The sequence below is a fragment of the Meriones unguiculatus genome, chromosome 17, assembly GCF_030254825.1.
Source record: "Meriones unguiculatus strain TT.TT164.6M chromosome 17, Bangor_MerUng_6.1, whole genome shotgun sequence".
Taxonomy (NCBI): Eukaryota; Metazoa; Chordata; class Mammalia; order Rodentia; family Muridae; genus Meriones; species Meriones unguiculatus.
This window is the reverse complement of record NC_083364.1, coordinates 9,162,729-10,056,085: the sequence shown is the minus strand read 5'-3', so window position 1 is coordinate 10,056,085 and position 893,357 is coordinate 9,162,729. Positions and strand designations below refer to the sequence as shown.

General features: G+C 39.7%; 3 protein-coding genes across 10 annotated transcripts; 1 reads left to right on the top strand and 2 right to left on the bottom strand.

Annotated features, from left to right (window-relative positions):
- Positions 1-38,026: 38,026 nt before the first annotated feature.
- Mon2 (MON2 homolog, regulator of endosome-to-Golgi trafficking) lies at positions 38,027-117,715 on the bottom strand. Of its 3 annotated transcripts, XM_021636512.2 has the most exons (35): positions 117,377-117,715; positions 108,695-108,758; positions 93,217-93,344; positions 92,435-92,566; positions 88,421-88,550; positions 85,080-85,174; positions 84,338-84,463; positions 81,528-81,722; positions 80,877-81,001; positions 80,364-80,500; positions 79,419-79,572; positions 76,918-77,144; positions 75,637-75,718; positions 74,730-74,914; positions 73,780-73,892; positions 73,018-73,122; positions 72,656-72,736; positions 72,507-72,580; positions 72,333-72,423; positions 70,104-70,205; positions 68,923-69,033; positions 66,274-66,449; positions 63,902-64,064; positions 62,323-62,616; positions 61,244-61,442; positions 57,462-58,084; positions 55,410-55,553; positions 54,806-54,823; positions 54,399-54,527; positions 51,624-51,814; positions 51,029-51,089; positions 50,130-50,253; positions 47,461-47,668; positions 45,872-45,954; positions 38,027-42,537 (listed from the first exon to the last, which is right to left on the bottom strand). In XM_021636512.2, exons 1-35 carry the CDS (start codon positions 117,485-117,487, stop codon positions 42,374-42,376), a joined length of 5,145 nt encoding a protein of 1,714 aa, XP_021492187.1. In that variant the 5' UTR covers positions 117,488-117,715; the 3' UTR covers positions 38,027-42,373. The 3 variants fall into 3 exon arrangements, with proteins under 3 accessions (XP_021492187.1, XP_021492189.1, XP_060226984.1); XM_021636514.2 differs by lacking the exon at positions 54,806-54,823; XM_060371001.1 differs by lacking the exons at positions 108,695-108,758; positions 117,377-117,715 and adding an exon at positions 106,019-106,035.
- A 31,089-nt stretch (positions 117,716-148,804) lies between these two features.
- Positions 148,805-246,560, bottom strand: Usp15 (ubiquitin specific peptidase 15). 4 transcript variants are annotated; one of them, XM_060370999.1, is made up of 23 exons: positions 246,362-246,492; positions 234,327-234,476; positions 228,764-228,891; positions 221,725-221,855; positions 216,201-216,327; positions 212,812-212,957; positions 208,788-208,849; positions 198,101-198,187; positions 191,711-191,855; positions 169,327-169,500; positions 166,877-167,035; positions 166,567-166,791; positions 163,621-163,704; positions 163,436-163,530; positions 163,017-163,208; positions 161,510-161,625; positions 161,063-161,335; positions 160,619-160,689; positions 160,200-160,315; positions 159,592-159,741; positions 157,163-157,266; positions 154,957-155,045; positions 148,805-149,253 (listed from the first exon to the last, which is right to left on the bottom strand). In XM_060370999.1, exons 3-23 carry the CDS (start codon positions 228,816-228,818, stop codon positions 149,071-149,073), a joined length of 2,784 nt encoding a protein of 927 aa, XP_060226982.1. In that variant the 5' UTR covers positions 228,819-228,891; positions 234,327-234,476; positions 246,362-246,492; the 3' UTR covers positions 148,805-149,070. The 4 variants fall into 4 exon arrangements, with proteins under 4 accessions (XP_060226982.1, XP_060226980.1, XP_060226981.1 ...); XM_060370997.1 differs by lacking the exon at positions 234,327-234,476 and having other exon boundaries at positions 246,362-246,560; XM_060370998.1 differs by lacking the exons at positions 198,101-198,187; positions 234,327-234,476 and having other exon boundaries at positions 246,362-246,560.
- Positions 246,561-320,613: 74,053 nt separating this feature from the next.
- On the top strand, positions 320,614-810,817 carry Tafa2 (TAFA chemokine like family member 2). 3 transcript variants are annotated; one of them, XR_009587114.1, is made up of 7 exons: positions 643,492-643,598; positions 663,353-663,377; positions 663,885-664,070; positions 772,523-772,675; positions 773,764-773,888; positions 797,893-798,138; positions 808,769-810,817. XR_009587114.1 is itself a non-coding variant. In XM_060370994.1 (6 exons), exons 2-6 carry the CDS (start codon positions 663,368-663,370, stop codon positions 808,778-808,780), a joined length of 486 nt encoding a protein of 161 aa, XP_060226977.1. In that variant the 5' UTR covers positions 643,492-643,598; positions 663,353-663,367; the 3' UTR covers positions 808,781-810,817. The 3 variants fall into 3 exon arrangements, 2 of the variants coding, with proteins under 2 accessions (XP_021498720.1, XP_060226977.1); XM_060370994.1 differs by lacking the exon at positions 797,893-798,138; XM_021643045.2 differs by lacking the exons at positions 663,353-663,377; positions 663,885-664,070; positions 797,893-798,138 and adding an exon at positions 320,614-322,070.
- The last annotated feature ends 82,540 nt before the right edge of the window (positions 810,818-893,357 follow it).

Below are 893,357 nucleotides of genomic sequence, written 5' to 3'. Positions count from 1 at the left end.
GTCTTTTTATTCCCTATTCTTTTATAAGTCAGATTTTTGCTGCCCATAGAGTCGGGGGTATGGGTCCAGCCACTGGAACATGGGATCTGTCAGTGGCCACACCCATAAAGAAGACAGACTCCTCCTTCCTCAGAGGCCATCAGCTCTCCAGAGCTCCTTCGTTAGGGGTCAGGGGCTCACAAACTCCTTCTTCCTCCTTGTTGGAGTGTTGATGGCTTATTCTTGTTCACAGCTGCTATGAGCTTATGAATAGAGGCTTCTGATCATGTCCAGAAGAAACTGTTTAGATCCTGACCCCTGCTGCTTCTGGACTTTCTACTCCTCCCCATGTTGGTCCATTGGAAGGGTTGGAATATAGATGTTTCGTTTGTGGCTGAGCACCCAAGAGGTATCCTTAGCTGAAGACAGGACAAATCAGGACCCCTTCTCTCCTCAGGGCATCCTCGGTGCTCTCACAAGTGCCAGACACGGTGGTGTGCGCCTGTGATCCTAGGAGTTAAAGGTCCTCCCTGGCTACATGGCAAGTTTGAGACTAGCCTGGGCTACATAAAACTCTGCCTCTTAAAAAATTAATTGGCTGTAATCTGTGCAGTACTTACAAAGTAAGTTGGGTAAGTGGGGTAAAGCACAAAAGGACATTAGTTCTGCTTTAGATTCGGGAGTTAAAGGTAGTCTAGAAAATAGTACAAGGCGGTCATCTGCCGAGGGTACTTACCAAGGCCCTGTGGGGTGTCTGAAAACACATGTAGAGGGGCGCTCTTCCTCGTGTGTATCTACGCATTTGCAAGAGAGTTTTGTTCACAGATAAGGGAGCTGGATGTGGTGGTTCCTGCCCAGTCCAGGTACTTAGGAGGCTGGAACAGGCTCATCACAAGTTCTAGGCAAACTCTGAACTATACTGCAAGACCCTGTCTCAGAGGGCAGGGTCAGGGAGAGGGATGGCTGGAGAGATAGGTCTGGGAAGTAAAAATGCCACACAAGCATAAGGACCTGGATTCAGATTCTCAGAATCCACATAGAAACATACACAGTACCGTGAGCATGTGTTATCATAGCACTCAGAGAAATGAGAGGGAAAGGAGGGAGACTCTGCAGAAGCCTGTGAGCCATACTCGCTACAGCAACAGAGATCCCATCTCAAAAAAAAAAAAGCATAAAGTGATGATTGACACCAGACATCATGCTCTGATCCTACCTTGTAACACACAAGTGCCTGTATATACATGAACAAGCCATAAGGACATGAACACACAAAAAGGACAACAAAATAATAAAGTATAACAATTTAAAAAAAAACTAATAAAAGTTAAGAATTGCCTACTCTTGTAATTTTCCATTTAATATTTTCAGGCCATTTTTTTCATTTTTGTTTTTTTATAATATTTCAAACTGCAACTATGAAAGATGAAACTGTGGCTAAAGAGAGGCTATTGTATTGATTCACAAATGAAGGTTTGTTTTGGTTTTTTTGACACAGGGACTTACATTGCCAAGGCTGGCCTTGAACTCCATGTGTAACAGAGAATGAGAACCTTGGTCCTTTTGCTGTGCTCACAGACCTGCAGTACTATGGTTGGCATGTGAGAGAATATACAGGTTATATAGGTTTAGTTCAGGGAGAATTCAGAATTGAAAACAGTCATAGAGATATTTTTTTAAGACAAGGTGTTGATATATATATTATTATATATTATATATATATTAATATATATATATAGGCTAGGCTGGAACTTGCCTTGTAGACCAGGCTACACAGAGACCTACCTGCCTCTTCAGACTAAAGGTGTGTGCCACCACCCTTGGATTTGACCCTCAGCAGTGCTGGTGAGCAAGGAAGAGGATGGAGAAAGTGGCTTTAAGAAAATGCATGTGTAACACAGGAAGCAATCCTCCACACGGAGAAGCAAAGGAGCCAGCTTATCACAGTAATAGAGGCTGCTGAGACCCACGCTGGACTCCAGCAGGAATCCTTCATGAGGACACACTCCTGCCACTGTACTGACTATTGGTAAGCTCGGGTAATGGTGACCACTGTGGAGCCCTGAGCCCAGGCGGAGAAAGCAGACGTCTGTTACCTCTCTGATGCTAATGTGGTATTCATAACCACTGGACTTTTCAAGTGGTTCTGTAGTTTACTGGGTGCTTGATTTGTGGTAGTAAGACACTTTTTAAATTGTGTTTGTGTATTTTAAAGGTAATCATTGTTCAAGATGTTTTTATCATTTAAAAATCTGTACCTACAAAGTATTTCATATGTGTTGCCATATTCGTTCAATTAAATGACAAGCCAAAGAGTGAGCTGCAAATCCTAGGTGTTTGTCTGCCTTTGTGGGGCTTTGTCTGCCGATACAGTCTTGACTAGATGACCGCTTGCTCAGCAGCGTGGCATTTACAGTGTCTTGTGTTTTGCTTCTAACAAGATTGTGGAGCCAGCTAACCTCCTTTGGCTTTATTGATTCCAGTTACTCTCCCCAAAAGGATTCAGAGTGTCACCAAGCAAAAGATGCGGACAGAGTGGTCCTGACTCCCTTCCAGGCACTAGGTCTGATAAGTTGGCTGGACCAAAGAGTCCAGAGACAAGGTTTTGGGAGGTCCAGGGTAGACCCAATTTTCATTCCCTGAAAAGGGCATGAAAACAGGCTTTTGCTTTAATCTTCAAGTTTCATACTCACAGATACAGTTACTACGTGGTGAGAGAGGGCAGGCTCGTTCAGAAGATGTTGAGTGAGAGTGGTGGAGCAGTTGATCTGAGAATGGGAGAAAAATAGTCACAGCTAGGAAACACCTCGAACCAGATCACCATGCCCCCTGTCCACACTCAAGAAAGCAGTGTGCTTAATGACCATGCATTTCTGATTTAAACCACAGAATTATAGAAGTTGTCATTAACGATCTTAGCAATTTCCTATCACTCATCAATTCCCAGTGTTGGCTCAACAAGAAAAAAAAAAGAAAGAAAAGAAAGAAAGTAGGAGAAATTTTGGGAGAATTGTGGAATCTCATATTCCTGATTTGGGAAAAACAAGTTTTCCATTCTTATAAAACTTCAATACAAGTTAGAGACTAACTGGTCAACCTGCCGATCATACAATAAAACAAAGGAAATTGCCAGGTGGTGATGATGCACACCTTTAATCCCAGCACTCAGGAGGCAGAGACAGGAGGAGATCTGAGTTCAAGGTCAGCCTGGTCTACAGAGAGAGAGTTCTAGAACAGCCAAGCTACACAGAGAAACCCTGTCTCAAAAAACAGGAAAGAGAAAAAGAAAAATAGAGAAAAAGAAAAGAAAGAGTAAGAGAGAAAAGAAAGAGTAAAAGAAAACAAAAGGAAAAGGGAAATTAGCAGTATAGTTGGCTCCATGCTTGAAAAGAAATTAGTGTTTTCATTGGTATTACATATTAAAATACAATGCATATAGACTCAAATACAGCTGAAACAATTGTACTGTTTCTCTGGGAATTGCTTCAGACCATCTGAGGAGAGAGGGCTGGATGGGGTTTACAGATAAAACAAGATTGGCCATGCTGAAGAAAGTTACGCAAACTGGATATGAAATGATGACATGTTTCTCATGTCTTTTCTGGACTACCATCTGCCAGTCCCACCCAAAGATTATTTAATTATTAGGCTATGGGCTACCAAGCTTCTTATGTAATGGGCCTATTAATTAATATTTTAGGATTTGAGGGGCCACTGGGACTCTGCCACAACTGCTCAGGTCAGCTGTCATTACACAGAGGCTGACGTGAAATTCTGAGCCAGGATATGTTAGGGGAGAGGTTACAAAAACAAGCTTTAGACCCTAACAGAAAGAATTGGCTTGTGTGTGTGTGACCTGCTCTCTCCTGTGAAGAAAGTCAATTGTATTATTGAACATTCATGACCTAATGCTGAGGGAAAGCCAGGCACATCCATAATCGTATATCTTGTTTTATTGAGTTATAAATGGGGAAAGTTATAAATGTGTTAGTTTGCTCCTAAGACTATCCTCCATCAGCTTTAGCTCTACTAGTGAATGATGAATCAGGGTTGTTATTTTATGATAACATTTTCTTCAACACTAGCCTCAGTCATAAAATCTGCTGCCACTTCAACTTTTTTTTTTTTAATTTGGAAGGAATAAGGTACTCTTTGTTTGCCACATTTCTGCTAGAAAGTAAAAAGAAGCATGTATATCCTTACTATTCATTATGCCCTATACTGTAAGTTTGATTTATGGATTTTTAAATTTTTTCTTCATAGGTAAAAGTTAGTGCCTTCTACAAATGAATAATAGCTATGTTCTCTTATAGTCAGAGAGAAGGCTGTGTGTGATTCCAGCCCTTTAAGTTGGGGTTTATTCAATGGCCTCCTGTGTGGTCTGTGTTGGAGAAGTTTCCGTGTACATTATGGGATAGATATGTATTCTACTACTGTTGTGTAAAGTCTTCTATACATTTGTTAGATTTCACTTAGCATATTGGTCAAGTTTTCTGTGTCTTTGTTTTTTGTTTTATCTGTGATTGGAAGTGGGATGTTAAATTACTCTTAATTGTCTACTTGTCCCCTGATGGGGGAGCAGCCTTGTCAGGCTGCAGAGGAGAACAATCCAGCCAGTTCTGATGAGGCCAGATAAGCTAGTGTCAGATGGATTGGGAGGGGAGGAGGGAAGGGGCTGCAGCTGGGACACAAAGTGAATAAACTGTAATTAATATAAAAATAAAAATTTAATTTAAAAAATTGTCTACTTACCTCTTTCCTGTAAGATTTTGTTTCATGTATTTTCAGCTCTGTTAAGTATGAATATGTTTATAATTGTTATGTTTTCCTCATGGACGGATCTCTATGTCCCTGTAAAATGTTTGTTTTTGTTTGTTTCCAGTAACATGTTCTTGTCTAAAGGCTGTTTCACCCCATAACTGTACAACTCCCCCTTCCTCCAGCTTATATGTCCTTGTTCTTGGTACCTCTTTCCCCATTCTTTCACTTGTTTGTATTTCTTTTTTCTTTTTTTTCCTTTTGTATGTCTTATTCTAAGTATACCTTGCAAGGGAACTCTAATTATATGGTTTTGTTTTTTTTTTATTATTCATAATGCCAATCTCTGCCTTGAAAAGGTTTAGCCTTATTTTTATTTTATGTGTATGCATGTTTGCCTGCACGAATACATGTGCACAACATTGGGTCTGGTGGCCGCAGAGGTCAAAAGAGGGTATCCCACCCTCTGGAGCTGGAGTCGGGGATAGTTGTGAGCGGCCTTGCAGGTGCTGGGAACAGAAGAGCAGCAAGTGCTCTTGACTGCCCGTCTCTGCTTGTTAGTTGACATGGTTAGTCCAAGTATGTGTAATGTGGTTACCGACGAGAGAGAATTTACTGGAGGTTTGGGGAGCACTGGCTGTAGAGCACCTGCTCAGCATACAGACCCGGGATCAGTCCCTAGCAGCTCTTATAAATGGGTTTATGTCTTCCATTCCAATATTTGTTTTCGAAGTCTTCTCCCGCCTTTGTTTTTCTATTCTTGCCTTCTTGTTTTTTAAAAAATAAAATTAATACACAATTTTAAATTCCTTATTTCCTTGTTTATCTTCTCCGTTACTGTCTGCAGGGTACAGTTAACATCTTAATTTGAATTACCAGAAACTTAATTTCATTTTATGAAAATTTTTTCCTCCAATATGAACTCTATTCTTCTCTCTCTTTGTGTTATTCTCGACATACAAATTATATATCTCTATAATTTAATTATATCAACAGTTGAATAATTATCATTTTACGCAGTTATCATTTAAATTACGTGGAGAAATCCTTACTATTTATTTCATTGGTGTTTATTTCTTCATGGGCCTTCTGATTGATATCTTTCAGTGTGAACACCCTTTAATAATTCCCGTAAAACAAATCCTATACGGAAAAAAATGTATCCAGGTGGGTGGTGCACGCCTTTAATCTTAGCACTCAGGAGGCAGAGGCAAGTGGATCTCTGAGCTCGAGGCCAGCCTCGTTTGCAGTGAGTTCCAGGACAGCCAGGGCTACACAGAGAAACCCTGTCTGGAGAAACAACAACAAAGAGTACATCAGTTGTTTGGGAATATCTCCATTTTTCTTTTTGGGGGGTAAGAGGTTTCACTAAATGATCCAAATTTGTCTTGAATTTGTAGTCCTCCTGCCTCAGCCTCCTCCAAGCCCAGCTTTTCCTTCATCTTTGAGATAGTTTTGCGGGATATAGAATTATTGGTGAACAGATTTTTTTTTAATCTTTTCAGCATTTTAATATATCTTTTTTTTTTTACTTTCTAGTCTCCGTGATTTCTGATAAGTTTATTGTTAGTCTTACTGAGAGTATCTTGTACATGGTGACTTGCTTTTCTCTGTTTTTTAAGAGCATGAATGAGTATGGGTCCCTGACATGTATCCTGCCTTGAATTCACTGGATTTCTTGGATGTGTGAAGTTCCCCATCACACCAGGAGCACACATTCAGTGCTTGGTGGGCAGCGTATGGTTCCGACTTAGCCTTCCCTCCCTGGTTATGTGGAACCTGGAGATTACCCAGAACTACGTTGTTGGGGCCTTCTCCAGTCTTCACTGAGAACACTGCCTGGTACATTCTCAAAGGCACGTAAACCTCCAGCGACAGGTTGATGCTTTTTCAAAGCCCTGGGTGGATATGTTATTCTGAGGCTCTTCCTTTCTAGGATTTGTTTGGTTCTGTTTTTGTTTTTTTTTCTTTGTCAGCCTCTTTTTATTATCTACTATGATGTTCTCTGATAGCTATGATGTTAAGCAGTCATCGGTGGGTTTTTTTGGTTTTGTTTTTTGTTTGTTTGTTAGTGTTCTACTGTTAGAGCTATGTGCGCAAAGATCAAGCAAAAACAAATCCGAGAACAGGGACTCACAGAACTGCCAGATAGGCCAACTGTGACACTTCTTTGGGCTTGGGGCTTTGGGGAGAGCCGCAGAGCCATTCTGCCCCTCTGGTGACTTATCATCTGCTGATCTTCAGAGCAGCCATGACGAGAATGTGGTGTTCAAGGACACCAACCTGGAGAGAAGAGTAAAGATGCTGCACAGGTCAAAAAGGCCATCAAGCCCCTGTTCCTGCTGGGATTTGGTTGTTCTTCTTGGGTAAATACTCCCAGAACTGTTGCAGTCCTTTAATTAATTTCCAGATGCTAAAGAAGTTGTCTTGACTGCTTTGGTCAGTATTCTCTTTGCTTGAGTGAAAGAATGGATGTTCGGAGGTCTGTGCTACCATTCTGTAAGCACCACTCCGAATGAGAAAAACCAAGGAGCATGCCAGTATAGCTGGGGAAGTAGTTTAGCTGGTCGTGCTGCCTACAAGCCCTGGGTAGAGTCACAGCACCACCTAAACAGGACTAGCCTAGGAAAGCAGTTCAACACTGTCAGCAGAGTTTAACGGGCCATCTTTATTGGAGCCTGAAAAACAGTAGGGCTGAGAGTTGTGCAGACTATGGAGGCCCAGCTCAGGAGGTTTCAGAGGGGAACAATATCAGCCACTAGGCTAAGAGGCCATTCTTGTGATCTTTGGGCAAAGACTGTAGCTGCTTTCTGCCCTTGTCCTAAGGATTTGCCTGGGGATAAATTTAAAAAGTAACAGATTGATTAATTAATTGCTTTGGCAGAGGACATCTCAAGACAGCCTAATATAGTTTCTGTCATGAGGTTGTTAGCCACATTTATGCAGATCTACAATGAAAAAGAGCAAAAGGGGCAGAAAGAAATATGAAATGTACATGTTGGAGAGAAAGAAGAGAACCAGGGAGCTCAGTGTTTCAGCCGAGGCTTGTGAGGAAAGACGTGAGGAAGTTAAGGAAGGGTCTGATGCTCACTAGATCATTACAACTTGTACTTCTCAAAAGCAACAAAAACAAGGATGTTGCAGATGTGATTCAAGGATGCCAAGGCTTACACTAACTTGGCAGGCCAACCTGGCAGTTTATTCCACAAGCTGCTGGCTTTCGCGTCGTACAGGATACAGGAGTATCTTCTCAGTCCAGAAAGGCAGAGCTATGTAAGCCCTCTGACACTGAACACGTTGCTACAGGATTTGGAGTTTGCCCTGCTATGGCTTCTCTCTTGCTTTGGTTCAGTAATTCCTCAACATGCCTTCTTTTCCTCAATTTTGGAATGGCAGTGTATATTCTGTGCCACTGAATGTTAGAAGTATGTGATTTTCTTTTCGATTTTACAGGAGGTTACATTTCAGAGATTGCCTTGAGTCTCAGAAGATATTTTGGACATTTAAACTGTTGGAACTGTGAAAGAGCATGGGGAATTTTGAAATTGGCCTGAAAGCATTTTGATATGGCTGTAAGCTTATGGGAGCCGGGGAATAGAATGTGGTGGTTTGAACAAGAATGGCCCCCATAGGCTCCCATATTTGAATGTTAGGTCCCCAGTTTGTGTTACCATGTTGCCTTCTCACTCTGGAAGGGCTTTGTGCATATTTGTGATGTATTGTTCAGGCTGGTGTCAACCTCCTGGGCTCACGTGATTCTCCTGCCTCACAGGCAGCAGGAACCACAGGCGTAAACTGTATACTGTACAGGCCTTCGTTCTAGTAGATGCTCAGTGTTCATCCATACCTCTCTGTCAGCAACTCTGTTTCACAGACCATAAAGATGAGTACCAGATTAGTGCTGAAGCCTTGTCTTAAGCAGAATGGATGATGTGTGTTAGCTACAGTGCCTTTACTTCCTGTGATGACTTCAGAGAAACAAACACTAAAGAACATATAAGATTTAGCAGACCAACAGCTAAAAACGGCAAGTCTTCAGAGCCTGGAACACTGAATGAAATATAGCCTAAATCCACTTGAACTTGAACTTGAAGTGTGCTTACGACCAGTCCTACAGTCTTGAGCACGGGACTGTAATCAAAGAAGTTGTATGAGGTGGATCTCTCACTGGGATGCCTAGCTGCACTAGTTAGGGCAGGGCCTGATGTGTCAGAGTGGACAGTCAGCTGGCAGTGGCGTCAATATTACGGCTTTTGACATCTGTCTCTAGGGCTCAGTTGACCTGAAATAAGATGACCATTTCACACACGAACAGCTGTTTTTTGACAATCTACTTGATCTCTGCCTCTGGGCGCAGGGAGAAGAGTGTTAAATTGATGTTTTTCACAGCAGAAGAAAACTTACAAGTGTCTTATCTTAAAGGACCCCGCCCCAATCCAATGACTTGACAGTCAGCATTCAGTTCCTAATAGTATGTACCTGCCTCTCAGTGTAGCCGCTGATTCTTACCCCTGACCACACCTTAAAATCACCTGTGAGCGTTTAAAAGCTCCTGTTGGGGCTGGGTTGTAGCTCAGTTAGCATGCAGAAAGCATGGGCTCGGTCACAGTACTTCATAAAGTGGGTTTGGTAGTGCCTGCCTATGATCCCAGCACTCCGAGGCAAGAGGATCAGAAACTCAGGGTCTACGTTGTGAGTCTGACACCACCCTCAGCTCTATGAAGATGCCCTCGCCAAAAAAAAAAAAAAAACATAAATAAGTAAACAAGTAAACATGTCCTTTGGCCATGTCATAGGGAAAGCCCTGTCTGTCAGTGTTTTGTGAATGCTCAGCAGCAATTGTAACACCACATCCACTGCGTAAAAACGTGGAGGGCAAGACTTGAAATTTATCTGGCAGACAAGACAAAAAGGAACTGATTCCTGATGAATTTGAACTACAGATAAAGTTTGTTTTGTTTTTTTTTTTTTTTTTTTTCAGCGCATACTTTTGGAACAAACTTTAGCTAAGAATCTATTTGCGGTTTACCTAAAATGTAAGCTCGTTAGGTGCCCTTATCTACAAAGGACAAAACTGAAGATAAAGCTCACAAAACAAGACCATTTGAAACAAAACAAAAACTGTTGTTGTGCCGGGCCTGCACCACTCAAGGGGGAGGGGGCTTCTAAGCTGTGGAGGATCAAGGAGAGCAAGGCTACGGTGGCGTCCTGGGCCACTGGAGTAACGGTAACAGTGTTCCACAGCCTGACGTCTCACACAGAGTTTACTCGCCACACCTCTAGTGCCAAGGTAATCAGCAAGTTCAGCCCTGGCCTCCACCAGGCTTTTCTGTGTTCCAGGTGGTCTGTCCCTCTCTCCCTCCCGGCTTCATTTCCCCCTCTCTTTCTTTCTCTTTTTCTCTCTCTCTCTCTCATGTTTGTTCACATACAAGAGTGTGTTCACACACAGGTGTGCACAGATGTGCAAGTGAAAGCCTGAGAGAAACCTTGGTAGTGTTCCACAGATACCATTCTCGTTTTGTTGTTGTTGTTGTTTGTTTTGTTTTTAAGACAGGCTCTCTCACTGGCCTAGAACTTGCCCAGTAGGCAATGATGCCTGCATCTCCCCAGGGGCCATGCCTAGCCCCCCCATCTCTCTCGTTCTCAGACTTGGAAGGCAAGGGCTGTCTGAGCGCTCTCCCTGCCATCTTTGCTGTTCTTTCTTTTCATGTAAGGGCATCAGCAGGATTAGGCCCACCCCCTTGGTGTTATTTAATCACTTTAGTTGTTTATTTGCTGTGTTGTTGCTGTTGGTTTGTTTTTTTGTTTTTGTTTTTTGTTGTTGTTGGCCTACTTGGTTTTTTGTTATTGTTGTTGTTAGTTTGGTTTGCTTTTTGTTTTTGTTTGTTTGAAACAGGGACTCACTATGTAGCCCTGGCAGTCCTGGAACTCACTCTGTAGACCAGTCTAGTCTTGAACTCACAGGAATCCACTTGTCTCTGCCTCCCAGGTGCTGGAATTAAGGCATGGACTATCATACTGGTATTCCCTCTTCTGTATTGACTCAATCTCCAAATACAGGCATATTCTCAGAAGTCAATTACAGCAATGTTGTTGGACACAAACCAGCCATTAAACAGTGCCCCTCTGAGCTGGAGTTAGGAGGGTTATAGAGGTGGATTCTCTTTTTAGAAGAGGAGTCTCACTGGACAGTCTAAACCTGGAGAGCAAGCGATCAGGCCCTCCCCACCAGCCTTCACCCACTGCCAAGAGTGAAGGATGTGGGGAAGAAAATACATTAGGCCAAGAGGAGCCATGTTAAAAGAAAGTGTATGAAAGTGACAGTCACTCAAGAGACTGGTGGACAGGAGAACAGGAAAGGCACAAGGGATGAACCCTCACAGCAGGAACATGGGAACCCTTCCATGTTTCCAAGAGTGATGAGATTGTGCCCAGGAGCACAAGAGGGAACAGCTCCATCTTTCCTTCTGTGTGTGTGTGGGGGGGGGGGGGGGGATGACGGGGGAGGTGCTGACAGGCAAGAACATAGACAACGAGAAGTCCCAGATACCCCGGGGCTGCAGGAGCCTTCCAGAACCTGCAGACCCACATGGCTCTGATCTTTTTGAGACAGAGCCAAGGGAAGCCGGCTCTCCCTCCCATGATGGTGTGCACCCTTCTAAAACCCTGAACCTCAGGCGAAGGCTGTTCGGGAAGGCCTGATGACACTCCAGGTTTAGACTGTCCAAAGTACAACACTCTTTTCGTGTTGTTCTTCTGCACATTTACAAAGAGTGTGGCCGGGCAAGGGGGTGGAGGATGGAGGATGGTAGTAAGCCACCAGCTACCGCTACAGAGAGCAGCCGCTGGCACCAACCACTGGCCCTTCCCAGAGTGGCGGCAACCCAGCGTTGCCCTGCCCACTGCAGAGCGGGAGCCCAGGCTTCCCTCGGCTTTGTCCAGGGCTTGCCCTCCACCCCGTACTGTCCCCTGAGCTCCCCCACCGGCCCTCTGGCCGATGCCCTCGCTGCCATTCCACTGTGAGCGAAAGGTTCCTTAATAAGAGTGTAAACAAAAGCCAGGCTGAAAAATGAGGTTTCCATCTGAGCAATCACCGGCATAACCTCGGCTGTAAATAGTCTAGCTAAAGCGCACAGATGGAGTCCGAGCACCGAAGCACCTGGGGGATCCGGGCATCTCAGGGCAGCGCCTGTCAACAGCTGGGGGCAGCGAAGATGAAAGCTGTGAGCCTGGGGACGCAGCACTCTGTAAAAGCAAATGCTGAGGGACTCCCACCCCACCTTCTGCCACACCCCGGGGACCCGAGAGCAGTCGTAAGGAATCACCCGGGTCTGCAATGTCCTGGGGGTGGGGGGAGGAGGATGCACCCGACAGCCCCTCCCCTAATTTATGGTTATTGGTGTCATAGCTTTAACGTGATTTATCTGACCACAGAAAATGGCAAAAACCTCGAGAAGACTGGTTGGCCATCCAGGCGTTGTGCGTTTCTGATTGGCCTTAATTAACTCAGGATCCAGCCAGAAAGCAGCCTCTTGGCTGAGTCAACGAAGTGAACTCGGTAACAGCTTCACTGTGAGTCCTCTGGGACTCTCAGGGGGCTAGCTTTTGTGAAATGGAAGAAATAATAGATTGCTGTAAGAAGCCCGGGAATTGGACGGAATGTGCTAGCAAGCTGAATCAGATTCAGCTTGAGAAAGAGGCTGAAGATCTTTTGACTTGGCTGGGACTGATTCCCACTTTGTGTTTATACAGACCAAAGACATCAATGCTTGCCAGATAGGAGGGAGGATGAGTGATTGCTTGCTTTCTTCTTTTTTTTGTAATGTTTGCACATGGGTTGAAAACCCAACACATGCTTAGGAATGAATCAGGAGACAAGTTAAACGTTTTATTTCACAATTTTATCTGAGAAAAATATTTTTTGCTTTTTGAGTTCTTGTCAAACATCGTAGCCAGTGTCTGTGGGATCTGTAAATTGTTGGGTACGCACACCAATACTCCACACTTCACAAGGTCACCACTCTGGTACTGCAGTGATTGTCATTTAACTGTCACCATGGCGCGCGCGCGCACGAGAGAGAGAGAGAGAGAGAGAGAGAGAGAGAGAGAGAGAGAGAGAGGCAACTTGGCCCCGTGAATAAAGGCATACATAAGAATATTTGAAGGGTCAGGATTGTGTTTATTGGAAATATTTTCATGTGAATGAATTACAGATTTGGTGGAGGTGGGTATGTAATTTAAATACAGCTCCATTCATTAGTTGTGCTTACGTGTATGTAGGATTCCAAAGTAGACTCGTAACACCAGGCAACCTCCAGCTCTAAGCATTAGAATTGTTCCTCAGGGGAGCCAGCACAAAGCCAGAGAGAAGAGAACCTGATTGATTGGGGGAGGGGCAGGTTGGTGTCACAGAGACAGCAGCACGATCATTTCCTTTATTTATAGCGCTAACCAGAAAAATGGACTGGGAGCCTCGGAGTTCCAATTTCTTTTGCTGCCTGAACAGATGAGTGGTTGCCTTACGTGTCACTGAGTCAGAAGGTTGCACATTTCATTCATCGCCAGGTTATGGAGGCTCTGAAGCAGGTCCGGGAGGCCATGGGTAATTGTCCTGCCACTCATCAAGGTGGCCCAGTGCAATCCTGCTGGTGGAATTGGCTCAGTGGGGGAGAGGGCTGCCTGTCAGTACTGACTGGTTTCATCAAATGCTGTTCGAGTAGAAATGAAGGTGGCCCATTTAGTCTTACACGGTGAAAGCAAGGTGGAGCAGAAAGCACAAGGGTACCTCCCAGAACCACAGAAAGGGACTTGGAATCAGGAACCGGGAACTGTTAGGATCACCAGACACAGTATGTGCACAGGGCACAGATGTGCATGGGTGCCATGTGAGATAGGTAAATGATGTGACATTCAGAAATGTGTAAGACCTAGAGGATGAGCTGACAAGGACAGACAATAAGTCATGATAGCAGGGGTGGAAATTGAGCATGAAGAGGAGCTGAGGGGAGAGGAGAGCAGAGGAGAGGGGAGGGGAGGAGAGGAGAGGGGAGGGTAGGAGAGCAGAGGGGAGGGGAGGAGAGGGGAGGGGAGAGGAGAGGGGAGGGAAGCAAGAACAAAGGAGAGGAGATGGGAGAGGGGAGGGGAGGGGACGGAAGGGGATGGGAGGGGAGGGGAGGAGGAAAAAGGGGAGAGGAGACCAAGATGATGACATCCCAGGCTGCCCAACTTTGAGGGTTTCATCTCTCAACCACTTCCTGTAAAGATTTCTCTATTTTTCTAAAGAAAATAATAGAAATGGGTACTTTCTTTCTTGAAGCAAATTTAACGCTGACTCCTGGGCAAGCTCAAAGTCATAAATGAGAAAAAGAGAGAGGAAAATCTTAACTTTGAAAATCCTAACATCACTTCTAGTTATAAATCACTCACAGCCACCATGACACACCATGACACAGCCACCATGAAACAATCCATAGTGCAGGGGACTGTGATCTCCCCAGCACTAAGCTTGGCCTCTCCTGGTGTTTGCTGGTCTCCCAGCACTCCAGCTTGACCTCTCCTCGTGTTTTTCCCTAAAGCCAGGCTGACAGCCTATCTCGGCTTCCCTGCATCTGGCTCAGCAGTCTAGCTCTGCCCCTCACCTTTCCAGCTCTCTGGGCTGTTATCTGGTCCCTGCAGAAAACTCATCTGTCATCACACCGAAGCTGAACCTGCATTTGCTCACCTGGTCACCCCCTTCCTGTTGCTCTATGGATGGTTCTTTCTTCATCTCATCTTCAGCCTCCCCATCTCCTCTCTCTGAACTCCTGCACAGCTCACTGCCGGCTTAGTTAGAGAACAACCAAAGACAGCTCTTGTCTTCAGACATCCCCATGGGCCATGCCTCCGTGGCAGCTCTGTTCTCCGCTATAAAGAGGTAGTGTTTCTTATTCTCCTGTAGAGAACACACAGCTCCTCGGGACTGGCCTCTAGCCAATTACAGCCAGTCTTTGAGACCCTGGCTCCACAGCCCAACCCTTTCCTGTCTTGCATGCCTGAGCTCCCTTTCCTTTGGGGCTGCAGCAGTCAATGCTGCTCCACCAGCTTTTGTACTTGAGCCTTTGGAAAGCTTTTCTTGGAGGAAGTACAGTGTCTGTGTATCAAGGGCAGATAACCCAAGGGCCCAAACTGTGCTTGTCAATAGCAGTTCTGGGTGATTCTGTCGGCCGCTGTGCTCTTACTTATTCATCTCGCAAACACTACAGAAACTCTTTGGTATATGTCGGTGACCATGGAGGAGAAGTCTAAGTCCTGGGGAAAGAGACGCCTAGATGTATGGCGCAGCACAAGGATGGAAGGAGAGTACACCAGACTCGGCAAGGTTCAGGGAACGTTTCCCCTCCCGCTGACCACTGCACTGTGGAGGATGGGTGGACCCAATGAACAGGGTGAGGGCTGGCTGGTTATGCTGGCCACATGTGGGAAACAAGCCTTAAAGAAGGGGCAGATGCAAGGGAAAGGGGAGAGGAATCTCTGCAGACAACAGAAAAGAGAGAATGAACAAAAGGGAAAATCAGAAATGAAAAAGGCAAAAGGGGGAAAGTGGTCATTTTCTCTGTTACCTTCGTGTCACCAGAGCCTCACACAACCAGACTCTCACAGGGCACGCGTCACTGTCAAACCGCTATTAGGTCCATCTGGCCGAGCTCCTGGAATGAACAACACTGAGTGGATAAGGAGGAAGGGAGAGGAAGGATGGGGGTTCCAGGATGAACATGACTCTTGTTTTTGTTTTGTTTGTTTGTTTTAAAGATTTACTTATTTTTGTTTTATGTGTGGGAGTGTTTACATGCATGTATGTATGTGCACTGTGTGCATATCTGTGGCTGGTGCCTTCAGAGGACAAGAAGAAGGCATTGGGTCCCCTGGAAGTAGAGTTACAGATGGTTGTGAGCCACCATGGGGAGCTGAGAACCAAAGCAGTTCCTCTGCCCAAGCAGCCAGTGCTCAGAACCAATGAGCCGTGTCTTCAGCCACCAAGTCTGATGTTTCTTTGAGTCAGGGTCTTACTCTATATCCCATGTAGTAGAACTAGTCCTCCTCCCAAGTGCTGAGATTGCATGTGTGCATCACCATGCCGAACCTGACCATGACTGTTAGGGATAAAATACTGAGACATGATCTAAAACAAGGAGGGTTCCTACAGCTGAAGCTGATGGATGCTGGCATTTGGCCCACACATGAGGAGATGGGCAGTTCGAACCATCTCCTTCAGTGCTGAGGTTCTGCAGTGATCACTTGGGGTTTGTCTCATTTACATGTATGTAAACTGTGTTACCATTGCTAACCTCCTCCCACTAGCTAGTGGAAACTTCCCTATTCTTACTTTGGTACTCTGGGTTCTAGCATTGTATCTGGTATGAGTAGAGACGTGTTGAGTAAATAGACAGTTTGAGGAAACAGAGCCCTGACATGTGACCACACAGAGGCTTCCATTTCTTCTGTTACTTTAGGCTTCTATCTTCCATTATGACCTGGAAAATTTCAGGCTTCTCAAGATAAAAATGACAGGACAGGAAGTGTTTGTGGGAAGGTAGCTTCTGATGAGCTTCCCAAAGACCCCATCTGCTTGAATTGTCTCCCTCTGAGTACGGCCTAGACACAGTGACTTAAATGAAATAACAAAATGCAGAGAGTAGTGAGCAGCACGGCAGAGACCAGGTCCCTACAAACGAGTCTCACTTGTGTCTCTCTACCATCTTCTGTCTTGCCGCTGTCTTCATTGTCCTCTTGTCTCTTGACCCGATAAACCTCTTACAGATCCACAGAGAGAGCCACAGGGCAATGAGCCGACCAGCAGCCCAGGAGAAAATGGTTCGTGGCTCAGATAGCAGTGACATAGCATGGTGGAGTCCTAGAGTGGCCCAGCCTGAATCCTCTCTTTCCTTAGAGACAGCAAAAGGCCCATAGAATGGGTTACTGATACACCATTCCTGCTGGTTTCAGTTTTATTGAGCTACATTCCTTAACTTTCTAGCAACGGCCTCAGCCTCTCCAGAGTCACTTGACATGGAACAGCCGCTAAGAGGCCCTACTCCCTCCTGTTGGTACAGATAGTTGTTGCTATTAAAGATTGAAAATAAAGACTCAGGAACCAGATGCTGTGGTGAAAACCTGCTAGCTCAGAAAGGCAGAGAAACTACCCAGCTGACCTTCCTTCTCAGCTCAGGTCTGGATGGGAAAAGACCAAAAGGCTGACCAGATCAGTTGAAAGCTCAGGAGGAAAAGGCCAAAAACAAAAACAAACAAACAAACAAAAACCACCACTACCACCACCAAAACCCCCAAGGCCAAGGCTTGCTAGCTTAAAGCCCAAAAAGCCAGAGTTAAAGCTAATGCTCGTTCTACTTCTCCACGCTGTCTTAAATAGCCCTCTGCTCAAAGTCTTTCCTATTCTTTAATCCCTGTCAGACTTTTTTTTTTTTTTTTGGCTCTGCCTTTTGACCTAACTTTATTAAGCCCTGTGTACAGAGAGCTCTTGAATTAAAGGTGTGTGATAGGGATGAACGACACCAAAATCACCTGTTTACAAGAAACAGAAAGTTCTTAGATTAAAGGTGTGTGCTAGGGTTCATTCAGATACAAAGCCCTCTGATAAAACTTATAGGCTGAAATGGAGTCAAGGAAATAGCAGCCCTTATGACAGCAGTCCCTGGTCATACCACTCACCCCCCTGCCTGTCTCAGCTTGCCCACCCCACAATGGAAGTTCTATATACAACTGAGTATCTCAAGGTGGGTACCAAAGTTTGGAAAGATCACAGATGCTGAGAAGCTGATATATCCTGGGTACAGAACTCTGTTCTAGACCCTGCCAAGAGCACTTAGTGTGTTAAACAGAGAACCTTCCATCTTACTCCCAAGAGCACAGACCAATGTTTAAAGTCTGTGATGAATGCAGGTCACTGGAGGATAACTGGAGGAACTTCTTTAAGAAAATGGTGGTGACAGCCGGGTTCAGTGGCACACACCTGTAGTCCCAACATTTAGGGAGGCAGAAGCAGGCAGATCTCTGTGAGTTCAAGGTCATCCTGGTCTACAAAGCAAGTCCAGGACAGCCAAGGCTACACGGAGAAAACCTGTCTAAAAAAATAAAAAGAAAAAAAGAAATGAAAAAGAAAAGAGAAAAGAAGCAAAGGAAAAAATGGTGGTGACTAAATTAACCAGATGGCATAATACCCCTCATCACTTTTCTCATGGCATCTGTCCTTACTGTTTTCTGACCCTTTCTCCCATTAACCCTTTTTGTTCATTGGTAGTTTTCATTCAAGATCCTTCCCCAGGAACTGCAATGGTGTCTTGAGGAAGGAAGAAAGTAGACAGGAACACCTATTTTCTTTGTATTGACTCAATGACGCTAGATCCTCTCAGAGAGGAGGGAGGGGAAAGAACTGGAGAGAGAGAGCTGGTGCACAAGTGGAAGAGGAAAAAATGAGGAAGAATAAGTCCTAGTTTCATTTCTGTTGCTATGAAAAATCACTGATTAAAGGCAGCTTAATGAAGAAAATGGTTTATTTAGATTACAGTCCAAGGCCACAGTCCCTTGTTGGGGGAAGTCAAGGCAGGGAACTTGCGGGAGGTCTTCATGTTATCCCGTGCAGCATTACTTCTAAGAGTCTAGGTACAGGCAAGGAAGTACAACAGGAACCACAGAGGATGCTGCTTGCTGGTGTTAGGCCCAATTCGGGACCCAACTATTGAGAAGACAGACAAAGGAGACTTGGAGGCTGGATGCAAACTGCAAGAGGTTTATTCAAACCAAAGCATGTAGGGGCTGCCCTGCATGCAAGCAAGAGACAGCCCCAAGGAACAAAGGCTTAGGGTTTTTATAGGGAAAAACCGCAAGCAGGGAGTTACATGCCTTGGTGTTACAGGATTGGGTGAAAGGGTCTACAGGGAAGTTGACTTTTAAAATAATTGGTCTATTTTAGACGTCAAGACCACTCAGTCTTGGCCTGGCCATCTGGAGGATATCTGATCCTGAGCAACGCCTGGAATGTCCTGTTCTGTGCTGATTTGGCTGTAGCAAGGGGAGGGGGAAGGGATTAGCAAATCCTGTGGTTTTTCTAGAAGCGGGGCTATGTGACTCTGGTCACAAACCAGGGGCTATCTGGGTGGGAAACTGGGACCATCTGGGTTGGTTGCCAGGCAACGATATCTCACAATTGCAGGCCTGGTCATTCTTTTACAGTAGGATGGGTCAGAGGGCCTGGCTCAACTTGCCCACTTTCTCATCTCCACTCGTGTCCTTTTGTTTTCTGGAAAAGTACTGAGAGAACTTAGTTTAACACGGGGCCTAAAATTTAAAAGGGGGTTTATGAGGTTAGCCTGACTCTTTCACTGGCTATCTTGAAGGCCTTTTCTCAGCCAACATTCTTATGCAGTTCAGGACCACCTGCCTAGGGATGGAACCACCCAAGGTGGGATAGACCCTCCTACATCTGTCAACAATCAAGACCACATGCCACAGAGGTGCCGGGGGGGGGGGGGGGAGGCAATCTGACCTAGGCCGCAGGGTTGACAGTTAAAGAAAAACAGGCCACAGGGGAAGACAATGCAGCCAGTCCTGATGAGACCTGATAGACTAGGGTCAGATGGAAGGGGAGGAAGACCTCCCCTATCAGTGGACTGGGGGAAGGGCATGGGAGGAGAAGAGGGAGGGAGGGAGGGAGGGAGGGATTGGGGGAGACAAGGGAGGGAGCTACAGCTGGGATACAAAGTGAATAAACTAATTAATATAAAATAAAATATAAAAAGAAAATAAACAAAAAAGCTAACTAGGACAAAGGGAATCATAGCAAGCAAACTAAAGTGATGAAAGAGAAATGCGGGCAAATGTGGAGACAGGGAAAACGCCCTCCTGATTTAAGGAGCACATCTGGTAAAGATCAAGATAGGAACAGAACAGACAGCACCCTAACATGCAGGCAGCCCTGCTCCTGTCTATTGCTTTCTTCTGCTTGCTTTTGCGTGTCACTTTGTTTAAGCAAGCCTTTCTTAAAATAGAAAGAGGAGATGAAATTTAAGTTTTAATTTAAATTTTCATTATTAAATGCTTTACTAGCCTCGTATTGCTGCTGAAGCAAAATTAGTGAATAAATGAATAAAAATGTGATGAACTTAAGGGTTTGATTCAATGTAAGCTATATTTTCTTATAGTCCTCTTGGGATCAAAGGTCAAAAAAATAGAAGATGAAGAACTCTCTTTCTCTCTCTCTCTCTCTCTCTCTCAATGTCTCTTCCTAGACTTTTCTAATTTCTATAACTGTTTGCTGATTTCCTCTTCCCTTTATCTTCATAATCAGCAATGGAAGGTTGAGTCCTTAGATCCAACATGCTTTTATTTCTGAATCAGATCTCCCTCACTGACTCTTCAACCCCATCTTCCACTGTTTTTATTGGACCTACTTGGATCATCTAGAATCTTTAAAAATTATTTCTCTATTTCTCTCTCTATTCTTTCTCTCTCTCTTTCTTTCTTTCTTTCTCTTTTTTCTTTCCCTTCCTTCCTTCCTTCCTTCCTTCCTTCCTTCCTTTCTTTCTTTCTTTCTTTCTTTCTTTCTTTCTTTCTTTCCTTCTCTCTCTCTTTTTTTCTCTCTTTCCACCTATACAGCTATCCTACCTACCTATCTTCCTACCTACCAACTTACCTATACAGCTGTATGTCATCTATTTAATATGTATGTGTATTTTGCCTTTATGTGTTTTGCCTATACATGTTCATGCCTGGCGCATGTAGAGTCCAGAAGGGAGTTAGGATTTGCTGGAACTGGAAAAACAGGCCATTATAAGCTGCCGCATGGATTCTGAGATCCAAACCTGGGTCTTCTGGAAGAGCGGCAGCCAGTACTCTTCATTGCTGAGCTCTCTCTCTCTCCAGTTCCAGATAATTCTTAAGTGGAGAAATTTTAAATCCAAGTAATTATCAACCTTAATTCCACATACAGTGTGTGTGTGCTATTATTTTTCTTCAGTGTGAATATCTGTATGTGTGTATGGACCATGTATAGAGGACAGTTTATGGTGGTCAGTGCTCTCCTTTTACCGTGTGGGTTCAGGGTGTCATGAGAGCGCTGATCCACTAAGCCATCTTGCAAACTCTCTCTGTAGTTAACCTCCTTTGCCACGCCACCTAACATTCTGGACTCTTTAGGATGTGGACATCTGGGCACTCCTATTCTATGGACCACAAATACTGTGGAACTCACTGGAACTATATGCTGTCCATCTTTTCCCTCGTGTGCTGGTCAGGTTTTGTCAACTTGACACAAGCAAAGGCCATTGGGAAGAGATAACCTCAACTGAGAAAATGCCTCTATCGGACTGACGTGTAGGAAAGCCTCCTCAAGCATTTTCCTAATGATTCACGTGGGAAGGCCCATTCCACGGTGGGCAGTGCCACACCTGGGCAGGTGGGCCTGGGTTGCTGAGCAAGCCATCGGGAGCAAGCCCAGTATGAAGCGTTCCTCTATGGTGTCTGCTTCAGTTCCTTCCTGCAATCTCTACCTCAAATTCCTGGGCTGGCTTCCCTCCATGGTCCGCATTCTGTAAGTTGAAATAAACCCTTCTGTCCCCAAGTTGCTTTTGGTCTCGATGTTTCTCATAGCAGCAGAAGGCAAATTAGGTCATTTTGCATTCTTGAAAACCAAGATCTCTGAATGCTGGCTGTTTTTCCTCCTTAGGGTGTGCTGGAAACAGAAGCAACTCCCCTGCCCTGTCCCTGTGCTCACAGAGAAGCGCCAGGGAAACCAGTGATGCTAACCATGCAGGGCTGGCTCCTCAACAGAGGAGGTATACGCCTGCTTTACACTCAGAAGGCCAGGCCACTGGAATGCCCCAGACTGACTCTCCTTCCCTCCGCCTCTACCTTGAGCACTGTTTCTCAGTCAATAGAATTCATCCTTAGATGTCACATGTACTTTATAGCTTGGTGAGTCCATGACGACCTAGACCACAGATCCTCCTGTCGGCCCTTAAGCTATAGAAGCTGTTCTTAGGGAAGAGGTCGCTGTACAAGAGTCACTGTGAAAGAATTTCAACATAGTCGCGCCTTAAGTTTTATTGTGATAATTGTCTCCAGAAAACATTTTTTTTTCCAAAGTTGTACTGTACTTAATATGTCTAAAATAAACTTCCCAGTGCCAGACCCTAGAAGTCTGGACCAACACTGGCTACTGAGCCAGCTGAACCGGACTTCCTTCTTGCCTCACATGGATTGTTAGTCTGCCGATCCTGGTGTTCGCAGTGACCCCTGACACTAACCAAGTGTGAGACAGATTCCTTGTTTTCGACTAAAAAGGCCCTTGCACAACAAAAATGCCGTACGTTTCAGCAAAGACAGAGTCCCACCCAGAGTGGACGCTGCATAATGTCGGCAGGCCACCTCACTTCCCCCTCCTCCCACCATCCCGAAGAACGGCTCTGCCTGGAGGCTGTACCGGCAGAGCGTTTACACGCCACAGTTCAGAGGCTCGACAGTTTGTTTTGGTCAGTGTAATGATGGCTGTAGATCTGGAAAGCTGTCATGCCAAAGGATTCTCGCCACTCCTTTGTCACTCTAAGCCGTGCCACACCGATGCTGTGGCCTTGCTACCAAGCAAGCGTGGACTCAAGTCCCATACTCGCTAACTTCAGTCATCAAGAAAAGGCTTAGGCTGGCTGTGTTTTGTTTTGTCTTTTACAAAGCTGACGTCAAAACTAAGACAGATTAAATTAAAATCATGAAAGGGTAATTTTCAAAGAAAATAATAATTTCTGCTCATTGCTCTTCTGAGCTGTCTCCTGATTATTGCTTTAAACTAGTAACAAGTGCTATTTCCCTGACTACAAAAATCCCACCCAGAGTCAGCATAGTAAATACGTGAGAGATGGAGGTACAGAAGAAAGCAAAGAGAGATTAAGAGAGAACTTCTATGGGTATATATGAAAAATGCCTCTTAGATTTCAACCATAAAGTGTCTAAAAAACTCCTTCCCTGTGTAACAACTTTGGGGGGGGCACTTATTAAGCATGTTATTTATGGTCCTCAGAACCACTTTTCATTGCAGGGATTACAAGCAAGACAACTAAGGATGAACTCACCTGCTGTTAACATTACCGATAACTGTCAGAGGGTCACGACCCCTTGGGTACCTGGTCTAAAATCCTTCCCTGCTCTTGTACAGTGTAACTCACTGAACAATCATTCCCGTGCCTGTAAGGTAGTTGGTATTGATGGAACATGCCGAATTTCCATTGCTGAAGACCTGAAGTCAACTCCCCAAACAGGGCTGATGAGCTCAACTTTGACTGGAGTCCCAGATTGAGCCTACCTCCTGTCGCGGGTGCATAGCCTTTGTTTATGTAAAAGGTAGCCACAGAGCTGACAGGATGACTTGGTGGGTAAAGGCGCTTGTCACCAAGCCTGGCCATCTGAATTAGATCCCCCAAACCATCCTCTGAGCTACACACACACACACACACACACACACACACACACACACACACAGTAGCATGTGTGACTTCTTGGCCCAAGCATGAAAAAAAATGTAATTAAAAAACAAACAAACAAAAGGTAGCCAGATTATTTAGTAAGAGAGGATAATGAAGCAAAAAACAAAGAGGGAAGAGATTAAGTAAGCAAAACAAAAAGATGCAAAATGGTAACAGGAAATTACTCCATCTTGTAGAAAAATATCAGGAACAAAAAGCCACTCCTCACTTGGCTTGCCAGGGAAGACTGGAGAACACTGCTCTGCAAACCTTGGCATCTCTGGTTTCCCATTATTTCCTTAGCCCCTCTAGATCACATCCTCTGGGGAAATGTGTCTTTGAACTCATATTCAGCATTTGATCAAACCAATTAAAATGCTAATTAAAACCAAATAAAGTCAAGACCAACAATAGCCTAAATATTAGGGGATATTCCTTTTGTGAATTAAACTCACTTAGTAATAAATGCATTCCCAAAGTTTGACAGTCTCTTCTCTATTAAGGCTTTGCAAGCTTAATGTCTGGGAAGACATTAGTGAAGGAATTCAGCTTCCCTGAGAGCTTGCTACAGTCTTTTGAAAGTCTCATGGCACTACGACGTGGTCTAACATCACCCAAAACCTTCCCTGAGGTGTGGCAAGTCAGCATTCCCCAGGACTGCACGGGGCACAGCTAAGCTGCTGTTGGAAGCACTCCTTCAGAATGAGGGCTCTCTCACATTTATCTTACCTCTGCAAGTAGCTAGCATATTTAGGGGTCACATAGCGATACTTAACAGTACTGCTTACGTGCATTCGCTTTCCTGTATATGTGCTTGTGTGCGTGCGTGCGTGCGTGTGTGTGTGTGTGTGTGTGTGTGTGGTGTTCACTAACCCACATTTGTGCACATTCATTTTCCAAGACAGCACAATTCCAGTTGACCCTCTCTTCCCTGTTCTGGCTTCCTTTCCTTCAAAAGGCTTCTTCCTGGACTTCTCTTTCAATATTGCTGTGGACACTCATTCTACTATAGTCAGATAGGACAGCTACACCAATTATGGAAGAGACAAAAGACAAACTGGACTGAAGTTTCTTGGAGGTTCTATACCATGAAAGGAGCCAGACACAGACGCGGTCTCCCACTTTGCAATCCGGCCCTTAAAAATGGCAACTGTCAGTAGAAAGGAACAGGATGTGCTGGCTTGGGTACCGACTCCAGAGCCTGTCCTCAGAGCAGACCCAGGAACTGTGTATACCCAAGGGACGTCTCTCCATCTGCTCCAGCGTCATTCTGAGTTGTTTCCTAGTCCTCCCAGGTAAGTGAGGTGGGTTTTTTGTTGTTGTTGTTTGTTTGTTTGTTTGTTTTTCTTTTTTTTAACTAAGGTAACTAAATTCAGAGTCTGTGTGATAGTAAGATTCCAGGAAGTATCTGGAGCATTTGGTTAGGCCTCTCGGTGGTAGAGATCACAGGGGCAGAGAGGAATGCTTGAAACCACAGATAAAGATAAATGCCTAAATGCAGCTGACAGAGAAAAAGACACTAATGTTCCCCTCCACCCCCACACCAACAAAGACTGGGTAGCCATGTACAATCATGAGACTTATAGGAAGTAGCATGTCCTTATGAGTGTGCCATGGGAGTCGGGGTGCAGGGTGGGGAAGAGGAGACTGAGGGTCTATCAGAAAACCCAAGGTCTAAAGTAGGTGTCAGCAAAGTGTCCTGCAGGATGTGGCTTTTGAATGGCCCACAAGCTAAGAATGTTTTTGTTTTAAACAGAAGTGAAGAACCAAAGGAGGAATATGGAGGGAAAGTAGCAGAGATCTTCTGCCCACAAAGCCCAAAGTCTTTGCCATCTGGTTCTCTGTTGATGGTGCTGAGTCCTGTTCTAGATGGTTCGGATGTGCTTTCAGTGGGCTTCAGAGACCAGCAACCTCCACCGCGCTTTCCTTGTTTCTGAGACAGGTCTCACTGAGAAGCTTTCCCTGCCTCCGTGCTTTGCCTCCCTCACTTGCTCCCCAAGTGCTGGTATTAAAGTTGTGTGCCCCCATACCTGGCTCGAAGACGCTTTTAACATAGAAATTTTCTTAATAAAATGGAATGGTATTCTTATGAAAGGCTTTGTTGTATAAATTACATAGCTATACCTGCCTCTTTTTAAGCCTCATGTGTTCACATTCTCAATTCCCTGTCCACACATTCCTTCATGCTCATCATATTGAGACAAACTTATTCCTCATTCCCTGTGCTGATAACCTCTTAAAACTGGTCAGTGCTTTCCATCCTTGCTCTATACAGCTCTTGCTTTATTGCTTGCACTTTTCATGCATATGCTTCCTTAGATAGGAAAGGTCCCGAGGGCAGGAGCTCCATCTTAGCTATCTATTATCTGGTGAATACACAAATTAAATGTTTAAAAATGAATTCAGAGACAAGGCCTTGCTTATAGGGCCCCAGGTAGCCTGGAACTTGTGATCTTCCTACCTCAGCCTTCAGAGAGCTGGGTCAACTAGTTAAAAAAAAACAAAAAACACAACATTTTGCTAATAGGAGGGGGAAAAAGCGTTAGAGCAAAATAGATGAACCCTGGGCCCTTAGGAACCTGGTCACTTAGGAACCTGGATAAGAAGGATAATGTGCTGACCCAGGTCACCCTGATTGCCAGCGGGCAGTGAAAGGACCTTCTGCTTTTGGAGCTCTGTCCATGGCCTGAACTGACTACAATGCCTGCGTGCGGGCAGAGCAGGGAGGAGGGTGTACCTAAGAAGTGAGTCCAGTCCTCCACCGGGCTCTCAGAGACTCCGCAAAGGATATTGGGGAGGGTCACAGCTTGAATCTGGAACGTCTCCCACAGGCTCATATTTTGGGAACTTTGTCTGCCATTCGTGGTGGTGTTTGGGGAGTTTGGAGAGCTTTGGGGACAAGGAGTGTAGCTGGCAGACATAGTCCTTTGTCTTGCTCTCATGTACCAGCGCAGAGTGAACAAACAGCTGCTCCATGCTCCTGCCACGATGAATGCAGGAGCTGCGGCTGCCATGACTTACTGTAATGGAATAGGAATATGGCCACTGAAACTGTGAACCAAAAGGAGAGTTTGGTTTTCTGCTGTTTCTATATGTATGTTGCCAGAATGAAAAGTTGACGCTAACAGCAGAAAGACCTATGCAAATATTATTTATTGTTGATATCCTTCACAGACAAATCAAGTCCCAGGACTAAGTCAGAAAAGGTCAAGTTTAAAATCTAAGTCCAGACTATAGTTTGGTAAAGGAAGCAGAGTAAGAGGCACAAAGTTAAAGTCACTGGGATATCTACTATGAAGCAAAAGCTGTCCAGCTCGAGAAGGTACCTGTGCTTCAGAGAACAGCATCTACAGTCCTTCAATAAAATGTATTATGTATCTACATGTGTGTGAGCTACATGTGTGTGAGCAGGGCAGGAGCATGACTGCTGTCAACCGCAAACAGTAAATCATGGCTTCTTGTCACCCAAAGCAAGTTGTTGGTTTTGTATATTATAAAATCATTTGTACCTCTACATCCAAAAAACAGCAAATATTTAACTATTGGACTAATAATAGTGATATATATATATGTATATATATATATGCATAAACAACCAGTTATTTAATGAAAATTATCCTTTGTTAGTGGGGACACCATATACCATATTGACAAAATATATGAAAGCTAACCGAAGATTAAAAGCACTTCACAGAAACAAAAACAGAGTGACTATTGTGGATTATTTACAAAAAACCTATTTGCAACAACAGGGGTAAATCTGAAGACACCGTGTGAAGTATCCTGACTTAACGGCTTTAAGCCAGGCTCCAGAAACTGAAGACTGTGTAGCTCATTTATAGATAGCATGGTGCTTTCTAGGGGTTTCTGTGTGTCCTGGGTGGAGCTGGGGAGATGTGGACCAAAATGAGGTGTCAGAAAGATAAATAAGAAAAAGTAATTGAAGGGACCTGGGGTGGGGAGGATGACGAAAGTCAAGTCTTTTCTGTAAACCGATTAACTTTACATTTATAGAACAAATTTTAAATATGACTGGAGAGCCAGCAAAACAGACCCAAAGATGGAAAGCTATTAAGTATTTTACACAAGCATCTAGTACAAGTTCCAAACGCATTATTCTTGATTTTGATGATTATAAACAATGGTACTTTGTGAGCATGTGTGAATTTCTAAAAACCCAAACAAAAATCCTTTCATTTACATGTATGTGCATTTTGTTGACACGCATCTCTGTGGAGCATGTATGTGTAGTGCCTGCAAAGGCCAGAAGAGGGCATCAGATCCCTTGGAATTGGATTTACAGCTGGTTGCACGGTTCTGTATGGGTGCTGGGAACTGAATCCATGGCCTCTGCAAAAGCAGCCAGTGCTCATAACCACTGTCCCATCTCTGAAGGCCCCCAAATGAACAAATTCCACACATTCAGTGCTCATTATACTTTCCCAGGTGTTGTTGATCAAATGAGGTTCTGGAAAAGGTTTACACATAAATGAAAACTTACCTTTAAGTTCATTTTAACATGGTTGCCCTCATTTTACCTTGCAACTTGGTTAAAGAGCACATTAGTACTTATTAGATTCTTTTTATTTTGCCTGCAGGTATGTAGACCCAGAGATCCCTGGAACTGGAGTTACAGAGGGTGTGAGCCAGCACTGAGCGCTGGGAATCACACCCAGGCCCTCTGCAGGAGCAGAAGTGCTCATAATTGCTGAGGTTTTACTTTCTTCTTTTCAAATCAGGTTACTTGTCCTGTAGGATCTTCCAATGTGGATTCTGCTCCATGTACCTGCTATGATGCTCAGCGTGGTTCCCTGAACCTTAAGTTTCTGATTGGAAACCCACTGGGCAACCAAGCTCAGTTCTGTAGATTTCACAGGCTGTGGTCTTCTATTGCATAACCTGGCAGAATGTCGTGGGCATGAAATGTAAGAAGTGGCTGGTGGTTCAGGTGCTGCCAGTACTGTCTATGAATTAAATCCTACCCAACAGCGTTTTATCTAATGGTTCTCATCTGTGAAGAGGCCTGGCTTTACTCCTTTATTAGCTGTTGTAAATGTTAGCATTCAATTGTAATTTCTGCATTGTTAAGCTCGAATTATTCGATGAGAAAATTCCCCTGCAGGTATTCAGTTACTTTGAGGGTATAGTTTTTAGAAAGGCAGGATAAATAGAGCAGCGTGATCTGTCTCTCCTGTTGTTCAGCCCAGAAAGGCCCATAATCAGTTCCACTGCTGGTAGAATTAAAATAACATGTAACACTTCTAAAGTCTTGTAGACAGGTTCTCTAAGCCTCAACACTTCCCAGTGTGGCCTTGCCACTCTGAATGCTTAACAAATAGAATGGGCACAGCAGAGTGACATCTGGCTGTGGCCTTTAGATTTTCTGCATGGGTAGGAATTCTCCATAAGGGTGTCCGACACATCTATAGCTCCGTGAAGCTCCTAAAGGTCTTCCATAGTTACAAACCCCTGGCTGTGCCATTCACTTTAGTGGGAACATTTTTTAAAAAGAGTATTGTGCAATCCAAGAGAAACTATCCGGCAATGAAGTTGAACTTTTGATCTGCCAGACCCTACCTCCCAAGTGCTGAGACTACAGCGGACTCCACTATGTCCAAGAAACTTCTAAAATAAGGATGAAACTGCTAAAAGAAATGGGTTTTATCTCAAATACAATTACAATACCAACAGGTTCTGAACTGAGGGCCCTTCACAAGGCACCTGAGTTCAACTTGGTTTTTAAAACAACACTTCACCTCACTGGTAGTTATGTTCAAAGTGAACGAGCTCTTCAGACCTTTTCATTATTCGGCCAGGAAGCGGTTAAGTTTTCACCCAACACGGCAGCAACTTTATCCAAGTTGTCTCAGCTGCCTTGTGAACACGGGGCCCACCGGTAAGAGACCCTGATATCCTCAGTAATACATCCTCGATTACAGTAAAACTGCGGATGTGAAATCCAACCAACGCGAGCAGTCTATCTTAAGGAAACGTCTCCAGAGAACACAGTAAGTAGAGAACTCATTCAGCTGTTCTAAGGATACCGAGCTCTCTGTAGCTTTACCGTGCCAGAAGGTCATTCATTTTCACCCGTTCACATTCTGATTTCGAGTTTGTTTCTCTTTTCCCTTGGGGGCAGTGATTCAGCTACACAACTTTACTTTCTTTCCCCAAGGTCCCTCGCATGGGATCTGACAATATTCAGTGGATTTTCGTTAATCATACATGCCCCTTTTACATTTTCGCTCAATTATTTAGTGATGGGTGGCACTAATGACTTTTTATATTTTACGATGACCTGACGTAATTCCTTTTTGAAGATGATCGCTCCACTTGCTCTCCGGCTGCAGAGATGGTAGGGACTGACTTCAGTGAGAACGTCCAGACCTTCCTTGTCGGGTAGAGGGTATAATGAACAGGGGGGAAGTGTAGCTGGGGAATTACACAGCCTTCTCGAATCTGCCTTCTGCACTGAAGCGCTACTTTCTGCTCTTAGGGAGCTCTGCCAGTGCTTTGGGGGCTCTTCCACACACCAGCCAGAAGAGAGTTATATTCTAAAACACTCTATAAATGAAATTTTCATACATACAATCAATAATCAGGTGCGCTGGAACAAGAAGCAAAGCTAATAATCTTTTTCACACAGCACGTACAGGACACCTTACCATCCCTCTGCTTCCAACTGGAGATGGCATTTATTAAGCTCTCATTCTGACAGCCTGTCCTTTCTTCCCTTCAGTACTTGAGAAGGGCACTCAAAACACTGTCTCATCCTCCCTATCAATGGCTTTGTGCAGTTACAAATTACTTAAATGCCTGACAGTAGGCCTTTACCAGAAAAGTTAATTGCATTAGTAAATGCCATCAATACTTGCTGCGAAGCTGCATTTTTGCTAGGTAAATTCACTGCGTCGGAAGCCTGTCAGCAGTGAAAACCGTCAGCTGGTGGTTATCACTGGCACGCAGAGAACAGGACCTGGGAGCAGTTGCCCTTCCAGCGGCAAAGGGAGACATATGGATGGGCGCAGTCACACATGCACACTCCCTCCCTCCCAGGCATGCTCCCTGCCGGCCGGGTAGCTTTGGAAGCACAAGCACTACGTGGGGGCAGTGAGCTAGAGTCCGGTATCACCAAGGAAATTCACTATTTTAGGGGTGATCAACATCTACGGGCTCCCTGTAAAAATGTTAACAGCTCGGTGGGCTGGACGACTTGCTCATCTGCTCGAGTGAAGTTTTGTACAATAATTGTGGTACAATTAGAACTTTACTGTTAATTCCCCCCACAAACCAGCATTTACACTATGCGACAGGCTTTCATCACTAGAAAAAGTACGTAAAAGAGTCCTCAGCTTACTTTGTTCTCTCAAGAAAAGCAAACTCTAAGGCAGCGCTGAAGTCTTGCTCAGTGTTCTCTGCTATCCCTCCTACACACAGGAGGCAGCTCCATCCTGACGACATCATGCCAAGCTCATCTCCAAGGCTTAACACTGAGCTGCATCACTTCTGAGTTACAAAAGCACCAAACTCCCACTGAAAGGGACAAGAGATTGAGCTGCTTTCAAAAATGTTTCGCTCACGTATCTTTAACTTTGCAAAATATTGCCTTAAATCAAAGTGCCACCGACATTTTACTACACTGTACTAAAACCACATGCACAAAGCAAACAGCCGGCTTGACAAGCAAAAGGACTGAAACTGACCGTCACAGTCGCGGAGAAAACGAAAGCCTCTTCCACACAGACTTCAAGGCAGCTTTCACTAGTTAGCCCAACTACACTTTCTCTGCAAAACTTGGGTTTTCCTTAATCGAGGCCACGAATCAAACTATGTCATTAGGCACCAAAGTCTCTCGGAAGCCATACTTCCAACTCTATCTACGCTCCTTCAGGAAAATGAACACGTAAAGAACCATATTAACGTGAAAGTCTAAGGCCAACCCTCTCCCACACCCCCGACCCCGCACGGCTATTTGAGCTTCCAAAGTTAAACTAAAAGAAAAAATAAAACAAACAAAAAAAAAAAACCAAAAACCACAGCACACAGTAAAAACAATTTATTTTGCTTTATACATTCACAAAACCCGAATTTAACTATAAAGCCAACCCTCTTTTCAGGAGTTAGAAGGCGATTTGGATGGAAACTGTAAACTCTTTAAGCTCGGCGGTCACACAATAACCCAGATCCAAAAATGTTAAAGACATGAAAAAGTTTGGCATTACAGCGGTTACAGAGTCGCGCCTCGCCCACTCCAGTTGAGAAGGAAACAGAACGGACGGCAGCCACCGTCGCGCCCTCGCGGCCTCCCGCGCGGTCCGGCGCCCCGGGAAAGGCTCGGTCCCGCCGGCCGCGGCGCCGGGCGGCTAACGGTCCCCGCGCCCCGCCACACAAAGGGGCGCCCGGCCATTGTCCTGCGTCCGCTCCGCGGCGCTGAGCATCACCAGCACTAGCAAGGCAGTAGCTTGCGCAGTTATCTCCACAGCGGGCAATGTCACAGCCCGACCAACAGCACAAACTACTACCTCAGCCAGGGCCGTGGTGTGGGAGCCGCGGAGCGCCGCCTCGTCCTCTCCGCCGCCGGCGGCCCGGGGCGGAGGCTCCCTCCGGCCGCGCCCCGCGCCGAGCGGAGCCGCCCGCCCGCACCCGCCCGCCGCGGCCCCGCGCCCTCCGCCGCCCCGCGCCCTCGGGACCCCGGCGGCCGGGCCCCGGCGGCCCCGCGCGCGCCCCGGCCCCGCGCCTGCTCCACTGCGTCCCGGCGAACCATAGAGATCCCTTAAAGAGGCTGGCGCGCGGCTCCCGCCACGTGACCGCCCGCCGCCCCCGCCGCCATCTTACATCCGGGCCCCCGCGCTCGCTCCCCGCCCCGGGGCGCCTGGCGGTGCCCGGGGAAGCCGGCCGCGGGCGGGGAGCCCTCGCGGCCCGGCCGTGGGGGGAGGGGGCCGGGCTGCGTGCGCTCGGCCCTCCCGGCGCGCCCGCCCCGCCGCCCCCGCCGGCCGCGGCAAAGATGGCGCCGCTCCGGCTGGGCGCGCGGTCCCCGGCCGCGGGGAAAGTTTCCGGCGCCGCCTCCTCCCGGCCCGGCCCGGCGCGCGGCGCTCCACCCCCGGCGCGGCCGCCGCGGCTCGCGGCCGAAACTGGCGGGAAAGCCGCGCGCGGCCAGCCCTACTGCGCACGCTCGGGGCTCGCGGCGTTTGCCTTCTCCCCGCGTTGAGGCAAGACTTGGAAGGGGCCCTGCAGTGGGGCTGCACCTCCCCGTGGCCCGGGCAACTTTTTCGTTTTGCTTCTCACTTACAGGCTTTTTATAATTTTGTTTGTTTTTAAAAGTCACTAAGATTTTTCAGATAAAATACAGGAGGTCTAGCTGAACTCGGAGTCCACATAAAGGAATGCTCCTCTTTGCATATGTACGTTCCACGTACTAAAAGTGGGATGCACTATCTGGATTTCAGATTTATCTGGCTGTCCTCTTAGTGTATTTGGCAGTCTCTTAGTCATAAAGTGGCTGAAAATCCACACTTTACAATACAGAAATAAAGAACGGCTAGAGTAATGAATATGTTGGGTTGCAATCTGGGAACTTTCCCCAGACTTTCATCCTTTCACGGCGGCCAGAGGGCTAATGTCTGGAGCAAAATTTTGTAACAACGCCTAATAACACGTTTAATTCATTTTTGAGACCCATCCCAACCCCACCCAATCTAGTACAGTTTAGCACAGCAGACCCTGGAGCCTGTGCTATCACAAATTAACTTTCACTGGAAGGTGTACAGGACCCAAGTACATTTCTTGAAGTACACATTTTCAAATTTAGCAACCTACACATTTCATATGTTCATAGTCAAACTTTCAGCCCTGATATGCTGCTGACGGACTTTGTTACTGTACTGATCTTAGGGTAAGTAAAGCCATCACAAATGGTAATTTGAATTATTTCTAATGACTACTTTTTATATTTGAGTGCATGTGTAACACACTGGCAATGAAATGCTAACTCAGTGTTTGCCACACTGACAGCTATAGGAAAATCACACTGTCCTTTCTTTATAAAAAGTAAGTGGCTACACCACTGCACACTGGATCAAGCTGCATTGCTTCATAAAAAGTTTGTTGGCCATTGGAGCATGGCATTATTTTTATATGGGCATCAGGTGCGAGTCTGATCTGAAAAGGTATACAGACTTGCTAGAACAAAGTTTCTAACTAAACTTGGTCCAGCTGTTGCATTATCATTTACTTTTGATAATCTGACACGAGTATGCACACATTGTACTGTCACCATCAATATTCTTCATCACTAATATCCAAATAGAGCCTACCTAGTTCACCCTAACTCCTTTTCATTTGAGACATTTTCTCACTATGTAGGAACTCGCAACTATTTTCATCTGCCCCTGAAGCGCTGCGATGCCGGGTGCGCACCGCCCTTGACTCTACGCATCCTTTCAAATCTGAGGCTCTCGGCTCATCGTCTGCAGGGAACCCAACACTAGTCCTATCCCAACACTTGCCCTGTTCTCCATCGTCTATATTCTACCCACAACCACAGATTTTCATCTTAGGTTTGGCTATAGAAGTAAACTGGTGTCATTCCAAATTATTTTTGGCTTTTAAGGAGTGTAATGAGTAGGTTTCAATTCCTCAAAGCCAACCTCCCCACAAAATACCAAAACTCACTGTAAGCAATACTGAAAACACACACGTTCCCCCGGTGCTGGGAAGATGGCTAGGCAGTGGACAGTAAGCATTGCCCTGGCAGAGGACCCAAATCTGATTTTCAGCGCTTAACTGGGTGGCTCAGCACCACCTGTACTCCAGCTCCAGGGGACCTGAAGTCTTCTTCCCGAGTCCTCGGGCACCTATACTCAAGTGTACATACCACACCTCCAATACATAATCAAAATCTTCAAAAAGTAACATGTCTTATGTCACCCCACATCACTTAGACACAGACTCTGAAGCCTCAAGACTCACTCTAAGTTCTGTATTCACCAGAGAGTCTTTGCATTTCTTTTTTGGACATCCTTTTGAATATTGATAGCAATATTAACCCGAACCACAGGTGATTTGGTAATCTTGTGCTTTGACTGTATTTCTGCACTTGGCAAACACTGAAGGGTGGTGACAGGCTGAACTCACTGACACACCAGAACTTGGTTACACCGTCTTACACTCAGCCTTATTTGAGGTATAAGGTTTGCTTTTCTACACTATCCCCTAGTCACATGACAAGAGGACACTCAGGTTCCTACCTGACGGCTGTACAGTCAAGGACAAGAAAGAAGTGGCTCTGGTGCCCTGCCCACTTCTTGAACTATGTGTATCAAGTGTGTTTTATTTCTATTACAACCTAAAGCTTGCCATGGGCAGGCACAGTGCTTTTTCTAACATTCCTTGTAAAATTATATTAAATAACTCTAGGTATTAGTCATCACTATTAATTACATTTCATAGACAAGACCACCAAAATAGGTTGATTAACTTGCTTAGGGCACATATTCAGCAAACAACAGTAACTGAATTTAGGAAGACTACTGGCCTTTTAGCTACTATGCTATTGCTGACATAAAATAAGCAACAAACCAGATGCTTTTAGCAGATAAGATGTTTTAAACCTGGACCAATAATAAAAATCCCATGCAGCTCATTCAGATGTGAGTTCTTATACAATTTCTTAATATTTGAAGTTCTTTGTAATATTCATGTATATTTATCCCAAATGCAGAGTCATAGAAACGGCAATTGTCTCAGCAAGATAGTAATGCAATGAAACATTTTTTACTAGCAACCATATTGTAGCTGAAAGAACAGATCTTGCAGAGAACCACGCTGGGTTAGGTTTGTCTCTAGAAGTGACCTCTCAACTTTGCTTTCCTCATGTGTGAACTGAGTACAACAGTAATCCACAAATTACTGTTGTGAGGACTAAAGAAAAATGCCAAGTTCCTCAAGTATCCACAGTGGCAACTTCTTGAATTAGGAAATACAAAAGTTACTGTATTAGAAAGCAGTACACTCTAAATAACACAGGGGTTTTCTCATATTTTAACTTCTTGAACCACGATTTTAGTTTAGTTTTTTCCCCTCCCTGCCTTGGATCAGAATTTCAAATGAGCTTCCTCTGGGGGATCAGAAGTATGTCTTGTTAAAAAACAAAATACGAAACAGGATTTCTTTGAGCTGTGGAGGGATGATTTAGCACAGATACAGACAAGCAGCCTCAGAATGGCTACCCCAAGTTAAAACCAAACAGTGAAATTCTCAAACTCTAACAGGGCCTAAGCCAGACTGGAAAGATAACTAGTCTATTTAGCAGACAAGGCCCTAATAGGATCAGCACTGCTCCCCAAAGCCCCACCTCCAAATCTAATCTACACGAGGACAGTGCTTTCAACTTGACCTCTGATTCTTTTCTTTTTTTTGGGGGAGGGGGGAATATATGGCAGGGGGTTTCCCAACAGAGTTTCTCTGTGTAGCCTTGGCTGTCCCGGACTCACTTTGTAGACCAGGATGGCCTAGAACTCACAAAGATCCGAGTGCACAAATATCTGCCTTCGTCAGCCTCTCTGAGTGCTGGGATTAAAGGGGTGTGCTACCATGCTCAGCTGACCTTGAATTCTTACTCAAAGTTTCAAATTATTTTTTTTTAACAACTATGGAGGGAAACCTCAGATCTTTCCAATTGTGTATCTTTTCCTTTCCTTTTATATATCAATAATTTTAACAAGTTTCTCAAAAAACATTTCTCCTTTATTTCATATTTTTTTCCCAATTGACTACATAATGCACTGTAAGCATACAAAATCACCAGTCATAAATGACAAGGGAATCAATGATGTTCTGAACATAACAGGGACGGGAAAGCAGGCACAAAGTATACTAAAGAGAAGCAGAACCACCAGTCAGATCTTAAAGTGAGAGAGCAAGAGGAGAACTAACTCCATCTTGCTTTTCAGACACCATTTTGAATGGCCCTGTCCTTTAGGTGATCCAATTTCTCCCACCAGGAACCTGGCAAATAAAAAAACCCACAGAAGGAAACCGGCAAGGGAAAAATCACTGGAGGAACTTGGCAAGAATAATTAGGCCCTACACCTGGAGCCAACCAGTGAACTAAAAGTACACACATAGTTCTGGGTCTCGCCCCGCCAAGGTGTTCCTTTATCAATAGCCTGTTTCCCGCTTAGGGGTTGGCCAATTGGCCAGAACCAATCAGCGTAAAGGTCAATCTACCTCAATCTACCCATTCCCTTCTTACCCAATCCTGTAACACCGAGGCTTGGCATTCTCTTTAAAAACTCTACCCTCCCTAGGCTTGGGGCCAACCTTTCTGAGCTGCTGCGACAGGGACGTTTGATGGCCCAAGCTCGAGTTTGAATAAAGACCCTGTGTGTTTGCATTGACTTGCGTTTCTGGTGGGGTCTTGCTGGGTCTTGCAATCTGGGCATAACAAAAGAAACTTATCAAGGTGATTATCACTGAGGTTAACTAATAGGACTGGGACAGAACATGTACGGTCATCTTGTTGGTTATGGATGCAAACTGAGGGTCTATGAATCACAGTTTTTAAATAAGATTTATTTATTATGTATACAGTGTTCTGCCTGCATGTACATAGCACATCAGAATAGGGCATCAGATCTCACTATAGATGTTTGTGAGGCACCATGTGGTTGCTGGGAATTGAACTCAGCACCTCTGGAAGAGCAGCCAGTGCTCTTAATCTCTGAGCCACTTCTCCAGCCCGTAATCACACTTTTAACTATGTAGCTCTGAAGAAACACCCTAGATTACAAAGATTTGGGCTTAAAGCCAAGAAATTTTCCTGATTATATTATAGAACCAATATATCTCAACAACTCAGAAATTGTAAGAAGAATGTATAGAAACAGTGGTATGGCATTACCTTCAAGAATTGTGTTGTGAGCTAAAAACAGGAATCTCACAAAATCAGATAACTCTATCCAGTCTGACATAAACACCATATGGCAACTGCCTTGAGTCAGGAGTTGAATGCTCTGAGTTAAAATAATGACAGAAGGAAAAAAGCTGGAAAGAAAATAATGGTTTAAGAGATCTTTTATGGCTACACTTTTTGCTGAGTTTTAGTTTAGAATAAAACTTTAGGTAACAATATTTGTAGTAACCGAAAGTGATCACAAAATTCAGTAATTTCCCTTTTCGTACTCAAGGTCTAAGCATTCTCAGCTGTGTAATAAAGAATGCTTCAGGACATCTGATGCCAGAAGCAACAGTGGATTCAAAATATGCCAGGAGTACTCAGAATAAGACATCCTGTCTTCAATCAAAAATGTATTTAATTTTATATGTTTGGGTATTTTGCCTGAATATATGAATGTTTACTACTTGTGTGCATGGCAGCCATAGAAACCTAAAGAGGGCATCAGATACCCTATGAACTGCCATGTGGGTGCTGAGAATTGAACTGGGGTCCTCTGGAAGAGCAGCCAATGCTCTTAACTGCTGATCTATCTCCCTGTACCCCAAATTACTGCTCTGTAATAAAAAAAAATAGAAATAGGTGACACAGAAATAATAATGCTGCCTGGAATGCTCCCTGTAGGTCAGCAGTGCGTATCACAGTGAGTGGTATTTAGAGCACATAAGCCTCCCTGTGTTTATTTCCCAGAACAGCATCTTCCCCCTAAGGCAAAAGAACCCACTCCAAAAACACAACAAAAACCACCAACAAACTGTAAATACCCTTCTTTAAGAAAAGTGGCATTATTCTGCTATTTACAACGCAGCAAAGACATAACTGTTCCAAGTTTAGCCACTGAATCATTTATTTACAGCAATCCCATTCTGTGTCTTGGGGGCAGAATCATAGACTCAGAAATATAGTAGGCAATAGTCACAAAACACTTTATACTGTTCTGCTATTTTAAAATGGAAGGGAACGTCACCTTAGCAAAAAGGCAACAGTGGCCAAATCGGAAGGCACTTCTAAAATCTCATTAATAGGAAGCCTGCCACCAGGGTTTCTGTCTGAGACTCATAATGAAAGAATAGGTGAGTGGGAAATGGGTAGACAATAAAAAGAGGATAAAAAGAGATAAAAATTAAGAGAAAGTAAGGAAAACATATATTTTAAACTGAAGGGAATGAATGTGATTCCTCCCAAAAAAGAAAGAAAAACAGTTAAGTGCTCTTTGGATAGAACAGTACACGATCAACAACCTGAACAAGTGCCGAGAGTGTCACTGCGAAATCAAGGTCACATTCACAGTGAGCATCTTTTTGAAAGAGTTAGTAGCTTACCATCATCGCTTTAGAAGGAGGGAAAGAGCAGCTTTGGAAATTTGCTTAAAGATGACTTAAGAGGCAGAACTTGAGCCCATCACTCCAAGATCTCAGAGGGTATTCAACCACAAGATACTGACCAACCCCACTCCTCTTGTTTTTGCAGCAAGGCCTCCCTGGGTACTCCTGACCCGCACAGACTCCTCGTGTGACCTCTCTGCCTGTACCCATTGAGCACTAGGCTTAGAGGTGTGAACCATCACACCTCGTTTATCCACATGGCTCTTTAAAGCCAACAATGCTAATACAGTTAAAAACAAAAAACCTACTGGACTTAATTCAAGTCTTCTGAGAGGGTTTGCATATAAATTGAGAATCAACCATGACTTTCCTTCTCATTCATAAAAACTTAACATTAATATAAAAGCACCACTCTCCTCTCCAGAGATACAAAACTTTAATTCAAATGACCATAAGGTATTAAAAACTATTTATCCACCATATGAAAGTCAGTAAGACAACACATCAAGGAATTCGTGTTCTTCTCATGAATAATTAGAAAACAATTCAATCTAATAAAGACAGCCTTGTAGCACTAAGCATAGCAAACTGCAAATCTTTTGACAAGTGAGAGTATCTGCAAAATGCTAAATCTAGTAAGTGGAAACATTCTAGGCTGCGGGGAACACTTTTGAGGAGACCCATTTTTTTCCACCTCTGTGGTAGTTTTCTAGAAAAATCCATAACCCACACTAATCTGAGCTTGGACATTAATCTATTTAAGGCCTTGATTTCCAGCTAATTTCAGTGGCACTCTCAGGAAGGCATTTCCTCAAAGTGTTCTGCCTATGCTTGTGGCCCTTAGCCAACTCCTAAAGATTTGGCTATCACATGAATTATTCTACACTCGGGGAGTATATTCAGTAGTGCCTTTTATTGACCTGACATGAGCAATCCATTTTGGGGGTATATTTTTGATGTTTTCCAGCACAGTTTAACAGTGTATGTCAATTTGCTCTCAGTTCCTAGCTGACCGCTGACCAAATGCTTACCTAGGACTAGCTGGTAGCAAACTGACAACAGACACAACATTCTTAACATTCTAGAAGAAAGGACAAATAATTGTTACTTAAAAATGACTGTTATCCACTAGGATAACATAAATAAATTGAACATTGTTTTCTTCCGATGCTATATATAATTTAAAGAATGTAGCAAGTACTTAATAAGTATGTGGGAGGGAACAAGTGAGAACATACATGCTCCTGTAGTAAGTTGAAAGTGTTTCTTTCCTGGTCAGATTTAATAAAAAGTCTCCCCTCCCCCGCCTTTGGTACATAGTAGGCTTTTAATAAATGTTATGCAAAATGCATACAGCCAAACAAAACTTCTAAATTAATCATAAGGAACTAAGATACTATAAAATTGACCTTTCTTCCTTGGTTACACTACTAGAATCCAAAACAAGATCTAGGCAAGTAAATAATTACATTAAAACCTCTATGATCATCCAGTTGTTGGCACAGCCTATTGTTCAGCCGTCTCTAACAGAGATGGTCACTGGTAGACTCATTATGAGTCTTTAAACTCACCGCACTGAGACAGGAGTGATGACAGGGATTGAACCTCGTGCTTCACCACCAGGAGCATTTGAAGATTTCCTTGCATCTAACAACTCCATGTAGCCCAGTTCTTGCACTGACCAAAGAACCAGTCCACACTTACAGGGCAAGGACAATCATCAACCTCTCCGGGACCAGCACATATTAGAAAATGTAGCCTAGAAGAATGTGTAACCCAAAGGCATTAATTACTAGTTGTGACTCCTTGGGAGTTGAGAGAAATTTTGGGGAGAAGCCTGTCAATTAGTCCCCCAGGGAATGGCCTGCTTGCTTGACACAGAGGCTGGCAGTAATCACTGTACATTAACACACTCATCACATTTTACGTTCTGGACTATATGGCATGATATTGGTATCGAAAGCTAATACTGTATTAGCTTAAATTATTTACTTTATGTAACTGTATGCTGTAGACCCATAGGTAACCTTCATTGGAGAATAATCATTCAGATTGCAGTTGATCTGTTATTTTTCATGAGCAGACGCTTTTACTTCCCATAAACTCAGGGTAATATTTTGAAAATGTTGCCACTCTTATTATTTTGATACCTTATCAGTCATATTCCTATTTTTACTCCATATGTAAATATATCAAAATATAAAAAATACACAGTTTGAGTCACTTTTTTTTTTTACACCTTTAAGAAAACACCAACAGCAATCTATGAGATGCCATGTTTTACCTTAACCTTAGGTGAAATAATAAAATAGAAATTCATTGATTCATGTGAGTAAAAATAATATTCCTTCAAAATAGGCCTTAACACACATATACAGAATATAGTACAAATTAAATCATTATATAATTAAAATAGCCTCAAAATTGTACCTCAATGAATACCCAACTTTAATGTCCCCCAATAGTTTTATGATTATTCTTGAGAGGCCAAAATTTATAAACCTTGTTAAAGCCAAAAGCTTTCTAGTGCATTCAAATAATACCAACTCCACTATCATGTCTCATTAATAGCCATGTTTTCAACATTTTCAAGTCTTTAGCACTTGTGAAGTGAACTTTTAACTTGGAAGAAAAATATTATAACAGCATAATAAATTAAATAAAAAACACAGCGAGCTAGGTCAAAGTCAGTTTTGTAAGAGAGAAGCCATGTGCTCCGTAACTCTCCTTCTTCCTCAGGGCATGAGGGTGGACAGCACGAGAGCTTTACCCAGCACAGTAAGCTCGCTGCACTTGGAAATGTGGGCTAGCCTGATGCTGTTTCTACTTAGAAGGTACCCAGAAAAGGAAGCACAGAGAAGAACAAAACCTTATGGGCAAAGTTTCATGAAATGTAAAGTCATCTTGCCTAGATGGTCATTCAAAGACAGTGACATATGTCACGGGAAGAAACAACAGGAATATAAAATATGAAAAGTCTTTAAAATTCAGACACAAATGTAAAAACAGACACATGAAAGCTTAGAGGGGCCTGGAGAAATGAGGTATGACTGGGTCATCGTGCTACAATGTGTCTCAGGGTAAGAAGTTACAGCCTGCATTTCAAAGGTGCAAAGTCAGCAAATCATATCTTCTGCTGCCGTGTTCACATGATCCTTCTGGTCACCAATAATGCATGTAAAAAAGCATGGAGCCAACTGTATGATTACACAACAAGCTTATCTGCCCCAGAAGAAGGCAAATCAGAAGTAAAATGTACGCAAACAATTTTGTATTAATAATAAATACAGCCTCGAGCATTAACATCATCAATATTGTAAAATTTTAAATAAATGCAACTATTTTATACAGAACTGTACCATTTATTATACACACAGTATATCAGTTCCCTTTGTTCACAAAGGCTGGTTGTAGATAATATGGAATGTTACAGTACCACCTTGCATAAAATTTTAGTACAATTCTGTACTTGAAAAAGGATGTAAAACACCAGCCTCAAAAAATCTTAATGGAAATATCTTCTTTCTTTTTAAAAAGTACATCATTAACACGTACACCACAAACTGTACATAAGCTCACTTTAAGTCACCAACTGAAGACATGGTAGCAGGTATGATGTAGTGTTCACTCTCCCTCCATCGAGACCATGCACGAGAAGGCCTGGATCCCTCCATGAGCCTTTGCTGCCACATACGATTTTATATGAATCACTGAATCCAGATAATTACACTTTAAGTTAAAGGCAAACAACAGCTGCCAAGAATACTTCAATAAGAAATGTCCTTCTTATAGAGACTCAGGAGGAAGCATCCCTCAAAATATTTTTCTTCCTTCACGTGTACTATAGCTGGTCAAGATTCTCCATTTTGAACTTTGGATGCTGGTGGCTGCATGAAATCCTTAAAAGGAACTAGTGCCTCTTTAAGAGCTGAGCAGACTTCTGAAGAGGAACAGGTGATACATTCTACTAAAGTTGGGTATAAGGCAATTACTTGTGCCCAGGTATTTCCATCAACTGTAACATAAAAAGTACAAAAAAAAAAAAATCTCAAAACAGAGTGGATAGAAACAGTACAGCCATCCAATTTACATAAACACAATTTAACAAACATAACAGAAATGGTTCTACAGGCATCCTTTAATTTTTTAATTTCATAAGATTTCATGATATACTTAATAGAGCATGAAAAAAGGAGACAAAACAGTATTGCATACTTAGAAATTAGGTTAGAAAATAGGGGGCTGGAAAAAGAGCTCAATGGTTAAGAGCACTTGCTGCTCTTGCAGAGGATCTGGGTTTGGTTCTCAGTGCCCACATGGCCGCCATATCTAATTCCAGCTCCACGGGAGTGTAATGCTCTCTTCTGCCCTCCTTGGGTACCGGGCACAAAAGTGGTGCACACACGTACATGCAGACAAAAATTCATACACATAAGATAAAAATAAGCAAAATCTTTAAAAGGAAGAGGGAAAAATGACCTGTGAGGACAAAGTCATCAATACCAACAAACTTCGGAGGTTAGAAAGTAACAGAATAATCTAAATCATTATTTTCTGTAGAGCTGCCAGAAAACAGAGTGTGTTGTCTATGAGAGCACGTGTTGCCCTGGGAGCCTGAGGCCTGGTTGTCACCTTCCAGCCAGAAACAGTGTCTCAGAGAGTCACCAGGCCGCCCTCCACTGTACTCTCTGCTAGGTGTTTAGTCCCCACACAACACTTGCTGACAGAGGCCATGTCAGTGCATGGAACCTGTTTCCAGTCTGAGAGGCAGCACACAACAAACGGCATTATAAAAGTGTACAGCCCCCACTGCACCCCCAACCCTACTCGCCCCACCCTGCCTTTGGGGGCACTTTGAGACAAGGTTTCTCTGTGTCCCCCTGTCTGTCCTGGAACTCCCTCTGTAGACCAGGCTGGTCTCGGACTCGGAGATCTACCTGCCTCTGCCTCCCTAAACTGGGATTAAGGGCATGTGCCACTATGCCTGGCTCAAAGCACTTTTAAAATGTCTTCTATACTTTAGTCTAATTTATTAGGTGACAGCCTTTTCCCCCTGAAATAAGATAGTGCTTGCTATCCTGGTCCTGGTCAAGTCGGTAACTTTCTTTATATCAATTCTGCTGGTGTAAAATAAGGAAATGAGTTTTTTAACATGGTCTCTCTCAATTTCTGAAACAAGCTGCTGATTAAATAAGCTTGGCAGAAGTCACATATATCTCTTCTCTTAAAGACCAATAATCATATGAAATCACTAGAGATTTACAGGAAAAGAGCATACTTATATAATTCATGGTTTCCCAAATGAAGATGGGATTTTCCCCCCAACTAGCATGTTTTGACACTACTCACCATTAATGTTATTTCTTTACTTTTTTTTTTTTTTTTGGAAACCGCTGTGTGCATGCTACCTTCTTTTCTTAACCAGGTTTCTTCAGGATAAGGTTGGAAGAGAGAAGGGGCTGAAGAGCACTGGGGAGAGTGTCGGGAGAGCGCCTGCCTGCCTTTTACCTGTTTCAAGTGCTTAGAATCTGAACCAAGGCTGGTAGGAGAGCAGGTAAAGCGACTGCAGCCTTATCATCTGAGTGCGACCTGGACCCACGTGTGGAAGAAGAGAACCAAGTTCCTGCAGCTTTCATTTGACCTGCACATATCCTCCTCCACACACAAAATAACGTGCAATATAATAAAATTAGAATTTCACCACATTTCTTTTTATTTTTGCTTTGGTGGGTGGAGGTTGGCTTAAAAGAAATCAGAAAAGGAACTGAAAACCAAACCAAAACAAAACAGGCAGCACTGACCCAGTTGTCTTCTGTGACGCTTTCTACCAACCCACAGAAGGGCATACAATGGAGACTATCTACCCTGGCCAGGTGAACAGTCAAACTACTACTAATCCTTGGCTTATTAGAGGAGATGCATTATGATGACCCTGACAGAAAACCTGGGGCGTCTACTCAAGTTCTTACAGTACAGTTCTTATAGCCCACTGTAATCTCCGAGGGACTGTGTGACAGGAAGCCAGGGGTACTGGCTCATATCTGTATCTCAGGACTTGACTTGTGAGGAAGAAGAAAGGAGATTAGTACTTCACGCTTAGCTTTGGCTGCACAGGTAGTGTTCAAGGCCATCCCGACTTATATGAGACAAACCTCAAACTGAAAAAGTATATTAAAGATATGGAAGAATATACATACTATTTGTTAGGCTAAAAATAGAGAATAAAAAAGGTGGTCAACAAAGAGGGGATACTGTTATTTATTTGTATAGAGAGCTGGGAGTTACTTAAGTATTTACTTTATTTACATGAAAATTAATAGAGTAGTAATAAAGACACACACACTCTATACATTTCGTGTGTGCAGCACGGCGGGCAGGTGGAGGTCTGAGAATGGCTGTGGGAGTGGGTTTTCTCCTCTTCTCACGTGCTTCCTGGTTGCTGAGCTCACACTCCCAGGTTTGGAGGCGAGTGCCGAGTGCCCTTAACCCAGAGCACCTCCCCAGGCACAGGCTTTACACTTTCTAATTTATGTGCACTTATTTCTCCTACTCAAAACTTGAACCATTAAGTAAAATAATAAAAACAAACCCCTTCAATAAAAAGTAACTCTCCGAATGCCTCATTTCCAGCAACAAAAGCACAGTAAGAGGACAGTAAACAGTCTGCGTGGATGTGCAGCCTGCTGGCTCTGTGCCCCACAGCCGCTCTGAGGCAGCACGCCTGGACCGGCTCTGTGCAGCCCAACATGACTGTGCGAAGAAGGCTGGCATTCTTTCTTAATGGTGCTCACTACACTTTTCTACTATATCACCACAGCTATGGTTACATCAAGCTAAAAAACTCACTTCATTTGTTTACAGCATAATTCTAACTTCTAATTTTGTTCCGCATTTGTGCATATGTGTGTGCATATGTGTGTGCACGTCTGTGTGTGCATATGTGTGTGCACGTGTGTGTGTCGGCCAGCAGCACCTCAGGTGTTGCTCCTCAGACGCTACTCTTGTAACAATAAAATAATTTGTAATGTTGTGTGTTGCTACACGTGTATAGGTGTGTATGGAAGTGAGAGGATAACTGTGGAGTTGGTTCCTTCTGGAGCTCACACTCAGGCTGTCAGGCTAGTCCATCTTGCTGGCCTACCACTTCTGATAGGCCATTTTTAAACAGACCATTTTAACAAGCCAAGGTCAAGCCCTAGAAATGAATTTTACTGAGTTGTCATCCTAGTGACTTGAGCTTTTGCCAACATGAGACCTGGAGAAAGAGTCCGACGGCGGCCATGCTCTGACGTGCAGCTGGCTCAGTAATGACACGCAGCACAGTAACAGGGGGCATCATGTGCACTTACCATTCTCAGGCTGGGTTTTCTTAAGCGAATCAATGAGAGTGCTGACTGCTTTTAAAACAAATATGATCTCTGTTACTTGTTGCCTAAAAAGGGTGAGAGATGATTTCCTTTAGGATTTAAGATACACCATGTACAAAATTTGTACAAATAGATATAATTTTAGAAATATTGACCACAATAAAATAAAAAGATGTTAAAATTCTTAAGAAAGGAAAAATCATCAAACATATAAATAAGAAATACATGTAAATAGGCTTCAGCTTCTCAGCTTTTTAGGCGTTGAGCTAGCAAGGCTTTGGCCTTGGGCTTCTTCGCCTTTTGCTCCTGGGCTTTCAGCTGAGCTAGTAAGTTTTGGGGTTTTTTTCCATCCAGGTCTGAGCTGAGAAGGAAGGCTAGCTGGGTGCTTTCTCTGCCTCTCTGAGCTAGCAGGTTTTCAGCCCAGCATCTGGCTCCTGAGTCTTTATTGGTAAAATAGAACAGTTAAGATTTTCATTTTTTTTTAAAACAACACTATCCTGGACTCACTTTGAGAGGCTGGCCTCTGCCTCCCCGAGTGTTGGGATTAAAGGTGTGTGCCACCGTGCCTGGCTATATTGGTCATTTTTAAAAATGGGATTCTGTGACCTTCATTTACCAAATTAGAAAACTATAAATTAAACACTAAATAAGTAAAGAATTTTAAAACAATAAAAATTTAAAAATACCAAAAACATTCATATACTCCTGAGGAAATCTAAACTAGTATGAAACTGTAGTAGGCAATTTGATAAGACATACAAATGATTAAAGAAAGAAAATCTGTATTCTCTGTCAGGTCAGTTCTAACTTCTGAAATTTACAAGAAAACCAGGTACCAGTGGGATTTGCTCTCTATGAGAACTTAATCATGGGAAGCCACCATTTCCTGACTCTTTCCTGACCTGTTATCTCTGTCCTCTCAGGTTTTGTTTGTGTTGACTTAAGCTCCAGTTTCTACATTAAATAAAATTACAATTTTATCCTTTGCCGAATTTTATCCTATAGCTCAGATGTGACTTAGCCCAGGAGCTCCTGCCATAAGCACAAATCGGATACACAAGAAGAGATCAGCTTATGGAAAGAGCTTCGTTAAGCAGATTAGAGGAAACACAGACTTAACACAGACCCAGTATTAGATATCAAGAAATGACAATCAAAGATAACCTGGGAAGTGATTAATCTATCATTTTATTCAGAGAAAAAGATGTTCTCATGCAAGCCCACAAGTTCTTATGCAGAAACCTCTTGCAGAAGATCTGTCTTCAAATTCAATAGTTTTTTTAGGTTCAAAAGGGTCAATTTGATACATAGGTCCAAAAGGTTCAATTTGATACATAGGTTCAATTTGATACATGTATCACATAGTTCTTAGTCTCCAAAAGAGGCCTGAGATTGCATTATAGTAAAAGAATTCTGTATCTGCAGCAAAACCATGAATACTTATACTGTAAAGGGTAAACACAATTATCAACCTCAGCTCCGCCTAGCTCACATAGGAGATCTCTTGGTTTTGAGCCATCTTTGTTACTAACTATGATATCAATGTATTTCCTTCTTAATTAAACACATACCTTGGGAGAGGGCATTTCCCACTCAGCCTCTCATCCTCTATGTAGCGATGTAGGACATCCTGTGACCTCTTTAAAAGCACAGAGAGCGCCATCCGTGAAATGTAGCCTTCCTGGGGTGTCGTGACTTTGTTACTGAAGGAAAACTGGAGCAACGTTTCAAAACACATTTTAGAAAATTCTTCTCTCAAACGAATGTCAATCTCTGCTTCTGTAAAATTAGTAATATTTGACTGTTAACAAAATATTAAAATGGTGAACATTAATAATGAACCTAGCAAGCTAGGAATAAAAATACACTCATTAAGATGAAAGATACTGATGAACAAACTATACTTAATAATATTTAGAAAAATAAAAAAAATTCCCTCTTGGAATGTGAAAACCAAGGCTGTACACAATCCACCTTTGTCTTTGATTTTACTTCGTGTGTGTGTGTGTGTGTGTGTGTGTGTGCGCGCACATACATGGCACGTTATACATGTGGAAGTCAGAAGACAGCTTGTAGGAGTCAGCTCTCGCCTTTCACCATGTGGATCCTAGTGACTGACCTCAGCTCATCAGGCTTGGTGGCAAGCATCTCCAGGTCCTGATATTTTCTTATCTTTTGACAATGCTACATATAAAATGAGTCTCAATGGCAAGGAATGTGCCTCGATTGGTAAAATGCTTTCAGAGCATGCATGCAGCTCTGAGTTTGATTTCCAGCCTCAATCCACAGCACTACAGAAAGTAGACACAGTGGCGTAAGTCTGCAACTCCAGCATGAGAACAGGAGGTTCCAGATCACCCTAGACCATATAGGAAGTCTGGGGCCAGCAATTAAGACTATGCCTTTTTTTTTTCCTTTTCCCATTTCTGTTTTTTATTTGATGTTTTCAAATGTAGAAAAGAAAGCGAAGATGTTTGTAACAGTCCAAATGCGACCTCTCAAAACCATGCCAAACAATTCCTGTACATAGTAACCGTTTTGCTGCTTCGCGCAATGTGACTGACAGCAAACCACGAGGCGCGTGCTTGGTGGGAAAATGTCACTTGTTCCCTAGGTAGAGGCGCGGTTTAGGGAAGCTTAGCGGGTGTGGCCTTCCTGGAGGAGGTGTGTGACTAGGGGTGGACTCCGGTGCTCTTTCTCAGTCTCTGTCAGTCACCCCTCCGCCCCCCCCTTGCTCTCATCTCTGGGGCTCCAGGTGTGCAGTTCTCCGCTTGCCCCTGCTGCCGCGCGGCTTGCTGCCACACTTTCCTGCCGTGATGGTGGTGGACTCTTTTCCCACTGAAACTGTAAGCCAGTAAGTCTCACTTCATTTATTTACTCATTGTCTTGGCCTTCCCTTTAGAAGTCGGCGAACCTTGGCTATCAGGTCATGCTGGAGAGCCAAGAACCAAGTGACCATGGGAACTGGCTTAGCATGGAATATGCTTCTGCGTTTACAGGCCAGGCAACGCCGAGGGATGTGCGCTTCTGCAGAGTGCCAGCAAGAGCGCAGGTGCCCTGCGGTGCGAGCACTGCGCACCAAAAGCGGCCGGCGAGGCTGTCTAGGACCAACGTTACCTGACAACTCAGTGCTATGTAGCTTGAAATGTTTATACCAAAATTTTAACTGTACTTAGTTAAAATAGCCGGCATTTTAAATACAAGTATAATATAAAAATTAAGTTCACTTAATTATTTTTCTCTGAAATACCCATGCTAATTAAACTCACAGGTCCCGTTTTTCTAAACGTTGGGGTGGATGGAAAAAAACCTAGTTTGAAAAGTAGGCAGCAAGAGAGCCATCTAGTGGCCCTACTGTATAAGTGTTCTCTAAAATTTCATAAATTATTCATGGCTCTAGTAAATACTGGGGTTAAGGATCCATATACATTCTACAAAAAATTTATAATCTCACAGGAAAAAAAAACCTCATCATGATGTCACAATTATATCTGATACTTGAATATACATTTTAATAAATAGAAATACTAGCAGCTTAAATTAAGACATGATGACATAATGAAATGAGCATGCTCTTTCTTATTTAACCTCTAGTCTTAAGGGAGCTTTTTATTTCTTCTTTTTTATTAATTAATTTAGATAATCACTTTACAGCCTGCTGACAGCCCCCTCCCTCCTCTCCTTACAGTCCTACCCTCGCACCCTCCCCCATTTTCCCTTCCCTTTCTCCTCAGAGAAGAGGGCGTCCCCATGAGTACCAACCCACCCTGGCACTTCAAGTCGCACTACGTGTGTCCTCTCCCACTGAGGCATGGCAGGTTTTTCAATCAGGCCAAACACACATCTTTCTTTGCTAGCCTAGTGCTTGTACACAGTAGGCACTGGGACAAACAAGTGTTTCTTCTTTAACAGATGTTAAGGCCCTTTCCCTGTAACAGCACCAACATACTCAGTGGGCAAATGTTCTGTCTTCTCTACAGTATACCCCTTACAAAACTGGTAACTTCTGTCAACCAACTAACTTCCTCAGACTCCAGGAGGACCATGTAGCCTACTTAATCAGAACTTACACATATGAACGCACCTGCATTTCTCCTCAGAAAACTTAACATTCTACACCACACTCCTAAAATTTCCCCCTCTCTCTGCATTCTCTATGCTTATTTTTAAACAGTCAGAGGATTACACAGCTGTCAGCTTCCTCGTGCTTCTTACGCCGGGAGAGGAGAGGCCCACCCACCTGTGAATGAGGACGACTGGGAATGGATGGAGCCTCTGTTGAGCATGGTCATCATCTGACCCACAAACGCTCTAGGGATGAGATTGGCGTAGGGGAGGATCTCCGCGCTGATAAGCTGAACCACCTAAAGCAAAAGGGAGTCAATCCTACTTTTAACTCGAAAGCGACTGACTCAAATTGTAATTTCTAGAGTAAAAGTTAAATTTTATTCTTTTTGAAAATCCAAGAACCTTCCCTGATGGAAGTATTTGAGCATTTCACTGTTACTATACAACACGACCCCTAGCCTGCTTCCTTCATCCATTGTACCTACAAGGAAACTCAACACTAAGGTTTGCTGTACTACAGTTTTAACATATGTTAAATATACGTAGAAAAATGCTCAGTCTCTGAAACATAACCATGCTAAAACTTTCAAAATATTAAACTTACTTTTCATAATTAGAAATTATGCACACATTTTGTCAAATAACATTATCCTAACATACAATTTTGTCCTGTAAAGCTCCCACAAGATTTAAAACAATGGCACTGAGGTGATACTTTATAGATCTACAACAATGCCTATACTCTCGTCTCCACCTGAAAATCATTCACTTGATTTGCTCAGGCATCTCACTTAAAGACACGAGATCCCAACTCCTCATCCAACCAAAACTTCAAAGCTAAAAATTTCCAAGGTCTGGCAAGATGGTAGCTGGGACAGAACCATGTAAAAGTGGAAGGCTCCACAAAGGACACACAGGGACACACAGCCACGCGCAGGTACACACACACATATACACGGAAGGGGGGCACACACACCACATGTGCCCTTCTACTACTAAAATTAGTCTTCCAATTTCATTTATAATTCTCAAATATAGTAAAAAACAGGAAAAATTTCTAAGCTTGCTTACTTCAACATCAATACTTTCATTTCTTTGAAATTCTTGAATGGAGAGATTATCCGGAGGTACACTAAAAAAGAAAATGGGAAGACCTGATTTCATTTCCTGAACAAACAAACAAAAATATTCAAGTGAGAAAACATTAGCTCTTCCTTCCTACTCAGGCTGAGACATTATGGCACACTTAAAAGGATACACTTTTAAATTGCACTAGTTATTGTTTCATTTTATGTTGAACGTATAAAAATGGTGCCGATGCATTTGGTTCAGAAGTGCAGTGTACAGGCTTGTGTCTTAGCCATCCATAGCCGGGTGGTTGGCAGACCCTGTTTATTTGTACATTTTAAATGTACAAATGATCCCACGTACCACACCCTCCACATCCGGACAGTGAACTGAAAAGCCCCTTCCTCCTCCAGCCACTTCCTGCCAGTGCCTTGGTAACAGCAATAAGAAAACAAGCACACACAGAATGTCCCTCCAGCTGTGTGGGCAGCCCAGCAATGACCCAATCAGTGGACACAGAGTAGGACCCATAGCTCCACAGCTATAGACTTAGACTTCCGTCTCTGGAAAGGCTCTTCATTTAGATTAATGAGCTGACCTTTTAGTAAACAGGAAGTCTTCAAGAGTGCTGGCTAACTCTGGCCACATGCTGTCAAATTTCCCAGAAGAAGCATGCTGTCGGGCAACAGGCAGCCCAATGGAAAGAACTTTGAGGAGAGAAGCCACTGCCAGTTTCCATGTGCTTTCAGAAGGGCAGGAATACTTCAGACTGAGAGGAACCCTGAGAGTCTGAAGAGAAACACAGTAGCATTGGTCAAAACACCTGCAGCTGCATTCAAAACTAAATACCATGTAGCAACTGTGAAAAACAACAGTATAGGTATCTTGACTAAAAAGATGATTAAGAAAGACTGATTCTTAGGCATGGTCCCCAAAGACTACTCCTTAGGAAGATACACTTTGTTCTGTTTGGAACTGAGCGCCAGAACCAGGCCCTCTGTGTGCTAAGCTTGACCGGCAGCACTGAGCTAATTCCAGCTCTGAAAGCTACATGTGTTCCCTAAAGTGGACCGTCTCTCTGTGTCCCTCAGGGTGCAGTTAAACTCACTGTCCTCTGTCTCAGCCTCCCCAGTGCTGGGTCACCTATGTGCGGCAACCATGACACTTTAACACTGTCTCTTTTGAACAAAGACTCATCAACTTCTTTGAAACTCAGTTCTTCTTTAAAATCACAATAAGGATACTATATGAGAAGCTAGAGTTAGGAACAGAAAATTTACCATTTGCAACTCTCCTGACATCATTCTCCCTACACAAAGCAGTTTTGTTTAGAAGGGTCTCCTGTCCAAAAGAGGCCATTACTACCTATACTTTCCCAGTGGTGTCTCACAGCTCAGGAGTTCAATCGCGCCTTTCCCAGAAACTCCCCCAGACCAAGACGCGTTGCAAAAGCAAGAGGTTTATTAACCATTGTACAACGGGGTCACCCCTGCTGACCAGCAAAGAGTGGCACCGGGAGACAAAGGCCTTTAGGTTTTTAAAAGAAAAATTGCGGGAGATTTGAAGTTCTAGTTTTGGCAATTTAGGATTGGATGAGGAAGCTATAAAGTAAGATAATTGGTTAGTCTTAGGTGTTCAAGCTTGGCCAGTCCTGCCAAGTGTGGATGCAGCTGCAATTGAAGGTGGGGGTGGTTAGCTCATCCTTGAAAATTAGGGCTGCGGGCTCTTGGCTGGAGGTCAAAAGCTAATCAGAAGAAGTCTAGGTTTGTTGCTAAGAAACGCTATCCCAAGGACAAGGGTCTGGTCCTTCTTTTGCTGAGTGAAGGTCATTGCTTGCTTGCCCTTTTTTTATATCTGTCCTCACGGATAGGGTCACATTTCTTCACTCTCTGGAAAGGTACTAAGAGGCTTTAGTTTAACCTGGACCTAAAACTCAAAACTATAGGCTTTAGAAGACATATAGGTTACAAAGTTAGCCTAACCCTTTCAAGGGAAGAACTAGCAACCTGTGATACCAATACTTTCAAGTTTTAGACCCAAAATTCCTTGCGTTTTATAATTTTTTTTTAAGATTTATTTATTATATATACAATGTCCTGCCTACATGCAGGCTTGCACGCCAGGACACCAGATCTTATTATAGATGGTTGTGAGCTACCGTGTGGTTGCTGAGAATTGAATTCAGGACCTCTGGAAAAGCAGCCAGTGCTCTTAACTTCTGAGCCATCTCTCCAGGCCGAGTCTTATATTTTACTCAGATATCTTTTTAAATTAATTAATTAATTTATTCACTTTGTATCATCACTGTTGCCCCCACCCTCTCTTATCTCCCCCCTATGCCCTTTCCCTAGTCCCCTTATAGGGGAGGACCTCCTCCCTTTCTATCTGACCCTAGCCTACCATGTCTCATCATGGCTGGCTGCATCATCTTCCTCTGCGGCCTGGTATCCCCAGGGGGAGGTAATCAAAGAGCTGGCCATTGAGTTCATGTCAGAGACAGCCCCTGTTCATTAGGGAACCCACTTGGACACTGAGCTGCCATGGGCCACATCTGTGCAGAGGTTCTAGGTCCTCTTCATACATCCTGCAGGCCTCCCTGGCCCCAGATTTTTTGGTTCTGTTGTTCTCCCTGTGGAGTTCCTGTCCCCTCCAGGTCTTTCTATCTCCCTCTTCCATGAAGTTTCCTGTACTCTGCCCAAAGTTTGGTTATGAGTCTCAGCATCTGCTTTGATATCTTGCTGGGTAGAGTCTTTCAGAGTCCCTCTGTGGAAGGCTCCTGTCCTGTTCTTTGTCTTCTACTTCTGATGTCTATCCTGTGTACTTTTCCTAATAATGCAATAAATTAATCATGCAAGAATATGAAACTTGAAAAAAGAGCTGGGTGTAGATTTGTCCTCCAATACGGGGAAAGTTAGAAAAGAAGAAACAGAATGAATAAAAGTTTAATTTTTAAAAAGTAACCCCAAAACATTATCATCTATCTACTATATAAATGAGGAAGTGCTCTTTTCAAACGAGTCTGCAGAGCACTAAACTGATGTGTTCTCTCTAGCACCCTGGACACTACGCAGCCTTAAGACTTGAGCACTCTTCAGGAACTATGACAAGTCTGCTGGGAAGAAGGACCTTACCAGGCTACAGGTACAGGTCAGCAGAAAAGCGTCTGCCTGGCACTGGGTTCAAACCCTAGTAATGCGCCACTCCTACCCCATTCCAAATCTCATAGGGTACAAAAACTGAGTTTGTCAAATACAATTCATGTATTTGAAGTCGCTATAAATAACAATGCTTTTCATTTATCCCAATACATTGCATAGAGAAATTTCAATAATTTTATAGTATCAAAAAAAGTAGAGATAAAAAGACACGTTACCTTAATAATATTCTGGAGGACTTTCTCATTCACCACTGCTTTATGACAGGCTGTTTTTTGGTACAAATCCACAACTACTTCTAAAGATCTTTCCGCGAATGGTACATAATTCAAGGCTACCCATTCCGCCTAGAAGGTAATGTTTTCACATGGAGTCAGAGATAATGGGACTGAAGAAAGCCATATTCTTTTTGAAAAGAAAGCTCCTTTCCTCACAAGTTCAGGTCTTGGTTCTAGATCAGATCACATTACATGCAAAATTTTCAAAAACATATGTACTTCATGAGAACAGCTTTCAGCCAGGCACAAGGTACAGCTATGGGAAGCACAGAGCACACTAATGAGACTGGGAGGGGGCACGGCACTTGTTCCAGCAGGTTAGGACAGGGTCAGGAGATGCAACTCACCGGTGCAAATAGTTGGATCTATTGTGATTCCATTGTGATGCAAGACAAATAGAACGAGAAAAATTAATACATATTAAAACTACTTTTCGGACTATATATAATTATAATTTTTATGGTGAGTGAAGAAAATCAGTATGTACGTGCATTCAAAAAGTTACTTTTCTTGTAAGTCAATATAAAGATATAATTTGCCAACTAAGGCTGTGAAATGTATATAAAATCCAACTAAATTTCACACCAGCAATGGACAACTTATTTAGTATACACAGATTTCTTCATCTTGCACTGTAGATATCTATTTTAAGGTAAAATTAGGCTTAGGGGTTTCCACTCTTTTTGCAGAAGAATGGGGCAGCCAAGAAAGAGGTACAATGGAACTTTCATTTCTGAAGAAACAAGGGGAGTGAAAGGGCGCACTTTCAGAAGGACCATCTGGAGAGGAGAAAAGCATCAGAGACATGGTTTCTCAGGTAAAACTTGTACTCTGTAGCAGATGTATGAGTATCAGTGCACACTTCCTTTTCTCAGGTAACCGACTCTATCTGAATTAGAACTCATTTAGACGCCATACATCATTACAGAATAAACACGATTTGTAAGCTACCTGATTATATTTTGCATTTGCAACATGCTTTGTTTCCAGCTGTCCATACTGTGGAGGTTTACAGGAAAACTCTACAAATGCCAGTAACTGGTCAAATATAGCTGGGTACATTATCTGCATGTTTTCTGGTCCAACACAGATGGCCTAGAAAGCAAAATGAGAGCATTAGGTTGCACAGTATGAACTCCAGAATGTTCTTTCTTGTGTATGCATTTGCTCACCCAAAAAATCTTACAAACTATACTATCTTATGCCATATGCCATCTTGCCACACTTGAAATACAAGCTATTTAAACAATTATTAAACAAAAGTCAACCTCAAAGTATTTAGTCAGGTTAAAAATGGTCTTAATGAAATATAATTTATTCTTTAGCACAGAAGGGAAAGGTCAAGCATGTTCAGACAAGTGCCAGGTAAGGCTGGGTACATATCTGAGATTTGCCACAGTGCAGCCACAAGACCAGAATTCAGTCAAGACAAAGCAAACTTCAGTGTAATGATATCAGCTCATGGACACAAGCTGATTTCTGCCCCATGCTTGCTCTATATATTCACAGACACTATAACTGAAACATAAATAAATCTTTGAAACAATAGTGCAAAATGATTTTAGTTATATAATGTTTTTGGAATGATGTTTACATTTTGTCAAAGCCCAGAGCAAATTCTTAATAGCCATAATGCTTTCCTGCAAAAGCATGCTTATTAAAAAGTAAAAATTTTGCATCTTCTCTTGAAAAATAAAGGGTGTGCATTGTTTTTTAAGTTACTTTCTATGAATGCACAACAAAGCTGAATATTCAGTTTTGAGTTAAAAAATCTGGGATTTCTCCAAATGACTACATTTTTATGATAGAAAAATTTACTTTTTTATTTTCTTTCAGGAAATGTATAAACAATGTATTTGTATAATCTAATTAGAGGGGGAAGTATGATGAACTATATTTTTCCCTAATGGAAAATTTTTAAAACTTATTTTGATTTCAGTTGTGGAAATTCATGCCTCTCAAACAATCTGTGAATGTCATATTTTGTTAACTTTTGAGTTATTCACACTGGAACTAAGGCTAAACAGATAAAGAACTATCGCGTAGCCTGACTCCTCCCGGGGCAATTTATAGGTGCCATAGTTATTGAAAGCATTTTCATCATTCCAGCTGGGTATAAAGGAGCCAGTTAGCTAGAAGCAGACGGACATCTCACAAATGAGCTTGGACAGCAGAATCTGGCTCTATCTTGTCTTGGCTGATTACTTAGTTGGCCTTTGTTGTTGGTGTTTGTTTCCTCAGATAAGAGTTTCACACTGCAGATAAGGGTGGGCTCACACTTTGTGTGAATCTTCCTGCCTCGGCCTTCCACGTGCTGGGATTACAGAAGACTCCTCACACTGGATCTTGCTCAGCTTTTCACACGTGTACGTGAGTACATATGCTCGTGCCATGGCATGTGTATGGAGGGCAGAACAGTTTCTGGGCGATCTTTTGCCATGTGGGTCCCAGAGACCATCACCAGGCTTGGCGCCAGCTCCTTCACCTGCATGGCCATCCTGTTACCCCCTTGCTTAGGACTTTAATAGTTATGAGCTGTGCTACCAATTTCCCTGATATCTAAACCACTTTTATTCCGATATGTTTTGCTTCCCAGACTGAATTTATTCCATGATTTTTAGACCGCTTAGTGCTGTTGTAAAGCACACAGCTAAAAACACACATTTAAACTGTAGGAGGAAAAACACTTTTATAAACTCACCCTTGAGTCTTAGTATAGACTAGCAACAATTTCAGAATTAACTTTATGTGAACTGGAATTAGAAGACACAGCAGCTTCTCAATGATTCAAAGCAGACCTGAAGTGTTTTTTTTTAATATCAGAAAGAATAAGTTTTTTTAAATCTTGATAATCTTAAATTTATCAAGTATACATTCATAGCAATCTCAAAAAAATCTGAATTTATTTTCTGAAACTTGCTGCAAAAAACCAACCAACCAACCAACCAACCAACCCAGAAAACCATTTTCACTCTTGCTTCTGCAGCCACTGAGATCCCTTACCTTTTGGAGAACATCGAGAGCCGTAAGCACAGCTTCCTGTAGACTGGTCAGAACTGCTTCCGTGTACGATGGGAGAATGAAAGGGGAGGCATCTGAACTTATGGGGACCGAAACAGCACTGTGCAGTATGACCCCCAGCTCCTGTAGGTCGTCCATGTTGAAGCCGGCTCTTACGTGCTGGTACAGAGCTGGGAATATTTGGACCAGAGCCGTAAGGAAAGGCTGGCTGGGGACGAAGGCCAGCCTATCAAGGGCAGCGGGTGGCTTCGTGCTTTCAGAGCCAGTCCTGCACCACGTATTCCAAGCAGCCCACCAGAGGTTCAAATCTTCAAGCTCATCAGTCACTGCAGGTGGCTCAGAACTGTATCTTCCCAGTTTTTCTCCAATGGAATCTGTCCTTACAAATGGCCTGTTCAGGCCTGGGCCTGAAATGCTTCCTATAAGGACAGGCACGGGCACATTAACTACAGGGGTCTCAGGCTTTTCTGAGTCTCTGACAGGGGACACAATCTGTAAGATTTCCTGGAAGCTTTTCAGAGCAGCCAGGGACACTTCGTTGTTCTTGCTGAGTGCAGCCGACTGAATGTGGTCAAGAAGAACGTCCCAAGCTCTTGAAAAGTCTCCTGTATTAGGAAAAGTGGGAGATACAATTAACATAAAAATGACCATATTCTCTTAGACATTTGAGCAGTGCTGCCTTATTTTCTGCCTAAACTGTCATAGAACTAGAAAGAATATAATTAGGTTCTAAGGTACAAAACCCATGAATCAGGCCTGGCAAAGATGGCTGAGAGTTGTCTAGCCACACAAGACTAACAACTGAGCGCCAGCTGCAGAACCACAGAGCCTGATGGGTAGCTTGCCTCCATGGTGCAGACACTCTCACAGCAAGATGCCAGGTGCAGACAGGTCAGCCACACAAAAGCTCACGGCTGGCCACCCTGGCGTACATGAGTGGCAGCAACAGAGAGCTTGCAGCAAACACAGCAGAAGAGAAATAGTTCCCTTAAGCTGTCCCCTGGCTGCCACAGGCATGCTGAGCATACACATTGAACACACATGCCCTCCTACACACAAATAACAAGAAATGAGAGTTAAAAAGACCATGATCCAGAAATGATAGAACATCTTTACAAATAGAACATCTTTAAATATGCATATGTTAAGTGGGTAACACATCCACTTACAGAGATTTTATTTACTTTTGCTTAAGGAGAAGAAAAATATAGGAAGATAAAACAAAAGCTCTCAGTGACATTGTCTGCTGCCCACTGGCTTTCATTAACAGTAGTTTAAACATAGATCCCCTCCCCCCATTTCTGCAGGGTTAGGGTTGAGCTGGCACTTTCATGTATAGTAGGCAAGTGCTCTATCACTCAACTATCTGCAACCCATGATGTCCTCATTCTTCACCACCAGAGAAATCACCGCACATGATTTTAATGTCTAAATGTTTAAAACAGGCTATATTTCACACTCCACAAAATTCTAAACTTATACTTTAATCTTCACATTACAATACATTTATAGCTCTGAGTTTTCTTAAACATTTTTTAGAGGGCTGTGGAAAGATGGCTGAAGCCAGAAGACCGAAGTTCAGCTCCCGTGGCCTACATAGTGGAAGGGTAGGACTAATTCCTGAAAGTCTTCCTCTGACCTTCACACATTGTGTGCACTCCCCACTACCCTAACACACAATGAAGAAACAAACGTAAAAAAAAAAGCCAGTAAGTTAACTTTCTAAAAGTCTACATATGTTGCACATTGGTCTGTTAAAAGCAAATTCACTAGTGTTCACATTAAAAAAACTTATCCAAGCACCTGAGCTGCTTTATATTTTCATTAAAAAATTTAAATCAATACTTAACAATTCATGTCTGTTGGCATAAAGTAAACACGCATTAACAATGATGCTTTGTATATTCCATGTGTAAATTATACACAAAGAGAAAAATCCAAATTAAACAAAAATACACTTCGTGTGGTGGCATACATTTTAACCCAACACTTGACAGACAGAGGCAGCCTGGTCCACACAGTGAGCTCCACGGACATCCAAGGAGATGTAGAAAGATCCAGTCTCAAAAAGCAAACCACACCACACCAAACAAAAACATTTGAGGGAGCTCGGGAAATGGCACATTTGGTGATGTAGTTGCCACGCAGTACCAAGGACCAGAATTCAATCTCTAGTGTGCACGCTAAACAAGCATACAATAACAACAAAGAGCTGCAGTGGGCAAGTGCTTTAATCTCAGCATGCTTGCTCTGCAAACAAGAAGACTGGAGTTCAAACCCTTCCTATATAAAAAGTTCAGTGTGGCTGTGGAGCCTCAGCACTGTGGGGGCAGAAACAGGAGTTCCAGGTTCTATAGGAGACTGAGTCTCAAGGGAATAAGGGAGTGACCTCGGGTCATCCAATGCTGTCTACTGACCATCAAGTGCAATCAAAGTGCATGTACTCACATACTCAGGTGTGTAGACCTCCTTCATACAATTAATTGTCCAATAGTACCTTCATCAATTTTTCTGTACTGTCCCCAACACTGTCACCCAAACCAAAAACACTGCAACCTCCCTTGGGTTCGCAGCCTCAAACCCACTGACATCACTAACTGGCAATCTTTATTTTGAACACTGATTTCTTTTTTAAGATTTATTTATTATATATACAGTATTCTGCCTGCACATATGCCTCCAGGCCAGAAGAGGGCACCAGTTCTCATTGTAGATGGTTGTGGGCCACCATGGGGTTGCTGGGAGTTGAACTCATGACCTTTGGAAGAACAGCCAGCGCTCTTAACCTCTGAGCCCTCTCTCCAGCCCCATTGGGCACTGTTTTGTACATTCAAGAATATGTCTCATCATCCCTTGCCCTGCACTTCAGGCAACACTAGCACTCATCTCTCCCTGGTGCAATAGTAAAAGTCTCCAGAATTACCATATTCTCTATGGAATTAGCTATAAACTTGGTCATGCTTGAGTACTACAATTTACATTTAACTGTTTCCTCACCAGTATGCCATGCCATTTAACGCTCTCTCTCTCCCTCTTCCTTCACCCTTCCCTCCAACAAGAGTGATCTTTTTGAACCAAAAATCTAATAAAGTTACTTACAGTATAAACTTTCCAGCAGTTTTGTTTTTCTTTAGCTTGCTGTTAGGATGAGGTCCCACCTCTGAACACATTTAACACAGCCTGGCCTTTTCCTACATTTCTACCTCCTTAAAAACCACATTTCTCTCAGAGTAGTATTCCATTGTGTTTTTACTCCCTATTTCAGAGCTATAAGAACGCTAGGGTCCTCAGCCTTCCTCCTTCAGTCTTTCATCCATTTATCTGTAAGCCTAACCTCACTTCACCTTACCTGGCCCAGTGAACTCTTATCTACCCGGTATACCTCTAAGACAGTACTGTCCTCTCAAGTTGCCAATTTGGCTTCACCAATCTACTCTAAACTCACAATGCACTAACTTTCTTTTTGGCATTAATCACTGAAACCATTTTTCACTTTTGAGTATATTTATGGCTCTTTTCTCAAGTTCAACATTGCATGTATTCTGCTCAGCACTGTACCCTGAAGGCTAGTCCAGAGTAGGTGGGCATTATTTTTCCCTCAATAAAATGAACATGTACCCACCACACATGAAGGATACAGTTAAGATTGACTGTTCTTGAGAGGTAGAACTGTTTATCAATTCCCAAAGAATTTTCTATGTATGTTCCAAACTTCTTCTAACACAAACTACATGTGTGCGCAGAGAAAGAGAATGTTTACGTACCTAAGGGCTGCAGTAAATATCTTCTGGTGTTGAAGATTCTTGCTACTCCAGCCAGTGTTAATACCCACGTCTCAGCCCATTGCTTCTCTGCGGTATCTCTTGAATGATGAATTAAAATATTTCCACCTCCAGACTCAATCTTTTCTTTGTCTGCAGTCGTAGAAGATTCTCGAACTCGGTCCAGTAGATGAAAGAGTACCTAAGTATTTATTTTAAAGATCATATAAAAAATATTGATGACTTAAGTAATGTCAAGAGAAACTATAAGTTATAAAGATAGGTAAAATGTTATTAATTCACATAACTTAGAGAAATTGACTGAAAAAGACAACTGTGCATTCTTAAACTTATCCTTAAGGTCATGGAATAATGAAAACATAAATTAAGTGGACAGAACACCAGCCAGGATTTGCTTTCTGTTGAACACCTCCGGGGTGATACTTGAAAGATGCAGAGAGTATCACTATAGACATGTCCAAATTGAACTTGGGACTAAATGAGGTGGGAAAAAAAAAATCAGCAAACAAAACCTAGAATTTGGGAAGTGTTTACACTCAAAGGAACACAAGAACACACAAGGTTAGGGGAAGCACACTGAACAGAGCAGGTTTGTTTATGAAACAGAAAACTTCAAAAAGAAAATGATTTAATAATGTTAGGCACAAGGTCCTGGGTTTAAGTGCCAGCACAGCCACAAGAAAGGAAGGAAAGAAGGACAGGAGAAGAGAGGAGAGGAATGAGAAAGCAGAGGAGAAGGCTTTCCACGTGGCTTTAAGGAACTAGCGACCCGGTCTGGTCTACCAGGGGGAACAGAGAGTGGATGAGGCAATGGGAGCCCTTAGCTTCAGTGATACCTGGGTGCTATGTGCGCTTCTCTCTCTCTCACACACAATGAAAATCAATCTTTAAAAACTAACTTGTCCTATGTGTACTATGGTTTAAAAGACGACAAAGCCAATGTTTCTATTTTGGCAAATAAACAAATACATGGGAGTGATTCTCTTAAAAGTCAACACATTTAACTGAAAAATGCTGTAATAGCACACTAAACGCGAACCGCCCAAACTGTCTTCCTGTACCTTCCAGATGACCGTGTGCCAGGTCGAGTGCTGCAGCAAGGTTCCGTGCGCGCCTATCGTAGAGAACAGGGTCTGCCCCGCACTCTTCCTCACTGCAGGGCGGGGGTCCACACAAAGTTCCCCCAGTTTTGCATAAAGACACAACCACAGGCAGTCAAATGGGGGTGCAGGGTGGAATGGGCGATTCAGAGATACTCCTTTCTCTTCTGCCTGCTTCTGCTGGGCCGCCTCTTCTTTATTTAACTCTTTTTCAATAGTTTCCCCTCTTTGGAAAAAATAATCTGAAATATTCCACTAAAAAGAAAAGTATAAAACTGTAACTTTATTTACAAATTTTGTTGTAAACCTCAGAATAGATTCAATCTAAGCATTTTCCTCATCAATGTCTCTAATTTCAAGAAAAAAGGCTAATTATTTTGTCTTAGCATTAACTTTTATTATCCTGTACTTTTTATTATGAAAAATTTCAAGTATATGTAGAAAAAATTAATGAATTTCAATGTGTTGAATTCATAACACCTAGTCACTATAATTTTTATGTATAAAAATATAGCATTGCACCACAACAAAGTAATTCCTTAGTATCACTTAAGACTTTATCATTTCATACAAAAAGAACCATTACTATTTTCACATATACCAAGACTTTATTCTCAATGGAAATGAGCTATGTGACTTAGTGATGAGTAACCAATGATGGAAACACTCAGGCCACAACACATGAACATCCGAGAAAGTAACGGTGTCCAGTGGAGACCGAGCCCTGAATTACCCAGCTGCTCACTGGCGGCAGGCTAGCATGCGTCAGATCACAGTCTTCCATGGCCACGGTTTTCATAGAAAAAGACCAACTTACCTACTTAGTGTGAGAAACGGAAAATCAATTTCATGGAACTTCTGAGTCATAATAAACATTTAGGAGATTCTAAATAGTGCCTTCAAACAGCACTTAACTAACTTATGAGAAATTTAGGTTCAGCTTTATAAAATTACAACAGCTTTTGGGGCAGTTTTCATGTTTGCTTCACGTGAACTACTTGCAATACTCTAACACACTACTTCTGTACTCCAGAAATGTAAACTAAGACTCGAACGTCAGTAAGTCAAGAGTCAAGAGCTAAACACGACTGCACACACACAGGTCCGTGTTTAGCCTTCCACTATTCTGCGCTGTCTCCCGTGTCTAACAGCGCTGTTGACAGACTACAGGGTTATCAAAACTGTAAATAAAGCTTCCCTGCGAACTAGCCTATGGAAATGCTGTTTAAGGTCACTTAATGCGCACACTAACATCAGCCAGGACTTTCCTCTTGCGTATTTACTATTATTGTTTCACTAAGTTCTCTCCTCATAAATAAACTTTGCAGAACTCAAACTTTAAAGGCCAGTATATCAAAATGGTTTCACATGTCCTGCTACTAACAGATTGTTACCTAAATGATTTAATTCTTCATGGAGGATATGTTTGGTACTTAAAAGTCAGTAAAAATGTTCAGAGTCCAGCCTGTGTGTGTATTAAGTGCTAACTGCATAAGTCATTTAAACAGGATACTACTGTAAGAAAAGCAATGATACTCACCAATAAGCCAATTGAAGTTAAACTAATATTAAGTTCTTGGTTATGAAGCCCAAAGCTACCTGCCACATCCACAACTATCTGTAGGCAAGAACAAGGCATTGTGGGTAGGAAATCTGTCACAACCAACTGCAGACACTGAAAGGCAGTTCTGATGAGTGATTCTCTGAAAACACACACAAAAAAGGGTAATGTGCATTTATAAGAAAGGTGCAAGAAAACCTCACAATAATCTGAACCAGCCTAACTTTTATTTTAGAATTCTAACACAGAAGCACTTTCTGGTTACATAGTACCTCAGTAACCATAGAAATGTAAAAACAAAACAAAACAAAAAAAAACCAAAACCCAAAACAAATAAAACAATTATACTCTCTCAAACAGAAAAGAGTAAAGGGACCTTGTCGATATTAACAAGATAAGATTAGACTCAATCCCAGCACTTGGAAGGCAGGGATACAAAGTGGATTTCAGGCCAGCCAGAGCTACACAGTAAGACAGTCTCAAAAGAAATTAGACTTAGAGAAGGGGAAATCAGTGTCACCAACTCACAGCGGAACACCTGGGACAATGCGCAAGGGAGAGTGCCACAGCTCACTTGTCCCCGCTGCACCAGATCTATCTCCTACGGCACCCAGCGCATGCAGACTTTTTACTCATCAACTGAGTTGTTTTATATATCTGAACAGTATCTTTAAAAATATCTAAAAACAATTATACATCTATTCTGTGAGAAAAGTACACTGTAAATTTCCCAAGGAAATAAGAAGCATGTGGTTTTGGAGGAAAAGTTTGGTGGTATTCTGGCTAGTTCTGTCTACTTGGCTCACAGCAGAGCTGTATGGGCGTCGAGGGACCGTCTCTATCAGCTTGCCTATAGGTAAGGCGGTGGGGCATTTTCTTGACTGGTGACTGATGTGAGAGGACGCTGCCCACTGCGGGTTGGACCACCCCTGGGTAGGTGGCCCTGGGCCGTAAAAGAAAGCAAACTACGCAATCCGGGGGAGCAAGCTGTAAGCACTGCTCCTTCATGTCTTCTACTTCAGTGCCCGCCTTGGCTTCCCTTCATGGTGAACTATGACTAGGACACGAAAGCCAAATAAATCCTTTACTCAAGATACTTTTGGTCACGGCGTTAATCACAGCAATAGAAAGCAAAAGAAAACAAATGGTAAATGATGTAAAGGAAAAATAATAGCTGCTAGTTACCAAGTGTTCAATGTGTTACAGAATTTCTAAGTACTGATGCTTTCATTTCATTCTTAGAGCACACATCCTACTTTGTGTTAGGAGTTGAAATAAATCAACTTCAGTTTGCTGTAAATTGGTATTTTTTACTTTAATGATCTCAATACGTTGTAGTATTTGAGAAAATTTACTATTACAAATATTAAACATTAATTTTCTCTAATGTTATCTCAATTTTCTCAATGTTTTAATATAAAATTCAACTATACTTATCACTAAAAGAATGTGTGTATGATACTGTAGAATTTCAGACAAGCTTATTTAGTACATGTTAAATTGCTTCCCTGATGCTCTATCGTAATGAAGTAAAATTCCAAATCCCACTCTAATGTGCCTGCCTTCTCTACTCCTTATGCATCTAATGCTATCACCACCCATAAGTTTACCTAAGTCAGAATGTGGGCATCACTCTAGACTGCATTTCTGCCTTTCCCTGAAGTCAATCTGCTAAATACCTCAAAAGCCTCTCACGTCTAAGAAAGCACTTGTCGATACTGCCACATTCCTGGCTTTCCTCCTCCTGTGCTTCTGCCACAGTGGTGGCTGTCAAAGGCATGTCTGATTATATCACTGCCCTGTGTAAAATCCTCAACTGCCTCCCAAATATACTCGAGGTAAATGCAAATGGCTTTTAAAAGCACACGACATCATTTATGGCCTGGCTGCCCCTTACCACCTGAGCATTGTGTTCAGTAAAGTACTTTCTTACTTGTATTCTCCTTCTAGGGGAGTGGCCACTGATTTGTGTACTGAGAACAGCTAGCAAGCACAGGATTTTGGAAACACTATGCACAGAATAAATGTTTAAAAAACAAATGAATAGAGCCATTTTATAGCAATTTCTTAAGACTTCCTAATATATGGGGTTCTTTAGATGTACTATAAAATGTTAAGTTGGTTTATTTATAATAAAATCTTACATTCTGATATAAATGGCATAAAACAACAAATCTTCTATCCCTTTAAACGCAACACAATACCTGAAAGTTCCCAGAACTACTTGGAGTAGGTATGAGAAACTATGCGTGGACATGAGCAGGAAGGCAGAAATAAAACTTCTCACTGCAGGACTTTAGGGTGGCTCCCTTCTAATTTCCGTACATGTTGGGTATCCATTTTGAACTTACCCTTGATCATTTCTGATTGCTCCCATAACTCCAAGAACTAAAGGCCAGCCAGGCCCAAGACTGTCTCCCTGGCTCTGCAGAATCTGCAGCACACATTCCAGCTGCTTGAGTCGGATATCTGGATGGTTAACATTGGACATCTCTTTTAACGGGTTCAGTAAAAGCAGCTGTAGCCTCTAGAAAGGGGACAGGAAGTAAATGAGGAAAAAAGTCCAAACAGACAGGAAGCCTGTGTTACAGCTGTCTCACCGGACTCATCCCTATGCTGACCAAGTTGGTCTACAAGTTTTGGGCTCAAGTGATCTTGTGACTCAATTTGCCAAGTACTGGGGCTACAGAGTGTTCCACGCTTCTCTGCTGTTCCTTTTGAGTTTCAGATTCACCTCCACTCGCAATATTGTAGTAAACAGAAAATTTTCTGGTTAAAGAACACAAGTATGATTTCTCTAGCAGTACCCTCCAGAGCTTTGCCACTTTTCTACTCTTAAGTAAAGGGCGAAAAGCAAGCTGATCAATCCTCAGCACGTCAAAGGGTCAGGTAGATTACCTTCCTTCACATACCCACGTAGAAATGCTTTCTATTCTTTGTTTATTTGAGACAGGGTTTCTCTGTGTAGCTTTGGCTATTTGGACTAGCTCTGTAGACCAGGCTGGCCTTGAACTTATAGAGTCCCGCCTGCCTCCTGAGTGCTGGGATTACAGGCGTGTTCTACTGCACCCAGCAACCCACTTAGAAACGGACCTCACTAAAAGAGACAGATCTTCAGCTACATTTGAAAAAAAGAAAACAATTCCCAGTATCTAGTATCATCTTTCATTTATTCTATTAATGCATAGCATGTATTTAAATGCAAAACTATCAAGTGTGATATAATAAAAGCTATAAAATGCTTTAGTAATATTAATTTAATTTAATTTAATAATTATTATTATTAACAGATGACAAAAAGCCACAGTTGGGAAAAAGGCACTTTGTCTTTCAGCATTTAAAAAGCACTACAGTTTAATTTTTTCCCTCCAAATTTTATTGTATGTGGTTGACTTACTAAACCAATATTTGCTAAACTTTCACTGTGCGCCAGGCACTGAGCAAGCATTTCTGAGTGTGTGCCACAGCGTACATGTGAGGTCCACAGGACATCTTGTGGCAGTCAGTCTCTCCTTGCACTGTGTGGGTCCCGGGGACTGAGCTCAGGTAGTCAGAACTGATGGCAATCACCTTCACCCACTCAGTCATTTTGTCAGCCATGAGTTTATATTTTTTTAAAGGTTTAAACCAGAGCCAGTTTGGAAGCATCTCTCCATGGTTTCAGTACTCAGGCGGCAAAAGCAGGAGGACTGAAAGTCTGAGGCCAGGCAGGATGCTGCAGCGAGACCCTGTCTTCACACATCAAGAGCATCGGGCGCAGCTGGGTGTTAGGACACTGACAGCCCAGCATGTGCAGGGCCACGGTTCAGTCCCTAGCACGAGTCAAAAGAAGAAGCAAGCAAAACAAACCTTCCAAACTACAGCACAGAGAAAAAAGAAACCACTAAAAAGAAGCTGCACAAGAGCAGAGATCTCCTGTCCTGCCCATCATTCTGTTCTAACTCTAGTCAACTCTGGTGTGCTGGATTCCTGGGTGGAGCACACTACGGTGATGAGGGGTAAGATGACAAGGGAAAAGGAAATGGCTACTAGATGCTTCAGTTTTACTCAGTCTTGAAATGGTTGAACATCAGTGAACTTTAAAAATATTGTAAAATATATGTGAATGGCAAAGAAAGGACAAAAAACTAAGTCCAAAAGAAAATTCTGAAAGTTTAAAGTGACAAAATTATTTAAAAATAGAATCTATTTTACTGGATCTGGGGAGATGGGTAACTGGGTAAAATCCTGGCCACATCAGCATGAGCCGAGACCCCAGCACCCACATGAAAGGCAGGCACAGCAGCCATGCTGCACAGCGGCCATCTGCAACTCCAGCACTGGCAGGCAGTGCGGTCCAGCTGACTCAGGAGCTCCAGATTTCCCGAGAGACCCTGCCTCAAAGAGTAAAGTGAACAGTGCTAGAGGAAGGCACCCTGTGTCATCCTAAGGCCTCCACAGGACACATGGAAGCACGCACCACACACACACACACACACACACACACACACGGAAACCTACTGCACTGTTTCTGATGCTTCTATACTTGCTTTGTCCCTGTGTAAAGTAGTGAGAGAAGAGGGACAGACATGGTAGGGATAGGGCAGAGGTGGGTCGAGAATGAATTGTTAGCACCTCATAACAAGGGCAATCTGCAGACAATAAGACCAATTCCAGGAAGCTTGCTAACTTAATTTGAGATGGTTTAAATGTTTTTTATGAAGACCACCCTAAAACTATGTTGGCCCTAGTAAGTGATCCGCAGCCTACATGTCAAATAGAAAATATTAAGTTTAAGAAATCTTTTAAATATGGGCTTGGTGGTGCACACCTTAAAATCCCAGCACTTGGGAGGTGAGAGCCGGAGGCCCAAGAATTCCAGGTCATCCTTGGCTGTACACAGTGAGGCCAGCCTGTGCTATGAAAGACACTGTTTCACAAAAAGAGATTTGTGCTAGACTATCATGAGGTGACAGTAACATAAAATTACATCTGCAGGTGTCACTGACTACTATTTTTACCTGGTTCTGTGAAAGTGGAGGCTCGTGGTTGAACGTCAGCCCCGCTTTAATGAGTGACGTCAAAGCTTCCGCCCCCCACTCTCTCATGCGAGAGTTGGGGTGCTGGCAGACCTGAAGAAGAATAACTGAGTAAAGTTAAAATATATTCAACTGTGTGCATAAGGTAAGGGATACACATGAATCCAAGAACAGAAAACCAAAGCGCTTGTTACTTTTTATACCTTAAAAATAGCATATAATATTCAGTAAAAAAAAAATTATAGCCATAAATTTTCTGTAAGCTTACCTTCTGAATAAAGGCAAGGGAGGCAAGAGAGAGAAGACAAAAAAGAAAAGATGAAACTGAGACAAGTCACAGGAAAGGAAGGGTTCCATGACTGAAGGACTATGTCATCAGGAGAAACAAAGAAATCACATCCTAGGGGCTATCTTGTTTTTTGTTCCTGTTTTCCTGTTGCTGCTAGGAACTGAACCCAGGGCTTCAGCATTTGATAAAATGGTTGGTTCAGTTTATACAACACTGTCCTGAGCCCACTCTCACCTGATAAGAGGGTTTAGTCAAAATGAAGTCTGCGCACATCCTTTATTGGTAAATTAATTGCAATAAAATGGATAAAATCTTAGAAAGAACACTATCTAAATACTAGGCTTCTAAAATGACATTAAATGACCATGGTCCCCAACTACATACAAACATATATACCAATAGTGGCAGCTGGAGTTAAATACCAGCTAATTATCAAGGCATCTCAAGGTGAACAAGAGATCTGTCTAGATGAAAATTCTCTCCCTCTCACTAGCCGTGATTCAGTGGACGCATCACAGTTTTTTCCCCTCACGCCACCTCCACTATAGCAAACTTGTGAACAAGCTGTATTTGCAGCTCACTCACACCCCAAACTGTTACCAACTTTCAGAAAACCTGAAATTGAGGTGAAACAAGAGACTGTGATAAAAAGAAATAGATTTTAACAGACAGCTATTCTACAAGTTAAAAACTTACCGTTTTCTATTTCACAAACACTTCCCCAAGCTAATTACTGTACAACTTTAGTCCTCTGATAAAATACACAGGGTGAGGAAGAGGAGGGGAAACCTAATTTCTCATTATGCTGAATCATAAGATCAACATACATGATTTTATCAGTAAAAAATTATAGTATTTAAGAAAGACAGTTTACCTCAAGTAGATGGCCAGTTAGAGGTCTCCATAAAATTTCTATTCTGTGCATATTAACTAGACCAGTTTCTAACAGTTTGGCAACAGCAAAAAGAGATGGTTCCTGAGGAAGAAACATATTACATTTTGATGTTAAAGAGAATTCTGTGATAACTATGAATAAAGCAGAACATACTGTGATTCAGTTACAATCAGTGAATATACAAAAAGTTAGCAGTAAATATGACAGAACCTATTCTTATGAGACAAGTCTTTTTACCACCCTAGAACAGCTCCAAAATTATCCCCAAATTATATTGGCATAAAAAGTAAATGAGTTACAGATCTTACAGACCCACAAATCTATTAAAAAACAAAACAAAACACTCCTGTATTTTTAAGGTAGTGAAAACATTTGCAATGTGAAAATGTTAAATAGTATCTTTTTCTTTTCTAATAGAACTCAGTAAACTAAATTATACAGTGGTAATGACAAATGTGGCATTAGCTAATCTACAGGTGTCTTAAGAATTGTGGTGGAAAATTTATGCTACAGAGAAATAAGGTGTGAGATTAAGACTGAGAGCTACAGAGTTTTAACTGCCTGGTATCCCATCTTGATTAGGCCACTGAATAGCTTACATAACTTACATAAATTTTTTAATGTGTAAAATGGAGATAATAGTACACAAATTAGATTGTGTCAGAACGTAAGTCTCCCCAAGTGATGCCTACCTAACATAAATGGAGAATATGTAACAATCATTTGTAGCATTTCAAAGAACAGATATATGTCCTAAATTCATACCTGAAGATTTTTTTTTTTACAAAAGAAGTTTTGATAACTTTTCTGTTTGTTTATTTCGAGACAAGACAGGGGTTCTCTGTGTAGCCCTGGCTATTCTGGAAATCAGTCTGTAGACCAGGATGCCCTTGAACTCAGAGATCTGCCGGCCTCTGCCTCCCAAGTGCTGGGATTACAGGTGTGCACCACCACAACTCAGCCTCCCTTTGAAGCAGTACAGTTACCATTAAAAAGCTTTACCGTCTTCATTTTTGGAAGTAGTAAGACTATGGTTTTAAGTGTAGAGAAGGGGCTGGGGAGATGGCTCACTGGTTACGAGCGCTGGCTGCGCCTGCAGAAGACTGGAGTTCAGGTCCTAGAACCCTCACTGGTGGCTCACACTTCCTGTAATTCCAGGGGACCTTACACCTTCTGGCCTCCAAGAGTATCAAATGAACACATACAAATTTTAAAAATGTGTAAGGGGCTTCACTGTGTTGTTCTTCAGTGTGGGACCTCAGGTCCACCACACAAGCACTGCGAGCTACCCCTCAGCTAATAACATCACGTTTATTATGTTCTGATTCACTGTTCTGTATATGTTCTTGTCAGGCTAGAACCAAACCCAAGGCCTCCCACAGTGTTGGCAAGTGCTTTACCACTAAAGCGTTAGTTTCAAAGAGTTCATTTAAAATAGTAAAGTCTAAAATACGATTAAACTCAATTTTTTCTGTAATTTACAAATGTAACAGAAAGTATTCTGAGTGTAGAAAGAAATGTTCTTGAATGCTAATATTCAGAATACTGTTCTATACTTACCTGTCCTGTTATATTTACTCAATTAATGGGCAATGAAAATGTTTAATTTCAGGGGCTGGAGAGATGGCTCAGGGGTTAAGAACACTGGCCACTCTTCCAGAGGACCCAGGTTCAATTCCCAGCACCCACATGGCACCCACAACTGCCTATAACTCCTATTCCAGGAGATCCAACACCCTCACACAGACTCGTGCAGGCAAAACACCAATGTACATAAAATAAAAAACAAATTATTTTTAAAAATAACTGAAAATGTTTAATTTCAAGGTGAGGAGAATGAAACAATTAGCTCTCATTTTCTAGTGAAAGCAAAGCAACCACCCAAATCTGCAACATTTTCCTAACTGCAGCCTTGCCTTTCCCAAATCATGAAGGCACTATCATTCAAGCACCATCAGGATATTTTATGACAGCTTCTTATAAAAACTGTGTGGCATCATTTATAAAATACTAACAATGTTCAGCACATAAGAAACAGGACACACTTTTAAATTATATTACATACTTGGACAGATCACAAACTATATCTACCATGCCATCCTTATTCCTCCTGCTACAAATGAGAACCACCTGCTAACCAAGCACCAGCCTGCCAAACTCTACACTTATGTACCTTGTATAACTAAAGGAAAATGCAGAGTACCACACCTTATTATTTCCATAGGCCATATCCATTGCTTCTAGAGATAAGGAACAAAGTGCATTTATTAAATGATGCAAAGACACGTCATCAAGATACCTAAAATGAAAATGAAAAAGACAATTTCATCTCAAATGTATAGCTAGAAACGGTGTGGCTGTGAGTTTAAAGCATGGACTTACTGTGAGCTTTCGAATAGTCTTGAAAGAATGTTGGAAATCACTGGCAAATCTGTCATCACTGCTGTTGTGAGGACCTAGAGGAAGGATGAGGTTAAATGTAGGCGCGACACTTGAGAAGCAATCACCAGCTCCCCAGTGCTGTCGCTTACCGTGCTTGGGCCTTCTACTGCTCTTCCAGGCTTCAGGGCACCACCACTGCTGGGCTTTAACCCCAGAATCCACACAAGATGCTGAAAGTTAAAACAAGATAAAACTATGAAAACATGGTAACAGCTAACAATAAAAATTAAAATCGGAAGTTTTTAAAATAATTTAAATCAAATTAGCACCATTTATATAAAATAATTATAGCATGCACAAGCAGTAGAATTTAGGGCATTATAAATAGTTCATTACTTCTTAAAATATAAGCCACCTGTTTATGCCCTCTCAACTTCTCTTTCTTAAAGAACGAGCAGGCATTGTTTAATTGTTACCCATCGTAAATCTAGAATCCAATACTACAGCATACCTGAAGAGTTGCCAGAACAAGCTGCCAAGATGTTCCGAGAACAGCACCATGACAGTGCGCCAGGTTAAGTAGAGTCCTCATGCACTGGATATTTTTGGAAGTCAACTACGTTGAAAAAGACAGATTTGCAGCAACTGCCATAGATTCTTAAAAAGTAACAGCTTAAAAAGCAGCATGAATGCATTCAAAGACTACCTTAACTAAAAGCTAGAATATTAGGGAAATAAGTCTGGATGGTTTTAGAAGCACAAAGTTGTGTTACAGGGCTGGGGAGATGTTTTACTTGGTAAAGCATCTGCCACGTAAGTGTGAGGGTGGAGGTTCAGATCCCCCTAACCCATGTTAACACTGCGAGAGCCACCAGGAGGTGGTGACAGGGGCCACCTGGACTAGCAGGAGGGCTCTACAATCCCGTGAGCTACAGACCCTGCGTCAGCAGATTATGTGGAGCCGAGGAGGAGAATATCAGACAATGACCTCTGGCCTCTACACACCAACGCGTGTGCACACTCACACGCCTACACATGTGCCAACATAAATGCAAATCTACATACACATGTGCACACATATCACACAAACATACAGGTGCAGAAAAGTTGTATTAATATGGCAGTTATAATGTCAACAAAGTAGATAATTAGTTTGTTCTGGATCACCCTCCAGGTGGAGAAAACTATGTAAGTAACAGGGTTTGGAAAGTACAAAAAGGAGTACAACAGGTGTCCTCGATCGAAACAAACTCCAACACCGTAACTGCATTACCATCACTGTCCCTTGAGGCTGCACTGCGAGAGGCTGACCCACTGCCACAACTTGCTGGTGAGACTCGCTTGATGGACTTATCATCATAACACTTTGGCCCTGGATAGAATATGCTGGAACACAAAGGAAAGCCTAAGTACAAGATAGTGCTCTTATTTCTTTCAAGATAATGTTATATTGTAAAATATTAATTTAAATAAGGTTTAACCATGGCAGTTAAACAGCAGTACTATTATCCATATGCACATATACATCTGAAAACTCATAAGGTACAAACACTAATTTTCCATAGACGTTCTTACAATTATAAAACTTTGGTAGCACGTTTTATAAGCAAAACAGAATTAGAACACATCAAGTATTTTCAACACATATCTATGTACTTTTCTAGTTAGAGGCAAATAAATTTTGAGTGTGAAATGTGAGTATCACATTGAACTATATATAAATTAAATGTAATAAACCTTAGTATCCTCAAACTATTAGCCAAGAAAATTAGTTTTTGAATATTAGATATTGGCTGGAGATATCACAGCTCTCCCAGGCCAAACAAAATCATCAATTATCACTTCAACAACATATTATAGTTTACAAAGGAATGCCCGAATTATCCTACTTATCTGTATAATTATTACTTAAAATTGCTATTACTATACTCTTCCTCCCTCCACCCTTTTTTTAGTGAAGAGCAGAAAAAGAAAAGAGAGAGAGATTCCACGAGGCCACACCGAGAAGAGAAACAAAGAGTGGAGTCCAACGGCCCTAAGTCCCATGTCTCTCTCCCCGTTCAAAGAGATAAAAGAACTGCTTTAAAGAAGTGGACAAAATGGAGAGGCGGAATCGTAAGTGCCGGGAGGGAGCACCATCAGTGCGTCGAGCAGCAGGAGGCCTGCACTTGGGGTTTCTGTTGTCCTCCCGCCAGACACAGAGAGCTGAGTAGTTTAGCTTACATTTATTGGACAGTGTGGCGGCAGTGGCGGCATTCAGCACAGTCAGGGCGTAATGTGGAGGCAAGGAGCCTTTGCACACTGCGGTTATAAAGGCATCTCGTGACGTCACAAGGCCCAGTCTTCCACAGAGAGCAGCCATGCTCAGTTCAGCCTTCAAAATGTTCTCAGTGGCAGTCTCATCTGTGCTGAAAGATAAGGAATTTTGTTTATCTCATCAATTTATTTTACAGACACTTTAAAACAATATGTGGGTTACATATTCAGTGAGGTTTTAAGAAAAGCTAAAAATCGATATATTTAGGATGAAATTTTAACCAAATAACCTAATATCTAAAAAACTGAATTTTATACTGTAATGCACATACATAGGCGGGAAAAGATGGACAACTTAATAGATTAAACTGAACAGATCAAGCATCTTATCTGTTTATTTTGTTTTGAGGCAGGGTCATTAGTGCAGGCTGGCCTCAAACTCATTGCAATCTACATTCCTTAGCCTCCCAAGTGCTAGGATTACAGGAAGGAACCAGGACACCGCCAAGCAAATCACCGCCATTGCAAAAGGCAGGGGCAAGTCCTGACATAACACAAGTGTTCCATAATTTGAAAGCTGTATTTTTGATTATTACAATTCTAGGAGGAGTTCAGAGCAAACAGAGCTCCAGAGGGGGTGAGAAAGAACAAGGATCTTAAAGAAACAAGGAGATGGGCAATGTTAACTACCCTGATTTCATCATGACGATGTGAACACAAATTATTATACTGCACATAAAAGTTAAAATGAACAATGAAATTCTACTCATACAGAAGACTAAAGGTGGAAAATAAATTCTTGGGCAAATGGAATTAAATTTAGTGTTGGTTTTAACGGCAGTGACATCACATAAAACTCACAGAGACTTAATACCTGGCATCGAGGAGAAGTGAGAGCGCAGCAAGAAGACCGCACCAACAAGCGCTCACCATCTCTTCCCAGACAGCTCTGCTCACTTAAAGGGAAATCATGTTACACCATTACGGCGAGCGTCACTCTGCACAATTCAAATATTCCAGCAACAACTCAATTATTAGACATCAAACACTAGTATTTAAAATGCCCAAATAGTGAAAATGTAGACACTGTGATAGTTTCACAATAAAAAAAAATCCTGAAGTTAAGTTATTTTAAAATATGTATAAGATATTTTACTATGTCGGTTAACTGACATCTTTTAAAAAATACACAATGCCAGTTCCGTTTCCCTATACCTTCAATCGGCCAAATTGTCCAACTGTGTCATCAACTGGAAATTAGCACAGACTAAAGTCTAATATGTTTGCTCAGCTAATGTTATATCTGTTGAGAATCAAGCAAATAAGTAAATATTCTGAATAAAATGACCCTGGGTACCCCGCTGTTGGAGATGAGATTTAGAAATATGTAAAGTTAAAATTGACCTTGTAAAGCTGAACTAGAACTAATGAGATGGGGTTGAGGTCACGGTCTCTGTTACAAAGACGCAGACACGTGTAGTGAGACACGTGTGCTTCCAGCCAAGCAGCAGCAAGAAGCGCACCCAGGGCCCACATGTCCGTCCCAATTCCATCTGCCAGGGCTCCGTGGAAAAAATGACACAAACTGGTATTTTTGCTTCCTTACATATTGATACATAAAATTAGCTGATAAATGAAACACAGAAATCACCCTATGCCAAGCACAGAACGAGTAAACAAGTTTACGATCTATCTTTCTAAAGATAGATATGGTCTATCTATGGTCACATAAAACAAGAACTAAAGAACCATGTTCCACATTGCAGGAAATATCCCCACACAACAATAAATTCAACCAACAAGGGACCACAAGGAAAAACACTGAGACAGTTGGTAAAATATGAATAAGATCTGAATTTAGATGAAATATTGGACTGACTTTCATTCCTGATATTGACTGCGTCAGAATGGGGGAGGCTACAAATAGTTTTAGAAACACACATCCAAATATTAAGGAGTAGGGGGACATGCCTAGAACTTAATCCAAACTAGTTCAGGAAAAAATATATATTTATAAATAAAGAGAAAGGTAAGAGCGACATGCTAAAGTGTTAATAACTGGAAAATAAGGGTAAGTTGTAGCACAGAAACATTTCTCTAAAACATTTCCCAGTTATTAAAAAATAACAATGGCATTCAGGCACTCTTAGCACACCTGTCTCCTTCTCCCCCTGGTCTGATGCTGACTGCACATCTCGCTGTCCTGATGACTGTGACGATGCTCCTTCCGTGACAGTGGGACACTCTGTTTCAGACTCTCCTAACTCTCCTTCTATCATGGTGGTGATTCCCCGGACAAGATCCAACAGACAGTGGAATGCCACAGACATGGCATAGCCTTCCGGAATAGTTGGGGGTTCAACTTTGTCCAGCATCTCTAAGCTGAAACCACATAAAATGAAGGCACTAATGAGAAGGCAGAGCAAAAATAAAAATTAAAAAATACCATAGAAAGCCATTTCCATGTAGACTCTAAAACTTACTAATAGAAGACAAAAATAAAGGAAAATTACTGAGCTTGTTTCATCTGGAGAAGGATCCTTCTTTAGTATTTTAAACCAATTAGAGGGGCTGGCAAGATGGGTTGGTGGATAAGGGGTGCTTGCTGCAAAGCCTGATGATCTGAGTTTGGTCCCTTAGACTCCCAAGGTACAGGAGGGAACTGGCTCCTGCAATCCAGTACGCTAAGCTTCACATCTGTGCTATTTTGTGCACACATACACACAATGAATATTTTATGTAAAAATTGATTAGAAAATTTAAGCCCTAGCTGCTACCACAACTTCTCCTTGAGATATATTGATATCTTCACTATTTTTGGTATGAGAAATTAACATAAAACATATTAAGACAGATCACTATGCTTCTCAAACACTTACTTTTAAAATAAAGTGCCATAAAAGGTAATATCCACAAAGAGGAGGATGCTTTTACATCAGAGGAAGCAACACTCTGAGATACCCAGCTCACACGTGCCCTCAGAGACAGCAGCAGAAGCAATACTGAAGGACAGCTATGTAAAACTCAAATCTACTGTGAGGAGAAAGTGTTCAGAAGAATAGACAATACATCTTATGTTCTCAGTTAGAACCAATGAGGAATTATGGTCCCGAATCCCTCAAGATGGTTATTTCTCAAGCTAAGAACACAAAGAGTGAATAATTCAACTGAAAAGAATTAATGGTACTGGGATAATTGTATTCACATCCAAAGAAAAGAAGATGTCAGACTCCTATCCCTTGTACATAAATCTATTTGAAACAAATCAATGATCTAAATATAAAAGAAATTACAAAACTCTAAAAAAATTTCCCAAAATTCTTATTTCCCTTCATGCAACAGTTTATTAGATATAATGCTAACCATTAAAAAATAGGTAAACTGTGGGACTCTGCTGGATAAGGCTGACATCTGACACTTCTGGATAGGCTCTGTGCTTGGTCTATAATGGTGGACTCCCTTTTCTTAGCAGGGGTTCTCTCTCCACCTGAGTCCTGATTGCACATGAAATAAGCATACAAGGTGCTGAGTGCTACCATCAGCTTTCTACCATGGCTGCCTGAGAGTCGGCATTTCTTCTGAGGGAAGGAGGGCTCCCTTCCTTGCCTGCTTGGCTGCTGGCCAGGATGGCTGGAGCCTGCCTGCCTGCCTGCCACAAACTCAGTGAACACCATCATGAGCCCCTGGCAGGCCTGGACCTGCCTTCCAGCCTACAGGGCCTTTGCCTTGCCAGGCCTGTGTTTCAGCTGCAAGCCAACCACGCATGGGCTTTTGCCCAGATTCTCTGCCATGCTCAGCAGCTTAACCAAGAGCTGTAACACTTCGGTATCATCACAGGCTCCTGAAACCCCCAAATTTCCACTGTCTGATACAGACAATCTCATTTAAAGCGGCTAAATTGTAATGCTCAGGTAGAAAACTCACTTCCACACACACACCCTCAACCCCCCTCCCCAGTGAGACCAGGAGCCTTGCCTAGCACACGGGCCTTGCCCTAAATCACTCTAGCTGTTCCTGAGAGAAACAGAACCCTGATCCCAGAAGCCGCATCCCAGACTACCATTGGATGAAGAATGACAGTAAACTGACTCCATCAAAATTTAAACCTACTGTGCCCCATGGCATGAGCAAGAAAAGGACAACTTCCAGAACAGCAGATGCTTTTGCAAATCATGTGTACACAAGAGACCTAAGATGCATGTCCTTCTAGTGTGCTTCCTGCTGCTGTAATCAAACACCATGGCTGAAAACAACAGGAACAGGAAAAAGTACTTCCTTCCTCACTGGCTTCCTAAACGTTTTAAATCATTTCTCCCACATATAGAGTCCAACTTATAATCATTTCAAGAATGTTGAATTTGCCAAAGAGAATGCAATTCTAGAAGAGCTGTGTCCACAAGGTGGAAGAATTAAGCCACACACTTTACTAAGACACCGTATAGGACAACAGAGTCAACTCTTAGGAAAACAAACTGAACTTCGCAGCCTACAAACAGAAGAAAATTTAGTCCTGCTTAAAATTCTCAGACTATGACAAAAGAAAGTAAGCTCCAAAATGTATTACAACATTAAATATAATGCAGATAGAAGTATTTTAGACTTAACTATCATTTTCAGTGTTATTATTTATTACAAAGTAATGTTGCTACTACTTACTAGGTGGCTTTGGCACTGCCTTGAACTGTAATAGTCAGGATAGGTATCCAAGTTCCTCTGTATTCAAATGCTGGTAGTAAAGTAACCCCTCCACCAACCCCCACCATCCCTGAGTTAGCTGGTGCTGAGACTGGGCCACCGGCATTATTGTTTCCTATTGGAAAAAGAGAAAAAGCAAAGTAGCAATTTATTAGTTGATTATAAGTCAATAAATTCCAACACCTACTCAGACTTAAAGACTGTGCTATCAAGTGTGATACCTATAAATGACATTTGTTGATTCTGTTTTGCCCAGAGAGTCTATTTCCTTGAAATAATTACTTCATTTTTTAACTTAAAAATTACTGGACAGACTAAGCAGGTACCTCTGTTGGGAAAGCACTTGTCATGGGGCCCTGAGTTTTGTATGTACGTCTCAAGGAGAAGAGTGGGAGCTGTTTCACACTGAGCTTCACAGTAAATGGACAGAGCACAGCAACTCAACAGAGGAGCTCCGCTATGAATAAACTGATGGATATTCACAGGCCTGCCTGATTTTGCTCCTCAGTACCCACAAAACCAAAACCGAAACAGAACTCTGAGCTTGGTGACGTACACATGGAATCCCAGCACAGGGAGGCAGATCCCAGGGCCTCCCCAGCCTCCCCTAACAACAAGGCCCTGCTCCCCGTCAGAGAACTGTCTCAAAGTACAAGTGGGTAACTCCAAGGAAATGGCCTACACCCATACAACACACACACACACACACTGGCCTGTGCCTGCACATGTATGAACACATACACAGTTATAAAAATAAACAAAAGTACATTTTTTTATATTTTAGAAAAATATTAATCTTTTCTCTCAATATACTCAGGTGGTGTAAGTTTGTACAGGCGCAGACTTCCTAACAGTGAGTGCTCTAAACCAAGGGAGACATGAAGACAAATATGAAGACACTGTTACCAGCTTGGTTGGCTGCAGCCGCATTTCCAGTAGGCGGGACGAGAAACAAAGACTGGATGAAAGAGCCCAGCGCGTTCACAATGTCCCGGAACACCTTGGTGGAGTGTTGCTTCATGTCATACGACTGACAAAAAGATCTGCAAAGTAATTTTACACATTTTTGGGAAAAGCATTTTAATGTGTTATAATATTCATATTTTAAAAGCAAGTAATATTGTTCAACAGTTATGGTTCCATATTTGGTGCCACTCATCACAACTGAGTGGTTTCTCTAATTTGGGTTAGAGACAAAGGTTTGGATTCAAGTCACAACAAAACAGGAAAAGAAGAGAAACACTGGCTGTCTTTGCTTAGTAAATGACGGCAATCATGACCTCTCCTAGCTCTTCCTGAGGTCCGCAGGTGGCGTCATACACATAAGCACGCAATTTCTCACAAACAGGCACTGAGCCCTTCTTAACCCAGCCAAGGTCATCAGGCTATCCATTTAGCTGAACACTGCTGCAGCTTTACCTTAATAACTGAGGCTGCACGCACAGCCTGTGTATCGATTCCACCGCAACAGCTCGAAGCCACTGTGGCTTATCTGCATCCAGAAACTTCACCAGAAGTGACAAAAATATTTCACACTCGGTTACCTAAAAAGAACAAGATTTTTACACATTTCTTTGAGTCAAAAAGAAATGAGAATGAGAATGTCAAGTCATAAATAAAATGGAAATGGATAAAATGGAAAACTAGTTGAGCAGAAAAGCTGACAGAAAACCACAGCTTCTCTCTAACTCTATCTCTGTAACACTAATGATCTGCTAGCAGTTAGTCCCTGACCCTTATTTCTAGAAAACACGGTACACTCTGGTGCCATCTCTTGTCTCACAGTCTGCTAACAGAGGGATGATCTAACCTTCAGTAATACTCCACACGTCTGCTTCCCAGCTGCCATGAGGTTGGCAGCCTTGGTGACACCCACCTCCGTGACATTTCTGCCTAACTCAGGCCCCAAGTAATACAATCAGCTAGTTCAGGGCCAAACCTTTGGAACCGTAAGCCGAAGAGCCAGCCTTTCCTGCATGTCCTGAGGTAAAGTATTCTGTCAGAGAAAAGGACGGAAGTACACATCGCATGCAATTGTATATAAAAACACACGTGGAGATTAACACTCACCAAAAGACTGTAAAACTGCTTGATCAGAACAGACACCACTCTCAGCAAACGCATGCAAATAGGAAAATATGGTTTCTCAACTGGTGCTGGAGAAGATGACGTACTGGACCCTTGTCTGAACTTTATATTTGGAGAAAAGAGCTTGATCACAAGAGGACATACTCTTTCTTTGAGGAGGAAACTGAATTCTTGATGCTATTTGCAAAGAAAAAAAAGAAATTTACTTTGTTTGTAGTGATACTTCTAAAAAGTTAGATTATCATAAATATTCTAATTTAATAAGTTTATGTTTTTTAATAAGTTTTGTTCTCTGACAATTTTATAATTGATATAATGCATTCTCTCTCTACCTTCTCTTATTTCTCTCCTACCCTTTCCTTACAAATCTCTTTCATTGTTTTTTGTTTCCCAAAAATTATAACTAGTACCGTTTATATGATCTAGCACTATCTAACTGATCACATGAAATCTGAATGATTAAAATAATAAAATATATTTGAAGTTGACCATTAAATGCAGACTAAGCCTTATATTGTCACTTAGGCGAGGCTACTTTTCACCATCAACCATATCTAACTGATATTTTCAAAGTGGTAAGGCACCCGTCCCTCTCCCAGAATCTGATCATTGCAAATAAATTAGCAGTAAGTAATATGATCTCTGAGGCCCTTTTTATAATTTACAGACAGATTTGAAATTTGCACTATTCTTAAATGTACTAAACACAAACTGGAAAAATTTCAAGAAGTTAAAAAAAAAGAATGTATATTTCAAAAAAGAAACATACATGATTTTACAATTATTACTGTTTATTACTAAGAACTTAAGAATATAAAGCATTTAAAATAATAGGAGTAAAAACCTGATTAATAAAGTAATAAATCATAAATGTCTCTGAAATTATTTTACAAAAATAATTCTACTCATGTAAAAATGATTTAACGACTAACTTGAAACTTATCTATTTCATTGCTCCAACAGAGCACAAGGAGATGACAAAACACCCAATAAGAAAGCATTACCATTTTACATGTTGGAGAATTCGGTAAATAATCCTACAAGTTTATTTAAAGTCACTGTAAGTAACTTAACCTGTTAATTTCCCATCAACATCTGTTAAGAGTAGCCTCACTTTAGTGACAATATAAGGCTTAGCCTGTATGTAATGAAACTTCAAATACATTTTACTATTCTAATCATTCAAACTTTATTAAAACCATGAATGAATCATAAAAACCATCCAACTTAATCCTTCTATCCTGCAGAAATGTAAAGCAACTCACAGGTAGTTAATCTGCTTTGTAAACATCTATTAGAAGCAAGCAAACAAACAAAAAACAGGAAAATATAGAGAAGCCTTCACTAACTTGACTTCCTGAAGTTAAGCCAATAATCAAGGCTAACTTCTGATGTACATCCTTGCACTTTTTCACATATATTTTAACATATGTGTTGATTCTTTCCATATAAAATGGGATACTGAGAGTGATCTGAAATTTGATTCTAATATTTATGTCAGTTTCTTTTACTGCCAAAACGAAAACTATATTTGAGTACATGTTTAATTTTTCACCCTATTCATCATACGAGTTTTCCATGCTACATAGGGCACTCTTCACAAGTGCATACAAGTACCCTGAGCACACTCTCCCCACCCTCTCCAGCCTTCCTCTTCCTCCCTGGACAGCTCCTAACTTCAGTGTTTACATACCATTTTAAGTGACTATGAAAACCTACGACAACAAATGAGGGACATATGGCTTCCAAAATCTGGCTTAAATTCAATCTCATGGTTCGTACTATTTTTGGTTAGAGGATTGAGACTGTTATTATACAGTTACTGATGAAAGATGCACATGAATTCCTATTGATTGAAGTATTTTGTTTTTCTTATTCCTTTTTCCATACTCTATCACAATTATTCTTTCCTACAGCCTTATGAAAATGTCTATCTTTCTCTTCAGTCTGAAGGGTTCCTCAAGTATCTTGTGTAGTGCTGGCTCAGTGACCATAATTCCGTTAGTTTTTAATCATAGAAGGTTTTCCTTTTTCCTTCAATTACAGCAGATGTTTTCCTGGGTATAGTAGGAATCTGCGCTGGCAGCTGTTGTCTTTAAGAACTTGAAATACATTATTATGAAATAGTAATGATTTTCATGGCTTCCGTTAAGAAAGGGCTTATTTTTGGTGCTGGAGAGATGGCTCAGTGGTTAAGGGGGTGCTCTTCCAGAGGTGCCCGCACTCACATGGTGGCTCACAACCATCTGTAACTCCAGTTTCAGGAGATCAGATACTCTCTTGTGGTGGCCAGAGGTATTACATGCATGTAGTACACAGCACACATGCAGGCAAAACAACCATGGATGTTGAAAAGAGAAAAAAAAGAAACAGCTTATTTTCACATTTCTTTCATAATTCCATGGCATTGGGAAACTCTGCCTAACTAAGTTTCTAAGATTTATTCTAATAATAAAATTTTTTAATGTTGGAGGTAATAAAATACACACACACACACATGCACACAAAAGATAACGCTAAATCAAAATTAGAAGAATTTTTTTTTTTATGCCTAGAATGCCAGTACTCAGGAGACTGAGGCAGTCACACATGCCAAACAAACAAACAAACAAAAAAACCACCAAGAAAAACATACCTTAAACTCTCACACAAACAAATTGCACAAAGTAGCTTTGGCCTAAAGCCTAAGGCTATATCTTTGCATCTTCTAATACAGAAAAAACACATTATTTTCTTGACAAATACATGCGAAAACCATTAATTTTGTGACAGGATAATATCAATTGGCTTACTTGTAAAAACACTTGTGGAAAGTCATTGAGGACTGACTCTAGCAGTTCAAGGCCAAACGTCCTAGTCATTTCCGTCATGCCTACAAGCCAATAAGGCGCGTCAGCATTCACCAACTGACAGAGGTCCTGGGAAATAACCAAGAAAAAAAATCAAGTATCATCAGTTATGACAAAAAATGCTTTCCACAACCCAGTTTATAAAGCTAAAACAAAACAAGCCTCTTTTTCTTAAAAATTAAGCATCAGTGATTCAAATCTTAGATTTTAATAAACCACTATGGAAACACGTACCTATAACAAGCATTAATGCTATTTTAATAAGGAAGAAATTTTTAATCTTACTGTACTTAAAATGATTTAGTCATGCTAACTGATGTCAAAAGCAGGTATTTGTGTATCAGATTACATTAAGCAAACAGCAAATCTATTGCTTAAACTTTTCTCATTAAAGGAATATTTTTATTGGATGGTCTCTAGCTCTGAGTTTAATTTCTCTTCCTTAAAGTGAGTCACAGTTTATCAAGCTAGTCAAGCGTGCAGTAGAGGCAGAAGTTTCTCTTCAGTCCTTTAGAACTACTTTAATATAATACTTTTAAAACTGATATAATACTAACAATATTTTTAATTTTCACATATTTAATATTTTTCCATTATAAATTATATCAGACATGAATTCTAAAATTAAAAAAACCTGCACAAAGCTACACACTCTAATAAAAATGACCTTTGTCAACTGAAATACCTGGAAGAGCATATACGCGTCTTTAGCACAAGGTCTCAGGGTGCTGACAGATCTTCTGTTACTATTTCCTTGGATCAGTACTGGAGGTTCTATATCTGCAATCAAAACAGGCCAGGACTGGGAGTTCATAATCACCTTTACCAAGCCATACACACTGCTTAAAATTCATCCTTTTTATATAACCATAGTCTAGTATTTAAGAACCGTGTCTTCAAAAAAGATATTTTATATAAAATACCATAAGAATTGCTTGTTGTTTTCTTACATATACTTTAGCAAACTAATTATTTTATTTTTATTTTACAATTTTTCTAAATATTTTATTGGATTATGATTTATTTAAATATTGCCAACTCAATTTTTTATGATCAACTCTAATGTTATGATGATTTAGAAGATTAAAGCCGTATTCAGAAAAACACAAACATGTACATGCCCTATTGATAAATAAAATAAGATCATAAGACCTTTCCTGCCTTGCAAAATCAAGGGCATGAAAGGAATGACACAAAAGCACAGCCACTGCCCTGAGTAAATGGTGGTACTCCAAGGACTCTGAGCAATAACCCACTATTTTTGCAGTGATGTTCATGGCTTATTATTTTTATTACACACTTGATTTTCTTAGTCTCTCACTTTTCAGCTCTTTTATCATATGATCTGAATTTGTATTAAGTATCAAATATAAACATTATCACATAACCATTTCCTCTGCCTTTTACCAGCTTCAAAAAGATTAACTATTTCATCTGCCACTATTACTGTCACTCACGCACCAGCTAAGAATCAGCTAGAATAGTTTTTTCCTGTTCAGCATTTTTTTTTTACATTAACATGAAGGATACCGTTCTCTGGGGTAGTGACATGGTCAGTGGACAAAGGTGCCTGATGCCATGCCTGAGGATCTACACTTGGATACCCAGGACTGACACAGTGGAAGAGAAGAACTAATTCTCACAAGCTGTCCTCTGACCTCCACATGTGTGCTGTGGTGTGCATGTGAAGACGTATGCATGCGCACATACATATACACACAGTGTAATTGAAAAAAATAGAAAAATTCTTTTTAAATTATGGCAGCCTGTTTTAAACTATATGTTGATTTAAGAAATAATTGGAAAAGGTTCTTGGTAAATTTGTCTATATTATTAAAATAGAAAGTAGTAAATGAAGCCAGGCATGGTGGTGGACAGCTGTGATCCTAGCAGTCAGGGAGGAAGAGGCAGACAAATCTCTGTGTGTTCAGGGCCAGCTTCATCTAACAAAGCAAGTCCAGGACAGCCAAGGCTACACAAAGAAACCCTGTCTTGAAAAACCAAAAAAAAAAAAAAAAAGAAGAAAGTAGTAAATGGTATAGCAGCCTTTAGAGAAATGGGGCTAAAACTACCACTCCAGGCATTACATAAAGGTTATGAATATAAGACATTTAAACTAGAAAACTGTCCTGTGCTTAATGCGGTTCTGAATAATTCCCTAATGCTTCTAACTACTGGAATTGTGCCTAGACTTCTCAAAGAAAAACGCAGGGAAATCCTGCACCAGTGGCAGTGGGAACATTTCAGCCACTGCCAGCAGTGAAGCATGGTTGACCTCAATGCAGAAACTTTAATCAGCAGTCAGCTCATGAAAGGCACAGTACTTACTAGGACATGCACAACTGCTACACTTTCCCCATGCTCTACATTTTTACCAGTGGGCCTTACAAACATCAATTTAAATGAGCCACACACAGCATCAAGAGTTAAGAAAAAGATAAACTATGCAAAGTGGAAAGTGGCTACACTTTCTCAAGGCCAGTGAGATGGCTCTAGAGTAGAGGTGACGGCTGCTGAGCACGCTGACCCGCACTCTGCTCCTGGGATGGACGTGCAGAAAGAGAGCTCTGGCTCCGTCCTCCATTTATATGCTGTGACATGCTGCCTGCACATCTGTGTGCACACCTGCATACACAGTAAGTAATGAAATGCAAAAAAACACATAAAAGTCTTCTTGCTTGAGAAAAAAAGCCAGGTGGCTCATAACTGTAGCACCTTAAAAGGTGCAAAAATATTTGGCATCCAATAAAAGTTACTACTAAAGTTTCTATAGTTAAAAACTATCAATCCTCAGAAGTTATGTCATGTTGAACAGCAAGTATCTGTCAATTCTCTAAAGGGATGTTGCTATTTTGTAAGAATCATTTTAAGTTACAAAAAAAACCCTCATTATAATATAGTATTTAATAAAAGTATAAAAGATTAACATATAGCAGTAATCTCCAACAGGAACAGCCAAAAATTCACACGAGGATGCCTATAGGTGGACTTGACCCCTACGCAGTATTCAAATAGTGGAAAACACAGGGAGGGTGGCACTCAAAGCAGCATTAAAATACCAAATCCCATATAATATCTAGCAGGAGTATGTCACTGAATTAGAGGACAGTCACACAATATAATCTAAAATGTAAACTATACAGATAAAAGAACACCACAAATATCGTCTTTAATGGGGATCTAGACACGGTGGAACTTAACATGGAAAATGAAGTGTCTACTCAGGGCAATAGAATAGTGAACTAAATATTTATTTATTTGGGTTTTTGAGTCAGGGTCTTTCTGTATGTAGCTCTGACTGCCCTTGAACTCACAGAGTCCCACCTGCCTCTGCTTTCCGAGTATTGGGATTAAAGGCATGTGCACCATGCCCAGCTGAATAATTTATTTTTAAACTGGCATCAATTTTTAAATGCATTATAGTTACATGTAATTTGTGTTACATATGTATATACACACACATTGTATGTTATGGTTAATATTAACTGCTAACTTGACAAGATCTAGAATCACAAGGAAACTCTGTAAGGGAGTAAATGTAAGCTGTCTCCTGAATACCATCTGTATCTCTCTGCTTCCTGACTATGTACATGTGACCAGTCGCCATAACAACTTCCTGCCACGATGGAGCGTAGCCCCTCTGACCACAAACGAGGATAAACCCTCCCTTCCTTGAGCTGCTCCTGTCAGGAAGTTTGCCAAGTTAACAAAAAGGTAAAAGAATTAACATATATAAACACAAATGATCTACACACATATATACATATTTGTATACATGTATGTGTGTGTGTGTATATGTGCATGCATTTTCAGGTACTGTTTGTGAGTGCTTTTGAGACTATGCTCTTGCTGGCCTCAAACCTGTGATCTTGTTGAGGTTGGGACTACAGTGTGCAGCAAACATTTGCCTCCACAGGAATATAACAGTAAAATCTTTCTAGCTTTTGGTGTTACTGGCTCACAAGGTAAAGCTTTAAATGAACATCACGTCTTGAATATGAGAAGGAACAGCTGCCATCACCTTACCTCTGTGTCGCTCATCTTCAGCAACCATCCTCTCGAAGACAACAGTCACCACCTGTCGCACGGTCGCAGCGGCCGTGTTGTTTGTGATGTTGTCCTTTGTGAAGTGCAGTCGGAAGCAAAGAACAATGGCCTGGAAAAGAGTCCTGTAGTGTGAAGTGAGACTGAAGAGCACAGACACTAGCTTAGCAGACGCAACTGCAAGCAAAATGATTTGTTTCAATTAGATGTTCGAAGTCCCACCTTTTCATAAAATAAAACTATAAAAATCCTTATATTTCACAATAAGTCAGTCTGAGTAAACACACAGCTATGCAAGACTAGCTAAAATAGTTTGAAATATGTCTTTCCATATCTGTTCACTTCATATGTATAATAGTGTGTCATGTGTTATTTTCCCAGAATGACTTGCTTTAGAAATAGCAAGTATTAATATTTATTGTATCACTAAATATAGAATACAAATTAATAAAGCAACAGTTTCTTTAGCCCCACTAACTTCCAAAATAATAGACACAGAGAGACCATGCAAGGTGCTAGGAGTAGAGTAGCTTAGAATCTACCCAGCATAGTACCTACAGCTTAATAACAAATCATAGTCTCTGAGCTATTCTAATCCTAGCACCTTGCATAGTCTCTCTGTGTCTATTGTTTTCGAAGCTAGTGGGGTTAAAGGAAACTGTTGCTTTATTAATTAGTATTCTACAACTAAATCTTTACAGAAGTACTATGCAAGTTGCTAAGCATAAATAAAAGTGTACTATTATTTAAAAGGTAACTGCCACACTTCTCTCTTTAAAAGAGCAACTTTATTGTTATGAAAAATTCTGTATACTAAGTTGCGTATCAGAAAGGCATATAATTCCATGAGCTCTGCCTCAGCCATAATCTCCCAATCATGGTGCACATTTCTATCACTCTAATGTTTCCCTGAATGTCTCTGCAGTCCATTGCTTCCTCTCCATGAGCCATGGATAGGTGTCTGATTTTTTTCACTACACCCCACTCAGCATTTTCTATAATTTTACATAAAAGATTCATTCATTATGGTTTGTGTCTGGCTTCTTTCATTGAGAATCCTATTCATGAAATTTGTGTGTGTTGTCCTGTTTATCAGTATGAGTTCCCTATCACTGTTGAGGAGATTCCACAGTATGGGTATGCTTAACCATTCATCTGCTGATGGACATCTGGATAGTTCTGTTTGCTGTCTCTAGGAGACAGACATTTTCATTTACATTGAATAAACACCTAGCAATGGCATGGCTAGCCACAGGGTAATGCAGGCTTAACTTTTAAGAAACTGCCAGTTTCCTCAAGTAGATTCACAGTTTTATAATTCTGTATGTGTGAGTTCAGAACTAATCCATGCTCAGCAGTATTCTCATGGGTGGCATTTATAAAGTTTAACTGGCCTAGTGGACATAATGGTAACACTATGATTTTAGTTCTCATTTCACTAGCAGAATACAAAGATGAAGGACCTCCTCCCATACCTTTGCTTGTCACTGAGCTGCTTATTTCATGACATGTCTTTACAAGTCATTTGTCATCTCTCCATTTAGTTTTTTGTCGTAGAAATGCTTTTAAGAGTTCTTTAGAAGAACACGTGAGTCCTTTGTCAGATATCTGTGACTGTTTTCCTGTCCCCTGTGACTTATTTCATGGTTCATGGACCATAAATTTCGAACTCTAAGAAACAGGTGCATACTACAGTATCACAAAGATCTTCTAAAAGTTTAAGAGTTTGAAAATGTCACTCTTAGAAAAACATTAAGTGTTGTGCCTTATCAACTTACATCAACAATTTATTTTCATGTTATGTTTGAGTATTTTCCTCCATCTAAGTAGCCGGCACTTTGCCTGCATCCCTGGTACTGGAGGAGGCCAGAGGGGGTGCTGGATACCAAGTTCAGGTCCTCTGCAGAACCTACTAGTATAATTTCTGTTTGTTTCTTTGTTTTCCAGGACTAGGTTTCTCTGTGCAGCCCTGGCTATCCTAAAACTCACTGTAGAGCAAGCTGGCCGTGAACTCAGAGCTCTGCCTGCCTCAGCCTCCCTGTGTACTCATGTGCTCATGTGCGGGTTGGGCTCTGGTACACAGTATGAATGGGCGTGAAGGCCAGCACAGTGCATCTTAGTTTTGGATGGGGTCTCACTGGGACATGCTACTAGTCTGCACTGGCTCACTAATGACCCTCAGTGTGCTGGTAAGTGTTTTAAATTTAACACAAGTAGAGCGACCTAGAAAGAGGGAACCTCAGTTGAGAAATTGCTTCCATTAGACTAGCTTGTGGGAGTGTCTGTGGAGCAACTTTTTGCTCCAGCCCACTGTGGATGAGTTGTGTAAGAACGCTGAGCAAGCAGTAAACAGCATTCCTCCATCGGCTGTCATTTCCTGCCTTAAGCTTCCTTGATTGTGGAGTGTAACCTATCAGATGAAAGAAATTCTTTCTTCCCCAAGTTGCTTTTAGTTATGGAGTTTACCATAACTCCTGGAACCTGGTTAGGACAGAACGGATCCTCCTGTCTGTTCCACACTGATTCAGGAGCCACCACACCTTTGGTACCACCCTTTTCCACATGAGTAGTACAGCTGCAACTCAGGTCTCTATTCCTGTACTGACTGAGCCATTTCCCAAGCCCCAGGACTTCTTTCTTTATCAGCTGGTAACATTTTTAAATATATTTACTAAAAGAATAATTTGATAGCAAAAAACTAAATGGAACTGTACACAAAAAAAGTATATAAAAACACTCTACTTAAGCCAGGTGCAGTGGCGCACACCTACAGTCCCAGCACTTGGGGAGGCAGAGGCAGGCAGATCTCTGTGAATTTGAAGCCAGCCTGCTCTACAGGGTGAGTCCAGGACAGCCAAGAATACACAGAGAAATCCTGTCTCCAAAAACCAAACCAAACTAAAATAACAACAGCAAAAAAAAAAAAAAAAAAACACTCTACATAGCAGACAGGAGCATAGACAAATGAAATAAGTGCAATCAAGTATATTTTCTTCATTATGCTATAAGAACACCAAATTAATATCTAGAAAAGGGGAACCTCACTTAAGGACTGCAAAGTCTCTTTTATAAACTACTCACCCTTGAAAGTGATCATGAAACCACTGAATAAAAGTTATCATGAAACTACTGAAAGTCCAAAACAAAGTTGGACATGGTGGTGCACACCTTTAATCCCAGCAGAGGCAGGCAGATCTTTGTAAGTTTGAGGTCAGCCTGGTCTACAGAATGAGTTCCAGGCCAATCAAGGCTATCTACTGAGACTTTGTCTCCAAAAACAAACAGACAAACAAAAAAGTTCAAAACATACTCCTCAGAGAATAAGCCACAAGCTGAAGACTGTGTATTATGTTGCTTTCTGTTCTACGGAAATATTCCCTGGTTTTAAAAACTATATAACAGAACACTTGTTCATATTCCAAAGAGGTGAATAAGGGAAGAAATTAAAACTAGCTATGAAACCTCATCTGGTATAAATGTACAAAGAAGGTTTCTGGCCATTTAAGAGACAGGTTTATTTACATAATGCATACATGTAGCTTCAAAACAGGGGAACTGGGGAGCAATCATAGAGAAATACCCAAGCCAGTATGATTCAAGGCATTTCCCTTCCTCTTACCTCCCGGCTCTACCCTGCTCTACAGTTTCTCTTTTCTTCCACTTATGCTTCATAACTAAACTTAGCAGCAGCCAAAGGCCAGTTAAGCAACCTGATGTGCCATCCTCTAACTGAGAGGAACTCGCTCACACTGCTGATCATCACAGGAACCTAAGGTGACACCCTCTAACTGAGAGGAACTCTCACACTGCTGATCATCACAGCACCCTAAGGTGACACCCTCTAACTGAGAGGAACTTGCTCACACTGCTGATCATCACAGGAACAATAGAGAAGGGAGCTGCTCTTTGTGCAATGGCTCTAGGCTTCTATCTTCAATCAGCTCATTCAAACACTACCTCAAAGCAGTTATAAACACCACTTACGAGGTTTCTTACCTTGGAAAGTGCCTCGTCATGAACGACCGTGTTGGTGGTTAAAAGAACAAGCACTGTCTGAAGCAGCTTGAGCTCTTCCAGGCTGTTCTCCATGAGCTGCCACAGCATGTTAATTATGTTCCCGGCAGCAGTCTGTGAACCGGAAGGTGGTGCACAAAATCAGCTCAGAGCTGAGGCAATGCAGACTCAAAGTCACATTTTTTATTATTCATTTTTATTTTTTATATCAATCACAGGTGATTTAGTTTGTATCCCAGCCGTAGCCTCCTCCCCCCTTCCTTCCCAATCCCACCTTCCATCCCTCATCTCCTCCATGCCCCTCTCTAAGTCCTCCTCCCTTTCCATCTCGCCCTAGCTTATCAGGTATCTTCAGGACTGGCTGCATTGTCCTCCTCTGTGGGCTAGCAAGACTGTTCCTCCCTCAAAAGTCATATTTTTATCTTATTTTCCATCATCAAGTTAGATACAAACAAAATACTTGTATTAATGAGTAACTACCAATTCAGATAATCTATATTTTAAAATATAAATTATATTAAATATGACACTGAAAATTCATTTCATTCTAAAATCAGCACTTGTACTACTGAACTACGCCTTTTTAAATGATAAGTAACTCAATGAAATGTATTTAACCTATTTAATGCTAGCTTTATTTTTAATTTGTTTTGCTTTCATAAAGCTGCTTCATAGTAAATATCAGATACACTTTAATCTTCCCCATGAAATCAGACACTGATGCAACTCTTACTAGGCAATTCAGATAAAAATCTCCATACTACCTCAGACACCACTTCATGTGACATGAGTCTTTGAATGGCGGCCAAACACAGCTGAGTGATCTTTGGTTCCTTGGTTCCACACCCCATTAGGAAAGGCTGCACGACTTCTGAGCTGTTCTCTTTTAATGCTTTATTCAGAAAATATATAAGATAAATTACTGAATCTATGCATAATTAGGAACATTCGTCTACATATTTAGAAGTATGACAATTCTTTTGATGTAAAATAAACATCCAAATAGAAACACTACTAAGAATTCAAGTACTTCAGATACTACAGTCTTCACCTCAACTACAGGTTTCCCAGGCTTTCTCTGACATGGAATTCTGGGAGCCTTCCTGTATGCTCTATATCCCCTTTGAGGACATGGATTCTCACAATTTCAGAAATTAAATGTTTCACAGGAGGAAAATAAATAGGAATCCATATTATAAGCAGAAATAGTAATTAAAATCATCTATACATCATGTTGTCCATAGTTCACAGGCACCCTAGATTACTTTTATATGCTATGAATGTTTGTAGCTCTAATTTCTTCAGGAAATAAGCACAATTCTTTAGCAACAACAGCATTATGCCTCTTATTATCGAAAGAATATTTTAAATTAACTACTGAATACACAAACTTTTATTCCAAGCTTTAATTTAACTTCTACCAACTCTAGAAGTTTTAAAATAGCAATAAAAACATGAGCTAGAATAATATAATTAAATTCAATTAAGCAATTACTTTAATAACATAAAATTTAAAAAATTCTTAAAAGGCAAAAAAGACAAGTTTGTCACTTTCAGAGAAGTTGAATAAATAACATGGATTTCTAAGTAACGAGAACACTAAACTTAAAAGTCTGATAGCTGTTTTCAAGGAAACAAAACTCACTCATTAACTATATCTGAGTCAGAAAATATTTTTTCAAAAGAACTTGGAAGAAAGTCGTTCATAATCACCATGGAAAGTGAAAAGCCACCTCAGCCATTGCTTCCTTCTTTTTGCGTTTACAGAACCAGGTGTGAGTTCCCGCTTATGAAAGAGGCCTCAACCAAAGAGCTGATCTCACCCTAACAGTCACTGCACTATTGCACAGCCATGCACATCTTGCCTGGAAGAGTGCAGTGTGGACTTGTAGGAGTCACAGCAGATAGAGATCACTGTTGACTTCCTCCTCTGCAGCACCTTTCTGGCAGGGATAGCTAGGAGATGCTTCCAGCTCAGTTCCAGTGCACAGTACCTTAGCTACTGGGTTTTCAGCTAGCTCCGTGGGCAGCCAGACACAAGCATGTATTGTTTCGGGTACCTCTGGGGACTATCCTGCCAAACAACTCATAAGGAGTAGTTTCACACCGAGGGGTTTTGTTTAATAACCCCGGGCTTTTAGAAGTAACAGCACCTAGACATCCAGGCTATCTACCTTCTAACTCTCTCAACTATTATTTTTTAGTTGGCTTATAAAGCACTAAGGTTACCATATGGGTTTTTCATGAATCCTTAGTTTTGGTGAGCCCTGCTCCCTTTCTTCTTACCATACCCTATTCCTGCTTTCCACCCCGTCCTCAAATTCCTCATCTGTTTTCATATCATCTGTGCTTGGCTACCCTTTCTTCCTTACGGCAGCCTCCACCCAGGTGGACCCTTTTTAGTTTCCTTATACAGATACTGCAGGTTAAATACACAAGTCTACAGATTTGAAGCTACGATGCATGAGAGACAGAATATGTGGCATTTGCCTTTCTAAGTCTACATTATTTCATGCAGTCCAATTTTGTACTTTCCACCAATTTACCTCCAATTTTTGGTTAGTTTTTATTTCTGTTTTACACAGTATTTTATCCATTATATAACAGTTTGTATTTTTTAATGAAAAGTATGTTTCCTGTCGAATGCATTTTACTTTGATAGTCTTCCATTTTTGTTTTTAAAATTAATTTACTTTTTATTAATTAAAATTTATTCACTTTATATCTCAGCTGTAGCCCCCACCCCCACCCCGTCCTCTCCCAAGCCCTCCTTCCCTCTTCTTCTCCCATGCCCCTCCCCAAGTCTACTGATAGGGGAGGTCCTCCTCCCCTTCCATCTGACCCCAGTCTATCAGGTCTCATCAAGACTGGCTGCATTGTCTTCCTCTGTGGCCCAGTAAGGCTGCTCCCACCTCAGGGAAGCAGCCACTGAGTTCATGTCAGAGACAGTCCCTGTTTCCCTTACTAGGAAACACACTTGGACACTGAGCTGCCATGGGCTTCATCTGTGCAGGGGTTCTAGGTTATCTCCATACATGGTCCTCTGCTAGAGTATCAGCCTCAGAAAAGACCCCTGTGGCCAGATGTTTTGGTTCTGTTGCTCTCCTTGTGTCCTCCAGGTCTTTCTATCTCCTCCTTCTTTCATAAGATTCCCTGAGCTCTGCCCAAAGTTTGGCTATGAGTCTCAGCATCTGCTTTGATACACTGCTGGGTAGAGTCTTTCAGAGGCCTTATGTGGCAGGCTCCTGTTTTCTACCTCTTCCAATGTCCATCCCTTTGGCCTTTTGGAGTGAAGATTGATCATCTTAGCCAGGGTCCTCTTTCTTGCTTAGCTTCTTTAGGTGTACAGATTTTAGTATGTTTAGTATATATGTCTAATATTCACTTATAAGTGAGTATATACCCTGTGTGTCTTTCTGCTTCTGGGATACCTCACCCAGGATGATCTTTTCTAGTTCCAACTATTTGCCTGCATATTTCATGATTCCCCTGTTTTTAATTGCTGAGTAGTATTCCACTATGTAAATGTACCACAATTTCTGAATCCATTCCTCAGTTGAGGTACATCTGGGTTGCTTCAATGTTCTGGCTATTACGAATAAAGCTGCTACAAACATGGTTGAGCAAATATTCTGGTATACTTGAGCATATTTTGGATATAGGCCTAGGAGTGGTATAGCTGGATCTTGAGGAAGTGCTATTCCTAATTTTCTGAGAAAGTGCCAGATTGATTTCCAAAGTGATTGTACAAGGTTACATTCCCACCAGCAATGGACAAGGATTCCTCTTTCTCCACATCCTCTCCAGCATGTGTTGTCACTTAAGTGTTTGATCTTAGCCATTCTGATGGGTATAAGGTGAAATCTTAGGGTTGTTTTGATTTGCATCTCCCTGATGACTAAGAATGTGTCAGAGAAACACTTAAAAAATTGTTTTTCCATTTTAAATTAATTCTTTGAGAATTTTATACAGGTACACAATGGTTTTTTGTTTTTTGTTTTTTTAATAATATCAATCCTTCACTTTTTCCAACTCCTCCCAAAGTTCCCCTCCCAACTTCATACCTCTTTTCAAAGCCTCTGAGTCAAATCAGCGCTGTCTTTATGTCCAGGGTGTGCACCATCCACTGGAGGGAGCATGAGCAACCTAAGAGATCACTTCCTTGAAGAAAGCTGAGTTTGTACAGCACCTTCAACTGCTAAAGCTCTTCAACTAGGGATGGGGCTTCAGATTTATGACTAGCTTGATCTTTTCTTATGGAGATAATCAGAGCTATGGTAAGCTCACCAGTATAACTAACGGCCCAGTTGTCTTCAGAAGATGTTTTCACAGAAGTCTTCCTCAACCTCTGGCTTTTACAATATTTATGCCTCCTTGTCTACAATGTTCCTGAGTCCAGTATGGATGAGGTGTGACACATACGTGTCATTTAGGGATAGGCATGTCACAGTTACTCATTTTCTGTACTCAGGCCCTCTGTGGCTGTCTATATTAACTTACCTGCAAATTTCATTTTTCTTTACAGCTGAGCTAAATTCCACTGTGTATTAAACATATTTTTATTATTCATATTGGACCCTAGCAGTGACCTTAACTACTGCTGATGAGCTAACCTGTCACAATGCTAAGCTATCTTCTGAATATTTATATTTATAACAATAAACAAATGCTACTCACTCCCAGTCGTTCTATGCAACAAAAGGCAGTAAAGGCAGAGACATACAACTGCTCAAGATACTGAGACTAAGTGACAACCAAGTGCACAGTCCTAACAGGTTATATTTCTGCCTCTAAGGCTCAGGGATGGTTGTAGAAGATGGGAGGAAAGAATGGAAGAAGACAAAGTAAGAGAGAAGGGCTATGAAATGCTGTCTTCTGGGCACCTGCAACAGCCCACAGGAAACTGGGCCTGTCAAAATCCAGCACAGGTTAGGGAGGGGGTGCCCGTGCCCCCACTCTTCCCTCTTGAAGTATTGGCTACTGATGCATTCCGGGGAAGGGACAGTAATTATTTTCCATTGTGTACCAAGTTCCAAATCTATGGTCACACAGATAATCTTAGTTAAACTTAATGAGGTCTCAAAAAAAAAAAAAAAAAAAAAAAAAGCTAGACATGAATGTTTGAAAGGGAAGTAGAGGGAGGTGGAAAGGTTTAAAGTAATAAGAATGTATTTTATATGTGTATGTCATTGTCAAAGAACAAATTCAACATAAGTCATACTAAAAAAGGTTTTGTTTTGTTTTTTGAGACAGTTTCTCTGTGAAACAGAGCTCTGGCTGTCCTGGACTCAATTTGTAGACCAGGCTGGCCTTGAACTCACAGAGATCTGCCTGCCTCTGCCCCTCAAGTGCTGGAATTAAAGGCGTGTGCTACCACACCCAGCAAAAGTCAGAATTTTTTAAAGTGTAAAAATATTTCTTTTAATTTTGGTATTTAATATTTTATTTAAATCCTACTTTCTGTCTACCAAAGTATACGCCATGGGATGATAAACTAAGACTACCGTTTCCTCCAGCACGCTCTAAAAAGCCCCTTGCTGCACCATCATAAATCACCAAGTTAGCAGAGCTGAGATGGGAAAAGAGGCGCAGTGCCTCGAGGGCTTCTGTCCAAGTCCCTTACTTTCCTGGGCAGGAAGTTTCAACTCAAACCCAAAGACAACAATCTCCACAACAATATCACAAAAACACTGAAGTGAGTAATTAAAATATGATCTTTAATTTTGTATATGTAGAATCATAATGGAATAAAATTAGAAATTAAATAATAACAAGAAAAATTCTGAAAAATTTACAAATGTTTAGAGCACAAACAACACATTCTTGAATGGCCAATGGGTAACTGAAATAATCAGAAACAAATTTTCCTATGATCAAATGAAAATGATAGTACAAGTTATTTTGAGATACAAAAATCAAAACAAAACAAAAAACAAACCAAGTAGTTGCAACTGGAAGTTTATGGTTATGAAAGCTTACATCTTAAAATCAAAAAGATTTCAAAAACTGGACAAGGATCTTTAGGGTCCTGGATAATCAATTGACGCCCGAAAAAAGCAGATAGTAAGAAATGATAAAGAAGGGGAGAAATTAATGAAATAAAAGAACAGTACATAGACCCAACAAAGAAAACAGAAAAAAAAACTAATAAAACCAGAAAAAAAATGGAACATAAGTACCAATGAAATCCAGAGCACTATTACAGAATATTTTGAAAAAATATCTTCCAATAAACTAGGAAATATTCAAGAAATGGATAAATACCTAGAAATATAACTTAAAAAAATTAAAATCAAGAGACTGTAGAAAACTCTGGTGAATTCATAACAGGTAACAAATTGATGTAGTAATAAATAAGCTCTTAATAGAGGAAAGTCTAAGACAAGACAGGTTTAGTGCCACAAAGAACTAGGGCAAGTGTTCTTTAAGCTGATTCATAAAGTAGAAAAGAGAAGAACACTACCAAACTTATTCTGTGAAGCCAGCATTACTCTGATACAAAACTGGATAAAAGCTGAAAAGGACAAATCAAAACATTCTTGTCAGCCAGGCAGTGCTGGCGCATGCCTTTAACCCCAGCACTTGGGAGACAGAGGCAGGTGGACCTTTATGAGTTTGGGGCCAACCTGGTCTACAGAGAGAGTTCCAGCACAGCCAAGGCTATACAGAGAAACCCTGTCTTGAAAAAAACAAAACCACTCTTGTCCAATTTCTCTGATGAGCGTAGAAGCAGAAGTTCTCAATAAAACACAAAGCAGATCTGAGAGCACCTTAAGAGCATCACACACCACGAGCAAACACACCTCATTCAATGGTACAAAGATGATCCAGCATGAATAGTCAAAAAGCTTAACAGAGCACATGACTGGGAATAAGGACAAAACATCAATTATTGCAAATAGATACTATTGTCAAAAGTCTCTGAGCATCCCTTCATGGTTACAAACTAAAAACATGAGGAACAGAAGAAACACATTTCAATATAGTTGAGCTAACTATGACAATCTTAGAGCCAATAAACACTATGCTAACTGGGGGAGGGGGGAATGAGAGTAGTTCCTCTAAAACAAGGAACCAGGCTAGGGTGCCCACTCTTTCCTTTCCACTCTTATTCAATCAAAACAGCTCTCAAAATTTTAGACAGAGCAATAAGGCATAAAAAAGAAATAAAAGGGATACAAATAGCAGTCAAAACACCCCAACTTGCAGATGGCATGATCTTATACTTAAAACAAGGCCCTAAATATTCCACCAGAAAACACTCGGCTATGGTAGGAAACTTCAACTAAGTAATAGTGTGAGGAGCTTACACACTGGGACCTCCCGCCAAGACTGGCGAACCTCTACCTGTGGGGGTCCCAGTGAACACAGTGAGGCTCCGGGTGGCTGCACACTTGGTGATGTGCCAACAGCGTGGGCACGGCCCAGCTGTTCCCAACTTCTCTGTACCTGTGCCTGTGTCTCGTTCCTTCCTTCCCTGCAACCTCAGCTATGTCAAGTCAAAGCCACATCAAATACAGCAAAATAGGAAACAAAAATCAGTGTCAATGTGCAAAAAAATTTGTAGAGTAACAATAATTCATTTTCTTTCTTTCTTTTTAGTTTAGTTTAGTTTTTTCAGACAGCTTTTCTCTGTGTAGCCTTGGCTGTCCTGATCTCACTTTCTAGGCCAGGCCTGCCTTGAACTTTCAGAGATCCACCTACTTCTGCCCCTAGAGTGCTGGGATTAAAGGAGTGCACCACCATCACTGGACACAATAACGAATTTTCCAAGGAGGAGAACAACTCTATTCCCAGTAGCTGCTGGTTGGAAATACAGCTTAGTGGTACCGCACTTACACAGCATGTACACACATAAGCTCCGAAGGCGGGAGAACAGACCTGACAGTGTTTGACAATGGCTTTAAGAAAGCCATTGCTCTCCTCCTATACCCAGCTCCAAGAGGCCCTGAAGGCAGAGGCTAGCCCTGTCTGTCAAACACTACTACTTAATAAATGCCCCTCAGGCAGATTAAGCTATTCCACAGTAATAAACTGTATCTACAATTTATGAGGGTAGTCCATGTTTCTCATTTGCTCATGATGAGAATCCATGTGATGCAGTAAGCAGGTAGCTCAGCAAAACTGACAATCTGTCTTCTAATTCCTAGCTCATACTCTTCCTGCTCATTATGCTGCCATTTTATAAAGCAAATAGCATGATGATAAAAGAAGCTAAAAACAGGACTCAGTCACCTCCACTATCTTCACTGTCTTCACTTTCTGGAACAACAAGAGCATTATGGATACCTTAGAAGAGGCATTCACTAGCATGCCTGAGAGTTTCTTCTAAGCCACTGACACTTGTTCTGCATGCTTCGGAGCTGTTACATGTGCCTTTTCACCTTAGCAAACAGTTTATCACAGTTTTGGCAGCAACTAGAATGACATTTTAAGTAGCAATTAAACTCAATTTAGCTAAACTGGTGTGATAGTAATATAAACACCCATAAACAAATTTACTCATGTACCAGGAAAGGAAACTCTACCACCACCTTGGCCTACAATGATTCTAAGACACATCAATTTAAGGTCTGTTTAAAGGTGAAAATCTTACACAATGGAATACTAATCAGCAATTAAAAACAAGGAAATCATGAAATTTGCAGGCAAATGCTGGGATCTAGAAAAGATCATCCTGAGTGAGGTATCCCAGGAGCAGAAAGACACACATGGTATTTACTAACTTACATAGACCTATAAGTTAGGATAAACATACTAAAATCTGTCTACCTAAAGAAAATAAACAAGAAAGAGGACCTGGGGTAAGATGATCAATCCTCACTTAGAAAGACAAATGGGATGGACATGAGAAGTAGGAGAAAACAAGAAACAGGACAGGAGCCTACTGCAGAGGGCCTCTGAAAGACTCTACCTAGCAGTGTATCAAAGCAGATGCTGAGACTCATAACCAAACCTTCGGTAGAGTGCAGGGAATCATATGATAAAAGGGGGAGTTAGTATGACCTAGAGGGGATAGGACCTCCACAAGGACAAAATATATCAGGGTACGGGGGGTCCTCTATGAGACTTTCTCCAACCAAGGACCATGTATGGATATAACCTAGAACCTCTGCTTGGATGTAGCCCATGGTAGCTCGGTAACCAAGTGTGTTTCCCTAGTAAGGGGAACAGGAACTGTTTCTGACATGAACTCAAGAACTGGCTCCTTTACTTCCCCCCGCCCCCCAAGGGAGGAACAGCCCTGCTAGACCACAGAGGAGGACATTGCAGCTAGTCCTGAAGATACCTGATAAGCTAGGGTCAGATGGAAGGGGAGGAGGACCTCCCCTAGCAGTGGACTTGGAAAGGGACAGGGAGGAGAAGAGGGAGGGAGTGTAGGATTGGGAGGGAATGAAGGAGGGGGCTATGGCTGGGATACAAAGTAAATAACCTGTGATTAATAAAATTAATATAAAAAACAAAGGTGAAAACCCATGTATATTAGGATCAATAAAATGAGATGTATCATAAGATATTATAAATTTCCTATACAGTCAAGTTTATAAGGCGAAGATAAATTTAAGATAGCAATAGAAGTGTTTTTGAGTTCTATTTTAATGCAATTCAAAGAAATTAAACACTTATCACACTCTGTCCTCCCATTTATAGAAAATAGAGTGGTCAAAATGAAGTTTCAGTGGTATACAGAACAATCAATACAATAACACTGAGTTAACTTGTCAACATCTTTTACGGCACAGCTCCAAAGGCAAAAACATACTATCACCAACAGATTATAACTCAGTAAAAGGAAAACCACTAAAAACAAACTATTTTACTTGTAGTGCTTTTTATGATAAATTTTTAAATTAAAATAAAATGTAAAGACTTGTTTTACTCCCTGTGAAAGGTGCTGGCTGTGCTCGGAAGCGCGAATGATCTGCTGTGGGACAAGAGGGGCTGTCCCAGCAACAGTGACTGCAATGACACTATTTACAGCTAGCTCTCGACGAGCGTCCTTCTAGGCAGAGACCTCAGGAGGCACGCTGCGAGGACACTGTTCAGCAACGTAAAGAAATCTTGCTTTAATCATTTTACGCTGCTCCAGATAAGGGTGTGTGTGTCTTCCGAACCAAAACATTAAAATACAAAAGTAGGTTTGTGGGGAGTGGTATATTTTTTATGCAAGTCCTTTACTTTTTAACAGTCATACTATGTCCTTGATATATGTTAAATTTCCAATTATATAACTGTGAGATCAAATGATGCACTTTCACACACTAGAAATAGGTCCACAAGTTCCCAATATACTAAAGATTTTCTTGTTCTAAGCAATTTTACTGCATTCTGAGGAAAAAAAGTTAAACTAGCATTTCACACTATATATCACATGTTAACAAGTTTTATTTTGATAGATCTTTACAGCCATTAAGTAACAAATTTTAACTCTAATAAAAAATAAAAATAAAATGTGACACAGAGAACAGCTCTACATTAAAATGCTTCACTTGTTTGTGGGACTGCTTAAGATCCTAACAACATTAAGGTTTTTAATGAGTTCAAAAGTCCAAAAATCTGTATAATGATTTAAGAACAAGAGGACAAATAAAATCATACGAAGTGTTGTAATAAAAGCACTCTGTAGGGAAAGGAACAACAAACAGTTCTGGTAATTAATAATTTTGCAAAAGAAAACAAATTAGATTACCTAAAAATAAAAATAAAATCTCTATTAAAAACTTAATGGGTAAATGACTTGGAGATAATGTGACATAAATATGAAAAAAGCTAATGTTTTTGATGTGTAAATAGTCCAAAGTTTGATAAGAAAAATATAGAATCATGAAATGTATAAAGTAGAAAAAAAGGAAATAATTTAATGAATACAGAAAAATATCTGCAATGCTAAAAAAGAGACATCAACTAATTCCAAGATTTTAAAAAATAATAATCCCAGCAAGTCTATAAAAACAGACTTACACATGTTGGTAATTGTGTAAGCTTTTAAACCTTCCTAGAAAAATGTATAGTAACACGTTCAAAAAACTTTAAATATATTAATACCTTTAAGTTGGTGATTCTTTCTAGAATTTAACATAAAGAATTAATTATAAGTATAATTATACCTAGCATAGAGAATTACATCCCACTTGCTGAAATAAAATAAAAGCATTTTAAAAGATAACACTGAATGCATGGAACAAAAGATAAATGCACATTAAAAAGTCCAAGGGAAGAAAAAAATTAATATAATTCCATTATATTATAGAGAAACTGCAATCTCAGTGGCTTAATAGGTCGACATGTGACAGCTCCTATGGCTTCTAGACTGCATCAGAAGAGCCTCCTGGCCCCACGATGGCACATTCATTAAGTAACTGTGACTGAGGATATAACGCAGTCACAGTTAGTCAACAATTAAGTATGACTATGAAAGGTCTCCAACTCAAACTCTTTCCATCAAGATTCTCAGGATGTCACCTATGGCCTTGATTCCCAGTCTGCATTCCTTTGGCAGAGAGTGACTGCTGCAGCTCAAGTGTGGAAGGCAGGAGGCCCAGGTGCTCACAGGTCAGCAATAGGGACTTAGGGTTGTTCCTTTAAAGGGCGGGATACCTGACCTGCTGGCCCTCAGCAGGCTAAAGATGTGCTAAACTGCCTGGTGAATGCGCACTCTCCACTCTCCACGTGGCCAGGACCACACTGGATCCTCCTCCAGTCCTTCGTGCTGAGCTGGTCAATCTACAGAACCCATCTTCATGGAGGGTGTTACATGCACTTCACGAGTTTTGATGGAGTCAATGTCTTAAGCTGTATTGTGCACGTGGGCCTGAGTTATCACCAGGACAGTTTTCACTAGACTGTGCTCTGCTTACATATGTCTAAAATAAACTACCTGGGGTCAGACTCTGTAATTTTGAATACCAGCTGCTGAGTCGGAGTGGAACAGAACTACCTTTTTGCTTCTTCCTGATTGTTACTCTGCTGGCCATGGTGGTTGCAGAGACCTCCCCGCCCCAATCTTTCCCTTTAAGCAGAGGTGAAATGTGCACGAAGCATCTTCATTTTCTTTGCTAGGCAGCCTGGCATGGGGAAGAGTGGTGACTCTGGGACCAGAAGGACTGTTCTTTCCAAAATGGTCTTGTAGTTCTTGGAGGAAATGCTGTGGACAATCTCAGTACACTAAAATTTGTTACACACTAGACTTTGAGCTCTTTGACACTGTGACATGGTGCTTCTGGAACCAAAGGACAGCACATGCTTTGTTTTCTTCTCTCTCTGACAAGCAGTGTGAGCATCATGACCTAGCCCCCAAATCTTCTCCACACCTTGCTGCCAACAGCTCTGCATTTCTTCCAGTTACTCTCAATTATGACTTATCAGTTTGACTAGTGACACATGAGCCTAATTTGACAATGTTGGGTATCACAAGAAGTCTGAAGGCAACCATGACTGACAGCAGACAATGGGGCCAGGGAGAGTGCCTGTAGTCCCTTTTCAGATTTCATAATCAGACAACACTCCAAGTGTACACCCAAATAACATTAGGCTGGTTACATGATACAATTTGCAGCCAACATTAAGGAAGGACTTAGTGTTCCCATGTAATACGATAATGGCACTTTAAGAAAGAGCAAGATGCTGCCTCTAATTTTAGATAGTACATCATCTTAGAAGGGAAAGTTTCTGGCAAAGGAAGAAGTGAGGGAGCAGGCGAGTAAACAGATGAATGACACCAGCAAGTGAAAGATGGCACCGCAGCCATCTTTCTTTCTTCTGTGACTCTAATGCAATTATTTACGTTTTAGGACTATGCTGCATGATCTGTTCTATAGATGTTAAACAGGATAAGACTGAAGAGATGGCTCAGCAGTTAGGACCCTATTTCAGTTCCCACTACCCAAATGGAGGCTCAGAACTGCCTGTAACTCTAGTTCCAGGGAATCCAATGCCTACTCCTGGCCTTCTTAGGCATCAGGCACACATGTAGTACATATACATAGATAGAAGTAAACCACTCATACACATAAAATTTTTAAAAAAAGTAATTTAAGATATTCCAAATACATATATTGATAAAACTACACTAAAACAAACAAGTAAATTGTGCTTTTTTGTCAGAAAAAAATTTCTGAAGTATATTTGTTCGTTGCTAAGTTAGAGACCATTTAGTTATTAAGACTATGTAAATAGGAAAAGATAAGAACTATGAGAAAATAACACAAATCACAGATAACAATTAAGTTTTTACATGTATACTGACAGTATTGAAAGCAGCCAGGTAGATGTAATCATTAGGGTTTGCAGTAGGAGTTAAGTATATAACTTTTAAAGATATTACAGCCTCATGGATTTCCCTGCTAAGAATACATATTAAAAAGCAGAATATATAATTTTTATGTTACGCATGCCTTCTCAATTTCTACTAGCTTACATAAGCCTATAATAAATATAGCAGGCAAGTACTTGTAAGAACAAGACATTTGGTTTATAACTGAAAAACTTTACATTGTTCTCTCTCACTCTCAGTGCTCTAAGAAAGGAGGACAAGAGATCTCTTCGTCTGATCGGTGCTGACATTACCTGGCATAGCATTTCCACTCATGTCAGCATTCATGACAGCAGTGAAAACAAAGAGAAGGAAGCATTAAAAGAGGATGCATAGAAAGGGATGGAAGGCAAAGACTGGTCTTCCAAAGTGAATCATCTTCCCTCAAAGCTAAGAAACTACAGCTGACTGGAAATGGTGCCAACTTGATGATGTGAAGCAAAGATTAGCTGTCAGCATAAAGCTTCACAGTTTCTGAGCATACAGAGACATAAGAATTCAACATGCTGGCTCACTAGAATGTCCTCAATTACTTGGGATCTTTGACCTTTGTTATAGAACAAAATTGGTAGCCCATAATCTCAGGGTTTATAGAGAAATAAAAACTTCCCAGGGAATACAAATGTCAAAAATGTTCTCAGACTTAGCTGTACTCTGAATTAGATAATGGAAACTATGTCCTGACCAATGTAAGCTCTTGTAAGAGCCTCTCATTTTAAAATGACATCAGTGAGATCTGTATCTTTGGCATCAACTGCTATAAAAACATCATTTAAAAATGCCAAGGACAAGTTTAAATGCTAACCTATCTCCTTAAATAAATGGTGCTGGAAAGTATGGACATTAAAGTAAAATGATCTGTGATGTGAAATATGGCTACCAATATTACAATGAAATCAATAATCCAGCAACATGTTAAAACTTGTTATTTTTTAAAATTGTATTGCATTTATTTTTATTTATTTATAATTCTGCATCTGGAGGGGTGTACCTGTGACACAGCGTTCATGTAGAAGTCAAAAATAACTAGCAATAGCTGATCTTTCCTTTCACCATAGGTCTCAAGAATTGAACCGAAGTCCTCAGGCGTGGGGCAAGCACCTTTACCAAAACTTAGCCTCAACAAAACTTAGTCTCAACAATTCTAAAATTTTTATTCTTCCTTAAGCTTAATTAATTAGATATTTCATTCTATATAGAACACTAGAATGCATAGTGATTCTTTGAAGATCTTCTACCAACTATAAGACCAATGAAAACAACTATTGAAGAATAATTAAGGATTTGTTATTATAATATCAACAAAAGTAAATATTTTACAACAATAATGTGATTCAACTGTAATAAGTCACCAACTGGGGCTGGAGAGATGGCTCAGCAGTTAAGAGCACCGTCTGCTCTTCCAAAGGTCCTGAGTTCAATTCCCAGCAACCACATGGTGGCTCACAACCATCTGTAATGTGAACGAATTCCATCTTCTGGCAGGTGTAAATGTAGATTAGAACACTCATATACATAAAATAAGTCACCAACTGTAAAAGTCCAGGTCATCAATTACCTTTAAACATGTACTTCCTCACAGAGGCTATGCAGCTAGCCCACCCAACATGCACCTCCCCAAACCTGCTTGTCCACTCTTCCAGTCCCAAACACATACCTTTGCTATTATCCTACACACACATACACACACACACACACACACACACACACACACAGAGAGAGAGAGAGAGAGAGAGACAGAGAGAGACAGAGGGAGAGAGGGAGAGAGAGAAAGAATTATTCCCTGCTGTGAAAAGTGTCAGAAAACTACAGTGTTTTTGATAAACTGTTGAATGACAAGGAAGAAGCTATGGGAAAAAATACACAACTTAGGAAAACTAATGTTAATGGCAAATTTCCAGTCAAAAGCCTAAAGGAGATCCACTCCTGCCCAAGGTCTTTATTTCATTTTGTAATGGGATGACATCTTTAAATTAGAAATTCTTCATTTTTTAAATCTTGAGTTTTATGTTACAGTCTGTAATGTTTAAACAGTGCAGCAAGACTGCCTTTCTCCTGCACTCTCTGAGATGAACGGCTGATGGACTGGAATACAGCAGGCATCGGAAGTACACCGTGGTTGAGTAGACAGCACGGGGGAGGGGTAGCCAATGTGGAGGCCCTGAACACCATGGTGGCACACTGTTAATGCCCCCAAGTTCCATCTGATCCTGCTGCTTAAGTAGGCGCCTTAATCTGGGTCTTAATCTGCTAAACCAAGAACTTAGACAATAATGTTGTCCTGTAAGACTTTGAGGCCCCACCTCATCCATGCTCATTACTGTGCAAGGACAGAGGGGCAAAGAAGACAAAAGAGCAGATGCAGAAGAAAAGCCACGTTAAAAAGTAGCCCTGGAAAATCCCTCCTCAACACTCTGCCCAATAAAGGTTTGAAAACACAGGACAAACAAACCCCTCTGCTTTCTTGTTTTTTTATCTCATGATCATGGCCCTGGTTCCAGAATTCAAGCTGTATGTCACTACTTATACACACAGCATTACTTTATAAACTGTCTAATTACGCTAAGTAGGTGTTAAGAACCAGCTTGTGAATCAATACAGCACAAAAATAGAAAGTGAAGGCTCGCATGAGTGAAGTGTGTCATCTGAGCAGTGGAGGTGGAGGAGAAAGCAAAGATGAGTCAGAGAATCCTTGACTCTTAAGGAACTGGTAGTGTTAAGGCCTCTCATCTCGAGGAATTTTATAACTTTCACCTCTGGGAAATACAATCAGTCCACAATTTAGGAATAGTCACATGTTCTAGACCATGAATAACACATTAGGGTGTGGGAAGAAGATGTTCCAAAAAACTGATGTCTCTCTTTTAAGGGTCTGTTTAACTATTATTAAAATTTTCACTAATTATTGAATTTATATGCAAAAAAGTTACCTGCCAAAATTTCGGTGTTTCTTGCAGCTATTGTTTTAACTTTTATTATTCCCGATTCAGCAGCCTGTAGGAACAAAAATAATTAGAAAATTAAACTCACTATAAACATGAATTTGAGTGTAAGAAAACAAACACAAAACTAAAAGTACCAACAGTCACTATCGTCTTTATTTTTAAAACACTCGGATTCCAGTGGTGGCACAGGCATGAAACGTAACAAATGCGATCATCTGGACTACACAGCATGTAGATTGCAGCGTGCTTGATACCTTCCTTTGCCTTACACCATACCTGGGATGCCTGAGCACTGTACAGATTTGTATATTCAGAAAGTAAGACAATAAACAAAAAACCAATGGGAAGAACGACATTCTTTCCTTCGCACTCATAGGCCCTCTTTCCACCTCAAACTGCAAAGCCCCAAGTCAAGTGAAATTCCTGTCATGCACTAATAGGGGCCAAGTCTATTTTTTCCTCCTATACTTTAAAGATTGATTTTATTTGTGTGTGTGTGTGTGTGTGTGTGTGTGTGAGGAGCCACAGAGGTCGAGGGAGCACTGGGTCACTTGGAGGGGAGTTACAAGAGCTTGTGAGCTCTATATGCATGCTACAATCTGAAATCAGGTCCTGAATGCATAATGAACTAGCCATACACATACACACATACATACACATGCATGCGGAGTGTGTGTGTGTGTGCGCACACACACACACACACACACACACTCACGAAAAGAGGGGAAACCACTACATTTATCCCTAAATTCAAAGAATCACCAAAAGACAATTTGCTGTCTTAGATATTAGCCTACTTCATCATTCCCCATTTTTTTAACCACTAAACTATTATCCAAGAAAGTACTTGTATTATTATTCTCATTGACAACATTGTGTTGCTAGAAATTTTTACTAAACATGTTTATTTGCAAAACACATATATCAAGGACCCCGACCCCAACTGTAGTCTTACTGCATGCCATAGTAACCCTTGCATAGCCTACATAGTCTAGAATTCCTTTAGAAAATAAGACCTTCAGAGACATCTCTCTACCCACAAGGCTTTGAGGTATGAGGAAAGCATCTCCCACTGGTGGTGGCGTGACTCTACGCTCACTAAGCTGGAAGACTGGGGCAGAACAGACGCCAGTTCTAAGCCAGGTTAGGCTATAAGTGAGACACTTGCTTAAAACAAAAGAACAGAAATTAGGACATCCTAAACAGCAAGACTTAACAACCTTAGTGTTTACACTTAAATTCAAGGGGAAAAAAAAAGATACCATCCCCTTGCTCTGCCTTGGACTGCCTGTCCCTTACCCAGGAACCCTGTCTCACCTTGCTCACGTCCTTGCTAAGTTCTGAACCCCAGCATCATTCATCTGTCCCTGACCATGCATGCTAGCTTTCTTTTTTATCTCACAAAGTCTGTGTCTTAGTGTGTCCCGCTCACTTCCATACTTCAGTTCACATTTGCTTTCTCTACCTATCATATCCTCCATTCATTCAGTGTCTCCACTGTCAATGGTCCGCCTGCATCCATTGTGCTGCCTAGCATTCATAGGACTTAGGTTCAACACAAACCCTGCCAATGAAGGAATGAACAGACAAATGAAGTGTTTCTCGAAATTAGCAGCATACGGAAATCTAAAAGGAGAATTTACTAGCTCTACCAAAGCACTGACAAACGTAAGATACAGTAAAGAATACACTGTTTGGGTCGGAGGTAGTTTAGTCATATCCTATCACATGAGAAGCCTAGTTTAATCCCCACCACTGAAGTGGGGAAACAAGCACATAAGCAAGCAAGCGAACAAAGAAAAAGAAACAGTCAAAGATGAAACTCTTTATAGTTCTTAAAGTTACAACATCTACACATTCACAAACACAAACCCCAAATCTCAAAACTTTCTGTGCCAATGCTGTGCTGAGGTTCAAGCACTGCCAACATGGGGCCCCTTCAGAGCTATGATGAGGGTTCTTTTGAGCTGAGCACTGTTTCAGCATCATCAGCAACACACGTTCTTTGTGTGACAATTATTAAGAGGCTTTTCACCTTCAGTACTGTCTAGCCCTTTCACTGGGAATGCTTTACCCATTTATCTCACTCTGTTTCCTTGTAAGCCTTACACTACTAATGCTTATCACACCCTCTTTAAACAAGCAGCTACATAAATAAGGTTCCTAAATGAAGAGTTAACATAGTATAAAAATGCAAACTCACTCTAAAAGAGAGGCGTGTTGCACGGACTCTGACCCACAGATTCACAAGGCTACTAGATTTACAGTTTATTTCTCTGTCACTCTCTTCTTGGTTCTTGCCTGTTGCATGGTAAGCTCAACCTCAAGCTGCCTCCAATCTGGGCAACAAAAATAACTACAGTTATTCAACACCTCAGAAGTCCTGAGACACCTGGGGAAGAGAGCAGAGTCTTTTTCAGTGGATTCTGCGTGGAAGCTTTTTTACTTATCACTTTAACTAGGGCACACACTAGTTTTATATTATGAAGCAGAGGGACAGGTGGGATTTCTTTTTAAATGTACAGGAGTGTTCTGACTACCTGTATATATGTGTACCATGCACAAGCTTAACACGTGCAAAGGTCAGAGGAGGGTGTCGGAGACTCTGGAACTGGAGTTACGTACGGATGGGTAGGAACCATAATGTGGGTGCTGGGAAGCACACCTGACTTCTCTACCAGAGCAACAGGTACTCTTAACCAGTGAGCCATCTCTCCAGCCCCAAGGTGGAGATTAGTCAAATCACTCAGTAGGTAGAATTGAATTAGTTTGTCCAATTCCAGAGGGCTCCTACCAAGGAAGGAAAAAAAAAACAAAAACATACGCTACAGAAGGAAGGAACATGCGCATCAATACAACTACTACAGATTAATTTTGTTGTTGTTGTGTTTTTTGTTTTGTTTTGTTTTTGTTTTTTTGAGACAGGGTTTCACTGTGTAGCCTTGGCTGTTCTAGACTCACTTTGAAGACCAGGCTGGCTTCTAACTCACATAGATCTGCCTGCCTTTGCCTCCCAAGAGCTGGGATTACAGGTATGTGCCCCTGCACCCAGCTCAGATTAATTTTTTCTTAATGTTTATAAATGAGGCATGGGGCACATGTCTATTATCCTAACAGGTGGGTGATGGAAGCAGAAGGTTCAGGAGTTCAAGACCGGCTTCAGGCCGGCCTGGTGTACATGACACTGTTGGAAAAAACCAAAACCAAAACCAAACCAAACAAGTGGCTTTACGTGTTGCTTCCTGTCATGAAAACGCATGCTTCCGCTTATAACAAATATGCATTTGCACCTCATGAAAAAAATCTAAAATTAAAACAAAACTTTCAAAATTCCAAATTATTCATAGAACACAGCAGTGAAATGAAAATGAAACAAAAAATGTGAAATTTAACTTACTTTCAACTTAGATAACATAATGTATTCATGAGACAAAAAGGAGGCATGGGGATGCCCTGAAGACTTCTTACATGTCAGGAAATGTTAAGATCTGAGGCAAATGCACACTTGAGAGTGCTGAAAAGATACAGAATGTCCTTATGGGGCAATATACACACAAAACAATTACTACATTGAAACCAATAAAATATTCTCCTGTAACATTCAACTATTCTACAACTATAGTTCAAAAATCCACATACGACATTTTATTCCAAACTCATGGTTTCTAAGAAATAAAATTTCTTTAATAAGTAAAATGGAAGACCAGAATGCAGGGTGCATGAAGATGGTTAAAAATATTGATACAGCATGTCTTTCTCTTCCCTATCCTTTTCTAAACATTTAAACTTCAATAAAGGATCTAGTTACCAAATCCTGGGGATACAGTTTTATGCTATAATGGCTAGAAAGACAGATAAGATGCAATAAGTGATCCTTTAAGATTTATTTAGTAAAGAGGGAGAAAACTCAAAAATACAGCAGAAGATAAAATACAAGAATTAAAGAAAATAGCTTATGCAGTAAGCTTAAAAGAAAGGATTTTTGTTTTGTTTTTTGTTGTTTTTTTGCTGTTGTTTGCTTGTTTTTTGTCTTGTTGTCTTTGCTTTTGTTTTAAAGCAGAGGCGCACACACTAGACAATGAGCCTACGTGCCAGGCACGAGGTTTTCCTCTACAGCCAGCGTGCAATTGGCACACACTTACGTATTCAAAATTATCTCATGAATGGATAAACGAATGAACAAATGAGGAACAAAATCAGAAAATTACCTGTGATTTTAGTTCACGATAAATGGGTTGGCAAGTACTTGGGTTGGAATTATTATAAGACAGAATTCTAAATGGGGACAGGGTGGAAGAGAGAAGGAGCCAGTTCCAAACTAGTAAAGGGAACCTCAGAATCTGCAGCATGAAAGGTGGAAGCAGGAACACTTTGAAGACTAACACATGATCACTGCCTAAATAAAGAAATGGGTAAAGATGAGGAAGCCATAGAGATTAGAAGGATCAAGCAGGTATGAATGCCAGCCTAAGAAATTTAATAATCACATGGTAGCAACCAAGAGTTTCTAAGTGCTAAGTGTGCTAATATGATTTACTTATGTCATTGATATACATCAAAAGTCAGGCATAACGTTAAAACCTGGGGTAGGATAGTACATGGGAAAATGGGAAAGAAAAAAAAAAAGAAAAGCCAGAAACTACAGGAAGCTGATAGGAGCAGCATGAGCAAAAGTAGCATACGACCAATAACAACACAAAGGAACAGGGATGGAGAACTGTTTTAGCAGAGCAGAGTCCAGTGGCAAGAAGTTCTATCTGAGCTATGCGGGAGATGCTCTGTTAGAGTGGATGACACAGATAGAGCCACTGGCATCATGCTAAGGTCCAAAGTAAGGGGAGCAGGCAGCATACAGGGAAGAGTATCAGAAAAACTCCGTGGGCAAACCAGGGTACAAGTGAAGAACAGGACTCCTGAGAGAGAAGACAAACAGTGTACTACAAAGATCAAAACGAGAGAGCTTCAAGGAGGGAAAAGAATGGTCAATGGCAGTAAGCAGACAGATGGTGGGGACAGCAAGCCATTTGTAGACTGCTATGGTAGGGAGAAGAGAGGACTGACTAGTTGAGTGCTCGGGGAGTCACGCCCAGTCCCTCCACATTCCAGCTTTACTCTCTGACTCAGCCCCTCTGAACCTCCTCGGGGATAAAATGAAGTACTGATTTTTTTTTTCTTTTTTCTTTAAGACAGTGTCTTGATACGCAGCCCAGGCCAGGCTAAAACTCTATAAATCAGGCTGGCCTCATACAGAGACGTGCCTGCCTCTGCATTCCAAGTGCTGTGGGCCATGCTACACCTGCCTTCTTTTTCTTCTCAGTCTTGTTATGTAGCTCAGCTTGAGATCTCCTGCCTCAGCCTTGTAAGTGCTACATTCTAGGTGTGCTTAGCTATAAAATATTTAAAGAAGTATGTTAAAAGATGCAAAGTTTCTTACACTGTTGTAAAGGTTATATTTTATTAAATCAAGTTAACTTCTTGAAAATAAAGGTAGTTTCTATTTTTGCCATGTTTTATACTTAAGAGACTAAGAAGCTGCTCTAAACTTTCACTAGCAGCACAACCTACATTGTACTTGGTTAAAAGTAAGCTCTCTCACAGGAGAAAGAAAAAGGACTCAAGATGATTTAAGTCAAGCCAGTGCCTTTTATTTCTATGCCATCAAAGCACAGTGCCATGAAGTAACCAATACAGTGCAAACACTTATGTATTTGTCTCTATTCTTATGCATTTCAATATATTATAAAATTTATTTATCCTTATTCATGAATTTATTCTATTATACTTGTGAGGGAAAGAACACCAATTGTGGGGGAAACAATAACAGTGCATTATAAAACACAGCACTAAAACAATTTACAACTAAGCACAGCTAGATTATACAGCCTCCATTCTTCACTGTGAAAGACCTGAAAATGAGGTCTGAATCTATCCAGAGAGCCAAGAACCTTAGCCTCAGATCCCAAATAAAAGAATAAAAGAGAATCCTGCCGTGGCAATAGAAGGCATTCTGTCAGCAGGTCTGTAGCAGCCTCCAATTAACACTAAACAAAAACTCTGCCACCAGGAACCTCGGATTTAGGCAAGAATCTCTGCCAAGGTGCCAATGACTAACAGAAAGCTTCAAAGTACACAGCCGGGAAGCACTGTCTGTAATTTGTGCTTTATTGATTCTGTGATATCAAAAAGAGAGACAGCGCCTGCAAGATGGCTCTGTAAGTTAAGGTGTTCATCACAGGCCTGACAATGTATGCAGCTCAAGTGCCTGGTGCCACCAAAGGCCAGAGGGCATCGGCTTCCCTTGAAATCAGGTCACAGAGAGTTTAGAGCCACCATGGGGTGGGTGCTGGGACTCAAGCTGGGTCCTCTGAGGAGCACTAACCACTGAGGTTAGGAGCTCCTAACCACTGAGCCATCTGTCCAGCCAAAAGTAAGAAACTTTCACTCAGCAAATCCTTTTAGAGCATGCACCATATACAAGGTCATATATTAGAGACAACCACAAGAATGGTTCTTGCCATTACTGCAACGGCTAGAAGCAAGGACTGAGTAGCTAGCTGGTCAGAGACTAAAACTAATGAGCTTTAATGAATGTGCCAGGATTAGGAATGCAGGGAGTTCCAGAACTTTGTAAGTTACTTGTTGAAAGAGGGGCAACTAAACTCTTAAGTTAACTCTTAGGTCACAGAGGCCCAAAGCACAGAAGAGCCATAGCTCTTTTCATGATTTACTAGAACTGGGAACAGCCACAGATCTATAAATTATTGCTAAAATTACAGTAGGATTTAATGTTTTCTATTCATTTTTACAGTAAAAATAACCTCTCTCTGTGGTGTGTGTGTGTGTGTGTGTATGTGTGTACCTAGATGGGAATGATTCAACAGGATCTCACTCTCCAGCCCCCAAGTTGGCCTCAAACTCATGCCCATCCTCCTGCGTCATCTAATTACAGGTGTGACCCAACATACCTGGTAAAACACCCTAATTCTTTAAAAAAATATAACTTTCAACAGACAGGTGATACAAGACACAACAAAGAAAATCAAAACCAAAGCAAGTTAGTGCTTACATGAATTAAAACACAGTATCTTCCTCAAAGTGACACCTCTGGCCTCCATCTGGGTTGTAGCCCATTAAAGAAATTGTAATTCACTGAAGACAGGAGAAGCAAAGCACTCACAGAAAACCTAAAGGTTCCTTATAAGTCTAAACTCTAATTATAAAACTTTTTACAATAAGGATAAATAAAATTTTAGGTGGAAAAATATGAACTCAGTTACTAATTTTAATAGCAAATAGTATATTAAATTGCAGGTATACTAAGCTACATTAACTAGGAAATAAAAGTAAATAGCTTTACATATCATTGAACTACATTATTTAAAAAAATTTTTTAGACTTATTCATTTTTATTTGTATGGGTGTTTTGCCTGTATGTAAGTTTGTGCACCACCTTAGGGTCCGATCTCTTGACTGGAGTTACACATGGCTATGTGCCAACACACCGTTGCTGGGAATTAACCTGGGACCTCTGGAAGAGCAACAAGTACTCTTCCTCCCCCTCCCCCCCCGTGTTTTTTTTCAACACAGGGTTTCCCTTTGTAGCCTTGGCTGTCCTGGACTCCCTTTGTAGACCAGGATAGCCTCGAATTCACATTGACCCCCTGCCTGAGCGTATGCCACCACGCTGGGCTGCAACAAGTACTCTTAACCGCTGAGCCATCTCTCCAGTCCCCTGAACTGCATTATTTTAAAAATGTGAAAGGACACGGTTTTTAAAATATTTCAACAAAAATGGAATCCTAAGAGAAATAAGTCGGCGATTGAAATTAAGACTGAAAGTGACTGAATTAAAATTGTCAATTCAGTATCTGGCAATTTTTATTAGCATACATTAAGTTGAGCTCCTTTACTGATACTTTTCCTGTGAGCCATCGCCATCACCATCATCATTATTTTGGGGTTTTGAGACAGGTCTTTTCATGTAGCCCTGGCTGTCCACTCTCTAATTCACAGAGGTACGTTTACCACACTGAGTGCTGGGACTAAAAGTTTGGCCACCACACCCGGACTCTCATCCTATAAAACCACATTTTCACCCCATTCTACAGCTGAAAACAAACAAACAAACGAAACTCATGGACCCAAGAAACTGTTCTCAGGTGCATTTGCTTTTGCAACGCATCCACTACAGCACTGCTTGCAGTTTAACACAGTGACGGTAGGCCTTGACCATTTGCTGTGAATTAGGTGCTCTCGTTTATTAAATGAGATCTGGAGTTAGATCTGGAGTTGGAGTTAAAAACACAGCCAAGAAGGGAATGTTTCCAAGTGAGGGGCATACATACTGTAGGTAGATAGATGTACGTGTGCTGTACAGATTCCGCTACGGTACTGGATACTCATTTTTAGGTGCAATAAACCTGACTCAAGTCACTGAACTGGCTCACTCCAGGAACTTCACTTCGAAATAAACATGAAACGAGAATGGAGAAAAGCAAATTTCCCTGGAACTCTCAAAGGAATCTACAAACAGCACTTGTGGAACGATCACCGACTTAAAGCTACTGGCCGAATGAAAATTGGCACAGGGCTGGGGAATCAAGGAACGGGTCCACACAGGGCCAGGGAGGGCTCGTGACGTTTCCCCTGACGCCGTCTGAAGCATACCTCCTTGACAGGTGGGAATTTCTTCTTGCATTCGAGGGACAAGGCCCGCAAGTCGCTCTGCATATTCTCCAGCAGCTTCTTCACAGCCTCGGGGCTGTTGGTGCCGGACATGGTCCCCCCAGTTCCTAGCCGATCGGTGAACGGCACGACCACGCTGGCACTGTCAGCTCCTGGGGCGGAGGGCGGCGCGCCGGCGGCCGCTCAGTCTCCCGCAGCCGGAGCCCGGGACGCGGCGGGCGCACGGCCGGGCCTGGGCTTCGCCCCCGAGGCTCGCCCGCGCTCCCCCGCGCAGCCCCGCACCGCCGACGGCTGCGCGCCCGCCAGGCTCCCCCGGCGTCGGCCCGGGAGCCCACCGCCCCGGCAGGTCCCTCCCGCTGCCGCGGGGCCCGGCCGCGGCGGGCGTCACCGGCCGAGCTGGCCAGAAGCTTCAGCGATGCCCGCCCCGGGAGCCCAGACTCGCCGACGCCATTAGCCGAGTCGCCCACAATTCCGAGCGCGGCCCGGACACGTCAGCCGCACTTCCGGGCTCCGGGCCCCGCCCCCGCACGGGCCAATCAGGGTGCGAGCAGCTGGGGGGGCGGGGCCGAGCTGGAAGCCCCGCCGAGCTCCGGCTGGACAGCGCGGACCCCGCCCCCGGTCGCCGACGCAGGTGGCCCGCACAGTTGCGCAGGCGCATCCTGCTTCTTTTTTCGTGGTCGGTCACCCGGAGAGAGCTGGGGATGCTCTTCGGAGCCTCCCTGCGTGTGTCTGTGTTCCGCTCTCTTCTGCGGCAAACGTCAGCTTGTTAAAAACGAGCCTGTCTTGCCCCTCACTTTTCTGCCTCCCTGAGCTCCCCGACCTACAACACAAATCAGCATCTTGCTCCCGTGTTCCGCGGCCTGAGGATCGAAATGGCAGTCCCCGTGTGGAGTCGTACAAACCGCCTTTGGTTCATGTAACTGCCGAGTAGTCTCGTATTTTCCACTTCTGTTACTGGATTCCTCCTGATCCCCCACCGCCACCCCCACGCTTTCTGTCAATTGTTTTTCCTCACCGACAGTTTCCACCAAGTTGGACTCCTCCCTACCTTCCCCTTCTCCCCGCCTCCGCCCTCTTCTGTTTCTTGGTGTGTCTCCACCTCCTAGAATGATGCCTGGCACATAACAGACACTGGAGGCTCAAATAAGGAACCAATTCATTAGATCGGAAGTGCCAAATAAACATAAGGCAAAAGCGAACGTGTGCTTTTTACTTTCCCAAAGATCCAGGTTGGTCTATTTTACCCAAGACATCCATGTCTCTGCTGCAAAGTAAGCAGGAAGCGTAAATAATTTGAGGTTATGGTTCTGATGAGCAAAGCCAGCTTGTGTGGATTGAAGCTGGAAGAGGAGGAAGCTGTGTCTGTGTTAAGGACTATTGCTGACTAAAGCTGACCGATTGCTCATGGGGAACTGGAATGTCGCAGGTCCAGAATCAAATTATCTTGGTTATCTTTTGCCCCCAAGTAGCCATTTTTGTCACCTCCATTTTTGTCACCTCTGTGTTTGATCTAACATCCTTGTAATCTTTTTTGGAAAGTTCTATCAGATTTCTAACTTCCAATGACCCAAAGGCAATCACTATCAGGCAGTACCTAAGGCCCATAAACAGAAACTTTATAGTTTTGCTGTAATCTACCTGATGTTGCCACTAATGTAGCAGTTCTCAAACCCCGGGTCGAACGACCCTTTCACAGGAGTCGCCTAAGATCACCAGAAAACAGGTACTTTCATTACAATTCATAACAGTAGTAAAATTACACTTATGACGTAGCATCAAAAATAATTTTGTGGCTAATGGTCACAACATGTGGAATTGTATGAAAGGGTCTCGGCACTAGGAAGGCTGAGAACCACTGCACTAATACATTTTTTAAATACCTTGACTTATGACTTTTTTTTTTTTTTTTTTGCTTTTTTTGCTATAAAAACTTTATGAAAATGCTACTTTGTTGGATAATGGTATTTGGGGCAACCTGAATCTATGTTTCTGGTTTGGGGTCATTCATATTTGGCTACAGCTGGGAGCTGTGTCTTTGCATCAACAAGAGGAGAGAGCGGGCAGATGGCATAGGAATAGGAAACTCAGGAAAGTAGCTGGGGTCTTTTGTGCCCTTCGGACGACTTGGGAGAGGCTTGGCTGCTTCACTCGTGTATCAGAGCCTCAGTATCTGAAAAGAAAGAAGAACTCCAATGTGGGTGTGTGCATATGTGTGCATGCCTGTGTTTGTGTGTGCAAGCATGTGTGCGTGTGCTTGAGCGTGCGCAGTGTGTGCATGTGAGTCACTGAATTTAAGACTGCTTGCATGAGCATTGGTGGGAGGTTACTTCTTGGAGAAAATGGCGCCTCTGCAACCACGATCTGTCACCAAGTCCTGAGCTTTCATCTATTTATCAATGAGCAAGTACACAACTATGACAGAAAAACCTGCCTTACGTCATCCCAAAATATCCGTCTCAGTCAAAGGGCAGAATGCAAATGTTGCCCAACGTCATTTCCTGTTTGTTCAACCCTTCGGGTCTGAACATCATTACTGCTCTTTTTCTTTCACCTATATCTTAAACACTGGCGTTTCCCAGAACTCTATTCTCTGCACTTTTTTCAGTTTATTTTCTCAGTGATCTTATTCACAGCAATGGTATCAATTACTACCTCCCTACCTGTGTTACCCTTTATAATCCCACATGGACAAACACCAGTGAACACAGTAGATTAATAGAAGTATTCCACCATAGACAACACTTGAGTTTGCTCATTATAATATAGCTGAGAAATGAAAGTACAAGCTTCTAAAACTTTAAAATATTCAGACCTTCTGTATTACATGACATTAGATATTCCGGAATCTTCTTCAGCTGCTACCAGGCTTATGCACATAGAACTGCGAGTTCTGTATATAACCTCCAGACACCACCTTGCCTAGGCAGGCTAGCTCTTCCTTCTCAGCTACAAAGTACAGAATGTGACAGTTAAGGATATTTAGACATGGGCAAATCATTCATCCTACTCTCCCCTATGGTTACAAAGCCTCACTCAGATTTATCCTTAAACTTAGCACTATGGAAATGAAAAATAACAAGCTATTCCCAAATGTTGTCATGTCAGTTCTTGCTAAAAGCCCTTCCTGAGAGGAGACATAAGCAATGTCTACCCTTCTTTCTAAGGTTTTGCCCACAAACCAAGGCACAACCCCACTAAAGCTCACCTAGGGGAACTAGAAAGTTTATGGGGCTTCCTTACAGGGCGTCACTGGGGGAGGGAGGAAGTTCATTACAGGTGTGTGGGTTCTCCTTCCACAGGCATACCTGGAAAACTTTTACCCAGCAGCTATGCAGGTTTCAATGGAGCAGCAGAGATGGAGCTCCTCTCTCCACTATAGACCCCTCGTATACTCTACCCCCTCCCTGAGGTCATGAAGGTTACACAGAACTAAGGCAGAGCTGGATGGAGAGTCTGGATGCTCAGGTGAGGGTCTTCTGGCCCTCCCTAGCCCTCCGTGAGGGAGTATAAAGAGCCAGCAAGCCCAGCTGGGGGTAATTTTGCAAGGGTCCCCAAGGGGGCACAATCATCCCCAAGATGTTTGCTCAGCTTAGAGGACATCTGCTCACAACACAATCCTGACAAGAGCATTGAAGCAACCACAGACCTCTTTACCCGTGTGCCTCAACAGGACCTCACACTCCTCCCTGCAAAGGAAGGCCCTCACATCCATTTGTCCAAACCCGAACAAATGGCTCTTCCTGCTACTACACCTGCCGTATCTAAGGAAGTGATTTTCCTGTTTCATCCTCTACGTTGTTTCTAACACATCCACTTCCTCTTATTCTGGAAAGCCTACTCATGTCCTTTGCCACGTGTCCTCTACTGCTTCTTGTGTTTCTCTGTCCTCATTATACTCACTTTCCCCATGTATCACGGTCCCACTTCTGAAGAAAAGCAATTGGAGTAGCTCAGAACATGGAATACGCGTAGAGGCCTGCAGTTTTGCCATGCTTTTTGTGGGACCGCCCCCTACATCACTAAAAAGAATGCAAGTCATTTGTCCTTGAAGTCTGGGTACAAAGCAGATGGTGCCAACCTCTTCCATCAGGACCATTAGCTTCTGTGGTCAAGTTGGTGAATTCATGTGGGACATAATAGAGTTATCTGCAGTGAGGAAAATAGGTCAAAAGTTCATTGTGTAAGTTAGCAAGAAACTTTACCTACAAATGTGTAAAAGTTGCTTACCCATTTTACCCTATAATCACATGTTAGATGTATCTTATAGGATGAAGTTCTTGTGTTTGTGAATTAAAATTGGTTTAAACATACGGCTGCTGGCTCTCATTAAAATGTTCTTTATTGTTGGTGGCACAGTGTTACATTTTTCATTGTCATCACTAAATCTCTCTCTGAATTGCCTTTCCTGAAATTAGCTCATTTCTATGATTTTCTTTCACAGGCCAAGAGGGGTGTCAGTGATGCCACCTGGAATGGACTGCACACGACAGGCAGCTGTAGATGTCAGCTTAGCATCCTCTGAGACGCTGGATCAGGCTGGGCGTGGGGGGGGGGCATGGCTGTTACTTTGTTAGTTGGTGTAGGGATGACCTGCCCTTAGGTCACACCGCCTCAAGAGCTGGGTGGCGAGCCACAGAAGGGAAAGAGATCTAGTTGAGCAGAGGCTTTAGTCAACCAAGGATGAGTCTATTCCTCATTTGCTCTTGACTGTGTGTGTACTATGACTAAGTGCCCCTGCCCCATCTTCTCTGAAATCACCAGTTTTTGGTTAGGGTGTTTTACAATAGTAAGAGAGACAAATCCACAACACTAAGTATTTACTTTCCACACACATACACAGACACACACATGCACGTGCATGCACACAGACAATCTGTAAGGGTACACCATATGTGGCCATGCCATGTCACGTATGTGGAGGTCAGAGGACAACTTCCTCTGCAGGCTCCCCCACTTATGTGCATTCCGGAGAACCAGGGCCTGCATACAGTCCCCCGAGACACCTTACCCACCTCTAAGAGTTTTTCAAATGTGCACTCTAAGTCTTAATTCTCCGAATTAGATAACACTAGTTGCACTTGTCATTAATTACACGCCAACGGCAGAACACAGATGATTTCTTTAGAGAATAAAGAAAATATTACAAAAGGTAAATTATGAAGAGAAATAATAATTTACTATTTATGACAATGTCCTTCCTAGATAAACTTGTTTATATGTTTTTTATGGTTGGTTATTCTAAGCACATTAAAAGGTTTTCTTTATTGTAGTAACTTTAAAAACATAAAACATAAAAATCATTATGAGATGTGTGAGGGTGTGTATGTGTGTGAGTGTGTGTATGTGAGTGTGAGAGGTTGTGTGAGTGTATATATGAGTATGTGTGAGGGTGTGTGTGTGTGAGGGTACATGTAAGGGTGTGGGGATGCATGTGTGTGTATGTGTGTGTGTGAGTGTGTGTATGTGAGTGTGAGGGGCTGTGTAAGTGTGTGTGTATATGAGTGTTGTGTATGTGAGGGTATGTGTGTGTTACTAGACAGCCCTAGTTATCTTGACACTCACCGTTAGACCAGGCCGGAGGCAAACTCAGGGAGCCTGCCTCTGCGCCTCTAGTGCTGGCGCTGCACTGCGCCACCGCACTTGCCATAAAAATCCATCTGACATCGTTACATCAAAGTAGGGAAAAGCAGCGACAGTGAGGAATGAAGAGCCAAGTGTCTGGCAAGCCTTGATTCAAAACTTTTCTTCTCTGGGCTTCCCTGAAGTCATCTGGAGTTCCAGCCACTGGAACTCAAAAGCCGCACAAACAGATCTGCTGTGAGGAAGGACAAGCAGTGGCCGCCCTGGTCCATGGCCTTCACACCAGGATTTCAACAAATGTTTAAGGCAGAGAAGGGAGGGGCGCCAGTGCACACCCGGGCAAGCTTTTTTCTGTGCTAGTGAGGGAGGGAACGAAACGCAGCATTCCGCTACAGTGTGCTGCGCCTTGCGACCAAACTCTCCGGAGGCGCTGACAAGTGTCGTTTGCTCAAACGGGCATTTCTTCAGCAAATCTTCTATGTACTATTTTAAACCTTGTGCTTTTTAATTTATTTTATTGGCTTGTCTTCAGCCCTGTTCTGCCCATTCACGTTCTTCCTACTTCTGCTCCTTGTCATTCTCTCAAACTAGAGTGGCCTCTTGTTGCTATGGCTACCGCCGTGGTCATGGCCACTGGGGAGGAGGCTACCACTCGCCCTCTCCTGCTGCTGGGGCAAAGCGAGGTCTCTTCTGCAGCTGGCAAATGTCACTGAGCATGGTGCCCCTTTTTGGCTCTTCCTGCCAGCGACGTGGTTCCACTTCTCTGTACAGCCGCCCAGCCCGTCACTCTGCTGCCGCCGCCGCTGCTGCTGCTGCTGCTGCTGCTGCTGCTGCTTGCTTGCTTCATTTAGAGGCTGCAAGGAAACCTTTTGTCAGGCCTAATGTTGAAACACCAAAGAAGGCAGCACAAGAACATAGCACCCAACTGGCTCACCAAGATCGCTCAACAGTTTGCATGCGTAGCCCGAAAGGCGGTGTTTGTAGCAATCGCAGCCAAAGTTTGTACAAATGAAGGTTTGTGTTAGCAACAATCATAGCATTGTTTCTTTCGCACCAGGCACAACAGTCCCTCAGTTAAGCCGCCAAGAGCCGTGCTCCCCTTGGGCCTGACAAATGATTGCCGGGAAAACCCTGCTTGGAGCAGTATGCCTGGGGCTGCGCCCACAGGAGCTGAAGGAAGCACCTGGGACTGTTCCGTCGCTTCCCCAGGCCTCTGCAGAGGGCGCCACAGCAGTGGTCTAAGCGTGGTTCCGCTGCCTGATTTCCACCGAAGCAAGGGAGAGCCCAGTGGCTGTGAACTAGAGGCTCAAGTCACCCTGCACCCTCCCACCTGCTTATTGCCAGGGAAAATAGGAAGGGGCTGATCTGCTCTTGTTGCCTCACCAAGACAACTGTGTACACACTGCCCTCCCGACTCCCTTGCTCTCGTGGCCACTTCATTTGTAAACCTCTCTGTGTCAGGCTGACGTCAGGCCTGCTAGAGAAAGCTGCCCCATGTCTGCATTATAGAAATGGCATGGCTTTTCATCTATTTCAGGAAATAGCAAAATTGCCAGATTCAGTACAGGGCAAAGGTTGAGGACAGTTTCTGATAATTCTAATAGTTTCATTCTTGGTTAGTTCCCCAGTTAAACTTTGGTGTCCTTTGATTTGAAGGACGCTTTGAGCTTGATGGGAGCTGAGGCCTTAGTTGAGTATCCTAGAGTCAAAACCAACACAGCTCTAGCTGTTAAGCACTCTGTCCTCCTGCACACTACAGAGGTGTTGGCAGAAAGACAAACACTACAAGCTGAACACTGACCTGTAAGTGGGGGTGAGGACCTCCAATGACACAGCTTGCCGGGACTCTGCCATACGATCTCTGACTTCTTCAAAAGGCCTTTGTAGATCCGGGGCCCCACTGCTAGGGCTGATGACAGCAGTTCCTTTAACTTTTGCAAACTTCTTCTTTTAGTGTTGGGATTTACAGTCTGGTCCTAGTGCACCCCTGTGAGGCTGTTTAGCTACTATACCAAAATATGAAACCCAGACTAGGCAGACTTCAGGCATGCCTTCACAGCCTTGGAGCTGTGCTTCATTTCTAAGTGGTCTTTGTTAGTTACTTTTCTCTTTGCTGTATGTTAGACTTATCCCGGGGAGACACAACACACACAACTCTACTCACCCCAAATAGGGAGCCCGTGATAGAACAAGGTATGGATGCCACCAAAGTCCACCTCAGTGAACCAATGAATTATATTGGGGTTACTCAAAGGAATATGAGTGAGGGGCTACCTATTGGGGCAGAAATGATTCAAAGACAGCTGCTTCACCAAAGCCCACCCTGGCTTGCGTGGGTGAAGGCTCACAGACCTAGGAACCTGGAGCACACTGCACAGCCTGCAGGCAGCTCAGCAGGTTGAAGAGTACCCTTTGTGGGTGGTCTGAGTCTCTTCTAGGTGGCTTAGCTGGCTTTCCTAGCTTCTCAGAGTGATGCTAAGCAGTCTTGATTTAGAAGGAGGGCCTAGTCAATCTGGTCAGCTTCAAGGTTTGGTGTAATGTTTCAAACTAGAAGGAAACTGTTATAATGTAACAAAGGAAACTGAAACAGAGTATTGACAATTTGAGGAGAGAAGGTAAGAGACCAAAGAATTAAAAAACAGATTTTTTGGGGGGGGTATTGGTTTAAAGTTTAAAGCACAGAACTGAACAAAGGCCACCCACATGGAGACATGTCCGGCCACCTAGAGAGAGGAACTAGCTTTATTACATTCTTTTTCTGCCCACTAGAGATACAGTTGCTAGGAAACTGATCCAGATGGCCAAGCCAGAACTTAAGGTCTTTGCTCCTAAAGTAAACCAATCATTTCAAACGTCAATTTCCCTTACCCAGTCATGTAACACCAAGACATGTAATCTGCTGCTTGCAGTTTTTCCCTTTAAACACCTTGTTCCCCTAGACAGCCCTGCTGCATTCCTCCTCTTCACCAAGGAGGTTGCTGCAACCTGGGCTCAAGCTTGTGTTAAATAAACCCTCATGTATTTGCAGTGGAGTCGATTCCTGGTGGTCTCTGGGGGGGTCTCACAAACTAGGCATAACATTGGAAGGTTTTCTTTTGGCTCACAATTGGAAGACATAGTGTTGTACCCAATTGTGAGACCCCAAAAGACCACCAGAAGTTGAGACTGTTACAAAACACATGAGGGTTTGTTTAATACAAGGTCAAGCCTGGGTGGCAGCAACCTCCCTGGTGAAGAGAAAGAGTGTGGCGGGGAGGTCTAGGGAAACAAGGTTTTTAAAGGGCAAAACTGCAAGCAGGGAATTACATGCCTTGGTGTTACGTGATTGGGTAAGGGAAATTGACTTTGAAATGATTGCTTTACTTTAGGCGTCAAGACCATAAACGGTTCTGGACTGGCCATCTGGGTGAGTTGCTAGGAGATGGCATCTCTCTCTTTAAGTGATTCCAGCCATTTGGGCCAGTTTCCTAGCAACTGTATCTCCAGTGAGCAGGAAAAGAATGCAGTAAGGCTGGTTCCTCCCCACAGGTGGCTAGACATGTCTCCACCTGGCTGGCCTTTGTTCAGGCTTGTGCTTTAAACTTTAAACCAATACCCCAAAAGACCTAATTTTTAAGTCTTTGGTCTCTCAGTAATCCATAGAAGTGAGAAAGTCAAGGCAATGTAAGCATGGTAGCTGGTCACCTTGCATCCAAACAAGAAGCAGGGAGAGAAATGAATAAACTGTTCCTCCTGTGTTCTCCTTTCTCCTTTTCCATTCTTCCTGAGACACTAGCCACTTTCAAGATGGGTCTTTCCCCTTAGCTCAAAGGGAAACACCATACAGAAACACCCCACAGTATGTTTGCTAGATGATTCTAAATTCAGTCAAGTTGACCATGAAGATTAACAAGAAAGGGCGTCTTTTCTTCCAGGGGCCAGAGCTCATTGTTCTAGATCAGTGGCTCTCAACGTTTATGTGGAGACCACCTTGGAGGCATAAACGTCTCTTTCATAGGGATCATTTAGCTCAGACCATCCGAAAACACAGATATTTACATTACCATAGCAAAATTACAGTTATAAAGTAGCAATGGAAATAATTTTATGTGTGTGGGCCACCACAACATGAGATACTATATTACAGGGACCCAGTGTTGGGAAGGTTGAGAACTGTTGATCTAAGAGAAAATGCAATAGTTTATCTCTGAAATGGAGATTTGCTCCCTGTTACAGTGTATCTGTAAAAAATGTCAACGTTAAAACTTACAAAATATCAAAGCTTAAACTTAAAGTAAAATATCAAACAAAGTAAAATTTCAGAGCACCTTCTCCCTTTCTCCTAACATTGTTTAATTAAAAATCTAAAAATAGAGGCAAAAGTCAGAATTTAAGCAAGGGTAAAGTTTGAGGAGGTCACTTTGCAAATAACTTTATAGAAAAGGTGTTCCTAGTTTCTTTATATGTGAGACTGGGTGATTCAGAAAAGGCAATCCACGAGAGGAATAAAGGGACCCAATCGCTTAGTTTTAGTAGCCATGAAAAGAAGACAGGAGTATCTATTTACTGGGCAAAGAGTTGATCTTATCAGTATATTGCCCTAGAGTCTGTTCACCTAAACAGGGTCTTGGGCCATGATCTTGCAAGTAACAGAATCACTTGGGATATCAGTTGATAGGTGCGTAGGTTGATGTCTTCTTGGACAAGCCGTGTTTATTCAGCCTGACCCAGAAACAGGGTAGGGCAATGTCCTAGTTAGGTTTCTATTGCAGTTATAAAACACTATGACCAAACATAACCTGGGGAGGAAAGGATTTATTTCAGCTTACAGTTGTAGTCTATCATGAAGGGAAGTCAGGGCAGGATCTCAAGGCAAGAACCTGGAGGCAGGAGCTGATGTAGAGGCCATGGAGGGGTGCTGCTTACTCGCTTGCTCCTCATGGCCTGACAAGCCTGCTTTCTTATACAACCCAGGACCACCAGCCAGGGCTGTACTTCCCACATAGAGCGAGTTATCATCCAGCCATTTTCTGGTTATCAGAAACACAAAGTCCTCTGTGTGATTGCTCTGTTGCCAACTCTCCCTGTCTAACTAAAGAAAACAGGAAAAGGAAGAGGAAGGAAATGTCCCCTCTTCAATGAAGTTTGGTTGCTTTGCATATTATTTATGACATCTGCACTTACCGGCAGAGCTTGAGTCACATGACCAGAGAAAGCTGTAACTTTAGATCAGAAGCCAAAGACTGGGGCAGCAAGGACCAGCTAAGAGGGAAATTGTTCTCTCTGCTGTATGCTGTGCCATCCCGACCCCACTCTCTCACTGACCAGAAAGGTGAATAGGAAAGCACCAATAGTGCTTACTGAATAAAAAAGATCTCAGAGAAAGATGCAACTGTTCATAGGTATGGTGGAGGTTTAAGAGAGAGCATAGGCAGAAACACCATGAGAGGAGGAGGGCAGGAGCAAGAGAAGACAAGAGAGAGGAGCCAGGAGCCAGGAAGCCTGGAGATAGGTGTAGCCAAAATGGCTAGGCTGCATATGTAGGGAAGAGCAGGTTAGGTAAGGGGCCCAGGCCAGTCCTTGGGCTGGAGAGTTTGGGGTAGAGACAGATGATGCCAGCCAGGATGTCTCTGTAACAGATATCGGTGATGCATGAGAGAGGCTGGCAGGCAGCATTCACTTTGGTATGTTACATAGGCACCTCCATTAGTCATTTGTTAGGGGGCAGAGGGGTGATGGGACCTAACAATCATCACTAGCTAGTGAGATGTTGAACAATTTTTACTCAAGTTTTAAAGTTATGTATTTCCAAACAATAAAAGTATAATTCTCAAGATTAATAAGAAACAAACCTTGAATGTTTTCGCTGCACCAGATTATTTTATTATTATTATACACAGATCAGAGCTGGCCTTCCTTGGGCATTCTTAACCTCTGCTGACCGTGGTGAATACAGAAAGCAAGAGCTCAGAGAACAGGGTGATGTCCTTCACTGTCACAGCAGCTGCTTCCTTATCTCCTTCCTAGTTCCCAACAGGTGTCATTCCTCGACTTGCCCTGCCCCTTCAGCTATGTTCAGCAAACTTTTTAAGCAAAGACTCAAAGAAATTAAAAAAAGAACTCACTTATTTAATGATGTCACTGCTGCCCCTGAGGGAATGTTTTACACTTTGCCTGTCTCCAGTTGAGAATATTTGATGAATGTAAAGGAAGAAAAATAAACAAACAAAACAAAATTTTGCTTTTTTTTTTTTTTTGTTTCTTACAGATCTGAGGCAAGACAGGCGTCTGTGGGTATCATCAGCATCAATAGAAATTTTTTGCAGTTTTCTGGTTCTAATAGGACTATACCAACACTCTCCCCCCACCCCACCCCCAACAGCACAGTTTAAGAATTTGAAGATCCTACAGTAATCAATTTAGAAATCATTCCAACCTTGCAAGGAGCAGTATTACCTTGAATGTTTCCATAGCTGGATGTTACTGCCCCCTACTGGCCAGCACTGATGGCAACCAATCATGACACACCCCTTTTTAATTAAAAAAAAAAAAAAAAGGTTATGTTCTCTTGTAGTTCCACTAGGCAATTTCTTAGTGTATTTTCGTCAGTTGAGGGGAGGGGGATGAAGAGAGAGCATAATAGTTCGCATTTCTGCCTTCCCCTCTCTTCAGCTCATCTCTTGCAGTAGACTGCTTAAGTACATTATATGACAAGAATAGGATTGAGCTTTTAAATTTTAAATATAATCAGCCTAAAATAGTATATGGTTCATGGCGGGGGGATTCCAGGAAGTATTTTTTTTTAAAGCCTGGAAGACCAGCAGGCAAAGACAGCTGTGAGGGATTGTGAGGAAGCAGAAAAGAGGTTCCTTAATGACTGAGGTTCCTTAATGAATATTAATATGACCCTTGGGATGTGCCAGGTGGAGTAAGAAGGCACCTGAGTTCATACAAGCTGGCATTGTCGTAAACACTTTACAGATACTCTTTCCTTAATTTTTATCTATGTGTATGGGCGTTTTCCCAGCATGCATGTCTATGCACAGCTGGCATGCAGTGCCCACAGAAGCAGAGGAGGGTATCAGATCATCAGGGACTGGAGTTACAGATGGCTGTGAACTGCCATGTGGGTGCTGGCACTCAAACCAAGGTGTGCTCTTAGCTGTCGAGTCACGTCTCCAGCCCCTCATTACAGACACTCCGACGTGGTCCTATGCTGATACTATAAGGTTGCATATCTTTGCTACATGTGAGGAGATTCAGGCTGGCAGAGATTAAGTCTCCCCAATGGTAGAATCTAAGAGTATTTGAACCCAGAGAGTTCAGCTCCGCGGTATCTCTCCGAAGGTTTGTAAAGAGAGAGGGAGAGCAGAGACACAGGAGATAAACAGTGTGAGAAGCACTGTATGAGTTTTCCATGTCAGTTGTCTGCCCTCTGGAGCACAGTATGTCCGAGGTGATGTCACTTGAGCAGAAACCCAGCTTCACACAGTGGCTTCCCACACTCAGAGAACAGAACCGTAAAGGAGGTAAGGTGCACGTGGGTTTGCAGAGACCGAGGCCGTAGCACTTCTCTCTTCCAGCCTGACGACGCGTTGTCTTTCCACGCAGCTGGTTGTTCTGCTATAGAATATTCAAAAATTCTGCTGGGTGACACGGATATTCCAGGATCCGCAGGCCCTGCGTCTCGTGTCTTTGCTTCGGTGCTCGTCCCACTGTGAAGGCACGGGTTTGTTTTTTGTTTGCTTCCCCTTTCGTATAAAAGCTTGGAAACCCTTCAGATAAACGGAAGAAGATTCTAAGAGCAGTGGTGTTGAAAGCACAGTAACTTTTGTTTAAACTCAAAAGTTACAGATCATCGTGAGAGCAAGGATTCTAATGACCAGTCTCAGGCAGCCTTAGAGATGCTTTCAAATCCCTTCCCCCCAGTTATTGAAGATAGCTTTCCCCCAACATGATATATTCTGGTTATAATTCATCCTCACTCTACTCCCCCTCCTTCTCCACTCATCTCTCATTCAGATCCACCCCTTTTCTGTTTCTCATTAGAAAACAAACAGGCTTTTAAGGGAATACACTATAATAAATATGATATAACAATAAATACAAACAAAACAAAAACTAACACAGCAGAGTTGGGGGGAAAAACAGAAGGAAAAGAACCCAAGAGAAGGCACAAGCGACACAGACCCGCTCGCTCATAGATTCAGGAACCTCACGAAAACATGACACAGGAGGTCATACTACACAAACAAAAAAATGCTTAAGAGCAGTTTGTTTCCCGGGTGAGACTTCCTCAGAGGAAACTAACTTTTTATTCCAAGTACTTAAGCTTCTCTGGTGATGGCTGAGCAGGGCATGGCTCTATGAGTATTGCAGACTATCATTAGGAATAATTTCATTGCTAGCTTTTTGTTTATTTAGTAATTGGTTTTACCCTACGGCCCTGGGCTCTCCAGTCTCTGAGTCTTAGTCATCCAAACAGTGCTGGGTATAGGTTCCATCTCATGGAGTGGGTCTTACAGCAAATCAGTATTGGCTGGCTCCTCCCACAAGCTTTGTGCCACCATTGCTCTGGCATATCTTGCAGGCAGAACAAGAGTAGATCAAAGGGATTGTGACTGGCTTGGTGTTTACATTTGTTGTTTTTAATAAAAATCTCAATTATTTGATTTTACCAATAAAGACTCGGGAGCCAGATGCTGGGGTGAAAACCTGCTAGCTCAGAGAGGCAGAGAAAGCTCCCAGCTGACCTTCGTCCTCAGCCATGTCCCTGAAGGAATATTCCCTCTTTCCTTCAAAAGGAATGTACCTCCCTTCTACTTCCTGTGTGTCTCTCTATCTGTCTTCCTGACTTCCTCTTCCTCTCTACAATTTTTTCCCCCAATAATCCTATGCTCACTTCCTGTCAACTGGTTTCTTGCTCTGCCTCTTGACCTATGGTTGACATTATGGTCCTATTACAATATTCAAGCATAAATCTGTTGGATTAAAGGTGTGTGGTAGGGCTGAGCCACACCACAACTAGAAACAGGTTTTTCCAGTAAAAACACAATCTTGGGGTTCACAGTGTGATCAAATACATTTCTGTTGTGATAACATGCAGATTACCTTCCTGTACCAAAGAGACTAGAAAGTGGGAATGAAGGCTCTATGTAGGCACAAACTTGACTTCTCCATGTTCAGTTTCTTCAGCAATGTGGCCTGAATTGTTAGTTGTGGAGAGTAACCTATAATCTTGCCAACCGCCTGGATTCTTTGGGGATTCCCATAGGGTCCATTTGGCCAATAACTCAATTAAATGTAACCAAGTTCAGGGTGTGATTTCTTCTTTTGTTCTAGAGTTTTCAGGTGCTCTTGTTACCTGTAGGAGATTTCTCCAGTTTTAGTATAGGCCCTTAGTGCTTTGAACTTGTCTCTTAGAACTACATTCATTGTGTCTCATAAGTTTGGGTTTGTTGTGTATTTATTTTTATTCAATTCTGTCTTGACAGTCATAAGCTTTCTGTTGTTTCTGTTGTTGATATCTGGCTTTAATCAGTGATAGTCAGGTAGAATTTAGGGTGTTCTTTCAATTTTCTGCAACAATGTCTTGCTTTAAATTAATTTATTTTTATTAACCATTTTTTTTGTTCACAGCAATGTGATTTACATATTAAGTGACATTATAGTAGAATGACTTGATAAGTTGTAAAAAGAAGGAAGAGCAGGTGTTGGAATCTTTTGGAATGTAAAATAGTTTTTGCTTCTTTAACACACAGAAAATTGAATTCATGTATCCACCATGAAAAAAAAATGCCCCAAATAAACTATGACATGGTTGAAATGGGAAAAATTATCTTTATATCTTATATATTTTTGTGGCTCATATGTCTGTTTCCCTATACTTTTCCCTCATCATCTAGGAATGTTTTCTTTAACATCAAAAATTTTGGCTGATACAATGAATCGATCAATCTATCTATTATCTATCATCTATCTATCTATCTATGTCTATCACATAAAATATAGAAAATAACTTGAGACCTATGCATTTAGTGAAACTCAGTGAACATTTCCAAAAACTGATTTTTATCCAGGTGTGGTGGCACACACTTTTAATCCCAGCGCTCAGGAGGCAGAGCCAGGCTGAGCTCTGTGAGTTTGAGGGTAGTCTGGTCTACATAGTGAGTTCCAGGCCAACCAAAGTGAGACCTGTCTCAAAGAACAGCAACAAATTTCTTATTTCTATTTTCATTTCTATGACTGTTTGATTCCATGTATTCTGTACACTGTGTGTTCCTGGTGCCCATGGAGACCAGAAGAGGGCACCAGACACCGTGGAACTAGACTTACAGATGGTGCAAATTGGGAACTAATGTCCTGTGGGTGCTGGGAACTGAATCCGGGTCCTCTGCAGAAGCAACACATTGCTCCTAACTTCTGTGCCTTCCTTCTCTGCAGCCCTGTAGTGCACCCTTGTTAAGATTCAGTAATCAGCATTTGGAGGCATTCATACTTTCCCTGGTGCAGCAGGCTTGGCTGTAACACAAAGGTGGCTCCTCCATCTAAAGCTGTAGTCCTCATACCCTTGGTGTCTCATGGAGGAGCCACAAAAGTCCCATTCAGAGGAGGAGATTTGCACACAGTTCAGAGTCACACAAATGGGCATCATGAAGAAACAGACATAGCAAACATGCTACCGCTGGCTGTCATGACACTCTTGGTTGAGATAGCATTTCTTATTTATCAAAGTAAAGGACTCTGTTAAGCCCACCATAGGTGAATGCTAGCAGGACCCCTCAGATTCGGGTGTCGTACTTTGTCCTTGATGTGTATGTGTAGTGTTTAATGTCTTTTGACAGATACAATGACGAGTGATCATATTCAATTATAGCTTAGGGAAACAGGCTATTTCCACTTTAAAGCACAGGACATATGTGGGCCATGCAGCTTAGGTGGGCCAAAATTTGGCCTGGGCTATTTTATTACCTGTCTATCTGATCTCTGCCATCTATTTGTCCATCTTTATTATTAGGTGAGGTTTTATTTTTTTCTGTTTTGTATCTAATACAAGTTACCATCTCTCCTTCAATCTTTCAATCAATTCCTCCAAACAGTGTTATGAATTAGAATTATACAAGTATTGAAATAATACCAGAAAAGACCAGTGATCACTCTCCCTTTCAGAAGGTCTAGATTTCTGTTTTATTTTTATTTTTAATCTAAGATTAACAGAAATTAAATTTGCCACCTTGTCTGAAACACTGCAAATATAAGAGCATCCATAGATTAACATCACTCAAGGCACTGGACATTGTCATCAGAAGATTTCTTATATTTTTGGTTGTGAGTCTAGCCTTTAACGGCTGAGCCATCTCTCCAGCCCATCAGAAGATTTCTAAGAGAGAATAGTAAACAGAGACACTCTGGAGAGCTTGCAGAATTATGTCAGGAAGAGCTCAGTAGATACCCTAAGTTGAGGAATGACATTGGGAGTCTATGGATGAAGTAGCCATTCCATTGGACCTGAGATGGTCACGTGTGTGCAAATCATGCTGGCTCGCTGTTCTTGTTGTTCCAGCAGACACCTCCTGGTTTGCTCAGTTAAGCCTCCTGTTTTGCCTAGTTGAGTTTCCTATTTTGCTTGGATATGTTTACTTGGAAACCTATATAAGCGGTTTACTCTGTAATAAAGATGGCGCCTTGATCAGAGAACTTCTTCGTTTTCTCTGTCTCTTTTAATTCCCAGCTCCTTGTACAGGCGGTTACTATTGGTGGTCGCGGGCGACTACACATGGAGATCAAGGTAGCTAGAATTTGTAAGACACGACACTAGAGAGAGAAGAGGCTCTTATTCAGAAAGCACAATCTGGAGTATTTTTGTCACTTATGAGCATTTAAGTACTAAAAAACAGCTTGAGTGGGGAATCATCGAGAAAGAGTAGTAATAACAATGACAGGTATTCCGGTGGGGCTTGGGGAGGGCTTGTTCACATCAGCTACAGGCAAAACTCGAGCATGTGATGCTGGGAAGAATGTTCGGGAGAGGCTGCTTCAAGAAGGGTGATAATTAGCAGTAGGCACTAGGCTGGAAACTGTTCTGAACCTGCCAAGCCAATCATAAAAAGATCTGAAACAACCAGTTTCCAAGTAATTTAAGCTCATCCCAGAAAAAAAGCTCTGGGACATTTACAAAAATACAGAAAAATATCCATCTCTCAACAGGCTAAAATCCACGAGTCTGGTATCCAATGAGAATTGGATATATATCAGATGTACAGTTGCAGAAAGCAAGATCCAAAATGTGAGAATGAACACACTATCAAAACTGATTTTGAACTGATATAGAAATTACAATTTGCAGAAAAAGACATTAAAATAATAAAACTATATCTCAAATATTCCAAAATTAAAAATATATATTTTTATTTATTATTTATATAGTGTTCTGCCTGTATGTGTGCTTGTATGCCAAAACAAGCACCAGATCTTATTATAGATGGTTATGAGCCACCATGTGGTTGCTGGAAAATTGAACTGAGGACCTTTGGGAGTACAGCCAGTGCTCTTAATCTCTGAGCCATCTCTCCAGTCCATATCCCCAGATTAAAGACACCTGAGGGTAAGAAAACTAAAAAATACAAACTATAAAATTCAGTGTATGAGATTAACACTATATTAGAAACCAGAGGAAGAAGTTTTGACCTTTAGCATAGCATTATAGAAATTATCCAAAGTGACATTTTGAGAGAATGAAAGCATCCCCAGTGAACTGGCGCTCAGCCTCCAGGGTTGTGTGTAAGTGGATTCTCATATAGAGAAAAGAAGGATATGAATAAAATGAAAGAAGTAAGGTTAAACCTTTTCCAAACTCAGTGAAGTTAATGATAAACCCACACAAGAAGAGTGGAAAACCACAGAATACAAATGAAACACAACTAAAGCCACACCAAGGTAGATCACGCTCAATTGCTCAAAGCCAACATGACAGGATGTTATTCTCATTACAGATCCCAGGCATTTCCGTCAAATGCCTTTCTGTGTTTATCTGGAAGCTTTAATACAATGTGTAATAGAAGTTATAAAAGCATATATTCTTTGCATTATGGCCAGTTTTTGGTAGACAACAATTCTGAATAAAAAAAACATGTATTTCACCATCAAGTACAGAGTTTCTTAAAGATTTTTTTTTTTGCTGATAGCCTTTACTGATTGGAGGAAAGTACTGCTATTCTTGGTTTATTGAGAATTTTGTCACTAAAGGCACTGATGTATTCTTTCTATTGTATGTAATGTCTTTTGTAAATAAGTAAATGTAGAAAACTGGTTATAAAAACATTTTAATCTTTTAATAGTCACTCTATTTTTCAGAAATAAAACATGGCTTAACTTTACACACACACACACACACACACACACACACACACAAACACACATATTCAGGAATCTTGTAATTTCCACTTTTCTATGGCTATGAATTTCCCAACTGGAAATTCTTTTGGAATTTCTCTTAGCATTCCTATACCGTAGACATCTAATGAACAAATTCTGATTTTTGTTTATGGGAAAATATTTTGAAATTTTTTAAATTTTGAAACTATCTTCTTGCAGATAAAATTCTTCGTTTTCCTTCCTATCCTACCATGTGGGTTTTAGAACCTCAAAGGCCGTGCTGTTTTCCTTGTGACTTTTTTTGTTTGTAATAAAATGCCAGTTGTCACAGGCTTACTGATAATGAAACTTTCTTCTTCTGTGCTTTTCAGCCTTTCTCTTCATTGTGCAGATTTTGTTTAAATTATTATGTGTATGTGTTTTTCTTTCTGCTTATTTCACTTGGGACCTGTTGGTTGGCTTTCTCTAACAGTTGATTTAAAAAAAATTAGGAAAAACTTCACCTATATTTCATTAAATATATTTTGGTGTTCCTGTCTCTTGTTTGGTATTGTCTCACAGGTCGAGGTCTTATCCATAAAAAGTTGTTTGTAGTGGTGCCTCCCTGTCATTCAGGCACCCAGGCTTAACAGATGAGTCATGAGAGCTGAGTCCATCCTGGGCTGCACAGAAAGTCCAAGAGCCATGTCAGTTAATGAGGATCCCATATTTTAAAAAACAAAACAAAGCATGAGAATGTGGCACGGTGGTTTGGAATTGGACCAGTGCTCACAGGGTCCCTTGATTCCATCCCCAAAACTATGGAAAACAAACAAAACCAGTTTGTTTGGTTTTAAAAGTGAGCTTTTCTGTGTGCGTGTATGTGTGTGTACATGTGGAGACCACAGGTTGATGTTGGGGTCTCCCTTAACTGCTCTCCACTTTACTTTGTGAGCAAGATCTCAGCCTGGATAGTAGCTGGTTGACCAGATAGCCAGCAAGTCCCAGGGTGCCTCTATTCTCTGCCTCCCTGTTGAACACAGATCCTCATGCTTGTGTGGCAAATGTATTAATATATGAGCCATCTCCCCACTCCTCTGGCTTTTTTTCTCTCATTATTGATCTCACCAATATATTTCTTTTGACTCCAGGTATTTGCTATTTTAGTTCATATCCTCCCTGAATTCTGTTTTACTTGTTGTATCCTTTCCTTTAGCTTATTTTAATGTACTTTTTAATTTGAAAGACTTTTTAAATGAGATGATATCATCTCAGTTTTTTGGTTTTTTTCTACTGGCTACAAATTATTACAGTTTATATTTTTACTAATTGTAGTTCATTTTTATGACATTTTTAGTTGAAATAGAATTGAATATTACTTTCCCTATTCCCTTCCCTCATTTTAGCTCCTCCCAACTACCTCAAATTGATAGCTTCTTTGATCATTGTTACAATATTGCATTCATGTGTATGTATTTCTATACAGTCTATTACTGCTGAGTCCACTTTTGTTGGCCAATGCAAGGCTGACTGCCACTCTGCATTAGGGGATATAAGGGAATCATCCCTGGAGGAGGACAATTTTGCTACTTCCAGCAGTCATTAGTTTCCATAATTCTTTGTCTAGGGTGGGACACCACTAAGTTTCTCCTTTCCAGTTAACATGTCCATTGGTATTGACATTTGTTTACACAGCCATTTTGAGGAGACACCGTTTTACAGAAGACTTCTGGTATTCTGGCTTTTACAGTCTGCCTGTCCCCTCAGATTTTCTCTGAGCCATGGATGCAGGAGCTGTGATGTAGATGTATTGACTGGTGTCGGGTACCCCATGAGCTGTTATCTCTGCATTGTGTCCAGTTTCCTGTGATGGTCTTCATTTGCTGTAAAGAGAGGTATTTTTTGATGAGGGCTGGGAGCTACACTTACGCAGGAAAGGTGGCTCACGATTTACATGCTAGTCTTTACATTTTTTTATGGGTATGGAAGTTTTGCTTGCATGTATGACCATCAGTGCAGCACTTGTGTGCCTGGTGCATGAGGTTATAATAGGGCATTGGATCCTAGCTGGAGTTAACTAACACTGTGGGCCACAATGAGGACTGTGGGAATCAATCCTGGGTCCTCCAGAAAAGCAAGTTGTTTTTTGTTTGTTTGTTTTTTGTTTAAAGGTAATCAAATTGCAATGTTTTCCCTTTCTTTTTCCTCCCCACAAACCCTACCACACACCCTTCACTCTCCTTCCAATTCATGGCTTCTTTTCTACTGCTATTGCATGCATATATGTTTATGTATATATTTGTAAACAAAACCATTTAGTCTATATGACGTTACTTGTATGTATGTCTTCTGGGCTGGCAATGGACAGCTAACTGGTGGGTTCTTCCTTGGGGAACACCACCTCTCCTTCTCCCAGCTTCCTTCACTTGCCTGTGGTTCTTTGTGTAGGGCTGAGGCCTCATAGGCTTTTCTGCATCCAGATTGGCATGTTTATTGGTGTCATCCTTGTTCAGCTCGTGTTTGGGCATCAGGGAATTTGCTCTGAGATTGTCTCCTAGTAATAAGAGAGGCAAGTGTTCTCGTAACACTCAACTATCCCTTCAGACCCTTGTTATTATTTTCCCTAAATAACATGAATTCTTTTTTTTTTTTTTCAATGCAGTTTATTCAGGAACCTTGAACAATCCTCGGACCCTGGGGAAAGCCAGCCCACAGCTTAAATAGCCTCTGGGTAGCCAACCCAGGCGTGCCACGTGGGCAATGCAGATAGGTCCACATACATGGAAGCAAGCCAGATCCTCAGCCTTAGCCAAATGTGGAATTGTTCGTGACAGAGAGCACTCACCATCGGGAAGGTGGAAGGCGGAAACCAGCTCCATCTTTAAGGCATAGCATTCTGCAGCTCTCTACAGTTCCCCCTTTTTGTTTTAGACGCATCAGGCAAGAGATAACATGAATTCTTTTAGTAGGGAGGTTAGTAACTGACTAGTTCCTTGATCTTATTCAGACTTTGTCTTCCTTCTCCTTCTCTCTTCTTCCTTTTCCTCTCCTCCTCCTCTTCTGCTTCCTTCTTCTTCAGGCATAGGCACAGGGTCAGTTCTTGGTTTCTACTCCTAATGCCCAGTCATTTAAAAATTTCGATGGAAAAGCCCGAGTTATTTGTAAAGTTCCTCTGTTTGACCACACTTGAACACTTCTTTGTGTTGAACCACTTCTGAAGCCATTTGAAGCTTAACAATTATTTTGCCATGGTTTCTACTCTGTGTACAGTTTAGGAGTAAGCCAGGAGTTTGAAGGTAGACTTTGTGACAACCTACAATGGCAACACCATTTTAAAATTCCCTCCCTTGGTTATTAGAGACTGGGTTTCCCTAAACTGTGAGGCTCCATATCATCCGTCAGCATTGTCCACTTAAGCCCTCTGGACGACATTGAGTTTTATGATCACAACTAAATGTCTCAGTGCTTTCAGTTAACTCTATTTTATATATAGACACTTTGTCACAGTGATTTTGATAGCAGATTTTAAAATAAGTTTTTCTTCTTAATTTTAGTTTCACCTTTTTTTTTTTTTTTGAGACTGGGTTTCTTGTTGCTGAGGTTGGTCTGGAACTCATTCTATAGCGAAGGATGATCTTGAACTCCTGATCCTCTTGCCTCCACCCCTAAGTGCTGGATTACAAGCATGCATCATCATGCTCAGTAAAGTTATTTACTTAAAAATAAATTACACTTTTTTAAAAGGCAGGTTTTTACTGTGTTGTCCCAGCTGGCCTGAAACCTCACTATGTAGACCAGGCTGACCTTAAACTCAGGGAGATCTGCCTGCTTCTGCCTCTGCTGGGATTAAAGATAAAGGCTTGCATCACCATACCTCAAACCTTGTTCTTTTAAATTAGCAAATGACAAAAATGAATTACCGCAATATTACTATGCTACAGACATGATACACATCTTCCTTTGTAGGACAACTAAAGATGAGTACTAACATAGTAGAAGGGATAAAGGATAGCTTGGAAAGTGGCAAGAAAATTAACTGTACAGATAAAGAGAATAGATTGACCAAAACATGTTTATTACATTTATTGTTATTACAAATGGCAAATCTCATACATTGCAAATGCAGTAGCTACTTACACACTGTACATTCATCTATACTGTGAACAGCGTCACTGAAATGATAGTGCCAGAGACGGAGGATGTAGCTGAGAGGGTGTTTGCCTGCCATGTGTGAGGCTCTGGGTGAGAGCCATAGCACCTGGAAAGAAATAAAAGGTCCCCAAGTCTGTGAATCTTATGAACAAGAGCTATGTGCTACCGTTAAAAATGTTAAGTTCGGACTCCACAAAGCAAAGCTTGTGCTTACAGCGATGGCTCTGAGCGCTCTAGCCTCTGACACTGGTTACAAAGGATGAGAGTGTGAGCAGGCGTCATGTGGCCTACCTTCTGCACGCTCACCCCAGGCTCAAGATGCTACTTTGTAATTTTGGGATAAAAAGAACAGAACTTGTGTTAAAGAAAGCCTGTACATTTTCTAAAAAGCAAAGGTTTTTCTCAAAGTATGGCAGCCAATTGACCTTCTGGACATTGGCTCCAACAGGTCATAAGTCTAACTCTATGTGAAACACTGGCACAAACAGAATTACTTTTGAGAAATCCAGAATTTGCAAAGAGAATTACTAGAATATCCAAACTTGCACGTTTTAAAGGCTTTTTAAATACATTTTGACAAAAGCTGTTTTTCTCCGTCCACCATGCAGGCCCTAGGGATGGAATTCTGGTCATTAGGCTTCCAGGCCAGGCCCCTTACTAGTCATCTCACCAGTCCTACCAAGATGGCAATTTCCTGTCATATAAAGTTTCCTAAGGTCATATTAATGATTGGGGCAAGCAAGCCACAGCAAAGCAGCCCCCCCCCCCCCATCTAAAAACAGAAAACGGAATCAGGGAAGACCATCTTCTTTAGGTAACTGCACTCAGCAGAGAAATGTAGGAGTGCTCCTCAGCTTAAAAGGCTATTCTCGGCTGCTTCCGGCCAAGCATGTCAATTATTCTCATGGAACGAGGGTCTCTGCACAAATAAAAATTTGGGTTGATCTCAAATAGGACCAAAAGATAGCAGCAATGTCTTTATTGGAACAAAGAATTCCTTACAGTAAAAAATCCCTTAGCCAAGTCATATGAAATAAGAACCATTTAACAAGAACCACTGACTAGGGGCTGGAGAGATGGCTCAGAGGTTAAGAGCACTGGCTGCTCTTCCAAAGGTCCTGAATTCAATTCCCAGCAACAACATGGTGGCTCACAACCATCTATACTGAGATCTGGTGCCCTCTTCTGGTATGTAGGTGTACATACAGACAGAGCACTATATACATAATAAATAATGTATAATAGACTACATATTCTATTTTACATACCCCTTTTTGAAAAACTAGGTGCTTACACAGATAGCATTCTTATAAGAAAAACTAAGTAGTAGTAATTCCATAAAAATGCAAAAATGAAAGCCTAAATGATATTATGTGAAAAGATGACAGGCACACAGCTTCTGACTTTAGAAAAGGTTATTTAAGTGAAAATCAACATACATTGAAGTCTGAATGTTCCAAATTTCATATATGTACTGGATTTAAGTATTACTGCATTTAATGTCCTTCCTCCCCTTACTTGGGTACAGGGCATGCCTAGCCCTATAGTATTTTTAATGCACACTCAAAAGAGTATTTACTTTTAAGGCTTAATACATGTACTCAGTAATGCTGGAAATATAAAATTACGAGGATAGTGATATCAGCGAGGAGCTTTTGTGTGCGCTGGGAATGTAAGCAAGTGTTCCACCACTGAGCTGCAACCCCCAGCCTGCATTTTTTATTCTGAGACAGGTTCTCACGAGAGTGCTAAGTCTAGCCCTTTCAGCCCAGTCTGTAGCTCAGAACACTCTGACATTGATTATCCGTCTGCTCTGGCCTCAGCCTCTGGTGTTGGTGTACAGGCCTACCTTGAGAAAGTTCCTCCTTGTAACAGTTCACGTACAGAAACACTATACCCTAACCCACTAGATCCTATTGGGTGCTGCGGTCAGGAAGACAGGCTCAGGGTGTATAGCCAGGGCAGCAACTGACTGAACAGATGAGAGCTGTATTTTGGATATATATCAAATATATATATATCTTCCTCAGAAATATCTTGAGGAAGAAGCATGAAAGTTCCCCTGGTAGTAGATAATAAAGCACACCATGCAAAGAGGATGCATGGGGAAGCCCTAGAAAGGAAAACTGTAGAAAGCATTCAAGGGGAGGTAAGATTGTATGAAGACAATTCTTACCTTTTCCCTCAAGCACCAGTACAGCAGATGGCATGGTTCAAGCAACCATTACCCTGTGCCTGTTTCCATAGTAATAACACCTGTTGCCTCTTCACAAAGTAAGACAATCCAAACCTTAGGATCATCTCAAGGGAGCTCATTCGTGTTGGGAGCAATGGCTTGGGAGCGTGGGGAATGTGCTTTCCACTCTATGTACACTGCACATCCTATGGAAATTTACTGGTTGGCTGCAGATTTCTGTCTCCTAAATTTCCCAGTCTAAGTATTTTGATAGAAATTCTGGACTTGCCCTACTTTGTAAGAACATGAAAGAGGAGAGTGAATAGGCCCTTTGTCCAGACCACACTTGCACATGAAGGGGTTTAATGATTAAGTTTGTATCTACTAGACTGGATCACAGAGTACCCAAATATTTTGGAAAAGATACTTTGGCTGCTTCTGAGTGTTCTTGGATGAGATCAACATTAAACAAGTTCTGTGAGTAAATGTCTTTCTCAATGTTGAGTCTCATCCCAGCTGAAGGCCAGAATGGAATGAAAAGACTAACTCTCCCTTTCTCAAGAATTCCTCTGTTTGACTGCCCTGAGCTGGCACCCTGGTCTTTCCTTGCTTCTGGATTCAAACAGAAACTGGCCCATCTTGTTCTCAAGCCAGCTAGCTTTTAGGCTGGGGTGAACGCCTCTCGCTTTTCACCTTTAGATGGTGGCTGGAGCTACCACCATTCTGGGGTCTAGTTTGATGACTGCAGGTCTGAGAAATTCTCAGGTTCCCTCACACAAGCCAAATCTTTATTACTTTCTAGATGTACGACCTACTCGCTTTGCTTCTCTGGAAAATCCTAATACAGGGATTAAAAGAGAATGTTATGATAAAAAAAGAAACTTAATAGAGGACATTCTGTTAACAGAGAATGCACTTTAGTGGGAATTGGGCTGTGTGATACAACCTAGTAAGCAGACCTCTCCAAAAATGGAGCTTATATTCTAGTCTGCCATTCAGTAAAGTTAAGCTGAAATGACTAAGGTTATGATGAAGCCTTAATGACAGGGTTAGCATCTTACAAAAAGGGACACCAGACAGTCTATTCCCTATTTTCTTGGCCATGGGAGAAGTAAATGTATGTGGACCTAACTGTAGCTTAGCAACAAATTTGAATGAAGGTCATAGCAGATGAAACGTACATCTTTTCCCCACCAAACTGTATATATATATGAAGTACTGAATTCCTGTTGGAGGCCAGGCTGGTCTACAAAGCAAGCCCAGGACAGCCAGGGCTCTGCTACACAGAGAAACCCTGTCTCAGAACATCAAAACAAACAAGCAAACAAATAAATTCATTCCTGATATGCGGCGGAAAAAGAACTTTCCTCCACATAAGCAACAAACTTTGGCAAATTTTTCTACTGCAGAACAGTCAGCAGCCAAAGCAGTTTAAACACTTAAAAATATTTGATTTTGTGCAGATTAAAGATGCAGTCTTGGGGCTGGAAAGGCGGTTCAGCAGGTAACAGAGCGCTCCTTGCTGTTCCCAAATAACCAGCTCCCAGGGCTCACCCCAGGTAGCTCCTGAGCACCTGGAACTCCAGCTCTAGGCATGCAATGTCCTCCTCTTGCTTCTGTGGGCCATACACTCACACATGAACCTATGAATAAAATTATCTAAAAAAATGCAGCCTATTTTTACAGTGTTACTATTTAAAACACCATTTCCAAAGAGATGGTTGTATTTTTAGCTCCTTTGCAGAACTACATTAACTATACTTTTGCCAGACCATACCTCAATAACAAACCAAGAGGTTTTAACCCATCTGACTGATTTTTCTACTTTTTGAAACTCTTGTCCAAAATATTGTAATGTCCTTTTTTGAAGTAGTTTATCTACTTTTGAATTCTTATAATAATTTAGGGTCTTTCCCTTCAACTGCTCTGGCTAGTTGCCTGTGCCTCAAAACAGAGCTGGGGGATTACTAGATCATGGTATGATATAATGTATCTCAATGCTTATATTTGCCAAAAATAATCTGTTTTACGTTAGTCATTTCTTTAAAGCCAAATTTTCTCTTCCATTAGTGAAAACAAGGCTTAGCTAGTATTAGAAATTTTACTGTACATGTACTTTTATTTTCCCAAATGTGTTGTCTTGGAAATCATGTACCTTATAAAAATTTAATATATCCAGCTTTAAACAAACATCACCTAAACCGTTTAGCAATTTCTTCTGTAACTTATAGTAAATATGAATTAAACACACAAAGCTACACACACTAAATTAAAATGCCTCACATCTGGAATGCTTAAGAAAAATGTTGCTCTCATTAGGAAAATCCAACCGCGAGACAACATAGATCACACACCTGCAACTGCATCACCAAGGGTATAAATACACTCACTCTCTCCTAGTCAAGCGGCACTTACTTAAAACAACTGCCTGGCAGCTAAAATAAGCCGTTTTGAAATTCTTTAGATAAGTTATCCAAATAAAAAATCAATTTTGTTATGAAGTAAAAACAAAAACAAAAAAGAAGACTGTCACTATCTTTAGGCTTCAGACAAGGTTTCATCTGATCACTCTCCTGAGCTTTTGGAGGACCTGACAATCCGACTGTCTTCACATTGTTACCTTAGCTGTACTGGCAAGAGTGTGCCCATCCAATCTGTGCAACAGTGTGTCAGAACACACAGGCAGGGCTGGAAGCAGGCGGCCATGAAACAATAGCCTGCAGAGCATGAAAGGTAGCAACACTGACAAAACCATCTGTGCAGCAGTACTGAGCCCTGGTGGTGGCAACAAGCTCTTCCGCTTAGGCAGAAAACACTGCCTCTTTACCCTTCTCCTTCGTGCATCACTGCGTCACTCTACCTCACCAAAACTAGCTTATAAAGAAAAGTGCTGTCCTTGTGCAACATTTATTTTGGTGCTAGCTGATTTTCTTTATGCTGAAACAAATGTTTTGTGTAGTTTTTAATACCCTGTTATCTGGAAAGCAAGGATAAACACAGAACTACTAAAATCAAGTTATAAGCAAAAGCAAGAGCTACTTAGAGCATGAGGCTACAGCTTCTTCATGGATCCTTTAAATATAAATACTGGGGCCAGTGAGATGGCTCGGTGGATGAAGACAGCTCTGTGAAACCCTGAAGGAGAGAAATGATTCCAGCTTCCCGCTGGCTCCCCCGTGCTCAGCATGCATGGTATCCATGTACCCTTCCTAACACCACAAATTAGTGAGATGGCCCAGCAGGTAGAGGCGCATCCTCCGATCTCAGGGGTTCAAGTGGCAGGAGAGAACACAGCCCTGCAAGCGGCCCTTCCATCTCTGCACACGTGCCGGGACATGCACATGAGCACCCTCCTAGGACCCAAATAAAATGAGACAAATGAAAGAATTATAGGTCAGGCTAAAAAAAAAAAAGACTTGACATTGAGGGCTGAAATTGGGAAAATAGTTTAAGTTACACACCACATATTTAACATAAAAAAAGTTGAAAAAGTCTGACTTGGAATGAAAGGCTAAGCAGACCAAGTGATCCTCTTCTTACTAGAGGAGGTGAAGGTACTTTCTGGAGCAAAGGTTTCTGACACCGCCTTCCATGCAGACAAGGAAATCAGGGTTGGCTCTCTGGCGAGAAAGGCACTGTAGCACAGTGAGGCGGAATGCATCTGAGCGTAGAGTGCTGGTTTTACCACACAGCAACTGGAGGAGCTTAGGGACACTGCTAACTGCTTTGCACCTTGTTGGCAACACACATATGGGAGGTGAGGATGATGCCTGCTTATCCACACTGCTTATGTGGGATGGAATGAGGCGATGCACACGGACACTTTCCTATGTGACTGGTCTGGAGTAAGCCCTCAGTAAACACTGGCTATTATTGTCGTCATCATTCTGTACGTGAAGAAACAGACTAGGAAAGATTAAGTTCAACAACTGTGATTACTAACAGGCAAAGTTACAAGTAGGATTCTAATCTAAATATATTCCTAGGACCCTGTACTCCATATAGATATCTCCTTTTAATTCTTTTATTCTACAAAGTTGATTTCTTGCAGATGAAGCTAACATTTGACAGATTCAATGGCATCAAAGCATTCTCTATTTGAAATGTTCTCTTTGCAGTGAGAAAGAGATGAATGGCATGCTTGAAAGGATTCAGTCTGACTGAGGGCACAGTGCTGCTCATCTGCAATCCCAGCACTTGGAGCCCAGGCAGGAAAGATCAAGACTTTGAGCCTGGCCTGGGCTTCAGGGTGAGATGAAGGCCAGCCTGAGACCCACTGAAAAATCAAACAAAGAGCTTATGAAATAAGCAACACAAACAAAATAAAACGGAAAGCAACAAATGGAAGGAACTAGTCTCTTTGGAGAATCAGGGTGGACACTCTAATCTAGGGCTAGAAGAAGTTAACACAGACTTGTATTAACTACTCGAAAGAAAGGAAGATCAAGGCAGAACAAATGCATGCTCCAAAGGTGAGCAGAAGACCCGCGCAGTACGCTCCATGAATACTAAGTTAAAACATATAAAACCAACCCGACTTTACAACCTCCTCAGTAGGGTTTGATGTCCTCTCTAGTACTAACTGTAATGTCACTGTAAAGTCATCTGCGCAGGAAACAGGGAGAATTTACTTCAGTGGTTTCAGAGTAAGAAATAAAAGACTAAATAAGGCCTTCAATAGCTTTATTGAAATCTGTATAAATAAACATGCACATTTCAAATGTAAACTTAAGTGAACCCAAGTGCAGACAAAATATTAACCTCTGTCATGCAGGAGGTTAGTTTACATTTAAAAAACAAAGGAAAAAAAAAAAGAAAAAAGAAAGTGAAAGAAAAAAAGAAAAAAAGAAAAAAAAAAAAAAAGAAACAAACACCCAAAGCAGTTTTTAAAAGACCAGGATGAAAAACCACCTTTAATATCAAGATATAAAGCAAAGCCATGATCAACATACCTTACTTATCCTGGTCAAATGCATTTTTTCTTTTAAAATGCTAACATAAATAAATAATTTACCAAAATGTGCACTCACAGAGTGAACTTTTATTTACAATACACAATTTATAATCTATTGTATTTGATTAGTTCAAGTGAAGAACATTATACTTTTTGCTTTAATAACAGTGGGACACAAAGCAATTTCTCAGGTAGTCATATGTGAAATGTGCCCCAGCATTTAGTTTCCTATTAAAGGCAGTATTGTATGCCAATCAACGATACATTCTTTCAACTGGATTATAGGGAAAGAAAGCAGCAAATGAAAATGTCTCAAATGCTCACACATATATTTGGCATCCTGGATCCTTGAATGTGAGAAACTAAAATGAAACCCAAGGTTTGTATGCTTCACATGCTGCACAGCTTCTGACTCTGGAACATGCAATGCCATTTCTCTTACACAAGTTACCTTCTGAGAAAAGCAGTAAGGCTATGGTGAATTCCATCAGGAACACACAGAGAGTTAACAGACCTACCTTTATAGCCAAGCTACCAATGAGTTAAAGGCTAGCACATGAACAGAAAACCTCTCACCTAACATCGATGCAATTGTCACTACAGATACAGAGCACTAACCAGCCTGTCCGTAAGCTACAGTACTGGGAGAGCGAAAAAAGCTGTCCAATTACCAAAAAACGGGGTAGAGACTGAGAGACAGCAAGCCCCTTTAATTTTAGACCAACAGTGTACTGAAGATAAGCGCTTTAAACCAAACCAAAACTGAAATTTTAAAGAATGGATTACAACTGCAGTGAAAAATACTTACATGTAGCTGAAAATAATTTTGATGGAGTGTGAAATCTAGAACGTGTTCCCACTGTGAGTGAGGTAAATGCAATGTTCTACACTTTAGTGCTAAACAAAAGGAAACTTTGTCAAGATCATTCCTCGTGTTTGCTAACAGACCCACACTGATACTGGGGACAGACTGGACACTGGCGTTCCAAGGTGCTCTGCAGCCTCGAGCCACACGGGGGCAGCAGCTAAGAGCCAGAGTGGTGCAGACAGCAGCCCAATGCACAGGAACGACGTACCCGAGAACCAAGTGCAGCCATAGTTTTCTTGCAGTATTATTAGAGCAAAATTAATGACCAACATCCACAAATTTAACATTTGTCATCAATTAAGTCACATCCAAAATAAACTAAAGAAAACATAATTCATCAAAACAGCAGCAAACTTAAAAGGGATTTATTTGTGATTTCCTATATATATTTAGCTTGTAAATACAAGACTGTAAATGTATTAAGAGACAATTTCTGTTAAAGTTTTCATTGTGTTTCACTTCAAGTACTGCACAAGTTAAAATCTGATAAAGGATTTACATTCGGTTATCTGAAACTCCTCATCTCAGACTTCTGTTTTATTGTGGTGGGTGACTTCATTTCCACGTACACCGCCAGCAGGAAAGTCTCTCTTCTATGGCTTCTTGGACTTTCATTAATTGGTGTGCATACAGTTTTCGTTTTCTATGTCATTGTCATTGTCATTGCTGTCTTCATCACTTTCCAGGGGGATGCCTGTGGCAGCTGAAGCACCTTTAGTCTCTCGGTCGAGAGGGAAGAAGCCAGTTCCACTGAAAGTGTCCTGCCTCTGGTAGAAGAGCACGTACGCTGCTTTGGACTGTCAAATAAGCATAGGATGTCAATGGCTGCAACCCACAAAGATCACACGTGGCATAGTACCAACGTACATAGCTAAGAACCGATTTTAATAACAAAAAATTAAATAGAAAAATTACACACGATCAAGCGGAAGCTATTAAAATTGGCTAAATATAGCCATTTCTGTATTTAAAAAGAAACATCTTAATTCTATATAATTTGGACTAAGAAATATATACATCCCAAACACAAATTAACCTATTTAGCATAGTATAAAATACAACTCTGCTTTTCTCTTTTGACTTGGAAGTGAGTCTTTCTGTCCAATACTAAGCACTTCAGCTTATTCTTGGCCTCTAAGTGCATCTTTCTGTTCTATACTACCATTTCCCCAGATGGTTAAGTGTTGAGCATAGGGTGGGAGCGGGAGGACAGGAAGGATGGGGTTGTGATCGGGACGTCGAGTGAATAAATGAATACATTTAACGAAAGGAAAGTTGGGTATTTCCCCAGTATTTATGATGAGAATACCGAGCTTTTAAGAAGACATGACAGTACAGGGAGGACAGTCAGGGAACAGGAGATGAGGGCAACTGAAGAGAAGGAGTGAGCCTGCCTGAAGGGCACCACTCACACTGAGAGCTCATCATAAAGAAGCCGAGTCTCCCAACAATTAACATATGCTGATGAAAACTGTTTTCCTTTTCTTTTTTTGTTTTTTTGAGACATGGTTTCCTTCCGTAGTCTTGGCTGCCCTGGAACGAGCTCTGTAAACCAGGCTGACCTGGCATTCGGAGATCTGCCTGCCTCTGCTTCCTGAGTACTGGGGTTAAAGGTGTCCCCACTACTTCCAACTGAAAAATAATCATTCTAAAAAACTATTTTTCAAGGGTGCATGCACCCTTCCCAGCAGTCCCTGTGAGTAGCTGATACCAAGACTGCAAGACGGCATTGCTCGTGCCACTGAAGGAGAAGCTGCCCATGGACGTGAAACTTACTGCAAGAGCTTTAAGCACAAGCACAACAACATTTGGAAAGGCAGCACAGCAGGGATGGACGTGGCGATGGCAGCCTACATGGTTTTCAGCTACTGCAGTTCTTACAGGGAACTCAAACATGAGCAGCGATGGTGATGTAAGCAGCACTGGGGAAGGGTCACAAAGAAGGGCACTGCACGCCTGAGCATGAAAGCCTGCCCCAGCCCCGTCCATGAAGAATTCAACTTGCCTGAAACTTCGTGTCCTCACTGAGACCTACTAACCACCCCCCCAAAAAAAAGACTGGATCATATAAAAAATTTTTTCCATCAAGCATCACTATCTTTTTAAATTTGTTTTCAATTTTTTTTTTGTTTGTTTGTAATAGTGTTTATTCCGTATGTATTTCTGAGCAACAATTTGAGGCCTGCAAGCAGCCAGAAGAGGGCACTGGATCCCCTGGAACTGTAGTTATAAAAGTTGTGAGATGCCATGTGTGTGTTGGGGCTGGAACTCAGGGTCCACCGGAAGAGTAGCCAGTGCTCACAACCACTGAGCCATCATTGTAGCTCCTGTATCATTAAAAAAAAAAAAAAAAAAGATAGCCCAGGCTACCGAGAATGAACATATGCATCTGTAACAAATTACAACAGTTCCGCAGATCAGTAGAGGGAACTGACAGCATTCAAAAACAGGAGAAAATCTTTACTATATATCTCAGACATGTGGAAATCTAAATAAATATAGAAAGAACTACAAAATTTCAACATCCCCAAACCAAAACGACCACCAATCAGTAAACGGGCCAGTGAAATAGTTTTCAAGTGGAGAAACTCAAATAGGCAATAAATAGTTTAAAAACTATTAACCATGCTTAGCCAACAGGAAAATGCAAATTATAAGAGTTCATTTCACCGCAGTCAGAATGGCTAAGATGAAGAAACAAGTACTGTTGAGGGTGTAGGCAAAGTGCCACCTTCATAAACTGCTGGTGGCAGTATAAACTAGTACAGTCCTTTACGGAATCAGTATAGAGGTTTCTCAAACAATTAAAACGAGAACTACCACGCCACACACACAACAACAAACGTGAACTACCATGCAGCGCAGTTGCTGCTGCTGGGAACATCTGCAAGGTGTCAGAGATCCTATCAGAGACTGCACTAGAGTCGCAGCAGCAGTGGCCAGAACCAGCCTAGACGGTCATCGGCAGAGGACTAGATAGTGAAATCAGGTAGATTCACACAACGAAATGATAAATTACATAATAATAAGTATTACATTAAGTGGGATAACCAAAACTGAAAAGGACAAAAATTGTGTTTGCTCATAAGCAGATCCTAACTTTTTAATGTATGTCTGTATGAATGCAGGTATGTTGTCTGTATGTGTGCATATACAAATTTAAGTGTGTGTGATTGTGACACAGGCGATGGCTATATGGCAAGCCAGGAGAAATGAACAAGAGGCTTTGAGGACAGGGCTGGGCAACAGAACGTGTGGCGTGTGAGTGGAAGGAGGCTACAAGGACTGAGGGCATAAAGGGCAGGGAACGGGGAGGAGACAAAGCCAGCAGCAGCAGCATGCTCCAGGCTGATCTGGAACTTTCAATGTAGCACAAGGTGCTCAGGAACTTGAGATCTCCCTGCCTGAGTCTCTTCAGTGCTAAGATCACAGACACCATACCTGGCCAATTACTATGATGCACTATCTACTCTATCAGACATTTCTCCCTGGCTCGAAAAATACTCAATTATTTCTCCACAAAAACCATCTACCATGAGCACTTCCATTATACACGGCACACAACCATACAACCCCTCTCTTCCTCTCTGCTGGGCTGATTGAGAGTGTACCTATCACCTTACAACCAGCCCCAACTCAATGTAATTGTCCAAACGATGCTGGCAAAATGGCTTTTAGTAGGCTGACAGTGTCTTAGTCAACCAGCTGTCTTTTAAATACTGGCCCACCCCTCGCTAGCATTTACTATCTCACACCCTTCTCTCCAATAACGTTTCTCTTCTGTGACCCCACTTCTCCTTAGACCTACTCTCTTCCAGTTTCTACTGAATCCTCCCATGGCCTCATTAAACCCTTTAAGACACCATGTTCTACCCCCAGAATCATCTTCCTCAGCGTGTATCTCTCGGTAGGCATCTCAATTAAGCTAAGAATTATAGCTCACATCCTAGCACTAAGGAGGCTAAGGTTAGTAAGACCCTGTCTCAGAAAACAATCTAGTTTTGACTCTTAACTTGGGTTTAATATTAGTGCCACCTACTTTCCACAACTAGGTATCATATAGTTCAAATGTCACTGGCAAACTTTCTTCCAATATTGATAAATCTTTGCATTTCTACATTTTTGTAAGCAACCCCAGCCAGGTTTACTAATTGTATCTAAGCCAAAATTCCACAAGCTCATTCTCTCCTCGTGCAGTCATTTAAGTGCATCACCTAACTACCTGCTGGCCTTCTGCAGAGCCTTTCTGCCTTGCCCTCAGTGTCTTCCGATCTCCCTTGCTGCTGTGCAGACGCACACACTGTTGCTGCACTACTCACCAAGCCATCACCGAGCAGCTGCTCAGGCCTAACATCAACAATGAAGATGTCAGCTTTCTTTACCTGGGTGCTAATCGGACCTCCAGTCTAATTCCTTCCCCAAGTCCCTCAACTCTCTCCCAGTCATGCCAGATGACAGGCTATCCCTCAGAATGTCAAGCTTTGCCACATCTCCTTGCTTTTGCAGGAGGCCTTGTTGTTTGGAACATCTGTGGTGACGCTTCAGTTTAATGTATGCTTATTTGTATTAGCAGGCTTTGTGTACTCTCCTCCTGAAGCAGCCATCCCCTTTCTGTTTCATAGAAACACACTTAATGGTAACGGCCATAGTGTGACTGTTATTTTGTCTGTATCCATGTTGGTAAGGGGTACAGACAGTAAAATGCACACAGCTGTTTAGAATGGAGCTAGGCTACCCCTGACACATACAAACGTACTCAACTACTACTTGACCAAATGAAAAATCACTGTTAAAGTATGTACGAACGTCAAATTTGTCTTTTATTTTGAGGCTTGGTCTCAACATAGCCTAGGTTTGTTTTACACTCATTACACCACAAAGAATGTCCTTGAATTCCTGATGTGCCTGCCTCCACTGCCTGGGTTCTGGGATTGCAGGAGTGCGTCACTAAATCTGGTTTATGTGGGGTGTGGAATCAATCTCACGGCCTCTATCAACGAGCTACATTATCATTCCCAAATCTGTTTAATAAATAAGATAAATTTTTATTTGAAGGTAGGATTAGGGCAGTTCTTTTCTAGGATGTTTGTGCTGGCAGATTAGAGAAAACAGAATGGAAATGTGGGAAACAAAATACAAGAAATTTAAATACAAAAAACATACTTAAAATATAATTAAATTATATTTAAATTTAAATATATTAAATTTAAAAATAAAGATAAAAATAAGAAATTTAAACACAGAATGATGATCCTTAAGGAGGCATTTATCTATTTTTAAAAGATAGTATAGGATTCAATATATCTTTGTTAGAGATGTCATCTCTTAAGGCTTTAATATTGCCTAGGTGTGTAGCAGGTGTTCCATACAGGCTTATCTAAGAACATTCTTTGATATTGGTACAATGACAACGCTGCTTAAGAACACATTTGGCACCTACAAGCCGAAAGACTGTCTAGCATTCACACGAACATACGTGGGGGTGAGACAGGAGGGAAAAGATAATCACAGTTATTTTGGACTTATTTGTGTGACTGATTAAATCTACGACAGTAAATGGGCTCAGAAATTTATTTGCTTTAGGAAGCCAAATACTTGAATCATTATAAACTAAAAACTACTGTCTACTGTTAAGTATCATTTAATCTGGGAAACAAAGGACTTAGTGCTTCTAACATCAACTGAAACCTACACTGGAAATACCACAAGAAAATACTTCTAAGTTAAAAAAAAAAAAACATTTTACATGTATAGGTGTTTTATCTACATGTATGTCTGTGTACCATGTACAGGTGTGAGGGTCTGATGCTATGGAGCCAGAGAGGACAGCAGATCTCCTGGAATCAGAGTTATAGTTGCTTGCAGGCTACCATGTGGGTTCTGGAAAAGGAGCCTCAGTTCTCTGGAAGAGCAGTCAGTACTCTTAACTTCTGAGCCATCTCTTCAGCCCTGTTAAAATTTCTTACTCTTTACATTATTATAGCTAATAAGTAAAACTTAAGAGAAAAACAAACCTCTATGGAATAACTTAGTTTTCTTTTTAGAACACACCATAGTCACCTTCTCAATCAATATCTGCAAATAAAATTGTGCTGGTGTGAGTTACAGCAAACACCAGTGCAGAGTGCAGAGAGAGAATGTGCTCATTTTCCTACTGATCAGAACATGTGTACAAGGGCTAACCTTTAAAAAAATATCTCTACACCCTTTTACCCATTCTTGATCTGTCATGCGATATGTTTAAAAGACTCGTAAAGTTTAAAAGACTCGTAAGACTCTGAAGACAATGGGGTGTCTAGCACCCCAGCTATCAGTAGCCAATGTCTGAGAAGCTTAGTGCTACCCCTTCTTTTCCAGAGAAAAACAATTTCCCATCTTGTTTCATCTGAAAATGGCAAGAAAAACATTCACAGTGCAACTCATGGTTTCTATAATGAGAAAATTCTGAAGAAGAATTTCCACCCAAGCAAATTTCTATTTCTACTTCTTGACATACTTACCACAATTTGGTCTTCAGAAGCAGTGGAGACACTACTGTCATCAAAATAGTACCATTTTCCATCATCTTTATTTTTTGCAAAAGCAGTATCTAATAAAAAAATATAATTACTTCTATAACTGGAATATCTATGGCTTTTGGGATAATCCTCAAAACTCTATAATCACCTACATAAAAAATATCTATCAAATGACAATTATAGGCCTAGTATACAATCACTTTATTTGATAAAGGCTTTAGAATAATTTCCAGCAATTTAAATACCTAAGAAATACCTTTTTTCTAAGTTGAAACTTGTGATGTTTTATAGAGGAAAATAAATAATAGTTATTTTTTTTAACTCATAGAAAAAAATACTAATGACAATCAGTTACAAATAAAATTTATATAGTGATTATGTGACCAGGCAACAGTTTACAGCATCGTACGCACATTAAGGTATTATTATTCACATTATTATCATTCTTCTTCGTATTATTATCATCACTATTGTTCCCCAGGTAGAAAGAGAAAACGAAGGCTTTCAAAAGGATAATTTGTTCAAGGCAGTGTAGCTGTTAGGCAGCAGAGCTAGGACTTAAATCCAGGACTGTTTCTTAGTCCTACATCTAGAATTTCTACTATTACTTATTTAAATTTCTTATGACATTTTCCTTTCTGAGAACTCTACTTAGCAACCTGTGGTTTTTAGACACTTGAATTTTTTTTCTGTCTTTAACATAAAACAGAACAAGGGAAAGATAAAAAGAGCGGCTTCTTTATGCCATGTTCTGCATAACTATTCACTCAAAACCCTTATGTGCTAGCATAACACTTTCCAACAATAGTTACAACTGAGAATTATCAACGTGGATGAGGAGCTGAGAGACAGTGTGGGCTCGGTAGTTTCCTCTGTGTACCCCTCAGCCATTCTTCCAAGCACTAGGACACAGCACTGCCAGCTGGGTGTGTCTTTTGTCTGTTCTTTCGAGCGCCCACCACGCAGCAGTACCATGCCTTTTGTTTGTATTCTTTCTTAAATCTGCAGGAGCTCAGCTGAGTGAACCTACTGCATATGGCTGAGTCTGCCAATCTGAACTCCAAGAACTGCAGACTAAACAGAAGCACGCACAGAAGAAACCTATTCTATGAGATAGAATAAATAAATGAATTGCTAAAAATTCTTTGAAGGCATTAGCAAGATAGATTTTTAGAGAGGATGACTAAAAAGTAATAGTGAGACAAGAATAATAAAACCAACAAAAATACAGCCTAAGAGTGACTATTAAGAGCCAGTCTCGAGTGAGCCAGGACTCGGGTGAAGTAGATATACTTTTAGAAAAATGTCCAAATATACGCAACAAGAAAAAGCAAACTGATAGTCTATAATGTCATAAATGCAAAAGTTTATGGGGTAAGCCCTAGTGTGACAGATGGAGTCTAGTAGGGCTTGTTGGGATAGTTACTTCCCATACTGTCCTGGTGATATCATAAAGAAAACAAAATCAATATAGCTTATTTTAGGACCACAGATTTGATTTCAAAGTGAAACAATATAAAAAAAAAGACTATTCTACTTATGAATGTAACTGTTAACAATTCTGATCAGTGAATCAGATCAAGCGTGCATCAAAACTGACGAGGACTGACAATCTCCCCAGTGAACCAGAACTACAGTACGGCACACTCAGCTATAACCAGAAGCCTCACTTCTGTGTAGCTCAAAGGAGTCCTCTAATAACAGACTATAGGTAATGACCTTCTTCAGTCTTAGGGTAGTAGTAAAAGTTAAGTGGAATCTGAAGTGGAAAAATAAATGCCATAGATGTAAATCATAAGGAGCAATAGATTAAACAGACATGAAATAACACAAGTAAGTTGAAAGTCAAGACAGAGTTATTGAGATCAACAGTTAGTATCTATGGCTTAAGATAACAAATATGCATGGTTAAGAGAACATAGATCAGACACATTTGAAGGAAAAAGCATGAAAAATGGGGATGGAAAGCACCTTAAACAGACAACATCCTTCTGTATGGGCCTTAACTAACTCCTCTGTAGGACTAGTTTTTGAAATAAAAGTTATACAGCTGATTTATTCATTTATAAATACTGAATAACGGCATATACAAGATACGTCTGACATTTTATTTAATTTAAAGTTTATTAACTATCTTACAGAAGAAGTTTACAGATCAGAAAAGGTTAAAGTTAAGCTGTCAACTTACAATGTCCTCCTCCCATCCCTCCATAGTGGTTGGAAACAGCAATCAGATTATAGCGGCAAGGGCCTGCATTTGGATTAATTAGGAACTCTGACATATCCAAATCACTGTTAAAGAGGAAATCAAGTAAGTCATATTTTCCTTCAAAGTGATGAAATATTTTTCTTTTAAAGCAATACAGTTTAGTGCTGTCTGCTAATATTGACTCTCTTGTATGCATGCACATGCATTAACACAACACACACCCCCCTCACAGAAGAAATTACCTAGAGATAACGTACCAAGAAAACCATACAACTACTCCTGAGATGTGAGTGTTTTGAAAAATCCCTATTTAGGAGTTAATGATATGTGATTTTGATTACTGTTTTCGTGCTACCACATTTAACTTTCAGTGTTCTGGAGGAAAAAATTAAGATGAAAAGTGAAAACCAACTTCCTTATGAACATTCATAAATTAAAAATTTGGAGAACCTGCTACCACTTTCCTAAGCCAGTATACTCTTAACTGCATCCAGGACAGTACTCCATACTTCTACCCTTTGCTACAGAGGAAGACCATTTCTAGTCACAACTGGTCACAGAGACCAGCAGACCAATGGTGGAGTACTTGTTTCCAATTAATACATTTACAAACACAATCCTGCACTTAAATCTCAGGAACAACATGGAAGGAGGGGAGTAAAGCCTGTTGAGGTTAGAGAACCAGGTCATTTACTGCAAGACTGTGTTCTGTAACAACAGACTACGGGAGACGGCTCAGCATTGAAGAGCACTGGCTGCTCTTCCAGAGGGTCCAGGGTCAATTCCCAGTACCCATATGGCAGCTCTGGCCCCTGCAGTCACTGCACACATGTGGTGCACAGACTTACATGGAGGCAAAACTTCTATAAAATAATAATAAAAAAAAACCCAAAACAAAAAACAAACAAATATTAAGAAAAAAATGAGGCAATGAATGAAGAGCACATGCAGGAGAGGGATGACCTGGAAGGAATTGGGGGGAGTCTTAAATATTCTCAAATACACATTGTATAAAATTTTCAAAGAAATAAAATATTAAATAATAAAATTCCAGCTGCTGGTGGTGGCAAAAGCCTTTAATCCCAGCACTCGGGAGGCAGAGTCAGGTGATCTGAGTTTGAGGTGAGTTGGATCTACAAAGTAAGTTCCAGGACAGCCAGGGCTACAGAGAAACCCTGTCTCCAAAACAAAACAAAAACAAACAAACAAACATGTATTTATTCCATGCTTTCCTGGTTTAAATGACTTATATACTAGAAATGGGTAGCATCTTTTGAATGCAACAGACTGCTCACAATCTGAAACAAAATCACCTTAATTCTGAACATCATTCTTAAGACTGCATCATTAAAAAGGATGGTTCTCAACTTTAATACTGCTATTGAACCTGGCTTTCCAATATTTAACTGTTAAAATGGTACCATTGTTAAAATGGTATACTCTTGAAACTTTATAGCTCAATATTTTAAGAGAAAAATGCCTTGTGTGATTTTAGACACAGGATAGCCTTGAACACGATCATGATCCTACTGCTTCATGGACTAGGATCAGAGGGACACGCTAACATGCTCAGCTCTGGCCCTTTATGCTTGATCATTGCACCATATTTTCAATCTATAAATGTCAGTTAAATGAGTCCAATAAATATTTTCAATTTCATATTATCCATATGCCTCCAAGTGCCTTTGTAAATGTACTATCTCAAGTAAAATTTGGCCCACAGTATGAAAGAGTACTGGTGTGTTCTCTTATCCTGTTTGCTGTGTAACACTGTGTGAAGTCATTTCTGTGGAGTAATCAATGAATGAAAAGGCAATGCTTACTTTTGACTTTCTTGCCAAAAAAGCAAAACCAACCAACCAACCAACCAACTAACCAACCACCCCATAAAGATGTTGCCCTCAGACTTTTTAAAAACATTATTATTTCTCATCTCTGAACATATATGATGTCATACCATGTAGTAAGGAAATATCAAGGACAGAGCTGAAATTCTACTCTAAGCATTCCCTGATACTTTCCTATTATTTTAGTTATTATTTTCTAGAAAAGGATGTTTAGGAGTGACTGATGGATAATGATAAAATCATTATTAGAAAAATATAGAACCACTAAGCCCACAAAGTGTTTTAAAATTATAAACGGCACCATTACCCAAGGTAATACAATACAGATTGAGTTACACTGTGTCTTCAAAAATAAGAAAAGTATATTTTTTCTTTGCTCCATGGAAAATCTCTAAGAAAAAAAAAATTGTGAAATATTAATTCTAACAAATTATTAGAACTCAAAACTTCAAGGTTAAATTGGCCTAATTACACCTGATGCTTACTAAATTAAAATAAGAAAATCATCACATTAAGTCTGAAAAAAGGCAGCCTGTTGCTTACTGAATGGTTTAAACTTACTTGATTGGAAAATCAACTAAAGTGTCTAACTTGTCTCTCATGTACCGACTATAAGAAAACCGCTTGAGATGGACCACAAGCACTGGAGGCAGGGACCATAAATCTAACTTCTTTGTGGCTTGCTGATGCTCTTTACAATTTGGACAATACCTGTAAAGAAGACAATTACAAAGCTTGACAGAGGCACATATATGATTTGCATTAACAAAAACTACAAATCAAAAATCACTGTCTTGGAAGGTCTACATTTTATCAGAATAATTATTGTGCACTTAAGTGAACATAAAAGTAATTCCTCATTATTTTAATCTACATTTTCAAATAAGATTATTATAAATTATAAATATATAAACACTATAAATACAGAAATAAACATTCAAAGAAATGATGAAAGTGGTATATTAGGGAAAAGAAAGTATAGATAGTCATGAGAATAACGGTTAGTGCTATAAAGCTTTATATAAAAAAGATGTGAGCACCCCTTTTTAGACTAGAGCTTACATAAAAACCTTATTGAAATGTCAAGGAAATTAGTTAATATCCTGCCACCAGGACCATTAGAAAGCCTTAAAACCAAGAAGTAGTCACAGTCACTTAACATCTCTTACCAGGGATCTTCAGCACCTAGTTTCTCTTTTGTTGTAAAAAGCTCAATGCAGTCTTTTAATTTCACAAAGGGCTTCTTTGGAGGTTTATATTCCACACTTTCATGTTTTTCAAATTCCTAAAGAGAAGTATTTCGTGAATTAGGAGAACACTAACTCTTAGTGACACATCTTGCAAGGGACAGCGAGCCTTCGGAAGCATCAAACAGCTCATTTCAGCTGACCAGTATATAGAACAATTTTTGGATGACCCTCTGGCTGCATAACATGCTCAAACCAACTCTCAACTTAAGGAGTAAAAAGGTTCACTGTGTTTTCCTTGTAAAATCAACGTATTGTACAAGCGAGGGTAGAAGAATGTAATCAAGTCTCACAGTCACATAAAGAAAGGAAAAGGTCAAGAGGCAGTGAGTGGGGCTCACCTCAGCAGCATTCTCATCAAAATATCTCTTTTTCAAGTCAGGATCCCAGTCCAAAGCGAGAAAAGATCTTTCTAAGGTGGAAAAAAAAATTTTTTTTTTCATTAAAAATGTCATCAGCTTTAGTGTTAAATGTATCTTAACACAAACAAATATAGCAGAGAAGAAAAACTGCAGTGTTTTCTACTTGCAGTAGATGACCAGGGCAAACCAGGAAGCTGTTTTCAAGGCAAGAAATCATCTGAGAGCTAAAAGTAACACAAAGCTTAAGCATACAAAAGCCAACCCCATCTTAGTAAAAATGTAACTACATGAAGACATCATTGCCTTCTGATTAGTACTTATAGATATGTATCTTTGTTTCATGACAGGTCTAAATTTCATGGTCTTCACCTAAAAGACAATTTACTCCGATCAGCATTGAAGCTATTTCTCACTGACACTCACCATCTAGCCGGAGCTGTCTATCATCAAATCTTATATGCCTGGTGTCGTCTTTGATGTAGTTGATGTCAGTGTTGCCTAAATTGTTGAACTGGAATGTAAACAATCGCTTTTTGTGTCCCGTAAGTTGACCTTTGCAAGTTTCTTCAGTACACAATCCATTTTCAGAATCATTATCTCCTCCAACGGAATCTTCAGACTGACTATTTTCATTCTCTGAGGGAAGTTCTTGATCCTGGCTGGACTCATCATCCGGTTCATCTGTTTCCATTTCACCTTAGTATTTAAAAAGAGATCTTTAAATGAATCGTGTATGACTCTTTGTAATTATCATATTGCCTTTCCCATATGTACTTATGTGTTTTAGGTTACTAATCCATACTGTAACCTTTCCTGTGGTGCAATACTGTCCGGATTAGAGGTGTTTAGAACATGGTAAGAAAGTCTTACTTGGTGAGCCTTCTTCATGTATGCCGTTTGGACCATTCCCATTAATATTCTGGTCCTCACAGCAGCGCAGGGGTCCATCAGTTTCCTCAGTTTCAGTAGACATCTTGACATACCGACTGCAATAACGTCAGGTAACAAACTTGTAAAATCAACTTTCCATTTTACTTTAGAAAACCAACCACTTTAATTCAAACTCAAGACCTCACACTCCAAGTAAAGCTGAATAATAACTTATATTTGCATTGTTTTTAATATTAAAAAGGTGATTATTTACTTCTAGGGTTTTGTTTTTTGTTGTTTTTGAGAAAGGTGTCACTGTATATCTGCAGCTGGCTTGGGAGTCTTTATGTGGACCAAGATAGCATTGAACTCACAGTTCTCTTGGCTCTGCCTTCTCAGTACTGGGAATAAAGGCATGTGCCTCCTCACCTGGCTGCATGCTCTTTTTAATTTAATTAATTTTTGTTCATCTGTGTGTGTGTATGTGCATGCACACTGTGTGTGGAGCTAGAGTTTGAGGACAGCTTGCAGCAGCTGGTTCTCGCCTTCCACCACACGGCCTCAGGGACTGGATTCAGGCTGCTGGCCTGGGCGCAGTGTCCTTACCTTATCTACCAGTCTTCTCTTCAGCCCAGGTTTTCCAAACGGGTTATGTGTTAGAAGTGCAGCACAGAGGAGCATTTCTCAACTTAAAACATGAACTTGAGAAACAGCCCTCCTTCAGATGCTGTGCACTGTGGCAGGAAGGGACACTTACACTTGTATACCGTTGTCTTTACACATGGGTCATGAAATTACAACAATTTCATGAACTGGAAATACAAAATGTCAGCTAGAAAGGGTCAGAGAAAGGTGTCTAATGGCACTTGCCATTAACTTATTCACATGAAGGCTTGTGATAAAAAGTGTGTGGGGGCACTATCTTACCATCTGTCATGAAAGTTTATCCTTTTAAATGAAATGACTGCTCTGAGTTCTTGATAGCTGCATGCATATGCAAGGACCATTTGGCATTTACTATGATTTCTAGTTTGTTAACATGTATTAGTTAATTTCAGATAAAACTTCCTTCCAACTATAAGCTTTTGGTGTTAAACAGCTAAGAATTGATATTTCTGCACTGAAATAACCTCAGTAATATATTTTATGTGAGCAATTAAATGGATGAGATTGTAATTTTATTTTACTTTGTTGTTTATTTTGGTGGTTTTAAGGCACTCTACTCTCCGTAGCCCAGGCAATTCTTGATTGTCCTATCTCCAAGTCAAAAGCGGTGGGATCAGTGGTGTGTATTGCAAGCCTAGTTCATGTGGGTCACACCCAGGACTATGACTACAGGTGTGTATCCCCACCACGCCTGGTTGTAATCCGATCCCTATCTGGTTTGCCATCTGTCTAAACAAAGCTGAAGAGAAACTTGCTTAAAATTCTGGTAGTACCTTGCACAATGACTTTCTTTAGCTATTTTATGTTTTATTTTGCATAATGAAACTTTTTCTGCACTTACCACATTCTCAAGAGTAGGAGATTATAGAGCTTATCTTCAGTATTGTTTCGTGGTACAGCCATAAGGAAAGGCTGGCCAAACAGTGAAGAGCCAGTATGATGAGTATAACTTGAGTGTCTGAATTTTTCTCGTAGGCAAACAGGAATAACCACATGTTCTGTGTCTTCTGTCCTGTTGATGTTAATCTCAAACCTACAGAGGTAGAAAGGAACATAAGCCCTAAGTGTTACGTCAGCAATTTGGACCTCCCCCACAGCAGACCATATGTGAACGCAGACCATATGTGAACGTCACACCTATTGTTATGTCAGCTCTTTTGATGCCCCCGACAGCAGACTGTATGTGGATGTCACACCTAGTTTTACGTCAGCTCTTTAGACACCCCCCAACAACAGACTGTACATGGATGTAACACTCACACGTAAATGTCATCCCGCTCCATAATGCTGCTGAGGTTCTCATCCACGGCAAAGATCCTGTGAAATCTATGATTGTATATGTCAGTGACTATCATCTAGAAGGAAATAAATGCCTATTAAGCTGGTTTTACAATACTGAGAAACTAAAGACCAATTTACATACTTCAACATCAAAAACACCTCACCTTATCTGCAGGCACTCCCGACAAAGCAGACAACGCTGTACAAAGATCTAGTATATTTCCAATTTTGGGCACAATAACTTTGTACTAAAAAACAAACAAAAATTCGTAGTGAATTGATTACATTGGGAAAACAATGACTAGTTGGGCCTGGGCTTGTGTTTGTTCCACAGCCAAGTGGCTCAGAGCGTTTGCTCCTCTGCTCTTGGAAGCACCTGGGTGATCATGTCCACCATGACGGCTTCTGCTGGCTGCACTCTCCCTTGGTTCGCTGATTCACAGACCTATACCTGCAGCCAACTTCCTGGACCTGTCATCACAAGTGGTTTCACTTCTGGGGTCTTTAACCCTAACAGGTTACTTCTTGCCTAGTCTTGGTTTGTGCAGAGATTTCTAGTCAGTGGGTTGTCTTCTCTCCTCTGTCTTGATGTTCTTTCACCGAATCCCTACATTCTTATTACGTCAACCACCCTGCTAAATAAAAAACCTTTAGTGTCTTTAACTCTCAGTTCTATTTAGGCTGAAATGTGGTAGTCTGAATAATGGCAGCCCCACGGGCACTCTCTGGAGGGACTGGGAGACATGGCCTCGTTGGAGGAAGGGAGTCACTGGGGGTGGGCTGGGAGGTGTCAAAAGCCCAAGCAGGCCCAGCGGCTCTGTGGTCCTGCTGCCTGTGTATCCAGCCATACAACTCTCAGGTACTTCTCCAGCACCACGTGTCAGCCTGCAGGATACATGTTCTCCACCATGATAACAATCAACTAAACCTCTGAAACTGTATGCCAGCCTCAACTAAACTCATTTCCTTTAACTGAGTTGCCACGGTCATGGCGTGTCGTCACAGCAATAGAACAATGACTAAGAAAGTCATGCACCTTCCTCATCACTGTTTGAGAAATTTCCCCAGCTTCAGCACCGGATGCTACAAACAACAGTCTAATGGGGCAGACTCTTCCCCACTGCCCAGGAACAACTCTGCGTCACTTGTTTGTTCAGTCTACAGAAACCATCTGAATCCTCCCCATTATTTCTCCATCTTCTCACTTCACTGAGAAAACTGAAGCTGCTTTGAGCATGTATGAGTATTTGCTTAGCTATGTCTGTCTACCATGCATGTTCTTGGTACCTATGTTTGAATGCAGAGGTTGTTTGTTCCTGTGTCTGAAGGCTAAGGGAAGACATGTCTTTCTGCCCATGCACACCTGATTCCAGCACTCGGGTCTGAATTCTTATCTTCTGCCTTCTTTGACACCCAAACCCAGCTATTATCCCTTCTCCATTTACCTTAACTTGGTGTAAGGGCTGAAATATACACATCTTTAAAGAGACACTAAATCACCCTCCAAGTCCCAAACCAAAATAGTTCTTTACTCTTTCCCCGTAAGAATTCCCCTTATCTCCAGAGCTTACTGCTCAATTTAGAACTCAAGCGGTTTCTTTTCAGTCTACATACATAAACTTAATGAATGTTGAGTATCTCCATATAGATTTTTCTCATGTATCACATGTTTGCCTCAGGCCTTTCATCACTTTTAGGGAAGGAGCTGTTAGTTTTAAGAATATCACTTTTGAGCCTGGACGGTAAGATAATTTTGTTCACAGGACACCTTTCATATAGACTTCACTTCTATTCTGTACTTATAAATCTGAGATATTCGGACAGAACCCTGACCTCAGAATTTATAGAAAATAATGGAGAGTCAGAACCAAATCTGCTTTGTTTAGGGAAAAAGCACTGAGCGAGTAATACAAATCTGGATGCCCTTTCGCATGAATACCTACAAGCCACAGCACCGGAAATACAAGCTCCCTGCCTTCAAAGATCCAGGTAGTTGAGAAAGGAAGATGAAGGTCAAAACACAATCTGTTAAGAACTGCAACAGAGCTCAGAGGAACAGAAGGGAGTCGAATATGAAAGGAATTTTGATTTAAAAACAGAAAAATGTAGCATTTTCCTCACAAAACATTAAGAAATCCATTGACAGCACTAGGCAATGGAATCAGGCCAACAACTGACACTACAGAGATTTTGCATAGACTAATAAGCAAAACACAATACTTTAAAACATTAAGGACTATAGCATTATTTATGCAAGTATTTTTATTACTAAAAGTATTTATGAACAGTGCATGTGTGCAGGCCACACCATGAGTGTGGCAGTCAGGGGGCAGCCTGTGGCGGCGGGTTCTTTCCTGCTACCACGTGAGTCCTCGGGACTGAATGCAGCCGGTCAGGTTTGGCAGCAACTGCCCTTACCTCGCTGAGTCATCCTGCTGGCTATGAACTACAGTTTTAATTGTCACTAAAGTCGTTGAAATGCCTGAGATCACTGCTATTTAAATGCATGATCACATCATGAATTACAAAATACAATAGTAGCTTTACTTCTAAAGTGACCAGGAAAATAACTACAACATAAACATTTTCAGTAGATGGATTCTGGACAGCTCAGTGGTTAAGGATCTGCTCTTCGACAGGGGCCAGGTTCCACTCCCAATACCCACACGGAGGCTCCCAACCACCTCTAACTCCAAGCCCAGAGGATCCAGGGTTCTTCTCTTCTGGCCTCCACAGGTACACAGTGGTACACAGACATAAATACAGGCAAAATACCCATACATATAAAATAATACACTTAAAAAAATTTGATAGAAAAAATATAGATAGTAATACTGTTAATAACCTTTGTCAGCCAATACTCATTCTAAATTGTAAAACAAACAACTCGGTTGTCTTTGATGTGACGAAGGAATTTGAGAAATTTATTTTTCTATGACATCCTTCAACTTTACATACTTCTAAACAGGTGTATCTTCCAGATATTGTGTAATGAAATTTATTACACAATAAACTTTATTATTGATTTGTGTTGGAGAAACCAACAAATTTTAAAATAGTCCTATCAATAAGTAAAGGTAACGAAAACAAAGGAAGAAGTAATTACTTACTTGTATAGGTTTAGTAAGTGGATCCATTCTAACTAAATAAACTTCCAAGCTACGTTCTTTTTTCATAGGTAATGGAAGTGTCAAGTAGCAGAAAGGATCAAAGGTTACTGAGATCTTAGCACACTCAGGACACACTAAAGTAGATTTGAAAAGGCCATGAAATATATCTACTATGATAGAATCATTTCTTTTTAAATGGTTTTCCCAGGCTTCTTCAGCAACCACCTACAAGGAAAATAAACAAGTTACTAAGAGGTATTACAAAATTGTAACAATGAAGACAATAACAGCATGAAATTCACTTGTTTACCTTATCCGGCCTCCCATCAGCATCTTTTAACTGTATATATGGTTTTTTCCTAATTCTATTCAAATCTTCGTGTAATCCATCTAATAGGAAAGCTAGTAGTTCCTGGCAGTCTTGCTGTTGATATCCAGAGAATTGAGGTGCAAAACGTCCTACTTGTGTCTGAAAGACAAGCAAAATCACAAAACCAGTTAGAGCCAGGGTTCCTTAAAAAGCACATACTTATCATTTTCAATGAATCCACACCTGAGAATTTACCTATGTGTTAAAAATTACTTAAAAGCCTTAAGTCAAATTGTGATACATTTTAAGTCATTTGAAGACATGATCCCGTAAAAACCTGTTACTTGACATATACGCTCCCCTCTGGGACAGAAGGCTGTACTGTTTCTTTGTTTTGGCATCACTTTGTAGGTTTTTTTTGGTTTGTTTGTTTGTTTTGTTTTGTTTTGTTTTAGTGTTATTTTCTTTATACTTTAGTGCTTTCATGGTAGGCTATTTAGCGTCTCAAATGGTTCCCAAGCAGATGCTAAGATGCTGCCTACAGTTCATAAACACATGGGTAGTCATGTACTTTACGGGAAAAATACAATTAGATAAAAATTTTTAAGAAATTAGTTACAGGGTTGGCAGTGAAATCAGTATTAATATGTCAACCATATAAAATAACGCACATATAAAACAGAATGCAGGGACTAGTTAATGAAAATGTGACCAAAGCCTTGTGGAGTCAAACCCTGCATTTTCCCTAGAATGCGGTTTTGTATGCTAATTTAATTTGCAATAACTTTATGGAAAATGACTTTTGTAAAGAATCAAAACTGAATTTATACAGACAGGAATAAACACCACTCTGCTGTATGTATGCACATGTCTGTATGTAGTATGTGTGCATGTGTGTGTATGTATGTATGTATGTATGTATGTATGTATGCATGCATGCATGTAGTCTGTTTGTTCTGTTATTTCCAGTAAGGGTATATAAGTCTTATCTGGAACAAAACAGAGCACATGTACTCTCTAAAAACAGAGCTGGTCACACTGACCAGCCTGTGGTCCCAGAGCGAAGGGGCTGACACAGGGAATGCAGGAGCCCAGAAATTTGAGATTAGCACAGGCAATACTACAAGAATCCACTGCAACATCAAATAAAATGAAGAAAAATACATATACAAACATAAAACATTTTGTATTAATCACTGTTTGGTCTGAGACTGACTAGTTATTAACCTGAATTTCACTGCTCATCTAAGGAATTTAGGCATTATTTAGCTATACAGAACTTTCAATAAAGTACTACTAGTACTTTTTGTACTTAAGGTACTTAGTATTAAGAATGTTTAAATATGACTCTAAAGAAATACAATCTGAACCATAGGATGAATGAAAAAGGTGCATATGTACAGAAAATTAAAAGGACAAAAATGTAGCAAAATGAAACTGTGTTGAGCGTTGGTTTGGACAAGTCCGCCCAAGGGTTAGAAGGTAAAAGAACATGTGCAGGAACAGCATGTTTTGTTTGGTTTTTTCCCCAGTTACTTCTTACTTCTTTATTTGAATTTGTTATTACATGTTTATTTGTGTTTGCAGACACACATGGGTGTCAAATGACTCACCTATTTTTTAATCGCGTATCTGAAATCTGAAGTCGTATTTTACATGGGTGCTTTGCCTGCACTGTCTTTGCGCACTTGCACGCAGTGTGCTTGTCACTGGAACTAGAGAAGGCAGGCGAGCGGCTCTCACGCGGTGCTGCCAGCTACACCCTGGTCCCTGGAGCACTGGCCAGGGTTCTCAACTGCACAGTCATCTTTTCAGCCCTGACTCTTTTTTTCAGCACTAGTAGATGAATAACAAGTTATTTTCTAGCAGATGTTCTAAGAATGCCACTTACCTGTAAAGACTATGGCTTATAATAACTTCTCACTAAGTGTAAGAGCTAAGTAAATACTTCATACATACAAATATCCAAGTATAAGAAATACACTGATATTACAGTTAATGACTATTTGATGGTTGTTTTGCAAATTAGTTTCATTCCAATTTTTTTCTTTTAGTCTACAATGACCACTAGGATAAACTAGATTACTCAGACCTAGTGGCATGTCCAATGAAACTCTTCACCACACTTCCAAGTATTCAGATAAGGTTTCCAGAGACATTCTAGACCATTAAACGATATTGGTGTCTTTCTGTTTTGTACCCTTTATTAGCCCTACCATCTTCAATTATGTGTACATATTTGTCTATTTGCTCAAGAGTACAAATGCCCGTGGAGTTCAGAAGGGGGCATCAGATCCACCCCCGCTTGAGCTAAGAGGCATATCTGACTCAACTAATGCTGGCGCTGGGAACCTGGGTGCTGGAAACCAAACTCCAACCCTGTAAGCCATACCTCTCCAGCCTATTTATAGACATTAAGAACACAAAAACCCCAAGTTTACCACACTAACCTTAAATGCTCTTGGAGTGACATAGCTAAACTTTCCAGACCACATCTGCTTGATCAGCTCAGCATATGATTTAGCTATTTCACCTCTCATTCCTAGGGGATTGTCAAAATTCAGTTCTTCTTGGTACTTATCATTGAGGAAATATTCAGTAAGTGGAGGTGTGTTGCTCAAACACTGCAAGGAACAAAATATATTTTAAAGTCAAAGAAAGCATATACATACTTAAGCGTTAAAATGAAGAGTGAAGCAAGTCAATTTACTTTAACATAAATAGAAAATATAAATGGTCTCTTGTACTAAGTCATGTCAAACGCTCACATTCATTTCCCAAACTTTCATCAGTTACTAATGATAACTAGATATTAATATTTGTTACTGCAAAATCTGCACTGTTTTAACCACAGCAAACTCTGTTAACTAGAAGAGAAGCTCAATGTTTTCTTTACTTCTTTTACTTGACTGGTAGAAGTTACAGACTGTCTAGTAATTCCAGGTACCTGCAATTAGCCTGAGTAGGTAAAAACTGAGATAATATGCAAGCAAAGCAAAACAAAAACAACAAAACAAAACAAAAAACAACTTAAACAAGGTACAGATGGTTGTGATATCCATAGACTTAAATCAACTGCAGAGAGCAAAATATTTTGGAAAAAATTACATGTGCATTGAACTACAACTTTTTGGCCATTATTCTTTAGCCAGTGCAATATAAAGGTAGTATTATAAGTGATGTAGAGATGATTTAAAATGTACAGAACGGGACACACAGATTATGTAATAATCATAAACCACTCATATAAAACTCTTGTGCACCTGTGGATGGCATGAAAACGACTGTACTCGTTGTTTCTGCAGCCAGGGCCTTATTGTAAAGGCCCTGTTTGTAAACCTGTCCCTTGGCTAGTAGTGCTGGTAGAAAGGGTAGTAATGACCAGGAGAGCCTTCTGAAAACAAACTGAAGGCAAACTCTTTTTTTTTTTTTTTTCAATGCAGTTTATTCAGGAACATTGAACAATCCTCGGACCCCGGGGAAAGCCAGCCCACAGCTTAAATAGCCTCTGGGTAGCCAACCCAGGCGTGCCACAGGGGCAATGCAGATAGGTCCACATACATGGAAGCAAGCCAGATCCTCAGCCTTAGCCAAATGTGGAATTGTTAATGACAGAGAGCACTCACCATCGGGAAGGTGGAAGGCGGAAACCAGCTCCATCTTTAAGGCATAGCATTCCGCAGCTCTCTACAGTTCCCCCTTTTTGTTTTAGACACATCAGGCAAGAGTAGAGGTCTGATCTCTGATATTAGAAATAAATTGGGACTTTGTACAGATGTTCATTTAGGTGTCATCCACCCAAAGAGCATCAGACCCGTCCAATACCTTTTTCTCAGAGGCGGGACCTGGGGCATCAACCCGCATGCAATCAGACATGCTCTCCTCTGGGTCCAAAGCGGCTGACCCTGAGTGCAGTGCTTAGCCTCGCATCCTGAGCGTATCATTTTAGCTTTTTAGGGTATCCAACCATGCTTGGGGAGAATGTGAAGGCAAACTCTTGAGTGTGCTCTTTCGAAACTCTTAATTACAATAACAATCCAATTTTCTTTTATGAAAAAAATAAAAAGCCCAACAAAGTTCTCAAATTCTTTTTTATTTTGCATTAATTCTTGATAAAAAATTTTAAAAAATGGTAGAAATACATTTTCCACAATATTTAATATGGGATAACTTTAAATTGATGATGCCACACAATTTGACCTCAGAGAAAAATGCCACATTACTTTATTAACGAATGTTTCGAGTATGCAATGTCTCACACTTGCAATCGTGTAAGTCATATAACGAAACATATCTTTTTATACAAGAATGCATTTGTCAAGTAACAGTGCTATATGAGAAACTAGTTGCTTGTGTGTAAAGTTTTAAAAATTCATTTTGTGGAATCTCAATTAATATTCATGAAAATAAAATTTTTGGAGAGTTGGTGTGCCACTAAGTTGTATCAAGTTAAACAGGCTTTGTAGCTATGAAAGGTTCAGCTTGCTGGGTTCATACAGATAATTTAAATTATGACTGTATTATGTAGTCTGACCAAAACACCAAAATAAACATATTCTTCTCTTTAATTCTTTCAAGTAAATTATATTACTCATTTTTTTTTTTGGCCTCTACTATTTCAACTTACATTTACTGAGTAATCATAATATCCACACAATCTGAAAGCTGCCTAGATTGTTAGTCTAGCCCTAACTGTCAAGACGAAATTGAAAACTTTCTAATATCAGGAACTCAGTGTTTCTCCCCTCCCCATTCTGAGGTCCTCTGAGATTCCTGAGAGTAAGGACTCACTCCGTGATTGTGCTCCACCCCCCACTCTCTTACTACACTTTTGATTTTGAGACAAGATCTACAGTTGTCCAGGCTGGCCTTGAACTCACTATTTTCTTGCCTTGGTCTGTGGAGCAGCCAGTGTGACCGGGCTGAGGCACTAGGCCTCGTTGTCAGATGTCTTTCGGGCTGGACTCTGCAGGCCTTCAGAGTCCTATCCTTTAGATTTTCTTCCCGCACACAAAGCTTTTTATTAAAAGGTATACATAGGTAGCTTATCATGTGCATGGCAACTGAGGGAAAGGATACTTCCCATGGTTTTTCCCAAGCCCTTTTATGTCTCAACAATCTTACGTTCCACCCGAGTTTCATTTTCCACTTCTGTATTACGTTTCACTTTTAATTACAGACCCAGAAACTAGAGGAAGGGCCCAGAAATGAAGAACACACCAAACCCAGATGCTGTTACCCAGCAGTGTCCTCTGATTTGCCACAAGTCAGGAAGGGGGGCAGTCACAGAAATACCTGACAGCTAGCACCTAGTTTCCAAATCCTCATATTTGATTTGGTCAGGGTTTTGTTGATGTAGTATCCCACCACAGTCTATTCTATACTTACACAAACAACCAAACATAAGGCTTTACAAATAGCTCAAAAATAAGTGTTGCAAACATGAAAATGTTCTGCACTTCACTTTTACTTGATTATTCATGTGTATCCTTAACTTGCAAGCCCTTCCAAATACAACTGGAAAAAAATTAACTCTCTACCAGTAACCAGTGATCTTTTATATATGTGTTTAATCATGTTACTGCTTTGTCAAAACTTTTAGTAATTCCTTATATTCCTCTTAGAACCCCCGACTCTGACGAACCTTTTGTTCATCCGTGTCTCTCTGACAGTGCCCTTACTTACCCTGCTCACTGACAGCCACTTGACCTTTGTGCTTCCTCTCACTGCTGAACATACACAGCTTCCCACATCTGAAAACAAATCTTCTCGCCTTATCCCCGGATGAGGGCCGGGTACCCTAACTGGGATATGCTCTCCGAAGCACAACAATGTCTCCTACTGTTCCTGCTTATGGTTCACTCTTGTTTAGCATAATACTGACTGTATACTATAGCATGATAGCATAGTCTAGGTAATGTGGGCTGTGACCTCCATGACAGCCTTTATATTTGTAATCTTCACCACTGAGCATATCACTTAGCACTAGACCAAGTGAATAAATATACATGTTCAATAAAAATGTCCTGCCTGTATTTACCACTGTATTTATTTTCTCAGCTTTTATTCTTTTACTCTCAATGCCTAGCACAGAATACTCAATTTATTTTTGTCAAATGAAGTCTTAGCACATGTGGTAAATATATACTTGCTTATAACAAATGATGTCAGAAGTACCCCAAAAGTCCCAAGATGGAAGCAAAAGGGCAGTATGTATTGAAAACATTCTACCTTTAGGTATGATGTTCTATTGACTTGATGGTGGGTGAGCCTGTTCGTACTTTCTAGACAAGCACTTGATTTTCACAGGAACATATGTCAGTTTGAACTGCTTTTAATTCAGTATTGCCAAACAAAAGAATGAAATACAAATACTTTTAATAAGTGGAGGCCTGTACTACCAATGAACATGCTGTAAATCAATAGTTAAATGTAAACAAACCAGCTGAGCGGTGGTGGGGCACACCTTTAATCCCAGTGCTTGGGATTAAAATGAAAAGAGGCAGGTGGATCTCTGAGTTCAAGGCCAGCCTGGTCTACAGAGTGAGTTTCAGCCAAAGCTACAAAGAGAAACTCTGTCTCCAAAAACAAATACCCTGTCATGAACATATGTAAGCTCAACATATGTGGTTTTTTTTCCTTTGTCATGTGTTATTTTCCAGCCTTGATAAAATCTTTTCTTTAAAACTTGCACTCATCAACCATCAGGAGGGGAGTGAGAATGAGACAGAATAATGTGTGAGATGAGCCGGTGTCCAGTAATTGTGGGATTATTTTATGTTATCACAATAAAATGACATGTGCCATTGTAAAAAAAAATCATGTAAAGAAATTAAATAATCAACTGTAATTCCTATAAACCTGGAGGTAGAACTCTTTTCTGGTCATGTAAATGCTGTTTTTGTTTTTTGCAAAACTGACAATGTCAGGCATATGCAATGTTGATTCCTTAATTATGTAGTAAAAGAGTGCTTTTAGTAGACATGTTTATAAAACTATTAAAGAGGTAAGGCTGAAAAAAGTAAATGTAAACATTCAACCTGTTGAATATAATTTGTTAAAAAACTTCCAAGTTACATTTCTTTAACAGTCCATAAGAGCACATGATCGCAGAAATCCAATAGCTGGTCTAGTCTTTTACTACTACAGAGATCACAATAAATTAAGAACTAAAGTGATGTCAGAGTTTAATGTATTAGTACATTAGAAGTTATGTTCTTTAAATCACACAGGACAAGTTACTGTAACTTTTTGTACAGACTTCAAGATACGATTAGAATAATGGTCAGGCACCCGCGTGTTTCCGCACTGCAGCTGTTTTATGCATGTTCAACAGCATCACTCTGGGAGAAAAGAAACCAGTTTCTTAAACATGGTTGTGCTGCTGCTGCTGTTCGATTTGAAATTATTGCATGCAAACCATCATTTAGAGTTTTCATATGAGCCTATCTTAAAATCATAAAGGTCTTTGATGCTGAAATATCTACTTAGACTGGCTGCTATTAAACACAATGCTCTAAAGGACAACCCCCTCCTTAAATATATACATATATGTACATGTTTCTTTACATTTAAGTTAGGAGGTTACCATTTTAGCCTCTAAGATATTTTGACTGATACAGTATAAACTAAAAGTCTAAGTACTCTAAACACATCCGTAACTGTAAAATTAAAACAACTCTAGCTTCTTCTTAACATATATGGTGTTGTCAGCAAAACCAAAACATATATGAGTCTGTTAAGAAAAACCAAATGCATAAACAGTAGTAGTAAATCTGCTGCTTTTAGCAAGTTCTGACATGATACTTGTCTCTGATAACTTACTGAAGTTCAACCACACTGTCAAACATTAAAATAAAAAAATTACATCTCCTAATTATCTGTAATTAAATGGGGCCCAGATATGAGGAAAAGTATTGATAATAAGACATGCCGGGTTTAAGTTTTTTGAAACATGGTCCTATCATATAGCCAAGGCTGAACATGAAATCCCTATCCTCCTCCTCCTCTAGCTTTCCTAGTGCTGGGAAGGACACACACAGATCTTAAGCCTTGTTTTGTTTTAAATATTATTGGGCTTAGAGCTTGTTCTTTAAATGGAAAAGAAATTTTTTGAAGATTAAGAATAAAGTCTTAAAAATGTCATGATAAAACTATCATGTACAAAGCATCTATATTAATTAAAAAGTAAAGCAATAACCAGATAGAAGATATTCTTGGTAATATCTTCAATTCTTAATTCAAAAGTGGAAAAAGGAAGCAGCTTGCGTTAATGAACAGGTATGCTTGGCAACTAGGCTAAATATTTCTATACTTAAGCATTTAAACAAATGATCTACATACAAGCTAACAGGGCACAAAATTGGCAAGGACAACAGAAATTTAAGTATGGATAACCAAACTTATATTTGGTGTATACATCTTCTTGTATTTACTAATTTAGTTTTCATGACACAATGGTGAGAGACAAGGCTGAGTAAACATGCTCCTATGTAAAGTTACTGCTTCAGAAGAAAAGTGGGTGTGCCACAGTTATGACAGCATGCATAAGACTTAGGCAAGCAAAGCCCTACCAAAGCCCAACAAGGAGAAAGGAGGTGAGCATGAAGCTCCCCCAGCCAAGGAGCTAGTGACAATTGGTAATCCCAGGAAAAGGAGACACCGTTTTCTCTAGGAGTGCAGTCCCTGACAAGTTGATCATACTCCAGTAGCAGGCCACACACCCAGAAATACAAGGGCAACATAAATTGGATTTGATGAATTTAAAAAACAATCAAAGGACAAAGGATCTGGGAAGCATTGGGGAATCAAGTGAACATGAACAAATCCCACTGTACTAATTAAAAATAAATATATGGTTAAGTGTCTAAGCAAGGAAATGACTTAATGAAGTGAATACTCAAAATCTGATTCTCAAAGGTTATGTGTGTGCTTGTATACTTTATTATACTGTACACTGGAAACTGTTATCAGTACTATTGAGTTAGGAGTGTCTGTATGTATATATACATGTTAGTTTAAGTACTGAATGATGCTTTCCATGCACTCCTTTGAATAGTCTCTGTTAGAAACTCCCACTCGTCCTGACATTCAGTGTTACACCTTCCTTAGTAGACAACAGGGGAATAAATACTCCTTGTGGACTAATTTTGTACTTCCAATTCACTTACAGAACCAGTGTGCTATTCATCATTCTACCTCAGGAACCAGCACAGTGCCACCCAAACAGCCCAAAGAAGTGTTAACTAAATGACAGCACAGAAGGTAGATCAGGAATAGTCCTAGGAGAGACTTAGAACATTGGGAGAGGAAGGGAGTCCAAAGGACTTAAATTGCACCTGGTAATAACACTTATCTAAAAATTATATACGTTCAAAAATCCTCTTAATGCCTAAAGAGACAACATGTAAACTTCCTAATGAAGGAAAATAATGACTGCCAAAGCCCCAATATCTACCAAACTACATCTATATGAACTAAAACTGTCTTTTTAAATCTTTAACCAGAAAGCAAGCAAAAATTCTGTAAGAGAATTGCAAATGCTCATGTCTCACCCAGTGGGAACTCTGCGATATGGTTGGAAGTAGACGTTTATCCACTGCAACCCTCAAGTACTATACTATAAATAAGTAGATAGGAAACACTCTAGAATACTGTGTGAAACGTTGTTACTTTAAAAGGTGGAATGCACTGCATCTAATTTTCCTGTACATTAACACATCCTTTCATAATCTGCATTATTTTTGAAAGTAAAAGACTTAATCTTAAACTAACTATGTTCTGGCCAGTGACACTGATATCTCCTGAATTCTCTGATAAAACTTTTAGGTAATATATGTTAAGTCTTAATTATAAAGTTCTATTTAAGTTTTATTTTTTTTTGTTTGATTGTTTGTTAAACTGAAGAATTCCAAGTTTTACTGTATAACCAAAAAAAAAAAAAAAAACAAGTTTGAAATCAACATATAAATAATTAATAGCCATCCCATAATTTGTAATGAGTTTGGAGTTTCCCCAGTACCTGGAAATTAGTCAAAGTAATCCCCTTCAAAAAGAGAAAGTTGTCTTTTGTAAGGCTGAGTATGAACCACTCCCTCTCTGCTCAGGCGCTCCAGTAGCCCAATCTCAAGTGATCATGTATGCTCACTACTTTAGAAAACCGGTAACTAGAACAGGAAAGAAAACACACTTAATTTCTCATCACCTAAACCTTTTGAATTTTGTAACTCATTCTGAAACTGATCAAAATGAATGTCACTGAACACTTTTTAAAGATTAGCTACTCCTTCAAACTGAAAAACAAAACAAAACAAAACAAAAAACAAACAAACAAAAAACCCAACAATCCAAAATAAGGGTCTTGCTCTTATCTTCTGATGATTTTAAAAATAAAACCTGAAGTAATCCATGTTTACAATCATTTCAGAATATTCTCAGGTAACTTTTTCTTAATTTGAAGTTAGGTGAATGATGAATCTAGGTTTTTACATCAACTGCTGTCCTATCATATTGTGACTCAATACTAGCATTCTGAATAGTGTTGTGTAAAAAAGCACTATGGTTCTGCACCCAAACAGTAGACACTGGGGAGTCTACAGTGATCACTCACGTGATGAGCTACATATATGGGGCTTTGTTAACTAGACCAAAAAAAAAAAAAAAAAAGTGGCCTTTTCCTCATAACACTTTTCTAGTGAAAAGTAACATCTCAACATTCTTGAGAATTCAAAGATCTTCACAAAGTTTGTGAAGCAAATATAACTCTTTTTAGCTTTGTATTTCTACTTTCCAAGCTTTTAAAAAAGAACAAGTTTAGAATATCCCCCTTTCACCTAGTCAGAAAGGTGAGAACTAGTACTACTGAAAACGCTGGGATCTTACAAAGTAACACTCCCTCCTGCTTGCCTTCTCCCCTCTCCCACCTCTCTCATTTTTTAAGATGGGGCCTGTTAGGTGATTCAGGCTGCTCCTGCCTTCAATGATCTTTCTTCCTCAGCCTCCCACGTGATTAGAGGAGTCTACCACCACATAGTCATAGGGTTTTTGGGTTGGGCAAGGACGCTGTTTTCACGCCATCATTGTTAGTGTAATCCCTAGACATATGACATAGATAAAAATCAAACTTCCCTGAACATCTCACTGTTATTCCTTTGTTATGGCATTCCTTTATCATATCCAGTATTATCAAAGTTCTGGGAAATATGACAATTGATGACATACATTTTGTTGGGTAGCAAAGAAATATTAATCTCTTTCCTCTTCTTTTATCTGTAAGGTTGAGAAAGGATAATCCCAAATTTACCAAAAAGATTATTTTAGTAAGCTTATCCTTTAACTGTGGGTGTCACTGTTTAAAAAGGCTGTCATTATGATTCTCATATTGAACAGCAAAAGAAACTGAAGAAAGATTCTTTTTGCTATTGATAAATACAAGTCTGTGATAACCTGCACTACCCACAAGGCTATTATAAGGATGTTACAGACTTCTGGTATGGAGTATTTTAGTGAGGCTTTAACGCTGCTAGCCTTCCACAGCAATTAGCTCATTAAAAACATTTTCTAACAGCAGGCTATTCATGAGTGATTTATGTTTACATATTTTATAAAAACAAGTCAAAATCACATGGTTCATATAATTTCAAGAAACAGTATAAGTTCTGCTTACTTTCATAGCTGCCTGATTTAATTATAATGTTAACTGACCTGTCTCTTAACCTATTAGTTCAAACTGAGAGACAATAAAATACATGTCAATATCAACTGTTTTGGATAGCAAGATAGCAAAAAGAATTTAAGAAAATAATGGTTTATCTTGCAAGATGGCCTGATTCACTTGCTATTACACTGGCTACACTTGTGAGGCACCAACTATAATGTCTATGTCTCTTGTTTGCAGCTCTTCCATTTTTCAACTGCAAAAAGTGAACTATTTTATGTTGCAGTTCTATGTAAATTGTTGTGCTCTTTTGTGGTCGACAGCTCTAGAAATACTGCTCATCAGGTACAAATCAAGTACACTTTAGGTAAATGATTTTTTTTCTAATACAGTATTTCTCAACTCAATTTTGTGGAGGAATCAACTGAAACAAAACAAAGCTTTCAAATCACTAAAGACTGGCACTTCTGTCAGACAAAATGAAAAAATTAAAAACACTATACAAAACCTAGGTCTGATTATTACTGAAGTATAAAATTACTCTATCAAATGGACAAAGAAACTTTGATCACTTACACTTTCTCATAGCTGACTAGCCTGGTGAAATCATAGCCAAATCATTAACTGTGAGAAAGACTGTGTTGGTATTATTATTATCTGGTATGACACTAAATATGGACACTGTGAAAGAAATGTAAGGACAGCCTCTGCTTTCACAATGATCACTGTTGATCTTTCACAGGATAGGACAGAGGAATAGTGAGGTGCTAACAGTATATACAAAGATATCGAATACACCATATAGTCTAAGAACTGGAGGTCATTTAGACTCATCTTGGCTTAAGAGATAAGCTGGTTACTATTTAAATTTTATCCTTTAGGTGACTAAAAAAAAATTAAGCATATACTAGAATCCTACTTGATTCTTGAAACAATGAATTTGGAAACAGTATACAGAATGGCCTGGAAGATGATAAATAATGGAAGAGAGATGACTTGCAGAAATATTTTGATGGTTCACACCATAAAAGCATCCGAGTATTGAAATAACGTACACATAGAGGAAAGGACCAATGTGATATGTAAGATGATGTAGTCAACAGGACTTGGGATGTTAAGTCTCAGGTTCTGACTTGGGTTAGTGAGTGAAGTATCTATCAGGATGTAAAGGGGGGGGAGGGATAAGGAAGTCCAGTACGGTAGTATGTACTATACCTGGGAGGCAGAGGCAGGAGGACTGCTGTGAATTCAGAGTCATCCTTGTGTGTACAGAAAGTTCCACGCCAGTGAAAACAACAAACAAACAGTCAAGATCAGGATCAGACTTGGTAGACATGTTGAGTCTGAGTCATTTGTACGCCATCTTGGCACAAACATTCACTTAACATTTGTATGTTAAAGTTGAAACTCAGGAGGAAGAATTACATGACGGATAGAGTTGAGATTTGTCAGTATATAAACAAACATCAAAAATTTTAAAGTAAAGGAACTCTACCGGAACACAGCAAATGCAGAGTGACCTTAGAGAAGGCAATGTGTGAAACAGTGTAACGAATGGCATTCACTGACACTGACAGACAGCTCAGGACACCGCTTCAAGCTCTTTATCTCACTGTCCAAATGAAGACTACAGTTTCTTTACTCAAGGTGATACAATTTAAAAGTGGCAGACCTACAGCTTGAATCCGGGCAGTGTGGTTTGAAAAGCCATGTCCTTGCCCATCACGCCACTTAGCTGATAGCTCACAGTGCAGCGAGGATGACTGAAACAGCAACAAGAAAATGAAGGGAGGACAGACTATTCCTGTCAAGGTGACAGGCCTTCCTGCCCACACCCTCCATTTAAAGAACTCGAAAGAGGTGAGAACAGTGAGGAAATGAAGTTGAGTGCAGGGCAATGCAAAAAGTCTGGGAAGTATGGAGAATCCAGGCTGATGGTGGCATAATTGTGGCAACATATGCATGACTATTTTAGTATGGCATTTAGTGATAGGACTCTAAGTATAAAATAATCTGGAATTACATTTCATTTCTCTCAGAAGATTTTCTGTATTTCTTTGATAAACAAATACTGAAACAGTTCTCCTGATGGAATATATACTATTTAGGAAAATTCTAGGCAATTATTCTTAACCTTCTATTCTATCAATGTCAGTATAACTGAGGCAGTCCAATCTGGATCTGGCACATAGGTGAGGCGCTATAAAGGAGCACTATATATTACTCTAAATATTTTATGCTACTCCTGTTTAAAAAAGCATTTCAACATGTAAAAAAATATCAATAGCATAGAGGGGATTCTAACACGCACTTGAGTGTATGGTGTGCTGCTGCTATAGTGGAGCAGATTTCTGATAGAGATTTCTATGAAAAAAATAGGAATAAGACAGGAGCTACAGCATACAGTCTATAACTCTAGTAATTTTCTGCTATGGTATCACAGGATGGACAACCTGAATCAAGACGTAATGCTTTCTACCAAATAAGATTAAAACCTAATTCAAAGGCAACATGTGGTGAATGTGGTAGAACGGCTGCCTAACATGTCCACGCCACCAAATTTGATCTGCAGCGCTCAAGACAGTAAAATAGCAAATAAATAAATGAACTTCTTGGTAAAGCCTCACTTATTTTCTGATGGCTTTCTTTTCTTTGTAGTCAAAATATTCTGTAGATCATATATTCTGATATATCTCAGGTCTTCATAAGTCTATTGCATTCACTAGACCATGAACCTCCAGAGACAGGCAGTGTTTTTGAACTCTGCAGTAGTTATGTCTGAAATAGATATTCAATGGATACATTTTTTGAACAGATAAATTAACTAGTAAAACAATTAGTTTATTTTTCTTAGGTGCTTTGCCCTCTTCTCACTTGGACTTTCGTCATTTTTCTCTAAATGAATTTAGTTAATATGTTTCATGTACCATATAACTAAACAATGCTGGGAAAAAAATTCAAGTGAGTAAATTTCTGCCACTATAAACTAGTGCTGCCTTATCCTGAACAAGGCCCAGTCACAGCTTTTTAATTCTCTAAAAATGGTGTTTTTCAGAGATGAAAGAATTCATTATAAAACTTAGAAAATATTTGCATTCATATTTTTTCTCCCACCGATGTGTCTGTCCTCTATACAAATACTGCTGCACAGCTTTTGAAGATGTCCTCCTTAGATACAATAGCTTCCCAGCTGCACCATATTTCCTTCTTCCATTTTAGGTTTCTGACCTATACTCCCAAACAAGAATATTCGGCTACTTATAATGTATTCACTTATATTTCATAAAGCACCATGAAACAAATACACCTAAAATTAATTCATAATCTTCTCCCCACCCAAATGTATCCCTGTATTTAACTCTTTTCCACTACTATGATTTCATCGGTGTTACTATTCATTACTATAAAGCACAAGACCGATACTAGAGACACTTAGGACTCCTTTCATTCTTCCTTAAATTTAGTTTTCTATATGTGAGCGGTAACTGAAAGGGCTTACATTAAAAAAAAAACAAAAAAACAAAACAAAAACAAACCCTTTCATTTGAACACGTATGGTGTGTGGACTAGGAATAGGAGAGAGATGAACAGAACCCTCAAAAAAAAAAAAAAGTATCAGCTGGCCAAGAGTTGTATTCACGATGTGAGGAAAGCAATTCCCATTTTCCACAGGATGCTGGGGGAAGGGCTTTCTGGCTATTAGAGACCTAGGAAAGTTAAAGGGCAATGATGCTGACACTTAGAGAAAGATTATCACAGATCAGGCAGAAGCACATATGGAGTCATTACAGATAAAGTCAATGAGAAATGATGAGATATGATGCATCAGGCCTAGATTTACAGAACTCTGTATGGTTTTAAGGATGAACCAATGTTGTGTGACCATACACACATTTGTGGAGGCCTGAGATCCAGGTTGGATGTCTTCCTTGGCTGCTTTCCACTTTATCTTTTGAGAGAGAGTTCTCACTGAACTTGGAGCTTACTGCTTGGCCAGACAATAGGCCCTGGGATCACCTTCTCCCTGCTTCTCAGTACTGGGATTGCATCCCTAGCTTTTTGCTTGAGTACTAGGGAATCTAAAGTCAAGTCCTCAAGCTTGTATGGCAATAAGGAACTACCTACCCAGCACCCAGGGCCTAGCAAATGAAAAGGCAGTGTTAAGATATCAGAGTAACAGAAACCTGGAACTTTCAGTGTCTTTGCAACACATTCAGAGGTAAACTTTCCTTGTTATGGCGTGTGTGTGTGTGTGTGTGTGTGTGTGTGTGTGTCCGTCCGTGTCCCCCCAACTCATTTTGTCCTCACAACAAACTTCACTTCAGGCTCCTCTGTCCCTCAAACTTGATGTAGCTTTGAACATGTTTTCACAAATCTGCCTTTGTCACATGCATTGTTTGGTCACAGCTCAAATGTGAATGCCCGAACGCATGACATTCAGGGTAAGTTAAGAGCTTTCTGGATTCATGTTACAATAACATTTCATTTTCCTCCTCATGATGCTTATTATAATTTATGATAGATTTTAATGCTGATCTCTCCCTACTAGACTACAAACCTGACAGAAACAAAAAACAGTTTTGTCATGGTGTAATTAGTACCTATTAAACTGAAAGATACTTAATAGGACTTAAATATTTGTATAGTAAACTAATAAATGACATCACAGATATAGCTTACTTGAAAAATTACTGAGTTTGGTAACATAGTATCTGAAGATAATTATCAGAATAACTTCTGGTTTTTGAAAAATTAATTGATTTTAATTACACATCTGAAAAATATATACAGCCATATTCACAGACTATTTTAAGAACCTAATGAGAACTATGATTTCTTACATGCAATTACATAAATCTGAAACTTTAATTTTATCACTAATGGAATACAATATCAATGATGTGGAAAATGAAATTACAAGGGAGAGTGTGAACTATTTTGACCATGCTTCTGATCAAATGACTATGTGTGGATATAGCTTTCAAGGAAACCGCTCTGATGACTGAAAACAAGGCTGCTATATTATAAAATTATTGCGACTTTTATGGGCCATTTATGTGTCCCAGATAGGTTTGTAACGGTTAAACAATGTGAGTACCCTTAACTTGCCATGGCTAAGATGGCCATCTTTATGCGCATGAGTATTTTGTCTGCATGTGTACATGTGTACTGTACTGGAGAGGAACTGGGTGCTGGATTCCCTGAATTGGAGATAAAGATGGTTGTAAACCTCCACGTGGGTCCTGGGAACCAAACTTGGCTTTCTCCAAGAGCAGCAAGTGCCCTTAACTGCTTGGCCATTTCCCCAGCCATAATTTAAAAAAAAAAAAGGGGGTTATCTCAGAATATTCTAAATAACAATTCAGTTCAACTCTCAGCCATGTAAAATTCTGTCTCTGTTTCCTTAAAGTTAAACAGGGATACATGGGCCTAACTTACTGACCTCTACCAAGAGGAAGCTAAGATACGGAAATGGCACGAAAAATAACCTGAACCACACAGATGATACTTGCTACTATTATCTGAAGACCCAATTCAACCTTGGACTGTTAAGGTCTTAATGGGTTCATCTGAGAGCTAGTAATTCATATATATTCACTGAACAGTGGCTCTAGTAATCAATTCATTAACCTTTTTCCTGCTCCAAATACTATAGTTTATAAGTTCTGAAAAAAACCTGATACTATTTATTAAATGGTTTCTACATAACCTATATATAAAGAATACTGAACTGAGAAAGCTGATTTTGTGTAAAAAGCAAAATCACAAACTGTTTCTTGTTATAAACAAAAATAAAGAACAAAAGGAGGTAGGGAGAGGAAAAAAGGAGGGAGGGACGCAAGGGGTTAAAAGAGAAAGTGTCAAGCATAAGCAGAATTAATTAGAATTTAAATGCATCCAGGTACAAGGGATCAGTGAAAGAGAAAGTATGATGTACCCAGGATAGTTTCCATTCTTTCAAGATCTGCCAATCCAAATCTCCGGCATTTATAGTGGCTATTTGAGAATAACAACATGTAACTTAGGGTTAGGGCTGATCTGGAAGATGGGGCAGAAAAGATTCTGAGCAGAGACCCTGGGGATCTGCTGAGAAAGGGTGGGGAAGCTTCATCTACGACTCCTCAATGGAATGGCTGCCTAAACATGACTTGAACAATGACCTACCTACTTGCCAACATGGCAGGGAGAAGTTTTGTGAACAAACATCTAGACAAAGAGCTACAAGCAGCCAAGAAATGCTGAGAGTAGGAAAATTGTCTTGCTCAGGAAAGACCCCCCAACTGGTCATCCAATATCACGTCATGAGCCCTTAAATCATATATGAACAAGTAACACTACAAGGGCTGAGCAAGTTGTTTTTATATATGTTTATACATATGCTTGATCGTTCAGTAACAGTAACAAAGAAAGATAGGCTACATTTTAAGAGGGAGTAGGAGGGTTGCATGTGAGAGGGACTGGAAGGAATAAAGGAGGAAAATGACATAATTACGTTTTACTTTCAAAAGAAAAACAATCTAAGCCTGAAACTTGGAACTCCCCTTAAAATGTGGAATGCATTTGGTAAAGGGTTAAGTTTAAATGACATTTTTACGTTAAACAAATGAGTTACATCAACAGAGGAAAGGCTGGCACCAGCTTCTGTTCCTCTTGTTTTTGTAGGTACAAACTTTCTAGATCCAGTACAGACTGTAACATGGAGGCTGGTGAGATGGCTTGGCCAGGAAAGCACCTGCCACCAAGCTTGATGTGGGCAGGTGAATTCCTGGATCCACGCTGAAGGAGAGACAGACCTTCACCTGGAGCCTGATACACTTAAAACCGCTGTGAACGGAGTTGCAACCATCATGATCCCACTCAGTAAGAACACTGGAGTTCTGTGGCTGCTCTTTTAAATAAAATGGTATTTTGCATGTAACTTCTGATTCTCTCATACACTTTAAAATTGCCCATCCTCATATTAGTTATACTCAACACTATAATTCAAAGGCTGTTTAGCTGTCACACGGCATTTATTCAGGAATAAGGACAAAAATACACGCTAACTACATATGCAAATTAAAAAATTTTTTTGGTCTCTAGTTGGCTGACTGTGAATGCAGAACCCACAGATACAGAGGGTTGCTATACTTTGAAATTGATGCTGATCATTTTAGCCAGGGTTATGCACAAACATTTTGTAATTTAGAATCTGGTGCACGTTTGTGATTCCTTAAAAATAATCTGTATGTACGATCCCTAACCGTGTATCATTTCTCATGACCCGAGTTAAGAACAAACATAACTCTGTATCAGTTTTTAAAAATATTGGTTCTAGAGAACTTTGCTCATTTACAGAGAGAGCGAAGGAGGCAAGTTACTTATTTTCTCCTCAGCTGAGACAAGACTTGTTTTCATGACGAGGAATCTCTATTAGTGAAGGCACATGGCTACAGGACATTCTTTTTAGCGGCATTGCTTCTTCTCTAGTTGTGACTATTAAATTCTCACATGAGCATACTTTAGATAGTGTTCCTAAAATCACCTGTCAGGGATCACAGCATCTCCTTCCTCCTCATCCTGTCTCTAAAAGAAAGGGGTTCTTCTCTTTTGTCGGAATCCAAAGAGAAAACAAAGAAAAAGCATCCCCTACCCATGTGTGGAAGGTGAGTATTCTGACAAAAGACACTGTGACAGAGTCGTTCATGCTTACACGTGTTTCTGATAACAGTGCTTTCAGTTCTCACAGAAGGACCTCAATAACTAAATTTAGTAATCTGGACTAGACTGGACTGTCCTGGAAAGTATAGCTGGATTTCTACATAGCTACATTTTTGATTAACAGAACTAATTATTTTCTTATAAGATCTGAAACTGCTGTTTTAAAATTTCTTATATCTCACAAGTGACATTTTTCTTTCTTTCTTTTATGGGCAGAATAATTACTTCAATACAAAGTTGGAACAGGACTCGGTAGTGCAGGCCTGCAATAAGTCTCAGCTACTTGGCACAGTCTAGAGAGAGCTTACGACCACCTTGCGGGGGTGGGTTGATACAAGGTAGGGGAGGGCTCCCCTCTTCTGAGACCGGAAGGGGGAAGAAGGAGAAAAGCATGGGAATGAAAGCAGGAAGGAGGCTGCTTTCAGGATGTAAGTGAATACATAAATCAACTTGAACAAACAAGCCAGTTTGGGCCTTCTCTTAAAACAAACATTTAAAAGAGGGTCAGGGATTGTAGCGGTAAAGCATTTGCCTAGGACATATGAAGACCTGGATCATTCCTGATGACTACAGAAATTTGGTAACTAATACAATTACAAAGTTTCACGTTAAAATGAGTCTTTGAGATTTGTGTCACAATAATAAACAGAAGTCCACAAGATAAGTGGGGGCCAGTGCATATTAAGCCACATTTAAAGCTATGAAATAACAAAGTAACAGCAGCTGCAGCTACAGTTTCCTATTGTTCTACAATATAATGACCTGGTTTCTTTACAGAATGCTTTGTGCATGTACCTGTATATTTACATGTCTGAGCACACTAAAGTATGTGAGCTAAGTGAGAGGACAAATTTTGGGACCCTGCTCCTTTCTCCCTACCATAAGGGACCTCAGGACGGAATCACAAGGCTTGATGGCCTATCCTGAGCCATTTCAGTGGCTCCAAGGAATGCTATTTCTGCATAGCATTATTTATTTATATAAAACACTTCGAAAAGCCTTTAATCTTTCTACTTACTATTCTTCTGAATTTAATATTTCCCCCAATTCAATAGATTATAGAAAAGAGGTTGACTTTAAAAGTGTTTGGAATATCAACTCACTTTATATTTTATAACAAGAAAAATGACTTCCTAAAATCTGTTTGGAGCCCTACTATGCTTAAATTAAGAGGATGAAAACATCACCATAGACTATGCTGCTTTCCAGTGGGAAAATACTCTACCACTCCCTGCTTGAAATCCATCTGTAGAGCCCAGATCCTAGGAAACAACAAAGGTTGGGGTGCTCTAGAGATCTATTATCTAATGCTAGTTAAATCACCTCCAACTGAAAAACGTAAACATTCTCTAAGTGGTATCATTCATTAAGAGTACTAGAAAACTATACAGTATTATGGTCCACCAGGACATGGTGATATATGCCAGTAATCGAGATAATCTCAATCAGGGATTTGGGTTTGGAAGTGCGCTGCAGTCTGAGTATGTGTACCGTGCCTAGTGGTGTTCTCAGAAAAGCTATACTAGCAAAGCTCAGAAAGAGCAGATTATAAATACCACCACTGTAGCATTCAATATTATCTTCTTTATCTTTTTCGGACCTGTCAACCAAAATGGAATGAAATTTACAGGGAGAGAAAACAAAACAAAACAAAACAAAACAAAACAAAACACAACTGCCCTCCCCCAACCCAATCAAACAAAATAAAACAAAAAACACAGGGGCCTTGGAAGACACAATCTTTCCAGTTACTCTGCTTAACTTTTTGGATAATTAAAAAAACAACAAAAACTGGAGAGATTATCAGAAAAGTAGTTTCTCAGTTTATGATGTGTGCCTGGTGCTGAGCTGTGCATTTATGACCTCAAGTAAAGGCTGCATACTCATGATATGCATTACCACTGTTTCTTCATCATGAATGAGAAATATAAGCAGACATCGTGTGTCTACAGTGATATAGTTAGCAAGCAGATAAGCCACGTTTCCAATCTGGGTACACAATTCCAGATATAGTGATCAACTCATAAGATTAATTTTTATGAGCATGTGGCTGTCTTAAGTCAGATTTTTGGTTTTCAAACTCAACTGTTCTGACCCTTGGAGTCCTGAGATTCCATGGTAAATATTTTGGGACCACTAAATGTGAGTATTAGACAGGGTCTGAGAACTCCATACAGCTTAAGCAATTTCACTGTGTCCATGTAATTGCCAAAAATGAAATTAAGCTTTATACATAACTAAAGAACAGTTTTTTCATAAGTAGAAACAAAAATTTTGATACTGTAATACTTACAATGTAATAGTCATAATAATCAAGTTAGATTGTCCAAAGTATTTCACATATATCTGGTATTAAATAAATTTTAGCTAAATAAATTAAAACTACAAGGCAAGCCTCTATGTACTAGAAAAAGCTAATTATATCACTATATCAGAAAAACAGAGTATCAGTAACTAAAATGATGCTAAACTATGCCATTTAGCTCTTAATCACTGATCAGATATATCATTGCTAAACATAACCCAATTCTCATAAAATAAAAATTTTTCACACACATCTCCAGAATATTAATAATTACACCATTTTGATAAATATAATAAGATGACCACTCGCCTTTTTTTTTTTCCAGATTATTGAATTACTGGCCGATGTTACATTAAAATTCTTTGAGTAGAAATGTTTGTAAGCTCATGAGTGGGCTTCAATTCTAAAGTTACAAAGGAAAAACCCAAAACGTAACTGAGGACATTCTGAAAAGAATAAAACTAACGTACTCTTTTTGAGATTCTGAATCTATATTATAAGATAAAAGCAGAAAAAAAAAAAAAAATCAGGGGGCCTGACTCAGAGAAGAACACTGTCTGCTCTTCCAGAGGACCAGGGTTTGATTCCCAGTAACCACATGGCAGCTCACAATCATCTGTAATTCCTGAGTCACAGAGGTTCTGACGCCCTCTTCTGGTGGGCACCAGACAAGCAGACACAACAAGCAAGCAAAACACCAATATTCATGAAAATAAATAAAATAATGTTATTTTTTCTTTTTCTAATTCATTTGGTTTTAAAAACTTTGTTTTAGAGAAAGTACAGTTTTCAACTAAATTAAAATGAGTAGAACAGTATCTACTATTCAACACAGCTATTGCTGAAATTTCCATTAAGGGTCTTTAAGAAACATTACAAGCCATTCCTTCATGGTCATACTGCACTACATCAAAAGGCATGATTAGGGTTTGCCAATTAATTATAATAAAATAAACAAAAGGACTTTAAAAAGCACTAATTCTAGCTGAACAAGATAGCTGTATCTAGTTATATTTAATTTTTGCCAGATACAATGGCTCAGGCCTATCCGCCTGTAAAGGACTATATTGACCCATGAAGGAGGCCAGCCTGCTCTACAGGATAAGTTCCAGATTAGCCTAGACTAGAGTAAGACTGGTCAGTGCCTCAAAAAGAAAAAAGAAAAAGAAAGAGAAGAAAAAGTAAAATAATTCCCCCAAATGATTAAACTGAATACTGCCTTGCAGCGAACTGCCAGCACTGCCCATGAGTGAATCATCCAAATATTCCTATTCTCTTATGACTCAAATGTCCAATGCCTGTGCTGTCAAATAAAAGCCATCACTGCAACAATACTAAGCGAAAAGAACGCACAATCAATTGTATCTTCCTCAGCCACTAGGTCTTGTGAGAAAAACATCGAGGTAAGTTTCTTGTACTAAAACATTAGAATGAAAAATGCTCCAACTAGCCTCAAGCCCACAGAACCTGGAGAGGGATTCAGCTTGCTTTTCCTCTGCTCATCTGAGTGCTCAGTGCCCCATACTTTACTGTGACCTAAGCAACTATCAGGATAACAGGTTTGGCTTGTTCTCAGTTGTTTCCTTCTCTCCTTCCAAACAGGGCAGATAAAATGTTAGATAATGTGTATTCAGACAGAACCCTTGAACAATAATGGGGTAAAGCAATCCATGTTCAAGCAGGAATACTGCTTATCCCAAAGGTTGAAACAAGAGTTTGTGAGCCTCTGCTTGACAGGTATGTAACTTTCTGAATGGTGACTGGAAGAAACTATGTTCCTTGTTCCCACTGGCTTATTGCCAACTCTTGGTGTACATAGTTCAGCTACATTTTAACTGGCTGTAAAGAGAAGGGTTAAAGATGCTGAGACTCATAGCCAAACTTTGGGCAGAGTGCAGGGAATCTTATGAAAGAAGGGGGAGACAGAAAAACCTGGAGGGGACAGGAGCTCCACAGAGCAACTGTACCAAAATACCTGGACCCAGGGGTCTTTTTCTGAGATGGATACTCCAAGGACCATGCATGGAGAAAATCTAGAATACCTGCATAGATGCAGCCCCTGGCTCTAAGTGGGTACCCTAGTAAGGGGAACAGGGACTGTCTTGACATGATCTCAGTGGCCTGCTCTTTGATCACCTCCCCCAGGGGGGAAGCAGCCTTACCAGGCCACAGAGGAAGACAATGCAGTCAGTCCTGATGAGACCTGATAGGTTAGGGTCAGAGGTAAGTGGAGGAGGACCTCCCCTATCAGTGGACTGGGGGAGGGGCATGGGAGGAGAAGAGGGAGGGTGAGCTTGGGAGGGAATCAGGGAGGGGCTACAGCTGGGATACAAAGTGAATAAACTGTAATGAATTAAAAATAAATAAATTAAAAAAAGAGAAGGGTTAACTTAGGACTCAGCTGGACTCTTGAGATATTTGGATGACAAAGCCTTATCATTGGTGGTACTTTCACCCATCCATGCTCTGTACTTTTTCCATGTGTACAGGAGATGAAATATTAAGATATGAAGAGAACAAAGAAAGCATATTTAAAATTTATAATTCAAAGAAAAGACAAAAAGTGGTTAAGTTAAAATATCAAGAATAGTCTATCCTTACTTTTGGCTTTTAAAAACTCAATTTTACCTGTAATAAGGGAATAAAGCAACTGTTCTAATTTATACATATACATAATTTTAACAAATACAGAAGAAGACCATACAGAACACAACAGAGAGAAAAGTTCCATGGAAAGGAATAGGGAGGAGGCAGTGATATCTTGCTTGAACACCCAAATCAAACGCTCTTGAAGAGAAAGTGGTTGAAACATGTCTCTATTTTCAAATGTCAAGCCTTCATTAAAGTTTTAAAATTTAATTTTTTAAAGCAGCAGACCTCTACTGAATAAAGGAGAGATGTCACTGCCTGCTTCTACTTCGGGAATTTAAATTTGCTACTTGGAATGACATGTTTTGCATGAAGTAACAGTCAGTCAATACAGCTACCTAGCTGAGAGGCAGGATAACATCCTAATTCCAGCAGCGTGTGAATGCCTAAATATCCCATGAATTACAAATTGCCAAAAATAATATTCTTGTACTGAAAAAAAAAAAAAAGGACAAAACATCTCTATATTTTCATAGCAACGATTCCCTGAAACATGAGTTTCACCCTGTTTAGAGACACCTACCTGGATAGCTGAGTTCATGAAACACGTATTTCCCAGGTTACTCAAGCCACAGAGGCCTGGCTGTTCATTGTTTCTTCCAGGTTCTGAGTAATCATAGTTCTTATATGCAGTATATGATGGGAGACAATAATTTGAGTTTTTCACACTGGAAGAAAAAAATTATAAAAATGCAGCTAATTACATCACAATATAGTTACAATAAAGAGTACTTTACACTTACTAATGAGACATGTGGTTAACCATTAAATATCTTTTACTGGACACTCACCTAGTACTTTTTGAGATACCGCTTTCAAAGTGACCTCTTTAATTAAGGCACTTTTTATCAGAGCCACAGAGCACTGTATGATAGCCACATCACTTAGTTATACCCACTATCACATCATTCTACCCTGGATTAATGGGAGCAGCAGCATGGCTTGTTCCATTCTTCACTGCTCCATCAAAATTAAAACAGACTTTAAACACCACCCACAGCAATAAATCATCTCAGTTATGCCCCTTTTGAGTCAGTCTGCTGCAGTAAGAGTGAGAACCCCAGGAGCAGGCAGAGCAGGGCTTCACTTACAGATGAGCACTGAGAAGCTCAAGGCCACTGGAACATCAGCTGATATGCACTGAGGATTCTATTTATAGCTTCCATGCTAGACTAGCAAAATCTAGTACTGAAATGTAGAGAACAGTCTCATCAGGAATGCAGAATGGACTGTGTGCAAATGGACCCAATTATTACTGACTTTTTTTCTAGTTGCTGCAATATCACACTTTAATTTTGTAAACTCAAAATACTTAAAAAAAAGCCCCCCAAAATTTAAAATATTTAATAATTTTAGAAAGAATTAGGTCAATAGGATAACTCTTATTTTTACATATGATTTTTTAAAAAAGATGAATTCTTAATTTTTAATAGGCTAGCTATAAGATACTTTAGAGCAGTTTAAAAAATCAGACTTTCAATACTTTTTATTCATAATTTTTTTCACTATGATGAACATGAATGCAAATCAAGGTCAGGGGCTAGAAGTAAATAATAATGCAGCTTTACAAATAAACATAATAAATCAGTAACTCAAGAAATACTGACTGGCTATAATTTATTTCTGATATTTAAGTTTCTCATTTCAAATATTTTATTTTATATTCTATAATTATATCCTCACTAGGTTATTATAATGGTTTACATAAACTATACTACTGCTTATTCTAAGAAGGTTTTTTAGTAATTATATGTACACTATTCCAAACAGGCAACACAAACACCCAGGTCAGCGCAACAGTAGACAATTAGGCAGCTTGTCAGACAACTGGCAGCTCTGAGGTCAACAAGGACAGACCCTGATCAGCCTTTGGAGCACTTTCACTGTAACATACTAACTCTAAGTTAAAGAAAAATATCCCAGTCCCTGCCTCTAGGACCAGAAGTACCATATAAAGCTAGGCTGAGGGGCACTGTACGAAAACATGGTAAAACATGGCTATTTTTATTTAAATTTTTAAAAATTACTTTTAACTCTTCGTTATCAGTGAATTTTGGTCAACAGAATGGGATCTGAGCCTTATCTCTGGCCCTGAGTGAAGACATGCCATTCTAAACTTCCCTAAAGGTTACAGGATTATAAAAAACATACTTTTTTACCCCCTCCCTTTCCTGTCACCTGGACAGGAAGACTAAGCTAAAAATAGCCTCTTTTCTAATCAGACAGCACTAATAGATTTCTGAAGCCTCTGCTCTGATACAGTTGCTTTCAGCTAGCTCTTCCCTGCTAAGCCTGTCCACTTCCCCAACTTCTCCCACCCTAAATCAAACCTCTCTCTTTCCTCCTCCATGCCTCCTCTCCTGATTCTAGCCTGAATCCTAGGCGTGCTTGCTCCAGCAGTTAGGGCTGTCTTTCTATAAAGGACTCCATACCATTACAGACTTGTCTCTAACCCCCAAAGGTATAGCCCACTTTCTCCCGTTACCCATTTTCATCCTCCCAGTGGACGTTGAGATTGTTAGCTTGTTTACCCTGGTCTCTTGCACTCTAATACAGTCCAATAAAACTGTCCTTCAGATTTTTTTTCTGAGTCTGTTTTTAATGATACCATAAATATTTTGCAGTTAAAAAAAAGAAAAAGTCTACTCGAAGATTAAGTGAAACTATCAAGGCCCAGAGAAATGCAAGCTTGATGAAATCACATTACAGCGGCTGAACTTGTAGCTATTTGTTTTAAACTTAATTATAAAGCAAACATATTTACCTCAAGTTTCTTCTTTTTTAAATTACTAACTTTATTACTTCTGTTTGATAGTTCTAGTAACTAAAAGCTAGCCAAACACCTACTGGCAATTTAATGTATCATCATTCAGAATTCAATTAAAATCAAGATCTTCTACACAAAAAAAGGCCTGTGTTTCTTATACATTTCTATACATGACAGAAAAACAAAAAAACAGATACACCCTGGCTGTGAAAAAATAGTGAAATTCAAGTAGTTACAGCAAAAAAGCAAAGTAACCCCTAATACATACTCATGACATGCACATCCAGGCTTGCACACACTGATTAAAGCACATTTACATGCTTATCCCAGAAGCAGTCTTTCCTTACATGTAATATAGATGCAGGGAAATTCAAGGTCTTATGCTAAAAGTAATACAGACTGTTTTGTTGGGCTAGAACTTTTACTTACCCAGAAATGGGGAAACCTTATGTGTAAAGCAGTTTTCTGGCTGTGTTTTTAAAAACCTGAATCTTTTAAAAGGTGTGTATACTCTGGCTTAAATGATGGGGATCAGTGTAATACTTACCCCAAAACTAAGACAATCTGTCTGCTCAATGATGATGATGAGAGCAAATGAATTCAAAGCACTTAGCTATTAGCCTCTTCTGGTCATCTGTACTCCACATTAAAGCTTGTCATGGCAAGTGCAAAAGCTAACAGCTGTCAATACACTCCAACAAAATACACAGGAGCTTGATAAGCTTTCCTAACCTACAGATGCCATTCTCTCCCTTTCTGCTAGTGACAGAAGTTGGTCATCTTGTCTAAAGAACAAACTACTTTCAATAGGAGTTTTAAAAGTATACTGCATTAGGCTGGACAGTGGTGGTGTGCACCTTTAATCCCAGCACTCAGGAGGCAGAGGCAGGTGGATCTCTGAGTTAGAGACCAGTCTACAGAGTGAGTTCTAGGACAGCCAGGGCTACCCAGAGAAACCCTGTCTCAAAAAAAAAAATGTATACTGTGTTAGTTCTGTACTGTAAACCCTCTTTAATATGTAAAAACGGAAAGTTTTAAATGGAATCAGATCTGACTTTTTAATATAACTTTCCAATTGAACTTTCAATTAGTATTGCTGTTTGGTACCATAAAACATATATTTAATCAAACTTACTCGGAAGGTAATGAAAATATGTTCACCTATGTTATTTAGCAAAAACAGATGGTAAGCCTTAGATGTCTACAAAAACTACAATTACTGCTATGACTTAATCTCATACAGGGCATTACTTCCACTTCAAAAGAAATTGAGTAAAATTAACAAAACATCTACTTTGATATGGAACGTTAAAATCTAGACCTTTCATAGCAATATTAGTAATATATCATATGCAGTAGGGTAGAAAAATAAAGGTAACAAAACCATCAACAGCTAAAAAACCGACAGATTTAAAGAATCTTCCTAAGTTGTAACTGAGTCAAACTATTTCGTCACCTAAGAGGTAATACTGCTGAACAGGGGAAATGAATTGTACTCTAAAAAGAGTCTTCACAATCTTTTAAATAAAAACTTTTATTAAACGTAAATGAAATAATTATAAGTGTACTATATCACATTTACAATAATACTGTTATTTCTGGAAGTGAAATTTCACCTCAGTAACATCAGTGTATAGTAATTTTAGTCTTGGACTTGTAAAAATAGCACTTTCTAAATATAGTACAGTTCTTACAATATACTTTAATATAGAATTTAAATCTATAGACTATTTCCACATACATCAAGTTTTAAACCTATATGTTACCCAGACAGATCACTCTCTTATCAACCTATTTTTACTGAGACTACACCATTTCCCTCTGAAGTCTCTGGCTGCTTACTACTTATTTCTGCAAGTCAAATAAAGTTCAGGAAATAAATCTTATGTAAAAGTCACTTAAGTATGTTAATTCAAGTTACCACAACAATCCCGAAATCCCTAAATTCTGCTCCTTACTCAGAAGGGTAAACCACACACACAATTTGAAGCTCACAGCTATCACAGCAAGCTCCACGGGAGGTGGCTCCATCCTAAGTAACTGCAGGGGGTGCCTCCCTTCAGAGGTGCTAAGACTTACAGCATTAGGTCGCACCATGACTTCTTTAGTGCACATCAGGAGAAAGTAAGACAAAATCAGAAAAACAAGACAGCATTCACCAACACAACGACTCCAGCCAAAATTCAGTCCATCAGGAATAGCATTTATACATAAAGTTAAAATGGCTTTAAAAATGAGCATAACAGCAGAAGACAGCTGTAACTTATATATTTTATAGTAAATGTGGGAACCATTTACAATTAGTACAAACAACAAATTTTATTCTCTACAAAAATAATTTTGTTGAATTAAAATACAAATAAAACACCAAATGGGTCAGAAAATATTTCTTTAAGAAAGTTTTTTCCTGCTGGTATAAACTTTTACATGGAAGAGACGGAAATATAACATCTGCGTATTCACACCTTCCATACTGCACTATTACATGATTCTGTCATGCTAACATACACTGCACATGTTTTTATGAATTATGAAATAAAGGCATGTTTCAAGCTTGCTTGAATTGGGAAACTCATCATTAAAAAGGTGTGTTAATATTCCAGCAATTCGGAAGAAAGTCTTCCAAGACATTATAGCTGAATTTTTCTGGTTTTAGTTTAAAAAATTAATCAGTGGGAACTTTGACAGTAAAGTACTTATACTTAATTCCTTTTATTAAACATTTATATTATTTAGTTTCTGACTCAGAAAATTTCTTACCTTTATGAACGTGATGTTTATCCTTAAAAAATAAAACTGTTTTTTTTCCCCCAGTTCTTTACCTTCTTTTAAACGCTTGATTAATCTTGGATTAAAAGTTCTAAAAAGAAAAAGTCCAGAGAGAGCTATGCGATCTCTTGGATGGTATTTCTTTGATAACTGGAACTTTTTTTTTTTTTTTTTTTTTGCTGTTTAGAATCTGATGACATCAGATTACTTTCCATATAAAGGTATTCTGGGATTGCCTGGTCCATTGAACTGTATGTGTTTTCTTTGACAAAACTGTGCTGTTTACATTTCTTATTTTGTAGTATGTTATATAGAACTAACCATTCCCACTATTTTTCCCTTTAAAATTATCTTATCTATTATCATATACTTAGAACTCAGACTTGTCAGAATCACTTTGCCAAGTTCCTACAAAACACAATGATTTTAACAGGGAAATTAAACTCATAATGTAATTACTGCTTGATTTATAATTATTTCACAAACTGCTGTAGTGTTTTCAAGTTTATAAATAAGATGGCATTTCTGAAGAATAGTAGCATCTAAGCCATCTTAATTTTTAAAGTAATACATAACCACAGGGTAGATATCACACCCATAAGTAAAGACAGATAATCTTATTTGGATAAAAGTTCTCATACATTGGTGGGCAAATTACAATTAAAATAGTTTTCTTTTTATTTTTTTCCAATGAGATAAAAATGCCATGCTTTGGCAGTGAGATAGCTCAACACGTAAAATGTTTGGCATAGAAGCCTGGTGACTTGAGCTCAATTCCTGAAACGATTTAAGGTGAAGGGTGATCTGATTCCACAAAATGTAATTTTTAAGGCAGCATAGATATTATAAGAAGGTCTAAGTGACTTTCAACATTTTAAAAAGCAATTAAGCACATATTTTCACAAACTACATAATTCTAAATATCACTTTTCATAGGGAAGAGAAACTTTTTAGTATTTAAGAAAAATAGGGTTTTCCATGGTATCTGCTTTCCATTAAGAATCACCAATACATGCTTTATTATGGTTATTATCTAGTCTAAGATGGCATACATGAGCTTTGTACTTGTCCTATAACCTTCAGTTGCAACAAAGTCCTATAAAATATCAATAGTTAAATCTAAATTTTAGAATATAAAATTCTGAGAGTTCTTTTGAACTTTCAGTCAACTATTCTACTATCTTGTATTAAGTCCAGTAGTTTTTAAGATGTTTTATTTCTTGTGAAGTGACTCTTGAAAGAACTGATCAGTAATTGAAAGGAAAGCAAATTTTGGTCCAAGAAGACTTTTATCCTAAGTTTTAGATACAAGAGATCTTTCTGCAACCACAATGGGCCAACCAATTAAACAAAGAGCTTTTAAGAGTCAGTGCTTACTTTCTGTTGTTGATGTTGTTATAATTATTTGATAGAGATGAAGGAGAGATCTTTGGTAAAGTTGAAAAATTGGATGCACCTGGGGACCTTTAAAAATATGAAAATGTCAAATTAGATAAAAAATGAAGAATTATGAAATTATGAAATAAAGAAAAGAAGAAACAGATGACAATGTAGTAAGTGAATGCTGGAAAACAGATTTCATGGTCAAAATAATTATAGTATCATTTGGTTTTAAATTTTCCATGCATATTCCTTTGAAATAATAAAACAAAAGAGAAATTTTATTTTTCAAATAAAATTTATGAAACTTTAAAACTTGACGTTACGTTTATAAGTCTACTAACTCAATATATCCATTTCTTAGAGTAACAGTTCTAACATTTCATAATCAATTTTCGCATGTGTAATGGAATGAGGCTACTTTACTTTCCTTGGTACCAGGGTGTTGTAATCATATACAGCACTGATGTGGGGCTCAGAGAATGTCACTCACTCATAATTCTTGACATCAACAGGAAAAAAAGAACACAAGAGAATTCGAATATAATCTCAAGAAACAATATTTCGACAAAGCCATGTCTGGAACAACCAAAGAATGTACACTTGACTTTGTAATACACACTTCATTAACTCAAGAGTCTTTGAGGGGATTTCTACAATGACTGGCTTTTAGAAAGCAGATGGACTTTAAAGAAAAAAATTAATTAATCTATTAGAAAGATATAATTAAAATACATAAAGGTGTCTGAAAGATCCAATTTTCCTTGTGCTCTGTAACAACTGACATTGCCTATGTAAAACCTAGCTGGGGGCTATGAAACTGTACTGTACTAACTCATAGTAATTGTACGCAAGGCCCAAGGCGACAGATGTTAAAAATAAATCTCCTCCATGCAGGTAAACAGGCAAAACTTACTTAAAGTAATCTGTATTTAATCTTTACACACACATATATATTACATGAAATAATCAGGAGTGCAGGACAACCAAGGCTACACAGAGAAACTCTGTCTGGAAAAAAAAATTGCCTTTCTTTGTGAAGATTCTTTTTGCTGACAATTGCATATTGATGGGTTCAGTTAGGTGCCTTTCCAAAAGAAGGCTCTTCACAGGACAGTATTTTACTGTAAGCTGAAATAGAAATACAGTCAGCCAAGGTTTAAGAGAAAATACGGTAGAGGACTCATTTTGAAGCTTTACTGTCACTAAAATTTTAGCTAGTACTTTTTCATTGTTAAGAGACAGAAATATCTTTGCCTTTTGATAGAGTTTGGTTTGCTTTTTGACATGGGGTCTCGATACGTAGCCTCAATCTGCCTGGCCTAGAGCTCAGAGGTCCACCTGTCTTTGCCTGCCCAGGCTTGGGATTGAAGGTACACACCATAAACTGGCCACTTAAAAAAAAAAAAAATCTAATGGGATTAGATTTTTCAATTACAGCAATGATTTGAATATATTAATCTCTAAAACTTGATTCAGTACAACTTTTCAGAATTCCCTTCTATTTTTCTTTAAATAAAGCTATGCCTCATTTAATCAAGTGGAGACATAGTCACACACATCTGCCCGACCAGAACTAGTACTACTGCTGAGTAGCTACACGTAGCGATTACATTGAAAAGGAATGAAGGAACAGCGTTAACTTGCACTTTGATAACAATTTCTATGAAGTTCACTCAAGCACTCAAACATTATTCAAATTATTACTGTATTACTTGTTTTCATTGAGTCTGAGAATATGAGAAGACATAGTTCCTGATCTCATGCAAGCCTGTAGTCTAGTGGGGGAGAAATGACACAGCAAAGTTGATGTAAAACACTAAGTGCTTTAACAACTTCTAGTATAAGATTTTGTAGGTGTGACAAGAAGCCCCTTGAAAATGATGTGCATTTAGTGGTATGCATGGGGATTAGGAACACTTATTGTAGAAAGAATAGTATATGCAAAAGTGTGGGACTGTAGGAACAGCTGCTTTAAGGATTAGCAGTAAACTGGCATGGCTGAAACAGGAGGTGTACAGCGGTGAGAAGAGAAGCAAGTATGACAGGTACGATAATAAACAGCCTTTTATGTCTTGAGAAGGCTCAGAATTTCACCCAACTGATGGACATATTACCGATTTTCATGAGGATCATCAACATAATCAGGTTTACATTCTAATAAGATTACTTAATGGGGGAAGAGAAGAAATACAGTGATGAATACAGACTAGGAACTATCAAGATGACAATGGTGGGATTCAATGAAGAGTGAGATTAAGAAAATGGAGTGAGCAAGGACAACATGTTTGTATTTAAAAAGCAGTTTTCAAGGAACTGGTCATGAACTCAGGAGATGAAGGGCTGACACGCTTTTCATTGCAACTTGGAAGTTAAAATTACTTTCGTAATACGGAGACATTATCAAAATGTTATTTGATAGCTTTTTTGGATTGGTATCTGACTTCAATGTTAGGTCAAACTACTGGCCCATGCAAAGGAATGAAAAAGCACTAGGAACACGGCAATCTTCACCACTCAGTAACAAACAATTCAATGCATCAACAGTAGGACTGGACTTAAGACACTTTAGCATTGTGGCGAGAGAGGTAGGGGTCATGGGTGCAGATTGATAGGTTGATCAATTTGATCTTGGAAACTCTCTGTGAAAATAATGTCAATTTTCTTTAAAAAAAAAAAAAAAAGAAAAATGCAGAATGACATTTGTCTTCATCTTCCTTAACCCTATTAAAACACACAATGAACATAATGGTATTTCTGTAGACTTTTTGTCTCAAAATGTTTGACTTTTGAAAAAAAAATCTTATTGATCTTTTGCTTGTTTATTATGGTTTCCAATTTATCCATAATATACAAGTGTTTCTTGTCTACTTTTTTTTTGTTTGCTTGCTTGCTTTTGTGGTTCTGTAAAGAGAGAGAAAGAGCATAGAACTGGGTGGTTGGGAAAGTAGGATCAGGGAGGGATTGTGGTAAGGGAAAGGTGTGATCAGAATATATTGTATAAGAAATCAATTTAAAAAGTTCTGTAGAAGTGTCGTAACGCTACTCTCATAAAGGTGTCTATTTTTAAAAGTTAATTTTATGAACATGTTACTGATGTTAAAATATAATTGTTCAATATTGTTATTTATAAATATTTTATATTTTAATTAATTATAATAAACTCAATAAACCCACATAAAAAAGTTCCTTGGGTGGCTAGAAACAACAAGGTACTAACAGCAATGCTTAGGAAACACCATTTCATAGGTGCTCTCTGTGGGATGTGCTAGTTAGATGGGAAAAGTGTGACTAAGGAATCAGGACCCCTGAACAGCACCTGATAAAACCAATGCTGGAAGTGTATATACAGGAATTTAGATGAAGTTGTAAGTCCTAATACTGATGGTATCAGATTTTTAAGAAAAAAGCTTTGGCTACGAGTCTCAGCCTCTGCTTGGATACCTCTACCAGTAGAATCTTTCAGAGGTGTCTGTGGTAGGTTCTTGTCCTGTTCCCTGTCTTCTCCTGCTTCCAGTGTCTAATGCATTGGTCTTTCTGAATGAGGATTGAGCATCTTCCCTAGGGTCTTCCTTGCTGTTTAGCTTCCTTAGGAGTATGGATTTTAGTATGCTTAGCCTATATTATATGTCTAATAACCACTTATGAATGATTTTATACCATGTGTGTCTCTGGGCAGAGTGCAGGGAATCTTATGAAAGAAGGGGAAAATAGAAAGACCTAGAGGGGACAGGAATTCTAAAAGGAGGCCAAGAGAGAAAAAACAAAACAAAACAAAACAAAACAAAACAAAAACCCTGAGCCCTGGGGCCCTGCAGAGACTGATACCCTAACCAAGGACAATGCATGGGGAGGACCTAAAACCCTGACTCAGTCTCTAAGTGGGTTCACTATTTAAGGGGAGCAGGGGCTTTCTCTAGCATGAATTCAGTGGGGTGCAGCCTTGCCAGGCCACAGAGGAAGACAATGCAACCAGTCCTGATGAGACCTGATAGGCTAGGGTCAAATAGAAGGGGAGGAGGACCTCACCTGTCAGTGGATTAGAGGAGGGAAATAGGAGAAGAGGAGGAAGTGAGGATGGGATTGGGAGGAGACCATGGAGGAGGACACAGGCATGATACCAATTGAATAAATTGTAATAAATGATAACAATAAAATAAAAAAAGGAAAAAGCTTTGCACTGGACTGCCTCTTGACTTTGAGTGCCTACTAAGGACGCACAAAGATCTTTATATAAATCTGAGGATTACTAGATATAAGCATAGCTGCAGCATAGACTCAGTGAAGCCAGGGAAAGTCTCACAGGGTATATGTGAATGATTCTCCCAAAAGAAACAGGGTCTTATTAAATTGTGAATGATAGTTAAGGACAGCGTCGGGAAAAGCTGTCCAGAGGGCAGAGAGTGGTAGTGCATCAAAGCAAAACAAAAAAGACTAAGAGGCACTTGAGAGAAAACTGATGTTTGTTTTCTAGTGTAGTAAATTTTCTTATACTCTTGAGAAAATGACATTAAGAAAGAAAAGAGAAATAAATTAGTATACATAGTTCGGCAGGCACTATATGCACAGCAAAGAGGAATTAATAAAAGAAAAAGCAATGAAAAGTCTAGGATGCACTGACACAAAAGTACAGGTAAAGATTTCCTTAAATATCAAGGTATTAGAGCATGAGTGACGGATGTGGACTACAAATGAAGTCTGGTGTTAAACATTATTGATAAATGAATGCAGCTCATGTATTCTGATTATTGATAAATGAACGCAGCTCATGTATTCTGATTTGGACTTCTGAACCACATTTCACACTGCTAAAATTTAGTTATTACCATGTTATTTATAAGTTAACCAGTTTCTAAAGATGGCGAGTGACACTCGGCGCTCATAATCTACTTTGAAAATTACCGTTTGTTCTTTAATGGCTTTCTGAATTTTATTTCTAATATGGCGTTAAACTAAATGTATGCAATTCATTGCTAAGCTGACATATTTTCAAAAAGAAAATACGTGTCAACTTGTTCTTGTTAAATTAATTAAATATTTAACATACATTAAAACCTAACACAATAATATTGGAGCAGCTAAAATGTAGGTAAATTTGACAGAGCAAAACAATCATTCTAACTTTATGAAATCTCTTGACAAAGTTAGAAAAAAAAATAAGACTAACCATAGAAATCTTTATATTTCTACCAATTATTGTAAAACAAGTGCTGAAAGGAAAATTTACATTTCTTTAAGTATTAAATGTACTTGTTTTGTGATTGTTTTTATTCATTTTTTTGTGTGTGTGTGTGTGTGTTTGTGTGTGTGTGTGTGTGTGTCTCCTCCAAGCCAAGGAGGACTTAATTATCCAATCCCACAGTTCCTGCCATGCTCAAGCTCTGGCCTCCTTTATGAAACTATGTCCAACACATTTTTTGTTTGGCATCCCCTTATCTTAAACATTCTAAGTCTGAACAGAAGCCATTCCATGGAACTGAGGAAAATGTAACAGATGTAGAGGTCTCAGCACAGTTTAACTGTTAAAATGAGATGGGGACTTTGTGTGGTAAAGTTTCCTAATACAACAGAACCAAAACATCTGAGACTCATGCTCCAGCCAAGGACCAGGCATGGAGATAACCTAGAACCCCTGCACAGATGTGGCCCATGGCAGTGTAGTCTCCAAGTGGGTTTCCTAGTAATGGGAACAGGGACTGCCTCTGACATGAACTGATTGGCCTGTTCTTTGATCACCTCTCCCTGAGGGGGGAGCAGCCTTACCAGGCCACAGAAGATGACAATGCAGCCACTCCTGATGAGACCTGATAGACTAGGATCAGAAGGAAGGAAAAGAAGACCTCCCCTATCAGTGGACTTGGGGAGGGGCATGAGTAGAGAAGGGGGAGGAAGGGAAGGATTGGAGGGAGAGGAGGAAGGGAGCTACAGAGGGAATACAAAGTGAAGAAAGTGTAATTAATAAACAAATTATTAAAAAAAAAAAAAAGAACTAACCCAGTTAAGCCTATGTACCAGTTCTTTATTTGTCTTCTGGGAGGGCTTTTTCCCTAAGAATGTTCAAAGTACTTGCTATAGTTGGTGTAGAAAAACAAACAATGACAAGTCACCTGCATGTTTATTATATATTCCAAGAAAGTGACATGCAATTGTATTACCTAGAGTGTTCTTCTTTCCTTGCAGAATGATGTAAAATCCCTAAGATACCACTGGAAAAAATTCAGTTAAGTTCCTGCTCTGGGTTAAGTTTATGATTTATAGTTTTTCATAAATTTAGAATTCTGTTACTCACAATATCGTAAATAGAAGAGAAACAATGCAAGAGTAAGAATTATCGGCATGGACTGACGGCTCAGCCGTTAGAGTACTTGTTAGTCTTGGGGAGGACCCATGCCCCGTTCTTAACACCTACGTGAGGGGTTACAACCATGCATAACTTCTGTTCCAAGGGGACCGGATGCCCACTTTTGATGTCTGCAGGCACACACGTGATGCATACATAAACATGCAGGCAAATCACTCACACATAAAACAAAAGAATTATTGGTATGGTTTATCTTCCAGTCATGAAGGCTTTTCTCCAGTTGATGAATTCCTCTTATGCTTACTTGTCCATGGAAACAGAACCATCAACGGCTTTCAACCTCTTTCGACTACATTCTTTCTCACATGTTTTTTTTTTTGTCAGTGTTTTTAGTAATTAATGAAAATGAATGAATTAAATTCTAATGTTATTTTCACAAAAGGGAAATTTTTAATATTTCAGAAAAACAACTTAGGTTTCTTTGTTATATAATCTTAATAATTTAAAGCATTTTTGAAGTAATTATACCTAAATGAAACAATACAGAAAAAAATATAGTAGTACAATATAGTCAAAATCTAACAAACCTGCATCCCCAGAAGCCACAGCTCAGGAAAAAAGTGTTAGCTTTCTTTTTTCTTTTGTTTTGGTTATATTGATGTAGTTTTCTCTTCCTTTTAAGAATTCTAGGGCTTTTACAATTCTTATTAAAGTTTCTTATTTGAAACACAGATTTAACTATACATGCATTTCCAACAGATCAGTCCCTAATGTTAAGAGTTTTTGAAAGGCAGACAAAATTAACACAATACAAAATCTTGAATAAAAAAACTTTTTAAAGGTAAAACTTAAAAAGATTTTTTTGTGAAGTAAGAAAGTGGATACTAAAAAAAACTGGATTATACATGCAAGTTCTAAAGCAACTAACAAGGATGGAACATTTTAAATATATTACCTATATAAAAATTAGAACATCAAATTGTATGTTGATATTTAGCAGGAAAATTTAAATAGTTTTTGAGTGGTTCTCAGATTTTTAGATTTCTAATAGATTTTGGGTTGCTTTACATGTTAACTAAAAGCATATATTTAGATGTTTTAAAATTATATTTTCTCTTTACTATTTATAATATTTAATATTTCTTCAAGTGCTGCCTAAAGTTAATGACTTAACAATTAATGGTTAACGGGTTCAATAATGATCAAAATGAGCCTGGTAAAACCTGCCTCAGGAAAATCTGCACTGCATTTTCTTGATTCATGACTGAGCTGGATGGGTCCCACTTCCTGGGGCGGTGCTCCACCCCCATAAGAGAGAAGCTTGAGCAAGCAGTGAACAGCAAGTCAATGCAGTAGCTCTCTACGGCAGCTGCTCCAGTTCCTGCCTCCTAGTTCTTCTGAGTTCCTCCTCAAGCTGCTTTCAGTCATGATGTTTTGTCAGACCAGGAGAAACCCTAAGACATCCCCCAAAGCCCCAAGCAAACAAAATTGCAAAACAAAACTAACCCCATCACTCTCCAGCTAACGATACCCAGATGTTTACAGCACGTCTTTCTGTGCTCACTCATTTGTTCAGGCCATTCACCTTTTCTATTTCATGGCTCTTTTGTTCTTTTCCTCTTTTCTGGCTAGTCTGATTGTAGAGGTCTTTTACTTAGTTTTGTACCAATTCTCAGTTATCTACCTGATAAATCTATGCATACTTATTTATGTTTTTGCTGTTTTATTTTCTATATGGTTTAGTACTAGTATATGACAGAGTCCACAGATGTATGGCTCATAAGATAAATCCAAGCCTTTTGTTTGCTTTCATATAAATAATACCTTTGTGGTAACAAAGCTAAGGCTGTTTGCATGCCATATCAGCAAAGGTAAGAATCACATGATCCATAAAACTGAAAGTCTCTGCCAGCTTTTGCCTAGCGGGGAGGGACTGATGACCTGCACAGGCCTACACAGAAAAGGCCTATACGCCAGTCTGCTCAGTGTCCACAGCTCTCACAGTTTGCTCACTGACCTACATGCTTTCCTAATTTTTTCTGAGTATCATATAATTACAATATTTCTCACTCCAAACCCTGTCATATACCCCTCCCTGTTTTCCTTCCAATTCATGGCCTCGTCTTTCACTCATTGTTATTATATGTATATATGTATATACATACATTCCATATGCTACTTGCATCTGTTCAGGGCTGATCATTTGGCACTGAAGAACCATTTGGTGTGCTCTTTCTATCTAGATTTTTATGTAGATGACTTGATCATTAGAGTTAAAGGCCCTTCCATTTATGTGTGAATAGTGAATTTTTAATTAGCTGAACTGTGTTTGAATTTCACAAGGAACTACATTGTTTACTGCTACTGATTTTGGCTAAAAGGCTTTCTTAAACCGGGGGAAATTTCTTTTATTGTTAGCTTTCTAGGAATCTTTTCATAGTGTATAGGTAAATATCAAACATCTTATGTTGTAGTAAATTATCATCTGACAATATAAGATAGAGTACAGTATTTATGTCTCATACTGAATGATACTTAAGCTTCTTTTGTTAGCACTCTTACTAAACTGGTAGATACTCTGAACTGTACTTCCCCTCCAGGTTATGCCTTCATTCACCAGTATTTATTATATGTGTACTCTTGACATAATACAAATACTTTATCTCTTTGAACAAATGTTTATGGGGAAAACTGATCTGGACTGAATGTGGTCTGTAACACGTGGTCCCAACTGACTAGGAAGCTGAGACAAGAGGATTACTAGAGCTCAGGAGTTCAAGGTCAGCTTGGCAATATCTTGTTTTTAAAAAAAAGAGGGAATGGTAAGAGCACACAGCCAGGTGATACAGAAGAGGCTTCTCAAGCTTTAGAACTCATGATATTTGAATACATAATGAAGAATCAATTTTATGACTTCAAATTTGTTTCAAGATTCAGTAAATATATAGCAATCTAAATATAAACAAGAATAAGAAATACAATGATTCTAACTAACAACTAAAAGTGAATATTCAGAAGTCTGTAATTTCCAATTCTCCACCTGTTAAGATATCCATGACTCAACTCACCTGCTTTTATTCCTATTAAAACTTCTACTTTTAGCTAGTGTGTTTATGTGTGTGCGTGTGTGGTGGTGGTGTAAAAAAAAAATCACCCCAACTATACCAAAACCAAGCAACATAAAGTCACAGTACTTTATTCTAAATTCTACCCTTGTGCTACGTCCCACTAAGCAGGGTATTGAGCAACACACACCTCTAAGTAGTTTTAATATATTTAGGAACCAACCTACAAGAAATCTGAACAACAACAACAAACTTCACAGGAGATCAAAAAGATAGAACCTCTTACTGAAAGTGCATTTCCCTTAGAAGAAAATCATAGTCAAATAGCAAGGCTGTTCACTTTTACATATTTGCTATGTCAGCATCTAATAAATTACTAATTTAATTACAAATCATAAAGATTTTTGAAACTCAGAGTTACAGAAAATTACATTTTCCTCCAATTTATTTGGCAACAAGCTAATGTGAGTAAATATGAAGCTATCTACAGCCCTCATTCATCCCACTTAGCACAGTATTTGCAGAAGGGACCTCCTGTGAATATACAGGGTGTCTTTAGACTACAGAAATATTACAACTATAGATACATGTATTGCTTCTTGGAGACTTGAAGTTTATGCAGTGAAATTCAAATAGGTTTAGTGGATTTTTTTTGTTTGTTTGGTATTTTTGTTGTTTTGTTTGTTTTTCGAGATAGGATTTCTCTGTGTAGCCCTTGCTATCTTGGAACTCATTTTGTAGAGCAGGCTGGCCTCAAACTCAAGAGATCCACCCGCCTCTGCCTCCTGAGTGCTGGGATTGAAGGCGTGCACCACCACACCTGCGGCTAGGTTTAAGTGTTTTGATAAAGCAGTGTAGATCTTATGCTTCTGAAAAGATTCTCAATGCTTCCTTTGTTTACCATTAACAGCACTCTTAATACTCCAGACACCATCTCTATTCACTCACTTAAATTGTAAAACATTTGTATAATAAAAATACTACTCGCAAGACAGACTGTCTTTCCTAAAGAAGCATTTCAAAAACAAGTATACACCAGAAAAATACTCAAGAAAATGAAACAAAATGCTAAGGATCTGACTACACTAGACAACCCAACATTTATTTACACTGTACCTGATTCTAAAAATGATTTGACTCTGAAGATTAACCATATTAATCTAAGTGTAAACTTAGAAAACTTCTCCAAGAACATGTTATAAAGATTCAGCGTGCATGTTTTCTTGCAGGTCGGCTAGGTTTTGCTATAACTTTGGATGTCAGCAGTATCTGAATCAGATTCAACAACATGCAATAAACCACAAGGAGGAGCACTTACTTAGGAGTAGAGGGACCCCTTGGCCACGTTCCATCTTCATTTTTTTGTTCTATCACTAACACCTGCAAACATGACACAACAAAGGGTGTTTTTGCACAGCTATGAAGGCAGAACAGCTTTAGGAGATAAGCGGATAAGGAACTGAAGTAGCTGAGTTTTAAAGGATGTAACAAACAAAATGGTCTGAAATAAGTCAGTGTTGTCAGTGAAGAAAGGGGGAAAATAATCACTTGTTCTGTAACTTTAAGACAGTATAAGCCAAATAATAGAATATAAGGTGTTTCAGTTTCAAGTGTATGCTTTTGAATTATATTTACACTTGTAACATAGATTGTGCAATTAATAGATGCTCTATCAGTGGCTATAATCATGGTTAATTATTATGCAAATATTGAGAAACCATGGCACAAATTATTCCAAACTATAGATTACTTATACTTTGCCTAGGGCTTTGGAGTTAGTGTTTATTTACAGTTCATATAAATTCTGAAACCTTTCTTAAAGCATTTTTATTAATTTATGCATTTATTTGTAGCATGTATTGGTGCCAATGTGCACCCATGATATACAGGCATACATGTGCTTTGATGCACATATGGAGATGAGAGGACAGTTTGCAGGAGTCATTTCTCTCTCTCCACACTGTGCATGGACCTCAAACAGTCAGACTTGGCAGCAAGTGCCTTTACCCACTGAACCATCTCACCAGCCTTACATTATGAAATCTTTTAGTACATAATGCATAGTCACATTTTTAAGGATCTCATAATAAAATTATGAGAACTCAAGTTCCCTGATGGATCATGTGTCCGGTAGACAATAATCATCTTAGTCACTATGCCAAGACAAATCTACTTCAAAACATCCCTGACTCCTTCCTTTTATGTCCCAGATTAATAAAGAGGCCTTTCTTCTAGTTTCTATTAAGGATGGGTCTACATAAGGAAGAAAAACCCAATTCAAAATAAGTCTGTGACATTACTAATAAAAAAATCTAAATCTCATGATAAAACTACAACATTAAGACAACATGAACTGAAATATACTTAACTACAAATCTGAATATATTCTAAATATTTAGTTTCATTAACTTTTCCTTACAGTTACAATTCTGCAAACTACTCTATATACCACAGAAAAATTCTTTGGCAGACTGTGTACTTCCAGACCATTTATAAACTGGCCTTTTGACCCTAGTCACAGATAATGTAATAAAGCATTCAGTATGAAACGTGATATTGAAATACTCATCTAAAAAACTCAGGGAATTTGTTGAGAGCGCATACATGTATGAAATACTAAAGCTTCCTTTAACTAATGCATCTCAAACATTCAGAAACACTTTCTGATGTGTAGCTCTGAAAAATTAAGTGCACCAAGTACCTGCCATCCTCATTTCTGATATTCTTTTCCTTGCTACCAGTTATCCATTGTCTAAATTTTCTAAATATCACCTCAATGTGGAAGCATACACTATCAAAGATTTTTAAGTAGAATTTATTGAGGGATTCACAGCTGAAGATTTTCTTTAACTACAACTTGCAACTGTAGTGACACATATAAACTATATCCACATACATAAATAGTATTGTCATTTGAAAGAGTTAAATCAAGTATAAAACTATTAAAACTCCCAGTTATACATTTATTGTTGTTTACCAATATTTCAATATCTAATAGAATTTTTACTTAAAATTCTGTATTTTACAGCCACAGATAGTATTAATATGCCTCAAAAAAATAACAAAATTTACTCCTTTTTTTAAAATGTATCATTTTTGTGAGTAAAGTTTTGCTTATTGTTAAAATTTTTTAAAAATTCAAAATTTAAAGCATACATACATAAAAGGAAGACTGGGAAAATTCACCAATATGAGGAGGTAAACTCTTCAATGATGTATCTCTCTTTTACCTGTTTATTTTTAAGTAATGTACATTTTTGTGTCTATGTCCTGGTATGTGCACACGAATCCTGGAACCTGCAGAGACAGAAGAGGCCCAGAATCCTCTGGAACTGGAGCTACAGATGGCTGTGAGCCACCAGCATGGGTGCTGAGAACCAGACTCAGGTCCTTCTCCAAGAGCAGTGTGCACTCCTCAGCACTGAGCCACCTCTCCAGTCCCATTCTATCTTACTTTCTAACTGGGGTACTTTAATTTACAGTAAGAGTGAGGTGGGCAGGATAGTGATTTTATTTATCGTAATAAAAACAGAACAAACAAAAACCTCTGCTTTAAAACCTAATTTGGGTTAGGGAGATGGCTCAGTGAATAGGAGTGCTTGCATGCTCTGAGTTCAAATGCTCAGCATACACATAAAGGCTGGCAAGACTGCATTTGTCTATAACCCCAGCACTGGGGGTGGGGTGTTAAAATGAGAAAAGTGGATGTTGGGAAGTCAGAACTATGAGCTTCGGGTTCAGTGAGAAACACTGTGAGGTAAATAAGGTGTAGGCAGAGAAGATGACACTGATATTCTCCTCTGGTCTCCATACACACATTACACGCAACATTTTTTAATTTGAAGTTTTTAATGGATAGTCTTTGAAACATACGTCCTCCCAAATGAACAGAAGTCCTCACAAATATTTAATCTCATTAAATTAGCTTAATTTTCTCATCCAACTCTAATCTTCAATTTGACAAATGTGTATCTAGTAATTAAACACTCTAATCAAAACATGAACCTTATAGACCATGTATATTTTTAAGATACTAATGATACAAAACTTAGGGGAGAAATTCTCTAAAGTAAGTTGAATGGATAGAGAAAAAGAGGGACAGCTGAAGAAGTGACATCTGAGTTGAAATTTGAAGCATGAATTAATGGGATCTGATGTGCCTACGTAATAGGATGAGCTAGGTAATATGAACAACTAATGGGATCTGATGCGCCTACGTAATAGGATGAGCTAGGTAATATGAACATTTGCATGGTTAAAATATTTTTTTTCCTGGATAGATGCAGGGAAATGGGAAGAATGGTACACCAGGCAGATGAATAATGCATTCAAAAGCACACTGCGGGAATACTATGCTAACTGAAAGACAAGCAGAGTCTAAGGATGGACAAGGAGACAAGAGGCTTAACCATGGCTGGCATGCTGCCTAGGGGCCTGGATTTCATAATCTGTAAGGACTCGGAAAAAGTTTATGAGAGGCAAATAACCAGATTTATATTTAAGAATGAATATTCTGGTAAAGCAAGACTGTGCGACTATGTAAGAAACTGGAGGTAGCAGGGCATGTTGAGTATGAAAGATAAGGGCTGGGAAAGGAATAGAAAGAGGTAACTACAAGGTAGGACCAGTTCCTCACTGTAAATAAACATCCTCATTTCTCAATATATTTAATTTTTTAAATTATACCGTAAGAGAAGATGAATTGGGAGCTGACAGGCCTAAAAAGGAGGGGTAAACTAAGGTTCTGTTAGCCCACAGCTCTGTTAAAAAGTTCCACTACAATGCACTGTACCCACTTCTGCATATGGCCACTGTTACAACGGAGGAGTCACAGTTGCAGCAGAGACCTTAGGTATGGCCACTATTTAATCCTTCAGAGGAAATCTGCTGATCTTACAGCATAGCTGTTTTCATTGAAAGCATTCTTAAGAAGCAGAGTGTTTCCAAGCTCAATAAGGAAATTAGAAATTGCAGTTATTGACCAATGAGAGAGAAGAGTTAGAAAGAGGTAGCTAGATGGAAAACCCATCAGGCTCTACACAATACCGGTTTTTAATGCAAAAGCTGCATTTAAAATTAACACTGTTGGGCTGGAGAGATGGCTCAGCAGTTACGAACACTTGCTGCTCTTGCAAAGGACTGAGGTTCAGTTCCCAGCACCCAATTGGAGGCTTACAACCACCTATGACTCCAGTTCCAGTTGCAAAGGATCCAATGCCATCTTCTGGTCTTCATGGGCACCAGGCACATATGTGGAGCATGTGGAGCAAACATACATGCAGGTACCTGCATACACATTAAGACAAAATAAATCTTGAAATCAAATTGTGACTAGGCACTACCTGTCCTTGGTACAAGCCGGCATCCTGGATAGTGCTGTCCGGCTTATTCAGCGGCTCAAACGTGTTACTCATATACTTGTTCCACAGTCTGGCCTCCTTCTCGTCTGGAATATTGAAGATTTTTCTTATCTCCTTCTCAATCGTATCTGAGATTTAAGAAGGGAAGATATGTAAATACAATACATTAAAAGCACATATGGTAGCTACAAAGAGCTAAGCGCTCACCAGACTAAATAGCTAACTATGTAAGGAATAATAGTAATACACAAAGCTTTGTCTTAAGACCAGCTATGTCATTTTAAGGTGGAAAATGATAACTTTAACACTGACAGATGATCATTTGAAGAATTTAAAACTGCAAAAAGTAAAACTTAAATCATAGAATACTGAAATGCAATTTGTTCCACCAGGTGAACTTCTAAGTTTTAACACAGTATAAAATCAATGTGTTTCTAAGACTATGTAAGAGTTAAAAATCAAAGAATGTCACAGAAAAGAAAATGGAAAAAGTCTGTATTCATAATGCAATCAACTTAAGAATATCTTACATTGAAGAATACGCTTTATGCTGTGAGATTATGTGAGGGATGTTAAAACCACATCCAAACATCACATTTCTTTTTAAAGATTTCTGTTTAGGTGGACAGCTGTTGCACTATCTAACGTGTGGTGTTTATCTGTGTGAGGTACGTGAAGTGCAGACATGCATGGGGTCACGGGCAGAACACAACTGACGAGTTGGTTCTCTCCTTCTACCATGCGCACTCCAGGGATGGACTTAAGACTGTCAGCCGTGGCTGGAAGTCCAACTTCACCTGCTGAGCCACATCACAGCCCAATACAGCTGTGGTTTTTACCTGAGCAACTATGAGTGGTGGTAATTAATTTCTGAGATAGGGAAGAACGTAACATAGAAGATTTCTGGACAGGGGAAAACAGTTTAACTTATATATAATTAAGATTCTCATCAGACATATGTGAAGTTATAGGATGGCTGAAACTGTTGGGTAGAACATTATTGAATATTTTCAGCCAGGAAATTAGACAAGTCGCCATAAGACTTTGAATAAGAAAAGGCTAACCATGGAGGGAGACATTCTCAGATCAAGGGTGTGGTGGTTTCTAGCAGTGTACTATGGTACATTTTGCGGATGGTGTGAGAAAATGGAAGTTTAGCATTATTAAAGTCGGTGATGAGAAAAATATTTCTTTAAGAATATTTAGGTAAGAATGTCAACCACTTTTATTAGTTTTTAAAGACAGCATTTTTAGAAAGACTTTGAACAGCATTATGTTCTTGGTGTTAGCCTTAAACATAAAGCTGAATTTTAGCTCTTACTGGAACACACTCAATCCCAAATACAGCAACTTAGAGAATAAACCATCAGAGGCAAGTATTCAGCCATAATGTGCCAAACTATTTTAAGTTGTCTACTGCTGTCATTTTACTGTACATCATGTGGGCAGTACGGGCCGAGAGCAGAGTTATCAACTTAGCAACAACACAAACGTGGGTGTTTAATTTCCTAATTCTGGATAGACAATTCATTAGTACTTTAAAACTTTGTAAAAAAAAATTATTTATATATGAGTGCCCTATTTGCATGTATGCCTACATGACAGAAGAGGACATCAGATCCCATTACAGATGATTGCAAGCCACCATGTGGTTATTGGGAATTAAACACAGGACCTCTGGAAGAGCAGCCATTGTTCTTAACCACTGAGCCATCACGCAAACCTCTGGTTTCAATCAAGGTTTTTTAAAGACCACAAGGATAAATAAATATATATCCATCTTTTGTTTATTACCCTAATTCCAAACAGTTTGAAAAACACCCATTTAGTAGAATAAATTAAGTTCATTTACAATATTAAGACATACAATGAATGTCTTTTCTTTTTAAGGGTATAGACTCTTAAAAAGTAATAGAATATTTAAAGTACTTGGGTTAAATCTGTGTCAGATCAAACTTTCTGAAATAATTACATTTATCCTCCATAAATTTTTATTTAGTACTTCAGGTAAAAACTTCCTAATGGTTGTTTTTAATGCAGAAATTAAGAACAGTTGCCGATTTCTTGAGTTTGTAAGCAAAATAATTATCTAATAAAAGATTTCTGACGGACTCAGATTTCCTAGAACATTTCTGTTAAAATGAAAATTTATAAATTGCTAGAGATTTTATGATTACAATATAGTGCATTTAGATTCAATTGGCTATTGATCTGTAGCTGGCTTTTTAGAGTCAAAAGGTACTCTGTGGAGTGCTGGGGGGCGGGGGGGGGGAGAGTTTCCAACAGCCTTATCCAGCCGGGGATATGCCCTTGAACTTCTTACCAATAGCTAAGTAACCAATAGCTGTCCAATTTGATTAAGGCCTTTTCAATACAGAAAACTCATGCTTGGTACTGTAAACCCGGCCAAGAAGCTGTGTCTAGAGATGTCACACACCCTACACGATGATTTACTATTACTATTTTGCTAAACTGGTTCAGCTGACTTCTAAATATTTATCCTTATAACCATGATGTTTATAGTTCAGTTATGACCCCTCATTTAGTTTAAAAAGTGAAATAAAGAATGACAGCGCAGACCTCACAATTTGCTCATCTCTCTGACATGCTCAGTTCTGCACCTCATCTTTTATTATTATTCACCTGTATTTTCCAACAAGATCACTACTCTCTCTTAAATAAATACTTATTTGAAGATAAATGTGTTCACAATTGTTAATATTGTGCATTATAAAGGTATCAGGAGAAGACAGGCTAATAGGGGTGAATATAATCTAACTATATCATATACATGTATGAACATTTCATATTTAACCTTATTAGTGTATAAAATCAATGTGCTAATTAAAAAATTTAGTGTATTAAATTCACTATCAATGTTTATGCAAAGCTATAAAGAATTAAGTCCATTAATAGCTGAGACTGTTTTTCAAGCTTATTCACTAAAAAACCCCTCAGCATGCTACAGTAACACCAAGCCTACTGCCTCAGTTATTCACCTGTAATGAAGGAAACAGCAACTGATTTTTAATTTTTTTCCTCTATACTTGTCCAAGTTTTATTTAAACACGGTTCATTTAAAGTTCTAGTTAAATTTATATTTTGTTGTTAGAAACATGGCATGCCATTTTTTCAAAAGCTAATTTTAAAATTTATTTAATTTTCTTAAATTAAAAATGGCACAGACATTACACTCATGTAATAAACACAGTGCGACAAGCTGGTCCTGTATTAGCTAAGACATGCATGGAAGCTGGGATTCCACAATGCTTATAAACGTGCACTAACAAGGCAATCGCCAAAGTAGACCACAACCAAGAGTCACAACCAAATGTCGAAAAACAGTGATTTGAGACAGAATCTTTCATTACCTATTGTGTCAGCTTTGCTAAATCTCCGGGTGACAACATTGTTCATGTTTCCATTCTCACAGAGCTTCAACTCTGTGAGATATACTTCTACTTTGCAGTGCTTTACAAACATACCCTGTTCTACCACCTTAAAAAAAAAAAGAAAAAGAAATCAATATGAATTGTATCAATGTATTTCATTTTCATAATATGTATCAGAAAAAAGGCATCAGAAAAAACTACAAATATCTAATGACATAATTACCTACTATAATCATAATTTCAAACATTAACAGTTTAGAAAAGCATTTTACTAGTCTGTTACTATTGTGGTATTCCATAAACAATAAATTTACTCAAGTTTAATCAAAATGATTGTCCACAAATTTTCTCTATTCAATTTTCATGCACAACTCTGACTAAAGATACAGATACCTACTTTCTAACAATGCTCTGAGAAAGAAAACTTACAAAGCTTTATGTAACTGTGTCTACTGTTATTACCATTTATGTCAAAACATGTCTTCTAAAATGACAGCTCTGGCCCTGTAATAGACATACTTATTTCATACTAAAATGACTTTGACCTTTAAACATGTACTTAGTTAGTACACATAACACACAAGGACATAAAAAAGTAGTCAAACATGCAAATAATAATGTATAAAATGGAAAATATTTATATATTAGTTCACCTTTTAAATAAGTATATTTCCTTTTGCTCTTCTAAAGGTTAACTGTAGGATTTCAGTGATGAACACTGTTTCTGAAAATAGTCAGTGGCCTGATACGTGATCCAGAGACAGATATGGCAAAGGGAGGCTCCGATGACTTACATATCTAGCAGGCTCATATCAAACTCAGTATGAGAATTACAAACTTCTCTGTCACTTTTAGGAAAAAATTTTCAACTCAGGGTTTTAAAATAGTTTTATCTGAAGTACCCTGTATGAATTTAATCAAGTTTCCAATATGAATTTAACTTTTTGGATAGGTTCTCTTAATTATGTCTGTTACAAATCTTTAAAACAGTTTGACAGACTATGTGTCTCATTGTAAATGTCTTCCCCAATGACTTTACCAACTCTTTTCTTTTTTCACTTGTTTGTTTTATTTATTTATTACAATTTATTCAACTTATTTAGCCCCCTCTCTCTTGTCCCCTCCTAATCCCACCCTTTCTCTTCTCCTCACATGTCCTTACCCCAGCCCACTGATAAGGGAGGTCCTCCTCCCCTTTCCTCTTACCCTAGCCTATCAGGTCTCATTAGGACTGGCTGCACTGTTTTCCTCTGTGGCCTGGTAAGGTTGTTCCCCCCTCAGGGGGAGGTGATCCCCCTCCCATTACTATGGAACCCACTTGGACACTGAACTGCCATGGGCTACTTTTGTGCAGGGGTTCTAGGTTATCTCCCTGCATGGTCCTTGGTTGGAGCATCAATCTGAAAAGACCCCTGAGCCCAGATTTTTCAGCTCTATTGCTCTCCTTCTGGAGCTCCTGTCCCCTCCAGGTCTTTCTATCTCCCCCTTCTTTTATAAGATTCCCTGCACTCTGCCCAAAGTTTGGCAATGAGCCTCAGCATCTGGTTTGATACCCCACAAATCAAAATGACCCTGAATAGCTAAGATCAAAAACTCAAGTGACAACACATGTTGGATAAGATGTGGAGAAAGGGGAACCCTCCTCCACTGCTGGTGGTAATGTAAACATGTACAACCACTTTGGAAATCAATCTGGCATTTTCTCAGAAAATTACGAATAGTGTTACCTGAAGATCCAGCTATACCATTCCTAGGCATATATCCAAAATATACCCAAGTACACAACAAGGGCATTTGCTCAACCATGTTCCTAGCAGCTTTATTCATAATAGCCAGAATCTGGAAACAACTGAGATGTCCCTCAACAGAGGAATGGATAAAATTATGGTATATTTACACATGGAATACTATGCAGCAATCAAAAAGAACAAAATCATGAAATTTGCAGGCGAATGGTGGGAAGTAAAAAATATCCTGAGAGAGGTATCCCAGAAGCAGAAAGACATACAGGGCATATACTCACTCATAAGTGGATATTACACATATAATATAGGATAAACATATTAAAATCTGAACACCTAAAGAAGCTAAGCAAGAAGGAGGACCTTGATTCTGAATGATCAATCCTCATTCAGAAAGGCAAACGGAATGGACATAGGAACAGGGAGAAAAGAGGGAACAGGACAGGAGCCTACCACAGAGGGCCTGTGCTTTTTCTTTTCCTTTGTAAAAATAGAAAAAAATTTCACTAAGTAGCCAAAGCTAGCTCACCTCCTCCTCCCAAATATTTAACATTGAGATCACTGGCATATGTCAGCAGAAACTATGTCTGGCTTTTTAACAATTTTTTTAAATTACATTTTTATTATCATTTAGTTAAAATTTTGGTTTTTATGTCTTCTCTGGTTCTTAAGTATTTGCTCAAATACACTGTTGTGTACAGCTGGGGATGACCAACTGTCCTTTTTTATTACCTTCATTACTAATTTCTAGCTTAAATATGCCAAGAACAGGAAATACTCTGGATAATTTCTTTCATTTGTTATTTTGAAAGTTTGATTACCCAGAATTTTTATCAATTCATCAGTGATTATTATTAAGAGGATGATATCCTTAATTCCTAATGTCTTGCCAAAATATTTCTGGGAGACACATCTCTGACTTTTCCATAGTGATGTTACAGTCCATGCTTTTGCTCTAACATTATTAAGACCTTGTTTTCAGAAATATTGCTTAGTTTTTACTGTCATTTGGATTCTGGAAGAAATATAATCGTCAAACATGGTAAATTATTGCTCTGTTGCATTTAAGGATTTCATCTTTAGCTTGTTATCTATATACATGGACTGTAGGCAATACAAGTAGTTACTGGGCATTATGGCAAACCACTACATTCATGATGTGTATTATTTAATTTTTCTGGAAGACTTTTTTTTAAGTCTTCACAGGTACCCTCTTCAAACCCCCCAAATTCCCCTCAGTTTGCTCAAAGCACTTTAGGCCCTTTGCTAATGTTTTATACCTTCTGCTCACTGTGTAGCCACAGCCACACAGTTCTTGCTATGTTAACATCACAGCATCCAGGCACCTAAGCTAGCATGAACAACCTAGCAGTGCATAATGAATTATCTTGGACTTCACAAACAACAAACACCTCCCATCATTTCTGAGGGTAAAAGTCTGTGAGAGTTGAGCTACGCTGATCTGGGGTGACACTTCTTAGGAAGTTTCTGTTACGCCTTGGGCTATGGCTTCTGTTGTCTGAAGATTCGCTTAGAACTGATAATCCACCTTGCTGGCCAGGTGGGCCTCTTCCTAGAGTACTTGCATGTCAGAATTAGGAGAGGGGTGGGGGGGGGGGGAGAAAAATCACACCTGAGATACAACCTGCAGGATCTTCTATAACCTAATCTTAAAATATACCACACTAGGTGCAGGAGAACATACCAGCAATCCCAAAACTAGGGAATTAGCATCAGGAAAATAGGAGGATAAAGGATAAAATCAGGAGGATAAAGAATTGAAGCTCTTTTAAATCTCTTTTTGAAGGACTCCTTCCCTGGGTCACAGAATTCTGGGCTGGCAGTTATTTTCTTACAGCATATTGAATATAGTACAGTTTCTTGTCTTCTATTGTTCCTGTTGGGAAACTATTTCTTTGAATTATGCTTTTTTGAGGACAATGTTTCTTTTTGTCTAGCACACTTTGGTATGTGTTCCTATTTTTTCAGTCTAAGAATCAGTGTTTGCTGACTCTAATTTGGCGTCTTCCTCAGCTATTCCCTCTTCCGTCACAGTTCTAGAGGCTCCACCCCTCTCTCCTGAGATTTCGATGATGTGTATGTATGCTAAACTTTGTCACTGCATCAGGTACAACCGTGCTTTTAAAGACACCTGTTCTTCGGAATAAATTCTACATTGCATATTTTCTCCTAACATCGACTGGGTTAAAAATTCACTTTTCAGCTGTTTACCATATACTCAAATGTGTACATTATTGCGTTGGGATCTTGTTCATCAGTTTTGTAGTATCACCATTAACTGTATTCCTTATGCCCCCTCTCTAATGTCACTTTTCTAGCTTGGCCTCACTGTATCTCGTATTTCCCCGTTTCCTGGTCAGTCTGTTTTTCAGGCTGAGTGCCCGACATGAAGTTAAAGTAGTTCAAAGACCAAGTCCCCAGAATAGGATGACTTTGTTTATACATCACAGAATCCTCATTGTAACCAGATGGATAAAATTCACAGCTAGACATCAGACTCTAACAGTAGTTGTGTTTACTTCTTGAAGCAACTTCTCTATTTATCAGTAAGTCAGGGTGGAGGATAATGCACTTTCTTGGCCTACTGATTTAATCTGGAGGGATGATGCTTCTCTACCAAGGACTCCAGACAACCTGATATACATTAAAGTCTGAAAACTGCTTTACATGTTGAAAAATCTGCACTTTTCAAAAATAAAAATTCACCTTATTTGAACAAATATTTGCCCTGACAGACTTTTCAAACTTTTCTTTATAACTGTGTGCACTTTTGATGATTTTTTTCTTTGCTCTTTAATTTCCTTATTTTTCAAAAACCAAACTTCAGTTCATCTTTTAAAAAGATTTTAAAAAGAATTTTAAAGGCAATGAATTTGTTGGTGGATCTAGTACCATACTAAAACTTGTAACATATAATATGTTCCAGGTTTAAGGAACAAAAAGTAATATGCATACAGCACATTTTCATTTAAGAAATGAGTTTTGAGGGACAGGAGAGGGCAACAGGGTAAATATATTCACATTACACACATATATACATATACATATATATATATATACATATACATGAAATTGCCCAAAAATTTTTAAAGAACTGTGTTTTAAAAAAATGCAGTTTTTCTTCCAGTGCCATTTCACAGGTAATAGCCTATACTTCAACAAGTCAGAACACTTGTCTCCAAAAATGACAAAACAAATATATTCACATTATACAAATCAGAATAAATTATTAAATAGACATGAGGTCAGTTTATTTAGCTTGAAATTTGATATTTTACTAGAGTAATACCCATTTTTAGTTCCAAAAAATATTATTTTAATATTTCTAGACTATAATTAAAAAAATTCTAAAAAGACTGAAAAATTCCATTTTCATTTAAAAAAACATTTTACATTCCAAAAGCTGTCTCTTAGTCTATTTTTTAAATTGCTAAGAAAAAAAAGAAAACTGGCCCCCTTTGTCTTTATTTACTCAATTGTAAAATAAAAATGATATTAATTCTGTGTTAACCAGTAATTCATATGCATTGTTATTGTCCTTAGAATGGTGAGAATGTAGACTACGTGTTAAAAGCTATTATTAGCATCCAGTGCACAGCATTGTTTTCCTAACTTTTCTCCCAATGTAAGTTAGGAAAGCTTCAGACTTCATTGAATTACCAATGTGAATTACTCAACAAAATTACTAACTGAATTATTCAACAAAAATATATTTAGACTCAGTTAACTCTCAAACATACCTTTCTTGCTATTGGTTCTTGCCCTTCCATCAGCGTGTACCAGCTGACAAGTTTATTCCAGCCTTCAGTTGGCAACAGTATGTAATCCAGCTCATCAATAAGATGCTCCTTAAGGGACCGGGCATCACCATCTACAAAGGGAAAAGTAAACTCAGTACAGAACAGGAAACCCTAGTACACATCTCTGGATACATGGCTACATACCACAAACTACTCAAACTCACAAAGATGAGCTGAATTGTTTACAATAATGAATTCTGGGAAAAAAAAAAAACAAAAAAAAACAAAACTCCAAGAAGGTTCAAATCTATATATTTCAAAATAAACCACTGCCTGAAAAACCTTTCAAGGTTCTTCTTAGGTTCCTAAAATGCAAATATATTAATATTAGCTAAGATAACAGCACAAGAGGTTCTTCAAATATTGAGCATCAGTGATTCAATAGGGGCCATTCCAGCATCAGTTAGTAAGTATAGCAAATTCATGAGTTGATCAATTCACTTTTTCTTTAATGAGGCAGGGTCTTAAGATGGGGCCCAGGCTAGTCTAGAATTTGCCTTACTCTCCAAGAGTTAGTCCAGGAACATAATGGAAGTTTTGGTTTCTTTGTATGTTATGAAAATATGCTTTTGTTTTAATTGCAAGTGTGGGATTTTAGTTGGGTTATAGTTTGTCCACACCTGTTAATTGTCACATGCAGGGTGTGATCTTTGCCAGCTGGTAACAGCCTCCCATGTGCCACAAGGAGAGGGGCATGGTCTAGGACTCTGAGAGTAGATATATGAGGCTGAGTAAGAGATTGTGGGGCATTCTGATGAGGTGTTTGGTATTGGTGTGTGGCACGGAGCAGTTTGGAGCAGACAGAGGGAGAGAAACACTTCAGGGCAAAGCGGTATAGAGGAGCCTGTTGGCTACATCTGTGGTTGACAGAGACTGGCATAGAGCCCTAAAAGAACCCCTTCGGAACAGGGGCTGTTTCTGACATGAACTCTATGGCGGGCTCTTTGACCCCTCCCCCCCAGGGAGGAGCAGCCTTGTTAGGCCATAGAGGAGGACTTTGCAGCCAGTCCTGAAGACACCTGATAAAATAGTATCAGATGTAAGGGGAGGAGGTTGGGAGGGAAAGAGGGAGTGGGATACAGCTGGGATACAGAGTTAACAAACTGTAACTAATAGTAAAATAAATAAATAAATAAATAAAAGCACCCTTTGCCTTAACTAGCCAAGAGAAGGAAAGGTGTCTGGCCCCCTCTCCCCACTAACCTTCTCTCTCTTACCTAAGGTTGGGGGGTTGGTGGAAAGGAGGTAGAGGGCTAAACACCCCAAATAAAGTAGGGTTTTAAAAGAGACTGCTACAACTGGCTTTCTGCTACACAGGCGTGCTACAACCTGGTGTCAAACATCAGCCTGTTATGGTATTAAATCAACATATTACAATGACCCCAAAAGACATAAGCTTGGAAACCATGAACAAAGATTTTTAAGTTTTTTGTAAAGTATCTACATTATTCCAGAAGATCCATGATCTAGACTCATTCCCAAATCTGAAACACTGGTAGTTGTACAGAAGCAACTATAACTCTAAGATGCCTTCAAATGTTTAAGCTAAACCTAGAACTTCCGTATAACTCAGGGCAGAGATCTAGGAATATGGCACTGTCCCATTCTGGGACTCACTTATTGGTCATTTGAGTTTCCAAGTACTGAAAGAGAATGAGCTCACTGAGTTATAACTGCCCTAAAGGGAATTTTGTTGACCTGAGTTGATTTTACTCATCAAAGGAAGGAATGCTGTTTTCTGTGGCATTTCTATGATAAGGATATACTACTCCTGCAGAAAAAAAGCTCAAGAGAGTATCAGAATATTATTCTTTTAGAATTCATCTGCGGATTTCTGAACCCTGAGAAAGCTATATTTTACACAGAAACAAAAGTTGGAAAAGTCTGAACTGTATGTGATCATCAATAGTAGAAGTAAAACGAACACTAGTTAAAATTACTGTATGTTATGTATGTATGGTACACACACATGTATCATGGCACATGTGAAGGGAGGTCAGAAGACTGCTTGTAGGAGTCAGTTCTCTCTTTCTACCACATGGGTCTCAGTGGTTGAACTCATGTCCTCAGTCCTGGTGACAAGTGCCTTTACCATTTAAACTATCTCACCAGCCTTGAGTATTAACTCTAAACACATATTCTCTAACTGTGGTTGTAAATTTTAAATTATCAGCAAATACAATTTAGAATGCTTTGTCTGAAACTCTGAGGATGAAAGAAAATTACATAATGCTAAGTAAGCAATATGTACTATAAGACATCACAGAGCAGATAACTATGGTAGACAAACTGTAGTGAATTCTCCAAAGAGCCCTGCATGATGGGTATCTTTATTCTAAGAATAGATTCAGAGACGCTGAGTAAATTGCCTAGGGTAATCATTCAAAATTTATTTATTTATTTATTTTTTTTTTAGAAAACAATGTTATTAGCTGGGTATGGTGGTGCTCCAAACCTTTAACCCCAGCAATTGGAAGGTGGAAACAAGGTCATTAGCTATATAGTGTATTCTGTCCAAAGGACATCCTGCGCTACAAGGAAGAAAAGAGTGAGTGTGAAAGGAGTGAGTGATAAAATCCTTGCTGTTTTATTCTAGGTTTATTATTATTATTTTTAGAGTAATATGAAGCAGGTAGATCTATTTTCATTAGTAAATAGACCAAGTTGCTAAGTTCTCAAGGTTCCATATATAGAAATTTGCAGAGAATGAATTCAAATATGAATATAGTCACACTAATTTCATGTGCTGGGTCAGACAGTACAATCTAGACTAAAGAAAACTTGGGGAAAAATTAAAACCAAGACTTAAAAGTTATTTTCTACAATAACTAAGTTTAAGTAAGTAGTCTGATTATGTGACAGAATTCACATAATACTATTATACTTAGTGGACAGAAGAAAATAACCACTTTACCTTTTGTGTGTTTGCAGAGAACACCTTCAAATTAAAGAGAAGGGATCTGTTTTTAATTTATCACTTCTGTATCTAATGATAAGTAAGTACTGAACAATAAACAAATACTTAAATTACACAAATTGGTAATTTTTAAACAGAAGAGAAAATCTGTTAGGCTAGTACACTTGCAGAGATTCCAGCAGCTGTAATGGGCTAACAGCTAGAACCACATCCATTTACAGGATATAACACACTGTAATTACCAATTCTAAGTCTGGCTTGTATATGCTTATGAAAATAATCCTGCTTGTACCTTGTATGATAAACTTGCCTTTTGCTCTCCATAGTTCTATATGCTGTCCTTATACTTGTCAAGCATGGGCTAAATGACATTCATGAGCCACTCAGGCCTTTCAAAAATGGCTCAACAGTCAAAAGAGCAACTCTGGTCTGAATGTGCAAATTAATTCTGTTCTCAAGGATAGGTTGTAGTGTAACTAGAATATCCCACTTCTAGGTTCTTTCTTATTGTGTAAGTCAGATAATTTCCTAGAGTGCGATCCTCCTTGTGCAATACAAATGTAACATAGTATTTATCTGTTCCAGCAGCTAGGACCATTTTCAAAGACTACCTTGCTCTTCCTTTCATTTCTCCAAATCTTCAGTCCTGGCACTTTCTCCCCAGCTCCTGTTGTCTTTTTTTTTTTTTTTTTGCAGTGCAGTGAGGGGTGGAGAGGCACAGTGCTTCCAGGATGTTAAGATGGTGATGGGCGAAGAAAGCCATATGCCATGCCATATAGTATGTAGGCAAAGCAAAGATAAGCTGTCCTATCTATGCAAATGTGAAATGACCACTACTGGCAAAATGATAATTCATCTATCACCCCAAAAGTTCCCTGTGGCTCTCTGTAATCTCTTCTCTCTTCCTGTCGAGGTTCTATTGCTATAGTAATCATTATCTATACTTACAATCCACTAATTTGTATTTCCTAGAATTTTATGAAAATATTACCTGTCTTTTGTTACTTTAAAAAAAATCTACATTTTTTTTTATAAATGTACATAACATGGCACTTTTTATTTGGCTTCACTTACACTGCTGAGATCAATAGATACTTTATCATCAATTTATTCATTTTTTAAGTGCTAAGTAGGGCGTCATTACATGAATATACTGTTATTTATAGCTTATCTAATCAGATGTTGACCAGCATTTGGGTTGCTGGCAAGTTTTTCTATTTCAGATACCACTGTGTGAACATTCATGTGGAACTTATGTGTAATTTCTCTTAAGTAAACAACTAGTGTAGTAAGACTAGGAACTGGAGTTAGTAGATGTTTCACTTTATAAATCTACTTGCTCTCTATCCTTGTCAGCAAGTTTTGAGAGTGATTCTCTTAACTTTTAATTAGACCATACACGCACAGTGGCACCACATTATGGATCTGTGCATCAGGCCCAGGACTGCATGTATGCAGATACTCCACCACCATGCCACATCCTCAGACACCTGTCATTGTGATACTTTACTTTCAGCTTTCAAAAGATTCTTTACTATTTTTAATTATGTGTGTACGTATGTCTGTGCCATGAGGCATCCACTGCGCCTGGAGATGACTAAAGTCACCAGCAGCTGTAAGCTAACAAATGTTGGTGCTGGGAACTGACTTGGGTCTTTGCAAGAGAAACCCACACTTCTAACTGCTGAGCCATCTCTCCAGCCTCTAGTCTCTCCATTTCTCTTATATAAGTAAAGCTGAACACTTATACTTGTTTTTTTTTTTTTTTTCAAAACTATTTTTTTTGGCATAGTAATATGTGTATGCACAAAAGGTATGAGCATGTTCATCTGTGTGCAGTTACATGTGCATGTATGTAGAGGGAAGAGGTGGACACCTGATCTTAAGACAGGGTGTCTTAAGTCTTAAGACCCTGGTCTTGAGACTTAACAAGTCAGACTAGGCTGGCTGGCCACAGAGCTCAGGTACTCGGCACCAGAATTACAAGTGTGCATCAGCATGTACAGCTAGTAAAGGGAGGGTCAGACTCAAGATCTCATGCTCAAGCAGTAACAACTTTACTACTCTGCTACTTCCCCAGTCCCTCTTTTGGTAAGGTAAAGATAAAGATTTAGTCAATTTTTTTTGCTTACTTTTGCAACAGGCTTAATGTTTTCTTGTCTTTTCTTTTCTTTTTTTTTCCTTTCGTTCTTTTTTTCTTTTGTTTTCTCTGTGTAATAATAGCTCTGGCTATCCTGGAACTTGCTCAGCAGACCAGGCTAGCTTTGAACTCACAAAGATCCATCTCCCTGAGCCTCCAGCATGCTGGGATTAAAGACGTGCCACCATAACTGCCTGGCTGTTTAATGTTTTCTTAAAAGTAGGTTTTACTCTTTCGTGGTAGAAGAACATATATTCTTTTTATGATTTGAATGCTTCTAACTTTACTGAGAAAGGTTTTCTGACATGGAACATGGCCACATAGGTAACTGTTCTTCAAAGACACCCATCAGCTGGGGATCCCGAGTCCTTCAGATTCTTCCTATGGTGTGTCTGTTCTGTCCTCTGCATGTACAGCATCAATTTTGCAAGGACTTAGTTGTTTTATTATTTAATTTTGTCCAGGATCCCACAATCTCTTACTCCAGTGTTCAACTTCCATACCACACAGGTCAGAACACTAGAGGCGTACTCTACTCCTGTTGTTCCTTCTGTGGAAAACGTCCTGGTCTGAGCATTCCTTCCTTGCAGAGCTATGCTAGGTGCAGCAAGCCACTGCCTTTTATTTTTAGCTTTCCCTATCAAAACTAAGCTGGCATCAGTAGCACCCAAGTGAGCGGCAACAGAAAGCAGTCCTTCACAAAGGCCTATGAAAACAGGCATATGGAAACAGGCTTACTCTCTTTCTTACTATGGGGAAATCACCCATCCACAGCAGCCATTCAGCTCTGCAGCATCTAACAGTGCAGGGCTGTGGCTGTGGCAACTACAGCAAGCTCCTTCCTCATTTTTCTGTGTTCTTCACTTCCAGGCATCCAGAGCACACCAGATCAGAAACATACTGACCTAGACAAAAACCAGTCCTGTGGCTGGTACCAACAAGACAGGACAATAGAATGTGCCTCATCTGTCACTATCCTTCCTGGCAGAAATGCCTCAGTTTCACAAAGCAGTCTGAGTACAGCAGCCAACATGTTCCTCTGTTAACAGCTCTTAGACATCAGAACTAGCATGGTCCGTGTGAGGGAAAACACAGACATGCTGGCCATGTGTGGAGCTAAGAGGCTAAGCACACCGAAACCGGGGACGTTAAACGCACACTCTTTACTATCTCTCTTCAAGGAGGCACTCTGTGGTTACGTCCCTTTCAGCAGTAACTTTAAAGCACACTGTTGTCGTGCACATGGCGCAGGCACATGGCGCAGGCACGGTGTGGGCCATGGATGGAGTTTAGAGGCTGACACTGTGGAGGGTTAATTCTTTCTACTTTATGTGGCTTCCTGGGATCAAACTGGAAATGATGTAATGAGTCCTTTTCATACTGGTCAGGGCTTTAGTTATTCAGGTCTATGGATCTGGTCCTTCTGACTCCAATTTGACCAAGTGCTGGTACTTACGACTTAATCTTTTTAAACTTATAAGAGGTAGAGGAGCTCTGGCAATTAGCGAGGGTTGTAAGGCAGTGCAAAAATTCAAGAATGTGAACACATACTGGTGATCACTAACTCTGAAATCCTCAATTATGATCACATCATAAATATGAAAAAGAATGTGTCATATACATACCAAGTAATTACTAATCACAGAATAATCTGCAAATAAGTGTATTTTCTCTTTTTTCTTTTTCTTCCTTCCTTCTTTCTCTCTCTCCCTCCCCTCATTGTGTACCCAAAGCTGACTTAATAGTGATTCTCCTGTTTTGGCCTCTTGTCCAGGCAATACAGAGGTGTGTGCTACCTTCCACATCACACTTGCAATGAATTGCTAATTACTAGTTTTTTTACATTAACATTCTCTGTATTATACCCACGGACATTTACTCATTAAATTTAACACAATACAATTGACTGAAGAAAATACTACCTTTGAGAAGTCCAGAGTTATCGATGGGTCCAGGATAGACATTTTGATCTCCCATCTGGTATTTGTCCCAACTGTCAAAGCCAACATATTTTTTCCACTGTTTGAACCAGCGACTATCTACTAGATACCTGGAAAAGAAAAGATGCTGGTTAACTAAAACAACTACAAATATAAGAGCAACAATCTGCTTTTTATTCCATTTTCTATTAAAGAAAATGTCAACTTCAAAGGACTGAGATCAAGAGTAATTTGTAATTACAGCTGCACTGCACTTAGTGCTGGAAGAAAATACTTCATTTGTACAAAATATTCTCATTGTTAAATAAGTAGTTACTACTTGAGATCAAGCACTGACATAAAAATGAAAAAACAAACCAGGTGTGGTGGCACACGACTGTAATCCAAATACTTAGGGTATATAACCATGAGTTCGAGGCCAGCCTGGCCTACAAAGTGAGTCCAGGAGAGCCAAGGCTACACAGAGAAACAAACACAAACAAACAAACAAACAAACAAAAAACAACCCTCTGCATTCAAATAATAAGTCAAGGAAACTCTTACTAATTGAACAAAACAAAAAATTACAAGAATCAATAAAAATTTAAAGTATGTGATAAGATAGAAGCTAGAAGTATAAAAATGGCTCTTTACTAAAAACCTAATACAATCTGTATATCATATACGCTTTATTGGGTCTTTTTTGAAAGAAAGAAAATCCTGTTATATTATGAGTTTTAAAAGTTAATTATGTTAATTATAATCAAACAAAAACAATAGTTTATCACCAAGTTTTTCAACACTAATAGTTTGTACTGACTTCAAACAAGTTCATAAAATCTTCTGGGACATTAGTCTAGCATCTAAACAGGTTCCACTGCAAGAAAAATCAGCATAAAGGTTAATGAGGTGATTAAAACTGTGGAATGCAGATTTTCAGGGGATCACCATCCTAGCATTTTTGGGCTCAACACAGACAGCACTAGAGAAATAAAAACCCACACTTATGTCTGAAAATAGCTAAACCAAAGGCACTAACCGAACAAAACCTTCTAATTTTTAAAGAATATTCATGAGCAATTTCCTTCCCTAAAAGTGGCTATGAAGAACTCTGCAGTGTCTCAATCCCACTGTCAGTTACGCAACTCAAAGCCCTCACACTGGAGACTTTTTTTGAGGTAGTAATTCTTAAGCAAACCCACTTTCCAAAATTATACTTGATTTAAGTCACACAGCAAAATGTTTTGATCATATTTTTCCCATGAAAATATGATCCTCCCATATCCTCCCCACCTCCCTACCTAAATTCTTTTTTTAAAAGCCAATACATACATACATAAAAATAAAATCACTCAGTAAATTTTAGACTTTTCCTCCTTTACAATTTTTAATTAAGATACTAAAATATGTGACGTGCTTTCTCTGCAGTTAAATGCTCACTAAGAGACGTTTCCCCTATTTAATTCATCTACACATTTATCATTGTCCCAGTGTTTTAACTATCTTAGTGTGTAACTTACAGTGTATAGTTAAAACACTGTAGACTATCTAAGATAGTCTAAGATAGTCTACAGTGTTTTAACTATCTTAATTGTGATACTCTTTACAACATTTCCTTTTGTTATAATTGCCTGAACACAAATGGCTGTTTGTGTGGAAAAAGAATTTTAAATAAACTCATCAGCCCCCCCCCCCAAAAAAAAAGATTATGATTGGAACTGCACTGAACTTAATAGAATAATTTGGGAGAACTGTGGCTTTAGTTTTCTGATTCACAGAGATGGAGTATTTATCAACTACTCAGGTTCTAGTTAATATCTTTCAATAAATGTTAGCTTTTCTCTTTACAAGAATTCAAGTTAATATGTTAGAAGAAAAGACTTCATTCACACAAATACTCCACTGTCAAATAAGTAGTTTCTACCTGAGGTTGAGGACTGAAATACAATGAAGATCCCCTCAACACTTTATAAAAACATTCAAATGATAAAAACTGGAAAAAAAAAAAAAACCCTTGTCAATTGAGGAAAAACTGAAAAACATAGCGAACCTCAGCTTTTCTACTGGATCTTACTTTTCTGTCAGGTGGCACATGCTTGTACTCCCAGCATTCAGGAGACTCAAGCAGCAAGAATGTTAAGTCTGAGGTCAACCTGGAATTCCAAGCTAGCCATAAAGATACCACCATGCCATGTCAAACTAAACCAAACCAAAATTAATTTCCAAGCAATTGTTTCTATAGTTCTTGCTAGTTAGTGCAAAGAAATGATCAGTTTTATTATTTTTAAGTGATATATAGAAACCCTGCATATGTTTATGGGATATCATGTGATGTGTCATAGTGCAATGTTTATTTAAATCAGTATAAACATGCGTCCTTCATTTTACCATCTGTCTACAGTAAAAAGTGTCAACATGCTTCTTTCAGCTTTCTGAAGCATACAGTACAGGATCAGCATCTATAGCACTGCAGTGCAGCACCAGAGCTTACTGTGAACAATGTGCCCACTGCAAACATTCTACTCCCAAGGGCTAGGAGATCAACTCCTTCAGATTCCACATTTCAGTAATTTATGCTTTTTTGTTACCTGCCTTGTTTTACTGCAGATTACAGGATTCCCCCCCCCCTTTTTTTTAAAGGGAAGAATAGTATTCCACTGTATACTTGTACCTCATTTTTTTTTAAATCCAGTCATGGTTGACAATAAGACAGAAACTACAGGAAATATATATATTTAAAGCAATCTCCAATCCACCAGCTGTCAGATACTATTTTGTTGGAAATGTCATTTTTCCTTTTCCCTCAAATATACAAGCCAGTCTAACCTGGAACTCCTGGATCCTCCTGTGTCCACCGCCCGAGGACTGGGATTAGTGGCATATGCCACCACACACGAGACTCCTCTTGATTTTTTCAGTATAAAAAAAAGAATGTTGCTGCTGTAAATAATTCAATTTTCACCTCGTATCTCCATGTGGTGCAGGACTAAACTAGGGTAGAAGCGGAAAGGCACCTCTACGCTGCGAGACAAATCTTCATCGTGTATCTGGCTGGCTGAGCAGGCTAGCTGAGAGCTTCCAGGCCTGCCTGCCTCTGCCTCCCCTGCACTACCACCACAGCCAGCCATCAAGTTGTTTTTTTTTTTTTTTCTTTTTTAACAGAACTATCTAAGCTTTTACCATTTGATAAAATAATCTGCTATAGTTTTTGGTAATGTTAATGTGCTAGACAAACTACCTTCTATTTAATATGTTCTCATGCTATCATGATTGAATTAGGGTAACTTCTCATCTCTTTATTTCTAAGAAGCTAGTTTTTTGAGGATGAGGCATTTGGTAGTACTTGACAGTTTTTTGGGGAGATTACATTTGTTTTCTTAATTTTCTTAAATATTTTTTGGCTTTTACCTTTAAAAATGGAGACACAGACTCCTCAACCAGTTGTCTTAAATACCTTATAGCATTAAAAAACAGAAATGTGAACTTGAAATGCCATTAATACTACAATTTAAAATGTCCTACATTTTTAATGTAGAATTTATGGACCAGTATCAATTTTCTATATACTGATACTACAATATTTTCCTTTGGATATTCACTGCTTTCAACACTAGCTTCTCTCTAAATATTATATTTCTATGGTAGGTTGCATATCTTATTTACAGAATTATGTAGAAAAGTTTTAGAAACCTGAACATGCTAGAATGCAATTGTTATGTTAGGTGAATCATAACAACACAACAAAAAAATACCATCTTCTACCTATTAGGATGGCAGTTATTCAAAGAGTTGGAGAGGGCAGGGAAAAGATGGGGAAAAGTGGAACTCTTGAGATTTGGACAGGAATGTAAAATGGTTCTTGTCGTGGAACACAGTATGGAGGGTCCTCAAAATAATAATAAAAAAATACAGTCACCATATGTGATCCAGCAGCACACTTCGTGATCTACAATATCAAGATGCTGTATGTATTTATGTCTCTATCTATCCATCCATCCATCCTTTCTTGTTGCCTGCACCATGTTAAGACACAGAAACCTAAATGTGTACACACAGATGAACTGACAGAGACAAAGCAGCACACACACTGCAATATTCGGCTTGCAGTACGAAGGAATCCTGTTATATGTACTAAACACAGGTGAACTAGGAGGGCATTATGCTAAATACACAGTCATAAAGACAAATGCTGCAGCATCTATTCACAGAAGTGGAGCTTGGACAGTAGATGTCAGGGGATAAGAGCTGCTTATGCATGAGGACCAAGTTCAGATGGGCTGTGTGCTGCTCCTACAGTTACTAATACTGTACTGCAGGGCAGAGCTTATACCCAGGGTTCTTAACACAAGGCCATGAGATAGCCAAGTAGGTAGACATACACCGCCATGCCTGAATGCGGAGTTCAATCCCCGACATAGTGCAATAAAACCAGCCCTTCAGGTTGTTCTCTTACCTCCACATAAGTGCTGTCAGGTGCCCGCATAACATCCCCAAGTCAGTAATAAATGTAAAAAAAGGTTTATTAAAAAGCTCTTATCACAATATAGAAGTCATAGATGACTGTCCAATTTGAATACAATGCAAATTGCATTGTACACTTAATCAATATACTATATATAAAAAGGCAGAACAAGGGTGAAACAAGTGACATGCCTTTGGACCCAGAAAATGAATAGCATTTATATCTGGTGTTTTAGATGCCATGCCCTAACCTAACTTCTACTTGCAAGAGATACTGTGAAGAAAGAAAACTACCTGAAAACTACAGAAATGTCCAAGTACACACAGCTCAAACATCTACCTTAATTCACTGTGTGGCCTAAGCTACACTTCTCACATGCTTCTAAAATTTCCTGGTACCTGCTAGAAAATCCACCTTGCACCAATTCAAAGTAATACACAAGCTACAACACGTCTCAATTCCACCTGCAAGCAAATCTCATCTTTTACAAGAAAATTTCATATTTACTGTGGCATTTATGCATTTCTTAACCACTTAACATTAAAGCTGTCCTATCACTTTATCAGATAGTTGTGTCTGTACCAATTCTATATACGTCACGTGTTTGAATGTTGTACCCTAAACACAATTCTATGTATGTCTCATAATTTTTAAAAAATTGTATTATTTAATGTTTGTGACTATTTTGCCTGCATTTATGTCTGTGTGACACATGCATACAGTACCTAAGAAAGATGCCAGATCCACTGGACCTGGAGTTACAGATGTTTGTGAGCTGCCATGTGGCTACTAGGAATCAAACCTGGGTTCTCTAGAAGAGCAGCTAGTGCCCTTAACTGCTGCATCATTTCTCCAATCCTATTCCTGATAACTTTTACCTGATCTTTTGCTTAGCTAGGTGATTTATAGAACAAAAGCTGTGTTACAGCAGAGCTGGCATGAAGATTACAGATGAATGGAGACTTATATGAGGGGCTGGGAAGGCAGCTAAGTGATAATGGCCCTGCCTGATACATCCCTGAGTTTACCTGTGTGCTTGCATTGAACATGCATGCATGCACACACACACACCCACACAGGAGGGGGTCAGAAAGAGACACACACCAAATCACATGGAGCACACGAAGGCCAGAGAACAACTTTCAGGAATTGATTCTCCCCTTCCACTGTGGGATCCTGGGGCGGAGCTTAGGACATCAAGTTTGGGTATCAAGTGCCTTTAATGCTGAGCCATCCTGCAGGCACCGGAAACTTCTGTTTAACAAAAGACACCACGAAAGGATTGGATATAGATCAGGTAAGATATTTTATACTACATTTAACCAAGAAAGAGTTAAAAAAAAAACCTTAATAACTAGAACAGGAAATTAGAACGGTTTACACATTCAATAAGACAGATATTCAACATAGTAAGGGAAAAATGCAAATTAACACCACAAAGAAACACTTCATCATTTCAATGAAGCTGTGAACAAGCAGATATATACACATGCAGTATTAAAAAATTGAAAACTGTAAACTAAGAACTTTTATGCTGCTAGGAGGGGGTTTGCAGGGTAAGCAAGAACCCTAACTTGAGAAAATAACTTGATGATATGTATTAAAGATAAAGATGTATCATACAGCCATATACAGAGATTGTTAAATTCTACCCAACAAAGACTTTGCTCATAATTACAAAAATAAACTGGAAAGAATGTTAATGGCAGTATAACATGATGAAAAAGGGAAAAATATAATATTACATAAAAATCTAAACAAAACTACATGTAATGATATAAATCTCAAAACTAGTTATGAAAAAAGACCACAAAAGGATACTTTCCATATAACATATATATGCACACATAGTAAAATCCTATAAAAATGTAAGACACGCTACAGAACCTGTTTCCTAGGTCAATGGATGCATAGTAAAGTATGTAGGCGATTATAAACTTCAGAATGGTGGCACATTTAGCTAGGGGGAAGAAGATCAGGGGACAGGTGAGTCACCTGTGCCTGTAAGAGGCATCACACAGTGCTCTGCTCCATGTTCTCCAGACAGCTCTGTCCTAAGTCATGAGGTTAGTAGACAACTTTAATCTATGCTTCACAAAAAGCTACAAGTGTGATTTCCTTCCCAGCTTCCTTCTTCCTGTTTGTAGACAATGTAACTCTTTAAATTCAACTATTACAGCTTCTGTGCTTTCCGTCTAACACACTCCTGTCTCCATGGTATGCAAACAGCTTCTTTCTCCTTCTGGGCTTTTCCAACCAGCATATAAACAGAGGTTTCTCTTCCCTACTCACATTCCCATTCCTGCCTCTTCTTACTTTCCTGACACGGCTTTACCATCGATCTTCAGTCTCTATTTACTCAGCTTTCACTTTGTCTCCACCTCGTATGGAAGGTCGGTCTTCCTATGCCAACCCCAGCTTCGTACAGTCAACAGACCACTAAACAAATGGGTCACAACTTTACAGATCTGCCAACCCTGTAAGAGCTAAATTTATCACTGATTATTTTTGGTGATGGGGGTGCAAATGCTGTTTTCTAGCCTGTTCCTACCTGGGAGAAACCAGTGTCACAAAGCTATTCTGTGCACATCATCACTGCATGTCCTCCTGGGATATTTACTGTAATTCACATCCACATACAGGGCTAGCTTTCAGTTCTTATTTCCAATTAACAGGCCATACAACTAGAATTTTCCATAGAAACCTCAACCCCAAGTCACCAATCTTCTTCACCTCTACATTTACTATTTTTATTATCCTTCAAATAAAATATTTCCAGTGACTTAATTTCCTAAGCTAGAAGTCTAGCTCCATAACATGTACCTGGCAACCAAACACCCCAGGATAATTCCAGCCAGGACAACTTGCAGCTCTACTCTCTCATCAGCTACCTGCTTACATGCCTCAGCACTTCCCTCGCATTTACTCACACAAACCACTGCAATAGCCTTGAGTTCCCTCACTGCTTCAGACGGTTCTTACTTCTGTATTATGTACTGAGGGTGGGGTATGATGGGAACTACTGCGCACATATGGAAGTCAGAGAACACCTGTGACAGCTGGCTCTCGCCTTCCCTCACCAGGGTCCCAGGACAACTAAGGTTGTCAGCTGTGCTGCATAGCTCCCAAACTTGCTGAGCCAGCCTACTGGCCCTGTTGCAAGACTTTCAAAGAGCAAAATCATGAGATCACTCCACTTTACTTTTTTTTTTTTTTTAAGACAAGTTCTCATGTACTCCAGCTTGCCTTAAACTTTCTGTGTATCCAAGAGTATCTCTGAACCTCTAATCCTCCTGCCTCCACATCCTTTAAGGTAAGGGTGCAGCCCCATGCCAGGCTTATACAGTTCTGGCCCTGATTCTGATTATGCTCTACCAACTGGTTTATAGCTTTAGCCCAATCGTTTAGAAAGTCCTAATAGGTACATTACAGACTATATAGCTGCATGCTTACATGCAATTCACACACAGTGTCTTCACATTTACTTTTTTTTCTCTTCTTTTCATATAATTGAAGGAGAAATTAACATTGTTCTAAGGATATATGCTTCATTGGATTAGGCTATGATTTCTATTATTATTTTATATGCTAAGTTTATTATTATATATTAACTTGTAAGAGAAACTATTTGTGAAGAGAAATAGGATTTAAAAATAAGATTATACCTGAAAGTAATTAAGCAGGAACCTTTATCTGAAAGTTGTGAAGCATAAATATATATAAATAAAAATGACTAAGCACACATCCACTACTGCTCTAGTTTCCTAAATCTTCCTTCTGGGGCATCCCCATATTTCTCATGACCTCTGCTATACTTGGAACTACTGCTAAATCATTTATTGGCCCCTATAAAGCGTTCTTAAATTCACTTCTGAATATGTATAAAAATGGTAGAAATAAACTGAAACTCTCAAGTCTTACCTCCACATACTCCCACAAAAACAAAGCTGAGGGTTTTGCTGTTTTTGCTGCAGTGTTATTGTATTTAACGACTACCTTAAAACTGACTGAATTCCAGAGAATGACTGTCCAGACTGCAACACTAGATTGTCTTTTTTGCTGACTTGTGTACATGTGGCAGTTGAACAACAACTTGCTGGAGCTGGTTGTCTCCTTCAACCAAGGAGGCCTGAGAGTCAAACTTAGGTCATTCTTAAAATACTCTTAAAAACAAACTCTTATGAAGCATTTCAGATGCATTTGATCCTTCCACAGTATCTTCAGGTTTGTGCACAAGTGTGTATGCAGAGCATCTAGCACTTTATTATAAATCAAGCTTTTGTTTTTTTGTTTTTTGTAAATATCACTAGAACTCAGACTTCCAGAGTTTGATTAAAACCAACTACAACTCTACAGTGTTTTCAAGTGGCCTGGTTCACTGCCTCTTTATTTTCAGATTTCAGGTATTTTTAATCTATTTTCTGCTCTGCATCTTAACTCCATCAGTTAGAAAGAACTAATTTGTATGACCCATTTTTAAGCCTAAGCTAAGACAAATAAGGAATCCAAGAAGGAGGACAAGTATGATTGTTCTTAAATTTTCTGACCAGAAGAAGGTAAATACACACTCACTGATACCTCAAATGTGAAGGTACAACTAAAGTAATCCCACAACTCTACCTGACATGTAAGTTTGGATAAGCACATGAGAAGCAAGGAAGAAACAACAGTTAATATAATGTTTGACCCTTACTAAATTGTCTGATCTAACTTTGTATAGTAACATTTTTCTACTGGAAAAAGAACTAAGGACAAAGGAAAGTAAAAAAAGGGAAGGATTTAAAAAAGGAAAAATAGTAAGAAACATTAGAAGAGCAAACAAAAATCCTTACAACCAACCTCTCTTTAAAAATTATTTCATATATACAGGTACACATTAGAGTTCTGAGGCTAATAATCATCCATGCATATACCTATCAAATCAAGTGAAGAAAAATCATTACCAACAGCCCTTTCTGGACTACTCTCTTTGTACACTCTTGCCTAAATTTAGCATTTATTATTTCAAAAATGTTTTTTTAAACATAACTGTATTTCCAAACCCAATATATAGTCAATTGAATGTTTTCAAGGTTTAAGTGTGGATAACTGCTTCTTCACTAGAGAAATTAGTGTGGGCTAAGCGTTCATGCAAGATGCCATACAATTCCCAGCTGCTGTTGTAGTATGGTTCTACCTTATCAGATTAAAAAAAAATGGAAAAAAAAAGTTGGATGCCAGCATACCTATCTTCGTTTTCTATTTTATCCCGTCCATCCATCCATCCATCCATCCATCCATCCATTTATCCATCATCCATCCTTCCTTCACCACTCTGTATGTGGGGATGCATGCACATACAGTGCTTATGTGCTAGTTCTCTCTCTACCTTGTGGGTCCTGAGACTTAAACTTAGGTCACTAGGCTTGCCTGCAAACCTCCTTCCCTGTTCAGCCATCTCCCTGGCCCTTATATAGGTTACTTAAACAGTAAGCAGTGTTTTTACCTTTAGGTTATTAAGGTTAAGTCAGGAAAGACATCTGTGGGCAAAAGCTGTACAACATTCACTATGTGAATATTGTCAGTTATCTCTAAGAAATACAGGGGAGGAGATAATCTGACAACAAGATTATTAATAACAATAAGGTGTGGTGAAATACTGATATTTATTTAAAATATTGCATCATTTCAGTATATCATATTTAAGCAAGCAAGCCAAAACAACTAAAACAAAGTTGCTGGCGGAGTTTGGGCAGAAACGGGAAGTGACTGCTAATTATATGGAGTTTCTTCTGGAATGAAGAAACCATTCTAAAGTTGATAATGATGTGCATACAGTGCTGCACAGAGAATTGTACACTTTTAGTGGGACTATTGTGTAGTACATAAATTATGTCAAACAAAGCTGTTTTCACGTTTTTAAAAATCAGAGTCTGGAGGGATTACTCATCTAATTGATTAAGAAATGCCTTTAGAGGGATCAATTTTGAGTTCTTAAAATAAGTGAACATCAAGAATCAAGAAAAGGGGCAAGATGGCCCAACAGTTACAGGTGTTTTCTGCCAAACCTGATTATTTGAGTTTGATCCCTAGGACCTATAACAACAGACTCCAGCAAGTTGTCCTCTGATCTCCACATTTGTACCCTGACACACATGCCACCCCCTTACATAATAAACAAGTGTGATGGAATTTTAGAAAAGAATCAGGAAGATGCCCTTGAAATAAACGAAATGTAACACAAAGCCCAGTAATAAATGGCAAAACCCACTTGCATCAAGAAGCTGTAAGACACAGACTGTGCAGACAGAAAGCTCTACAGGTTCCCACATGGGTAACAGCTGGAAATGGTGTTTAATTAGTATGACCAAGCCGGCACCTCTTGATTTCAATTACCCACTCTTAAGGAGTCGGTCTGAGAATGGCACTCACAGAAAGGCAGGACAGCTACAACCTTCTGGGGGCTAGACCGTCAGAACTCCTCCTCTACTAACAACACATGACTTCAGTGTCTCTACCTACAAAATGAACACTACTTACTACACACATGTAAGAAAACTCTTAATATGTTGTAAACCACAGCTACAGGTTTATGTCTCCTTAGAATGAGAAAATTCAATAAATTTATTCAATATGGATATGATTCTCTACCATTATCAAAGATAAGCCTCTTGACTAACCTGTCACTTTGTTAAAATGCAAAACAGAACTAAGTAATAGAAAAAGAAATCCAAACTGTCAAATAAATTATCTTTTGCCAAAATAAAAGACCCTGTTCTCCTTTTCATGCAAGTAATTAACTTTGTCTTGAATATCCCCAGGCTTTGATATAACCATCTCTATACTTTAAAATAGCCTTGGGGTTGTCTGTGAGTCTTTGGGGATTTTTTTCACCCACATTTTTGTGGGTACTTCTGCTAAACAATTTCCAACAGCAGTGGAGAATCATCACTCTAGAACCTGGGTCTGTCAAGCTGGTAGAGGGTAGAAGGGGGAGTAAGTATTCTCAGCTCTGTTGCTGGAGAAGAGCAAGCAGTCCAATATTCTCCTTTTTCCTGGAAAGCTATGGGACAGCCCCGGGAGGCTGGGGAGATGGCTCACGTGGTGTAAAGACTTGTGTGCTCATCAGCAGTGGAGGGAGAGACAGAAGAATCCCTGGAAGCACAGGGGCTGGCCAGCCTGGTATGAGATGAGATGAGCAACCCATTTTCAGGTGGAAGGCAAGGACCAACAGCCAAGGCTGTTCTTCCACCTCCATGTGCACGCATGGCATGCACAGGCCTGAATTCATTCTTGTGAATAAAAAAATAAACAAATAAACCCAAGTAAGTCTTAAGTAATCTTAAAACCAGAAGCCATTACAAACAGTAATCAAACACAAATTATAAATTCCTAAAGAGGTTTTCTACCTTATATCACAATCTGAGTTCATTTTCAAAGAGCAATTCTTGATCCCTTTCTTACATACTGTAATGTGTTAAAAACTGAGACAGTTCATTACTAGTCTTATTTGAGGTTTCTTTAGTAGTGATTTTTTTGTTTGTCTGTTTGAACTAGATGGTAAAATTTGAGGATTTAGTCATCTCCCCATCTGAACACCTCATAAGAAAGTCTAGAGAAGTAACTTCAGGGGAATAAATAAGACATAGATTGTGAATTAAATGGTAACCCAGAGAATGAAAACAGAAAGGACAAGCTGAAATGACACTATGAAGGGAAAACAAATGAAACAAACAAACAAACAAAACTTCCTAGCGACTTGAAATCTTCTACATGAGAACTCAGAAAAAAGAATAGCCACTGTCTGGATTATATCCAACTAGTGACAGCATCAAATTATTAATACTAAAGACAAAGTGATTATTACCTATGATTTCAGAATTATAACCAGGTATTTACACAATCTCAGAAAGCCACAGATCAGAGTTAAGGGCATGTACTTTATTAAGGCACACATGTAAGGACTGGGCAAGTCAATAAATGGTATTATCATGTGAACCACTGGCAAGCCATTAACTCCTCTCAAATTCCTTACCTAGAGGACAGAAATATAAACACATTTTCTGGTACTTATTTTAAGGATCGATTAAGATGTTTACATTCAGCCTTTATCAACTGTTTTCAAAAAGCCCCTTTTATTTCTCTGTCCATAAGCCCAATAGTTTTAGATTTATCTTCCAATAATAAAACTAACATGGCTAATAATAAAGTGATTCTCTAGGCAAGAAAAGAATCATTTTAAATTTGTAATGAAACAGACATATGCAGTGACGAAGACAACACAACTGACTATTCAGCAGCTGTGGGGCCATGTGGCCTGTCAGATCTTTAGACTACTCACGAGGGGTCAACATGGTTATGCCTACACTTTCCATTCTCTTAAAAATGTTTTTGACTTGACAAATACACATAAACTATATGTGTTTTTAAATGTTAGGCTGTTCATAAGAACTTCATGTGTATGTAGCTATAAAAAATGCTTTTAAAATACGGATACAATAATAAAACACAAGACCTTACTACCATGCTTGTTATGGTATCTCTATAAAAAGTGAGAATGGGCCTTATTACCTTTAATATAAATTTCTGATTAATGATCATTAAATTTCAAAAGCCTGTATCAATAATGATCATCGATAATTATGTCTCAGGAGTTTTCAACCAAAATGACAATTGCTCTATATATTCAGTTATTTATTTGCCTGTCAATGTCCAGAATCAGGATTCTAAGATTTCCTAAATACTCCATCACATATAAACGGAACAACCACAAGAGACAAGTGTAGCATAAAATGCAAGAATTCTGTTGCTAAATATAAAATTGGCTTTCTCTAAAAAGGAAGTCTTTTTTTCTCCTTAAAGTAGAACTATTTTAAATGAATCTTTAAAACTAAAAGGCAGTTTAGTACCATGCTTTAAGGGCGTGAACCTAAGATCCAAATTACTTACAGTCGAATTCAAGTGTTGTGTGAAGGTCTGAGTCTAGGGTCCCTATTTTGTCCAATGTGAGTAACAGCAGCAGTTCCCTGAATCTTACCAATTGAGTAGTTAAGTCAACATAGACTTGCAGCAGCAGCTGGGCACTTACATATTTTGAAAAGTAAAACTGTAGGCAATGGCTTCACAAGCTAATATTTTCTTAGTATACTAATACAAGCAAGAATAATACTGTTGCCAGGCAGTAGTGGTACATGCCTTTAATCACAGTGCTCGGGAGACAGAGGCAGGCGGATCTCAGCCTGGTCAACAAAGTGAGTTGGGACAGCCCAGACTGTTATACAGAAAAGCTGTGTCTTGAAAAACCAAAAAAGGAGAAAAGAAAAGAAGGAGGAGGAGGAGGAGGACGACGACGACGAAGATGCTGATGATGACAACTGCATATTTTTGAGACTGCCACGAAATAAATCACTGGATACCTCTAGCTCTTGTCAATAAGGATTCACTAAGCCCTGATTCACTAAGAAGCTTGCACTCAGGAGTAAAGGAAGTATACTTGTTCCTCTATTTTAAGCATCTAAAATAAGAATATGCTTTAATGGAACTACTCTCCATTTTAATTTTTGCTAATATGCTGGTTTTTAAAAGTTTTGCTTTCTATTTCCATTTCCTAAAAGTGATACAATATATGCCCCACTTGGTAGCAAACAACCTTCTTCTGTAAGTACATACTTTGGAATTTATGTCAATTTATTTAGTAACTGAGCACATTTCTTTTAGTGACTGTCAGATTAACTTATTGGAGTGAAAGTTCCATAAACATAAATCAAAGTCTCCCAGGTTCCTAGGTAAGACAGAAGGACTGAGGGGACACCTAGACACTGAAAGCAGTATCTCTGTCCAAACATCCTTGAGCAGATTCTTTGGAACTGCCCTGAAACAAAAATATAGACATGCCAAATGACTAAACACAAAGTAAGGTTACTCTCCAAAAGTACCTCAAATCTATAAGACTTACTAGGGGTTGTATAAATGCAACAAGCAACACAACTAATTTGGTTAACTACAACATTATTATTAAACACAGCAAAAAAATGACTGCAAATGACTGGCACATACAATTTAGTAAAACTTGAAAATTATTTTGATCATTTATCGTTACACATCTATTCATAACAAGTCTATTTAGAAAAAACAAATCTCCAAAAGGAACATTTTAGAACCTGTAACGATCTCTGTACTTCATTCAGCTACCATCCTTGGGCTCCTAAGCTTGAACACGTAACGAAGCACTCTTCTTTCAGTCTTACCGGGAACCCCCACCACGTGTATCTTACAGGTGTCTGTAATGCATTCTAAGCTAAGCTTTACTTTCTTAATTCTTTTTCTGCATTTTTAAAATTCTAATTTAACTTTGCTGATGATTTTCCAAATGTCTTGTCAGAACAGAAACAGAAATTAACATGTATTATGAGACAAGTGTTTTATTCCTTACGTAGATGAGTGTTACTTTGCTACCTCAATTGTTTTACAGGTATAACTCTTGTAACAATGTTAATTTATTTCTTACTACAAATCTAAAACGGATTATAAAGGTTTCTCTTCATCTCAGATTGTGGAATCAATCTGTGGTAAAAATCACTTACTTGACAAATAAACAGAAATGGGTAATCATGCAGAATGAAATCTGTTTATCTGTCTAGGTATTTGAGATAGTTACTACTATAACAAACTCCCATAGGCAAAGTGCTCAAGAGTTAATTGGTGAAATTTAACACATCTGACAATAATTTTTAAAAAATCTATACTAAGATTTCAAGAATACGGCAAACCTGCTTTTTTCTTAGTAGGTCAATCAGCAATCAGTTTTTCAGAGATGATCATATACACATGCCAAGGGAATGTTCATTTGCCTGCAGCCAGCTTTAAAATGGCAGGATTTGCCTAAATAACCCGTAAAAGGTAATCACAATTCTGAAAGGTTTTTAAAGTATTTAAGAGAAAACTTAATTTTCAAACAAGCCTTAAATTATCATTAAATGTCCCTACTAACTTAGAACTCATAAGCGTGATATCAAATCGTACTTTCCAAATTATTCTTCATAAGACTCTCAACCAAACTTTGGTTTCAAACTTTTGGTTTCTTTGGGGGAGGGGCAGGTTTAATCTCCCAATTTACAAGTGAACTGACTCATGAATCAAAATAGTTTGTACAAATTCCTAATGTCATGTTGTGCCTACATTTATCATTTACACCAGTGGTACTGAGCCTGTGGCAGTGACACCTAGGCAGTTACAGAGCTACTCTGCTACCAGGGTCACCAAGACCACCGGAAAACACAGATATTTATAATTCATAACAGTAGTAAAATTAAAGTTATGGAGTAGCAATGAAAAAAATTTTATGGTTATGGTTACCACAGCATGAGGAACTGTTGTAAAGGGTCACAGCATTAGGAAGGGTGAGAAACACTGATTTACACAAAAATGAAAATTAGCAGGAAGGTAAAACTCGTACATCCAGCTGCTGCCTATAAACTGGCCATCAGTTTCCTGCCTGAAATTAAAGCATTGTCATGACTCAAATATGAACTTAACTTCTACGTCTTAACATGGCTTACAGTAACCGTGTCAAGAAAAATATACTCATTTAAAAAGTATCCCATTATCAAAAGCTTAATGTCTACACTACACATATTTCTTAAACCACACTTAAGCGTCAACACCAACTATATAGGGTATTACTCAGCCCACAAAACATTAAAGAGAAAAGTATCTACATTTTAAATAGATTTCTATTTTATAGATAGCCATACTTGTTTGTATGAAGTAATGAATGAGTAGTTTTTTAAAATGTTCTTCAAAATACAAGAGAGAGAACAAGCCTGAATTTATCTTTAAGACTCCACAGGCCAAGTAAAACATAGGTGGTCTGGGGAATGCCCAATTTCTCCTCAGTAATAAACATGGTAGGAAAAACAGCCTTACAAACTACGATCAAAGTACTTAAATTCAGGTCTCTGGGCTATCGCCTATTGCATTTGTCTGGGATTAATGGCAGAAATAAAAAGATTTCATGAATATCAGGTATTTCAGAACGTTTAACTGAATCAGTATAGAATAAATACAATAAAATTGTTACCGTCCATTTAACAGACAGAGAAACGGAGGTGCAACGGATTAGATGAATTTGCTTCAAAGTCACACTGCAACCTGAGAGGTAGAACTGTGAAATAAATCAGGTCTAAGTCTCTTTCCACTACGCCATGCTGGAGTATCTGAATAGTCACTTGGGAAGCTACAGATCACCGGTGTGGCGGCAGAGGGAAGGGAAAGTGACTTAAAAAAAAAACAAACAAACAGGGTCCTTACCCTAAAACAGTACTTCCCCTTTACATTACAATTCCACGTATTTAAGTTATTCTGCGAGTAAACTGCTTTGGCTGACAAGTATTAAAATTTCTACACGCTTCCTCTAGGATGAGAGTACAGTTCGTCCTCTGGCATTTTACAAGTTTGGGTATTAGCACGCTTCTCCGGCTTCAAGTGGAGTTATCTACTTTTTGCAGGCCTACGTTATCCTTCAGCCCGGAGGGAAGGGCTGCACTGCTAAACAGAAACGCTACCGGCTTCGGTCGAGCCCGGAGCAAGGCGCAGGACCACGTGGTGTGTCTCCTCAACCCAAGGTCCCTACCGGGCCCCCTCCTTCCGACAAGGAAGTGGAGGTTAGGGGCTTCGTTTAAGCGGAGCTCTGGCACTGGCCACCTGTGCGGTTACCCGCCGCGAGCATCCCGACGCCCCGAGTCCCGGGAGCCTGCAAGAATCACCATAATGGGGAACTTGGGCGCCGACCGGGACCCAAAGGCACGGCCGGGGCGGCGCGGCGAGCGCGGCCGGACCGGGATCTGTCAAAACCGGCGGCAGACCACGCCGACCGGCTGCACCCTCCTCCGGGAAGGCCCGAGGTGGGAGCGGCTCCGCGGGAGGGAGGAGGACCGGGGAGCCGGGACCGCGGCCGCCGCTTCCGCGCGGCTCGGGGCGCCGCCGCACGCCGCGAGCCCCGGCCCTCCGCGCCGGTCCAACCTTTGCCCCCGAATCTGCTGCCCGCGCGGCCGCCGCCGGACCTGTCCGCACCTGTCACCAGCCGGGGACCGCGGCCCGCGGCTCCCGCCCGGCGCCCCGCCCGCCTGGGCCGCCCCGGCGCCCGCGACCCCGTCCCCTACCAGGTGTCCCCTTTCCGGAGCGAGGTTTTGAGCAGCGTCACGATGTCAGAACGCTGGGTGTCCAGGTCCGCCGCTCCGCCTTCCGCCATCTTCTCCCACTAGCGGCAGCGGAGGCGGCAGCGACGGCGGCGGCACGCCCCGGAGCATTGTGGGAATGGCGTCCTCAGCCCCGCCCCGCCCCGCCGCCAGGTCCGTACCAAATGGGACCCGAGGGCGGGGGCGCGGGGGGCGTGGTCGGCGGGGGGAGGAGCGCGGGGCGCGCGCATGCGCGCTGCCGCCGGTCCCCGCGCGCCGGGCAGCCCGGCGTGGCCGCCGCCGCCCCGGTCCGTGCGTTTGCTCGGTGCCCCCACCCCGGGCGCGGCGCTGTCCCTTCCCGGCTCTGCTGTGGTCGGACTCTTCTCGCCCTGCCTGCCGCCCCTGCTCTAGCCGCAGCGGCCTCCAAGCCCGTCTCCGCGGGTTCGGTCCCGCGGGAGGGCGGGGCCGGCTGAGACGCGCGGGGAGCGCGCCGTTGGGTGACTTGGGGCTTTTGCTTTGCAGCCGCAGAGCCCAAGCCCACCGAGTGGTGACACAAAGACCGCTGTGAAACCAAGGGTCTGGACGCGCTGCCCTTGCGAGGTTCTCCCAGTCCTGTTCTTGCTGTGGGTAGGGACCGCTCATCCCTCTTCACAGGCTGTTCGTGACGCCTCCTGGCGCGCGCGGACACACACGCAGCTGCAGTGCAAAACATGTCCCAGTTTCTAGGTGAACAGGCGGTATTGAATAAGGCCAGGTACTAAGGGGAATTTAAAAACGTGGGAGAAGCCTCGTCGGTGTCAAATTAGCACGTCCCTCGATTAATTTTCACGGTGTATACTCCTGGAATTTGACTTGATAGGACAAGCTGCATTCGAAGCCAACGATTACAAACGGGGTCGGGGGTGGGGAGGCTGAGCCTCTTAAAAATCAAATGCCAAGGTCACAGGACAACTGGAAATTAGAGATTATTGCCCAGGTTCCAAGTCCCAAGTACTCATTACCTCCATGAAAGACTTAATCCAGATATGAACTCTGTAAGAGCTAAAACAGTTCTTTTTTATAATTTGTTTTTCTGTGGGTGCATATGAGTTTTAATTTCTATACTTGTGTCTAGTACCATTCCATATCAAATATAAAGAGACAAATGTTTAAAAATTAATTGTGGCAAAACTGTTGTTTCCAAGAATGAGGATTGCCACCCCAGGAGAGGTTAGGTTAAAAGATGGGCAGTGGTCTGCCCGACTTTAATGCCTCCTAGTTTATTTGGTGGGAATGCAGTAAAGATGGGTGTGGCTACAGTAGCAAGAAGTGTTGACCCCTTCCAAGGGAACGTAGTGCTATGCTGATAAGTTCTTGTCAGCATGACAGAAACTAAAGTCATTTGGGAAGAGGGGACCCTTAAGGAACTGCCTTGTTGAGGGGTGTATAGGCAAGTCAGTGGGGCATTTTCTTGCTTACATTTCTGTGGGAAGCCCTCTGTGAGCAGGTGGTCCGAGTCGTGTAAGAAAACAAGCTGAACAAGCCATAAAAAACAAACCCATAAACCACAGTCCTTGTTGGTCTCTACTTCAGTTTCTGTCTCTAAGTTCCTGTCTTGAACTTCTGATTTGACTCCCACCCGCAGCCCCTCATGGTTGAAGCTACCCCAAACCCTTTCCTCCTCAAGTCGCTTTTGGTCAGAATGTTTGGCCACAGCAGTGGAGAGCAAACTAGGAAAAGTGTATACTGGTGGCATACTTTGGATGAGTCAGTATTGTGATTGCTGGTTTCTGCACAGTACTCTTTTGCATCACTTCAACCACAACTGTCTAAAAGTAATTTCCATTTACTGCTATTTCTTACATTTGTCCACTCCTGAGAAATTATAAAACTGAGTTTTTCTTACTATGGATATTCTTAAAGTGTTATACATCCTTTCCACCCCAATCCCTGTTATACCATTCTATGAAGGAGTATAAGTTTCCAAAGAAAGACATGATATGCAAAGGATATACTGTAGCCACACGCACATGCGCACACGTGTGTGCGGACATACACACACACACACAGGACATCAGACTTCTAGCTGCCAATACTATCTGTTTAAAAGCTTGAGTAATATAGTAGTATATTACTATATACTTATATTTATCCTGATGTCAGGATAAATTGTATTTATGTGTGTTATATCTCAATAAAGCTATTCTTAATAAAGCATCTACTTTAAAGGTAAAACTGTGTCCTTTGTTATTTTTTTAAGTGTAACATAACCAAGAAGTAATAGGTTATTCACACCCTCTTTTCTGGTTTCCCTTCAGACAGAATTGTTGAGGCCTATAGCCATGCAGGAAAAAAAAGAACAACAACAACAAAGAAAGAACAAAACTCAAAGAGTCTTTGCCTACACTGTGCGCAAGGGAGTGGGCCATTGATAAAGATGTGTCAACTCAATGTCAGTTCACATTATACATCAGGCTTATGAGATCATCTTGGAGACCTAACCAGTTGGCATCACAGTCAGTAAAGTGGTTACAGTGTTTTATTTACTAAGCACACAAATATCGTCACGTGTTCTCTGTGGCTTTCTGCCTCATTCCTTTGAGATAGGGTGTCTTTCTGAATCTAGAATTTGCCTTATTTCAGCTAGATTAGCATCCAGCAATTGCCAGAGATCTGTTCACAAAAATTAAAATGGTTTCTATTAACACCCCTCTTGAATAGTAGATAAAAGGAACATCCGCATTACATCGGGTCACAGAAATCTGACTAAGTGAAGGATTACTATTGCTTATTTAGAATTCCCGCCTTTACTGTTGCTTTCTTGAGTTGGCTTTTCCACTGTGGTCTTTGGTTGGCACCGTGTGTGCATGTCTGTGTGAGTGTGTGCACATGTCTTAGTGTCTTTCATCACTCTCCACTCAATTATGAGGCAGAGTCTCTCCCTGAATCTGAGACTTGCATTTTCTTTGGTATGCTGGAAGCCACTGAGTTTTAGTGATCTTCCTGTCCCCACCTCCCTTGGAGGAGGCATGCTGGGCTTATGGGCATATGCCAGTTGCACTTTGGTCCTTGTAACTGCACAGCAAGCACTCCCTCTTGTTACTTTCTTAGACTCTGTGCTATTGTTTTTCAGTAAGAAGCCCAGGGGTCTGAGTAAGGGAAACGGTTACAGAATATTGGGCACTTCAGAAATACAGCAATGTGAGTGACGTGGATAGCACACAAAATGTGCCAATTGTGAAATCGGAGCTCTTCTAGGGAGAATTTTTTTTTTTTAATCTCATAATTGCTCTTTCTTCCACTGGTGTTTGGACAGTCTCTTGTTCAACCTTGAGAGATTTCCGTACTGAACATTTAAGATAGAAGGCTTCATGTGTAAACACCTCAGAAGTGAACAAGGCTTAAAACGAAGTGTTAGTTTAGCAACAGTGGTAGCTTCTCCTCCGGAGCCTGTGACCTCCTCCACCACTGGTGTGGGCCAGGTTTGTAGTGCTAGAAATGAGGTCATGCTGTGGGGCAGGCAGCACATCTCGTCAGAAAGGACTTGGTTATTCCCATAACTGTCATCTGCTATTGCGTCAGCTGCTGTATCTTTCCGGGTAGGTGTGGTTCCTGGGGTCCTTAGGAACATTATTGGTGACTGCCCCCATCCCCAAGTTGCCACTATTGCATTCCCCAGGACTCTAATAGCAAGCCAGCAGTAAGAAACTTCCAGCAGGGGTCCAGTATGATTTCTCAGTGTCCTGCAACCCAAGTGCATGATGTCTTCAAGCAGCAGCATCTTGCAAAGCAAGGGTCCTGGCATAGCCTGTAATGTAATGTACGGTGGCTCCTGGGGCTCCTGACCAGAGCTTGTAGTGAAGGCGCATGCATACACACATACATATATATTAATACATATGTGTATATGTATGTGAACATACATATCCCACACTTGATACACTTGATCTTCATTTCATGACCTTTGGCTTCTAGGAGAAGTGTTACCCAGTGAACCCTATGAAATTGTTCAAAGTTTTTGTCTGTTTTGTTATCTTGGGAGGCTCTTGTTTTAAAGACAACCTTCCCCCTTCCCCCAGTAAGATGAGCGGTTTTTCAGTTTGGAGTGAATAGAGAAAGAGTATAAATGTTGTTTATTAATAAAATTGAATGGAAGTATAAACAAGTTGTCCTAAGATTCGCTTTGCCAACTTTACGGTTTTGCAGCATTGGCTTGAAGAACCTAGAATCTACCTGAAGGCACACATTTCCCTTTCTCCTCAGTTCTAGGAGTTGTCCCTCTTGTGAGCCCACCACCCACTCATTCATCTCTCAAAGCATTTTTTCCTGTTTCGTAACTTTGTGATTTCCCTTCTCCCCACCAGCTCTCTGAACAGCTAGAAGGCAGTGAAAAGGCGGGGGACCGGTATAAACACCAAAATAGCATGTAGTAAAATGCTTAATCTGCTAATGATATTTTGGAACTTAGAGTGTGAATAAAAATTGTAAGCACCGTGATGCAGCTTTTAACACTTAAAGAAATACACCAGATCCTCAGACAAATGTTGGGTTCTGATTAAAAAAAAAAAAGAAGAAGAAGAATGAGAAAGTAGTAAAATGACTATAGGGCCTCGTACAGAAAGCCAGACTCCTTGAATTTTGACTCTGGCTTGGTGCCACTAACTAACCAAATACCTTTGCCAAGTTATTTAATCTCCATGAGCATCTGCCTTCTCACTGTATCATAAGGTGATTAAACAGCATTGGCTAAAATGAAAGTGCTTGCACAGTTCAGATACGCCGAATGTAAATGGGGAAAGCAAATCCGCATTGAGATAATACAGAATTTGGGGGACTCTGTTGAGCTACGCATCCCAGCTAAAGGTATTAAAATTAAAGGAACCAGAACAAATGAAATTTTATCTCCTGCTCAGTACGATCTAGAAAGTTTAATTTTGGCATAAGCTTAGGGGCTACATATTAATGCTGGCTGCTGCTTGTATCCACTTTTTTTTCAGAAGCATTCACAGAAAGCTTTGAATGGTTATGCTATACCTAATGGTGAGCAGAGACTTCCCTAAAGATCTTGCTAAATGATCAGAAAGTTAGGCTGATTTCAATCAATAAATTAGACTTAGGCTAATAGGTTTAGAATCAATAGCAAAAGAACTTTGATAGAGAATATAGTTTCTGGGTTCTATATATATTTTAAGTGAAATATTTGTATATGGTGGGAAACTTTTCAAAAAAAGAAATAACTTACACTATCCAACCAAAAGTGAAATAAAACAAACCAAAAGCTGGCATAAAAAAAAAAAAAAAAACCTTTTCTATGTTTTAAAAATGTATTTATTTTATTTATGTGTGAGTGTTTGGTCTCCATATATGCATGTATGTATTTACACCACATGCATGCCTGGTGCCTGTGAGCATCAGAAGAGTATCAGATCCTATGTGGTTGTATGAGTTCCCATGTGGATGCCGGAAACTGAACAGCAAATGCTTTTAACCACTGAACCATCTCTCCAACCCCTATTTTATATTTTTTATTTGTTATTTATCTTTAGGGACAGACTTTAAAGTTGTTAAAATAATCATTTGATAGTAATAATATAACTAGAAATATTTAAATAGCAGCCTCTGGCTCCTTTTCCAAGCCTTATCTTGGACAGAGCATAGACAGCTAAGTGACTTAGAAGATGGTAAACTCAAGAAAATCATGATCTTTACATTAAGTACCTCATCGTTCAAGAGTCTGAAAACATTTTTATGCGGGTGAAAGTGTGAAGCCTATTTCGCCAAAGTAAAGTTGAGAAAGCACTGATGTATTGGTTCAGCAAATGCACAGATCACAGAAACACTAACGTTGTTTCTACAAAAGAGGACTGAATTATTCAGCTCTTCTGTTTGTCTTCATTTGGCTCGGGAGCAAAAAGACGTAAACTGCTTGCAGAGTTTCAGAAGAATGTAGTAGCAGTTATTAAAGAATATCTGCGCTCAGGTCTGGAACCCTGCGAGGGCACATTCATGATGCTATCTTCTCGTGGTCTCTCAGCAGCAAGACACAATTGACCATACAGCAGACTGGAGCAATGTTAGAAGACACCGGCGATGAAGAAAAGCAAGCTTGGTGGTATTAAAACATTCCTTATCGCTTTGTTTTGCTAGTCAGTATGCTTCTGTTTAGGACCTCTCGGATTATGTTAACTATGGTTTCAAAAATTTGTAACGGTCTAAGATACTTATGTGGATAACTTTTAGAAGCTGGAAAAGCAAGGAAATAGAAATTCCCTCCTAAGTCCACCAGCAAGGAACATAGCCTCACCTAAACTGTGATTTTAGCCTTAATTAGATTTGGGTCAGAAGGCTAACCCACATGACAATATGCTTCTGCTACTTCCAGTCACAGGTGTCTGGTTGTTTATTAAAGCAGCAGTAGAAAACTAATAGACTAGGGCAGACTGTCTCAAGGAAGGCAAACCAAAATCTAGTCAGGCCTGAGACTAGTCATTGTAAGTGACCATAAACAGTGTGAACATCTAGGGTCTATAAATTATGCTGATTGCATTAGTGCTGTGCTGTATAAGCCAAGGATAAGTAACAGTCGATAATTAAACAGTTTATAGACAAATTTCAGCAGAATAGTCATGGAGTCACCATGCAGAAGAAACTCTATGAAAACTTCCAATTGACTCTCAAGCAATTCAAGGAAGTTAGGACAGTCACCAAATGAACCTCATTATATTAGAGCTGGCTAGCTGAAAAGAATCAATGGGTTATAGACACACACTATATGGACATAGAGAAAGACGTTTATTATGAAAGATTGGAGACTAGGAATCCCATTTCCTACTGTCCCAAAACTGGAAAATGAGGAAAGTGTGGTATAGTTCTATTCAAACTTGAAGCCCTGAGAACTGGAAGACGAATAGTATAAAGTCCTGGTTTACATTTGAAGGCTCAAGGACTGGGAGAGCTAATCTTTGAAGACAGCGGATGGTGGATAGTCTATCTCAAGCAGAGAGACTTAGCACCTCCCCCACCTCCTTTCTCTCGTCTGTCCCTTAGAGTTTTGGATGGTGTCCACCTTCATTGGTGAGTGTAATTTTTACTGAATCTATAAATCCAGATGCTAATCTATTCTGGTAGTATCTTCACAGATACACTCAAAAGACGTTTTACTAACCACGTGGGCATCCACAGCTCACTCAGTGAATTAGCAGTTGAATTGACCATTGCAGTCACGTATTACAGGCAGAGAAAAATGAGTCAGGTGATTCATGAGAGCTGGGTCCATAAGTACATTTAGAGCAGGATATCACACTACTCTTAGAAACAGGAGTTTAGAAATCAATGTACATACTCAACAATATCTTCTCCTTCCTTCCTCTCCCCTCATTTGATACAATTTTATACTGACAATGGCAAGTTTTTAGGTCAGTACTTATTGAGTGAATGACTCGTCAGGGAAGTTAAAAACAAAATAAACTCTGAGTTTACTGACTACTAATGTGGTTAGTGAAAAGTAGAAATAGATCAAAGTGTTGTGGGACACTACTGCAGAGACATGAACAGAAAGACTCATGATGGGAAACTGACAGCAAACCAGGATTACAATACCACCGAAGACCAGCTAGTGAAGAAACGCCTCCGTTGGAGTTACTTTCAGGGGCAGAGGTGAGAAGTCACTTACAGGCGCACAGATGACTCAGAGGCAGCTGCTTTAGCGAGGGCCCACCCAGCATGGGTGCTGACCCTGGAGTTCTCTCCACATCTGACAGGCTGCTCTACAGGTTAGGGAGCATACTGACCTCATCAGTCTGTACTGCTTCTAAAACCGTGGGCAAGAAGAGACCTTGAGCATCTGATAAGTTGCAGGGACTTCTGGAAACTTGCACGTTTTTTACATCCTGAATCTTAAAGAACTTCTTGAGTTTTAAGTTTTGATGAGTTTCCTCCAGGATGAAATGTTTCAGTTTGGAGGGAATTGCTGTACTGCATTAAAAACAAACAAACAAAACAAAACAAACAAACAAAACAAAACAAAAAAAAACCCACCAAAAGTGGTTCTCAGCCTTCCTAAAGCTGTGACCTTTTAATGAAATTCCTCATGTAGGGGTGACCCCTACCATAACTACTTCATAACTGCACTTGCTACTGTTATGAATTACAATCTAAATGTCTTATATGCAAAATATGTGAAAGGTTGTGTGACCCACAGGTTGAGAACTGCTGATTTAGACTATAGCATTCTCCCTGCTTCTGAATGTCCCATGTAAATGATGCACTACAATGAATGTCCCTAAATTCATGCAGAAAAAAAAGTGCTACACTTTTTCATGAGAAGACAAACTACAAAATCGGACAGTTAAGAACTATTCGACTTACAAAGTAACAGACAATTCCCAAATTTTCTGTTAATGTGGTTTGCATTTGAAAAAACTAATTTCAGGTTGTTAAACCAATTTTGAAAAGAAACTAGAATTGGACACAGTGGCTTTGTAATCCCAGCACTGGGGAAGCAGAGCAGGAGGACCGCCACAATCCGAAGCCAGCTTAGCCCTCCTTGTGAACCCCGGTCCAGCCGGCAGAGGTGAGAGTATGTCCCCAAATGTCCATGCTCCCACCTAGGGTTCTTCTCTCACACTCCTTTCAAAAACACAGCCGGCAGACAGTGAATGGAAGGAACTCTATTTGACTCAAGGGAGTAAAACTTCAAATAGGAAAGTAGAAATGCTGAGCTCCTCTGTGGCGGTAGATGCCAACCAAGAGCACTCGTGAGCATTATAGCCTGAGTTATTGGGAGGCTCTGGGGTACCAGGCAAGGGGTTAACCAGTAGTAGTTACAGCTTGATGCGTCTCCGAGGGCCTTGCGAGCCAACTGAGAGTTGTTCCCTGTTGAGGAAGTTGCAGAAAGCAAGGCTTCTGAAGAGTACAGGGGCAGCAGGCTTCCCGTCTCTGGGAGGTCTCTGGGAGGGCTCTGGGTCAGGTCTTGGAGACTGGATACAGTTGCAGAACAATCCTGTTTCAACAAAGTATAGGGGCTTGGAGGCTTCAGTATGAAGGATTCCCCCTGCATGTAGCCTCGGGTGAGTCCGGCAGGCTGAGACAGTGAGATTCTGCGCGTGTTCTCGGCCTGAGTCAGAAGCCTCTGGAGACTTAGGCCTCTGCTGTGTCTATCTGCAGTGTCTTCTCAGAAGAGTGTGGAGCTGGGCTCCTATGGGCGGGGTGCAGACATAGACACAGGAAGGTAAATAAATAAGAAAACTTTGTCTTTCAGGCTTGAAACAAGTTTAATACACTCTTTGTTTTGTTTTTCTTTTTATTGAAATAGCTTCCCCCCCCTTACACAATACATCCTAATTATCAATTCTCCTTCCTCTACTCCCAGTTCTTCCCCTCCTTCCTTCCCATCTGGATCTACTCTCTTTCTGACTCTCATTAGGAAAAAAATGGCTTCTAAGGGACTGTAATAATATAATAAATATAATAAAATAAATATAATATATTGAAATTGGACAAGACATACAAAAGTTAAAGAACCCAAGACAAGGTACAAGAAAGAAATACCCACTTATTCACACACACTCAGGAATCCCATAAAAACACTGAGGTGGAAACCATGGTGTATATGCAAAGGACCTGGTACAGACCCGTGCAGGCCCTGTGCATGCTGCTCCAATCTCAGTGAATTCATGTGAGCTTTGCTCATGTTGATTTAGAGGGCCTTGTTTTCTTGGTGTCTTCCAACACTTCAGGTTCTCACATTCTTTCCACATCTTCTGCAGGGCCCCCTGCTCCTCAAAGGGGGAAATTTGATAAGACATTGGTTTCAGGCTGAGTGTTCCAAGGTCTCTCACTCTCTGCCTGATGACTGGCTGTGGATCACCATAATTGTTCCCATCTGCTAAGGAGGAAGCTTCTCTGAGGATGGCTGAGTAAGGCACTGACCTATAAGTACAGCAGAATGTCATTAAAGTAATTTTATTGGTACTTTTTGTTGTTTGTTTTTGTTTCTAAGAATAGTAGTATTTAGTTTTACCCTGGGTCCCCGGACTATCAAGCCTCAGGTTCTTGGTCACCTGAGCAGTGTTGGGTATGGGTCCTACCTCATGGAGAGGGCCTTAAATCAAATCAGATATTGGTTCATCAGATACTTCCACAAGCTTTGTTCAACCATTGTACTAGCAGATCTTTCCGGGAGGAGAGCTTTGTAGAGCAAAGGTTTTGTGGCTGGGGTGATGTTTTTTGTTTTTTTTCGGGAGCCTGAAGAATAACTTCCTGTACCAAAGACACCAGACATAAGGGTCAAGGTTCTCTGTAGGCACCAGCTTGACCTCTCTGTTTTCAGTGAGTTGTATGGCATTGTCTTCACCAATGGGGCCTTGTTGTCAGCTTGTAGAGAGCAAACTATAGTCTTGGCAATAGCCAGGGTTGTTTGGGGATTCCCATAGGACCCATTAGGCAAACAACTCAACTAGGTGTAATCCAATCCTGGGACTAAACACTTTATTTGGTTAAGAGAGATGAGCAGTTGGTGGCTCTGTTACCCCCAATATTTGACAATTTCAATCAGATCAACCTTATATATATGTGTGTGTGTGTGCATATATATATATGTATGTATATATATGTATATATATATATATATATGTTTCTACTGTATTATGTTTCCATACTACCCCTCAAAGATCCCTTTATTTATGCTGTTTCTCCCCATATTCCTCTCCCTCCACCTCCTCACTTGACCCCTCCTGTTCCAGTCTCCCCATTCCCATCCATAACTATTGTGTTTCTCTTTCTAACAGGCTCTATCTGTGCAGCCCACCCCCACTTCCATACTCTGTGCTTAACCTCTGTGGATCTGTGTATTGTAGCTCAGTTATCATTGACTTAACAGCCTATCCACATGTAAGTGAACACATATCGTATTAGTCTTTTGGGGATACCTCTCTTAGGATGATTTTTTTTCTAGTTCCATATGTGTACCTGCAAATTTCACAATTTCTTTCCTTATTTTTCTTTTTTTACATATTTATTTTTTTTAATGACTGGATAATACTCCATTGTATGAATGTACCACATTTTTTAAATCTATTCCTCTGTTGAAAGACATTTCTGTTAAAATGAAGCATATAAGCTAAAAGTACAGAAAGATGCATTTAAGGGAACTTAAGTTTTTGGAAAGCAAACCTTCATTGATGTCATTTTTATTACGCATTTATTATGATGATGTGAAAGAAAATTATGTGAAGTTAAGCAAGTGACTTTAGGTGTTTCATTTAAAAGTTATAAAAATGGTGTTCTCTATTTAACAATACAGCTGGACAAAACAAACTAAACTTTAAAGTCCCTCAAAAGAAAAACAAAACAAAAGCTTCTAGATCAGGAAGAAAAGCACCTAAGAAGTGAAACAATTCTTCTTCTTATAAATATATTTTTTAGATTATAAAATAATTACATCATCTACTGCTTTCCTCCTCCTAACCCTTCCCATGTACACCCCCTGGTCTCTCTCAAATTCATGGCTTCATTTTATGTTTATAAATATATAAATACAGCTTGCTCAGTCCTTATAATGTAATCCCCCACAAACAGCAGCATGATTCCAAAGTCCCGTCCCATGGTGAACGAGGACATCGCAGAAGCTATGTCATGGAATCCATCCTTCAGACAACCATCTATGTTGTATCTTCTCAATATCTCCAAATCACTCACAGCTGAAGAAGCAGGAATCCCAAGTGTGGGTCCACTGACCCTCTTCCTACTCCTTCTATTATGGAGTGGTAATATCTTCATTACTTTAGAAGAAGATTTATTTTATTCTTTATTCTGTATCTGTGTGTATCTGTGTGTGGGTGTGTGTGCATGTGTGCACATTAGATTAGGTGTCCAGAGAGGTCAGAATAAATTGTGGGATTCTCTGGAGCTGGAATTAAAGGTGGTTGTGAAATATTGTGCATGGGTGCTGGGAACTGAACTCAGGTCCTCTGCAAAAGCTGTATGCTCTCTTAGCCACTGAGCCTTCTCTGTACCCCACGTTCCATTACATTCACAAAAAGATAGCTATCATTGTAGTTATCAGGCCATGGTTGCATCTATTCTAGATGGCAATTGGATAGTCATGTCATGTCTGGAGGAAAAAACAAATCCATGCTAAACAGCCTTCTAGACCTCCTTTTCTTAGTAACTCTGTGTGTGTGGGTGTGTCTGAGAGAAAGAGAGAGAGAGAGCGCGCCTTGTGTGCACACATGTATATTTGTGGGTAGAGGTTAGATGTTGATATTGAATATCTTCCTCCAATTCACACTAATCCTATTTGTTGAGACTGGATCACTCACTGAAACTGGAGGTCACTGATTGGCTGGACTGATTGTCCATTAAGCTCTGGGAATCAGCCTTTCTCAGCTACCACTGCAAGCATCACAGGTACACAGGCCACACCTGATCTAAAACTTAGACTTTGATATTTTCAGAGTAGGGACTGTACAAGTTGAGCCATCTCTCCATCACAGTAGGTATGTTACTGAAAGGGTTAGATTAATTTTGTAACCTGTATGTCTTCTAAAGCCTATAATTTTGAGTTTTAGGTTCAGGTTAAGCTAAAGCCTCTTAGTACCTTTCCAGAGAACGGAGAAATGTGACCCTATCTGTGAGGACAGATATAAAAAAAGGAAGCAAGCAATGACCTTCACTCAGCAAAAAGAATGACCAGACCCTTGTGTTCGAGATTGTGTTTCTTAGCAACCAACCCAGACTTCTTCTGAGTAGCTTCTGACCTCCAGCCCCAATCTTCAAGGATGAGCTAACCACCCCCACCCTCAATTGCAGCTGCATCCACACTTGGCAGGACTGGCCAAGCTTGAGCACCTAAGACTAACCAATTATCTTACTTTATAGCTTCCTCATCCAATCCTGAATTGCCAAAACTGCAACTTCAAATTTCCCACAATTTTTCTTTTAAAAATCTAAGGTCTTTGTCTCCCGGGGCCACTCTTTGCTGACTGGCAGGGGTGACACCATTGCGAAATGGTAAATTAAACCTCTTGCTTTTGCAATGAGTCCATGGTCTGTGGGAGTTTCTGGGAAGGGCGCGATCTTGAACTCCTGAGCTGTGAGACCCCAGGTCTTATGTTACCGATTGAATCATCTCTCCATCACAGTAGGTGTCTTACCAGTTGAGCCATCTCTCCAGCACCAGCAGCTAAATCTTATTTGACTTGAGACACATTTGCTAAAAATTGTGTAATGATAAATATTTTTTAGTAAATAATGTGAAAATAATATTTTATTGAAAGATTTATCTTTGTATAAAGCTATCTAATTTAAAGCTGGTTAATAATAACTGGTTAAATATAAATATTGCAAAAAAATATATATATATAATCAATTTTGTATAGCACACACTAGAGGGAGGTAGTGAAGTCCTGAGGGAATGTACATGGTTGTGTGGGTACAACCGTGTCAAGGATCCCTCTACCTCAGCACAATTGAAGTGACACCTTCTTTTTGCAAGTCTCAGAGAGATGGCAAAACTCCTTCTGGTTTGATTAATGTTGACAGTGTGTGAAGAAAGTTCCCACCATAATTGTCACCCTCCAGATGGTTACAGCTTGAAGACTGGTCCTCTACTGGTCCTCCTACTGAGATTAGCTAAACCTGCTTCTTTTTTTCTTTTTTTTTTTAGGTGTATATTATCACTCCCCCTCCTGGTTCAGCTGTGTGCAATAACTCAGCCTCCCTGCCCAGCTGATTTAATAAACATACCTATGACCTTCCAGGATGTGCAGCTTCCCCTTTAAGAGCCAAATCCCCCCCCCAAACGCAGGTTTTCTGTGTCAGTGTATCTATCCTTTCTTTATTCCCTAACTGCCTCTTTTAGATCAATTCCTGGAACCATGCAAGATGAAGTGCACAGGCATTTATAATAATGGGCACTCTTTAAATGGAAAGAATAAAATATTAACATAGCATCTACATTCATTCCTTTATCATGTAAATATGTCACAGATTGGGTTTTCTATAGCAAAATCTTGTTAGTACTAAAGCTTTGGGAACCAAAGTCTGTTTTACTATTCTGGTTTCCCTTCTGTTGCTGTGACAAAACATTCTGACCTAAAGCAGCATGGAGAAGAAAGGATTTGTTTTACTTTATTCTTCCTGCTCACAAGTTATCACTGAAGGAAGTCAGGGCAGGAACTGAAGACAGGTACTTTAAGCAGAAACCATGGAGGAATAGTGCTTGCTGAATCATTCTCTAGCTCATATGACTACTTTCTTTATATACTCCATGCTCAACTATGCAGGGATGGTGCTGCTGACAGGGCACTGAGCCTTCGTACATCATCATCAACTAGGACAATCCTCCCTTACAGACATACCACAGGCCAATTTGATCTACCTCAGTTAAGGCTCTCCCTTCCCCCATGACTCTACAGTATGTCAAGTTTTCATTAAAAGTTGTCATGACAGTTTTCATGACAGTTGCTATACATAGTTACTTTATCCTCAAGCCTGGAAAAATTCTAGATAAAAGCAGATGAAAGTAGGAAGCGAAGCTTTATTTTGCTTCATCGTTCGAGGAAAAGGGACATCATGATAGGGAAGTCATGGTGGCAAGAAACAAGAGACAGCTCGTCATGTGGCTTCCCCATTCGGGAAGTAGAGAGCATAAGGAATTGGGATGCTCAGTTAGTTGTCTCCTGTTTATGGAATGATGTTGTCCACATACAAGGAGGACCTTGTCACCTTAAAGAGACATGTAAACACGGTGCATTGTTAAGTATCAAACTTAGAAGTGAATGTGTCTTTTGCTTGATCAGAGTCTTTGGGAATGCATCCAAAATTTTATCTTGGTCCTTAGAAGGCAAAGGTTTTATGTATGCTTCCATAAATCTAATTATATATTGATATTATAATGTTAGCAGGGAGTAACATCCTCCATAACGATTATGTGATAATTGTCTTTAAAATTACTGTAGGGTCAAAGGTACTACTGAAAATCCCTTGTTAATTTTTCCCAGCGGGAGAAATGTAGCTTTGAATTTTAGACGCTTGATTTCTAGAGCACAATAGAGTAGTAGAGCCCAATGAGATTTTTTAAATTTAATTTAATTTTATTAATTACACTTTGTTCACTTTGTATCCCCTATAAGTCCCTCCCTCCTCCCTTTCTGCTTTGACCCTCCCTCCCCCTTCTTCACGCATGCCCCTCCCCAAGTCCACTGATAGGGGAGGTCCTCCTCTCCTTCCTTCTGATCTTAGTCTATCAGGTCTCATCAGGAGTGGCTGCATTGTCATCTTCTGTGGCCTGGTAAGGCTGCTTCCCCCTCAGGGGGAGGTGATCAAAGAGCAGGCCTATCAGATTATGTCAGAGGCAGTCCCTCTTCCTATTACTATGGAACCCACTTGGACACTAAACTGCTATGGCCTGCATCTGTGCAGGGGTTCTAGGTTATATCCATGCCTGGTACTTGGTTGGAGTATGAGTCTCTGGGAAGACCCCTGTGTTCAAATTTTCTGGTTCTGTTGCTCTCCTTGTGGGGTTGCTGTCCTCTCCAGATCTTACTATTTCCCACTTCTTACATAAAATTCCATGCACTCTGCCCAACAGTTGGCCATAAATCTCAGCTTCTACTTTGATAGTCTGCAGGGCAGAGCCTTTCAGAGGCCCACTGTGGCAGGTTCCTAGGTTGTTTCCTGTTTTCTTCTTCTGATGTCCATCCTCTTTGCCTTTCGGGATGGGGATCGAGCATTTTAGTCACGGTCCTCTTTCTTGATTAGTTTCTTTAGATGTACAGATTTTAGTAGGTTTATCCTATGTTATATGTCTATATGAGTGAGTATATACCATGTGTGTCTTTCTGCTTCTGGGACAGCTCACTCAGGATGATCCTTTCCAGTTCCCACCATTTACCTGCAAATTTCATGATTTCCTTATTTTTCGTTGCAGAGTAATACTCCATTGTGTAGATGTACCATAATTTCTGCATCCATTCTTCAGTTGAGGGGAATCTGGGCTGTTTCCAGCTTCTGGCTATTACAAATAAAGCTGCTACAAACATGGTTGAGCAAATGTCCTTATTGTGTACTTGAGCCTCTTTTGGATATATGCCTTGGAGTGGAGTGGTATGGCTGGATCTTGAGGAAGTGTTATTCCTAGTTGTCTGAGAAAGCACCAGATTGTTTCCAGAGTGGTTGTACAAGTTTACATTCCCACCAGCTGTGGAGGAGGGTTCCACTTTCTCCACAACCTCTCCAGCATGTGTTTTCACTTGAATTTTTCATCTTGGCCATTCTGATGGGTGTAAGGTGAAATCTCAGGGTCGTTTTGATTTGCATTTCCCTAATGGCTAATGACGTTGAACATTTCTTTAAATGTTTCTCTGCCATTCGATATTCCTCTACAGAGAGTTCTCTGTTTAGTTCTGTTCCCCATTTTTTAATTGGATTACTTGGTTTGCTGCTTTTCAGCTTCTTTAGTTCTTTATATATACTGGATATTATCCCTCTGTCAGATAAAGGGTTGGTGAAGATTCTTTCCCAATCTGTAGGCAGTCGTTTTGTTTTGATGACTGTGTCCTTTGCTGTACAGAAGCTTTTCAGTTTCATGAGGTCCCATTTATTGATTGTTGCTCTTAGAGCCTGTGCTGTTGGTGTTCTGTTCAGGAAGTTGTCTCCTGCACCAATGAGTTCTAGGGTTTTCTTCTAACCGATTTAATGTGTCTGGTTTTATGTTGAGGTCTTTGATCCACTTGGACTTTAGTTTTGTGCAGGGTGATAAGTATGGATCTATTTGCATTTTTCTACATGTAGATATCCAGTTAGACTAGCACCATTTATTGAAGATGCTATCTTTTTTCCATTGTGTGGTTTTGGCATCTTTGTCAAAGATCAGGTGTCCATAAACGTGTGGGTTTATTTCTGGGTCTTCTGTTTGGTTCCATTGATCCACCATTCTCTTTCTATGCCAGTACCATACAGTTTTTATAACTGTTGCTCTATAGTACAACTTAAGATCAGGGATGGAGATATCTCCAGAAGATCTTTTATTGTAGAGGATTGTTTTAGCAGTTCTGGGTTTCTTGTTATTCCATATGAAGTGAGAATTTTTCTTTCCAGGTCTGTCAAGAATTGTGTTGGTAATTTGATTTGAATTGCATTGAATCTGTAGATTGCTTTTGGTAAGATGGCCATTTTTACTATGATAATCCTGCCAAGCCATGAGCATGGGAGATCTTTCCATCTTCTGATATCTTCTTCTAATTCTTTCTTCAGAGACGTGAAATTTTTTTCATACAAGTCTTTGACTTGCTTGGTTAGGGTTACACCAAGGTACTTTATGTCATTTGTGGCTATTGTGAAGAGTGTTGTTTCCCTAATTTCTTTCTCAGCCCTTTTGTCTTTTGTATACAGGAGGGCTACTGGGTTTTTTTGAGTTAATTTTTTTATCCTGCCACTTTGCTGAAGGTGTTTATCAGCTTTAGGAGTTTCCTGGTAGAGTTTTTGGGATCACTCACGTATACTATCATATCATCTGCAAATTGTGATACTTTGACTTCTTCCTTTCCAATTTGTATCCTCTTGATCCCCTTCAATTGTCTTATTGCAATTGCAAGGACTTCAAGAACTATGTTGAAGAGATATGGAGAGAGTGGGCAGCCTTGCCTTGTCCCTGTTTTCAGTGGGATTGCTTTAAGTTTCTTTCTGTTCAGTTTGATGTTGGCTATAGGTTTGCTGTATATCGCCTTTACTATGTTTAGATATGTGCCTTGTATCCCTGATCTCTCCAAGACTTTAAACATGAATGGATGTTGGATTTTCTCAAATGCTTTTTCAGCATCTAGGGAGATTATCACGTGGTTTTTTTTATTTCAGTTTGTTAATATGACATATTTTTATATAACATATTTTTCTTTCAATATGTTAATATGGTGGATCACATTGATGGATTTCCATATATTAAACCACCCTTGCATACCTGGGATGAAGCCTACTTGGTCATAGTGGATGATATCTTTGATGTGTTCTTGTATTTGGTTTGCAAGTATTTTGTTGAGTATTTTTGCATCAATGTTCATAAGGGAGATTGGCCTGAAATTCTCTTTCTTTGTTGGGTCTTTGTGAGGTTTAGGTATCAAGGTGACTGTGGCTTCATAGAATGAGTTTGCTAATGTTCCTTCTGTTTCTGTTTTGTGGAATAGTTTGAAGAGAACTGGGGTTAGCTCTTCTTTGAAGGTCTGGTAGAATTCTGAGCTGAAACTATCTGGTCCTGGGCTTTTTTTGGATGGGAGACTTTTGATGACTGCTTCTATTTCCTTGGGGGATATAGGACTATTTAATTGATTTACCTGTTCCTGATTCAGCTTTGGTAAGTCGAATCAATCAAGAAAATTGTCCATTTAATTTAGATTTTCATATTTTGTGGCATATAGACTTTTGAATAAGTCCTAATGATTGTTTGGATTTCCTCAGTGTCTGTAGTTATGTCCCCCTTTTCATTTCTGATTTTGTTGATTTGGATGGTATCTCTCTGCCTTTTAGTTAGCTTGGCTAAGGGTTTGTCTATCTTGTTGATTTTCTCAAAGAACCAGTTGTTGGTTTCATTGTTTCTTTGAATTGTTTTACTTGTTTCTAATTGATTGATTTCAGCCCTGAGTGAGTTTGATTATTTCCAGCCGTCTACTCCTTTTTGGTGTGTCTGCTTCTTCTTTTTCTAGGGGTTTTAAGTGAGTCGTTAAGTTGCTTGAATGAGCTGTCTCGAATTTTTTCTTGAAGGCACTTAGTGCTATGAACTTTCCTCTTAGCACTGCTTTCATTGTGTCCCACAAGTTTGGGTATGTTGTGTCTTCATTTTCATTGCGATCTAGGAAGACTTTAATTTCTTTCTTTATTTCTTCCCTGACCAAGCTGTCATTTAGTAGCAAGTTGTTCAGTTTCCATGTGTGTGTAGGCTTTTTGCTATTTCTGTTGTTGTGGAGGTCCAGCTTTATTCCATGGTGATCAGACAGGATACAAGGGATTATTTCAATCTTCTTGTATCCATTGAGGCTCACTTTGTGACCAACTATATGGTCTATTTTGGAGAAGGTTCCATGAGGTGCTGAGAATAAGGTAAATTCTTTTGTGTTTGGGTGTAAAGTTCTGTAAATGTCTGTTAGGTCCATTTGATTCATGACCTCTGTTAGAGACATTGTTTCTTTGTTTAATTTTTGTTTTGTTAACCTGTCCTTTGTTGAGAGTGGGGTGTTGAAGTCTCCCACTATTAATGTGTGGGGATCTATGTGTGGTTTAACTTTTATCAATGTTTCTTTTAGAAATGTGGGTGCCCTTGTATTTGGGGCATAGATGTTCAAGATTGTGATGTCTTCCTGGTGGAATTTTCCCTTGATGAGTATGAAGTGTCCTTCCCCATCTCTTTTTATTAATTTTGGTTGAAAGTCTATTTTATCAGGTATTAAAATGGCTAGTCCTGCTTGCTTCTTGGGTCCATTTGCTTGGAAAGCCATCTTCTAACCCTTTACCCTCAGGTAATGTCTATCTTTGTGACTTAGGTGTGTTTGTTGTATGCAACAGATTGCTGGTTTTGTTTATGCATCCATTCTGTTAGCCTGTGTCTTTTTATCGGACAGTTGAGTCCATTGATGTTGAGAGAGATTAATGACCAGTGGTTATTAGATCCTTTGATTTTGATGTTGGCTGTGGTCATAAAGTTGTGTGCTTGGTTGCTTTATGTTTTACTGTACTGAGGTTAATTATTTCCTGTGTTTTCTTGAAAGTAACTAGTTTTCTTGGGTGGTATTTTCCCTTCTATTGTCTTCTATAATGCTGGATTTGTGTGTAGGTATTGTTAAAATTTGTTTTTGTCATTGAATATCTTGTTTTCTCTGTCTATAAGGACTGAGAGTTTTGCTGGGTTTAGTAGCCTGTTCTGACATCTGTGTTCTCTTAGGGTCTGCATGATATCCATCTTGGCCCTTCTGGCTTCCATAGTCTCTGTTGAAAAGTCAGGTGTGATTCTAATGGGTTTGCCATTATATGTTACTTGGCCTTTTTCCCTTGCAGCTTTTAGTATTTCTTCTTTGTTCTGTATACTTACTGTTTTGATTATTATGTGGTGGGAGGATTTTCTTTTCTGGTCTAATTTATTGGGTGTTCTGTAGGCCTCTTGTATTCTTATTGGCCTCTCCTTTAACTTGGGGAAATTTTCTTCAATGATTTTGTTGAAAATATTTTCTGGGCCTTGGAGCAAGGAATTTTCTTTTTCCTCTATTCCTATTATTCTTAGGTTTTGTCTTTTTATGTTGTCTTGAATTTCTTGGATGGTCTGTGTCAGGAATTTTTTAGATTTAACATTTTCTTTGACAGATACATCTATTTCTTCCATTGTATCTTCCACACCTGAGATTCTTTCTTCCATTTCTTGTAGCCTATTGGTTATGCTAACCTCTGTAGTTCCTGCTTTCTTCCCTAAGTTCTTTCTCTCCACAATGTCCTCCATTTGTGTTTTCTTTGATTTTTCCAATTCTATCTTCAGATCTTGAGCCATTTTGTTGATTTCCTTCACCTGTCTGACTGTATTTTCCTGTTTTTCCTTCAGTTCCTTCAGCTGTTTGTTTGAACAATCCTCTGTTTCTTTTATTTCTTTCAGTGATTTAAGCATTTCCTCTCTAAAGGCCACAGACTGTTTGGCTGCAACTTCCTATATTTCTTTACAGATGGCCATAATCTATTTGTTTTTATCTTTCTCTATTTCTTTACAGATGGCCATAATATGTTTGAGTTTATCTTCCTCTAGGTCTTTATGCATTTTATTTGTTTTCTCTGTTATCCTCTTCATGAGCATAGATGTTAGGTCATCTCCTTAAATTTCATTTATGCTGGGGTGTCCAGGGCTACTTGCCCCTGGATAACTGGGTTCTGGAGATGCCATATTGCTCTGGCTTTAGTTGGTTGAACTCTTACGCTGTCCTCTACCCATTGGGCTATCTTAGGTGTTTGAAGTTAGTTTCTGGTTGTTCCTGGACTCCTGTGGTGGAGAGAATCCCTTTGGCAGAAAGATGGTTTTTCCTGAAGGAAGCCTTCTCAGCTTTTTGAGTATAGTCACTGAATGGCTGGTGTTTTTCAGGAGTTGCCACTGCTCACCTCAGGCATAGAGACCTGAATGGTAACTGTGGTCCTTGTTAGTCAAGAGGGCTCTCCTCTCACCCAGAGAAATCCTGAAGACAGCTGCCCTGCTTCTGGGTTTCTTGCTGTAAATTTAGTGAGCTGCTGCTGTAACCTGTGTGTCCCATGGTTTGGTCAGTTTTGTTAGGGATAACTGGTTGCCCCTTGGAGCAGTATCTGGGGGTTGATCTCGGGGATCCCGGCCTTTTGTAGGTCTGAGGTTGGGGCTCTGTGCCCCAGTACCCAAGTGGTAATCTGTGGTGGGTGGGTACCACTCTCCTGGTAACAGCAGGCTATCTGGTGCACAGCAGGTGCCTGGGTTGGGCTGGTCTGCAGGATTTTTTCCAGGGATATACTGGGTGGTCTAAGTCCATCCCCTTTGCTTTGTTCCCTGTGAGGATTTCTCCTGACAGTGACTCCCAGTCTCTGTTGCCCTGGAACGCACAGCTCTGTCTGTGTCGAGAGCTGGGCAGGAAGCAACTGTCTGTGCCTGTGGCTGGAGCCCAGTTCAGTAATGGCGGCTTGTACCTGCTGGTCTGTGAGACTTTTTCCAGGGTAACCCAAATCGGTACTGTTTCCTTCCTTCCCTGTGGGGTTTTCTCCCGACAGGGATTCCTGGTCTCTGGTGGTTTTGTGCCGACTGATCAGCCTGAGAAGGTGATCAGGACACACAGGCGTGTAGCTTTGGTATGGCGACCTAGTGCCTGTGCGACCCGGAATCTCTTCCAGGTTCTGGCTGGGTGACCTGAGAGTGGACCCGACTCATGCCCATGCCATGCGTGTTTCCTCTCACTTGGGAAACATGATCGCTGTTGTTTTAGGGCCCAGAGTTCAGTCTCTTGGTCACTGTATGGAAAATGTTGTCCTGCTCCTCAGACCCAGTGTTCTCCTGGCGCCGCCATCTTGTCTCTCCCTCCCCAATGAGGACAATTTTATTATGTCAATTTTTATGAGACATAATAGAGGCAAATATTGAGGTCTTGCTTAAAATATTCTGCCACACTCAGGGCTCTTGGGTAGAGCTGAAAGAGGAATAGATTTATGCACAGCACTGTTCCTTAACTATTGTGCTTACTCAATTTGTTTTGGATATCATCTTTTTATAGCATCATACAAAAATGCTTCTGTTGTGAAGGATAAATGGATGGAAGAACTAATTCTGAATTGTATGAATTGTATAAGGCATATCTTCCTAAAACAACTATGGTTAAACAACAACAACAAAAACATATTCTACCAAACCTTTGAAGAAGAGCTAACATTAATTCTCATCAATGTATTCATAAAATAGAAAGGGAGAGGCTGGGAAAATACTCAGCAAGCTGCGCCAGCATGGGGGCCTGATTTTGATCCCTATTACTCATGTTAGAAAGCTAGGGGTGTGTACGGGTCTATTATTCTAGCGATTGAGTGTGAGGGTCTCTGTAGCCACCATGACCAGCAGAGTCAGATCTTCAATTGATAAGATGATAGTTCAGTTCAACATGACTCAGTACCCTGTGGTGGTTCAAACTTTGAGAATCTGACCTTTAGTAGTTTGTTTTAGGCATATTTAAGCATAACACAATTTGGAAAAAAAGTTTCCTGGTAATAATTAACTCAGTCCTCTGTACACAATAAAGCTTAAGACATGACTACATTGAAACTCTGTAAAAATGCAGGTGACATCTTCCAGAAAGGTAGGTTCTATGTATAGATTAACTGAGAAGACATGTCTAGGGTAAACAAGCTCATGATAAAGGTCTGGGAAGGACCAGGGTAGCTTGGACACACAGATGAATCACTCTGGACATCTCTCTCCTTGGGGAGACAACCCTGTATGTTTAACATTCCTGGTTTCCCCAGTGCTTATCTCTGAGAACAAGCACCTACATGCCTCTAACCTGGAGAAGTAGAGACAGGGCTCACTGTCCAACTAGTCTACCTGGAGGTTGAAGACTATGTTTAGTGAGATAGTCTCTCAAAAAATAAGTTAGAAAGTAGTGGAGCAAGAAATAGAGTGTCAACCTGTTGTCTCCCCTCGCACACAAACACCCATGTATGCACTGCCATGTGCACACACAAACATGCAAACATACACTTACACATACACACACTCATCTATCAAGTCAGCATCACCTTAACACCAAGACTGGATAAGGATACAACAAAAATTGTAGACTCTTGGTGAATATTGTGTGGAGAGTTGCTCATTAAGCTGCATTGTTATGTTTTCATCTTGGCCTTTACCTTGACAAAGAAAAGAGGAAGTTTTACCAAATTCCTTAAAAGCTTGTCTGTGAGACCTGGGACCATAACTGCTTTAGGGAATTAGTTTTAGAATAGGACTTTATCTGCTATAGGGAGACAGTTTTCGAAATGTAAGTTGGGCGTTTCCACGAACCTTTTCTTTTTGAATTGGTGTGACTTGTCTTTGTTTTACCTATAAAAAAATGAACCCTGGAATAAACCCAGGCTGCTTCAGCCATACTGACAGCCCTCTCAAGTCAATCCTGTGTGTAGTGTGATTTGTTTTAATTATTTTAAACCCTCACTCCCCACCCAGGTACTATTCGACTCTCCCGGTGGGCTCTGGCAATATAGATGCAAAAATTCTTTTTAAAATTCTGTCTGACAGAATTTAAAAATCACACACCATGTGTACATTGACTTCATTTCAAGCATGTAGGTTTGCTCAGCACAAAAGTAGACTCAAGGACAGAAATCATAGGATCATCTCAATCAGTGACAATAAGCCTTCAATAAAGCTTGGCATCCCTTTGTGAGAAAAAGCCCGGGAGAAACTAGAAACAAAAAGAATTTGCCCCTAATAAACACACTTAACTGAGAGCATTTCCTCAAATACGTAACAAAACAGGGTGCCTTCTGTCTCTATTTGGTGTAGCGTTCAAACTCTTAGCAAGGGCAGTAAGACAAGAGCAAGAAGTAAAGGGTTTACAAATAAAAAGAGAAGTCAAATTTTCCTCATTTGTAGACAATTTGATCCTATACATAAAAGACAATACTGACTCCGTCCCAATATATAAGAACATATATTCAGTAAAGTATCCAGAAACAAACTGACTTACAAAAATCAGTAGATTTTTCATATGCCAATAAGTGACTTGCTGAGAAAGAAATCAGGCAAAAATAAAACAATAGTTTTTTTTTTCCTTCAAAGGAGAAAACACCTAGAAATAAGACTAACCAAGCAGTTGGAAGGATTATGAAATGTCATATTTCGATATTAAAGAAGACATTGAAGGACACTAAACAATAAAAAGACTCCATGTTCATAGACTGACAGAATCAAGATGGTAAAATGACTTCATATTACCAAAAGCAATCTACTTATGCAATGCAATCTATACCAAAATCCAATAACACTCTTTTCAGACGTAGAAAAAAGAAATGATCCTAAAATTCACATGGAAGCAGAAAAGAGCCCAAAAAGCCAAGGCAATGATAGGCAGAAAGAAATGTGCTGAAGGTATCATAATACCTGCTCCTAGAATGTAGCACCATAGCAACAACAAAGAGCATGTTTCTGCCACAAGAACAGAAACATAAACCAATGGAATATAAGAAAGACCCAGACATAAATCCACACAGTTACTATAACTTAATTTCAGACAAAGCTGTGAAAAGTATACACATAATTGAGAAACAACAACCTCTTTAACAAATGGTACTGGGAATATTAGATTTCTACATTTAGAGAGTAGAAACTAGATCCAGATATCTAACCCTGCTCAAAAACAATAATATAAAATGCTCCAAAATACCTTAATGTAATTTAACCCTGAACTTGGAAACTCTGAAAGGAAAATATAAAACATAAAAATATAAAAGGCAAAAATTTTGAGTGTACTCCAATAGTATAGCAGTAATCTCAAGAACTGACTAAGAAGATTATGTGATGTTAAACTTGGGCAAAGAAAAGAAACAATCACTCTAGGGAAGAGACTGCCTATACCACTGGAAAATCATGTTTACCAACTACTCATCAGACAGATGATAAATATGTCAGCTATATTAAGCACCAACTCCATCGAAGCATACAATCAATTAATGGGCCAATGAATTGAATAACAGTTCTCAAAAGAAGAAATACGAATGACTAGTAAATACTTGAAAAAGTATTCAACATGTTTAGCCATCAAAGAGGATGCAAATTAAAACTGCTTTGAGATCCCATCTTACTCCAGTCAGAATGGTTGCCATTAAAATAAAGTAAAGAAACACAAAGACAAGAGTCAACAAATTCTGGTAAGGGTGTAAGAAAAGAGGAACAATTATTTGTCGAAGGTCGAGGGGTAAACTTGTGTAGCCACTGTGGAAATCATCATGGGAGTCCTCAAAAACTGAGTATAGACCTCGTTATATCACTTTTGGGTGCATACCTAAAGGATTCTGAGTCAAGATACCCCAAAGATACTTGTTCATCCATGATTGTCACTGCACTTTTCACAATAGCCAGGAAATAGAACTGGATGGGTGAATAAAGAAAATGTGGTACATATACACAGTAGAATTTTTTACAAACATAAAGAGAAATGAAATGAGGACATTTGCAGGTAAATGGATAGAACTGGGAAATCATTGTATTAAACAAAACAAACAAAAAAGCCAGGCTCTGAGTGATAAATACCATTTGGTTTCATACTCATGCATGAAACCCAGAATTAAAATTCTATATTGACATTGAAGAGGAGCTCCAGGATAGAAAGACTCCACGTTCAAAGAATGACAGAATCAGTATGGTAAAATGAGTAGGTTACCATAAGCAATCTGCCTGTGTGATGTAATCCCATCTAGCTCCTCTTCTGCTTTTACCACCACAGACATTTGGGACAAAGGGCCTGACCTGGTCTGTTGGCAACTCCAGAACTAGACTTAGTTCTACTAACAAATCTATTAACAATAAAAAGTACACACACACACACACACACACACACACACACACACACACAGTGCAGCATGATTACAAATCTATCTATGTCTTTTTCTCTATCACCCAAATACAGTCTATCCACCGGGTCAGGGGAACACTTAAAGAGATAAATTTGAGTGAGTTACTATTGATGATTTTCTTTTCTTGCTTTCTAAAGTTTTCTTTGATTTTGTTAGTTTTCCTAAAGAACATTCGTGGTAGGAAGAAAACAAACAAACAAAAAAGAATGTTGGGCAACTTGTGACTGTAATAAAAAGCAACTATTCTAATGGTTCAGTTAATATCTTACTTTTGATATTAACTGCATAAATCCACGCAGTTAATGCTGCCTGCATGTAACGATTGCTAAATAATAGCTGTAATAATTAGAGACGGTTTCTTCAGGGCTGTCATCTTAGCTTTCTGTATTTACACAATGTGGCTAGTTTTTGTTGGTTCAAGTCCCTAGCTTTTAAGCACACAATAAAACAGAAAATTAGTCTGTAAGTGGGGAGCCTTTACAATAACTGTGAGTGTATATTGCTGCTTGGTTTAATTAACTACAAATGTTTATTTTTAAATTACTTCATTTATGTGATAAACTGATATGGCCATAGGCCTTGATTCTACCCTGTATGGTACATGCTATGCATTTGTAAATATGTACTTAGGAAGCTTTTAAAGTCAGAAAATGTCAGAGCTACCTTTTAAGCCCATCATCGCACACGCTAAAGCTTTTTTTTCTGCCACATTTCTCTAGGAGTGAGATCACTAAATGGTTCCTCTTGACATTCACACATGGACCCTATGTGAAAACACAGAGCAATAAATTGACTTCCACATGCTTTTTATTACTATGAAAAATCTTCCAGAATGAAAGAAATGTTCCTTATTGTCTTCTATTTGGTAATGCCTGAAAGTTCTAATTCATGGCTTTAGTGATTTATACTACACTCTCAACATGACTATATCACACATTGTTATTTGCTTTCGGGACATTGGATCACTTACATGGATGTGGATTTTGAGAACTAAGGTGATATTCTGCTAAGGTTTTTTTCTTCCTTTCACATGTGTGTGGGTGGTGTGTGTGTGCTCACAAGCATGAGTGCATGTGGGGAGGGCCTCAGGTGATGTTGGAAACCTTTCTCAGTCTCTCTTCTACCTCACTCTGCTGAGGTGAAGCCTCTTTGTCAAACTAAGGCCCACTAGCCATTTTGTTCCCAGGGTCCTCTCCTTCCCAGGCTGGAATTTCAGGTGGGCCACCATGCCCACTTGGCACCTACGGAGATCATGGGGACATGAACCCTAATATTTCTGCTTGTGTAACAGGTGCCTCACTGCTTGACTATCTGTCCAGATCCTTAAGAGAGTTTCTGATGAGGCTCCTACAAATCGGTTAGTTTCTGTGACTTATAGATTACATTCACACCAGCATACACAATCCAAAATCAAATCTATATTAACTTTACTACAAAATGCAGAATATTCTCATTCTGAGAAGTTTCATCTTTTAGTTTTATATATGTTGTGGGTATAGGCTCAGACTAGGTGTGCAAAATTGGGTGGAGTTAAAACAAACTCTGAGAATATATTTTAAGAACAAGAAATTACATGGAGTTATAAAACGAACACCCATAAAATAAGCCATCAAGGATTCTTGATAGTTACAATTTTTTTAATATTCATCTTTTTGTAATATGAGAGATAAAATAATAAGGATAACTCAGTTTTATATTGATCAAATATCAATTAATTAATAAATTACATTAATAAAATAATTTATTAAATTATATTTATTTATACTAATTAAATTCAGTCCCATTTCTTTTTTACTTTCTTTTTAAAACTTTTGTTTTTATTTTAAAATAATTTTATGCATTCACTTGTATCCCAGCTGTAGCTCCCTCCTTCTTTCCCTCTCAATCCTCCCCTTCCTTCCTCATCTCCTCCCTGCCCCCTTCTGAGTCCACTGATAGTGGAGGTCCTCCTCTCCTTCCATCTGACCCTAGCTTATCGGGTATCTTCAGGACTGGCTGCAATGTCCTTATCTGTGGCCTAGTAAGGCTGCTCCTCCCTCGTGGGGAAGGGGAAGCTCCATGAGCCAGTCATTGAGTTCATGTCAGAAATAATTCTTGTCCCCCTTACTAGGGAACCTACTTGGATACTGAGCTACCATGGGCTATGTCTGAGCAGGGGTTATAAGTTATATCCATGCATGGTCCCATTTCTTTTCCTTCCTCCACCATAAATTTAATGTGTGCTCTTCTAGCTTCCATTCAAAATTTATTTATTTTTGTATATATAAGCACATACCCAGACAAAATTAATAGTATTACTTTCACTAGACTGAAGTCCCAAATTGCTGATAGCTTCTTGTCCTGGCCGTTTTGCTAATTACTTGCAAAAATTAAAGTCTGGGTGCTGATAACCATACACTTGCAGCAGCTGCTCTCCAGTTATCATGTTATCCCATGATAACATGTAGGACAGAAAAGGGGTGGGGCATCAGGGTGGCTTGATGTGGTCGGGAAGCCATGCCCACATCCTAGACAACCTTAGGCTCATTATATTCTCACTAAGAGCATAAAAAGACACATACCCACACCAGCACCTGTACCATAATAGATCTGAGCACGCCCAGAGTATGAAGAAGAGAGCTGCGCAATGGAAGTTTCTGGTTTCTTTGGAAACTCAGTTGTCTCATGTGAATATGTTTTTTATTTAGGTTCCCAGTGTGGGATGTGGGAATGGTTTTGCCCCTCAGAAAAGCACCCCCATGAAAAGGCTCCTGATATTTGTCAGCTGGAAACAGCTTCATGCAAGGGGCATGGCTTTTGTGAGCTAGAAAATATCCTTATGTGCATTCTGAGAAGGAATAAATAGAAGCACACAGACAGCGACATTTTACAGGTTGGTCACAATTATCTCATGGTTCCCAAACTTTCATAACATATAACTCAGTACTCTTTACTTTTAGGCTTAAACCTTAAGGTAACCAATTAGTCATGTCTTGTTTTATTCTCATGGAAACACTGATATTGTGTTATATTTACTTTTTGTTTCTGTGAAGAGACACCATTACCAAGGCAACTGATAGGAGAAAGCATTTAATTTGGGGGTTGCTTACAGGTTCAGAGGGTTAGAGTCCATGACAGCCGTGGCAGTGAGCACAGTGAGGTTGCAGTAGCTGAGAGTTAAACGTAGGGACAACAGCCATGAGGTAGAAAACTGGTAAAGGCCTGGGCTTTTCAAATCTCAAAGACAACTCCCAGGGACACACCTCCTTCAACAAGGCCACACTTCATTCTTTCTAAAGAGTTCTATCAACTGGGGACTAAGCGTGCAAATGTATGAGTCTCTGGAGACCATTCTCATTCAAACTGCCACATTCAGCTCCCTGGCCTTCCCCCCCCCCCCCCGTAAGCTTGTGGGCACAACATAATCCAGAAATGCATTCAGTCCAACTTCAAATGACTCCATGGTCTTTCGGAGTCTCAGCACAGCTTTAAGTCCAAAGTCTAAGTCACTTCTGAGACCCAAGGCAATCTTATTGTAGTCTTTTCTGAAGTCAAAAGGCAAATCACATGCTTTCAATGCAAAATATACATTACAGTTCCAAAAGGGAGGAGTAGAGACATAGTGAGGAAATACTGGACCAAAGAAAGACCAACACCCAGCAGGGCATCAAAGGACTTAGATGACTCCACCCTTCCAGCCCTGTAGGCTGTAACACACTTCTCTTGACCTGGTTCAACTCCCTGTTTGCAGAGCTTCCTGGCAGACATTCCACAACTCTGGCACCTCCAGTATCTTGGGGTCTCCAACACAATTCAGGCTTCACCTTCACAGCTTCATGCAATGGTTTCTCTGGGTCTCCATGCAGGGACGTCCCTGACCCACACCTGGCCTCAGTGTCTTTCCTTAGCCATAGAGGAATTCCACAATCCTTTTAGTGCTTCATGACTTTAAGATCTCAACCTCTGGGCCATAATCACTTTAGGGGTTGAATGACCCTCCCACAGGGGTATCAGGATATCACTTATCCTAAATATCTGATGTTTACACTATAATTTATAACAGTAGCTAAGTTACAGTTATGAACTAGCAATGAAATCACTTTATGGTTGAGTGTTACAAAAACACCAGGAACTTTATTAAAGGGTCACATCATTGGGGAGGCTGAGGACCACTGCCCTAAAGCCAGAAGCATGTTGCTGATGCTGACAGATTCTGCTGCCTGACTGGGATGGGATCTGGCCCCCTCCTTGAAAAACATTTGCATGAGCTTTGATTTGTTGTTCTTTGGGAGCATTTCGGATAATTCCTTAGGCCTTTTCTTTTCACTGACTGTAGGATTGAGTGGAGGGAGTGCCTGTGGACATCACACAAACAAAGGTTCAACACTAAATTTCTCCTTCTCTTTATTTTTTATTTTTTTCTGCTCTGCTTGCTCTTTTTTTTTTTTATTGTAGATCTAAATAAAAGTGTTCACTAATAACCATGCAACATAGTCAACATTAGGCTGTCTTGAAATAGCCTTTGCAAGGAAATTAGTCCTAAACTCTTCAATTTAGCCTCAGACAGATCCTTAGGATAAGGACAAAAAGTAGCCACATTCTTTGCCAAAATATCACAAGGATTGTCTCTAATCCAGTTGCTGACACTGTTGTGTTCTGAAACCTCTTCAGTGGACCATAGTCCACATTGCTCTCAGAACCATTGTCTTCCAAGCTCCTACTCGGATGGCCCATTAATCCCTAGTTACAGCATTCAATCACTTCTTTGGTCCAAAGTTTCAACATTTCCCACATTTCTCAAAAACAAAAGAAACAAACAAATAAAAACATCAGGTCAGGCCTGTCACAGCAATACCCCACCGCTGGTCCCATCTCCTTTCTTACTTTTCTATGACTGTGAAACAACATCATGAGAAGAAAACATTTAATTTGGGACTTGCTTACAGTTTCAAAGGGCAAGGCCATGAGGGATTGTGGCAGCAGACAGGCAGGCAAGGTGCTGGAGCAGTAGCTGAGAGTTTACAAACTGAGACAACAACATGAGGCGGAGAACTCTCTGCGAATGGCATGAGCCTTTGATGCTCAGAACCACTCCTAGTGACAGGCTTCCTCCAAAAGGCCACATCTTAATCTTGCCCAAAGAGGGCTTCCTAGTAAGGGGAACAGGGACTGTCTGACACGAACTCAGTGGCTGGCTCTTTGATCACCTTCCTCTGAGGGGGGAGCAGCCTTACTGGGCCACAGAGGAGGACAATGCAGCCAGCCCTGATGAGACCTGATAGGCTAGGGTCAGATGGAAGGGGAGGAGGACCTGCATTATCAGTAGACTGGAGAAGGGGCATGGGAAGAGATGACGGAGGGAAGGAAGGTGGGATTGGGAGGAGTTGGGGGTGGGGCTACAGCTGGGAAACAAAGTGAATAAGTTGTAACAAATAAAAATTATATTATAAATAAAAGAAAAAAAAGAAGAAAAAGAAAAAAAAAAAAAAGAGTTCTATCAACTACCAAACAAGCATCCAACTGTATGAGCATATGGGAGAATTCTCATTTAAACCACCATGTATTATATTCACATGAATGGTATATATATTCATATACCAATATGAATTGATGCATTCTCTGCTTTGACTGCCACTGTTATTTTGGAGCTTTCTTATCATTTTTAGGTATCCATTTGATTTCCCTGATATTTTTCCTGAAGCTGAATGGAAGAAAATATAGGGAAAAAAAATGTTCCACTGCTCTATTTCAACCTCTTTTGCTATCATCACCTATGCCAGTGACCCTCCCCCGCCCCCAAAATGCTAACAGACCCATTTTTATGTCTCTCACAGGGAAGGAAGGAAGCACAGGGACAATAAAGCATTTGCTGCACAGGAAAACTCATAAAGGCAAAGTCAGCGGCAGCTCAGCATTTTTTATTTTTCCATATATGATTTCATAGTTTAAGAATTAAAACCATGGCAAACGATAATGTTTACAAAGATTAATAACATATAGATCTTTAAGGGTTCACCCAAGCTTACAAGCTGTAATTTCCCATGTTAGAAAACAACTGTAAAACAAAAACTGCCTTTAATTATTATTGACCTTCATGCCTGCTAATCAGAAAATCTATTTGCTGACTAAAAAATTCATAACAAGAAAAATAAAAAATTATAGAGCAATGAATAAAAGAGAACATATTTGTAAACTCACACTTATTTGATCACCTTTCTCCTAGTGATTCAGTTCTGATTACAGTCAAATTAAAATCTTCCTGAATACGAGAATTATGTCTGATCTCTGCTGGAGAAATATTTTGATGCTACAACACTCATGCTTTTCTTAGATTAACGTCCAAGAAAAAGGCGTTTCATGGAATAAAAGAAAAATTGGCCCTCAGCCTTCACTACCTCTGGCAGTTGGGAAAGCTGGCCCTGGGGTCATGAGAGCAGGAGAGCTGTCCCTGTCCCTCACCAACTGCAGCATTCTGGAGAGTGGGTCTTGCACCCCACCTGGGCAGCACGGTAAAGCTGGCCGTGGTGAGGGGCCATGGGTGAGGCAGCCCTGAAGTCAAGAGTGAGAGAGAGCTGGCCCCATCATTCATCTGCAGTGGGGTGTCATGGGCATGGGGGTGATGCCCTCCCTGCCCTCATCCTTGTTCACTTGTGGTAGTGAGGAGAGCTGGGATCATGAGAGCTGATGAGCTGTCCCTGCTCCTCACTGCCTGTAGCACTCAGGAGAGCAGGCCCTGTATCTTGCCTAGGCTACACGGTAGTGAGGGCACAGTGAGGCAGTCCTGAGAGCTGGAGAACTGGAGAGCTGGCCCAGCCCAGGGCAAGCTGCAGCCCTTGGGTCCTGTACCTCACCCAGGCAGCACAGAGTCATGGGTATGGTTGAGGCAGCCCCAAGGGCATGAGAGTGGGAAAGTTGGCCTCTTCTCCTGTTGATGGTAGCACTGGGTGGCCTCGCTGGACAGCTGGACAGCTTGGACTGGTGGCGTGGAGGAGAGCTGGCAGGCTGACTAACTCAGCTTCCACCCAGGGCCAGATCTAGGTCTTTGAGTTGGCCCACCCCAAATCTACCTCATCTGTTGGCATGTGTGAAAGGGCTGGTCCTGCTGACCCAAAGCTGCAGGGCCTCTGTGACACAGGGCAACAACAGTATAAGCAAGAGGAGTCCTGGCCAGGATAGAATACTGATGGTGTCACAGAAGCCAGAGACCTCAAACCAGACTCACGACTCTTTGTAACCAACATTTGCAAGTGAAGATGTGTGGCCAGAGGGGTATACTGTAGGACACACTGGGACATGCTACAGCTTCCAAGACAAGGTGTTTTCTATGCTATCTATCTATTTATTTATTTATTTGTGTGTGTTTTTATTTTCCTTTGGCGGGAAGGTAGCAAGGGTGGATGGCAGAGAAGAGGCACCCGGGAGATGTGTTGGACTGGGGTTCATGGTGTGAAACTCACAAAGAATCAATAAAAAGTTAGGGAAAAAAATAAAAAGAAAAATAGGAGTAATTTCAGTCCAAGTAAGGATTACTAGTATATACTCTTACTGTTTGGCCAGTAAGATTGGGGTCCCCAACCCTGAACAGTATCATGTGCTACAGACAGAGTGTCTGAGCAGAGAAAGGTATTAATTCTTTGCTTGGTGTTACAAAAATTCAGACCCCCAAATGGACATGTTCCCTCAAGGGGTTTGTATTACATGGTAGACAGACACAAGCCCCTAAAGGCCGTGCTCTGCAACACATGCTTGTGATTCTGTGGACTGCATTCTAGGTTATAAAAATTTGCACGAGTCAGAAGGTCTTTAATTCACTTATCTATTTATAATAATAATTGTAATGATAATAGTAATAATTAGTAATAGTAATATTATTATTACTTTTTTTGTTTGTTTTGATACAGAATTTTCTCTGTGTGTTGCCCTGGCTGTCCTGGAACTCACTTTGTACACCAGACTGACCTCAAACTCAAAGGGATTCCCTTGCCCCTGTCTCCCTGTATGCTGGGATTAAAGATGTGCCCTACCCTGACCAGCTGATTCTTTTTATTTTTATATTAATTACAGTTTATTCACTTTGTATCATACCTGTAGCCCCCTCTCTCATTCCCTCCCAATCTCACCCTCTCTCCCTCATCTCCTCCCATGGTCCTCTCTAAGTCTACTGATAGGGGAGGTCCTCCTTCCCTTCCATCTGACCCTACTTATCAGGTCTCATCAAGACTGGCTACAGTCTTCCTCTGTGGCCTGGCAAAGCTGTTCCCCCCTCAGGGGTAGGTGATCAAAGAACCACCCACTGAGTTCATGTCAGAGACAGTCCCTGTCCCATTACTAGAGAACCTACTTGGACACTGAGGTGCCACAGAATACATCTGTGCAGGGGTTCTACACTATCTCCATGCATGGTCCTTCCTTGGAATATCAGTCTCAGAAAAGACCCTTGTGCAGATTTCATGGTTCTGTTGCTCTCCTTGTGGAACTCCTGTTCCCTTCAGGTATTTCTATCTTCCTCTTTTTTCACAAGATTCCCTGTACTCTGCCCAAAGTTTGGCTAACAGTCTCAGCCTCTGCTTTGATACTCTGCTGGGTAGAGTCTTTCAGAGGCCCTCTGTGGTAGGATCCTGTCCTGTTCTCTGTTTTCTCCCTCTTTTGATGTCCATCCTGTTTGCCTTTCTGAGTGAGGATCTTACCCAGCATCCTCCTTCTTGCTTAGTTTTTTTAGGTGTATAGATTTTAGAATTTTTATCCTGTATTTTATGTCCAATAACCATTTATAAGTAAGTATAAACCATGTATGTCTTTCTGCTTCTGGAATACCTCCCTCAAGATGATCTTTTCTAGATCCCACAATTTGACTGCAAATTTCATGATTTCCTTGTTTTTAATTGCTGAGTAGTATTCCATTGTGTAAATGTACCACAATTTCTGTATCCATTCCTCCTTTGAGGGACATCTGGGTTGTTTCCAAGTTCTGGCTATTACAAATAAAGCTGCCACAAACATGGTTGAGCAAATGTCCTTGTTGTGTATTTGAGTGTTTTTTGGATATATGATTAGGAGTGGTATAGCTGGATCTTGAGGAAGCAAGCACTATTCGTAATTTTCTGAGAAAGCGCCAGATTGATTTCCAAAGTGGTTATACAAGGTTACATTCCCACCAGAATGGATGAGGGGTCCCCTTTCTCCACATTCTCTCCAGCATGTATTGTCACTTGAGTTTTTGATCTTAGCCATTCTGATGGGTGTAAGGTGAAATCTCAAGGTCGTTTTGATTTGCATTTTCCTGATGACTAAGGGCACTGAGCATTTATTTAAGTGTTTCTCTGTCATTAGATAGTCCTCTATTGAAAATTCTCTGTTTAGCTCTGTACCCCATTTTTTAACTGGATTACTTGATTTGTTGCTTTTTAACTTCTTGAGTTCTTTATATATTCTGGATATTAGCGCTCTGTCAGATAGAGGGTTGGTGAAGATCCTTTCCCAATCTGTAGGCAGTTGTTTTGTTCTGACGATAGTGTTCTTTGCTTACAGAAGCTTTTCAGTTTCATGAGGTCCCATTTATTGATTGTTGCTCTTAGAGCCTGTGCTGTTGATGTTCTGTTCAGGAAGTTGTCTCCTCTTCCAATGAGTTCAAGGCTCTTCCCCACTTTTTCTTTTAACAGATTTACTGTGTCTGGTTTTATGTTGAGTTCTTTGATTCACTTGGACTTTAGTTTCATTCAGGTTGATAAATATAGATCTATTTGCATTTTTCTACATGTAGACATCCAGTTGGACCAGCACCATTTGTTAAAGATAATGTCTTTTTTTCCATTGTATAGTTTTGGCTTCAAATATCCGTAGATGTGTGGGTTTATTTCTGGGTCTTCTATTCAATTCCATTGGTCTACCATTCTGTTTCTATGCCAGTATGCAGTTTTTATTACTATTGCTCTGTAGTACAGCTTGAGATGAGAGATGGAGATACCTCCAGATGATCTGTTGTTGTACAAGATTGTTTTAGCAAGTCTGGGTTTTCTTTTTTTTTTCATGTGAAATTGAAAATTGTTCTTTCCAGGTCTGTAAAGAATTGTGTTTGTATTTTGATGGGAATTGCATTGAATCTGTAGATTACTTTTGGCAGGATGGCCATTTTCACTATGTTAATTCTACCAACCCATGAGCATGGGAGATCTTTCCATCTTCTGATATCTCCTTCAATTTCTTTCTTAGGAGACTTGAAGTTTTTTTTCAAACAGGTCTTTCATTTGCTCAATTGGAGTCACACCAAGGTACTTTATGTTACTAGTGACTATTGTGAAGGATGTAGTTTCTCTAATTCTTTCTCAGCCCTTTTGTCTTTCATCTGCAGGAGGGCTACTGATTTTTTTTTTTTTTTTGAGTTAATTTTGTATCCACCCACTTTGCTGAAAGTGTTTATCAGCTGAAGGAGTTCTCTGGTTGAATTTTTGGGATCACTCATGTATCCGATCATATCATCTGCAAATAGTGATACTTTGACTTCTTCCTTTCCAATTTGTATCGCCTTGATCTCCTTTAGTTGTCTTATTGCTCTAGCTAGGATTTCAAGTATTATGTTGAAGAGATATGGAGAGAATGGGCATCCTTGCTTTGTGTCTGATTTCAGTGGGATTGATTTAAATTTCTCTCTGTTTAGTTTGATGTTGGCTATAGGCTTGCTGTATATTGTCTTTACTATGTTTAGGTATGTGCCTTGTATCCTTGATCTCTCCAAGACTTTAATCATGAATGGGTGTTGAGTTTTGTCAAATGCTTTTTTGGCATCTAAGGAGATGATCATGTGGTTTTTCTCCTTCAGTTTGTTTATATGGCAGATTACATTGATGGATTTCTGTATATTAAACCATCCCTGCATGCCTGGGATGAAGCCTACTTGGTCATGGTAGATGATATCTTTTATGTGTTCTTGGATTCGGTTTGCAAATATTTTATTGGGTATTATTGCATCAATGTTCATAAGAGAGATAGGTCTGAAGTTCTCTTTTTTTGTTAGGTCTTTGTGTGGTTTAGTTATCAAGGTGTGGCTTCATAGAATGAGTTTGGTAATGTTCCTTCTGTTTCTATTTTGTGGAATAGTTTAAGAGAATTGGAGTTAACTCTTCTTTGAAGGTCTGGTAGAATTCTGCGCTGAAACAGCTGGCCCCGGGCTTTTTTTGGAAGGGACACTTTTGATGACTGCTTCTCTTTCTTTGGGGTATATAGGACTATTCAATCTATTTACCTGATAGTGATTTAATTTTAGTAAATAGAATCAATCAAGAAAATTGTCTGTTTCATTTAGATTTTCAAATTTTGTGGTGTATGGGCTTTTATAGTAAGACCTAATGATTGTTTGGATTTTCTCGGTGTCTGTTGTTATGTCCTCCTTTTCATTTCTGATTTTGCTGATTTAGATAGTTTATTTCTGCCTTTTAGTTTGGCTAAGGGTTTGTCTATCTTGTTGATTTTCACAAAGAACCAGCTCTTGGTCTCATTGATTCTTTGAATTGTTTTCTTTGTTTCTAATTCATTGATTTCAGCTCTGAGTTTGATTATTTCCAATTGTCTATTCTTTGGGTGTGTCTGCTTCTTTTGTTTCTAGGACTTTTCTTGTGCTGTTAAGTTGCTTATATGAGATGTCTCAAACATATTTCTGGAGGCACTTAGTGCTATGAACTTTCCTCTTAGCACTGCTTTCATTGTGTTCCATAAGTTTGGGGAAGTTGTGCCTTCATTTTCATTAAATTTTAGGAAGTCTCTAATTTCTTTTTTCATTTCTTCCCTGACTAGAGCGTTGTTTAGTTTCCATGTGTATGTAGGCTTTTTGTTATTTCTGTTGTTGAGGTCTAGTTTTAGGCCATGGTGGTCTGATAGGATACAAGGGATTATTTTGATCTTCTTGCATCTGTTGAGGCTTGTATTGTGCCCAGCTATATGCTCAATTTTTGGCAAGGTTCTGTGAGATGCTAAAAAGAAGGTATACTCTTTTGAGATTGGGTGAAAAGTTCTGTAGACATCCATTAGGTCCATTTGATTTAGGACCTAATGTAAGTGTCATTATTTCCCTATTTAGCTTCTGTCTAGATTATCTGTCCCTTGGTCAGAGTGGAGTGTTGAGGTCTCCCACTGTTAAGGTGTTGGGGTCTATGTGTGATTTAAGCTTTAATAATGTTCCATTTACAAATGCTCTTATATTTGGGGCATAGGTGTTCAGGTTTGTGATGTTCTCCTGGTGGATTTTTCCTTTGATGAGAATGAAGTGCCCTTTTCATCTTTTTTGTTTAATTTTGGTTGAAAGTCTCTTTTATTAGATATTAAGATAGCCACCCCAGCTTGTTTTCTGGGTCTGTTGGCTTGAAAAACATTTTCCAGCCCTTTAGTCTGAAGTAGTGTTTATCTTTGTTGCAGAGGTGTGTTTTTTCTTGGATGCAGGAGAATGTTAGATCCTGTTTTCGCAACCATTCTGTTAGTCTGTGTCTTTTTAATGGAGAGCGGAGTCCATTGATGTTGATAGATAATAGTGACCAATGAATGTTAATTCCTTTTATTGTGGAGTTGGTGGTGTTATACTGTTTCAATGCTTGTTTTCTTTTAATTTTTTTTGTTGTGAATTGTTTATATCCCATGTTCTCTTGGGTGTAGTTGTTTTCATTGGATTGGAGTTTTCCTTCTAGTATCTTCTGTAGGGCTGGATTGTTGTGTAGATATTGTCTAAGTTTAGTTTTGTCATGGAATATTTTGTTTTCTCCATCTATGTTGATTAAAAGCTTTGCTGGTTATAGTAGTCTAGCTTGGCATCTTAGAGTCTGCATGACATCTGCTCAGGCTCTTCTGGCTTTCATATTTTCTGCTGAGAAATTTGGTGTGATTCTGATAGGTCTACTTTCATATGTTACTTGGCCTTTTTCCCTTGCTGCTTTTAATATTTTTATTTTGTTCTGTACATTTAGTGTTTTGACTATGATGTGGCCTTGAGGAGTTTCTTTTGTGGTCTGGTCTATTTGGTGCTCTGTAGACTTCTTGTATTTTTATGGATATCTGTTTCTTTAAGTTAGGAAAATTTTCTTGAAAATATTTTCTGGACCTTGGAGCCTGGCATCTTCTTTTTTGTCTATTCCTATTATTCTTAGATTTTATCTTTTCATGATGTCCTTGATTTTTTGGATGTTTTGTGTTTGGAACTTTTCCAATTTTACTTTTTCTTTGAGAGATGTATCAATTTCTGCAAGTATATCTTCAGCACCTGAGATTCTCTCTTTCATCTCTTGTATTCTGTTGGTGATGCTTACCTTTGTGTTTCCTGATCTTTTCTCTAAGTTTTCCAGCTCCAGAGTTTTCTCTGTTTGTGTTTTCTTTATTGATTCTAATTCTGTTCTCACTTCTTGCACCATTTCTTTCATCTGTTTGAATGTGGATTCCTGTCTTTCCATGAGGTCTTCTTTTTTTTTTTTTTAATTCATTTCCTCTTTATGTGCCTCTATTTGTGTGGCTATATTTGTCTGTATTTTTTTGTGAGCTTTGTTCATTTCTTCATTATTTGCCTCCATTTATGTGGTTATTTCTTTGAGAGATTTGTTCATTTCCTTTTTATGTGCCTCTAATAACTGGATAAGCAAAGCTTTAAAATCATTTTCCTGTGTTCCAATGAATTAAAATATCCATTGCTTTTGGGGGGTTGCTGGTGAAGCCATAATGTCCTGATTTTTTTTTTGGATGTGTCTTACACTGACCTCTGTCTCTGGTGTCTGGAGTAGTCTTCAGGAAGATGAGAGAGGTCCACCAGTTCTAGAGTGGATGTTGGTGTTTCAGCTGTAGCTAAGGCAGGAAGGTGGCGGGCACATGTACACAAGTGCAGCTGTGTTCATGTATGTGTGCCTTGAGGGAGAGGGTGCTAGAGCATGTAGATGCCTAGAAGGATGCAGCTTAAGCACAGGACAGGGTGCTGGCCCTGTTCATCATGGCAGTGTGCATGTGCAGTTGCCCTGAATACCTTACTGGCCAACAGGCCAGTTGTCCTCCAGGACAGTACAGAGCCGATCTGTCTGGGCTCCAGGAATTGTTTGCCTGGACTCCACTGGTAGAACCACAGAACAGGCCATTCAATGTTGAGAATGATGTCCCAAGGATCCCTGTGTTGTCCACAGTGGGGGTGTGGATGGGAGGAATCCGATGTCTGGCTGCTAGTGTAGAGGGACCCTGGATTTGGGGCTCTGCCTGCACTCACTTGAAGGAATCCTTGCTAGCTCACAGGCCTAGTTGGGAAGGTTTGGGCTTGACGGGGCAAATGAGAGTGTAGGGTGTCTGTCAGCTCAGTGGTGCCCACTGTTTGTCCACTGTTTGCCCACTGAGTGGGGAGAACCGTCCTTGGGACAGCTGCCTCTGCTGTCTCAGTCGCTGAGCAAGGAGGCTCCTGCTTGGGCCAGCCACAGTCACAGACCTGGGAAGCCGGAACAGCTGCCTGCCACAGTTGCCGCCCTGAGAGGCCCGGACAGCGCCTGCTGAAGCCACTGCCTGGGAGACCCTTTCTGCTGCCGCTTCTGCTGTCTAGTCACTGAGCACAGAAGCTCCTGCCTGGGGCAACCTGTAGGGAGGCCAGTGTTTGGGGCAAGGGGAAGTGCAGGGCGGTTGAATATTTGCCACGCTCATTCCCCTGAGAGAGCCATGGCTGACCTAGGTCCAAACAGTCCCAGCTCATGGGTTGTCCCCTCCTGCCCAGGAAGCCTCAGTGTTGATATTCTGGCTTCATCTGTCCATCCACTCACCAACTTCAGAGTTTCGGATCCTGTGCCTCTCAGATAACATGTGTGCAGTTCGCCGCCATCTTGGACTCTCCCCCACCCCCCAGCTGATTCTTAAGAGGTCTATTTTACCTTTGGACTTAACGTTGATATTCATAAAATAATGCTAACAATAACAACACATTATAGTTATTTATGTACATGTATTTACCCTTATGTTTTTCAATGATGGGGATGAATACATCGTTCCACAGATGCTGACCATACATTCTACCGCTGTGCCATAGTCCACATCCTATGTGATAACATACAAGCTTATGTGAGCACTGTTATTATAAACTATAAAGTAAATTACATGAATTATGGGTAAAGTTATTATCGCTGGTGTTTTAAAACACTGTTTATGGTGTTTTTATGGTTTATAATGTGTAAATGGTGTTAAAATTACTATTATCATGTGATATGTAACGTACATTTTTAATATATTCATTTTATAACATATATGGCTGGAACGGGATTTATTAGCTGGCTTACAGGCTGTGATCCAACTGGTGACAAGTTTCTAGTCCAACAATGGTTGTCTACCAACAGAAAGTCCAGAACACTGTAGTTGTCAGGTCCAAGAAGCTGGATATTGATCAGCTGAAGAAGTGGGCTCGAAAGTGAGTGACAGAATGGGCTTGCCAGCAAGACTGAGAGCAAAGAGGCAAAGAGCAAAAGCTTTCTTCTTCCATGTCCTTTATACAGGCTGGTGCCAGGTGGGGACCAGATAAAGGTGGACTATTCCACCTCCAAAGATCCAAATTAAAGCCAAGTCTTCCCACTTCAGATAAATTAATTAAGAAAAATCCCTCAGGGTTACACCTAGCTGTTTATTTAATTCCAGATGTAGCCAAGAACAACCATCCACATGTGTAACTGTTTCAGTCATCTTTTCTTTGTAACAACTCACCCTAAATTCAATGACTTCAAGCAATAGCAAAAGTATATTTTATCTACAGATCTGTGCTTTGAGTAGTACTCAGTGAGGACTGTTTATTTTTGCCCCATGTGACCTCAGATGGAATACCTCAGGTGACGCATCGAAGGAAGTACGAACCACATAAAGACATCCTTATGTCCCCGATAGTTAATACCAGCTCTTTACTGGAACCTTCACTGGCTCTCTTGGTTCCATGGATCACTCACACATGGCCCCTCCATGTGTATGTGGGTCCCTCACAGAAAGCTATCTGTGTTCAAAGTGTGAGCAACCCAGGGGAACAGAGTAGAAGTGTCCAATATTTTATGAACTGGTCATACACTGTATTGGTGCAGTTAAAATTATTCATCCATATTAAGTAGAAGGGCTATTACTTAAGAGCAGTGTTAGCGTTAATCCACAGTAAAAGTTTTATTATATGGATTTGTGTAAAAGTCTGGGGATGAAGATCAGTGTTGATATTTTGGGGGCCATCAGCATACTAACAGCAGTTCAATAGGATTGCTTGCAAATACGGTATCATTAAAAGATATGAACCAAGGAGGAAGCCCTAACACGCAATAATACTTACTTTAGGGACAATCTTGTGGGTTGGGATTTATTGGGATCACCTTTGGGAAATACAGTCAGCCACAGTTAGAACGGAAATGGCAGATACCTTAGTAACTAAATTATTTCTTAATTACAAGATCAAGCTATCATGGAAGATTCTTAGGGTAGGCATAAATGAAACTGGAACACAGAGAGGAAGAAAGTCAAGATGGCTGCTACAAAAAGCAAAGACTTGGTCTGGCAAGCTGGCTTACTGGGTAAATCTGCTTGCCATGAATGCCTAAATTTGATGCCCAAGGCCCACAGGAGAAGGAAAGAACAAAAGCTTCCCTCTGAACTGCTGTGTGAGAATTTTTCTCTGAAGTCATGCCTTCCATCTTAGAGGGTAGGATGTAAAGAAATGGTGAAACAAGGATATTTTAGGACAGGATAAGGCAGGGTATTGTCAACGTGTGGGCCATGACCCATCGGAAGTTAATCATCTCTTTCACAGGGGTCTCCTAAGAGAACACAGATGTCAGAAAACATGGACATTTACATTACTATTTATAATAGCAAAAATTATACAGCTATGACGTAGCAACAAAAATAATTTCATGGTTAGTGGTCATCCCAACACAAGGAACTGTACTAAAGGACTGAAGCATTAGGAAGGTTGAGAAGCACTGATCTGAGGGAAGGTGAAACGTTTTGTACCGTAAGGAAGTTTCTTTTTTTTAATAATTTTTTATTTTTTAATATTAATTACAGTTTATTTACTTTGTGTCCCAGCTGTAGCCCCCTCCCTTATTCCCTCCCAAACCCTCCCTCCCTCCCTCATTTCCTCCTTACCCTTCTATAAGTCCACTTATAGGGTAGGTCCTCCTCCCCTTCCATCTGACCCTAGCTCATCAGGTCTCACCAGGACTGGCTGGAATGTCCTCCTCTGTGGCCTAGCTAGTCTGCTGGTGGGAATGTGAACTTGAGCAACCACTTTGGAAATCAATCTGGTGCTTTCTCAGACAATTAGGAATACTGCTTCCTCAAGACCCAGTGTTGGTATAATGTTCTTTTAAAATGTATACGCCTTGTTAATTCAAATGCTGATTTCCCCACCCCCAACTCTCTGGTTTCAATCCGGATATTGCATTGTGATACTCATTATAAACCACCAGTTTCAACTCTTGTGTAAACAGGACAAAATAAAGCAATTAGATACAATGTTGTGCAATGGGAGGAGCCAGAGGACAGGAAAGAGGGGAGGAACTAGAGAGCAGGAGATGAGTGGGAGGAGAAGGGGGGAGGGGAGAGCTAGGAGAGAGGAGTTGGAGGACAGATCGTGGAGGACGTGGAGCATGAACCAGAGCTAAGATTTCACAGAAAGCAAGTATAATGTGGGAAATCTAAATGTTAGGAAACTGAGGGCTTGGAGGTTTAGGAGGGAGTAAATATTGCCCAGCATTGTGTTCTAGGTTAACTAAAAACCCAGTCTCTGTGTGGTGATTTGGTTATATAGCTGTTTAAGATTAGCAGCAAGCTTTACAAGATAAACCAATAGTAAATATGAATAATTTCCTACAACAACCCAGCTATACCACTGCTAGGCATATATTCAAAAGAGGCTCAAGTATACAACAAAGACATTTTTGTTCAACCATGTTTGTAGCAGCTTTATTCATAATAGCCAGAACCTGGAAACAACCCAGATGTCCCTCAATGGAGGAATGGATACAGAACTTGTGGTACTTTTACACAAAGGAAGTTTCTTAAGACAAGAAATAAACAGTAATCCTGGAAGTCTGAACAGCTTCTGAAAGTCCCAAAGGCTGGGCAAATCTGCTTGATCCCTCCATCCCCAGGAGTATCCAAAGACTGCTAAGAGTCCTTTTCAGACAAAACAAGCTGCAGAGAAGATTCACTGAGTTGCTTAGAAGAGGATTGGAGAGAGCAGCCTGGAGGAAGCCCAAGGCAAGCAGGCAGCTGAAAAGAAGTGGAGACCAGCCTAACCACCTTGATTAGCTGAGCTGCCTGGTCACTGTCCAGACTTGTTAAGCTGCCTGCAGGCTCTGGAGTGGCTCCACGTGTCTAGCTTTTGTTTCTTATCACCAACACTGGGGTGGGTTTTTGATGAAGCAGCTGTCTTTGAGTCATTTCTGCTCCTGTAAGTAACCTCTCACCCGTATTCCTGTAACCCCAGCAAAACTCAGTAAGTTGAACTTTGGGCGTGCCGGTACTTTGGTCTGTCGTCAGTTTTCTATATGGGGTGAGTAGAGACTTGAGTACTTCTTCCAGGGAATTGGTGTCACATAACACCTCCACATGAGCATGTGAGCACATGGATTAAAAAACAGTAAATAACAATAATAATATTAACAAAAAAGCAAGTGGAAGAAAAAGAAAATAGCCAAGGCCTTCTAAGAATTGAGAGGGTTTGCTTTTCTGTTCTATGTATTAACTGATGCCACTGGGATTGGATTTTGAGAGGTTACAGAAACACATTCTAGTTCTATTAAAGGACGCTGCAAGAATGGCTGACTCAGTTCATAATAAAATACATATATATATATATATCATAAAACACCCAACATAACATCTTACTACTACCTCCCACAGTTCTGCAGACAACTTCCAAATACAACTGAGTGTAGATTAGGTTTAGTTCAGCAGGCACTTAAGAAGTATATGGAATATTTCAGATATCAGTTGTCAGGGTTATGATGAAGCTCTACACAGTCTCTAAGTGGGTTCCCTAGTAATGGGTTCAGGGACTGTCTCTGACATTAACTCAGTGGCTGGCTCTTTGATCACACCCCCTCTGAGGGGGGAGCAGCCTTAGCAGGCCACAGAGGAAGACAATGCAGCCAGCCCTGATGAGACCTGATAGGCTAGGATCAGATGGAAGGGGAGGAGGACTGCCCCATCAGTGGACTGGGGGAGGGTCATGGGAGGAGATGAGGGAAGGAGGGTGGGAGGGGATGAGGGAGGGTACTACAGCTGGGAGACAAAGTAAATAAATTGTAACTAATAAAAAATAAAACAATTAATTAAAAAAGAAAAAGTATCAACTTGAGGGGGTGTGAGAAGAATTCAAGGAAGGGCAGTTGGGAGGGGCTAGAAGGGGAAAAGCTATATAATTCTATTTCAATTAAAAATATTAAAATATATGATAAGCAAAGTAAGATTAGAGTCCTAACTGGACAGGATGAAGAGATTGAGAGATCCTGGGGAGGCCATCCCCAAAGCCATTTCTGAAGTGTCCTCTCTTCTCACTTGCTCATGGTGTGTTATTAAACCTCTGGATAGTTGCCAAACGTACATGTAGATCTTGGTGTATCTTTACATGTATGCCATTTTATGTATGACTCTCAGGACTCTCAGAGTCCTAGCGCTGAAGACACCGTACACTTAGGTCACAGGACTCACATGTTTCTGACTTGAAAGCCTCCTTCCTGCAGTGGAGCAAGGTTTCAAAGTTCCAGAAAATCTTAGGAAAGCTGCCAGGGGAGGGAAGCAGTTAAACAGCCCTATCCAGCAGTAACATCTGTGAACCATGACAACTAACAGCACAGCAAGATCTTCATGAAAGTGTAAGCAGTGACACTCAGCTGTTGGCGGCAAGCAACAGCTGTGTAATCGGACTCACGTGCTACTCAACAGGAGGGAAATCATGCCTGGTCCTGGAAGCCTAGTGAGCTTCCCAGGCTACAGAGCTCATGGGTCCTGGACAAGAAATGTTACTGCCGCCACTCTGCTGGACCAGCACAGTTCCTCACGGCATTCTAAGTCTCAGCCTTACACTGCAGGGAGCATAGCTGTGACCTGTCATCAAAGAAGCCTCTCTTTCCATCAAATAGAGGTCATCATAGAAACATGTATGTATAAGTATATATATATATTTGTGGAAATACATACATACATGTAACAAAAGTAATCAAAGGAAAAGAAGCTATCAGCTTGAGAATGGGGACATGGCAAGAGGTTGAGGAGGAAGGGCAGTTGGGAGGGGCTGGAAGGAGAAAAGGGAGGGAATGAAAGTTATGTAATAGTATTTCAATTTAAAAACATATTAAAATACGGGATATGGAAAACAGTATTAGAGTTCTAAGATGCAACCGTAATTTTGATTGTTTTATTTTTAATCTATGTGTATGGTGTTTGCCTGTATGTATGTCTACATACTACAGGCATGCCCGGTGCCCTTGGAGTCTAACAGTGTTATGTCTCCTGAAACAGCCATGTAGGGGTTGGGTCTTCCGGAAGAGCAGCCAATGCTCTTAACTTCTGAGTCACATCTCCAGCCTGCAACAGCATTTGAGGGACAAGCAAAGAATGGAAGTGAATGAGGATAAGCAGATAGGGAAAGAAGAGGCAGGGAGGGCTAGAGCTTTAGAAACTAGTAATCTACAGAATCCAAGGAGTCAGGAGAACTTCTTGAAGATGGTCACATAATTAAGTAGCATTGTCCTTGCTCTAAAAATCATCCAAAAACAGAAAGAAGAAGAAGAAGAAGAAGAAGAAGAAGAAGAAGAAGAAGAGGAAGAAGAAGAAGAAGAAGAAGAAGAAGAAGAGGAAGAAATAGCAGAAGTTAAAGAGAGCAAAAGCTCCATTTAACAAGTAGGTGGGAATGGTGGCAAAACTTTAGTAAATAAGTGAAGATACGTACAAGAAGAGGCAGAGACAGCATATCACCTACCAAAGGCTTAGAGTAAACTTCTTTAAGACAGGATAACTTGGGTAGGGTAAAACCTAAATACTTTGGGTGTGTCAGTGTCTTTTCCTGTTGCTGTGATAAATTACCCTAACAAAAGCAACTTGAGAGAAAGGTTGGCCAGGTATGGTGGCACAGGCCTTTAACAGCAGCACTACAGAGGCAGGGGCAGGCAGATCTCTGTGAGTAGGAGGCCAGGACAGCCAGGGATACATAGAAGACACTTTATCTACGTGGCAGGAGTGGTAGTGGGATGGGGGTGGGAAGCTTGAAGCCCCTGGTCGCATGGTACCCGTGGTCAAGAAGCAGAGAGTCATGAATGCTCTTTGCTCAGATCACTTTCAACACACACGTACACTTGAGGAAGTCGTTTCACCCATGAACATGATAATCCTCTAAAGGCCCAGAGGCCCATTGCCAGCCCATTGTGATTCCCGACTGTCAGTCAAATTGACAGTCAATACCAGTCATCACAGAGTCCACGCTATGTGAGACCCTCCGTAGGGTAAATTTTCACAACACGTCAGTGTACCATGGATATTTTGATGAACAGTAGGGAGTTACTGTCACAGACTATTAACTATTATAAAGCTAGCTGTTTATAGAGAGCCCCCTCTACACACTTGCCAATGGTGTGTTACTAAGCATCCTAATCTTTTCCAGCCTTACACACAGATTTTCTTGTATCTTTATAAACATGTCCTTTCTTATAAGAAAGGTCGTGTATCTTTGTAGTTATCCGACCACATGCTTGTGTGTCCAAGTTTGTGTCCTTTATGAAATGTCTCTAGAGCGCCGATTTTCCTCTTCCTCCCTAAACAGATGAGCCATTTTGAAGTTACAAAACTTTATTCTATTTTTGCCAACCTCCTTTTCTCTTTATAGTAATAAAATTTCTAAATCAGTATTAGTTGCGATATGATTGAGTCAGTCGGCACGCAGTCAAAGATAAATAGGCAAAGTGTTTTGTCCTGCTAATACATCTTTACATAGGAAATATCAGAGTAAAATATGCAAAAAAATGAATATCATAGTAATTCTTTTCAAGACAGGGTTTCTCTGTGTTGCCTTGGCTATCCTGAACTTGCTTGGTAGACCAGGCTGGCCTCCAACTCACAGCGGTCTGCCTGCCTCTGCCTTCCGAGTGCTGGGATTATACATGCGTGCCAACGTGTCTGGCTATATTTTGAATATTCTTAGACTGTAGATCCTCTTTATATTTCTGATAGAATTCTGCTATGAATCCATCTTGCTGTGAACAATTCTTCTCTATCTGGAAAGCTATTTATTTATTTTAGCATCCTGACCCTGTTTCCCCTCCCTCTTTGCCTCCCAGCCCCTCCCCCACCTCTCTTCTTCCACTCCTGTGGTTCTCTTCAGAAAGGGGCAGGCATCCCATGGATATCAACCAGCCATGGCAGATCAAGTTGCAGGAAGACCAGGCACTTCCTCAGCAATAAAAGCTAGATGTGGCAACCCAATAGGAGGAAAGGGTCCCAAAGGCAGAAGACAGAGTCAGAGACAGCCCCTGCTCCCACTGTTGGGATTCCCACAAGAACAAGCTCCACAACTACCATATTTGTAATGGGTCTAATTAAGTTGTTATCTTCTTGGGCTAATTTCGATGGTTTGGCTGAATTTAGAAATTCATCCACTACCTTTAGGTTTTCCTGCTCAATGGAGTATAGTTTTAAAAAATATTCACCTACAATGTTCTGAGTTTCTTTGGTGTCTGTGTTCATAGTTCCTTGATCTTTTCTGATTCTTCTAATTTGGATCCCCCTTTCTTTTTTTTTTTTTCTTTTTCCTTCTCCTCTTGATCTTCCCTGTCTTCCTCTTCCTGCTTCTGAGAATTAGACTAACATTCTATCAGTCTTGTTTACCTTCTCAGAACCAGCTCTTACATTGTTTGGTTTTTAAATTTTGTTTTCTTTGCTTCTATTTTAATAATTTCTGCTTTTATTATTATTATTCTTGCTATCAACTGAATTTGGATTTGTTTTGTTCTTGTTTTCCAAATGTTTTTTAGTTACATCATTATGTTACTTATTTGCTCTCTTTTCAATGTTGACCCTTACAGCTATAAATTTCCCTCGTAAGAGAGCTTTTCATGTGTCACAGAGGTTTTGTTGTATTGTGTCTTCATTTTCATTTAGTTTCAGGAAACTTTTTATTTCTTTGTTGCCTTATACTTTGACTCATCATTCAGTAATGTGCTGTTTAATTTCCATGACTTTGTGTATTTACTGGAGGTTTGTTTGTTATCAATTTTAAGTTTTACTGCATTGTGGCCAGATAGGATACAAGGAGTTATTTTAATCTTTTCAAGTTTGCAAGGATTTATTTTGTGCCCCAGGATTGGTCTAGTTTAGAAAAGCTTCCATGCGCTGCTCAAGAGAATGAATATTCTTTGGTGTTTTGTGGAATATTCTGTAGGTATCTGTCAAGTTCATTTGATGTATGGTGCCAATTAATTATGATGTGTTTCTGTTTGTTTTTTGTCTAGATGACCTGGCTATTGGAGAAAGTGGGATATTGGAACAAACTACTATTAATAGATTATTGTTAATCTGAATCTTGATTTCAGTAGTAATTTTTTTTTTCAATGCAGTTTATTCAGGAACCTTGAACAATCATCTGACCCTGGGGAAAGCCAGCCCACAGCTTAAATAGCCTCTGGGTAGCCAACCCCAGCGTGCCACGTGGGCAATGCAGATAGGTCCACATACATGGAAGCAAGCCAGTAATTTTTTAAATGAAATTGAGTATGTCAGAGTTTGGTACACATATGTTTAGGATAGTAATATCTTCTAAGTTAAATGCCCTTTGGTTAGACTAAAGTGTTTATTTTTATGTGTTTTGATTACTTTTAGTTTGAAGTCTGTTTTCTCAGCTATTAGGATAGTGATGCTCATTTGCCTTATGGTCCCTGTTTATTGACTGTTCATCCTTTCGTGCTAAGGCAGTACATATATTTAAAGCTATGATGTCTTTTTGTGGGTACCACATAGACAGATTTTATTTCTTGATCCATTCCGTAAGCCTGTGTCATTTGATTGGATAATTAAGGCCATTGATATTTGAAGTTATTATTGAAATGTATGTGTTATTGTCATTGTGTTGTTCATTTGTTTGTGCTCTTAGTGATATTTTGTGCTTTAATAATTATGATTTTTAATTTCTTTCCACAGCCTGTTTACTATGCTCATTCTTCTCTTTAGCTTGAAATATTGCTTCCTGTATTTTCTTTCAGTTTGGTTTGTTGGATATAAATTATTTTAGAGTGCTTATATCATGAAAAATGTTTACTTTTCCTTCAATTATGGTGAATAGTTTTGCTGGGTATATTAGTCTAGGCTGCCTATCATAGCCTTTTTGGAAGCCACTGTTCAAGGCTGTTTTGGCTTTCAAAGTTTCCTTTGAGAAACAAGCGTATTCTAATGGGTTTTCCTTTATATGTGATTTGTGGGCTTTTTTTTTGTAATTTTCAATACCATTTCTTTGCTGTATATACTTACTGTTTTTAACTATGATATTCTGTAGGAATTTTCTTTTTATGTTTATCTTTATTGTTGGCGCAGGGGAACAATGCAGTGGCGAAGGTGTGTAGGTCAGGGGATAGGCTGTGACGTTCTCTCTTCACGCTGCGGCTTACTAGGATTGAAGTCAGGCTATCAGCACTCTAAGTAAGCACCTTACTTTGCTGAGTCATCCTGTTGGCACACATTCTGCTTTTATTACATTTCTTCATATAAGAGTTAAGGTTAAATGTAGAACAGTATTTTTATAGTTCTGGATTACATAGCTGTATTTAGTAAATATATTCGATGTGTTTATCTTCTTTCTGCCAATTTTATTTTATTATTGAAAAGATGTTTTTCTTATAATATATTCTGATCATGATTTCCCCTCCGTCACTTCTTGCCGTACTTTTCCCAACCTTTCCATCTGTTTTAGTTAGGGTTTCATTGCTGTGAAGAGACACCATGACCATGACAACTCTAATAAAGGAAAACGTTTAACTGGGGCTGGCAAAGATTCAAAGGTTTAGTCCGTTATTATCATGGCAGGAAGCCTGGCAGTGTGCAGGCAGACATGGTACTAGAGAAGGAGCCTGTAGATTTCAGAATTGTTGGAAGGGTCCTGAGGGAAGCCTAGAGATTGGTTCCATGCAGGCAGAGGAGACCAAACTAGGTGGGGCACCTAGGTTAGATATGGTGGACTGGAGAGAGGCATGGAGGAAGAGAGGTAAATAATACTCACCAGGCTACACCCTAGAGAGGGAAGTGGAGTTTTCTGGGTGGAGAGGTTAGTATAGAAGGGCTAATTTTTATTTTTAATTTTGTAAGTGTGTATGTATGCATGTGCACCTCAGTGCAGTGTCCACAGGGTCCAGAAAAAGGACCCTGACCTGTTGTAGCTGGAGTTAGAGGCAGTGGTGAGCTAACTGATATGGGTGCTGGGAACATGTCAGGCACTGTGCAAAAACAGTGTGTGATCTTAACTGCTGAGCCACCTCTCAATCCTGTTCTTGTAGTCTTTATTGGATGGATTACCTAGTGCCCTTTCATGATGACATAACCTTGTAGTCAGCTAACAGTTGCTCTTACAGTAACATTCCTATGTGTATATTATTTTATTTAATTTTTTTTTTTTAGGAACTTCCAAAATGATCTTCTTTAATTTGCACTCAGACCAGTAGCATCACTCTTACCCCACACCATCTCCAGTGTTTGTTGTGGGATTTGTTGATGATGCCCATTCTATTTGGGGGTACGTGGGTGGTATCTTAAACCAGGCTTACTCTATTTGCATTTTCCTGATGACTGCAGATTCCAAACATGTTTAAAAATACTTAAGGCCCATTTGTGTTTCTTCTTTTGAGAATTATCTCTTCCTTTCATTAATACACTTATTGAACGGCAGTTTTATCCTTTTAGTTTTTAATATATTTGCAAATTTTTGTAGTCTTGGTATTTAGTCTCCTTCTTCCTTCATTTCTTCCATCTTTTTCTTTTCTTTTCGTTTCTTTTCTTTTTTTGAGACAGGGTTTCTCTGGTTCACCTTGTCTGTCCTGGACTCATTTTGTAGACCAGGCTGGTCTCAAACTCACAGAGGTCCCCTGCCTCTGTATTCCTGAGTGCTGGGATTAGAGGCATGAACCACCATGCCAAGCTTTTCTTCCATTCTTTAAGCTATTTGTTCACTCAGCAGAGAGTTTCTTCTGCTGTATAGAAACTTTTAAACTTCATGCCCTAAAGGCTTGAGTTGCTTCATCTTGGCTGCCGTTAGCATACATAGTCCTCTCTTTTGCCAGGTCTGCTTTGTGCTTACAGTTTTCTTTCATGAATGTCTTATGATCCTGGCATCTCTAACATCCTGGGGTACCGTACCATTATAATTCGGGCTCTCCCTTGACAGCTGCACACAGTATCTTCTCAGGATTTCCTTGAAGTCCCATCTGTTGATTCTTGGACCTATTTCCTGGGCTATTTGAGTTCTGTTCAGCAAGTTCTTGCCTAATCCATTTCTTTAAGGGTATTTTCTAATTTTTCTTCTAGCAATTTCGGCATTTCAGGTTCTAAGTTAAGGTCTTTGGTTCACTTTGAGTTGTTTTTCATACAAGGTAAAAGATATGGATCTTATTTTATTTCCTCAGCATATCTGGTGAATATCCAGTTTTGTTAACAACATTTGTTAAATAAGCTATCTTTTTTTCAGTTAAAATCTTATTGCTATTCCTTATTTTTGTGTGTTCACATACCTTGGTATATCTAAGGAGGTTAAAGAACAACTTTAAGAAGTTTTTCTCTCCTTCCTCCATGTAGGTTTCTGGGATCAAAGTCCTATTGTCAGGTTCTTTAGCATCAGGTCATTTACCAATTGCATCATCTTGCTGGCCCTTATTTTAAACCTTATATTTTAAATTATGATTAAATACAAATTACACAGAATGTACTATTTTAACTACAGTGTCAAAAATAGTTTTCCTGCTGTTGGGCAACCACTACGTCCTCCATGTTTTTTTCATCATCAGAAACTGTAAAAATTTTGTATCATAGATATGCTCAGAGCTTTGTCAAGTAGATTTTTATAGGTTCTGTCAAGCCTACTGTATTAGCCTTTACTAACCCATTCCTTGTCACCCAGATGTACCACTTCTCATCCATTATCTTACACCCCTTTTCCAGGTTCAAAAGTTCCTATATTCTTTAACAATTACCACACGGCTGAAAAGTTCCAGCGTAGAGTATGCTTTGAGACTCAGGCAATCTCTTAACTGCTAGCCCTTATAACACCAACCAAACAACCAACAAAAAACAAGTTACATACTTCCAAAATGCGACGGCACAGAGTAAGCCTTCCCACTCCAAAAGAGAGGGGTGAGAGGTTAGCAAAAGACTGTCAAATAAAATCAAGAGTGAAACTCAGCAGAGAGAACACTTAGTTGTGCAATTCTGTGTTGGCCATCTGGGGTTTGTGATAAAATCATGCCCTAAGGGCTTGAGTTACTGCACCTCTGCTGCCATTAGCATACACAGTCCTCTCTTGGGCCAGGTCCACTTTGAGCTTACAGTTTGCCTTCTCATTCTGGCATCTCTAACATCTGGGGTACCCACTGTAATTTAGGCTCTACCTTGACAGCTGCACACAATGTCTTCTCAGGACTTCCTTGAAGGAAATCTTATCCTACTTCACATTACTTGTGATTTCTAGAACACTGGCAAGAGCCTCCCCGACCCCTTTACTGTCAGACTTGTCACACCTGTAAAACCAGTACCAGATGGAAGGGTTTATTTAACCATAATGAAATATACTCAAAATCCAAAAAATAATGACTAGGGCCACAGAAAAAAGAGACAACATCAAAACAAGACTAAAATCGAGAAGACTAAGCACAGACCTCAGTTCTTTGTCTGGTGCGTCTGGGGCATGATGCACTGACGTGAATCCTGGCCATGTGGAGCATGCACGGCTTCTTGCCTAGAGCTCCTATCCTCATTTCTTTCTTTTTTATTTTTTTCTATCCTCATTTCTTACAGCTTTCCTATGCATATTTCCCCATTCCTGGCACCTTCAAACATCCTGAGGTCTCCACTGCAGCTTAGGCTTTTTTTTTTTTTTCTTCACATCCTCCCCTGTTAGGGGCTGCATGTAGGAACATAACTGCTGAAATCTGTCTGGTCTTATGTGCCGTCATTTGGTGTGTTAGTAAAAGTCACCATGGCCCTGTAAGAGCTGCATCTGCAAAGCCACTATCAGGTGGTTCAACAGAAGTCGCAGCTGCCATCATGGCTGCTTGGGAAACAGCAACGGCTCCTGAGTGCCTGTGTGGACGATTCTAGGAAAGGGCTTCCGTGTAGGTCCTGTAGGAACCCAAGTTGGAAGTTATCTCTTGTCACAGAAAAACTGTGTATTTTTAGTTTCACCATCACCTTACATACAGTGTGATGGGTGGGGGCCTCCTGATTGGCTGAAATGCCTCTGATACATCCTTTTTATTTTCTTCTTTCTTATTTTATTTCTCCTTCCTTCCTTCCCTCCCTCCCTCCCTCCCTCCCTCCCTCCCTCCCTCCCTCCCTCCCTCCTTCCTTTCTTCCTTCCTTCCTTCCTTTTTCTTTCTTTTTTTTTTCTTTTTTGTTTTTCCAAGACAGGGAGCCCTTATTGTCCTGGAACTCATTCTGTAGACCAGGCTGGCCTCAAACTCAGAGATCTGCCTACCTCTGCCTCGTGAGTGCTGGGACTAAAGATGAGTGCCACTACGCCCAGCTCCTTATTATTTTCCAGTGCAGATTGCCTGACTTCTTTAATTCCGCTAATGTCTTTCATGAGCTCTGTTTACAACTTTAAAACTGTTCCTTGTTTGTTCAAATGGCACATTTTTCAAATTTGTGCCTTGCATCTTGCTTCTGAATCTCCTTGTCAATGTAACCACAAGGAGCCAGCAACCGCTATATCACAGTTTGAATTCTATGCCAGCTTCAAGTTTTATGTATCAAATTAATCAGCCTGCTACTTTTGAATCCAATCTCATTCAGCACATGGCCAAATTATAGATGATTCTTTGCCAAAATGGACCATAAAGGGCCTCTAGTGCTGTCCACAGTGGAGCCCTGTTCCGATGTGACATCCCGGAAGCACAGTCTTCAATCTGCCTGCACTTCTGTTAGTGCTCTGGTGTTCTAAAAGAGCCTCAGAATGGCCTGTTGAGTTCTGCTTACAGCATTTTTGAAGTTCCTCTAGTGTATCTGCAAATTCTTTCTTTGAGCCAAGTGCCAAGGGCCTAAGAATCACATTGACAGTTTTAATCAGGAAAGCTACACCCACTTGGCTTGTGTGCATTTTCTGTGTTGGTCACGTTCACATCAGTGTTTCTTTCTCTTCGTTTTTGAGAACCGGGTGTTGCTGTGCTGCATAGGCTGCTCTTAAACTTCTTGCCCCAAATGGTCTCCCTGCCATAGCTTCCCATGTAGCTGATACTACTGGCACCTTGCTCTGCTTTCTTTGACTAGTTTTGGGTAAAGAGCAAGGCTGAGAGGAAAGTTTGTAAAATGTTAGTTAACGTGTGCCTACTGCCCCATGCATGTCTAGTCTCTCTGTTTAGCAGCATCTTCCTTCACTCACAGTCTATTGCAGTCTATGACCCTACATTGGTCGATAATCATAAACAGCCCCGTCTCCACAGTAGTGCCCACATTTGGAGCTGGATGTCCTTGGGTTTTGACAAAGGCCTGTCTATGTGTGTCATAGTTAGGGATTCTATTGGTGGGATGAAACACCATGATCCAAAAGCAAGGTGGGGAGGAAAGGGTTTGTTTGGTTTACACTCCCACATGGCTGTTCATCATCTAAGGAAGTCAGGACAAGGACTCCAACAGGGCACGAACCTGAAGTCAGGAGCTGGTGCAGAGGCCATGGAGGGTGCTGCTTACTGGCTTGCTTCCCATGGCTGGCTCAGCCTGCTTTCTTTTATCACTGGGAATCACTAGCCCGGGGATGGCCCTAGGCACAATGGCTGGGTCCTCCCCCACTGATCACTAACTGAGAAAATGCTTGACAGCTGGACCTTAATGGAGGTGTTTCTTCAACTGAGGCTCTTTTTCTCGTGACTCTAGCTTGTGTCAAGTTAACATAAAACCAGTCAGTACAATATGTGTCGATTATTAAAATATTATCCAAGTAGTTTCACCCCACTAAATCCCTGTGTTCTGCTTGTTTTCTCTCCTTTTCCTAAAGTTTAACTATTGCTGAACTTTGTACAGTCTCCATTGGTGTGCCTTCCCTAGAATGTACACAGTTTGAGATGACATTGTTCACTCACTGATTTACTCTTTGGTTTCTCCCATATCTTTATAGATTGATAGTTTGCATTTTGTATTTGTGTGAGACAGTATTTCATGGTGTGGATGTAACAGTTTATCTAGTGACCTATTGAAGGATGTCTTTGCTGCTTTCAAGTTCTAGTAAGTTTTGAATAAAGCTACTATAAACATTTGTGTCCAGATTTTCATGTTAACAAAAATTTTCAACTTATTTTGGTAAATACTTGGGGCTGCCACTGTTGGGTTGTATAGTAAGAGGGTACTCAGTTTGCAGGAAATTTCTAAGCTTCCGCTGCATCATTTCACACTATCACTAGCAATGCCTGAGAGTTCACAGCACCCTCGGGCCTTAGCAGCATTTGATGTTGCCAGTTGCTAGGTTTGGGGGTTATGTCAAGATATAGCTATTCCATTATTTTAATGGGAGATTTAATGAAACAATCTTTATTTTCCATTTCATCTCTGTTTTATTATTTTGTGTTTTATTTTTCCATCAATAAGTGGACTTAATTTTACAAATTTACTTTAAAAGCAAGTGTTAGTTTGAACTTATTTTTGCTGTAAGTTCATTATTTGTTTTGTGTAAGTTACTCTTTGTTCTAGTTCTAAGTTTTCCATGTTCTGTGTCCCCTGCTCCAAGCTGGCTTCTGATTCCTTTGAGCTTGCCTTTGGTACAAGAATTTCAGAACATTTCTTACTATTTTTTTTAAATTAAATTTTATTTTATTAATTGCACTTTATTCACTTTGTATCCCCCCATAAACCCCTCCCTCCTCCCCTCCTGGTCCCACCCTCCCTCTTCCTTCTTCACGCATGCCCCTCCCTAAATCCACTGATAGGGGAGGTCCTCCTCTCCTTCCTTCTGATCTTAGTCTATCAGATCACATCAGGAGTGGCTGCATTGTCATCTTCTGTGGCTGGTAAGGCTGCTCCCCCCTTGGGGAGGTGATCAAAGAGCAGACCAATCAGATTATGTCAGAGGCAGTCCCTCTTCCCATTACAATGGAAACCACTTGGACACTAAACTGCCATGAGCTATATCTGTGCAGGGGTTCTAGGTTATCTCCATGCCTGGTACTTGGTAGTAGTATGAGTCTCTGGGAAGACCCCTGTGTTCAAATTTTCTGGTTCTGTTGCTCTCCTTGTGGGGTTCCTGTCCTCTCAGATCTTACTATTTCCCACTTCTTACATAAGATTCCGTGCACTCTGCCCAGCAGTTGGCCATAAATCTCAGCTTCTACTTTGATAGTCAGCAGGGCAGAGCCTTTCAGAGGCCCTCTGTGGCAGGTTCCTAGGTTGTTTCCTGTTTTCTTCTTCTTCTGATGTCCTTCCTCTTTGCCTTTCAGGATGGGGATTGAGAGTTTTAGTCAGGGTCCTCTCTCTTGCTTAGTTTCTTTAGATGTACAGATTTTAGTAGGTTTATCATATGTCATATGCCTATATGAGTGAGTATATACCGTGTGTGTCTTTCTGCTTCTGGGACAGCTCACTTTGGATGATCCTTTCCAGTTCCCACCATTTACCTGCAAATTTCATGATTTCCTTATTTTTCATTGCAGAGTAATACTCCATTGTGTAGATGTACCATAATTTCTGCATCCATTCTTCAGTTGAGGGGCATCTGGGATGTTTCCAGCTTCTGGCTATTACAAATAAAGCTGCTACAAACATGGTTGAACAAATGTCCTTATTGTGTACTTGAGCCTCTTTTGGATATATGCCTTGGAGTGGTATGGCTGGATCTTGAGGAAGAGCTATTCCTAGTTGTCTGAGAAAGCACCAGATTGATTTCCAGAGTGATTGTACAAGTTTACATTCCCACCAGCTGTGGAGGAGGGTTCCCCTTTCTCCACAATCTCTCCAGCATGTATTGTCACTTGAATTTTTCATCTTGGCCATTCTGATGGGTGTAAGGTGAAATCTCAGGGTCGTTTTTATTTGCATTTTCCTAGTGGCTAATGATGTTGAACATTTCTTTAAGTGTTTCTCTACCACTTGATATTCCTCTATAGAGAGTTCTCTGGTTAGCCCTGTTCCCCATTTTTTAATTGGATTACTTGGTTTGCTGCTTTTTAGCTTCTTTAGTTCTTTATATATACTGGATTTTATCCCTCTGTCAGATAAAGGGTTGGTGAAAATTCTTTCCCAATCTGTAGGCAGTCGTTTTGTTTTGATGACAGTGTCCTTTGCTTTACAGAAGCTTTTCAGTTTCATGATGTCCCATTTATTGATTGTTGCTCTTAGAGCCTGTGCTGTTGGTGTTCTGTTCAGAAAGTTGTCTCCTGTACCAATGAGTTCTAGGGTTTTCTCCACTTTTTCTTCTAACCGATTTAATGTGTCTGGTTTTTATGTTGAGGTCTTTGATCCACTTGGACTTTGTGCAGGGTGATAAGTATGGATCTATTTGCATTTTTCTACATGTAGACATCCAGTTAGACTAGCACCATTTTTTTCCATTGTATGGTTTTGGCATCTTTGTCAAAGATCAGGTATCTATAAGTGTGTGGGTTTATTTCAGGGTCTTCTGTTTGGTTCCATTGATCCACCATTCTCTTTCTATGCCAGTACCATGCAGTTTTTATAACTGTTGCTCTACAGTACAGCTTAAGGTCAGGGATGGAGATACCTCCAGAAGATCTTTTATTGTAGAGGATTGTTTTAGCAATTCTGAGATTCTTGTTATTCCATATGAAGTGAGAATTTTTCTTTCCAGGTCTGTCAATAATTGTGTTGGTAATTTGATGGGAATTGCATTGAATCTGTAGATTGCTTTTGGTAAGATGACCATTTTTACTATATTAATCCTGCCAAGCCATGAACATGGGAGATCTTTCCATCTTCTCATATCTTCTTCTAATTCTTTCTTCAGAGACTTGAAATTTTTTTCATACAAGTCTTTGACTTGCTTGGTTAGGGTTACAGCAAGGTACTTTATGTCATTTGTGGCTATTGTGAAGGGTGTTGTTTCCCTAATTTCTTTCGTAGCCCTTTTGTCTTTTGTATACAGGAGGGCTACTGATTTTTTTGAGTTAATTTTGTTTCCTGTCACTTTGCTGAAGGTGTTTATCAGCTATAGTAGTTCCCTCGTTCTCCAATAAAAAGACACAGACTAACAGAATGGATGCTTAAACAAACCCCAGCAATCTGTTGCATACATTTTTTACTTTTTGGTAATATTGCTACAACTCCAACAATTTAGTTGGTTAACAAGTATATGATAATTTTGCTCTAGATTATTTTCTCTTTGCAAAACTTCCTAAATATATTCAGTTTTGACATCACATTGTCTCTCATTCACTGATCATTGGACTTACAGAGGACATACCCCAGGTCTGTCGCTTGGCATGTAAAGTCCTCCCTGTGCAAGAAGGATTCTGTGTTCTGCATTAAAGGTAGCATGTGAGAATCATCTGTTTACTGAAACTATTCAAGGAAGTCACAGAGGCTGCAGAAGCTCCAGTTCGTGCTAATTTCCTGTAAGATTTGACTTAGATTTTGTGCTTGCTGTATGTAAATACTCTCTAACCTTGCCCCTTATCTACCAATACTTCATTTCTCTAAAACATTGTTAGTACCTTCTTCTCTACACATTTTTTTTACTAAATACAAGTAAAATTGTGACCTCTGATTTCACTTGCAATTTTAGCCAAAGCCTATCTTATTCACTTCCACACTTCAAATAACCAACCTAGTTTTCACTTAGTTCTATATTTGAAATCTAAGTTAATCTACAGTTTTATTTTGAGAGGTGGGCATATTTTCATTCATCAATTTACGGAGTTACAGGGCTAATAAGAGGAGCTTCTAAATGGTTTTATCTGCTTATTTTCCTCAGAATCCTTTCTCTCTTTTTTTTCTGTATTCACCCTGACAATAATTAAAGTGATATTTTGACCTTACCCTTTCTCATTTAGTATAAATCACAGTTTTCATATAATGCCACTTTAATCTTATCACCTCAAATCCAAAATGCCTCAATATCTAGCTACTTTGCAAGTATGATATTATTGAATCTCCTATGTAAATGTGTAACTGCCTGAAAAAACTGTCCTTCAGAATATCTTTGGTAAATAGAAAAACTATTCCAATTTAAATGTTCTTTTGATATCTACTCTGATTATCATTGCTTCATTGACTTTGTGACTTACAATGAGAAGATAACAAAATGTGAAAGAGACAGAAAATAAGTGTCCAGCAATCATTTTATATGCAAGAATATTTGTAACATCCTTTTTATGCATGCACTCAAGAGGAACATATATATATATATATATATATATATATATATATATATTCCAGTATACAATATTTTAGGTGGTGAATATTTTCTAAATAAATGAAAGAAATTTAGAATTTTCATTGGTTTCAAAAATGAATACAGTCTTGGCTAATGTATTTAGCTTCTTGGATGTAACGCAAATAATAGCATTTCTCAGGGCTGCATAGCTCCTTCCTTGAGTAACTTGTGAACTGAAGGCCTACCTAGATGATCATAGAATTGCTTTTGAAACAGATAGGGAGAGATATGTTAATTAATTATGGAGTGTGAGCCCATTTTCCCTTTCTTTTACACCCTCTCTCCCTTTCCAATATATTTTTCATTATAAATTTGAAATAAATTCAGACTTATTATGAAAATTCTACAAGTAACGCTTCCTTTTTCCCGTCCCTGAATTAGAGAAGGACCTGCAGAGGTTTTAAATCATCTTTCTCTATTATGTAGGTCTTATTCCACAAGCCAGGAAACAGCACAAAGATCCTGGTTAACTCCGGGCATGCTGACTGTAATTAGACATTTAGGGATGGCAGTTACGAGCAGGAGTGGACATGTTGGTTAGAATATGGCTAGTCCTTCATCGAGGATTCTTCCAGTTATTATGTGTGCTGTAAACTCTAAACAGGGACACATTTTGATGCTTAGTGTAGCTATCAACTCTGTGTCCCACAGTCCTTGAAATCTTCGGCTTATTTTTAGTTTGGAAAATGGCTGTGGGTAAGGACCCTTTGGGGGTAGATTAAGGATTGTTACTTTATTTACTTGCCATGGTGATGTACGGTTCTGAGGACCCAGTCTCCCAACAGGAGACACCCTCAACAAATGGACATTCTTAAAATAAGTTTATCTGATTCTCACCACTAGTCTTTTGATTAGAATAGCTATTATCATATAAGGGCCCTTCTGCCTCAGACCAGAAACTGAGGTAGTTGAAGTTATGCAAGAAGCAAGTAGAAATCTATTTTTCAACCCTGTCTTTTCTGTTTGGGAAACAATGCTCTTTCTCTTAAGCTAAATCCTGTCCCTGGGAGACTGTGGCTGCACAGATTTGCCCTGGGTAATACTTTGCTCAGATAGTTCTTTGTGCCTGCAAAGCAGAGATGAATGGCAGGAGAGTAGGTGAAAATGTCAGTACGTCCCTAGGCAATGGGGTGTTCTGGAAAACGTCTTTTTGTATTCTATTACCTGGCTTTTTGTTCATGTCAGGTTATTCCCACTGTTAGAACAGCTACTGAGAAGTGAAGACTCGAATGATATATACACAGTATGTAAAAGGCAGATTTTGACGATCATGTTACATTCAATTAATAAGTAATGTATGAAAAATATTAGCCACTTACCAATGAACCAAATATGAATAGGTAGAAATTGAAATTGCCTTGTCTATCACAGCTCAAGAATGTGGGGGTAAAAAACGTTTTGGATTTTTTTTTTGTGGATAAAATATCTTATGAAAAAAAGTGATTTATCTTTCTGTCCTAGGTATGTATATTCCACAACTTTCTTCCTCTTCTAGACAATTTCATTTTACTTTTGGACCAGGAAACTGTCTTTACTGAGCTGTCAGTCTGCTTGGTTATCAGAATCACAAATGAAACTTTTAAAGATGGTACCTCTTTAACTGCCTCCTTCTGCTTTGACACTTATACTAGGAGGTAGTGACAATTAATTTATCAGTAGATGTGCTATCATCACAAAGTGCTGTAGTCTGGAGACAACATCAGTAGATAGTTTTCTTTGGTTCTTGAGGCTAGAGCTCTAGGAAAAAGATACAGGCATTATGTTCCTCCCTCCCGCCTTTCTCTGGGCTTGCAGATACTATCTTTTCATGGTCTTTGTGCACATCTGTTTTGAAATTCCCCTTTCTCCTAGGGGTGCCAGTCATGTTGAATTTAGTTTCTCCTCTTGAAAAGTTGCATTCTAATGTAATTATTTTTAAAAATGATACCGTCTCAAAATACAGTTACATTTTAAGAGAATGGAGGTTAAGAATTCAATATATGAAATTTTGGAGTATGTGGCATAATTCACCCAATAAAAATTGAGATTGCTTTTTACATTGGCAGTTAACAACTATGTCAGTTCTTCTTTATTGTGTCCCTTGATGGTCATGTTACTCCTGGAATCCTTGGAAGAGTTTATGACATTTAAGAAGTATGTGCATTCATCAGGTTCATAATTGTTTTCTCAAAAGTTTGTGTCCACCTGGTGATATATACTTGTGTCAATCAAGAACTTGATCCAGTCTCTGGATTTTGTTACCTTAAATACAGGTGAAAGAATCAAGTCTCTATTTTAATCAGTTTCTTCAGGGCTGGTACATACCAGATTCTAAACAAAAGACAAAATCTTGAAAGACACTCCATTCATAAATTGAGGTTTAGTAGATTTCAGTGGCTGACAAGCATTTTAACTCTTTGACTTGAACTACAGAGTCTATAAAATAAGATATAAGGCATTTATTAAAGCAGATCTACATACAGGAGTACCCGATAGCAACTTGTGCTTTTTAGCAGTTGTTAAGCAGATAGCATTTATCTTTGCTGTTCAAGTGATTATCATGAAAATGGAACAGTTTTTCCATAAACAAAATACAGCTAAGAATTTGCACTCTGAATTCTAAAGCAAAATAAATTGAAATCTCCTAGGCCTATGTTCCATTTTTTTTTGGGTCAGAAGGCATTGTCAGGATCCATAAGGAAAGCATGTACATGAATATGGGTCAGTTCAGAAAGGCTAGAACTTCCTGATCTGTCAGTGTTTGTCTCAGGGTTACTCATGCAGCCATCTGACCACTTTGCATGTAATTATTTCCAAGGAGAGGAACAAGGTACCTTGGTTTTTGGTTGTGCAGCCTTCATTTTCCCCAGTTCCATGATTGCATGTTTTTGTAGACGTAGTATGTGAGGTTAAGACTCCAGCGAGTAGTCATTTGTTTGGGCTTGCCTTTTGGATGCTCCATTCATACAGGTTTTCATCACTTGCAAAGAATTCTTACTTTGGAACTTTATCTTTTGGGACCTGTGTCTGAACATATCTTTGTCTTCCTAAAATAATAAAATAATTATTGTTCTGCAAAAAACAAAACAAAACAAAACAAAAAACAATGTATTTTTTCCAATACCTGATTTACATTTTTGATAATTAAGAATGCCATTTGATTTTAATTGTCCCAAAATTATGTTGGTAGGGCATATGAAAATCTCAACCATCTTAACAGACTTTTAAAGGGAAGTCACAGTATCTGGAGAAGAAAGGAAGCAGACGAATGTTTGAGGACTTTTACTCCAGAGCTGTTTTCCTTCACAGCTGCTGGCGGCCTTGGGTGGGGCAGGAGATAAGGCTCTGTCAGCTTACAGAGTGTGTAGTCGTCTTAGATGATCCACTCCGAGAGCATAAACCATGACAACAAGGAGCCTGACATCAGCTCGCTTCAAACCTACAAAACACAAGATCTGAGGAAGTAAGTTTACTGTGAATTCCAGGACTCAAAGAGATACCTCCTTCCAGATAGATTTTTAGGGAAGCTGTTGAATTCTCTAGCTGAATATTATTAAAGCAAGTGTGAATTTTAGATGGTTTAGGTTGAGGACAAACTTTGTAAATAAAGCGACACCGAATATGTTTCTAAACAACCTTTCTAGTTCTGTTAGCTGCTGGTGAGTACAAGCCAAATTGCTGTTTTCCCAATCCTCACTTTCTCTGTTTTGAATTACAGTGATAACTAAAACAAAATTTTTGGCGGTATTTGTTACTTGAGGGCTGACATTGAAGAAGCTGACACTTTGTTGTGAAGTGGGCAGTGAAAAATGAAGCTAATATATACCTACATTTTGGGAATACTTGAGATAGAAAGTGGGGAGCTAGAAGTCATTTCACCTACTCATCAACTACAGTCTCTTTAGAGGTAACAAAAGAGCTGAGAGGGAAGAGACCAGAGCTTCAAATAGTCTTAGTCTACTTTTGAGTTTGCCGTCTACGCCACGAACGGAAGCAGACAAATGCTGGGGGCCACTGGTGTCACCTACAGCCTGGAGGCTTTTGCATTGTTTGCAGTAGATTCGCCATAGAGATGGGTTTCACATCAGATGGTGACCACACTAACAATGAAACACTTGAGAAGGAAGACCCGTCACTGTTTCAAAAAGCCCTTTCTCTCTTGTAGTCTTACTTTTATGGTTGTTTTTTTTTCCCCGCTCCTTTCAAAGTTTAAAATGAACATGTGTTCAAGCTTATTCATTTTTGGCATTCGTACAGTTGGGTTAACGACGTTAATGGCTTTAGGCTGTGACAGTGTCACTGTTTTTGTTTTACTGAATTATGCTGAGGGCAGCAGGCAAGGCCCTGAGATGAGAGTTGGTCCCAAGGGATGCCTTGTTGCGAGTTTGCTTGTGTTTGTCATTGCAGCTAGGTAGAAGTTGATTCCTACAGGCTTTCCTTCAGTTGTCTAGCTGGATATTTCTCTGCATACCATTAATACTGGCAATTCCACTAATTCCCTTTGTGGCTCATTACGCTGCCTAATTAACCCTCTTCATTTTAAAAAAGTGCGAAAAGACTGGCTGTAATTCTTATTTCTGGCTGCTTCTGAACATAGAACTAAATTTTGTCTCATTTCTTTTTACTTCCTATTAAAAAAATCTTTGCTTATTCCTCACATTTCAGAATAAGTCTTTCATTTATACTATTTAAAATCATTTTAAAATGGCTGCTCATTTTGGTATTTTTTTTCCTGTCATGATAGTATATTCAACATGTTCAGGCCTGTGCAGTTCAAAGACTTCAGAACGTCTTCCATGATTTACTTTTGCTGCCTTAAAGGAGAGAGCAAACAACACGCTGTTTTCAGTGGAAATGGTGGCGTCTGCCTGCAGTTGCTCTGATGTGACGCTAGGTGGCCAACATGCCTTGAAACAAACTTAGAAAGGTTGTGATCACTGAATGGTGGAGAACATTTTAAAGGACAGGAAAAATGAAAATTTTTGTACAGGAAATTTTGTAGCGGTATTCAGATAGAATTTAAATACCAGAAATTCAGGGTTTACCTTTAAGCTTTCTGGAAATAAAGCATATGGACACACAGAATGCAAAGAACACTCGATGGGGAATGGAAGATATGGTTTCTTGTCTATATTCTTTACTTATAAAAAATGTAATTATATCTTTAGGTGCCATACTTTCCAATTGAATATATTGGGCAATTTACTTAATATATGTGATTCAGATTATTGTGGCCAAACAATGTCTATTTTATGTAATTGCTACAGGAAGAAAAATGTAAGTATTAGTTTCCTTTCTTGATAAAATTTTGTAAACATTAACATCTACTTAGCTTCATTTTGAAAGTCTCCAGCATATTTCATTTAGTTCTTTCTCCCATTCTTAGCTCTATTCTGAGGAGGAACAAAAGAAAATCTGAATTTGTTTAGTTGGCAAAGAATTGAAAGGGAAGGGAGTTTGAGTTAAAGGTAAGGGATTCCTTCTTTCTTTCCTTCTTTCCTTCTTTCCTTCCTTCCTTCCTTCCTTCCTTCCTTCCTTCCTTCCTTCCTTCCTTCTTTCTTTCTTTCTTTCTTTCTTTCTCTTCCTTCTCTTTCTCTCTCTGTCTCTCTCTCCATTCCTCCCTTCCTCCCTTCCTCTCTTGTTCCCTCCCTTTCTTCCTTCCTTTTTTTGAGATAGGGTTTTTCTGTGTATCCCTGGGAACTTGCTCTGTAGACTGTAGGCTGTCCTCAAATTCGGAGATCCAGCTGCCTCTGACTCCTGAGTGCTAGGATAAAGGCGTGCACCAACACTGCCCAGGTAGCTTATTGCTAACTGACTCTCACAGTGCTTTCTAATTCCAGAGTGTGCTTGTTCTGTGAAATCACCAGTTTCCTGTTACCATGAGACTGTTACGTTTAGTGTTTTCATGGTGGTGTGGTGTTGGGGTGGTGGTGGAGTTGGGGGTGTTTCTGATTTTTGTGCCTTCTTTTGGGCTCTTTTCCTTCTGTTTGTTTGTCTTGTACAACTCTAATGTGCTAGTTTTTTAAATTATATTTAATTTTATTGTTATTCCTCAGAAGCCTTCTTACTTTCTTTTTTTCCAATTGATTATATCAATTGTGTTATTTAATTTATAAGAGTACAAATGCTTTAAAGGGTAACAGCCAGTTTCAAAAGCATATTTAAAAATATTTTTTAACACTTAAAAAAATCCTTTTACAGCCTGATCCCAGCCCCCTCGCTCCTCTTCTTCCACCCTCAGGAGCCTTGCCCTCACTCCTCACTTCTTCTCAGCGAAGGGGAGGCCTCCAAGGGGCACCAACCCACCCTTGAATCTCTCCCGCTGGGGCCTGACAAGGCAGCCCAGCTAGGGGAAAGGGATCCAAAGGCCTGCTTGCTTTCTAATGAGAGACAGAAAGGGAACAAATCCAGAGGGGAGGGGAGGTGGGGAGGAACTGAGAGAAATAAAGGGAGGGGAAACTGTAATCAGGCTATATCGTGAGAAAAATGATTTTCAATGAAAGGAAAAAACTTATTCCAATTAATTTTGGGGAAATGTCCTTTGTTACACATGAGTGCATAGACATATGAAGTCAATGTCTACAGTGACTAGCTGTCCAGACTGCAGGAATTTAACGTAAATCTCCAACTCTGCAACTGCACATAGAACCAACATTTTCTAAAGCCAATAAACAACCCCCCAAAAACCAAAGCCAAAACCAAAAACCAAAAACCAAGTGAGAGTCTGTTTGCGTCATCAGCCTTACACTGGGGAAATGTGGTGAGGAATGGGCAAAAAGTAAGTCATAATTGGAGCAGGACAGACAGCACAGCAGTTTAGAACACTTGTTGCTCTTGCAGAGGACCTGCGTTCAATTCCCAGCACCCTTCAGTGGCTCACAACCACCGGCAACTTCAGTTCCAGGGGATTTGATGCCCTCTTCTGCCCTATAGGCACCAAGCAAGTACGAAGTACACATACATACATTCAGGCAAGACACCCATAAAAATTAATTAAAAAAATTAAATTGTAAGTCAAAGGGAGGTAAAAAGCAATTGAGTTAATCTAATAAATCAGGCAGGAAGAATAAAGAGTGGAAGAAACATTAATTGCTCAGGATTGAGAGACAGCGACCTGAACTGGCAGGGCAGACAGGAGACAGTGTGGAAGGTAGAAGCGGAGGAAGGATGAAGTCTAGGTAACACATTGAAAACTTACAAAGCAAGACTGCCAATGAGTTAAATAAGGGGCATTTAAATGGTTTGGTTTTCCACCTAAGTCAATGGAGACTTTTATTTCTGACGGAAGGGAAAGTTCAGTAAGACAGGACAGTCCATCCTGATGACCTTATCCTCTAATCCGTCTGCCTGAAACTGTTATCCTCGTCATCATATGGGCCATTCATTTCCTGTTTATCTCAAGTTGTCTGTCTTATCCTAGTTCCATAGCTGAAGCTATTCGTCTGAACGCCTTTTATTCTTAAACCTTAGCATTTGGCTCATTCAAACATGCACACAAGATGTTAAGTGAAATCAGGCAATGGCGGTTTCCTCTCTAATGTCCTGATGGCTCAGAACACTACCATTGTGCCACCGTTGTGATGTCTGCTTCACCAGGAGTTAATCTGATGACGCGCACAAGATGGAATTGTGTTTTGACTATTGGACGGCCCCTCCTCTTTGCGTTTGGTGTTCTTGGTTACTTCTTGTTTTCAGACAAGAAGCACTTCTCTTCAGTTTTGCATTTTTCTCTAGACATTTTTCTCCAAAATGTTAGATTTCCCATGAAGCTCTTTTCTGCTCTGGTAATTCAGCAAATATCCAGCCAGGGAGTGACCTTATTCCCCTTTGACAGTCTTCAGTGTTCACAAGGCATGAGGCTATCTAGACATCAGATACTTGCTCAGCCTCAGAACCCAAGTTTCCCAGGGAACGGCTCAGCATGGCAATCATACTGAGTCTCTTCCTTCCTTATCCAGCTGGCCTAATAACTGAGCATACTGGGGTAAATTTGTACGTGATTGTAACTCACAATGAGTACATTGTGAAGAAGCTGGAGATTCTGTAGTTGAGGACTACTTTTTTTTGATCTCTGAGAACTGCACTGTCAAGAAGCAGAACTTTTATGTTGTAGGAATCACAGTGGTTAGCTACTGTTCTGAAATGAGGCTTATGTTAAAAAGCACATGAAAAGAGTTGCATGCAGAAAACAACCAGGTGTTTATGAGGTCAGAAAATCCAAGTATCAGTGCTTTATTGTGTGTGAGTGTGAGTGTGTTTCTGTGAGTGTGTGTTTGGGTGAGTGTGTGTGAGCTTGTGTGTGTGTGAGTTTGTGAGTATGTGTGTGTGTGTGTGTGCAACCACCCTCACATTTGTGTTTGTCTGTATATTAACAAAGAAGACACATTTCAAAAAGGCTAAATGTCAGCACCTTTCAAGATCTCCAGAAGCAACTTCGGGATCTCTAGAGAGATGAAGGTCACTTTTGTGATCCTCAGGATGGAGGCTTAAAGTCATTCTTACAATATAAATACATGTAAATGAATATTATCTCCTAGTCTCATGAACTGAGAGGTGTGTGCCATTCACGTATTCATATATGCAGCTTTGTTAGCTAAAACAGAGACGTTCATGAACGTGCACCACTCACACATACAGTCGGGTAGGAAGTGAGTTATACAAACGGAGTCAAATACAACCCAAGGTGGTATGCGTAGGAGTGAAACAAAGCACAGATACTGGGGAATACAGAAGAAAAAGTTAATGCAGCAGATGAAGAGAATCAGAGATGTTTCCCCAGAGGGGATAACTCTTGTCCCAAGGCGTAACCACTAATTTGGAGCTAATGAGGCAAGAGAGGTGTTGCTTACAGACGTAGCATGTCTGGAGCCAAGGGTTAAATCAAGTTTCTTTGGGAAGATGCTCATAACAGACATTACTCATTTCATGAACTAAACATCAAGAAGCAATCAGAGTACTTGAATCACCAAAGCAGACGATAATAGGTTAGAAGGTACTGACGGTGGCATAATCACTGCATTGTAAATGTTACTTATCTCCAGTTTTAAACATTAAAAAAATAAACATGTGTGTCTCTAGAGGGGGTATGTGAGTGTATGGAACATACGTCCATGACTGCATGTGTCTGTATGGGATGTGTCATGAGTACCTGTGTCTGTGTGGGGGACAGTGGAGCGGGCTGTATTCTGTGGCTCTTGAAAGCAGTTACTAGCTGACTGATGTGGGGTCTAGGAACTGAGCTTGGGCACCTACAAGAGCACTATGCACTCTTAACCACGGAGCCACCTCTCCAGATCCCTTACTTTTCGTTTATCAAGTCAGATTCTGCTACATAATAGGTACATTGGGATTGTAAGTTAACGGCATGGGATTAATTCAGTACTGAATGCTTTACTTTCCAGAGGCAAAGAGCTATGAAGACATACTTCATTATGTTGGTGAAAATGTTACTGACAGGAATGAGCCAAGAGAAGACATTCTGAACAGACTCCCTGCTCTGACCCAAGTCAGGTGTTCTGTTTCCTTTAGTGAGGATATTATACTTTGCACAGTCATCCTATAAAACACTTGATTTAATTTATTGGGCAAAAAATTAGCCTCCGCGGTAGCTATTTCACTAGATTGCTATAATGTAAGCGACTTTTCTTTTCCCTGTCTGAGGTGAGGATTTTGCCATTTGAGCACGGGATGGCTTTATGAACCATGTATCCCAGGATCCGGCACAAACCGGACTCCAGCAGAGACTTGGAAAGCGCTTGGCGTCGAGGCCTCCCATTCCAATATGCTTACACAGCGGAGGCCATCGCACTTTACACCGTGCTCACTGCAATGCAAGTATGTGCATGTAAGATGTGTTCGCAATACGCGTCTTCAACCGTTTGTTGACCGCTATGAAAGGCGTTGTTACTCTCCGCACTTCTCTCCAGGCACTTGTCAGACCGGGCGTGGCTGTAGGCATGTGAGGGAGCCCACACAAACTTCTACCTGAGCCTGAGCTGAGACAGAAAACCAACTCAGAGTAATGTGGCCCAAATCATCTGCAGGACAATTGTATGAACTCAGTTCTTTTTCTGCATCATTTTTGTGAAGCGACCCATTTTTTTTTTCTTACCTTGAAGTGCTGTCTTGTGTGTCTGTTAGGTGTGTTAGTCACTCTGGTACTTAGAGGGAGACTAAAAGTTAGCAACACATGTATGTCACTTTGGAGTATGTGGAGTGAGTTTCGTGTTTTCCTTTATCTATGTGATTACATGAAACAATTCTATAAATGTTTAAAAATATATTTAAAGTTAAACTGGGTGCATACCTTTAATTCTATTAGGTGGGAGGCCAGGGCTTGTGGATCTCTGAAAGTTCAAGGCCATCCCTGTTTAATAGCCAGACTGCCCCCTCCCCCTGCAAGTGGAAAACTCCCAATCACCAGAAATTAAATAGAGTGTAGCGATACATACACGTTATACCGGCACTAGAGAGGCTGAGGAAGAGAGATCATATCTGAAGCTTGACTGGGCTACATCGCCATTATCCTGGGCAAGTTGGCAAGCGCTGTGCTTTGCTAAAACACTAAGGAAGAAAACATCTGGGGAATGCGGCTCACTGATGAACTTTGTTTGCATGTGCGAGGTTTAGGGCTGGTACTCATCCAGCATCATCAGAAAGGTGGCAGTAGAGTGGAGACAACAGAGACGAGCAAGCATAGGCAGGTACAGATGTGGACTGTAGGTTGCATTCTTTCTGAGTTCACTGGGAACCTGAATCACAGTGATTCCCTTAGCATCATGCCAGGAAGGAACAAACACAGGGGAGCTGGAACCAGCTCCTCTTTCTGTCTTTCTTAGTAAGGTGTCTGCAGTCTCACACATGTTTTGTTAGTGACGTTTCAGAATCTTCTCTTGAAGCAGTGTCTTGCATGTCAGTGCCCTTGTGATGCAGGAGACAGACTTTTTTAGTGGTTGGGGGAAGGGCCAGTGCGGGAAGCCTCTGTGAAAAACATAAAAAAACTAATATCGACTACTGGCTTTTGATTTGGCAGGCCTGGTTTGAATCCCTCCACCGTCTCATTTTGTTCACATGTGGAATAGGTTCACTTCATCTGTTTTATTGGGTATGGTGAGGATTTGAGATGAGGGGTTGAGATAGCCTATAAACCTTCTACTAGACACTTAAAGTGCCTCTAAAATCTCTACGATAGCAGAGGGGAATGTGCAGTGGCATATACACTACCTTAAATAAGTTCATTTTGAGTGTACTCCACCGTAAGACACGGCCCTTCTATTCCTAGGCATTAACATACGAGAACTGAAAACATATGCTCAGTGAAAGATCCTTTCATAGATGTCCTAAGTGCCTTTGTCTTATGCCAAAACCATAAATAACACAAGAGGTGCGGGGCCAATGAGGTTTAGTATTCCTACCCAGACAGAAGGAGGGTCTGACCTGTGGCTGCAGCAACAGGGATGAGTCTCCGTGCAAATTATGTGGATGGAAAAAGCTGATGGGGGGGAAAAAAGACGCGCCGCACGATTCAACGTAAGTCTTTTGGCCGGTGACTGCTCGGCAGAACAGTTAGCAGAACAGTCAGCAGAACAGTTCTAAGGGCAGAAAGAAGAAAGCGGTGATAACATCGTAAGTTCTAAGAATGTGGTGACTTAGGATGGAATTGCAATTCAGTGAAATTAAGCATTAAAAAAAATTCCCCCCTTGTGGTGGAGTAGAGGAGGCAGAAAGGAATTCAGCGTTGTTAGTGTTGGAGGAGCGACTTCTGTTTTATTTTGTATTTGTACATTTATTCTTTGCACCAACTTTTTCGTATGCATGTATCTTAGCAGCAGAAATGAGTATGATAAAATGATGGGTTTTCAAGAAACCACAAAAGGCCCTTAAAGATTAGAAACTAGAAAGAGGATACATCATGCCTCATACTCTCCGTGAAGGACACTCTTTTAAAGTGATTTAATTTTTTTTTCTTGTGAAGTGCAGAATCCAGGTTTTAATGTCATTCTTGCTTGGATTCTATGACCACCAAACATGGCACACAGAAAGTTACCGTAAGATTTGCAACGAAATAGTGCCAGGTTAAAAACAGAACAAACAAACAAACAAACAAACAAACAAAAAACAAAACAAAAAAACCCCTGTTCCCTGAGGAAATACAAACATTTTTGTTTTGAGATAAAACAAAAATCTCCAATCACAGTAGACGTTGGTGTTTTGAAAGGGGTTATTTGAATGTATCTTTGAAACAAACTTTTGCCGTGCCTTAGGGTGTCTCAAACCTGTGGCATAATCAGTTAAAATTCAGAACCCTAAATTATTTTATTTTGGATTCCCATTTGAAATTGCCTCAGTTACTTTCAATTAAAAAGCAATCATTGCCTTTAAAGAAAGACTGGAGTAAGTGCATGTTTCAAGTTAGAACAGAATAAGTACAAAAATTCAAATAAAGGCAAAATTGTTTAATCATAACCTTTTAAAAATTTTATCGTTTATTTACTTACCTGTTTATCCATTTATTTATTTGATTCTTTTCAGTACAGGGTTTCTCTGTGTAGCCTTGGCTGTCCTGGCCTGCTTTGTAGATCAAGCTGGCCTCAAACTATCAGCGATCTGCCTGCCTCTGACTTACAGAGCACTGGGATTAAAGATTTGCACCACCCGGCTTAATCATAACCTTAATACTTTTTATAATTAAAAATACAAAACGTGTGAGGAAAACCTCCCATTAAATTACAAGGTTCACAAAATCTAAGTAGCAAAGTTACAGGTGGACCTCGCTCAATCGCAGCTGATGGTAACAAAACCTTTGTATAAAATCTGCAGGAAGGCCTTATTAAAACAGTCCTTCCAGCTTAGTTTAATTACCTGAAACCCTTTGGATAGGAAATATGGCTAAATTATTAAGCACGTTACCATAAAATCACTAACCAAAACATATTCCCTAGTTCTTTGTAAATATGGTAATAAGTATTAGTTTATAGCTGGTGGAAAGAATTATGCTAATCTTTCAGCGACTCGGGGCTATGAAAACACAGAAGCCTAGGTCTGGAAAGAACTTAGCCAGCTTGAAAAATTAACCTAGCCGCCCAAGAGCAGTCAGTTAGAGACAGGATCCGCCAGTAAGAGTCGGTACGGGTTCCCGAGTCAGCATTTTTCTTTGTGTCTAAGCCTTTTGTTTTCTCATCTTTCATACTATCCTAACCACTAGCTTAAAGTTTTCTCATTTATAAGCACGATTAAGAAGGCCTTTCGTGCGAGATCTTAAGTTCACTGCTTAAACCAAGACCCAACCTGGCCAAACCTTACATGACCTTCTAGCATCCTGCTAGGAACTTTCTGTAAACATCAGGATATTCTTTTAGCAATGAATATTCTGGCAGGGGATTTTATAGAAAAAATCACCTTTAAAAACCTCAGAGTTTGGAAATTTTAGGAATTCAAACTTCTGTGAGATAAATCGTATTTTCTTTTCCATTTGTGGAAAAATTAAGTAGAGTCCTAGCGACGGCCTGCAAAGCGTTCTAATCCAGGCTTCCCGCTAGAGGGAGACATAGTCCAGCATTTGCAGCGCCTGGTGCCGCCTTTTGCTGTGGGTTTTCTGCAGGAAGGTGGTTTGCTCTCAACCGCTGCAGCCAGGGCTAACAGAATCGGGAAGGAGACAGAGGGAATCAAAGCCTCCCCGTCCTGTCGTCCCAATTTAGCGCTGAACTCCGCCTGGATGTCAGAGCCTTTCTCTGCCTGCCTTCCCCGTGTTCTGTACGGCGGGCCAGTCGCTCGCACTGCGGAGGCCAGCCAGCTGAGCGGGGCAGGGGTCTAGGGTGGACCAGCGGGCTCTGCCCTTTGGGGTGACTTTCCAACATAATCACTGTTGTGTTTTGACAGTACAGTAGCGCCCGCGGCGGTGCTGAGAGAGGAGGGAGCCTTGGTTGCTCTTGGCTTCTTTTGCTTCTGCTGATCTGGATCGTTTCCTCGGGCCCCTCCCCTCGGTCTGTGCTTTCTCACTCCCGCCTTTGGCGAAGTGACACAGGCGACACCTGCTAGCTTGCTCGCTCGCGCCTGGTGCTGCTGGAACTCGCACCTCCGCGGGTGGTGAAGGAGCGGGCACACTCGTGACTGGGGGACAGCGGAGGGTTCCCTTCCTTGGAGCACAGGATGCCCAGGGTGGCGGCGGGTGGGCGCGGTGCAGCTCGACCCGCTGCGCTTGAAGGCGGGCGCGAGGGGCCGCGGCCGGCCGGGAGTTGCTGCTAAGTGGGCTGGAGTGGACGGCGCGCTGGTGTCGGGGCGGGCGCCGGCGGGCCCCGCGCCTGCGAGCTGCGGGAGCGCGGACGCGTCCCGGGGGGCCGCTCTGAGCGCCGAGCCCGCCAGCCTGCCCGCAAGCGGTCTGCCGCGGAGAGCCGCGGACCTCGGCGAGCGCACGGAGGAGGCTGCTCTGCTGAAGGTGAATCATCGCCTCCAATTGCCTTTCCCTAGAGAAGCCGGGGGAGGGCGGGAGAGGGGACGTGCGAGCGCGCGCGCGCCAGTGTGTGTGTGCAAGGGAGAGACGACGCGGGGCGAGAGGAAAAGTCTGCGCTCGCCGCCAAAAGCAAACAAACCGGAGATGGACTAGCAGCCGCGGGGGCCGGAGCCCGCCTGGATCCTCGCAGCCGCGGGAGCGGGGCGCACCGCGCGCATCGCCCGGGACAGCGGGCGCCCGCGGGCGCCGCCGGGGGCTGCGGAGACTCCGGCTCGCCCCTTCGGTCTTCAGACCTTTCGGTTACTTTGACACGGTGGGGTAACGGGCGGCGAGCGGGGACCGGCCTCGCGCGCGCCGCACCTCCCGCTCGCTCCGGGGAGGGGACCCCAGCTCGCCCGCGGAGGACCCCCCGAGCCGCCTGCAACCTTCGGAGGAGCCGGCGTTCTCACGCTCACTCAGGGCCACCCTCGCTCGCCCGCGGGCGCACACCGGCGGACTTGGGGTCCCTATGCCCCTGGATGGTGCCAGCGGACCGGCATCTCGGAAGCGATGCGTGAGCGGTAAGGCTGGCGTCGGCCCGCGGAAGCTACAGGACCATCGCTAGGTGCTGCCGCCACCGGGACGCCCGGCTGCAGGTAGGTGCGAGCCGCGCCTTCGGGGGTCCCCGGGCTTGGGGGACCTCAGTGGCCACGCGAGGACCGCGCGTCCCCGCAGCCTGCCTGGGCACATCCCTTCCCTTGGCTTCTTCCGTGGCCCGGGGCAGAAACGGGCTCGCCCCAGGAGGCCAAGGTGTGGGTAGATGCGGTCCCGCAACTCCCCCGCCCCCGCCCAACCCCGCAACCCCTCCGCAGCCGGTGAGGACAGGGGCGGGGAGGAGGGTCCTCCCTCTCTCATTTCAGAAGGCGAGAGACCCAGGCGAGGACCGAAGTGGGGTCTAACTGGATCCCTCACCAGCCCCAGCTGGTGAGCCTCCGAGACTTTTCTCGTAAGGAGTCTGGGGTCTCACTCAGTGAGGACCGAGGGTGCACAGACCGCGGCGGGTCGCCTGTCTGGAATGCCTACTTTCCGTCCACTTCTGACTAGTTAATTCTCAGGCCTGTCTGCAGAGGGTGGGCGTTTCCGTGAGCCTGGATCTCCCCCACCTCTAACTATTCTCATAAAGAATCACCCTAAGTTCCGGATTCTCACCGGCTCAGAGGTTCCTTTAGGTCAGGGAACAGACTCGTTATTACTGAGTGAAACAGCTTTTGTAAAGTATCATTTAATGAACAGCGGTCAGGGGAAAAATAAAATAAAATAAAATAAAATAAAAAAGCCCAGCTCTAGAGAGAAGCTAATGGCTCCTGGTTTCTTTCCGGGCAGATGTCTTCCACATCTTGCCAGCAGCACAGGTTTTGCTGGCCACCTGCTCTGCTGCCCCCTCCTCCTGGGAAAGGCTAGGTGGCCACCAAGGAGGCGTTTTCCTTGAGCGGTGAAAGGCTCGCTGCTATCAGTCTGTACTACCACATCTCCAGAAGCTGTTCTTGCAAAGGCAAAGTTTGAGGTCGGTCGCCCCGTTTCTTCTGGAGCTGTGGGCTGGGCCATGGGGTGTCCACTGGAGGAGGCACCGCTCGCTCTCTAAGAGCCCTTGGTGGAGGCCGTGCTTCAGTGTTCCACGGCCAGCGTTAAGCCTGGAGCCTTTGGAACCGACAGCCACCAGCCTCTCCTACGTGTGTGCTTTGCCAGTACGGCAGAGTTCGTAATTGTGAGTTCTCCTTCGTGGCTGTAAAAACAAACAAAAGCTCATCTCGGTCTCCAAACCTGAGCATTTTTTTTTTTTCACTCTGAGGAGCACCCCCCTCCCCCAAATCATTCAGTGTCCTTCTCAGGACAGGGTGAATTTCAGTGACTGTCAATGATCTGGTCCCCGTCTGCCCGGGCAGGCTGTTTCAGACACCACCCTTCAGACTGTCACCGCATGGCACCTCTAAACTGCTCTGTTATGCGAGGTAACTTAAGACAATCGAGTAATTAATTTAAGGTTTCCGTGTGAATAAAGGAGATTACTGGCAAGGAAGATTAAAAAATAAATTTAACGCTTAAAAAAAAACAACAACAAAAAACGAAGCGTGTGGGATACTGTATTCACCCTTTCCATGTCTGCACATGAATGCCCAGTCTGACGAGTCCTTCATGATTTCAAAATCGGCAGCTAAGGTTGGGCATTTTCAATAACAGATCTGACATACTTGTCTCTTTTCCTACTTCACGCTGCTCTGGATCTCTCTAGTCAATTGTTTGGATCTTGACCTTTTTAGAGTCTTAATTTTAAAAGCCATCAGCAGCCACTTATAGGCCATCAGTAACCACACTGAAGCTCATTTCATTCTAATTCCCCCAACTTCCAGTGCAAACAACTGGGTTGTATTATTTATATGCTTAAGGCTTTGAGAACAGCACTGCCAGCCCAGCGCTTGCTTAGGCAGGAGGAGCCTTGTAAGAGGCAAATCCTTTTAGTGTTGCTTCATTCAAAATGGCATTGAAAAAACTGACCGAAGTCTGAAAAAACTGACAGAAGTCCTGGTTATTTTCTTGCCGTTAAAGTCAGTAGCTTATTATGCTTAGCTTCAGGCTCACGTGGAGTTCTAGCAGATTCATGCTTCTTAAACAGGAGTCAGGAAGCCTTTGTGTCAAAGCGAATGCCTATGCAGTGCTACAAGTTATGCTGGAGAGAACTCCGGGGCTCCGAGCGTGTGTGTGCACGCACGTGGGATTTTGATCAGAAGAACGTTAGCTGCTTTAGCAGTGACAAACGGAGAGTAAGGATGCTCGTGGACCCGAGTCAGGGTGGACACTCTGTCCTCACACAGGCCTTACCGGCATCACAGTGCTTGCTAGCCACCAGCTTAGAGAATGTGATGGAGTGGCTGGAGAGAAAGGCCTATTTTTAGACACAGCCACTTTCCCCTTTTTAAAAATTGATGGGGCGAGGGAACTTTGGGGTGACATAACATTTTTGAGAAGTTATTTTATTCACTTTGATGTTAGGCTCCATTCTTCCTTTGTCATATGAAAAAAAATACAGTTTTGCTTCATAACCTCTTAAGTGTGGCTGTACATGTTTAATTGGGCTTAAAGGAAGAAAAAAAGATTAAAAAAAAACCTCAATGATATTTCCTCTTGAATTTGTTTGCCAGTTTATATTTTAGTTGCCTTTGAAAACAATGTACTATGAACACTAAACAACAGCATCAAGAAAAAAAAAAACCCAAGAAGATTTAGTAGTCCTGGACTTAATACCTACAATACAGTGTTTTGATGGCATTTTTCATATGGAAATGTACAAAGTGCGTTTTAAGGTTGATTTATTGCCAGCTGAATCTTATGGATTATCCTGTACATGAAGGCTAACCTGTGGCTCGCCAGCACTTACTCGGCATTTCTTACCATGACCCTCAAAATCCAATACTGTTAGAGCAAGTTCAAGTTGAGGAGTAATTGGGAAACTGCTGAAGACTTACTAATAAGATTTGTAATGGTGTCCCGAACGAGGAGCTTTCCAGAGTGTCCTGGTTGCTTCTACAGCACTCGAAAAGCTGAAGCGATCAGAGGGCCAGCGTCTCGGTGGCCCTACTTTTCACTTCTGTGGTAGTTGGTCAGAGACGCCTCACTAGGCAGCATTATTTTGCAGCTGTTTTGTTCACTGAGCATCCGAATAAAAATGAGAAGCTTTACCATGTACTGCAGCTTGCTTTCTTGGTGAAAGACCACACGGAGGTAACATAAAGCGTTCAGCAGCCTGCCTTGATCTGTGCCCGGTATTTACAAATGCGATTTATCAGTCTGTTACTAACTAGTAGGCTCCTTTGAAACAGAGAGAACAAATTCACTAATAGCAGCGGCCGCTAGTTATGAAGGTCAAGGCAGCCGATTCAGCATCACTGCTGGGCTGCCGGCTCCCACGGGGCTGCCCAGGATGCATCTTACTTCCAACTCGCTGGCTTGTGATGCCCTGGGCTTTATCTGGAGCCAAGGCGCTACTTAAACTTTCCACTGATAAAGCAAAGACTGGCTCGTGAGTTTCCAGGCTCTTCTCACAGAGCTTGGAGCTGGTGCGGAAGCGGGTTACGGACAGGTAGGACTGGTTACGGACCTGGAGACTGCTTCTGCTGCGCGGTTCTCAGGGGACCGCTGCACATGCTCCGCAGGGTCTGAAGGTCCGACTGTATTCATTCGGGTCAGTGCTTCAGTTCTTATCATGAAGTAGAACTGCTCATTTTTGGCTTCTGCTTCTGCTTCTCGTAGGAACTTTAAAAGGAATGGCTACACTTATCAGAATATGAAAAACTTAGAGTTTAAATATATTTCTTGGGCATTGTGTTTTTATATTATCTCTATACCCCTGCATATGCAAATGCTTTTAATGGAATCCATATAAAATATTAATTTCGTGTTAAAAGAGGCAAGAAAACTTTGGGTTAAAGGAGGCAAGAAACTTTATTAAAGATCTTTATTTTTAGATTCCTAGTTTTCCACTAATTGTATGACTTGACCTGTAGCACAATTATATCTGTAGTTTAACAAGATAATTTATAATTGAGTTTTATACTTGGACCCATTGTTATGCACTATATATATATTTTTGAGATAGTTTTATTGACTAAATTATGAACACAAAATATAAAAGTCAGTTTTTTACTGTCTATAGGTACATCTTGGGAAGACTTGATTGACAGTAGCAATGAGAATTCTAGAACATATGGAAGCATAGGACCTACTTGCATATTACTTTATGAAGCATTTTTCTCCACAGTTGTAATGCTAACCTTACCAGTCACATTAAAGCAAACTGTTTTGATTTGCAAATGGTAGTTACACACCAGCTACCCTGATATCTTACACATTGTGTTAAATTTCTAAAGCTCATCTACTTCTAGTGTGTCTGGATCTCCTGAGGGCTGTAATAACGGGCTATTCACTGATTCAGTATCAGTTTGGCAATTGATTGGCAGTGGCATCAGAAAATACAGAACTTAGTTTGCTTGAATCAGAGGACTAGTGAACACATAAGCGCCAAGGAGACCCTTCTGTTTTGCTCACAATGATCCATCGGAGGCAAGGGATATAACTAAGGAAGCAGAGCACACTTGCCTATATTAGATGAAGCCCTGTTAATCACTTCCCTTCAGTCTCCTAAATTACTCCACAGTAGCTATAATTGTTTTATGATTTCCCCTGGATGGCCAGTTAGCAAAGGTACATTTCTTTTTCCCCTAGCAACAGTACATCTAGTCATTCAATTAAATTTATATTTCTATCACTTTTTCTATGCAGTGGATTTTGGAATCTCCTTACCATGAGATTTAGTAATGCAATAACGTTGCATTCTAGCAGTTACTATGACGGTGAATTCAGTACTTGACAAAATGGAAACAACTATCCAAACACATCTCCTTTGCTCTTAATCATGGGCTTTGCAGGACAAAACTTAGAGGGTCTGAAGTGGCTGTTGACGACAAGGCTTGTTTTACTAAATGTTTTCATATTTATGCTTGTCCCCCTATGAGCTAGTCAGTGTATAACTGCATGCATGGGAATGGGCGACGGCATTGCCCTTTAAAGGTCATGCAAAGATTCTAAACCTTCCAATTTGCAATGTTAATTGCCTCTGGCCTCCTGTTGCTGCACATAGAGTTTTCTGCTGAGTTTAATAGTTCAGAACAGCACTTTACTTTCTTTGGTGAATTAGGCATCTCTTCATAAACAAATATATGAATGGACGTATCCATAGTGGACACAAGATAGAAGATTTCGGGACAGCATATTTGTGTTCTAAAACTCAAGTTTCAAGTTACAGCAGCCTCGGCTGTGAGGGGACAGACTGTTTCTAGAGCAAACAAAATCCCTATAATTTAAAAATTATCCTCCGTATGTGCAAATGCTTCCCCGGTATTATTTCATTTAGGGCTTAGTTTTTTGTCTTTTTAAGATGTCTTTTTTGAATGTACAATGAAAATTGTACTTAGATATTCCAGAAGTAAACATGCTTGCTCTGCTCTAATGCTCCTGCTCCATAACACCCACAGTATGCTCGCTCTGTTAGGAGAAAGACCATCTAGGAAGAAAAGCAAGGTGGATTGTTTGCTCCAGTTTGAGTTCTCTGTGCACTGGAATCTAACCAGTGCAATGTTAGCTGTGAGACAACAGGCTTTTTCTAGAATGCTTTCCTCGGAGATGCCAACGCTCAGACAAGTTTCACTGAAACAATGGATTTGCATTATGCACAGATAGAATAAACGTGTGACTGCTCTCGTGAGGTGAGGCTTCAGAAATGGTCACTTCAAAATGGAGGAAAACAGCATACACACATTAATACACACAGACACACAAGCAGACAGGCAGTCAGGCAGACAGACAGATAGGCAAACACACACACACACACACACACACACACACGCACACACACACTGTGTTAACTCTCAGACAGTTGCCCATGCGCAGAGGCACCGTTATTCAAGGTAGAAAAGTGTGAATGTTGTTTCTGTTTCCACCTTGTTGCAGGTGCATGGTGAATAGCCACTCCAATCCGTCGGCACCGGGAGTTCAGCTTTCTTCTGAGAAGCGGCCAGCTGACATTGTGGCAGCGATAGGGTCATGCTTTTGTTTGTGCTTTCCTTCAGAAAGTTGAGTTGAGTGAAATAGCTTCAACTTCAGTTCTTTTTTATGGTATATGAAGGGAAAGGAAGTAGATGATCTCTATTTCAGGGATGCAGTCCAGAGACCAACAGGGAAGTGGAAAGGCATTGGAGCCTCTTAAGCCAGAAAACAGAAGCCCCAATTGGGGGACTTGAAGTTCAAGGAAAAATGTACCGTCGGCATGTTTTGGGAGTTGGTGAGCTCTTAGAATGCTACCTGATAGTAGTTTCCTGCTAGAATGCACATTTACTATTCTTACAACTCCCTTACAAAACTCTCTGGACCCATAACTGGTAAGTTTATAAATTTATGTTTAAAATTGGGTCAAAGTTTAGACTTCGCTATTTTAGTTGGTCCTTACATAATTTGTTAAGCAGGGAGCATTAGCTTGCTGTTTTGGTTAGCAGATAACATTACGTAAGTAACTGTTATAAAGCTTGCGTGGGACGGTGGCAAGAAGGCTGGCGATTGTTTATGCAGCTCAAACAATAGGTAACTGTGGGATGATAAGAGCATCATGGTGCTCCCCTGGGTCTCAACTCCTTAGCAATGTATCTCTTCAGTTGAGTTTGTAAGACAGTTTGAGTTGTCGATGATGATGATTATGGTGGTGGCTATACTTGGGACTGTAACATTGAATCAGGTTAAATCCCATGATGCATTTTTTTTTTAAAGTATCTTAGTCTTCACAGTGCTCTTTTACTATGAAGTCAGTGTGATAGGCCATGGGTCTCAGGCTTGTAATGGTTACATCTTTGTCTACTGCTTGTTTTCATTGTCTCTCATGTAAAATGGTTTGATCAACCCATGTAGAAGTAGGTCAGCAAATGAATTTTCACATACTATATGATAATTAGATACATTTATTCAAAATCTGTAAATTTAAAAATTTAATAACCCTTGGGAAAGTCCATTTATTTAGTAAGTATTTATTTAATACTGCCAGTAAGTTTTGCAACATCAAAAATACCACACCGCAGGAGGCTTATATGCAAATGGTTATTCTTCCTTGGGCCAGAAGCTGGGGTTTCAAAAGCAAACTGCCAGCAGAGCTGTCTGGTGAACGTCTGTCTCTGTGAAGACAACAGCTACTATCTTGGAGTGAGTGAGGAGAGGGAAAGAGAGAAAAGAGAAAGACAGACAGAAGAAGAGAGAATGAAAGAGGGAAAATAAGAGAGAGAGAACTGACCTAAATTATGTCTCTGTTATAGGGGCTCTGTTATGGAGGCTCCATTCTTACAACTCAATTAGCCAACAGACTCTGTATCTCTAAATATCACATTGAGGATGTAGGCTTCATTACAAGCCCTTTTAGGGGCTACAGACATTCATCTTATGAATAGCAAGCATTGTCAGTGCTAATGATTTATCTCAATAAGGAAAAAAAAAAAGGCAAAACCAACTGTCCTCAAGGAACTTGCCATTTTGGTAAATCACCTAGAGTTTTGAGTTGATGCTAAAGGAATGACTAAGCAATGCACTGTTCTGTACCTGCTTTCACTGGTTATTCCTACTTTTAATTGTGAAGAACAGATCTGAAAAGAACCAATTAAAGTGTCTGAGTCAGGGTGAATTGTGGAGGAAAATAGCATAGTTTGTATTTAAATGAAGAATGTAGTGCTGTCTATTGACTACAGCTCAGAAAGTCAATCAGCAAAATGAGTGACCTCAATAGCTGTTTCCTTTCTTGAATTACACATGTAAGTTTAGATCAGAGATATGGCATGGCCTAGACCTTAACTGAAGGAGTGCAAATCCAAATGCCTAAAAGAGTCAGGCTAGGCGTATGAATGAATAAAAGAGACCAAGTAGAAGATGACCAATGGCAAGTGACAGTGTTAGAGAGATCTTTGGGAATAGTGGAGATTTTGACAAACATCTAAACAGCAGAGGCTTCGCACCAACATGTGTCTATGATGAAATGGATTTTTTTTTTTTTTGACTTCTACAATAGAACTTAGATGTACAGCCTTCCAAAGGTGAAGGTTTCTGGAATATAAATGATGATGAATTCAAATTTGAAATTATTCATTAGTTTAAAGAGATATATCTATAGGCTCTATGTGTGTGAAGGAACTGAGTGTCACCAGTCACCTGAGGAGCATGCGTGTGCACGTGTGCACACACACACACACACACACACACACACACAGACACACACGTCAGGGAGATATGAGCTAGCTCTTCTTTTGACTCCAGCTGTAATCTCGCACCTCTGCTTGTAGACTGTGGTTGACAGTAAGAGGACCAGCAGGAGGAACAGAATGAGAAAGATGAGTGACTCAATTTGGCTCCAGTATTTAGTTTTATTTCTCCAGATAGCCATACATTTGATGATGAACTCACTCTGAATTGGTACCCTGGTGACAGGTCAGGATGGTGCAGAGGTTCCTCCATCTTGTATTCTTGCTGAGGCTCTTTCAGGTTTAACTTTAATTTTCTATCCTTGATGGAGAATTATGTGCAAAGTTACCCAGCTGTATTCTAGGACCCAAGGTCAATATGCCCTTGTTAACTTCTGACTTATCTTCTGGTAAACTGCTTGCTTGCCCAGGATACCCTCATCCCTTCAAACTCCAGCTGAGTCTTCCTCTCAGCTGACTGCTTATCTTAGCTTCTGTCAAATTGCTTGCTTACAAGAAGGTACTCCCACCACCACCCCAGGGTGTGGTTTCTGCCTTTAAAAACCGTGTACTCTGGACCCCTGGTGCTACTCGTAGAACCTGAATACCTGAGCGTAGTCCCAGCCTGATGAAATAAAGACCTTCAGTTGGGTATAAACTGTGTCGGAGTGCTCGGCTGGGCTCCCTGTCTTAACGCCCTGGAGTCTTGGGAGATGTACTGAGTATGCAGAAGTTTAAATTCATGCCACACACTTGGAATGGGCAGTTCTTCGATGCCTTCTTCCTTCAGCCATTGTCTCTTAAAACTGTATGTACAGACACGGTCACGTGCAGGAATTTCCCTAAAGTGTGAATTCTGAAACAGGGCTGGGGAATCTGTATTCCCAACAACTTCTCAGACAAGGAGAGGGCTGTTAATGGGAAGAGTAGAGTTGGGCTGTGAGGCTGGGGGCAGTATTCACCACTCCGTGCTGTTCCAGGCACTGAGAAAGTCGGACTGCTTCCCCCCTTGACAGGCTCCTCCCCACGGTGGTGAGCAGGCAGAACCTGCAAATGACTCAGCAGTTGGCTCGGACACTCTGTGAGTGTGGAATTACTAAGTGTTTTCCTACTTTCTGTTTTCCTATTTAGAAAACACACTATTCCCCCCAAACAAAAGCTAATGTTTTTCTTACAATTTGAAAAAAAAAAAAGAGTTTATTTATCTCAAAATCAAATCATTATGTTATATATATGGAGATATCCTACCATACAAACATAATTTTAGCTTTTTGCATCATTTTTGGGAATTCAAGAGAAACTGCCAACTTGTGAAGCTTAGATGTCAATATTTGGCCACACTGTCCAGGTTCTGGTTCTGCTTGGATAGAATTGTGAGTAGGCTCGAAGGTGGACTTGAAAGACTGATTTTCATTGTGTGCTTTCCTGGCCTGTTGCCCGAAAGTGACCATATCTTTGTAAACAATGCTTTGAGTCGAATGTGGTGGAGCAGATCTGTCACCCCATTACGGGAGAGTGGGCAAGGCAGGAGGGTGACTGGGAGTATGGGGCTAGCCTGCCCGGGGTTGTCTCAAAAACCAAAACAAGCATCAACTACCGTCTTCCTGCCAGCTCTGCTTTGCTGTGTTTTAAACAACGTTCCTGTTAGGGTTAAAGACAAAACACTCCACTCTTTAGTGACTGATCATTTCATCTTTGTATGATAGTACTGTTTGTTTCCTCAGCCGGGTGCACTGACACCAGAAAGTGCCACAGCTCACGCAGGCGACCGCTGTGTGACCTGGTTGTCATGATACACGCTTAGATCTCTTGGTGCAGTCTTTTGCCATCTATTTTATCAGAACTGTGGAAGTTGTTGTTTATATTTGGCAATACATGAACTGATTATAAGATGACACTATATTTAGATATGTCAGCCTGTGTGCGTAGAACAATTTGTTCTAGGTTATGATTAAAATAGTTTTAGCCTCCATATGTCAGTTCTTATTCATCGCCTTCCAAATGTTTATAGGCTTCTAATTTGTAGAATAGCTCTCTTTACAGTTGAGCGATGTGTGGATTTCTCGTTACGAATCCATTGACCTGTAACTTACGAGGCAGGCATGGCTTCGCCTTGTTTCTTTGATTTCCAGGGTTTAGCGTGGCGTTTGGTACATAACAGATAATAAACTCAATGGGAAGGTGACCATTACTACATATTGACTACAGCATAACTTCTGAACACCTCCTTAACAGGTGACAGAGTATTTGCGGAATGATTTTCATTTATTCTGAGTGTGTGCATGTGTGAGTGTGAGTGTGAGTGTGCGTGTGTGTGAGCGTGTGTATGCGCATGTGAATGAATTTATGTGCTTTCCATCTCTAAACTGACTTTAAAAATGTTTGTCTTTAAATCTTAAAGTTGGGAGGGAAAGGCTGGGATCCCGAAGAGCGTGGGAAGCAGAGGGGAGGGTTGCTTAATATGCCCAAATATACAATTCTTAAAGAATTAACAAAAAATTACAAAAATGCACCTTTAAATTAAATAAAAATACTTGTTTGTGTGTAAAGGATAATGGAGAAAAATAAAATAAGTACAAAGACTCCAAATTTCATTCTTATATAATTTAATGTAGCCTGGAGGCTTAGCAATGATATACGCTTGCTGTTACGTAGGTTAAAAACATTGGATAATATTTCTCAATGCCAAATTTCAGTGTTTCTAGTCATAGATGGACTGTATTTTGATTGATCTTGCCACTAATTTGACTCATCAGGAAATTTAAATCCATCTATCCTTATTTACATAATTACCATTTTCATGAATCAGATTTTTTTTTTAAACTTTGGTAATATTACTGACTGTACTACCATTGCTCTTGGCTTCAATGATTCTGGAACATTTTGTTGTTATAATTCTGAATTCTATTTAGTGCAGACAAAATGCTTTCAGATATTTATTGATTTTTGTGTTAGCCATTCTAGGTTAAATAAAGCTTTTAAATGCCTGCTGCTATAGAAAATTTCAAAAAATTAGAACTGCCTATGTTTGATTATTAAGAAAAGTGGTATATTTAATAAAACCCAAAAGGTTAATTATTTATATAATAAAATTTAAAGCTGAATAGTTTTTAGTTTTGTTTAAAGGCTTGCTTTTAAATAACTATATGATATCTTCATTTCTTGGAGTATAAAATGTATTTTGTGGACTTGAATGGTTATAATGACAGACTATAAATTGAATGGACATTTCCTTCTCCTTGTATTTTAAAAACATTTAAACATGTATAGCTAAATCTAAGGTTATGAGGCCAGAGTTACTGTGGAACTTACTGAGAAAAATATATCTACTTTTCTTTCCCAACTCAATTTTAATAAGATATTAGTGAGAACCTTAAAATTATTTATAATAATTTTATAACCAGAATTAATAAAGCCGACTTTCACAGGTGAAGTTCATGTGGAGCAGAGCCTGTTACACTTTCAGGAATGCTGGGGGAGCAGTGTTCTCCCTAGCCCGCTATCTTTCCTAGCAGCTGACTACAGTGTGTAAGCAGGCTTCAGAGCTCATGGCTAATATTTCACTTTGTGTGTTGTGAAATCGACAGCACATTCTCCAAGCAGATGAAATGGCAGACTGGAGTGAACTGAGAATAAAAAGCAGACTTGCTGACTGGCAGGTGGGGATGGCAAAGGTGGCGTGGTTAGCATTCTGAAGGGTATGACCAGGAAGCGGCATTAAGCAGGAGGCCAGATGGAAGGAGACACAGGGAGAAGATAGGGGTCATGGGGGAAAACTGTTGCAGCTAGCATTTTTATACAAAGGAAGGAGCTAATCAACCTTCAAGGGGTAAGAAGCTAGACTCAGAATAAATTTATTGTAAAATAACAACCAAAGCAAGACAGTAGAAGAGAGAAGTGCCACATCAAAGCAGATTTCCTCCTCTGTTTTGCATAAAATTCTGTCTAAAAATAAGAAGTTTCTTGTAAAAAGTAACTTTCATTTCCCTGGTTCAGTTGTTGTCTGGGAGGCTAATTGCCTCCTTCTACTAACCTAGGCCTAGTCCTGGAAGCTTCTAGCCTCTGTCCAAACTAACCTAGGCCTAGAATGTTTTTCAGTCCCTGAGTCTTAACTGTTTAATAAGCTCACCCTTTCTTCTGCTTTCTGAACTCTGCTGGCTGGTTCACCTCCGATGTTCTGGCTCAAACTTCTCTCCTGGCTTTTCTTTCAGCTCTGAGTTGCTCAGCTTGGCCTCCAACTAACTCCAATAATCTTTTCTAATCTTCTGGCTCATTCATTCTTCACCTGAGTTGTGTCTGCAACCCGTTTCTCTATTACTGTCCTAGTAAAACTTCCTCCTCTCTCTCTCCGCCTTGCCCCTTAGGCGGCTTCCCTTTCCTCTCTCTTCTGAGAGGTGGGCATATCCTATTCTATCAAATCTCCGATTTGTCACTTTCTCTGCCACTCAAACATCACTTTCAAACATGAGTGATTCTTTCTACAAACTATCTTTACTTCCATTGTTTGGGATTAAAGGTGTGGACCTAAGCTTTTCTTTACCTGAAACTTGCTCTACACCGACTGGCCTTGAGCTCAGATCTGCTTGCCTCTGTCTACTGGATTAAAGGTGTGTTTGTATTCCAACCAGATCACACAGACCTGGAAGATCCTTGGATGTGATCTCTTGCCAGAACAGTCATGTTCTGAATTAAAATTCCTCTACAGTTTCTATCAAAGCTTTTTTTCCAAACTGAAAGTCAGAAATAACAGGCTCCAGTTCCGACCCTTGCACCAGATAATTGTCAGCCTTTAAAAAGAGTTACAAACCATCTCACTGGCAAATGAGATGACTTGATGTAATGATTACTTAGGTGTCACTGCACTGAGGAGTCACTGATAATCGCGTGCACCTATAGGTCTGGTCTGTCACTTGAACAAATCTCAGCCACCATCCAGCCTGACTCCCCGTACTGTGAAGCTAATTCTGTAAGCAGCTTACATTTTAGCCGAGGTATCATTTTGTACATGTTTTTGGGAGGTACAGTGTGTTGTTTAATGCCTGTAGACAATGTGTAATGACCAAATCAAACTGGTGAGCAGATCCATTAACTCCTACTTTTATAAGCCCTCCGTGGTAAGGCTATGCTTTCTTGGAGCTATTCAAAAACACACTTTTAAAAAATTAACTGTAGTAACTACCATACAATAGCAGAACTTACTTCTATTTAAAGGCTATCAGTTTTTAAAATAGTTTTTTTAAAACCCAGTTGTTTTCCTTTCTCCTTCTGAGACACTGATGGCAAACAGTTGAGTCTTCTGGTATTGTCCTTGCAGATACACTTCTCCCTAATCGTTCCTGTCCTTTCTTAATAACACTGGTCATTTTAAAAATCAGGTGTTTTATTGTTATTTCAACTGGAGATAATCATACAGATCTATAAGGGTATATGAGATATTTTAATATGTGCATACATTATATAAATCATCAAATCAGCATAATTATGTATTCATGTTAAGTACTGACAATTTGCAGTGAGAACATTTAAAATTTTATTTTCCTAGCTTTTTTGAAATGTGTGTGTGTGTGTGTGTGTAACTTACTGCTAAGGAACTCACCGTACTCTGAAATTGAATACCCTTGCTTCTCACTTAACTGGAACACCGTCACTGTCAATCACTCTTTCCCGGTCCTCTCTTCTCTTACCGGTCTTGGCCTCTGGTAACTGCACTTCCCTTCTTCATTCTGTGAGAGAAGCTTTTCTGAGCCCAGCTTTGTGCGAGACCATGCAGTGGGGTGCCAGCACTACACTTATCTCCCCTAGGGTGATCTCCAAAGATACACTGTGTTTTAAGAATGAGTCCCAGAACTCAAGAAGTTAAACAGCAACAAATCAAGTAATCCGATTAAAAAATGGGGAACAGAGCTAAATAGAGAATTCTCAATAGAGGAATATCTAATGGCAGAGAAACATTTGAAGAAATGTTCAACGTCCTTACTCATCAGGGAGATGCAAGTCAAAATGACCCTGAGATTTCACTTTACAACCATCAGAATGGCTAAGATCAAAACCTCAAGTAACAACACATGCTGGAGAGGTTGTGGAGAAAGGGGAATCCTACTCCATTGCTGGTGGGGATGTAACCTTGTACAACCACTTTGGAAGTCAATCTGACACTTTCTCAGGCAATTAGGAATAGAGCTACCAAAAGATCCAGCTATATCACTCCTAGGCTTATATCCAAAAGATGCTCAAGTACACAATAAGGACATTTGCTCAACCATGTTTGTAGCAACTTTATTCGTAATAGCCAGAAGCTAGAAACAACCCGGATGCCCCTCAGTTGAGAAATAGTTGCTGAAATTGTGATACATTTACACAATGGAATACTTCTTAGCAATTAAAAACAAAGAAATCACGAAATTTGAAGGCAAATGGTGGGATCTAGAAAAGATCATCCTGAGGGAGGTATCCCAGAAGCAGAAAGACACACAGGGTACATACTCACTCATAAGTGAATATTGACATATAATATAGGATAAACATACTAAAACCAGTTCACCTAAAGAAGCTAATCAAGAAGGAGGACTCTGGCTAAGATGCTCAATTCTCATTCAGAAAGGCAAAGAGGATGGACATCAGAAGAGGGAGAAAACAGGGAACAGGACAGGAACTTACCACAGAGGAACTCCGAAAGACTCTAAGCAGCAGGGTATCAAAGCAGATGCTGAGACTCATAGTCAACCTTTGGGTGGAGTGCAGGGAATATGATGAAAGAAGGGGAAGATGAAAGACCTGGAGAGGACAGGAGCTCCACAAGGAGAGCAACGAAACCAAGAAATCTGGATACAGGGGTCTTTTCTGAGACTGATACTCCAACCAAGGACCATTCACTGAGATAACCTAGAACCCCTGCATAGATATAGCCCAAAGCATCTCAGTGTCCAAGTGGGTACCCTAGTAATGGGAACAGGGAAATGGGAAATGGGAAGAGGGACTGTCTCTGACATGAGCTGATTGGGCTGCTCTTTGATCAGCTCCCCTGATAGGGGAACAGCCTTTCCAGGCCACAGAGTAAAACAATGCAGCCAGTCCTGATGAGACCTGATAGACTAGGACTAGATGGAAAGGGAGGTGGTCCTTTCCTATCGGTGGACTAGGGGAGGGGCATGGGTGGAGAAGAGGGAAGGAAGGTGGGGTTGGGAGGGGAAAAGGAAGGGAGCTACAGGTGGGATACAAAGTGAATAAACTGCAATTAATAAAAATAAAATAAAATAAAAAGAATGATTCCCATCATGGTTTCTACCACACTTAAGACTCCTTTATTCACTGATGGGTACTCAGATTGATTTGGATTGATTCTATATCTTGGCTATTGTCAATGATGCTGCAGTGACTACTGGAATGCAGATGTCTCTTCAATGTAATGATTTCATTTCATTTGGCTGTATAAACAGTCGTGGGAGTGCTGGATCGTATGACTCTTCTATTTTTAACTTTTTGAGGAACACAGTTTTGCGCAACAGCAGTGACAATCTGCATTCTCACCAATAGTATGTGAGCATTCCTCTTTCCACCCACCCTTGACATTGTGTTATTTTTGTCTTTTTGATAATAGCCATTCTTAATGAGGCGATATCTCATTCTGGTTTAGGTTTTTATTTCTATGACAATGATACTGAATTTACTTTTGTATACCTGTTGGCCACTTATATATCTTCTTTTGAAAAATTTATGCTTATGTATTTTTGTTATTTTCAGATCAGGCTTACCTATTTTTAGTATTGACTTGATAGGCTCTGAAATTCTTGAGGTCAAAGAATGTGTCCGATTTTTAACCCTGTCTTACCAAATCTAACCTTCAAGGAAGTGGTTATTAAATGTTTTATTAAGGTATGTTTAATTCTTCTATTCTGATATTTTAACTTCTTTTCCTTTTATTTGTACAATAAGTAATTTCTAGAAGCATGAGGAATAACTGTATGTATATAGTAATGTCTTATTTACAAAATAGTTTAATGTACACAATTTGACTTGATATTATGAAATGCCTGAATCAGTGATGAAGGTTCTTTCTAATTTCACAGAGAAACAAAATGCTACAACTCATGATTTCCAGGGGCTATTAAAGACAAGTCTCCCTGGTCCCTCAGGAAAATCACTGCCCTTTTATTCCACAATAAATTTAAGAATGCTGCAGAACAAACAAACAAACCAACAACCAACAGTGAAGTGATCAGTGTTGGGACACAATGTTTCCACTCTCTGGCGCAATAAAAATATCTTCCTCCAAGGCCAGGGGTAATCTGCTTGTTGCCCATTTTAATGAGCATAGTTCCCCGAGTTCTTCATTCCTTGGGTACAGCACCAACAAACAAGGTGAAACATAGCTGTGGGACTTTCAGACAGACAGAAGTGATTCAAAGGTGAACTCAACAGCAATGAACGGGTCCTTCGTCTCTCACCAAGAAATCCTGTGTGTCTAGCCAGTGTTTATAAGATATAGTGGGTTTACTTGTCAGTTTGCAAGTGGAGTGAAAAAAAATTCAGACACTCCACACAGAGTTCTTCATGTCGGGGAAGAGCTGCTTGCTGAGAGTGAGCCGCTCTTGCTAACACTGTAACCCAGCCAGGCCACCTTTGCGCCGCCGCAGCCTAAGGGCTACGCGTCCCTTCAAAAGGTACTTTTGCTGACAGAACTGAGACCAGACTGCAGTGGGTGGTGGGGCCAGTGCAGGGGACTACCTGGAAAGCTAGTTCCTTTATTTGGGTGACGAATGGGAAGAACTAAAAAAAGAAGATGTGGAAAAAGGAAGAAAATAATTTAGAAGTAGAAGAGGGCTCCTAAATGTGTAAGGTGGGGAGAGGAGTCGTGAGTGAGTCTTGACTTATACAAGTGGTCATAGCGTAACAGCTCCAAAGCCGCTGTGTTTCTCCTAGCAGATGAAGAAAACTGCCAACATTTTAAGCGCTTGGAGCGCTTTTATCTTGGGGACAGCTGAGAGGAAATCGAAGTGAGTAGTCGAGATAGGGCAGGGCTGTGGGTTAGATTTGGGATCCATTTAGAAGTTTTCAGCTGTAACCTGTTCACTCGTGTGTGAAAATACCAAGGAAGCCCGAGGAACCGTAACATGGACAAAAGAACCCTGGTGTTCCCAGTGCCCTCGGGAAGGTCTCTTTCCGGTTTCCTGTCTCACCTGTCACAGTCTGGTCTCACAGTTCTTGTTTGTGGGGAAGCTGCTCTCTGGAGAAGCTGCTCACCGGCCCTGGAGTATCCTGTGCACCCAGGCCATGTGTCTTCACAGCGGTCGTGGATGGAAGTACCGGGAGGGGGCAAGACTTGGCTTTCTGTGGAGATCTAGAAGCATTCGAAAATTTAAACCTGAACATTTACCATGCCAAGCACCATGGTAAATGGCTGTCATTAATTAGCGTTTTTAGCTCACACGGTATTTCCAGAGGGCAGTACTGCTTTAGATTACGTTCCTCTAAACTAGTGGAGTGAGCAAGGTCACACAGCCTTTAACTTCACCTTTGGAACAGAATTTACTTACTTACTGTTTTATGCTTGTGAGTGTTTTGCCTGTATGTGCGCCATCAGCACGAATTTCCTCAGGGAAGCCAGAAGAAGGCGTTAGATCCCCTGCAGATGGTTAAGAGCCACCATGTGGGTGCTGGGAAGCACAGCCTGGTACTCTACAGGAGTGGCCAGTGCTCGAAATCACTGAGCCGTCTCTCTAGCCCCTGGACCTGAGTTTTAAACGATATATACTGCATCTCAGTCATACTCATTGGGAAAAATTATTTTTTTTCCTAACACGATGCTGATTAGAGAATTGTCTTGGTTCTAAGTATTTGTGTCTGAAAAATTCCAACCAGGACCTGTTCCCTCCCCTTCCCCCGCCCCAACTTCAGAATTGTATCATTAAAATCATACTATAATATCCATAACATTCTTTGAATGAGTCTCAGCTTTCTCATAATAGCGTTTTATGATTTTTCCATTCTATTTGATGAAAGCGGTAATCTCTTAAGTAGTGAGATGAAGAAATAGTGTTTAATGTGAAGAACTCACATTATAAGCTCAAATATGTTTTATACCAAACTGATAAAAGAAAAAAGCACAACCCATAAACAAATGTGAACAACAGCGTATCTTTTTCTGGAATTTAAATTCAGGCTAAAATGTGGCATTTATCTTCCAAAAGTCTCCCTTGGGCTCTCTGGCTTGTAAGAAACAGGTTTCTTGGGAGCAGGGTGGGAAGAGCTTATGTAAAAACCCTGGTTTCAAAGCACACTTGGTTGCCTCTGTAAACCATCAATATAAGACTAATTAGATGCTAAATGCTTGCTGGGTATCGAACAATACAATCTTCTAATTTTCTGATTAATGACAAAGCCTCATAAAAACATTAATTATATCGGATGAATTCAGACAATCTCTTTCAAAGTAAGTAAGTCTATTTTTTAAAATTAGTTTTATGTTTAGCAAGTGGCAGAGTGAAAAGGAAAACACATCTATGAAAAGGATTTTTTTGGTAATGATATGATAATGCAGGCAGCAGACTTTGTGTAATAGTATGAGTGGATGGTTTTAATATGGTGAGAACATCAAAGGAAGAGTGGTGACTTATAGATACTTTGTATTTTCTTCCTTTGTCTTAAGATCTGAAATTTGAAAAGGTTGGTATACATTGACTCTCAATGTTATGTATTTCTTGATACATTTATTTCTATTTGTGTGTGCACATGGGTGGACAGGTTTGCCTTCAGGGTAGAGGTCAAAGTCTGATGTCTTTCTCAGTGGTTCTTTTTGTCTTCTGAAACAGGATCGCTCCCTGAACCGGGAACCTCACCATTTTGGCTAGATTGGCTGGTCAATGAAGTGTAGGGCTCCTCCTGTTCCTGCTTTCTCAGGATTGGGATTACAGGTGTGCCTGGCTGTTTATGTGGTTGAGTGTCAAGTCATGTATCAGGCTAGCCTTGAACCCGCTACATAACCTAGTATGACCTTAAACTCCTGCTCCTCCTACCTCTACATCCCAAGTGCTACCATGTTTTGCTCATCTGTTTCTGGGGACTTAACCAAGGGCTTCATGAATGTTAGGCAAGTGCTCTATCAACTGAGCTGCTTTCCCAGCCCAGTTCTCGAAGTTTGAGAGGGCATCAGATCTACCTTGCTTTCTTACACTGACTTTATGAACTACATTTTTTAAAAAAGATTTATTTATTATTTATACAACATTCTACCTGCACACCAGATCTTACTAAAGATGGTCGTGAGCCACTATGTGGTTGCTGGGGATTGAACTCAGGACCATTGGAAGAACGGCAAGGTTCTTTAACTTCTGAGCCATCTCTCCAGCCCATGACCTACATTTTTATTGATCCAATTAAGAAAAAGGAATCTATAGAGACAAAAGTGCTAAATGTCTTTTAAAAATATTTTTAAAAAAATTTAGAAAACATTTTAAATTACGTGCATATGTATGTGTGCAGAGGCCGGAGGTATTGAATCTCTTGGAGGTGGAGTTGCGGGTGCTTGTGGGCCACCCTGATATGGGTGCTGGGACTTGAACCTGGGTTCTCTGAAAGAGCAGTAGGTGATCTTAACTGGTAAACCATCTCTCCAGCCCTTAACAAATACTTTCAATTAAAATAGAAGCACGTCGCTTTCCCCCTCCCTTTCGTCCCTCTAGTTCCTCTCAAATACTCTCTTTCCAATCCCTTCCATGTTCCCCTACCCCAAGTTGATAGACTCTTTTCCTTTGAGTATTTTTGTCATGTGTTGTGTTAATCATTTAATAATTTATTCTCATGTTCATAGCTTGCTTATCAATATAATCAATATATCCATTAAGCCAATAATTGTTCATAGAGCAATGTAGTGTCTTGAGTATTATGCTATGTGCTGGGACACTTATTAAGTAAAACTGAAAATCGTACTCTCTTGGTGCTTGTACCCAAGGAGAGAAATGAGCCAACAAAGATATGTACATACATGTGTGTATACATAGGTGCACCGTATATGTGAATATGCAAATTAGGATAAGTGCTGGAAGTTGTCTTCCAGTATTTGGAAATCTGTATTGTACCAGTGGCTGTATATAAAAAGGGAAAGCTCTTAATTAAAAATGAGAAAGAAAGAAATGGACAGATGACTCAGCAGTTAAGAGACCTTTCTGCTCTTCTACACACAGGAGTTCCTATCCCGGCACCCATGTCAGATAGCTCACAGCTCTGGAGGATCTGATTTCTCTGGCTTCTGCAGTCACCTACACTCGCATGGATATAGCCACATACAAACGCACAAGAGACTTATAATTTAAAAAAATAATAGATTATTCTCCAATAACCACGACTTCATCAGCGCCATATACTTAGATAAGTTTCCAGTACTGGGCATGTCCTTTCTCTTGTTGAGTGGGTCTTAAGTCCAATTACAGAGCGGTTGGCTACCACCAAGGTATGTGTGCCACTACTGCATTCTTAGGGTTATTGTACCACGCTGTTCTTACGGTTCAGAGGCATCATAGCTGAGTGGAGCCCCCTCCCAGTGGATACACCTATAAAACATTCCCACATCCAGGGCTTGGGCAATGTTGCACAAGAGGGAGAAGAAAGACTGTAAGAGCCAGATCAGGGAGTTTTCTGTGGATTGTGTCTCCTAGTAATATAAAAAATGATATAAAGTCTCACCAACATTACTGCCCAAATGTGAGCTGAATAAGGATGACACCAATGACATGACAAAGTGGAAAAGCCCACAAAGCCTCATCCTACACGAAAACTCTAGGCGACTGAGTGAAGTTGGGGGTGGGAGAGGTAGTCTCCCTCAGGAAAGCGCACAGGGCTGAGTATCTAATGCCAAATGATAAGCCCTAAAAACATGTTTAAGTAACATTAAACAGACCGAGCAGGTTATAGTTAGGAATACATTATGTTGCAGTTACAATTAATGAAAAAAGGCCTTGAATTTGGAGGAGAGTGGAGAGGAATAGATGGTAGGGAGAAAAGGAAAGGGAGAAATGTACTTATACAATAATCTCAAATAATAATAATATTAATTGTAACAAAATCAGGAATACTGGACAGTTTCTAGAACTGTCTAACTTAAGAGTTTCTGAACTCATAGGCTATTCACAGATATGCAGCTGGACAGCTCCCGAGGGAACGTTATTTATTTATTTAAATTTTATTTTTTAATTCAATATTTTATTTTTTTCAGACTTTCATAGATGTACACCACATATTTTGATCACATCTAACCACCACTATCCTTCCAGCTCCTCATGGACCACCTCTGAACATTCTTCTCCCACTTCATGTACTCCTTCTTTTAAAAATCAGCCTACACTGAGTCCAGTTTGTCCTGTCAATCTATACATGGGTGACGGCCATCCACTTGACCGTCAACTTACTAATATCCATACCTTGGATACTAATATCCAAAAAACATTGTTCCTCCCCAGAAGCCAGCAACTAGTAGTAGTTCTTTGTAGGCACTAGATTTTTAAACTTTACTTTATTTGGGTGTTCCTTAAAGCCTCTGCTTCCCTTCTAACTCCCCAGCCTTATGTAGGAGAGAAAGGTTAGAAGGGAAATGGGATGTAGTCCTCTTTGGCTGCTTTCGAAGTTTGGGGTCCCTGGGATCCTTGGGGCAAGTCCAATCTTCAATTCATGATATCTCCCATTCTTATCACACTGCAACAACAGTAACCAGGAGCAGCAGGGAGGAGGCAGCAGCTTTTGTTCTGTGAGCTCCCACCCCACAACACTCTCTGGGCTCTGGCATTTATTCCATTTCAAGAGTCCTCAGATTTAAACTATCTGAGCTGGCAAAGAGCCCCTTTCAGAGCCTGCATGAGTTAAATAGTTTGCTGCTTTGGACCATCTGAATTAATCCTATACCCCACACTTGGGACGAAAACAAAACCATGTTTACAGAACATAACTTGAGTTTTTAAAGACAACAAAGATTTCCACTGCAGTTCCCCATGAGCCCCACTCCCTTTCTTGCTAGAGTGCTCTAGGGTGCTCTAGAGTGCTGTTTGGTTTGGTCCTGTGCAGGTCTTGCACATGCAATTGTAGCTGCTGTGAGTCCAGAGTGTTGTGGCCCAGTCATGATAAGAAGTCACTGATTCACAGCAGTGTTCACCCAACCTCAAGCTCTTATAATCTTTCTGCTAACACTTCAGTGATACTCTCTAAAACTGGCTTGGTGTTGGTGTTGATAGAGATTTATTGCTGGACTTGCCACAGTTACGTCTTTTCTTGATGTTGACCAGTGTGAGTTTCCGTATTTGACCACTGTCCATTGCAAGAAGTAGCTTCTCTGAAAAGGGCTGAGTTGTACTAATCTGTAGGTACAAAGGTAAGAATTTAGAAGGAAGTTTGATATTATGTCTAGGAGAACATGACTTTGAGAGCAAACATTGGACCCTTTATTAAATTACTTTTATTTGAACTTCCTTATGGATAAATTAAGTTTTTATCCAGTTAAGTTTATTAGCTTTAATTTTATCTTGACTCTGACATTTTATCTAAGTGACTATCCTTTTCCTCTACAGCTCATCTCCCTTATAAAATAGCATTTGTAGATCTCTCATTTCTATGATCATTTCCTAGTTCCTAGTCTCCTCACCAGCTCCTTATTCTTAGCCTTAAAAAAATTATGATTTGTGTGTGCACGATGGAGAGACACACAGGGAGAACACACAGAGAGAAACACAGAGAGACTGAGAGAGAGTGACAGGCACACAAAGAGAGTGATAAAAAGAGATGGAGAGAGACAGAGACAGAGAGACAGACACAGAGAGAAAGTGAATACGCATGTGGAGCAGGTCAGAGGATAACTTTTGGGAATGAGTTCTCTCCTCCTGTGGCAGTGTCAGGCTTCCATGATGAGTGCTTTTGTGTACTGAGCCATCTCACAGGTCTCCCTGGGGTGAATGATCAGGGCTCACCAGCACTCTGTTCTTGGTATGTCTCTCTTATCAATACTTTAATATTTCCTTGATGTTATATGCTTTTGAATTTCTGCCTGCGTGTCTATGGTTTCCATGTTGGTGATGCTGGTGAAACCTTTTCAGTCTGACCATCATCTGTGTGCTGCTCCTTCTTGTTGGATGTTCCAGAGAATCCTCAAATGTCACAGACTTCAAACAACTCATTCGTTATCTCTTCAAACTCCTTCCATTTTCTGTCGTCAGTGAATAATGTTTAATATTCCCGAAGGCTAAGATTTTTCTTTTGAGTAGTAAATTTTTAGTACTGAAGATTGTTAGATCCTTATTCATTAAGTCACTTCCATCAGAAACTCAGTCAAAGGCTTAACTGAAGCTAGAGGTGGCTATGCTGAGTCCAACCACATAGACATAATAAGTATTATCTTTTCTTACATGTGAGAACTGATACACCAGAAAAAAGATGACCTGATACTAGAGTCATTTTATTCATGAAGAAAGGAAATGGGGTAGATATGTGGATGGTTGTAAATGTCACAATGAGACAAATGCATTAATATATACAACAATACAAGTTGATGAAAGCTAAAAATAGAGTGGAAAAAACCTTCATATGTCAGGAATATAACTGCTAACTGTTAAGTAGATGAATGGATATTTATGCCAAATACCATAGGTCAGTGGTTCTCAGCCTTCCTAATGCTGTGACTCTAATGAAGTCCCTCATGTTGTGTTGACCTGCAGCCATATAATTATTTCATTGCTACTTCTTAACTGTAATTTTGTTACTGTTATGAATTGTAATACAAATATATGATATGCAGTTTAGGATACAACAAAGACTAAACTTAGTTTTAGAATTTGTGGTTATCAGATATTCTTGGTTAGAACATATTAGTCACTGAACACCCAAGGTAGACTTCTATCTGATACAACTTATCACAGTTCAGGGTTCTTTTCAGTAAATTCTGTAAATCCACCTACTACTCTGGGAGAGTAAATTGTTGAACATCAGAGCACTGCGGTCTGTGCCGGGATTCGCGCTGACTTGATGGTTGGAACAGTTTCAAACTTGGGGTTTCTTTCACTTTAGGCAACATTTCTGAGAAAGGTGTATTCTGTACGTGGTACACAACTAGACTGTCTGAGGTATCTACCCAGTGTGACACGAATGATTTAATATCGAACTCACCTGACTCGAAATGTGTTTTTACCTCTTATGATGAAAACAGCAGGTTCTGACAAACGCATCCTTTGTTCTGCATTGTGGGAAGGTGTCAATTGTATTAGGCCTAAGTCTTGCCTAGGGTCATGAAGACTGCAATTTTCTCTAGTTTCTGCACATCACTGGCACAAAAAGATAAATAAGAGGACAGTCATGGTGCATTAAAAAAACTTTGAAAGTCATGTAATACAGAAATGAGTTTAGAGACTTAATTTATTTTTAGATATATGCTTATTGTAAACTCAGTTCTAGTACATACCCAAGCTTATATGCTAGTTTCCATTTGGAATATATTAATCAAAATGTTTCTTTAAAAATTAGTATTCATCAGGTAGTGGTGGCACATGCCTTTAATCCCAGCACTCAGGAAGCAGAGGCAGGTGGATCTCCGAGTTCTAGGCCAGCTTGGTCTACAGAGTGAGTTCTAGGACAGTCAAGGCTACACAGTGAAACCCTGTTTTAAAAAACTAAAAAAATAATTGTTATTCATTTAAAACTCCTTCCCTCCCTTTTTCTCGTTTCTCCCCCTCTCCATCCCTCCATTTATCCTTCTTTTCTTGCTTTCACAGGGTGTCCTGTGTAGCTCAGGCTAGCCTTGAATTCATGCCTTTTCTCATGCCATTGCCTCTTGAGTGCAGGAATTATGGGTATGAGTCAGCATGCCCCAAGTGCTTGCTTTCTGTGCTGCTCTCTTGTGTCTAATGGATCACTTCCTATGGGAGAATTATTATTACGATAAATGTACAGTTATAAGATTCTTAACACATGGTTCTTTAAGACACAGTCAATTGTAGGGCTTGTAAGCACTCAGCCCTTGGCAGATGGCTGTGAGCTGGGTGACTGCACTGGAGGAAGTATAGAATTGGGATTTAGATGATGGGGACTGAGCTCTAGCTTCATTGCTGGCTACCTGTTGCATCACTCAGCCTCCATGGAACTAGCTTGTGGCCAGATTAGCTATTTATGTTTCTTTTTGCTCTTCTGCTTATGTATCACATTACAGAAGAACCAATATATCTATTAGGTCTTCTGTAATTATTTTGTGTTTCTCTGAAAGATAATGACTTTAAAAATATTTAACCATAATCATATCATCATACCTGTAAAACAAACATTGCTTCCTAAGCATGATCAAACAGCCAGCATTTAGATTTTCTTGTTGTTTTACATAAGCGCATATACACAAATGTCTGGAGGCATATATGCATATTGTCATATAAACACTTCTGTATTAACACATATGAACACATGCACATCATGAGTTTTGATGTGATGGCATATATTCTGAGGTAGGTCTCACTAGAAAATCTTGTAATTATACAAAAATCAGAGTGTGTCCTTTTACAATCTTAGGTAGGCCAAGCACTTAAAGTGGCCTTTTGGCGCAGTTAAAAGATTCTTCGGCTAGCAGGGTGCAGTGGCACATGCCTGTAATCCTAGCACTCTGGGAGGCAGAGGCAGAGGCAGGTGGAGCTCTGTAATTTCTAAGCCAGCCTGGTCTACACAGTGAGTGTGAGACAGCCAAGGCTACACAGAGAAACCCTGTTTCAAAAAAAAAAATTGCTGCTGGCATAACACGGCAGCCGTCATAAAAAACATTTAAAATAAATATAAATAAAAGTTTTAGTATAGTAAGTACATACGTAAGTAGCGCAGATATGATTATTATGCTCAAGTTTTATGTATGCTATATAATTGTACATACTGTATTTCATATGACTGCCAGCGCAATATTTTGATTTGCATCGTCATTACCATAAATCTGTGAATAATGCATTGGATTCTAACGCTGTGGCTGCCGTTGTGTGACTTTTCCTGTGAAGAAGTGAATAAACTCCGGGTCACTCTAGATAAGGCACTAACGGTAGACCGAAGCACCAATACCACTGAAGTCCGCCGCCCTGAACTGGTCACTCTATCGGGATTGTTTCCTGAAGTGTGGGGGAGGGCTTACTTAGAGGAGCATGGTCCAGTGGAAGGCAACGGCATCGTCAAAAAGCCGTCCCATAGCATTTTTGACACATCAATACTAAGTTTTAACGCAATATAGCATATTTGGACTTCATTAATATTCCTGCCTTTTTTTAGTTTTTGAGGTTATAAGAGAATTATATCATTTTTCTTCCCTCCATATCTTTCTGTATCATCCTCCTGGCTCATTTTCAAATTCATGCCCTCTTTTTTTCACTAACTGTTGTTATATGCATATATGTATATTCCTAAATACGCAAATACAACATTCTCATACTGTGTAATATTGCTTGCGTGTATCCTTTTCAGGCTGACCATTTGATATTGTATAACCAGTTGGTGTGCCCTCCCCCTGGGAAGACTGTTTCTCCTGCTCTCAGCATTCCCTATGCCTGGAGTTCTTTGTGTAGGGCTGGGGTCTCCTGATCTCTCCCTTGGCCACGCTGCCATGTCTAGTGCTATTGCTCTTGTTACACTCATGTTCAAGTAGTCATGTTGGGGAGACGATGGGCATAACTTCTGACGTTAGTAAGAGACACAGTCTCACAGCAAACTCCCCGAACCTCTGGCTCTTAGAATCTTTCCAGCCCCTAGGAAAGGGTTTCTGAGCAATCTAGGGTTCTAACTCTGGACGCTGTAATTTTAAGATAATATTGCAGTATCTATGCAGTAACATCTACTGGAAACTGACACTTTATTGAGAGATAGCAGGAAAGATTAGGGTCAAAGATACGTATTTGGACAGTATTTGCACACTGAGCTTAGTGGAGAACACGTGTTGAGGACGGACAGAGTACAGAGATTCCAGGGTTGAGCTTTGGAAGGTTCCAGGCTGTGGGGTCAAGGACCAAGACAAAGAATCCAGTGAAGGACAAAGCCTCCTTTAGGCAAGAGTTGGCTAGATGTGATTTTGTCCAGGTGAGAGAACACTGTAGGCAATTCTGTTCAATGAAACAGGTTAAAAGGAGAGAACTGAGCAACGTTCTACTGGATTCTGAGTTAATTACAAGTGAATCAGAAGAGGAGCTAAGAGACGCCCGCACCTGAAAATAGAAGGGTGCTCTCACTCTTGTCTGGGTATGAGTTTATATGACAAAATTATCCACCGTGATTTTGAAACTGTTTTGTGGCAGCATTTCTCCCAAGTTTCCAGGACCACGTCGTTAGAGGAGCAGAAAAACCCCACTCTGGGTCAGCTCTGCCACTGCCCTGCTTTGGAACTAGGGCAGATGTGTTAACTGCTCCAGGCTTCGCTTGTAGAATGGCCTGTTGGGGAAGCCTGTGTGTGGCCACCGCTCTTTATTGCGATTCTGCCACTAATTATTAGGCTACCTGTGGCCCGTGGCGCCTTTGTGCGGGGCCTTGTGCTAATTGCTGTACCTGTTCTGTCCCTTTTGTGATCTTTCATGTCTGTTCTACAGTTTTATGATTTATTGTGGGATGCCTCAGATGCACACCTAATTGAGAGCTGTTCTGAATTAACGGAGATTATGTCAACGTTTTCTACTTTGATTAATTGCTGTGTGGAATAGAAAATGAATATCTTACATCTTGAGTGATTCACATATATTTTAATATGTAGAGCCTGAACCCTGGCTGGATTTGATACCCGGGAGAAGCAGTGTTGGCACTGTTTAGCTGTATTTCCTTTACTAGAAAGAGCTACATTCATTAAGGCTGTACAGGAAAGACTGCTTTAAATGGAACTCAGTGTCTCATTTAGCCCAGCTGGCTTTTGTCAGTAGATTCCAGTGCAGGGATGTCCTGAGAACAGAAACGTATTTTAAGTTCTTGAGTAACAACAAAGTTCAATAGTGAGAGGGAGAAAGATAGGAGAAGAGGAAAGGAAGGGGAAGAAAGTACAGGAGAGGAAAGGGGGAGACAAGAGAGGGGATTGAGGAGAGGAGAGAACTGTTGAATATTTAAGGGAAATTTGGCTGCCCTTCACTTCCTTCAAGTTTACCAAATTTCAGATCGATGGACTCAGGTTTTATTGAAATTTCTAAGATAAACCCTCTGTGGCAGGATCCACAGAGATGATCTTTGAATTCACGCAGATGTTCTTTGAATCATACTAGTAAAAAACAAATCAAATGCTAGAGTTCTTGTTCTCCTCTCTTTGATTGCCTGAAATAAGAATATCAATAACATTTTCATTTTCTCTGTCTTCCAAAAATAAATTAGATTTCAGCTACGGTTATACCAGTATCTGTTGAGATAAAAATCCATTGAATGAGGCTCTGGCAAAGATCTTAAAATGTCACCGCATAAAATTTTTCTCAGCTCCCCCAAAATTGAGGAAATTTTTGTTTTAACATACACATCAAGAGAAACAAAATCTATCAATAAAAATGGTTGTTGTTGATGACCTTTCTTCACTTTGTCCAGTTTTTTAAAATGTGCATTGAAGTTATGTTAAGTCCATGGGGGATTTATATTATGTGAAGGCAAACTGGCAGAGTTTCTGTATTTAAATAACAGCCTTCCTCTAAATATACAGATTTTATAAATGAAAGAGGACATCTATGACCTCTTGCTTACATGGTTTCAACAAATCATCTTTAAATAGGTCAGTTATCTCTTTGAAGATGAGAAGGAAGGTCAAAGAAAAAGTAAAGCCACTTGCCTTAGCAGCTGCAGAAGATAGCAGTATGAAAGCCTTAACAGTGGTTAATTCCGACCTAAAACACAAGGAGTTCAGAATAAAACAACAGTTCTTTTAAAAGCCATGCCATCTTAGGAACGATACCCAAAATTTTGAAGCTAAGATGGATAATGGATAATATGGTCATACTGAAAAGCTGTCTCCTAAGAAGAAAGGAAAGTTGTGACATATGTGTAGATTCCGCCTAGAATTAAGGCTCATTTCTACAGACTTGAAAAGAAAGCATGGCATTAACATACTCCTACAGATAACTCAGATCCGTTAAGTCACACATTGCTCCCTCCAGAGGTGGGCAGAGTAACAGAGTGCTTGGTACCCAGGCCGAGGGGCTTGGCATCCATGTCTCTGTCTCTCAGGTTGGTCCTAACTTCCATGACTGAGAATGTCCACGTGACATTGCGGTTAGAGTGCTCGGCCTCCAAACATCCATTATTTCCCCCAATTTGTGCTTTGTTCCCACACATTTACCTACAATGCCACTTTCATTTTTGCCCTTGGAGAAATCTTATCTTTCAGACCATAGTGGCATTTTGCCCATGACCCTGGAAGTTCTTGAACATAAGCTGAACTCTTTTACTTTGCTCATAGACATGTTTATACAGCAGATACAGAATCCTCGAGGCTGACCTTTTAGTGATCTAAATTTCTTTCAAATTATAATTCTGTAGCTCAAGAAATATCAAAGAATTGGACAAGATAGATTTGTTGGCAGCTGATGGAAGCCTAATATAGGATGTATTCATATTTTAAAAATATGTTAATAAATTCTTTAAAATTTCGTACAATGCATTTTGTTCATATTTATTGTGAATATGCCCTTTAGATCTTCCCCTACTTCTTGCTACCCTCCTCCTTCAGGATGTTTTTTTTTTTTATATAATGTAACAATCCATCACTAACTATGTGTCCATGTATAGACTTCACCTAGGATGCTGTTGGAGAAGTGAATTAAAAATAAAGCCTCCACAGAAATGTGATTGGGAAAGAAAAAGTTCCACAACAAAATAAATGTTGAATTCCAACGATGAATATTATAGGAAATCTGCCAAGAGATTATGAAGACCGAAAGACCTCACTTTTAGATGTCAATCAGTACAACTCATTACATATATGCTTGTGTGTCAGTGTGGGGGTGGATGTGCACGTACATACATACACGGGCACTAGTAGAAGCTACAGGTCAACCCTGGGTGAGGTTTTCCAGTATTATCTGCCTTGCATTTTGAGTCAGGCGTCTGTCATTGAACCTGATGTCATTGATTTGACTTGGCTGTGAGCCTGCAAGCCCTAGGGATCCACTTGTCTGCTGTCTTAACACTAGGTGTGTAGAAGGGTGCTTCTGTGCCCCAGTTTTTACACGGGTAGTGGGGATGTGTGTCTGAAGGCTGGTTTTCATACTTGTGTGGCAAGAACTTTACAAACTGAGCTGTCTCCACAGCCTCATGCATACATGTTTGGAATAAACCAGAACTAGTGCTCAGACAGGAAAATGTAAAGTCATTGCCACGGATACTTCATCTTAAAGGGATCTTGTAGTTGCAGTCACAGTTTGTGATAGCTACTTGCCTTTGTCTCAGTGAAAGAGATGCCTTTCATATTTTTAAAATAATTAAGTAGTTTTATAACTTAGAGCAAGAAATAGGCTCCCACCCTTCTTCATGAACTGACAGATAGGAATTTTATTCTCCATGGAGAGTATATTTATAGGAAGTAGTTCCTAGACCCTCAGTAGAAACATTCCTGGTCTCAAAACTAACACAAGAGTCATTTTGCCATAAAAAGAAAGAATTATACATTTTAAAGAGATGGGAACAGTATTTGTAATCGTCTTTTCTTCCATAAACAGTCTTAAAAAAGATTTTGATGGGTATTGTCTCTTCGCTTACTTTCAACAGTGGGAGTGAAGCTCTTAGGATCTGTGTTTGTCATTACAGTTCCTCCCCAGGAGCATCAGTCCCAGCAGTAGATGCTTTCTCTGGTAACAGGAGTCGGCCAGGGTTAGAGCTGCAGGAGCCAGACTTGTCCCATATACATGAGGACTGACAGCTGATCCAGCTGAGAGGCAGAAACCAGCATTGCAAGCCTGTTTCCTGGTTATTGCCAATGCACTTGGTGTCCCCTTCCCTCACTGGTGGAAGGTAAGTCCCTACTGCTGAATGCACCATCTGCATACAGGGCCCAGAAGTCTGCAGGCTGGAACTGACCTGCGTGCCTCCTCCATGAGCATTAGCTTTCGTGGCACCAGTAGGTACCGTGCCAGCTTCCGAAAGAAGGAAGTAACCTACAGACCTACTCAGCTACAGTGCCTATGAGCCACATCAGCAGACCAGCATGGCACGATAACCTTAAGGGAGGAGTAGAGGCACACGTATCTTGGCAGTACCCAATACCTAATTGGACATAGGGCCCATTTAACAAGAGGGAAGTCATACCTTGTACTGGAAACCTAGCAGCTTCCCATTCTGTCACAGATCTTGCAGGAAACTCTAAGCTCCATTTTACCAAACCAGCATAATCTCTGACTATATTCTAAGTATTTGTTCTATACCAACAGATAAGTGTAGTCTTTACCTCTCAACAAGAGAACTCTTTGCAACAGATAGAGACCATCACAGAAAACCACAACTAATCAAAATGCAGAGTTGAGGAACCCAGTCGCACCTGATACATCTACAAGTCCCAAACATAAGGCAGAGGGATCACTGTGGAAGAAGGGCAGAAGTATTGTAGGAACCAGAGCATCAGGGCGTTTGCTGGGAGATTGTGTCTCCTCCGACTGTCAGAAGCTACACCCATAGAGTCTCACCGACGTGACTGCTTAAACATGAGCTTGACAAGGGCAACAGCAATTGACATGCAGAAGTGAAAATGGAAAGCTCCCGAGGTTTTAGTTCTACGTAAAGAACTACAGGCAGCAGAGGAATGCTGAGAGCACGAGAAACTGTCTTCACCAGGTGGTTATCAAATGCCAAGTGGTCGGCTCTGGAAATGCGCATACATGTAACTTTATGCAGACTGAGCAGGTTGTATTTACGAATATGTTTATATATATTTGCATGTAATGACAGTTAATGTAAAAAGAGGGTGTAAAATACAAAGAGAATCAGATGGAGTGTATGGGAGGGTTTGGAGGCAGGGAAGAGATGGGGGAATGATATTACAATCTCAAAAATTAAAAAGATTGAAGAGAGCCTGCTTCACTTTCCCCAGGGCACTTTAGTTTCTGACGTACACTAAACCTCGTATGTGCTTCACCTTGGCATGACCTGGAGTCCCTGAAGGGCAGGCAAAGAGGAACTGACTTTTGATTCCTTCATTTTTAGCAACATTTATCCAATAATTATTTATCACAACACAGACTCTGTGCTGAGGCTGTGGTGGAAAGGTGAATGCTCAGAGATCACAGTTCATTAGGAGAAACCATGGAATTGGAAGGTGGCCAGTGCCTGCAATAGTGCCATGAAGAGAGCACTCTGAGGACCCAAGAGGGACAACCACCCAAGTATTCCTAAAATCCCCTCAGGAGGCCACATTAGGAAGAAATACTCCTGTCAGCTGCCTAGCTGAATGCTCACAGACATATTCACTTTTTATTTTACTTCTGGGACCTAATCCTCTTTAGAGAACCGGCAGCCATTAGAGGGAGAAAAAAGACTTAGAAGGACACTTCCAATCTGGGAAAAGGCAGCTGCATGAAGGGCCTTTGGGCCTTGGAGATGGGCTCAGTAAAGTGCCAGCTGCAGAAACATGAGGACCTCAGCTTGGATCCCCAGCACCCACATAAGAGGTGGATTTATCAAATAGGTGGAGGGTGATAGAAGACTTGGTTTTCAAGTGCACATGTGCACAAACACACATACACACTTTGTGAGCATGTGCACACATATACACAAAATTAAAAAAGCAATAAAAGACTTAAGATACACCCTAAACACTTATTTTGCCCGTCTAGTCTCTCTAAAACCATGTTGCCTGTAACAGAGAATATCCATTACTTATTTTTCTTTTATTCTCTATTTTCATCATTATTTTAACTTATGTGTATTTGCATGGGGATATGTGCATGTGGGAACAGATGTCCCTAGAGACCAGAGGTATTGGATGTCCTGGTGGAGCTGGTGTTAGAAGCAGTTGTGAGTTTTTGGTGTGGGTCCTGGGACCTGAACGCTTTTCTTCTGGAAGAACAGTGAACATTCTTAGCCATAGACCCATCTCTCCAGCTCCGTTTCTTTATTCCTTGAGCTGAGAGCCAGAGATGAGAGTAGAGCGGTGAGAGGGGAGGCTCAAAGCCGTGAGCGCTCGCAGCAGGTACCCAAGGACGCAGAAAGACACGCAGTGTGGTCAGTTCGAGGAATGCCGAGCTGTTCTCCACGTGACGTTGCTGTGATTCTACTGAGCCTCGTTTAAAAGCTGAGACTTATTAGAAAACGCCAGACTATTATTTAGATTCTGCCATAAAAATGTTTATTGCGGTTTTGCATTAAAACAACTTGGAGTGCTGACACTCAGAGGACAAATGTGTTCCTTTTAGAATGCTATTTTTTCTGAGTTATAATTCTTAAGTGGGGGAAATGTACCCTACAAGACACTTAGAAATTTTACAATGCTCGTTAATTTACCATAGTGTGCTCAGTTTACTGTGGCAGTTCTGATGGTAATGAGGGTGGGTATTTTTATTAATGGTTATTACACTGAATGTTAGTCTCCTCAGAGTTATTACAAACCTTTGATGCTTATTTGTTTTCGTTGTATTCTCCCCTGCATCCACCCTTTGGGGAGGGATCAACAGCAGTGCTACATGAAGCACGGCTTTATGGAGACAACCTGAGTTTTTACAAGCTGTCTTTTGCCTCAGCTAACATGTTTACAGAAGCGTTTCTCAGTATCATGTCAGGTTATTATGGGACAGGAAGAGACTGTTTCCTCGCAAAAGCCTGAGTTTCATGAAGGGTCTAGAACTTGGTGTTGATTTTAGAATTTAGTTACCAGAGGAGATGGAAATGCTAACTCTCTGATTTGGCCATACACATCACATACGGCTACCAAACTTACACACCGTACCATGTCATTCATAAGTATAACTGAAAAGGCAGGGATGATAAGCATTTGCTCATCATAGTTGTATAACAGGAGTTGCTGTCCTTTTCTTCCAAACCACAGTGCTTTCAATAAAAGTGACATTTTCTTCTCTTTGCTCAAATAAGTTAGAGAAGGAACTGAATGCTACCTGATATCAGATATCTTTCTCTCATCATTTGTATGGGCATTTTGTTTACCTGATGATAAAGGATGATTGAAAGGATCAATATCCCACTTTGTTTTTAAGTGAATACTTTACCTTTATTCTGTCTTCAAAACTAAAGATGGTGGTAGAAAAAAAAAATAAAGAAATATATCCGAAACTGGCCAGTTAAATTTTCTCAGCTGTGTGTTAGCAACTGTGATAGGTGTGACGGGTTGCGTTAGAACAAGACAGAGGCCTGTCTTAAAATGCAGGACACGGATTTAAGTGATCATAGTGGTTTGAGTCCTTGGTCCAGATGATTTAGTGTGTGAGTCTGAGAAAACTGCCACATACTGTTTCTAACAGTAACATCTGGAGGAATGTCTTCTTATATGCTAATAGATTATAGGGAACTCACCAAAAGAGAGTCTGTACTGGGTTTTACCTTTTTTTTTCTGAAGGTATTTGGAATTTTTTCTCTCTATACTGGTACTATGATAATATTATCTTTTCATGAAAAGATTCATGTGAGGAATAGTTATATTCCTGATTCGAGGCATTACCTATTACAGACACCTATATACTTCTGTCTTAGCCAGTGTTCCATCTCTGTGAAGAGACATCATGACCATGGAAGCTCTCACAGAGAGAAACATTTAACTGGGGCTGCCTTGCAGTTTCAGAGCTTTAGCCTGTTATGACCGTGGTGAGAGGCATGGAGGCACGCAGGCAGACATGGAGCTCGAGAGGGAGCTGAGAGCTTTACATCTGGATCAGCAGGCAGCAGGAAGAGAGAGTTAGCCACCGGGCCTGGCTTGAGCTTCTGAAACTTCGAGGCCCTCAATCCAGTGACACACTTTTTCTAACCAGGCCACACCTACTCCAACAAGGTCATATGTCCTAGTCTTGGCAAATAAGGCAACTCTCTATGAGCCTGTGAGGGCCATGTTCATTCAGATGACCACAGCAGCAATTCAGCTATTTGCAAATAATCTCTTCTTATGGTGTCACATTTAAAGGTAATGTAAATAATACAGAGACCTGCTATTTGTCCATTTCTATTTACTTAAATTACGATGATAGTTGTAGCTTAAAGAATTCATTTGAGATAAATCATGGCTGTATTAATATTTTCCAGAAAAGTTTGTAGGGATCATGAGTTTATCCTATAATACCATCACAGTTGCTCAGTCATCACACAAGCACACACGCACACACTCCCTCACACTTGTATGCAATTATCACTCAACAAATAGACAAATACACATGGAATACTTTATGACATTCCAAGTGTTGAGAGACAGGGCAGTGACCAAGGCGGACAGTGCCCTTGTTTTCTCTGAAACGTTTATATTCTATACCAGCAGAAAAGCTAAGGTGAAACAAAATAAGCATGTCAAGTGCCAGGAAATGGCACAGGCTTCAAAGACACCAATGTGCAAGTATGGTAAGTGGTTCCTTCAGGGCCGGCTGTTCTCAGGACGGTCAGAGAGGCATCCAGGAGGAACTCACACGTGGACAGCACCACGATCCTAAGGAAGCAGCTACATGTAAAGCGGAGAGGGACCATGAATGTGGCAGTCTGTGGTAGAAATGGACTGCACAGCTCGCTGAGGGAATGGCCTGCTGAGTGCCGGCTTGATGGCAGAGGGTCTCCTCCGTCAGGAAGGGCAGCTGGAGGTAAGGTGTTTGCAGATGTTTTTCCAACAGTCTGATGCATAATATCACTGACTACTGTACCCCACATATGTTCAAATTGCATTTTAATGTCATATGTTCTCTGCTATTCAATAAAAATGAGATTACTGTGGTAACTGCTTCTTCCTAGTGCACTGTAATTATATTGTCACTGAGACAGAATATTTTTGTAGCTTCTTCTTTCCTGAATTGACTTTTTTTAATTTAAAAAAATCATTTCTTTTACAAATCATTTTCTGTTACATGAAAAAAAATTCATAGATTTCATAAAAGAAAAAAGTGACAAGCTTGTTACATGGTGATAAATTTAAAAAATGTGCTTATGATCTTTTATAATTATCCCACCTTTATTTTTTTTCAGAGAAGGGCACAATACTCCAAAGCATTTAAATTCAGTGCATAATTATGATTTAATATCATCACATGAAAATCAAGTCTAAAGGTACAGAGGACAAATTTTAAGGCAAAAATGAGTCAACAAAGGTAAATTATAGAATTATATGAAGAAGCAAGGTAAAAGGTAAAACGTTGTTAGAACATTATATACTATACCCTTGTGTTTTAAATTTACACACTCTAAGATACAAATGAGAGGTACGTTCAGTCTCCTCATTCACTTCCTATATGTGTACACGTAGGTGAGGTACACGTGTTTATTTATTGCCCAAGATATTCTCAAGTTAGGTGATACATGCTTCAGAGGGATACATGTAACAGAGGGAACTTGTTATGTCATTGTAGACAAGTGGCTTGAAGACTGAGGCCTCACTTGTTTTCTTGCACGGTTCAAGAACATTTCTATTTCACCCTCAACTCCCTTTCCCCTTTTACTGAGGCTACACTTGGATTTAGATTTGCACTATCACCCAGAAAGTCCAGGACACCCACAGTCATGAAATCGTATGGCATGAATCCTTCAACTACCAAAACAAGTCCAATAACTTCTTACTCTTAGCCTGTTTTTTTTTTTTTTTTTGGTGTGTGATTTTTTTCTTTTTTGAATTTAATTAATTAATTAATTTTTTTTTTTTTTTTACAATTTATTCATTTTATATTCCAATTGTAGCCCACTCCCTCATCTTCTTCCGGTCCTACCCTCCCTCCCTCTTCCCCCTATCCCCTTTCCCTCGTCCACTGAAACGGGGAGTTCTCCTTCCCTGCCATCTGACTCTAGCCTGTCAAGTCTCATCAAGAGGACTGCTTGGATCCTCTTCTTCTGAGTTCAGTCAAGGCCACACTTCCAGGGGGAAGTGGTCAAAGAGCAGGCAACTGAGATCATGTCAGAGACAGCCCCTGCTCCCCTTACTCTTGGACAGGTTTTTATGTAGTTCACACTGACCTTGAACTTGCCTTCTGACCAAGGATGATTTTGAGCTTCTGATCATCCTGCCTCTACCTCCCTAGTGCTGAGGATACAGGTCTGCATCACTGTGCCTAGGTCATGAGTTTCTGGGGATAGAACCCAAGAGTTTGTGCTGACCAGACAAGCATTCTAACAACTGAGCCACACCCCCAGCGCCTCCAGGACTTTCTGTGTGGAAATCAATAATCCTTACCTTTGCCTGTTTACATGTGCTATTTTTTTATGTTCTGATGAAACACCATGACCTAAGAAATTCATAAAAGAAAGTATTTAACTGGGCTCAAGGTGTCAGAGGGTTAACGCTGAGGATGGTGGAGTGAAAGCACGGAACAGGGACATGGCGGCTCACATCTCCAAGTGCAAGCAAGGGCAGAGAGAGCACACTGGGGGTTGTAGGAGGCTTTTTAAAACCTCAGGCCCATCCCAGTGACAGGCCTCCTTCAACAAGGCCACACCTCGTAATGCTTTCCCAAAGGCCCATCAATTCAGGACCACGTATTCAAACATAGGAGCCCATGGGGGCCATTCCCATTCAAACCACCACATTATGCAAACTATTACTATATAGAATGTTGTATTTGTATTTTATGTTAGAATTCCAGTGATTTTATCTAGAGCATACAAAATACAAGTGACAGTGCTTGGCACTTAGTAAACTTTTTGATTCCGTATTTCGCATTCATTTTTACTATGTCATATTTCTTGTATCACATAATTAGCTTAGCATTTTGTTTATATATTCCTCTTTTTGGTTTCAGGGATTTTGTCGAGTAGGATTGAAATGTTTTTCAGAGCATTGACCAAGATTTCTCATCTATCGATTTCTCACTATCACTTGAAACAATAATGTTATAGATGAGAAATCTGTGTGCCAAACACGTGACAGGGTCAGTAGACAAATCATGCTTTGTTGAAGATGAATCTTGCTTTGGACAGTCACCACTAACTCTTTTGCAGAAGCAGCCTTCTCCCTTCAAACTCCAGATTTCTCTTTTCAACAGCAAAAGTTAAAAGTTGTATTCATTAATTGTAACAAGTTATTGAGTTTAGCTTATGGCAACAGCGAAGTGAGATTTGGTGCTAGAATTATTAACAGACTATTTCGTCATGAAACCTTAGAGCTTAGCAGTGTATGCAGTTAGCATCCCTCTGTCATGTTGGGCATCAATGTGTCACCACACTTTGACTTTATTTTATTTTTTTTTGCTATAGCAAGGGTTCAACCCAATTTTGGAGATTGATCAAAATTAAAACATGAATATTTCTGGGGAACTGGCTCTATTGTTATAATATAATTTGACACTTCAATGGCTTTTAAATTTATGTCTGTAGAGCCACAATTATGCTGGTGATTTGGGCAAAAGCAATTACCCATGCAAGTAGCTGCAGCTGTGTACACTAGGCTAAAATTATTCCCTGCCCCTTTCTGAGCCCTGTGCTTCATGTCTGTTGGCGAGAGATCCTGAGTGTCAGAATAAAAAGACACATCTTTTAACAGGAGATGTAGCAACATGCACTGGAGAGCATTATCAGAATGTTCTTATATGTCTTCAGGCCCACATTAAGCAATTTTGGGTTCCAAAGTTTCCAAATTCGGGACCCTTTTATGTTACAGATTATCAACTCATAAAAAAGTAAAAAAAAAAAAAATCTCTAGATGGCTGAAAGAGACAGCAAATGTTAGTGGTATTATTTGGGTCAAGTGTGAATCTTTAGCTTGGGGAGTGTCAGTAGTGTGTTTCTCGTGTGTGTGTGTTACTGCTTCGCTGCTTTACCTGTGGAGCTGAGCTCAGTCCGTATTTCGCTTGTTGGCAGGAAATAATTCCCTTTTTACCGCATTGTTCCCCATGTGTACAAATTGCTATCCGAGGCCATGAGCGTAATTAAACATGCTCTGCAGCGGCTGTGGCAGGAAGAACCTTCCAGACACATTCTCTCCCTCGTCTAGGTGACTGTGGTGTAAGGATGCTTCCACGGTTTTCAAAGCAACACGGGGCTGCTGTGTGTTTTAGACTTGCCGCCGCAGGGAGGCACTGGTTAGGAATGTCTGCTTTATTGGAAATAATTTGCGCTGCAGCTTCCACGGTGCCCCACTCCTCCCCAGCACCATAAACAAACATCGAAGCGCCAACGCTACTTTGTTGCTCTAGTTCACTGAGTAACTATAACTGATAGGCAAATGAAACGTAACTGAAGAATTGATTCTCCGAGTCCTGTTAGTACCCTAACCTCATAAAAACACCTCCCTAAATGATACAGTCTAGTCCACCGTATGGCATAGAAGTCCTCCTGGATGAGGGAGAGTGTGGAATAGAGATTTCTATTGTACGGAGCACACACAAATCTGAAGCAGAAAGAAGTAAGCTTGCTAACATTTCTGGCTAGGAAAATTACAGTTGAAATCAGAATGAGGCAACAGGAAGATTTTCCTCTCAATGACTATATAATTGTTATTAAATTACCAATAAAGTTGAACGAAGTACTGAGCCTTTTGCATATGATGCTAAATAACTTTATAAACAGTGGATGTTACACATAGGCTGTATGCGTTGTCATTGTGAGCATTCATCTGCACTTAGAGAAGGCTTGCCTTTCTAAAGCGACACTTTTCAGGCTTCTGTGCAATTGAAAATCCAAGAACACCATCTCCGTCTCTGGAGAAGGACTTTGGCTAAGGTAAATGGCAAGGAGCTAGTGAGAGGAGTACACCAGTGATGAGTAGACAGTCACTACCGGGGCGGGGCTTTCAGGACACACTGTAGTGTGCACCAAGGCCAAGCCAGCAAGGTGGGTGCTGTCTCAGGGTTTCTGTTGCTGTGAAGAGCCACCATGTCCACAGCAACTCCTATGAAGGAAAACATTTAGTTGGGGAAGGCTCACAGTTCAGAGGTTTAGTCCGCTGTCATCATAGCTGGAAGCATGGCGGCATGCAGGCAGATATGGTGCTGGAGAGGAGCTGCGGGGTCTACATTTGGATCGGCGGGCAGCAGGAAGAGCGAGTGAACTGTTAAGCCAGGCTTGAGCATCTGAGACCACAAAGCCCACCCGTAGTGACACACTTCCTTCAGCAAGGCCACACTTGTAATAGTGTCACTGCCTATGAGCCTGTGCAGGGCATTTTATTCATACTACCACAGGTCCTGACAGGCTGTTGGATGAACCTTGGGTTTGGCTTGTTCTCGCTCCCGTGAATGATGAGATAAATACCCTGCTGCCCTAATATATGAAGCTAGCCTTCATGTCAAGGGAGCTTGGAAACCTTCCTAGCTGCAGCCATCAGATTGGGAGCACATCGGAAGCTACAAGTTAGAAAGTGCAGAGTGATCCTGTGTGCCTGTTTGGCTGAGGTGGTGATGGGAAGTGACACCAGTAACTAACATGCTGGCCGTGTTTGTCCCCAGATAGGTACAAGTAATACTGAGACCACCTCTGTTTGTTCATCAGTTTTTCTGAAACAAGAAGACCTTCAGTCTGTGGGAGTGCCTGGGAAGGGTCTCCCCGCGTTGAGGGAGGTGCTGCATTCTTCCCATCGAGATTTGATTTGTTTCAGTTTTTCTACTTTGAGGCCAGACTGTGCGATTGTAGCAATTATCCTTTTTGAAGAGAAAACCAGTAAGATGATCAAGCCAGGCCTAAATTAATCTGGTTCTGTGAGAAGAAGCAGAAGGCTAGGAGAGAACAGTTTACTGCTAGTGTCCTACCTTTTGGGAAAGTCTCTCTCTTCTATTTCCACAAAACACTAATGTTTTCAAAAGTAGATTAAACTGCACACAACAATTTGTATGCAGAAAAATCATAAGAATAAACTAAAAAGACGAGCGCCATCTGACCGGGCTCTCTGAGGGAAAGTGTCATGTGTAAATAATCTCTACGCTCTTGGTGCTTATCACAGTGCTTAGCACTTAAAGACTCAATTAATCTTGGCAGAATTAAAGGAGGCATGGGTGATAATTGGGTCAGAAAACACAGCATCTGAATATACATCTTCCCTCCTGACTGAAACATTAAATTTAACTCTTAGTTTACTGGAAGCTTTAGCAAACCCAGGGAATTACATGTTCCTAAATATCTTAACAATGAAGAAACCAAGCCCAGTGTGGTGGCACACGCATGTGATTTCAGTAATCAGGGAGGCAGAGGCAGGTGGATCTCTATGACTTGGAGGCCAGCTGGGTCTACTGCGCCTTGTCTCTGAAAAAAATCAATATGAAGCCAAAGTTTTTTCTAGCCCTTGGATGTGAGGAGATGTCGTCACAGATCTTTTTATGACAGGGTTTCTCTGTGTAGCTGTGGTTGTCCTGGACTATGCTTTGTAGATCAGGCTGGCCTCGAACTCTCAATGATCCACATACCTCTGCCTTCTGAGCACTGGGATTACAGGCATGCGCCACTGCGCCTGGTACGTTTACATAGGTCTTATGGTAGGGAATATCAAACATCCGGTTAATAGCAGCTTCACAGGTAAGACAGAAATGTCTGTCACACTGGAATGGCTTATACTGATGCCGTGATAAAGGCCATGGTGCAATGTTAAATCACAGCATCTTTGAAAGCATGTTTGTGCCCAAGTAAGAGCTGAGGGAAATTTCATGATTTCCTTGTTTTTAATTGCTGAGTAGTAGTCCATTGTGTAAAAATACCACAATTTCTGTATCCATTCCTCCATTGATGGGCATCTGGGTTGTTTCTAGGTTCTGGCTATTATGAATAAAGCTGCTACAAACATGGTTGAGCAAATGTCCTTGTTGTGTACTTGAGCATCTTTTGGATATATGCCTAGGAGTGGTACAGCTGGATCTTGAGGAAGCACTATTTCTAATTGTCTGAGAAAACACCAGATTGATTTCCAAAGTGGTTGGACAAGTTTACATTCCCAGCAGCAATGGAGGAGGGTTCCCCTTTCTCCACAACCTCTCTAGCATGTGTTAATACTGCTCAGCAATTAAAAACAAGGAACTCATGAAATTTGCAGGCAAATGGTGGGATCTAGAAAAGATTATCCCAGGAGCAGAAAGACACACACGGTATATACTCACTTATATAGACCTATAAGATAGGATAAACATACTGAAATTTGTGTACCTAAAGAAGATAAACAAGAAGAGGACCTGGGGTAAGATGATCAGTCCTCACTTAGAAAGACAAATGGGATGGACATGGAAGTATCAGAAAACATGTAACAGGACAGGAGCCTACCACAGAGGGCCACTGAAAGACTTCTACCTAGAAGTGTATTAAAGCAGATGCTGAGACTCATAACCAAACCTTTGGTACAGTACAGGGAATCGTATGATAAAAGGGGGAGTTAGTATGACTGGGAGAGGATAGGAGCTCCACAAGGACAAAATATATCAGGGTATGGGGGTCCTCTATGAGACTGTTTCTCCAACCAAGGACCATGTATGGATATAACCTAGAACCCCTGCTCGGACGTAACCCATGGTAGCTCAGTAACCAAGTGGGTTTCCTTAGTAAGGGGAACAGGGACTATATCTGACATGAACTCAATGGCTGGCTCTTTGACCTTTTCTCACCCCTGAGGGAGGAAGAGCCTTGCTAGGCCACAGAGGAGGACATTGCAGCCAGTTCTGAAGATACCTGATAAGCTAGGGTCAGATGGAAGGGGAGAGGGATCTTTTCTAGCAGTGGACTTGGAAAGGGGCAGGGAGGAGATGAGGGAGGGAGGGTGGTATTGGGAGGGAATGAGGGAGAGGGCTATGGCTGGGATACAAAGTAAATAACCTGTGATTAATATAAAAATAAAAAATATTAAAAATATGATTTGAGGGAAGTTACTCCGCAAGCCAACTATTGAGAGTGAGTCTTAGAATGACAGTTACATCTGGGGAGAGTTACTAATGTTATTTTCTGATAATGTTTTGTAAGCAAGTCCATTTTTTATTATTTGATAAGGCAGAAGGACATAGTGGTACTTTAAAGAAATTCATATAGAAATTTTTTTTGATGACAAACTTTTTTTTATCATGTAAAATCTGAGTGAAAGCCAATGTATAAAGGAGATGAAGCAGGAAGATAGTGACTTCCAGGTTTCCACCATTGTGGAAACCTGGAAAGTTCCTCTGAGAATCCTAGAGCCCTGGCAAGTAGTTTAAAACCTCGTTCTAAATACTTTAGTGTTGCCTAGATCTGCCTTAGCTCTCACCTCTCACCATTTAATAAGACACGAGCTTTAACTGAAGCACCAAGTCCTATCTGTGCTGATATTTTACAAATAATCTTTAAGTGGAGAATATTTCCCACATAGACTAGAAATTCTTGAGAAAGGAGGTGAAGAGTCTGGAGAAACATGGCTGTGATTCACAGGGAGAATGTACAGTGGGCCAATAAGTTTTTTTGCCCTAGAGCTGAAAGTAAACTATGCATTAAAGGGCTACCGAGGTGCACACCTGGGATGTAGCGCAGGCTAGATCTTCATTCAGACCGGTACTGAGAAGCTGGCTTCCCGATCCAATTGTTAGCCAGTTCTCCTCCAGCCCAGGCTGAGGGTGTGAACCCCTCCAGCTGAGGCATGGTGGCTAAGCATGGCGTAGGACAGAGTCTCAAGGAAATCTGTGTATATTGCCAGCTTCTGGGATCATAGAAAATATAAAGATTGAAAGGCTTTTAAACTGAGATGTCTAAAAACATCAATGAATACTTCAACAAGGGGAACCATCACGTACATGAGGAAAAGCCTGATATTTTTTTTTCTCCTGAGAAGGACATATTGATTAGCATTAGTACTGTTGAGTTCTAATTGAGTATATCAGGTAAATCAATGAAAGATTAATCAGGATGAGGGAGGCGATAGCCTCTTATCTTTGCACTTCTTAGCAGTTTCATAAAGAGCCCACATCATACCAAGAGGCAGTTTCTCTCTAGGACCTCAAGGCTCCGTCTCAACAAATACTTTTAAAGTTCCCACGGGAGGATTATCAAACTAGAGTCTGAATCTTATTGTTTTATCTTAAAGGTAGTCCTCATCAGAGGTGTTACAGAGACTACTCAGGGCACAGGATGGATACATCGGTGCCTCTCAAAGCCTTGGATTGTGATTCTAGTCGCAACAGGCCACTAGAGTGGCCCTGTTTGCCTTGTCTCGGGTTTAGGGACTGGATTTCAAAACTAGGCTCAGAGAGATTAGGTATCTCTCATTCTTACGAAAGTCACCAGGATGAGGAAATGTATCCTCCACTCAGGGCTAAGAGACTTGAACCTTGCTGTCATCAGCTCTAAAGAAAACAAAATAATGCCATTTGCAGAGAAACAGATGGAATCTGAGATCATCACGCTAAGTGAAACCAAGCTCACTCAGAGAAGCATCGCATGGGCTTTATTATGTGACAAATCCTGATTTAAATTATAGGCATTTATCTGTCTATACATATGACGCAAAACTAGAAGGGGAACCTTTGCATGGAAGGTACAGTGGAAATTAGAGAGAGAGAGGTAGCAAGGGTACCAAGGCAGGGTATTTGGGGGTGAATGTGAGCAAAATACATTATGTGTATGCAGAAGGTGTTGTAACTGAACCTTACTTTTTGAAAAAGTAAATAAGAAATAGCCTGCTAAGCATGAGGTGGGGACGTGCAATGCGGTGGGGTATAGATGAAATTCTATTACCAGGTAATAGGAAGGGCTTTTTTGGGTGTGATCTTACTGTTGTCCTTTTTGAAGTTAAGAACCTCCTGTCTCACAAACTCAGCTCACACAGAGCTGTGGGTGAGAGCTGTCTGATGTTGCTTTGTTTTTCTCCCAAACAGCGTCACCGAGCATACATTTACTGCCTCAGCAGTGGGAGCGCTCCTGAGGGTTTTAACCTCTTGGTTATTTTTTTAAAATTTATTTATTTGTTAGTATTGTTTATGCTTACAGATCTCTAGCTATATTTTAAGCTTTCCTGTTCTGTGGCAGAAGGATAGAGCCATTCTCTTCCAGAGCTAAGGTGATCTTGCTTTGTTATGCTCCCCTGAGGCAGAAGTGATTGGCAGGAATGACAGCCAGACATAATTGCATGTCTTGGTAGAGGCAGTTCTGGAAGAACTTTCTTTTTTGCTTCTTAGTAGCAGTGTTAGATGCCAAACTGATATAATACTGGACAAAGATGTCTCTTGCAGAAACTTGGTGACATTCACTCTCTCCATGAAATGTAGCTTCTGGTGAAGAACACACCTATCTTGCTGAAGAAAATGGGTGGCATTCACCACATTCCAGTTCTGTTCCAAATCCCTACCCTGCTTTGGGGACAAAAATCTATTAAGAGATGATTTATAAACACAAGCAAGCTTTGGGACTTTAAGGGGTACCCCATCCAAGGCTCTCGAAGACACAGATACCAGATCAAGAGGAGACACTGAGTAGGGTTTCAGGGGGAAGATGGCTGGGAAAATGTTTTCTGCTACATCTGCCAGGGGGACTGCTTCCAGCTGCTATGGTTGTGTGCTACACAGAACACATGAGTGACAAATAAAGGGAATATTCTGGGAGGTGGCTACACACACACATAAAATCTGTTTATATAAACATAAAAGTCTATACATGTACACACGTTTGTATATAAACATTTATACACATGAACACACACATATATACATATATGAAAGGATTTTTTATTGGCTTATATGATGCCACCCAGCTTGTCTAACAATATCTATTTCACACTAGAGAGGCCAAAAATCTGATAGTTGTTCAGTCCACGAAGCTGGATGCTTCAGAGATCCAAATCTGACACTGAAGGCCTGAAAGGTTCCTGGAGACCAGCTGTTCTTCAGTCTTCTTTGGAAGCCTGAAGAAATAACTTTCAGTATTCATGAAAGGCTGTTGCAGCGGCAGGGTAGATGAACTTATCAGTTAGGGTAAGGGCAAGAAGGCAGAGGGCAATGTTTTCTTTTTCTATGTCCTTTTACCAGAAGGTGCCACCAAGATTTTGGGTGGCTCTTCCTGCTTCAAGTAACCTGATCAATAAAATGCCTCACAGGAGTGGCCAGCAACTTGGGTTTTGGTTGATTCCAGACACAGTCCCTCGGCAACCAAGATTATCCACCAGAGGCACTTTCAGACAATTATTCCTGTGTGTGCATGATTTCAGTAATGGACAATCTAACTGTCTTCAGAGGGATGGATAGGAGTAATTGAAGACTATGGGATTCTCAGCCTAAGTGTCCATCAAGAAATGAATAAAGTATAGTACATATTCACAAAAAACAGATTTTACATTTCTTTTTACATGGGGAGTTCCAGAGGCATGAATGTAGAAAGACTGTGGAGTACTGATCCGCAGAAGGGAGAAAGGGGACCAAGCAAGTGTCGAGCTGAACATTACTATAACGTACATAGTCACACATGAAAACGTCATCGTGACATCCAGAATTTTGTGTAATTAATTTTAAAAGATTGGTCAAGTATATTAGGGCAACTGAGCAGGTTATATTTAGAAACACATATGTATCTGCATATGTACATATGTATGTGCATATATACATATATGAATATAGCAACAATTAATTAAAAAAAGAGGCCATGAATTTGAAGGAGAGCAAGGAAGAGTATATGGCAGGGTTTAGAGGGAGGAAAGAAATGATGTCATTTTATTATAATCTTAAAAACAAAAGAAAAAATCTAGAAAAGGAAATGCAATATGTAAATTTTTTCCTTTATGAAAAAGCTAACACTGAAAATGCAGGGGGGAGTTATTGTATTGTATAGTGCTCCCCAGTAGTGGAATGCCTGTATTCGAGTTCCGGCTAAGTCTTTATTTATATATGATTTGATGTAGTTATAGCCTCTGGATGCACCATGGTGAGATGACTGATTAATTTTAAACGTTTTCACTATCTCTGTCTTTCTATTTTGACAAAAAAATGCATCTGTCCTATATTGCTAAGAAATCAATCACTTGAATTGAAGTGTACTCTGGTAACTTAAAGTTACTTATTTATTTATTTATTTCTGAAAATGCCGCAGGGACCCTTTCTTGAGATAGAGGGGAGGGGCTTCATTGGAATGTCTCTCCTTCACAGAACCTTTCTCGGGCTCTCTTCTTTTGTGCCTTGGTGTGGTTGGTCTGCAGTATTGCTCAACTATCGGGAAGTCATGCTCGGGAGTCACCGTTAGTTGTTGTAGCCTGTCTTTTGTTAGACTCCCAGTTGTTTTCAAAAGTGGATGTCCGGATCCGGCAGGTTACCTGTCTCACGGATTGAAAGGAATGCTGGTGTTTGGAATTCCTGCCTGCTGTGTACCAATCTTGCGCTCACAGTGAGAAGAACATAGCGGACGCTGGCCCTGCCTTCCTAGTCAGTTTCATCCAGTTGCTAATTCATTCAGCCGTGGTGACTTCCATTCACTCAGCGAATTGAGGGATTAGTGTACGCCAGGTAGGGCAATGCAGATAGGAATATTGACTGGACTCTTATAGTTATTATTTTTATATTTTGTACATAATAGAACTTAGTTTTCCTTAGACCATAAGTTCATAAAAATAATAAGCTATTTAACCTCTATATCCTCTGTTTCTTTATCTGCAATAGATGAAACCGAAATAAAATGCCCCCCTATTGTATGTACAGGATAGCACTGACACCACTGGATACCTCGTGACCACAGGAAATCAGTAACAGAGGGATAGCGAATGTCAGCAGATTTCCTTGGGAAGACTGGTTTACACCTCCCGCAAACACCAGAATCGGCAGTCAATGCAGCTCTTCCAGTCTTAGTTAACTAGGTTCACTCTACATTGGGATGTGCACCAGAGTCACCCTTAGGGATAAAGAGAGGTCCTGCATAACTAGCATTCAACTTCCCGTGTTTGAGATGGATGGCTCTCATCATAAACTGTTTGCTTTGAGTCCCCCTGCCCCTCTCATTTTTTTTTCTTTTGAGACAGGGTTTCTCTGTGTAGCCCTGGCTGTCCTGAAACTCACTCTGTAGACCAGGCTGGTTTCGAACTCAGATTTGCCTCCTTCTGCCTTCTGAGTACTGGGATTACAGGTATGTGCCACCATAACGCCTCTGAGTTGTCTCTTAAAACAGTTAAAAATTAAAAACAAAGCAGATAGTATAAAGTCAAGTCAAAAGATTGTTTACTTTTAAGAGGGGTTCCACAGTAATGGGGACATGGACTGTCTCTGACATGAACATGATTGGCCTATTCTTTGATCACCTCTCCCTGAGGGGCGATCAGCCTTACCAGGCCACAGAGGAAGACAGTGCAGCCAGTCCTGATGAGACCTGATAGACTAGGGTCAAAAGGAAGGGGAGGAGGACCTCCCCTAGCAGTGGACTGGGGGAGGGACACCCTTCCTCCCTCATCCCCCATCTCCTCTTTCTCAGAATAGGGGAGCCCCCGTAGACACCCAGCAGATCTAATTAGATGAGGACTGAGTTTGTTTTCCTCCCCTGTGGCCTGGTAGGAAAGTCCCATTGGAGGAAGTGATTAAGAAGCAGGCATCATAGTCTGTGTCAAGAGATGTCCCTCACTCCCCTAACTAGTGGGCCCACATGAAGCTTAAGATGGCCATCGGGCTTATCTTCTTGGGGTCTGCGCATTGTAGTATGTCTATTGTGTATTCCACAGTGTTCTTTAATTAAGAAAGCTGCAACTCCCGTTGCAGGCACTCACTCATGAAACCATTTATAATCTGCAGAACTTAGTCTGGGTAGGCGAGGATAAAAATTTAATCTTATAGCTAAATAATAGGAAACTGTTAAAATATTTACAGTAAAATCTGCCAAGTACCCAGGACAAATCTCTTCATAAAACACATTTACCCAAGATCACATCATGCTCCCAGGAAATAAAATACACACCACCACAATGGCACTGTCTTTCTAAAGTCTGTATTAAAAAGGACAAGCAAACAGTAATAAATGACACTGTCCTTTCTCTTTGTCTTTCCTCCCACACATTTAGAGAAAGAGAAACCAATATTTATTGAGTACCCACGATCTCCTGTAAAGATGATTGAACTTGGAGTTGGGCGACTATTTTCATCCTGGCACAGTCATTGTGTGACCTTGGGTATGTCACTACTCAGGCCCAAATGTCAGTTCTCTTATTGCTGTAGTGAGGACATGGGGTTCCATTCCTTCCAACTCTACTGGGCTGTGGCTTCAGAATACAAGAAAGCCTTTCCCTGAAATGTTGACCCTTTAGGCCTCTGTCTCCTGCTATGATTCAAACAGCATTTGTTACAAAGAAGTATGTTTCCCATCCCATAGTCTATGAAGCAGGGAACATCTTTCTGAGAGACAGAGACTGGTTGATGTATCCACTTCCTATTTTCAACCAGATGAGGACTTAAAATTCCTTGAAATTCTGTGTTTAGCCCTAGATTAGAACTGTTTGTAAACTGTAAAATGGAAGAAGGCAAAGTCTGCAGAATCTTCTGAAACATTTGCATTTTGCCTTTCGATTGCTTGTGACTTGCAGTGCAGCTCTTCTGGAAAGCAGTGTTTTAGTTTACTGCTCAAGCCCCCATGGGGAACAGGAGTTGTGTGTGGTGCTTGCACACCTGTGACTCTCAGTGGTCCTACCAGGAACCCTTAGTTTGCAACACCAGGTGCTCTTGTTGTAAAGGAGCTGGGTAATTATGACTCGGAAGCTTCTGACTTTTAGAAGGATTGAAATATATTTCCTCATTATTTGTCTTTTTTTCCCCTTGGAATACCTTTTAACAATTCCATTGACAGCAATACTTTCTGGGTGGGTATTAGAACAGCTCTGGGAAGGTCTTTTCTTTTCCTGCCCTTCATTTAATCATATGTAACTATTTCATACAAATGTATGGTTTGCTTATTTATTTATATCTCTAATTATTCTCCAAGAAGGAAAAAAAAAACCTAAGTAGCATGAAAAGTATGTCAAGGGCTAAGGTGTGTTACAGGAAGGAAGTAAAGAAGGGCAGGGAAACTGGAGATGACAACACAAGGGTCAGTGTGTAATTATAAATAACCTGGTGTGAGGAGAATTGTCAGAGAGCAGGAGGCCTCTGAAGAATGACTTGAGTGATGTGAGGCCGTCTGTGATGGGAAGAAGCTTGCAGGCACAGGGCATACACAGTGCAGAAGCCGAGAGGTTCCTGAAGAGGCTGTTGTAGCAGCCGCATCAGAATGGTGGATGTGACGCCTTTGTTGAGATCCCAGACAGGCCAGAGATGTAGGGGGGCCCTGGTGCAGGTTGGGTTTTCAGGCTTCTGTGAGGCTTGTGGCTTTATTCTGAGCACCCTGGGGGGACCCTGAAGGGTTTGAGCAGAAGAGCTGGGCCATGGGATGACCACTTGGACCTCTCTGTGGAGACTAGACCATATGCTGACAAAGCAGAGCTGGGCCACCGGAGAGGAAGCTTCTAGAGTGGTCTAGATGGCGGAGGGTGGAGGTTTGCTCTGGGGATTGGACTGGGGAGGGCTTGGGACTCTGGGCTGAATTAGGAATGCACTGTAAAGAGGGGTTCTTATTCATATTACAGGGACAGTAGGTGGAGATGGGACTAGATGTGGAGATGTAATTTGGAATTAGAAAGCCGTGAATTAGAATCCAGTTTTTGTCACCTACCAGCAGTGTGACCTTGGGCAAGCCATTCCTTCTCTTGGCACTACTTACTGTGTTTGTTTTTAAGAAGGAATAACAAGAAACTACCTCTCAGGATTTTGTCAAGATTTAATTGGTAATGTTTGAAAGCTTCTCATAGAGGGTTTAGCATACCAACTGCTTCATAAATATTAATTTCCTTCAACTTCTCATTAGCTTAACTATGGTATTTTGCAATGTAAGTTCAACAGATCATGGCTTATTTGCCCATGAACTAGAATTTTTTTTCTTTGCCATTCTGGGCAGGATCTATGCAGGATATTTTGGTAATATGTTTGTCCCTCAGGTAGCAGGGATAGAAACAGTAGTTTTTTTTTTTCCTTTCCAAATACCTGCAATTATAATCAATAAATGGGACCTCATGAAACTGAAAAGCTTCTGTAAAGCAAAAGACACTGTTGTCAGAACAAAATGATAGCCTACAGACAGGGAAAGAATCTTCACCAACCCTACATCTGACAGAGGGCTGATATCCAGAATATATAAAGAACTAAAGAAGTTAAAAAGCAATAAATCAAGCAATCCAATTAAAAAATGGGGTATAGAGCTAAACAGAGAATTCTATGTAGAGGAATATAGAATGACAGAGAAACACTTAAAGAGATGCTCAACATCCTTAGCCATCAGAGAGATGCAAATCAAAATGACCCTGAGATTTCACATTACACCCATCAGAATGGCTAAGATCAAAAACTCAAATGACAACACATGCTGGAGAGGCTTTGGAGAAAGGGGAGCCCTCCTCCATTGCTGGTGGGAATGTCAACTGGTACAACCACTATGGAAATCAATCTGGCACTTTTTCAGACAATTAGGAATAGCGCTTCCTCAAGATCCAGCTAAACCACTCCTAGGCATATATCCAAAAGTTGCTCAAGAACACAACAAGGATATTTGCTCAACCATGTTAGTAGCAGCTGTATTTGTAATAACCAGAACCTGGAAGCAACCCAGATGTCCATCAACAGAGGAATGGATACAGAAATTGTGGTATTTTCACACAATGGAATACTACTCAGCAATCGAAAATGAGGAAATCATGAAATTTGCAGACAATGGTGGGATCTAGAAAAGGTCATTCTGAGTGAGGTATCCCAGAAGGAGAAAGACACACATGGTATATACTCACTTATATAGACCTATAAGATATGGTAAACATAATGAAATCTATACACCTAAAGAAGATAAACAAGAAAGAAGACCCGGGGTGAGATGATCAATCCTCACTTAGAAAGACAAATGGGATGGGCATTGGATGTAGGAGAAAACAATTAACAGGACAGGAGCCTACCACAGAGGGCCCCTGAAAGATTCTACCTAGTAGTGTATCAAAGCAGATACTAAGACTCATAACCAAACCTTTGGCAGAGGGCAGGGAATCATATGAAAGAAGGGAGAGTTAGTATGATGTGGAGAGGATAGGAGCTCCACAGGACCAAATATATCTGGGCACAGGGGTTTTATATGAGACTGTTTCTCCAACCAAGGACCATGTATGGATATTACCTAGAACCTCTGCTCGGTTACTGTGGTGGCTCAGTAACCAAGTGGGTTACCCTAGTAAGGGGAATAGGGACTATTTCTGACATGAACTCAATGGCAGGCTCTTTGACCTTCCCACCCCCTAAGGGAGGAGCAACCCTACTAGGCCACAGAGGAGGACTTTGCAGTCAGTCCTGAAGATACCTGATAATACAGGGTTAGATAAAAGGGGAGGAGGTCCTCCCCTATCAGTGGACTTGGAAAGGGGCAGGGAAGATATGAGGGAGGGAGAGTGGGATCGGGAGGGAGTGAGGGAGCAGGATACAGCTGGGATACAGAGTTAATAAAATGTAACTAATAATAACAATAAAAAGTTAAAAGAAAAAAAACAACAAATACCTCCAATTGCTAGACAAATTGCTAGTCTCCCTGCTCTGCCAAATACCCCTACAGTCTCATGTTTGAGATGAAGATCTTTTCAAGCAGAGGCTTCCACTGGAGAGAGGAGTGAGCAGGGGTCCTAAGGGGACACTTAAGATCCTTAGAGAGTCTCCTCAAATTTTATGAACAGTTTGTGATTGTGCATATGTATTTCTGGGAATAAGAAAACAAAGGCGATGATCTTCTTAAAGGAGTGTGTGGTACCAAAACATTACCAAGTATTGGTCTTCTATAGCTTTACTTAGGGTTTGCAATATGCTCCTGCTTTGTGTGAAAGAACTCACCTCCCACGCTTACTAATTCCCCTAATAAACATTGCACCACAAAACACTTTGTGGTTAGAAGATGTTATCCTGGCTCCTTCTATTTCTCGTTCTGTCAATATCTTCTGCCTTTGACTGCCCGACTACTGCTAATTATAGATGTCTTTGAATACTGTTTACAGAAGAGAGTTTCAGATCTCATCATACTTTTTATCTGTTGCCATTTTGAATTACAAGAATAAATCTTTTTATTTTTTGTTTAGTATGCAATCCACAAAAACCCATGGGAAAAATTAGTCTGAAAAGTTTTGTCCTTTGCTATTTGTGCTCACTAAATATTATATTAAGATAGTTTCACCAAAGGAAAATTTGATCCCTTCTTTGGAAATTATCAGACTTGACAGAAGAATCACAAGGAAGATGAAAACTCACCTTCTGTATGATTTTGGGTTTTCCCTCATCTAAGGCATCTATAGATATACTGACACCTAATGATTCACAAAATTTGCAGATTGCATTGTTAAATAAAAATAACTGTTAAGTTTCTTAGACTTTTTTGAATTGATTTTTGGAACAGTTTTATACAGATTAATGGTGAACATGTAGTTTCTCCTAATAAAGTCTTTATAATTTTAAAACAAAAACTTGCCCACTCATTAACTAGGAGCCAGTGAACTGAAGGTGAAGCTGAGGGACAGCACACAAAACAGCCGTCTGGGCTGTGACGAGCAGATATACCGTCTCACCAGCATTCGTCACCATGTGTCTAGCATGAAAAAGAGCCTTCATCTCTTGAGATTTGGAGAACAGATAAAGTCAGTCAGGGTGAAGACGACCTGCATTCGTTCCATACATACCTGATCCCCACTTCCCAGCCCGAGATTTACCTTAATTGTCAGTGCATGGCGCGCAATAAGTCCTTTTTACCTGGCTACTGAGCAAAGACAAGCTTTCTGAACACTACTTTCACTTGTTTCATGAAGTTTGGTGTGTGTGTGTGTGTGTGTGTGTGTGTATGTGTGTATACTCATTTTTTGTTCTATGTTTTTTCTGATGTTTATTTCTATTTTCTAATAACTCTTTTCCTTCATTGTTGCATGCATTTTCTATATATTTCTTATCTTGTAGGAGAAATTCTCTGTTGGCGTGATAACATTGAAATGAAGAGATGTTTGCTTTTGTAGAGTAGTTGAGTATCAAAATCATAAATCTGATGGCAACATTTTGATGCCTGTCACTGGGCTGGTAGGCAATTTATTGAAGTATATCGTCTTTTGGAACATGTGTCTTATTGTTATATCAAAAGAGTCAGACTTTCCCAAGACTGTATTTTCTTGGGTTGCTTGGAAACAATCTGATGAGGCATTTCTTTGCAATATGCTCTTGAATATAGCCTCAGATTTGATACTCATCTTCTTGGAAGAACGAAGGGGATAGACTTTATTGAGAGCGTACTGTGTATCTTAGATGAGACCATGAAAGAGTCCTTGCTTCCACCTAACTTTCATTTTATCAGGGAGAAGACATAACGAGATAGCTATTGTGACACAAATGGTTAATATTATGATGTGGCACTGTTGTTGTAGGCAGCGGGGATGGTGAGTTTAGTATCTGGGGCCAAAGAAGACCATTTAGAAAAATCACTACCACGCTGTCATCTGGCAGACCAGTAGAAACGAGACAGGAAAATCAAGACTGGATTACAAAGTAGGTTTGAGTGTTGCAATGCTGGGATGGAAGAAGATGGATTATGACAGGGAGACAATGGGGTGAACAAAGACAGGTGAAGAATCAGAAAAATGCCAACCAAAACAGAACGTAGAGGCTGTGCATAAAGTGAGTTAGAGAGGAAATAGGAACCATTTATTTGATAATTACGTATTGGCAGCTACCTGCTACGCAATAGCAATAGGCTTAGAATAACGTATATGCTTCCTACCTCACAGACTTAACTTTCTAGTGAAAGATGCAGTAGATAAATACATTAAAAACCATAGGCAAGAGATGTGAATTGAGATCAATGCTATTAACCCTTATCAGTTGTTTTATTAGAAGCGGGACTGTGGGAGGACACTGATCCCATTGAAAGATGCCTCCCCAAAGCCTTTTCTCCAAGATCATCACACTGTGGGCTAGGGCTGCAAAGATGAAGTAAAGGTGGATTGGTGCTTAGGAGACTGGGATACAGGTAAGAATTAAAGATGGGGGCTTGGTAGGAGTACCAGTCAGGAGAGTGCTTGCTATGAAAGCATGAAGACCTGAGTTCAGATTCCTAGCACCCACATAAACGCCAGGTGTAGTGGTGCGTGTGCCTGGAATCCCTGATCTGGGAGACAGAGAGAGGAGGCTTGCTAGGTTTTTTGTTTTGTTTTGTTTTGTTTTTTCCTCTTTGCCAATTAGTTTAGCAAAATCAGCAAGGTCTATGTTGAGTGAGCATTTCTGTCTCAAAATTAAGGTGGAGAGCAACAGTGGAAAACATACAACATTGACCTCTGAGCTCCACACGTAAACACAGTTACACTATTTCTTTCACACAGAAATAAAAAAAAGGAATCAGTGTGGGGACACGAACGTTAATTCAGTACTGTGGTCACAACCTGAGATTTTCAGTGATGCCCCAGTAGAAGTGGCACTTAAGAAAAGTCCAAGTTTAAGAAGAGGAGAGATTATCCCCGGTAGAGGAAATAGTCTTGCCATGACTCAGGGAAGAGACTGGAATGTTTAAAGATGGACCAGGAAGCCTGTGTTTCTGGAGCACTCTAGGAACAGAGCACTGTTCTAGGTCTACTAGATGAAGACACCCATGTGAGGGTGTGGTCTTAAAGTCTTGACCATCCCCAGACTTAGTGTCAAATGTTCGGGGAATTCCACGTGAAACAAAGCAAGTAACGAATCCCTACGCTTCACCATTCAGCCTGGGGAATGTGTTACTGAGTAGCAGCCACCATGACTGGATTTGAGTATAAGCGGTGTTAGCTTATATGTTCATTGATCTCTTATGCCCTTAGACTGTGTTATTTCCTTTTTACTGTTTTCATTTTGAGCTAAAATGTGACATCTTCTCTCTTTAAAATTTGCTTCTTTGTGTGAGTCTCAGCAACAGCAGAAAAATGTGAAAGGCATCTCCACACCAGTTAAAAAGACCCAAATTACCTTGTTTTCTCAGAGGAGAGGAAAAATGCTATGAGACACAATATGTTCTAGGTCCCCTAAGCTTCCCAGCCACATGGGAAGATGCAGACAGCTTACTCATCTTCTGATTTACTATTAAATATAGCTGTTGGAATGTAAGAAAGCGAAGTTCATGAAGACACTATTTTTAGATTTGTATTTATCATCTGTTATAACTGGGACTTGGGATTTATAAGTTAATTTAATATGCTGTTTAATGGAGTGTTACTAAGTCATAACTTACAAAATTCTCATTTTTCCCTAACGGTTGGGAAATAGAACATTAGAGCATTCTGGATCTTCAAAAATTGCTACACTCTACAGCTATGGTTCTCAAATGGAGCAAACGTAAACTCTAGGGGACATTTGTCAATGCCCTCAAACACTTTTTGGTTGTTGGGGGCCATACATTTAGTACGTGTGGTCCAGGGGTCCAGCTAAGCATTCCGAGACACACAGAATAGTTGCTGCTACCAAGAGTCATCTGTCCCGATGTTAACAGTTCTGAGTTTGGGGAATTCTGCTTGGCAGGGGCCACGTTAAAAAATCTAATTAGAATTTAGCAAAACTCAATTACAGAAGATGATGACAATGGCCTCCCTATTACACGATAATTCTGCACGTTATAGGGTTTTATGTCTTTATGAATTCTAGTTGGCACGGTATTGGTGAAGTCTAGACACGTTGGCATAAGACGATGCCACGTGGCTGGATGGATAGAGGGATCATTTGGTGGCCCTGTTACCTGAGGAGGCTCATTCTCTTTGATGTTGTAACAGCCATTTCCGTTATAGTGCCTACTCATTTCTTTCTTTGGAGAGGGTTGTTTGCTGCCCCATCACAATAGAAGTGAAATCTAGCCTGGTCTCTGCTGATGGCTTTCTCATCTACTCCAAGTATGTCAGAGGCATGGCTTGGATGGGAACTGCTGTTGGCACAGCTGTTGCCACAATATCCTGCTGATTTTATTTTAGGTTACTAGGAGAACCTACGATGAAGGTTAAATTTTTTTCCTCTTATTTGGATAGTTTATTTCTCAGAAGTATCTGAGAACATGAAGAGAAACATACTTGCTTTTGAGTAGAAAACTGGAGGAATCGGTTTATTACTCAGTGAGCTAAATATTTATTGAGGGCTCTTGTTCTCATTCAGGCTAAAGCAGTAAATAAGATAGAGAAGGTTTTATGATGTTGTTCATGAAGTTATTTGGAAAATAATAAAAGTTTAAAGTATGTGACTGAAATGAATTTCTATCTATAGTAATGTCAAGGACACATTTGATGCATAGTATTTACAGCCACAAAGACGTCATAGAAACTGCCTGTTGCGTGGCCCTGATGTTACCCAACTATCCACATTTTCAGTTAGATGATTAAGGAGCTTATCATTGGGAAGTGGGTTTATGCGGCCTACGATACCCTCTTTATTAAGCACACACTGAACGATTCATATGTGGTATGCTTTTCTGGGAACATGGGGCCATAAATGTAGACTAGGGATAGTCTCTGTTCCATGTGATTTTGGAGAAGGAGGTTGGGTGAGGGGAGGCAAGTGGGAGGAGAGAGTTGAAGTGCAGTGGCCAGGAGGGGTGGGACTCCCATGTTGGAGGAGGAGCTGTGGATAGAAGGACCTGCCTCTTAAAGGCCACGATGACCACTTACTTGGTCTTTGCCTACATTTTTTAACCCTTTCTGTGAGAAACATTTACTTCCATGCCTTGTTGATTAATTAGCCTTGGAAAGGGCAAGGTAAACAAAAGCTTAATTTATGTTCATTTAGCAACCTCTGAGTGTGCAGGGAAATGAATTATCTGAGTGCAAAACCAGGGCATTGATTTTTGTCCGTTAACACTAACAAGCAAACTCCTAGGACTGTGTCTCCCAATAGACTAACATCAAATAAACAATGAAAATTCTTGAGTTTCAGTAGTTTCCAGCTTCTATGCCCAAGTATAATCTTAATTTAATTTAAAGTGTTTTGGGTCCTGGAAGGCAGTAATAAAATTGACCAGAACAAACTGCCGAGTAAAGGAAAAACACCACTAATCAGGCATTTTATCTCAACGTGTCTAAAATAGAACGTGTTATTTCTCACTTTCTTCTTTCCCTCTGCCCAGGGCTCTTGCCTTTATGGTGCCTCCTGTAGATTTCCTTCTTCAGTGCATAGCTCCTCTATGTTATTATCAGAGTGAACCATGGAAACCACATGTGTGAAGAGAATAAAAATATTAGCAGGTAACATTTAATTGAGTATTTATCACTTATTCTGCATTCTCCTAAGCCTTTAATTTGCAATAAACCTTTCAATTTCCAGAAGAGTGTGATATAGAATTGCTATTATCTTTCATTTAAAGGCAAAAAAAAAAAACTATAAAAAAGTTGTTGTTCTAGATAACAGGCAGTATGTGCTAGCACCAGGTTCCATCCTCAGATAGTCAGGACAGAGCTTATATTCAGTGAGAGCAGCATGAGCAGCCAGGCTCCAGGTTAAACCTTCACTAGCTTCTCAGAGCCTATCACAAAATTAAAATTACACTTATCACGTAGGGTTTTGATTCATTCTTGAAAACCTATTGCTAAATCAAAAGCTAAGTATTAAAAATAAAATTTCTTTAATTCTAACAAGAAAAGTGATAGTGGGATTCCATCTGTTTTTAAGATACTTAAACAGTTTTCATAGATAGAAAAAGAAAGCAATTTAATGATGGAAATAGGTCTGTATAACTAAAAAGCAACAACTTTAAATGAAAGAAACCCAGTTTCTGCATACAGTGAAAGAGGAAAAGGGACCCAGGAGAAGCAGCCTGACGTGGTATAATGAGACCTTTCTTTAAAAGAAAGAAACCTCTCCCTGTTGCAGTTTGTGCCAATTTTTTTAAGCCTGTTTGAGCTCATGAGAGTCTTGTATTCAAACTTCATTTTCTAACTGACGGTACACCATTAGGTAAAACAGAGGCTGTGCTCCCATCTGACTTGTGAGCTTGACTCGCACGTACTGTCTGACTTCATGAAGACTCTGCAGTGTGCAAACCGCAGGCTGGTGTGTTCTCCTCATTCCAGTCTGAGATGCTTAGGCGCATCCCAACAGGCTCTCAGTTCAAATGCACAAGACGCTTCCTGTCTGAAGCCTGTCCAGTCAAGAACAGTGGTGACTGTGACTTTTTGAAAAATAGCATCAACATTGTCATGTTATTCAGTGTCTTTTTTTTTTAATATTCTTTTTGTTAGGGGATTAATGTTGAACAGAAAAAAAAAAAAAGATTCACCCCACACTGGCACAGCATTTCCAAAACAGTAAGGGTGATAGTTATCAGCGGAATATTTAGCATGAAGTCAGCTTCTGCTCAGCGTCTGAAGTCCTCCAGGGCTCTGTCTCTGTGTGGCCCTGCTTTCGCCGTCCTTCCTTCCTTGCACACACTTTCCCATTGTTCACACACATGCATCGTAACCTAGCATTCTTTCTTTTCTACCTCTATTCCTTCTGCACAGACTCCGTCCCTCCCGGCTCCTCCTGTCCCCTCCCCTCCCCTCTCCACAGTGCACAGGCAGTCAGTTTTTATACAACAGAAAGGCTTAAGCCTTTGAAAGCCTCAGTTTTCCCAGCCTGTCTAACTCTCCCCTACAAGAAAATACGTCTTCCCTTTGTCTTGGAGAGAGACACCATTCCTATCTTACAAGGCTGTTTGACATGTAAATATTCAGGAACACCTAATTTGAAAAGAAATATCAAATAATGTGTTGGAAAGTAGAAAAATAGGAGAGATTCATGGGTAAGTACTTTCCAACACTTCTCGCATTTGGTATATTTTATTAAAATTATTCATGTAAAAGTCTGGGTGACCGGTCTGCTTACAGCAGACACATAATGATTTTCATGTTTATATTCCTACTATCTCTCCATCATGGTGTTTATCTCGGAGGAGAGAATCAATACATATGTATGATGATTGCATGCATACCTAAGCAACTACCTTTAAGATACAGTGAACATGGAGGCTACACCAAACATGCTTCTACAGCCCAAGCGAGCCTGATTATTACCATGTACTCCCAGAATGGCTTTGAACTTGTGATCCTGAGGCATGAGCCATCGTTTGTGGCTCCACCGCTGAGTTTTAAAACTGTTGGTTCCTCCCAGACAAGCAGCTTGTTTTGTATGATCCATACTGTAGTATTTAATATTGACGTCATTGCTTGCCAGTGTCAAGCTCTGAGTTAAACTCTACACAAACAATACTTCACTATACCTTGCGAGACCTAGTTATCCATGGCCAAGAGAAATGAAGACTCAGAAAGTCTGAAGAGAGAATTACACAGAATTTGAAGTAATTTATCTGTTAAGTTATTCAGGTGAGCAGTGGTGGAAATCAGGCTTAAGTCTATTGAATGTGATGCTCGAAATTCCCCTTTAATGGTTTAACGAGGGCAGCTTTTTACAGGAAAATGCACGGCAAAAATCTGTGTGAGCAATATGAAGCTCTATAAACGCACACTCTGACTTCACGACCAGACTGGACGAGAACACGTACAAACCCTGTCAGCACGACCCAGCATGCATCCAGGGAGCGGTTTTGCTTTAGTGATGAAGTCTGCCTTGCAAAGGAGCCCCTTTGGTGAAGGTGAGATGAGGTCAGTGTGCGTGGGCATGCTGGGGACAGAACCATGATGACGTCACAATGCTTGTGCACACTGGGGTCAGGAACCCATGAAGAGTAATTCCAGTGCACCTTGGGAGTGAGCAGGGACAGCCCCTGGAGCAGATTATCTAAAGGTCTCACAGGGTTCCCTGACTGGAAGGACAGTCTGGGAGAGTTTACGTGGTCAGCCTTCTGCTGTGGTGGCATTTAGGAAGCCAGGTTTCCCGTGAACAACCTGATTGTTTCCCATGACTCAGATCCTGATACACCTAGAAAAAAAGACATTAAATTTAAGTTTTAATTAAAATTCTTAATGCTTTGGATGTGAGACCCTACATTTTCTATGCACACTGGGCATTTTGAAGTATGTAGCTAGTGCTGGCTGGCATCTAGGTTAACTGTCTGTGGCAACCTGTTTGGTGATGGAAAGAGGGAGTGATTTTGCCATATATGGTATGATTCTGGCAAAAAACAAAACAAAACTTATGTTCCTGCCTGAGTTCTTCTATACAATCCTGAGGCTCATCTGAGGCACATTGATTATAGAATACTAGACGGTCTTAACAGAAAAAAAAAAGTATAGATTATGTATAGGAATTTCCAGGTTTTAAAGCTGTTAGACCAATTTTCATCACTTTCACTGGTTTGATGGTTTGCTTTAGATCAATTGAACCACCATCTTTTATAATAAGAAGCAAATCAATTAAATGAGAAACAACGTTTCCTTTTTAACAGGAATCAATGCCATTTCCAGTTTGATGTATAAATTACATTTCTATTATTTTAGTAAATGTGAAATGCACGTTGTGATTTTGGTTTTTTATACACACACAGCATCAATATTCGTTGCACCTTGAGGCTGGGTAGTAAGCACATCTCAGGGTTATTGCCAACAGTTTAGTTTTTTATTTCTTCAGTAATATTTGTTAGCTCCTTTCTCTTTATTTAGAAACATTACATAATCTGTGTTCACACTTATTCACATATGATTCTAGAAAATACATATGTGAGCCTGAACTCATTTCTTGTAGATATTTCTTCTGATATTTATATCAGAAGATACAATCAAAATGATATTTATATCATCTCTGTGATTTTTGCTCCCCCCAAACTGAGTATTCTACTATACAGGGGATTGATAAAACACACTGATTTTTTCAGTTATATCTTCAAAACATCTTGTCTTAATTTTTAATTTTTCCAAATGTTACATTAGTTGACTATTGAGTTTAAATGTTAGTTTGAAAACAGGAGAATCTTGGAAGTTCCCTAACTGCCAATTGGGCAGAGATGCATGTTGTACTGCATCTCGGACAGCAGAGGGCGCCCAAGTTCACGAACAAGTTTCAGGAGATGTTTTGATGCCTGAACTAGAAATTCAATGTGAAAAGTGATTTTGAGGGTGTGGGATGAGAGAGATCAGGCTATGTAAGAAGGGGAAGAAGTGAGGGATAGAGGAAGGAAGAAAAAGAAAACACACACACACAGACACACACAGAGACAGAGAGATACACAGAGAGAGAGACTAAGACACACAAAGACACACACACACACACACAGAGAGAGAAAGACTAAGATAAAAAGACTGAGACACAGAGAGAGATTGACCCACAGACCCACAGACACAAAGACAGAGTCAGAGAGACAGAGAGACTGAGACACACAAAGAGACAGACAGATAGACACACAGAGACAGAGGCAGAGAGAGACAGAGAGACGGAGACACACACAGACAGACACACAAAGATAGAGACAGAGAGAGACGGAGAGCCTGAGACATACACCTAGGCACACACACACACACACACACACACACACAGGCAGAGAGAGAGAGAGACAGAGAGGTAGGGTTAATGGAAAGCAGAGACAGCAGGAGAGGTTAGTAATTCCTCCTTTAAGAGACACTGGAAATGGGGAAGATTCAGTGCCCTACGGAAGGGAGAGGACAGAACTGATGCAGAGAAGCATTTGACTTTCAGATCTCAGGAAGGTACTTCAGCGCGAAATACATAAAACACATATCTTTTCCCCACTTCTCCAGTTCTTTCGTTAAAGCTCCTCAGACTGAATCCTTATATATATATGTCCATTTATGGTGATTTTTGCATTTAGGGCAATTACCCAGCAAAAGCCATTTTCACTCCCTTCTGCAGGTCCATTGCCACATAGGCCCACACTCTGTGTATATCTCTGTGTGTGAAGTAGAAAAATATTTCAGTAGAGGTGAGTATTTACTCCCAGATCAATCAGTGACTCCATTAACTGTTTGAAGACTGGCTTTGGAACTTTCAGTGCTCTATGGTGTGTGTGTGTGTGGTGCAAGTGCAGGTGATGCATGTGATGCATGTGTGTGCATGTGTGTGGTGGATGTGTATGTGCATGCACATATATGTGTGTATGTGTATGCGTGTGTATATGTGCATGTGTGTACATGTGTGAGCATTTGTGTATGTGTGTGCAAGAGTGTGTACATGTGTGTGTGTATATGTGCATGCATGCACGCACGCACACAGAGAGAGTCAAAATTGTCTTTTGTCCTCCATGTACTTCGATGCACCGGTGTAAATAATCGTGTTTGGCAAACCAGGAAATATTAGGCAACTGAGTGCTAAGCGGGAGGTCAGTGCGTACAGAGCGAACATCACAAGGTTGCTCAGAAAAGAGTGACAGATAAAAATTCTTGAGGTTGGAAAAACCTAGAAAGGCTTTAAGCATAAAACGGGCTTAATATGGCTGGCTTCAAGCACTAGAAAAGGAAAGGAGGAAGGAGGAAGGAGAAAGGGCCCTTCTGAATGGAGAAGCTTGAGGCAGGTGGGGAGCAGGCTGGTTTGGTATTTGCCGCATGAAATTACTCACAAGCGGTGCCAGTTCCGTGTAAGCCATGTGAATGGTGCCCATGGATGCGCCCAGCGCTCTGGAAAATGGTCCTAACCTTTGTGCTCTGCAGCTCTCTTTTGTTCTGTTGCGGGACCCGAGGAGAAGCATTGATCACAGTGGTACAAGTTTGACAGATTGGGAAGTAGCTGTGTGACCTTGGATAAACTCACCAACCTCTTTATCCCTTGTTTTCCTCTCCTACAAAATGTCATTATAACATTAGTCCTGAGAGCAAGAACTTGTGATGGTTAAATGAGACAAAATGGCACAGACTTCAGAGTGTCCAGGGCCCCCTGAGCCCAGAATGGTGACTTATTCCTGAAAAGTGGGGTGCCGTAAACATAGAGCAGACACTTTCCATCTTCAAGGGCAGAAACGTACTATTAGGTTATCAGTTGTGAAAGTCTCTGGTCTCATTTGGACCTCTGTCCATTAGGGAAGGACGCTGCGGCTGGTCACGCGGCCTGTGCTGACCTCAAGGCCCACTATTGACAAATCAGACTGCGTTCTCTCCCTTCTCTCAGCAGGAGATTATGGTGATGCTTATTCCCAAAGTGATGTTGGCTTGTGTTCCAAGCACCCAGGACATTTTGGCTGCTTTGGACCATGGACAGAATATAAGCTCCAAAGCCATGGCATCATAACTGCCCTTGTCAGTTTCTTTCACCTAGATGCCTGACTTCCACTCTTGTTTCAAATGACTGACTAGGTTAATGGCCGAATGAAGAAAGGGTTTTGAACATCATCCTGTAGTTTCTTTCAGATGTGTTGGCAGTCCTGTCTTTATCATAGGTAAACCAGGTTATCTGAGGTGATGTCTAATTAAATATCTTCCCTGGTGACCTGTCATGACCGTAAGATGAAAGTTAACTGTATTTTAGACTGGTCTACAAAAACAAAACAAAACAAAACAACAACAACAAAAACCCCCAAAAACCAACACAAGATGAAACAACAAATCAGCCTCTCACACTCATATGACTCTCATCGCCATTTCTTTCAATTGAGTATCCCTCCAGTTACTGCCTGGACTGATTAGTGTGTTGACACAAAATATGGGAAGGGAGAACCTCAGCTGAAGAAATGCCTCCTCCAGTCTGTGGGGCATTTCCTTGATTAATGATTGATGTGGGAGGGTCCTGATCACTGTGTCTGGTGCTGCTGCTGGCCGGTGCTCAAGGGATGTATAAGAAAGCAGGCTGAGCAAGCTATGGAAACAGTCCATCAGGCAGCATTTCTCCATGGTCTCTGCTTCCATTCCTAACTTACCTCACCTCCGTGATGCGTGTGGTGTGGACATATAAGTCCCTTTTCTTCTTAAGTTCTTTTTTCCTTAAGTTTATTTATTTATTCACTTTACATCCTGACCGCAGCCTCCCCCCTCCTTTCCTCCTGGTCCCACACTCCCAACATCTCCCCCTCCTCTTCTTCTCAGAAAAGGGGAGCTCCCCCCACCCCAGCACATGAAGTCACATCAGGACTGAGTAAATCCTCTTCCACTGAGGCCAGGAAAGGCAGTCCTACTAAGGGGAAGTGATCAAAAGCAGGCAACAGATTCCATGTCAGAGACAGAGCCCCCACTTCACTTGCTAGAGGACCCCCAGGAAGACCAAGCTGCTGCCTATCACTTGCATATGCGTAGGGCATCTAGGTCCAGCCCATGCATGCTCTTTGGTTGGTGCTTCAGTCTCTGTGAGCCCCTGTGGGCTTAGGTTAATTGACTCTGTTGGTTCTGGAGTTCTTGCCCCCTCTGGGTCCTTTTATCCCCTCCCCCCACTTCCACAAGGCTCTCCGTGCTCCACCCTATGTTTGGCTGTGAGTCCCTGCATCTGTTTTGATCTGCTGCTGGGTGGAGCCTCTCAGAAAACAGTTATGCTAGGTTCCTGTCTGCAAGCGTAGTAGAGTATCATTAATATTGTCAGGGGTTGGCTCTCTACTGTAGGATAGGTCTCTGGTTTGGCCAGTAATTGCTTGGCCATTCCCTCAATCTCTGCTCCCCCTTTATCTCTGCACTTTTTAGAAATTTTTTTTATTTTAATTTTTATTAATTACACTTTATTCACGTTGTATCCCCCCTTTAATCCCTCCCTCCTCTCCTCCCAATCCTACCTTCCCTCCCTCTTCTTTATGCATGCCCCTCCCAAAGTCCACTGATAGGGGAGGGCCCCCTCTCCTTCCTTCTGATCCTAGTCTATCAGATCTCATCAGGAGTGGCTGTATTGTCATCTTCTGTGGCCTGGTAAGGCTGCTCTCCCCTCAGGGGGAGGTGATCAAAGAGCAGGCCAATCAGTCATGTCAGAGGCAGTCCCTGTTCCCATTACTATGGAACCCACTTGGACACTGAACTGCCATGGGCTACATCTGTGCAGGGGTTCGAGGTTATCTCCATGCCTGGTACTTGGTTGGAGTATGAGTCTCAGGAAAGACCCCTGTGCTCAGAATTTTTTGTTCTGTTGCTCTCCTTGTGCACACTGCCCAACAGTTGGCCATGTCTCACTCTGCACTTTTTTGTAGGCAGGGAAAATTTTGGGTCGAAGATTTTGTGAGTTGGTGTCCCCTTCCCTCCACTAAAAGTCCTTCCTGGCTAGAAAATGGCTTCTGCAATTCCCATCAAAATTCCAACATGGTTCTTTACAGACCTTGAAAGAGCAACTATCAATTTCATATGGAAAAATAAAAGACCCAGAACAGCTAAAATAATTCTGTGCAATAAAAGATCTTCTCAAGGTATCATTATCCCTGATTTCAAGCTGTGCTACAGAGCAGTAGTAAAAACAAACAAACAAACCCAAAAAACCGCATGGAATTAGCATGGAAACATTCAATGGAATTGTCTGTTGATCAACGGAATTGAATGGAAGACCCAGAAATAAACCCTCACACCTATGGTCACTTGATTTTCAACAAACAAGCCAAGACCATACAATGGAAAAAAGCACCATCGTCAACAAATGGTGTTGGTCTGGGTCTAACTGGATGCCTGCACGTAGAAGAATGCAAATAGATCCATATTTAACACCCTGCACAAAACTCAAGTTCAAGTGGATTAAGGACCTTAACATAAAACCAGATACGTTAAATCTGTTAGAAGAAAAAGTGGAGAAAAGTCTGGAACTCATTGGCATTGGAGACAACTTCCTGAACAGAACACCAACAGCATAGGCTCTGAGATCAACAATTAATAAATGCGACCTCAGGAAAATGAAAAGCTTCTGTACGGCAAAGGACACTGTTAATCAATCAATCAATCAAACAAACAAACAAATAAAAAACAGCCTACAGATTGGGAAAAGACCTTTAGCAACCCCACATCAGACAGTGGGCTTAAGTTGATTTTTGACTAGTGCTTTATCAGAGCAAACAAAAATCAAACTGGAAGAGCAACACATAGGGATTAGTATGGGCCTTGGATTTGATCTGAGCTCCTTTGACTACTAGTGAAATCATTTTCCTCTGATGTTTTTATGGCACCATATTTTCTTCCATAATCATCTTGAAAGGTTTGTAATTATGTTCACTTCCCGGTGAAGGATAAAACCTTTCTAAATTTCTCATCTTGGTGTTTTTAGGCTTACGCGATCAGGGAGGAGCCACTCTAGAAGAAACCAGGGCTCATGGTGGTGGAACTGAAAGAGGGAGAGGAGAGCTAGTGAGGGGTGGCGTTTACACCGGCTGTTCATGAAACTCCTCCTGCACCCATTGGCAGTGCGATCCTGGACGAAATATGACAGAGCAGCAGGTGGGCTGAGCAGAGCCACCAAGAGTAGAGAAAACAGACCAAGTGGGGATCCTGGAGGCAGAAGGCCTCAGCGGGCGTTGAAACACCGTAGTTTTCTGTAGAGCCCACACTTGCGTTAGCTGCCCACCGCGCCTGCCTACGCTGGGGCAGTGTCTGGCCGTGCGCCCTGTAAGGAGGCTTTGAGAAGGGGGCTCCTTATTTTCTCTTCCCAGCTCTTGGAGAAAATTATTTACCTAATATTATAACACATTCCATCCTCTGCCTTGCCGTCTCTCACAGCATGCTAGGGAATGGATTTTACTTAATGACTTTTTTACCAGTGCAGGCTATTTCTAAACTAAATTTCCTGTATCATCAAATTATTAAATGGGTTCTTTAAAAAGAAAACCAAAAATGCCTATTTAATGAGACCATTGAAATGCATGTGCTTAGTAATCACTAACAGAACCGCAATATTTTTGGCTGCTTCTGTTGTGTAACGCTGTACTCAATTGCATTTTTAGATTTCTGGCTATACTGCAGATCAAAGTTTGCTCTGTAATGCTGTATTTGGTTGCGTTTTAAAATTACTGATTATACTGCAGTCCAGAGTTTTGCCCCGTGTAGCGTCTCGTGCAGTGCCTTACCAGAAGTAGATGTTTAATGGGTTTTTGTTAATGATTTCAAAGTCAAACCTCTTAACTTTTTGCGGAGATGAGAAGTCGTTGGAGGATGGGGCTAGCCCAGAGAAACAAGAGCTCCTCTGATGTACTGGGCATTTGACAATTCGTCCGCTTTAGGTGTGTCATTTCTTAATTACCTGTGCGGTAGAGATCAATGTAGCTTCATTTTAAAGTAGTATTCAAAGTGATTAATTCAAAATAGCTATTATAAAACTGAGGGTAAAACAAACTGAACTACAGAGGAATTCCAAACAGAAATTATGCAGCTGTATGGACAAGTGATTAGATCTGTCTGACACCCTGTTACTTCTCTGCCTGTTGCAGTTGATTAAATACATTCCTCAATATGACATGGTGGAGGTGCTGGGAGCATTCGGTGATAGGGAAATCACCTTCGTGCTTTCCCTCTTTTTAAAAACTTTTAAAAATTTATTACTTATTACAGTTTATTCACTTTGTAGCCTGGCTGTGGCCCCCTCCCTTGTCTCCTCCCAGTCCCACCCTCCTTCCCTTTTCTTCCCCTATGTTCTTCCTCTAGTCCACTGATAGGGGAGGTCCTTCTCCCCTTCCACCTGACTCTAGCCATCAGGAGTGGCTGAATTGTCTTTCTCTGTGGCCTGGCAAGGCTGCACACCCCAGAGGATGGTGATGAGAGAGCCAGCCACCGAGTTCATAAAATAACGATTCTTACTGTATTTTTAAAAAAAGATTTTATTTCATTTTTTTACTTTAAATTTTATAAAAAAGCTGCAAATAAAATGCACCAAAATTAATCATACTCTAAGACTTTAAATAGCCCGATGAATGTCTATACAATTAATTTTATTTTTATTTACCTAGTTTTATTTTACATATGTACCGGATGTATGTAAACATATCTCATGAATATGTGGAACCTCCAGAAGCCAGAGAGAACATTAGATTCCTTCCAGCTGTAGTTATAGGTGGCTGAGAGCCAGTGTGTAGGTCCTGGGAACTGAACCCAGATCCCGTGCAAGACCAGAAAGTGGTCTAACTGCTGGGCCATCTCACCAGTCTCCTGCTTTCAGTTTTGAAAATTGTGTGTGGTGGTGTGGTGTGGTGTGGTGTGGTTTGTGTGTGCATGTGTGTGAATGTGAATGCATCTAAAAGAGGATTTGATCCTCTGAAATGAGAGTTGCAGATGGCTGTGAGCTGTGGGGCTTGGGGATGAACTCCAGTCCTCTGCAAGAGCAGTACTGAGCCATCTCTGTAGCAATCTCTTACTGTATTTTATGACGTTAGCAACCTCACTTATTACTGTGCAAGATTTACTTCCATTTAGGAAAACAACACATAAATAATCAGATTTTCTTACAATTTATGGAGATTTCAGAATCATGCCATAGGTACACCCTGTAGCTAAAGTTCAAACTTAAAGAATAAATAGTTCATTAAATGTCTGGGAACACATGCACCAATAGCTTTTCTTTACAGTCTATCAATAAGCAACTCAAGATAGATCAAAGATTTAAGTATCAAAGGCAAAATTTTAAACATTTAATGCAAAACATAGGTAGATCTATTTTGGAGATAAAAGTAGGAAATATTTCTTGTGTAGAAAATACATTGATTATAAAATATGTGCATTTTAGCACATTATCATTAAAAACTTCAGTTCATCTAGAAAGCATCCTACCAAAATGAAAACTCCTAACACAACTACAAAACTGATTAAAGACTGATGTCAGCAATACAAAAATCATCCACAAATCAGTCTAGAAAATGAACACACTCATTTCACAGAAGAGACTGGTGTGGCCAGTGAAGGAAACACAAAGAAAGATTCAACATGATGAGCCATGTTCATTAGTGATCACAAAAAATCAGATACAGATGATAATGTCCCTTTGTTGTCTTATCTCGGCAAACACTTGTAAAGCCCAGTGCCATCACCTACTGGAGAGTATAGAGGCTCACTCTATGCTTGTTTCTGGTCAAAATGCAAGTTGGCACCATCATTTTAGAAGCCATTAAATATTTTGGGAAAAGCAGCTGCTCATATGTCTTAAGACTCAGAAATTCTGTTTCTAGGTATCCAACAACTCTCACATGTGTGCGACAGAGAGTCATGGAGGGGTTGGAAGGGAGAAAGGGAAAGGAGAAATGATGTAATTATAATTAAAAATATAAAAATATTTTAGAAATGGATAAATAACCATACTAAATGGGTCGTACATCACCAGTGATGAGAATGCTATGGACAAGAACAAGGCTTGTGGCTGACCCTGTGTTGTGTACTTCACACACACAGAGGAAAAGTGTTCTCCCAAACCGGGAAGGAAATTCAGCATTTGACTATATGGTAGGAGTTGGCATGGCAGTCTGTATTCTGTTTCTGCCTTTTTATTAATCTTCTAACGCGTTTTTAGATTGTGTTCTAGATGAAAAACATTTTAGAGCCAGTAAGACAATGACTCAGTGGGTAAAGGCCCCTGTGGCCTACACTTGAAACCTGAGGTCAGTCCCCAGGAAGGTGTCTGACTTTGCCCCCTTGATCTCCACATCCACACATTGTGCACACACGGACATATGCAAGGAAACACACTTGCTAAAAAAATCAGAAAATCTAGGTTTTATGTTTCTATCATATGAAATGGAAATATAGGAATAATTAATTTTGTTTCTGAATAAAACTATTTAACTTATTTTCTAAAGAAAAGGCCAGTGTTTGTAATATAAGAATATTGAAATCCCATAAAGTTATTTGAGGCATTTGAAGTGTTGAGCATTTAAAAGATAGGGCTAAAAACATCTCTTAGAAACTTGGAATCTTGGGCTAAATATTCTGGACCAGCAGTAGAATTTCAGATATAAACGTTGAACATTCAAAATGCACTTCCTAGAATGCACAGTGTTTGGTATTTTGAAAACAAAATCGGAAGCATTTTGTTCTAGAATAGCAAAACTAAACCTATTGTGAATTACTGCAAATGGAATACGACATAAATACAGTGGGGGTGGATACCAAACCCAAACAAACAGAAGAACTATCAGTAAACATCATCCCACAAAACAAATGAACAGCATTTAGGATTTGAATACACTAGTTTGTGACGGAACCTCGATACTCACATGTGTCCAGGCTTGTCAAGGCTGCTGTACCCAAATCCTACAGATTGGGTGAGCCTGGATGGCAAAGGTTTATTTTCCCCAATTCTGGAGGTTAGAAGCCACGGTTAAGGTGCTGGTAGATGTAAAACCGCCTTCTCTAACTTGCTGGTGGCTCCTTTCTCCCCGAGTCCTCAGTCTTTCATCTCTGAGTGCATCCTTTGCTCCCCCTTCCCCAAGGACAACAGTCCTAACGGATTAGAGAACTCTTTCTGAAAGTTCATTAGGCGTTCACTCTCACCACCTCACCTAGCTCCAAAGGCTTTAGGATATGTGGATCTAAGAGGAACTCTGAGGATCGTTTTCGTGACTGATTCTATGCAGGGGTCTTGCCTGCTGTTCCAGATGCAGCTGATCGTCTGTACCCCACAAACACGCAGGAGATAAGGACCCACAAACTAAAGGGGAATAGTGTTATACCCAGTTTATGGATGCTGCCATTCCCAGATCACAGTCATTTATACTATGCAATCAGTCATCTGGTTGCCGAGCAACCCAAGACAGGACAGCAGGTGTGTGATATTTCAGTGACACCAAAGTAGTAAGTGAGGTTTGGTGAAGATTCCTTGTGCCTTTGTCCAATTAGGCCATTTGCCTGTGACTGAAATTCATTGTTACAGGATGAATGATGATAGGTGACTGTGGCTAAGTGGAACAGGATAGGATTTTTTTTTTAATCTTTTGAGGTTTTCCCACACACACGATGTATCTTTATGAAACCCTCACTACCCCCAGCTCCCCTCCAGCCTCACATTGTGTCTGCTTCCAAACCTCCTGGCCTTGTTTTATCACTAATTAGTTTGCACTTTGAATGCACTGTGATATCATTCCCATCACACAGGTGTAAAAACATAAAAACATAAGAAGTGGTATTTTTGTATGCTTGGGTATGTGAGTATTTTGTATGCTTATTGTCTGAGATGTCTGTGCAGTTCTGCCAACAAGACCGAGAAGGACCGAGTTGTGCTACCGCTTGACCCGAGGCTGAAGGCTCCTGCGCTGTAAAATTCTCATCATAGCTTTTAAATATCCACACTGTTTGGAACACCGGCTTTTTGCAGAAGCGTTAGGGTGCTCTTGTATAGAAACTTGGGAAATGGGGACCAGGTGGGAAGAGTTCTACATGCGGAAGGCAAGGCAGTGTGTGGTCACTTTCAGCTCGACAATGTTGCAGTCAAGATGAAGCTTTACTTGCTTCTCTTGTGAATGCTGAAGAAAATAAGAAATAGCTACACTACAGATTAAGATTTACTTAAAGGAAGTCAATTTTGAATAAATATTTTAAAAGATAACCACTATATCTATTTTAGAAATTAGGCTTAGCCTAAATGACAAAAATCATATTTTATTTAATTTATAATGGGTCCAAACAATTTTTATTTATACGGGACTTATGAGTTAATATGTTGCCCAGTTAGGATCAATGACACATTAGAACAAAAATAACATTTCGAGAAATCACTGGGTGCTCTTATTGCAGTGGTTTGAACGAGAATGGCCCTTATCCATAAGCTTGTATGTCTGAATACCAGGACCCCAGCTGGTGAGGCCTTTTGGTCAAGGCTGGAGGCTGTGACCTTGTTTCAGGAGATGGATCACTGGGGCTGGGGTTTGAGCTTTCAAAAGCTGTGCGCCATTCCTAGTTTCTCAGGCTGCCTGTGGTTATAGGACCGAGCTCTCGGCTGGCTGCTCTGGCACCATGCCCGCCTGCCTGCTGCTGTGCTCCCTGCCATGACAGACACGGGCTCTCACGCTTCGAAATTGTAAGCCCCAAATTAAATTATTTCTTTTACAAATTGCCTTGGTTATGGTGGTTTATCACAGCAATAGAAAATTAATTAAGACAGAGTTACGAATTGTAGCAAGAAAAGCAACCTGGGCTATTTTGACAGCGCGTCTTTATGTACGTAGCCCGAGACTATCACCTGATGGCCAGTGTCACAAGCTTTTGGTCCGGCACATTGTCCCCTGTAATCGCTATCTGAACTTGAAGCTTGTACGTTGCTCTTCTGAAAAGTGGGACTATCATAGCTCCAGAGCTGGAAAGTGGGGAAGAGCACCTTCTTATAGAGGACTTGGGTTCATTTCCCAGGATCCACATGGATTTTCACAACTGAAAAAAATCTAGTTCCAGGGGAACTGATGCCCTATTCTGATGTCTTAGGGTTCCAGGCAAACACATGGTGCACATACATACATGTAAGCAAAATACTCATATATAAAATATGCCTAAAAAATGAAGAAAAAAACACACAAAAACACAAATCCAACAGCCTGATTGTGGGTTTTAATCCAATCATACAATTATTGGGTTGAGCAAGCAAACTCCTTTTATCACTGCTGAAGTTTTACTAATCGAGGTTTTTAATAGCTTGACCCGCGGCCTATAATGCTTTGTTCGGTTGGTTTAACAAAATATCTTTAGTTGCTGGGTCATTATGGACTTTTGAATTCCTTTACAACTTAATTTTCTTCTACACGTTAGAAAGAGTGCGTACATTATAAATGCCTTCATGTGAAAATGAATTACAAAGCCTGGTAAACAAACAGACAAACAAACAAGAACAGAGAGTGAACGTGAATGAGTTTTTTCTCCTTTGTGTATACGTATTTTGCAATCACGTGTCTGTGTGTGTACCAGGAACCTGCGTAGTGCCCCTAGAGGCCAGAAGAGGACATAGGATACCTGGGCTGGAAGTTCTAGATGGTTGTGGGCCACCATGTGGGTGCTGGGAGTAGAACCAGGTTCCATGGAAGGTCAGCCAGTGCTTTTCGCTGCTGGGCCATCTTTCCAGCCCCAAACCTTTGTCTTCTGTACCCTGGGAGCTGGAACGAAGAAAAGAGGCTCTCGGGTTAGATCCAGCACTTAGGTCTGTGTCCTAAGGGTGCAGGGCACTCAGCAGTAGGGCTTCTCTTCACCTCTTTACTGTTGCCAAGGGCAACAGTGGTACTCTATGTCGCCTGGGAGCCCCCGGGACTGTCCTGAGCAACCATTTGCAAGGAAGGTTTCTCATGAGACTTGGTACCGGCTTTTTGGTTAGTCTCTGCTAGTTGCAGGGAGACTAAGTGGCACCGCTTAAACACACGCACACACACACACACCCCCTCAGAATGCCAGGAAGTATGCTGTGAAGCCGTCTCTCCTAGGAATGTCTGTGTGAAGAACGGAACTATGTCAGCATGAATGGACGTGCTAACACGGAACTATGCCAGCATGAATGGACGTGCTAACATGGAAGGCGGGAAAGCTCACGGGCTCCACCTCCACACAGGAAGAACCACAGGCAGCTGGAGATTGCTGAGAGAACGGGAACTTGCTTCTCCCAGGGATGAGCTCCCACACTGCTGATCCAGCACAGTGTGGTCAGGCCTGAAGCCTCACAAGCAACAAACTGGACTCTGCAGGTTATATTTATATACCTGTGTGCACTTAGACATGTATTCATGTGTAACGATAACAACCAAAGGAAAAGAGGTTACTGACTTAAGAGGATGGGGCTGACAGGGAAAGGATGGGAGGAAGGAGATTTGGTAGGGGCTGGGTGAAGGAAATGGAAGGGGAGAGGTATGTGATTAGAGATTATATTCCCATTGATTTTAGCACCCTTTTCTGGCCTCCAGGGGATACCAGGCACTCATGTGGAGCACACCCACACCCCTCGTCTCCCACATACATGCATATGTATGTGCACACATACATACATGCAGGAATACACTTGTAACATATATACAAAATATTTTTTAAAAAGGTTCATCTTAGCTCATTTCTATTACAATTCTAAAAAAAAAAAAAATCTAATGCAAATTTAAACTTCAGGTGCCTAAACCAAAGAAAGCAAATTAAAATTAAGAAAACATGGCCTTAATAATCCTCCAGTATTCACAATTTCCTTTTTATTTTGACATAGAATTCTGTTTTTCCTCCCTTCTCACAGTTTTAATAATTCTCGATTCTTCCCCTTTGTTTATTTTGAAAATAAAATTATGTATCGTCTAAAGTTGAAAAGTAACCTGGTTTACTTCTAATCTTTATTACTTTTCTTCTCAGGGCCAGGCAGGGTGGGTTTTAGCAGGATCAGAATATGAAAGCAAAAAATCAATGTCTGAAGAACGGTAAGAAGGCAGGCTGCTCTCCCGGGCATTCAGCTTGACCTTTGTGGAAGGGTTGCTAGAGTGGCGGTGAAGAAAGGGCAGGGCTTTCTGGGCTCCTTCGAAGTCCAAGGGAAGCGGTGATGGGCGGACACTGAGCACTATTGCTGCAAGAGGGAGCTCACGTGGTCTCTCAGCGGCTGCTCTGGCTCCTGGCAGTGAAGCCACTTTAACTTTTAATTTGCTGAGAGGAAAGAGGCAGCTGTGGGCGCAGGGGGACCTTCGGGGCGAGCCTTCGGGAAGCAGCCTCTGTGGTCGCGTCAGCTGAAGGGAAGCGCGCTGCAGGGCTGCCTGCTGCCGTTCTGTGGGTTCGCGGCTCGCTGGCTGGGTGTCCTGTTAGCGCCTACTCGTCAGATTGGACACGCAGAAATTTAAGCTAGGAATTTGAAGCACCCTTTCCCTTTGCCTCCACGTTCTCAGACAGCAGAAGCCGGAAAACTTTTGAGATAGTACCAGAGCTCGGGACTCATGTGTTTTCATTAAGTCATTATGCTTTTCTCTATTTTTATCAAAACACTTAGCATGAACCAAGATTGTGCCTATTTTTCATCGGATACGAACAGACACTTCAAAAACCCAGTGTGGGAGCCGCCAAGGGCAGCATCCTCTGGATGGTTCTCTTTGATGTTGCCCTCTACCGGGCTCCTCAGAAAGCACCGCTCTGAGCCACCTTTCTGACTTGTGGGGGTTTTGTTTTATGTGGCTATTGATCGGTATTACACATCCCTCTTCATGCTAACATTAGATGATGCTTCATCAGGGCACTTAGCGGAAAATCATGGTGTTTAGGTGGCAAGTTCATTAAAGAGTTTGAACTACGTGTCTGGAATGCACCATCAGCCAGTTGCGTGTCCAGCTGTAGGACTTGGTGGGATTTTGGTAAGTTGGCTCACTTAGCTGTGCTGTGCATTTTGCACTTTGTTGGGTGACATGCATTATTTAGATGAGTGCATAACTCTCCCTTTTACTAAATATACTACATTTTTAATGGCTAATGATTGTATAGATAAATTCATACAAGGGAGCAGATTGTTTCCCTTCGGTTATCATTATAAATTTACTTCTGAGCAAATTAAAACTGAAATCATCATCCCTGTCAGATGGGCAGGAAAACAAAGGCTTATTAAGAATTTGCTGGGGCTGGAGAGATGGCTCAGAGGTTCAGAGCACTGACTGCTCTTCCAGAGGACCTGAGTTCAATTCCCAGCAACCACATGGTGGCTCACAACCATCTATAATGAGATCTGGTGCCTTCTTCTGACCTGCAGGCAGAACACTATATACGTAATAAGTAAATAAATCATTAAAAAAAAGAATTTGCTTCTCCCCTGGTGAACTATATTATCAATAATCATTGTAGTCTGTAATGTATGTGGTTGGGTGTGAAATATTATTTTGTGTTGATTTAATGGTGTAAAAACTATCACCCTTTTAGTTTAGCTCTTTTTGCTTTTTTTTTTACCCCTCTCTTGAGAAGTTTCAGTCGTCGTGTGCCCTCTGTAAAAGTTTTCATTATGGTAATCACACTGAGTGGTATGGAGTAAAACAATAAAAATTAAAAATTAGAGGCGGAGTTCCTCCTGTCATAAATAAAGCAACATTTCCTTCCTCTTTCTTTTAGTCTTTCCCCCAGAGAACATGTAATTGTAAGTACTTTCTTCTGTCTTTGAAGTGTTTATTAATCCTTTTGGGCCTTTTGTCAGCTTCAGGACTTAGGAGTGTCTTCCTCCAGGACGCCATCCCTTTGAAATACAAGCCTCTAGGGAGAGAGCATCCTAGACTCTCAGTCTCTCTGGGACCATAGGAGTCTAAGCTGAGCCAAGCTGCTCAAAGGGGCAGGATGATTCAAATTCCAGAGCCCTCCCCTGTCGTGAAGATCTGAGAAGCAGGATTCTGTCCTCAATACAGCTGCTTTGCTCAGCGGTTCTCAACCTGAGGCTCACAACAACCCTTTGGGGTTCTAACAACCCTTTCACAGGGGCCTCAGACCATCGGAAAACACAGACACTTACATTATAATTCACAACAGTTGCAAAATTGCAGTTATGAAGTAGCAATGGAAATAATTTTATGGTTGGGGGTCATCACAGCATGAGAAAGTGTATTATAAGGGGTCGTGGCATTGGGAAGGCTGAGAACCAAAGAGTTAGCTAATGGCAGACGGTCACTCCAATCCCAGGTACGTTTGCAATGAATGAAATGTGTGACAAGCGTTGCCACGGACTCTTACCTGAGGACTCATCATTGCTTATCTTGAAACTGTATGCAGTTACTGATATTTGCCTTGCAAACGAAACACGAGATAATGTTCAGTCTTTGTATCTGCTAGCAGGTTACTTTGATCTATTTATAGTACATGTTGGCTTCATGCTTATTCAGTAATAAAAGAGTTTTCCTTGTTTACTTTCTCTGTGGAGAGGGTTTTTAGGTCGGGGATTTCCCTTTTAATTCTATTTCTATAACCATGGACGTGGCTGGTTATAAAAATAGCACTTTGACCAGCGTGTCTTGTAGTTGTGTTGTTTCTCTCGTTCTTTAGTCAGATGAGCATTTTAGAGAGAACCCCAGTGGCTGAAGTCACAAAGGATTAGATGTATTATGAAAACAAAACAAAACAAAACAAAACAAAAAACCCAACCAAAATGAGTGGGAAAAAACATACAAAAACCCCAAAACACCCCCAAAACTGAGACCACGCCATTGGCATTTTAGCCATTAGCATTAGATCGGCATTCCAAATTCAACTGTGAGTGGCATGTCTATCACTTTTTCTTTTAATTGTTACTCCACAATCTATATTTCCCACAAACTATCTAGTTTAGGCTAATTTTAATCTATGAAAGTTATCACTATTCATTTTAAATATCACTTGCTTCGCATCATATTGTTGTAGGATCTTGCAAAATGTTAAGCGTGGCATTGCTAATGCAAAGGTGACTGGTACAGGAGTGATTTATGCCTCTGGAATTGCAGAGGGCTAAAAATAGGGCTTGATGTTACATTAGTTTGTACCGCAGTGCACAGGCACAATAGGGTTACGGGAGATGGAGTTTCACCCTGAACTCCTCAGGTTCCTTGCTTTTGTCTCTGATTCTGAGGGATGACTGAGTAATCAGACGGTGCTCGTTTGTCACTTGTATCATTTCCTGTCAGTGCATAGCACCCCATCCTGCCCGCTCTTAGGTGTTGATGAGGAAACATGTGGTCTGTAAATTGCCATTCTGCACGACCCTTGTTGTTTTAGTTTGAAGATTTGGAACTGGACGATAAAGAGATCTTTGCTTCAAGGTTCGGATGGGGTAAGTGCCAGACTTCAGCCTTAGGATATGATCAGAAATGAAAACATCCAGCTATACATACGGCAAATATTACAGTTTACAAGAAAAGGTCTCTGTTAGAAAGGTGAATGCCAGCAGTTTTGGGGGAAGCAAGATTATTGAATGAACAGCAAGTAGACTTTAGTGGATATTTTCTCTGGTTTGAAGTTTCTCGTGTCAGCTGAAATGGGTGTGAGATAGCAGAGTGGAAAAACGTTTTTTGTCAACCGTTCTGAGTGGGCGCTCTGATCAGAGGAATGAAGTTTGTATCATTGAGTTCATGTATCCATTGTCGAAGGGCTAGAGGTTGGGAGAGTGTAAGAGCAAACTGTACAAAGAGAAATCAAGGAGGCTTGTGCCATCCATCCATCCATCCATCCATCCATCCATCCATCCACCCACCCACTCACTTATCATCTCTCTCTCTCTCCCTCTGTGTAGGTGAAGCATTTGTTTCTTACATGATTGGTTAGACTGCTGATGAGGCCAAGTAGGAGATGATGGAGCAGCCATGCCCAGGCAGCCCCAGAGTCATCTCTGGACAAATCTACGAACTTGACACACTGTAGCATGAGTTGCTAGCCCTGCTCCCACACATCACATCACATATTTTGTCGTCATGTAGTCTATGCTAAGCTGATGAGGAACTTGCCTCCTAGGCTCACTCTGGTGCAATAGTGAAGGACTAGTTAGGGATTTGAGGGGTGGCTGGCTGTTCTGAGGGTCACGGCAGTTTAGAGTTGTTCCACACTGCTGTCGACCATGTAGGTCAGCTCGGGGTGTTTTCTGGGAAAGATCCTGGAGGTTCCCAGCCCAGCAAGGAGCTTGCACTCCATGATGACTCCTGTGTTACCGTGTGCAGCTGCCACCAGCTGGGGGGAGGGAGCCTCCTTCTCAGGAAGTATCAACTTGATCTTAATAAATGTTGATGTTTAATTTAATTGTGACCTTTGTGATGTACTTTTTGAAAGAATCTTCACTCTTCTCATGAACCGTTGAAAAGTCAAGATTCTGGTGTTTTAATGGTCCTAGAAACATATTTAGAAACTAGTAATCATATCTATCTGAACCCACATTCCACTGCTGTTCAAATAACAGCTTGGTGAATGTTTTTTGATTACTTAATTGAAAATAAAAAGTATAATCAAGAAGGACAAAGCAGTAGTATAATGAGAACTAGAAAACATTTTCACGGGTACTCTTCTAGTTAATTATGCAGCAAACAGCAGTTTGTTCAGTTTCTCAGCCAAGCAAACTTTTATAGGCCCTTCAAGGCCCTTTATTCTGTTGCTTTTTCCCCTTGCAAGTCTTCTCTTAATTTGCTGTATCATATTCAGACAGAACTAATTCGTCTCAGCATTTTGTCTCTCTTCATCATAAAGTCTTTATGGTAAATGGTGGGATCCTAGCCTGTGCTATTGGGAGCCCATGGAACCTGCTTGAGGTGGGCCAAATGGGAGCGCCTCAAACCCTGGTGGATGCAGGTGCTTCAGGCAGCTTCATCTCCTCAACTCTTTTTCTTTATGCCTTTCACTTTGTGACCAGAGGTGAGCTGTTTTATTTTACCATATGCTCCTGTTGTGACATGTTCTGCTCTCCTCCGACCACCTAAACAAATTCAACCAGTCATAGACGAGGACCTCTGAAACCACGAGGCAAAGCCATTATCTAACATATTTGTTTTAGTGATGAAAACTTAACACGCTAGACAAATGTTCAATGGTTATTGCCACCTAATACTCAGATTCATTATAGCCATGATTATGCATGAGAAAAGGATTAATTCTTTATGCACGGAAGCTCATTTTAGGAAGTAGTTTTGTAATTTGTTGGTAGCCATAGCACTGCATGTATCAAATGCATTAGTCAAGCATGACTCAGATGGATCTGGGTCATTAGAGGAGCCTATGGAGGTTTCTGGTCTTAGAGAATTCAGGATCTTTTAGGAGCTTCAGAATTCTCTGAGGTTTTGTTTATTGTGGAACAAATTTGAGACACAGGCTGTAATTATAGCTGTTATTTGTATCACTTTTACTGATCTAGAGAACTTGATAAACATACTTGACTGATTTGAATTGTTTATATGTATGTATATATCTTAAGGTATTATGGTTGAAGACTATTCTATAGGGAAACACAGGAGGAAGCATGTTAAAAGGACTTTTTTTACAATCCTTTTTTGATGCTTCTGCTACTTCTGCAAACACTCCAAGCCTTGTTTCTGTCATACAGGGATGAAATAGTATCTGCATTCAGGCCACTCTACAGGCTAGACACTGCCCACTCTCTTGAGACACCATTCCCACTGTAGTCTATGGTGACACCTCGGAAACAGAGAACACAGAGCACAGTCCCAGTGGCAGGGCTGCTGGCCTCTGAGAACTGAGTCACTCTCTGCACACAGGTCTCAGTGTAGTGCTGTGGATTCAATGAATGCAAGATGATTTTCATTGTTATAAGAAGGCACAGACTGTTGACTTTAGATTACAGGATGAGATAAGTGGTTGTAAAAGGACCCCTAACAAATAATATTATATTTACAGGTAGATAAGAGATTGAAAATATGATTTACTCCAAGCCTCTATTTAAAAGTTGGTTAATTTATTACAATCCCATGCCAAACTGTATATACATACATATTATATATAATCCACATAATATAATACATATTATATGCTACTGTATATATACACATTATATATACATGTATAACACACACATATATATAATTGCAGCCACTTTTCATGTTGGTGGAAGTGATTTTTTTTTTTTTTTTATTCCCGGTCCTTTTTTTTGAAACCTCAGTAATATATACTGCTGAAGGCGAGGAAATAAGCCAAAGGGTTTCTGAAAGAATAGTTTCGAAGACCTTGCCATTAACGCACAGAACTAAATTTGCAGGTTATTTCAGAATTTTAATGCTTCTTGATAAATGTGCAGTAATTAGACAACTTTTTTTATTGTCTGTCGAGAGAAGATTGTAAAGACAAGCTTGTACATCTTGCTTCGTGTGAACTGTGTCGAGGTGGAGTTTCTGTCAGACACAATACACAACCACTGTGCATGGAGTAAGAAGCTTGGCCAGGAGGTGTAACATACAAAGGTGTAAAGAAGAATGTCAGTATCTTCCATTTTCAAAGGCCACCTACATCTCAAATGTATTCTGTTTCTAAGGCATTTACAGATTAAAACACCGTCTAATTGCAAACATTTCGTAGCCAAGGGAGAGAGTGTGTGATACGGCAATGATGTTGGTCTTTAGTCAGACTGTTTGAAGTACAGGGTCATCTCTTACACGCAAGCCCAGCCAGCAGCTTGATGTCAACTCTTGGTTTGGTGGTCTGTGAATGGGAAGACATATTTCTCAACTTGCAGGGTTGCTGTGGGGCTGGGATGCCTTCCTGTGGACTGAGGAGAGCCAGCCAGAACCTGGTTCTTTGCTGGTTCTCGATGTATTATTTGCCTTTTGCTTTTTTAAGAGTCATCACCAAGTTTATTGAACATATTACATAACAGCAGAAAAGGTTCAAAAGCTACTTGATGGATTTTATTTATCTAAATCATGCTATCCTCAATAATGTACCATTGCATGGTTATTTCTTTGATTGATATATAATGTCTACTTCAACAGTAGCTGGTTATTGAACTCCACAAACAAAAGATAGCTTTAAAATGTGAATTACCTAGGTACCACTAAAAACTCACATGCCTGAGTGTGTCATAAAGCCCTGGAGTGTTCCGAGGTCTCAAGACTATCTGTTCCTTCACTCTGCAAGGTTTCTAGAGTGTTGTGACTTTTTAGATACACTTTATTTATTGCTGCTGCTGTTGAAGTTAAGCAGACAAGTCACATTCTTGTGTTAAATGCACTTTTAATATACTTCACTGCAGATAATGGTTCTGGGATGTGTTACAACCCGCTATTTTTTCTCTTAGGTGTGTCTTGTCATTATTATGTATCCTATTGATTTGGAGGATGTTCTGGAGACTTACACTATCGATTAAGTAGAGTGTTTCTATAATTTGTGATTTGCTCCTCATATCATCGTATCGTCATGACCATGTTTTTGAAAGGCCCTTCCTTTCATGGGATTTTTCTAGTCTTTATGTCATATACTGGATTAAAATACTTCGGGTGTACGCTATCTAATTCCCTTAAATTTATATAAAACATGCCATCTGCTTTGGAACCTCAAGTGATCTTATGGTTTATTAGATTTACTAAGCAAACATTTAATGTGTAAATATAATTTAATAAGCTTCCCACGGGTATCTAATTAGGCATTAATTTCTGCCACTAGGACTAAATGCAGTGAAATATACTGGGTCTCTGGGTTTTAGTTGTATGTGTGAAGGCTAGCTAGCCAAAGCATGGCTTCACAGTTTAGTTCAATTTCAGTTTTAGTATCTCTTAGGTGTCCGATGATTTTGACATAGCGTCACTACATTGAAGAGGTGATTCTGAAATCTCTGTGTGTGGGGTGTTCTATAAAGAGAGAGAGAGAGAGACAGAGAGAGACAGAGAAAAAGAGGAAAGAGCTGGGCTAATGTATCATGCCTGTATTTGGCCTCCTGTATTAAACTCTTGACATCCTTGAATTATTTTTGTACAACTGACTGAGCACTCATATAAAATACAAGCAAGCCAACAGTGGCTTGGGCACTGGTCAACCATGAGCTATAATATTCATCACAACCTGCAAGCTTCACTCTGGTTCCTACTTCTTCACTGACTTCATCATTTCTAGGTTCATCATCACCATCCTCGGCCGTCTTTCGCTTCCCCTCTGTGCCAAGGTCACCTTGCTTCAGGCCTTTCATCTTAGGCCTTGAGTATCATCACTCCACTTTTTCTCCCCATTTCTCACCTTTTTTATTTAGACCATGACTTGAACATTTCTTGTGGAAGCCTTCTGAATTCAGAGTCCAAATGTGTGCCTTCAATCCTTCATTGCAGCAGTATTGTTGTACTGCAAGTTGTCAAGACAGATGTGTTTATTTAATGTCTCTCTTCCTTCTGGACTGTAAGTACCATGTGAAAAGTGCTCATGTCTGTTTTGTTCCTGTGGTGCCTAACACAGTGCTTGGGGCATAATTCTTATTCAATAAATGCATTTTGAATCATCAATGAAGACATGGAAAGAGTTATTGGAACAGAAACAGCTGTAACAGCTGACTATAAAGATTAGAATTAGCAAGGGAGTGGTAAACAGGAGATATTTTATGGCAGAGTCAGGGACAGATATATGTGCAAAACAGCTCACAGAACATCATTACAACCTGGGGCATGGAGCTGTGTGATTTCAGTCATGTGCCCCATGAGGACATGTGCAGGAACAGGGGCCCGCTGCTGCACAGCTCCTGAGTGAATCAGTGTGATATTCAGGAGGCCTGGCAATCAATACAGCTTAGCAGTCTGGAGACAGGCTTGCATACTGCACCTGAGTGACAAGCTAAGCCCTTTGTGCCTGTGTTTTGATACCAGCTACCTCGAGAGAATTGGTTTCGTTTGTAACCCCCAGTTACTATTATTAAAATACCAGAAGCTGCACTGTGCATGCTTGAATTTTTTCAACATATTAATTTAAAGGCAAAATTTGGTCATTTAACAATTTGGGGAACGATTAAAAGATGAAAGGATCCTGGTGCAATCGGGGTTTGCAATTCTGAACACCTGCATTATTTTTTCTTGCTGTTGTAGAAGCAATTAAGAGAGAAAAGACTGACTTTGGCCTGTGGTGTCAGAGGATTTCAGTCCATCTTGGGGACAGGGATGGGACATCTGAAGTAGCTCCCATCCATGTTGGCAAGGGAAGGAGACAGAAAATGATACCAGAGTTGGGCATGGGTGTGACATTCAAAGTCTACCTCCACTATCTTGTATGTGCTACCTAGGTCCATGGACCTTACAACTTCCTAGAACAGCAAACCTGGGGACCATGTTCAAACATGTGATACGGTCATAGGAATGTATTTCAGACTTGAATATTGTTAAGTTGTAACAGTATTCAAAACACCAGCATTTTAAGGTAAGTCAGGTTAGGTAGAAAGGTACATTAAAGCAAGCAAATAAACAAACAAAAACACTGTCCTGGCTTGGATTCCTTAAGTCTCTGCTTTTTCAGTCTGCAGTTCTGTCTGTCTGACTGTCGTCCGTCTGTCTGTCTGTGCTTTGTGTGTGTGTTCTGTGTGTGTGTGCGGGTGCATAAGTCTGTATAGATGAACAGGGGCCGTAGGGGCATCAGGTGTCCAGCCCTGTCACTTTCCATTAAATTCCCTTGAGACAATGCCTCTTACCAAACCTGCAGCCGGGTTCCAGGCCAGCATGACCCATGGACCTTCCTCTCTGCCCCCATCATGTTGAAGTTCCAGGCCCACACACCCACACCAAGCTTCTTCCATGGCTGCTGGAGCTCTGGCGTCATGTCCTCAAGGCTGTGCAGCAAGTGCTCTTACTCCTTCTAACTCACACAAATGACATGTTTTACAAATAGAACCACACTGTGGCATCCTGGATGTCTTTGTCTTTTCTTACTTTTTTTTATGCTTTTGAGTTTTGACTCTATATCCTTTGCCTTTTCTCTATATCATTTAAGTACTTTTGTTGCTTTCTATTATTATTCTGTTTGACTTTTAAAAGAGCTCTCCTGTCTAAGCAACATTTCTGCCACTCTGAAAAGTTGGGCTCTGCAGGGTCCCGGTTCAGGCCAGGCATGTGGTGCATACCTTTATTACAAGCACTCTGGAGGCAGAGGCAAGCAGATCTCTGAACTTGAGGCCACTCTGGTCTCCATAATGAGTGAGACCCTGCCTCAGAAAACATCCCTATAGCCGGGATACAAAGTGAATAGATTGTAATAAATAATAAATTAAAAATGTTAAAAAATTCCAATTGAGAGACTCTTAAACCATATCTGTATGTCTTTGGTGACAGTCTATGCGTTTGACCATGGGTATTTTAGGGCAATAGGAAACAGTAGTGTACGAAGGCACTGGAAAAGGTATGAAAATGTGAGCCATTTCCTTAGTGTCTGACGTTGATTTGTTTTGAACTGAGACTGTATGTTCCTGAGGTTTTGCATGTGTCGCTTCTTTTTGTTCTTAGCGTCTCCATACCTCACCAGTAAAGAGGCTGTCTGAGGGGGACTAGCTCACAAAGGTATTGTTGAACTAAAAAGAGGCAAAGAGGATCATTTGTCTTTGAACAACGTTCGTTAACGTTTGCGTTACTGGAGATGAGAAAAAATAAAAAGCAGATGCCCATGAACGTAATAACACCATGGTGAGGATGGAGATGAATTCCCAGGAGCTCTGTGTTGTTCAGAGGCTTGTCGAAACCGCAGGGGCTCCTCACGGATGGCAGTTTTTACCCGTGCCGTTTTCAGGCCAGTGTGGAAACTGGACGTACCTACTAACAAGGTCTGTCCTGTGAGAAATGTCATTCGTCCTGTGTCACTCTGATATGGAAATGACACCCACAATCGCGCGCTGTACCTTTTCTACCCTTTATTGGTCACCCTACCCTCTGACTTTGCTGGGTTTTAGCGTACGCACCAGGCATTATTGTTTTAGACATGTCTAGGGCCATGTTTATTTTCTGCATAATTAGAATAGCATAATTATTCTGTTTCCTTGTTAATTAGCTGTCTTCCTGATATGCATACTTTTCCTGGAGAAACAAGCACAGCCATCTCCCCACTGCATGTTGGGCAGGGTTAGACCAACGAGAGGATTCCATCCAGGTCCAGCCTGTGAAGCAGTGAGTTTGTTGGGGTAACTTACCGAAGCATGGTGGGGGGTTATTATGCTTACAGGAATAGGGATGATTCAGGAGCTTCCTTGCTGAAAAGTGTGTGTGTGGCTACCCAGAGGCTGGAGTCCTGCCCCCGAGTCAGCTCTACCCCCTCCTGAGATCACGCTGGGGGTGGAAGCGGGGAGGGCTGAAGGGAGTGGTGTCTGGACTCTTGATCTGAGAATCTGACGACCTTGTCCTTCTCCTAGAAGAAAACATCACCACAGACTAGCAGCCGCTCTTTTAGCTGTTTCGTTGCCGATGATTTTACAGGTGACCTCAACAATCTCTGCTCGGTGATGAAGGTGGCCGCGTTAAGCCAGGAGGTGATGGCTGTGTCACCCTGCCGGTGAGGTGCTGCTGAGGTGGTTGTGTCTCAGATGCAGCCTCAGTGCCTTCTACAGTGCTTGACACGCTAAAGCAGCGGTTCCCAACCTTCCTAGTGCTGGGGCCCATGAACACAGTTCCTCATGTTGCCATGAGCCCAAACCACAACATTACTTTTGTTGTTACTTCCTAGCTGTGATTCTTTATGGTTATCAGCCATAATGTAAATATCCGGTGTTTCTGATGATCTTAGGCGAAACCCTGTGACCCACAGATTGAGAACCACTGCTCTAAGGATTTGCATTTTCCACTGCCCTAAGGTTTGTCATATGATGAATCTCGTGTGTGTGTGTGTGTGTGTGTGTGTGTGCGTGTTTAGTGAGAGAGGGACATTTTCTGAAGCTATGCAAGCCAGGCATTGTAACTACATCATTCCTACTCTTTGGCAAGGCCTTTCTAACAGTCTGGGGTCTGGGATCCGAAGCGCTCAGTATCGCATTCGGCAGACGTTCTTAACATTTGGAAAGAAAGGCATTTAAGTGAAAGGTTTTCCGTAGCTGGTGTGGTACTGTTTTCTCCTCTTGCTTTTACGTATCTGCTGTGCTGCTAACAGGTTCTAACTCTGGCCTTCTCTTGGCTCCTAGGCATTCTGATGACCACTGAATGGATTCAGATGAGACCACATAATGTAGAAAATATGCCTATTGTGTTTATTAAAGATGAACATGAGGTGGACTCAATGTGAGAGTAGGCAATGACTGAAGGGACCGTTGTGAAGAGGAGTACTCTGGAGGTGTGAGACGGCCAGAGACACTGTTGTGTTTCTCTATCAGTTTCTGTAGACTGCTATTCCCAAAGTCTCTAGAATACAGCTTTCTGGAGGGAGCTTCCCTGATCAGGTGATTGACAGGCCCATTTAAGTTGCTCCCCCCAAAATTGAAAATAAAAGTTTTTTAAATTTAATTTATATATTTATTTATTACAATTGATTCACTTTGTATCCCTGCTGCAGCCCCCTCTCTCATTTCCTCCCAGTCTAACCCATCCTTTCTCTTCTCCCCCTGTGCCCCTTCCTTAGTCTCCTGATAGTTGAGGACCTCCTCCCCTTCTATTTGGCCTGATCTCACAAGTCTCATCAAGTCTGCATCATCTTCCTCTGTGGCCTGGCAAGGCTGCACCCCCCAGGGGAAGGTGATCAAAGAGCCAGCCACTGAGTTCATGTCAGAGACAGCCCCTGTACCCCTTACTAGGGAACCCACTTGGACTCTGAGCAGCCTATGAGCTTCCTCTGAATAGGGAGTCTAGTTCCTCTCCATGCATGGTCCTTGTTTGGAGTATCTGTCTCTGCAGGACCTCCTGAGCCCAGGTATTTTGGCATGGTTAGTCTCCTTGTGGAGTTTCTGTCCCCTCCAGGTCTTTCTATGGCCCTCTTTTTTGATAAGATTCTTGTACTCTGCCCAAAGTTTGGCTATGAGCCTCAGTATCTCCTTCAATACCCTGGTGGGTTGATTCTTTCAGAGACCCTCTGTTGAAGGCTCCTCTCCTCTTCCTTGTCTTCTCCCACTTCTGATGTCTATCCTGTTTGTCCTTCTGAATGAAGAGTAATCATCTTACCCAGGGTACTCCTTGTTGTTTAGCCTCTTTAGAACTATAGATTTCAGTATGTTTTTTCTATATTATATGGCTAATATCCACTTATAAGTGAGTATATATCACTCACTTTCTGCCTCTGGGTTTTCTCACTCAGGATGATATAAAGTTTTTCTTTTTTTTTTTTTAAATACAATATATTCTGATTATGGTTTTCTCACCCTTATCTCCTCCCAGTTTCTCTCCACGAAGAAGAATAAAATGAAAAGGAACAAACTAATAAATGAAAAAAAAATAGAAATAGTTAGGTTATCTTTTAAGAGAGATTATTTCCTTTTTTTGAAGGGGAAGGGATTTATTTTAGGTAACAGTTCAACATCCCAGTCCATTACAGAAAGAAATCAGGGCAAGAACTCAAGCAGGGCAGAAACTGAAGCTCAGGCCATTGGGGGTGGGGTGGGGGCATGCTGCTTACTGCTCTCAGTTGCTCTTAAAGTGTGCTTCAGTACCCAGAACTACCAGTACAGAGGTGGCTCTGCCCACAGTGACCTGGCCCTCTATCATCAATCAAGGAAATACATCACAGGCTTGCCCATGGGCCAGCCTGGCAGGGAACCTTTTCTCAATTGAGGCTCCCTCTCGTAAAATGACTCCAGCTTGTGTCAAATTGGCATAAAACTAGCCATCACAATTCCAGACATTGTGTTTCAGTGCAGCACTGTTAAGTAAATGCATTTAGTTGCCTCCTTTTCCACTCTTATATTTCTGGATAATGGACAAACACTTTACTGTAGTCTCCTGTGGGAAAGCCAGGGCTCCGAACTATGCCCTTTGGGTCCACTGAGCGACCCCAACCTGAGGAAGATTAACCCCCAAGGGAGGTGACAGTGTATGTCTTTGCCCTTTCCTCCTTCCTTTCACATAGCTCAAATTCTAAGGAAGGGAGGTTGTGAAAATTTTCCCTTTCTAAACTTAACGTATTAACAGGGCTATATGTGGTAAAGCCAGAATATGACTATGAGGAAGGGGCCCTTCCCCTGGACCTTCAGCCTGCTGTTTCTTATTAGTAATATTACCCTTAAGGCAGTTGCTTCCATCACTGGTCTGGGTCACCTGGCCAGTGTTCTAAGTGGTGGCACAGGGTAGCTCAGAGCTAGCTCTGGACTGAGCTCTCTGAGGTCCTGTGACATAGCGCTGTACCTACAAAGTTCTGTGAGTTTTGGCAGTCTCTGAGTTTCTCTGATTCCACCTCTTTCCTTTGTAAAATGAAGCTAATAATGAATTGTATCTTTCAAGTTTTTTTTTTTGTAAAGATAGATTGACTGCACAATGTGTTTGAACAGTATCTGGAAGAGAATAAGCAGTCAATAATCATCAAGTAGAGGTATATAATTCACAGTCTGATTAAAATTAAGATTTGTATTTGTGGTGTCCTTTATGTGTTACACATATATCTGGAAATTTCAAATGTAAGTTAATTTCTTTCCAATGTATTAGTTAATAAAGAGATAAGAGCTACCCTAGGCAATGTTACAGTGTGTTTATTTATCTCTTTATCTCTCTCTCTCTCTCACTCTCTCTCTAAGCTTGGATGCATAACCCTGAAGAATATGGAGAAAGTTGGCTCGCAGTGTCTACGGACACAAATATCCCCTGGAGAAGACATGCCCCTGTAAGGGCAAAGGTCCCTGAATTTATAATCAAAGTGCTTGAAAACCTTTGCAGCAGTTGCTGCCGAAGGCTGCTGCATCCCACTCTGCTGCAGCTGCTCGATAACACCCTTAAAGCCCCCCCTCTCTCTCGCATTTGCCTTCAGAGCTGCTTAATGGTCTTTACAAGGACATCTGCCTTTCTATTTTGCAGTTAAACCTCATTTTAGACTCTGGATGGTAATACTCAACTTTATCATTCATCTGATTTATTGAACTTGACACTGAATAATTTTGGTTCTTTAAAATAATTCCATCCACACAGTATGAGCATGTAGTTCTCTGGAGAAAATAGAGTGTGATAAAGGTTTCAGTGTTATTTTTTTTTTTAAGACAAATGTCCAAAAAGTGCTCTGTGCATGTGGCACCTATATTGGGGTGTGGTGCAGTCTTGCATTTTGAGGGGACCAAGACCGATTTGAGTGTCTACATTCTAGTAGTTATTATCTATGAGTTACAGGTCCCAAGAGAGTCTTGTTGATTCTTCGTGATACAGCTGGGATACAGAGTTAATAAAATGTAACTAATAGTAAAAATAAAAAAGACATAAACTTAAAAAAAAATGCACAGTGAGCTTGAAGCTGGAGTCTATTGAACATGTAAATTATCTCAGGTAAAAGAAAACAGTTACCAACCATGATACACAATCTAGTCTCATCAAACATATTCAATTACTGTTTTCCACTACAACATAGTCATGAAAATCATTGTATCAAAGCAGATAATATTTTCCTAGAGGTAAATGTTGTGGGAGGTTATGCTTCCATCCAGACTCAAAATCAAATGAGTCAGAGGAAGAAAGTAACATATGTGCTAGGAGGAGAAACTTTAATATCTAAGCTGTCTTCTTTAGTCCAAAGAACAAAACTGTATAACAGCTTTTATAATATACAAATGAATATGCTATACATATTTGATTACAAAGAGAATATTGACAAACCATAGCTTTTCTTTAAGAAATGAAATAATTTATAAATTTGACTGGAAGCTAGTATTTGACAAATAATGGTATTCATGTATTACAATGGTTCTAAAATTATATGAGATGTTTAAGGGAGATGATTTACAAGGGCTGTGTCTCTTAAAGGGTCTAAAGAAGTTATACAGCCTTGTTCATTCATGGGCAGCTCCGTAAGAAAATTGTACTATTGGCCTCGGAGCAACCTCCTAATTTAGCCTAATAGTTCTTAATGCATTTGTTAATGAAGTCATTTCATTTGTTGAAGAAATCATTAGGAATACCGTGTCCCAGGTTTTGTTACGGACATTTGAGCTGCTACAAGTTTGGGAGGAGATCAAGAACGAGTAGGGAGACTGATACAGAGTACACAAGAAGTCAAGGGAGGAAGGTGTTTCAAGCTTGGACTATTTTTGTCGAGAAATAGGAAGGCTAAGAACTGACCTTAATAAAAAAGGAAGTTACTTGTGACCTTGTTAGGAGGTTGATGGGGAAGGGGAACACCTGTTAGGGAGATGGGAGATTAAAAAAGACAATATGCAAGCCTAACTAATCTTTTTAAGGAGGTGTTCTGAGTAGAGAGAACACAAAGGCGATTATAAAATGATGTTTTGGTGGGAATGGGTTAGATAAACCTTATTTATTTGTAAAAAGAAGTCATCGCATATTGTGTATTTGTGTCAGTGATTCCTAGGGGACATTCTGATACGAGAATGCAGAGGATGGAGAAATTCTAGTAGGTGTGAGTGGATGACACAGGTTGGAGCTGGTTCAGTGTGTCCACGTGAACAAGAAAAAACATAGCACAGAAGGGTTCAAATAGGTGGGCACTGTTTATCCCTTTAAAAATGATTTAAAATATTTGAAGGGTTCTGTATTATTGACAGTATCACACCAAATAAGGATGTGCTGAAAGCAATCTGTCACTAAATGTGATACTCTGTCAACAGTCATTAGAATGCTTGGCAATTTTTTTGAAACTCATTAAAAAACACTCAATAGCAAATCTTGGAAAGGGGCTTTAAAATTCCAATGCTCAAGTCAGTCTGAGACAGCTAGTGACAGTGTTGTTACTGAGCCTGCCCTTTACCCTTGGTTTGGCAAATCACAGAGTGAATTGGTAAGGGATAGGGGCACCTCTGCATAACTGCAAAAATAATAGCTTCAGATAATGACGTTGGTGACTGGAGTAATAGTCGATGGTGAAAACTAACCATACAAGACCTGAAATACGGTGTCAGAGCAGTGTGGTTCTGTGTTAGTATCAGCATCACGGGTTGTTTAATAACTTCCCTTACTGCTGTCTTTATTACAAAGGCAGCATATATTTTGTTGCATAAAATATATAAGGCGTGGGTTCAGGATGTAGCTCAGAGGTAGGTGCTGGCATACCAAATGTTAGGCCCTGCGCCTGACACAGAGGACAGACAGGCAAACAAAGCTGAAAACGCAAAGTAATGTCTATAGCTGGAGAGATATTACATAATGGATTTTCACGAATTGATGCTAGCGTACAAACTATGTTAAGGAGAGGCAAATATTAATAATTTCATTATTAATACAAAACACAGTATGTTTCTACTGTGTTCAAAATTTGTGTTAACCTCTGTAAATATGGTATTAATGCCCACTAGAATTTACTGCCTTGAATTAAAATGGAAATATCAGCATAAAGATTGTATGGTTGCTTGGACAAAAGCAGTTCACCATGAACTGAAATACTTGCAGAAGAACTGCTGGTTGAAAAGAAGTGGAACTCAGGTGCAGACTCCAAAGCAAGTCTTTGTGTCAGCACCTGAAATAAGAAAAGAAAACACCTGTCAAGAGCTTGGGACGCATCAAAGCTCAGGAACACACAATAGATTAACGTTGTTATATAACTTTCACAAATATTTAAATATTTTATCTAAATTGTTTGATTGCGGCAAGCCAGTGGATAACAGGCACAGATATGTTAATGTGTGTTTTCAAAAAGAAATCTGGCTGTGTCAGCTCTATGTAGCTTTAATTATTAGAAATCTCATTTTGGACCAAACGAACCACATTCTGAAAGACCCATGAACAACGCTAAGCAGCAGATTCCAGGAAGAGACGGAACATCCTAAGGAATGATGGATTTGCTCATTCATTTAGATCTACCCAGGAATACACTCCTCGAAAAGCGAACTCAGGAATGGAAGGCATAAACTCTGTAGAAAAACATTTTTCATGTCTACAAGGAAGAAAAGAAAACACTTAACTGATGCTAGGAAAAGAGAGAAGGAATAGACGGGCTCTTCAGCTCACCCCGGGCTCTATCACTACACCTGGTAGTGAGTACTTAAATTCCCAGCTGTTCTGTCTCTGTTGCCAAAGAAAAGCACCTCAAGGTCTTGGGCAAGCTCTTTTTCTTTCCAAGTCAGCAGGCTGCTCAAACCACAGCCAACTGTTTTGTTTAGAAACCTCACTATTCAGACTGTAAAAGCACGCTTCTATTTTTACAGAGCTGAAACACATTATCTTTGATTTTGCAGTATAATTTTGATGTGTGGCAGTGTTTGAAATTTTTTATTAGATTATGGATGTGTAAGTGACTGTCAGGAGAATTTTCTCGGAGCTCAATTTCCTACATAGCTCGTCATTTATTTGCAGGAAAAAAATTTCTGATTCTGTCCATTAATTGAAGTTCTTGAAGAAAGTCCCTGAGAGTTTAAACCCACTGGACTAAAAGTTAGAAACTATTTAAAAATCATGTTGAACTTAATTCATTGGAAAGGTCATGAATGTGAATTGAAACCAAAGAAAACTAATATAGAGTAAAATGAACAGTCATTGCAAAGGTCTGAGGCTAGGTATGTGTGGACCACAATTCAGCCAGTCTTGTGATGACTGAAAATTAGGACGCATGTAACTCATAAAAGATGACATGTAAACTTTGTCCAGATAGGTTTAGCATACCAGCTGCAGAGGTTTGACGAACCTGTGGAAATTCCTGTGACTAAAACAATCTGCTAAGGGAATAAGGCAAAGAATGGTGAAGGCAAGATGGGTAATATTTGCATGAACAGAAGCTGGATATGTTACTTGCAGTTGTTGATCTTGAAAACATGAAAAATAGTGAGTTTTACCTAACAATCTACCAATCCAATAACTCTAGAAATTATTTTCTTTAGTGTTGCAGTTTCAAAGATTGTTTAGATACTTCTATAAAATATATGTGTTTAAATGATCGGACCAAGTTAACAAACATAGACTCAGTTGGCCTGAAGGGAGGCATTCTTTCTCTCGCTCTTTCAAAGCTCAATTTAGACCCCAGTCAAGCCCTGCTGCTTTTCATATCCTGCTTGGCTCCTCATAAAACATCAACTGGCAAAACCAATTACTGAAATTAAAAATCAGCACTGACTCTACAGGCACCGCTGTAGTTCTTCTATTTAGGGCAATATTGGAAATCATAGCATGTAGATGGCTCTCAAAGCCAAGACTTAAAATACTTTAAAAATTCTGAGTAATGCAACTCATCTGTTTAAATCTATTCGCTTCTTTGTTCAGGTCACATCCACTGACCATCTCAGTCAAATGTCAATCGTTTAGAAAATATGGATGAGCTCATTGTATCATAAGAGGCTTTGGTTATAACAAACTAGTTTCAAGTGCTAAAAAGGAGATAATTCTATTTCTAACTTCTGGTGTTTTGAAATTATTTTAAGATAGGATCCATATCATGTTTTTGGCCTTGTGACTATCAAAAGATACTGAGAATTAAGATAAAAAGTTTAGAAGATTTTTTTTTGTTGCTATGACTTTTTTTTATTAATTTATTCATTTTACATCCTGATCATAACCCCCTCCGTCATCTTTTCTTGGTCCCACCCTCCCTCTCACTTCCTTCCTATCCCCCTCCCTTAGTCCTCAGGAAGGGGGAGCTCTTCTCCCTCACCCCAGACTATCAAGTCTCTTCAGTACTGCTTGTATCCTCTCCCTCTATGGCCTGGCAAGGCCACCTTGCCAGTGGGAAGCGACCGAAGATCAGGCAACAGAGTTCATGTCAGAGACAGCCTCTGCTCCCTTTACTAGGAAACCCACATGGTGACTGAGCTTTCTACTGGCTACATCTGAGCAGGGGCCTGGGTCCTCTCCAAGCACAGTCCTTGGATGGTGCGTTGGTCTGCGCAGGCACCCTGGGCCCAGATTTGTTGTCTTTATTGGTCTTCCTTGGAGCTCCTGTCCTCTGTGGGTCCATCTGTCTCCCCACTCTTCCACTTCTTTAAGTAAGGGGAAAAAGAAATAGTTAACATATGGTAAGAAATGTGTGTGCGTGTGTACATGCGTGTGCGTCTGAAAAAGCATTTCTTCTTGTTACAAGTTCCCCCCAACCCCCAAAATACAACTAACTTGACAGTTGAGAATGTACCAGTCAAGGCCAACTACCAGATATCCTGGGATTTTCCTAATCCTCTTTCTAAGGAAGAATTTCTGTGTAGCCCTAGCTCTCTACTTCATTTTTTTTTTTTTCTTTTTTAAGTTCTTCATTGCTTGCATGGTCCCAGCAGTCTTTGTAAGTGTCTTTCTGTGAATCTTTACTTCTGCTCGATAGTGTCAACCCTTCCAGGCTCCAGACTTCAGGACTCTCTCATAGCTTTGCCCGACCACTGATTCAGTTGTCTGTGTCTGTCAGAGCCTTAGATTGTAACTGGTTACCACAGAGTTCCTGCTATACCTTCTGCTGTTTCCTGAAATTCCTCTTTTATTTATTTATTTTTGAGCAATTATCTCAACTACTAATTCATTGGCCAATTTAATTTGCTTTATTTATTTTTCTACAGAGCTTTTGATGTGCGCGCACACACACACATACACACATGCACACATGCACTCACACACACACATGCACTCTCACGCACACGCATGTTGAGTTGGGCACAACACCAAGGACTAATGAATCAATTGAGCATCTGAAATACAAAGATGTAATGATTTTTTTTCTTCATCAGAAATACTATTTAACCATAGCAAGGCTTGGGAACATCAATATTAGAAAGTTTTACTTGCTCAACATGAGGAATCACACTTGATTCTTTATTCCCTTTAATCCTCAAAGCTAGGGCAACCATATGATTGTATTGTCCAAACCAGGATACTGTAAGAATAAAGAAAACTCTTAATTTTACAAAGCATAGGAACCAGAAAGGAGAAACTAGTTCTGACCCAGGCCAGCAGGAATTACTCTACCTATAACTAAAGCCGCTGAGTTTGTTGACTTTGACCACAAAATATGCACTGACTATTCTGTGCTACAATGTGATTATCCATTCCTGGCTCCCATTAGCTCTATTCTCTATGGTTACACCAGCTCCTAATGGATCTGTTTCAGTGCTTGCCATGACATGATTCATTTTCTAACCACAGTCATAAGCAATCTTTTACAAATTAGACCTTTGCTCAAAAATCCTCCGGGATTTCACATTGCCCTTCAAAGAGATTGACCCTGTTTCCATGGCCTGTAATAACAGACTGTCTGTTCTAGGTCATACCACATCAATATGGTGGTTTGAAAGAGAATGGCCCCCATAGGCTCAGACATATGAATATTGGTTCCCAGTTGTTACAGCTGTTTGAGAGGGGTTGGAGGCGTGGCCTTGTGGGAGGTGGGGACTCATGTGCTCTGCTTTCAGTGTGAATTTCCCTTTGCCCTGTGGTGATGGATCCAGATGTGAGCTCTCAGCTGTTCATTTGCTCCACCATCATGGACACTGACCCTCTGAAACAGTAAGTCAAGGGAAATGCTTTCTTTTACACCTTGTCTTAGTTGTGGAGTTTTGTCCCAGCAATAGAGAAGTAACAAAGACAACCAGATTCCCCTGGATTTGTTCTCCCTTCTCTTCTCTCTTCAGGAGGTTTGCATTTGTTTTTCTCTGGGCCTGCAACTCTTGCCCTTGGGCTTTTCTTTTCTGACTTTTTCCTGTTTAGATCTCTGCCCAACGTGCTCTGCTGAGCACTTGAACTCCGTCTGTTGGGTTGTTCCTGTCACTTCCAGTCATATTGTTCTGTGAGGGCACTATCTGAAATGACATTCCTCCACAATTTTACTGTAAAATATACAGAGTGTAATTTTTACCATTTTAATATGGCATCAGCATTCTGTGTATTCAGTTAACTGGAGGAAGCATATTTTGGTTGATGTGTTATGAAAGAGCCATTACTGTTCTAAGAAACCTTGGAAAATGCTTTAATTGATGTCATATTGTTATTGCTAAGCTTTTTTTCTCTCATACATTTTTTTAAATCCAGAACTTATTTTGAAATTTGCTCATGAATTCTCTGCTGGTTTTCAGAGCGTCTCCTGAAGCCTCTGTAACTCATATGTACATTGGATGTCTGCATTACTTCTTGGTCAGTCTACCTTTAGGAGTAGGTATTCGTGATCATCTGGGCATGAGGAATAAGAAACTAATTAGTAAGGGAAAATAAGCAGAACGGAATGAGCCACCAAAGTGTGAGCCTTCCCATAACCATTCTCCACTTTCCTGTTTTGGGGATCAAAATTTCCCTTCCTATAGAAACTATTTAGACACATCTCCGATTATAGCTCTCAAGTTTTGGTAAACAGCTTTGCAACTCTGCATTAGCAAGCGAGGCAACAGGCCTTTCTCCCCTCTTATGGAACTTGCCAAGGCTCTGCTCAGCGTCATTTGTATTGCATCCCCACCTTTGTACTGTACTTACAATTAGAGAAAAGCAAATGGAAAAATGCTAATGATTGAGATAATTGGGCTCATTATTTAAACAAGTATTAGATAAGCACTCAGGTATTTAGGAATTAGGTATATAATTGGGAAGTGGTTTTGTGGTCTCAGAAAGCTTTCCTGAGCACTTGGATTTGAAGATTCTAAGATGGAAAGGAATATACAAAGGTGAGAAAAAATATTAGGGAAATTTAGTGTACTTGCCAGATGAGTTTGCCCTCCTTCACATGCCTGTTACAGATTTTGATGAAAGGTTGGCTGTTTTGAAAATGTACTGTGTACTCATACTTAAACCATAAATCTCATGAACTCTGGAGTTCAGATTAGAGACACTCTGGGAATACTGATGCATTTCTTTCTGTATGTATCTTTTGAAACACATGCATGCAATGAGAATAAAATATTACCCTAGTAACAGTAGTGTGAGAAGAATTAAAATTACTATGTAAAATAAAAATCATTTTAATACTATTTCTACCAGCATACTATTAATGGTATAGATATTATAATGATATAGAAGGTCTGTGAAGTGTATAATACAATAATACACTTCTATACCATTTTTTCCTACTATCTATTCAGCCACTCTCCCACAAAAGCTGAAGTATTTGATGGCAGAATAAAATTTGATTTGTGAATGATGCTCATGTCTTTTTGGTAATATATGATTTAGGTTGGCAACTATGAAACATTATTGAGACACAAATTGACAAAAACTCATTTCTTTTTTTTTAATTTTGCTTTTTATGTGGACAGAACCAAGATGTTCTTGAAGGACAGAGACATTTCAAAAGATAAAATCTGATATTTGTGAATGTGCCCCAGAGCACTATTTAGTTGGACTTTCCTTGAGGTTGTCTCTACTTTCTTTTGACAGAAGGAAGGTATAAAGGGAAAACATGGCTATTACCATTTTCTAAATCATAGAAGCTGTAGCAGGCCATTATCTACCCAAGCAAATAATTCAAATTAGAGTGTAGCTGTACGGAATCATGCCAGATTCACACTGCATCAGATGGCAGCCTCAGTTAATAACGCTATAATGACACAAGAGACACAGTTTTCAAAATACCCAGTGCCTGGGCTGTAGGAGGCAGTCATTGAATGTGGAGGCAGGAGAGTCTACTAGCGAAGAGCCTTACTTCTGGAACCAGATTGTGAAAATTCAACCTCGTCAGTGTCACTTGCTTCTGTGTGTTTATTTTTGTCAACACCACCTAGATGGCCTGGGAGGAGACCCTCAATGAAGTATTGTTTCTACCCATGGTTCTCAACCTCCCTAACACTGCGACCTTTTGACATAGTTCATCACTTTGTAGTGAACCCCAACCCTAACATTGTTTTCACCCATATGTCATCCTGTAATTTTATCATGAAATAAACATCTTTGTTTTTTTGATGGCCTTAGGCAACCCCTGTAAAGCAGTTGTGTGACTCCAAGGGAGTCACACCCCACAGGCTGAGAACCACTAGTTTAGATCAAGCTGACCTGTGGTCATGTGTGTGAGCGGTTCTCTTGACTGTGTTAATCAATGCGGGGAGAGCAAGCTTAAAGAACGCGGCACCATTCCGTGGTGTTGGGCCCCGGGGCTGTATGAAGGGATGGCTGAGGACGAAGTACGCATACACTCATTTCTTTCCGCCCTTGACTGTGCACGTGATCTATGTAGCCATCTTAAACTTCCTGCCGCTTTCATTTCTCTCTGTTTTGGTAGGCTACAACTTGAAATTCTGAGCTAAAATAAACTCATTTTTCCTCAAATTTCTTTCTATTACAGCAATGGAACTCGAACTAAGCCAGGCAAGTTTGTAGGGTCACTTCTGTTTCCTCATCTGTGAAATGTTAATACCTCTGGGCTCAAAGCGTTGTTGTATCAATTAAATGGGAAAAATTCACTGTAGAGTATGGGAGAAAAGTAGTTACCGGTGTGGCCGTGTGCATTGCTTTTTCTAGGGAGTGAATAGATGATAACATTTATTCTCAGAGTTTTCCTTAAAACTCATGTTCTTCAGAGTTTAACTATGCCGTTCCTTTGTGATACGTTGATGACTAGGTTTTGTTTCTGTTTTTGATGGAATTGTTTCCCGTTGCCTTCATTTTCTGTGTTAAAGGGCCATAAGTACTCAGGTGTGCAGGTAATTCCTGAAGATGAGCCATAAACCACTCTTCCCAGGAGTAATGCAGGAACTTGACAAGCTCTGAAAGCAACCAGTGCTGGCAAGGCCTGCATCTCAGGGCCCAATACTGTTGCACCAACAAGCACTGACTGTGTGCTACCACCACAGGAAACAAGAAAGCGGAATTAGATGTTTCTACACTTAAAATAGCTGCCTATGACTAAGGCCTCTTGAGACACAGGGCACATGAAAAGAAAATTGGAATTTTCTCTGGGTTCTGTTCCTAACTCACTGAGAAAAAGTCAGTTTATCTTCCTTACATACATGCTTTTTTTTTTTCACCTTTAAAATAATAATAATAATAAAAAACGATTCCATGCTCTACCATTTCACATGAAATTTTATTAGTAAAATTAATGCGATAACAGTAGTAAAGATCACTTGGAAATTTAAAGATTATTGAATAATTACAAAGGTAAAATTGTAATTCTATAAACAGAAGCAATGTTAAGGTGTGTGCTTTAATGTACGAACAAAGGGTATTGTCAGGGATGTTGGAGATTGATTTTTCATGAGCTGGTTGTATAGGTTACTCTTCAAGGTCATTAACAGAAAATAAAGTTGAGATCAGGTCTTTGTAATATTTATATGAATGTAAAGTCAAAATGGAAATTATGTTTTTTAAACTATAAAAATGAAGGTCAAAGAAACTCAGGGGCTTGACAGAGCCACCACAATGAATTATAAAGAATAATTTGTTAAAATAAATAGGTTGAGCTAGATTAACCCAAGAATCTCAGAAGTATTTTGAGATTAGAATGTGGACTTTGGGTTTTGAACTTAGTTAACAATAGACTATTAAACCCTTATCAAAGGACACTGTTGCCTGCAACCCTTACTCCCGGCAACGTTACTATCAGGAATACCAGATAGATTGAAAGTACTTGGTAAAATAGGTATTTGTAGACTTCGCCAATATTAATATATTCCTTTTCATATGAGTTTTCTATTGCAACTCTATGATGTACATGAATGAGTGATGTGTACTTAGAAATACAACTTCTGAGTTTGCAGATTTGAGAAGAGGTATGTGTGCATGAGTACATAGCTTTTAAAAGCAAACAGATATATAGATGTCTCTGATTGTGTGATGTCTACCATTCCCCTGCATGGGAAGACTTGTTTGGAAGTATGTGGCTTTCAGTGGAGATGCTAGAATGTAGTCCCTGAATATCTGAAGTTGGGGAGAAGGTCTTTTAGTTGTACATACTGCTGTTGTATCATGAAAATGGTTTGACTTTGCAAAAAACACTTATGTTCTTCATCTAGAGATGATACAGTCAGAAGCCAGGGAGTTGTTTTAGGAAAAAAAAAAAAAAAAAGTGAAGCACTCCCATAAGCTGGGCATGTTTGATGACCAGGCAATAGAGGCAGAGGAACTTTAGGGCCCTTGTTCCTTGTGAAAAGCATGCATCGGCCTGATGATTGATGTGAAGGCCACAGTGGGTGATGGAGGTAGTCAGAGGCACATCACCACACCATGGCAAGAGAGCATAGAAACTGTAGGGAGGGGGAGCCGTGATAACTACAAGACTGTTTGGATATGGGATACAGAAAATACAGCAAATTAAAAATGTTGATTTTGTAGTCCCTGGCTACATGACTTCAAGTGTGAAAATGGAAATAAAGGCTTTAAAATTGAGTTGAGCTTTCCAAAGTGCTTTTTATTGATTACTTTTCTTATTTGACAATTTAATGTGTGTATTCTGATTACTTTCTCCTTCTCCCTGTCTTCTTTCATCTCTGCAAACACCCTCATTCTTACCAGCCCCTTTCCCTGATTTATGACTTTTGGTTGTTTTAAGACTCATTTATGTTAACCAGGGCCATTGAATTGGAACTATCTCTCAGACCCTGGTGCTGTTATCTGTGAGTGTATGGTTGAAGGCAATGGTTTCATTCTTACTGAATCTGTTTGTAGTTCAGCAGTAAAGGGTAGGGCCCCCAGGTCTGTCTTTCATCCATGCCTTGACTGTAGATGGGACTACTTTTGCACAGATACAGTGTAGACACCAGCAGCATCCATGTTTGTGATTACAGTGGCTGTGTCTTGCTCAGAGATGGCTAGTATATTTTTTTCTTGTGCAGTGTTCCCCGAGCCTTAGAAGGGATGATATAAATGACCTGTTTGGGTCTGAGTCCTCATCCATCATTTATTCTCAGTGTGTTGTGTAGCTATGAATCTGTATTTGCCATCATTCACTGGAAAGGCTTCACTGATTAAGCCTGAGAGTATTGTTAAAATGTATTTTTTTTTTTTTTTAAAGAAGCAGATTCTAGTCATTGCTATATTGATGACAGGTAATTTATAAGTGTGGATAAAGTCATCTTAGGGAACTACATAGAATAATAATAAGAGACCTGTGGACGTTGGACAGTATTGATGAGTTGTCAGTGACGTTTGGAAGAAATTGAGACAGCCACACAAGTAAAGAGGTTTTACACGTTTATACCATTTCTTGTTCTTTGCTTTATAGCACCCGTTGCATGGCTTTGGAAGGATTTAACGATCCATGCATTGGGAGAATTTTTTTTCCCTCTTGGAATGAGTCACAGTTGATACTGGTCCTCGTTTCTTTAGTAACAATATTGCTTCCTTCTAACAGCCCAGAAAGTACTAGCCAAGCATTTCCGTTTTATCTAATTAACAATAATTACTTGTTAATTTAAGTAAGCACTTTAATTTTTAATTTAGTCTTATATAAAAGCTCTCTTACTGGGGTGGAGATGTAGTTCAGTGTTTAGGAGAGCTTACTGGTCTTGCAGAGGGTCCAGGTCCAGTTCCCATCATCCCCATGGTGGCTCCCGATATCTGTGACTCCATTTCCAGGAGCTCTGATGCCCTCTTCTGTTTATATGCACACAGGGCATATAAATTCACACAGTAAGTACATACACAGGTGAATGAAATACAGTCTTAAAATGAAGAACAAACTTAAAATATTACAACATTCTTACATTGAAAAGATTATTTTATGAAATGAATTCGTGCCATGATTCCAGTGAATATTTCTATGTCAGTTCATGGGAACAGATCACAGAGTAAATGTACCTCTTTACTCCGTGTGCATATTTGTTTCAAAGTCTGAAGTTTCTGCTGCCACATTGATTGGAAGACATAGGTTCACACTGTTGGTTTCAAGGAGAGACCTCCTTGAGGAAGCCAATGACAGATAATTTGCTAATTTGTCAAATAGTGAATAATTGCTGTCCTGAAATAATGTCTAAGTATATTTTTATCTATTATTAGAGGAACTTGCAATATTTTCATTTTCCTTAAGTATCTCATGAAGTTAGGCACCTTAACTTAGACCAGCATATTAAGGAATCTAAAACTTAACAATGTCTAAAAATTTTTCAGATTTTACTCATGAATGTTTTTTCCATTTCAGAAACTTCAGTCTCTTAGTTACTGTTCTATTGCTATAAAGAGACATCATGACCAAGGCAACACTTATAAAAGAAAACATCTGATTGGGGGCTTGCTTACATTTTCAGAGTTTAGTCCATTATCATCATGTTATCTTGGAGGGGAGTGTAGTAGCATCATGGTACTGGAGTATTAGTGTGATCTACAGAGAGAGAGAGAGAGAGAGAGAGAGAGAGAGAGAGAGAGAGGAGGGAGAAGAGAAAGAATGAGAGAGGGAGAGGGAGAAGCTAGAGTGAGCATCTAGTTTGGCATGAGCTTTTGAAATTGCAGAGGAATTTTAATCAAGCAACATGGCTGCTCTGGCAAGAGATCACATCAAAAGACCCAGGTCTGTGTGATCTACTTGAAATATACACAAGTCTTTAGTACATACCCTTAATTCCAAATAATGATGTCTAATTGAGGAACAGACAAAGTGAGGAATCAGAGAAATATTTGACAATATGAGCCAGAGAGATAGATATACCCAACTTTCATGAGGACAAAAAAGAGAAGCTACTTAAGAGAGAGAGATAATAATAATAATAATAATAATAATAATAATAATAATAGGAAGAGGAGGAGGAGAAGGGGGAGGAGGAGGAGGGTACAGTACAGAAATACAGTAGTGTTCAAGTAGCCAGTATGTGGCAGTTAGGTTGAGGTCAGTGAAGTTTAGTTTGTGGAGTTCAGAGGCAGTTTTTCCAAGCAGAGCAATTCAACAAGAAGCCAGAAGAAGCCAATTTGAATCAGTCAGCTTGGAGAGGAGCTTTGAGCCAGAACAGGTGAGCTGAATCAGCCAGCCAGCCAGAATTCAGAAAGAACTGAAAAGAGTGAGCACATTCAGTAGTAAGTCGTGGAGGCTGAAAACATTCTTGGCCTAGATTAGCAGATGGAGGCTAGAAGCTGAAGCCTTCAAGATCAGGGCTTGCAGAAAATTAAATTGTACAGCAGCCAGAAGCTTCCAGACCTAGAAAAGCTCTGGACTCAGCCCAAGCCATAAGGCTTGGGTACAGCTCTTATCTCATCCCTTCTTCTGAGGAAATAAAAATGACATTTACAAACGCCCACCCCTAGTGATTTACTTTCTCAAAGTACCACACCTCCTAATCCTTCTAATCCTTTCAAACACTGCTGCTCTTTGATGACAAAACATTCAAATATATGAGCCTATGGGGACCATTCTTAATCAAATTACAACACTAAGTTTCATACTGTCCCCCCCCCCCCGACATTAATGCTATGTGGTGCAGCAATCTATAGCTGTAGGGCCTTAGAAAAAAAGCCATTTTACCTGAGTATTGGCCTGTAAGAACATTACGGATAATAACGTGTGTGTTTGTGTGTTCATTTCTTTTGTTTTATTTTTACAACACCAGAATTATTGGGTTATTTTAGCGGAAGGAGGAACTTGAGGAAAGATGCTTTACTTCTTTCTTTTTGGTTGTGAGCATTACATAGATATAGCCTGAGACTGTGTGCAAAAGGCTCATGAAGGGCTTTAAAGGACAGACTTTGTGTGACATTTAATCTTAGCAAAAGAATTTGAAAGTATTAGGAAGAAATCATGGGTTTTTATTTTTTATTTTTTTTATTGGGCATGTTAACTTGGAAACTCCCTGGGAAACCCTAAAAAGTAAAATATGTTTAGCTATCTGTCTTTCATAAGATTTTGGAAAAATCACAGGGTAGAAAAGTCACTATTAAGAAAGCATGCAGGTATAGGGTTGGTGAAGATCCTTTCCCTATCTGTAGGCTGCCATTTTGTTCTGATGACTGTGTCCTTTGCTTTACAGAAGCTTTTCAGTTTCATGAGGTCCCATTTATTGATTGTTGATCTGAGAGCTTGTGCTGTTGGTGTTCTGTTCAGGAAGTTGTCTCCTGTATCAATGAGTTCAAGGCTCTTCCCCGCTCTTTCTTCTAAGAAGTGAAGTGTGTCTGGTTTAATGTTGAGGTCTTTGATCCACTTGGACTTTAGTTTTGTGCAGGGTGATAAATATGGATCTATTTGCATTTTTCTACATGTAGACATCCGGTTAGACCAGCACCATTTGTTGAAGATGCTGTCTTTTTTTCCATTGTATGATTTTGGCTTTTTTGTCAAAACTCAAGTATCTGTAGGTGTGTGAGTTTATTCAATTCTATTCAGTTCCATTGATCCACCATTCTGTGTCTATGCCAGTACCATGTAGTTTTTATTACTATTGTTCTGTTATACAGCTTGAGATCAGGGATGGAGATACCTCCAGATGATCTGTTGTACAGGATTGTTTTGGCAATTCTGGGTCATTTCTTTCCATAAGAAGTTGAGATTTGTTCTTTCAAGGTCTGTAAAGAATTGTGTTATCTAGAATATATAAAGAACTCAAGAAGTTAAAAAGCAACAAATCAAGTAATCCAATTAAAAAATGGGGTTCAGTGCTAAACAGAGAATTCTCAATAGAGAAATATTGAATGGCAGAAAAACACTTAAAGAAACGCTCAACATCCTTAGCCATCAGGGAAATTTGAATCAAAACGACCCTGAGATTTCACTTTACACCCATCAGAATGGCTAAGATCAAAAACTCAAGTGACAATACATGCTGGAGAGGATGTGGAGAAAGGGGAACCCTCCTCCATTGCTGGTGGGAATGTAAACTTGTACAGCCACTTTGGAAATCAATCTGGCACTTTCTCAGACAATTAGGAGTAGTGCTACCTCAAGATCCAGCTATACCATTCCTAGGCATATATCCAAAAGATGCTCAAGTACACAACAAGGACATTTGCTCAACCATATTCATAGCAGCTTCATTTGTATTAGCCAGAAGATGGAAACAACCTAGATGCCCCTCAGTTGAGGAATGGATACAGAAATTATGGTACATTTAAACAATGGAATACTACTTAGCAATTAAAAACAAGGAAATCATGAAATTTGCAGATAAATGATAGGAACTAGAAAAGATCATCCTGAGTGAGGTATCCCAGAAGCAGAAAGACACACATGGTATATACTCACTTATAAGTGGATATTAAACATATAATACAGGATAAACATACTAAAATCTGTACACCTAAAGAAGTTAATGAAGAAGGTGGACCCTCGGTAAAATATTCCATCTTCATTCAGAAAGGCAAACAGGATGGACATCGGAAGAGGGAGAAAACATGGAACAGGAGAGGGCCTCTTAAAGACTCTACTCAGGAGGGTATCAAAGCAGAAGCTGATGCTCATAGCCAAATGTTGGGCAGAGTGCAGGGAATCTCATGAAAGAAGGGGGAGATTGAAAGACCTGGAAGGAATAGGAGCTTCACAAGGAGAGCAACAGAACCAAGAAATCTGGGCACAGTGGTCTTTTTTGAGGCTGATATTCCAAACAAGGACCACACTTGGAGATAACCTAGAACCCCTGCACAAATGTAGCCCATGGCAGTTCAGTATCCAAGTGGGTTCACCATGAAGGAAAAAAGGGACTGTCTCTGACATTAGGTCAGTGGTTGGTTATTTGATCACCTCCCCCTGGGAGGTGCAGCCTTACTAGGCCATAGAGGAAGACAATGCAGCCAGTCCTGATAGGCTAGGGTCAGATAGAAGGGGAGGAGCACCTCCCCTATCAGTGGACTAGGGGAGGGGTATAGGAGGGAGGTGAAGGAGGGAGGGTCTGATTGGAAGGAGATGAGGTAGGAGGCCACAGCTAGGATACTAAGTGAATAAATTGTAATAAATGATAATAATTGTAATAATAATAATAAAAAGAAGAAGAGACAAGAAGGCATGCAGATTTTACACAGGTAATATTTAATTTGATTATCTTAACTTAATAGGAATTGCATTTCTGGGTTACAATGTATGTTTTGTCCTATGTAGAGGCTATAGAAGGAGTCAGTCAAGTTAACATTGAATTAATTCTCTATTTCTAATGTCTTAAATCTTGATGAATTACCCTATGAAAAAGCCTAAAGATAATTTGGAGGCTTTTTCTGAAAGACTTCAGACTTTTTTATTTTATCTATATAGGTCAATGTGCTTGCTATTGAAGATATATCAGGGGTACTCAGATATACTGAAACAGGAACAGTTGATCTGACTTAATTTATAATATAATCACACTAAACAAATACCTTTTTATTTTTAATGTACAGCTCAAATCAGCTTAACTTTTCAAGTGAAACTTTGAAGGTATAGTCACAAATAGGAGTATAATCTATCTGGTCCATATGATGATAATTATGTAGTAATAAAGAAGTTATGGGATGACTGAAGTCTCCCACAAGATTTCAGAGGAGTATCTCAGAGGACTGGTGATGTGTAGCATATTAGATTCCTGCAGGGAGGAATGATTAAAGCTGTAACTGCTGTTAGAGCTGTAGTGGACACAGCAGAATACTGGAGATGCAAGGAATGCGGGTTCCTGCCTAGGAAACCGACAGCTACTGAGTGGTACCAGCCTAAGGGAGAGGTTTTGGGGGCTAACACCAGCTTGCATGTTCACTGGAGTTGATGTAATACCACCATCTGTCCCAGATGCTAGACATGAAGCTACAATTATGCTGTCCTGCTGTGTTTTGTTCTGGCAAAAAAGAATCATGGTCTAATCCTTCTCCTATTCGTCCTGTTTTTTGAATGGAAATGTGTGTTTTGTGATGTTGTATTCTGAAAGTATGTAATGTTTTTAGATTTTATAGGGTCTTACAGCTAAGAGTTTACTCTGAATCTCAGAGGAAACTTTGGACTTAGGCTTTTGAAAAAAATCCTGGCTATAGATCTATTGTTAGATGAACATAATGCATTTTGTATTATGAGGCACTTTTTGCGGTCAGAGGTAGAATGTTATGATTTAAAGTGCTGTATTTGATACTAAATTGACTAGAAATAAATTTGTGGTGGTTGATCTTTATTGTCAACATGATTGTATTAAGAAACACCTAACCAATTAGCAAGGCACACCTTTGGGTATATTTGAGAGAGTGTTCACAGAGCTAGTTATCATAAGAGTTCTAGGCTAATGAATTAGTTCACTGATGGATTCAGAATGTGATGGCATCATTGGAAGGTGTTAAGTAGAAGAATTGGGGTCTTTTAAAGAAGTCAGTGTGGTATAAATTTTTGTCCCTAGGCCATCACTCTTATCCAGCAGGGTGGAATGATGAGCACAGCCATGAGAATGAAATAAGCAGAACAATGTAGCTGATAGCTAGGTCTACAGTAATGAGTCTGTTAGCGCCTCCTTGTGGATGGAGTGATGATGGACCCAGCCTATCACCTGACATGATCAGTCAGTCTTGTCCCGGCTGCTGTGGTCTCAGAGGGAGCAGACATATAGGAGCTGGGTGTTGGACTGGTATTTGAGACACTCTTTGGTGAAACATTTTAAAAAGGACATCTTGTACTTAGTACAGTTGCATCTATCTGTCTTATAGTAAGTGATAGCTGCTATTTTCACACATTTATTTCATTTAGGAATCATGAACAATAATGTGATATTTGCAGTATAATCACCTGAAGATGTAATAATACTCATGTCCATCTTTCATGGGTAATGAGTTTTGTGAATCATTGCATACTTAACATCATATTTATAGAGGTGCTCTGGGTATAATAGATGTGACTATCATATTTAGAAGCTTGCTTCATGTTGTCTGTTGTAAAAATAAATTGATGCTTGAAGGATGTGCTTCAGAAGTAAGAGTGAAGCAGACTTTTATTCTTTATCAGTGGATTTGTTAGCTATAAAAAGCTTATATATACAATATATATTATTAATAATATATAAAACATTTTAATGTTATTGGATGCTGGAAAAGTGGTGAGTTGGCATAAATCAGGCATATGTGAAAGGATAAATTAAGCAGGACTATTATAACAATGGATAGTTGCTATGGTAGTACTGTTGCTTTTTAATATTCAGTTAATTGCTAGAGGTAGCAAAAGGCATTTCACTCCAAACTGGCCTAATCCTTCTTACATGACAAAAAAAAAATCTCCCCATTATCAATTCTATTCTAAATTCACGAACTAATTAACATTAATCCTGTTATTCTCTCCATAATCCTATCAATTCTAATTGGGGTTTGGAATGGTCTTAAACAAACCCAACTGTGGAAAATTATAGCCTATTTCTCCATTGCCTGCACAGGGTGAGTGATTGCTTTTCTTCCATATAACCCAACTTTTATGCTTCTTAATCTAATTGCTCATGTTCTTTTCACAACTTCAGCATTCACAGCATGTATTACAGTCTGATATTTGCATCTTCTTCAGAATAAAATATTGTCATCACAATAATTTTCATAAATTATGGATTATACAGCATAGCTGCTCCCGAACAATCCAGTTACATCAGCCTGGAACTTGAGGGTCTAAAAATCATTCTCCTGTTCAAATAAGGCCTCTAATTTAGATATTTATAAAGGATAACTATCAGAATTTTTGTAATGTGGAAATAAATGGCTTAATGACATATACTACTAGAACTCTACTCCTCTGTTGCCTTGCTTAATGGAATGTTATATTCTGTAAATGGTGGTCTGTATATACGGCAGTCTGTATACTGTCTACATACAGAAAGGGTGTGTTAATATTAGTTTTCTCGTACATGGTCTGTCATGCACGAGCACGTGTGTTACGTGTGTGTGTGTATGTGTGGTGGCAGTGACTTAGGTCATAGTGTGGCATCAATAATTATAATACCTTTAATGAAAATGAGTCCAAATCCCATTTACTATTCTGCTAAGCAAGTTTTCACACCAACCTCAAACTCAGGAGACATGCACTTTTTACAAGTAGAAAATAATAAATATTATTGAATACTAACACAGCTCATATGAATCAGTTTTTTTGCACTTTTTATTAATTATTATTATTTATTACAATTTACTCATTTTGCATCGTGGCTGTGGCCCCTCCCTTGTTTTCTCCCAATCCCATCCTCCCCTTCCTCTTCTCCCCATATGGCCCTCCCATAGTCCACTTATAGGGGAGGCCCTCCTCCCCTTCTATCTGACCTTAGTCTATCAGGACTCATCAGGACTGGCTGCTGTGGGGCCTTGCAGAGACTGATACCCCATCCAAGGACAATGCATCGAGAGGACATAAAACTTCTGCTCAGATGTAGCCCATGGCAGCTCAGTCTCCAAGGGAGGTCCCTAGTAAAGGGAACAGGGCTGTCTCTGACATGAACTCAGTGACAGGTTCTCTGATTACCTTCCCTGGCAAGGGGGAGGGTGCAGCAGGACAAGGCAGACATGCATTTTTTAAAAGACACTTCTATTATACAACATAGCAAAACAAAAAGAAACCCAATTTGCCATAGCAGCTTGTATGTTTGAGATCTGTTCAACTCTTCTATTTTCCTTTTAAACAAGGATGTGTTTCCATCTGTGTCGTCATGGAATAGGAAGATCCTTCATCCCCATGGGATCATTTAGTTCATAACCTGCCACTTTACAATAGCAGCAAATAGAAACTGTATTGCCACATTCTATGTCGTCAGAAATGAATCCAGTAAGTATAAAAGCTAGAGGGCAGCACTAAAGGTTTGAAGCTAACTAGACCTAAAGTCAGATCTTGGATTTACTTTTCACTGTGCAATTCTGTATGCACATTTTCCAAACACGAATTCTTTTCATTTGTACAGTAATCCTCCATGTAGGCCAGTAGTCTAATTTGATTAAATCATAGGAAGATGTATGAAGTGCAGCGCGCATATGAGGTAATAATGATGGAGCAATAGTGAAATCATTACTGAGAGATAGTTATGTGAGGTACTATCTTTACATCCCAATCTCTAATCTTGGACTTGTTGTCCCCGATCCGCAGAACACTCCAAGCTCTTTGGCACTCGCGGATATTGGAAGCACAATTTTGGGTCAGTTGTTTTCATCTCTTGTGCTGTTCTTTGTGACATTATTGTTTGAGGAACTGTAAAGGCTTGAGGTGGAAACAAGAACATTTTTCATGTAGGTGAGCTTGCCGTATCAGTTAGGAAATGAATCCTCACACCATGTCAGTCACTGTACAGGAGTTATCACACAAGAATAATTTTTCAGTTATCAGGCAATTTGCTTTTTTTTTCTTTTTCTTTTTTTTTTAACCTTTGCTCCATCTCTTTGATTGTTCAGTGTTTTAACCTTTGAAATACTCTAATATTTGGAGGTGAGAGATGTACTTGCCCAATAGTGTTGAACCCCATGGCTGTTTTAGCTAATTCATTATTCTCCAATACACAGCTTTGTTTCAGCCAGTATGCATGGAGGGCAATGGGTCTCATGAAAACAGGGTCTGCGATGTAAGTAGTAGATTTAGCATCCCTACCTGTCAGGATACTATTAAGTTTTATAAATATCAGTAGAGGAAGGTATGCTGCTTGGTAAAACACCGAGAACCAGTGTGCCTGTGCGTGTCAAACAGAACATCGCCTTTCAAGGTTCCTTTTCAGTCCCTTTCACAGCAGATCTGGTGTGCTCACCTACTCAGTGTGCAAAACAGTTATCTGTAAGTCAGCCTTACTCCTCAGAGCTATGCTGTAGGCAGGTATGAGTAGCCAAAAATATGGTTCCAAACACATGGTAGCTACATAATCTTTTTCCTAACACCTCTCCAGCCCAGCATCATCCCCCATTGGAGTCTGCCTGGGAATACTGTTTTCCTACAATGCATACTCTATGGAGTAGTTGAAGTAGCATTTTAAAATGGTAACGACACTTTACTTTCTGAGCCTGTTTTGTGGTCCTGTCTTCCTTGCTCATTACGCGTTTGCCACCTGCTAAGTTTCTTCCCGTCTAGAAAAGCTCTTCCCTTGTAAGGCATGTTTCCTCACATTCCGATTTTAGCCTGAATGTCACTGTTCTGATAGCAGAGCCTGCTGCTTCCCATCACATTGTTTCCCTCAGTCTTCCATCGTTTATCATCCTCCAGGAGTCAAACAAGGATCTCCACACATACTCCTCATCCGTTTCTATAGCAATGCTCAAACACGGTTAGTAAATGTTTGTTGAAGGATTTTCCTGTTCTGTTTTATGAAAATTCATTTTAAAATTCAGCTTACAAAGCAGGGTATTTCCTTGTGGCATTTTATGCACATATGCAATTGTCCTCCTCTACTCCCACTGCGCCCATCTTCCTGGTTCCTTTTCCATCCCAAATACTCTTCCCCTTTGTTTTCTATTAATTGTATTTCATTGCCCTTCTTCCCCCTCCATCATGCCTCCTTGCTTAAGATCTCTTTTGCTCCTTGTATGGCTCTCTCTCTCTCTTTCTCTTTCACTACACACACACACACACACACACACATACACACACACACACACACAATATCAAATCTAGATTTCTCATCTAGGTAAAAACATGCTATTTCTCTTTCTACATGTGGCTTGTTTCACCCAGTAATCACTACCATTTTCCTGCCAATGCCACCATTTTACTTTTATTTACAGGTGAGTAAAATTTATTTGATTACATATACTATATTTTTCCTTGCCCATTCATGTGTTCATAGCCATCTAGGATGGTTCTGTTTATTGTGCATTGTGAATGGTAGAGCAATAAAGATTGTTGCACAAATACTGCCATGATAGTTGTCTTGGAGCACATTTACGATGTGGCAGGAGCGGCTTGGCTTGGCTGTACCATAGTTCACTTTTAAAATATTTCTTGTTTTGATTTTTGAGATTATAATATAATTATAACCTTTCTCTTGTTCTTTCCCCCCTCTACACCCTCTCATATAGTATTCCTTGCTCACTTCCAAACCCATGGCCTCCTTATTCCGTTGATTGCTGCTACACGCGCACACACACATATTCATAGATACATAAATACAACCTGGTCAGTCTGCACAGGGTTACTTGTATGTGTATTTTCAGGGCTGACCATTTGCTGTTGGATAACCGATCAGTGCTCTCTTGACCGGGGAAGACTATTTCTGCTGCTCTCAGCATTCCTAATTTGCCTGTGGATCCATGCTCAGGGTTGAGGCCTTGTGGGCTTCTCCCTATCCACTCCTGCATGTCTATTGTTGTTGCCCCCATTCAGCGCATGTTTAAACAGCCATGTCGGTGAGAGGCGTAGCTTCTGGCAGTCCTAGGAGACACAATCTCACAGCAAACTCTCTACCCCTGGGTCTTACAGTCCTTCTGCCCCTTCTTCCACAGCGACCCCTGAGCATTAAGCAGTGCAGTGTTTTGTAGATGTATCCATGGAACCGAGTTTCAAACTCTTTGATTGGTTGTGGTTCTTTGTAATGGTCTCCATCTGTGGCAAAGAGAAGTTTCCTTGTTGAGGGGTGAGGACTGCACTTGTGGATATGAGGATGGATATTTATAATGTAGTTAGAGAACATTCACTTCAGTAGGTGGTGCTTGTAGGTTCATCTCTAGAATACACAATTTTCCCAGCCATGGGCAATTAGTAAGGTTTTCAGTATCAGGTTTAATTTCCTTCTTGTTGAGCAGGTCTTATGTTTAATTAGATAGCATTCAGTTACTGACAAAATATGCACACCACTACTGCTCCCCTTGGGTTATTATGCCACGCTGGTCATTCTTATGGCTCATGGGCATCATAGCTGGGTAAGACCGTGTGGATGCTTTACTGTTTTGGAAGCTTGCGTTGTACCTTCTTATCTCTTAAAAGCTAGTACCCAGGGAGGAAGTTTTCAGGTCAGTTCCAGCTCAGAGGCTTCCAGGTCCTGTGTGGAGTTCATGGTGTTTTCAGCAATAGGGACTTACCTTCCACCTCAGGGAAGGCACCAAGGACAATGGCAATATTTGGGGAGTCTCTTGGAAAATCCTGACCAACGGCTCAAACAAGGCCTTCTCATGCTTGGTGTTAGGATTGTTGTTAGTTGGTCTTTTGCTCTGGGAAGAAACATTGTCAGGTCAGATGAGAAAATTTTATTTAAGCTATATGTATAGTTATACACGGACTTGGGTGATTTATAGGTTTTTTTTTTAATTAGGTATATGGTTAATAGGTTTTTTTTTTTTGAAACCTTCACACCGATTTTCACCTTTCCCCCTTCACAGGTTCACTGCCAGCCAATTTTCTGTTCCTTTGCTCATTAAGACCAATTAAGGCAGCCCAGTTCTTGGAAGTTACAGCCTCCACTGAAACCTGGAGGATTTATGGGGTTGACACCCTCAAAGAAAACTGATAAGAGTTCCTCTTTTTCCAAGACCTCAGACTCATTTGTTGCTGGCTGGTTTTCTTGGTCATGGCCATTTTTATTGGAATGAGATGAAATCTCAAAGTGACTTTAATTTGCATTTCTCTAACTCCTAATGATGTTGAACACTTTTCAAACACTTACTGGCCATTATATTTTTTCTGTTGAGAGCTGCCTATTCAGTTTGCTAGCCTATTTACTGGCTGGGTGATTTGTGACTTTGATGTTTATTTTTTGCAGTGGAAAGACTCCTTTTATTAACATTCTGCAGTTTATTTATTAAAGAAAACATCACATTAATTATGAGAGGACATTACATCATATCAATTGATTTTTAGTGTTTATTAAAATTTGGAGTGGCTAAGAATTTGTTCTGTTATTAAAAACTAAATAAATTGCACATAGCTTTCTGAAAACATGAGCAATAAAAGAATGAAAAAAGTGTGTAGTGACAACTCATGATGTAAAAACATGATATTAATATATTTTTAAACTTCCTCTAAGGTATTTGGAGTCTAAGTAAATCAGGATATTTTCAATACATTTTATGTTTTTTAATATTAAATAAATTATGAATTTGCCATCAGATCACCTTTGGTCATTGGATGACTGCAGTTTCATTTCTTTTCAATACATGGTTGATGAAGTTTTTTTTGTAGCATATTCCTTCTTTCTCTTTCACATACACTTGTCTGAATACAGATAGTTGTGTTGTTTGATATTTGCTTAAGAGACTGAGAACTGTCTGCTTTCCATATTTATACACTCATTCACTATTCATTTTTGTAGTTCTTTGAGAATTTCACACAGAGCATGTGCTCATTTCACCTTTCCCCTTCACAGGCTCACTGCCAGCCAACTTTCTGTTCCTTTGCTCATTAAATGTGGCCCAGTTCTTGGAAGTTAGGGCCCTCCACTGAAACCTGGAAGACTTCCTGGGTCTACACCCTTGGAGACACTTATATACTTCCTCTCGCTGTGGTTAAGAATTATCAAGAGCTCCTCTGTGAGGGTGGAACTTCCTGCTCGTTTCCGGTGTGTATCCTGGGATTCAGCCTGGCTTGGGTTTGCCCATGTCGTGGCTACCACAGCTGCTGTGAGTCCACACGTGCAGCTGTCCTGCAGTTTCTAGAAGAAGGTTTCCTTGCAGTCATCTGCTGCCTCTGGCTCTTACACTCTTCCGTTTGTTTAAGACTCAAGTTTCCCAAGAATGTTCTGAAAAATCAAGCAGCACAAGTAATAAAAATTGCAAAAATGAAGCTGATTTACGTTAGGAATGTCTTCCAGGTTCTCAGAAAGAGCTTACCTCAGTCCAGAAAGAGTATAGATGAATGGAGGAGTTAATACTACTTTCTGACATCGGGAAGCAACCTTGGGTTCTGAAAACACCACAGAACCCAAAAGTCTGTGCACCAGTTATCATGAGCATTATACTGATTCAAGTAGTAGCGTTTTTAGTTCAAAGCACATCGGCACCTCTCTGCAGTGTTAATGATCAATGCAATAGGCCTGCACATCGAAGACGAAGTGCTATCATTGTTCATTATTTTTATTTGGAAAATGAAAATTCAAACAATCCAGGGGAGAAATTGAGTCCTGAGTACAAATATATCTGTTGCCTCTTTAAGTAAAAGAAACAAGCACTTGGGTTCAACATAAGTTCATAAGGAACTTATCTGCACTCGCCCTGGTACATCCCCTCTCTGTTGATCATGCACCCGTGGAAGTTCATGCTGTTAAAATACAACTGGAGTATGCTCCTGGGAGAGGGCCACCCCTCCAGGAGGCAGCCTTTATTCTGTGTAGCCTTTATTCTCTGTTCTTTCAAGCATGCAATTGAACTTGGTCATGTTTGATGGAAAAGGATAGAAGCCATGCCTGTCCTCTTCGACCCATATTAGCACTAATTTCATGATTTCCAGAAAACAAAATAACAAACAAACTTGACTTTAAATAAATATCTGTTTGGATTCTGTCCTATCTAATGCTGTTTGGAGTTTCCTCTTATGGTCACAGATAAAATGAAAACGGTCACAGCCTGTCCCAAAACAATAAATAATGGAGTTTGCCTGGAGACCAAGAGGCTAGAACAGAGCCCAGGAGGTATTTATTGCTGCCTCTGTAGATGCCATAAGCTAATCCCTGTTAAAAAATTATGACACAAAATCATTTCATTTCTTTTGTGATTGTGATTTTCAAACTGGCTCTCTGTATTTCTAGACGAGTGTATGCTTTGTGGTATCTTGACTTAAGAAACTTCTAAAATATGGAGAAAGTCAAGAGATTCACAGCACCTGGATGCTTGTGTGGGTGTTGACGGTTGGCAATAATGATGGATTTGATCAGCACAGGAATTCATCATTCCTACTCTTAAATAACTTATGATCATAAATACATTTGATGGATTGCAATCATGTTGACTGTTGGCTCCTATTTCCTAGTGATGGCCAAGTACCATAAAATATCTAAATTCTTTTTTTTACTAACGCAGAGATAGTATTTGGATTGGAAAAGGAGAAGGCCTCTAAATTTATTTCTTGAATAATATTTAGAGTCTATGGGTATTTCCATTTTATACATTCTAACAAGAAGTGAACTCACTTGGTGATTTGATTGGCATGATGTATGAACCCCTTGCTTAACTATTGTAAGACCTGTTCCAAGGAGGCAGGTGGAAGACAAGATAATTGCTCTCTGGGTACCAGCAGGGAAAACAGCTTAGCTTTGATATTTCTCAGCTTTTCAAAAGAGAGCAGAGGTGAGGTTATAAAAAGAATCCTGTCTTCTGTCTTTCTTTCGCTAATCCATCCTACAACTTTGTTAGAGCTGGGCTGCCCACGTGGCTGATCTGCTTAGGAAAGAGGCTGAAGACAGGCCACGGAAGTGAAGGTCACCTTATGAGGGGTGTCAGTAGTTTACAGCTTTTGAAGGCTTTCTCCTTGTCTCCACTTGCTGCCTTTCATTTGAATCTGTGAGAACATTCCTCATAGTTTCTTGTATTATAAAAAAAAATAAAATAAAAACCAGGCAGATTGGCTCTGAAGTGCACCGGAGATTATATTTTCCAAGTGAGAGAGATAAATAAGGCTTTTGTAAAAGAAATTGTGAGAAAGCAGCTAAGAAATTGAGTCATTATGGGATTATGGAACAGAGTTTGCTGAATTAAAGATCTGAGACTAATAATCTTCCTTTTCGTAAGGATTTGAGGGAATGAAATAACAAAATATAGTCAAGTTGCAATAAATCGTTTTCGTTTAATAAAAATGAAGATCTAGTCATGTAGTTTGATGTTTTACTTGGTTTCTCACTGACACATGAATATGTAAAGGACATTTAAATATTTCTTGAAAGTGCCTTTTAATACTATAAGGAAGGGGAGGTTTTATCTGATGCTTTTCTACTTAAGTAAATTTAACAATTCCATGGAAAGAAGCAGTACTGTAGCCCTTTACTTGAAAGAGGAATTCAACTTTTTCTTTTCATTAATTCTTAGTAATTCTTTCCTCCTGAAGAAACTGCTGTCCCAAGTGACATAGAAACGTGATGTTCTGGCACTTTCTAGATTGCATCTTCATTAGTAATTGTAGCCAGTTGTGTCATAAAGTGGCCTGGTTCTGGAGGTGGTGGATATGTTCTATAATTTATTTGCAAGGAAAACTTGATTTCTCCTTTTATCATCTTGTGTGATAATGAGGTAGAATGTGGTGTAATTCTTACCTTTGAGGTGAAATACCACGCATGAAGAACATGGCTGACACATGTGACTATTAGGGCCTGGAGAGATGGCTTGGCCATTCAGAGTACTCGCTGCTCTTATGGATGCCCTGGTCCTGCTTCTGGGCTCACAACAGTCTCTAACTACAGGCAGACAAGTGCTGCACATATATATATGCAGGCAGACACCCGTATATGTAAAAGAAGGGTAAATAAATCTTTTAAAATAGTTTAAAAAATGCTCGCATAGGCAATCTGAAGTTTTATCAGCACACATGACTCTTGGTTAATCCAAAAGCATGATTTTAAAATTTGACTGTGCTTGCTCATCCAACCTTCTTATGATATATAGATATACCAAGAATAGATACAAGAATGGTTTTACTGTATTATTTTCTGGGCTGCTTCTGGAATCTGTCATACATTTCAGTCTCAGTGTTGAACTTGCAGGGCTGGATGTGATTTGGAGTTTTCAGTTGTACATTTTTAACACTGTTTTTATATTTTCCTTAGCAAAAATAGGCAGGAATACGGGAGCAACAGTAGCTCCACTAAGGCCAGTGATTACGTACTTAGCTTTGGCCTGCAGCAGGTTGCTGAATACTTAACTTTTGAAACTTGGAAATTCTCATTGCCATTTATTCTTCATACAATGTTGCCAATATTTTGACTGCTGTTAGATGCTTAGATTCTTCTTGAATATGAGTTCTTTCATCGTAATGAGCCCTTTTCAAGAAAAATACACAAGTTGTATGTTTCACTCTGATTTCATGCGAAGCTTGGACTCATTATGAAAACAGCTTGCGGAGAGTGCTTGTGCTGTGACTGAGTTTTGGAACTGAGCTCCTTGGAGGAAAAAGAAGGCTGGATGAATTTTGATCTCAGGTGACCATGGCACTCAAACATAGCAGACATGGCATTTACTTATGCATGCACAAAACATCATATTGTTATCCAAAAATAAGATTAATATTAATGATTTGCTAAAACACAGACAACAGAAATTGGATCTCTAGTTTATAAAATCAGTAGAAAGCTCAGGGTTGAAGTTCTGAGTAGTATTTGCACAATCAAGGTTCCTGGAAGTTTTGTGGGAAGCCACATTCATTTGAAAGATGGAGTTGGCCATCATTTTGTTACAGATGAGTTAATATCTAGTGAGCCAGCCTGTGCCTTATTATTTATTAAGACTATTATTTAGTCATGTAAATAACTTTCATTGTAGTTATATGCTACACAAATGGGATATTCAATATTATTAAATAGAAACAGTTACATTTGAATAATTATTTCAAGACTTTGTATAGCCACTGTTAAATTTATTTGAAACCAAATTAAAAATATCCCACATATTTGAGAAGACACACACACACACTTTTTCATTTCATTTTTATTGTTTAAGTACCTCTGAATTTCCTCTCTTTTTTGGTGATTTTATTAATTATTTGGGAGTTTCACACAATGCATCCTGCTCAGAGTCATATCCCATTCCTCCCAGGTCCACCCTCCCACTCTTGTGCCCTGTTCCCCCAAAAGCAAAAAAAAAACCCACTAAGTTCAATTTGTGTTGCCCACACACTCACTGGAGCACACTCAAAGTCCCAGTAGCTAACCTCTTGAAGATAACCGAGTCCTTCCCCAGCCCCTTATGAAAAGCCACCAACTGTGAAGAGCTGCACTTCAGCATCTTTGTCAGTTTTTAAGGGCTCCTTATAACGCTTCCCTGTCTAGACTGTTTCTTTTCGGGGTGGGGGGTAGTTGTCACAAAAGCTTCCTCTTATTTTCAGTCATGAATATGTAGTCGTCGATACTACCGCAAAGGAAGCTGCACAGTTCCTGGACTTAGACATGGTTGCTGGCGGCAGCTACGGACCACGGACTTCAACATGGCTTCCAGTGGCAGCACGGACCACGTGGTTTCCAGGGGCAGTACTGACCATGGACATCATCAAGGCTCAGGGAGCAGCAGGGGCAGGAGTCTGGAGAGCTCCAGGTTATGGCAGGTCCCAGCCCTAGGCATGGGTCACTCCGCCCTGCCGGCTCACCCGGCATGACCACTGTTCTTGCAGCCCATGGCAATGCCTTGGCCCTGAGCTCTCCTCCTCCCAGCAGCGAGAGCACCGAGAACTACAGCAGAGGGTGCTCACCAGGCCTGTGGGGCAAGGAGGCCTGATCGTGGCCTGAGCCAGGAGTCTGAGAACCAGACAAGGGCAACGACAAGTGGCCCTTGAGGCCACTTCTCTCCCACAAGGGCCACCATGATCCCCCAGAAGCCTCTGTGGGCTTCAGGAGCCTTGGAGTGGCTCTCAGCCCCATGGCTGTCTGCGGATGCTGCCATCTTGAATCTCTCCTGATTTCCCTCTTAATGCTGACTGAGAATGTTAATGAGGAAGCCTGGATAAGTTGCTTATTATCTCACGATCATCATTTATGTTAACATAGACTATTTTATTTATTGACACAATATGGCAAGATAATCCTTTTTTTTGTGTGTATTCCAAAAGCTTAGCAAACACCTTCTCACTATTAAGAATAATGTGCGCAAACGTTAGGTAAGGTGTTCTATAAACTTGGAAAAGTCCATGACTTCTGAACCCACACCCAGACTAAAACGTTCAGTCACTTGTTAGTTACTCGAACTTAACAACAACAAACAAACCAAAAATCCCCAAAAACAAACCAAACCATATCAAACCAAAAAGTTTGCCATCTCTAAAATGGTGATGTCACATATGCTGTTATAAAAAGCAGGTTAATACTTGTGCTGTCTCAGGAGCCAAGTGACAACGATAACAGTTCTCATTGTTTTCTGGAAGGTGCTTCTCCTTTCTGCTTATAAACGTTAAATCACCCAATGTGTTTTGTGATGTCTCTCTGGACACTTAACAGAAAACAACTGGCCCTTTTTATAACTGGATAAATTTCTCAGACCACATCACCAACAACAGATTTTGTTCTTATACATTTTGATTACAAGAACTCTCTATAGTGCACATCATTAACCATCATGTATGATAGATCAAAATAACCAATGGTTATCCATATAAAAATAGTTCCCCATGTAAGCTGCACAGACTGAGCAAACAGAAAAATACAGATAGTTAATGGTGTTGATATACGCCCCAGTACCTTGGCATCTGCTCTTCTGTCCAAGCCCCTTTTCTGGTGCTGCATCCTGAGTGTGTGTCACTGCTATAAAGAATTCCCAGGGGTGCTGACTAAAGGTTAACTCAAACTACAAATGGAATTCAGATTTCTGTTTCCTTGGACAATCTTTAGCAGCTAAATGAATAAGAATTTGACAATAAGGTATGGCTCCTGAATTTATTCGTAGCACAAAGTAGATATGTAAAATAACACACTGCTATAATCATTGGTTTATATTAGCGCCAGGAATTGCAATGTATTTTTTTAATGTAAAGATGAGGGAAATTTTTAACAGTAAGAGGCTGTAACTGGCCCTGCCTCTCTACAAATGACTATCATGTATGAGAACACTAACATGTCTAAATAATACACAGAAGTAACTGGCTTTCCAAAGCAAAGATGTAAATATACTCAGAAACTACAGAGAGCAGGTTTAACTAGCCTTTTCAGGTTGAATTAAAAGAAAAGACTTGAGTCACAGAAGAGAATTAACCCAAAGTGATGGACTGCCTCTAGGTAAAAATTCAGGGAAAAAATTAATGCATTATTAAAGCATTTTTGCATTTTAATACAAACTATTTTTCCTTATTAAAGTTTTTATAACAGCAAGCACACATTTCTGCTGCACAATAGGAACTGAATATTGTGTGGTTGGTAAAGACGTTGTTAGTTCTTTGTCTCAAAGTATGTAGAAATAAACATATTTATTTCTTGCCTTGAGACTCCAGAATTGTTGTAATTGTATAAAAACGTGTGAAGTGCAGTCGCTCTTTGAAGCCTCATGATTTGTGCTGTTGACGGCCAAAGAACCCAGCATTAAGCTGATTTCCTTCCTGTTCCGGATCCATCTGTTTGTAGCTGGGTCAATCAATGTTGGTGCTTACCTACCACCGTGAGGAAAGCAGCTCAAGGGCCATGTGCTCCTGGGACAGTTCCCTGCGGGTGCTCATGTTCTAACCTGCAGAACCTCTGACTGTTTTCCCCGAGCAAAGAAGTGATCAAGGGTAAGAGCATTCAGATAGGAGATATTCCTGTTTGTCTAATCACAGGAGACTTTAAAAACAAAATGCCCTTTCTTGCTGGGTCAGAGACGAAAGACGAAGGAAGGAAGTGTGAAATGTGAGGAGAACACCATCCTGCTGCTGGCTTTGAAAGACAGAAGGGCTCTGACTGAGGAATATGTGACCTTTTAAAAGCAGGTGTTTAGCATTCAGCAAGCTGGAAAATGGATACCTCTGTTGTTGACCTGAAAGGAACTTAGCTTTTTTTTTTTTTTTAACAATGCACATGAGAAAAAGTTGCTCGGAAGTTACACTGCTCAATCACTAATCTGCCGCCTACTGCAGGATCACAAGGAAACTTGTGGATTATATGCTGTGATAGGAACTCAGCTTCTCATTGTACACTGGCCTTTCCTGCCATGGCTCTCATAAACTGGACTGGACTGTATATGGATTTTCAGGATGCCTTGTTTTTCCAATCTAAAATCTAAGATTTAAGTTAGGCCTTCCAAACAGCTTTGCGCTTTCCTTCTAGGCATACATTAAAAAAAAAAAAAAAAAAATGTTTTCACTAGAAAGAGAATCACATCCCTTTCCCTGCTCCAGCTCTCCTGAACTTTCCCTTTAGCACTCTCATTCTCCCTCCACATTCCCAAATTGATAGCCTCTTTTTCTTTGAATATTTTTTGTTACACACACACACATATACATGTATCTTCACAGATCTATAGACGCAACTTGACGAGTCTGTTTTCGTTGTTGTGTGTATGTAATTTCAGGGCTATCTCCTCGGCATTGGGCAACCAGTAAGTGTGCTCATACCTGGGGAAGACTAATTCTCCTTGTCTGGCAGTCATTAGCTGCCTGTCTTTCTTTGTCTAGAGATGGGATCCTGCAGAATACTACCCCGTGTACCTTAATGTGTCCAGTTATCTTGCCATGATCAACATGGCAATATGTATGTAAAGGGGCGATAAATGGCGGTTGCATGTTGCTGACAACTGCCGGCTGTGTAATTGGACTCAAGACCTATTCAGCAGGACAGAGATCGTACCTGGCACTGGAAACCTGGCCATCTTTCTGGAGCTCGTGAGGTCCCAGCTTCAGGAAAGAGTCCTGGAAACCTAGCCAACTACCCGGGGATGGCGAAGTCACGGGTCTCAGAGAAGAGCACGCTACTGCCACTTTACTAAGCCAGCGCAGTTCTTAAGCACGTTATCAGTACAATCGCAGGTAACTGTGGTCCTTACCGCTACCAAACTTCCTCTGAAGCGGACGGAGAGTGTTACAGAAAACCACAACTGATTGTGTAGTGCCCAGACCCAGCTGATACATCTACAACACAACTCCTACGCCCAGAGCTCAGAAAACTTCACAGAAGAGAGGGTAGAAAGATTTTAAGAGCCAGATGACCGCGACGTTTGCTGTGAGACTGTGTCTCCTAGAAACAGTAAAGAAGCTTCAGCCATGAGACCCCAACAACTTGGCTGCCTACGCAAGACCTGAACAGTATAACGCCAGGAGACATGCTAACACGGAAGGGGGATTGTTCAGGGTACCACCTACACACAAAGAATTACAGGCAGCTAAGCAGTGCTGAGAGCGGGAGAAATAATTTGCCTCACAGAAGACCTCTCTAATGAGTTACCGATTACCAGGTTGTCAGCCCTGAAATGGTATAATACAAGTAACACCAAATGGAGTAGCTGGATATGTGTGTGTGCGTGTGTGTGTGTCTCACAATGTAAAGAGTATAAATTGGAGAAGGAGAATGGGGACACAGGGTGGGATTTGAGCAAGAAAGAAAAAGGGAAATAATTATATTTTATTTAAAAAATACTAAACTTTGAAAGCATTGAAAATGCTCTGTGCTGCAGTATCAGATAGTCAGTAGAAAGCAGTTTGCATATCTCATTAATGTGCAAGTTTGTTTTAATCTGTAATAAATAGAAAATTATTTATATACCCAATAATTGTTTTAAAATAAAATTTATGATTTACTTTAAAAAATTAATGAAAGTCACATTTGATTTTATACTAAGCTTCCAAGGAGGAAAGTTTTAGTCTTCCTTCCTTCCTTCCTTCCTTCCTTCCTTCCTTCCTTCCTTCCTTCCTTCCTTCTTTCCTTCCTTCCTTCCTTCCTCTTCTTTTCTTCTTCTCCTCCTTCTCCTCCTTCTACTTCTTCTTCTAGTCTCCTTGGACCTCATGAAGACATATCTTCCTTGTATTAAAAAGCTCAATACTCTCATGCCTACCTGAGTGCTTGCTGGAATATAAGTTCCCTGTAGAGGTATTTTTTAGTTTAGTTTAGTTAGTTAGTTTGTTTTTGATCACTCTGTTTAACTAATACCCCCAGAGAATTGCTTGATTTGGAATCTTGTAGGTACTTGGTAGATACTGACTTAAACCAATGGCTGACTGGCACTTTCTTACTTTTTCTTTGGAAACTTAGATACTCCTACTTCACAGAACTAGTTCCTCAACCCCATAAAACGAGCAGCTCCCAAACGATAACTCAATTCAGTCGCATTAGACTGAGTAACGATGTCGCATGCCACTCTCCCACAACTGTGACTGCTCTTCCACCATCCACATAGGGCATATCTGTTCTTTCCCACGCCTGTCCAGGGCTGCTTGTAAAGGTCTTGTGTTGGAGTTGTTCAGCGAAGAGTGTAGGAGTCATGGTCTAAATCCTGTGGGCAGTTTTCAAGACCAAGAGACATATCCTCTGAGAACAATAAGCCAGCAAGAGCCCATTGTGTGGAAAGGCCAGGCAGGAAGATACGATAGTCTGAGTACTGGTTGGGCACTGTAGAGAAAAGTCTCTTTGAATATTTCTAAAATGCATGGCTCTTGATAAGTCTGACACTTAAGTTCTTTCCATTTGTGTGGTTCACTTAAATGCTTTGAACTAGATGCCAGTTTCAACCAGTTCTAGATTTCATTTTCCTTGTGGCTATTGATAAAAGGGAGGCAACGCTTCTCCAGAGGAAGGCTCTCTCTCGCTTCCTAAGGATGCCTTATGTGAGTCAACAAAGGAAATTTCTTCCTGCTTAAAATGGGCCTCCAGATGAGAGAATTAGAAACACCAGACAGTGAGGACCGACAACACAGCGGCATAAGGCACCCCGGAATTCCTGCCTCCTAGTTCCATGCTCTTGTGTGCAAGGCCTCCCTTCCAAGTGCAGGCAGAGCCACTGCTGGTAACCAGCAGGATATGGCCAAGGCTGTGGTATGTTGCCTGTGTGGCTAGGACAAGTAATGTTTTATTGACATCTTGCAAGGGGGCTGACTCTCTTGGTGGCTTTGGAGAAACTGATGCTGTGTGGTAAATGTACACTGGAGAAGGCTCCATTGCAAGGATCTGGGGTCATCTCTAGGAATGAAGAGCCCAAGATCTATGACTCAAAGACGGAAAAACAACTGAATGCTGTTGTTCTACTCTGCTTCCTGTTGCTCTGATAAATACTGCCCAGAAACAACTTGGGGAAGAAAGAGCTTATTTCTTCCTGTACTTTCCAGTTCATCCTCAAGGGAAGCCAGGTCAGGAGCTTAAGACAGGAACTGTGATAAAGACCATGGGAGAATGCTGCTTAGGGCCATGTGTCCTCTGACTTGCTCAGCTACTTTTCTTATGTATTCCAGATCCACCTTCCCAGGGATGGTACTGCCTGCAGTGTAAAGGGACCTCAGACTTCTTGATTTGCAACCAATAAATGCCCCCACAGACATGCCAACAAATCTGATAGAGAAAATTCTTCAGTCGAGGGTCCCTCTTTCTAGATAGATAAAATTGATAGCTTACACTAACCATAACAGTTGCTAAAGATCATGTGAATCTGGAAGTGGATCCTTTTCTAAGTGCTCTAAAATGAGCCCATTGTAAGTGAGGACACCTTCATCTGAGAACCCAGCTAGGGAGTGTCCAGACTTCTGACCCACAGAAGCTGGGAAATGATGAATGTACGTGGTTTAGAGTTTCTAAGTTTTTGATAATATTGTTTTGAAACAGCAAATATCCAGTAAGATTTCAAAGACTTCAGATATTAAAATAACTCACTATAAAACATAATAGGAACAGGGACCAACTCTGACATGAACTCATGGGCTGGCTCTTTGATCACCTCCACCTGAAGCCTTACTAGTCCACAGAAAAGACAATGAAGCCAGTCCTGATGAGCTCTGGTAGACTAGGGTCAGATGGAAGGGGAGGAGGACCTTCCCTATCATTGGACTGGTGGAGGGGCATAGGAGAAGAAGAGGAAGAGAGGGTGGGCTTGACAGGGGATGGGAGAGGGAGCTACAGCTGGGATACAAAGTGAATAAACTATAATTAATAAAAATAAAATAAAAATTAAAAAGTATATAAAGCCAATGAAATAAATATAAAAATGAATAGAATGTGTAAGTAAATAAATATTGATATTTTTATCAGTGAGTGTAAAAGTTATTGAACAACCAATTGGTAATCTCATTCCTGAAAAGGGCTTCTATGGCCATCACATTATCCATTAATATTTGACATGAAATTTGGAGGTATAAAATATTTAGTCTCTATCTTTAGTTCTAAAAACACAAGAGAATAATTTTTATTTCTTAGTTGTATTTGGAAGACAAAAATACCATATTAAGAAGTAAGGTTCTGTGATGAAATCAGGTTTCCGTTCCTTGTTGTGAGTCTGTTTGGAAACTCTTCATACCTGAAATTACCAATAAATGCAAGTCCAGAAAACAATGCATTTAAAAATGTCATGAAGAATCCCTGCGTGCTGCACATTTAAAACACAGCTTTCTGTTAGGAAGCCAGTTTGATGTAAAGGAGCAGCTTTCACGTATCTAGAGGAGGTTTATAAAAAAAGGCATTAAGTGTGAACGGCTCCATTTATATTCAAGGTTTATGGCATTCCGGTGTGTCACTGTACTGCCTTGCTTTACAACGCAGCTTGCATCACAACATTCCCTTCCTTTTAAAAAACACATTTCAGTTGGCTGCCACTCGAAGTATCATGCACCCTGTATCCATACCACTCTGGCTGAAGATGCTGAGTGATTTCAGGCATCTTGTATGCCCTGAAACTTAGATTTTATTGTCCTGGAATTTTACTGGAATTTGAAAAAAAAAATGACAGTACAGTGAATACACCTTCATGCTAAGTTATGGCACTAGTGATGAAGGTGTGGGCACTTTAACACCTTGCAGTGTCCCAAGGGAATCTCATTCCATTGTGCTCTGTAACTTACAAACTTAAAAAAAAAAAAGGATTCACCTTAGTTGTTTTCTAGCAAACTGAATTATTGTCACTTATTCTGTTGGCATTGTAGACACTTAGCTTTATTTCACAATGAAATGTTCTGTGGTAAATATTTTGGACATGAGACAGATTCTCACTCTGTAGTAAGACTGGCCTTGAACTCATGGTTTCTCTATCCTCAGTGTTGACAATCTTTATGATTCCAGCTGAGTGTGATGGTATACATCTGTAATCTTGGCAATTTAAAGGCTTGGTGCAGGGGGATTGCAAGTTCAAGGCAAGCCTGGGCTATGCAATTACGTCAAGGAAACTGCCAGAATCTGTCCCAAAATGAAAATGGAAAACCAGTTAAGGTATAGGCCAATGGCGGAGTGTTTGTCCACCAAGTCTCAAGAACAATCCTCCGTACTGGGGGAGGAGTGTGGGAGAAAGAAACTACAGCTTGTCACCTGTGTCTGTGTGCCGCTTATGACTTCAAGAGTTCAAGTTTTACTGGAATGTAACAGGATTGTTTATTCGTGCTTATCGATTATTATTTTTGTATTACAAGGGCAAACTGAGAAGTGCCCACAAAGACAAATTCAGACCGCAGAATCTAAAACATTTAATATTTGGCCTCTGTGAAAAGTGTAAACTGACAATTATTTTCAAGGTTTTTGGATGTTATTATATGTGAATATAAATTCATGCATATCAGTATTGCAATTTGAAATGAAATCTTTTTAAAAAGCCATAAAATAATTGTGAAATGATTTAAGACTATGAAAAAGATATATTTAGGATCTATTGTTGGTAAATTCATCTTTTATTGCTTCAGTTCAACTATTTTAAGACTGGATTGCATTTTCCTTGAGTGAAACTGACTTTCATATTCTTATGGAGAGCCAGTTCTCACCAATTGTATAAGTTGGTCATGCGTTAATGAAAATTAGAATAGAAACGCAGTTTCCACTTTTTCCTTTTGCATTTGACATCATTTCGTTAGTGGGAATTAGTAGAGGCTCGTTTTCTCAGCTCCTGAGGGCTTTAGTTAGAACTGCGTTATGAGCCATCACTTGGATATGTTTAGTTAGTAGGTGCCCCTGACATTCACCCTGTGATACAAGTGCCTGTGTTAGTGACAGCCGCTAACAGTATAAAATGAAGCAGTGTTTGGCAGAGAAGTACTTTGTTTAGCAAAACCAAGTCATCTTAAAAGACAGGGTATAGAATTATTATTATCTTATTAATTTGTTTTTAATATGTATTTGTGAGTGTCTGCTTGTATATATCTGTACTACATGCATTCAGAGCCCATGGTGGCCCCTGGTTCTTAAGTTGTAGATGGTTGTCAGCTGAAAATTTAATCTGGGTCCTCTTAAATAACAGTCAGTTCTCTTAACTGCTGAAACATCTCTCCATCATCTCCATCACCACCACCACCACCACCACCATCATCATCATCATCATCATAGGTTTATTTTTTCTCATAGAAGGTATGGTGATTGGAAGCTCCTTGCTTTTCTTTAGGTGGATCAGGTGTCATCGCAGAGAGAGTTAAATTCTGGCATTCAGTGCTTTCTCTTTTCACTTTTTAATTTAGTCTACACCATGGGATCACATTACCCACATTCTGGGTAGTTCTTCCCTTCTTACTTAAGCCATGCTGGAGATACTCTCACATATGATACTATTTTTAAAAGAACACCAGCTTAAATTTCTTGGTTTCAGTTAATACATTTAAACATTTACTGTAGTCATTCATCATGCATTTTAAGGGTGAAATGCATGTTGCTGCTAAGTGACATTTTACGTGTTGTTAGTACTATGTGGTATGACTTTGATGATTGCATGCTGGCATCTGTCACTATATTTCTATATTTTCATGGACAGTAACAATTACGGGTGTTTTCTGGCTCACTATGGGATCAAGAAATGAGAATTGGAGTACCAAACAATGAGAAATCACACATTTAAAAATTCCTTTCATAGTTTCAAAATATTTTTTCTGTTAGTACTCTTATTGGAAACTGATTTAAAATACTCCAGAGTAAATATTCATCTAAATAATATGGTTTCCATGCCTTACCTTGTGACCCTTCTTGAGGCACTCTTCTTGACTCTTTTTATTGTCAGTACTCAGGGGCAAGGAGCAAGGTTATGGGTGATGTGATTGTTATTCTTGGCCATAAATGTAGATATCTGCTTCTAGATCAGGATGAAGTCAGTACTCAGGAAAAGGTAGGTGGAGTTTGGGCAAATCTTTCTACCTCACCGAGCTGAAGACCCAAGAGTCAAGGATTGCTGAATGGATAAATGGGAAAGTGGTAATTAGAAACCTCACTGTCAGAAAGCATGGGGCTGAGCAATAGTTATAACTAATTTAGGAAAATAATTTAGCCACAGCATGGATGCTATTAAGGTACATTTCCTAGGAAATGTGGACCTTCGGATTTGACAGTGTTAGCAGTTTTGAAGTCTTGGAAAACAATCTGGCACTTTCTCAGACAATTAGGAATAGTGCTACCTCAAGATCCAGCTATCCATATATCTAAAAGATGCTCAAGTATACAACAAGGACATTTGCTCAACCATGTTCGTAGCAGCTTTATTTGTAATAGCCAGAAGCTGGAAACAACCCAGATGTCTCTCAGTTGAGGAGTGGATACAGGAATTGTGGTACATTTACACAATGGAATACTACTCAGCAATTAAAAACAAAGAAATCATGAAATTTGCAGGCAAATGGTGGGATCTAGAAAAGACCATCTTGAGTGAGGTATCCCAGAAGCAGAAAGATACACATGGTATATACTCACTTATAAGTGGATATTAGACATATAATATAGGATAATCATATTAAAATCTGTACACCTAAGGAAGCTAAACAAGAAGGAGGATCCCGGGTATGATGCTCAATCTTCAGAAAGGCAAATGAGATGGACATTGGAAGAGGAAGAAAATAGGGACAGGACAGGAGCCTATCATAGAGGACCTCTGAAACACTCTACCCAGCAGGATAAAAAAAAACATATGCTGAGATTCATGGCCAAACTTTGGGCAGAGTGCAGGAAATCATATGAAGAAGGGGGAGATGGAGATAGAAAGACCTGGAGGGGATAGGAGCTCCACAAAGAGAGCAACAGAACCAAGAAATCTAGGCACAGGGATCTTTTCTGAGACTGATACTTCAAACAAGGACCGTACATGGACATAATTTAGAACTCCTGCACAGAAGTAGCCCATGGCAGCTAGCTCAGTGTCAAAGAGGGCTCCCCAATAATAGGAACAGGGACCTTCTCTGACGTGATCTCATGGGATGGCTCTCTGATCGCCTCCACCTGAGGAGGGAGCAGCCCTACCAGTCCACAGAGGAAGAAAAAGAAGCCAGTCCTGATGAGACCTAATAGGCTAAGGTCAGAAGGAAAGGGAGGAAGACCTCCCCTATCATTGGACTGGAAGAACAGCATAGGAGAAGAAGGAAGGAGGGTGGGATTGGGAGGGGATAGGGGAGAGGGCTATAGCTGGGATACAAAGTGAATAAACTGTAATTAATAAAAATAAAATAAAAATTTAAAAAACAAACAAAACAAAAAACAAAACAAAAACAAACAAAAAAGAAAATGTATCTATAAAGATCAGGCTGTAGCAAAGCTTGCAGAACATTTTCTTGAGCAGTGATAGATGTGGAAGGGCCCACGTCATGGTGAGTCATGTCACTCTGGGCTGGTGGTCCTGAGTTCTATAAGAAAGCAGACTGAGCAAGCCATGGGGAGCAAGCCAGTAAGCAGCACCCCTCCATGGCCTCTGCATCAGCGCCTGCATTCAGGTTCCTGTCCTGTCTGAATTCCTGTCCTGATTTCCTTTGATGATAGTGATGTGCAAATGTAAGCCAAGTAAACCCTTTCTTCCCCAAATTGCTTTGGTCATGGTGTTTTGTTGCAGAAATAGAAATTTTAACTAAGACAGTCTTAGTCAGCTTTTTAAAAAATGTATTTTTATTTATATATTAATTTATTACAATTTATTCACTTTGTGTCCACACTGCAGTCCCCTCCCTCATCTCCTCCCAGTCCCACCCACCCTTCCTTTTCTCCCCCTATGCCCTTTTGCTAGACCCCTGATAGGGGAGGACCTCCTCCCCTTTATCTAGCTTAGAAGGTCTTATCAAAGCTGGCTGAATCTTTTTCCTCTGTGGCCTGGCAAGGCTGCACCCCCAGGGGGAAGTGATCAAACAGCCAGCCACTGAGTTCCTGTTAGAGACAGTCCCTTCTCCCCTTACTAGGGAACCCACTTGGAAACTGACTAACTTATGGGTTTCCTATGAGCAGGGGTCTAGCTCTTCTCCACGCATGATCCTTGGTTTGAGTATCAGTCTCTGCAGGACTCCAGGGCCCAGATATTTTGGCTCTGATGGTCTCCTTGTGGAGCTTTTTGCACATGGATGGAAAGATCATTTAGAGTAGTGGCATGCTGGGAGAGGCTTAGCCACCAGCTCTCTAAAACAGGCAAAACCTCAGAGTTGTGTTGTGTGTTGGTTTCTGTAGTGTAAACCCTCCCATCATAGCTGATGGAAGTGCCTGGCCGCCAGGACTGTGCAGACTTGGGTAAGAATTTGTTAAATGTTAAATATGCTCTGAGAGGCAGCATCAGCTAGCACTAGCCAGCATGAACCAGCACGAGCCAGCATGAGCTAGCCTTCCACAACTGGTTGGTTGGAAGCAGCTTATGTTCCCTCTTGCCAGAGCCTACATGGTGGTGTTTCCTGTTGCCACTTAATAAGTATAGTATAATCATTGGTGTTTCACATTCAGAAGGATGTGGAACTGTGTGTAAAATTTATGTTCAAGTTTTCATCCCTTTTATTTTTTGACACTTTGGCAGGAAAGGCAGCTGTAGAAACAGAAAATAGATTTCAAAGTTCTCTTTCTGAAGGAGCAAGCCAATTTGAAATTGCAAGAATCAGACAGCATTGGCAATGTGTCCACTGTACCCCAATGGGCTGACAGTGCAATTGCCCCTGGATTGGATTTCCACCTGTGAATCTGCATACTTCCTGTGACTAATATTTAAATACATTGTTCATCTTGAATACTAAAGCAGAAACATGCAGGATTTCCTATGCCATTTTCTATTACAGGTAACAGGTGAATCCATGCCAGGTATAGAGTTTGCCTAAGTGCTGCTATTTCCTGGTAATAATCCTCACCCTTTTTCATGTTCCTAATGTCACTAGTAAGCATAATATATATACAATGTAGCAACATATATAAATATAAAATGATTTCATGTTGAAAACCTGGTTCTTATAGTCTTAGAATTTTTCTGCATATGTCTTCCAAGATTATTTACTATTTTAAAAAATCCCTCCAGATGATATAAAAAACATCCTTTTATAAGATACAAGAGAGATTTATGTTTTCCTTCTACTTCTTCCTAAACTGAGCAGTCTGTCTTCTTTGTGTATTTTCAGCTGAATATGTCTGACTGAAATACTCTTTACTTGATGTTAGCTTACTCCTTATACGTCCGATGACATCTCCGCAGTGTTCCATGTCCTCATGTACCTCACCCGAACTCAAGGGCTCTGGTGCTTCCTTTCTGTCCCCACTACTCTGGGTTCAGACATGCTTCCTGCCTCAGTGGCTCCACGTCCGCTGTCTTTGATGTTAGCTATCACCTTTCTCATTTGTGGTTTATCAGGATACACCACCACAGATGAAAATCTTACTGTATGAGCTGACATGTGGCTGCTGCACTGGCACATTTTGTATCAATTATTTGGTCGCCTCTTCAAGAATATTTTATTTCTGTAGTGACAGGCTCCTAATTTACAGCTACATCCATGCTGGCACTAGGGCTGCCCTTGTGCCCTAGGCTGGCTTCAGGCTTGCCATATTCATGCTTCTGCTTTTGAAGTGCTAGGATAGCAGGCGTGTGTCACATAATGTCTCAATTTTCTTTATTCAGGGTTTGGAGGATTGTCACAGAGCAGGGGCTGGGGGGAAAGGTGCTGTTAGCACTTATTCTGTGCACGGCTCACCCAGTGAATCCACGCCTACCTCCTTAGAAGGCATATTACCATAGCAACTCAGATATATTCACTTGGGCCTGTGCTTCCCGCCGTTAGACTTACCCAATGGTGCTTCTCCATGCCTCTCCTTGAGAATAAGTGTAAACACAGTGTTCTCCCTCTCCTGTTTCTTCTACCAACAGGTTACTGGCAACATGAGTAGCTGCCTGTCTCGTCTGTCTCTTAATATGCTCTGCCTGCTGATTTTTTTTGTCTATGATTTGGGGTAACCCATTATTCTCTTTGCCTGTGTATGCCAAATGTGAGTGTAGTATCCCCTGGTTGGACACGAACACTGTCATTTCCTACCTAACAACTTCATTACAGTAACACTGAGGTCACAGGCTGTGCCCGTTTACTTTTCCTCTTAGTAACTCTCTCTGGACAACTTGCATACTTTGTTTACTCATACGCACGCTTGTCACAACAATGCCACAATCAAAGGCTGAGCAGGAACTGAAGGCCACACTCAGTAAGGGAGGGCTTAGGAGCGTTGGAAACAGTTGAGAACAAGCAGGGTTGTTAGTGAGGGTTTTGATTTGCAACACACCATGGGCAGTATTTTTCTCTTACGTCTTTATCTATCAAACCGTTCATTCAGATGTTGGAGAGATGATATTTTTTCCAAGAAGACAATCTCTAATCTTTTTAAGGCATTGGGGGAGTGGCAAATATGATCAAAACGCAACACATCCATGTATGGAATTGGAGGATTAAGCAATGTTTCATTGGAAGATGACCTGGAAAGGTGAGTTTCGGGGTCCACTTTTTGTAGCCGATGCCTGTTCGTTAGAGCAGGGAGGTATGTGACTGTGCTTTGAATTTCTCTTGTGATACTGTACTTGTAGAAATTACAAATCAATTCAAATTAGAAATTTGAATTTCTGCTTGGGACCTAGGAGGCGAACCTATCTGAGAATTTTCAAGTGGAAAACAATTCCATGGTCTCTAGTTTGATCTCTACCTACTCACATGCTAGCATTTTAGGTAATTTAGGAGGGAATGATTCTTGAAGGCTTCTCTTTTGGAAAACAACAGATGAGTTTTATTATTTTAAAAGGACAAGTGCTTTACATTTATGATTGTGTGTACCTGAAGGAGAAAGAATAATTTATTAACCATCATGTTAAATTATGTTTTCCTGTTTAGCAAGTACTTATGAAAATGCCAGCTAACACTTTGGATAAATATGTTTAAAATGTACATTTGAAATTAAGTTAATGAGCTTTAATAACATTCTGTGATCAAATAAACCACATACCTAATCAAATTTATTGCTCATTATTTCTGAGGTTGTTTCCTTCTTTAGCGGCATTTGGTAGTGGTAATAAATTTATATTATATAGAGACTTATCATATAAAATAATATTACCAACATGCTCTAATTTAATAATAACAGTGATTCTGGGCATAAGATGCCCTGATAAATTAAGGGAAAATGGAGGTCTAGGAATGTTATAAATTGATAAATATCATGTAATTTATCAGCAGAGCTCCTAAAATCCATGTTCTCTGTGTCTGGTCTTTCCATGTTTGTTGATGTTTTTCCTTTACTACTGAACTACTGGGCAGATAGCAGAGCTGATTAAAATCTCTTGATAAGAGCATGCATATATTTATTAATAAGTCAGGGTACTAGTTGATATCTTAGTTCCTGAACTAATTATTATACTTGTTTCACTTTCCAAAATTTAAGATCTTCATTTCCCTGAGCCCCCTTTTCTTTATGTGTTGAAGGATAAAACATTCATTGATCATTAAGAAATGTTAGGGTTTCTGTAGTTAAAGTGTTGAATTCCTAGCATCCTCTAGTAAATGAAGCAGCAGTTTATTTGGTACTTATTAGAGAGAGACAAATCTCTCACCCTTATGGTGCTGGTCATTTATGAACTGATTCTGACCAACATCTTTCTTGGTTTATGAGGCCCAGGCAATTTGAATAAAGTATGACAAATATCAATTTTAAGCACAATATTACCTTAAATCTGTGCAGCATCCTATTTGAAGTCCCCTGTGTAATAGTTGCATGAGTACTGCTTTCTGTTGGATGTACTTTGTCTGAGGAGATGAGTAGAGGTGGTCAAACTAAGGGCAGTGTTAGTTTCATTCAAAATATTTTCACCAGTGTGGGGACAATACACCAGTGTCCAGAAGAAACAGTTTAAATGAGAACATCTTTTTTCCTTTCTTTTTTCATCTATACTGGTCAATGTGATTTATAACCCATACTAAATTAAGTTCTACATATCTGTTTGTATAGTCAGTTGACAGTGAAGATTGCAGAGTTTTAGCCTTTATAGTATATATATATATATATATATATATATATATATATATATATATTTCTCTTTAATCTTTGTTTCTTATCACTGAACCAAGAGCTTCCTAATTGGATAGCAATAAATCAATGCAGGGACTGACTTATCTTGATTCACTTTTCTAGCTCTAATACATAACAAACATGGAATCAGGTTGAAATTGGGGGGGGTCAAACACTATCAGAAACACACTTAAATCGTCTAGATCTTGGCTTACTGTTTAAAGAGCAAATTGCAGAATTATTGCTTTTTGACTCTGCCATTAAAGCCCAGGGCTTCTCTGGCCTTTGTGCCCCAGTGAAATCCAGGGGCCTTCATTTCTCCAGCAGGCATTCTCCTGATTTAATCATTCATCTTGCTTTCCCTCACATTTTCTTTGGTTCACAGTTTTCATTTTTCAGCTCTTGGCTTGCTGTCAGCTCTCTTGGTCTGGTCTTTCTGAGAACAGGCAGGTGCACTCTTTGCTTTCTGGGGTGTGGTCCCTGCATGCAGTGCTGGTTTGGGAAGCCTCCTTGTGTTCGTTATATGTGCTGTGATTGATAAGGTTTCCCTCACAGTGTTTGGGAAGACATTGTAATTTGACCGATTCTGTCAGGAGGAGAGAAAAACATAAGAATGTCATTTCGATTTTCCACCTGTCATATTTCTCAATTTAAGAAGCAGGGCTATTAAAAGCAGCCCAGGTTACCACGAGGCACCTTTGTATTAGGTTGATATTTCCTAATAGATGCTGTGACAGATGAGGGTGAAGCTTAATTTTGAAAGTATAAAATCTTGACCCATAATATATTTTGTTGATTTAGAATGTTTTTGGTTTAAAAAAAATAAAAAATCTGCACAGCTTTGCTTTGCAAGAAAAGGACATGTGGCTTTGTTTTAACTGAGGCATTTGTCTGGGGAAAAGTGTTTTTTTTTTTTTTTTTTGCATACCATATGATGAATTCTAGATTTGGTTATGAAAAGTTACTCCTAAGAGAACACAAAACTTTTTTTTTTTAAAGTCTTTGTTAGGTCCCAACATAAAGCATATAGTATTTGATGAATAACTAATACAGATAATTAGCAGATTAAGAGACTGAGTGAGTCCAAGCATGAACAGCAGAGTGGAGAGGGAGAGTATCAACATTTAAAAAATAAGTTCAAAATGAACAGGGCAACTGGAGCATGAATGAAATAAATTTAATCTGTAGGCACATATGTATCTCCATGGAATTATAGTCTTGTTCCTTTTCTTATGTCATCTCTGCCTCAGATGTCTGTCTAAAGGACCAGTTAGGCTTTCCACAGGGAACCCATTACTGCGTTCGGTGGATGTCCATTTTGTTTTCGCCTCTGAAAGGAGAGGGCTATAATATCCAGGACCTTAATGCCAAACACAATAATTTTTAAAAGTCTGAGGAACACAGATGGAGTATTATTATTTTTTTTAATTTGTAATTTGAGAAGCAGAAGCCAACATGACCACCCCAGGCCTTATTTTTTTCTCTCATGGTTTAGAAACTTCAAGGAGATTGATGACTCATCTCCTCTCTCTATAGTACCTGCGATAGATTTTCAGGCCAGCTGTTCAACCCACATTCAGGCAGTATGTGAAAGAAGAAAGACAAAATCTTACAGGCTCTTTAAGAACATGATTGGTCCCCGCCTTGTTTGGCATGTAGGAAAAAAAAAAAAAGCCCAATAAAAATGGTTGGTTCATTTGCAGGTAAGAAGCAGATAAAAAGAGCAGAGGCCTGGGCGAGAGTTGCTCAGGCCTCTGTAACTATTGATGCTCGGCTCTGTGGGTGCCTGCGCTGGAGCTCTGCCTTTTGCAAAGAAGGGACCACAGGAATGAGGCTCCCGCTGGGATTGTTTTTTCTGTGCTTCCCTTTGTTTGTCTTATTTTTCAAAATAATCAGCTCTTTACACACCTTTTCTTTAATGTAAGGCCAGAAAAGTTTTACAACATCTTGATGTAGAAGTGTAGGCATTTGTGGATTGGCTGTAGGGTGGAGATGTCACATGTTCTCTGAAAGACTTTGCCTTTCCCTGAGAGGAACTATTTTTTAGGTCCTTGGTGCAAGATGCATTTCCAAAATTACCTGGAGCAAAACCAAAAACTGTTTTACCAAGCAAAATGTAAAGATATGTAATTAATGCTTGAGAGTAATTTAAATTCAACGCTAATATTAACCCATCTGAAATAAAGCAGGCCTTAATACATATGGTAGGATACAATTAATTAAAATTTGCATACTTAATATTTCTACTTTAGGAACAGGAAAGCCCTAGTCTGTCTTGATTCTCTTCAGATATGAAGCAGCCCCCTCAGTGGTTGCATCCTCCCTGGAGACTTTCCATCAGGATAATTTAAAAGTCATCTCTATGTGGTATTAAAACAATATAGATAAATTAAGACATGTTTTGGCCTTATGTTTTGAAAATAAGCATTCAATAGCACAAAGAATGGCTGTATCATTTCCTCTTCTTTTTTATTTCAAGTTACATTGAAATCTCTTTTTTCATTTTAAGGCTGAATAGGAAAGCTGCTTTAAGATGAAACAGGATAATCTTTGAAAAAAGTCTTTTAGGTCCTGTGAGAAATTTTTATTAAACTGCAAAGCTTTATTTAATTTTTACTGTGGTAAGACAACATGATGCTAATAAAAAAACTAAAATTTTGTAGTGTAATGGCCCATATGGTTTGTATCTCAGGTTGATTTCCTACTCTTCATATGGAAAGGAATGGAGGGATGGGAACATGAGTCAAACCGTGATCTCCAGCTTCTGCCTTGGGGTTTCCTGAGACACAGCCCCTTCATTTGTTCCCCTCTCAGAAAGGCCGTTTTCCTAATAAAGTTGTGAGAAGATTATTCTACTTTGACAGAAGTAAACCCAAATGTACTATAATTGTTGGTACTCCATGCACAAAGTAAACTCTTCTGACTACTTCTGCACAGTTATAGAGCTATAGTTTCATAAGTATCCTTTCAGTACTGAGGTGATTTAAAGGAGCATGGCCACATAAGCTCACATATTTGGACGATTTGACTCCTTTGAAGAAGCTGTGTGATTGGGGTGGGCTTTGAGGTTTCAAAAGCCCATTCCCTGTCCCTCTGTATCTGCACCTGGCTTACCAGAGGGGTGTAGGCGCTCAGCTCCTGCTCCAGCACCCTGTCTGCTGCCATGCTCCCTGCTGTGAAGGTCTTGACCTCTCACCCTCTGTGGCTGGAAGTTTGCAGTGAGCTCTTTCTTCTGTAAGTAGCTTTGCTCATGGTGTCTCATCACATCAGCAGAAAAGCAACTGAGACAAATGCCGACCTAATTTGAATAACTGTTTCATAGATTTCAAAGGTCCACATAGAAATCAGTGTATTCTACAAAGAATATGAATTCTGGGGACAACAAAAATGAGTTTATATATATATATATATTCACTTGAATATATATCTCAAACATACTTAATATTTTGAATTTTGTATCTTAATATTTGAATTTGAATATACATATTTAAACTTTCTTGATATTCTGAATTTTCTGACTTGTAAGAAGGAGATAAACTGTCCTCTGTACAGGTAATAAGATAGAAACTAGTGATATCAATAACAATGTCAGTTCATTTATAATTTTTTTCTTAGCTTCAGTTTCTTACTTAAACAACGGAAATATGGCCTCCCTTACCTCATTCTTTTGAGGATAAACGATGAAAACCTTCTTAATGATAACATTCTGTTAGGCGTATAAGGCTTTATTTTTGCTTCCTGCTTAACATCTCAAAATAGCTAACTCAAATAATAAAAAAATGTTTTGAGGTTTCCTGATCTCATGGCTAGTTGACACTCGTCTGATCAGAAAGCTCACTATTGATTGGAAATGCCGGATGAAGATATTTCTGTGACGTTTTGACACATCTCTCTTTAACCTAAATTCAGTTAGACTTATTCTGCTTTTGATTCTATGGTACAACACTCTCCTAAAGCTAAATGCAACTCCATTCCCTCCTTTGCAGGCACTTTCTTATGTCCCTGTAATGGCATGTTAGTTCCTTAGAGTTGTGGCAACACATTACCCCGACCTGGCTTTATGGGGTACACTAGATGTTGTGGATCAAGATGTTCACATAACACTTCTCTCCCTGAACTCTCTCGGATTATTTGTCCTTTGTCTCTTCTACCCTGTAGCGCTATTTGTAGCTTTTTGGCTTCTAGTTGGGGGCTGTCTTCTCCTTATGTGTTGTCATTTTGTCCTGAATCAGGAAAAGTCCTACAGTCATACAACGTCTATGTCTCCTGGGAGAGCTTTAGAAAGTCAAGTGATTGTGTCTAGCCGAACCTTAGTGCATCAGAATCCCAAAGGTGAAGCTCATGTGGGACATGACTGTTTTCATTCTATACGTAATTTTTATGCATACTTCATGGGAAGCAGTGGATTTGATTGGGCATCTTCAGATCACCTGGTGATGGCGACGAGCCTCAAGAGTTGATTACACACGTGTATAAATGTCTTAGGGCTGTCTAAGCGTCATGTGGAAGGGTCGCCTACTCTAAAGTCTTCCTGGATCTCACAGATAGAAGCAGTCCCATGCATACTTAGGGCAATGGCAGTACTGATATTGAGGCAATGTACCATTACTTTCATCTCCGTTACCTTTGAAAGTCCTACTCTAAGCTCCATTTGACAACTGATCTCTTTCAAGATTGCTTAATGCTCTTCTCTCACCATTCCCTACCTTAGACATCCTTGTCCCGAGTGAGTCAGAGCCCAGTGAAAGGTGGTTTCTGTTGGTTTGTTGGAGGAAATGTTCTGTATATCAGTCTTTTATTATCCTTTCCAGGAGGACATGTGCAACATAAATTATGGTGACTTATTAAGAATCTGGTAGCCTTGCTCAGCAGTTTTCATGAAGTTTTCTGCAAGTTGGGAAACATTTGTCATTTTATGACAGATTCAGAATAAATAAAATGAGAACTAACAAAGGTACAAAGATTTTAAGGCATAAGTGTAATGTGGATGCAGTTTGCATATCATTACAGACCAATGCTTGTCTTTTAACCTACAAATAGTAATTCTAGTTCTGCTGTTTTTACTCAAGATTTTCTGCACATTGGTGTGTGTACCAGGAAATTGTTCTGTGAAGGTCACTTGTGGCAAAGACATAAACTGTCCCTCTGTTTTTGAAAAGTTATGGTCATGTTCAGAGTTAGATACTGTGCAAAAGAAATTCAGTGGCGGGCAGTCAGCTCAGCAAAAGGGATGTAGGAGGGAGAAGACCAGGCGAGAGGTTTGGGAGTTATCTAATTTTTTCCTGCAAATTTTATGTCTGTCGTATATAGCATGGCTTAGTTTCATTTCTTTTCAAAATTGGGACGTAAAATGCAGTAGTGGTAGGAAAGACGGGTGAGAGAAACACAATTTCTTGGAACCTGGTATATAAAACCACGAAACTTCCAAGTGATCAAGTGAAGGTCTTGGCATTTAATTTCTGTCCTTTATTTGCATATGTCTAGAAGTTAAAAGTTGTCTTGAGATAGGAGCTCAAATATTAGCCCAGGCTAGCCTCGGTCATAGCAATTCTTCTGCCTCAACCAATGAACTATTTATTTGGCATGAGCATAAATAAAAGTGATAACCAAATTATTTCCCCAAATTATAAATAGTAAATTACAGGCATAATTACTCATCTAGTCTATAAGCTGGTTGTACTTAAATGTTTTTGTATATCATAGGTGTTTAAGTTCTCTTGGGGTATTGTGTAGAGTATTGGTGGTTTTCCCTTGTCTTGGCAAGTCCACTCGTCTGCCATGAGGGTTCAGACACAGGTGTTTGTAAAGGACCATGCAGATGATTCCAGCACGGGTCTGAGTTTGTGAACCTCTGCCGTGTGTGCTCAGCAGCGGACAAGATGGGTGTTACCGGATTAAGGATCGTATGCTTCTCTAGTGAGGAGCCAGATCTCAAGTGAGAACTATTTAATGACAGCACTGTCTGTTGGAGGCGTAGCCTGGTTCACGGGTCAGAGGGATTCCTTTTGGCACTGTCTTTCCGTTCCGCCTGCTTAAGGACACTCAATCTTATTTCTTGGTTATTGGTTTGAATGAAGCTTATCCTGAACAGATGGGCAATACTTTGTTAGCACAGATGGAGAAAGAACAGTAAGTGCACTGGCAGAGCCCACACATGGAAGTGAGCAAGAGAGGAAAAGACTAATGCCAGAGGCAAAGGCACTGGAAAAAGCAAACATTCACCTGGCCACTGGAGAAAATGTTCCCTTCTCTAAGATTTCCAAATAAGGCTGCACACAGCAAACCTTTAATGCGCTCATTCACATTTGCCATGTTTGTTGCCATTAAATTAAGTGATAAATATCTTCTTAGTAGTCATTAAGATTAAATTCTCAAAGACTCTACCCAGCAGGGTATTAAAGTGGATGCTGAGACTTATAACTTTGGGCAGAGTGCAGGGAATCTTGTAAAAGAAGGGAGGAGATAGTAAGACCTGGAGAGGACAGGAGCTCTATAAGGAGAGCAACAGAACCAAAAAATCTGGGCACAGGGATCTTTTCTGAGACTGATACTCCAACTAAGGACCATTCATGGAGATAACCTAGAACCCCTGCACAGATGTAGCCCATGGCAGTTCAGTATCCATGTGGGTTCCATAATAATAGGAATAGGGACTGTCTCTGACATGAACTGATTGGCCTGCTATTTGATCACTTCCCCCTGAGGTGGGAGCAGCCTTACCAGGACACAGAGGAAGACAATGCAGCCACTGCTGATGAGACCTGATAGGCTAGGATCAGAAAGAAGGAGAGGAAGACCTCCCCTATCAGTGGATTGGGAGAGGGGCATGGGTGGAGAAGGGGGAAGGAGGGTGGGATTGGGAGAGAAGGAGGGAGGGAGCTACAGGTGGGATACAAAGTGAATAAACTGTAATTAATAAAAATAAAAAAATACAAAAATATAAAACACAAAAAGATTAAATTCTCAAAGAATAATAAAACATTGTTTAATAAAAAGCTCGGAATAGCAAGTAATGCTAGTATTCCATGGAGTCATTGGTGGGAAGCTGAGTGTTTGTGTGAGGACCCAGGAAAGTGTTCCCAGAGATGTAGGTGGTTGACTGAGATCCTCACACAGGAAAAGTCCCAAGTCAGCAGAAGACTTTTTACCAGGAAAACGTACTGCTGTGATATCCAGCTTTTCATTTTCTGCATTTTGTGATTGGTGTGATTTTGATATCTAAGCTTATAACTTTGTGTTATATCATCCGGAAGCCCAGATACACTCCTTGTTGTGCATATTTTGTATTTTACTAATCTTCACGTGTAAGTTATCCCCACTTATTTCTCAGCATTTATATTAGAACTCTCATAATTCATCAACGCATGGTGTGTTTAGCAAGTATTATAGAGTATCTTACTACTGGGTTGTATAGTGAGGGTGCCGTCAAAGATTGTTGCAGGATAACTTTAGCTAAGTGAATGGATTGTGGGTGAGTACATGGGTCACGGTTGGAGGCTTTGTGTTCACATCCATCTTGGATGCTTACCTTAGTCAGAACACAGGGGTTGTTGACCTACTGACCTGCTTTCTCTTCTGTCATCTTGGGGAGCTTTTATTTCTCAGGCAGTTAGAGAACCTCACTTTGTTTATGAATTCCTCTTGCCCTCCTGAGACTGAAAATCACCCACTTTCTAAAAGTGGTCAAGTAGTTTTCATATGATACTCAAATTTATTAATATCAACCATAAGTTTGATGCTTATGTTGTTTATGTGTGCTTGTGCATGTGTGTGTGCGCGCCCTATATGCAGATTGTGTGTGTGTGCTGTATGCAGGTTTGCTTGTGTGTGTGTGTGTGTGTGTGTGTAGGTCAGAGTTGATGTTGAGTGCTCTCTTGCACTCCTTTATGCTTTTAAAGTAGTATACAAAATTCTCTGAGTGATGCAGTCAGTCAGAGCTTTTGAAATTGTTTCCTGACACCTCAATTATAACTATATTCTACTTTTTTGCATTGTTTGATTTTGCATTGTGTGTGTGTGCACCCTATATGCAGATTGTGTGTGTGTGTTGTATGCAGGTTTGCTTGTGTGTGTGTGTGTGTGTGTGTGTGTGTGTGTGTGTAGGTCAGAGTTGATGTTGAGTGCTCTCTTGTACTCCTTTATGCTTTTAAAGTAGTATACAAAATTCTCTGAGTGATGCAGTCAGTCAGAGCTTTTGAAATTGTTTCCTGACGCCTCAATTATAACTATTTTCTACTTACTTTTTTGCATTGTTTGATTATTAAAAATTAATGAGAATTATTTTTATATTAACAAAGATGATTAAAAATTTTAAATTGCATTAATATAGTACTGGATTATTGAGCTTATCATTTAATTCTCCAAACTATGATTTTTAGGAGTTTAATGATGTTAACATAACACATACCTATTATTGACTATGGAAAAATTCATGAGAAATTAAATTGAAGATTAATGATGCAATTTGGAGAAGAAAATAAGGGATCGTATTGTGAGCCAAGCATCCTGCTTGGCTCTGTGTGTAATATATACTCAGTCAGACACAGTTAGCATAATTAGGAAGCCTACACAAAGCAGAGGTGTTCATCCTTCAGAGTTTTCAAATGGCAAACAGGCTGAATATCCTTATTAAATTGATTAATCTATTTATTAGCCAAAACAAATTAGAACGAACATTACAGTTGAAGAGAGTAAAAAGAAAACTTGAATTCCAGACCGTTGTTTATGAGTTCCCGTTGACAGAGGGCTCTGACTCATTGGTCCTTCCTGTTGTAGGCACATCTAATAAGCACTCCATCCCTCTGAGCACCTCCTTCCGGTGCTGCCTGAGCTTCATCCCAATCTTTCGGAGTGTGTGGGGTTAGCCAAGTAGGTGTGGCTGAAAGTGAACAGGGTTGATGCTTGATACTGCTTGGTAATAAAACAGCATATGGTCTGTCTTTAGATGTCCTTTTAGAACCAAAATGCTTCAAATTGCTGTCTGTAGTGTTAAGCAGCCATTATAGCTGGTTATGTGTTAACTGAGTGTGGTTGCCTGTGTGCCTATGCATCCTTTTCTTTGTCCTCAGTATACTATTCTATTACTTCTTCCAGGAATGGAACAGACAGAATCATGTGAAATTGCCTATAGTCATCTGATTTTTGATCCTAAAATATTACATTTTCATATGGCTCAATTAAATACAAATCTAACGCTTTTATTCACTCCTTTATAAAAACATGTTCTAATTAATAATGAGACAAACTTGAAGTGGTACTGTTGATATATGATACAAAATGAGTCAAATGGACTTTGGCAGAGAACCCCCTAAACGAGTGACTCTATAGGCAAATACTCAAGCATTTGATAGACAACCTAATCACAGGCAGATGACTTAAATCATACTTAGAAACATACATATTATCACAAGATCACCAGTAAAAAGGTCTTTGCTAGTTATTTAAGACTAGTAATGACATGGAACAGAGGATCAGGAGATAACGTGGGTGGTGCTGGACTCTCTTTGAAGGCACTGGTTCTCTGTGAGAAATGCACTTTGACCACAGAGAAGTGAAATCTTTGTCATTAGATCAAATGTAGTGAAGATATGTCAGCTTATAAAGAGAAAAATCTCGTTTCTAGGGGAAGATTCTGTCTTCATCATCTGTCTTGAAGGAAGGCCGTTTTGCATCCCTAAGTTCTGAGTGTAGATATGCCTTAACTCATCGTTGCCTCACCCTCCAGGTTTATAGACATGTACGTGTGCTCAAACACTCCAAGGTGTGGATAGACATATGGCGGTGTCTCATAACGAGATGCAGGAAGGTGGCATTTCTGCCAACGGGTGATGTAACTCAAATACTTTCAGCATTTGAAAATTAAGGAGAACAGCTTGAGCTCCGTGCCACGCTAGACAGAAGGAAGTGGCTGCCCAGGTGCCCTCTGACGTGTCTGTAAACAGGCTGGCAGTGTGTGCATGCATTTTCATGCAGGGAAGATTCTTAGTTGGGAGAGAAAGAAAATCAAGTTTTGGATCATAAAGTTTTATTTACTGCCTAAATCCCCTATGAATAGGGTAATGTTAATTATAATGAAGTCCATCATGAAATGGGAATCCTCACCAAGGACAGAGACATTTTTGTGTGACAGTGTTGCTTCCTGTTTTGATTTTGTGGTTTAGAAAATATAAGCCCTCATATATCTGAAAGATGCTCAACCATACAACAAGGACATTTGTTTAACTATGTTCATAGCAGTTTTATTCATAATAGCCAGAATATGGAAGCAACTGAAGAACAGATACGGAAATTGTGGTACATTTACACAATGGAATACTACTCAGCAATTAAAAACAAGGAAATTATGAAATTTGTGGGCAAATGGTGGGAACTAGAAAATATCATCCTGAGTGAGGTATCCCAGAAGCAGAAAGACACACAAGGCATATACTTACTTATTAGTGGATATTAGATATATCATATAGGATAAACATACTAAAATCTGTACACCTGAAGAAGCTAAACAAGGAGGACCCTAGGTTAATCTTTACTCAGAAAGACAAACAGGACTTTGTAACTATGTTCATAGCAGTTGAGAAGACAGGGAACAGGACAGGAGCCTTCCACAGGGGGTCTCTGGAAGACTCTACTCACCAGTGTATCAAAGCAGATGCTGAGACTTATAGCCAAACTTAGGGCAGAGTGCAGGGAATCTTATGGAAGAAGGGGAGATAGAAAGACCTTAAGCGGGGGGCAGGAGCTCCACAAGGAGACCAACAGAGCTAAAATGATCCTGGGCCCATGAGGGCTGCAGAGGCTACTACTCCAGCCGCATGGAGAGGACCTACACTGCCTGCACAGAGGAAGCCCGGAGGCTGCTCAGTTTCCAAGTGTGTTTCATAGTAAGGGGTACTAGTAAGGGGTACATGGACTGTCTCTGACATGAGCTCAGTGGCAGGCTCTCTGATCACTTCCCCCTGGGGGGTGCAGCCTCACCAGGCCACAGAGGAAGAGATGCAGCCAGTCCTGATGAGATCTGATAGGCTAGAATCAGATGGAAGGGATGAAGGACCTCCCCTATCCATGGACTTAGGGTAGGAGTATAGGAGGAGAAGAGCGAGGGTGGGTGGGACTGGAACGAGACTGAGGAAGGGGGCTATAGCCAAGATACAAAGTGAATAAATTGTAATAAATAATAAATAAAAACAAAAATGTAAGAAAAGGAAATGTTAGCCCGCTACATAGTCTTGTATCTATTATTACTATACATCAAAAGGAGTTACTAAAATGTTCAATGCTTGTAAACATACGTAGCTTCAAGTAGGTTTGCTGTTTTCCATTGTTAAGAAAAAGATCACGGTTTGTTATTAGTGCATCAAGAATTTTCATATAACTTCTGGACAAAACTATTGTTATTGTACAGTTTAAAAACTTAAAAAAAAAGCGAAATGGATACCCACATGTTTCTATCATGCCAGAGCTCCCCAAGAACACAAGCACCTCATATTTATTTCACTAGGAATAATGCTAAAATTATTGTTGATAGAAGCACAGTGATTTTCATTCTCTTTCATGCTTTTAAGAGCTCTTGAGATGTGAACCACTTCCCAGAACTATTGTCAGAGATCTTGGCAAGGTTTGATTAAGCTTTTATGCTCTTATCTATAATTTTTCAGAATGTATTGCTGAATTGCAGCAAAAATTTTTGGCAGAAAGCAGTTGTTTTCTATGCTCTTTCTAGTGTTTTCCCCTCACTATAACCATATCCTCCTGCATTATATTTTTATAATTATTTTATAGCTAAAACTACCAAGCATTGATGTTTACAATTCATCATTTACCACTGACATCTTGGATTTGCACTCACTATAAATTTAATATTTAGTGTGTTGTTGGTTGGCATTGTGATATCAGCAAATGCTTATTTTGCAGCCAAATTTTTGGATCAATGTTATTCATGTTATTTGGCAATATTTTTATCTATTTCTGATTCTAGAAGGCAAGAAGGGCATAGTTAAAAATAATTAAGTTTTTGTTTCTTCATAAAATTCCACACGATATGCTAGTTTTTATTAGATAAAAAACCAAATTACTTTGTAGATTTCATTCTGTAACTACTACAATGTATTCACTAAAGTAAATGCTAACAAAAAACCAGAGTAAATATTGACATTATCCCCGAACTGCATAAAATATGCATCTTCGGAAGTACCATCATCTTGCACATGTTTGTGCTTTTGCTGAAAAGGAGACATATGTGAAATAGTTGTCTTCTACATTTGTGTGCACATGCACAGGTTGGTGGGCATTCCTTGTAATTTTGGGGGGTAACCACGCCTTCTTCGTAATAAGAAGGTTTAGATTCCTGAACATTGTGTCTTTATTCTAAACTTTGCAACCTATCAGCCTGTGTCCTAGGACGGGGATGACTTGGTTTATATAGCTCACGTGTCGTGTGCTCGGCAGCTCTGAGTGCCGTGCAGACTCTCAGCTGTCACTTTTGTCTGACGTGTTCAAGTGGAATGATAAGAGGGCACGTGGGGACCTTCTGTGTGCTGAGAGAAATTATGAGTCACCCTGTGCTTTCTGCTGCTGTGGGCAAAGAGGCCAGTGCTGGAAAGCTGGCCTCTGCACCCAGAACTCTGCTTCATCTTTACCACTTGCTTTGAGTTTGTTGGGACTACTCTCATGTTTTTCATCTCAAGGCAATGGTGGAAAGAACTCCCAGCCTCCCTTTCTTTCTTTCTTTCTTTCTTTCTTTCTTTCTTTCTTTCTTTCTTTCTTTCTTTCTTTCTTTCTTTCTTTCCTCTATCTCCCTCTCTTCTTTTTTTTGCTACCACCCTCCTTCCATCTTTCCTCCCTCTCTTTCTTTTTGCCTTACTCTGAAACCACAGTACTCAACCAGCCCTTGAATTCTTTGCCCTCATTTCTCTTGGCTTCCTCTGAGGGTTCACTTTAACCTCATTTACATCTGTTATAATTCTTGGTAATATCGATGTTGCGTAGATTGTCCTTCCACTATGCTTTACTTTCAGGGATCTCCTCCTTGATCTTATCTTCTAACCCAGTCCACTGCTCCTCTCATGGTCTCAGTTTCAGATACCCTCTTATCACCATTTTTGGCTTCCAGGGACTAAATTAATCCTTTAGCCATATCCTAGGCCTTCCTCCTTGGCTGTAGAATGTAAAAGAAAGGATGGTAGATTCAGATATCCTTATAATGGTACATACCAGTAGAAAATGCAGAAGGGGCAGAAGCAGGATGACAAAAAGGGTGGTAGAAATGGGCATTGAGGTTTCTTTCTGTAGATTAAATTGTAGCTTTGTGTATTGTTAAAATATGACCAGTGACCTCATGGAAGATAGATCTGTGATTGCTCTTTAATTACAGGTGAGATACCAGAGAATCCTTAAGAGACGGTAAGTGCATCTCTAGAAAGCGTGCCCTGTTAGTGCTGAGACCATTCTTCTAGAGACTCATTCCAAGTCTCTAAAACCATCTGTGAGTACACAGAAGAAGACTGCAGGGGACTCAGGGAGGGAGATAAGTGAGAACAGACGGGTATTTTTCTTTGAGTTCTCCTTTTGTGTGGCTGCAATTATGAATTCTGGCCTTAAGCCTTCTTTCTTTTCTGAAAACATAGCTGTCCTAGATGGGGTTTTAACCTGTATTGAATTACTGTGGGGAGGCAGAAATATGGAATGATTATATTTTCTCTATCCCTTGCCCACATATTTTGTCTTTTAGAAAAAGAAGGACATTTGCTCAACCATGATTGTAGCAGCTTTATTTATAATAGCCAGAATCTGGAAACAATCCAGATGTCCCTCCGTTGAGGAATGGATACAGAAATTGTGGTACAGTTATACTATGGAATACTAAATGAACATCTGTACAAAGTCCCAATTTATTTCTAATATCAGAGATCAGACCTCTACTCTTGCCTGATGCGTCTAAAACAAAAAGGGGGAACTGTAGAGAGCTGCGGAATGCTATGCCTTAAAGATGGAGCTGGTTTCCGCCTTCCACCTTCCCGATGGTGAGTGCTCTCTGTCACGAACAACTCCACATTTGGCTAAGGCCTAGGATCTGGCTTGCTTCCATGTATGTGGACCTATCTGCATTGCCCACGTGGCACGCCTGGGTTGGCTACCCAGAGGTTATTTAAGCTGTGGGCTGGCTTTCCCCAGGGTCCGAGGATTGTTCAATGTTCCTGAATAAACTGCATTGAAAAAAAAAATTAAACCTTTGAAAGTATAAAAAATAATCTGTGGCCATTTTGAGCATATTAAATGGTTGTATAAAAATAAACAAGAAAAAAAATAAAAAAAATCAGTGAATCTAAAAAAAAAAAACAAACAAAACAAAACAAAACAAAACAAGGAAATCATGAAATTTGCAAGCAAATAGTGGGAACTAGAAAAGATCATCCTGAGTGAGGTATCCCAGAAGCAGAAAGACACACTCACTTATAAGTAGATAATAGACACATAATAGAGGATGATCATACTAAAATCTGTACACCTAAAGAAGCTAATCAAGAAGGAGGACCCTGGGTAAGATGCTCAATCCCCTTTCAGAAAGACAAATGGGATAGACATTGGAAGAGGGAGAAACAGGGAACAGGACAGGAGCCTATGACAGAGGGCCTCTGAAAGACTCTATCCAGCAAGGTAATGCTGAGATTCATAGTCAAACTTTGGGCAGAGTGCAGGGAAGCATATGAAAGAAGGGGGAGATAGAAAGACCTGGAGAGGACAGGAGCTCCACAAGGAGAGTTACAGAACCAAAATACCTGAGTCCAGGGGTCTTTTCTGAGACTGACACTCCAACCAAGGACCATGTATGGAAGTAACCTAGAACCCCTGCACATATGTAGCCCATGGCCACAGAGGAAGACATTGCAGCCAGTCCTGATGAGACCTGATAGGCTAGGGTCAGATGGAAGGGGAGGAGGACCTCTCCTATTAGTGGACTAGGGAAGGGGCATGGGAGGAGAAGAGAGAGGGAGAGTGGGTCTGGGAGGGCATGAAGGAGGATCGACAGCTGGGAAACAAAGTGAATACATTGTAATAAATAAAAAAAATATATTGAAAAAGAATCTATACTTCTGTCAGTGCAGATTGTCCTCTTCTGTTATTTGATCGACCACTGCTTTCTCAAAGGAAGTTAATCTTTTAGGTGTAACACACAGGGACTATGTCCTGTGTGATTCGTTAAGGCTTTCAGCTCTGCAGGTAGAAGACCTGCTAATTACAAGCTGTATGCCTTTAGATGAGGTTGCTAATGTCTCAAAAATCTAATTCCTCTATTTGTAAAATAGTTGTAATAGTACCATTTTACTAGTTCTTAGTGATGGAAAAGAAACTATGTAGGTGAACCTGTCCAGCACCTGAGACATGTGCAGGGTCTTCCATAATTCTTTCTGTTTGTTTGTTTCCTTGTTTCTTCCTGTACATTTCAGGCAACTGAAATCCTGATCTTACTTCCTGTTGCCTTTTCCATTAGAAATCTTGAGTACTTAAGATAGTTTCACTGACATGAATCAAAACAAACAAACAAACAAACAAACAAAGAGGTTATTTAAGATCAACTTGTGAAGCTTAAAAGGTTATCTAATTTTAAATTAAAAAATTAAACCAGGAGAGATTTTTTTTTACTTTCAGAATTTAATACCTTTTTTAATCTTAAAAAAATTACTTACCTGTGTTTTTAACTGTAGATCTAGTAACTGTATATTAAACTCTCATGCCTTAGCCTATGTTTTATAAATGAAAGCATGCACTGGTACAGTGCTGACAGAATGCAGGTGATAGATGATGGACACTCCTGTGTCAACACAAAGCAGGGACCCACAGATGCCCAGGAAATGGAAGGTGGTTTGGACCTACTTTATCCTTTGGGGTGGTTGTCCTGGCTGTTGTGGCAGATGTCCCTTTTCCTGACTAATAAACAAAGTTGATTTTACTCACATTTGTTCTTGGCTCCTACCTCACAACAGGTGGCCAGTCCGGCTGCAGTCGACTTTGTAACTGCTGGCTGTCAGGAGCTGTGAGAGCCTTCTGTTATGATTAAAGCACAGTCTACAGGAAACTTGGGGCAATTAGCGGAGTTTCTACACTTTGTGCAAACTTCCTTGTGAGCTAATCTAGAGTCTGGTTACTCTGAATATACTTATTAATTTTTTATTCTATGTTAACATGTTTGGTCACAATGGATAAGATTTAGCCACATGACAAGCATGTCCTAGCAGATAATTGGGCATAATTCCCCAAGTGTCTGCTTTGAGCCTTAGGGAGAAGAGAAACATTAGTTTTCCAAGATCCGCTGGCTCTTGCAGACAGAGAGGTATGATTCAGAGGGTAAGGAAGAAAAAGTGTGTGTGTGTGTGGGGTTATTGTGACAGAGCCAATGAATTGCCATATTTTAGTTCATGGTAGCAAGACTAGCACATTGAGACTAGCTCAGCTTGACATTTCAGGAACTCATAATAAATCCACAGAAGGCAAGTATTTAATTTGCCTTAAAAATTTGGCATCGTACTGAGAACCTTCACTCTTATCACCATCATATAGTCTTCTGGGACCTGAATTCCACCAGAAACATCAGCCTGCCATTACAAAGGGACAGAGGCTGAGATGGAGAGTATGAACCTGGGAATTCTTGGTCAGTGTCTCCTCAAGATGCAGCTGCTCCTGACAGGTCTGTCGGGCTGGTGGTAGAGCAGCCATGAGGGTGAGATACAGGCCCTGGGATGAGAAACTCTACTCTACTTTTCCTTGCTTGTGACAAATTGGGCAAATTATAAAACCCATTGGTTTCTCCATCTCCAGGAAGAAAATAACATTTGCTACATTTTTGTCTTAAAACACAAAAATACACTTTGAACAGGAGCTGTCATATAGCAAAGTGCCATGTATATGGGTCTCCCTCCCTCTCTCTGTGTGTGTGTGTCTGTATGTGAAGTATTGGATAAAATTTGATGTCTGTAATGTAGGACAACAGTAATTTTCTAGGCAAAGAAAAAATCATTAAATTGTTTTAGGATTCTTGTGTGAAAAATGGCATACAAATATAAATATCATTATTCATAAAAACAGCACATCACTACCATGAATATTTTCCTACTTTTATTGTTTTAATAGATTTTACTCTCAAAAAATTTAATTTAGGGCTAGGAAGATGTCCCAGCAGTTAAGAGCACTTGCTGCTTAATCATGAGGAGTGGAGTGTCAATCCCAGCTTCCATGTAGGGCTGCTGAATCCAAATGCCAGTCCCCCCAGCTCTAAGGAATGTGACTCCTTTTTTGGGCCTTTACATGTATGCACATAATTTGTGCATATGGCCACGCAGACAGACAGACATATACTCACAGTTAAATACAAATAAATCTTTAAAAAAAATCAAATTTATAAAATTTCTCAAATAATTTGATTTTCTCTCTATTACTTTAGTATCCTCTTAATAGCATTCCAATTTATTAATTGCTTAGTTATTAATTAATTTACTATGTATTAATGTATTGTCTGTCTGGTCATAAATACTATGATTTGTAGTTCCTGTTTGGTTTCTAGGGCTATGACAAAGATCAACATGATGTATGTTAATTCTTTATCTTTCTGCCATACAAATACAGCTTGAAATAGTAACATCTTTGCAAATCCTCCCTTCAACCTAGAAATTTTCATTTACATATTTCAAATTAATCTGCTTTCAGTTCAATGATTTTGTTTAATCTTATACTTCTAAATATGTGGTGGATGCTGTTCAGCTAAATTTAAACATTAGGAATAATTATTATCAAAGTATTACCCTTGTATATACCATTCTGTGAACTGTAGGAGAGTTATTATTCAAAAGGAGAAGAGAATTTATTCTGAAAAATATGTCTTTGAGCTATTGATTTTCAGAGGAAAGACCCTAAAATTATTATAAAATCAAATAAGTTAGAACTATAATTTCCAGCTGTGTTCTGATGTATCTCAAGCTGTTTGATACTGCTACATAAATGAAGCCATTATGGTCAAGCATTTAAATGCAAATTTATAGTTCTAAATGCTTTTCTTTGTTGGTACTGCTCTGTTTAAGCTTGGAATCCCTATGGGATTCATCACTGTTTTGAGTAGCCTTTGAAATGGAAACTTTTGATGAAAATAGAGACGGCATAATTCAGCAAATTCAAAAAAACATATACTCTCTCCCAGAAACTAAAGCAAAGCTGGGCAGAAATGATTACTCTGCTGAAATCAGAGATATCTGTAGGACATGCCAGGAAATATACAACCTGAAAGGTCAAGTTGAGCTGAAACTGGAGAAAGAAAATCAGATCAATAAGCAGACCCGTCTATCCTCGTGACAACAGTTGCATTTCCTAGTGGACACAGGAGCAACAGAAAAGCCCATTTCTCATGTTACCTCACTGCAAGAAGGCTGGTTCAGGTGGCAGGGCTGAAGGAGCTCCTTTTGCCTGCTGTCTTTCCTGTGTGCCTGTGTCTACTCAGGTAAGACTCTGAAAGAAGGTGACAGAGGAAATCACACCAATTGGGACATTTGGCAACTCCCTACTTTCATAAGTATTTTCTCAGAGCAATAGCAAAAGAAATGGATGAATTTTAATTAATTCTTTTATGGTTAATATTAACATTTACCTGAAAGGATTGTGTGAAACATTTCTTGAGTTGTTATGCTTTTAGTAGTAGCTTAAAAAACTCCTTGGGCTATATGTCTTTAAAGAACCTCACTCATTGGATACCTTGACGTGTGGGAAATGAAGCAGGGTTGGTTGTGTGCTCTATTAATATATTCTATGAGCCAATTGAGCATCTACAGCAGAATGACTCATTTGGGGGAGGGGTTCTGCATATTACTCAGGGATGTTTTCAAAGCTTTTATTGTTGTTGTTAAGCACAATTTATTTTACAATGAAAATTATAGATTGACTTGTAAGATGGAACACCAGTCTGTACGAATCAAAGTTAGAAAATAAGATTTACAGGGGACCTCTGAAAGACTCTACCCACCAGGATAGCAAAGGAGATACTGAGACTCATAGCCAAATTTTGGGCAGAGTGCAGGAAACCTTATGGAAGAAGAGGGAGATAGAAAGTCCCAGAGGGGACAGGAACTCCACCAGGATTCCAACAGAGCAAAAAATCTGGGCCCAGGGGGTCCTGCAGAGACCTATACTCCAACCAAGGACCATGCATGGAAAGGACCTAGAACTTCTGCACAGAGGAAGCCCATAGTTTGCTCACTTTCCAAGTGGGTTCTTTAGTAAGGAGATCAGGAGCTGTCTCTGACATGAACTCAGTGGCTGGTTCTTTGATCACCTCCCCCTGAGAAGGAGCAGCCTTACCAGATCACAGAGGAAGATGATGTAGCCAGTCCTGATGAGACCTGGTAAGCTAGGATCAGATGGAAGGGGAGGAGGTCCTCCCCTATCAGTGGACTACAAAAAGGGCATAGGGGGAGAAGAGGGAGGGTAGGTAGAACTAGGAGGAGATGAGGGAGGGGGCTACAGCAGGATTACAAAGTGAATAAATTATAATAAATAAAACAATTTCTTATCATAGAATACTTTTATTTGTTAAATGCTTTAAAAGTATAATGTTCATTATTTCATACAAAGTATAATAAAACCCAAATTAAAACTAATAATGCCACAAGCAAAAAACAGCAGTGAAAATTTTAGGCAAAATTCTACGTGTTCTGCTTGGATCCAGATGGTACATTTTTTTGTGGTGAAACTCTTTCTTGCCATGCTGACAGGAGGCTGTCTTGTCTATTAGTTAGTCATTATGCAGAAATCAGAATGGTTTCTCCTAATGGGACATTAGCTTCATTTAGTTGCAAGATGAATGCAGTCTCCAGAGGTTGGGCCCCAATCAATCAGTAGATACCTTGAAAAAACTATCATAACATCATTTTAGAAGGAGTGTTACACCTTGAAGCGTGTCTTTCTCTGTCTAGGCAACCATTTTTCTAGCTCTAGGGCTGTTTAGTTTGTATGTACACCATAGAGTCAGGATTCTTAGGCAGTGGATTTGGGGTCAATTGTTCAGCAGTATATATGAAATCTTTGTAGGAAATGGAGAAACGTGAATCCTGAGATGGTGAAGCTATTTACTGACTGTCCTAGTGAATGCAAGGGTGAGAGAGAAGAAGGAGGAGGATCTGCATGCCGCAGAAAATGCATCTGCATGGTAGCATGCAAGACAAACGCTGACAGCCTCTCCAAGCAATAAGAGCTGGCAATTGCAAAGATTCTAATTAAATAAGACAGAAAAGCACGTGCTGATCTAACCAGCACTCCTGAAGTCTCGCCATCTTACCTAAAATCCATCTAGCTCTTCTATAGATCTTTTTGTGAAGTAGCTGCTAAAGTCGTAAAGACTGGTTGGCTTCCTTCCGGTGATAAGGATGTGGGAAGGTGCTCTATAGCTATTATTTAAAACGTGTTTGTTTTTTTTTTGACAGTTTCATATATGTGTGCAATGTATTGTGATGACTCTCGTCTCCCACCTTCTCTAATCCCTTTTCTGCCAGCATCAGCCCTCCTTACAGATTCCTTGTCCATCTTCCTATCTTTGCTCTGTACTGGGATCCACTGATTTTAACTAGGGGGGCACCATTGGTTTAGGGTTTCCCATTGGTGTCTGGTAGTCTCATCTATGTGTGCACAACTGAAGACAATGACTGCTCTCAATGAGAATGTAGTAGCCAGAGTCCAGCAGTGGAGGTAGGGTCCCATGAGACTCTCCCCAGATGTGGTTGAATGTTGATAGAATCTTGTAGAGGCCAAGGCTGGTGACCACAGTTGCTGTGAGATCACAAAGTAGAAGGCTGTGCCATTTCCCAGGATGCTCAGATTTTATACTTCTCTTTTCATTTGATGGTAGATGAAGTTCAGATCATGAAGAAAGAATATCAATGTAAAGCCATACAACTTGGATGGATTGAAAAAATACAGATGTGCTCTGGCATTCCTTCTTTGTGTTTTCTTTCCCCTGATGAATCTCAAATAATCTTTACTAGTATGCAAAATTTAGAGAATAGTTTAGATATATTATAGGACCTTTGTGGTTAATAATTATGTTCTCTCATTTATGGCCTATAAATCTTGGTTTGTTTGGTATGCTGTATGGACTTTGATCCAATAAAATGGCAACTTCCACATTTGTCATGCATTTTTACATAACTTCCCAGTAAACTTTGAGCCTGTAAAATACAGTCCTTCCTTTTTCACATAGACCTACAAATTACTATATAAAAACTATATAATTATGAAACTTAGATCTGAACTTGAAACAGAACAACAACAACAAAAAACCAAGCTTATTTCCTGTACTTTTTATAATACAAACAAAGCCAAGTGTGACATGTCACTGAAGGCCAGCCTCTCTCCCACCCAGCTCTTCAGCCATTTTTCCTGGTTCCTCTTTTCTTATACTCTTAGTTGCCTAAGGTAGCAATCTCTTGCTTCTTCAATTTTACCATTTGAGAACAGGTTCAAATTACCAGTGGCCTTTATCAAACACTCACTCCTATTTTTCTTTCTTTTTCTTTTGGATATACATATTTATTTTATATACATTTTCATGGGTAAAAATTTGATGTTGTAAGATCTAAATATTCAATAATATTTAGATAATATTCAATAAGATCTAATATTCAATGTCTTTTGAGGTTGATCAATATTTTTTATTATAATTGATGCTGAAAAATGGCTTTGAATTAAATACATAATACAAAGCATAAAGAGTGTGTTTATAGCTGTTTGAAAAGTTGTTAGAGAACCTGTCCTACTCCCAGGCCAGGATTCATTTAGCAGTTTTTTTCAAAATAAAACTTAAGTCAAACAATATTTTCTGAAAATCATCTATTTTAATATGATATACTCTGAAGATACATTAGTTTTATATGTCCATGTGAAAGAATGGTGAGAGAAAATGTTAAAAATCATTATTTTCCATGACTGGAAAGACAGCTCAAAGGTTAAAAGTACTTGCTGCTCATTTGGAAGACCCAGATTTGGTTCCTTGTAACCCCATAGGAGCTCAGAAAACATTTGTAACAACAGTTTTTACGGGATCCAACATGGGCACATACAGACATGCAGACAAAATGCAGAAAATCAAAATAGATCAATCTATCTTTAAAAGTCATTATTTTTATAAACAAAGAGCACAAAACGTTGAAGAGCAAATGCTGTCCATTTACAAACAGGACTAACGTAACTCATTTGGATACATCACGGGGAATGTTGGGATCACTGCATGCTTGGTTTTCAGTAAGTTTTTTGCTACTGTGCATTCAGAAAAATCTTAGTGTTGCTGAATCTTTTCTGATGCCCAGAATTGGTTACATGGGCCATATAAGATCATCCCCAGGTTATGAATCTGGGTTACAGGGTGCACACTGGACAGAAGAAATGCTTGATAATTGTATAGGAAATATTTTTCAATGTTTACATCATTTCACATCCTCTGTGTTTGAGAAATCTTGTTACTTGTCCTTACAGCACTTCATATTGTAAGTCTTTTAGGAATATTAAATGAATTTCCTTTTTGCTAGTTAATTTGACTTATATTACCATTTACTCATATTTAATTTATATACATAAACCACATATTCTCATAATCATGTGTGTATGTGTGTGTACTCTCACACTTGTGTGTGTGTGTGTTTGGTTTTGCATGTTGGAAGTCAAATTTAAGTTTAGATTCATTTTATCTATCATATATTTGTAAATATCTTTCTGCTGTTGAGGCTTTAAGTTTTCATTTCTATTTGGCTTACTTTATTTTTTGTCTGTAATTTTTAAATATGATAGCCTTCTTTTCTGTTGAATATATAGTCTTTATACCCCAAAGGTATGTCTTCTATTTTTCTGCAAGATTTTGCTGTATAAATTTACATATTTAATTAGCAAGACCATATTTGAAGTTGAATGCTATCAGTTCAAGAAACATATATATGCATATATAATTATTTATACTACATGCTAATTTATAACAAAATGTTATACTCACAATACTGAAAAAAGCAATACCCCTGATGTTAAACACTTCTTTATTCTTTTTTCCTTGGCTTCCATTGTTCATTGTATTTCTGTTTCAATGCCTTTTTCTCCCTTATCAGAACATGCACCACAAAACCACTTTAATAAGACTTTTAAGAATCAGGTGTTTCCAAACATGTCATCTCATGTTGATGGAGTAAATAGTGATGGTATTTTAGGTCAGAGAATGATAGTGTATTTGCTCCCTTAATGCTTAATCCCTGGGGATGCCAGGACATGGCAGGCACTTGTCATTGTATGTCACTACCCCTCCTTCACGACATGATAGACACACAGTCAGTAATGGTGGTGGTGAATGAGCCTTGCTTCACAAAGGGACTTAGAGTTAGGCTACACTATTGATCTGTTCTATCAGTGAACAGAAATGAACAAGACGTGTAATTTGAATACAAGAAATGTATTTATTCAGAAAAGGTTAAATCTAATCATGTTTATATGTACCTGGGTGAACAAGAATTACTCTCACAGGTTATATAAATAAAGACATAATGAGTTAATATTGCAAAAGTCCTTTGCAGGTACCTGGCACGAGAAGGGCTCCGTGTGTGTCAGCAATCATTGTTATTTCATTGCAGAGAGAACGAGTAAGAGTTATGAGTACCTCAAGGAAATGCCTAGTAGTTCTTCCTGGGGGCAAATACATATTTAATTGTGTTTTCCTCATCACAGAAGGGTCACCAAGTACAATTAGGTATATTTCTGCCAGGATAACTAAATATATATCTGACAGCCACACAGGCATTCTTAAAATCCAACATTTTTCTCATGGTCATTAAAGTGATATGAAGGGTTTCAGTGTTACATATATATATATAAAGCTTTTCCCTTTGTGACGGCTACTGCTCATCTAATTCTATTACAGAAGCCCCTCCCACTCCCAGGCCTTTCCTGCTCTATCCCATGTGTGTTCCTGTAGCACTGTGAGCTTATTTGTACGGGTTGAAGTCCTTGATTATGTCCACAATTAGACCTTGTTTTGTCTCCTCACTGCAGCAAGCAAAAATTCCGTTTTAGCTTTAGCTACTTTTATAGGCTTTGCAAACCATGCCTTCCTTGTTGCAATGACCGTAAGTCTGCCTTGTTTATTTTATTTTATGAGGTAGGTTTTTGTTCTGTAGCCCAGGACGGCCTGGAACTCACTCTGCATCCCAGGTTCTCATCCAACCTGTTGGCATCCTCTGCGTTAGCCTCCTGAATTCCTGTGCTTGCAAATGATTACAGGATCACTTCTGGAACAGTCCCTGCACACAATGTGTCAAAGAACAAATGTGCTTGTATCCAAATAAAACTGTACATGGATATTACAGTTTGAATTTTTAAAAGCACAACAAATATATAAGTACCAAAAAAAAAAGCAAGAAAAAACTTACAAGTGAGTGGGTATTTAAAGGCGAAATGCCTAAAATTTAGGCTTTATATAATATTGTGGAATAGTGTTCTTATTTTGATTATTTTAATCCATTTAAAATGTGAAAACTGTTCTTTGGTTATGGGCCACACAAAAGCAGACTGTGGGACAATTTTGGATTGTGTGATACTGTCTTGTTTCCTGGCCGGAAAATGCCTGGCATAGCCGTGATGCTCTGTTATCAGGAATGCATGAGAAGCCGCTAGATGCACACTCTAGCACTGAAAGCATTTCAAACTAAGGAGAACATCTGTATGACCATCTGCTCCTTGTAATATGGGACCTATGCTCTGAGCATGGGGGAGGGGAAGACTTACAATCTGGTCAGGAGGTAGTTAATTTTCATATATCTTCTCTGCCTGCTCCTTCTGCCTCTTGTACTGTTATATGGTTGCAGCGTATTAACAAGTCTGACATCCCCCTAGGAACTCCACTTCTGTTTCTACCTGTGAGCTTTGTGTGCTGCATTTGTCTTTATTCGGAATGCTTTTCATTCCTTTCTTCCTGCTCTTTTCTTTCCCTGTTTATTTTTTCTTTTTGTGTTTGTGTATGCATATGTGCGTGAGCACTCGTGGATCACTGCACAAGTGTGGAGATCAGAAGACAGCCCTTACCACAATCCACATGTTGTTTTTGTTTGTCTTTTCTCTGTTTCCTTTATTTCCTTTTGTTCTTTTTCCTGCCCGCACTTCTTTCTCTTCCTTTCCCTTCCCACTTCCCCTCCTTTCTCTGAGATTTAACCAGTATGTTTCGTGCGGCTATGGTTTTGGGAGCATCTGCAGGAGCCTGTTGTGCTCCGCAGTGGGTACACTACTGAAGACAATGACCGCTTCTCTCCCAGAATCCATCAGTAGCCAATGCTAGGGAAGGGTAGGACTCTGTGAGCTCTTTGTCATCCATGGAGGATGCTGTTAGACTCAGTCTTGTATAGGCCTGTTACCAGCAGGCACAGATGCTGCGAGGTTCCGACTGCATTAGCTCTGCCATATCCAGACAGCATTTAATTATAACCTTTATTTTTTAATTGGATATACCAGTGTTGGGCATACATGTATTTCTTATTGTTGAATGATATTTTTATCATTATATAGTGATTTTTATATTTTGTCTGAAACACTCTCTCTTTGTTTTGGCTTCTGTTTTAAAGATGTTGTCATTTACAGTCTTTGAGTGTCATTACAGTAAAGTGAGTTCCCTATAGGACACATATCATGGAGTCTAATTTCTTTAACTGCATTCAGCCAGCCTACATTTTTAAATTTTGAAATCTAATTCATGTATAGTAAGTTCTTGTTAATTAGGTGATGTACTCTTGCCTTTCATTATTTTTTTATTATTTTGTATGTCTTCTGTTTATTTCTTTGCTATGCTGTTTACCTTTGTGCTTTCAAAGATTTAGGTATTGATATGGTTTGGGTTTCTTTTCATTTTCATGAATCTGCTTTATTAGTAATTTTTTTTTACATTTTTGTATTTTCATGATCCTAGTTAATATCTTTTACTTTCTAGTGAAGGCTTAAAAGCAGTTTTTCTTCAGCTGGCCTGGTGGTGATGAAGCTTCTCAGTTTTGTTTGTTTGTTTTTTTAATAAAATAAAATTGACTTAATGCTTTTTTTCTTTGACAAAACACTTAGGAAACAGTTTTCTTTAAAATAACAATGCAGTTTAGCATAGGAACACTGCACTGCAAAAGTCATTTTTTTGTTAAATTCATTATTTATTGATAAAAAGTGTTTGCCTATTTTTTGTCTGTAGTTATTTCTACCTTTTTACACACTGCACACTCAATATAATAATTTTTCTCATTATATGTTTTACTTTTTTATTTCCTCTATGCATGTATGTATGTATGTATATATATATGTATGTATCTATTATCTATCTATCCATCTAGCTATCTATCTATCATCTATGTAAACACTTGTGCAGCCTGGTCAATATGTGGGTCTTCTAACAATGGGAGCAGGGGCTTTCTCTGACTCTGTTGCCTGCCTTTGGATCTCTTTCTCTTAGCTGGACTGCCTGTCAGACCTCAGTGGGGGAGGATTCATTTAGTCCTGCTGTGATTTGAGATGCAGGCTGGGTTGGTACCTTTGAGGGCCTCCACTTGTGTGAGAAGAAAGAGAGAAGAGAAATCTGGGGAGGGAGTGTGAGGGTGGGACTGGGAGGGGAGGAGGGACAGGGCAGGGATCAGCCTGAAAAAGTCTCTCAGCTTTTGCTTTTGTTGTTTTCATTGTTCTGGGTATAACGTTCGTGATTAATAGTATGTTTCCAGGACTTTGAATATGTCATTTCATGCTTTCTTGGTTTGTAAAGTTGCTACTGAGCAGTGTGAGTTAATCCCTTATATGACATGACACTTGTTTTCCTAAGATACGGAAGGTTCTGACCCCACCCCTTTTCTCAATACCTTTTCTTCTGTTGTGCTAATACTACGAAAGTCTATGTCTGTTGAGATCATGAATTAGCTTTCTAATTTCATTAGGTTGTGTGCCTGTGTTCCTTATGTCTTCCTGTTTCCTTGAAGTCAGTACTTTGAGTTCTTTTTCACGCAGTTTGTCAGGATTCCTGTTTTGAAGTCTGTTACTAGAGAGCTGTTGTAGGCACAAATCCCTGCATCCTTTTCATGTGGTAACTCTAAATTGATATTTTCCTGTGTGGTGGCCATAGTGGATTTTGGTGATGCTGTGTAATGTGTTTTGACTAATATTCGTGATGTTTCAGTAAACTGAGTGATTTCAAAGCTATATTTTGATGGAATTTACCTGGAAGATGGGAGAGATTTTGTAGTGTACATCAATTACAGCATCTGTTATAAACCCTCTCAGATATTTTATTCCTGCTTAATATTGATCTTCAACAGGGATATCTAGCGTGTTATATTGTATTTCTCCCTACTTCCAAGGGGAAATTTTCTGAATCCTCCCACATGATAAGATTTTTTTCAATTGAGATCAGTGTTCTGAGTAGAAGTTCACAAAAAAAATACCTCAGGAGATTTCGCTTAGAGTCAACTGGCCTTTTATACCCATGTGAAATAAAAAGCAGCTTTCCTGGTATTGAGTATTTTTTCCATTCATTCCTGTAATTATAGTGGAGCCCACAGTTTCAGCAGTTGTTTAGGTTGACATCATAAATAGAGAGTCTGTGTACTCCCTGCCTGTCATCTCTTATGCAGTGGATTGCATGCTAGTGATTGGAAATCAGCATATGCTCAATTGGTACAGGTGCTGATGAAAAATACATGCCACATTAATGTGAAAAACACTAGTACCCATGCTCTGTGGAGATTACCTGCTTTTTTTTTTGTTGAAAAGACACATTTTCATGATCATCATGCAGTTATGAAAAAATAGTGATTCGGAATGTCAGTGGACATACTTTAGAATAGGGATACTCTGTCACATGGCCTGATATTTAGGATATTGATTAGTCGCCTTAACTTTAAGGTAATATATATTAATTTAGAAATATGCTAGATTACACGCTCCTTCATGATAGAAATACTATGTCATATATTTTGGTTTACATTGCAGTTTTATATCGGATTTTTTTTCTATAACAGGCACACAGACATTTATGGTATTAAATTTCATTTCTAAAAAGCTCTGACTATGTCTGTCAAAAGTAGTGCTCTCCAAAGGGATTCTATGACAATTTTATCAGCACCTGCCATTTTATAAGTGTACGGTGTTCAAATTATGTGGCCTGCATCCATCCTTGGCCAGTTTTATGTGCTGTGGTTGGTATTAATTTCCCTATGTCTCAGGAGACACTAAGGACAAGGAAAATTAAATGCTGTGTGAGTTAACATGTGTCATACTTTACAGACTTTGTGAGAACTAACTAGGATAAACTGTACATCAGATTTCCTGGTGCATGATGAGCCATCACTAATTTAGCTGTTATTATTAGGACCATGAAGCTAAAACACTGTAGAGGTTGGATTATGTCGCTGATCTGTAGCTCTCCAGAGCACACACTCTTCATCACTCCCTCCCAACTCCCATGACCAAAGTATAGTGCAGCAAGTCATTATCCTTCCTCTTCTATGGTCCTCGAGGCAAAGGGTGACACTGTGATGTCACCCTTTACATGGTTTACTACTGTACAGAATAACGTGTGCCATGTACACAGATAATAAGTTCTGTCAACTGGTGTGGCAGAGATATTCTTTTTCTCTGTGTGAGCGATGTAAAGGATGGTTGATTCTGAGAAGGACTCAGGAATACTTTACATTTTCCACTAGAAGAGGAATTTTTTTCCTCAGTAAAAGGCTGCCTGTGTCTTGATGTTAAATTTTGTTTCCCTGGTCCCTTGTGAAAAGGGATTTGATGAGGACAGAGTATCCCGGCAGGGCTGCTTCTTCCCATTAGCTTTGCCAGGAAGTTTCAGTATCAGCCTGAAGACAGGTCTGGTGGGTTATGTCTGCAGAGTCTTCCAAGTTAAGATTTTTCACTGGACGGGTAATACATAACATTTTTTTGTGTTTTAGATTGGAGAGGATTTTTAAGACGTTTGTGGAGTTTCCTATCCTGGCTCCTCGGACATTACCTTGTGACTATACGTATTTTCACACTGGCTACTTGGTTTCCAAACCTGACTGATGACCAGAATTAGAACTACAATTTATGTAAAAGGGTTTCATCAATAAATCACATCAATAATTTGGTTTAATAAATGGTAGGTAAATCTTACCTTCAGTTACTTTTATTACATCTTTAATTCTAACTGATTTGAAAAGTATCTTAAAACTGAACATGATGTAAATTATAATCCAACTTGCAAAATTAATGGTACAGATGTCGTTAAATATGTTGTCTGGTCTGAATATTGTTATCTTGTTTTTAAATTTGGGCTACTGTTGTCATGCATGTAGTGTTTTTAGGATGAAGATTTAAAATTCTGTGTCTTTTTGACTAAGGTGTAAAATCAGGGATTGAGATGACAGTAGAATCCTTTTTCTTATATCACTTTTAATTCAATTGCAAATAGTTTATATACATAATATTAATATATATAGCCTAGTTCACTCATTATTTCTGAATAAGCTTGTGCAAATTGTTAATTTTGATACCAATATAAAATACATTTAAATTTTTAAAAAATATTTTCTATTGAAAATTTTTTTGTACAATACATTCTGATTATGGTTTTTCTCATCTTCTCCCTTCTGGATCCTCCCCACCTACCCACCCTTTCAACTCCATACCTCCTTTCTCTACCTTTTTAGAAAACAAACAGAGGAAAAACAGAATAAAACAAGACAACAAAAAGAAAAGATAAAGCATGAGAAATATATATACATGTGTGCACACACACACACACACACAAGAGGAGTGAGATTTAAAAAAAAGAAGATGCTCAAACAAAGCCATATAAGAGAAAGAAAATCTCCATAAAATATCACTGGGTTAGCTTTCTGCTGGCCATCTGGTGCTGGCGTAGGGCCTGCCCTTACGTGAGACTTAGTGAGCCTTCGCTGGAGAAAACTAATTTTTCCTTCGTGAGCAGTTGTCAGTTGGAGACAGCTTCTTGATCATAGGTGGGAGCTCACATCCACTTCCCTGACAGTAGTCTTTTGATTTGATATGTGTTCATATAATCCAATGAGATAATATACATTTAAAATATTATCTTAAAATAATATTAGTTAATTTCTTTCACATTAGTTGACCAAGGTATCAATGACTCATCAGGTACTAAGTATTAACAAATATCTATGTCCCAAACAGTATTTATGGGAAGTTGGGCTTAGATCACCAGTTTCCACTCTATATTGCATATATTGTTGAGAAGGTTTTTTTTTTTTTTAAGATACAACCTTTTGCCACTTTATTGATTATAGAATAGATATGATGGAATATTAGCTTCTGTGTGTTGCTCTATTTGAAGGTGACCTTACATTGCTTAAATATAATAGTACACACACACTGATTTTTTTGTCATTCCTGCCTGTAGATTATCACAATTTAAAGACTGAGTAGCAGCGTAAACAAAGTAGGTTATTAAGTGGAACAACCTGACTTCAACACATTCTACTGGAAAGCAATTTTGTATGATTGCCATTCATTAAGCGATCCTATGCAGCTCACGATGAAGTTCATTACTGACACTGTGGTACTGGACTGGTAATAAGAGTGATTTTTGTAATAGAGCAAGTTCAGCAGAGCTGCCGTGCTGTGTGATGGCGACCTGTGTGGTGTTAAATATCTGGGTGTAGTGTTTGCGTGAAGAATTAGATACTGGAATTTTAGACTTACCATTACCTTAAATCTCAAATGGTACCCATTACCAGCAGGAAGCCTTTTTTCTCTTTTGCTGTTGTGTGTTTATTAGCACACTTGGTTTTGAAATGTGTTAACCAGGAAAACTGTGTTCTACTTGGTCTTAAATTGGTTCAGACCTCTTGTATTCTGTGATTAGAGACTTGTAGGTGGGAATGGCAGGCACTGATCTCCATTGTGCTGCCCTTTGGCAGGTATTCCAAATTTATAAAGCCTGAATTTATTTCCATAGAACTCTACCCCACTTATCATCTGGTAATAGACTCATTCTTAAGCAAGAGTACCCTGCTGTATTTACTAATCTTTTCTCAAATATAAACTACAAATGCTCAATAATGGGGTAAATTCAGCTGACAGCATTTTCAGATAATCTGAATGCTCCCCTTGTGACCCTTTGTGCTTTCAAATGTGGGACCATGGAGGCCTCTTGAGCAAGGGATTAATTTTCAGCATTAATCATGAGGGTGTGTGAATGTGCCCTAAGTCTCTAAAATCTTTTGTCAGCTGCACAGATTTCAGGACACTATTTGTCCACAGCACGAGAGCACTTACTTTATTGTCTGAAAATTACATTTCCCTCCATTATTTAGGTTTAAGTGACTTTTATTTTTTTTTAACCTTGCTAATATTTGGTTAAGGAGAATATTTTTCTCTTTCGGTTACATTTTATTGTGAACTATGTAGACATTTTAGTACATAAAATCTGCCGACTGTTTGTTGTTGTAAGAACAAATTTTAGGTGCTATGTTCTAGACTGTATTATTATTCATTTTAACCCCAAACATTTGATCTATTAGGGTGCTTCCAGGAATAAAACAAAGGAGTGTGAGCTGAGGTAGATTGGATTCAAAAATCGCGTGAGAAAATTCAGCAAGACAGTAAGCAATGGAAGTTTGAAGGAACTTAGAGAAATAAGATGTGTCTCTTTCTAACCTCAGGTACTTTTCTGCCCTCACAAAATGTCTACAGAACTCATAGTCAGTCTCTCTTTCTCTCTCTCTTGGAATGCTGAAATGTGAGAAAGATGATGTATTTACCTAAGGGAAGATAAAAGTGACAAAAATAAATTTTATTACATACAGAAGGTCTGCTTGCTCTGTTTACCTCAAGGGAAATACGAACTTATCAAACATTTAATATTTTGACAGTCAGATGTTTAACATCTATTGATTATTCTGCAGTGGCTTATATTGCCTGGGTTGGAGGACTTATTATCTAAGTCACTTTCATTAATGTTGCTTAGGTATGCGTTTTCAGCCTTAGAAGTTCGAGAATTCTATAGATTCTAGCCAAATATGCTCAGTGAGATGATTTCAGAATATTTGAAAAATCACATGCCAATTATTATCATTTTTCTTCAGGTGAAGTTCCTGGGGTCTGCTGGGGTGACTATGATTTCTATGTCCTCGTGTGCTGAAGTGATTTACAAATGAGGCAATGGGTTCTAGCTCCGCTTACACACGAAACAAATGGGTTCAGCTTCTTGGAGATGCTGGTGTCCTAACTCTTGCCTGCTTTACCCAAGCACTAGAGCTCACTGGCTGTCTTCTATTACAGCGTCACAAACCTATCCCCTGGACCGTTCTCAAGAACGTAGTAATTAATGGTGCTTTTTATGAACATTTTGAATACTTGAAAGATTAATGGTGGAGAGATGTAAAAATAAACGGTGGATGGCATTTTCTTAGCTACAGTTACTGGATAACAAAATGAAAACTAACCGGTTTCCTCGCGTTGATGGCACAAGAAGAGGTATTTGGGAGCAGCCGTAGAGGACTTCGAGGTGTTTAAACACTGCTTGGTTGCCCCCGCATTCCTGAAGCTAGAAAGTTAACACTGATGAGTTTATTCCGTGTGGTTGGAGACATGCCTGTGGTGAGGAAACCTGTGGACCAGGGGGCTACCTGACCACAGCTGTGATGGAGCTGTGCCGAGTCTTTGAATTCGTATGTCACAGACATTCCCATTGGTTTACACTTGAAAAGCCAAGGGACAGTTCTTTCGGAACTTGGTAGGAGTGGTAAGTGAGTGGGATAACAAAGTATTTTCCCAGTGGTGTAACCAGGTTTGTTTTCTATTTTCACTGACTTTTTTTTTTGAGTATGTTCCTGGTGGTAGTATTATTTTTCCAAACCTGAAGGTTTCTCTGACACATTATACCTTCTCTCAGTTCTAACGGAGCTGGGACCATGTACATCTTTGAATTCTCCACATTTATGAGTTTCTGGCACATGAAAGATACTGGCGAAATTCGTATTAAATAAGTAAATTAAGAAGAATATATGAGGACGCCATATTTTCCCGATATGCTGCTCCCTCTAGTTTATGAGTATAAGGAGACACGATGACTTTATGAATGAAGAAAGTTGCATTCTCTTTTTGGCTTTCAATTCATTTAAGTGATTTATAAAAATTAATCAAATAATTTATTTATTTATTTATTTATTTTTTTATTACACACTCTTTTACAAATTTATTTACAGAATTCCTCGATATTATTTTTAAAGTTCAAGACATTATAAGATCAAGTTTCTAGGAGAAACTGCAAAGCTAAATTTTGAACAAACAGTATTTTCCATCTGCAGCATGTATTTATTATTCAAATGCTTTAAGCTTTAAATTATATTCCAAGGATCTGGCTTGCTTCCATGTATGTGGACCTATCTGCATTGCCCCCGTGGCACGCCTGGGTTGGCTACCCAGAGGCTATTTAAGCTGTGGGCTGGCTTTCCCCGGGGTCCGAGGATTGTTCAATGTTCCTGAATAAACTGCATTGAAAAAAAAAAAAAGGACCCTATAAGGAGAGTCAAGTTTATCAACAACAAATAATTTATTATGAAAATGTTATAAACCTCCTAAATTATACAATAAATGTGAGTATTATATATAAGAATAGACACTAATTCTCTCACAGTTTTCCTTTTTTTCTCTAAAAGAGTTCATTGTGTTACACAAGTGGAATTTTTCCCTTTTCTCACATGTAGTTGGATGGGAAATTTTCATTGAGAAAAAGGCTACAAATTTTATTACTGAGAAAAGTTGGTCATTTTTGATGAAAAGACAAGTATGATTGCAGAAACAGATCTCCTTTTATCAGTTTTTGTTGCTGGATTTTTCTCTGCTCTGACTATGTCTTCTTTCAAAGGGTAGCTCTCTCATCATGTGTGATATAAGGCCAAAATGTTGACAATAAAATGGCTAGCGTTAAGCAGACTTCAAAACACAAAATGACAGCAGTGAGTTTTCTGGTGTATAATCCTGTCGCATCTAGACAGATAACAATGTTAGAAAATGAGATATGCATATTTGGCCATATTAACTTCTTCATTATTTTGGCCGGTTATCTGTGTATTACAGGTATACTTTCAGTGTGGTTATCCTAAAGTTGTGTTATGATAGATAGATTTAAAGGAGAGTGTCATACTCATTTGCCAGGAATTATATTCATACAATTTTTAGATCAGAATTAGAAGATATTCTCAAGTGGTCCTGATTTTAATAAGGCTTGGCAATGTTATAAGAAAAAAAATGCTAGACACTACATATGCTCACAGGATTATTATTTTTTCTGTTATTACTTCACATCTTAGTTATCTGAGGAACAATAATCTATTTTAAGCTTAATTTTAAAAAAAGGAGTAGAAACTATGTGAAATATTTAACAACCTAATCAGTTAATGATTCTCAGGAATATAGTATTTTATAGATTATTTTTGCTTTCTGTTCTTTGCCTTAGAATGCTTGATTAAATGGAAATGACAGGAATACAGAAGAAAGAATATTTTGAAGAATAATTCATGGACTGACTTCAAATATCTAATCAAACTCTTTTTTTATCCTGGCCCCAAAATTCATTTAATTGATTTTCTCATGTTTTATTGTTTTGGGGTTTGGACTGAATATTTTTTGAGTGTACACAAATTTATCCACCTAATCACAGCATGAAGTCCCATTAATCATGAAAGTACTCAGTCTTGGTTCCAAGATGAAATTATTTCTGCAACGTTCCTGATAAATCATTGATTTAGTCACTCAACCCATGTTAAGTGACCGGTTGCCATAATCAGGCACCGCTCCCTTATGAACAGAACAATGAGCAAGTGGACAGTGACTTATCGCAGAGCTTGTTTCCCAGTAGGACGACATGGGCCACTCACAAAACACAACCACATGAAAATGAAAGGAGAGGGACACGGAGAACATCTGGGTGAGTGGAAGTGACGATCTTTATATGAATTGCAAGGGAAAGGCCTTTTGATATGGGGAAATTTACATGGAGCATTAAATAAGCTGCAGGACCAAGCTTTTGTGTTGTCTATGAGATAATGTTCTCAGCACATGGCAGAGAACACAGCACCGCCCTTACTTGGGCTGATGTGGTAGTGAATGGTAAGAGGGTGAGGGGTTCGATCAAGAGTGGAGGAGAGGGAAACAGTAGAGAGCTGACTGTGTAACACATGTTACAGGAGAGATCTTCATTGCCCTCAGTTTTCTTCAAAGCCACGCACGCTTTGAAGGGCCAGGCTTATTCCTCCACATCCTCCAAGGCAATGTGGATAGTTTACCCACTCGTGTAAGGAATATTATGTCATGTTTATAGATCACAGCTTAATTAACTTGTAGCATTTGTGATAAGCTCAGGCTTTCTCGTAGTGCCTTGCAAGAAGATAATTAAAAGGTCAGTGGAGGTTTAATGGAGAAATGAATAGAAAAGGAGGGAGAAAACATATCAATGTTGACTTTTTATGACTGTATCATGCAGTCAGTGGTCATTTTGTAATAGATAAACAATACTAATTTGCTTGTTATGGTATGGCAAAATTGACTTGATGTGGCTTCATCCAGCTGAAGGTGATTTTCTTTCCTGTCACTCAGTGTAGCTGCTGTTAGACTTCCTCATCAGAGCTAATATAAAATATGCCAGGCCATGGTGGCACACGCCTTTAATCCCAACACTCTTGAGGCAGAAGGATCGCTGTGAGCTTGAGGCCAGCCTGGTCTACAGAGTGAGTTCTAGGAGTGCCAAGGCTACACAGAGAAGCCCTGTCTGGAAAAACAAAAACAAACAAAAAAAAACAACAAACAAATAAAATATAAATCCTACCATTTAGCTTCAGCTTTACTGTCTTGTAAATCTGGTTTCTTTCCAGTTTTAAGTATCAAAGTAATAACCATCATGTTATATAGGTCAATGTATTTCTCGTCCTGTGAGTTCATTGAATCTTTTAGGCTTAAAGCAGTGATAATTTTCTTACCAGCAGAGGGCATGCTTTACAGCCTGGGATAGCTGAAGAAAAAGCACAGATGAAACAGAAAGGAAGGTTTGAAAAAGGCCCAAATTAACTAACAACAAACACCCCACCCCAAACTAAAACAAACAAAATCCACAAACTTTTAACTCTCACATACATGTTCATGAACCAAAGGCAGAAGGAAGGTTTTCTAGTCAACACTTTTACCAGCAGGCCATCTTATGTTGTTTCAAACACTCTGCTTCCAAAGCATTTTTTTTAATAAATTAAATGCATGATGTAAAAATAATGAAATATTTAATGAATAGATAACTTGAAGGTAAATGATTCAATACTCATTTTGCAGTTATTTCTTTTTTTCAGACCTATTGGCAGTTCTGAATTCCAAAATGAGCACTTACGTTTAGCAGGGTACAACTTAAACCTGACCTGTTTATGCCTCACTCTGCTTACTACAAAGTCATGTAGGGAAATGTATCTGCTTATTTGTGTAAAAACCTGCATTCTAATTCAGCCTTGTAATTTTAGAAAGACATCCACCATCACTGGACCTCATTATTTGTTCAAATAATTTATAGATCATCGAGGACATGGTTGGTTAAGGTTCTTGAAAGCATTGTCATATTAAAATGTTAATTCAACTGCTTACCAACCAAAAACAAAAACAAAAAGAAAACAATGCTACAGAAAAATAAGTGAGGTTTTAAAATACGCCTTCTCTATGTTAAAGTTATATTCTATATGAATACAGGTTCGGGGTAGGTACCTATATTCTGAGATCACAGTAACCTATATTTATTATATGGTCGGAAAAAAGAAGTAAAACTAGAGATAATACAAATAAAACTAGAACATTTTGCTTCCATTCATTCACTCCTGGTGTGTATATAAGCTGTTTAGTATGGTGTTAGGTTTTACATACACACAAAGTGAAATGTTTGCTATAGTTTAGCAAGGTAGTGTATCTACAGAATCTAATTATCATTTTGGTGGTAACTCACTTCTAGTCTTTCAGCAAATTTCTAGTATTTGCTGGAATGTTTTTAACTGTAGTTCTCCTGCTTTACATTAGCTCTGGAAATCTTGGCTTGTTCTATGGGAGTGTAACTTTGTGCCCTTTGACATGCATCTCTTCTTGTAAGGCACTAGCTGCCATATTATCACAGGCATAGTGCTACACAGCTCCTAATCTTCGTAGTACCCAGAAGGCAAAAGCAGGGAGACATGTAGTTTCAGGCCAGCCTGGGTTATGTGAAACTATGCCTCAAAATAAAGAACAAACAAACAAACAAATGAACACCCAAATCAAAACAAACACCACATTCACAGTCTACAGAAAAGTCTGGTTAAATAGTGTTTTTCTTTGTGTGTTAGCTTTTTTCACTCAGCATAATGTCTTTCAGGTTCATCCTTGTTTTTTTCAGTTACATCCACAGAAATCTCTCACTGTGCGCATGCACACACACATACATACTTAGTTACCTATATACGTAGCATTATTTCTTTGTCTACCCAGGGAATCTTAGATGTTCTTTGTATTTTGACTTTTAGGGCAACCTTGGAATGAACAGGAGACCCAGACAACAGGAGGTCCAGACAGCTGTGGGATGCACTGACTCCATTTCCTTCTGGTGCATACACAGAAGAGTTCTAGAGAATATTGTATTTTTGATTATTTTTGAGAGCTGTTAAAAGGTAGTTTTTATGCATAATCTTTAAAGAGTGACAAAGTAGACTGTTAGCACTCCTTCCCAGGCTCAAGCGCCTTCCTTCTCAGAGTGAGAACAGCCTTTCACTCCTGCACACATGACATATGAATTCATTCACTTGTTCATTGATTTGCTAATTGGGCAATTATCTTGCTGATCTTGCTTATCTTAAAGGCAATTTGCACTCTATTGCATTCCTCACAAGACTTAACAACTCCAGTTTTTCTTTCTCCCAACTCATGTCTGAGCAGAGATTAGATGCTTGCTCCTTTTTTTTTACAATACAGCTAGTTTCAACACAGTCATTTTTCTTTCTCCTTTTTAACACTTCGTCCTTCCCTTTTCCAGCTGTTGCATAGTGTTGTTAGAAATGCCTGCTCTCAGCAGCCCTTTCTAGCCCTCTTTATTTCATTTAGATGAGCTGAAAAGAATGTAACCATGGATTAAGTGTCTAAGAGCCACACTAGTAGTCCACTTGAATGGGGATGAATAAAACTATGCTTTGAAATGAAAATAAGTTTTAAAAGGTTTCATTATATTTTTGCTTTCTGTAATTAAATATGGCTGTGCTTAAATGTTGGTATTCAAGATAAAATAATACCTTTTATGAAATGATTTTAGTTACTGCTATTTGTTTGCAGTATTTTATGAAATTATATATTATATATGCTTCTGTAAGTAAATATACCAATCTACAATTTGGATATATTTTCCTCTAGCATAGAAAATGTAAAAACTTTCAATTATAATATATAAGCCAATCAGGAATTTTCTATTTCTTTGTGATTTTATTTCTTCATTAAATTCTACTTTCATGTCTTGAAATGTTTTTATTATTTCATTCAGCTGTCTGCTTATGTTTTCATTAAGGCATTTGCTCACATCCTCTATAAGGTCCTTGAACACATTCATAATTGCTATTTTGAAGACCTTGCCTTGTGCTTCATCTAAATTCTTTTCTTGGCTATTGCGATAGAGTTGCTGGCTTTTGGAGGCGCACATTATCTTGGCTGTTCATGTTTCCTTTTGTGCCGGGATCTAGGCATCTGGAGTTATGATGTGTGAAGTGTTTCTTGGCATAGACATTGCTCTTGTCTTTGCTAGGTAGATATTTCATTCTTTGGTTGGTTTTGTCCACTGTGGATCCTAGCCAAATGTGCTTACTATGAGTCCCAGGCTAGAGTAGCAACTGGGGTCCCTGGAAGAAACTGTTTTTTGGATTGGCAACTAACCTGAAGGAATGGGATGGGCTAGTAGAAAAGATAGTTCTGTGCCCACGTTCTGGAGAAACAGTGGCATTTATAGGGTCTTCCCATCTCTTCCATAAATTTTAACTTGGTTTTCCTGAAGCACGGTAAGTCACATATATAAGAATACGGTTAAATTATTTATGCATATTTATTATGCATATACTGTGCACGAGGCACTAATATAAGTATTTAGGATATATAAATAAGTAAGATGAAGCTGTTTCTTTCTCAGGTAAAATAAAAGAAAGGAACAATTAGCAATAATAAAACTTTATAGTAAAGTGGGTAGTTACAAGTGTAGGGTATAAACAACAAAACAGAGCAAAGTGCTCAGTTTGGAATGTGAGGCTACAGTATAATAGCTACAATTTAAAACCAAAATTATTTTCATTGTATATGTAGTAGCGTTTTGCCTGTATGTAAGGGAGTATACTACCTGCATACCTGTGGAAGGCTGCAATTTCAGACGAGGTTTCAGGGTGAGCTTCATTTAGCAGCTAGATTTTGACCACAACTTGAAGAAGGCAATGGGAAAATGATATACTTGGACTAGGGATATTCTGCGGAGAGGAAGCACTGAACAGAAAGCTTCTGAGCTTTTGTGGTGTGCTTCTGTTGGGGGAATGACGAATAGTCAGCGTCGGGATTGACTGTGCAGTGGAGCTGTTTGAGGGGCGTAGAGAGCTTAGGAACATCTCATTGCTGGCTCTGTAAAGTGTTACTTAGACTTTGATTATCACTATGGGTGAGAGGCTGTTTGGGAGTTTTTAGTAGAAGAATAACTTGACTTGATTTGCATTTTCAATGCGTATCCTGGCTGAGAATAAGCTGTTGGTAGCTAATATTAGAAGTTGAAGGTCCTGCTGAGAGACTAATGTAGCAATATAGGAGGAATGATGGCCATGGCTAGAAGAAAGGATTTTCTGAACTGCAAGGGAACTATTCTAGTAACTGGCAACACAATTTAACCTGAGTATGCAAAGTGGAGAGGACCTGAAAAGGAGAAATGGCATTGTAAGATGGTAGGACCAACACTGGACAAGGGCTTACAGGACTCTTGTTGGAGAGATGGAGGTACTAGTAGTTTGACATTGATGACAACATGTGATTAGAAGGTGGGTTTCATGACATTTGGTTTTTGCTGAACTTGTGTATAGTAGCAGGATGACAAATGCAACCTGGAATGGGTAGCTTGGTGTTCTGGTTTCATTCTGTTGCTGTGATAAATACTAAGTAAACACAACTTGAGGAAGTCAAGGTTTATTTGCTTTACATTTCTAGGTTAAAATGTACCTTCAAGGAAAGTCAGGGCAGGGGTCACAGAAAGACAGTGCCCATGGAAAGTTTACACTTGAGCCATGGTCCTCAGGGAGGTTCTGAGACTGCTACAGAGAGGCAATGGCTATAAGAAGGCTGCTTTGGTTGTTTGGCGATTTCCACGGGACCCCATTGACCAACAACTCAATTGAATGCAACCTGGCTGTGCCACTGGAGGCCTTGCCTGGCGCCAAGAGATGGCCAGTAGAGACTGCATCCTCCATTGCTAAGGGTTCTCATTAGGACAACCTACTGATAAACACTAACATTCCAGGAAGTTTCCACTGCGCTAGGTTTCACACCGTGCACCAAATGCCTGGTTCCCCCAATTCCAGACATGTCTCCCTGAGGTCGTTCCCTTCTCCCATCTCCCACTACCACCACCCACTCCTGTACCACCTCCCACTGCTGTCCCCAACCCACAGGAAAATCCACGAACCCCCCCACTCCCAGACTCCTTGTCTTTACCTAACCTCTCTAGGTCTACAGATTGTAGTTTGGTTTTTGTTATTTAATGGCTAATTTATAAGCAAATACATACCATATTTCTCTTTCTAAGACTCTGACTCTTATGTCTGCTCTTGGGATCTTTTCCTCCTGTTGGGTTGCTGTGTCCAACTTTATTATGATATTTTTTGTCCCATCTTATATTTTATTTTGTCATGCTTGGTTGTTATCTCTTAGAAGCCTTTTCTAAGCGAGACATAAAGAGAGTGGAGTTGGAGGGAAGGAAAGGTTTGGAGGAACTGGGAGGAGCAGAAGGAAGGGAAACTATAATCAGGATATATTATATGGGAAAAAAATCTATTTTCAATAAAAGGGGAAAACCAAAAAATTCTCAATAATAGCTTTCACAATAAAAACAAACAAGCAGGCAGGCAGGCAAGCAAGCAAGCAAGCAAGCAAGCAAACAAGCAAGCTACTTCCTTTCATTCTCACCATTGGCTGGACAAAAGGGTAAAGAGCATTGTTGAGAGAGGAGGAGGAAGCATCAGAGGACTTTTGGCTGGTCACCAAACTACTAGACCCTATTTTTCTGCTCACACATCCTGTTGATAACACTGTGAGACTTTCTCATTTCAAGATTTATTTGCATAAAATCCTGTTTTAAAATCACCGGTTAAGACAGCTAATTAACACTACTCAGGGTCTCTTCTGATTTTCTTACTCATATTTACATAGTTTCTAATTTGTATGATCAGATTTTTGTTTTACTTTTTAAACACTATGGAAATGACTGTACACTGTGATGTTTAGTGGGTATCATGTCAGTTCAGCATATTTGTTGGAGGTGAGGGAGCAAATAGAATTTTAGCAAGGTGGATTATTCAGCATTACTTCAAGGCAACAATACAACAACCCCAGAAGTCTCCGTGGCCTTATGTTTGCTACAATGTTTCTTCTATGCCTGTCACAATTTTCATAGAGTTCATATGGTAGAGAGTTATGACCAGCAGAGGGAAGAGAGCAGTAAGTACAGTGATGTTGACTTCAAGGTTTTTTCACTACAAATATTTTTATTGCTAACATCCTCATGCTTCTCTCTTAAAGGTAATCACCAGTCTGAATTTTATTATTGTCTTATTTACCCACTTTTGACCTTCATGCATTTAAAATCATAGAATATGAATTTGTGGGGGGGCTTGATTTCTTTTGCTTATTATAAACTTATTGTGAGTTACCATGTTGATATGAAAGACAGTAGTTTATTTTCATTTCTATATATTGTTCTATAGTATGACTATATCAGAATTTACTCATTTATTTTTGTGTTGGAAGAATATATTATTTTGGTTCTGAATTATGCACTATATTGTTTTAAAATATTTAAACCTGTGCATTTGTATGTGTATATGCATATATGTTTAATATATATCATAGTGGAATTGCTAAGTCATGAAGTACATATACTTACAGTTTTTGTAAATAGTTTCAAGTATTGACCCAAAGTAATATTTCAGCCTTGGCTAACTCTCAGAAGGCCTGAGAATGTCATGACCTTCACATCCTTGACAGGACTTGGTGTACACTTCAAGTCAGAGCTTTCATTGCCATGTCAAGGTGCTTACCTACCATGTCCTCGAATGTCTTGGGTGTGAAACATGTGAATCCCTGAAGGAAAACACAGATAGTATCTCAAAATGCTCAGGTGTAAGGTTAAACAGAAGCTGAAACACATAGGATTTCATAGAAATTTCAGATTGTCATTCATAGCATTCTTTTGTTGATTGGCCTGGAGCTGGGAACACAAATTACCTTTACTCACTTACTGATAAGCAGTAGTGAGTAGGTGAATGAAATGGTATGATCTTCAGTTTTGGGGAGCCATGCCCACGTACCTTCACCTTATCTCATTTAGTTATGAAAGACACTAATGTCTTTTGTTACGGCACCTAGCATGTGTAGATACCAACATCTGGGGAATCACTTCAGGATTCTCATGTCTTTATACGGAGTATTATTAAGTGAAAGCTGCTGTTTATAACAAAGCCAGATAATTGTAATCTGTATGCTAAAGGTAATGGATACATTTTCTGGATCTTGAAGCTGATTTTGAAGGAGGGGCCATCATTTGATTGAATTTATTATTTCATCAAGTTAGAGTTAAAAAATAAGAAGTTAGTAAATCTGTTCTCTCTTATCAAAGTCCTCATGTAGCCAGGGTATTTTTCAGCCTTACATAAAAGCTCTTGTATAAAAAGTAAGGAAACCTAGCATTTGAAATTAGGTATTTTCATGCAACTGACTGAAAAACCTAGCTTTTATCTACATGATGCCCTAATAGAGCAGGCTAGCTCTTGACTAATGCAGCTGGAAGGGACTCCTCAGCATAGAGGAGGCCATCAAAGCTTAGAAGATAAATTGTTCATCCTTCTGGGGAGATGGTTGGTGGGATTGAAAATGCCACTTGCACATTCTGGGTTGGTAGTTGGTTACTGAGAAGACAGGTGTATTGCTGTCTCCTTCCTTTGTTGAATTATGTCCTCTACCCACTGATGTTCCTTCTTTTTCATTTCTCTGCTAAGCTGTCATCTGCACAATAAGCAGTTGTATTTATAGTGATTGGAAGGTATGATTTCAAGGTATGAGAACTTGGTCAAATATTTAACTTTTTATACCCTCACCTTTCCGAACTGTAATGTGGAACTAAAGACACACATCTAATAGCTGTGGAGATGGATCTCTCTATAAAGTAGCTACAACTGTATCAAGCATATAGGAACTGTCATTTAAGCATTGACTGAAATATTTATTGGTGTGGAAACAATACTCCATTAGCCATTATTGTGGCACCGTGACAAAATGCCTGACAGAAACAAGTTAAGGGAGAAAAGGTTTATTTCAGCTCACTGCTGAGAAATTTTAGTGCATCTCTGTGGGGAAAGGGACAGCAGAGTTCATGGCATTGGGAACATGTGCCAGCAGCCATTCACACGATCTAGGCCAGCAAGCAGAAATTTTGAGGTGCAATTATGGGCAGATATTACCTCTAAAGGCTTGCTCCTGGTGACCTAGTTCTACCTTTAGGCTCCACTGACTAAAGGCTGAACAACCTACACCTACTGAAAACATGAGTCTGTGTTGAAACTTTTGTGTTCACACTATAATATTTCTCATCTGGCTCCCAAATGTTCATGGCCATCTCATAATCCAAAATATGCTTATTCCAGCTGCAAAAGTTTCCATTGTTATACCAACACTGCCCAATCTTTAAAGTCTCTACTGATGTCAGAACAATCTCTCTTAATTATGAGCCTAGTAAAATTGAAAAAAAATCACATAATTATGATCCATAGAGGTACAGAGTAGATACTCTTATCCCCAAAGAGAAGAAGACATGGACAAGGACTGAACCAGAGCAGATCAAAATGTAGCATGGCAAGCAAAAATTTTGTAATAGCTTCAAGTCTATCATCTGGGGCACATAGTAGGCATGCTCTCTTTTTGTCTTTAGTTTCCCTTTGCAGATAAATGGTCCGCATTCCCGGCACATTCCATGTTCAGGCTTTGCCTTCAAACCTGCATGCACAGCCTACTTATGGACCCTCAATAAGACAACTAAAGGAGATCAAAGGAATACAAATCAGAAAGGAAGAAGTCAAAGTATCACTATTCAAGATAATGTGATAGTAAATTTGAGTAACCTCAAAAATTCAACCAGAGTACTCCTTCAGCTGATAAAACATCTTTAGCAAAGTGGCTGGATACAAAATTAACTCAAAAACATCTGAATCTCTCCAGTATACATTTTTAAAAAGATTCCTTGCTTAGATATTTTTTCTTGAATCTTATTGTAAATCTGACTAAAAACAGTTAACAATAACCATGCCATACTTCAACTGCTGTTTTAAACTTTCTCTGCCAATCAAATAGTATAATTAGAAAATATAATTTCATTTATTATTTTAGGACATGGGTAGAACATAGCCAGATTCTTACACAGATTATAATATGAATGAACTTTAATTTTGACAGAGTTTGTTCCATTCTGAAACAAAATGCAATTAGGAGCACATTAATTACTATCAGCATGGCATTCTGGTTTTCCACACTCCCACTAGAATGGCTAATTGATAGCATTTTAGGGGTTCCGTAGTATGGACCCCCAATCTCTCTCACAATCCTCCTACAAACCAATTTCAAATAGTTAGAATTATCATAGCAACAACCCCACTCCTGGTACTGATTTTCTATGTTATTTAATTTTATATTTACTGTGATTGAAATACCTGACAGGAACAACCAAGGAGAAGGAAGGTTTATTCTGTTTTTGCTTTTAAAGAGTTCACAGCCTATAACAGCAGGGAAGGCAGACAGAGTTCCTGGAAGAAACTTGTGACAGTGAATTTTCACGTAGAATGTACCGGGAAGAAGAGCCATTGAGCTGGAAATGCTTCCCAGAATGTATGACTTCTTCTCTGCTTGGCTTTATGTCCTCTTTACTGTTCATAATAATTAGGTCATGAGAACAGAGAGGTAAACTTTGGAGATTCCTGAGCCTTAGGTTCTCCCTCTCCAAAGCAGAACCTGAGACAAAGACTTTCCATTGTTATTTATTTGGAGACATAATCCTAGGATGGCAGAGTAGAACAGTTGGGAAAATGAATGAAGAACAGAGTAAAAACCTACCCAAATTACATCTTTGAGCTGCTTATGGTCCTGTGCAACTGTGTCTTAATTTTACTTCCAAATACTGAAAAACAAAGTAGTTTATACTGACAATCTAGAAGAGCAGAATGTTTATTAGTTACCATCAAGCCTGGTTTGTTAGGAGAACGTCTGTCTGATGTAGGAGTGGGTGTGTTTGTGTGCGTGTGTGTATGTTTGCTTGTGTGTGTGTTTGTCTGAATGGTCTCTCAGTGCCCTGTTAGGCTGCAGACACAGCTCTGGTAGATAGCAGAGAACAAGTACTGTCAGATGACATGTGCAGACTCCTGGTCACTAAAGCACTAGTTGTAACAAGAAGGCATGGACAAGGAGGCCAGGACATGGGTGACTTGAGGTTCTAAGATAATAATCTTCCCTGTTTTCCTCTTCTTTATCCTTACAATTTGTGAATTTTTTAAATAATTTCTGAATTTTTTAACAACAATTTAATATAATCATGGCAGCTCAGTCTCCAAATGGGCCCCTTAGTTCATGTCTCTGACATGAACTCAGTGGCTGGCTCTTTGATCACCTCCCCTTGAGTGAGGGGTGGGGAGCAGCCTGACCAGGCCACAGAGGAAGACAATGCAGCCAGTCCTGATGAGATCTGATAGGCTAGGGTCAGATGGAAGGGTAGGAGGACCAACCCTGAGTGGACTGTGAAAGGGGAATGGGAGGAGATGAGGGAGGGAGGGAGGGCAGGACTGGGAGTGGACGAGGGTAGGGTTACAGCTGGGATACAAAGTGAATAAATTGTAATAAATAAAAAAGTGTGTTAAAAACTAAAAAAAGAAATTGCTTCTAATTACATGTGTAAGTTTGCATATGAGTGTGTAAATTTGAGTTCAGGTGCCCACAGATGCCAGAAGTGTCAGATCCCCTGCAGCTGAAGTTTTGGGCAGTTGTGAGCCTCCCAGTATGGGTGCTTGGGATCTAACTTTAGTCCTCTTGCAAGAGCAACACATGCTCTTAACTGCTTAGCCATCTCTCCAACCCCATAATTTATGAATTTAACAAATCAGTTTAGTTTTTGTATTTCCAGAGTTATAAAGACATTACTAAAATCAATTTCAGAACATTTTTATTATCCCTTCTTATGAAACCCTATGCTCATCTACTCCAAGCTCTTTCTGATTCTATTGATTTGTTGATTCTGGAAACCCTATACAAATAGAATTACAAATATGCAATCAAATATACATTAAGTCCATGTGCACTTATTGGTTCATTATGTGTATCTGCTATGAGCTGGGTACTATGTTGGGTATCAGAGAAAGGCCAGAGATGATTAGTTTTCAAATAAACAATTCTTAGTGTTCAGGCTATAAATGTTGAAATTTCAGAAAGAAGAATCCCAAAGTTTAAAATTTTTAAAATATGAATATTCTGAAATTATAGTCCTTGATTAAAATCATGATGGTGAAAAGCTAAAATCTGAAATTCCAACAATAACATGTTTTTAAGCAGCAGCAGAAAGAGATTTTGGGGGAAAGGAACAGTATTAGCAGACAGCAGGGACAAAATAACGTCAGTGTAAAATGGACTCATTTGTCTGTATTGACATTCCCTCTAGCCTCAAGGAGCCAGCAATGCTGTAGAATAATTACATGTATGGGACAGAGCAGGGAGACACATCGCTTCCCTGCTGTTCAAGCAGTGTGTGACTTCTTTCAAGTACTTGGCTCATAGAAGAATGTGTGCAGAAGGGACTCTACGTATCCCAAAGCAATAGGAGAAGCATGGCCATAAGATGGGGAAAACTCACATAAAAACTCACAGTGCTTTCTATCAAATCATAGTGCATTTCAAAAATGCCCCATACAGAAAATAAATATGAGGGTATTATCCGTGATAGACATATCCCAGTAGAGAAAATAACCCATCAGATGCATGGGAGGCCTCCCCTTTTTCTGAGGAGAAAAGGAGGAGAAATGGATGGGGATAAGGGAGGGGAGAGGGAGGAACTAGAAGGAAAGGAGGAGGAGAAGCTGAGATCAGGATATAACGTAAATAAATTAAAATCTAAAGAAAGAATATTATTAGCAACACACTTGTAGATTCCTAAAGCAAAAAAGAAAAGATTCAAGATTACAAAATATAAGTAATGATCATAAAAGTTAGCCAGGAGTTTTGGATTTCTGTTCAGTTATCCATAATCTATCCTTGTTTTTCAGTGTTTAATTTTATTTCAGATTTTTTTTTTCGTTTTTAAACTCTTTCCCTCATTAATTTAAATTAGCTACACTGTTTTTGCACTTTTCCATGTATTTTCTCTTCATGCCATAAAGTACTGGAAGTATAAATTATGTATATACTCCCATAGTTCTGATATACTTCTTGTTTCAAATTTGACTTGTTAAAATGCAGTCTCACAATGTTGACTCTGAATATATGCATTTTCCTTGCATATAAAAATGTTGAAAGTTCCTTAATAGATGAAGAGACATACCGCTATGCATTTTCTTTTATAAAAGGTAAAATTTCTCAAGATCTCAGCTCTTTGGGTGACTGCTCTATGGTCGTGAGCCAAAACAGTGTTTGATTGATCTTGTCAAAAAACTTGTGTCATCTGTCACTGTATTACGATGACTCAAATTAGAACTCTGGGTGCCAGTCACAGTGACATGCATTTATTCATTTTGCTTTCTGACTTATTTAATTATGAATCAAGTTTGTCTTCTCATAACTGTTATGCCCAGGAGACAGTTGTCTCTCTGCTGAAGCTAAAGAAAAGTAAATTTGTTCAGGGTGTGTGTAGCATGGAATCAGAAGATGGCCCAGTTCTAAGCAACATCCAAAGCTGAGATAAAAGAAGAGCCAAAGGAGATGCTGAGGAAAAAGTCTCTAGGCAAGTAGGAAAGAAATAGAAGCATGAAGATATAGAAGCTAAAGAGGATAACTAGGTACCTATGCCAAAAGCTATTATAAAGTTCAAAAACATAATAGCAAGGAATTTCTGAATGACACCAATGATAGCCTAGGACCTCGCATTCTTTTGCATTCATATGTTAGTTTGATATCTAATTTAACCCCAAGAATATTCCCAATGGCATTTAAATAAAATAGATCCATAAGAAAGCCCCTAATTGTGTGCTTGAGCAGTTAAGATCAACATGCATGTCACCTACAACATGGTTGTAATAACGTGCCCGGCATTTCATAAATGTTAAAAAGCTTCAGGCTTGAGAATGGAGACCCTGATAATCACTAGAAAAATTTATGTGGGTAAGTAGGATGTCAAACAAAGAAATGAATACAATTTGTGATAGATATCTGAAGTTTAGATTTAGAAGGTGAGAATTTCAGATATGTCAGAATACACGTTACTTTAGGGAACAGAGGAGAATGTGGCCTCTTGAGTGCAGCAGGCTCACAGAGGCCTAATGTAGAGATCACATCCTATTAAAACCCACATTCATCCATCTCTAGTGTGTGATGTGGAGCATAAAATACAGATAGTTTCCTGAAGGGTCACCTTCTTCTTCTACCTCATCAGGACCATGGAGCTTGTTTTCAAACTTTCCATGAATGTCTAACATATCATTACAGAGGGATATGGAGAGAGGTTCTTTATTCAGTGTTTCTGTCCATTCTTAGAGTAAATATGTGAAATCGCTAGTCACTGTTCTTGGTTCAGGATATAAAGAAAAATTTAAACCATATGAGCCTAAGCCTCCACTCCCACGCATCTTTGGAGGGATGCATGCTGGGAGAAAAGAAAGGGCTGTGTCCTGGAGCAAAAAACAAGGTTGAGGAGGTGGTGAGGTAGGGAGTAGGGTTGTATGAGGTCACAAGGTAAGCAGTAACTATCGGGGCTTTGAAGGTGGTGCTAAAATGTTGGGCTCACTTTGCTTATTTATTTATTTATTTAATTTAATTTAATTTTTTATTATTAGTTACATTTTATTAACTCTGTATCCCAGCTGTATCTGCTCCCTCATTACCTCCCAAACTCTCCCTCCCTCCTTCATCTCCTCTCTGCCCCTTTCCAAGTCCATGGATTGGGGAGGACCTCCTCCCCTTTCATCTGATCCTGTTTTATCAGGTATCTTCAGAACTGGCTACAAAGTCCTTTTCTGTGGCCTAGCAGGACTGCTCCTCCCTCAGGGTGTGGGGAGGTCGAAGAGCCTGCCATTGAGTTCCTGTGAGAAATAGTCCCTGTTTCCCTTACTATGGGAAACCAGTTGGTTACTGAGCTACCATGGGCTGGCTTCATCCGTGCAGAGGTTCTAGGTTATATCCATACATGGTTCTTGGTTGAGTGTCAGTCTCAGAAAAGACCCCTGTTCCCAGATATATTTGGTCCTTGTGGAGCTCCTATTCTTTCCACATCATACTAACTCCCCACATACTAACTTTCCACATCATACTCCACTCCAGCAGTAGAACAGACTGTAAAAATGTGACAGCACAGACATGAGGGTCTGACCCATACTTCGAAGGAGAGACAAGGGCCTTTGAGTGAGGTGGCAGTTGATGCTGAGGACTGCCCGGATAACGAATAGATCTCCAACAAGGAGATAATAGAACTTACCAAAGGCCCGAGTATAGCATTTGAAAGAAGGAGGGGACTCCCAGGACATTTCTTCTGAAGAGAGTTTCCACTTTCTGAAATTGAAGAAGGTAGTGGTAGGAGCAGGGGTGCAGGAGACATAATCGAGAATCTTGTAGAAGCATTAACTCAGAGCGAAACAAATCATAGTTGGATATACATTTGGATTTGCAAAAAGGGTGACCTAAAAATATACATCTGTGAGAAATCTGTTTTTATGTGATGTAAACATTGGAGGAAAACAGTATTGTGTAAAGTGTATTACTAATTAAAGTAACAACCAAAACTAATATAATTTACCATAGCACTAGTAATTAAGTCATATTAATTTGATAAGGAAATTCCAACTAGATAATGAAGATAAGTTCCATTAAATTACTAAGGAAAATACAGTAATTTTGGTAACAGAAATATAGTAATTAGAAGCTTTCAAACAATCAGAGAGATATGAACGTCAGTATAAAATTTCTACTTTGGAGTTGTGGGGATCTCTGATAACGTGTTGCATCTCATAGCCAGCTGGAATTAAAGGGCGCAGTGACTGTCAGCAGAGCAGGCTAATGCAATATTTTCCATTCTGGTGCAGGTCACACAGTCGAACCAGGTAGCCTTGGCTGGCAAGAGGCCAGTTCTGAAAGGACTGTTTCTATCAAGCGACAGCAAATCCAGAGTAGTCAAACTCTTATCAATAACAGCGCATCAAAGTAGTAAATTCACAATACCTTTCAGAAGTCTGACAACTGAGCAAAGTAAAAGCTGAAGGGAACACACTATTTCATCATTTGTAAGGTATTGGCCTTTTACAGTATTCATAGAAACGCAGGGTTTCAGTGATGAACACGGATGAAACATGGTAAGAATCTACTGAGCAAACGTCTTGACTGAATCAAAGCCTTCTGGCGTATTTCTCACACCGTTGGTCAGTAGTGTCAGCGATCTTCCATGCTGGCGATGTAAGTTTACAAAGAGACTCTTCGAGGATGTAAGTTTACAAAGAGACTCTTCGAGGCTTTCAAGTTGTTTGTTATTGTGTGAGGCAAATAGCAGGTTCTGCAAAGATTTTGAGGAGCAAGAGACTTCCAAGAAAATCCCTACACTCTTTATCTGAACTCTCTAACAGTCACGACTTTCACGAGGCAGCTTTCTTTGTTTGCTTTGTTTCCCGCTCTATGCAGCAAACAGTCCATGAGTTTATAGCTGTTCATGAGCAATCGTTTCTGAGTAACAGTGTTGCCTCAGTCTCTATAATTGGTGAAGCCACAACAATGCTACATAGTTTAGGTCTTGTCTATTATATTTCTTCTATAGTCTTCTGGGAAGGGATATTGCTTTCCATCCTTCTCTTTATTATTCTTTTTCTTATTATTCCTTAACATTTACTTTAAATATAATTACAATTATTTCTTCCTGTCTCCGATATTTGGCACCTTCCATGTTACCTTCTCCAATTCATGACCTGTTTCTCTTTTGTTGTTTACTTTTGAGATTGTCATTTAATGACATTTCCCTTACCATTCTTCTCTCCAAACCTCCCATACACCAATCCCTGATCTCTTTCAAATTCATGGCCTCCTTTTTCATAAGTGACACACATGTATGTATTTGGTCTAATATAGACATTCCTAAATGCAACCGGCTGAGTCCATATCATGTTACTTGGGTTTAAGCTTTTAGAGCTTGTCATTTGGCACCGGACAACTGATTGCTGTGCTTTTCCCTAAGGCATACCACCTATCCAACTCCATTGCATGGCTTCTTAAAAATGCATATTTTGTTTATATATATATATTTGTGGATATATATTTATACACACATATAAGTATATATATGCATATTGTGGGGTTCAGAAATAACCACACACTGACCACTTGGACACCAGGCTCAGATAGATGGAAATTTATTGACCAGTCAGGGACACAGTCTGGATTCAGGAACCAGGACTATAGTTCTGGTCTGTTTCTAAGGCAAGCTTTTTATAAGAAAGACTATAACCAGGTAAGCAGGTGTAGGAAGCAAGTGGAAGGCAGCATTATATCATTTTGTCTAGGTAAACAAATCATTTCTAAATGACTTTTAATTTGATTGGTCCTGAAGTTGGGGACTTTATAGAATGCCCAGACAACAAAGAATACAAAGTTTAAGTAATGAAACCATTGAGACATAACAAGATAAGAGGTTATTCTGACCTTACAAAGTGTGAGCATACTAATCATTGGGAGGCAGAGCCTGGAAAATTGAAACTTAATTTTACCTTATGGTCAAGATGGAAACTAAAGACAAAATGGCTATTTTCTTACGTTAGGCAGTCTGGACAAATCTCAATGTTGAGTCTCAACATTTGTATATACACACACATACACACCAATAAATATGTAAATGCAACCTGCTGCGGCCATCTAGTGTTGGTTGTATGTACATTTTTAGGACTAACAGCTTGGACAACCATTTTGGGTTCATCGCTCAGAAAAACTGATTTTTCTCTCAGCAGTTGCTAATTTTCTGTAGCTCTTCATCTAGGCCCTGTGAAATTTTCCCCACCCACGTTGGCATGTCAACTGGCCTTATCACTATACAGGCCTTGTGTAAGCATCCATAGGTAGCTGTAGCTGTCTCTCCTCATCCACGGGAGCTTCCTTCTGTAGGATCAGAGATGGTTACAGAAAGCCACAACTGGTGAGAATGTGGAGAACAACTGCCCCGGCTGCTCAGACTCAACTGCTCCACCTGCAATGGCTCTTACACCTGAGGCTCAGGGAAATAGCTGGAAAGAGGAGGCAAAATGATTGCAAGCACCAGAGAACCACAGAGTTTGCTATGAGATTGTGTACTGGGGACGCTAGACCCAGGGAGTTTTAATTACTCTTAACGACGATTTGAATCTCATATCTGAAAACTATTCCCAATAACAGCGATGATCGGCATGAGGCCATCGTCTGTGCAGGAGCTCCGTACGTAGAGAAAACAACTAAAGGTATCCAGGGTGAACATGAAGAGGGTCTCTGGTGACTTTTTCACATGAAAGGGAAAAGAAAGTTTATCTTGCTCCAAATGTTAATGGTGAGGAAGATAGTATCAGTGATCCAGAAAAGTGGCTGCGTGGAAGGAAATGCATTGGAACTTATGATTGGCCTGCTATGGATTTGTAAGTTTCTTTTTCATGTGCATACCTGTTTATGTAGTGAATAAGTGTTCATGCATGTTTGCCTGTGGGCACATTCGTATGCATGTTGGTGCATGCTCATATGTATGCACATGTGTGTGGAAGCCTCATTGATTGCTTTTTATCTTACGTATTGAGACAAGGACTTGTACTGAGCTCAGCTTACTGTTTGTGCTAGTCTGGCTAGCAAGCTTGCTGAGGGCATTTTCTGTCTCCACTGCTTTTGTGGTGGGATCGCCATCAAGCTATCACTTTATCACTAGGCAAAATGAGCTTAGGAGTTAGTAGAACATCTGGGTTGTTTCTAGGTTCTGGCTATTATGAATAAAGCTGCTATGAACACGGTTGAGCAAATGTCCTTGCTGTATACTTGAGCATATTTTGGATATATGCCTAGGAGTAGTATAGCTGGATCTTGAGGAAGCTCTATTCCTAATTGTCTGAGAAAGCGCCAGATTGATTTCCAAAGTCGTTGTACAAGTTTACATTCCCACCAGCAGTGGAGGAGGGTTCCCCTTTCGCCACATTCTCTCCAGCATGTATTGTCACTTGGGGGAGAAGCCTTGCAAGGGTACAGAGGAGGACAATGAAGCCAGTCCTGATGAGATCTGATAAACTAGGGTCAGATGGAAGGGGAGGAGGACCTCCTCTATCAGTGAACTTGGAGAGGGGAATTGAAGATAAGGGAGGGAGGGTGAGACTGGGAAGGAATGAGGGAGGAGGCTACAGCTGGGATACAAAGTGAATAAACTGTAATTAATATAAAAAATAAAAATTTCACTTACAAAACATAGTTAGAAGAAGGACTGGTTATCTGAGAAAATGAGCTAGAGTTACCCTGGTGTTTAGAGGTCAGGGAAATGCAAAGGAACCATAAGGAAGACTAGTGTTAGAGGAGAACTTGGGGAAAACAATGTTCTGGGATCAGTTCCTGTTTTAAAAGAAAGATCTGATTAGTAATGATAGATTTTGCTCATCAGAGGAAAAGAGAGACCTGAGAAATGGAGGTGTGTAGGATAGGCCATGTCGAGGTCATTGATGACACCCATAGGGGCTGTTTTGAGGAAAGAAGCAGGAATAAGACCCTATTATAATAGGCTCAAGGAAGAATGAGTCAGACAGTTTTGAGTTTAATGTGGGAAGCATGAAGTCTTGTAGATTTTTCAATAGAGAATTTATAATAAAATTATATGTATTCATAGTTGCAGTCACTGAACTAGATAATAAGCAATATTTCTTTTGATAATATGATTCCTTAATAGTAAAGATAAAAAGCCTGCATTGTACATAGCTCACCCTTAGGTTGACAGTTCCAGAGTGCAGTTACGATAGCTGGTCGTAACTTATAAGGCAGGAAACTGTCTCTTCTTAAACAACACCTATAAGTGGTAAAGTTAAACTCAGATAATCTGATTCTAGAATAGAGCACAAAGCACCCTTTTCTACAATGTCACTATTACTTTATTGGGCACTAAATTATAAATTACCTTTAATTCCATGTGCAGTTATTTTCGGGGGGCTTAAGAGTGTCCCTTTTGCCTTTAGCTCTCCATTTCCATCAAGTCAACAAACTGCATTTCACATGTTAGTGCTTACATAGTATGCTTATTGTGTATAGTTTATATATCATATACATACAGATCTCTCTCATTTCTCATCCCTTTCTTGCTCACCTTCACATGGTAATCAAGTGCAGAATCAAGAGATTAGATTGTTTTGGTAATAGTTGCTTCATAATTGCACAGTACTTTATTGTTTAATGTTGCTACATAAACCATTCCATTTAATGTTCACAACAGTTCTCTGAATTAAACACTGCCCTTTAAAAACATGAAAACTCAGAGGCTGATGGAAACTATAGTACATAGCTCAGAGTAGACACTTAATTTAACAGTGAAATAAAGCAATAAATGAGCCAATAGCCTATAGAGTTTGGGAGAAAAAAAGCATTAAGAGCTTAGAGTCCTCATTGGTAGTTCAAGGATTTTTTTCTCATTATATTGTAGCTGAGTTGAGCTTGAATTTTTATTTTTAATTAAAATCCTTTGTCTTCCAAGTACTAGCAGTTATAATATAATCCAAGTGGGAGGATGAAATTTTTTTGTACCCCAAATATAGACCTAGCTAGTTTTATGTAGAGAGACGAACTGGTGCCACAGGTAGCCAACTGTTCTTTGAGACAATATTGAATTAATGTGTCAGCAGATTGCTATTGCAGACTGAATTGTAGGGAGCGCTGTTTTGGAGGTGAGATAGATGAATAAAGGATGATTTTCAATTACTGAAATCGTTGAAATAGTAAGAGTGAGAACTCATTTAAGGCATGCTAGCTGCTCTCTTCAGCTTGGGTAATTAGAAACTTCTTCTCTGTATTCTTCTGTTGACTAAATTTTAAGTGGCAATGAGGGCAATGTGCTTTCTGACGTCCTATTCCGGAGCATTTCCATACATTTCCTGAAGAGGATTAGGAGCCTGCCAGATGCTGCTCTTGGGTTGTGCCCGTGTGGGTGTGGGTAAGGGCGTGCCAGCTGTATAATACGCCTTTTAACACAGCTTCTCTTCCGCTCTGCCTCCTCACAGCTGAGAAGCAGGGAGCGGAGCGAGAGAAAGGTGCTGGGAAGGGTGGAGGTGAAGGGTCTGTAAAACAATTATAGTGTGGGGGAGCCCCGGATTTATGTTCCTTGTCAGCCAGAAGGGACTTCACAAAAACAGCTAGACATCTGTCAGAGCTTTAGAGTTGTGAATGTGCTCTGTGTGTGGGGCGAGCGAAGTAGGAAGCCAAGGGAGGATCCAGCCTTTCAATATGTCTTACACATGAGTCTTTGGGGGGAGAAGAAAAACCTCATTTTTGCACAAGGGAAGTGTTACCTTTGACCTTGTGTAAGGGCAACTGAGACACCTTCTACTTGGTGCAGCGACACCAGTGGGTTATTTTATAGTTCCTTGTTGATGTGCAATGTCCGTATCACAGCTCTGAGGATGGACTGACATCCAATTCACGGTAGTGGGAAGCATCTTAAATGGACAACATAACCTCTGTTGTCAAATCCGTACACTTATCAACAAATATATGAGTTTAGTTCTTCCTTCCTTCCTTCCTTCCTTCTTTCCTTCCTTCCTTCCTTCCTTCCTTCCTTCCTTCCTTCCTTCTCTCTCTCTCTTTCTTTCTTTTTTCTTTCGTTCTTACTGGCTAAAGCTACCTATGTTCTCTGCTATGTAAGAGGAATTTGAACAACTGAGAATATATTCATGTTTGAGGAAAAAAAATGGATCTGTTCACTGGTGCTGTTGCTGTCTGCCTCTATATAGAGGCAGGAATGTTTCTGTTGAAACAGGATGAAAGTTGTATTCCTAAATGTCAAAACAAAATGTCTACTCAGCTTGTATGACATCAGTTAAGAATTTAAAATATCACGTCCAGCAGCACTCAGCAGAGAGCCCTGGCTTGCACGGGCTGCCTCCTGCTCAATCATGTTTACAGTAGTGGCTTATAGGAATATTCAGGACAAGAGGCACTAACTGCAGTAAGGACTAAGTCACATTTGCACTCTGTTGCTGGGGAAGGTTACATGAACAGGTTCACACGCGTCATAGTTAAATCCTCAGTTTTCCTCTACAAATCAGTAATTTCACATCTTGAGCTTTGATCAAATGTGAAGAACTTAAGGAAAATTATTATCAAGGAAAACTTTTAAATTAAAATTTCAGTGTGTGCTGTGGTTACTGTCATGAAGAGTTGCTGAATAGATGGACTAAATTGGGAACATGTGCTTCTCCAGGTGTCTGTCACGCAGAGTGTCACTGGAACACTGCTTGCAATGGGTTATCATGGGTAGAGTTTACCTCGTCCTATGAATTCATGTGTTTCTTTTGATTCTGCTATTTCCTAAATGATTCTTGTTTGATCTTAATTGTTTGAACTTACATATTTAATGTGTTAATGATTACAATATTTTTCCAATTATGAATCTTGGAGCACTTTGGAATGCATTTATTCAGTTTCCTGTCTGCAGCTTGCAATGTCTAACATTGAAATGAGGAGGGCATCTATTATTAATGAAAACCAAACCAACAAGCACGTTTCTCCAAACAACTGTCTCAGAAAGGACACCCCTCCCCTCATAAGATCCATGAAGGAAGGTGCAGTTGTATGTGAAGCTAAGGACTGGGCCATGAGCCCTGACCCGACAGGCCTGAGGAAGGGGGCGCATCCAGGACAAACTTGTTGCTGGCTGCCTTCCACTGTGTCTGTCAGAAGTACCAATGCATCCTCCATAGAAGAATGCTAATTGAACACTAATTCATTGTGGTGATGATTTATAATCTTTGACTTATTTTATATGATTTAAGCCTTAGGGAAATTCATTGATTTTAATTTGCTTCAACAAACATTTATCTTGAGTCTCCATTTAAGTTGGCAATTTACAAGAACAGCAGATTTTCCTCCTGAGAGTTTAGAGTCTGCCTCATTGTGGGACTAAATTTCTCTGTCTACTCACTTCCTTCTACAGAAAGAGACACTTTGTAAGATATTACATTATTATTTTACTGACCAGTTCTGCCAGTTTATTTAGCATGGAGGAAATTGTGAATAATTTAAGGGCTTTTAGATCACAGCCTGTTATTGGTTTAGATATCATCATATTCTCGGAAGCACAGAACCCAGCAGGTCAACCACTGTTTAGGACGCAGATTTTTGTGGAGTCTTGGAAGGTGAACTCACTTCGGACAGGGCAAAGAGCAAGCCATGCACGAGGCTGTGCAGTAATAATGAATACACACGGGAGAGAAGGCACGGGTGGGCCTGCTCAGTGACGGGCTCACCAGAACCGTTTCTTAGCCCCGGACCTTGGTGGATTACTGGTTTGGAAAGCAGGCAGAGACGGATAGCCACAGCACTCACTCTCACAGAAACTGGAGATTCTCCTGCTCACCCCCCCGTGGCTTTTTAATTCAGCTAAGAGTAAAGAGGATGCTGCGAGGAAACACATTATGATTTATGAGTCTGGAGCTCGCCGCCCTAACGAGATTCCTAGGACTGCTGTAGGCTTGTTTGCTCTGAATGTCGAAAGGGAGTAAGAGAGATGTTTCCTCTCCCAACTTACGATACTGACTGCTTAAAATTAGGGAAAAATGCTGCTTTTCATTATTTTGTTTGTTTGGTGGTAGGGCGAGCTACGTAAGATAAGAAGAAATAACATATATTTGCTACTGTAATTTACTCTGTAAGATGTGGCTGCTTGGGGCTTGTTGTCTCCACTGAGATATCTGCTTGCACAAGATGGCTAGCAATGAAGAGAGTCAGTCTCCTAAATAGACCAGCCACTGTCTCTGCTCTGCTTCTCATTCTGTAAACGCCTGTTTAGATATCCTATTCTAAGTCACTATTAAAATTTTAATTATTATTTTTTGACATATTAAATGTGTATAATCCATGTATACACATACATTTCATACTATATTTGATAAGAATAAGCTCATCATGAATATAGGGTGATTTTACATTGAAGAAATCAGTTAGATCCTATAGTCATTAAATGGTAGACCTTTTAAATTTTAGAATTTTAGAACTTTAATCATTTGTCTAAGTTCTGTCACTCTTTTCTTGAATTTAAAAATATTTAAGTTTTACAGTTAGCATCCAAACTAGTGGTCATTATTGCATTCTCACCCCGGTCTGTCGGTGTACTTTTGTTTGTCCCTCTCTCCAATTACCCCACTTGTCCTCCTCATCCCCCTTATTGGTTCCCGTCCTTTTCCTCAGTAACACCCTCTTCTGTTTACATGTCACATGAATTCTATTACCTTCAGTTTCTCCTTTCCCTCCCTGATGAGCTCTTTTCCCCCTTCTGTATTGTCTGCTTTATCACACACACACACACACACACACACACGCATGCACATACACATATACACACAGTCACACACACATACACACACACCATGCACTCACACACACATACACAGAAACATAAACACACACTCACACACATTTAGGTTCTGCACATGTGAAGAAATGTGATATTTACCTTTCTGAGTCTGCTTTATTTTGCTTAACGCTGGTTAAATAGGAAATATAGCAAACATAATGCTAAAGGTTGTGTGTCACAGGCCCCTAAGTGGCTGTTCACTTGGGCATCACTAGGAAAGCTATGCAACTTAGCGAGGAAAGGGAAATCTAGGTTTGGGCTGGATTACGTGAGCAGTTGATAAGAACAGAGCAATTCAGCCTAAACATAAGTAGGATGTATGCAGATCAATATTTCACATCTAAATATAGTAACCTAAACCATTTTACAGACAATAACACAACTTATGACTGTTAAAAGGAAAAAAGATAATGTTATTTGCTATTTCAGAAAAACATACTTCATTGGAAATAAATATGATTAATTTTTTTACTCTCACACCCAGATAACAACAAAAGAGAGAGAAATGTTCTTATAAAGTGAGGAAAAGCAAAGCAACTGAAGGGGTGATTTATTTTCTTTCAAAATTTGTTCTTTCAGTTCCATATGCCAACTGTGTCCCTGAACAGGGAGGATCGTTATTCATAAGTAGTAGAAACCCAAGAATTGGACTCCTGCTTTACCAAAGATCATTTCAGCTGGCTCTAACTGCTAAGAACCATGTGGAATTCAGAACACTATGTAATATATATACTCCTAATTAACGTGACATAGAAGCCATTATTGTTTTCTTTTCTTCAGAAGCTTAAAAGTAGATGTTTTCACAGCTTCAGGCTTCACCTTTTACAAGTCCCAGGAATGGAAGCACAGCCAGGGCAAAACAAGCAGTATTGAAATTACTTGTAAAACATTTCTAATCACTTCATAGTTAGCCATACTTAGGCCACATTGCATAGCCCAAAACAACCCCAATAACTCTACCCACTTCACCCCGCCCCATGCCAAGTGTTGAGTGTGAGCCTCTAGTTCTCAGAGCAGGGACAGGTCTGTTTGATTGATTGGCTACTCTGGTGTCAGGAAGCACTGCCTGTCAACAGGAATGAAATGGGACTTTGAGAGTAAATTGCATGATCAGCTTAACTTCACATTCAAAGCAACTTTCACCTTCTCCTGCTTTTGTAATTAGATTCTAGGATGGTGTTTAAAACCTCAGCTCCTTTCACTTTCCTTTAGTTTAGTCTAAAGGTCTGGTGGACAATATAAAGTAGGATGTTTATTCCATCCCTGTGTGTGTTATGTGTGGACAGCACAGCGGTTTCCTAATGGGCTTCTTGAAAGGATGCCATTGTAATTCTGATAAGGCTTGGTAGAAAAGGAGAATCACAGCTTCATAGGGGTGAGTCATACAATCCCTGAAACACCCCCAGCTGTCAGTGGCTGTACCCAGTACATTGTACACGTAGTTACATGCATGTGCGAATATATGCATACTGGTGAAATTACTACTCTGGTACTTTACTGAAAATGTAACATGATTCCATATGCAAACCATAATTAAAAATGCCTTTAAAGTAATACAACTTGGGCTGGATATATATCCCAGCAGTTAAGACCATCTGTTGTTCTTGCAGAGGACCAGAGGACCTCATCCATGGTGGCTTACCGCCACATGTAACCTCACTTCGATGGGATTTGCTGTCTTCTGACTTTGAGGCATCATGCATACATGTGGTATACATGCATGTATACTGGCAAATATTCATACAAATAATAGAAATAAATCTAAAATAATATGTCTTGTGAAGAATCTTCATCTTCTTCATTTGTGGTCTCTAATCTAAATAGATCTCTTAAAAATCCACAAAAACTTAAAAAAAAACTATGATGGAAAAAGAAACCAATTTATTCAACCTTTGTAACCTTTCTCATTCTTGTGAGAGCTTCCCTGTAGCTGTAGCTAAACAATCAAGCCTCTCGTCCTTTTGAAGATTGTTGAACAGGTGGAGGTAGGAAGAGTCCTGGGACATGAGTCCTGGGACCTGAGGTCACTGCAAACTCTACAGCCATTTGTCTCTCTATAGGAACAGATGCTCCTTGTGGGTAGAGATGCAGCTCGCTTGTTCTTTATTTTATCTTCAGCATCTATGGTAATCTAAATTAGAATGTTCCATAAGTATTTAACTATATTCCTTGAGCCAGGTACTACTCTAGATATTGAAGATAAAAGAATGCATAAAATAGACAAAATTCTTGCATTTAAAGTATTTATATTCCAGTGGGAAGACAAATGTGACAAATATTTTGAAGAAAAATATAGCATATTTAGAAGGGAGAGGTTGATGGTCTGCATGTGTGTGTGTGTGTGTGTGTGTGTGTGTATGTGTGTTGTGTGTATGTGTGTGTCTGCTAAATTAACACACAGTTGAGGCCTGAAAGAAGGTGAAAGGCTGATGTGGATCCAAGAGTGGGAGAGGGTTCAGGGTAGAGACTGGCATCGTGGTACAGTCACAAAACAGTGTAGCAATAAATGTAAACTGATGAAGGTGGGCAAGCGTTTGAGCATCAGGACATGAGGCCAACAGCCTCACCTGGTTAGTTACCCTTATGTTCATTTCTGGTGTCTGAGCAGGGTGGGCAGGGGCTTTCCTACCCATATAATGCAGGCGGCAGATCAGTTTCTAGGTAGTTCTCGGGTCCAAGACTCAGAGCTCAGTCCTTTCCAGTTCCTGTTGTTTGATGGTAACAGTGGCAAACTTCCTGGGCTGGAGTCAGCAGTGATCCAAATGGACGTTTCTGCTTGTTTATAGCTGGAATGGAGTCATTTTGGGTCCTAGAGGCCTGAGTGGGAGATTTATGGAGGATGCAGGTGACTGTGAAGGAAATTGGAACCTTTGTAAGGAAATTGTAGAACTGTCTAACTTAAAAAAAAGTCACAGTAATCTATTCCTTTTAAAAGTCTGAACCTTGAGTGGTCCTTGGCTGGAGTATCAGTTTCAGAAAAGACCCCTGTGCTCAGACTTTTAGGATCTGTTGCTGTCCTTGTGGAGCTCCTGTCCTCTTCAGGCCTTACTATCTCCTACTTCTTTCACAAGATTCCCTGGACCACTCATGAAGATGGGCTGGAACCCCTGCACAGAGGTAGCCTATGTCAGTTCAGTATCCAAGTGGCCTCCATAGTAATGGGGACATGGACTGTCTCTGACTTGAACTGATTGGCCTGCTCTTTGATTACCTCCCCCTGAGGTGAGAGCAGCCTTACCAGGCCACAGAAGAAGACAATGCAGCCACTCCTGATGAGACTTGATAGACTAGGATCACAGGGAAGAAAAGGAGGACCTCCCTTTTCAGTGGACTGGGAGAGGGATGCAGGTGGGGAAGAGGGAGGGTGGAATTAGGAGGGGAGGAGGGGGGAAGGTGCGGGGGGGGATACAAAATGAATAAACTGTAGTTAATAAAAATTAAAAAAAAATAAAAAAGAGGAAAAAATGATATAACCATTTATATGGAATAAACTGATATTTTATCTTCCAAAAAAAAAAAAAAGTCTGAACCTTTTAAAGCTGTGGTATGTTTTAGCTCCTATTGAGCATAAATTTTACCTCAGCTGTTGATGCTTTCTGAAATAACCCTTTCTTCTTCCTCCTCCTTCCCATCTTCTTCTTTCCCCTCCTCCTTTTGTTCTTCTTCTTTTTTTTTCTTCTTCTTTATGTTTGGACCCATGGGGTTAGGACAGCGAGTTAACAGAATCATATATATATATATATATATATATATATATATATATATATATGAAAAACATTGGGTGAGGACTTTTTTTTAAAATTTTTTTATTAATTACACTTTATTCATTTTGTATCCCCCCATAAGCCCCTCCCTCCTCCCCTGCCGGTCCCACCCTCCCTCCCCTTTCTGCATGCATGCCCCTCCCCAAGTCCACTGATAGGGGAGGTTCTCCTCTCCTTTCTGATCTTAGTCTATCAGTTCTCATCAAAAGTGGCTTCTTTGTCCTCTTCTGTGGCCTGGTAAGGCTGCTCCCCCCCAGGGGGAGGTGATCAAAGAGCAGGCCAATCAGATTATGTCAGAGGCAGTCCCTCTTCACATTACTATGTAACCCACTTGGACACTGAACTGCCATGGGCTACATCTGTGCAGGGGTTCTAGGTTATCTCCATGAATAGTCCTTGGTTGGAGTATGAGTCTCTGGGGAGTTCCCTCTGTTCAAATTTTCTTGTTCTGTTGCTCTCCTTGTGGAGACCCTGTCCTCTCCAGCTCTTACTATTTCCCACTTCTTTCATAAAATTCCATTCACTCTGCCCAACAGTTGATAGAGCAACAGTTTTAAAAACTGCATGGTACTGGCATAGAAACAGAATGGTGGATCAATGGAACTGAACAGAGGACCCAGAAATAAACCCATACACTTATGGACACCTGATCTTTGACAAAGATGCCAAAACCATACATAGCATGGAAAAAAGATAGCATCTTCAACAAATGGCGCTGGTCCAACTGGATGTCTACATGTAGAAAAATGAAAATAGATCCATACTTAACACCCTGCACAAAATTGAAGTCCAAGTGGATCAAAGACCTCAACATAAAACCAGACACATTAAATCGGCTAGAAAAAAAAGAGGAGAATACCCTAGAAATCATTGGTACAGGAGAAAACTTCCTGAACAGAACACCAACAGCACAGGCTCTAAGAGCAACAATCAATAAATGGGACCTCATGAAACTGAAAAGCTTCTGCAAAGCAAAGGACACCAATATCAAAACAAAGTGACCTCCTACAGATTGGGAAAGAATCTTCACCAACCCTTTATCTGACAGAGGGATAATATCCAGTGTATATAAAGAACTAAAGAAGCTGAAAAGCAGCAAACCAAGTAATCCACTTAAAAAATAGGGAACAAAGCTAAACATAGAATTCTCTGTAGAGAAATATCGAATGGCAGAGAAGCACTTAAAGAAATGCTTAACCTCATTAGCCATTAGGGAAATGCAAATCAAAACAAACCTGAGATTTCACCTTACACCCATGAGAATGGCCAAGATCAAAAACTCAAGTGACAACACATGCTGGAGAGGTTGTGGAGAAAGGGGAACCCTCCTCCACAGCTGGTGGGAATGTAAACTTGTACAACCACTCTGGAAATCAATCTGGTGCTTTCTCAGACAACTAGGAATAGCGCTTCCCCAAGATCCAGCCATACCACTCCTAGGCATATATCCAAAAGAGGCTCAAGTACACAAAAAGGACATTTGCTCAACCATGTTTGTAGCAGCTTTATTTGTAATAGCCAGAAGCTGGAAACAACCCAGATGCCCCTCAACTGAAGAATGGATGCAGAAATTGTGGTACATCTATACAATGTAATATTACTCAGCAATGAAAAATAAGGAAATCATGAAATTTGCAGGTAAATGGTGGGACCTGGAAAGGATCATCCTGAGTGAGTTGTCCCAGAAGCAAAAAGACACACACGGTATATACTCACTCATATAGACATACAACATAGGACAAACCCACTAAAATCTGTACATCTAAAGAAACTAAGCAAGAGAGAGAGGACCCTAACTAAAATGGTCAATCCCCATCCTGAAAGGCAAAGAGGATGGACATCAGAAGAAGAAGAAAACAGGAAACAATGTAGGAACCTTCTACAGAGGGCTTCTGAAAGCCAGAAGAAGAAATAGGGTGAGGACTTTTAAGAAAGCATCTATTTTCTGTCCTACTTCCTGGTGAAAACAGTTGTTCTCAAAAACAAGCTGGCAGCATTCAGTGAGTGTGTTTTACAGCCCCTCATGTGAGGCCTGGTACTCACTGCAGGGACTCAGCAAAGTGAAGGAGCATGTCAAATGACAATCTTTCACCCTTTTGTGTGCTTGTGGAGGTGGTACTGGAGACCAGAGAGCAACAAATCCATCTAAAATGGGGACAGAGAAAGTATGTGTGGAATGTGCAGATGTACCCAAACGCACTCACAGGCAATAGACTAGACACAAATGAAGTTACACAGACAGCCATTAGGAATGCCGGATACAAAAATAAAAGGAACAGTGGAAGAAACATTCGAAACTACATGTGCCTCAAGTATCCCACTATGTATCTGGTTAAGTTGATTCACATAGTTACTGTTTTCAAAGAGGTGGGGCTATGCAACTATGGAACTTGAAGCATAAAAAGTGGAGCTTGTGGGATATGGAAGACCAGAAACAAGCTAGAAAAGAATTGAAGAAAGAGAAACTTTCTGATGACAAAGTTTTGGAAGTAGAAGAATAAGATCTTTGCATTTAAGATTCAAACCACAGTGGAAACAAATACTCCTTTTGGAGTCTGTTACACTATGATTCTGGGGTTGCGGTCAGATGGGAAGACAAATTAACAGAAGGCATTTTAAGCAATTCATGACTTGAAGGGAACTTTAGAAACAATTCATGTTAAAAACTACTTTTACTGCATAATCATTAGCAATGGTGTTTCTAGACAGCTTGGCATTTCAAGTGTGCTTTCACAGGATACAGGACTATGAAGCTCGACTACAGGACGTGTGATGAGGGATGAGCACTTAGGCTGATACTTTTTTTTTTTTTTTAAATTCCTTTGGAGGCTTCATCAGGAGGAAAGGCCACAGTCTGGGCCTTCACCTTCTCTGCATCTTTATTGTGGTGACAGAGCCACCTTGGGGCAGAAGGTCTCTTGCTCTAAGACACTGATATTTCTCCCCTTGAGGTTGTTTTTACTTAGTTATTTTACAGTTTCCCCCCTCTCGTTTCCTCTCCTACTTTCAGAGTTTAATCACTTCATCTTGAGTTTCCATTTCTTTTTCAATTATGATAACACTGTCTTCATTTCCGGCCTCTTTAGGGGCAGTGCATCTGTGAGTTGCAGGGTTAGACTTGAGCTCTCTGCTTTCACATTCTCTCTTGGCTCTGCCGCTGCACAGTCACTTGATTTATTTTTAATGTGAAAATAGTGGATGTTTGCTATTTCTTCTTCTTCTGTTTATCTGATATAAACTGAGACCTGTGACCAATAAGATGTTCTTTGGCAGCTTCATTTCAAAGCTTTTGTTGAAAAGCTTGGTCTTGTGTTTACCAAGCAAAGCTGGGATTCACTTTACCGTACCCTCTTCCATTTAGTCATTGCTTACTCAATGGATAATTACTATTTACCTGATTATGTAGTAAATGGTATTCAGTGGTAGGGTAATTAAACAGTGTCCTGTACAGTTACAAGGCAAATGTGGTGTTTGGGGGAGTCTGAAGAGGATTCGTTTTATCAGTAATTCATTGGCTAGCAAAAGAGGATAGATAGCATCATGTTATCTGAAGGCAAATGTCAAATGTTATTTGGTTTCACATTACAACCTAGCACTTAGTGTTGGGGAAGCAAAGTGCATTCTCCAATAAAAATGGATTTCATGTGCTTTCCTGGGCAGCACAGGACTACCCTCGGTTTCTCTGAAGGGAGGCAGTTTGTGAGTGTTTATTAGGAGATACTGATCACCTCTGTGTCTGCCTAATTTGAGAAGCAATGCAAATCTAGGCAAGGAGCAACCAGCGTGAGTAAGTTTACCTACTGCTTACTTCTCAGATTTTCTCAGTCTGTGATGAGGGCAGCATTTTAAAACTGGGAGGTCTTTGTCAAATGCCAATTTCTAGGCTCTCATCCCTCAGAGATTTGAGTTCAGTAAGTACAAATGGAAGCTTTGGAATCTGCATTTTATCCAGGCCCACTCAGATTTTCCTCAGGTAAGTACAAGGCATCTTCCATTTTGAGAGGCTATGAAAACAACAAAGAAATCTAGGTCTCAGGGTGGAAAGGTTGTCTAGTGATTAAGAGCACTGGTTGCTCTTCTCAAGGACCTGGGTTTTTTCAGTCATTCATGAATTATGAAATATATCTCACTCCAAGCCCTTGAATACATTAACATAAATATTAGGTGTGTTTAATAAAAGAGAACAAAAGTTTAGGCTCTTCCTGCCATGATGGAAATAACTTATGATAACAGATTTTTGAGAAAAACAAACAAACAAACAAAAAAACCATTTTGCTTTTGGAGTGACCAACTAAAGAGTTCTATGGGGGCCTAAGATGTAGATTAGAGTTCCCTGGTGGCATCATGTGGGAAAGCAATTGCTTCCAATCCTTTTGACTGGGACATGACTGGCCAATTAAAAACTGTAGAGAGTTAAGGTAACACTGTAAGGGTTGGTGTTTGTACACACTGTAGAATGATTTACAATTAAGCCAATTAAAAATCGACCTTTTTTTTCTTGTGCTGAGAGAACTTGAGACTGAACCTCTCTTATAGCATATTTAGGACGTAAATACACTTTTATTAACTCTACCATCATGCTGTAATTAATCTCCAGAACTTAAAAGATAAAATTTTTATTTAATGCCGGGAGGCCATTTATGGCTATAATTGTACCTAACTCTGCATTTGAAGCTGCATTTGGGTGCAGTATAGGCATGTACGGGCCATATTCATTATGGCATTCCTATCAGTTCCCAAATACGGGCAAAATCTGAGTGCTCTAGGGCTAACATTTATAAAAATCTTCCTCCAAATGATTTGCTGTGTAGATGCTTGCCACCACCTCAGTCTGAAACATAAGCATTGATTGTCAGCACATGCCTAGCTGCTGGCTTGGATGAAATGGAAACAACTGAGGCTTTTCACTAGGCAGCTTACTAGACATTGCACCCCGGTTTGAGTAGTACATGGGTTATTTAGCAACCTAAATGCCGGTCTCCCTGCCCGTCCATCGCCCTGTGTGCTCTTGAGTCTGGACATCATCGCACAGGCAAAGCGGTGCAAGGGAGGGCTGCTCATGAGTGCCACCGTCCATAGCGGCAGTGTGAACTGCACTTTTAACTGTCTGCCCGTCTGACAGCATATCCAATTATACTTCAGAAAACCCATTTTAGAGGGTAGTTAAAACTTCCATTGAAATATATTTACATGAAAATGAAGATTAAATAAACACTTAAAAAGTCATATCAAGCAGTCATCTCAGCCCTCTCATTTCTTCTGCTGCATTTAAATCTTGATCTGTATTTTGTTTATACTGTGTGATGGCTTTCACCAGAAGCCGAGGAGCCAGAAGCTACCGCCCAGAATGGGAGAGGCAAGGGGCAATCCTTCTCGTTCTGAAATCATCAGTATACATACCTGAGTAATGGGCAACTGTTTTCTACCATTAAAATGTTTTCTTTTAAAATTTCCTTAAATTTGCACAATTGCTAAAAGCAGTGGTGCGGTAGAAGCATATACTAATTGTACAGAGATTGAAGGATTCAGTCATACATCTTTAAATGACAATAGATTAGATTCTTCTCCCTTTGTCTCATCAGTCTCTCTCTCTGCACTTTTCAGCATTGTAGTTAACATAATAACTATTCTACTTACTAAAAGATTACTCTCTTCTCCTTTTGAGGAATTTAACAAGAATTTTTACAGTATCAGTGAAACTCTTTGCCCAGACCTTCAATGGTTTTAATTAGTGTTTCAAACCTTCCTGTAGTTTAAAACATTAGTTTTTAAACTTGACAGTGTATTTGGAGTCTTAAAGAAAAGGAGTAACTGGATTCCAGCCTCTCCAAAGTTTATAATTTCACCAGCTTTGTGGTGTGTCTAGCAGTGTGTATCATTCCTTCAGTGATTTTTATTTGCAGCAAGACCCGTGAGCTCCTGCTTCCAAGGATTGAAAAGGTTTCCTTTAGGAGCTCTGAACTGACACAGTGGCTTTCAACTCCTCTGCTTACTGGACTCATCTGGGGAACTTACAGAAATAATGAGGTCTCTTTTCTTCCCCAGGAAGTTGCAGTTTGATTGCTGTGGATGGTGGCTTGGGATTTGAAATTTCTCTAATGATGTCATGTGATTCTAACGTGAAGAAAAGTTTGGGGACTACTGTGTTAACCTATAATTTTAGAAAACACTGTGGCTTAACTCTAACTAAGGAGGCAAAGCAAAAGGCATTTATACTAAAAACATTGGCACTGAAGAAAGAAATTGGGGAAATCTCTAGAAGATAGAAAGATTTTATATTACTGTAATTTATGTTAGCATATTAATATTGTAAAATGCTTATATTACTAAAAGTGTTCTATGTATTTAATCTAAACCTCATCAAAATCAAATGACATGCTTCACAAAATAATTCTAAAATTCATATGGTATTACAAAAGCAAGTAGCCCAAACAAAACAATTCTAAGAAAACAATGCTGGAGGCATTATAATATCTGATCTAAAAGTATATTACAGCACTGTTGTTACAAAAACATAATAGTGCTGGCTGTTATAAAGACCAATGGACTCCAAAACAGCACACCCAGCAGCAGCCACAAAAGTTTTGACAAAACTGTCAACAACATTCACTGGAAGAAAGGATCTCTTTAACAAATGGTGTTGGAAAAACTGATTATCAACATGTAGAATAAAACTATATTCATATTTCTGGTTCTTTACAAAACTCAACTCAAAATGAATAAAAAACTCTAAGGTGGGCCAGGTGTGGCTGTATATGCCTTTAATTCCAGTCCTCAGGGAGGCAGAGACACTCAGATCTCTGTGAGTTCAAGACCAGCTTGGCCTGCATAGCATGTTCAAAGCTAGTCAACACTACACAGGGAGACCTTGTTTCAACAGCCAAACAAACAAGATTCTAAGGGAGGATTTAGAACTTCTTGATGAAAACATGTACAAAATAGTTTACGATACAGGCATTGGCAAGGGTTTTCTGAAAAGGACTGAGTTATGAAACACATTCCTAGGGACTGTGTGACACTTAAGTACAGAAGAGCAAAGAAACAGCCACCGGTGTAAAGAGGAAGCCTAAGCGTGGCGAAGGTCTTTGCTTGCTGTATTGCTGTATACCAGACGAGGCACTACTATCTACAACCTATGAAGAACTGCCAAAATTGAACACCAAAGTCATAAAATCATCTTATCAAATGAGCTAATGGACGGAATAAACAACCGTTAAAGAAAGAAGTACGGATAGATAATAAATACTTTAAAAAAGTGTTAAACATCCTTTGCCGTTGGGGAGATGTGAATTAAAACTGCTTTGGATTCCATCTCATCCCAGTCAGAATGGTGATGAGGAAAGCAAGTGAGAGCCAATGATGTTGGGCGGGGTTACGAGGAGCCCTTACACGGTGCTGGTGAGAACGTGAGCTCTGCAGCCAGTATGGAAGTCAATGTAGCACTTCTGAAAGCAACAGAAAACAGAACTACCACAGAACACAGCTATGCCACACCTGGGCATGTGCCTGGAAGATTCTCAATCAACATACACGTTGATTACACAACATAATTACACAAACATGTTTTTTTTTTTTTTTTTTCTCTGAACTATTCACATAGTTAAGAAATGGAAACAGCCTACATGTCCATTGGCAGATACCTGGGGGGAAAAGGTGATATATATGCACAATGCAATTTTCTTCCTGCAGAAAGAGAAAACAAAACCACGACACTTACAGGAAAATAGATATAACTAGTGTCTTAATTGGGATCATTATTGCTGTGATGAAACACCATGATCAAAGCAACTTGGAGAAAAAAGGGTTTACTTGGCTTATGCTTCCAAGTCGCTATTCATTATCAAAGGAAGTCAGGGCAGGAATCTGGAGTCCCGAGTTGATGTAGAGGCCGTGGAGGGAGGCATGCTGCTTACTGTCTTGCTCAGCCTTCCTTCCTTCCTTCTTTCTTTCTTTCTTTCTTTCTTTCTTTCTTTCTTTCTTTCTTTCTTTCTTTCTTTCTTTCTCCTCCTTTTTTTCTTTCTCTTTCTCTCTTCTTTCTTTCATTCTTTTTTCTTTTCAAACTGGTGCTTTCTTTTAAGAGTAAAATCTTAGAAAATTCCTCTCCACAAGAAACAAGTATTAGGAGATTCATCAAAATATCAGAAATTTGCCTTGTACATGGAGCAAGTTACATAGTGATAAACAACAAGAAATAAAATGCAGTCCTGTGAGGTAGGTCCAGTTCTGAAGCTATTTATTTATTTATTTTATAATTAATTAATTTTTTATATTTATTCATTTTACATTTTGATTGTAGCCCCAATGCATAGAGAGGACCTAAGGCCCCTGCTCAGATGTAGCCTATAGGCAGCTCAGGCTCCATGTGGGTTCCTTAGTAAGGGGAGCAGGGCCTATCTCTTACAAGGACTCTCTTACCTGCTCTTCTTTCACCTCCCCCTTGCAGGGCAGCCTTTCCAGGCCACAGAGGAAGAGGATGCAGCCAGGCCTGATGAGACTTGATAGGTTGGGGTCAGTTGGTAGGGGAGGAAGGCTCCCCCTTACTTAGGACTTGGGGACAGGGATAGGAGGGAAGGGGAGGAAGGTTGAGACTGGAAAAAGATGAGGGAGAGGGCTAAGATTGGGATATAAAGTGAATAAATTAAAATATACATAAACATTGAAAAATAAACATGAGCTGTCAGCCTGCTTTCTTACAGGACCCAGGCCCACCTGTCCAGGGCTAGCTCTATACAATGGGCTGGGCCCTCCCACATCAATCACTAATTAAGAACATGCTGTACAGATCTGCTTATATACTGACCTTATGGAGGCGTTTTCTCAACTGAGGCTCCCTCCTCTCTTGTGACTCTAACTTGTGTCGAGTTGGCATAAAACCAGGCTGCATAACCAGAGATCTTAACATAAGGCTGACTCAGCCAGATAAATAGTACGTTTTCCTTCATACACAGACACCTGAATTAAATTTATGTGTATTTGTGTATGTAGCTCGAGAAAGTAGCAAGGGGATCATGAGAAGGGATCATAGGAAGTCAAAGGGCAGTCCCCAAAGGGGTATGGGATGCAAGAGTGCCATGAAAGCAGAAGGGAGTGGGGCAGTTACCAAGAAAGGATGAGGGATCAGAGAAAGCAACAGAAGCAGAAGAATGCGAGCAAAGCATAGTGACACATAATTATGAAAATTTCCCAATGAAACTCATTTCTTCTCATGCTAACTTAAAAAAAAAAAAACCAAAAAACCAACGAATAAAGCTGTAGTGCTGTATAAGGAAATCAGAACTTATGTGTGCTTGCAGCACATACTCATCCTTGGAAGATATGCATCTAATTAAGATGTGAAGTGGTATAAACTGGGCTGTCTGGCACACACATGGTGTCTCACTATGTGGGAGTCTAAGGATTGTGAGATCTGGGATAGCCTGAGCTACATAGTGATACTTTGCCTCAAAAAAAAAAAAAAAAAATTCCCTCTGAACTTTTACCATGAAAGTAACAAGAAGACTTTGAATTCCAACAGAACTTGGGCAGTTCGTTTTTTAATTTTTTATTCATCAATGGACTCTTAAGTAATCTTTACTGATAGTGCTTCTAACTATCTTCTGTAGCTAAATAAAACATGCATTTATGTTAATAGGAGTTAGAAACTGTGATAGGACACATTAACAAAGCAACTTGTGTAGGAGAGTGTTTATTTGGCTAACAATGTCCTGATCACTGTTCATTATGAAGGAAAGTCAGGGCAGGAACTCAAGCAGGGCAGGAGCTGATGCAGACGCCATGGAGGAGTGCTGTTTGCTGGCTTTCTTCTCATGACTTACTTAGCCCCCTCTTTTTTTTTTTTAAGATTAAGACAGTGTTTAATTTGGCTGAGTTTTTTTTTTATTATTAGTTACAGTTTATTAACTTTGTATCCCAGCTGTATCCCCTTCCCTCATTCCCTCCCAGTCCCACCCTCCTGCTTGTCTCCTCCCTGCCCTTTTCCAAGTCCACTTATAGGGGAGGACCTCCTCCCCTTTCATCTGACCCTGGTTTATCAGGTATCTTCAGGACTGGCTGCAAAGTCTTTCTCTGTGGCCTAGCAGGACTGCTCCTCCCTTGGGGGGTGGGGCAGGGAGGTCAAAGAGCCTGCCATTGAGTTCCTGTCAGAAATAGTCCCTGTTCCCATTACTAAGGAACCCACTTGGTTACTGAGCTACCATGGGCTACATCCTAGCAGAGGTTCTAGGTTATATCCATACATGGTCCTTGGTGGAGTGTCAGTCTCAGAAGAGACCCTGTTCCCAGATATATTTGGTCCTTGTGGAGCTCCTATCCACATCATACTAACACCCCTTCTTTCATATGATTCCCTGCACTCTGCCGAATGTCCATCAACGGAGGAATGGATACAGAAATTGTGATATTTTTTACACAATGGAATACTACTCAGCAATCAAAAATGAGGAAATCATGAAATTTGAAGGCAAATGGTAGGATCTAGAAAAGATCATTCTGAGTGAGGTATCCTAGAAGGAGAAAGACACACATGGTATATACTCACTTATATAGAACTATAAGATATGATAAACATAATGAAATCTATACACCTAAAGAAGATTAAACAGGAAAGCGGACACAGCGTAAGACGATCAATCCTCACTTAGAAAGACAAATGGGAGGTGCATTGGACGTAGGAGAAAACAAGTAACAGGACAGGAGCCTACTGCAGAGGGCCTCTGAAAGACTCTACCTAGCAGTGTATCAAAGCAGATACTTAGTCCGCTTTTTAATAGAATCTAAGACCATCTGTCCAGGGATATCCTCACCCACAAGCTAATCTTTTTTACAATTCATAGAAATATATAATGTTTTTTTTAAAGTTAGTGTGTGTGTGTGTGTGTGTGTGTGTGTGTGTAAATACAGATGTGCCACAGCATGAATGAAGGTCAGAGGATAACTTGTGGAAGTTAATTTGCTCCTTCTTCGACCATGTAGGGCTCAGAACTTGAACCTTTGTTGTCAGACTTGGTGGCAAGCACCTTTACCTACTGAGCCATCTTGCCAGCTCCACATTCTAGCACCAACATTTGAATGGATATTCGGTCAAATGGAAAAATCATTTCTAAAGCACGAGTTACTCAAGTTGGGTCATCAGTTTTTCAGGTAAGAAAGATCTTGTGTTTCCTAATCACAGATCTGAATTATTTGGCTGAATTGAGTACAGTGTTCAGATTTTCCCAACTCTTACCTTCAAAATTCCAATCCTCCCCAGGTACTGGATAATTTACCCCATTGCCTATCTGCTTCACTCACTTTTTTACATAAGTTAATTTTCTGGGCTTAGGCACAAATCATTCATGATTTTTAGCAAGTTAGTGTTCTGTTCTTCCTGTTCTGTCTTTATCACAACACCCTGTCCTTCCCCCTGCCCTATCCTTTTCATATTTCACTAGAGTCTGGCAAAGAGAAAGGCTAATGCATTCTACTAAGAATTCCCAGTGAGCACTTGGGTTCATACAAGTGCTTAACAGAGTGGTCTTTATCTGTTGGATGGATCTTTTAACTAGTTCAATTGTCAGTTGTTAGACACTGGAATTTATTTTATGCCTTTTGCTTTCCTAGAGTGAAATTTATATAGTCCCAGAAACATTTTTGGCCCACTGAGATTTTATATATATATATGTAAATATGTATATATATCATGAACCTCTAGGATCACTTTCCACCTCTGTTTTGCTTGGACTTTTTCTTCTGAGGTCCCAAGGTGACCATTGTAGGCAGGATGTTCCTGATGGAACCCATCTGATATTAGGTTTCTTATTCTTTAACTTTTTCTCCTGCCCTTTAGTGCATATTGGTTAACTAGTCAATTATAAAATAAATAGTTCTTTAATGATGTCATTTTCTTCATAAGAATTTAGTTTGTGCTTACAGTATAGAACTCTTTTGGCCAAATGGATGCCCCCAGTGAGTTTTTCTTCCCTCTTGTTTATTTAAATTTTGGTTATCCCCTAAAGCTGATAGTTCTTTTATCACATTTAACAAATTTATTTGTAATTTATATACTCACTTCACATCTTGATAGTAGCCCCATCCTTCCTGTCCACCTTGTCCCACCTTGCCACTTTCTTCTCTTCCCCTCTCCCCCATTCTATCCTCCTCAGAAAAGGGAGCCCCTCCCACCAACGCACCCCAGCTCATCAAGTCCCTTCAAGACTGAACCCATCCTCACCCACTGAGGCCAGGCCAGCCTTTTCTGTTAGGGGGAAAATGATTAAAAACAGGCAAAAACAAAACAAAACAAAACAAAAAAAACCAAAACAAAACAAAAAACAGGCAACAGAGTCCTTGTCATAGACAGTTCCTGCTCAACTTACTAGACAACCCACATGAAGATCAAACTGCCCATCAGTTACATGTGTATAGGGGGCCTAGGTTCAGTCCATACTCTTTGGTTGGTGCTTCTGTCTCTGTAAGGCCCCATGGGCCTAAGTTAGTTGACACTGTTGGTCCTTTTAAGGCATCCCTGCACCTTCCAGGTCTTTCTACCCCTCCCCTCCATACTTCTCCACAGGACTCCTGGAACTCTGCCTAATGCTTGGATGTGAGTCCCAGCATCTGATTCCATTAGATGCTGAGTGGGGCCTCTCAGAAAATGGTTATGCTAGGCTCCTGACTATAAACATAGCAGAGTATCATTAATTGTGTCAGGGGTTGTCGCTCTCCCATTGGGTGGGCCTCAGGTTGGGCCAGACATTGGTTGGATATCCTTCCCTATCTGCGCTGTCTTTATCTCTGCACCTTCTGTAGACAGGGTCAATTTTGGGTGGATGGTTTTGTAGGTGGATTGGTGCTCCCCTCTCACCACTATAAATCCTGCCTGGCTAAAAGGTGGCCTCCCTAGTCTCCATGGCTCCTGCTGCTAGGAGGCTTAGCTAGATTTATTATATCACAAATTTATTATTGTGTTTTGTTCTATTATAGTCTTTATTCCTAACAAAGCCAACATTAGAAGAACAAGAACAATCAAACATAAATTTTATTAAGAAACTTTGATTCTTATATAAATTTAACATTTTAGCGTGTCAAATGATTGAAGGCTAAGTTCTGCTTTTTTATATATCTATGTAATTAAACTCATTTACAGTGATTTGATGATGTCTACCAACAGTCACTGTTTTCAACTGGATAACTGACTTTTACTTCGTATTTATTAACAAGGTTAATAAATAATGTGTATTTTGAAATCATGTAAAATAAAGAGTCTGAAGCCAATTGTGCTATAATGTATATAGAGATTATGAATGGAAATCCAAAGAAAACACTGTTCAGATTGAGAATGGAGGTAAGGAGAACAGGACAGAGATAGTCTAATGGAACGTTGTTAGCAGGACTATAGACTATATGTGAGGATAAAATAGTATGACCAGAAGCTCATGACCGGGAATAAACAAGTAGTCTATGGAAGGAAGTACAAAGTGAGTGTGGCATGAATGAAGTTTTAATTTCTTAAATATTTCACCATATTTACTATCACCTGATAGTGTAGCTGATGTGACAAAGTGCCGGGGAAGGGGTATATTTGCAACATGTTTTTCAGTAATATTATGCTGTAGAGATGTTTGCTAAATGATGAATATTTTATCAACTTAACAAGAGACCTCATTAAGCTCCAGGAATATGAGACTCTGGGCTGTTTGTGGCCTATGTGTAAAGTTCATTGCTTGTGTTATGTCTGGGATAACTATGGTCTTTCTTTTTGGAGAGGAGATGCAAAGTGACTAGGTCATCTTTGTCTTTTTCTCCAGTCATGCCCAGGGCAGGAACTTCATAAACCCTGTCTGTGACTGTGCATCAGTTTTCTCTCTTCTGGTATGTTCTAACTCGCTCTTCTACCACTGTTCTTAAATGATTTTCAAGCTCTGAACTGACATGTTTGGTATTCCAAAGGAAGATGCTTCTATGAACCCTGTTTTGAATGGTTCACAGAATTGGTTCAACCTTCGCTTCAATTTCCTGCACTTGACATTATTACAGACAGAAGGAACAGTGTCAGGCTGCCAGGGACTTTTGATGGACTGCATGTGGTGTGCTGAATGACTTCAATCAAAGAGATAGAGTGAATGATAGGAGTGTAGCTTGTCCTTACAATCAAGTAATTTTGTCTGGAATGTTATGAATGGCTGAGGTTTTTGGTAACTTACCCTTTACAATTAAATTCTTGCATTTAGAGACTTTGATTGTTGCTGGAAGATCTCTATGGCATCAGGATGTTTGTCTCTAGAATGTGCCACTTATGAAAAAGTCACATCCTTGGGGTCTTCTCTGAGGCCACTAGGCGTGACACAGTATTTATATTTAGCAAGTAATTAATTAGTCTTTCTTGATTGAATTAATTATTGCCTAGTTGCAGAAAGGCACAAATGTTGCTCTGAATACTTAACACAATAGAAAAAAAATAGGAAATACTTTCAAATATCGCCACCTTTCTGAAGCCTGACTCATGATAAAAAAAAGTCAACACCCCATGTAATATAGACCCAGAGTTCTTAATATTTTTAATTTAGGTAATGTTAAAATTTACTTCTAATACATGTATTTTATATAAATTTATTATCTTCAATATTATTCTCTCTCAAATATACTGCATATATGTTAACTTTTATTTAATGCAATAGAATATACACATGAATACATACATATGCGCACACATATTTGAAAGTCACTGTCTTGTCAACCAGCAAAACTAAGGAATTTCATATTCATTCTCGAAATCTCCTATTTTAGTCTTATTAATGTGTAATGTGTACTGTGAAAAAGTAGAAAGACAGAGGTTGTGTTAGCAAATATGAAAGGGAGAGAACAAGCTCCCCTCCAAATGCCCTTGGGATGGAATTACATTGTAGAAGGCTCACTGAGTGTAGTTATTTTCCATTTTAATTTCACAAATATTTATGGGCCCTTATTGTGTTCTTAGAATTGATGCATTAAATTATTTAGAGGATGATTAATACCATCTCAAATCCATATAGATAAGAAAGAAACAGAAATACTAGAAAATAAGTATTGGGGTGATGAGCAGGACATGAAGCTCTGTGCTCTTCCCACCACTGGAGGGAGAGTAAAGCAATGTATCCACTGTGTAAATAGTGTGGCAACTCAGACTATCCCACAAGTGGCTACTGTATTTCCATTAATTCCATTTTAGATAGTTACCCTGAAGAGCTGAAAACAGCCTTGAAGAGTTATTGTTAAACCCATCCAGAGAGAAATGGGTGATCATTCAAGAGACAAAAGGTGGAAACAACTTAAGTTTCTGGCAGTTGATGAATGGATAAAGAAAATGTACACACTCTATGAAATACTATTCATCCATTACAAAGATCAAAATGATGCCCCTGGCACTAGCCTGATGTAACTGGAGGTAATTAAGTTTGATGGAATAAGCATGAGTAGATATGTAAGTGTTACACAATTCTAATCACAGGTAAGATATGAAAGGCTGGTGTTAAAACAGTTTGTAGCAGTTATATAATTATAATGGTAATTATAGATATTAGGAGACAGAGGAGGAAGGAAGATGGAGAAGGTTGATCAGCTACTAAGTTACAAGTCCTAAATTAGAGAGGGTTAATAAGTTCTGGTGTCACAGCAGGGTGACCCCGGATAGCAAAAGTGCTATATATTTTAGAACCTAGAGGAATTACTTTTGGATTTTATGATAAGGAAATAACAAATGTTTGATTAGACAGATTCAATTCAGTACAATGTATGAAAACATTATATACTATGGCTCTAATACAAAATAAATTTTGTGTTTTAATGTACAAATTAAGATGCATTTAATTTAGAAAAAAAATTAAAAGATGACTCCTCACTGCTAATATAGCCAACTGGGTAACAGTAATAGTCGCTGGTGCTGGGTGGTTGTGGGCCTTCCAGTCATCTGGTAGAGAGAGGTAAGAGTACCATGGCAGAGAGATCTCTCAGAGGTAGGAGGTAATTCATGGGACTTAAAAATTCTGCAGTAAAATGAATCTAAGTTAGGATGTAGGAAAACAGAGCAAAGAAGAGGCAACTGTTGGTTTTCTCATAAGGAATTTTCTTGACGTAAAAACAATGAAACCTGAACACAATTATTTACACTAGTTATGAAAACAAATAAAATTAAAATAAAACTAGAAAAATCTTTGTTTTTGTCTCCTCTCAATTCATAGCTACACTCTTGAGAATCACAGAAATCACTGAAATGGGACCTCGCGAAAATGAAAAGCTTTTGTAAGCAAAGGACACTGTCATCAGAACAAAATGACAGCCTACAGTTTGGGAAAAGATCGTCATCAGCACTACATCTATTAGAGGACTAGTATCTAGAATATATAAAGAACTCAAAATTAGACACTAACAAACCAAATAATCCAATTAAAAATTGGGTACAGACCTTCTTACCTATTTTAAAAAATTTCTCTTTCTTTCTTTCTTTCTTTCTTTCTTTCTTTCTTTGAAGTGAAGATTTATTGGGTTGATTTTTTTTGTGGATATAGATATTTTTAAATTTTTATTAATTGCACTTTATTCACTTTGTATCCCCTGTGAACACCTCCCTCCTTCCCTCCCAGCACCACCCACCCTTCCCCTTCTCTACGAATGCCCCAGCCCAAGTCCACTGATAGGGGAGGTCTTCCTCTGTTTCTTCTGATCCTAGTCTATCAGGTCTCATGAGGACTGCCTGCATTGTCTTCCTCTGTGGCCTGGTAAGGTGCTCCCCCCTCAGGGGCAGGTGATCAAAGAGCAGGCCAATCAGATCATGTCAGAGACAGTCCCTGTTTTCATTACTATGGAACTCACTTGGACACTGAACTATCATGGGCTGTGTCTATGAAGGGGTTCTAGTCTTTGGTTGGAGTATCAGTCTCAGGAAAAACCCCTGTGCCCAGAATTTTGGTTCTGTTGTTCTCCTTGTAGAGCTCCTGTCCTATCCAGGTCTTACTATTTCCCACATTTTTTTCTTTTTTTCTTTATTTAACTTTTATTAATTACACTTTATTCATTTTGTATCTCCCCTTAAGCCCCTCCCTCTTCCCCTCCCCATCCCATCCTCCCTTTTCTGCATGCATGCCCCTCCCCAAGTCCACTGATAGGGGAGGTCCTCCTCTCCTTCTTTCTGATCTTAGTCTATCAGTTCTCATCAGAAGTGGCTACATTGTCATCTTCTGTGGCCTGGTAAGGCTGCTCCCCCGTCAGGGGGAGGTGGTCAAAGAGCAGGCCAATCAGATTATGTCAGAGGAAGTCCTTCTTCCCAGTACTATGTAACCACTTGGACACTGAACTGCCATGGGCTACATCTGTGCAGGGGTTCCCACTTGTTTCATGAGATTCCCTGCTTTCTTCCCAAAGTTTGGCCATAAGTCTCAGCATCTGCTTTGATATCCTGCAGGGTAGAGAGCCTTTTAGAGGCCCTCTGTGGCAGGCTCCTGACTTGTTCCCTCTTTTCTCCTTCTTCTTATGTCCATCCTCTTCACCTTTCTAAATGGGGATTGAGCTTTTTTTAGCCAGACTCCTCCTTCTTGATTAGTTTCTTTAGGTGTAGAGATTTTAGTAAGTTTATCCTATATTATATGTCTAATATCTACTTATGAGTGATTATATAGCCTGTGTCTCTTTCTGCTTCTGGGATACCTCACTCTGGATGATCTTTTCCAGTTCCCACCATTTACCTGAAAATTTCATGATTTCCTTGTTTTTTTTTTTAATCGCTTGTTTTTTTATTCCATTGTGTAAAAGTACCACAATTTCTGTATTCATTCCTCAGTTGAGGGGCATTTGGGTTGTTTCCAGGTTCCGGATATCACAAATAAAGCTGCTACAAACATGGTTGAGCAAATGTCTTTATTGTGTACTTGAGTGTCTTTTGGATATATGCCTAGAAGTGGTATGGCTGGATCTTGAGGAAGCACTATTCCTATTTGAGAAAGCACCAGATTGATTTCCAGAGTGGTTGTACAAGTTTACATTTCCACCAGCAGTGGAGGAAGGTTCTGCTTTCTCCACAACCTCTTCAGCATGTGTTGTCACTTGAGTTTTTGATCTTAGCCATTTATGGGTGTAAGGTGAAATCTCAGGGTCATTTTGATTTGCATTTCCCTGATGATTAAGGATGTTGAGTATTTCTTTAAGTGTTTTTCGGCCATTCGATATTCCGTTGTTGAGAATTCTCTGTTTAGCCCTGTACCCTATTTTTAAAATTGGATTACTTGATTTTTTTGCTGTTTAACTTCTTGAGTTCTTTATATATACTGGATATTAGCCCTCTGTCAGATATAGGGTTGGTGAAGATTCTTTCCCAATCTGTAGGCAGTCGTTTTGTTCTGATGACAGTGTCCTTTGGTTTACAGAAGCTTTTCAGTTTCATGAGGTCCCATTTATTGATTGTTGCTCTTAGAGCCTGTGCTGTTGATGTTCTGTTCAGGAAGTTTTCTCCTGTGCCAATGAGTTCAAGGCTCTTCCCCACTTTTTCTTCTAACAGGTTTAGTGTGTCTGGTTTTATATTGAGGTCTTTGATCCACTTGGACTTTAGTTTTGTGGAGGGTGATAAGTATGGATCTATTTGTATTTTTCTATTTGTAGACATCCAGTTTGACCAGCACCATTTGTTGAAGATGCTGTCTTTTTTTTCCTTTGAATGGTTTCGGCATCTCTGTAAACAATCAGGTGTCCATAAGTGTGCGGATTCATTTCAGGGTCTTCTAATCGATTCCATTGATCCACCAATTGGTTTCTATGCCAGTACCATGTAGTTTTTATTACTGTTGCTCTATAGTACAGCTTGAGATCAGGGATGGAGATACCTCCAGAGAAGCATTTATTGTAGAGGATTGTTTTAGCAATTCTGGGTTTCTTATTAGTCCATATGAAGTTGAAAAATTTTCTTTCAAGGTCTGTAAAGAATTTTGTTGGTAATTTGATGGGAATTGCAGTGAATCTGTAGATTGCTTTTGGTAAGATGGCCATTTTTACTATATTGATCCTGCCAAGCCATGAGCATGGGAGATCATTCCATCTTCTGATATCTTCTTCTAATTCTTTCTCAGAGACTGGAATTTTTTTTCATACAAGTCTTTGACTTGCTTGGTTAGGTTCACACCAAGGTACTTTATGTCCTTTGTGGCTATTGTGAAGGGTGTTGTTTCCCTAATTTCTCTCTCAGCCCTTTCATCTTTTGTATACAGGAGGGCTACTGATTTTTTTTGAGTTAATTTTGTATCCTGCCACTTTGCTGAAGGTGTTTATCAGCTGTAGGAGTTCCCTGGTAGAATTTTTGGGATTACTCAGGTATACTATCATATCATCTGCAAATAATGATACTTTGATTTCTTACTTTCCAATTTGTATCCCTTTGATCCTCTTTAATTGTCTTATTGGTCTGGCTAGGACTTCAAGAACTATGTTGAAGAGATATGGAGAGAGTGGGCAGCCTTGCCTTGCCCTGATTTCAGTGGGATTGCTTTAAGTTTCTCTCCATTGAGTTTGATGTTGGCTATAGGCTTGCTGTATATCACCTTTACTATGTTTAGGTATGTGCCTTGTATCCCTGATCTCTCCAATACTTTAAGTGTGAGTGGATGTTGGACTTTGTCAAATGCTTTTTCAGCATCTAGGGAGATTATCATGTGGTTTTTTTTCTTTCAGTTTGTTAATATGGTGGATCACATTGATGGATTTCCATATATTGAACCACTCCTGCATGCCTGAGATGAAGCCAACTTGGTTGTAGTGGATGATATCTTTGATGTGTTCTTGGATTCGGTTTGCAAGTATTTTGTTGAGTATTTTTGCATCAATGTTCATAAGGGAGATTGGCCTGAAATTCTCTTTTTTCGTTGGGTCTTTGTGAGGTTTAGGTACCAAGGTGATTGTGGCTTCATAGAATGAGTTTGGTAGTGTTCCTTCTGTTTCTATTTTGTGGAATACTTTGAAGAGTATTGGTGTTAGCTCTTCTTTGAAGGTCTGGTAGAATTTGGCACTGAAACCATCTGGCCCTGGGCTTTTTTTGGAAGGGAGACTTTTGATAACCACTTCTATTTCCTTAGGGGATATAGGACTATTTAATTTATTTGCCTGGTCTTGGTTCAGCTTTGGCAAGTGGAATCATTCAAGAAAATTGTCCATTTCATTTAGATTTTCAAATTTTGTGGCATATAGACTTTGGAAGCAAGACCTAATTGTTTGGATTTCTTCAGTGTCTGTGGTTATGTCCCCCTTTTCATTTCTGATTGTGTTGATTTGGGTAGTGTCTCTCTGCCTTTTAGTTAGTTTGGCTTAGGGTTTGTCTATCTTCTTGATTTTCTCAAAGAACCAGTTCTTGGTTTCATTGATTTTTTTGGATTGTTTTATTTGTTTCTAATTGATTGATTTCAGCCCTGAGTTTGATTATTTCCAGCTGTCCATGCCTCTTTGATGTGTCTGCTTCTTTTTTCCTAGGGATTTTAGGTGAGACATTAAGGTGCTTGAATGAGATGTTTTGAATTTCTTCTTGAAGGCACTTAGTGCTATGAAGTTTCCTCTTAGCACTGCTTTCATTGTGTCCCTTAAGTTTGGGTATGTTGTGCCTTCATTTTCATTGAATTCTAGGAAGACTTTAATTTCTTCCCTGACCCAGCTATCATTGAGTAGCAAGTTGTTCAGTTTCCATGCGTGTGTAGGATTTTTGCTATTTCTGCTGTTGCTGAGGTCCAGCTTTAGTCCATAGTGGTCAGAAAGGATACAAGGGATTATTGCAATCTTGTATCTATTGAGGCTTGCTTTGTGACCAACTATATGGTCTATTTTTGAGAAGGTTTCATGAGGTGCTTGAGAGGAAGATAAATTCTTTTGTGTTTGGATGAAAGGTTCTGTAGATGTCCTTGAGATCTATTTGATTTATGACCTCTGTTAGAGTTATTGTTTCTTTGTTTAATTTCTGTTTTGTTGACCTGTCCTTTGTTGAGAGTGGGGTGTTGAAGTCTCCCACTATTAATGTGTGGGGATCTATGTGTGTTTTCAGTTTTATTAATGTTTCTTTTATAAATGTGGGTGCACTCGTATTTGGGGCATAGATGTTCAGGATTGCGGTATCTTCACGGTGGATTTTTCCTTTGATGAGTAAGAAGTGTCCTCCATTTGTTTTGATTAATTTTAGCTGAAAGTCTATTTTATCAGATATTAGAATGGCTACTCCTGCTTGCTTCTTGGGTCCATTTGCTTGGAAAACCACCTTCCAACCCTTTACCCTCAGGTAATGTCTATCTTTGTGATTTAGGTGTGTTTCTTGTATGCAACAGATTGTTGGGTATTGTTTACACATCCATTCTGTTATTCTGTGTCTTTTTATTGGAGAATTGAGTTCATTCATGTTGAGAGAGATTAATGACCAGTGGCTGTTAGATCCTTTGATTTTGATGTTTGCTATACTAGTGTGTTTGTGTTCTTGGGTACTTTTTGTTTTGCTGTAGTGACGTTATTTATTTCTTGTGTTTTCTTGAAAGTAGTTAGTTTTCTTGGGTTGTATTTTTCCTTCTAGAATCTTCTGTAACACTGGATTTGTGTGTAGGTACTGTTGAAATTTGTTTTTGTTGTTGAATATCTTGTTTTCTCCGTCTATGAGGACTAAGACTTTTGCTGGGTACAGTAGTCTAGGCTGACATCTGTGTTCTCTTAGGGTCTGCATGATATCTGTCCAGTCCCTTCTGGCTTTCATAGTCTCTGTTGAGAAGTCAGATGTGATTCTGATGGGTTTGCCATTATGTGTTACTTGGCCTTTTTCTTTTGCAGCTTTTAGTATTTTTTCTTTGTTCTGTATACTTACTGTTTTGATTATTATGTGGCAGGAGGATTTTCTTTTCTGGTCTATTTTATTAGGTTTTCTGTAGGCCTCTTGTATTCTTATATACCTCTCTTTAAATTGGGGAAAATTTCTTCAATGATTTTGTTGAAAATATTTTCTGGGCCTTGGAGGAGGGAATTTTCTTTTTCCTCTATTCCTATTATTTTTAGGTTTTGTCCTTTTATGTTATCTTATAATTCTTCAATGGTTTGTGTCAGGAATTTTTTAGATTTATTATTTTCTTTGACAGATACATCGATTTCTTCCATTGTATCTTCCACTCCTGAGATTCTTTCTTCCATTTTTTGTAGTCTGTTGGTTATGCTTATCTCTGTATTTCCTGTTTTCTTTCCTAGGTTCTCCCTTTCCATGATTTTCTCCATTTGTTTTTTTCTTTAATTTTTCCAATTCTATCTTCAGATCTTGAACTGTTTTGTTGATTTCCTTCACCTGTCTGACTGTGTTTTCCTGTTTTTCCTTCAATTCCTTCCCTGTTTGTTTGAAAATTCCTGTGCTTCTTTAATTTAATCATTTCCTCTTTGAAAGCCACAAATTGTTTCCCTGCATCTTCCTGTATTTCTTTGCAGATGGCCATAATCTGTTTTACTATATCTTCCTCTAATTATTTATGAATTTTATTTGTTTCCTCTATTAACCTCTTCATAAGCATAGATGTGACATCATCTTCTTGAATTTCACTTATGTTAGGGTGTCCAGGAAAACTTGCCCCTGGATAACTGGGTTCTGGGGATGCCATATTGCTTTGCCTTTTGTTGGTTGTGCTTTTTCGCTGGCCTCTACCCATTTGTCTGTCTCAGGTGTTGTCTGTTAATTTCTGGTGCCTGCTGGATCCTGGGGTGGGGAGAATCCACTTGGTGGGGTTCTGAACGAGATCTCCTCAGCTTTTTGGGTATGGTCAACTGAATGCTGGTGCTTCTCAGGAATTGTCACAGTTCACTTCAGGTGTATGGACCTGTGTGGTAACTGTGGTGTTCAGGAAGGCTCTCCTCTCATCAGGAGACATCCTGGAGATGGCTGCCCTGCTGCTGGGTTTCTTGCTCTGAACTTAGTGAGCTGCAACTGCTGTTCTTAAGGTGTAATTGTTGGGTGTAGCTCTCTTGAAGAACCAGGAAGTCCCACAGTTTTGTCAGTTTAGCTAGGGATAACTGGTCGCACCTTGGAGTAGTATCTTGAGAGCTGCTCTAATGGCTCTCAGGCTTTTGTAGATCTGAGGATGCAGCTGTGTGGCCCAGTGCCCTAGCAGTAATCAATGACAGGTGAGCATGTCACTCATGCCTGCAGTAGAAGGCTAGAGCCTAGAGCCTGCGTGAATCTAGAAAGTCTTCTGGAGCTGGGTGTCCTGAGCGTTGGACCTGATGATCTCCCATGCTGTGTAGTTTCCTCCTGACAGGGACACCCAGACTGTGTTTTGGAGACTGAAGTTCTGTCTGGAATGGTGAGTAGAACACGCAGGCACAGACACGTGCCTGGGCATCTGCCGAAACTGGGTAATTTTTCCCGAGAACTTTTCAGGGTGGGAGTGTCAGCTGAATGCTCTGAGGCCAGACCTGCTGTTCCCCTCCCTGTGGGTTTTCACTCGACACAGAGTCTCCATCTCTGGTGCCTCAGGGCCCACAGTTTTATCTGGGGCAGTGAGTCAGGCATGTGGGCAGGATTCTGTGCTGGCACCCAACCTTCCTGTTCTGGGCTGGCTGCTGGGCACCTGCCTGACCCCAGGTCTTTTCCAGGGATTGTCTGGGTGACCTAAGGTTGGTCCTGATCGTTTCCTGCACCGTGGGGTTTGCTATCTACTGGAAATCCCAGTCTCTGGTGTTGTGGGCCCCACCGTTCAGTCTGGGACAGTGATCAGAGCATGCTGGCATGTGGCTCTGGACTGGTGACCAAGCGCCTGGTGAAACTGGGACTTTCCTGCAATTTAGCTGGGTGAGTTGAAACTGAGTGAATCCCACACCTTGGGGTATCCTTTTACCTGGGAAACACAATTGCTGGTGTTTTAGGACCAAGAGTTCTGTCTGCTGGTCACTGTGCATATTCTGCTGTGCTGCTGGTCAGAAAGAGTGTCCTCCCGGTGCTGCCATCTTGGATCCCCCTCTCTTTATTTATTATTAATTAGAGTTTATTCACTTTGTACCCAGGCTGTATCTCCCTCCCTCATCCTCTCCCAATCTCATCCTCCCTCCCTCATCTTCTTCCAGGCCCTTCCCCAAGTCTACTGGTAGGGAAGGCCTTCCTCCCCTTCCCTCTGATCCTAGACTATCAGGTCTCATAAGGACTGGCTGCATTGTCTTCCTCTGTGGCCTGGTAAGGCTGTTTGCCCCTTAGGGGGATGTGATCAATGAGCAGGCCAATAAGTTCATTTCAGAGACAGTCCCTGTTCCCCTTACTAGGATACCCACCTGGATACTGAGCTGCTATGAGCTACATCTGTGCAGGGGTTCTAGATTATCTCCCTGCATGGTCCTTGGTTGAAGTGTCAGTTTCAGAAAAGACCCCTGTGCCCAGATTTCTTGGTTCTATTGCTCACTTTGTGGAGCTCCTGTCCCCTCCGGGTCTTTCTATCTCCCCCTTCTTTCATAAGATTGCCTGCATTCTGCCTAAAGTTTGGCTATGAATCTTAGCCTCTGCTTTGATACCCTGCTGGGTAGAATCTTTCAGAGGTCCTCTGAAGTAGGCTTCTGTCCTGTTCCCTGTTTTCTCCCTCTTCTAAGGACCTTCTTATTTGCCTTTCTGAGTGAGGATTGGTCATCTTACCTAGTGCTTACCTACTTTTAGTGCCATAAATTAAGAGATGGATAGGAAATTACAGAAGGAAAAAGATGGACCACTGCAGGCTTTTATTCATGGAGAGAGTTATTGCAGAGCTGAGCTGGGATGCTGTCAGTTGGCAGTGTGCTTGTGTAGCATGATTGAAGCCCTACATTTGATCCTAGGCACTGAATAATCAGGTGTGGTGACACATCCCTAAAATCTCAGCAGTTGGGAGGTCAAGGCAGAAAGATCAGAAGTTCATATCCACAATGAGTCCCTGGTCTCCTGGGGATGCAGGAGACTGTTTCAAAAAGAGAACAAAAAACTACAACCCCCTCCTGCCCCGACTATTCAATAAATTTTTTTTCAGGGAGATGACTTATTTTCTTCAAATTTTACTTTGGATTAAAGTGATGAAGTAAACAGTTAATTTCTTTTCAGGGAGTTGTGTTAAAATGAATCCAAACGAGAAGCATATAACCTTTACTAAAGACCAGTAGAATATGAAGAATAAATGGAATGTTTGGATTTGGTATGTTTTAATGTAAATCAATGCAAGTAGTGAAAAATACAGTTAATTGAAATTTTCCTATCAGCAAAGTTTAAATTGCTGAATTTAGTCAAGAGAAAAAGAAAACTAAAAAAGTTTAATAAACTTTTCAGCCATTAGTTATTAAGTACTCCAAAATAAAAATGATGAATTCTATCTACTGTTTGTGGAGAAAGCAGTAAAGGGTTATCTTAAGTAGAAAGCAACATAAATTTGGGGGGTGGTTCTTCTCAAGCTGGTACAGGACTGGTTGAAATATATGGTAAGAGTTGACTGGGTATCAGCTGCATGGAGAACCTGAAGTGTTGCTCTGCCACATGGAGGAGAAAAGCCCAGACTTGCAGGACTGTTACAGAGCATGGCGTAGTCTCTACTCTGCCATCTAGCCCTTCTGTGCTCATGGGTAACATGCATGTACTCCTTGGGCTACTTAACTGGGTAAACAAGATGTAGAGAAGCATTGTCAGTGATGCTAAATTACTTAGCGAAGTATGGTCATTGGCACTAAATAGTGGCACTAGAGTTTTGGAGGAAATTAGTGGCTTTCTGGTTAGAGTTAAGGCTTGCTTCATAGAAGCAAAGTCATGAGTGGTACTGTAAATCATACCAAGAACAAATGGCTGAGGAAGTCATAGGCTCTATATAAGATAATAGGAGAAAATTATCATCATCGTCATCATCATCATTTTGCTCAGTGGACTTCTGTTGAATTGCCTTTTAAATACTTATCTCTGTTCCTGTAGACTAGTACATCTCTCAACCCTCATCAAAAGAGCTGCTTCTTGCAGTAGATGGTAGTTAATATAGAGATTCACAACTGGTTAAGGTACAGAAAAGAGATGCTTGTGGAATGCCCAGCCCTAAGTGAGACGTTCATATCATACCCACCTCAGAAGGCTCAGGGGCCATGGAAGATGTGCTAGAAAGACTGATTGTGAACACCTGATGTTGGGGACGACCCCTGTGAAATGGTGTCTTGTGACTATGATGGGGCCATTGCACTCACAAACTCACAGCAGCTGTCGTTACTTGCATAAGAGCTGTACAAGAGCATGCCAGCCAACATTCTGGCATCAGTAGGAGAGGGACTCATGAGGTCATGTTCCTAGATGAAGGGTTATTGGCAATTGACAGCTTCTGGAGGAGAAAAAAGTGATATCTTTCTTCAGGATTGAGGCCCCTGATAGATTGCCACACCCATGCACATACAAGCACCATTAAGTGGACTCAATGGGCTGTAAAACAACAGGACATGATTCAGAGGTGGCATGGAAAGGGGAAGTAGGAGATGAATATGATCAAAATACACTGTATACGTGTATTAAATCCTCAGTAGGTAAAAGTATGCATTTATATTAAAAAACCTCCAGAGAAAATAACATTATTACAAACTACAAATTCACAGATAACAACATAAGAATTTAACTTTATATTGAAAATAATATAACTTCAACTACAAAATTAACCACAGTTTTATATAATATTAAGATTTGGACATAGAGAATACGTTAAAATTTTAGACCTAAGGTGATAGCAAGTACAAGTTGAATAACCAGAATCTCTATTTTCTCTAGTTTTTTCCTCTCTTCAGATTCTCCATGCTCAGGAGATACTGTTAATTTCCAGTTTATAGTGGAGAAGACAAGTTGGGAACTGAAAGTGTGTGTTCTAAATAGGGTTTCAGTAGATCAGCAAATAAGAGTAAGCATTAGTTAGTGGGCTGCATGAAATTAATAGCAATAACAAAACAAAACAACAAAACCCAAACCGTCAATAAAGCTAAGAGAGGCTATAGTCTGGGAGAATACCTTTGCCAAATATACTTTTTACAAAAGTATTTGTATCTAGACTACAGAAAGATGTAGAGGAACACACACACACACACACACACACACACACATACACACACACCCTAATCATCTTCAAATTTCCTGAAATAACCCACTCCAGAAATAAGCAAATGAATAGACCTGTCTAATGAGAATTGTAGACCATCAAATGAAACCATAAACAACCTATGTTATCAAGGAACAGGGAAAAAGAATCCTCTACACACTCATGGTAGGACTGAATGTTAGTTTCATCACTATGATGGTTCCTCAAAACTGAAGGGAGAATTTCTGTATCATCCTGTGGTATGTACTGGGAAGAATTGATGTTGGTGTACTACAGTGATAACCTGCATGCCCCTGTTCCTCAGTGGACTGTTCAGTACAAGCAAGTATTAACAGATGGATAAACACAGAAAATGGAGTATGTAAACACAACAGAAGTGTGCCCCCCAGCAGATTCCACCTTCTCCTCTGGTGGTCTGTTTCTCTTCAGACATGAAAAGGTTGCCTTGTAAGGAGGCCACGTATCCACAATATTTCTTTCTCTGTAATCTTTAGGATGGCTTGGTTTTCCTTATCAGCTCACTGGAGGCAGCAGTGGGTTATATCAGCAGCAACCCATTTCACCATTTCCCAAGGTGCCTGTTCTGTCTCCTTTAGCATGGGGCCTTAATCCAAGAGGTCATAATAGGGTACATTTCATGAAGGAGAGAAGCGAGGTAAAGAGACAGAGCTGATATCACAAAGTGGAAATTGTCTCTACTGTTTTCCCTAATATGTTGTTATTCAGAATGTCCAAGGGAACTGTGCATCGCGGAGCCTGCAGGGCCAGGGGCTTCAGACCTGAAGCTTAGCAGCTACCCCCAAGACTTAGATGACTGCTTCTCAATCAAGTCACTGGGTGTTGCTTTGCCTCTGATCTAGTTTTGGCTTGCTGAGACCATCTTAGTAAAGATGGCTGAGTCAATCACAGGATCATCCTTGATATCTGATCATATTCTTCCTCCCACCTCTGATCAGTCTTTGATCTGACAGGATGATTAGGACAATCAAGCAAGTTTACCAAGAGCCTCCTTACTCTTGGTGTCTCTACTCACTAGTTTTCCATTTGTTGACTCAGTTCCTTGGCGATGAATTTCCAGCTGTCTTCACACCTCTACCACATTACTATAGTTGCGAATTAATTCTTCCCTGCTGTGTTAACAAGTATGTGTCAGGATTAATTTTTTTTTCTTAAAAAATGGCCACAGTGAACAGAGTTAGAGTTCTCTTAGCTGTTAAGGGAAATGTATGAGTAATGGTAAAGGAGGTTGAGAATTGGGACACCAAAGACCTCCTCACTACTCATTCCATTTGAAGAGTTGATGTTGACATGGAAAGAAACTTGGTAGCTCAGTTCTTACATTTTACTCTGTCTCTGTCCATGGTCTCTATGGGAACTCAGTAAAAGGAGACTTGTGAAACTTATTCCCTCTGCGTTTTATAGGAGCATTGTGAAGTTGTAATTAGCTGGTGGCTATAAAGTGTTCTGAAAAAAATTGCTGCAAGTCCAGGATATTTTGCTGAAGCATGTGAGGGTAGTTTCACCAAGTCTGGGTACCTGTTAAATAATTACAGGGAGAAGGGGGAGAGAAGATGGGATTAGGAGGGGAGGAGGAAGAGGTTTATGGGGGGGGATACAAAGTGAATAAAGTGTAATTAATAAAAATTAAAAAAAATAATTACAGGGAATGCACCGGAAGTGCTGTTCTGTGACTCCCGTTAGTGATCATTGTGAGTTGACACGACCATTGAGAAAAGAACAGTTCTCACTTTGCTCTGAAATGGTTCTTTAGAAAAATTCTCCCTCCCCCCCATTAAAATCACGTTTAGCATCTGCGTGGAAAAGAATTCAGATAGCTGCCTGTGAACTGCACATTAAATGTGCTAATATAGTCTCAAGAGAAAACGATTGTCACACCTGTTCTTCTAAAAAAGGAAAAGAAAAAAGAGCAACAAACAAAACAAAATAATATCACCCCCAAATTAAAAAAAGAAAAAGAAACATTTGTTTTTCAGTGTAAAGATAACTACAAATTCTTAAGAAAATGCAAAACAAACTCAAATATGCTTTCAGATGTTATTCGACATAGTTAAATGTCATTAAATAAAACAGTACTTTACTTATAAAAATTAATGTATGAAGGCAAAGACTCATTAAACCAATGTAACTGTTTTTGTTTTTCTTCTTGTTCTTTTGGATTTTAAGGTTGGGTGGTTGAAATATAACTGCAAATGAGATGTTTCATTATGCTTCATCACTGAAATTTATAATCCGCATATGGAACATAAAGGTTTTAATTTTTCTGAACTTAAGAAACATTCATGTATTAAATTATCATGAGTGAAGGTAACAACCAGACGCTTTGCAAAGGACTCCACTGAAACAACACGCAACTAACAGAGACCTTGACTCTGGCACAAGATTACTGGTTAAGTTCAGCAAGTATAGAAGAAAAGTCTTCGAAAAGTCTGACTACATTGTCCTCACCAGTTTGGAGGCTGCTGAAGCCAGCTGGGGTCAGTTACTAATCCATGTGTTCCTGTCTCACTTAAATCTCATGCTTTTCATCATGTATTTTGTAACAGAGACAAACTGTAAAAAGTAACCTACATAGTTAAGCTGTTTAACTTATAAATTCACTGAAACTATCTTATGGACAGTGGAACACAATCAGAGCTTTCCAGGGTCAGAAAAATTAATGCGATGAGTCACTATGTGAGTTTAACTCTAGTTGAATCTGGTGTGAGAACTAACTGCCACAATAATGAAAAGAAATTTGTGTCTTCCATGATTTCTCAATTTAACAATTTCTTTCAGAAGAATTTACTATTTATCTTGAACATAGGGCTTAAGATTAGCTTGATACATAACATTTTTATTAAACGCTATCTTTTATGCCAGCCAACAGAAACTTCAGTATTTCATTTACTCCATATAATAAGCATGTGTCCTCACACCTATGTGAACTCATTATTTAAATTTCACATTAAATAACAGACAATACATGCATCATCCCTATCTTATTTTTTATCTAGTAGTATGTGAAATTTAAGATTCTCCAATTTGAGCACATTATTTTGACATACTATGTGATCTGTAGACTATCATCTGCTACAGTTTAGCTATGTATTTCCAAATTCTATACCAGGTGTAGAACATCGTATCAAGCCTTTCAGTGTTTTCAGGAATGCTTCTACTGCTTAATACCTGAGAAGTTTCTAAGAGTTATTAACTTGACGGAGACCTATGATTAACAAATCTTTTCTGCGGTATAGTGGTTTTGTTTGGTGAGAGAATACCGGAACAGAACTCGCTGCAGTGGTGGAGGGGTTCACAGAAGTCAAGACAGTCAGCGGTATATAAAAACTGGAAATGTTTTTTGTCTGTTTGACTTTCAGGTAATAAGATTGCTGGGTATTATTCACATACATGACTTCATTTGCATTAAATTTATATTGTATTTAATGATGTAATACGTAGTATATTCAAATAGAACCAATCAACACATGGCTAAAATGAAAAAAGCAACTGATTGCATGCTGTGTCTGTGCTATGCATTAAAGTCATACTGTCTTGTCATCTGGGGTATGCCATCTCTCAGCAGGATACCAAACTGTATTTTTAGAAAGTTCTAGGATTTTATCAACACAATTGGCAAGAAATGATGGAGAGGGTGAGGGGAAAAGGGAACATTCACTATTGGTGAGATTGCAGACTGGTCCAGCCATCTTGGAGAACTCTTAAAAAGCCAAACCTAAATCTCCCATTTGACCCAGCTATACAACTCTTTGGCATATGCCCAAAGGACTTGACATCCTACTGCACATCTACTTGCTCAGACATGTTCATTGCTGTTCTGTTCACAATAGCAGGGAAGGGCCTTAAACTGACAAATAAATTGTAAATCTATGATGCAGAGCTACTTTGGAATGCTACTTTGCGGTAAATAAAAATGAAGTAATGAAATTTGCAAGTGAATGACTAGAACTAGAAAAGATCATATTGAGTCAGCTAACCAAGATCCAGAAAGACAAACATCATAAGATTGAATGTTTGCATTCATCTGTGGTTCCGAGCTTCAATCTTCAGATGTGAGTAATTACCTACAGTAATTTAGGAAACTAGGGTCTTTCGGAGGAGACAATCGAAAAGAGGAATAGAAGGATACAGGTGATTAGAAGAGCAAAATGGAAAAATGGAGGCCTTTTTCCCTAGGGGGAGGGGAATTAATAAAGAAAGAGGAGGATAAGTAAGGCTGTCTTAAAAAGTCATAAGGAATAATGTTACCATCTACCTAAAATAGCTATAATACACATAATTCAGTGTATAAGTATACATATAATGCATACATACAGGTTAAATGCAATCTGTGTTGATAATGATCTTCAAATAGACAAAGAGTCTCACAAAACCCCAAACATCAGACCCAAGAAGCCTGCTTTTTAGTTATTGGTCAAGGCTGTCATTGGCCTGCTCTTTAATTACCTCCCCCTGAGGGGGAAGCAGCATTATCAGTCCATAGAAGAAGACAATGCAGCCACTCCTGATGAGACCTAATTGACTAGGATCAGAAGGAAGGAAAAGAAGTTCTCCCCTATCAGTGGACTTGGGGAGGAGCATGCATGCAGAGGGTGGAGGAAGGGAGGGATTGGGACAGGAGGTGGGAGGATACAAAGTGAATAAAGTGTAATTAACAAAGAATTAAAAAAAAAGATTCCCAAAACATGAGCTGCTAATCTTGTTCTTGATAAACCCCCAGAGGTTAGGGTAGGTCCTTAGTTCTGAAGCCACCATGTACGTAATTCAGGCATAGGAACCAGAGAACCCAAGTGGCTCCTAAAGGACCAGAAGCTCCCAAGGGAGGGAAATGACCACAACCTTACCAAGCTGTTACACCTATGAAGTAAAGTAACTGCCAGCATGGCACAGTATCCTTTAGGGTGCAATAATGGCCCCATACTTTGGGCATAACTAAGAGCTCTCTAATTCAATATGAACCCATTCAATAAGAGAGAAATCATGCCGGGTTCTGGAAACCCAGACAAATACTGAAAGCTAGTGAAGTCATAGATCTTGGAAGAGAGCCTAAAACCAGCAAAATTCTTAACTTTATTTTAAATGTTTATCCCTATTGTCACAGATGAGTTTCACCTCTCATTAAACAAATGTCTCCCTGCAGCAGACAGAGATTACTGCAGAAAGCCACAACTGCTCAAAATGCAGAGAATAAGTGACCATGTAGTGCCCAGCATACATATATGTATATGTACACACACACACACACACACACACACACACACACACACACACACACACATACATCGGCTCCTGTGCCTAAGTCTAAAAGATCATAGCCTAACCTAAGACAGGGTAAAAAAAAGTGTAAGGGCTGGAGAAATGGGAAGCTGGCTATGAGATGGTGTCCATCAGGTATGTCAGAAGCGACAGCCATGAAGTCTTAAACAAGACCTGAACAAGGATGACATCACTAGATATGCTAAAATGGTAGGGGGAGAGCTCAAGAGGCCTCAACTTGAGACAACAAAACACAACACAACAAGACACAACAAAACCTATAGTCAGCTAAGGGAGGTTAAGTGCAAGAGAAATAGTCTTCTCTAGGGAGAGCCCCTATACTGTTTATTTAATACTACATGGTCAACCTGAAATCACATACATACAAATAGCATTATGTGTACTGAGCAGACTGCATGTATGTATTAGCGAAATAGGTAACAACAATTAAATAAATAAGAGCAATGAATTTAACAGTGATCACGGGGATAGTAAACGTAGAAAGGGTTGGAGGGAGGAGGCCGGGAGAAAATGGTGTAGTTATATTTCACTTTTAAAATAAAAATACCAGCATCTTCATACAAATAAAAAAATGTTGATTAAGGATGATCCAGCCCACGCTATGAATAGCCTTTGTTTCCTAAGTAATTAATGTGAGTTTAAATTTATAGATCACAAACCCCAAATGCTACACAATAATACTTCATTTTCCTCAAAATAAAAAGGGAAATACTTTCTCTGAAGTCTTGAATGTGTCTAAAGGTTGTAGTTGCTTTGAGTAAGTATTTTAGGTTGAACAGTTTCTTTAGCTTATATCTAAATCCTTATTTCTAAATAAATCTAAGTAAAGGTAGGATCTAAAGAAAGCATATCTTGCTTTCAAGTGCCTTTTAGAGAAAATGCTCATGTGTTGACTTCTTTTCATAAAAAGAAAATGTCTTTATCTGAGCCTGATTCTGTCCATACTGTTCTCTGACTGTTGTGCAATGGGACAAACGTGACTCCCTTTGGGTTTGTTTGTCAAATCATCCTGATACTCTGGGGATCAGGGATCCCTGTGAAAGCCACCACTTTGGAATCCTCCCATAATGCAGGAATAACTAGTGCTTGTTGGAAACTAGCTGTATTCACTACTGCGATGAATTGCGCAATAATCACACCTAATTTCTTTTACATAAAGGGTAAAATGCAACAAAATATAGCAAATATTAACAAAGGAAATGAGAGCTATGAATTTCTCACTAAATGGAAGTTACTGATTTCACAGTAAAACTGAACCCATCATTCCTATTGTGTGTGTGTGTGTGTGTGTGTGTGTGTGTGTGTGTTGTTTTGCTTTGTTTTGACAGGGTTTCTCTGTAGAACTGTCCTGGCTGTCCTGGAACTTACTTTGTAGGCTAGAAGAGTGTCATTTATTTTCCCATTTGGGAAGGGCGAGGGGTGCCTTGGCATGGTGTTCTTGGATGGAAGTGATAGACTCTTAGGAAACTGGAGTGCTGCAGCCATTACTACCCAAGGAGAGCCCTGTCCCTTATGGAGGACACGGTAAAGACGAGGCAGACATGTGGAAGATACTTCTCAGCCTTTCAGGGACGTCCTTTTAGTGACACCCTTACTACATCAAGAAGTGTCCTTTCTGGCCACAAACCTTTCAGCAGTCTCTCCACACTGTTGGCTTTCCCCACCTTCCTGATGGACTCAGTTGTTCCAGGACACAGACTTTTTCCTTTCTTTGTCTGCACTGCGACTTTGGTACAGAATGTCTTTCTGCCCCCAGTAGGTGCACCTGATGCTGACCTGACTCCCCAAGGGGAACATTCAGTGTCAGCTCTGATACACAGCCCTATCTTGTGTCCCTCACCGGATATGCTCTTTACTGAGCGTGTCTCATAAAACCCTGCACTTTGATTGGGTTATGGCTTACATCTTCCCCAGAAATACAGTAAAATTCCATGAAACCGTAAGCCCTGTATTTTGGAGTTTACATATATAACCAATGAGGCATGGCACCTCAGTAAGTAGGCATTGTGCCCAGACCTATATGCTGCACATCTCCAAGAGCTCCTGGCATGTTAACTGTCTACTCAAAATTCACACCCACTACTGTAAACTTACTGCTGAAAGATATGTTGGTGTTTTAATCACAGTATGATGATGGGTCTAAAAATTTGTCTTGGCTCTGTGGATTATACTAACAGGAACACATTTTTCTATTTCTACACAATATAAAAGAGAATCTAAAATGTTCATTTTGACTGTAAAACAGGCATGTGTGTCTTTATTTTGTGTGATTTTGGTTGTCAACTTGACATAGGTAGGAAGAGGGAACCTCAACTGATGGATTGCTTTTATCAGATTCACCCATGAGCATTTTTCCATGGGCAGTTTTTGATTGATAACTGATGTTCGAGGGGCTAGCCCACTGTGAGCAGCACCATCTGTAGGCTTGCGCTGCATGTGAAAGGCAGGTGAGCATAAGCCTGGGATTGAGCCAGTGAACAGCATTCTGCTCTGCAATGCCTACTTCAAGGTCCTGCACTGGTTCTCCATGATGATGGATTGTAAAGTATAAGATAAGCAAAGAAAGCCCTTTCCTCTTCAGCTCGCTGTGGTCTTGATGTTTGTTACAGCAAGAGAAAGCAAACTAGGACACTGAGTCACACATGGCATTGAACACTGAATTGTATTTATCCCCTGAGAAAATGGGCGATTCTGAGATATGTACATGTTTCCTCTTAAACTCTTATTCTTCTCATAAAATTTGTATCTTTTGACATGCACGTTAAAGGCAATGCAGAGAATTCCAAAACCTGACACACATAAGTTTATATAAATTTAGATAAAATTGTCACCCCACACTTTTTTTTTTAATATAGTAGATTACAACACTGCACTGTATTTCCAAATGTTTTTCTGTTTCTGGTAGGTTAGTGTTCATGGTTTATTGAAATTTTTTTTAATGTTTTTCTCTACTAGATAATTCATTAAATGATGGAAATCTAGGGAATAAGAGGTTTGCCCGAGTTAACTGAAAGAACTCAACTGACTGCTGGAACAGGGAAGAAAAAAAAAATCTAAAGAGTCTGAATTGATGGGCAGAGTGCAGGATTTTTTATTGAAAGAATGTGGGAAGGACTTGGAGAGGACAGGAGCTCCACAAGAAGACCCACAGAGCCAAGTAACCTGGGCCCAAGGGCTTGTGGACCTCAAACACCAACTAAGGACCATGTATGGACTGGACCTCAGCCCCCTACACAGATGTGTCCAATGTGTATCTTGGTCTTTGTGTGGATAGCCTAGTAAGGAGAGTTGAGGTTATCTCTGACAAGGACTCCTGTTGTATGCTTTTCAATAATTTCCCCCTGGCAGGGCTGCCTAGCCTGGCCACTGTGGAAGAGGCTGTGCTCAGTCCTGATGTGACTTGTTATGCTGGGATAGGTGGGGGAGGGGTTCCCCTTTTTGAGGAGTAGAAGAAGGGGGAGAAGGGGAAGAAAGAGGGAAGGTTGGATTAGGAGGAGAGGTGGGAGGGGCTTATGGCTGGGATGTTAGAGTGAATGAATGAAATAAATTATTTTTAAAAAGATACACAAGATAGACTAAGGTGGTGAGTTGATATAAAACTTTAACATTTGATAATTTACTTTTTATGGTTCTATTTTCTTTTGGAAAATCTCATATTCTCATTATTCTCTAGTAGAGAAATATAATTATATAATGAAATGCTGGCATCGAGTAGTTGGACATTATTACCTTGGAGAGTCTATGGCAGAAAATGGACAGCACACATACCTACCTTGGCTCCATCTGTCTACCTTCCTGTCAATTGTCACAGTTACAAAGACTTGGGACTAGGCATATATACATACAAATAAGGAAAAAGAAGAAGAAATGTAAAACTGTGGAGGTTTAGACTGTACGCATAAATTATAAAAGAAATCACATTGGTGATACGGTTTTGGCCAGTGAAAACAATGCTTTGAATTTTTCTAAGGTACGTGTGAGTTAGGATGTGTTTAATTTTCAAGATGAAGTAAGTAATGCAACTTGTAGAAGCACCAGATTGAATCTTTAGATGGCAATACAATTCCATTTCCAAAATTAGGCATATATAGTGGTTACTTTGCCTGAGGTAGGCTTTTCAGGATCAGCCCCGAAACCAGTATTCTACACAATGCGGAATTTCAAGTTGTGCTGTATTTGGAGTATGGGAAATCACTGGAAGATGTATTTTCTGGGTAGTGTTAAGTGAGCAAAAAGACTACAGTGACATGGTTGTGGACATCTAAGAACGAACAAGCTGGCTGTGCTGGTCATATGGAGGGTGGCAGGCTGGACTTGGATGGATACTGGCTGCCTGTCTCTTGGCAAGCTGTTCAAGTCCCCCTGCTCTCAGTATCTCTGTAAACAGAGGGAGATGGGCCACAGTTGAGGTTTATTTCATTCTAAGATTGGAGTAAAGTTTCAGAGTGGCCAGCGTGGGAGGAAATACTGGACATTTATGAGCCCCTCACTATCAACATGCCAGATGGCCCCATTATCCTAGTTAAGGCAGATTGTCTTATCTCTTTTGTCCAGTTTTTGTTGGTTTTTCTTGAGACAGGGTTTCTCTGTCCTTGACTGCCCTGGATTCACTCTGTAGATCAGGCTGGCCTCAAACTCACAGAGATCCAACTGCCTCTGCCTCCCCAGTGCTGAGCTTATAGGCGTGTGCCACTGCCTGTGCCTGGCTGCTTTACTCTGTATTTGATCATGCAAAGAGTCACTTTTGTTGCTCATCATCTCCTTTAACCCCTGCAGTCACAGCTTTAACTAAGTTTTGATTACCTGAAAAATAGTACTGCCATCTCTGTCCTATATCCTAGCTTTTAAAATTTTCAGTATTAGACTCTAGAGTCAAAAACCAGCAGACAGTGCTTGTATCAACTAAGATTTGTGATGTGTCTTTCTTCCTATTACTCCTAATATCTCCAGACACTTACACAAAACAGCAGTGAAATTAAGATCGGTTTGTAAGACCTGGGGTCTCACAGCTCAGGAGTTTAATTGCGCCCTTCCCAGAAACTCCCCAAGACCAAGACTCGTTGTAAAAGTAAGAGGTTTATTAACCATTGTACAATGGGGTCACCCCTGCTGTTCAGCAAAGAGTGGCACCGGGAGACAAAGGCCTTTAGGTTTTTAAAAGAAAAATTTCGGGAAATTTGAAGTTGGAGTTTTGGCAATTTAGGATTGGATGAGGAAGTTATAAAGTAAGATAATTGGTTAGTCTTAGGTGCTCAAGCTTGGCCAGTCCTGCCAAGTGTGGATGCAGCTGCAATTTAAGGTGGGGGTGGTTAGCTCATCCTTGAAGATTAGGGGCTGTGGACTTTTGGCTGCAGGTCAAAAGCTACTCAGAAGAAGTCTGGGTTCATTGCTAAGAAACACTATCTCAAGGACAAGGGTCTGGTCCTCCTTTTGCTGAGTGAAGGTCATTGCCTGCTTGCCCTTTTTTTATATCTGTCCTCACAGATAGGGTCACATTCCTTCACTCTCTGGAAAGGTACTAAGAGGCTTTAGCTTAACCTGGACCTAAAACTCAAAACTATAGGCTTTAGAAGACATATAGGTTACAAAGTAAGTCTAACCCTTTTAGGTTCATCTCAGCAGTTACTGAGGCTCAAGAGTCTTCTTCCCAGAGAAGAAAGCCAAGGGACTAGACTGCAAGGATTTGCTTAAAATTGGAACAACTTTTAGCACACAACAGATTTTTACTCTGTTTAAAAATTTTAAAGGCTTTGATAGAGAATCCGTGCTAGGTAGATATGATGACATGATTGACCTGATTCTGTTGCCAAGTCTTAGATTGAAATAGACAGGCAGAAACTGGGCAGCATTCTGAGAAAAGTGCTATGGTGTATGTGTGTAAAACATACACACACAGGTGGCATTTCCAAAAATATTTAACATGATTTTTTTTTTTTTTTTTAAGTTACAGCCTCATTAGTCCACACCGGCCTGGAACTTGAGACATAGTGGAGGATGACCTTGAACTCCTAATCCTCTTGTCTGTAACTCAGGAGTGCTGGGATTACAGGCATTCACTTCCATGCCTTGTTAATGCGTCACTAGGGATTGAACCCAGAGCTTTATGTATGACTAGGCAAGCCTTGTACCAACTGTGCCACATGCCCAGCATTTAAAATAATTTTAGTGCATTTATTGCCTATTTGTACAGTGTGTGTGTGTGTGTGTGTGTGTGTGTGTGTGTGTGCATTCATATACAAGAACGCATGTCCATACCTATTCTGATTCACACATACAGGTCGGAGAACAGCATCACCAGGTGCTAGTCTTTGCTTTCTGTCATGTTGGAGACGGGGCCTCTTATTGTCAATGCAGAGTACTGCATCGAGCAGGCTAATTGTCCCTGCGGCTCCTGGCCATTCCCTCGTCTCCATTTCCCATATCCCTGGAGTAGCACTGGCATTACAGATGCTCATGCTCTGTATCAGGCTTTTGCGTGAATTCTGACGATTCAAACTCAGGCACGCATGCTTGTATAGCAAGTGATTTCTCCAACTGAGCTCTCTCCCCAGCTTCCGACAATACTTCTAGAGCCGATGAATGAAAATAAAACACATCTGAAGCTTTGTGTATTGATTTCCTGGTTTATTTTGAGTTTTATGCTATATGCCTCAGTGTCATCTGGGAAAGGAAAGATAAAGCAGAATAAAACACATATTTTTTGAGCCTGCATCTCCTGCTGCACCATTGCTCTTTAGTGGCTTTACCGGGGCTGTGCTTGCTGATTATGATCTTTCCCCTTTCCTTCCTCCCATGCCTTATTTAATTTTCATTTCACACTCACTCCCAGTTAGTTGTCTAATTGGAGCCTCAATATTTATATATGCAAATAGCTATGCATGCTAATTCCCTTTTAATTTGTTGTTATTTTTAAATATAGGATCTTTTCTGGTTAAGAGTAGCATGTGTTGCTATTATTTCTCATTTAAAGTACTAGACTCTTTATTGTAACCATTATGTGTTAAAATTTTCAAAATTATATTATGCATTTGCTTGTAAAAACCCACAAGATTTAACTTCTTTACAGGAAGATCACATTTTAGAAAACACTATTCTTTCTGTGCTCTACGGTGTCCTCGTAAAGAAGCCACACCTGTGACTCTCTAGTTTCGAATACAGCTCAGTGGCTAAAATTCTTTCCTAGCACGCAGGGAGCTCCACGTTCAGCCTCCAGCACCACATAAAAGTGAGGAGCCCTGTAGAGAAAATACAGTTATGGATACTTGAGTGGGAGATTGTAGTTAAGGTAAAGCCCGAGAGTTGAGTAGATTTTAGCCACAGGGAAAGTTGCCTGACTTCTCATTTTGTCCTATAGATATATATTCTATACTTAAGACATCCAGTCTTACTGTTACTATTTTTGCACGACTATGTATTACTTTAATAATTCTAATGAGCAGGCTAGAGATAGAGGCCAGCAGTTAAGGAGACTTGCTGCTTTTACAGAGGACATGGGCACACTGGGATGTTCATAACCTTTGGAACTTCAGTTTTCAGGGAACTGACCGCTATTTAAAAAAAATATTTGTTTATTTTTAGTAATTACAATGTATTTACATTGTATCCCAGCTGTAACCTCCTCCCTCATCCCCTCCCAACCTCACCCTCCCTGCCTCTTCTCCTCCCATACCCCTCCCCAAGTCGACTGATAGGGGAGGTCTTCCTCCCCTTCCCTCTGATCCTAGCCTATCGGGTCTCATCAGGACTGGCTGTATTGTCTTCCTTTGTGGCCTAGTAAGGATGTTCCCTCCTCAGGGGGAAGTGATCAAAGAGCCAGCCCATGAGTTCATGCCAGAGACAGTCCCTGTTCCTATTACTAGAGAACCCACTTGGAGACTGAGCTGCCATTGGCTCTATCTGTGCAGGGGTTCTAGGTTATCTCCATGCATGGTCCTTAGTTGGAGCATCAGTCTCAGAAAAGACCCCTGTGCTCAGATTTCTTGGTTCTGTTGCTTTCCTTGTGGAGCTCCTGTCCCCTCCTGGTCTATCTATCTCCCCCTTAATATAATATTGCCTGAACTCTGCCCAAAGTTTGGCTATGACCCCCAGCATCTGCTTTGATACCCTGCTGGGTAGAGTCTTTCAGAGGCCCTCTGTGGTAGGCTCCTGTCCTGTTCCCTGTTTTCTCCCACTTCTGATGTCTGTCCATTTGTATTTCTGAGTGAGGATTGATCATCTTACCCAGGGTCTTCTTGTTTAGCTTCTTTAGGTGTACAGACTTTAGTATTAATCCTATATTATATGTCTATTATCCACTTATAATTGAATATATACCATGTGTGTCTTTCTGTTTCTGGTATACCTTACTCAGGTAGGAAATTTGCTTGCAAATTTCATGATTTTCTTGTTTTCAATTGCTGAATAGTATTCCATTGTAAATGTACCACAATTTTTGTATCCATTCCTCCTTTGAGGGACATCTGGGTTACTTTCAGATTTGGACTATTACAAATAAAGCTGCTACTAGCATGGTTGAGCAAATGTCCTTGTTGTGTACTTGAGCATCTTTTGGATATATGCCTAGGAGTGGTATAGCTGGATCTTGAGGTAGCTCTATTCCTAATTTTCTGAGAAAGTGCCAGATTGATTTCCAAAGTGTTTGTACAAGTTTACATTCCCATCAGCAATGAAAGAGGGTTCCCCTTTTTCCACATCCTATCCAACATGTATTGTCACTTGAGTTTTTGATCTTAGCCATTCTGATGGGTGTGAGGTAAAAAAAATCTCAGGGTCACTTTGATTCACATTTCCCTGATGACTAAGGATGTTGAGCATTTCTTTAAGTGTTTCTCTGTCATTCAATATTCCTCTATTGAGAATTTTCTGTTTAGCTCTGTTTCTCATTTTAAAAATTGGATTACCTAATTTGTTACTTTTTAACTTCTTGAGTTTATATATATATATATATATATATATATATATATATATATATTCTGGATATTAGCCCTCTGTCAGATGTTGTATTGATGACAATCCTTTCCCTGTCTGTAGGCTGTCGTTTTGTTTTGTTGATAGTGTCCTTTGCTTTCCAGAAGCTTTTCAGTTTCATGAGGTCCCATTTATCAATTGTTGATATTAGAGTCTGTGATGTTCTTGTGATGTTCTGAAGTGTTGTTTTCAGGAAGTTGTCTCCTGTGACAATGAGTTCCAAGCTCTTCCCCACTTTTCTTCTAATAGATTTAGTGTGTCTGGTTTTATGTTGAGAATTTACAGCTTTTATGCAGGGACCTGCGTGTATGTTGTCCACACACTTACACTCAACTGTCCCCACCCCTTGGAAATGAAAATAACGCAAATCATTAAAAAACAGTCTTAATGAAAAAACTCAGATCTGTACCACCCAAGTCAACAAAAGCAACCTACAGCTTCCTTGATTACAATTTTAATTTTCAAAGGAGAAGTCATTATCCCATCATTTGTGACAAAATTTTGCTTGCTTTTTAAAACAATTATAGCATACATATACATCATTAAACAGTATAACTTTTTACTTCTAGACTTAGTGCTTCATGTGAATGGGGCCATTATAAACATATTAGTCAGTTTTTAAAATGGTCTGTAACGTCTCTGATCATTGTTTTTATTCCATGTTTCTATTGAAACAGAAAATAACCAGTGATCTATGTGTTATGTGTCCCTCTATGTCTACAGGTAATATTTACTTGTGGCTGATTTTTCTTGCTTTTGAGTTTTGTGTTTGAATAAGAAGCTCTTTGCATTAAGAGTATGCTTAATTCAGATCTCAAATAAGATTGTCCTCAATTTTAATCTTGACTTTAACCCCGATGAACTCTGTGATCTTGTGCAAGTTATTTTTTTTCATCAATTACACTTTATTCATTCTGCATCCCCCCATAAGCCCCTCCCTCCTCTCCTCCCAATCCCACCCTCCCTCCTCCCTCTGCTTGCATGCCACTCCCCAAGTCCACTAATAGGGGAGGTTCTCCTCTCCTTTCTGATCTTAGTCTGTCAGTTCACATCAAAAGTGGCTGTATTGTCCTCTACTGTGGCCTGGTAAGGCTGCTTCCCCCCCCCCCCCAGAGGGAGGTGATCAAAGAGCAGGCCAATCAGATTATGTCAGAGGCAGTCCCTCTTCACATTACTATGTAACCCAATTGGACTCTGAACTGCCCTGGGCTACATCTGTGCAGGGGTTCTAGGTTATCTCCATGAATAGTCCTTGGTTGGAGTATGAGTCTCTGGGAAGTTCCCTATGTTCAAATTTTCTTGTTCTGTTGCTCTCCTTATGAAGACCCTGTCCTCTCCAGCTCTTACTATTTCCCAGTTCTTACCTAAAATTCCGTTCTCCTGCCCAACAGTTGCCCATCCGGCTCAGCATCTGCTTTGATAGTCTGAAGGGCAGAGGCTTTCAGAGGCCCTCTGTGGTAGGTTCCTAGGTTGTTTCCTGTTTTCTTCTTCTTCTGATGTCCATCCTCTTTGCCTTTCTGGATGGGGATTGGACGTTTTAGTTAGGGTCCTCTCTCTTGCTTAGTTTCTTTAGATGCACAGGTTTTAGTGGGTTTGTCCTATGTTGTATGTCTATATGAGTGAGTTTATGTCTTTGTTTTGTTCAATGAGGATAATAACAGAACCTACAATGTGGAGCTGGGTAGACTGAAAAATAAGTTTATAAAAAGTGCCTAGTGCCTAGAAAGGAGTGTGTGAACAGCCCTCACTAGTTGTTTAAAAGCATAAAGGTTCTTGTATAGCTTAACTTAGAGAAACTTCATTAGTCTCTCTGGCAAATAGCAGGTTCTTGGTGATTCTTGGAGAATTTCTCTGTTTTCCTTCCCAACGATATGGCTGCTTTCCGGATAGCTGAGGTTCCTGTGAGTCTCATGTTGTATAAATGGGGACATTTCTAGAGCTCCCTCATTTGTGTTCTTAAATATTTGTGCTTGAGTTTTCAGGGATTGGAGACATGATCCTTTGGCCTTTGCCACTGAAGCAGAAATTTGTAGGCATCATTGAAACTGGTTCAGAGTTCCAGGGCCGCACTGTTCAGCATGCAAACATGGGTGAACATTTTCATGCAGATTTGCAGAGAGGAAGCAGCCTGTTTTCCCAGCACATTTTCATTTTTCAGTTGTGGTAGAAGAGCTTGTAATGAGATATGTGACAAAATTCTTAATTTTGGTGAAAACCTAAATTTCCCTACCCGTTATCCATTAAAATATAACAATAAAATATAAGATAAACACAGAACTTAACATTTTCTAGTTGGTATATTAAAAAAGCAAACAAAAATAGTTGAAATCAATTTTAATGATGTATTTTATTGAGCAAATATATGTAAGATATGATGGCCCCTGACTTAATGGTGGTTTGATGGAGGGGATTTAAGCTTCACATTGGAGAGAAAATGTACCTTTGTAGTATTATTAGCTGAGTGTGAAAGCAATATAAATGTTATTAATGGTAGATTTAAATATTTTTTTCTGTGCTGAATCTTCAAAATAACAGTGGTAGCCCATTCAATTCAGACTCAGGATTTTCCCCAGAAACATTTTATCTGTATTTAAATTTATAAAACTACAGTGTAAAGTAGGCTGTCAAAACATGTAAAAATGCTAAAACATCTGATTCTGGTACAAGCTCAAAATGAAAATGGATTACAGTGACATCTAAGTGACAGGAGTATGTTCTTTACATTTATTTCTGGTCATACATAAGACAATAACATGTGTGGCTGCTCTGATTTAAGTGGTAAAGAGGATAATCACACAAGACAGAGAGGCAGCCGCAGATACATGCCTGCATTCATCCCCTTTCACATGACAATAACACTGCATAGTTTTACGTGTATAGCAAATTCCTCCCAAATAACCTCTGTGTATGGAGGACACAGAGACTGCACTTCCCCCTCCTTTGTAGATCTGGAATTTGAAATCCAATCTGGGTGAGATCACAACACTCCTTAGGGGAGTGGGCTGCTAAGGCTTCACACTTAAAATTCTTTTTCTTTTGGTATTTTGTTTTTAAACAATTATATATAGTGTATAATTGTTTATTTGTATTTTTGTGTGTCTGTGTGGGTATGCGCACACCAGTGTTGCTCTTGCAGAGGCCGGAAGGGGGTTTGGGGTTCTCCTTAGAGCTGGAGTCACAGGTAGTTGTGAGGCACCCAGTGTGTGTGCTCCTTGCTGATCTGCAATCCTGGGGAAGAGGAGCACAGACTCCACCCCCTGGCTGCCTCCCAGATCACCAAATCAGTCTCTTTAAAACGACCCTTTTAGTTTTTTCAAATTTCTGTTTCAAGAAATGCCCACATATGACAGGAGTCTACCGCAGAAAGCATCTGAAAGACTCTACCTAGCAGTGCTCCAAAATAGATACTAAGACTCACAACCAAACCTTCGGCAGAGTGCAGGGAATCATATGAAAGAAGGGGAGTTTGATGTGGAAAGGATAGGAGCTCCACAACGACCAAACGTATCTGGGCACAGGGTCTTTTCTGAGATGGACACTCAACCAAAGTTCATGAGAGGATAAAACCTAGAACCTCTGCTCGGATGTGACCTGTGATAGCTCAGTAATCAATTGGTTTCCCATAGTAAGGGGAACAAGGACTATTTCTAACAAGAACTCAATGACTGGCTCTTTGACCTCCCCACCTCCCAAGGGAGGAGCAGTACTGTTAGGCCACAGAGGAGGACTTTGCAGCCAGTCCTGAAAATACCTGACAAAAGGGAGTCATATGAAAGGGGAGGAGGTCCTCCCCTATTAGTGGACTTGGAAAGGGGCAGGGAGGAGATGAGGGAGGGAGGGTGGGATTGGGGAGGGAATGAGGGATACAGCTGGGGTACAGAATTAACAAAATGTAACTAATGAGAAAAATAAAATTATGGAAAAAAAAAGAAATGCCCACCATTTTTCTTTTAATCTTTAAAAGAATTTACATTGTTTCTTAAAATTGTAGTTAATGTTATTTTCTTCTTTTTTTGAATAATGTTAAATTTCTAAAAATATCCCACAGGGAAAGTGGATACAGGGCAACAATTAGAGTTTCCTTTCCTTTGGAAGGACTTTGAAATTGGTATGACCCTGCACATCGTGGGCTTAGTAAGGGGCTTATCAACTTCTAACTAGCTAGAAGAATTATGTGTTTGATTGAAGGATTATATGGAAACTTGGTCTGCTGGCTTTTGATGAATTAGAGCATGGCTAAGTTTTCTGAGGAACTGTGATATAAGCCTGGGATGAATCCCTATCAATTGAGAAACAGATTGTATTTCTGGGAAAGGTAGCTTAAAATATTTCTTATCACTTTGGATGTGAACTTCTTGGCATTCACTATTGAATAATTATTTCTGGATAGTGTTGTCAGAACCAGGCCTTCTAAAAATAAAGCAAACTCTCGTCAAATTAGCATTTTCTTGGGTGAGTGAAATTCTATCTGTGCTTATTTATGGTTCTTTGCATCTCCCTCCCTCTCCCTGAGTCAGTGGCGACACTGTGCAGTCAGTAATTGTTTCCTATACCCACACTAACCTTAGCTCCTCATCAATCCAGTCAAATGGTTCCACTCTGTCATGAACATTATGTGCTTTGAGACATGTAGGTATTTTTTACTTTATACATTAAGTGTAATATTTTTTTAATTTTTTAAAATTTTTATTAATTACAGTTTACTTTGTATCCCAGCTATAGCCCCCTCTACCATCCCCTCCCAAACCCACCTTCCTTCCCTCTTCTTCTCCTATGCCGCTCCCCTAGTCCAATGATAGGGGAGGTCCTCCTCCCCTTCCATCTGACCCTTGTCTTATCAGGTCTCATCAGGACTGAATTTTTTGTCTTCCTCTGTGGACTGGTAAGGCTGCTCCCTCCTCAGGGGTAGGTAATTAAAGAGCCAGCCCATGGAGTTCATATCAGACATGGTCCCTGGTCCTATTATTGGGGAACCCTTTTGAATACTGATCTGCTTTGGGCTATTTCTGTGCAAAGGTTCTAAGTTAACTCCATGCATGGTGCTCGTTTGGAGTATGAGTCTCAGAAAATACTCCTGTGCCCAGATTTGTTAGTTCTTTTGCTCCCCTTGTGGAGATCCTGTTCCCTCCAGGTCTTTCTAGCTCCGCCTTTTTTCATAATATTCCCTGCATTCTACCCAAAGTTTGGCTATGAGTCTCAGCATATGTTTTGATACCCTGTTGGGTGGAGTCTTTCAGCCCTCCTGTGGTAGGCTCCTGTCTTGTTCCCTATTTTCTCCCTCTTCTGATGTCCATCTCATTTGTCTTTCTGAATGAAGATTAAACATCTTACCCAGCGTCCTCCTTCTTGATTAGCTTCCTTAGGTGTACAGATTTTAGTATGATTATCCTATATTATATGTCTAATATCCACTTATAAGTGAGTATATAATATGTGTGTCTTTCTGCTTCTGAGATACCTCACTCAGAATGATCTTTTCTAGATCCCAGCATTTGCCTTGTATATTTCATGATTTATTTGTTTTTAATTGCTGAGTAGTATTCCATTGTGTAAATGTATCACAATTTCTGTATCCATTCCTCAACTGAGAGACATCTGGGTTGTTTCTAGCTTCTGGTTATTACTAGCATGGTTGAGCAAATGTCCTTGTTGTATACTTGAGCATATTTTGGATATATGCCTAGGAGTGGTATAGCTGGATCTTGACATAGTATTATTCCTTTTTCTCTGACAAAGTGCTGGATTGTTTTCCAAAGTGGTTGTACAAGTTTACATTCCCACCAGCAATGGAGGAGGGTTCCTCTTTTTCCACATCCTCTCCAGCATATGTTGTCACTTGAGTTTTTGATCTTAGCCATTCTGATGGGTGTAAGGTGAAATCTCAGGGTCATTTTGATTTGCATCTCCCTGATGGCTAAGGATGTTGAGTATTTCTTTAAGTGTTTCTCTGTCATTCTACATTCCTCTATTGAGAATTCTCTGTTTAGCTCCGTACCCTATTTTTTAAATGGGTTACTTGATTTGTTGCTGTTTAACTTCTTAAGTTCTTTGTATATTCTGGATATTAGCCTTCTGTCAGATATAGGGTTGGTGAAGATCCTTTCCCAATCTGTAGACTGTTGTTTTGTTCTGATGACAGAGTCCTTTGCTTTGCAGAAGCTTTTCAGTTTCATGAGGTCCCATTTATTAATTGTTGATCTGAGAGCCAGTGCTGTTGGTGTTCTGTTTAGGAAGTTGTCTCCTGTACCAATGAGTTCATGGCTCTTCCCCACTTTTTCTTCTAACAGGTGTAGTGTGTCCGTTTTTATATTGAGGTCTTTGATCTACCTGGATTGTAGCTTTGTGCAGGGTGATAAGTATGGATCTATTTGCTTTTTTCTACAGGTAGACATCCAGTTAGTCCAGTACTATTTGTTGAAGATGCTGTCTTTTTTCCATTGTATGGTGTTGGCATCTATGTCAAAAAAGTGTGTGCATTTATTTCTGCATCTTCTATTTGATTCCACCATTCTGTTTCTATGCCAGTACCAGGCAGTTTTTATTACTGTTGTTCTATAGTATAGCTTAAGATCAGGGATGGAGATACCTCCAGAAGATCTTTTATTGTAGAGGATTGTTTTAGCGATTCTGGGTTTCTTGTTATTCCATATGAAGCTGAGTATTTTTCCTTCAAGTTCTGTAAAGAATTGTGTTGGTAATTTGGAGATCTAAGTGTAACATTTTGAGACTGGGTCTCTCTTTCACTGAACCTGAGCTCACCATCTTGCCTATATTGAGTGGCTGGTAAAATCCAGAGATCTGTCTATTTTTGTCTCATCAGCACTAGGATAACAGATGAGCCCTACACCCCACTGTGCCTGGCTTTTATGTGGGTACTGAGATTCCATGCCCAGGAAGTGCAGGCCTGTACAGCAAGCACTTTCCTGACTTTTTCTCTGACCCCTGCAGAACTTCTGAAATGCAGAAAAAGGACCTGTATAAAGTGCCAAGAACAGCATGAAGAAACATGGGATCAAATGACATTTCCCAGGCAGGCCATCTAATTTGTGTATGTTTGATAGCCTTGGTGTTAATCTTATGTTAAACCCCAGAGCCCAGGTTTTCAGATGAAGGGACAGATGAAGGGCCTGACACTCATGAAAGAATATGGTTGCTTTCTGAGGCCCTGAATCTAATTTTATTTGCTGTCTGTATTCAATGTTGATTCCTGAACTCAACATAATGCAGAATCACCTGGAGAGAGGGTTGGAATGAGGAATAGCCTAGATCACTTGGCCTGTGACCATGTCTCTGGGAGCTGTCTTAGTTTTAATTGACATAAGAAGATGGAAGATGTAGCAGTGTTCTCTAAGCAAAGGCTTCTAAACATTATAGAACAAGAAACTAGCTACAACCAACCAAGAAAATTTGTGGGTTTTTTTGTTTGTTTGTTTTTGTTTTTGTTGTTGTTTTTTTCTCTTTTTTCTTTTCTGTGGATGCAAATTAACTGGGTGGTTGAGTTCCGGCCATGGCTTCCTTGAAATGATAGGCTGTAACTTGGAATTGTAAGTCAAATCAACTCTCTCCTATCCAATGTTGCTTTTGGTCAGGGCATTTGCCACAGCAACAGAAGCGAAAGTGGGGTGAGGAGTTGTGCAGACAGTGTTTATCTGACAGCATTACATATGGTACAAGAACATGATCTAAGGGGATATATCTGCATAGATTAACTTACTAGTTCCAAAAAGATTTCTCATCTTTAAGGCTCAGATATGCTGCATAAGCAAGACTTATTATATATTAGGGTATGTAATGAAAGTGAGCACTGTGAAAATGAGGATCAAATAGCATGCTAATTAGATAGACCTCTTACTCAGAGGAAATGGATAGACTTTTGTCTACCTGTTCACTTTTACATTTTATGTGATAATATTTACTTGGGATCTTTTTATGTTAATCACATCTATGCTATGAAGTTTTAATGATATTTAAACATACTGAATTCATGCACTTAACACATTGCTTAGCATATAAAGCATTCAATAAAAAGTTGGTATTGTTCTTACTATATCTACTGCTGTTATAACAGCTGCTGCTATTAAATTATTTTGGGCAATTTTAGCCTAAATAGATGCATTCTTTAAGACTCCTGGTGAAGCTCTGCATGAGTAAGTCTATATATTATCATATCTAACCCTCAGGGAAATATAGTAAGGCAATTATTGCCTAAAGATAGAAACTGCAGATCAGAGCTACTAATAAAGTTTGTTTAAGCATTTTAGATAATTAATTTGGATTTGAATTCATTGTATTTGACTGAAATTGTCTGCTTCCCAATCCCCTTGATGCAGTAAAGGTTCTAGATAAATGTAAGAGTGAGACAAATTGAGGATGGCATATACATGTTCTTTCTTGTGTCAGCCTAAGAACTCTCTTCATGTGACTTCCATAGCCCTTGTTAATGAGCATGGAAGTGATTGGACTGAAGGAATTTTGATATAATATTAATTCGATAAGCTCAATTTTCTGGATCCTTTTTGTGATTATCTTTAACTCCCTTGGCTTTCACCATTTCCTAGTCCCGGGAGACATCAATCTGTGGCCCCCGGAAGATTACAAGTGTCTGATATTGGACTTGGTGGCTGTATAAGATAGGAAAGAATTTACAGCAGAAGATCATTTCCATTGGCCTTCTTAACATGTTAAAGAAACATCTTTGTGGTCCTGGAAAAGTTCATGGAGTCATTCAGGCTAGGAAAACCAGAGGCTCGCTGAATGGGAAAGGCATACCTCGAGTTATGATAGGTATTATTTCTCTCCTTGCTGATGTCATCACTCATTCTTCACTTTTTTACCTCCTGTTACTTGCTTTCTGAATCTTTTGAAGTGTTGGTTCTTCTCAGGCTCGCTTGAAGGGCAGTGGAGCTGAGAAGAAATGGAATGTACAATACTGCACTTACCTTTGCCCTAAACAGCATTAATCTGCAGCCAAGAGGACACTTTGTGGCCAGGAGCCTTCCTTCCACCAGCAAATATACAAACTCTTTTTCTTCAAGCACCATTTTTTCTTACTTTTAACTTATTCAGTATAGGAAATTAGTTTTGATAAGGAAGTTAGCTATGGAATAAGTGACGCATAATATTATTTGATGTAGCTCTGGTGTAAAAAGTATGAAGTAATGGTGAAAATTTATGGCCAGTTATGAAATTTATCAAGAATATAAACACTGGTAAAACAGAATGCTTTTCTAAACAGGTTTTTGCAGGCAAGAAGAGCTCTATATACAGAATTTTGATTAGATATTGAAATTTCTTGGCACATACCTGAAACCAAAAAATTGGTCTTATGTATATTACATTTTGTATTCCAGAAGATTTCCCAAAGATAATTCATCTCATAAAGTTGCTATACCAGCCAGATGTTCATCTTATAGAAAAACTTCTTGTAAGATGACAATATGGCAGTGACCACCAGGGACACAGGCAGCTAAAGTTAAACTCTACCTTCAAAGCAAGAGATGAAAATAGCTCATTTCCTTTGAGTTTTTGAAACCACTGGGAGAAGCAGAGCAGATCCAAGGTTTTGTGCCTTGTGCAGAATTTCACAAAAGAGCATAGGTAAGCTGCAACAACAATTTACATGGTTGGCAAGTGGCTTCCTCTTTTATGGCTTTTATAAAGTGTACCTATTACGGAAAGGCATTAAAAGGTGTCCAGTTTCACAGCAGTGGGACAGGGTTAGCACTCACACAGCATACCATTAGACACGGTTCCCTCTTTATTTCATTGCTTCCAATTGGATTCTGATAATGTTTGCAGCTAAAATTATTTTCATATGTTAAGAATGAATGAAGGTGTCTGAGATTTCCAATATAAATATAAGAATGTGGCCCAAGGATTAATTTTGGCATGCTCATAGCAGGGATTAATTATGGGTTTTGAAAGACAACATGTATAGAATGGATCAGAGTCCAGAAATCTTAAAATTGGAAAAAAAGATAATGTACTTTAATTACAGAATGCCTCATGAGAAGCTATAATTATTTATGATAATGTTTAAACTGATGATGGCACGAGGAGCAAAGAGTTGTCGAAGAGCACTATTTCCTCCGCTGTTTTGACATGTAGTACAAGGAAATAAATGATCTCTCATCTGTTTGGACACTCATTTATTTTATAAAACCAACTATTTTCTGGCTTCAGTGGGAGACAGGTTCTTCCTGCATTTATAAAGATGAGGATACTAAATTACTCCTGCCATGGATCCTCCACGGATTTAGCAACAAGGCTATCAAAGGAGCTGCTGCTCGCCTGGGTGTTACTGGCTCTCATGGCACCTGACACATTGGTTGCAGGCATGCCTATTCTTAGGAATTGGCTACCCTCTTCCGCAGGCAGGATGTTGTAAGAGAAAACCAAAACACCTGAAATTATGCCCCAAGATCCCAAGGAACTTAAACTCTGATGAAGTCTAACTATGTCTAAAATATCTACCAAGTTGCATGTTCTGTTATTATCGTAAATGACAAAGCGTTTGAATGGTGTGTACCTCTAGGTGGAGACAGTATAGAGTGTGACAACTGGGGCTAGGGACTTTGTGTTCAGCAGATCAAATCCTGGTTTTTGCTTTCTTCTTTAGTAAGCAGAACAAATAACACTGCACTGAGGGTCTCTGAGAACTAAACTATGATATATGTAAAAACCTTGAAGCAGAGAGCTTACCCCAACACTGTAGTAAGTACTCAGTGTGTGTTTTCTTCCATCATTACAGTGGGTCCTTTGTAATCAGGAGTAAAAAGACGTAGGCTTCCTCATCCGAATATAGTTCATCTCTCAGGCTTTCAGGTTTACTCTGAGAGATGAGCATTATCTTTCCAATTCAGAGTTATACAGTCAATTCTGGTTTAAAATTTAAATCCGTTTTGTGTAAGTAGATTCAAGCTTTTTTGTTTTGTTTTGTTTTGTTTTGTGTTCTCTTTCCCCTATTCTTCTCAAGACTGACTCTTTATTCTAATGGTCTTTTGCATAGTTTTTGCATCAAGGAATTGCCTAGTGGTGTATGTCACTTTTCATATGCTCTTGTTGTATTGCTGTGTGTCATCTGCTGTCTTCCTTGGAACAGAACGAAGACTGATGTGGGGATCAGTGCTGTCCTTCCTTTCCAGACTTCGGCTCCCTTGGAACAGTACAAAGACTGATGCGGGGATGAGTGCTGTCCTTCCTTTCCAGAGTTTGGCTCCCTTGGAACAGTATGAAGACTGATGCGGGGATCAGTGCTGTCCTTCCTTTCCAGACTTCGGCTCCCTTGGAACAGTACAAAGACTGATGCGGGGATGAGTGCTGTCCTTCCTTTCCAGAGTTTGGCTCCCTTGGAACAGTACGAAGACTGATGCGGGGATCAGTACTGTCCTTCCTTTCCAGACTTCGGCTCAGTTTGTCTCATGATTCTGAATTGTCTGTCCAGTTTTTTGGGTCTTCTTACCATCTCCCCCCCCAAAAAAAAACCCAAACTGGTTTTTGTAACCTGTTTTATGAATTAGCATTATCTTTATGATTATTAATATCCTAACCTTGCCAGAATAATATGCCAGAGATCTGGGTAACATGAACTGAGTCTCGGTGGGCTAAGGAAAAACTCGGATAATCACAAATCTTTTGCATGTCGTGATGGTCAATGGGCAGTTGGCCAAGGTTAGTGATTACTGTACTTGAGATTTAAACTCAAATGACCTGTTTCCAAATCTAGAAATTCCTTCTTTGTGATTATTGTTTTTATTTTCTAAAATGATATGCATTTTCCATTTATATAAAAATGCAACTTAAAATTTGAAGGTAAAGCTCATACTCCACCAAAAATTAGGCTGAGGCCATGCCTTTGTTAGACCATCTGCCATGTCATCAGGAGTCAAGAGGGGACTGTACACTGTTATTAGGACCTTGTTATCCCAATTTTCTTTATTTTTCCTAAGAATTCCATGCTCTCAAACACTCCCCACTTCACTATCGCATTCTGTAGAGAGCCTGTTACAGATAGCTTTCACGCCCTGACTTCCTTTCAACGTATCCTTCATAAGAAACTATTGGTTTTCCCACATTCCCGTTTCTATTATGTTTGACTCCTGTCCTGTTTCCTTCTCCCATCCTCACCTATCAACAGATCCTTTCCTCTGGTCATACTCAGGGTCCTTAATAAGCATTCCCAGCCACAGAATGCAATCTCTTCTCTGAAAACATTCTCCATCCTCTTGTACCAATAACAAAGCAGTCACTCAAGTCTTGCCCTTACCCTTCAAGGTATCTTAAGTCCATTTCCTCTGGGATTCCCATCATCAGTCTTACAAGGGGGGGGGGGGGTTCTTGTTATTATTGTCATGCTTAGGAAACATCCAAGCCTTGATTCATATGTCAACAGACTTCATGGTTCTCTGCATGTCAGTGTTCCTATCAATGTATCCTGGAATTATTCTTCCGTAGTTGTTGGAGATTTATCTTCTTTTATTATCTACTTTTATTCCTGTTTTAAAGGCAGTTTTACTATGTGTGCAGATAATTCTTCTAAGCCTTCCTAAGCTCAGAGCTCATTACCTTCAGTTCTTCTTCTTGGATTTCTTGTTCAGCCTCCCATGGCCATGATCCATCCTTTATATTATTACTAACTGCAACTTGCACACAATTGCAGTTTTAGCTTACTTATATCTCATACCTCTGATCTTTTAATTTCTTTAATTTCTTTCTTTGACATATTTTTCTACATCTGCCATGAACTTTTGGTTCTTCCAAGAGTTCTCATATCTTAGTCTTACCATTTTATTTGTTGTCCTTAGTTTCTTGGTATTTTTTTTTTGGTAAATATTAGCCAATATTGTCTACAAAACCAATATGTTTTATTATCTTTCTGTATATGTGACAGCTATCTTGGTTGCAAACTTCACAAAAAAAAAGGAAGACCCAGGAAAAAGGAACCTCAGTGGAGAAATTGCCCCTTAAATTTGGCCTGTGAGTATGTCTGCAGGGCATTTTCTTGATAAACGATGTGGGAGGGTCCATCCCACTGTGAGTGGTACCAACTCTGAGCAGATGGTCCTGCATTGCCCAAGCTAGCTTAGGCGAATAAGCCAGTGGAAGCAATGCAGTAGGTAGTATTTACCCCTCCTGTTCTGCTCCCTTTCTTGCTTCTAACTTTCTGCCTCAACTTCTCGCCTCAGTCTCCCCACATGGCAGGCTAGGTGTGTAAGACAAATAAACCCTCTCTGTTTGGTCATGGTGTTGTGTTATACTAATGAAAAGCAAACTAGGTACTAAAAATGTGGAGTATGACTTTGACAGTGACCGTATTGGTTTGGGGATGTATGTGGAAACATTTTGAGCCTGAGGCTCGAAATGAGGCTCAAAAGCCATCAAGTGCTCAAAGCTTCAAGGATTATTATGTAGAAACTTGTAAGGTAAGAATGCTGAAAGAAATACAGAGAATGGAGATGTGGTTTGTGAAGCTTCAGAGAAATGCTAGCCCTACAATCAGGGCTGTCCATGTAGGGCTGAAGAATCAACTGTGATTAATGAGACCAGCATCACTGAGGTGAAATTTCCAGGGAAGTGTTTTCTTAGGTCAGCACTGCAGAAACTGTGGTCCTAAGGGGCCAAGGCTGTATCTCAAGCTGTCAGCTGAACTTGGTAATGTGTAAACATCTCCCATGTGACACTGGTTTTGTCAGCATGAAAGCTGCAGGATTGAGTCACGGGGAGCTGCTGAAGCTAGCAATATGAGAAACAAGGAAAGGCCACTGATGGATGTGCAGCCAATTGCAGTTAGATACCGTCATATTGGAGATACCAGGATACCACACAGAATAGTGGCAATTCTGTGGAGTGCAGTCTGCCTAAACTTATGAGATAAGCAACATGTTCTCTGGACAGCAGAGCCAGAGAGGTGGGGCTACTTCAACCCTTTGCAGCCTTGGAGGCTGACTCTGATACTTTTGGGTATAGTCTCAGATGTGATGTACCTGAGGTATAACGTAGGATTTTGAAGGCCCTTTACTTCTAATTCACATTTCCATCGACAGCATACAGAGTTGCTCTCCCTCAATGTTCTTACCATCATTTGTTGGCTTTTGCTTTCTTCATGACAACCACTGTGACTGGTGATACAGCATTTTAATTTAGTTTTAAAAATATTTGTGAATATGTGTGCATGTGTGTGGCAGAGGCATTGGATCTCTTGGAGTTCAGACTACAGACAGCTATTATGCACATGATATGAGTGTGGGGAACAAAACTTGGGTTCTCTTCAAGAGCAGTGCAGTCTTAACCACAGAGCCATCTCTCCCACCCTCAACGTAGTTTTGGTTTGGCTTTTTCTGATTAACTATGGACGCTGAACCTTTCTTCGTGTTTATTGGTCATGTGTATCTGTATGCGTGTGTGTGTGTCTAATTGTCTATTTGGAGCTGAGTACAGTGGCACACACTGCTTATCTCAGTACTCGGGGAGTGTTTGTGAGTCTGAGGCCAGCCTGGTCTACAAAATGAGTCCAGGACAGCCAAGGACACAGAGAAACCCTGTCTTAAAAACAACAACAACAAGAATGAAAACTTGTGTGTTTGGGAGGCTGAGGAGATGGCACAGTGATTAAGAGACCCTGGTCCTGTTTCCAGCACACACACAGAAAACTATGTGTAACTCCAGTTCCAGCCCTTCTCTTGTCTCTGCAGGCACTGCATGCATGTGATGCACTTACACATACGTGGGCAAAACCACACATGCACGTGAAAATAGATAAATAAAAATAATTCTTATGAAAGAATTGCCTGGTCATCTTGTCATTTGTTTGTTGTGTTATTTGATCTTTGTTTCTTACTTTTCTTGACATTTCCAGACACATATTCTGGATATTCCTGCCCTGTTGTTTGAATTGCTGAATCAGAATTTGTCTCCTTCTGTAGCCTGTCTCTTCTCTCTGTTAACTGTTTCCTTTGCTGTAAAGACGCCGTTCCATTTCAAGCAATCTTGTTTATTAATTCTTGGAACTATTTCCAAGTTTTTAGAGTTTTAACAGAAAGTTGTTGCCTGTATCTTGAAGTGTTCTTCCTCTAGTTGTTTCAAGTCTTATGTTAAGGACGTTGATCAGGTTTGAATTGATTTCTCTGTAGGGTGAGAGATGTGGGTCTAGTTTTAGTCTCCTATATGTGGATGGCCCATTTTATAGCACCATTTGTTGAAGCTTCTATCTTTCTCCAATGGATGTTTTTGACAACTCTGTTGAGAATCAGATGGTTTTGGCTGCATGGATTTATTTTAGGGTTGTCTCTTCTATTCTGATAGACTCGGTCTCTCTCTCTTTTTTTATGTCAGAACCAAAATAAAAAAAAATAAGCCATCACATACAGTTTTTGAAAACAGGCATTGTTAAACCTCCAGCATTATTCATTTACTCATGATTGCTTTCACTATTCGGTCTTTTCTGCTTCCATATGAATTTTACGGCTGACTTTTCCTAGTTCTGTGATGAATGTCATAGGAACGTTGATCGAGTTCTCTGAAACTTCCTTGCCTTATATAAATCACATAGTCACCATCATACTTAACTCTTTGCACACATATGTGAGTCAGTCTACTTTTGGCTTTCCATATTCACCCAGAGAAGCTCAACCATTTTAAAATCCGACTATTCAGTGTAGAACAGTGGTTCTCAGACTTCTAAAATGCTGTGGCCCTTTAATACAGATCCTCATATTGTGACTCCCAATCATAAAATTATTTTTTGTTGTTACTTCATGACTAATTCTGCTACTGTTATGAATCATCATGTAAATATCTTATATGCAATCCAAAGGGGGTCATGACCTACAGGTTAATAACTACTGACGTGGAGGATGGTCGCTTCAGGAAAATGGGTTGACTGTTCTCACTTAGTCTATGCCTAACTTCTTAAATGGATCCTGATGCCTCTTTGCAATGACACCGTGCTTTTGTAGATTGTTTAGTCTGACACTCTTCACTATTTCTTCCTTTTCAAAGCTTGGTATCTCTTTCTTGCCTTCATTCTTGCTTCATTACTCTACTTTCTGCTCCATAGAAAAGCTAGACAAATCTGCAGAGAACTTCTAAGTATTTCCTCCACACACCTACCACTCACTGGCATATGTCTTACATTCTTTCTCTATGAAATGGAGCAATGGTTCTTGTCAATGTGGGAACTTTCTAATACCACCAGCACATCAGAATAATTAATTCAGAACCTCTTGTTTGGATTAAAGCTATTGTATCCTAAAAAGAATCCCCTAGGTGATATTTGAAAATCATTGCCATAGTCCTGTCTCACTCCTAATCTCTCCCATGTTGCACTGGATCCCATTTTTCCTCACTCATCTTTCTTTCATGTGTGTGGTATACACATGTATATGATGTGCATGGGAGAGATGGCCAATTGCCTGTGCATTCACTTGTGGAATCATTAAGCCTTCATTGTTCTCCCCACCTCTCATTTGAGACAGGGCCTCTCACTGAACCTTGAAACCATTGGCTCGGCTATACTGCCTAACCACCGAGCCCCAGGGATTTAACTGGCTCTGTTTGAGGTCGCTCCAATCTGAGTTATAGACACAGGACACATGTAGTTTGTCTCTTGCTTTTCAATGAGCTATTTCTATTGCTCTCTTCTCCCCTTTGTTTCTGTCAGCAGTTATTCATTCCTTCAGTGGGTCTTTTTTTAAAAAAAAAAAAAAAAAACAACAATGTGTTAGTTATAGTTTCTATTGCTGTGGTAAAATGCCATGATCAAAACCAGTTTTGGGGGTAAAGGATTTATTTTACCTTACAGTTTGTAGTCCATCATGCAGATAAGTCAGGGTGGGAAATCAAGGCAGGAACTCTTGCTGATGCTACGGAAGAGGGCTGCTTATTGGCCTGCTCCTAATGGCTTGTTCAGTTGGCTTTCTTTTGCAACCCAAGACCACCAGCCCAGGCACCACCAGCACAGTGAACTGTGTCCTTCCAAATCAATGATTCGTCAATAAAGTATACCACAGGTTTGCTCATAGGGCAATCTGGTGCAGTATTTTCTTGGTTGACGTTCCCTCTTCCCAACGACGCCATCTTGTGTGAAGGTGACATAAAGACAGCCAGCACAACGGACTCCTTGTCAGCTTGACACACTAGCATATCACTTTTAAACTGTAACCTTTCCTTTTTTTTTCCTCTTTGAGAGCTCATATTAATAAAATGATATAAAACAGTCCTTAAAAATTTAAACACTTTAGAAGTTCAGTCTTTTTTAATGTTCTAAGCTTTTCTAAAATATGCAACATCTATCTAAAGTATCCAAAATCTTTGAAAAAGTTCTAAATTCTCTGAAATACACAAGGTCTCATGGCTGTGGGCTTCTGAAAAATAAAAAAAAAATAAGTTAAAGTTCCTGATTATAAGAGGGAAGAACCAGGGCACAGTCACAATCTGACCAAAGTAAAACCAACATCTAACAGGGTAAAGATCCTTGTCCTGTTTCTGAGACTTATGATCTCCTAGGCTCCCATGGGCTTGCCAAAGCACATGTAGCAGCATATTTCACAGCCCCAGGCTAGCTCTGCTCCACAGCTGCCCCAGGCTAGCCCTGCTCCACAGCTGCCCCAGGCTAGCCCTGCTCCACAGCTGCCTCAGGCTAGCTCTGCTCCACAGCTGCCCCAGGCTAGCCCTGCTCCACAGCTGCCCCAGGCTAGCCATGCTCCACAGGCCCAGGCTAGCTCTGCTCCACAGCTGCCTCAATCCTTGGCAATCAGTCCATGGTATTGACATCTCCAAAAACCAATTGGTTTTTGGTAGGCTAGGCTGTATCTTAACCAATAGGAATTGTTGGGCTCTCTTCAGGTACTCTAACTTAGTCACACAGGGCCAACTTCAACTCTCTCTATGACTCTCTCATGCCTTCAAAACGAGTACTACCAGGGAAACTCTTACCCATTACCGAGTTCAGCTGTCTGCACAAGGTTTCAGTTTGGCTCCATTCTTGAGCACAGCTTCTGCATGTGCCCTGAGAAAATACTCTCTGACTGAAAATCCTCAGTAGTGTTGGCCTGTTCTTAATTTTAAACCACAGAAGACTAATCACGAATGCCCTAGCAAGGTAAATGTTTCACTTTGGTGGTTCTTAACTTAAAATGTCACAGGAATGGCCCTGAGAGAGTCTTTGAGGGACTTCTAATCTCCCCTCTGAAATTTCACAAGTCAGGTTTTCATCGTCTGCACCGCTCCCACAATTATTTCCTAAGTTCTCAAACAGCTCATTAAGCTCCACACTCAATGGCTATTCTAGCCCAAAGGTCAAAGTTCTTCTGCAATCCTTCCCAAAACACGGTCAGTTCAGCCACAGCAGGGTTCCATACACCTAGAACCTATTTCTGTCTTAGGTTTCTATTGCTGTGATAAAGCACCGTGACTGAAAAAACTTGGGAAGGAAAGGGTTTGGTTCACTCAGGCTTCCACATCATAGTCCTCCATGCAAAGATCAAGGCAAGAATTCGAAGCAGGAACCTGAAGGCAGGAGCGTGAAGCAGAAGCTTCCTTCATGGGGCATGTCCTGGGCAGTGTCATGCTCTTTGGAACCTATGAAGTCCCAGAAAATCTGAGACCTTTCCATGGTTGTTTTATGTGGCCAAATACCACATTTAGTTCCCGTTCTACTTTATCTGTTAAAAGTATTTGACATGGTGGGCAACATACTTGTGATAATATGTACATATTTGCCTAGAGTATACTACATTGTCAAATTTTATCCTGCCATAGGTTTTTTTTTCTGCAATAGTGTCTAGTTTCTTCTATTTCTCCTGCCTCCTGATGGTGGCAAAGCCTCAACCAAGTATTTGTCCACGTTTCCTTTACACATTCATTCATAGTCAGGCCACGCACTTCCTGTGCCTTTCAATCATATCACCTGCCAATATTTGCAGTCTGCTTTCTTAACTTATTTACATATCCTATTACTTAATTCAACAGTTCTGCTTGGGGAACTAATAGACAACTAAAACATATTTTGCTCAAAATTAAGTTCTTATTTCTTAGATCCATACTCCCCAGAAAAACATAAAATCAAACAAACCTGCCAAACTTCTCTTTCATACATAGACTTTTGTATCTCAGTTGTAATTCTGTTCTTCCATCACTCAGATCCACAAACTTTGGAGTCATTTGAGTCCCCTGTATCTTGGATCCACATTCAATGAATCAATATTGCTCTATCTTCAAATTATTTCCCGTATCTGGCCACTTCTCACCATCTGTACTTCAGGTAAACCAATACCATTGCTGTACACAAAGGGTCCCAGTGTGTCTCTCCTTTCTTGTCCCTCCCACATTCTATACCACCAGGAAGGGGCCAGAGTGATTAGCGTAAATGCTGAGGCAATTTTTCTTCCTTCTGCTCTAACACTCCCGTGAATCTCTCTGCTACGAAGAGTGAAAGCTTCATGACAGTAAATGACCCATGATGACTGGGCCTCACATTTTCTTTCTGATGTTGCCTCCTATTACTTTCTTTTTCTCTTCAGCTCCAATGGCATTGACCTTTAGATCTACCATGTCCCACATCTTTATCCATTCACTGATACTGCCAAAGGGATTTTTTTTAACTTAAATATTCATTTGATTTCTCCCTTGTCTCTTTTAATTTGGTGTATTTCCTTTTCTTTTAAAAATTATTGTTATCATTTTATCATTACTTATACTCACTTTGTACCATGGCTGTAGCCCCCTCCCTCATCTCTTCCCAGTCTCAGCTTCCCTCACTCTCCACCCCCATGTTTCTCCCCTAGTCCACTAGTAGGAGAGGTCTTCCTCCCCATTCCCCTATCTGATCCTAGCCTATCAGGACTCATCAGGACTGTCTGGATCCTCTTGATCTGATCTAGTAAGGCCATTTTGCCAGGAGGAAGTGATCAAAGAGCAGGCAACCAAGTTCATGACAGAGACTGCCTCTGCATGGCACTGGCATAGAAACAGAATGGTGGATCAATGGAATTGAATAGAAGACCCAAAAATAAACCCACACACCTATGGATACTTGATTTTTGACAAAGAAGCCAAAACCATACAATGGAAAAAAGACAGGATCTTCAACAAATGGTGCTGGTCTAATTGGATGTCTACATGTACCTAAATGCAAATAGATCCATGCTTATCACCCTGCACAAAACTAAGGTCCAAGTGGATCAAAGATCTCAACATAAAAACCAGACACACTAAGTCTGTTAGAAGAAAAAGTGGGGAACAACCTTGATCTCATTGGCACAGGAGACAACTTCCTGAACAGAACTCCAACAGCACAGGCTCTAAGATCAACAATAAATAAATGGGACCTCATGAAACTGAAAAGCTTCTGCAAAGCAAAGGACACTGTTGTCAGAACAAAACGACTGCCTACAGACTGGGAAAGAATCTTCACCAACCCTTTATGACAGAGGGCTAATATCCAGTATATATAAAGAACTCAAGAAGTTAAACACCAACAAACCAACTAATCCAATTAAAAAATGGGTACAGAGCTAAACAGAGAATTCTCAATAGAGAAATACTGAATGGCAGAGAAACACTTACCTCTGGGTCTTTTTATCTCCCCCTTCTTCCATAAGACTTCCTGCCCAAAGTTTGGCTGTGAGTGAACAGAAGATTTCCCAGTAACTTTCTATTTGTCCTTTTCCTTAGTGTGTTAATGTTATGATCCAAGAGTGTTTTATTAGATTTATTGTATTGGAGGACTAAAACCTCTTTATCTTTAAAGCTTCTTTGAGTTGGGTCCTGGAAATAAAGTACCAAATAATAAATTAATAAAATTTAGAAAAGCAAAGTCTATTAATACGTGAGCACTGGGACCTGCATAAAGCACTCCTTGATGCGTGATTGAGGCGAGTGGTTAAGATGAGGGCCTGTTTATAATCCTCAATAAAGAGGGATATATCGGCAAGCGGGTGGCAAGCAAGATGACAGAGGTTCACGCTTCCAGGGTCAGCAGGCTGTGGAGGTAGATGCTTGTGAGAAACTAACAGAAGATAAGCGCTATTTTAGTAATGTTTGTTTACTGACCTAGTTCAATTCCAACGTTTCATCTTTTTTATGACCTTCCTCAGCAGAGGAGATTTATGTAAGTCTTCATTTCTCAGAAGTGTCTGCTTTTAGTTAGAGAAAGAAAGCTGTGAGCAGGCTTCTTTCTGCATCTGTTGATTCTCATTCGTCTGTGGTTTAAAATAATGCTTCCATCATAGTGCTGTATTTAGGGTGGCTCACTCTGCTGTCGAGTACTTATAATAACATATTCTATCTACAGTTGGACTAACGAATACTCTCTCATAGTCACTGTCCCACTTAGCATCTAAATTACTGCTGATTGGTTACTTGGGTCATATATTATTCTGATGCTATAGATTCTATAATTCCTGTGCTTGATGACACTGCAAGTAGCACTAAGTCTGCCATTGCAATCATTACATCATTTTAAAAATTCGTGTGTCTCAACTGCATATTCTAAATGAACTAATGACACTTAGAATTTTAGCTTGAATCAACATCAAGAAAGCGAAGTAGAAAATTGAGGATATTATCCTGGTAAGTGAGGCAAAAACTATGTTTGTCTGAATAAAACAATTGATAAGGATCTCAGTGTTTGGGTTGCATAATGAGAGATTGTTCATTGTCCCATTTCCTTCTTCCTACAGCTTGCTAAATCTTACTCTAGATGTAGCCTTAGTGATCAAATAAGCAAAATGAAGAATTGATCATTGTGCAACTTTTTAGAATTGTACAATCAAATAATACATGTCACAATGAAATATTAAAATAAAATAATGTAATACATAAACAAATATACAATAGAATACAACACAAAATTGAGAAAGAACCATATTGGTAGTTGATTTGAGTATTTCAAAAATGGGAAAATATTCAGCTATTCAGAAAGAGTTTCTAGGAAAAAAGACCAATAGGAAAGAGTGTGTGAATAAAGGCAGTTAGAATACCACAGGTAAAGAAATGGTCAAGGGTGGAAAGTGGAAAGGATATGGCTTGGATATATAGTAATACACAGTAAATGCCATATTAATCAGTGCTTCTATTTGACTTTTTAAAATTTATTTATTTTTTTAATTTATTTTTTTAATTTTATTTTTCTTTTTAGTTACATTTTGTTAACTCTGTGTCCCAGCTGTATCCCACTCCCTCATTCCCTCCCCAACCCCACATTCTCTCCCTGGTCTCTTCCCTGCCCCTTTCTATGTCCACTGATAGGGGAGGACCTCCTCCCCATTCATTTGACCCTGTTTTATCAGGTATCTTCAGGGCTGGCTGCAAAGTCCTCCTCTGTGGCCTAACAGGACTGCTCCTCTCCTGTGGGAAGGTGGGGAGGTCAAAGAGCCTACCCTTGAGATCCTGTTAGAAATAGTCCTTGTTCCCCTTACTTTGGAAAACTACTTGGTTACTGAGCTACCATGGGCCACATCTGAGCAGAAGTTCTAGGTTATATCCATAGATGGTCCTTGGTTGAGTGTCAGTCTCAGAAAAGACCCTGTGCCCAGATATATTTGGTCCTTGTAGAGCTTCTATCCTTTCCATATCATACTAACTCCCCTTCTTTCATATAATTCCCTGCACTCTGCCAAGGGTTTGGTTATGAGTCTTAGTGTCTGCTTTGAAACACTGCTAGTTAGAGTCTTTCAGATGCCTTTTGTCGTAGACCCCTGTCATACGGTCAATGCACATCCCATTTGTCTTTCTAAATGAGATTGATCATCTTTACCCTTGTCCACTTTCTTGATTATCTTCTTTAGGTGTGTAGATTTCATTATGTTTATCATATCTTGTAGGTCTATATAAATGAGTATATACTGTATTTGTCTTTCTCCTTCTGGGATATTTCACTCAGAATGACCTTTTCTAGATCCCACCATTTGCCTGCAAATTTCATGATTTCCTTCTTTTTGATTGCTGAGTAGTATTCCATTGTGTAAAAATACCACAATTTCTGTACCCATTCCTTTGTTGATGGACATCTGGGTTGCTTCAAGGAAGTAGGCTTCACCATGTTTTTTGCAAACAAAAATTTTTTTTTTTCAATGCAGTTTATTCAGGAACCTTGAACAATCATCTGACCCTGGGGAAAGCCAGCCCACAGCTTAAATAGCCTCTGGGTTTTTTGATGCTTTTCTTGTTCTTCTCCATCCACATCCCAAGTTTGTGTTCAGTAGCCTCCTTTGGCTCCCATGTTAAAAGTGCTCTCAATGCCACACCCTGAACACTCTGTCAACACGCCTTCCCTCCGGAGGACTACCGTTTAATCCCACGACCCTATATCCACTGTTTATATCCTTACTCACATAAATATAAACCCTTAAAATTAGGATCGGCCTATGACAGAGAAGATGGATTTTGTCTTCTGCTTCTGGATTACCTCACTTAATATCCATATCCATCAGTTTTTTCTACATATTTCATATTATTTATTTATTTTAATATTTCTTTTAAAATTTTTATTTACTTTTTATCATGTTTTTTTCCATGTCCTCCAAGATTCACTCAACTTTATGTTCTTTCTTTCTGTCTCTCTGTCTATGTGTCTCTCTCTCTCTCTGAAAAATCCCAAACCAAGGTAACAACAACAACAGTAACAGCAACAACACACAAAACTCTTGGTGTAATTAAGTAGGTGAAAGTCCTGTATAATGAAAATTTTAAGACCCTAAAGAAAGAAATCGAAAAAGAGACTAGAAGGTGGAAGTGTCTTCTATGCTCATGGGTTGGTAGGGTTAATGTAAGAATAATCCACCAAAAGCAAACTACAGATTCAGTGTAATACGCATCGAAGTTTCAACACAGTTCTGATAAGTTGACAAAAATATTTAATCTGGACAAACAGACAGCCAGGATTGCTAAAACAATTTGCCTAATACAATCATTTCCAGAGGGAGTATCATCCCAGATTTCAAACTGTTTTGTAGGGCTATATTAGTAAAACAGCATAAGTTTGCATAAAATCAGATATCTTGATCAGTTGAACTTAATAAAAAACCCAGACATATTACCACACACCCGTGGACACATAATTTTTTGACAGAGAAGCCAAAAATAGACATTGAAGAAAAGAGAGCATCTTTAACAAATGATGTTCAAAACTGGGTGGCTGCTTCTAGAAAAATATAAGTAGATTCTTATCTGTCATCCTGCAGAAAATGCATTTTTTTAGCTAAGTAAAATTTCATTGTGCATATATGCCATATCTTAATTATCTATTCTCTTGTTGAGGACTTTGATTCTGCCTCCACCTCCCTGCTCTTGTGAATAATATAGCAATAAATATGGATACAGCATCTCTGGTAGGATATAGATCCTTTAGATCTATATTCAGGAGTTTGTAGATGAGTTATATGGTAGTTTACATTCTATTAACAGTGCGTATGTATACCTCTTTGCTCATATCTCCAGGATTTGTTGTCATATTTTATTTTTTAAATTTATTTGTTACAATTTATTGACTTTGTATCCTGACAGTATGGCCCCTCTCTCATCTGCTCCCAATCCCTCCCTCCCTTTCTCTTCTCCTCCCTTGACCCTCCCCTAGTCCACTGATAGGTGAGGTTCTCCTCCCCTTCTATCTGACCCTAACCTATCAGGTCTCATCAAGGCTGGAGGCATCATCTTCTTCTGTGGCCTTTCAAGATTGCTCCCCGCAGTGGGAGGTGATCAGAGAGCCTGCCACTGAGTTCATGCCAGATTTGTTGTCATATTTTTAAATCACAGTCATTATCCTGGGATGAGAAGGAATATCTGAGCGATTTTAATTTTCTATGCCCTATTTTTTCTTTAAAAACTTTTCTATTCCTTGCATTCTGCCCAAAGTTTGGCCATAAATCTCAACATCTGCTTTGATAGTCTGCAGGGCAGAGCATTTCAGAGGCCCTCTGTGGCAGGTTCCTAACTTGTTTCCTGTTTTCTTCTTCTGATGTTCATCCTCTTTGCCTTTCACAATGGGGATTGAGCATTTTAGGCAATCTTATGAAAGAAATGGGAAATAATAAAATCTGGAGAGGACAGGAACTCCACAAGGAGAGCAACAGAACCAAAAAATTTGAACACAAGGGTCTTTCCTGAGACTCATACTCCAACCAAGTACCATGCATGGAGATAACCTAGAACTCCTGCACAGATGTAGCCCATGGCAGTTCAGTGTCCAAGTGGGTTCCATAGTAATGGTAACAGGGACTGCTTCTGACATGAACTGTTTGGCCTGCTCTTTGATCACCTCTCCCTGAGGGGGAAGCAGCCTTAACAGGCCACAGAAGAAGACAATGCAGCCACTCCTGATGAGACCTAACAGACTAGGATCAGAAGGAAGAAAAAGAAACCCTCCCCTACCAGTGGACTTGGGGAGGGGCATGCTTGGAGAAGGGGAAGGAAGGGAGGGATTGGGAGGGGAGGAGGGAGGGAACTACAGGGGAGATACAAAGTAAATAAAGTGTAATTAAAAATAAAATAAAATTAAAATTAAAAAAAGAAAAAAAACCTTTTCTATTGTTTTTGAATTTTATACACACCTATGATGTATTTTGATAAAATCCATTTCCACATTTCCTCTCCTCCATTTCCCCCTATTCCCTCATCACTTTTTTTCTCCCAACTTCATGTTCTTCCCTTAAGTAAACCCACTGAGACCCATTTAGAGCTGAGTATTCCATGGTCTCGTATTCTCTGCCTGTTGACCAGTTGTGGGACTCTGGATTGTCATCTACTGTTAAAAGCCAAGACAAAAAAAAAAAAAAAAAAGCTTCTCTTCACTAGTATTCAGATATATACATAAGAACTTAACGGGAAATTTATTACTTTGTCCATTTAACAGAAAAATAACACTGGGTTCACTCCCAGAGCCGATCACTCAGCCAGCCATGAGGTTTTGGTCCAGCTGACAATACCATGCTTGAGTTCCGTTGTGTGGAGCGGGCTTTACATTTAACCAGAAGATGGCTACACTATAATGTTCATGGTGCTATTTCAGTATGCCTAACTTCCTAGGCCAGTTGTTAATGTAGCTTGCAGGATCACAGCTGGTAAAACTGTTGATTCCTTTTTCTTTTTTTTTTTCTAATGGTAACAAGTATAGATCCTTTTAGCACTATGAAAGCTTGCCATTAGCCTTTGCATAGTACTAGCTTGATTTCTCTAGGTCCTGTGACTCAAGTCTGAGGCGTCTTAAGCAATAGGGCTTTATCATCCAGTTCTGTACAACTGTCAAGAGCAATGGCAATATCCTTTCATGTTTGGGAATCTATGGGACCCTACTGACTAATAACTGGAAGAAAGGTATCCCATACTCAGCATTAGGAGTTTTATTTGATAACTTGTATTGTCTGCAGGGAGGCCTTGCTTAACCTGTTACAGCATAATTGTGTTTCAACTCCTTTTTTGTTTGTATGTGCACACATTTCAGGAAATTTGCTTAGGAGTTGGATTCCGTATAGCATCTTCAAAAGTCTTTAGTGTTATCACCCTGCACAAAACTAAAGTCAAAGTGGATCAAGGACCTCAACATAAAACCAGATACCCTAAATCAATTGGAAAAAAAAGTGGGGAACAGCCTAGAACTCATTGGCACAGGAGACAACTTCCTGAACAGAACACCAACAGCACAGGCTCTAAGAGCAACAATCAATAAATGGGACCTCATGAAACTGAAAAGTTTCTGTAAAGCAAAGGATACCGTCATCAAAACAAAACGACTGCCTACAGATTGGGAAAGAATCTTCACTAACCCTTTATCTGACAGAGGACTAATATCCAGTATATACAAAGAACTAAAGAAGCTGAAAAGCAGCTAATCCAATTAAAAAATGGGGTACAGAGCTAAACAGAGAATTCTCGACAGAGGAATATCGAATGGCAGAAAAACACTTAAAGAAATGCTCATCCTCATTAGCCATCAGGGAAATGCAAATCAAAATGACCCTGAGATATCACCTTACACCCATCAGAATGGCCAAGATGAAAAACTCAAGCGATAACACATGCTGGAGAGGTTGTGGAGAAAGGGGAACCCTCCTCCACTGCTGGTGGGAATGTAAACTGGTACAACCACTATGGAAAGCTATCTGGCGCTTCCTAAGACAATTAGGAATAGTGCTTCCTCAAGACCCAGCTATACCACTGCTAGGTATATACCCAAAGTTTGTTCAAGTACACAAAAGGGATACTTGCTCAATCATGTTTATAGCAGCTTTATTTGTAATAGCCAGAACCTGGAAACAACCCAGATGTCCATCAACGGAGGAATGGGTACAGAAATTGTGGTATTTTTACACAATGGAATACTACTCAGCAATCAAAAAGGGGGAAATCATGAAATTTGCAGGCAAATGGTGGGATCTAGAAAAGATCATTCTGAGTGAAATATCCCAGAAGGAGAAAGACAAACATGGGATATACTCACTTATATAGACCTATAAGATATGATAAACATAATGAAATCTATACACCTAAAAAAGATAATCAATTGAGCGGACATGGGGTAAGATGATCAATCCTCGTTTAGAAAGACAGATGGGATGTGCATTGAACGTATGACAGGAGTCTACTGAGCGCATCTGAAAGACTCTAACTAGCAGTGTTTTCAAAGGAAAGACTCATGACCAAACCTTTGGCAGAGTACAGGAAATCATAAGAAAGAAGGGGAGTTAGTCTGATGGGGAAAGGATAGGAGCTCCACAAGGACCAAATATATCTGGGCACAGGGTCTTTTCTGAGACTGACATTCAACCAAGGACCATGTATGGATATAACCTAGAACCTCTACTCAGATGTAGCCTGTGGTAGCTCAGTAACCAATTGGTTTCCCAAAGTGAGGGGAACAAGGACAATTTCTAACAGGAACTCAATGACTGGCTCTTTGGTCTTCCCACCCCCAAAGGGAGGAGCAGTCCTGTTAGGCCACAGAGGAGGGCTTTGCAGCCAGTCCTGAAGATACCTGATAAAACAGGATCAGATGAATGGGGAGGAGGTCCCCCCATCAGTGGACTTGGAAAGGGGCACGGTGGAGATGAGGAAGGGAGGGAGGGACTGGGAGGGAATGAGGGATCGGGACACGGCTGGGATACAGAGTTAATAAAATGTAACTGATAAAAAATAATAATAAAATAAAAAAAACAAAAGTCTTTAGTATTAATTATTCCTCTGCATAAACACTTTTTTAATCCTGTCTTCCCATCTTCCATCCCATTTAACCCTTTAAAAATATTGTTTTAGATTTCAAATGAAACATCAGAAATAGGGAAGCAAATACAGTGATGGCTTCATGATAATGTAAGTAACTTTTGGAGATATAGTTGAAATCAATATATTATAATAATGGAAAGCTAAAAATAATTTCTAAAATTACCTAATCGGCTATTTCAATCAGTGTACCACATGCTTTGCATACCTTTTCCTGTTTAACCTTTGTACCAACCAAGGACCATGCATGGAGAGGACCTAGACCTCAGATGCAGCTGATAGGAAGCTCAGTCTCCATGTGGGTTCCTTTGTAAGGGAAGCAGAGGTTGCCTTGTCATGAACTCAGTTGACTGCTCTTTGACCACTCCCCCCTGGTGAGGTGGCCTTGTCAGGCCACAGAGGAAGAGGATCCAGGCAATCCTGAGGAGACTTGATAAGCTAGGGACAGATGGCCAGGGAGGAGGACTCCTTCTTTCAAAGGACTAGGGGAAGAGAATGAGGGGGTTAGGGAGGGAGGGTGTGACCAGGAGGAGATGAAGGAGGGGCTGCAATCGGGACATAAAATGAATACACTGTAAATAAATAAATAAAAACTAAAAACAAGAAATCATAATAATTGTTATTATATAGATCTCGTAAATGAAGAAGTATGTCAGGAGTGGGCAAATCTCTAGCATTAACTCTACTATTTTTTACTCTAGAACAATTAAGATAACACTATTCATCCTCAAAGACCTTCCAAATTTTCTCTTGTCTTTGATAAATGGGATGGAATCTAATAGTCTCCATTTTAAATACACATAAGTTTCCTTGCTCAGTATTACTTGGGCTTTCTGAATACTCAAATGCTGGCTCTATAACTGGCTATATTCACAAGCATCACAGAATCCCTGAACATACTCTCACTCTTTGTTTCAGGAACTTAACTGTCATTTCTTTCTCATTGGACTGGACTGTGCCTACCTCTTCTTGGCTGCTATTTTTCTCAGTAAAGTCTTGAGATCCATGACTAATACCAGGATTATATGATGTTGACAGAGCTGTTTCAGGGCAGCAGACAAACCTTTTTATACTTCTTTTCTCTGGTTCCTGTTAGAATTTTTCTCCTGTAGTAGGAATTAGTGGCCTATCTTAACTTAGTAAGCATCTTAGTTATAAATCTTTTTCACTATGATAAAATAGGATGACTAAGACAATTTATAAAAGAAAAAATTAATTTGTCTTGTAGTTTCAAAGGGTTAGAGTTTACAATGGCTTAATGAAGGAAGGGCTGAGAGCTCACATCTAATCTATAACAACCAGATGGAAGGAGGGAGGGAGGGAGGGAGGGAGGGAGGGAGGGAGAGAGAGAGAGACAGAGAGAGAAAAAGAGGGGAGAGAGAGAGAGAGAATATATACTGGAAGTCATAGGAATCCTTTTTAAATCTTAAAACACATGTTCACATTTCATCTAACAAGGCCATAGTTCCTAATCCTCCCAACAATTTCCACCCGCTGGGGCCATGTATTCAAGTGTACAAACCTCTGGGCCCATTTTCGTTAAAACCACCAGAAGCAAAAGGGGAAGATGCACTCACCAGAAACCTGCACCCATTTCTCCTCAGTCTCTTACCCTGAGCTTCCTGGTAAGTTGCTCTGGACAGCACAGGTCAATTATATTGTTGGGGGTAGTTTGGAGGCTATATAATTTCAATCAAGTGAAAGCATAAAATGCCCAACCCAAACTATAATTATTTCTAAAATGTGATGCCTTGTGAAGCAACACAATTCTCATCAGTGGACATAACCAAATAGAGCCTGAATGCATATTTGCCAGGAATATTTAGCAAAGAACTAGATACAACTCTAACTTTTTTTTTTCCATAAAGATAAAGGTTTAATTTAATTTTCTGACATGTATAAATTAGGGACAAGTAATTTTGCGTACTCTTTTAAAAATTCAATCTAGATGGAATGCATGAGTGTATTACATAATTCATGGGTTTTTGCTCCTATGTTATGATTTCATAGATGAGTTTATTTTGAACGTGGAGTTCTCATGTCCAGTGACTTTAGATTTTGCTGTTAAGGTAGATTTTCCCGATGGTCGCCCCTTGATCGGGAACACAGATCTTTACATCCCTCTCCTATCCTTGTATATTCAAATGTCAGGACTGGGGCTGGGAGACCCACATCACTCACTCTTCTTGCCATATGCAAGTTCTTACTGTTCCCAGTTGGGCATTCAGGTTAATTAGACATGAATGACAATGATGTGAGTGAACTTATCATAGTTAATGTAGCTATTAAGAGCACATTTCCATGCAGCATCTGTATATAATTTGGATAAGGAAGCATAAAACCTGAAATATAGCCTTCCTTAATTATTTTTCAAGAAAAGGTGGAGAGCATGTTAGACTAATTTGGAGTTTTCACCAATTCTGTCAACTGGGAATAAGATGGTTATCTGGAACATGCACTCCAGATTTACTAATTTGCATATTTCAGGTAGCTTCACTGAGACTTTTCTCCATAAAAAACCAGAATGAAAGAAAATGCTATTTATCTGGAGCTACTACACTAAGAAACTAGAGACTAAAAAAGCAAAAGCATAAAATTGTAACCAGTTAAAAATGAAAAGGAATAGAAAATCTCAAGTAAATTTAGCAACTTCAAAGATGCAGTCAAACCTACTTTGAACTGTTTAGTTGCAATTGCAGATTGAAAGCATGCATAATATAACAATGTTTACCATATATTAAGTCTGTGCTCTGTGTTGAAGATTATGGAGATTAGAGTAGGTCTGATGAATACTATATGTGTTAATACTTGCCATTAACATTTGATGATTGTAATCAGTTGTGGTCTCTATTATGAGGACGTTTTGATGAGGAAATGTAGAGTCAGAGAAGTAGACGTACCTACTGAATATCATGTTGGTAGTTTCATGAAATTTCTTAGCAAGATGAAGGTTTAGGGAAGGATTAGAATAATCACAGTGAAGTTTCCTTCTTGGGTTTGAAAATACCTATTACAGAGTTTCAGTTTAGCCTCCATAATAGAGTGCTACTTTAGCTCTCTAGCTTTGGTTCCCGGCAGGGATGGAGGTGGGGAATGGAACCATAGTTACAGATGGTAACATAATGTGCAATGCTAGGTTGAAGCCTCGGCTTGACTGGGCTAGGAGACGAGCAGATAGCTGATTAGATGTTCATGGTAACTAGAGAGGATGCTTTCAGAGGACACCAGCAGGCATCAACCTGTTGAACAACTTAACTGCCACTGACACAAACGTGTATTGTCCCATCTGTTGCGGGACAGGACCGGGAAAAATGGTGGAGGAGTAGACGTGAATTGTTTTCTTCTAGAGATGCGACATCAAAAGAAGAGGCTTCACTAGTTGCACAATACATATACTAAATCATTTCCTTAAACCTCAACCTCATTGTCTCTTTTCTAGAGAGAAATTTCACCAAAATACATGCCTTAAAATCAGGAGTTGCTGGAAAATGAGTTTGTCTTAATGTGCACTAATGTGTCATTCATTAGATAACTTCAAGAATTTGTGAAATCTTGCATATGTGGTCCATTTCAAACCTTATAGAATTCTATAGAAAATTCAAAATCACTTCTATCCTTATACAAAGTATTTTTCATGCTGCATATATAAATGATTTTAAAAACTAGCCTGTATTTCTTACTGGAAAATAAATGAGTATAATTTATTTTCTAATATTTTATCTAATACTTTATCAGATCTAGATCCCTTTCTGGAACACACACATAGTAATGAGAACTGAATGGATAAATTCTATGTGGTAATTTTAGGATAAAAAATGAAGTTATGATGTCAAGTCTTCAGTCTACCAACGAGGGTATATTTTAACAATCTCTTTTAAAGAAAACTCTCAAATGTCTCATATTTTCTGACGTGCCTTGCTAATTATTGATACATCAAGTTTTTCTTAAGCTGAAATAACTCTACTTACTTCTACGAAATTTAGAATGGTCCAGTAACAATGCTTCCTCCACAATGCCTTTCCATCTTTATGGAGATTTAAGATGCCTGTGAAACTCTCACACTAACACTTCAGGGGTCAGTGTGATGAATTCAAAGCCCATGTTCTGGATCTCTCCTGTACTTCTGGAAAGAGAATAGCTTTAGGACAAGAATAGAAATTCATTATTAGATTCTTCTTTGTCTGTGTTGCTTTAAAGATTGTACTCTTATTCTTTCTGAAATCTTGTCCATGAGTCTTTATTCTCAACCTATCAGTGATGGGTCTATAGAGTCAAAATAGTGATTTCCATATGTCTCCAAACTGCATCTTCTTTTAGGCTGTAAGAAAGACAGATTTGATTCTCAAATGACAATATTCTAATCTTTTAAAATAGATGGAGGGAAGAATTCTCTGCCAAGGGACGGTAGGGCTGTTAGGGAACTGGCTGTTCACTTGGTTAAACTCCAACAAGTTTGTGTTGTGCCGTGGAGTGCATCAGCTGGGGTAGTATCTCGAGGGCCAAGAAGACCAGCTCACAGGTGGGCTTTCCTCTCCAGTCCTGTGTCACAAAACCACCACAGCATGACTTTCTTTTTTACTGTTATTTGTATAAAGTAAAAAAAAAAAAAACAAAACAAAAAAACAAAAAAACAATTTCTTAATGCCAATGTGATCCATGGAAGAGACAGAGCTCACACAGCTTTGTTTGTTTGTTTGCTTGTTCCGTTTTCTGACCACTCTGAAGTCCCTGGGACTCAGGTACCTTTGAGGCAGATGTTTGCCTGAGACCAGATTTTGGCTTCCTCACATGAAGGACATCGGCTCCTATTACTGCTGACAGTGCTCATTTCCTTGGGGATTAAATCACTGAGGAAGCAAAGTTCCACAACAGATATTAATTACAGAAGTTAAAATTGTGGGTCCTATTCACTCCCTTCCTGTGAGATGCATTTTGGATTCAGCCTGTAAAAGAATGTGACTCACAGGCTTAGGCCAGAGTCCCAGCCAGGCTCCCCAAATGCCATTTGAAATGATGAAGCTTTGAGTAAATTTTTTCCCCAAAATTTATCCCAGTTTTCTTGTGTTAATAAAAGCTGTTGAATTAGAGTTCCCTCCAGTGGTTATTGTGTATAATAATCAACATAACCATAAGATATTTTGAGTAATTAGAAGCTTAAAGGGACATGTTATAAATTTTAAATAACGATGCAGATTTCTGTGGCAATTTCTGACCATTTTGTGTTCAGTTACACTTTATATTTCTCTTCCCTCTCATGTCATTTTTTGGTTCTTTTTTTTTTTTTTTTAAGACTTGGACTTAATTTCAGTAGAGTAAAGCCTAAAGTCTCAAATCTGGGAGAGATGACAGCTCACGTCCTGTCTTTGGTAATTAGTGCAGAATCTTTTAACATTTCAGATTTGACATCTTTCTGTGGATGTACATCATTTACTAACCATGCTTACTGCCCTTCTTATTGCACCGTTCCAGACGGTCTTCTCTTATTTTTAAAAGCTGTGTAAATTCCAGAGGTCCCAATTTCTGAGACCCAGATTGGATAGTGATGTCTTCTTTTAAGCATGGCTGAGATTTTACAAGCCATTAGATGTATAAACTGTCAGGCAGGAAAACCTTAACGACTGAGTTGGTGTGGGTGGAAGAAGATATTGATCTTGGGAATAATGAGTGTAAGAGAATGATAGGGTTGTGGAGTGGAAATTTCAGAATTGTGCCAAGCTCTTCCCCTTTGCTTCAGAAGTTTTGAATCAAGATGGATAAATGGAAGATAAGGTGGGAGGGTAGAGAAAAAAATCAGGAAACAGTTCCTGTTGCTGAGTAATTGTGACAAATTGTTAATTTTAGATAAAATGCAGAATCTATACCCCAGGAAGCTTTGTAATCAAATATTAAATGATTGGCCCAGAAAAGGTAAGATAAAACAAACATGACTATTTTCTCCTGATAACTGTGAGAGCAGGATACCTCACATACAACGTCTGTGAACATCTGTACATGATGTAACTCTGCCATAGAGGGAACAAATAAGCAAATTGCTTGTCTCATTTTTGCACATCCTAAAGACAAAGAAACAGTCAAACATCTGATCTCTGAAACAAATGTCTCCTAAAATAGAATTGCCCAGATCATTGGCAGCGTTAGGGCTTTGAAGAGACACAGATGGTTCAGAGTTGCACAGGGTGCTTATCAGCACGGATGGCAAGGGGTGCTGACTAGCTTCAGAGGGACTGGCTGGAAGTTTCACTTTCCTCTGCGGAGTCTTGACCTTCACCCAGCATCAATCCTGCTTCTTTCATAGTGTCCCTCTTGTGTATTCTTTCTTCTTTTAGTCATTTTTAGTCTCTAGTAAGACTTTGGTAAGAATTATGGTAGATTCTAGATTAGTTCCTTTCCAGCATATATCTTCAGCTCATCCTCAGTGGCAACTACCAACTCATGATTGTACAAGCCCATAGTTATTTTTTCTTGCATAGCTTTCTGAAAAACTTCAGATGAACAAAACCATTACAGTGGGATGTGTAGCTTACAATCAGACTCTTCTTCCATGCATGTGACTATCAAAAGCTCTTTAAACTCATTTAAGGTGAACAAGTTCATTTTAGCTACCATAGTGTTACTTTTGTCCCAATCCATGCATAAGCCCTTTCTTTGGGCTCAAATAGCAAGACCCAGCTGCTCTTACTGCCATTCAAAGCTATGGCTCTATCAGTAAATGCCAGATAAACTGCAGGATGTGCAATCTGAAAACCGTCTGCTCCTTTCTCATATCTCATTACATGTGGGGTCAAGTCTTCACACACTATGGTATCATCCTTTTGGAACTACAGGTATTTAAAGTATCATTATTTTAGATTTCTCGTGGTTTTGTTCCATTGGGCACTTCTTGAAGACAAGGAGCTAGTGTTTAGACCACATCAACTATTAGGGATGTTATGAGGATGATATTCAGCTGAGACTAAACCTTCAGAGAAAGTACCATCACTGAGATTAGACTGGCAGATACGTGCCTCATCGACTACAGTTACTGGTTGTGTTCAGCTAGCTGTATATTGTTGGTGTGAGTTGGTTTCTTTATGCCAGAAGCTTTTAGTCATTTGTGATATATATGCTTTTCTTCTCAAGGAATTATTTCCTTCAAAAACATGTAATTCTTTTTCAACGTAAGGAGTTACCTTTTCCTGCACCTCTGCTAACATTAAACTCTTTCCGGCTAGTGCTGTCTCACCTCTTAGATTTAACCTACTGGTGACGCCTACATTTGTTTATTCAACTTCAATCAGTCCCTTTGGGCATCTTCCCCTGAGAAGAGCCTGGGGCTCACTCTCTTTGCATCCTTGTCGCTTTTAGAGCACTCTGAAATTGGATAGCTCTCCTCATACTTTGGTGCCTTGCCTCCATTTTATAAATGAGAAAATAGAGCCTTGAAAATGTTGTGACTTCAAGGTCAAAATGCTTGTTACAGTTTACGGATTTGTGACTGACTACTCATCCTCTGCAGGGCCCTAGATGCCTTTCTCTCCAAATTTCCTGATATGTGAACATCCTTCACTGTGTCCATGGGATTACAAACTGTCATTTCTCGTAACTCTCTGACAGTGAAATGCAGGCTCCTTCACGCCAAACTTGTTTTCTGAAATTGCCCTATTGGATTACTCTAGGATTAAAAATTACACTGCAGGTCACATAATAAATAAAGGTCTTTGGAGAAAAGTTAATATCATTTTAATTTGGATTTGCTAGGAATACAGCACTGTGATAATGCTGCATCTACTGTCTTTGTCTCTCTGCTTCTCTCTGTGTCTGGCTGTCTCCTAAATTCTGGGGTAACTATTCATATTCTGCCCTACAGAGACGTTTGTCTAAATTTCTTCTTACTGAGGCCATTTTCTTTGATGATATTACAGTAGCACACCTCCCTCAATGTAAAGCTTTGCTTTCCTTATCACCAGTTGGCTGTGGTCAACCATATCCTGAATAGATAAATAGAAAATTCCTAGTGATAATCAAAGCCTGGGTTTTAAATTGCACACTGCCAGTGTAGCTTGATGAAATTCTGTATGTGCTATCCCAAATGTGAACGAAGCTGTTGTCTAGTATTTCCAGCTATAAACAATGGCCTCTGATTGGTTAGAGCTGATGTCCTATGGGGGCAGAGTTTATTTTCAAATAATTTTTTACTTAATAATGCAGAGTGCAGGCATGATGCTGGCAATTAAGAGGTTCCACAGAGAAGCAATAATGTACTTCCCCAAAGGAGAAGGTGAATGGTTTTGACTTAACTATGAAAAAAACAGTCATATGAAGATATTGCTAGAGTCTACAATGTAATGTTCTAAGAGACAGTCCATTAACATACCTTTATTTATATACATATATAATAAATATCTACAATACACACACACACACACACATATATATATGACAGAGAGAAATAATGATTTTCTTTGTGTGCTGTGTGCATGTGTATATGTGGTATGTGTGTGTATGTATGTATGTGGTGAGTAAGCATGTGTGTGTGTATACAACAGAAGTTGATATCAAGTGTTTTATCATTATGCATCTTAATCTTTTGAGACAGGGTCTGTTGCAGGGCATACAGCTCACTGATTTAGCTAGACTGACTGGCCAGAGAGCTCCAGGGACATCCTGTCTCCACTCCTCTGAACTAGGCTTATGTGTGCATGCTGCTGCCCCTGGCTGTTATGCAGATGCTGGAGATCTGAGCCCAGGTGCTCATGCTTGCCCAGCAAGCACTTGAGCCCACCAAGACACCTCCCGGCCCCTATTACTAACATTTAAAATCTCTTTCCAAGCCTAATCTATAAAGTGAGATATAGGAAAAATAGCATGCACAGCTATTATTTTTCAGGGTTAGACACCCATTTGTGGGGGTTTGAAATGTGTCCCATGGCAGTAAGAGGAAGTCTATTGAATATTCAGTTTGTCCTAAGTTGGTATCATATTTTGGAAGTCTGAGCCTTTGGTTCTTGGCAGACATACGGTCTGAGGTCTCTGTCAGGTCTCTGTCAATAGCACATATCATAGAGTTTGACACTCTTTACACCCAGTTTGCTGAGATGGTGTAGTGCTTAATGGTGCTTGCATCATCATGAGAATGGGAACTCACATGCCAGCACCTACTTAAGAAGCTGAGCCTACCATATACGGCTGTAACACAAGGTGCTAGAGGGTGGGCACATGAGGGCGATTGGAGCTTATTAGCTTCCAGGCGACTCAAGAAAACCATAGCCCGAGGTTCAGAGGGATAGGTAGATGGCAGAGGAAGGCACTCCATTACGTCTTCTGTCCTCTGTACATGTGTAGGTACATGTACATATGATGCACACACACTTAAATAAAAAAAATAAAAAATTCATGTTCTTTGTTTTCCAGAATTCTCCTGGAGTTCACATCTTACAAACAGGGTTTATAAATCATCTTCATAATGTGCAAAGGATAATATTTAGCAACATGGTATAACATGAAGATATTTTCTCTACTTTCAACTTGAGGTCCAATATTCAGAATAGCTCTACTGTTCTTCTCTGCTTTGATATGCATTAATGAACTACATATATATCTATAGTTTCTCTGAATTAGGATGTGCTCTCTATTTAAAGGAAGACAGAAGTACCAAATCGACATGTTAATAACATGATTACTGAATTGATGTGTTCTCTGTGTGCACTCAGAACTGGTAAGTTCTGAAATATAGCCTTGGGGCTTTCTATGAGAAGCACATTTTGTATGCTTAGAGCTGTGCTATGTCGTCACTGGCATTTTGTTAAGGATTCATAAAATGAATATTTGCCTTTTAGTAATTGTAAAAGTGCTAATTTCCCTTGCATATAAGAAAGTGACTTTTGCTTGCCTTTATAACTGTAGAGGATAAAAGCATTTATTCTGATAAAATCTCATTTTGCATAATTTGGTATGAGTATATTTTTCTTGGAGACCCCCATTGCTTTTTAATATATATATAACAATGATCTTTCTGATAACTTTGAGATATTTGATTATGTTAATTCTATCAACTTTCTGAGCACTTTGCATTTTACATATTCATTTAATTAAGCCAACAAATTTATCTTTAATAATGAATTAACATCCATAAAACCTTACTATTGACAGGTTTAGCTAATGATTTATTTTCTTTAGTTTGGATCATTAGCACATATTTTTATAATTCTTGAAGTCAAAATCTTGATGTTACTAGCACTGGGTTATTGAAATATGAAGTTTTAGTCGCTGATATATTCTGCTCTACTTGTGTGACATGCCTCATCATTCATCATGTCAAATAGTTAAAACACTTACTAGAGGACCTGGACAATGGTGTAGAGTTTTTAACAGTAATTTTATCTCTTACTATCAGAAGACACAGAAACCACCATCATTTTGTATGATAACCACAAGAGGTTTCTATTATAAACTTAGATCTATTATAAAATTAGATGTAGAACCAGATAATTATTGTTGGATATATTCTTAGACACCAACAATTAATGCTATGAAAAGGCCATTTTGAAAAAAGTTAAACTATCTAAATCTTCAATGAGAACTGAATGTACATCTATCCCTTCTGATAGCTTTTAACATCTGTACTTCAATGACAATGGGCTGTAGACTTTTATCAAAAAATATTTGGTTGTTAATTAAAATCTACACAGTGCATTTTTGTACTTTTTATAGAACCAAAGAGCTGAGGTCAATGTAAGATTCATGTAATAAATCTTTACACATACTGAAAATTTGCAAATACAACTTCTTTGGCATCATTTGTTTTAAGTTTTTAAATCCGAATGCAAACTAATGGGTTTCCTTGTGATGTTTTTGTATATGTGTCATCTTATTTTGTTTTACTTGTCCTTCCCTGTCACTGCCTTCCTCTATCTGTCTGTCCTCTTCTTTCTGTTCCCTACGTTCCCCCAGACAGTCCCCTTCTTTTTTCATACAGTATGTTATTCATCATTTTTTCTTCACCCTTTTTTCTGTTTCTTTCTGTCTTTGTTTCTTTGTATATTTGTTTCTTTCCTTTTCCTTTTTATTTTTATTTTCAGTTTTATTTTTTATATTAATTACAGTTTATTCACTTTGCATCCCAACTGTAGCCCCATCTCTCATTCTCTCCCAATCCCATCTTCATATCCTCCCATGTCCTCCCAAGTCCACTGATAGGGGAGGTCCTCCTCCTCTTTCATCTGACCCTAGCTTATCAGGTCTCATCAGGACTAGCTGCATTGTCTTCCTCTGTTGCCTATTAGGGGGCAGTGGTCAAAAAGCCAGCCACTGAGTTCACATCAGAGGCAGTCCCTCTTCCCATTACTAGGGAACCCACTTGGACACTGAGCTGCCATGGGCTACATCTGTGCAGGGATTCTAGGTTATCTCCATGCATGGTCCTTGGTTGGAGTATCCATCTCAGAAAAGACCCCTGTGACCAGATTTCTTGGTTCTGTTGCTCCCCTTGTGGAGCTCCTGTCCCCTCCAGGTCTTTCTATCTCCCCCTTCTTTCATGTTTCCTTGCACTCTGCCCAAAGTTTGGCTATGAGTCTCAGCATCTGCTTTGATACCCTGCTGGGTACAGTCTTTCAGAGGCCCTTTGTGGTAGGCTTCTGTCCTATTTCTTGTCTTCTCTTTCTTCCAATGTCCATCCCATTTACCTTTCTGACTGAGGATTGATCATTTTACCCAGGGTCCTCCTTGCTTAGCTTCTTTAAGTATACAGATTTGTATATGTTTATCCTATATTATATGTCTAATAACACTTGTAAATGAGCATATACCATGTGTGTCTTTCTGCTTCTGTGATACCTCACTCAGGATGATCTTTTCTAGATCCCAACATTTGCCTGCAAATTTCATGATTTCCTTGTTTTTAATTGCTGAATAGTATTCTATTGTGTAGATATATCACAATTTTTCTATCCATTCCTCAGTTGAGGGGCATCTGAGTTGTTTCCAGGTTCTGGCCCTAACGAATAAAGCTGCTATAAACATGTTGAGCAAATGTCCTTGTTGTGTACTTGAGCATATTTTGGATATATTCCCAGGAGTTGTATATCTGGATCTTGAGAAAGCACTATTCCTAATTGTCTGATTTCCAAAGTGGTTGTACAAGCTTACATTCCCACAGCAATGGAGTAGGGTTCCTCTTTCTCTATATCCTCTCCAGCATGTGTTGTCACTTGAGTTTTTGATCTTAGCCATTCTGATGGGTGTAAGATGAAATCTCCTGGTCGTTTTGATTTGCATTTCTCTGATGATTAAAGACATTGAACATTTCTTTAAGTGTTTCTCTGAAAATGGCCATCCTGCCAAAAGCAATCTACAAATTCAATGCAATTCTCATCAAAATACCAGAATTTTTCAAAGACCTTGAAAGAACAATTCTCAATTTCATGTGAAAAAATAAAAAAAAACCAAGAATTGCCAAAACGATCCTGTACAACAACAGATCATCTGGAGGTATCTTCATTCCTGATCTCAAGCTGTACTACAGAGGAAAAGTAATAAAAAACTGCATGATACTGGCATAGAAACGAAATGGTTGATCAATGGAATCGAATAGAAGACCCAGAAATAAATCCACACACCTATGGACACTTGATTTTTGACAAAGAAGCCAAAAATTATACAATGGTAAAAAGATAACATCTTCAACAAATGGTGCTGGTCTAACTGGACATCTACATGTAGAAAAATGCAAATAGATCTATATTTATCACCCTGCACAAAACTAAAGTCCAAGTGGATCAAAGAATTCAACATAAAACCCAACACACTAAATCTGTTAGAAGAAAAAGTGGGGAAGAGCCTAGAATTTATTGGCACGAGAGACAACTTCCTGAATAGAACACCAACAGCACAGGCTCTAAGAGCAACAATCAATAAATTGGACCTCATGAAACTGAAAATCTTCTGTAAAGCAAAGGACACTGTTGTCAGAATAAAACGACAGCCTACAGACTGGGAAAGAATCTTCACCAACCTTTTATCTGACAGAGGGCTAATATCCAGAATATACAAAGAATTCAAGAAGTTAAAAAGCAACAAATCGAGTAATCCAATTAAAAAATGGGGTATGGAGCTAAACAGTTCTGCTTCTTTCTTTCTTTGTTTCTTTTCTTCCTTCCTTTTACTTCTCTCTCCTCTCTTTAAGATCTGTTTCTTCCTTTAACATATGACTCTGTCATTGTTCCCTTTCTACTTTGATGACCTCCTCACATGTATACACATACATTTAAATCTAGAGGCTTATGAGATAAAACACACACCATCTTTCTGAGTCAGGTTAGTCTCATTTAACACAATTGTCTCTAATTGTATCAGTTTTCTTGCAAATGACCTGACTTCATTTTTCATTAGGACTAAGTTAACTTCCCTTGTGTATATATCCCATAGGTTCTTTCCCTACCCTTCAGCCTATGGCTACACAAGCAGCCCTGAACAGAGGGTCTTCTTTTTCTACACACTCACTAGCCTTTGTTGCCCTGTGTTTTCTCCATTGTGCCAATTCTGACTGGGGTGAGATCGTTTTAATTTGAGTTCCCTGATGGCCAACAGTGTTGAATACTTTCTCAAATATCACCAACTTTTGTGTTTCTTCATCTGTGAACTGCTTCTTCAGTTTATTAGCTCATTTAGTGATTTCTTGATTTTTGTGTGTGTATATTTTTTTTCAGGTCTTTATATATTCTAGATACTAATATCTTATCTGATATATGGCTGGCAAATTCTTTCTATTTATTATGTAGGCTGTCTTTTCACTTTATCATTTGTTTCTGTTTTTATATAGCAGCCTTTTTACTTAATAACGACCCTTTAATTTGTAACGACCCTTGTGATCAATTCCTGTGTATTGTAATATTTTTCAGAAAATCCTTGAGTATGGCCATGAGTTCATATTTTATTTGTAGTTCTCTTTAGTTTTCACAAAGCTTTAGGTCTTATATTTTGAATGTATTTTTTTATGCAGGGTGAATGATTTGTGTGTAATTTCTTTCTAGCAACTGTGAATATAGTTTTCTCAGCATTATTCATAAAAAACAAACTATTTTCCAATTTATATTTTGACAACTTTGTCAAAATTAATAACTGTAGTTATGTGTGTGTGTGTGTGTATTTGTGAGTGTTTGTGTATGTTTGAGTCATTGGTTCTATTCCATTGACCCATACGTCTTCTTTAATTTTCATGTTGACTGTCTTAAAGAGTTCTTTACAGAAGTAATTTACTTTTTTGGTTAGGTTTGTGCTTAAGTATTGTTCTTTTCCCTTCCTTTCTTTTGTTCTTCTCTCTCCCCCCCCCTCTGTTTTTTGCTGCTGGCTATTATAAATGATATTTTTTTTTAATTTCTTTCTTGGAAAATTTATTATTTGTTCTATTTTCTCCATATTATTTTTGTATCTTTCTACTTTGCTGAAAGAAATTTTCAGATCTTAGCATTTTCTGGTGGACTCTTTAGAGTCATGTTGTCTCAAATGCCAATATTTTCACTCCCCCCCTTTGCTAATCTTTAACTTCTTTCTCTTGTCATATTGTTCTAGCAAAATTCTTTTGAGAACTATATGAAAAAGAGTGAATGGGAGTTGGCATCTTTGCTCCATTTTTTATTTTAAAATACTGTCACTTTCCCCCCACTTAATATAATGTTTGTTGAATGTAACTTTCATTACGTTGAGAGTTTTCTTCTATCTCTATTTTCATCAGGTGACCTACCAGAAAGGGTGTGGCATACTTTTTTTTATAACCTCAAAAGATAAATTATGATCTTTGTTGTGTTAACTAAAATGATTGAGAGATGTCTGTTTTTAGTTTACTTATATGTTGTATTACATTTATTGATTTGTATGTACTAATCAACTTTACATTGCTGAGATCAAATCAATTTGATTATGGTATATTGCCTCTTTGATGTATTCATGAGTGTCAAGCAGGAATTATATTGAGGATTTTGGGTTGTTACCAAGATGTTACTTATTATTTCCTGTATTTTTAAATTTATAATGATTTTTTGAAGCCACAATATAATTACATCATACACTACCTTCCATTTCTTCCCTCTAGCCACTCCCAGTCACCCTTCCTGTTGTCTTTCAAATTAATGGCCCCTTTATTTAAATGTTATTTTATAGATACACACACACACACATACACACACACACACACACACACACACACACACACCATAAAGGAATTAGGTCTACAGTTTTCTTTTTCATTCTCTGGTTTCAGTATCAGGGTCATCCTAACTTGTAGAAAGAGTTTCGTAGTTGTCCTAAGGTCATGCTCCAGCACTGGGAGAAGCCAGGGTGAGAACTCAAGGTAGGAATGGAGAGGCAGGAACTGAAGCAGAAACTATGCTGCTTACTGTCTTGTTTCCCATGGCCGGCTCAGCATGCTTCCTTATAACACCAGGATCACCTACCCGGGGGTGACACCAAATGGGTGACACCCTTTTATATCAGTCATTAATCAATAAAATTCCCATAGACTTGCTTATAGGCTTTCTATCATTGTTCTTGTTTCTTCCCAAATGACTGTAGCTTGTGTCAAGTTCACAGTAGCCTAACCACCGTAGTAATATTTCATCCATATACGTTTTGTGGAACTATTTGAAGAGTGTTGACATAGCACTTTCTGAAATGTTTGCTATTCATTTTGGTTGAATTCATCTCGTCCTGGGCTCTTCTTTGGAGGTAAACTTTTTGCTATTGTTCCATCTTATTACTTGCTGAAGAATGGTGTAAGTTCCTTACGTCTTCTTAATTCTGGTAGTGAATACATTTTCATGAAGACGTCCGTTGACGCAATGTGCTCATGCTCATCTAAAAATCTTTCTCATTGATGTTTGAATGTTCTCTCCCACTCATCGTGTGTGTGTGTGTGTGTGCATGTGTGTGTGTGCGTGTGTGTGTGCGTGTGTGTGTGTACACATGTGTGGTGTGGTGTTTATGTGATTGTATGCCTGTGTGTAGGTCACAGGTCAAAGTCCGGGGCTTCCTCCATGGCTCACCCCCTGACTTTAGGGGACAGGGTCTTTCACTGGACCTGGATCTCACTGATTAGGCCAGGCTGACTCAGCAGTGACCTGCAGGGGCCTGTTTCCACTCCTTTCCAGCACCAGTATGCACCTGCGTACTTCTCCGCCCAGTCTGCAAGGGCGCTCGCGATCTGAAGCCACGCCCTCATGCTTGTGCTACCCACTGAGCCATCCTGCCCGCCCTGATTGTAGCATTTCTTTGATCTTGTAAATTATCTATGATATCGTTTCTTCTGCTTGGTTGAGTCTGTAAGTAATGCTAAAACAATGTTCCTCATTTGGATCATTGAATTTTTTTTTTTTTTTTACTTTCCAACATTTATAATTCTTGATTAAAAAACAAACAAACCTCAATTTCATTGCTGAAATTTACCACATTTTCCTCCATTTGCTGATTTTTCTCATCCAGCCTTTTCCTCTATCTTGTGGATTTTCTTCTTCAGGTTGTGGACTAAATTCATTTATGTGCTTCATTCTCCATGAGGTCATTGATCATTTTTTATTTTATTTTATTTTATTTTATTTTGTTCATTGATCATTTTTTACTAGTAAACATTTGAAATCTTTATCCTGCACATTACCTCACTCAGTGTTTTTGAATCCAGTAGCTTTGAGGAGTTAGAGCCTCTTGGAAGAGCCACTTTCCTTGGTTTTGTGCATCTTAATTTCTGTGATGTGATCTGGCCATCTTTTGGTTTGGATGTTGCCTCTACATTTATTCGAGGATCTTGTTATTGAGCAGTCTGTTCTGGGGGCTCATTCTCCGGTACCTCTTTAGAATCAGTCTTTTACTTCCTTCTCCAGCTCGGCAGCCCAGAAGCTGGAGCCTTGTTTGTCTCTGCTCCTTTTCCTTGCATTGCTTTTTTATTTTCTGTGTCACTTTCAGGTCTACCTTTGTGAATGTCTTAAACTCTTCTTTTCCTCTCGTTGACAGAGGCTATGTTTTTCTTATTCAGATTCTTTCCTTCACCATATCAGAAGTTACAGTCCTGTTGGTGTCAATTTAGTGTGCCTCAGCAATAAAAAAGTGTGATTCTCAATAGTGGAATTTAATTAGTTTATGTTTTAATTTAACCTATAAACTATGAGTTGCTGGTGGAGGGGGAATCACATGGTTTATGAGTCAGAATACCCTGACTGAGAATAATAAAAGTGGGCTATTTGTTGTTAATTTTTCTTTTCTAATAAATGTGATATGCATACTTTATCATGGTTGGTCACCTGCATTCGTCACATTTTCTTGTCATTGTGACAAAGTACCTGGGAGAAGCAATTTAAGGGAGGAAAGCTTTATGATGCTCACAGTGTGAAGGGTTTCGTCCATCAGCCTGGAACCAAGAGCTCGCGGGAGCACCCTCAGCGAGCCACTTCCCTCAGCTAGGCGCCATCTTGGAAAGCTTTCCTAACTGTTCCTCCCCGAGTATCGCCACCAGCTGGAGAGAAAGACTTTCATTCCTGAGCCTTTGTGAGCAAAATCTTAACACCGTCTCTGTGCAATTATTATTATTGCCATTTCTAGCCAAGAGAAATACTAAGGCTTTAAACTAGTTAAAAATCAGGGAGCACAACTTTACTTTATTCTCACAGCTCTGGCACTAGTGTGAGTCTGGCAGAATACATGTTCCCTGAGTATGCAATGGGAATGTGCTCAAGAGCGACCTTGTAAAGAGATAATTTTTGAACTTATATTTAAAATATAACATACATATACTTCCTTCTACTTTGTCCTCTACCCAGATGTGTTTGGAGGCCATTTTGCACCTCTAGGCACATTTGTATTTTTTATCCAAATATCCCAGCTTTCATAAGGAGTTTTCTTTTCTTTAAACTGCAATGGTAGCTACAAAGTCATCTGCCTCTACTGTATCCTCTTCCAAATATCACCACTGTAAGCCAAATAAATGGATGCTGTTCTCTTTAAATTTATGTTTTATCTTTATTAAATTGAGGACATAGTTGACACAGAAGGATACTTTGATATTTTTACTTCTAACTTCTGCGATGTTACATCAGCTTTTTAGTGTCCCCAAAGCCTGGCTTTGAAGATTCAGAAATCTGCAGTAATTTCAGATGACAGACTTTGAAAATAATAGTAGGACTTGTCTAAAGCAGGCATTTTTTTTCTCAAATTACTCAGACTATTATTATTCCATTGTCTGAAAAGGCAGATAATTTAATGAGTGTAAATTATAGCTAACTTTGTACAGAGGGAGCTTTGCTCTTTGATTTTCTTGGAAGTAAAAATAAAAGTGAACCTTTCGACTTCATGGGCACTATTGCATTTTTGACTTATAGATTATAGTTGAAATGCAGTGAAACTGTAGAAATTTTAAATGACTATTTCTTGAAATGAAAGAGTAATGCACAAGGCAAGCAGTTTCTCCAAGATTATTAAACCTGACGTGAAAATGAAAAGACTTCAGGACCTTGTTTTGTGATAGTTATTAGGTATTTGGAAGGAAGGTTTTTAAAAATTTATTTCTTTAATAAATATTTGAGCTCTTATCCCAAGCCAGCACTGTTTGAGATCCAATGTCTTGGAACAGTGGTAAATAAGACGAAAAAGTTTCTCACCTGAAACTCAGATTCTCTTAGGAGTCACAGAACACACACACATATACAAACATGAATGATCATTGTTGAGGAATTCACAGTGGCAGAAATGAATGGTATACTAAACTATGCATGGCAGCCACAAAATCTTTGACTCAAATTATCGAGAATTAACAGTGTGAAGAACTTGAGGTTTCGAGTTTCACATTTATATGAAGGAGGCATGCAAGAGAGAAGGGGTTAGCGAGCGAGCAAATGGCAGAGATGGAGCAGGCTTCAATGGCTAACAGTCTGCTTCTAGGTCAGGGTAGGGAAGTGATGGGGATTTTATTTTAGTAATAGTATACTGGTTTTACACTGGGGGATTTAAGTGAAGTGGTGATAGGGTTTGTGTGAAAGAAGAAAATTATGGCTCTCTGGAATTGATAGGTACAAAGTTTAAAGCAGAGGGATTAGTTAGGAGGCTACTGGAATAGTGAAGGCTAGGCTTTGATGTGAGTAAAGATGGCAGAAGTGAATGGATTTAATGTATTTATACAGTTTTGAGCACAGGATGGAAATAGGTGTGAAGGGAATGGAAGGGTTACTAACAGAATTTTGGAGTTGTGGATGGTGATAAAAAATAAATAATGGGAGATAAATCAGGGATGGGGAAAATGGGTATGCACTGGTCTACTTAGGGCATACTAAGTTTGAGACATCTATTGTCTGTCTGAACTGGGATGCTGAATTACAAGTTGAATGTGCAGGTGTGGCTCAGGTAAGACGTCAAAGATCAAGAAAACTTTTGAGAATGTATCATTAGGAAAGGATACATTCTGGAGATTGGATGAGTTCATCTGGGGAGAAACTATAGACAGAGAAAGAGCCTTTAAGAGAACTTCAAGCAATGTTATAATGACCAGAGATCAGCAAAACGGCAAATACTAGCAAAGCATTCAGAGAATGAGAAGCAAGGAAGGTCATAGCAGAATCAACAATGTGAGGGTGTTTGGTGCCTTGTTCCCATGAAATAGCATATATATATAAAGAAAGATTTGTCTGACTGCATTCGTATGACGAAAAGGCAAAGAAGATAAGTACGGGGTATTAACCCCACACATATGCTTTTAGTAATCTGGGAATTGGCAGCAGTTCCATCTCCATCTTTAGGTGGGTGTTTAGTGAGAAGTCATGGTACAGGCATCTTCATTTGAGGGTAGTGACAACTGGCCATATTCAAATGCAAAGCTGTTAGTGATATAATGTATTTCATTGGTTACACAGTTTAGCTATAATTTATGGTTTGTTCAATTTTATAGACAGCCTAGTTTACCAATAGGCCAGCTTCCAATACAGAGAGGCACACGCTCTTCTGTGTTAGCACGTCCTGTTTAAATCAGTAGTATAATGCAAGAGTTTAAGGGCTCAGAGTGGGAAGCATTATCCACAGCCACAATTGGGTGCTGTAACAACCACAGACTATGTGTATAGATCATAGTTACTGTCCTTCACATCTGTGAAAGTAAGATATGATGCCTATTCAGTCAGATAGACAACGAAACTGCCATAGACCACTAGTGACAGTATCCTCATTATTAATGTACATGACCCTCAATGTTATAGAAACTGCTACTACAGCCAAGCCAAACATTTGATGAGTACAATGCCTTCAATGTAACTTTAAGTCCAATTTTGTTTTTCAGATCTTATCTGAAGAAAATAATATTTACAGGCTCGATGATGCTCCTTTTTCAGACAGCCTCTTTAGATAGAACTTTTGTATTGATTACATTGATTATGGACTTTTGGCTGCTGTGGGATTTCCTGTGTTTGTTTTGGCACAGTTAGTAAATGGGAAGCAGAAATAAGAGCTTTTCACCACCAAGTTGCAGTACAGATTTGGAGAGTATATTTTTGAAGTGAATATGAAGGCAGGCATGGAAGTGTAGTCTTGAAATCTGAGCATGCCGAACTGGAGAAGTAGAGGGAGTAATTCACAAATTCGAGGCCAGAGAGATCTTAGCAAAAAGAGGAAGACAAAGGAGGGGAGGATGAGGATGAAGGGGATGATGGAGATGAAGAGGGAGAGAAGGAGGAGAAAATAAAAGGATAAAAATGATATTTGATGATTTTGAACTTGAAAAGTGAACCAAGTTTGACAGCATTAAATAGTTATTTGAACACTATAAAACACTACTGAGGAAAGACCTGTGTGGGCACAGGCTTTGTAAGGCTGGAGAGAGAGGCTGGAACAGGCTTTGTAAGGCTGGAGAGAGAGGCTGGAACAGGCTTTGTAAGGCTGGAGAGAGAGGCTGGAACAGGCTTTGTAAGGCTGGAGAGAGAGGCTGGAACAGGCTTTGTAAGGCTGGAGAGAGAGGCTGGAACAGGCTTTGTAAGGCTGGAGAGAGAGGCTGGAAGTCCCTTAATAATGCAACAAGTCAGACCTGAGACTGTTAATCATGTCAACTCAAAATTCACATGGTTGTGTAAATTAGATTGTAACCTGTGTTATTGGAAATACTAGCTGTTTATTTGAAAATGTATTCCTTGTTTTCAGTAGTTAACGGATATCAATGAAGGTCATAAGGTTAAAAACAAACATCACTTGAAAATACCTCGATTGTCAGTAATAAACTGTGAAATAACAATTAAGACGATAAATGAATGCTGCTTTAGAGTCTATAGAAGGAAAAAAAAATCAACAAAGACACTGAAGCCCCAAACCAAAGCTTTTCATTCAGTGCTGGAAAAATGTAGTGTCTTACGGTTTAAATGTGTGATGTCTCCATAGGTTCAAGTATGGGAAAATTGACTCCCAGCAGGAGAATGCCTGGTGGAAGTGGGTCAGGAGAACAGGCCTTTGAGGGCTAAGGTCCAGCCCTGGGTTATGTGCTGTTCTCAGCTTCCACCAATATATGAAGCATGGCTACCAGAGGCTCCACCCACCACACACTTTGCCAAGATGAACTAAACCCTGAACCAAAATAAGACTGGACTTGCTTCTGTCAGGATTTGTCATTGTGATGGGAAAAGTAACGAATGCACTGAGCATATGCCTTCCGTCCTTCACTGCCGTTTCTTTGAACATAAACTAGGACCACAACTTCAGGAACAATCTGATGCCATCTTGTGAAGTTATACAATGTAACTTCCCATCAAACTACACAATATGAAAAATTCACTTAAAAGAATAGTAAAATAAAATTCTTAGATTGTTGAACTAATATAGACATTTAAGGAGATTACATCCAGTCTAACACCATAGTTATACTGCAAGTAACTGAAATAATAATGCACAAACAAATTTACTAATGGAATTTTTAAAGGGAAAATTAGCTAGCATATTTGGATGAGTGGAAACAGGGAGAGCACAGCATCTCTCCAGGAACAGAGGTGTCGTTGCTTAGGAAAGTGATGGGTGTGTAGCAGAAGCTACTTTACATTTCTCTCATTATTAGACTTCCTAACTCTGTGCATGGTAAGTGTTTCATGCGTGTGGAACGTGTAGCAAAGTGGTGTCTTCTGAAATCGGTCATCTCTGGCATTGTCTTGACTGACGATAACAACATATTTCCATCTTGATCACCATGTTATGATTCCTCCATTTGCTGCCTGAATCACATCTTGTTGGCAGGCAAAAGAAAGGACCCATCACAGATAACAGAGCTTAATACAGGTCTGGAGGTCTTTCGGCAACCAGAATGGATTGTTAACATTTCGATGGACAACGTGACATGTTGTTCTCTGCTTGCTGAGCCTTCTACCTTTATTCCTTCATTTGGGTTTCAAAAGTGCTGGCAAGATGAGAATATAAAAAATCAAATAAATCATCTACCAGGAGGCTCACATAAAGGTATAAGCAAATAGTGCCGAAGTACTGATTAAAACAAGGAGACTGAAACCCCAGTAACCTAAATCCCTCTAATCGCAGACATTATGGCAAGCTTCAGGCATCTGAAGTGGCCCAGTGCTATCAGCAATGATGATGAGGCTGCGAATCCAAGTACTTGTCAAGTGCTGTGTGTTTAACTGAAGAGATAATTGTATGCAAGTTTATGGAATCCCTGGGTAGATGAAAAATGTGGAGTTTGGTAGATTATTAAATATTTAATAATGTTTTTTACAGTCATGAAAGTATAATATAATTATATCTTGGCTTGGTTTTTGCTTTTGACTGCCATTGTTAATTTTTTTCATTCCCGAATTTTATTAACTCTCAACCCGAGAGTCATTAGTCTCTGGGTGCTGATCACACTCAGCTTTGGCTAAGTTTAAGGCTTTAAATAAATTTCTACAAAAGAAAAGGAAGGCGAGGGCTGGCTGTCCTTTGCCTCTCTGTGTGTCTAGATTTTAGGTACGATGTATAGACCTCCTGTTGCTTTTTGTGGTCTTACTTTATCTCCTTATCTGCATCTTCTTCTTTCTCCCTGCTTATTCCCTTCTCCCTCCCCTCCCCTCTCTAAATATTAGGTGGATTGTAGCCTTACAAAATACTTCTTCCTAAGGCAATCCTCCCTCTTTGCTTTTGTTTTTCTGTGGAGAGGTGAATCCTACTGTAACCAAACCCACTTGAGGAATCTGCACGCTCTGGTTTCTACTAGGTTAGTGCACTGTTACCATGTTGAATTCTGCCTCCTGCTGGGCTTTACCTCATGCTTTTACTTGTTTATTTATGCAATTCACACAGAGATTGAGTACCTGCTGTTTGTGTCAGTGCTGTGGTAGACCTCCAGGGTATAAAGACAAGGGTAATAGCTTTGGGCCCCAAAACATTTGCTCTCTGGAGGAATGCCCTGAGTTATGTTCAGAGTGTGGGTCATTCAGATTGTTTAAGACAGAAGGGGAGTGATTCTTTGGAACAATGGCATAGGCAAATTCCTCTCTCCAGCACTGTACTCCATTTCATTTGGAACCTTTAAGTAAATACTATACCCCGAATTCAATTTGGTGCATGATTGGGTACTTTAGAGACCAATTTTTTTTTTAAGTGTGTGAATGGGTAAGAGAGAGGAGGACAGAAAGATGTGGAAAGACTGGCCTTAAAACATATTTAAGATTTTTATCACTGAGTTGTCACTTTAAGAATCATGGCAAGAAGGTGAAAATCCTGTCTTTGTCTAATTTTAATCGCTTGGAAAAGTACTCCATTTATGATTCCCTTTACCCAACTAACTGAATTTTATGCCTTCCTGTCTCTATATTGTCTTCCTGGCTCCCTTTCTCCTTCATCCTTCCCTTCCTTACTGAGAAGGTGCTGAGTCCCAGACAAGGTATAGAAGATGATTGGCCTTCAAAGGATCTTAAGCACTTTTGAAAACAAATTATTGTTGTGCATGTATGTGTCTGCGAGTGATGTGCCCTGGCATGTAAGTGGAGGTCCAGGAGAACTTTCTGTCATTTATTCTCTCCTTCAGACTTTACCCTGCATTGCTGGGATTAAACAAGCTTGCGAGACAAACGTCTTCACTTCCTAACCATCTGCCAGCATAATTGAGCCTAGCATTCATTCTACCTAGTAACCTGGTAAAGCTAAAATAAATGTCACAGTGAGGGAGGAAAATTTACATTATACCATGCATGCAGGGAGGTGGTCTGTTCAGTGAGGTTATTGTTATTGGCAGATAATAAGCACATATTGGCGAAATAGTAATTTTTTTCTGTATGCTAATTTTACACATTCAAAAGTTAATATCAGGTTGACTTCTAATGCTGGACTTCTAATTATTAAGTAGCAAAAAGAACATAGGACAATTTCAGTGCGAGCTTGGCATTGAAAATCATAGGGAGTATGCAGACAATGCTTTCTCTAACAGAGTGGGGAGTTTTCTGTTTTCAGTATCTTTCTTTTGTTAATAAAAAATGTCAAGTGTCATAAGCCAAATAATTATTTAGATTACAGATTCCATCAGGCCCTCAGATAAGGGGCAGTGTCTGTGTGAGACCTAAAGGAATGTTCTAACGTTATCGGTCTATTTAAATACTGGTCTCCACTGTTTCTATTTGTGCCTCCGAGAACCCAGCCCTACCTCTGCTGCAAACTGCACCACAGCCAGGTCACTGACAACCTCATTTTTATTTTGGAGCAAATCCAGTGCAAATGTCTACAGTAATTTTGCACATGCAAAGGTCAAGAAGTTCATTGGTGGTCTCTGGGGCAGTAGAACTCTGGTCTTTTGGGTCTGTGCAGTATTTGCTTTCAGATTCTGTTAGCAAAACTTTTCTATTTAATGATCTGTGCCATGGTGCTCTTGCTTTGTTGGTCATGGAGGAACTGCTGATGGCCACTCATCCTCTCAGAAAATCTCACTTTTTTCCTTGACACAGGGTAGAGGCCATCTTAGACTTTTTGATTTTATAAAAAATACAGGGAACCATGGGAACATTGAAATATGGACATCTCCCTCTTTCATAATTGGCAATCATTCGTATGCCTATCAAAGTACTTGAAACAAGTAATATTGAATGTGCCTGTATTTGTTGATGTGAGCACATAATAGATAGATGGTTAGTTTTTCTTCCAGGACTGCAGTATTTAAAATTAGTGTGTGTGTGCGTGCGTGTGTGCACGCACATCCCAATTTCATATGTGTCAAGGTCAGGTAACTACACTTGGAAGTCAATTCACTTCCACCTCCCATTAGGACTGAACTGAACTTATTCTCTCCCATAAGCCATCTCCCTAGCTAACAAGTACTTTATAACTAAGTATAGAAAAGTGATTGGTGGATATCAGTGAGGTATTTTTCATATGTGTTTGCCTGTGGGGTTATTTATAATATTAGAAACCAGCGTGCGCTCATTACATCCTTCCAGGTAATGTGGAATAATGTCTCCTCTCTTTCACCTGGGATTTCTTTGTTTCTTGGTGCTTTGATCCTGGCATATTTTTTTTTCTCCCTGTCACTAGAATTATCTGCTTCACTCTCCACCAAATCGGTCATAGGCACACATACAAGTTTTTCTGTATATCCCCTTCACAGCTGCCACCCAACTGTTGCTCAGTAGAAGTTCCCATGTTCCATCAGTGTCCTTGTGTCGTTTTTTTGTTTGTTTGCTTGTTTTTCCATCCACACAAGTATTCTGGCCCTCTATTTTTACTGTGCCTTCTGGTTTCTGGTCACTCAGGCTTACCCTCACCTTGCCAAGTGTAATGGCCACTCATACTTTTCCCTTTTGGGGACACCATTGTTCTTTCAGTGCCCATGGCACTACACTGTCCTGACTGTCTCAGGAGAGATGCCTCCTTTGCTGCCGTCTCTTTCTCTCTGTTATAATAAGATTCTTTAGTTCTTGGACTTTCTGGAGTTTGGGTTAGGGTTGCCTAGGGTGTCAGCAAACAAAAGACAGATTCCCAAATGAAACCTAGATATTTGTAGCACAGTATGTTCTGTGTCTTACACAAACATATATTCATTTGACCTTGCAATGTTTTGTATGTATTTGTACTAAATACAATGTATCAAAAGTCCACTCTTAACTGCTGTGTATTTCATTCAGTGCCCCTATCCTAGGTGAGTCCCTTTAAATACATGGGGTTTGTAATGGCTCTACACTGTTAGCCCCAGGTTTGTGCTCTCAATACTGAGTAACAACTGGGACCTCCATTTTTTCTCTGATTTAGTATGTTCAAAACAGAATTATTCATTATTGTCCTACCTCTGTCTTACTCACAGCATCATTCAATTCTTTGAGTCACATATCTTGGTCATATCACTGATGCTCCCATTTACTACCCTCTTATCAAGTCTCTAGATGAGTCCTGAGGTCTGAAACTCTAGAATATATAACAAATATGTTGACTTTTTTTCATTTTTTTTTTTTTTCTGAAGCTCAAGCTGTCACCATTGCTGGCCTGGACTGTAGACTGTGGATAGAACAGTCCCCCGTAAATTCTTAAAATTTTATTTTGTATATTTTATTATTATTGCTATTATTAGATATTACTATTGTTATCATGCTCCTGCTGCTGATCTGCGTGTTGAATTCAGAGGCCAGCTTTCAGGAGCCAATTCTCTGCCAGTCCTGAGCTTGGACTTGGGACCTCAGGCGTGGTAGTGGGCACCTTTGTCTGCTGAGCCACCTTGCTGGTACCCTTTCAATTATTTTTTTAAACCGTAATTAATTTATTTTTGTACGTGTGTGTGATGTACGTGTGAATCATGTTGTGAGTGGGGCAGCGAGGGCGACCTGTGGGAATCAGTTCTCTCCTTCTACCGTGTGGTTCTTGGGGATTGAACTTCAACACTTTTTAAGAAACAAGGTTTGGTTCTGGGAGGGAGCATTGTCAGCCAGATGAGAGAAGAGGTTCATATCATCTATAACACACATAGATCTATGCACGTTTTCAGTTACTTAATAACAAGGATCCTTTTCAGACATCCTGATTCTTATTTCCCCTCCTCCCTCCTGTATTTACCTTCCTCCACTCTCCCTAACGAGTGCCCTCTTTTCCGTTTTCCTGATCAGATCACTTGTGCTCTGCTATTCCCCTCTTCATTGTTCCCCAACTCCCCCCCCCCCAGGTAATGGTCCCTTTGTCTTTTTTGGTTTCTGCAGTTACTCCAGGCTTTGAACTCACAACTGAAGATTTGGAACTAGGCACCTTCCATGAGCGAGGACATGCGCAGTTTGTCTTTCCGACTGTGACTTACCTGACCTTCAACTCTTGATCAACAGATCCTTTTAATGTGATCTTTCAAAAGATGCAAGTCAAAACATGTTGCTCACCCCACTGGTTCAAAGCTTTTTTCACTTTGGTTCACCAGTTGCGTCATACTACAGCTGGGACAAACCCTAGTTCCCAGGCACATGCGCAGTTGCACGTGCATGCGTGTGCATGGGCGCAACACCAAGGTCAACCTTGCTTTCAAGAGTCTATCATCTCCCTGGAGCTCACCAAGTAGTCGAGGCTGGCTGGTCGGCAAGCCTGAATCTTCTGGTTTGCCCAACGTCTCAGAGCTGGGATGACTGATGTGCTTGTTCACAAACACGTCGCTGAATGAGCTGTCTTCCTACCGCCAGATTGTTCTCGGGGCTGACCCTGGGCAGTTTCTTTCAGACTTGCGGTTCTCTCTCCATTTTGCTTTCTCTGTTGTTATTCCTCCTCACCATGGTAATCTTCGCCACCTATAACTGCTTTTTCATCCCTGGCTCCTGTGGCGAATTCCTTTTTACTATCCCAGCTGATGCTACTTTTCGCTTTCAGTCATTCGCTTGCTGGTGTCACATTGTCTTATTCGATATTTGTTTCTTTTCTTCAGGTGCATGGATTTGACGAAGGGTGGAAGGCCTTTATTTCTTCACAGCTCCTAGAACAGGATGTAGCAGGTGCTCATTGAATATTTGCTGACAGTTAGACTAGAACCATTTTACTTAAGCAATCAGTGCCTAAGATGGCATGAAAAGTTCCACAAATTACCCTTATCTGGATTTGGAAATAGTTATAGAATAGAAATGTTTCCACTCTTTTCCCCTCCCACTGGTTTATGCCGTGATGTTGAGGTGGACGCTGGGTGGTAAGGCAGCCATCGGCACCGATGCAAGCACAGAGATGGTCTCTGCTGCTGGGAGCTCGTTGGTCTCTGGGGAGAAGGCTGGCGTATTGTAGCCATCAGGATTCTGCAATGGGTTGTCTTTCAAAGTCAAATTCAGCCTGTCGCGAGGCGGAGAAAATGATTTATTGCCTGAAGAGATGGTAGATTAATAGTTCTGAAAAGCTGTGTGCTAACCGGCCGTGGGCCAGTCGTCTGGGCTGCCATTTAGGCCTCCTCCCTCCGATACACAGAAAGCTTACAAAGCAGCATATTGGCTTAGCGCGCAGACATTTCCTCTGCCCCAGAACGGGCTTCCCAGTGAAGGATAACATTCATTAGCCCCTTTAGACAACGTGGCCTATGAAAACAGACCGGGGTCTTTATTTTCCACCTTTCTCTCAGTCAGTGTCACTGGGAGGAGCTGTGATGCATGAAGCAGGAAGAGATTGATTTTCCTCAAGGTACATGGCACCCAGAGTAATGAGAGTGGCAAATTACCTACTCACTGAGCAAACATGACAGGAATGTCATAGAGCAAATTTATATTTATGCACACACACCGGAGTCACATGGGTGGGAGTTCCATAAAGTTACCCAGGCTCTGGAAGGTATCTCTCTAAACCACCACCTTGCATCAGGAATCTAACACTCAGCAAAGCTGTGTCATAGCATCCCACCCCCACAAATGTTCTACTGAATAATGTAATACTTACAGTACTGTAAGAAATAGGATAAATTGTGGTGCCATTTCCAAATGAGAGTCTTCAACTCTCACAGGCTATTTCTGGTGTTCATCTTGGATTTTGTGGCAGCGAAACATAAAATATCTACTTTAATAGAGTAAAAGAAATGGAGTGATTTATCCTAGTCATCGTGGGCCTTTAGAACCCTCATTTGGTAATGGAAAAAAATCAGTGGGTGATAGAGAAGCAGATGATTTTTCTACATATAGGCAGCCTAGTGCAGAGACCACACAATCTTCTCAGAACTCTTAGGCATACAAAAAATTTCAAATTACATAGAAGGGTATGGTGACAATATTTTGTTAAATCACTTAAAGATTTCCAATATAATGGTAGGTACAATTTTCTTTTTGAAAGCATTTTTTGATGCTTTTAGCTGTAACTGCTTTAAAAACATCAAAACCACTAATTTTGTTTTGTTAGTAACTTCTGGTTTTAGCAAGCAGTTTTAGGTTTGGAATCTCCCTTTCCTGTTTGAGACTCATTTTCTGATTGATTATTAATCATTCAGTTTTTTGAGATGGATTTACACTCACAGTTCAGGAAACAGAGATCAAAGGAGTGAGCTAGATTTTCAAGCAAATCCTTCCTTATAAAATGGATTTTAGAATGTAAAATAAGTCCAGAGAAAATGAGCCTTAGTAAGTCTAGTCATGGGGCTGAGCCACAGGTATCAGGACAGAATACGTTCTGTTGTTTTTGTTTTTGAGATAGGGTTTGGCTATTCAGTCAAGGCTATCCTCAAACTCTTGGTTCACAGAAGAATCAATTCTGAAGTGTTGACTACCTTAGGTGTTCTGTCACCAGAGTCTTGACTGTGATGTCTAACAGTGTATGCCTACTCCCAGAATTTATAAAACAACAGTGAAAATCTTTTTAACTTTGTATTTTGGGACAACAGAATTAACACATTTCCTGTGTGTCATGAATCATCCTAGGTGCCTTTGGTACTCACACTCACAGGGATAGAGTTCAGCATTAGCTCCGCTCTGCATACAAGGAGGCTCATGGATGTCAAATAACTCCCTAGGCCACACAGCTAGTTTGTAATCAAGGCCAGCCCAGTGGTGCTGTAAGTTCCTCTGTCCTTGTGATCCCTGATACTTTCATGAGAAGTTAAAGCTCTGTACTGGGGGAGGTCAGGGTTGGAGAAGCTTTTGCTAAAAATACCTGGGTCCACAGTTTAGAACGAGATATGCACTGTGAAATTTGTTACACACCTCTTTATACAGTGCTTCACATGGTATAGAGTGGAATTTAGGTGTTCATTTATAAAACCTACTCCCTGAGAATCTGGACAGACCCATACCTCTACTCCCTCTGAGATTATATGCATCTTTTCGTCCTTTTCTGCCCACACAATTCTTGCCATACGTGGGGGTGCCTACTTTCCCTTCTAAGTCTTTTTCTCTACTTGATCTTTTTAAGTGCAATCTCTCACTGAATTTTTGAAGAGAAATTGCATCCTTTAAAAGCTTTGCAGAATGGGAGTTGTTACAGCCCTTGTTATCCTTGCTGTTTGTAGGAGGATGCAACTCTGATCGTTTCCTTCTAGTCTGAGAGCTCTGTGTTCTTTCCCATGTGGTGTGTGCTCCTTCAGGCTGCAGTGAAGTCTGAATTTACTTTCAATGGAAAGAATCCGGACTGGGGTCAGAGCCAACAAAAAAGTGCCCCTTTTATGAGAAATGTGGATGTCTCCCGGCTCTAACTGTAAAGAGACATTTTGGTTTTACTGTGCCATCTCCTTGACTGCTGTGTGAGAGACATTTCTAATAGCAATTAGCTCACATTTAAGTTTCTTTGTATGTCACACATCAGTCTAAGTGCCTTGTCTGTCTTAACTAATTTAGTAACAGACTTGATCGGATTAGGTAGGAAGTAACGTTGTCTGCATTTAACTTTCCCAGAGGTAGTCAGCTCTGAAACAGATCTAATGCTTCAGGCCTCCTACTGAGCCATTACTGATACACGTGGGCTGTGCTGAAGGTAGAGGGGTAGTTGTGTGTGAATTCAGCTATTCCTGGAATTGAGAGGCAGGGGGAGAGTCTCCTTGGATGACTACTAGTGGAACTCAACATCACACTCGCTGTGCTCTTTGTTGGATGTGGTAGCCCACCTGTATATTTTAGTTGGGCACCTGTTGATGTCAAATCCTGTTGATATCAAATCCTGCTGCCCTAAGAACTTGTGCATTAACGTAGTCGACCGTCACAGCCCTTTGTGAAGCATTTTCTCATAGTTGAATGCATTGAGGTATTTGTTATTTTTTTCTAATGGCCCAAAGTTAATGAATATCAAAACTATGGCTTGAATGAAGGGAGTCTGGCTTCAAAGTTACCCGTGGTTTATATGACCATTACCTTGTAAGTGTCCAATGAGGCATTCACAATTACAGCTCCACACCTTGCCAGTGCATGACCATTCCTTTTCATTCTTTACTAGTTTAGGTGCCTGTAAAAGCTAACAGTATAAAAACAAGAAAAACTAAGAACCGATTTCTTTTATTGTAGATTTCTTTGTATTAGTTTCAAGTGATTAGTAGTAGCATCAGATGCAGAAGAAGGCACAGAGGAGGTCTATGCATTGAGAGCTGAATGCAAGGATCGGGCTCAGTATAGATGAGAAAGATGGACCCTCGTAGTCAAAGCAAGGGTGGTATCCAGGTGATAAGGGGGATGAAAAACTAGTTGGGGACAGAAAAGTTGCACATGGGAATTCAGAGGAGATTGTGAAGGGATAGCTTAAAAGCAGAACTCAGTTTTGGGGTCAGTAGTCTAGAAGATAGCAAGCAAAAAGTAGTTCTTCCAAGGGCTCCCAGGAGGAGGAAGATGTGATAGCAAAGTGGTGAGAAGCAAGGTACCACATGAAAGCAAGCTTGTCGAATGCAGTGAGTGTCTTAGCTACAGACTCTGACCAGACCTCCTTATTTCTTCATGTTAATACCAAGAATGAAGCTAATACATGGAGGAATGTGTGGTCCTCGCAGAGGGGGAGACCAGTCTTGGCTTTGAAAGTGCTTTCTTTCCCTTTGTCGGGGAGAAGAAAGCCTTGCCCATGCCTTCTCTCACACAGTGAGCACTTTTACGTGGTTATTAGACATATAATATAGGATAATCATACTAAAATCTGTATACCTAAGGAAGCTAATCAAGAAGGAGGACCCTGGGTAAGATGCTCAATCTTCATTCAAAAAGGCAAATGAGATGGACATTGGAAGAGGGAGAAAACAGGGAACTAGACAGGAGCCTATCACAAAGGGCCTCTGAAATATTCCACCCTGCAAGGTATCAAAGCATATGCTGAGATACATAGCCAAACACTTTGGGCAGAGTCAGGGAATCTTATGAAAGAAGAGGGAGTTAGAAAGACCTGGAGGGAACAGGAGCTCCACAAGGAGAGCAACAGAACCAAAAAAATCTGGGCATAGGGGCCTTTTCTGAGACTGATACTACAAACAAGGACCATGCATGGAGATAACCTAGAACCCCTTCACAGAAGTAGCCCATGGCAGCTCAGTATCCAGGAGGGTTCCCCAATAATAGGACCAGGGACCATCTCTGACATGAACTCATGGGCTGGCTCCTTGATCACCTCCACCTGAGTGGGGAGCAGACTTACCAGTCCACAGAGGAAGACAAAGACGCCAGTCCTGATGAGACCTGATAAGAAAAGGGTCAGATGGAAGGGGAGGAGAACCTCCCCTATCATTGGACTGGGGGAGGGGAATAGGAGAAGAAGAGGGAGGGTGGGGTTGGGAGGGGAGTGAGGGAGGGGGCTATAGCTGGTATACAAAGTGAATAAACTGTAAATAAAAAAATAAAAAAACAGTGATGAGCATTTGTGACAGCTATGAAGGCATGTTAAGATTCAGCCATCCTCTCTTCGTTGTATGTATAGGTTTGCTTTTGGTTGGTTCTTGTGGTTGAGTAAAGACATCCCATTCACAAGACTAAAAAAGATCTGAACGGGGAGAAGAATCATGTTGTCCCACATATTTCAAAAAAGTGTGAATTGGGCCTGTTTAGATATGGACTAATTATGATTAGGTTTCTGATCTGAACATAGGAGAGTATGATGGTCAGCTTTATTCTTTATACCTGAAGGCAAAAAGAATTAATCCACAGTGAAGAGAACAGCAAAGGTGAACTGAGGGGGAAGACACATGTTCCCTAGACAGCTCACAAATTGGATAATATCTCTAGGTACATTAAAACTTAATTGTATTATCATCCGCATTTGAGGTTATACAGTGTGGTGTCAGCAGATGGTGTCAAGGGTTCTGTGAACTCGATTATTTCTGCACAATTATCAGTACAGAAGGAGTGGAACTATGAAGCTGGAATGAAAGAGGAATAAAGCTGTGTTGTGCCCCACATTGTTCTCGTTGTATTTCTGTGCAAAACAGTAAGAACCAGGCAAGCAGTGATCTCCTAAAATATGTCTCATCTGTGCATGGCACGCCTGCTAATGCTAATCACACCATAGTGTGAGTCTACCACATGGGAAAAGGACTGAGGGGTTCCTAATCAGGGGCCCTGGAGATGGTTCACCACTTGAGAGTGGCACTTGACAACTCTTTGCACTCAATTTTCTTACTGTGATGATATAAGCAAAAGCATCACACTGTCTTGGATTGTAAGTGTGAGATGGCTTTGTCTACTCTAGAGAGTTTCATGGCTATTTGAAACTATTTTCATGCTACCTAAAATAAAATCAGAGAAGCTGATTCAGTATGTGTTGTTTCTTTTTTCAGTAAAGAAATTTGGTTTAATTTCATAATGGAAAGAAAGAAAACTCAGAGAGGAATTAGGGATCAGACTTGAAATCATTTTGTTTCTCTTATCTCCTTTACCTTTGTTACTAATTATTTTGAGGGTTTTTTAATTTTATTTTTTCTTTCTTCTTTCACTCAATTTCTCCTACACTGTTCTTTTATAATACTCTCCATCCTACTACATGATAGTACAAATACAGTAAGGACACACATGTTCTAGTAGCATGCACAAACTCATACACACACGTATATGAGGTAGGGAGAAGAAGATAAAGAAAGAGAACATTCTTTTCTGCTTTTTGACAGGACTGAAGTTTGTAGAAAAGGCTAGCTGAGACTCATAGAAATACTCCTGTTTCATCTTCCAAAATGGTGAAATTGTAAGTATGAGCCACCATGCCGAATTTAGGTTGCATTTTGTTTTCTTTTGTATATAGACAATGGCCCATTATGACCCATAAATGGTTTAGTGAAGACTACACGCAAAAATATAAACTTTGTATTTACTTGATTGAAGGATTTTCCCACATAGTTTATTTATTTTTAAGGTAGTCTTACAAAGAGATGAATTTTGAGAAATATAGCTCCTTTAACACCAAGAAAACCATTCATCAGGATCCTGCTAAAAGAGACCTAATATTGATGTTTGAAACAGATATTGTGCAAAGAACCAAAAACTGTTGCTTACTTACCCCAATAGATATTAGCAATACTATAATGAGCTTGCATGAAATGCATTACTTGTTGACTTACTTTCTTTGGTGGTGTCTGATACTCAGATGATAGGAAGGTGTGTGCAGATTTTGTACATTTAAGCTGGCATCCTTTGCTGGTTACCCTCTCAATACCTGCTACATGTTAAGGATAAACACTTTTTTGGCTGTGGATGTTCTTGGTATTCTAAGTCTGATTATTTGAACAGAATTATTTTTTACTTTTTATTGTAGAGTGAACCAAAGGAAGACCACACGACCTTCACGCTGCTTGCATATTCCATGCTCCCCCAATACTCTTCCTCTGAGTTGAAATGTTTCCTTTATTGTATTATACCTTACCTATTTCTGGTTTAGTTCAATTACTTCCTACTTTAACTATGAAGTCAGTGTTTACTCCTTGATGTCAAGGACAGTGTGAGGCTGTTTCCCACAACAGTGGAGTATCTGCTACTCTGATAAATGTCTCCTACTCTGAATTTCTTCAATAGCGTTTGAGAGGGTGTTAGCATTTGACTGTTTTATTTTATAGATAGAAAATGGGTTTGAGTAGTGCTATGGACTTGAATGAAGATGCGTAGAGAATGAAAATTGGCTCCATATGCTAGAATTCTGTGAATTGCACTTTTGACCTTCGGAATTCTTACCTATTCAGTAGTTATTTGGCTTATATGATCCTATAAACCTCACTTTTCTTTATGATGAGTCCTCTGAAGGAAAGGAGAACTGCTGGCTTGGGACTTCTGACAATGCCCACCCCCATTTGGATTTCGCATAAAACAATAGCTTTTTAAAACATGTATATGTGGTTTTACTTTAAGCTAAATGTTGAGAAAGCAGCTGCTTTTCCCTTAAGCTTTTCTGATAATAAGCATGTGAGCAGAGCTTCTGCTTTGTAATTGCTAGCTTCTAGTGTCACGTGCACTTTAAGTAATCCTTGGTCTGTATGATTCCAGACTCTGCCTTCCTAAATTTAATTTAGATAATATACCATTATACTCTTTTCCCTATGGAAATTAATGGTAAACAAGTAATATATTATCACACACTCTTAGCCCAAAGTCTTTCTGTTTCCTAAATCATCATCAAACCTCAAATTAAGAAGTACTAACAGACTCCATGTATTCAGAGGTTGTATCCATCATTATCATGGCTATGTTATCAGCTTTATAGTAACAGTAAATGTTGAGTAGCATTTATTGTAGCTCAGTGTTGCTTTTATTTTTCTGTGTGCTGAAAATATGACTAGGATTACAATCTGTAAGACACTTTGAGACCGATTACCATGTTTATTTGAAAAAGAGGTGGTTGTGGCAAGTGCTGTCACCTTTGCTTTATGATATGATTCAGGGAAGGCTCAGAAGGACCATCTGCAAAAGCAGCCAATTCAAGTCAGTCTCGAATCCAGTGTTCTCTCTTTGAGGCCTTTGCTGGATTTGTGATCTCATAGTAGGCACAGAACATGCAAATGCTGTAACACTGGCCACGCTGCATAGGAAGGCAGCAGTACTGTGCTGGGTGACTAGCATTCAAAAGATCATACCATCACAGAAACAATGAGCTGGGTGATAAAGTCTTAATTTGAGGTTGTTCTTTAAACCGCACGTCAGAAGAAAAGTTAAATGCATCCATTTTATTCCCAATTTGCTTTCTTTGCCTCTGTTTCCCAGCTTGTTTGAACCACAAGCTATTTAAGGCTTCAGACTTTACCGCAGGCTTCTGAATATCCTTTTGTACTGGTAGTTTTTGTTCCCAACAGCTGAAAAGAGCCAGCTGACTCCTTTGGTATTTTTATACATTGCCCTTTATTGTTGTTCTCCAGTGTTTTCCACCCCACACCCAACCCCAGATGCTGTGATTGCTACTTCTGGGGGGAGACATCTGTTTTGCAGAAGGACCCTTTCTTTCTTCCACTCTCAATTATATTTTTTACATACCCTACGGACGAATGAAGTGGGAAAGGAACTGCTCTTGCCACTGCAGGAGCAAATGTGCGTTCTTTAGCCTCTGGACTCCCCCATGAAGCATTTGTTAAGCTTACAGAAGTACATTATATGTCTTCTGAGTTAAGGACTTTAACATAAACACTATGCCCAGCTATGGGATATTAAAGTATGGTTTGAAGTCCATAAGTCTGGGCACAAAATCCAGTGAGGATGAAGACACATTAGAGGAAAAAATAAGTTGATAATGGTCATTTTGTCTTTGGATGAACTCTCCCTATCTTTTTTGTTTCTTTTTTCTTACTTGATCCAAGTCAGGGTATAGATAGCTCATGATTAAACAGTGCTTTCAGCTCCATGAATCTAATAGATTAGCTCTGAGGCCACATACTATGTCCACAGACAGTAGTTGGTGTGTGCATTTCCTAAAAATAAGACTAACTATGAATGCTGGTAAAGGAGATATTTCAGAGATGATACTGTACCTCTTTCTGGAAACTAGAGTCTGTGGCATCTCTGGGTTCCTTTTTCCCAGTGCTGTCAGTGGTCTGGAACTGAGTAGATTCTACAGCACATGGGGACTGGGCCCTCTGACATGTTCTTCACTTGCTCATCTCCTAGTGGCCTCATTATATATCAGTAAAGTATTTTAATATTCAATGTAGTATCATATAGGTAAATATTTAGCCAAAGTTAATTCTACCCAGTATAACACGCCCCCTTTTGAGAATAATCCCCACAACATTGTAAGCATATTTTTCCATAAACCTGGGTTAAGTTTATTAGGACTTATTTTAAAGCATTCTGTTTTATGGTATGGAAAGCTGGTTATCAGAATTGTTGTTTTCATTATCATATGTGGATAAGAAGATCTAGAAGTTTTGAGCTCTGGCTTGCCCTGACTGCTGCTGACCTTGTACAAGTTACTTTCTTTTTCTCAGCCTGCTTCTTCATCTCTGTAAGGGGGTGAGTGTGTCTGCCAGTCTCATGGTCATAGACATCAGATGCGGTCATGGATGTGAGGACATTTAATATACCATATGGCACTGTGCAAGGCAAAGAGAGCTTTAGCATATGGCTTTTCAAGGAGCCTGGAGTCTGTTTACAGACTCAGGACTCAGATGTAATATAAATAACAGTTGAGAATATCCTACTTCCTACAAGAAGAGGAGAGATTAAATGTTACCAGAAAACACGCAATCTGTCAGGGTCACCAAACTCAAAATCCAAAAAGCACATCTAACCTTTCTTCTACTATCAATTTATTATTAATTTCACACATATTTTCTCTTGTACACATTCTGTGATAAAAATATTATACCATAAAGATAAAAAGTTTTTCAATCCTCATACAGAAAGGCAAAGGGGATGGACATCAGAAGAGGGAGAAAACAGTCAACAGGACAGGAACCTACCACAGAGAGCCATTGAAAGGCTCTACTCAGTAGGGTATCAAAGCAGATACTGAGACTCATAACCAAACTTTGAGCAGAGTACAGGGAATTTTATGAAAAAAGGGGAGATAAGAAGACCTGGAGGGGACAGGAGTTCCACAAGGAGAGCAACAGATCAAAAAATTCTGGACCCAGGGGTCTTTTCTGATACTGATACTCCAACCAAGGACCATGCATGGAGATAACCTAGAAACTCTGCATAGATGTGGCCCATGGCAACTCAGTGTTCAAGTGGGTTCCCTAGTAATGGGAAAAGGGACTGTCTCTGAAATGAACTGATTGGCCTGCTCTTTGATCACCTCCCCCTGATGTGGGAGCAGCCTTACCAGGCCACAGAGGAAGACAATGAAGCCAGAAATGATAAGACTTAATAGGCTATGGTCAGAAGGAAGGGGAGGAGGACCTCCCCTGTCAGTGGACTTGAGGGAGGAGCATGGGAAGAGAAGAAGGAGGGAGGATGGGATTGGAAGGAGATGAGGGATGGGGCTACAACAGGGATACAAAGTGAATAAACTGTGATTTATAAAAATATAAATAAAATTTTAAAAGTGAAGAAAAGATAAGTTTTGAAATAGATCACTAAATTTTCTATTCTCATAGCAGTTTTTATTCTAATAGAACAGTATGAAATAAAAAATAAACATACAGACAAGCAGTTTGATTTCATGTGCTATCACATGTCACTAAGAACATAATACAGGCTGTGTGGCAGAGCCAATGAACACAGAAGCTCATCATCACTCTTACTGTATGTATGTTGTGGCAAACACACATGAAATCCACCTCCTCACTACATCAAAGTTAAGTTTTTCTGAACTGTAGTGGTATCTGGCATTGTGGTTTTCTTTAACATTTTCCCTGATATGCCTTGAATCCTTGTCCCCAACAATTCACTTAAGAGGATATATATTTGGAGGAAATAAGGTCAGTAGGTTTTCAGCAAATAGGAGATGACAATGGCTGTAGTTTAGACCCATCATTCCTGTGCCCCTAATGTAGGGCTTCCCTCCACTCAGGGTGTTCTTTGGAACATTTCTCTAAAATAGACTCAAGTAAAAATAGGCTTTCACCGTCACCTGGAGACGTAATTTCACCATCTAATAAATCTCACCATTGAAAAAAGTCTCCAAATTGTACTTTTAACCAGTTAAGGACTGTGCCACACTCTAAGTGCCTGTTGGTAAAAAGGACCCCACATCAAAGGAGCCCACTTCTACACACAAGGCAAACACTAGAAAGCAGTAGCTGATGGAAAAGTGAAAGTGGAGTGAGTGGAGAATATATGTGATTGATTTTATTCATAAGAAGAAGTCCCAGATATTGGAAAATAAAAAGATTCCAAAAGGGGCTCAAATCTCGCTGCAAAAGGAATAAGCCAGAAAGCTATATATTAGAAGCTGACTGCTGACAGAGGTTTAGAACAGTGGTTGCTGCTTTGATTCTTAATCAGCTGGATTCTCAGTTGCTTAAGCTATTAAGTGAAAGCTGAGTACAGCACTTTGCTATATTAAAATCGTATAATGTCCCACTGTTCTCCGAAAAGCGTCTTATTAAGATATGTGCAAATATTGAACACATCTAAGGAGAGGTGTGGAATGGAATGATGAAGGTGTGCGGACACCTGCTCCACGGTCGCTCTCTCGCTGGCGTGATGGAGAAATGCTGCGCCAGAAGTTAATGGTGGCAAATGGAGAGAACACTTTGTTCAAGCTATTTAAATTTAGAATTGCATTTATTTATTTTTCTGGAGCGAGTGAAAAAGAGGGGCATCTATAATGCCATGCAAGTGCTGGGATATTAGAGGAAAATCTATGGGAGCTGGTTTTCTCTTTCTACGTGGGTTCCCTGGCCTCCAGTTCCAGTAGAGAGATGTGAGAGCAAGTACCTTTACCCTCTTAGAGAGCGTATCAGCTGTGTTTAAACTAGACTTGTTAGAAAGAAAGAAATACTGTGGTGAACTTGTTCAAACATTCTTTTCTTGGCCCTCTTTCTGCAATTTTTATTTGAGGGATGAATGGCACTATTTATTTTTTTCAGCAGATGCAGACTTGTTTATTCCCAGAAGAGGGAGCGCATTATGTAGCTTTGGGCGACCAATCAGGTTTCTCCACATCATCTCTGAACCTGCCATTGGTTGTTTGTCTCTGGGCAGACTCCAAGTCAGGTCACATACTAAGGAAGCCTGACTGCTTCCTTAGTCTCATCAGCGGAAGCTGCCCCAAGCCCTGAGCACTGCTGGCCCTTGTCTGGGGATGCCCACAAACTATAATATAATGTGGTGAGATCAGCATTTCTCACCCACCCCCACTACAAGTTATTTTCTATTATTTTTTTAAAAAAATTAGTTATCATTACAATTTATTTAAATTGTATCCCAGCTGTAGTCCCCTCCCTTGTCTCCTTTCAATCCTACCCTCCCTCCCTCCCTCTTCTCCTCCTCTGCCCCTCTCCTAGTCCACTGATAGGTGAGGTCTTTTTCCCCTTCCATCTGACCCTAGCTTATCAGGTCTCACCAGGACTGGATATATTGTCTTCTACTGTGGCCTGGCAAGGCTGCACCCCTACCTCCACCCAAGGGGAGGTTATCAGAAAGTCTGTCACTAAGTTCATGCCAGAGAAAGCCCCTGTTCCCCTACTAGGGAACCCACTTGGAGACTGAGTCTATGGGCTACATCTGAGCTGGGGTTTTAGGTCCTCCCTGTGCATTGTTCTTGGTTGGGGTATCAGTTTCTGCAGGTCCCCCAGGGCTCAGTGTTTTTTGGCTCTGTTGGTCTTCTTTTGGAGCTCTTGTTCCCTCCAGGTCTTTCTATCTCCTCCTTATTTTATAAGATTCCCTGCACTCTGCCCAAAGTCTGGCTATGAGTCTCAGCCTCTGCTTGGATACCTCTATCAGTAGAGCCTTTCAGAGGCTGTCTGTGGTAGGCTCCTGTCCTGTTCCCTGTCTTCCCCTGCTTCCAATGTCTGTGGCATTTGTCCTTCCGAATGAGGATTGAGCATCTTACCTAGGGTCTTCCTTGTTGTTTCGCTTCCTTAGAGTATAGATTTTAGTATATTTATCTTATATTATATGTCTAATACCCACTTATAAGTGAGTACATACTATGAGTGTCTTTCTGCTTCTGGATACCTCAATCAGATGATCTTTTCTAGTTCCCACCATTTGCCTGCAAATTTCATGATTTCTATGTTTTTAATTGCTGAGTAATATTCCATTGTGTAAAAGTACCACAGTGTCTGTATCCATTCTTCATTTGAGGGACATCTTGGTTGTTTCCAGCTTCTGGCTATTACAAATAAAGCTGCTATGAACATGGTTGGGCAAATGTCCTTGTTGTATAGTTGAGCATATCTTGGACATATGGAATGGAGCATATTTTAACATGTGTCTGCCATTACCCTTTGCATGACTTTCTTGGTTGAATTTTTTGTTAGTTCTTTGACAATTTCATGCATGCATATACTACATTCAGATTGCGCATGCTCTCCTTGTTCATTTCCCTTCCACTCCTTTGGCTTTGTTTTGTAGAATATTTAGTGTAACCAGGGCCATATGTGTGGCCATTGCCTTGAGACTATCCACTGGAACCTGGTTACGTCACCACTGGCTGAGTAAATGAAGTCAATGACTCCTTTCCCTCAGAATCTCCCAGTAAGAAACTATTCAGCAACTAGGGGTAGGTTTCCTGAGCCCCTCTTCCAACCATGCCTGGCTACTGATGGGACCTTTCTTGTTCAGACCCAGTGAAATACTTATAGTTCTTGCACGTTCACAGTTGCTGTGTACTGCCTAGAAGATCGCATCTGTCCCTCCTCCCTATCTTCTAGTTCCTCTATCACCGCAGTGTTTCCTTGTCCTTTGTGGGGACGGTGTCCATGTCTTGGTTAGGGCTGAGAATACAGTCATTCACTTGTTCTCTATATATTGTTCATCCAGAAGTCTCTGCATTCATCACAGTTCACAAGAAAGAGTCTTGGTCCTCTGATTAAGGCTGAAAGTGGTAACTGTATGTGTATATAAGTATGCATATTTAGAAGGTTGTTTCATGCTTTGTCAATTTAATTACACAGCAAAACTAATTTCTTCCCTAGTGTCTAGTGACCTCCAATGACATGGGCTTCCGATGCCTTTATGTTACAAGGTGTAGAGTCTCTTTTGTGGAATGGGCCTCAAGTCTAATCAGAGAGTGCTTAGTTATCCTTCATAATTAATTTTGATGGTAAAGCTTAAATATGTTAATGTTAATGCTTTTAAGGGAATGGATATATACATTAAGTCCTCCAGGGTTTACATTTTCACTGATCTCTGATGAGGCTCTGTTGAGGCTCTGTTGAGCATTGTTCATCATGAGAGTGGTTTATTGGTGAAGGTATTTTTGTGTGTTGAATATAGGCCATTAACTGGTTGTTGTTCAAGGGACATTGGCCATATTGACTAAACAATGAGAATAATTATTATATTCATTGCTGTAACTACAGTTTAAGTGAATATCCTTTTTGGAACATACATTTTATTTGATCTAATAGCCTTTAAGTTTTTACCGTCATTTTCATTCATCCTTTTACTGCTTTGCTAGGATGAAGGAATGGAATGGAGCAAAGTTTTTCTGGGAAGTTTTCCATTTTCTAACAGAACAGAAACACACACACACACAAAGTTCTTAAGTAGTTCCAGTAGTAACAGAGTAGAGAAAATGTAGGGCTGATTTAATTATCATCAATTCTTTGGTTTAATGACTAGAAATAGTTTGTTCTCAAAAATTAAATAAAATACTTTGCTTTGAAGCCTTATTTTGAACTTAGGTTCTTGTGCAGACCTATCTGTGTTTTTACCACATAGGCTCACCAATTTAAATGATATTTGGTGACCTATGCAAGAGAACATATAGTGGCAGGGTTTTGTTTTCTTATTCTTTTTAATGATGTTCCACTGAAAAGCTGTTAAATGTTGTCATAGTAGCATCATCCACGAACGGATGCTTGGCAGATAATGTGTATCCACACAGCTCCTGTCTGCCTCCTACCACCAATTTATAGTCATATTTCCATATAACATCATTGCTGTGTGCTTAAGAGGCATGATAAATATGAAATTTTCTAAATGTTAGACTTTTTTTTGTAGTTGTGGTAGTACAAAAGATCAAATATATAATGAGGTTTTGTTGTGTCTGCATTTCAATTACATATTTTTCTTTAAAAATATTGTCAAGATTTTGACAGCAGCCATACATTTTATATTAAATTATTTAAATCAGGATTATTTTTAAAATAGTTCTCATACACTTTAAATTTCAGCTCAGTCAAACTCAGATGCACTCATGGGTTTTTTTTTATGTCATGTATTTCTTGCTATAGTGGTTTTCCATGAAATCTCATTTTCTTTTCTTTTCTTTTTTTTCCTTTTTTTTTTTTTTTTTGTCATTCCGTGAAACCTCCCCATCTATATGTCTCATTGAAAGCAACAGATCTGAATTGTGGAAGCAACAGTTAATGTTCTGTTTCTTAAATCAGTGAACAAGAATTAAGATTGAGTCATTGAATACAAAACAAGAATGCAGAGAAGTATTGTAGCTTAGGGTTAATATTGAGAAGTGAAAAGAGACAGGTAGTCTAAATCTGATGGATGACTGACCTCAAACTACTGAGAGCCACTGCAAAGGAATAAAACACATCACCTTATCATGAAAGAATGAAGGGCATATGCTTAATGTAGCTTGTTTATATTTTACTATGGAATAGATAAATATATGAATTCATTATTCTGTATTGAATAAAGGAGTTTATCTAAAGTAGTCTCAATGACTGTACTGTTATTAACAGTTGTAGATTGCTTACTGCATGTTAAGATTTGAGCTGAAGAACAAGGGTGAGGTGAGGCCAGGTTTCAATAAGAAGTTTTTGCCTGACTGCAAGAATTCAAGAGAGATTTGAAAATTTGATCGTAGTCATCTTTTGAGTCAAGGCTGTAGGAGAAGGAATGAAGAGATGGAGTCAGTGCAAAAGGTCATCTGTTGAGAACAGTGATACAATTACTGCAAAAAGCCCGGTCTTCTGCACTATGTAAGAACAATGTTACAAGTAACAACCACATCTTCAGTGGATGCCCCACAAACTTCATCAATTCTTTATCTTTGGATGCTGAGGAAGACACTGAAAATACATAATTGCAACTTGAAGAGAAGGCCATTTTGGAAGTTTCTTTGAAAGACTGTGTTAGGAGAGGTTTTTAATGGAAACAAACAATCAAACAAACAAACAAAAAACTTCCTAGAGAAAAGTTAAACTTCAGCAAGGTCATGAAGCACTTTTGAAACCAGTTGACAACACTTAATATAAAGAGACAGGAAAACGGTTTTTAGAAACATCCCATTGCATCAAATGATTGTTCTTTTCCTGGATGCTGAGGGACTAAATCAGGAAACAGTTTTGTAGTCCAGCCTCTGAGACCCATTAGACTCTGTTCAGAAGGATTTGGAGCAGAAAAGAAATTCCATGTTGAAATGGTCCATTTATGTGATTACCAGTGACATCCCATCTTCCTTCCCCCCCCCCAAAAAAAAGTTTCTTATAAAAAAGTAAGCAGAAGAAGAGGAAGAAGGCAGTGTTGAAGGTGCTTCTAGAAAGAATAAGAGAAAAAGCCAAGAGTTGATCTATTGCTCCAGGCATGTCACCTGCAATGCAGAAGTTTCTAAAAATCTCTGAGGAATAAGAGTTGTTGAAAAGCGTGAAGACACAGTAAGAGGTAGTAAAGATGGGGAAAAAGAATGAAGCATTCAGAAGGAGCACTCTTGCAGGGGCAGGGCAATCTTTTAAGAAATCCATGAGCCAGATCCCCAAAGCAGTTGACTTTCACTTCCTCAAGGTTAGTGAAGCAAGCAGCATCCCAAGAACTAGGAAGAGAATAAAGAAGTAAACTTCATGCCTGAACTGTGACAGAATCCTTCATTTCCTCACCCAGTGACTAGAGATTCAGTACTGTCAGTCTTTCAGCCTCGCCAAAGAAAAGAAAACATTTGATGAAACAGTTTCTATATGCATGCCTCTTGCACAGGAGGCTGAAGCCTTCCACGGATGAAGCCCTACTAGATACCATCTGAGGGAAAAGAAGACAGAGTTCATTCTGTTACCCTCCAGATTTGAGACTAAGATCTTATGAGACCCCCCACCCAACTCCCAAACTGCAAATCAAACCTTGATCAAGGCCTGTGACCTGCAGGAGCATAGCAGAATAGGAGTCTGAGGAGTTCAAGAAACTATAGCCATACTTGATTCCAGAATTCTTGAAAATGGACCATCATTCCCAAGAAACTAGCTGTGAAATGACCTAACTAGAGTGTTGGTTTTGATTTGAGAAATGAATATGAGAGTGAGACTCAAAGAAGAAATCAATGAAAACTTTGAATTTTACTGCAGACCCCATATTTTTAACATCTTGCATCCTCCAATTCAACAGATTTTCCATTAAAGAACAAAAGAGATGAGGAAGAGGATGGACAAGTAGTGAGAAGAACCCAAGTTGTGTGACACTATGGAAGCTTTATACCCCATCCCCTCGTCCCAGAGGGTGGGCGAAGTCTAAGTGTCCTTTCTCTTTTCATTCTCAAAGAAAACAAAGAAGGTTGGTTACAGAAGGAGACAATGAAAGAAATGAAGAAAGGGGAAGTGTTCAAGTTCATAGCACTCTCCCTGCCCTGTTTTAACACCATTATTCTGCCAGAGGGGGGAAATATGATGAGCCTTTTTCTCCCTGGAAACTGATAAAAGAAATGCCCAGAAGGCCCAGATGTGGAAGCTGTAGCTGGTAGAAGAATTGAAGCTGCAGAAGGAAGAGGCTTGCCTCATCTGTCCATCATCAAGTCTCAGGAGCCTCCTTTCTCATGAAAGAGTGAAAACTAGTTGTTGAGAAACTTTTTGGTTCTCCAGTTCAGGGCGTTTGAGCTGAGCACCTAGAAGAGGGCCAAGGAGCCGTGGGAATAAGAAAAGAGAGTGGCTGGAATGGAAGGCTGGAAAATGCAGCACTTGTACACCTTTTCAGCATTCCTCCCGCTTTTAGCTATTTTTTGCATTCTGCCTTGTAAGTTTTTACAAGGATAATTTTTTAAAATGTAGCTTAGTTCTTCGTCTATGATTAAAGCACATGTGCTTTCAAAATGATTTCTCTGTGACTTTAATTCTTAGATCATTCCTAGGAAGAATTTTGTAGTCTAGGCATTATTTATAGCATAAAAAACTCAATGCTGACTCTGTGTTAGATGCTTCAAACTCTCTGTATTTATTATTTATAACCATCTTACCAACACATAATAGCATTAATGCATTCCATATGTGGTCACCAGGGTCCAAGTTGTTAAGTAAACTTGACAAATTCATTTAACTACTCTGTCTTGGGGCCTAGGATTACATTTAAGTAAGTATTTCTGACTTTTATACCTACCCTCTGAGGGACGGACCTTTGGAGAAAGAGTAACACCTCACATATGTTCTTTTAAGTTCAAATGCCACACAATCTCCTATTTATTATAGTGACATTTTCTGAGAAAATAGATGCTATTCCAGCTTACAGATAGGGAAGGAGCACAAGGGTCTCAGTTGCAGAAGCAGATGAGCAGCAATGGAGCTCATCCTTGATCGTTTTAGATGTCTTTCTTATAGTACAATATATCTTAGATGGCTTCATTTCTTATTATAGTTTTTTGTGTCTGGTTTGAATATTAGAGCTTGGAACCTTAGAATATTGTATACTTTTGGAGATATCATTTAAATGATAATACATTTCTTTCCCATAGCATTTCAACCTATGTGTGGCAAAGGCATTACAGAAATCTGACAGTTCTGTCTATGTGCTGCTAGGAATAAATCAATAGTTTTCCTGTGCCCACCAAAATTGCAGTATTGTGAAGAAATGAATAAAACTATATAAGATAGTTTCATCATGAGACATTAATATAGCAACTTTTCTAAGAATTTGAAACAACTGTTTCAATCCGATGTGTTGTAAAGTATGGTTTAAAATGCTACATTGTGTTGATGGATGTACGATACAGACTGAAAAAAATTAATAGTGTTAGAAAATTGATGAAAGTTAGACCACCCTACTTCTGGATGATATACATCACAGTAAACCTGGTAGAGTTAAAATTCTTGTGAATTTATGCTTTTAAAATTACAACTAAGATATTTTTTGTGATTATGTGTTGTACACATGTGGATTTGTGTGGGAGCAGGTGCGTGTGAGCACAGCTGTCTGTTGAGGACAGAAGAAGGCGTCACATGCCTGGAGCTGGAGTTGTAGGCGGCTGGGAGCTGTCCACTGTGAGTGCGGGCAAGTGAACCTTACTCCTCTGTAAGAGCACAGATCTACTTCTCTAGAGTGCCTTGTGCCTTAACATCCATCTATATCTATTTCATATCTATCATCCATCTATTTGTCACTATCTTTCTGCGTATGTCAAATGTATCTATTATATGTATTTAAATACTAAGGGAGACTTTGTGGTAGATATCATCATGTTTCTTGAAAGACAGACCTGGTCTATTGGCATCTCTTCATCTCCTACTTCTTTTTTGTGCTTCACCTTCTATTATCCACCAACATATATACAATTTTTGTCTCCCCTCCTACTTGGTATATGTAGTATCATCTTGAAGTCTCTGATACATGTGATGTTCTAGTTGTTTGAGCAGTAACTCGTAGGTAAAATTTCTGCCTACAAGAAAAATATACTTTAATAGAAAAAGAAGAAAACACACATGTAAACAAATATGTAGATAAATGAATTGGATTAATTCAGATTATAAAAGTACAAAATATACTGTAGGACTTTGGATGAAAGAGCCTGCAGGTGGTTTCCTGGAGTCTTGGGGGACAAGATTGCCAGGAAGTGATCTCTAGGGAGGTGATTATGAGAAGAATACTACACAAAAACTGAATCAGACACTACAAGGCAGAGCAAAGGTTTAGATCAAAATTTGGCCTAAAAAAAAAAAAATTTGGCCTAAGTTGGGACAAGAGTCTAAGTTCGTGTAAGCTCAGAAATGTTACCCAAGGTTAGAGAGCCTGAGCAGGGACATGGTGCAGCTTTCTTGTCAGCAGGTAACTTGTATTTTACTCACCCTCCTCTGAGTGGGTAAACGCCAGATTTTAAATCCATGCTGTGGTGGTGTAACACGATTAGCATTGTATAAATTCCACTCTGGTCTCTAGAAGGAGGTCACATGTCTTATTAATGGATGCAGTCTATTCTAAGGGCACATTGCCATCGTAAGTTTGCTTATCAGAGACTATGCCATTGTTTAAACAGTGGGTCAGTACAGAGAAATGTTATAAGTAGACATTTAAATATTTTGTCATATGTGATATTTATTTCTGCAGAAATAGTAACAGCCAAGATGAGGCTGGGTGGTTGACCCAGGTTCCAGATTCTACTTTTACACTGTCCTTCATTTTTACGTTATCTTTGTTGAACAATTAAATGTACTTTCTGTTTACATGAGGAATTTATTTTTCTCATAGCAAAGCAGGGTTTAAACTCTTGCTTAATTACAAATCATATATTTTTCTTATGGGAGGGAGTGGAAAGGCTACGAAAATGTCTCACTCTCAGTAACTTAACTGAAACATGTAGCATGGAGGGGAAGGATGAGAGGCAGTCAGATTTGTCTGCCCTCCAGCTTGGACAGCTTTTCGCTTCAGCATCCTTCACCGCCAAGGTTACCATTTCTCATTTATCCCACACCCCCCATGTTCCCCTGCAAGCTGCTGCTGCTCAGGAAGCAGGGTCAAGGTTTCATCTTCTGTGTGCTTTACCCATTACCTTGCAGTTTCTGTTCCCTTGGTTTTTGTGGTTGGCAATTCACTGCAATTTTGCTGTTTTTGTAGATGAATGTGACAATTCTAATTTGTGGTAGAACACTTTAACTTGAGATCTGGTGGGTAGAAAAATAGTAAAAAAGGATTCCTCCTCTACCCTCTTACAAGAGTGAGAAGAAATGTCTCTCTCAGCTTTTTCCTTCTTTGCTATTGTCCGTTTGTCAAAAATTATTAATTACTCCATTACACCAATTTTTCAAATTTGATTTTTAGTTAAAATTAGAAGAAAGTTAGAAGGATGAGTTATCATTCTTTTTCTTCTTTTCAGTTTGTCTCTTCCAATTTCTGTGTCACTTCTCACTTTCTTCCAATTTGTCACATACTAATTGCATGCTAAGTAGATGATTGATATACATTTGCCTTCTCCTTGTGTTAACAACTTAACAACTACAGAGTATGTTTTGCTAAACAGTTTTTCTAACATTCAACAAATATGAACTTACCATTTTTTAAACTAGAAATTGAATCACACCATGCATATTCACTGCTTCTGTAATAGAATTCTTATATTAGAGTAGATTGAGATAAACAAATGGGTTGTAATGTGATATAGTGAATGGCCACAGTTGAAAAGGATATTCAATATTGAATAATTCCTGTAGGAGGAATTCTAACCCATAAGAAGGTAAATTAGTCATTTAAAGGATTGTGAGAGTTTCTGGGAATGGATGGTAGGTTCCAGCTGGCATGAAGTGAGATTTTGGTGGAGGCTACTTAGAAAATTTTGGAGAGTTAACATTCAGGTTATGGATATGTGTACATAGAGAGATGAAAAAGACCATAAGACTAGAGACAGAAAAGACTGGTAAGGACTACAGCTTTTTCTTTTCCTTTTTCCTGAATCTAGAGAATCACACAAAGCTTTTAAGCAAGGGGCCACATTATAGCTACTTGTTTTCTAAGACATAGAGACAGGATTATATTGAGTATTATTTAATAAAACACTGTATATCGCAAATATAGCTGGGAAAGTTCAGATAGCCACTTTAAGCATGTAGTGCAAGGGTTGCTGTATGGTAGGAAAACGAGGATGGTCAGATACACTCTTAAGCATGTGCATGTGTGTGTGTGTGGGGGGGGGTACTGTATGGTAGGAAATAAAGCTGCCACCCTATGGCCAGTGAGAAATTTTGGTGGTCTGATTTGTAGTATCATAGTAAAGTAAGTTAAGCAAGTAATGTAAGAGATATACAGGGGCTAAGATTGATTGGACAGGAATATTGATGATATGAGAGGGAGAAGATAGTATTGTTACAGATTTTCAAATGTTGACCTGCATTCTCCACATGTCTACTTACCAACTATCTCTTCTGTCATCTCATGTGGTGGGTACACAACTGTATGGGGGAAATTCTGGGCCGTTGACCTTCTAACAGAGGCCATTTGTATCAGCAAAGCTATTATCAAGAATTAGACTAAACAACTCTTCCTGTTAAATGAATTTTGTGCCTTATTATGTTGCATGATGAATGGAGCCATTACGTTGTGGGATAGGATGTAGAAGGGGAGGCACCGTGGTTGAACAAAACAAAGCCAAACCAAGAGAGCTGGGAGAAACAAAAACAATAGAATTAAAAACTAAGCATGTTGTTTACTGAGAGAGAGTGCATTGGGCCAGATTTTTATTATGGCTCAGAGTTTCTCTAAACGATTTCTCAATGACTTTAGTAATCTATGCTACTATGTTACTCTGTAAAATGATAGTTCTGGAAAATGCCTGAAAGAGGGCTTATTTAACCATATGCCTCTTAAAAACTTTATTCAACAATAAAGTTCTTAAATTTATTGAATCCGGAATTTTACAAATATATTTTCCCACTAACACTAACACTGTTAGTCTTTCACTAACACTGTGTTGGCATTGTGTGGAGCTGGTGATGTCGGGGGTCACAATTAAGGAAATGTCATTCTAATGGGTGTCAAGTATTTGTTGGTGCTTACTAAACATTGACCATCTGCTGTGAGGTATCAGCTAGGAGATGGACTCTTTCATTTAGTCTTCATACCAGTTATCCTAATTACGATCACTGCTATTAAAAACCTTACCTTACTGCCAATGAAAATATAGTTATTAGGCAATTTATTCAAACTCATATTGACAACAAACAAAAACTTGATTTTAGACCCAGTGACCGAATTTCAATGTTCAAATGTTTCTCGCTTTGTATGTTATCTTTGACATGTGTCATGGTATACAATGGTATAAATATACCATTGTATAGTAGAAGAACGTTAAGCAGATTACCCGAACAGTTACTGGAGGAACTATAGACACAGATTTAAAATAACCAAAGTTATATAAGTGTGGCTGTGTTATTTATTTGTCCTGTTGCTGTAACATAATGCCTGTCAAAAGCAAATTGCAGGAAAGAAGGTTTATTTTGACTCATCATTCAGGACTACCATCCATGATGGCAAGAAAGTCACAAAGCAGAAACTAGAAGCTTTTTATTATATCACTTCTTTGGTCAGAAAACAGAGAATGATAAGTCTTCTTGTTCAGATGGCTTTCTTCTTTTTAAGTCTGAGATCCAAGCTGATGAAATGTTACCACATAAAGTTAAGATAAATCTTGGTACCTCAATTAATCTAATCTTAGATAAACCATCATAGTCATCTCAGAGTCTTTTGTCCTAGGTGATTCTGCCAGGAAGACAATATTAACCATTACATTCACACTCTGGAGCCCAGAATCAATGCTTTTAAGCCTTTGAACCTCCTTTTCCAGCATATAATGTATATACTCTTCCACGCTAAGAAGTATTAAGAAATAACCATACTAAAACCAGCTATTTTATGCATTTCTTCATGTAAAAACGCTATGAACTGTATGCTCATATTTGTTCATGGATTCGAAGATGAATTATTTTAGAGGTAAAGCTGTGAGGAAAGAGTAATTCAGTGACCTTCAATGGGGGAGAAGAGCCAAGCATGGCCAGGAAGGAACCCAGAAAGCTGTTAGATGAAGGACAGAGCAGAACATGTCTGCCAGCAAGGCTGAGGTCTACACAGGATCTAAATCGGAAAGGTACTGGGCAGATGTGCTTTTTGTTCTTCCTTGTAAATGCATCCACGTGGAATCTACTCACTTTGGTTCTGGTTTTATCTTACCGTTGTAGGTGAGGCAAACAAGGATTAAATAAGGATTTTAGAAGTATGTCATTCTCAACTGGGTGTGGTGGTGCATACCTTTGATCCCAGCACTCTGGGAGGCAGTGGTAGGTGTATCTTTGTGAGTTCAAGGTCAGCCTGATTTACAAAGTGAGTTCAGGACAGCCAGGGCTACATAGAGACACCCTGTCTTGAAAAACAAACAGACAAGCAAACAAACAAACAGACGAGAAGAATTGTGTCATTCTGGCTTTGAATATTTACTGTCTTTAAATGTGACCTTAAGAAAATTTCCAAATTGTATCAGCTACAAAATGTAAGAGGAGAAAAGACAGTCTCTCAAGTGAACTCCTTGCCTCCTCCTTGATCACTTCTCTCTGGTGAGGTGACCTAGCCAACCCACAGAGGAAGAGGATCCAGGCAGTCCTGGTGGGACCTGATAGGCTGGGGTCAGACAGTAGCTGAGGAGGACTTCCCCTATCAGTGTACTGACTAAGGGAGAGGGATAGGGGAGGAAGAGGGAGAGAGGTTGGGACCAGAATACGAAGTGAATAAGTTGTAAATAATAATAATAATAATAATAATAATAATAATAATAATAATGATAAAAAATTATCTGTCACCACCCCCAAATTGAAATGACTTTATTCTGGGTAGAATTCATTTAAACCTTAACAATTTATTTATTTACTTACTTATTTATTTTTTTTACTTATTTATGCATTTATTTTTGTGTGTATGTATATGGGCATGCCCATGTCACAGAGTATGTGTTGAAATCTTGGCATTGAAGAAAGAATCTTGCGGGGGGGGGGGGCGATAAACAATGTCATTCAAATGGCTGTGCCTTAAATTTTCTTAATAAATTACTTTTTTTTCTTAATAAATTCTATGAAGAAGAATATGACAATATTTCTAAGCTGTTTTAAGTTAATAAAAATGACAAAATCAAGTTGTTGCTTGATTCTGAGTCATATCAAAATGCTTTGTTTGTTTGGAAATGTTCTATTTTCTACATACAGTACATACAGTTGGGCATGGTACGTCATTTACCTATACTCTTCATTCATATTTGGGAACCTGAGATAGGAAGTTTATGAGTTCAAAAATAATCAGACTACATAGTAAGACCCTGTTTTAAACAACAACAGCCACAAACAACAGCAACAACAATGGCTGTAAACACAGTAGCATAGTTTGTAAAAACAGAGCCTTCAGTGTGAGAAATTCAAAGTATCATGAAAGACTTAAATAGTGCCCAATTATAGAAACACAATGACTCTATGTTCTTAGGAATTGTATTGTTTTTGTATTACAGGATGAGTAAGAGATACTTACAGAAAGCAACGAAAGGAAAGCTGTTGATAATAATTTTTATAGTGACCTTGTGGGGGAAAGCTGTTTCCAGCGCCAACCATCATAAAGGTAAGTTCACCTGCTTTCCACACTCTCTGTGTGAGAAGGCTCCTTTAAACAGACTGTCACATTCTGTCTTCATTGGTCTGTTCAATTTTATTAGGTGTGGGTTTCCCTTAGCGATTTTCTTTAGGTAAAAATGCAGAGAGCTGTCTTCAAGATGACATTGAGAGGAGAAACATGGTGTTTGCAGGATTTCTGCCAATTCTGAAAATATTATCCAATGAACGTAAAATTCTAATGCTGTCTTCCCTCCAGTTTTAAAGACAGCAATGTTAAAATGTTGCCCTGGGTTGTAAAAAAGATGAATTTTAGACTGACCTTATCTTTATAAACAAAATATTTTCATGTACAAATCTTAATCATATGTACACAGTATATGTAAAGTTTTCATTTAGGTTTTTTTGTAGACTGTATCTTTTCCTGGCACCATGACTCTCTGCCCTCCATTTGGAAACCATTTCTACCATGATCCTCAGTGGGTTCTGATCTACCACAGAAAAGAGTGAGAATATTTGTCTATATGTATGTCCTGTCAGCTCAAAATTATTCCCCTTTCTCCCTTCCAGCCATTAGACTCAACATAAGTAATGGCTGCCTTTTCCAAATGAGTTAAAATGGGGCTATTTCTGCATTATATCTACCATAATCAAGTATTCATAACCTGAGAAGTCAATTTAGATTTTTCTGTGAAATATGGTTTTGCTATTCAATACTCTTTCCACCATAAATGGTAGCAATTTTCCTTCTTATTCTTTTTTTGGGGTGAAGAAGGAAGTAAGAGTGTTTTGAATTCTCTACTAATTAACTTATTTAGACACATGCATTAGCATCTCATGAACCACTAACCCAGAGATAAGACTTGATATTATAGTTCAGAGGTATATAACAGACTTACCCCCATGCATTTAAAACCAATAAATTATAACTTAGAAGAAAAAGTTTTGTGGAGAGTGTGTTCCTATTTTGCAATTCTGTTTTTGACCTGCAGAGACACATGTGCTTGTGAATGTAAAATTCTTTTTGTCTTTAATGTAGCCCATGGATCTGCCAATTAAACTTGTAATCCTCTTTAATAATTGTTACGTTAGTTTCTTTCCCTGTCACTGTGAGCAAATGCCCTGAGAAGAGCAGCTTAATCACAGTTCCAGGTTAAGGCTGATTGTCGCAGGGAAGTCGGTTACAGGAGGGAGCAGGTCACACTTCCTCTGCAATCTGAAACAGAGAGCCCTGAGGCCTGCATGCCGCTTCTTCCCTGCGGTCATACGGTCTCCGGTCTCCTGTTCCTGCAGCGGACAGTTATGATGGATCTTCCCAACTCAAATAAGAGAACACAATCCCTCATGGCCATGCCTAGAGGCCCGTGTCCCAGGTGATTAGTTTGTTAAGTTCACAGTTGACCCTAACCACCACAAAGCTGTCTGCCCAAATTTAAAAAGGTTTTGGGGCAATATATCTCCTACGCTCCAAGGCAGCAATGAACGTGGTGCCTAACATCAAAAGAGTGTTAAGTGCTCATTTCCAAGAGCTGTAAACTGTATGAGAAAGGCCGTTTCTGGAGCTTACCAAATTATACTCCATCTGTACTTTCTCTCAGTGATCCCAGGGCCCTGGTAGAAGAGCTGAGAGAAGCAGGAATGGAGGGTTTCAGTACAGCCCGGGCAGTGTTCCTGAGAGACATGTTTCTGTTGCCAAAGCCAGGGGACAGTGTCTAGAAGAAATTCATTCATGGAGAATTTCTGCAGTATAAATTTAAGAACTCTTCAGTCTGCTGATGGTTTACGTTTGGAGTTTTGTGGAGTTTTGAGAGGGGGTGAATATGAGATCCCCAGGAGGGCCTGTGCTGCTGCCCCTGCTGCTGCCCCAAGGAACTCAATGTCCCTCCTCAGCAGGAGGTAATTTAAAGAGGTCTATGACCTCTTTCTCCTGTAACCTTTATTCTTGCCTATCTAGTATTAGGGGGTTGGAAGAGATAGGGATGGTAGATATGGGACCCAAATAAAAGTAACCAAAATGCCTGACTACACGAGTGCTTAAGCCTTAAATAAATAAATACATAAATACATAACTAAGTAAACAAATATGAACATATCATGGACTTTAAGAAGCCAGTCCTAAATTTTGCCCCATGTACTGTCTAGCAAACAAACAAACAAACAAACGATAGAATCCTTAAGTCATGACATGTACTCTGTTAACTACAAAACTATCTTTTCTTACTACTTGCTAATACTATATTTATATTTTTGTTTATTTATACATTTAAAAAATATTTAAATGTTTTTATTTGCTTAAAATATGTGTACATGTCCGTATCTGTGGGTGCGGTGGCTGTGTGGCCCAGAAGAGAGCCTCTGAAGCCCTGGAACTAGAGTCACAGGTGGCTGGGAGCTGCCTACGGTGGGTTCTGGGAACGGAACTTATGTTTCTTGGAAGAGCAGTGATCACTTTTTACTGCTGAGCCATGTTTTCCAGCCTCGTAGTATAAAACACTTCATTGTGTAAGAGAAACCAGCAAACAACGGCAGGAACAAAACCCCGCTGTATGTGTAAGAAAACTGCCAAATGCAATTTGCTGTACGGAGGAGAGCCTAGCTTGGTTTTGGTTGCATTTCTACCTTGCTCTAGTTTGCATAAAGACCTTTTTTCTCCATTACTCAATGTGTTTATTTACTTTACATTCGAATCACAGCCCCTCTCTCCTCCCAGTGCGCACCTCCAGCTCTCCTCCTCATTCTCCTCTCTCCTCCTCATTCTCCTCTCTCCTTTTCCTCAAAGAAGAAGGAGATTCCCCATGGACGCCGACCTGCCCTGGAACTTTATGTCACTTGCATAAATATTTTTTTTTTCAATGCAGTTTATTCAGGAACATTGAACAATCCTCGGACCCCGGGGAAAGCCAGCCCACAGCTTAAATAGCCTCTGGGTAACCAACCCAGGCGTGCCACGGGGGCAATGCAGATAGGTCCACCTACATGGAAGCAAGCCAGATCCTCGGCCTTAGCCAAATGTGGAGTTGTTCGTGACAGAGAGCACTCACCATCGGGAAGGTGGAAGGCGGAAACCAGCTCCATCTTTAAGGCATAGCATTCCGCAGCTCTCTACACTTCCCCCTTTTTGTTTTAGATGCATCAGGCAAGAGTAGAGGTCTGATCTCTGATATTAGAAATAAATTGGGACTTTGTACCGATGTTCATTTAGGTGTCATCCACCCAAAGAGCATCAGACCCGTCTGATACCTTTTTCTCAGAGGCGGGACCTGGGGCATCAACCCGCATGCAATCAGACATGCTCTTCTCTGGGTCCAAAGCGGCTGACCCTGAGTGCAGTGCTTAGCCTCGCATCCTGAGCGTATCATTTTAGCTTTTTATGGTATCCAACCATGCTTGGGGAGAATGTCCTGCTTCAATGGCTGTAAAGGCCTGAATGATCATGGCTGCATCACACTGTTGTGAGACTCTAATCTTGCATATATACCACAGGCAAACCAAGGAGACCAACACCAGAAGGCCTGCTAACACTCCCATGCCCGCCCATTCCTTCAGATGATTCATGGCTGCAGCAATCCATGTTGATAATCCTGTGGCTAGTCCTGCGTCCACTCCGGTAGAATTTACTGTGACAATGGCCACTATCAGCTGCTCCATCGTAGTATCGAATTCTCCAGTCCAATTACCTAAAATATAGCTCGACAATTGTTTAGACAGATTTGCAGCACAGGAAAAATTCTCATGTTGTATGCTAGTGACACAAAGTCCAGCATACTTTCATTGACAGCCAGGTTGAGCGATTTGCCATAGGTGATCAATTTGCTCCTGCAAGAGGTCAATCCTCTGATTGAACACCATCAAGCTTCCTTTTAGTTGAGCATTAATTCCTTTATGTACAACTAAGGCATGAGCTACATTGGCTAAATGATTATTCAGGGTCTGAGCAGTCTGCCCAGTATGACTCATGGCTAATGCCCTGGTGGTAGCTCCAACAGCCGTCAATGAGATGGTAGTAACAATGGTGGCTGTAGTTCCAAGGTCCCTTTTCTGTCTGAAGAGAGTCATAGCGTGAGGGGCATCAATGGGCACAGGCACCCAGTGAGGCATGCGAGTAACCAGGGCATACCTAATTTTACTAGCATTCCAGCATTGGGCAAAAAAGCAAGTATCATTACCACAATTACTTGGCTCTATCTGGCTAATAATGAATAAAAATGGGGGATATAGACAAACAGGTGTGGGCTTATAGGAAATATTATGAGAAGCCTTAACCCCTCGTTGGAACATCCTGCGTCAGTTCTAGAACTAGCAGTGGTGGTGTCCGAGGTCTGAGTAGGTTCAGGAGACCATTGCCCCCAGGGGCGAGACGTGCTCCATGCCAATTGACTAACTCCATGTTTTCCTCCAATTTTGAAAGTCATTTAAGGTTCTTAAATTATTTTTCCCTTTTTTCTTAAATTTTTCATCAATTACACTTTATTCATTCTGCATCCCCCCTACTTGCATAAATATTTTATGAGTGATTTCTCTCCCCATGTCTCCCTTTCCTTCTTCCTTGTTTTCTTCTTTTCCCCACTTATTCTTTTTCTCTTGAGTTATTTCATATATAAAACTATAAGGGCAATATAAATATCAGTCATTTAGCATAAATTCATGTGCTCAATAGCATGATGGGAAGTCTGCCCTCTTGAATGCTCTTGAACTGTGTGTCCGCATACTGACTTCATCCCATTCCTGTCTCCATTAGTGTACTACCATAATCATTGTCCTAAATGTTCCATTTAGGATTCCTTTATATTTAGCCATAACCTCTTCACGTAAGCATGAATGAATATTTCTAAAGGCATTTTCCTTAGCTTGGTTATTTCTTAATTTGTGTAGACAGCATTATACAGTAAGTATTTGATTGTGAATTTGCTATTTTTTTCCCAGCAGTACTTGGAAGGTGTGCTTTAAGGCGTAAAACCCTGGGGAAATCAGTTCCCCAATTGACCCACGTTGCGTGAACTTACTCCATACTCATTCTCTTGTACATGGACGTTTGGCACATTCTATTTTCTTCCTGTTCTGAACAACGATGGTTCTAGGAGCATTATTGTCCTTTTTTTTTTTTTCCAGAGCACATGGGCAAGGTTTTTTGGAGGAAACATTCCTAGGAGCAAAATCCTGGTTCATAGAATATGCCTGGGCTCAATTTGGTCACACAAGGCTGAATGGTTTCCCAATCTAATTGCACTGATAAACTTGCTCTGAGTATTTTCTCTTCATCTTTTGGTTCCCTACTCTTTGTTTCTTCTTCAATCTTGCATATTTCTCACTTATTTATTTATTTTTTTATTTTTCTAGAGGTTAGTCAATTTGCTAGTTTTCAAAGGGTCAGTTTTGTCTTTGCTATTTTTTTCCTGCCTTTATTTATTTTTTATTATTTAGGTACTTTAAATGAATTTTTCTTTATGTGGCAGATATTTCATTTGCACCTTTTCAGTGACAGTCATCTATGTTGGCCATTAGACCTTTCCTGAGTTTTCAGTGCTTTTGTAAAATTCCCAGGCTACCCCGCTGAAGGCTTCACCTGTCACTGGAGTAGATCTTCCATTTGCATAACTAACTGGTAAGGCTTAATACTTGCATTACTTTCCTCGGTTAAACCAGGACTTCCTGGAGGTTGTTTCCTGTATAAAGCTAAGACCATGGAGATATTTGGTATATATATGGCCCTGGAATGATGGCATTTGCATTCTAGATGATATGGTGAGAACCTAGGGTCATTTCCAATTTTGGCTCAGTTGAAGCAAAACAAGATTTTCACTTTGGGGAGCAGAATAACTTTCTTGTATATAGAGCATCCTATTCTTTCTGTAACTCTCCTACTTGGTGTCCCCTCTTCATATGTAGACATTTGGCTTGATGAAATTTAGGCAAGTCAGGCAGATTGAATTACTTTTTTTTTTTTCACAAGACAGTAAGAAACCAGTCTCTAGTTAATAACACCTTGGTGAATACTCAAGATAAAAATACATATTAGAAACCCAATAGCACTAAAGAACATCTAGATACCATCTCATCTAATCTTTGTAACAGTTATGGAGATACATACTATGGTATAACCACTGTATAGGTCAGAAACTAATTAGAAAATATTGCAAATGGGATTCAATTCTGGCAGTCTTGCTCCAGATAGTAATAATATATCCAGTGCGGAAATTCCTCACTACTGGGGCTTGTTTGGCTGGGTAGAGTCTATGGATTAATACTACTTATGTACACAAAATCAATGGTATCTGCTACCACTGAGATGGAATTTTAGTCAGGTGTTACATTCATGACAGCATTGACACACTGTTCTCTGTGTAGTTCAGTTTTTACATTACATTTCTACTTCTCAATTCTTTCCATTCTACACTCTGGAATATTTATTCAGATCTTTAAAACCATCTTTTTTTTTTTGCATTTTCTCATTTTCTTTTGTCTAAGTTATTCTTTAGTCCACTGATGGGCTTTAGTTCCATTTATTGTATGCCTCTAATATCATTTTTTCCAGAGAATTTTCTTGTAATTTAATGTTTTTATGTTCTCACTCTTATTTTCTGTTTTCTATTTTATATAATTTTCTAATTTACTTTGTGAAATAAATTAGCCAGTTAGTCCTTTTCAGAAGGAGGGTTTTATAATATAAAACTTCAGCTATATATTTGCAGTTTTATGAAACTGTTTATTTAAATTTTTAAGTTTTTTTGAGGATTTTATGTGAATACTGTATTTACATCTTTTCTACACTTTTCTTTGCTCCTTTCAGATTCTCCTGTGCCCTGCAACTTCCTTTCAATTTCACAACCTCTTCTTTAATTCTTGTTATTGTTTTCTACAGACCCACACACAGAAACACCCACACACATACACACACATGCACACACATGCACACACCCTACTAAGTGTGTGTTTACACATGCCGACTTGAGACTGATAGCCTATTGGGTGTGTTCCCTGAGAAGCTCTTTCAGCAGCTACTGTAGTTCTTCATCTGTAGTTCTTGTCTGTAGTTTTTTCCATTAATTACAGTTTATTCACTTTGAATACCAGCTGTAGGCCCCCCCCTCATTCCCTCCCAATTCCACCCTCCTCCCTCATCTCCTCCCATGCCTCTCACAGGTTCACTGATAGAGTAGGCCCTCCGCCCCTTCCCTCTGACCTATCAGGTCTCATTAGGACTGGCTGCATTGTCTTCCACTGTGACCTGATAAGGCTGTTCCCCCCTCAGGAGAAGGTGATCAAACAGCTAGCCCCTGAGTTCATGTCAGAGACAGGCCCTGTATTCCTTACTAGGGAACCCTCTTGGACACTGAGCTGCCATGGGCTACATCTGTGCAGGGGTTCTAGGTTATCTCCATGCATGGTCCTTGGTTGGAGTGCCAGTCTCAGAAAAGATCCCTGGGCCCAGATTTTTTTGTTCTGTTGCTCTCCTTATGGAACTCCTGTCCAGGTCTTTATATCTCCCTCGTCTTTCATAAGATTCTCTGAATTCTTCCCAAACTTTGGCTACGAGTCTCAGCATCTGCTTTGATACCCTGCTGGGCAGAATCTTTCAGAGGCCCTCTGAGGTAGGCTCCTGTCCTGTTCTGTTGACTGTTTTCTCTCTCTTCTGATGTCCATTCCCTTTGCCTTTCTGAATGAGGATTGAGCATGTTACCCAGGGTCCTCTTTCTTGATTACTTTCTTTAGGTGTACAGAGTTAAGTATCATTATCCCATATTATATATCTAATATCCACTTATAAGTGAATATATACCATATGTGTCTTTCTGCTTCTGGGATACTTCACTCTGGATGATGCCTGCAAATTTCATGATTTCCTTGATTTTAATTGCTGAGTAGTATTCCATTGTGTAAATTTATCACAATTTCTGTATCCATTCCTCAAATGAGGGATGTCTGGATTGTTTCCTACTTCTGGCTATTACAGATAAAGCTGCTATGGACATGGTTTAGCCAATGTCCTTGTCTGGAGTTTTTGATCTATTGGTGCTGCTGCATCCTTGTGAGATTTTCTCCATTCCTATCAGCATGTTAGCTCATGTCTCATTATGCATGTCTTGTTAGGGCGGCCATATCATTGAAGTTGCACAGTTGCAGCTTCCCCATCATGTGTAGAAGACACTTCTCATTGATGAAGTACTGGTCCTCTGGTTCTTAGAGCTTTTTGTCCCTCTCTTTCATCTTTGTCACTGAGGCTTAAGTGAAGGGGTTGTGTTGTAGATATAATAACTAAGGATGGGCACCCCACAGCCATTGTTCTCCACATTTTGAACAGTTTTGGATTTCTGTGATGGTCTTTCTGTGCTGCAAACATAAACTTCCTTGAGCCGCAGGGAGAACTGCATGTATCTATGGGTATAAGGATGGTACTTAGGCTGGAGTTGGCATTGCACTGGTTTGGGAATGGGACAATGAGTCCATGACTTCACTGGCCACAGATAGATGGATAATTTATAGTGCCTCCTAATTTCCTCCTATTGAATGAGCCTTATGTCTACACGTGGCTGCTTTTTATCCCTGAAATATGAACGTCATCATTTCTCCTTGGGCATAGGGTGCCCTGCTGGCCATTGTTGTGGTTCGTAGGAATTACAGATGGAAAGGAGTTATAAATTTCACCACCAGGACACAGATCCCCATCTCCTCCCACAGCCCTTATTCTTGTCCGTGATGTTTGGTTGACGTTTCAGTGAGAATTCTGAGCCTTATTTACTTTGGCACCTCTCCCTCAATAACTGACAAATAGAGCGGGAAAAGGAGCACCAAGAAGTGACCCCCATGGATCATTTTGCACCAAACATATTCCTTTCAGCTCTCAGAGCAAGTGCTGTAGCGATCATCTTCCCATTGGTATTTAGCTCCCTTTTTGCTGATTAATAGCTATCAAGAGCCTAGGCTGATCGAGTGGTAATCGGTGTTTCTTGTTTAGCAGGCCTGCCCGTTTCCTCAGGTAAAAACCTTCCCGATGCGGGAATACGTACTCCTGGACTCACCGAGTCTAATGTCATCTTGTGGAAATATTTTATATCGGATACTTGTAATGGAAAAGTTGTTTGTTTACTCAATACTTTTTGAGTACCTGCATCAAGACAGAGAATATAGTAGTACATAAAAGAGATAAAATATTTTTTGTCTTATGGAGCTTTTACCTCTGAAGTAGGAAAATAGATAAAAAGAAAAAGAAATAAAATGTGTGTTTTATGGTATAAATGCTGTGGAGACAGCATAAAGGAAGAAGGAGGATAGAAAGTGCTGAGGGGGGGTTATATGTTAAATTAGGCCTTTGGGGATAACTCCACATTTCTAGCAGGAAGATATCAAGAGAAAAGAATTTTCCAGGCAAAAGGGCCAAATGTGTAAATCCTTCCAAGCATTCTTGGAGACAAGGAGAAAGTGCATACAACAGAATGCAAGGAAGAGAACTGTGAATAGGCCATTTCGGGAGAGACAGAGGCACACTGTGAAATGATAAACTCAACAAATAGCTGAAGCAGTATACTAATTCAATCAATTCTGCTCTCAGGAGCATCCGAATGGAGAATCATGCCATCCCCTCTCCGTGATAGGACGCAGGGACACTCCACAGCATCTGTACCTTGGGAAGCAAGTATCTAATAATCAGAGACACTCGTCAGCTGCCTAACAAACTTTTGTGCTTCGGGAATTAGCAGTCCTTCACAGAGAGACAAATAAGTTAACATCTCACACTGCCTCAGAAAGATTCTGCCCTGAATTCTTACAATTATATTGAACTGGGCATTTCGAGGGGGATTAGCCAAGAACATTGTGACAGCCAGTCAGAAAATGTAAGCAGTATTTCCCCCATGGAAGCAATTACATTAGGCCCAGCTTCAGATATTGGGGATCAGAGAGGAAACAGTTTAGGTTAGGTCTCCAAGTTCCCAAAAGAAAAAATATAGCCATTAATCTTAGAAAGCTAATATGTTTCTTGTCTTTTCTTTGTCTTCCCACCACATTCCAACTAAATCTAAGGAGAAAAAAATCACCACTAAGTGTTTAAGTTGGAAAACATCTCCCTTCCCCTTTTTTCTTATCCCCCACCCTGGGATACGCACTGTGAGAATTATACAGAGGAGAAAAAAAATCAACCTAAATATTAAATTAGTTTGTTAACTAAGGTTAGATACATGCTATTCTCATTGTAACTCAATATACTTAATAATCTCAGTTAGAACTCTTGATGGAATTTACTTTTTCCTAAGAATATTTAACTTAAAATACTAAAGATTTTAATTGTTAGGTAAGATAACAATTGTTAGAAAGTTTAAGAGTAGTCTTAAACTGCTTTTTGGTTTATTTTTTAATTAAATTTTATTTTTTTTATTAATTATAGTTTATTCACTTTGTATCCCAGCTGTAGCCTCCTCCTTCATTCCCTCCCAATCCCACCCTCCATCCCTCATTTCCTCCCTGCCCCTCTATAAGTCCACTGATAGGGGCGGTCCTCTTCCCCTTCCATCTGACCCTAACTAATCAGGTCTCATCAGGACTGGCTGCAATGTCCCCCTCTGTGGCCTAGCAAGGCTGCTCCTCCCTCGTGTGTAGGGGGAGGTCCAAGAGCCAGCCACTGAGTTCATGTCAGAGACAGTCCCTGTTCCCCTTACTAAGGAACCCACTTGAATACTGAGCTGCCATGGGCTACATCTGAGCAGGGGTTCTAGGTTATATCCATGTATGGTCCTTGGTTGGAGAATCATTCTCAGAAAAGACCCCTGTGCCCAGATATATTTGGTCCTTTTGGAGCTCCTGTTCTCTCCAGGTTGTACTAACTCCCTCTTCTTTCATATGATTCCCTGTACTCTGCCCAAGGTTTGGTCATGAATCTCAGCATCTTTTTTGATACACTGCTAAGTAGAGTCTTTCAGAGGCCCTCTGCGATAGGCTCCTGTCCTATTTCTTGTTTTCTCCTACTTACAATGTCCATCCCATTTATCGTTCTAAGTGAGGACTGACCATCTAACCCTGGGTCCTCCTTCTTGTTTACCTTCTTTAGGTGTATAGATTTCATTATGTTTATTCTATCTTTTAGGTCTAGTATCCACTTATAAGTAAGTATATACCATGTGTGTCTTTCTGCATCTGGGATACCTCACTCAGGATAATCTTTTATAGGTCCCACCATTTGCCTGCAAATTTCATGATTTCCTTGTTTTTAACTGCTGAGGAGTATTCCATTATACACTACAATTTCTGTATCCATTCCTCAACTGAGGGACATCTGCGTTTTTTCCAGGTTCTGGCTATTACAAATAAAGCTGTTATGAACATGATTGAGCAAATGTCCTTGTTGTGTACTTGAGCATATTTTGGATATATGCCTAGGAGTGGTATAGCTGGATCTTGAGGAAGTGCTATTTCTGATTATCTAAGAAAGCACCAGATTGATTTCCAGAGTGGTTGTACAAGTTTACATTCCCTACACCAGCAATGGAGTAGGGTTTCCCTTTCTCCACAACCTCTCCAGCAAGTGTTGTCACTTGAGTTTTTCATCTTGGCCATTCTGATGGGTGTAAGTTGAAATTTCAGGGTTGTTTTGATTGCATCTCTCTGATGACTAAGGATGTTGAACATTTCTTTAAGTGTTTCTCTGCCACTATATATTCCTCTACAGAGAATTCTCTGTTTAGCACTGTACCCTATTTTTTAATTGGATTATTTGGTTTGTTGCTGTTTAACCTCTTGAATTATTTACATATTCTGGATATTAGCCCTCTGTCAGATATAGGGTTTGTGAACATCCTTTCCCAGTCTGTAGGCTGTCGTCTTGTTCTGATGACAATGTCCTTTGCTTTAAAAAAGCTTTTGCGTTTCATGAGGTCCCATTTATTGATTGTTGCTCTTAGAGCCTGTGCTGTTGGTATTCTGTTCAGGAAGTTGTCTCCTGTGCCAATGAGTTCTAGGGTCTTCCCCACTTTTTCTTCTAACAGATGTATTGTGTCTGGTTTTATGTTGAGATCTTTGATCCACTTGGACTTTAGTTTTGTGCAGGGTGATAAATATGGCTCATTTGCATTTTTCTGCATGTAGACATCCAGTTGGACCAGCATGATTTGTTGAAGATGCTGTCTTTTTTCCTTTGAATGGTTTTGGCTTCTTTGTCAAAAATCAAGTATTGATAGGTGTGTGGATTTATTTCTGCATCTTCTATTTGGTTCCATTGGTTTACCTTTCTGTTTCTATGCCAATGCCATGAGTTTTTATTACTCTTGCTTTGTAGTACAGCTTCAGATCAGGGATGGAGATACCGCCAGATGATCTGTTGTTGTGCAGGATTGTTTGGGAAATTCTGAGCTTTTGTTCCTCCATATGAAGTTCAGAATTTTTCTTTCAAGGTTTGTAAAGAATTGTGTTGGCATTTTGATGGGAATTACATTGAATCTGTAGATTCCTTTTGGCAGGATGGCCATTTTCATTATGTTAGTCCTACAGATCCATGAGCATGGGATATCTTTCCATCTTCCTATATCTTCTTTATTGAATAGGTCATTCATTAATTCATACAATGTCTCAGGAGACAGAATATACATTGTGTTTCTGTTAAATGCTGGGCTTTAGGTCAAGTTCCAGTGATTCATAATTGAGCAAAATTGACAGAATCTTTTCCTAAATAGAGCTCATAGTGTATCCAGGCAGAAAAACACTGATATTGTATTTCAGAAAGTCGTATAGGTAATGTTAATTACACATGATATTGAAGTGCTATAAAGGTAAAATTTCCGGACACATAGATTCAAAATGGATGAGCTGGAAGACTTGATGTTGGATCTGTATAGGAGAGGGACATAAAACCCATGCAGTTGAGAAGCCTCCATAGTGCTGCAGAAACAACCACTGGAGACTTCATGAGCCAGTGGTCGTTGCTGGATCTCAGAGACCACAGCCCTTGTGGATGCAGTCAGTCTGGAAGACAGCCTAGGGGAAGATGTTTTGAGGGCATGCTCAAAATGACAGTTTTCTTAGGATGAACATGGCTCCATTCAATCTGGATAAAATGTTTCTAACTTATCTTGGGCCAGTTTGCAGCTGCCTATGACATTCTGAAAACTTAAGAACACTGCTCTGTATCTCAGAGAGTTTGAACAACTTTGATGATTAAAACAATTGGATTATATTTTGGGAGAAAGAAAATAATCAGTATGTAGACTGACTCTAGAGTCTTAGAGACAGATTTTAAGTATATTATTGAATTATCAAGCAATATATATGATTGAGAAACAAGGGAAACACACTAAGAAGAGAAGTCAAGAAACCTGTAACTCTTTATATAACATTTATTTAAATAACATTTGGGTATATTTTCAGATGGTTTGATTGGTTGACAGTTATATGTATTTGAGAGTATACCATGTTTATTTGTTTAGTCATACATATCTCTCAATTTCTCAGCTGTCATTTAAACACTTTAGATTTGCAATTTTTTCTGAAGTAACACATCCATGAATTTAAAATTATTCTTAGAACATCTCACATTTACACATTAAGGCATAAAACACACATGTACATACTAAAATATAAATATGAAGCAAACAAATGTGGTTAGAACATTAACAAGAAGCAGGCAACTATGGGCTCCTCAAAGCTCCTTATACATTTTTCTGACGATAATTCCTCCTAAGGGTGTCCCCTAATAATTGAATGCTGTTGAGTCTATTTTTTTAATATTGCACAAATGCAATCCTATTACTAGAACTTACAAGGTGGAGTAAGTGTCTGAAACATTTTGGTTTGAGATTGACCTCTGTTAGGATCTCATTGTATGAACTTCCTGAGAAGGGTATTTAGGAAAATATAGCAGTGTCCCTCTCTGATGGTATCGTCACAGCCCTGAGCAGGCATGCTTCTCACCCTAATACTTAAGAGTCTAGAAACATGAAGATAAATAGGGCTTTCATTATTCTTTTGAAACCCAAGACAGAATCAAGGTACAGCAGAAAAACCTGAAGAAAAACATTTATGGGGTACAGGTCTAGGGAAGAAACATGCAAAACATAGAGAGGCAATCAAATTCCTGTGCAAGAAAGAAAGGGAAAGTCCACAGGAAAGACCCTCACCATTCAGCACAGTCTTGTCCATGACAACTGGAGTTCATTAGCAAAGACAGGTGCATTTTTAAAGTTCCATAAAGAGCAACCAACTTGTAGTACTTCTGTTACTTAGTCATTGGCTGGGACCATCTTAAAAATAATGAGTGTAGCTATGTTTCGGGACACATTCATAGGACCATCCCAAAACAAAGTGGTCAGTGTGAAACCATGTAAACACAAATAACAAGAATAGCTTCATCAGGTTGTATTTATACACGCACACACACACATACACACACACCAAAAATAATGAAGGAAAAGAAACTATTAATTTTTAAGCTAGGTGGTGAAAGGTGGAAGGAGGGGACTTTGGAGGGGGACTAGGGAAAAGAGAGGGAATGATAAAATTTTAATTTAAGATATATATATGTATATATATATATAAGATATATATTATAGATATACCTTATGTATATAAGATATATGTATCTTATAGATATATCTATCTATAAGTTTTTTATCTTATATATATAAGATATATATATCTTATAGATATATATATCTTATATAAGGTATATATATGTACATACCTATGTATATAAGATATATATATCTTATAGATATATATCTTATATAAGGTATATAAGATATATATATATAAAGGAATGATATCAAATTTAAAATGAATATAAATTAAAATTAAAACACAAAACTGTACTCTTTGCACCATATTCTAAGAAAGACATGTGCATATTTTTAGAGATGCTGAGTTTCAAATGTTGAATCTAACTGAAGCCAACTAGCACAGGATTGTGGGAAATCTACTATCAAAGACTCCTAGCTTTTTGTCATATAGAAAGAATACAGATGAGTAAAGCTTAAAAAAAAATGACGAAGCTTTGTCACAAAAATATTTATAAATACAGTCTAAAACTATACTCTGCCTCATCATAAAGGCATATAAAACTTTCTATCTTCTAAAAATATAAATTACTAATTTCAAGTATATGTATTAAATGAGGTCTATATATAGTGATTAATTCATATAATTTATGCTTTTGAGTACCAATGGATAGATAAAGTTAATTTTAGAATTGTTTCCATTTTCTATTATTTGGGTTCTTCACCAATTCCTTTGTCAGTTTAGTGTTAAAACTAGAGACTGAACAGTAGGCCTTGTAAGGCGAGTGCTGGGCCTCTGAGCTATATGACCCACCCTTCAATCATTTTATTGATTTGTTTGAGAACCTACAACATTTAAAATTTGGTCATAGTTACTGCATACTTTCTAATTTATATGCTTTTCAAGTTTGATATTTTTTGTTTTTATTATTTTTATTAATTTAAGTTTATTCATTTGTATCCCTCCTGTACCTCCCTCCCCCTGCCCTAGTCTCACCTTCTCTCTTCCCCACCAGTGTCCCTCTCCCAGTCCAATGATAAGGGAGGTCCTCCTCCCCTTCCCTCTGATCCTAGTCTATCAGGTTTCATCAGGAGTGGCTGCATTGTCTTCCTCCGTGGCCTAGTAAGGCTGTTCCCTCCTCCAGGGGAGGTGATCAAAGAGCAGGCCAATCATTTCATGTCAGAGACAGTCCCTGTCCCCATTACTATGGAGGCCACTTGGATACTGAACTGCCACAGGCTACCTCTGTGCAGGCATTTCAGGACATCTCCATGAGTGGTCCTTGGCTGGAGTATCAGTTTCAGAGACAACCCCTGTGTCCAGAAATTTTGGTTCTGTTGCTCTCCTTGTGAAGCTCCTGTCCTCTCCAGGTCTTACTGTCTCCCACTTCTTTCATAAGATTTCATGCACTCTGCCCAAAGTTTGGGTATGTGTCAAGTTTGATATTTTTATATGTACATCTCATGATAAATGTTATCATTCCCCCATTACCTCTCCTCTCCCTTAAGTCCCTACCTTCTACCTTTCCCCACCTCAAATTGATAGCTTCTTTTTCTTTGATTATTAGTACTGGTGTGTGGGTATGGGTGGATGTGTGTGAGTGTGCACACACTCTAACACAATCTAATGAGTCTATGGTTGTTGTTTGTGTTTATATGGTTTCATGCTGAGTAGGTTATATTGGGTAACCTTGTTGGAGATTCATCCCTGGGAAAAGCTAATTCTTCCTGTCTCAGCAGTCATTAGTTGCCTGCTGTTCTTTGTGGCTAGGACCCTGTGAGTTTTCTCTCCTTGTCTGTTATCATGGTTATTGTTGTCTGTTATCATGGTTATTGATGTCACCATTGTTCAGGTCATATATATATATATATATATATATGGTCTTTCTGGAAGAGACTGACAGTGGTCAAAATAATGTTACGTAACAGAAAATAAAATATTGTGATCTGTGGAGAAAGAAAAACATGAAGGATTTTTATGTACCTTATTCCCACTATAATACTCATTTGTAACCCTCTTTCTTATTTATGCTATGATTTCTTCTTGTTTCTTTGAACATATTTATTTAATCACCTTGTATTCTTTTCAGAACTCTTTAAAGTTTTTCTAAGTATTAGTAATGTTGTGTGAATGCTGATATATACAATTGGTTAGCATTTGCTTAACTATATTTGTAGTGAGGGAATTAGTAAGTCAACTGATTTAAATTGTAATTGATAATGATGCTAATAATTACAAAACAACTTTGTATTATTTGAGGATATTTTAAATGAATAAAAGATGTACTGGTAAGATAAAAATGATAAGGAGCTCATAAAGCATTTATTACTTTTATGCATGTCTAAATAAACACCTCTTGATCTAAGTTATAAAGTCACAAATGTTACTTAATCATCAGCAGGCAATTTGAATACCTATATATTATAAGTACCTCTCTATCTCTCTCTCTAATATATATATACCTATATAAGTTCCTATATATACCCTATATATTATAAGGACCCATATACCTATATATTATAAGCAATATATTATATTACATTATATCATATAAGTACTTGTCAACATTGAGATTTATCATTCTATGAATGTTTGCCACTTTCATCTTCTTTTAATTTGTAAGTATTATTAAATATGATAAATGCTTTACTACTTCATTTACAATTAATGTTTTATTAATCACTTTTTAATGTCCTTATCAGTTGATTTTATAATGTGATATTTTCTTTTGTTTGGTTTTATGAGAATGCTTCATAAACGGTCAACACTTTGTCTTTCAAGTTTTACATACTTATGCTATTAGCACACAGTAGAGGAGCCCAGCTTCAGAGGTTCATAAACCCTGATTAAAATTTAGCCCTTTGCTAGGTATGAATAAGCTCCCATCATTTCTTTATGAGAAGAAAGGATTGGGTAATATAAGTATTTCAATATAGCTTCTTTGTAATTTTTTAATATAGCAACATTTTCTAGGTTTTATCTCTTTTAATTAGTGAGTGAATCTTTGGTTTCGGTGTTCTAAGAAAGTCTTGCTTTATTTATTTATTTATTTATTTATTTATTTATTTATTTATTTTTAACGAATGCTTTTATCTTTTCTTCTGTCTTTTTTCCCCAAGAACTTTTGCTATGTGTTTGGGTCACCAATTTTGTTGTTGTTGTTTTAAATTTAACTTTATTTATATATTTATTTATTACAATTTATTCACTTTGTATCCCTGCTGCATCCCCCTTCCTCCTATCCTCTCAGTCTCACCCTTCCTCCCTCTTCTCCAACTATGCCCTTTCCCTAGTCCTCTGATAGGGGAGGACCTCCTCCCCTTCTTTCTGATCCTAGCTTATCAGGTCTCATCAAGGCTGGCTGCATCATCTTCCTCTGTGGCTTGGCAAAGCTACCCCCCCAACCCCAGGGGGAGGCAAACAGTGGAGGCCAGCCACTGAGTTCATGTCAGACCCTGCTGCCCTTACTAGGGAACCTACTTGGAAACAGAGCAGCCTATGGACTTCCATTGAACAAGGGGTCTAGGTTTGCTCCATGCATGGTCCTTAGTTGGAGAATCTGTTTCTGCAGGCCTCCCCTGGGCCCAGGTATTTTGGTTCTGTTGTTCTCTTTATCTAGGAACCTTTTTCTCATTTTTACCTTTGTTTGTGGAGATGTTTCTTCATGTTTTATTTTCATATATGAAGTTAATTCTCTCCTCATTAGTGAGGTATTTCTTATAGTTTGACTTTAGCCTTTATTTCTTCTTGTTAGTTCTTGGATAATTCTGCAGCACTTAACAGAACATGTGATCCACATAAAAAAAGCAAACAAACCCAGCATTTACTTCAAGACCGTTTGTCTCTGGTCATAATAAATAATAACTGTCTTAACTTGGTTGTATGGATTACAACAAATTACAGATACATTTATTAAGTAAGGATCATTTTCTAAACTATACCTTTTAAATATTTATCTCTTCTCTCTCTCTCTCTGCTCCATTTTATTTTTCTGTAGTTTTTAAGACTTTGAAGACTGTAAGTAGATAAGCATGTGTGAAACAAGTGAGCCACATCAGCAAATGTTCCCAGCAGTGGCCCAGCTGGAAGCCCAGCAGGACTGTGCTCAGGATAGCATGCTCAGTTGGACCCACTCCCAGCTCTTAAGCTTGGAGAAACAGCACATATTTTACAGCTGAAGTCAATACTCTCAGCTGAGTCAGGTAGCAGCTCTCATGGAGTAACTGATGGAGAAAAAGCAAAATGCCATTGGCTTGTTTGCCAAGACAACAGTGCAGACAGGACTCCATCTATGATTTACCTAGGGTGGCAGGCATTTTGGTCAGAGCAGGTCTCCAGTGTGACTGTGTGATAAGTCACCTTTTTATTCTGAGTTAGGTTTTTTGTTTTGTTTTGTTTTTTGTTTTTTAATTTTTCTCAGATCATATATAGACTTGTAAGTGAGGGCAAATGGCTGCTCCATAATTAGGGGCAAGGTTTTATTGTACCTACAGCCAGAGGCATCTGAACAAGTCCAGAGCAGAGAGAAAAAGGTTGCCATGGCCAACTCTAGAAAAGCAGTCCTAGAAAATTCATGGGGGTTATAAGGAGGATAAGCAGCTGAAGGGATGGGAACCAGAGAACTGGAGTAGTCTGGAAGCTGGTGGTGAAGGAGAAGCTGAGAAAGGCAGGAGGCCATCCTGGACATTGAATGCAGGGCAGGTACCTGAGAATGGCGACTGGAGGCATCTGGAGGGCTTCCTCACTCGGCTGCAGGTATACTCCAAGGGAAGTGGCTCTTCTGGAAGGTAGAAACTGTTTCACAGGTTTCTGAGAAATGTTACCTGTGAGCTTTTGCCTTTCCTACAACAGTCCTTCTATAGCCCAGCTGTAGGTGATCCAAGACCGCCATTTTGGGGTTCCGTTCTGACCTGACAATACTTCATCTTGACATTTCTTCACCATCATTCCACCAAATGCCTTCTCTCATTTAATACATGTGATATTCTGTATTCCTGGTATAGTCTTTTATCTTTGATTTAGATGAAGTGTTACCTGTTGATGACCTTTTTAGAAGGAAAAATGAACGGTTCATTTATTAAGACCAAATGTCTTTCGTATACCCTTGTGGGTAAAGAGACAGTTTGGCTAGGTATAGAATTTTAAACAACTAGTGATTTTCATTTATAAGACAGTATTCATATTTTTGTTTTGGTTTTATTGTTGTTAAATTGTAAAATAATGACTGTTGATACTCTGCACTTTTGTTATGACTCTTTCTTTTCTTCCTTTCCTCTGATCTACCACATCCAGCAATCTTAAACTGCCATGGCTATTGGTGAGTATACTTTCAGAAACTGCTCAGCACAGCTTTCTTGGGTCTTCATGTGGAGACTCATATTCTTCCATGTGAGAACATATATGCAATGATTTAATTGAGGATTGTTAATCCCGAAAATTGGAGGAGAAAGACAACCTACCCAAATCACAATGGCCAAATTAATTAAAGAAGCAGTTAATTAAAGAAAACTTTTAGTATTTGTATACATTGGCTGCCTTGCCCTAAGGCAGGGTTCCAGAAGTCAGCCTTAACTATGCAAAATAAGTCAGCATTTATAACTCAGCAGTAGGATGTCTCTAAAAGGGGGGTTTTGTGTGCAAAATAGGTGGTTTACAGAAATAGAACACAACAAGGTAGTCATAACAAGGAAATCATAACAATCTTTTGAAACAAAGGTAGGGTTGCAAGATGGTCATTACAACATTTGAAACAAAGACATAATTGCAAGGTTGTTGTAGAAAATGATTATTACAACCATGTTTATAGCAGCTTTATTTGTAATAGCCAGAACCTGGAAACAACCCAGATGCCCATCAACTGAGGAATGGATACAGAAATTGTGGTATTTTTACACAATGGAATACTACTCAGCAATCAAAAAGGAGGAAATCTTGAAATTTGCAGGCAAATGGTGGGATCTAGAAAAGGTCATTCTGAGTGAAATATCCCAGAAGGAGAAAGACAAACACGGTATGTACTTGCTTATATAGACCTATAAGATATGATAAACATAATGAAATCTATACACCTAAAAATGATAATCAAGAGAGCGGACACGGGGTAAGATGATCAATCCTCATTTAGAAAGACAGATGGGATGTGCATTGAACGTATGACAGGAGTCTACCACAGAAGGCATCTGAAAGACTCTACCTAGCAGTGTTTCAAAGCAGACACTAAGACTCATAACCAAACCTTTGGCAGAGTACAGGGAACCATATGAAAGAAGGGGAGTTAGTATGATGGGGAAAGGATAGGAGCTCCACAAGGACCAAATATATCTGGGCACAGGGTCTTTCCTGAGACTGACATTCAACCAAGGACCATGTATGGATATAACCTAGAACCTCTGCTTGGATGTAGCCCGTGATAGCTCAGTAACCAATTGGTTTCCCATAGTAAGGGGAACAAGGACTATTTCTAACAGGAACTCAGTGGCTGGCTCTTTGACCTCCCACCCCCCAAGGGAGGAGCAGTCCTGTTAGGCCACAGAAGAGGACTTTGCAGACCTGATAAAACAGGGTCAGATGAATGGGGAGGAGGTCCCCCCCATCAGTGGACTTGGAAAGGGGCAGGGTGTAGATGAGGGAGAGAGGGTGGGATTGGGAGGGAATGAGGGAGTGGGATACAGCTGGGATACAGAGTTAATAAAATGTAACTAATAAGAAAAAAGTAAAAATTAAAAAACAAACAAACAAAAATAAATAAATAAATACCATGCATCAAACTCAAAAAAAGGAAAATGATTATTAATATTTACTATTAATCCATAGAATTATTATGGCAGTTACTATTTAACCTGCTATCATATCAATAAAAGACACAGACACCTGTTAGATTTTTTAATATGCTTTGAACTCTGAGGCTGGGCCGGTATAACCTCCCTAAGCTAACTTGTTAACTCCCAGCCCCAAATTCCATGCCATTTGATTGAATTATTCCTATCTGATATACTTCCCATGCATAATCCCATAAATACTTGCACATGTTTTTCATCTATTAGCCTTCTCTCCAGCACCAATCCTCAGAGCAAGCTCCTCCCAGCTAACCATTGGGGAGGTATCACATTTTCCTCCTCTTCTTTCCTTTTCCCCCTCCCATCATCCTTCTGTCCTCCAAGTCATTGAACCTAAGCCCTACCTACCTCTTTTTTTACCCTGCCCAACCTTAGGTACTTCTTTATTGGCTAATCAGAGATAATTTGGAGGCAAAGTTACACAGCATCACTTTGGTTACATGAGGGTTTGCTGTAGAACAGTAAGAATTTCTGGGGAAAAGGGTAGGTGGAAAGCAATTAACATCTGCATACAGATCATTCAGACCATTCTGTAAGACCAGGTGGTTATAAGGTATTCATAACAACAAGTAACCATAATAACTTTTCAAAAGAAAGGCATGGTTGCTGTTTCCTAGAGCAGGCAGTACAGAGCCATTTGTAGTAAAGGCTACAAGTGGGCATAGCCCAATCCTTGAGAAACAGATTTAATCATAAACAGGAGTGAATCTAGTTTGTCTTTACTATAAGATGGTTTTTAAGCTTAAGATGGAGGCAGGCTGGTTCATCAGGATCTTAATTATTTTCCTTGTACTTTTGTGACTTAGCTGTTTGACTTCCTGAGCTTATTTTCTGATTCTCTTATAATTTGCCTTCCATTTTCTGTCTTTTTACTCTACTTTAAAAATAGGCATTCAATCCTTCAATGTCTAACTCTGTACAAAAATTGCATATTTTCTATCATTATACCTTTAAGTTTTAAGTGTTGATTATATGTTTTTATATGTTCTTTTTTGAGTATTTCTTCTTGATTGTTATCTCATTTTCTAGACATTTTTCTTTGCTTTGCTAGGTTGTTTTCTGTCTTTAATGCTATAAGCTTTCTGTTGATTTCTGATAATACAAACATTGGTTTGTTAACAGATTAGTTTGGCTTGCAAAATTTGAAAATCAATATCAAGCATGAAGAATGGTTTTATTGAATAACTACCATTGTTAGCATGTGTTGGCTTTCCCTTTGGAGCTGGCCAGATCTCTTACATGTGAATCCTCTTGGCCAAGAACATTCAAGATCTGAGAAGCAAAGCTAAAGTTGGGTTTGAAATGTTCCACATTCACCTTTATGTAGTTAATTCAGTACTCTCCCCACTTTCTGTGTGATGTCTACTCTATTTTATGTCTTCTAATTAACAAATTACCTTTAGCTTACAAACAAACAAATGGGCTTTCAAGCTTTTCCCTGGACAGAAGACAGCCCAGTGACATGAAATGATGGAGTAACTAGATTTTTAATATATTTTCAGACCAGTGCTCTGACTGTGGTCTTCAACTACTCATGCCCCGACCCTGGGCCTGATGCTTCCAATCCTCTTGTCCTTTGACAAGTTTATGCCATTGATCTTCATTAAGTCAGTTCTAAGAAGTTGATATCATTTCCTCTTGATCAAATGAATTTTTAAAATAACAAATAACAGCAATGTTGCTTTTGATTAAGCTATTTGATTTTAAGGTTTTATATGCACTTCCTGATCATGGAAGGGTGTCCTTAAATACTTCAACCATCTTTTCTCCAGCATCAAATCTTTTCCTCATCCTCTGTCATAGTTCATCTCTCATGGTGAACTACACTAAGTTCAGAAAAAAAAAGATGAGTAAGAATATTTCTATCTTTTAAAATAGATAGAATTTTTTAAAAAGTTTTTCCAGATCAATAGAGGTGTAGTTAAGAAAAAGTCCATGTGCTTGTGAGTGTATACACTGTGATATTTTAGGGTATGAATGAAACAGTTGCACAATCAATCAGATTAATAAATCCATCAACTAAAGTAGAATTGCTGGAGATCTATCCTCTTATCAATGCTCAAGCATGCATTGTGTTGTTATTTATCATCGCCATTGTATTATGTCAGGTTTCTAGTGCTTATTTATCCTATGCCTGAAGGCCTTACTTTTTCACCTGTGTTTTCCCTTTTCTTCCATATGTTCTCATAACACTTTCAAATAATTCTATGATATTGGCTTTACACTACAATATCTTCCTTTTAATAATAATAATAATAATAATAATAATAAACTGTCTGAAAACAGTTTATTCTTAACTTTAGTTTTTCATTTCAATTTTCTTATTAAAATGACTCTGAGATTCCATCTTACACCCATCAGAATGATTAGAATAAAAAACTCAAGTGACAGCACATGCTGGAGAGGATGTGGAGAAAGGAGAACTCTCCTCCATTGCTGGTGGGAGTGCAAAACTTGTACAACCACTTTGGAAATTGATCTGGAGGTTTCACAGAAAAGTGGGACTAGGTCTACCTGAAGACCCAGCTATACCACTCTAAGGCATATACTCAAATGATGTTCTACCATACAACACAGCACTTGTTCAACTATGGTCAGGGCAGCTGTATTCATAGTAACCAGAATCTGGAAAGAACCTTGATGCCCCTCAACTAAAGAGTTGATAAAGAAAATATGGCAGATTTACACAATGGAATAGTACTCAGCTACTAAAAAAAAAAAATGACATCATGCAATTTGCATGCAAATGGATGGAGGTAGAAAAGATTATACTGAATGAGGTAATCCAGGCCCAGAAATACACACACATGGTATATACTCACTAATAAGTGAACATTAGCCATAATGTACCGGACAACTATGCTATAATCCATGGACGCTGATACTGATCTTAAACTGGTTGTGTTTTGAATTGGTTTTCCTTTGTACTCTATTACAATGCTTGGTCTCAGAAACAAGCTAGTTTCCATACAGGCCCACCTCTCTGATTTCTTAACATTTGTTAGAACTCTTTTCACAAATCTGTGAACACATCTTTAGTCGTCAAGATCTTGTTACTATAATGGCAAAAAGAAAAAAGAAAGAAAGAAAGAAAGAAAGAAAGAAAGAAAGAAAGAAAGAAAAAAAGAAAGAAAAAAAGAAAGAAAAAAAGAAAGAAAAAAGCTGCTATCTCCTGGAGGCCTTTCAGAGAGGTTGCTGAGTTTTCAAGGTGCAGAAGGCATTCATAGCTTGGTATCTCCTACTAGAAGCTAGTATAAAAGTACAACGAGGAACTCTCTTTAGACTATACTATGTGTAAAATTTGGATTTCAGCGTTGTGGAACATCTGAGCTGGTTAGTTTTTTTTAAAAAACATGTTTTATTAATTTTTATTTTATTTTTATTAATTCTAGTTTATTCACTTTCTATCCCAACTGTAGCTCCCTTACCCAGCCCCCTCCTAATCCCACCCTCCCCTCCTCTTCTTCTCCTATGCCCTTCCCCCAGTCCAATGATAGGGGAGGTCCTCCCCTTCCATCTGACCCTAGTCTATCAGGTCCCATCAGGACTGGCTTCATTGTCTTCCTCTGTGGCCTGGGAAGGCTGCTACCCCTTCAGGTGGAGGTGGTCAAAGAGACAGCCCATGAGTTCATGTCAGAAACAGTCCCTGTTTCTATTTCCTGGAGAACCCACTTGGACACTGAACTGCCATGGGCTACATCTGAACAGGGGTTCTAGGTTATCTCCATGCATGGCCCTTGTTTGAGTACCAGTCTCAGAAAAGATCCCTGTACCCAGATGTTTTGGTTCTGTTGCTCTCCTTGTGGAGCTCCTGTTCCCTCCAGGTCTTTCTATCTCCCCCTTCTTTCATAAGATTCCCTGCAATCTGCCCAAAGTCTGGCTATGAGTCTCAACCTCTGCTTTAATACCCTGCAGGGTAGAGTCTTTCAGAGGCTGTCTATGGTAGGCTCCTGTCCTGTTCCCTGTTTTCTGTCCATCCCATTTTCCTTTCTAAATAAATATTGAGCATCTTACCCAGGGTCCTCCTTCTTGAGTAGCTTCTTTAGGTATACAGATTTTAGTATGATTATCCTATATTATATGTCTAATATCCACTTATAAGTGAGCATATACCATGTGTGTCTTTCTGCTTCTGGATACCTCACTCAGGATGATGTTTTCTAGATCCTACCATTTGCAAATTTCATGATTTCCTTGATTTTAATTGCTGACTGGTATTCCTTTGTGTAAATGTACCACAATTTCTGTATCCATTTTCAACTGAGGCACATCTGTGTTGTTTCCAGATTCTGGCTATTACAATTAAAGCTGCTAAAATATGGTTAAGCAAATGTCCTTGTATTCTTGAGCATCTTTTGGATATATGCCTAGGGGTGGTATAGCTGGATCTTGAGGTAGCGCTATTCCTAATTGTCTGAGAAAGTACCAGATTGATTTTCAAAGAGGTTGTAAAAGTTTACATTCCCACCAGCAGTGAAGGAGGGTTCCCTTTTCTCCGCATCCTCTCCAGCATGTGTTGTCACTTGAGTTTTTGATCTTAGCCATTCTAATGGGTGTAAGGTGAAATCTCAGGATTGTTTTGATTTGTATTTCCCTGATGACTAAGGATGTTGAGCATTTCTTTAAGTGTTTCTCTGCCATTCGATATTCCTCTGTTAAGATTTCTCTGTTTAGCTCTGAACAACATTTTTAGTTGAATTACTTGATTTGCTGCTGTTTAACTTCTTGAGTTCTTTTTATATTCTGGAAATTAGCCCTCTGTCACATATAGCGTTGGTGGAGATCCTTTCCCAATCTGTAGGCAGTTGTTTTGTTCTGGCGACAATGTCTTTTACAGAAGCATTTCAGTTTAATGAGGTCCCATTTACTGACTGTTGATCTTAGAGCCTGAACAGAACACCAACAGCACAGGCTCTAAAATCAACAATCAATAAATGGGACCTCAGGAAACTATTTTTTTTAATTTTGAGATTATAATGTCACCATTTTTTTATTTCCTGTTCTTCCCTCTAACCTATTTTATATACTGCCCCTTGCTCTCTTTCAAATTCATGCCCCTTTTTAATTAACTGTTGTTACAAGCATTTGTGTATTATGTATATATTCATGAATTGCTAAGTATATCCTACTCAGTCTGTATAGTATCATTTGTTTGTATGCTTTCAGGCTGGCCATTTAGTGTTGAATAAACAGTTGCTCTACTCTTCCTTGGAGAAGACTATTTTTCCTACTCTTGGCAAAAGCCAGAGGATACTGTGAGACTGTGTCTTTTAATGATGTTAGAAGCATGCTGATTTTTGTTACCTTGACACACAACTAGATATATCTGAGAAGAGGGAATCTTAATTGAGAAAGCACTTCCATAATGCTGGCTTATAGGTATGTCTGTAGGGAATTTTCTTCATTAACAATTGATGTGGAAGACCCTACCCACTGTGCAGTGACAGGCTTGGAGAGGTAGGTGGTCTTAGATAGTTTAAAGAAGCAGGCTGAGTGAGCCGTGAGGAGCAAGCCAGTAGGAAGCATTTCCTCAAGGCTTCAGCTACTTCCTCGGAGTTCGTGCCTTGAGGGTCCACCCTGACTTTCTTTGATGATGGACTGTGATGTAGACATGAAAGAGAAATAATCCTTTCCTCCTGAAATTGGTTATGGTGTTTGTGTCTTATCGCAACAACAATAAAAACCCCAAGACAAAACATGTAATAAAAGTTAAGAAGCGTTTGATAGATCAATGGTGATATCATACTTCTTTAAATGTCCTTATTTTAATGTGAATAAGGTATTCCAGCATTAATTCAAATACTGAACTTTAGATCAACTTAAAATTACATTTAAAGTATTTTCCTTTCTATTTTAGGTGTATGTGTGTTTGGATTTTAGTTGAGAAAGTATCATATTAGGAATTCCAGATACTTAAAGTTAAAGCACATAGAAATAGTTTTAATCTTTAATTTATGTGCATGCTTCATTTAGCCTAGGTCTGGAATATTCATTCATTGTCCTTCTCTCCTGCTCGTTTGTAGTAGCTGATTCAAGATTTTGAAAAGGAAAAACAAACAAACAAAACCCTGAAAATGAACATGCCTTCTGAAAGGCATATTCAAAACTAATGTGACATTTTAAAATACAAAAAGCAGTTTTTTTTAAATGGTATGGATGGGTTTATAGTTATCAAATAAAGTTACATGACTATTACATAATCATATAACCAAAAATGATAGAATCTCATAAAGCATTTATTTTCTTACTATGCATAGTTCAAATTCTGAAACATTTGTTTCCAGTTATGTAGTAGACATTTCCAATACATGTCATCATTTACTTTAAACGACTTCATCTATTACAGTAGTCTTCAGCACCCAATAAGAATTAAGAAAAGTCAGAGGGTTCTTCCATTTATTTATGTTAGAGCCTAACATGTTGCTACTGGTTTAATTAGGGCAGGGTTTGCAAGCTATTTATAATTTTGCCAGAGAGGCTGTCCAAGGAAAGCTTTGGGGGTACTTTATTGAGGTACCAACCAACTCCTTGTTGATGCTTCCTTTCCTTGTCTGTCACTACCTTGCAGCTATATCTGTGACTTCCAGTAAAAGAATTAAATTTGTCACCTTTTGCAAACCAATTTTCACCCCTTTTAGGGGGTGGTACAATCTCTGCCAAAATTGAATGATGAGAACCTGTCAGTTGGTACTTCTATGATCCTGTCTGATTGGATATTGCCACTCTTTCGTTGTCACTAAAGGTCACTTATAGATGTCCCAAGAATACACAGGCATAACAGGCTTTGAGGAAGCAGGAGACAGCCTACGGAATCTATTATCCTTTATTTTAGGAACTTGTTTAGTAAAATACTTCAAGAAAAATCTCAATCTCATCACACCTTCTTTTTTTTTTATCCATCTTTTAACAGGTGCTGTGTTTAAAAAAATGATAGTTGTTGGTCTACCCAAGTACTTCTATACACACCAGATTTCTGGCCTTGGTTTTGTGGGTGACCTTTTTTTAGATGACACCATCAAACCACATTGGTCCACGGTTTTTATAATACCTCAAGTTGTCAGGCCACTAGAAAGTATTTAGAATATTTCTGTATTTTTGCTTTTCCATGCTGTATTGATTGTCCATGTAATAAGAAGTCATCTACTTACATGTCTGATCCTGATTTCTCTACGACACAGGGCTGGGTATTAAATTAGCAAACAAACTGACTCCTTACCTCATCACTCATGAATGAACATGTAAGCTTCCCTAATGTGTGTGCATTCACAATGAGTATATAAGGCTTTAGGACCGTGGTTCTCAATCTATAGGTGGAATATCAGATACCCCCTTCGTGGAGTTGAATATCAGATATCCTGTCAGATATTTACATTACAGTTCATAACAGTCGCAAAATTACTATTATGAAGCAGCAATGGAATAATTTTATAGTGGGAGGGTCACCATAGCATTAGGAAAAGTGAGAACCACAGGCATAAACGGATTGAAATGCTCGTTTGAAACTGTGCATCACGGGCTCATTTGGTGTGAGTGCTTAAAGAGAAGAAAAAGTTGAATGAGAAAAAGTTCAGGTTTAGTCTGACTGTATTTAGAAGACAGGAAATAATATATATTCATTTTTAATGCTGGGTTGGTGTTGAAATAAAATGATTCTAAGTACAAATATTCTTTGAAGATATAAAATATTGTTTATAAACTATTGTTTCTCTGTTATAGACAGATTTTACATTTTTCTGATACTATTTTCTAAATTTTGACAGTTCTGAGAAACAGTTCTGTGCAAGTGAATCATTGCAAACATTGTGATTTTTTTTTTTATCTTGAGACAAACTCTCATGTAGCCCAGCATGATTTTGATTGCAGTGTTGATAAGCCTGACCCTGAACTCCTGACTTTCTTGCTTTCACCTCCCAAGTGTTGAGATTACAGATGTGTATCAGGACACCCAGCTATTCTTGCACTTTTGCAATAATTCATGTTGTGTGTGTGTGAGAGAGAGAGAGAGACAGAGAGACACAATTCCTTAATTCTTTAACTCTATGTGAAATTCATTTGATTTTGAGCATATAAATCTCTGGAATACTTCACTCAGAATGATCTTTCGAGGTATCCCAGAAGGAGAAAGACACACATAGTATATACTCACTTATATAGACCTATAAGATATGATAAACATAATGAAATCTATACACCCAAAGAAGATAAACAAGAAAGAAGATCCGGGGTAAGATGATCAATTCTCACTTAGAAAGACAATGGGATGTGCATTGGACGTAGGAGAAAACAAGTAACAGGACAGGAGCCATACCACAGAGGGCCTCTGAAAGACTCTACCTAGTAGTGTATCAAAGCAGATACTAAGACTCATAACCAAACCTTCAGCAGAGTGCAGAGAATCATATGAAAGAAGGGGGAGTTACTATGACGTGGAGAGGATAGGAGCTCCACAAGGACCAAATATATCTGGGCACAGGGGTCTTATGTGTGACTGTTTATCCAACCAAGGACCAAGTGTTTATATAACCTAGAACCTCTGCTAGGATGTAGCCTGTGGTATCTTAGTAACCAAGTGGGTTACCCTAGTAAGGGGAACAGGGACTATTTCTGACATGAACTCAATGGCAGGCTCTTTGACCTCCCCATCCTCCAAGGGAGGAGCAGCCCTGCTAGGCCACAGAGGAGGACTTTGCAGCCAGTCCTGAAAATACCTGATAAACCAGGGTCAGATGAAAGGGGAGGAGGTCCTCCCCAATCAGTGGACTTGGAATGGGGCAGGAAGGAGATGAAGGAGGGAGGTGTGATTGGGAGGGAATGAGGGAGTGGGATACAGCATGGATACAGAGTTAATAAAATGTAACTAATAATAAAAATAAAAATAAAAAAAAAACTCTGGTAATATTCTGCTGTAACTGAGCATCACCTGTCAAAGAAAAAAAAAATCCAAGCTGGTTTATAATGTATTTTCAGGTTGTAACTAGCTCACTGAAAGGTTAATGTAGAGAAATAAATGGAAACATTTTTCCCGTTTTGAAACCACTGCATCTGAGGCATAAAGATCAAATGTAGATAAAAATTACAATGCTGCTACAACGGACTGAGGTAGAAGGCACACTGGCATTTTAATAAGGCCTTGTTTTCTTTTACAATAGTTATGGCCTATGTGGATACATCTTATCCCAAAGCAGATGCTACTTTGGTAACACTATCTTTACTATTCTCATTTCCTAACAAAGACAATGCTACTTCAGGTCTGTAATGAAACAGCATGGCAAACATTCCTCCAGAATGTTCATACCCTGTGGACTTTTAGGTCAAATATAGGTGAAACAACTTTTAAAAGTTTATGGGCATCTAAAATTTGCTTTAGGTGAACTCTTGTAGCAGCAGTGTGTGTGAGAATTGAAGAGAATCCATTTCTGTAGGTCTGTCCTCTGGACATACAAGCAACTACATCCCAACAGCTCTCTCATACATTATTCATATAGTAGATTTCTCATTGTGATTTGTATATATCAGACATTAGATATTATCAGTTTTAAGTTATAATTTCAAATTCTCATTGTATCCTTTGCCTCCAAACATTTCTCCAAGTAATCATTCATTCATTCATTCATTCTACAAGTAGAGGTTGAGCATCTATTATAAGGCAGACTTAATACTTAATAAATACCAATCTCACAATGAAGAGATTGTTGTATTCTGAAAGAACCCATTAAACAACAGGGAGACATTATGTAAGTAAGCTATGTCACAAGGAGAATTTAATATCTTAGGGAATTATGTATTCACAGAAGCACAGGGACAAGGCCTGCGCACACACATATCCATATCATAATAGAAACAATAATAAAGTCCGCATTCATGTTGAAAAAGTAAAGCTGGTAGGAAGTACATATGTTTGTGCCAAATTGAGTGGGTCACTAGAAACAAGAGATGGCTGGTGTGTAATGGATGAGTAGAATATCTGCATGAGGGAAATGTGTAGGTGGCTGGAAGGCAGCATCGAGGATGCGACGTCTCTGTGGGAAGTAAGGGGGCAGGGAAGTCTGACTGCGAGCTATCACTGCAACGTAACGTGTTTGATGAGACAGGCTGGGAGGTACACCTGTGTCTGCGCTTTCCCTGGAGTAACAGCTTGGTTTTCCAAATTGCAGAGGCTTTACCACCCTCACTTTAGAGTTCTGGAAATTTCTTTGTATTCTTGTAGTGGAAATTAAATGTCTCTACCAAAATGTGACCGGCATTTTCAGAGCTGTGTTTGATCAGACAATGCTGTTCAGGTGATAGTTGCGGTCCTTATTTAAGTGCAAATCAAGCTTTTATTGTAATTGAGGTGATGTGTAAGTAATACAAACACATCACTCCTAATATCACGGGCTCATTTAAAAACAGTTCTTTCGTGTTTTCTCATCTGAATCTGGTTTAAGATGATGCTCTTTTTTAAATCTGAGTGTGAGTTTTCTTTAACGGTTGCAAACTTTGAAGAGGTTGTGTCAATAGTGAAAATGCTGCGTTACTTTGGTAGAAATATAACAATGTCCTTTAGTTTTTCCCTCCATTTTTGTTCATGTGTGTGTGTTTGTGTGTATGTGAACATCCATGAGTGTGTTTACATACCTATGTGTATGCAAATTTTGCAAATATTTAGGTGCGTGTGTGCACACCAGGATGTGCATGTATGTAAGTGTGGGAGCACGTGGATGCTGGAGGTTGATCTTGATAATCACCCTTGATCTGTCATCTAGCTTACTGAGTGAGGCAGTCTTTCAGTTAAACCCAGAACTCACAGCTATGGCTGGTCTCGTTAGCCAGCTTGTTCTAGCTTGTCTTTGTCTTCTGAGCTGCAAGTGCAGGTGGAAAACTTGGCTACCCGTCATTTACATGAATTCCTGGAATCTGAACTCTTATCTTGCCTCTTTACCACTGGCCCCTGTTCATTCATTTTTTTAACTTTTTTTAAATTTTTTATTAATTACACTTTATTCATTTTGTATTCTCCCATAAGCCCCTCCTTCCTCCCCTCCCCATCCCACCCTCCCTCCCCTTTCTGCATGCATGCCCCTCCCCAAGTCCACTGATAGGGGAGGTTCTCCTCTCCTTTCTGATCTTAGTCTATCAGTTCTCATCAAAAGTGGCTGCATTGTCATCTTCTGTGGCCTGGTAAGGCTGCTCCCCCCCAGAGGGAGGTGATCAAAGAGCAGGCCAATCATATTATGTCAGAGGCAGTCCCTCTTCCCATTACTAGGTAACCCACTTGGACACTGAACTGCCATGGCCTACATCTGTGCAGGGGTTCTGGGTTATCTCCATGAATAGTCCTTGGCTGGAATATGAGTCTCTGGGAAGTTCCCTGTGTTCAAATTTTCTTGTTCTGTTGCTCTCCTTGTGGAGTTCCTGTCCTCTCCAGCTCTTACTATTTCCCACTTCTTACATAAAATTCCATTCACTCTGCCCGACAGTTGCCCATCAGACTCACCATCTCCTTTGATAGTCTGTAGGGCAGAGGCTTTCAGAGGCCCTCTGTGGTAGGTTCCTAGTTTGTTTCCTCTTTACTTCTTCTGGCTTTCAGAGGCCCTCTGTAGCAGGTTCCGAGGTTGTTTCCTGTTTTCTTCTTCTTCTGATGTCCATCCTCTTTGCCTTTCAGGATGGGGATTGAACATTTTAGTTAGGGTCCTCTCTCTTGCTTAGTTTGTTCATTCATTTGTAAATGTTACAAAATGCTGTTGGACGTGGGGGCATATATTGGCCCTCCAAAAATCAATGGTTCCTGCATTGAACCAGCTGCATTTCACATAGAAATGCGTTAAACATGTACTGGCTCTTTTCCTATCATTTCATAGTATTTGCATTGTTTTAATTATTAAAAGTAACCTTGAGGTGATGCAAAGCATACAGAAGGGAGGTTGTGTGTAGGTTATATGCAAATATGACATCTTGTTACATAAGTTGATTGTAAATCTGGAGATTTTGATATATGTGGAAGGGCTTTTGACCTATTCTTTTATTGTCACTGCCAAAAGAAAAATCAATCTTGGCATTTTAGTAGTTGTAAGGAAATTTACTGTGGAATATTGACTATCTACCCATTGTAAGAGTTCAAATTCCTTTTCTAAGTTCTGTCCATCTGTTGTAGCAGACACTCAGATCAGGCCTGTGAAGGTGCTCCTGAATATTGCTGTTGTTCATTGCTGGAACTGCCACTTTTCAAGACTGGCTTTACTACACTTGAGCTAACCTTCCATATTCCATAAAAAAGCTGGCTTGCAAGTGTAGTCTCTAGAAAGAATTTTTACTCCAAAACAGATTTAGAAGAATTTGAAAAATATCACAGAAAGAAAATGTTGCTTTGTGTAATGAATTTTCTGGTGAAATTTAACCATTCCCCTGTGGTGTTAGTGAGGTTTCTGAAATATAGCTTTGTGTGATAGTATTAAGCGGTCCCTTATTTATTTTATTACTGGGAACATCCTGGAGCCTTTCAACATGGTATGGACATTTTGTGTTCTCGTAGAACTGTCTTTTATGGATTGTTTATATGAGTGCCAGTGGCAGGGTGCTTTATACTTTATTGGGGGTCACCTAATAATTTCTCATGTCCTGGGACACACTGGAGGATTTTCAAAAACTGAGATATGTTCTTTGGAAATGGATACTCCTTCCAAAAAGATGGGAGTCTGCCATATAATTCTTGGCAGGTTTTGTTTGTTTGCTTTTTTTAAGGTTTCAGATCTGAGCTTCTTTTAAAAAAGCTAATACTAACTCCTTTTAAGGAAAGGTTTTTTTTACCTTAAAGAAAAACCTTGTTTCACTAAAAACCCTTTATTAACCTGTTCTTGTTAATAAATCGAAGCTTGGCCAGGAGTCTCCAGGATTCTCCAGGAGGCATTATTTCAAAGCCTCTGAGTCATTTGTCTTGGTGTACAGGAAGTGGAAAGCCTTGAACTTTGGATTTGAGGAACTGGAATCTTGAAGTGACCAAACTCTTCAACAAAGTCTCCATATGCTTATTTAGTCTTTATAGAGATTGCACCTTTGATTGAATAATATTGAACATTTTAAACATACCAAATGGCTTATATCAACATTAAAATTTACTGACTTTATTAATAATGTCACCACTAGATAATAAAGATTCAGATAATTTCAACCCATGTAATGATATTGAGAGCTTCTCAGAGCTTACCATTTGACCAATGGTAAACTTCTCTTCATGAGCTATCAGTGTTAATATGCTGCCACTTTATCCTTAGGAATCTGTAGCTACCTTGTCAAGCAGATTATTTCACCATGTCTAGAAAGTTGTGGCTTGGATATTATTCTGGAGGTAATTCTAAACTCAACATGGTACATTTTTGAAATTCTAAATAGGAATTATATTATCTACACATATAAATGTGCAGAGTGCTTTTGCTCTGAAGTTTTGTGTTGTTGCTGAGGAGACTGCTGAGAAGTGCTTTCAATACTACAGCAAGCAGGGATGGGCAAACATCTCAAACAAAGGTGTTTTTCTAAACAAACGGATTCTCACATGGTGGGTAGTTGTTCATGAGTCGTGCTTGTTAGCAAAGCTGGTGCCTCCTTTGCGACTGCGCTGTGATATTTTGCTGAAGCACAGTGGCATTCTATTTAAGTAGAACAGAATTATCTCTGTTTACTGATTTTTTTTTCAAATTAGATCATAACGACAATCTTCGGATGAAATTAGCTTTAAAACCTAGTCCCTATAATAATGAGCCATTTTAACCTAAATAATAAAAACCTTAAGCTTGGTAATATGAATTTCTATATCTCAAAGAAGAAGAAGAAGGAAAAAACCCAACCACTTGAAAATACATAAAAATATAGATTTCTATATCCCAGTGTAAAAATAATAAAAAATTTTATCCTTCTGTTTTGGCCAACAAATGATCCAGGACACAAAACTGAAATATTGAAACTGTTCTTGACCAGATCTTGGTTTGGCTGAAAGTAACTGGAACTGTTTTCAGAAAATCACTTAGAAAGATATAGATCTTTTTCTTAGTGGAGATGTCTGCCACTCAGGATCGAAGAATTAGGTGTAAAGATGGAGACTTTCTTCACTGGCTAACATGTGAAAACCACTTAACGTGGCGTTCTCACTTGCGTATTTTAGGGAAAAAAAACTACTCAATGAATAATAAAAATACAGAATATGTTTGTAGACTGTCATTCTTCAAAGCATCACATGCCCAGTTGTCTGTATTTATGCATAAATTATTAAGCAAATTTGGACTGTCTATTATAAGCCAAGTATCTGTTGTTTGGTCTCACTGACACTTTATTCCTTAGCAAACATATTGACCTAGAGTTTTAGAACTGACTAATAGTTGGTATGCTAGTAGAGCCCCCAATCGGTGGTCGATTCTCTTCTATAACGCTGAAGTTTAAATCTTCATGTGTTACTATTATGACACATCTTTTCAGTCAGACATGTGTTTGCATGGCTGTATGTATAGATCTGTCTGCTTCCAATCTGGTACATAACTTCGACCACTATCGTAAACAGATAGCAAAGCACCACACTCATTCTTTTTATGTGGTAAACATTTTTTTCTTAGCAGACAGTGAGCTCTTCCTTTAGATATCTTTTCTTTGGACTTCATATTCCTACCTATTTCAGTTACTAATCAAAAGACTTTTCTCTTTATGATTACTTGAAGATTTATTTCCACATTATGGAATACTCTGAACGAATACTGTCCCAAGCAGAATAAAAACAGAAATAGTGTTCCGAAATGTTCTATTTCTTTTTCTGTAAGTTATTTAATCAATTTCATTTTTCTGCTTTACATTAAATATCATTTTTCCCAATATGTAGAGTTCCATTTCTCCTCTAACTGCACATCAAGTTTGTTTTAGGAAGAGAGTACAGGAGAGTAGTTCATCAAACATGGAGATAATTTCTTTACTTGACCCAGGGGACTTTGATCTCAAGTTTTAGATAGAAACAACTATCAGAACCTTTCAAGATGGTCTTTTACCCCCCCCCCCCCCCGTGTACATTAGTAAAGTGACTTTTTTCCAAAGTTCATCTAGGTCACCTCCTAGAGCACGAGTCAACATATTGCGCCATCCACTGTGACCATTCCCTTCATCTTTCTCCACGGAATGGGCTTACTTCAATATGCTTTCTTCTTCCTTCCGTGAACTAGCTCTGCATTCCTATGAAGACAATGAACAATCTGCACTCAATTTTACGCAGTATCACTTACGGCTACCCACTCCATTGGAGATGTGTATTTTAATATTGTGTGAAGGTTTCTTAGAAAGAGGACTAGATTGCTCCACTAAGTAACTATGACTGAAATTTAAACATGAACTGCGCAGGGTATTTTGGACAGGAGGAATTTCTTCTGTGAAAAATTGCCTTTTGGTTTTGACACTGTTTTAGTATAGGTCTTCTCTTTCCTATTTTTTATTCTTGATGAATGTAAAATGTCAAAAAATAATTATGGTGTTGATATATATTTTTAGTAAGATTGAACATTAACTGAATTTCTTTTCTCTCTCTCTCTCTCTCTCTCTCTCTATATATATATATATATATATATATATTATTCTAGGGAGCATTGCATATCTTCCAGTGGAGATTCACACACACACATGCATGCACGCACACACACACACACACACACACACACACACACACACAATTGAATGGTTCATTATAAATATCTCACAAGCCTGAATAAACTCAAGTTCTTAATTTGGCCTCTTATTCTGAATACAGATTTATGCAATCCATTGTTTGGAATTTTAAAATGTCAGACATTTCAGAGAATTTGTACCTGACATTTTCAAGAACAACAGAGTTCAACTTTAGGGAAAAAATTGCTGGAACGACAGCCCTGAAATAGCATATGTGTTAGGATGGAGACACAGCTGCATGGAACACAGGCCAGCTGACCTTCCTGAGAAGGGGCACGAAACTCCCTAGGTGGGAGACATGCCCCCCAGAAGGGAACAGCTCTTGATTAAGAAATCTAGACCATGCTTCTGTTTTCCTCCTCCCCATTTCATGCTCTGTGTGCATAGCAGAACCAATGTAGGTGGCTGTGGAGGTTCATGATCTAGCATTAAGTGTATTCCATTTTCTGCACAGCACTGAAGTATGACAGAAACAAAAGACTACCAAACCAAACCCAGGATGCTTCTCTATGAAGACAAACGTCTTAAACCCTAGATACTTTGTATTGGTTAGGGTTTGTCTGGTGTTGATCAATGTTTAAGGTCAGGAAATCGAGTTATGACCTAGTAGTCCTATGTTTGGCCCTCACCTCCCTCTATTTTCTTTCTTTGCTAATTTGGATGCTCCACTTATCCTCTTGATCTTTTCATCAGTGTCTCCCTTAAGGAATGTGCATGTGAGACAGGTTCTTTCCCAAATAGCTTTTAGGAAAGTAAGCCCCATTTTGACTGTTACTGAAATTTTAAATGGGGGAAGAAAGGCATAGTCCATGTGGCTATCCAGTCAAGGTCTGCCTTTATGGTACTTGAAAACTGTCCTTTGGAAATAAAGCACAGCATGTGCCACTGATCTTGCCTCTGCTGCAGAAGGGAATACAGTATGGTGGTGCCTGTGTGATGTAGTGATCAAAATTGATCTTGTTGAATTACCTTGATGTGGCTTTGTAGCAGGATAAGATCTCACCGAAACTTGGGATTTGACTTATATGCTAACTGTTGATCTTGCTGGGTCTCAAGCTATTGGATTGCTCTCAGTTTTTGCTCCAAACTTGCCCTGTCTCACAATGTCCACATGTCTACTGCTCTGCACTGTCTGACTGCATCCAGATGCCATTCTTTGAAGAGTTAAAACTCTCCAGAAAAGGATTTTAATTTCCTTTAGTTCCCTTATAGAAGGCTGGTCAGGATAAAAGCTAACTTTGGTTTAATTGGAAAAGATAAATGTTTCAGAGAGTGAAAGATATTTAAAGAAAGAAAAACTGAAAACTGTACAAAGTACAGTAGATTCAGAAGACAAGCTGAGTTGGGCATCACCCTGGAAACATATATGATTCCCTGGCAATTGGAATGGAGTTGTCCTACTCTATGCCCGATGTCGCAAGGCTAGTGGTATCTTTCAACTCATTCCCTAGGACCTTACAGTCCTGAATTCTGTACAGTCTATTGCGTCTTCTTAGGTCAAAGACTGTACTATAAAACATGCACATAAAATTAAGGGAAGGTTTGTTATGCATCAGGGGAGGTACACATTTGATATCCAAGCAGCTTTATAACAAAAGCGAGTTTAAGAAGTTTTAACGTATGCGAGATTGATTCTCTGTGTCAGTCACACTGACTGGTTGTGAAACATGCCAAATGACATTACCACTGATTTATCACACTCTTACTATAAATATCCGAGCACAGTGAGATACAGAGCCGAGGCACTGCAGGCACATATATAAAAATAGACTTGAAGCATATTAAGTCAGGATTAACCTAAAAATGCCACTGCTTGCCATCTCATCCTGTTGGAAGTCACAACACTGTCCTGTTGACTACTGGAGATTTGGGTTTTCTTTGGTCAGCCACGATTTTCTCTCCAAAGCCATCCCCTGCCTTGCCCCTGACAAAGCTCTGTCTCAGGCATCCTACGAACATGAGCACCATGGGTATTCTATAGGCTCTCATGCCACTTGGTCTCTATATATTAAGTTCCTTAAGCCTAAAATCCAAGCTAACTCTGCTTGAATAATTTCTTCTCATCCTTCCAGCACTGATTCAAATGACTGTTAGAATTTCATGGGTAGAAACTAATACATTGCTCGGAGAGTTGAAGAGTGGGAGGCTGGGCCACTGTAGACTGGGGTGGAAATTCTGTCACCATTTTCAGTGTTACAGAGCTGTTCTGTGAGAGCTTTCTCTCCTGTCATCCTTACTAGACTGAACTTTCTGATAAGAAAGTGATTTACCTTGCTTCTTTGTCACAGGGATACAGGCACATTTTATCACTTGGGAGGAACCAGCCTGAAGGAAGTCATTCCCTCTGATTCTACCATTCGTGTCTACTGTCCTTCATGCTACCTTGGACCCTCCAAGCCAACGGTTCTCACCCTAGACACCGTAGATATTTGAGGCCACACATTCTCTGTCAAGGGGCCTAAGGACTGCATAACTTTAACCGCATACATGCTCTCGCCTCATTTGATACCATCAGCCCTGATCCCAATTGTGATAACATGAAATGTGTATTTCCCCAAGTCACGGGAGAGTCTCTGCTCCGAAGGGTTTTAGTTGCAATCTTTACAAATGAGCTACTATTTAAGAATTATTGGAAATTTATTCTCTAATTAGTATCTTCTGGATAATCAAATGATTGCTTCTTTCCTGGCTGTCTCATACCTAGATTGCTGGCGTACTTGACATATAATAATTATTAAACATGTTCACTAAAAGTTATTTATATAAATCCCTTGGAAAACACCATTGTTTAAATCATAAAATTGCTTTTTGCCTTTTTGTTGTGCTTTTCTCTTTGTGCTTCAGAGGAGTGAATGTGAAGTTGCTTTCAACCTAAATCCCAAATCCCACACCCCACCCATACCCTTAAGGACCCACATGATTCTAGCTCCTGTTGGCTAGAGGTACTCCACTTGTCCAGAGAATTTCTCTGGATGTTCTGAAAGACTCTGCCAAGGTTTTATTTTGGCAGGATCTACATTTGACATATGTTCTTTTCTCTGAAGTGGCCCTTTCACCTGCTTGTATGAATTAACCTGGCTTGGGTTGAAAGTGATAGCAATTCATACTTAGCAAAGGTTGCGGAAGTGGAGACTTATCTGAAGCACACTGTAGTATTTCACATAAAATTAAAGAAAGACATGCTTTAGAATTTAGGGAGGAAAGTAGAGGAGTGTAGATCTGTACACATTCCTGCTTGGTTTCTGCTCATCCGCATCAAGTGTCTTTGAAATAAACTTATTTTTTATTCTGAAATTTCCTTCACCTGCAGAGAGCAGAGGCACTGTCTATGCTGAGCCTTGTCCTGATAATTGTTAGTGTGCTACCAGAGGAACTGATTCTTTGCTTTTGGGTTTAGTTTTTCCAAGTTGCTCACCTTGGATCCATTGCCCATCCACGCATAACCAGCCCTGGATGACCGTTAGACTTACTGTAACAGCTGCTGCAGCGCAGGCTCCTCTCCAGGCTCTGTGAGCTACGCAGTCAATGCAGACGGTCTACTCCAGTGGTTAATTATTTCCCACCCTTCAGCGCTCATCTCTAATATAATTTCCTCAAGGAACCCTAATTACAAGCTCTTGTACTGCTTTTCACTTATTCATAATACTTATTAAAATTATAATTGCTTTTTTATTGGTATGTTTGTTTGTTGACTCTCTCTCCCACTTCAATGTGAGTTTCAGGAATGCAGCAATCATGTCCGCCTTGTTCTCTGTTGTCTTCAGTAATTAGCATACAGTCTTGCAAAGAGTAGCTATCTGATTAGTAATTATTGAAGTAAGCATGAATTCCTGGGCTCTAAACATTTCACACATAGTATTTTAGTCATAAAAGTGATACATCTTAGAGGAAATTAAAAGATTTTTAATTAATTTTATTTAAAGGAACAGTAGTAGATTTCCTATAAAATGTATGTTATGTCCTCCAAAGGCATCAGGGAGGACACAAGGATAGGCATCTCTCCTTTTCAATATTGCTGCTAAGCAGCTTTTACATTCTTTTCATTTCCTGGTTAGCACCCATAGGCTGAAAGCTATGATGGTAAAAGGACAACCTTTATTTTTATTTTCATGAGGAAAGATGTTAAAAAGCTAAGAATGAGTTATATGTAGAAACAAGGAATTTTTATACCAAAAAGTATGCCGCATAATTTTTCACTTTTGCAAGTTTAAAAGAAGTGGGAACGAAAGGAAAATAAAATAAATTACAATGGCTTTCAGGAAGAATGAACAAGATCGACATCAATCAACTGATTATAACTATCATCAAATGTGTCAGTTATGTTAATTGCAAATTAGAGTAGAGATGAAAGATGAATGGGAAAAATTAAAAGTTTTGGTTAGTAAAAACATTACCGATAAAACTAGGAAAGAGGCCATAGACTCCCAAAGTATTTATCATGTCAAGGTGATGCTATTCCAATTATATAAAAGATCTTTATTTTTCTCACATTTATCCACTTTTTATTTGAAGTTTGAGTGCTTTTCCCACATGTACGTACGTGCTCCACCTGTGTGCAGCGTTCACAGAGACCAGGAGAGAGCATAGGATCCCCGAGAACTGGTGTGACGTGCCCCTGTGAGCCACTGTGTGGGTTCTGGGAACTGAACCAAGGTCCCTACAAGGGCAGCAAGTGCTCTTAAGGACTGAGTTATCTCTTTTTTAGCCAGAATATAGACCAACTCTTTCAACATTTACAAGAAATTATTTCATTTCTTGCACAAACAGCCCTAAGTATGTTACCTGGACTTCCCGGTTGGACAGAACCCTACAAAATATGTGCATAACATGCGTTGCTGCTATTTTCTCTGATTGTTCTATTCTCCACTCATGCCTAACTCCTCAGAAATTTTTTTAAGTTTTGGAGATTGTTATCTAAGTATTTCAAGTTTAAATATAGTCTTGTAATTGTAATCAGACTTGCAACTGATATGAATATGAGTAATATACACAGATAAGGGACAAGTAGATGGCAAATGAAGAATTTATGGTTTGTGGGGATATATTAATCTAAGCTATGAGGAGAGCTTCATATAATCTCAGGTTGTCTAAGGACAAGTTAGTTGCATGAATTTCAACACCATTTACTGACGTTTTAGTAGATAAATGCAGTTGTACTAGGACTGTATCCTTTGAACTGAAGGCTTTTATGAACCGGTACTGTCTTTTCTATAATCAAATTTAGCCAAATTTGATTCACACTTTGCTTAAAGGAAAAAAACAAGGTGTTTGTATTCTTTCATTTGGTAATATTCAGGAAATATTCAGACTTGTGTCATATACACATGTCTTAATTTTTATTAATAGTCATTAATTATATGCATTATTTAGGTATAGTGGGATATTTCTTTTATTAGAAAGAATTTGTCTGATTTTAATTAGGTGTATGTTTGTGTATGTTTGTTAGTGGGTATGTACCTATGAGAGCAAGTACCTATAGAAGCTGATGTAGGGTTTTCCTGGAGCTGGATTTGCAGGTAAAGGTGAGTGGCCTGACAGGGGTACTGGGAATGCAACTTGCTGTTAACCACAGGGCCATCTTTCCCACCTCACACCAGAGTTTTCAGCACCCTCAAATAACATATCGTGATTAAATTTCAATAGCTAGCATTGCCCTGTGCTGTTTCTTTTTAATGATTATTATTAGTTCATTGAGAGTTTCATAGTATGTGGTTTTTTATGTTTGGAACCTTCATACTAGTCTCTTCAAGAGCTCTATAAAATATATAGTAAGCTGTTTTGAACCATAGTACCACCATGTTATACATGGTCAGCAGAACTTACTTTAGATACAGTTTAGAACTCAGTTTCTAACCTTTTCTTTTCATCAATGCACAGGTGCATGGAGACTTGTAATGTGCAGATGTGCTTTGTTGGAAGTAGAGCTTCAGACTAGCCTCAAGTCTGCCAGGCTTCCCTCTGCAGAAGCCAAGGTCAAGGTCTTCATCATCACCCTTTCCAGCAGCTGGCAATCTATATTCTCATTTAGATCAACTTCTTTCCTTCCTTCCTTCCTTCCTTCCTTCCTTCCTTCCTTCCTTCCTTCCTTCCTTCCTCCCTCCCTCCCTCCCTCCCTCCCTCCCTCCCTCCCTCCCTCCCTCCCTCCCTTCCTTCCTTCCTTCCTTCCTCTCATTTAATAGAGTAGTATGTAGATTATTTTCAGAACTAAAAAGTAAATTTATCTTTAGATTCAGCTATCCTACATCTAGGTATGTTTTTGATGGAAATGAAACCAGCAGTTCCAGAAAACACCTGAATTTTTCTCTATATAGCAGTAGCTGAGATGAGAAACAGGCTATGAGCTCATCTCAGATGAATGGGTAAATACATATTTCCATTTTGTTGTGGGAGTTTAAAAGTTATTATAATGGTATTTGTTGAACTATTTGTAATTGGTAACCTTACTTAATGTTACAGAAATAATTAATTATTAAATTCTTAATGATCATATCTGGTAAAATATATGTATTTGAAAAGCATTGATTTCTCAAAATATTAAATATCTCATTTTTTTTCTAGTAAAAATTACATAGCACTATCTCAAGTTTCTTTGAGACACAGTGACATATCTATATTTGTCAAGCCTACATAGAAAGGCAGCATTATCAGCAGGAATCTTCTGAGTTCTGTTTTCATTTCCTCATAGAAAGATTTTATGCATCCTTCATAGTCAGAAGAAGAAGGCAAAGCGTAACTTTACACTGCAGTTTTCCCAGCAGTGAGTGGAAATGGATTCAGGTTTAGCTAGGACAGCAGAAAGCAGTCCAGATGCTGACGGGACCCTGCAGGTGGTCATGGCAGGCAGGGAAGTGAACTGTGAAGAGGCCAAGAGGAGAGGATGAAAACTCAGTTCAAGTTGACTTCGTCAATCTGGATCAAGACTTCAGAGAATCGGATTCCAAGAGGTTTATTCCCAACAAAATCAAACGTAGTATAATTTGGAAAAAAAAAGTTTCTTGCTGTATTACAGTCCTTGATGCAGAAGGAAGTGTAATAACATTGTAACTTGACTCAGGGTACATACCACTTCTTCCAATAAAATGGGTTCTAGAGATAGACTATTTGATTTATGGGCCTAAGGAAGGGTCTAGTCTGGTCTCAGACAGAAAGCATAGAGGTCACTTGGGTGATTAGGCACCTTCTCAGACAGAAAGCATAGAGGTCACTTGGGTGATTAGGCACCTCCAGTCCTGGTTGTGGGAACTTGGGGAGCTCCTGACTGTAAGTGTCATGGAAATTACTAACTACCTTTAATCCTGGTTGTAGGAGTTTGATATGGCCTGGCCCAACAGAAACACAAATCACCAGGCTCTTAATCATTTAGACTCAGAAGCTTTCTAGACAGAAGAACAAGTTTTATATCTTTCTTATTAGAAAGACACTCCTGCATGCTCTTTAAAACAATATTCAATGTTTCTTTTGAGATCTGTGTGTGTAAGGAATTCTGTGCTGTGCTACCAACAAGATGGGGCAGCTGAGACAAGACAGTGATTATGGAGGATCACAGTCAGAGGGAAAGAAGCCAAAACAAAAACAAAAACAAAAACAAAAAACCAAACAAAAACAAAAACAAAAAACCAAAACAAAAAACCCAAACCAAACAAAAACAAAAACAACAAAAAAAACCCCAAAAATCAAAAACAAAAAAATAAGACTTAAGCTTGAACTTAGTAACACCATAAAAAGAACTTTCTTGATTTGCTATAAAAAATAATTGCCTTGACATCATTCATTGTACTGGATAGAGTAGTAATGAAGAAAAAATGGCTGACATTTCATCCAGATGTAGTAGGAATCCTGGCCAAATGATCGAAGCAGTTATAGCAGGATTTCAAAACTGGGTATTTCTTGTAGCTTTTTTCCCCCTTTCGTTTTATCTACAGGGCTTGCTCACTGTTTGAAGTTATCTAATTAGGATTGTCCCTCATGAGCTGACATCTTCTCCATGATGGGATTTGGGAAAACATGTACTGACCTCTTAGCAAAATACTGTACAAAGCTCCATCCACAAGGTCAACGCACAGGTGCATGGAGACTTGTAATGTGCAGATGTGCTTTGTTGGAAGTGGAGCTTCAGACTAGCCTGAAGTCTGCCAGGCTTCCCTCTGTAGAAGCCAAGGTCACCGGATCAGGCTGAGGCCAACACTGCGAAGCAGTGAAGTTATTCATAGCAGAAATAGGAGCCAATGTGCAGGTAAGAAATCTGGCAGCAAGCTGTAAAACCAGACAGCCTGGTGTTATTGATCTTTCTGGTTTCCTTCTTATGCTGCCAGACTCTCCTGTCTTCTGAGTGAAAAGCAGCAAAAGATCACTGTAAACTGGACATGTGTCCACACCTGGTCCCAAGGGAAAGTGCTGAGATCATGCCAGAAGCTCTATTTAAACACTGAATTGGGGTGCCTGTGAGGATTAAGTGACCAAATTATATAAATAGCCCTGGAAGAAATGCTGGGCACATGATGTAAGAAGTACAATTGTTATTTTTGTCATGAGGAAAGTAATCTATTTTTCCATGAACAGTGCAGAAAGATCTTGCATTTTGAAGCACAAGCAGACTTTTGTTGGGACCAATACAAACAGAGATTTTCATCCTTGGCTTAGACACCAACTTTGGCTACATAAAACATATTTTGGAAACCTTGCTAAAAGAGAAAAATCTCTAAGGCTCCCCATTCTCAGAGGAGGACTTTGTGAGGTATATTGTAAATATCTCCAAATTATTCTGATGTAACTGTGGCTTGAAACCGTTGAAGCTGAGAGTGTAGGTAGAGGATGAAAGCATGAAATGCAGAGGTACAGAGATCAGTGGTGTATTTGAAGTACTGAGTCCAGTTTATTAGAAGAGTTCTATAATACTAGACGTGAGGATCAAAAATGGGTGTTATGTAAGGGATCTGGTGTGCTAACCCAGAGAAATCTGACTGCTGGAAGACTGAAGAGTGACTAAGATTATCTAGTTTTGAGGATCAAGAGTATAAATTTGGACACTTCTGAAGGGCAGGGACAAATAAAACAGTGCTACTTTAACACATGTTCTTACAATTAAGAATCCTCTTTAAGAAAGGCAAATGTGATAGACGTCAGAAGAGGGAGAAAACAGGGAACAGGACAGGAGTCTACCACAGAGGACCTCTGAAAGACTCTACCAAGCAGGGTATCAAAGCAGATGCTGAGACTCATAACCAAACTTTGGGCACAGTACAGGGAATCTTATGAAAGAACAGGGAGATAGAAAGACCTGGAGAGGACAGAAGTTCCTTAAGGAGAGCAACAGAACCAAAACATCTGGGCACAGTGGTCTTTTCTGAGACTGATACTCCAACTGAGGACCATGCATGGAGATAACCTACAAACCCCTGTTCAGATGTAGCCCGTGGCAGTTCAGTATCCAAGTGGATTCCCTAGTAAGGGGAACAGGGACTGTTTCTGACATAAACTCAGTGGCTGGCTCTTTGCTCACCTCTCCCTGAGGGGGAAGCAATCTTACCAAGCCACAGAGGAAGACAATACAATCAGTCCTGATGAGACCTGATAGGCTAAGGTCAGATGGAAGGGGAGGAGGACCTCCCCTAATAGTGGACTTGGGGGGGCAGGGGAGGAGAAGAGGGAGGGAGGGTGAGATGGGGTGAGGGAGGAGCCTACAGCTGGGATACAATGTGAACAAATTGTAATAAAATAAAAGAAAAAAAAAACAAAGAACTTGCCGATAACTCTTCTTACAGTGATTTTTTTTAAAATTATTTACTGTTTTTCCTGTTTTCTTTTTCTTCTGATATCCATCCTCTTTGCCTTTCAGGATGGGGATTGAGCGTTTTAGTCAGGAAACAACCTAGGAATTTGCCACAGAGGGCCTCTGAAAGGCTCTGCCCTGCAGACTATCAAAGCAGACTCTGAGACTTATGGCCAACTGTTGGGCAGAGTGCATGGAATCTTTTGTAAGAAGTGGGAAATAGTAACATCTGGAGAGGATAGGAACCCCACAAGAAGAGCAACAGAACCAAAAAATTGAACACAAGGGTCTTCCCAGAGACTTATACTCCAACCAAGTACCAGGCATGGAGATAACCTAGAACCCCTGCACAGATGTAGCCCATGGCAGTTTAGTGTCCAAGTGGGTTACATAGTAATGGGAACAGGGGCTGTCTCTGACATGAACTGATTGGCCTGCTCTTTTATCACCAACCCCTGAGGAGGGAGCAGCCTTACCAGGCCACAGAAGATGACAATGCAGCCACTCCTGATGTGATCTGATAGACTAAGATCAGAGGAAGGAGAGGAGGACCTCCCCTATCAGTGTACTTAGGGAAGGGCATGCATGAAGAAGGGGAAGGGAGGGTGAGATCGGGAGGGGAAGAGGGAGGGGCTTATTGGGGGATACAAAGTGAATAAAGTGTAATTAATAAAATAAAATGTAAAAAGATATTTATTTTTTATTTATTACAATTTTTTCACTTTGTATCCCATCTGTAGAGCCTTCCCTCAGCCCCTCCCAACCCTGCCCTCCCTCTCTCTTCTCCTCCATGCCCTGCTTCTGGTTCTAGTATATGTGCTGCCGAAGCGAGCACCTGCTTCTAGTTCTAAAAGCTCTAACGCAGTTACTCTGAAGTAGCATATGAGTGCAAGTAGCAGGTAGCGATTGCCTAGGTAACTCAACCTGTAGCTGAAGCTAAGGAACTCTGCCCAGGTCAATTTGCTCTCCTCATGAGAAAATTGCTTTCTTTCCTTTCCTTTCTAAATTTCCATGTTCTTACTTCCAGATTTTCAGTTGTTGACTTAAACAATCATGTTTGAAGGGATGTGAGTAAATATTATTGTAAGAGAATGTCAACGTTCTCACGTACTCCAAACTTATCAGGCTGTCTACTCTTTAGACACTCAGTCTCCCTTCTCTTTGGTGCAGTGACGTGACTGGCTTGTTGAAGGCGAACACTGTGCATATGTGTTAGGGAGAAGCTTGTGTCATCGAACAGTCGGTTCCCTCAACATCAAACTGTGGGTTTCCCCCTTTTCAACAGATCTATTTTCTTCTCAGCATTAACCAACCACGGCCTCTTTAGTCAGCCAAGGCTGTTGATGGAAAAGTATAATCCAAAGATTCCCCCAGTCCCTCAATTTATGCCCTCCCTCATGTTGATCAAAGTTTTCTGAAGAAATTAGTTTCCTAAACACGTCATTTCTCCTTTTTAATGAATTACATCGCCTCTCTAAAAATACCCCAACCACTGGCTGGGAACTGTAGAACTCTGTGGCAGAACTCACCCAGCATGTGCAAGTCCTGGGTTCTGGATGCACTGGCAAAAGAAAAAAATGCAAAATAATCAAACCAGTCTTTGGATCTTTTTAGTTTTCTGAAATTGCTGATGTCCTAACATAAGACAATTTTTAACTTCTGAAGCCAGCTGTAAATTCCAATCTTAATTTACTTGAAATTACATAATTTCTTCCTGTTTTTACTTTTTATTTTCCCACTTAACATTTCTTAGCAATATACTTGGTCTCATTTTTTTATCCAACTTCACTGGCTACCCTTTCTCACTCTCTTTGAAGGGTCTTATCTTGTGGCTTAGTCTTTGTATGTCTTGTTTGTTTGTTCTTGTTTTTTCCTCTAGACTTCCATGGTCTGGTGGTTCGGCTCACATTTAAAATGTAATACTATTTGTATGCTTCATAACTTTATCTCCTGCATGATAGTGTCATTTGTCCAACTTTTTAAATGACATTTCAACTGGTTGTTCTATTATGCATTTCAAACATATCTTTTAAAATTTGATTTTCTACTCCAGATCTCCTGACTTCTCTCCTATCTTCATTTTGTAGCTAAACCAAAACTTTAGACTCATCTTTGACACATCTCCTTGCCTTTCACACCTAATCAATCAGCAAGTCTTGTTGATATTTTCAAAGTACACACTTAACTTTTTACAATCTGTGTAGCTTCTGCTCTGTTTTCCCAGGGAAGTTCTAGCCTGTAGCTACTGACAGTAAACACTTGCCTTTCTCTCATTTATTGTATGAAACCACACCATGACCTGCTTCTTTATGGTAGTGGGTGTAAGTCGATCACTAATGCTAGAGCTTATTAAAAGGAGCCTAAGCAGATTGAGGAAGAAATCAGATTCTACCATGTGAGTCATCAATGGAAAGTTCACACCTGAGGAAAGCATTAGTTCTCTCTTTGAGAAAAAAAAAATTAATGAAATTGACAACTCTTGTTAAAGTTTGTGTCTGGGTGCAGATTTTTCTTCAAGAATTTTGTTGATGTAAAAGTGAAACGGGATAGAAAAGATTTCAATCTCTTAATTTTCAATTAATGAAGATGACACAGTTACATAAAGCAGTTGAGTGACCTGCCAGAGGGCACATGATTTTGGAGGAAATCCAATCTACCACAAAACTATTTATATTGATACTGATGCTTCCTATTTTCCATTTCACTGCAATATACTGGATTCCACAGGTGGGTAATGCAGAGTTCACTGTGTTCAGGGTAAGGAGGTTGGAGCAGCTGGATGCAGGGCCCACCCTCTGCCTCATTCTAAGAAGCTCTGGGTCTGATCTAACCATTGTTATTTATTAATATTTCATATGAGATTTTTTATTTCTGAAAATGGGATTTATTGCTAGGAAAACTGAAAACAACGAATGTTCTTAAAAGGCCCTTCCCTGTAAAATCTCACTATCTGTGTTTCCATTATTCTAATATCCAGTAGGACTAATAAATTTAGAATGATGCCAGTTTGCATGATTAAAGACATCAGGCCAGGGCAGGAGGAAAGCAGGAAGTCTTGTTCCAAAACCCTTTTCTTATGAAGCAGAGTCCCTAGACTACTGCAGCGTATGTCTTAAAATCCACAGCTGACAAGGAAAATGAATCCATTGGAACTATGTCTCTTTTCTAGGGTTACCTAGTGAATCAAAGTTCAGTTGTTTCTGTGCAAAAACAAGGCTCAAGTAAATGGAGCTCAAAGCTTAATACAGAAATCTGAAATTATTTGTACTACTTGTTGAGGAGTAAATTCTTATTAGTTTGGAAGAGGTGTATTAAGTACATATATGGCCTGTGGTTACAGAGTCTGACCGGTGTCAGCATGTCAGAAAACACTGAGCATATGTGAGAACAGAGCAAAGAAGCCTCAATATCAGTGACATCAGACCATTTACTGAAGGTGTGTGGTATTTACACAGGGTCAAGGGTAGATTTTTCCTGAAGCCCAGGATAAAGCTGCCACCACAACAAACACTGAGTCTGTCCCTTCTCTTACTGTTTGCAGAGTGCGTTTCATGGTGTGGGACATAGAAGACTTTGTACTATTGCAGCGTCCAGCATCCTTGGCTGGCCTTGGAAAATATTCTCCTGGGGCAGGAGGGATGGCTGCACTTGCATTTCTTAAAGCTGCCTCGCTTATATACATTTCCTAATATTAATTCAATGTGTATATTTTCCTATTTAGTTTTTGGATAACTTAAGTAATCTTGCCATGAAATTAATAGTTTTAATTACTAAATATAGATTTTTGGTTTGGTGAGATGGCTCAGTAGGTAAAGGTGTTTGCCTTCAAGTATGCACATATGAATTTGATCCCAGAATCTACATGCTGAAAGGAGAAAAGACTTCCATAAATTGTTCTCTGACCTCCATACATGCATCATAGCACACACACACACATACTCACACACACACAATTTAATTTAAAAATTATTGTGGGACTTTACTCCTAGAAAAATAAATCTGTGTTACTGACTGAGGCAATTATTCAATATAATACATATATAAGGGTTTTCAGCTGCGTTAGGTATTTATTAATACTGGAGCCAGATGTTTTGCTATCTTTCATCTGGTTAAATAACACAAATACTACAAACATGATCACTGATCAGAGAGGAGCTTCATAATGCTGGAAATGACTTTGAAGTTAGACTTTTTGCTACTTCACAATCTCAAGATCATATGTGCAATCTAGAAGTCAGGAACGTTGGGGCTGAATAACAGAGTATAGCCAACCTTGGTTCCAGCTCGCAACAGGCATCTCCGAGTCAGATGTGTCCTGAGACGTTTCTGTTTTTAAATAGAATTAATTACTACCCACAAATATCTTACTGATGTGACAAGACATTCAAATAAACGTAATTTGAAATTATAATTGGGAAAAGAAATAGGAACACAATTAATTTATTCAAGAATACATTGGTATTCAAAATCAAACTGCCCGTGTGGAGCCATCAGATGGCTATTCAGAGCTCGGTGGAATCATTGCTAATTCTCTTTAATTAAACTTCTGAAACTTGGTGCTGGGTGTTACTGTAACTGAGGTTCACAAGAGTGAACAAAATCAACTTTGTTAGTTGGACTGACTGAATACAATTTTAGAGTTCTTAACTATATGTTTGGTTAATTTGTGAGAAGGTAACAAATGATCCGATTAAAAGCAACCAGATAAGTTGGTGGACATGACAATTTGATTTAAAAATTGGCCAAAGATTAGTTGAAACTTTTAAAAATTATAATACTTACTAAACAAATTTTAATTTTGTTGACCACTGCAGTTACTACGAGTATGACTGTGTGTGTTGAATGAAGTCGATTCTTCTGTGAGTTCTGCCATCTTTAGAGATTCCTGTTAGTTTAAAAGCTATAATATGCTATGTGAATAGTTTACTAAAACATCAATGTAGCATTATTCATATGACCTGATTACCATGTTATAACAATTCCTTATTAGGAAATTAAACTCTGAAGAAATAAACGTACAGTTCACCAATGCAATTTTTCTTTGTATTATCTTAATTATAAGCAAGAGATAAAACTGCTCACTTTGGTTATGAGAAAATAATTGACTTAATTCTGTAGTGTTGGCTACATGATGATCTGGTGTAGAAGAAAAATTTTCTCAGTTATTTCTTCTCCACTGTCATCTGAAATGTAGGACTTCCCGTAGTTAGAGAATAAAAGTGATGTGATAAAAGGGAACCCAAATGTTAGATATGCTGGTGGACTGGTGAACTAATTGTCAACTTGACACAGTCTAGAGTCCTCTGAAAAGGAAGCCTCACCTGACAGGTTGTACAGATCTGCTTGTCCCGTGGTCATGTCTGTGGGGGATTGTCCCTGTGAGGGCCCAGCCTTCGTGGGTGGGACTATTCCATGGGACAGTGTATGAGTAGGCTAAGTATGGAGCCAGTGAGCAAGCCAGCAAGCAATGTTCCAAGTTCCCCCAGTGACTAACTGTGAGCCAGATGTGTAAGCCAAACCAATCCTTTCTTTCCTAAGCTGCTTTCGATTAAGGTATGTTATCACAGTGATGAAACTAGAGCACTTGGGTACACAGGGTGTGCAAACAAGTCCTCTGAGCTTTCATGTATCATTTAATTGGTAAATAAACCTTCATGTATCATGACAAGTGAAATGAGGAAACAAAAAGCAGATGGACATGGACACATTTAATGAATATTTAATAAATGTAAAAATATAAAATAAATACAAATACTATCTATCTAATTATTGTTTTTATTTCCAAAATTTAGAGATGGAAAATGGAAATTCTTTTAATGTAGTGAGTTTTCTGTAACAAGCCATTGTTGTAAGAGAGCCAGTAAGAATTAAAACTCTCAGACCTGATAGACTAGGGTCAGATGGAAGGAGAGGAGGACCTCCTCTATCATTGGACTGGGGGAGGGGTGTAGGAGAAAAAGAGGGAGGGAAGGTAGGATTGGAAGGTGATGGGGGAGAAGGCTACAGCTGGGATACAAAGTGAATAAACTGTAATTAATAAAAACAAAATTAAAAAAGAATAAAAAAGATTTAAAACTATTTACTGAATAGATCTCAATAATTTACATATCCAGTGACTTAAAGATATTCAGAGATTGCATCCGACAAAACAATAATATGTTAAATATTTGGCTTGGAATAACCCTATGGCATATTGCTGGGAAAATAAAAGTGTACACATTTTTGTTCCAGTAGATTATGTCTTGATATATAACATTTCCCATGACTCTTCCAGAAGACGATGCATTTTAAGTGTTTCCCAAACTTTTGACAAACTTACTGCCTTTTGTTTCTGTTGCACAGGACTAGTACACTTCCATTTAGATATGCATCTGAGAACACCAGACTAAGTGTTTCCCCAAGCACCCTCTCACTGGAGAGTATCTGAATATAAGCATACTCTCAAAACTTGTGCTATGAATTTGAATAGAAGGTAAGACAAAGATGCTGTGTAGGAATAAATAATGACCGAAAAGTCCTAAGTCCTTAGCAATACACCAAGTCTTTTAGAATCTCAAAATTTTAAATTCATGAAAGTGACAAGGTCCACATTCTTCACTAATGTTGGGACTTCCCTGAAAGAATTCATCAAGCGTGAAGGCATACTTAAGCCTCCCAGTTTGATCTCTTATTTCTGTTGTTCAGGATGGTGGTGAAAGGGAAGAGGGGCAGCTGCTTCTTCTGAGTGTGTAACTTGGAAACCGCACAGGCTCCTCCTGTTTTTGTTTTTTCATCACTGTCATAAATACCTAAGAGAAACTGTTTAAAAGGAAGATTTCTTTTGTGTTTTGGCTGAAAGGTTGGGAGGTTTCAGTTCATTGCTTGCACCCACAGTGAAGCAGAATGTCACCATTGTGAAAGTATAAAAGGAAGTCTACTCATCTCATGGTGTCTAGGAAAATGGAGACAAGAAGGGGGAGGAGTAAGGGGGAGGCTGGAGAGAGAAAGAGTAGGGGTAGAGGCAGAGGCAGAGGCAGAGAGAGGGGGAAGAAAGGACAGAGAGATATCTGGCCATATTTTTCTGTGTCTCCCCTCTTTCTCTCTCAGTAACATTTTATTCTCTGCTATACGTTTCCTGGGTCTGTGTAAATGCCAATGAAGAAATGAAGTTTCAATTCTAGCAGCAATATTCTTACCAGAAGAACTGAGAGATTGTGAGAAAGAAAGGAAGAGGAAGATGGAAAGGGAGAGAGGGGGAAGAGAAAGAGAGATATAGATAGATAGACAGATAGATAGATAGATAGATAGATAGATAGATAGATGGATAGATAGACAGACAGATAAGAGAATGAATCTTTTTCCAGGCATACTCTCAGGTACCTGCTTTCTACCATCTCCTGATTGCATCATATTATAAATCCATTAAAGAGTGAGCACAAGTCCTCATGACCCAGTCACTTCCCCCAAAGCTCCACCTCTGAAATGTGCTCCACTGGGAATCAAGCCTCACATATGTGAGTCTTTGGAGGAGGTATGTCATATCTACACCATGGTGCTTATATAGCATTATTTTAATCAAAACAGAGCCAAATCGTTACTAAAACTGCAAAGAACTGTGTCTGGAGTTCTCTGTTTGATCTTCTGCTCAACTATATGTTAAGAAGTTCCATTGTGAAAAAGGAGGTCGAATTTTTGAGCGTGGTCCACAGTCCTGGCTTGCAGGTTGTATAGTTAGTGTGAGTTCTTCTGGTCATAATATTGCTGCTAGAATTAAAACTCTATTTCTTCATTGCTCTTTAGCCATTCCCTTAAGAATATAAGACCCAGTAAAAATAGAGCAGAAAATAAAATGCTACTAATGAGGAAGAGAGAGAGAGGCAGAAAAGCATGGAGAGATATTATGAATAAATGAAGAGATCAACAGCACAGGCCACCTCATACATAAAACATCTTGCTGTGAGTCCAAGCTAAGGACAACATTGTGCATTTAAAGTGAGATGCCCCGGTCACTGGGAAATTAATGTGTACTGGATAGAAAGTCGTATGGGCTTCCACGAATACCTTAAATATGCATAAATTACTTCCTTTTAGTGACACTGAAACTTATTTTTTTTTGTATAAGTTTTAAGTATAACATTATTTCCCAGGTTTCTTTGTTTAAAACATTTTGTCATTCTGTATTTCTCAAACTTCTTTTAAAGATTTATTAGTCACTTAGGTATTTCATATCTGTTTTTGTTTGATTACTACAATTCCAGATTTACATATTTATAAATATATATTCATCAAATAAGGTAAGAATATGTCCTTTGCTTAGAAATGTCTTCAATGCTTTGGAAGCTATGATGGAAAGGAAATCCTTGGTAATTCCCAGATTACGTGGCACTCATATTCTAAAAATGAAACCCCCTAAAAATTCTAAAACAAGATCCAAATTCTATAACCAATGAGTATGGTGCTCCTTGTTTCCCAGGAGCAGGCATTCATCATCAAGAAAGAATTTTGTTTTCTGGAGCTGGAGGGAGTGCTATCAGTCAACAATGCTGTTTCTCATAGCGGAAGCCAGAGTTCTCAACACCCACTTAAGAGGCTCAAAATGGCTCCATCTCAAGGGGATTCTATGCCCTTTAACCCTCTATGAGAACATTCACACATGTACACATTCACACACAGAGTTGCACACACCTATATCAAATACAACAATTCTAAAAACAAACAAATAAACAAAAAAAAAAACCCATGTGCCAGGCAGAACATGTCTTTAGTCCTAGTGCTGGGGAGGTAGAAGCAGGCAGATCTCTGAGCTTGACACCTGCCTGGTCTACATAAAGTTTCAGGCCTGGCTAGATGGTGATATTTTGTCTCAACCAAACTAATTAATTAATTTTAAAAATTAAACAAATAATTTGCTCTCCATAATTGGAGTATAGGCATAATAATCATAAATCTAGTCCCAACTTCAACTCAGGATATTGTATTGAGAAGTGGAAAGTATGTTGGAAAGTACTCAAAGACTATATACATATATTTTAAAAGACTCCTGGATTTTTCTAAGTGCTCATGTGTTACTTACCACAGCTAAGCAAAAATCCACTTTTATAGATCTAATGACTCACAATATATTCAGAAGGAAAAGAAGGTTTCCTCCTTTTTCTCTGGAATGAAAGAAAGTTGCTATGTCCCAAAGGACATCGCTTTCTGTATTTTTGTGCAGTCATTTTATGAAATATTTCTTTTCATACTTTGAAAAAACACCCCAAGCCAGACCTCCCACTTGACTCGTGGAAAGACAGTGCCACACCTGAAAAGCATTAAGAATACATCTTCCCTGAGTTTCCCTCACACTGTCACTCAAGATCCTCATTGTTTTGTTTCCTTGAGAAATTTGTGCATGAAGTCACCTTCCCCAGGTTCAACCAGCTTACCAGCTCACCCTCCTGACTCTCAGTAGGTCATTGTTCAGCCTCTTAGATCTCATTCTCCTCCTTGACTTTCCCAACTCATTAGCCCTTCAAATCCAATCTATCGCAAACCAGTCTACTTCCACCCCACAAATCAAAGCCTCCCCACTTCTGGTAGTGACACTCTTTTAAAAAATTATATTATTTTATTTAACTGTTTTCCTTTTTAAATTTATTTTTTAAATAATTTCTTCACTTTACATCGCACTTGTATCCCTATCCATTGTCTCCTCCCAGTCCCACCCTCCATCTTCCCCACTAGACTATGCCTCCCCTATTTCTTAGAAAGGGGAAGATTTTCTCCCCTGCCACCTGACCCCGCCTATCAAGTCTCATCAGGGCTACTTGCATCCTCTTCCTCTGTGTCCTGGCAATGTCCCCCCAACACGGGGAGGTGATCAAAGATCAGGCAACAGAGTCCACTTGTCAGAGACAGCCCCTGCTCTCCTTACTAGGGCACCCACATGAAGACTGAGCAGCACATAGGCTACATCTGAGCAGGGGGTCTAGGTTTTCTTTATGCATGATCCTTGGTTGGTGCAGCAGTCTCTGGAGGCTCCCATGGGCCCAGAATTGTTGGCTCTGTTGGTCTTCTTACAGAGCTCCTGTCAGCTTTGGGTCCTTCTAACCCCAGACTCTTTCCTAAGACTATCTGTGCTCTGCTAACTTTGGCTGTGAGTCTTAGCATCTGCTTTGATCCCCTGCTGGGTGGAGACTTTCAGAGGAATTTATCATAGGCTACCTTCCTGTTCCCTCTCTTCAACCCCTTCCAGTATCTATTCTAGTTGCCCTTATGAATGACAATTAAGCATCCTCCCTAGAGTTCTCCTTGTTATTTAGCTTCTTTAACTCTGTGGATTTTAGTATGCTTATCCCATAATATATAGCTAATATCTGCTTATAAGTGAGTATATACCATGTGTGACTTTCTGTTTCTGGGATACCTCACTCAGGATGATCTTTTCTAGCTCCATTTATTTGCCCGCAAATTTCATGATTTCCTTGTTTTTAATTGCTGAGTAGTATCCCATTGTGTAAATGTACACAGTTTCTGTAGTCATTCTTTGGTTGAGGGTCATCTAGGTTATTTCCAGATTCTGGTGATTATGACTAAAGCTGCTATGGACATGGTGGGCATTGTTTGGGGACATGCCCAGGAGTGGTAGAGCTGGGTCTTGAGATAGATTCCCAGTTTTCTGAGAAACATACAGATTGATTTCCAAAGTTATTGTACAAGTTTGTACTCCCACCAGCAATGGAGAATGTTCATTCTCCTTTCTTCATATCCACATCTCTCCAGCATCTGCTGCCACATGAGTTTTTGATCTTAGTCATTCTGATGTGTATGAGATAGAATCTCAAAGTCCTTTGATTTACATTTCCCTGATGACTAAGGATGTTGAGCATTTCTTTAAATGTTTCTCTGCCATCTGATATTCCTATGTTGAGAATTCTCTGTTTAGTTCTGTTCCCCCATTTTTTTAAATTAGAATATTTGGTTTGTTGGAGTTTACTTTCTTTTTGAGTTCTTTACATATTTTGGATATTAGCCCTCTGTCTGATGTAGGATTGGTGAAGCTCTTTTTCCAGTCTGTAGGCTATCAATTTGTCTTATTGACCATGTCCTTTGACTTACAGAATCTTTTCATTTTCCTGAGGTCCCACTTATTCTATTAGTGACACTCCTGTTCTCAGGTTTCAGGTATGAACCTTCAGAATCATTTCAGCTTTTCTATAGTATGGGTGACATGTAGTCAGCTGACTTGTTTAATCTTAGATTCACATCTTCAGTGGCATTTCTTTCCACCCAGGTCCTTCATCTCACTCCACTCTCTTTTGTGCCTTCATTCTTTTAAAATGTAAATCATGATCTGATCTTAGCTGTGGTTGTAAGTCAAAGTCACTCGCTCTCAAGCAAATGCCTTCCATTTGCAACTCGCCTTACACAATATTCTATACACAAGTTATGACAGGTTAGAGAAACAGCCATCTATTATGCTCCACTAATCTCTTATCTGAGGCAATCTTTAAAAATGTACTTTTATGTAGTGCATTTATTTTCCTCTGTTCTTACTCATAATACCTAAGGCACACAGTGTCATTAAACATTTTTCATTGACAATACAGCCTCAAAACTTAATACAACAAAGTTGCAATTTCTCTGTGGTAACTAATCAAGTCTTAATCGTATCTGTAGTCCTCAGAGATGTTTCATAACATCTACATAGCAGAAATATAATAAATGTTTGATGAATGAATGAATTGAAGACATTACTCTTATTATTGAAAGATAGACATACTTTAAAATGTTATTTATTTGTAGGGTACACTTTATTTCACTATTTATACACTTTATTTCACTATAAAGCGTACTAGGGTACACTTTATTTCACTATTTCAAGATAATAAAATGCTATAACATTTTGAAAATAAGGTCTATAAAGAATGGTGTTGGTAATTTGATGGGAATCACATTGAATCTGTAGATTGCTTTTGGTAAGATGGCCATTTTTACTATGTTAATCCTGCCAAGCCTGGAGCATGGGAGATCTTTCCATCTTCTGATATTTTCTTCTAATTCTTTCTTCAGAGACTGGAAATTTTTTCCATACAAGTCTTTGACTTGCTTGGTAAGGTTCACACCAAGGTACTTTATGTCCTTTGTGGCTATTGTGAAGGGTGTTGTTTCCCTAATTTCTTTCTCAGCCCTTTTGTCTTTTGTATACAGAAGGGCTACTGATTTTTTTTTTTTTGAGTTAATTTTGTATCCAGCCACTTTGCTGAAGGTGTTAATCAGCTGTAGGAGTTCTCTGGTAGAATTTTTGGAATTACTCAGGTATACTATCATATCATATCCAAATAGTGATACTTTGACTTCTTTCTTTCCAATTTGTATCCTCTTGGTCTTCTTCAATTGTCTTATTGCTCTAGCAAGAACTCCACAAGGAGAGCAACAAAAACAAAAAATCTGAGCATAGGGGTCTTTCCTGAGACTGATACTCCAACCATGGACTATGCATGGAGATAATCTAAGACCCCTGCACAGATGTAGCCCATCGCAGTTCAGTATCCAAGTGGGTTCCATTGTAATAAGAACAGGGACTGTCTCTGACATGAACTGATTGGCCTGCTCTTTAATTACCTCCCCCTGAGAGGGAAGCAGCATTACCAGGCCACAGAAGAAGACATTGCAGCCACTCCTGATGAGACCTAATTGACTAGGATCAGAAGGAAGGAAAAGAAGTCCTCCCCTATCAGTGGACTTAGGGAGGGGCATGCATGCAGAGGGTGGAGGAAGGGAGGGATTGGGATGGGAGGAGGGGAACCATAAGGGGGATACAAAGTGAATAAAGTGTAATTAATAAAGAATTAAAAAATGAAAAAAGAAGAAAAGAAAAGAATACTATCTATTGAATTTTTTTTTATTTTTTATTTTTTTTTTATCAGTTACATTTTATTAACTCTGTATCCCAGCCGTGTCCCGATCCCTCATTCCCTCCCAGTCCCTCCCTCCCTCCCTCATCTCCACCGTGCCCCTTTCCAAGTCCACTGATAGGGGGGACCTCCTCCCCATTCATCTGATCCTGTTTTATCAGGTATCTTCAGGACTGGCTGCAAAGCCCTCCTCTGTGGCCTAACAGGACTGCTCCTCCCTTTGGGGGTGGGGAGACCAAAGAGCCAGTCATTGAGTTCCTGTTAGAAATAGTCCCTGTTCCCCTCACTTTGGGAAACCAATTGGTTACTGAGCTACCACAGGCTACATCTGAGTGGAGGTTCTAGGTTATACCCATACATGGTCCTTGGTTGAATGTCAGTCTCAGAAAAGACCCTGTGCCCAGATATATTTGGTCCTTGTGGAGCTCCTATTCTTTCCCCATCAGACTATCTCCCCTTCTTTCTTATGATTCCCTGTACTCTGCCAAAGGTTTGGACATGAGTCTTTCCTTTGAAAACACTGCTAGTTAGAGTCTTTCAGATGTGCTCAGTAGACTCCTGTCATACATTCAATGCATATCCCATCTGTCTTTCTAAATGAGGGTTGATCATCTTACCCCATGTCCGCTCAATTGATTATCTTTTTTAGGTGTATAGATTTCATTATGTTTATCATATCTTATAGGTCTATATAAGTGAGTATATCCCATGTTTGTCTTTCTACTTCTGGGATATTTCACTCAGAATGATCCCACCATTTTCTAGATCCCACCATTTGCCTGCAAATTTCATGATTTCCTCCCTTTTGATTGCTGAGTAGTATTCCATTGTATAAAAATACCACAATTTCTATACCCATTCCACCGTTGATGGACATCTGGGTTGTTTCCAGGTTCTGGCTATTACAAATAGAGCTGCTATAAACATGGTTGAGCAAGTGTCCTTTTTGTGTACTTGAACAAACTTTGGGTATATACCTAGCAGTGGTATAGCTGGGTCTGGAGGAAGCACTATTCCTATTTGTCTTAGAAAGCTCCAGATAGCTTTCCAGAGTGGTTGTACCAGTTTACATTCCCACCAGCAGTGGAGGAGGGTTCCCCTTTCTCCGCAACCTCTCCAGCATGTGTTATCGCTTGAGTTTTTCATCTTGGCCATTCTGATGGGTGTAAGGTGATATCTCAGGGTCGTTTTGATTTGCATTTCCCTGATGGCTAATGAGGATGAGCATTTCTTTAAGTGTTTTTCTGCCATTCGATATTCCTCTGTCGAGAATTCTCTGTTTAGCTCTGTTCCCCATTTTTTAATTGGATTACTTGGATTGCTGATTTTCAGCTTCTTTAGTTCTTTGTATATACTGGATATTAGTCCTCTGTCAGATAAAGGGTTAGTGAAGATTCTTTCCCAATCTGTAGGCAGTCGTTTTGTTTTGATGACGGTATCCTTTGCTTTACAGAAACTTTTTAGTTTCATGAGGTCCCATTTATTGATTGTTGCTCTTAGAGCCTGTGCTGTTGGTGTTCTGTTCAGGAAGTTGTCTCCTGTGCCAATGAGTTCTAGGCTGTTCCCCACTTTTTTTCCCAATTGATTTAGGGTATCTGGTTTTATGTTGAGGTCCTTGATCCACTTTGACTTTAGTTTTGTGCAGGGTGATAAATATGGATCTATTTTCATTTTTCTGCATGTAGACATCCAGTTGGTCCAGCACCATTTGTTGAAGGTACTTGAAGTCCTAGCCAGAGCAATAAGACAACTAAAGGAGATCAAGGGGATACAAATCGGAAAGGAAGAGGTCAAAGTGTCACTATTTGCAGATGATATGATAGTATACATGAGCGACCCCAAAAATTCAACCAGAGAACTCTTTCAGCTGATAAACACCTTCAGCAAAGTGGCAGGATACAAAATCAACTCAAAAAAATCAGAAGCCCTCCTATATACCAAAGACAAAAAGGCTGAGAAAGAAATTAGGGAAACAACACCCTTCACAATAGCCACTAATAACATAAAGTACCTTGGTGTGACTCTAACCAAGCAAGTGAAAGACCTGTTTGAGAAAAACTTCAAGTCTCTGAAGAAAGAAATCAAAGAAGATATCAGAAGATGGAAAGATCTCCCGTGCTCATGGATTGGTAGGATTAACATTGTGAAAATGGCCATACTGCTAAAAGCAATCTACAGATTCAATGCAATTCCCATCAAAATACCAACTCAATTCTTTACAGACCTTGAAAAAAAGATTCTCAGCTTCATATGGAGAAACAAAAAACCCAGAATCTCCAAAACGATCCTGTACGACAACAGATCATCTGGAGGTATCTCCATTCCTGATCTCAAGCTGTACTACAGGGCAACAGTAATAAAAACTGCATGGTATTGGCATAGAAACAGAAAGGAGGATCAATGGAACCGCATAGAAGACCCAGAAATAAATCCACACACCTATGAATACTCAATATTCGACAAAGAAGCCAATTCCATTCAATGGAAAAAAGACAGCATCTATCTGTTGAATTTTGATGAAAATTTTCAGTAAGCTTTTTATTATCCAAGGATATAGCCCTAATGAACACTTTATACAAAAAGTGAGCATTCAGACAAAATCACTGCATGGATAATAGAGGGAGTCACAAGGTCCCACCCCAAGATGAGTAGCTCTTGGAAACATTTGGCTAATAGAGTAAGAGTCAGTTTTCTTCAGAAATGTGACCCCAGACAGAGTTTCCATGCTTCAGTAGGTGGTCCTTTATTAATACACAAACTGATGGCACTGAGTGGACTCAGTGGCTATAAAAACCAACACATGTTTAGGCAGCTCTGTTGTTAAGGTATCATGAGTGAAGCATCCCTGTTATTTATTAAGACCTAAAGAAGTGGAGCATCAATACATAGGCTAATACTGATGTGGGATATCTCACTAGGCACCACCTATAGACAGAGGACTACAGGAAGCTGAAGAATGAAGAGAGGAGAATAGTCTTCCCCGTGGTTGCCGCCCCTAATTGGTTGTCTAGTACTAAATGGTCAAGCCTGAAATTATATGCATACAAATAACACTAAATGGTTTGCGCAGGTTGTGTGTACACGCTACATATATATGAAAATACATGTTAAAATTAATGAAAAAATCACTGTTATTTTGAGAAAGAAAAGGCAGTTGTGTAAAAGGGAGGGATTGAAGGGAGGTAAAGGAAAGAGAAAATGATGTAACCATAATTTAATATTAAAAATTAAGAACCCAAACTCATGAAATTGGGAGGGAGTCCTGTGGTATGAGATAGGTATGAGAGATAGGGAGGAGTCCAAGAGGAGGGACTGCATTATGGATAAGGTCAAAATACATATTATGTGTGTCTTAAAGTCACAGACAATAAAGAAATGAAAAACAACAAACCGCTACCACACTGTAGCCATGGAAAACCAAGATTACCTCAATAGCTTCATGTTACTGCATATCTAATAAATACGAGTTTAACATTAAAACATCATGAATGTAAGCTTGTGCTCACATGGGCATGAGCATGGGTCCAGGAATGTCAAAGCTGTCTTCAGATTCAGTGCTTTGAGATCTTGCCCCTCTATCTTAACTCTGTTTGTTGGGTCTATGGTCTCACTGTTTTATTATCATACTCAGTTCATTGGCAGAACTAATTTTCTCGTGGAAGTATGTCTAAAAGTACTCTTAGCAGTTTTCTGTAGTGACAGATGGTGTCTTCACAGCTGGAAAGAAAGAGCGTTCTTGAGCCACGTGTTAGCTCATACACTCATGAAGTGGTATCCCTATACTTTTGCCTTCTTCCATTAGTTAAAAATAAATTGCAGGTTCTCTCATGCTAACGAAGGGGACTTGAAGAAGCCATGAACACGAGGGGACATGTGCTTTACAGGAACCTAAAGACTTGCTGTATTGTGTTTTGATGCAAGAAGAAATCTGTATATGCATGACTCTGCCAGGATTATAAGTCTCTGGATCTCCTCCACAGCCTGAACTCCCACTGATGGCTAGCAACACAAAAGGGCTTGCAGGAACTGGAGGAGAAACGAAACCTATCCTTACTTGCTTTTTGTTTTAATGACCCAAATCACTAACGAGCCAATACTAAGTTTACTGAAGAGGAATTGGAATTGCAGGGATACATAACGCTATCAGCATGCAACATCTGGAAGGTCACAGGTTACACTCTTTGTTTATTCACTTGAAAATGCAAATATTCAGAGGTTGGAGGATATGTCCAGGATTGAAACTGCATTGGTTGTTCCCTGGAGATGCTGATCTATCTCTGAGACAGCAAAGTTAGTGGATACCGACACTGACATTCGTTCTATTATACATCGCTTTATTGACACTGGCCTCCTTCCAAAGAAACAGGTTTGGGAATGTTTTTCATAGATGATTTAAAATTGGTCTAGCAGAGTGAAAAGTGTGATAATATATTATACTAACTTACATTTGAACATGAAGAAAAGATTAAAATATCCTTTTGCACTTTTAAAAAATGATATTTCTATGCATGTGCTAGCCATTAATTTATTTATAGAAAATGAAAAATAGCTGTTGTAGTACTTCCTAAAAGTTAGATGAAACTCCACAGAAGATGAATATGGAATGAATAAGCAGTTAAAACTATCATACACAAAGCTATGAAATACCATGAAATGAACATTGGCCAATGTCTTCACTGTTTTTTTTCCTTCTGTTCTTGGCATCTACACTTGAGTATCATCTATTTATTTATTCACTTATATAGTGGTACCATTTGATATATATTACATCCTAGACATTATCTTGAACTCGGGAAATGGAGGTAAAGAATTGGGTCTTAGTTTACAATATTTCATAGTCTGTCAGGAAAGAGAGCAGCGCAGGGAAATTATATCCATGATGGTGTAAGAACATGGCAGTGTGAGCCAAACTGAACAAATCCATAGGAAAGGATACCTCCTGCCTCTTCATCCCAGAAAACTTCAGAGCCAGTGACATTTAACACTAGGAAGGTGTCCACTAAAAAAAGAGGCCTTCCAAGTTCTATAAAGAATTGTTTTGCTATTTTGATGGGAATTGCATTGAATCAGTAGATTGCTTTTGGCAGAATGGCCATTATCACTATGTTAATCCTACTGATTCATGAGCACGGGAGATCTTTCCATCTTCTGAGATCTTCCTCAATTTCTTTCTTCAGAGACTTGAAGTTTTTTTCAAACAGGTCTTTCACTTGCTTGGTTAGACTTACACCAAGTTACTTTATGTTATTTGTGGCTATTGTGAAGGGTGTTGTTTCCCTGATTTCTTTCTCAGCTCCTTTGTCTTTTGTATACAGGAGGGCTATTGATTTTTTTTTATTTAATTTTGTATCCAGCCACTTTGCTGAAGGCATTTATTTTCTGAAGGAGTTCTCTGGTTGAATTTTTGAGGTTACTCATGTATTCTATCATATCATCTGTAAATAGTGACGCTTTGACATCTTCCTTTCCGATTTGTATCCCTTTGATCTCCTTTAGTTGTCTTATTGCTCTAGCTAAGACTTCAAGTACTAAGTTGAAGAGATATGGAGCAGGTGGGAAACCTTGCCTTGTCCCTGATTTCAGTGGTATTGATTTAAGTTTCTCTCTGTTTAGTTTGATGTTGGCTATAGGCTTCCTGCATATCGTCTTTATTATGTTTAGGTATGTGTCTTGTATGCCTAATCTGTCCAAGACTTTAAACATGAATTGGTGTTGGAGTTTGTCAAATGTTTTTTTCAGCATCTAAGGAGACAATTTCGTATGGAAAACCAAAATCCCAGAATTGCTAAAACAATCCTGTACAACAACAGACCATCTGGACCCCTGATCTCAAGCTGCACTACAGAGCAACAGTAATAAAAACTGCATGGTATTGGTAGAGAAACAGTCTGAACAATCAATGGAAGAGAAGAGAAGACCCTGAAATAAACCCACACACCTACAGATACTTAATTTTTGACAAAGAAGCCAAAACCATACAGTGGAAGAAAGTTAGCATCTTCAACAAGTAGTGCTGGTCTAACTGGATGTCTACATGTAGAAAAATGCAAATAGATCCATATTTACCACCATGCACAAAACTAAAGTCCAAGTGGATCAAAGACCTCAACATAAAACCAGACACACTAAATCTGTTAGAAGAAAAAGGGAGGAAGATGCTTGAACTTATTGACATAGGAGACAACTTCTTGAATAGAACACCAACAGCACAGGCTCTAAGAGCAACAATATAAATGGGACCTCATGAAACTGAAAAGGTTCTGTAAAGCAAAAGATACTATCATCAGAACAAAATGACAGCCTACAGAGTGGGAAAAGATCTTCACTAACCCTGCATATGACAGAAGGCTAATACCCAGAATATATAAAGAACTCAGGAAGTTAAATGGCAACAAATAAAGTAATACAATTAAAAAATGTGGTACAGACCTAAACAGATTTCTCAATAGAAGAATGTCAAATGGCAGAGAAACACTTAAAAAAAAATACTCAATATCCTTAGTCATTAGGGAAATGCAAATCAAAATGACCCTGAGATTTCACCTTACACCCATCAGAATGACTAAGATCAAAATTTCAAGTGACAATGTATGCTGGACAAGATGTGAAGAAAGGGAACCCTCCTCCATTGCTGCTGGGAATGTAAACTTGTACAACCACTTTGGAAATCAATATGGTGCTTTTTTGGAAAATTAGGAATCATGCTACCTCAAGACCCAACTATACCACTACTAGGCATATATCCAAAGTATGCTTAAGTATACCGCAAAGTCATTTGCTCAACCATGTTCATAGCAGCTTTATTTGTAATAACCAGAATCTGAAAACAACCCAGATGTTCCTCAAATAAGGAATGGATACAGAAATTGTGGCAACTTTAACACAATGGAATAATACTTAGCAGTTAAAAACAAGGAAATCATGAAATTTGCAGGCAAATGGAGGGAACTAGAAAAGATCCTCCTGAGTGAGGTATCCCAGAAGCAGAAAGACACACATGGCATATACTCAGTTATAAGTGGATATTAGACATAATATAGGATAAACATACTAAAATCTGTACACCTAAAGAAGGAGGACCCTTGTCAAGATGTTAAATCTTCATTCAGAAAGGCAGACAGGATAGACATTGGAAGAGGGAGAAACCAGGGAACAGGACAGGAGACTACTGCGGAAGAACTCTGAAAGACTCTATCCAGCAGGGTATGAAAGCAGAGGCTGAGACTCATAGTCAAACTTTGGGCAGAGTGCAGGGAATTTTATGAAAGAAGGTGGAGACAGAAAGACCTGGAGGGGACAAGAACTCTAAAAGTAGGGCAACAGAACCAAAAAATCTGGGCACAGGGGTCCTTTCTGAGGCTGATATTCTAACCAAGGACCATGCATGGTGATAACCTAAAACCCCTGTACAGATGTAGCCCATGGCAACTCATTCTCCAAGTGGGTTTCCCTAGTAAGGGTAACAGGAGCTGTCTGTGACATGACCTCAGTGGCTGGCTCTTTGATCACCACCCCTGAATAGGGAGCAGCCTTACCAAACCACAGAGGAAGACAATGCAGCCAGTCCTGATGAGACCTGATAGGCTAAGGTCAGATGGAAGGAAATATCAGTGTACATGGAGAGGGGCATGGGAGGAGCAAAGGGAGGGAGGGTGATATTGGGAGGGGACAAAAGAGGGTGCTATAGGTGGGGTACAAAGTGAATAAATTATAAGAAATAAAAATAATAAAATAAAACATGAAAAAATGCCTTCCCAGAGCTGCCAGTCTCTCCATATGTTGACAAACACTTTAGTTCTTGTTTTCCATTCTGGCTTTGAATTTTGTGGTGAACCAGATTTTGGGACAAGGATGAAGGCATGTCAGCCCTTTTCTTTCACTATGTGCAACTACCTCCCTGTAATATCTGGGCTCTCAGAAAGCAAGTGCTTATGCTTTGAAAAACATCACAAATAGGCATATTTATCTCCAACTCTCAAAATATGCAGGGCCTTTTTATTTGTAAATTTTATCTTGGTTGGGGAATGTTGGTTCTAGACTTAAAATATTTTGGAATTGAGGGGAAACCTGCAAAATTTGAATTCATTTCCTTTACTTGTTTTTAAACAATTTAAAAATATAGAAACATGTTTTATATATATTAGCTATAGGTAGAATTATTATACTATTCATTTATCTTTACTAATAACACATCTTTCAAATCCTGAAATTACCATTCAGGGGCTGGGAAGGACCTTGTGGTGGAATCATAAGGTCAGATGCAGGGGTCTAGTGCCCTCTTCTGGCCTTTGTGAACACCTGTACTCACAAACGTACACCCATACACACATACATGTAACTTAAAAAAAAAATAGGAATTGTCGTTTGAAAAATATTCATTAAGTTGCTTGAACGCGCTGTCTCAAATTTCTTCTTCAAGGCACTTAGTGCTATGAACTTTCCTCTTAGCACTGCTTTCATTGTGTCCCACAAGTTTGGGTATGTTGTGCCTTCATTTTCATTGAATTCTAGGAAGACTTTAATTTCTTTCTTTATTTCTTCCCTGACCCAGCTCTCATTTAGCAGCAAGTTGTTCAGTTTCCATGTGTGTGTAGGCTTTTTGCTATTTTTGTCATTGAGGTCCAGCTTTATTCAATGGTGATCAGATAGGATACAAGGGCTTATTTCAATCTTCTTGTATCTGTTGAGTCTTGCTTTGTGACCAACTATATGGTCAATTTTGGAGAAGGTTCCATGAGGTGCTGAGAAGAAAGTAAATTCTTTTGTGTTTGCATGTAAGGTTCTGTAAATGTCTGTTAGGTCCATTTGATTCATGACCACTGTTAGAGACATTGTTTCTTTGTTTAATTTCTGTTTTGTTGATGTGTCCTTTGTTGAGAGTGGGGTGTTGAAGACTCCCACTATTAATGTGTGGGGATATATGTGTGGTTTAAGTTTTATCAATGTAGCCCATGGCAGTTCAGTGTCCAAGTGGCTTCCATAGTAATGGGAAGAGGGACTGCCTCTGACATGAACTGATTGGCCTGCTCTTTTATCACCTCCCCCTGAGGGGGCAGCAGCCTTACCAGGACACAGAGGATGACACTGCAGCCACTCCTGATGAGATCTGATAGACTAAGACCTGCATAGAGCCGATTATCTAAAAAATGTGACTGACAGTTCTGAGTCACTCCATAAGTTGATTGTGAAGCTCAAAGACCTAGGACCACTCCCCATGAATTAAAATCTCTATAGGAGGCAAATCACTTAGAAACTGAGTTCAGAAATTTTTGTAGTTTTGTAGTATTAAGGAATGAACCCAAGGCTTCATGTTTGTTAAGTGAGTTTTCTACCATGCGCCTGTATATTCAGCTGCCTGTAACTTACCTTCTTTACATGTTTTTAAGTGTGTTTTAGGCAGGGAAGAAAAAAAAAAGATTGAATTAGATTTTTCCTCTGAATTTAAACCCCATGTAGTCAATTTTACATTGTTTTAATTAATGTGATTTGGAGACTTGCTAGGATAAATTAAAGTGCAGTATATACACATGTTATTGGAGTTCTTATTTTCAAATTTATGTTAATATGAGTCAGAAAAAATTTTCTAAAAGCTTTTAAACAATTTTCAAGTTCCTCTTTACCCCCACAAGTTTCTCTTTATCTCCTCTCTCTACTTGTCTTCTGCCCTCTACCCTATTCTTTGATTTCTTCCTTTAAAGTTTTCTCTTCCCAATCAATTTAAGAAAAGATAACACTATTCTTTCTAAAGGCAAAAATTATAGAAACAGTATCATTTAACAGTAGGCATTTCTTCACTTTCTTTTGCATTTCTAACAGATTCCTAGATTGCCTATCAAACAAGCCCCATGAAAACAGATGATATAGAATGACGGTGGAGCACTTCAGGCTTCTACCTGTACTGCCAGCGTTTCCTCATCCCTGAGACAATATGAACATCTCACCGTGTAACCGTAGAAAGTGACTTAACAAGTTAGTAAGTCCTAGGAAGGAAAAGGAAAGGAACTCTTGACTGAATTGGTTAAGAATGTGTCTAGGGAATGAAAAGTGATCCCTTCGCGGGCAGGTGGGGGATCACATCCACACCTCCCCCACCTTCGCGGGCAGGTGGGGGATCACATCCACACCTCCCCCACCTTCGCGGGCAGGTGGGGGAGGTGTGGATGTTCTCTCACACGTTTGTCCCATGTTCACCTGTTGCTTGCATAGGGTTGCGTAACGGTTCCAGAAGAAAAGCAACAACTTTCATATACCTATCGCTGTCATAGAATGCTAGTCATACGTACTGCACCTACCCCAAGGGTATTTGCAGCTGGTACCCAGGAAAAGTTGCAGACCAGTATTCTTGGTCCCTGACATAGATGAGCTCCCATGACGTGAAGCCCAGCAATACTACCAACCATTAGAGTCAAGAAATCAGAGGCTCCCACGCTGCTCAGTCATGCTAGAAATGGTCCTGACCACACTGACGTCACTGCAATAGGCATCCAACAAGTTCAACATGGCTAGTCTCTACTCAGATCAAGAAAAATTTAAGTATTGCTCAGGAAAACACAGTCTTCAACATGAAATAGTCATTGACAGCAACTATCCTCCAAAATCCTAGAGAATTAGACTTGATTACTGCTGAAGAGAGACACATACATGGCTTTAAACGAAGAATAATGTTTTATGCTAAAAAATCTAGAATAATATGAAAAAATACCAAAAAATATTTAAAAGGATTAATGCTAAAGGTACTAATGAAAGCCAGTGAAATGCAATGCATATAACAGACCAAGATTACCAACCCATGTCTTCAAGATAAATTGTTAATGTGCTATGAAGCTGAAGAGGAAAGAATTACTAAAATAAGGTAGAAGAGACCAGTTATTAGATATTGATTTATTTAGTGATTTACTTAAAACCGACTCCTTATTTGCCAAGCATGACTTTACTTGCTACCTAAAGGAACAGTGGAAATGATGGGTCATTGCCCTTAATAACTTGCTGACCAGCACATAAGCTTCTATAAAATCTCAAGTGCTTGCCTGCCTCGGGATGTGGTTTTAGAGTATAAAGTGAGAATACAAACTTCAGGTGTTGCCCTGGCTTTGGTCTGCTGGTGATGTCTCTCCTTTTCGACTCTCATTGGTGTCTGAGTGCTTATTATAGAAATATTCCCACAATAATAGGATCTTCAAAACAAAAGTGCACATTGATTTTGGAGTTAAATTTTTTAGAGGTGAAGTTTTTGTTCTAAACAGATGTTGATGCATTGATGAAATTTAATAAAACGACATGGGGATGAACACTAGAAAATGCCTTCTGGGACACATATCAGAATTTTAGCATCAGTTCATGAAATGGAAGCCAGAAGCTGTGCTGAGCAACAGCCATTCTGTAATAGGTAGCAAACATGTGTTTCCGACAAGTGAATAGTTAGCAAATTAGGCATCTGGATGAAGTGGAATTTCAGATTCTAATTGCATAATTCACCCTTGAACATCTGCCAGAGGAGAAAGAGTAACAATAACATAGAATCTGAAGAAAGATTCAAGACAATAAACAGGGAATGACACTAGCACAAGTGTCTGAATTCAGATGCCTAGAATGCTTTCCACATGGATACTGTCTCTGTAATTGTCCAGAATATTTAGATTTCCATGAGACGCACTCTAAGGATAAAGAAGTCAGCTGGTGAGTTATAAAGGAAGACTCCACACCATAACCCTGGAGCTGAAATTTACAAGCATGGGAAGTTCAATGCATGTTTTGGAGTTGATGGTACCAAGTGGGCTGAGAGAGATTACAAATATATTTTTTGAAATAGTAGTTTTGAAACAGTGGTGATCCTCATTTTTCTAGTTCATTTCAAAGCACTGGGTTTTATAAATAGGTATCTTCATCAGTTTTTACGGTGATGACGTCTCCTTCTGGAAGCAGAAACCACCTTTTCCTGCTATGTTTCACCAGCTTGCCTCTTTGCATTCTGTTTCTCCATGAGTGTAAGCAAATACAACTTCCCCCCCCCACCCGCCCCATGTCAGATAGTCTGAATATCTTTACAATGAGAAAGGTGAGGAACTAGACCGCCAGTCACAGTGGCTGGACGGGAGCCAGGCTGCAAGGCAACACTGAGCGTGGAGTGACTGGAGCAGGACCTGTGTTCCATTCCCGATGCTTGCAGAGTTAGCTTTTGTGTGAAGTTAAACAAGTCATATTCCCCAAGTCTGTCATTTTCTTGGGTGAAGAGGAGTATAACGTGGAAAAACTGAATAAAAATAGAAGACTGAGTGTGGCACATGGCGAAACTGGCACTCAATAATAATACAGCAGCCAATTATTCTTACTGCATGGCTGCTTTTAATAGAAAACTTGTGCACTAGGTCTAGAATGGGCCTTGTTGATTACTTAATTAAAAGATTGCCAGGTATTCCTTGGGGTCCTGTCATTTGGAAAAAGCACAGGGCCACCCTAAAGAGGGGAGATCATATAGCAGGTATACAGTCTGTGAATGGTGCTTCTTTCAAAGACTAGGCTCTCTCTTCAAGGTCTACAAAAGCACCGAGGTACTCATTACTTGAACAAAGTTTGAAATCCTTTCTTTTTGATCCTAACATACTAATGGTCTCAATAAATAGACAATGGCCCTTAGAAGTTCAGTTACTTAAATGGACAATTGCTTTGGCATTTTAATATACTAAACACATACCGTGTGTGTGAGTTTATGCCCACATGTGTGCGTGCATATACACACATTCTCACATACATACATATCTCAGCAGTGATATGAGTAAAATCTAGGGTTTTGGATATCAGATGGATTCTGTATGACAGACACAGGTGTGGCAGTATATGCTAGCAGAATGAGCTGAAATTTTGATGAAAAGGTGAGAGTTAAGGCTTTAGTACGCCCCAATGGGGGAAGAGCTGGGTTTCACTCTTCTGAGGATGGCGGGTACCCTGCTGCTGATACATGACGGAGAATAACACCACTGACTTTACACACTTGGGAGAGAGTGTTTTAGCTGCTTGCAGCCTTGGGTGTTGCTTCAGGATGATGGAAGCAAGGAACAAAAGTAACTGAATAACTGAGACTCCCCAGAGCCTTCACCGTGATGGAAAGTTTCTGACAATGAAGTTCCGAGCATTTAGGGGGAAATGCCTGGGGGAAGCTGGAGGTTGGCTGGGAGACTGCAGAACTGTGTCAATACGTCATTTTGAGATGGCTGATTTGAGTTTATTTTGGCCATTTTTATATGTCACCGGTATTGCTTTTTGCTCAAATTCTCTCCTAGTACCCTTTCTTTATGGCTGTTCTGTGGTGCACGAATCTGCATCAGAACTGGGAAGAGTTACAGCTGCAGTTTCCAAGGACCCTGGGCATGCCTAGTTGCCACTTAACACAGAAAAGATCTTTAATTCGGTAGCTTAAAGATGACCTCTGCAGTAGAAAAAAAATTAAAAAGCTCTCCCTGGCAGGAAAAATACTGTAAACCGATTGGAAGTGTACATTTAAGATTTCAGTTAAGTCAAAATCATCTCATACAAGGTCCTGGTCATCTATTCTTCATCTCTATAGCACATTTTGGTCTACTAGCTCCCTAAGATATTATCCTGACTGAAATGTTGGTCTAATATCCTAATATATTATTTTTACATTATTATTATTAATAATATTATTATTACTATTATTTTATGACTATCTATGATCTGATACTTACAGGTAAGGTATGAAAATACCTGGGCACAGGGTCTTTTCTGAGACTGACACTCAACTAAGGACCATCTATGGATATAACCTAGAACTTCTGCTCGGATGTGGCCCGTGGTAGCTCAGTAACCAAGTAGTTTTCCAAAGTAAGGGGAACAAGGACTATTTCTAACAGGAACTCAATGACTGGCTCTTTGACCTCCCCCCACCCCCAGGGGAGGAGCAGTCCTGTTAGGCTACAGAGGAGGACTTTGCAGCCAGTCCTGAAGATACCTGATAAAACAGGGTCAAATGAAAGAGGAGGAGGTCCTCCCCAATCAGTGGACATGGAAAGGGGCAGGGGAGAGACCAGGGAGGGAGTGTGGGGTTGGGGAGGGAATGAGGGAGCGGGATACAGCTGGGACACAGAGTTAACAAAATGTAACTAAAAAGAAAAATAAAATTAAAAAAAAAAGAAAATATGCTTAGTTCCATTTAAAGTTTGACAAATTACTGTCTAGAAGTTGAGCTATTCACCAAGGTTCTCAAAGCTACTATGATGAGGTGAGATTTAAGCTTATTAACAAAAGTCCAGGTTTTAGTGGCTTTTCCTGATGTCTTCATGTAGCATGTCACAGAACTATCTGCCTCATCATGCTGCTTTCTTGAACTGCCATTTCTACTTCATTTTAGTCTCCTTGAACACATTGTGAGCTATTTAAAAAGGGGAGAAAGCAGTGAAATCACTGTTTCTTTTGGTCTCTCAAAGCTGGTAGATAGTAAATACTTATTACTTGCTCATAAATTTTCAGACATACACAGGACAGTATGTATCATCATAATAGCTGTGTCAGTGATAGACCCTGTGCGTACAGGAAATAAGCAGTATCTTTCTTTTTCAGAGTGTTCAGCAACACGGGAAGATAATAAATCTAAGAGAAAGTATGACCACTTCCTTGTCACTTAGTTTCAGCTTAAATGCCTTACCAATAAAGCTTCTTTGACGCTTTTTGTAAGGATGCTGCTTCTCACTTAACACATGTTGTCAGCGCCGGAGAATTCCCAACGGCTCTTTAAACCAGTTGCAAGACAAATACATCTTCAATTTTCTTTTCATGACAATACTTTCCTCTTTCTGCAGTTTTTGTTTACTCACTTGGTGTATTATCTGTCTCTCTCACTAGAATGGAGTCTGTATGAGATGAGAGGCAATGCTCATTTTGTTAACTTTTATCTTCTAAGAGCATATAGGCATGCAATAAATATTTCATGCATGAAGGAATAATTTTTTTCTCATCTCACAGATTTACCTGCCATATAAATACTGATTACCCAGTTTTATCTCTAATTTTGTAGTCCAAATCTCACCTCAATTTTGAGCCTGAGATAAGTACATTTTATTGTCTATGTCTTGTTCTTCTTGGATGCTTGACAAGTATCAGAACTAGCTCTGGTCCTCCCTACTCTGTCCTTGCCATGTTTTATATATACATATCAAATATATGTATAAATATTATTTCAAGTAGAATACGTTTTACTATTACCTCACTACTTTGAGCAAAACTTAGAGATCTAACCCAACTGATATTTGAAAGCATTTACCTGGAAAAAATACAATCATACTGCATAAGAGAAATCTACAGTCATCACAGAAAGTTATTCATGTGGGTATTAAATGTTATTAAAAACAAATAAAAGACCGTTATTATGAATGATAAATCATTTTATGTTATATATCAATATACTGAATATATAATAGATTAAATAATATATGAATATTATGAGTAATGAGTAATAAAGTTATTTAACATTATTGAAAACAGGATGGGAGACTTTTGATGACCGCTTCTATTTCCTTGGGGGATATAGGACTATTTAATTTATTTACCTGGTTCTGATTCAGCTTTGGTAAGTCAAATCGATCAAGAAAATTGTCCATTTCATTTAGATTTTCAAATTTTGTGGCATATAGACTTTTGAAGTAAGTCCTAATGATTGTTTGGATTTCCTTCGTGTCTGCAGTTATGTCCCCCTTTTCATTTCTGATTTTGTTGATTTGGGTGGTGTCTCTCTGCCTTTTAGTTAGCTTGGCTATCTAAAGAAACTAATCAAGAGAGAGGACCCTGACTAAAACGCTCAATCCCCATCCTGAAAGGCAAAGAGGATGAACATCAGAAGAAGAAGAAAGCAGGAAACAACCTAGGAACCTGGCACAGAGGGCCTCTGAAAGGCTCTGCCCTGCAGACTATCAAAGCAGACACTGAGACTTATGGTCAAATGTTGGGCAAAGTGCAGGGAATCTTATGTAAGAAATGGGAAATAGTAGGTTATGGAGAGGACAGGAACCCCACAAGGAGAGCAACAGAACTAGAAGATTTGAACACAGGGGTCTCCCCAGAGACTCATACTCCAACCAAGTACCAGGCATGGAGATAACCTAGAACCCCTGTGCAGATGTAATCCATGGCAGTTTAGTGTCTAAGAGGGTTACATAGTAATGGGAAGAGGGACTGCCTCCGACACAATCTGATAGGCCTGCTCTTTGATCACCTCCCCCTGAGGGGAGAGCAGTCTTACCAGGCCACAGAAGATGACAATGCAGCCACTTCAGATGTGATCTGATAGACTAAGATCAGATGGAAGGAGAGGAGGACCTCCCCTATCAATGGACTTGGGGAGGGGCATGCATGAAGAAGGGGGAGGGAGGGTGGGATCAGGAGGGGAGGAGGGAGGGGCTTATGGGGGGATACAAAGTGAATAAAGTGTAAAATAATAATAATAATAATAATAATAATAATAATAATAATAATAAAGAAAACAGGAATAAAATCATCATTTTATAATTTTGAAAGTCAGAATTCCAAAATGGGTTTTACTAAATTAAGATCAAAATCTTATCAAGGCTTTGTTGCTTTTGGGGTTTCTAAGGGAGAATCAATTTCCTTGTCAAGGAACTACCTTCTCTCACACTGATCATCTTCTTTAAGGACCTACTCAGGCCCACCTGGATAATCCAAGGAACTCTATCTTAAGATGCTTGAGTTTTTAAACATTTGAATGTTTTTACTTTTCCTTTTTTTTTAAACAACAAAACATGAGAAAATAAAGTCTAATGAGATAAAGCAAAAGCCAAAAGAAAAATAAGAAAAATAAAAGAGCTGCAAGAGCGGCAGAAGACCCAGAGACCTACATTCAGGGTCCCATAAAAGTACCAACCTGAAAGCTGCAGTAAGTTTGCGGAGACCTGGGTCTGCTGCTTCAGTCTCTGAGTTCATAGGGGCTTCGGTACAAAAAAAGGTGATATTCTGAAATTCAAAGAGGAATTTGTTGTGTAAGTCGTACTGAGAAAAACAAAAGTTTGGGTATTAATTTACCAATTTTAAAGAAAACTGTACATTATAGAAGAATAGACATAGGAAACTTGTATTTGTTTCTTTACAAGGGAAGTCTTTGTTCAGACAGCAAAGACTATGGGAAAAGAAATGAGGTCTGTATTTCCTATAAAATAGATAAATACCCCACTAATAACAAAGTAAGCTTCATAGAAGTATGTTCTTCCACATGATTCAACTCTAAATTCAATTTATGTGCTAACATACTATTTTATAGATAAAGAAACTGAGGTATAGCTGCTCCCCCCTTGGGGGGAGGTGATCAAAGAGCAGGCCAATCAGTTCATGTCAGAGACAGTTCCTGTCCCCATTACTATGGAGGCCACTTGGACACTGAACTGCCATGTGCTACTTCTGTGCAGGGGTTCCACACCATCTCCATGAGTGGCAGGCCACAGAGGAAGACAATGCAGCCACTCCTGATGAGACCTGATAGACTAGGGTCAGAGGGGAAGGGGAGGAGGACCTCCCTCATCAGTGGACTGGGAGAGGGACACGTGTGGGGAAGAGGGAGGGTAGAATTGGGAGGGAGGGAGGAAGGGAGAGAGGGAGGAAGGTACAGGGGGGATACAAAGTGAATAAACTGTAATTAATAAAAATTTAAAAAAATTGGAAAAAAAGAAACTGAGGTATAGAGAAACAAATTATTTTTTTCAAAAGTCGCAAACAAAAACAAAAGGATTAACCTCAGTTAATGTAGACTGTAGGTCCTTATTTTTAATTGTTACTACACACTAATAGTTTTGCCCAGTGATATTGGTGTCTGTGTGTGTGTGTGTGTGTGTGTGTGTGTTAAGGAGTAGACTAGCCAAAGACATACATTTGGCTTATCGCTAGAGAATTAAAAATAAAAATGTATAATCAAACTACTGCTAAAAATTACAGATTAATGTTTATCTTACTGTTGTTAAAAGAATTATATCCAAACTTAAAAACATATAAAATGAGATTTGTAATGTTGCCTATCTGAAAATTATGAGCTTTTGTGTGACAAAAATTAACTTGTACACACATGGAAAATTAGTATATAATTTTCAGTGTATGAGATAGAAACATAATATTTTAATATGTTAAGTACCCTTAGAAAAATGAGTAGAAGGAGGAATAATTTTGTTAAAAGCAAGTAAATAATTAGGTATTTCATTTCAGGAAGATACATGTGGAAAATGGGAAATAACCACAACTATATAATGATCAAATAAATGTCAGGTAAGGCAATGGGGTCATGTTGTATGAAAGACTGGCTGTTGCAATGGACTGTCCATCATAGTCAGTGACAATCAAAAGGAAGGGTGCTCCAACTCTCCATAGTGGGGTGTTTAATGGTTACATGCCAACCAGTCAGTGAAATGTTATGCAACAAAGATGTGAATAAAGGTTACAAAAGACTGCCTAACAGTATTATTTCTAGAAAATGTTTATATTTTAAACAGAAGATTGGAGAAGAAAGTTAGGACTTTTTCAGTTTTTATGTTTCCTGAATGGTCTTCAGTCATTTATTCTAAGAAATAATAAAATACAAAACAGCTTTTACACAAACATGAGAGGAAAAGAGGCAGCCTTCACACTCACCTTCTACTTCACTTGAACGACTTCTGTTTCTACTTTTGCCTATTGAACTCTGAATATGCAGAGGGCCAGAATGCAGTGCAGTTTTCTCTAAAAGACAGGCCTTTTAAAACAGATCCTCATAATTTTTTCTAGTGTAACATGACACCATATTCTTTTTTTGAATTTTTTTATTGTTTATTATTATTGGTTACATTTTATTAACTCTGTATCCCAGCTGTATCCCGCTCCCTCATTCCCTCCCAATCCCACCCTCCCTCTCTCAGCTTCTCCCTGCCCCTTTCCATGTCTGCGGATTGGGGAGGAGCTCCTCCCCTTTTGTCTGGCCCATATTCTTTATATACTATTGTAGTCACTTGTGTGCATGATGTTTTTTTTTTTTTTTTCTCAACTAGTTTTACATATGCTTCTGTCACGGTTCATGTCCTTTACATACCTTAATTCCCCACAGTCCATGAATATGATCATGAAATTGACATTAAACACTTCCTAATTTAACTAACATAACCTTACCAGTTTGCATCACTATATGATTTCTTAAATTTTTCTTTATCCACTAGATAATTCTCATAAGTATTTTTCTTTGACAACAATATTTATTTAGTCTTGGGCAATGCACTTAGTAACCTTCTAAGCTTTTTACTTTCCTAATGAAGGGTTTTTCAGAATGAAATATGCAAATTCATGTAGATGGCATAGCATTCAAGCATCCATTGAATGTTAGCCAAATTACAAAATAATACTTTTATTGTGTGTTATTATTGGTGTATTAGCTTGTAGATAGTAGCATATAAAACACCCTTTGGGACTATGTTTATTTTTGCTTGGGTCCATGTTATATAGCATTAGAAAGCCTTCTGCTGTATAGAATTTGGTCACGTTATTGATTATCCTTACTTTAGTTTCAGTGAAAATAAACAAATTACTAGAGCTCCATACAATGCACACTGCTTTCTCGGCCACTCAGCAGTGACAGGGACAACTTTGTTGATCTTAGTTCTACCCAGTCCTAGAAATACAGGTTGCATTCACCCTTCCTTTTGCAACACCTGGATTATTAAGTCTCTTTTGGGCAGCATCTCTAACTGGCCAATTCAAGAAGAGGTGGAGGTGAATGAATACTATGCCACAGATTATTGTGTCCTAGTCCTGGAACTGATCTTCCTCCTTTCATTATGCCATTGGCCAGAGGTGTTACTGGTAAGAGATCAGGAACCCATGGTGTGAGTCTCTCCTTGGCTGTCACTTTACAGATTTGAACTCTGAATTGTGAGTGGGAGTATAAGTCTTTTCAATACAGATGATTGTCACAGTATTTGAAATTTATCACTGCTCAGAAGTTATTAGAACAGTCACCTTTAAGTAAGAATAATACTATTTTGTGGAGCAATAAACTCAATGTGCTATTACTTGCCACCACAAACCTTGGCATCTGTTTGGTGCATTTAACCCTATGCTTGAGTATAAGTGAAAGCACCTGTATTTACAAAGATGGGTGTGGACGATATAAGCTGAAGTTAGAGCATGTCGTTTGTGAAGAAGTAACTTAAAATAATGGTTTATCCTTGATTGAAACATTTCTTGCCCCTTCTCACCAAGGTATAATATAGGAACTTGAGAAAGTTTGATATTCTGAAATTCAAAGAGGAATATGTTGTGTATGACTTATTTAGCGTAACAAAGTTTATAAGAAAATTGTAAATTATAGAATAATAGGCATAGGAAAGTTGCATTTATTTTTATACAGTGGAAGTCTTTGTTCAGACAGCAAAGACCATGAGAGAAGAAATGAGGGTCCCAAGAGAATTCTAAGAGCCTCCTGTAGTTCCTTGCTGAGGTGGATAGTGGTGTTCTATTTCTGTAGAAAAAATTCTGAGATGAATAAAGACCATCACCTGGACATGTTGGTGCCTCTTCCAGGCTTGCAGGAGGTGTGATCTACCTTTTCATGCAGACATACATGTGAAACCAAGAAATTCAAATAGGTTCAAATGATTACTGAATAATATACTTTCCCAATTTAACTATATGCTAAAATAACTCAGAATAGGTTTAGTAGGTTTATCCTATCTGTACACCTAAAGAAACTAATCAAGAGGGAGGACTCTTGCTAAAATGCTCAATTCCTATCCAGAAAGGCAAAGATGGACATCAGAAGAAGGAGAAAAGTGGGAACAAGTCAGGAGCCTGACACAGAGGACCTCTGAAAGGCTCTGCTCTGCAGACTATCAATGCAGATGCTGAGACTTCTGGGCAACCTTTGGGCAGAGTGCAGGGAATCTTAGGAAAGAAGTGGGAAACAGTAAGATCTGGAGAGGACAGGAACTCCACAAGGAGAGCAACAGAACCAAAAAATCTGAGCACAGGGGTCTTTCCTGAGACTGTTATTCCAACCAAGTACCATGCATGGAGATAACCTAAGACCCCTGCACAGATGTAGCCCATGGCAGTTCAGTATCCAAGTGGGTTCCATTATAATAGAAACAGGGACTGTCTCTGACATGAACTGATTGGCCTGCTCTTTAATTACCTCCCCCTGAGGGGGAAGCAGCATTACCAGGCCACAGAAGAAGACAATGCAGCCACTCCTGATGAGACCTAATTGACTAGGATCAGAAGGAAGGAAAAGAAGTCCTCCCCTATCAGTGAACTCTGGGAGGGGCATGCATGCAGAGGGTGGAGGAAGGGAGGGATTGGGACAGGAGGAAGGAGAGAACCACGGGGGGATACAAAGTGAACAAAGTGTAATTAATAAAGAAAAAAAAAAGAAAAAGAAAAAAATAACTTAGAATAAACATCTAAGATATAAAGTTAGGAACAATATGCCATAGTATTTTCAGTTATGGAATTCTGGAGTGATGCTTTAGCTAATTAAAAATGTTTTAAATCATGAACATTTTAGTATTGTGAGTTAATTAATAGTTAGTGCCTGTGTTGTTTTAGTTGGAGTTATGGAGGGCATAGTGTTATTCTGAAAAATTCCCTCAGATGTTATCAAGTACATCTGAAAGAAAAATACCTAAATGAAGGTGGCTCAGAGATAAAGAGAAATAACTTGAGAATTGTATCTTTTGTGTTATTTACCATGTGTAAGCGACTTTTTATTTTCTGTTAATTTTCTAAAATAAGTGTTATCCTAATTTCATTTTAATAAAAAATCATGCCGTTCTTTTAAATATGAGAGAACTTTCCCAAGTTTAGCAGATGACTATTAGGGCTGTGATGTGATCCAGGAAGCATTGTCTCCTTTCTATATTATCTGCCTTTTATGCATAAGGACACACACACACTTTCAAGTTATGTGCTTTTGCACTGGACACCTTGTATGATGTGTAATTACCATTTCTAGTTATCTTTACCAGAATTCTTTTTCTTTTGCTATGTTGATCATTCACGGTTATTGTCTGCATTCGGTAAACATTTGCTGATTCCATATTGCACTGCAGATGCTGTGTAGAATGTAACGTTAGCATGGAACCCTAGATCTCATTGATTGCAGTCTTTCTCTCCTGAAACCCCTCTTGGGTTACTCTTTCCAGAGCCTGTCCTTCAAAGCAGCTCCATCCTAGAAACCTAAACTCATGTGCCTAAACGTGAAGGCTTTTAAAAACATCGATCCAAACCTCTCTCTCTCTCCCTTCTACTTCCATGCCTACGTTGTTTGTCTCACCAACTTTTCCAAATCATAAATACCCTTCAGTTACTATTCCCTGTGCCAGATGGAATTACCACCTCACAATTATTTGCTATTTTCTAATCATTATACTTATATAGAAATATACAAAATAATGTGAAAATTATGCATACTGTGAAAATACAAGAAAATGTGAAGAAAACCAGCTAATTTTTCACCATTTCCATCTTTTGTATTCCTTCATAAACATGCTACCTTCATAATTTTCCTCCTGTGTTTTTCATTTGTTATATATACTAAGTGTATATATATTTAAAGTTAGTGCTATATATTTCTGAATCATAAGAGACAATTTAATATACCTATCTATTAGCCCAATAAAAATCAAACCATCATAAATTGAGGGCAAGGTCCCAACCCAATTCTAAATCCTATGCATAGATCTTTGTTGTGATAAAATATATTATGAATTCTGCTATTCATATCTCTATAGTTTTAGACATTAAATAATTTATCAATTTAAAATTATTTTGCTGAATGAAAACACATATTTCTGCAGGTATATATTCATATGAAAATTGAATAAAAGGCTGTAGGTCATTTTAAGGAAGATATTGTACAAAGGAGCTTTTTCATATACTCAAGATGTCACGATTGTCCCTGTTGAGTATTATGTATTAATGTATCATTTCAGATATAGACAATGAATATTTCAAGCACAATTATTTGAAGAACACTTAAAATGTATATCAAATTCAATTTACTTGAAATAAAATAAGTAAATATATTAATTGAAAACTAATATTATATAATCTTGATATTTTTGAAGTTTGAACTTCTGAATGGAGGAGAATATTTCCACTCATATAGTGAGGTCAAATTTAGATAGAATGATGTGTGATATGGCTTTAGGTGTAGTATGTTCATTTTATTTCATCAAATATTATTGTAAATGAAATTGTTAAGTCATCCTTAAAATTAAAATTAGATCAAAATATTTGTTAAACTTATCACTGGTAAATATATATCTGGACAAATGAAAATATTATTGCTAATTTTATGCAAGGAATAATAAATAAAATAAATAAAACCCATACCATATGCTACTTATTATTTTTAAAACCAAAAGGTAGAAATGATAAATCTTTATTAAGCTTATGAAATTCTAAAAGACCTTTAAAGAAGTGAGAAGCATTTTGGGAGGCATAGCCATTGAAGATGATGGGACCTTTTAATTTTCTTTTTGTAACTGAAAAAAAATATATGATATTCAATATATTGTGATTATGGTTCCCTTTCTCCCAACTCCTTTCAGATGACTTCACCTCCTGAGCCACTCAAATCTGCATCTTTTCTTCCTGTCTTTCATTAGAAAACAAACAGGCATCTAAAAATAGTAGAATAAGATAAAACTATAACAAACAAACCTGAAGACTATAAAACATATGAACAGAAAAACAAAGAACCAAAATAAAATCACAAACATGTAAATATGTAGAAACACACACTTGACATACACAGAATCCCCTAAAGACTGCTTGGTGACAAATGTGTAGTAGTGAGTCGTGTCTTCTCTCTTTATGAAGGGATATGAATGCCATGTGTATGATATACATATATTCATATATCTTCTCAAATACATAACCTTGGGAATTGAGTACTGAGTTATTAGTTACAAGTTACACAATGTTAGGCAGGTAATAGAATTGCTACATGCCTGTCCCTCATCTGAAACACAGGAAGAGTGACGGCTGTAGGAACGAATGGTTCTTATAAGGTTTAAGTGAGAAAATGGATTCAAATCTTTACAGTGCCTAAAATGTATCAGAGTTCACTGGCCTTCAGAAGTCTTCCAGGAACACTTATTTCATGGAGTTCATCAAAAGCACAGTTCATAGAAATTTAACTAAACTCGACAACTCACCTCAGGATGTGTGAAAGTGAGCCTGTGTGTGTGTGTGTGTGTGTGTGTGTGTGTGTCTGTGTGTGAGAGTGAGTGTGTTTGTTTGTTTGTGACAGTGTGTGGTGTGAGTGCCTGTGTTTGTTTGTTTGTGACAGTGTGTAGTGTTCATACCTGAGTGTGAGAGTGTGTGCATATCTGTTTTTGTGTATGTGTGTGTTTGTGCCTGATAAACTAATTCAGGACTCCCTGAATCTGAAGTGGTGAGAAGGAACAAAAAACAGAACAGCTTTGACAGATACAATTACTATTGCTTATAGTGAGTGACAGATGTATTTGAACACAGACATAATATCTTATATGTTAACAATATAAGTGTTAAGTTGCATACTCATGTTAGTTGGGTGCTAAATATTGAAGAGTTATAGAAGAGAAATTTCTGTCACATATTTTTCAAAAGCCAACTCCATTGCCGGTTGATGATGATGAGTATCACTGAATTCAATACTATTTCTCACCTCAGTTTACTGGGTGATTAACAAAGGGGAAAATGATACCATTGCTGCTTATCATGACTTCCAACAGTTCTACTTAAGGTAGGAAAAACTATAAATGGAATATGGCAGCTAACATAAAGGTCATACCTTTGCAAATATTCTTTTTTTTTTAATTTTATTTTTCTCATTAGTTACATTTTGTTAATTCTGTATCCCAGCTGTATCCCTCATTCCCTCCCCAATCCCACCCTCCCTCCCTGCCCCTTTCCAAGTCCACTGATGGGGGAGGACCTCCTCCCCTTTCATATGACTCTGTTTTGTCAGGTATTTTCAGGACTGGCTGCAAAGTCCTCCTCTGTGGCCTAACAGTACTGCTCCTCCCTTGGGAGGTGGGGAGGTCAAAGAGCCAGTCATTGAGTTCCTGTTAGAAATAGTCCTTGTTCCCCTTACTATGGTAAACGAATTGATTACTGAGCTATCACGGGTCACATCCGAGCAGAGGTTCTAGGTTTTATCCTCTCATGGTCTTTGGTTGAGTGTCCATCTCAGAAAAGACCCTGTGCCCAGATACGTTTGGTCCTTGTGGAGCTCCTATCCTTTCCACATCAAACTCCCCTTCTTTCATATGATTCCCTGCACTCTGTCGAAGGTTTGGTTATGAGTCTTAGTATCTACTTTGGAGCACTGCTAGGTAGAGTCTTTCAGATGCTTTCTGCGGTAGACTCCTGTCATACGTTCAATGCATATCCCAATTGTCTTTCTAAATGAGGATAGATCATCATACCCCGTGTCCGCTTTCTTGATTATCTTCTTTAGGTGTATAGATTTCATTATGTTTATCATATCTTTTAGGTCTATATAAGCGAGTATATTCCATGTTTGTCTTTCTCCTTCTGGGATACTTCACTCAGAATGATCTTTTCTAGATCCCACCATTTGCCTGAAAATTTCATGATTTTCTCCTTTTTGATTGCTGAGTAGTTTCCATTGTGTAAAAATACCACAATTTCTGTATCCATTCCTCCATTGATGGACATCTGGGTTGTTTCCAGGTTCTGGCTATTACAAATAAAGCTGCTACAAACATGGTTGAACAAATGTCCTTATTGTGTACTTGAGCAAATTTTGGGTATATGCCTAGCAGTGGTATAGCTGGGTCTTGAGGACGCGCTATTCCTAATTGTCTGAGAAAGCGCCAGATTGACTTCCAGAGTGGTTGTACAGTTTACATTCCCACCAGCAATGGAGGAGGGTTCCCCTTTCTCCACAACCTCTCCAACATGTGTTGTCATTTGAGTTTTTCATCTTGGCCATTCTGATTGGTGTAAGGTGAAATCTCAGGGTCGTTTTCATTTGCATTTCCCTAATGGCTAATGACGTTGAGCATTTCTTTAAGTGTTTCTCTGCCATTTTATATTCCTCTACAGAGAATTCTCTGTTTAGCTCCGTTCCCCATTTTTTAATTGGATTACTTGGTTTGCTGCTTTTCAGCTTCTTTAGTTCTTTATATATATGAGATATGAGTCCTCCATCAGATAAAAGGTTGGTGAAGATTCTTTCCCAATCTGTAGGCAGTCGCTTTGTTTTGATGACGGTGTCCTTTGCTTTACAGAAGCTTTTCAGTATTCTTAATATCTCAAATATATTTTATATTTTTTCTTGGTTTTTAAGTGTTGTAATGACAAATCTTTCTTTTTTTAAGTTTTTTAGGGTTTTTTTCTTTATTAATTACACTTTATTCACTTTGTATCCCCCCTGTGGTTCCCTCCCTCCTCTAGACCCAAGCTATCCCTTCCTCCACCCTCTGCATGCATGCCCCTCCCCACGTCTACTGATAGGGAAGGACTTCTATGACAAATCTTTCAAGGACACAGTAGCCATAAGAGAAAGATTTATTGTGAGACATATTTTAGAAGCCAATAAAGTATTAATTTAAACAAATCAATTAAATATAGATGTATGAATTGAAATTGAAGCATTTAGAATAGCATTTATGTCCAAGTATTATGTTAGTAGCTGGGTAAGTGATGCTGTAGAAACCATAGTAGATACAAAGAACATTCTTACCCATGATATGAAAATTCACGTTGTGATTAATGTTCAGAACAAACCTGGCTGGAGAATCTGGAAGAAGCCCATTCTACATGAAATCAAACAGTGCTGAGCACTACAGGAAAGTCGATTTTTATAATATGCCCGCTGGTGAGTCTTCTTTTATTTTCTACTACATTTTATGAGTGAACTACAATAACAAGTCAACTGCCCTGGTCAAAGACTGTGAGCTAACCAAACTTTTGCTTTCAAACAGAAACATCTGAAATGTTCATCTGTCATATAACAGAGCTTTTCTTCAGTTGGCCTGTTATCTATACTTTCTTACTTCTCTATAAAAGGATTGGTAAGGGCTGTTCTCTATAGAGAGAACATATTCATAGCTATTTTTATTATGATGTCCCAAGATACCAGGGGTCTCAACTCATAGGGTTGCAGTATTGGGCCAGAGCTCACAAAGTTCTCTGGGACCATGAGAATAAACATATCAGTGGGATCCATTGAGGTGTCTCCACCCTTACAAATACCACAGTGATTCTTGCTGCCATCCCTGTCTCACACCAAGAAGACAGTAAATCATGTCTCATTAGCTTTTATCTCTTTGCTCTATGTGGAGTCTAGTTTTGACCCTATGATTTGTAAAACTTTTCTCCTAGGTAAGTGAAGGCCTTTTCTCTACAAGGATCCTTCTGAGTCATTTGACATAGTTGTTTATACCCTTCTTCTGTGTTCTGCCTACCATGTTCTTCATTTTCTTTCCTTTTATGCATCTCTTGATATTCCCTCTCCTCTGACGTGCCTCCTCTCTCACATTAATTGTGAGCTTCATATAACCTGGCATCACCTGAGACATGGGGTTTTGGACATTCAAGTATGTTGGGATTATCTTCTTTAGTTGGGGAAGATCATCTTAATTACAGGACCTGGAAGGTATATAAGATGGAGAAAGCCAGATGAATATTTAGGTATCCGTTATTCGATTCTGCTGGCTGACATAATTTGACCATTTGCTTCCAGGTTCTGCTCCATGACTTCCTTCTCATGATAGACTATAGCATGAACTGTGAGCCAGAATGAACCCTTTTGCCTCTAAGTGATTTTGTCAGCATATTTTAATCAATGAAACAGGAAAAGAAACCAAGACAATATACTTGAAGTTTCATAGGTTTTATTGTTGTAGAAAACAATTTTCTTATCCTTCTTTTGGGCTCATTAGCTTTCTGGACATCCTAGTTTCTTTCTTGTTGCTGTGACAAAACACTCTGACCAAAAGCAACATGGAGAGATGTGGCTTATTCCATCTGACACTTCCAGGTCACAGTCCATCATTTAGGGAAGTCACAGTGGGAGCCTGGAAGAGAATCTATGGAGGAAAGCAATTTGCTGGATCACTCTCTGGCTTGCTCAGTGTGCACTCTTGACTAGCTTTCTCATGCAATCCAGGATCACTTCCTAAGGATGGTATAGCAGTGGGCTGAGGCATCCTGACTTAATTAACATTCAAGACCATCTGCCACAGACTTGCCAAACACCAGTCCATCTAGGCAACTCTTCAGTAGAAGAGCTACACTCAGATGGCTCTAACCTGTGTCAAGTTGGCAGTCTTCAGTGAACTTGTCTCTAAAATGAAGCCATCAACGATTCAAGTCCTCTCTCATTTCCCTGATTTTAGTTATGGAATCAAGACTTTCTACCTAAAGGATCTTCCCATTGTGAATATAAACAGAATAAAGCTATCAAATTTATACTCTGAAAACAAGATTCTAGTCATACAGCCTTTCTTTACTTTATCTGTTGGTAGCATCTGAGGCTAGGAATGCCAAAGACGCTATCAACTTCTCCGTTGTGATGAAAATTAAAAGAGACATTGTACAAGAGATGACTATCATTATATGCGACATGTAGAAGGCTAGAGAATGTATTATTCATGGTTATGATTTATTATATTATCTCTTGATCACTAATTTTATTATTATTTTTACTTCTAACTACAATTTAAATTAATTTTATGGCATGCTCATGGCCATGATTTATACAAAAGTATCTATTACTTGATTATCATTCTGAATGACAGTACTCATCCTAATAGTATGATTTAATGTATTTTAAGAAATCGTAAAGTAGAAGTAATAGAAGTCATTCTACAGAGGGAATGTCATGTGTTGAATGCTTAGTCTCTGGTGGCTGCACTGTGTTCAGATACTTAGGGTGGGAAGACCTGGCTGTTGAAATTGGACCACATCCGTAGGTGTATATTTTCCCTAGCTATTTCCTGTCTGTGCCTCTGTTTCTCTGTCTTTGTCTCTCTCTCTCTCTGTGTCTTCTCTCACTCTCTCAGACACAAAATGGACTGCCCTTTTCAGACCCATGTTCTTGTGAATATGATGCCCTCCTTAAGCACATGACAGAAGGCAAATGTGGACTAAATCTTCTGAAATTGTGAGCCAAAATAATAAATTCTTTCATTAAATCATGTCATGTCTTTTATTCACAGCATTGAAAATTAATTAATATAAACACTAAGAACAACAGTGAATGCTTACTTTCTGGATCCTCATGAGTGTCTCTATACTGGAACAATCAATATACTTTTTAGTTTACATTAGACACTTAAGGTGGAGCACCTTGAGATTCATCTCAGGAAAGATATAATTCCTCTTCTCTCTTAGAAGAACTCTACTCTCTCGTATTGGCTTTCTAAAAGACCTATTTCACCATTCTTGTCTAAACAAGACCTCAAGGAAGGACCAAAGTTCTACATTTCCAAGTCTGGAGGCACGAGAACCCTATTATGTGATTTCTTCCCCAAAGTTAAAATGCACTAAGCAGTAAGCGATAAACAATTGATTATTAACTTCTGTGATAAGAAAAATAGACAATATGGTATGAGAGTCATAAACAGTTTTGGTAATACTGTTCTCCATCCATAAAGTGTTATTAGTTATCATGTGCATTTAATAGTGTAAAGTATATTTCACTCGCACATATCCAAATTAGATACATATTATTAAATATCCAGTATATCAAATAATGACTTTATGTTATATAACACTGTGGGAAACATTTCTAATGTATCCTGTCACCTTTGAATGTTTAAAAATATGTATTTTTTTAACACACTAACAATAAAATTTGTAAATATGAGGGAACCTCACAATTTGATGGTGGCCTTATTTATATTATATGTATTTTTTACTGTGCATTATTGTTTTGCCTTATAAAAGTATCTTACATTAAAAATGAACTACACTAGAATGCTATTTAGCTTTTAGAAAGAAGAAAATTGTAGCACCCAGTTAAGTACACAGATGAACTTCATTCCAAGTAAAAGAACCATAAAAACGCACATATGTGTGGTCCTGCTTATGTAGGATATGCAGAGTCTGATTTATAGAAACAGAAAGTAAAATGGTGGCTGTCAAGAACCAAGGAAATGGAGATAATTATTTATCTGTCTATCCATCTATCTATCTATCTATCTATCTATCTATCTATCTTAAATTATTTTAAATTTATTTACCTCCTGATTGTAGCCACCTCCCTTGTCTCCTCCCAGTCCCACATTCCTTACATCTTACCCCCTTCCCTCTCCCCTAGTCCTCAGAAAGGGGGAACCCTCCTCCCCTACCAACTGATCCCAGCCTATCAAGTCTCATCAGGACTGCCTGCATCCTCTTCCTCTGTGGCCTGGGAAGAGCAGGCAGCAGAGTCCATGTCAGAGACAGGCCCAGAGACTCCCCATACTAGGTACCCACATGGAGACTGAGTTGCCTATAGACTACATCTGAGCAGGAGGTCTAGGTCCTTTCCATGCATGGTCCTTGGTTGGAGCATCAGTCTCTGTCGGGCCCCTTGGGTCCTGATTTATTGGCTCTGTTGGCCTTTTTGTGGAGCCCCTGTCCCCTCTGGGTTCTTCTATCCCCCCACTCTTCTATTCAGAAGGGCAAATAGAATAAACACCAAAGTGGGTGAAGAAGGGGAACAGGACAGGAGCCTAGCATAAATATCCTCTAAAAGACCCCACCCAACAGGGGATGTAAGCAGATGCTGAGACTCACAGCTAAACTTGGAGCAGAGCATAGGGATAATTACTTTTTGAGTAGGTACAGAATTTTCATTATGAAAGATGAGCAAATTCAGTAGCTGGATGGTAGTGATGATTGTTCAGCAAGAATGCAATTTGTATGGCAGAGCTGTACAAGGAAAATGATAAAAAAAAATGACTAAGTTTATGTTATGCTTTTGCCAGGATGAAACTGTTGGGCTAAAATCAGAGCTTGTTAACCTAAGAGGCTTCAGTCAGATGGCTGAAAGCTGGTGAGACCAGAGCTTCTACACAGTCACCTCCATTTGTGGTTTATGCTTTAGGTTCTTTTAGACTTCTGTGTCGAGCTGAGATTTTGCCATGTAATTCATCTAGGCATTTTTTCCTGAGTCAGCAGATGTAAATCTATCTTACTATCCAGTATAGTTCACGGCAGTGCCATGGGACTTAGTGGGGCTTAATTTCACTGGGTCATTAGTGCGTAGCTCCCAAGAGAATGTCAACATTTTCATTTTGCTTGATTTCTTTTCCTTTTCTTTCTTTCTTTCTTTTTTTTTTTTTAAAGGAGCAAAACCTTCCCTTTCCAGATGATGGTTACTGATGGCAGGCAAGCTGATAGATGGCTTTTTCCCCACTGATACTGTGCCCTAGAGCATTCATCTTAGCTTGGTGGGGGCTAACTTTTCATTAGGCTGGCTTTTAAAGGCTCCTGGACAGGCTGTGTCATGCTGTGCGAACTCTGCTCACCTTTCTACATCCAATTGAACTAAATAGGTTAATTGCTCAGGGTTCTCCAGCATTCCTGGCTCAACATCTGGGTAGTAAGCACTCAGGATGGCTCTTGAGAATTTACAATTCTTTGCAACTAGTTGTCCAATGAAGGAATGTTTGTAACAGATGCCCGAGAGAGGCGAAGGACTGTACCCTCTTGTATTTTCTGCTAATTGTTTAATGTGCTTCTGTATTTTCAGTCACTTTAAATGGGGCAGTCTCTGAATTTCAGGTTTACAAGGTCCCTGAACCATTTTTCATGCTCTGCAAACAGGAGAGCTCTTCACAGAATTGTTCAGTTCTAATTGTAAGAGTTACAGGAAAGCTATTTCCTTATGGGTTTATCAAAGTGTAAGATGGATGAACTTAAGGTTGCTTGGCTGTCAAACTTTTAAAGTCAAATCACAACTGTAGCAGTCATGACTTTCAAATATAATTTCTTGTTTTATTTTTTCTATGAAGAAAATTTGTGTGAATTTGGAACTACTTTCCCCCTTAGTTGTCTTCATTTTATAATATCTGCCTTCCTGACACTCCCTACCTCACCTTACTTCCCAATTCCCAGGAAATAGTCTGTTTTCTGTAATTATAGGTTATTTTTATTTTATATAAAGGGAATAATGTAATAAGCTTTCTTTAAATATGTTTTCTGTAGCTTAGTTGCATTGATTGAGAAAGACCCACGCTGTGCCTTGTAGCAATGCCTCCTATCTCCTTATTGATTGATAGCAATATGTTATGTCTCCATGTCTTCCTCTCTCCCTCTCTACACTACTCTCTTTCTCTCTCATCTGTCTCTCTTATGCACACACACACACAAATGCATGACACACACACGTTCTCATGCTCCTGCTCAAATGCATACGCACACACACTCACGCACAGATATATATCTGCTATCAACATTTATGCTTTAGTTACTTTTCTCATTGCTGTCACAAAATACCTGAGAAAAGCAACTTCGACAGGAAGGTTTATCTTGGCTTGCAGTCTGATGTCACCATGAATGATGGTAGGGAAGGAGGGCTGGCAGGCACAGGGGCAGCTGGTCACATCCTCTCAGGAAGCAGAGCTGGGAAAGCTCAGTTTTCTTTCTTCTTCATGTTCTGTCCTGTCCTTGAAGCATGGATGGTGCTGCTCATGTTTAGCTTGGATCTTCCCGCCTTAACTCATCCAGTCTTGCAATTTCTCGTGGTGATATGCCCAGAGATTTGTTTGTACAGTGCTTCCACATCTCATCAGGTTGATAATTGAAATTAAGCATCATTATTTGTTTCCAATTCCTTATCTAGACATAACCTTTCATGGCTTAGATACATGCTGTCTTCCATACATCTTACTCTTACCATCTTTTCACCTCTTCTTTTAAAGATTTTTATTCCAAGTTTGCTGAGAAATTTTATCATGACTCCATGTTGGACTTTGTCATGTGTTTGTTTATTAGCATGGCAGAGTGTGTTGCAAGGCATCCCTTAGACACACCACCTTGATGACTCTTGTATTTTATTGTCTCATTGATTTTATTCTGCTAAAATATTTTTCCTTAATTTTTGTATCTAATTTTAAGTTGCACAGTTTTTTATAGGAGTATTTATTTATGATGTGCTTTGGTTTAGTTATCTGGGCAATGCTGGCATCAAGGAATGAGCCAACATCCATTCAACCAACTCTCTTTAACTTCTTGAAATGGTTTTGATAAAGTTCATCTACCATTTTTTTCTTCTATTTCTGCTTCTTTTTTGAGAGAGGGTCTTGCTGTGTATCTCCTGCTGACTTAGAACTATCTAGTCTGGCCCTTGGAGATCAGCTTGCTTCTCTGATGACCTGCTGGCTCACCCTTGGCTAATTTCTTCCTTAAATGCTGTGTAAAATAAGGAAGCGTCGCCTCTTTAGCCTGGTGTTTTCATTGTGAGAAAGAGAGAAACCACAAATTCAGCTGCTTAGATAATCGTGATCACCCAAGGTCATTCAGTCTTCATGAATAAGCTTGGCAGTTTCTCAAGGTGTTTGTTCATGCCATCTAAAATTGTTTAAGTTACTTTTGTTGGGGATTAGTTTTTCTCTTGGATTTGTTCTTAATTACTTTGGCAGGAAGCTTATGAATCCTGTTGAAGTCTCAGGTAATCACTGCTTAGTTTATCCATCTACTGCCCCTTCATATTGTTTTCAGTTTCATTTTTATGTTCTTTCCAATTTTTTTTTTTGAGATGGATGCTTAGGACATTGATTTTTGTTTATATATAGCAGAAGTTCAGAGTGCTAACTGAATCCTTGCCCCCAAAGGATTGATCAATTGTATTTCAATTTTCACTTGAGTTTCCTCAAAAGCAAGTGTTTCTCTCCCCTCCAATACCTTCTTTTATGCATAAACTTTTTAGAAGTGGTGCAGAATATGCTCTATCCTAGTGTTTTTGTTTTGCTTTTTTGAGCTTGGAAAGAATAGCTATGTATCTGTTTTGCAATATTTTCTCTAAATTTCAATATGCTCAAGGTTGCTCAGAATATTGTCTCACTGTTTTTCTACCAATTGCTGAGGGAATATTGCTTAAACTATGATTAAAACAGAAATTTTTATCTTCCCTTGTAGTTTTTTCCCTTTCATACTGTTATTATGAGGATTGATGTGTAATTGCTATTATTGCCTTATCATTGTTGACATTCTTTTAATAACTACTAATATTCTTTGTGCCAAAATTATCTTTTCTGTGAAACAATACTAACTCCAAGACTTTTGACTAGTGTTTACGTGATACAAATTTTTTTTCTTGGATTTTAACATATTTGCTTTCTCTCATGTATAGTTGAATTCTTAAAATGACAAAGAGACTCACAGTAGTCCAGAGATAGATTATGTCTCTAACCTTCCTTGGGAAACTTATACCTCCTGCGTTAAGGTTCATGACAGAGACAGTCATTTCATTCTCCACCAACTTTCTATTCTCATTTCATCTTCCTGCCCTTTGTCTGTGGGAGTAGATACAAAGGGAATAGATCGTGGACTTTCTTCCTGACCAGTTTCCTTTTGCCTCCCATTCCAGAGAAGGCTCAGCCTTAGCATTGGCTTCTTAAACCTGGGTGACAAAACATGGGATATGCTGGTTTCAAAAGTAACCTTGCTGTCTGCTGTAACTCTAATCTCCTCTTAATCTGTTTTCACGTGATCTAAAGTTGTCTTGTGCCAATTAAATAAAAATTCTAATCTGCTCATATTCTCTAAGCAAATCATTAGTAAAAGACTTGGAACAGCAATGCTCTTATTTAAAGTATATGCTTTTCTTTTCTAATGTTATAATTTTTATTTTTAAAATAATGTACATAGAGCTGAGATCTCATGCTCTCAGTATTGACAGACTAGGGCAATTCTCTCCTTTATCCACAGAAGCTTATTTGTCTAGCAGATAATTATTAATACAGAGTCTCAGAGCTGGTCAAAGTACTGAGAATAATTGATCTTGGAATGTTCAACCTTGTTCTATAGCTTTAACACACACACACGCACACACACACACACAAACCCATGCATGCAGCATTAACTGGACTTAGTTTATGAGAGAGACTGATAAAGAGAGAAGAAGAAGAGCAAGAGCAAGGAGGAAAAGAAAAAAAAAGAGAAGGGGTTGGAAGATAATCAGGTTCCAAGAGGAATTGAAGGGGGAAAAGTAGGAAAGTGGTATCAAAATATATTTTATTCTTCTTTAAAATTACCAAAGAATAAAATATAAATATGGGTCACTAAATTCTGTGGATTGTTTGTGAGTTGCTAATTTTGTGGATACGAATGGGTGTAGTTTGAAATATGATCTTAAATTTCTTTACTTGTTTATTGGTCCCTTGTTTTAAAGTCCTATTTTTTTTAAAAAAATTCTGTTACTTGTTTAAGTAACTTCATATGTAAGATAGGAAACAAAGAGTAGCTCCTGAGTTTCTTATCTGTCACATATCTATTATTCATTTATTTTAATCTAATGAATATTTATTTAACACTTACTCAGGACCACAGTCAGGAAATCTCTCTGTTAGTACAGGAAGGCAGTTATTATTGTACAGTTCAATAAATGCCTGAGAACAGCAGTAGGACAAAAGGAGTTGTCAAATCTCTTAATTTTATTACCAAAACAAACCTGAATCTATCTTGTATAGACACATGAAGTCAAATAAATTTCAGAAAAAGCCCTTCCAACCCAAACAGACAACTGTTATTCAACAATTGCATGCAAAATGAACACTAATTTTTACACTTCTTAAAATATTCCTTTATAGCTTTGATTTCATATTTCTGATTGATCTTTTTTGGGCTCCAAGCACTTCAAACTTCCTTGCCTGGGGCTGTCTATCAAGAAGCTAATGATCCACAGGCAGCATTTTCTGTAAGAAGTTTTCAAACAACTTTTTGACCCTTTGATGTAAAAGTATGTAGAAAAATAAATATGTAACATGTCTTAGAATGAATTCTCCAGGAATAAATATTTTCTTCAGGCTTTTAGATTAAATTTGGAATCTCCTTGAAAAAAATAATAAGTGCAAAGAAATACCAGCTATACTGCTTAAGATCGGAATATAAAGTTCTTTGGAATATTCCTCCGGGAAATTGCTTTTAAGTCTCTGATAAATATCTCAACTAAATAGAATGTAAATGTAAGCTCATATATACTGCACCACATACATTAATGTTGATTTTAGGTAAACATTTTCTGAACAGTCTCTGGATTACAGAAAAATTTAATCCTCATAACAAAAGATTTTTTTAATTAATTACAGTTTATTCACTTTGTATCCCAACTGTAACCCCCTGCCTTATTACTTCCCAATCCCTCCCTCCCTCTTCTCCACCCATGTCCCTCCTCCAGGCCACTGATAGAGAAGGTCCTCCTCCCCTTCCATCTGATCCTAGTATATCAGGTCTCATCAGGACTGACTATATTGTCTTCCTCTGTGCCCTGGTAAGGCTGTACTCCCCCCTTCCCCAGGGGAAGGTGATCAAAGAGCCAGCCACTGAGTTCATGTCAGAGACAGTCCCTGTTTCCATTACTAGGAAGCCCACTTGGATACTGAGCTGCCATGGGCTACATCTGTGCAGGGGTTCTAGGTTATCTCCATGCATGGTCTTTGTTTGGAGTATTAGTCTCAGAAAAGACTAATAAAAAATTGTCAGAATTTTTCTGACAATTTCTAGTTAAAAGTTTCAATATATAAAAATATACCTATAATAAATAATCACGCATATTTATATCTATGTATAATATATTTATTTTATATTACATTTTTATATATACTGTATTTGTGTATATTCAAATATGTATATTATGATTATTTACAATTGTGCATATAAATAGGCATAATCATATATGATACCATTATATATTATCATATAATATAAATATGTTATGGTGTATGCATGGATTGTGAATATAGCTTATACATAAATTTTATTTGCCATGTATTTGCAAGCATAGTTTATTATGTGTTACGTACATTACATAATATAAACAATATTTTAACTTTTTGTTTGTTTTTCAAGACGGGATTTCTTTGTGTAACCTTGGCTGTCCTAGACTCACTTTGTAGACCAGGCTGGCTTCGAATTCACTGAGATCCTTTTTCCTGTGCTTCCCCAAGTGGTGGGATTACAGACGTGCTACCATGCCCTGCTATGTAGTAATATTGTTATTATTGTGTACTGTATTTTGAAAAAATACCTCTATGAATCAGGCAGGTTAAAGTCTACCTGAAATCTTGCACTCAGGAGGCCAGCCTGAGCTACACAGAGAGATCCTGTTTCAAAATAAAATAACAGTACAGATAATAGCAATAGTATTTATACTCAGGGTAATGATTCATCTTTTGCTTTGCCTGAACCTGTGGAGCGTGTGCACACACAAGTAGACAAAGACACACACACATAGACACACACATGCACACACACTAGTTTGGAGCACATTATGGGAAAAAAACAAAACGAAACGAAACAGATTTCCAGTGCACTGATATTTTGTAGTCTAAGTTACTTCCCAGAGAGAAGGTGTGTTTAACAAAATAAGCCCTGAACACTGTCCTTAATGAAGCCAAGAGTGCCTGTCTGCAGCTGCAGGTCAGAATACCTCTGCTACAACTTCTTTTTATCCCAGCCCAGCTGGAAGCGGATGAGGCTGAGTGAAGGCAAAGCTGTAAATCCTGTCAAATTTGTCTCATTTTTTTCCTGTCTTTTTTTTCTTCTCTGTGGTTCCCCTCCTTGTCTTGTTCATCTCCTGCTTCCAGCTCCCCAATCCAATGAGGAAAGACTGTGATAAAGATCCATTTGCACCCATTGAGTGGCTGATTGCCTGGCCACCAAAATGCCCTCACACTGCAGCATGCTAACCAGCCCTTTGTCCCTGATTGAACAAGAGGCTTATTCCTCATTAGGAAAACTTTACTTCCTCTGCAAGCTTGTGAGGAATTGTTTCTGGAGGGTGAGGCTGATGGGCCCTCTCAGGAGCTTCTGAAATCACAGTGCTCTATTCAAGCAAATTTGATTTACACCTGGTGATGTTTTGAGCTATCCAGGCAGATGATCTATAGTTTGTCCCTAAGAAAGAGATGCTGCACCAGAAACTCATGAAAAATGGCAAAGGCTGTATTATGGGTTGTTGCAGTAAAAACCAAGAGTGTTGCAGGGAGAGAGATTGACCCAACTCCAGTAAAATTAAAGGCAGGAACATTCCAAATACTACAGGGCATTAAAGGGGAGAGTGGTCTCTCTGTGCTACCAGAGCCTTGCTAATCAGTACTTACAAAGGTAGGCTTACATTCTGTCACAGAGACTGAAAAGGCGTCTCTCTGCATGCTTAGGCCCTTCCCTTTCTCTCTCTCAGACAAGGTCTATATTAGGAGTCCAGACTAACCCCAAACTCATGATTTTCCTGCTTCAGATTTTTGATTGCAAGAGTTGTAGGCTTGCACAAAAATATCTTGAGTCCAATCTTTATTGATTGCATTCCAAAAGTTTGGCAGCAGATTTCTTGAGAAAGGTGTGCTGGCTTTTAAACTGGCAAGTGCTTGCCTGGGAGAAGATATACACATCAAAGTAAATGATTTAACAGTAAGGTTTGACATGTATGTGGTACCCTTACAAGCCAGAAGAAGGCATCTAATTTCCTGGGATTGGAATTATAAGCACTTGGGAGACAGCTGACTTGGGTGCTGGGACCTGATCTCAGATCCTTTGAAAGATCAACAAGATTACTGGGCTTTTTCCAGAGCCCCGAGAAACGAATTTTAAAGGGAGAAATAAATTTAAGGCATCTGTTTTCAAAAATAAACAAAGAAACAAATAAACAAATAAATGAAAGTAAGGTTTGAGCAGTGTTGGTCTGCATTCTCACCCTGGATGAGAACATCATGGAAGGTCCTAGTTATTCCGGACATGTCCTGTCTCATCATGGCTATGCATATTGGCCTTTGTTCTTCTTTGCTCTTTACATGTCCTGCTGACCACAGCCTAGCTGAATTAGAGCAGTGGGCAGATTGTCAAGACAACAAAGAAAATACCCAGAAACATATGTTGTGTTGGAACTTGCTAACAAGGGTAGTCCAGCAGTGGGCATCAGACATGCATTTTTCATCCTCCCTTCAGTACTGCAAGTGGCACTGGCCCTTTACTCCATGTGTGCCACCCAGCAGCACAGACAGAGGGTGCTTATAGGTAACACATACATACATTGACACCTCGTTGGCTTTGCTGCGGCATGTGGCTAGCATCCCAAGGAACAGCCCTGCTTGGTAGATAGATGTGCACACTCTCTATTCTCAAAAATAACTGGCTTTCTCATTCCCAGTACTCAGTCGAGCATCCATGGTAGGCCTGCCTCTTGGGCTGTTTTGACTAGGCAAGTGTCATGGCCATACAAAAGGATGTTCAGGGACATGGTGTTTAATGTTTCTCAATTCATACACATGAATGAAAGGCCTCAGGGAAATGGTTCAAGGGGGACTTTGAAATGGATTATTGGGATAAGAAGCTTATTGGAAAAGTTATTAATGCCACGGGCAGACAGAAGCATGATAGAGACTCAGAGGAATTCAAGTCCCCATACCACAGATAACATGGCTGTGCGTTTGGGGTGTGAGGAGAATTAGGTCCAACAAATGGTAGTAGAGACCCCTTTTAGGGCTCAGAGGAAGGGAGAAGTTTTCACAGCAAGAATCTGTACCAGGTTATCTTTGATTTCTCAGCAGGTGGCAGAAGAGGGACTGAAGGGATGTGTTGCCATTCCTAGCTTTATTTTTTTTTAATTTTATTTAATTTGTTTATTTTGAGTCTCTATTTTAACTACCTTTCCCCTTCCCCTTTCCTTCCTCCAAACCCTTTTATATACCCCTCCCTGCTTTTCTTCAAAATCATGGCCTCATTTTTCATCAACTGTTATAGCTTGCTCGTATGTATTAACTTAAACGTATGTTCCTTAATGTAAGTTATGCAGTCCATATAACATTACCTGTCTGTGCTTTTGGTCATTTGGCACTGGCCAACTAATTAGTGCTCTCTTCTCTGGGAAAGGCCACCTCTCGTGTTTCCAGCTTGCTCAGTTGCCTGTACTTCTTGGTAGAGGCTTGAGACCTTGTGGGCTTTGATTTCTCATTTTGAGCAATATGGGCACCTGGGGAGTCTCTTAGGAAGGTACAGACCCATTGGCATGCTCTTTTTAGGGTGCTTTTCAGTATTTGTGAGACTAGAGGAGGTTTGGGACACTGCAGGGATTGTGGCCTGGAAAGTGTTCTGATCTTGATCCTACTTATGCCCTAGGACTGAATGTGATTTCTGCCATCTCTCGCAGAGATCCTGTGGGTTGAACCTGAATATAGAATGTTCTTGGGTGTTCATTATCCTAACATGGGTTTTCATATTGTTTCTTTCCTCATTCGATTTCCTTAAATATATTGCCAAGTCCATTATTTGCACTTTTAGTTAGAAAGCTTTGACATAAATTATCATAACATTATATTGCATTCTCTTCATTAATATTATAATATTAATGTTATCATATTGCAAAGTAATATTCATAATTACAGAGGCACTATGTATGAGTGACGAGAAACAGCCTTGGCATGACTTGAGCTATGCCTAAGGTATCCTTTTAGGATTTTCAGAGGAGAATAGCACTGATTTATCACAATAAGAAATCCCTACCCCATTGAGAAAATCTTCTCCCTACCGACTAATTTCAGTTTTCCCAAGGTTTTATCTTGTTACACCTACCAGTGGAGTTCATAGGAGATTAATTTCCAGAATCACGTTTCAAAATCTGTGTATTTAGCTTGGAATAAGGCCACAGTTAGCAAAGTAAAGCTTGAGTGCATAGATCATGGAGAGCATTGGTTAGAGTGATTAACTGTTACAGCCTGCACACAAACAGCTCAATTCAACACCTGATTTTCCAGCATTTCAATTCACTGTAGGTCATTTTTACTCTCAAAGGAGCCATAATTTAGATTTTAAATTAAGTGGCCACTTTGGACATGCCTCTCCAAGTCCTGATCTCTTCTATCCGTTCACAGTAAAAATATATTTTCTCATTCCATGTGTCCCTCAGATAGGCATTTATTGATTCTGTGTGTGTGTGTATGTGTGTGTGTGTGTGTGTGTGTGTGTATTTACATACATAGATCAACACTAAAGAATGATTTTAGAGGGAATTTTTTAAATGCTTCATGATTTGGAAAGCTACCTACGCATAGTGAACACTGAGTTCTGCATGACGGTGTACATCAGGGGTTCTTTACTCATGAAACTTACTGCCTTGTATTTAAAAGAAAAGAAAACAAAACAACCCAACAATGATATGGTGGTGACCTGTTACTTATTTATAGGTTTTTAAAATATAATTTTTTTTCATTAACAAATCACATTCCTAAGTGTGCTGTCTTTCCCAGTTGTCTCTGCAAGCCAAGGCTAACCAGTAAAATTATTGCTCTTTCTTCGTTGGTCTAAAATAGATTCCCAGAGTTCAGTGTGGGCTAGATGCTGATGAGAGAAAATGGTTACTCTAACTAGAAGTGGACATTTGTATTTGTACTTTTCAAAAGAAGAAACAAAATCAAGCAATTAAATATTTCACCAAGAGTATAGATGTTAAACGAGAGGGTTAGATGACTCAAACCAGGATGATGTCGTGAGTCAGTACTCTGTTTCTTTGTCATCTGCGCTATGATTTGTTCAAAGTTTATCTTCTCCATGAGAGTGGGGGATTTTTCTCTGCAGTGCCTACCCTACAATAAACATTTAATCAACAGTAAGGAAGTGGACAGTAGAAGTCACACAGGAAGGAAGTGGGAGTAAGAAGGGGAGTTGGAGGGAGGAGAAGGCATATGTACAAAATCTGAAATGCAAAGTCAAGGCTCATGGTTAGGGTTTACAAGGGTCATGGTCACAAAGAGTCACTGGATCATCATAAATGGTGTGGGTTTTTGAGTAAGGGGAGCAGGAGCAATGTCTGACATGAACTCTGTTGCCTGCTCTTTGATCACCTCCCCCTGGCAATGCAGTCTTGCCAGGCCACAGAGAAAGAGGATCCAGGCAGTCCTGATGAAACTTGATAATCGATGGGCAGGTGGAAGAGGAAGAGAACTCCCCCTTTCAGTGGATTAGGGGGAATTACAGGGAAGAGGGAGGATGGGACTGGAAGGAGTTGAGGCAGGGGGCTACAATTGGGATATATAATGAATGAATTGTAAAAAAAAATTAAAAAGCACAAACTTTTAATACTAAACATTATTATCAATTTATATTTTCCATAATAGTTCTAGAACTTGAATCCAAGAAATATGAGCCTAGTGTCTGTTTTATCAATTATTATATAACCAGTTATATAACCTAAAGAATCTTAGATAAAAAGGTAGCTTAAACCCATGTGGTACAGCCATATCAACTGGAAACTGTGAAAATCATGAAGCAGGCACAACTGTTTGACACAATTCTAGCTAAGCTGAGCTGAATTCTGTGATCATTGTCATTCTGTTTTTCATTTTTAGGTTTTGGTCTGTGTATTGCATTCTTGGGGACATTCTGCATTATGATTCACTTTATGACTTTTCCCAAGAAAATTATGTCTTGAATCTCTTTAGGAACTTAGCATCACATCTGCTTTTAGGGAAAATAACCTTATATGGCCTGTTTGGAAACTTTCTTTATGCCCTGGAGATTGTGATAAATATCAAGCTAGAATTTTCTAAGTGAGGCCATGACTCTAGGGATTTTCTTGCAGAACCTGTCTCAAAGCAACCCCAAAAAGTATAATTAGTGTAGATAAACAGAAACAATTGATTAACTTTGACTGGCCAAAAATTTATTAACAGATACTAAGCTTCTTTTTACAACACACTCAGAGCTTTCTCAAAACGTAGTTGAAGGATAGAGGGTTGTATTGAGTACACTCTTGGAGGAATAGAATTCCCGTCAATAAGATAGGTTGACTAAAATAACCTTTTCCTACTTTATAGTGTAGATGGTGAAACAATATAGTAAATGAAGTTAGGAATTAGTATTCGCTATTCATAAAAAGACCAGTTCAGATATTTTCTGATTGTCTGGAGTGCTTAAAAATGTAAATACTGCCAGCCTAAAAGCATACTGTCATAAAATAAATGTGTTTGCTTTGGTGGTGACATTCTTTAGATTCTTTGATTTAGAGTTACAGGGCTACTAATAAAAATAAAACCTGTCCTATTTGTAGTTCCTAATCGTGACTGAACTTGTAACCCCAGACATGTAGTGAAAAATCAAATGCATGTGCAGAGAAAAATGATACATTCTGTACTGCTTGGGTAACCACTAGTCTCTCTTTGTCCTCTGAGACCTGTATAACCAAGAAAGCAATCAGATTCCTAGTCAGGTGGAGCTGCAAGATTCCCCTGATCATGTTTGATTCACTCCCTTGCCAACTCTTTATCTCCTCTTGAGCCATCCTGTCAATCGACCAGGGAAGGCCCTGGCACCCATGACATCTATTAAGTCATTTGTTATAAAGAATTTTTTCACAAGAACAATGGTGATGATGATGATAACAATGACTGTGACCTAATGATGATGGTAGTGATGATGATGTTGATGATGATGGTGATAGCCAATACTTTCTGAGCTCTACACAGTGCTAAGACTTTTTCCAGTTTATTTTTAACTCTTCCAATAAAACTGTAAAGTGGTTGACTTCTGTTTTGCAGATGAGGAAACTGAGGCATGTTGTAGGTAGCTTGCGCAGAGTCACAGTGCCAGTAGCAGAGCTGCTAAAGTTGGAGTCTGTCTGATTTTCTTTCCATTCAAGAAGTTCTACTGCTTCCTGCAAGAGGCTTTGACTTCCTTTTGACTTGTTACGTTCCAGCTGCTTCACCGTCCTCAGGAGGGCTCCTTACTGGACATGTTCAATTCACTTCAGAAGAAAAAGACAAATTCTCAAACTAACTGCAGGGACTACTAAAAACACAAGAATCCAGTGCCACCTGGTTGATTCCTATTTCTATGTATTTCTGGTTCTTTGCTCATCTCCACAAAGCAATGCTTCCAACACTCATTAGGATCAAGCACTTACATTTACAGCTAAGATTAATAATGAAAACTAAATTATGTTTAGGAGATACTTTTTATCCTTTTAAAAGGTTTATATTAGACATTTCTCTATAGAATTCTAAATAGTATGTTTCTATGGACAAATATGCATTGTAAAGAAAACATAAGCATAACTTTCTAGATTGTTCTTAGGGAGATTTATGAATGCATAGGAGTTTAGATCCGCTGAGGACCTTATAAACTATTTGGTCCAGATCAGGAAACAGAATGAGGTCATGTTGCTGAGCCCATCTGGCCACTTGCAGGAATCTAAGCAATGTCAGATTAAGTCATTTCTCCCTTTGAATTCTCTCTTGATGCTCTTTCTCATGCTTGTTCCTTACTGGGTGGAGGTGGTCCCTACCCAGCCCTCCCCACATCATTTTGTTTTTATCTTAGTACAGTCTGTGGCTGTTCTCTTCACGTTTTTTTATTGTTAAAGTTTTGAAGATTTTATTTTTTTAGAGTTGTTTTGGTTCACATCAACTAAAAAGGTACAAAGATTTATCCTTTGCTTTCTACCCCATAGCACACTCCATTATTGTCTCCAAATGGCATGTGCATACACTTGCTGACCCACAAGGACACATCCTCACATTAGTGTTGCATAGAACGGAGTCTAGACAGACTTATGATGACAAAAATCACTACTATGGTGCCATGGAGGTTATGATCACTGCACCTACGTCCCATATGCACAGGGTGAACTTCCTGCCTGTCCTTGCTCTTTTTAATCTTTAGTACCCTCTGACCATGCTAATGTTCTCACAGTTTGACTTTCATAGTGTCTCTTGATTGTGTTGCAAAGGATGTAGCCTATGTAAATCAGACTCTTTGGTTTAGCAGCAGACATTTGTTTCTTTCATTTCTTTTCATACTTTGATTGCTCATCTGCTTTTGGCACTGAAAGAAAATAACATTTTCCAGATGTACCAGTTGATCCATTCATCAATGGACAGGAGTTTTTTGTTATTTCATAGTGTTGGTAATTATGAATAAAGTTGCTATAAATAACCATATGCATATTTTTGCATGTATGTATGTTTTCAGTTCCTTTTGGTAAATACCGAAGAGCATAATCATGAAATTACATGATAAGAATATGTTTGATATTATAAGTAGCTGTCAATTCTTATTTATTTATTTACTTTGCAAAGAGTTTGTCTTAGTTAGAATTTTACTGCTGTGAAGAGAAACTGTGACCAAGCCAACTTCCTATAAAGGAAAATATTTAATTGAGTCTGGCTTATGGTTTTAGAGATATAGTTCATTATCATCATGGTGGGAAGTATGGTGGCATCTAAGAAGACATGGTGCTGTAGAAGGAGCTGAGGGTTCTACATCTTGATTTCAGGCAGCAGAAGGAGACTGTATGACACACTTGGAATAGCCTGAGCACATTAGAGACCTCAAAGCCCACCATCACACTTCCTCCAACCAAGGCCATACCACCTCCAATAAGGCCACTAATAGTGCCATACCCTATGACCAAGCACTCAGACACATGAGGCTACGGGGCCATAATTATTCAAACCGCCTCAGAGATTATATAATTTTAATTTTCTACCCCAAATGATAAGTGTTCCTTTCACTGCATTTTCTTGACAGTATTTCAAATTGTCACTGTTCTAGATTTTGCTCTTATTCAGTGGAAGCATTGCTTCTCTTGCATATGAGAGGCTGTGGAGCTAGTTGGTTCAGAAGCAAAAACAAAGGCAAAGCAGAAAGCAGGTGTAGAGGATGTGACTGAAATACAAGACTATCATCCAAAAGCTTATTTGTCTTCTTAGCTGAGGTGTCTGCTAAGATCTCTGGCTCAGTTATTTAGTTGAGTTGTTTATTTGAGTTGTTGTGTTCCTTTCTTTGGTGTTTCAGATCTTATTAAATTTCAGATGACCCTTGAATCAGAACAATTTGTTTTCCAGTTTTGCATTTTTTGCCCAGCCTGTGTCTTTAATTTTAAATATCTTCACCATATCTTTTAAAAAATCATTATTACACTCTGAGAATTTCATAGGTTGTTTTTTAATCATATCAGTCCCTCTATCACATCTCCTCCCAGAGACTCTCTCCCAGTTCCATATCCAGCCAACTCTGTGCCCTCACTCTTTTCTTTAAACCGATCAGGTTCAATGATTGTTATCTATACACTCTTGGGTGTGTAGGTATCCATTAGAGTGTGTGAGCCCTAAGAGGGGCCATATTTTAAAATAAAAACTCTCTCTTCCAGCAGTTATCAATTGTTCAGCTATGAGTGTATCTTTGTGCTCACTTCTCTCTGTGCCATGATTTTTTTACATCATGCTTTGTAGAGAAAAAAATTAATTTTAATTAAGTGTATCTTTTTAACTCTTTTTAAAACTATTTGCCTTGATTTTTTTGTACTTTTTTTTTCCTTTTTACTCTATTGACAACTTTTTGACAGCAGTGACAATTTTTCTTATGGCTTTATATTCACAGGCTATAACACAGTGTTTGACCCTTGTCTAGTAAGGTATGAATCTTCAAAAGTGTCAATGAGATGATGTTGGTTTCATAGCAAGCAGTGAAGTATAATCAAGGGTACCAAATTTCTTGACATGTCAACCAGTGATTCATACATGACTTTGAGAGTACAGAACTCATTTTTTAGAAATATTTATTTATTTGTGTTATGTGAATGAGTGCTTTGCTTGCACGTGTGTTTGTGTACCGTACACATTCTTCATGTTTGTCGAACCCAGAATGAGTTTCTTTTCACCAGACACTAGAGGTATAGAAATTAGTAGTCTGAGAACTGAACCCAGATCCTCTCTGCAAGAGCAGTAAGTAGTTTTAACCATTGAGTTATCTCTCTAGCTCCTATCTATAACACTTTTTTTTTTCTGATTCTCTATTCTAATTTGAAGCTCATACAAGAAACAAATCCCATAGTTGTTTACAAGAGGACATTTGAAGAAGCTACCAATGACATTAAATGCAGGTTAATTGATATAGCAATGTAAGATCTTCACTCAATGAATGGATAGTACATGATAACATTTCCCCCAAAAGACCATTAGAATTCCACTTGCTTCCTCACTCACACACAAAGAAGCCTTGTTTACTTTTCCTAGTCACCCAACTAAGGATTTACACCCTTCTGATCCAGAGTGACCCTCAGAATCCAGGTACTTCTTATTGAAGTTCCTGAAGCACAGAGGAATGATTTCCCACACTTGCTTTTCATGTCAGTCACTAGGACCAAAGCACACAGCCCACATGTGAGGAAAGTTTCTGTTGTATTGTAACTGGAAGGCAAAGTCTGATCAGTCTTGAATGATAGTGGTATCTTCTGTTTATAGGTTTCTCACAGATTTCTGTGAATACTCCATATGCAGAAAAACCTCTCAGTCAGTACACAGGGTATAAAGTTACTAACTTGCCAAAGATAAAAAAAAAATCATGCAAATTTGCCCATCTTTTGTAGAATAATTACTTCATAAAATTAAATGACTCTGGTACCAATATCCATCAAGATCTGTACATAAGACATTTTGTATTAGATTCTAGAACCAAGCAAGAAAATCAGAGATTTCTGAATTTAGTACTGGAGAAAAAGGAAGATGGTGCATTGCCCTGACCAAGTTAGGATAAAAATAAGATCTTCTAGTGTAAGAGTCTGACGCCATCCTGTTCTTGCTGTTGTTGAACAAGCTTTTGTTGGTTGTACTGAGTTTCTTGTATGACACAGAAATTCTCTGAGCTATTTTCATAATTTATTTGTTTACTGTATGATAGTAATTATTCTACAATTATATATGTGTAATTTTCATACTTCATAAATGATACATTTTTAAAGATTTATTTATTTATTTATTTATTTATTTTTTATGTATACAGTGTTCTGTCTGCATGCAAGAAGAGGGCAACAAATCTCATTATGCATGGTTGAGTCCCATGATGTTGTTTCTGGAAATCGAACTCAGGACCTCTGGAAGAAGAGCCAGTGCTCTTAACCTCTGAGCCATCTCTCCAGCCCATAAATGATAAACTATAACCTTAAGAATTGTTAGTTTCTTAAAATTTATTCTTCTTTCATATATTACATCCGGACTGCAATTTCACCTCACTCTTCTCCTCTCAGTCCCTCCCCCTCCATTTCCCATTTCTCCTCCTCCTTTTCCCTTCAGAAAAGTTCAGGCCTCCAAGGGACATCAACCAAACATGGTATAACAAGCTGCAATCAGACTAGGCACCTCCCCTCATACTAAGACTGGATGCGGCAACCCAGTAAGAGGAAAAGGGTCCCCAACGCATCAAAAGAGCCAAAGACAGCTCCTGTTTCCACAAGACCATCAAGCTGCCCATCCACATATACGTAGAGGCCCTAGAACAGACTCAGACAGACTTACTGGTTATCGATCCAGTCTCTGTGATCCCCTGTGGTCCCACGTTGGTTGAGTCTGTGGGCCATTTTCTTGTGGTGTCCTTGACCCCAATGGTTCCTATAATTTTCCACTATTCTTAAAATTTCAGGAGCTGCAACTAATATTTGCTTATGGGTCTCCACATCTGTTTCTATGAGTTTCTAGACGAATCCTCTCTTGTTAGGTTTTGGATGGCGGGTGTCAAGGGAACACACAGATGGATCACTGGCAATAAGGAGATTGTTAGAGGAGTCGTCAGCACCAGGGACAGACAGAGAAGCAACAGCATAGTAGAGAGCGTTCCCAGGGGAGTTCTAGCACCAGTACCGTAAATGGCATGGCTGAGTCTCAGAGAGAGAGAGTTCAATGCACAGGTGGCAGAAGTGGGCTCTGCTCTTAGAGATGTATGAGGACAAGGGAGGTTTCACAGGAATTGCCTGAAGCCACTCTCCTTGATTTCAGGGAAGAATTAGGAAAGATGCAGAGAGTAGGATGTGCCCCACCAATCACGCCAATACCCACTTTGATGTTAACTCACTTCCTAGCTAAAATACCCAGTACTGCGATTTTCTATTAGCTGTACCTCAAGACAGTGTCTCAGTAGGGTGCCTTTTGTGAAAGGTAAAAGAGCTCTGCAGAAAGACAGGTGGATTCTAACCTAATGTTCTTACAGGAATATTAACTGATTTGCTAAATATAAATGGATACACACAGAGACACACAGACACACCAGACTTAGCAACAACAAAACATTTTACTATTTTTAGTAAGGTAGCCTAATACTAGGATAAAAATTTATTCAATCTATTTTTTCATCTGTTTTGAAAACTTTTATAATTAATCACATATTTATGCATTTTATTCATTAAGTATAATTGTTTCCTATTATAGGCCTCAAACTTTGCAAAAAAATTGGGGATTCAGAGGTGAAAAACCATATTTGCTCCTTAAATTTTAGCAGTGACAAAATCAAGATTTTTAAATGTAAGTATAGGGCTGGGGATATAGCTCAGTGTTAGAGTACATTCTTAGCAGACTGGAGGCCTCAAGTTTAATCCCCAGCACCCTCTCCCCACCAAGCCAGAAGCTACAGGAGCAAGTAACTAAATGTTTCTTATGGAAGAGAGTTTAGTCTCTCTCAGGAGTAAATTAGCAGCTTTGTAGAATAGGTTATGTGATGCTCCGAATCATGAAGGATGTGTTAGAGAGTATCCCAAAGTCAAAAGGAGGGCAAGTAGCAGTGAGGCAACCTGAGCTAAACACGTATGGACACGTGCTGTGTACATGATCCTGGAAAGAGCTCTCATGGAGCAGTACAGCAGAGGTGGGGATGATCTGGAACCTGAGGCTAGGAAAGAGGTAAAAGGATGGACTGGGAGAGGATGGGTTTAGGGTGCGCAGAGTTGGAGCTTATTCTGTCGTAACTAGAGTAGTCAATGCCTGCTACACTACTGACTTGCTTTTAGTGATGTCTGCTGGGGCGACACGTGTGCGTTTTGGTAAATGCAGAAGGACACGATTGCAAGCGGAGACACCACATGCATCACTTACGTCGCTGTAAGGAAATTATGCTAAGGACGCCTATTAGCCTGAAGTTAGGAGGGCAGGAAGGAGGTGAGGAGATTACTAGAGGCGGAATGAGAGGAATTTGGTGTCAATGAGATGTCAGGTAGGTAATTAAAGTGGCCTAGAACCAGAGAGTAAGAAAGCAGCTCTCAGGTTTTGTATTTCTGAAACTCTAGGTGTGTGACCCATCCTTTAGTAAGCCATCCTTTCCCCTTATGTGAAAGGGCAAGGTTGAATGCTGGTGTTACTTTTTGGTTGTGTGGGGAGGGGGTGGATGCCACCAAGCACGGGTGGAGGTCAGGGGACAACTTTATGTGGGTTTTAGGTACTGAACTTTCATTGCCCTTTTTGCAGCTGAGACATCTTGCTGGCCCTGCTCCTTAAGTCTTGAAATGTTATGACTCTCTCTTGAATATTTGAATTTTACCAATTCTCACTTAGGTCTTCTTGAATGACATAAAAATTATCAATGAACACTTTTTAAAGCATTGTTATGAATGTTGGTTCATTTGAATGTCATTATAACACAGATGACAATGAAACGTAATTTTTATTTTACAGATGAGTAAAGGATTAGAAGGATGAACAATTTTTTTTTTTTCTCAAATCATGACTTTCTGTTCTCTGTTATTTCTAGCAGGGCATTGCCTCTAAGACATGCTTGGGGTGTACTCACATCCTTCTTCTGCCTTAATATTATATAATTTTATATTAACTAGGTTGAACATTGCTGTAACAACAGATTAAATAAAGTAATATTTTAGCATACCTAAGTCACTTCTGTGCCTATGCATGTGTCATTACCATAGTTATCAGTAAGGGAGGGTGGAAAGCAGTTATGAGCTCAGGAGTTTAGTATCTGCACGGTTGATGCCTTAAGAAACCGTTATATCTGGGTGGGATTCTCACACGACCCAACCTTAGATCCCAGTCAAACTGCTCCTTTTTCTACATTTTAGACCCACTGTCATGGAACTGGACATGGTTAAGGTGGATTCTGCATGCAGCAGCGCAGATCACCTTTACAGTGAAGGTTAAACTGTGAAATTTAGAGTTGTGCTTTTGTACCATTAAGAAATAAATACAAAGTACACATTTTGTAAACTCTGCTCAGTGAGTTTATTGTCTCTCATTGTTCAGTGATTCCATGGAGTTCATTTGTTGGCTCTATGGAATTAAGAATCTGCTATAGTTCAAAATTCATTTTTGTTAGTTCTAACAATTGTCTTCATTATAGTGAAATTTAATCACCTCACAAACCTATGGAACTTTTGAATTAGAAGAAATCCTTAATATTAATGACTTAAGTATTTTTGGCTTTCCTCAGATTGTAGGTAAGAGAAAAGAGACCGAGAGGCCTAAGACCTTATACCATGTTCTCCAGGGGCTGACCACTGTGCAGGAGAATCCAGGCCCCTTTTCTCTATTTGCTTGGCTGTCCCAATCATCCTTCCATTTCCCTCCAGAAGCATTCAAGTTGTGCTGTGCTCCATCTAGGACATCTTTAGGGGTGTTGCCAATCATAAAAAAACCAATGTGTCTATTTTAATCTTTGGGAATTGGGAATGGTGTATTTTTTTTTTTTTGGTATTTTTGTGCAGTTTAGGATTAAACAGAAAGCTTACTTTTCAATGCCTGCGTTTAGAAAAAATAATAAATAAATTATGCAACACTACCAATACTTTTTATTAGTGGACCTTTCCCTGTTAGTTGTAAATTTTGATGGTCTTGCAAAATAAATTTTCATATGAGGTGCATGTAGGGGGTGTGACTGGGGGCTGAAATTTCACTGGCTGGTACTATAAAGGTAGGAGTTTGTCTTCAGATGAAAGTGTTACTAGAGAATACTCCTGCAGCTTAACTGCTTTTTCAATAATTATTTTGCTTAAATAAGAAATTGTAGAGTCTTTCAGAGGTCCTCTGTGATAAGCTCCTGTCCTGGTCCCTGTTTTCTCCCTCTTCCAATATCCGTCTTGTTTGCCTTTCTGAATGAAAATTGAATATCTTACCCAGGGTCCTCCTTCTTGAATAGCTTCCTTAGGTGTACAGATTTTAGCATGTTTATCCTATGTTATATGTCTAATATCCACTTATAAACGAGTATGTACCATGTGTGTCTTTCTGCTTCTAGGATACCTCACTCTGGATGATCTTTTCTAGATCCCACCATTTGCCTGCAAATTTCATGATTTCCTTGTTTTTAATTGCTGAGTAGTATTCCATTGTGTAAATGTAACACAATTTCTATATCCATTCCTCAGTTGAGGGACATCTGGGTTGTTTTCAGCTTCTGGCTATTACAAATAAAGCTGCTATTATCATGGTTGAACAAATGTCCTTGTTGTATACTTTAGCAGTCTTTTGGATACATGCCTAGGAGTGATATAGCTGGATCTTGAGGGCAGGGAATATTATGAAAGAAGGGGCAATAGAAAGACCTGGAGAGAACAGGATCTCCACAAGCAGAGCAACAGAACCAAAAAAATCTGGGCACAGGGGTCTTTTCTGCGACAGATACTCCAAACAAGGACCATGCATGGAGATAACTTAGAACCCCTTCACAGAAGTAGCCCAAGGCAGCTCAGTATCCAAGAGGGTTCCCCAATAATAGGAACAGGGACCATCTCTGACATGAACTCATAGGTTGGCTTTTTGATCACTTCTACCTGAAGGGAGAGAAGCCTTACTAGCCCACAGAGGAAGACAAAGAAACCAGTCCTGATGAGACCTGAAGGGGAGAAGGACCTTTCCTATCAGTGGACTGGGGAGAGGCATAGGAGAAGAAGAGGCAGGGAGGGTGGAATAGGGATGGGATAGGGAAGGGACTACAACTGGAATACAAAGTGAATAAATTGTAATTAATAAAAATAAAATAAAAATTATAAAAAAGAAATTCTAAAGACAGCACATTTTTGGGTCAAGAGGCAGAGATATTATTATATTACATTAGAAAAGAAGGGTGCCGCTTGAAACCTTTTATGCTAAACATTTCTAGGAACTACATAAGGCAGTTGACCCTTTGACTCCATATTTTGGTTTCCACAAGAGAATTCTGTGGTTTATATTTAAACTTCTACATGCTTGACTTTTATTGCTCCAACACCTTAGGTTTTTACAAACCTAAGTTGCTGAGCCATTTTTAAAGAGAGCACTGTTCTTTATGTTCACCTTTCCCAATCTAAATTCTTTTTTAAAAATTATTATTTTTCTTCCTTATGTTAATTAAAGTTCATTCACTTTGTATCCCAGATGTAGTCTGCTCCTTCATTCCCTCCAAATCCCACCCTCAGTCCTCCCTTATCTCCTCCCATGCCCTCCCCCAGTGCACTGATACGGGAGGTCCTCCTCCCCTTACATCTGACCCTAGCCTTTCAGGTCTCATCAGGACAGGCTGCATTGTCTTCTTCTGGGGCCAGGTAAAGCTGCTCCCCTCTCAGGGGGAGGTGATCAAAGAGCCAGCCACTGAGTTCATGTCAGAGACAGTTCCTATTTCCTTTACTCGGGAAACCACTTGAACACTGAGCTGCCATGGACTACATCTGTGCAAGAATTCTAGGTTATCTCCATGCATGGTCCTTGGTTGGAGTATCAGTCTCAGAAAAAAATCCTTGTGCCCAAATTTCTTGGTTCTGTTGTTCTCCTTGTGGAGGTTCTGTCCCCTCCAGGTCGTTCTATCTCCCTGGTCTTTCATAAGATTCCCTGCACTGTGCCGAAAGTTTGGCTATGGGTCTCAGCATCTGCTTTGATACACTGCTGGGTAGAGTCTTTCAGAGGCCCTCTGTGGTAGGCTCCTGTCCTATTTCCTGTTTTCTCAATCTTCTGATGTCTGTCCTGTTTACCTTTCTGAGTGAGGATTGATCATCTTACCCAGAGTCCTCCTTCTTGCTAAGTTCTTATTTTAACTTTAGGTATAGAAGATAAATTTTACTGGGTGTTAGTGACATACACCCAGCACACGAGAGGCAGGGGAAGGGGCATCTCTGTGCGATCCAGGCCAGTGTGGTCTACAGTCAGATTTTCAGCACAGCAAAGGCTACACAGAGAAACCCTGTCTCAAAGAGCAAACCTCCTCCATGGAACAAAAGATAAATATCTGTGGTGGAGCTGAGGTCTGAGTTTGAAAACATCTTGTAGGAATGAAGCTCCTTTTTGCTTTCTCTCTGTGTGAAGCATGGGGTTCTCTCAGGTTCAGCGATTTGTTAACACTGTTATGTTGAGTTGAAAGTTCTGGGTTTTCACCCTATAGAGACACTCTTCTAATCCCAATATTGTAATTTCACCCATCCCCAGCCCGCAAGGAACAATTTTAGAAAGCAGGAATTGTAAAACTGCCATTGTCACTTGGCTGTTTCCTCCCTAACCTAATCATCCTGACTTTATAAATTATGGGAACTTTGGAAATTTCATTCTGCTATTTAAATGACCATTTACTTTTAATTAGATTGCTCTGGCATGAGAGTCTAAAAATACACCTTCTTTTCTCACTCTAATGAATAAAAGTGAGAAATTAGCTGTCTCAAAAAGTTTTTGTTTCAGCACATTTTTTTCTATTCAAAGTGATTTACAGCAACCTAAATCCACTAACTAGCTTGTATTTCAGATGACCATTGGTGCATGTAGGCCATGCTTTATTTCCGCTTAGAGGGCATAATACAGGCTCTCCAGGGAACTAAGGGAGCTGGGTGAAACTATTAAATAGGAATATATGAAGACAAACAAAATTTCAGAATCAACGAGACAAATCAGAATATAAATAAGAATGGAAATCTAATGGAGAGGAAAGCAAGTAGGAACAAATTCACGACTTGATGCTAAATTTACTCTTTTGTAGCTAAGTGTCAGAATGAGTTTTTTCACATTCTTCTTCTGTCAACACAATTAAGTGTACAGAGAATTTCTGAAGGGTTGAATTAGAACTTGTATACAATGTGGATGACTTTCTGCAGCAGCTGTGTCTCTGTTGCTTCTGTGCATGTCATCCTTTTGATATATGTTAATTTCACTAATGGTAAAAATAAACATCATTGACATCTAAGTAGCTGTAGCATTTTAGAAGAGTTTCCTAGAGCTTAGCTTGTACAGCCTGCATGAGGGCTCTAGAGAGTCAGTCTAGAATAATCAAACCCATTATTTGCAAAATAATTGAACTTGGATAAAGGGTTATCAGCATATAGGTCAAGATGCACTTGAAATCAATCATTACCTTTAGAGGTTACCACACCACCCTCCATATCTGGACCTTAATCTGTGTGTTTGTTTACAATGCCACAGAGGAGCCACTACAAGAAATCATTAAGGCCATGATGTCTAGAGCAGGGTGAATACTCCAATTAGTCTGATATTAGCTGCCTCGTCTCAAGCAGTTTAACAGAGTTCAGTCTCAGTTTCTTCCTGTGTGAACTGGAGGTGATAATAACCTCCTCTTCAATATTTGTTGCTGGGTAAAATGAAATGAACGATAAATAGTAAAAACTTGTAAATGTGAATAAATACGATCACTCTGCAAATTGCTCCCATGTCTTTTGAGCCATTTTACATATAGAATGTGAAATATATATATACACACACATATATATATATATATATATATATATATGCTATTAGTATTAAGCTTAAGTTCTGTCACTATGGTAAAAGAAAAAAGATTCATATAAATCCTAAATGTAAACTCATTGTATCTATCAGTATTTTTCCTTGACTCCACAGGTAACAAATCAAATCTGTCCATATTTTGTTTATGTTGTACATGGAATACGACTCATAATTTATAATTTAAAAAAAATCTAGATATAGAAGCCAAATTATTTTAACTTGTTCCTTCTTATTTTGGAGTGTGTCTTTTATTGTTATAGAAGAGCAATTAGAAACAAAGGCTTTGGTAAATGTCTCACTAAACACTATGCCAGCATGTACCAGTTCTGACAACACAGCAAACTCATTAGGATCTTAATTTGTGAATCAAGAGAGTCTTTTAAGGAAATGTTTTTGAGGGCATTGTAGGGCTGAAGGTCCTGTTGTTTTTGTGAGATGCAGGATCAAAACCTGTTGAGAACCGGCTGTACTAGAATTCAGGGAAACCCATCTGTCTCTGTTGTCATTTCATGAAAGTCTAGGATATATTTCTGTTTATGTAGCTTGTGAATGGAGAGAAAATATCACAAGGTAGTGTGTGTGTGTGTGTGTTTGTTTGTTGAACTGTGACATGAAGAAAGCTGTTCTTTCTTTTTGTTTAAATCTTCTCCAGGGGTCTTGCATTATTTTCATATAATGCTAAATGATCTTCTGTGAAGCCTTTTTTGTTAATTTAGAAAGCCTTAATATTTGATTAGATTAGTCGATCATGAGCTTTGTCTGAAACTACATAGAGAATTATGGTCTGGATTTCCTACCATCTCATTAACCTTTTAGAGGAAAACCACAGGCACAAGTTTTACCTTCTTAAATTGCTTATTTTCCGTTTATTGAAAACATACCACATGCCGAGCTGTGTGTATGAAAAATTAGTGTTTGTCTCCAACAAGTTGGTTATCATAATAGGAAGTTAAGATATATAGCAAATGAATTATACATTTGCAAACATTTCTCACATTAAGGTGAATTAAATTTTTCTAGATCCTCCCCCCTTTTGTAGATATCTTACTTGGCAGTCTGTGTTTCTCAGCATTTTAGAAGAATATTGAAAGAGAAATTTTGTCATCACACTTTGAATGTAAGACTATCAAGCATTTATCTCTGTGTGTGTGTCTGTCCATCCGTCCATCCATCCATCCATCCATCCATCCATCCATCAGCTAGCTATCCATTTGTAAGCATACAACTACAACTTGCTTAATCTGTCTAATGTTACTTGTATGCATATTTTCAGGGCTGTGCACTTGATACTGGATATCTAATCTGTGAGCTTTTCCCTGGGAAAGACTCTTTCTCCAGCTCCCAGAATTCTTTAGTTGCCTGTAGTTCTTTATGTAGGGATGAGATCTCTTGGCCCTTTCTTCTCTACTTTGGAAGGACTATTGTTGTTGTCCCTGTTCAGGTCATACTTAGACAGTCATGTTGATTAAACTTTATGAATCTAGCTTCTGACATTCCTTGGAGACATAATCTCACAGCAAACTCCCTTGTCCTCTACCTCTTACAGTCTTTCCACCTCTGTTCCTCTTCTACAATGTTCTCTGAGGCTTCAGTTGTGTTGTAGCTGTACATTGAGACTGGACTCCACAACTCTTTATTTTGGTTGGGTTTTGTTTTCTGAAAAAGTTTCTACTGTTGCAAACAGAAGTTTTCTTGATGAAAGCTGAATACTATACTTATCTATGGTATAAGAAAACATCTACAACGCAGTTAGAGATTATGCTGGTAAATGGCAGTTGTAAGTTCTCCAAATCTATGACTTCACTAGTCCTCTGTATTTGGATAGGTTTCCAGTACTAGGAATTATTTACTTCTTGTTGAACAGGTCTGAAGTCCAATTAAAGACCTTTGGTTGTTGTCAGGGTATATGTTATGCCATTATTGTGCTCTTGGGCTCATCATATCCTGCTGGTTGTTGGTTCACAGTCTTCAGAACTGGGTAGAATTGTCAGTTGCTTCCCCCCTTTGAAGTTTTCATGGGGCCTTCTGAAAACATGAAAGCTAGTCCTCATTGTGGAAGCTTTCAAATCAGTCCCAGCTCAGGGGTCACTGTACCCTGTGTCTGAAGTGTGTGGTGTTTTCAGCAATAGGGACTTACTCTCCACCTCTGGGGGTCAACCAAGGGCAACAGCAATAGCCGATGATGTTTTACAAGTATCTTGGACCACCATGACCATCAGCTCAAAGAGGCCTGCTAATGTCTGGTCGTGAGGGCTTGTGTGATAGTTATTTGGGCTCTTATCATTTTCGATGGGGAATTTTCATTTAACACTTTTTTTTATACAGTGACTTATGTGTATTATAGGTATTTCTAGGTATAAGGTTAACAGTATGATTTCTTGTGATTATTCAGAGATTCTTATTGTTATTTTCCCCCGCATCTCTCCTTCGTCTGTATTTAGTTCGGTTATCTCCCTAATTAGAGTTCTCTACCCATTTTTTTTTTAATTTCCCTGATCAGACAGCTGCCACTGAAATAGGACTGTAGTGGCCTGTATTTATGTCTCAGCACGTAGGAGCACAGGAAGAGTTCTTGATCTCATGAAGAGACAGCAACATGGCAGGGGCTCTGATGGGAGTCTAGTGGGCAAGTGGGTTTCAGAGGAAAAAGAAGTTCCATGCCTTTAGTCATAGATAGTAATGTTCGTCGTGTGTCTATTTCTGATGCTCTGGCTTCTATGGTGGAAGAGGGGTGAGTTTTGCATTGCTATGGTAGGTGGAGGAAATGTACTAATAAATGCAAGACTTAGAGAATGTACAGGGAGGAGGTATACAGGACACAATTACTTAAAGTGTTACTACTCCCTATACAGTGTAGGGCAGTCCCGTCAGTCTGGTGTCTTGGCGTTCAGTTGCTTGAGCATCACAGATGGAGGAGACATGCCACATAGGTATTCAGGGTGATTTAGTCCCTGCTTTCAAGAACTTAGCTAGCTACCAGGCCTGATAGGGAAAAAGTGGTCCTCAAACTAAATTCTAAAATCTGAGAGCATTTGCTTTTGTTCATAAGTGCATCATGTTTCTTTAGCTCTCATTTCATGCAGAAGCCACATTAGATCTCCATATCTAGAATTAATGGAATGGAAAACCATAATACTACATCATGTCCAGAAGAGAAAGAAGCAGAAATGTTTGCTGAACAGCACTAACATTACCACAGCTAGGTCTTTCTGTTATTTTTGCTGTAAAGTAGAATAGAAGTGAGTTTTGATGATATGTATGTTAGCCATAGTCACAATATTTAGCCAAATGTCTCCACTTTGGTTAAATAATGAAAATTCTCAAAGCTAAAGTAAGTTGATTCCATCTTGGTATTCTAGATTCTTGCCTACCTGCCCTACTGACCCCAGTAATGACTGACCGCAGATGTGTTTTTAGTCACCTGATGGTCTTTAACACACTACACACCTACCTCCCTGGCCATAGCTGACCGCAGTACAAAAGAGGAAAATTCCTCTTTGTTTCTCATTTCCCCCTTCTTTCGCTACAATTATCCCCCTACCAGATGCAAATTACGAGCTTCCCCTTCATAGTTTGCTCAGCATGCTTTCTTGTACACAGAACCAACAGCCCACAATAGGGATGACAGGTTCTACACTGTACACTAGAGAACCTTCTTCAGCTTTATTTCCAAAATAAAAGCTGTGCTGACACTGAGTTGCTAATTCCTTTTCCTCTTCACCAAAATTTGATTCTCCGTGTGTGTGTGTGTGTGTGTGTGTGTGTGTGTGTGTGTATGTGTGTGTGTGTCAAGGTGAGGGTCTTCAAGGTGAGTGGTCCTCTCCTCTTCCTTTTGTAATTCTCTGCCTGGTCCTGTGGTTCTTACTCCCTGAGCGACTTCCATGAGAGAGCAATCTCCTCTGCTTTTGCTGATTTCTCCATTTGCCAATTAGTCCTCGGGTGAGCTTGTGATCTCCTCCCTCTTTCAGAAGCCGTTCTTTTCTGACTCTCCTCCACGTAGACTCCTCAGGAAACCCAGTTCTAGGTGGAGAATTACCCCCAATCATACTGTGAATCCACCTTCCTTTGGATCTCCATCTCCCTCTTTACTTGATCCTCACTTAGCAGGGTCACTGATGGCGACACCTCTCCACTCCATCCTTTTGAGCTGCGTCTATCTGAGGAAAAAGTACTCCTAACCTTTCCTGTCAGCCGAGAGCATCCTCTAAAATGTCTAGACACTTTGTCCCTTATCTTGGTTAAGTAATCTATTGCTGTAGTAAAACTCCATGATGACATTTAGCTTGAAGAAGAAAGGGTTTATTTCGGCTAATAACATCCAGGGAAGTCACTGCAGGGACCTGGAGGCAGGAACTGGTCAGAGGCCATAGAGCAGTGCTACTTACAAGCTTGCTTCTCATGGCTCTCTCAGCTTCCGTTTTTTATTGCACCTAGCTCAGGAGTGATACCACTGATCATGTGCTGCGGTCTCCTACATTAATCACTAATTAAGTAAATCCCCTACAGGCTTGCCTAGAGCTCAGTATTATAGAGACATTTTCTCAATAAAAACTCATATTCCTAAAATACTATGGCCTATGTCAAGTTGGCATGAAAGTCGTCATCAAAACAGGTCTCCCCACAAACTGTGGACTCTAGATTGAAAAAGTCCCTTTAAGTTAGATTGAGTAATTTTCTACCACAGCAAACCTGGCTGCAATATTCCCCTGGACCTTGGCTACTGCTGTCCCAAGGGTGATATATTTGACTTTCAAAATTAGAGGGAAAACCCAAAAACCTTCCTTAATGTACTTTAATTCTAGTAGTCAAAAAAAGATAAACAGCTCTAAGTGCCTAATAAAGGACCCATGCCTGGTCAATCAAGCTGTAATCCTCATTCAGTGGTAGTCTTCAACACTCACACCCTCTGTCCCACCCTTGCCCTTTTACCTCTCATTTCTCAGTCTTGAATCTCAAAAACACTTTCTTTACTCTTTCTCTGGCCTCAGCTTTCCAAGTCTTTTCTGCTTCACTTGGCACTTAAATTCCCAGCCAGGCAGGTCTGACCAGTCCTTTCCCAGGGATCTTTTTATACCCTTCACTTCTTCAGGTCCTTCACTAGGGACCTGCTGTGCCCTATCCTTACTCTTTTTCAATATGGAGATGACCTTTCTTTGAGGTCACTAAGATGGCCTTTCTCTATAACACACCACCCTACTTAACTTTCTGGCTAACCAAGGATACAGAGTGTTTTCTTCTTACTCCCAAATATCCTCCTCCCAAAAAACTTACTTTGGCCTCACCCTAGTCCTCTCTGTGGCATACTTCAAAGTTAAGCACTCTGATCCAGGACATAGCTCCTCCCCAAACTAACCAGGACCTTCTCTCCTTGTGGAGAATAGCGGGTCATTTTTATATCTGGATCTTCATTTCAATGTCTTAGAAACATCTCCTTTACCAAGGTAGTCATGGTTCCTCTACAGAGTCCCTGGACCCTTTCTAACCAACTGAGCTCTCCTTCTCTAGACTAAAGGGTTCCTTTTGACTACTGCTGTAGTAGGACTCTTAGATCCCTCCGAAACCTGCACCTCATTCCAGCTGCTCTCATGACATAATTTTGGTCTCTTTTGTCAGTTCTATGGAGATAGGTTCCTCTAAATGATAGAAGCTCTCAAACTCTATCAACCTGTTAAGGTTTCCATTTTTCATAACTCCCTTAACTCACCATTCTCTTCTTTTTAATTAGCTTCATTTCTTTATCCTATTCTCTCTTATCTCTCTACCTCTCTCTTCCTCCTTTCCTCTCCAGTATTTTTAATAGATACATAAACAGTTCATACAAAATCCCTTAGTTACCTTCCAATGCTGTAAATGTGTCAGTCTAGCCATGCTCATTCCTGTAGATGTTAGTTTTCCAGAGGATCCCTATTCCTACACCAATACTGATCCTCTAATACCCTCTTTTAGCCAACTGTCAGAAACTCAACATGCTGAGGCTTCTAGCTGCTAAATTGTTTCGAACTTCTTTAAGGAGCCCCATCTAACTGCAGGCTATGCCACTGTCACAGATAGCCATACCCTAGAAGCATAGTTTCTCCCCTTTTCACACACTACCTTTCAACAGGCAGAGTTCACCACCCTTACCTGGGCCCTAATGCTAGCAGACAACAAAAGAGTTAACATCTGCACTAACTGCATATGTGCATAGCAAATCTCCCACTAATAAGCCCTACCTTGGCAAGACAGAGTCTTTTCAAGTTTTTGAGGCACCCCAGTATATTAATTTACAGAGTCAATCAGCATTTCTTCCTGCTACTCATAGATACTGTCATCTATCCAATGTAGAGATCCTTCAGGTATTTTGGATGAGAGAGCCAAAACAAACGAACAAACAAACAAAAATCAAAAGCAAACAAACAAAAACACTTGACCCAACATCCCTGCTAACCAGGTAGTTCTAAACTCTACCATAAATAATTCCATCTCTCCTGATTTCACTGACTTGGTGCCTGTCTCCTCTCTTAACTCTCTTATCCTCTTCACCTTTCTCTCATGTCAGCCTGAGATTTTAGGTATATATTCAGTAATGATCTCATTTCTCTTTCTGGCATACAGCAAGCCCTCTTTTACCATAAACAACCAGTGTCTTGTGGAGTACCAACCACTGCTCATTTTACTTAGGGTGTACATGTATGCTCTTGTTTTACCACAGGCTCTCCACAGTATCATCTCTCAATTCGTTATTGCTCTTAGGTCTCCCACTAAAGAACTCTCCAATCACTCCCTTCTTCCACCTACCAAACCCAAGACATTGTCTAGGGCCAGACTAGCAGAATGACATTTTTTTACCCTCTCATCATCTTCACTGTGGACATGTTCCCAGGTTAGAGAGAAGCTTTCACCAGCAGGTATGAGAGGGCAGAAGAAGAACTCATAACCTTTTATCTCAAATCTTCCTCTCTACCATCTAATAATAGACGTGGCTTCATTTCTAAGGTACTCAACACCTGGCTACCTCCTTAGATATTGAATACTCATTTCCATTTCTCTAACGACTCAGTCCTCAGGAAACACAGCACGAGCCAACACTTTTCTTGAGCAGCTTGGCTGATGACTAAACTCAAACTTTCTTGGCCAGCTCTTCTGACTATTGTCCTCCTTTGTTGATGGGCTCTGCCCAGAAGCTACTTAACCTTTCCTACTGTGAATTAATGTTTGTCAGATCTAACACCATACACCCTTCCTCTCTATTGCTTTTTTTCCCCTCCCCTTTCTGGACTCCTAGCCCTCCTTATATTTAGCTGGCCACACTCTACATCCTTTTGCTCATAATATCTTCATAAACCTCACCTCCATCTCCAGTTCTCCATAGATCTTGATTCTGGTGACTAGATTTTCCTGTCTAACGTCTCCCAACTCTTACAGCCTAAATGGCAGAGCTCACACTAGGTGTCCTTGACTACTCTAAAGATAGCATAGGTAAAGGAGATCTCTCATGGGCAGTACTGCTCTAAGTTCAAAAGAGCCCCAGAGTCTGACTTTAAAAGTCCCAACTCTTCTGATGACCTGCCCATGCTTATTATATCTCTAGACTTACAAGCATGACCTCTCCACACATGGGCCACACAACCTGGGGCTACCATGACTTACTGGCTAACCTTTAATGCCCTGATTGAGTACATATCAAGGATTTATCTCACAAATCCTCAGGATCAGTTTTCCCTGTGACTAAGCTAAGTCCATTCACCATTACTGACCACCATGAAAGGGCCATGGTATACTCCTGGGTCCTCTGTTTGATTCCTCTTTTCTTCTTCCCCTTCTCTAGACAGATGCCCCTCATAAACCTTCAAACTAAACGCTATGTGATGCTAACTCATGCTTTCTCTTCGACTGCTGACTTTGCTTCTCCCCTGCAGAACGTTGGTTTGTAGCAGTCTCAGCCCCTCTAGCTTTTGTGAACATCTATCCTCAAAAGTTTGCCTTCTCTACGTGGCCAGATCCCACCCACAAAAAGGACAACACATTTCCACTTCTCTCTTCTTCCCCAAAGAAGAGACTTTTCATGTGAGAGATAGCAGAATTCCTGTGTGAGGAAATGGTGCTGCCTTCCTGGGAGAAACATCAGAGGAAATGTACACTTTAGTGGCTATGTGCATCCCTGTTTTCCTAAATAATTATCAGAATTATTCCAGTGTCCCAAATAATCTACAATCATACAGACGTCATGCCCCACCTAGTCTGAAAACTCTGGTATTTTTTATTTCACCACATATATAAACTAAATCCCCACAAAATTCCTATTTCTTCCTCCGTAGATATCTGCTTTATTCATCCTCTTTCTTCTCAAAAAAAGGTTTCTAACTTCACAGGACGAATAGATGAAATCATGTATTCAAGTGCCTCAGCTTCACATTGCTCAATCTGCTCACCCCTACCCATCTTTGTACCCACACCTCTTATCTTCAGTCTTGCTAATGTGGATCATGTCTCCATATCACACTGATGTGACTCCTCCTGAGTACCCCATATCTCACTTCCTTCCTTCTTGAGAAATTCTTTTTCAATTGCCCATTTCTCTCTCATAACTGTCATTTTTCTCCCTTCCTAACAGTCAGGCCAGCAAAGAGTGTTTTTTTTTTCTTTTTTGTTTTGTTTTTACCATTCCTTTGTAAAATTCTGCTGGTTTCACAGTCTTTTCCAGCTATTGCTCACAAACAACTGTTTTAAAAGAGATTTTTTATTCTTCCCCTCTACAGTCTTACCTCCTACTCTCTACTGTATTTACTTCTAACATGCTTTGCTTTACGCTCACTTCCTCTCTACTGTACTTACTTAAAGTGTGCTTTTATTCCCCTACCTTTAGGCACATGATGTGTGCCTAAGCCAAGCAGTCAACACTTGACTATTATCATTGTCAGAATGATAATAGATGACCAATAGAAATGTGTACTACAGAGCCAACAGTGTTCTAAACATATTCTGCATGTTACCTCACTTCATCCTTAAACCAACCTTGTAAATAACAGTCCTAATGTAGATGGAGAAAACTGTTATCTGGAGATATCAGAGAACTTGCTTCAGATGAAACAGCTACAGAGCCAGGTGTGGTGCTCATGACTTTAATCCCAGCACTCTGGAGGCTGTGGCAGAAGGATCTCGGTGAGTTTGAGGCCAGACTGGTCTACAGAGTGAGTCCAGAACAATGAAGGCTACACAGAGAAACTCTGTCTCAAGAAAACAAACAAAACAAAACAAAAAATCAGCTACAAAAAGAAGCTAGATTTAGAAGTTAGATTTGAATCGGTCTACTGTGATTTCAATGGATAATTTACTACACTTGTTCTTTTAACCTTAATTGACACAATTGCCTGCATTTGTCTTGTACACTGTGATATTTAAAATAAGCATATTTTATAATTGCTGCCTTGAATTAATTAACACATTGATTTTCTTGTGTACTTTTTGTGAAATCAAACTTAAAATGTATTATCATTGACACTTTTAAGAACACAATACATATTAACTGTAATCAGCATGACGTAAAATAGATTCTCTGATTCATTCCTCTAACTTAAGTTTTGTAACCTTTGACAAACATTACTCATTTCTCAAGCTTTAGTACTGAGCAACCACCATCCTCCTCCTCTGAGTTGATTTTTTTCGTGTCATACATATTAATGGATCATATGGTACCTGCCCTTTTCTGCCTGGCTTGCTTCCTTAAGGATGTTCTGGAGTTTCATCTATGTTGTAAAAAATACTTGCAGGACTGCATTTTTATATATATATATATATTTATATATATTCCAAAGAGTATCCACATATATATGTAATATCATGTATTTTCTTTATCTGTTTACTCACAGATGGACACTTAGGTTGATTCCATTTCTTGGCTACTGTAGATAAAGCTACTGTGAACCCAGGAGCACAGAGTTTTCATCAACATATGAACTTCATTATTTTTGAATATACCCTTATATTAAATGTTATACATAACATTAGTTTTTGGTTCTGAGGTTCCTTTATATTGTTTATAATGGCTGGGAACATGTACACCCACGTGACAGGAATCAAGCAGCTCCTCTCTTCCACATGCCAATGCCCTTCAGCACTTGCTTTGGCAATAACTGTTCTACAAGGGGAGGATGACCTCTTATTAAAGTTTTGACTTACATCACAGTAGTAATTAAAGATATCGAGCATTTTCTGTATACCCATTAGCCATTTCCACATTTTCTCTTTATAAGTCTATGTTCTCTTAACTTGTCTGTTTTAAATTTGGCTAATTGTTTTCTTCCTTTTGAGTTGTTTAGGCTCCTTAATATTTTGCATATTAGTCATTTATTATTATTAGCCTTTTCACTTATTACTTTTTATTATTACTATTACCTTTTATGTAACATTAGCCTATTCTACGAGCTTTTCCTGTTTTGATTGTCTTTTGCTACATGGTTTTTAGTTTTTTATCATGCTTCTTTTTTTCTTTTCTTTTGTTGTCTGTGTTTTTTAACTTTTCTCTAAAAATCAAATACTGCTCAGACCAATGTCATAGACATCCCCCTCACCTTATGTTTTACTCTAAGACTTTTGCAGTTCCAGGTCCTGCATTTAAGTCTTTTTGTGTTGCTTTGTCTATGTAGGTTAAGGAAAGGGTCTAATTTTATTCTTTTGAGTATTCAGGTGTCACAACACCATTTATTGAAGGAACTGCCGTTTCCTTCACGAGTTCGTGATGTCTTTGTCAAAGATTTATTATCTTTGCTCGGGATTGCCTTAGTGATTCAGGGTATATTACTTTCTAAATGGACAATTACTTCTTTTCATTTAATTGGATCTTCAGAAGGTTTGACAGCACTGATCAATCCCTCCTTTCAGGTACATTTTATTCCTTGCTCTGTAGTACTTTTGTTCTGTGTGTTTTTCCTTTTCCTCATCATCTACCCCTCCTCCCCCTGCCTTCCATACTCTTTATCCATATTTAGTGCTCATTCCCTTCTCTTCTGTGTGAGTCTCATCCCCACAATATTCTTTTCAGTTTCTGGCTTTCGATACAAGCTGCAGACTGAGGCTCTCAGGTTTGTGTTTGCAGCCCAACCTTTTCCTCCAAGCTCCACTTCATAAATAGTTCTCTCATTTTAACTGTAACCATGATTGTTCTATTGTTCTATGAACTTATCAGGAGCATATATATAATGTTCTTCTGCCTCCACCCAACTCCTGCCAACCATGTCCTTTTCCAAGACTTCTCTATTAGACCATCAACATTAAAAAAACATTTTGTGTGTGTGTTGAGACAGAGTTTTTCTGTGTAGCCCTAGCTCTTCTGGAATTCTCTCTATAGATTAGGATGGCCTTGAATCTAGAGATCTCTCTTTCTGTCTCCTGAGTTCTGGGATTAAAGCCATGCACCACCATTGCCCAGCAGAGCATCAGCTTCTAATTGCTCAGCTCATGATCAAGTTCTCTACTGAAACGTCCCTCACCTAGTTTTCTTCATCTCTGGTGCAATCACTCATCTACTCTAACCTCTTAGCACTTACTCTCCTGTAGCCACTTTGTCCCTGATCTCCACACAATCTCACCTTCTTCGCCTCAGTCACCACTGAGTTGCCTGAGCAGAGAAAATGGCTATCCTATCCAAAGACTTTCCCTTCTAAAGAAAGAAACCAATCTCTTGATTAGACATCACACAGACCCCACATATCTGACACATTTCCCCCACTTCTCCCTTGTTTATCCACCCCCATCCACCCTGGCCATATTATTAGCACAGAGGAATATTTCCCAGTTTCAGAAACAGGCCACTGCCTTTCATTTCTTTGTCCGTGTTGCTACCCTAGATCTTCATAAAGGAGGCTTCTTCTTCGTAATTCAGCTTGTCAATCACATTACATCCACAGTAGAGAATGTCCTGAAACTTTCCAATTTAGATGTGAATTTCTCCCTGCTCAGTTTTACTCCAACCATATCTCCCCACTGGATTTCTTTCCTTCAAATATTTACTTACTTCATAGTTTACCTGGGTGCTTATTATTTGTTTTCTCCCCAGCAATATGCGCTCCCTGAGGACAGGAAAAGCCTTTGCCCTGTTTTATCATCCTGTCCCCAGCACTCAGAGCAATCTCTGATGTATGCTATTCACTCCTTCTGTCACCAAGTACAGTGCAGCAAGCAGCGAAACTTGTATATAATAACACAAAATATGATACGCTTGGGAAGCGAAGAGCAAGTGACTCATGCTTGACTTTATAGAGCATGAGAGGGTGGGTTCAGAGGTCTAGGTCTCATTGATTTTAGCTACTGTTTAAATACACGCAATTGAATCAGACATGGAGAGCATCTCCCACTGGTTTCCATAGTGACACAAGCATCTGTGGCACTGGAGATTGCACCTGTCTCCTGACTGTTCTGAGAACTACATGTTGAAGCTGTATGTCACGCCTCAGTTTCGTGGTTTCATGTAGAAGGATAAGAAGTTATGATACATAAGATTCTCTCCCTCAGAGGAGCTTAAGCAAGCTACCAAACCTGAGTTCCTGCCGACTCTGTTGCTTACCTCTAACAGCGTAATTAATATAAATGCATGATATGCTGGTCTTATTTGTGGAGAAAGGAGGTTCATAGTGTTTACAACATTCAACCATGCCAAAATTCCTACTTATCTATTTAAATATCTGTTTTATTGTTACATTAAAAATTTTTTCAAAAACACTTTGAATAGATGCTTACTTTTTAAAGCTGTTTTTTTTTTTTTACCTTAGGAGATGAAATATTTGTGATTTATCATTCTACAGTAAGGACAAGATGCTGAAGAAGAAATGTGGGAGGGAAACAATACTGATGTAGACAAACTAGAGTCCCTGCGAAGGATGTCATGAGAGTCAGAGTTTTGAATCATCCCCAAAGCTCAGTGTCTTCTTACTCTGAGGCTAGAAAAATCGTCACGGGAGCCTGGCAGCTTATGAGTCTGGCTCTCCAAGCGGCTGGCGTCCAGATGTAATCCATCCACGTTCTGCCTGCAGTCATTGCCATTTGGTGGCAGTTGTCTCCTCAGGCGAAATAGAAAGAGGAATGATTGTGGTCCCGACATTGGCAGAGACATCAGGAACCCAGTCATGCTTTTAGGCTTTTCCAGTTAGTTTATTTCCAGGGAAACTGGGCAGAAAATTCTGAAGAAGCAGTGCTCACACATTGTCATTGCTTCCTACGAGGGTGTCCCCTGCCTAAGCCTCACCTTCTCCACTGAAAAGGGTCATAACTGTTACCTCACCCTGCTGTGAGTATGGGCCTGGCCTCAGTAAGCCCACTGCAGGGCACCACACCCAGGGGTCTATGTTCTTGTGATTAACACATTGAACAGAAAGGTGTGAAATACTCAAATAAATATGTTTTTCTGGTGCCACAGATTGCCTGTGTATTTCAGACTCCCTCAACAGCTCATTCTGATGTTGTCACTAATTGTTCCTGCTTCGCCAAGCATTTACTGACAGAAATGGTCTCAGCACATTTAGAAAAGAAATCAAATCTGCATTAAGGAGTCAATATCATTGTATTTCTGGCTCCATGCATGGCAGATCCACTATAGAGCTATATTTGATGTGTTTCTAATTAAAAAAGAGGAAATGTCCAAAGCTTTCTCAGTGTTGTTTCATGTCTCCTTTCTGTTTGCACAGCTCATCATGTTAGAACGGGGACTTGCGAGGTGGTGGCGCTGCACAGGTGCTGTAATAAGAACAAGATAGAAGAACGCTCCCAAACGGTCAAGTGCTCCTGCTTCCCCGGGCAGGTGGCCGGCACCACGCGCGCTGCTCCGTCTTGTGTGGATGGTGCGACTTCTTCCCTTGCTCCTCGGAACAGCTTAGTTGGAATTGGGACCCTCCTATAGTGCTGTCTGAAGGGGTCACTCCAAGGGGACCACACTGTATATCACATGGCAGAAAGGAAGCTATTTGGGGGCTTTTTTTGTGACATGAGTACCTCTAGCTAGAGTTAATCGTATCCCACATAGTTCTGCTATAAAAAGCATTATAACGAGGTTCCAGTCAGTCAATGTGCTTCTGGTATTGTTGCCATAAAATAAAGACTTACTGGTAGATAGTAGATGCATAAATTTCCTGGGAAATGCAAGATGGCTATAGATGTTTAAGTAACGTATGCTAAGATTATGAGAAGAGTGTCAACACCATGTACATGAAGATAAGACTCACATAAAATGATTTCAATGGAGATGGATGTAAATATTCATTTCGCTGTCCATATTATTATAGTACATTAGAAATCTTTGTATGAGCCTAGTAATTGTTGCATAACCAACAGTAAATTTGTTACATGACCTATTCCTTGTGAAGAAATTACTGTTTACAATAAAAAAGAGAGAAAAAATATATTAAGTCTACCAACACTCCTGATTTTCAGCTTTTCATAGGGAGCATTTCATTGACTTTAAAATAGTGATTCATATGGGTATGGGTATATTTTATTATGTATCTATATAAGTCAGTGTAGGGTTTTCCATATATTAGTCTAATGAAGTTGGTGCTTTCACTTGCAGCCTCCTTCAACATTGGGAGTACAGTTATCACTTCCTGTTGAGCATTTTGACACATTAATATTAGTTAGTTGTTCTTATTTTGGTGGAGTAGCCTGGTGTAGTAGCCCACACCTTTAATCCCAACACTCAGCAGGCAGAGGCAGGCAGATGGATTTCCATAAGTTTGAGGCCAACCTGGTCTACAAAGAGTTCCAGGATGGATGGGGCTATACAGACACCCTGTCTGGAAACACACACACACACTCACACACACACACACACACAAAATTCTTGAAAATACAAAGTATATTGATTAGATGAGTCATTTTTTTTTCCTTGAGTCCCAGACAGAAATACTGAGCTAATTTTTCTTTCTCCTTGTAGCATCCATAGTGGAACAAAAATGGTGGTGCCATATGCAGCCCTGTCTGGAGGGAGAGGAATGTAAAGTCCTTCCAGATCGGAAAGGATGGAGCTGTTCATCTGGAAATAAAGTGAAAACAACAAGGGTAAGTGAACAGCCAGCGTGGGATGGAGCAGGCCTCGGCATTAGTGGAGAACAGGACACGCACTGTGCTATCTTCAATGGAGTTTGCACAATAAGAGAGCATAGTTTTATATAATGTGAATTTCTCATTAATTCATTTATTCATAACACATTTTTTTTAAATTTCATAGTATCATCTCCTGCCAATACCATCCACTTCCATGTTTTCTGATTAATGAATCCTGCTTTTTCATAAGATACTGCAGGTAGCCTGAATATCTCTACCCCAAGTGCCCCAGGACACATTTTAACTGGCAGGCAACTTGCTGCCATCCCTGTTCTTCAGCTGGGTAGTTGTGGGAGTACAATCTCAAAAAAAGACTGATTAGTTTACATATGGCTTTATAACTATTTACAGTTTGGGTTCTTTCTGTTTTGTGAAAGCAATTGTTTTGATCTTCCTGGGTCTTGGGTCATTAAGTAGTTTCCTAAGGGTTAAGGGTTACAATTGTTGTAATGAGAAATAAAAAATGCACTTGAAAATTCCAGGATCAACAAAAAACAATGCTCAGGACAGGTACACTTCTGTTTTCAAGAGCTTCTCTGGAAGTTCAGAGAGAAGTGAGAAGTCATTTTACTTTAAATTTTCTATTGACTACAAGAATTTTCTGAAATTCCTTTTAAAAATATTATTATTAAATGAGCAAAAGTTACACATAACTAAAAGTTAATATTTTATTCTTTTTAAATGAATATATTTATTTATTTAATATTAGTTACAGTTTATTAACTTTGTATCCCAGCTGCATCCCCCTCCCTCAATCCCTTCCAATCTCACCCTCCCTCCCTGCCCCTTTCCAAGTCCACTGATAGGGGAGGACCTCCTCCCCTTTCATTTGACCCTGGTCTATTAGGTATCTTCAGGACTGGCTGCAAAGTCCTCCTCTGTGGCCTAGCAGGGCTGCTCCTCCTTCAGGGGAGGGGGATCAAAGAGCCAGCCATTGGGTTCATGTCAAAAATACTCCCTGTTCCCCTTACTCGGGTACCCACTTGGATACTGAGCTACCATGAGCTACATCTGAGCAGGGGTTCTAGGTTATATCCATACATGGTCCTTGATTGGAGATACACTCCCATAAAAGACTCCTGAGCCCAGATATATTTGGTCCTTGTGGAGCTCCTATCCTCTCCACGTCATACTAACTTCCCTTTCTTTCCTATTATTCCCTGCAGCTGGCTGAAGGTTTGCTTATGAGTCTCAGTATCTGTTTCGGTACACTGCTAGGTAGAGTCTTTCAGAGGCCCTCTCTGGTAGGCTCCTGTCTTATTATTTGTTTTCTCCTACATCCAGTGTCCATCCCATTTGTCTTTCTAAGTGAGGATTGATCATCTTACCCAAGGTCCTCTTTCTTGTTTATCTTCTTTAGGTGTATAGATTTCAGTATGTTTATCATATCTTATAGGTCTATATAAGTGAGTATATTCCATGTGTGTCTTTCTCCTTCTTGATACCTCACTCAGAAAGATCTTTTCGAGATCCTACCATTTGCCTGCAAATTTCCTTGCTTTTAATTGCTGAGTATTTTATTCTTTTCAAATTGCTTTGGAGGAAAGTTGGCAGCTGGTTAAAGTTGGATAACTGAATGATGAAACAAACTAATGGTATAAGGATGTTTTTTAAAGCGTGACACCAAACTAGATAACGATATTCATTTGAAATGAAAGTTTTTAAAATTTTTTCTGCATATTTCCAAGTGATTATTTTCTTGCTGTCACCCCAGCACATGCTAACCTGCTAAGTAATGTCATCCATGCATTGGCAGTGAACACATACAAACATGGCTATGTTTTGAATAGCACAGATAAAATCATACTTTCTTATTTCGTCAGTTATTCTTCACCCTAATTTGTTGGTTAAATTTAAGTAAATATTTCCAAAAATATATCAAGTGCATGATAAGTTAGTTAGAATAATATAATTTTCAATGTGCTAGCAAAATTATAATTCATTCTGATCGGTTAAAATAGTTTTCTAATATAAATGTTCTTGTAAGGTATTTATTAGCATGAAATTATTTTCTCCTTGTACTATTCCCATTAAGAATAAGTTTAATGAGAATTTAGTTAAGATTTGAGATTCTGAAGCACATTGATAAAATAAGGAAGTAACAAGCGTGAGATCGCTCTAGCCATTCTGTGTTTTCATTACTTTAGTGGACAAGGGGAAGCTGACATTTATAGGACCCATAAACATATGCTGCACACTGAACAAGGTACTTTAAATACATTATCTAATTTACTCCGCTTAATAGCCCCATGAAGATGATATTTTAATCACCATTTTAGCGATGAGTAAACCAATACTTTACAATGATAAGTGACTTCACAAGGTCATAACTGTAATTAATCCCAGGAACAAGATTCATCCACACAGTCTGATTCTCAAAATTGATCACTTAATCTGTACCTCTAACTTAACATATGATTTAACATGGTCTTAAGTGATAATGATAAAATTTTTTTCTATAGTTCTTTCCATAGGAAGCAGACCTTTAAGGATATATTTAACTTTCTGGATCATTGAAACGAAAAGGTCAGGACAACACTGTTGAAATCTCAGAAATTATTTTCTAATGGTGCCCCTCTCTTTCACTGTTGGCCATATTCTCAATAATCCAAAATTAAAGCTGAGCTTCACCTTCATACAATATACTCCAACATATAAAAACAAGGAGGATGAAAGACTGCGTGATCCCAAGCATAAAAACCACATGTAGACCTTATAGCTTGCTTTAGTAGTATGGCACTACATGCCATTGGGCAACATTTTCTGATTTTCTTTCATTTTCTGTGCTAAGGACCTGGTAATGGTGTCCTTATACAATGTATTGTCACCCACCATTAGGTTGGGGGATATGTGGCTGTCATGGGCTACAAAACTGTGGCCAGACAGGAAGTTCTAATTCGAGGTGCCTGGTAGAATTTGTTGTGTCTATAGTTTGCAGCTACAAGTTGTGGCAGTAGGCAGGTGGGAGCAGGTACAAATAACCGCCAACTACTCACAGTTCTCCAGCTGGACTTGAGCTTCTCTTCTCTGTGTCTTTGTAGCCTTTTATTCTTCTCTAGTCTCTCCTTCTCTCTTCCTTTTCCCTTCCCTCTTCCTCCACGTCCCCCTCTCTCCCTTTCATCTTTCTGCCACTAATGCTCCCAAACTGCTCTCCCAGCTGAATATCTGTATTCCTCTTTACACAACTCAATTGCCACCTGAACTGCCTGCCATTTCTGTGCTGCACCTTCTTACCGTTGCTCTTCCGCTTCTGTTGTTACCAGCTCAACCTTCACTACTGAAAGTAGACAAGAAAAGACTACTCAAGAAAAACCTCATATTAAGCATGATGTAACACCAGGGCAAGAGGCTCAGGGCATTGTTTCAACCAATTCATCCAATTCACTAAGTGAGCCTGGGAAGCATGCTCATATAGCCCCCCAATAGGTGTGTTGGATCAATCACAGCCACTGATGCTTATGCTCTGGACCAATTACAACCTTGTCTCTTAACATCAGTCATATGAATCCCTTGACAGGTCAAGAGCGGAGTCCTCCTCTGCTAATTAAGTGGTTGGGGGGTCATCTAGAGTACCTTGAAGCTTGTGACAGTACAAAGTCTGATAGAGATCATTTCAAGCCACACTGACTGTGTCTCTAGGACCAGGGAAATGATCTGGGGTTATCATGTAGTTTTCCTAAAGCATCTGAGGATTCATCCAACAGCTGGTACTGACACTGGCAGAAGGGAAGTCCAGCTGGCTGTTGACCAACAGTTCTGTTGCTCCGGGCAGCCAGGGCAGCAAAAAAGGAGCCCAACAGCTGCAAATTAGGGAGTTAGAGTGGTCAATGCCTCCACCCTCTCTGACTGGACATCAGAAGCCAGGCTTACAGTAAGACTTAGTGAACTTATTTTTAAGTCTAGCAGTGACTTTAACAGTGTTTATCAGTGCTTAACATCTGCCCAGTGCCCAAGGGAGAGGTGAATTTCCATTATCTGTCTTGGATTAATACAGTTGTAGGTTCTTGGATTAAATTGCTTCCAAGATTTCTAGTGACTCTGAGGCTAGAATTCTCATTTTAGAAAGAGAAAATAGTCAGTAAGGGAGAAGATAAAAATGACCTCAAAGGAAGAACTTCTTGAATTATCAAAGAAAATTATTTCCTTTTGTTATTTTTATGAAACATTTTATTCTTAATTGTTTAAAAATATATTTTAAAAGTTTTCTCACATTTTAATAATGTAAAATTTTCTTTATGTACATACATGTATGTCTTTGTGTTGGTTTGAGAACATAAGCATATATACCGGAGAAGGCTACAAGAGGACATCAGATTACCTGGAGATGGAGTTACATCCCAATTTGGATGTAGGATCATCCACTCAGGTTCTCTGTAAGAACAGTGGACATTCTTAAACACTGAGCCATCTCTCTGACCCTAATTAAAAGACAAACTTGTAAAACATGGACATATTCAGATTTTTTTTTTCAATTAACTGAAAACTATAATAGTATATCTGGCTAGTCAAAATTGCAATAAATAAATAAATAAATAAATGTTTGTTGAATTCCCAAAATAATTTGGTCAAATATTTTACTGCCATAAAAAGTAAAAGTTTCTAATGTCGTCACTTCTATGTTTTTTTTTTCACTGAAATGTTTTTTTTTTAATGAAGGAAAGAAAAAAAAATCCTTTAAATAGCTTGGAACCAAACAGAGAGCGAGTGTTGGGCAGGGGTGATATCTACTGAGCATAAAGATATAATATTGTTAAGAATCCCAAGTAATTATTTTTTTCATTACTACCATTGTCCACTTTACCATCTTGAATAGGACAGATGGGTCAGATTGAGTCCTGTGAAACCATCATTTCTGGTTTGCAGGTCTGGACACAAAAGAATGCCTAGAAAAGGATGGGGAAAGGTTACAAAGTAGCTTGGGAGCTGATCTCAGCCCAAAGCTATTTGCCTTTCTGAGGCAGTATGTGGTAGTCATATGAGAATTTTACTGCAAGCAAAATGGCTGGAGATATGATTAAAATTCTCAGTAATGTAAACCCTTCCTTATAATTGCCAATATCCAATCTGGAATGTTCAGGTAAGTCTCACAGTGCAAGGAAAGCAGTCAGCCAAAACCAGCAATGAGGCATTCAAGGACTCAGCAGAGAGAAATACTATCTCCTGGAACTGACTAGAAATCAGGGCTAGGTGAGGTTATTCAACTAATTTGGAACCTCATTGCCCTTACCACAAATGTGACTTACACCCTGCTTCTGTCTTTTTACTCCACTCAGAGAGCTTTGATGTTATTCTCACCTATTTTCTTTCCCACAAAGGAGAGAAGACAAGAAGGAGATGGCCTTTTAGGCAACATCAGATTTTTGTTCTTAAACCCTAAAACTCTAAAGTCTGAAGAAGATAGAAGATACAACATCTGTTTCCGAAGCCCTTTCTTCCCTCTCATGCTTAAGAAGAAAGATTTAGGAGTGCCTATGGCATACAAAACTATCTCCTGCATCACTTTTAATATTTAAGTTAAAAAGAAAGAAAAAGTCATATGAGCTCATTTTAAACTCACTTTCAAAGATAAATAGTGAGGAACTTTTTTTAGAGTCATTAATAAAAGAATAGTCTCTCCAGTGTAAAAATGCACATAATTATATGCTAATTATACAATACAAAATAGCAGGGGGGAAAGGTGCTGCAGAGCTTGTAAGATATGAGAAAATATCTTTAACACTGTTGGATCATCAGTAAAAAACAGACTATGCTTCATTTCTTTTAATGTTTTGATATGATTTTCTTGTGGAAGATCTAAGGCACTCATGACTGCTTTAGAGTTTCCATTTCTTATCTGTTGGCATGGACATTGCACTCCAGCATGCTGGGGCCAATAGCTCTTAGGTCTGACTCCTATCTAAGGTAAATATGACAAAAACTTACTTTAAAAGTGACTTTATGTTATCATTAGAAGTATTATCTTGGGAATTATGTATGCAAAGTCTAACCAGTTTTTCTATGTAGAAGATAAAGACTTTGGGCACAATTTTTAGCTGGTTATACAAATACTCAAAATACCTTAGTTAGATATGAATTCTATAATTTTTAATATATCTTTAAACTAAATTAACTTTTAAAATGTGATACAGTGAAGGTGAGCAGGTGTTAAGAAATCCTGCGAAGATTATATAGTAATAGTACTCATAATTTAAACACAAAGCAAGTACAGCATTGACTTAGCTGTTACTGACCCCAACCCTGCGCTTCTTAGCCAACTACACTAGACAATATGGACAAAACAGAAATACATTGAATAAGTTTTGTTCACAAAGGGTACATGCACTTGAGACAGGGAAATGAATATTGTTTGCAGCATCCTGCAAGAAACATTGGGCTCAAGGGCAAATAGTGCCAAGACTAATGCTATTAAAATAATAGACCAGCAATGACCTTGCTTTAGCTCCGTCATCTACAAAGGCATGAAGATATCAAACTAGATTCAGTTTCAAGTTCTCTGGCTGTATATTTCAAGGGCATTCATCACTTCCTTCACAGCTAAATTAATATGGCATGAATACATGGCTAATCTCTGAAGACAGATAAGACCATTTTTTAGAAGGGGGCAAGAAATAGCTTCTTGTGAATTTTGCTGATGGAAGCCTCAAATTGCCCCTTCCAGATCAAGCTGGATTTTATATCAAGATGGAGTGTTGGTAGATCTAAACAGGGGACAAGCATGCTATTCCAGACTCAATGCAAAGGGAGAGCATAGCATAAGGATAAAGGTTTATTCATTGCTTGATGGCAGCACAGTGTGTATGCCTTCCTTCCTCCCAGCACTCATTCTGCCTGGCAAATATAAGCACATCTAGAGCCAGGTAGTTCTTTCTTGATCTGCTCGCTCTTATCCAGCACAGCCCCATCCATTTGTCTTCATTTCACTACCAGTCAGGGTCTAAATTGCACTCAAGTCCACAGAACAAAGCCAAATGACCTTTAGGGCTGTGGCTTATAAATTTTATTACCTACAGTAAGAAATATATCTTATCTTGTGACCCATTACACACTGCACACACACACATTTGTATGTGCCACACTGCAGTTAAAGTTATACTCTGATATTTTAGCTGTCTTTCTTTCTTACCTTTTAATCTTTCTCCTTCTTTTTCCTACTCACTTCCTTTCCTCTTTTCCCTTCTTCATTCCAAAATCAGCCTCATGAATTGACTTTATCACTTGCTGATAAGTCCCATCCTTCATCTTAGAAAAATACCACCTCAATATTTGATTGCTTCCTGAATCTTGCTCCATGGAACTTGGGGAGATACAAATTCCATAATAAAGAATTTTCAGATTAATTCAGTTCTTTCATTTTAATATCAGTTTCCGATATATCTTTGGGTAAACATTTCATTTACTTTTGAGCTATAGGTTTCATGGAGACAAATACACATGTTAAATAAATATTAATTCCAAAATGCTTTATCATTTACTGTTGTAAAGTGTTGTTCTAAGTTCCAGGTAAAGACACCGAAAGAACTAAATCAAACAAATAGAATTTCTGGCCTCAGGGCTGCACTCTGTTAGGTTGTATTAGTTGTCTGTTGCTGCCATAGTAAGTTAAAAGAAGTTGAAGTGAGTTAATACACTGTCCATTAATTATCTGTAGGTTGTACACTCAGCACAGGTGGCACAATGGTATCTGTTGTCTGGGTTTTATTAAGGAAGAATCAAGGAGTGGGCATCACATTTTCAAAACTACAGAGGGCTATGGTTCCTTGTGATGAGTCTGGGGAGAATCCATTTCTAAGCTCATCCAAAATAGTATCATCTGGATCTTAGAGACCATAGAGCTAGGGAGTCTGCTACCAGAGTCTTTGCTACCTCCATTAGGATGATGGTTTTCCTCACCCCATTGTCTCACCAGTCTGAGAGATCAGTGGCATACCACAGCTTCCTTGTGTCTGATCCTCTCTGTCCCCTTCGTCTCCTCTGCCTCATCTTTCCTCTGTTTTCTCCCATTGCTGTGTCTTGAACTGACTTTTCTGCTTATTATCAAGTGCTTTTAAGGAATGAGATAGTTACAACATTAGGGCCAACTAATTGTAGCTCTCTGAGGGTCAGCAAATTGGCAGATTCAGGTATTTCTGCAAAGCCCCTTCTCCACAGTACTTAAAAACTGCTTCTTCAAGGAAACAAAAAAATACGAAAGACAGTGCATCTGAGTGACAAAGTTAAACCAGATCCTATCTCTTATATGAGAGGCAACAAAAATAAAAACTAGCAAAATAAATAGCATTTTAGATGATGGTGTTAGGTCATAGTGGGGAAAAAGGATGGGAAATGGAAAGTTCTGAGCACATTTGCATATTTGACTGAAGGTTTGAAGGTGAGTGGAAGAATCAAGTGGCTATTTGAATAAGCATTCCAAGTAGATGGAAGAACAGGTTGAGGTCTCTGAGATGGTTGCTGTATCTAAAGGACAGCAATGATGCTTGTGTCAGCAATGAAGCGAATGGTAGTATTTAAGGCTAGAAAGACATCTTGGGCATGTCACAACTGACTTTACCTTTCGTGGTAAACATGGAGAAAATGGGAGTTGTCATCGGATGACAAGGAAAGATTTGTGGAATTTTTTTTTTTTCTTTAATACTCACTAATTCTAGGCCATTTATCATAATGGAAAATCTGGTATAACACTTTGCATTTGATATTTCTTAAGAGTAGGTGAACATTTTTACTATTATCATGAGAAAGACAGACACTGAGTAAAATGTCAGAGTAGCTAAAATCTCAAATGAGGAGGCAATTAGAGGCAAAACACTTAAGGAAGTTGGTAATCATGGTAATAACATTAGTTTTTTAATAAGGAGGTTCAGACAGAAATGGATTAACATGTGTATAATCTTCACATCCATTAGATACTGAGTTCAAGGCAGGTAGGAACCCAGCAAGGTGCCTAGGATGCAGCATTAGCCAAAGGTAACATTTTAAATCTGGTGTTTTAAATTAGAGAGCTGCTTACTTCATTAACAGTAATTTAATAGGAGTAAGAATGTCTGCCTTGGCATTTGTTTAGAGAGTTATTGGAAATTAATGCAAAGACTTCAAGTAATAGATCACCAGAGCTGTATTTTTCAAACTTGGCCTATATTTTCACAATTAAAATGAACAATTGGAGACAAAGGAGTGCTGGGGGCTCCTGGGAGATGTAGATGATTCCACACTATTTGAGCGTATTTGTGCGTATTTGTGAATGCTACTCCAAAGAGTGAGCTTATCAAAGAGCCAGCCATCCAGTTCATGTCAGAGACAGCCCCGGTTCCCTGATCACTCCCACTGCTGGAGGTGCAGCCTTACCAGGCTACAGAGGAGGACAATGCAGCCAGTCCTGATGAGACCTGCTAGGCTAGGGTCAGAGGGAAGGGGAAAAGGACCTCCCCTATCAGTGCACTGGGAGAGAGGCATTGGAGGAGATGAGGGAAGGAGAGTGGGGACTGGGAGAGGACAAGGGAAGGGGCTACAGCTGAGATAGAAAGTGAATAAATTGTAATTAATAAAAAATAAATTAAAAAAGAGCGTGCTTATCATCTTAGAGTTAATTGTGAGTGTTACATTACACACTGTAATAAAACATTGGTTTGCCACTATAGAATTTCATTAGATACTAGGAAGAGTATCTTAGGCTGAGGAGTATGACATGTGAATTTTATGGAGAGGATTATAGTTCTGCCTCTTTCATTAGGGTCAAGGCCAAAGTTATATCACATTAATTAAAAGAAAGTTAGGAATGCTTGGGTAGCAAAACTTTATATGTTTTTATTTGGTGATTCTTCTTAGGAAAGAAGAATCGGACTTCAAGGGACTTAAAGAAAAGAAAATTCAGAAGGGGAGTCAGTTTCTTCAATAGTGTAGCCAGCATTCACTCGTCCATACTCCAGTAAATAATCCCCCACCCATACAGGCAACCTACTTAGCTCACTGCTCCAAAAGAGCAAGAGGATATGAAACATGAAAGTGAGAAGGGAAATTGTTAGGGAAAAGGAGGTTCAGTGGGAGGGTGGATGAGAGGGCATTGGAGCATGTATGTGTAGAAAATATATATGTATATATCAAATTAGGAAAGAATAAATTAATGAGAAAGGAAAAAGAGAGAATTAAATGATGACATTCAAGGAGCCATACTCTGGGGACCTCTAGCCTTTATTTCTGTATTGAGTGAGAAAATTTCTACTTGAAAATGTATGTCGTTACACAGTTTAGATGACTGTATATATTCTACCAAAGCCCTTTCTTCATCAAATTTTTTCACAGGGAGTTTAAAAGAACCAATGAATGAGTTCCGGTACAATTTTAATTTCTTATTTTGGTGAAGAAGACTCAGTGAATAAGTAAAAGGTTTGATACACTGCTAGGTAGAGTCTTTCAGAGGCCCTCTGTGGTAGGCTCCTGTCCTGTTTCTTGTTTTCTCCTACTTCCAATGTCCATCCCATTTGTCTTTCTAAGTGAGGATTGATCTTCTTACCCTGGGTCCTCCTTGTTGTTTAGCTTCTATAGGTATACAGATTTTAGTATATTTATCCTATCTTATAGGTCTAGTATCCACTTATAAGTGAGTATATACCTTGTGTGTCTTTCTGCTTCTAGGATACCTCACTCAGGATGATCTTTTCTAGATCCTACCATTTGCCTGTAAATTTCATGATTTCCTTGTTTATAATTGCTAAGTAGTATTCCATTGTGTAAAAGTACCACAATTTCTGTATCCATTCCTCCATTGAGGGACATCTGGGTTGGTTGTTTCCAGGTTCTGGCTATTATGGATAGAGATCCTGAGACTCATAACCAAACCTTGGGCAGAGTGCAGGGAATCATATGAAAGAAGGGGAGTTAGTAAGACCTGGAGAGGACAGGAGATCCACAAGGACCAAATATATCTGGTCTTTTCTGAGACTGATTCTCCAACCAAAGACCATGCATGGATATAATCTAGAACCCCTGCTCGGACGTAGCCCATGGCAGCTCAGTATTCAAGTGGGTTCCTTAGTAAGGGACAATTTCTGACATGAACTCAATGGCTGGCTCTTTGACCTCCCCTCCCCCTACTGAGGCAGTAGCAGCCTTGCTAGGCCACAGAAGAGGACATTGCAGTCAGTCCTGATGAGACCTAGATAAGCTAGGGTCAGATGGAAGGGGAGGAGGACCTCCCCTATCAGTGGACTTAGAGAGGGGCAGGAAGGAGATGAAGGAGAGAGTTTGGGACTGGGAGGGAATGAGGGAGGGAGCTACAGTTGGGATACAAAGTAAATAAACTATAATTAATATAAAAAATAAAAATTAAATTAAAAAAAGAAGTAAAAGGTATTTTCTCAATAAGCTCACAGTGCTTTGATAATGCTGACCAGGTGGTCTTGAAAGCAGAGATCTGCCCTAAATCCCTCACCTCTCTAGGAAGACTTACAATCTACAACTTGTCAAATCTGTCTTTCAACTGTAGGTCTCAGAGTTGGTCTGAGGTGTGCCTCATATGCAGGGAGGAGCTGAGCTTTCTTTAGCATGTTCATACCTCAGCTGGCCATATCCAATAAAATTCCACATCCCAATTTTAGCGTCTTAGAAAAAGATTTATGTATTGGAATTGTGGATATTAACCTCTGAGAATAGAAACACAAGAATAACATGTTTTAAATTATTGCAAGATATAGTAAAGAAAAGAACAATATATACAACCCAAACCTCAGAAAAAACATACTCAGTGTTAGCTCTTAGTGAGTGACTTTTGTGGGAAATTGGAAGTTCCTCACTTTTGTCTGGGATCAGTTTATAACTTGAATGATATGCAAAAATTCAGAGTTGACTAGATCAACAGTATAGAGATGGGAAATAATAGCCTATGAAAAAGCCTGGAGGGATAGACCAAGTCTTGACCATGGAACTGAAACTAGTTCTCAGGGTGATGTACTACATGAGAAAGAAAGTTGGTGGATGAGAACCTGGGAGCAGAGCGGTAGCAACTGTGGTATGAGAAATTTATATTTTCATATGAAAGATTTGGATTTTATTCTCTAGGCACCTATGAGCTACGAAAGAACCTTATGGGATCAGAAAAGGGGAAAAGTCTAGTTTGTAGTTAATTATATTTCAGCTATGATGATCAGATGAGGGTTCAAGATTATGGGCTTGAAGGCAGTAAGGAAAATGTGACAATGTGGGCATAGAGGGATAAAAAGTAGAACCAAGAGCATTATGTAATAAAATGAACAAATGATGTGTGTAAAAGAAAAATCTAGACTCATATTCTTATCTTTTCTAGATTACTTTGGTGATAGTCATCGACAGAGACTCAAAATAGGGAAATCTAGTGACTATTATGATATAAAGACTAAGAAACACAAATAAACCTCAGAGAATCATTATTCCATGGTTGTATTGAAATAATTCATTAACAAAGCTTTCCCAGGAAGCTTAATCAAGACTCTTGGAAACATTTAATAGGTGACATGGCATAAAAAAATGACTGTGACATCATCATTCAAGGACACTATTTACCAATTTGTCTCCTTAGTGTCTAGTAAGTAAACCAAGTGTTATTCTACAGTGTACATAATAAACTGAACTTTTTGGTACCTTTGTACTTGCTATTATATTTCCACAAGAGAGTAGACACCTCTGTGAATCAAACAAATATATTTTCATATTTATGAAATTATATGGATGGAAACTGAGTAAATAGAATCTCATATATACCTTCAAGCTATATTTAAATTTTTATCATCGTTGTATGTGTGTATTTTACACATTATCTGTATGAGGTACAGAGAAAAAGAGTAACAAGGAGGAGAGAAGATACAGAAGAGAGATTATATGTTTAGAAATATGGAAAATTGGGACCCCAGTTTTCTAAGTTGAAAACAGAGACTCATCAGTGCATAAGAATGTTAAATCTTATACACATCTGTTCATATTTTACACTCATGAAGCAGTTAAATTTTGAAATAACGTATGGTACAGAAAAATATGACATTTGGTGAAATATGATCTATGACATATAATTCAAGTTTCCAGATTAAATAAAAAATATCAAAAGTGTTATAGTTTATAGGAAGTTAGGCAATTGGATTTAACCTGTAATGTATTGTATTTAACTTTCTAGGGATATGGATGATTAAGCTGTTGACCTACCTTTCACTCAGGAGGTTCAGTATCACAGTACTTTGCTTCTAATAAGCATTGTTGTTGACATGCCATAATGTATGATGAGATTAGCCCAAATTCAATAAAGCTTTGTTTTGTCAAGTGTATGCTTGCTTTTAGCATTTTACCTCTGCTTCTATTGCTGAGTCTTTTCTGGTGACAAGCATATTATACTCTTCCCTTTTGTTTCCAATCTCTTTGCCATCTTATTCATAGAAAACTGAAATCTTGGAGAAGGTGTGTGTGTGTGTGTGTGTGTGTGTGTGTGTGTGTGTGTAAGAAAGAGAGGGGGAGGAGGGAAAAGAAGGGAACAGAGAGGGGGGCAGGAGGAAGAAGGAGGGAAAGGGAGAGAGAGACAGAGTTAGAGAGAGTTAGAGGGAGATAGAGATGCAGGGGAAGAGAAGAGATTCATTTTTCAAAGGATGTTTGCAAACTATTGATTGTAGTCTCTGTTTCTCTTATTGTTTTCTCCTTTAAATCATTCTGGACTTGAGGAGACTGGTTATGGGAGAACTGCTTCGGTTAGGCTGTTTGAGGGAGTTGGTTGCTTAGCATGCTTCTAGAACTCATATGGTGTGGTGCTTATTTTCTGTCTTGAAAGAAATAAAATTGAGAATTTCCAAAAGATGCTGTGTCTAACAGTTAGAGAGATCTGCATGGGTATCATGAATAGAAATATCAATTTCCCAATTTCAATTACAAGCTTTGATCAGTGAGATTACTATATGTATGGTTAGATAATCAAGCCTCCCTTGTGATTAAAGTTTGCAGATGAACTTGTTGAAAGCACAGTCTGCATGTGTAATACTGATGTGAACCATAGACAGAAGGCATATGTTTCCAGATTATAGCTTTAGGGTTTCTTAAATGAGGTATAAGAAAATGAATAAACTTTAATAAAAGTTAACATACCTTTTACCTGTGTTAATGGTCTAGATAGAGCCTACTCAGTGACATGGTAGCACATTAATATTTCATACAATAGCTGAAGCAAAATATTGATTAGATGAAAAAGTGTGTTTACACATGTGATGTAAAAGAACTCTAGATCATGACAGAATTATCTTCTGTTAGCAATAGTGTTACCCTGAGGGTTTATCCTTACCATACAGAAAGTACACAGACAATGACATACTGTCAGATTGTACTCAATGATTTTTTTTTCTGTTTTACTGAGCCTGGCCCCTGGAAGTTTGCTGTGCTATAAACCTAACATCATCCTCCTTTTTTTTTTTTTTTTTTTTTGCACAATAGTTCTGTACTTCAACTTTGTCTTGTAATAAATGCTTACATTGTATGTGTGGCTCTTCTAGGGTATTACTACTAGAATTTTTGCTTGGAGATCTTGAGATATTATTAGCTAAACCCCATGCTTATTCACAGTTATACGTATGTCACTCCTGAAGAGTCTTATGATCAAGGCTCTGTTTTTCAGTCTTTCTTACATGACTATACATCTTCTGCTCTGGAATAAACCTACTTGATTGTTTAGGGAAGCTATTCAACTTACTCTTTTAGGATAGAACGGAATGGGAGAGCCATGGCCAAATCCAGGAGGATAAACTAGTCCCTGTTTACAAATGCACACATCAGTTTCTTCTCAGGTTTTGCAAGGGAGAACATATTGAAGGGGAATGCCTTGAAGAGTTCATGATAAAAAATCTCTACTGGTAAGGCTGCACCCCCCCCCCCCCTAGAGGAGTGGACGCAGGACTAGCCACAGGATTATCAACATGGATTGCTGCAGCCATGAATCATCTGAAGGAATGGGCGGGCATGGGAGTGTTAGCAGGCCTTCTGGTGTTGGTCTCCTTGGTTTGCCTGTGGTATATATGCAAGATTAGAGTCTCACAACAGTGTGATGCAGCCATGATCATTCAGGCCTTTACAGCCATTGAAGCAAGACATTCTCCCCAAGCATGGTTGGATACCATAAAAAGCTAAAATGATACGCTCAGGATGCGAGGCTAAGCACTGCACTCAGGGTCAGCCGCTTTGGACCCAGAGAAGAGCATGTCTGATTGCATGCGGGTTGATGCCCCAGGTCCCGCCTCTGAGAAAAAGGTATTGGACGGGTCCGATGCTCTTTGGGTGGATGACACCTAAATGAACATCTGTACAAAGTCCCAATTTATTTCTAATATCAGAGATCAGACCTCTACTCTTGCCTGATGCATCTAAAACAAAAAGGGGGAACTGTAGAGAGCTGCAGAATGCTATGCATTAAAGACGGAGCTGGTTTCCGCCTTCCACCTTCCCGATGGTGAGTGCTCTCTGTCACGAACAACTCCACATTTGGCTAAGGCTGAGGATCTGGCTTGCTTCCATGTATGTGGACCTATCTGCATTGCCCCCGTGGCACGCCTGGGTTGGCTACCCAGAGGCTATTTAAGCTGTGGGCTGGCTTTCCCCGGGGTCCGAGGATTGTTCAATGTTCCTGAATAAACTGCATTGAAAAAAAAAAAAATCTCAACAGGTGTTGTAGTTGATGCTCAGTCATTAGAAGGCTTTGTTTCTTCATTCACATATAAAGTAAAAATGCATGCTCAGAAAGTCACCTCTTATGATTAATTATAAGTCAACTTGGCTGGTCCACAGTGCCCAAATATTTAATCACAAGTTACATGTTTCTTGTGTATTCTGAATGAGATATAAAGTAGTGAGGAATGGACAAAGCACGTGTTAATGGGAATGGGCCTCCTTCAATCAATGAAAGGCCCAGATACATAAAGGATGACCTTTCTTGAGTAACATAGACATCTGTATTCCTGCCTCTAATGAACATGCACACGTGTGTTTGGTTCTGTGTTCTGGAGGATTTTGAGGAGTATACTTGAATATGCCAATCTTCATTTCAGTATTAAAGCTGAACAAAATCAAGATGGCAATAACAAAATCAAGATAGACGATAGTACAAACTGTGAAATATCCAGATGGGGTGAACTCTTACAGCGTAAAAGACAATGACCATCATGTGTATTTTCAAATGTTACTGACTACATAATTGATATTTTTGTATTTTATAGAAGTGCTCAAATAGCTCTTTTGTCTCTGTGTATAGACTTCCATATATAGTTAAAAGAGCCAGAGACTCAGAGAGACCCATAGAAGCTATGAAAGTTTTGTTGGAAACTGAGAAAAGAGGTGGTAGCAGTTTTCAGAGGGTTTCTGTGAGGAGCTGTTAGTGTTAGTGGGAGAAATAAGAACACCCCTTAAGATCTCATCTATTGTACACATTCTTTTAAAGTCATTTTAAACTATATTAAAACAGGAATAAAGTCATATCTAATGAAGCAAGTTGCTATTGGGTCAATCATAACTATGAGGGGCTAATCTTGTACCAATATTTAGGTAGAAATTTTATGAAAATTCCCAATACACTATAAATGAGAAGTATTTTTCTATTTAGTTTTAACTGCCAATTTTTATTTTTTGTATAGCAGGTTGTTTTATTAAATGTATAATCACATTATAATTGTGACTCAATTGAAGGCATTCATATAATAATAATACTTTTTCATTAGTTGTTTTGAGTTGGAATTTCTATAAATTCTAGAATTTTCTAATGTAGTTTGTATGTGTCACTTCACACCTGCATTCTTTGTTCACCTGTGAGATGGAATAATTATGTGAACACCATGTGGGGTTCTGAGGTGTTTTAAACCAAGGAGCAAAATTCGCAAATTCCTTAAAACAGTGACTGGCCACTTATTAGGCTTACTCATCTCTTAAGGAAAGTACATAATTCAATCAGGTTGTTAATACAGTAATAAATCAAAACAGGCCAGTTTCCCAGTAACTAAAGTATGAACATTATTATTCAACAATAATACTTTTTGTTAAATACACAGTTGTAGAAATGTTTAAAGGTCCCTGTTAGTGCTTAAACTCACGGCTAAAGAAGGCATGTCAAAGGAAGCACAGATTCGCTGGTAATTGTACTCAATCCCTTTTGTAATAGCCATAAAAATATTCGCATAAGGGGTGGCTGAGGTGCCTCACCCCGTAAAGGTACATGTTACCAGCTCTGATAGCTTGCTTGATCCTCTCCTCACATGATAAAAGGAAAGCTGACTCCTGCAGGTTGTTGTCTGGCCTGCACATACATGCCAGTACATTCTTATGTGTGTGAGCTCACCCCCAATACAAACAACAAACAAACAAAATGTTATTAAAATTAGAGTTGGTTGTCATTTTTAATTCACTAAAGAGTTGGAGAAAGTAGGTTGTAATGTTTTAATGGCCACAAAATTATGTGGCATTTGGGACATTCCTGCCACTAGTGTGGGTTAGGTCAAACCTATTACCCTGTTGGAGGGTAAGAATATGTCCCCAGAAGTATGCTTCTGGAGCATAAACATTGCTGTGTCTTTTTTAGTCACCAGGCATTGCTTCTCCTGTCCCATCTTGCTGAGGTGATGAGGGAGGAAGTCTTTTGTTTCTGCCCCTTGCAATTGCTGTCCTTTACGAGGGTTTCTTAGTATAATTCTAAAGCAGACACACAAAAGTGTCTCTATGATTAAGCTGCTTTGTTAACTGGGGACAGAGTGCACTATGGCTATTTTTCTGGGCTTTTCCTATATCTACTTTTTATTTTAATCTTAATTTTTGTGTGTGTTGGTTTGCCTGGGGCAGTGTGAGACGAGGCTGGCCTAGAGTGGTTGCTGCCCTAGGAAAAGCTTGTTTGCCTGAATGCTGAGCCACCCTTGCCCACTTCGCCGTTACTAATACAACATTAATGTTTTCACTAAATCACAAAAACGCTGAGTAGAAACTGATGCAGAAAGTGCTTATAGATGTTCAGCAATTAGCTGAGGCTAATAATTCCTATTTATGGAATAACAAATAAAACCTAAATGACTTTTCTTTTTAAAACAGCACATTTCAACTGAAATGTGTGGGAACACATGTGGGCCTTTGCTCTTAAGCGATGAAAAAAATGCATTAGAAATTGTGTACATAATATAGCAATTTACTTATTTTCCTGACTCTAATATAATTCTTGAAAAAAATGCAGTATTGCACCATGCTTTACACAAGAAATGCCTAACTCTGTAAAAGATAATAATAGAATTTTAAAAGTCAGTGACATGCCTATGTTTAATGCCTCATTATATAATTAGATTTCCTATTTTTATAACAGTGTCAGAACAATGAGAGCAATCCCAAAGAGGTAGATTTTACTGTTTTTGAAAATATTTATTTCAAAGTAAGACTTGGAAAGTATTTGAATGAGTACATTAATTTTTACTGGGAAAATAATTGTATTTATTCTTCTTTGCAGTATTATAAAATAGGGATCAGTTCCATTTATGGGTACGAAGATAGATTTTTGTAGTATATAGAAATAGAGATACATACTTAATAAATCTCAAAGTCAAGATAATCTCATGATTAGCTTTATTATCTTGATCATATCATGAACTGCACACACTTCATCATTCCATTTATACATCTTTCCCGGTGAAGGTGTCTCCATCATTATTGTAGAAAGCCATCACCAGCAGATGAATATTCAGGACAACATTACATCTCAAACAACTGTTAATTGATTCCATGGTAAAGAAAGAAAAGAGAAAAAAAATAAGGAAGTTGAAATCCACATGTAATTTTCATTTTTCAATTTTAGGAGAAATTATGAAAATTCCATTATGACAATTTCTTAAAATATATGATGGAAAAGAATTTAAAACCCATCTGAGAAACTTACGTGTGTTATATAGTATTAAATTCTAATATCACTGGGCTTTAAAATTGGTCTAGGTTTTTGTAAGAGGACTTTTTGACCTTATTGTAATAAATCATCTACCTTGAAGGTAATAGAGTGTGCCATCAGTTTAATGTGGCTGTTGAGTGACCCTGGGCTCCAGCCCTGGCTGGTAATATTACAGTCCGCCTTACCCATTACACTCTCAATGTCTCATCTTTATGGTAGAAATGCCAAAGAACTTAGCACAGTGCTATAACCAGGAATGCTTGCTCAGCAACAATTTTAAACATTTATTAGACATTTATTAGAAACTTTAGTGTTTTAGTGGTTTTCAAAAACGTTCTCTGCTTCTTTGAATACTCCTTTTTGGATCTACTGTAATCACCAAAATCCTCATGCTTTTGTCTTAAAGACATCAATATCCAAGAGTCATTTATGAAAACTCAACTTTCCATGAAAAGGGAACTCCAGAACATACAGAGAGGAATTCAGGAAGCAGGTACAAAGCAAGTCACCTCAGGAAAACGGGAAAACACAGTTTCCCTAGCTGTGCATCTCAGCTAACTTACACTGCTGGCTGGACAAAATGGGAGAATGCCAAAGAAAGACTTGAAATAATGCAAAAGTCCTGATGACTTATCAACACCAAGCTTCTCAAATGAAGCGAATGGCTATAATTTGCCCCCACTTTTTTTAGTTTAAGTAAAGTCTTCAAGGTATCTCATCACACATGTTTTAAAATGAAATATTTCTAAATTGTGTTACAACAGCAGGAATTCAAAGAGAAAGGGGAAAGTACAGGGTATAGAGAAGTATGAAGACCAAGAAAGTGTAGTCTGATTCCAGGAGTATTCTAACCCTCGGGAAAGCCTTAGAGCTTGTGTGTGAGTTCTCTGGGAGATCCCAGAACACTGTCATAACAGACCATGATCACCATCCAGAAGGCCGTGTCAAGCACATCTTATTTCTGAAGGGATACCTCCAGTGCAGATAGCCTGTCAAACACATTTTACTTCTTAACGGATTGCCCCTGTGTTGCACTGTAAGAAAGAATGGGAGGCAGAACTGTATTCCAAGGGTACTGTCTGAATCACCATGATACCTGAAACTGGATTGAGGCAAACATGGAATTATTGAAATGTCATTGAGAAAGCCAAATGTACATCCTTCCTCTAGGAAAATCACAGCACTAGTCTCAAAATAATTTTCCAACTTTGCAAATACGAAACCTAACATGCAATTAAAAAATACAATCCCGCCTCTGAGAAAAAGGTATCGGACGGTCTGATGCTCTTTGGGTGGATGACACCTAAATGAACATCTGTACAAAGTCCCAATTTATTTCTATTATCAGAGATCAGACCTCTACTCTTGCCTGATGCGTCTAAAACAAAAAGGGGGAACTGTAGAGAGCTGCGGAATGCTATGCCTTAAAGATGGAGCTGGTTTCTGCCTTCCACCTTCCCGATGGTGAGTGCTCTCTGTCACGAACAACTCCACATTTGGCTAAGGCCGAGGATCTGGCTTGCTTCCATGTATGTGGACCTATCTGCATTGCCCCCGTGGCACGCCTGGGTTGGCTACCCAGAGGCTATTTAAGCTGTGGGCTGGCTTTCCCCGGGGTCCGAGGATTGTTCAATGTTCCTGAATAAACTGCATTGAAAAAAAAAAAATACAATCCCAAACCAGGCATGTAAGAAGATATGTAGCTAAAATGGCATCAAACACAAACAAAGCAAAACAACAAAGCAAAACTAGCTCCCAACACTGAACTAAAACCACTGCCCTCTCAGAACTATAGGAAAGTCGTGAAGGACCATGTGACTGCTAAGCCAACCAATGACATGACAGACTAGTAAAAAGTACAAAAGGAGCCAAGAGAAGGCAGGGAACAAAGAAAAAGGAACCTAGCCAGACATTGTGGTGTACACTTTTAGCACGCGGGAATCATAGGTAGGTGGATTTCTGTGAGTTCCAAGCAAGGCTGATCTACAATGTGTGTTCCAGGCCATCCAGAGTTATAACAATTAAAGAGATAAAGGTCATGAGCTTGAGAGAGTGCAAGAAAGGGTACATTGGAAGGGTTGGAGGGAGGAAAGAGAAGTAGGAAATGATACAACCACATTATAATTTTGAAAAAAATGGATTCCTTTAAACAAATTCAGTCTTCATGTCTTGGTGGGGGGGAGTTGGGGAAGAGTTGTCAGGTATTCTCTCTCTCTCTCTCTCTTTCTCTCTCTCTGCTTCCCTCCTTTCTACCTCCCTCCCTCCTTTATTCCCCCCTCTCCCTTCCTAGCTCTGTGTGAACATGTTTACATGAACATGTAAACAGTATGTTTACATGAACAGGGGGGAGGAGGCACGGACTCAGTCATTTCATCATTTGTTTGCTATGCTGTATATAGGAAACTTGGTGCTGCTTCCACGACACCACCATACTGGTCATGTGAGCCTATGATTCCTAGAAATAGGATAACTGTAATCACAAAATATTTCATGAGGAAAACTCCCTGACAGTGTTAAGTAGCTTTATGGAAATTACGCAAGAGAGAATTGTAATTTTTAAAAGTGGGATAATTCATAACTGAAATATTAACTGCAATAAATATTCCAGTATAAACCTTGATGTATCCATTTGGACATTTTCACCTCCCAAGTGGCTAGTCTAATACCAATTAAAGCATCACAGATTGCTATTTTCTCTTCCTGAAATATTATTTTCATGAATTAATTTTGTCTTAAAAATCAGACCTTTTCCAAATGAGAATACATTTAAATATCTGAGGTACAAAAGTGAAGTTGAGTGTCAGGACCCATAGATATCTATAATTTCAAATTCTAAAAATACAGAATCATGGGAATAATGCTAGAAAAGTTAACAGCTGAGAAACTGGCTTCTGGTGTCACCTGATCATGCCTCTAGATGTTTATAGAGAATCCAAATAGTAGTTTTATTTCATTCTGAAACTGCTGATCACTTTGTGTATGTGTGCATGTGTATATATATATATATATATATATATATATGTGCATATATGTATGCATGTGTGTGTATCATATATTATATAGCCATTCATTAATTTGTTCATTCATTCATTCATCCATATACAGATCCATCCATTGTTTTAATCTTTCATTTGATAAATGTCAGGAATCATTTAAGTGCCTGGAATACTTCTTAGTCATGAAAAAAACAATATGTGTTAATATAATTGCTTTATAATAGCTCATAGGTGGTAGATCACCTTAATATAATGAAATATGCCTTAAGTATAGATAAAGTTCTGAATATATGAATAATGAAGCTATCTCATTTTGGGGGACTTTAAAATCGAGCACAGGTGCAAAACATGCATGAAGATAAGGAGACATGAATGTGTACAACAATTTAGAAGAATATTAAATTTGTTATCTGTTGAGGCTTTGGAAAGAAGGGCAGATGAAACTGGTGGCTTGAACTAATATAATACTGAGGGATTTTATGTTTCATAGATGCAGGTTTCTGTCTGCAATATGACACCATTATAGATCTTACTTTTTAGGTGATGGTAGTAAAAAGGAGGAGATACTGGATACAAGACAAATCAGGGAGCACTGATACAAACTAGATTGAACTCAAGCCTTGATTATGATAGTGTTAGTGGGGAAAGGAGTTGGGAACCGAGTTGGAGAATAAGTAGAAGTGGAAGGGACAAGCAGGTATGGGTAACAGTTATATTCTTAATGGGGAATTAAAGACTATTGCAGAAAACGTGGTTTTGAACAATGTAAAGGAGATGGGACATTGGAAAGACATGTGTGGTGCATATCTCCCGCTGCCAGATTTTTCTAAAAGGTGTGAAACTTTCCTACATTTCCTTGAGTTTCCTCCTTAGTCTTTGGCCTCTGCCATCCACTGTACGGAACAGCACTCCCCATACTCTGATCGTCGTGGCCCTGGTGTGTCTCCATGAAGTCACATGTTCTTCATGAGCGATCAGCACATAGCAGTTCAGCCCTATCCCACACATTGCCTTAACCTTACATTTTCTAGTTTGATAAGGAGAGGCCAAAGTTATCAACAGTAGCAAAAGAAATGCTTTTCTTGTTCAAAACCTCAAAGTCATTCTTAAATTTCACACTATCTTTAATCTCTACTGTGCCCTTTCTATACAATAAATTTTAACTCCGCTGTCCTCTCAAATTCTTGTAGACAGTGTTATATTTTCATTCATTCTATCAAACCCCTGTGTTTTTTATGTTAATAAATAGCTTCACCTGTACATGATTTATTATGAATAATAAATAAATAATACATATTTATATTCCCCAATTATTATGAAAATTGAATCATATATATATATATTGCAGTTATTTGGGAAAGAATACATAGAGAACATTTGAAAGCATATATCTATAAAGTATCATAAATCATTCCTGAAAATGTCATCGGTATTATTCAAAGTATTAATGGGGATCATAGGATTTATGAATTGAAGTTGGCATGAGAAGCAAATGCCCATGGGCAGTGAAACTTAAACTTTGGTCAAGGCTTGATCTTTTTACCTGCCCCAAAGTATAAATAACTCAAATTTATGCATCAGCAAGCTATAAATTATTGCAGGCATGGATGTTCAGATAAGTCCATGAATGGTTACAACTGCAAATATGAAATCTTAGGATTCCAACTGAGTATTACTACATAATGTTTCTAGGATTCTTTGTTAAAATACTTATCTGTTGAATTCTTTGTTCTTTCCTGCTTGAATTCAATGAAACTTTTTTTCCTCTGGTTTGTGCAGAGTGTCTTGCAAACTATTCACAAGAAAAACTTACAATCCCTGTTGAAATTGCTAATAAAAGCTGTTTAAGTTAGCCCCACTTACTGTGCGTGTTCCTCTGAAACTGAAAACACTAAGTATTTATAACTCTCTAAGAGCAATATAGAACTATTCCCACTGTGAGCTTTGTTAGAAGCAAAGGGCATTATTGTCTTGTTGTCCCTTTATGGCTGTTAAAATGTTCCTTTTCTCCCAGCTTTGAATCCTGTGACAATCTCTTGAACAGTAGAGTACCTGACATGTGTTTGTTCCTTAGGCAAACGTGTAAAACTCTTCACGTTGGAATGGAGAAATAGAAAGAGAATGTTTCTGCTGTTCCTGATGACAATTTTTGGTTTTCCACATTCAAAGTTATTCTGGCTCCACCCTGGAGCAGTAGTTATGGCGAATCCTAGTGTTGGTCGGATTCTGAGGAAGGGGCAGAAGTTTCCTTGAGAAGTAAAGATTCAAAACAACTCCAGAAATGAGCACCTGTCTCCGTTCAATTCTCACAGAGCAGCAGGTGTGTACCCCATATTAACAGGGTAAACTGTGACCTCCTGTTTCGTGTGGTTACTGTTAGATTTCCAGGTGCTTGATATCAAAGGGAGACAACAAAATTGGTACAGTTTTAGAGATTGGAGGGCAAAGAACTGACTCCATGGTTAATGAAGAAAGCAATGTTTGTTTGTTTGTTTGTTTTTTAATTAAGAAAAAGCAGCAACTGGGAAGAAGTATCATTATTTGAACTCACTCCCTAAGCCCCCATGTTGGATGTTGTACAAAGCCCCCATGTTGAATGAGCCAATATGCTGCCATTGGTGAAGCTTATGCTCTCACCACCAGGGGCTCTGCAGTGCCACTTTCCTTAGAAATGGAAACAAAGCATAAAATCCTAGTATGCTCCTGAACATCTGTCAGTGTTCCACCTGCCTATTATTTATAAATTTGCATGAAGAGCACTGAGACCACAGGGTTTCACTTAATCTACATAAACCAAATCCAGAGAGATTTCTGACCTAATCTGTGTTTTAGATATTGGAATCAACCCACATTGTAAACTGTGTTGTGCCCTAGCTTAAACAACAATCTCTCTCTCTCTCTCTCTCTCTCTCTCTCTCTCTCTCACACACACACACACACACACACACACACTCCACATACCTTCTTATATATATATATATGTAAGTGCTAAATATATGTTTATATACATGTACAAACACACAGATATTCATATATACACACATATATACATATGCAAACATTCTTTTATATACATGTATATGTTTATATACATATACAAACACACATATTCATATATATGTTGTATACCAACTTTAGGAATTTGGGACGACTGAGTTGTATTATTAGGAAGGCCCAGAGAAAATAATAACTGAGTGGCGGTATGAGGTGGTGGTTAACACATAGTTAACAATCCTGCTTGTTAAACTCCTTTGCCTATGATGTCCTTTTCTTCAAAGAACGGATTTTAAGTTTGCAATGCACAGAAATGAATTTTTAAAATGTGCTTCCACATATGGAATGGTCATTAAACCTAATTGAATGGAAGAAGAAGGTGATAGAGCATGTCCTCCTTGTAGAATGTTCTCCAAATATTCTGACTTTGTCCTTCCCCAAATCACACCAAGTGTTCTTCTGCTATTTATTGGACAGGTGTCCCAAGAAAATGTTACTGAAATTGATTTCATTTGTAACTCAGGCCCACTGGGATGGTAAGAGAAAATGTTCTTAGCAATCCCAAACCACTATGAAGGATGCATTCTATTCCAGTCCTTCTTTCTGAGTCCCACTCACTGCAGACTCATTTTGAAGCACAGTATTTGTACTTTCCTGCTGCTTCCATTTGCCTTTACCACAGTGAAGCTGAGGTTGTTGAGGAGTATAGTTCTTGACTGGGTTTAAATTTAAAGCTAACACTTTACTGCAGAAAGTGGGTAAAAACTATCCATTCAAATTATCATGTTTAAATGAGAGGTGAATCCTAGAAAACAAATGTAATATCCAGTTTGGCAGGTGAAGCACATTCCAACTGAGCTAAAACAATCTCATGGTCTCTTAACTTTCCAGGGCTGGAATATGCAATTCTTATCTTTAAAAAGTCTAGTCAGATTCTCTCAGCATTACTTTCCTGACTTGAGTTTTTTTATTTTTTTTAAGTTCCTAAGATATTTATCTTTATTGTGATTGCTTCTATACATTATTTAAACATTATTATTGTTCTTCTTCGTTTGAGTTCCACCTGGAAGTTATACATATCTGAAAGTGTGTATAACTTGGGGGACCAGAGGTAGAAGGACATCTTTTCCTCACAAATTATGAAAAATGCTAAAGGCATTTGTTAAATACCCCAATACAAAGTGAGGAGTGGTTCATCAGTTAATATCTAAGTCAAACTGAGGATGAGCTTTCTGTGCCTGGAAAGAGAGAAGTTCACAGGAGGCAGCAGCAACACACACCTGCTTCATGAGCCACACAGGACAGTAAAATATTTAGGAAACAGAAGAAGAATCCATTCCAGTGCAGGTTTTCATTGCACAGTTCAAGAAGCCCAGATATTTCATCTGTGAACAGAACTCACTAGTCCTGTCCATGTATAATATGATAACCACACCTTTTAGAAGATAAAACACACAAAGCGGCAATGCCACTGCCGAGTTTAGGGTGGTCGAGGTGATTTAATCCTATTAGAAAGTTATGCTTCTTAAGAAGGATTTTAGGGAATCTTATGAAAGAAGTGGGAAACAGTAAGATCTGGAGAGGACAGGAACTCCACAAGGAGAGCAACATAACCAAAAAAATCTGAGCACAGGGGTCTTTCCTAAGACTGATACTCCAACCAAGGACTATGCATGGAGATAACCTAAGACCCCTGCACAGATGTAGCCCATGGCAGTTCAGTATCCAAGTGGGTTCCACTGTAATAGGAACAGGGACTGTCTCTGACATGAACTGATTGGCCTGCTCTTTAATTACCTCCCCCCTGAGGAGGAAGCATCATTACCAGGCCACAGAAGAAGACAATGCAGCCACTCCTGATGAGACCTAATTGACTAGGATCAGAAGGAAGGAAAAGAAGACCTCCCCTATCAGTGGACTTGTGGAGGGGCATGCATGCAGAGGGTGGAGGAATGGAAGGATTGGGACGGGAGGAGGGAGGGAACCACAGGGGGATACAAAGTGAATAAAGTATAATTAATAAAAATTTTTAAAAAAAGAAGGATTTTAGGAATTGGGGCTGAGAAAAGAATTAGGAACTCAATACAAGCGACAAAGGCAGCAGCTCAGGACTCTACACATTCAAGATTTGAAAGTTCTGAAAACAGCAGGCAGCAGTGTAGCGCTCTGGCCTCTGTACCAGCATGCACAGCTCAGCTCCTCCACGCATGACTCTCCTTAGGAGAAGAAGAGGATGATATACCACTTCCAGGGACTCCTAATTCCTCTGCTTCCAGGAGAGCTCACCCCAATTTTACCTAAACAGGACTCATTAGTTATCTGTGGTTGTCTGCAATGCTCTGGGTTGTCTTAAATGACTCTTTTCCCTAATTACCCAAGCTTGTTAAATATTCAAGAATGTAGTGAAAAGATTAAATGAAAATATTTCAAGATCATTTGGTAGCCCTCCTTCTACTTGCTGAAGTATTGAATAGACAGCCAGTAATAGCCCAAATGTTAAAACAAATGTCAAGACTGGTCCAGACTTCTATGGAAGGAAAATTAAACTGTGGTATGAACATGCATTGTTTTAAAGAGCTATAGATACTACATCTATTACTATGGAAGTAAAATATATACTTAATTTTAATTTTATACAGATAAGTATATTATGAAAAAGGATCCATTTGCCCTTGTCTTGTACTGCCTCATCCATACCTGAAAGCTGTCTGGGTAGCTTGTTTACATCTGCACATTCCTGACAGGTGCCTTTTGTTTTGTGATACTTTATTGTATAACATGGTTTGAAATAGGTTGAGTACATTCATATACAGTTATGACCAAATTAATAGCAGCTTTTCTCTAGCTTAAATGAAAAAACCTGTTACTGTGGAATAATAATGTTTTAATTGCACATTTAGTATACAGAAAGTGAAGCAAGTGCTAAATTCATGTACTTGTAAGAGGTACATTAAAAAAATTCATTTGCAATGAATAGCAATTCTACTCCAAGGAAGGAGAAGTTCATTCAAATCAGCACTTAAGATTATAAAGGCATTCTGCTGCTCCTTGTGCCTTTATTGAGCAGGCTAAATCCGTTTGAATGTTATTGTGAAATTGTGTCTATTTGTGACGTTATTAAGGTGCTATTATAAAGGTTGGACACAGACTGCACTTAGCCTGCTGCTTTCTCTCAGAAATACTGCCACACCGCTCTGCCTTCAACTTGCTTAAAGAATGTTCATTAATACAAAATTAAATGTTTTGCTAATAACATGGGTATTTTAGTGAAAACTTAACTCCTTTGAAATGAAATTCCTCAGAGACACCCTCTATCCCATTAAAGTGCCTGTGTGACTCTTTTTAGAATGACAATGATACAAATTTTATCCCACAGTGCCCCATAACAATATTTTAGTGACTATGTTAGAGAGAAGAATATGTCATCCTGTAAATAGTGGAAGATTCGCACCAATGCTGTACAGAGTTGGAAGTGATTTTACAAATTTATACAAATTGCAAACTGAAAAAAAAGTGTTATGATAGAACTCACTTAAAGAATGGTATCATGAGAGTGATCATCAATATAGCATTGTCATGTGTATATTACATTGTTTCATAATCATGGTGCCAGTTTCATGCTGGATAAAGTATGGCTTTGATTTCCTAGATACATGTCCAGTATTCAATGTCTCAATGTAATTTTACTCATAGAAGACACAAAGAGAGACGTACAGAAAGAAGGGAGATAAGAGTCTAAGAAGGGAGATAAGAGTCTAATTAGTGCTTTCTACTGAACATGGATGTACAGCCAACCGTCTGTGCACAGGCAGTGTTAAAATGTTTGTGGACAATGCTGACTGCCTGACACTGTCTTGAGCACAGGTCTGTACTTCCTCGTTCATTGCCAGAAGCTACAAAAGCTAAACGTCTGATCCATACCTTGAATCGCATTAAATCACCTGCAGAACTGAGCATAGATCCCTGACACAACCTCTTAAACCTTATCAAATTGTCTGAAAAGAGAATTTTTAAAGCCAAAACTATCGAAACATTATGAAATTCTTTTAAAAACAATATTTTTAAAAGAACAAATTTCAAGGTGAGTTACTCTAAGAAACAACAACAAAAAGATAAGCTCAGCTTCAGTGGAAGAATTTCTAGATAAACAATGCTTAATGTTTCACACATCTCTTTTTGTGTCTTGTTTGAGAATTATCATCATTTGCTAATTTTTAAAATGTACAGGGACTTACTCTTCACAAGGGATGTTTGGTTTAATAATAACAAATGAGAACCCTCCTCCATTGCTGGTGGGAATGTAAACTGATACAACCACTTTGGAAATCAGTCTGGTGCCTTCTCAGACAACTAGGAATAGCGCTTCCTCAAGATCCAGCTATACCACTCCTAGGCATATATCCAAAAGAGGCTCAAGTACACAATAAGGACATTTGCTCAACCCTGTTTGTAGCAGCCTTATTTGTAATAGCCAGAACCTGGAAACAACCCAGATGTCCATCAACAGAGGAATGGATGCAGAAATTGTGGTACTTTTACACAATGGAATACTACTCAGCAATAATAATAATATAAAAAAAAACAAGAAAATCTTGAAATTTACAGCCAAATGGTGGGATCTAGAAAAGATCATCCTGACTGAGGTATCCCAGAAGCAGAAAGGCACACACTGTATATACTCACTTATAAATGGGTACTAGACCTATAAGATAGGATTAACATACTAAAATATGTACACCTAAAGAAGATAAACAAGAAAGAGGATCCAGGGTAAGATGATCAATCCTCACTTAGAAAGACAAATGGGATGGACATTGGGAGTAGGAGAAAATAAGTAACAGGACAGGAGTCTACCACATAGGGCCTCTGAAAGACTCTACCTAGCAGTGTATCAAAGCAGATGCTGAGACTCATAATCAAACCTTGGGCAGAGTGCAGGGAATCATATGAGAGAAGGGGTTGTTAGTAAGACCTGGAGAAGACAGGAGCTCCACAAGGACCCAATATATCTGGGCACAAGGGTCTTTTATGAGACTGTATCTCCAGCCAAGGATATGGATATAACCTAGAACCTCTGTTCGGATGTAGCCCATGGTAGCTCAGTATCCAACCTAGTAAGAGGAACAGGAACTATTTCTGACATGAACTCAATGCCTGGCTCTTTGACCCCTGCCCCCTCACCCCGAGGGAGGGGCAGCCTTGCTACAGAGGTAGACATTGCAGCCAGTCCTGAAGAAACCTAATAAACTAGGGTCAGATGGACAGGGAGGAGACCTCCTCTATCTGTGGACTTGGAAAGGGGCAAGGAGGAAATGAGGGACTGAGGGTGGGATTGGGAGGGAATGAGGGAGTGGGCTACAGCTGGGACACAGAGTTAATAAACTGCAACTAATATATAAAAAAATAAAACTAAAATAATAATAATAACAAATGAGTGTAGCAAGGTAATAATATTGTTCCAAAATACATGGGAAGATGAAATTTCATGCAGTTTATATAATGTATACAGTCCCACCGTGTTTGAAAGCCACAGGGGTTGTATTTGAACCCAGAACCTGCCTACAGAAGGGCATGGTGCTACCATTGTACTTTTCACCAGAATCCTCTCTCACTTATTACCTAGTTAGCAGAACCTGGGAAGCAAGGACATATAGACTTTATGAATGTAATTGTATTATGGATTTTTTTCTCTGTGGCCTGGCAAGGCTGCTTCCTCCTCGGGGGAAGTGATCAAAGAGCAGGCCACTGAGTTCATCTCAGAGACAGTTCCTGTTTACCTTACTAGGGAACCCACTTGGATACTGATCTGCCATGGGTTACATCTATGCAGAGGTTCTGGGTTATCTCCATGAATGGTCTCTGGTTGCAGTATCAGTCTCAGAAAAGACTTCTGGGCCCCAATTTTTTGGCTCTGTTGCTCTCCTTGTGGAGCTCCTGTTCCCTCCAGTTCTTTCTCATTTACTCTTCTTTCCCTGCACTCTGCCCAAAGTTTGGCTGAGTCTCAGCACCTGCTTTAATACCTAGCTGGGTAGTCTTTCAGAGGCCCTCTGTGGTAGGCTACAGAGGAAAACAATGCAGCCATTCCTGATGAGACCAGATAGGCTAGGGTCAGAGGAAGGGAGGAGGACCTCCTCTATCAGTGGACTGGGGGAGGGGGAGGATAGAAGGAGGGGTAGTGGACTGGGAGGAGAAGAGGAGGGCACCAAGGAGGGGCCTACAGGTGGAGTACAAAGTGAATAAATTATAATAAATAAAAAAAGTAATTCTTTGAAATTGCTTTTACACTTAGGGAAAGAATGTATTTGAATGTCCTTCCGATAAGGACTTTGAAGAAAAATGTAGGACATTCAATAATTCTCAAAGCTTAAAGTACACCCACTGTAAATGTAACTGACTTTACTCATTTCATATTTAACATTTTAACCTTTTGTATTGCTTGATTTTATTTTCTTAGTGTAAAGTGGTGACTAGATTTGGCACACGTACCTGGGGATAGATCTGTTGGACTACAATAACTGGTTCTTTCAGTCCTTCATGTTTGTTAGGCTGTTAGCACATTAGCTTCGTTATTGAGCCACATAAGCATAGCTCTGTACTTGACACTGGGAAACAACTACTATTATTATCACTATTTTTTGCATTTACATGGGTTCAGCAGTCCAAAGGTTCCATGTAGCATGCTGGCTGGGAGGCAGCAGAGGAGACGGTATGAAGAACAGCTGTATGAAAATGACTTCTGCAAAGGCAGATGTCCAGAAGCAGTAATTATAGCATGTGATGCTGGGACAAAACTAAAAGTATTCCTATGTCTCCGGTCTGCTGTGTCTGTAGCTCTTGGAAGAAGGCAGCATGCATGCACTAGAGCAAGATTTTCCTATGCCGAATCCTCCTGTTATAGCTCGTGAAATCTTGCTGAAGATTATTCTTAGAAAGTAAAAATTGTAGTGTTTGACATTTCTCAAAAATAAAATTTTAGTGTAAAGTGTTATATTTTAGTTCTAAAATTATGATAATGTTTATGTGGTATATTAATAACATTTCCTTGTTAAAATTTTGAGTTCTATAAATACTATTTATGCAACTCTTATATTCCAGAACATTCTAGTTTATAGTTTACAGCAGGTGATTCCAGTTGTATTTAAGGTTGCTCATTTGGACTTCTTCAGAAAGCATAGAAATTATTAAATGATTGAATTTTTTTGCTTAGATTTAGTTAACGATTTTGTTTTAAAATATCACTTGAATTGTTCTTATTAAGTGATTTAAATTGAAGATGGTGTATCTAAGCTTATAATTTTGTTCTATATTTAAAATAGTATATGGAAATGTACTTTAAAATTCATGTCTTGCCGGTTCTGTCATTATATTTTGAAGCTAGAGGTTTACAGAGGGTGTGCTAATACATGCTCATGGGCTCAATTTATACTGTGTTGAAAAGGAGCAAATCATTAGTTCATCTTTATTTGTACCCCTCAAACTTACCTGGATTTCTGTCATAATTCTTCTTCCATTCTACTTTCAATTTCTCTTCTTGAGATTTATTCTTTAGAATAATTTCATTTCTAAAATTGTTATTTCATGCTGTTCAGTGCTGACCAAACTAGATGTTTTTATAGTCATTCTGATGCTTAATTCTCACAGCAGCTGTTAACAACGCCATCTGTATTGAGAAAATTGAGAAGGGTGGAGTCTGAAAGTATCCCTACCACCTTGACGTTAATCCAGAGATTCACATGTCTAAACATAATGTGTCCTAATCAAATAGTTAGAAGGATCAATGTAAAATAGACTCTCCATTGTCACTGGATACTAGAAACTATTTTATTTGATACTCCTCATCTCAGAAATAGATTAACTAAAAATACTATACAAAGCTTAATTCTTAAAAAAATGCTTTATTTATGTTTCATTCCAAAAATAATTCTTATTTTTATGCAACTACTTCTTGTGGTCGAGTTCAAGTTTTAGCTTTTTAAGCTATTATTTTAGCAAAGAGACAAACACATTTTAAAAGAATGCATTTATGACATTCTTGTGTGTATGCACTATATACTTACATGTATTTATATGTCTGTGTGAATGTGTATATTTATTGAGGTGTATGTATACACATGCACACTCACAGACTTTCAGAGATGGAGGAAAATTGGTTTTATTTAAGGAGGTCTTTGATATTGTTTGTTTTAAAAATTATGTGAAAACAAAGCTTTGTTTAATACACAATGGTCAACAGAATATTTCCACAGGCTTTTATAAATCAATGGGAGTAAATGTTTACCTTCAAATAAAGAAATAATGATGGAACTACCATAGTAGCCTTCAGGTGACTCGAAGCTGAGACGCAAAAGGGCCATGGACACCCTGCTTTCATGTCTTAAGGGCCATGCTCTCGTGTTATCACTTCCAGCTTCCTGCCTCATTACTTCATTAACCTCCCTCCAAAACCAACAATTCTTTCTCAGTCTTTTCAAACACCTCCTTACCTTTTCTATTATTTCAACACCACTTCTACAAATGCTTCCCATGTTATGCTTCATCAGTTTTCTGACTAGGAAATTTTTCAGAAAATGTAAGTGAACCTTTCTCAGCTAAACGTAGATTATGTTACATAGAGTTTATGGGTAGATGTTATTGTGAAAATACTTTTTCAGCATTTCCCATAATGATCAGCTACCTCTATTACCATCTATGACATAGTGTCTATAGAAATAATATTTTCTTCCCTTTTCCTTCTTACATTGACTTTCGGTGAGACTTGCAGTTAGTTCACAATGAGCTCCGAATGACAGACAGACAGCTAAGACTCTGTCCTTCCTGAGATATTTCTAACTTTACTAATCCCTAATTCAGCATGTCCTTCGTATTGTAACCTTCAGAGTAAGATGGGAAATGTGATAAATGGCAGCTGAGCATAAGACAAAAACAAGATGGCTGACCTCATGGGTCAAATACATTTTGAATTTTGAGGTTAGCCTTGGCAAAGCAAAGTTTAAATTAATCCTATTATTTAGTTTAATACTTTAATTTTTTTTTCACAGAAGATCACAAAACAACAAGATAAAACCAGACTTTTAAAAAACATCTTACCATAGGTTAAATAGCTATGTCACTTAATGAAATAAAACATTAATTTAATTTAATTTGTATACCCATTGGTAGAGGATCACTTTTAAGGTGTTATCTCAAAATAACTTCCCTGATGCTAAGGTAAGGTGAAAAGTGCAAGGACACAACAGTAGTTTTGGATTTTCCCTATATCATTTATTCAAGTGTAAATAATGTATTTACAACAGATCCTTTTATTTTGTTCCTAAATGTATATTTTGGATATTAATAGTTAATGAAAATTTACTAATTGTAATTGCTTTAATAATAAAATTGGTTTTATGAGAAGATCTGTACACTTTGAAATTTGGTAAACCATTGCACTGTTCTTCATTCTTTGTTTCCACAGACATTTTTTGTTCACATAGAGATTTTATTTTTCAGAACATATAACTGATTCTGATAGGCACCCCAATTTTTATGCTATTTTTAAAATAGATTTTATAGAATCAGTCATCAAAGGTTGAGAGTATCCTCTCACTGTAACAGTCAATCTAGAGACCAAAGGTTTTTCTTCACAGAGGTCTACAGAGTATAGCCACCTTGTCTGCACAAATACGAAGGGCTCTCAGAATCATTCTCTCTTCAGATAAGGGGACTCTTGGCAGTGGTGATCATCTTTGTCATAACTGGGGCATTTGAAATAATGATGGAAGTTGTGTTAAGAGTATTGCAAAACAATAGAAGGAAAATATAACTCTGTTTTTACAAGTATGTAAACATGGAGGTCCTGGAGAGTTCAGTGATGTGTTTGGAACAATGATTGCTACCTTGTAAGCATTAGTGTTTACTATTTCTGAGATTATAGCTTTATTATAAAGCGTTGATCATATTTTCTCCTTCCTTTACAGGTAACCCATTAACCACTCCTAAATCAAGTAATCTTCAAGGCTGGGTTCATGGTGACACATGGATAGAAACTTGACTTCTGAGGTGATCTTGAAGATTTTTATACCTCTTAGAAGACACACTTTGAAGCCTGTTTCAAGGGATTCCATGGCTTGCCATCTACTTCTTACTGGAAACTAAGACTTTAAAAAGGTCTGAAGTGCGTGTCCTGAAGACTTCCTCAGCAGTGAACTTTGTTTGGCTCATTACGCCTTTGAGGGAAACAGACACTGCTCTCCACAGAGCTGGTAGAGTTGGTTTTCTGGGGCAACGCCAGAGACTCTCACCTGCAGGGTTCCTGGCTTCAGCGGTGACAACTGTTCTTGTTTTTGAAGCTGTCTCCCAAGTGCACTGTCCTCTTACGGATGTGTCCTGGGTCCTTTGTTCCTTGTCTAGTAGGACTGTGCACTCACTGCTTTGATGACGTTTTCTTTGCAAACTCCTCTGGCATGGCATAAACTGAGACAATTTTATTGGTATACTAACTTTGAAACTCCAAAAGCCTACATGTTTTAAAGGCTTACACTTGCCTCTGTGATAGGAATGGAAGTATTTATCCATTGATCATGATAATCATTGGCAAGTCACAGTGATCTGAGTACATCAATCATATAAGAATGTATAGACAAGCTGACATGGTTCCCCACGGCTAACACGTGACTGCAGCGCTGTTTGTGGAACGTCAGACAGTCCTTAGGATTGGATTCCCATTACAGTCACGCAGTACTCTGTACGCTTAGCACACTTTTCCTTCCAGTTTTTCTTAAGTGTGCTTTCTTTTTTACATTTTCTGTTACTTTCCTTCAAGAACTTGTCATTGTGCAGTGACATTGGTAGGTAGCCTTTAATTTAAAAAAAAAAATCACCAGGGATGCATGTGCTTTTCTTATTTTTCATCACTTATTTTTCTTCTAGTATTTTCTTAAACTACCCTTTCGGTCTCATTTTCATGTTGTCTCTTTGCTCGATTCCAATGACTGCTTGAATGCTTATATATTTGTTCAGTCTGTGGATAGAAAAAATTGTTCATTTTCTTTGACCTCAAAGAAAATACTTGCTTATAGTTGTTACGTTCAAACAAAATTTTTGGCCAGATATTTTGTCCATGTTTTCACAACCATCTTAAAACTTCTGATTTTTAGTTCTTAGGAATGTCTTACAAATATTTAAACGCCTTAAACACTGATTTATTTTTTTCTAAGTTATTACAGAATGTATTATTTTATACTGTATTTATTTTGTTTCACTTGTGATACAGAAGAGAATACTGCGTACTAAGTTTCCACCCTACAATAATACCATGTAAACCAATAGTTGAATGGAATGTAAAGGCAAGGATTTTTCCATCTCTTCATTATTGTAGCTTGATCAAACGTTGCTTCACAGATCATCCTGTTAGGTGGTCCATCATTTCGGTAGAAGAGTGAAGTTATTTTGGACTTCTTGTACTTCTAAAACTCACTGACAAAGCTAGTTAACCGTTTGTTGGTTTCTGCGACGGAGGCACACATGTTCTAGTTAATTTGCATCTGTTACTCTAAGAATATTCAGAGATTTGCAAATTAACCAGACTAGGGAGAACAACTAAAGTTGCAAAAATCTGTTAACATCTAAATTAGAAAATTATACTTTTAATACCGAGCAAAAGACATTTTGTGACAGTATGAATATGTGGAATGAAATGATTCCTGCCTCACTTTTAAGTGCATAAAACCAATTAGGTGTTTCCAAGTAGGTCTGATAATGGGTCAAGTCTACACCGAGTCAAATTGAAAGGAATAACTGTTGTGTTGGACTTTCTATGTCAAACAAAATGTCATTAATTTTTGGAACAAAATGAAAAACTATACCATTTTGGACATTATGAATTTATCCTAGGTTTGTTTGACATTATGGATCATGCTTCTCATTTTGAAAGCTATGTCATTTAAAACAACACTGGAAATTCTGTATTATATAAAAGTGTAATACATGTGTATCAATAGAAAGAAATAAATGGAATTTCAAATATATGAGCTAGATTATTCCCAGTAGATTAATGTTGTGACTATTCAGAAACAATAAATAAAATTGGAATATAAAATGGACTCACTTTCCCAAATACAGTTTGGAGATTCTGGTTTCTTGTATTCCATTTTAAAAGTACCCTTCTTAGTAACCAATGTAACTCTGAATTTAGAAGGAAACTGACAAATTCTTCCATCCTCCTTTAATAAAGCTCCGTGATAAACTCTCCACTTACATAAGATTCCAACATTTGACCTGTTTCTTAGGAAACTGTGAAGTCAGGACATGGACAGCTGTGATACTCCTCTGCAAATCAACTGAGAACACGAATGCAAATTCATCTTTATCTTTTCATTGCATGGAAATGCAAATTTCATCTCCTAATAAAAGTTGTAAGCATAGCTTACCCTGGGAAACACATTGGATGAAACTATGTATCCATACCATGTCTTGAATATCTTTGAAAACGCCTTTTTATTCTGAAATTGTTTAAAATTCATAGGAGCTACAGAAAATCACGTAGGGGATCACTTTGCCCTTTTCTCATCTTTTTCCCCAGTGATAACATCTTCAAAATTGTAATACATTGTCAAAACACAAAAGTTCATATAGGTGTAATACTAGGAGCTCAAAGGAGACTTATTCACATTTCTTGTCAGTTTTCACATGAACCATGCTTGCATGCTCTTTTAAAGATGCACTGGTGTCATGTCACTGAAGGATACAGGAATATACATTAGATGGGAATGTGAGTACACAGGTTAATAACTGACTGGTTGTGGCAATTCTAAAGTTTCCAGTTTTGTAATAACGTCTTATAGCTTTATTTTACTTTATTTTTACAATTTTTGTTGCCATGATAGAAAAATAAATTAACTTTAACCCCAGACAGAACCATATATGATTTCAAATTTGGTATTATTTTAATGTGGTTGAAATGCCTGCAGAGACTGATGAACCAACCAAGAACCATGCATGGAGAGGACCTAAACCCTCTGCTCAGATAGAGCCCATGGAAGCTCAGTCTCCATGTGGGTTGCCTGGTAAGAAGAGCAGGAGCTGTTTCTGGTGTAAACTCGGTTGCCTGCTCTTTGATCACCTCCCCCTGGCAGTGCGGCCTTACTAGGCCACAGAGAAGGAGGACACATACAGCCCTGATGAGATAATGAGACCTGATAGGCTAGGGTCAGATGGAAGGGGAGGAGGACCCCCCCATCAGTGGACTGGGGGGGGGAAGGAGAGGAAAAGGGAAGGAGGGTAGGACCTGGAGGAGATGAGGGAGGGGAGCCACAGCTGGTATACGAAGTGAATAAATTGTAATAATAATAATAAAAAAATACCAAAAAAGAAAAACTTTCCACCCTCACCAGGATTAACTTCCCTTAGTAAATGTGATTGCTACACAACATCATTCAATTAATTAATTCATGTCTGTGTGTAACCTAGTACCCATGCACAATGAATATATGCTGATGAAATTTTTTATACAAATTTGCATTTATATGTGAGGTAAAAAATGTGCATGGAATCTTATGTAAGAAGTGGGAAATAGTAAGAGCTGGAGAGGACGGGAACCACACAAGGAGAGCAACAGACAGATAATTTGAACACGGGGAACTTCCCAGAGACTCATACTCCAACCAAGTACCATGCATGGAGATAACCTAGAACCCCTGCACAGATGTAGCCCATGGCAGTTCAGTGTCCAAGTGGGTTCCATAGTAATGGGAAGAGGGACTGCCTCTGACATAATCTGATTGGCCTGCTCTTTGATTACCTCCCCCTGTGGGGGAAGCAGCCTTACCAGGCCACAGCAGATGACAATGTAGCCACTCCTGATGTGATCTGATAGACTAAGATCAGAAGGAAGGAGAAGAGGACCTCCCCTATCAGTGGACTTGGGGAGGGGCATGCTTGAAGAAGGAGGAGGGAGGGTGGGATCAGGAGGGGAGAAGGGAGGGGTTCATGGGGGGATACAAAGAGAATAAAGTGTAATTAATAATAAAAAATATTAAAAATAAAGAAAAAAAGGAATCTTCAATATAGCAACAATGATGCTAATACAGATCACCAATGAAAGAGCAACCACTAAAGTAATAATTGTTAGCTTGTGCCCAAGCTACTGACACTTGTATAAGCAATCATTAAGTCAGTAACTGGGAGGGAAATGAGTAATGTCTCCATACTTAATTTGTAAGAAAGTAATGTTTTCTCTTCAGGGCTGTTGTGAAGACTCAGTGAGTTAATGCCCATAGAAGAGTTTATGTAGTATTTTGTCCGTGATGGAAATTTATTAAAAGGTGTTTTTTAATCATGAAAGACATGTTAATTCATTTCTCTTAAAATTGTGTGAGACACATGTCAATAAAAATAGTCTATTCCTATATAATATAGATGAGTATAAATCATGCTGGTACATGTGTTAAATGAGAAAGAGATGGGGAGAGGAAGAGGAAGAGGGAGAGAGAGAGGTATTATTTAAATGGTAAATTTTTCGAAACGTAAGAAGCTGCAAGAAAAGTAGCAGATAAAGGGAAACGCTTTTCCATAAGGAATAGTTGAGAGTAGGTGTCCTTAAAGAAATAGAAACTATGAAACACAGGCTGGGTCAACATCATAGAGCTGGCCTTGATGAAATAGTAGATGGAAGGGTTAGTGTGACAAGGCAGCATGCATTTGCTTTATTAGGTGGATCAGTGAGCAACAGTTGGCGAAGACAAATAGAAATTTAAAACTAGATTTTATTCGTTAATTTTATTTTATGTACATCAGTGTTTACAGTATGCATGAAAGTGCACCATGCATGTATAAGGTGGTCCATACAGGTACATACAAAGGAGAGTTATCTGCTGACTTTAAGAAATGAAATATGCAGGAGAATGAAAAACATTTTTAATTTTAATTTTAATTTTTTATATTAATTACAGTTTATTCACTTTGTATCCCAGCTGTAGGCCCCTCCCTCAGTTCCTTCCAATCTCACCCTCCCTCTCTCATCTCCTCATGCCCCTCTCCAAGTCCGCTGATAGGGGAGGTCCTCCTCCCCTTCCATCTGACCCTAGCTTATCAGGTCTCATCAGGACTGGCTACAGAGGAAGACAATGGAAAACGATTTTAGTGCATCTTTACATTGAGAGTTGCAAGGCCAAAACAGACTCTTGAGCATCCAATTGGGAGCAGTGTTTTATTCTCCATCAGTACACTCTCTGCAGTGTGGACGAAGGAAGGGAGAAAGTCACCAGCTGGGCTGATTCCTCAGTGAAGCTGGGCGAGATTTAAAGATTGTTGCTAAGAGCCAGGCATGGCAGCACACATGCACCTTTAATCCCATCACTTAGGAGGCAGAGGCTGGCAAATTTCAGTGAGTTCGAGGTTGGCCTGGTCTATACATTTAATTGTAGGATATCCAGGGTTACATAGTGAGAGTCTGTCTCAAACAACAACAACAAAACCAACCAATCAAACAAAAAAACAAAACAGAAAATAAAAAGAAAAACCTTTGAAGATCCTCCTTAGCTATATGGCGAGGCCAGCTAGGATACATAAGACCTTGTCACACATGCACACACAAAAATACAATGCTAGCATCTCTTTAGCACTTGATCCTACCTAAGAACTGAACATGGGCCGTTCACTTCCGCTCTGCCCGAGGACAGTGTTGTGTCGCCCCTCTGTAAGCACACCAGGGCTCACCAAGGTCTAGCAATTTCTCCAGCATCGCACTGACTGGCAAAGTGAGGGTTTTTAAAAGGTTAGAGTTAACATGTGCATGGGAAGCTTCAGAAGATTCTGGGCATGTCAACTGATGCTCAGGAATCTAGAAAAGGGATAGAAAGACCACCAGTACCTATGGCTCACAGGTCCCTCATCATTCAATAATAGCTATTTTTATACACCTTTGTGCCAAGAACTGTGCCAGGCATATTGAATAAAATTAAAGCTGTGAACCTCACTTTCCTTTGAATGATGTCTCTCCTGGGAAGGGTCATTAACTGAACTTGTATCACTTTACTGTGAGAATCTTCAGCAAGTTCTGTCTAATATTAAATTTGCATGGTCATCCTGCAGAGGGAAATCGGACTGAAAACAAAACCAGAGTCCCTTAGAGAAGGAAAAACAGTCAACCCCGAAAGAAGCCTTTGTTTTGATTACAGTAGATAATATTAGTGAGTAAGCATGTCAACAATGCCTTGATATTTCACAGAGATTAATAAGACATTTGTATTCTGTTATATGAGATTACATTTGGGGTTCAATAAGCAGTGAGGATTTCCATCTTCCCATCCACTCACATTGCTGCACCCAGAGATTTGCAGGCATCTGCTATCTCCATCTTTGTAGCCATTACCCAAGCACAGTGGCATTGAACACATTTGTTGTAGCTCCCAGATCTCCTAGCAGGCTGAGTCACTCTGTGAATCTTGGTGACCTCATTTCTGTGTCAGCTGCTAGCTGTGGCAGTCTGGCCCGTTTCAGAGAGTTTGGCTTTATTTTTGGCTTATTTATTTGCTATTTACCTGGTTTCTACAATCCTGGTTTTTCATTTGGTTTGTTGGTTGGTTGGTTTGTTGGTTGGTTGGTTGGTTGGTTGGTTTTTAGAGACAGGGTTTTTCTGTGTGGCCTTGGCTACCCTGGGCTTGAACTCACAGAGATCCTCATGCATCTGCCTCCCTGAGTGGTCGGATTATAGGCATGCAACACCATGCCCAGCTGAGGAATCCTGGTCTTTTCACACCAGCAATTTCATGGAGTGTCAGCTATTAGATTATGGCACGGAGGAAAGAGTGCTCACTGAGTGTATGAATGATCTAGTATGTACTACCTAAGCTTACTTACTACAACTGAGTTTGCTTACAGTTGGTTGGCTAACCTCTTCAGCACTTGAAAATGCTATGAAGGAAGATTCAGGCAAACAGAACATGACTGTGATCACAGGGCAAAGGACACATTAATTTCCCCCATCTGCTAGTTAGATTTCTTACACTGTGCATTAAGAGTGTCACAGTCAAACAATCAGGGACGTTAAGTGGGTCCCTGTAATTTCTGTGCCACAAAATGTTGACAGTGTTTGCTGGTAAGCTCATAGAAAACACAGCACGTTAGGAAACACACCAATTACCATTTAACAGTTATATGTCCTGGAGCACACAAACAATGTGTTGCCATCTCTTTGTCAGTCACTTCAAGTATGTCACTGAAAATGCTCCAAACAGCAGTCAACTTCTGCTCATCCCCAACACTCTTTTGTGGAAGCAGATTTCTCCTGTTACATGTTACCTAGCTTGTGTTTAAATGTTTTGAAATATTTTCATTTCATTAGAACTGCTATAAATATATGTGGCCAATATTCCTAAGCAGTAATAGATATTGGAGTTTTTTGGTGGGTTAATCAGTTCTGGTGATGTTATAGGAAACTCATTTGACCTTCCTCATTTCACCTCTGGCTAAACATTAGACTTCCTTTCTTTCTTGTCTTGTGATTCCCATTAAGTTTCAAAAGTTAAAATGGCCCATTTTCTCTTTTAAAAGACACATTGTGGAAACTGACCAGCTTTAGAGGGACTCACATGGCAGTTGACAAAGGAAGGCATGCCATATCTTTTGGTCTCTTACAGATTGACTGGGAAAAAATGCCACAGAATGGATTAAATATAATTACCGCACATGGAGCTGTTTAAAATCCAATTACCGGCTTTCTAATGTGACGGGAAAAATATGCTGCATCCTGGCGGTTCTGTCCTGTAGAATATCCTGTCCATTCTGGACTCTGAGCAAAGGAGGATTTTGTAATTGCTCTCTTTGCCTCAAACAAGATCCCGCAGATCCAGCAATGATGGATCGCCAGCATGTGCTCATTTAATTTCAGGGTTGCTGCACTAAACAGTAAACCAAATTTGAGAGCCTGAAGCCGGATGTAACATGTCACTTTCCTCCCTACTCCGTTCAGGAAGATGTCTTTCGGTTCAACTGAGAACAGACAGTGTGAATTTCAAGTAAGAAAAAATTCAACCTGAATGACAGATTTTCCAGTAAAGTTACTTCTCTTTTTTTCATCCCCACCCCCCATTCTGTGATACTACACGGTACAGAAATCAAAACATCAGTTCTATTGCTGTGTGCTGCCTTCGGATATGCAGAAGTAACCACCCCATTTGCACCTGTTGTGGTCACACAAGCTGTGCAAACCTAAGGAGCACAATTTACACAGAATGTTTATCTAGAACCTGGAACCTTTTAGAATTGTACAGTGCCAATGTCACAAGAAGCTTGCGAAGTTTCCTCACTGAGGAACTGGCATTTGCCTCTTGCTTGCTTTCAAAGGGTATAGAAAATGAGAGGAACACATAATTTTTCATTTGTCTTTTAGTCATTATGTAAGGGTGTGGCAGGAGACAAATTGTGACCCCAAAGGAGAAAAATCACTTAATCATTTTGGCCCTCATCTTTCTCACTCATGAAATATAAATAATAATGATGTGATAACATGCATAAGTAATGATCTTACAATGTAAAACTGACCTAACTGCCACCCAGGATTATTGTGAAGAGTAAGTGAGTGATTGCCTAGGTCTTTGCAAAGTTGGAAAGACCTAGACAAATGGGTTGTGATATTACTATCATGATAAGAATGAGCCTGAGAAGACTCATGGCTTCTGATGCTCTTGGCGAAAATCTGAATAACATTTTCTATCAGTGAGAACTATTAAATACCGGTAGGAAATTGTTAATTAATACAAAGCCATATAACCCTGTGGTTCTTGCATGTTCTGCTAGTGCAATAATTACAGGTGTTTTGTCTTTTAAACATGCAGACTTGAGTAAATATTACATATCTATGGCCCTCTTATTCTATCCTAAGCATTGAATCTTGTCTTATTTGATCTTCTTATGCCTAATTATGAATGAAAGCTTTCCTTCAAAGGACCTGTTCTCAGACAGTTGGCACTACTAATTAGTGGTAAGATTAAAAGGACATATTTTAATTAAGGATTTACTCCATGAACATTTACTGGAAAGCACCACGTGTGGTTTTCAGCACTGTGTATATTTCAGCTCGTTTAATCCTCAACAAAGTCATAAAGAGGCACTCGGCCTGTCCACACTTTGCTGATGAGGAAATGGAATTAAGCAGAGTAAGTCATTTGCACATGTCACATAACTGGGAATAAGTGGTGTGGAATAAAGAGCATCCACATCTGGCTGTAGACCATTATCCGTGAGCAATGACTTATTAAAAATTATAGTTCCCTAAATCCCTGTATAAAGATGAGCAATAAATCACATGAGTAATATAAAAAATACTTACAATTTCCTAGGTCAGACTAGGGCAGGAGTTATTAAATGCAATTCTGATCTATTGTTATTGCAGCTTCAGTTTCCTCATTGTGATTAAAGGTTTTGTCCCAGGGTGGTGCTGTTGGAGGGCAGGGTTAAGCTTTGGGAGACAGAGCAAGTAGGAAGTCTTTATGTCACGGGGGCAGGTACTTTGATAATGAAAATAAAACCAAGTTTCAAGGCCAGATTTCCATGCATAGATCTCTGTGAAAATCATGTCCATTTATCCTGAAAATATCTTCTGAGGATTGAAAAAAAAGTCACCCTTCCTCTCCCATCATTCTTCTGGTTTTTGGAAATCAGAACTATATTTAATAACCCTTGCATTCAAGAAGTCCATGTAATCCAAGGTCCCTCGGTGATTATCTTTCATGGATTTGTTGCAGGATTTTACCAGCTCTTTCATTAATTCTGAGAAATAGTTCAGATAAAATGAAATCTTGAACACATTAGAAAGAATATTGTCTTCACCTGTGCACCTGATGTCTTATTTTTCTCGTAATTACCCTTGTGCAGTATAGAAGTGATTCTTTTTGAAAGAGTGGATAGAAGCAATTAAACAAAATATATTTTAAAGAACTTGAGTGTAAAACGTAAGGCTATAAACTTTTAGGTGGTAAGTACTGAAATGGATGAAAAGTAATCCTTATACATTATAGTTGGCATGTTAATTGATATAATTATTGTAATATACTATATGGAGTCTCCTCAAAAATTAAAATGTAATAACTATATTATAATGGGGTTGGTACAGCTCACCTGTCCCCACTTTAACTGCAGCTTTGGTCACAGGGGAGTGGTATTAGAAGGCAGGGAAAGCCGTGACACGTCGGTCCAGTAGCAAGTTCTTTTCTCTTTTTCAATGTCCCTTTCTTTTCAGAATGTTAGTTATAGCTACTATACAAAGCATCAGGAAGGGAATGGTGGAAGAACAGGGGAAGAAAGGGTCAGCACAGAAAAGCCTTGAACTTAAACTATAGATGGAGTTCCTTGGAGTATTTTAACTAGAGAGTTTTAAAACCTTCAGAACCCCTGTGATTTACTCGGGTGACTAACAGAAGTGAGGACATGGTAGCAAGCCTGGTAGATTTCCATAGAAAATCCTCCTGTGATCTCCCAGGAGAGAACATTCTTCTTTGTCCTCTAATCATAGGTTTGCTCCATGAATTAATCCATTGTACAAACTTTGGATTCTGAAGTTTAAATTTGAAGTTTAAATGTGGACAGAGATGTTGGCAGAGGAAAGATAGTTATTGGGTATATATATTCAGTTTTGCTAAAATCTAACATACTTGTCATTTATGATTAATAAACATTTTAAAGACAGTCAGGTTACTGAAACACTTCAAAAATGATGTGGAACTCAGTCCCCAAATCTCAGGTATTACTCTTAGAAACTGTTAGTAGATTAAGAGCATCTAGTGCTCTTAAGCAATGAGCCATCACTCTAGCCCAACTTTATTTCTCTTAATGATGTATTCTTGGTAATAAACTATTATGCATTGCATTATTAACAAAAAATTAAATATATACATCTCTTCACTGTATTTACTGATTGTAGCCCTTTCCCTTGTCTCCTCCCAGTCCCACCCTCCCTTCCTCTTTCCTATCCCCCTAACCCCTAGCCCTCTGGAAGGGGGAGCCCTCCTCCCCTACCAACTGACCTCAGCCTTTCAAGTCTCCTTAGGACTGCCTGGATTCTCTTCTTCTGTGGCCTGGTAAGTCTGCCCCACCAAGGGGAAGTGATCTAAGAGCAGGCAACAGAGTCCATATCAGAGACAGTCCCTGCTCCCCTTAATGGGGTGTCTGTCCACTTGGAGACTGACCTGCCTATCAGCCACATCTGAGCAGGGGATCTAGGTCCTCTCCCTGCATGGTCCTTGGTTGGTGCATCAGTCTTTGCAGCATTGCCCTCCCAAGGGCCCAAACATTTTGGCTCTGTTAGTTTCCTTGTGACGCTCTGTCCCTTCCAGGTCCTTCTATCTTCACACTGTTCCATAATATTCCCTGTGCTCTGCCCAAAGTTTGACTGTGAGCCTCAGCATCTACTTTGATCCCCTGTTAGGTAGTGGCTTTCAGAGGATGTCAATGGTAGACTCCCTTTCTGTTCCCTCTCTTCAACCACTTCCAATATCTCTTCTATTTGCCCTTCTGAATGAAAATTAAGCATCCTCCCAAGGGTAACTCCTTGTAATTGGAGGAGATGTCAGGCATGGTGGTGAATGCCTTTAAATCTAGCACTCTGGGAGGCAGAGACAATTTGATCTTTGTGAGTTCAAGGTCAACTTAGTCTACAAAGCAAGTCCCAGGACAGCCAGGACTACACAAAGAAACCTTGTCTTGAAAAACAAAGAAAGAAAGAAAGAAAGAAAGAAAGAAAGAAAGAAAGAAAGAAAGAAAGAAAGAAAGAAAGAAAGAAAGGAACAGGTCTTTGGAAAGAAGTTTTAGAAGGCTTCTTGAAAGTTATAAAATCAGAACGTGGTCCCACCTTCTTCTTTCTGCTCATGGTCAGTTTGTTTGCAGGTTTCATATTCTATTGTTTTCCATGAGCTCTTCACCAGATCTATGCTGATCAACAAAGACACCATATTCTAAAACTGCTAAATTAACCTCTTCTTCTTAGTATAGCCAGTATTAGTTATTTTAATATGGTGAAGAAAAGTTTGCTATTATAAATATTATTTAATTACCCCTTCCAAGCCCTTAAAGCAAATTCATTGTCAAATAGATATTTGTGGCATCTGTTTTCACTTCATGGTCCACAATAATCAAGTTATGGAATCACTTTAAGATTCACCATCAGGTGAAAATGCACAATTTTTACACAGTGGAATGAATATCTTGGAAAAAAAGAGATAAAATTCTGTCATATGTGACAGTATATATGGAAGAACATCATGCTAGGTAAATAAGACAGGTATGGGGGGACAAACCAGCATGAGTTCATCAATATGTGCAATTTAAAATAATAAACTTATAAAACAGAACATAGGTTCATGGCTACGAAGGCTGGAAGCAAGGGTAAGGATAGGAGGGTAACAGTGAAAAGGTGCAAATCCTGGAGTTAGGAGAAATGAAGTTTTGTTTTTTTTAACTCTATTATATAGTTTGAGAATTCAGGTTAATGGTGTATTGTACATTTCAAAGTAACTAAGAATTCCAACTGTTCTCATTATAGAAACAGTATGCCTTTGAGGTAATGATATACTACTTAGCTTGATTTAATTAGTCCATATTTTCTCCACAAATTATAGTACTTCTTTTGTATACCATAAAGAAATTTAATGTTCATTTGTCAATTTAAGACAAAATGAAAAAGTGATTAGATAGGAGAAGACACATGAGGGAGAGCTAGAGAAAAGAAAGAAATAAAAAGAACAGTTGAGTAAGCAGGCCAGTAAGTTGAATAAAAACTTGTTTCGAGTATAAAGGCTTTTGACAGAGTTTTATGGAAGAATCCACGTCTGTAGAGAAATTCCGAAGAAGCTAGTTTTGGGTAGTGACTACCACCTCAAAGGAGAGAGATCACTTCTTACCACATGTCTTATTCACTATGGCTGTGAAGAGACCATGGTCAAGGCAACTCTTATAAAAGAAAGCACTTGATGGGGGCTTGCTTACAGTTTCAGAGGCTTAGCTCAGTATTGTCATGGTTCAGAGCACAGTGGAGTGCGTGCAGGAACTGATTGAAGCAATAGCTGAGAACTATCTTCAGAGCCTTAGGCAGAGAGAGGGGAGGGAGGGGGAGAGGGAAGGGGGAGAAAGAAAGGGGAGAGAGAAAGAGAGGGAGAGAAACTGGGCCTATCATGGTCTACATGAAACGTGAAAGCTCCCCTTAATCACACACTTACTGCAGCAAGACCACACCTCTTAACCTTGTAATCCTTTCAAACATTTCCACTCTCTGGTGTCCAAGCATTCAAATATAGGAACCCATGGGGACCATTTTCATTCAAACCACCACAGCATGTATCTCTCTACCGCTTTATCTAATACGTGTTTCCATCAGGATGGGGAAAAACAAAGAGCTATACATGCTATAAATCTGGAAATGTTTTAGCTGAGATGAAATCACCTAAAGAGAACTTACGATTATCAGAATATCAAATGATCTGAAACACAAGAGCCCTTTCAAAACCATGTAGTGTTCTTAAAGACACTGATTGCAAAGTCAATGGTGATTCCTGCTACAGGGTCAGAGAAATGCTTATTATGGGGTAAGGGAAAAAAAAGAGATGTATCCAGCTTATCTCCCACCATCATGATCAGCCCTAAGCGTGATGGAATGGGTTGAGACTTACAGCAGGTATGGCGGTGGAACTTAGCAGCCAGGAATGATGACTATAATCTCTGCCAGGCCTTCTTGCTGCTTTGCCTAAAAATCATGGCAAGGGGCTTGAAAACAATGTTTCCATATGCCACTGTTCTTGGAATGGTTCCTGAGACAGGCTCTCTTGTCATTTTTCATCTGTAGGAACTCATTAGACACCTAGAGGAAGAGCATATGGAGTGGAACAATTGTGCTATTGGTAGAGAGTGCTGCATAATAGGGTATTTGTATTCCAAAAGGTCTTGCTGTAAACAGCTCACTGGAAACAGAAATGGTTGCCTTTTCATACAGTGGGCACTGACGTAATTTTCACCGTCTCAAGCACAGGCACAGATATTCTATTTGGAAACAAAATATTTAGTAGACCCCTTGCCAGAGGGGCTGTTGTCTCTGATTGTTATTATTTTCAATATTGAAAGGCTAGTTAATGAGTTTGAACTGCCTCAGTTCCTCTCAGGAGGGAAGAGGCATCTGGAGTTCCAGTTTATCTTTCCGACAGAAGACATACACCTTTAAAGGCAAGTGCTTTAGCTTACTGGTGCAGAGCATGAAATCTGCAATCAGAAAGACCCAGAGTCCAGATTGAGTTCACCACCTGGCACAGTTACTCACGGTGTCCGATTCCCAATTTCTCATGCCTTAAAACAAGGGCAATAGAATCTAACTTAGCAGTTGTGAGAATTCAGTACAATAATTCATGCCCAGCAAGTTCAAGCACTAATTTGAGTTATCATCAGCAATTATTACTATAATTGTGTAGTTTTCAAACTAATATAGTTATTTAGCAAGCATTTTATCCTGTTACCTAGAAAAAGACATTCAGATAATGGAAACATAAAATTCCTTACCAGAATGAAATGGATCACAGCAAACAAACATTCATCTAGATTAAAATAAATGAAACCCAAAACTGTTGAAATTCTCTTTTTTTTATTTAACTTTTATTAATTACACTTTATTCACTTTGCATCCCCCCATAAACCCTTCCCTCCTCCCCTCCCGGCCCCATCCTCCCCCCTTTCTGCATGCATGCCCCTCCCCAAGTCTATTGATAGGGGAGGTCCTCCTCTCCTTCTTTCTGATCTTAGTCTATCAGTTCTCATCAGAAGTGGCTGCATTGTCAGGGAATTTACTGTCTTGTATCAGCCAGGGGTGTTCTTGAATATGTTCATTGCCTCTTTCTATAATGTGAGTCTTGATACCCAGCACATGTTTCTCTGGGTAACATTGTTTTGGCAGTGGCATAATGGGTACTGCAACATGTAATACAAGATGGTGTTCTCAAGAGGCCTTCCGTTTCCTCCAGCCTTGGCCACAGCTGTGTTCTCAGTTCTTGTACTTCCAAAAGAGAAGAATTCAGATAAGGCTCTAGTTGTGTGAGACATGAAATGTTTAAGTAGAACAAAGATGCAAGAAAGCATCCTTTAGGAGAAGAGCAGGGCACTTGGGGGTGGTAATATACTATTATTGTTTGGGCAAATGATTGTGTTGTCAAATTGCCTTCTTAATGCTCATGCTCACTCCCATGGGTTAGAGCTGCTGTGCCCAACCTTAATCATGGAAGTGTCTTACTGTAGTGGATGGTCATTAATGTTAACCCATTACTGGCCAAAGTGATGGTGGAATGTTCTGGCTGCAATGGGACATTATCCCTTCCAAGGCTCAGGGAACATTTCAACAAAACAGAAAGAACTTAAGAGGCAAAGATGGGGAAGTGTGCAACATGGACATGACATATCCTTTACTTTCATGGAGCTATGGTTATCCCCCAAAGACACCGGACATAAATATTTCATCGTAGATGTGGGAGGGCCCTCGATGCCACCCCCATCCCATGAAAGATGATTGGCTGGAGAAAGATATCATTTTCTTCAGAGTTGTACCTGCTGATAAGTTTCCTGTATGCCAGTAAATAACCCCCTCCCATGCTTGTGCAAAAACTCTAATTAAACTTGGAGAGTGACACACAAAAAGAAGACATGAATGTAGGGGAAGTGGAGTTTGTGTGGAAGACGGGTTTCAGGGGTGAGTTTGAAACATAATGACAGAAAAAAAATGTTTTGAAAATTAGACATACACATAAGTTAAAAACATTTTCAAAAACAACCCAAACTGCAAGAGTACTTTCTTCCTCCAGAGTTCTTTTAATTAGTATGTTTAAGCTTGGGAAAAAATGTGAAGTGGGTGCTTTTGGTGCTGCACTTTGATCGGATGATTCAGCTATGGATTCACTTATTTACGCTCTTTCTGTTCTTCACAGAGATAAGCTATGAAGCAATTCTGGCCAAAGACAAAACTCAGCTTCCTTCCTTTGGAACTCAGCTGAACAGTTCGGAAGAAAAAAATGATGTGTAGCATTTACTATGTAAATGTGTCTTGATAAACTGAGGTGATCGGCTTTTACCGCTTGTCAGTCTATGGGAGCTGAGCATGCTAATAAAGACTTAAAAACTAGCACAGAGTTTTAAATCAAGGCAATACCAGACAGACATTCCTGTTGGGAATGAGGGATTGTGGATAACCAGGCTACTTCAGGGAACATGGTTCCAAAAGAGGTTACCATCTGAAAAGAGATGCCTAATCACTCATCCACAACTTTTTTACTCATACCACATCAATACAGAATTGATCTAACTATTCAGTTAGTGTTAAAAGTACCATATTTCATAATTTACTTTTCAGTATACATCAGCCTGGCTGACACAATGAAGTAATTTTGCAGAATATCAGAAGCAATGAGCACCACCTGCCTGGGGATGAAGAAATTTATAATTCGGTAATAATCAGGTCAAACAATGCTGAAGGCAGATTTTTATGTTAAATAGCTTTTTCCATAAAAGGGTGGTTGTACTTCAAATTTATAACATTGCTTGTGGAAGGAAAAGAAGATAATGCAGAGGCAAGAAATGTCAGGATATCTATCGGCTTCATTATGGCAGAATATAGCTGTTTTATGGATTTATTGTAATAGTTTTTAAAGGTCATTTAAATATGAAGACAATTGTCTGGCTTGGGCCTTTTTAGAGTTTGCTTTCAGCAAAGTACATCAAGACATACATAAATGGAACTTCTGGAATCAAGCGTAGGTCTGTAATTAGGACCAGGAGTGTTTAACATTTTTTACCCTTTGATGCTGATTTCTTGTTTTGGAGTGGTAACTCTACTTTAGTCCAGGGCCAGCACTGGTGGGGTTCTAACAGGGATCACAATACCTTTGCAAAACTTTCTCAAGGATGTTAGATATCAAAGAGTTTCAGCCAGTTCCTCAGGAGGATATTCATGCCGCACTAAGCTCACTTTCAGTTTTGCTAAATTAAAACACCATGGATACATACAAATAAAGAAGCACTCAAAGTTCAAGATCCAGGGACATATTGAATGCATATAGATCTAAGAATTTGACCCCCTGGCCTTCTATTAGGTGCTCCTGGATTTTCAAAGCTCTTTGAGTCTATGGTATTGTTGTGTTTATTGTGTGTTAAATGAAGAAAAATAATTGCAAGTTCACATGAAGGGTTTATAATTATGAAAAATAGGAGCTGAAGAGATGGCTCAGAGATGGAGGTCCCTCCTTGCTCTTCCAGAGGAACTGAGATTAGTTTCCAGTACCCAAGGCAGACAACTCCCAGAGATGCTACACTTCCTTATGGCTTCCAAGAGCTCCTGGACTCTTGTGTCCACACCCCATACACGTGCTAAAATTAAAATTAAAACTAATAACTAAAAATAAAATAAGACTTTTTTAAAAGACAAAAAGTGTTCTTCTTGCATAGCATAAGCATTTGTGAATATCGTATGCCCGTGTGTATAGGTGGAGAGGGACTATAGCTATGAACTCTTCTGAGGCACTAGGGAGAGGAGCTGTGGCTTGAAATGTCAGGCACTACAACACAGTCCAATAAGCTAAGAGAATTCTCTGCGGGTCATCTCTGACCAAGTTTCTTGGCTTGTATGTATTGTCTGTAGAAGACGTCACACATTCCTGTTTGGTCTCAGACCTGAATTTACTAAATGCTTGGTTTTTAGTTTATTCCATCAATGCCTATGACTTTATAGTTACTATAGGCAGCATCTCCACTCGTCTTGTGAGGTGCTAGAACATCACTCCTTTCAAATTCACCCCCACATATTTTTCTATCTGTCTGTCACTCCAGAATGATGTCACATGGATGCTGATAGCTCCTAGACTTGGAGACCTTTCCACGTTTGATTTAATTTTGATGAAATAATCAGGCCACTGGAGTGTGATAGGCAATGCTAATGTTTCAAAGCAGGAACACATTACAGCTTATTAAATTTAGGAAAATATGTTTGCTGGGCAATAAACATTAAGACTGAGAGTTCTCATTTTTTATAAAAGCCCCATAATTTTCTTTGTTGGGTCTTGCAGTATTTTCTGTAAACTCTAATTGCCAGTAATACTGAGCTGGCAGTCCCATTTTCGTTAAAAATATGGCAGTCCCATATCGTTAAAATAGAGTTGTTGTCCCCACTAACATTAGAAAATATTCAATATATTTGTGACTCAATGAGATCTCCTAAAATTGACTCTTATTATGTGAAATGGAGTACTACTATTTCCTGGAGAACATAAAAATAATAGTAGTGTTTAAGAATGGGACTACATTAATATTGGGAAGTGAAAATTTCATAAAATTATGTTTTTAATTCAGGAAAAAAAATGATCCAATAATCTGATCTGTGTATTTCTAAATTTCTTATGGTCTTTTTTCTGTCTAGCTTAAACAGGTTTTAATACCCATTTGGGTCAGTAAGCAATAACAAAACCACTACAATGGAACCTAAAATCTTGAAGAATTTTGAAAATGTATGGTAATCATCACATAAAAAAATGTTTTATTTTAGAGACATTCTTTTTTATGATCTCTGAATATGGCATCAGCAAATCTGCATAATTCCTCAAGAAACTATAATTTACCTTTAAAAAATCCAAAGCATGTGCATTTTATTGTAACATAGTATCAAGGGCTCCAAAAAGAATTGCCTCGGTTTGTCTTCAAGCTGGAACAGTATTTAAATATATTCTGTTTGTTGACCAGATGCAAGCTCCCTCACTTCACCATGGAGGCTATGGAGCCTCAAGCTGCTTTCCTCAATTCCAGCAAGTGAAGGTGACTTGCCTGTTTCAATTGCACTGCATTGACGTTGTTTGACTGTTACAGTGATGGAAGGCTGGCACTGCATGGGCTTATGAAGGGGAACATTTTAGGAGTGAGCAGTGTCACTCACTGTGTGTGGAAGGAAGGGTTACATCCATACCCACATACACACTCCTGCTCATGAGCATGGAAATGCAACTCACATGCACACAGCACACACGAGCATACAAGCACACATGCACACACACAAATGCAGGCATGGGCACACACACACGCACGAACCAGACACATGCACACGCCACATGCACACACACACTTCTGCAGAACAAGGAAAAGAACAGATTCTCCTTTGCCAGATTTGAACATCAGCAAACATGAATGATTCCTGGTGGGTGACAGATCATTCCTTGTGACTTCCACCAGTGTGCCTGAGAGTCATTAAAGACAGTCTGGTTTCCACTGTATATACCAGGGACATTTTCTCATGCCTTTAAAAACAAGCAAGCAATGGAGCCTTTTAGATCTGTTTTTATATGGTGTTTAACTTGAACTACAATAGAACTGGGGCTGGCTTTTGCAGTGGGCTAAACTATTTCCTTCTGTGGAAGTTGCAACAAGCCCTTTAAGCTTCATCTCTGGCTTTGCGAGCATGAAGAGACTTAGCTGTTTTGGCCATCAGTCACCATGGAACATAAGAAAACATAATCCTAAAATGCTATGAAAGCGTACATATTTATAGCCGATTTAAATAGTAATGGAACATGCTCCTGATTGCAGACCTGGGAAGGAGCCAAGGCAGGATTTTGAACTGACTCATAAAATGGTGAGGTTTTCCTATAGATGCTGTCCATGCCTGAGCTCACACAGTCACAGCATTCCTCTGCTTTTGAGACCATCCTACTCTCCTTTGAATGTGTCTGGGATCAGTAAACTAGGAAATCAAAATAAGGATGCTTGGATTCTATGAGTGTCAGATGATCCAAATCACAGAGGCAGGGTAATTTCAACTTTGAAATTTGCTTCTGGAAAGATTTAGTGCTGCCTTCCTACCTCCCATATTAACACACCCTAAAACAATTATAATAAAGCACCCATCCCTACACGTTTCCAAAGTCTTATGAGTAGGAAATGGTTTTAGGTTTGTGTATGTTATTAAACACTGATCTCTACCTCTCATGGTACTTTGTTTGAAGAGAGAAAAGAGTTTAAGAATAGACTAGTTTGGACTCATTGGAAAAAGCAATCAGCAAGTATGTCCTTATGGGTAATATACAGCATGTTCTATTACTAGTATTTGGTGTATGTATATCCGTGATGTTTTTTATATCATAAGTCATTGCTCATTGTATAGAAAGGAACGAAAAATCAATAAGGAAAATAGAAAGTGAGCATGATAGCTCGTGCCATTTCTAATTCAGACTTGAATGGTTGATATAAAAAGACTAATGCAACATCAAGTCAAGCCTGATTTATATAGAACGTTCCAAGATAGCCAGAGTATCTTGAATCTTTTCAGAGTATTACAAAATAGGAATCACACACACATAATCCCATAGTATTTGTTAAATCTTTAACTAATGACATCCATTTATCTGACAATTCTCCCTCTAAAAGCAAAAATAAAATTCATTATACTTATGTGTAGCCCTGATGTTGAGTCTAATAGTGGTAGCTGTCCATTGAGTTTTGAGCTCTGGAAAAATAAAGAGAAGTGAGAAGTCTTGGACTGTGAGTTTTTCCACACTCTCTCTATAGAAGCTCACTTTTGGCACTGACATAATGACAAGGGTGCAGACAGCATGATGAAGTGGAGCCTCGCCTGCAACTCCGTATTATTACAGGAGAGAAGGAAACATCTGCTTTACCTTACCAATTGCTTTTGGGTTCCTTGCAGCATAGCAAATTCACAGGAGTCCTGGATAAGAAATTGTAGGTACGGTTGGAGCCCACATAATGTATATTTGTTTCCTCTTCTTCTCTTCCAGTGGATTTTGCTTGCTTTCTTATCCTCTCCCTGTTAACAAAAAGTCCTCGCACCACAGTTCTGTGACTCTTTCCTTGTGCCAGCCTATTGAGCAAAGTGCTTGTCATACTTGGTTTTCTGAACTGTATGTAATCGAGGATTTCAGTTGTGGACCTTTATTACGTGTGTGTGTGTGTGTGTGTGTGTGTGTGTGTGTGTGCATGTGTGTGAGTGTGATATCATATCTGAAATACATACCTATCTGATATATATCTCTAGCCAGTATTTTGTTCTTGTTACTATACAGATCCATGTGATACTTGAAGCAAGACAGCATCAACCCCTCAGTCATTATTCAGTCCTTTTACCTTAAAAAATGCAACCTTTTATAAAAAATTACATAGGCTCTCAAACTGTAACGTCAGGTGGCTCGCAAGTCACTATTTACGCCTGGCCAGAGATTACTGAAACCCCCCTGCCTCCACCACTCAAGTGGTCGGATTACAGGAATTGCCTTTCTAATTTCACATATTTTAAAACTCGGGAGGAAAAAGATACAAAGTGTGACGCGTCTAGTGTCACGTGCTGTGGAAAGCCCTCGGTGAGTCTGAGTGGGTTGGAAAGGCTTCAGTTTTGGAATGGATGGCTTAAGCACCACAGGACCTCTGGAGGGAAGAGAAGGAGAAAGGTGGCGGTCATGAGTAGGTACGGCATCGCACTACTTAGAAATGAAGGCCTTCGAAAAGAGGTGGGCCGGTTGGAAAGGGTCACGTTCAGTCAAACGGAGAGACATAAGCATCCAATGCAGATCAGCACTCATGCAGGACAGCTGCCTCCTTTTCAGGAAGCTTAGGCGCAGCAAGAGTTACTGCGCATGCCCAGAGTTGGTGCAGTCTGTTCTAGAGTGATTCCCCTTGCCTAAGTCAGGGGGCAGCACCCCTTGAAGCAGTGGTAGGTCCTTTTGGGATGTTCGCCCTTACATGTCTCCTGAAGGTGTACAGACAATTTGTCAGCAAAAGAGGCTTTGTGTGGCTTCCGCTGTCAACAAGTCCTGCCAGAACCTGATTCCTCTCCAGATGCGCTTGGAGTTGTGTGGGAGTCAGGTCATCCTCCCAGGCTGTTTTCCTCCGTGAGCTCCCTCTCCAGAACGCCCGTGTTCGATTCGAAGTTGAGTCTCAGCGAGATCATTATAACCCCTCAGAAATACTTTTAACCCCTCGAACCTCGGAGGAGATACATTTGTGGGGAATGTTTTTAGATTCTCGTGGAGAAGTACATGTAAAGAGAAATGTTTGTAAATAGAAAAGTCATGATCATCTAAGATACTAACAAGAATCGTCTGGAAATGGCTGACACAAATGCTTAAAGCTAACCTTTCAGCTCAGAGGTGTGAACCAGAAACTACCATGTCCTGCTACGCTTAATAACAAGGGACTGTGGGAGCAAATGCGTCGATGGTGCTATAATCATGCTTGGTGCTTTGGGTTCCTCGCCGTGGTATTCCAAGGCACACTTGTGCATCTGTGAGCTTGTGTGACTTTGAGCCTTGACATCGTGGTTTGTAGAGTACAAAGTGTGTTAAGAGCCACACATCTCACACTTTGTAACTTTGGTAGGAAATATTTTTATGGGGTAAAGTTTGCTGGAATCTATAGTTCTTATCTTTATTCTTTTTACCTTTGAATTTCACTCTCTCTGGTTTTACTTCCAGTGTTAATTTTTAATCTCCCCAATGACTGAGTGGTTGTGCTAGTAGCACATAAGAACAAAGGGACACATCAGATCAGATCACTGCACTAATTAAGAATGCTGCAGAACATGGTTTAGAATCTTGGGTGATTTTCAGTCATGCATGTGAGTGTGTATTGCCGTGGTATATCTCTAAAGGTTACAGGTTATCCTATTCACAGAAGTCTTGATATGTATAATTAGGATGGAGATTGGAAGAAGATAAGCATTATGACTTCAGAGCATGCATGTGTGTAAGTTAAAACAATTTGCCTTTAGCAGTAGAAATGAGATTTTGAACATTGCTATATTTTCTAGCTCATACAGGTATAAGTTTGAAACTCTCCAGCAATCATTCCTTTTCCATATTAAATGAGAATGTCAAACATTAGTATTGTGCACTGCTTGTTGAAGAATCTTGGAAAGGTGCTAACCAAATAGTTTAGGCGAGGGAAGGCTTTTTCTCTCTTTGTGTAAGTGTACATGGTGTTACACAGTGTCCACAGTCCACTTGTATGAAAGAGCGAGCTGACAACTGTAAGAAAAGATAATGGACATTGTTTCTCTTAAGTGCCTTCCATAACAAATTCAAGCCAAGCAAAACATTTTGCTCAAAGTAGATTATTCATGTTTTTAGGAAAGATATTTGAACTTTCATTTATTTGTTTCATATTTTATTTTTATTTTTTGTTATAACAATTTATTCACGCTGTAGCCTCCTCCCTCATCTCCTCCCAATCCCACCCTCCCTCTCTCCTTTCCTACCATGCCTCTCCCCCAGTCCACTGATAGGGGAAGTCCTCCTCCCCTTCCATCTGACCCTAGCCTATCAGGTATCATCAGGACTGGCTGCATTGTATTCCTCTGTGGCCTAGTAAGGCTGTTCCTCCCCTCATGGAGCGGTGATCCAAGAGCCAGCCACTGAGTTCATGTCAGAGATAGTCTCTGTTCACCTTACTAGGAAATCCTCTTGGACACTGAACTGCCCATAAATACAAAAAAAGCCAGTGGCCCCTAAGCTGTGTTATTTGCGTTTATGGCCCAAGTTCTTTTTTTGGACTAAAGTATTTGGGCAATCATTCACATCTTCCTTTTCTGCCACTTTATTATCCTTCCATAGTTCTCTTTTTCTCTCTGCCACCCTCTTTCATGACATCCCCAATGATAATTTCTCTTGTGTTTTCATTGTGAAAGAGAATGGCTAAATCAGGTGCACATGTCAGCCTACCCTAAGATACCACTGATGAAAAGCTTTTCAAAATGTCCTTTCTTCAGGGACATTTGTATATATGGAAAAGCCCCCAGTGGTGGAGAAGGACACCTCCTCCTGGTCCCACTCTCTCTCCCTCTTTCCTCTCCCCTTCCTCCTCCCCTAATGCACCAAAAAGGGAAAGTCTCCCCCCCCCCACTATCTGACCATAGCCTATCAACTTTCATCAGAACTACCTGCATACTCTTCCTCTGTGGCCTGGTAAGTTCACCCCACCAGGGGAAAGTGAGCAAATGAATTCATGTCAGAGACTGCCCCTGCTCCCTTTACTAGAAAACCCACTTAGAGACTGAGCTGCTTATGGACTACATATGAGCAGGGTTCTAGATCCTCTCCATGCTTGGTCCTTGGTTGGTGCATCAGACCCTGCAGGTCCCCCTTGACCCAGATATATATTTTTTGGCTTTGTTGGTCTCCTTGTAGAGCTCCTGACCCCTCTGATTCCTTCTGTCCCCGGTTGTTCTTCCAAAAGACTCCCTGTACTCTGCCAAAAGTTTGGCTGTGGGTCTCTGCATCTGCTTCAATTCCCTGCTGGGTGGAGTTCTGTGAAAGCAGAGGACATCTGTGGTAGTCTCCTATCCTGTTCCCTCTCTTCTACTGCTTCTGGTGTCTACCTATTTGCCCTTCTGTATAACAATTAGGCATCCTTCCTAGGGTTTTCCTTGTTGTTTAGCTTCTGTAGGTCTGTAGATTTTAGTATGTTTATCCTATATTATATGACTAATATCTGCTTATAAGTGCATATATTCCATGAGTGTCTTTCTGCTTCTGGGTTGTCTCATTCAGGATGATCTTTTCTAGTTCCATCCATTTGTGACAAATTACATGGTCAATGGAATTGAATTGAAGACCCAGAAATAAACCCACACACCTAAGGACACTTGATTTTTTACAAAGAAAGCAAAAGCATACAATGGGGAAAAAAAGATAGCATCTTCAACAAATTGTGCTTGTCTAACTGGATGTCTATATGTAGAAAATGCAAATAGATCCATATTTATTACCCTGTACTAACCAAAAACCCAAATGGATCAAAGACCTCAACATAAAACCAGACACACTAATTTTGTTAGAAGAAAAAGTGGTGAAGAGCCTTGATCTCATTAGCACAGGAGACAATTTCCTGAACAGAACACAAACAGCTCAGGATACAAGATCAACAATTAATAAATGGGACCAAATGAAACTGAGAAGCTTCTGTAAAGCAAAGGACACTGTCAATAGAACAAAATGACAGCCTACAGGCTGGGAAAAAAAATTTCACCAACCCTACATCCAACACAGGGCTAATATCCAGAACATATAAAGAACTCAAGAAACTAAACACCAACCAAATAACCTATTTAAAAAAATGGGGTTCAGACCTAAATGGAGAATTCTCTACAGAGGAATATCAAATGGTGGAGAAACACTTGAAGAAATGTTCAATGTCCTTAGTCATCCGGGAAGTGCAAATCAAAACAACTCTGAGATTCCATCATACATTCATCAGAATGGCTAAGTGTTGTGGATATAAACATGTTTTTGTTTTGGTCCCAGGTGTGGGATGTGAGACTGATTCAGATGGTCAACAGCAGCAGACCATTGCCTCTTATGGGCTCTGAGAGGAGCTCTTTGCCAGCTCCCAGCTGTTTAAATCTGAGGACTCTGGAGAAAGAATAAATGCCAGAGCCCAGAGAGTGTGGGATAAGAAAAAGAACAAGGCTGCTCCTGCTTTCCCCTTGCTGCTCTTGGTTGCTGCTGTGAAACAAGAAGTTGGAGATCTCCTGAAACAAGGATTGGACTGGCTCCAAGGAACCCTATGGCACTAACCAGCAGGAAGCAGCTAAGAGAACTGCACCGTCTCTCCCACTAACCCTTGCTCTCTACTACCTGGTGTTGTGTTGTTGGACGGGATTGGGGTGGATTAGAGAGAAAAAGAGAAAAGAACTGTAAATAAAAGAGTTTTAAAAACTAACTCCTACACCTAAGATAAAAAATTCAAGTGACAACACATGCTGGAGAGGATGTGGAGAAAGAGGAACCCTCCTCTATTGCTGGTGAGAGTGCAAACCTGTACAACCACTTTGGAAGTCCATCTGGTGCTTTCTTAGAAAACTGGGAATAGTAGTTCCCCAAGATCCAGCAATACCACTCCTGGGCATATATCCAAAAGATGCCCTCCATACAACAAGGACATTTGCTCGACAATGTTCATAGTGGCTTTATTAATAAGAGCAAGGATCTGGAAACAATCTAGATGTCCCTCAATCAAGGAATGGAAACATAAATTGTGGTACATTTACACAATGGAATAATACTCAGCTATTAAAAGCAAGGGAATCATGAAATTTGCAGGATCTAGGTTTTTAAACTCTTGTCCATGCTCTTCTCACTTCAGCCTCATATCAAGACCCTCACTTCTACTGTTGTTGCTCTTTCTGTTAAAACAAAACTGGTGACAACAATGTCTACTTCCATTGCTAGTGCCTTGTAATTCCTGGTGGCAATCATATGCCTGGTATTTTCTTAAAGATTTCACATAGACCTTCTTGTCAGACAAATAAACAAGTATATCTTGTCCAAGTTGTTGAGGCCTTCTTTTTCAGAGAAGAGGCCAGGACTAAAACACAAACAATAAAATGTTTGCCCACATTTATGTTCAGCCTTCCCAATATTTGTCTCTGGGCTGATATGTTTTGGAAGTTCCCTTCCCTTAACCACCAATTCTGAGCAAACTAGCATAGGTTTCTCCTTTTGTTGTTGTTTTGTTTGTTTTAGTAAGGCATTAGCTAAGTATATACGGTGTTACATAAATATTTGAAAGTCACTATGAATTAATCATTGATTTCCAAAGCTCCAAGGTCATGAACCAGTGATAAACCATGAATAAAGTCATCAACAACAAATAATAGTAATAGTAATAATGATAATAATAACATAAAGCACATATTTGGGAAGGCCATACCTTTGGGCTGGCCTTCTTGTGTTTGACCTCTATGATTTCTCTGTTTCCTTTGGTAATTCTGAGCCCACTGTAGTTGAAGCATAGCTGTTAAAAGCATCTACAAAAGGGCTGAGAAAGAATTAGGGAAACAACACCCTTCACAATAGCCACAAATGACATAAAGTACCTTGGAGTAACCCTAACCAAGCAAGACAAAGACTTGTATGAAAAAAATTCCAAGTCTCTGAAGAAAGAATTAGAAGATATCAGAAGATGGAAATATCTCCCATGCTCATTGTTGGCAGGATTAACATAGTAAAAATGGCCATCTTACCAAAAGCAATCTACAGATTCAATGCAATGCCAATCAAATTACCAACACAATTCTTTACAGACTTTCTTTACAGAAAGAAAAATTCTCAAATTCATATGGAATAACAAGAAACCCAGAATTGCTAAAACAATTCTCTATAATAAAAGATCTTCTGGAGGTATCTCCATCCCTGATCTTAAGCTGTACTATAGAGCAACAGTTATAAAAACTGCATGGTACTGGCATAGAAACAGAATGGTGGATCAATGGAACCGAACAGAGGACCCAAAAATAAACCCACACACTTACAGACACCTGATCTTTGACAAAGATGCCAAAACCATACAATGGAAAAAAGATAGCATCTTCAACAAATGGTGCTGGTTTAACTGGACGTCTACATGTAGAAAAATGAAAATAGATCCATATTTATCATCCTGCACAAAACTAAAGTCCAAGTGGATCAAAGACCTCAACATAAAACCAGACACATTAAATCGCCTAGAAAAATAACCGGGGAATACCCTTGAACTCATTGGCACAGGAGACAACTTCCTGAACAGAACAACAACAGCACAGGCTCTAAGAGCAACAATCAATAAATGGGACCTCATGAAACTGAAAAGCTTCTGTAAAGCAAAGGACACCATCATCAAAACAAAATGACTGCCTACAGATTGGGAAAGAATCCTTGGGAAAGAATCTTCACCAATGCTTTATCTGACAGAGGACTAATATCCAGTATATATAAAGAATTAAAGAAGCTGGAAAACAGCAAACCAAGTAAACCAATTAAAAAATGGGGAACAGAGCTAAACAGAGAATTCTTTGTAGAGGAATTTTGCATGGCAGAGAAATACTTAAAGAAATGTTCAACGTCATTAGCCATTAGGGAAATGCAAATCAAAATGACCCTGATATTTCACCTTATACCCATCAGAATGGCCAAGATGAAAAACTCAAGTGACAACACATGCTGGAGAGGTTGTGGAGAAAGGGGAACCCTCCTCCACTGCTGGTGGGAATGTAAACTTGTACAACCACTCTGGAAAGCTATCTGGCGCTTTCTCAGACAACTAGGAATAGCACATCCTCAAGATCCAGCCATACCACTCCTAGGCATATATCCAAAAGAGGCTCAAGTACACAATAAGGACATTTGCTCAACCATGTTTGTAGCAGCTTTATTTGTAATAGCCAGAAGCTGGAAACAGCCCAGATGCCCCTCAACTGAAGAATGGATGCAGAAATTGTGGTACGTCTACACAATGGAGTATTACTCAGCAATGAAAAATAAGGAAATCATGAAATTTGCAGGTAAATGGTGGGACCTAGAAAGGATCATCCTGAGTGAGCTGTCCCAGAAACAGAAAGACACAGACGATGTATACTCACTCATATAGACATATAACATAGGATAAACCTACTAAAAACTGTACATACAAAGAAACTAAGCAAGAGAGAGGACCCTGACTAAAACGCTCAATCCCCATCCTGAAAGGCAAAGAGGATGGACATCAGAAGAAGAAGAAGAAAAAAACAGGAAACAACCTAGGAACCTGCCACAGAGGGCCTCTGAAAGGCTCTGTCCTGCAGACTATCAAAGCAGATGCTGAGACTTATGGCCAAATGTTGGGTAGAGTGCATGGAATCTTATGTAAGAAGTGGGAAATAGTAAGAGTTGGAGAGGATGGGAACCACACAAGGAGAACAACAGAGTCATAAAACTTGAACACAGGGAACTTCCCAGAGACGCATACTCCAACCAAGGACTATTCATGGAATAACCTAGAACCCCTGCACAGATGTAGCACATGACAGTTCAGTGTCCAAGTGGGTTACATAGTAATGGGAAAAGGGACTGCCTCTGACATAATCTGATTGGCCTGCTCTTTTATCACCTGCCCCTGAGGGGGGAGTAGCCTTAACAGGCCACAGAAGATGACAATGCAGCCACTCCTGGTGTGATCTGATAGACTAAGATCAGAAGGAAGGAGAAGAGGACCTCCCCTATTAGTGGACTTGGGGAGGGGCATGCGTGAAGAAGGGGAAGGAAAGGTGGGATCGGGAGGGGAGGAAGGAGGGGCTTATGGAGGGATATAAAGTGAATAAATTGTAATTAATAAAAAATAAATAATTAAGAAAGCATCTACTTATTTATGATAACTTTATGACTGAATTTATGACTTTATGACTTAATCTATGACTTGTCTAGGCAATACCAAGATTTACCTTCAAACCACTATCACAGTTCAAACATTATCTTGGCATTTCTATCATTAAGTTAAATTCAGTAACCAACAGTGATTTGAGCTATAGAGGACTTTACATTGAGTTGTACAAAAACACATAACCAATAACTGTAGATTCAACTGTGTTTCACAAGAGACATGTCCAAGTGTATCTTAGTTAAATTGTGCATTTGCACTTTCCAGCTGGTGTGTTTCTTTGCTGTAATTATCTTCAAACTGTGACCATTTGTGTATTTCTTGGGAATGTGGGCATATAAGCTTAGTGTAATTACAAGTAACAGAAAAGAATGATGAAGCAGTAGGGCAGAGGGGGTACCTTGACATTTTGTGGTTGTTATTGGAAATTAGCTTTGAGTCCTTGCTTAGCAAATAGCTAACCTTAGAAGTCATCAACTTTGGAAAAGTACTTAAATCTCTAAGTTGCTGTTTCACATCTGTAGAGCAGGAAGCAAAGTTGCTGTGGCACTCATTGCTTCAAGCTAAAATGTAAGGGTCTTCAAAATAAGTATGAGATTATTTAAATGCGTTATGTTTTTAACCATCTGGCTTCAAAATGCTGACTATGTCACTGGAGTCAGTGCTATTCTCCTAGCTCATAGTAAGTATCGCTAGCTTATTGTGTAATCCTTCTCTAGGAGTGCATGACTGTGTATAGAAGTATATGCTTAGTATTGATATTTATATCAAAAGCCCTTCTCATCATAGCTCCCTGGATAGTCATTGACAGTTTTCCAGAGATACAAAATAGCTACATTTACTTCTTTATCATAATCTAATTCAGCTAATTAAATTTGTGTTCAGAAAAAAAAAATATGATTCACTCTTTGAGCTAGAAAGCATTTTTAATATGAGATATATTTGGATACTGATGACTGATATATGAACAATGTCTGCTTTGGTTCTGCAACAGTCTAGCATGGTGAACGACCTGTTGAGAAGGCGCTTGGCTAGAGCCACTGATTAGAAAACCGTGGACAGTACAAAGGAGGACATGCCTTTTCACGCCCCACTTGGGAATAGCAATGGATGAAAGCTGCTTTGTATTCTGGGTATGAGGCTTTCAAGAGGAATATCAGCATCCTCACCCGTGTGCGTGTGGTGCCAGGATGGTGAACGTTTCCAATGGTGTGTAGGTAGCAGCATGCATGGAGAATGATAAGCCAACTTGCTTACTTTCTGGGTTCTCTTGTCACCATAAGCCCTCCCTCTGGGAAGTTTATAATTCAGTGAGGCCCTGGTGGACCAATGATTCTTCAGCTAGACCATGCTCTTCATATACTATGTATTTTCCATACATACACACTTACAAATAAACTTAATTTTTAAAGGGGGACTAGTAAAAGATTAACAGAAATAACTAATAATAAATTAACAAATATAACATTCATGCTGTAATAGAAATTTTAAAAAATTATGAATTGTTTGTTTCTGAAAGTCTTAATTTATTATCTGCACCTCAGATAATTACCGTAACAGAAGCTGCTAAAGACAAAACTATCAGAATCACGGAGATGGTTCAGTGGTAAAGAGCATTAACTGCTGGTGAAGAGAACCTTGTTTTTAAACCTTAAAAAGAGAACTGTGGATAAGGGATGACTGAATGTGATTTTACTAGAAATTAATACATATAAAGAGGAGAAAAATAACTTGAAAGCAATTGTAATCAAAAAGCAATCTCCCCATTCCCATAGATGCTCTTTCCTACATTCTCCTTCTACGGCTTTTAATTTACAATATTATTCATTCTTCTTGTTATTTACTGAAGTACTGTTCATAGTCTTTTATTGCAAGTCCATATTTTAAAGTTGGAAACTCATTCATGTGATCTGTTTTATAAAAATATAATACAAGAGACTATGGTATGAAATGGACACATTTCCACAATAGCTACCTGTGACATTCTAATTGGTGATTGGCAGCTTTCATTCTGCTCTCAGGAAATAAAGATATTTTGTGAAGAATGGTAATAAGAGGGTGGGAAATGGTCCAAACAATCTATTGACAGGTGTTATGGAAAATGGGTAGTCAGTCCTTGGCAGGAGAGCAAGTCAGGCACACTAGCAGGTACTGTGTAAAGTTTCAGGGTTCTGCCTTCATGCTCCTCTCTCTGCTTCTGTTCTCCTGTTGCTCCATGCCAACTTCAGTCTTGTTTCATTTTTCTTCCTTTCCCCTCATGCTCTCCCTTCCCCTTCTTTGTTCCCTATCTCCTCTCTTTACCTTACATTCCTCCTATCATTCTCATTTACATTTTTCCTCTTCCTGTTCCGACAATAGGTCTTCCATGCTTCGTTGCCACCCATAGTTCCCTTCTTTTCAGCTGTTCTTTTGTTCCTGTATTGTAACAGGGTTAGCTTACCTCTACATATTCATGGTGTTTATTATTTCAGCATCGTGGTTTAGCATATCTTCTCGTATGTGCCTTTCACCTTTTCTCAGTTGCTCCCAGTTTTGTGTTTGTGTGTATTTATGAGACTTCATGTGCTGAGCCTTATATTCAAATGCTGCATGGGATCATCACGGGCCATGCAATGTATACATGACATGTTTTCTTACTCAGCAGTCAGCTGTGCTAAGGGGGTAATGGGTGTATCGGGCTCTAATATTGGCCTGTAGGTGTGGAAATAAGGATGGTAAGACTAGTGTTGTTCTTAACAGTGAAACAGCCACTGGGCTTGTTAGACGGATATGGGGATTATATAAGACCTTTGTCATCAGGAAAACTGACTGAAGGCAACTGTGTTGAAACAAAAAAATAGAAGAGTTTTACAATCATGGTGCAAGTTACTGGAAAAGAACTGGAGTGGCAATAGCAGGGGTCTAACGATGTGATGAAGCTGCCTGTGTTTGCTGTGTGGTGCTTAGTAGAACTGGGCTCCCACTTCTCCACAGAAACCCAAAGAGAGGGAGCTACTGTCCTTAATAAAGGGGTGAATCCCAGGCCTGTGGAAACTACTGTGAGCCTGAGAGATGTGTATCACTACAAAGCAGAGGAATGGTTTACAGTTGTACAGCTTTTCCTTTTTTCTCTTCTCATCTTCTTACTTTCTTTCCCTTTTCTGTCCTCTCCTCCTCTTCCTCATTCTTCTCTGTCCCTTTCTCTGTCTCTCTCTCTCTGCCTCTGTCTTTGTCTCTATCTGTTTCTCTGTCTCCCTGTCTGTCTGTCTCTCTCTCTCTCTCTGAGCTAGGGACCGAGCTTAGGCCCTTATTCATGCTAGGCAAGCACTGAGTTCTATCCTCAGCATCTTTTGTTTTAATTTTATTTTGAGACAGGGTATCAATAAGCTGTCCAGTATTGTCTTGAACATACCGTCCTTCTGCCTCAGCCTCCACAGTAGCTGAGATTATAGTCATTTGTCACCAGTCTAGAAGAAGGTCTCTGGAAGTAAATACTCTAAAAGGAGAAAGAGGGAGACGGGGTTCTAGAATAAAGGCAAAACCTGTGCAAAGTTTTGCCAAGCTGATGGCTATTGTAAGGCTCACCTTTAAACGAGAAATAGCACAACTAGCATCTGCTTTAAAGCTTCATTATCAGAATGGAATATAGTCATTTTATATGCCTAACTGTACCATGAGGCTCAGCATCTCCTTTAAGTCCAAAAATTTTAGAAACCTCTTTTGTTTCTAACCTTTCTCAACCTTCTCTATTCCTGTTTAAAGTAAAATTCAAGAATATTCTTTCATTTTCAAAATGTAGTCCCTTTCATTTAAAACTCCATTTGAACCACCTCTTACTAATCTTACTGTGAGGTTTAATGTACACACACACCCTAGCTGCTTCTCTCTAGATCCATGACACCATGGCTAATTGTCTCACCTTGGTGAAAACATTCACTATCCCTCTCCCATACACTTAATTTTCTCAAATAAAGAGAGTTAGTTATGTATTCACCAACTTAACATTGCAAGGCATAAATCCCAGCACATAAATCTGAATAGGAATCTTCAAAGTTACAGAACCACTTCTAACAAAATGAAAAAAGAGAAATTGTAACTGGGTTCATCTCCTATCACATCTATGCTAGGGTAAGGGGCCAGGTTGCAGAATTACCTCCCAAGAGAAACTCTAATATGCATATAGTATACGCACTGAATATACTAATAGTAAATTAGCTAAAGGAGCTTTTGTAGAGATCATCAATTATTTAACCATCTCTTTTCATTGCTTTATTTCTCTCTCTCTCTCTCTCTCTCTCTCTCTCTCTCTCTTTTACATCTTTGCTGTTTAGGAAAAACCTTTATGGTGATCTATTATCTTAGTTTTTGTTTTTGTTTTTCTCCTTCCTGTTGCTGTGATAAATGACAAAAGCAGTTTAAAGGAGAATGAATTTAATTTTGTTCACAGTTCAAGACTATAATCCATCTTGGTGGGGGTGTCAGAGAAGCAGAAGCCTTAGGTAGCAGGTGACACTGTATCCATGCTCAAGAAACAGGGAGCCATGGATGTTTCTGTGTGGTTCAAGGTCTCCTCTGCATGAAGGTCAAGAGGGCAGCCCAGGGGATGGTGTCATCTTGAGTGGGCAGGTCTTTCCACTCTACCTAACCTAATTAAGATAATCTCCTGCAAGCATCCTAGAGGCTCACATTTCCCAGGTGATTATAGATCTTATCAAGTCAACACGTGAGATTAACCATCACACCTGTTGTTAAAGAAATGATGGAAGGAGTGCGTAACAGGGTGTGGTGATTGATAGTGTAGAATACGTTAGGACAGTGAAGAGTCGATTCTTTAAGAACAGAGATTACAAATCAAATGAAATCTGATCAAATACCAAAGAGAAAAGGCCATGCTACAAATGCATTGGGATGACTACAGATCCTGATGAGTCAACAAAGATTCTGAGAATTGTAAATGTTCGTGCTAAACTCCCAGAGGATCTCTGTGTTAAACCTGCGTGTGGTGTGAGTGCTGAACTGTCACTATGTATATGTTGTTAATGTCAGTAACATTACATGGTGGTATTTTAGACATGGATCTTAATCTGAGGGACATCCACTCATGATTCCAGGTTCTTTTGTCATGGACCAAAGAATTGGACCAGGGTCTCATGGATAGTGACTTAGAAGGAAAGTCACTTCTGAGAAAGTAAGTAGGATGGACAATTAGAAAAATCAGGAAACACTACCAGCCCACAGTCACTCGTCTGCTGGCTTTACCAGCCACTGACAAAGCACTCACTATTCTTGGTGTTAGGAGATGATGTACCTTTTTGAAAGCATGTTCTCTTTCATTACACAAACCCCCAGTGGGGGTTCCATTCATCCTCTGTCCTATCCTCATTTTTCTTCTTATGTCAATCTTGATACCTCTGCTTCCATGCTCTACCCCCTTGGTTGGCACTGTGGCACATTCTGGACACCGAGGAAAAACATTTAAATTATGCAGTCCTTTTGATACCAACAACGTGTTTGTAATTATTCATTAATTATGTTTGTTAATTTTGTAACTAATGTTATAGAATAAAGAATGAAAAATTTCCACTCAGGGGCTCGGTGGACAGTACACCTCCCTTCACTGTCATTACTTTTCCCCCCACCCTCTTTTGCACAAATGTCTTAATTTCTACTATATGAGAACTCCTAGCTCATTTCCCTTAATCAAGCCAAAAGTGTTCAGTGGTTGCGAATTTCTCAAAATGTGTCAATCTGTAGGAACAATTTCTCCCTTTATGGAAATAAAATTTAAAGCAAGCCCCTCCTAGGCTGGGGGCACAGTTCAGTTGGTAAAGTGCTTGCCATAAAACAAGTTAACCTGAGTTTGATTTCTAGAATCCATGTGAAAAAGTCAGGCGTGGTGGTACGTGTTTGTAATCCAACCACTGGGGAGGCAGATACAGGTAGAGCCCTGTGCTCATGGGCTATTCAGTCTATGGGAAGATTCCAGATTATGAGAAACCGCAACTCAAAAATCAAGGTGGACAGCATCTAAGAAAGTGTACTGTAGGCTGACTTGATTCTTTTTTCATGTATGTGCAACATGCTTATTTATACCTGCACACACATGCACACACACACATGAACCCATAACACAAAAATAAAATAAAATCTTCCAACCTAGAAACTCCTTCCAAAAATATTGGAGAGAGAGAGAAAGCCATTTTATTACAAAATGAACATTAAGCAGCTATGATGTGCATTTCAGGCAATTCTCTAAGAGATCACAAAGAAAAGTTAAATCCTGTCCCCTTTTTGTGTGGTCTGGCATATACAAGTCGCAAATAATACAGTTTCTCAAGATACACAGAAGCTAGTCCTGAGGTAGGAGGAGTTGACTGCATCTTTTACTATATGCAATTCATCCTAAATTAATCTTGAAATTGGGGTAACCATCTGTGTTAGTTTCTTGGTTTCATACAAAGGAAAACAAATGTGAGTCTTTATGACAGAAGGTACTTTTACAAGCTGATAGAGGCCCATACTAAAATTAGGCTCCCACCTTCCCCCTAGGACTGTCTCTCAGAAGCAGGCATTGCCTCTCAGTTGATGTTTGCATTTCAAAGAGATGGATTTCAGCCCCTGAGAAGACTTTACTGGGTCATCAAGCTTACAAGAGGCATACTTAGCTTCCAAAAAGATTTACATATATTTCAAAGAGATGGAGAAAGTGCTTTGCTGGAGTTTTGTTACTGCAGTTATTAGGGTCAGAGCCTAGACTCTAAGAGAGCCTAACAAGCCTCAGTTCTCATCAGTCCTAATAAAACAACTAAATAAACAAGCGCTAAAGAGAAACAGAAAATGGAGACTTAGTCAATAGGATTGCACTGAAAGGAGGAACAGAGGGGTCCAGTGAGCCTTCCATGTTCACTTTCTTGGGTTAAGACAAGGTTTAGATAGCTCAAAGGTCTTTAGTCTGCATAACTAGGTCTTCCTAGCTAAGGTGTGCCCTTGCTCTCCACCAAGTTCTGAGCTTCAGTCTGTCCCACACAGCGTTGTGGCATGTTCTCTGTTCTGTGCTCTTCCTGGGAGATGAGTTCCCACTCTGTGTGGCTTCTGGCTACAGACATTTTCTCCTACAGCATGAACAATTTCAGTCTCATGAGGTTCCTTGTTTCTGTGGTCTCATAGCCGAAGGCACAAGTGTCTTAGAGTGTCCGAGTTGTTAGAGGTTTAAAAAGTAATCATCTCTGACATGAACTCATGGGCTGGCTCTTTGATCACCTCCACCTGAGGGGGGGACAGCCTTACCAGTCCAGAGAGGAAGACAATGTAGCCAGTCCTGATGAGACCTGATAGACTAGGGTCAGATGGAAGGGGAGGAGGACCTCCCCTATCACTGGACGGGGGAAGGGGCATAGAAGAAGAACAGGAGGGAGGGTGAGATTGGGAGGGAGTGGAGGAGGGGGCTACAGCTGGGATATAAAGTGAATGGACTGTAATTAATATAAAAAATAAAAATTAAAGAAGTAATATTCCAGGGATTATGAAGAGCTTCATCTTTTATTGTTATCAATGACAATAAAAATCTGTGTGTCTGTGTGTGCCTGTGTCTGTGTGTCTTTGTGATTCTCTTTGTGTGTCTCTGTGTGTTGGGGATGGCTAGAGGTAGGATAGGTCTTCCTCTATTATTCTATTTTGCAACAGTGTATCTCACTGGACCCAGGACTCATGGAGTTAGCTAGACTACCTCTAGGATCTTGTCTCTGCACGCCCAGAAATAGGAGTATAGGCACCTGCCTCTGTACCTCGTCTTTATTTTTTTTTTTTTGTATGGATGTTGGGATCTATACTAAGTTTCTCTTGTTTTGCTAGCAATCAGTCTACTGACTGAACCACCTCTCAGCCATTAAAATTTTTATTTTCAGTTTGTATTTGATTCACACTGTTTTTGAAACAATATGGAAATGATTTAATTAGTCCTACAAAATTTTTGAAAAGTTATGTTGCTAATTCCTTCTTAAGTTCTAAGGGTCGTTTGGGGCTTCCCCTAATGAACATTTTAAACAAAGTTTCCTCATATTGGTGTTGGTTATTTCTTTTTTAGTCCTAGACGTCATATGGGGCTACACTATCTGCAAATAATAGTCTTGTCTTAAATAATCATTCATATAGTGAGGTTTATGTCCAACCCAATATTCTTGAAAACTTAACAAAATTTCTATGCTCTTTTCTAATTCATGACTCTCAGTTTCCAAGTTCACAATTTAGAGATCAGCTTTTATATTCTCTCACAATACTATTTTATATCAGAAACAATACTATACAATACATGACTTTAGATATCCAATTGTTTAATACTTGAAAGATGGAAGTACATGTTTGAAATGACTATAATATACTTAATATTAAACTTATAATAATTCTTTTCCTCAATTTATCTTAATAATCTAAATCTTCTTAAAAAAAGAAAATCTACTATCCTCTCTTTGAAACAGAACCTTCTAAAACTGTTAAAAACCCTAATCTTCCCCATCTTTGCATCCCTTTCATGTTTCCTTCTAACCTACCTAACTCATCTGAACTACCCATTTCACATGGCATTTAAACTCCATAGAGAGGAGCCTCTGACTCTATACCTTCATCTGGATAAAAAATTCATGAGATGGCCCCAGGATGTCCAGGTCCCATGTCTGGGTCGATTGGAGAAAGACTGTTCTCTGGAACAAAGGTTGGCCCAAATTCAGAACTCTTACTTGTTGTGTCATTGTATCTGTTGTGACCCATAAAACCTTTTTGTACTTCCTGACATCCTCAAGTCCAAGTGGAGATCCAGACAGAAATGTCTACTTTATTTTCCAAGCATCAATCTTTCTCCTACTGTTACCCAATAAGCCAGGTAAGGGTGCCCTTTCTCTTTCTCTTTCTCTTTCTCTTTCTCTTTCTCTTTCTTTCTTTCTTTCTTTCTTTCTTTCTTTCTTTCTTTCTTTCTTTCTCTTTCTCTCTCTCTCTCTCTTTCTTTTTCAGCTAAAACTTTGGGAAGCTGAGTATGCTTTGGAGTGTCTCTGCCTGCTATCCTTATGAATCATTAATGGATTAATTAATTTACTAATTTTTAAAGGAAGTATGTGTGTATGTATGTGTGTGTGACACATCTGTACATGTGCACACAGACGCCAAAAGAGAGCATCAGATCCTCTAGAACTGGAGTTACAGGCAGGTGTGAGCCACCCAATATGGGTACTGAGAACTGAAATTAGGCTCTCTGGAGCAGTGTCAAATGTGCTAAACTGTAAAACCTTTTCTCCAGCCCCATAATTTATTTATTAATGTAATGTCCTTTTTGTGTATCCCCAAATGGCCTGGAAACCATTGTGAATAGCTTAATTGATCTTAAACTTGTGCTGTAGCCTCCTAAACACTGGGACTATAGAAATGAGTTACTATGCTCAGCAGGGAATAGACTTCTTTACTGAGCATGTTCAGGAGTGTGGCTTAAAGTGCTTTCTTACGTGACCAGTTAATGCTCTCTAATTGAAATCTCCATTCTTCTTTTCCTTGAGAAGGGCTTTGCTTTGGAAAGAACAGATTTCCATATCTGTTTTTATTTCTATCTATTCTCCATATCCATTTTTATTTCTTAGTTGTGCTTGTTTATTTATATGTCATTGTTCTTACCAATGTGTGAATCCATTGCACTTCCATTGATTTCAGTCTTCTGGTTTTTCTACAAAGCACTAAACTGGTTGGTTTTATGTCAACTTGACATAAGCTAGAGTCAGCAGTGAGGAAGGAGCCTCAATGAAGAAATGCCTCCATGCGATTCAGCTGTAGGGCATTTTCTTAAATAATACTTGATGGAGGAGGGCCCAGCCCATTGTGGGTGGTGCTGTTCCTGAGCCAGTGGTCCTGCCATTCTATAAGAAAGGAAGCTGAGCCAGTCAAGATGAGCAAGCTAGTGAACACTACCCCTCCATAGCCACCGCATCAGCTCCTGCCTCCAGGTTCTTGCCCTTCTTGAGTTCCTGTCCTGACTTCCTTTGCTGATGAGCAGTCATGTGGAAGTGTAAACTGGAAAAACTTTCCTGTCCTCCCCAACTTGCCTTTTGGTCATGGTGTTTCATTCCTGCCATAGAAACCCAACTAAGACCAGCAGTGAGTAGTGTTAGAGGTGTGGATCAGGCTCCAGATGGCACCACTGGTATTTTTAGATGTTTTATCCAGGAGGCGATCCAGGACTCTGGGAATGTGGTAGAAGCCGATAACTTATTTAAAGAGCGAGCTCTTCCGATATTGGAAATGGGGCAAAAAGTTGGGGAAGAGTTTAGACACGCAGTAGCACTGGTGCAGTGTCTTCTGCGCATGCCACGCTGCCTGTTACTTTGGTGGGGAGCAGCTTCCAGTCTTTAGGCCAACTAGTTTTTCTTATAGTTTTCCTCATTGTCTGCCCCAATAACACGAGGGCTGGGTTCCAGTAACAACGCCTTTCTTTTTTATTCCCCATCATCAATTTATGATGCATTGTTTATGTAAAAAAATTTAACATTCTTCTTTGTTGTCAACACAGGACCTCAGCGTCAACTTTTCCTCTTGTGATTTAAAACCATAGAAGGCAATTTGTTCTAAAAAAAATTTGATGCCACCTTTTAAGTTAATATGGAATCTTTATATGTATTCAAATGTATTCAGGTAAAAATAAATAAAAATAACCAAAGAACCAAAGTCATTAAGAAAAAAATATTTAGGCTGAGCAAGTATAAGTTTATTTTGTTCAAAAATGTACAAAATGTACGTTGTAAAGGTTTATGTATGTCTTTGTCTTTGTTAGGATTTCTGTTGTTGTGGAGAGACAGAATGGCCACAGCAAGTCTCATAAAGGAAGACATTTAACTGGGGCCCTCCTATGAGCCTATGGGAGCCATTGTCATTGAAACCACCACAGTATTGAGGAGGAATGAACAAATGTGTTCATTAGAAACTTTGTTTGAGAGCTACCTCTGCATGAGTCAGCAAAAGAAGAGCAAGGTCAGGCTAGGATGATGACTATTCTCTGCAGACCAAACGTGTGTGTGTGTGTGTGTGTGTGTGTGTGTGTGTGTGGTATGTGTGTGCATCACACCCTAATGGGATATAGAAACCAGGAGAAAGCATTTCCCAGGGGCAAAGAAATTAGACTACCCCACACAACCCCTTCATGTGGCCAAACTGGATATAAATATTGGGGACAGGATTGGGTAATTCATTTGCAGGTGAAATGCATCTTATTTTTTTCTGACTTAAAAAATATTGGATTTCTCAAAATGAGAATCAATTATTAAACATTTTAAAGAGAGTAGGTTGAAAGCTTCTTGCCACCAAAATCTTTAGTAAGCAGAAAATGACATTTTTGACAGGTCTACCACCTTTCAATTGCAATTCAACAAATATTGTGTCCCTACAAATGGTTAATTATGTTCAGAATGCTTGGCAAAGTGGATTGATGGATGCTGTTGGTAACAAAAGAAAATTCTGTGAAGGGATGCTCACAATTATCACATCCAATTGGAAAGAAGATGAAGTGTGCTGTTGATCTGCTCACATTTTAAGGAAATTCTACATTACTTAGAGAAAGGGATTATTCAAGAGGAATCTGGGAAGTTATTTAATTCAAAAGGGCTTAAAATTTATTTATGATGCTGTAATAGGGGTTCTGAAGTGTCATTCAAATAGACCAAATCCAATGCAGGAAAAACAGGCTCAAAAGTGACACAGGAAGAGAAGAAAACTTACTCAGATGACAGTTCATTATGACATAATTATGTCACAATTCGCCTTTTCTTTATGGTTCACTTTGGAAGCAAGGAGAGGGAAATAAAACATATCAGTGAGAGAGCCTACTTATTTTTGTTCTTTTAATAGACAGCTCTTCCTAAGCACTTCCCGGGTATATTCTGAAAAGTGGTTGAAACAATCGCCCTACAATGCTTAACATGTGAGAAAAACTAAAACGTTATGTTTGTACAGGAAAGACAAGCGAGGTGGGTAGGAATCATTTGAGTCTGATATAAATTCATGTTTGTGCTGACATGTTAATGTTGCTGTCTATTAAATTTTAGTGATTGATGGAGCAAACTGAGAAGTGTCAACGAACCCACAGGTGAGACTGTCGGAGCTCAACTTGTGTGTCTACTACACTAGAGTGGAGTCCATGTTTGCCCAATTATTGGTCCTTTCAAGAGTGTGTGAATGGATTCAGTGTGGTGCTTTCCTGGTTTAGCTGCCCATGAGAGCAATGTGATTTTCCAAAGGCTCAAATGAATGAAATGCTCCTCTATTGTAATTGAAATTTTCAGGGTCAAAGCCTGGGTTCTAGAAGTCCTAATAAGACATGCTCAGCCACCATTCCTCCAAACACCAATTAAAATGACAAGTGGTGATTACAATCAGAAAAGACAATTATGCGAGGTGACTACAATTGGAAAAGAAACAGATAAACTTTCTTTTATTTGTGGCTCCAGTGGTCCCATTAGCTCCCAAGTACACCTTGGAGGGTGCTGTCATAGTACCCCTAAAATAATTTTAAACAAAAGCTAAGTTATGCTCACTAATCCACAGACCTAGTTAATGTGTGGTCCTGCGCGTTGGTGAGTCATCTCTGCCTTGACTCCAGTGTGTCCTGCAAGGCGTTCTGATGAATTGTCAGAGCTCTCAGAAATCTCTTCCTGGGATACAAGTTCCTCTCCTTGTTGAAAGCACAGTTTCAGCTTTTCCCTTCTCCCAGCATCAGATTCCTGGGAACATTTCATGTCCTTTGGAACCATTGTTTCTATAGTTTGGTAGCACACTCTTCAAAATGTCTCTGCTCCTGCTGAGACAGGAGTGATGTGTCCATCCTGGGGCCCATGCGTCACATGGACCCCAAATAGCTAAGAATGCAGCCCAATACAAAACTATAAACTTACTTAAAATATCATGAGATTTGTTTTGTTTTTGTTATTTGTTTTTGTAATTCCATTGTGTTATGGTTGTCAAGCATGAATTTTAGAAGACAGTTTCCTGCACAAGCTCAGGATGTGGGGCAAGGCTGCAAGCAATCTCTTTAAAATCAGAATAGACAACAGAAAGGCAAGGGGTCTGGTGGTAGAAAGATAGGTATTCATTCTTGGATGTCTGTGCTGTTGGGAAAAAAAATCCCAATATTTGATTTATTAAAGTATTTATTGGATACTAGAAAAGAGTTAAAATATTCTAATACTTTTCAGGGATATGTACAATGATTAAAATTATACTTACCAATCATATCTCTATGTATCAATCATCTATTATCCATCTATCTAATGTTTGTACGCACACAATATTTCCTTCCTGTGCAAAATGCAGGTAATGATATTTGAGTGATGGGGTGACTGAGATAATGAGGACACAACAATGCACAAAAAGTACTTGGTGTTTTGATCTGAATAATGCAAACATTATTACATGATTTTTATTTATTTTATTTTTTTCCCCTTCATTGTGGTAAAGACAGGACAGGGCTTTTCAACTTCAGCACTTTGATACTAGGAAACAGACCTTTGTTGTGGAGGGCCAACCTAATGGCTGTGGAACATAAAATGTTTCCTTGCATGTGAAATTCTTTCCACTGAGGCTGATGTACCAGGCCTTCCTGAAAGGACATGCATCTCACGGAGTGATGGAGAATGGTCACTTTGTGCCCACAAGAGGCAAATGTTTGCCTTTCACATGCTGAATTAGACACTTTGCATGGAGCACCTGAAAGAATGAAGGGTTTGAGGTCAGAGGTAACAGTACATCATGGCGGGTAAGGCATTAGAAGCAATGGCTCTGGGCTTTGGAGGTAAAAATGAAGGCTGCTTGCTTACACCTGGAATCAGAGAGAAGGGATTATTGGTGTTCAGCTGGCTCTCTCCTTTCTGTCTCCCTCCTTCCCCCTTCCTCTCCCTCTCTCCCCTCTCTCTTTTTCTCCCTCTCTCCTTTTTATTCAGTCTGGGACCACGGGCCATGGGAGTCTGCTGCCTGCATTCTCTATCACTTACTGTCTGGAGGAACCCTGGCAGATACTCCCAAGGTGTGCCTCATGTCTTGCAGAATCTGATTACATGGACAATCTAAACTAACTTTTACACACAGGGAGGGTGCAAGAAATCAGTGCAGAGAGAAAGTGAAGTCATGGGTGAATGTGGATTTTTCACAGGGCCACAGCCATGCCTAGAAATAATGCCCAGCTCTAAGGTAGTGGCAGTCTTTTTTGTTGGGGCTCAGAAGGATGGCAAAGCCTTCGTCAGATCTAAGTGTTAATGTGGACAGTGTATGCAGAAAGATTCTGCTATAACTTTCTGCCTCCTAGATGTCCATGGCCTGAAGACTGCTCCCTACAAAGAGTGTCCCTACTGATCTTGTTAAACCCGCCTTCCTGTTCAGCTGTGTTTAATAATCCAGCTTCCATGTCTATGGATCTGCAGTAACACTACCTCCTTGCTTATCTGCATGCAATAACTCTATCTCCCTGTTCAACTGTATGCAGCAAACACGATGGGCCTTCAGAGAGTCACAGCTTCCCCATCAGCATCCAGGCAACTCAATCCCAGATTTTCTGTGTGTTTGCCACGTTTCCCATTCCCTCAATTCCCCACAGTCCCTGGAGCCCCACAATGATGAAGCTGATAAAGATATCAATGGATGACTCAGGCAATTTTATATTATATTAAAAGATGCTGCTCTCCCTGAAAATGCCAAAAGCACTTGGATTGGGAGAACATGGCTTCTAATTGCTTCCTCGTGACTCTGATAGTTAGTGCTGGGATTATAACAAATACTGTCATATGTTTGTTTTTACCATTGCTTTTCTTTTGTCAAAGATTTTTTTTTTATGTGTATGAGTATTTTGTCTACATGGAGGTATGTGAATCATATGTATACAGTGCCCATCAAGGCCAGAAGAGGGCGATAGATCTTTGGAACTGTAATTACAGACAGGTGAGCTTCCATGGGGATCCAGGGAACCGAATCTTGGTTCTCTGCAGTAGTTTAAGTACTCTCGATCACTGAGCCATCTTTCCCAGCCCTCATTGCTACTCTTAATGCATGAGATGGGCAGGATGTTTGGCATCTCAATAGTGCCTGGAATTAAACTAAATAGAGACTTCCATAGCCATATTTTCTGTTTCATTAATATTATTCTTCCTACTTAAGTTATACAAATTGAATCATTCTTTTAATTACCTAGATATCTAATTTCTAGAAATATAAACATGAGTACTATTTATATGAGATTGAAAATAAATTATAATAGCCAGGGATAACAGAGAACTGAAGATACATCATGACAATTGGCCATTTTGAAATAGAACACTACTGTATCCATCAGTGTAGGCTCTGTTCACAGCTATGCAATCTCATTTGAGGATACAGCCTGTGCAGAAACAAGAAAATTGCCAATCAATTCCCTACTGTGCAGTGAGGTTTTCTAAAGCAGAATCAGAGCCAATATCACCCTAGGCGAATTAGTGTGGACTTGCATCTTAAGGTCCTTCATCTAAGGAAATGATACGGCAGCGATATCAAATCTAGTAGAAAGTAGGACACACTATTCTTTCTATCTGTAGGGGTTTTCTGTTAATTCTCTGAAGAAGAGAATGGAGGTTAAAAGGTATGCATGTTTGTGTGTATGACTCTGCCTGCATGTATGTTAAATATTATGGGCTTTCATGCATTTATATGAAAAAATTTAGAGCATTTTGTTCTAAAGCAATTTATGTATTTCTAATTCTTTGCAAGCAAGGAGCAATGACTAAGAGTCCGCTGTTTTTTACCAGAATGGTGCTGGATCAACTATGATGGCTATGCATGTCTTTCTATATCTTCTTGCTTTACATGCGACAATGTTTTTTAATAGCTCATACAGTGTTCTCATCCTGAGGTTCACGACCCCTTTCACTTCCAATTATCCTTTCACAGGGGTCATCTATACCATGAGAAAACACAGTATGATTCACAATAGTAGCAAAATGACAATTATGAAGTATCAATGAAAATAATTTATGGTTGGGGGTCACCACAACATGAAGAACTGTAGGGTCACAACATTAGGAAAGTTAAGAACCACTAGTTTATAAGATGATAAAAAGAATGGAGAGCTCTTTATTCTTTTTATTCTCTTTATACTGGCAATGTTGTGAAGTTACCTTTTCTTTATTAAAAAATTTACAACAGTTATTCTCAATTCTGTGATGGAAAACTGCCATTTAATAGAAAAAGATATTGTGTTAAACACTCCAATAAAGTACTTAAACCTGAAAATTGCTCATTGTAGAAATCTAAGAGAATTGAGCAGAAACATCTTCTTGGTACATATATGGAAAGGGATACTGGGTAAATGAATGGATGGTTATGGTGTATAAATGTTTGGTTTCACAAAAAAAATGAATTCCTTAAAACAACCCTTTTCAAAAACCCAAATTTTAATAGTCTTATTTCTGCTCTTCTGCAGGGTGTGGTGGACATGGGGGAGCAGGATGCTGAAAAGGTTGCATGGATATTACCAACACCTGTTATGATTGTGAAATCAGCAGAAGCGACAAGGATTCAATGGAGGAGAAATTCCAAGTCTGGGATGATCTAGAATAATCAATCATTTTTCTTCTTGGGGATCTTCCTGTGGACTGAGGACGAGGTGGGGCCCAGAGATCAGCTCTTTTCTGTCAGGAAGAGGAATCAGTAAAGGTTTAAGAACCTGCAAAGAACTCCAGTGGCCCAAGAAACATATGGGACAAATATATATATATATATAAATTTAAAATATATATTAAAATTTAAAATTAAATATTAAAATTAAAATTATATGTTAAAATATATATTAAAAGTCACATAATAGTTCAAGAGCTAGGTCAAAGTTTCTGAAAAGGAGAGTAAAACCTTGAATTTGTTAGTATTTAGGAAACAAAATTTTATAGGAGGAAGAAGTCTATAAAGACATGGCTGATCTTCAGCACAGACTAAGTTTGAACCTGAGGAAGGAAGGTGCATGAAATAGGAACTGAAGAACTCTAAAATAATCAGTGATTGGACGACAGTTGAGAAGACCAAAATCCAACATGTCCTGTCACCATGTGAACACAGCCCACAGCCTCCTGGCCCAAAGGACAGAATCATCTTTGCTGAGTAATAACATTTTCTTTTAAAGTTCGTGTAGTTCCTTTATAAATAAGTACAACAGAAAAAGTTATTATACTCATCAAGAGGAGAGGCATTAAAAAAAAAACACTAAATCAGATTCACAGTTGAACCAATTGATATTATTTCCTGGGGTATTTTGGTCACAGAGACGTGAAAATAACAAAAACATAAAATTGTTACCCGGGATTTACAGTCTTCTAAATCTGACTATGCGATTTTTAAGCTTTTGGAACTGATTTGCAAGTTTGGAAATCTTGGGGATGTTCGACGCAGGCTAGAGAACCCATAGACTGTAGTAAGCAGAGCTTAATGTGTGATTCTGGTGGGAACGTGGCGTCATGGCCTTTGATATGTGGATCATAAAAACTGCAAATGAGATTGCAGGTCGAATAAAGGCTCAGCTAAAATGACTGTCCCTGTCACATGCTGGCAAATGATTTGTCTAAATTGTCCACATATCCTTAAAAATTTTTGAGAAGCATTGACCTAAAAAGAAATTTCAAGACAGCTGTTTCATTTTCTTTTCCTGTTGTTATACAACAAGCTGACAAAACCAACCTAAGGAACAAAGTTTATTTCAGCACACAGTTCTAGGTCCTCCTCTTTCCTATCCAATCACAGAGACCTTTCAGTCACCCAGAAGAACTGTGATAGGATATGCTAACTGTAGTGCAGTGAGATGGATCTTCAAATAATCGTCCTTGCTGCCAAGTGTAAAAACCCCACATGATTGAAAGAGAGAAAGAACCAAATCTCTGGGTTGGCCTCTGATCTCCACATGTGTACCATGACACACACTTGAGTTCACCTCTCTACACACATATACACTCACACAAAATAAGAGAGGTAAGGTGAAATATATAGATAGATAGTACAGAAACAAATGATAATTTATAATAAATCATTAAGGTTTAGAAAAAATGTGTTTGTTTCTCTTAAAAATAAATGTGAAGCTTTTGACTATCAGGGTAGTTAACAAACTAGTATTGTATATAACTATAACCACAGACCTGTATTGTTTGAAAACAATATATTAATTTATAATAAAATCACATGTAGAATATATACTTTTATGAAAGAGTAATAAAGAGAAAATAAAGGATATCTACAGAAGCCAGAAACTTAACAGGAGTCAGTATAAAATCAAATTTAAAAGTCAATATTTTAAAACTAAATATTTGTCATAAAAATTATGTGAGTTAAAATTTTAAAATACATATTTTTATTAGCTGTATCTATTCTTTACCTAGAAAGATTTGAGAATGAAGAACAAATATATGTTAAATTAAGCCTACCAAGGTCACAATAAGGTGCTAATGTTAAGATCAAGGAAAGAGTATTTAAAGACTGAAAAAAGGAAGACTGAAAGAAAAATTTTATACACAATTATAACAGCCCAAAAATTCACATAAATTCATGTGACTGAAAAGATGGAAATAAATGTTAGAAATTCAAGGAGGAAGAAGCTTAATTACAGTATGAGCCATCTTCACCATAAAACACAGTCACACATTAAATGAGGCCATGTCAAATCTGAGTGGTAGAATTAATGACGTTAGGTTAATAGAAATATATTAGGCTCAGCAACCCAGAAGCAGAAAAAAATATATTCTTGTTATAAATCCTTACAAGTTTTACGAAATAATCTTGCAATTTAGGGAAAGAACAAAAAGGTCAACTTCATTTCACAGAGAAGCAATTGAAGAGGTTACATTTTAAATTTTAAGATACTTTGAGTTAGTAAAGAAAAAAAAAAAAAAACAGGTGTCAAGGAGATGCTAGTGAATAGAGGTGCTTGTCACCAAGCCTGATGACCTTAGTACAAGTCCAAGATCCCACCAAGTAGAAGGAGAGATTTCTGCAAGCTGTCATCTGCCCTCCACATGCATGCCAAGATATAGATATGCCTGCACACACACACACACACACACACAGATGCACACATGCACACCCGAACACAAACATGTTTTGTTTTTAAGGAATAACATGAGCTAAACATAGTTAACACCAATGAAATGCTAAATGAGGCAGAGAAAGGCCCACAAGGCCTTAAAACCTCAGACTACTGAGGAAAGCTGGGAGTAGGGGAAATGGTCTACCCCAGAGAAGAGCACACTGTTTGGTTGTCTGCTACTAAATAGTCAGCCCTGAAAACATGCGTACATGCATCATGTGGACACAGCAGGTCATATTTAGGAAAATATATGTATATAAAATACATGAATGCATGCAAAAACAGTTAATGAAAAAAGAGCTCATTCTGAAGGAGAGTGGGAGTGATAGATGGAAGAATTTGGGGCAGGAAAGGGAAGGAAGAAATGTTGTAAAGCATTATAATCTCAAACATTAAAATTAATAACTACAAGAATATTCTACTATGAATTCACCACCCTGCAAACAACCCCTTTTGTCGAAACTATACTTGTGAGGATATATATGTATCAACACTGAACCAAAAACTATCCACAAGCCAAAACTATCGCTTAGAAAATTAGAAGGATATTAGCAATACTAGGTAAATGATCACCTGAATGTTTTTATAACCTGAAATAATTTAGAAAAATAACAGTGAAAAGAGATACAAAAATTATAAAGAGAAACCATTTTGCAAAAATAAACTAAAATTGTTAATTAAAAATTGCTTCAGGAAAGTAAACGACATCATTTACTGAGTCCTTCACATAGAACACATGCCAAGAAAATACCCTACCACTGAGCTCTGTCACCAAACGTCATTATTATATAACAAAATTCTGTAAGCACTGTGATTAATTAGGCAATCTCTGACTGCAACAATGAAAGACTTGGCCACTGGCTGCTCAAGTGTTCAGTGCCTTTGCTGATGATGAAGTGATAGTTTCCCATTTCTTCTTGCAGCTAAATTATAACACCAAGGTTACAGTCTCTTTTTCTTTTTGTTCTATTGCATCTACCATGTATGCAATGTTACCCTTGTCACTACATAGTTGCAAAGACTGGCTACTTAAGTCATCACCTAGATGATGAAGAAGGAATAACAAATGGGAGACAGGTAGGTCCTTCTAGCTCAGCATGTTTATCTCTCCTCCCCTGTGTGTTTTATGGTAGTGTTTCTATTCCATCTGTAATATTTTTTTGAAATGTTGACTCCAAAGTTTACTGTGTAGGTGAAAGATTTATTCCCTTTGACAACTATCACCTTTATCCTTACATCCTAATCACTATTAACCACTATGCTACTCACTGTTTAAAAACTTTTAAAAGTGTGTATGTATATATTTATATATGTGTATAAGTATATATACTATATATGTATGTATGGGTATAAATGTGTATATACATATATATGTGTATATGAGAGAGAGAGATTTTTCAGCTTTTATCTCTGACTTTTGCACTTAATATAAGGCCCTAGAGTTTCAACTATGTTGCTACAGATGGCAACATTTACCTCCTATTAAGGCAACATAATATCACACTATACATGTATATGAAATATTTTCTTTGTTTATTCATATCTTGACACACAGGTTGTTTCCATATATTGGCTTTTTTTCAGTCAATACTATTTATTGAAGCTACTATTCATTTCTCATTTTGTATTCTTGATGCTTTTGTCAGAACTCAGTTGAATCTACATAGAACCATTAAAGACTTCAAAGAACTAGTTCGCTTTAAGCATGTGTGTGAGAACACACACACACACACTCAAGAGTCACAATCTAAAAGCTGTATAATATTTAACATTAATTTTCCTTATTGGGGAAATTACTATATTTTTTCAATTTTTATTTGAGTGGAGTGAGCTTTCTTGTCTGTGAGTTGTGGTGCTTAGAAAAATAATGAGCACGCTTTTGCTTGTAGTAAAATCATTTTAGGGCAACAAGAAGATGAGGCCTGACGTGAAGCAGCTGCCCTCTCATTCTGGGTCAGGTGTTGTTCATTCTTTCTGACTGTGTCGTGTTGTGATTACAAACGGAAGGTCCTAACCACCCGGCTGCTACTCTGCGACTTTTAGCTTACAAGGGAGCACAATCTTCCGAAATCATTCTATTGCTAATATTCCTGTAGCTGAATAAAAACAGTAGGTTTTCCATTAGCAATATCTAGATTTTGGCCACTGTAGCACTGTCTGTTTTGGGTTCCTTCTCATCAGAGAAACTTCTTTTCGGGGTGATTGATAAGTAACGCAGAGACCCAAACCGGGACCATGTGCACAGAATGAGACTTTGCACTCGGTCGGAAGTGGAAGTCTTCGTCAAACCCCAAGGTTCAAGGGGCTGTGTGGAACAGGAGGGAGAAAGAGTGTAAGAGCCAGAGCGGGTGGATGGATGGCTCCAAGGAAGCAGTGTCTTCTGAACACAGCAGGACTGATGCATATAGGAATTCTCAGAGACTGTGACAATGTGCACAAAACGTGCATGTGCTCAAACCAGTCAAACTCTCATCACTGAGCAGGAAAGTGGACACAGAGTCCCACTCCTAAACAAAAAGCTATTTGCAATTGATACCTAATAGCAAAGGGGAAGCTAATTTTCTCTACTGAGTGTTATTCTGGGAATCTCAACCACACTCTAGGACAGGCCCTCGACCGAGAATAGTTGAACAAGACAAAATGAGCTCCAAGTTTTGTTTCTCTGTTTTATTTGAAGTTTATTGTTGTTCATTTGTTTGTTTAGGTGAGGTTTTTTGTTTGTTTGTTTGTTTTGTTGGTTGTACTGGCTGATTTCGTGTGTTATTTTGACACAAGTTAGAGCCATCAGAGAGGAAGGAACCTCAGTTGAGGAAAAGCCTCTAGGAGATCCAGCTATAAGGCATTTTCTCAATCAGTGATCAGTGGGGGAGGGCCCACCCCATTGTGGGTGGGGCCACCCCTGGGCTGATTAGTTCCAGGTTCTATAGGAAAACAGGACGAGCATGCCAATAAGCAGCGGCACTCCCCTTGGACCTCTGTATTTAAATAGGCTCTTGCCTCCAGGCTCCTGCCCTGTTTGAGTTTTTGTTCTGACTTCCTCCAGTAATGACTATGGTCATGATGCTTTGTTGCAGCAATAGAAACTCTAACTAAGGTAACTGGATTTTATTGTTCTTGTTATTTGTTTTTTATTTCCCTCTCCTGTTTTTGAGAGAGAGAATTCATGAAGTTGGGTGGGTGAAGGAAATCTGGAAGAAGGAGGAGACAGCATGGTCAAAATGTATTGAAAAAAATTAAAAAGAGACTGTGAGCAAGTTCTTGCACTATGCGTAGTCAGAAGTTGCAGCACTAGAAGGGCAAGATAAACATGTCTCTTTACATCTCTCTTTTATGAACTAGAAACATAGTTCAGCACCTATTAAGCCAGCACCTATTAAATGCTTTACTTTATAAGAGTTGCCTTGATCAAATGCTTTTATGTTTTTGTTTGCTACCATAAGGAGCAAACAAAACCTGGAACATGCCGTAGTTGATTGATGATTTTTACCTCAAATTCTTTATTTTCTTCCCTTGTGCCATCACTACACTTTTGTATTCAGGTTTATTCTGTAGCACAATTGTCACAAAGCTGTATTTTCTGCTTTTGTGAACTTTTCTGTTCATTTTAATACTAAGAGTTGTTCCAGCTCAAGACAAAGCTACGTAGAGGGTGGAAATCAGACCCAACTCATGCTTAAGATAAACCACAGCTTCTTCCCACCACACCCCAGAAGATACCCTTGAAGTCTGGGGTAGAGAGAAAGAATTGATTCCAGGCTACACTCTCAACTTACATTTAAAGTGTGTGATCTGTGGGAATGGGGTTAGGATTATAAATGGTGTGCAGACTTAGGTTCATATGTGAGAAATACTGTCTTTGTTTGTCAGAAAATTTTAATTTTTTTTCATTAATCATATAATTCTTGCCATAAAACTTGCATTAGCTGGTGCATTACAATGTCTAAACTGGAGGACTCCACAGGCTCCTTCCATTCAGAGCATGGGGAACATTGTGGAAGAAGAGAAGGAAAGACTGTAGGAGTCAAATGGGATGGAGGACACCAGGGGAAAAATGGCCCACTAGGGCAGATACGGGCTCACAGAGACTGAAGCAGCAGGCTGGGGGCCTGAACACACCTGTACCAGGTCCTCTACATATATGTTATGGCTCTTAGCGTGGTGGTTTTGTGGGAATTCTAACAGTGCCTGCTCTTGAGACTCTTTCTTCTATTGCATTGCCCTGTCCAGCTTGACATGAAGACTTTTGTCTTATCTTATGGTATTTTGTTTTGTGGTGTTTGGTGTCCTCTCTTTGAAGGCCTGATCCTTTCTGAGGAAGGAATGGATGGGAGTAGTAGAGGGAAGAGAGAATGTGGGTTGGGATGTATTGTATGAGAGAAGGCTTTATTTTAAATAAAAAAATTAAAAACATAAACAAACAAACGACTGAGAAAATGATGACTTTTATGTATAAATGGCAATGAGATTATATGTTAGGCTACTATCCATTAACAAATGAGAATACCAATAAACAGGGGAAAAATGCTGTTTTTATTAGTATTATCTTTTTGTTATTTCCTAGGGTCGCAGTTTTGAGTGGTCTACCCTTCTGTTAATGGAATGTATTGTGTTCCTTGAACAACCTTAGATACATGACAGAGAAAGCTGAATGGCATTTTCATTTCTGTTGCTGTGAGGAGTCACCCTGAACAAAGGCAACTTAAGGAAGAGGGCATCTATTTCTCTTACAATTACAGTTAGTCTACCGTTTGGAGGAATTCAAAGTAGGAACTTGCAGTGATTTGAATAGGTATGGCCTCGGTAGATATGTGTTTTGAATGCTTGGCCATGGGAAGTGGTGCTTTTAGGAGACATGGCATTTTTTGGAGGAGGTGTGGCCTTGTTAGAGTAAGTGTGTCACTGTGGAGATGAGGGATGTGAGGTCTTAAATGCTCAGGCTACTTCCAGTGTGAAGCACATCCAGCCTCCTCCTGGCTGCCTTCCAATGTAGAACTCTTGACTTCTTTAGCACCATGTTTTCCTGCACACTGTCATGCTTCCCTCCATGGTGATAATGGACTAAATCTCTGACACTGTAAGCCAGCACCTATTAAATGCTTTTCTTTATAAGAGTTGCCTTGATCAAATGTCTCTTCACAGCAATGGAAATCCTAAGATAGAACTCAAGCAGCTAGCCACATCACATCCAGGGGCAAGAGAAAAGAGAAAATGAACACTCTCTTGTCTGTCCCTACCCTTACACATATCGTAGCCCTGACCATGAAAGGATGTCACTCAGATTCAGGGGGAGAGACTTGCCCAGCAGGCACTGCCATAGACCAACCTGATCTAGACATTATCTTCCATCTCTTGTCCCAGGTGACTCTCTCTTGTTTCACACCAACAACTTAATTAACCAGCACTAATGGTTAACATAATCATTGCCTCAGATTTTAATACATATGAAAACTATGCAGACTAGTGAAATCTGAGCTGGAAAGTTGGAACATTTGATATTTATTATTAATTATCTTTAATTATGACAAAGTAGCTTGATGATTTTACCAGTTTCTACTCCAAAAAACTTCATGAAGTAATACAAAATAGATGATATTCCCTTCCAATCTTCCTGAAGCTGGTTGTTTGTTTTCTGTTAAAATTCAGGATTTATGGATCTGATTTTATGTTTTTTTCCTTTCTCTAAACTGATAATAGTAAAATCTTTGAAGTATATGAGTAACAAAAGCCCCTCTGTACCTGATGAAATTACCGTTTAAGCCACTTATAATTTTGCTGGCTTACAAAACATAAATGCTTCCAATTATGCTGGGAGGTTGTGTGTATGTGCATTTCTTTTAAAGACATTGACAGCAATCTAGAAACAGCTCCTCATCCCAGAGCCACAAAATAAAAATCTAAATAAATTGTTTGCTTTACAAAATGCATGTTTTCTGAGGATTCTGTGTGTTTTCTGGTCCTCACTTGCCAAGTTCTAATTATGTATACATCAGAAAAAGCTGGCTGTGAATAAGACCATGATTAGGTAGGTCAGTGCCAAACATTTTCTGAAAATGATAGTCAGCATTCTTTTTGCAAAACTTGATATAAAAAAAAATCCAGTAATATTTTGTGTTGCAAATAATATGTAGACTAGTAATATCTTCTCATCTAAACCCTGATTTTTAATTCTCCCATCTGTTTTCTTTGCACCCACTCACCTTATTATTGATTTCCCAAAGATTTTTACTTTTCTCATTACTTTCTAGAGAGTGATTGATGAATGCATTCTCACAGGCACTTCTATAGGAAGAAGGGCAGGTGTATGTTTATTATTGTTATTATTATTTACAATTTATTCAATTTGTATCTCAGTTGTAGCCCCTTCCCTCATCTCCTCCAAGTCCCACCAGCCCTCCCTCTTCTCCCCTATTTAACCTCCCCAAGTCCACTGATAGGGGAAGTCTTCCTCCCCTACCATCTGATCTTAGCCTATCAGGTCTCATTAAGACTGTCTAGATCCTCTTTCTCTGTGGGCTGGCAAGGTTGCCCTGCCAGGAGGTAGTTCTTAAAGAGAAGGCAACAGAGACCTTTCATGTCAGAAACAGCCCCTGCTCCTCTTAGTAGGAAGCCCACATGGAGACTGAGCTGCTGTTGGCTACATCTGAGCAGGGGTCTAGGTCTTCTCCATGCATGGTCCTTGGTTGATGCATCAGTCTCTGCAGGTGCCCCTGGACTAGATTTTTGGCTTTTTTAGTCTGTTTGTGGAGCTCCTGTACCCTCTGGGCCTCTCTCCCCCTTCTTCCATAGACTCCCTGCATTCTGTCCAGGTGTATATTTACCCACCTGTTTTTTGTTTTCCTTTTAGTGTGTGTTTAAGAATATGCCCAGAAATAATTTCTATGAGTTAAAAATTTGCTTGTGATACTAACATCTATCTGTGAAGATTTGAGACTGAATTGAAAAAAAAAAAAAAGCAGGTTTATTAGAGTGGCTTCTGTTAGAGTAGATGAATCCTTTTTCACAGTCATTAAGGTACTTTGCATGAGTCCTATGTGAATAGTAAAAGGCACCATCCAAGAGCAGCCATCACCTACCCCAGCAGAGAAAGGCACAAGCATCCTGTTGATAGAAGTATTTACAGACATCGCTTGCTAATTCTTTGCTTGGTACTGTGTCGTGTAAGTAAAATCATGTTTCTTTAGTGACTGCACAAAGCTTTTGAGAAAAGGGTAAGTAAACATATTACCACACACAGTGCCTCCTTTGAACTACAATCAGAGAGTCTAAATGTTTCCAACTTAATAGGTAGCTGTTTCAAACTCCTAATGATGTAAGGAGAAATGTGTTTTCAGATCAGGTAACCTTGGGGGAAGTATAACAGAAATGTAACTTATTTTAGGATTCTTATTTCATTATTTTTGACTAGACTTTGCCTTACACACAGGCAGGGGATGATCCTGCTTTGTTTACAGCTAGAGCCAAGCGTAGTCTTATATAGCATGAATGCTTACCAAGGCTTAGTAAGTACCTGTTGAATAATATTCTTTAGCATTAATGATAGAAAATGAATGGGAACATGTTCTTAGTTGGGTGTGCACGCACATGTGCAAACACACACACACACACACACACACACACACACACACACACATCAAACCAAACCAACCAACCAAACATCTTTATCTTTTACAACAGTTTAGATTATATCTGGGTCAGGAGCATTGTGACAACCTGAGAATGGATGGCCATGGAAGATGATGGATTCAAACTTTTTTTTTTATCCCAATCAAATGTAAGTTGTATAAACATAACAGAGAACAGTGATAGCAAAACATTGGTATTATATGTTAAATTCTAAGCAGTAATATGGCCCAGAGGAAAAATATCTACCACACTAAGTACAATGAAATCCACTCATGCGTCCCAGAGGATGAGGAAATGGAATCTGGTGGAGGAATGTGGGCAGTAGGGAGCCTGACAGCTTGGCGGGTTTCTAGCCACCACCTCCCATCTCACAGCCATCCCCAGTGCGGGGGACAATCTCTTTGAACTGTTAGTTGGGGACGGTGCCAAGCCCACTTTCCAATGTGAAATTTGTGGATTGATCTTCATTGCTGCTCAGCCTACAGGAGGACTTCCCTAGTCTGAGCTTAACACAGCACTCCACAGTGTGAGGGAGCTCCCTTGAGAACCTGGCTGGCTTGCTTCACATGTCCTTTATGCCACAGACCTAAGACTAGGAAGAGGAAATACACATATACTCTTGATAACTAGGGTAAAGTGTGGAGAGCCTGGGTGTGGTCGCCATGGCGCTGGCTTCCGCCCTCAAAACTGGTAAACAAGTCCTAGAGCACATGACCGTTCGGCAATAGCCCACCAAGTCACGAGCCCAGCCCGGGGCATCATATGGGGTGATGGGTGAGCAGCCAATCAGGGGGTGATACGTCATCTCACACCATGGGTGAGCAGCCAATCAGGGGATGATACGTCATCTCACACCATGGGTGAGCAGCCAATCAGGGAATGATACGTCATCTCACACCACTTTGGTGCAAGCAGGGCTTATATAAACAGCGCCACTTCGGGGCTCGGGGTCTTCCTCCTTTCATCACTTGACTGTAATAAAGCTTGCTGCAGAAGGATCCTGTTGTCCGCGTGCGTTCTTGCTGGCAAGACGATTACGCAGGTCGCAACAGTAAAGGCATTTATGGCTGGTGAAGAAAGTGAGAGAAAACTGATTAGCATTTAAAAGTGTAACACAAGACAAACTGGATTCTTTGTATAACCCATTCTTGTGGAATGTGTACAATTTACCCTTGTTCATTCAAATACTGATTTCTCTACTTCTACTAAATGGTTTCAGTCAGGACATTGCATTGTGATGCTTATTTTGTCTCAAGTTTGTGTAAACATGCCACCATTTGTTATCTGTATTGTCAATTAAACAACCAGCCAATGCTGTGCAATAGAGAGAATAGGGTGGAACATCCTGGTCTGGAGGGGAGGAGAAGGAAGTGAGTGGGAAGGAAGGAGAGCAGAGATCAGCAGGAGAGGACTTTGAACCATGAGGAGAGATAAACCATACCTAAGATATGACTACACGAAAATATAATGGGTGAAATCTGAATGGTAGGAAACTATGTGGGCTTGGAGGTTTAGGATGGAGTAACTATTGCCCAGCATTGTGTTCTAAGTTAATTAAATGAGTCCTAGTCTCTTGTGTAGTGATTTGGGTGTACAGCTGATTTAGGAATAACCATTCCATTAACTAAAAGATAAATCAATAATAAATATTAATAATCAACAACACTGGATGAAATGTTTAGGAGACAAACAGCCAAAACACCTAATACTCAACGTATACACATAATGAGAAGACATCAGGTATTTCTTGATCTAAGTAGCAGGTACCTGGTTTAATACACTATCCTTAAGTATTGTGATAAATAAACCTACACGTTTCAGTGAACTATCACAGAGGGTGATTGTTCTTTTCCATTATACCCAAGCATTCTATAGTTGGGATTATTGTCCTCAAGTTGGTTCCTTGCTTTCCTTTCAAGTCTAGTTATGCAACCATTTTAGTTGCTCAGATGTTCTCTTCCGTGGGCACCTACATGTGTGGAGCGCATAGATAATTTCATGTAAAAGTGCAGTACTTACAGATGGAAGATTTGAGTAAGTAGCCTCCTGCAATTCATGTTTTCTTCAAATTTCCACAGATGCAAGACTGACTTGGACAGCAACGAAACAAATGAGAAAACTGTACACAACAGTATAGAAGAACACATTCCTAAAAATGGCATTTGTCTGTGAAGAAAGCCTGGCTGAAGAGGTAAGTAGGTATGGAGGTAGAGACCAGATCATAATAACCTAACAAATACCATGCATAACCATAAGGAAGCAATCACCCCTGCTGTACATAGACCTTCCAGTGTAGTCACTTCAAGATACATATGCTTATCTTAGGCTATATAAGGTATGTACGATCACCTCTACGCCTACATATAACCCTCCATCCATCATCTGTAAATAAACCTAATCACCTCATTGGTTCCCTGGGTGAGCATTAGTGGAAGCATACTTTTGTTTGTCATCATGACTTGAGAAAGGGGTAGATCAGTGGTTCTCAACCTTCCTAATGCAGTCCTTTCATACGGTTCTTCATGTTGTGGTGACCCCTAGCCATAAAATTATGTTTGCTGCTGCCTCACAACAAACTGTTTAAGTGGCAATGTAAATATTTTTGAAGATAGTGGTTTGCCAGAGGGGTCATAACCCACAGGTTGAGAACCACTGGTGTAGAAGTTGCTTTGTGTGTGTGTATATCTAGTTTGGGGAAGGAATTGTAGCAACACAGAACCCACTTGAAGATGAAAAGAGAGAACATACTAGACAAAGTTGTCCTCTGACCTCCACAAGGGCTCCATGGCACACAGGCCCCATCAACACACAAAGACACAATAAAAAAAGTTTTTAAAAGTTTTGTTTTATTCTTTTTAAACTAGGTTTGATGTAATGGTACATATCAGATTGGCAGGTCTTAATCCTATTAGTATGTGGCAACAAGTTCAATGTGAAGATGTTAGGAAGCTTAAGATTGAATCATGTAAAAGTAACTGAGAGCCAACCTGGAATATATTATTAGATGCACAATAAATGCACACTAAATGTTTGTGGAAGGATAGTATAATTAAGCCTGCTAAATTGGGGACGGTAAGAGGACTAGAACTGCTATGGCACACTTGAGAAACATTAAGTACAGGCCAGGCAAGGCTACATATAAAATGTATTTTAGGGAAAGGACTCATAAGTCTTTAATGATTTGTTAAAATGTCAAAAACCAGAGCATGATGGCAAAGCAAAGACCCCAAAGTGTAAGTCCAGGTGCCATGCACATAGCGGTGATGACTCAGTTTAATTTCACATATTTCCAAGGAACTCACTCACCTCAGACTTTATATCTTCCAAGAAATGTGACTCCTTTCTTATTACAATTCTGTGCTTTTTGAGAGAAAGACTCAGAACCCAGAAACAACTGGTTTTGAAGTGACGGTGTCTCATTCACAGTATCTATGCAGGGCAGGGAATCTCTGTTTACCATGTGAAACTGTGGAGGATTTTTGATTCTTTATTTTGCATTCTGAACCACTTATAACAATGCCAGCTATCTGATAATTGATGCGATTTATTGATATTTGGAAGCAGAACTTGACTCCATGTGTGTAACAGAAACCTTAAAAAGTAAGGTTGGTGTGCTTGGAACAGAGTTCCTGGAGACAGTAGGCAGGTAGGTGTTCTTCCTGAGAACGTTATAATGCAAGACAAAAGAAAAATTTATTTCAGATGGTTTTATCTACCCAGAAAGTTGAGTTCTGAATCAACCTTTCTGAAAACTAATGTGCCTAAAAAGCTTAAAGCTCTGTGGAGGTTTGAAAGAGAAATAGCCTCATGGGCTCATGGATTTGAACACTTGCTCCCCAGTTGGTGCTGTTTGGGAAGTTATGGAACCTTTAGGAGGTGGAGCCTTGCTGGAGGAAGAAAGACACTGGGGCTGGGCTTTCAGAGTTTATAACAATGGTTTTCAACCTGTGGGTCATGACCTCTTAGGGACTGAATGATCCTTTCCCAGGGGTCACCTAAGACCATCAGAAGACACAGATATTTACATTATGAGTCATAACAGTAGCAACATTACAGTTGTAAAGTAAGAAGATAACGTTATAACTGGGTGCACCACAGCATGAGGAGCATGAGGAAGGCGGGGAACCACGGGCTTAGAATCTTGCCCCTCTTACAGTTCCCTATCTCTGCTTTGTTTTCACTGCTCATGTTTCCACGGCTGCTTCGATGTCTGCGTCTTGCTGCCATGCCTTTCCTGCCTTATAGACTCTTCTTCTAGAACCATACACCAAAATAAACATTCTTCTGTAGGTCACTTTGGTCATGGTGTTTTATCATAGCAACAAGCAATAACTAATACACACTCCAATTCATGTTCTGACCATTATTTTCCATGTTGCTTCCCACTTGCGGACACACTGGTTTTCCTGCACACATCCTATCTCTTTTGTATGCTATTACACATCTTTCTTGTTATTCAGCTCTCTCTGTGCTTGTGTGCTTATCCTATTCATCTTTGCATGTGGAGTTTTGGCCAGTATTCCTTTAGGCTGTCATGGTCTTTGCTCTCCTTCTGCATTGGTACATTCATTGTATGAAATGCACCTCAACTGTCTATTGCCTAGATTCCTATAGCAACCTCTCTATTTAATCTCTTAGCTTTGATCACATACACTCCAATGTTTGCTGATTGCATCTTAATACTGTTTTATAATGCGATTCTGCATATGAAAGATACGTGCGATTTTGTTTCCATCTCCATCAAAGCTAAATTTATCTGTTTGGCCTTAAGGCCTTTCAGGAGAACTGCTCCATTCCTCTTATTCCCTTCTTGCATCCTCGTGCATTTTGTCTATGTTTTACAATCTAAGAGGTTAGAGGAAGCTTCAGAAATCTTTTTTTCTCATGCAACTAAGGAGAACAAAACTGTGCGCAGTTTCTGGGGACTTCCCTAAGAGGCAGTCTGCTTTTGCTAATTGTATAGGAACTGACAAACAAAAGAGCTGAAATCTCTTTTACAGATGAGTGCCTGATATATGTCTTAACAAATGGAGTATGGTTGAGTCTTAACAAATTTTATCTCTTAAATATTTTACTTCTTTCCCTGCACAGATATTCATAACAGATACACGCTATGCTTCACCTTTTGGTAAGTAGCCTTTATTTTATATATATCAAATTTTATTTAAAACCCAGATTTTTAAATATTTTAATTAATTAATTACTAATTGAGTATGTCTTATATTCTGGGATACATTTCACTATTTTTAATAATCTGAAACCACATTTCCTGACAAATATTTTTTGTTAAGTTGCAACTGAATTGAACTTCTGTAACATACGTGGCTCATGCTGAGGTTAGGGCCTGATGGAGACATGGCTTACCCTTGGAAATTTTACTCTAAGGTGTAACAGAAAAAAAGAAAAGCTTAATATACATTACTGATGTTGTGCCAGATTCACGAGATCCCAAAAGACCACCAGGAGTTAAGTCCATTGCAAAACACACCAGGATCTTTTTATTACAAGCTAGTTTGGGCTCATATACTTACCGCTGGAGCAGTAGAGACCAAGGAGCCTAGTGCTCAGGTTAGGTGGCTGATTTAAAGATGCTGGTCCCTACCAGTGCACCCAAAGCAGGGGAATTCCTGCCTGGCAAGCATCTATTGGTTGAAACACAAAAGGGGATGTTGCATTTTGAATTTATTGGCTATAGGAAGGCCCCCCAAACCATTAATGGTCTGGCTTCCCTTGTTTGGCTGTCCTAGGGGAGAGGGGCCTGTTTCCTAGCAAATGTATTTCTAGTGGGCAGGAAAAGAATGCAGTAAGACTGGTTCCTCCCCACAGGTGGCTGGACATGTCTCCACCTGTCTGGCCTTTGTTCAGGCTTGTGCTTTAAACTTCTAAGCAATATCTCAAGAAACTAATTTTTAAGTCTTTGGCCTCTCATTCCCTCCTTCCCATGGTCATTTGAAGAGCCAATCTTGGGTCTTCCAGATATGACCCCTGGTATCCTCTGGATTTACCTATCTATAATGGGATCTGAGTAGCATTAGAAATCCCAAGCATTCCTTCATGAAAGTCACCAACCAATTTAAAATACAAGGCCCAAAGGTAAAAATCAAAATGAGTAGGGGTCTTATCAGGGTGGATATAAGGGTAGCAAACCAAGGAGAACTATTAAAATAGGATTTAAACCATCCTCTGGAATCCTCTTTCTAGTGTCTCCTCAGGCTTTTTGTCTAGTTGCTGCAATATCAGTTCCTACTTGAGCTAAGAATGTTCCCAAGATAATAGCTAATGTCAGTGAGCCTCTTTTGACCTAGCATTTCAGCCTGTTAGGTGGGATTATGGACAGAGATCTCTTCTTCTGAAACTGCTTCAGTTTGACAATAGAACCATTGGCATCAGGGGCTAGGAAGGCTAAAATATAGGGCAATGGGGCAGTCCTCAGAAGTATCTGGTTAGTTGATTCACCTGAAAGGCAGGGAGAAATCATGACAGCTTCATAAGCTGAAGTCCAGATTTCAGCTTATATTCAGCCAGGTGAAAATCTGCTGAGGCAAATTCAGACTAGAGACAGAAGTTAAAATTTGTCTCATAATTAGGGAAAGTGAGGAATCCCAAAACCAAGGGAAAAACTCATCAGGGGTCTGTTTGAGTTTTGCCAGATCCAGGTCTCATGACTTTTTGGTTTCCTGAAACCATCATTGTATTGAGATCCATACTTTAGATCTCTAATACATTGTATTAGCATCATCATTGTATTGAGATCCATACTTTAGAAAAAGCAGTTAGCAAAAGTCTACAAGACAGTAGAAGTAAACTCATGCCTTTAAGACCTAGTAAAGCTATGGCTTTGGGTCAGATATACATATTAAACAAATGTTTTTAGCATGATGAGAAGTACCTCTATGTCTATCTCCAAAAGACAAACAAAAGGAAATTAAAATTTCAAGCTTGTGACTGGTTAATAAGCAGTCAGTGCTCTATCAGTTTATCCCAACTCTATTGATCAATGTCAAAACGCTGAACTTAAATTACTTTCTTATATCATTACAAATAGCATTCATATACCTTAAAACACCTACTTACACCCTCCAATCTTTCTTGTAGTTAGCAGCTTTGAAACATTTTCTTAGACCCTCAACATCTTTTATATCCTCATAACTTAAATTTTCATATACTCCAACTTTACATAAACTTTACATCTTTCTAACCAGTTATTTACTGTAAGACACAGGCAAATGTTTGCCTTTCTAAATAAAAGATCTAGTACCTACTAGTTCTTACTAGCTAATGAACTGACCAATGAACTAACAGTGGATCTAACTCTTTAGCGGCAAAGCTACCATTAGCTTAGCTTAGCCGTCAATGTGATCAGAAACCTGAGAAGGATAAACATAAGCCAAATAAATGTACCAATCAAAATGACAGAGATGACTAGTCAGTCCACCACTAAGCAGTTGTCCGTGGCTCTTGTGGGCTCATGGCATCATGAGAAGAGGCAGTCTGGCCATTAGGCACAGAAGATGAGAAACTTTCTGTGGAAAAAAAAAGAACATGAGAAATCAACATCACTTTGTCTTCAGCAACATGAAACAATGAGTCTCCAGGTGTCTACAACTTTGTCCACAGTTAAGGCTGGGCCCTAGTGGTAGACCAGTTAAGGCTGTCTTGCCCAGTGGTTAGCATACCATAATCCAGAATCGAAGTCATCTGTTGCGCTCAAATCTTTTTGAAGACCTTGGGAAGCTACTGTCAGGATTTTGGGACTCTGTGATAATAAGCTTACACATGTTAAAATGCCATATTCCACAGATCTCTGTCAAGCTTGAGGGCCAGCATAAGAGTTACTCTTTGTCTATCTTTAGTTATCTACTCTAAACTGTATCCTATAAAACAGAATGTTATAATCTCTATTTCTGGCATATTCCTTAGATAAGTGTTTTAAGACAATATCCATTTCAATTAGATCTACATAGGCAAACTTTGTAGTTACCCATCCTAGGCTTAATCTTAAAAACATAAATGAGAAACTAGGTAAAGCTCAATCTTGTAACCAACTATAGTCATTAACATAAATTTAAATATCTTTTTGAACTAAAACTTTCAATCAGATACAGTTCATAGAGGGGCTAGCAATTCTTGCTGATCCTTCCATATTGCTTTAAGACTGAACAGCATAAAGCTTAAAGGATAAGTTTCACTTAGCACTGAACAGGAAACTGAACACAGCTGGCAGTTTATACATGAACCAACATGGTGGCTGGCCATGTGTTGATACAGGCTGTGGCCAGCAATTTAAAACATCGCCATTAGGTGTCGCTGATGGTGTTTGCTACCTCCCATGGTATAGCACTGTGGGTCATTTACACTTTCCCATAATCAAGGTCTAACATTGTAATCAGATATGTTTTAGAAACAACTGTATAACAGAACAGTGTAGAACTATTTTAAACTGTTCTTGAACTATTCTGGCCATACCAAACCTATCAGCCAGAAAGAAACAGTATTAATCCATTCACTTAGGAACTGGCAGTCAGGCATATATTTCACATAATGATAAACAATGACTTGAATACAACCCTGTATAACCCTGGGCTAACATGGAGCTACAGTCCCCTTCCCCCTTTAAAGAACATAAGAAAACATTTTGCATTGAAGAATCATCAGCCTTTTAAATGAAGAACACCATATTTTACAGTTCTTTCTCAAATCATATTTGCAGGTATAAAAAACCAAAGCAAATACATTTCATGTGCCTTCTGGCTTTCTATATATACTCTGACCTTCTATAATGTTCTATATACCTTAAGGTTAGGCTTTTCGTAGCTCTGTCTTCTGGTTTAACTGGACATTTTTATTTTAGACAAGCTACTCTTTTCTTTTCTTTACTATCTCTGTCTCTTGCTTTTCAGAAAACATAAAAACTTCCATCAAAATCCTTGCCATCATTTTTTTTACTAAGTATTCTATGGGCTTTTTACCATCCTGACATGAAACACTGCAAAAACTGCAATTTTCTTAATTGGCTCAACAGTATGGCTTGGCTTCATTTGGTAAAATTAATAAAATAAATACCAAAGTCTTTGTCCTCCCCCAAAGAGTTGAGAAACTGTTACAAGGTCTCTGTTAGGCTGCCCATGGTCATTATTTTAAAATGCCTAATAAACTTTAAAATGTTTCATAGCCTTAAACACATTTTTAGAAGAAAACCGTTTTTGCAATATCAAAATAGTCTGCTTTTTAGGAGTGAAGTTATAAAGCATAACCATCATGTTAAAAGCCCAAACCAAATTTTACCAGTGTAAACAACCCAATCTCTAAAATCAATACCAATTTGAAATGAGACTTATCTTCTTAGTCTAAAAGGGAAATGGGATGATAAACAGAATTTATTATGATTAAAAGGTCCTGTAATTTTTTTTTCTTTTCCTTTGTTATGCCCCACACCACGTGGCAATTTCAAGATGGGAGAGTGACATCACATAACACGGCAAGCCACATGGTTGATATTTAAAAACATCTCTGCTTCTACAGATCTTACAAACACATATGCACATATGTATGTTCTAAACAAGAGTTTGAATTTAACCTTTAAACACATCTAATAACTTAATCTATAACCAAGACATACAGAGCACATTAACCACTTAAGATCAGTCAGAAACATGTGATGGCCATATGTACTTTTATACAGACAGACAAAACTTTTGTTACTTGCTCCAGCTGTTATTTCAAGCACTTTGTTCCATCAGCCTGGGCAAGCTCCCACAGCCCACCCTGCTCACAATGAAAGTGCGCTCAGTGGTGCCTGCAAGCTGGCTACAAGCACATTTCCAGCCCCACCCTCGCATCCCCACCCATCCCATGCCTCTCCAATCCCACCACTGTGGGAAATGGGGAAGAGGAATGAGCACAGACGGAGGGGTCAAAAGGAACGTGGTCAGAAGAAGTCTGTCCCATAGCATCCCTCACAGTCCAACACTAACGAGACACTCGGGCACAAGGAAAGAAACAGATAGACCCACACGAAAAGAGTAGCTGTGTAGCTGTTTTGCAACTGGAAACAGAAGTGGATCCTAAAGCTCAGACTCACAGACTCAGACTCTCCCCATGGCTTCCCTACCATGGAAGCGGAGAGCACAAAGAAGAGAGTAGAACATGGGATTCCATGTCCACTGAAAGTCTCTCCAACTGGCAGGTAAGAAACCAAAACCAGTACTTTGACAGAACTTCCTGTCTCTGTGGGAGTGACCCACTTTCTAGGCCTACCAAACAGATGGAACCCCATGTCCCTCACAGTGCTATTGGGGAGCTCTGCCCCCACTGGGATCTGTGACTTCTCCCAGATTCCCCATGGCCAGGGTCTGCCAGCTTGTCAACTTGTGCAGTACTGACACTCCCTGGTGACCCACTGTTGCACCACTTTGAGATCTCAAAAAAACAGAACGACAGAGCAGAGACAAAACTTGGCCAAGACAAAAGTGCTTACCTGGGGTTCCTATCCTCTGCCTCAGGAGTCCTGGGAGGTCTTCATGATCCTAGCGAGGCCCCAAGTATGTTGTGCCAGATGCCCAAATCCCAAAAGACCACCAGAAGTTGAGTCCATTGCAAAACACATGAAGATCTTTTTCTTGCAAGCTATAGCTTGGGCTCATATACTCACTGCCAGAGCAGTTGAGAACAAGGAGCCTTGTGCTCAGGTTAGGTGGTTGATTTAAAGATTCTGGTCCCTCCAGTATGCCCAAAGCATGGGAATTCCTGCCTGGCAAACATCTATTGGTCAAAACACAAAAGGGGATGTTGCATTTTGAATTGATTGGCTGTAGGAAGGGCCCCAAACCATTAATGGTCTGGCTTCCCTTGTTTGGCTGTCCTAGGGGAGAGGGGCTGGTTTCCTAGCAACTGTAGAGAAGAATGCAGTAAGGCTGGTTCTTCCCAGCAGGTGGCTGGACATGTCTCCACCTGGCTGACCTTTGTTCAGGCTTGTGCTTTAAACTTTGAATCAATACCTCAAAAACTAATTTTCAAGTCTTTGGTCTCTTATTGGAAAGTAAGTAATAAAGATTCTGAAATAAAAATGCACCTCAGGTACTTGGTTGTTAAAAGAAAGAAGAGACCAGAGCAGTTGGAAGAGAGGCTTCATGTTACATTCCAAATTAGCAAGATAAAGTGATATCTTTAGATTGGAAATTTAGGCTATTGGATATAAAATAATATTAATAATCGGCACAATATAATTTAGAAATGAAGAGATAGGTTTCTCTTAACTACCAGCTGCTCTTTCAGGGGGCCTAGGTTCGACTTCCAGTCCTTCTTCCTCAACCCACCCCGGTGGCTCACAACCATCTGTCACTCCACTTTCAGGAAAGCCAACACCATTTTCAAGGCCTCTACCAGTGCCAGGCATGATGTGCACAGACACACATGCATTGAAACACCCGTAAACTAGGAACAACTATTTAAAGTAGAAATATTTAGTGATCTGTTAATTCATATATAACCCATTCACTTGTAAGCTTTTATTAAAATTAAAAAGAAGTCTTCTACTTATAGGACACCCAGAATCACTAGGTGAGAAAATTCATTCAGAGAAATGGCTAGACAACATCTGAGAACCAGCCAGCCGAGGACCATGTACCTAGGCTTACACTAGCTCCCTCATAAGAGAGCTACTGTCACTTGAGGACCATGAATAGGGTGAAAAGGAGACGCAATTCAACTCTCCGTATTGGTGACTTAATTTATTCTGAACAAATTTACTTCTCTAGGAAGACAGGTTGGTATACTGCGTTTCATTATTTTTTCAAACTCCCATGCTCTCCTTGAAGGAGGAGAAGAAATTGAGCACCTAGCTCATTTCAGCTGTTACCTTCAGCTTGCTGATTTCCTGGATGCGGCCCAAGAATGCTTCTGTTCATGTGAGAGAAGTGATGAAAATATCTGCACACGAATCAAGGCAGGGGGCTCTGACTCTACATGAAGACTTTAATGGGTCTCCAATAGCAGAAAGAAAACTCCCATTTGAAAGGGAGGTCATAGGTATTATAAGAGAATACAATTATTGAACAATTTTGTCATCTTGTATTAAGCTAACTGGATTAATGGAATTTAAATTAAGTCCTTTGCTTTTTTTCTTTTTATTGTGCAGTCACGTGACACCTGCCTTGTAAGAATATGGTAATTTCAGCAAAGGCCCCTAAATTCTTACTAGTTCTAATGTTTATTACCTTCTGTTTTCTCAGGGAACATAGAAATCTTTTCCTACATATTTCTCTTGTATATGTTTCTGCTTGTAAGTAGTTTGTTAAATAGCCAGGCCAAAGGCAACTATATTTAGCATTACTTAACTCCCTCATAGTGAAATACTACCCCAAGGATTGGTGGTATCCAGAATTTCCCTGCTTTTCAGCTCTTTTAGCTACTTTTACTCCTTGGGGACTTTTGTAGACTTGCAGCACTCTTGATGTTTTTATTGTTGTTGTTTTATCCAGCTGACAGTAGCTTGCTGTATCGAGTGCTATGAGGAACAGGTATGGGCCAGAACTAGCTACATTTGTGTGGAAGTATGTGTTACTGCAGTTTCATTGTTCAACAGTTGACCTTGGCAAGCACCCCATTCAGCCAGCTAATGGCACTGACAAGATCTTGAAATGACACAGGAAAGGAAAGGGAAGATTAAAACAACATTTGAAAGCCAGCCTTCTGAATGCCACCCAAACTTTAATTATCCTTTGTAAAAGCCTTTCTGGGAGGCACTCCCTGCCCACATCTCACCTCCTGGCATTGTGGGGGTGGTACGTCAAGATCAGTACAAGAAAGAGGGCTTACACTTTGATTCCACATGGCTGGCTTGTTAAAAGCAAGAGCTGGAGCCTGTGTTCTTTCACAGCGTTTAATGAGCTGGTAGGTCTACAATCAGTGGAGAGAAAGTTACAAAATGTACCTGTAAAGTTATATTAGCAAGTTATTAGCCATTTGAAATGACGTAAGGAGCACACTGAGGTAAGATCAATGGGATGACACTGTTAGTGCTTTTATATGAAAAGCAATTCTGAAACATAATTGCTAATGAAAGATCTATTAATACCATAAAATACACTAATAGGTTCATTCTAGGGAGTAGTAACTAAGGGATAATTAGGAAATAGAAGGTTCAAATGTTATTAGAAACCTTAGCAATGTTCACAGCATGCTCTATAGAATGACCCACGCTGCATGTGCTTGCTGATACATTTCAAGGCAAAAAATATATATATATATATATTTAAAGGAGGTTAAAATTACTTTTTTCCTATTTTTTCAAATATACTAGACAAAGCACAATTTCCAGAAACTATGTCGTGGAGTAGAAAAGAAAAATACAGGGAACGCACAGATGGGGAGTGTATGTTAGTATGCAGAAGGGTGGGCATGCTTCCACTTGAGTGTCTGAACTAAGGTGAGGGAGGGTCTTAGCCACAGCTTGATAATTCTCACACCTCATCCTGCCTAGTTTCAGGTTGTTTTTGTGTCTGGCTTCTCTGAAAACACTGCAGGAGAGTTCTCAGTTTGCCTCATGGCTTGGCAGACCTAGCATGGTGCTTGAGTCCTGAGGACGGGATTTCACCCTCACAGCTTCTCGACGGGTTCCTCGCTTTTATGCGTCTCATCTCCTTCAGCCCGACAGAGCAAACTTTAGGCTAAAAATAAAAGAAAAAGAAACGGAGCTTAAAACAAAGCAAAGGGTAAACTAAAAATCACAATAAACTGAACCACTGTATTAACTTTCGGTCCTTGATAGTTTTTTCAGTGTCAGATTATACAGATTTGCTAATTATCTGTGAAATGTGCTGTTTGCAGCATTTTCTATGCTGAACTCTTTCCATCTTTGAGGGTTCTGATTCAACTTTCTTAAAAATTCTGTTTAACTTTTAATTTTCCATATGAGTGGATGTATGTTAGTCGGGATGCCAAAGAGGTATCAGATTCTGCCCCCAACCCCATCTGGAGTTAAAGGCCGTTGTGAGTCATTTAGTGTGGTTGCTTGGAACCATGCTCTGTCCTCTGCCAGAGCAGCAAGTGCTTTTAACCACTGAGCCATCATCTCTCAGCTCCACCGTCAGTGTTTTTTAATTAGTCCCTGCCTTTGAAATATAACATGTATTCTCCCAGCCAAAGATCTGATGCTTAGGAAAACTCTGTCCACTGCTGTTACACAAACCTCCTGTCAGAGAGGCCTTCACCCAAACTTCTCACATCTCCATCACAATAATGATTAAATACCTTTCTTCCTGAGAAGGCTGCCTAACATTTTCCCAGAGATGATTGAAGGCACTATAAATATAAATATTATTTGTACATGGGATCCTATGTATGGGTACTCTCATTTAATCTCCATCACAACTATGGGATGCCTATTTGATTCCCTATTTTCAGATAAGAGATTGATTCTAAACAGTAAAGCAGCTTACTTAAGATCACCTAGCCAGTAAAAAACAGAGATATAGCTTCCATTTGTTTTAATTAATTTTGAATATCTTGATTCTAAAGGAACCAGGCCTGACCCTCCCCCAAGTCAGAAGTAACTAGTAACCCCCCCCCCAAGTCACCAGGAATTAGAACAGAAGTCACCAATTACAGGAAGAAGATAATAAAATTCCCTACCCAAGGAATAGTCTGGAAGTAACCACAGAAATGGGAAGGTATCTTGTCTCAGGGTGGGGTATCTGTGCTGGGGAGCCCAAAGACATGGTAGTAGAACTTTCATGGCACAGAAATACCTAACATTCCTGAGGTCTATAGATAGCTGGCTCAATTTTAGTTAGCCATGATCACTTTGTAATAAGCTTGTCCTTGCTCAATGTCACTAATTGTGTAACTGTGCTGTAACCCTAAATAAAAATCCCTCTCCTCCTGGGGTGACAGTGTGTGGGCCTGAACTGGAGCTTGTAATAAAATACCCTACTGCGTTTGCATCAGAATGGGCTCCTTGGTGGTCTTTGAGGACTTGGAGATAACAATTCAGTGGGTTTGAAGAATTGACTCTGCATTGCTGAAATTTACTCAACCCTTAGCAGCTGCTAGTGGAGTGTGAAGGCTCTGACCCTTCCCAGGCACCTGCCTGTCTCAGAGCTCCCTTTGTCTGGTTCTTCAAATGTTGATGGTGTTGTATCACTTGGGATGCTTCTTACAAGGCAGACCAGATCTGATAGATATAGATGAGATTTGAGATTCTGCATCACACAGCTTCCAAATGATCCTGGTGGATAGTCTACAAATAGCCCTGGGCTTTGTTTCCTGTGCACAGTTATAGTCAATCACTCTCCCCTGGTACATAGTTTAACCACAACATTTTAATATAATTTCTTGTTGTTTTATTATTTGTTTCATTCCATTTTTATTTCATCTTTCTGATTTGTCTTCATTCTTCTCTCCTTTCAAGAGGCTGGGCCTTACATTGTTTTATCTTAATGGCTATTTAGAGGTTAGGTGGGAAAGCATATAATGAAAGCATATAATAAAACATCACAAAGGATGTTTTAGAAAATGAAAATGTTGAGTTTAACTTAGGAATGGATATACCAGAGAAAGGGGGAGAGAAGGATGAAGGGAATGGAAGAGGTAAAGGAGGAGGATGCAAGTGTTCATGAATCCCTGCATATTCAAACTACAGCCTGAGGACATTCAACCTAACAAAAGATCTTAAGCTTAAAATATCATGAGAATGTAGGCACATGTGTGTGTGTGTGTGTGTGTGTTTGTGTATTTGTTTGTGTGTGTGTGTATGTATGTATGTGTGCATGTGCATTTGTGTGTGTGTGTGTGTGTGTGTGTGAGATATATTTTAAAAACTACCTCAACTGCATGATTCTAGAGCTTGAAGTGGAAAGGTGTCCTGGCACAATGTCTGAAGGTTGAGCACATCAGATAGACCTCTCTGATGAGCTAGATAAAGGGACCCTGAGGCCCATTTCCTGGAAGTGTTGCCTCAAGTGGAAGAACCCATAAAAGCCTCTGCCAGGGAAGGGTTAGGCACAGCAGGACTCCAAAGCACAAGTATCCCCTCTCTGTTCTTGGTTAAGTGTAGCATTGGTAACACCAACTCAAATAGACAAAAATGGATGAATTGAAGCCAATTGTATTCTGATCTTCATGTCAAAAATAGAAAGTGAGTAGTTTAAATCTGTATTTGTACCTGTACTGGAATGAAGAGCCAGTGGTTTTGAAGACCAGTGCTGGGAATGACTCTCAGGTCATCTGTGTTGTGAATTGGCTCTACACCAACCATTGTTAATGGCCCTGTTTTCATGACAGGGGTTAGCATCTTAGAGTGGAAATCCACAGAAGTGAAATCCTTGTCCTCCAATCAAGCCTGGAACAAAAGAGTCTTTTTTGATAGTTAAAAACAGAACAGTTTTCTTTGACAAAGATACCTGTGTGTGTGTGTATGTGTGTGTGTGTGTATGTATGTATGTATGTATGTGTGCATGCTTGTTCCCTTGTGTGCACATGTATATGTGTCTGTGGGTGTATGCATGGACTGTTGTGCCAGATTTGCAAGACCTCAAAATACTACCAGGAGTTGAATCCATTGCAAAACACATGAGAATCTTTTTATTACAAACCAAAGCTTGGGCTTACACACCCTTACCGCCATAGCGGTTGAGAGCTGAGGTTACCCGGTTGATTTAAAGATTCTGGTTCCACTCAGCATGCCCAAAGCAGGGGGATTCCTGCCTAGCAAGCATGGTTGAAACACAAAAGAGGATGTTGCATTTTTAATTGATTGGATAAAGGAAGGCCCCCAAACCATTATTGGTCTGGTTTCCCTTGTTTGGCTGCCTAGGGGAGAGGGGCCTGTTTCCTAGCAAATGTATCTTTAGTGGGCAGGAAAAGAATGCAGTAAGACTGGTTCTTCCCCACAGGTGGCTGGACATGTCTCCACCTGTCTGGCCTTTGTTCAGGCTTGTGCTTTAAACTTTGAACCAATACCTCAAAAAACTAATTTTTAAGTCTTTGGCCTCTCATTCCCCCCCTTCCCATGGTCATTTGAAGAGCCAATCTTGGGTCTTCCAGATATGACCCCTGGTATCCTCTGGATTTACCTATCCATAATGGTATCTGAGTAAGCATTAGAAATCCCAAGTATTCCTTCATAAAAGCCACCAAACAATTTAAAATACAAGGCCCAAAAGTAAAAATCAAATGAGTAGGGGTCTCATCAGGGTGAATATAAGAGTAGTAAACCAAGGAGAACTATTAAACCAGGGTTTAAACCATCCTCTGGAATCCTCTTTCTAGTGTCTCCTCAGGCTTTTTGTCCAGTTGCTGCTCCAGCTAAGCAGGTTCCCAAAATAACAGCTAATATCAGAGGCCCCTTTTGACCTAGCATTTCAGCCTGTTAGGTGGGTTTGTGGGCAAAGGCCTCTTCTTCTAAAATTGCTTCAGTGGTGACAATAGGACCATTGGTTTCAGGCGTTAGGAAGGCTGAAATGCCAGCCAAACGCTGGGTAGTGGGGAAGTAGCTCATTAGTAATCCAGTTGAAGAGACATGGAGCCATCACACCAGCTGGGCTGGTTTACTTCAGCTTCCAGTAAGTTGAGATTTCAGCTAGCAAAATGCTAGCTGGCAGGGAGCAGTCCTGGGCAAATTCATTACCAGCCCCACCCTTACATCCCAGCCCAACCCATGTTCACTGCTTGAGCACCTGTCAGTCCTCTGCTGTGGGAAGTAGGGAAAGAGGGACATAGTGTGGGTGGAGGGGTTGGGAAGAAAGGGGAAGGGTTAGAGGAAGTCTGTCCCATAAGTCTGTCACAGTCCAATACAAAGACACGCAGACATAAGGAACAAAATAGAAATACAAACAGGGACAAAGTAACCGTTCCATGACCAGAAACAGAAGTGGGTCTGAAAACTCAGACTCACAGACTTCCACCATGGCTTCTCTGCCATGGAAGCCTAAAGCCAAAAGGGGCCCGCCATGGCTTCCCTGCCATGGAAGCCAAAAGCATAGAGAGGAGAGGAGATGGGATTCCTTGTATGCCAGGTGTGATTCCATGTCCACCAAAAATCTCTCTCATGTCATATGTCATCTGAGTCCTGTCCAAAGAAATGAGAACAGTTATCATAGACAGCCAGAAAGAGAAACACAAAGACAAACAATAGATTCCGCCAGGCAAGCAGGGAACCCAAAACCAGTAAGTTGGTGACACTTCTTGTCTCTGTGGGAGCAACCCAAGTTTTAGGCCCATCAAAAAGACTTGGGACCCCATGTCCCTCACAGTGCTATTGGGAAGTCCTGTCCCCTCCAGGATCTGGCACATCTCCTAGATTCCCTGTGGCCACAGTCTGCCAGCTTATCAACTGTTGTACTATCGACTTGACCACTTCCTGGCCACCCACTGTGTACCACTTTGAGATCTCAAAAATACAGAACTTGGCCAAGATAAAAGCACTTACTTGGGTTTCCAGTCCTCTGACTTGGGGACACTGGGAGGTCTTGGGGATCCCGGTAAGCCCTCATGTATGTTGTGCCAGATGCACAAGACCCCAAAAGACCACCAGGAGTTGAGCCCGTTGCAAAACACAGGAGGATTTTTTTATTACAAGCTATAGCTCAGGCTCACACACCCTTACCGCCATTGAGAGCAGAGAACCTAGGTTAGGTGGCTGATTTAAAGGTTCTGTTCCCTACCAGTGCACCCAAAGCAGGGGAATTCCTGCCTGGCAAGCATCTATTGGTAGAAACACAAAACAGGATGTTGTATTTTAAATTGATTGGCTATAGGAAGGCCCACAAAGCATTAATTGCCTGGCTTCCCTTGTTTGGCTATCCTAGGGGAGAGGGGCCTGTTTCCTAGCAACTGTATCTCTAGTGGACAGAAAAAGAATGCAGTAAGGCTGGCTCTTCTCCGCAGGTGGCTGGACATGTCTCCACCTTTCTGGCTTTTGTTTGGTTTGTGCTTTAAACTTCTAAGCAATACCTCAAAAAACTAATTTTTAATTCTTTGGTCTCTCAGTTCATTTATTTGTGGAGGCTAGAGGTCAGTGTTAGAAATATTACATAATTTTTTTCCACTGTATTTGAAACAGGATCTCTCACTGAGCCTAGAATTCACTGATTTGGTTGGCCAGCCAATGAGCTCTGGTGATCTGCCTCATTTTAGCCATTCCACCCATCAGCTCTGGGGTTATAGATTCCTGTCTTCATGAATGGCTTTTTACATGGGCACTGGATCAGTGTTTGCCTGGCAGGCCCCTTAACTTATCTGAGCCATGTTCCAATTCCCAAGGAAAATACTTTTGCTTTTTAAAGTAATTATGGGCCATTAAAATTTTCCATCTTAAAGAGAAAAGAAAAATATTTACAAGTTTTGTGGAATAAATGTTCAGAGAGGGGAAATCCAGGGTGGAAAATCACTAGGACACCCAGACACAGTTCTGTCAAACTGAGGAAGATTAGTATCCTCAGGGTTAAATCGTGAAGGGCTTTTGTCCTTCCCTTTCCATGGCTGCTTGATTTCCCCTGTCTTAATTCCAGTAAGAATGTAACCTGTGAATACATGTCAAACCACTGTGAAGTGTTAGTGGGTTCCCAATGGGCAGGAGGCAGGGAAAAAGTCTATCTTTTTAAAAGATTCCCCCTCCACTTATGAGTGTGTGTGTGTGTGTGTGTGTGTGTGTGTGATAGAGAGAAAGAGAATGTGTTTGCAAGTCTGAGTGAGTGTGTGTATCGTGTGTGTGCATATGTATTATGTGTCCACTTGTGAGCAGGCAGAAGCCAAAGGAAAACATTGGTCGTCCCACTCTATCACTTTTCAGCCTTATTCTTTTGAGCCAAGGCCTTCCGCTTACCCCAGAACTTGCTGTTTGAGAACTAGATTAGCTAGCACAAGCTGCAACAATCCCCCTGTCCCTCTGCCTGCACCACACATGTTATGGGCACGCACCACCTTGCCTGGCACTACACTGAGGCTGGGATCAGATCTGAGGTTTTCATGCTTCTGCTGCAAGCTCTCTACTCACTGAGCCATTTCCCTGGTGCCCCAACTTTTAATTCATTTATTACAAATATGGAAATTATTGTACTGTAACTGAGAAATGCAGTTCCCTTCTACATGCTTCCTTCTTTCCATTTCTTTTGTTATATTTCTCCTATTATTTTCAGCATCTTATTTTAAAAAGAAGAAAATTATAGTTCCTTGTCTGCCTTTTCTTAAATGAAAGTTTTTGCTTTCCTCTAGGCTGTCTATTATGTTTAAGGCAGGTTTAGACAGAGCAACGGTATGAATACAAAGCAAAGGAAAAAGAAAATAGAATATGCTGTGCTAAACTTCCTTAATTTAAGAGTGCTGTTTACCCAAAAATTTCAAATAATTTGTAACTCAAGAATTCCACAAGTGTGTGGAAGTAAAAGTACATAACTGAAAGCACATAATCTACATATATGATGATTCATTAGCAATAATGATCATGGTAGATGCCTTCTGTTTAACATGATTTCCTTCTCCTTATACGATTTTGCTATAGTCTAAGGTGATTAAGAAGGTTTCCTGAATGCAAATGCCACATGAATTCAAGTCCTTAAGCTTTAATTGATGGTGTTTGTTATTGTATGGATTTGTAGGAATTACCAAGAGGCAGTGCCTTTTGGTTGGCAGGGTCTTTGCACCTCTTCTTCAACTCCACTCAAGATATTTAAACATCATCATGTTCTTAGCTATTCTTTCATTTCACAGTTAAGTCAGCTTGGAACTTTTCAAAGGCATGAGTGTGGTGTTCTTATAACACTAGGTTTACTCTTTGTTCTGGGAATGACCTGTGTTAGCTACAATGTGAAGAGTATGGACAGTCAATCATGACCAGCTCAGACAGAAGCACAAGTCCCCTCTGAGGAGGGGAATCTTACATTGCAGAGATGCCAGCTGGGAATAGTCATGATAGAGATATATGAAATATCCGTGCTTCACGATGGAGTTGCTTGGTGATCTAGAATTTAACCTGTGTTCCAAACTTGTATTTTCAAGAAAATGTAAAACATTGTAATAAGGCCATCTACAATTAAGTTTTCTTCCAAATTTACTGTATTGAAGACAGACTGTGGAGTAAATCTTGATAGGGTATGATCTGCACACATTTCCCTGGATAGGTGAATTTCTTTTCCCCAGTGGAGAGTTCTCTAAGTTTTCAGTTCTTCAGAATTTTACTTTGCCCTTTTCAATAGTATAAAGATTTGCCAGGCTAGATCAATAAAAGTTGCCCAGTTCTGCCGCCATGCATCTTGTTATTTTCTGAGCCAACTTTAGACAGTGCCAGCAAACACTGAACTTGGTTTAGCCTTATCGCTCAGCAAGAGTCTAGATGGATCGTTCCTTTCTTTTCATTTCTTTTTCTTTCCTTTCCTTTCTTTTTGTTTTCTATTCCTTCTTTTCTTTTCTTCCCCAGCTGTTGTTATGCCTGATAGGATGCTACCTACCCTAGTGTTTTTACTAAAGTAACGGGGCAGGGGTAGGTATCGGAAGCAAAAACATTGAGAAGATGTAATATTGAGAACTGAATCTGGGTGTGGTTTGCAAAATGATATTACTATGTTTTCTTTTAAGACTAGTACTGATGATTTTTATTTTATAGATACAAAATGTAGCTTTGGAAGTTAACATAACCAATGCCCATGACTTACAAATTGTTATTCAACAGAACTCCAGCAACAAAAGTCATATATTTTACTAAAAGTGATACACTTCTCCCTGTTTCCCCATTAGACTGAAAATTGAGAATGAGAATACCAAAAGGCATAGAAAAATAATGGCTGTGAGCTGTAGAATGGCACTAGGTTTTTAATTTATCAAAGCTTACTTTTATGTCTCCTAATGGGTAAGTAACTCAAGGACACAAGGAAGAGTTGGAGTTCCATGTAACTTTCACTGCAAAACTTGAACAAATAAACAGAAGGGTTTTTTTTCCCTTTTATCAGGGAAAATTTGGAAGTTTCAAGGAATAAAGTGGCCTGGGACGTCTCTTCATCATCACAGAAGCAAATGCTAGCTGTTTGTCCACACAACAGGAGTTCATTGTGTTCAGGTTTGCCATCACCTTCTGATTAAGAGACTCTTAAATAGCTTTACCTCCCTCTCTCAGTCTGTACAGTAAGTCATGAAAACAGAGGCCTTTCACATTTTACTTGTCTGGGGGCTTTAAGCAGCTGAGAGTAGTATACCATTAAAACAAGTCTCCAGAAGACAGTAGTACAATGATAATATAATGACTAGTCAATGTAAAGACTACCTATGATGGGAAGATAGTTCCAGTTCTGGGATAATAGAATGATTCAATTATAAAGTCAAGTAATTGCCCTCTTTAAAGTTTTAATTTCTATCTAACACAATTACTGCACTTAAAGTCTCATTTGAGATTTCTACCTTCACCTTTCATGTATCCTCTTCCTTTTAGATTCTAATTTTATACTGAAAGAGAACATCACCCTAAATTTTCTCCAGTTCATTTTTGTCCTACTGTTTTTCCCACTCTTATGTATTTTCAGTTTTGCCAATGGTGTGGTCACTTGGCCATGTGCTTGGACTCCAGCCCTTGTAGTCAACATAAACTCTGTTTATCCATTCTATATCCATTATACAATTCTGTAAGTGCTGTTCCAAAATACATTCTGAATTTTTGTCCTTTGGGTTGATTTTTATTTCTAAGTCTCTGTTCTATCACTTTATCTTGCCTCTTGATTGCTTCCTCTGTGTCTCTAGCCACCGCCTAGACTTTCTTCCCAACATAGTGTGAGCTCTGTTTAAAACTCAGGCCATATCTTTTTGTATTTCTGCTCAAAGTATTACAGGTATTGCTATTTTATTTAGCAGAAACAAGAATAGAGGAAAGAAAGGAAGGGGGAAGGTGTATGGAGATGGGAAACCAGAGGGAGAGAGTGGAAAGGGGTGGATGGGATCAAAGTAGGACAGACATTACAGAGATTGTTTATATGAAACTCAACACTGTACTATTAATATATGCTGTTATAAAAAATGAACAAAATCCAAAGGCTTTTCTATAGTCTAAAGACCTAGATGATTACTTCCCTGTCCTCTGCTTCTGTCTGTTCACAGACCCTCTAGCCTGGATAGGTTTCAGAGCCTGGTAAATTTCAACTGTAAACCTCAACACACTAATCCCTCGGATTGGAAGCCTTTTCTTTCCCTCATATACAGAATTTTGAGTTTCACCATTCTGTTCCCTCAGGGTTTTGGTCAAATGTCTTACCCTAAATAATTCCTACTCTTCTTTCCATGTCTAAGAACCCCTACCATACCCCTACCACTTACTCCATCCATCTTTATATGGCTACTTCTCCCTCTTCTGGTAAAATTGTTAAACCTGCCTGCCCTTCCCCCTGCCTAGGAGCCACCCTTGGCTCACCCTTTATTATTGCACATGCTCCACAATCGAAATGTCCTCATAGTTTCCTTCCCTGCTTCTTTGATTGTCTGCTGATGGGTATGTGTGGTCTTTTGGAAAGTGCTCTAGCACTTTAATTTCTGGGATGTCTGGAAGAATCTACCTGGAACGTTTAAGTTGCCTAACAACAACAGGGCATTTTAGTCATCAGGAGGCATCGTTACGAAAACACAGTTGTAGAGTCCTGCATTACTTCATTAATAACTACCTGCCTTCAAATCATAGCACACCTACCTTCGAAAGGCATAAATGTGCTGCATGTACCTACTCAGATAATAGCATTTCTGATATCTAAACTTCAGTTTTCCATTTTAAAGAACACAGCTCCACTACTCTAGCTACTTTCCTTTTCCTTATTGCCTGTCTTATTTCACGTCATCCTAGTGATGTTTTCCACTGGGGATTCAATCTATGTGTTTGTCTTCTTTCTCAGGGACTGTGGGGTCTTCTGGCTTCTGTACCTCCATCATTTTTAAATTCTGCAAATGCTGGCCTACCACCAGGCCCCCTCACCTGGAGTTCTGGGTGATACTTCAGTCTCTCTCACACAGGGGATATTCCCTCTTGAGTTAGCAGACTGGCACTTACCTATATTGTACTTCCTCATTATGGGTTGTATTTTTCTGCTACCCAGATCTTTGAGGTCATAATTATTTAAGGTATCCCCCCAAAGACGCATGCACTGAGCTAAAACAAACTATGCAAGAAAATTGTCTGTGTCAATCTTCTGTGCCAGGTATGTAGTAGCCCTACTACCACTGAAAATGGAACCTTGTGTAGTATTAAGAGATGATTTCAGGATAAATTGAAAGTGTTAAAAAAAAGCATCTTCCCTTTATGTCATATCAAGAGTCGTAGCTTTTATTTATATTTTAAGATTTCCTAATAGGGTAAAAGTAAAGAGCAGCAAACTATAGGCCCACAAGAAACTCATTTTGTTGAAAACAAAGTTAATGTACTCTCTGTGTTTAGTCACTTAAAAGGAACATCATACATGTCCAAGTGTTCAGACTTTAACATTACATTTGTAAATACCATATTTTTCTTGCCAGAAAGAATTGCAGTGTGTATTTTAGTGTAAAACTAATATTTCAGGAAATATAATAATCTAAATTAGTGTACTTGTTTTTATGCAGATGTTAACTTACCTGTTTTAGGATATGTCTGTCAAAAATAGGGCAGGAAGACAATATCAACATCTTTTTTTTTCAATGTCTGATTTCTTGCATCTTATTTTGAGAAGGCCTAAGAGAAGAAAAGTATCTTTTCCTTTTCTTGTTGCAACAACAAAATATCTGCAACACAATAATTTAAAAGAGATGGAAGCTTGTTTCTCACAGCTAAGTGAGGGGCTGCCAAGTCTAAAATCAAGGCACCAGCAGGTTCAGGGTCTCTGATCTGTGCTTCAGGGTGGCTTACTGCTGGTGTGCTCTCATGAGGCAGAAGACAAGGAAAGGACTCCCGTGGACCTTTTTCTTAAGGTCATCCACCGATGTTATCCTTATGGACTATTCAATGCCTCCAAAACACGGCTCTTATTACTTGCATGGAGTATGACATTTCAACTTCGGAAGGGGCATTAACTGTCACAACAGCCCTCTTTAAAGAGAAGAAACCCTTTAAAGAGGGGAAACCCTTTAAAGAGGGGAATGGAAGGACAGGAGGGAGGGCCTGCGACGGGGGTGTAAAGCAAACGTCTGGAAATTAGGAGTGACTCTGAGGTGGTTAATTTTGAGAGACAGTTTTCCTCTTTTTGAGATATAAAGTGTGTTTAGTAGAACTACCTTGCTCTAAACTTCTTGGTAGTAAACAAACAAACAAACAAACAACACCTAGGGCTGATCTTTAGAAATCATGCGCAATGGCAAGGATACAGATGAAGAATAATGACAGAAAAAAGGATTTGAGTGGCTGTTATGCTACTGAACGTGACAGCAATTACATTGTCTTACTGTGTTTAAGGTCAAGGCCAGTTAATTCAACAGTTGTGGTTATGGCACCTTTTACTTTTGGAAAGGTTTTAATTTCTTTCCTTCTCATTTCCTTCCTTCATTTTCTCCTTCCTTCCTTCCTTCCTTCCTTCCTTCCTTCCTTCCATTCTTCTTCTTCTTTTTTTCTTTATGTGTGTATCTTTTGTGGTGTGTATGGTGCCTACACATGAGTGTATGGGCAGGTGTGCCCATATGCACACATTTGAAATTTAGAGCAGATGTAAATTTATTGTTGCCACTCTGATATTATTTTCACAGAAGATGACACATTTTAAAACAATAGTCCCTCTTTTGTGCTTTAGAAGCCAGAACAATCTTGGAATCAGTAGGGATTGATCCTTAACTCTGAGTAAATAATTATAAAATTAATGAATAATTGGGAATTAAAGAGAAGCTATGGTGGTATGTTTTTTGATAAGCCATGAGAAAGATCATTGCATGGCACATGAACAGATATTTTTTTCTTTCTGTTTCCTGTATCTTATACTACCACCCCCATGAATATAGTAAATGCAGTAACAGCTTCCCTCCATTTCTTCCTTCCTTTCTTTCTTTCTTTTTTTTTTTTCTTTGCTTTTTTTGAGTCAACTTCTGAATTGTGGCCTTGCTTCTCCACGTGTAGCCCAGGCTGACCTACAAGCCATGGGACTCCTTCCTCATTTTCAGAGTATTTGGATTATAAAGTTCCTGCCTTTAACAGTAGAACTTTCTTGCCTGATTAAAATTGTGTATACGGTATTGTTAAAAGCCTGCCTTTGTACTTGTAATCAACAATACTTAAAGTTATTCATTAGCCAGCCACTGGATGAGACAACATAGAGCCTCCTCAGATGACAGAGACAGGAGCAGGAGGGCTTGCTTCAAGTAGCCTTACTTGGGATACCCCCCTCACTTTTCTCCAAGTTTTCCAAAAGAAACAGCAGGTGCCATTTAGATTATCTGAGTTCTGTGAGTAATTGCCTATGGAAAAAAGAGAGAATAAAAACCCTAGTTGAAGCTACAAATGTAATTGCATCAGAAACATCAGGATTAACTTCTTAGCATAGAAATCCAACACTTTTAAAGATAAGCCCAGAATCCTGACTTAATCAAATGTCACTTTGACAGCTGCAATGATAGTCTTGTTGCTCAGGTGCCTGTCCAATCCTCAGTGAGTGGAAAAGTGAGAAAGGATCAATAGGATGAAGTGATAAAAGGGGAAATGATCTCTTGTCTTTGTAGTTCTTGAGGAACTTCCCTTGAATTAATACATCTTCCACAGAATATAGACTGAGAGTTTAAATGCTGTCACTCGGAAAGATCAGTATCTTTGTCTCAGATATATGATTTCTTAGGTTTCTTACCTCAAGCTATACACACTAGCTGACTTATCTTAAAACCACTAACAGGTGACCAGGAGATAGTGCCAGCAAATTAAAACCTGTCTGTCTATACAATCTACAAGACAGTGGATTTGAAATTGTGTAGTTTAAATCACCTGTGATGACACAGCTGCTTTCATTTACAAGATGGACGTTTAGATGACTGTGGGAAAGAACATTTTCACCTGTGTGTGCATGTGAGATTAAAAGTGATTAAGGAGGCTGGGAAAGTAGCTTAGACAGAATGCTTGCAGTGTGGATGGGGAGATCAGATTTCAGGCTCTCCCTGTGCAAGGTGAGTGGTGTACACACCTACCCGTGATTCCCATGCTCAGGGATAGAGGCCACGAATCCTCATGCAAGCTGGCTAGCATAGCTCTGTCTGACAGCTCTGGGTTCAGAGGAAAGAACCCGCCTCAGTGAGTGAGGTGCAGAACAACTGAGGAAGACTTCCAAGCCAACACTGGGCCTCCACATGCGTGCATGTACATACACGTGTTCCTGGGCACACCTGCCCACAAAGTGTGCTCCACACTTGTGAGCATGGATCTACACACTCAAGTATACACAAGAGAGAAAACAAAAATGATAAACAAAAAATGGAGGCAATCACCTACACAGGACAGGAAACTCAAATTACATTTCTTAAACTAACATAGAAATAAGTTGAAGATTTGTACCAGCGTTTAGCCAAATGTGATCATTTGAAGGTAAGGTCCTTTCTACAGATGTGTTTCTTTTTAAGATAGCAAATAGAAAACAACATGCATTTTGCCTACTGTAGCAACTTTATTTGCTCCAGTACACGTTTTTTTCATTAAAATATAGTTTCATTATTTTCCCACTTCCTTCCTCCAGCCTCTTTACCACTTTTTGCTTGCTCCCAAATTCATGTCATGTGACTTCTTTGTTATTATATGTATGGTTCAAAGTTTCTTAGGTTTCAGTACATAATCTGTTGTGTCTGGACCTGGGCTGAGGCAGACTGTTCTGCATCCCTGGCAGCTGATGTTTTTGAGCTGCTTGCTTCATGGTGGCTGGGAAGAAAAGATCGGAAGGGGTAAGAGGACAAATTTCACCATAAAGAAGGCCCAGGCCCACTCAGCAGTGGCCACTTCTCTGTAAACTGCATTCCTGAAGTTTCCGCAATCCATAAATAGCCTCAGCACTTTGGAACCAAGCCTTTAACACATGAACCTTTGAAGAATATTCTAGATCATAATTATAAGGTAGGGGGTTGGGGCTTGCCCTATATGACATGGCCATTTAGGGTTGAGACAATTACAGAGATCTCTGGTGAAGCCAGAGCATTTTCATCTCGGCAGAGAGCAGGACCACATAACAGAGTTCCACAAGCTCATTAATCACAAAAAGAGGCAAAAGAACAAGAGGGGAGGCCATACATTTTTTCAGTTCTTTTTACAAGTCACTGATAGTGTAATTCAAAGTATTTCTTGGGATGGAGATTTAGGGGAAATTCTTAAGCACTCAGAGAATGAGACAGAAATAGTCCTGTATCCTCAAAAAAAAAAAAAAAATCAGTGTTTTTCTCTTCAAGACAAAGAAAAGCAAGCAGGGTGGGGATGTGGTGTGCGTTTGAGGGGGGATAACTGAGCAATGGACATCATTAATGGTTTTAAAGAATCTTGCTGGTTTCATAAGATTAGACTTTAGGAGAATAAAGAGTAACAGCAGAAGACTCAGAGAGAGTAACAGCAGTGAGACTCAGTAAGAAGTAAAGCACCCATTGGCATGAGCCAGGGAAGAATGGTTCCTAGGTCAGGGCTGTGATGGTGATGAAAGCTGGAGATAGAACCAGGACAGCTGGCTCAGACAGACACCAAAAGCAGTTCTTGTAGGAACACTCTGGGTTCTCTACCAAGAATGCCAGACATGAGCTCTGAGTTC

What these genes read in the sequence shown, in the direction of transcription:
- Mon2 (XM_021636512.2), bottom strand. Translation starts at nt 117,487, where the DNA reads ATGTCCGGCACCAACAGCCCCGAGGCTGTGAAGAAGCTGCTGGAGAAT. An exon ending in TTCCACAAGTGTTTTTACAA is followed by an intron (nt 81,723 to 84,337) that starts GTAAGCCAATTG and finishes CTTTGCAAATAG; the next exon opens with CATCAAGAATTCAGTTTCCT. An exon ending in GGCACACGGTCATCTGGAAG is followed by an intron (nt 61,443 to 62,322) that starts GTACAGGAAGAC and finishes ATAAATACTTAG; the next exon opens with GTACTCTTTCATCTACTGGA.
- Usp15 (XM_060370997.1), bottom strand. Translation starts at nt 246,450, where the DNA reads ATGGCGGAAGGCGGAGCGGCGGACCTGGACACCCAGCGTTCTGACATC. An exon ending in CGGGAGTGCCTGCAGATAAG is followed by an intron (nt 163,531 to 163,620) that starts GTGAGGTGTTTT and finishes ATTTCCTTCTAG; the next exon opens with ATGATAGTCACTGACATATA. An exon ending in TTGATGAGAATGCTGCTGAG is followed by an intron (nt 160,316 to 160,618) that starts GTGAGCCCCACT and finishes ACTTCTCTTTAG; the next exon opens with GAATTTGAAAAACATGAAAG.
- Tafa2 (XM_060370994.1), top strand. An exon ending in GAAGGAGAAAGACAAACACG is followed by an intron (nt 664,071 to 772,522) that starts GTATGTACTTGC and finishes CTGTTTGCACAG; the next exon opens with CTCATCATGTTAGAACGGGG. An exon ending in TGCTCCGTCTTGTGTGGATG is followed by an intron (nt 772,676 to 773,763) that starts GTGCGACTTCTT and finishes TTCTCCTTGTAG; the next exon opens with CATCCATAGTGGAACAAAAA.